Source organism: Bos mutus, chromosome 28, assembly GCF_027580195.1.
Source record: "Bos mutus isolate GX-2022 chromosome 28, NWIPB_WYAK_1.1, whole genome shotgun sequence".
Lineage (NCBI taxonomy): Eukaryota > Metazoa > Chordata > Mammalia > Artiodactyla > Bovidae > Bos > Bos mutus.
In genome coordinates, this window is record NC_091644.1 from 11,155,659 (window position 1) to 12,199,665 (window position 1,044,007).

Below are 1,044,007 nucleotides of genomic sequence, written 5' to 3' on the forward strand. Positions count from 1 at the left end.
AAAATGCCCCCAGAAAGGCTTGATCTTTTAATTTTTCAGGAGGAACTGGAAATCTTTATTTGTATATAAAATGTACTGGTTTTAAAAAGCATTGCATAGGACAGATAGAGTTGAGTGATGCTTTTAAAATTTTCATGTACTGGACTAGACTATGTGAGGCCTTTTCTCTAGGTGAGGCCATGAGGCATAAGAGGGTCTGAGAACTGGCCTGAATTCAAAGCACCAGCCTGGCACTCTGGGCATCTCCTGAGCTTCCCTCTTGGACCCTCTTTGTTGAGTAGCAATGATCAGAAGGATGATAGGCAAGAGGGAAGCCAGGAGAAGATTCTCAGATGATGTAGGTTTTGAGAAAGGGGTGGGGTGGGGTGGGGAGAGAGAGAGGAAGAGAGAGGAAGTATGTGGAGATGTTGAAATGGAATGGAATGATGTGAAGCTGATCAATGTGTGGTGGAAAGAGCACTGACTGGACAAAACGTCAAGGGCCCTGAGACTCCGCATTGCTTAAACTCTAGGTGTTGAGACACAGAGGTAGGTAAGTCATGCTTCCTATCTGACAGCAGGCTTAGTATCTTATGCTGGAATTGGATGGAAACCCGTCCTTATCTTATGTGTCTGTGTAGTATCCTGGTTGTCACACCATAGTCAAGGCCTGCCTGCCAAGGAGGGAGCCACTTCTGCTGCCTAGGACCTATATAGAGGTGTCTCTCCATGGAGGAAGGAAGGGACACTTGAGCTGGGTGTAGAAGAATCAGTGGGATCCTGTCATCCAGATAAAGGTGAGCAGGAGGGATATTTTAGGCCTGAAGCTATCAAGGCATGGGGAGGCAGGATCTTCTGAAGTAATATTGGGTTTTGTTCAGAGCCCAGTAGTGGGTGAGCTGGTAACATGGATGGAGAGAATCACGGTGGAAGATGAGACCAGAAAGGAGCATGGATCAGGTCATAAATGCAGTAGTGGGTAAAGGGCTTACTGGTGAAATCCTAGAGGTAGGGAAGAGTCATGGTAGGCTTTGAAGTCAGAAAGAGTCATAATCTCTTTATTGATTCATTCATTCATCAAACATATTTTGAGCACTGAGGACCCTGATGTGAACAAAGCATTCCAACTCCTGCCCTCTTAAAGTTTGTAGTCTAGGGCAGGGGGAAACAAAAATTGATTGAAAAATCACCCAAATAAGTTTGTCACTTAAGACTGTGAAAAAAGCCATGAAGAAAGAGATGACTAAGATATTGTGACTAAGACCTGAGAATGAGGAGGAAGTGGGAGCAGAGGCGGCTGGAAACCCAGGCTGCAGGGACTCCGCATGCATACAGATTTGGATTTTATTCCAAGTGCCCAACACCTTTGCTGTCCCAGGGCAAGACTCAGCCACAACCTTGTTGCAAACCCTGGGCATGCCCTTCACCCCCACCCCCAAATCTCCTCTTCCTTGCCCTCTCAGTCTTGGATTTCATAACTGTATTAGAAACAGGCAGGACAAGTCTACCTCCCGGGCCCCATGAAATCTCTCTAATTTTTTTTTTCCTCCCTGACGCTGACACTCAGCTCACTATCTTAGAAGATGCCTCAGAGTCAACGATAATTTCAAGTGCTGGCCCCTCCGCCTCGCCTCCCTGCCTCTATTCTGGTAGCTCCTCTGTTCCCCTGGCTGCTTCTACCCTTCATCAGTGCAGCCTGGAGGGCGGGAGGGTCACACTGAGGTGTCCTCCTGATTGCTGAGATTCAGATCCTGCCTCAGGAAAGCCCGCTCCCCAAGGGCTGAGGAGAGCTTCTGCGCTTGGGGGGCCCAGAGAGGCTGGGACCTGGCTGTGAGCCTGGACACCTGCCTAGTTCTGAGGGGCAAGCTGGTGACTCTGACAAGGTGTGGGTCACTAGGTGGGGTGGCCAGGGCAGCGCTGGCCTGGAGCCAGGGCCCTGGGTTCTAGCCTTGGCCTCATCCTGGTTCATCGTGCGCCTGGGCAGTCACGGTCCTCTTAGCCTCAGTTTCCTCACCTGGTAAAATGAAGCGGTGGCTCCAGAGAAGCAGTTTTATTAATAATCTGGAAGCCCCTTTTCTTCAAGGAAACTCTTATGTCCTATCCTGATGTATAAGCCAGACGGAAGAAAAGTCCCTCAGTTTTCTGTGACGGGTGAGGGTCTAGGTTGCCACCCTCACACCTGGTCTGGTAGGAGACGTGGGCCGGGAGGTCTCCAGGCCTGTTGTCATGCTCGTGCTGGTTCGTGTGCGCTGTGCTAAGTCGCTTCAGTTATGTCTGACTCTTGGTGACTGCCAGGCTCCCCTGTCCACGTGATTCTCCAGGCAAGAATACTGGAGTGAGTTGCCATGCCCTCCTCCAGGGGATCTTCCGGACCCAGGGATCGAACCAGCATCTCTTACGTCTCCTGCATTGGCAGGCAGGTTCTTTACCACTAGTGCCACGCAGGAAGGAAATACTTGCGACTGTTTCAGGGTTGAAAATGATGGGGCCACATGCTCCGACTGGATGGGTAAGGCAGGGAAGGTCCAGGAGGAGACTACCCGCCCCCTCCATGCTGCCCCCTGGCAACCTGCTCGTGGCATGGAGCACATAGACTGGAGGGGCCTCTGGGATTCAAGAAAAGGCTCTCTCCATTCACATGTCCTCCTGGCTCTGGAGGGAATGGTCTGGTGTGTCTGGGCCTAGTCCTGCTTACTTGCTTCCTGGGGCCTTCTTTTGCAGAGACACCAGCATCCTGCTCCCTACCCCCATCGGTTTGATGGAATGTGGAGGGGAGAACAGCCCAGGCTAAGGCAATGTCTTGAATTATTTTGCAAACACTGTGGGTTCACCAGAGCCCCACATACATCTTGTCCCCAGCACCCTCTCCCTGGATGTGTGAGCCCATATGTTCCTGGGCAAATGTGCTCCGTCTGCTCGGGCTGCATTTGCAATTAGCTCATCAGGATGCTGTTCTCTAATAGCCCTTTGATGTCCAACGAGCCTCCTAAGCCTGTGTGTTTCCTTTCCTTTGAAGCAGGACATGGTGTTTTGCCAGAAGTCAATGAAACGCCCTAGTAGAACAGAACGGTTTAATTCCCTTCTCAGATACAGGGCTGAGGAAGTTCAAATAGGCTTCCGCCCATGTCTGCTCCCCACATCAGCCTGAGGATGCCCATCTTGGAGGCCTGCTGGAGGCCCTCGGAGGCTGGACCTTCCAAGGAGGCTCTGACCACCTCTAATAAGTAGCAGCCCAAACCACTTGGCAGCCTTGGCCTGCCCTTGAGCCCTTCCCTGACTGCATTTGGACTGGCCATGACCCTGACTCCTCAGCTGGCTCTCACCTTGGTTGTCTGTTTCTTCTGACTTGGACCTGGCCCGGCCTGGGCTTCCCTCTTGGGCTCTGGTGCCCTCTCTACCTCTGTTGGGCTACTTTTGGCTTCAGGACTCCTGTCTCAGCCCTGGCAGCTTATGGTGACCCCAATCCAGTAAATGTCTAAGGGACCATCCTCCCAGGGCTGGCTGGGGCTTCAGAGTCAGGCCTGACCCTGAGTGGTCTTCCCGCGCTGGTTCTCACATGAGCATGAGCACCCACATTTCACCTGCTAAGTTCATCTGCATCGTGGGGATTTCAGAGTCCTGCAAATGTCCCTTCCTTGGTGTTTTGGGAGTTGCTAAGGATGTGGTTCCTTTCTGCAGTTTTTGATACAACCATCATTGCTGCTCACTAGGCCTGCTAATCCAGCTGACACAGGGGACTTCCAGCCAGACCAGAGCCTGCTGAGCTGGGCCAGACCAGTTCTCCTGGCAGAGCGCTGCTTCCTTGGAGCTGGACATGCCCAAGCCTGATGCTGGGAGCTGTCCCAGGACCACTAGAAGAGATCTCAGTGGTTCTGCTGCCTGGCTCAGAGCTGGGAGGTGTGGACACAGACCCCCTGCGTGTTCCTTGTAAAGTTAGTTGGAGCATATTCCTTGCTTTGGAGTCGTATTGACTTAGGGATGGAGAGTTCCATGCTGAGTTATTTGAATCCCAGTGAGTTATTTATTCATTGATTGATTCACTCATCAAAACTTGGTTATGCTCCTGTTAGGCGTCTCACCCCATCTGCCCTCATGGAACTTATACTCTAGTGGTGGGTCCACTCCATTACACAAATAAATAGGAAGTATTTATTGCTGGACAGGAGACAGCAAAGCTAGGATGCAAATATGACAGGGAGTGACCGGAGGCCAGTGTAGGTGGTATGGTCAAGGACTTCTTTGAGGAAGTGGCATTGAAGCTGAGACTCAGACGATGAGCAAGGGTCAGCCATGCAAAGCTCTAGAGGGACAGCATTTCCAGAGGAGACAGCAGCAATGCAGAGGCTGGGGCTGGAGATAAGACTGGTAGGTTCAGGATGAGAATAGGGCTGATGTGGCTGAAACGTGGTGAGTGGAAGGGGCAAGCAAGCTGGGATATGGTGAGGAGAGCTTGGGGGTGCTGACCACAGAGGGTCTCATGAATCAAGATAAGAGGTCAGATTTTATTCCAGTGGGAGGGAAAATCCTAGGAGGGCTTCGTGACCAGAGAGACAGGGTTAGATACAACCAGGGCATTTTTAGTTTACTTCTTGAAGTCTCAGTTTTCTCATTTGTGAAATGGACACAATAATACCTCCTCTGTAGGCTGGAATAACGTGTGAGGAGAGAGTACAACTATACAACTACATCATGAATTGTGTGCTGAGATGAATTTTAACAGCTGAGGGTAGCTCTTCCTTTTCAGTTTCCAGGAAACCAAAGTAAAAACAATGTAGGTTTCCCAGTGGTAGGAATCACCCAGCTCAATAGGGGAGACCATTTCTAGCCCTGAATTTAGAAAGGTTTTTATCCCTTGGATGTCCTGTTCTTTATTTTCCACATCACTCCTACGTTCCTGAGACATCTTGCTTGTCTTTAGCCACCGGCTGGTTTAGGACTGACCTGGGGAAGTAGGATCCCTGGCTTTGCTGCAAACTCAAGATTTACCTATAGATCTGGAATTCGTGCCAGTGAGCTACAGCCCTCAGCTTTATCTCCCACAGCCCAAGCCCTGGTCAGAAACTGGCAAGAGGGGCTGCTAATAACCCAGAGCGTCTGCACTGAACCTGGCTCCAGGCACGGGTGTTTACTTCCTGCAAATTTCCTCACTGGAAACCCACTACTAACAAATAATCTATGTGTGTTGTTGGTAAAGATGGAGCAACTGATGATGGTTCAGAGTCGCTGTTGGGCAGTAGCCTGACTCCTGCCATAGTTTGCCCTTTATGAGCGGTGTGATTGGGGAAAATCTCACTCACCTCCTAGAATACAGTTTCCCAGCTGGTCACAAGGGATCAGGATCTCTTTCTGGAGGGCTGTGGTGAAATTAAAGTGAAAGCTCCATTAGGCCTGGCCATGGAAGGGCTCCTCACCCTGTTCTTTTTATTCACAAACGTAGCTGCAGTTGCAGAACCACAGCCAAATTATGAATTAGTGATGCACAGCCTTGTTCCCAGGATAATCAATTGTGGAGTGAGTCTAGATCTTGGCTGGGCAGGTGGCATTTGAACACCCTGGCAAATGACTTGAAAACATGAATGCAGTGGCTTTAAGGCCACTCTAGACTGCTTTCCCAGATTCTCCCAGCAGAAGCAGGGGTGGCGGAAGAGAGGACTCCCTGTATCTGTGGCTGAAAACTGGGCAGGGAGCCCAGGGGGCAGGCACGTGGTTGACTCCTCTCCAGGCAGTTCACAGCCCAGGGCACAGGGCCCAGCACAAGTAGATGCTCAAGGGAGCTGAACATTCGAACATGAGTCCATTTATGGCTAGACTCCAGCAGTTTGTAGCAAGGCGTGGCTGGGTCTTTAAAAATAAACAAATCAAATGTGCACTTTGATACACTTTGGCTATCACCTCACTCATGCCTTTTGCTTAGTCCTGTTCTACTGAACCCATTCACTGCTTAGATACTGCCTCTCCCCTAACCCTCTCACAGACACTCATGCACACTCTTGCACCCCCCACTCACACACACCCTGTACACATACTCAGAGAACAGCACTGCAGAGTGGCTTAGGAGCCCCACTGGGGCAGTTGGAGCTTGCTCCTGATTCTAGCATGCCATTCCTGTGGGACCTTGGGCAAGTAACTTAAGCGCTTTAAGCCCCATCTGCAAAATGGAGAGAAAAATACCCTGCGTAACTGCTGTTGAGAAGAAAGGCATCTAAAGCAGTCATATGGCACCTGGCAGGTAGGAGGTCTCACCAGACACTGGCTCTTCACCCTGCAGTGTCCCCAGGTGCACTTACACACCGCACTCAAGGAAAAGGGCATCGAATCACACAAATAAGAATCAGGGCTTTTGCCCTCTGCGAGCCACTGGACCAGGGGACAAGAGGGTCTGGAACTGGTTGTGGCTGGATGGTGCTGGGCCTTGCTCTTATTTGGGTTGGGGCGTGGCGTGCTGGGTCCATGCTGGGCAGGAGCAGCAGAAGTCTGAGTCTGGAAAGAAATGGACAGAAGCCAACAATGGCCCCTCATCCTCTTGTCAGAAAGCTGTGGAATAAGAGCCGGCTAGCTTTTGCCTCTATCAAGCGGTCTTTTATTTGGAGAGATAACAAAGGACAATTAATATAGCAATTGGGAGCAACCTTTGGTGCTCTGGTAATTTCTCTGCTTTATAATTATTGAACAGTCAGGGTTTTCCAGGCTCCCCATTAAGTCACATTGGAACCAGAAACAGACAGAAAGTGGACACTGCAACTAGAGGCCTTGCTGACCCAAGGAAGGACAGCAATCTGTGATCCCCATGCAAATGCCCGGGGTGGGTGTGGAGCCGTAAAGAAGGGTCCAGTTTGGAAAAGGAGCGTCCCACCTGGGTGGCAGCTAGACCAGCCTGGGAGGAGAGCAGATGCTGTTGCTGATGGAAGGTCTGAGGGGAGCATCTGGCCTCTGATGCTGGCACACACCTCAGAGAAGCAGGCTCTTGGCATGCATGCTCACCCAGCCTGGCACACCTGAGATCAGAAGCCAGCCCTGCTCCATCCGGGGGGATTGGCATTAGTGGAGGCTGGTCCTCTTACCTCACTGAGGGTCACCTCTGCATTCATGCAAGCACCAGCCTATTGCATCCTCCAAGGGCAACACACTTGATGATTTGGGTTTAAGTAGCATCAGAGAGAGAAGGCCAGTTCCCTGCCTGGAGCACCCATTGTGATGGGCCTTCCCCAGCTTCTGTACATCAGGACAGCTCTTCAGACTGTTCACAGCTAGGAGCACCTGCTCTGGCTTTAGTACCCCACTTTAAAAACTTCTCAAAACTCTCCTCTTCCTCCTTCATCATTAACACAGCCTCTATTTATTCAGCCCCTCCAAGGTGCCAGGGTAGGCACACCACCCACAGTATCTTATGAGATCCCCAAAACAACTCTTATGGAGGACTTACTATGGTGTCTGCCTAGTGGAGAAGAGACTAGTATTCCCCAAGGTGATGTCACTTACCTATGGCCGTGTTGCTAATGAGTTGCACAAACAGGTAGACCTATATCTGCTGCTGCTGCTGCTGCTAAGTCACTTCAGTCGTGTCCAACTCTGTGCGACCCCACAGACGGCAGCCCACCAGGCTCCCCGGTCCCTAGGATTCTCCAGGCAAGAACACTGGAGTGGGTTGCCGTTTTCTTCTCTAATGTGTGAAAGTGAAAAGTGAAAGTGAAGTCGCTCAGTCGTGTCTGACTCTTAGCGACCCCATGGACTGCAGCCTACCAGGCTCCTCCACCCATGGGATTTTCCAAGCAAGAGTACTGGAGTGGGGTGCCATTGCCTTCTCCCAGACCTATATCTACCCGACTGCAAAGCCATAGCCCTAAACACTGGGCCACATGGCCTCTTCCTGATTGTTGCAAAATGGATGAGAGCTAAGTTAGCAGCACAGACTGCAGTCAGCTTACATGGGAGGAAGGGTGTTTGGAATTCTGGCCCATTGCTTCTCGGCCCTTTGGCGAAGAGCAAGTCTGGAATTCTGGCCCAGCCACCGCTTGCCACCTGTCACCATGCCATATTGGGGTACTGGACAGCTCTGCTGTAGCCGCCTTGAGAAACTTTTAACAATGCCTGTATCTTTGTGTCACCGAGTCCTGAGTGGGAGCATCCTGCTGGCCAATTCTAAACCCCATTCTCCTGTCCTGGAAGCTGGGAAAAGAAATATCCACTTCCTGGACAATATGTGGGGAATTGAAACCCCATACCCCACATTCTTTGGGATTCTCTCAAAGAGAAATAATGTCTGAATGCTGGGAACCACAAGCAAAAAGTCAGGTGTCTAGTTCAGAAGAAGCATCTTCCCCACTCCCACCTTCTAACACATTGGAAACATGCGCAGATGATCTGGGATATCTGTAGTCTTGTGGGGAGATGGAAGCACATGCTGCACAGCCTCCACCTGAGGTTCCCATCTCTCTACTTTCCTTTATGGGTGGAGACGTTGGAGCTCAGAGAGGTTTGTGCACCTGCAGAAAGTCAAACAGCTTCTTAGTGGCATCATTTTATAAATAAAAATTCCATTCATGTATACCAGCTTGGGTTGGCTGGTCTGAATCAGTGAATATTGGATGAAATGTCTTTCCCTCCTTCCTCCATCCCTTTCTTTCTTAGTTCAGTTCAGTTCAGTCACTCAGTTGTGTCTGACTCTTTGCGACCCCATGAATCGCAGCACGCCAGGCCTCCCAGTCCATCACCAACTGCCGGAGTTCACTCAAACTCATGTCCATCGAGTCAGTGATGCCATCCAACCATCTCATCCTCTGTCGTCCCCTTCTCCTCCTGCCCCCAGTCATTCCCAGCATCAGGGTCTTTTCAAATGAGTCAGCTCTTCGCATTAGGTGGCCAAAATGTTGGAGTTTCAGCTTCAATATCAGTCCTTCCAATGAACACCCAGGACTGATATCCTTTAGAATGGACTGGTTGGATCTCCTTGCAGTCCAAGGGACTCTCAAGAGTCTTCTCCAACACCATGGTTCAAAAGCATCAATTCTTCAGCGCTCAGCTTTCTTTATAGTCCAACAATTACATCCATACGTGACTACTGGAAAAACCATAGCCTTGACTAGACAGACCTTTGTTGACATAGTAATGTCACTGCTTTTTAATATGCTGCCTAGGTTGGTCATAACTTTCCTTCCAAGGAGTAAGCGTCTTTTAATTTCATGGCTGCAGTCACCATCTGCAGTGAGTTTGGAGCCCCCAAAAATAAAGTCTGACACTGTTTCCCCATCTATTTGCCATGAAGTGATGGGACCAGATGCCATGATCTTAGTTTTCTGAATGTTGAGCTTTAAGCCAACTTTTTCACTCTCCTCTTTCACTTTCATCAAGAGGCTCTTTAGTTCCTCTTCACTTTCTGCCATAAGGGTGGTGTCATCTGCATATCTGAGGTTATTGATATTTCTCCCAGCAATCTTGATTCCAGCTTTTGCTTCCTCCAGCCCAGCATTTCTCATGACGTACTCTGCATATAAGTTAAATAAGCAGAGTGATGATATACAGCCGTGGTATACTCCTTTTTCTATTTGGAACCAGTCTGTTGTTCCATGTCTAGTTCTAACTGATGCTTCCTGACCTGCATACAGGTTTCTCAAGAGGCAGGTCAGGTGGTTTGGTATTCCCATCTCCTTCAGAATTTTCTACAGTTTATTGTGATTCACACAGTCAATGGCTTTGGGATAGTAAATAAAGCAGAAATAGATATTTTCTTGAAACTTTCTTGCTTTTTCAGTGATCCAGCGGATGTTGGCAATTTGATCTCTGGTTCCTCTGCCTTTTCTAAAACCGGCTTGAACATCTGGAAGTTCACAGTTCACGTATTGCTGAAGCCTGGCTTGGAGAATTTTGAGCATTACTTTACTAGTGTGTGAGATAAGTGCAATTGTGTGGTAGTTTGAACATTCTTTGGTATTGCCTTTCTCTGGGATTGGAATGAAAACTGACCTTTTCCAGTCCTGTGGCCACTGCTGAGCTTTACAAATTTGCTGACATATTGAGTGCAGCATTTTCACAGCATCATATTTTAGGATTTGAAATAGCTCAACTGGAATTCCATCACCTCCACTAGCTTTGTTTGTAGTGATTCTTCCCAATGCCCACTTGACTTCACATTCCAGGATGTCTGGCTCTAGGTGAGTGTGAGTGATCACACCATCATGATTATCTGGGTCGTGAAGATCTTTTTTGTACAGTTCTTCTGTGTATTCTTGCCACCTCTTCTTAATATCTTCTGCTCTGTTAGGTCCATACCATTTCTGTCCTTTATTGAGCCCATCTTTGCATGAAATGTTCCCTTGGCATCGCTAATTTTCTTGAATAGATCTCTAGTCTTTCCCATTCTATTGTTTTCTTCTATTTCTTTGCACTGATCGTGGAGGAAGGCTTTCTTATCTCTCTTTGCTATTCTTTGGAACTCTGCTTCAAATGGGTATATCTTTCCTTTTCTCCTTTGCTTTTCACTTCTCTTCTTTTCACAGCTATTTGTAAGGCCGCCTCAGACAGCCATTTTGCTTTTTTCGTTTCTTTTTCTTGGGGATGGTCTTGATCCCTGTCTCCTGTACAATGTCACGAACCTCCGTCCATAGTTCATCAGGCACTGTGTCTATCAGATCTAGCAAGCCCTATGATAAATGCTCTGGGGATACAGATAAGTATGAAACCTGGTCTCTGAGATCTCAGAGTCATCCAGGGACTCCCGGGATTTTGGAATGGTGAGCCGAGGGCACTGAGAGCAAGTTCTGCCAGTTTAGACAATGACTTATGTCTCCTCATCCTCTTGCTTGAGGCCAAGGGGCCTCTGAGCCATAAGAGGACCTCATCCAGTTGTAAGGAAGAAAGCTGACAATTTCTCAAGGATGATTAGGGACAGCGTTGCTGGCAGAAGGGCATGAATGGCATGTGGCCCACCTTTGGGGGATGCTAGTGACACACCAGTCCTTGTGCCACAGAGAAGATCTGTTTCCTTGTCTGTGAGGACTATGGTCAGACTTACTATATGGTGTTTTTTGTGGGGGTTACATGGTGTACAGTGATTAGAGTGCTTTGTAAACTCTGAAGCATGTACATTCTTGTTACTAACATTTTGGGAAGCTAGAGGTTCAAGGATGCCAGTTCCTCTGAGACTTGCGAAGGTTTGAAGGGCCTGGAGCTCTGAGAAGGCCTGGATTTCAATTCTAAATCTGTATGGTTTTGCTGCTCTAAGGCAAGAAACTTGCAGAAAGCAAGTGACATCATGGAGCCATGGAAAGATCCTTGGATGGGAGCCTATGATCTGGGCTGCATCCTAGGCTGTGTGGTTATGGAACCTTGGGCCAGTCTCCACTGATTCTTGGATCCCAGTTTCCTCATCTGTAAAGTGAGGCAAGAGATAGAGGGACCATAGGGATGATTGAAACAACAGAGCAGTCATGAGTTCAGGGTCTGAACTGAGACCTGAGTTCAAATTCCAGGGTCTCCACACGGGAGTCATGAAAATTACTTAACCTCCTCCTCCTCCCTCCTGGGCCTCAGTTTCCTCATCTGTATAATGGTACATTAGCCTCTTTTGAGGTTAGCATGGACATCCAGAGAGCCAGTGGGTGGCAAATGCTGAGTATGGTTCTGGCTGTGAGTGCTGAACACTTGAGCAGTTTTGTCGCTGACACTGATTTTTTCTTCCTCGGACATGCTCTGTTTCTGTGGGTAGGGATAGAATGTTTTACAGTGGAGCAAATTGCCCTGGAGTAAATGAGCCGGGGCATGGCACCCAGGGGAGGAGGGCAGCAGGGGGTTACATGCTTGTTTACTTGGCATTAGCACACTGACACTCCCCTCCTCAGGAATCCAGACAGAGCCTCTAAGCTTACCCACATTCAGAGGGCGTTGGGAGGCTCACACTTATATTTCTAAATTCCTCCATCCTGGGAAAGCCCCCAGGCAGCTTCCATGCCAAAGCCACTCCTGGTGATTAGGGGTGACTAGGGGTGAGTGATGGCCGTGGGGGTTAACGGTGCCTGATCAACGTGGGGTGAGGTGCACGCTCACTGGTGCAGGGACAGCAGGTGAAGGGTACTTTGTTACCACGTATGACTGGTTCCTTGGCTGCTTCAACGTCTGCCCTTGTGCACGCAGAAGCTAATAAGCAATTCCCTCTATTTTGCCCCTGGGGGTGCCTCTCGAGGAGGGAAACTATTGATTTTTAACACTGGACACAGAAACTCTAAGCTATTCCCTGTATTCCTTGGTCCCAGTGGTGCCCTGATGGGCAGAGTTGGCCATTTCAGACATCAGACGCTGAGGCAGCCAGGGCAGAGTCATCACCTTGCCACGGGGGAGTGGAGGGACCTTGGTTTCTTCTGTGCTGGTCCTACTGATTGGGTTGCCGGCCGTCTAGATCCACCCTTGTCCAGTCCTCTGCCTTTCCAGAGCTCGTGCGGAACGGACTGCTGAGCTATTGAAGGGAGTGAGATCCAGGTCTGGGAGAGAGGGGGCTGGTTCTGGGGAGTAGAGTGAGCACTGGATGTGGATTCTGACCTCTGAGGATAGATCTAGGGCTACAGCCATCACTTTATTTCCTCCAAGTATAGTTCACATTAGAAAAGTGAGGGGTCAGTGCCCACCGTGCATGAACCCGTAGAAGACAGATGGATGAGTTTCTTGCACATTAGCCGTGGCTCTTACTGTGACCCAGGGCATCTATAGTGTGTGTGTTAACTTGCTATAGCATCAAGCATCCCTGGGCCATCAGGTTGGGTGGAGACTTCCCTAGCTGGAGTCCCACCTGCTCATTTTATGGGTGGGGAGTCTGAGGCCCAGAGAAGATGAGTTACAATGAATCTTCTTGTTTCCTGCCTCAATCCCTGTCTGCCATTTCTGAAATACCAGCCCTCAGAGCAAACACTCAAAGTGCTTTCTTCTCTTTGCTTCTGCTTTCTAAAGCGTCTAAATATATTTCACTTTTATAATTAGAAAAAGAGCTATTACAATAATGCAAATCCATGTCCAATTTTTCTTTTCAAGGAAATGCAGAGAAGTAAATGTTTCAAGGGCTTCTGAAGAAGGCACAACATTTAGCAAATAATAATTACATCAAGCTTATGATCTATATGATTTTAAAGACATTTTAGTGATCTTTCCCCATGGACTGTGGGAGAAACCTAAACTCCTCAACCCAACATCTAAAACCTTTTCCTGTCTGTTCATAACCACGCATTTCCCAGTCCCATCAGTATTCACACATCCTCTGCTCAAAGCAGCCCCCTATCAGCTTTTTCTCCCTCCAACCCTGCATGCCGTTCTTCTAATTTCCAGTTACTACCTCTGAACTTTCTTCTTTTAATTAAAAAAAAATTAGCAATAAAGTCATTTCCTCATCTCACTTAAAAAGTCTGAAGGTGGGCAGGGGTTAATGATGGTGTCAAGGTCCAGGCTGTTTCTGCTTCAACATCCCCAGCATGCTACATGTATACACTCATGTTTATTGCCTCATGGTCACAATGGCAGCACAGCCTCAAGCATCAGCTCTGTGTTCAAGGCAAAAAAAGGGAGAAGAGAAGCACTAGCAAATCTATGTCATCAAAAAGGTGAAAGCTCTCCCAGAAGCCCCAAGCTGACTTTCTGAGATGGCCAGAACTTATCACGTGAGCACTCCTAGCTGCAAGGCAGTCTGGAAAAGTAAACATCAGCCAAAGGGAATGTGATTGCTCGATTGACCCAGACAAACCATGATTCATCTCTAAGGGCTAGGGTGCACTGTCATTCTGAACAAAATCAAAGTTTTGATAGCAAAGAAGTGCAGAGTAGCTTTTGGGGAGGCATTTTCAGGTGACTTCCTGGGCACTGCGGTTTGTGACTAAAAACCCCTCTGTTCTTGATCTTACCCACATCCACATGGGTAATTCCATCTAATGACCCACCAATCCACTGATTCTCAATTTATCATGAGAGGCCAATACTTCCTGGGTCGGTCTCCTGAGTTCCAAAGTCCTCATCCAACCCTGGCCATAGGAACCCACTCCCCCTTGCCCACCACCTGGCACAATTCCCCCAGCAGACCCCTCATCCCGAGTCTTACTCTCTGAGTTCAACCCTGCGTCTTCAGATCTTTTCACTCTTTAAGCCTGTGTTCGTTTTAATTGTGCGTGCATGCTAGGTTGCTTCAGTTGTGTCTGACTCTTTGCGACCCTTTGGACCATAGCCCTCCAGGCTCCTCTGTCCATGGGATTCTCCAGGCAAGATTGCTGGAGTGGGTTGCCATGCCCTCCTCCAGGGGATCTCAACTCAGAGATGGAACCTGCGTCTCATACGTCTAGCCTGCACTGGCAGGCAAGTTCTTTACCACTAGTGCCCCCTAGTTAGTTTGACTCTAACCAACTCTTCTATCCTCTAACCCAGAGTTGCAAAAATTTTCTTAAAGGGCCAGATAGTAAACATTTTGGGCTTCCCTGGTAGCTCAGATGGTAAAGAATCTGCCTCCAATATGGGAAGCCTGTGTTTGATCCCTGGGTCATGGCGGGCTATACAGTCTCTGTTGTAACTACTCAGCTCTGCCTTTGTAACAGAAAAGCAGCCAGAGACACTGCATAAAGAATGGGCATGGCTTTGTCTAATAAAACTTTATTGACCAAGCAGGCAGTGGGTTGCATTTGGTCTCAGGGCATAATTTTCTGATCCTTGCCCATCCCTTCCTGCTGCCCTCACTTGGATAGCTCAACTAGGCTTCTTGGAATTTTGCTTCCACCCTCCTCTTCAGACCCCTTGGCATCTTTACCACCATACTTAATCACATCCATTGTGATCTAGCTGATCTTTAATGAGACTTCTGGATGCCAAGCTCTAGGCTAAGTGGTTTATCTATGAGGTGGAAAACTGTAATCCCATTTGTCTGATGGAGCTCCAATGAGACAGAGGAACTTGCCCAAAGTTGCACCATAGTGAGTGTCCTCCAAATCCATACCACAGGCCAGCACACTGAGCTGCTCCTTCCCCCACGGGTGGCCTCCTCCTGCCAGACGTGACCCAGGGTCTGTAGGAGTCCCCGGTCTGCTGATGGAGAGGTCTAGACTTTCACCTGAGCCCCTGGACCCTGACGTGTTCATGGTACAGTCTCAGCTGAACCCTCGGCAAAGCCAGCCGTCTTTCCTGGGCTCAATCCCTCCTACTCTACTTACGACTACCCTTTGCCCTCTCCTACCTTCATCATCACCCGAGGAGGTCACTGAAGACAGCGAAGCCACCATGTAAAAACAGTCGCTTGGCTTCTGCCTCCCTCCCCACCCTCTCATTTCTGTGTCAGACCCTCTTCCTCTCCATCTCAGAGCAGATCTCCTGATCAGGTCTTAACTTGGATCACAGAGCCCATCTTTCCCTGCCTCGCTTTGTTGACTACTCCTGGTTTCCTGAGCAGTCCCTCACCACTGTCTGTAACCCTACCCTGTCTCCCTCATCTTAAAGCAATAAACAAACATAGAATATAACAGCCCTCAGCTCAGTGTGCCCTCTAGACATCGCTCCTTTTGTCCCCTTCCTCTCACAGCCGAGCGTCCAGACATAAGAGCCTCCCCTCATGATCTCTGCTGTCTCATCTCCCATTAACCCTCAAACCTGCTGAAATCATGTGTTCCCTTTCTGTACCTCCCTGAAATTGCTCCCACCGAGGTCACCACATGGCCTCCTGATTGCTGAGTGCCAAGGGCTTTTCAGTGCCCCATCTCACCTGGCCCCTCTGTGCCACGTGACCCTGCATCACATTTCCTGCTTCTTAAGACCGCGTGCTCCCTGGTCCATCATCCTCGTGATGCTCATCCTCAGTGTCCTTGCTGGTTGCCCTTCCTCAGCCTTTCGCATTGGCTTTATTCTCTCAGGGGCTCCTTCCCTGGCATACCTTCTCTCTGGGTGAGTCTGACAGTTCTCAGCCTCGGGGATCACTCCTCTCCGGTTATCTCTCCAGTGGATCTCTCTAGTGCAGTTCTCCCTGCTGAGCTTCAGACCCAAATATCTGAAGGCTTCTAGAAACTTCCAGCTGGATCAACACGCCAACCTTGACCTTAAGATCTCTTCCCCACCTGATCCTGCTCCTCCTGGAAGCCTTGTTACCCCAGTGGCTGCAGTATCAATTCAGTCATACAAGCCAAGAGTTGAAAGATATCCTAAGAGTGTCTCTATCTCTCAGTCCCCACATAATATTGGGAGCCAGATTCTGTAGATTCTTCCTTTTTTGTCTCTCCAAATCCAATCCATCCCTTCCTACTCAGCGCTTCTGTTTACATGTCTCTTGGGAATAATGTAATTGTTTGCCTCAGTGTCTACACTTGGGCTGCTGGCAACAATCATTCCGATGCATGGCTTCCACTCCTCATGGATGCTGGTTTTCAAGGGCAGCAAGATGCTCCCCAAGGCTCAGGATTCCTTCATTTGGGGTTAGTTGACCCCTTTTCTCAACCTCTGACCCAAACAACTGACTCACTCCAGGAACTGGATTGGCCACAAACTCTGCCTGCCTTCTCCCAGGCTACTCTGAAAAAAAACCCCTAGGCTCACTCAAGATCTTTCTGCTGCTGCTGCTGCTGCTAAGTCACTTCAGTTGTGTCCGACTCTGTGCGACCCCATGGACTGCAGCCCACCAGGCTTCTCCGTCCATGGGATTCTCCAGGCAAGAACACTGGAGTGGGTTGCCATTTCCTTCTCCAATGCATGAAAGTGGAAAGTGAAAGTGAAGTTGCTCAGTGGTGTCTGACTCTTAGTGACCCCATGGACTGCAGCCTACCAGGCTCCTCCATCCATGGGATTTTCCGGGCAACAGTACTGGAATGGGGTGCCATTGCCTTCTCCCCAAGATCTTTCTACCCCTCCTTTTGAACTTTAATGAACTAGTCCAATATGAAATGGGTCACTACACACGTGGTAAACCACTCAGATATTAAAGATATAAATAGACAAAGAACTCTTCTTCTCCCCAGAAACATCTGACCATCCCAGTTTTCCTTGGCAGGGGAAATGACTGTTACCACTTCTGTAGTTTTTCAGAAATGCCACTTTATTCACATGCACAGACGTGAGCATTTCCAGCCTGCATTATGCAGCTCCAGAGTCACATGTGATTATTTAAATTTAGATCGATATTAATTAAAATTGAAATTAGAAATTCAGTGCCTTATTCACACTGGCTGCCGAACAGCTTCACTAGGTGAAGGTGGCTCGTGGCTACCCTCCTGGACTGTCCCAGTCCATCAGCACAGAAAATCCTAGTGGATAGCATCCAGTTCATGCAGTACTGTACGTCTTGATTTTGTAAGAAAAAAAAGAAAAGGATTTTCTCTTAATGCCTCTACCTCATTCTTTAACTTTACTGCATATTACTAGCTGGTTAACCAAGGTCCTTAGTGATGGACATTAGGTTGCTTTCAGGCCTTTGCTGTTACAAACACTGTTACCACAGACCTCATATACACACGTATTTATGTCCATGCATGAATGTGTCTACAGGATGCAGTTCTACAAGTAGACTTGCAGGTTCAAAAGGTTTGCACATTTTTACATGTTTATTGGAAAGTTTTTCCTTATATGACAGTTACTCCATACCAGCAATTCTTCTTCAACTTCTTCAACAATGCACGTTACTGAGTTTTTTGGTTTTCAATGTAATAGGTGAAACATTATACCACATTATTGTTTTACTTTACATATTTAAAAATATGACAGATTATAGGTCATTTATGTTTGTGTTTTTTTCTCTGAAAAGCTCTTGCCCTTCCTTTTACATTGAATTGTTACTGTTGTTGTTTTTCTTATTGATTTATAAGATCTCTCTCCATATATTAGCTCATTGTCAGATGGGTTAATTACAATTCTTGTAATCTGGGTTTGTTTCCACTCTTTCTCCTTGCCAGGAAAGAACTGTTTCATGCTAATGTGACTAGCTTATCGGTATTTTAGTGGCTTCTGAATTTTGTCTTAGAAAAGCCTTCTTTAATGTTACGAAACGTACTCCTATTTTCTTTTATTTATTTTATTGCTTAACTCTTTTCTTCCAACTTATCAATGTGGTGGTGGCATACTATCCTTTAGAAATATATTTGTGTTCTCCTTGCTCATATTTTCTTTATGGTTTTGGATTTATATTGTCTGAAAGATAGGACTATAGTTTTTTGGTGGTGGTGTTTTTTTTTTTTTTTTAGATTTTGTTTCTACCATTATATTGAATTTTTAGATTCATTTTATTTACTTTTTTAAAACAATTTGATTTATTTACTTGTTTTTGGTTGCCCTGGGTCCTCGCCACTGTGCGGGCTTTGTCTAGTTGCAGGGAGCGGGGCCCCTTTCCAGTCACAGCGTGCAGGTTTCTCTCTGGGGTGGCTTCTCTGGCTGCAGGACACAGGCTCTAGGCTGCTTGGGCTTCAGCAGTTGCAGCTCACGGGCTCTAGCGCACAGGCTCAGTAGTTGAGGTGCCCGGGTCTAACTGTTCCACGGTATGTGGGATCTCCCTGGATCAGGGATCGAACCTGTGTCTCATGTGTTGGCAGGCAGATTCTTCACCAGTGAGCTACCGGGGAAGCCCTTTAGGTTCATTTTAGATTCTCTTTGTTCCTCCCTGCAGTGTTCAGGAACACTTTCAACAGCATTGTTGTCCTCTGCTTCTTGAACTTGTGATGGACTTTTACCTGTGAAGCTGTCTGAGTCTAGTACTTTAATGGCTAGCAGCTCTTTGAATGCTTTCTCAGTTTCTTCTTTGGCGATTGGACTATTTAGATTCCCTATCTTTTCTGAGGTTACTTTGCATCATTTGTATTTCTAGAAAACCACTGGTTTTGTTCAAGTGTTCAGATCTATTTTCAAAACTGAGTAACACTATCATTCTTTTCATTTCCTCTCTATGTGGTTATTTTCTGGTTTTCATTTTTAATTACATGTGTTTGTGCTTTTTTCCTTGATTCATTTAGGTAGTAGTATATCTATTTTTTTTTCTTCACAATATCCAAGCAGACACAGGTTCAAGGCTCATTTCTGGTTTCGACTTCCTCTTATGAGCTGTGTCTATCACAACAAACTGTGGAAAATTCTTAAACAGGTGGGATTACCAGACCACCTGACCTGCTTCCTGAGAAATCTGTATGCAGGTCAAGAAGCAACAGTTAGAATTGGAGGAACAACAGACTAGTTCCAAATTGGGAAAGGAGTACCTCAAGGCTGTATGTTGTCACCCTGCTTAATTAACTTATATGCAGAGTATATCATGCAAAATGCTGGGCTGGATGAAGCACAAGCTGGAATCAAGATTGCTTGGAGAAATACCAATAACCTCTGATATGCAGATGATACCACCCCTTGGACTGCAAGGAGATCCAACCAGTCCATTCTGAAGGAGATCAGTCCTGGGATTTCTTTGGAAGGAATGATGCTAAAGCTGAAACTCCAGTACTTTGGCCACCTCATGCGAAGAGTTGATTCATTGGACAAGACCCTGATGCTGGGAGGGATTGGGGGCAGGAGGAGAAGGGGATGACAGAGGATGAGATGGCTGGATGGCATCATTGACTCGATGGATGTGAGTCTGAGTGAACTCCGGGAGTTGGTGATGGACAGGGAGGCCTGGTGTGCTGCGATTCATGGGGTTGCAAAGAGTCGGACACGACTGAGTGACTGATCTGATCTGATGGCAGAAAGTGAAGAGGAACTGAAGAGCCTCTTGATGAAAGTGAAAGAGGAGAGTGAAAAAGTTGGCTTAAAGCTCAACATTCAGTAAACTAAGATCATGGCATCTGGTCCCATCACTTCATGGCAAATAGATGGGGAAACAATGGAAACAGTGACATACTTTATTTCCTTGGGCTCTAAAATCACTGCAGAGGGTGACTGCAACCATGAAATTAAAAGAAGCTTGATCCTTGGAAGAAAAGCTATGACCAACCTAGATAGCATATTAAAAAGCAGAGACATTACTTTGCCAACAAAGGTCCATCTAGTCAGAGCTATGGTTTTTCCAGTAGTCATGTATGGATGTGAGAGTTGGACTATAGAGAAAGCTGACTGCTGAAGAAATGATGCTTTTGAACTGTGGTGTTGGAGAAGATTCTTGAGAGTCCCTTGGACAGCAAGGAGATCCAACCAGTCCATCCTAAAGGAAATCAGTTCTGAATATTCATTAGAAGGACTGATTCTAATATTCATTAGAAGGTGAAGCTGAAACTCCAATACTTTGGCCACTGATGCAAAAAACATACTTATTGGAAAAGACCCTGATGCTGGGAAAGATGGAAGGCAGGAGGAGAAGAGGGCGACAGAGGATGAGATGGTTGGATGGCATCACCGACTCGATGGACATGAGTTTGAGTAGGCTCCGGGAATTGGTGGACAGGGAAGCCTGGCGTGCTGCAATCCATGGGGTCGGAAAGGGTCGGACACGACTGAGTGACTGAACTGAACTGAACTGATGACCTGTGTCTACACTGCCCTCTTGAAACCTCAGAGTAATGTCCAGAGCCCTGATCTCTGCATACAGCCCTTCCATCTCTCTTCCTGGCTGTGGCCTTGATTTCTTTGGCTGCAGATGTTTCCATACTTCACAGCATTCTCTGGCCCCCAGATCTATGGCCGCACTGCTTCTGGTGCCTGAAATGCCTTTCTGTCCTTTCTCTTAACCTCCACTCAGCGAGCTCCTACTCATTCTTATGAACTTAGCCCCCATGCCCCTTCTAGAAACTTGAATTTCTGATGGCCCACCTTGGTGGGGCCCTCCTGTGGGTTCTCATCCCAGCCTGGCCACCCTCTCCCGGCCCCTGAGCATGTCTGCTTGCACATCTGACTTCCACACTAGAGTGTGAGAGCTCTGGACGCAGAGGGCTGTATTCTCCATCTCTGCATCCCCAGTTCCTAACACGGGGCCTGGCCAAGAGTCGGCAGGCTGCAGCGCTTGTGGAAGACAGACAGGAAGGCTGTAGATAAACACAAACTATACAAAAAAACACATCCGGGGATTCTCACAGGGATTTTCCCTGTTGGCATCTTCTCTGCTCCCAGCCCTCCTGGAAACAGCTGAAATCCAGGCCTGTAATTCTTACACCAGTTATATTGAAATATTCAATGTCTAGAGAACAGCATTTGTTCAGCACTGGGCTTAGGGGCTGTCAGCACCCCGCTTACATGCTTCCATGTTTCCAAGGCTGAATTTGTCAGCTCCAGCTCGCATGCCTGGCTGATAAGCAGGGAGCCTCACTCGCTGCTAGAGCAGACTTTCCTGATGGTCCCGGGGGCTGCCGCATTTCCTGGCCTTCCATTAAATCCAATGCATATTTTCAAAACACCTATTTTGCACCCAGCTCTCTGCTCTTATTGGTGGTGTCCTGTCTGCTTGAAGAGACAACAAAGATATTGAAATGAGAGAGGAGTGGACTGGAGGGGAGAGTAAGGATGAGTGAGAGAAGAGGTTGATACGGCTGAAGGTCCCAGGCCTTCTGTTCCAGCTCATTTTGAGCTAATCCTCAAAGCTTGGCCTTCGTGGTTGTTTTCCTGCTTCTCTTCTTTCTTTTTTTCTTTTCTTGGCCACTCTGTGCAGCTTGCAGGATCTCAGTTCCCCCACCAGGGATTGAACCCAAGCCACGGCAATGAAAGCCTGGAATACTAATCACTAGGCCACCAGGGAAATCCGTTCCCGCATCTCTGCTGATGGGTGATGGCCAGGCCTCTCTGATCACTCAGTATTCTGAATACTGCTTCTTCCCTTCATACATAGACAGTAGGTTGGCCTTCAATCCAAAAGAAATGGAGAAGCATGACGGTGTTCCTAGGAGGGAGTGAGGTGATCAGATTTAGGTTTAGAAAGATGGAGTTGGCTGTCGCTGGAGAATGGGTTGGAGGTGGAGTGAAGGAGACAGGGAGACCATGGGAGGCTGTTCCAGTCTTCTTGGGGATAGATGTGGGTAGCCCGCAGCACAGTAGAACTACAGGAGTGGAGAAGGGAAAAGATTCAAAGTGTGTCTGAGATGATCTTCCTTTTTTTCCTGGTAGGACTGAGTTCAGAGGGAGAGGGAGCCATCAAGGCAGACATGGGAAGGGTTTATTTGGGGAGGGAGCTGGTCCCCACAGAGGAAAGGAACACTTTAGCAAAGATGCTTCAGAAGAACACTGGCCACCTCTGAGAATGCTTGCCTGCTTACTTTTTTTTTTAAGCCATAGCTACCAAATGTATAGTGGTTTTCCTAGATACTGGGGAAGATATAGGGAAAATCTTTCCCATATCTAAGCTACGAATGTCCCATCTTCGATGCTGTAGCTCCATGGAAGTCAGGGCCATTTGTGAGCACAAACCCTAAATTTCCTTTGCACAGTGACTCACCATTCATCTACCGAGTCCCTCCTAGTGACTGGGCCAGGCAGCATTGTTACTCTGAATCACCCTATGGGTGAAATTCCCTGGGGGTATCACACTCTATCATATGCAGAGAGAGATATACAGAGTGTCCTGAGACCACAGAGGACAGCGTATCCAGACCTGAGGGAGATGAAGAAGGCTTTATAAAGGTCTTGAGGTATGAGTAGGAGTTTGCCAAGGAGATAGGGGATGAAGAACATTCCAGGTGGGTGGAAAGTAGGAGTAGAGGCAAGGAGTGGGGACTAGAGAACATGGTGAAGTTGGAAAGGGAATGACTAGAGAAGAGATTGAACCAGAGGCTGTGGAAAGTTCCTAAAGGGCCTAGAATACCATGTTCCAGAGGTTGAACTTATCTTTGAAGCATAGATAGGTTTCCTTTTGTGCATCATGATCATCTGATTGATACTGGTTGCCTGAAACGTGTTAAGAAGGAATCTGAGGTGGAGTCAGGGGGAAAGGAGGACAGGATTATTTGTGATGCCTGCTTGGCTGCAGGAGTGGAGTTGGCTGTCTGGGTGTAGGGATTTGCCATCTCTGCTGTAAGAAGAGGTGAAGAGCCACTGAAGGAAGGTAGAGAGGGTGGGGCTGAGGAGGGAGGGCTCAGAATGTGCACTGGAGAAGATCAGCTGGAAGCCCTGGGGAGCACGAGTTACTGGGAGGCCAGACTAAGGCCATGTTGCCAATGAGCCAGCAGCGAGTGTAAAAATATCCAAGGAGCAAATGAACTACCAAGTGTCTGCAAGGCGAAGGGTAGACCTTATTGTAGCTGCTTCTGTAATGAGGGCGTGCAGGAAGAATAAAGAATTTCAGCACAAACACTGTCAGTCTCCCTCTCCCCTTCAACAAAAATACCCAGGGTAAAAAAAGCCACAGACACACACACACACACACAATGACCCCACGGAGGGGCACTTTCTACCTCCCTTTCTCTGCTCCCTGTGAAGTCAGTGCATAATTACCGGAAAGCATTTTTGACTGAATTTTAGATGAGCATTTTGACAAAATATAATATTGGAAACAATCTTTATCAAACATTCATGTGTCGTGTGAGAGATAAAGCCCGGAATCCATAATTCATATGGCGTGTGTATTACCAAGTGTGCATGAGAGGCTGAATTTCAATGAGGCAGCCTGAACAATATTTTCTGCCAGACGCGGGCTTTCATCATTTACATTATTCACTAGGTTTTCCAGAACAGTAAATCTTAAATATATATTTGTGTTGGGAAGAGCTCGTGTGCGTGTCTGTGTACACACAGAGGGACGCACACCCGTTTGGGCACAGAATCGGCGGACGCACGTTCCAGCTGGAGGGGCACACAGCGACAGCAGGGAGGCTCGGCATGCAGGGCTCCTTCTGGAGCACAGCCCACGTCACCATGGACTCCACGGTTCGCTGCATAGGCATTAAATCCACCCACCCGTGGTCTCCCTCTTCAGGTCCACCCAGCATCCCTCTTGGAACCCTAGAAGGACCCACAGTAGGTGCCTAAGGGCAGAGCTACTCTAAGTTGATCTTCTGGGACTAGTCAGGCAGAAATTGTTCGTGTCTCCAAAGCTCAGGATTAGAATGAATGATGCTTATATCATCATTAAATCTTCAACAACAGCTTCACAGTTGGTGGGACAGTCTCTGCTTATACAGGGAATGCCATCTTTCTGGAGTTTGTCCCCATCTGTCTCCTAAGAGTCAGAAGGCTCAAAGGCCCTCCCCTGGTTGAAGTGAGATTTGTATTATAATTATCACCTACTGTAGCTGGGCTAGCCCATGAGATCCTACAGAACAAGTATGATTCCCGGAGCACCAAGCACAGGTTCAGATCCCTGGAACCTTCTCTTTCCTGGCCTTTGTTCCTTTGACTTCTACTCACCTGGCTTGTGTGGTGGGTGCAGAGGTGCACCCACAGACTCTCCACAAGAGTTGCTGATTCTCCTGTTGCCAAGACTGCTGCCTGTCAATGGCTCAGGCTGCCTTCCTGAGAGGTTGGGGCTCTCCCATTCAGCCAAGGGCCTGTGGGTCCCCTACCAGAGAAGCCATAAGCAATGATTTCCCAGCTGACCTCCACTCCTGGAGGAAAATTGTGCTGATGATTCCTAAATCCTAAACGATGCTAAGATTTGTCCAGGTAAATCACTACTCCCTGGGACCTAAAAAGAAAAGCTCTGTTAGTTTTCCGTCTGTCTCCTTTCTTAGGATTAAAGAAACTTTTCCTTTGGCTTCACAGGATGTGAAATCTAATATCCAACCTCGTAAAGGCTAAGGTTAATTATTATAAAAGAAAAAAATTCTTGCTCAGGAATTGCTCTCAAAAGAAGGGATTGGCTGGGCCAAGGTTTGGGCCCTCCTTGGTGGCAGTCGCAGCCAGTGATAGGTAGAAGCACCTCTGAAAAGTCGTTCTCAATTCCAGAAGTCCTGTGAGGTGGCTGAGGCTCTGTTGCAAATGCACTGCAATTCACCAATGCCCAGCCCTGCCTTTCTCAGTCCCTACGGGAGTTGACGCAAAGATATGTGTTGGTAAACTTCCTCCATGCCAGGCTCAGGGCAGAGGCTTAGGGATCCCATGGACACTGAAACTGGGAGTGGACTGAGGAAGTGGATCCCAAATGGGACTGTGGAACTGGATCCCTTGCTGGCCAACAGGCAACGAAAGAGAAAGAGTTTGTCGCTCAATCTCGTCGGACTCTTTCCCATCCCATGGCCTGACCCCTCTCCAGGCTCCTCTGTCCATGGAATTCTCCAAGCAGAGTACTAGAGTGGGTTGCCATTCCCTTCTCCAAGGGATCTTTCTGACCCAGGGATTGAACCCAGGTCTCCACAATGCAGGCAGATTCTTGACCGTCTGAGTCACCAGGGAAGCAATGAAGACTCCATAATTTGTGGTGGGTGCAGGACTGGGCTGTGCAATTGTTAGACTTTTTCCTGCTGGAGAAACTGGAATGGCATGCTGGTGGAAGGGAATGCAGGGCAGGGTGCCTATTTCAGGAGGTTGCAAGGATTGGGGAAATTAGTAATTATAAGCACAATGGAGTTGTATGGTTTTTGCTGAGTCTGACTGATGGATTGGAGAAAGGACAATGGAAGCCTGTAGATGACTGGGCTTCCTTGGCTACATAAACAGAGAAAGATTCACTTGCCCAGCATCTGGAGAGAAGCGAATGCTGAGGTTCAGGACCCAGATTTAATACCTTCTGAATCCCCGTCTGGGGTAAGCTGGTGATGCCACGGTCAGAGCCTTTATTTGAAAGGAGCAGAATTGTGAGGCTCAGTGTCAATGAACTTGAGAACTTTGAAATCCTGGACCAGCTGAGCTCACTTCCTGCCATTAAAGTCTACTGCCCCCCCACCCCCATCCCCCACCTTGTTTGAAGATGATGCAAGGCTTCCACCTCACACAACAACATCTGTCTGCTCGAGAACCACCCCCATTCTCCTCTGGAACATTCTCCATTGGCCCAACCACCAGGTCAACACAAGCTGGCAGAGGAGGGGCGACCTGCTAGGGGAGGAAAGGAAGTCAGGACGGGAGGACGTGTGGGGCCCACCATGCATACTGGCAAGACCCCAGGGTGTACACATGGCACACTGAGGGCGCTGAATCGGGCTGATGTAATGGAAAGCCGGATGAGTGAGTTTATCAGTGTGGAAGCCTTTCCCTTGATAACAGGATTTCACACCCGGAGGAGGACCCTGGGAAATGATGCTAACATGCTGCTTGGGAAGCTCTTGGAAACTGGGAAGAAGATATGGCCCACACTATGTGCAGTAGAAATGCCAGAATTACCATGGCAGATGGCAGGAAAGGGAATCAAAAAACCCGTGAGTTGTGCTGGAGAGGATATTCTGTGTAAGGCCGGAAACTCCACCAACTGACGGTTCGCAGAATGGCCTGGACGACATGCCATTCATCAAAGCGATGGGAGACGCACGGGGGCGGGGAGGAGGTGCCAGCGCCGGGGAGGAGTTCACTGGGGGTGTGGTCTGGTCTGCAGGCCAGGCATGGCTGTAGGAGAAACAGAGGCCAGTAGGTGGGGCTTATCTGTCCCAAGCAAGCGGGGTGAACACAATGACTGCAGTGACCAGTCAGGTCAGAGTGGCTGTCAGGTAGACCTGACCTGCAAATATATGGGTGTGACTGGAGAGCACGATGTCCCTAGGGTAGGGTAACCGAAGGTAACCGACTGTGCTGGTTTTTTCAGGACTGAGGGGGCTTCCGGGCACAGGTCTTACAGAGCTAAAACCGAGAAAACCTTCCTCGAACTGGATGACGTGGTCACCCTCTGTCTTGACAGAAGCATTGCTGAAATCTACAAAATCAAAACAGTTCAAAGGTGAATGATCAGGAGGCTAAAACCAGTTTCAGCAAAAACAAAGGCAAAAGCTCCATGACTCCTTTGTCCAGTCTCTGAATCTGAGTCAATTTTCAGGCTAGGAACCCACTGACTGAAGGAGAGGCTTGGTGCCCATAAGGAAGGCCTCTGCATCACCACGGATACTGGGTTTGGTGATGACTACCCTACTTCTTTGGGCATTTATATACTGAGGAATGACAAATACTCAAATTTGACATTGATAAACAGTGACCCAATGTCACCATTGCCATTACCATTAGAGTGGGTGCTCATGAGGTCAGGTTATAAATACACTCTTGGCACAGATCTGACTTATGTGGATCCACAGCTTTCACTGAGCCACTCTGGGGACATTTCCTTGGTCCCTGAATGCACAGTTGTAATGGACATACCTGGCAGCTGGCAGATCCCCTGCATCGATTCCTTCGACTCTGGGGGATAAGGTATCCTAGTGAGAAAGGTTGAGTGGAAGGCTCTGAAACTCCTCCACTCCCCCACCCCAGTGAAAATGGAAAGTAAAATGGCAGAGGTTGGTGCCCTTGTTAAAGTCCTTAAGAATGCAGAGTCGTGGTCCCCATCATTTTATCATTTAATTCACCAGTGGGAGCCTACAAAATTGAAATGGATCATGAAGGATGAGTGTGTACTACCACAATTTGACCAAGTAGTAGCCCTGACGGCAGCTGCTGTGATTCTGCTAGAGCAGATAAAGACATCTCTGAGACATGGTGATGCTCACTTGACTATACAAGAAAGGGCAAGGCAATTTACATTATCATGGGGGCGGTAAATAGGACACATTTAACAGGCTTTCCTGGTGGCTCAGATGGTAAAGAATCTGCCCACAGTGTGAGAGACCTGGGTTTGATCCCTGGGTCAGGAAGATTCCCTGGAGAAGGAAATGGCAACCCACTCCAGTATTCTTGCCTGGGAAATCTCAGGGATAGAAGAGCCTGGGGGGCTACAGTCCAAGGGGTCACAAAGAGTCAGAGGCGACTGAACAGCTAAGGCACAATGACTTTTGCCAGGATTCCTTAACTTTTTTATCCTCTGTCATCATAGAGTCCCAAAGGTCTAGAACTGTACAGACAATCTGTAGAAACCTCATTGTTCTGTGGAATTGATGACATCATGTCCATCAACCTGGCAAAACAGGAAGTTGCAAGAGTGCTGAGGTCCCTTGGCAGGACACACGTGCTGCATGGAATGAGAGATCAACCTACAAAGATTTAGGGAGCCAACTCATCAGTGATGTTTTCAGGGACTGGTGTTCTGGGACGTGCCAGGACGTCCCTTCCAAAGTAAAGGACAAATGATCGCGTCTGAAACCTTCCATCACTAAGAAGGAAGCAAAACATTTAGTGGGTCACTTTGGGTTCCAACACCCAGGAAAACTGTTCCAAACCGTGTTTCAAGTGACGTGGAAGATCCCTAACTTTATGGGAAAGATTCTTGTGGCAACCGCACCGTACTGTCGACTTTTTTAAACTCACTCTTGGTTAAAACTCCATGTATTTTCGAAGCCTGGCTGCTGTTAAACCTTGTGTCCCTTATCAAGAATGTGCAGTCAACTTTGGGGGATCAAGCTCGGGACTTAGATCCTCCTGTTCAGTTCCATCTGGTTGACTATCACTTATCGTTTCTACCTGTTGAAAGATTTTTGGATCAGACTTTCATTCAATTCATTTATCTTTCCTTTCAAATTCATGTCAGACTCAAATTTAATAAGCTGGCTTTCCATGTCTTTATTCAGGCCATTAATGGAAATGCTCAGAGGCTCTTCCAAGCCTTCCTAGGGGTTGGCCATCTTCTGCTGGTGATGGGACAGAGAGCTCAGCCATGCTGGAGGACCACACCTTTGTTCTCTTCTCTGCTGTGGGTCATTGTAGGAGTTAATTATTACCATTGCTGACACATGCATGCATCCTAAGTCGCTCAGTCATGTCTGAATCTTTGGGACCCCATGGACTATAGCCTGCCAGGCTCCTCTGTCCTTGGGATTTTCCAGGCAAGAATACTAGAGTGGGTTGCCCTGTCCTCCTCCAGGGGATCTTCCTGACCTAGGGATCAAACCCACGGCTCCTGCGGCTCCTGCATTGCAGGCGGATTCTTTATTGCTGAGCCACCAGGGAAGCCCCATTGCTGGCACACATGTTGTCTCTTTTCACTGTGTCCCCATCCTAAGTACCCTTTCTCATCCTCCCACTTAATCCTCACAGCAGCCCTGTGATGTCGCCACTGTTAATTAGCCTTCCAGAGCAGCTAAGTAACTGGCCTGAGGTCACACAGCTATGAGGTAGCAAAGCCTACATTCATACCTGGCTACATTGACCCCAGAGCAGACTTGTCACCCAAGGGGCCATCATGCTTCTTACAGGAAGCAAGGCTGGCAGCTTCCTGCTGCAAAGAGTGTGAAGAGGTGTGTGGAGCAACAGGTGAGTGAGTCAGGTGAACAGAAGAAAAAGAGCTGCTGAGACCTGGAGAAGTACCCATAGCATCTCTTTTCTCTGGAAAGAAGTAAGCATTTCCAGGGTAAGACAACAGAGGGAGGAGTGGGACTCACTAGATTCTGTTCTTTGTATAGTAATAACCCTTGCTGAGTGTCTCCTGTTTGCTGGGTACCTGCAAAGCCATCGGCCTGTACTAACTCGATTGTTTCCCTGACACTCCTATGAAGCATCATTGACACAGAGAGGTTAAGGAACTTGCCTTTAGTCATAAAGCTAGCCAAAGGATGCAGCCTAGATGGGAAACTGCCAGTATCTTCTCAAGAGAATGCTGGCTTCTATTTCAGTTCACAGATGAGCCAACTGAAGCCTAGAAGAGGGACAATGACATTGCAGGTCACGTTGTAAGCTGTGGCAGAGTCCTTGAAGCAATTTTATAAATGCTGCAGATGGCGTTGTTACTGTCCACCCTCAATCTGTTGGATTACAAGCTCAAAAAAAAAAAAAAAGAAAGAAAGAAAGAAAAAATACAAGCTCCATGAAGGCAGGAAATGCTGGCTATTTTATTTACTAATTTCCCATTGCATCGTAACTCCTGTAACAGCCCCCAGCACAGAATGGGTTCTCAATTTGCTACTGAGTCACCTCAAAAGGGTTTACAGTCTCCAGGGTCCTGTTCAAGAACTCAGCAGCCCTGCATCGACATGTGATCCACATGCAGAGGGTCAGCCGTAACAAATGCTCTGCCTGCAATCTCAGCCCAGCGTGGCTGATGCTTGTGAACCGGCGGGTCCACTGCAGCGTGTTCGCCACCCTCATGCCCACCCCCCTCTCCCCAGGCCTGGTACAATCAGTTTTCAGCTCTTTGCTGAAACTGCGGCCCGAGGGCTGCTCAGGTAAGGATGTACCAGGAAAGCCGGCCCTGTTCTCTGAGCAGGTCTTGGCTGCTGCTCTGTTCCACCGTCCGCACAGCGCCTGAGCCGGGGCTGGTACCGCATAGCTGACTCAGTAAGGCCTTGCAGCTTCAGGCCAAGAACAGCTGCCAGTTTTGCTGGGTAGGTTGTGCTATTGTTGGGATGTGTTTCTTTCTTCTTCTTCTTTTTTGACAGAGAATAGGAACACACGATTCTAACACAAGATGAAGAATCTGTCTCAACAAGCCCTTTCTTGAGTTAGCAGCAAACATTACAAGAAACCCATAGAGGTTTTGATTACGCAGGGTGTCCAGCCTGTAGGGACTGACAGTGGGGACCTGGCTTCTTTGGGGAACTCCCTGGAGAGCAGTGCAGAGGAGGGCTCCTGGGCTTTCAAAGGGTCTGGAATCTAAGTCACTCTTTGATTTCAGGACAGACTCTGAGCAAATATTTACATTAACAAAATATTTATATCAAACTAATAAGCAATACTTAAATTCACTGGGCAGAAAGACATTTTCAGTGGTCAAACTGCAATTTCCTTTGCTCTGACTCTGGATTCAAAGATGGTGGCCACGCTCATTACCTTGAGGTCACTTAGGAGACCATCAGCCCTTGGCATCACAACACGATGGCAGCTGTGTGCCTCCCCACAGCGTCCCAACAGCCCCCACAATGGGGATTGTGCTCACCCACTCTGAGCTTTCTATTCAATTAAGGCTCCAGTAACTTGAGTGGATCAAAAACTCCCTTCCTGTGATAGGAATCAGCCACCAGCAAGAACATCTTCCAGCTCTGCTCCACATGTCCCTTTATTTTGCATCTTCTGCCACAGGGCTGTTTCTCCTTGGGGTCCTGTTAGGATGGTCCTCGTAGCTTGCAAAAGGCCTCTCTGGCTGTATCTTAAAGGTGTGTGCCTCTGACCTGTGGGATATTAGAGCTGGAAGTGCAGAGCTAGGATTCGAGGCCAGACATGTGGGCTCCCATTGCCTGCTCTCCACTGCTTGTGTAGACTGCTTGTGACCCAGTAACCTGCTCAAGTCATTCAGCAGGGAGAAAACCAAATTAAAACCGCTATGCATTTTCTAGGGCTATCATAACGAAATACCACAAACAGGGTGGCTTAAACACCGGAAGGTATTCTCTTATAGTTCTGGAAGTTAGAAGTTCAAGATCAAGGTGAGGGCAGGCTTGGTTCCTTCTGAGGGTGAATCAGTTCCATGCTTCTATGCTAACTTCTCCTGGTTTGCTGGCAAACTTTGGCTTTCCTTGACTTGTAGATGCCTCACCCCGATTTCTGTCTTCATCTTTGCATGGAGTTCTCCATGTGCCCAGGTTTGTATCTAAATTTCCTCTTTTAAAAAGGACATCTACTGTATATAAAATAGATAACTAAAAAAGATGTACTGTATAGTATAGGGAATTCTACTTAATACTCTGTAATGGTCTATATGGGGAAAAGAACCTAAAAAAGAGTGGGTAGATGTATAACGGATTCACTTTGCTGCACACCTTAAAATAACACAAAATTATAAATCAGCTGTACTCCAATAAAAATTAAAAAAAGAAAAAACACCAGTCATACTGGCTTACTCCAATATCATGTCAACTTAACTAATTACAGCAGCAATGACCCTGTTACAGATAAGCTTCAGGGTGGCGGGGGTTAAGACTTGAACATATAAATTTGGGAGGACACTATTCAATCCATAACAAACCCCCATCTTCTACCACTTAAGTTATCCTCTTGTTATCCAGAACTACTTTTAATTTAACAAATCATAATCAAATTGAATAAAATATGAGTTCTTAGTAGCCTGGAAGGAAATATTCCAGCTTTAAATAATTAAATAATATGACCCTATGTGTCTGAACTACTGCCGTGTAAATTGGTTTTGACTCGGGTCCACTCTTGCTGGAGCGACCAGAGATTGTATCTGCAATTGTTTGAAAGGGATGGATAGTCAAAGAATCCAGAGGGAGAGGAGATGAAGGCTTTAGACCCAAGAGCCCATGTCTGACATATTATTTACTCGGAGGTTTATTTGCATTGTCCATCTCCATGCTAGGTGTCAGCTCCATGGGGCAGAACTGGAAATATTTGGTGGCCATCCCTCGTGACAGCACAGCAAGGCTCACAGCGGCCAGGTCCCCCACCCAGAGGTGGGGCTGGACCACATGGTTTTAACTACATTGCAGTAGTGGTGCCTGGTTTCTGCATTTCAGACTTATTTTCTCAGCTCAACTGTAAGCCGTTTGAGGGCAGAGATACCCTGTCCCAGTGCCGTGTCAGAATGCATCTTGACTGGAAGCCGCGGGGTTCTGGGGTAGGCTTCATAAAGGCCCATAGCTTCCACCTCTTTCCCCAGCAGTGCACTCTCAGGGCGGCCCATGCAGGCAGCCTTCACGCGGTGCAGTTGCTTTGGAAGCACAGTGCTTCACCTTGGCCCCTCACCCTCGATCCTCTGCTCCCCTGCATCTCCACCCCCCCCACCCATTTCTCCTTGTGTAATTAAAGGGAAAATGCCCCTCACCCTCGATCCTCTGCTCCCCTGCATCTCCACCCCCCCACCCATTTCTCCTTGTGTAATTAAAGGGAAAATGTTCTGCATTCATTTACTTTATACTTTATCAAATAACGGAGAGATGAATTAAGGGGTCCATATTTCTATTTCAAGGTTCATGTGCTTTCACAAACTGTGCAAAGTCGAGCTCTTAAAACCTGCTGCATCAGCAGGAAGTCTCCGCTCAGAGCCCTGGCCGTCTCCCCCTTCCTCTTCTCATTCCCCAGTGCAATGTCTAAATAGATGTGATGGCTGGGAATTCTGCAGAGGCAGTTGTGAGAGAATCCTTACAGCCTCTGGGGTTCTCTCTCCCTCTCCCTCACATATCGCACAAGAAGCCTGCTGGGGGAGGGCTGCTAGGCCCTGGGCTCAGTTAATCCTACTGGCACAAACATTTGCTCAATGCCTACTGTGTACAGAGGACTGTAGCAGGCACTGCTGAGGAATCGGAAACGTTCAGGTCTTAAGTTTCTATAGTTCTTTCTATTTAACAAAGCGTTTCTCTATTCATGAGTGCTGAGTGAAGTCGCTCAGTCATGTCCAACTCTTTGCGACCCCGTGAACTGTACCCTACCAGGCTCCTCCATCCATGGGATTTTCCAGGCAAGAGTACTGGAGTGGGTTGCCATTTCCTTCTCCAGGAGATCTTCCTCACCTAGGGATCCAACCCAGGTCTCCCGCATTGCAGGCAGACGCTTTGCCGTCTGAGCCACCAGGGAAGTCTATATTCATAGTTACGTTGAATTCTTACAAGAACTCTTTAACATGGACATTATTCTTATTTGCTTTTGCCAATGCTATGAGGAAACTAAAGCTGAGTGAGATTAAATAATAGGGGGTTCTTCATTTCCAGTGGGTCAAGGACCCCCTTGATTAGACCAGTGAAGTCACAGACCCCAACTCAGAATAATTTTTTAAAATGCATTAAACAAAAGGTATAGGCTCATAAGGGCAACCAATGATACTGAAATACAGATTTCAAATTACTAAAAAAAAAGTCTGATGTATTAATTTATGTGATTCTTTATCAAGATACTAAATAACAGGATTCTAATAATTATGTTTAATTATTAAAATTAAAATGTTTTAAAAGTATTTTAAATTTAAAATGTATTACCTCATGTGAAGAGTTGACTCATTGGAAAAGACTCTGATGCTGGGAGGGATTAGGGGCAGGAGGAGAAGGAGACGACAGAGGATGAGATGGCTGGATGGCATCACTGACTCGATGGACATGAGTCTGAGTGAACTCCAGGAGTTGGTGATGGACAGGGAGGCCTGGTGTGCTGCGATTCATGGGGTCCCAAAGAATCAGACACGACTGAGCTACTGAACCGAACTGAGCTGAACAATTAAAATGTATTTTTAAAGTAATGACTTGGATCAGGAATCAGCAAATTACAATCTGGATCACCACTTGTTTTTGTAAATAAAACTTTATTGGAACAGAGCCACTCCACTCATTTTCCTATTGTCTATGGCTGTTCTAGGGCTTCCCATATGGCTCAGTGATAAAGAATCCACCTGCCAATGCAGGAGATGCAGAAGATGTGTGTTCAACCCAGGGGTCAGGAAGATCCCCTGGAGTAGGAAATGGCAACCCACTACACTATTCTTGCCTGGTAAAGTCCATGGACAGAGGAGCCTGGTGGGTTACAGTTCACGGGGTTGCAGAGTCGGACACGACTGACTGACTGAGCATGCACACACACATGGGAAAGCTTTAGAGCTACCACAGCAGAGCTGAGTAGTTGCAACAGAGAGTGCGTGGTCTGCAATGCCTAAAGTATTTACTATCTGGAACTTCACCAAAAACTTTGTTGGCTCCTGTTGTGTTCAATACTTTGAAATAACTGCAACCACTTTAATCGCAGGAGAATACTTCAGTTTCTACCAGTGACAAAAATCTCAGCTGCTGCAAATACCACTGTAGTTTGTTGCCTGCATTTTTAACTGAAGCATATTGTTCTTCCTATCCAGGTACCTGGGTCCCCAGAATTCTATCCACAATGCTGGTGAGGGTTAGAATTCAAACCCAAGTTGGTCTGGTTCAGAAACCAACATTTTCCCTACAACCCTTGACATCTGGTAGCTGAGAATGTCACAGTCTAGTGGAACACACACACACACTCACACACACACCTCTAGGCAGACAGTCCCTGCCCCTGCCTGATGCTATCATGAGGAGCAGGAGTAACACTGGACTCTGGGGAGGCAGCGGTGCTCCTTTCTAGCATCCTTTAGCCCTTGCTGAGTCTAGGCCAACCACGTGTGGTCGTGTGGGTTGGCAACTGGTCATAAGGGTGAAGTGGACTCTTGATCAACTACCAAGCCTTCTTGGGGTGGGATTCCTTTCTAAATTTCTCACAAAGGGGCTCTGGATATGTCTTCCCTTGAGCAACATGGATGGCCTGATGTTTGGGCTTAGACTCAGGGAGTGTTTATCAATATGTGGTCAGTAACAAAAAAAGTTGTGCTGATGGATTGACTCTTGGATAGGTAGTAATAAAGAGGGATGGTCATTGTTATATTGAGGGATTTTAACCACTTCACTCTGCAAAGTTTTTCATTCACTCATCCCTTTGTTCACATGTTCCTTTCTCCCTCTTTCCTAAAAAACACTCATTAATTATCCACTATATGCCAATCTCTTAGCTAGGTGCTTCTTGGGTATACATGAGCTGGGGAGAAGTTTAGTCCTGGCTCTGTAGTTTCTTAGCTATGTTACCTTGAGTAGCTTTTACTCTTTGACCTCTATTAGCTTATCTATAAAATGGGAATCGTAAATATACCTGCCACCTACCTTACAGATCTGAGATGAGTTCCAGGAGCTAATAGGTGAAAAGAATGATGGGAAAAAGTTGTTTCAGAAATTGAAAGAAGGGAGAGAGCTTTATATAGTTCAGGTTGACTGGGCTGATTCATAGCAGTGGCCTTGAGTAAGACCTTGAAAGACGGACAGGATTTGAAGAGGCCAAAAGTTAGCAGAATCCAGTTGTAGAAACCAAAATGGCACCATGAGTGAAGGCTGGGAGGTTGCGAAGGAGCTGTGTGATCTGGCTGCTTCCCTGAGGATCTGTGACACTCAGCATACTCCCTGCTGTGACTTTAGAACCAGCCAGGAGGCATTGTTATGAGAATATGTTTATTATTATCCTCATCAACATTATTATCATTATTAATAATATGATATTTAGAGCATTTATGCACATTAATTTTAAACAAACCTGTGCAGTGGCAGGAACTGATGCTGCTACCAATAAGCAGCTACAACGTGGCTCTTTAATTTACATAAAATCATTTATGCTAATTTAATTAGTCCTTTGTTTACAGCTGAGGCTTACTCACCACTGGGTTGTGAGATATGCTGAGCACTGCAGCACGCTGCAGAGCTGGAAGTTAGGTTCACGCATCCCTTGAACAGAGATGCTCCTCCTGCAAAGAGGAAAGACACCCAGCTCTCGTGTGGGAGGACACATTCAGATTCAGTAACTTCTTATTTACAACTTTCTTCCTGCAAGGAACTGTGCTGGCTGCTGTCGTGTCTTTAACTGATTCAGTCTTGACAATCACCTGAAGAGAGTCAGAGAGGCTTTATATCCAACTCAATATCACACAGCTACTGAGTGGTGAGGCAGATATGAAGCCCATGTGTATCTATTTCTAGTTCTCAGCCTCTTTCTACATTCTTATAGCAACTCTTAAATAAGAAGCGCTAACACGGCTTAGTACCTACTAACATGGTATGTACTCGAATAGTGCTGGTTGAATAAATGAACAGCACTTTTTCAGTTAGAAGTGCTTTCAAGTGCATGATCTCCCTGAGACTCTGCTGCAGCCCTGAGAGGCAGGTCTGGCCAGCCCCGTTTCGTAGAGGAAACTGAGCAGGTGGGTAATGGCGTGGGCATTACATTGTGAGCTCAGACTTCTGCTTCCTGCCCTCACCTTGGCCTGACCTTGACTCTGGTCAAAGTGCTCCCCTCATGCCAGTTCCTGCATTTCCCCAGGTGTAAGACAGAAAGAAGAATCCCTTGTCCTTCTAATCTGACGGGCAGAAATGAAAAAAATGAGAGTGTGGAAGAGACTGCGCAGGGTGCCTGAGAATTATAAGGTGGTATTTGTCAGACTTGCCTTGGGAAACCTTGAAAAATTGAATGGAAACCACTGGGCTCATTCATCTCCTTTTAACAGCCCCATGTCATCCAGCCTGGTCTTTTCCATTCCTGCTCTGTCCAATCCTGACAACATAATTTAGTTCCAGGGAACTTGAATAGAACACAGTGGACTGATATTTCTACGCACTCTGGCCTTGATTAATACCGTCAGGGCAGCTGCTGGTGAGAATGAGGAGCAGACAGGATGCTGCTCTGCAGCACCCCAGCTTCCTGTACTCACCCCCCTCTCTCTGGTCCCTGCAGGCCCTGCTCCCTCCTCCGGCCTAGGCTCTGCTCTGAGTCCCTTACCTGATCTATTTGTTCTTTCCACTGTTCAGCCACCCATCCCACAAACATACTGAGTATTTACCAGGGCTAGGCAATGGGGACTCAGAATTAGGTAAGGAGCAACCCTTGTCCTTCAAACATGCAATCCTGGAAAAATGAAGACGAATGGACATATGAGCAAAAAAGGCACAAGGAAGGAAGCAAGAGCCAGAATAGGGATGGAGAGAAATGGGGGTAGGCAGAGGGATATGGGGATAGATGGAGTTATACGGGGGTAGATGGAGGGATATGGGGGTAGATGGAGGGATATGGGGGTAGATGGAGAGATACGGGGTTAGCTGGAGGGATACGGGGTTAGCTGGAGGGATATGGGGTTAGCTGGAGGGATATGGGGGTAGATGGGGGGATATGGGGGTAGATGGAGGGATACGGGTATAGATGGAGAGATACGGGGGTAGATGGAGGGATATGGGGGTAGATGGAGAGATACAGGGGTAGGTAGATGGAGGGATATGGGGTTAGCTGGAGGGATATGGGGGTAGATGGAGGAATATGGGGGTAGATGGAGGTATCTGGGGTAGATGGAGTGATATGGGGGTAGATGGAGGGAGGAGGCTGATCTACCTGGGCAGAGAGGGCTTTATCAAGGAGATAGTGTCAAATGAGCAATTTCAGGATTAGTGAAATTTTCCCAGGAGGAGGTTTACAGAGAGAGGGATGGAAGGAGAAGAAAATATTTCTGGCAGTGGCCGCAGCACAAGCAAACTCCTGAGGGTCCAAAATGTCCACCTGGGCAGGGGTGGTCAGCAGTCTGGGTGGCCCTCCTGTGAAGTGGATGGATGAGGTGGGGTCAGGGCCTGGAGTAGAGACTGGAAAGGGAGGAGAGTGTAGCGAGTTCCCTCTTTAAGGCAGATACTGATCAGTTTGCATCAGCTGTATTTTCCGTGGCACACCTTTCTGTGGGAATGCACCCAACTCTGCATGGGGAGATGAAGACACTGAAGGGTTCATGAGTAGAGAGTTGGAAAGCAGATAAAGGGAAATTTCATCCACATTCCAAATTAGCAAAGGTGGAGGTAAATCTCAGATACTGGCAGGCCGGGGGTAGCAGGCAGTGAGGACATGGTGCAGGGTGGGTATTTTCCCTCTATCTGTGTGAACAGGGACAACATGACAGCCCTCTGAAAACTGCCTGCTTCTCTTATTCCCAGGCTTTCTTTAAAACATACACCCACCTGGCGCTACCTAGAAACTGCTAAACACACACAGGCCTCCTTCCTAATATTCCACTCAAGAGAGCTCTTCACCCACCACAGAGGAGGCAGGAGCCCCCTGCCATGAAGGAGTCCCTGTCCTGCCCAATAGCACCTGCATTGAAGGCATCTTTCCATGAATATCAAGATTTATTGTTTCTCAAAATCAAATATTGACCTTGGCTTTTTGTCCATCAATATATGACCTTTCAAGTCAATAAACCTGGATAGGCTAGTCAGTGGTTACTTATTATTTCCCCTGTCTTGAAATGGAAATCTCAGTCCCCAATGCATGGGGGGAACCACAGTGATGATCTGTTTATAACCCCCTGCAACTGGCGTTTGTGATTAAAGAGTTTGCTGGCAAGCTACCCGGTTTCCGGGGAGCCCCCTTCTTCCTCTTGCCATCAGAAGCCACTCATGGTGGATCTGCAATCCTGTAGCACCTGGTGGGCTGCCGTCTATGGGGTCGCACAGAGTCGGACACGACTGAAGCGACTTAGCAGCAGCAGCAGCAGCAGCACCTGCTTCCCTTCCTCCTTGATAAACATGTTGGTCTGTTCACTTGTCTTCCACCCAGGCGACCGATGGTCCCAGGTCACAAGGGAGCATGACATCCCTCTCCCAATTTATCTACTGCCTTAAGGACACGGGTTCCTTCACTGGGCTAATTGAAGGGCAGCACTCTGACAGTAGTGGGTTGACTATTCCTGAAGTACCACTGACCTCTGAGAGTCTGGGAGGAAGTAGAGTGAGGGTAAAGCCCCCAGACCATCTGAGTTTGATGTATTAGTCTTCCACTACCAGCTGTGTGACTTGGATAGGTACTTTCCATTCGTTCTCTCTGTGTCTCTGTTTCCTTATATGCAAGGAGAAATGACCTGTGGAAGGTGACGATCAATGCCCTTGAAGTTGAGTGGACCAAACGCCATGTTCAGGCCTAGGAAATGTGAGCAGCAGTGACAGGTGTCACTTCTGAATTGGGATCGTGAAAAGCCGGGGCCTCACTCTCCTGTCTCTCATGCTGCAGCCCTGACTGAGGTCATATGGGACAGCTTTGGGTGGTGGAGAACTTGTCGGCCGTGTGGCTGAGTCAGTGCTTGGAGATCGCCCATCCTGGAGACTTGCTAGGATCTTCAGTGAATGTTGTGTAAGCAGGAAACAAACCTCTGTTGTATGTAGGCACTAAGAATTTAGAGCTACTTATTGCTTCAGCATCCTCAGACTCTCCTGACTGGTACAGTGCTCAATAAATATTATCGATCATTATAATAGATGAGTAGATTGCCTTGGTAATCCCCCTCCCCCATGGCAGACACTTGACCATGACCGTCAGGGGCTCTTTTTCAAATCCAGCTTGGCTATGTGTTCTGCCCTGATCTTCTGCCTCTGTCTGATGACTCGGCTCCTGCCTGCCCTCTTAGCCTCTGTCCCTGCAGCTCCACTCACCTCCTGAGGCTCTATCATTAAATGGCCGTTTTATGGATGCTCTATTCAATTTACCTGATGCAGGTAGCATTGGGGGAAAGCTTGGCACTGGCTGCCAAGATTTCTGGGTTTAAATACCAACCTGGTCTCTGCCTTATTCTGAGCTTCTGCCCAAGCAGGGCAGGAACCCTCCTGTGACTCATGGCACCTGGTTACCTAGGCACTGGCCCTGGGCACCTCCTCCACTGGCCAGTGTACTCCTCCAGGGCAGGGACCTGTCTGGATCCTTGACATTCAGCTCACAGCATGATGTGTGCTCCGTGAATGCAGACTGACTTAAGAGTGATGCTAAAGAAGAAGAGCTTGTCACAATCATCTGTGCTGTCACAGCCTCAGATACTGGCTCCCAACAGCTACCTGCTGGGAAACCAGTGTTTATCTTCAGGGACTGATGGGAGCGATGGCCCAGCACCCACCCAGGGCAGCCCCAAGGCGCCTCAGCGGAAGCCCAGGGCCTAAGGAACACAGTTGGAGAACCACTATCCGAGCTCCTCCTCTTGTAAAATGGGGTCTCTGAGGCCTGAAGTCATCACGGGAGCTATTGAGGTGCAATCTCAGGCTCATTACCCTTCAGTCCTCTCACAAAACATTCTATGCAGTTTTGTATCATTCAAATCGACTCTCTCTTAGGTGACTTTAAAGTGTGCTTGATCCTTCTCTACATGGAAAAGGTAACCCCTCTTGAGAGGGTTCTGAAGACAGTGTCACAGGTGGGGGCCTCAGCCTAGGGGACAGTAGAGGTCACATTGTCCAGGGTTGGATCCTGGCTCTCTCCTTTATTAACTCTGTGACCCTACTTAGGTGACAAGTGACTTATCCTTTTTGAGCTCTAGCTTTCTCATCTGTTAAATGGGGATAACATTTAACAGCAGCCTATTGTGGGTATCTGATGAGATAGTGCATGGGCCGCACTTGGCCAGTGGCTGGCACACCATCAGGCCTTGGCGATGCCATGCTTATGTGCCCTCTGGCAAACCCACTGAGCCTGTTTGGATTCTGTGCAGAGCTGCTGTCAAATCAATCATCTTTATTTACTTCCAAAAAGAGTTGTCTCCAGGAGAGGAAGAGGCCCCCAAAAGGCAGAAGTCAGAGCAGAAACTATTGTGTTCGCGTGGCAAGTCCTGCTCTACCTCCAGGTCCCTGGGGGATGTCTCACTCCTGTGCAGAGCCTTTCCTCACCCCCTCAGATGCTTACTTGAGCATGTCCCCTGTTCTCCATGCCAGGCCACTCTGCCCCCTGTAGGACCAGTCACTGCTGCCACTAAATACATGTTTATGAATTGCCTTTCATCTCTTCATATCTGTCTTCCCCTATGAAGGCAAAGGACTGAGCCTGTTTTCTCTTACCATCACAGAGTACAGTGCCTGGCACATAGTAGGGTTTCAATAAATACTTGTTGACTGACTGAGTGATTCAGTGATTCCAGGCATTCTTGCTTAGATTCCTTTCATAGACTGGGTTCAGAACTAGGCATGGTCCCTGCCTTACATATGCAAGATTTACAGGTTATCTTGCTCCTAAAACAGAGAAGGCAACGGCAACCGACTCCAGTACTCTTGCCTGGAAAATCCCATGGATGGAGGAGCCTGGTGGGCTGCAGTCCATGGGGTCGCTAAGAGTCCGACACGACTGAGCGACTTCACTTTCACTTTTCACTTTCATGCATTGGAGAGGGAAATGGCAACCCACTCCAGTGTTCCTGCTTGGAGAATCCCAGGGACGGGGGAGCCTGGTGGGCTGCAATCCATGGGGTCGTTAGAGTCGGACACAACTGAACGACTTCACTTTCACTTTTCGCTTTCACGAATTGGAGAAGGAAATGGCAACCCACTCCAGTGTTCCTGCCTGGAGAATCCCAGGGATGGGGGAGCCTGGTGGGCTGCTGTCTATGGGGTCGCATAGAGTCAGACACGACTGAAGCGACTTAGCAGCAGCAGCTCCTAAAAAGGCTCTTAGAGCCACTATGGACCAAAAATATTTATGAGTGCAAAGTGAGACTCAGAGAGGGTTAGGAATTTGCTGGCTTGCTGCAAGTCACAGCTTGAGCTCAGTTCTGAGTAACTCTACAAAACACTCTCTTTCCCTTTCGTCACCACACTTCCAATAGACTCTGAACTTCAGTGAGCATATGAATTCCTTGGGGCATTTGTAAAAATGCAGTTTCCTGGGCTTCCTCCTCACTGCTACTATTTTAGTCTGTCTCAAGGCAGGGTTTCCCCTAGAGTGTACAGGGCCTCAAGCCAGTTTTTTCTTCTTTTTTTTTTTTTTTTTTTGAAGGCAAGGCAAAATACTTTAAGTCACTCAAAATCATGTGAGCACCATTCTACAGGCCCAAACTCTCGTGATCCTGAGAAAGAAATACTTGGCTGGCTAGTGGGAGCAATTCACTTGCCAAGCTGTCTGCCTGGTACAGGAAGGGCCTGACCGTGGAGCCCTGGATTCACCCAATATATATGAGTGCTAGGAGCTCTATGGGGCATCTGGTTGACCCCTAGAGGCAGTGAGGTGGTGATAGAGGGGCCATACCATCTCTGAGGAAGAGAAACAAATGGGTAATAGGATTCATACAGGACCAGGTCCAAGCATGGGAATCTCATATGGATGGCCCTATGAAACTGGCCAGTCCTGGGCACAAGGAAGGCCCTCAAAAGCAGGGATCCCCCCTGAGGTATGAACCACCTGGCAGAGGATTTCTGTCTAGAGGAGACCAGGGAGCCTGAATTTATACCAGCACCCTAGGGGATTCTGGTGTGAAGGTGCTGTGTGTCATCTCTGAGAAGCCTTGCTCTAGGAGACGAGTCTGTTCAAGGTAGGAAGAGCTCCTGAGAGCCAAAAGTAGGCAGGGGTGGAGGGGTTTCTGGGTCACCAGTGAGCTCTGCAGTAGGCTCACAGACCCGAGGGCTCTCTGCACAGCCTGGTGTCTGTCACTCCCCAGGTCCCTCTAACAGGAGGAGGGTGGCAGGAGTTGGATGGCAACTCAGCCTCCTGAGGGGCTTTCTGATCAGACGGGCCCTTGGCAGGCTCCTAATTTGTCTCCTCCTCACAGTGCCAGTATCAGCTTTCTGATGCAGAGGGACCCCAGTAATGAGTTTCTATTAAAAGAGCTGAATCCCGGCTCTCGGAACTCAATGTTCAGAATAAACAATGGGGCAGAATCCTATTAAAAAAGGCTTCCAACACGGACAAATTAAGCCCTTGGGAATGCCTTACAAAGAATACATTTTTCCAGTGTCGAACCGAGATCAATAGAGAAAAACAAATAATTTCAAGTGGGAGTCATGATAATGATACCCAGGTAGAGGCAGGGGCTGGGTGCGTTATTTTGGCCCGAGGACACCCTGGCAGAGATAATGAGGGAGCAGTGGAGGGAAGCTCGTAATGGGCGTGAGGGGTGTCTGTGTCTCCCAGGCGGCTGAGCCGGGAGGATGTCGCGTCTCATTTGTCTCTGTCGAGAGGAGACACCCTCTTTCTCCGGGGGATGGGTAAGCCCACAGAGCTGCGCTCAGCCCACTGAGGGCTGGCAAGCCTGGGAGGAGGTGGAGACCTGCGCTTTGTTTGCCAGGGGAATAGATCTTATCTCTGCTCAGGCAGGGCAGGGAAGTTGTGTCTGCCTCACTCTTGAGCACAGTGAAGGTCCCCAGACATCGATACAGCTGCCTGGGTTGTTACCACGAAGGCTCAACCTGCTCCTATGCTCTCTCCACTTTTGACTACTCTGTGAATAGCACTCTTGCAATATCCAACCTTACTCCCTGGAGCCAAATAAAATCCTATCCATCATTCCAGGCTGATCTCGAGTTCCTCCCTTTTCATGAAACCTTTCTTGAATTCCTCCCTGCTCTTCCAGATTCCTCGTGAGCTGAGTAACACTTCCCAGTGTTTCAGGAATGCAAGGAGGCTCCCTGCCCGGCACGTCTCTCCCCCTGCTCCCTGCTTAGAGCCTGTCCCAGTGCTGTGACTTGTTGATGCATTAAGTCAGTGCCTCCTTCTCCTTCCAGGGACCCGTGTATTCAGCCCAGCTCACCCCATGCTCACTGATCGGTGCTCCATGGCAGTTTCCATGCCAGTCTCTGGGAATGCCAGGTTGACCAAGACCAAGGCTGGGAACCTCTGAAGGTAGAGACTCACCTAGCCTTCCATTAACAAATGAGGGAGCAGAGATGCTGAGGAAGAGGGTGTTGTGGTCAGGAGCAGACAGTGGGCAATGGGGAGATCTGGAATCCAGTTCTCCTGCCTCCCTGCTAGCAGAGTTTCACTGAAGCCCTACTCCATGCAAACCACTTTTCTGTCTGCTCTCTCTTTATTAATGCACTTTAATTGCAAAATATTACCCCAGATAGCTATTGAATTGCCTCCATTTTAAAGGTGAGGAAACTGAGGCATAGTGAGATTAAGCAACTGCCCCAAGGTCTTGAGCTTCAGGTGACCAGGTCTTCTGTCCCTAGTCAACTCTCTTTCCTCTGCATTACACAGGGAAGACTGGAGAGGGTGGAGCATGGTACATGAAGACCTAGAAAGAGAACAGGTGTCTGTGGGCACTGGGGCCACAGTGGAGAGCAGGAGAAGGAGGCCTTGAGCTGCTGGTGCTCCTGTCTGGCTGAGGGCACCCTCCTGTTGACTGGTCATGGAGCCAGTTGGGGCTGCTCCTCTGCAGTGTTCTGAGTTCAGCACAGATGGCAACTGCAGTTTGGGTCACTCCATAAAGACCCTGAGAAGTCCTGCCACAGCTTTAATTTTCCTGAGGTCTATCAGACTTCCTTGATAATGGATGCCCTTTCTTGAGAATGCCTTTTAGCATCCCTTGCCACTCCCGTTGGGAGGTTAACTTCTAGACAATGTGAATGCCAGGCCAGGAGTGAGGAGTCGGTGACCAGGACTTGAAATGTAGAGTGGCAGAATTGAGGCTGTGGATTTATTGGGCCGAGAGAGGGAGGAGAGGAGGTCAGTGGTGCTAACGCCTCAGATGCCAAGGAGGGTGAGGAGTGAGACAGTCTGCAGATGTGGGTAGAAATTATAGGGAGGTACCCACACTCACTCTGGGGTATATGCTTGTCCAGTCTGCTGTCCACTTCTCCACCAGGAGAGATATGGAGTGTTCACTGAGACGGTGGGGGAGTGACTTCACTCTGAGCGTTCAGAAGGCATGTGCCTTCTGTTGCACTGATTCTACTTCTTTCTGTCCGCCCAATGGAAACACATGTGTGCTCATGGAGGCCCGTTGGAGGCTGTTTATTGCGGCTCGTCAGGCAAAGTCAGAAATGGCAACAACCTTAATGCCTATCAGTGCGAGAAGGGCTAGAGGCCTTATGGTGGTTATTTCAGCAGTTAGAAAGAATGGGGGAGAAACTTATATACTGAGACAGGAGTCTCCAGGAGAGTACTGGATGAACAAAGCACAGTGCAGGATGTACATTTAATATGATCCTTCTGAAGTGAAAAATACACGTGTAGGTGCACCAGCACACATATACTCAGGCTTACACGCACACACGGACACACATAGGCACATGATGCAGATATGTGCACACAGACACAGATGCACAGTGCACACATGCATGCGCAGATACACACAAAGTACACACACACACAGATGTGCACACACAATGTACACACACACAGAGACGTGCACACACAATGTACACACACAGAGAGACATGCACACACAATGTACACACACAGAGAGACATGCACACACAATGTACACACGTGCACACGTGCACACACAATGTACACACACAGACATGCACACACAATGTACACATGTGCACACATGCACACATAATGTACACACGTGCACATATGCACACACAGTGTACAAACGTGCACACATGCACTCATGCACAGAACACTGAGCATTGGTGGTGTGGAGAGCCATCTTTAAATCCAGAATTTCTCTGAATCCTCGTTCTGCCACTTAGTAGATTTGTAACCTTGGGCAATAGTCCAACTTTTCTGTACCCTGGTTTGCTCATCTGTAAAATACAGATTACTATATTTCAACCTCAAGAAATTATTGAATAGAATGATTACCTGAGCTAATATGAGCAAAATACTTGGAGAATACCTGGCCCATGGTAGAGAGCTTCCCAGGCAGCAGTAGTGGTAAAGAGTGTGCCTGCCAATGCAGGAGATGCAGGTTGGATCCCTGGTTCAGGAAGATCTCCTGGAGAAGGAAATGGCAGCCCACTCCAGTGTTCTTGCCTGGGAAATTCCATGGGCAGAGGAGCCTGGCAGGCTATAGTCCTTGGGATCGCAAAAGAGTCTGACACGACTGAGCACATGGTGCATGGTAAGGGCTAAATAAGTTAGTCGTTGCTATGACCATATTTTTTTGCATGTCTTACACCAGCAATTGAGATGTGATTTATAACTGATAGATCTTGACATCGAGTCGTGGTTTCATTGGCAACTTTTTCTTCCTTTTTGGTAGCACAAAAAACAATGGCATATCTCACAATTGGAGACATCTTAGGCACAATGAGATCGAATATTATTTCCAGGAAATGTTTACCAGGGCTACTCACGTTTGTATAGAAGCGTGACCAGTAAGCTCTGGGACACACTGACTAGTGGTTCCCTCAGGGAAGAATGCTGGCCGGGGGAGGTGTCAGGAGGCCTGTGGCCTTATCAGGGCTGCTTAGTGTTTTACAAGCAGTGTGGACTCATGTTTACACGTGGTTTCACTTAGTGTTGCTTGGCTGCAGCCAGCAGACACTAACACTGGTTAACTTCAGCAAAAAGGAATTTATTGGCAGGATGTCGGGAGCTCACAGAAGTGACAGGAGCCCAGAGAAGCAGCCTCAGGGAGGCGGGGGCCCAGGCCTCTCCCGAGGGCTTGGATTAAGAGCCACAGCCACCAGCTGGTAGTGGGGACATCTGGTCTGCATGCCACCATGGCTGGGACGGATGACCTGCAGTCCCTCCCTCTGCCTCTGGGCTCCGTGGCTTTTGCCATTCTCTTTGGTCGTCTGTCATCTGATGATCCCTCATTCCTAGGCTTGAGAAATTCTCTATCCTAAAAGTCTTGGGGGGAAGCGGCGGAATCAGCCTTCCATTGTGGACTGGAGTGATGGATTCTCATGTTCCAGCATCCCTTGCAGCTAGGGCACAGGTGTCAGCCCAGACTGGTCAACCTCCGAGCCCCTCACCCATACAGCAAGCCAGGAGCAAGTGAGGCCACGGAACAGGGGCAAGGCACATCACTGTTCATGGCAGGAGGCAGGGGACAGCAATTGCAGCAGCAAAATCCACTTCCTAGGGCACCACTGGTCAGTGCCCAGGCAAGCTGTGGAGCAGCAGCAGTGTCCCTACTGTGCCCACTCCATGAGGTTGGTTTGGCCATGGCCAGATGTGACCTGGCCTTTTTGTTTGTTTGTTCCCATCCTTCCCAGTGAGTCTGTGGGCCACCTCATCTCGTTTTGAATAAATCCCCCTTTCTGCTTCAAGCTGACCAGATTTGATACTATTGCCAGCAACCAATAAGCCTGACATCCTGCATCACTCACTCCAGATGCAAAGTCCCAGAAGAGATGTCGGGACACGTGTCTCCTCTCCAGGGTAGACCAGGAGATGCAAGGAGCTGGCTTTTGTAATGGGAGGCAGAAGACTAGGATTTCTCTCCACCAGGACCACACACAATGGGAAGAAGCAAGTTCCAGAAGGAAATCAGGCCACTGTCAGTGAGACAGCGTCAGGCAAGAGGTAGGGGACAGCCAGTGAAATATGGGGAAAGTGAGACAGCGTCAGGCAAGGGGCAGGGGACAGCCAGTGAGACATAGCGAATGGCCATCACTGCTAGTTTGTCTTTTTTGTTCCGTCTTTTTGTTCTCTTTTTAAAAAAAATTGTTTTTATTGAAGTATCAGATTAGATCAGATCAGTTGCTCAGTCGTGTCCGACTCTGCGACCCCATGAATCGCAGCACGCCAGGCCTCCCTGTCCATCACCAACTCCCGGAGTTCACTCAGACTCAGTTATGTTAGTTTTTGATATACAGCAAAATGATTCAGATAAACACACACACACATATATATATTCTTTTTCATTATGGTTTACTACAGGACATTAAATATAATTTCCTGTGCCATACAGTAAGCCCTTGTTGCTTATCCATTCTATATATAATAGTTGAGATCTGCTAGTCCCAATGGAGAAGGCAATGGCACCCCACTCCAGTACTCTTGCCTGGAAAGTCCCATGGACGGAGGAGCCTGGTAGGCTGCAGTCCATGGGGTCTTGAAGAGTCAGACACGACTGAGCGACTTCACTTTCACTTTTCACTTTCATGCATTGGAGAAGGAAATGGCAACCCACTCCAGTGTTCCTGCCTGGAGAATCCCAGGGATGGGGGAGCCTGGTGGGCTGCCGTCTATGGGGTCGCACAGAGTTGGACACGACTGAAGCGACTTAGCAGCAGCAGCAGCAGTCCCAAACTCCTAATCCTTCCCTCTCCCACCAATCCTCCCTTTTTGCAGCCACAGTTCTCTTCTCTATGTCTGTGAGTCTGTTTCTGTTTTGTGAATAAATTCATTTGTTTCACATTTTAGTCCACATGTAAGTTTTATCATATGATATTCGTCCCTCACTGTCACTTAGTATGATAATTTCTAGGTCTTATCCATGTTGCTGCAGATAGCATTATCTCATTCTTTGTGATGGCTGAGTAGTATTTCATTATCTATCTGTCTATCTATCTATCTATATATCTCTCTCTATGTATATCTTCTTTATCCATTCATCTGCCAGTGGATCTTTAGTTTGCTTCTGTGTCTTGGCTATTGTAAATAGTGTTGCTATGAACATAGGGGTGCTTGTATCTTTCTGAATTATAGATGTCTCAGGGTGTATGCCAAGGAGTGGGATTGCTGGCTCATTCATATGGCAACTGTTATTTTTAGCCTTTTGAGGAACCTCCATACTGTTTTTCAGAGTGGCTGTACCAATTTACATTCCCATCAACAGTTGTTTAAAATAATATATACGCTACTTGGAGGAAACTGAGTCATTGATTGATTGGTTCATTCATTCACTCAACAACGGACTATAAGGCAACTGTTTGTAGACACGATCATCCATGGGGACACGATGACGATAGCCCTTCCAAGCCGGGGTCTGGTACTGGTACCAGCTACGTAAATAGACAGGGAAAGGCAGTTTCAGGCTGAAACACCAGATGGCCCAGACATTATGACCTAGGGGAGGAGGCAGTCAAGGAAGGCTTCACAGGGGAGGTGACCAAAGAGCCGGGCCTTAAAGGAGAAGCAGTGTGGTCAGGGGTTGCCATAGAAGGGCATGTCACTTCCCTTCCGGGCTACAGCAATTTCCAGTAATGCTTGGCGAAATCCCCAGGGCTTTCCCAGGGCAGTCCCATCCAGCTCTGCTTTATATACTGGAATTGCACCTAAGATTTTGTCCTACAAGTGGTTCTGCTACTAAGAGTCCATGCTACTGGAGCAGCTCCCCAATTTCCTGCGAGGCTCTGATATCTTAAGGTGACCACCTCATTCTGGTTTGCCTTGGACACTCCCCATAGTAACCTGGAAAGTCCCGAGCTGAAACCCCGCAGTCCCAAACAAACTAGAGGGCTGTCTTCTTATATCCAAGATCCACGAATCTAACACCCTGGTTTTGCCTGAAGAGATACGATCTTGGTTTCGAGGAGGTGCTAGAGGTGAGATGGAACACATGGCTGAAAGTGTCAGATGGGGAAGGAACTGGATGGCCTGAGGCCTCAACAGCTGCAGAGGTGACTTCTCATGGGAGACCCCATGGCAGCTGGAGAGGATGTTGAAGTCCAGGAGGAGAGAGTAGCAAATCTTGGGAGGCTGTACATTGCTGGGGCTGACAATCTTGGTATGGGATTTGCTTTTGATTGTGTCATGGAGAATCCAAAGAACACCTATTTAATCAAAGAGTGATACAATTTTCGCATTAAACATTTTGTCCGAAAGGCCAAATTTCCAAGGTGAGGTGGCTCCATGGAGTCACTGAGGTCTGGGCTTCTCCATCTTGTCCACCATGTTTGGTGCTTAGGGTCATGTTCTTATTCCTGGAAGTCAAGAAAGTGGCAACGAGGAAGAGGCAGCGCTTGTAGGAGACAAGCAACATTTCCAGGCATCCCTTGCCGATGCTTGTGGCTCTCATTGGCCAGATCAGCCACAGCATTTCCCTGGTTGAAATTGAGCCTGGGAAATGTAGTCTTTCAGCTGAACAAATTCAGGGGTTCCATATGCAAGAAAGAAAGGAGGGATGGATATTGTTTAGGTAGCTAGCTATGTAACACCAAAGCATCCTAACTCACCACCACATGACCCCAGTCCCTGCCCCAGAGCCCCTCATGGCCATTGCTGCCAGTGGTGATGAGATGAGCACCCCCAAGCTGTGGCCTGTGCTCATTTCTCTTCCCAGCAAAGCCAGGTGGCAGGTGGCATGGCCCCATCTCCTGGTGAAGTCCAGGGGACCTTGACTCCCTCCCGGGGAAGGCTGTATCCCCACTGGGTGGGCTTCTTGTGGCCCAAAGCCTGGCCTCACCCCAAATGGGATTTGCCCTTCCTCCTCCAGTGTACAGCCTGGAGTCAGCGCGCCCATCTGGTTCTGTTTCGCTCTGTGTTACTCATCAGGATGTGTTTGCCAGAAGTTATTTGATGTTCAGAAAGAATTCCAAAGCTTTGGGAAAGAAGTAAATAAAAGCTTTTATCTCCCAAAGAGTTATGAAATTGTGTTCTGCTGAGGAGTGTGGGCTCCCTCCGGCAGTGGGCTCACTGACCCCACGTGACACAGGTAGGCTCATGCCTCAAGTCTGCCCTCACCCCATGTTTGCTTCTCACCACAACTCTGGGCTCAACTGAATCTCCTGGAACTCACTTGTGCCCGTCTCATTCCTCTCGTGATGCCCAAATTTGGGAACAGAAGAAGGCTACCAGTGGGGGACACTCTGGCTTGTCTCTTGCTCTCCAGCCAAAAAAGCTTTTAAGGAGAGCTCCTCCCCATCCATGGCCTGGTTCACAGCCTCCCTGTCAAGAAAGTGTGAGCTCCAAAGGAAACAGGCCTGGACCTGGGACTCAGGCCCATGTTCTCTGCTGCAGTGGCAGCCTGCAAGAGTGGACAGTCCTGGGAAGACTTAATCCAGATCTGTTGGTCACAAGGCAAGGGGAGGTGGTCTTTCTCTTCCTCTTTTCTGAGCTATTTGAATAATTGACAGAAGTCGCATGATGTTAGAATATCTAGAACGGAAAGGAAAACCAGTGTATCTCGCAAACTTACCTGCAGGGTGAGGGGCCACCTCTACTCCAGCAAAACTGTCTCTGGAACCCACACTGCCTCCTGCCTCAATACAGAGGTGACACACACCTCTTTTCTTGGTGCCTTCTGACAAAGCTAGACTTTCCCAGAGGAGTTTTAGTGAAAAATTAAATAGATGTGTCCTAGCCAGTGCTAGATCTATAGGTCCTTTTGGCCACATGGACCTCAGTCTGTACCTCGTTACCTTGAAAGCATCTGCTGGAGGAATGGACCGGTGCAGGAAGGAGTGCTCCTGGGGCATATGGAGGCCGTATCTGCACCCTTCGTCCCTAATCCTGCCCATGTTCTGGTCAAGTCTATAAGACAAGTCTGGGGATGGTGGGGGTATGGGCCCCACATCAGAGTCCTCGCTCGGGGACTCTGGAGGGCTAGATCCTCCCCTCAGACATTGCATCGCAAACCCTGATATTCATGCCGAATCCCTCCTGGAGCATCACTCATGACAGCTTACAACTCTGACTATTAAACATTGATCACTCAAAATTTAACATCCCATCTTCCCTTTGATATCCTCAACTGCTCTCTGCATAAGACAACAAGCACTTTCTGCAGCTCAGCATGAGGGAAGACTTCAAAGCTGCCTTTCCCGCTCACCCACTCCCAGCAGCTCTGGTGTTCAGCGAGCAAAGCCACCACGTGCAGGGGATGGGGTTCCATAAGCCCTTTCTATGGGACTCAGACCAGTGGGGGAAACCGCCCAGATTAATTCTGGGGTGACTCTGGGGTCACAAACTGGAATTGGGGGCATCTTGGCTCTCTCTACAAGCAGCAGTGGGTCACAGGAAATGATTTGGATGGATAATTAGGCAGAACTGGGTCTGCGTGCCTGGCTGCCCCTTGCCAGCTCTAGAGCCCTGGGGATAGCGCTCCGTCCTCACCAGGAAAACAGAGATGATAACATTTCCCTCCCAGCCCTTGACAGGATTAATAAGAGGCTGGAAGGGAGAGCGCCTGGGCCAGAGCAGGTAACCAGGAGATGGAGTACTGCGTCCTGCTCTGGAGAGAAGCTGGGTTAGGTCAAAGAGCGCCAGCACGTTTGTAGGAAGAATGTCACAACAGATCTGTGAAATAGGTGACTTGAAACTCTTCAGAAAGTAGCCACTTGCCTAGACACTGCTGACAGGCTGATTACAGATTATTACCATCCTTCCACTCAATCAGGCTCCCAGGGGACTGCATTTTATTAAAACTATATTAATTAGCATAGAGATCATTTGTTCAGCCTGACATGAGCCAGGCCCTGGGCAAAGCGATTTCCCTGTGTCACCTCATGTAATCGCCACATCAACCTGTTACAGGCAGCTCTTTCACTGGACTCCGTGACGGATGAAAGTCTTGAGGGCAACAGAGGGCACACGTCCAGGATATGGCAAAACTGGAACTTAAAACTAGGTCCGTCAGATGCCAGAGTGCACGTTCTTCCTCCGTCTTCTAATTATGCCAGCCTTGTCTAAAGGAGCTATTCTTCATGTGCGCACATGGTAAGTCTCTTCAGTCATGTCCGACTCTGTGCACCCCTAGGGATTGTAGCTCACCAGGCTCCTCTGTCCATGGGATTCTCCAAGTGAGAATACTGGAGTGGGTTGCCACACCCTCCTCCAGGGGATCTTCCCAAGTCAATCCAACCCACATCTCTTACGTCTCCTGCATTGGCAGGCTGCTTCTTTACCACTAGCGCTACCTGGGAAGCCCTTTCTTCATGTGCCTAAAGTCAACTGGCATGAATAAACTGCACTCAGATCCTTCCAGGGAGCCTGTGAGTGTTCGTCTCCAGCTGGATGACAGCACAGTCATATACACACACGTGGGATTTACATCCTCCCGCGTGGCTGGAGATGATGTAACCGAACCCCCTGCAGGCTCCCAGTTTGCTCCCAACCCACCTGCAGTAGAGGGTCCTCAAGGGCCCTGGCAGCTTGCATCAGAAGACATTCCAATACAGGGGAATGCAGCTCAGCACATCCAAGGCAACACCATTCCATTTCAAGCACCATTTTTGAGACTCTCCAGTGCAAAGAGCAATGCCAGGCCAGAAATTACCAATGCCCAGCACAGGTGCCCCTTATATCCCTCGCCCTTGTGAATGGATCACTCCTTTTCTCCAAACCCTGTCCTCCCTGAGACCTCCCTCCAAGCTGCTGGGTTTCATGGGAAAGTTACTGCCGTCCCTGTGCTGGGGGATTTTCAGAGGCAGAAAGGAAGCCCCAGGCAGTAGGGCAGTCTTGGTGCTGCGTGGGGGCACTTGAATCCCCATATCATCCCAGCACATCTTCCACCACATCCCTGACGCTTGACCCGTTGGTACTGGTGCTGCCTCCCAAGATCACAGTCAGTTTGCCCCTTTGTCAGAGATTTGAGAGTGACATTATGCATTCCCAAGGCGTCTCTTTTGCAGGCCAAGTGACTCCAGGTTCATTCTTCAAAAACTCCTCACGTCACATGTTTCTGCATCCTTTGACTTTGCAGGGGAGGATGGGAGAAAAGGAGTCTCGGGGAGGAACTAGGTGGACAGCTGCAACCTTCCAGGAGGGCTGCCACAGAGGACCAGAACCAGGCACAGCCCTGCCTCAACTCCCAAACCCCAATTCTGTGTGCTCAGGGAACCCTCCCATGCCCCTCAGAAGGAGGGCAAAGGGACTGGGCAGGGCCTTTCCCACTCAGCCTCCATGGCTTCTTACAGCCCAGGATGGGCAGTCAGGTCCTCATCTAGCAGCTCACCTAGTGCCATGGGGAAACTGCTGACTTCTCCTGAAATTGCAGGGTTGGGCTCTAGGGCTTGATGATACCATTTTTAAGGTGCCACTTGCACTCGTCAAGGGCAACAGATATTGTCTTTTCTGGAGAGGAGCTCTCCTGCCATGATGATTCATGCTTCCCGAGCAGCTTTCAAAGCTCTCCACATGGCGAGTTTGGGCAACGGCACTGGAGAGGTGCACCTCCTTACCATTGCCACCAGTATCCCAGATCTCATTCGCCGAAGCCTGCCCCTTCTCTTCCTGAAGCTCTTGTTGAACTTTTAGCTTGTCATCCGTGCAGGTTTTCTTTACGTTCTGTGCCATCAAGAGCAGTAAGGTGAAGAGGGACAGGAACTGAATTCTGAGCCTATATAACATACCTCACCATCACATTGATCTGGGGCAATTTATTGTTTCCAAAACTCAATGCTTTGTTTGGGAAGTGAGGTTGATGGTGTATGTAGAACTCACAGTGTCTCTGGAAGGTCTGAAGGCATTTGGGACATTACTGAGCAGGGACACATAGTAGGTGCTCAGTAAACGGTAGTGGAAAAGGGAGTCACTTCTAGATGTGGGGAAGATGGGCCATCTGGGTATCAGACCAATAATAACTTGTAAAGGATCTGTTGGTAAGAGGTTCCAGCTGGGGCTAGGGGTAGAGAGCTGTAGAAGCAAAGAGGAAGTTCTTTGGGGCTGAGAGTCGGCATGCCCACTGTGAGTTCTCCCATCCTGAGCTTGCTGTGGGCTACAGGCACCAACATATCTAGGACAGCTGTGCCGAGGGTCGTGGTGAAGAAGGATCATGGTCAACCTTGTCCCGACAGCCCCAGGAGATGGGTCACCATTAAGTGCCCTGTCCCGTCATGCCAGTGCCTTGACAGGATCCTAGCAGAGCCATTAGTGATCCGCTCAGTTCTAAATTTGATCCCAGGAGAGGTAACAAATTAACCCAGGATCCCCTGTTAACGCCCCTGCACAGCTTCATTTGTCATAACGAGCTGCTCCTTGGAAGAAGTAGGAGCTTGAATCCGGGGCCAGCTCCCACTGGCGGTGTTGCAGGGATCCTGGTTCTGAGCTCAAGCTGCCATGGGATGCCCCAGGAAGAGTGAATGCAGGAGAGTATGGACTGCCCTGGTACCACGAGAGGCGCTTTACCTCCAGCCTGAGAGGCATTATTTCCATTTAGTAATAAAGGGACTTGAAAGAAGAAATAGCTGGCCTGGTGACCAAACGAGGACTAAACCCTGTGTCCGGCTGCAGAGCTGGCCTTGTTCACCCACATCTGATGTTTGCTGAGGGCAGGTTTTACGTGATGCACTCTGCACATGTTACTTCATGGAACCCTCACTACAGTTTCATAAATAGATGTTACTGTCATCCCTATTTTTGAGATGAAGAAACGGCATCTCAGATGGCTGATAGGGCTTGTTCGAGGGCACATGGGCAGGCTGTGTGGAGCTGGGTTTTGAGCCCAATTTGCCCATTCTCAGGGCTCCCATGCTAAACGTTCCATTAGGCATCTTTCTTAAAATTAATCCATCTATCTCCCAAACTTTACCAGGCAGATGTTATAGGCAAGGCTCCACTTTACATGCTCTATGAGGGTGGGTTGCAGAGATGGGGGTGGGTTGCAGAGATGGGTGTGCCAGGGTCCCTGCCCTTAGGAGTCTGTTCTGTCTTTCCATCCTTAGCTGGATCTTTTCCATCCTCTGTCGGGAGGTACCTTGAGCCACCCTGGGTTTCTTTTCTTTTTTTCTGAGTTCATGTGGTGGCCAGAACCCTTGTGAGACCCCTGAAGAGATAGGGAAGCCTTGTGGGAGCTGGGCCCATGGAGGAACCTGGAGTCCAGGGATCCTGTGTCTGTTTCTCCTCCATTGGCCACTCCACTGTCCTGCATTGGAGTTGATACCAGACAGGTATCTGGGTCATGCTGGGCTGACAAAGACCTCAAAATCTCAGTAGCTGACCACAACAAGGCCCTCTCATGATACACACACAAAGGCTGTCAGTAAGGGAGCTCTGCTCCTCATGGTCACTCGGAGGTGCAGGCTGAAGCCAGTCCCATGGGCTAGCTGTTCCCACTGCCACGGAGGAGAGGAAGGCCCTACTGTACACCACTCACTGTCTCTTTAAGACTTGCCTGGGAGGGACCCCTGTCACCTCCAGCCCCATCTCATTGGCCAAAGCAAGTCACTTGGCCTGGTGACCTTCAAAATGTGCTGGGGTGTGACATTATACCACATGCCTCTAGGGAGGGGAGTGTTGGGCCATGACCAACTATGTGGTGAGCAGCCCTGTGGTCACCATAAGTGACCATCATCAGTACAACGACGCCAAAGCAAGGTGCTTAAATCCCTGCCGTGGAAGTTTCTGAGCCTGAGAACTCCTGTCTCTTTGTTTGAAAGGGAGATTAACAAGTGTTAGAGGTTGTTAGAGACATACTAACACCCAAATGAAACTTCCTGTTTCATTCAGCCACATTTAACAAACGTTTATTGAGAGCCTTCTATGTGCCAAGCATTCCTAAGACACAGGACACACCAGTGAATAAAATCAGCAGAAATTGCTGCCTTCAGGGAGTCTGTTTTAGAGGATCAGGCACTGATCAGTAGGAATAAAACGTAAGTCAATGACATGCAGACAACATGGAGAAGAGCGGAAGAAAACTAAAACAGTGCTTTTCTCCATGTGGGGCTCAGCGTCACTGGAAACCCCAGCCGCGCTCATCTATGCAGGTGGGGGCCTCTCCCCGAGCCTCTGTTGCTTTGGTCCCCACCTTTATTTTAAATGGAAATGTTCAGTAAGAGTCACAGGACACGACTTTTCTCACTTCACCACCAACTCCTTCTATCTTCATGAGCTAGTTTCTTCTTCACTTACTCATATGGTCATTTTAGGGCCCTGGGCTCTTTTCCTGCTGGGGGACCTATGCTTCATCATCTCAGGATATTCAGCATACCTACACCCTGCAGTTTTTATATATATATATATATGTATATGTATACACACACACACACATATATATGGTTTGTGTGTGTATAAAACTCATAAATAATGATGAGATGAACTGTGGGTGCCTTCCTGACATAGGACACTAATGTGCGACACGACTGGGGGCCTCATGTATCAGGCATGCTCCTAGATAATCCGTAGAAGGAGCCCACATGGTAGGACTTGCCTCTGTCTCCATCTTACAGAGGAAGCAGTTTCAGGCTCATGCGGCCGAGGTGGCTTGCCCAGGTCACGCAGTCCAGGAAAGAGGACAGCAGGGCAGCCCCAGGCTGTCACAGCCTTTGTTCTTTGTCTCCCTGCAGGACCTCCTCTCCGTTTGGGGGCCATTGAATTAAATATTTATTCATTTTGAGTTCGCGGTGTTCTTTCCTTAATTTGGAGTGTATGCATGTGTGTTTCTACATCTCTAAGATTGTCATAGACTTTATGGTGCCAGATGTAAAAAACAGCCCTGCTTACTTCTTAAACAGATATCTATCACGTGGGAAGCTGGCACCATCGTTCCAGGCTCCCAAGTGGAGTCAGGAAGGTGCCATGTCATGGGGGACAATTTGAAGGAGTGGGTGTCTAAATGAAAACTCATGTGCTTTTGAGCACAACGAACTATCCCTGGACCAGACACACTTCCACGTGTGCTTAAAGATGCGAGGACTGGGATGTTCGCTGCAGTGTTTTTTATATTAACAGCAGTAAGCAATACCCCTTGCCCAGTAGTAGGGGACTGCTTGAATAAATGGCGGTGCGTGTGTGCAATGGAACACTACATAAGCATTCTGATGAGGGAAAGTGTGTGGCCTGGATGGGAACAGTCGTTGCAGAGAACTTGTGGTGTATACGCTCATTTGTGTAAAAATGTATATGTACATATATTACAAATAAATGCTTGTAAGAGCCTAGGACATTTCTTGAATTATTTTTATACGTCTAGTGTTCTACCCAGCACTCTATAAATTCATGTACTTAATCCATACAGCAATGGTACAGACTGTAGTCCTATTCCCACCTTACAGATGATAAGACTGAGGCACAGATAAGTAACTCATCCAAGATCACTCACTCCAGTATTGTTGCCTGGGAAATCCCCTGGACAGAGGAGCCTGGTGGGCTACAGTCCATGGGGTCACAAAAGAGTTGGACATGACTTAGGGACTAAGCAACAACAAAGTGAAGGGAGCATTTTCATCTGGGAAGTCTGGCCCTAGAGTCTGAGCTCTTAATCTCCATGCGTGTATGCTGCTGAGATGGTCAGAGACCTTCTCTTTCTTCTGATCTCAGACGGTATCTTGCTGTCTTCCAGCCAGAGCCCTGCACCAGGCCTCATCTGCCCTCTTCTGTCTCTGTACCTCCCTCTCCACCCGTTCTTTTTCCTCTGTTTATATACTGGTCAAATGAAAGCTTTTGTGTGACAGAGGCAATGCTGTGTTTTTATGGATTTACTTCTTTTTATAGGGCACCTAACATATCATCATCGGAGAAGGCAATGGCAACCCACTCCAGTACTCTTGCCTAGGAAATCCCATGGATGGAGGAGCCTGGTGGGCTGCAGTCCCTGAAGTGGCTAAGCGTTGGACACGACTGAGCAACTTCACTTTCACTTTTCACTTTCATGCATTGGAGAAGGAAATGGCAACCCACTCCAGTGTTCTTGCCTTGCAAATCCCAGGGACGGGGGAGCCTGGTGGGCTGCCATCTATGGAGTTGCACAGAGTCAGACATGACTGAAGCGACTTAGCAGCAGCAGCAGCAGCAACGTATCATCAGACCCCATGCCTCTAGAAGAAATCATAGCCTTCATTCTTGAAGATGGGAAGTGAGCAGAAGTGAGAAGCCACCTGTGGTCAGAGGCAGTTAAGAACAGGTGAACCTTCTCTACTCATGTTCTTTTGTTTTCTTCTGTGTAGCTGGAAGTTCAGGTCTCTGAGATTCAGGGATTGAAAGGTAGACACAGCCTGGGTCCCTGTACCACCAGGTGTAGGAGGATCACGCAGGACAGCTGACAGAGTTGTCATCAGTCTACGAAGGAAGCAAGGTATACTTCTGGTGCATTGAGCCACTGAGCCTTAGGGGTTCTCCTGCAGCACTAGCCAGCATTGGTTACCTTCTCCTGGAGCCCTATCTGTTCTTTCAACACTAAATTCTCAAAGAAGGTACAAACCCCAGAGACATAGACTTTCTCATCTCATTTTCCTGGGGATTTCCATGCCTCTTCTGAGAGGCCTGCTCATCTATAGTGACCTCCAATGGACAGAGCCAATGGTCACTTCTCTGCCTGAAGCCCTCTGATTTTTATTGACCTTTAAGACTCATGTTCACAGTCTTTTGGATTCTATCCTCTCCTTATCCTGTCCTCTGTCTTCAGGAGCACGTTCTGCTCCTTAAGAGAACCCCCACTGAGAATCAGCCTGATCTGTCTCCTGAACAGGTCACATGATGTCTTAACTAAGCCTCAGTCTATCCCTCTTCCTTGGGGAACAAGGGCCCGTGCTTGGTGCTGGAGACCAAAAATGAATAAATGCAGACACATTCTGTGTCTGGTGGGGCTTATAGTCTAGTTAACCAAATAATCTTGCAAATGAATGTACATTTGGGATTTTGACAAGCATCTTAAAGGAGAGATACATGAGTCTTTGATTTCCAATCATGGATTCTCTGACTTAGTGAGGTTGTTTCCTATGGAGGTAATTGTTAAGCTGAGTTCTGATGGGTGGCTAGGAGTGAAATAGGAGAAGTGAGAAAGGAGAGCGGTAACAAGGTAGACAGGCCTCTCAGGTCACGAGGTAGCAAGACAGGAAGGAGGTGGTGAGCAGAGGAGAAACTGAAGGAAGCATGGTTGTATGGGGTGAAGAGAGTGTGGAAAGGACTGCCTTTGTCCCCTAAAATATGGTCTCCCCTTTATTTCTGACTAGAGAGCCTTTTATTTAAAATGAGCCCAAGACAAGCTCTGCATTTCTCAGCCTCCCTTGCAGCTAGGCATGCACGTGTGACTAAGTTCTGGCCAATGTTCACCTCCTGGGAAGCGTTCTTAAAGGGAAAGGCACAGGCTTCTTTGTCAATTGCTCTTTCTGACCGGGTGAAACCCAAATATCATGTCTACAGCCAGAGCTGTCACTGTGGTCCATGCCATAAAATCAGGAGTTAGGGATGGCAGAATGACAAAAAGGAAAAAGTCTGGGTCTCTGATGACCAAGGACCTGCAATCCCTGTCCTCCACCGTTTGTCTCTGTGTTCAGAAGGGAATACACTTCTCCCATACTTAATCTACAGCTATTTAGGAGTTACTATGATTCACAGCTGAAAGTAAGCCTAACTCATACAGAAAGGTAGAAGCCAGACCGTGCTGGGTTTGGTAGACCCCAGTAAGAGCTCTGCTCTCAGTCTAAGAGCATCAGCAACAGCAACAGAAGGGGTGGGAAGCTGTGCCCAGTCAGTAGCATAGGTTCCAAAGCAAGTTGCTTCTTTATACATTCACCTGCTCAGATCTCCGAGCAGCGTTCACTGTCTCTGATATGCCAGGTGCTGCTGTGGGTCCTTGAGGATTCAAAAATAAATATGATACAGTCTTTGTGTCAGAGGCAGTCTAATGAGAATTATAAATATGTAAGCAATAGTGTTCAATCAACAATGTTTATTGAACACTAAGGGAATATTCAGTGGTGGCATTGGCATGGGCAACTGAGAAGAGAGTTAAGACCCCACGGACATCCAAATAGTGTGGCTGCCCAGCTGTGTGTAACATCCAGTTGTTAGGAGCAGTGTGGAAACAGCCGTGGCTGAGGAGATAAAAGCTGCTCTCAGGCAGCTTATAGCCTTCTCTTCTCCCAGAAAGAAAAGGGCCATGGATGTGCTATAAATGAAGCTCTGTGGGTCCTATGAGAGGTATAAGATAGTGAGGTGAGGGATGGAGTGATCAGTGTTACCTGAAGGCTCAAGAAAGACGGCTCAGAGAAGATGGGGCTATGTTGGGAAGGATAGTAGGAGCTACTGTAGAGTAAGGTGTGGGTTTGAGGGGCATTGAGGATGAATGAACTCATTTGGCCTGGCTGTGTGTGTGTGCGTGTGTGTGTGTGGAGTGCTTATTTTTAAGGAGGTGAAGGGGGTTATGGGAAGGCTTCACAGCAGAGGTGATTACTGAGCAGAGTAGACAAGACAGAGCAGAGATTCGAGGTCACGAGGACTGCATCTAAGAGACACATAGGAGTACAGAGGGACTTCCAAGAAGTTTGAGGTGGTGGGTCAGAGGCCCAGGGTGAGAAATGGCTTGGGATGAGGTTCAGAGGGAAAGGTGGCCATGCTGTTAAGACTTCACTAGTCAGAACCAGGGCTTTCGATTGTGTTTTGTGAGTAGTGAGGAGCCAGGGAGGATTTTAAATAGAAGAGAAACACAGTCAGCTCTGTGCTTAAGAAGAAAAACAAATTAATTGGGACAAATTCCCAAAGTGTTTCTCTACAGAAGTTGGGTGAAAAATGATAGTACATCATTCAGTGGAACCCCCAAATATCCATTAAAAAAGTAAGGAGGTTCTACATGTGCTCATATGGCACCATTTCCAAGATAAATCATTGAGGTTAAAATAATCAAGGTGCTGTATGGTGTTTGTAATATGGTTCTATTTGTTTGAAAGATGTGTGTGAATGTGCATGCATGAAGGCATCTATCTATCTATGCTTGTATACAACTAAAACAATTCCATAAAGATACACAAAAGCTATTACAAGTGCTGCTTCCATGGGGGAGAATTGGGAGCAGAAATTGTGAGGCAGAGTTGCTTTTCATTGTAAACCTTTTTGTACCAGTTGAATATTTTTTTTATCGTGTGCATGCATTATTTTTCCGATATATAAAAAAAATATGTATTAAAAATTTTATTCTGCCTGAAATGTGAGTGATGGATTGAAGAGAGGAGACTCTGCATACAGCAAGCCCTCCCCCACCTCCATTTTCTTGATTAATGGCATCACCATCCATCCAGTTATTCAGACTCAAACCTTGAAGTCATCTTCAACTCCCCCTACGTCTAATCAGTTACCAAGTCCTGCCTGTTCTACCCCAGAAATCTCTTTCCCCTCAGCCCCAGAACAGACAAAGAGATCGATGGGACAGAACCATAAACCCAGGGACAGACTGGAGTACGTATAAATATTTAGTATGTGATAATGGTGACATTTCAAATCCTTGTGGAAAGGAAGGATTATTCAATAAATGATGTTGGAAAAAAATTAACCCCAATCCTTAGCTCAGTCATAAACTAAAATAAATCCTTAGTGAATTAAAGATATGTATATAAAAATAAAGTCACAAAGTACTAGAAGAAAATGTAGGTCACTCTATAAAATATGGGCTGAAGAGGGTCTTTTTAAAGGAAGATATTGAAAGAAGATATTATAGAGACAAATCCAACGGTTGCTGTTATGTGCTAGTGTTAGTCACTCAGTCATGTCTGACTCTTTGCCACCCCATGGACTATATCTTGCCAGGCTCCTCTATCCATGGAATTCTCTAGGCAAGAATACTGGAGTGGGTAGCCATTCCCTTCTCCAGGGGATCTTCCTGACCCTCAGTGTAGGCAGGATCTTCATCATCTGAGCCACAAGGGAAGGCCGCACTCCACAGCATAAACCACTGCTGCTGCTGCTGCTAAGTCGCTTCAGTCGTGTCCGACTCTATGCGACCCCATAGACAGCAGCCCACCAGGCTCCCCCGTCCCTGGGATTCTCCAGGCAGGAACACTGGAGTGGGTTGCCATTTCCTTCTCCAATTCGTGAAAGTGAAAAGTGAAAGTGAAGTTGCTCAGTCGTGTCCGACTCTTTGCGACCCCGTGGACTGTAGCCCGCCAGGCTCCTCCGTCCATGGGATTTTCCAGGCAAGGGTACTGGAGTGGGGTGCCATCGCCTTCTCCATATAAACCACTAGTATATATCAAAATTCTCAAAAATGTATACACATCATTAACACACTGATGTCACATCGAGAACGTATACCAAGATAATAATTAAAGGTATCACAATGATGTTCACCACTATGCTGTAGATAGCTTCAGGAATATGGAAAACAAAACCTTGAAATTCCCTGTAAAGATAGACTGATTAAATATATTACATTATGGAGCATCCAAACAGTATAATATTATATGACCAGTAAATATTTTAAAATTATGTTTACACTGAAAAAGATATTTATAATATAGCAAATAATTACATTGAGAAGACAGTACATCCAAGATAATTCCTGTTCTGTTTATACAAACATCATGCACAGATGAAAAGGTATAGAGGGAAGTCTAACATTTTCAATAGTAGCTGTTTCTGGGTGGGAAAATTAAGGATGATTCCCATTTCCTTTAAAATCACTAAAAATTGGTTTACTATTAATTAGATATTAATTACTAGAAAAATAGTGAAAAATTGAAAATGTACTTGCTCTTTGTCCCAGAAATTAAAGGAATTCATTATAAAGAAATAGAGGGACTTCCTTGGCAGTCCAGTGGTTAAGATTCTTCATTTCTCCTGTAGAGGTCGTGGATTTGATCCCTGGTCAGAGAACTGAGATCTTGCATGCCAAAAAGTAAAACAAACAGCAAACAAAGAAAACTATTTAAAAAAGAAATAATTGGAGATGTGAGAATGGATGGTGATAAGAAGGTACTCAACGCAGCACCAATAAAAATGATAAAAATTGGAAACAATCTGAATATTCAAAACCAGGGAATGGTAGGATACAATGGAAAGCTATATGGTCACCAAAATCGAGTTGTAGAAGAATATTTGTTAAAATGGAAAAAAAAAATTCACAAGATAAGGGAATGCAAAACAGGCTTTGAAACCATATACCAAATGACATACCCTTGTTTTAAAACAGCAGAAAATATTAAGCATTCTACACTAAAATAGTAGTGTGGTTATTTCTGGGTGGCTGAATCAGTCCTGAATATTCATTGGAAGGACTGATGCTGAAGCTGAAACTCCAGTACTTTGGCCATCTAATACGAAGAGTTGACTCATTTGAAAAGACCCTGATGCTGAGAAAGACTGAGGGCAGGAGGAGAAGGGGACAACAGAGGCTGAGATGGTTGGATGGCATCACCGACTCAATGGACATGGGTTTGGGTGGATTCCGGGAGTTGGTGATGGACAGGGAGGCCTGGTGTGCTGCGGTTCATGGAGTCGCAAAGAGTTGGACACGACTGAGCGACTGAACTGAACTGAACTGGTTACAAATAAGCTCTTTTGTTTGACATCCTTCTGTGTTTTTAAGTGTTTCATATTCTGCATGTATTACATATTTCACTTTTAGAATTCAGGGAATCATTCAAACATCATCAATAACTTTAAGCCAAATGACAAAAAATAGGAAAATATTACAACATATACTCAAAGTATTTTAATATACTTAATCCATTAGAGCTCTTACAAGTCAAGAGAAAAAATATGAACATCTTAATAAAAAGATTTACATGGGAAATATAAAGACACTTAGAAATATAATCATTCAGTTAGCATATTAAAAAAAGGTTGACTATCACTAGCAATAAAGAGAATGTGAGTCAGAGAGAGATGGAAATTTTTGCTCTTCAAATTAGAATTCATTCTTCAAACACTGATAATACCCAGTGTTGCTGCTGGGTGGGAAATAGCCCTTCTCTCACACAATGATGCTGGCAGTGTAAATTGTTCAGCTTTCTGGAGAGCAGTTTGGCAGATATATCGAGAACCTTGAAAATGTTAATTCCTTGTGACCCAGGAGTTCAATTTCTAGGAATATATTCTGAGGAAGCAACCATGAATGTGCAAAAAAAAATTTATGGGCAAGAAGGCTTTTTACAGCCTTACTTATAATAATGAAAATTCAGAAACAACCCACGTAAGGCAACAATGAAGCTTTGGCTCAGTGGGCACTCACAGTGTAGGCCTACAAGTCAATATGTGCGGTTTTCAAATAGCCAAACTCTCTGAACTGACAGATTTTTAAGTTTGTTGCAAGTTCATTAGTGGCAAAGATCTGACCTAAACGGAAAAGAGGCTTTTTCACAGCCGTTGTATATCTCCCTTCATGTAATTATCCAAATGTTTTCTTGCTCAGATACTGTGTTTGATTCTAGGCCGCTGCTAATATTCTATTGCAGGTGCTTCATAAGATACCATTTTTACCAAGTCTTACCTTTCTCAGATCTAAACTATTCTGATTTCTGAAACATTTGGGCCACAAGGCTTCAGAGCATATTCATATGATGTAATCCTGTAGCATCATTTAAATTCACGTTTGCAAAGTATTGTTGGATATTTGGGTTAATCACAGTTTTTCTTAATGTTAAAACAAAATAACAAAAAAAGAAAAGCAGAATATAAAACTATGAGTATTTTAAGGTGTTTTGATTTTTTTTAAAGACAAAAGTATGTGTCTACAGAGTCCTTTAACAGGTGAAAGAGATTGAAGGAATATATCAAAATTTTGACAGTGGTTATCTCTAGATAATGGAATTATGAGTAATTTTAATTTTCTTCTATACATTTTTAATTTTCTCCAAATTCTTTGTAATGAACCTATATTATCTGCAACAAATAAATGTATTTTAAAAACATAAGCTGTGACCCCACAAAAAACTGACCCAGACATGCCCATGAGTGTCCAGGAGGCTCTGGCAGATGCATGGGTCGTCAGTGGCCTGCTGCAGGGTTGGAGGCAAGGACTGCAGCTATGCTGTGCACGGGACCTTTTGAAGGAGGTCCTCATTATCTTCATTACCTCCACCATAGTTTGGCCTCAGGTCAAGCAACACAGCCCCACCCATCAACAGAAAATTGGATTAAAGGTTTACTGAACATCCCCCTGCCCATCAGAATAAGACCCAGTTTCCTCCTCAGTAAGTCTCCCCATCAGGAAGCTTTTATAAGTCTCTTATAGCAAACACCCTCTTCCAACAACACAAGAGAAGACTCTACACATGGACATCACCAGATGGTAAACACTGAAATCAGATTAATTATATTTTTTGCAGCCAAAGATGGAGAAGCTCTATACAGTAAGCAAAAACCAAGACCAGGAGCTGACTGTGGCTCAGATCATGAACTCCTTATTGCCAAATTCAGACTGAAATTGAAGAAAGTAGGGAAAACCACTAGACCATTCAGGTATGACCTAAATAAAATCCCTTATGATTATACAGTGGAAGTGAGAAATAGATTTAGGGACTAGATCTGATAGATAGAGTGCCTGATGAACTATGGACTGAGATTCGTGACATTGTACAGGAGACAGGGATCAAGACCATCCTCATGGAAAAGAAATGCAAAAAAGCAAAATGGCTGCTTGGGGAGGCTTACAAATAGCTGTGAAAAGAAGAGAGGCTAAAGGCAAAGGAGAAAAGGAAAGATATAAACATCTGAATGCAGAGTGTCAAAGGATAGCAAGGAGAGATAAGAAAGCCTTCCTCAGTAATCAATACAAATAAATAGAGGAAAACAACAGAATGGGAAAGACTAGAAATCTCTTCAAGAAAATTAGAGATACCAAGGGAATATTTCATGCAGAGATGAGCTCGATAAAGGACAGAAATGGTATGGACCTAACAGAAGCAGAAGATATTAAGAAGAGGTGGGAGGGATACACAGAAGAACTATATGAAGAAGATCTTCATGACCCAGATAATCACAATGGTGTGATCACTCATCCAGAGCCAGACATCCTGGAATGTGAAGTCAAGTGGGCTTTAGGAAGCATCACTATGAACAAAGCTAGTGGAGGTGATGGAATTCCAGTTGAGTTATTTCAAATCCTGAAAGATGATGATGTGAAAGTGCTGCACTCAATACGCCAGCAAGTTTGGAAAACTCAGCAGTGGCCAAAGGACTGGAAAAGTTCAGTTTTCATTCCAATCCCAAAGAAAGGCAATGCCAAAGAATGCTCAAACTACCGCACAATTGCACTCATCTCACACGCTAGCAAAGTAATGCTCAAAATTCTCCAAGCCAGGCTTCAACAGTACGTGAACCATTAACTTCCAGATGTTCAAGCTGGATTTAGTAAAGGCAGAGGAACCAGAGGTCAAATTGCCAGCATCTGCTGGATCATTGAAAAAGCAAGAGCATTCCAGAAAACATCTACTTTTGCTTTATTGACTATGCCAAGGGCTTTGACTGTGTGGATCATAATAAACTGTGGAAAATTCTTCAAGAGATGGGAATACCAGACCACCTGACCTGTCTCCTGAGAAATCTGTATGCACATCCAGAAGCAACAGTTAGAACTGGATATGGAACAGCAGACTGGTTCCAAATCAGGAAAGGAGTATGTCAAGGCTGTATATTGTCACCCTGCTTATTTAACTTATCATACAAAATGCTGGGCTGGATGAAGCACAAGCTGGAATCAAGATTGCCGGGAGAAATATCAATAACCTCAGATACACAGATGATACCACCCTTATGGCAGAAACTGAAGATGAACTAAAGAACCTCTTGATGAAAGTGAAAGAGGAGAATGGAAAAGTTGACTTAAAACTCAACATTCAGAGAACTAAGATCATGGCATCCGGGCCCATCTCTTCATGGCAAATTGATGGGGAAACAATGGAAACAGTGACAGACTTTATTTTTTTGAGCTCCAAAATCACTGCAGATGGTGACTGCAGTCATGAAATTAAAAGACACTTGCTCCTTGGAAGAAAAGCTATGACCAACCTTGACAGCATATTTAAAAGCAGAGACATTACTTTGTCAACAAAGGTCCATCTAGTCAAAGCAATGGTTTTTCCAGTAGTCACGTATGGATGTGAGAATTGGACTATAAAGAAAGCTGAGTGCAGAAAAATTGATGCTTTTGAACTGTGACGTTGAGGAGACTCTTGAGGGTCACTTGGACTGCAAGGAGATCCGACTAGTCCATCCTAAATGAAATCAGTCCTTTATATTCATTGGAAGGACTGATGCTGAAGCTGAAGCTCCAATACTTTGGTCACCTGATGTGAAGAACTGACTCATTGGAAAAGACCCTGATGCTGGGAAAGATTGAAGGTGGGAGGAGAAGGGGACGACAGAGGATGAGATGGTTGGATGGCATCACTAATGTGATGGACATGAGTTTGAGTAGGCTCTGGGAGTTGGTGATGGACAGGGAAGCCTTGGCGTTCTGTAGTCCATGGGGTTGCAAAGAGTCGGACACAACTGAGTGACTGAACTTAGCTGCACTGAAAAACGTAAACTAAGCCTAGATGATTTTCTAATAGTTAGAAATGTAAGTATAAGCTCCTCAGAATAAAATGTCAAAGACAAGTAATTAGGGATCACATTTAGCTCTTCCAAATCTGACTCTTTCCTTCTTTCCCTTCTAGTGTGCTCTAGTTAAATTGGTGTTTTTGAAAGAAGACCCAACAGATTTTAAATAAATGCTATATGCAAACAGATTTCTGTAGATAAATGTATCTTGAAAAATATACAGGACTTTATTGCAGGACTTCTCAGAGCCTTTAATAGCCCTGAAGATGCAATATGTGTTTTAATAAGAGAGATATCATATGCTTAGTTCCTCCAGTGTATTTGGCCGTAAGTCTTTTCCATCTTATTTTATTTGTGTTTTTGTTTTATGTTATCTTGGGAAAGATAACATAAATGGTATGCCTAGAACATCTTCGGAATATGCTTCTCATAAAATACTTTGGAAGTGCTGATCTAATGGAAAACTTCATTCTTTGAGGAAAAAAAAATGTGCAAGAAGTATTTCTAGAGTGGTAACAATTTCCTGTGGGAATGCTGACCTTTCTTAGCTAATAGCTCTTTCCTTTTAAGCGTGATCTTTACACGCATGTGAAAGATCACATTGCCAGGATGGAGACACTCATTTCTCTTTGGTAGCCATTTTGACCTAATGTGACTCTGTGGAGAATGATGACTTGCCTATTGCACAGATACTGATGGAAAGCAGGTGGAGGCAGGAAATCTAAGCTTCCAGATTTATTCTCAGAATCCTCTTTTAGGTATTCAGAACTTCTCACCTCTGTGAAGGGACCTGAGAGATATCCAGGAAATGGGGAGTTTAGTGAAACACACCTTAACCTGAGAAGGAGCAGGACATTCTGTGAAACCCATGTCAGTTTGCTTCCTCTCTCTGTGTCTCAAGCACTTGAAAATGTAAAATGAAGGAGTAAATTAGTACAAAAAAGTAACCTTGTTTTGTCTTATTTGCCAGTTCTCATCAAGTGGTAGAGGTCTCCTAAAGTCTTGAGTCTTATGTCCCTGCCTGGTGAGAAAGAACGCTGTGCTTGTTTCCTAATGTCTGCCCTGGGCATAGATCAAAGGAATGGCATCACTTCTGCCCCTCCTTTCCATCTCAGGTTATCTGAGTATTCTTGAACACAGTATTGTACACAGTATCTAAGTATTCTTTGTACACAGAAGAATTCTACAGAAAAGGTCTTGATGACCTGAATAACCACTGTGGTGTGGTCACTTATCTAGAACCAGACATCCTGGAATGTGAAGTCAAGTGGGCCTTAGGAAGTATTACTACCAATAAAGTTAGCAGAAGTGATGAATTCCAGCTGAGATATTTAAAATACTTAAAGATGATGGTGTTAAAGCGCTGCACTCAATATGTCAGCAAATTTGGAAAACCCAGCAATGGCCATAGAACAGGAAAAGGTCAGTTTTCATCCCAATTCCAAAGAAAGGCAATGCCAAAGAATGTCCAAACCACTGAACAATTGCATTCACTTCCCATGCCAGTAAGGTTATGCTCAAAATCCTTCAGTTAGGCTTCAGCAGTACCTGAATCAAGAACTTCCAGATGTACAAGCTGGGTTTAGAAAAGGCAAAGCAACTAGAGATCAAATTGCCAGCATTTGTTGGATCATTAAAGAAAGCAAGAGAGTTCCAGAAAAACATCTACTTCTGCTTCATTGACTACACTAAAACCTTTGACCGTGTGGATCGCAACAAACTGTGGAAAATTCTTAAAGAGATGGGAATACCATCTTACCTATCTCCTGAGAAGACTGTATGTGGGTCAAGAAGCAGTAGTTAGAACCTTACATGGAACAACTGACTAGTTCAAAATTGGGAAAGGAATATGACAATGCTGTATATTGTCACCGTGTTTATTTAACTTACATGCAAAGTATATCATGTGAAATACTGGGCTGGATGAGTTACAAACTGGAATCAAGATTGCTGGGAAAAAATCAACAACCTCAGATATACAGATGATACCACTCTAATGGCAGGAAGCGAAGAGGAACTAAAGAGCCTCTTGATGAGGGTGAAAGAAGAGAATGAAAGAAGTGGCTTAAAACTCAGCATTCAAAAAACTATGATCATGGCATCCGATCCCATCACTTCATGGCAAATAGATGGGGAAAAAGTGGAAGCAGTGACAGATTTTCTTTTCTTGGACCTCAAAATCGTGGCGGATGGTGACTGCAGCCATGAAATTAGAAGATACTTGCTTCTCAGAAGGAAGGCTATGACCAACCTAGACAGTGTGTTGAAAAGCAAAGATATCACTTTGCCAGCAAAGGTGCCTATAGTCAAAGCTCTGGTCATTTCAGTAGTCATGTATGGATGTGAGAATTGGACCATAAAGAAGGCTGAATGTCAAAAAATTGATGCTTTCAAATTGTGGTGCTGGGGAAGACTCTTGAGAGTCCCTTGGACAGCAAAGAGATCAAACCAGTCAATCCTAAGGGAAATCAGCCCTGACTATTCATTGGAAGGACTGATGCTGAAACTGAAGCTTCAATACTTTGGCCATTTGATGGGAACAGCTGACTCATTGGAAAAGACCCGATTCTGAGAAAGATTGATGGCGAAAAAGAGGGCGGCAGAGGCTGAGATGGTTGAATGACATCACCGATTCAATGGACGTGAACTTGGGTGAACTCTGGCAGATGGTGAAGGACAGGGGAGCCTGGTGTGCTGCAGTCCAATAAGTTCCAAAGAGTAGGACATAACTTAGGGACTGAACAAGTATTCTTGAAGACCCAGACTACTTCAGAATGGACAGGTGGGAGCCAGCACCCAAATCTACCTCTTGTTTCATAAACTCTGGTGATCTTTCACCTCACTCTCTCCCCTCCCCCTCTCCTTTTAAAAATTTCCTTTTATCCATGAAGATTCCAGACTCTTGGCTCTCAGTCTCTGTAATAGCAAAGTAATGATTTTTCTATAGTAATATTCGTATACTCCCTTTCTTTCACCCTCTTGCCAAAGATGAATCTGTTTTTACTAAAAGAGAAAAAAGGAAAAAAAAATACATATGTAAAAATCACACATCCTCACCATGTGCAAAAATCATGTGTTTGGCAGCGAGAACATCTTTCTGAGGCCAAATGGCATTTTTCTTTTCTTGCAAAACGAGCAAAATAAAAAAAGTCTTACTTTCCCAGCAACTGGCACTGAATTATTGGCCCTTGTCAGTTGCTGCCACTAAGGGGCCTCTCATCCGGGAAACCCGTGATGCTGGGAGACCAAGAAGTCCTGGGGGAATCTGGCTACAATTGCTTTTCCTGTTTTGCAGAGGGAGAGAAACGCACAGAATATGGTTGACAGAACCACAGTCATGGGTATAAGAGGGAGCGTGGTGTGGAGCACAGACAAGCCAGAGTGTCAGTAACTGCTTTATGACTTACCAGCTGGGGGATCTTGGGTAGCATTCTTAACTTCTCTGAGAATCGGATTGCTCGATAAAACGGTAGTGCAGCCCCTGTGTTCCTGGAATTAGTCAGTCATTGTGTGCAAGGAATACTCCAGAGAACAAAACAGACAATAGTCCCTGCCCTTGGGAAGCTGGTATTTTGATAGCGAGGGGCAAACTGGAAGGGGGTGGGAGGGAAAGACAGTTAATATACACATTAATATATTAGTTAGTGTATGCTTTAATATATATTAATTCAGATAGCCTGAATACTCAGAAAAAAAATTCTATCTGGGCAGGGGAGTAGGAAATGCCTGGGGTGGGGTGCCATCTCTGATAAGACGTCCAAAGAAGGGGCCATTAAGATGCCATTTGGGTAGACCAGGAATTGGTGGGGCAGCAGGTGTGGGAGGGTGGAGTTAGGGAGACCCCTCAGGGGGGCTGCTGCCAGACTCTGGGGGAGCAATAAGATGGCCTGGACCAGGGGGGCACGGTGGTGGTGGGGAGGGGGAGAGATCTGAGCACAGTTTGAAAGTCTACCTGATTCAGTTGCTGTGGAATAATGAGAAAAGTCCCCGCCCAGTGCCCAGAATGCCGTAGCTGCTCAGTTAAGGCAAGGCCACTCTCCCCAGTCATCTGACCAGTGCTGTTGGTGCCTGGGGAGGAGGAAGAACATGGGCGTAGGTGGCTCACCCAAGGGCATCCTCGTTTATTCAGGCAACTCACCAGACGTTCCCTGGCCAAGCACCATGGGACTGGCGGCATGGCTTGCAACAGGTGGTGGTGCTCAGGAAAGCGGGGCCGGGGACCCTGCTCGACCAGAGTGAAGGCACAGAGAGAGGCAAAAAGGGACGAGCCACCGGGAATTTTGTTTCCCAAACAGATCATAAAAGCGTGCCAAGATTTATCGTGGAGGAATCTAGTTAGTGGGGAGAACCCTGGAGCTAGTGTTTGAGTTGCTTTAGGGAGAACACATTTCAGTCAGGTGAAATAGGGCTCTTGAGAGAGTTTGTGGAGGATGAACCCTTGAATGCATCCCAGTGACAGAGTGCGGCTCTGTGGGGAGCCAGGGGCCCCCTCCTACCCCTCACAGGCTGTGGCTCCACGTGTCACAAGAGCACGCCTCCCTCAGTCGAACTTGGCTGGTGCTGAAGACGTTCCTGAGGAGGAGCAGTGGGGCAGAGGACACGGGAGTCTCTGGGCCAGGACTGACAGGTCCGAAAGGGGCCTCAAGCTGTGTGAGCAGTGTCCCCTGAGAGGGTGTCGGAGCCACGAGGCAGTGAGCACGACAAGGGCTGGGTGAACAGGGGAGGGACGAGCCGGAGCAGTGTCCCATGGTGAACCAGGCGATCTGGGCTGGCACACAGGAAGCGGTTTCAGACCTTTTAATAGAGAGCTATTTTAATGTTTTAGAAAAATACCCATTTCCCTTTTTATGAGAGTGATATGAAACGGTCTTTTAAAATGCACTTATGGAAGCTTAAAAAATAAGTTGACCTAATGAAAATGAATCAGCCAATAACAGTCTTGGTGGTAAAAGGTGAGGGTGAGCCAAGGGAGCCTGCAGGATTTGGAAGTGGTGGACTCGAGGGCACCTGGGTCCACGGGGCAGATTCAGGAGCGGCTGTCAGGGCTGGCAAGGCCTTGGATGGAGGCAGGGGGTGTTCCTGTTGTCATACCTGAAAACTTCCTGGACATGGATCTCCTACATGTCACAGGACATTTTTTTTTTCTCCCTTCCAGATGCTTCCATCTCATCCTAAGCAGGTATAAAGGGAATGGGATAAGGAAGAGAAAGTCCTGGGACCCCTTATTTTTGTGTAAGAACCCAAAGACCTTAAGGCAGCCACTCCTGACTTGCTCTCAAGGCTGACTTTCTTGCCAGCACTTTGCTCACCTCCCGAGCCCAGTGGCCTCTGGGCTCTACAGGATGTCTTCCTGTCCACAGTTTGTAAAATGCAGACCTTTAGAAAGTGGAGCTAAGAAGTGACCTCTTTCCCCTCTGTCGGGGCGGGGGCAGGGGCCAAGGCAGGAGTAAAGCTGTCCCACCCTTGCCACCCAACCCTACTTTCCTTCCCCCACCCTCCTCACTACAGGGCCCGTGTCCTTGAGAGCTTGTGGGACCACAGGCCCCATATCCTTGTGGTGGCCTTGGGCGGGCAGAGGGGCAGGCCCCCTGAAGGCCATTCAAAAGCCTTAAGAATGTGGCCCATGGGTTTCAGGGGGCCCGGGCACCAGCAGCAGGGTGGGCAGCAGTGACAGGTTACTGATATACTCAGTGAGCAGCCTCACGGCCGGCGTGAGACCCACATACTGGGCAAGAGTGTGTGCTGGTGCCCGGCGTCCAGGCTTCAGGGCTGGTCCCCCAGTGGGCTGTGAGAACCTGGCGTGCCGCTTGCCCTCATGGTGGCTTAGGGTCCCCACCCATTAAGGGGTCATGCCAGCCCTTCTCTCCGACACTAGAACGGAAATTAGAAGCCACCTGCATGCAGAGGGTCTGTGCCCAGTCCTGGATCCGGTCTCAGTAAATGAGAGCTATGATTATTGTCACTGTCATCGTTGCCATGATTGATGCCAATTCCCGTATCTAGTCTGGAAATAGCTTCCATCCTCACCGCTGACCAGAAGCGTGTGACGTTCCGCGGCTTGTCTGATGATGGCCTCTCCAAATCCTCAAAGAGCCTCCCCCCACCCCCGCCCTACCTTTCCCTGCTCCTGACATCCCAGGCCTCGGGCTTCCTGATCCTCCACACCCTCGTCTTTAGGTGTACACAGTGTTGGGGGAGGAGAGGGCTTCGCCTGTCCTTAGGTTTGAGGGCACTCTTGCTAGAACATTGACCCCAGGGGCAGGGACTACCCTGGGGAGGGAAAAGGAGAGGAAACACAAACTTCTGAGTCAGATGGATCATGTTGGAATCTGGACTGTGCCGTTTTTAAAATGTGTGATCCTTCTTTTTAATTTTGAGTTCTGTTTCCCCATCTATACAATGGGCACGATGCCTGCCTCACAAGGATGAGGAATGAAGGAATGAAGAAGATCAGGCATAAAATCCACTGCCTGAGCCTGGGATGATGAGTCCTCAATGCATCCTGTGTCCACCAGCCCCTCCCCGCCACACCAGGCTGGGGCCAGGCTGGACAAAGCCAGCCCTGAGCCAAGGCTGCTTGGTGGACAGATCGTTTCTTCTGTCCTCAAGGACATGCTACGTATGTCCTTGTCTGGGTTCATCTGCACCTGTCTCCCTCAGCTGTGTGACTTCAGGTTGGTCCCTTGCCCTCTCTGGGCCTGAATTTTCTTTCTAAGCAGGGAATGTAAGTTCCCTCAGTCTGTCCCGGCAGAGGACAGCCAGTGCAGCTGGTCTGGCTGGGGCAGAGGGCTGTGGCCCTTTCCCAAGCCCTTTTTGGTCCAGGTGACCAGCCAAGTGGCTAATTAGCACTCTGGCAACCAGGTAATCAAGGTCAGCAGGTCAGAAGTTAATCATTTCTTCAAAACACCAGCAAACACCCCATTTCCACATACTTGGGAATAATAAAAATCACACAACCAGGGCAAGCTTCAGAGGCCCCTCTTCTGATCCGGATTGACCCCAATTAGCCGGGTGACCTTGGGGAGTTACCTTCTCCAACCGTGGCCTCAGCTTGCTCATCTGTGAAATAAGAGTTTGGGATTCAGGGGGAGCTGCAGAGGGTGATGTTCCTTGACGGTTTCAAAGGCGGGAAAGCGGTCTGGGGCCAGGCGATCTCACATGTCACCTCTTCCCTTTTTGGCCCTATCTTCTCACTCATTTTCCCCAGAACTGGGACTTTCTTGCTGCAGTGCTGCTCGGGAGCCCGTCTGCCCAGCCTGCTTCGCCCTCCAGCTCTGATCCTTGGAATCCAATTGATCTCATCCTCCCACCTGGCCTACATCCCTCCTCTTGGGAAGGGAAGCCTTCCGTGCCCTCTCGACCCTTCTGTCTTCCGATGGTGATTGTGGTAACAGTGAAAGTCTATCCGGGGTGCCTGGTACACGTGATCAAAGGGTGCTGGGGTGGCACAGGGAGGAGAGTCTTCAACTTGTGCTTCCTTAGGGCAGGAGAGATGTCTCCTCCAGCACCTGACACTTAACGGTGCCTGGCGGTTGCCAGGAGGCAGGCTGCAGGGGTGCCATTTAGAGCTGGGGTCTGGGAAAGACATTCGTCTGACGGGTCTGTAAACACATGCGAATTTAATTCCAGAGATAACTGTACTCACAATTCCTAGGGGAATGCAATTGTTAAGACTCCTCACATGAAGGTACGTCTATACCCAAAGAGCAAACAAACCAAAACACCTCTAACGGAGAAGGGTCTAGCCCTGGCTCTGCCATAGATCTCCCAATCCCACCCCTGTGAGTGACCTGGCTCTTTCCTGGGGTGGAATGAAAGGATGTCATCCCCAAAGCCACAGCTGGCTCTCCTCTCCCAGCACATGGGCCTCAGAGTCCTCCTAGCAGCCACTACGCCTAATCAGGACAGACGCTCCTTCTATAGCACATGCTTCCGGGCTGGGCTGGCTTCCCACCTGACCCCGACTGTCTCTCTGGCTTCCCTGAGGCTTCCCTGGGTGCAAAGTCCAGAGACCTCTGCCTCTCCACCTGGCTCCCGCCGTGAGCCCAGGGGCTTAGCTTCCAAAAGATGAATCAAGTACGCATTCCCACCAGCAGGTCTCCTGTTATCCTATCCCCAGGGTGAGCAGCAGAGGGGAAAAATAAAAGAGAGAGAGAGAAAAGTTAGATGTCAGAAGCAAGAGCAAAAAGCTTACAGGGAGAGTGCTGTTAGTGTGCACTTTGTCTCTCTTGATTTGGGGTAGGCGGTGGAGAGGCAGGGTGGAGCTGGCTACAGCTACCTGGGGTCTGGTTGCTGTCTGTCCCAGCTCTGTCTCTTTAAGAGAACCTGGGGCCAAGATTTATTGGCTGCTGGGGCCCTGCTGTGTGTGTGGCTTGGTGTTTACAGGCCTGGGGAAGGCTGAGGTCTCCCTTCCCAGGCTGCGGGGTGGTGGTGACCTGGAGTTGGGGTAAAGAATGGCTGCCATTCATGGTGGGGTTCACAGCAGGACTTGGTGTGCTGCCCAGGGGAGCGGGCGGCCGTGTCCCTGTAACAGCCAGGCCTGGGACGCAAATCCCACCCTACTGGGTTCAGACAGGGAGGGCAGGGGGCAATGGTTTGTCCCGTTGGAATGCCTAAGCAACCTTGCTGGGGCCTGGAGAGCAGGCAAGAGCCCTGGACTGCATGTCTACCTGGAGTTTGCAGGTACCCGGGGTGGCCCAGAGCTGGGCAGGCAGAACACACTCCCAGGAGCTGAGACCAGCACTTGAGCCCTGACCAAACCAGGCCACACATTAAACAATGCAGAGGAAGGGGTGGGTGAACAGAGCAGCTTCCCCCTATGGACAGGGTATGTCCAGCAACAGAGAGTGCGGCTGCAGCCCAGGCACTCCACCAACCTGAGTCTTCATTTACTCATTTGCTTATGGGAAGCAGGAAGGATGACCTCTGCCTCATAGGATTTTGGGGGAATTAAATAACGTAACATATGTAAAAGGCCTGGCAAAGTCAGTCCCCAGAAGTGAGTATTATTTTTAGCACTGTCTCTACTGCCCATTGTTCCAGAAGGCAAGCTAACCCTGCTTTTCCAGCTGTGTGGTCCTGTGGGCTGAACACGCGGAGGCATGGTATCAAATCTCTAGCTTGCTCCTGTCAATAGTGGGAGCCTGGACACATCACTCAGGGTTGGGGGACATGCCTGGTGGCCCCTGAGCACCTCCTTCATGGCCAGAGCCTGGCCCACCTTGAAGGAAAAGGAGCTGACGTTTCCTGTGCACTTGCTATGAATCAGGAGCCAAGCCAAGTAAGTCACCTACTTCTTCACTTTCTAATTTATTATTGTGGACCTTTGATTGTGGAAATATTCAAGGGTGGACAAAGACAGACGGGACAGTCATGAACACCCTTGGGGCCCATCACCCAGCTTCAGTAATGATTGACATTTGTCATTCTTTTTTTATCCATCCCTTCTGTTACCTTTTCCTTCTCCTTTTCTGTCTTCTCCCTCTCTGCTAAAATATCTAAAGCAAATCCTAGACATTGTATCATTTCACTCATAAATACCTCAGTATGTATTGATACAGGATACAAAATTTTAAAAAAGAAAGCAAAAACATTATTATACCTAAAAAAGTGAACCACCATTTTCAATACATCTGATGTCCAGTCTGTGAATCATCTCATTTAATCCTCAAAATAACCCTTACGGATTACGAATACGGTTGCTCTCACCCATCAGATGAAAAAAGGAGTGAGTGAGACAATCATCCACTCGTGTATTGTTGCCTGGTTTGCAGCCTCATCTCTTGGGTCCACTTGCCCAGTGGGTGCTGGAGGCAGGATTTGGAATTGGGCTGTCAACTCTCAGAACCCGGGCCCTTCCTTCCCCACTCTTATCCTTGAACTCTGGAACCCATGGTCACTTAGCTGCCAACCTCACATGCAGGTCAGCCCCTCCCCAAGCCTGTTTTCCTTATGGCTTTGCGTCGACCTCAACTTTCTTGTCGGAGAAGGCAATGGCACCCCACTCCAGTACTCTTGCCTGGAAAATCCCATGGACGGAGGAGCCTGGTGGGCTGCAGTCCATGGGGTCGCTAGGAGTCGGACACGACTGAGCGACTTCACTTTCACTTTGCACTTTCATGCACTGGAGAAGGAAATGGCAACCCACTCCAGTGTTCTTGCCTGGAGAATCCCAGGGATGGGGGAGCCTGGTGGGCTGCCATTTCTGGGGTCGCACAGAGTCGGACACGACTGAAGCGACTTAGCAGCAGCAGCAGCAACTTTCTTGTGCACAAATGGCAACCATGCAACACCTGCATTCAAGAGCCGTTCATGCCTTTCTGCCTCTGACAGTTATTTATTGGTCTATTTTGTCCCAGTGCCATTAGTGGTGCTTGGGTTCCAGCAGTGAACCAGGGGGGAGTCCTGTCACGCTCTTGTCAGGCTGCACACTTGCTACTCAAAGTGTGGTCCAAAGACCAGCAACTCAAGTATCCTTTGGAGCTGCAGAGAAATGCAGACACTCAGCTATCCCCTAGCCCTGTGGAACTGGATCTATGTTTCAATAAGATCCATGCAATTCATTTGCATGAAGGTTGAAGTTTGAGAAGCACTGCCTTAGGCCATGGTTCTCACCCTGGGTTGCACATTAGAAGGTTCTGCAGGGCTTTTAAAATATACCCACCCCTCAGAACCATTACATCAGAACCACTGATGATATTTAAAAACTCTCAGATGGATTTGAGAATGCAATCACCTTAAGTTTAAATTTGATCATTTTAAGGGTAAAGGAGCTGAAACGAAATCTCCTGCAGAGTACCTAGAACACAGTAGGTGCTAAATTAATGGTCTATTTTACCCCTTGTCATCTCAAACTTGTTCCTAGGATGCCTCACCCCTTACTCCGCCTCCCCGCCTCCCAAAAATCTCCCTGTGTTCTTGGGTGGTTTATTGCCTTTGCTGCTCCAAAGACGTTCTCTGGCCTCACAAGCATCTGATCCCAGTGCTGTTCTTTGCTGGGAAGCCCCAGAACTGTAACCCGGGTGGGGTGGTCGGGGGAAGCTTTTCCTGGGAAGTCAGGCTGTAGGAGACACTTGAGCTACTCCCTGCCATGACCCGGTTTGCTGAGCTGGGCCGAGAGCCGCAAACAAAAATAAATAAATAAGTGCAGGCTCAGCCACATGTGCAAAGAGCTTTTCTTTCACCACGGCCAGATCCCAGTCCAGACGTTATCTCATCCCGCTCTCTCCCGCCAGGTGATGGGGAGCGGGGCAGGTGCCACCAGCCGCTGTGGCTTACCAGGCAGGAGCTGCGGTTTGAGTCACTGGGCACGCAGGAGAGGGCGCTGACCCCAGATCCTGGGCCACGACAGCAGCCGGGGCCCAGCCTGGCCTCGCTGGGTGGCCTGAGGGGCAGAAATGTTTTCCTGCTGGTGGCGGCCTTGGCAGCATCCCAAGGTGGTGGGGGTGGGCCTGTGGGAGGTTCCTGCTCGCCTCCCCTTCTGCAGGCCACCGGGACACTGCTCCTGGGGCTGTTTACAGGCCTGTAAATGAGCCACAGCTATGGGGAAGGCTGGAGAGGGGTCAGAGGCCCTTCCACGAGAGCTGGCAGGGGTTAGGTCTGCTGGAGACGGGAAGGGAAGTCAAGCAGAGAAGGGAGAGCTGTGAGCTCTTTCCTGGGAAGCCAGCCCTTTATGCTCATTCTCCATGGCCATGCATTCTGGAGGAGTCACTGTTCCCCACACTATATAAATGGGGAGACTGAGGCCTGAGGCCTGGAAACGGGGAGGCCCTTCCCAGGGAGACACAGGCTGGTCTGGAGATCTCAAAGCCTGCTTTCACTCTGAGATATGTGTAGACAGGCTTAGAGAGTCAGAACCCAAGTCTGGGGCTGACGAGGGATATCCCCCTGACCCCGTATCTTGACCAATCTAGAATGGGGAGAAATGAGGTCAGAAGGCAAAGTATGGGAAGGGGACTCAGGGAAAACTAGACCCTAGTTCTGGCTGTGGGGCTTGCTGTGGACTTGGGGCAAAGCACGTCACCTCCTTCTGTCTCTGGTTCTCTCATCTATCACATGATGGTACCACTGACCTCACAGAGTGGCTTTAAGGAGTCATGGAGTAAGACCGTGGATTGTGATGAGCTATCAGAAGACCTGCCTGAAAGACATGTTTGCTCTATGAAAGATGGTAAAAGGCACGTGCATCACTCTCCACTTCAGAGCCCACAGCAGACATCACTAATTGATCACAGCACTCCCCCCTCCCCAGCCCCACCTCCGGATACCCTAGCATGTGGACAGTCTCAGCACTGCCCTCAGGCCACAGTTCCCCAGGCAGTCACTTCCAGTCTGGTGAAGCTTGGCTTTGAGCTTTCATCCTTACATGGTCTGTTGAGAAGCTGCTGCTCTGGAGCCAGGCATCTCCAGGAAAAGCCAGAGCTTGAGTAAAACACAGAGCAGGAAGTCAGGAGAAGGGAGGAGAGGAGACTCAGCCCGGGTAAAGGGCTCTTAGCATCAAATGGACCATACGCAGCGTCGGCAGGACTTAAGAGCCCACGGCAGTGGGAAAAGTATGTAAAGCAGCAATCAGGAGGAGCAGGCACGAGAGGCTGAGCCACTTCCCTGGATGAAGGAATGGCCCCTGCTTCTCACTCCATGAGCACAACATATCTGTGGGGTCCATGCCATTAATATTTCCACTTTACACAAAAGGAAAGTGAGGCTGGGTGAGGTTACAGCCAAGAGTGCCTGAAATTGGCCTTAGTATCCAAGTTTGCCAGATCATAAAGCTCACATTCTTCCACACTGCCTTTCAGAGAGCACTTCTGGTCCTTCGGACCCCTCTCCTGGCTGGGGCTGGGGCTTGGACTGGAAGTGACCCGTTCTGGCCCCAGCATTCGGGAGCATGAAGGCTGGGTCCCTGCCACACACAGTGTACAAGGCAGGCAGACCCAGGGATCTGCTTTTCCAATCCCTGAGGCACTGGAGTGTGTGAACCCTGCAACTGCGGGCAGAACTGTGGGAATCCATCTCAGCCCCTTCTCTTTCATGGTGTGACCTCAGGCAACTCTTCACTCCTTTTTGGGCCTCAGTTTAACTGATCTATGACCAAGAGCCTTGTGACTCAAGGGGGGTCCGCCAAGTGTCAGCATGGGGGGCCTCGCTTGAAGGGCTGGTTCTCAGGCCGCTGGATCAGGATCTGTGCTTTTCTAGGGCACCAGGTGATTCACAGTTTCACAGAGATTGTAGAACAATGGAGCTCTCGTGAGCTCCTGAGTCTCTTGCATACACAACAGCTCAGGCATTCTGCGATTCACTCTCAGCACCAGAGGCCAAAGCCTAGCCTTGAGACAAAGCTCAGCCTGGTTGTTCGAGCCAAGAAGGATGAGCTGGGAATAGCCAGCAAGGCCCCTGCTGGGAGAGAAGGGACAGCTCCTACAGGAGCAGCAGTGGGCAGGCCAGGATGGCTGGGAGAACCCAGCAAGCTGCTGGGAGCTTCCTGGCTGGGGCAGAAGGCCAGGCACACAGACTCAGCATATCAAGTTGGGTGTTGGGGAGGGCAGGGATAGAAGCTGCAGGAGGCCAGATGAGGGTGTGGTTAGGGTGGTCCTGGAGCCAGAGGCTGGGAAGGAATCACTCCTGTGCACTGGAGTCCTGGAGGCAAAACTTTTCTCTTCACTGCTCTGCTGGTAACCCCAAGGCCCCATAGGTGATATCTCAAGGCCCCATCACAGAGCAGCAGGGGCCCACAATTAAATTTAAATGCTCATCCATTTTCCCCACAAGCACCAGCATTTTCCAACCCTTTTATGGATTTCTGAGGAATGATAAAATGCAGCTGTTTTGGCTCCTGAGCCAAGGAAATAATGTAAGGTGGCTTGAGTCCCCTCCAGGGAAATCAGTGGCTTATTTATTTATTTTGACTCCAGGACTTCTATCCAGGTCTTATAATGAACTTGCGCTTCTAAACCTGCCCTTTCATCCCCCTGGCTCTCACCTCAAACCACTTTTTGGTGACTTCTTTGTAGACACTCAACAGCCTTCTGGCGATGCGACCTTGGTCAGTTTTTATGCTCCACTTTCCTCTTGTGAAAAAACACGAGATAGGTTTCCCGGGGCTCCCCGGCTGTCCAGTGGTTAAGACTTCACCTTCCAATGCAGTAGGTGTGGGTTCAGTCCCTGGTCGGGGAGCTAAGGTTCCACATGTCTCATGGCCAAAAGAGAAGGAAACCAAAAACAGAACTAAAAACAAGGGCTCTCTAAGCCCTGTGCCAAGCACAACATGGGGCACGGTTAAACAAGACCCTGCAGGCCGTGGCCTCGCAGAAGGCCTGGCATGTAGTAGGTGCACAGTAATGCCATGAGCCTGCCTGTTTTCTTGCCTTTCAGCTCGCCCGGGGTTAAGGAACTCATATAAAGCAGGCAGCCTGCTAGTGTTCCTGCTGGGCCCCAGATGTTGTAATTTCCTTTACCATGAACACAGCCCTGGCCTTCACAGGCACACGGCGGCTCAGATCCACAGGTTATGTGGGCCTCGGAGTGATCTTGAGACAAGTAGGGCCAGCCCTGGTGATTCCACCACACAGGTGATGCCCAGGGAGCCTCCCTCAGGGCTGTTCTGTAAGCGTGGATTAGCACAGAGACCTGTAAGCAAGGCTCTGCCATCATGCCATTCCTGCTCACGTCCTGGGGAGGGCTCTGCTTCAGAAGACCTGGAAGGGCTTATTCCCTTTTCCTTCCTGAGCCATTCTTCTTCAACTTGCTAGGATCCACTCTTTGCTGTCCAAAAGCACGAGAGCCTTGTGTATTTAGGAAAGTGGGAGGGGTCTTGAGTGCAAGACCATCCTTCCTACCCGTGGGCCCTGACAACTGTGCCACTCACTCAGGTTCCCTGCCCAGCTATCAGGCCCCATAGGTGATGTTCTGGTCCCTGTGGGTATTTCAGGCAACAGGGAGACCCTGCGGGCACTCCTGGCCAGGTGTGTTAGGTGACCTCTAACCCAGACAGTCTTAAGGTCTCTGTTACTTGTTATCATCAACTGTTCAGGCCAAACAGCTATTTTTGAGTTTTCAGCCTGATAAGTCCATGAAGTGAGTTGCACTGTGTCTCCTCCAAAAGATGTGCCCAAGTCCTAATCCCCAGTACCTGTGAATGTGGAGGATTCCCTTATTTGGAACTAGGGCCTTTGCAGAGGTAATTAAGTTAAGAATCTGGAGATGAGATCATCTTAGGGTGGGCCCTAAATCCACTGACTGGTGTCCTTATAAGGAGCTAGAGATCTGGGACACAGAGAGACACAGGGAGAAAGCCCCGTGAAGGTGGACGGGGAGATTGGAGTGATGTGTCTACAAGCCACAGAACATCAAGGATCGCTAGCGACCACCAGAAGCTGGAGGAGGCAAGGAAGGATTCTCCGTGGAGCTTCTGGAAGATTTCAGGCCCTGCCGATAACTCGGTTTTGAACTTTTTGCTTTCAGAAATATGTGAGGATACATTCCTGCCCAAGCCACCCAATTTGTGGTAATTTGCTAGCCCAGCCCTAGAAGAGTAATTGCATTCCATAAAAAATTTTAAAATGTAAGATAAAGAGACTTCCCATGTGTTTGAGATGATGTGGGACCCCTGATGGAGTCTGAAGCCCCTGAGGGTTACCTCACTGTTCAGTGGAGGCCCTGGGGGTGGTGAGGCCAGCAGCCCAGGTGGTCAGCAATGGTGTAGGGAGGTGGCCTGCATGTGGGCTTTAAGGATGCTGAACATTGGTGCAGAGTCATATGGGAATTTGTAGGTGAGCAGTGGAATGCTATGTTTGGGGGAGGGTGGGCAGTGATACATTAAAGGAGACAGCAAATATACTGGCTGTCAGGGAATCATGGGAAATCAAGTCCTCCAGCTTCTTTATCTTCCTAGAAGGCCCTGGGGGTGATCCGTTTGTCCAGGGGCAGGTATGGTGGAGAATACTGAGTTCCAAGCAGTGGACCCAGTGATGGGAAATCAGAGTTGAATAATGCCCTGTTACTTCCTGTCTACAGGGAGAGAGGAGTCAGTAAGTGGACAACTCCAGCCCAAGGGATGACATGACAGAGGCTTGCAGGCAAAATGCAAGGGGGTCAGGACAAGGAGGCTTCTCCCTGGGCTGGGGAGTCCAGGGAGACTTCCTGGCAGAAGTGGCAAGTTTAGGTCCTTGACCTTCAGTGAGTTGCCTGGATTGTCATTGAGCAGGGAGCCGTGAGATCCTCCAGGGAGTGAAATGTGGGTGTAGAGGACTGGAGGGTAGGGGCCACACAGAGCAGTGGGCTACGGGGGAGAGCAGAGGTCCAGCTGGGGTCAGAGGGGAGAGGCCGACTCCACTGGAGGATGTATTCTGAAATGCCTGTGACCAACTGGGGGTAGAGGCCAGGACGGGAGGGAGGGCCACGACCCGGGCTGCAGAGCCCAGAGAACCCAAGTATAGCTTCAGGACACTGCCTCTTCATGGCAGGGCTGAAGGCAAAGCTTGGCCTGCGAGGACTCTTTCTTTGCCAGACAGCCACACACACTCACACACACACATATGCATGCACGCACACACAGACTCATTCAGACCCACACACTCACAGAGGAGCCTGTTCCCCTGTCTTCTTCCCACCCACCCCGCCTCTTCCTTAGTCTTTCTCCTTTCTCCCTACTGTAGACTACCTACTCAGAGGGAGGGTGAGGGCCAGCCCCAGCCTGGGGGTGGTAAGGAAGAGACAAGAGCAGAAGTCCAGAGTCCCAGAGAGTCATCTTTTTGCAAAAGCAAAGCCAGAGAGGGGCAGGTACGTAGGCAGGCACTCCGTGACCCACTGACACACCAAGAAACGGAGAGACACAGACTCCAGTCACACTGTGATGCAGACAAAGAAAGATGCTCAGACACACATGCACACACACACTGATCCTTACAGAGATTCACACACGCAGATACACACACACACAGCGCACACTCACGGACACACATCCATACCGAGACACACACTGGCATGTTCACAGATGCTCATTTCCACTCTCAGCAGAAAGATACGCACACAAGGAGATACTCAGACACACACACAAAGACACACAGATGCAGAGCCAGATCAACACAGCACAGCCATGCAGACAAAGAGGCTTTGAGCGAGGCCAGCCCGCCCCCAGAACCCAGACATCCCAGCTTTGCAGTCCCCCTAGGAAACCTCCACAACGCCAGGAGAAATTCCTGGGATATTAGCTAAATTTCAGACACAAACATTCCGGTCTCTTTCTCCAGATGTAGTGCTCGTGGAAACCTGCACAGCCCTCCCTCCGCTGGCCCCCCGGCCCCGACTCCCTGGCTTCTAGGCATGCAGCCATGGAGAGATGGAGGCAGATCCAAGGAAGAGGGTGGTCCTAGAGAGGTGGGGGACCTCATCGGGCAGGCAGCAGGGGCCAGGCACAGTGGTGGGGCGCTCAGCACACTGGGGGGAATCCTGACTGATGAGGGGGGGCAGGCGGGGTGGGGGGCTTCCTTGCAGCAGGGGGCACCGCTCAAGAGCTCTAGACTGAAACCAGAGACCCATCAGAAGGCGTGGCTTATCACTGGGACTCCTGCAAGTCCCTTACTCCCCTTCCCACGGACACACTGGCTGCCTCTCAGCTCCAGGAACCGGGCAGGTCCTTCGAGTTTCAGGCCTTTTGCACACGCCCATCCCTGTCTGTTACAGCCAACGCTTAGTGCACAGCAAGTGCTCCACAAATATGGGTCCTGTCTCTTGGACCATACATGTTATTTTAAAAGCCTTCAGCCTCACTTTCCACATCTATAAAATGGGCTGAAATTGCATTTCTCTCACAGTGTTCTTGTGAGAAGAAAATGAGATGATGAATGCAAACGGGCTTTGGCAAACAACCTCTCATCTCATGTGAGGACTGCATGATCTTTCTCCTTAACCCTCCAGTGAGAATTGGCAGTGATTCTGATTTTGACACAGGCAGGGCTCTGGGAACATGTGCCCAGCAGTATGTGGCTGCCTGAGTGTGCTTTCAGAAGTGCCATGAGGTGCCCTGACTCTGCTGATGCCTGAAATTCCACTGTTCTTATCACATATCTGTGTCAATTCAAAAAACCCACTAGAGGAATCAGTCATTCACCATCAAAGTCAAGAGGTGGTGAGACAGACCTCTCCCTGAGACACAGACAGCCTGGAAGTCTGGGTGTTTCACAACTAGATCAGCCTCACGTCCAGCTATCCCATCACCTGGGAAACAGGGCCACGCAGGGCATCGTTCTGCGGGACATCACAGGACAAGCCAAATCTCACCCTGCCCACCTACTGGGTCACCCCACCTCCACCTTTTGTGCTGGCTTCCTGCGCTGGATACCGGCTGCCCCCAGAAGCTTTGACTCTTTCAAGGTGGCTGACTCTGGGTAAGTTACTTAACATCTTTGAGTCTTGGTTTCTGCATAGTTCCCTTACCCTACATTTTTCTCTTGGGGGGAAAAAAAGTGGTCCAGCCTATGAGCTAGCCTTTGAAAGTGCTCTGGGCACATAGTAGTAACTTAGTAAATGGGGACTGCAATGACTGTGATGATGAAGGAAGAGGAGCTCCCCAAATGGTGATGGAATGTGAATTTGTTGCCCTTCTCAGAGCCTGCTGGCTCTGAGACACGGGCCTGCCTACCTCCCACCTGGACAACGCTTGCTTTTGCAAGAGGCAGCTCGTTATGTGGGAGATATATGTCCTGTCGTAAAGCATTTAATATTTTATCTCCTAATTGCATTACCAGAGACAGACAGCTGTTTATCCTCATCACTCTCCCATTGCTGTCTTTGGCAGGACCCACTGGGCCACTCCAGGTGTTTCCTTGTCTCCTTTTCTGAAAGTCCTGGATGGCCAAACAGGCACCTCCAGGCAGTTCCATGTGGTCAGGCAGTGAGTGGTGCCAGCAGGGTGGGGGGAACCTGTGCTTGGCATCATGGGGTTTCAAGGCAACTCATGTACTCTGTCTGCCTCCTCCTCTCTGCCCACAGCCTTCCCGTGTATTCGGCACCATGGCTGCCATCAGCTCATCTGATTCTCACAGCCCTGTAAGACAAGAACCACCTTACTGATCCCACGATACAGAGGAGGGAAAAGATGCAAGGAGAGGTTGTGAATCTCACTCACTCACTCACTCGTTCATTCACTCTTTCAGCCGTCCTTCCTTTTTGTAGGAGCAGCCTTGTGGAGGCCACCAAGAACAGTGACATAAATAAGATGCGGTCCCTACCTTCGGGGCTTGTGCAGGGAAAGTGACCATGGCACGACCCCCTCGGGGTGTCTCTGTCCCCCTGGTAGTGCTGGCCACTGACAGAGTGCTAGTTCTAAAACATGAACCAAACTCAGGTTCAGAACTCTTGCATGGCCTGAACTCAGCGTAAAGCCCCAGACTCTATAAACTTTCTGTTCATATTCTCGTACAACCAACCTCCTCTCTCACCCCCTTCACCATGGAACTTCACACTTACCAACATATGACCGCCCTGCTTGCTGCCCGCCAAACAGCCCCTCCTCCCTTCCAACCACCTGCGTTCCCTGTCAGCAGGGCTCTGATGCTGTGGGAGTGGTGCGCAGAGATTCTAGTACCCGGCTCCTCAGCAACCCCAGTGTAAACAGAGCATGGTTATCCAAATCCCTTTTGCCAAGCATTTCCCCAGTCTTCCTCACGGATGGTGGTGACCAGCCAAGTGACAAAGTCAATGAGAACAGGGCACTGCTATGGACCAAGTGTTTTGTCCGCCTCCATTTCACATGTTGAAACCCTAGCTTAATACACCTGTTGATATTTGGAAGTGGGGGTCTTTGCTTTGGGAGGTGATTAAGTCATGAGAGTAGAGCCTCCTTAGTGGTCCTTATAAAAGGGACCCCAGAGAACTCTCTCTCCCTCTTTCCTCCTTGTGAGGATATAATGAGAAGTTGGCCATCTGAAACTGAAAGAGGGCTCTTACCAGAGCCTGACAGTGCTGGCATCCAGATCCTGGACTTTCACCATCTCCAGAAATGTGAGAAATAAACTTCTGTAGTTCTAAGCCACCCAGTCTATGATACTTCGTTACAGCAGCCTGAACAAGCTTAGACAGGCATATATGTGAGAGAGCTTCAGGAGAGCAGGTGGAAGCATTCCCTTGGGTCTTTCCATCCAGTGGTGAGTGGATATGACGTCTGGAGCCTTAGCAGCCATCTTTTGATCATGAGATAACATATAAAGAGCAAAAAGCCAGTACATCAAAGAGGGCCAAGCAGAAATGTGAGTCTCGGTTTTTGTGGGCATCGTCGGGCCTCCATATAACCCAGGGACCAGGCTGCTCTTAGGTAGTGAGGACTGGTGTCACTGCTCTGGGGGTTTCCCTAGTTTGTACCAAGTACACAGAGCCCACTGTGGAAAGTCCTTTTCTCTGCTTTTGTTTTGAAAACTGTTTCTCATCTCTTAAGACCTAGTTTAAGAGTCCCTTTTTGAGAAATTTTCACTCCATCTTGACTGCATGGGTGAGCACCCACTCATCAGAGCCCCCGCAATACTTAGTCCAGCCTCTGCGTAGCCTCTTCCGGCCGTGGTGGGCGCTGCCTGATTGGGCCGTTCGCAGGCCGGTGGGCGACACAAGGCCCTGCTTGTCCTGGCACAGCTGCCCGCGGGAGGGATCAGGACCATTCTCCCTAAGCAGCGGGGGCTGGGGCCCGTCGCAGACTAAGCCCCAAGCACGACCTGCCGGGGGGTGAAGTCATGTGGAAAAACACTCAAGTCAGAACAAAACTGTCTTTCTGCAAATGACTTCATCACGTTGCCCGAAGGCTGGGATCACTCCGCCTCTCACCTCCTCCAGCCCGCCCATGGGAGCGAGGAAGACCAGTTCCTCGGGTCCTGTTACATCACTCAGGCACAAGTAAATGTTACAGAGACCCACCCACGGGGTACCAGGGAGCCGACGCCTCCACCTCCTTCCACAGGCAGGGCTTCCCCTGACCCCTCAGGCTGGGAAGGCCTGGAGGGCAGGTCGGGGCTTTCTCTACCCAGCTTGGAGACCTGGAAAAATATAAAATAGAATAATAATAATAAAAAACCCCACTCACTAAACGCATATGTTCACGAATTCTACAAATATTCAGCAGTTCTCTTTCTATCAGGCATTGTGGGGGCACTGGGGTTATACTTGCAGAAAGAAAAAAAAGGAGGGAAAGAGGGCAGGCAGGCAGGAGTAAATTCCTTGCTAGGGTGATAGAGCCAACAAAGCAGGACGGGCCCTGAGAGATACGTAAAGAAAGCCGAGTTCTACTTCTTATTCCAGCGATACATTGCTATTCAACAGCTTTCTTGAGCAGAGCCTCTATTCCCAGCTTCATGGTGGGCACCTATGGATCTGGGAAGCCATTCGAGTGCTACGGCATTGACAATCATGCATGGGGATGCATGGGGATGGACAAGGTCAGTGACACCAGTCACGGCCTGTGATGGAGGTGCAGACAGGGTGGTGTGGGGCACACAGGAGGTAGTGCTGGGCGAGCTGGCCAAGGAGGTGGGCCCTGAAGGATGAACACAGCAGGCTGTCCAGGAGAGAGTGGAAAGGTCTTTGAGGCTGCAAGGTACTTGGGAAAGGACAGGCAATTCCCTGTTTTGGGAGCAGAGGGTATGTAAAATAAGGGGCAATAGATGGAGTTGGTGAGGCAGGTTGAGGATCAGACTGTTGAGGAGTGAAGTTCATTCTGCTGGAAACAGGAGCCATTGAAGGGCTGAAGAGAAAGAAAGAAACGGCTGAAGAAACCGGACACCAATCCAGTTTGGGTGTGCACTTCAGGAAAAGTGCTTTGGACTGGATGGCAGAATGGCTGTCACACAGAGGCTGACCAGGAAGTACCTGGGGTGGTATAGGGGTGAGATGGAGCTGGCCTGGATCAGCGCAGTGGCAATGGGTAGAGAAAAAAAGGAAGGAGAGATGGTAATGTGATGGGACTTGTGAACCACTGGGACGAGGAGGGATGTAGGATCTACGGATGTTCTAGTCTCTTAGACTATAAGTTAAACTTTGGATTCTAATGCTATGGCAGAGAAACTCAAAACAACAGGCAGTCCCAGGCTGGTATGGTGGTTTCATGATCCTCAGAGACCCAGACTCCTTCCATCTTATTGCTCTGCCATCTTCAATATCCAGCCTTGATCATGTGACCCAGAATGGCTGCTCCAACTTCCTCTGTCACATCTGCATTCCACCTGGTGGGGTGGGGAAAAAGAGGAATAGGGTGCACCCATCTTTTTCATATGTATGACTTAGAAATTTGTTAAAATGCCATTGGCCAAGCTTAGAAGAACAACCATACAGCTGAAAGGTATGCTGGGAATTGTGGGTGTCCAAGTAGCCATCTAAAGCTTCCCCCATTATGGAGGAAGGAGAGAAGGAGTCTATGGAGTAAAAGCTAGTGATGCTGTGCAAGCCCACAGGCTTCTCGGAGTTTGAAATTTCTTATTTGCAAAACACATTTTGTGAATTGACATACTTATTTTTAACCAAATAAATATTAAATATGATCAAATCTCTGCCAGCAACATGCTGTTTCTCTGGGTTGCCCTATTTAGCCTTTGTTTTCCCAGCCATTGAAGGAGGCATTGAAAAATATTCTTAACATGAACTCCAGGGGGCTAGCTGAGGGGGGCTTTCAGGATCTGTGAATAACTTATATGCTCAATTTGGGGGGTATACATTTTTCTTGGGAGAGAGTCTATGGCTTTCAAGGTTTATGGGAGGTTTTGTGACCCTAAAAATCGATACAGAGTGAAAGAATTACTCAGGGCCCTCCATACACATATTGCGTGCTTCCCTGCTGCCCATCTTGTAGCCTACACTTGGAAAGGAGGCCAGAGAAAAGAAAAAGGCAACTGAAGGACACTGGGGCGGTTGAAGCACACGGCTCCAGCCTCACCCTGACAGTGACCACACGGCGCGGGTGTGGTCCGCCTTCCAGGGGCCTTCCTCTCTAGTCTCTGCCTGGCTGAGCTGAGACTTGGCCGGGCGCACACCTGGCACACTCTGCCTGAAGTCTCCCAAGCAGTTCCCAGAGCTCCTAGCCAGGAGCCAGCTAGGATTTCAGAGGCACAAGTGAGCCGCTGTGCTTGGCCTGCCAGGTGAAGAGAACAGAGCCCGTATTAACAAGACGCTCCTCTCTCCGTATCGGCTTTCGCTTTGCAGGCAATGTCTCGGACCGGGAGCAAACCTGTCTCTCTGTCCGGAGCCAGGGATTTGATATTGTCCTGAATGGAGGTTTTCACCTCCCAGCTAGTCGTCTGCCCTCCATGGCGCCTGCCACCGATGCCAGGCTTGGCGCGTAAGCCCCCAGCTGTAGGAGGAGTGGGTGGAAGGGGCAGAACTGGGCTCAGCAGCTCCCTACTCCACCCAGACATGGTGGAGGAAGAAGAGGCATCATGCCCTGGGAGAAGGGGTGATGGAATTCTGGCTGCCCATGGAGCAATCACAGGGCAGAAAGGGGCCTAACGTGAGGTTGGTGTGAACCACGTGGTGATTTCTCCAGGGCCCTCTGAGGAGCCAGGCTCATCAGAGCAGAATCACCATCCACAGTCAGGATGACAAAATAAAGCGAGAAATAAGGATTTTATCAAAGGGGAACGGGCAAAGAGAAAAGCATTGTGGCACCACAGAAACTTAAAGTAGTGGTGAGAATCTCCAAACACAGAAGATGTGGAGGGAGAGAAGTGGAAGGCTGAGGTACCACCCCCACGCAGGCCTGGGAGATGGGTCAGGAAGAAAGCCATGAGGAGTAGGGGGTGGGCATGGGCTGCCAGGGAAGCCCCAGCTCAGGGCTCTGGCCGCTGCAAAATGGCACAGTCACCCCAGAGGAGCTAGGCTAGCAAGAGAGGTTAGGGCTGGCTGTCAGGGTGCGGTCCCATGGCGGTCAGGGAGCTGGAGGCGGGCCTAACATCCTGACAGCTGGCCTGCCGCAGCCTCATCCCCCTGCCCTGAGCTCTCACTCAGCAAAGGCCGGGGACTTTGTTCTGGCAGTCTTTGACTGCAGGTGTGGGACCAAGGAGGGTGGCCAAAAAAACAACAAAGGGGAAGAAGTGAACAGCCATGCTTTCAAAGAGCTGCACACACAGGCCGGAGTCCTGGCTGCAAAACACTCACTTGTCCGTTCTCTGATTGAGGCCTGTGTGTTAGGGCAAGTCCTTATAAACACCACTGAACCGGGGACAGTTCAACAGCACTGACACTTACCACGTGTCCATGCAGGGCTAGGTCCTAGGATGGGTGTGGCTGAGACAGAGACAAATAAACCCCCTTTCCTGCCCTGAGAAATCTCAGTCTTATCAGGGGGGAACCCATATCTATTAGGGCTTTCTGACAGTCAGGCTAGAGATCCAACCTGCATCTCTCAAATCCCAGCCTCCTAGCATCCCTGGGAGGGAGGCAGAATCCCCACTGCAGGACACACAGGTTCAGAGACGCTAGGTAAACTGCTCAGTACCACACAGCCAGATGGTGTGGGAGTGAAGTTTAAACCCAGGTCCATCAGACTCGAGTGCTTGTCTGTTTCCATGGGGGCAGACCCACACTCTCCTCTTCGAGACAGGTGGTGTGAAAGGCTGTTGTAGTGAGCTTGAAGCCCAAGAGTGGAGCTACTCACAGGCCCTTTCAATGGATGCTGACCAAGGCACAGTAATTCCTGGGTGGATAGATAATCAAAGAGATGAAAAGACCTCTATTTGATAGCCACCCACGGCGGACAAGGCTCCAGGCTCTGTGGGGAGTTTGGAGGGGGAGTGGTCAGCCCTGCCCCACCAGAGCTCACAGACCAGTAGGAAGCGGATGGCAAGTGTGTTAAGACCCACTCCACTGACATTGGCCAAGACAGATCTCTGGCCCTTCTGGGCAGAGTGACCTGAGGTGAGAAGCAGTACATCTCAGCTCCTCAGTTTCTCTGTTAAATGCAGGTAGTTGTCCTTAATTTATTGCGTTGTTGTGGAGATTACATAAAATAACGTGTGCTAAGCACAAGGCCTGACACAAAGTAGAAGCTCCAAAATAAGGACAAAGATGCTTTTATTCCATTCCAGATAGAGTTTAACAGTTAAGAGTAGCTGCGTTTAAAAACTATCAGAGAGGCACAAATCTAGGGCTATTGGGATGCGTGGGCGGGAAGAGGAAAGTTGGGGTGGGGAAGACTCAAGAAGCCTTCCTGTTTGCTTTCGTTATCATGTTTATAATCCTCTTGTTTGAAGCTCTTTCCATCTTATTCATGTTCAACTTCCAGACTCCAGCAGCAAGAGTGGGTCCATGCCCAGGGCACCAGGCTCCAGAGCTTCAGGAGCCTCAGGTATGGCCATCTTCTCCCACTCCCATCCCAGCAGCTCTGGCTCTGAGAACTTCCATGGGGGACTCACAGCCTAAAGGGGCTGAGCACTCCCTGCCCCACACAGGGCCAGTGGGGAATCCCTACTCCCCTCGGAGAGGACAGCCTGAAGAGTTTCCACCATGGTCTGGGGACCAGGGAGGATGCCAGGGGCAATGGAAAGGGGCCTGGGGCCTGGGTTAGCACCTACCAACTAGAGAAGTGGCCCAGGCTACCTGCCCCTCTGGGGAACGGCACAGCCCTATGCCCCGCCCTTCCTGGCTCTACTGCTGCTGCTGCTGCTGCTAAGTCGCTTTGTTGTGTCCGACTCTGTGCAGCCCCATAGACGGCAGCCCACCAGGCTCCTCTGTCCCTGGGATTCTCTAGGCAAGAACACTGGAGTGGGTTGCCATTTCCTTCTCCAATGCATGAAAGTGAAAAGTGAAAGTGAAGTCGCTCAGCCGTGTCTGACTCTAGCGACCCCATGGACTGCAGCCCACCAGGCTCCTCCGTCCATGGGATTTTCCAGGCAAGAGTACTAGAGTGGGTTGCCATTGCCTTCTCCATCCTGGCTCTTCAGCAGAAAAGAAAAGTGAAGTCGCTCAGTTGTGTCTGACTCTGCGACCCCATGGACAGTAGCCTGTACCAGGCTACTCCATCCATGGGATTTTCTAGGCAAGAGTACTGGAGTGGGGTGCCATTTCCTTCTCCAGGGAAACTTCTCGACCCAGGGATCGAACCCAGGTCTCCCACATTGTAGACAGATGCTTTCCCATCTGAGCCCCCCGCGGAAGCCTACAGCAGAGGGTGCTGGTTTTGCCCGTGGTGCAGCCAACCCTGGACTGAAGAGGTAAGAGTTAGTGGGTATACACCTGAATCCATCAGCCTCACAGCCCCTGGGGAATGGGCCAGAGACATACTCATTCATTAATACCTGCTTAATTTGCTTGTCTATATTCATGATCTTGTCCCCGTGTTCACACCGTGCTCCTAGGCCGGGGTCACCTCCCAGATACATTGCTGCTGCTGCTGCTAAGTCGCTTCAGTCATGTCCGACTCTGTGTGACCCCATAGACGGCAGCCCACCAGGCTTCCCCGTCCCTGGGATTCTCCAGGCAAGAACATGGAGTGGGTTGCCATTTCCTTCTCCAGTGCATGAAAGTGCAAAGTGAAAGTGAAGTCGCTCAGTCGTGTCCGACTCCTAGCGACCCCATGGACTGCAGCCCACCAGGCTCCTCTGTCCATGGGATTTTCCAGGCAAGAGTACTGGAGTGGGGTGCCATTGCCTTCTCCCCCAGATACACTACTGGTACCCAAATCCTAGTCTTGGGGCCTGCTTCTGGGAGAATCACCAACTTGATGGACATGAGTTTGAGCAAGCTCTGGGAGTTAGTGATGGACAGGGAAGCCTGATGTCCTCCAGTCCATGGGGCCGCAGAGTCAGACACAACTGAGCAACTGAATTGAACTGGGAGCCCAGCCACAGAGCAGTGCTTGGCGGGGCTCCCATGGCTGAGGGCTGGAGGGCCCTGTGGCTGGGAGATGCTGTCTCCATGGCCTCCTGGCTACAGTGTTGCCTGGGTCTTCCTCAATGTGGCTGCCTCACTCACATGCCAGGGTGTGAGAGAAGTCAGGACCTTCTGCTGATCATCTGGATAATACAGTGACCTTCTGCTCCCAGGACATAGCATATTCTTCCACGGGAGGACCAGGCAGCTGGGAAAAAATGCAACTGCTTTGGGTTGGCTGTAGGAGGGCGCTCCCTCACGCCTCCGGTGAAATGGGTGTGCCGGCTTTGTGTTTAGAGAGAGCACGGTCAGGAGACAGGGGAAAGGGGGCTGACTCATCAGTTCCTAATGACATTAACCGGCAGCATCTGTGAGCCCTCCTGGGGATTTGTCTCCAGAGGAAGGGGTGATTGGCTTGCTTGGGCTCCAATATCAGCACCTCCATCTCCACCTCCCTGAAGTGTGTCATGCTCTGGCTTTTCACAGGAAAACTGCCTAATGTCATGGCAAAAGCAAGGTAATAAAATATTCATCTGCTGAGGCTGGAGGATGGAAGCCATCACGTTCTCCAGGAGAAGCAGAGTCCTAAATTAAAGACACACACAGACCCAGACAGAAGCACGTGCCCGACCAGCAGACATTCCCAGGCATGTGTCGGAACAACACAGCCTCACACACACACGGAAGCACATGGCTAAAACACACACACACACACACACACACACACACACACGGGCAGCCTACAGACCTGCACCAAGGACAGGTGGATGCCATGTGTGAATGCATGCACACACGCATGCACATTGCATGTACTGGAGAATCCCCACCTCACATGCATACCCACCCGCATGTCTGTTCCCCCAGTGAAACGTGACATCTTAGCTGGTGTACTGGGGGCCAAAGGGCCCATCCCTGGGCCTGTCTTTGGAACAATAGCTGCCTGTCTGGCCGTCCTGGGGAAGCTGGGCTCTGTCAGACAGAAAACAGGTGCTGTGCTGGGGGAAGTGTGGCTCAGAGGTGAGTTACACAACTCCATTCTGCCCGAGTGCTCTGCCCAGGAGGGGAGGAGGAAGGCTTGCACGTGTGGAAGCAGAAAGGTCTGCCTGAGTGCTCTGCCCAGGAGGGGGGAGGAGGAAGGCTTGCACGTGTGGAAGCAGAAAGGGCTGCTACGTTTATGGAAGCTTCCACGTATCGCGCCGCTTGTCTAGGCTAGTGGAGGCAGAGGCCCCCTGAGGATGGGGTGAGGAGCCGCCGCACTGTCGTGACCTCGGAGAGGTGGCTGGGCAGCGTCCCCTTCCCACTAGAGCCAGACCAGAACCTCGGAATGTGAACTTCTTTGGAAGTAGGGTCACTGCAGGTGTAAATTGAATGGCTCAGCAGCTACTCAGAAGGGAAGGGATTTATCTGCAGAGAATGGCAGGTGCCAATCTTTCTCTTGCTTTGAGCCCCACTCAAAACAGGCAGCTTTTCAGGTCACTTGGGCCTGAAAGTAAATGAGCCCACTGACCCACTCTTGCCCATCTGGCCTGCCACCCAGGGCTCCAGGACACCTGCAAAGAGAGTATGTTAGCCCCTGAGCTCCCCAGTTATGTGTGTTGGTCCGGGTCTGCAAAGGTGGTTCTGCCTTCTGATTGTTCTAGAAGCTCTGATGGAGCATGTCACAATGAAAGATTGATGTCAGGCCTCAAAGTTTTGAAAAACACCACAGTTCATAGACCTCCTGAGAGAATGGCCATGCCCCAGTTCTCCACGATGCCGTGTTCTCCTCTACTCATTCTGCAAGCATCCGCTGAACTTCTACCAGGATCTAGGGCTTAGGGTGACAGAGCTGACTGCCCTAAGGTTCTCAGGCTGTAAGGGAAGGAGATAAAGGCCAAGGGATTATTGCTATTTGCTCTTGGAGGAGGGGACTCTAATTCTAGAAGTTTAACAAGTTGGCCAGTAGGTATGTGTTTGAGTGGGTGAGAGGTGGGCAGGGCAGGAGGTGGAGGATGGAGAGGAAGGAGATGTAAATTCTGAGCAGAAAAGCAGCATTCACAAAAAGAGCACAGGTTTCTACAAAGTCAATTGTAGGACAGGGGCTGGCAAACTACAGCTCATGGGCCAATTCCAGCCCACTTCCTGTTTTTGTTAGTAAAGTTTTATTGGCACACAGCCACAGCCATACATTGGCTGCTTCAAGCAGCAGTGACAGAATCGACTAGTCACAGCATGGCTCTCAAAGCCCCAGATACTTACCATCTGACCCTTTCTAGAAAAAAAAAATGTCAACCCTTGTTCTAGATCTATCAGTTGACTCTGGAACCTACTGTAGAATCCTCAGACCAACCTTAGAATGCAGTTCTAGAACCCACTACGCAAGTGTAGAATCCAGCATGGTTTTCCAGAACTCCCTGTACGAGTAACATTTGTGTAGGGATTTAGACATTTACAGTGAGCTTTTGCATCAATTATCCCATTTAATCCTTCAACAAGCCTGTGTGAGGTTAATGGTAATTTTATCCCAATTTTGCAGATGAAAAAACTAAGACAAAAGGAAATAAAGAGACTTGCTGAAGACCACATGGCTGGGAGATAGCCGAGTCCCGGGCAGCCTGATTCTAACATTCCACGGTCTTTCCACCATGTTAACCTACAGATGTTTCTCTGTCACACATTCCACCACTGAGCTGCCCTCCCCGACAAGCCATCTCCTCGCTAACATCTCTGCTGCCACCGAGGAAGCCTTTTGTCCATTGTGCTGCCTTAGTGGGAGAGAGGATTTGGAGGAGAATCGGATTTCCTTTTTGCATCTGTTTGCCAGTGCCCAACGCACCCTGGGATGTTAACAAACAGTGACAGATGAGCTTCAGTTGGCCGGCGTTCGTGGGGAACCACTGGACCAGGTAATTCCGATCCACTTCCTCAGAACTCCGTCCAGGAGGGAGCCAGGGGTGGCAACGATGGCCCTGCCCCTGGGGCCCAGGGGCTGCAGAGAGAAGGGGTGTGAGGGACCTTGCTGTGTCCCTCCAGGAGGAGTGGGCACCCTGAAAGACTTCCTCAGAGCCCAAGACTGCAGCGCTGTTGCTGAATTATTTCCATGGGAGCTGCTCTTAGTGGAGTTAGATTCCACTTATTAGATACAAAGACGAAAGATGTGGCTGTGTTATGTCAGGCAAATTTGGAAGGTCCGTCCCTGCTACACACCATACATACCACCCACATAAACACACATGCACATCACACACACACACGCATACACACACACCACATTTCCTGAAGGTCTGCACTGCTGCTGACTGGGGTTCTGCGTGCAGTGGGTAACACATTTAGCTCGATAAAATATAATATATGATGGGATCGTATTTAACAAGGAAAACAGGGCCCGAATGGACAGAGGAGCAGTGTGGCTGGGTTGCCATGGAAACCCGGGGTTCAGAATTTCCTGACTCCTAGGAGATTACATTTTCAACCTTAATGCTGTATTAACATAAGCTTTGGCACTTAATGTCTCTGTTTTTCACCTCCCCTCTCTCCCTTGCTTGCGGGCAAAAGAAAGCATCATTGAAGATGAGCCAGGGAGGGGGAGAGAGGCTTCACTTCATGGAAACCTGAACAGCATCCTGCCGAAACCAGCCGCTGCACCCTAATGAAGAGGGGCTCTGCAGTTTTCCGAGTGCCTCGCATCCATTATCTTCCACGACCCACAGACAGGCTTGAGCAGCAGGCTGATGTGAGGTCACCCAGCCCTGCGCCTGCGCCCCTGAAATGCCTCTGTGTCCATTCCTCCTCTGTCACACCGCCACTGCCGTCTTTCTCTTTCTTGGGGATGTTGCGATAGCGTCTCAGGGTCTCCTTCTCTCAGCCCTCTCATCCCCTCCTGCTGTCTGAGTGATCTTTCTGCACCGCAAGTTTGCTCATCTGCAGTTGGTGTCACAGCCTCCAGCAGCCCCAACAGCTATAGACTAAGGTCCCAGTTCCCAGACATTCGAGAACTGCTGCTTCCCTCCACTTCCTCTCTCTACAAGGCCCCTTTCTTGTAGTTTCCACCACATCTTCCACAGTCCAGTCCCTTGGAGGTGATGCTGTGCTTTCTGAATACCCCACGCTCTTCTAAGGACGGTGCTTCTGCTTGTGCCAAGAGCTCAGGCTGGACCTCTGGGTTCTCCCATCTTTCAGTTCTCATGCTTAAGACCAGTTTGGCATCACTTACTCTAGGGGTTCCCTGCCCCCCTGCCAGTATTCCCATGGAGCTTATACCGAAGGCTATTACATTCCTCACCACCTGATGGTCCCCTTGGTCCTTCTTGCTCCTGCCTCCTTCACAATGCTGGGAATTTGTCAAACCTAAGGTCATGCTTTCTCATTGCCGTGTCCCCTCCATCCAATGTGGTTCTAGCACTTCGTAGGTGCTCAGCTGGCATTGGTGAAACTGAGTTTATGGGTGAGAACCCTAAGGCTCAGAGTAGACAGATGGGTTGAATGCCACTTGTCTGGAAAGAAGCCCAGTTGGTGGCCCTCTCCTCTCACTATGCCCCCCTGCCTCTCTGCATGCTCTGGGGTCTCAGCATCATCCACAACCCACAAACCACCTCTCTGTTGCTAGGGCTACGCATGTCTTTCCTCTGACAAACCCTTTCTTCCTTCCTCATGTTTTCTCCACCAGCTGCCCAACAGCCTTGGACCAGCAGGGCCATTGGAAAGCCAAGGTCTGAAAGAGCGAGGCTCAGAGACCACCAGAGACATCTTGACTCATGGAAAAAAGCATGACTCTTCCTTCCCAGGAGACTTATTATTCTAAAAAACAAAGTTCTCGAGGTTTCAAGTTTTACAGTAAGGATCTAAGGAGCCACAGTGAAGACCAGAATCTTTGTTCCTACCACCCGGGACTTTACTTGGAATAAGGATCTCGGCAGATGTAACTGGTTATAAGGATGTTGAGATGAGCTCAGCCTGGATGAGGGGCCCCTCAGTGTGATGGCACGTGTCCCTAGCACGTGAAGACTCCAGTGAAGATGAAGGCTGAGGTAGGAGTGATGAGTCCCCAAGCCAAGGAATGCAGGGATTATTGACAATTGTGGAAGCTAGGAGAGGGGCCTAGGACAGATTTTTCTCTCAGAGCTTTCAGAAGGAGACAATCGTGTTGCACCCTGATCTCAGACTTCCGGCCACTGGAACTGTCAGAGAACAAATTTCCATTACTTCAAGCCACCCAACTGTGGTCATTTGTTACTTAGGCATCCCTAAAAAAATGAATATAACTGGGCAGTGTAAGGATACAAGGGAAGCCCAGCTGGGCCATAGAGTCTAGGAGGTCAGGGGGCTCCTTAGCCCTCACCATCACGTGTGGAGTCCCCACTCTGCATCTCTCCCTGGCAACGCTATGCTCTGACTTCAACTGCCACCAGCCAACCCATTCCTCCTCCTCCGTGTGCCTCCGTCTCAGGCCCCGTGTGGCGGTTTCCCTTTGCTAGAGGCTCTGCAGCCTGAGCTGCCCAGTGTCCATCTGCTTGGTGGTCTTTCTGTGTCTGCTACACACGCTGACCAGCCAACTCTCTCAGTTGGCTGAGAGACATTCAAACTGTCCATGAGAGTTGAGCAGACGATTTAGCTCACCACCATCATCCTCCAAGGGCAAAGCTTTCAGCCCAGGCCAACTCACAGCCAGTAGCCCTCGGGCCTGCTCCTCCAGCTGTGGCCAGGGAGGCTGGTCAGGTGTTCCCATCCGCATAGGGAGACTCTGGGAGGGATGCGCCTTCACTGCTGAGACTAAACTTCCTATGTGTGTGTGTATTAAAATCACTCAGTTGTGTCCAACTCTTTGCGATGCCAAGGACTGTACCCCACCAGGCTTCTCTGTCCATGGGATTCTCCAGGCAAGAATACTGGAGAAGGTAGCCATTCCTTTGTCCAGGGGCTCTTTCTGACACAGGGATCAAACCTGGGTCTCCTGCATTGCAGGAGGATTCTTTACCATTGTAGTCATGAGGGAAGCCCAAACTCCCTATAGAATAATATGAATAGGAAGAGGACAAGGAAGAAGCAGTTTTTCCAAATGCAAGAAAGAAAATGTAATCACAGACGCTTTTGAAATATCAACATTGCAATCTGCTTGCCTTCCTTGTTGGAGGACACGTTGCTCAGAAGAGCTCAGTGCTCTGGATCAGTGTGAGAGGCATTGGTGATGGAAGCAGAGGGCAGGGAGGGCTGGACAGGAGGCGGGGGTGGCCAGGGCTCTGGCCCAGCTGGGGGTATGCCTGTGCACTCCGGGTGTTTGCAGAGGGTCTGCAGCGAGGGCCCTAGTACATTGGCCTGCTTTTACTATAATTCTACTCCCTGAATGCTCCCTGTGTGCAGCTCTGTGCCGAAGACACAGTCCAGACCTCCTCTCCCCCAGGCCCTGGGGTGGGTGTCAGGGTTGAGTTTGTTCAGCTCAGGATGCAGGTGTGAACGCCCAAGATCACAGGACAAGTAAGTGATGGAGTCAGGATTCCAGCTCGGGTCAGAGGGGGCTACACAGAATGTGAGATTCTGGGGTGGAACCTGGGGAACGGGAAAGACAGCTCTAAAGGATGTTATGGAGACAACTGGTGACATTTGAATAGAGAATCCAGATTATAGTTTTGTGCGAACATTAAATTTCCTGATTTTGATAACTATACTATGGAAATGTAGGATAAGTTCTTGTTCTAAAGAAAAACACATGGGAGTGTTTAAGAATAATAAGGAAACATGTCCCCAGTGCACTCTTAAATAGATGAGGGGGGGTGTGGAGGGAAAGAAGGGTGGAGGAAATGATAAAGTGAATGAGACAAAATGTGGCAATTGGAGACTGGGGAAAGATGTGCAGGGGATCCTTGACTATTCTTACCACCACTCTGTGCATTTAAAACTAGTTAGAGATTAAAATTGTAAAAAAGAACACTCCAAAGTCTTGGCTAAAGCTGCTTTAGTCATGCAGTCGTGTCCAACTCTTTGTGACCCCATGAACTGTAGCCCACCAGTCTCCTCTGTCCCAGGGATTCTCCATGTACCTGAGTGGGTTGCCAGTTCCTTCTCCAGGGGATCTTCCAAACATAGGATTGAATCTGGGTCTCCTGTGTTGCAGGCAGGTTCTTTACTGTCTGAGCCACCAAGGAAGCTGCTTTATTGAGCTATAATTTCCATGTGATGAAACGCTATGATAAATTATACATATGTATGCACCCATGAAGGCATCACCACTACCATGAAAGTGAATATACCCATCACCCAAAAGTCCCCTACTGTTCCTTTGTAACAATTCCCCACCAGCCCTTCTCACCCCCACCCCAGCCCCAGGCACCTGTTTACTATAGGTTGGTTTCCATCTCCTAAATTTTACATAAATGTTACTATATAGAATGTACTCCTTTTTTTGCCTGGCTTCCTTCACTCACAATTGCTTTGCAGTTCATCCATGTTATAAGCATGCATCAAAGGTTCATTCCTTTTTAGGGCTGAGTAGTATTTCATCCAGAGAAGGCAATGGCACCCCACTCTAATACTCTTGCCTGGCAGATCCCATGGATGGAGGAGCCTGGTAGGCTGCAGTCCATGGGGTCGCTAAGAGTCAGACACGACTGAGCGCCTTCACTTTCACTTTTCACTTTCATGCATTGGAGAGGGAAATGGCAACCCACTCCAGTGTTCTTGCCTGGAGAATCCCAAGGACGGCGGAGCCAGGTGGGCTGCCGTCTACGGGGTCGCACAGAGTCGGACACGACTGAAGTGACGTAGCAGCAGCAGCAGCAGCAGCAGCTGTATTGATCTGATGAACGTACTAGTTTATCTGTTCTTTCGCTGACGGACACTTGGGTGGTTACCAGCTTTGAGCAATCATGAATCAAACTGCCATGATTGGTGTACAGGTCTTTGTGTGGACATTGTCTTCATTTCATCAGGAGGCCTAGATCACATAGTGGGGGTATGTGACCTGTTTAAGAAATTGTCCAACTGTTTTCCAAAGCAGCTCTACCCCTGGTGGAGTGTAAGGCTTCCAGTTTCTCCACGTTCTCTCCCTGGTATGGACTGGCTTGGTGCCGTGAGTCTACTTGATTAGAACCTTCCAGTGGACTTGTAGCGATGTCTCATTGTGGTTTTCACATGCATCCTCCTAGTGATCAGTGGTGTTGATATTCTTTGCCTGCTGTTCCCTTTCCTAATTATCTGGGGGCACTGTGCCCTTCGGGGTGAAGAAGTACATGCAATGAGCCTGGGAAGCTCAGGGAATGCCCCTGCAGCCCAGAGGTGAATGCTCAATTTCCCAACAGACAGCAGGCAAGTGGATGGACCCAGGATGAAGACTGGAAGTCCACGTGAGAGCCCAGGACACTTGCAGACCAAAGTATTGGCCCTGTGGCTCTGACTGGCAGAGACCACCCCTCTGATGGCGTAGTCACATGCACAGGAGCCAGTCCTAGGGCTTTTCCACAGGTAATCAGTGTGCAGGACGCATCAGCTCCTAACCCTCAGACTTGATTTGTTTCCTCAACAACCTAAGTTCCTCCCCAGAGTTCAGTTCTGTGACCGGCATTAAGTCTTTAATGGGCACTGTTTGTTGGCAACTTTCAGAGTAAAGTCAAAACTCTCAAGCCATCCTCGATCAAGTTCCTAAATTTAGTTTCTCCCACAGCATCCTACATCCACCCAGCCCATGCTCTAGATCTAACAAAGGCCCTCGTGTCCCAGACTTGTCAGCTCCTTCCTGTCTCCCTGCCTTAATCTTCCTTTATGCTTCTCCCTCACTTGGCCGTTGGAGACCTTCTCAGGTCTCCACATCCCCCAAGCCTCTTTCATAGCCCTCCTCATCCCCACAGGAAGGATTTATTAGGGCCAGTACATTCTGAACTTGGATCCATATGCAGTTTACAGGGACTGTGGAGGGCTATGAGTTTCTGAAGGGTGGGAGGCTGTTATACACCATCTTAGCACACAGAAGGCTCCTAGTCAGCTAGTCCCTGGAGGAATCCAGTGCCTCTCTGTACCACACCTTCCCCTCCCGAGTGTGGGGACTAGGACCCTTCTCTGCAACCACCACACGTGGCTCACAAATCACTACAAAAGCCAGAAGTGGCACCTGCCACGTCCTGAAGAGTTAAGTGTCTCTGCCACCTTGCCCACCATTACCTGGAACAGCCATTACCCTCGTGTGAACACGTGCCCAGGAGTTTAAACACTAAAACCAATTAGTTTCTCGGGGTGCATCATCTTACACACGCCAAAGTCAACGAGATACAAGCAGATCCTAGAAGCCTTCTGTCCTCCTTCCTTCATCTTCTCTTTTTCTGGTTACAGGCAGCACTTACCCATCTGTACTTCCACTACAGAGCTATTCCCTCTAGAAATGCTGTGAAACCTTTCAAATAAAATATTTAATGTGTGGATCCAGTAATTTTATGTTGTGAGTTATGAAACCTCTATTTAGGTCCCACCTTTTATTAAACCTCAGGGTTCTCCTTTGGTCTCTAATGACATTATGTTGCATCAGAATTAGACAGTTGTTTTTTTTTTTTTTTAACCGGGGTTTGTATTATTTGTTGTGACTTGGTAATGCTAATGTTTAAATTTTGAGTCCTTTTACTGCTGATTAAACCTCTAAAGACTACAGCAGAATTTCCGCTTGGCTGCTAGAAGAAAAGAAAACAGCGCGGTTTGTACCGAGGAGATCACTTGAAGAATGTGCGGGAAGGTTGCTGCATTTATGAATAAAGCGAGGCATTATCATTTTTAATAGGAATTAAACAGCTAGAGGGAGAAGTCGGGCAATGCTGTGATCAGTGCAAAGGAAAACAATCTAACAATTTTAATTAACTGTATTTTAATAGCTTTAGTTATAATTGAATAATTTAAATACCAAGGGAAACAGTTAAATCTCCTAAAAGCCTTTTTTTATTTACATTTTAAATACAGTTCACGGTGAAGAGATGACAGTACGTGTACTGAGGGAAATCACCGGGATGACTCCAGCAGCCGGGCAGGACTGCAAGAGGTAGGGTAGAGCCCGAGTGATCCCAGGCCAGGGGTCTGGCACGCTCTGCCACCTCAGGGCCGAGGTACCCCCAAGAAAGGACCAGAGAGCAGAAGTGGGCATCGAGGTCTCACCTACCCGCCCAAGACCTGCCACACATCTGGCATCACATTCCCCTGGCTAGTGGGGCCTGGGGTGACTCTTGATATTCATTCAATGTTCAAGTGGTATTTATTGCAGGCCTACAGTAACAGCCATCCTGGCAGTAATAAAATAGTAGAAATAACAGCTGACACTTACTGAGGGCTTCCTGAATGTTTGAGGCTGGCAATAATGGCCAGTGAGAGAAAGGTAGGGGCGTTCCCTACCGTCCTGGAGTCTTTCAACTGGAGGGGGAGACAGATAATAAATAAATGAATTCCCAAATAAACCAGATAACTTTAAACTCTGCTAAGAAGCTTAAAGGAAACAAGACAGGATGCCAAAATAGAGGCTAATGGGATGGTGTGGGTGTTTTAGATCAGGTGGGCAGAGTTGGTCCTTCCCTGGGCTTGATACTTTGAGAAGGTCGGGATGGGGGTTGGTGTCCAAGCCTGAGACAGTTGGATAGAGCAGCACATGTAAAGGCCCTGGGATAAGAAAAGACTTTCTGAGTGTTTCCGATGAATTTGGGCTTCCCTGGTGGCTCAGATGGCAAAGAACCTGCCTGCAACTCAGGAGACCCAGGTTCAATCCTTGGGCTGGGAAGATCCTCTGGAGAAGGGAATGGCAACCCACTCCAGTATTCTTGCCTGGAGAATTCCAAGGGCAGAGGCACCTGGCGGAGTACTGTCCATGGGGTCTCAAAGAGTTGGACATGACTGAGGGACTGTTGCTAACGAAGAGGAATTTAGAGGAACTGACAGGGGTTAGACCACAGGGAGGAGAGGAAGGTGATGCAGAGTGGTGTGAAGAGCCTGTCGGGGAAAAGGCACAGGCAGTCTCTGGAAGGTTTAAACAGTGGAATGATGAGCTTTGATGAGTGATTCTAAAAGATCTCACTGGTGTTTTCCTAAGCCTGTGCTGGAGTGTGACCTCCACCCTCCTTCAACCTGTGGGCCTGCCCAGGCAACATACCTGTGCCCTTCCTGGGCCGTGGTTGGAAAGAGCACCCCCGAACTTCTACACTGCTCCTGCACTCTGTGCATCCCTGCCCCTCAGCCAGCCCCTCTGTTAGCATTCCTCATACCCTATTCCCATACATGCCCCATCTAGGAGCTGTCTTTTTCCACATCTCTTGCTGATGGGGGCCCAGTTTGGAACTGAATAGACTCCTCCCAACTGCTGCCAACCCCCAAATCATGGAGCTGTGCCTCCCTAAACTCCCCCTATCACCATTAGCTGAAGATTCCTGCTGCTGTACGGCCATCCTTGGCTGGGACCACTGTGTACTGACCAATAGCTACCCCTTAGGAAGACCAAACACTGCCCACTCAGTGCCCCTTTCTTCTCACCACCCTGCTGAGAAAGCCCCCTCACGCCCTGCAGACAAGTCCTTCTGGGGCACGAGCATCTCCATCAGTGCTAATGAGGAGTCCTGGACCAGGAAAACATCCTCCATCCGCAAAGATGAAGCACCAGGAGACCGCATGATGTGCTCTGTGGGGAGCGACTGGGGTCACAGCAGATGTTGCTAATGGACAGTGTTTTGGGTTGCCATCCCCTTCCATTAAGAGCTGGGCACTCTCGCAGCTACAGGCTATCCTGCAATGCCAGTGTTCTCTCCTGCTGGGGGAAGTCTGAGCTGGTTCACTAATGGGACCCCCAGCCAGCACAGAGAACAGCAGAGGAAAGCCCCTGACCGAGCAATCCATTTCTTCCTCCCGGGAACCACACCGGCTTCTCTGAGGGCTCAGTGCAGAAGGGTCCAGCTCAGACTCCAAGCAAAAGCAGTGGGCTGCCCTGATAGCCTGGGTCACCAGTTTATTCGTGAAATGATGCAGAGAATATTCATGCCAGAGGGAAGGAGGCAGGCATGTGGGAGCGATGGAGAACTCTGTGGACATAGGGTCAAGCAGGATGGAGCACAGTAGTGAGAACAAAATCACGCATGTTGCTGAGTGTGGATGCTGCTCTTCATGCTCTCATCCCAGCCTTGGGGCCCGGCACCCCTTGAACTGAGCCCCATCACCTCTGCTTCACAAAGAGGAAATGAATATAAGAAGGTGTGGCAAATTGTGGAAGTCACCTGGCTAGTATGTGATGGATGGAGGACCAGGTGGGATCCTTATTCTTAACCACATACAGTTGGCTCGCTCCAATTGTGGCCCTGGTAGGACACTCACTGGCCGATGTCCCACTCCAGCCCCCCATGCAAGGTTGCCCCTTGGAGGAGCCCCTGTCCTGCACAAAGGAAAACTGAAGGAGGGAAGGAGAGAGCTGGCCTGGGCAGAGGGGCCAGGAGGAGAAAGAAGGTCCAGATTGGCCAGGCGGCAAAGCTGGGGTTGGGGTCAGTGGTATGGGATTGCTCTGCTCTGTCCTGGGCATCCGGGTCTCCCCTGCAGGACCAGGGGAGTTTTTCCTCCAGCTGCTGGGAATGTCCTCAGCTGACAATGCTCCATGGTCAGTCCTCTTTAGGAGGATTTTAGGAGCTGGCTGGCTAAAGAGAGCTGCAATGTCAAGGGTACACCTCCTCCCCTGGGCAGCCCACACTTACTGACAGACCACATCGAGGTTCAGAGGTCCAGTCCTGCGAAAGGCCACCGCTTCAGTGCTCTTCCATGGGGCCAGTTGAGGCCTCGCCGTGACTACCTGACAGCCTGATTCTCCCTCAGCTCACGTTTGCTTTCTGCCCTGCTCCTGTAGACGGGATCCTAAGCACATCCCACACTAATCTCTGGCTCAGAGTCTGCTTCTTAAGGAACATGACGTGTAACAGTCACTGACCTAAATCTAGCACGTAGTCAATAAACCTGCATCCAGTCCTGTTGTGGGACAGACATATACAGGCCCGGGGGGGCAGATCCATGGATGGAACACCTCGCACGGGTTCCTATCTGTCTGGGGAACTGATAGGTAAGCACATTCTTAGTGTAAAGTGCGGTGGGTGCCGTCCCAGGGCTTTGCTCCTGGAGGGTCTATCCAGGGCAGCTCAAGTTCCTCTGAGGGTATTCCCAGCGCCCTAGAACCGAAAGGTAGGAAGGGGCTAGCCTCCCTCTGAGACGAGACTCCCCGGTCGTCAGGCCACCCAGCCTTGCACGGGCACCTTCAGTGACAGGAGCTTCCCCAGTCCTGAGCATCTCTGCATAAGTGCAGCGTGCTGATGAAGAGTCTGTCCCTGCCTCCTTATAGCCAAACACTGGTCTTGTTCTCACTCTGAGGACCTACAGGAAAGTCCGTTCTGGGGATGCTGTGTGAATTGGGGACTTCCTGGCAGGGTAGGAGATGCCCAGAGCAAGAAGTAGGGGGAGGGGTTCCAGGTTGCACATGTCCAGAGAGGAGGGGTCTCCCGCTGGTGGGTGAGCATGTGACCTACCGGAGGGAGGCGTCTTCTGCCTGCACTTGGTTGCCCTTCCAAGTCATGGAAGGTGTTCCCCCATTCAGAGCAAGCGCGCCTAGAATCAAGGGTAATTTGGGAAATTCTGCAGACCTTCTCAGTGCCTGCATCACTCCAGTATGCCCTGGGAACAGCAAGAGCAGGACACAGTCCACAGCATCTTCTGAAATTTCTTTTTTTTTTTTTTTTTTTGGCAGGACATCTCTCAAGGCTAAGATTTTAGAGAACATGCTTTGAAAAGAGCATTGCTTTCAGAAATGTCCAGGGCTGCTCCTGTTCTTGCTCAAAGTGGGAAGAGGAATTCCATCCTGGTGGAGGCTTCTGGCAGAATTGGGTGTGGGGGAGGCAGTGTATCAGAGAGTGGAGTAGAAGGCGGTGGGCAGGGACTCAGGAAGCAGGGTACTCTGTCTATCACCTTCCCCAGAGCTGTGGGCAGCGGTGCTGTGCTGGCTGGCTGGCCACAGCAAGAAGCCTGGGGAGGCTCGGGTGGTATCCACAAGTCCCTGTCTCTGACGAATGCCATGCTGTGGGCTGACAACACAAACGCAAGTGTGCACCAGGCTGTCCTGTGCTCTGCCAGTTCAGATGCTCAGAAGCTGGGCTCTGGCTTCCATCCTCCCCAACATCTGAATCACGGCAAGGCAGGAGGCAGGGCCCGGCCGGCTCCAGATCAGGGAGATGATAAACAGATGTCTGAGGACAAAGGGGCAGGATGTGCTGGGAGGTTTGTGGCACATCAGGCCTGCCTGCAACAGCTCCTTCTCCCTGGAGAGCTAAGAGGGCGGCAAGGCCACGGCAAAGAGAAACCGGAGGCAGAGGGGTTAAGCCATGGGTTTTGAAGCCTCACAGGCTGGGCACGATCCTGGCTCCACCACTTGCTCATTGTGTGACCTTGGATGAGTTATTTAACCTCACGTGTCAAGTAGGGAAAATCATCGTTCTTTACTCAGAGCGTGGCTTTGGGTGGATTAAATAAGATGATGCATGAAAAGGACTTAGCACGGTGCCTGGCAAACCACCCTCAACAAATTTAGTTGTTTACGCTCCTGCTGCTGCTGCTTGGGGAATGAGTCCTGCAAAGTGAAACGTTTATTTGCCCAGTAAAAACAGACTGTGCTCTGCTTGGTGCCAGGTGCCAGGGCACAACCCCAGACAGCCCCTGACCCTGGCCTTACAGGGCTGACAGTCAGGGAGAGGCGGTGCCAAGAAGCTGCTGTTGGTCACAAAGTGACATCTAGACCCAAAACCCTCTGGGCCATTCCTAAAATGAGCAGGCTGTGAAAACAGCAGTGTTCTGGAAGCACTGAACCGTGTCAGGGCCTGGCATCACCATCAGCTAGTGACAGCCTCCTCCTCTAGCTGCCTCTCCCGGGTAGACTCTTAGTCAGCCTTCAAAGCCTAGTCCAAAGGGCCCTTTTCCTAGGCAGCCTTTCCCAAGCAGCCAGAGCTCTCCTAGTGCTTGACACATGTCTTGATTGTGGCACTTGCCAACTTCTGGTAGTGAAAATGTTTATTCTTTACTTGACTTGTGTCTCTCTTTTGGACTAAAGGGTGTGTGTGGGTAGGAAATATTTGAGGAGCAGCATGCAGTGATGTTTAGTGGTGTAGATGCCCCAGATTTTGTGACCTGAAGTAAATTCGTTAACATCTCTAAGCATCAGTCCCTTTATCTATAAAGCCAAGCAAAACACACAGATCTCCTGTTAATGAGGTTAGGAAAGAGACACTAGCCACGAAGGGCTCAGCATAGAGCCTGACACACAGGCATCCCTGGGGCCACTCACTAGCCTGATAGGACTTCTATCTTCTGTGTCCGTCTAGTCTTACCCTGGTACTTGGTTCTCTACAAGTAGTTATCAGTTGAATCAAATCAATTCCCCACCCCAGGACTTGGGATCAAAATCTGTCCAATGAGGCAACTTCAATTCTGTGCATCCAAAGGAGCTTTGAGTGCTGTCCAAACCCATCCGTTCGATTAGCAGATGGGGAACCAAGGTCTGTGCATTCGTGTGGGGCCAGTGCACGCAAGCCAAGGCATTCAGCTTCTCCTTGGTGAGTTGGAATGTTATTTTGGTTAGTTCCGCAGAGCACAGCTTCTCAATAGCCAGTTTCTTTCCCATCTGAACTGTTTTTGTGTAGAGGAAATATCAAGGTGTATGATGTCAAGGCAGTTAAGTAATCCAGCCAGCTGTGTAAACATCTGGAAGTAGTAGAGACACAGCCCCAGAGCGAAAGCAGGGATCAGGGCGTCCAGACGTCTCGGTGAGGCTTCTAAACCCTAACCTGTGAGGAACCAGCTAGAGAGGCAAGCATAGCTCCGATCAGTAACTTGGGGGTGCATTCTTTCTTCTTCAAGCTCTGAGTCCTGGAAGGCTAAGGAGGACAAGAAGGCCACTGTGCCTGGTGTGACTTTGGAAAGTAGATGAGAGGTTTAGGAAAATCCTGCTAATAACATGTTAGCAGCAGCTGGAAACAACTTGTCAGATTCACGGGGAATTGCCTCCTCTCATTCTTTCCCCACGGCAGGGAGTGGACGTGGCCACGTCCTGAGTCCAGATTCCCAAAAGCAAAGGGGTGGGTTTGGAAGTCTGGAGTCTGGGGCTTCGGGCTGGGAATCCCTGATCTGCTTTGTCCTTAGAAGTGACTATTCATGACCCAGAGAGACCAGTGGGGAAAGGTTCTGCAGGAGCTTCTAGACCAGTGCTTGGGTTCTTAATGAGGGAACTGAAGCCCAGAGGGGGATCCTGCATGGCCAAGGTCACACAGCAGGGAAAGGAAAGATTCAGGACTAGGAGCCAAGCTTCTGGACTCCAAATCCATGTTTGTTTCCTTATAACCCAATTACCCTCTCTCATTATTTAAAATGATTTTAATAGCTCTTATTGTTTCTTTTTTCTATATCTAATTACAAAAGTAACACTGTAAGAAATGTGAAAAACACTCAGAAGCACAAAATAAACAAAATCTCTAGCTGGATTTAATCACTTGTTCTACATAACACACACACACACACACACACACACACACACAATGCTCGGCTCCTTTGGTGAACTCTCTTTTCTTTACAGTTCCTTGACAGATGGGACAAATGCCATTTGTCTGTGGTTCCCTGGGGCCAGATTTTGTCATTTCCACGTAGAGAACACAAGGCAAAGGGGGACTTGGATTCTGTTCTTGCCTCACAAACTATGAAGTCTCCTCCAAACCTCACTTTTCTCATCTGTAAAACAGGTTATCATGCAGAGTAAATCAGATGAGAGCAAGGATACATGCAATATGCAATTGCTTTATAAAATGTAAGGCACATTGTTCAAAGAATGAATGAACAGGGATTGTGGCAAAGGCTGGTGCTTGGAGAGGGCAGGCCACCTGGGGATCATTTCCTGGGTCCACTGCAGGGCATCCTCCTTCTTCCTCCCCAAGTCCAGTCCCAGCTCTCAGGCCAGCTCCTCCCCACTTCACCCTGATGACAGCCCCCTAAATGAGGCCCTTGCTCCAGAACCCTCCCAGGATGGATGAGCAGGCTGGGTGGCCACTGGAGGTAGCCACAGGTGGGGCAGGACGGCCCTGCAGGGGAGACAGGCAGCTCTCCCATCGCAGGTGCCCTTCTGTTGCTGGACCCATAAGGCCACCGTGTTTATCTCTCGGGTTCACGAATCCTGAACATCTGCTGCCCCAGCCAATATGTCAGCAATTTCTCCTACACCTTCCCAGAGTCTCTTTTTCCTGAGTGGGAGGGATTTTCATTTTATAGCTGGGGAAATGGAGGCCTTCAGCACTCTTTACAGAAATGTTTGCCTTTGAAAAGGAAGATCTCAAGAACCCAAGGGAACAGAGGTGGAGCTTTGGCTGCTATGTCTGTGCCATTGCTGGTTAGGGGGCTGCAGGGTCCTGGGGAGGTCTCACCTTCCTCAATTCTGTTACAGGCACATCGGGACTAGAACTGGCCTTTATTGCCAATTGCCTCTCCTCCATGTCTGCTGGGCCAGGACAGGGAGGGATGACAGGTGGTCATTCCCTTGGACACCGGTAGAAAGACCAGGAGCGGAGGCTGGTGCTGGTTCACAACAGCTGAGCACAAAGTTGGTCCAGCACTGGGATTCCATGGGAGTCCATCCCTGGGCGTCACCACACTGGCCCTCGGCTGGCAGGCTGGCATGGGTGCCTAAACCAGGAAGCTGTGGTCTACCCAGGGAGAGTCCTGGCGGGTGCTGACCACATCTCATTAATCATCTCAACTAAATCTGGACTTCTTGGGACAGAGGCAAATGGTGTGGGCACCGCTAGGAAAGGAACTCTGCTCCCAGAAGTTCCATTGTCTTAGTGACAGCCTCCTCCTTGGATGTTAGACAGACAGATCCCAGTTTCAGCTTTATCCCCTTAGACTCTGACAGAGAGCTTGGACGGATGTCTGAACCCTCTTTGTACCCCAATTTGCTTATCTGCAAAGTGGGCACAATAATATGGCCTACTTTGTCTCCCCTGAGGAAACAAACAAAGGACAATTCAAAACTCTGTTTATACTGAGATTTAACCATAGAACAGACAGGAGATGGCCTTTGACTGAAACAGTAGGGGACCCAAAGACCTAGGGAGAAGAAGTAAACACTCCCCCTCTACTCCTGGCCCATGGATGGTAGTCTTGGCTTTACCCAAGAGAGACCCAGAATTGGCAGTGCCAGGGAGCCAGGTGCACACCCTGGTCCTGCACCTCCATCGTTTTGAGAGCATCACTGCCAAGAGTGCGTGTTCCCTGTGTGCAGCTCCTGCTCCAGGCACAGCTCGCTGTCCCCCTGGGCTTCCTGGCTCTGCTCTACGGGCCCCGTCAGCTTTGGGCTCAGGGAGTGGGCAAGGCTCTACCTCCGCATGATGGCCTCTGCCTAGTGTCTTTATCCCCTTGAGGAAGGTGCCTTTGAACTTGACCAGCCTGCGTGTGCCAAGTTGGGAGTTCTGCAGGTGACCGGGAGTCTTGGGACTCACCTTCAGTGCAAACTTCTTAGCTCAGGCGGCCCAGGAAAGAATCCTCTGGCCCAGGCCTTTTTATCTTTTCTGTCAGAAAGCAGATGGTTCTAAACACCTGGCCCTGGGGCACCGATGGAATCCAAGTCCAGTCCCTTTAATGGGCCTTGTTGAGCAGGCCCTGATCCAGCGGTGATAAGGAGGCCTCCCCACCGGGGACAACACCCGGAACCGGCCAAGAGCTCCAATCTTCTGTCCTCGCGGCATCTGCTGGAGTTCAGTGGCTTCCATTTATCAGGCAGATGTAATCTCCTCAAATACCTGCCAAGTCCTTCTCTTCCTGGAGTTCCCTAGGATAACTGCTTCCCCAGGAGGTGAAGGGGCCTTTCCTTCCCTGGGAAGAGATGCCATATGCATGCAGGTTTGCACAAAGCCACTCACTTCTAGTGACAGAGGTTGCTGGTTGCTTTCCACAACATCCATTCTCCCCGTTCTCCTTGATAACAGCTTGTACTCAAAGCAGCCAAGGCTCCAGCTAAAGGACTATTTTTGGCTTTCCCTGGGGCTGAAGTGGACTATGTAATTAGGTTCTAGCCAGTGAGGTATAAGCAGAAGTTGTATGGTAACTTTAGGAAGTCTCGTAAAAGGGATAGTGTGGATTCTACTCCTTCTTGTTCTGCTTCTAGCTGCCTGGAATGGGGATGCAATGGTTGGAGCTCTGGCACCTTTTCTGAGTATCCAGGTAAAACTACACACTAGGAGCCTCATTCTTGAATCATGGGTCAGCAATATTGAAGATTTAGTTCTTCACTTTTTGGAAGCTATACCAATTCCAGACTGTCTGCCTATGGGCTTCTTTATAGAAAATCTAATAAATTACCATTTTGCTTAAAGCACTATGGGGCTTTCTTTCACGTATTGCTAAATCTAATTCTAATAAGTATAGTTTGACTTCAAAGTCTAACAACACCACATTGCTTTATTCATTCACTAATTCCCTGAGGTATTTTTAGTCACTCAGCAAACATTCTCTGTACTAGGCAATGTGTTGGGTGATGGAAGCCTAGAGATGAATGAAATCCTACTTTATGCTTTCTGAGAGCCCCCAGTACAGAAGCGACTCTCTTCTCCTCAGTAGAGGAGAGTCAGTGGCTCTCTCCCCTTTGCCTTGGGCACCATGCCCTGCAGAGCTCCCTGCCCCTCCTCCCTGCTCCATGATGGACCACTTGGTGGCTGGTGGTACAGCCTAGGGGTGAGAGCAAGGACCGTGGAGTCAGCTGTTCCTGGGATGAGATCAGAGGCTGCCCTATGCTAGCTGTGCGGCCCTGATACATTCCTGGAAATGGCTCACCTGTTTCCTCATCACCCTCACACAAGACTAGAGAATTCGTTGAAATAGCATATGTATGGCATGTAACACAGTTCTCTATACAGGTGACTCCCACTGTCCAAAAGTAGAGCGTTCCTTCAGCCTACAAAACCTTTCATAAGTCGAAATGGCATGAAATGAAGAAACAGTTACTTTAGGACACCCCTTGCTAATGGATGCACAGAATAGACAGAGATGAAGCACAGATGCTCGCAGACACAGTTCAAAGCTGTGGCGGCTTGATGCTGAGACACTGGGCGCAGTTTTTGAGAAGGAGCTTGGCGGTGCCCTCTCACTGCCCAGGATGCCTGCCGCCTCTGTAATGGCTCAGCTCGCTGCAATACAATCACTGAACACTGTTTGCGCTTTTTACCTTTTCTCGTAAAAGTGAAAATCCTCTTTGGATTTCTTTTGTGAAAATAGGTACTAGTGTAAGTCTTTTGCAGATTGAAGTGGCATAAAGTGGACTTTCGAGAAGTGGGGGATACCTGTAATGCATACAATGTTTTAATCACTCTTCGCTTACTTCACCCTGCCACTTTGACTGTTTTTGAAGCAACCACTTTGCGTCACTACTATATTCTCCCCAATGTCCACTCCTCTCACTCTTTCGCCAGAGGTCCATCTCCCATCCTTCCCTGGTGTCTAGGCTCTCAGAACCCTGAGCCCACCTGCCCCGGAGGAGCTTCCTAAGGCTCACAGGAGGTTGAGGTCAGGGTCTCCCTTGTCCAGTCTGTGCTTGCTTACTCCCAGGTGCCCCGCTTCATGGATATTGCTTTTTATGGGCTGAGGTCCTCAGGAGCCAAGTCCAGGCCCTTGTTTGTTTCTTTCTCTCCAGTAGTAACTGGTACTTAGAAAATGCTTGCTGACTAGATGGATGGACAGACAGACAAATGGATGGATGGATGGATAGATGGATGAATGGATGGATGTATAAATGGATGAGTGGATAAATGCACTAAAGAGCTATCCACAGTCAAATGAATGTACAAAGTGACATGAGAGGAAGAGGGAATTCTAACTCATTTAGGTAAGGAAGACGGGACGGGGCGGACATTGGCGCTGAATGTCAATGGGTGAGTGGGGGTCTCCAGGGTGAGTGGGAATCTTTAGGTGGGCATTTACCTGTACAAGGGCTTCCCTGGAGTCTCCGATGGTAAAGAATCTGCTTGCAATGCAGGACACCCAAGTTTGATCCCTGGGTTGGGAAGATTCCCCTGGAGGAAGGCATGGCAACCCACTCCAGCATGCTTGCCTGGAGAATCCCCATGGACAGAGGAGTCTAGTGGGCTACAGTCCATGGGGTCACAAAGAGTCAGACACAAAGAGTGACTAACACTTTCATTTTACCTGTACAAAGTCTTACAGTGAATGGGATGGTCTGTGTCTTGCTGCACTGATTCCAAGTGCTGGGTACTTTCCACAGAAATCAAGCCTAAAAGTCCCAATGTCCCTTCTTGAGACTCTAACTCATAGGACTAGGACATGCCCTGGTCCTTCCTCTTGGATAAACAATCATGAAACATCAGCAAGAGGCTGAAGGTTGGTTTCACGGCCACTGAAGAGGAGGAGGGGACCATCATGAACACGCCACGTGTCCTGGGGTTGGACCTGCATGATCTCTGAGCCCCTCCCAATGACCAGTGGAAAACATGCCTCTGATGTAGGCATGAAAATAGGGGCTAGGAGTCAAAAGTCACTTCCTCCCTACCAACCAGCTGGTGCTTGGCAGACCAGAGCCTGAAACCTCAGATTTGGGGGAGCCAAGAGTCCCCCTCCTTCAGGTTCCCCTGACTGCCTATGGCACTACACAGACAGCCAGGGAGACTTACTTGAGAGCCAGCTGGGTGGGAGAGGGTCTTGGTAGTAGAACTGATGGGGTGGCAGGCAGGGCTGCAGCAAGGAAAACAGAACATGTGCTGGTGGGCATAAGGATAAGGGTTTGAATAGTTCCATTCACTCATTCACTTACCCACCCACCACCCAGCCATTCAAACACATTTATGACCACCTCTTAGGCATTAGGCACTGTTCTAGATGCCACGGGGAACAAAACAGGCAGGATCTCCATATTGTTGTTGTTTAGTTGCTAAGTCAAGTTCAACTCTTTAGTGACCCCATTGCCTATAGCCTGCCAGGCTCCTCTCTGTCCATGGGATTCTTTCCCTGGGCAAGACTACTGGAGTGGGTTGCCATTTCCTTCTCCAGAGGATCTTCCTCACCCAGGGATCAAACCCGCATCTCCTACTTCACAGGTGGATTCTTTACCAATGAGCCAGAATCTCCATATGCTAGAGTTTATGTTACAGAGTGGGGAGGTGGAAAATGAATCAGATGAGCCGCATGACAGCAGGGGGAGACCAGGAGAGGGAGAAGACAAGATGTTGATGAGGATGAAGAAATGTAGACAGGGCCAGGGAGGGCTCAAGAGGACAAGATTGTTGTGCTGGAAAGATACTGGGGAGGAATTCCAGGAAGAGGGCCCAGAGGGTGGACTGGTATCAGAGTTGGGCTCCTGGAGTGCTCAGGAGAGCCACAGCCCAGGGCCAGAGGAACACAGGGCTCGGAGAGCTGCGTTAGAGACTCCTGGTAAGAAAGCGCTTGCCACCAGCACTGGCCTCTCCAGAGAGGCTGGGAGCATGCGGCTGAGATGTGGAGGTCTGAGTGGGGCTTCCTCTTCCTGTCACCCTGGCAACCAAATTTTGGTACCAACATTTGCTCCACTGTGCCCAGGGAGAGAAAACGTTGGCAGGCTTGGTAGGGGGAGACCCTGGCTCAAGCCACTCACCAGGGCAAAAGCTATAGTTAATCTCCTAATACCCTTTCTCCTTTTCTTGGTAATATGAGTTCTGACTTATATCTGGGCACTTGGCCACCAAATGAAGGGCCAAACTCCCCAGCCTTCCTTGATGCTCAACAAATATCTCATCAAGGAGATATAAGTGGAGGTGTGGTGTGTCATTTCCAGGGCCTTCCTGGAAAGATGGCGTGCTTCTGGAAGGCCCTTCGCTGCCTTGTTGACATGGCCTTCTCTCTCCTCCCTTAGTGTGAGCTGGCATCTGGGCGTGTTGGCTGGTGCTCTACCAGCCTTCTGGGACCTTGACGTGGTCTTAGAAGTGGAGACCACACATGGTTAGACAACAGGACAGGAGGAGCCTTGATGAAAAGAATCCTGTGGTGGGAACTCTGGATTTCCCTCATTCCTATCATGGCTCAGAAGAGAAATAAACATCTATCTTATGAAGAGGGCTATTATTGTATATAACAACAGCCATGCTTAATATGCAAACCTATGCAGCTACCAGGGAGGAGAGACATGCCAATTCATGCCCACCCTGAGGACACAGGGCATGGGGTGCCTGGGATGAAGGGGTGGCTGGTCTCAAGGGACCACAGCCTGCACAAGAGGCATGAGTGGCCGGGCGGAGTTGAAGATCCTTTATCATGGTGAACATGTGGAAGTACACGGAGTCCACGCAAATCTGAGAAGTCATGCTGCCGTGGTAGGATGCTTAGCTATTTTGGTAGCTTATGGGCACCGATAAGGATACTCTCCTCCACCAAACCTCAGCCAGCCTCCTCTGAGCCCTCTTGTGCAATAGGCCTTACCCTTGGCCTGTAAAAACCTCAAGAGACACTAACATAGTTTCTAACAGCTCAGGGCCACATCCTTAGGATGATGGTAGACCCCTCTCAAAGTGCCGACATGGGAAAACTCAAGGCTGCTGAAAGAATTGGCTGTCCTAGCCATCATCTGAGGAGATGGGACGCCTCCCAGCCTCTGAGGGAGGCGAGGAGCCTCACCTCCATAACGCCAGTTAGCCAACCCTGGGGGTTTCACGTGGACCAATGTCTCCTTCCTGTGTTTTGTAATGCTTCGCTTCCCTGACTCTCCTGAGCCTCCTGCTCACTGCTCCGCACCCCTCTCCTCCCGCCCCCTGCTTCATTCCCTGGTTCTCCCTTTAGAACACCCAGACACCTCTGTATAGAAACGAGCTTGTTCACCCTGGACTTTACTCCCTCTTGCAATAGTTATTACTGATTAAAATCCATCCTGACCACAGTCACTAGTATCTGGCTCTGTTTATCTTTGGTAGTGCCAGAGACTAGAGGATCATGGGTTTGTCTGTTAGACCTGGGACTCTGGGACTATGGCTGTGTATACCCGGGGAGTGCTGGTGTGGCTGCTGGGCTGTGGCTGTGCAGATGGGTGGTGTGGTGGGTGTGGCCGGTCTCCCTGCAGAGTCCAGACATTCCCAGGTGCAGTCACAGAGCAGGGACTTGGCCCCGAGGATGGGTTTTCTAGGAAGGTCAGGCTCGCTTGCATTTGTCACACCATGTGCCCTGATACTGCCACTCCATGAAAGTGAAAGGCTGAGCCGCTGGGCGGGTATCCTCCTGCTACCAGAGGGAATGCTTCTTGTAGGAGAGATGGTGGGGATCCCGCAGCTCCTTCTCACAGAGGGCCTGACCCCCATCCCCAAGCTCCTGTTTGCTCTGTCTGGTCTAACACTCTGCAACTCCCACTCCAGGCTCTGTTTTTCTTTACTTTGCTGTAAATGTCAAAAATGTCAGTTTCATGAAAAAGTCAATTGGTTTCAATTGGAGGTCTTTTCGACCTCTAGAGCGGGAAGCCGGCACCAGCATCTAACCCTCCAGATCTGGGTTTTACTGCTCTGATGACCCCACAGTGGAATTTCCAGGGTAGTTTTGATCCCCTAATTCAGAAAGCCCATTCCACACAGTTCTGGGAGGACTGAAGCACTCTCCCACCTGCCGGAGACATACAGGATCCACAGAGGATGCTTTTATCCATCAGCGTGTCTCTCTTATGGAATCATCAGAGTGGTAAACTCAATAACAGGGAGCCCTCCCCCTCCAACCAGCATTAGGGGCAAGAAAGCATCAAGTAGTGCAGTGTGCCCTGGATGGCGGGCTCCTTCCTGTCCCCCTCTCCTCTTCCTGTGGTCCCGACCTCCCACCATCACTGAGCTGTCACCCTGTTGGGAGGAGAGGAGGCAGAGAGAGGAGCTGGGCACAGTCCTCTTCCACAAGACAGACATTTTGGCCTGGATGACTCTTGGTTGTTGGGCACGGGGTGCTGTCCTGTGTGTTGTGGGAGCCGGTTAGCAGCACCCTCAGTCTCTGACCACTAGAGGCCTGAAGCACCCTCCTCCCCTAGTTGTAATCAAAACGTCTCCAGACTTTGCCAAACATCCCTTGGAAGCAATGCTGCCTGGGGTTAAGAGCCCCTGATTAAGGGAAAGACAACAGAGGAAGAGGAGGCGCGGCCAGCCCAAACCTCGCCTCTTCTCTTCTGCTGAAGGAGTCAGCGCATGCTGGTGGTGAAGAGCATGGTCTCTGGAGCCCTTTGCCCTTGTTTACAACCTGTCTCCACCATGTACTAGCTGTGTGTGTCCATCACTGTGTGTGCATAAAATGACTTCTTTTCTCTGTGCCTCAGTTTCTTCATCGAGAGATGGGAAAACCCTGGTAGCAGCCCCAGTGAGCTCTGTGCCAGTGGGTGGTGCTTGGTGGCACTGTGCCTCCTCCTAGGGAGGCTGTGCCTTGTGATCTTATAGTTGTGCCTGCAGATCAGGGTCCCCACCTTCACAATTTAGTCCTTGTCGCTCCGCCCCTACCACATCCCCTCTCACCAGCCTTCATCCCCCAGGTGAACCACTCACAGCTCAAGGAAGCAAGCACTAAGTTCTCTCTTGCAGCTGCAGCCTTGCCCTTGGGGTTCCCCCCTCGGCCAGGATTGTGGAGCCCCTTTCATCTCCTTCCTCACCCAGCCTCCCCCTACTCTGGTTTCAGGAGTCACTTCCTCCAGGACCTCCTCCTGCCCTCCCAAGACAGGGTTAATTGCCTCTCTTAGCTTGTACCCCTACTCCCTCATTCCCTCAACTAGCTCCTAGGTCAAGGGCTTGCAGGCATGTTTTTACTGGGGGGAATGATCTCAGTTTGGGGTGGTGGGGAGGAACTGGAAAGAGTGGAACAGGAAAGGAGAAGCCATGAATGTGTCACTGAGCTGGTAACGGCTCTGAGCAGCCTTCTGAAAAGTGCCTGAGAATTTTGTGCCCTGATAGAACATAGGAGTGTGTCTCCAGTACCTTATGTGCCCCATTGGTGGGGTTGCCCCAGGGGGAGTGTGACCCCTCTTGTATGCGGGCCAGTGTGGCTGAGCAGCTCACAAGTCAGTGGCAGAGGCTCTGGGAAAAGCTCTGGATACAGGGGTCCGTGGAGCAGCTGAAATTTGGAGTTGTCAGGGAAGCCTCTGAGTGTTGCAGTAGTGGCCAAAACAGTCAGTGAGCCAAGGTGTGAGACAGGCCTGCAAACACATGACGTATGTGCCTCTCTGTTTCCCCCGCTCCCCACCCCTCCCCTATCGTCTTAAATCAGCCCTCCACTCACCATCACGTGCTATGGTACTCCATTTGTCTGCCTCAGTCCTTAGGAGATGGTGACTCCTGCGAGCAGAATCGATTCTACTTTACTGTATACCCAGAGCTCAGAGAGTAGTTACAAGAAACTAGGTCTTTCAATAAAAGCTAGTTGACTAAGTGAATGGGTGAATGAACGAATGAATGAGTCAGAGGTAGGGATGTGATGCAGGCCCCTGAAGTGTCTATTGTGTGCCTGGGATCAGATATGAGCTTCACGGTCCATGCAAGACTTTTTACTAGGATCTCTCTAGTTTGACCTGGTAGATTGTTCCGGGTTCCTCACCCAGACTTTGGCTATCTGGTGTCACGAACACTCTGGTATTGTATGATGTTGGGGGCCTGTCTGCTGTGTCATGCCACTCTCTAATCAAAGCTGCCTGCATGCTCTGAGTCTGAGAGGGGCCAACAGACTGAGAGCTTTGGATACAAGCAGTGAAAAACAACTCAGGCTAACCCAGCCAACAGCAGATTTGCTGGAGGGATTTCGAGGATTTGGAATCACCAGGAAAGCTGGAAATGGGTCAGAACTAAGAAAGGTGGGCTTTGTTTGGGTCAATACCTGCCCAATGAATGCATCAGTAGAGCCTTAGTTACTGGCCCATGAGACTCTAGATAGTAAAAGAGAACTAATTCCTCAAAAAGAAACTGGCAAAATTAAACCATATGACTCAGCAACTCCTCTCCTAGGTATACAACCAAGAGAAATGTAGGTATATACTCACAAAGAAGCTTGTACAACTGATCACAGCCATAGCAGCATAATTCAAAATAGCCAAAATGTGAGAACAACCCAAATGAGAAGCTGATAAGCGGAAAAATAAAATGGGATATATCCAGGCCAAGGAATACTATTTGGCCATAAAAAGGAATGAAGTACTGATACATGTGACAATACGGCCAAACCTTGAGAATACGCTAAAAGAAGGAAGCCAAACACCAAATACCACAGGCTGTATGATTCCGTTCCTGTGAAAGTTCAGAGTAGGCAAATCTATACAGAGAAAGTAGATTAGTAGTTTCCAAGGGCTAGAAGGAATGGTGGGAATGAAGGGGTCACAGCTAAAGGATTCAGTGTTTCCTTTTGGGGTGATGAAAAGTTTCTTAAATGGATTATAGTGATGTTGCTGCTGCTGCTCAGTCGCTTCAGTCGTGTCCGACTCTGTGCGACCCCATAGACAGCAACCTACCAGGCTCCCCCGTCCCTGGGATTCTCCAGGCAAGAACACTGGAGTGGGTTGCCATTTCCTTCTCCAATGCAGGAAAGTGAAAAGTGGAAGTGAAGTCACTCAGTCGTGTCCAACCCTCAGCGACCCCATGGACTGCAGCCTTCCAGGCTCCTCCGTCGATGGGATTTTCCAGGCAAGAGTACTGGAGTGGGGTGCCACTGCCTTCTGTTACAGGCCTCTAAATATGCCAGAAATCATTGAGTTGTACACTTGAAGTGGGTAAATTATCTGGCTGGTGAATTGTACCTCAATCAAGCTGTTTAATAATGAATGGAGTCCGGGTCTCTTGTGTGAGTATGACACTTGTGCTCATTCACAGCTCTGCTCACTTTTCGGCATGGTTTTTTACACTGAAATAAAAGGAAATCAGGATGGGACGGATCGCTAGATGCCAAAAGACCACAAATGGCATTTCGCTTTCCCTGGGGCCATTTATATGATGCACACATTTCTAGGTATTTATAAATAAGTGTATCTAATGTGTTGGGCGTGGGAGAAGACCCCAAGGCCCAGCTCTTCAATAAAGCCCTCCTTCTACCTCTTACGGATTGAGGTCACAAGGCGCCAAAATCCAGGAGGAAGTCACAACTCTCTCCCTGGACAAAGGGGCTGAATGTCTTGATCATGAGTCATTAACCCGTCTGGTCCTCATGTGTAGGTTGCAGTGCTGGGCAGGGGCCAACTTCGGGGGACCAGTGCCATGTTGGCCTACGGGGAGGAATTGGATGTCTTTGTCAACAGGTCCAGGAAGGATGACGAGTGTGAGCTGACAGCTTGTTTGGGTCCTTGGTGGCTTTCAAGTGCAGCAGCCTCACAAAGGCTCCCCAGTTACCACACCCCGCCCCAGGGACCTCTGTTGTTTTACATTTTAGTTCAGTACTGTTAAGGATGGTGGTTGGTCAGTTTGTTCAAATACCCAAGGCCCAGAGCAACTCAATGTCTTCTCTTAAATCTGCCCCTGTGGGCATCCAAATTCAGATGACTTATTCCAGATAGGGAGTTAGCGGGCCCTTTGCCATGCATGGGATGGCCCATGGCAGGGCTCATCAGCCCTCCCCTCGTCCTCCCTGAGGGTGGGGCAGCAGCCAAGGTTCTGGCATGGACTCCCCAGGTGTCTCTGGGGTTGGCTTTCTCCTCCTGCCCTCCTTGATTGATCTGAGTCAACCAGGCCAGCTGTGCACAGGAAAGACTTCTATGTGGATGGGGGCCTATGTGGGGAAACAAGAACTTATTTGGCAGTGATGTTGCCACCGAGGCAGGTAGCTCCCAGCTCGAGACTTGTGCCCTTGATGTCTTTTAGAGCTTGACCTTCCTGTCTGCAGAGCTGGGGATTCATCTGGCCGTGTGCCCAGAGTCTGGGAGTCAGCTCTGGTGCCTCCCAGTGTCTGGTAAACACACCTTTATTTCCTCTTTCACAGAGTGGGCACTTCCTTTGCCTTGGGCTTGGAGGGTCCCAACAGGTGGACTCTGGAAACTGGATAGTTTATTAGGCAGCCGGGCAGGGGTGGATGTGCACAGACACAGAGAAGGGAGATGGGTGGGCGGCAGCCAAACACAGCAGTGACGACCTGGGCGCTCCTGGTGAGAAAATGCCTCCGCTTTGTGTTGTCATCTGCTAATCTCCACAGAGGGTTGTTTACCGTTCGGAATTTCACAGCCCCTGTGTAGGTAGGCTTGCAGGAGGCCTGTCAAAGGGGGAATGGGAGCGATGTAAGAAGAGAGAATGGCAAGCCACTTATGTTCTGTTAAAAATAACTGGAGGACTATACAGGGCTCGTTGTGAATTCTCAACCCAATGTGTCCAGCAGAGGAAGCTGGAGAAAGCGGCCGAGGCAAACTGCATGCCTGTTATGTGTGCAGGCTGTTCTAGGTGCTTTGCAAACATAAACTCGTTTAATCCTTGTCACATGCCAGTGAGGTGACTGGCATTATCTTCATTCCATAAATGGTCCAGAGAGGTTAAGAAAGGTGTTTGAGAATCCTCTGCAATAGGTGATCTGTGGGGAGTAATCTGTACTAGGCGAAGGGACCAGAGTGAAGCTTGGGTGCAGCTGACCTCCGACCAGGCAATTCTGAAGCAGCTCGGGCTCTAGAACACAGAAGGGGCTGTATCTACTGCGCACTCTTTGTATACACGCCCCGGCCCGCCAGTTTACCTGTGGGACCCCTTCTTCCTCAGAAGACTCTGAAAGGAGGCTGCTACAGCCCCCACTTTATAGGTGAAAAGACAAAGGTTCAGAGAGGTGCCTGAGGCAGGTAGTCGGCGTTCTTTCCAAGGAATCCAGCCTCTGTTTGGTGCCACTTGTGTGAGCTGCTAAGTCTCATTTTCAGAAACCTTCTTTTCTCTCTCTCTCGTTTTCTTTTTCTTGTTCCAGGAAACCACTTGAAAGCTTTGCTGCCCTTGACGAAGAGTGTTCCAGGTCAGCTCACATTCTAGAAGCATCTGTGACTGAGGGTATTTTAAGAGCGAGTGAGCAGGCAGGGAAATTTGGAAGGCAGCCAGTTCCCTGATCTGTGTCTTCCAGGGGATGGCGGTGGCCAATAGAGAGGATGGAGGTTTTTCTTTTTTTTTCTATTTGCTTTCTTTAGAGGGAGCATCACTGCTTCTGCAAATACAGACTTGGGGTGAGAACAAGAAAAAAATTAACTAAAAAATTTCTCATATGTGGCTGTGTTCTACATTCTTGCTTCTCCAAGTGCCGTCTCCAAACCATCACCATCAAGGACACTCTTTAGAAACACCAGTTCCTACAAGACACCAAGACACCTTCTAAGTCAGAATCTGTATTTTAACAAGGTCTCCCGGTGACAGAGAGAGGCAAATGCACTTTAATTGGAGAAACCCCAATCTCTGCCAGCTCAGCAAAGCCTACATCTGGAATTTGTCTTCACACCCTCCCAGAGATGTCATCATGGCACCTCCAACAGGTTCTGTCCAACATCGAACTCGAATCCTCCCCCAAACCTGCTCCTCCTCTGTGTTCTCATTTCCAAGGCTCCACCTCCCACGGCCCAGGACCACACCCAAGCCTAGGAGACCTCACGCTCTAGACTCCTCTTGTGCTGGCGTCCTGTGTCTTTCCTCATTGTCACTCCCCATTCCTCAAACACCTAATCTAGGCTTGCTGACAGTTCTCGCGATGCCAGAGTGCTCTTCCCTGAGCCCAAATCTGAAGATGTCATCCCCCATGGTAAGCCCTCTCTGGCTTCCCACTGTTTACTGAACAAGGTTCGAGGCTCTCCGAACTGGTATGAGCTGCTCTTGCGCATGTCTCCAGCCTCGCTCTTCCTGTGAACCTACGTGCTCAGTAGAATCCGACTCCACGACGCTATGGGCTGCAGGCCACCAGGCTCTTCTGTCCGTGGGATTCTCTCTACCTACTCCTCCAAAATGATGGCAAATTGTTGTTCTTCTGTGTACAACATGCCCTCCGCCCCACCACCCCCAGCTGCTTTGCAGTGTTTCCTTTATTTTTGTCAGCAATTTGATTGTAATGTATTGTTGTTTGGTTTTGTTTGTATTTCCCTTGCCTAGGGTTTGCTGAGCTTTTTTCGGGGTCTGTGGGTTTATAAACTTCCTCAAATTTGGAAATGTTCGGCCAGTTTTTTTGCCAAATATAGTTTTGCCTCCCATCCTTCTATGGTTATGTTTGGCACTCCGATATTATCTCACAGCACACCAAGGTTCTGCTATTTTTGAATATCTGCGCTTCACCATGGATAAATTCATTTGCTAAGTCTTCAGGTTCACTGATCTCTCTCCCTACAGCATCTAATCTGTTGTCAATCTCATCTGGTGGAATATGCATTTCAGGTATTGTATTTTCTTAACCTCTAGAAGTTCCATTTGCTCCTTCTTTATAACTTCTACTTCTCTCCTTGTTCTGTTCCTGTTTCCCTTTAAGTGTTTGAACATGAGAATCATTTTAACATCCTTGTCTGCAAGTTTCACCACCTCTATTTCTCACCCCTTTTATTGACAGGCTTTTCCTTTTTCATAGTCTTTCTCTTCCTGCTTCTTGGCATCTGGTGAGTTTTAGTGAACGATGGACATGGTGAATTTTATGTTGTTGAGGGTCTGGATCTTGTCATCTTCCTTTAACGGGAGTTGGTTTTGGTCCTGGGGAGCGGCTAAGCTACTTACAGATTGTTTGATCACGTTCAGTCTATTTCTGAGATTTGCTAGGGCAGATCTAGAGTAGCCTTCACTGTAGGGATAATTCAGCCTGAATAGTCAGATGTGACCCCTCTGAGATCCCACTGAAAGTCTATGTGACTGCTGAGGACTCATCATTCTTGTTGTCAGTGTTCAAACATCACCCCGCCCTGTGTAAATACTGGGAGTTATACAGCTTCCAATCCCCTATTCACTGTTTACACGATTTTGTGGAATTTCACGCTGTGCACTAAGGCCCCATACTTACTAAGGCCCATGGGGACTCTTCTTTGGATTTCTGGAGCTCTTTTACTCTGTTTCAGAAATATGTCCTGCAACTTCCAGCCATGCCAACCTTCCCAACCTTCCTTCTCCACCCCTGGAATTCAGCAAGACTGTGAGTCCTGTTGGACCTCGCCTCCCTGTGTTGTGGCCAGAACTTGCCTCTAGGCAGAAAGCTGAGGTGGCCACAGGTAGAAAGCTGAGAAGACTGTAGGACTCCCCTGATATATTCTCTCAGAGATCACAGTCCTGTGCTGCCTGTTGCCCCACGTTTGGGAAGAAATGTTTCATGTATTTGCTCCATTTTTCTACTTGTGCAGAGCAGGAAGGTACGTCCGGTCCATAATATTTCATCCTGTCTCAATTTTAAGATTTTGATGATATTCCCTCTGGCTAGAGAACCTTCCTATGGGACTGTTCCAGCCTGCTCCCCAGCAACTTCAAATATGCTATATCACAGGAGGTCTCTTTTCCTGGACAAGTCCCATTTAAGGTGGGTTATGCCCAACCTGAGCTAGAATCTGATTCCCAGCACTTCCTGCAGTGCCAGGAATGGTTACAGCAGCAGTCACTCACAATTGGGGTGGCATGTTGCAACAGACAAAGCACTTTCCTTTTTCTAAAATTATCTTTGCAAAATCCTGGCAAGGCCAACAAGACACAGTGGCTCAGAGACGTGCAGGGCCTGGTCACACAAGCAGCAGTGCTGCCCGACTCCAGAGCCCACACTTTGGGATTTGCCAGCAGCACCTATACGCCCTTCATTCCAGTCCTCCGTCCCAACCGAAGACGCTGGCAATGTCTTCTCTTGGTTTGCAGCTGCACAGAAGCACTCCACCTGCCGAATCCATAAGCTTCTATTTGTTGTGACATTGTTGCTATTTCAGAACAAACAATTCTGCTCTCACAGCAGCACTGTTATGACTCTGGCTAGGGAAGGAGCAGTGGGAACCCAGGGGTCACTAGGGAAGAAAGCCGGGTGGCAGGTGAGCGTGTTAAGAGCGGTGATAAAGCCTCCTGCAGACTAGATGGTAAGGGGGAGCTGCCCTCAGATGGGTGCTGATTCAGGTCTCAGCCAAGTGGATGTGAGGTTCTGGCACTGCCCTGGAATATGTAGAAAGGGTCAGAGCGAGGGCTAGATGGTGCATAGCCCTAAGAAGAGGGATTTTTGAACATAGAGGAAACATTTTACTTATCAAGCACCCATTCCATAGCTGTTCAAAGAACGATTGGTGGAAAAGTTTTTGACATTATGAATATAATATATGATTGGGCTTCCCTGGTAGCTCAGATGGTAAAGAATCTACTTGCAATGCAGGAGACCCAAGTTTGATCCCTAGGTTGGGATGATCTCCTAGAGAAGAGAATGGCTACTCACTCCAGTGTTCTTGCCTGGAGAATTCCATGGAGAGAGGAGTCTGGCAGGCTGCAAGTCCATGGGGTCTCAGAGAGTCAAACACCAGTGAGCGAATTTCACTTTCACATGTGCTTAATTAGAGGAGAAAGTAGAAGTCACCCAAGAACAAAACAAACGCATTGTCTTTGATGATGTCACTCAGAGACAACGACTCACCAGTTTGCTTTCTGTCCTTTCAGAAACTTTTAGAAACAGAAATGTTGGAATATAATTTACGTGAAACAGAAGCCATTCATTATAAGTGTATGGTTTGATGAGCCTCAGGAATTTTTTACAACTGGGAATGTATTACTACACTCAAGAACACTTCCATCACTCCCAGAATCTCTCTATCGTCCGTTTGCTGTCAGCCTCTGCTCTCACCCCCAGCCCCAGGCAAATGCTGATCTGCCTTTAGTCTCTTTTCTAGAAATTTCATATACATGGCATCCTGTGACGTATAGTCTATAGTATGTGGTATCTGATGTCTTTCACTTAGCATAACACTTCCGAGGCCCCCTGTGTCGTCAACGTGTGTCGGGCACTCATTCTTTTTTTATTGTTTACAGTATTCTCTGTCTGAACGTGTTAGTGTTTATCCCTTGGCTGGTTGATGGGCTTTTAAGTTGTTTCCAGTTTTGAGCCATTGTAAGTCACATTGCTGTGCACAGTCTTGTACAAGTCTTTGTTTGGACATATGTTTCCATTTCATTTAGGAAGATATTTAGGAGTAGAATTGTTGGTCTGTGTGGTAGGTGTCTGACTTGATTAGGAAACCATCAAACTGCACCATTTTATATTCTGACAATCTAAGACGCTTCCAGTTTCTCTATGTTCTTTTCAACATTTGGCATTGCCAGTCTTTTTGATTAGAGTCATTCTAGTAGATGTGGAGTGATATCTCAGGCATGGGTGTGTGCTCAGTTACTAAGTTGTGTCCGACTCTTTGTGGCCCCATGGACTGTAGCCTGCCAGTCTCCTCTGTCCCTGGGATTTTCCAGGCAAGCATACTGGAGTGGGTTGCCATTTCCTTCTCCAAAATATGATATCTCACTTTGATTTTAAGATGGATTTCCTTAATACTAATGGTGGTGGGTGAGCCTGTTTTTTCGTGTACTTATTGGATATTTGTGTATCTTCTTTGGTGAGAGGTCTGTTCAAATATTTTACCTTTTTTTTTTTAAACAGTGTTGTTTAGCTTCTTATTGAGCTGTAAGAGTTAAAAAAAAGAAATATAGATATATAGATATATCCTGGAGAAGGGAAAGGCTACCCACCCCAGTATCCTGGCTTGGAGAATTCCATGGACTGTATAGTCCATGGGGTCACAAAGAGTCGGACATGATTGAACAACTTTCACTATATATATTCATACTGTATATACATCCCTATCAGATGCAGGACTTGCAATCCATCTGTAGTTCATCTTTTCATTATCTCAATGCTGTTTTCTAAATAGGTTTTTATTTCTCTTTTTTGGTTTGTTTTGATGAAATTCAATTTAGTAATTTTTATTTTCAGAATTTTTATATAAGTGTATTTTAACAAGATAGTAAAGGTGCAATTATGTTTTATTATTTTTAACTTGATAAACTGTGTTGATTGATTTTTAAAGTTACCATACCCAGATTATATCTACATAATCATGGTGCATTATCCATTTAATATATTTCTGAAATTTGATATACACATGTAAATTCACTGGTAATAGTATTTTGTAGATTTGGGATTTTTTTTGTATATTATCTTTGTCAAACAAGGTTATTAGGAGTATTCTAGCTTGTAAGGTGAACTGAGTATTGCTTTATCTTTATTTTTAGCATTCTAAAACACTTTATATATCTTGGTAATGACTTATTCCTTGAATTTTTGAGAAAAAAAAAAACAGCCTGTGAATTTAGTCTGTTACTTTTATTATGTAGTTGCAACCTGGTTAGAAATATAATTCATTGACTTCTGTTCACTTTTTCCAAGGGTTTTGCTCTGAGGAAATTTTCATTTTTAAAGTTAATTTTATATTTTCACAGAAAAGCATGCATTTGATTGTGACTTCAACATATTTCACACACTTGGTAAATATGTCCTCATATTTGTTTTATAGTGCTGTCCATGCAATACCAAGGGTCCCATTGCTTTCCCCAATCCTAATTATGAGTATTATTTTGTCTCTTTTACTTTTCTTAACTAGACTGACTAGTTGTTTCCCTATGTTGTTGGTTTCCATGTTTTCCATGACTTTTCTTAACTAGACTGACTAGTTGTTTCCCTATGTTGTTGGTTTCCATGTTTTCCATGCCCCTTGACCCCTCCTCGGATTTTGACCAATCTCATTTGATTTCTGAGATGGGGCAGTTGATAGATTTTTTTTTTACACCAATTTCTGGAAGTCACAGCCATCCTTTTAAGGAGTTGTCCTTCTATAGGTGAAGATACTGAGGTTCAGAGAATTCACAAGGTATATAATAGAGCTGGGATTGGATACAAAGCCAGTCCTTCTTCCCGAGATCACGTCTCATTCCTGACAAGTGCTAAGGGGTGAGACAGCCAACCTCTTCCGACAGACACACAGGCCATCAGTAAACTGCCACCAGTAGGGTGCACAGGGCAATGCCCTCGCCCTCCTCACGCGTGGTCTCTGTGACCATTCCATCCCCTCCCTGTGAGGCTGCAGGGCCAGAGCTGCTAAGTCCGCTAGCTACACGTTTGCATGTTGAGCCCCAGAAGCGTCAGTCCGAGTCTCTTCCCTTGCTGTCAAAGAGATGAATGGGTGTGATATGGATGTGTGCTGGGGTGTGTATATGAGAGCAAGGCAGAAGGCCAAGCATATGTTGTTCCCCATCAGCACTGCCCAGAGAAAAGAGGCTGACCAAATATTTGGCAAGATCCAGTATTACACTATTTGGAAAGATGTTCTTTCAAAGGAGGAGAGAGGGGTGTGGTACGAAGGCCTGCCATAGCCTGTGGCCATCTACCCCTCTTTCCCAAGCCTTCTCCCAACAACTCACACCAAGACTCCAGGCACAACTGGAAATCTACTAATCACTACAATGTTTCTCAAGTTTTTTGACACTCAGCTAATATACAAGCAGCCTGGTTGCAGGACTCTTTCCCCAGTTGTGAATTAATAAGTAGTACTCAAACTTCTAAATGAGGCAGGAGGATACCTTGCAATGCTTCTGTGATTTCCTACAGAAAGACTGCTCTGAATATTTTTTTCATAAAGGTCTTTGCACATGAGACCGTATACGTGTTAAGAGGCGAATGCGTTAGGAGCCTGGACTCAGCTGGAGCCTATGGAGGATTTCCTTGGTTTCTGAGCATAATGTTCCCATCTCCTGATTTCTCTGAACAGAAAATGGAAGAGAGAATGAGGGAAAATCCTATTTATTTGTATTCATGAACTTGGCTGTAATCAATTATGCCATATAGGATGTCATACAATACTGCTTGTTTAAAAAGCCTATTTTTCAAATTAAAACAAAACAAAACAAAAAACTCTCTGCTACAGCCTGAGAATCCCAAAGCTCCAATGCCCTCTCCTCCATGAAGCCATCCCAGATCCCCCAGGTGGACATAGTACTCTCTCCTCAGACCTCCTGGGGCTGCTTGATTTTACCTTCTGTTGGCTCTTCTTGGCACCCGCCTCATGTTCAGTTATTCTTTCATTCAGTATTTATTGAGATGCAACTGTGCCACGTGATCAAAGACATCTTCACATATTGAGGTATGAGAACGTCATTCTGGCTTATATATGCGCTAATGTGAATTTTATACTAACTAAAACAGCCTCTTTGTGGCCTATCAAACATACATTGAACATCTGCTTTAACAGTTTTAAAAACAGGTACAGTGACCAGAAGTAAAGAATGTCCATGTTGAAAATAAAGATTAAATGCTTCCCTTCCTGAGACACCAGTTCTGGTCCTCCTCTGATGATGAGACTCCCTTCCCAGGTGCCCAGGCCACACTGACTTGCTGGGGAAGTGCTCATCTGTTTTTATTGAAGCCTTGAAGGAATGCATCCTTGACTTGTTTGATGTTCTTTGTTCTGACAGGACATAAAACTGTCCTGAAAACCCTGCTTCTCTGGAGCAGTTCTTCAGAGTTATTTTCCAGGCTATAGTCCTCAGTTTTGTGCAAGTAAAGCTACTTTCTATTCTTAGTATGGACTGTTTATGGATTGTTTTCATCGACAGACGTGGTAGGCCACCATGATACATGAATCAGATGTGCTGTGAGTTCCTCAGGGAACTTGCAGCCTGGTGATAGAGACAGAGCATGAATAAGAATCTTACAAATTGTGATGGGTGCTCTGAAGGACAGAAGTCAAATAGGAGCTTGTTTAGATGAGAGGATCAGAGGATGAAAAGAGCCAGACATGTGCACAGCTATAGGAGAGGACACAGGGCAGACTGTCCAGGAGACAGGCACCCAGCTGTCACTGTGGTTGAAGCTCAGTGAAAGAGACAGGGATGAACTGATGAACAGAGGACCATGCTCCCCACAGGTCTTATTCATCCCTTGTCACAACCCTGTCACCACAGAGACCTTATTGGGTGTCTTCCTCCAACTCAAGAGCAGAAGCTCCTTTAGCACAAGAACTGGATCTGAGTCATCTCCAGGATCCTTATCCTCAGCACTGGGTCTGGCTCTGAATCAGACCACGATTAACAAATGAGCAGAGTTGGGGTGAACATCTTCCTTGATGAAATAATAGATACAGGAATTATTTGCCCACCAGAGTAGGGACTATTTCAAGCGCAGGCAGAACCAGCCAGGAAAACCTACCCTTTCCCTGAGCCTCATCTATAGACTCCTCATCTATCACAAGAGCAGCTCCGTTTGCCCATCTGCATCCCAGGATCCTTTGTAAGTGCACAGTTCAGTGAGAACATGTGTGGAAAGCACTGTTGAGCCCCAGAGACACACTGGATCAACAGAGGATGGTCCGTGACCCCCATTCATGTTCTAGAGAGAAGTTCCTAAACCAGCTTACCCCTCCCTCATCCCACTTAGCCTCGGCGCCAGGCTCCCTAGAGACTATAGACCAGCAGTGCCTCATCTTTTCTGTCTTTCCCAGGAGTGGTGGGGGGATGCCTGCTCAGAGGCGACCAGATAGGAAATGTCCATAACATGAGAAGCCAGCCTGCAAGGTGTGTTGGGGAAATGCATAATTGATGGGCAGTCCATCAGGGAACTTCTCAGAAGACCAAATTGTAATCAGCAGTGGCACTTGGTCATGACAGGAACTCCTTTCACATCCTGGTGCCATCATAAACATGGCGAGCAAGTCCCCCTGGTCCTTAAGAAGCATCCTGACTTCAGTAGGTCGCCTTGGGTCACTGCAGCTGCCTACACTCTGGCTGCTGGATTTGCAGTAGGCATTGGGCTGCAACCATGGCTCTGATGTCCTTGGAGAGTAGACCAGTGAGCGCTCGGTCCTTTCTGCACTTGGGCAGGTTAAGAGGGGGAGCCATTTCTCCCACGGCAAGAGCAGGAGAGGGCGTGCACTCCAAAATGTGAAAATGTGACACGGCTCCTGCCACAATGAATTATTCACACGCCACGATGAATTAATAACCTGAGCTTGGAATTAATTTTATTGGGTTTCCAAAAAGGTGAGTATTTCAGAGGCAGGAGGGAGGTGGCCTATACCGCTCGCCCTCCCCCCAACCTAAATCATTGTGGGCGGGGGTGGGGGGGCACAGAGACTCACCCACACCAAGTCACCCAGAAATTCCATTTTTTACTGTGTTGGCAGGTGACTCGTGGGCTCTACCTGTAATTTCTTTTTGACCTTAATAAGAAATTACAATATCCCTAATTGCCCCAGAATCTTCCCCTGTGGCAGACGTAAAAATTTCAAATTAAATGACTTTTGCTCTTCCCTGAGGTTGGCGAAGACAGCCTTGTAGACACAAATCCCTTTACACTTGGACACGGAGCAAGGAATTAAGATGGATGGCGCCAGCCCTCTTTGCCTGCTGCACACCTGCCGGCCTCGCTCCCGGCCCTTCACCACCTCCCTCCTGGCTGGTTTCTTGACAAGTTCATTGCTGTTCACCAGAAAGCGATCAGCAGAGTCTTGCTTCTGGAGAAGTTAAGCGCAGGCCAGCAATCCCTCAGGGGTTCAGCGGATGAAAGGCTGCGAAAGAGGGTTTGGAAGCGCTTCACAGAGGGGCCCACATCTCCACATACGTCAAGAGAGCTATTGTTTGGGGGAAACTAAGCTGTATTGGAGACTTTGGGAATTTCAGGGAGGTTTTGCAAGAATTCAAAGAAGCAAGTGGGAACCCAAAGACACAACCCACACTTACTGAGTGCGTACTATGTGGTCAGTTTCCTGTCAGGCTTTCTCAAGCCATTGTCTTGCGGAATCCCCAGAGCACCAGTGGACTCGTTATTGCTATTGACCCACAGAGGTTAAATAATTCTCCCAAAGTCACTGAATGGGTGGGAGGGCCAAGCCTGCAGGGACCTAATATCCAATTTTCATTTCTGTGCGTGCATGCCAATCCAGGTTTGTACTGGGGAAAAGAAAGCAGGCACACACAGGCACAGGGTTCCAATGACCGCAGCAGAGAACAAAGAACAGCGAGGCCAGGAGCCCTGGACTGGCCCCCTAGTGCCATCAGCAGCTCCCAGGGGCACTTTGGAAACATCCCTTTGATGCTCTGTACTTTGTTCTCCTTGGGCTTCCCTGGTGGCTCGGATAGTAAAGAATCTTCCTGCAAATGTAGGAGACCTGGATTCAATCCCTGGATTGGAAAGATCCCCTGAAGGAGGGCATGGCAACCCACTTCAGTATTCTTGCCTGGAGAATCCCATGGACAGAGGAGCCTGGCGGGCTACAGTCCACGGGGTCACAAAGAGTCAGACTCGACTGAGCGACTAAGCATGTCTTACTCTCCTCACTGGTGAGAAGCAGGTTTGAAGTCCAAGATCCCTCAGGCCCAGTTCTTCAAGCCTCTCCTCTTGCAGGTCCACGGATGAGGACAGTATGACTCAAGCAAGAAGCAGGGCCACAGAATTTTCTGGTCAATCTGGCCCAACCAGTTGCAAGGGCCTTGAAGCTCCTTGACAACATGCTCAGGGACTCTGGGCCTGGCTGTCAAATCCTCCAAGATAGAAATGAATGGGGCCCAAGGCTGTTTATGCTACCTTTAGAGAGGGCTGAGCAAAGTCTCCCACCTGCCAGTCTGAAGTACTGTCGAGATTCAATACCTGTTTATTGAGCAGACGGAGTATTTTTAGCAAAACTCCCCCAAGTGTTTTCTATATGTTGTCATTACATCCTTCATCTTCCTTGAATTCCTTCCACCCAGGGTCACCAGGATACTCTGTGACAGCCAGGCACTTGACCATCTCTGTCTCAGGGGGTGGTGGGGTGATTCAGGGCAAGTCTTGACTACATTTGATGGCCAAAACCTTATTTCTGGCAGTAAGAAGTTAGAAGAAGGGTCGAGTGTCTGGTAGAATAAAGAGTATGCACTATCGTGTCCAGTGGGCTTGCTTTGAAATGTTTCAGACACTTACTAGCCGTGTGATTCCAGACAAAACCTCTCCATCCATGTATCTTGGTTTTATTCTCTGAATCAAGAGATGTAGAAATACAGCCTTTTGAAATCAAAGCACAAGAAATGAAGGGTTTGTGTGCTTTCAGGCATGCTAACGGCACTGTGGTCTCTAGTGGATCTGGACCTGAGAGGGCAAGGTGAGTGGCCAGCAGGAGAGGAGTGGCTGGAAGTTCAGCTGCATCTCTGCCCCCCAGGGCGGAATGTGAGGCAGCCTTTCCAGAAAGCATGTACCAGTGATAAAACCATGTACGGGCGGTTAAGGATCTGCTTGCCGATGCAGGGCACACAGGTACGATCCCTGGTCTGGGAACTAAGATCCCACATGCCACCGGGCAACTAAGCCTGCATGCTACAACTCTGAGCCTGTGCCCTCGAGCCCGTGCTCCACAACAAGAGAAGGCACCGCGATGAGAAGCCCGTGCACCCCGACCAGAAAAAAGGAAAGCCCGGGCAGCAGCAGGGACCCAGGGCAGCCATAAAAAAATAAATAACATATTTTAAAAAATCATGTACCAGTCTACTGGAAGGGACTTCAAATGTAGAGAAGCATGTGGAATATGACCCCAGTTGTAAAGTCAAGAGTAACAGAATGAATATTTATATATAATTATGTGAGCTGGTTCCCCTGGTGGCTCAGACGGTAAAGGACCCACCTGCCAATGCAGGAAACCCGGGTTCCATCCCTGAGTTGGGAAGATCCCCTGGAGAAGGGAATGGCAACCCACTTCAGTATTCTTGCCTGGAGAATCCCATGGGCAGAGGAGTTCAGGGAGTGATAAAGAGTGGGACAAAACTGGGCTACTAACACTTGCATTTTCATATGAACATTGAGGAGGACGAGGGGACACACTTCAGATAATTAGCACTGGCTGCCTGAGGTTGGGAGAGATGGAGTGAAAGGTGAAGTTAGGAAGAGGAGAGAAAGAGAGGAATGGGAAAGAAAACGGTAAGTCAAAGGGAGAAAAGTGAATGAAGGTGTCCATAAACTACAGAGCTTGTCTGCTAGGATATCTGCCTGCATATATGCACAGAGCAATGGATGGAAACATTTTCAATAAAATGTGACTCTCCTCAACAGGGTGCTGATGCTGTCTAGAGGGCTGTCCTGGGAGTCAGAAGATGCTATTACGTGTCAAGATGAGGGAACTGCCTGAAGCTCCATCTCAAGAGGAGCTCCAAGTTCTGACAGTCTGCCAACACCCAGGCCAGTGTTTTTCCTTCATCCCACATCCGCCTCACCAAGTCATCATGAACCAGACATATTCCGGTGATTGACTTGTTGAACGTGGGACTCCGATTCTTAGTCATTCTCTCAGACTAAGAGTGTGAATCAAAACAGATGACAATCCTCTCACTTTAGGTGGGAGAGTTTCGCCCGGTCAGCCATGAACGAGTACTGTAATCATGATGTCAAAACAGCAACCACATTGCAGTTTAAAAATAACTGGAAATGCCCACTTGAACTAAGAACTACATGACAAGCATGAGGCTAACGGGTGGGACAAGTAGATGATTTTTGACATGAACCCATGTTCAGACACAGGAACTCAACGTCCCTGAGAGCCGTGCTCTGGGTGCATGGTCTGTGCAAAGCATTTTGCAAGGATTCTTTGAATTAACATTGCCAACCCGCCCCCCCCATAAATTTCCCCTTCTACTGATCAAGAAACTGAGGCTCAGTGTGGTTAGGCAACTTGCTCAAGGTTTCATAGCTGGTGTATGGTAGGACCGGAATTAAAATCCAGAGCAGCTTGACTCCAGAACGCACACTTTAAACCCTCCAATACAAGGATATGACTCCAAATTGGGAGATTTTTCAGGTTTTAGTCATCTTGATTGCTATGTGTGTCCATGGTGATCTAGGACAGCTTTTCAAGCTGCTAGTGGTAGCTTAATTATGGTGTGCTCTTGATATTGTTGGAATGTGACATTAATCAGTGTACTCGTCTGCAGTGGGATATGACTCGCAGGTGTAATTTATGTGTCCTTTGGTGTGTTATTAATGTGTGCTCTCAATGGAGGTTTAATTTTGGAAGTGCTTTTCCATATCATTGTGCAGACAAGAGATAATTGGAGAAGCAGGAAAGGAAGGCGACCTGCTGCTCTCTCAAAGGTCACCAGTGACCACCAAGACGCCCTCTTCTGCTTCTTCTCCACTTTGCTTCCTCCTCCACAGGATGGTTGTCCCCTTCCAGTCTGGGTCCTCCTATCATTATGGAGATCCAGGTGTGTAGAGGTGGAGATCTTGGTAGAGTCATTATTTCCCATGGCTCAGTCAATTCCAAAGCCTTCTTCCCCAAACTCCTCTAAGCTGACGTACAGCATCTGCTGAGGTGTCTCTTATGCTGGGGAACTCCCTTCCTAACAATACCGTATTTTCAACTTTGGGCAGCTGTGCTGTTTTTCCCTCATTCAATGTAGGGAAGGACTTAATATACAGAGGGTCTCTGCTTATTGCTGCTAATTCCAACCTTTAAACAGCAGACATCATGTCTAGTCTCTTTCAGTTGGCAACCCCTTAAGGAGTTGAACATGGGGAATATTCACCCTCTGAATTTTTTTCAGGCTGAATATTTATACTCCCTTATACTCTTATGCTTCCCTGGTAGCTCAGATGGTAAAGAATCCATCTGCAATGCGGGAGACCTGGGTTCAATCCCTGGGTTGGGAAGATCCCCTGGAGGAGGGCATGGCAAACCACCCAAGTATTCTTGCCTAAAGAAGCCCCACGAACAGAGAAGCCTTGTGGGGTCCATGGGGTCACAAAGAGTTGGACACGGCTGAGCGACTAAGCACAACACAACATACTCATGATGAGGCTTGAACATGATCAAGTTTATCTGTTTTCATCCTCAATCTCGGTGCTGAGAACTGAATATAAGACTCAGGTGAGGCCTGACTAGAAAAGCCTGGAATTTGAGATTTTGACCTTCTTTGTTCTACACACTCTACTCCTATTAATGCAACCCTAAATTGCTCTCTCCAGTGAGAGCTAGAGCACAATAGGGATCCCTAGGGAGTGGCTGAAGCTCACTCAGGCTGCTTTCAAGACAGAGCTCTCTCACCCTGTGCTGACACAGTAGAGCTTCTTGGGGGAAGCTTACTTGGCCCATATGTTTTTTGCCTTGTAAGTTGCACTGCACCACCATAACCCACTGAGAGCTCTTTGGATAGGAATTCTCCCATCTAACTCGTTTGTCATCCCCTCCCAGTTCAGTGGCATCTACAGATTTGATAAGGAGCTTCCTATGCCTTCATTCAAGTATTCACAAATTTGTTTTAGCAGGAGAGAGTCAAGGACAAAAACCTTATCTCAGGGCCCTGGAGAGCTCCTGAAGTGACAAGCTGAACAGGAATGAATTAATCAGCAAGCCCTAGGCACGGTTCTTGAAGTGGTTACAAGTCCACCTTTCTAACCGTATTATTACATTAGCTAGAGTTTTTCATGTTACTTAAAAGGATATCATAAAAACTTTATTACACACCATGTGGAAATTCAAATACACTGTGCAGATTGCATTTCCCTGATCTAACCATCTAATAATTACAAACACCCTCAGAAAAAAAAAGGAAGGAAGGGAGGGAGGGAGAAAAGAAAAGCAGAGTGCTTCAAAAGGATTCATTATTAAATGATTACCCTGATTTTAGGAATCAAATCAATGTTAGTTCCCAGACTATCTTTTCTTGAAAACCATCCCTGTTGCTGCTAGATGACTGGGCAGAAACAACATCTGGTCTGGGCCTTTGAATGTTGCCCTCATCTTATTTTTGAAAACTGAAATAGCCTTGCCCATCTTCATTCATCTTTCGAACTTTGTCAAGGGCCTGCTCTCTATCCGGCACTGAGCTAGGTCCCGGGGGTCAGAGTATGGGAAATTCATGGGCCTGCATCGAGACAATCAGCATCTTCACTTCTTCCTTATTCCTCGACTCCTTCTATATCTCCAGCCAAGGATGAGTGACCTCATGTTCAAGTTCTCTTTTGCCCAATGGCCAGGGGTTCTTGAATTAAAAACTATCAGGTAGGTTCTTCTCTCTCCAGAACCCTCAGCTCTCCCTTTCAGTCCAAAGGACATTATCTTTTCTGAGCTGGAAAGGCATGGTGCATTTCCATCATCACAGCTGTGTTATCTTATTGGGCCTGAGCAGCAGGTTAATTTCTTCCTCATCCTTCTTGCTCTGAGTATAAACTTAAATGCTCATTTCCCCAAGATCTCAGTCTCCTCTGGGCTGTGGCCCTTCTGACACTAGTGTATTAGGACTATTTTATTTGCAGTGATCACAAACCAAATGCAAACCAGCTAAAGCGAAACAAGTGATACATCAGCTCACATAATTGAAAAGTCTGAGGATGAGCCATGTTTCAGGAAGGGTCCTGTTCAGGGCTGCAGACAACATCATCAGCCAATCACTCTCTCTGTCGCTCAGTTCTCCTTGGCTTCATTCTCAAAGGACATGTTTGGCCTCCCAGAAGCTCTAGGTTTTATCTTCACTGCCGCAGAGCAGAAAAAGAAAAGTACTTCTCATACTGTAGTTAAAAGCACTGGATGCGCAGTGATTGGACCTTGGCTTGAGTCACATGCCTACCCTGACCAATCGCCATGGTAAGATGATGCTGTGCTCTGATTGGTCACAGGTCCACTGTGGAGCTGGGGTTAGAGACAGTTCCATCTGCTGCTTGAACTGGGTCTAGGCAGGTCCGCAGAGGAAAGTTTGGGTACTGTCGTTGACAGAAAGGGGAATAAATGTTGAATTATTATTATTTTTTAAAGAATGCCTAGAAGAGTTCTTCCATGTTCATAAGGTACTTGGCACAGAGTACCTGCACAGTACATTTTAAAAAATGACTTTAAAAACTGTGGCATCCACTATAGTCTTGCATGTTCATCTTTTTCTGATGTCCTTACCAATGGTAAGCTGATCCTTGTAGTTGTCTACATAGCAACCATTCTCCCTTTCTCCCTTGTGAGTCAAACTTGATCTGGCTAAGGAATCCATCCTTAAGGGAAGATAATGTTTGAGACAATCCCTGACTGATCTAGACTAATTAGTCTCAAACTACGTAAATGCCAGCTCTCTATTAGTTTATGACAATCATTCAAATATCATGACCAGATACACCAGACTGATTAATGTTTGCTTCAGTGATCTTGTTTCTAGGAGAAAATCCAGCATAGGATGTAAGGTACTCATAGAACTTGACCTACAGCTCTTAAAGTTGCCTGACACAGCCAGTTGGACCCAAATTCAACAAGAAGTTATGTGCATCCAAACTTGTGCTGGGCAATCTCCACGTGTGCTGGGAGGAGAGGGTGACAGTGTTCTTTGTCCTTATGCCTGGAGTGGTCACCCAGCCTCGATGTCATGCCTGTCCTAGTTCTTACACCTACTCTGGCCTCGTTCCCACTGTGTGATGCTTAGTCGCTGGTGTATGTGTCCTCAGCCAAGTGTGGGAGTGCCTTGAGCCTAGTCCAGGGTCTGGCACAAAGTGGGGGCAAAGCGGGTGGTCTCCCTCCTTCTCTGGGGAGCTCTGTGTCTCTTTGAGGGAGACTCCACTGAACCACAAGATGACCCAGTGAGCTTTAAGTGGTGTGGTGCTGACGACAGCCTGGGCCCCAAGGCCCATCAATCCTGTCATCATGCTCAGTGAAAGACGGAGGAGGCCTGGGTGGTCAGAGGAGTCAAATAGCCACAGGATGAATGGATTTATAGAGAAGGAGGGGATGGGAGGACAGTCAGGGAGAGAGGACAGCCCTGGAGTAGGAGGGAGGGGACCGACCCCAGGGACATTGAGGGCCTCAGCCCTCTGCATCTGGTGAGGCTCTCCCAGGCTCTGTCCCAGCCCCTGGGTATTCAGGGCAGCTGAGCCTGTGACTCCACTGATGGAGGGTGGGGTCCAAGTCCTAGTTAAAATCGCCATGGGAATTTGTTTACTGGCTTCAAGTCCTGGCTCTGCTGTCCACGAGGTGAGTAGCCTAGGGCAGAGGTTTTGCCATATTTGGTTATCAGTTTCCTTGTGATTTTGTCCTTCATCACTTGGTAGCAGTTAGTTACTGGGCATATTGACTCTTCATCCTACAGATATGGAGAGGGAAGAAGGGACATAGAAGGCAGAAATACTAGAACTGAGGTTCTTCTCCTGGCAGATCATAGCAGTATACTCACCTGAGCTTTTCCATAATCCTTTGTATCCTATCTTTTGCCTTATTTCAATCTCTAATACTCAAAGGAAGCGAAAGTGTTAGCCGCTCAATTTTGTCTGACTCTTTGAAATCCCATGGACTGTAGAACACCAGGCTCCTCTGTCCATGGGATTTCCCTGGCAAGAATACTGGAGTGGGTTGCCATTTCCTTCTCCAGGGAATCTTCTTGACCCAGGGATCAAACCCAGGTCTCCTGCATTGCAGGCAGATTCTTTTACCATCTGAGCCACCAGGGAACCTCATGGGTTATCAAAAATGCCAGAAGCTAGCAGTGCCAGAAAAACCAAGGAAAGGAAACTGAAAAACTGGCTATTTCTTCTTTCTTGTTAACTCAACAATCTCCTGATCTGCTGTCTGTGTTTTTGGAAGAGGGATCATAGAGGCCAATGCATGCATCAGCGATCCTGATGTTTCTATCAAATGAATCACTTGAAACGGGATCTTCAGTTTACTTGAGCAGAACCATGTCAGGGCTGCTCAAAATGAAAGGTGTCCAGGCCCTGCATTTGGAAGTGGACAAGTTTTCATCACAGCAAAGGTAGAAAGCTTGCATTAGAGCCTGGCGCTTCCTAAAGCCTTGAGCTTTCAGCTTGGTTGGAATCGACTTTCTTTAAAAACAAAAGAAACCTACGTATACCAAGGTTAGTAAGGAATGAATGAAGCTCAGGCCAGCTTCCATGGTGGTAAAGTAACACCACCCACAAGCCACAAAACCCCAGTCCGAGGGAAAAATGAGGCTGACTCTTTGCCCATTGTGTCTTTTATTCGCTCCTTTCCTCCCTCCTTTCTTTCTCACACACCAGGGTGGTTAAAGACACGGTGTCATTTGTACAGATCAGGCTCTCTTCTTGTAAGTTTCCAGTTAAACATTCTTTTGTAGCTGACACCTATTAATAATTTAAAATGCCTGCTCTTTTGAACAATGATCAAAATTAAGCTATCACCCACAGGGGGATATTTACATACAGTTAGTCGGCAGCTGTTTAACAGCCTTTTCCACTCAAGATTTCTCGCGACCCTCACATATCATTTGCAAGCAGAAGAATATTTGGTTACTGTACGATTTTTTTTCTTTCTTGTATTGACAAATGGCCACTGGGAATCACTTAGGAAGTAAATAAGGTAATTCTTTGTGATTTCTGCTGGCTGCTGAAGTTGCAGGAGAAGGGCAATTACTTTTAGATCCCTCTACATGCAATTTACTAATAAGCTACAGAATGCAGAAACATGTAATTAGTAATTACCATAGTATGTAGCAGTGCAGTGCTTACCCAGTCAGTCTGTGGGCCTATAATCTAGTGGCAGAAAATGAATTGAGCTTGGTTCACCCAAGCAAGCCCCGGCATATTTAGAGAGAGTTGTGATGATAGACTTAATGGCTGTTTATAGAGACTGTGGAGACACAGAAAACATTGTCACATCCAGCCTCTTACCTGACCCCATGGTGAGGCTGATGTGCAGTAGTCTCCTTGCCTCCACTTTTAATAACAAGCCAGATTCAAACAATGATGAGGACCTGTCTAAAATCACAGGCTAATGAGCAGTGGACCCAGGCCCGAATCCTAAACTTCAGGCTTCAGGCTCATCCCTGTGAGCCACCAGGGCATTCCTAGTCGCACTACTGGATGAGTGATGCCATCTCCCAGGGCTCAGACATGGACAGCACTCAGGATCCAAAGACATATTTTCATGGCAGAATTACCGGCTCTGAGGAGAAGAATGTAGAAAAGGAAATAAAACAAGTGTCTTATTTCAGCGGGGGAGGGCAGGCACTGCACACTCGACGTCTACTCCCTTATTATCATGCCCATCTCATAGGAGAGATAACTGAGACTCAGTGGAGGGCCAGTCAAGGTTAGATAGGATCACTCAGTGTTAAGTGACAGAGCTGGAGTGTGACTCCAGGTAAGTTTGATCTCAATGACAAGGCTTTTCCCAACCCAGGGATCAGATCCATGTCTCCTGCAGCTCCTGCATTGGCAAGCGGATTCTTTACCACCCGGGAAGCCCTCTCTCCCTCACACCAGGAAGTTATTCTGATGGAGTGACTCTTTAGATCAGCGAACTGAGTGTATCTGCATGAAATATCTCAAAATATTTAGTGCAAAAGAGGGGAGTTCACAGATGCAGGATCTTAAAACTGATGACTATCACCCAGTAATTTCAATTTCAGTAATTTATCTTAAAAAAAAAGACAATCCAAAAACTGCAGATAAGAGTTAATGCACAAATATAACAAACAAAGATGTTCTTTATGATAGTAAAACCTGGAGAAAGAACATAAGTACCCAAAACACAGTAATAGAGAAGAAAGATGTGGTTATAGCTATATGGTAGTATACTAGGCAACCATGAAAAATAAAATTTTCAATGAAGAATTTTTAATAAAATAGGAAAGGCCTTAAAACCTAATGAAGAGTGAAGCAAAATGTTATGTAGAGTAAGAATTCATTTAGGCAAAATAATATTTATGGAGAAATATAAGCCAAAATTCTGTTTAGTAATTTAAGAGGTGACTTTATTTATTAAATAACAGCTTAATTGAGATATAATTCATGTACCAAAAAATTCACCTTTTTATATGTGTAATATTTATGGGTATTGGACTTCCCTGGTGGCTCAGCTGGTAAAGAATCTGCCTGCAATGCAGGAGACCTGGGTTCGATTCCTGGGTTGGGAAGATCCCCTGGAGAAGGAAGGGAATGGCTACCCACTCCAGTATTCTGGCTTGAGAATTCCATGGACTGTATAGTCCATGGGGTCGCAAAGAGTTGGACATGACTGAGCGACTTTCACTTTCACTATGGGTATTAGTTTATTCTCAGAGTACAACCATTCAGTTCAGTTCAGTCCCTCAGTCATGTCTGACTCTTTGCGACCCCATGAATCACAGCACGCCAGGCCTCCCTGTCCATCACCAACTCCCAGAGTTCACTCAGACTCACGTCCATCAAGTCGGTGATGCCATCCAGCCATCTCATCCTCTGTTGTCCCCTTCTCCTCCTGCCCCCAATCCCTCCCAGCCATCAGAGTCTTTTCCAATGAGTCAACTTTTCGTTTGAGGTGGCCAAAGTACTGGAGTTTCAGCTTTAGCATCATTCCTTCCAAAGAAATCCCAAGGCTGATCTCCTTCAGAATGGACTGGTTGGATCTCCTTGCAGTCCAAGGGACTCTCAAGAGTCTTCTCCAACACCACAGTTCAAAAGCATCAGTTCTTCGGCACTCAGCCTTCTTCACAGTCCAACTCTCACATCCATACATGACTACTGGAAAAACTGTAGCCTTGACTAGACAGACCATTACCATTGTCTAATTTTAGAAAAATTTCATACCATACTCATTAACTGTACTCTCTCATTACTCTCACCTTCCCAAGCCCCTGCTGAACAAGAGAACATTTTCTGTCTCTACGTATTTGCCAATTCTGGATACTTTTTATAAATGGAATCATACACATGTGATCATTTGTAACTAACAATTCTCTTAGCATAATGTTTTCAAGGTTCATTCATGTTGTAGCCTTTACTGGTACTTAATTCCTTTTCAAGGCTGAATAATATTTCATTATATGCATATATCACATTTTGTTGATTTGTAACTTGATAGATATTTGGATTGTTTCCATGTTTTGGCTATCACGACTTTTGGTGATATAAATAGCAATATACAACATGCTTTCAATTCTCTTGGGATTGTACTGGGAAGTAGAATTGCTTGTAACTCCATTTTTAACATTTTGAGGAACTGCCAAACTGTTTTTCAACATGGTTGCACCATTCTATATTCCCACTAGCAATCACTGAAGTCTCCAACTTTTCCACATCACTGCAAATGCTTGTTGTCTGTCTTTTTAATTTTAACCATACAATAGGTGTAAAGAAGTATATAATTTTGGCTTTGATTTACATTTCCTAATGACTAACAATGTTGGTCATCTTTTAATGTGTTCATACCTTCTTTCAAGAAATGTCTATTGAAACTCTTGGCCAATTTTTAAGTTGAGTTCTTTGTTATTTTGTTTTTGAGTTGTAAGCATATATTCTGAATCATAGTCCCTTATAAGTATATGATTTGCAAACACTTTCCCCCATTCTATAAGTTGTCTTCCCATTTTCTTGATAATATTGTTGACAACACAAAATTTTTGAATTTTAAGGAAGTCCAAATTCTTTATTATTTCTTTCGTCATTTGTGCCTAAGCCAAGGTCATGAAGATTCACTTGTAGGTTTTCTTCTAAGAGTTTAACAGTTTTAGATCTTGCATTTAGAGTTATAGTCTGTTTGTATATGTCGTGAGGTAAGAATTATTCTTTTGCATGTGGACATCAGTTGTCCTAAACCTTTTCTTGAAACAGCTCTTCTTTCTCTATTGAACTGTCTTGACACAAAATGCAAAATGCACGAGCTATAAAAAATGATAAAGTCCTTTATGAATGATGATAATATCAAAACAAAACTGGGAAATACAGGAAGGAGTAAAGAGCACTACGAACAGTCAATACATGGATAAACATTAGAAACTATTCTCTTTTCTTAATTTCTTCATGGTAAACTATCAACATTATATTGTGAAATTTTTCAGAAAAAAAAAAAAAGAATATGGTATGACATAGTTCTGTCTTAGATATTATGCAAGTGGGATGAATACTGAAAATAACTGAAGTACCTCATGGTAAAAAAAAAAAAAAAAAAACATAAAAATAAAATAAAATTAAAAAAAATAAAGACAGAGATAAACTATTAAAAGCAACAAGGGGAAAATGGCAAATAATATACAAGGGAACTCCCATTAAAAAAAAAAATTTTAAAAACCTAAGATCAGCAAGCACATTTCCCAACACTGCACAATAGAGTCAAGCTGTGCCCAATCCAACAAAAGAAGTTTGTAATCAAATGCTATTTAAAATAAAGAGTTACAAAAATGGAAAAAAAAACAAAAAACAAAAAACAAAAATCAATTACCTATAGATGTAGGAATTTTATTTCTGGACTTTCAATTCCATCCCATTTACCTACATGTCTATGCTTATGCTAGGACCATGCTGTCTTGATTATTACAGTTTCTTAATTGAAGCTTTGAAACTGGGAAGCTAGAGTTCTCCATTTCCCAAATGGGATGGATGATGGTGAGAGTTGTACAACCATGTGAATGTACTTAAGGCCACTAAACTGTAAAGTTAAATATGGTTAACATAGCATGTTTTATATTATGTGACTTTCACTACAATAAAAAAAAACATTAAAAAATTCTAAGAGAGGATGGGTTTCAACTCAGTGGGGGAAAAAAAAAGAGCTCTCCAACTTTGTTCTTCTTTTGAAAGGTCTTTTTGGCTATTTTGAGACCCTGGCAACCCCACATGAACTTTAGAATTGCCTTGTCAATTTCCCCAGAAAAGGCAATGGGGATTTTAACAGGGATCGCGTTGAATCTGCAGATCTGTTCACAGGGGTTGTCTCTCCATTGACAAAATGACGGCTGTGCCCACTTCAAATCCTATGGCTTATCCCCCCAAGCTGAGAGTGAATGCATCTTTCCCTGCCAAGACTGGTGCAGCTCCAGGGAATGAAGGCTGGCTGGGAAATTACATCTACACAAGACAGCCTATTAGGGCAAGGCGGCTGCTCCCCGGAGGCCAGTCCTCGGCCACTCCATACACCATGCGGCTTCTATTACTTAGGCCAGAAAGGCTTTAAATACCTCCGGGCACCCCTCCCCTATTTCCTGTGGAATACTATTTCACAGTCTAATAGATCTTCCTGCGGGGAATTTCTCCTGTTACTTAGCCCACATTTCCTTTCTCGTTTTCATCTGCTGCTTCCTCAGGATCATGCCATTGCAGACGGATTCGCCTACATGGGATTCCCACGTTTCATAGCCTCAGAGCACATAACTCCTTCCCTGTTACTCGGTAAATTTTACAGACAAGGGCTCAGGAAGGAGGTCCCTCTTGAGGTGAAGATCGACACCAAGCCCCCTTGTCTTGTAAAGCTCAGAGCAAATGCGGCCCATTCAAGGACACTAAGGAACCAAGGTCCTCCTCGTCAAGACCTGGGGGAGACCTTGTTACAGCCTTGGGAAGGACGGCTCACTTTTCTGGGCTCCTTCATTTGTGACATGAAGCCAGGGCTCTATTTTCCTTGCAAAAAGGGCAGGGTGTTGAGTGCCTGCTTGGTAAGCTCAGGAGAACTGGCCCCCAGGGCCATGGTGGGCCTCACTCATCACTCTGGAGGAGAATGGAGGGGCTTTGGAGGCTCTAGGGGCAGAGAGAGAAGCTGGGAAGGAGAAAGACTCGGAACCAGCTTTGTAAACTCAGGGTCTCTGTCATTGCTTTGCCCGAATTATCTATTTGTTCTTGATCCAGACTGCAAGGTAAGAGGTGAAGTCACCAGCCTGAGCCAAGGAGCAAGCTAGGGAACAGGGTTGGGGCTCAGACCCATACTGGATTTTCTCCAAAAAATGCTCTTTCTGATGCATTGCTGGATCTCAGTTTTCTCATCTATGGGATGGAGCTGATGCCGTATCACAGGACTGCTGAGAGAGCCGAGGGGGAGAATATAGGTGAAGAAAAAAATTGGGCTCAATAAATGTTATATTACTTCCTGCCTTTCTCCCTTTGGATGGTTGATCAGGGCCATTTCTCCAAGTAATTTAGCAAGGCGAGTATCTGCGGTCCCTCTCCTCCCAGACTCCTGCCCTGCACTGATAAGTTTTATTAGCAAAGAGGGAAGGGATTTTCTACGACCAAATTTCTTCTGGGCTTTCCAGGAGAAATTGATGGAGCTGCCCGGCTCCTTAGCCAGAACCTCATCCTGACGGGATTGCCTGGCCTATACGGGGACTGCGTGCTGCAGAAACGTTTCCAGCCTAGGGAGGGAGGGCATGGCAATGTTATTCTTCTGAAGGGGAAAATCATCATTTGGCTTCTCGGGTTTATGTACCCAGGGCACCGGGGAAGCAGCTGGAATTTGCCTGGAAACCACAGTGCTGTCTGCTTGGTTCTCAACAGGCGACTGGGGACAAGACTGCGTTTGACGGTGCGTCACCTGCCTTTCTGTTCTGCATAATAAAAACCAATTTTTGGAGCATCTCATTGGTTCCGTGTTGTTTCATTTCCTGAAAAGGGGTGTGTGTGTATGTGTGTGCACACATGTGTGTACACACATATGACTTTGTGTATGAATGTATATGTATGTGAGTATGTAGGCAGAATATATGTATGTGGCTGTGTGCAGGTCTGTATGTATGAAAGCGTGTGTGCATTTATGTGTATGAATATATTTGTGTGTGTGTGTCTGTGTGCAGGGGACTTATGTACCTGTCTGTGTGTGTGAATGGATGGGTATGTGTATGTGTGGATGTATCATGGTTAGGGCACAAGTGTGTGTGTGAGTACATTTATCTGATGTGTTTCTGTGGATATCCGTGTTTGTTTCTGTTTCCATTGGATGTTCGGTGCAGGTCCCTGAGACGTCCTGAGGTGTTAAAGTTTCGGGAGATGTAGAGATCCATGTGCAGATGTCCCGTCATTCTACTTGAGAAACAGTGGAGAGTGAGGGAGTGTCCACCCAAACTGAAGCTTGGGTCTGCCCTGAGCAACCTGGACATCTCAGGCAAGACTTCCTGTTCGCTGACTCCTGATGGCAACAAGGGTACCTCCTACTCAACCTGCTCTGCCCTCTACTTCCTCCTGGAGGCCTTCTGATTCTGACTCCTCCCATTCCACACCTGGACTGAACTCCTGTCTCTGAGCTGCACTGACGTCAGCATGATAAATTCCACCCTGAATTGGCCCAGGCTCTACCTACACATCTGCTCCCCACTCTGGGCTGCAGAGTTGTCCTGTATCCGAGGACCCTGGACTCTTACGGTGCCTCTCAAATGCACAACACATTCCACAAATGGTGTGGAACGAGTAAATGAATGGGCGGGTGTTCTTGGTGTCTCAGTGTTCTTTCTCATCTGTAAATTGTGGGTAAAAATACTTTATATAGATTACCTGAGATGAACTATACAAACACATGCTTAGAAGTGCCAAGAGTTAACAGAGCAATGAGGTCCTTTGTGATCTGGGCCACCCCAACAGGTGAATGCAACAGGTATGGTACAAGGAAAACAGGCCTTGGAGTTAGAAGGTTCTAGTTCAAATTCTGGTTCCACCACTCAGCAACTGACTGATCCTTGGTAATGCACTCTGCTCTCAGCCTTCACGTCCTCAATTATAAAAGGCAGCCATGAGCATTTTCCTTACAGGTGTAGAGAAAAGCCTTTACAGGGTGCAGGACACACAGAGACATCCAGTAAAGGCGGGTTAAACAGAGAAATATAGGCGGGGACATGGGCGTTGGCAAAACACTTGGTGTGTATTCAAGGAAGTATCAGGAATCTAGAGCAGAGGGGAGCAGAATGCCCGAGAGAAGAGGGATCTGGGGTGGGGCTTTGGAAAAGCAGGAGGAGAGGCCTCTTGGGATATGGGTGGAAGGTGAAAGCAGTCCTGTGAGGTTGGGGTTTGCATTAGCTTTCTATTGCTGTGACACAAGCTAACAGAACCTTAGTGGGTTAAGACAGCACCCGTTTGTTATCTCACACTGTCTGTAGGTCAGGAGCTCACACACCACTTTTCTGAGTTCTCTGCTCAGGGTCTCACAAGGCTGAAACCAAGGTGTGCCCTAAGCTGTGTTCTCATCTGAAAGCTACAATGGGGAAGGATTTACTCCCGAAGGTAGTTGGAAGAATTTTCTTTGCAATTCTGGAAAAGTTGTTGCCATTTTCTTGCTGGCCATTGGCTGGGGGTCTCTCTCAGCTCCTTGAAGCTGCCATTAGGGTCTAGTCACATGCCCCTTTCATAACATAGCTGACTCTTTCCTTACGTCTTGCTCACTTCCTTTTCTGGAAGGAGTTAAGTGCTTTCAAGTCAGACTCACCAAGGAAATCTCCCTTTTGGATAGCCCAAAGTTGATGGGCACGGGGCTTCAGTCATATCTGCAAAGTGCTGTCATCTTTGCCAAATGTAGCCTAATCATGAGAGTGAGATGGCATCATACTCACAGGTCCCACCCAGATGCAAAATAAGGAGATTATATAGGATCTGTGCACTGAGGGTGGGAGGATGGGCATCTTATAATTCTGCCCACCAGAGGGTTAATAAGCAGTCTTGTCTGGCTGTACTATGAGGATAGAAGTCCATAAAGAAGCCACTTCGCTGTTTGTCCTATACCAAGCATAGCTGAAAAAAAGTCTGTAATGGAAGGGTGACCATATATTCCCATTGGCTTAGACAGTCCTGGTTCATTTCTGTCTTTTGGGGGTTATTATTAATAGTACCTCCTTTCACTCTCCAAAGTGACTCAGACTGGAGGTAAATGTATATTGTGACTCAGGCTAAAGGAAGACGCTCCCCTTCAGAGTCTTTCAGGCTCTTCAGGAAGAAGGTTGGAGACATGTGAGCTGTCTTCCTGGGAAACATAAGTGAAACTGCTCATCCATGGACAGACTTTAAAATGAGAAAATAAAAGAGGAGCACGTACAGAGGCCTTGTTAAACACCAAGTGATTTTGACAAGGCGTCTCTTTGATTTCTCATGACAACCCTAAAAACAGCATCATCCCAAAGCTGAGAAAACTTAGGTTCAGAAGGTGAAACCAGGAAGCGGGGATTTGAACTGCCTGAACCTCACCTCATGTTTGCAGTACCTGCCCCTTCCTAGGCCTCCCAAGTATTCCAATAACTCACCCTGGGCTGAATTCTGAGATGAAATGAGCTCAAGCCATGCATTCCAGGAGCTGTTCTTCTACAGGGAAGGTCAACCAACTCTTAAGCAGGGGATTTCCTCCTGAGGGTGAAGTAAACAGGCTCTTTCTACCCTAGCATGGAGCTCAAATGTCAGTTCCACAGCAGCGGCGGCTACATCTTCATTGCTGCATCCCCAATGTCTAGCAGTGCTCTCACAGACTACATGGAACCCGTTAAATATTTGTTCAAAGGATGAGTGAATAAACCCTTGACTCAAGGGAAACTCAACTTTAATATCAAAGTCAACTTATCTCTTTGAAAATGCATTCCGACAAAGAATCCACCATGCCCAGCAATTCTTCTACCTGTCTGGCTGAACCATCCTTTCATAAGACCTGGTGTCATGAGAATGAAATAACCCACGTTTTTAAATAACAGCTAAGACCATCAATTTACATGAGTTCTCCAAGGCTGAGAGCAAATTAACCAAACAACGGCCACTTTCATCAACTCATAGGTGGTAACGAGAGAAATCTGCATGGTGTTCTGAGTAACGCACATGAACGTGCTGCATTCGTTTTGACTCAGATTTGTGTGGACGGGGCTGGCAGATCTGAAACCCAATGGGGGAGCTTTTGTATGGGAGGAAGTGATGAGGCTGATTACTCGCCTCACCTTTGTATCCTCACAGATAGTCGTGATTGCTGGGTGATGCCAGTCAGAGCAGGGCTCCTCTCCTACTGCAAGGGGATGACGGGGCATCTGATAGCATTTGCCACAGAATGCCTCCTGATTAATCAGGCTGTTCCAATCTGTGAGTCAGAATTTCTCAGGGAGAGAAATCTGCCTTGAATAGAATTATTCTGAACTCTGACGCCAATGCAAGTAAAGCACTTCAAAAAGTGGAGGCAGCTCTCAGGAAGCCAGGCTTCTTGGCACTGGGACACGAACTTTGTGAGAAAATGGCTCACAAAAAAGATGAAAAAGAAAGGCTGAGGGATTAACACTTCCATTTCTCAGGAACTGGGGTAGCCATAGAAAGGACACTGTATTTTTCCATTCAAGGCAATTTTATGTAGGGCAGATGTATAATCATTGGGGTCTTTTAGACCCAGGTTTGACACCATCTTTTACCACTTATTAGCTGTGTAAGCTGTTAAAGAGTTTTCTTGCCTGGAGAATCCCAGGGGTGGGGTAGCCTGGGGGGCTGCCGTCTATGGGGTCGCACGGAGTCAGACACGACTGAAGCGACTTAGCAGCAGCAGCAGCAACCTGTTAAAGAGGAAAACAACAACTACCCCAATTCCCAGGGTTTTGTAGACTGACACACCACAGAAAGAAGTTTACATCTCTTGGTGGGTTTTCAGTGAATGCTAGGGTCTTTCCACATCATACAAACCAAAATAGCAGTAACAAAAGGTAATACGTAGTCTGACGATTTTTTTATAAATACATTTGCAGGAAAAAGTCTTAAAGAGAGGTATACAAATTAAATCACATTGAACACGTTATTTTTACCAAAAATAATAGAATCACCCGCAAAATTCAGAAACTCGGGATGTAGAGGGCTGCCCTCCCCATAAGGACTGGTACTCTTCCAGCATGAGGTCACAGCTCTTAGGTCTGTGTTTGCAAATGTTAAGTGAGCCAGCCGACAGTCTCCAGGGGTGTGTAGTCAGACCCCAGGCTTCCGTACAAGACAACTACGCCTGGGCCCATGGTGGAGGTGGCAAAAGTCTGCCGTTTGCAGTGTCTTCCTTCCTGCTGCCTGGCCCCTCTCCCTTCCCGACCAATGGCTGTTCTCAGCCATTGATGACCCTCTGCTTTCTCACCTTGACTTTACCCTTCCTTCCCTCTACTCCTTCATAGACCTGCCCCTTAGAATACTGCTGTCTCTGGTTCTTTTGGGAACTCTGCTCACTCCATTCAAGGAGAGGAATCAGATAATCAAGGGTGTGCGTCTCCCTGGAAAAAAAGGATGCTTTTTTTTTTTTCCCCCATTGATTACAGGTCATCACCTTCTCTTTTTTCAGAAGATGGATGAAGTTAAGATCCAAAACCAAGGGAGCCTGGAGAGGCAGCAGGGTCTGTGAAAGTTCCTGAAATATTCACAGTGTAGCTACCCAGAAGCTTGCCAAGCAACTGAGTATTTTTTAATCATTATTACTCTCTTCTAGGGGGGAAAAGGAGTCATTTGTAGCCTGGCAACAGAGATCTGCATGTTCTTCCTTCATGCCAAGCCATAAATACAACCTTCCCTCTGTTAAACCTAATGACGCTAACAGGCTAGTGACCAGGAGGAATTAGGACCATAGCATCAATGTCTATAGTCTCTGGTGGTGTGAACAGGCCAGGAGGAAGTGATGCAGAAACTGGCCCTGTGAACGATGGGCACCAGTAGGAACCCAAACACTCATTGGAAAGGGAGTTCCTACCATACTCAAGGCTCCCTGAGCTTTCATTTCCCCGTCTTCAAAATGGGATTGCTAATCTATCTCTTAATCTTACCAAGAGTCTTTAACAAGATTATAGTCAAAGCCATCTACTCTTATTCAGCAGATACTTGGGGGCCGCTGCATGTGCCAGGCCCCTAGTCAGAAGCACAGCAGGTGCCTAACTGACCATCCTTTCCCTTTGTCCAGATGCACTGCAGACGCTGCAGGGAGGAACTGGTACAATGGCCCTATCTTCTCCTCTTCCGGGCTGTGCTGGAAGGACATGGTGCAGGGCATAGCTTTGGTGCCGCTGCCCTGAGGACAAGTGTACAGGGCAAAGTTTCTGGGTCTGGGGGTCACAGGGCCTGTGTTGCTAGGCAAATGGGGCTTCCCTTGGGTGACCTGGGCCTCTGCTCTCAGCCTGTATGGTAATGGCCATGGGTGAGCAGGCCTGTGGGCCAGATACTGGGCAGCAATAAAGGCAGGAAAAACAGCTGCGGATTCCTTGAAAGCCAACCCTCAGCCAGCACTTCACCAGCAGGTTAAGGTCTGGCCCAGGTTCAGAATGGAAATTTCAAGCGGGCTCCAGGCCTTGAGGGCTTAAGGGCGGGGCCTGGGGGAGCAGAAGGTAGGGGAACAAGGATGCAGGTCAGAGAAAATTCAGCCCAATGCGTAGGGTTTCTAACCAGCCCTAGGGCTCAGTCTTTGAGCAGTGAGAACATGCACTGTGATTAGCACTTTCTACATATTATTTTAGCCAATCCTCAATGAGCCCATTTTACAGATAAGGAAACTGAGGATGAGCTGAAGTTAATGGCTTGTGTGACATCACCTTAAATGACAGAGATGTTATGAGAATGCAAGTCAAAGAGACTCTTTGTGCTACTCAAGATTTACCTGGACCACTGGGGAATATTTCATTACCATCTTAAGAGAAACTGGACCCTGAGCCAAAATCTAGAACAAGCCATATATAGTAAAACTTAAGGGGAAGAGAACCAGTTCCCTTGTCACTGACTTTAAACACCTAATTCATATATGCAGACTAGGACCACCCCACATTCTTTATGATTTAACTGGAGCCTAAGTGTAATTAAAGGGTTTCCCTGGTGACTCAGATGGTAAAGAATCTGCCTGCCATTGTAGGAGACCCGGGTTCAATCCCTGGGTCAGGAAGATCCCTTAGAGAAGAGAATGGCAACCCACTCCAGTATTCTTGCCTAGAGAATTCCATGGACAGAGGAGTCTGGTGGGCTACCGTGCATAGGGTCGCAAAGACAGACACGACTGAGCAACTAACAGTTCCACTTTCTAAGTATAATTAAAGGTGCTGTTCTGGGCTTAGAGGAGAAATACACGGTCCCTGCTTCCCAAGGAGTATGCACGTGCAGGAGAAAGATGGGGGCTCAAAGAAGGAGGAAAGTGGGGTCTGGGCAGGCAGGGCCGAGCTCAGAACCAAACAGCTCCCAGTTGTAAACTGGAACCTTGCCACCAGCACGTTGAAATCCCCATGGTCCCAGCCTCGTGTGCCAAACCAGGCACTAGCATTCTTGTGAAACAGATCACTAGCACTGGCCACTCTCCACACATACCCCTCAAGGCACAGTCGGTCTCACAGAGGGCCAGCCTTGGCCTTCACACCTGGGCTGCATAGCCCTGCCCCTCCCATCTCCCGTTGGAGGTGCTGGCACTGACACCGGCGGGCAGCGGCTCTAGAACTGGAACTCCCAGGTGGATCCAGGATCTGCAGCCGGAAGACAAAACGTTCCTGGTGTTCCCTAGCAACCCAAGCCACTCGCAGCCTACAGTTCCATGGCTGACACCCTTCCATCCATTTGCACCGAGGCGTTTGGTGTTTGGTGCTCCAGAAAGCTTCCTAATGTCCCTTCAATGATCCACGAAGCCATTTGCTTATAAAATCTCCCTCCCTCCTCCTCCCGCCCCTACCCCGCCCTTCCACTGGCTTTTAGTGCAGTGAACTCTCTGCGGCAGATGCAGTGAACAGGAGCCCTGGGTAGCTTGTTGAACAAAGCCCTCATTCCAGAGTGGCAGCAGCATGGGGGTGACCCCCCTGGCGGTGATGCTGCCCACTGTGGGCTGTGCTGGGGGTTGGGGGGCTGGTGGGAGGAGATGGATGAGATTCAGAGACAGGAGCAAAACAAGCTCAGCTCCAGACAGAGGGGGAGGGAGACGGGGCAAGGAGGGGGAAGAAGGGGTTGAAGGGATTAGAAGAGGAGGAATTGGGGTGCAGGAGGAGGGAGAGACAAAGGGGAGGAGGGAGAGACAAAGGGGAGGAGGGAAGGGAGGGGGAAGAAGGAGGGAGGGAGGGGAAGAGAGGGAGCAAGGAGAGGAGAGGCCACTTCGTTTATTTATTATGATGCCAGTTGCAGTGTCGGTCTCGTGTGTGGGGAGCAGACTGTATTTTATGTTTTAATCCTCCAAGCTGTGTGTGTGGGCTGGGGATAATTACATTGAAAAATGTGTATAATATGCAGAAGGTTCTTTTTGTGGGGAACGGGAATGCTCCGGTGGAATATCTTCCTCATGGCAACCAATGCCTTTTCCATGAGCCGCTCGGGAGGTGCCAGTAATTGGGAGCACAGTGGAAGCCCAGGGCTGCCCCCACCCGGAGACAGCCAAGCCCTCCTCTATTTTAGGGGCGGCTTTGGCATGGAGGACCAGGGCTGGGACTCCTTCACCCCGCCTGCCCATGGGGCCCGCACACGACAGGCAAGATACAAATGGGAGCCTCATTGCTTTTTTGGTGCAGCCTTGGGGCCGCTGATGAAGAATGCAGGAGGGAGCTGACAGGCAGGCTGCTAGGAGACGGTGTCCACAGCCTGTGCATGGCACACATACACACAATTGTGTGCACAAGTCTTCACCCATCCACACACAATACACCTATATGCATACACACACTCACAAACATTATATGTACACATGCATACCCATATTCACCCCTATTCCTACACACACAAACACATGGGCGTACACACACTCACTCATCCACACCTCCAGACAGGCGCACACACACAGTCATACACAATACATGCACACGTGCGCACACAATGCCCACGGGCTCACATGCATGATCACACACACTCAAATGCCCACAAACTCATGTTAATGGGCATATACATTTTCACGAATTCACAGTCTTACCCATGGCCATACATGGGTCCATGTACATCTTCCATTCTCTTACTCACATACACACACCCTCATATGGATTTGCACACACACAAGTACGCACACCACTGCTGACCACTGTGAAGTGGAAATCCAAACTATTGCAGTGAGATTCATATTTAGAATTTAAAAGCAATGGACATCTGCCTTCCCTGAAAGGCCACAAAAAAACATCTTCCACCCCAACATTCGGAATATTTTTTTTTTGGTGCACGTGCTTTAGTGACAGCACCGCTCACTTAATTTGAGCCGCCTGGCGGGTTTGCAAACTTTCCTTCGGCTTATGCCAACTGCTGATTTGATGCCTGTTTACCCAGAAATTGCAGATCCGGTGGAAAAAACACCCCAACCTATAGAGGTGCCAGTAAGTTGTGCTTTGCACAGCGGGCCAGCATCCCACAGAAGAAAATCCACTCGCGCAACAGTGTGGTCCCCAGAAAGTCCCGCGATGATGAATAGGGCTTCTGGCTCCCTTGGGACTTGGCTGGTTATTTTGTAGGAAATTGAATTTCTTGGTACATTAGGGGATGTGCTAATGAACACTAATGCTGGGCCAGGAGGGCTGGGGGTGGGCTCCGCCCCGGGTCGGTTTCCACTTCTGCCTCTGGTAACCTTGGCTCCCCCTTCCCCACTCCCCCTCTCCTGCTGGACTGGCCCAGTGCCACCCTCACGTGCTCTCTCCTGGCCCTATCCAGGCCCTCTTGAGAATCTGTGTTGAGTTCAAACTGCCCACCGGCCTTTGGTCACTCCCAAGCCTGCCATGGGCAGAAGCCCTTAGGACAACTTAGGGCCTATGGAATTCGGCCCAATTTTCTCAGCCTTTTAAGGCTGCTTCTCTGGGATCAGCCACCTTGCCTAGGCTCCTTTTCTACTGGTTCTCCACTCCTGCCCCTTAGGTGACCGGACAGCATTGCTGTGGTTCCCTGAACTTGCCCTGGTCCCGCAACTTGAGCAACTCTTGCAGTCAACCAGATTCACTCCCTCTGTTAGCTGTCACCACAGTGAAAGAAGAGGTCAACTAGCAAAGTAGGGATCTGCAGAGCCAAGAACGCCTGGTCCCTGCAGCAGCCAGGCTCCCCCGGTTGCGTTCCCTTTTGTCTACTCAGTCCCAGCACGCTGGCCGCCCTCAAATGCTGGGGCACACCCCTACTGCAGGCCTTTGCACAGCTCTTTTTGCTGAAATGTGTCCACCCAGGCACACACACCGTTCATGCTTCACCTGCTAGGTCATCCCTGGAACATCAGCTGGTTACCCTGTTTGAAGTGGCGACCTCCACCCACTCTGCTCCTCCATACCCTCTTCTCTACTCGTGCCATCGCCTGCAGCCCTTGCCACCTGACACACTGCTTGTTACTGGAAAGCGAGCATTTGAAAGCCACACAATCTGACTGTTTAGGTTACTGCCGTATCTTTGCACCCAGTACAGGAGCAGGTAATTAGTTGATCCACAGTGGTCTGTTGAAAAAAGAAAAATAATGATGAAACCCACTCCATCACCAGTGCCCACCTAGCCTTCCCAGCCCGTCTTCAAGATGGCCCATTTGGGGTTCATGTGAAGTTGGCAAAACGTGCTGCACTTCTCTTTCTGCTCCCAATCTGTATTCAGGGTTCTTGCTGTGCATTGACCCAGATCACAGACCCATACTTTTCCTATTGAAAATATAGTGAGTTGGTCAGTTTTATAAAAGTATTTTACATGTATTACCTGATTTACTATTCACAAACTGCAAATGACAGATGTGGTTTTATTATACCATTTAACAGATGAGCAAACTGAGGCTCAGAGAGGTAAAGTGACTGGCCCAGGTCACACAGCTTCTACCTTCCTGTGCTCCTTCTTCTAGACTCTATCGCCAGGACTATTTACACCTCTCTCCATGATGGGCAGTGAGCTCTGTTTCTAGTTAGTGGTTAGATCTCCATAATTGAGGCTTCCCTGGTAGCTTGGCTGGTAAAGAATCTCCCTGCAATGCAGGAGACCCCAGTTCGATTCCTGGGTTGGGAAGATCCCTTGGTGAAATGAAAGGCTACCCACGTCAGTATTCATTGGCTTCCCTGGTGGCTCAGATGGTAAAGAATCCACCTGCAATGGAGGGTTCGATCCCTGGGTTGGGAAGATCCCTTGAAGGAGGGCAAGGCAACCCACTCCAGTAATCCTGCCTGGAGATTTCCACGGACAGATGAGCCTGGAAGGCTACAGTCCATAGGGTCAGAATGAGTTGGACACAACCGAGCAACTAAGCCCACAGCACAACACTCCATAGTCGATCTAGACCTTGTCTGAAGGGTGAACCACAGCAAGAAGGCCCTGTTTTTCAGCCAAGAGAGCTTCATTGCACCTGAGACCCAAGGAGAGAATTTGTTCCCACTGAAAAGTGGATTCCTTTTGAGGGTCTCTTACCTGGCACTTCCTGGCCATACGACCTTAGGCATTAAGTGGGTATATACCTGCCTACGGGGAGTCATGAAAAGGCACAGTTGATGTATTTAGAAGGGCCTTAGTAAAGTTTAGACTTGTTCCAGCCTCCAAGTAATCTTTCTGTGAGTGACTTGAGAATTCCTGACTCAGGGAAGTCCACTCAGCAATTGACCCATGTGTCATCGCCCCAGATCACTTTTGCTTTTTGGGGGCAGCCACCCTGTCCTGCAGACCCATGGGGCTTAGAAGGAAAACAGAGTACCATGCCTTTTCCTAGAAGCTGCCTTACAGCACCACTCTCCACCCTTGAAGCAGCTCTGTATGCCAGAATGCCCAGGGAGGATTCCACCAGCATCCTCAAAAGAGAGGTGTGCAGGTGGTGTGGGATAAAATCCAAAAAGGAGGGGTGCCCAGAGCCCAACCAATGCCAGGGTGGGAAGGACAGAGAGGCAGCCTCAGGGACAGGTGGCCTGGGGGTGGGGTTGGGGGGGGTGGCTGGGACGCAGCTCAGGGCGCAAGGAAGCGAGCTGGTGGGAGGTGCATGCTTTTGCAGCCCAGCTCCTGGGGACATTTCCCTGCCGCAGCTTCTCAGCCACTGAGGAGCAAACAAAGCCAGAGGTGCCGCTGCAGACACTGCACGCGGCTGGGAAACAGGGGCCGTCTGTACCTTTCAATGCTCTCATCTCATTAATCTTGCACCTCTGCAGTCCTTCTGAAGAGCGCACTCACAGCGGCTCATTCATTACGGCTCTAATAACAGCGGCAGGCATTAAAGCACCAGGCTGCGGAGGAACTGGCCTCTGCAGCTGCAGAAAGCCAATACCTTTTTAAATACATTTACACAGCAATAAATAAAAGCGGTCTCAGTTTACCTCTTTATTAAACTCTATTTGCTCGTCGGAGTTAAGGGCTGCATTTGTGTCTTGCTATTCAAATTTATTCGTGCGCGTCTCCTAGGCTGGCCGCATTTATTCCATCATGCAATAATGGTGGCTGAAGCTTAACGGGGCCTTTCATCACCAAGCAGCCCTCATTAAGGGCTCTGCTCCAGGCTCCTGGGCTCAATTTGGCCACCATGAAGACCACCCCCATTATCCAGAGGGGAACAGGAAGGCAGAGGACGAACACGCCTTGATTAGTCTCGCCCAGCAACCAGCTAGCTGATGACCCGCAGCTGATGAGATCAGCATCCCCCAGGCTCTAGTTCAGATGGTCCCCCTGAGGGGGCTGCTCCCACTTAATGTCACCCTACTTCCACGGCGTTAGAGAGTCACGGCGAGTGAGCACGGCTCATGTTCCGAGGAAGCACGCACCTGTTCAAACCGGTTTTGACTTTGAATCTCTCGCTCTCAATACCTGCTCTCGTTCCAAGGAACTAACATTCTGTGTACATTTGTGAGACATGCAGGATTGACCAGTTTGGAAGATGTCCCCCATGTGGGGTCTCCTGACTGGGCTCAGTGTGGACAATTTCTCCCCTTGACAGACTGTTTAAAGGGTTTTGGGAGTCTTACTGCCTCCCCTACAGGCCCCCGACTTCTTCAAGAATCCTGGATTCTATGAAAAAGACTCAGCCCAGTGCATGGCTGAGTATATTCGCCAGCTGTAAACCCCTTTCCCAAGCTCCTGGGATGCTGCCATTCTTCTGATTATAACGCTCCAAGGCCTGGGGGCCCGGGGGCTGTGCCACTGTGCAGAATGAGGCCAAAGTGAGTGGGCACCAGTGCTGGCTGATGGTGACCAAAAGACCTAGGTGAGGTGGGACTTCCTGGGCAGGTGCTAAACACTGGGTTTTGCAGCTGCAAGATGGGGAGAGCCCTGGGAGGGTCCCATGAGAGTGCCTGGGAGTCTGGACCTAGCTTTTGGTGGAGTCGAGCAGTAGCTTATCCCTCTAACAAGGCCCAGCCATGAATAAACTGCTCCTCAGCTCACCTCTAGAATCCCCCCTCTCCGTGTTCACTGCAGTGGCTCATCTATGCTGACTGTGAGGGGCACACCAGGAACAAACACACTACTATATTCAGTGAGACGCAGATTTGGGAGGCAGGAGGAAAACTGTCCCCATCTCACGGAGAGAGAAAGTGGGCACAGAGAGGCTGTGTGCCTTGCTCAAAGGCACACAGCTAGTCAGGATCCCAATTCAGGAAATCCACTCCCATTCCTAATCTCGTACTGTTGCACTGCAGAAGTGTCAGGAATCATTTCAGCACCAATGGGCCCTGGAAAGGTGCTGAGGGATCCCTGAGTCAGAGATTGAGGGCGGCTTTGCGCGGTCAGAGTGCTGAAGGGTCCCCAGGGTCTGGCAGCCAGTCCATAGCTCCAAGTCACTCAGAATCCTTCCCTGGGGTCCTCTTTCCCCAGGATTTTCTACTTCTTCCTGCCTTTTCTCTCTATTCTCCCCCATCACACACCAAGTGCAACCTGGCCTGCATGCAATGAACAAACAATGATTGGCAGACAAGATTTACCCATCCTCGGGCAGGTCACTTCACCTCTGCAGGAGTCAGAGCATGAATCCTCATCTTACCCACGACTCCAAGCCTGGTGTAGACATTTCTTTTAAAAGAAAGAATACAAGGAATGGCGCCAGGCTGGCATTAGATCCTGGATTGCTGATTTCCAAGCTGCGCCATGGGCAAGACTTGCCATTCCTCCAGGTCCCAGTGTCCACATTCAGAAAAAGGAGAAAGAAAGAACACTTCCTATACTGTGTACACAAGGTTGCTGCCAGCACTTAGCACTGGGGAGATGCACAATTGATGCGAATTTAGTTCCCTTTATTTATCTAAGCATCTAGGCAGCTGTGGCAGAGGAGGAAGTCAGTTCTTCTAAGTTCAACTTCAGGGAGAGAATAAGAGAGCAGCCAACCTATATACTGATAGCACTGGAACACTGCCATAACCAGGGCATGCCAACTGTGTGGCCAAGAGTGCCAACCACCAGCTGCAAGATGAGAGGGACTGGGGATTCTGCTCACCCTCTTTCCCCAGATCCTGAGCAGTGGGCTAGGCAAACACTGTTCTTTAGCTGGTCTGACGTCGACACTCAATCCCCTTCTCCCTGGTCTGCTGGAAATAAAAGTAGGGACTTTCCCATTTGCCCTCAGAGTTAGGAGTGGCCAACGACACAGAAATAAGAAATTTAAAACTCTTCAGAGTGGAGAGTAGGCTTCCAGAAAAGCTTTTGTGAGGTAGAAAGATACATTCCCCATCTTAATGGTGGTGATGGTTTCATGTATACACATGTATCATAACCGATCATGGTTAATACATGGTTAACACACATGTATTGTATGTTTGAAAATTGCTGAGAAAATTGACCTGAAAGTTCTCATTAAGAAAAAAGACGGTAACTATGGGTGGTGATGGATGCATATATCAAATCATTATGTTGCACACCTAAAACTTAATACAATATTACAGTCAATTATATCTCATTAAAAAAAAAAGATCAAAGCATATACTTTACATATGTGGAGCTTGCTGTATGTTAGTCATACCTCAATAAAGCTGTTTTAAAAAACCCTGCTGGACATAGATGGACCTAGAAAGTGTCATACTGAGTAAAGTAAGTCAGACAGAGAAGGGGAAATGCCGTATGACATCCCTTATATGTGGAATCTAAAAAAAAATTATACAAATGAACTTACAAAACAGAAATGGACTCACAGACTTCAAGAATGAGCTTATGGTTGCTGGGGATGGGTTGGGGGAGGATGGGGCCAAGGGATAGTTAGGGAGTTTGGGATGGACATGTACACACTGCTATATTTAGAATTGATAACGAACAAGGACCTACTGTATAGCACGTGGAAATCTGTTCAGTGTGATGTGGCAGTTTGGATGGCAGGGGAGTTTGGGGAAGAACGGATACATGTATAGGCATAGCTGATTCCCTTACCTGTTCATTTGAAACTATCACAACATTATTAATTGGCTATACTCCAATACAAAAAGTTAAAAAAAAATAACTTAAAAAGATATGAAATAGAACCAACTATTGTCAAAAAGATATAATTCTTCTTTTTAAATTTGTGTTAGAGCTGAGTTAACGAAATAAAGATCTTGCTTTATAAAAAAACCAAACAAATAAAACTCCACTGGGGTTCTGAGAAAGACTGACGCTCCTAATCAGAAGGATCGTCATGGATGAAGCCTCTACTCTCACCTCCTCCTGCTTCAAATGCTGATTGGATGCCTGATCCTCAGGTTGGCCGTCCAATATCCAGGAGTGAGCAATACGCTGGGGAGGCCAAGAGAGTTCCTAAGAGGGTGATGTGAACTGATCCAGAGGTACTTTGTTATTAAACAAGGAAAATTAACATCAACTTGTTTAAACCCCTGAAAGTGAGGTCTTGGGTTCCTTGCAGCACAAAACCTTCCTACATGTACTTAGCTGGCCAGTCAATATCTGTTGGATAAATGTATTCAGGATTGGGTAAACCAATAATTTTAGGTGAAGAAGAGGCTCCTACAATCATCCAGGCCTGAGATTAGAGCTGGTGCTGGAAGGATGAGGAGGATTTGATGAGGATGAGAAGGTACGGGGCATACAGATGGGGATGAACAAGGCTCCCTCCTCCCAAATAAACCCCCTTCCCGGCAGAGGCAGCTGGCTTTGCCCCCGCCCTGCATCCTGGCTAATAAGCCATCCCATATTTGCTCTCCTCCCCACATTACTTTTTTCAGTGGCAGAAAATTATAGCTGACAAGTGGCAATTGATCTCTTCACATTATTTTGAAGCAATTATATTGAAATGGGAAACAATGTTTCCAGGAAGGAGCCCGATAACCAAGTCCAATACAGAGCTCCCTCCACGACAGATAGGGGAGGCCAATTTGCTCTGCATAGAAAGTCACCAAATTTCCTTCTCCTGAAATTATGGTTAATTATTGTCTGGAAATCTTCAAAGATAACTTCTACTTCAATCCTAGGGTGAGAGAACAGGCTAGAGTCAGCCAAATACCCCCAAGAAAGACTGCCTAGCCTTGGGCCTTCCAGGAACCCTCAACAGGGACCCTCAAACCTCTCTGTACCTGGAGGAGTTCTGTGGGCCCAAGTCTGGGTCCTCTACAGAAAGCAGAAAGCTATCATTCCCCAAACTTAGAACATCCTAGGACCCCTACGAAAAGCAGGAAAGATTCCCACTGACTCCCCAGTATTGAATTAGATTATTATATTTGAAAGTTACTTAAATCTGTACAAACCAAATCTAGGATATAATTTTCTTTGCTTGTGGTTTATATATGATGGTAAACAAAAACATCATTACAGATGAAAGCAAGATATAAAACCGGCGAAAGTGAATTAACACTGTCAATTTAATGTGGAAGGTCATGTTGCCTCCCCTATGCCTGAATTCACATCTGAGACCTCTATCTGATGACACCGAACCAGCAGGGCCAAAGCCTGTGAGATTTCCACGGCCCTGTTGCTGGGCAACATGAGATGAGGCAAGTCCCTGTCCCTTTTCTTCACTGGAACTTCTGTACAGTGGTAACTCACACTGTGGCCAAGGTGCTACTTGGCCCTCATCGGGTGAAAGATGTACCCTGGGGTTGCCTTCGACCTTTCCTCATTAGTCCGCAACGATTAATACAGTGCCATCTCAACTGTAGCACATTTAGGATGTCTGAAAATCTAAGGGGCACTTTGGTGTAAGGTGGTCTTCTAGATTGGAGGTTCTCAACCTTGGCTGCACATTGGAGTTGCCTGGGGAGATTGTAGACATGGTAATGCCCAGGCTGAATCTCAAACCAACTGGAACCTTTTTATATTTCCCTGCTGCTGCTAAGTCACTTCAGTCGTGTCCGACTCTGTGTGACCCCATAGACGTCAGTCCACAAGGCTCCCCCATCCCTGGGATTCTCCAGGCAAGAACACTGGAGTGGGTTGCCATTTCCTTCTCTAATGCGTGAAAGTGAGAAGTGAAAGTGAAGTCGCTCAGTCGTGTCCGACTCTTAGTGACCCCATGGACTGCAGCCCACCAGGCTCCTTCATCCATGGGATTTTCCAGGCAAGAGTACTGGAGTGGGGTGCCATTGCCTTCCCTGGGCAACCCCAATAAGCAGCCACGTTGGGAACCAACAATCCAGATCAGGCTCTCAAACTTGAGTGTGAACTTGCACATGGAAAACTTGCAAAACTCCCAGTTGCTTGGTCCCATCTCTAGAGTTTCTAATTCAGTATTTGTTGGGTGGGGCAGAGTAACTAGAATTTCTGACCTGTTCCCAGGTGATCCTGATGCTTCTGGTCAGGGGACTGTATTTTAAGAAGCAACAGCTTTGATCTGAGTAAGCTTAATGTTCACTTGTTCTGGATTATCATGGAATGAAAGCATTTGCACTAAGAACTTATGAGTCCCAGAGAATGCATCTGAGAACCTGATTGAGAAGTGTCCATGCAATGGACCTGGCGCCCTGGACTTGGGGGTCCAAAAGCAGGCCTCATATCCTTCCTCCACTCCTGTTCCACCTGCTCAGGTAAAGCACTCCCCTCTCGGAATCCCAGTTTATGGAAATGATGTCCATCTCAGAGAAGGACTTGGACGCTCAACATCACTAATCTTGTTAGGGAAATGTAAATCAAAACCTCAAAAGATCCCACTGCACACCCATTAGGATGGATACTATTGTTTTTGAAGTAGAAAATAAAAATTGGAATAAGAATAATTGGAATAAGAATTGGGATGCACATGCACTGTTTTTAGGAATGTAAAATGGTCCCAATGCTATGGTTCATTAAATAATTAAGTATAGAATTATCATATGATCTAGAAAATGCACATCTGGATATATACCCAAAGAGTTAAAAGCAGAATCTTGAAGAGATATATGTTTACCCATGTTCACAGCAGCCAAAATGTATAAGTAATCCAGTGTCCATTCACAGACAAATGGATAAACAAAAAGTGGTCTGTACATACCATGGAATTCAGCCTTAAAAAGGAATGCTATTCTGACACACACTACAACCTGGACAAACCTCGGGGACCCTGTGCTCCTGAAATAAGCCAGTCACAAAGTAACAAATACGGTGTGATTACACTTACATGAGCTACCGAGAGTAGTCAGATTCACAGAGACAGAAGGAAGGTGGCTGCCAGGTGCAAAGTGGAGGGACAAAGGCAAAGGAGCTGTTTAAAAAGAAAAGAGAAAGCAACTTGTAAAATGTGCTCAGGGGCTGCCCAGAAGTCAGGCTTTGTTAGTGGTGAGAAGACTCAGTTTCTTCTCAAATGTACAGGGAGGCACTTTTTAAATCGTAAAGCACGGAATGTCTTATTTTGTAAATTAAACCATATTTCAAAGTTTTGGGGCACAACTGCGAGGCAGTTTATGAAGGCCACACTAACCCATCTATTCTGTCCACGTTCAGGGTGGTTTTCCTAAGGGGAGCCTTTTGGGAGTTTGTTGAGAAGTCTCTTATGTTTGCAAAGCTGGCAAAATTATCTGAATCCCAAAGACGGTTGCTGGTGGGTGGTCCATAGAATGGGACCTGTTCAACATCCTGGCATTTATAGTCAAGGAAACCATTAGAATTAGCTCCTCTTCATTATCTGCCCTATGTATAACTGATGCTCAGTGCCAACTGAATGAATGAATGAAACAAATAAGAGGTCTTAACGATATCTCTGAATAGCACAGAGTTCAAAAATGTGCTGATGCCTCAACATCTGTAAGATAGCAAAGAGGAGGGTATTTTATAAGGAAACCAGGAAGGATCTTGGAACACCAAGTAATTGAGTAATATGACAGCGCATGAATTTCATTTAAGGGAACAGTTTAGAGTGTTCGCACGGCTGATGGACTTGGAATTAGTTGTGACCTTTGAGAAAAAAAGGAAAAGATCTTGGTGTCGCTTTGGACTCAGTGAAGAAGCCAGAACGTAATGGAAGACTTCACAAGTAAGATGTTCAGTCTGACTAGGGAGGGAGAGGGGGTGGAAATGAGAATTATTTTAATATCTGCAAGAGAAACCCATTGAGAGAGAAGCCTGGATCATCTCCTTGCAAAGATACCTGGACCCCGAACCAGAAGGAAGAGAATCAAGTTTTGGGTTTGTCAATAGCAGCAAATCCAAAGAGCGTCCTCTTTTTTGGAAGACTGAAAAATAGCAGCTGGGAGCAGAATGAGGGGAGTTCAAATTAGGAGCTCGCATTTATCTTATTCCATTTGGCAGAAGCCAACAGTCACTCAGAATGAAAAGCCCCAAATTCAAGGCAGAAGAAGGAAATCGCGTTTTCTGGGCCATGTCTAATTAACCCTTGGAGCAACATGACAGTTTTGTTTTGCTGTGACTTCTCACTTAGGAAGACTCGAAAATAAAGATTAAATATGGAGTGTCTGTGAGTGGTTATTCTTACCAGGATATAAGTCGCAGAGGTCATTAATCCTTAAGCTCAGAGGAGCAATGGGGGCTAGCAGAACATTTCTGCTCCTGCCACATCCAACGTGGAGAATTAGATGCATTAAGGGAACGGGTTTGCCTTCTGGAGTCTTTGTTGATGGTTATAGTTGAAAAAATGAAAAATGGAAAAAAAAATGAGAAAAAAAAAATCAAAATCAACTGTGTACTTTTTGCTGCCGGTTCTTCAAGGCAAGTAAGAGCTTCCTTTGTCTCATGTATCCTGATGGTGACTGACTCTCCTGAAACAAGATTTTGCAAATAGACACATCCTTTCTTAAGGTCGTCTCTCTCATTCTCTTGAGGTTTGGAGAAGGATTTCTTAAATTGTTGGAAAAGCTATTTGAAGGGAAAAAAGAGAAAAGAAAGAAACCCTTGGCCCACAGGTGATCAATTACTCTGGGCAAAATCCATTTGAAAATCTTCTCAAATAAGCTGCAGAGCTGGTCTGAATGCTTAAACAGACATGACAGTCCAACTTTCGGGTGAAAGATCTGCTTTGGCTTCTGGTATAAATAGCTGCATTAGCACCCCAGGCAGAGAATAACACAATCTCCACCTTGGATATGCTAAATGTCCTCATTATTCAAAAGGCATGCGAACCGGCCAGGTGCTCTGTTTAAATGAAGAGGCAGCATGTATGCCAGCTGCACACGAGTCAACCACAGACACTCTTCAGTTTAAGCAGATTAGTCCTACTGAACATCTAATCTCCAGATATGATAGAGGAGGGAACGATGTATGATGGCTGTTTGGACAAAATGACCTCTAAGACCTCTTCTACTTTTAGGATGCCATGATTATTTTGGTTATCTTCAGGTTGTGTGTCTACCATGCAGCAGAAAGTGGCCTCTACTGGTGAGGTGTGATATTGCAGCTCAGCTCAAGTAGGCATGCTGCTGCTGCTGCTGCTGCTAAGTCGCTTCATTCGTGTCCGACTCTTCGCAACCCCATGGACTGCAGCCTACCAGGCTCCTCCGTCCATGGGGTTTTCCAGGTAAGAGTACTGGAGTGGGGTGCCATTGCCTTGTAACAGGTAGCCCGCATATTTAAGGAGTGCTTCCTGTATCAAATGTTTATGTGGAAATTCTTGGTTGAGAAGAATATAGGTTCAAATGGAGATTATGGAACGATCCTCAAATGAGAGCTAGGCTAAGGAGTCTCCCATTTGTGGAGTGCAAGACAAACGGCATTCAACCACCACGATCTCCTGCACACCCGAGGGACACAACTCTTCCTTTGCAAAGCATCCTTGATGCAGTATTTTGTAATGTAAGCCAATGGAAAAGCGTACATACTTTGTAATGTAAGCCGATGGAAAAGTGATCTATTTCATTATCTCCTCAGAGCCAATCCAAAAGTTTTCTACTGCATGTGACGGTCCCACTCTGAGAATCCTTTGAGTTAAGCGCATACAGTTGGTCCCCAGAGACCAAAGGTGGATCTGTCAAGACAGCTAAAGCCTCAGGTCAGAAGGATGGGGAGTGCACAGAAACACAGCACACCCAAGTTGGAAGGATCCCAGAAGGTCATCTTTTCCAATTTCCTCTTAGTACAGATGGAGAAAATGAGGTTCAAAGAGGGGTGGTGATGTCCCAAGGTCCTTTCAGGAAGAGGCCAATCTAGTCAAGGACAGGTCCTGGCTTATCGCTACCCAGCCCAGGGCTCCTTATAATTCGATAGCCCAGCTCCTGGACTTTTTTAGTGAGAAAGTGGAAATGATAGTTGCTCAGTTGTGTCTGACTCTTTGTGGCACCACGGACTGTAGGCTGCCAGGTTCCTCTGTCCAGGGGATTCTCCAAGCAAGAATACTGGAGTGGGTAGCCATCTCCTTCTCCAGGGGATCTCCCCAACCCAGGGATTGAACCCTGGTTTCCTATACTGCAGGCAGATTCTTTATCATCTGAGCCACCAGGGAAGCCCATAGGTCAGCTCACAGAGTTGGCCAGGAAGTTCCCCTTTAAAGAGGCTTTTTAGGAAAGTTCCCATTTAAACAGGGGATGTCCTATAATTTCGCCCTCAAATATGATTTCATACTGGCAATTCTAAGAATTCTGCACCCAACTCTATTTCCCAGACTGTCTCTCCCCTGCCAGGAAGTGATCCTGACTTTGACTTAGAAATCATGGTTATGTTAACATCACACCCCTCTAATCATATTAACTCAGATGACTATGTCAGTGTGTAAGATGCACCTCGAAGGCTAACCACACAAAAGCACGAGAAAGAGGAATCCACCCCTGCCCATCTTGAAACCTCTTCCTCCAGAAAAATCAGTTCCAGCCGTCCAGTTCCAAGGACCTCTTGTAGGAGAGGGGAACTTCCGTGCCCTTCAAGAGACAATTAAAGTCATCTTAAAGGAAGCGGAATTAGACAGAACGAGCCTCCACGGACTCAAGAGCTTCTTCCCTCCCAACATCCCTTATGTTCCTCATAATGGATCCTTTCTTTAAACATTACACCCCTCAATTAGCTCATAATTGCTGTCCATGCCATATGAATTATGCATCATGCAATGCAAATCCAGGTTCCCTGGCACTGGACAAATCACAAGCTGTTGAAGAAGCTGGAGTAATTACCAAAACAGTCCCAGGAGACCTGGAGAAAATGAGCATTATCTGGTCCACAGGCCGTTCTGCCCTGCCTTCCCCACGTGCAGTCCAGACTCGCCCCCACTCCACTCGGCTTTAATGAACAGTTGCTGGGTTTTGAGCAGGTTCTGTGTGCCAAGCAATGTGCTAACATATACCAAGCTTCAACATCTCTATTCCTCACAAGCCTGGGAGGCTGGGACTACCATTTTATACATTACACACCTTAGCTTGGAATACCCTCTCCTTCTGGACTTTCTGGGTTTCCCAGGCTGGGGCTTGGGTGAGGTTCACCTTTGCGATATAAATGGAAGAAAGGGCTTGTTCATGCAAGTAACAAATGTCATGACAAAGGATGGCTTAAAGCCATTAAAAAAAGGACAAAGAGAGCTCTTCAGAAGCACTCAATGCATTAATTACTAGTCAAATTACATTTATTGAAACTACTTCTTGAGAACCACTAAGAGAGAGTTATTGTGTATATTTAAAAGCTTTAAAATCACACTTCTTCCCATATATTCAAACTCATGCATGTGGATTCTCAACAGTCTATGCTTTCATACAATTACCTCAAATCATTGAGCTAATACTATTTATGTGTGTTATACACACATACATATATATGTGTGTTCATGTGTGTATGCACACATATGTATGTGGGCATGTTTGTTATGTCACATTTGATAGTAAGAAGAGGACATATCCCCCTCAGTGGTTCCTACCTTTATTCTACCACCATCTCTAGGTTCTAACTTGGAGAACAACATATCGCTGCAATTATACCCATATTCAGGTTGCTTCAATAAGATATGTCAAGATTTTATATCCAAATCAGTTGCAATAAAATAAATTATACTCTAGAAGTTCATTCAGCGTAAGGAGGTAAATGTCTATCTTCAGCTTCTATCCATTTTTTTTTTTTTAAGATAAACGTTAATAGCCTTCTTTTCTCTACCCTATCCATCTTTCGTGGAGATAATATTGAAGTAACTGCTGTTTCAAGCTTTTAATTATTCACTCATTTTCTCAAACGTTTATTCATTTTTTAAACATTTATTTAGGATCTATTATATGCCAACATATTGAGCTGGGAACTGATGTTGCCAAAGATAAATAAGACGTGACCTCTGTTTCTAAGTAGCTCGCCATTGAGTGGAAGACAGAGAAGGCATAGTCTGAAACTGCTCCCTGTAGTCTGGGGCTCAAAAGAGGGAAGAACAAAGGACTTGGAGGCAGACAGACCCAGCAGCACCACTTACTAATTGCACGATCGTTACAATGCTCAGTTTCTTTATCTGTAAAATGGGGGTAAGTATTACTACACACTTGAAGTGTTATAACAACTCTAAGTAGCACTTTAGAATCCATCTTTACTTTTCAAATGTCAGGCCTGTATCAGAATTTTCAGTTAAAAAAAAAAGCAGACACAGCTTTGAAATTAATGCTGACACAGAATGGATTCCTGGAGGCATACCCAGAGACATCTTTTCATCCTGCTCTCTGCCCAAGGACAATTCACCTATCTTGTCTGATTGCTACTTTCTTCACAGGACAAAAGATGAACAAATGGCCTTAAAGGTAGCTTTGATGTTTAAAAGTCAATGATTTTATTTATAGGTAACAAATCATAAACCCCTCTGGTGGTCTTCCCCTCCATGGGAAATATGATTGGGGTCAGGCCCAACGGGGTGAATGGAGGATGGGTCATGGTCGCTGTGATGGGTGGGCGTTACCTAGTGGTCTGTCGGTGGTCAAGAGTGGCAGCAGGGAGCTGAGGTCAGGAGATGAGAGACGCCAGAGCATGCATCAAACTTGAAGGGGGAGATGGAGTTTAAATAGAAAAACGACATCAAAGTTGATAGCAAAGGAGCTCAAGGGATTGATGTAGAGCCCAGACAGACGAGGCCTACTTTTTAGCATAGAAGTCCGTTCATTCACTCACCCACCCAACAAATATTTCTGTAGCTCGTACTCCTTGCTAGTCTGTATAGGATGTTGAGTGTGCCGTAAGAGCAAGACAAGACCTCTGTCCTCAAGAGGTTTACAGTCCAGTGGGAGAAGCAGTCATTAAGAAAAGAATTACTTAAATATATAATTATCAGCCCTGAGAACTTCTCTCATAGTGTAGCCAGGTTGTCACAGAGGCAGAAAAAGCAGACCAGAGAAGTCTACAGTCAGGGAAGCCATTTTGGAGGAAGTGACATTTAAACTGTGGTATGAAAGAACTAGCTAGGAGAAGTTGAGGGAACAATTTCCATAAATGACAGGCGCTTTGGAGATGCCATTTTATATGGACATTAAAGAGTGTGACAAGAGGGAGATTCCTGAGAAGGGCTGATCAAAACAGATTGGCAATCACATCATCTTCATCTGTAAATGGGTTTATATATACATATATATAGAGTGTCAAAGTGTTTCTGTGTCAAAGCTTCAGAAACTGCTGTAGCAATATCTGTTTCTTGTGGGAGAGCTTAGAGTTCATGTTCTTGCTTTTCATGAGTGAACTCTCTGGGCACTTAAAGAGCTGTGAGTGAGTTACTCGCTCATGGAGAAGCTGAACATGGGTCCCCAGTTAGCCTTAAATGAACTCTTTCCTTCCACTCCCACTCCCTGCCCATGACCCTTCTTGAGGCCCATGGAGAGAAGGATGGAAGGCAGGACATGGAGGGAGTAAGGATCTATGAACTTTACAGGTATTCAAGTGTTGCCAAAGTGTGTTAAATAGCCAAGTAGATTCACCAAATGTTAACATGGGGAGTAAAAAGGACCTAGAATTGAATATGTCCGGAAAATAAATTAAACAAATATTCTGGCTTTTGTTGCAGGACTTATCAGAGCCTTTATAATGTACATTGTAAATCTTTAACTAAGGATACAATTAGTAATATTTTCCAAACTTATTTGACCATGAAATGTGCTTTTGGGGACTGTTTCTTGAGGGGTGTTGTGATTCAGAATGCATTTTGGTAAATGCTATTTAAATAAGTAACTCAAATTTGGGCTTTAAAAGTGAAATGGGTCTTACATCCTTGTTCAAACCTCCTGCTTTACAGAGGACTCTGAGTAAAAACGACTGTTCTAAATCCACTTCTTTTATACATATAGCTGATACACTTCACTGTACAGCAGAAACGAACACACAATTATGGAGCAACTATATCCCAATAAAAAGATAAATCCACTTCTTTGACATTATTGTATGCATTTCTTCTGTACTATGGATGCCCGTTCTATTAACTTTCAGGAGGGTAAAGTGCTATAAAGGGATGAGGAAATCTCTGCATGTTACCTTGGAACTTTGAGCAACTGCTCTGGACCTCAGTTTGTGTAAGTGTTCAGTGAATACGATGCAACCTTGAGTTGTTGCAAAGGCAATGTTGTATGTAGAGTATCTGGCACAGGGAGGTACTTAATAAGCTCTCCCCGCCTCCCGCCATGAGAAATAAGCATCATGCTTACATAAACACTGTATGCAAATATTCAAGGCTTAAAAAAAAAATGTGCTTTATCCAGGTCCCAAAATAGAAGCACATTAACGCAAAGTAAAATATGCTGTTCAGTTCTGTTGGTTTAGACACTGCCTCTTTCTTCCCCAAAGTGTTTCTACTTTATAACCTGGTGCTAAACTTCAGAGAGGCCTGGCATGCTGCGATTCATGGGGTCGCAAAGAGTTGGACACGACTGAGCGACTGAACTGAACTGAACTGAAACTTCATTTAAGACAAACACATTGGCGTTTATCAACTGTTATCAGAATTTATGCTTCAGAATTAGAGCATTTCAAAAACTGAACTCTCTTACAGTTTAGTAAAGTGGAAATAGACTCCAAAAAGGGAAGTGACTGGCCCGAGGTCACTGCATGCTTTTGGAGCAATCTTAGCTCCAGTGAGCTAGTACTATCTGGCCTGGGGCCTTTACTCCAAACCAGCAACTCCTCATTTATTTTCTCGGAACTTAAGGTGAGCTAATTGCTCTTTACCTCTGTAAACCCAGGAAACTGAGGGATTTTTGTTTCCTTGCTGAGGTGGGAAGATGCAGTTTGAAAAGAGAAAAGCTTCCACCATCAGAGTTCAGTGTTTGGGGCTGAACAGAGGATTCAGCAGGTTTAAGCAGGGTTTCAGCTAGCGTCCAAGCTGGACACAGACTATTCTTTCTTCAATTAACTGGAAAAAACTGTTCCAAGGGAAAGCCTCTTTTCTGATGTACATGCAGTGGAGCAGGTGCCAGGCTGCAGCCCCAACAGTTAGGCAAATCAGTTGTGCAGACTTTAAAAACTAAAACAAAGGTAAACTGAATATCCCAGAACGTAATTTCTATGCAATGCCAGTGTAAGTAACAAAAGTACCGATTCCTGCTCTCGTCCTTACCTAGCTGATGCCTCGGGCGGTGATGCCGACATGGACCTTGTGGGTCTGGGTTCTAACTCTGCTCCTTTCACTCACTGCCTGCTGACCTTGGACGAAGCACGCCCCCTTCCTTTCTGATCCCTCATCTGACCTCTGGGGATGGTAGCTATTTGCCTTTTTATAAGAATGAAGTGAAAGACTGAAATCAAACATCTACTCCCATGCCTTACTGCCTACTTCAGGGCAGGCATCACACTCGGTGCTGTAGAAGGACGAAGATTGTCTTTTGCCCTCCAGGGTACCCCTCTTCTGGGGCACTTTCACCCCAGATTCTGTGACAAACACTCTCATAAAGAATCCCCATGGTGTGCCCACAAAACAGCAAGGAAGTGTAAGGCAGACCTTAGTGATTCACCAAGATGCTGCGTTTGCTTATTCCTGGTGCATGTTAGAGACCTAGCTTTTGCAATCATTGTGTTTTTGAACCCATGAGCTGATGAAGGGATTCTGTGAGTGACAGTCTGGTCTGTCTGGGCAAAATCTGAGAATCTGCCTTGGAAATATTAATAGGAAGCAGAGCAGACAGATCCTTGAAATTAATTTTAAAAACGAGGCTCTTGTGCAGTTAATGCTCAGTGGGTGTATCTCCCTGTTCATAGGTTGTGGGTCCAATCTCCAAGTGCAACATGGGGCCCAGGCAGCAGGCACAGTGTCCTAGTTAACTTGGAACAGGGCAGGAGGGTGCCCAGTGAGGGGGATCAAGCCCTCAGAAGATGGGAAATCAGAGTAATCCCAACACGTTTGTTCTATATGGACCCCAGCCGATCAGAGGATCTTGGAAGGGCCCTAGTTCTTGTTGGAAACAGAACTGGAAGGGACCAGAGAAGACAACCAGGCTTAGTTTCCTCTCAGATATCACATAATCCCAGTCACGGGAAGAACACTCTTAGAAAGTTTTCTTCCCACTTGGAAAATAGAAACCTCAGTCCAGGGAGACTCTTGCCAAGGCAACAGAACACGCTTGGGGTGGGCGATGGACGTCACCTGGCCCATCTCTAATGTGACAGATCAGGAAACTGAGGCAGGGAGGGCTTGCCAGGGGACACACAGTGAGTTAGGGGCAGGGCTGGTTCTGAAACCCTCCTTCTTGACCCCGGGAGCAAACGGGGCGTGGGGGTGGGGCTGAGCCCTGGGGCTGAGCTCTGTCAGCCGGGAGGGTGAGCTACACCATGCGGGTGGTACTGAGAACACGCCCTGGTAGCAGATACACATCACCTGGTTAGGAAGTGGATTGGAAGCTCATGTGTAAAGCCCAGGGCTTCCTGCGTAGGTCCTGCCCTCCTGCTTCTGCCCCGTCACGGCCCCTGCCCACCCTCTCCCAACCTGGTACTCCTGAGTCCCTTGGAGCCATGGAAACAACCCTATGCGAGATGAGGACGTGTGAGTTCCCCTTGAAACTCGCACACAAGTTGGCTAATCCTGGCTGGAGCGATGACTTGTGTCAGTACTTCTCAGAGTGTACCGGCCAAGAGGCCCCTAGGGGGCAGGGATATGGAACTGGTAGAGGAAATGGGAGGAGATTTTTAACCCAACAAACACGTCCATTTACCTTTGCAGACATTTATTGAGGGCCTACTATGTGCTAGGCACAGAACGCTCAGGATCCCAGACGTCTAATCAGCACTCTGGGCGGGTACGCCCTTCTTTCTGAATGTCAGCCGCCCAATCCTGGGCTTTGCGCTGCCTCTCTTTCTTCTTTACTCTCTTTCTTTCTTTTCTTAAGCCACCAACAAAACTCTGACCTCTCCCTGAGCACACAATGCAGGCAGTCACTCATGCATTAACAACCACCGGGCCCCAAAGGTCGTTTCTATGACAACCCTGGGGTCCTTAATGACCCTGGCAGGCCAATGATTTTGTTTTGTTTGAGAGTGAAGAAATAATAAGTCAGGCCGGCTCAGCTCGGGCGCTCACCCCCTCCCCCGCACCCCCTCCCCACTCCGCCGGCGCTGATATACTGTTCATTATCTGGCACTGCATCAGCCCCAGAGACAGGGCGGCAGCCGGCAATGAAAGACAAGAACCCGGCTGCAGACAAAGAGCTGTAAAGGACCAGAGTGTGCCGTGCATACAGGGCTGTCGGGCTTCATTAATTCCATCGCTGGCCAGGGAGTGGGAACAAGTGCCCTGGGGTCCCCAGCTCCTGGAGTCTGGAGTCGAATATACTCACGTGAACCCCACACCATCGTTGGGCTCTTTAGAAAGAGCCATGTTTGGGGCCCAGTTGGGAAGTCTCAGTCCAGGAGGTTCACGGGATTCACAGCCAAGCAGCACCACTCCCAGCAGCCAGACCTATCATTTTAATGGTGGGAAGAACAAGGCAATTACCGCGCAGCCCCACCAGCCTCCAACAGTAACTTCAGAAGCTGGGCCCTTTTGCCCAGAAAAAAAGAGGGTGGTGAGATTTCTGGTCATTGTCGCTGGGTAGGGTGGCTGTCCCCCTGGACTCTCCAGTGGGGCTTTCTGGTTCTACCCCGAGAAACTTCCTGGGGAGGAAGCTCTCACTGTCTCCTGATCTTGGGGCAAATTGGGCCTCCAGCTCGTCACATTAATTTTCAGATGTGTTCTTCGGCAGCATGGGATTTTGCTAGCAGACACTTGGAATTATTTTTGTCATGTGTGCAGTGTGTGTGCATGGCTGAAATCCCCTAGAATAAGTCATTATCCTCTAAAAAAAAAAAAAAATCAGCTCCTACTGGCTGCCTGGTGGCCCAATCAGCTGACTCATTTTCCAAGCTTTCCCTCAAGTAATTAGCGTTTTCATTTTTCCCAACCTGCTTATTAGATAAACTCCAGGATCTCAGTTCGGTTGAAGCACATTTTTGTGAGTTGACTCGTCCCAGCCTCTCCCCAAGAAACAAAAAGGACAGATCTGGAGAAGGGCACAAAGAGATGAGTGATTTCTGCCCATGCTGTCTCTCCTGGACTGTTTGCTAATGAAGGGCAGCACACTGCTGGAGATCCTGGGCAAGGAGCATGGCGGGGGATTCCAGCCTCTGCTCTCAGACCCCAGCATGATGTTGGGCAAGTATGTTTGGTCATTCTTCAACAGGAACCAAGTCCCTTTCAGTGTTCACATTTTCAAAGGTGCAGAAACAAGATGCTGCTGATTCCTGGGAGAACTCCGGTCACCTCTTGCCCTTTCCTGGTCTGGGTTTCCCTGCTGTCAAATGAGGGGCTTGCTCTGGATCAGGAATGGAAAACCACGAAGGTGTGAAACAGGCCTGGTGGTGAGATCTCAGGAGACTAGAGGATGAAGACATTAGTTGCCATGTGGGAACGCAGGCCCCGTATTGCCAGCGCTCCTGAGGGTTATATGAGAAGACAGAACCTGGCTTTTTAAAAAGGAAACCTTGAGAGTTTTCACTGTTGTCAATTAATTCTAACTTTCTAGAACTTTATGCTCATCAAGGAAGACACATGGGCATATAATGTGTGGTTCCAGGGCCACCACCTTCTGCTCTAGACCTCTGCAGCTACAAATGTTGTCAAGTAACCAGGCACATTAATGTTGGGGGTCACAAAGAGTTGGATACGGCTTAGCAGTTGAACAGCGACAGTAACGACAAACTAGGCACATCAGCATTACTTGGAAGCTCTTGGAAATGAGCGTAGTTTCAGGCCTTACCCCAGATCTCCTGCGTTATAAACCCATGATCCATTAGTACATTAAGTTTAGGAACCAACGTATAGGGTCTTCGACATCTCTGAAATTGGCTGTCTGACTTTCCGTAACCAGGACATTCTCCAGCACCTTCCCCAAGCACAAATTGTCCTCACCTCTTGTTCACCCCGTAGCAGAATGGTCTATGAGAAGTACAGGAGACCGAGGTGTGTGGGCTCATTCTCAGGGCTCTGTGTGCATCTGGTCCAAAGCCCGCCCTCAGGCAGGGAACAGTTAAGCTATCCAGGGAGCTGGCTGTCTATTCTCCTCCCAAGGGAATGGAGTGGCAGAGTGGCTTGATCTCATCGTATGTATGTACGTATGTATATATATAGGTTATATATATACACATACACATATATAGTTTATATATCAGTTCAGTTCAGTTGCTCAGTCGTGTCCGACTCTTTGTGACCCCATGAATCACAGCACGCCAGGCCTCCCTGTCCATCACCAACTCCCGGAGTTCACTCAGACTCACGTCCATCGAGTCAGTGATGCCATCCAGCCATCTCATCCTCTGTCGTCCCCTTCTCCTCCTGCCCCCAATCCCTCCCAGCATCAGAGTCTTTTCCAATGAGTCAACTCTTTGCATGAGGTGGCCAAAGTATTGGAGTTTCAGCTTTATCATCATTCCCTCCAAAGAAATCCCAGGGCTGATCTCCTTCAGAATGGACTGGTTGGATCTCCTTGCAGTCCAAGGGACTCTCAAGAGTCTTCTCCAACACCACAGTTCAAAAGCATCAATTTTTCGGTGCTCAGCCTTCTTCACAGTCCAACTCTCACATCCATACATGACCACAGGAAAACCATAGCCTTGACTAGACGAACCTTTGTTGGCAAAGTAATGTCTCTGCTTTTGAATATGCTATCTAGGTTGGTCATAACTTTCCTTCCAAGGAGTAAGCGTCTTTTAATTTCATGGCTGCAGTCACCATCTGCAGTGATTTTGGAGCCCCCCAAAAATAAAGTCTGACACTCTTTCCACTGTTTCCCCATCTATTTCCCATGAAGTGATGGGATCGGATGCCATGATCTTAATTTTCTGAATGTTGAGCTTGAAGCCAACTTTTTCACTCTCGTCTTTCACTTTCATCAAGAGGCTTTTTAGTTCCTCTTCACTGTCTGCCATAAGGGTGGTGTCATCTGCATATCTGAGGTGATTGATATTTCTCCTGGCAATCTTGATTCCAGCTTGTGTTTCTTCCAGTCCAGCGTTTCTCATGATGTACTCTGCATATAAATTAAATAAGCAGGGTGATAATATACAGCCTTGACATACTCCTTTTCCTATTTGGAACCAGTCTGTTGTTCCATGTCCAGTTCTAACTGTTGCTTCCTGACCTGCATACAGATTTCTCAAGAGGCAGGTCAGGTGGTCTGGTATTCCCATCTCTTTCAGAATTGTCCTCAGTTTATTGTGATCCACACAGTCAAAGGCTTTGGCATAGTCAATAAAGCAGAAATAGATGTTTTTCTGGAACCCTCTTGCTTTTTTGATGATCCAGCGGATGTTGGCAATTTGATCTCTGGTTCTTCTGCCTTTTCTAAAACCAGCTTGAACATCAGGAAGTTCACGGTTCACATATTGCTGAAGCCTGGCTTGGAAAATTTTGAGCATTACTTTACTAGCGTGTGAGATGAGTGCAATTGTGCGGTAGTTTGAGCATTCTTCGGCATTGCCTTTCTTTGGGATTGGAATGAAACTGACCTTTTCCAGTCCTGTGGCCACTGCTGAGCTTTACAAATTTGCTGGCATATTGAGTGCAGCACTTTCACAGCATCATTTTTCAGGATTTGAAATATATATATATATATATATATATATATATATAGGTTTCTCAGGTGGAGCTAGTGGTAAAGAACACACCTGCCAACACAGGTGACATAAGGGACATGGGTTAGATCCTTGGATCAGGAAGATTCCCTGGAGGAGGGCATGACAATCTGCTCCAGTATTCTTGCCTGGAGAATCCCATGGAGGGAGGAGCCTGGTGGGCTACAGTTCATAGCGTTGCAAAGAGTCAGACAAGCCTGAAGTGACAACACACACACAGCTGGGTTGGGTCTTAGTTGCGGCTCATGAGATCTTCGTTGTGGCCTGCAGGCTCTGTAGTTGAGGTGTGCAGGCTTGGTGGTTGTGGCTTAGTTGCTCCTTAGCATAGGAGATCTTAGTTCTCCAACCAGGGATAAAACCTGTGTCTCCTGCATTGGAAGATGGATTCTTAACCACCGGAGCACCAGGCAAGTCCCATAAATGTGTACTTTAAAGTTCACGTTTTCTAGAATTGACAGCTATTGATCAAGTTCTTTCATGAAATGATGAAAGATGGCTGCTGATCTGACATCATACTGGTTTGCTTCCTGATTGTCCTAAAGCCTTTTCTTGGGTTTCTCCTTCCTTCCCTAACCTTTGAAATGTGGGCTGACCCCAGGGCTATGTCTTCTGCTGCCTCCCTACAAGGATGTTCCTCTGAATCCACTCTCTCAGCTTCCGCTTCTCAGAGAGGTTGTGGTAGTGCCTTCCCAGTGGCTTGTGCACCTCAGGCCCTGTGGCTAGAAGGAAAGAATTACACCGCCCCAAAGTTCATTCTAGTCTTGGTCACGCGGTCACTTTTAGTGGCCTCATCACTCAGGCTTGAAACTGGGTGGTGGCAGGAAGAGCCAGTGTCCTGAGTCCTGATGTTAACCATTCCATTTAAGTCTTTTCATCCTCAAGATGTTCTAGGAGCAAGCAATCTGGAAACTGACAAGTCAGCAAGATGATTTTATGAACATGTTTTCGACTTTCTGTGATAATGACTATTTCTTTCTCACTCTCCTCTCGTCCGCATCCAACAGATGCAAGATGTGGTTGTTGCCACCTCCTGGCTCTCCCTCCCAAGGCTGCTGCCCTGGGCTGAACCCTCATTAACTAGGTCTGAGATCTCGAGATTACTCTGCTGAAGACACAGTACAAGACAGAACTCCACTTGCCTAAATCAGCAGTGCGTCCTCAGGGCTTCCTTAAGGAAGCCCACGGTCTTCACCTGGCTTTCAGAGCCCCTTTACAACGTGACCCAGCATGTCCCACACTCTTCATATCACACACAGCAGACTCTCCAGGTAAATGGAAGGAGTGTGTTTTCCTCTTGCTAGCCTAGCCTGTAACATTTCCTTTAGCAGGAATGTCCTTCCACTATCAATTTCACCTAAATCTAAGTGCTTCCAAGTGTTTAAGGCTCAGTTCAAGGTCACTTCACCCAGCAAATCCTGCTCCCCCAGCCAGTACTTATCTTCCCTCCTCCCCAGCTCTGGGCCACTTTTTCCTCCCCCTTATGGCACACCACAGGTCTTAGTCTGTTCGGGTTGTCATAATAACATATCACAGACTTCGGTGACTTAAACAACAGAAATGTATTTTCTCCCAGTTTGAGTGGCTAGAAGCCCAAGATCAAGGTTCTGGCCAGCGTGGTTTCTCAGGAGGGCCTGCCTTCTGCTTTACAGCTGCTGCGTTCTCATCTGTCCTCGTGTGGCCTTTCCTTGTGGCGTGCGTTAAGAGACAGTGAGGACGAGAGCTCTGTGCCTCCCTTCTTATAAGGACACAAGTCCAGGAGGATCAGAGCCCCTGTCATGACCTCCTTCTAAGTGACTTTGTTAGAGGCCCCATCTCTAGATACAGCCATGCTGGGGTTAACACTGCAATTTACGAATTTTGAGAGGACACGAACTTTCAGTCCATCAGAGGTAACTCGTCTTGGTTATTTGTGTGCGTATCTTATTTCCCTTCCTAAGCCCTACTCTGAGCTTTCCAAGGACAGTCCGTGTCTTGTGTATAAATGGTATTTAATGATGCCATCCATGTATTAGGCGCTTAGCAAATATTTGGTGGATGGATTTGCAAATAAGGTCTCCATCACTTTTCAAGTCAGAACCCAACAGAACCTGGGTGACTCTGGGGCTTTTTATTTCAGTGCCTTTGTCCACATGTTGCCCTCTACCTAGATCTGCCCCCATTTCCTTCCACCTGGGATGCAGGGGCTAGCTCATCCATCACTTCTTTTAGAAACTCTACCTGACTCCATCAAGTACAGGGAAGGTTTCTCATTGACCAGAGGAGTCCTTCCATCTCTGTCTCTATTGCGCAGTGATGGACATTTCCTGGGGCTTCCCAGGAGGAGTCCTTCCATCTCTGCCTCTATTGCGCAGTGATGGACATTTCCTGGGGCTTCCCAGGTGGCTCAGCGGCAAAGAATCCACCCGCCAATGCAGGAGACACAGGTTCAATCCCTGTGTTGGGAAGATGCCCTGGAGTAGGAAGTGGCAACCCACTCCAGTATTCTTGCCTGGAAGATTCCATAGATAGAAGAGGCTGGCAGGCTAGAGCCCATAGGGTCACAAAGAGTCTGACAGGACTGAGCGACTGAGCATGTACACATGAACATTTCTTATATGCCCGTCTCCCTTGGTGAAATCCTTATGGGCTGGGACTAGGGCTCTTCAGTCTGTGTATCCAGCATCTAGCATGTTGCTTGACTACTAATAATTGCACAATTAAATATCTGTTGAAAGAAGGAATGCATAAAAACAGGAACATTAAGAAAAAATTCCCTATCATTCCTTTCTGAATTTGCCTTTTAAAAACAAATTTATTATAATGTTTCAGACAATTGTTTTACATGACTGTTCACGGGTAGTGTCATTTCAGATCCCATGACAACAAAAAGGAAAAAAAGATTAGTATACAGAGAAAGTAAAAAGGGGAAGTTAGAAATCTATATTACATTTGAGAAGAAAATTCCTCAACAACAGTAGCTCTTTGCCATTCATAGAAACATATTATGAACCATCACAGTCAGTTTCACGTTTTCCAGGACAGCATGCAGTTGCTGTCCAGGAAAAGGGAGGTAAAATGAATGTGAATCCATCAAATCCATGACTGTTATAACAGCAGTAATAATAAATGATAATATTAACACTTGCAGAACCACGTGCTCTGCTAGACTCTCTTAATGCATCCCCATTTAACTATCACAACAGTCATAATAGATCAGAATTACTATTTGCATTTTACAGTTAAAGAAACTGAGGTTCAAAGAGATCAAGTGATTTGCCCAAGGACACAAAATCTATAAGAAGCTGGGGTGCCCAGGATGGGGGCTTTTCAGTGCTAAACTGGGGAGGTCCCAGGCAAACCAGGATGAGTGGATCAGCCTGTAAGTGACAGACATAGGGTTGAAAGCCACTCTCTGATGCCAGTACTTGAGCTACCAAACACATTCAACACTTGCTTGGTAAAGAGTTCAGATACCTTGTTTACACGCCGAGAAGCCATTTTTGCAGCAGTGAGTTCAAGAGAGTTATCAGGCATCACGGATGTGCGAGTTTACGTTCCCAGACTGGAGGCTCTCTGAGGGCAGGGGCTCTATTTTCTTTCTCTTCCTTCATCCCAAGGTCCCGGGAGGAGACCTGCACACAGCACGTGTTCAGGAAAAGCTTGTTCCGTGTGCAGCTCTTTTCCCACCACTGAAAGACAAAACATCCCAACTTGATTTGATCCTTGGCTCCTCAAATGCCATCCCCAACTCCAGTCATCCCTTGCTCTTATTTCCTTTTTCTGTCAGTGCAGACTCTCAAATGGCTGCCTGTTTCCTCATTAAGGTCCTGAGCTCCAGGAGAGAACATGTGCCCCGAACATGAGTTTTCACTTGCTTTCCCTTTCTAACATCATCCTATGACTCTCTCTGAAATCCTACAACTTCCCTGTTTGCGTTCCTGGAATGTTTCTACTGGAGAATTATGTCCACCTAGAAAAGTGTGCCCTCCCTGGAGACCAGAAGCCACAACTACCCATTGCAATGTCTCTACTTTCCCCCTAATTTATGGCTTTGTAAAGGGTTGGCCAATGTGGCAGATGAAGTGAACGTGTTAGTCACTCAGTCATGTCTGACTCTTTTCAACTCCATGGACTGTAGCCCACTGGGCTCCTCTGTCCATGGGATTCTCTAGGCAAGAATCCTGGAGTGGGTTGCCATTCCATTCTCCAGGAGATCTACTGGACCAGGGATTGAACCCGGGTCTCCTGCGTTGCAGGCAGATTCTTTACCATCTGAGCCACCAGGGAGGCCCCAAGTGGCAGATATTGTCACCCCATATCCATGTCCCCTTCTCCCATATGAATGAGTGTTTAAGAGGGTGGCTTGCATGGCTGCCCTGAACCAGGAGGACACCTCCCAGCCTCCGTTGCACAGCCATGTGGCCAAGTCCTGACCAATGGGACAGCAGCAGCAATGTTGTGTGATAACTTCCAGGATCTTTGCTAAGGAGGAGAGCCAGTGTGCATACTTCATCCCTTCTTCTCCATCATTTTCTCTGTCCTGGAACATAAATGCCACCTTGGACTATCAGGGCAAGGGCCACACTGCAAGGATGGCAAGGTGGAGATCTAGAAGATTCTTGGGTCTCTGACACAGTGGGGTGCTATATTGGCATGGCCTACTTTCATATAAAAAATAAATAAGCTTCTATCTTGTGTAAGTCACTGTTATGCTTTACTTTTTTTTTTTTTTTCAGTTGCAGTTTTAATCCTAAATAAGATAGTTGCCATGAATGAGGTTGTTGCTTGAGATGAAGTATATATTAACGCTCAATGACACAGACGAAGCACAGAGACACCGCTCAGCTTTGGTGCTCACTCTACGGAGACAGAAGACAAAAGACCTCATGCAGCCATGGCATTGTCTGCTTCTCATCTTGCTTTGACATTGTTTTCTCTTCTCTCTACCCCTCGCTGTCCTGGAGTCCCTGTTGCTCCATATTGGAGTGGTCGTGGCCAGGCTTTGATTCCAAATGCAGAGGACGTCTTCATTGGTGATCATATACGGTTTACACTTGAGGTGGAAATTCTCCACCAGCTTGGCACCTCTCACTCTGCCTGTCCTCATCCCTCCCGTCAGCATGCTGGCCATCAGATGCTGGGGCAAGTTCCACTGAGCATCCAAGGCATGACTTCTTTCTCTGAGCACCAATCTGCTTTGCCATTCTCACCATTCCCACTCTATCACGGCTCTGAGCTACATCACAGCAGAAGAAAAGATTTTGGAAACCCCTGATTTCTAATGTTTTAAACGAAGCAACTTCCAGAGTAAATAATGACATGAAAAGGTCTCCCTAAGGTGTTGCAATAAAAAAAAAGAAGAAAAAGCACATTCCCCATCACCCAAATCAGGATGGACTGGAAGCTTCCATGCCAAGTTCACGTGTAAGCTCCAGAGGATGCCTGGCCTAGAGCAGCACAGGGAACTCAGCAAAGTGAGCTGATCTGAGTCATGGCTTGGATCCCAAGTGTTATATCTTCTCTCATTTCATCTCTCTTGAGCACACGCTGTCCCTTACCCTTTATAATATAAAGCTTATATTAGCTTTAACCAGTAGTTTGTTATGTAAAATGTTCCACATGACAGCTCAGCTTTGCCCTAATTCTCCCATTTCCTGTAACCTCTTAAAGATCTTTCTTAATGTCCTTGCTCTGTAATCCATTAATTTCTATTTTATGAGTAGAGACTTCCCTTGATATTTCTTTGCTACTAACCTTTTTTTTTTTCCTCCTTTTTCTCTGTCTTGTTTCCCTCCTCTTGATATCCTCTCTGGTCAAGCTCTTCTCCACATTTGACACAAACCTTTCCTGTTTTAAGTTGTCTGTTGCCCAATATTTCATCCTCTGCTCAGAGGAAAGACAAATGGCCAAGATGGCCTTTTCAGAAACAAAAGCAAGAAATGTTTTCTCTGTGTATTATAGTTCAGGGCATGACCTAGTTCAAAATGCCCACTCCACCTTCTTGTATCTTGTTTCCTATGAATTCCATTATCTTCTTTGTTCCTCTCTGCAGCACTGATAACGCTTACCTAATATTACAAGCACTCATTTCCACTCCCCTCCTAAGCTCTGAGCACTCAGAAACTAGGGATCATGTTTTTCACCCTTACCCATGGGGCCAAACACTTCTTGGCACATAGTAGGTGCCACATAAATGATTGGATCTTGTAAACCACTCAGCTGTCCTTGTTTGTTTATTTTGGGCCTCACCATGCAGAATGTGAGATCTTAATTCCCTGACCAGGGATCGAACCCTCACTCCCTGAATTGGAAGGATGGATTCTTGACCATTGAACTGCCAGAAAAGTCCCAATTTTCCTTGTTTTAAATGAATAATTTTATGATTATGAAACAAGTTGATAAGCCAGATCTCATCAAAATTAAAAATGTCTGCTTTTCGAAAAGCACTGTCAATAGAATGAAAAGTAAGCCACAGACTGAGAGTATGTAAAGCTCGTGTAGCTGGATATTTAAAGAATTTCAGAAATCAGTAATAAGAAAACAACTCAATAAAAAGTGGGCAAAATATCTGAATAGATGCTTTATGAAAGGAGATATATGGATGGAAAATAAGCACATGGCAAGGTGCTCATCTTTGTAAGCCTTGTTGTTGTTTAATCACTAAATTGTGTCTGACTCTCTGTGATCCCATGGACTGTAGGCTGCCAGTCTCCTCTGTACATGGGATTTACCAGAAAAGAAGACTGGAATGGGTTGCCATTTCCTTCTCCAGGGGATCTTCCTGACTCAGGGATTGAACCCCGGCAGGCAGAGTCTTTACCACTGAACCGCCAGGGAAGCCTTCAGTTCAGTTGAGTTCAGTCGCTCAGCCGTGTCCAACAGTTTGCAACCCCATGAATCACAGCACACCAGGCCTCCCTGTCCATCACCATCTCCCGGAGTTCACTCAGACTAATGTCCATTAGGTTGGTGATGCCATCTAAGCATCTCATCTTCTGTCGTCCCCTTCTCTTCCTGCCCCTAATCCTTCCCAGCATCAGAGTCTTTCCCAATGAGTCAACTCTTTGCATGAGGTGGCCAAAGTATTGGAGTTTCAGCTTTAGCATCAGTCCTTCCAAAGAAATCCCAGGGCTGATCTCCTTCAGAATGGACTGGTTGGATCTCCTTGCAGTCCAAGGGACTCTCAAGAGTCTTCTCCAATACCACAGTTCAAAAGCATCAATTTTTCGGCGCTCAGCTTTTTTCACAGTCCAACTCTCACATCCATACATGACCACAGGAAAAACCATAGCCTTGACTAGACGGACCCTTGTTGGCAAAGTAATGTCTCTGCTTTTCAATATGCTATCTAGGTTGGTCATAACTTTTCTTCCAAGGAGTAAGTGTCTTTTAATTTCATGGCTGAAGTCACCATCTGCAGTGATTTGGGAGCCCCCAAAAATAAAGTCTGACACTGTTTCCACTGTTTCCCCATCTATTTCAAGGAGTGCATTTTCCTTTCCTTTTTCCCCAGTCCTTCTATTGCTAAAACGACCTCCCTGACAGCAGGCCCAGCTCTCAGGGAATGGGTGTGAAAAAAGGTAATAAGAGTGTCCAAGGGGATAACCGTGAGGGGGCCAGACCCAGCCCAGCTAAGGCCTGAGCCCAACAGGAGGCATCCTCCTTCCCTCATCACCTGTTTGGTTTTATTTTCCTCTGGCTCTTTGAATGACTTGCAAATGTATAGACATTTTCCTCACTCTCTTGTAGCTTCCTCTTTCTTGCAGACTTCTACATGGCCTCTGTGCTGATGCTGCCTGTCTCAGAATGATGCTCCCAGGAGCTACGTGTCATGCCCATGGCAGTGTGGATCTGTGCAGGCAAGCACTTAGCTGGGTCCCAGAGACATATGGTCAATCAGAGCCAATCAGACTGGCATGGGGAGGAGGCATAGGAGGGACCACATGAGCCAAGGCCTTTTTCTGTCCCTCCACATGCTTATCTGATCATCCTCTCTCATCCCTATTTTTCTGGAGTATGTGGAAAGTTAATGACATATGGCAATAGTTTCCAACCAGGAGGGGTATTTGGGATAAACGTCTGGAGATGTTTTGGGCTGTCATGATTTGGAGTTAACTACGGGGATCTAGTGGGTAGAGGCCAGAGATGATGCTAAACATCATACCATGCACAGAGCAGTGCCCACAACAAGAAATTCTCCAGCCCTGAATGGCAGCAGTACTAAGGCTGAGAAACCCTGACATACAATGAGGCTCCATTTACCAGAAGGTGAGAAACAGCTGTGATAAAGCCCATTTGTGTGACCTCAGAGAAGAAAAGAGATGCTTCTTCCTTCAGGGAGCCTCAGACACATAATTATTGTGAAATAACAAAAGATAAGAGCCCTGAGGATTTAGCTGAAGTGACAGCTGAGAAAAAAAAAAAGGCTGTTTGTAAACAGGACTGAGAAGGAATTAATTGTGGCCAGTGTCTAAGAATAGAATATCTTCTAGAAATAACTAATATGTGTACAGTACTTACTAGTTTTTATGAAGTGCTTAAAATCTTATCAGAAACACTTTTAAACCAAAATAGCAACACCAACAAGACCCACAGGCTCTGGCAGGTAAAAGTTTAGTTAAATTTAGCTGGAACATAACTCAGACAAAGGAGTTGGTGCCAAATATATTTTGGAGGTTTCTGAGTCTTTAGGTGATAGAAATGACTATATAAAAATTGTGTTTACCTGAAGATCTTTTATTCGTTTATTGCTTTTTTAGCATATAATCTTTGGTACAAGATTTTCATTGGCATCAGATCTTAATGGCAATATTATATAGTCTGTGCCAGTAAAAGGAAGGCAAACAACATGTAATTCCAATATCTAGTATGCTGTTAACCCTTTAGTTCAGTTCATTTCAGTCACTAAATCGTGTCCAACTCTTGGCGACCCCATGGACTGCAGCATACCAGGCTTCCCTGTCCATCATCAACTCCCGGAGCTTGCTCAAACTCATGTCCATCAAATCGGTGATGCCATCCAACCATCTCATCCTCTGTCATCCCCTTCTCCTCCTGCCTTCAATCTTTCCCAGCATCAGGGTCTTTTCCAGTGAGTCAGTTCTTCACATCAGATGGCCAAAGTAACTGGAGCTTCAGCTTCAGGATCAGTCCTTCCAATGAATATTCAGGACTGATTTCCTTAGGAGGGACTAGTTGGATCTCCTTGCAGTCCAAGGGACTCTCAAGAGTCTTTTCCAACACCACAGTTCAAAAGCATCAATTCTTCAGCACTCAGCTTTCTTTCTGGTTCAACTCTCACATCCATACATGACTACTGGAAAAACTATAGCTTTGATATTACAGACCTTTGTTGGCAAAGTAATGTCTCTGCTTTTCAATATGCTGTCTAGGTTTGTCATAGCTTTTCTTCCAAGGAGCAAGCATCTTTTAATTTCATGGCTGCAGTCACTCTCTGCAGTGATTTTGGAGCCCAATAACACAGTCTCTCACTCTTTCCACTGCCCCATCTAGTCGCCATGAAGTGATGGGACCGGATGCCATGATCTTAGTTTTTTGAATGTTGAGTTTTAAGCCAGCTTTTTCACTCTTGTCTTTCACTTTAATCAAGAGGCCCTTTAGTTCATCTTCAGTTTCACCATAAGGGTGGTATCATTTGCATATCTGGACCTTACCGAATACAACCTATATCTTTACTATAAATCATTATTAAATTATACAAACTACATTATAACTTTTGAAAAATGTGTATATTATGAACATCTTCCCAACGAAGTATTCATATACAGGACATCAGTTTTGATGGCTGGATGGCTGTGCTACATTTTGTAACCATTTTCATTTTTCAGTCCTGCTGTGAGTCAGGCATTGTTTTTAGTTCATATAAATGTGAGAAACCCCCTGAGGTTTGAGGAACAATTTTTTTCCTTTAAAAAAAAAAATCCCAGCCAAGTAGGACTGCATCCCAAGTCCCTCTTGCATTCTATGTGCCCTGTCCTTGGATGGGAGGCTAGCTGGATGGGATGGTTAGTTTTATGTGTCAACTTGGCTGGGCCAGGGTACCCAGTTATGTGGCCAAACATTATTCTGGATGTTTCGGTTGAGGGTGTTTTTGGGTGAGATGTACATTGAAAAAGGCAGACATTGAGTACAGTAGATTCCCCTCATCATGTGGATGGGCCTTGTCCAATCAGGGGAAGGCCTCAATAGAACTAAAAATCCATCTCCTCTATGTAAGAAGGAATTCTCCGGTGGGCTGCCTTTGGACTTCATCTGCAATACTAGCTCTTCCTAGTTCTTCAAAAGACTGCCTTTGGATCCAAACTACAACTCTCTCCTATGTCGGCAAGCCTCCCCCATCAGATTTTGGACTTGCCAATTCCCTACAATCATATGGGCCAACTCCTTATAATAAATCTATCTTTATTAACATCTATCTACATATCTATCTATCTACTTATCTTCTATCTAAGTTTCCCTGGTGGCTCAGTGATAAAAACTCTGCCTGCTAATATAAGAGACCAAGGTCCAATCTCTGGGTTGGGAAGATCCTCTGGAGGAGGAAATGTTAACCCACTCCAGCACTCTTGCCTAGAAAATCCCATGGACAGAGAGTTCTGGAGGGCTACAGTCCATGGAGTCACAAAAGAGTCATACATAACTTAGCAACTAAACAAAAATCTTTATCTATCTACTTGTCTATCTAATCTTCTCTCTATCTATATCTGTTTTTATATACATCTGTCTCCTATTGGTTCTGTTTCTCTGGAGAACCCTGACTATGACACTTGGCAAAGGCCCTTCCTGTGGATCTTGGCTCACTCAATTGTATCTATCTACAGGATGAATCACAGCTAACCCTTAGAAGGAGCAGATATCAAGACTGATTCCTCCCAGCCCAAGGATGGCCCTTCTTTGTCAACAGCAGTGATGGAACACTGGTATCAATGCACTAGCATTGAGGGTCACAGTGAGGGTCTACACTCACCCCCATGTCAGTAATCTCACTGGATTTACACATTTATGCCTCTTACAGCACCCGGATCATCCCATGTTCCAGGAGAGTGGACAGGTCTAAGAGAACAGATGTTATAAGAGATAGCGTAAGCATCAATCTAGCTGGTCCACTTCTTTGTCTAAGGCTCTAGCTGCCACACCATTCTTGGTTATTGGACCAAGTCTCTTGGACACCAGAGGTTATTTCCTCTTGAAACATCTGTAGAAGGGAACCCAGGGTGTGACAGGCCAGAAAGCTGGCTGTACAAGGACTGTGCAGACAGTACAGAGGGGGACTGGGGCCATTTGCCTTGAAGAAGAGAGTACAGGAGGGCTGTGGTTTGTGTCTTCACCGATGAGCTCGTTATGGAAGCAGGACTTGATTTATGTGATTGTAGGAGCCAGAGTGGGGATCAGTGGGTGGAGGCCGCAGGGAGGCAATATCAAATCGTTGTAAGCTGTTTGGGGCAGGTAATGAACTTCCTTTGATTGGAGGACTGTAAGAGAGATAGGCTGTAGACAAAATATTCAGCCTATATTGTATGGAATGATCTTTCACATCCTTTCCAGCCCTGAATTTTGTAACATCTAACAAGACTCAGCCCAGGCATGAAAAGAGGCCACTGCCCCAGTATCACCCCCTAAGCTGGATAGTGGATAACAAAACAGCCACCACAAAAGAGGCATGAAGTCAAGATGTGTTTCTAGGGCAGGCAGGCCTGCTTCAGCCAGGGCAGTCACTCAGGTTCCTTGCTTTACCAGACCCCTGGAACAGGGCCTTGGACGCGCCCAGGACACTGAAAATCATTTTCTGTAAACAAGGCTGTGCTCCAATTGTGGTCCCAATGGTCTGTGCTCTGCAACGCACCAACCTCCAGGTGCCCAGGGTCTGCACGTGCTCACAGTGCTGCCAGACTCCAGCCAAGTGCCCGAGTACTTGATGATGAAGTCGTGGGTGTCAGAGATTGCACTGAAAAATCTTTGTGAAATTGGTTCCAGCTCATCTCAGCCTACCTCCCTGGCCCCAGCGGGTCCTAAGAGGGTGCTTATCCACCAGTCCAGGGGTGGAGAGACTCTGAGATGAACTGGGTGTTACTGACCTGAGAGAGCCTGGTCTGCCTCCCATTTCTCAGGAACGAGGGGCTCCTAAGAATGGGGGGCTCAGTTTTCACTGCCCGCTGCAGGCCCAGCTTACAAGACTTCCCTGCTTCTGGAAACTCAGGCAGCAAGCACAGTAAAAAGAGCATTGATACCTTTCTTTCAAATGCCTTGAAACACTTGAAAATCCACGGTTTCAGGAGGGCAGGGGCCTGGCGTGGCCCTGTACATGTGAAAATGGCTTGGGCTTGTCCGTGGCTGGGTGGGGCTGGGGCCACATCCGTGTCTGTGGCTGCCACTTCTCTCACTTCAGGAACATCAGCAATGTCAGGAGGAGGGCGGTGATGGCCCTCGGCTTCTCTACTTTGATCAGAGCTGCCAGTGTGTGTGTTGCTCTGAGCACATGGAGCAAGGGAGGAAGACAGAGCTGCCCCAGGTCAGTGAAGCTGCAGGAATGACAGAAGGCTGGCTGGAATGTTGAACGGGGGCAAGAAGCAGCAGGAGGCAGTGGGGCTAGGAAGTTAAACAAGAAGAAGCAGACTGAGGAGGACGTGAGAGTACAGTTCACACCTCTGAGCAGCTGTTGGGAAGAAAGAAGATGGATCTATCCTGTGTGGTCCTGAGCGTCAACAGGTGGAAGTTAAAAGAGGGACTCTGACTCATGATAGAGACATTCAGCATATTTCTAAGTGTGACACGGGCTGCCACAGGATAGACCGAGTCCCCCGTCCTCACTAGTGTGTAAAATGCAAGAGATGAGAGGTCACATGTTGGATTGGGGATGGTGGGTGAAGTATTGGCAAGATCACCACCAACCCATCCAGAGATGAGGTCTGTTTCTTTCTGAGAGTCTGCTTCAGTTAACTGTGGCCACAATAAATGCAGAGTAACACACAGTCAGAGGGTCTCAGCAGCTGATAACAAAATTCTGATTCAGCTCCTGTGTCTGCAGAGTAGCTGGAAGCAGGTGATCCAGGAGGGGTTGGTTGGGAGGAGCTTATTGTCACGGGATCCTCATCATCTCCTGGGGCCAGTGGGCCACTTGGGCTTATCTGTCTCACTGAGATGGCAGAGGGACCAAAATGCAAGCAGAAGAATGCAAGGCCTCTGGAAGCCCAGGTCCAGCTGCCATCACTCTGCCGCCCAAAGCAAGTCAATGAAGATGATGAGTATGAGTATATCCTGTCTGTGGAAACGGGGAGCAGAGAAGAATTGGGGCCCATAGTGCAGCCTACTGCAGAGGGCATTGTGTTGGTTTGGGTGGAGACAAAGTAGGTGTGCAGATATTAAGTAAATCAGTGAGAGGCTTCCTAGCTTGAAGAGTTGTTCCAAAAGCAGATTCACAAGGAAATCGGTGCTCTAGGCAGAATGCAAAACTTCTTGGTCATGCAAAGCCTTGTGGGCAGAGAGTCAGGCCTTTGGCTTTGATGCTGCACTTAAAAATCTATGACCTGCAATGGAAGGAGACCCAGGAATCACCTAGCCCAAACATCTTACTTCTCAGACCGGAAATCCCAGAGCCAGAAAGGGGAAGTGACTTGCCTAACTCGTCCCACTCAGAGCCAGCTCTGGGTGTAGCTTTCCTCCTCTTCCCCTGCTTTGCCAGGGCTCGGGTGAACTTGCTGTGCTCTGAAGAGGAGCTGCAGGGGCCCAAATGTGAGCACAAATCCAGTGCGGACCCACCACTACAACTGCTCAGAGAATTCAATCAGATGGTAATATTAATCAATAATGTGCCTTAGGCATTCGGAGGCAGGAGGGGAGGCTTGCCAGGGAGACTGAAGTTAGAAAGGCTTTTTCCAGGAGCTGAGATGTGGGCTGGTGGTAGCCAGGAGGGCACGCAGTTTCTTCTGACCTCTTTCAGACTCGCCCAAGTTGGATGCACTGGCCAGAACAACATGGTGCTGGAGAAAAGGAGGCAGATCCTTTCCAGGTGCAAGGACTGCCAGCTGAGTGTTGCTAGGTTGCTTGACAGAGAGACCTGCTGGCAAGGAAGGCCCTCTCCATGGCCCTGCTCACCGCTGCTCCCTCCCTAGAGAAGCTAAACCCCCAGGGGCCACATCTGGAGAAGTGGCTGCTGCAAAACCACTTGCTTGCTCACTTCATGTTTCCCAAGCTTTTCCAGTGGTTCCCCAGCACATCTCATGTCCTTAGAATTACACAAGCTGCCATGGGGATAGAGAGGTAGAGATGCCGAGTGACAGAGAGAAAACTGCCAGCAATGAAGTCAAACCAATGCCCACTGGGCTGTGAAGACACAGAAAATGGGCCCATTGATTCCATCTCCCTGTTTCCTAAGTTCTGTCCTAGCAGGGACCCTGTCTTTCTCTAGTACCTAGAAGACTGTCTGGCATCCAGATGGTGCAAAATAAGTGCTGATGGAATGAATGAGTGTCAGATTAGTCTGAGAGGTTATTAAAGTCTTATTGGTGGAGATGAATGGGAACTGGGCCCTGAAGGATGGATTGGATTAGAATCTATGATAGTCAGTTACTCTGAATAGGATTTGCCTCCCCTGCCTACATTGCTTCTGCCAAAATTCCCCTTCAACGACTTACAGAAGGCCTTGTCCTCCATCATGGCATTCTACAGGGTTGTTTCCAGCAAGAAACTCACCTCCAGGCCAAGTGAAGTGCAGCAGAGGGCCTGTGCTCTCGGAATTCACTGGTCTCGTGGTATTCCTCATCTACCTGAAAGCTGCTGCCTTGAAAGAGCTGCAGAATAGTTTGGAAACAATATCTTGCAGGGTGGGGCAGTGCCCTCTGGGTGCTGTCTCTGTTCTAAATCAGCATCCAATAGGCAGTGCTGTTTATCTCACTGCTGGGATTCTAGTCCAGCAGTTGAGGCAAGGAATGGGAAGGGGACCACTCACCACCACAGCTAGTGATTTTCTAGCAAAAATTTTGCTTCCTGATGCCGTGGTATTATCTCCATTGACTTAGAGGTCTTATTTCCAAAAGGAAGAATACTTCCATCAAAAGACAAAATAATAGGGCTTCCCTGGTGGTCCAGAGGATAAGAATCTGCCTGTCAATGCAGGTCACGTGGGTTCTATCCCTTGTCTGGGAGATCCCACATGTCTTGAAGAAACTAACCCCGAGTGCCACAACTAGTGAAGCCTGAGTGCCCTGGAACCTGTGCTTTGCAACCAGAGAAGCCACTGCAATGAGAAGCCCATAGACTGCAATGAAGAGTAGCCTCTACTCACACTAGAGAAAGCCCATGCTCAGCAACAAAGACTCAGCACAGCCCCAAATAAATAATAATAAATCTTTAAAAATAAAAGAAAGAGACACAGCAATGATTACATTGAACTGGGAGCGAAGATGGCGAGATCCCAGCCATTTTGGGTTCCTCATGCCTCTGAATCAGCGGGCAAAGAAGGAGTGTATACCCATGCATGCATGCTAAGTTGCTTCAGTAATGTCCGACTCTTTGCAACCCTATGGACTGTAGCCCGCCAGGCTCCTCTGTTCATGGGGATTCTCCAGGCAAGAATACTGGAGTGGGTTGCCATGCCCTCCTCCAGGGGGTCTTCCCGACCCAGGGACAGAACTTGTCTTGTGTCTCCTGCATTGGAGGCGGGGTGTTTAGCACTAGAGCCACCTGGGAAGCTCTGGGTAGACCCACATCCGCCACTAATTCTCCGAGTGACCTTTGACTGATGATGTCCCCTCTCTTCATTTCAAAACCTATAAAATGTGGTGGTCACACAAACATCTCTTGGTTTAACTCTGTGTCCAGTTCTAATATCAGAGTCTAGAGTGTATCAAGCATACATGCTAGGTAGTGTAATATTCCCAATCAGAATTCCTTTCCAACAGCAGGTCACAAAGTTTGGTCTCACTTCAAATGCTCAAGGCATTGGTAGGGGCTGCCTAGAGCTTCTTTGAGAAAGAAACTTAGATTGTACCCAAGTTTAGCAAGAAAGCGTTCCATGGTTGACACCATGGAAGTTAGGAAGTGATGACTTAATGATTTGCCACTGCTGAGGTACCTGCTCCAACCCAGGAGAGGTGTATACAGTGGTATGTAACAAAGATGCTTATGGGCTGCCTGTTTGACAGGTAGGCCTGTGGAATCAGAGCAGAAGCTGTTGGATGTTCCTGGCACTAAGAGCTTTCTGCCAGGCTGCACCAGTGTGTCTGCTGCCCAGGAGCAGATCCTCTGATACTTTGAAGCAAAAAGAATGTGCTTCCTTGAGCTTCTTGAAGACATGGAGGAAACAGGCTGTGTACAAGGCTCACATCTGGTCTCCTGTGGCTGCCCACGGAGCCCCCCTGCTACCATTGACTGCTGTGCCTTCCTGAGCCCTGTTACCGTGATGTAACGTGGGTGCATGGGCTTCCCAGGTGGCACTAGTGGTAAAGAACCCTCCTGCCAATGCAGGAGACATGAGAGACATGGATTCAATCCATGGGTTGGGAAGTTCCCTGCGGGAGGGCATGGCAACCCACTCCAGTATCCTTGCCTGGAAAACCATAGACAGAGGAGCCTGGCGGGTGTGGGATTGCAGAGTCGGATGTGACTGAAGTGACTTAGCATACATACACACACACACACACACACACACACATACACACACACAAGGGCATGGGAGGCATGCACAGCCCTGTCATGGGAGACACCAAGACCCAGCTCCATCCACAGCTCCCTGTGTGGTCTCGTGAGAATTGTCAGGCCTCAAAGTCTCAGGATGCTCATCTCTAGATTGCAATTGTGCAACAGAGGTAAGAGCCAGGAGGGTGCACTTGGACTCCAGGACCCCTTACAGCCTCTATAGATAGATAGGTAGGTAGATACTCAGTTTCTATAGAAAAGGGAGAAGTTTTAGGAGACTAGAAGGTTTGAGTCTAGAGTCTTTGAATAATAAGTGACCAAAAAAACCTAAGCCAAGCTAGCTTACGGGAAAAAGGCATTTTGCTCAAATAACTAAAAGCACAGGGGTAGGATTTGATTGTAGGCTTGGTTGGGTTCAAGGTTCTTGCACCACCATCTAATACTAACACATCCAACACTCCCTGAATGTCTTAAGCCTGTTGTTTCCTATAATGGCTCCACTTCAGGCGGGATTCCTCCATGTGGTAGCTGTTGTCCATTCAGAATCCCTCATCCCTTAGAAACAAAAGATCAGCACAGAAACACAGCTGTTTCCCCTTTCTTCCTTCTAGCAGAAGTTCTAGGATTGTATTTCATTAGCTGGCTCAGGTCCTGGGTCCATCCTTGACTCAATCACTGTGACCGGGGATGGGGCCCCAGTCCTAAACCAGGTTGACCCCCACTTCTAAGTACATGGCAAGATAATGGGAAAGGTTATGAAAAGAGGGGAAATGGATGCTGGAAAGACAAAAGCAATAGGTATGCATCATGCCATAGATCAAGGTCTCTGTGTTTATAGTTGACAACTGACCCAGCCAGGACACATTCCTGAGGCTAGGAAAACCAATCAGCAAAAACAAAACAAAACAAAAACAATCCCGTAACTCACTAGCGGGTAGAAAAACACCAGCATACATGTGGGTGGCTGTGGGCTCAGCACCATGCTAGGAAACTTTTACAGCAAAAAGAGGTAGATTGTGTGATCCAGGCATTAGAGACATGCAATGTAGACAAAATTTAACATAGAACAGTAAATGAAGGTCTCGGGTATTTGATGTACACAGTCCTCTGGGAAATGAGAGCGTGAGGGAGGGGGTGCGAGTCACCGTGACCAGACAGTGAGGACAAGGGCCCCTGTGGAGAGAGAGTGGATGGATGACTGCAGGAGAAAGACAGGTATTCTGGGTAGGATGGCTTGGGAACCCCGCAGAGGCAGAGTGGACAAGATTGACAGGAAAAGGCAGGATAGGACCCAGACATCAGATAGGGGATGAGATTTACTCTGGTGGCAGCAGGGAGCCATAGGCAGCTTTAGAGCAGGGGCAGGGCTTGCTCTTACCACCAGCTCTGCAAATCTACCTGGCATCGCAAGAGTTCCTGTAGCAAGTCCCCGGGGATGCAAGAATGCTTGTGTGAAAAGTGCATATCTTAAAGTGTGTCAATTATAAAGGAAAAAAAATACAACACTGTATATATGGTATGATCCCAATTTGGTGGACCTATATATATATACATATATATACATATATATACAGGCATTATGCTGCCAACTACCAAGAAGTGAATATCTGTACTTACTGAGCACTCCCTGGCTTGGGCAACAGAGCCCTCTCGGTTCATCAGGCCTCATCCTGTGATGTAGGTATTATCTTCCCCTTTCCACAGCTCAAGAAGTAAGTTCCACACAGACTGAGGAAGAGAGTGGCAGAGTCGGGGCGTGACGCCAGGCATGTCTAAATCCACACCAGCTCCCGTGTTGAAATGTTAACCATGATTATGACTCTGTGGGCAGATTACGAGGGATTTCCATTTTTCTTTTTATACTTTTCTATAGTTTGCAAATTGTCCATGGTGAATGCTGCTAAGTCACTTCCGTCGTGTCCGACTCTGTGCGACCCCATAGACAGCAGCCCACCAGGCTCTGCTGTCCCTGGGATTCTCTAGGCAAGAACACTGGTGAATAGATGTTCCTTTTGTCAGTAGAAAACAAATACATACTTTCAAAAAGTCATCTAGTTCTCATGCCAGGGAACCTCAGCCTTCCAGAGAAATTACTACCAAAACTACCACTTAATTTCCCCGTGCCTCAGTGGTAAGAAAGGCTGCTCACAAGCCAGCAGGGAGAGGTTTTACTTGCAGACTTGCTGTCCCTCATATTGCCACAGAACCCATTTTATTTTTTGTAGCTCCTTCATTTTAAAATTAATTTTCATTATGTAAATGATATCAGACTCCTTGCTCCTTGTAGGAAATTAAAAATATGATAGAGAAGATTAAAATAGCACTTGACATCACCCCTCCTATGCAATGAGAGGTCACTGAGTTTCCTCCTTTTTTCCCTCCTTTCTTTCTGGCTGCCTCAGGCCTTAGTTGTAGGATTTTTGCTGTGTTGTGCAAGTTTATTTGCACCCCCCATCCCAGCCCCACCCCCTCATGTGAGATCTTACTTCCCCGACCCGGGATCTAACCCACATCCCCTGCATTGGAAGGCAGATTCTTAATCACTGGACCATCAGGGAAGTTATTATTGGTGGGGTGTGTCCTTCTAGGCTTTTCCTTATGTCTTCCCATATGGAACCAGAAAAAATGTAGTGTGATTGCATGTGTATTTAATATCACATTCTAATTTGTGTACTCCTTGCTACTTGCTTTTCTCACTCACTGGTGGAATAGGGAACTTGGTAAGAGTCAGCCACAGCTGTCTTCTGGAATTGTGAAGAACCGAGGACCATCATTCAAGCAGTGCAGGTGGGTGGGTGCTTAGAGGGAGGAGGCTGTCCACTGTGGACTCCCTTGCCAGTCCTGAGCTCTGGCACTGCCTCTGTAGGAGGAATAGTGTCCGCGCAGGGTCAGCAGCTAGTGTGCACTGAGTTGGGGGAAGTCATTATCCTGGGCCATCATCAGTGATGTGATGTCTTCAGTGACCAAGGAGGGAATCATGTCACCTTCATGAAAACCATAGGCTGTATTCTTCCTTGCTAACCAGGGGCCCAGTTTCAGGGACCTGGCCTAGGAATACAGAATCAGAGATGGAAGGGAAGGCCCTAGGATATCTGTTTCACCTAGGAAGTCAGGAAACGGAGGGTGTGTGGGGAGGGGGCTGCCACCAGGTCTAGCCTTTCTGAGAGGACTATGTGGGTGTGGTAGCATCCATCACAGAGATAACAATAAACTCACATGGCCCAGGAGCTGAAACTGTGCCTGTCTATTTTTATTTGCATGGGTGTGAGGATCTAACAGGAATCAGCATACTGGGGAAAGGCCTCTACCGCATAGAAGACACCAGACTTCTCAACGGCCCCGTGAGGGAGTGCAGACTCCACCCGGATTCATGTGATGGAGAAAAAAAACAGACACACTGTCCTGTGTCCTCAGTGTCATGGCCACGCCCATAATCCCTTTTCACATCCCAGGGAAAGGGTCCAGAAAACCTGAGAAGGTAAAGCGTGAGCAGAGGGAGGCCTGGAGCTGATCCCCAGGCCGAGGCAGTGGAGCCTGAGGGCACCCCATGACACAACCCCCACTCTGAGGGATGCCCCTGCTGGAGAAGACTCGAGAATCCCTTGGACTGCCAGGAGATCCAACCAGTCAATCCTAGAGGAAATCAATCCTGAATATTCATTGGAAGGACTGATGCTAAAGCTGAAGCTCTCATACTTTGGCCACCTGATGCGAAGAGCTGACTCACTGGAAAAGACCCTGATGCTGGGAAAGATGGCAGGAGGAGAAGGAGATGATAGAGGATGAGACGATGCTTGGATGGCACCACCGTCTCAATGGACATGAGTTTGAGCAAAGAGATAGTGAAGGACAGGGAGGCCTGGATTGCTGCAGTCTATGGGGGACACGACTGAGCAACCGAACAAAAACCCATGCTTGCATGACCCCCTGGGGGAGGGTCTCCTTCAGGTCTGCACCCTCAGGCTACCACCCCTGCCTCACCTCTGACCAAACTCATGAGTGACATCAGGACATGTACATCCATGGAAGGAAGCCTAGCTGAAGGTTCAAACACACCCAGGCTCAATTTCCAACTCTGGTTCCTCCCAGCTGGTGGCATCAGGGGCCTCTCCTCCCTGAGCTTCAGCTTCCTCTTCTACAGATGGACAGTAATAAATCCAGCTCCAGTGCACTGACAAACAGGCCTGACATACGCGCTCCAGGAACAGTTTCCCTTCACTAAGGTCCCCATTCCCACTTTCCAGTAACAAGAGACCATCAACAGCCCATGCCTGAGGTCCCGAAAGGAGGCACAGGGTCTAGGGGGTTTGAACCAGCCCCCAGGAGCTCTCAGTCTGCCATCTCAGTCCTGGCTGCCGCCCCCACCCCACCCCCAGCCCACTCCCTGCAGTCCTGGACCAGAGACCTCAGGGGGACCAACAGGAGGTGAAAGCTGCTTCCCAAAGGAAGGAAGGAAGGAATCCAAGCATCATCTCATCCTCTATCGTCTCCTTCTCCTCCTGCCATCTCCCTTCGGAACAGCCTTCTTTCCTGCTAATCCGCCCCCACCCTGTCCCCCCCAGCCTGGGCGTGGTTATTTATGGTGCCACTGCATTGAGATGGGGGGTCTGGAGGAGTCACGTAGGGGGCTTCTGTTTACTTGCTCGGTGGATGCTGTTACTGAGCCATTGCACCCAGAGGACTGCAGCGCTTTCCCAAGCTACTTGTTGGGGCCATTCTCCCTAGAGGTGGGAGACGTCGCTCAAAGGGACACATGCCCCTCTGTGGGCCTGCTAGGTTCCCAGAATAACTACTCACACGCAGTCACTCCACCTGAATGTTTATACAGCTGGGGAAGATGAGAGCGTCAGAAAGGAAGATCAGAAACCACAACTGTTGAGAGACTGTCTTGGGAAAGTAGACGGGAAACTCCATTAAACCAAGTACGGGGAATGCGGGATGTGTCTATTACCGACCTCGCTGGGCTGGTGAGAGACACCCATCATTTGGTGGGACGCCTTTTCTTTAACCCTTTCCATCACCTCAGAGGGGCCTGTTCCCACAAGGTCCTGGGCTCACTTGGTGGGCATTATCATCCTTGTATCTTACTTTAGTTTTTGGAATACTTCTCCTAGGACACCAGCTTTTAGGGCCTGTAATTAGGTCCACATCTGATTCACATCTTTACCTCGGGTGCCAAGCACAGGGCCTGAAACAGAGTCTATGGTCAGTAACAGTTTGTTGAATTAAAAAAAAAAAAAAAAGTCAAAGAGCCAGAGAGCCCTGAATAGAATGTTCAACCTGCAGGGCAGCTCACCCAGCTTTGTGTGGACATCAGCAGGGCAACCAGGGGCCAGAGCCATGGTGCCCAGGGACCTGCAGCTTGCTCCCTGCTTCTGCTGAGTTCAGTCCCCCGCTGTCCACCCCATCCCATGGTTACCATTCCTGTGCCATCAGTGTCAATCCAGATCAGAAATACTGACATTCCTTTGACCTCTAAGTAAACATGCTCTCTCACAAGGCGTGCGTGTGTGTGTAGCAGTGTCTGCAGAGCATGGGGTGTGTCAACCTCAGATGCTGGTACTACTGGGGCAATGCCCCTCCAGTTGCCCTATCAGTGGCTCCTCCCAGGCCCAGGACCACGGTCCCCTCTCTTGAACTACAAAGGCTCCACATTTCATCTCCTCTCAGATCACCAGACTACATATTCTTATAGCCCTCCCTCTTCAAACTCAAAAAAGCCTCCTCCAGGGACTGGAAAATTCCACCATCATGCTCTAAAACATCAAAAAAAAAAAAAAAAAAAAAGAAGAAGAAAAAGAATCCCCTAAGGACAAAGGATGCCAGACTTTGAGGAACACCCTGCTGCTGTTTCCGCCTAGATGAGAACAGAGAAAAGAAGACTCCCTAGCAAGACTGTAATCACCACCAACAAAAAGGAGACACCAAGTATTATACCTTCCTAGTACACTGCTCTGCAAGGAATGTTCAAACACCATTTTTAATAGTACATCAGAGCCAAGCCCTGGTGCAGGAGTTGACCTTTGGATGGTGGTCAGTGGGGGAAGTGCCTGGGGCTCACCTGATCCGGTCAGGGATTGCAAGCTTGTGTGTCACCAAGGAATCAGGAATCCCTTCTGATGCCCACTTACTATCAGGATTATTTGTAGAACTTTCTAGGTCTATTACTCAAATAACTTTGTGTTACGGTAACAGCCTTCTTGGCTTGAAGTTGATTAAGGATGATTCTTTGGGAAGAAGTGAGAGAGAAGCCACCGGGTATATTTGGCTGTGGCTGATAGACACTGCAGCTACTTTCAGCCTGGTTAGCTCAGAAAAAGAAGACCCTCCTGTCTCCTCTCCTGGGCACATAGGAAGCCTGCCGGCTCTGCTGTAGAGACTGTGCTCTCCGTGGACCAGAAGCAGCTGCCGGGTACTTCCAGCCAAGGGCAGGCCTGCCCCCTGCTGCCTCTGCAGGCCTGGCGGGGTGGGTGCGATCAGGCGTGCCCTGGCCTCCTCCCTGCACCCTCTGTGCCAAGGGGTGGTGGGAGGGAACAGGGAAGCACGGGTGTTTCCCTCGGACACTTGGGCGTGGGTTGTGTCTTGGCTCCACCAGAAGAGAACCAGAGAGAAGTACGTATCCAAGTTTATGACTTGGTGACAACACAACCCTTGGCCAAGAGTCCAGAGCTTCAGGACTGCAGATGCTGAATGAGATGGACAGGGAGAGTTGGGCCAGACTGGACAGGAGTACTTCAGAGGGCCCAGGACACGTGGCACATGGAGGGCGGAGGGGGAACGGGCAGGAAGAGAAAGGCGTGACACCATGGGGCATGCGGACCCTGCCCTGAGACTTCACCATGCCCCAGGGAGAAAGGCCAGGGCACCGTGCCATGCTGGACAGAAAACAAGATGGGCTGTTAGGGCTATTTGCCCTGGGATCTTTGGTAAGTCTCCTGTCTTTTCTGAGCCTCAGTTTCCCCATCTATGATATGCTCTTAGGAATCTTTAGGAGGCCTTCTGGAGGAAGGAAGGAAGCAGAGCAGGGAAGCGAGTTGTGAGAAGCTGAGAGCCCCACACCAGCACACCTTGCCTCCTTCTCTAACCTTTGATCCAGGCTGGCAGATGACTGGAAGGCCCCTGCAGGGGTCCCATCACCAGAGCCACCACAGAGCCCCAGGCTTGCAGAGCTGTGAACACTGGGGATGAACGGTCAGGCAGAAGGGTGAGGAGCAGGCTGGCAAACAGATGACCTCCCGAGATGAGCAGCTCAAGTTGATGGTTGTCAGCCCCCAGCCCCCAGCTCCCCAGGGAAACTCAGGTCCTGCTTGATGACCTGGGGAGTGGGGTTCTGAGCCTGTTCCTGGCTAACCTGGTTATAGCAGCCCCTCTTCTAGAGCATTTAGAGCCCCTTTCTCCTGAGCAGCAGTGCCCCATGGCCTGCAGAGTCATGAGAGCCAGAGTCAGGGGCATTCCTGTAGAGCCCAGCTTCAGCCCCTCATTCAGCCTGCCCGTGGCAGGGTCGCTGCCCAGTACCTCAAGAGTTTGGAGGATGAAGGCCTGCTGAAGGCAGACAACAGTATTAAAACACAGCAAAGAATCATTCACCCTTTGACCAAGAAGCTCAGCTTTCTAAATAGGGTCTCCTTCCCAGCCTCTTTCTAGTTAGGGAGGAGGGTGTGATATGGGAATGCACCCACAGGGGGTCTTTAGGATGCTGCCTTGCTGACTCGGAGCTACTCTCATATCAGCTTGAATTTACCACTCCTTTTGGTGATGGACAGGGAGGCCTGGCGTGCTGAGATTCATGGGGTCGCAAAGAGTCGGACGTGACTGAGCGACTGATCTGATCTGATCTGATTCCTCAATATTTAAGTCCTATTCATCCTTTAGGTCAATGTTGCACCTCCTCCAGGAAGCCTTCCTTGTCTACACTAACTCACAGGAGTGTCCCTGACACTCATCATACTCCTGTTACCAAATCTTGCACTTAATTTTTCTCTCATCATCTTACACTTGTTCTGATTTTCTCTGCACCTCACATGGGCTATAACCCAACACTAATTATAGTCCACTATCAATGGGGTTGGTTGAAAGCCACCAACATTTAAGAAGAATCCTGTTTTCCCCATGTTAGCAAAGGCTCACCATTGTCCAACAGCCTCATTTTACAGTTGGAGACACTGAGGCTCAAAGAGAGATGGTGCTCTACCTGAGGTCGCATAGTGAGTCAGTGGTGGGGCTGGCCTTGGAACCCTATCCCTGAAAGTTCAATCTCACAGCCATTTCTGAGTCTTTTCTGGAACCTCCTTGACAGATGGTCTTCCTCTGCATGGATGCCTCTAGTTCCTGGGAGCTCAGCCCTGCATTTCTTCTACCCGGAAAAAATCTGTTTCACTGTAACCTCCTCCCATTGATCCACCTTTGCCACTCATTCATTTGTTTGATCTCTCATCCATTCATTCAAACACTTCCTGATCACTTGTCTTATGCCAGGTGAATTAAACAAGTATGACTTGCCCACCAGAACAGGGGACAGCTGCAGAGAGCATTAAATGCTTGGTATAAAACGCTGAGTTCCAGGAGGGCGGGACAACTATGTGTTCTCTCCCTGGATCTCTGGGGCCAATCACAGTGAGAAGCACTGCAAGGGGTCAATAAGCATTTATGGAATAGAAAAGAAAGGGCGGATGACACTGATATGAAACAGGAAAAGGTCTGTTCAGGGTATGATGGTAACAGAGAGAATCCAGTTCTGCTTGTGTTGGGGGAAGGAACCATCAAGGTGGGCTTGGCATGAGGCCAGAGAAAGGATGGCGCTTCAGCAGACAGGGGACGTGGGGAGGGGCCAGCAGGAACATCTCTGTAGAGTACTGCAAAGAACAGGCTATATCTAGTCCCATTAAACCTTCTCATGGAGCCATCATAGGGCAGGAATGGGGAGTCGGAAGAACTGGGGCAAATATGGACAGCTGGACCTTGAAGGACCTTGAACCCTAAGTGAAGGGACCTGGACTTGGCCCTGAGGTGAAAGGGAGGCAGCGGTGGTTTCTCCGAGGTGAGGGCCAGCATAGAAGCAGTGCTTTGGAAAGATCACGCCAGTGACTGACTTCAGGGGACACATCCCCTGGCTCACATGAGGACCCATCGGGAAGCCAGTGCGGTTGTCCAGGTGAGAGATCATTACAGAGCAGCCAAAAGACCCATCAGTTCCCAGCTGAATGGTAATTGGGCATTCCAAACACAATCCCAGGGGTGTCAGTGTCCCCCACCATAATTTCCGCCCCGCGAGGCTGGCTTGCCCTGCGTGAGTAGCTTAAGCAGCTTACAGCTAATCCTCTGTTGGCCCGGCCCTTCCTCACCGCACCACCACAGTCAGCCCCTGGGTGGGCAGAGCTGTGCTTCTGCTTGAGGACTCTCATACATCCTTTCTTTTCTCTTTTCAGGGCCACCATCAGGCTCCCGAGCTTTCTCAACACCAAGATGGCCTCTGCAGCTCTCAGGCCCAAATTGATTAATCATCACTTTATTTCAGCTATCAGCTCTGTGGCAATTGGCATATTTATTCCTAATCAGCTCTTAAAAATGGCATCATTCAAAGGTGCTTAACCACATTACTTAATTCTCAGCCCGTATTGCTATTGATTTCAAATATTCTCTTCAAGATATGGCTCATCATTCAATGCAGAAGTCTGTTTATATAATAATCTTATCTGGTTACTAAAATCTGTGAAATCTCTTCAATTGCCTCTAATGCAAGATCGGAGGCTGGTTGCTAAATGAGTCAATTTTACTTTAATTTGGTTTATTTACAGTACATGTTTTAGTGCTCCACATTCCCGTCTTTTGCAGCGACACTGCAAATAAAGGCAAATATAGGCAGAGAGAGAGGTCTGTGCTTTTCGCAGTCTGCGGGAGTCGAGGCAGCCAGACTGAGCACCCTGAGACGGAGCTCTCTGTCTCTGCTTGCCCACGGAGAACCTGCGGTGGTGCTCAAGTGCCAACAGCGGCCGGGCACTGCGAGGCGCTCAACTTGGACTGGATTCAAGCCCCCGCTCCTGATCACTAAAGATCAGCAGGTTGCCTGACATCAGGAAGCATCAGTTTCCCATCTCTGAAATGGGGATAATGCAACATGTCTCCAGGTGCCCTGGAAGAACCATCAGAAGTTTTTGATGGTTAAATTAAAATTCACACGGGAGGTATTACATACAGAAGATTTCCCCGTGCGTTCCAGCACCAGTCTCCCATCCCCGTGCATCAGCTCCCTCCCTGTGTTGGTTTGCTCCTGAACCAAACAGTTGCCTTAAGTCTCTATGTCGCAGCTCTTCTCCCTTTCCCTTTGCTTTGTACCCACTACTGGATGACAAGCACTTTCTGGGTCTCTCTGATGAAATGCCAAGGGAGAAATGCGATTGAGCACTTGCGTCACTAGCTGCTGGCAGCCTGGTCCTGTGGCCAGAGAGCAACAGCTAGGATCGGTGGCAGAGGACCTGGCCATGCCCCCTCTGCAGAGCCTGGAATATGCCAGATGCTTGACTGTGCAGCCCTGGGCCTCCCCACCTTGCTTTAGAGACACAGGCTGAGCAAATGCAGGTGACACAGCACTGCAAGCTGACGCTGTTGGGCTGCAGGGGGAGGCGTGGGATGTTCAACGAACCCAATGCTCTTTTCTATGTTTTTGTTTGCTAAGGATGTGAGAGGAATGGGTGCCCGGGGCCATCCCAGGGCCTCTCCTTCTCCAGGGCAGAGCTCAGGGACCCTCCTGCTTGTAGCAGGTGGTTCCCATTTTGCCCTAGGACGTGGCAGCTCTCTCTTGGTCAGGTGTGAAAGCTGCCATTTCACGCTCATCTTGCCCAATTAACAACAGCTGGTCCCCTATAAAACCAACTGGTGAGGTGGTTTGTTATTGGAAGACAATGCAACATCATTAGGCATTAATGGCTCCAGCTTCGGTTCCTGGCCCAAGTTCACAGGGTTAATGTGGCGAGATGTTGGGACTCACCTGGCAGAGCTACTCACTCCAGTTTGTAGGCATCTTGTTCAAGCTTCCTTTTCAGAATCAGGAACTGGGAGGTGAAGGGCAGGTGGAGGGGCTATATTTTCTGGAAGGGGCACTTTGCAGGAAGTGGTGGATCTGCCACTTACAGGAACGAGACCCTCAGTGCTCCTGGCTTGAGAATTGAGGGGACTCATGGACTGTGTTCAGACAAGAGCCCTTTCACTGGAAATTTAAAGGCTTGTCTGGGAGAGATGATGTTGGGCAGGCTGGGACTTAGAAATCATGCATCGTGAATAACTTCACTACATGTAATTCAAACCAGCCTCCTATTGTGGAAATGTCATCATGGGCTTGTATATTTCCTGTGACTTAAAACCAAAGCCTTGGTCTACATATCCCCCTCAGTCTTACTAATAGTGGCCAACACCGTTTCACAAGGAAATCTCCCTTTCAGTAAGCAAATCACAAATTTCCACAATATTCATTTATTCAATCATTCATTTACTTGACAAATATTAAGTGATCATTTATTTTGTCTATCGATTTTCCAGACTGTGCTGACAAAAACATCTGCCTCTCCCAACAAATGTAGTTTGACCAGATGCATCTCATGGATTTTTGTTAAAAGGAACAATTTTTATTTATCCTTCACTCCTTCCTTCCTTCCACAAAAAATGTCCCAGTTATACTTAACACATACTTAAGATTCAGTTTCTATGCTGAAGGACCAAGGAACTTATATGCTCATAGTGACAACATGGGACCCCTACCAAGAGATGACCCAAAGCCCACTCAAGGAGCCCTTGGTCCTGCCAGCAGCTGGCTATTCCAGCATGAGATTTGGACAGAGCCTTGGGGGTGACCCAACAGCGGTGGGTCGGAGCCTCGGGCTGAGTTCACACATCCCACTCAGTTTATATTTGCCCCTGCGTGTGTCCTCCCCCTTGATGTTCAAACAAATGGATCCTGTCTCAACTCTGCTAAGGGAACCCAGCACGTAGACACGGACTCCATCACCAGACAGAGCTTAATTTGGAGAGCAGCATCCCAATCCAGTATTCTTGCCTGGAGAATTCCATGGACACAGGAGCCTGGCGGGTTACAATCCATAGAGTTGGACACGACTGAAGCGACTTAGCATGCATGTAGCCTTAGGGCCAGCCTAGTGTAGCAACATCACCCCACCCCAAACAGAAGAGAAAACTTGGGGAACCACACCATGGCTATTGGATCCATCTCCTGGAAAGTGCCTGGTGTGAAGCCTCAGTCCATCAGGATGTTCGGTTAACGAAGGAAAACCGTCTGTGCTCACACACACCCTGGATAAGCAGTAGATTAAAAGGACTCACTGTCTGTTCCATTCCTATGGCACTGAATCACCCAGTGCCCTGATACTCACTTGCCTTTCCTTCTCGTGTCGTTCTCAAACTTTTCTTAGGAAGAAGTTTTAGCCTCTACATACCTGCTGCCAGGGGAAAGATATAGAGACTTATCTATACTCACTTTGTTTTGAAACCAAAATTAGGGCACAAGTTCTGGCAAATGATTATTGCACCCCTTCTGGGAATTTCCTTGCTGGGAAACAATCTGAAAAATTCAGTAGTCTAAATGCCAAAATTTGGGGTATTTAGGAAAGTTGAGTGACTTAATGGTGACTGAGGACATGTTTATCCAGTTTTACTACTTAAGACCCTACTGTGTGACCATGGGCCAGTCTCCACCCATCTCTGGTCATCGAGTCCAGTCTGTTATGGAGACTAGAAGGCAGATGGTTGCCAGAGTCATAATTCGCTGACCCTTTCCACCTCCAACATCTCACACACAAGGCCAAGCCCAGTAGGCAGCTGGGCACCCAGAGTGCCTCAGCAAGGTGGTCCTGAGTGAACGAAAAACATTTTACAAATGGGAGATGTGCTCTAAATGGGCCACCCCCGGGTTCTCTGCAGTAGGACTTTTGGAAAAATCTCTCTAGATGCGGCTTTATCTGGATGTTGATTTCCTGCAAACCATCTGACCTGTATTTGCAGTATCCACGTTTGTTTTGGAAAATATCCAAATGTCCACTTAACTGGGCTGGAGGCCAGCATAATCTGCGTATATTGTTGTAACCACAAGATTAATGGCGGGCCTTGCTCTGAACCTTCTGGTTACATCATTCACCTGGGGCTGTCTCTTCGGTGCAGATAACAATCATGGATTGTTCTTCACTGTGGTCGTCCTCTTGCTGTTTTAGGAGCCTCAGCCTTGCCGGGAGGCAGAATGGGCATCCCTTTGGAGATAGACTGGCATGAGTGCCAAGATGAGCTCTAAACCCTCAATCCCTATCTATCTGTCATGTACCAGCTGCATCCCCTAACCTCTCTGAAACCTTAGTCTCCTCATACCTAAAGGGCATATCGTCTACTTCACACTATTACTGTGAGGGCTAAGCAAAAGAAGTGTTTTCATAAATGTTGGTGTTCTGTCCACTGATACTCACATTCACTCACACAAATTTCTGCTTCCAATGGAAAGACAATTCAGCAGTTCATTTGATGTTGAAATAGAACATAAATTAGAACTCAACAACAGAGTTGAGTTCTAAACAAACCCATTACATGATAGGCAAAGGAATTGAATAGACATTTCTCCAAAGAAGATGTACATACAAATGGACAATAAGTATATTAAAAAACCAAACACTTGCCATCACTACTCTTTAGGGAAATGCAAATCAAAAGCACAGTGAGATACCACTTCATACCCATTAGGATGGTGATAATGAAAAACCAAACAGAATAGAAATAATAAGTGTGGGTGAGGATGTGAAGAGATGGGAACCCTAATGGACTGCTTATGGGAATGTAATATGGTGCAGCTGCTTTGAATATGTTGGTTCTTCAAAAAAAAAAATATTAACAGAATTACCCTATGATCCAGCAAGTCCATTTATGGGTATTGTTGTTGCTCTGTCGCCAAGTCATGTCCAACTATTTGCAACCCCATGAATGGCCTCCCCATCCTTCACTATCTCTGGGAGTTTGCTCAGATTCATGTCCATTGAATCAGTGATACATCTCATCCTCTGCCACCCCCTTCTCCTTTCACCTTCAATCTTTCTCAGGATCAGGGGCTTTTCCAATGAGCTGGTTCTTCACATCGGTTAGCCAAAGTATTGGAGTTACAGTTTCAGGACTCGTCCTTCCAATGAATATTCTGGGTTGATTTTCTTTAGAATTGCCAGGTTTGGTCTCTTTGCTGTCGATGGGCCTCTCAATAATCTTCTCCAGTACCACAGTTCAAAAGCACCAGTTCTTTGAACTTAGCCTTCTTTATGGTCCAACTTTCAAATCCATACATGATCACTGGAAAAACCGCAGCTTTGACTATGCAGACCTATACACCCAAAATAAGTAAAAGCAGAGATTCTAATTGCTATTCATACACCTATGTTCAAAGCAGCATTATGAAAAATAGCTAAAAGGTAGAAGTAATCCAAGTGTTCATTGACAGATGAATGGATTAAAACAAAGGCAGTACACACATATACTGGCATATCATTCAGGTTTTATAAAAAAGAAAATCCTGAGACATGCCAGCACAGGGATACAACCTAAAGACATTGTGTTCAGTGAAACAAACCGGTAAGAAAAGGATGCTGCATGATCCCGCTTATAGGAAGTACTCAGAGAAGTCAACTTCATAAAGCTGGAAAGTACAGTAGCGATTGTCAGAGGTCAGGGGAAGGGAGAAATACAGCATTAGTGTTTAATGGGGACAGAGTTTCAGTTTGGGAAGATGAAAAAGTTCGGAAAGTGGATGGTAGTGATGGGTGCATGACAGTATGAATGTGCTTAATGCCGGAACTGAACTGCACTCTTAAAAATCATTAAAATGCTAAGTTTTAGGTTAGAAATATTCTACCATGATAGAAAAGTTCTAAAACAAATAGGACATGGGTTATGATGTTATTTCTAGCACAGAAATTAACTTCCTCGGGGGTTTTAATTTCCAATGAGACTCCAACATTCTCTGAATTATCTTCATTATCTGTGATGAATGGTGATGATATTAACCATAACAATTTTTAGTTTTTTTTTGAACCATTAGATCCAACCTCATTTCTTGCTCACAATGGAAACACCCTTATTTTTAATGGATCAGGAACTCAAGCCTTGGAAAGGGCTCACTCCAGAATTAGGACCTCAGGGTCACCCAGCTGGTGGCTTGGCAGAGCCAGAACCATGAGCCCCGCTGGAGGGATGCAGGCTAATAGCCATGTACATGGGCAGAGCATTCCAGTCCCCTATAATGAAAAGGACATCTTTTTTGGGTGTTAGTTCTAAAAGGTCTTGTAGGTCTTCATAGAACCGTTCAACTTCAGCTTCTTCAGCATTACTGGTTGAGGCATAGACTTGGATTACTGTGATACTGAATGGTTTGCCTTGGAAATGAACAGAGATCATTCTGTCGTTTTTGAGATTGCATCCAAGTACTGCATTTCAGACTCTTTTGTTCACCATGATGGCTACTTCATTTCTTCTGAGGGATTCCTGCCCGCAGTAGTAGATATAATGGTCATTTGAGTTAAATTCACCCATTCCAGCCCATTTCAGTTCGCTGATTCCTAGAATGTCTACATTCACTCTTGCCATCTCTTGTTTGACCACTTCCAATTTGCCTTGATTCGTGGACCTGACATTCCAGGTTTCTATGCAATATTGCTCTTTACAGCATCAGATCTTGTTTCTATCACCATCCACAGCTGGGTATTCTTTTTGCTTTGGCTCCATCCCTTCATTCTTTCTGGAGTTATTTCTCCACTGATCTCCAGTAGCATATTGGGCACCTATTGACCTGGGGAGTTTCTCTTTCAGTATCCTATCATTTTGCCTTTTCATACTGTTCATGGGGTTCTCAAGGCAAGAATACTGAAGTGGTTTGCCATTCCCTTCTCCAGTGGACCACATTCTGTCAGATCTCTCCACCATGACCCGCCCATCTTGGGTTGCCCCACGGGCATGGCTTAGTTTCATTGAGTTAGACAAGGCTGTGGTCCTAGTGTGATTAGATTGACTAGTTTTCTGTGAGTATGGTTTCAGTGTGTTTGCCCTCTGATGCCCTCTTGCAACACCTACCGTCTTACTTGGGTTTCTCTTACCTTGGCCGTGGGGTATCTCTTCACGGCTGCTCCAGCAAAGCGCAGCCATTGCTCCTTACCTTGGAGGAGGGGTATCTCCTCACCCCCGCCCTTCCTGACCTTCAACGTGGGATAGCTCCTCTAGGCCTCCTGCGCCCAGCGCAGCCAGGGCTCCTTGGATGTGGGCTTGGTCCTCTCAGCCACCACCCCTGGCCTCTGATGTGGTAGCTCCTCTCTGCCGTTCCTGCGCCGTCCCAGTCTAGTACTCTCAGCCGCTGCCCCGACCTCGGACGTGGGGTAACACCTCTTGGCCGCCTCCCTTTGGGCATGAGGTCCTCCCAGCTTCTGCCCCTGACCTCGGACGTGGGGTGGCTCCTCTCGGCCGCGCTTAGCATGCCCGTCGCAGCCGCCAGCACTTTAGCGCGCCCGTCGCAAGTAGGAAGTCAAGAAACACCTGGAGTAACAGGCAAATTTGGCCTTGGAATACGAAATGAAGCAGGGCAAAGACTAATAGAGTTTTGCCAAGAAAATGCACTGGTCATAACAAACACCCTCTTCCAACAACACAAGAGAAGACTCTATACATGGACATCACCAGATGGTCAACACCAAAATCAGATTGATTATATTCTTTGCAGCCAAAGATGGAGAAGCTCTATACAGTCAGCAAAAACAAGACCAGGAGCTGACTGTGGCTCAGACCATGAACTCCTTATTGCCAAATCCAGATTTAAATTGAAGAAAGTAGGGAAAACCACTAGACCATTCAGGTATGACCTAAATCAAATCCCTTATGATTATACAGTGGAAGTGAGAAATACATTTAAGGGCCTAGATCTGGTAGGTAGAGTGCCTGATGAACTATGGAATGAGGTTCATGACATTGTACAGGAGACAGGGATCAAGACCATCCCCATGGAAAAGAAATGCAAAAAAGCAAAATGGCTGCCTGGGGAGGCCTTACAAATAGCTGTGAAAAGAAGAGTAGTGAAAAGCAAAGGAGAAAAGGAAAGATATAAACATCTGAATGCAGAGTTCCAAAGAATAGCAAGAAGAGATAAGAAAGCCTTCTTCAGCGATCTATGCAAAGAAATAGAGGAAAACAACAGAATGGGAAAGACTAGGGATCTCTTCAAGAAAATCAGAGATACCAAAGAAACATTTCATGCAAAGATGGGCTCGATAAAGGACAGAAATGGTATGGACCTAACAGAAGCAGAAGATATTAAGAAGAGATGGCAAGAATACACAGAAGAACTGTACAAAAAAGATCTTCACGACCCAGATAATCACGATGGTGTGATCACTGACCTAGAGCCAGACATCCTGGAATGTGAAGTCAAGTGGGCCTTAGAAGGCATCACTATGAACAAAGCTAGTGGAGGTGATAGAATTCCAGTTGAGCTATTCCAAATCCTGAAAGATGATGCTGTGAAAGTGCTGCACTCAATATGCCAGCAAATTTGAAAACTCAGCAGTGGCCACAGGACTGGAAAAGGTCAGTTTCCATTCCAATCCCAAAGAAAGGCAATGCCAAAGAATGCCCAAACTAACGCACAATTGCACTCATCTCACACGCTAGTAAAGTAATGCTCAAAATTCTCCAAGCCAGGCTTCAGCAATATGTGAACCGTGAACTTCCTGGTGTTCAAGCTGGTTTTAGAAAAGGCAGAGGAACCAGAGATCAAATTGCCAACATCCGCTGGATCATCGAAAAAGCAAGAGAGTTCCAGAAAAGCATCTATGTCTGCTTTATTGACTATGCCAAAGCCTTTGACTGTGTGGATCACAATAAACTGTGGCAAATTCTGAAAGAGATGGGAATACCAGACCACCTGATCTGCCTCTTGAGAAATTTGTATACAGGTCAGGAAGCAACAGTTAGAACTGGACATGAAACACAGACTGATTCCAAATAGGAAAAGGAGTTCATCAAGGCTGTATATTGTCACCCTGTTTATTTAACTTATATGCAGAGTACATCATGAGAAACGCTGGACTGGAAGAAACACAAGCTGGAATCAAGATTGCCAGGAGAAATATCAATCACCTCAGATATGCAGATGACACCACCCTTATGGCAGAAAGTGAAGAGGAACTAAAAAGCCTCTTGATGAAAGTGAAAGTGGAGAGTGAAAAAGTTGGCTTAAACCTCAACATTCAGAAAACGAAGATCATGCCATCCGGTCCCATCACTTCATTGGAGATAGATGGGGAAACAGTGGAAACAGTGTCAGACTTTATTTTTTGGGGGGCTCCCAAATCACTGCAGATGGTGACTGCAGCCATGAAATTAAAAGACGCTTACTCCTTGGAAGGAAAGTTATGACCAACCTAGATAGCATATTGAAAAGCAGAGACATTACTTTGCCAACAAAGGTCCGTCTGGTCAAGGCTATGGTTTTTCCTGTGGTCATGTATGGATGTGAGAGTTGGACTGTGAAGAAGGCTGAGCATGAAGAATTGATGCTTTTGAACTGTGGTGTTGGAGAAGACTCTTGAGAGTCCCTTGGACTGCAAGGAGATCCAACCAGTCCATTCTGAAGGAGATCAGCCCTGGGATTTCTTTGGAAGGAATGATGCTAAAGCTGAAACTCCAGTACTTTGGCCACCTCATGCGAAGAGTTGACTTATTGGAAAAGACTCTGATGCTGGGAGGGATTGGGGTAAGAGGAGAAGGGGACGACATAAGGATGAGATGGCTGGATGGCATCACTGACTCGAATCACGTGAGTCTGAGTGAACTCCGGGAGTTGGTGATGGACAGGGAGGCCTGGTGTGCTGCGATTCATGGGGTCGCAAAGAGTCGGATACGACTGAGCAACTGATCTGATCTGATCTGATCTGGGCAGAGCAGGGGAGCAGGAAGAGTCTTGTCCACTCAAGGCAATCTCCTTTATGGAGGGATTGTGCAGGCTCTGCATGAGGCCTGAAGTCAGGCGGCTTCTAGTAGACTGGAGGAGCTCCAACCAGAAACACTTGACCTCTGCCAGCCCAGTCCTCTACCAGACATGAGCCAAGGAGGGGTGTGGAGGGGGTGCAGTTTCCCTCAAGGGAGTCATCAGTTCTTTACAGAGGATTGTTCCTAAGTGAACCAGGGAATCTGGGAAATAGCAGTGGCCTGGGCGCCCCAGACCTGGGTTCCAGTCTTATCTCCATCTATATCTTTCTGTGTGACCTGGGATAGAGCATTAACTTCTCTGGGCCACCAGCTTCTCTCTGCACTTGTACCTCTCAGGAGGTCGTTCTCGAAGACTGGGAGTGGATGGAAAGGGCTGTGTGAGCGACTAAGCCTGTGAATGTGAGGGGTGCCGCCCCACTTACCGAAGGAAGGAAGGGTCCAAAGTTGGACGGTGTCATGAGCACAATTAAAAATTCACATTCAACTAGCATTTATGGAACACATGCCTGGCTACCTGGCAAATATGTTTATAAGGGATATTCTGCTTACTTCTCACCCAGCGTGGTAAGAGGGCGCATGGCTGGCCCTGTTATCCAGGTAAACCTTGGAGGGGTTAAGAAATGAGCTCAGGTCACAGAGGTACAGAACCATGGAACCAAGATGCTAAGGCAGGTTGGCCTCCTTCAGAGTCACTGAGTCACATGCTCTTCCTCAAGACGGCTTCAGGCCAGTAATGGATGCTGGGTGCTGCATGCGCAGATGAAGAAGATACGGTCCTGCATTCGGGGGAGTGAGTCTGATCAGTAAATAATGCCAGTGTACTTCGGTGAGTGCTGAGCATTCGGGTGCCCAGAGCAAGGGGTGTGTACCTGAATTTGGAGGTTAGAGGAGGGATTTCTGGAAGACTTGTATACGAGCTAGGCTGTGAAGTGTGCCTGAGAGTTGGCCAGGGGAGGAAGGGTAGAAAGGCATTCCAGACAGAGGTCCACGCATGAGCAACCACATGGAAGGGTGGAACAGCATGCCATGTTTAGAGAAATAGAAAATAACTGGTCCATCTAAAGCTTGGAGCTCAAGGAGGGACAGAAAATAGAGATGAAGAAACAGGCAGAGCCTTGGGTATGGCCCAAGGGCTTGGCTGTCTCCTGTGGGTGTTAGGGAGCTGTGGAAAGGTTAAAAAAAGCCAGGCGATCCAGGGTCAGGTTTGCACCCGCACTCTTGCACATGCTCAGACTGGGAGAAGACGCCAACTCCAGCACTGAGGATGGGGTAGTGATGGGCGGCCATACAGGAATAGAGTCTGGAACCCTTGTGGAATAGTCTTGGCAAGAGCTCAGCTGGTTGAGGGCTCAGCCTGCTGTGAGCCTGCATCCCAGGTTCCCAGCACAGGACCAGGCAGCCTTGAGAGATGGTCCAGATGGGAGGGTGGGTTCCTGAGTCGGGCTGCCTTATCCCGGCTCCAATAACCACCAGCTGTGCAGCCTGGGGCACTTATTTCACCTTTCTCTGCCTTAGATTCTTCTTCTGGCTAACAGACAACACTAGCATCGCCTGGGATTGCAGTGAGGACCAGGGAGCAGTAAGTAGTGGAAAGGGTGGAGCACAGAGCCTGGCGGGGCTTGCCCATGGGAAAGGAGACCCTCTTCCCATCACTGGGAAGGCTCCACCGCCCCCTTACTCGGTGCCCCCTCCCCAACCAAGCCTCAAAGGAGGGGCAGGCAGTTTAGTATTAAATGGCCTGGATGAAATGCATTCTGCTGGCAATTGCCTTCACTGCCTGCCGTAAAAATACATCTATATTTAAATATGCTGGGATAATTCTTAAGTTTTATTAGTACTTAAATATTTTGGCATGTTTATTTCTCCTGGAACAATTATGGAGGTTTCATTGTTTTACTCACCAAAAAAAAAAAAAAGAGAGAGAGACTAAATCTCCTTTGACAATAAACCCCCGACAGGTGAATATGGCGCTGTCTCCATTGTGGATCCCGTTATAGTCTAGTCAGCTCTCGGGATGTGGAGGCAGAGTCGAGGAGGAGCGGACCAACCTCAGAGAGGCCCCACACATCTCCCGTTTGGCCCTCCCCTCTGCACTGAGGCTGCCTGGAGGGACCACGTGTTCTCTGGCTCCCCAGTGAGTTCAGCCAGTGGGCAGCTACACCCAGCAGGAGACCCCAGGGAGGGAAAAAAGACAAGTTGGAGTGCTGGACATCTGGTTTCCTCCCTTTGGGGTCTGAGGGACTCCTGTCCGGGCTCTCGCAGCCTCCTGATTACCCTAACTGCTCCCTCCTCCTGGTGCTCAGAGCTGGCGTGCTTAGAGCACTCCTGGTCCTGCGAGCTGCGGTGCGCTGTGCTGTGTGCTGAGCTGTGTCCACGCTTCTCCTCCATTCCGGCCCCACTCTTGTCAACAGCCCCTTATCAACTCCTTCTCAGTCGCCCGTCAGAGTGAGCCACCTGTCTCCTACAGGGACCCTGGTGGACACCAAGCTCTAGGTAGGCCTTTGCCATTGGGGCAAAGATTGGAAGTGATATCTTTCACTTGATATCTTTCTGATGAAGATATCAAGGCCCAGAGAGGTTGCCCACCCTTCCCAAAGTCACACAGCTTGCAAGCAAAGGAAGCAGGGCCAATGACTGAGACCACTGAACACAAGCTCCAGATTCTTCCCACTCCTTCAGAGCTGCCAGTGCTGGATGGTTAGATGGACTGATGGAGAAAAACAGAGGCAGATCCTTCTTCCACTTTGGACAGACACTGCTCTCACTTGCTATCTGAACTGCCTGCAGTCCCCTTCCCAGGACAGGTTGGGGTACCGGAGGAGGGACGTGCAGCTCAGCAACAAGGGGGAGACTGAGAACCGCCCCAGTCTTTCTTTTAGCTGTGTGACCTTCAGCAAGTTACCTAAAATCTCTGGGCTTCCATTTCTCGTTTGCATCAGAGAGATAATACTTACTGGACAAGTAAGGCTCAGGGCCAAAATGACCTCTTTAGCCTTAGAAGGGTTACTGAGCAAGCACTGTGTGACTTGGAATATTCTAAGCACTTTATGCGTAATGTCCAGTTGAGGCAGCTACAGCTATTTTTATCCCCATTTGACAGATGTGAAAACCAAGGCACAGAAAAGTTAGGTGGACCATTTTTACTCCCTACCCCCATCCCATAGCTGCTATCTGAACACAGGCAATCAGGCCCCAGGGCCCACTTCCAATCCTTGCCAAGGAGGAGCTGGAGGGGCCTTAGGCTGCACCCAGCCCAGGCGACCTGACAGCTGGGGAGGTCAGGTTGGGCAGAGCAAGCACCCTGGCCAGTATCACGCAGTGATGGGGAGCAGGGCCTTTTGGCCCCAAATCCATGGTTTGTCCCTGTGGATTTAACAGAATACCACTGACTAAAGATTAGCATTTGCAAACAAGTGGTTGGTCTCTCCTTCACTCCTCTTCTGTGTGAAAGGAGGGAGCACTGATGTGGCATTCGGGGAGGCCCTGCACCCTCCTGCCCACCCGCGCTGATGCAGGTATCTGTTCTCCAAGTGCCATGGTCCAGGAGGAGCGTTTTTCTCTTGAATAGATGGGCTGAGCTGCCTGGAGGTCAGCACTGCAGGTGAATTGGCCTCACCCCCACCCCCTGCAGACACAGACCCCAGGCCTGTCGAGAGTGGAGACGCCTTGACCTAGGAAAGGGAGGGAGCTGGGCTTTGAAGCTGAACAGTGTACTGGTTGGGCTGTGTGTGCCACAAACACTCCAGGCTTCAATGCCCAGCTCTGCCGAGGCCTATTTCTGTGGCTTTGGGTAATTTATTTCTCCCCTTTGAGCCTCGGTTTCCTCATCTGTAAAATGGGCATCTGTAACAGCACAAGACTTATGGCCAGTGTGGTATTATAATATCTAACAAGGAGTACACAGGGGCACTAATCAATCAGACCTGGGGCCAGTCATGAATACCAACACTGTTACCCTGCAGTCGCCTGAACTGACTATCAACAGTCAGAGAGAAATGCTCGCAAGGGGTCCCAGAGCAGATGCTCCATAAACAGAAGCCATGGTTTTACTTGTAAATTTCAAGTACTCTGGTCTCCTTCGGGTTGTGATGTTTTTGACACTCCAATCCTTTACAGCACATGACGGAAATTTCATGACCACAGCTCCAGGTGCAGGGAGAATGCCAAGCACTCACGGAGAGGTTTCGTCCAGTCCTTCACATGTTGATGGAGTAGGCCCTCTGCATGGCGCTAGGCGGGAGCAGGGAAGAACACAGCAGCCTCTGTTCGCAGGGGGACTCAGAGCACGGGAGAGTCACAGAAACAAGCTGGGACAGAAAGTCAGGAAGAAAGAAAGGCTGAGTGCAAGGCAGGAGGCTGACCAGGCCAGTGAGATGGAACACAGGCTCTGAGTGCAGACCCTTTAATTTCCCAGCGGAGATCTTGGGCACGTCAGTGAACCCACCCACCCTGCCCATATCCACACAGTTCCTGATCTGTTGCATGGGGATGCTAATATTTATTCCAAAGCCTTGCTGTGGGGACTGACAGATCCTGTCCTGTTGAAGCAGTTGCACAGGTCTCAGCACTGTAGTCTCCCCCTTCCCAACACACAGCTGGGCTTACGGAGGGAGGGAACCCTCACTCTGGTCAGAGTGGTTTGGAAAAGCTTCATAGAGGAGGCAGTGGGGAGCTGTCTTGATGGGTAAGAGGGGCTTTGAGAGGTGGAGAAGGCTGAGGGAACAGAGGCAGGAGGAAGGGAGGGCGAATGGGGCCCCAGAAAGAAACGCCAGGCAGCAGGGATGGGCAATGTGACAGCCAGTTGCTCCAGGGTTTTGCTGATCATCCTCCAGAATCATCGCAATTTGGAGTGAGAGTAATTGCTTCTATCTAAAGAGGCCAGATTCGTATCATCTGACTCAAGAAGCAAACCCCAGTGGAAGCTACCAGAAGGTTTCTAGCCATGAAGCACCAAGGTTGGGAGCTCTGAGTGGAGCTGAGAGAGTGGGGGAAAGGTGAGGCCCTGGGTGGGCTGACCACAGGATGATACATGGACTAGATGGCCATCCTGTCTTGGGCAGCCCACTCAGGCACACCAGCCCCCTGGGCAAAGACCCCTTTCCCTTAGCCTAGAAGTTACTAGGAGAAGAAGACGGGGGCAGAGGGTGGGGTAGAGAGGGAAGGAACCCCAGACTTGGGGGTGAAACCTCCTTGTTCTTGCTCAGATGTAGCAGCGGGTGCCCCAAGCTCTCCAGACCAGGTACAGGGCATCTGCCCCAGGCCTGGCCAAGTGGGACTGAGCCAGGTCAGAGCTTGTCTAGGCTTCAGTTCCTCCTCTTGAAAATTTGGTTGTGACCCTCTCCCAGCTTTCTGTCAAGTCCACCTAAAAAAGGGGCTGGAAAGGAAGCCAGTAGCGGGGCCTCCATGGCCAAGGGAAACCCCAGCTCTCATTATCCAGCCGGTTTAGACAGAGCTGGGGGAAGAGACAGAGGGGGTCTGAATACTTCTTGTCTCCAGGTAGGAGAGCCGTTTCAGTCTCCACCCAACTAGTGAGTCTTCTGTTAGAAAGAATCTGGATTTAATGCTAGAGAAAAAGTGGTTCCGAAGGCCTATGAGTTGCCCCCACCCCACCCCAGCTTCCACACTACTTGCTTCTCAGCTCAGCCAGTAGGAGAGCAGCCTCAACACCCCACAGCTGCTCTTAGAGGGTGTGCTTGTGATAACCAAATCCTAGGATAGAATCCACGAAGGATTCCTCTTCCATGTCATCCATTTTACAGATGGCAAGACTGAGGCCATCCAAGGCAGCAAAGGTACAGCAAGACGGAGCAGAGCCTGGATGAGAGGTAGGACCCAGGACTCCTCCTGCCCTTTCTTTCTGCCATGGATGGCTTTGTTATTGGGGTCCCAGAGCTCAGACGTGTACTTTAAGGAGTCCATCCCCCTTTCTTGCACCAGATGCAGAAAGTCAGATGTCTGTGCATTTTTCTGAAGAGAGGACATCCACAGCATTTGTTGGATTTCTAGATAGTTTGTATCTTCTTGCCCCAAAATGTTTTAAGAAAAACAAACTAACAGCAGGCACTCATTGCTGAGTTCAGCTTGTTTCCATCCCTCCACCTGGAGGCAGGGAGCCCCTGCAGCCCCTTTCCCACTGGGAGGCAGGCCCCATCTTTAGTCTGGAAGTCTGCTGTCTCCATAGAGAAGGCAGGTCCCCCTCCATGTCTCTGACATGTTTTCCTATGCCCCGAGCAGGGGTGCTAACTTATGCTTACTCACATCTCCTCGAAGCTCATCCCACACAACCACCCTGATCCCAAGAATCCTGGGAACTTGGGGTGGAACTGCCAAGAGAAAATACTAGGATGCCACTGCCATTTCCGCCTCCCTCCTCATCGCTGCCTGAAATGCTGGGAAAGCTTTGGGATCATCTTGGGCAGCCTTCTCATTTCATAGAGGGGAAGATGAGCCCAGTAAAGGGAAGGACCATTCTCACATTCACACCTGTTCTAAAGGTAGGGCCACTGGATTCAGCAGAGGTCCCTCCTCCACCTGGAGGCCCCACATGGTTTAACTGTGAGGTTGAACATTTTGAGGGAGGAGCCTGTGTGCAGCAACGAGCCGCTGGCTTGAGCATCTCCTGTGGGCCTCAGGCTATGAGCTCTCATCATCATGGGTACAGCTGACCCTGAGAACCATGAGAACCACACACAGATAGGCTCAGTAAACCAGGACTTTATAAAGAACATAAAAGGCCCAGTTCATTCACTGTTCATTCATGCTTTCAACCAATTTGTATTAAGTTGTTATATACCAGGTACTAATGAAGAAATTAAATCCCTTACGATTATACAGTGGAAGTGACAAATAGATTCAAGGGATTAGATTTGATAGAGTGCCTGAAGAACTATGGACAGAGGACAGAGTTCGTGACATTGTACAGGAGGCAGTGATTAAGACTATCCCCAAGAAAAATAAATGTAAAAAGGCAAAATGGTTGCCTGAGAAAAGAAGAAAAGTGAAAGGTAAAGGAGAAAAAGAAAGATATGCCCATCTGAATGCAGAATTCCAAAGAACAGCAAGGAGAGATAAGAAAGCCTTCCTCAGTGATCAATGCAAAGAAATAGAGGAAAACAATAGAATGAGAAAGACTAGAGATCTCTTCAAGAAAATTAGAGACACCAAAGGAACATTTCATGCAAAGATGAGCTCAATAAAGGACAGAAATGGTATGGGCCTAACAGAAGCAGAAGATACTAAGAAGTGGCAAGAATACACAGAAGAACTGTACAAAAAAGATCTTCACGACCCAGATAACCACGATGCTGTGATCACTCACCTAAAACCAGACATCCTGGAGTACGAAGTCAAGTGGGCCTTAGGAAGCATAACTATGAACAAAGCTAGTGGAGGTGATGGAATTCCAGTTGAGCTATTTGAAATCCTAAAAGATGATGCTGTGAAAGTGCTGCACTCAATATGCCAGAAAATTTGGAAAACTCAGCAGTGTACACAGGACTGGAAAAGGTCAGTTTTCATTCCAATCCCAAAGAAAGGCAAGGCCAAAGAATGCTCAACTACCACACAATTACGTTCATCTCACATGCTATCAAAGTAATGCTCAAAATTCTCCAAGCCAGGCTTCAACAGTACATGAACTGAGAACCTCCAGATGTTCAAGCTGGATTTAGAAAAGGCAGAGGAACCAGAGGTCAAACTGCCAACATCTGTTGGATCATCAAAAAAGCAAGAGAATTCCAGAAAAACATCTACTTCTGCTTTATTGACTATGCCAAAGCCTTTGGCTGTGTGGATCACTGTGGAAAATTCTGAAAGAGATGGGAACACCAGATCACTTTACCTGCCTCCTGAGAAATCTGTATGCAGGTCAAGAAGCAACAGTTAGAACCAGATATGGAACAACAGACTGGTTCCAAATTGGGAAAGGAGTACATCAAAGCTGTATATTATCACCCTGCTTATTTAACTTATATGCAGAGTACATCATGCAAAATGCCAGACTGGATGAAGCACAAGCTGGAATCAAGATTGTCGGGAGAAATATCAATAACCTCAGATATGCAGATGACACCACCCTTATTGCAGGAAGTGAAGAATTACAGAGCTTCTTCTTTTGATGAAAGTAAAAGAGGAAAGTGAAAAAGTTGACTTAAAACTCAACATTTAGAAAACTAAGATCATGACATCCAGTCTCATCACTTCATAGCAAATAATGGGGAAACAATGGAAACAGTGACAGACTTTATTTTGGGGGGCTCCAAAATTACTGCAGATGGTGACTGTAGCCATGAAATTAAGAGATGCTTACTCCTTGGAAGAATAGCTATGCCCAACCTAGACAGCATATTAAAAAGCAGAGACATTACTTTGCCAACAAAGGTCTGTCTAGTCAAGTCTATGGTTTTTCCAGGAGTCATGTATGGATGTGAGAGTTGGACCATAAAAAAAGCTGAATACTGAAGAATTGATGCTTTTAAACTGTGGTATTGGAAAAGACTCTTGAGAATCCCTTGGACTGCAAGGAGATTCAGTCAATCTGAAAGGATGTCAGTCCTGAGTGTTCATTGGAAGGACTGATGCTGAAGCTGAAGCTCCAATACTTTGGCTACCTGATGCGAAGAGCTGACTCATTAGAAAAGACCCTGATTCTGGGAAAGATTGAAAGCAGGAGGAGAAGGGCATGACAGAGGATGAGATGGTTGGATGGCATCACCAATTCAATGAAGATGAGCCTGAGCAAGCTCCAGGAGTTGGTGATGGACAGGGAAGCCTAGCATGCTGCAGTCCATGGGGTTACAAAGAGTCAGACAACCGAGTGACTGAACTGAACTGAGTGAAACAATAATAACCAAGAAAGACTGTGATATCTTGAGACTCACACTCTGGCAGAATAACAGCATGACCAAGCTTCCACTATAGGAGGAGAACTATGTGTGATTCCTTATGGCGTTTACAGCAGCATAATTATATCCAGCATCCTTGAGACGATGTACAGTGAGGCCTCCTATTAACTCCCAATTTCTTCTCTTCTTTCAGTTATTGGTGAAATCCTTAGCCCCAAGTAGCTGATGAAACCCTTCTTCCCTCCCATCTGTCCCTCCTTCCTTTAGGGCTTAATATGTACCATATGCTAGAGGAGATGCTGGGAATGCAGACAGGGTTCTAGGAAGGAAGCAGACTGGACATCAGATCATTATAAGGCAATGTGACTGTATTTTGGTGATGTGCAAGCCTGGGGTATCATGGGAGCTCAGAAGAGGGGGCCCTAGCTCACACTGGGGCATCTTTAGTATATACATATTTTTTTCAAACTTCAAATTTTTAATTTTGTATTGGGTTACAGCCGATCAACAATGTTGTGGTTGTTTCAGGTGAACAGAGAAGGACTCGGCCATCCATACACATTATCCGTTCTCCCCCGAGGCGCCGCTCCCCTCCAGGCTGGCGCATCAGATTGAGCAGAGTTAAATGTGCTCCACAGTAGGTCCTTGTTGGCATTCTGGAGCATCTTAGTCAGCTTCTGCAGGAAGTGAAGCCGGAGCACCTTCTTTCACTTTGCTGAGCATCTGCTGAGTTCTAGACACTGTGCTGGGGGCTGGGCCCAGAGTAGTGAGGCCAGGCCAGACCCTTCCCATGTGCACCTCTCCTCCTAGGGGGCCAGCCTTCATCACCCAGTCCCAGTGGATATTTCTGCTTGTGCTGTATAGCTTCTGGGCCCTCTTCCCTACACCCACGGTTTGCCTGCTGGCCTATTTGATCTGCGATGGACTGTCTCATTTACCTTCAAAAAGCCTCCTCACTCATGGAAGAGGATGCTCATTTTCTGCCCTCAGAACTACTTAGAGTCTGGTCTTCACCTACCAGATTTCCGGTGTCCCCTACCTCCTCGAGCACAGAGCTGAGGGCTGTCTGCCTGCCACTGCACATACCCTGCAGAGGGTCTGGCCCGCTCACCCCTGCACAAGGAATCCTAGAGAGCCCACCCTGTCCCACTCAGAGCTACCTCTGTTGCTTATATTGCAAGGGCAGGAGGAGACCATGTGTGAACACAAGAAGAGTGACTTCTAGATCGAATCCAAAGGAAGCAGTTCCTCCACTGTACAGATACATGTTTCCTATGCCTCCCTGTGTCAGCTCTGTGCCCTGAGCTGGTGGTGCTGGGGTCTTAAATCTTGTGGCCCCTACATGCTATTGCGTGCATGTGTGTTCAGTCGCTCAGTCTTAACCAGCTCTTTGTGACCCCATGGACTGTAGCCCAGCAGGCTCCTCTGTCCATGGGATTTTCCAGGCAAGGATGGTGGAGTGGGTTGCCATTTCCTCCCCCAGGAGATCTTCTCCACCCAGGGATCAAACCCGAGTCTCCTGTGTCTCCTGCCTTAGCTGGTGGATTCTTCACCACTGAGTCGCCCATTAGTGCAATTCAAAAGTAAAATTAATTGAAACTGTTAAATGTAATTCAGGTACACGGAGGTTTAAATAGCATAAGCAATATAGCCACTGTACTTAGCAAAAAGTATTTGATATTTTTTATATAAACCTTTTTATTCCAAACCAAATTTCAATGAAAAAAAAAAAAGATCAATTTCTCACTCTTGGGTTTCCCTATTGTTCAAGTCGAGCAACAGAACCAAAATTAAAATTTGGGTTTGCACCCACAGAGAAAGTGTCTGGTGGTCGAAGTACAAACACTATTCGCTGTAAATCTGCTGTGCAACCCTGAGCAAGTCATTTCAACTCTCTGTTTTAGTCTGCCCATCTATAAAATCAAGATAATACCTGACTTGTGGGACTAGCAAGTGAAAACAGAAAAGTGAGGGTGCGTTTACATGGTTATCATTTGACCACTTGTCTGTTTTTTCTTTATTGGTTGCCTTCTTTGAATCACTTGGTATTGGAGCCTGGGATTAAAAAGCAGAATACTGCCCACATGAGAGGGGTCCCTTCTCATTGTCGTAATCTCATAGGGACACCTAGTTTCCAAGAACTGAGGAACGGTGTCCCTATAGGGGGCTCACTGGGAGGTAAAGTGTCTACACGTCAGGCTTAAGATGTCTACACTTCAGTAGAAATACAATTTTCAAGGGCCCCGGAGTTTGTTCCTAGGTTTGGGATGAAAGGAACAATAGGCAGGTTTACCTTCAAAAGGCAGTGCTCACTTCTGTAGCTTCCTCACTCCATCCGGAGCCACCGCTTTGAATTATACATGAGGCGCTTGCAAGAGCTGTGATGATTTTTCAAATATTTCTCTAATTGATGAGAAGGGCTTTGATAAATTGCTGTAGAACCAGGAGCATCTGATCACAAGGAATTCTGTCTTGTTCCTCCTTGACAGATGTTTACTTGACTTAAAGGGAGAGCAGGGTCCAAAGGAACTACTTTTCTCTCCTGGAACTTTTATTCTATTGAGGGAAAATAATTCTATGAAATGCTATGGTTTTGTTTTTAAATCCAAACATGAGGAGTTCTCCAAGATCTGCGGTCTTGTGCCTGCCACGTTCAGATGAAGGACTTGAGAGCTCAGAGTGGAAGGGCAAGATCCCTGGGCAGCATGAATTCTTGCTTCCCCATCACGTCCTCATGGCTGCTGAAGGTGGAGAGACAAAATACCAAAGAATCACCTTTCTGCACTACCCAGAAAATGGTCCATATGACATAGTTCTGGATTCTTGCTGGAACTTAAAAGGAAACTTTCACAATATCCAGAGCCCTCAGTGTCCTGCAAATGAAGGAGAAGGAGTTCCTCAAACTCCTTGCATCAGGAACCCAGTGAGGTAGCACCAACCTTGACTTCCAGGTGGAGTAGTACATCTACAGAAGGAAGAAGGATGGTGCCTCCATCATAAATCTGAAGGAGACCTGGCCGAAGCTTATGCACATGGCTTATGCCACTGATAACTCAACTGGGAGTTGAGTTATCAAGATGCCACTGAAAACTCAACTGATGACCCAGTGTCATATCCTCTGGGAATACTGGCCAACAAATCTGCTGCCCCTCGAGCCCCTCCTGCTGCTGGCCGCTTCACTCCTGGAACTTTCACTAACCTGATCAGGGCAGCCTTCTGGTGGTTACTGATCCCTGGGCTGACCACCAGAGTCTCACAGAAGCCCCTTACACTAACCTGCCAACCACTGCTCTGTATAATACAAACACTCCTCTGTGCTCTGTGGCTGCCGCCATCCCATGCAAAGATGAGAGAGCTCACTCAGTGGATCTGATGTGGTGGCTGTTTGCCCAGGAAGTTCTGCATATGCATGGCATCTCCAGTGAATCCCCATGGAAGGTCATGCCTCATCTCTGCTTCTGCAGAGATTCTGAAAAGACTGCAAAGGAAGAGCAGGCAGCAACTGACAAGACTGTGACCAAGGAGGAATTTTCACTGCTCCAGCTCCGCAACCTGAGCTGGGGGTCTGAAGGCATGCAGGTGCCCTCTGAGACTATTCAACTCCCCTGTGAAGACTGGAGTGCTCAGCCTGCTGCTGAAAACTGCTCAGACCACCGAATGGGTAGGAACAACCACTGAGTGGTCTTAAACTGTTCTTCCTCAAACTCTCAAAATGGAAATGGGTTGATGGCAAATAGTTTTTTTTTTTTTTAAATCACCTAAGAGCCAGGATACATGGGCACCAACCCCCAAGAACATCGGGATAGACCTCAGCCACAGACCAAAGCAGTGGCCTGCAGAGCCAGGCATTAATTTCCGCTTGCTGGCTTGTGATGGGGTCCAAGGGCCCCAGGGGAGGGCATCAGAGAGGTGGAGTTGGGGGAAGAGTGAGGGAAGATGGGCACTAACCTGGGGCCTTGAGCAATGACTTTTGCTAATGCTTTGGAGATATTTCACTACTTTCCAAGATGTGTCTCCCCTAGCACTGTTCTTAATGAACACCTCCCTAGCTCCTCTCCCTAAAAGAGTACCCCTGACTCTTAGCATGACATTTCAAACCCTTTTCCATCCCATTCCAACCCACTTCTCCCACGTTATCCCCCTCACTCCTCCCCATTCACCATCCCCCTGAGTTCTAGCCCCTTCCCGTCCATTACTTATGTAAGTCACACTCCTTCCATGAAGTCTGGCCTGACTCTACTCTCATTCTGGACTCTACACTTGGTCATCACTTCCTCCATATTGTCACAACACTGTCACAAAGGTCTGATCCAAAATTTAGTGTATCCCATTGTGATTTTTGTAACCTGTGTTAGACATGAACCTGCATATGACATTAGTCTAACCAGGGAGATTTATTTGGCTCTTGTTCTCACCAGTTATTGTGGGACATGAGGTCACCTCCCCTCCCCAACTTCTCCAGTTATTTCCACTGTGATTAGAGTACAGTTATTGTGAGTTATTGAAGGGGAATCTCCTTCCCCCTAGCTCTTGCTTCAGTGCTGAGCAACCTCTACTAGCCTAACACTCTACACCCACCTTGTCTGGCGAGTGTTTGAGAAGGAAATGGACATGCAGGGCATCTTAGTCCATTCAGGCTGCTATAACAAAGACACCTGAAACTGGCTGGCTTAACATCAAACATTATTTATCACAGTTCTGAAGCCTGGAAAGCCCAAGATCAAGCTACCAGCAGATTCAGAGCCTGGTGAGAACCTGCTTCCCAGTTCACAGAAGGCCATCTTCTTACTGTGTCCTCACATGGTAGAAAGGGGTCTCCTTTACAAGGGCATTAATCCCCATTCATGATGACTCCATCCTCATGACCCAATCACCTCTCAAAGGCCTCACTTCCGAACAACATCACATTGGGAATTAGGTTTCAACAAGTGCATTTCGGGGAGACACAAACATTCAGTCTCTAGCAACAGGGACTTCTTTTCTTCTTGCTACTTTGAAATCTATCATCTGCAGAGAGCACATCCCTACAAGCCACAGGTTTTGCAGAGGCTGGCTAGTGTAACAGAGCCTGTGTTTTTCAAAACTACTATGATTAGATGGTTGAGTACCATACCAGGTGTGTTAGCGAGCCTCCCATCTAAAGCAAATTAATGTTCACCAAGTTGGCTTTATCAGGATCAACGGCTACTGCCTGATCCCTTCCTGAGCAATGGGGGAAGACAGGGGGTGTTATTTTTAAGTCCCCTCAAACTTCCAAAGTCATAGATCCCATAGATACTGAAAGGGTAAAAAGAGAACACTATAAATGAATTTATGCACATAAATTCAATAACTTAAAAGAAATGGACTTATTACTTGAAAGCAATAAATGACTAAAAGTCACCTAGGAAGAAATAGATAATGAGAATAGTCCTATATTTATTAAATAAAAAGAGTTTGTCATTCAAACTCCAGGCCAAGATAATTTTATTGCCATATTCTGCCAGATATTTAAAGAAAAATTATACTGACTGTATATAATAATTTCCAAAAAATAGAAGGAATAACCTCTTGACTCATTTGATAAGGCCGTCACTACCCCAAAGTCAAAATCATACAAAAACAGCACTAGAAGAAAAAGCTATACACCAGTACCCCACATGAACATGCAAATATATTCAAGGAAATATTAGCAAAATATATTAAAAAATAATACATGACCACAGAATTGGATTTATTTCAGGAATGGAGATTAGTTAAATGTTTTAAAACTAATGAACACAAGCTATAATATTAATAGGTTAAATAATAAAAGCCACACAATCATATCAATCGGTGCAGAAAAAATTTAACAAAATTCAACATACATTTGTGACAAAAGTTTCAGCAAACAATGATTAGAGGAGAACTTCCTTAACTTGATTTAGAGTATCTACAAAAATTTCATGGCTAACATAAAATTCAATAATGAAGGATTGAATGCTTGCCTTCCCAAAACAGAGAACAAGGCAAAGTTGTTCATTCTCGCAGCTGCTACGCAGTATCATACTGGAAGCCCTAGCGCAATAAGGCAAGAAAAACAGATAAAAGGCATACAGATTTTAAAGGAAGAACTAAAACTATCCCTATTCACAGGCAACATGACCAAAGGAAAAAAAAATCACAAAGAATCTACAAAAAAACAAAACAAAAATACTTATTATTGAGTTTAGCAAGGTTGCACGATATAAGGTCAACATGAAAAAATCTATCATATTTTTATATGCTGGTAATAAGCAATTGGAAGCCAGAATTTTAAAAATCAATACCATGTACAACATTTAATTACTTATGTACAAAGTTCCCCCAAATTAAATAAATCTAAGAAAACATCTTCAGGACTTGCATGATAAACACTACAAAATGCTTATTAAAGGAATAACATCTAAATAAGTGGAGAGGCATACTGTGTTTCTGGATTGAAAGACTCAATATGGTTAAGAAGTCAGTTTTCCCTCAAATTGTTCTATAGATTTAAGGCACTCCCAATCAAAATCCCAGCAGAATGTTTTGTAGATATGGACAAGCTGATTCTAAAATTTATAGAAAAAGGAACTAGAATAGCCATAACAAATTTGAAAAAAAAAAAAAAGATTTAGAGAAGTGACACTACCCCATTTTAAAGCTCCAGTAATCAAGTGAAGACTCTTTAAAGTCCCCTGGACTTCAGGGAGATTAAAGCAGTTAATCCTAAAGGAAATTAACCTTGAATATTCATTGGAGGGACTGATGCCGAAGATGAAGCTCAATACCATGGCCACGGATGCAAAGACCTGACTCACTGGAAAAGACCCTGATGCTGGGAAAGATTGAGGGCAGGAAGGGAAGCGGGTGACAGGATGAGATGGTTAGATAGCATCGCTGACTCAATGGACATGAGTTTGAGCAAACTCTGGGACATAGTGAAGCACAGGGAAGTCTGGTGTACAAGGGGTCACAGAGAGTCGAACACGACTTAGAGACTGAACAACAACAAAATCAAGACTGCTGGGCCTTCGTAACAAGTAAATTGATAAAACATAATAAATAACCCAGAAATAGATACAAATATGACCAACTGATTTTTGATAAATTCAATAGAGATGAGATTATCTCTGTAAGAAGTAGCAATGGAACAATTCAATACCCATTGCAAAATACAAAATGAAACAAAAAAAAAACAAGTTCACACATTCTTTACACAAAACGGATTATAGATCTAAATTAAAATGATTAAACCTTTAGAAGAAAACATCAGGGAACATCTTCATGACCTTGAGTCAGGCAGAGTTCTTAGAAGTGACATTAAAAGCATCATTCATTAAAGAAATGAGTTGATGAATGGGCCTTCATTAAAGCTTTTTTCCCATGAAAGACACTGTTAAGAAAATGAAAAGATGAACTACAGACTGAGAGACAATATTTGTAAACCACATACCTGACAAAGGACTTGTATCCAGAATACACAAATAACTCTCAAAGTTCAACAGAAGGAACATAAACGACCCAATAAAAAAATTGGGCAAGCAATTGAGACATTTCCCCAAAGAAGACACACAGATGGCCAATAAGTTCATGAAATTCAAAATAAAATAAACATCCAAGATACCATCAGAATCTATCAGAATGGCAAAAACAAAAAACAAACAAAATCCCACAAATGCTGGTGAGTATATGGAGCAACTGGAACGCTATATATTGCTGGAGAGAATGCAAAAACGAACAGCCATTCTGGAAAACAGTTCAGTAGTTTCTTTTAAAGTTAAACATACACATACCACATGACCTAGTGATTCATTACTGGGCATTTACTCAAGAGAAATAAAAATGTGTTCATGCAAATAGCACTCCATTTATAATTGCCCCAAATGGAAACAGCCTAAATGTCCTTCCGTGGGTGAATGGATAAACACACTGTGATCCATTTAAACACTGGAATACTAAGTACTCAGCAATAACAAAGAAGGGGTTTTAATGCACGTCGCAACATGAGCTCATCTCAAAGGCATTAGGCCGAGCAAAAAGCTACCTCATAAGTTTACATGTGGTCTGATTGCACTTCTATGACATTCTGGAAAAGGCAAACTATGGAGAAGGAGAATAGATCAGTGGTTGCATGGGATACAGGTATGGGGGTGACAAAAGCAGCAGCACAAGGAATTCTGTGGGGGGATGAGTGATGGAACTGCTCTCTATCTTAATTGTGATGGTGATTACATAAATCTATACTCGTATAACTATATTCACACACGCACATACAATCCCAGCAGTATTCCCCACCAGCCTGTGATGGTCACGTTAGCTCCATTTTTATCCAGCCCTCCCAAGAAGGGCTGCTTCCAGTGGACTCCTTGTTCCAAAGGTTCCATGAAGACCTCTCAGCACAGCCACTGCTCCCAAGGCCCACCTAGCAAAGCTTCCCAGGAGGTGGTCTTCCTAGGCTGGCCCAGAGTCTGGCACTACCTCCGGCCCTCAGCACTGCCACCAGCACCGCCAAGCACCCAGCCATCAGGCAAGTCTGCCAGTGCTGAGGTGCTGCACTGGGAGATGCCCCTTCTAAGCCCCTGGGCAGCAGGAGAAACTATACTTTGCACTAAAGGGAAAAAGAGATCTGTCCCATTTGCTGCATCACACCTTCACAAAGACGTTGCAAAGTGCTCCCAACTTATGAACATTTTTGTAGAAACAGCTCATTCATTTTTACTTCCAGGAACAGCTGAGCCCTTACCCCCGTTTTTTTCATTCTCTGCTCCAAGACGCTGGGCTGAGATGAGTGGAAGATGCCAAATTGTAACTCAGGCTCAGATCTCCCTCCAACCCCTGAGGCTTCCTCTTCCTTTAGGATCACTGGGGTCCCAGGAAACAGAGGATCTCCCAAAGGCATGCATACCCTAATCACTGGAACCTTAGAATGGGTTATGTTACATGGCAAAAATGACTTCAGTTCAGTTCAGTCGCTCAGTTGTGTCTGACTCTTTGTGACTTAGCAGGCATAATTAAGGTTATGGGCTTAAAACATGGAGAGTATCTGAATTAGTTGGGTGGGCCTGCTCTAATCGTGTGAGCTTAAAAAGCAGAGAACTTTCTCAAGTGGAGACAGAAGAACTGAGGCAGAAGAAACCGAAGAGATCGGATCATGAAAAGAATTTGCTGTGTCATTGCTGGCTTTGAAGACAGAGCAGGCAATGGGGTGAGGAAAGTAGGGGGTCTTACCAGGCTGACGGAGATCTCCCACAACACCCAGGAGGGAACAGGAGCTCAGTGGGGAAATCACAAAGGACAGAACTGGGTGAGGCTGGGACCAGAGTCTCCCCCAGCACCTCCAGAGAAGAGTCCTGGCCCACCCACTGACCTTGGCTTTGTGAGACCTGGACTGGAGAAACCTGCCCAGCTCACCCAGACTTCTGACACACAGAACTATGAACTGATAAACTCAAGTTGTTTTTGAGCCCCTAAGCTTGCAATTGTTTTTATGACAGCGATAGAAAACAGCTGCAGTCATCATGCAAATAAACTCCCAGCGGGCCCTTCCAACACACCCAGACATGACTGAACCCCCACTCTGGAGTCAACCTGGGGCCCCTCTGGAATGTCTGCTGTCTCTTCTGTATGTTTCATCTCCTGGTTCAGCAGCCTTGTCCCCGGCAAAGGGCAGGGGCAGCAGGAGCTGGCAGATGCGTCCCATAATCAGCCATAAAGGAACCCTCACAGAGCCCAAGAATTATTTAATTTGAGCAAATGCATTCTAACTCCTCCTTCACAAGCCCACCCCAGATGGTTCAGGGCTTCAAATTGAGGCAACCATACAAGCTCCCTATTAGCCTCCTGTAAGTCCCTTCTAGAATGCAGGCAGATTGTAAACAGTGACCAAGGAGAAATGGGGCAGGCTTAACCTACCTCCTCTGGGACCCAGAGCCAGCCCTGTGTCCCTTCCTTGGTTCAGTTTTCCTCTGCTGGAACATGACGGGGAAGCCCAGATGGGCCCCAAATTCCTTCCAGCCTTAGGGATCTAGAAATAGAAGATGCCCCAACCCCCACCATCACCACCACCAGGCTGTGTTGGATCCTGAAAAGGAAACACTGGCTCCGCCGGGAAGTGGCAAGGAGCCCACTCCAGCAGGAGCCCTTCCGAAACAGAAGTCAGGAATGGAACATCCCAGGACGTGTTTGAGTATCTATTCAGTGTTACAGCAGAATCACGTCCCCCAAAAGATGTAATGGAGAACCAACTCCTAGAGTCTGTCAATGTGATCTTATTTGGAAAAAGGGTCTTTGCAGAGGGAATCAAGTTAAGGTTATTGGGGTGGGCCCAAGTCCAGTGTGGTTGGTGTCCTTATAAGAAAGGAAAGACAGAGACACAGGAGGGAGATGACCACTTGAGGGCAGAGGTGGAAACTGAAGTGATGCATCTATGATCCAAGGAACTCCAAGGATTGACGGCCACCATCCCTGGAAGTTAGCAAGAAGCAAGGAAGGATTCTCCCCTGCAGGTGTCAGAAGGAGCACGGTCCTGTCGGCATCTGGATTTCAGATGTCTCCCCTCCAGAACTGTCAGAGTGACTTCTTATGATTTCAAAGCCAGCTAGTTTGTTGTCCTTTGTTATTAAGCATCCTTAATAAACTACTGAATCCAGTTGGCCAGTAAATTTATTGAACGACGTGTCAGGCAGTGGCCGGGGCACTGCAGATAGAGGAGGAACCCAAACAGATGAAAGTTTCCATCCCCGGGACATTTTCATTGAACTATTGTTCCGAGGGAACAAGGAATTTGTTGAAAAGGTATGGTTAGGAGTTAGAGAGCGTCCATAGCGTCCTTGATTTATTTGGAATGAGATGTCCTGTGCTATTTTTCTGTTCATTTTCCCAATAGAAGCACAGAATTTTAGAGCTGGAGAGGACCTTTGCTATTTCTCTAGGCAAAAGTCATGATGTCTCTAGTCTGGGAACTAAAGTTTAGAGAGAGGAGGTGCTAGGACCAAACCAACGCTCCAAGCGGGGATCACGCATGCCCAGGGCTCCAGTCTGTGTGGATCTTGGGCTGGGAATGAGGTCCATGTGGACCACGGAGCGGTGGGGCTCAGGGAATGGGGTTTTCTGGGACCCAATGTTGGGGACTCCCAGGGTGCTGTGAGTTCGGGGCTTGCTGAGACAACCAGGAGGCTCTTCAGTGGTGAAGTATCCATACATACTTCTCTTAACATGATAATATTAATCTGTATCCCATCTGTATGGATAACCGGAACTCCTCTTAAACAGTTGTTTTTTCTTATCTGCCTGTCCCTGTTCCCTACCCCTCATCCACCAAAGCTGTCCGAAGGACCTTCCTAAATACAGGTCTGCGGAGCGCGCTCAGCTTCACACTATCTGGTGGCTTTGCATTCCTTTTACGAGGAAGAACCAGCCCTAGCCCACCCTACCGTGTCCCCCATCCCCTCCATGCTCTGAGCGCTCGTCCCCCCACTCTGAGCTTCAGTGACCTGGGTCTTCTTCGGCCTGCCCACTGTGCTATGCTTCTCCCTGCCACAGCGCCTTTGGACAAGCCACATCCTCTGCCAAAGGCATTTCTTCCTCTGTCTCCTCTTCTCCTATTTATCTCTCATCCTCTAGGGCTTGGTTCAGAGTTCACTTTCTCATGGCGTCCTCTTCTCCAGGTTAGTTCAGTTTTGTTTCTTCACATTTGTCTCACATCAGCCTGTATTGTCCTTTCTAGTATTTTCTCATCTTATTCTTATATAGTCACGTATGTAGATGTCTGCCTACTAATCAGGCTTTAAGAGTTGAGAGAGCAAGGATGTTTCTCCTTTGCTCATCATTTATTCCAGCCCCTAGCACAGACTGGAACATGGCAGGAAGTCAGTGAAGATGTTACTGAATGAATGAATGACTCCCTTCCCCACTCCCTGCCAGAGAAGGCAGCTTTTCCTGTATGCTACCAGTGCTCCTGGGTAACTACCAAAATACCTCTGGTTATTATCCCCAACTAGTTTCAAGATATCACATTTGTACTCAGGCTCATACACACACACATCCCTTAGAAGCAGCCATTGCTCACAATGCTTTTGATTGACCTTTTCATCATAGACTCACATGATGCCCAGGGTGAGTCTCTGAGCTGCCCAAGGTGGTGGGAAGAAATCAGTGGAGAAAGAGACTGGAAATGTGCTTGGGGGGTCCCAGTGCTTTATCCTAGTGCTAGAGGAGTCTTGCTGGTATTTAGCAGGAGAATTCTATGCTTTGAAGACTCCCCTAATGCTCAGACATGCAAGCACATGAAGCTCTTTCTGGAGGTCAATGTTCCTATTTGAACTGAGTCCCTGAATGAGGACTGGGGTGGACAAGGAAGGGGCCTGGAGTGGGGATGGGTTGGCTGGGAAAGACCCACCAGCACTTAAGTGGCAGAGCTGAGGCCGAGCTCTCAGTGTTTTAGTGAGATGCCTCTTTCAATCATCAGCTAACTTGTCTCCCCTGGGACTTCTTAAACCACTTCTCTCTTTATGGCATGTAAAGAAGAGAGAGTGAGGATCGACCATATATCACTGGAAAGACAGGGAGGAATGGTTCAGGGAGCTTTGACACACAGCTGCAAGATGAGGACCCACAGGCAAGGTCGGGCGGGGGAACTGCACAGGCGTGGGAGCGAATGGCCCCAGGCACAGACCCACCCCTGTTCTCCTGTGGATCAGCTTCTTTGGGGCCCTGGAGGGCAGGGCACAGGCTTCCTGCTGTCCACAGACTGCCCCAGCTGTGCCTTGGAGAGGACTCAACTTCCAAAGTGCTTATAGAGGGCGTGTGGGCCCTTAGAGAGCCAACTTGGCTGTGATATCGAACAGTCCTTCCCCAGTACTTGGCTTCAGTTCTCCCATCCCCTAGAGAAGACATTGGAACTCAACAACCACACCCAAGCCTCCCAGCACTGAGTTCCTAGGGCTGAAGACATGGCTCCTGGGCCCCTCCCCTGGCTCTGTGTTTACAGAATAGAAAGCCGGATCACTTCTCTCCAATGGCCACCGGAGCAGGGGAGCACTGGTGGATACTGATACCATGCCCTGAGTTCAACATCCATCTGTGCCCCTTCCAAGTCACCTGACCCTGACCAAGTCACTTAAGTACAGCTTCTGTCTCTGAAATAGCGAAACTAGCATCTTTGTCCTGTGGTTATTTGAGGGTGAGCAAGGCAGTGCATGTCACATGATGTGCCAAGCCCAAAGGACCACACAGAGGGTGCTTCCCTTTCTGGATAGGGAGCGTTGCCCATTCTACAGGCTTTGGGTTTCTGTGGGCTTTGCGGCTAGCCTGGGCGTGCTTCACCCAGGTAGCAACGCTGCAAGCAGGCAGAACCCTGCAGAAATGCCTGGTGCGGGCGCTGCCCTCAGGCAGTACGGAGAATCACTTACTATCGGGTGGCTAGTGAGGAATAACAATGCTCACAGTTCAGGTGCTCTGATCCAAGTTCATAGCTCCATGGACCAGAGGAGCCACAGGAAACTTATCTGAACCCCACCTAGAGGGCACACAGGCCCAGCTACAAAAGGAAGGGCTGAAAGAGAAAACTCGTTCCAAGGGTTTGCCAACAAATCTGTTCATGAAAGCTTTACCCAGGAACCAGTGTCTAGAAAATTAGTTGGAGCTTTTCCCTGGCAAATGTGTGGCTCTCTTTGCCTGACACTGTCCAGGACCAGAAAAAGTTCTCAGATCAGCAACCAGATGGATCCCAAACTGGCAAAGTGACCCGGGCTAGTAACCAGCTTTGCTGACCCCTGTTTCTCCATCTGAGATGGGTGCGATCCCGGTTCTGGGGATCTCCCAGGGCCATCATGAGAGCCAAGCCGTCATGTCATGAACCTTCATTTCAAACGGGCAGAATGAGAGAATTGGGGGAACAACCAGAAGATTCAGGTCCTAAGGGGCTGACTCAGGGACTAGACAGCAGGTGACAAGACCTGGGTGCGCACCTCAGCCTGGCCGCCTCCCAGCTGCACCACACTAGGCAACACGCTGAATCGCCCACAGTTTGGGTTTCCTGATTTTCAAAAGAACAAACAAGGGTGTGTTAATATCCACCCAAGAGACATCCTGAGATTAACTCCCAACCAGCTGGTGAAAGTGCAACTGGCCAGAAGGCTTTGGGAAATGCCACCTGGACAAATGGTGGGCGTCCGGAGGTGGGAGGCACACGGGCTGTGTCTGTTTATTTTCTCCGAGGAGGCACGTCTTTGACCAAAATGGCTGCCAGGAGCATCGCACAGGGACACGGCTGCTTTTGCGAAATCAGACACCCGCTCCCCGTCCCTCGGGCCAGGCGTGATTTAATGAAATCCTGTTTACCTCTGGCTGGAGCTGCTGTTTTCAAGATTTCCTTGAAAACACATCCCAGATGGCCCCGGGCGGCTCACTTCCCGTACCAGGAACACAAGGCACGTCCCTCTTGGGTGGGCTGGTCCCTGTGGCAGGGACGTGCCTTAATTGACAGTAAGCTCGCGTCTCTGGGATCTTCTCCCCCTCCTCTCTGCCGTCCTGGCCATGCCATCAGTCTCTGGTCCTGCAGTGACCACGATGGACCCTGGCAGCTAGAGAGAGGAGTGGAGCAGTGGAGTGCAGTCTTTAGGTTTAGGGAGGCCAGCCGTGGGGACCCTGCCGCAGACCCCAGACCCACACAAGCAGCTCTGCTTCTAGAATCACAGGGCCAGTACACACCCCAGGCAGATGTTGCAGACTGGGCTCTGTGCAGCTGCCCAGCAGATGGAGTTCCTGTGGACTGAGCCTTGCCCGCAACAAACACCTCAGGTCTGCAGGCTGCTCTCACCTCTGTGTCCTTCACGTACGTCACCCTGTGTTCCCAGGGCAGCCCACCTAGGTGCTGAGGTAGGATTACTTGGCATTCACCTCTGATTTTATGAATGGGCAACGTGAAACCGAGAGAAAATGAAAATAACTTACCCATGATGCTATAGCCAGAGAGAAAGAAAGAAAATTCAAGAACAACCGTATAGGGCTCAGAAATCACGGGTCTCTCTCCTAAAGCACAAATCCTTTAGGGAATCAAAGAAACAGTGCAGTCCTTAATTCTACAGATGGGAAAACTGAGGTCCAGAGATGGGAAGAAGCTGCTAGGGGCAGGAGGAGGTCAGAGAAAAGGCTTTTCCAGGCCCAAAAAGCATCTTCTTGCTCGTCACATAGCAGGGACTGAAGGGGGATGCAGCGGGGCAGTGAATGGGGCTGTGGGCTTAGTGGCTGGGTCAGGTGGCCCTTTCTGAGCCCTTCAGCTGAGTCTCCAACGTAGTGTTGAGGCTCATCCTGCCCCCTGGGGCTGCACTGCGAGTGCCTGGGAGAGTGAGTCAGGCTGGTCATTGGGGGAAGGGCTGGTCACTGGGGTCTCTGAGTCCAGCAATGGCACCTCACTACACTGCACCCCTCAAAACATCTTAAGGGTAGCATGCTGTGACTCGTACTTTCAACAGAAATTGTGTGCGTGTGAATTCCCCTGGATACTGAAGTAATCCAGGTGCTGGCATGGCTTGAGTCAGACAGAGAGACCAGAAGCCTTCAGATGTCTTCACAGCTGGGCATCGCCTTGCCCTCGCCTTGTTCTGTCAGCTTAGGCGGCCAGTGATCAGGCCTTATTCACCCTTGTGTCCCCAGGCCTGTGGCTTAACCACCAAGGTCACCTTGGACAAGGTAATCCCTCTCAGAAGTTCTGTTTTCTTCTTCTCATTCATTCATTCATTCATGCACTCGATATGGATTGATTACTTACTATGTGTCTAAGAGAGGAGCTACAGCAGTGACCAAAAGAGACAAAAATTCCTGATCACATGGAGCTTAAACTCCAGTTGGGAGTGGGGGAGGGATGGAAAAACGTCTTAGAAACATTGATGGTATTTAGATGGTGATAATATGGGGAAAAAGCGAGGCAGGAGAGGATGCCAAAGAGAACCATGAGTGGGGGGAGGAGGAGGAGTTTCTGCTTTAAATAGGCTGGGCTGGGCATCCCTGGGAAGGTAGTGACAAAGTAAGACAGGACTGAGGCAAGGGAGACAGCCACAGGGCTGGCTGAGCTAAGAATGGTCCAGGCGGATGGGAACGCAGGGCTCAGGTCAGAACGTCATTCAGAAGAGCTGCACGCCAGGATGTTCTCAACAGCTACACGAGTGACTGGCTCCATAAGGGTGTGATTCAGGGTAGGTGTTCACAAACTGTCACATTTCCTTCCACTTTTCTTCTCAAATTTGTTAGCAAAATGAAGCTTTATTTTATTTAAAGCCTTTAAAAAAAAAACAAGCTGTTTTCAAAGGCAGTTAAAGAAATGTAATCAATCGTACGGTGTCAAGTGACAGATGGAAAAGGAAACCAAGAAAGAACAGACATTGGAAACGTTCACAGGAAAATGTCACCACTGGAAGGAAGATAAACAATCACCTTCTCCAAAGCTTCTAGTCATTAAAAGGAAACTGAAGTCCAGGGAAGGGAAGGGACTTGACCGAGGTCAGTCCAAGAATAAGTATTACGGTAAACTTCCTCTCATTTGGAAAGAAACAGGTGTTCTGACGGTAAAGGGCACACAGACCTGCTGCCAAAGGGCAGGGAAGAGCTCCAGGCAGATGTGTTCTGGAATGGAACAGACTCGGGTTTGAATCCTGGGAATATCAAGTGTTTGTGAGAGGCAGTGCAACTGGGACTCTCATATAAAACGGTCCAGCCAGCTCGGAAAAAAGATCTGGCAGTTTCTTATAAAACCAAACACACCCCTGTCCCATAACCCAGTATTTCCACTCTTAGACGTTTACCTAAGAGAAATAAAAACATGTTTGTACAAATCTTTGTACAAGGATGTTCAAAGCAGTTTTATTCATCATTGTCCTCAAACTGGAAAAACCCAGGGCCCATCAGCCTAGAAAAAACAAACAAAAACCCCCAAACAAACCCCAAAACAATTATGGTATATTCATATAATGAAATTATGCTCACCAATAAAAATTAATCCACAGATACATACAAAATATGGATGAATTTAAGAAACCCATCATTTGAGTAAATGAAACCAAAAGGAAGAGATGAAAGCAGCAAAACTGAGAAATAAAGGTTACTGAAAAGTTCTGACAGCTACTTGTTGTGTTTTCTAGCCGCTCAGAAGCTTCTGAATACCCTTGCTATGTCTCATAAGTATACTGCGTTATGAGTTCTGTCTTCTCAAGGGAGAAGTCAGAATACTCGCTTGTGTGTGTGTGCTAGGCTGCTTTAGTTGTGTGGTACTCTATGCAATCCTCTGGACTATAGCCTGCCAGGCTCCTCTGTCCATGGGATTCTCCAGGCAAGAATATTGGAGTGGGTGGCCATGCCCTCCTCTAGGGGATCTTCCCAACCCAGGAATTGAACCTGTGTCCCCTGCATTGTAGGCGGATTCTTTACCGCTGAGCCACAGGGGAAACCCCTGAATACTTGTTTACCCAGCCTCTTTAGCAGCTAGTACAACTGTCTGACCCCTCCAATCAGAGACACCTGCTGGAGAGTTGGATTTAGAGGTGAGCAACTGGAGGAAAGGAACTCAGCACAGAATCTGTGTTTGCTGGTGAGGGTGGAGGCTAAGAGGTCTCAGCAGCACTGACTACACAGTTGCACTTGGATAAGGAAGTGGCATGGAGCTGATAGCAACTGTGATAGGAAACAGCAAATAGCAAGTAGCAAATAGGAAATCCTGTCATAGCTAGGATATAGTGATGATGCGGCAGCAGTGGCATGGCAGGTCCCTCCCTCATCAGACCATTTCTAGAGTCAGGTTTCAGACAGTGTTTATAGAAGCTTAACCTCTCGAGACAGGTCCTCAAGTCCTTACAATAAGTCCATTAGCTCCCCAGTATGCTAAGAGATAGGCTACCTGGAGAAAGGAGAGGCTACCCACTGCAGTATTCTTGGGCTTCCCTGGTGGCTCAGATGGTAAAGAATCCGCCTGCAATGCGGGAGACCTGAGTTCGATCCCTGGGTTGGGAAGATGCCCTGGAAAAGAGAATGGCAAGACACTATAGTATTCTTGCCTGGAGAATCCCCATGGACAGAGGAGTCTGGTGGGCTACAAAAGTCAGACATGACTGAGCCACAGAGCACACAGCACACCACCCCCCGCTCCTCTTCACCCCACCTTCTGCGTGCCTTGTTCTCCACCTCATTTAATGGCGACTCTGTCCTTTGAGTTGTTCAGGTCAGCAACCTGACTCCTTTTACTCCTCTCAGATGTAACGCTCAGTCTAGCAGAACATCCTGTGTAAAGGTCTGACCTCTAAAACAGACCCAGCACCCAACCCCCTGGACTCCTGAGGTGTTGCCACCGTCTCCAAACCATCATTTTGTATTCAGATTTGAAAAAACAATAGGCTAGTTAACTTTCTCCCTGCTTCCATCCTTGTTCGCTATCCTTAAGTTTCAAAACTGCAGACAGAATGACCCTTCTAAAAACATTAATCAGATCTTGTCATTCCTCCACTGAAAAACCTATGGTGATTCTTCATCTCACTCAGAGTAAACACCAAAACCTGCACAGTGGTCCAAATGGATGCAAAACTCCTAAATATATTTTTAGGAAACTGAATGTAATGGTATATGGATTAAAAAATACATTATGATTAAGTAAATGGCTTGGCTTACCAGACATCAAGACTCACTACAAAGTCACAGTAGTTAAAATAGTTGCTACTGATATAAAAAGAAAAAAAAGACAAATACACTAGTTTTATAAGTACAGAGTTCCAAATGCATGAGAACCTGGTATTGTTGAGAACTGTTAAAAAAGTCTGAGGTTTTAGGCTACTTGCAAGTTCACAGTTAGCCTTCCACAACTGCAGAGTTGCTGGCAGAACTTGAGATCCCTAGGTCAAAGATAAAGGACACTTTATTGCTCATACTGATAGCAATAGCCAGATAATCTGCATCTGTGCTGGTTTCCTGGGTCCCAATTCCTATAGGCTGACATGTAGAAATCTGGGTTATGCCTGCGCACACACAGTGAGTTAAGTGACAAGAGAGGAACTCCTAGCTTAAGAAACCCAGATCTTCATAATGGTCAATAAGCCTACTGTCCTTTGCCCCAGAGGGAGATGTCTTTATTATACTGGGTAGTATATATATATATATGGGCTTCCCTGGTGGCTCAGATGGTAAAGAATCTGCCTGCAATGTGGGAGACTTGGGTTCGATCCCCGGGTTGGGAAGATCCCCTAGAGGAAGGCATGGCAACCCACTCTAGTATTCTTGCCTGGAGAATCCCCATGCAGAGAGGAGCCTGGTGGGCTGCAGTCCATGGGGTAGAAAAGAGTCAGACATGACTGAGTGACTAAGCAAACACACACACACACACACACACACACACACACGTGTGTGTGTGTATAAAACAAATCTATTCTTTGCTCTGCATTGAGTTACCATCTTGATTTCTGATGAATGCTATTCAGATATCCTCAAAAAGATAATTGCAAATAAAATCATCATAGCCTCTGATAACAAGATATGAAGAACCACAAGAGCCACATGAAGAACTATCTACCAACAGTTTATGGTAGTCAGGATTACAAATTATTGGAGAACAGGACAAATTATTTAGCAAATTATGTTAGGAATAGTAACTTCCTGTGCAGAAAAAAAAAAAATAGAGTTCTTACTTCATCTTTCTGTAAAAATAAATTCCAGTGGTTTAAAGACCTAAGTGTGAAAATTCAGGCTAAAAACTAATAGAAAGAAAGGTAGGTTTTTGTTTTCATTTTTGTTTTACTTTGGCATCATAAATTATTTCTTAAGTAAGACCCCAGAAGCCCAAACCATAAGGGGAGAAACAAATGGATTTATATCAGGATTGTGTTCATCAAAGTGTACCATTAGGATCCTTAGCAGATGCATAACAATTTGGGGCGAAAGACTTTGGCAAAATCTAAAACCAGCAAATGATTAATAAGTAGATTGTTCAAGTAATTCCTGTAAATTAGCCAGAAAAAGAAAGGAAAATAAACTAGAAAATGAGCAAAGGCTATGAATAGGGGATTCACCAGAGAAACCCAAAAGGCTAATGAATTTATGGAGAGATGCTGAAAATGCCAAGAAAGCACAGAAATGTCCACTGGAGTGAGGTACCACTTTATACCTGGCAAACACGAGAAAGTTGGAAAACATGAGAAAGTTCTGTGCAAATGTAGAGGAACGGATACCCTTGTGCACAGCTGTAGGAATTCTGCTGTTTGGAGAGTAATATAGATATACTGAGCAAAATTCAGGTATTTACACCCTGTGATCCTGTGATCCTGCTCCTGGGTATAGATCTCAGAGAAAGCCACATACATGTCCACAAAGAAACATGTCCTGCAACGTCACATGTCACCCCTCCCTGCTTGCCTTCCTCTCACTGATCGTAAGATGCAGCTCAAGCCTGATCCCCTTAAAGCTTTCTCCACTACCATGATGGCTCCTGCTCCCTTCCCCCATGATTCCACCCCACTCTTGGCTGCTTTCTGTCTACATGCTCACCACACTGTATATTTGCAATGTGGGCTTCCCTGGTGGCTCAGATGGCAAAGAATTTCCCACTGGGAGACCTGGGTTTGATCCCTGGGTTGGGAAGATCCCCTGGAAAAAAGAATGGCAACCCACTCCAGTATTCTTGCCTGGAGAATTCCATGGACAGAGGAACCTGGCAAGCTATAGTCCTGGGGTTGAAAAGAGTCAGACACAGGTGCCATCTGCATCTTCCATTAGGCTGGGAGTTCCCTCAACAGTACCAACTGTATTTTATTCACCCTGTGTCTACAGCACCTAGCACTATTCCTGGCACAGAGTAAGCATTCAGCTGGGCGGAATGAGGAAATTCATAAAACACAGGGCCTGGATCTGGTTCCTGGTATTTGTAAGGCAGAACTCCATCCTGGTGTTCAGATTCCACCCTGAGTACAGTTATCTCGGCTCTTCTGATAAGGGTGGGGAGGACTGCTTCAATCCGGGGATTCCTGGATATCGGCAGGAACTTCACGTGCCACTCCGGGTGTATCCTTCTGGGGGCAAGTCTGCTAATGGCCTGTGTCGTTTTGAAGGAGAAGACGTCTGCCAGGATGTGATATGTACTCAGCACAGCTGGTGTTTGTCAGCCACAGGCCTCTTGGTCTCACTCAACTTCAACCCTCCCCTCTCCCCTCCTCCCCACTCCATGCTCAAGAATGTGAGGCCTGGCTCCCTCTGGGCTTCAAAAATGCCTCAGGCTGGGTCCTGTGAAATCTTAACCTTTCCTCCCACCTCTATTCCCTCAGCATCACCACCTTCATCGTAAAATAATTTATGCAAGTAGAAAGGGGAAAAAAAATCCGGTGCAGAAATACCACATGTAGAACAACATCACGAAAGCTCTGTAATGCCCTGAACGCTATGCTGGGGCCATTTGGAAGATACATTAGCTAGATAAGTATTAACAGAAGGGCCAATCACAGAAACGCTACCCAAACCACCACCTTTTATTAAGCCTCCAGGAGAACTTAAAACCAGTCCATTACTCTGACGTCTGGGATGGGTCTGGTTGGTATTTTTCCCCAGCCAAAGCGAGAAAAGGGACACCGATTAACCATAGCTACAAGTGAGGGCCATCACCTTCATGTCAGAACCTGGGGTGCAGGGGAGCTTGACTGCCAGCTGATACTCAGTCGAGCCTGTGTCAGGCACCTTCTAGGGATCCAGAAGGGAGAGAAGACTGTTTAACATTACCTTCGCCCACATCTTGTCTTTCTTCAGCAACCAGGACACTCAAGAGACAGCAAGACTTGAATTTTAACCCTGCTCCTAATTTGCTGAGGGACCTTAGTGGGTCATTAAAACTCTTTGGATCTCAGGCTTTTCATCTACAAAAAGGGAAGTGTGCCCGGATCCCTGAAAAGTCTTTTGGGAAAGATGGTCCAGATCACCAAGTGTGAGCTTCAGGGAGGCAGACTGCCAGGTCCATAGGTCTCCCGGCTCCTAGCTGGGTGGTTTGGGGGAATTAGGGCTCAGTTTTTTCATCTGTAAGATGGGGTGCATAGAACGAACCTCCTGAGTTGTCTGTAGATCAAATAAGACTTTTATGGAAAGGATGCAAGACAGTCCCCAGAGCACAATAAAAGCTCAAAAAATATTAGTAGTTATTATTATTTTTAGCATTTACTTTTTTGGCCATGCCAAGTGGCTTGCAGGGATCTTAGTTCCCCAACCAGGGATTAAACCAGCGCCCCTGCACAAAGTCCTAAGCACTGGGCCACCAGGGAAATCCCATAGTAGTTGTATTTATTCTCACTTAGCTTCTGTGGTAGGGAGCCTCTAAAATGGACCCCAGTGATTCTCACCTCTTGGTGTTCACACCCTTATGTAATGCTAGCCCCTTGAGTATGGGCTGGATTTCACAAATTTTTCTTAATGGAGAGAAGACAGCAGAAGTAAAGGGATGTCACACCCAAGACAAGGTTATAAAGACTACATTTTCCATCTCGCACATCTTTTCTTGCTCTCTCACTCACTCCCTCTGAAGGGCCTCTCTGTGGCGAAGCCCATGCAGCAAGACGTTGAGGGCAGCCTTGAGCCCAGGGCCAGTGAAGATACTGAGCCCTCCCACCCAACAATCCCCAAGGAGATGGACCTTGCCAACAACCACTGGAGTGTTTCCAGTGGGGCCTCCTCAATCAAGCCTTGAGATGGTGGAGACCCTAGCCTCTGGTGAGGAGCCCTGAGTAGAGGACACGGTGAAGCCATGTCTGGATTCTAAATCCACAGAAGCTGTGGGACAGCCTAGTTTATTGTTTTAAGCCACTCAATTTGGGATAATTTATGACACAGCAGTGGGTACCTAAATGCAAGCTCCTTACAGCTCTGACACAAAGGCTGTCTGAAGCAAGTCTAAAACTGAGCTTATTTCTAAGACATCTGTGGACACCCCGTGAGAACTGTGGCCGATCAGTAAGGAAGCGCCCACAGAGCTCCCACTGTGTGCAAAGGCAGGGCGCCTGAAAGGCAAGGGTATGTCTTCACCCTTATGTCTGTAAGGCAGAAATACTGTGTAACTCTACAACATTTACTGTATCTATATGGTGGGAAAACATGATTGTTCAGCACCTATTTTATCTATAGGGCAGAAATGCTATATAACGCTATAACATCTGTTGATTCTGTACAGTAGAAAGACTGTCTAACTCTGCTTTCACAATAACCTGAAATCAGCTATGGTTAGAGGATGACACCATTGCCTTCTCCGACAGAAATCAGCAAATGCTACAAATCAAGACATTGCTGGTGGGGCGGGAGGGATTGTTTGTTTGACTGCTGTTTTTTTCTTTTTTTCTTTTGAAAGCAATGTTAAACATATACCAGCACACCACTGAAGTCAACCCTTTGAGCTTATCGTTCTAAGAATTCCAAGGGAACTCAAAATAATCTTTCCAACTTGATGAAGACAGCTTGGGACATGGGCTGCAGGCAACGAGGTCTCTCTAAGTTCCTTCTACCTCTATATTCCACAGTGCTACAGAAATTTCAGAACTTGGATGCAAGTGAGAAACCTGTCTTTGGATTAACATAGATCTGGGTTCAAATTCTGCTCTGACTCTCCCTAGCTGATGGCTGGGTCTGGGGCATCTCTTAGACCTCAGATTCTGGTCACATTTCAGACGACTTGAGAGCAACGAGGCCTGTCTCAAATGCAGCAGGCCAGAGAGAACTTTCAGGCTGGTTTTTAAATTCTTTATTTAGGTTTCATTTGGAAGCACCGTGACGGTTGCAGGAATGACCCCGTACAAAACGGAGTTGGGGGCACATGGGGCAGTGGGGCGAGGAATCTTTCAAAGTTGAAAACCTGCTGGTCCTTGTTAAAAAGAACAGAACAGCATTCTCCCTTCCCCCAGGGCCCTGTGGGTTTGACCCTCCTCCTCCAGAATCCCTGGTTTTATTTTATAATCTAACTCGGCTGCAAACTCTCTAGCTATGAGGCTGACTTTTTACAGCCACGACTGGGGAATGACTTCATCTCGATGAATTTATGGGTCACAGCAGAGGATGGAGCAGAAGTATGTGAAGGGGGAAATCTCAGCCAAACCTGTCCCCCCCGACCCCATCGTGATGGTTTTTCCAGCCGTGGCCTTACAAAGCCCGATCGTGCCCTGCTCCAGTACAAGCAGTAGTGCTGGGCAGGAACCTCTGCCACCTCCTGGCATGTTCCACGGAATCTCAGCAGGAGAACAAGGTGCATGGCTGACTGAACTTGTTTAAAAAACTAGAGGGGATGAGCACAGGCCCTCCAAGGCCGCTTCTCACTCTGAAGGACGGAGCCCGACTGAGGTGAGGGTGACGGTTTTGAAAATAGCTGGTGCTTGAGACGTGACTTGCTGGCACCGTCTGCCCTTAGCCAGAGCCCTCCATCCGGGACATCCAGCCTCGTGGCTTCAGAGGTACCAACTGTGTCCTCTGGATGCAATGCCGATGCGTGGGCCTGGCCACACTGCAGGTGCCAGGCTACCTTCTGATCTGTTTCCAGCCATCTCACCAGAACCGGGCTCCCAGAACAGCCCTTGCAGTCTGGCTGTTGTGCCTTCCCATCTAGGAAGCTAGTTCCTGTGTCAGGAGCCCCCTCCCTCCTCCCGACCGACCTCCCCATCAGGAGCAGACTTCATGTCCGTTTCTCTGCAGCTCCCTCCTCCCCTCTGCCTCCAGTGCCTGGCACAGAGCTGGCGCTCAGAGAGCCTCATTGCACAAATCAGCAAACCCACAGCCAATCCTGAAATCTGATACAGCTGACGGGAGTCCCGGGCAGGGCAGAGAGCAGGGGGAGGTGAGCAAGGTGCCTGCCGAGGGCACAAAACTTAGGGAGTCTCTCATCTTTGGGGATCAGTGCAGTACCTGAGAATAAGTGCCTGATTAAATTTTGAGCCTCTCCCACCTCCCTCTAGTCCCGGGTCTGTTGTCTAAGACAAAGCTCGAAATTTCTACCCTCTAGTCCATGAACTTGGACTCACTCCTAAGAGCTGCAGGACTGTGGGAGAGTCTGGGTTCAGGAAGACCAAGCTCAAAACTCTGCTGGAACTCTGGGGTTTGGACAGAATGATTATCCTTCTGAGCTTGGCTCTCTCTCTGTTAAATGGCATATAAACTTATCTTCCCTTCCCAGGGAGGACAAGTGAGTGAACTCGCCCTGTGTGAGAGGGGGACTTAGAAAGGTTTTACTGTGGCATATGACCTTTGACATATGACCTTTGACAGGAGCCAGGAGCTGTGACCGGCCTTGGTGGGCCAAATATTAGGAAGCCAGAGTCTTCATCCTCCAAGGGGTCCACAAGAAGGGCAGGCAGGTGGGCAGAACGTCGCTCCCACCCTACGTAATGGGGGCTTCAAGATGTGTACGTAGCCGGCAGAGAGGGAGAGGGTGGGGTCCTGCTGGAAAAGGGGGTGAATTGTCATAAGAAGGCTTGATTGAGGCCATTCCCCCGCCGAATGACTGCTGAGCTGGAGGTTGAACTTTAAGGGGGAGGTTTTCAGATAAGGAGAAACAGTCGCAGGTAGGGACCAACACACGCAAAAGGGTGTGGACATGAAAGCTTTGTGTCGACCTGGAGGAACAGAGAGGAGGCAGGCTTCACTGAAAGATGGGCTGTTTAGGGGAGGAGGTGAAGATAGATGAAGGAGGAGCTGATGAATTAGATAAAGGACTGTGCGATGTCCTCCTTTAAAATTTACACTCGGCAGTGGCTGTGTATACGTGGGGGTATCTGAGCACACGGTGGGGAGGTTGCTGGGGCAGTAAAGAGAGTCTGACTGTCTGAAGAACTAGGTGGGGTACTGTGTGGAAAGGGAGCAGTGGGCTGCACAGAGGAGTCCAGGGGGTTCTTCTGCCGGCGTGGCTTGGGTGAAAATTCGCTCAATGGGACCAAGAGTCCAAAGTCCTCAGGCTCACTCTCAAGGGGATTAGGGTAAGAATTTCCCCCAGGTCTGAGATCGCCAGAGGCCTGGGCCAGCTACAAGGCAGGGCCTGAGGGTTCTCTTGGGGTGGGATTGAGTCACCACTAATTCAAGTTCAGAGCTCCATTCCCCCCTGCAGGTCAGCGCCTTTGGGGGCTCAATGAGCCTCAAAGGTCAGGCTCTGGTTACTTTGCTACATTCCCCCACATCCTTCACCCACTTCCTATCAGCCTGACATCTCCTGTCAGCAGCTCCCACAGAGAACCTCACTCCTGCAGACAGACAGCCCCTCTGCTTAGCCTGGAAACCGCTTTCCAGTTCCCTTGCCTGCTCACCCTGGGAACCTGCTTCTCCCTCTCAAAATACCTCGCACGCCTTTTCTGCCTTCCCCATCCCTTCAGAATAATCATTTTAAGAAAACCACACTGCTTTCTTTAGTCCCGTTGAGATCTGAGCGGTCCTCGCCCCTGGCGGATTTGATGAGTCTTCCTCCCCTCCCACCTACCATCAGGGAAATTGGAATCATACTCTAACCTGTAACGAGATTAATGTTCTAAAGACAAGCGTGTATCTCAGAGTGGGACTGGGGCTGCTGGTCTTTGATAATCTATTCAACTCATTTGGTTCCATCACTAATAGTCAGCCATGGATTCTGTGATGACTACAATATACATTAATCAAAGGCATGTTATGCTCAGAGTTGAAAATAACACTTCCCTTTCTTCTCCGTTGCAGAAAAAAATATATATGAAAATAAAAAATGTCCCTCAATTCAACAACTAGGAGAAAGGTATTTAGATCTGCAGAAAGCAAGCAATGAGCCTCTTTTTGAGAGCCCCTTCTGGAAACAATGAGAAATTATCATAAAAATGGCTTGGTGGTCAGATAAGAACAAGGCTGGGGATCAGAGTGACCTGGGTTTGGAAGACAGTGTCCATAACACACATCATATTCTCGGAAGAGATTCTGATGCCTCCCCTCAAACTGTCAGAAATTCCTGGATCAACAATCTTCAAGGTTCTTCCCAGCATTAACAAGGTCTGATCTTATATTTAACCAGCCCTAGAGGATCTCCACTCACATATCCAAAAAAGGTCAATTGGACATTTGGCCAGTTAGTCATCAAATGAAAGATACCAAGTACTGATTCTGTCCACTCCCCTCTCAGGCCTGGAGCCATTCACAATGACAGGCAAACATGTGCTAAGAGGGAAGGAAGGAGTCAGGTCATAAGGGAAGATGCCCTTTAAGATTTGGGCTCAGATGACTTGAGTTGGGCACCAGCTTGGCTGCTGATGCACAGAATCCCATCGCCTTTCTGAGGATCAGTGTTGTCATCTCAGTAATGGGAATAAGAGTATTTACTAACCAAGGTGATGGCAGCAATGGGTGTAAAGTACTCCATAGAGTAGAACATGCCATATAAACATAAGGTATTGTTCCACCCAGAGGCGAGCAGTGTGGGTCCAGGTTTCAGCACGGCACCTGGAGTCAGAGGGCTGAGCTTTGGCTGTTAACTCTGTCCCTTGTTGGCACTTTGACCTTGAGCCAGTTATTTCACTCATTTTTTTCATATATAGACTGAGATAATAATAGTACCAGCTCTTAAGTTTATGAGGGCCATTAAATCAGTGAAATACCTAAGCCAGGTAGATGATGCCTAGACATGGCAAGCTCTATGTAAGTGTTTGGGGCTTCCCAGGTGGCGCTAGTGGTAAAGAATCCACCTGCCGATGCAGGAGATGCAAGAGATGTGGGTTCAATCCTTGGGTCAGGAAGATCCCCTGGAGGAGGGCATGGCAACCCACCTCAGTATTCTTGCCTGGAGAATCCCATGGACAGAGGGGCCTGGCAGGCTACGGTTCATAGGGTTGCAAAGAGTCAGACATGATTGAAATGACTTATCACCCATGTATATGTGTTTGCTATCATCAGTGCTTGAAATCTGCAGTAGAATAATAATAAAAAAAAATTAACACACAGGCACACCTGGGGGTCATAAAGCCGTTTTGTTATAGCAGGAACCACATCTGTCTGGCTCAGTCTCTATCCCCAGCATGGTTAAAATACAGGTGCTGAATAAAAACCAAGGAATACATGAACATCACATGTGACTCAGAACTTCCTGGCAGCCAGAGCAAGGAGGGAAACATCCTGAGTCACATAATTCCCACTTACTGAGAAGAGGAGAGACCCACAACTCATCTTCAGTGAATATTAGCTCTTTCCTAGCACCGATTTTTAAAGAGGATGTATTGAATAGGTCTTGGGTTAAGGGCTGCCAAGCACTCTAATAGATCAAGACTTCCATCACAGTTGACCAAAGGATACAGAAATGTCCTTTATCTGACCTTGGCTGACAGCTGAACCACAATATTAAAGTATATGTTGGAACAAGACCTAAATAAGTAAGGTTGGGAGAGGCAGCTTCTTTGGCCATCTTCACACAAGAATCAAAATTAAGCATTCTTAGACTCTTATACCTCTTAAAGAATATGATTAAAAAAACACACACACACACACAACTAAGGCTCTCTCACTAGCAAAAAGTACCTGTACCCAGCTGTGGGCTGGTTCACAGATCTGCTAGATCTCTCTATTAACCCTCTAGGCATCTATGAAGTAGAGACAAGAATCACTTAGAAGAGTGGGTGGAGAGACTGCCCTGGAGATACCATGTGTGAAAACGGCCTTTCAGCCCCACAGCAATTAGAAGTGCAGGCTATTGTTCTCCATTGTTTCAGCTGGGCTCAGAGCCAGGAGTTGGCTCCTGGCTGATCTTGGCAAGAGGCTGGAGTGTGGATAGCTTCTATTGTTGATTGAAGGACAATCCAAATAGTTTAGGTCTAAATAGGGAAGTAGTTTAGACGCCTTCTTCTACCACTTCTCAGGGAGTCAGGTCAGGCACATGATGCACCTGCGTTCTCAGGAAGCAGTGATGGGCGGTTCTCACCAGCTGCTGGCACCAGGAAGCAAGGCAAAGCCTCTTTCGGAGCAAGACTATACCTCATGGTCAAGGGCCTCGGCCCCGAGAGCCACGCCCTAGGGTCACCAGGGCCTTTCTAGCAGCAGTGACTTCTTTTTCCTCTTTTTAAATTTGTTTGGATTATAGTTGATTTATAATGTTATGTTACTTTCTGCTGTGTAACAAAAGGAATCAGTTATACACATACATATATCCACTCTTTTCTAGATTGTTTTCCCATACAGGTCATTACGGAGTGTTGAGTAGAGTTCCCTGTGGATACAGTAGGTCCTTATTAGTCATCTATTTTATATACAGTAGTGTGTATATGTAATTCCCAATCTTCCAGTTTTTCCTCACCCCTCTTCCCCCCTGGTAACCATAAGACTGTTTTATACATCTGTGACTCTATTTCTGTTTTGTAAATAAGTTCATTTGTATCATTTTTTACTTTCTACATATAAGTGACACCATATAATATTTGTCCTTCTCTGTCTGACTTACTTCAAGCAGTGTGACAATCTCTATGGCCATCTGTGTTGCTGCAAATGGCATTATTTTGTTCTTTTATGTCGCTGAGTTATATTCCACTGTATGTGGTACATATATTGTTGTTGTTGTTCAGTTGCTAAGTCATGTCCAGCTCTTTCAACTCCATGGACTGTAGTCCACCAGGCTTCTTTGTCCATGGAATTCTTCAGGCAAGAATACTGGAGTGGGTTTCCATTCCTTTCTCCAGGGAATCTTCCTAACCCAGTGGTGGAATCCAAGTCTCCTGAATTGTAGGTGGATTCTTTACTGTCTGAGACACCAGGGAAGCCATATATATGTGTGTGTATAGACACACACACACACATACACACATATACACACATATATGAGTGTATATTCATATACAGTGTGCGTATGTGTATATATATGTGTGTGTATGTGTATATGTATGTATATTTACACCGTGGAATATTACTCAGCAGTGATTCCTGATATCCTCACCAGAGAAAGGGATGAAGCTGCCTCCAGGTCCTGGGTGGATTTTCCTGATGAGAAAACTGCTACCTCTCATGTGGATGTAGGGCTCCGAGCAACCAAAAGTGAAGAGCAGCCTGGATGTGGTGTACATTTCCTGCCACTCTTTCCAACCAACATGAGACAGTACAAGAAAACTGCTTTGGATCCTTTGTAGAACACTAAGGATACTGGCTCCCAAAACAAAGTGCCCATATGCAGGTGCAGAATGCCCTTCTGGCCTCCCTACTGCCCTCCTCCCGAACGTGGACACACACCCACCCCTCCTGGGCTCCAACTTTGCACTCACCCACCCTGCCACTCTGTGCCTTTGAATGTGATGCTGCTTCCACCATGCGCCCTCCCCTTTCTCAGACAGATAGCGTCTTTCTCATCCGTTGCAACCCCCTCACATTAGATCTAAGGGGGTATCCCGGCACAGAGTCCCATGGCACACCCTGCATTGCTGACCGAGGAGGACCATGCTGTTCTGTTAGAGTCGGTTCTTCATCTAGGACACAGGGACACAGGACGACCCCCTTGAGGAGCTCTCCTAAGGATGGCACTCATCAGCACAGGCTAGTGCTCAGGGCCACGTCCTGCACAGACTCCAGCAGCAGCGTTCATCAGGACCCCCGCTGATGCAGAGTCTCGCAGGACTTTCCCATCCTTTAACTTTGTTCATCGTCATCTCAGTTTGTGAGAATGACATCTGTGTGATACTGAAGCTGGGTCACCTAAATGGAAGCAACTTGTCCAAGGCCACGGGGAGAAGCAACAGTAGGACCAAAGCCCTCAGCCCGCTGCTCACACAGCCCCCCATGTGCTCTGTTACCCTAGAGCACCAAGCCCTGGACCCGGAACCCAGGACCCTGAAGAAGGACTACGCAAGGAGACGCAGGTTCCCAAGGGGGATAGTTTGCGTTTTCCAACTGCCTGCATGTTACCAGAGGGAGATTTTGTGACAGCCTCATTAACACCCTTTCTCCTCACAAACAGCACTGCTGCAGCAAATCTCAAATGCATATACGATGATCAGCCCTACCAGGGAGGTGTTATTGGGCCAACCACCCAGTGACAGTGTTATGACACGACTCCCCTCACAGGAGACATCCCTTTTCACCATGAGCGGCTGAAGACCGCTTCAGTATAGCCCACTGAAAGAACCTGGGAATATCCTCCAGAGAAGAGAAACCATGGAGCAGGCTGGGACGCACTTGTCTTACAGAATGAATGGGCCAGCGGATGGAGGACTACTCAGACCTCTGTGCCTATTAAAAAATCCCAACCTCAATTTGGAAAAGCCAGAGCAAACTTGTATGGCCACCTACAGAGGTCTCTGCCCTGCTGAGAGGCTGTTGGTTTCTTTACGAACCTGAGCAGATTGATTTTGGCATCAGCGTCTGGAGGAACGGGAACTCAGCTTTGGGTTGGAGGGTCAATGTTTATCTATCAACCTATATTGGGTTCAGCTTGAAATTTTTTATTACATACCACCTTGGCTGATATTTAACAAGGCATGTGTTGGGTCTGGGAACCAAGTTAAACCACCTCTAATGTTTTGGCCCAGATCCGTATTTAAAGAACTCTGATGGGTTAGGGCTAAACATTATATTACCATCCCTTATATGTGTTAGGAGATTTCAAGCCTACAAGCCATTTTCCTATCCATGCTCTCTTTTGATTCTGAAGGCAACCTGTGTGTTAATCAGAGCATGGGTTTTAATACCAACAGGATGAGAAAACAGCAGTGCAGAAAGAGAAATGACATGTTGAAAGTCACATAGTAACTGGAAGAAATAATAGAACTTGAACATCCAGGACTTCTTTTGCAAATTGTCTTTCTACTGGAAGTCTCTCCAGTGATAAATGACGTTGAGAGTCAAGCTGCAACAGGACAGTTCCAGGGGACGTGTGGAGGGATGAGGGTGATTGTGTCCAGCCTGACCCTGCCTTCCAGGTCCTGGAAGTGCTGAGGACCACCGGAGATGAGCGCCCCTCACATCTCCTAGCACCAGTGAGTGGTCCAGTGCCGTCTTGCCTTGCTCAGACTCCCTGCCCCACCTAGAGCCTGGGTTGGGCTTGGTGGGGAGAGGGGCGGGTGCTGACTGATGCTGCCCCCTTTGGGAGGTCTATCTCTGACAGAAAAGGTTTGCAGACTTCTTGCACAAGTCAGAGTCTGCCAACTGTCTAATATCACCCCAGTTATCTTTCATACACAAGTACAGTGTGCTTCCTAGTGTTTCAAATATTACCTGTGTGATCTTTATGGAGCTGCACAATTACCTTGGGAAGGCAGCAGTGTAGGGATTCTAATTCCCACTGGGGCAAGTCACAGATAGTCAGGGTGCAAATAGCCAAATAGCCAGGTCTTCCCTGGAATCCCCTGCTGGTCACATTTGGATTTGGCCAGTTGCCTTCCTGCCCGCCCCTTTATCCAGCAAGCGTTTACTTTTGAATGTAACTAACTACCTGTGATCACCAGGAGAGAGGACCGAAGCTGGTAATGAGGCTTCCTGCTTTCTGATATGATATATGCCTTATCTTACCATCCTTCCTCCCACTCCCCTTCCTAGGGGCTCCGACAGGCTACATATGTAGGATATAGGAGGGACAGCAGCAGGCCTGGGGGGAAGTCTTTATGTGGCCAGGCAAGCCTGCCCCACTCCGCTAGCCACCTTCCTTGCTACTTTTCTCTAACAACTTGGCTGGACTATGCTGCTTAGACCAGAGGGCCAGCGTGAGGCATCCCACCTCCTTCCCCCCGAACCAAAGATGGATACATCTGCAGCTCATCATCCCATCTGACCTCCTGGCATCCAGCCATGGGCTGGAAAGCAAGAACAGAGAATAAGGCTAGGTACTGGGACTGCTCTGTGCTGACACCGTGTCAGTGAGCAAAGTAGCTACTCTGTGGGGCAAGAGAGGAAAAGATGGCATTCCCCACAAGGCGCAAACTGCTAATACACATGACCCTTCCCATTAGGAAACAACCCAGTGCCAGTTGCGGACTATAGCCAATGGTCAGAACAACCCTCCCATCCATCATCATTCCGCCTCCCTCACCACCCGTGAGACTCTTGAAGGAGAAAGTGAATGCAGAAGTTCCCCTCTCCAACAGCTGAGACACCAGAGTACATACAATTAAACATGGACAGAACCTACCAGTTATCGAGAGAACCTAAGGCTTCCTGGGGCAGGAGCTAGTATCATTAGCCGAGTCCAAAGGAATATGGAGCACGAAGGTTAGAAAGTTCTGGTCAATTGTTGCTGGCAGGTACAGCCTATTGACTTGTCCTTCTTGTTTATCACATCTGGGTTTGGAGAAATAACAGCCAGATGTTCAGAAAGAAGTTTTCCTCGTTCTTTATAAAGTAAAACTATATACTGTGGTCAGAGGTGAATTTGTGTGTGTTTAAAAGCTTATGCTGTTGGTTCCATAAAAGTGGAAAAGATGTTACGTCCTATACGATTACACTCAGGACCATTAACAAAGTCCAAAGCAGTAAAGGGTGGAAGAGGACTTGCACTCCCCACCCAGCACTTCGCTTTTTCTCCTTTCTCTCTTCTTCTCCCCCCCTCCCTTTCCCATCTTGGTCTCCATATTGTCTCTGCCTGTCTTCCCAAGCTGCATTACATGAAATCTTTCAACAAAGATTACTTGATTTCAAGTAATGAAATGTTCAAGTAATCTTTCAACAAAGATTTCAGTCTCAGCTCAGCCATCAAGCAGCTGGGTGACCCTGGACAAGTACTGGCCACCATTAGATTCTCCTTCATTTCCAAAGTAAAAAGCAAAATGCTGTCTGTCCACAGTACTGGCTTTCCAGGTCATTCCAAGGACATCATATTCCAAAGGTCTACTCATCAGTGGGAGATTCCATACCTTGCTTCAGTGGTTCAACAAGCACTTATCAAGCACTTATTTTCAGTGGGCATTATTCTAAGATGAAGGGGACATCATCCAAGAATCATGGTCATGAGAAAAGTTACTTGTTTCTTTTTCCAGAAATAAAGTCTCTCTGGGAATGTCATTCTTCTGTCTAAGATCCTGAAGTGGCTTCCCACTGCCCAAGGACTAGAGATGGAGACAGGAACCAGTTCCAGGAAGCCACCTGCTTCCTCTCTCACTTCTGCCTTGAGCCAGGGTTTTGCTCACCAGTGTCCCATGAGGGCCTCTTCTGGTGCCATGCTTCTCTGTGCCTGCATTTTGGGCTCTTCGTGCTGGCCATTCCTCTTCTGGCAGCTTATATATCAGGCCTTCTCCTCTACTTGGAGAGCAGCTGACTCCAGAGTTTGCACACCAGTGGGAGAGGAGCAGCGTCTGTCCTGCCTGCCTCCACGTCCCCATCATGCCTGGCACATACCCACTGGTCCTCATGCAACCTTTCATGGAATGACACCTGGTGGTTGATCTGTTACTGCTGTTTAGTTGGTAAGTCATGTCCAGCTCTTTGCAACCCCATGGACTGTAGCTGCCAGGCTCCTCTGTCTATGGGATTCTCCAGGCAAGAATACTGGAGTGGGATGTCATTTCCTCCTCCAGGGGATCCTCCCTATACTACAGATGATCGAGGCCGTATCATCTGCATTGCAGGTAGATTCTTTACCACTGAGCCACCAGGGAAAGTGGTTGATCTAGAGGTCCCTTATTATCTCCTTAGGGTCTGCTTCATTTGGGAGAGAGAGTTTCATGCACAGGGCCCTAGAGCAGGAAGGGCCATGTGACCCCCAGCCTAGGGGAAAGAGTCATCCCCCGTGGCTTAGAGAAGGGCCCGCACCACCGCCAGAGCACAATCCTTGAACTCGGGCTGAACCCTGCTCGGGAGCATCATCCTGGGAAAAGAAACTGCATTTGCATCGATTCTCTGCACAGCCATTCTCTTTAGGGCTATACATTGTTCCTTCTTGACACGGGGCCTGGGGAGCCGTGGAGCCCCCCTTACTCTCTATGTAAATACCGGCTCCTTGAAAGATATTTATTGGCCTGCAGAAAAGATGCGGGGGAATTTTGCTCTCTAGGTGAGTGATAAAAAAGAGCAGCGAGCGGATATGTTCGCCAGCTTATTTACCACAAATCTCTTATTTATGGCCTCATAACCTCCTGATGGCCTGGTGCTCTCCCCCCACACCTGGTTTTCTTCCCAGATGGAGAAAGTGCTGAGCTGAGGACTATTTGTCCATGGTTCCTCTCTGCTGCTAGTTTCAACAGCTGGAGCCGGACCAATTGATCTCCCCATGACTGCATGGTTGATGAGGTCTGCAGGATGAACCCCGTGCTGTGAAGCGTGTTGCGTTTGCGATGGCCGCGAACCCAGTGACTGGGGTCCAGCCCACAGTTCTTCTCGACGAGCACTCACTGAACACCTACTGTGCCCAGCTCAGCACATGATGCCAGGGATGTAAGGAAAATGGCCTCAGTTTCCTTCCCTGGGGGCCCTGTCTCCAGTCTTCTCCCAGCCAGGCACTGCACTGGGTGCTCTACATGTGTTACACTCAATCGATCCTCTGAGCAACCCTGCAGGGTTGCAACATGTCTCCAATCCAAACATCACAGCCTCCGGAGGCCAGTCTTACTCCATCTCTCAGAATGACAGCATCACCAAGACCCCTAACAGGGTGTCCTCCTACCTAGGCAGCCCAGGCTTTGGAGATGATGCCTCCTCCCAATGGGTCTTCCCATTTCTGGGCCCCACACCTGCCCTGCCTCTGCCCTGGTCCAGCTCCCACCACGCCAGGCTGGCATTGCTGCCACACAGGCCCCCTGGCTTGGATGCTCAGCTCCTGGTTGGCCCTTCCTTTTGGGTCCCTAGGTGGTCTTTTCAAAGTACTGACCAGGTCACTCCCCTGCTAAAATCCTTAGATGAACCCTTGTGACCCACAGGACAACGTCCAAGCTCTTGAGGTGAGTCCAAGCAAACTTCTGATGAGCAGACCCACCTCTGGCAAGGGCTCTTGCTGGTTCTTCAGCTCCTGGCCTTCTGGATCATTTGGGATCTCTGACCCTGCCTCACCTCTTCTCACCTCTGTGCCTGTGCTGTGTTAGGCCTTCATCCTTAATGTCTCTCTTCTCTCCTCCTCCCCAGCTAGCCACCTTCTACTCAGACTTCAGGACTCATTTCCAAACCACCCCCTTTGGAAGTCTTCTCAGATAACCTTCCTGCAGATGGTCACGTGCCTGTGTTAGTTTCCTGGGGCTGCTGTAACAAAGTGCCACAAACCAGGTGGCTTAACACAACAGAAATGTCTTCTTTCACACTCCAGGAGGCCAGAAGCTCAGTATCAAAGTATGGACAGGATTGGATCCTGCTGGAGGCTCTGAAGAAGCATCTGTCCCTTGCCTCTCTTCTAGTCTCTTCTAGTGGCTGCCAGCAATCCGTGGCATTCCTCGACTTGTAGGCTCATCACTCCAGTCTCTGCCTCTGTCATCACATGGCCTCCTTCTCTGTGCCTGTGTCTTCCTTCGTGACATGTGTCATGAGATTTAGGGTGTACCCAGATAATCCAGGGTGCTCTAATCTCAAGGCTTCTAAGTTAATTACATTTGCAAACACCCTCTTTTCAAATAAGATCACATTTATAGTACAGGGGTTAGGATCTGCTCATGTCTTTTGGGGGCCCCTATTCAACTCACTGGGCTTCCCTGGTGGTTCAGTGGTAAAGAATCTGCCTGCCAATGCAGAAAACATAAGTTCGATCCCTGGGTCAGGAAGATCCCCTGGAGAAGGAAATGGCAATCAACTCCAGTAATCTTGCTTGGGAAATCCCATGGACAGAGGAGCCTGGCAGACTACAGTCCATGGGGTCTCAAAGAGTCAGACATGACTCAGCAGCTGAGCAAGGGCACGTTCAACCCATTATAGGTCCCTTCCTCTGCACTCCCCTCATACCTGAGCAAGACTCCTACCAGGCTTTCACCTCACTTGGTATGTGTTTGTGGCTTAGTTCCCAGGCAGCTGTGAGCTGTCCTGCAGGCAGAGACCTTCCTTTCTGCATCTCCAGCACCTGGCTCCTGGCTTGACCCAAGGACACACATAAACAACGAATGGATGAATTGGGTATTGTCTCCCCACTATACTGATGAGAGGAACAGAGCTTCATGGCAAGGAATAATATGGGCCTAAGGCCATGGAATGAATGACGGCAGAGCTGGAAATATGTTACCAGGACCTTGGTCCGGAACTCTTTCCTTGGCACCAACTACTGTGCCCCAGCTGGGAGCAGAGCCACCCTTAGAAAATATCTTGTCCCCATTGCTTAGGGAATGAAAAAGATCTTCATCTCCGCCTCCTGTCAAAAGGCTTCCTCCCATGTCCCTGACCCTTTGATCTCCCCCCTCCCCCACTTCATGTGCTCACTCCTCCCAAATCAGAAACACATGCTCATTGGTCCTTGACTGTTTGTGAAGGAGTGTTTCCCCAGTTGGTGGATTTCCTGAAAGTCTTCGGGTTCCCCAGATCCAGAGTCTAGGAATAGGTTCTAGGGTTCAGGCTGTGCCTAGACTAGCAAGCTAGGAGGCCAGTATTGTGGAGGCCAGAGTTTCCAATGGGAAAAGCTCCTGGAAGGATAGGAGCTCCTCACAACTCCTCACAGGAGTTGAATCTCCACTACGTGCCTCTAAATCTCAAAGAGAAGGACTTTCTTCACTGCACACGAGCTTGGCAAATAGTGAGCATTTCACAGACAAGAAGCCTAGGGAGCAGAAATGCAGGCAAGGATAAGACAGAAGCAGGTTAGAACCCTAGGTGAACCCACTCAGACAAGCCCACCCTCTTCCCACCCCCTGCCCACCCAGGAGACCTTCTGATGGGAAGAAGCGGGTCTGCTCCAGAGGCACTGGCTAGGTCACAGCTCAGACATCACCCCCACAGGGAGAAAAGATCCCCCATATACATCCACTACAGCTTTCCTTTCTGACCCATTATGACCCAGCAAAGTCCCCCATCTGCTCTGCAAACACAAGAAAATTTGCCCATGGGACAGTGAGTGCTGGTCCTTCCCCAGCCTGCTCCCTCCACAGGGTTTTCTCTGGTTTGCTAGAAGCTGTCTCTTTCAGACTCCATGAAGGTCCTCCCTTGCTCTCTAGGAAGCGAGTGAGCTCCCTGGAGTCAGGTCAGTCGAGGAGCAGCAGAGACACGCCCTGAGCAGCATGGCTCCGTCTCTGACTGTCTGGGTGCCCCTGGGGAGACCTCTCAGCTTCTTCCAACAGTGTCCTTAACAGGGAACAGCAGGAAAATAACAGCCACTTCTCAAGAGTGTTATGCCAAGTAAATGGAATAATGTATGTAAATGGACAGGTCCTACTGTGTGCGCGAGTTACAAACCAGCTGACCCTGGAAGCACTCTGCACACACTATCCCAGTTAATCCTCCAGTGACCCTCTGACGAGGTGCTTTGCTAACACCCCATTTTACAGGCGATGAAACAGAGGCACAGAGAGGTCCAGGACTTGTCCGAGCGTGTGCAGCCCTTAAGTAGCAAGGAAGGAACCATAATGCTATCTTGCCTCCCTTCTCAATATACATTTCTTGCTTTCCTCTTAACCAGGTGCCTAGCACTGTCCTTTTGAGCATAAACCATTTTTCACGTTCACAGTCTGGGTCAAGTACAGAGGATGCGAAAATGAACATGACATGGCTGCATATTCCCCTGACAGAGAAGGGGATAGGCACGAATGGATATTACAATCCTGTGTAGGATATATGGGGGGAAGGGTGGGCATGAGGGGGTGAGCACAGAAGAGGGAGCGCTGTCTCCACATTAGTGGGTCGCATGCAGCAGTGGGAGGAGGTGCCTGGAGCTGCTAATCCTGATTTGAGAGAAGAAGAACCAGGAGAGATGAGCTGGGTGATAGGCTTGGCAGACAAAGTTAGGATATTCCAGGCAGAGGGCCCTGAGTAAGCAAAGGAACTGAGCCATTAAACAGCCTGCTGAGTGCACAGAATGACAAGGAGCTAGGTATGCCTTGAATACTGAGTGCCAGGCAGAGACGGAGGGTGGAGTGGATGGAGATGCAGGCGGGCGCTGGTGATGGAGGGGCTGTAGCACAGTCTGAGGGTGTCCACTATGTGCTGCAGGCAAAAAGGGATGAAACAAAGGTTTAAAGTAGAGAGCGATGTGGTCCAAGTTGCATCTTCAAGGGATTATTCTGGCAGTTCTGTGTGGATCAGAGACCATCCTGGATCTGGGAGACCTGATAGAGGAGGGGAATCTGGGTGCAGTGATGGAAATGAGGAGTGAGCTTGGAAGTTAGTGAGGAGGTGAAGGTGAGCAGGAACTGCTGGATTAAGGAAGGAAAGTCAGGGAGGGAGACAACTCCAGGATGGTGTCCAGCTTCCTTGCTGGGGGTCCTGGTAGAACATTTGTGAGCTGGGACCCAAGGAGAACTGCTGATCTGGACAATAAGGTGGTGAGTTTCAGACTCACTGACCCTGGAGGTCTGGAGCCGCCCAAGGTTGGAGATGTCTGGGGGCACTGGTTCTGGGGACAGGAGTTGGTTGTAGGTGTGGACTGTGGGTTCACTAGCTTGTAGACAGAGGCTGTGGTCTTGGGTGTGTTGCTGAACAACAAGAGGAGCCAGAGGAAAGGGAAGACCCTGAGGAAGGTGAGCTTTTAAGAGGAAGTATGTAAAAAAAGAACCCAGGAAGAGGGCTAGACTGGAGGAGAGAGATGAGGAGAGGACGGCAGCAGGCTGATTCTGCAGAGATCCTGCAAGGTAAGGACCAGGACGTGTCCCCTGGACTCGGCACCACAGAGTCCCTGGATTGAGGCCAAAAATAGATTTACTGGAGGTTGGGAGCAGGTGTCAGAGCAGGGAAGACAGCAGATACAGAAGGCAGGTAAGTAGAGAGCCACATTGCAAGTGCTTCCTCACCATTGTGGGGAGGCTGAAAAGAGAGTACCTGAAGAGGGGCATGAAGTCAAGGAGGGGCTGTTTTTCTCAGAACAGGGTTGTTGATTGGCATGTCCATTGGGTTAACAGGAAGAAGCCCACATAAGGGACAGGTTGATTATATGTAGGACAGACAGATAATCAACAAGACAAAGTGTGGAGGAGATAGGAGAGGCCAGACTCCACAGGAGGAAAAAAAAATGGGTACCTCCCCCTCTCAGAGCACCTCCCTGGATATGCCTGCCTGGCCATACTTATCAAGCTGGAAAGTCTATCACCAAGGCTTCCCAGGTGGCATGAGTGGTAAAAACCCCGCCTGCCAATGCAGAAGACATAAGAGATGCAGACTTGATCCCTGGGTAGGGAAGATCCCCTAGAGTAAGAAATAGCAACTCTAGTATTCTGGCCTGGAGAATCCCATGGACAGAGGAGCTTAACAGGCTACAGTTCATGGGATCTCAAGGAGTCAGACATGACTGAGTGACTAACACTTAACCGCTATCACCACCTCTGTGCTTTAGTTTTTCCCACTTTTTGCTCTATAGCATTTGCACTTATATTCATTTGATGATTGCTTTCCACCAGACATCAGATGCAGGAGGAATGGGATGCTGCCTGTCTTTTCCAAAGCTGTATCCTCAGCACACGGAACAGTATATGGAGATAGTAGGAGCTCAGCTAACGTCTGCTGTTGGGTGGAAATGTGAAGAGATCCCACACACAGCCGACTCTGCATCAAGGAGAAATGGGTCTGAAGTTTGACAGGTGGAGAAAGTGTTAGGAGGGCAAGAGCAAGAAACCACGGAAGAAGTGGTGAGATGACCTGTTGGGAAAGGCAGAAGGTCCAGTATCGGTCCACTCCTTCTTCCTTCCATATGTGAATAGCATGTATGGTGGTGCAAAGACAAGGGGCACAGACTCGCCCTCTATAAGGAACTTGCAGCCCAGTGAGGGGAGACCAACAGAGAGGGATGGTCAGGTGGAGGTATGAATTATATTCTATGGGTCATGCATCTGATTGAAACAAATAGAGTGAGGCCAAATTTAAAAGGCCTTGAATGCTGCACCACAGACTTTGAATTTTATAAACAGTGGGGAGCCGCTGATGGTTTATAACCAGGAAAGCACTATAGTTATTCCTGTATTTCAGAAGAACTCTCAGGAACAGAGAAGGGTTAAGAGCAAGGGAAGAGAGGTCCAAGGAAACGTTCCTCAGTGGTGTCTGCAGCCCTTTCCTATCAGAGCTGACAGAGCTGAACATCTCTCACCAGCTCCTCCCGGGACATTACCACTGACACCCCGAAAAGGCCACAGTGGGAGGATTTACACCGTGGAAGCTGGTGAACAACACATGCAGAGCTTTCTTCCTCGGGGTCCCTATTTATCCGTATCTCCCAGGTGCTGGGGATGAAAGATGGATGCACTGCAGAACACACAGGACTTACTGACAAGCTGGGGTTCTCCGTTCAAATCCCTCCAGAACTTCACCAACTCTGGCTTTCATCTCAGCTCCCAGCCTTTTTCTTCAGAAACAGACTACGTCGAGCCTTTCCAACTTGGACAATCACCTCTGGTTGCTGTCCTCTGGGTGGAACTGACAAAATCAAGGCAAACTAAGAGGTTGAAAGCCCGGAGATGGGCTCTGTTTTGCTTTGTTTTCATAGCTTAGAGACCTCTGGAGCCTGGGGGATGAGCCACTGAGCAGTGAGAGAACAACATGTTTCATCTTTGTGTGGTGTTTGGGGCCAAATTACCTGACCCAGAAGCAAGAGAACTGGAAGGGATAAAGCTGCAGTGTCAAATTGCCTCCCCCAGCCTCCCAGAGCTCCGGTCCTCCTGCATCGGAGACAGAGGGGAACCCTGTGCCAGTTAAGCCACCGAGAGCTGCAGGCTGTGCTCCAGCTGGGAGGTGGGTCACCAGCAAAAGGGCTCAGAGAGAGATTATCTCCCAGCTCTCTCCTCACAAGCCTACCCTGGGGGCACGGCTGCTTTGTTTCGAGGTAAAACACGACTGTGTCTCTTCAGGGTGGCAGGAAGAGGGAAGGGATTTACAGGGATTCCATAAAGCTAGTGACTTATGATGTCAGTTACAATCTGAGGGTGGAAACAGGCACAACGGTTGAATGATCACAAGTTTGAGGAAGTGCTGACCACCGACCACTGTGAGCGGGAGATCCCACGCCAGGGTTCACAATGTCACAATGCCCAGACAAAAATTGCCTGCTACTGCATGTGCGGTGTATCAGAACCTTGTCCAGGTGTCGACATCAAAAAAATAAAGCGCTTCCTGCTTGTACATATTTTTTCTGCTTTAACATTTCACTCTCCCATCCATGCTGCAAGGGAAGCTAATTTCTACTTTGTATGCTCTAGAAATTAACCAATAGATGCATGCACATCCATTATCCCATCTTCTTTGATGTCGCTCCTTACTTTTATTCTCTCTTGCTCACCCTTCCTCCCTTCTAATTTCTACCAATTTGTCTTCTTTGCTTGAAATCTCTCTTCTTGTCCTGGGTCTGCCTGTCTCCTCCTCCTCACCGCCCCCACTCCATCTCCTTTCCTTCCTCTCCCTTTTTCTTTGTGGCTTTTGCACCCTTTTCTGACTCTTCTTTCTCCTCTTTTCTCTCTCGTCTCTTTTTTTCACTTCTCTCTCATTCAGCAGTCCTCCCAAGGTCAACAAGCAACTCTGCGGAGATTCTCACTCAAAAGAGCTCACTTGGCTTTAATTAGGATCCTTTCAGAAACCCTGACCTCGGAGAAAACCCTGCACTCAATCTGCAGAGTGCTCCATCTTATCACCTCCCTCTTCCACGCCTTTAAGAGCAAAAAATCCAATAAAAGAGATTTAGAATTGACATCTGGAGGAGCAACGGCGTCCCACCTTCTCTTCCTCAGCTGTATTGAGGAGAAAACTGAGGCTCCGAGAGAGACCACGACACTCCAAGTCACGTAGGCAGTTAGAGACAGAGCTAGCGTCAGAACCCTGGCTCCCCAAGCACCACGCCCATCAACCTCCCCCCTGGACCTGGCCACAGAGGGACCCCAGAGAGCATTAAAGAGAACATCTCCCAGGACCAGAATCTGCTTAGCAACAAGTGCTGACATTTTTCCAGACATGCCTCAAGGCATCCTGGGAAGAAGCTACAAAGTTAAACAAAAACAAACGATGAACTTGGTAATTGCACACACTCTTATTTTCTTAACAGACCGACTGGATCTCGTTAAGGGAGGCTTCTGAACATAGACAGAAAGAACCTTGTCGTCACCCGTTAAATATGTCTAATTTCACACACTGTCATGTAGCTCTCCAGCCAGCTGGCTCTCTGCTAAAAAGGAGTAAAGGATTGCGTCTTGGCCCATTTCTTAGCACGTAGGTATCTTTCGCAGGGAATATGAGGGACCCTGCTGTAATTGTCTAGCATTGGTAATCTTGCAAATTTGGCATCCTCAGCAGACTTTTAACTTCTCTGAAACAAAGACCTGGCTATTTCAGATGCTGTCATCTGGCCAGTGCAGACCTGGCATTTTACCTTACCTGAGTCCTGAACCCATCTCCTATCCTCAGTTTCCCCCAACGTAACATGAGAATGAACTCAAGTCTCCAAGGCCCTTCCAGGGCGAAGCTTTGCTGTTACCCAGATTCGCTCTACATTTGCCAAGACCTTAACTGCATAAAAATGTGGAACAGTCTGGTTTTTGTTACAGCCTTTGCTTACGGAACCTGTCTTCAAAATCAAGGAGCTTCCTGATGCCTCTTAATAAGCCTATACCTTAAAGAAAAATGGAAATTAAAATATTGAACCTCTGGGTGCACTCTGCTCCCTGTGATGAAATGTGTGTGGAGGACATGCATCTGGTTCAAGGACTTCATACAAAGTTATAATAACTTAACAGTAATAAGCTAATAGTCAAAAGGAATTAATAACAGCAATGTGGCCATTTAAGCAGTGAGATGGCCCCGTGTCGTGGAATTTTTGAAGCTAAACCCTCTTGAGTTTCTATAAGCTAATAGCAATTAGCTCCTGAGTTAATGGCAGCTGCGGTCATAATGAGATTGGAATTGATCATTTAGAAGCGGGCTCCCAGAAGCTGGTCTTCTGAGGCGTTTCAGTTGGAAAGCACTGCCTTGACCCCTTCTTCTCATACCTTTCATCATGACCCCATCTTCTTTAAGGCTTTCTGGACTCAGCACACTCCTTTCCCCATGTGGTACACAGTTCACTAGGGCTCCCAGAAGCGAAGCATCGAGGTGGGTTGTGCAGCCTACAGACCAAAAATATTGAGCCTTCAAAGGACAGAATTCACTCATGCTCTACCAACCCTTTTCTTGGCAGGTACCCTCTTAGCTTAGGGCTTCCCTGGTAGCTCAGCTGGTAAAGAATCCATCTGCAATGCACAAGACCCTGGTTAAATTCCTGGGTCAGGAAGATCCACTGGAGAAAGGATAGGCTACCCACTCCAGAATTCTTGGTTTTCCTGGTGGCTCAGTTGGTAAAGAATCTGCCCACAATGCGGGAGACCTGGGTTTGATCCCTGGGTTGGGGAGACCCCCTAGAGAAGAGAAAGGCTACCCACTCCTGTATTCTGGCCTGGATAATTCCATGGACTGTATAGTCCATGGGGTTGCAAAGAGTCAGACATGACTGAGCGACTTTTACACCCTCTTAGCAGGTTAGATCCATCTTAGCTTCAGATTCGATTCCTGACTCCACTACTTCTCCGAAGTGCCAGTGGATGAACTACTCCGAGCCTCAGTTTCCTCCACAGTAAAGTGGGGAAGCATATCATCGACCTCATGGAGTCATGTAATAATGGAGTAATAATGTAATAAGGAAATCTACACAGAAGGTCTTGTGTCATACCTTTCATAGAGGCTCAATGAATGTCTTCTTTTCTGCATTAGTTAGCTTTTGCGGTGTAACAAATCATCCCCCAAAGTAATGGCTTACTATAACAATTATTTTATCTAGCTCATGATTAGATGGGTCCGCTGGGTACTTTTTCTGGTTTGACACAGCTCATCTCCTCTGGGCTTTATCATGTGACTCTGGTCAGTTGATGGCTTGGTTGATGGCTGGATGGTCCACACATATTGGTGATTGACAGGCTGTCAGTGTGGATTGGAGGGGTAACTGGGCCACATGAATCTCACCCTGCAGCATGATATGCTGAGCTTATACACATGCTGGTGTCAGGGATCCAATCATAGAAAGACAGTAAAAGTCCCAATGTGCAAGTGCTCTACAAGTCAATGCTTATGTCATAGTTATTACTATCCCATTGGCCAAAGTCACATGACCAAACATAGAAACACTGGACCTCTTGATGTAAAGGAAATCTACTCAGAGATGGAAAGAATCTGTGGTCATTTTTCCAGTCTCCTATACTTTATTTTTGGAGAAGACAATGGCACCCCATTCCAGTACTCTTGCCTGGAAAATCCCATGGACGGAGGAGCCTGGTGTGCTGCAGTCCATGGGGTCGTGAAGAGTCAGGCATGACTGAGCAACTTCACTTTCACTTTTCACTTTCATGCATTGGAGAAGGAAATGGCAAGCCACTCCAGTGTTCTTGCCTGGAGAATCCCAGGAACAGGAGAGCCTGGTGGGCTGCCATCTCTGGGGTCGCACAGAGTCAGACTGAAATGACTTAGCAGCAGTAGCATACTTTATTTTCCTTTCATTAGCATTGTTCATCTACATACTGTGGCTACTGTGTGGTAGGTATTTAATAAGCTGTTACTGAATGAAAGAAAGAATGAGTAGTTGAAACTGGCCTTCTGACAGCAAAGCTGAGACTCCAAGACACGACATGGCTTGTACAAGACATCTCTACAATTTGATGGTGGCAGGAGTACTCAGACGCCACTCTCCTGACCTCCAGCCGGATGACGACTGTTTTCTTTATGTGGGTGAGGAAATTCATTAAAATAAAAGATATGAGCATGCTTTATAAAACATAAAGTGCTCCAGCACTTCAAGATATTTTTGGTATGTGCTTTTTCTGAGCATCAGTTTTCCTCACATATTCATAGGCATGGGTTGGCATCAGTGATCTTCCCACTCTATTGTCTGGGGTCATGTGGAAGGTGTTGTGGTTCAGAAGCAGCTCTGTCTCATGCTTCTCCAAAGATGGGATGGGGGAGTGGCAATAAAGCTATGTCTCTTCTGTCTTCAGATATTGCTGGAAATTTAGTATATGAGCCAATACATAGATACTCCTTGAGTTAGCTTTGAAGAGTCTGAACAAAAGGTGATTAAATCACAAAGCAATCATTTCCAAAGCTGTTTCCCTTTCCTATTTAAACAGCACAAATTATTTTCTCCTGAGGCTGAAAATCCACATTTGAGTAAAAATTAGACCTTATACCATCCCTATAAGAGACTCTAAACTTATGGCTGGGGGAGATATGGAGAATTTGAGGCAAATTCTGACTTTACCTTCCCTCTTTAAGTCAGTTAAGACTTCAGAGGGAAGACGGGGGAATAAAGCGCCCCATCTCTGGATTTACCTGCAGGTACTTTCTCTCTTTTCCCATATATCCTGGGATATTTGATCTCAAAGCAACATACCATCTCCTGCCATGCCTGGTGTATTAGTCAGCGTAGGCTAAGTTACGCTGCAACAACAAATATCCCCCAGCTCTCAGTGGCCTACAGCAACAAAGGTTTGCTTCTCACTCACATTATATGTCCTTTAAGATCAGTTGCAGCTAAGGTCTATGCCATTTTCCTTCTAGTACCAGGCTAAGAGAGCAGCCCGTGCCCAGGGTATTGTTAACCTCAGGTCTAGGGGAGTACAGAGTAGAACTCAATACACTTCTGTTCAGAAGTGGCACAATCCACTTCTGTTCACATTCCATCAGCTAAATCAAATCGAATGGCCAAGCCTAATGGGGTAAGGAGGGATAATCTTCCATGGAAAAGACCAGTGAATATTTTAAACAATAATATAATCTAACACATATGGCCTCGGCATGGGTCTGCTTGGTGCTGGTGTTTAGACAAGGGTATGTGTTTTCCAGGGCTGGGTGGGAGTGGCGGGAGAATGAGACCCAGGAGGGGTGTGGGGGAGGTGGGAGGCCCGCTGGTTTTCATGCTGTCTACTTCAGCCTCAGCAGAGGAAATTTTAATAGGCGCTTCCATGAAGCCATTTGCTCACGAACTCCACACATTTCCAGACGTTTCTTCTTGAAGCAGCCCCAAGACTTGCTGGAGGAAAGCCAGCAGCCTGTCTGGCCCTATTCTGAGAAATAAAATGTCCCCTCATCCAAAGGTCACATGGGGTGGAGGCTGAGTGCTGTTTGGAAAAGGTGGGATGGGGCCAAGTTCCATGTTGGGACGTGGATCATCCCAGAACCCCCTACATCTGACCCTTGAGCCCTACACAGCATCAGAGAGCCTTGGACCAGAGGGTGATCACTCACATCTCAGCTCAGCCTCCTCAACTAGTCACTCATGTGGGTTTTTGACAGTCAGTTCTCCACTCTGTACTTTTAATCAATAGCACCAGACCTTCCTTCCTTCCCCAAGAGATGGGAAATTCCCATGGAAAAGAGTAAACAGCAGCTTGCTTTATGGACCCCAGGGATGTGTGAGGAAGATAGCATATCTCAAGTCTGCTGTCCTCGTGTTTCTCACAAGGACTCGGACAGCAAGGAACCCTTCACCTCCAAGGGGTCCTTTAAATGGGTCTATGAGGCGAGGAGAGTGGGTGCAACCCCAGGAAGGCAGAGTTTGTAGTTCACATGAGAAACACTTTCTAACAAGGTCAGAGCCGTGGGGAGAGGGGATAGCGGACATGAGAGATAGTGGTCTTCCCTCATAAAATGTGCGCAAATAGGGCTCATGTCTGCTTCCCAAGGATGCTCCAGATGATGGTGAGCATGGGATAGATGTGGAGGCAGAATGCCTGAGGATCACACACTCTCAGAATTGAAGGAGGTTTAGCAAACTCAGCAGCAGAGGAATATGACCTCATGAATGGAACCACGAAAGATGGCATAGCACTTGCTCTCGCCTGACCTCACTTTGGTCCTTTGGAGGCTCCATCCTCCTGACAATTCCAGGAGGCTTAGACTGTGGTTAATACTCCAGCCCCTTAATATTTCCTGCAGGCCTCACAGAAACAAGGCATCAACCTTCTGCACCCAGGAGCCAGGACATGCCATTTGAGCTGCACCCAGAAAACAGGGAGAGGTCCTTCGGCTACATCGTGGCCCCTGATGGCCAGGGAGCGGTGGTGCCACAATGCATGGGGCACTGGACTGGCCCCAGACTGAAGGACAGTGGCTGGACCATGCATGTGTTTGAGGGTAAGTGGGGAAGAGAGGGGAGGAGAGGTATTAGGGAATGGACTGGTCGCGCTTGTAGAAGAGTTCAGGGTTGGGGTTTTACAATGCTCATTTTCTTGAACTTGGGGCAATGTGGCTCTCTCCTCCTCTCTTCCTGTATCACCATCATGATCTTTCTTACCACTGAAAATGGCTTTGGCATTTCCCAAGGCCTGACAAGTTCACATCCTCCTGAAGGACTTGTGAACATAATCCTCTCCTGGTCAAGAAGACAGTTATGGCTGGGAGGGTGTGAGACTTACTGACTCAAACCCTGGACTGGCACCAAGCCTTGAGTGAGCCCGTGGCCCAGAAGCCAGCCTCCGCATTGGGAGGCATCCTCTCAATCAGCCAGGCAGCCCGTCCCTCCTCCACTGCAGGTGGGAGCCCGCAGAGTGACTGGGACTGGTTGTTGCACCGCAGCATGATGGTGGGTGTGGCCCTCAGGCCACTGCCTGCCCGCGGCTCCCAACCACAGCCTGGATGTGCACGTCAGGCTGGTGTCTGGTCTCCACGGGTGATGCGGCGGTGTCCTTCCCTGGGTGAGCCTGTACCCAGCCACACTGGTCTGGGGGTTGCACTGAGACTTCCGAGCAGTCCTTACAGTGAGGGATGGGGTAGGCATACTGCTGTATTTTCAGCTTGGCCCCTAGTATCCTAACCCTAATCCCTGAAAAGAGGAGAGTTGTTCTCCATTACGCAGATGAGAAAACTGAGACTCAGAGAAGGTCACCCAGGGGTCAACAATCAATGCTCCTTCCAGGGGTGCAGTCCCCTAGGTCAGAAGGCCTCCAGCCTGTCCACTTATAGAACATACAGGGGAGCCTGGGAGCCACTCAAATGCCTAGACCCCCATGTAGACCTACCCAGCAGGTAACACCACACAGCCCCTCTGCCAGTCGAACCTGGCTTGGTCCACTGGGGGTGGACATGCAATGCCAGACATGCTCCTTCTGAAGCAAAGGACTTGAGGCAAAGATAGCAAGGCCCTGAGTGGTGTGGCTCATGGGAATGCATCTTAGGTGCTCAGGAAGATGGGGGAGAAAAGAAGGCTTTGCTCCACTCCAGCATCTAATCTGCTGTGTAAAGTTCAGCAAGTTCCTTCCCCTCTCTGAGCCTCAGTTTTCCCACCTATAAAATTTGGTTTTGAAGGGCCATAGGCTAGAGTTTCTTTAAGGTGGAAATATCTGGACATATTCCCCATTCCCCTAGCCTGAAAAGGAGGGGTTGCTGGGAGACATTAATGTTGCCGGCACTGCTCAGGACTCTTCAGCGTCTCTGCTTGTTCTGAGCCTCCCACTCAATACTAGTGGCATCTGTCTTCAACTGTCCTCAGGCAGGGTGTTAAGCACTTTATACACGTGGTTGTATTTAATCCTCAACCACCATGTGGGAAAGGTAGTATACTCCCATTTTATAGCCCAGAAAACTGAGGCTCAGCAAGGTGAAGTGATCTATCCAAGGTGACACAGCTGGGAAGTGGCAGAGCTAAGATTCGCACCCAGAGCAGTGATGGGCTGCTCCTCCTGCCTTGAGCCAGCATGGCTGCTTTGGTGTCCCAGCTAATCACGGATAGTTTCTCCCTGAGGACAAGAACAGCTGAGCCTGCTATGAAGTGGAAGAGATAGCACAACAAAATAAACCAAGACGGATTGGAGCAGAGGGTTTCCAATGGAATCATGCTGCAAAACTGTCTTTTTCTGCAAGCTGCCCCTCTTAGGAGCTTCAAAGAGAAACCTGCTCCCAAGCAGGATCTTTTGCCTGAGCCAAAAGCCATTTGTCTGGAATATTAATATGCCAGCAGCTGCCTGTGACGGTGTCTGCCGCTGATCACACACTCCCAGCAAAGATTCCTTCTGGGAATGCTCCGGGAGGCTCCAGGAAGCTAATGGGCCCCCTGCGACACATTCTAGTTACCTTTGTTTGGCTTTCCCAGAGCCTCAGATGGGACCTCTGGGTAGGACGGGACATGTCTGGCAGCAGAGCCACCCACCACACCACGGACGATGGGTCTGCCTGGCTCATGGCGGCATTATGCTCAGGAAAGAACAGAGAAAGACCCTTGAGATCTGACCCCGGTGCTACATCTAGCACCAGAAAGAGACAGGCTGGAGGCCAGCCTCATCTTGAAGGAAGGAGCACTGAACTTAGAGGAGACCCAGCCTCCAGCTATAGCTCAGTCACGCCAATGCTGGGCAATCTTGAGTCAGCCACAGGGCCCCAGGACGGCAGTCTCCCTTTCTGTAAATTGAGGGGGTTGGGCTTGATGCTCTCTAAAGGCCCTCCAAATGGAACACATGCTAATGATGTGCTAGGAGGACTAGCCTTTGGGTTCGAATCCCAAGTCTGCCACAGGGCAACTTGGCAACTTGCTGAGGCTCCTATGTCATTGTTGTGACACAAACAGAACGAGATTATTGCTGCCAGGGTCAGAGGAGGGCCCGGTCTGTAGAATTAGAGGGCATTTGCTGAGGATGAAGCTGAGATTTCATCCACTACCTAAAGTCAATGCAGAAAAATCCAGCTGGAATGATTCTACTTCCTCTGAGCTGCTCACTTCACAAGACTGGTGGTTCTTAATTAATCACTATGAACAGTAATGAAATGATGTTTCCGGGAATGACACAGTGCAAAACATCTCCTCCCACGGGAACGTCTTGTGTTCTATAAGGTCATGATCAGATGGCAAAATTTTGTGACACCAACTCATACCCACCCCTGCCAACTGTGTGATCCTACTTTGCCCTTTCAGTGGAAATTCAGAGAAACTACTCAGCAATGGTAATAATAGCAAACTCTCACTGACAACTAACACATTGTGTTACTGTTCCAAGAGCTTTATATATTCAAATTCACTTAATGTGGGGGGAAGGAGAGGGTGGGATGAATTGAGAAAGTAGCATTAACATATACACACTATCATGTGTAAAGCAGACAGACAGTGGGAAGTCATTATATAACACAGGGAGCCCAGCGTGGCACTCCGTGATGACCTAGAGAGATGGGATGGGGGAAGGGAGGGAGGCTCAAGATGGAGGGAATATATATATAATTATGACTGATTCACCTAGTTGTATGGCAGAAACCAACATAACACTGTAAAGTGATTTTCCTCCAATTAAAAAATAAATTTAAAAAAATTCACTTAACGCTTATGACAGCCTTGTGAAATAGGTACTATTTCACAGACAGAGTATGAAATATATCAAGGCCACCAAGGTGTCAAGTAGCAGAGGTGGAATTTAAATCCAGGGACTATGGCTTGAGTTTGTTTCTTACCCAACAGGTCAGTGGTTCTCAAACACACTTGTGCATTAGAATCACCTGGGGAAGGGGGTTGTTGAAATACAGTGTTGAATGCCAACCTCACAGGGCTATGTAGGAACTGAGAACTTGTGATTCCAAAAAATTCCCAGATGATGCTAGTCTGGGGGCCACACTCTGAGAGCTACTGCTTTAGGCTGTGCTGCTTTAGAATCCAAGGGAAACTGAATTCCATGAGAGCCCCAAGGTCACTGGCAGCTCCGGGATCCTAGTCCTTTCTGAAGTGTTATTCACAGGAAGTCCTCCCACAGGTTGCCGATCAATATTATATGGTAAAAGCGGGCATGAGACCCATAGTCAAGTATGTCTGAGAAATTTAGGTTCAATAGATTTAAAAAGGTTTCTTTGCTGGCTTTCTGCTTTGTGTTTTTTTATGCAGCATCTGAATGAACACTGACAGAGTTGGGCAAGTTGTCTAAACATATTTGAGCTTTGGTGTTTTCTTTGCACCAAGTAGTTCGTGGTAACAGTGCTCACCAGAACAGCATTGGGAAAACGCTGACCCAGACTGTTGCTCACCAGCTCCAACAGGGGAGGCCTTGGAGGCCTTCTGTGGGAGGCCTAGAGTCCAAGCAGACTGTTTGGGGCCTACTGAGATGGTCTCCAGACTCCTAGAAGTGGATCAGAATCAACGTGGATTACACAAGACAAAGACTCTACCCCTCTTCTCCAGCCCAGCGGATCACACTTATACCTTCTGCAAATCTCTGAAACAAATACTCTAACTTGAGGGGAATCCAGGCAAGAGAGTAGAGATGTTTAGGTACAACTCCATCTCAACTTCCGTTTACTCCAAGTGCAAAGGATCCTTCAGGATCCAAGTTTAGCACACAAATACATTCTCTGTGAAAGAGGAAGGCCTGTTTTACTCAAAACACCAGTAAGAAAGGATGAGCTCTATTTCTCAAGTCTCCAAGGAAGATTTATGCTATTCTTGGCACTGTGGAGAATACAATGTGGTGCAGGAGGCTTCCCAAGGCCCAGATAATCCATGCCAAGGTAGGCTGCAGCCAGAGACAAAGAGCATTTGGAGGGTAGGGAGTCATCTCTCACCAGGGATCAAGGAGCTAAGTCAAAAGGCAGATGGTATTCTGAGAAGGAAGTGGCTTCCCTTCCCACCTAATCCAACCACAACTCCTTCTCCAGAGGTAGTGACTGCTGGAGTCAGGAAGCAGCAGGATCTGCACACTGGGAGCACATTCCCAAGGTCTAACAATGAGCGTAGAATTTCATTTCCTCTCTGGTCCAGGCAACAGTTTGGGTCTCAGCAGCTAAGAGCACTGAGGAGGAGATCAGAGCAATAGAAGGTCCTGGGGAAACCCCAAGCTTTGGAGATGTCAGAATGTCTTAAGCTAGCTCTAGTGTTTCTGAGAATATCTGCTGGTCTTCCCGGCCACCTGAATAGGTGGGCTGAACAGGTGGGCTGGGACCTCACCATTTCTGTGGCTAAGGAGATAATGAGAAAATGAAGACAATTCCCCTGGGTGCCTCTACATGCAGTCTGCAACTTGGCAGCTGCAGTCATCTGAAGACTTTACTGGGCTGATGGGGGGCATGCTTCCAATATGACTCACTCCCATGGCTTATGGCAAGACAACTCCATTTCTCACCATGCAGTGTCTCCATAGGACTGCTTGAGAGTCCTCAAAATATGGCATCTGGGTTCTTCCAAGCTAGTAATCCAAAAGAGACAACAAGAAGGAAGCCACAGTGCTTTTCATGACCTAGTCTCAGAAGCCACACAGTGTCGCTTCTTACATTCTTCTCATTAGAAGGAAGTCCAGCCCTACACAAAGGGAGGCAACGAAGCTCCGCCTCATGGATTTATTTTAAAACTACCACATCATCTAAGGGCAACAATTAGGGAACGAGTCAGACCGTAAAAATGAATCAAAACAGAGATTGTGGAAGACTGCAAGAGAGAGAGAGAGAGAGAAACAGCAGTGAGTAATTAACCTATACATAGTTAAATTTAAATGGATAATTATAGAGTTTTGTGGAATGTGTAATGAACGTGCTAAATAGAGACCTTGAAACACAAATGACACAATATTAGAGGAAAACCTAATAATGATCTGGAACCAATTATAATGAAACTATCTTGGGAAAAACTAGGACCTGAGGGAGGCAAAGGAAAAGAAGGTACAAGGAAAAGGGTTCTGAAGCTCTCATCTGTAGGAAGAGTAGGGAATTAACAGAGTTTTAAAGGCCATAAAGTATTGGAGTGAAGAGAAAAGCAGCAGGGGAAATATTTGTCATTTTGTTTTCACAGAATAGAGAAGTGAGTATTTAATTATGAGTGTGAGGAAACAAAAGGAAACCATTAGTAGGACATAAAAATTGAGCGAAAATTGCAAAGGGATAAGAAGAATGAAGAATAATGGAAACTGAAAAAAAAACTTAAGAAAAAGAAGAAACAAAATAAGTAGTAAATATAAAAGCCAACTGAAGGAATAAAATTATGTAAGAATGTTGCTGTACTAAGCGTGAATGGACAAAATCTTTCTGTTAAAAGATAGGGACCTCCAGTTGTTTTTTTAAACAAGAAATGAAAAAGCTTTCTATATGCCGGGAAGATTTTGGATAAAGGTAAAAATGAAGAAAAACAGGACAAAGGTGAGGGGATTTTCCATGGCACATTCAGGGACCTAAAAACCCATCGCTAACTGTGCCAGTACTGTTTCTTCACTAGTTCCTCGCCCTACTGCTGCTACCAGTGTCAAAAGTGAACAAGGAACCAGGAAAGAACTCTGACAACTTAAACAGAAGGCTCACGGTTATTAAAAACTTTCCAAAAATCAATACCACAGAAGAGTTGCAGAAAATTGCTTATTTCATTTCTTTCAACCCTAGCTGTGGTTAAGGATTGCTTCATTTTTAATTTTTCTAGCTCATCAGAAAGAACTGGAAGTACAATATCACAGAATAGAGTTAAATAACTACATTCAACCATAAATATTTGTTATTCAACTGCTAAGGGATGGCAGTCTTTTGTGGATACAGAAGTCAACAAGACAAAGAAAGCCACTGCTCTTGTGAGGCTTACATTCTAGTAAAGGTAACTGTTTATAACAATGAAATACTGGTCGTGGTCAGTACCATAAAGAAAATAAAAGCAGGACAGGTGGGCAGGGACTGTGTATTATTTAACCCATCAAACCATAGACTCATTAAGGGTAAAGTTTGCTCACCTCCGTATCTATAGGGCCTCAAGCCAGACAGAGATGTCATGTAATAATTGAGGAGAAATTGGAGGCAGATAAAGAGAAAACATGGTTTTAGATTTCTGCTTATTCTTTATGTGGCAGATAATAGGTAAGAGAGAATCAGGAAAGGTTTTAGACTAATGTGATAAATTTGAGTCTCCAGGAGATTTGATTCAACCTCTGTGTACAGGATGAGCAAGAGCTGTGGGAATGGGGAGTGGAGAGGTCCACCCCAGAGGTGGGGATACCGGCACTCTTGAGCAACATTGTCCAGTAGAACTTTCTGTTGTGGTAGAAATGCTCCAGGCCCTGATGTCCAATATGATAAATACCCACAGATCTGAAGCACTTGAAATGAAGTGACTGAGGTGCTGATTGCTTTATTTTAGAAAATGTAAATATCCATATATATAGCTAGTGGCTGCCACACTGGACAGGAGGTTCCGGGGGGATCCAAGCTAGATCCTGGGTGTTGATGCTATGATTAGTATGGGGAGCCAGGAGTGAAGTTAGATTCAGTTTAAGGTCTTGGGCAAGTCACTCAACCTCTTTGAGCCTGTTTCTTCCTGAGAAAAAGGAGATAATTAGACTTGTCTTCCACTTATGGGAACTTACAAACCACAAAGACTACCAGCTGTCAGATGATGCCTCGTGATCAGCAGCTGAGTCTACACTACACCAGAAGTCGATTGTGCAGTCTTCTTGGGGGCAATTTGGAGATAGACAGACAAATATATTTATTCATCTATGTATTTACTTCTTTACTGTATATTGTCTCCTATATATGCATTCAAGGCCTTTGACTCAGTCAGTCTTCTTATTTAAATATACCTAAAGATTACCAAATTCAGATTTAAATTGAAGAAAGGCAGGGAAAACCACTAGACTATTCACGCATGACCTAAATCAAATCCCTTAACAATTATACAGTGGAAGTGAGAAATAGATTTCAGAGGCTAGATCTGATAAAGTGCCTGATGAACTATGGATGGAGGTTCGTGACATTGTACAGGAGACAGGGATCAAGACCATCCCCAAGAAAAAGAAATGCAAAAAAGCAAAATGGCTGTCTGAGGAGGCCTTACAAATAGCTGTGAAAAGAAGCAAAAAGCAAAGGAGAAAAGGAACAATATGCCCATTTGAATGTAGAGTTCCAAAGAATAGCAAGGAGAGATAAGAAAGCCTTCCTCAGTAATCAATGCAGAGAAATAGAGGAAAACAATAGAATGGGAAAGACTAGAGATCTCTTCAAGAAAATTAGAGATACCAAGGGAACATTTCATGCAACCATGACCTCAATAAAGGACAGAAATGGTATGGACCTAACAGAAGCAGAAGATATTAAGAAGAGGCAGCAAGAATATGCAGAAGAACTGTACAAAAAAGATCTCCATGACCCACATAATCACAATGGTGTGATCACTCACCTAGAGCCAGACATCCTGGAATGCAAAGTCAAGTGGGCCTTAGGAAGCATCACTATGAATAAAGCTTGTGGAGGTGATGGAATTCCAGTGGAGCTCTTTCAAATCCTGAAAGATGGTGGTGTGAAAGTGCTGCACTCAATATGCCAGCAAATTTGGAAAACTCAGCAGTGGTCACAGGACTGGAAAAGGTCAGTTTTCATTCCAATCCCAAAGAAAGTCAATGCCAAAGAATGCTCAAACTACCGCACAATTGTATTCATCTCATGCAAAGCCAATGGCACCCCACTCCAGTACCCTTGCCTGGAAAAGCCCATGGATGCAGGAGCCTGGTAGGCTGAAGTCCATGGGGTTGCTAAGAGTTGGACATGACTGAGCGACTTCACTTTCAGTCTTCACTTTCATGCATTGGAGAAGGAAATGGCAACCCACTCCAGTGTTCTTGCCTAGAGAATCCCAGGGACGGGGCAGCCTGGTGGGCTGCTGTCTATGGGGTCGCACAGAGTCGGACACAACTGAAGTGACTTAGCAGCAGCAGCAGCACACGCTAATAAAGTAATGCTCAAAATTCTCCAAGCCAGGCTTCAGCAATACATGAATGATGAACTTCCAAATGTTCAAGCTCGTTTTAGAAAAGGCAGAGATCAAATTGCCAACATCCACTGGATCATCAAAAAAGCAACAGAGTGCCAGAAAAACATCTATTTCTGCTTTATTGACTATGCCAAAGCCTGTGACTGTGTGGATCACAATAAACTGTGGAAAATTTTGAAAGAGGTGGGAATACCAGACCACCTGATCTGCCTCTTGAGAAACCTATATGCAGGTCAGGAAGAAACAGTTAGAACTGGACATGGAACAACAGACTGGTTCCAAATAGGAAAAGGAGTACGTCAAGGCTGTGTATTGTCACCCTGCGTATTTAACTTATATGCAGAGTACATCATGAGAAACACTGGGCTGACTGAAGCACAAACTGGAATCAAGATTGCCGGGAGAAAAATCAATCACCTCAGATATGCAGATGACACCACCCTTATGGCAGAAAGTGAAGAAGAACTAAAGTGCCTCTTGATGAAAGTGAAAGAGGAGAGTGAAAAAGTTGGCTTAAAACTCAACATTCAGAAAACGAAGATCATGGCATCCAGTCCCATCACTTCATGGCAAATAGATGTGGAAACATTGGAAACAGTGGCTGACTTTATTTTGGGGGGCTCCAAAATCACTGCAGATGGTGACCCCAGCCATGAAATTAAAAGACGCTTACTCCTTGGAAGGAAAGTTATGACCAACCTAGACAGCATACTCAAAAGCAGAGATGTTACTTTGCCAACAAAGGTCCATCTAGTCAAGGCTATGGTTTTTCCAGTAGTTACGTATGGATGTGAGAGTTGGACTATAAAGAAAGCTAAGTGCCAAAGAATTGGTGCTTTTGAACTGTGATGTTGGAGAAGACTCTTGAGAGTCCCTTGGACTGCAAGGAGATTCAACCAGTCCATTCTAAAGGAGATCAGTCCTGGGTGTTCATTGGAGGGACTGATGTTGAAGCTGAAACTCCAACACTTTGGCCACCTGATGCGAAGAGCTGACTCATTTGAAAAGACCCTGATGCTGGGAAAGATTGAAGGCAGGAGGAGAAGGGGAAGACAGAGGATGAGATGGTTGGATGGCATCACCAACTCAATGGTCATGAGTTTGGGTAAACTCCAGGAGTTGGTAATGAACTGGGAGGCCTGGCGTGCTGCAGTCCATGGGGTCACAAAGAGTACGACATGATTGGGTGACTGAACTGAACTGAACTGAAAGAAAATAATCAGAAACTCAGGCAAATATGTAGGTGGAAAGATGTTTCTTAAAGTGTTATATATAGTAGTAGTTAGATGGAACCTAAATCTTCATCTATAGATTATCTCAAGAAGCAAAACTTTATCCATATATTAGAACACATACCCTAAAAAATGGTGATGTCAAATAATATTTAATAAGGAATTAAATATTGTGGAATATTGTTGCCAGTTATATACGTCTATATATTGACAAGACTCAGAGGAAAGCCATTCAGCCACTGGTGGGGATTATCATTAGGTGATGGGATTTCAATGCATGTTTTATTTTTTCTTGTATCTTTTCATAGTTTCTCAGCAATATATGATAAGCTTGCATTGTTTTCTTTTATAATGAAGCAATGGGGGTGGGAAAAGATTATTTTTAAAAGAGGAAAGCAATATCTTATTTTTAAAGAGATATTACTTTTGAAATAAATAGCACAACCCAGAGCCCCCAGATCTTGACATCAGGAAGGAGGCAACTTCCCAGAGCAACAGACTGAGGGATCCTGGGCCCAAAACCCCTGTAGGTTCCAGAGGTACAGGAATTTATTGTGGCTGGTGGCCTGCCATGAGGCACCTCCCTCTCTTCACCCCAGCTAGGCCAGTGGCTAGGCTTCCAAGCAGGAAAGCTGTATGCAGGACATCGGAAGGGCCTAGCGGAGGGTGAGAGCAACAGGGGACAAATCGTTTGGCATGTCCATCTCCATCTCTCTCCGTCCACCACCCCATCTGACTTCCTGTGTTCCCTCCGTCTCACTATCCATGTCTGTCTCATGCCCCTGTCTCTGCTCTCTGCACCTTCTGACTCCCTCCTCTCCATGTCTGTCTTTAGCCCCCATCCCCTCTGCCTCCCCACTCTCTGCCCCCTCCTGCCTAGGGATGCTGCTGAGCTTGGCAGGGTGCTGAAGGTTCTGAGCTGGGACCTGTCGAAGGCCCGGGAGCTGTTACTATTACTGGGAGCTGCTCCTGTCAAAAGAACGTTCTCACATGTCTTGAATCAGAAGAGGGTGTCTTGCCTCGTTCTGCCTGATCCCAACAAATTCTACATATAGTCTCCACACAGCTCCCTCCTACCCCCAAGTGCAAGGAAGGAGGCATTTGGAAAGCTATTTGAGAACATGTAAAGTCACTCAGGGGACAGAGGAGGGGGCCACATCTGAATTCTGATGAGTAGAGAGGTCTGCCCTCACCCACCCTCACTCACAGATGTCTGCATTGAGCATTCTATGCTGAAAACATCTCCCGGGGCCAAGCAAGGCAGGCTTTGGGCCGGAAGCTGAGTCATTTGCTAAGCACTCCCCAGAAGACCTGATTCCGAGGAGGAAGCTGCCAGGGCACAGGGCAGGGCACAGGGCTTGCAGAAGGGCGAGTGATCTCCCATCTGGGCTCAGCTGCCTTCTCTTCTGCTGGTAAAAACTCAAAGCCATCCACATAGGGACCCCCAGGAGCATGTCTGCAGCTCCTGGACAGTCAGTCCACTGACAGAGGGCTGGGTGAAGGTGGGCTTCTCTATTTGGCAATTTGGGAAAAGAGAGAAGTTGCTGCAGAAGTTGGGGAGTTGGGTGGTCGAGGGAGGGTGGCCCAGTGGGCAGACCCTTGCCTGGAGGAATGAGCTCAGGGGCAATGAACAGGCCAGGTGGAGCAGGCTTCTTAGGTCCCAGGGGTCCTTCAAAGAACTGCTCCTCTGTGAATGCAGCACAATGTTTCATTTTACTGAATTCTATTTTGCTTTACCTTTGCTGTGCCTCATCACTCATGTGCCCTGCAGCCCATGTGCTTGCAGTGAAAAACAGCTCCCTTTCTTGGTCCTTCAGTGTGCCCACCTGTGTGTATGTGTGCCCAGTGGCTCAGTCATGTCTGACTCTGTGACCTCATAGGCTGTAGTCTGTCCATGGGATTCTCTAGGCAAGAATACTGGAATGGGGTGCAATTCCCTTCTCCAGTTGGTCCTCACCTGTAGGATGATGGGACTGGAGCATCATGGGTCCCAGCCCCACAGTGAAGGCGTGGCCCTGCCGTGCAGTGTGAGTACTGGGCTTCTGCACTTTGTTGGAGAAAATCTGCCACTACTGTTAGACTGCACGGTTCTCAGTCTCCAGAGCTTCACCTTGCCCTTCTCCGACAAGCCTCCTCTGTGTCTCACCACAGTGCATCTGGGGGCAAAGGACCCCACTCTCTAGAAAGGATTGTCACCTGTTTTAACCCCTGTTACTTCACCTGTGAAATGAAAGCAGCCTGGGCTAAAGGATCAAAGCAGGTCTGAAGGTGGAGGGTTTGCCCCAGGGCAGAAAGCCATTGACTGTTAGCCGATTTGAATTAGAAAGTGCTGGGGTGATTGACTTCTGGGTTTACCTTTGAACAATGAGGTGGTTCTGTGGGCACATGCATTGGTGCCAGTGGGGGTGTGTGCTAACTCGGGAATCTTTTGGGAGGCTGTTCAGTGAAATGAATTTGGTCAAATCAGCTTTCAAGTTATTAAGTGGGTACTTTATAAACATTTACTTCTCTGAGAATGGAGTGCAACAGCTGACACAGAGAAGCTATTTGCTGGATGAACTGAATGAATGAAACAATCATTGAATCAGTGAATCCACAAGCAGCATGTGAGGCACAGTGCTGTCATATCACATTATCCGGGACTTGGGACAAATTTTGAGCTGGAAGGAGATCTAGAGTTGGCCCGAGGCAGCCTCCCTTTCATAGACCAGGCAACTGTGGCTATGTGAAGTGGAAAATCTGGCCTGGTGGGTCACGTGCCTAGCAGATATCAGCACCAAAATGAGACCAGTGTCTTTTCTCTTACGTGCTATATTCCAAAGGTAGCACGTTAACAAAACTCACCGTGTTGAGTTTTTTCTGAATTTGCCTTAGACTTACTGGGACATGCAGCTAGGACAAGGTGCTCTTCTTATACCCCAGGGGGTTGGTAGCATCCTGGCACTGCACAGAGGGTCTTTGAAGTCCTCTCTGGTCGCCTGGACTCACATCCACAAGGGCTATGGACCAGACCCTTGGGGTGAGTCCTGGCATCAGACACTCAGAAACCGTGTGACCCTGGACAGATTCTGGAATCTAAGTCTCCAGTTTCCTTATCTGAAAAATGGAGGAAAATTGCTGTTGTGGAGATGTGCTGATGTAATGTGTAAACACCCAGAATAGTCCCTGAGTGCGAGGAAGTCCTCCATTACTGCCGGCTGCTGCTGGTGTTGGCACGGAGTGGCATTGCTCTGGCCCTGCTTGGAGCGCTAAGCATCAGTATGCTCAGAATCACCTGGACAGTATTTCAAAGCAGAGCTCCTTGGGTCTCTGCAGGGAACAACAGCGCCAAGCATCTGGGTTTTTAACAAACACCTGTGTCTAGGTGTCTAGACACCTCATGTTTCACACAAGTCTGATGCAGGCAGCTCTCTGTGCCCACATCTGAAAAGATCAGGTCCACACCTACACTTTGTAATACATGCTGCCTTTCCTGAGAGATGGATGCCAGGGAGACAAGGACCAGGCACATGGCCACGTGGTTCTCACAGCACATGCATTATATGGTCATCAGTCAGTTGAAAGGTAACATTTTGTCCCAAGGACTGTCACTAATTACAGGGATCAGAGCCCCTGGAAACCAGGTTTTCAGCTTTCTAAGTATATAAAGTCCTGAGCTGTTTGTGCGTCTTCTTCAAACTGGCTCTTGATGACATTGTCTGTTTCAGTCAGTGTGCAATGACTGTTCTCTTAGAAGAGATGCCACATAAATCATCTTGCAAGTTCAGTGCTAGAAAAATGTCATTCCTCCTGACAAATGTATATGCTTCCTTTTATCCTGCTGTGGCAGATTATTTTTCCAAAGATGCTCACAAAAATATCTCCTACGCCACATGCTCTTCGGCAACATGTCCTGGTCCTCCAACTCAGTCAGGAAGTAGAGTCTACTTCTTGGATCTGGGCAGGTCCTCTGACTGCTCTGACCAAGAGAATCTGGTGAAAGTGATGGGGTACCAGTTCTGGGCATAGCCCTTACCTGGTCTTGCAGCTTCCTCTTCCTATGTTAGGAAACCAGTTCCCGTGTTAAAAGTGTAACTACTCTCAGACCATCATGCAAGGAGAAGCCCAGACTCCACAGCAAGAGGCCCTGGAGGGTGAGATGCCTGGAGAGAAAGGCCAAGGAGCAATGATGCACCAGCACAGGACTAAAGAACTCATTCTTGGAAGTCAATCCCACAGTCCACAGCACCTGATGCTGTGTGTCTCAGAGACAAACTGTCCAGCTAGACGCTCTCCAAACTTCTAATCCCTAAAATCTTAAGCAAAGTAAAAGGATGGTTTTAGGCCACTAAGCTTTGAGGCAGCTTGTAATGCAACAACCCAAAACACATGCTTAAGAGAATAAGTAACCATCATGTTTTCCTTTTTCCCTTGGCTGCCAGGAAGTTCAGAGCTAGATTTCTGACTTAACTGTAGCAATCTCCCATAACTTATCCCTACCTCTTGCTTCATGTATATAACATTTGATATTTTAACCTTACGTTAATTAGATTAGATTTGTGTCTTTTATTATCAACCTCCCCCACAATCTTTTAATAAAGAAATAGGAAGATGTTGGGAATTTTACTGCTTCCTCGTCCTTTTCCATATATTTCAAACCTCCCATGTGTCAAAGTTCCATTAATATTTAATTTCCTGGGCTGGCCCTGAGCACAGAACCAGTCCTGTTGCTCAGCGGCCCACATTTTCATCTCCACGATTCCCTGTCTGGCCCCTTCCTTCTCTGGTTCTGGTTTATGAGTACCTCTCACTCTCAACATTCAATCAACCCATTTTCAATTTTCATCTTTACAAGTGGTCTCTCAAGGACCAAAGAGCTTGAAATATCTAAAGAAACAGATTTCTTTTGAGGAAGTTCAAGTTGAATAGTCAAAGAGATTTTTTTCGGTCAAGGTTATAGTTATGGAATAAATAATGCCTAAGGACAGTGTCATATGCAAACAAGTCTCTGTATGTCCTTGGGCAAATCCTTGAAGCAGAACACTGATGATGGCTCTCAAGTACTGAGCAGTCAACACAGCCAGATCCTCTACAAGTCCACAATCCTTTGTGTGAAATCTTTAGAGCCATATGTATTTTGGAAATCAAATCATTATAGATTTTAGAAAGGTAATAGGGTACCTATAGCATGTAGCTTATTTTACCTAACATACCCAGTGGATACTGAGGTATTACCCTGTCTTCAAACCCATCAATATTTCTGCAGCAAAACACACCAATAGTCACACAATAACAACTCTAAATAGTTTTACATCAGTTCAAGTCAGATTTCTATTGCCAAGTGAGTTCAAGTGAGATCAAATTTTAGTGCCAAATGAGTTATGAAAAATACTCTTAGTTCTCAGAACTTCCTAATTTTTGCACTGTGGACAGAGTTTGTGCTCTCATATTATATACTTGCTTGTACTGATCTCACTATTTCATAAAACTGCCAAATGATTAACACTAGTAGTATCTCCATTGTATATATGAGAAAATGGAGACTCAGAGATACTAAGCCATTTGAATGGAGGTCAAACAGCTCATAAATGGCAAGACTGGGGTTAAGCCCAGATGCATTTGACTTTCAAACCTGGATTCTTAATCATTATCGTATCCTGCCTCCTGTGTTCTGTGCCCCTGGTCACGGCAGAAGAAATCTACCGACAAAGGTCCCTGGTAAGCTACTTGGTTAGGCTGAGGGATTGCTAGGGAAAAAAGAAGGGAAGAGGGAGAGAGAAATTTCCTTTTACAAAATAAATAAAATACACTCTTTCTTCTCCAGCTCCATTCCTCAAGGGAAAATCTGAGCAACCTGAACCAACATAGAAAAGAGGAGAGTCTTCCATAAAGGCTCCAATTCTTTTCCCCAAAGTCTTGTGGACATTGGACTTTTATCCCACAGCTGCCATCACATGTAAAGAAATAGATATTTTAAAACAAGCTTTGCTTTATAGAAAAATAAAAGTCCCAAGCCTTTATCAAAACATAATGGTTAGGAAAGCCCTGGGCTTAAAGCCCCCACCTAAAGATGTGGCTTCCAGTATCAGTAATGTCGGCTCTAGGAATGTTTTCTCCTCTTTAAAGGGCCCACCTAGAGAAATCCCTTCTTTGCCTCTGCCTCTTGGTCCACATGAAAGGTTGAGCCTGAGACAAGCCCTCCAGGCCCTCAGACAGCCTGCAGGAGAGAGGGGATGTGTGCTCTGGGCTGAAGGACTAGAACCTCACACTTTCCTATGGTCATTCATTCAAAGAAATCCTGTAACAGAAATACCTTCCCTGGATCTCACACCCTAAGCCCCACAGTCAGGAAACAAGTCTCATCTCCCTGTCCAGTATCAGGACAGACCTCTTTAGAGCCAGCTGGGTTGTGGACACCTTTGTGCTTCAATCTGTCAAGCAATCCACCCTAATGAGCTTTTCCTGTCCAGACTTGATGCCAAAATAGAAAAATCTCCCTTCGTCCTCTCATCCATTTGAAACAACATTAACTGTTTATCATGCACCCAACTGTGTTTAGCATGTGGATTTCATTTCTTCATTCATTCATTCACTCAAAAGATATTTATTGAGCATCTTCTATAGGGCAGGCACTGTACAAGGCATTCTGAATACAGATGTCAAGGACATGGAAAACATTTCCTATCCTCACAGAGCTTAAGTAAGTCAGGCATGGTTTCTGACAACCCAGAGCTCACTCTTTTCTAGAGAAACTCTTAAAATACACTGATGTCTACTGTAATTGATGTAGCACAGGACTCTATAGAAACATAGGCATTCAACGTGGACAAAGGGGACGTGATATAGACATGGTGTCTTCCTAGGAGTAATGACAGATACGAGATCTGAAGACTGAGTAAGGGCTGTGGTCAAGAGCAGAGAAAAGTGTTTGGGGCAGAAGAAATGTGAACAAATAGAAGAAATAGCACAGTTCACACAGGGAACAGAGTGTAGCCCTCTGCGGTCAGGGCCGAGGGTTTGAGGCAGAAATTAATGGATCTGTGGCTGCAAAATGAGGAGGTGTGCATCCCACACAGCTTTTTCTTGACAGCAGTGGAGAGCCCGGAGTGGGTTTCACACAGAGAGACAAGAGGAAGAAATAAGTTCTTTGTTATGATGGTTACAAGGCTTCACTAATGACGCCTCATGCCCATGTGAAACTGGCAAGGGGGATCCTCCTGACATGTACCTGGACTCCAGGTGCCCTTGGGGATCCTCTGCCTGAATGTGAGGCCCTGAAATGAAGCTGCAGGCCGCAAAGGTGGTGGTGTTGACGGAAGCTGTGGCATGTGCATTCCTCTAATCACTAAGATGAGTTTCTGAGCTGCTGGGTAGCTAAGTCTAGTTGGTGTCAGGGTAATTAACCAAGCTGCCTGAACTTTATTCACAGCCTGACAAGGTGCACTCCTGGGACTTGTCACTGCGGTTAGTCAGGGGGCGGGGGACTTGACATAAGGCTGATTAGGGAGTGTTTTACACAGCAAGAAGCTCTCTGATCTTCAGCTGAGTGGGGCTCCCTCCTCCCATCTCATATCAGAGATGCCTGTGAGCCCAGAGAATAAAGATCACCCAGTCCAACCCCCTCATTTTCAGATGAGAGAACAGCCATTCTGAGCATGGCTGTGGTTTTCCCAAGGCCGCACCGCGAGTTTGTTCTGAAGATAGGATTACCACCAGATCCTCATGTTTCTGCTCACGGCCTTTTCTCCATTATGTCCTTGCTCTATTGCTTTTTAAAGGTTATTTCCTAAATCACTGCTTCTCAAACCTAACGGATATAGGAACTGCTGGGGAACTTGTGAAAATGCAGATTCTGATTCAGAAGGTCTGGGTATGGCCGAGGTTCTACACCTCCAACAAGCCCCTAGATGCTGATGCTGCTGGCTGATGGGCAGTATTATGAGCATCAAACTGCCCCAAACCCTTTCCCAGAGACCACTTGCATTTTCAGTGAAACCAGCATGAGTTACTCATTCACTCACTCCAATAGGTCCTGAAACAGGAAACTCCTGAAATCAGAATACCTCTGGTTAAAGGAGTCTCAGAGGTCTTATAGTCCAGCTCCCATGTACACCTGAGTCCCCTCGTTCTATATGTCAACAAACCAAGCAGTTAATTTCACTAAAGCAGAGTTTGAGGGAAGCTGGAGCAGGAAAAGGAATCTCTGCTCACCTGCCCCAAACCCAGCTCTCTAAAGATTTATGTACTCATCAGCTTACTCATCTCAGCAAAAACCAACAAACAAAACTCTCAAAGCCGTGTGACCTTCAAACCCCAGTGCCCATCATAGTTGGAAACTGTCCTCTCTACTCCTTTCCTTTCTGAAAGACAGAATCTGATGGGCACAGTTCATCTGTTTGAATCTCTTTTCTTCTTTGGGAAACACCTGCAACAAAGTGGCGAGACATAACTAGGTGGTCTTCAGGGTCCTGCCAAATATTCATTCTCTGTGACTTTAAGGTTCCCAGGTGGCGCAGTGTTAAATGAATCTGCCTGCAGGAGACGTGGCTTCAGTCCCCAGTCAGGAGAATCCCTGGAGGAGGGAATAGCAGTTCTTGACTGGAGAATTCCATGGACAGAGGAGCCTGGCGGGCTATAGTCCATAGGGTCACAAAGAGTAAGACATGACTGAAGTGACTGAGCATGCACGCACAGGTTCTTTGCAACCAAGTACTTTAAAGAAAAGCCTTAATCCTGATTGCTGGGAGGACATTCACTCAAAGGAATTGCATTGTATACTGTTCTCTCCAACTGGTGAAGTCATGATGACACGTACTGAAGACAGTGGGATGTTTTCATATTTCATTTATGTGACTGATGCCAGGACACCATTCCCAAATGGTGACTGCCCCCTCAAGAATATGATGAGATACAGTACTCAAGGCTCAGTTCTCAGGTTATAAGGTTCAAGGGCTTGGACATTACCTCTGTGGGTAAGTTCTGTCCCCTTTCTAGGCCACTGAGGCCATTCTCACCCAAGTCTCATTTCACAGCTGAGAAAATTAAAGTTCTTCTTAGATTTGGTCTTCGATGATTCCACTGTGACTTCCCTGGTGGCTCAGATGGTAAATCTGTCTACAATATCTGTCTACAATGTCTGTCTACAATGCGGGAGACCCGGGTTCAATCCCTGGGTCGGGAAGATCCCCTGGAGAAGGAAATGGCAATCCACTCCAGTACTATTGCCTGGAAAATCCCATGGACAGAGGAGCCTGGTAGGCTACAGTCCATGGGGATTCCACTGTAATTACTATTTTACTTTAAAATTGTTAAGTCCTTTATTAATTAAAAAAAAGCTTGAAGACAAGACACATATTGCTACTTCCACCACCTTTATGCACATCTATGGCTCGTGCCCTACTGGGTTCCCACAGGCCATGGTAACCAGGGGATGTCTGTATAGGTTACACAGGAAGCGTCATGGAACTCCCCATTGGCGGATTGTTTTACGGATTACACTTAAGAAGAAAGGCTTCTTTGTACCACAGAGGGTTTAAACCTCCTTTCTGCAGCTCTCTGCCTTCATATTTCCAGTGCAGACCCTCATCTCCAGCACAAAGGAGAGTGACTGTCCTACAGAAAGAACACAGTTACTAGAAAAAAAAAAAAAGAAAGAAAGACACAGAATTTTCAGCAGCCAAGGTCACTCAGCCATGACGAAGGCTTTCAACACTTCAGTTTTTGAAGTCAGAGAGATGCTCCAGCTCAGACTGGGCTGTATGGAACCAAGATACTGTAAGATACCTGAGGAGGATGCAGACAGGGCCAAGATGATGCCTTCAGATAGCTACATTATGGCTTCTTAAACGTCCAACTATTCAGACCTGAAAATCTAAAGAAAACTAAGGACTTCCTTCCTATGAACAGATAAATACCAAGTTGCTTCAGTCGTGTCTGACTTTGTGACCCTGTGGACTGTAGCCTGCCAGGTTCCTCTATCCATGGGATTCTCCAAGGGAGAATACTGGAGAGGGCTGCCATTTTCTCCTCCACGGGATCTTCCCAACCCAGGGATCAGACCCCCATCTCACCTGCATTGGGGCAGGTTCTTTACCTCTAGCGCCACCTGGGAAGCCCCAATAGATAATGCCCATGCATAAATATGAGTAAGATGTTCCCTTCAATTTCAGCAGCTTTATCCGCACCCTAAGCCAACTCAAGAAGCTACCCATGGACCACCATACTTCAGGAGGGCCACTTTTTGTATCTTAGCCAGCCATGTTGGACTTGACCTTTAGATGCAGAGGCTAGAGCCCAGTCAACACCTGTCTCCCCAGGATTAACTGAGGCTGTGCACACGTGACACTCACATTGGATATCCTTGGTCTTCACCACTCAACCAAGCATTGACTAGCAGGGGAACATGTGGATGACTGCAGCTAAGACAGTCAGGCTGGAGGGGTTGCTTCACACAAACTGACTTTGCTTTTTAACAAATATCACCCAGCAACTGAAAACTGCTTTGGCCAGACATGTGTGCGAGCATCAGCTTACAGCAAGAAACGGCACTCAGCAGGCTTACGAGGACTGTGAAGGAAGCCAGAGGCAGGTGGGCTGTGGCTGTGGCCTGAGACCTGATAACAAAGAGCTGGGGGTCTTGACCTTTGTCTCTGTTCTCAGTCCTCATGAGCAGTGAACTGAGAATCTGGGTACCTGGGTCCAAGCCTCACATCTGACACTCTGATGCCCAGAGGCAAGTCTCCTAACACTACAGGTCTTAATTTTCCTGTCTATGAAAGAGGGAGCAAGTGTATTACCCAGTGGGTTACCCTGGCCAGAGCATGTCCCAATTCTATATGGAGAAGGATGTACAAGACAAGATAAGATGTCCGCCTCCCATAGTTTCTTGCTTCGGAGCCGGGTCTGGGACCCCTGATATCCAATACCAGCGGTCCCTCTTACCCCCGCCCTTAGGCGTGATAGCTGAAGCTTTGTGGCAGGTAACACAACTTGCCTTGTGTTCTGCACTTGAGTGCTCTTGAGTTTCTGCTCCCCAGAAAGATCAGTTTCTTGCCAATGTCATCACTTTTAGCCAGCAGGGACCTATCAGTGGCTCCATCAGGCACGGGAGGCCCCGGCCCCAGCCTTGGCTTTAAGTCTGAGCCCTGGGAACACTGGGGAAACTTAATTCTCGAACACCTTCCACTCAAAGAGCCACTGTTCTGCAAAACCAGTGCTGGCCCCTGCATTTCAACAGCTTTCGGGTGGGTTTCCCACCCCAGACGTCGATAGGGCCCGAAACGCCTGTGAATGTGTTGACCTGACTTCAACCGCAGGCTCGGTTTCAAAGCGTTGGCTGAAATTTTAGCCCGCCCTCATTCCGCATGAGGCTTGCTCCTGGAAGCCTCGAGCTGGATCTCAGTTACTGGGAAGACTTTCCCTGAATGTAGGTTTCCACCCAGCAGCTCCTGATGAGCCATTTCTCATGGCAGGATGCCCACCTCGTAGGGGAAGCAGACTCAGTTCTGGGAATTTCTTGCCTCATCCCTCATTCTTTCTGTGCCAGAGATCAATAGGAAAGGGCACCAGACGTGCCATCAGAGGGACTGCAGAGCAACCCTGCCTGCCCTTCCGACTTGCCATGCAACCCTGGACAAGTCACTTCTCCTCTGTGAGTCTCGGTCCTGCCTCTGGGCTAAGAGTATCAGGTCGCCTTTCCTCGTGGGGAGGAATAAAAGGGCTTTGTAAACAGGAAGCACTACAGAGTGCGACCAGGGAACCCACTCAACAAGGAGCATTTTGGACTTTTTGCTATTTCCCTTCCTGCGCCTGAGAAATTAGCAGGCACAGATTGTGAAAAACCAGCCCAGTCTTTGTAATTACAAATGTGCACACGTCCCACTGAGCATCATTTTCAAAAGGCATATTAAGCAGCAGAGACCGCAGGGGGGACCCATGTAAACAGGCCTCCTCAGATCCTGGCAGAAAGGGCTCAGAGAAGGCACTGGTCCCCAGGAGCGGCTGGCTGTTCCTGCAGTCCCGGCCCCACCTTGCAGTCCTGGCAGCAAAAAGTTTTATCTCCCATGAGCAGGGTTCCGGGTCATGGCGAGGGGGTGGGATCCTGAGAGTCTGCAGGATTCATGCTGCTGCAAGCCCACACCGTGCCTTCCATATTCACAACCCCCGGATGAGAAGCCTTCCAGCAGCCCGCCCCTAGAAAACTCTTCTAAAATCCTTGTGGTGCCTCTCCGCAGGACTCGTCATTTGCCACTTTGGGTCCTCAGTTTGCGTGTCCACGTGTCACTTCTTATACTAGACTGGGAGCTCTTGAGGGCAGCCTGTGTCTTCCTGTTTCCTCCTTCACAGAGCCCAACATACAGCCGGCATTTGGTACATTTTGCAAACAGGAAGAGAGGGAGACTGGGCATTATTAAGGCTGCGCTGTCTTTCATTTATGTTATCTCATGTGACTCTCATGCCAGCCCATGGGGGATGTTGCCTCTGCTTAGCCAATTAGGACACTGATGCCCCTTGAGTTTATGTCACTGGCTCAAGACCACAGTGCTTGCCGTGACATTGGAAGATGACACCACATGTACTCAAAGTCCCTGTTATTCCTTGCAACATTCTCGTCAAGCTGTCCAAAGTCAGGAATATAGACTGTGAGGTGTGGGCAGCAAAGAGCCTTAACCAGTGAAGCCAGGCATCAACTAAACACAGGAGCCCTGTGCTGACACAAGGGCACAGGACATCAAGACATCCCGGGTATCAAGGGATCATGGGTGGCCTGGCCAGACCACCTCTGCTTTTTAGCAAGGATTTTGGGAGCTATTGCCACATGCTCCCAGAACCCTAGGGACCAGGGGGATGCAGGGGCACAGTGCATTTGCCTGAGCCACCGAGAGCCATGCAGGGCCCCCCATGCATGACATTCCACATGACTAGCTTCACAAGCCAGCTCTCCTAAATACCGGCAAGGGGGTGTCATCCAAGGTGGGGACACTGCCGAGGTTATCCAGGAAGCCGCCAGGAATGAAGAAGCAACACTGCTGTCTCGCTGCTGTGGGAGGAAGGGAAGGAGAATGTAATTCAACTTGAGGGTGGTTAATGGAAGGCTTCCCAGATGATGGGAGGATGGAGATTAATTCTGAAGCAGGCATGGATGTTATTCAGGACGGGAAGGGCATCCGAGATAGAGATGAGGTGAAAGACAGCATCGATCATTCACCAATGACAAACAGTTGGATCTGACTGCGGGAGAAATTGAAGGAAGCAGGGCTGGAGGAGAGGGGAGGGGCAGCGGGTGGGTGAGGCCAGGCAGCAGGCAGAGGCTGATTGTGGCAGTCCTTATGAGCCACGCTGAGGATCTGGATTCCCAAGGCAGGGAGATATAAGGAGAGTTTTGAACAAAGAGTGGTGTGCTCAGAAGCAGGTTCTAGAAAGAACATTCTGGGAGCCAGTGGCAGATGTTGGTCCCTGAGAGTCAATCTTGATTCTGTGGACAAAGGATGTCTCTCTTATGAAGTGCTAATTGTAAAGTGATCTAGTCACACTTTGAGATGCTCGAGGCCCCCAAGATCCCAGGTCCAGCTATGCTGATATGGGTGTGGATATCAACCAGGAAGTGGGGCTAGCCGGTCTTCTCGGAAAGAAGCAGTAATCAAAATGCAATCCTAAAACATCAAGGACCCCTTGAGCTCCGTTTATTTTCACGTGCAAATAAAATCCTCAGAAAGAGAAGCCAAGACTTTTAGAGCCCCTCCTCATGCCTGCCTGGATTAGTGCAGGTCTGCAGGAAATCCCTGATTGGAAAGTGTGGGTGACAACTTCAGAGGGGATGAAATATGAGCTGGCCTGAGGAAGTGAGCACACAGGGTTGAAGGGGCTCTGAACACAACTGCACAGCTCAAGGTGCCCCAAGCTGCAGCTGCAGCCAATTCAACTCCGCCAGGACAGCAGAGAGGCCTACTGTGTGCAGAGACCTTTGGGCATATGGCTGTGGAGCAGGGGAGCACTGGAGGACGGGAGGGCCATTCTGCAGTGCCTGCCTGCAGGGTGACCAGCTCAGCCTCTTAGTGGGGGTCAGACTGGGCTTCTCTACGTGCATTTGTAATAAATTCTGCCCTTGAGTTCCCACTAGAAGAACCCACCCATCAGGTCCCCAACCCCCTTACTCATTTCTTGCTGGAACAAAACTTCCCAATATTATAGGATGCCATGCAGAGTAGTCAGCCCATGAGACGGCCTCTCAGATTCCCGTTTCGTGTGTTCACATCTATGTGTGGTCCCCTCCACATTGTACCAGGCTTGGTCTACGTGACCAATTGCATCCAATGGAAGTGAAGGCATGTCACTTCCAAGGTACGTTATAAAAAACAGTTGGCATCTCACCATCCTCTCTCTGTATCTGATCACCTGTCCTGGGGGAAGCAAGCTGCCACATCACAAGCAGTCCTATGGAGAGCCCCAAACAGGAGGAACACAAGCCTGCTGCCAAGAGCCACCTGAGGGAGCCCAATCCAGTTTTTAAAGGACTGCAGCCTCAGCTGACACTGTGACTGTGATTTCATGAGACAGCCTAGCCTAGAGTCTCCCTGCCACACTGCTCCCCTGGGGCCTGACCCTGAGAAATTTGGCGGGGGAGGTTGTAACTTGTTATCCAGCAACAGGTAACTAATACACCTCAGAAGACACTTTAATCTCTAGAACATGGGCTTGGCAAGAGAGAGACCTGGATCTGAGTCCACACCAACCTTGTGATCTTGGTCAACTTACTTGGTCAACTTACTTACTTAACTCAGTGACTCAGTATTTCCATCTCTAAAATGTAAGTAATAACAGTGCCTATCTCAAAATGCTGTGATGAACAGATCATTTAACAGAAGTAGTGCAATTAGGGCAGAGTCTTGCACATACTGGGCTTCCCAGATGTTGCTACTGGTAAATACCCGCCTGCCAATTCAGGAGACATAAGAGATGAGGGTTCAATCCCTGGGTCAGGAAGATTCCCTGGAGGAGGACATGGCAACCCACTCCAGTATTCTTACCTGGAGAATCCCCATGGATGGAGGAGCCTAGCAGGCTACAGTCCATAGGGTCACAAAGAGTTGGACGCGACTGAAGGGACTTAGCGCACACGCGCGCGCTGGTACACATAAAGCACAGAATAACCAAGACTGAACATTCACACTACTTTTTCAGCCCCTCCTTCCAGACTCTCTGTGCAGCTGCTTCTGCTGGAGACCCTGTTCCTCCATCCCTCTACCTGCCACCTTCATCCATCCAAGCTGACTCAGGTGTCTCCTTTGCTTCATTCCCAGTTCTTTCAGGTAGATGATCACTCCCTTTTCTGGGCTCCTACCACGCACTGAAGATTGTCCTGGTGTTGCTTTTTTTAAATAATATTTTATTGTCATTTTTCTGGAGCTGCAAGAGCATTTATATCCACAGGGACTCGCACATAGTAGGCCTTTGGGAGAAACGCATTAAATGAATGACTCTCTTGGCCTTAGGTAAGGACACCCAGGCGGGAAGGAGGGTGACTTGGCTGCTGACGCACATACTCGCTTGCAGCCTCTGGCAGCTATAATTAGGGGATGTTTTTCACTCTCATGCGCTCCTTTCACCACCACAGACCGCTCTTGCTATTTCATCCAGCTCCTTTTTGGATAATATCTTCTACTTGCTTTTATTTTATTTCTTTTCATAATTTCAGCTCCCCTTTCAACCTTATCTTTTAAACGGAAACAGTGAGTGCCCATATAATTGAGACCGTAAAGGCGCACATTCATTAAAGCAGTTGACACAGTTTTACTCCAATTTGGGGTCCCAACCTGGCCCAGGTTAACCCCCTCATCTGAAGTCAATCCAAGGTGGAGACTCTTCCTCCCAAATTGCTGTGCCACCTCCCCCACACTTGCCTGGATGCCGAGAACACCGCCCGTTGATGGCGCCAGGACACGCAGCTTCTTCACCCCAAGACAACTCTGCTTCTCGGTGAGAAGGCCAGAGCTCCAAGCGGCGCGGCCTCAAGCACACCCCAGGCTCCACAGCAAGCAGAATGCCAGAACGCCCACCTTGGCCTTTGGCCCAGACATCATCTCTAACTCACAGGACACAGTGCCAGGCCTCCATCACCCTCCATTTCTTTGTCTGTGTGCTAGGGACAATGACTTCATCCTCTTGGAAGTTGTTCACCCAGGATTTCTTGGGTGCAGATTCTGAGCCCCGCTCCACATGAGGTCTGTGCCTGGGGTTGGGGAACACTCCCCTGAGCTCTGGGAAAGGGCCTCTCAGCCTAGAGAGGAGAAGGTCTGTAATCAGACTCTCTACAAGGAAACGGCAGCAGTGGCATTGACTAGAGGTACAGAGGAAACCACAGAACAGGGAAAACGGACAGCCAGTAAGGAAGGAGCACCCAGGGAAGTGTCAGGGAGCGGTGGCATTGGGGCTGAGGGCAGTCTGAAAGGATGAGGAGGCAGCCGTGGGAGGTGGTACGGGCACAGGGCAGAAGAACAGGAAAGTGGATTTGCAAGGAAGCATCTGCCTACAAGCACGCGGGGCAGAGCCAGTGGACAGACAACCTCAGTGCTGTGTCCCAAGCACGTGAAGCAGGAGCGGGAGGGTGACAGGGAGCCTGAGAGCCTGGACCAGCCAGAACACAGGACAAAAAATAACACAGATGAAAGTGCTTTGTGAACTCTGACATGTGGGCCTGCGTTTGTTTCAGAACGCTATCCTTTCCAGCTGCCCATTCTCACAAAAACAAGCTGAAGCCAGCAATTTTTTTTTTTTTTAAATCATCCTTCCTACAGATTCGCAAAGGACAATCAAGTACGTGAATGTTCGCAAGCCGTCGTCTAATCAAATGATTGGTGATTTTCTCTCTAATTTCCCTTTCTTTGCCCAGTTGTGTTTCTACTGATTTCATGTTTCGGGAACATAAATGCCAACTCTGTGTTTTTAGGAATAAATCGAGAGGCACTCACTTAATCCCATTATCCAAGAAACAAAATGTCTCAGCCTTCACCCAATCCTGCAATCCAATCACCTGCAGAGGAGATGAGAAAGGAAATCCTTCTGTTTTCTCGTGCTTTTTTTCCCCCAAACTTGTAGTATTTTGGAAAATTAATTATGTTGTACTTGATATCCAGGGCCCAGGTCCTCAGACAGAGCTGGGGACTGAAATGGGACAATGTTGGTTGGCTACAGAGGCAGGTATTTCATGGCATCCTTCAGCCCCTATGTCTTTGTAGATGAAACAATATGTTTTGTTGTGACTCTAAATACTTCCATTCAAGTAAGATTTAGAGCATTATCAATAGTCTCTTTTTATCACGCGTGTGGAAATTCCACTTTTCTCGTGGGCCTGTGAAAGCAAGACACCTCAACTCCACCTGTCCAGTACCCTTGGTCTGAGCCCCAGCTCCGTACACGGTGTGACCTCCGGCACAGACCCCTAGGGCAAGTGGGGACAGCTGCAGGCAGAAGTAAACAGAAGAAGTGGACAGACTGGATTTGAACCACACTCTGCTGTTTCCTGACTGTGATTTTAGGCAATTGACTGAAATTTTCTGAGCCTTAGTCTTCTCATTTTTTCAAGTCAGAATAATAACATCCAGCCCACTGGATTATTGCAGTGAGTAAAAGAAAGCGCTGGGGCACAGGGAAAGGTCTGAGATGGGGCTCAGTGCTTGGGGCTGCTACATATAGACGCATGGCTTCCGCCTTGCCCAGAGACGCCCAGCCAAGGGCCTGTGAGGCTGATATCCTGCCTTACGTTCAATTTAAACTTGCTGGTCACTCACACTGGGTTCTTAAAAAAAAATTATCCACCCAGATGATTCACCCTCAAAAGGAAAGAGAAAGCCTCTTTGTAATTTACACAAAAGAGCAATGCACGGATAGAGGTCCCTGAGTACAGGAGGCGACTCTCCACCCCACTCCAGTGGTTCCTGCTCCACCACTCTCCTGCCAAAAATTGTCCAACCTTGGCTACAAAGCTGTGCAAAAGCAGACTTTGCATCATGCCCTTAGGCAGCCCAGCTCATCTTTAGATGTCTCTGTTAAAAAGTATTAGAGTTCCAATTTTGCAAGATAAAAAGAGCTCTGAAGATGGATGGTGGTAATAGTTGCACAACATTTAGAAATGGTTAAGTTGGTAAATTTTAAATTATGCGTATTTTACCACAACTTAAAATAATATTTTTTCATCTCAAAAATATTCTACTACCAAAAACAAACAAACAAACAAAAAAACAGAGCTAGCTCCATTTGGTGCTGAGACGCAAGAAACTGCTTGGCCAGGAGCAGGGACTTGCTCTCTGAGGGTCAGAACTGAGTACCCCTGGAGGGTAAAAAGTATTTTCTTATGTTTGAGCTGAAATCTGTTTTCATGTAACTTTTCTCCATGGTGGTCTTTGGAGCACTAAAGGATAAACGTATCAGTAAATATTGTGGGCTCATTGGGCTAATTTAGTGTATTGGTTAGATTAAAAGCTAGGGCGCGTTACGCTGCAGAAAAAAAGTCTTTGGGGCTAAGCACAGCAAAAATATATTTTTCGCTACCATGTGTAAAATAGATAGCTAGCGGGAAGCTGCTGTAGAGCACGGGGAGCTCAGCTTGGTGCCCTGTGATGACCTAGAGGGGTGGGATGGGGGTAGGGGGGAGGAAGGGAGGATCAAGAGGGAGGGGATATATGTATGCATATGGCTGACTCACTTCATTGTATAGCAGAGACTAACACAACATTGTAAAGCAATTATATTCCAATAAAAGATAATAAAACAAACATTTCTCTCCCACAGTGTGAGTCTGTGATGTATGTGTGTGTGGTGGGAAGGGGGGGTACCTATGCAAGATCTGCACGTAGGGAGTCTTTCCTCTGTGGGCCACTGTTCCCAGTCATGGCCATGGGGGGAAGCCTGGGGAATCCTGTATGGGCCTTTCCCTGCTGCAGCCAGCAAGAGGCATCTTTCCCTCCAGTGGGCTTTTCCTTGGTCAGTCACATGACTCTGCCCACTTATAAGGAGTCCAGGAAATGTGGGGGAGCAGATGGCCCATCTGGGGAGCATTGCTACCTCTCTGGCTTTCATAACTGTGGGCTGATCTAGTCGGGATCTTAGGGTGCTGTCCTCAGGCCCTGGTGCTGGCCTGAGTCCTGCAGGCAACCCCTCTTCCCTTTGCCAGAACTCAGTTTTCCAATCAGCAATCAAAGTTATTAATTAACCACCCTGGCTACAGATGGAGGAGAGAACCACCCTCCATGGTTCCCTAACATGTGCCCCCAGGGGTCTGAGGCATTTGAAACCACAGTTGGGAAAGACCCCAAAGAATACGGAAATGTGTGAAACAGAGAGATCTGTCCAGGAAGCCAGGGCCCCTTTTCCAATGTTTGGCCCTAGATCCCTCTGAAGCAAAATACGAGTAAGAAGGGAGGCCACATTTCTGTTCCTATTTCACCCCAGTCTGGGATGCTGACAAAATCGCCCCACTTTTAATAGTGCCTGGGGTGGGAGGAAAGGCCTGGTCTGTGGCCACAGAGAGAACTTTTGTCTCCAGGGGTGTCTGACCTGCCTCCATCCTGAGGATTACTGTAACTTTTTAATTAGGGCGAAGTTTGTAGGGAGTGTGCTCTTTTGATGTGGCAGCTGTAGCTGGAAAACAGGCCTACATTTAAGACTTTACTGCCTGCCGATGGCTCAGCAGCCTGCCACCCACATATCAGAGTCTACACCCCATAAACAGTCCGGATCATGTTTCTTTAGAGCAAGCTGTGTGAGAGGGGTCTGGGACCACCATGACGTGGAAGGACCACCTTTGCTGATAGTCTTATGGGACCTGACCACCCGAGGGGCCCCCCTCCAAGTGGGGGTGGTGCTCTGAGGTAGCAGAGGAGTGGATAAGGTGACCTCTAAGGACACATGACAAAGTGTTCATTCTTGACCTTGATGTTCCACAATACCCAGACAAGAACCAAGTGAGAGCCAGAACTATCCTCAGCATCAGCTCATCAGAGCACATGCTTCTGGGCCTGCTGAACGGGGGGAGGGAAGGGGACTCCTTCAGGCATCTTTGTATCCCAGAGTCCCACACACAGTAGGCTGATGAACACAGCTACAACTGTATCTTTGGGAGAGTGATGGATAGAGTGTATTTTGAGCATGCTGTTCTATTATGGGCAACACCCCTTCAGGAGCCCCTACTATGTACTAGACATTTGTTCTAGGCACCGACGATTCATCAGCAAACAGTAACCCTGCCCAATTAGATCTCCTGCTCTGCGAATGTGAAGTTAATGACAAGCACTGGGATGTAGCTGGATCACACAGTTAACCAGGGGCAGACCTAACACAAGGACTGGGGTTTGCTAGCTCCCATGGGAGCAGGGCTTCTCAAGCCTTCCCACTGAGAAGCTCCCCATGGAGGCAGAGCCCAAAGCAGCCAAATATGGATGTGACATTTCTTTGACTTTCCAATGCTTTACTTTAAAAGTTTATACAGATGCTGAAGTCTGTGCCATTTCACATCTATGTTTGTTTTACTATAAAGTAATGGTGTAGGTTATATGTATGTATGTATGTGTGGGAGAAGGCAATGGCACCCCACTCCAGTACTCTTGCCTGGAAAATCCCATGGATGGAGGAGCCTCATAGGCTGCAGTCCATGGGGTTGCTAAGAGTCGGACACGACTGAGCGATTTCACTTTCACTTTTCACTTTCATGCACTGGAGAAAGAAATGGCAACCCTCTCCAGTGTTCTTGCCTGGAGAATCCCAGTGACGGGGGAACCTGGTGGGCTGCCATCTATGGGGTTGCGCAGAGTTGGACACGACTGAAGTGACTTAGCAGTAGTAGTGTGTGTGTGTGTATATTTTTAAGTTTCCACCTTGTTGATCCTGCATCTATATTTCGTGGCACAAAAACATACACTCTTGGGGATCCACAAGGAAGGAAGCATCTTTCCAGCTCGTGTGTGTGTGTGTGTGTGTGTGTGTGTGTGTATGTGTGTTTGTGCGGTAGTCACTCAGTCGTGTCCAACTCTTTGCATCCCATGGACTGTAGCCCACCAGGCTCCTCTGTCCATGGAACTCTCCAGGCAAGAATACTGGAGTGGGATGCCATTTCCTTCTTCAGGGGATCTTCTCAAGCTAGGGATCAAACCCAGTATCCTGCACTGCAGGCAAATGCTTTACCATCTGAGCTACTGGGGAAGCCCCTTCCAGTTCACGTGGACTCCCCCAAATTCCTCTGTCTTGCGACCTGGCTCCTCCTTGCTTTTGTCTTTAAAATGAGGTGCACCATAAGAAAAGTTAAAAACAAATGACACACCAGAGGGAAAAGTTTTGCAAATTATTAGTACCCCTGGTGGGCTACAGTCCTTGGGGTTGCAAAGAGTCAGACAGGACTGAGCAACTAAACAGCAGCAAAGTAACCCCAGAGCTAGAGGAAAATGCAGGGATTTTCATGCTCTTCCCACCAGGCCAAGCCACTGGCCCAAACAACATGGCCACCAGCAGCACCCAGCGTGAGGAACGTCCTAAGGAATGGTAGGGAAGGTGAGCCAGCACAGGGCAGGCAGCTGGAAGTTACAAGAAGCTATTTGCATGACAGGAACCTGAGTTTGAGGCTTCCTTCCATTACCTGCTAAGGGTAAGACCCTGGATGAGTTACAAAACCTCTCTGAGCCCTAGAACTTATCTCCATAAAGTACAGGTGATAATAATATTTTTTGTGTGGATTCATTGAAATAATGTCTTTAAGGTACTTTGGCTACTGCCTGCCACACCGTATGTACTCAATAAACAGTGATAACCACTGAGGAGGAGCTAGTGGTGATTAGAGGCTTCGCGGGCAGGAGCAGACGTGGATAGAGTGCCAGTTTGTTGCATACACGTTAAGCCTGTGCATCAGGAAAGAGAAGCACTTCTCAGAGCTGAGTCCCTGAGGTTGCTGAAGCACAACCCAAAATTGAGCCATTCTGTCACTTTCAGCAATGTTTCCGGGAAGGTCATGGCAGTTGGTCCATGAGACCAAGGAGTCACACTGTTTCCAAGCTGGCCGAGCTCTCAGTGCGAGTCTCGTCAGACCCCTGCTTTTCACAGGATGTAAGACTCCGCTCCAAGTGGCACCATCAGCCCTGGCCAGCCCGAGGTCCCCTTCCTCCCGATCCTCCCAGGGCTCACAAGCCATGGCAGGGCTGCAGGCAGTCTCGATGCTGGAGAAACAGCTCAGCATTTTGGAAATGGATTCCTCAGGTGTCCTAGAGTCCAACAGTTGGGCTATTTAGAGGGGAAGTCACATTATTGTTAAAAGAAAGGGGGAAATATCTTTCTTTATGACTTCCCATGGAAGGTTAAGCACTAATGGGGATTCAAGAGGTTCCTGGTGGACTCCCCAGGATCACACCAAATCTCTGAACTTCTGCCTCGAGGTGAACTTTTAACTCCCAGAATGATCCCTGAAAGCTCTTTTTTCCTCCCTGTCTCGGCTGCCAAATTGACTCTGCAAGTCTGCCCTCCATGTAAAAACACAATAAAACCTTATACAATCAGGAAGGTATTCAAGGCTCGTAATAAATAATTGCCCTGTGACCAGTGGTTTGGATCCCCCAGTGCACCCTCAATGGGCCTTTTTCTTTAACAGAACAAATAAAAGGAACAGATGCAGGGTCTCCCGTGCCAACACTGCAGTGGCCTTGTGCAGGCCAGAGGAGGGTCCCTGGGGGAGCATGGTTCCCACAGTAATGAACACACGTGGGGAACAGCAGAGCAGCACTACCCCCTCACTGAACACTGCTCTGGGGGCACCAATGCGCCTTTGGCCAGTGGCAACACTTCCTTCCTGGCCTGTCTTCTTCCTTTGCTGATGGGGGAGCAGGTTCACAGAAGAATCTATGGCCCAAGTGGGATTCTGATATTCCATGGCTAATTCCCCTTTCCCTTCAAACCACCTTTCTTTGATAATCTGTTTTCTTTTATTTTCGCTTCACAGTGCAGCATGTAGGATCTAGTTCCTTGGCCAGGGATCCCACATGGGTCCCCTGCACTGGAAGTGCAGAGTCTTAACCACTGGACTGCCAGTTAAGTCCCAACTTTTGATATCTTTTTATCTCTGTCCCGTTTCTTCCCCACCCCCTTCTTTCTCCCTGATCCTATCTCTCTCTCACCCGCAGTAGACTGCAAGCTCTTCCTAGCTGAGGTCCATACCTGTTTATGCGCGGGAGCCTAGCATAGCGCCTAGACACAGTAGCGACCCAGCACATTTAGTCAGATCAGTACATGAAGTGAAAAACGCAGTGTCATTGCAAAATAAGAAATGAAAGGCCGCCTCACCAGACACCTGGGTATTCTTCTCAAAATCCATTTCAGTGGGTTTTGCAGTTTCAGAGGCCTTTGCTTCAATTCCCCACGTGGTTGGTGACAATGTCTGCCAGCCTGGGTCTTCGGAGAGGAGTCCTGTAAGAGAGAGCACATGGCATTTCTGTTAACAGCACATGACGGCTCTAGGGTAACACCTGTTGCTCTGCCCAATCAGTGCATAGCCTCTTCTGCTCAGAGCACCTCAGTTCTCCTCTCTCTGAGGCTGGCCCCCTGCCCTTCACATGCAGTTCTGGAGGCACCTGACCTCTGGCCACTGTGGGCCCAGCCCCAGAGCAGCCAATCAGACTCTCTCTCAAGGCATTTACACCCCCTTGCTGCTGATGAAAGGGCAGGACCTGCTGAGCCTGCAGAGCACTTGGAGGAGACTTGGCTAAAGTCCCTGCTCCACGCTGGAGTGGCCTCATCCCTGATCTTTGCAGGGCCTGGTACATGGTCGTTCCTCTGTTTCTGTCTGCTAACCCCTCCCCTTACAATACTTGCATGCATGCTTGCCCAGTCACTTAGTCATGTCCGACTCTGTGATCCTATGGACTGTAGGGCACCAGGCCCCTCTGTCCCTGGGATTTCCCAGGCATGAATAGTAGAGTGGGTAGCCATTTCCTTCTCCAGTGGATCTTCTCAACCCAGAGATTGAACCCAGGTCTCCTGCATTGGCAGGCAGATTCTTTTACCACTGAGCCACCTGAGAAGCCCCTTCTAATAAGTTCCCTTCCAGATTTAGGTTGGCTGGGCTGGTTTCTGTTGCTTAGAACCCCAGGACCCTGAATCAGGCTTTCTCAGCCTCAACACAAAGAACACTTGGGACTGGATAGTTCTTTGCCTTAGGCATCTCGTTAGGAGCCAGTGCGATAGATATCCAGTGCCTGATGGTCACGCTGGTCATCTGACACAGCCTGAGCCTCTACACTGGATCTTTCCACCTCAGCACTGCTGATATTTCAGACTGGAGAGCTCCTTGTGGGCACTGCCCTGGGCACCGTAGGATGTTTATCAGCACCCCTGGCCTCTACCCACCAGATGCCAACTGCAGCTCCCTGGTTGTGACAGGTGTCTCCAAACACAGCAAAATGGGGCCTGGGAGGTAAAACCACTGCTGTAAACTGATTCAGTGGTTGAGAACCAGCTCAGTGAAGCACCGAGTCAGAAGCCAGGGGGTCTGGGGTTTCTCTGGCCCTGACCGAGAAATTCACCTGGACCCGAGCTCTCTGGGCTTGCAGTGCCTTGCCCTGTTGTCCCAGGTCCATGGCCCAGCACCAGTAAGCAAAGACTTAGAGAAATCCAAAGAGCTGCAAAAAGATGATGCTGGAAGATATGTTACCACCTCACAGCGGGTCTTTACTTGTCAAAGAAGTTAAAAGCTGCTCCTTGGCCAGCTGGCTGAACTTGGCGATAACTAAAGAAAGTGAATAAATATCCTGACCCGTGGCGTCTGAAGTATCGACATTTCACTTATCATATTGGGTGGCATTGCACAGACAACAGAGAAATTGTTCTTGCAGGGACAGACCTGTCTTTCTTCCATCCAGGGCTTTTTTTGCCAAAATGACTAGCATGGCCGGGATGGGAGGCGAAACAAGGTGAAATTATAAACCTGAGAGATATGAAGGCTCCGAAGCTGCCCTTTCAGACAAAACCAAGCTCCGACTCTTTCTCACGCCTCACATTGAAACCTCTTTGAGCTTTGATAGGACATCGACTGCCACTTTGTTCCTCTGTCCTCGGGCAAGGTCGGCTCACCCCCGTGCTTTCTGAGACCACCTGGGCACAGGTCTGCCCAGGATAACCTGGATGGTCCAGATTCAAACAGACGGCATGGAATGTGCCAATCTCTAAGCTCAGTGCTTTACCAACACTGGGGAAACAGCTCAGGCTACAGTCGGGGGATGGGACTCAGTGTGAACCCGGAGTCTGGAAACTAGAGACAGGTTCCAACTCCACCAGTCACAAAGCTTGGGAACACATCTTTCCTTCCTTGGTATCAGTTTCCCCACTTACAAATGGGTGTTGAAATAGATCAGTCAGTCATAAACTTATTTCAGTTTCTCTTGGTTAATATGAACCCAGTTCAGTTCAGTGCATTCTCTCAGTCGTGTCCGACTCTTCGTGACCCCACAGCATGCCAGCCCACCCTGTCCATCACCAACTCCCAGAGTTCACCCAAACCCATGTTCATCGAGTCAGTGATGCCATCCAACCATCTCATTCTTTGTCATCCCCTTCTCCTCCTGCCCTCAATCTTTCACAGCATCAGGGTCTTTTCAAATGAGTCAGCTCTTCGCATCAGGTGGCCAAAGTATTGGAGTTTCAACTTCAAAATCAGTCCCTCCAAATGAACACCCAGGACTGATCTCCTTTAGGATGGACTGGTTGGATCTCCTTGCAGTCCAAGGGACTCTCAAGAGTCTCCAACACCACAGTTCAAAAGCATCAATTCTTTGGCACTCAGCTTTCTTTATAGTCCAACTCTCACATCCATACATGACTACTGGAAAAACCATAGCCTTGACCAGACAGACTTTTGTTGACAAAGTAATGTCTCTGCTTTTTATTATTTTTTATTATTTTTTTTTTAATTTTATTTTTAAACTTTACATAATTGTATTAGTTTTGCCAAATGCTGTCTAGGTTGGTCATAACTTTCCTTCCAAGGAGTGAGCGTCTTTTAATTTCATGGCTGCAATCACAATCTGCAGTGATTTTGGAGCCCAGAAAAATAAAGTCAGCCACTGTTTCCCCATCTATTTGCCATGAAGTGATGGGACCGGATGCCATGATCTTAGTTTTCTGAATGTTGAGCTTTAAGCCAACATTTTCACTCTCCTCTTTCACTTCTATCAAGAGGCTCTTTAGTTCTTCACTTTCTGCCATAAGGGTGGTGTCATCTGCATATCTGAGGTTATTGAACCCACCCCCAAGAATAGGCCCTTGGCCACACCTCCACGGACAATGTCACTTCATAAAATGCATGGAGGCTTCCCTGGTGGCTCAGACAGTAAAGAATCTGCATGCAATGCAGGAGACCTGTGTTCAGTTCCTGGGTTGGGAAGATCCCCTAAAGAAGGGAATGGTAACCCAGTCTAGTATTCTTGCCTGGGAAATCCCATGGACAGAGGAGCCTGGTGGGCTATTGTCCATGGGGTTGCAAAGAGTCGGACACAACTAAGCCACTCACTATCAAGGTTCTGAAGTCTTTTCCACAGCCATTGAGTTCAAGGTGAGGCCACCGGACCAGATGACCTTTAAGAAGCTAGCCCTTTCCTGACCCTCCTTTGCAGTAGCCCAAGCCCATGGTTAGTTTCATGCTAAAACAGACGTGAATTCTTAACACATTTGGTTTGAAATCCCAGATTCTTCTCTCATCAGCTCTGTAATACTAAGCAAGTTTTCTAAACTTTCTGTGCCTATTTTCTTTATTTATGAAACCGTGAGATAATATTCCCCAGTAGTTCATTTGAAGCATTAAACTACATATTACATGACACCTAGAAAATGCTTGATTCACTTCTACTTTCCAATCCTCTCCTTCTTCCTCTCTTGACCCCTTATTGGTATTAAGTTCCTCTTAAAACAGCAGAAAAGCATTTCATCAGATTATTTTGGCATCTGGGCAGGTCGAGAGGAAGGTATGACTCTGTAACAGTTGTTTACAGAAAAAAGAACCCCAAAGTGGCCCTGCCCCCTGGCCAAAGATGACTTTACATTGCAGGCAGCTACTCTTTATAGACTGTTCGGCTTTAGTGAGTTAGCATTACCTCTTTGAGCTCCCATCTGTAAACAAGGATAAGGATAACACCTCCCTGACCACCATCCACTCAGAGAGTCCCTCCTGGATGCCAGGCACCACACGAGCACTTCACACAGAGTCTATCATGAACACCAGGTGTGTTGTGAAGACAGAGAGAAATAATGTACTTAGAAAGGCTTTATATACAGTGAAACATGAGGCAGACACATCATTTTCACCATGATCAGGGGGTTTCAAGAGCTTGTTTTCTATTGTGAAAATAGGAGTGGCTTTTCCAACCAGAAGTTCAAGCACATGGAGCAGAAAATGACAAGTGACATGGAGTTTGGGTCATCTCAGAGATAAAAGGTGAGTGCCCCTTGTAAGCATCTTTCCTGGTGCTTTGGGGAGAATACAAGGAGGACAGAAGGCAATGTGACTTCTTTTCCTGTGTGTTTCACATAACATACGTCTCTCCTCAGTGAATCTCCATTTACCCATTTCTCATTTAGCGCGTGATTTATCGGATACTGCAGCACAACAGCCAAAATGCTGGGTGAGATGGTAAATCTAGTAATAAAATATCTAAATGATTTATAAATACGGTTTAGGGAGGCTTGGGTAGGTAAGGCGGCACACGGCTAGTCGAACAAAATCCCTGTGCTTCAGAAACTCTCCCCCAGACGCCTACATCCAACGCACAGAGCTTTTTGTCTCTATTGAGCTGAGCTGACAACTCCAGCGTGTGCAAATACAGATTTACCAGGCAAACGTGCAGCCAAGCCCAGGACTGTAAGTGTTTGAAAAGGCAGATCTATTTGACGAGCAAATAATGCGTCATCAATAAAGACTTGTCGAGATGAAACGAAGGAGACCAGCTGTTGCTGAACATCTAGTCTGGGGTAGAGAGAGGATGCAAACTGGAGGAGGAAGAGATGGTGGGGTTGGGGATGGGGATGGGTGGGAGAGGCCTGAGCAGCACGTTTTAGAACGATAACTGGTGTTCTTGACCACCTGGTCAAGATGTGTGGGCCTCCTCGACTGAGTGGGGCAAGCAGCACTAGAAGAAAGCCTTACTTGGAGGCACCTGGTGTCTTATTAACAAGGAAAGAAAGACGATCAGGAGCTGCCAACAGAGCAAGACCAGGCTGTGCAGAAATTAACGTCTTAATTTACATCATATGATATCTCATATATGGACTCTTAAAAAAAAATGATACTGCTGAGCTTCTTCACAAAACAGAAATAGACTCATAGACATAGAAAGCAAATTTATGGTTGCCAAAGTGGAAAGGGGAGGGGAGGGATAAATTAGGAGTTTGGGATTAACAGATACACACTACTACATATAAAGCAGATAAACAATAAGGACCTACTGTATAGCACAGGAACTATATTCAATATCTTGTAATAACCTATAATGGAAAAGAGTCTAAAAAAGAATATATCTATATCTATCTATATATATATATAGAGAGAGAGAGAGATAACTGAATCACTTTGCTATAACAGCATTGTAAATCAACTATACTTCAATTAAAACAATTTTTTTAAACAAAGATTAGAAATGAAAAAATCTTAATTCACAACAGCTGAAAGGTGGATGCAAGCAAGGTGTCCGTGGATGGATAAACGGAAATAAAGAAGAGGTTGTATAGCCATCCTGGAATATTATTCAGCCCTAAAAAGGAAGGAAATTCTGACTCATGCTACAACACAGATGACCCTTAGAAACAGTGCTAAACGAAATAAGCCAGTCACAAAAGGCCATTTATTCTACTTATATGAGGTATTTGTTGTTGCTGTTTTTGTTGCTGTTCAGTCTCTAAGTCGAGTCTGATTCTTTGCGACCCGTGGCTATGGTACGCCAGGCTCCTCTTCCACTGTCTCCCAGAGTTTGCTCAAATTCATTTCCATTGAGTCACTGATGTTATATAACCATCTCATCCTCTGCCGCCCCCTTCTCCTTTTGTCTTCAATCTTTCCCAGCATCAGGATCTTTTCCAATGAGTCAGCTCTTCCCATCAGGTAGCCAAAGTACTGAAGCTTCAGCTTCAGCATGAGTCCTTCCAATGCATATTCAGGGTTGATTTTCTTTAGGAAGGACTGGTTTGATCTCCTTGCAGTTCTTAGAATCACCAAGTTCAGAGAGACAGAAAGTAGAATGGTGGCTACTAGGGGCTGGGAGTGGGAGGAATGAGTCATTGTTTAGTGGGGACAGAGTTTCAGCTTGGGAAAATGAAAGTTTTCTGTGGCTAAATGGTGGTGATGGTTGCACAACACTGTGAATGTACTTAGCCCACTAAACTGTACAATTAAAATGGTTAAAACTAAATTTTATGTTATGCACATTCTCCCACAATAAAATAAATTGACATCTTTTAATATATGTCCCATTCAGGCTTGGATTTCAGTTGCTAGGATGCCAAACTCCACCATTAGATGACAAGTAATTTGATGTCAGGGATTCCCAAGTGGTTCAGTGGTAAAAGAATCTGCTTGCCAATGCAGTAGCCATAGGTTCAGTCCCTGGGTTGGGAAGATCCCCTGCAGGAGGAAATGGCAACCCACTCCAATTTTCTTGCCTTAGAAATCCTGTGGACAGAGGAGTCTGGTGGGCTACAGTCTATGGGGTGGCAAAGAGTCAGCCGTGACTGAGAGACTGAGCATACACACAAACATGCATGCATCTTGATGTCAAGAATTAGATTTGACTTAGCTATGAATCCCTCACTGCACTTAATACAGTGGTTCTCAAAATGCAGTCTATGGACCACGGGGGATCTCCAAGACCCTTTCAGTATATGCACAATTCAAACTCTTTTCATAACGGTACTAAGCCAGAGGTACTGTTTGTTATGATGGTATTACAGCTTGCATTGATGCTGGAAAAGTAACGGTGGGTAAAATTTCTGGTGTTTTCACACACCAAAGCTATGGCACCAAACTGGACCAGCAGTCATGCTATTCTGATGGACTCACAAGCAAAAGAGAAATTGTATTTAAGAATGTCCTTAATGAAGCAGCACAAATTATTAATTTAACTAAAGCTCAGTCCTTGACCGCACATCTTTTTAACACTGTGTGTGACAGAAGTCTTTAAAACCATGTCTGCTAAATACATATTACGTATATGTGAGGTGGACATATTACGGCCACCTCAAGGATCACTTGTGTGATGGTGTGAGTGTCAACCAAAAATAGCTGCCTTATTTTTCATGGAACATCATTTTTATTTGAAAGCACAACTGAAAGACAAACAAAAGTTATTCAGATAGGGGTATCTGGTAGACATCGCTTCAAAAATGAGTGAAGCAAGCCTGTCACTTTAAGGACAGGCTCAACAACTGACCATGTGGTTGGCAAAGCTAAATTCCAACCTGTCGAATGAAACTTAGGATTTTGGACAGTGCTTCTCCACCATTGTGAGCTTGAGTGTTTCTGAATACTTAATGGATTACTAATACATCATACTCCAAAATCACATGTAGGTAAAAGTTCCATTTAAAGTTCAAGATAGATGAATGAATTTTAATGTAACCAGGTACCAAAAGTTCTAATATGGTTTCAGATTCCACATCACAACTGAACTTTAAGAAACTTGCACTTGTTGAGTTTTGGTGTAGTATCAAAGAAAACTATCCACAATTTTCTGAAAAGGCTCTTCTCTTTTTCAACTACAAATCTGAGTGAAGCACAATCTTCTCTACATACTTCAACCAAAACAACGTATTGCAACAGGCTGAATGCAAAAGTAGATATAGTGTTTTTATAAACTGAAAGTCTGTGGCAACCTTTTGCTGTCAGATAATGGCTAGCAATTTTCAGCAATAATTTATATTTTTAATTAAGATATATAAATTGGTTTTTCGGACATAGTGCTATTCCATACTTAATAGAATATAACACAACTTTTATATGCTATGGGAAACCAAAAAATATGTATGACTTGCTACATCACAAAATTTGCTTTATTGCAGTAGTCTGGAACCAAATCCACAGTATCTCCCAGGTAAGCTGATATAGGAATGTAGCTGTCTTCTACTAAGACAACTAACAAAGAGATTTGCAAAGGCATCAATACCATTCTTCTTGTTATATTTTTTCTATTTTGGAAAATGATTGTTTTTAATAAAAAATATTTATGTTAACATGCAATAGTTTTTTTGTTGCTATTGTTAAATGCATTCTTAGTAAGTATTACTAACATTTCTCAATACTGATTTTCCATGTCAATAGATATAACCTACAAAAGCAAAAGCTCTTTGGGTTCCTTGGTACTTTTTAGGAATGAAAATGGATCATCCAAAAGTTTGAGATCCTCAAGTCTATCTAACATATGTCTTAATAAGTAAATAAATGAATGAGTGTACCAACTGAATGAATGGATGAGAATACTGCGGAAAAAATATATATATGGTTATGAGTAGTGTAAAGGAAAGAGTTGGGTTGATGTGGAAGGGTCAACTGGGGTAGGAGAGCTAGTGGTTCTTGATCTGAGTATTTCACAGGTGGATAAAATTTTCAAAGTATTTTGGGAATCTGCACAGAATGGCCAACTTTTTATTTGGTCAAGTAAGGACATTTGAAAAAATAACTAAGTCTACCATCATCATTATTTTGTAAAAGTCAAGACATTTTAACAGAAAAAAAAGGACAGATAGAATCTTGGTATAAAGGGCAGTCTCTATATTGAATAAATTGAGCTATTTTTGAAGCTCACCTTCTGGCCCTTGATTTTCTTGCTTTGCCCTGGACCCACGTACACTTTTCCCTGTACCAGACTTTATAAGCATCATCCTAGAGCAGGAGTCAGAACCATTTTTGATAAAGGACCGACAGGAAAGACTTTGGGGTTTGTGGGCCATTATGTTCTCTGTTGCAGCTACTCAACTGTACTGTCAGAGCATGAAGCAGCCACAGACAGCACATCAATGAATAAGCATGGCTGTGTGCCAATGCAATTTTATTTACAAAACCCATGGTGGCCAGATTTGGCTCACTGGCCATTGTTTGCTGACCCTGATCTAGAAAGCTGGGTAGAGGTGTGTGGGAGGCTGGGGCGAGGCCATTTCTGCCAGGTCACCATGGACTTCAGAATTGTCAAGATGACCAGCATTACCATTTTCCTGACAAGGAGACCAGGCAAATCTGCTCAAAAAGCTGGTTGTCGTGCAGTGATCCACTGAGCCTGCCCTTCTGGGCATCTCAGCAGTAGGCAGGGGGGTGGCAGCGGGGGGTTGATAATGCCATTCCACCTCCTCTGGGAAAGCAGGATTGAAGCCCAGTGACACAACCTACCACACTGGCATCCAGGGACAGTCATCAAAGAAATGAAAGAAAGGCAGGTGAGATGGCCTATCCACAGTGACATGACGGGCGGGGGTCAGTGACACTTGAACCAGAACTCTGGCACTTGAATCTGAGCTCTCTACTGCATGTCACCAAAGGTGTAGCACAGGGACACTTTCATCTTGCTCCTCACTCCCATGTGGGAAAGAGACAGAATCTTAGCTTAATTGAGAGGTGCATGTAAATGCCCCAATCTCAAAAAAAAATAAAAAAACAACATCTATGACTTTCTTTCTGAACAAAGGGATTCATTTTTAGAAAGGGAATCTCCGTTGCCCATCTCCTTCCTTCCGGGATGTCAAGATTTGCCAGGCAGCCCTCTGCCAGCCACGGGCACATCCTCCCCGCCAGCTGCCGATCTGCCCATCAGATTAGGGGTGCGCGCATATGGTGGCAAAGGCAGGGAGAATGAGCTCCATCGTTTCTGACATGTGAGCACCAGAGCTGCGAGCATATGGCCTGGAAGGCTCTCCAGGAATTTCACGGGACATTTCATGCAAGTTGAGACTGAGGCATTCAGGAACCTGGATCCAGAGAGAGGAAAAGAGAAACTGCAGAAAATATTTTCCTCTGAAATATTTACAACAAATGTGAGAGAGAAGAGCTGGTTTCTGTAAGGTATAAAACTCAGGCGAATCATGTAAGAAGAAGGTGAAAACCCCAAGAGAAATCAGAAAATGACACGAACCCATAATTCATAAAAGAACCACCAATGGCCACTAAAGTAAAAATGAAATTTACCTTTACTGGTAATAAACAAATGCAAATTGCAATGTGACACGTTTTTACTTTATCCTTTAAAAGGATAATACTTAATGCTGGTGTGAGTGCAGTGAAAGGAACACTCTTTGCATATTGCTGGTGGGCATGTAACCGGGTCGGGGACACACCAGCTGGAAGTCAATCTGGTAATACATACGGAGAATTATAAACACATTCATAATCTTTAACTCAGCAATCCCACTTCTGTGAACATGCGGAATAAACTAACATCATTGCTTCCCTCTGATGGAACATCTACCTCTATTAGCAGAATCCACACTGCTAATGATGTTTCCTGACAGTTTCACATGTCATTCATTCTGACCTACAAATTAAAACTTGAATGCCTCCTTTTTTCCCTCTAAAAATGATGCTACAAAGTCACAGCCACCTTTCTATACAGGTATATGTTTGCAAGATCCCTGAATAGAACTCGCCATTTATTCTTGGTTGAGTCAGCCCATCACTCAAATCACTGGATTCATGCCCATCATTCAAAACAGCCTCAGCTTTTCCCAGCTGAATGTCATCGGCAAATGACAGCCAGCCTGCCTCCTGCCCAGTGGCAGCCTGCCTCCTGCCCAGTGTCCACATTCCCAGGAGTTGGTGGGGCAGGATGTGGCTGAGGATGGAGCCCAGTGGCAGTCCACAAACGCCTCCTTCCACGTCGTTTCTGATCCATTACCAGTAGCTGGAGTTGTTCAACCTGTTACAAATCTACTTTGTTCAACTGGGATGTGGACACATTCCACATGTGTAATCATGAAAGGTCATGCCACATGTCTTGCAGAAGGACAACTGCAAAGGGCAGGAGGGGACAGTACTTCCTGAGAGAAAACCCTCAGCTCTTCCTGGCTCTGTAGGACTGTTTTGTCTGGGTCCCCACCTATTCAGAAGCTCCGCTTCCTTTCTCTCCAGCCAGCACCTCCTGGCCTCCCCTCCAGCCTCACTCCCAGCTCCCTCTGGCTTCACTGTAATAGCTTATCCTGGCTAGGTGAGCAGAAGTGTGTCTGGAACGGTTGTTCAAACTCAGGGATGAGAGACCTCATTTCACAACTTGAAGTGAAAGTGTTAGTCGCTCAGATGTGCCCAGCTATTTGTGACCCCATGGACGAGGCCCTTCTGTCCATGGGATTCTCCAGGCAACAATACTGAAGTCGGTTGCCTCCAGGGGATCTTCCCAACACAGAGATCGAACCTGGGTCTCCCGCATTGCAGGCTGATTCTTTACCACCTGAGCCACCAGGGAAGCCCTTAGTCATCTCACGTGTTACTACCCTACCTGTACAACCTTGGACATGTCACTTCACCTTTTATCCTGATATCCCTGACCTGTAAAATGGATGCAATGCGCTCAGTGCCCCCCCATCCCCGAGGGTGTTTGTAAAGCTCAACGAGAGGCCGGACGGCAAGTTGCCTTGTAAACTGAAGATGCTAATGTGTCAGTGTACCACTAGCACAACTAATAAGTTGTATTTGTCCAATTTGCTGCAGGGAAAGGGCAAAGCTTCTCTAGAATGTTCTAGGACATGTGAGGGGCAATGGGATCCAATCCTGGTGCAGTTGCCTGAGGTTTTCTGGGGATTTTCTAATCTAAAGTGGCCAGATACCCAGGAAATGACCAGGCCCCAGTCTGGAATTCTCAAATGTGGACCCTTGAAAAACCAGCCTAGCCTCCAGCCCCTATAGAGGAGAAACCTGAGCCCTAAGAAGGAAGCCGTCATGTCAGAGGTCACTCCTCCGGTAAGAGGACGGTGAGACTGGATCCTCTGACAGCGCTCCAAACTTCCCTCCCTGTCACCTCCTCCAACAGCACTCATTTGAAGAAGCCAGAAGGAGGTTCTGGGATTGGAAATTAGAAGCCACTAAAAATGCTAAATTTATACACACACACACACACACACACACATACATATATAGACATACACACACATACGTATACACATAAATTATTTATATACACACATATAAATATATATATATACACATACATATGCATATAAACAGGGCTTTCCAGGTGGCTCAGTGTAAAGAGTCTGCCTGCTAATGCAGGAGACATGGATTGGAAACCTGGGTTGGGAAGATCCCCTAGCCAGGTTTAGTTATCAGCATCCTTCAAAGGGAAAGAACCTCAGCAAGCTTTCTTGTCTTAAAGAGGGGCCAGCTGGCACCCAAAGGCAGTGACAGCACACTCGGGTCACAGCTGGACCCATGGCAGTGAGAGGACCTAGGCCTCTGGGGCACTGGGCCACTGCTGTACCAAATGCCACCAGGACACACAGAAACTCTGTTTCAGGGTTCATCTGCTATGTGGTTTCACCTTAGGTTATGGGAGTCACTTCTCGTACTTGTGTGTGGTTGAAAAACTATGTTCTCCAGTAAGAGAAGAAAAAGAGTCCATAAGGGGACATTCTTAGGATAGAATATTATGTAGCCAGGAAAACTCTTATCTTCAGGGCATGTGGCAATATTCATAATGTAATGTTAAATGAAAGTTGTAGGAGATCAATTTATATATGCACAAAAAACCTAATATTCTAGCTTTATACAGTATTTCCTGTACAAAAGCAGTGATTTTAAGATGCACCTCAGACTTAAAAAATATTTCAATATAAGGAAACGTTAAAGAAGCACACTTGGAAATATTAAAGATGAAAAATGTGCATCTAAGAAGAAAGGAAGTGTGACATAGATTTATCACACAAATATCTGGTTTGTGTATGTGTGTTCGCATGTGCACATCTGTACAAGACCAAGAAGTGCATTAAACATTACCACTGGTTATCCATGAGGGCAGATTTTAATTTTTATTTTATCTACTCTTTTTAGTATTTTTCAAGTTTGTCTCTGATGTGGCGATACCAATTTTTTAATCCAAAAAAAATGAACTCTGCATGTAGAACATTAAAAGCAAATGTAAGAAAAATGCACGACTTTTTGACTCATACAAGGATCGCAATTTTCATTCCCGAGTCTCGACACTTTTTAGCCCTTCTTTATTTTGTTATGATTCTCCACTCTGGTTTCTAAGGACAGTTTAACATTCCATCTTCCATGAACCATTAGAAGGCTACCGTCATGCTTTCCCCCACTCAGCTGCATTTTAATGGGACGCCCTGGGTCTTTGGGCAACAACTCTTAGGAAAGTCAGGTACAATTTCTTGGTGCAGGTGCCACAGGCATGCCTAAGATCCCACTCCGCACTGCAAGCAGAGATCTTGGTTAAAAAAAAAAAAAAAGCATCCTGTGAAAAAAATTTGTTTAGACTCTAGTGCTAAGAGAATTTCAGCTTTCCTTTGAGAAAATGGTATTTTTTTTTTTACTCTAAAAATCATTAATATTATCTTAGCTGTGTATTATTTCTCTTTTTCCTTACCTGCTAAGAAACTCCGAGTCCAATTTGAAACTCAACTGTGATAACTCTGTTGGCCCTAGGCTGGGGCTATTTTGCATGTCTTTTTTCCCCCCCTTTGGTTCTGGTTCTTGAAGTAAACTACTTGATTGTACTCTTCGTGTTCTTCCATAAGAGGTCACAAATCACTGGCTGCAACAGCATAGAGTAAACACATATACTCAGCAAAACTTTTTCTGAGTTCACCTTTGACGTCTCTCTCCCCTATACCCACAGCATCCAGTCTGTCAACAAACGTCCTCAGTGATGCCTCTAAAATATGTCCCGTATCGGTCTGCTTCCCCCACCTCCACTGTCACCTTCCTGGCCCAAGACACTGGACAGTGACAACACCTTCCTGGCTGTTGTCAGGAAGATGATGTTGTCTGCATCTTCTCTCATCCCTCCTCTGTTCCACTGACTCCCTCAAAGTGTGCCTTTGACCACTGATTAAAAGCGGCCCTCACCCACTCATCCTCCATCTTGCCATCCTACGTCACTTCCCTTACAGCACTTAGGACGCCGGAAATAACCTTCACGTGTTTACTTGCTTGTTTTTATCTCTCCCCTTCTCCATCCCTAAAGTAAAAGCCCCACCTTGTTCCCTGCTGTATCTTCAGTGCCCAGGACTGCCTGGCACATTGCAAATCCTCAAAATGTATTGGAAAAATGAAAGCCTGGCTCACCTCCAACGCCCTTTTAGCCACTGGTACTTTCGCCAGGGTCCTAACTCCCCACGCCCATTTTCAAACAGTGAACAAATGCCATCATCCAACTAGCCCCCTGTGGCTCTCAGCATGGGGCTCACCTACCCTGCGTGCACAGCGGTGAGGGGGTAGACAGCTGCCAAGATCCCATCTACCTCCTGGGAGGTGAAAAGGAAGGGCTGGGAGGGAAAAAGACTGAAGGGGTGATGAGAACCTGCCCAAGACAATGGTCGCAGAATCAGGGTCATTGCTGAAAGGTCTAGAGAGCCCTGCGGCCCCACAAATTGTCTCCCAAGAGTTATTCTCCATCCCTTCAGATTACTTCATTGGCCAGACATTCAAATACCACATTAAAATTCTTTGCCCTGGAGAAGCAAAGCCTCCCCAGAAGACCTCACACACTCTAAGAGAAATGTTCCTGGAGATGAATTTTCTCCTAGGCAATAAGAAACCAGGCTTTTCTTTTCTCTGGCTGCGTCCTCCCTATGAACTGGACCCACGGATCCAACCGAGGTCAGAGCTCATGCCTTCACATTTGCTTTCTTTCAAGAAGGCTTGCTGTCTCCCCAGCCCACAGGAACTCCACTCTACTCTTCACTGCCTGGGCCGCAGAAAGGTCTCACTGGCGCCAGAAAGACACTTATTGGCATGCAGGGTAGAAGCCCCCACCGCTTTCAGAAGAGCCCCTATCCAGTTACTCTGCTGCTGCTGCTGCTAAGTCACTTCAGTCATGTCCGATTCTGTGCGACCCCATAGACAGCAGCCCATCAGGCTCCTCTGTCCCTGGGATTCTCCAGGCAAGAACACTGGAGTGGGTTGCCATTTCCTTCTCTAATGCATGAAAGTGTAAAGTGAAAGTGAAATCACTCAGTCGTGCCGGACTCTTAGCGACCCCACGGACTGCAGCTCACCAGGCTCCTCCGTCCATGGGATTTTCCAGGCAAGAGTACTGGAGTAGGGTGCCATTGCCTTCTCCTCCCAGTTACTCTAGACACTGGCATTGTTATTGTTCAGTCACTAAGTCATGTCCGACTCTTTGTGACCCGATGAACTATAGCATGCCAGATACTGGCAATGATCCCTAATTCCCCCTTTCATCACCTTCTATTCGGGTCACCAAGGTAAATAAAGGTCAAGGAATAGCCCCGGGGGAATGGTATGGTTTCCAAGCTCAATATGCAAATCACTCTGTTCCCTCCAGATGGGTAACTTCAATGGAAGGCCGCTGGGGTAGGGATAGGGTAGGGGTGTGCAGGCCCTGGAAAAATGTCCCTCCGTCTGTGCTCCAGGAATCCTATCACTCAGAGAAAAGCCAGAGCAACTGGAGGCAGAGAAAGTGCCAGATGGAACTCCAGTGAGGGTGTAAAGGTGGTGGGGTGGGAGAGGGCACCTCCTCACCCAGGTGGGATTATGACTTGACGAGTGTCAGCCTCAGAGATTTTAGTTTATGAATCCCAGTCTCACGAGGAAATCTCCAACCCTGCCTTCAACCTCCAGACACTGCCCAGAGTTCCTGGGACTCTAGGAAGAGGGCCCCAATCCAGGCTGATTTGGGGAGACTTCCAAAAACTTCTAAGAGACTAGTCATAAACACCCTTTTATCACATTTTACAACTAATATTCATTGGAAGGACTGATGCTGAAGCTGAAGCTCCAATACTCGGGCCGCCTGAAGCAAAGAACTGACTCATTGGAAAAGACCCTGGTGCTGGGAAAGATTGAAGGCAGGAGGAGAAGGGGACGACAGAGGATGAGATGGTTGGATGGCATCATTGACTCAATGGACATGAGTTTGAGCAAGCTCCAGGAGATAATGGAGGGCAGGGAAGCCTGGCATGCTGCAGTCCATGGGGTCACAGAGTCGGACACAACTGAGCATAGCAACAACCACAGGTCAGGAAGCTGAGGCAGAGAGGCTTATACAGCAGCACGGAAGATCAGCCCATCCTGCCTCCATGCGTCACATTCCAAGGCTGCGCTGAATCTGGCTAAAGGAGTCCCATTCCCCTCCCGCTTCCTGCAGCGCCCAGCTGAGATCTATGTTATACTCAAGTATGAAATATTTAAGCCTCTCCCGAGGAGCCTCGTGTCACTTCTAAATCAATTTATTCTAATCTAATCTTCATCTGCCATGGTTTTTTGGGCCAGCGCCATCAAGGAAACCTCTTGGCAGGTGAGAGAGGCTGAAAACACAGAACATTTGTTTTTAACGGTCCCTCCACAGCCAGCAGTTTCCAATATGGCAAAGTCCGCACAGACCGTGAAATACGACTGGTCCTTGGAAATGAATCCTGATGCGCTCTGAGATCCACGCAGATGGGTGTTCGCCAAGCTGCGAGTGTAAAGTTGTCGGGAGCCCCTGAAAACCCTTCACAAGCGCCGAGGTGAAGTCAGGAAGGGCCAACAGCGGAGGGAAGGCTGGGAGGAATCCTGGCAGGAAGGCAAACCTCGGCCAGCCACCGTGTTCCTAAGTAGACTTTTAATAGCTTTGGCCATAAAAGGCACAGTTTTCTCCATCTTTGCCTGGGCTTCAACAGTATTCGCTTTTCCCCAGCTCCTTTTATTTTGATAGGAAAGTTCCAAAACACAGACACTGGCCTTCCCTTGCTTCTGCATCAGGCTCAGCTGTGGAACTCCAAAAGAAACTCCAGAAGAGGCTGGGAGCAGAGCCCAGGAGGCCTCTGGAGTGGCTGCAGTGCTCAGACTGTAAAGTGCCAAGAGGGGATTCATGGAAACCTCTCCCATAGGATGCAGGGTCCTTCACCCTCTGTCTGATGCTTTCCTGCCATACTGAACTGCCAGCTTCCTGCTTGTTGCCAGCCCCTCCCAGTCAGAATTCCCACCAGGCCCCCTTCCCTGGGCCAGCCATGACCAGAGCAGGAAAGGTATCCTGGCTCTGCTCCAGGGGGCCTTGGCCTCCAACCTGAGAGCCTGGGAGAAATAAGCTGGAACTTTTGAGTCTGACTTTCTATGCTGGGTCAGCCCTGCCCTGGAGCAGTGGGGTTTGTCCCGCACTTTGCCCACCCTGAATTCTCCATCTCTGGGCTGGGAGGTGAGGTCTCACCTTGAACCCAACCTGAAGGAGTGGCTGTGTCTCTGGCATTCACTCTTGCAGGCTCAGGGACTGTCCCAAATGGTCAGGAAACCGATGTCTCTCATCTGCCTGGGAATCTGGTGTTCAAGAACACAGGCTTAAACCGAGTAGAGCAAGGCAGAAAGGTGTTCAAATTCATCTCTGGCACATCCTGGCCATGTGACATCAGAAAATCAATTTACCTCTGTGTCCCTTGGTTTGCCTATCTGGAAAATGGGTATAATAATGATAATTCCCCCATCTCCACTGCTACCCATCCCTCTGGCTCACAGTGCTGAGGGCTATGGCCCAGACCAGGGTGGGGGTAGTAGGAGAAGCCAGGGAGGGAGAGAGCTCTCTGGAGCTCTAAATGTCTTGGGGACCAAGACATCTGCTTTGACTCAAAGCCCAGGGTGGCAGAGGTGCCCTACACAGGCTTGTTGCAGCTGCAGTCCCCCTGCTGTCTCCTCTAGTTCCATGGTCCTAAACTCTTTTCCAAGGAGATGCAGAGAATGGTTACCCTAACATCATGTTTCCTCTGAATTGGCCAGATTCTCACTCTTCTGGAATTTGGAAGCCAAAACAGGCCAAAATTTCCATATGGTTGTAGAAAGTCAGAGGTGGAAGGACCATTCACACCAACTTCACTGTACAGAGCAGGAAATGAGGGCTGGCCTTGCCCAGCAGTACAGCAGGCCATGACAGCTGTGAAACAGAATCCTGCTCTCAGCTTAGACGCTGAGCACAAATGTCATCAGATTTGATTCCTCTGGAATCTGATGTCCCCTGGCCCCAGCTAAGCAGTCTGGCCAAGGAGGCAGCCTCCACCAATCAGGGGTGTCCATTTCCCAGAGGCCAAAGTCTCCTCTTAGACAGAGAGAGGACCCAGAGAGGCTGCCCGCGTGTCCAGACCTGGCTGGGTAACCAGCAGGTGGTGAGATTTCCATGTGCGCAGAGAAGGGAGGCCTCCCCGCAGCTACCCACGGCCTCTCATCAGTCTCCACCCAGGCTCTGTTCTTGAGCCAAATACAGAAACGAAAGACCTCAAGGATCCAAGAGTCTGGGGCAGGAAGAGGCCCTGAAGGCTCCGGGTGGATGACCACACCTGGGCCCTCCCCCTGCAGGGTCGTCCTGCTCCCGGTGACAGCCCCACTGCATTGCTGGAATGGGCAGCAACCCACCTCCCACAGCAGTCATTTCATCCTGAACTTTGTCTCCGTACTCAATGAGACGCCTCTCTGTGCCCCAGATCTGCCCTATGGGGCCGTGCTGAACCCCCAGATCCCACGGCAGCCCTTCTAGAATGGGAACACCTGCCACCTTCATGAACCCTCTTCTCTCTGGTATAAACAGTCCAGGGGGATCATGGAACCTGGCGTCCTCTCCCCTCTTTTCCCACCCCCTTCCTATTCAATATGTGCTCCAGCCCATGGGAATCACCTGAGAAGTACAGAGAATCAGTTCCGCCCCAGACCTGAGTTCCACGTGAGTTGGAACCTATATGTTTTTAACAAGATCCACAGCCACTTCCTGGGCACTTAAAGTTTGGGAAGCTCGGCCTAGACATAGCTCACACCGTGCACCTGCCTCTTAGAGGAGAGGACAGAACTCGGGTGTGTAGGACAGGACTCCCACCTCGCTCTTCCCCACGCTTCTTTACATCTCCAGGACCCTGAGAACACAAAGGATCCTGGGTCGACTCAGACCGCTGAGTCTCCATCACAGAAACTTCTTCCAAGCTGCCTCTCCCCTTCCAGGGTGAGAAGGAGCTGCTGTGTGCCAATTCAGGTACAGCAACTTCCAATGAGCCAACTTCAGCATTGTTTTTTCAGCTGTGTCTGGTCTACTACTTAATCCACCAATTCCCAAACCTGCCTTCACATCAGGTGGGGATTTTAAAAAATGATGAAGCCAGGACCTCGTGGCAGAAGAGTTGAACAGACTCTCTGGAAAGCGTTCTGGATGTTCGGCTTTGTTATGCTCCCTAGTTTTCTAATATGCGATCAGGATAGAGAGCCACTGATTTAACACACTGACCAAGAAGTGGATTTTTCAGTCACCTTGCGGCTCTAGGGTCCATTGGTGTGGGCAGCTCACTCCTCACAGTGACAATATCTGAGTTCATGGCAATATCTCTGTTAGCTACTGCCACAATATTGCTGCGGAACAAATAATCACAAAGTCAGAGAGGATACAGTAAGAACGACTCATGTGGATGATGTGTCTGTGGATCAGCTGACAGCACTCTCTGCCTATCTCTGCATTGCCTGATCAAGGCTGTAGTGGCAAGGTGGCCCTCTTCAGACTGCAGCTGGGTTGGCCATGCTTCTCTCGCCAAGTGTGTGGGTAGGATGACTGACTCTTTCTGGTTTTCCCAGGACTTTCTCAATTTGGGTGTTCCAAGTCCCACATCCCAGTACACCTCACAGTCCTGGGAAAACTGGGATGGTTGGACACCTTATCTGTGGTCAGCTTGGGTAGCCCTGCTCTCCATTCTCTTATCTTCCTTAGACCAACAGAATAACCAGGGCATGTACCTTTCAAGACTCTGGCAGAGACTCAGCCAGCCAGCAGAAGCAAGGGAGACTCAGGCCCAGACTGGCACGCTGGCACTTTCCATCATGTGTCAGCTTTGTCCGCCATGTTGGACGGAAGTCCCCAGTTCCAATTAAACTCCCTCCTATTAGATTCAGCCTTACTCCCGGGTGTCGCCATCTTTCTGAATCTTTATTCAGGCATCTGGTACATTGGCCAAAACAAGTTTTACAGCTGAGCCCAAAGTTAAGAAGCATGAACAAATACTCTTCCCACAATGAGGCGATGGCAGGAGTCTGGCTGCAGAGAGGGGTGCATAATTGGGGCCAATCATACCACCTCCCACAGGATTCTGGCTTCCAAATGCAGATGACCTAATTCCTTCCTGGCTACTGACTCTCCCCAGAGAGCCCAGATCCAGGGCCCAAGACCTTCTCAGCCCCAGTTTGCATCCAGCTCCTAAAACACAAATCTGTTCTGGTACCCCATGCTCTGCAGCTTCCACTGTGTCTCCTCCTTCCCCTCCTTCTGCTCTTCCTCCTACTCCATCAAGCATCTGGAAAAGGAAGATGATCTCGCATCAGCCTAATCAGCCATCTTGACTAGAAATCTCCTGTGTGAATAAACTTCAGCCTCCCAGACTCAGTCTCACTTCAGCCTGGCAGGATCTCTTGGATCCTGATTTGATAGCCAATACCTTCCCACCACCTCCAACTCGGCATCCTGGGCCCTATTTTATGCGTATCCATAACCCAGATGTCAGCTAGGGCCTCTGAGCCCTGAATACTGAGGCACGCTTGGCTGGAAACCCCAACTCCAAGGTCTGTGAGCACACAAATCCTTGCCCTTGGCTTTTTCCCTCTCTCAGCAACTCCATGCAGACATCTGTGAACCAACCCGGTGCCCACATACAGGCAACTAACAAGTAATAAGTTAGTGACTTTGATGAAGCCATCAGGGGAAGGGGGGGGGGCGGGCAGCCCACATCACAAACCTCACAGTCCACACAACACCCTGATGACTGACCCCCCACCTGCTCCCTTCTTTCTTCCCTGTTTCCTGTCCCCTTCCACACAGCCCTGCCCTGTACCTTGTGTTGGGTCCTTCTACATCCAGGGGACCCAAAGGGATCTAAGCTTTTGCCTCAAGAGGAATATAGGAGAATATGCCCTATCTCATTGCATGTCAATCACTTCTGACTCAATTTTAGGTCCCAGATCTCTTTCCCCAGCCGCCCAGCAAGCAGCTGGGCTCTGATCCCAGGGAAGTGCAGCAGAGCACAAAAAATGAGTAGGGCTTCAAGGGAAAACAAAACACCTTCATTGCTTGAAAAATTATGTTGGCTTACTCACCCTGCATCCCTAAATGTATGACCACATGTTGCCACAAAATAGAAGAAAAAGGACTTCTGACCTGGTACCCAGCCTCGCTCTGCAGCCCAACCACAGTTTGTCCCCCAAGCCAGTCAGCCATGATTGGACCCCAGCTGGCCAGCTGGGAGCTCGGTGGCCCCTGCTAATGGGATTCAGGTCCTGGTGCTGACACTTAGCGGTTGACTGTGCCTGGACCCCGTCTTACCTTCAAGGCCCCGGCTTCCTGATGGGTTGACACCCAGTGAGCGGGCATGCTATGAAAAGTATGTCAGAGAAACAGCATCTTCAGGGAGGTGCCTCAGATCCAGGAAACACTGCCCTGGAGTGAAGTGCTGTTCTTATTTGTGGAGCTCAAAAAAATGCTGCCGATTTTGACACACGTCTCAGTGAGTCTCTAATTAGAAAGGAGGTCCACTGTCATGAAAACCACATGTCTCCTCCCCAAGCCAAACGGAATAGGCTTCTGCCTGGGTCCCACTGGTGGAATATGCGGACCTGCCTCCCTGTCTGGCAGAGGTGACCTCAGAGGCCTGGCTTTGCCACTTGCTCCCCCAGCTCCTGGTCCCAGAGCATGAAGGTTGCCTGGAGGCTGCAGGCAGCAAAAGAAGAGGGCAGGAGCAGCTGGGCTTGGGTCAGGCGCAGGGGCCTGGGCTCAGCAGAGGCAGCCAAATGCCCAGCCCAGCTGCCACCGCCCCATGCTGGGGCCCTATGCCGGGCCAGCCCCTCGCCGCCAGGCTGGCAGGCTCCCTTCCGCAGCTGCGAGGCTGCCTGGACCCCGCCTGCCATCTCCAGCTTGCTTTCCCTCCCCTCCTCTGATCGTCTCCTGCTTTGCCTCTCTGCCTGCATCTTCTCACTCTCTTTCATTCTGTTCCTTTTCTCTTTCTTTGTCTCTCCATGTGTATTTGTCTCTGTTTCAACTTAAATCTCTTTTTTGCATTTTTCTCATGTCTTCTGGCCTCTCTCTGTCTCTGTATCTCTCTGTCTCTGGAATAAAGGATCAGGACTGGGGAGAGGAGATAGGCGGGGCTTGGGAGGAACCCCAGACAAAATTGGGGATCTCATTCCTGCTCATTCAAGACTCAGGCAGGAGGCCAGGGTTGCGGTCCTGGGAGCAGGCTGAATTTGAATTGGGAGGCATATGGAGTATGGGTCTGTTAGCCATGCTCACAGAATGAGGCCAGGGCCCTGCACCATCTCCCGGGGAAGTCCAACCCTCACATCTCAAATGTTTTGGGGGCCTTTCCTTAGACCCAGACTCTGGGTTGGGATTGAGAACAAGGACGACTAAGGCAAAGAGACACTGATGGAGCTCCATGCATGCAGGTAAAGGTGTGTATAAGCTACTACAGAATCTATGCAGCCTGTAGGCAAGGGGCACCTGGAGGGGAGGGCCAGGACCATGCGTCCGGCAAGTCTGCTCACTGGAGAGGCAAAGCCGGAGCTGAGCCTCGAACAACTTAAGAGTTTCCTGGGCTCAGGAGGAGGGGAGGATATTCCAGAGAGTGTCTGGGAGCTGAGGGCCTGAGCCAGCCTAAGCACAGGAGAGGAGAGGGGGCGGGAGGGGAAGGGGCTTAAAGTCTGTCCTGCATGAAGAGTTTCCTGAACAAGAGGCAGGGGTGGCCCTTCCAAGGCTGGAAGCCCTGACTTTCTGTGAAACTAGGAAAATGACCCCTCCCTTTTCCTTGCTTTCTGTGGAGAAGGCGGACTGAAGGAAGAGGCCGTGTGGACAGTGCTGTCTGTCTGCTGAGCAGAAGGGGGAAGGCGTCTGTCTGGTCCTCACTACCGGGAAAGGGCGTCATGATGAGCCAGTTGCACTCCTAAGGGAGGCATGGTGGGCCACACACAGGGGCTGGGCTTCTCAGGGAAGAGCAGAACCTAATTGAATGTAATTTCTTATGTAAGAGAGCAGAGGCGGTGGCAGCTGTGAGGCCAGGGGACAGAGTACTAGTGAAGGATGAAATAAAGAGGTACCTTTAACAGTCGGCCTTGACTCTCACTTTGGGGTCATTAGGTCACTCCGCCATGCATTTCCTGGCCCAGTCATACACCCTCCCTGCTCCCAAAGTGTTCTGAAACAGAGGATAACTGAGGCTGACATTGTGCAAGTGGGGAAAACAAAGTAAGAAGGGGATGGAGCTTGCCACAGGTCACAGCATCTGCTGGAAATGGGTCGGGGCTCCCAGCTCTGCCATGTCCATGGACACCTGTCCATTCCAGAGGTGGCACCATCCCTAGCTTCCCTGGAGGTTGGAGGTGTGTGGCCTGCAGGTGGATCCTGAGCGTGACCTGGTGACCTGAACGTCATCCATACACAGGCTGCTAAGTCGCTTCAGTCGTGTCCGACTCTGTGCGACCCCATAGACGGCAGCCCACCAGGCTCCCCCGTCCCTGGGATTCTCCAGGCAAGAACATGGAGTGGGTTGCCATTTCCTTCTCCAATGCATGAAAGTGAAAAGTGAAAGTGACGTCACTTAGTCGTGTCCGACTCTCCTCGACCCCATGGACTGCAGCCCACCAGGCTCCTCCGTCCATGGGATTTTCCAGGCAAGAGTACTGGAGTGGGGTGCCACTGCCTTCTCCGTCCATACACAGGAGGAGCTGGGAAATCCAACCGCAGGAGCAGAGTAGCTTCTGAAGGCCATCTCTCGTGTCCACAGCAGACCGCCACTGCCGTCAGTCTGACTCCCACTTTGGTCTGTGAGGACAGTCAACATGTCTGCATCCCAGATGAGAAACCTAAGTTCACAGAGGGCAGCATCCTGATTGAATGCTGAGGCCCAAACCAGAGTCTTCGAGCTCTAAAGCTGAGGCCACTTCTCCAGCCTGTCAGACTTCTGAAGATACTTACAGTCGAACGCTGGCACATGATGTGGGCGTGGAGATGTGTATGTGTGTGTAGTGTACACACACATGTATATGCACACACAGGCACATGCACACAAGTGCATACACAGGTTTTTTTCTTCTTCTTCTTTTAAATCCTCTACTGCCTCTCCTTGCCCTGTGCTGCATGGAAAATTAATATATTTCTGCAGTCACTAATCCCTTTCATTTGGATCCAAGCAAATGACAGGATCAGTCTCCATCACTGCCACGGCTAAACCCCAGGGCCCTCCCTGGTGTCTTGAATAAGAGTCAAGATGACCCACTTTCTCCAGCCATCCCCTGTCTCCGGGCTGCTTTGGCTGGGAAACTGTCAGCCTGGTAAATATCACAGGCTTAGCAGGCTGGTTCCGGCTTCCAAGTCTGTCCTCTTTTTGGCTGCCCAGCCTGGCTTATGGGACCAAGCCCCAGTGTCCTACTCCAGATGCCAGGGTTCAGCTGCCCGTACACAGACAGGACCTGCCTGTGCAGCATGCCAGCATCCACAGAGCCGCTGTGCCCAAGTGCAGACCAAGGGCACTCACTCCCTCAAACAGCATTTCCTGGGTTCCCAGTCTGCAGCAGGCACACAAGCCCAGGTTGGGAGCTTAGAAAGATGCAAGCTCTGCCCTGTGAACATCCTGACTTGGAAGGGAGCTGGTCATGAAAACAAACTCAGAAATAAACAGCAGAGCAAGCCAAGTTTTCTCTGAGCTCAGAGAAGGGAACAATTACTTCTGCTGGGAGGGTCAAGGAAGGCTTTCAAGAAGACTCTAAAGTTGAGACTAGAATGCAAATGAGAACATATCACATCGAAAAGTGAGGGAGGGCCCTCTAGGAGGTGGGGACAGCATGAGCGAAGGCAATGCAAACAAGAGTGGCTGGGTCATCCCAGTGCACCAGCCCTAAGCATCCAGTATCGTGCATCGAACCTGGACTGGCAACTCGTTTCATATATGATATTATACATAGATGGTATGGGGAGGGAGGAGGGAGGAGGGTTCAGGATGGGGAACACATGTATGCCTGTGGCGGATTCATTTCGATATATGGCAGAACGAATACAATATTGTAAAGTTTAAAAAAAAAAAAAAAGAGTGGCTGGAAGGGCAGCTGGGGCCAGACCCTAACTGACCTTGGATCCTAGATCAGGGGATATCTTTGTCCTTCAGGCCAAGTCAGAGGAGGCAAAGCAGGGTTGTAAGAGGAGGCAGTGTAGGATCCAGACAGCCTAACAAGCAAGAGACCCTGTCCTCCCTTTAGACCATCCTGCCAGCCCCCGCCTGAGACGTCTCCACCCCTCAGTGATCTTACCCCCCGCTGATGGGTCCCCTGCCCCCTCCTCTCTCTTTCTGGGATTTTCCTTCTCATTGAGTGTGGAACATTTTCTCTAGACAGCAAACGTCACTCAGTGTGAATGCTGGTCACTGCAACCTTCCTTGCAGGGCCAGTTGCTGGCTGCAGGAGAGAGGGAAGGATACTCAGATTCCACAAAGGCTACTGCTTCCAGGGGATCAAAGTCAGCCCTGCAGGGGAACAGACCCTGAGGTGATGACTTTGGCCTCAAATCTCCAGGAGCCAAGGTTGATGGAAGGTTGTGCCTGCCTCTGTTTTAGCAAGGCCTTTTGGAACAAAGACCAGCCATGTTTAAGACCCCCAAATTATTCAGGGGATGGGCGGCCACCTCTGAAGCTAGAGCCAGAGTGTTGTCTCAAAGCAAGTGACAGTAAAAGCTGTTCCTTTCTGCAAGGTCTCCTCACCAGGTGGATACACGGATACAGAAATACAAATGGGAACAAGGCTGGGAAGGCAGCCACAGATATGGCTTTGGTGCTTCCCTGGCTCTGTGAACCTCACATACAAGTAAAGTCCTAGAGGCCAGGAGCAGGGTCAGGGATGGGTCAGGGCTTCCTTAGGTGGATGGCCACACGCCTCAATCATCTACCTGGTTCTGGGGGACCACAGGGAACCAGAATGAGCTACAGGAGCCCTGGAAGAAGCATCAATTGATCTCTTACATCAATCTGATGGAGATATAAGTTTAGTATAATAAATCACACGCACTCAAAAGTATCCTGTGACGAGCTTGGATAAATGCAACCAATACCACAATCAGGATTCGGAGCATTTCCATCACCCACTAAAGCTTCCTTTGCCTCCTCCACATTCAATCTCTCTCTAGCTCCAGCTCCAGGCAACCACACCCCACTTTCCGTCAATACAGATTAGACTTTTCTAGAGTTTCATATAAATGGAATCATATACTATAGTTTCTATCCTTTTGTGTCTGGTTTCTTATGCTCAGGATTCTGCTTTTGATATCCACCCTTATGCCTGTATCAGTCACTCACTCCTTTTCATTGCTAAGTAGTATTCCATTGTGTGGTCAAGCCACAATTTGCATATATTCCCATGTTGAGGAACACTTGGGTTGCTTATTTGGCTTTTTTTTTAATCAAGTGGCTATGAAAACTCAAGAACAAAACGCTGTGCAACCACATATTTATTCCTCTCAAGTAAATACTTAGGAGTGGGTTCGGTAAATGCCATGCTGTTTTCCAAGAGACTGTGCCATATTATACCTCCACCAGCAGGATAGGGGAGTTCCCATTCCTCCACATTCTTGCCAACACTTGTTATGAACAGTCTTTTTAGTTCTAGCCATTCTATTGGGTGTATTTTATAGCAGATTTAATTTGTATTTCCCTGACAACTAGTGAGGTTAAGTGTCTTCTCACATCCTCACTTGAGTCCTGAATCTGCCATTTACCAGCTCCACTCTTGCATAAGGCACTTCCTTCTTCTCTCTAAATCATATTTCTGAGTCTGGAAGAGCAAGTACCAATCCTAGCTCTGTCCCATCCCCAGGCCTTTGTAGAGATGACATCAGATAATGCACCTGTGCACTAAAATATTTACCAAATGTAAAGTTCTAGGATGCCACTTCTCACAGTCTTCAGTTCACTGGTCTTTCATTTTACATCCATCATTTTGTTGCAGCAGGCTCCTGTGCCCTCTTCCTCACCCTCCACAGGGCAGCCAGGTGGTTCATCTAAAGCACTACTAAAACCTTACCTTTTGTGCTTGAAACCATTCCAGGTCTTGCCATAGGATCCATTTCATGCTTTCACCTAATAACTTTGATCAAAACCTGCTACATGCCAGGCACTGTTCCAGTGCTGGGATTAAGGGCTAAACAGAGCAGGCAGTCCCTGCCCTTAGAATGAAACCCATTTTCTTACTTTACAAGGGCAACAGAGGCCCACAGAGTTGAATAGACTATCCAGAGTCACACAGCAAGCTAGCAACAGAGCAGAGAACTTCCCACCGCTTCCAGCAGCCACTGTCTTCTCAGGTTGCTTTCTAGGAGCCTCACTGTCCAGAGCTAAGTGGAGGCAGCCTGCAAGGGACACCATACACATCCTCCCCTCTTCTTGTGGGGGGCCCAGAAGAAAGTTCCACTGGGGCCCTGAGCCCAGTTGCCCCTTTCTTCAGGTGCCTTGTCTTGAATAATTGCTTCTTGTCAGAGCCCAGACCTGTGACTAGTTGGTAAATGGTGCCGTTTGCTCCCCGCTCCCTTCCCTGAGGCACCTCTTGATTTCCAGCTTGTGAGATGCTCTGTCTGCTAAGAGAAGGAGCAGAGCGGCAATCTTGTTAGGTTGCTTGTGGCTGTCAATCTCTCTTTAAATGGGAAAGCCTCACACCGTGACATTTAAAGAGGGCTCTGCTGAAAATCCCAGCCTGCATCCCACCCCCTACAAGCTCCCTTGGTTATTTCAGACCCGATGCCACAGAATGTCAGGCTTGAGACTGAGACTGATGGAAACACCTGAGTCCAGGAAAGGGCAACAGACTCACCGAAGTTCACACATGGAGCAAGGAGGAGAGAGGAGACTAGGGACTCAGCTCTAACACCTCCCAGCTCGGTATCTTTTATGTATCCTATTGTGACTCTCAAGGAGAAGGCAATGGCAACCCACTTCAGTACTCTTGCCTGGAAAATTCCATGGACGGAGGAGCCTGGTGGGCTGCAGTCCATGGGGTCTCGGAGAGTCGGACATGACTGAGCGACTTCACTTTCACTTTTCACTTTCATGCATTGGAGAAGGAAATGGCAACCCACTCCATGTTCTTGCCTGGAGAATCCCAGGGACGACTGAGCCTGGTGGGCTGCCGTCTATGGGGTCGCACAGAGTCAAACACGACTGAAGTGACTTAGCAGCAGCAGCAGCGGCAGCAGTGACTCTCAAGAGAAATACTAGCAGCTGTCTCTCTACCCCCGGCCACCCCAGGACCCCAGATCCCTGATCACAAGGTGCCTATGGACTGGGAAGGAGCCTCCCCCAGATTCTTCCCCCAGCACCCCCTCCTTCCCTTTCCTTGCCAGGCAGTATCAATCAGCATGCAGCAGTAGATCAGACACTACTCTAACTGGATTAAGCAGAGAGGGATTTAATACAGGGAATTGGTGCTTACAACATCCTAGAAGGCCCAGAGGAGTAGCTGCAGGCTCAGCTCCCAGGAGTGAGTCCCAGGATGCCACTGCTGAAGCAGCGTGACAGAGGAGCTTCTCTTTACTCCATAATCAGAAAGCTGGGGGCCACAACTGCTGTCTCAATCAGCCACACTATCTCTGCTATGAGCTGGTGATCACCACAGGCCACTAGCCCGGATGCCTGCTCCATAACTGCACTGCCTTAGAGCCCAAGCCTGGGGGGCCTGGGATAGAGGAAAATACATGAGCCCATCTGGGACATCTCTCCCAGGAGCTCATGGTGGCTTCCTCTAGAGGCTCATCCCTTTTGCTACATTCAACAAATCTCTTTGATCTATGCATGTTCAAGCTATGGTGTTGAGCTCTTATTTATTCTCAGGCTGTATCTTGGGCCATATACTTGTAAAAAGAGATGAGGTGCAGGGCAGAGCTTAGGACAGAACTTAGGACATAGCTGGAAACCTAGATTTATGCCAGAGCCCCTCAGAGAAGTGCAGCCCAGGGGTGGAGGGCACAGGCTCTGGAGACTTTTGCCTGGTGTACATCCTGGCAGTGCCCCACACCCCTGTCACCCCAGGTAAGTCACTGGCTTTTCCTTGCATCTCAATTTCCATGTCTGTCATAGGGTGATAATAACAATACCCATAGAGTCCTAAGAGCAATGCCAGGCACTGAGAGAGCAGTTGATATGCATGGATTTTTGTCTCCCCAAAATTCACATCTTGAAGCCCTAACCCCAAGTATGACTGTATTTGGAGATGGAGCCTTGAGGAGGTAATTAAGGTAAAATGAAGTCATAAGGGTGGGACCCTGATCCAATAGGATGAGTGTCCTTATAGGAGTAGATATCAGAGCTCTCACATTCACGCTCATGCTCGCCAGCTCTCCCTCCTCCCTGCAACAAGCACACACGGACAAAAGGCTATGTGAGGACATAGCGCGGTGGCTGTCTGCAAGCCAGGAAGAGTCCTCACTAGAAACTGACCACGTTAGACTTGATCTTGGACTTCTAGCCTGCAGATGATAAGAAAATAATTTTTCATTGTTTAAACCACCCAGCCTGTGGTATTTTGTTATGGCAGCTCAAGCAGAGTCTAATACAGCTATTAAGCAATACGAATTATCATTGTCGTTCCTAACTGTCCAACTCTGCGATGTAATACAGATGATTTGAAGTCTCTAAGCCTCAGCTACCTACTCTGTATCAGGGGTCCTCAATCTTGGCACTATTAACATTTGTGGCTGAAAAATCCTTTGTTGTGGGGCCTGCTCTGAGCATCATAGCATGTTTAGCAGCATCCTCGGCCTCTACACATGAGACACCAGTAACATCTTCCTCCACCCACGCCATGACAATCACAAATGCCTGCATACATTAGATAACACCCCTGGGGGTCCAAACCACCCCTGGCTGAAAACCATTGCTCCAGAGACTCCCCAGTGACTCAGCAGTAAAAAGAATCTATCTGCAGTACAGGAGACGCCAGAGACTCAAGTTCAATCCTTGGGTCAGGAAGGTCCCCTGGAAGAGGAAATGGGAATCCACTCCAATATTCTTGCCGGGAAAATCCCATGGACAGAGGAGCCTAGAGGACTGTAGTCTATGGAGTTGCAGAGAATCAGACACAACTGAGCAACTGAGCATGTACACACATAGAAAATGAGGCTAGTTTTGTTTGTTCAGAGTCTGTCAGGTAGACTAAACAAGGCAAGAAATATTACTGCTGCTGCTGCTAAGTCGCTTCAGTCTAGCTACATGTGAACTAGAGGTTGTCTCACCCTGCAGTAGTAAATACAGTTAGCTTGAACCTAACCTCATCCTGTGGGAGGTTCAGTGTCCTCCCCCAGATTTCGGAAAACTCTTGGGAGAAGACATTCAGTTTCCTGCTCCAGTTTTCTTTAAAAATACTGATGTTGCTCCTTTTGTCTTTGCACTTCAAGTGGTCCTAATGTGAAAGATGGACCCTTTTCCTTAATTTCCTCAAAATACCACTCAAAGAAGGCAGTCGAGCCCACCAGCACTGTTCCTAGAGGTTCATGGTAACCACAGGCCAGTTTCACAGATGACTTGGGTTTGTGTGTTGTGTGCTGTGCTTAATTGCTCAGTTGTGTCCGACTCTTCGAAACCCCATGGATTGTAGCCTGCCAGGCTTCTCTGACAAGAGGAGTCCACGGGGATTCTCCAGGCAAGAATGCTGGAGTGGATTGCTATACCCTCCTTCAGGGGATCTTTGTGTGTTAACCACTCACATGGACCCACCTGCAGAAGTTCTCACGCGCACTGTGCCGCTCTTCTCTGTCCCTTGGAGTCTCCTCCCAGGTTTCCCTTCTCAGGCTCCTCCGGAACTTCTGCTTTTAGGACTCTTCCTAACTACCAGGCAGAAGGACTCTTCCTAACTACCTCTACGGCCCAAATCACCATCACTTCCTGCTCTCTACAGAACACCAAGTTGGTGGGGAAAGCATTCTCCCCACCCTCAACAAAAGTGTCACACCCACTACACACATGAAGACATGCTGGCTACAAGAGAACACAAGTCAATTTACAACCACTTCCATGAACTCAAAGCAAGAAGGGAAAATCCTCTCATGCCAGAAATAAAACAAAATTCAAAGCCAGAACAGTGAGCAGGAGTTAACAGGAAATGGCCCACAGGGGTATAAGAATTGAATGAAATTGCTCATGTTTCAATACCCATGAGGGATGAAGAGCCGAGGCACAAGGCCCTGTACACAAAAGAGCCGAGGAATGATCTTTCTGCTTAGAGCCAGGAGCTTAGGAGAGCTGTCCCTTCAGTAAAATGAAAAGAAAACCACCACCTACACCTTCCCAAAAGTGGGCGCCCATCCCCGGGCCATCAGTGAGAAGGGAGACACCAGGGGGCAAGTCAGAACTCTAAGTCTGCTCCAATTGCAGTGTAGAGCCCCAAAGCTGCACCACTCACCAGGTATGAGACCCCAAGGAAAACATTTACAACAGAGCCTACCTGAGTCGAGGGAAATCCCTAGGGCTGGGGTGGAGGTGACCATGAAACCAGAACCTCCCAGATGGGAAGCAGCACTTTCTGGAGATAAGCTCTGAGTAAAACACAGGAAAGCAGGTGAGGCAAGTGGAGCCCGAGCCCAGTATCTCCCACCTATCTAACAGGAGTAAAGGGAGGAGACGTAAAGAGGATGAAGGAAGTAAAAGTCGCTCAGTCATGTCTGACTCTTTGTGAACTCATGGACTGTAGCCCGCCAGGCTCCTCTGTTCATGGAATTCTCCAGGCAAGAATACTGGAGTGGGTTGCTATTCCCTTCTCTAGGGAATCTTCCTGACCCAGGGATCGAGCCCACATCTCTGGTACTGCAGGCAGATTCTTTACCATCTGAGCCACCAAGGAAGCCCAAGGAGGATGAAGAGAGACAGTATTTGAAGAGGTATCAGCTGATGGCCTTCCAGAACTGAAGATGTAAGTTCTTACATCAAAAATAGAGAGTAAGATCAAAGCAGGATATATATAAACACATACTCACCTTTGAAGAAAAGGATCAACACAGCTGAAGCTGATAAATCAAGCAATTGATCTAGAAGGATATTATGTAAAGTATAAAAGAACTAATAATATATATACTGAAAGATGACATGGGAGAAAGTAACATAGAGGAAAGAAACAAAGCTATCTGTTTTTTTTTTTTTTTATGGTGGGAAAACCTCTTAAGTTATAATTCAAGAAATAAGACATAAAAGAATATTGTGCACAGTTACAAAGCAACCACTGAAGGAAATAAAAATTATCCATAAACCTTCCAAATTATTAGAGAGAAAAGTAATACACAAAGCAAACCATGGAAACACAGACCATGAAGGAAAAGACTTTTAAAGGATGCATTAAAATCAGAAAGCATAATATAAAATAATATGACAGAACTGAGACCAAATGTACCCTATAATATCGTTAAATATAATGGGACAAACTCACCTATTATTTATTTTTAAAACTCTAATTTTTGAATCAAAGATGGAAATGACAAATATAAGCTTGTTTAAGATACCTCTGGTTCGCCAAATCAAATGTTCTCAGCCTCTGCCCTGATTTTAGCCATGTCAGGGTAGACAATTCCATGGGGCTTGGGCTGACTTCAAGCTGGCAGGATCTGGATGCAGCAGACATGTGGCTATTTTTCCTCTGTCCCCAGGTCCTCCAGTGTAAGTGGGGGCTCTCTGGGTTCATAAGTGAAGCTTGAAAGTGCAGGAAAATCAACACCTTCAGGGAAACACCCACCCAATGTTAAATGAAGCCCATCTGTGAAAAGGTGTTCAGCCCCATTAAGCTATGAGGAAAATGAAAATTAGGCCCCAAGATATGGTATCATTTTATACTCATTTTAGGGCCAAAATCACAGTTCATCAGTGCAAAGGGATGGAGAGAATATAGAGCAACAAAGCCTTTTATATGTTACTAATGGATATGTAAATATGTAGAATCACAGTACAAAACAACTGGCATTATCTTATAAAATTGAATATTCCCACAGCAAGTCCATGCCTAGGTGTATTCCCACAGAAATTCTGGCAAATTTACCCTAAAAGATATTGATAAGTATAATCATGGCAACACTCTTCATAATAGCAAAACCATGGAAATAATCAAATTATCCAAAGATGGGATAATAGCTAAATTGTGTCATATTTACACAATGAAATAATATATAGAAGCCAACATGAATGAGCCACAGTCACTTGCAACAATATAGCCATACTTACAAAATATCATATTAAGAAATGTAGGTATCATAGGTGATACATTGCCTGAGATCCTTTTAATAAAGTTATTAAAAGCAAATACTAATAACTAATATAAGTTTTAGAAGAATATAGATGCAACAAAACTACACTGAAATAGATCTAGGCAGCTGAAGTTACACTTAATAGTGAAAGACCAAATGTATGCTTTTCCTTAAGATCGGGAACACGACAAGGATTCGCCTTTCAGCATTTCAATGTTGTACTGGAGGTTCCAGCCAGAGAAATTAAACAAGAAAAAGAAATAAAAGAGACCACATTAGAAAGGAGAAAATTAAAATAATTTCTATTTGCCTATGACAAGATCTTGTATTTAGAAAGTCTTAAGGAATTCACTTAAACCCTATTAGAATTAATAAATGAGTTAGGCAATGTTGCAGGACATATGATCAATATAAAAACCTATTATATTTCTATAAACTAGCAACAAAAATACAAAAATGAATTAGGAAAATAGTTCCATCTGCAAGACCATCAAAAAGAACAAAATACTTAAGAATAAATTAAACAGAAGATTGTAAGACACACTTCAACTTCAAAAAGATCTAAATAAATGGAGAAGCATTTTATGTTAATGGATTGTATGATTTAATATAAATAAGATGGCAATATTCTCCAAATTGATTTACAGAATTATTACAATCCTTGTAAAAATCTTAGCTTTATTTATTTTCTTTGGGAAGGGACTAAGAATAGTCTAAGCAACCTTGATCAACCATTTATTTCTGGACTCTCAATTCTATTCCATTGATCAAGACTGCTTTGAATATTTTCAGTCTCTTGGGTTTCCATATGAATTTTAGGTTCAACTTTTCAATTAATTCTCATTGAGGTTACCAAGACAATAAAGTGGGAAAAATTGTCTTTTCAACAAATGGTACCTGGACAAATGGATACGCATATGCAGAAGAATGAAATTAAGCCCCTTGTTCGCATCATACACAAACATTAACTCAAAATGGATCACAAACCTAAACATAGGAGTTAAAAACATAGGAGTAAAGCTTTATATTGTTGGGATAGGCGATAGTTTCTTAGACATAATACTAAAAGTACAAGCAACAAAATAAAAAATAGATGAACAGAACTTCATGAAAATTGAAAGCTTCTGTGATGCCACTGGTAACATCAAGAAAGTATTATAAAAAGACAACGCATGGACTAGGAAAAAATATTTTCGAATCATATACTTGATAAACAACTTGTATCCAGAAAACAAAGAATTCTTACAACTTAACAATAAAAATAATAAGAAGAACATAGTTAAAATTGGGCAAAGGGTTTTTTAATAGACATTTCTCTAAAAAGACATAAATAAGCACATGAAAAGCACAGGAAATAGGCACATCAAAAGAGAGTCAATATCATTAGTCATTAGGGAAATGCAAATCAAAGGACAATAAAATATAACCATTAAGTCAGCTAAAATATAACCACTAAGTCAGCTAAAATATAAAAGCTAGAAAATGGCAAGTGTTGTCAAGGACAAACGGACGCTTATGCATTGCTAGAGAAAATGTGAAACAGCACTGCCACTTGAGGACACAGTTTGGTGTGTTGAACACTACATGACCAAGGAATTCCACTCTTAATGGATACTCAAGCAAAATGAAAATGCATTTCTCCACAAAAATTTATATATGAATGTCCATGACAGCATTATTCAAAGAAGCAAAAACTAAAGCAAGTCAGTTCAGTTCAGTCACTCAGTCGTGTCCGACTCTTTGTGACCCCATGAATCACAGCACGCCAGGCCTCCCTGTCCATCACCAGCTCCTGGAGTTCACCCAGACTCATGTCCATCGAGTCAGTGATGCCATCCAGCCATCTCATCCTCTGTCGTCCCCTTCTCCTCCTGCCCCCAATCCCTCCCAGCATCAGAGTCTTTTCCAATGAGTCAACTCTTCGCATGAGGTGGCCAAAGTACTGGAGTTTCAGCTTTAGCATCATTCCTTCCAAAGAACACCTAGGGCTGATCTCCTTCAGAATGGACTGGTTGGATCTCCTTGCAGTCCAAGGGACTCTCAAGAGTCTTCTCCAACACCAGGTTCAAAAGCATCAATTCTTCAGCGCTCAGCCTTCTTCACAGTCCAACTCTCACATCCATACATGACCACAGGAAAAACCATAGCCTTGACTAGACGTACCTTTGTTGGCAAAGTAACGTCTCTGCTTTTGAATATGCTATCTAGGTTGGCCATAACTTTCCTTCCAAGGAGGAAGCGTCTTTTAATTTCATGGCTGCGGTCACCATCTGCAGTGATTTTGGAGTCCAAAAAAATAAGGTCTGACACTGTTCCCACTGTTTCCCCATCTATTTCCCATGAAGTGGTGGGACCGGATGCCATGATCTTCGTTTTCTGAATGTTGAGCTTTAAGCCAACTTTTTCACTCTCCACTTTCACTTTCATCAAGAGGCTTTTTAGTTCCTCTTCACTTTCTGCCATAAGGGTGGTGTCATCTACATATCTGAGGTTATTGATATTTCTCCCGGCAATCTTGATTCCAGCTTCTGTTTTCTCGAGTCCAGCGTTTCTCATAATGTACTCTGCATATAAGTTAAATAAGCAGGGTGACAATACACAGCCTTGACGTACTCCTTTTCCTATTTGGAACCAGTCTGTTGTTCCATGTTTAGTTCTAACTGTTGCTTCCTGACCTGCATACAAATTTCTCAAGAGGCAGATCTGGTGGTCTGGTATTCCCATCTCTTTCAGAATTTTCCACAGTTTATTGTAATCCACACAGTCAAAGGCTTTGGCATAGTCAATAAAGCAGAAGAGATGTTTTTTTCTGGAACTCTCTTGTTTTTTCCATGATCCAGCAGATGTTGGCAATTTGATCTCTGGTTCCTCTGCCTTATCTAAAGCAAGTCAAGGGTCCATCAACTCATGAATGAATAAAATATTATATATCCACACAGTGGAGAATTATCCGTCCGTAAGAAGAAATGAAGTTCTGATACCTGCTACAACATGGCTGAACCTTCAAAGCATTACGCTAAGTGAAAGGAGCCAATTATAAAAGGGCACTTTTTGTGTGATTCCAATTACATGAAATGTTCAAAATAGGCAAATCCTTAGAGACAGAAAGTTGACTAGTTGCTGCCAACTAGTGAAAGCAGGAGCAAACTGGGAGTGACTGATAATGGGCACAGGTGTTCTTTCTGGGCTGGCAAAAATATTTAAAATCAGATTTGAGTATGGTCCCACAATTCTGAATATACAAATGTATCAGTCTGTACATTTTCAATTGGTAAATAAATTAAACGACACTTATTCCTTAGAAGGAAAGTTATGACCAACCTAGACAGCATATTAAAAAGCAGAGACATTACTCTGCCAACAAAGGTCCTTCTAGTCAAGGCTATGGTTTTTCCAGTGGTCATGTATGGATGTGAGAGTTGGACTATAAAGAAAGCTGAGTGCCAAAGAATTGATGCTTTTAAACTGTGGTGTTGGAGAAGACTCTTGAGAGTCCCTTGGACTTCAAAGAGACCCAACCAGTCCATCCTAAGGGAGATCAGTCCTGGGTGTTCATTGGAAGGACTGATGTTGAAGCTGAAACTCCAGTGCTTTGGCCACCTGATATGAAGAGCTGACTCATTGGAAAAGACCCTGATGCTGGGAAAGGTTGAGGGCAGGAGAAGGGGATGACAGAGGCTGAGATGGTTGGATGGAATCATCAATTCGATGGGCCTGGGTTTGGGTGGACTCCAGGAGTTGGTGATGGACAGAGAGGCCCGGCGTGCTGTGATTCATGGGGTTGCAAAGAGTTGGACACGACTGAGTGACTGAACTAACTGACTGACTGATGGTACGTGAGTTATACCTGAAGTTAAAAGAAAACAAAACAAAAAAACAGGTAGAGAAGCAAGAAAACATCAGCCCAAGATTCATTTGTGGTGCTTGTTGTTCAGTCACTATATTGTGTCTGACTCTTTGTGACCCCTTGAACTGCAGCATGCCAGGCTTCCCTGTCCTTCACTATCTCCCAGAGCTTGCTCAAACTCATGTCCATTGAGTCACTGATGCCATCCAACCATCTCATCACCTGTTGCTCCCTTCTCTTTTCCTCAATCTTTCCCAGCATCAGGGTCTTTTCCAGTGAGTCAGCTCTTCGCATCAGGTGGCCAAAATATTGGAGCTTCAGCTTCAGCATCATTCCTTCCAATGAATATTCAGGGTTGATTTTCTTTAGGATTGACTGGTTTGATCTCCTTGCAGTCCAAGGGATTCATAGTGAGGCATAAACATTCATAATGATGCATAACTGAGGTGAAAAGAAGCAGGAGGATGTCTATGAACAGGACCACAAAAGTGGATACAAGTTATAAAAGTTCTAGTTTTTATTTTGTAGTAGATTCACAGATCTTTATTACTAAAAGAAAACAAACAAATATCCAACAAATAAATACAAAACAGAAGAGAGCTACGCATGGACCAGTAATGGAGTGCGTCATAAACCAAGGATGTGACTGATCCACTTCTGAACACTTGTGGTCCAAGCAAGAAATTAAAATGGATATCTAGGAAATAGCAATAACGAATGAATGGCCAACAATTACCCATGGGTACAGCTCAAACAGTACCCACAAGAAACTTAGAGCCTTAATTATTTTACTAAATAAGAACAAATGAAAATAAACCAATGAAAAGTTACACAAAGAACAAAATATTGGGCATTAGGAAACCTGAAGGAAGGAACTAGTAAGGATAAAAGCACAATTAATCAACTATAAAATAAGAGACAGAGTAAATAGTACAAAAGCAGGCCCTTAAAAAAAGCAAAATCTAGTTTTTTAAAAAAGAAAAGCTGCTGCTGCTAAGTCACTTCAGTCGTGTCCAACTCTGTGCGACCCCATAGACGGCAACCTACCAGGCTCCCCCGTCCCTGGGATTCTCCAGGCAAGAACACTGGAGTGGGTTGCCATTTCCTTCTCCAATGCAGGAAAGTGAAAAGTGAAAGTGAAGTCGCTCAGTCGTGTCCGACTCTTCGCAACCCCATGGACTGCAGCCCACCAGGCTCATCTGTCCATAGGATTCTCCAGGCAAGAGTACTGGAGTGGGGTGCCATTGCCTTCTCCGAAAGAAAAGCTAGCCGGACTAATAAAGAATGAAAAGGAGTGAAATCACAAATACACAAAATTAGAAATAAAAATGGAGACATAATCATAGGTACTAAGAAAAGTAAACAAACCATAGAGATTCATAAGTCAATGCTGGTCCCTCTTTGTTGGTAATAATTTCCAATGCTATAGAGCCTCCTTTATCTGATACTAATATAGCTTGTCCTGCCTTTTTCTTTTTTTTTTGCTTTTTTAAAAATTAATGTTTGTATGGCATAACTTTTCCGTTCTTTATTTTCAGCCTATCAATGTTTTTGTACTTGCTGTCCGTTTCTTTTAGGTCATGTATTTTAATCCACTTGCCAGTATCTGTCTTTAATTGGTATATGTAGACCATTTACATTTAAAGCACTTACTAATATATTTAATATTTAACTATTAAATATAAATATACTTAAAACCTCTAATATAGAGTCCAAGTCTACTATTTTATTAATTTGTTTTCTGTTTGCTCCCTAGTTCTTATTCCTCTGCTTTACATTCATCACCTTCTTGTCAATTATTTAAACATTTTTAAAATTCCATTTTGATTTATTTATAATTGTGTATTTACTTTAGTAGTTTCTCTAAGTGTTACAAAAGACACACATAGCTTATCACATACTACTTGGAATGAAGCTTAGATAACTTACTTACGATTAGGTCTATTCACCCCTCTCACTTTTACATATATTTTTGTATTTCCTCAGACATCTATCACCACATCAGATGGTATCAGAATTTTTGCTTCAAATATCAAATGTGACTTAAGAAATTCATGAAAAGTAGGATAGCCTATTTTCACCTGTCTAATGTTCTTGCTTCTTTTCTGAAGTTCCAACATTTCTGCTTTCACTTCTCAGTTTAGAAAAATTCCTCTAGTCCTTCTTTATGGGTAGGCTTGCTAGCAAAGCTTCTCTTAGTTTTCTCCCACCTAAGACTCTTCATTTCCCTTCATTCCTAAAGGAGACTTTCTGTAGATATAAGTTATTGATGACAATTCTTTTCTTTCAGTACTTGAAAAATGCTGTGCCCTTCCGGACTCCATGATTCGATGAGAAACTCTGTTGTTCAAATTGGCATTTTCTTACACATTGTTTCTTTCTGGATATTTTTGAGTTTTGTTTTTTTTTCTTTGTCGTCTTTTGTTTTCAGAAGTTTAATTATCATATATCTTATTACAGATTTCTTTCAACTGCTACTTGGAATCCCCCTGGCTTCTTGAGGCTAAACATTTATGTTTTTCACCAAATTTACGAAGTTTTTGCCCTTTACTTCTTGATTTTTTTTTTTTTAGGTCTTATCTCTCTCTTTTCTGGAACTCCAATGAAACAAATATTAGTTCTTTTGTTATTGTCACCCAAGTCCCTGAGACTGCTACTCTTTTTTCTCCAGTCTATTTTCTCTCCATTGATTAGATTGGGTCAACTCAACTGATCTGTTCTCAAGTTCTCTGATTCTATCCTGTGTCATCTCCGCTTTACTACTGAGCCCATCCACTGAGTTTTTACTTGCTATTGTATTTTTCACTTCTATAATTTCCATTTAATTCATTCTTACACATTCTATTTCTTTGCTGCAATTTTCTATTTTTTCATTTGCTTTAATTCTTGATTGCTTGTTGAAGCATTTTTATGACAGCTGCCTCAAAATCCTCATCAGGTAATTCCAGCACCTGATCATCTCGGTGTTGATTGTCTATTCTCATTCAGAGTGTGGTTTTTCTGTTTCTTGGAATATGAATGATCTTTTATTGTACCCTGAATATTTTCAACATTATGTTATGTGCCTCTCCATCTTACTAATCTTCATTGTTGGGCAGGCAATCCCTCTGTTAAGGTATAGCCTAGGGATGGGTGGGTGTCTAGTTCAGCTTCTTTCTGGGCCCCAAAGTCACCAAGGAGTGGGAAAGTGGAGGACGGACTCATACGGTGTGGTTGCTGCAGGTGGGGGAGGGGGCTTAGTTATCGCCACCCACTGGGTCTTGCTGACATCATGACGTGGGGCCATGGGGCAGGGAGACAATGGAAGTGCCAGGTAGTCCTGCCTACCACTATCTCAGTCTCCCTAATGATGCTGGTGGTGGAGGCTCAGCTCCTCGCTGCACCCCACTGACACTCCCTGGTAGGGGATCCCTGCTTCCACCAGGCAGGGAATGGAAGACCAGTCCCATGATCCTCTGGGCCAACTATCCCAGCAGGAGCGTTGGAGCCCCACCTGGTTCTACTGGGGAGGAATGAAAGATTATCTGTCTACTTGGCACCACCAGGAGGAGGGATCTGAGTGCTGTCTGCTTCAGTGCAGTGGAGGAGGTGCATGGGGATGTGCGGAAGCTCAGTTCCTGGCTCAGCCCTGCAAAAACCACACTTGTGGGTAGAAAAGGTTTTTTCCATTGGCATTTAGCTGGAAAAAGACAAGTATTGCCAAAAGGGTTTTCTGTTGTTAGGTCATCCCTTTCCTAGTCCTTTGACTAGGGGTAACAGTTTGTCTTTTTTTTTTTTTTTTTTTGGTCTATGGTGGTTCAGGGCTGGAGGCTTCCATGATACACTAACAGTGAAATATGGAAGGTAACAAGGAAATCCAAGGAACCTTTGCCATGTTGTTCCTCAAATGCCAAGGACCCATCTTCCTTTCACCGTCCCGATGTTTTCTATGCTCCTTGGCTACGTTGGACAAAATATTTTAGAGGGAGAACCTGGAAGGAATGGAACTACTCTACTTTGGCAGAACTGGAACTCAGGAATTTTTTTTGAATCATGGACTTTGTTTTAAATAATAATCTACTTGTGGAAAGAAAGCACAAATCATAACTCCCAGCTTAGTGGTGTTTCACACACTGAACACGTCTGTGTAGCCAGCATCCAGTTCAAAACTCAGAGCATGATTGTACCCTCGGGAGTTCATTTTCTGCCCCTATTCATCACAACTGTTCCCAAAGCTAACTTCTCACACAACAGATTAGTTTTTCCCTTTCTTCTAATGAGCAATAGAGTCACTACTATTTAATTATTTTAGTCCATCATGAAGGCTGGATTTCAGCTCTGGTGTGGCTCAGTCTGTCTCTAGGCTGCCCTTGCTCCTTGGGAATAGTTAGCTGTCTGTGCAACAGGCTTTCCTCCCTGACATCAAAGACATGCTGTCTTTTCCAACATCAGTTCTCTGATTCTCCAACACCAACTGGGTATCCAGTGAATCGACTCAATTCTGAAGCTATCGGGAGTTAGCGCAGATCCCAGGTCAAGGACTCATTTGCACAAACTGCCTTCACTTCAGACGCCAGTAGCAAGTCCCAGGAACTCTGACCAAATGCCTATAAACCTGGGGAATCCCACAACCTACTCCTCAGTTTCGGTATTCACTTGAACGATTCACTGAATTCATGAAAAGGCTTTACTTACATTTTGCTGCTTATTATAAAAGATACATCTCAGGAACAGGCTCATGAAAGTGATATCTAGGGCACAGGATGGGAGCAAAGGCACTGGTGGATCTTCCATGCCCCCCCTAGGCATGCCACCATCTCAGCTCTTCAATGGGTGCCACTGCCCAGAGAGAGGTCTGGGTGTTGGTGGAGCTGAAAGTTTCCACCTTCTGATCATGGCTTGATCTATTTTGTTGTTGTTGTTCAGTAGCTCAGTCACGTCTGACTCCTTGCGATCCCATGGACCGCAGCATGGCCGGCTACCCTGTCCTTCACCATCTCCCAGAGCTTGCTCAAACTCATATCCATTGCGTCAACCATCTCATCCTCTGTTGTCCCCTTCTCCTCCTGCCTTCAATCTTTCCCAGCATCACGGTCTTTTCCAGTGAGTCAGCTCTTTGTATCAGGTGGCCAAAGCATTGGAGCTTCAGCTTCAACATCACTCCTTCTAGTGAGTATTCAGGATAGATTTCCTTTAGGATTGACTGGTTGGATCTCCTTGCAGTCGAAGGGAATCTCAGCAGTCTTCTCCAACACCACAGCTCAAAAGCATCAATCCTTTAGCATTCAGCCTTCTTTATGGTCCAACTCTCACATTCATACATGACTAGTGGAAAAACCATAGTTTTGACTATACAGACCTTTATTGGCAAAGTGATGTCTCTGTTTTTTAATATGCTGTCTAGGTTTGTCATAGATTTTCTTCCAAAGAGCAGGCATCCTTGCTCTGCAGTGATTTTGGAGCCCAAGAAAATAAAGTTCATTGTTTCCCCATCTATTTGCCATGAAGTAATGGGGCTGGATGCCATGATCTTTGTTTTATGAATGCTGAGCTTTAAGCCAGCTTTTTCACCCTCCTCTTTCACCTTCATCAAGAGACTCTTTAGTTCTTCTTCACTTTCTGCCATAAGGGTGGTGTCATCTGCATATCTGAGGTTATTGATATTTCTCCTGGAAATCTTGATTCCAACTTGTACTTCATCGAGACCAGCATTTCACATGGTGTACTCTGCATATAAGTTAAATAAGCAGGGTGACAATATACAGCCTTGAGGTACTCCTTTCCCAATTTGGAACCAGTTCATTACTCCATGTCCATTTCTAACTGTTGCTTCTTGACCTGTATTCAGATTTCTCAGAGGCAGGTAAGGTGGTCTGGTATTCCCATCTCCTTAAGAATGTTCCACAGTTTGTTGTGATCCACACAGTCAAAGGCTATATGATAGTCAATGAAGGAGAAGTAGGTGTTTTTCTGGAATTCTCTTGCTTTTTCTAGGATCCGTTAGTTCAGTTCAGTCACTCACTCGTGTCCGACTCTTTGCAACCCCATGGATGGCAGCAAGGCAGGCCTCCCTGCCCATCACCAACTCCCGGAGTTCACCCAAACTCATGTCCATCGAGTCGGTGATGCCATTCAGCCATCTAATAATCCTCTGTCGTCCCCTTCTCCTCCTGCCCTCAATCTTTCCCAGAATTAGGGTCTTTTCAAATGAGTCAGCTCTTCACATCAGGTGGCCAAAATATTGGAGTTTCAGCTTCAGCATCAGTCCTTCCAATTAATATTCAGGACTGATTTCCTTTAGGATGGATTGGTTGGATCTCCTTGCTGTACAAGGGACTCTCAAAAGTCTTCAACACCACAGTTCAAAAGCATCTATTCTTCAGCACTCAGCTTTCTTTATAGTCCAACACTCACATCCATACACGACCACTGTAAAAACCATAGCCTTGACTAGACAGACCTTTGTTGACAAAGTAATGTCTCTGCTTTTTAATATGCTGTCTAGGTTGGTTATAACTTTTCTTCCAAAGAGTAAGCGTCTTTTAACTTCGTGGCTGCAGTCACCATCTGCAGTGATTTTGGAGCCTAAAAAAATAAACTCAGCCACAGTCTCCAGTGTTTCCCCATCTATTTGCCATGAAGTAATGGGACTAGATGCCATGATCTTAGTTTTCTGAATGTTGAGTTTTAAGCCAACTTTTTCACTCTCCTCTTTCACTTTCATCAAGAGGCTCTTTAGTTCCTCTTCACTTTCTGCCATAAGGGTGGTGTCATCTGCATATCTGAGGTTATTGATATTTCTCCTGGCAATGTTGATTTCAGCCTGTGCTTCATCCAGCCCAGTGTTTCTCATGATGTACTCTTCATATAAGTTAAATAAGCAGGGTGACAATATACAGCCTTGATGTACTCCTTTCTCTGTTTGGAACCAATCTGTTGTTCCATGTTTAGTTCTAACTGTTGCTTCCTGACCTGCATATAGATTTCTCAGGAGGCAGGTCAGGTGGTCTGGTATTCCCATCTCTTTAAGAATTTTCCACAGTTTGTTATGGTCCACACAGTCAAAGGCTTTGGCATAGTCAGTAAAGCAGTAGATATTTTTCTGGAACTCTCTTGCTTTTTCAATGATCCAACTTCTGCTGCTGCTGCTGCTGCTGCTAAGTAGCTTCTGTTGTGTCCAACTCTGTGCGACCCCATAGACGGCAGCCCACCAGACTCCGCCGTCCCCAGGATTCTCCAGGCAAGAACAATGGAGTGGGTCGATGATCCAGCAGAATTTGGCAATTTGATCTTTGGTTCCTCTGCCTTTTCTAAATCCAGCTTGAACATCTGGATGTTCATGGTTCACATACTGTTGAAGCCTGGCTTGGAGAATTTTGAGCATTACTTTACTAGCATGTGAGATGAGTGCAATTGTGTGGCAGTTTGAGCATTCTTTGGCAATGCCTTCTTAGGGATTGGAATGCAAACTTTTTTTCCCAGTCCTGTGGCCACTGCTGAGTTTTCCAAATTTGCTGGCATATTGAGTGCAGCACTTTCACCATCCATCTTTCAGGATTTAGAATAGCTCCACTGGAATTCCATCACCTCCACTAGCTTTGTTTGTAGTGATGCTTTCTAAGCCCACTTGACTTCACATTCCAGAATGTCTGGCTCTAGGTTGGTGATCACACCATTGTGATTATCTGGGTCATGAAGATCTTTTTTGTATAGTTCTTCTGTGTATTCTTGCCACCTCTTCTTAATACCTTCTGCTTCTGTTAGGTCCATACTGTTTCTGTCCTTTATAGTGTCCATCTTTGCATTAAATGTTCCCTTTGTATCTCTAATTTTCTTGAAGAGATCTCTAGACTTTCCCATTCTATTGTTTTCCTCTATTTCTTTGCATTGATCACTGAGGAAGGAATTCTTATCTCTCCTTGCTATTCTTTGGAATTTCGCATTCAAATGGGTTTATCTTTCCTTTTCTGTTTTGCCTTTCGCTTCTCTTCTATTCACAGTTATTTGTGAATAGAAATAGCCTTTTTGCATTTCTTTGTTTTGGGGATGGTCTTGATCCCTGCCTCCTGTACAATGTCATGAACCTCCATCCATAGTTCTTCAGGCACTCTGTCTGTCGGATCTAATCCCTTGAATCTATTTGTCACGTCCACTGTATAGGATCCATCAGATGTTGGCAATTTGATCTCTGGTTCCTCTGCCTTTTCTAAATCCAGCTTTAACATATGGAAGGTCTCGGTTCACATACTATTGAAGTCTGACTTGGAGAATTTTAAGCATTACTTTGCTAGCATGTGAAGAGTGTAATTGTGCAGTAGATTGAACATTCTTTGCCATTATTCTTCTTTGGGATTGGAATGAAAACTGACCTTTTCCAGTCCTGTGGCCATTGCTGATCTTTTTGGACCAGTCCCCATTCTGAAGCTTTTTAGGGGTTCCCAGCCACCAGCCATCACTTTATGATATAAAAGACACTATTATCATTCAGGAAGTTCTAAGGGTATAAGTAGTTCTGCACCAGGAACTGGGGACAAAAACCAAATATATGTGTGTGTGTGTGTGTGTGTGTGTGTGTGTGTGTGTGTGTGTGTTTTAATCACATCACACCATGGTTCCCAACTAAGAGCTGCCTGATGAATCTCAGGCTCTCATCTTTGTGTTGCCAGACTGACAAAGCTCTGCTGCTTTGTATGGACTTTTGACCTAGGTTCTAAATCTAGTATTTACTAGCCTGAACTTCCTCCAAAGTCTGCCAAAGTGTCCTTGCTTTCAGCAGCTTCCCTGTACCTAGATTACCACCCTCCTGTCCATACCCAGAATTAGCAAATGCCCTGCTATAAAAAGGATGAAAAGAGTTAGCTCACTTTTCCAAAATCATCCCTTTCCAGAGCTTCAGCTCCTCTGTTTTTGTTGCCTCAGTGTCCTCTGACACCTTCAAAGAAATTATGTCTGTATTTTTCAGCCATGATTGATGTTCTTGGTGAGACTGTGGTTTGCCACAAATTATTTCATCCCTCCTAGAAGATAATCCCATTGCTATTTCAACTGCTCCAAAATTCTTCACCCACTGTGCTCAACCTCTTCAGTTATTTCCGACTCTTTGTGACCCTCTTAACTGTAGCCCAGCAGGCTACTCTGTCTCTGGGTTCTCCAGGCAAGAATACTGGAGTGGGTTGCCGTGTCCTTTGCCAGAAGATCTTTCTGACCCAGGGATCAAACCCACATCTCTTGCAGCTCCTGCACTGCAGGTGGATTCTTTACCACTGAGCTATCAGGGAAGCCCTCTTCACCCATTAGAATAATACATAATTAAAGTCACAGAAAACAAATACCAGATCAAACTTATTTTTGAATTTTGATGTGAAACTAATAGTAATATTTTCAAATAAAATTTAACAGCACATTAAAAGTATAATACAACATGGTGAAACAAGAATCATGGCAGAAATGCAAAGACAGTTCAAATTTATCATAATAATAAGAGAGAAGAAAAAAAATATTTATCCATTACAGGTGAAATAATAGTGATATTACAAAGGCAGCATCCAAGCATGAAAACAACTCAAAAAAAATAGGAATAATTTAACACTTCCTTTATATAATAAGCCAAAAGTCAACACTGCACTAAATGTATAAAGTTGTGAAAAATGTAAATATCCCCAGGATCATGATATTATCTATGATTCTTCCAGAGGTAACTATGAATTAAAATTTTATTAGAGAAAAATAAGATGTAAAAATCAGAAAGAAGAAGCTTAAAGTTTAGCCTTTTTACAGATAGAGATACAGGTCTATCTGGCTAGCTTTAGACTTATAGAACACAGGAAAAAGAACTAACATTCTTAATAAATAAAGTGCATTTGTAAATTAATAAGAAAAAGGCCAACCACAGAGAATAATATGAATGGTTTAAAATCACACAGAAAAAGTAGGCTAAACCACTCATAATTAAATAAATAAAAATTTAAATCAGGAATAAAACTTTCCATTTGCCAGCATAGAAAAAAATGTTAATTTTAATAATACACAATGCTGGCAAGAATGAGAGCATATACTGATGCAAGAGTAATTTGACAACTTCTGTTTAAACAAATACATATCACTTCAGCAATGCTACTTCTAGGAATTTAACCTACTGATAGATGTTGTACAAAGACGAATATACAAGAGTATCCACTGCACTGCTATTTATAAGCAAAGAGAACATGGTGAACAATCCATATACACACCAAAATCTGGCTACTATATATACTGAGGTATACATGGTGATGCTATCCAATGATGGAAATCTTCCAAAGGCATAAGAGAAGGTCTGAGATCTGGGGCAGGGGGCGGGGGAGTTTTTTAAATGTGAAAAGAAAACTCAAAATTAAAGGTTCAGTTGCTTATGAAACATGGCAATACACAAATCAAGGGTAACTTGGCTTGTATATAAATGCAATGATGTTTAAATCAAAGAATAAAGTGAATTATTTATCTATGGATTGATTCCTTGCTCCTCAGGGGCAGAGGTTTGAATTTATCACACTCAGGCTCAGGGCAGACTCTTCCCTGTCTGCCTGACTGCTGAGCTTCTCTTGTTTCGTTTTCTATCTATGGTTTCTTTCCGATCATCTTTTCCTCTTTAAAAGTGTTTCTAACATGTTTGATGTATCACTCTCTGTTCGGTAGTGAATTTTGTGACTGTATGTGTTTTAACTGCACATAGAAGTTCTCAAGCTAGACACCTCACTCCTCTTTCATTTTTCGTCATTGTGTACATTTAGTTCATTGGTTCTAATAACTGCACAGCCTTTCCTGTGAGATCTGTTCCTTTCCCTGGTGGTGGATTCTTAAACAGCCTCCACTGCCCCACTCCCACAAACATGAAGCAACGAGCAACGTCCAGGCCAGTGGGAGCACTGCAGAGAATTCTAGACCGTAAAGTAAGGTAGTTCCCTATTCCCGGACTGCTCTCTCCAGTCACATTTCCCAGAACAGTGGATTAGTGGTCCCAGTCTCCTGAGTCTTCCGTCAAACTCGATAATGGTCAACTTTTGACTTCCTGGTGAGCTCATGTGGATCAAGTCACATCACATTCAAATGTGCATTAGGAGTGATACACCCTTCTTTGTCTCTTAGATTTCTCCTTCTGTGACTTGCCTTCTCACAGTCTGTGCCAATTTTTTCCTCTTGGATTTCCTATCTTTTTCTTCATGATACATAAGTATTTTCTTGTATAGCCTTGATATCGATTACTTGTCAAGTGTTGTTAATTTTGTCTATGGTGACCTTTATTGAAAAGAAATCCTTAATTTTGATCCTGTCATACCTGTGCATTTTTCTCCCTTGTGGTTGTAAATTTCTGGTCTTGTTGAAGACATCCTTCCCCATCTCTAAGTATATAAAGATATTTGCCTATATGTTTATTCATATTTTATCTCTCACATTAAGGTCTTTATTGTGAATTCCCTTATATGTTGTGAGATAGAAATTCAATTTTATTTTTCTCCACATAATAACTAATTTTCCCCACAATCCCCTAATAAACAGAAAGCTCCCCCTAATTTGTAGACGCCTGTATCATACCATTTCCACATACATGGGTCTGCTTCTCAGCTCTGGGTTTGCTTCCATGGCTTTGTTATTATTGTCACTAATATACCTTCTTCCCACTTGTTACTAGAGCATTGTGAAATGCCTAATCCATGACAGGGTAAATCCCTCCTCTTTGATTTTAGTGTTCAGAACTGACTAAGTTCATTGTATACCTATCAGATCAGATCAGTCGCTCAGTCGTGTCCAACTCTTTGCGACCCCATGAATCACAGCACGCCAGGACTCCCTGTCCATCACCAACTCCCGGAGTTCACTCAGACTCATGTCCATCGAGTCAGTGATGCCATCCAGCCATCTCATCCTCTGTCGTCCCCTTCTCCTCTTGCCCCCAATCCCTCCCAGCATCAGAGTCTTTTCCAATGAGTCAACTCTTCGCAGGAGGTGGCCAAAGTACTGGAGTTTCAGCTTTAGCATCATTCCTTCCAAAGAAATCCCAGGGCTGATCTCCTTCAGAATGGACTGGTTGGATCTCCTTGCTGTACAAGGGACTCTCAAGAGTCTTCTCCAACACCACAGTTCAAAAGCATCAATTCTTCAGCGCTCAGCCTTCTTCACAGTCCAACTCTCACATCCATACATGACCACAGGAAAAACCATAGCCTTGACTAGATGGACCTTTGTTGGCAAAGTAATGTCTCTGCTTTTGAATATGCTATCTAGGTTGGTCATAACTTTCCTTCCAAGGAGTAAGCGTCTTTTAATTTCATGGCTGCAGCCACCATCTGCAGTGATTTTGGATCCCAGAAAAATAAAGTCTGACACTATTTCCACTGTTTCCCCATCTATTTCCCATGAAGTGATGGGACTGGATGCTATGACCTTCGTTTTCTGAATGTTGAGCTTTAAGCCAACTTTTTCACTCTCCACTTTCACTTTCATCAAGAGGCTTTTTAGTTCCTCTTCACTTTCTGCCATAAGGGTGGTGTCATCTGCATCTCTGAGGTTATTGAGATTTCTCCCGGCAATCTTGATTCCAGCTTGTGTTTCTTCCAGTCCAGCGTTTCTCATGATGTACTCTGCATATAAATTAAATAAGCAGGGTGACAATATATAGCCTTGATGTATTCCTTTTCCTATTTTGAACCAGTCTGTTGTTCCATGTTTAGTTCTAACTGTTGCTTCCTGACCTGCATACAAATTTCTCAAGAGGCAGATCAGGTGGTCTGGTATTCCCGTCTCTTTCAGAATTTCCCACAGTTTATTGTGATCCACACAGTACACCTATACTCTTACATATAAATTTTTAAAGAAAGTTATCAATTCCTCAAAATTTGTGATGAGTATTTTGTATGTGGAATTTCAGTGAACGTACAGACTTATCTGAAGAACACTGACATAGTTATAAAGCTGTCCAGTCTATGGATGGGGCTCACATGCATAATTGTGCATGCTTTCATTTACACCCTCAAGTAGAATTTACATTTTTCCCCATTAAGCCTTTGTAAAATATTTTTAAGCCAAATTCTAAATATTTTATAGTTTTTGTTGCTACTGTGAAAATTAAAATATTTTATATCTGGTGATTGTGTGTGTGTGTGTGTATATGTTCAGTCACATCTGACTCTTTGCCACCCCATGGACTGTAGCCTGCCAGGCTCCTCTATCCATGAAATTTTCCAGGCAAGAATACTGGAGTAGGTTGTCATTTCCTTCTCCAGGAGATCTTCCTGACACAAGGCTGGAACCCATGTCTGCTGCACTAGTAAGTGGACTCTTTAGCACTGCTCCATCTGGGAAGCCCCTGGTGACTGTAGGAGAATGTTATTTATTAGAGTTAGTTGTCCTATTTATTTTCATAAGCACATGTATAGACTATGTCTGAAAGTATATCCAAGAAGTTTATTAGGATTGTCGCCTGTGGGGAAGAAGATTTGAGAATCAGGAGACCTACTTTTAACTGTATATACTTTGGGACAATTTGAATTACTTTTTCAATGAGAGATTTAGAATATATGTTATTAATATATTAGTGTATAAATGTAAGCATAATTAATGTATGTGTACTGTATCTATCTCTTTCTCTATATACATGTGATGTATCTATATCTATATTGAGAGGGGAAGGAGAAGAGATCCTGAGTGAGTAAAAGTCTGCACACCCCGTAAGTTTCCCCCTTGGTACAGAACGCATCACCAGCTACATGAAGACACAGCACTCTCTACTGCCTGTCCTTTGCTTGAATTCAAAAAGCCTGCATCTTATTCTAATTTGAGTGACCCCTTCTGCTCCTTAGTTCATTTTTTCCCAACTATTTCTGCATCTGGTAAAACAAATGAGCAAATGTATGCAAACAAGAATTACTCTCAAACCTTTTGCATCTTTGCAGCCACCAGAGTTACTTGCATATTTTTCTTCTCTAATTGTCTTCACGTTGGAAATAAGGTTTTTTAAATAAAATTTATACCATACACGCACTTAAGAATTGCTGATCCATCTCACCTGTTAGAGTTTCACACTGGGGAATCTAGAATTCCAGTTCATATGTGCTGAGTGATGTATATGGTATGAGGGATGAGAGCATGAATTGAGATGAGGTTATAAAGCGCTCATGGGTCATTGATTCTTTGGAAATGATTAATGGAATGTCAGTACTCTTGATGATTTTTAAAAAGGACTGGACATACACGACACCATAAAACTTCTAAAGGAGAACATAGCAAAACATTCTCAAACATAAATTGTAGAAATATTTTCTTGATCAGTCTCCCAAAGCAAAAGATATAAAAGCAAAAATAAACAAATAGGACCCGCTGCTGCTGCTAAGTCGCTTCAGTGGTGTCCGACTCTGTGCGACCCCAGAGACGGCAGCCCACCAGGCTCCCCCATCCCTGGGATTCTCCAGGCAAGAACACTGGAGTGGGTTGCTATTTCCTTCTCCAATGCATGAAAGTGAAAAGTGAAAGTGAAGTCATTCAGTCGTGTCCAACTCTTAGCGACCCCATGGACTGCAGCCTACCAGGCTCCTCCGTACTTGGGATTTTCCAAGCAGGAGTACTGGAGTGGGGTGCCATTGCCTTCTCCTAATCAAACTTAAAAATCCTAATCAAACTTTCCTTTTGCACAGCAAAGGAAATTATCAATGAAATGAAAAAATAACCCACACAATAGGGGAAAATATTTGCAAATGATGCTACTGACGATAACTCAGATATTGATAACATTTGATAACTCAAATAAAATGAGCCAATTCCTTGAAAGACACAAATTACCAAAACTCACACAAAGAGAAACAGATTACCTGAATAATCCTGTATCTATTTTAAAAATTCAGTATTTCTAAAAAATACAGCTCCAAAGGGTTTCACTGATGCATAATTCCAAACCATTAAAGACAATATAATATTAATTCTCCACAACATTTTCCAAAAATAAAAGCAATTGAACACTTCCTAATTCATTATATAGACCAGCATTACCTTAATATCAAAGCCAGATTTAAAACATTACAAGAAAGCTACAATATACTGTATGAATATAGATGGAAAATCCTCAACAAAATATTAACGAACTGATTCCAACAATGTAAAAAAGAAGTACACGCCGCTACCCAGTGGGACTTATTCAAGATGTGCTAGGCTGAGTCAACATTTGAAAAATAATCATGTAATCCATACATCAAGAAAGAAAAAGATTCATATCATATCAGTTGGTGCCAAAACATTTTGCAAAATTCAATACCCATTCATGATTTAAAAAAAAAAAAAACCACTCAGAAAACTTAGCAACATTGACACCATAAAAAAGAACATCTACAAAAAAATCTATAACAAACATCACACTTTATGGTATGATATTTTCTCCCTTAAATTTGGAAGAAGGAGAGAATGTCCTTTCTCAGCCCTTCTTTTCAACATTGTACTGGGAGTTCTTGCTGGTTCAATAAGACAAGAAAAAAGAAAGTGTATGTAATGAAAAGAAAGAAATGAAGTTATCTTTATTCACAGATGACATGATTGTCTAAACCCCAACAAATATACCAAAAACTTCTGGAAAAAAAAAAAATAAGTGACAAAGCAAAGTCACAGGACTCGAGGTCAGTGAACAAAGTGAACTGCTGTCCTGTTCACCAGTATGTATACTGGTATACAGTATACTGGTACACCATACTGTATACCAGTATGGAGTGACTGGGATTTAAAATTTTAAAAACACAAAGTGTTCAAAAGTCTCTTTGCATCTTTTAGTTTTAATATTCCATAATGCTATAATCTAAATATCCCAACACTATATTTTACATCTTTGATTTTTTGATTTTTTTTTTGAGGGGGGGTAATCCCAGAAATCAGATAAAGCTGTCTTGCACCCTTTGAGATGCAAATGAATTTGACTGAAACTCCTTTTCACATATACAGTTTCCTACATTCTTCTTGATATCTCTAAGAATTTCAGAGCAAGGCTGTATTAATCATGACTCTTTGGATTGCATGTGAAAGAAACATAACTCAAACAAAGGTCAAACACTATAAGGCTTAGGACAAGACCTTTGGATTTAGCAAGGGCATTGGTGACCTTGACAAAGTGGTTCGAAAGGCTAAAAGAAATCCCCCGGGTTCTGTCTCTGGTTCTCTAATGTTTTCAGTCTATTCTCACTATGTTGGAAATCTCAGAGACCTCATCTTAGGGTTTTAAATTCCGTTTATAAGTCAATGATTCCCCAATTCATATCTGCAGCCTGGAATCTTCTCCTGAATTCCAGACTTCCATATCCACTACCTCCTTCATATTCCTTAATAATAATCTATAATCCTGGGTCATGTTACCCATCTACCAAGTAGCCTAGCCAGGTTGTAGGAAGCAACAGCTTTCTAAATGGTCTATCGGCTTCCACCCTTATATGCCTCAAATCTCTCATCAGGCTAGTGTCCAGATGGATCCAGAACTGCAGCTTCTTCCTCTTTTCAAAACCCTGCAGTGGTTCCTCATTTCATTCACTCAGAACAAAGTCTTAATAAAAGGCACAATAAATGATGTAGGGACACTCACCTCTGTTGCTGCCCTGGCCTCGTCTGTTACCTTCTATATAGCAGTTGCTCACTATTTCTTAGAAGAACGATTCAATGAAGAGGCAGGAAAAACAATCAATGCCCTCCATGAGTGGCTGAAAATTTTGCTAGTCACATCTGTCTGGAAGATTTTGCTTTCCTTGAATTAGGTTGTATGTAGGGATATGCTTATAACTTCACCTAGAGAGAAAGTCATCTCCTCCCCTTGGTACACATACATGTACACACACACACACACACACACACACACACCCCACACATTCACAAGGCAAACAAGCCTGAAATTAAGAAAGAAAGGTTTGGGACGACATATCACAGTAACACAGGAAAAAATTAAGTTAATATTAGATTTCCTTTTTAAAGGAGTTTGTGGTCATTTCTGGCAATGTATCGGTCAGCTGTATATTGTCACCCTGCTTATTTAACTTCTACGCAGAGTACATCATGAGAAACACTGGGCTGGAGGAAGCACAAGCTGGAATCAAGGTTGCCGGGAGAAATATCAATAACCTCAGATATGCAGATGACACCACCCTTATGGCAGAAAGAGGAGAAGAACTAAAAAGCCTCTTGATGAAAGTGAAAGAAGAGAGTGAAAAAGTTGGCTTAAAGCTCAACATTCAGAAAACTAAGATCATGGCATCTGGTCCCATCACTTCATGACAAATAGATGGGGAAACAGTGGAAACAGTGGCTGATTTTATATTTCTGGCCTCCAAAATCATTGCGGATGATGATTGCAGCCATGAAATTAAAAGACACCTGCTCCTTGGAAGGAAAGTTATGACCAACCTAGATAGCATATTAAAAAACAGAGACATTACTTTGCCAACAAAGATCCGTCTAGTCAAGGCTATGGTTTTTCCAGTGGTCGTGTATGGATGTGAGAGTTGGACTATAAAGAAAGCTGAGTGCCAAAGAATAGATGCTTTTGAACTGTGGTGTTGGAGAAGACTCTTGAGAGTCCCTTGGACTGCAAGGAGATCCAACCAGTCCATCCTAAAGGAGATCAGTCCTGGGTGTTCATTGGAGGGACTGATGTTAAAGCTGAAACTCCAATACTTTGGCCACCTGATGCGGGGAGCTGACTCATTTGAAAAGACCCTGATGCTGGGAAAGATTGGGGGCAGGAGGAGAAGGGGATGACAGAGAATGAGATGGCTGGATGGCATCACCAACTTGATGGACATGAGTTTGGGTAAACTCTGGGAGTTGGTGATGGACAGGGAGGCCTGGTGTGCTGCAGTTCGTGGGGTCACAAAGAGTCGTACACAACTGAGCGACTGAACTGAACTGATCGGTCAGCTGGCCTCCTCTCCCCTTTATTTTCTCTCGCTTTTCCTCTCTCCCCTCAGCCAGAACTCCTAATAACCTCTTTCACCCTGCAGTGGTTTAGCTTCTCTTTGTTTCTTCCTCTCTTTCCAACTCATACTCTTAGAGTTTTACCTTCTTTATAAGCAAGTTACTACTTTTTATTAAACCAAGAGAGCTGTCTTCATGAGATGAATTCCTGCATGAGCTGTTAAAATGATAGCCATTCTCACCCTATCATACTTCCTCTTCAGTTCTAAAGTCAATGAGTCTACATGCTACTTTAGGTATTGTGTGCTCTTTTTTTCCACTAATTTTTAAATTGAAATATAATTAACATACAACATTATATTAGTCTCGGGTCTATAACATAATTATCTGATATTTACATATATTACAAAATGATCAACACAAGAAGTCCAGTTAACGTCTGACACCAGACATAGTTACAAAGTTTTTTTTCTTGTGATGCGGACTTTTAAGATCTACTCTCCTAGCAGCTTTTAAACACGCGATACAGCATTATTAACTATCATCCTGTATGCTCTAAAATGAATAACTCTGCAGTTCCTTCTTCCATTCCAGGTGAGATGTCTGGGGTGGCGGTACACACAGGTAACCATCATATGAACTGATTTACAAGTAACTGAGTGTCCACAATCACTTTCTTCTTGCCTGTGCAGCCTCAAATGTCCAGAGAATCCCGTTACGTGCAGATTCTCTACATAGAGAGTGTGCAGGAGAAGGGAAAGGCATGGAGCCAGATAACCCATGCCTGAGTCCTGGCTCCATCACCTACCATCTGTGCCAACTGTGCCAACATCATGTTGGGCAAGCTCCTTAGCATCACTGGACACAGTGTGTCATTTTTTAGAGGACGTAGCATCAGTGCCTACATCATAGAATTGCTGTAAAGACCCAGTGAAATAACACATCAAACACTTAGAAAAGTGCCTGGTACACAGTGAGTACCAAATAAATGGTAACCATGGCGACCTGTATCAGTTCCTCAGACAGGGCTGGGATAATCATAGAGACTCATCATGTTTGGCAAAGGTGGGACATCAGCCCCAGGTCCGCCCACACTAGCTCTGTGCTTTTCTCAACGCCAAGTAGCAGATGTACAGGCTGAAACACTCTGCCACGTCATGTTGGTTTATCTCTGACTCCTCTGTATGATCCTCGATAATCTGCTTTCCTCCTCTGGGCTTCAGGTCCTTCATCTACAAGATAAGCAGATAGGACCAGATTAGCTCTAAGGATCCTGCTAGCTTTGACCTTAGATATGTACAACCTGGAAGAAATAAAAACTGGTCTGTGCACTGTCTCTGCAGAAGATGCCTCTGTGCAGAGCCTCATGGCTAACTGGATAACTGCAACACAGGGATTTTGTAGGGCTTAGAAGACTCTTCTGGAAGAGCTGGCACTGAATGCAATAGTGCACGTTGCAAAGTGCGGTTCAGCCTGGTGTTTCTCAATGTGATGTGCACGCAGATCATCTGGGCATCCCAGGTAAGGGCTTAGTGGTATCAGGGCTTGGCTACTGAGCTTTGATTGGCAGAGAGTGGGTGTGCTCTAAGAGGCTGCCTGGGCTCCTGGACTTCAGAGCCCAGGAACTGGACACTCCTTGTAAACCCTGAAGCTCACATGTCTACTTCAAGACCAGCAAGGCTCACGCAGCAAACAAGGTGGAGAGCTGGAAAGGGTACAGGGAGCCCATCACCTCCACCCAAAAGCTCGCCCGGGGGAGGGGTCCTGGGTGCAGTGGGCATGCCTGCAGAGAGCTGTGCACCCACTGCACCCTGGCTGCCCTCTCCCCCGGAACACTCTCCCCTGGGGACGCTTGAACATCTGGCCCCAGAAGTCATTTAATTCCAAGGTCAACCGCCACAAGCTCAGTGACCTTCTTTGGCTCCCACTCTACCTGTTTTTCTGTCTATATAGAACCCAATCACTGTGGATATCTAGTCCTCTCCTTCGTGGTTGGCTGCCTGCCCCCAGTAACGTGTGAGCCCCGTGTCATCATCAAATCCCTGAAACTCCAAAAAGCCCCATCCCCCAGAGAGGAGACTCTCCATCCATTCCTGTTGATTTCCTCAACAATCATTTATTGAATAACTGCTAGATAAACACAAAAGCCAAGAACTGGAGAGGAGCTAGATGAAGGTTCATGGGAGCCCACCACTCCCTTTGGGGGTCACAGTCCAGTAGCAGGGAAGGTCTCATGCAAATGTCCAGATCCAGATTCTAGCCTGGGTCAGATCTCTGGGACATGCCTGATGGTATCACATTGTCACACTGAGCCTCTTGTGTCAGCCCCATTGTACAGAGGACAGAATTCAAAGCTTGGCGCTTTGTTCAAGGTCTTACAACCAGTAAGTGTCTGTGTATATATGCAATTTGAACCAGGATTCCTCTGATGCCAAGCCCAGTGTTTCTTCCCCCTGGTGACCAGTTGCCACTAAGATAGTGTGAGGAGCCCAAGGGAAACAAAGTTTCACTGAGTGGAGAGGCCATCCCAGGCCATGAGTGATGGGTCTGAGCGGCCACCAAGGGGCTCCATTCAGGGTTCACTAAGACCCTTCCAAGCCCAGTAATTCTGTGTATCTTCCCACCACTATGCTAACCCCAGACCTCCCTGGACCCTGAAACATGTGGGAGGGATATTTCAGACCACGGGGACCACCTGGGCAGTCACTGAGAGATGGGACACACAGGATGCCCTGGGACCTGAGGGGTAGACCAGCTGGACAGGGTCAGGGGACACAGGTGTTACTTTTCTTCATGCTTCCCAGATGAAAATGGAGTAAGCACGTGAGGCTGTGTGGAAGAGGAAATTTCAAAACTAGATCAAATTCAGGCAGGTTTTGAGCATCGGGCAATCAAGTTTGGCCTTCACTGTGAAGCACTGGGAGAAACATGCAAAGTTACGTGTGTGTGTGTATGTGTGTGTGTGCGTGTGTGGAGTAGGAGGTGTGGAGGTGGGGAGGTGAGCTGTTTTCTAACCTTTGGGAGGGGGCCATGTGGGAAGCAGAGGTGCACTGGCAAATCAGTTTCCCTGTCATTGCCCACTCGGGTGGACTTTCCATTTACAAGAGGCTGTCTGAGCAGAATCCTGAGATGAACTGAACAAATTGGAGGGTGAGGGCTGTCGTGGCTAGAAAGGGGGCGCAGTGGGACCCATGCCTGATACGGAGCATTCTAGGTTCAGAGTGACGAAAGACTGGAGGAGACGAGCTGGGAGGGTATCTGCTGCACTAGGCCAGGTGAGCAAGGGTGAGTGCCTTTGCTAAGGACAAGGGGAGAGGGAGGGGATGGAGGCAGGCAGCCACAGAGGCGATGCAGTAAGACACAAACTAAGATGGGAATGTAAGGGAAGGACTGCCCGAGGAGCTGGACAGGGTACTTCTTCAGCCCCAGGGACCCCGGTTGAGGTCCTACACTGCACTGAGAAGCTCCCTCTTCGGGTGTCCCAGGGCCTCCTGCGCTCCTCACCCAGCCACCAAGGCTTTCCCAGCTCTCTCCAAGAGTGGGGCCTAGCAGGGCGGGAGGCCCATGCACAGTGCTCGGAAATTGTCCGTTTACAACTGCCAGTGCTCAGAGATTGGGACTCTCTAGGTAACACTTCTCCCCCACGCTGGCTTTTCAAGGAAAAGAGGTGATACCATGCCACACGTTGTTTGTTCAGTCACTCAATCAGGTCTGACTCTTTGAGACCCCATGGACTGCAGCACATCGTGCTTCCCTGTCCTTCACTATCTCCAGGAGTTTGCTCAAACTCATGTCCATGGAGTCAGTCATACCATCCAACCATCTCATCCTCTGTCACCCCCTTCTTCTCCTGTCTTCAATCTTTCCCAGCATCAGGGTCTTTTCCAGTGAGTCAGCTCCTCATATTGGAGCTTCAGCTTCAGCATCAGTCCTTCCAATGGATATTCAGGATATCCTAATGGGTTCCCTTTAGGATTGACTGGTTCAATCTCCTTGCTGTCCAAGGGACTCTCAAGAGTCTTCTCCAGCACCACAGCTTGGAAGCATTGATTCTTTGGTGCTCAGCCTTCTTTACGGTCCAACTCTCACATCCATACATGACTACTGGAAAAACCATATTACAAAATGGAAAATGTTTGCCTGACTTCACAGAGAGCTGCTCGTATGAATCACAGCTGCCAGGAGATCTTGGACACTTTCTGCTCTGATTCTCTGTCAGTTCTACTACAACTCAGGTTTTTTTATGCAGGATCCAGCTCATTGGACAAGCCGGGTCAGTGCAGTGTGAGCAGGTCACCAGTGAGATGCAAGAGCACTCAGCAGGGGTCAGGGGACCAAGACTCAGAGGCCAGCAACCTCAGGGTTGAAAGAAACCTAGATCATTTAGTCCACCGACATCCCTGTCAAGCTGTCATCCAGCATCAGTTTACATGCCTCCAGAGACAAGGAGCTCACTACCTCTCAAGCACCTGGCTTCCTTCATGACACAGTTGTAACTTGGACATTCTTTCTTATGTCAAACAGAGACCCATCTTTATCCATCTCAGCACTACTTCTACACCAGAGTGACACTGCAGAACTGTGGAGGCAGCTCCCTGCTTCTACCCACACCATACATCTGCTCACAGACCAGAGCCCAGTTTCTGCGGTCACCATTCTAGGACAGGTGGAGCTGACTCCTCACTTGCAGGGTGACTGACACACTCATCTACCACTTTCCTTGACCAGTCATCCACAATAGACAGTGATGGTACACAGCCAGGACACCTAGTGGGGGGTCTGTGAGGATCCAATAAACAAGTCCACAAGATCTTCACAACCAGGGAACCCTGATCAAATGCATGCCCCCGTGCAGTGTAGAACTGCTCAGCTCACGTAGAGGGAGGGATGGGTAGGCACAGCTGTATCACTGATCCCAATAGGGCAGGTTGAAGGCTTTTAAAAGCCCTAGATGCTGAACTTCCCTGGTGGCTCAGATGCTAAAGAATCCACCTGCAATGCGGGAGACCTGGGTTCTATACCTGGGTCAGGAAGATCGCCTGGAGGAGGGAATGCCAACCCACTCCAGTATTCTTGTCTGGAATCCCATGGACAGAGGAGCCTGGCAGGCTACAGTCCATGCGGTCATAAGGAGTCAGACCCAACTGAGCAACTAACACTTTCACTTTTTCTTTCACGCCCTGAAAAGATTATGCTTCTTCCACACATAATGTGCCATGAAGTTAGTTCTGGTCTGCGAAGTACATGCAAGGATGCCCGACAGTGTTATGATTTTTCATTTAAAGATGACTTCAATGCTTTTTCTGAAATTAACAAACACCAAATTCTTCTCCAAATAGCTTTATACTTTTCTAAATTTGTGTGTTTCAGTTCGGGTGCCCCTGCTTTGTGGGGGCCCTGTTAAGTTCTAAGTCTTCTATTCAGTCAAAGAGTTTAAAACATAGAATCAAAATATGTACAATATACCTTAGAATTTAGAACTCAGAAGAGGAGTACTTGTTAGGATTCCTGGGCCTGGGTGAGGTTCACAGGGTCTTGAAGTTACTGAGGGATTGTCAGGTGGCTCAGTGGTAAAGAATCTACTTGCCAATGCAGGCGACACAAGAGACATGGGTTTGGTCCCTGGGTTGGGAAGATCCCCTGAAGGAGGAAATGGCAACCCACTCTAGAATTCTTGCCTGGAGAATCCCATGGACAGAGGAGCCTGGTGGGCTACAGTCCATGGGGCTGCTAAGAGCTGGACATGACTGTGTGCACACACGCATACATGAAGTTACAATAATCGGATGCAAAATTGTGAGTTTATTTCTGGGGGACAATTCTTCAGATTCCAGATTATCAGATTATCAAAGATCAATAATATCGAAAAACCCAGAGCCACTTTAGATTCATGTAGATTCATGGAATTGAAGGCATTCCTACAGAGATCGGAGTCTCCCCCAAATGAGTGATACAAATTAGTGCAACCACTTCAGAGAACTGTCTCCTAAAGCAGGGCATACACAGATGCGATGTTTCCACTCTGAGGTTCCTAGCCATCAGAAATGTGTACATGGGCACAAAAAACAACATGTACAAGATACCCATAGCAGCTTTATTCATGCTACCCCACAGTTTGAAACTGCCCAAATGCTCATCTGTGATGAATGGATACACACACTGCAGTATCTCCACGCAATGAAATATCATGCGCTGTGAAAACCAACAGCAATTGCATGCACGATTTGATAAATATCATGCATAACACTGAGTGAAAGGAGCCAAACACAAAAGTGAGTATGATTCCATTTCCATAAAACACAAAAAGAGACAGCACTAAGCCATGTCGTTAGAAGTCAAGGTAGCAGTCACCCTAAAGAGACGGAGTAACTGGAAGTGGGTACAGGGTAGCTTTTATTTCTTAATCTGGGGGCTGGTTCCGTGGCTGTGTTCAGTTTGAGAAAATTCATCGAGCTGTATTCTTATGCTATATGCAACACACTTCAACATGCAGTTGAAAGGACTGTGGTATTTGCAATGAAATCCATACACATCAAAATGGCAGTAGAGACCTTCCCCAAACTGACCTGGACCTTCCAGCTGAGGGCCTCCCAGAGGCCATGACCAGCCCTCACTGCCTGGGATTGAGATGACCTGGCTCAGGGTCTGTCTCCACCATCTGACTGGAGAGCTGGAAGGAGCCCCTCTTCTTCCTCTGACATGCCCAGAGCCATCCCCCAGCGGGTGTCTGGCCACACATCTGCTGAAAAAATGTGTTGCTAATGTGATCCCTTCTCGGGGACATGGGAAAAGTAGAACCTGGGGGTCCCGGGCTGGCCCCCCAACCCCAGCTGGGAGTCTCCAGGCCTTTGACCTCCTCAGATTACAGACAAGGGCTCAAGTAAAATCACAGCTGGAAAAACACTGTGCACCCACTGGAAAACAGCCTCCCGTGTGCAAGATTATTCGTATTGGTATTGTTGTGGCTAATAAAAAAAAATTTATTATTCTTATTATTATAAATTAAAATAGCATATTTTGTTCCCCTAATTGTGAGGCTGACTTGGAGCCCAGGGGGAATAGCATGCAGGTGACTTTCAATTTTCCCCAGTTTGGCTTTAGAAAAACGCAGCGTGAAGAGATAGATTGGTCTGGGCAGTGATGCAGACATCGCCCCCCAAAAAACAGGAATGAGGACTGGGGGGAGGGCTGGGCGCCCTGCTTGGTTTTCAATCATCCCACTGTTGCTGTGAGCCCAGAAGCCAGTGCCTGGTTTCCAAGGGCTTCGAAACCTGCTCACTCATTAGCGCAGGCCTCCGAGTCTGGCTCCAAGGTTCAGAGTAAACTACTGTTCTCTGCTCTCTGTGCAGGAGGGAGAGGAAGCTGGTCATTACCAAGCCCAGAAACTGGCCTTGAGTTGCCTCTGATGCATGGGCAAATGGGGTGCTCATGGTCATGGTCGCTGGGGTCCTAGGGTGAGCCTTGGCTCTTCAAGAGCCATTTGTTTTGGTGACAGACATCAGTGGGAGGGGACAGCCCTCAGTCTGCCCTGTATGCCGGCCTGGAAGTTACTTGTCTGAGAAGACAGATCCCAGACTCTGCTTTCCCTCCTGAATGAGCCAGAGGTGGCTCTGAGTGTGGAGGGAAAGGAGAAGGGGATGGAAGGAGAGAGGGACAAATGGGAGACACAGGCTCAGCCGCAGACCTCAGCAGAGGCCCAGAGGCTTGGAGTCCAGCGGGTTTACTCAAGGTGCCAGGCCCCCAGCGATGTCCTGGGTCTGATCAGAGCAACAAGATCGCACTCAGGCCCAGAACAAGGAGGGCGTCTCAGAGTCAGTTCTTCCCTGGGAGACAGGGAAGAAAGGAGGGCAGGAAGAAAGGAGGAGGAAAGGGAGACAGAGGGGAGGGAGAGAAGGGGGAGAAAAAGAGTAAAGAGGGGGAAAAGGGAGGAACAGGCTGAACTTTCAGTTTTATGGACTATATATATGACTTGAGACAGCTCACCTACTCCCTCTGAGGTTTTTTTTTCATCTTTAAAATGGGAACTGGTGTTTACTGAGTCAGAGCTGCCCTATACACTCTGTATGTACCAGCTCATTTAAATTCATAAACTGGATACCAGTCATCCCTATCAGACAGGGGAGGAAACGAAGGCACAGCAAGGTGAAGTGCTGTGCTCAGGGTCTAGCAGCTGGTAGCTTACAGGGCTGGGATCCAGCCTGTGCCCAGGCACCCTGGTCCCAGAATCCCCATCTGCACCAGGGCACCACACCCACTGCCAGCCCAGGGCTGGGGAGCAGCTTCTTGCCTCTGCCCAATTCTCATCCCTGGTATTTCAGCCATAGGACGAAAGACCCAGAAGGAGCTCCCAGGGTCCTATGAGAAAGAGTAACCATACATGCTGGGCTCTTTCACACCAATGGGACTCCATACAGTTGGGCCCTCTGCTTGGAGCACCCTCCTCTGGCTCCCACCCCTCTGTCTCTTCCTCCAGGATTCAGCTCACGTGAGGTCCCCTCTACAAAGTCTTCCCTGACTCCCAGGCTCAGCCTTGTGTGCCTGTGTGGCCCTTCCACGCCTTCTGACATTGCCTTCCCACTGCAGGATGGGCATCTGCACATCTGGTCCCCTTCCTGGATTAGGAGATGCCAGAGCTATGGATCCTGCTTTGTCCTCCTCCATATCCCCAGTACTAACTAGCACAGCAGTGAATTAATGACTGTGTATCCAAGGTCACAGAGCTAGGGCCAGAGCCTCAGGCCTTCAGATGGCCAGTGTCCATCAAGCTGCTCCTCCCCAGCCTCTCCTAGAACCACAGGAGCAACGTCAGATTCTAGAAGAGAAAGGGAAGCAGTAGGTCGTCACGTCCAGTGCCTTGGTTTGCAGACAGGGAGAGAGCCATGTCCAGGCCCCCATGATGGCCTGCCCACCCTTCTGCAGTCCTGTAGAGTGGGATCTCAAGGCTTCCTGCAGCGGACTAAGGAAGTGCCCGTGTTTGGCTGCAGCCGTTTTACCGAGGATGCGGCTAGAAGCTGGCCGCCGCGGTTCTCACTCGGAAGGCTCTTTGCCCGTGGGTGGCTTCACATCTGAGTGTGTTATCGAAGCATCTGAGCTGGACTGAACCTGTGGCCAATTACAGTTTCCCAAGGTGGGCTGGGCTTACTCAAGGCAGACAGGCTGGTGGGAAAACAGCAGTAAATAGGCATGCAATCCAATGATTATACCTATCCGTGCCTGGCATGTGACCAGGGATCCATTAGACGTGTTACTCACTGGCTCGCCTTCAACTCTGACAAAAACTCTGGGAGGAACACATTATTATCCTAGTTTTAAAGATGAGAACCAATACAATTCAGAGTGGGTCAGTAAGCTGCTGGCAGCTTCACAGCTGGTTACTGGATAAGGAAGAATATAAACCCAGGCTTCCTGACTGCAAACCCACACTCTGCCCACTGGACAGAAATCCCCACATTTTGTAAGGGAGACATTGGCCTCCTTTATCTGAGCATCACAGGTCATACTGCCATGAAGAATCCCATGAGCTTTCCTTACTCTGATAATGGTCTCCAACCATCGCACAGATGAGGAGTGAAAGTGAGTGTTAGTCGCTCAGTCGTGTCTGACTCTTTGTGACCCCATGGACTGCAGCCCACCAGGCTCCTCTATCCACAGAATTCTCCAGGCAAGAATACTGGAGTGGATTGCCATTTCCTTCTCCAGGGGATCTTCCCCACCCAAGGATCGAACCCGGGTCTCCTGCATTGCCGGCAGATTCTTTAGCGTCTGAGCCACCAGGGAAGCCCAGTGGGTGACAACAACTTTTGCAGCCGGCAGTCAAAACTGAGGCCCTGACAGGCTGAACAGTGTGCCCCAATGCATCACCAACCTCTCCTGCCCACAGCAGCATCAGTAAATGTACCTCCAGTCCATGCAGAACCAAGATGGCGGCCAGTCAAGCCCATTCCTGGGGAATCTTCTCCCACAGGCACTGTTTGCCAAGGCTTCCTCTTCCTAGAGGCAGACGATTTCTGAGGGGCAGACAGTCTCTAAGTGGGTCCCCACCTCTGCCCCCTTCTTCATCCTCGCCTCTCAAAAAACAGAGCTCAGAACTCTGTAACTAGCTCCTGTCTGGGTAACTTTTCCCACATCCAAACCACTTGCACACACATTCTCATTTAATGCTCAAAGAACCAGGTGACAGGAGAAGCAATAACCCCATTTCACAGACGAGGCTGCTGTGATCAGAGAGGTTAAGTCACGTGCACAGCTGGGAAGTAACAAGTGAAGCCAGGCTTCTCCAGACCCATTCACATCTTCCTCCCCTTTCAATTCGTTGCCCTGCCCACCTCTTTAGGGGTCCTCCCTGGATCATACAGCCCTCTCTCAACTTCCTTCTCAGGAAGAACTGTGCCAACTCATTTCTTCTGCCTCACCCTACAGTTACCCTTGACAGCAGCCACCACCCAGGAGCCTGTGGAATACGAGTTGCCCTTTCGAAGTAGGACTTCCCAAAGAGAGATGGGTGTTCCCACCACAAGCCCTGGGGTCAGCCCCATAGCCCACTGGAGGAACAGACAGCCACCTGTGAGCCGGACATCGGGTACTGCCCCAGAACTGCTGTGCCTTACTCTGGTGAGAATGTCCCGGGCTTCGTAACAACCTGCTGCCGTCTGGAAAAGAGCCTGACCTCAGAGTCACCTACGAACTGACTCTTCTATCAACCGGGAAAATACTCCTGGCCAGGCAGGGAAAGACACCAGTGGGGGTAGAAGAGGCATGAACCCCCATCAGAAGCCCTCCCTTCATCTCTGAGGGGCACAGTGTCAGCTACCATGCTCGAAGATCATACACCCAAATGAAAGCCTGTTCACCAGGGCCCAGTAAAGGTCTGGATGCCCAGAGGAGAGCCCTGCCTGCATGTCAAAGAGCCACTGAACCAGTGAGCATGGGACAGCAAATCAGGTGTGATGTCCCCCACCAAGCATGTGTGCTGTGGAAATATCCAGTCATTCATCCTTAGATAAAGAGAAATAACAGATTCAGTAGACAATTGGTTTAGGGAAACCCTGAGATAAATAAAGCTAAACAGGTGATTGCAGGACTTTTCAGAGCCTTTAAAATACTAACATGCCTCACATTTCTCCCAGATAAGGATAATGTGCAATGTTTGCTCAATGTATAGTTTTTCAGAAGATTTCAAAATAACAATGTGGAATTCCCTTTAGAAAACACCATGCTGTTGGTGGTCCTCTGAGGAGGTAGTAAGCAGGACTAGTTATGTGGGAAGGCGGCCTTTAAATCTGTGCTTAATTGATGATGCTGGGACAGGTGACTAAGAGGAGGTCATATATTACCAGATGAGGGTTCGGTGTTTGCAAAAACATGGCATTAAAAATGCACAGGCCGTGTTCTGGGAGTAAGGATTCCCCCGAACATATCCTCCTACAAGCTGGCGTTCCCAGAGCAGCCCCATTTTTTATCTGGTTTGTATGTCTGGCTTCCCAAGATTTTATTTGACCAAAGGGTTTTGCAGCAAAAGGGGACATCTGCTGTTTTTTCTGCCCAACATCCATTCTCCCTGCTTCTGGTAACAGGACTTCCATTTTCTTTGGGGAACACATCCCCTTCTGCTCCCAGCCCAGGTGGTTCAGGGGCATTCCAAGCCCTAAGCTTCTGGCCCTGCCAGTCAACGGATTACATCTCTAACACCATCCGACACTCACCTCTGTGATTGGCTTACAGGTAGGCAGATGACTCGGTGGTCCAATGAGACTCAAGCCAGGACTTCTGCTAGGATTCTTAGGAAAGAGGTTCACTTAATGGCCTGGTTCCTAAAGCAGGAGCTGCTGGAGGCTATCTCTGCCACCTCATAGGAAGAGCTCGTCTGAAAATGGCAAAAAGAGCCTAGAGATGGAGTAAGACAGATTTCAGTCAGCATCCTATGAGTCCCTGCTCCCATGAGTCCCTGCTCCAGTCACACCTGAAGTTGCCTATAGCTCTGGGGATAGACTTTTTAATTACTAGCAATACAAAAATTTATCTTGTGTCTGAAGCCAATCCCCTCGTGGCTCAGATGGTAAAGAATCTGCCTGCCAATGCAGGAGATCTGGGTTCAATCCCTGAGTAGGAAATGTCTACATTCACCAGTATTCTTGCCTGGGAAATCCCACGAACAGAAAAGCCTGGTGGGCCCCCACCTGGTGGACCACAGTCCATAGGGTCACAAAGAGTCGACACAGCTGAGAAACTAACATTTTCACTTTCTGTCACTTGCTATTCACGGAATTAAACCTGTACAGATTCTTTTGCTATTGAACAAATTATTTTTCACAAGCATTGTTCGTTTAGTCATTCAGGCACAGATCCCACACAGTGACCTCTACAGGTATGGTTGCCATGTACAGCCCTTCAGGGTATGCACTACACACTTCCTTGAGCAACTCCCTCTTACATGACACCACCCTCGGGTGACACAGTGCTGCAACCTGGGGTCTTGGGGATATAAGAAATAAAAATCAGCCCACAGCCCAAAAGGGTCCATGTCTCACTCACACGCATGGTCCTTGCCACTCTCTGAATGACAACAGTCATCCTTCTCTCCTATGATAAACCTAGACGGTGTGTTAAAAAGCAAAGACATCACTTTGCCCACAAAAGTCCGTATAGTTGAGGCTATGGTCTTTCCAGTAGTCATGTACAGATGTGAGAGTTGGACAATAAAGAAGGCAGAGTGCTGAAGAAATCATGCTTTTGAACTGTGGTGCTGGAGAAGACTCTTGAGAGTCCCCTGGAAAGCAAGGAGATCAAACCAGTCAATCTTAAAGGAAATCAACCCTGAATACTGTTTGGAAGGACTGATGCTGAAGCTGAAGCTCCAATATTTTGGCCACCTGATGTGAACAGCTGACTCAATGAAAAAGACCCTAATACTGGGAAAGAGTGAAGGCAGGAGAAGGGGGCGACAGAGGATGAGATGGTTGGAAGGCATCGCGGATTCAATGGATATGAACTTGGGCACATTCCAGGAGACGGTGAGGGACAGGGAGACCTAGTGTGCTGCAGTCCATGGGGTCATGAAGAGTCGGAACACAACTTGGCAACTGAACAACTGCCTATGGAAATCCTTCCCACCCTTCAAAGCCCAACGTAACCACCACCTCCTCAAAGAAGCCTTGCCTGATTGCCTCACTGATCACAAAGTGGTAGCTAAGGTAAACGGAGGGGAGGAAAGGTACATCAACCATGAAGAAAGGGCCTGGGAACCTGAGATCTGGGCCCAGCTACCGCAGCCTATTTTTCTTAGTGCTTTCTCACAGGGGAGAGGAGGTAGGAGGAACAAGTTCTGAGTGCCCTCATGGGGTGATTGGCAGTGTGCCTCCTGATACCCCAGAGCGCTGCCTGAGTTAGGGAAGGACAGCTGTGCTCTCATCTATGCCTCTGCAGTGAAGGCCTGTCTCCTGTACCCCGAGACCCCAGTACTCATGGATTTGGGCTACAGTGCTGGTAACTCACAACCCAGAGAGGACCAAGTTCCCGGGGCACCAGGCTGCATTCTTCTCATTTCTGCCTGTTTTTCACATGGTTGGGGGAGGCCGGGTGACCTGTGATGGGTAGGGTGGGGGAGACAGAGATGTCACATCTGGCTTGTCATTCTCCCTCATATTTCAGGGTGGAGGGACTCCCCCAGTCACCCAACCTGCATTCCCCCTGGGACCCTTCCCTCCCATCCAGGCTTACCAGATTGTTTCAGGGCAAGACAGAGAACACCCATCCCAGCTCCTCAAATCTGCTGCTCTCCTTTCCCCTCCATAACAACAGGACATGCCTCCAGCCTAGCTCTTGTTCCAGAGCCTTCCAGACTCCCTGATACCTGCATTTGCATATGGAATCCAATCTTCCACACCCCCCTCCTTCCCAGACCCGCCCTTTCTGCAAACCCCCAACCTAGGTAAAGAGTGAATAACCCTCATTAACATTTCACAGATGTTGTATTGTGCTTTCATCCCTTGTATAAAACATGATACAAAAGACAGTCTAAAAAGAAGCAAAATGCCTTTCCTGTGTGTTGTTTACAGCAGGCCTCCTCTAATCTAATCATCTTTCTCCTCTCCCCGCTTCCCACCCAATACTCCCCTCTCCCAGCACGCTGCAACTTTGCAGGCATTTTATTAAAATGAACACGTTGTTCCTGCAGCCAGGCTCCCTCCCTCACAGGCCTGGCATAAATAATTTATCTGAAAGCTGATTTGGTTGGCTACGCTTCTATAATTGTAGGCCGTCCCCCAGTTTATTGGCGAGCACTGGGCCCAGCCACTCAGAGACCGACCCCAGATGGAGCGATTCAAAGGCCCACCGTGGACCCCTTCAAAGCCCAGGGAGGCCCCCTCATTGATGTTGGCTCCCGCCCCACCTCCCTCTGCGGACTGCCCAGCCCCAGCAGCCCTCAGTCTGTCAGGAGGCCAGGCCCCCGGGCTCTTGCCCAGCCAAGCATCCTCAGCTGACCGCAGACCATCCTGCGTCATGGACTCCCGTGGTCCATGATGCACCCCTGCCTCGGCAGCATCCAGCCTGCTGGGCGCCCTCCGTGGCCAGCATGAGTGAGCCCTGGGGCAGTGGATAGACCTGGAGACACTAAGGAGAAGCAAGAGAAAAACAATCTAGACTTGAAGTCACGGCCTCAAGTCTTAAGTAGGCTCTGCGCTGCCTGCAGTGCCCCAGTGCTTCCCTCCTGGCTCACAGAGCATCTCCCCTGCAAACCGCCAGCTCTCCCTGCCCCTCCTCACTCAGGGGAGGGCCCTGCTGACGGCGGGGAGCTTGCGCACCAGCCTAGAGCAGCCGCGCTATGCCTGCCGGCTGGTGCTCCCGGCTCCTCCACTTGCCTACCAGCCCCATCCACCTTGCGTTTCTCAAGGACAGCACGCCAGCGAGTCTCCCCTCGTTAGCCCGTGTCATCAATTTTCCTCTCTCTCCTTGAATTCCTCTCAAGTGGAAAGATGAACAGAGCAAGGTGGTTAAAGTACAGCCTTGGAGCTGTATCGCCAAGGTTCAAATCCTGGCTGTGCCACTGAACTGTCGTGTGACCTTAGGCGAGTTATTTAACCTCCCTGTATCTTGGCTTCCTCATCAGCCAAATTGATGAGAGGGAAAAAAAAAATAATAATAGTAAATACTGCAGCGTTGGCACTGGCTTAAGTGAGTTAATATGTACAAGGTTCTTAGAGCAATGCTCATCCATAGAAAGTATTCCATAAATGCTTACCGCCCATGTTATGTCAAAAATAAAACCACTCTTTATCCAACCTCCCCCTCGGGCTAGCACCCCAACTTCCCTACCATCCATTCTGAAGCAAAACTCTTATAAAGAGGCAGCTGCTTACACAGCTTCTGCTGCCCTCCCCTCATTCTCTCTTGAGACCACTCTGATCAGGCTTCCCATCCCCACCCGGCTCAAGAGTAGTTCTCCTCACGTCCCAGCAATCTTTACCTTTGCCCAGCCCAAGTTCACATTCGAGTCCCCTCCGTTCAGACCTGCAGCAGTTACCTGGCACAGGGAGTCATTCTCCTCCTCAAACATCTAAATATCAGATGCCACAAGGGCTCAGAGCTGTGACTTCACTGGGTCAGTGGCCAGTGGAAATACAATGCAAGACACAGATGCGATTTTAAGCTGCCCACTAGCTACCCTAAAGGAGTAACAAAGAACCCGTGAGATTAATCGCAATAACAGATTTCATCTAATCCAACACAGCCAAACTGTTGGTTCAACATGTAAGCATTAAAACTATCAATGGGATGGTTCACATTTTTTGTTCTAAGTCTTCCCAATCAGGTGTGTATGTAACCTTTTTGGCACATCTCTTTTAGGAGGAGCTATGTTTCATGGGCTCAACAGCCATATGCGGCTCGTAGCCACCACACTGGACAGTGTAGCCTTAGGGAGTCTGCTCCATCCTTGTAGCATAAACACCATCAGTACCACCAGGACTCAGGGATTCTTTTCACCAGTCTGGTCCTCTCCCTCAAACTCCAGATTCTTGGATTCACTTGGGTGCCTCAATGACATTTCAAACACAAAGGATCCTCAAAGAACACTTCAAAAGACTTCAGAACTGCCCCAACTCTTCTGGTTCTCTCAAAGCCCACCTTCCACCCAAATCCAGTGGGCTCCACCTTAAAAACAGCCCTAGAATCCAAGCTGTGATGTCTTCTCTCCTTTGTCCTCACTCCCGTCATCATCCTCAGGGTTACTGCGACAGCCTCCAGCCTCATGGCCAGCTTCTCCCTCCTCCTGTGGTCCATCCTCCACCCTGAGCCAGAGAATCACTTGAAAACTGAAGTCAGATGCTGTGCTTCTTCCTCCCAGACCCCCAGTGACTCCTTAGCCTTCTCAGACCAAGAATCAAAGCCTTACCTGACTCCCTTCCCTGCCCCTCCCCATGCTTTGGACCTAAATGGGCCAGACTCACTCCCAACCAAGGTCATCGCGCCTGTCCTTTTATCTGCCTGTAATGCTTTCCTTCCAGACATCCACAGGGCTTCCTCCCTTCCCCGCCATCACGTCGTTGCTCAAATACCATTTTCTCCCAGTTTCCTTCCCTGTCGACACTATAGAAATTGAAAACCCAGCCCCACACAGTACTCCCTACTCCCCTTCTCTGCTTTCTTTTCCTTCATGGCATTTAGCACAAGCTTATATACTGGAGGCTGGTTGGTTGTCTCACCCCTTTTAAAACACAGGCCCAGTGCAGGAATAGAGACACAGATGTAGGGAATGGACGTGTGGACACAGTGAAGAAGGGAGGGTGGGATGAACTGGGAGAGTAGAATTGACATATACCATACCTTGTGCAAAATAGACAGCTGGTAGGGAGCTGCTGTATCACACAGCAAGCCGAGCTCTGTGTTCTGTGATGACCGAGAAGGGTGGGACTGGGGGAGGTGGTGAGAGGGAGACTCAAGAGGAAAGGGATACATGTATGCATATAGCTGATTCATGTAGTTGTACGGCAGAAATCAACACTGTAAAGCAATTATACATCAATAATAAAATTCTTTTAAAAAATCTAACCATTAAAAAAAAGACTGATGCGTGGGTGATATGAAAATAAAAATCAGAGGATATTGGTTTATCTTTGCTAAGCCTCACCCTTCCCCAAATGTTGGCCAACTTCCAGCTGCACGATTTCCTCAAACTTCTGGGACACAGGCCCCATTATCGACTGATTAAACATGATTGCCAAAATAATAATAATAAATAAGTAAATGAGACATGAGCCCAGTGGAGGCAAGTCTGATTTGTCACTGGCATTTTCTCTCACACCAAAAAAGTCATTAGCACATACAATGTGCTTGATAAAGTTTGTTGAATAAATAAAGATGCGAATGCTTGGAATAGCAAAGGAAGAGGAAAGAATGATTCAGAGGCCTTTTTACCACTAGAAATAAGATCACAGTTACCTCTGCTCTACCTGTAGGATGCACCCTCCCCTCAAAGGTCTCGAAAGTTCAATCAACATCTTCAGAAAGATAACTGATGACCACTCCCCTTAAGGTGTCGATCTCTGCCCTCCACCATGTGGTGTAATGGTGATAATTGTAACTGCCAGCACTGACATGCTAACTGAGGGCTAAGTACTTTCCATGCTTGAACTTAACTGAGTCCTTACAACAAATCTCCATCATGATCTAGGCCAGTAGCCATGAGAATCCGAACCACTCCCCAGTCCCATCCTCCCCCAGAGAGAGGGGTCTGGAGTCATCGTGGGCCCCTGAACACTCAGCCTTCTGCCCAGTCTTTGTCCTGCTCCTGGTTTGCAGCCCTTGGACCAGCCACACAGAGGGAACAATAAGCATTAGTTCTCCTGCTCTTCCCCAGCTCTCCCCACAGTCCTACCTGGCTTGCCCGGAACCCCACTTAGTCCTTGCTACGCCTAGCCCTACCCTGGGGAGCGGACGTCCTCCTCCGCCCTCTAGTTGCTGTTTGGAATCTTGTTTGAACTTAAGGCAAGTCCCGCCCCTCTCAGTTTCATTTCAGAATTGGGACTTAGTTTCCAGTCTCACAATGTCATGCATCACACAAAAAGGTGTGCCACCTACATCCCCCTGCAAGGAAGGGCTCTGTCCTGGCTGCTGGGGGTGCAGAACTCAGTTGTCAGCCTCCTCAGGGGCTTCCTGAGCTTCAGAGAGCTGACCTGCCCAGGGCCACAACTTTCCCTGGATGCCTTGTAGCATTGACTGATAAGAGGTATGGGGCTGGCTGGCTGAGCCATTGCAGATGACTCTGGTGGGCACCTGGGGTTCATGCTCCATGGTGCAGTCAGGACTATCACCAAGCCTGCATCACACCTGAGGTTCATGCTCCATGGCGCAATCAGGACTGTCACCAAGCCTGCATCACAGCTCGACCTCTCCCTACCCTGGACCCCTTCCCTTGCTCTCTCCCATGGATGCTGATCACAAGCATCTTCTGAAATGCATTCTGCACAGTAAACACCCTTTCTCAGAGACGGCTTCTTGGGGAGCTCAGCCTACATTTCCCACCCCCAACTCCACCTGATCTGACACACTTCTGGAAAAAGCTAAGGGGCATCGGGCCTTTCTTTCTGGCCCTAGCACACAGGCCAGCCAGGCCCTGCCACCCACACAGCTGACTCCCAGCTCTGACCCCTTCCTCTTACCAAAGGCCCACACGGGCTGAAGGCCTTGGAATCAATTACCAGTAATGACTCTCAACACCTACCACCTTGGCTTTGTCATTATCTAAAATTCAGGGACCGTGATGCCCAAAGCCAAGGATACAGAGGGCCCAGAGATAAGAGCTCCCCTGTCACTCTGCCCCAAGAACAACTGGCCCAAGCCCAGGGCAGACCCCCCTTCCCCTAGCATAGACTGCTGCTGCTGCCATCTGCCTTGACAAAGGGTATCACCCGACCCACAGGACTGCAGGAGGTCAGACTGCCTCATGGCCAAACAGGACCTGGACTGTGTGATGAATTTACATTTCTAATAAGTGCTCCTCTACTGCTGGTGGAGAGGCTTACCCTGGGATTGCCAGTAAAAGGGTCTGCTAAGACCAATCTGAGTGAGTAATTGCGTCTGGGAGTCTGTCCAGTCTTCTAGATTTTCTCAGGAGACAGCATAAGTCTGTGCTGAAGAAAGAACTAAAGACAGAAGTTAGGGCTCTTTCTGGACAGGACAAAGGGCAACTTTCAGCAGACCAGCAGTCCACAGAAAAGACTTCCACCAAGACCAAAGGGCCACAGTCTAGGGGCAACGGGCAGCTGGCCAGGGAGGCCGTGGTGAGTCAACTCGCAAGTATTCACTGGTCATCTACCCCGGGCCAACAGCTACTCATGGGGAAGGTGCTAGAAGCAGCAAAGATCAAGGGAGCTTGGCCAAAAGCAAACAGGAGGCTGGGGTTCCAGAAACCAAGGCCGGTCCCCAGAGCACAATCTAGAAAACACAAAGAGCAAGAGACCTGGGGGTAGGTCACAATGCTGGGAGGCAGGCTGCTGTCCCTGAGAGCCCAGGTCCCTGGGGGCCCTGTGCCCAGCGATATGAGGTCCCTGTCACTCAGGACCAGGGATAACTGAACACAAGCCCTGGGTATCCCCAAACAGGCCAAACCCTCTGGGCTCTGGATATCAAATGAGGAGTGACATGGAGTCCCCAGGAGCACAGCGGCATCCTTAGGGACCTCTGTTCAGTCTTTTCCTCTCATCCATCCTCTACACACAGTAAGTCATTTAAAAGTGAAAGCATCTAGCAGACTTCAGGATCCAATAATTGACTTGATTCATGGGCCAGAAAGCCCTCAAGAGCAAAGAAGCGTCTCCTCCTTTGAAGGACCAGCAACTAGCAGGGTTTTCTTGCAGCTGAACAAGCATAGCTGAACTTGTGTTCACTTGTTGGTTCTCCTGGGACACAATGTTGAAGTGGCGGGTACTCATATATTCTATGTGCAAATGCTGAAACATCACTATTTCAAACAGCTTAATGATCATCATACATGTGCCCTGAGCAAGGCTGTGAATAACTAAAATGTCACATATCTTTGTTTTAGCTGCTATTCTATTAACTCTGCAGGTCTCATAAGCATGAGCCACATGCCAATTAGCATCACTGATGGTCAAGTATAAATGTCTTTGTTTCATAAAAGTGAAAGAATGAGTTCATTATTACTTAAACTCTCTCTCGAAGAAATAATCTTTCAAAAACTTAAGATCCATGAGTAGGAGGGAGGGTTATTAAAGGGGGCCCTCCCTAAAGATTGCTTCCTTGCACTTGAATAGAACAAATCTAAGGGCAGAGTTCCCTAAGTCTGAACTGAAGCCCAAACCCCAGAGAGCCCTGGACATCAGTCTATTTACTCAGGCTGCATAAACAGACACATATCAAGCCTGGAAGAGGGAGGGAGGATCTCAAGAGTGATGGTGTCTGCAGGGGCTTCTGAGATAAGATGAGGAGGCTTCTAAAGGGAGGAAGCCCAGCTCCAGTCTCCCTGGCACCAAGAACTGGAGAGGTCAACAGTCAAGGGCCCAGGGAGACAGCTGCTCTCTGAAGACCCTTCCCTAAAGATCTGTGCTTCAGTTACAAAAAATACAACCACAAATGCTGTGTCATTAACACAGTTCCAATTCTAGGAAATTTCATTATCTTTCCTCAATGAAAGTATATATGATGCACACACATGCGTGTATACATATAGTATACATATATGCACACATGTGTATATACATCTGTGTATATACTTGAATATATATATATACACACGTGTATCGTCCGCTTTCACCAAGAGAAGTCTATATACATACAATATGCATATATACATATACTTGTATATATAGACATATAATCACATGCTGTGCTTAGTCACTCAGTCGTGTCCGACCCTTTACGACCCCCATGGACTGTAACCCGCCAGGCTCCTCTATCCATGGGGATTCTCCAGGCAAGGATACTGGAGTGGGTTGCCATGCCCTCCTCCAGGGGATCTTCCCAACCTAGGGATCGAACCCAGATCGCCCTCATTGGAGGCGGATTCTTAACCATCTGAGCCACCAGGGAAGCCCCTATATGCATGTGTGTGTATTAAATATGATTCGAGTTATAGATTTATATCTGTCTTTTCACCAAATAAGTAAACATGAATTAACCCACTGGGGAACTTCAGTTGTCAGGATCCTTGTTCAATTTTTACTTGGGAAAATATTGCTTGTCATTTTGTGGGGAGGTGTTGTCCAGAGCTGAGCAGAGGGCTGATGTGGGTCACAGGGGCATGGTGGGGATGAATCAAGGCTGCTCTACTTTCCCCAGGACTGTACTCTGTTGCCAGGTATGTATGTGGGAGAAGGTGGGGAGAGGAGGGGTGGATCCCAAGACCTGCGTCCATCAGGGAACTGAAGAGCTCCAGGAAAAGTCTCAGTCCTGAGAATCACTGCCATGTGGCACCTGCCTTCTAACCCCATCTCCTCACTCACTAGCTGTGTACCTGGATCTCAGTTTCCCCATCTGTCCATTGAGAATAGTTATACTGACCTCTTGGGGTAAGATCAGGTGAAATTAGTGACAACAACCAAAGTGCAAGACAATTAGTGGTGATGACCCGATGGAGGCTAGAGGAAGATGTTGTCATTAGTTGGTTAACGTAGGACCTACAACTGAAATCTACCCTTGGATTCTCTGACCAGGGATTTTAATGTACCAGGGATTTCAAAGTGGAATGAATATATCATCAGAGGTTCCTCAGTGGTATGAGAATTTTTCTTTTTAATCTGATATTTTCATTTTGAAAATGGAACCATATTAGTAAGACCCTACTGGGGTTGCTGTGGATAATCATGTAACCAAATAAAGCCTCAGGAATTCAGAGCTCGAGTTTACATTTGGGTTTACGATCACGTTTTTATAAAATGAAGGCCAAATAACTTCATGGGCCACTATGCAAACAAAGGTTTAGCGATTGTTCAAACAGAGACGAGTGGAGGGAAGACTGAGTGAGCAAACAGTAGAGGGGACACCGGCCGGCCCCGAGCAGTCAGCTCCGTGCAGAAGGGGCAGGATCGCAGGCACCGCTCTGCAAGTAGGTGCTGGAGCGAACACCACCTTGCTTTCTAACAACTTGCAAGACAGCCCTAGCTGTAAGGGTACACAACTGAAACTGTCTTGCTAAATGGGATACAGTTTACATTTTTAAGTGGTTATATTTTTAGGTGCTCTATTACATTAATGGGCCCACAAAAAATCCTAGGTCTGCGATTAAATTCTGTGCTTTGTAACGTATGAGAAATAATAAGACTGATACAATTTCTATATTAAAATACTAATAATACTGACAACCACTCTAATGATGGCCCAGCATGTTCAAACATCAAAACAATCTAGTTGATAACAAGCAGAACTTAAAATGAGAACACATCCTTCTATTATTAAACCCAACATTGGTTATTTTACTTTCAGCAAAACATCATCTGTCACATTAAATTAATGCCATTAATTTGAATTTTAATAGTTTTGTGGTTCTGTTTGCATTAAATTTGTGATTGTGTTTCAGTTTTATAGCTGGGTAAGAGCTAAAAGCATAAGGAATTTATACTTACTTTTATGTTTGTATATATTTAAGTAACAATATGATCAAAATAATTTTAGTCAACAGAGGGTCTGTGATCATTTTTTTTTTCTCTTTAAAATGCATCTATTAGTCTTTTTTAAGAATCACTGAGCCTGCACCATCACACACTACTAAATGCACTGTGTGTGTATGTGTGTGTGTGTGTGTTAGTCACTCAGTCATGTCCAACTCTTTGTGACCCCATGGTCTGTGGCCAGCCAGGCTCCTCTGCCCATGGAATTCTCCAGGCAAGAATATTGTAGTGGGTTGCCATTCCCTTCTTCAGGGGATCTTCCCAACCCAGGAATTGAACCTGGGTCTCCTGCATTGCACTGCAGTTAGATTCTTTGCCATCTGAGCCACCAGGGAAGCCCTGCACTAGAGTGCTTTTATTTAAAAAGTCCTGAGTGAGGTTGGATATGGCCCCATGCATTGTGGGACAGGGTGTGAGGCAAAGATTCCTCCGGAATTTAGACTTGAGTTTTTCAAAGTGCTAGGCAGTTAGTCCTCATCTCAGATGGCTCAAGGATCATAATAGACTACTGAAATCGTTTTGGTCTTTTATCGCCGTTCCTTTCTTAAGCAGTTTGGATCAAGTCCACGCAATTTGGTGACAGGCTATAGAGTGCCCAGAAATTCATAACCTGAATCGTATATGACAGACTTTGCATACATGCACTTTGCTGGAGGAGAAGGTCCACAGCACTCACCAGTGTCAGGCCCACACCTTCAGCCTCCTTGGGGGATGGTGACCAACCCAAACACAGAGCGCAGTGGCTGGGTGCCCCCATATCTGGCTTTCTTCTTTATCCTCCATCCCCCCATGAACGCTGAAGAAACAGAGGTTTGGAAATGCTGGGTCGCTGACCAGACACCTGGTTGGTTGAGTATAGTACAACTGAGTACAGTCAAAGCCATGGTTTTTCCAGTACAGATGTGAGAGTTGGACCATAAAGAAGACTGAGTGCTGAAGAATTGATATTTTTGAATTGTGGTGCTAGAGAAGATTCTTGAGAGTCCCTTGGACTGCAAGGAGATCAACTCAGTCAATTCTAAAGAAAATCAACCCTGAATGTTCACTGGAAGAACTGATGCTGAAACTCCAATACTTTGGCCACCTGAGTCAGCGAAGAGCTGACTCATTGGAAAAGAGCCTGATGCTAGAAAAGATTGAGTGCAGGAGGAGAAGTGGGCGACAGAGGATGAGATGGTTGGATGGCATCACTGACTCAATGGAAATGAATTTGAGCAAACTCTAGGAGACAGTGAAGGACAGGGAAGCCTGACATGCTGCAGCTCATGGGGTCACAAAGACTCAGACGTGACTTAGCGACTGAACAACAACAGCTGAGGAAGTGTGAATGGGGACTTGAACTTGTGTCTCGATGACTCCAGAGCCTGGGCTCTTGGCCCCTTGGCTCTACTACCTCCCTCTCCCCCAGGGGCTGTAGGTGAAAGTAGGTTATAGTAGAAGAAAGCAGAGATTGCAGCCCCTGTGCTCAGGAAGGAGCTAATGTCACACACATACAGGACTTGCTCATCTATGTAAAGGGTGGAAATAGCAGTCCTTCAACTGAAACCTCAAAGCCAGGGGCAGGACAGGGGGTGGCAAATACCCCCAAATTATATAATCCCTCCTCCAGGTTTGTTGACAAGTGTCTACTCCCCACTGCTTGCCTGGTGGCTCAGTAGTAAAGAATCTGCCTGCCTATGCAAGAGACCTGAGTTCCATCCCTGGGTCAGGAAGATCCTCTGAAGAAGGAAATGGCAACCCACTCCAGTATTCTTGACTGGAAAATGCCATGGACAGAGGAGCCTGGTGGGCCGTAGTCCATGGGGTCTCAAAAGTCATGCACAATTGAGCAACTAAACAACAGGAACAATCCTCAGCCCAGATACGGCCTGTTTAAGCAAAGAAAGGGAGCATATGTGAGTGTGATTCTATGTCATGTATGGTACCATGACATGACTGCTCCCCCCACCTCTATAGCATTTAGCAGGGGCTTTGGAGGACCTCTTGTAGAGATGAGGCAACATGAGTGAATTCCTCAGTTTGGAGGCCCATGGCTTTGAGGATACCTCGAGCCCACCTGCAGGCACAGATACTTCCAGGAGAATTTATCACAGCCCCCAGGTGGAGATTGAGGGCAGCCCTCTGAGTAGGAACTGAACCTCTCTTGCAGACAGTGCTCAGGACAAGAGCTTGTTTGGAGGAGAATAAGGTCAAGGGCAACTCTACAGCCTGCAGGCCCCCCTTGGTTTATGGAAAGAAAATGTGAGTTTCTCCAGAGCCAAGAGGAAGCCACAAGGCAATCAGGCTCTAGCACTGTGAGGGGCCACCCTAGATGCAGCAGAGGACCACCTGCACCCCGCAAAATACCCAGCATTGGGGTGCCCTAGATAGACATCTTGAAAGCTAAGAGAGAAATCAGGCAGCCCAGGCCATCTGAAAAGCTAGAACCCCATCTTCTTCATTCTCTGTTCATTTTCCCTGGGCTCTGGAGACACCAGAAGCAGAAAGATAGGAGTATTAGTTTCTCAGAGCTGCTATAACAAAATACCACAAACTTGGTGGCTCAAAAAGCCAGAAATCTATTGTCTCACAGCTCTGGAGGCTAGAAGGCCAAGATCAAGGCAAGGCTATGCTCCCTCTGATGGCTCAGAGTATGGGGGCGGGGGCGGGGGGCTCCTTCCTTCCCTCTTTCAGCTTCTGGTGGTGACTTGCAGTCCTTGGCATTTCTTGTCTTGTAAATACATCCCTCCAGTCACACAGTCGTATTCTCCCTGTGTACCCTCAGGTCGTCTTCCCTCTTTGTGTATGTTTCTGTGTCCAAATTGTCCCGTTTTATAAGGAAACCAGTCACACTGGATTAAGGCCCATCCTAATGACCTCATTTGAACTTGATTATCTCTGTAAAGACTCCATCTTCGTATAAGGTCACACTCTGAGGAAGTGGGTGTTAGGGCTTCAACTTATCCTTTGGCTGGGGAGGGGGCTGGGAAGGAGGCCACAGTAAACGAGGAAGAGGAGAGAAAGAACCCAAAACTCATCCCCGGGCCACTGCAGGGCTCTGTCTGTCCATGTGGTCATGCCTGAGCTGCAGGGAGCAAGACACTGTGAGCTGGGTTGAGAACGAGGCTGTGCACGGGCTGGGCTGGACCTTTTTAAATATGTGAGAGTAAAATGTGTTCTGTGCCTGAAACGATTGGGATTCTCTCGCATATGCCTGCCATATTGTCAAGGGGATGCAAAAGAGATCCAGCCTGGCATGCTGGAAAGCACTGAAGGGAGAAAAATAAAGCCATTTCCTGTTCGTACCCCATCAAGTTCAGCCCATTCAATATATGGTTATATATACAAGAGGCAACTGGGGACCAAGGCGGCACAATATCACATCAGTGAATTAAATCAAGTGTGGATTTAAAAAAAAATGCACCGAAAGTACTAAGATATGGAGGAAAGCCTCAGTGTGGGTCTCTGCAAGAGACAGGTCTGGATGGTCCTTCAATGATGGGACAGAGAGACAGGTGAGGGCAGGACCTGCGTGAGCAGAGGCCCAGGAGCCAGCCCCTGTGCCAGAGATGGAGATGGTCTGGACATCCCAGGAGGTCCACGGCCCTCTTAAAGAACTTTTATGTCCCCCATACTGGGTGGCGGATGCAGATTTTATGCGTCTGCAGGAGGCTAAAACTGTCTTCAAACACAAAATTATAATGATCAGATGTCTGTCTCGAGGATGGGAGCATTTCCTTGAGCTGAAAGAGGGCGCAGACAGTGCCAGAAGTGGATTATAAATAACCCACTACCACCCCATTCCTTCCTATTGCCGAGGCTCCCGGCCCCGAGTCTCATTCTCCCACTTGGCAAGAGCCCAGATTGGTTTTAATTAACAGTTTTGCTTTCTCAGCTGCATCCAGGTTTTTTCGGATCGAAAAGATGTGCTTCTGCTTCCTCTTGTCTCCTGGCTTTCGAGCAAAAGCAGAGGCTCTTTGGAGTCTGAGAATGTCAGAGAGAATAGAAGGAGTATTTAGAGGCAGCCGCCCTACAAAGCGGAGGTCCAGAGCCTGAGGTTTTGCAGAGAGGTTCTTGGCCAGGCGCTAACCTTCATATCTGAACCCAGTGGGTCACAGGAAATCAGTAGCAAGGTGTCTCTAAATGGATGCCCCCACACTTAAGTCCCCGAATTCTGCTGTGATCAGACCCAAGCTGGAAGAACTGATCTAGCCCCTTTTCCAACCCAGTGCATCTGTTCTCCATTTTAGGTCTGCTAGGCAGCTTCAGCCAGATGGGCTGTGTCTTGTTCACACCCACTGCCCCTGAAGGCCCCGCCCTCCACAGTTGGTATAGGCTTTTTGCAAGACCTTCTCCCACTCAGGTCCCCACTTCCAAGAATAAGCCTCCCCCAAGCCCAGGATTCACACAGCCAAGGAGCTGCCTCCCTGGATCCAAGACCCCATCTTCCACTCAAACCCAGCATCTTTATCTGTTGTCCTTTGGAGGGGTTCTTTTCTATCAGTCATCAGAGCCTCGTTTCTCAAAAGGGGTACTGCTGCAGACCCGAAATGCCCTTTGCACTGCAGAGGGGAGGAGGTGGTCAGGAGGAAATTATGTGGAGAGCCCAGATTCTATAGCCCCCTTGGAAGAGTAACCAAACACAAAGCATATTGAAGACTCTGAAGGTCCTTGCATAGGAAACACACTTAACCCCATTGAGTCAGTATTCCCCAGGCTCTTTGACCATGGAAACCTCTGTTCCCATAACATCTACTAACGGCCCCCAGGCATGGCATGTGGTATGTCAGAGACTCAACTTTTGGAACAGACCCATGAGGGTCTGTGGGGCAGCATAGCCCACCCTTCCTTAGCAGGACTGTGAGGAGGGGACGGGGGTGAATCACACCTGTGTTTGACTGGCCTCTCCCCTGACACTGTGCCCTGCACCCATGAGGCAGGCAGATGCAGGGAGATGTTAGCTTGGGGGCAAGGTGGAAAGCAGGCCTGGGCTCCCCCTCTGCCTTCTAAGCCCACTCCCCAGTACCTCATCACATGTCCCCATCCCTTCTCCACAATCAGAAGGACACTGAACTTCGCCAGAAGGTGGTCAGTTTTAGTAACCACACAAAACTTCCCGGATGATGAGGCTGCAGATGGTGACCACAGCCATGAAATTAAAAGATGCTTGCTCCTTGGAAGAAAAGCTATGACAAACCTAGACAGCATATTAAAAAGTAGAGACATCACTTTGCCAACGAAGGTCCAGTAGAATGGTCAAAGCCATGGTTTTTCCATTAGTCATGTATGGTTGTGTGAGCTGGACAATAAAAAAGGCTAAGCGCCGAAGAATTGATGCCTTCGAACTGTCGTGCTGGATAAGACTCTTGAGAGTCCCTTGGACAGCAAGGAGATCAAACCAGTCAGTCCTAAAGGAAACGAACCCTAAATGTTCACTGGAAGGACTGATGCTGGAGCTGAAACACCAATACTTTGGCCACCATCTCATTGGGAAAGACCCTGATTCTGGGAAAGATTGAAAGCAGGAGGAGAAGGGGGTGACAGAGGATGAGATGCTTGGATGGCATCACTGACCAATGGATATGAGTTTGAGCAAAGTCTGGGAGATGGTGAAGGACAGAGAAGCCTGCAGAGCTGGAGCCCACGGGGTCGCAGAGTCAGACACAACTTAGTGACTGAGCCACAACAGTGGGAAAACATGGGCACTGGGGTCAAACAGACCAGGTCCTGCTCTTTGTACTTGGGCAGATTACTTCAGCCCTCTGGGCCTCAGTTTCCTGATCTGTGAAAGAACCACTGTGACACCAGCTGCACGAGGTTGGCGTGAGGTCTACCAAGACACTCTGAGGTGGGCACACGCCCCAGCTCTGACACAGGTTGGGGGTGGGGCTCACAACATGCTGGGACTCTGGATCCTGTCTGCTGCCAGATTTCCGTTTGCTGACACCCATGGTGTACATGGGGCTCTTCAACACTCCCCTTAGAGTCTCACTCAAATCAGTAACAGATTTGGTGACTTTGTAGCAGGGCCTGGTGACTTTCTGTGGTACTCCTTCTATTTGCCAGGCCTGCTAGAAAGGAACGGATCAGAGTTGCCATGGGAGCACATGGAGCACTGGCTGAGCAGGACACGGTTCTAGGATGGAGATCTGGAGATGTTGGTTCTGCAGCTCTGTCTCCATGGGCCTGGCATGGTTCCTTTCTCAAACCTCTGCCTCTGTCTATATACACAGTGGTCTCCAGCTAGAAGTTTTTTGCCTAAGTCCTGGAGGTCTGTCTAACTGCCTCTAGGAGAGTAGGGAGCTGGAGGAAACAGACCGGACAGCTCTTTCTAGTGTGGAACCCAGAGAGCCATCCCACTGGGAAGCCAGAAGGGCTGATGGTCTCTGATAAAGGCTGTGGAGGAGGATACACAGTGAGTTTCTAGCTCCTCTGTCTGGGTCTCCCTGGACACAGAGGGGAAGGGGCTGTAGAGTGACATCAACAGAGTCATCACTGGGTCCCAGATAGATGAGCCCGGCACACTCGCATCCCCCACCAGGAGGGCAGCAAAATTCCCACAGACATTCATGGGATCAAGAAGATGAAAGCCTGGGCTCCAGGGCCCAGGAAGAACTGGGGAGGAGGAAAGGTCTGGAAAATGTGGCTGTAAGATATGTCTAGGCAGATGGGGCCTCAAGCAGCTTCACAGGTTTTCACGCCCCAGTGGATATCAGAAGCAGCACATTGGTAGTGTGAGTGCCCGAGCCTGGTGGGGAGGTGGCTGAGGACACTGCCAGGCTGCAGGCAGCTTACAGACCGTCCTGCCACATCTCAGTGCCACCCACGGGGAACACACCTGAGGCCCTGTGGCCTGAAGGACACATCCAGGAAGCCAGATGTCCCACCCAGCCCATCCCCTGTGTAACAACTCAAATATCCGAGGAAGGGAAGGACCCTTCCTCGGGGCCCTTTGTGTATCCCCTTGGTGGAATGAGAATCAGAAATAGAAACTCACTTGTTACGGGAAATTCCATTTCTGGCACAACTGAGCATCTGACTGAGGTTCCCAGCCCACTGAACCTCACTCCAGTTTCAGAACCATCCCCCCACGACTGTCAGAGACATGCAGATCCAGAAGGGCACATGCTGGGGATGAGCTGGGAACCCGGAGCACTCCCTCCATCACCGTCTACCTCCTGGGGACCTAGACGAGAGCAGCACCTGGTGTCTTCAGGGCACTGCAATCTCACTCCACCTCCCAACTCCCTGAGCCTGGGCCTTTGTCCCCGTTGGGTCCCATGTGCTGTGGATGAAGCGAGATGCAGTGTGATGCTAAGTCCTTGGTGCTGTGCCTGGTGCAGGTAAAGCGACCCTTGGCGAGTGGTGCCTACTGTCCTTACAGTCACAGAAAGTGCCCCTGTGCCTCTCCCTCTCCTGGGCATTTTGCTCCCCTCCCCACCTCACCCCACCATCCCAGAATGGGCCACCGCTAGTCAGTTCAACTTGTGCTTGGCAGGTGATTGCTAACATTCCTCTCCTGGCTGATATTTTCTACTGAGGACAAGTCACAGCCACCAAAGCCACCATCCACAGCAAGGAGGGAGAGGGGACCTGAGTGGACATGGGAGTGAGCCCCAGTTGGCCCATTTTGGGGCAGAACCAGCTGCCTCTGGTCCCTCAGTGTTACCTGTTGAAGGGTTGGGACCTAGAAGGACCCTGGATGGATGGGCACTCACACTAATTCTACCGATATGAAGGCAGGGCGTGTCCCTGGCCACACTGGGAGCAAAAGCAGAGGCCAGGCTAGAAGCCAGAGCTGCCAGCCCAGTCCCCCGCCTCTCACCCAGGCTCACGGAGGAGGGGTGGGAAGGACTGCCGACACCTCACGTCTAATGATGGTATCGCTCACTTCCTTGGATCCAGTCCCAAAGGGGTGGTCTTGGGAAGTCAGGAGGCAGCAAAGCAGCCAGATAATCCCCCTGCCTGCTCTCCAGAGATCAGCACAGAGCTAATGGGCTCGATGCTGCCTCCTTCTGCACACCCTGCAGAGCTACAGCCCAGACCCTGCAGCTGCCTGGCAGCCAGTAGGACCTGGTGGCCCCAGGAGGCCCCACCAGGTGGGCAGGTGGGAGGGACACAGTCCCCTCCTGGTCTGCAGGTCATGAAATTTCCCCTTGGAGGGATGTCATCTGTTTTCATGGACACTGCCCACGAGCCTGCCAGGCATGGAAGGGCTAAAAAGTAAGGAGAGGGGGGCCTGCTTGCATGACCCCCACCAGGAGCCCCCGTTTCTGGAGCTGATGCACCTCGGCCACCCCATTTCCAGTTCTTCTCTTTGCTTTCCCATCTGTCCAGGCACAGGTTCTAACCATCTGACTGCCTCAGTGTCCTGCAGCCATCTACACTCCGGGCCACAGTACCTTGCGCCCGTGGGTGAGAGCCCATCTCATCCTCCACCTACTCATCCTGTCCTGCACACACCTGTCTTTACCAGGTGGCCGGAAGTCTGACATCCAGGTGATGTCTTCCCCTGCACGATCACGGACCCCTAGCCACCCACCTTTGTGGCGGTGCTGGAGCCCAGACCAGCTTATTCCAGACCTAAGGGCAGCCATGTTCTCCTACAACCTTCTGCTCCACTCTCCACCCGTCACAGGTGTTACTAGTCTGGTTTAGTGTATCAGGCTCATGGTTCCGGCCTTTGTCTCCTCCCTCTAACAGTTTTGCTGCCCGTGATAGATCATGCTCAGGCCTCCTGTGAGCTTGAGGATGCAGTCAAAGGTAGGATGCAGAATACATCTGCAGACCAGCAAGGCACTGCCTTACAGGTGATAGGCAGACCGTGGACCACTGACATCAGGCTAAGACCTAAAGGACAGTGACACCCAAGGGGCACCAACAACTGTGGGAAGGAGTCGAGTACAACCAGACTCAACAACTGAGTTACATCTCCCAGTTTCATACTGAGACAGAAGCCAGAAACGAAGGAGCACCGAGGTCCTGGGATGCTGGTCGCATTCTGTTTCTGGATTTCAGAACTAGTTACACGGATGCATTCACTCTGAGATCCCATCGACACTGGCTATTCATGACCGTTTCTGGAAGTACCTTGTACTTGAGTAGTGAGTCTATAGAAAAGGCACTGAGCCTGCAGCTCTGGGCTCTTCAGGCCTGGCAGATTCCCCCAGGACATGCTGAGTTGTGTGCTTCGGGCACACTTCCAAAGTGAGGATGCACAGGGACCCATGCTCACCCCTGAATCCTGCTCTGGGTCCAGCCTCGGCACTGCTTACCTGCCGTTCAGCAGCAAACCCAGGTGAGAGCATCCACAGACTGGATCCAAGTGATTCTCACCAATCCTTTTGTACAGACCCGGCAGTTGGGCTTAATCCACCAAAAGACCAACCTCAAAATCTCCAAGGCAGAACTACTTCCTGCATAGGAGGACAAAAGTCATTCCAAACAGCTCCCCTCTAGCCATCAAACCAATTAACCATATTAATCTCCCAGTATCTTGTGCCCAGGTGGCTCAGAGGTGGCTCAGTCTCAGAAAGACTGTTGAGCTACAGTCCACGGGGTCACAAAGAGTTGGATGTGACTGAGTGACTAAATACCACCACCACCACCGACTCATGTCCACTCTTGAATAAAATACGACTTGTCCAAATTCCTTCCCTTTTACTGGTGGGGAAACTGAGGTCCAAAGAAGGAGGAAGGAGCTTGCCCAAGGTCATCCTGTAACTCCCCTGCAGCCATGCCCAGGTTCCTCCTCAAGGGCTCAGACTGGGTCTTTCCCCAGAGGTCCCCACATGCCCCCCACATGATTGCCCTTCAGTGGCTGGGAGCAGGACTATTTACAGGCTTCCTTCTTTTAAAAGAAGACTTCTTAGAGGACAAGGCTTAAGCCACATGGCAATTCTCCCCGGTGGATTCTGAGCATCCCGGAGATAGTGGTGGGGAAATGGCATTTCTGGGGCACCCAAGGGGGCCCACGGCAGGGAAGCAGCCTTCATCCCCCTCTGCAGGGGGCAGGCACAGACGTCATCAGCCTCAGACTACGATTTGCAAGGTGGTTCGACACTATGTGCTGCCGTCAGAGAGAAGGAAGGGCAATCCCTCTCTGCCCCGTGCTCCAGCCCTGCAAAGGATGCTTTTGCAGCAGCCACCCGAGGGGCCAGTCAGTGAGATTCTCGGGATAAATGCAGCTGGACTGGAAGTGGTTAAGGGGAAGAAAAGGGGAGAAACTTTGCTTGCTGCCCTTCCAAAGCAAATAAGACCCAATGCCCTCCCTCCTCTGCTTCTCCATTCTCCCTTCTGCCCATCCACTCACCTCTCACCCACTTTAGGCTCCATCCTTCAGGCCACACTCATGTATTATTCATTCAGTCAGTCAGTCACTGGCTCACGCACTCCTTCATTTCTCCTTACACTCCTTGATTGCCTCTCTCCTCATTCTCCCGTCACTTCCTTCAATCATGCCACTGACCCATCTCTTCTTTCCATCCCTCTTCTTCATATCCTAGGACGGGCATTACCATGTTCAGATACAGCTGTCCCCTTTCCAGAGTGTGGTTCCCTGCCTGGCTCCCTCCTAGACATCGATGTTTGAGAAAGAGCTGTGGACTCACTATCAACCTGGCCAGCTGCTGCATCACAGTCCTATGACCTTGAGAAAGTGACCCCACTTCTTTGAGTCTCTATTTCTCCATCTCTAAGGTGAAAATAAAGACACTAACCAACTCACAGAGTGGTTGTGAGCAAGATAAACAGTATAGAGAGTCCTGTTTTGGTCCGCATTTAAGTATGCATGTCCACAGTCACAGGAAATGGTCTGGAAGAACATATACCACAGCACGAACATCGGTTGTCTCTGGGCAGGTGAGATTTATGGGGATCATTTCTGCCTTTGTTTTCCTTAGCTGAGGTTTCGGTATATATCTTTTAAATAATAAGCATGAACTGCTTTCATAATGAGAAAAATATAAAAGAAATATATTTCGGGAGGGAAAATGAGTAAGTGAACGTGCCTGGTTTGCAGCAGGTTACCTGCCTGCAGGAAGACCGTGGGCTCATCTTCTGTCTTTGTGTCTGCTCAGCACCTCCCCCAGTGGCTAGTACCTAGAGGGCACCGATGGCCACGTCAGACCTGGCTCCCTCGTTTAGAAGACGGGGAGTCTGAGATCCATCGAGGGAAGAGATCTGCCCAAAGCCCCACATGAAGTGATTCTCTGTGGAGGAGCTGAACCCTAGACCTTAATTCCCCCAGCCAGGCTCTTCGCCCACTGACAGAGACCAGGCAGAGCGGGGTGACTGATGGAAGCCCACCAGCTCCTCTCCTCCTACACCACCTGCTCTCCGGTTGGGTCCTGGCCCAGATTGGTACTGGCTCTAGAATGACTGCAGCCCATGTCCTGAATCTGACATTAGACCATAAGACCCACCAACGTGTTGGAGCACATCCAGGAGGGCAAAACCACTGAGACATGCTGGGGGTCCTATCAGGATTGAAGATTCCAAGGGAGACAAAGCCACCACATCCCAGGGCAGAACAAAAGAATCCAGTTCAGAGACCCAGCACTGCCTGGTCCTGCCTCCGCTGCTCCCTCCCCTTCCCCTCCTCCTCCTCCTCCTTCTCTTTCTCTTCTTCCTCATTCTTAGATTAACATCAGGAAGACCCATTTTAAAATAAAGACCAGTTTCACAAAGTTCACATAAACACCCACACTTGAAAGTGTTAGTCACTCAGCGGTGTCTGATTCTTTGTGATTCCCTGGACTGTAGCCCACCAGGCTCCACTGTCCATGGAATTCTCCAGGCAAGAACACTGGAGTGAGTTGCTACTCCCTCTTCCAGGGGATCTTCCCAACCTAGGAACAGAACCCAGGTCTTCCGTATTATAGGCAGATTCTTTACCATCTGAGCCACCAGGGAAGCCCTTGAAAGTAACACTAAATTTTCAAGGGCAGCAGAGCAGCTCTCTCTCATGACCTTGAAACAGGCGTGGCTAGGGGTCCTGGCCCTGTGTTTCCAATTCCCCTTTCATGATAAAAATCCTAGTTAAAGCATCAAGGATTCCCAGCATTCAGGGGACTAAGACTTGTTTGGATCCTCTTACTTTCCCAACCCTAAGGAAACAGCCATGTTAATATCAAGACCCCTCCAACCATCTACCCCAATGGCTAGGATGGGGTGGAGAGCACTGGAGCTGTTGGGGAGGGGTTCTCTAATATCAGGGTCTTGTTGAGGGAGAGAAAGCCCACACAAGTGGACACTAAGCATTTATGACCATCTCCCAGTAGTCCAGCATTCTAACACTGCACACCATGAGTGTAGCGGACCAAAGCCTGGCATCCAAAGGTAGAGGAAGCACCAGAGTCCGCCCTATGGTACCTATGTGCCCTTTGTACCCCTTCAAGCAGCTTCAACCTGCCCAGAGTCCAGCACTGGAGAGCACCGGGACCCACAGCCTGCAGAGAGAACAGGGGACAAGAAAGGGCTCCACGTGAGAGTAGATGTCTCAAAGGCAGGGAGTGTTTCACTGAGAGCCCTTCTCTTTTTTGACAAAGACCAAATATATATTTATTTAAATTATAAATCACACAGATCAAATGTATAAAAATAAAATATAATGAAAATGTTAAAGGTAATCCGATATGTAAGGACAAAACAGTATGTAAGCCAACACCACACTCACATTAAAGGAAACCACCCCCTTGGTCACATGTGGGTGGTTTGTATGTTTCCTTCTAAATTCTGAGAGCCCTTCTCTTTGTGAAAGAGAGTAAGAGCGAGGAAAGGAGGGACAGAGGGAGGGAGGCAGCAGGGAAGGAAGGAAGACAGTAGCTAGGAAAAGAGCATGAACTCAAGTGAGAAGACTGTTAAGGACTGAATTGTGTTCCCCCTTACATTTAGTTTTCTTGCCTGGAGAAGCCCCATGGACAGAGGAGCCTGGAGGGCCACAGTCCTTGGGGTCACAAAGAGTCGGTCAAAACTGAGCGACTGAGCACATATATACTACATTTACAGTTGAGATCCTAATCCCCAGTACTTCATAAGGGACCAGGTTTGTAGATGGATCTTTAAAGAGGTAAATTAGCTAAAATGTGGTCATCAGGGTGGGCCCCAGTCCTAACCAGTATAACTGATGTCCTTATAGGAAGAGGTGACTAGGACAGAGAGGCCACAGGGAAGGCCACGTGAGGACGCAGGGAGGAGAAGGCAGCCGTCTGCAAGCCAAGGGGAGAGGCTTTGCAAGGAGCCCACTGTGCGGACACCCTGAGCTCAGACTCCTGGCCTCCCAGAGCAGGAGGAAAGAGATCCCCGTCACTTAAGCCACCCATTCAGCGGTATCTGCCCTACGTGTTGTGGCCATTCTAGCAACCAGCGAAGGATCTGAAGGCCACTCTCACTCATCCAGGGACATACCATGATTTCACGATAACTTGTTTCTCTTTGTAGGCCCCTTCCTATGGAAATATATATCTATATATTTATATATATAACAAATGTATTAATCTTAATTATATTTGTTGTTATTGTTGTTTAGTTGCTAAGTCATGTCTGACTCTTTGGCAAACCCATGGAGCTGTTCCCTTCTCCAGGGGATCTTACCAGCCCAGGGATTGAAACCGTGTCGCCTGCAATGGCAGGCAGATTCTTTACCACTGAGCCACAAGGGAAGCCCATTAATTACATATACTTGTATGTAATTAGTATTAACACATTAATAATAGATGTTGATATTATATTATTTTACAATGCATTGATACAAAGATATCATATATTAACATGACATACTGAAAGATTTTCTTCAACCTAAAAGTTTTTCTTTTCTTCTGATTTTAAAAGACATTTGAGCATTTTTGTGAGTGCATGAGAGTACCGTGGGTCCCAAGCACTGTGCCCACCACACCTGTTGGAGCAGTGGTCCTGCACAGCCCTCTCTGAAGTGCCCAGTGCTAAACCCATACCAACAGCCAGGCTGAGACCCAGCTCGGGCAGCTAGGAGGAGCGAGAGCCGAGCTCTTGTGCAAAGGTGCCTTGCCCAGGGTGGGTGGCTGAAGCGGCCCTGCACTTCGCAGAGCAAACAGAACACACTGCCCCTTCCAGGCGGGCTGCCTGCCTCCTGGTTCCTCAACAACGATCCAACCCAGAGGTGGAGAAGCATGCTTTGTATGGCTCCTGGCCGCGTTGCTGACTATTTCCAGGACGTTTTCTCCTGGGTCACAGCAGGCAAAGCCAACAGGGAGAATGAACCACAGCCCCTGGGCAGGCTGTCCCGCACTCCCCTGCCGTGACTCAGCCCCTTCCGCTCTGGTCTGGTTCTCCCTCCAGGGATCCCAGGGCAGCGCTGGGAGGAGAGGCCCCCGTCCCCTCCTCTGCAGAATGCAGGGCTGGAAAACATCAGCACTTTTAGACTTTTTTTTTTTTTTCCCTGCCACAAAGCATTTCTCCCAATGAACTCCTACATGGGAACCCAGTGGACCAAAAGGCTAAATAAAGAGCTGTTCTGCTTAAATCAGGGGCACACTCCCTAGGGGGCTCCCTCAGAACCCCAAAGGTCCCAGGGGATGCTTTTTAAAAACCACTGCACTGGATCTTCTCTGGGCCCCAGAGTAGGGAGGGAATGGCCTGAGCCCCATGCCTAGTGGTCCGCAGAGTCCTCCTACTGCTGGGCCAGGGGCTCTAGGGCTGCAGCAGAAGTGGGAACAGGCGGCCAGGGTGAGTTAATAGGGCTGGGGCCCCAGAGGGCTGAGCAGGGGGAATGAGAGCGAGAGTGGGACCTTGTTGGGGGGGTGGGGGGCAGAGGATCTGACTCTGTACACAGCAATCATGGGCACAGAGGACATAGAGCAGTCACAGCCACTGTGATCATGGTCAGTATGGTCAAGGGTACAGGGGTCATGGGACAGCAATCATGGACCCAGTGGTCACACACACCGTGGTCACAGGCACCGTCTTCGTGCACACAGCAGTCACAGACACAGACGGCACGCCTACAGAGGTGAGGGGCACAGTGGTCCGGCGAATGGCGGTCATGGACACGGCACTCATACACACAGCAGTCACGCACAGCCCACGGGGGCATTTCTGCTGAATACATTAGCAGACTGGCTGCGAGTCCCCACCCCTCCTTGGGAGCTTCCTGGCAAACTAATCCCCACATAGCTGGGATGTGAAATCACTGCTTCTTCGGCCTGTGGGCTGCCCAGGTACATCTGGCTTCATTTAGTCTCCCTCACTGAACAGAAAACACATGTGGGTCCTGGCTGCCTCTCAGGTGGGAGTCTGTGTGTAAGGCCTTCCGGGATGGGCGGGGCTGTGAGGCTATGAGGAGGGGTCTAAGGCAGTCCTTTGAAAAGTGTGTTTCTTGGCACACAAGTGTCCTACGAGACGGACATTAGCTATACGCGGGGAAAGTGTCCTTGGTCAAGTAAAGTTGGCAAACTCTGTGCTGAACAAAAGTAAGCAGAGAATCGTGGGATTTATCAGACACTTGGATAAGTGACCCCAAGCAGAGGGAAGAAAGGACAGTGTTTTCCAAGCATCTTCCACTGGGGTACCAGGAAGGAAGCTTTGTGGCTGCAGGTGATAGGAAATCCAGTTGTAAACAGGTTAAACTCTCTGGGAAGGTAATTGCTCATGCGCTAGGCTACGCAGAAGTGGGCGCCAAGCAATGTCCCGAAGCCAGAGCCCCTCCATCTTCCCCCTCCACCATCCTCAGAGTGTTCTTCTTGGGGTAGCTCCCCTCATGTGACCAAGAGGACAGGTGCAAGTCCAGAACTCCCAGGCGGCAGACACTATACCCGCCAGCAGCGGAGGGAGACGTTTCCTTCCCAAGTGTGTTTGTGAGCAAGGTAAGCCTTTCCCACAAACCTGCCAAGACCGTCCTTCTCCTTTCATTGGCCAGAGTCGTGACACGTGCTCCTGCCCAAACCAATGGCTGGTTGCTCTAAAGCCACTGTTCCCAAACTGCGGGCTGGGGCACCGCAGAACACCTTTAAAAAAAAAATGCAGGGGTGCTGCAGGATGTTTTAAATTTTTAAGGCAAACACAGTTATACTGGCCACCGCATGAGCTACCAGTTCACACTACTTCATAGTTTCCACATAACACACTCTGCATTCCACTGGTGAAGATGCAGCCTTGAGAAGCAGTTTTGGTGGTTGCTATGATAACATTCAAGCCCTGAATGAAAAACGACGTGGCATGGAAAAGGAGGGTGGTGATATCCAAGCCAGATTCAAAGTTTGAGACGTTGTGCAGTGCCCAACAGGTGCATCTATCCCCTCAGCAACGAACTGTGGTCATTTTAAAATAAATTTACATGATTAATTTTTCTTTTCATGCATGTATATTGGTTTTGGTGTCTCCCAGATGGTGAATTGGTTAAAAAAAAAAATTCCACCTGCCAATTCAGGAGACGTGGGTTTGCTCTCTGGATTGGGAAGATCTCCTGGAGAAGGAAATGGCAACCCACTCCAATATTCTTGCCTGGGAAATCCCATGGACAGAGGAGCCTGGTGGGCTATAGTCCATGGGGTCGCAAAGAGTCGGACACAACTGAGCGACTAAGCACACACAGATTGTCTGTGCATTTGGCTAATCTGTTCCAGCATAAATATAATATTAAGTTGTTTGAGCCAAGCTAAGCAGGGACACTGTGAAAAAGAAAATCACCGAGACAGAGGGCATGTGAACAAAGTTTGGGAACTTGTAGCTTAGACGTATTATGGCTTACTCCTTGTGACAGAGGCTGGGGCTTGAACCTGCCCCATCTGAAACCCATAAAAGGTTTATATTTGTGCAAACCCTGATAAGGCCTTCCCAAGTGTGTCAGTGGTAAAGAATCCACCTGCCAAGCAGGAGATACAGGTTCAATCCATGGGTTGGGAAGATCCCCTAGGGAAGGAAATGGCAATCTGCTCCTGTATTCTTGCCTGGGAAATCCCACAGACAGAGGAACCTGCAGACTACAATCCATGGGGTTACAAAAAGTTGGACACAACCTAGGGACTACCCAGCAGCAGCAGCAAACCCTGATAAAGAAAGAGGGAGGGGGATGTGTTAGGAAGGCAATCTCAATGGTTGCTCAGCCAGGTCATGGCTCTTGCCCCATGTAGGGAATGGGTGCTCAGCAGAGCAGACTTTCAGAACTGCTGATTTAAACAAGCAGCTCTGTTCTGTAGGTTTCTCTCTTCCCTTTGCAATGTCACCTCCTGGGACTTGGTGGTCCCCCTACCCCCAGAATGCCTGTTGTGTCCAAGGAGCTCCAAGAAAAGCTGACTGCAACAATTCTCCTCCCCTATCCTTCAGCCCCACCAGCTCTGCTCTGTCCTCCCTAATCCTTCCCTTCATCCACCAGAAGCAGACTGAGACCTTGCAGGCCCCCAGACATGCTCAACCAGCAGCTCCCATCTTCCCTCAAGGCCTAGACTGGACCTCTGTGCTCTGAGAGAGGCCACATGCCAGCCTGTGCTGTCAGACTCCTACCTGGGCTTGCCAGGTGCGGGTCACATGTGAAGGCCCCCCCTTAGTGTCCTTGCTGTCAGATCTGGCCTGAGCACCTTTGAGCACACACTGCTGGCCGGGCCAGCCCAGCCCTCACACTCCACTACTTCTACACCCCATCCCTCTCTCCTCCCACAGGACACCAGCTGCTGGCCTCACTCCTGCCTCAGGACCTTGGTGCCTGCAGATTCCAAGGATGTACACCCCTGCTTCCCACATCCCCAAAGGGCTCCTACCCCACCCCATGCAATCCACTGGTGTTGACACCGCTCTGTTGTACCATGATCTCAACGTGAGCAGGTCCTGTTTATTCCTTTTTTGCTTGTCTTTTTGCTGCCTACTCCATGAGGGAGGGGGCTTCCTGAGGACAGAGGAAGCAGATCACACCCACTCCCCTCTCTGGAGCAGCACCTGGCACTAGACGACACCTCTCCAACCTGTTCAATGAATGATTGATCAACACAACAGACCTAGGAGGTCAAAGCCATGCCCCCATTTCACAGATGAGGCAGGTAAAGCCCAGGAAGTAATGACACCTGAGCCATGCCACAACCTAGATAGAGCTGGGTTCCTTCCTCCTCTCCTAGGTGTCCAGGAGACCCCTGGGAGCCCCCTCTCCAATGTCCAGCTGACCCCAGTGCTCTGGTCAGTTTTATAGGGAAATGCAGAGGGCAGACCAAGGAGGCAAAACATTCTGGACTCCTATGGCCATCCCCAGGCCTAGCACTCTCACAGGCAGAGTCCAGGAAATCCACTGGTCAGGCCCGACTCGGCCACTTCCCTTTCTGTAGCCTTGGGCATAGACACATACCACCCCTCTCCAACACCGAGGGCCTTGGTTTTCCCAGCTTAGCAATAAGGGTGTTAGCTTGACTTAGCTCATCACTGGCTTTCCCTCCTAATACCAGATCCCCAAGTTCAAGAGAACACGTGGATTGGCAACAGGAGGAAATAAGAGGAATCTGCTCCCAGAAGCCCCCCAGGGCTGATCCTTCACTCTGCCTGGGATCCAAGAACCAGCCATGCTATGTCCCTACCCACTCAACTAGACCTCCTTGAGGACAAATTCATATGTGACCAGCCTCATTTACCAGCAAGGACCTCAAAGCCCAGGGGGGCCCAAGCTCTCCTAAGGTCACTCGGCAGTAGGTGGTCAGCACCCAGGAGCTCTAACTGCCGCCTGTGTCTGCTATCAAGCCCTAGGCACCCTACATCCTATACACCACACTGCCCTCTGAGCTCCTCCGGATGCCAAACTGCTTGACGGATGGACCATTTTCTCTGTAGTGGTAAGTATCAGACGGAAATGTTTCCCAGCAAGTTATTTCTAGAGCTTCTCGCAAAGGCAGAGCTCTGAAGGGTTTCCTTAAAAAAAAAAAAAGAAAGAAAGAAAAAAATAATACTTCCACGAGGGGCTGCGATGATGAAAGAAGACGTGGAGCCCACAGGGCCACGTGCCTCACTTGAACCCAGGGAAGACCGCCGGCCCCTCCCGCAGGTGCCTCTGCCAGTCCCCAGGCCACCAGGCCAGATTGATACAACTTTGGAAACATTTCTGACAATTCAGACGGTTCCCACATCTGCTGCACTGAGTGATCCAGGTTTCCTCTGTGGGCGGGGGGATTGCGGAGCTGTGTCTGCTTTTTCTCTCCTTCTCAGACAAGCTCTGCTGGGCTGCAGGGCCTTCGGGGGCTGCCGTAAGCTGATTTCCATATTCACTTTAGGCCCCGGCCAGGTGGACAAAGGACCAGTGTGTCTGTGGCCCAGAGAAGGCCCAGTGGTCAAGGGGCGACTTCTGTGTTTTCAACCAGGACAGCCCACAATGGACACAGCACTAAATCATCAATCATGTCCGCCATGGGCCCTTTCCTGGCCTGATGAGCCAGCTGGTCACCACTGAGGTTCCTGGGGAAGGAAATCCAGGGTCAGAGGTCAGAGTCTGGGTTTCCAAGGCTGGCTTGATTACCAAGTGCTGTGCGACAAGTTACTTGAACTCTCTGTGTCTCCAAGATCACTTCCTGGTTTTCCTGGAAAGGAAATAAATGTGCCTTCCTACTCTAAAAAATAGAGTCACTCCACAGTAGTCTGGGAATGGGGAAGTGGGGTTCAGGGAAATGACACTGACTGTGAGTTTCCTCCTGGATTGGGCAATCCTGGGGCATGGCTGGACTTCAGCACGGGTCTGCCACCAAGGAATGGGGCCCTTCGTCATGTGCCAAGTCCTGGAAGAGAAGCTAGAGACACGTAAGGGGATGGGGAGAGGCATGTATGGACCCTTCAAAAGGGCCATCAGGGAGCAGGGCGGCAGGACCGGGGCAGGAAGAACGCTGGGCCTGATTTCAAACCCCTAGTGGCCTGTCCCCAAGCAGAGGGGCCCATGGGACAAAGGCAAGATAAAAGTGCCGAAGCTAAAAGGAGACAGATGCTCTGCTCGACGGAAGGCAGACCTTCTCCGCCTGCACAGTGAGGAGCTGGTGGAGTGAACTCGGGGTTTGTGCCCCCACACCACCCCACCCCTCATGTGTGCAGGCAGCAGCTGGACCTGCTAGCACATACAAGGTTCACAGCAAATCGTCCAACACGTGGCAGCTGCCGTGGCAGAGAGTCCTGTGGTCGAGGCTGACGCCGCCGTAGGACACTGCAGAGCAGAACAAGTCACCCTGAAGTTTCTCCCTGAGACCAGAGGGTTCATGTGTGCCTGGTCCGGGCTGACAGGGCTGCACCTCCTCCCCCAGCTGCTAAGTGAGCACTCAGGTCCAGGCAAGCGAGCCGCAGATGCTTGGAACTAAACACCCCCACCCCCACCACTCAGGAGCCCTTGCCGGGCCACATGCCCCACCCAGAGCCTCAGAAGATATTCAGCAACTCCAGTCTGTGCTGCCACTTGGGTCCTAGATTCCTGGCTTTGTCAGGAGTGAGAGGGACCCTATGCCTGTCCAGAGAAGCTTCCCTGGCTTTGGGGCATGGATAGTCACAGGTGGGGCGGGGACTCCATCCCACAGGGGCAAAGAAGCAAAGTAGGTGAAGTCGGAGTCAGCAGTGCCCACACACAGCCTAGTGTACCCTTTGATGCTGTGTGGCAGGGGTGGGCACTGAGGCTAACAGTCTCCTCGCTCCACGTCCCCAGCTGATACATAGAGAAACCACCTCCAAGCCCCAGGCTGTCAGATTCCAGAGCCTTCCACTGGCCAGGCCGCCTCGTGTCAGGGACAAAGCCCCACTGACTGTGGGCTGAACAAGGAGAGGAGAGGGAGTAGATGGACATACGCTTCGCCCATCGCCTGGGGACAGGTAACCCCCAGACTTTCTCTACAGGGGTCCTCTGAGTCTCCCCTCTGGGGCTGGAAAGGGATTCCTTGCCCCATCTCATACACGTTCAACGCACCCACACACATATACACACCCCGTCTCCATGGAGCAGGCTCTTCCTGGGAACCAGCTTGTCCCACAGAAAGCAAGGATTTGCCTCCTGGCTCTGCCAGGCATTCAAGGTTTACCCAGCCTGACCTCCACCTCAGCCTCCCATTCAAGATACAAAAGCGCAAAAACCCACCTGGATAAACTAGAGGCCTTGGGGAGGGTCCAGCCATACCACGGATCCGCCCAGAACCCAGCACGTGCCACACGCACGATGAGCGGACTCTCACACGCTCCCAGTCACCTGTCCAGGGACAGGGTCTCACTCCACCTACAGGGCTGCCCTTCCAACTTTTCACCTGATTCTGGTGACAGCGACATCGTCTGAGCATGGAAAGAGGCCCCTCTTTACCATCTTTGGCACGACATGCACTCCTTAAGGACAGTGTTTCCCCTTTGCCCCAAGATGACCCTGTTCAGGTGCCAAGATGAGATGGGGCTTGGCTCCCCCTGTAGCCACTCCCCCACCATTGCCTTGATCTAAATGCCTTTGGATCCCACCATCCACCTTCAGAGCATGTGGTTCTAGGACCTACACCAGCCTGAACACCTTCTTTTGGACTTACTATCACATGCTCCCTCCTCCACCTGGCACCCCAATGTCAGTGAGGCTCTCATACTTAACCCCCTCCCACCCCATTCTACTCACAGGGCAGGGGTACTCCAAGCAAGACTAGGGACACCATCTCAGGGGGAGCTGGGGGATCCCACTGCAGGCCTAGCTTGCTGTAAAGAGGAAGTCTGCATCTGCTCTGACAGCCTGCACACGCTCCCCAATCTGGAGCCAGGGCCCCCCATCTTCCTGAGAAGTCAGATATCTGCTGCCTGCCTGCCTGTGCTCCATCAGAATTCAGCAAAAGGGACATAAATAAATAAAGGAAACTCTGCTAGGCTCCTTCTGCCTAACGATCACCAACACGCAGACGCTTGAAGAGACGTTTTTCCAAAGGAGCAGTGGGTGAAAGCCATCCAGACCGGGGAAGGATTTGCTGTCAGATATTATTGTTGGTCACATTTAAAAAAAAATAAATAAAAAGCCAAAGCAGGGGCCTGGGGTGGGGCAAACATCACGGAGATTTCCATCAGACCCAGGAGGCTTCCTGTATTTCAACTTTTGTTTATTTGTTTATTTTTGTCAATACGTGAGCGTTTGAAATTTGTAACACACTCACTAGCAGCTAGAAAAATTCCCCAATCGGAGGGCAGTGTTTGAAAACAGTCTTTTTAATTTCTTTCAGCTGGGCCTCTATCGCTGGATCTTTGGTTAATGTGGATTCTTTATTCATGATCTTTCCACCTCCTCATCTCTGTGCAGCTAATCAGCCGTTGGACATATGGAATTGTTCATGCTCAAAGCGGTTAGCAACGCCCCAGGCCAGACGGGCTTCAGACAAATGTGTCACTCACCTTTTGGGCAGAGCCCCCCAGACCCTGTTAGGCCTTCTTGGGCAGAACCCCTGCAGCACAAAGATAACATGCTCAGGCTGTGCCAGGCCAGGAGCGTGTTCTCCCAGGCTGCGTAGGGCAGTGAGTCAGGTGGCTGCAGGGCTTCCCCTGGCTCCCCACTGCATGCCGTGTGGCCACAATCCTCTTTCCCTCTCCTTCTGCAGCAGTTAAGTGTGGGGTTGAACTAGAATCAGGAAAAATGCTGAGAGAGGCAAACAGTCGAGGGCCTCTTTGTAGCAGGACCTCTGAGGATCAGGGACTCTCACTATGTGGGCTGTCTCATGTAATGACAGCCCGTGGTTTGCTCAGCTCACCTATTGCATCAGGGTGAGATGAAAACAGGATTTCTGCTAGAGCATGTCTGACTCATCAGACACATAGACTTCTGTCCATAGACTCTGAAGACATCCATCCTGCCCATTAGGCGGCATTGGACTCGGGGCAGAGTCTGCCCTCCTTGGAGGTGGGGGGGTCCTCAGCTCTCACTGCTCCACCCTTTTACCTTCATGGTGCTGAAGAAGCAACATACACCTAGAGAGGTCTACCACTCCCTTGCCCAGACCACAGGATTGCCAGACAAAACACGGGGTGCCCAGTTAAGTCTTAACTTCAGACAAGGAACAAATAGTAATTTAGTATATGTCTGCCCCAAATATTGTAAGGAGCAAACTCATCCTAAATAACCTTTGCTGCTTGTCTGACAGATACATTTACTTGGGAGTCCTGTTTTTGTTTTCCATTTTTCTTTTTATTAAATCTGACAACCATACCAGGACACAGTGTATAAGGCACCAGACCCAGGCCCAGAACTCAGGCCCCACCCCCAGCTCTTACCTCTTTCCTAGCACTTCTTACCCGCTCCCTTCCTGTATCCTCTGACCCCAAAGCTCTGCAGGTCGCTATAATGATGCCTGAGAGTAAGCGTCCCCATCCTCCCCAGTAGTTAGTTCTTAAAACTCTGGAACCATACGTGGGTTCTAAACAAATCCAATGGCTCTTTATTCATCTTGAATTAGTGATAGGGGTCCTGCCAGAGACTAGAACAGGTTCTAGCATGCTGTAAGCATCAGGAAAGGTTTATGGAATGAATGAGGTAATGGATGGATAGATGGGCTGAATTGCAGTCCCCCTGACTGGCTCTTGGCAGTAGTATTTATGGAACCATGCAGGATGCTCACATGAGTAAGTTTTCCCAGCATCACAGCATATCCCCATCCTGTGACCCTGCTGCCTCCCAGGCCTCAGGACTGGGACAGCACAGACACGGGTTCTCTTCAAAGACAGTCTAATCATGGTGAGGGTGGAGAGCTCTGCCATGGATCAATCCTGTATGTAAGCCCTCTGCTCGTCACCCCCTCTGCCTCTCCATCCTCGTCCAGCTCTCCTTTCAGAGTCCATGGAGGCAGTGAAGCAGAGAAGGAAGGGAGGAGACGGTTGGGAGTGAGCACTGGGCCGTGTCCTAAAGTGCCAGCCAGATGGCCATCTGTGCAGCATGGCCTCCCTAGGCCTGCAGGGGAAGGAAGTATGAAAGCAGAGCCAGGCGAGGTGGGGATCCAGCCAAGTGCCGCTCTGCAGGCTCCCCCAAGCACATGCTACTTCCTCGCCCAGCAGACATGCACACGCACGTGTGCACACGCTCCACTCAGTCATCTCCCTGGTTGATAACTGATGGGCCTTGAGGGGGAAGGGTGGCTGCTCTTTCCAACCCACCCAAGATCACAGTCCATCTGCAGAAGCACAGCAAATGCTCAGAAGACTTTCCTAAGCATCTACTGAGCCTTAGGCACTGCTCACCATGGATGGAGACAGTCAGATATGGGAGAACAGGCCTCAAAGACAGGATGGTACCATGGGATAGCCTGAGAATGGGAAAGCCTGATTCCTCCTGGAATCATCTGAGCTCCCCAGAAAAACCACAACCCTCTTCTCAGGCCTCAGTTGCAGCATCTGTATAATGGAGACCCCCAACCCCTTTTCTGCTCACCTCGTTAAAAAAGAAACTCCTTGTAGACTAGAAAGGACCAGCAGAACCCACAACCTCTGCTTTCTGTATGTGCTTCCAGGACTGAAAGGAGGCTTTTCTGTTTTTGTTGGATGTGCTTTGTCTCCATACAGCCCAGGGTCTGGCGCTTGTGCAGATACTAAGGGCCAGAAGAGCTCAGACAGCGGTTGCTAGAGGCTGGTCTTGTGTGTCACACGGGCCTGTCACCTCCCTCCTCTGCCCACTGGACCTCTGTTAATGTAGCCCTTGACTCACAGAATGTACTGTCAGCTCCAGCCCTATGCCTGTTTCCCACACTCTGTGGCCAGCCCTCCAGCCCTGCCCTGGGTGGGCCTGGGGCCGCAAGGTGCCCTGTTCCCAGGCCTGCATGAATCCTCTATGAGGGCACCTCCAGCGAGTGAGCAGGCCTGGCTGAACCATGTTCCTGAGCCAGGAGGGGATTAGAGGCCCCCACTGAGCCCGGAGCTGGGGATTTGGCACCAAAACCCCTCCCTTTCAGCTGGGCAGAAAGGAGAGGGAGCAGAGCCAACGGCCCCAGGGCTTCCTGGAGAGGCTGTGCACCAGAAGCCTCCTGTTTCCTGAGCTTCTGCTGATGAAGCCCACTTCCCCCCACGCCAGCCCCTGGTTGCCCAGTTCCTGAAACAGGCTGCCCTGTAACCGGCACTGCATGCGGGCCTGAGGGCCAGGCTGGGATGCCAGGGACATGGGCCTCAGGTCTCCCCTCCCACCCTACCCACCCAGCTTGCACGCCACTCAACAGCCCCTTCCCCTCCGAAGCCTTCATTTGCTCAGCTCTAGAATGAAGCAGGGAAATAGCACTGCCCACTGAATTTCCAGAATTGAATGGGTCTTAGGAAAGCAGATTCTGTGTGGGGAAGGGGTGTCAAGCACCACCATCTCCCCCCTCACTTCTACTCCCCTTCAAGGTGCTCCTTACCAGAGCCTGGCCTTGGCTGCCTCAAGGGGAGCTCTGGGGTTTCATAAACCCTGCCCACAGATCCAAAGGACAGAGAAAACAACTTGCAAGGGCCAAGGCTGGGACACTGTGAACAATCAAAGTAAAAAATGAGAATATTAAATTAAAACTCACTTATCAAGCAAATATCCACAAGGTTATAAATAAATCACTAAATAAATAAGGACATAGAGGCAGCTCTTTCTGATGGAAGAATGCCAATTAATAAATGTAGAATGGATGAGGGAAATTTAAATTTTCACCTTTACAACACCACAGTAGTAATTATTATAGACAAGATGCTAAAATTCACAGGTAAACATTTGAGGAGAAATAGAACATTTGAATTGCCTCAAAGTACCCCCTCCAAGATGTTTATCAATACAAAGGGCAGAACACACGCAGTAATCTGCAGTGGGGAAACCCAGCCAAGCCCACCATCACCGTGTGATCAAGGTCACCATCACTAATAAAGGGACATATTGACATCAGGTGGTCCCTGATACGATGCACTAAGAAAGGTGCATCACATATGTGGTATTCTTGCCCAGAAAATGTATAACCTCAACCTAATCTTGAGGGGGAAAATCAGACAAATGCAAATTGAGGCCCATCCTACAAAATAACTGCTCAGTACCCTTCTGAAAGGTCAAGATCATGAACAGCTAGGCAAACTAAGGCACAGTCACAGATTGGAAGGGACCAAGGAGATGTGACAATGAACACGACATGAGATCCTGGATGGAATCCTGGAACAGAGGAAGGACATGAATGAAAGAACTGGTGACATCTGAGAGAAGTCTGTGGTCTAGTACTAGGATTTCCCAATATTAATTTATTGCTTTTAGTCATTATAAATTATATAAGATGCTGCTGCTGCTGCTGCTGCTGCTGCTGCTAAGTCGCTTCAGTCATTTCCAACTCTATGCGACCCCACAGACGGCAGCCCACCAGGCTCTCCCGTCCCTGGGATTTTCCAGGCAAGAACACTGGAGTGGGTTGCCATATCCTTCTCCAATGCATGAAAGTGAAAGTGAAAGTGAAGTTGCTCAGTCGTGTCCGACTCTTAGCAATCCCATGGACTGCAGCCTACCAGGCTCCTCTGTCCATGGGATTTTCCAGGCAAGAGTACTGGAGTGGGGTGCCATTGCCTTCTCCTAGCATTAGGAAAAGCTAGGAGGGTACACAGAAACTCTCTATACCATATGCAAAAATTTGTATTTCAAGTAAAAAGTTAAAATACCTGCTTATATTCCATTCTCTGGAGCTTTTCACTGATGCCAGTCAGTAGATCACGATGTTTCCTCCTATGAATCCATCCCTTAAAAAGTGGTAGGTCCTCTGGGCCAGGTGTTTCACAATTACAATTTCACTGAATCTTCGTAACGACTCTCTGAAGGAGGTATTAGTAGCCCCACTTTACAGATAACAAAGCTGAGGTCCAAGGCCACAAACTGGAAAGTAGAAGCACCAAGATTCAACCTGAATGCATTCAGTCTGAGTCCATCTGAATGCAGAAACTGTAAGTGATGCCTTTACCCAAATGCAGGAGCTCACAGAGGAGGTTGTGGGCATATGAGTGAGCACCAAGGGCAATCCCATGTGGTCCTTCAAAGCATGGCATTTAGATGCCACCTACCTAATCCAAACACAGGGCTGTCCTGTGACAGCCAGCTAGTGGTTAAGAACAAGCCTGTAAGTTTAAGAACTATATCCATACAAATTCCAGGTCTGTTACTTATCTATTGTATTCTTTCCAAAGTTACTTAGTCCCTCTGAGCTGAAGTCTCCTCCTATATAAAATGAGGGTAGTGTTTAGTGCCTGTCTATAGTTTGGCTCTGAGCATCAAGCACTTAAAACAGTTATACACACTTCATAAATGTTAACCATCATTTTTTATTTTCACTTTTGCATCTGTCTTCAAACACCTGCAAAATGCCAGCTTGATGAGTCGGTTCATCTAAGTTAAACAGAAAGTCAAGGTCCAAGCAAAAGCTAACAGTGCACTATGGAGAGTGGAGCAGAGAAGGGAATCATCTGGCTGTCGTTATCAGCCTAAAATCTGAACCTGGGTATTGGCCAAGAGTCATCTAGGGATGTTATGGAATTAGAAAAAAGTCAAAGCAGGAAAAGATCCCCGGGGTAATCCAATTCCCTGTTATCTTGCAATGTAGTTTCCAGGAAGAGGTGTCCTACCAATGCAGGTGTGACCAACCTAGGGTTAATTTTTAAAAGCGAGAGAATAAAAAGAGGGAAGGAGAGGGAGAGAGAGAAAGAGAAAAAAAGGAGGGGGAGGGGAAGGGAGAGGAAGGATATAGAAGAAGGGGAAAAAGTTCTCACCTAAGGATCTCACCAAGGAATCCTAGAATCTCTGAAATTTGGAACATGAATCAATAAATCTAAGAATGCTACTCAATATCAAAATCTAGGTAACATTTGCCTCCTGCTGGTTCAGTGAAAGCACTATTTTTTTAATGCGTAGAATGACTGAAACCAAGCTGAAATCACCCTTGCTGATGTAAACCTAGAGACGGAATTATAGGCGCATCGACAGAATAAGCCCTGGGGTTCTCCAGAGTGTTGAAGTCTGTTAAACAGCAGAAGTCTCATCAACTTGGTCAAACCCATCAATGACTCACATCATGTCTATATGTTTGCACTATTGTAGTAATAGGCTGATTTAAATGATTTTAGGACTGCAGAAATCCATAGTTTTGCATAGCTAATAGGTTGGCCTTAGATGCTGCGTTTTGAGGATGCATATCTTGCATTCAAATGCACTGGCAGACCTCCAGCTACAACTGCAAATACTTTGATGCCGAGAGACAGTCTATGAGAGAATTTAAGGTACATATCCTATATTTTGTTTTAGGTGGGCTTTGCAACAAACTGTGATCCCACCTACATTGACTTCTTTTTTTCCTTAATAAATGGTAACGTTTTTACATTTTATCTATTGATTTATTTATGGTTATGCTGGGTCTTCCCTGCTGCACAGGCTTCGTCTAGTTGCAGAGAGCAGGGGCTGCACTAGAGTTGCCGTACGTGGGCTTCTCACTGCCGTGGCTCTTCCTGTTGTGCAGCACAGGCTCTAGGGCATGGGTTTCAGTAGTTGCTGCACACGGGCTGAATAGCTGTGGTTCAAAGTCTCTAGAGCATAGGCTCAGTAGTTGCGGCACACGAGCTTAGCTGCCCCTCAGCATGTGGGATGTTCCCAGACCAGGGATTGAACCTGTGTCTCCTGCATTGGCTGATGGATTCTATACCACTGAGCCACCAGGGAAGGCCTCACCTACATTTACTTCTAACCATTCTTTGCTTCAGTGGCCTCTGCTCTAACTTGGGAAGGTTGGATGAGGTCCATAGCTTTCAACCATAGGTGCACATGAGCACTAACTAGGAAAACCTTTTTAAATACTAACGCCTCTACTCTGACCATTTAAGTCAGAATATTTGGAGTGGGTATCACTCTAGTATTAAGTGATGTACCGAGTGTATAATTTAGAGTCCCCAAAGAAACAGAACACAAAAATTATTTGAAGGAGTAACAGCTGAAAGTTTTTTTTTAATTTTATTAAAAATATAAATTGACATATCCAAAAAATTCAACAAACCCCAAGGCAGGATAAATACAAAGAAAATCACTTCAAAGCACATCACAATCAAGTTAATGAAAACCAATGTTAAAGAGAAAATCTTTAGTCAGAGAAAAAAGTTTCCCTATATTGCTTATAGGGAAACTTGACTAAAAATCACAAAGACTACTCAAGAGAAACTATGCAAGCCAGAAGACAATGGAACAATGTCTGATGGATAAAGAGGAAGGGGAAATGACTATCAGCCCAGAATTCTATATCAAGTGATAATATCCTTCAAAAGTAAAGACAAAATAAAGAATTTTCAGATAAATAAAAACTTAGAGAAATGATTATCACTAGCAGACATGAATTATAAGAATTATTAACTAAAGTTCTTCCAGCTAAAATATCAGATAGAAATCAGGTCTATACAAGCAAATGAAGAGTATTGGCAATGCTCTTATGTGGGTAGATTAAAATGTACATTTTCTCATTTACTATTTTTAAATGTAGCTGACTACCTAATATAAAAATAACAGTATACTGTGGAGTTTATAAGGTATGTGTAAATAGAATATATAACAACACTAGCACAAGGGACAGGAAGGGAAAAGGAATTACATTGTTGGAAGGTTTTTACATTATACATAAAGTGGTATTATATTATTAGAAAGTAGACTTTGATACAACTGAGCGACTTCACTTTCACTTTTCACTTTCATGCATTGGAGAAGGAAATGGCAACCCACTCCAGTGTTCTTGCCTGGAGAATCCCAGGGACGGGGAAGCCTGGTGGGCTGCCATCTATGGGGTCGCACAGAGTCGGACACGACTGAAGCGACTTAGCAGCAGCAGCAGCAGACTTTGATAAGTTAAACATGTATATTATGAATTCTAAAGCAATCACTAAAAATGTAAAACAGAGGTATAGCAAATAAGCTTACAGAGAAGGTAGAATGGAATTCTAAAAAGTATAGCAGTGACTACAAAACAAAACAGGGAAAAAAGTGAAACAAGGAAAAATGGAAAAAATAGAAAACAAATAGCAAGATGATATATTTGAACCCAATCTACCAAGGACCATTCCAATTCAAAGGCCCAAGATTGACAGACTAGATTAAAAAAAGCAAGACCAAAATACACACTGTCTGTAAGATACACATTTAAATACACAGATATAGACAGTTTAAAAATAAAGGATAGAATAAAATATACCACCCAAACACCAATTTCAAGAAGGTTCTATTCAGCATGGCTATAAAGTCAATGATACTGCAATAACTTTGTATGATGACAGGTGGTAACTGGGTTTATTGTGATGATCATTATATATCGGAATGTATATAAGTACCAGGTTACTATGTTGTACACCTGGAACTAACATAGGTAGATTATATAGATTATATTTAAATTTTTTAAAGGTAGCAGTAAAAAAATGTTCTATTGTCAATAAAGCTCAATAAAAAGTAACAAAATCATTGTTTAATTTTGGAAAAGAAAGTTCTATTAACTACATTGATATCAAGTAAAGTAGATTTCATAAAAAGGAATTTTACTTAAAGACAAAAGCGTATGGTAAAAATAAACAGTATAAACAATTTCACACCATAAATTCAAGGGCTTAGAGAAAATTCACAAATTCCTTGAAGGGTATAAGCTACCAAAACTCATTCAAGAAGAAATGGAAAGACTGAATGATCCTGTATCTCCTAAGCAAACTGAATTTATAGTCATAATTTTCCTACAAAGAAAGTATCTATTCCAAAAGTTTTCCTGGTAAATTCTATTTTTAAAAATTAGAAAATTTTAAGTTATAAAAAAAAACCAAATCTATCAAACTCCTTCAGAAAACAGAAAGAGAAAACCCTTCACAACTCATGAAGCCAACTTATCTTGAAGCCAAAACCAGGAAAAAATATTAAAATAGAAACCTACAGATCAATACTCTTCATGGGGCAAAAACACTTTTAAAATATGAGCAAACTACATTCAATGACATACAAAAAGAACAATACACTATGACTCAGGGATTTATCTAGGAATAAAAAGTTAGTTTGATATTCCAACATCTGTTAAATCATATGATTATCTCAAAAAACATTAACTCAATTGACACAATTCAACATCATTTATGGTAAAAACTTACCATATAGCAGGAATATATGCACGTACTTCTGGGACACTTTTCGTTGCATGAGGTCCAGGACCTTGCTTTCCTCCCTGTACTGGCCCTTCTCACCAGGCTTCAATCATGCCGAAGCCCAGAAGCCCAGTGTCAGGCCTGGGGAAAAAAGAGGGGATAGCTGAAAGTGGATTCATTTTCCAAGTCAAAGGCTGAGTCTTTGAGTAACTCAGAAGTGGCCCAGCATCCCCCAACCCAAGGTTCAGCGGGGAGGGTGGTAGGGGTGACTAGACTAGGAGTTCTAAAGCTCTTTCTGTTGATACTCTAGAATTTTCACTGCACTTCAGAAACTGTTCACTGATCCATAGATCCTCCGAGCATGGCAGGAATCTGGAACAAACCTGTCCTTCACTTACATACAGAGAAACTGAGGCCCTGACAGTTCTGCAAGTGAAAAAGTGGAAGTGTTAGTCACTTAGTCATGTCTGACTCTTTGCAACCCAATGGACTGTAGCCTGCCAGGCTCCTCTGTCCATGGAATTCTCCAGGCAAGAAGACTGGGGTGGATAGCCGTTCCCTTCTCCAGGGGATCTTCCCAACCTAGGGACTGAACCCAGGTCCCCTGCATTGCAGGCAGATTCTTTACAATCTGTGCCACTGCACACAATTTAGAGGAAAGGCAAGAACTCTAGCCAGGGACAGGGAGAAGCAGCCACCACCCAATCACCAAACACAGACTTCCTAGTGTCACCTTGGGTCTTATTTTTGATTACGAACATTTACAAACTTACCAAAAGGTAGAGATGGTGTCATTAATACCCACAGATATATAACTGTCATCTAGACTAAACAACTGCTAACATTTTGTACTATTTGCTTTTTTTTTTTTTTGCCAAAATATTTTAAATTACAAATATCACTATCTTTCACACTTAAATTCTTCACATTTCTTTTGAAAATAAGAACATATTCCTATGTCCATTACAATGTCATTAAGATGCCTAGCAAAATTTTTAAAAATTTCTTAATAATGCCCAGTCTCAATTTGTAGCAGATGCTGCCGGCATCCGTCCCATCTCTCCTGGCCCTCCTCCCTGGGAGTCAGTTGCAGCTGCAGTGGGGCACACCTTTACACACGCACACTTCCAGCTCAAGCACCTGCATGTCCATTTGAGGGCAGGCTACTGCTGTGAGACTGTTTCCCCGTAAGGCGGCGAGCTCAAGGTGCCAGGCAGTTAAACCCCAGGAGCAACCCTCAGCCACTGAGGGACAGGACTTGGTCACTAGGCACCCAAGCCTCCTTGCCCCTTGAAGGGACCCTGCTGAGTGTGCTGTGTGCAGTCACTAAGCGGGGCCCAATGCAGCTGAACTCTCACGGCCCACAGCAGGAGCCTGACGCCTAGCTCAGCCAGCACTGATATTCCTCCCTGGCTGTGTCACTCTGCAGCCCTCACGGTGCTTCTCACACCCTGATTCCAGTCTCAGCATCCACTTGGGGGGACTCCAAATTAAGACAATGTTCAAATTTTTCCAACTGTCTTGATCATCATGTGTTTTCAATAGGTCAAAACCAAGAGCCTATACAATGGGGGGGGGGTGGTTGTGGAAGAGGTGGGGTGGGCAGTCGGGGACAGTAAGAAGACATCCTCAGTTCTGTCATTGGGCCTGGGCTGCTTGACCACAGGGACTGGACAGCTCTTGGTTTTGCCCACTCAGCTTCTGAGCTCCCGTCCTACAGAAACTGCTCCTTCCTGACTCTCCGCTCCTGGCCCTGAGATGGGCAGGTGAGCCAGGCCTGGACAGTCAGGGTCCCCCTTCCTCAGGCCACAGGCATTTGTTCAGGGAGGGGCAATGGCCCTGGTGAGCCAAGGAGAGTGGGTGCCAGGATCTGGTTGAAACCACTGGGGAGAGAGGTTTAGTATCTATCAGGCAGGATGTGAGCCTGGAGCTGCTGGGGCCATTTCTGCCACCTGTGGGGACAGCCAGCCTGAGGCCGAAGTCAACACAAAGAAACAAAGACTGAGAGATGGAACTAACAGATCCATACAGAACCTGGGTCCAGTCATGCCTGACTCCTGGAGGTGAGTCAATCACCTCCCTTTCCACTTAAGCCCGGCAGAGCTGAAGTTTTCTCCCTCCCAACAAAAAAGTGAGGGCTGACTGCTACGGAGTCAGAATTCCTTGTTCTCTGGGAACCCCTGATTTCCCACCTCAGTGGTGGCAGCTGTGTCGTACACCAGATGTTCAAGGTGGTCAAGAAAAGTGTCTTGAATGGACCAGAACTCACCAGAAAACCAGGTCAAATTCCCTCCATCATCATCCCTTGCCTCCTTCCAGCCTGTTGTCTGCACTGCCTATAAAAGTAGCCCGTGTGCCCATCACTGCTTTACGAGAATTCCCCGAAGACCCATAATACACAGTAGCTTATACCAGGCTGCGTCCCAAATTTATTTTAAATACAATAATAGCTGGTGAAAGGAGCAAGTCACTTCCCTGGGGAGTGAGCCTAGCCTACCGCCTACCAGCCACCTCTCTTGAAAGGGAAATTACACGCTCTGGGAATGGCCGGTCGCTTGGGGACTCACAGAAGCCACAGGCCCCCTTAGGGCCACCGTGGGTGTCCTCTGGCAGGAATAAGCAACTGCTGGTTGAGCACCTCCTTCTGTGCCAGACATTGCCAAGTGTTCCGCACACACCGTGTGTGTCTCCTGAAAACCATCTGGAGAGAAGGACCACTGTCCTTATGGGTTAACTAAGAGAACACCAGACCAGAGAGGTGAGTGACCCCCCAAGGGCACAGAACACTTGTGATGGAGCTGGTACGGGAGTCAATTCTAGGTCTAGAAAACATGCATTTCCCCGAATGCCTCTATCTTCTCCCACGAACTTTAGTAGAGTTTCAGTAAGTATGCAATAGGGCTGTGAACAGAAATCCAATTGTCTGCACACTGACCCTCTAGTGATGGGGCCACACAGATGCTGTCCACATACAGAGAACATGTTTAGAGAAAAAGGGCTTCCTGAACTGGCTGGGCTTCTTTTCAGTAAGTCTGGAGCAGGTACTGAGCACCCCTGCTTTTTTTTTTTTTAACAAGGGTCCTAGGCGATTCTTGTGATTAAGCACTGTTGACAGCTGTGCCATGGGGAGCTGCGAAAGAAAGCGCCTGTGACTACTCTTACTCAGATTGAAGTAGAGGGAACAGCAACGCCTAGTTACTGAACAAGGTGGGGGGGAGTGGGAGCAAGTGAGGGAGGGACAAGAAATGAAAGAATTTTACTCTGCCCATGGCAGCAAACAGAGTTGGCTTTTTTTCCCCCCTTGAACCAAGTGATGACTTTAGAGAGTTTTCATTCTACCAAGACTGTGGGTATGGGGCTGTTGAGCAGCTCTCACTATTTGGGAAAATAAGATATTTATTTGCATCTTCTATTTCACTTCTCTCGGCATCATCTCTGCTGCAAAGTTGATGGACAGAGCCTTCAGCTCAAAACTCAGAGAAGAGAGAGCCCAGGAATGCCTCAAATGTCTGCTGCCAATATCCAGTGTCCTGGTCCCCCTGTCGGTCCAGGGAGCCATGTGCATGCGTGTGACTCTCCGGGAGAGCCCAGGTGCAGATCAGGACAGGCTTTATCCGGAGCTATTCACCTGGACGTGGGAGGAGGTCTTGGACTGGGAATATGGCACTGGAATCATGGGAGCGTATAAGCTTCCATTTCTACATCTGAAAATGGGGATGACAGTTGTATTGTTTCACAGTCTTCTTGTGATGATTCATCACAAGATGTAAGTAATGCATATAAAGTGCCTGCTGCTGCTGCTGCTAAGTCGCTTCAGTCGTGTCCGACTCTGCGACGCCATAGACGGCAGCCCACCAGGCTCCCCCGTCCCTGGGATTCTCCAGGCAAGAACGCTGGAGTGGGTTGCCATTTCCTTCTCCAGTGCATGAAAGTGAAAAGTGAAAGTCAAGTCGCTCAGTCGTGTCCAACTCTTTGCGACCCCATGGACTGCAGCCCACCAGGCTCCTCTGTCCATGGGATTTTCCAGGCAAAAGTACTGGAGTGGGGTGCCATTGCCTTCTCCATATAAAGTGCCCAGATTTAGCCAAAAATTTTGGCTGTTATGCTACCTGTTGTTAATATTCTCATTTCATCTAAATGCAGATTCTACCTGCAAAGATCCATGTGCTTTTTCACCTGACTTTGAGCACATAATTATATAGTGTCAGGGGTGGAAGCACCTTCTAGAGATCCCTCATCTAGTCAAAGCTTTGGATTCCACAGATGGGAAAAAAAAAAAAGAAAGAAAGAAACAGAGAGGTTCAAACACTTGAGAAAGTCACACAGACGTGGGTCTAGAGCCAAGACAAGCCCCAGCCCACCCAGCTCCTCGTTCCCCACTACCCCACCAGCAGGCTTGGCAATTTCTCATACTGCAGACATGGGGAGTCTAACAAAAATTTTGATGTATTTAAAAAAAACAGATTGATTTTGATGTTTTGAGGCTTCGTGAAACCAGCAATTTTAATCAATTTTTCAAAATTGCTAATTTCATCCATCCAAGGAACTCACACACAAACAGAAGGGCTGATTGAAATTTAAATGGCGGCTGGCTTGTTAGCTGAAGGCACCAGGCTGGGTATTTTCATATGCAAGTCTGCAACTGTGTCCCGGCCTGGCAGCAAGAGGAAGCAATCTCCGGGAGACACTCGAAGGCATTAAGAATTCAGGCAGCCAAAATGAGAAGCAACAACATGAAATGATAAAACAAAGACAGATCATTATTAGCGCCAACATAATGTGTTCCCGTGTCCTCCGATCTCATTTAGAGCCCTGCCCGTTGTCTATTGAAACTATAATTAGGATGATAGGAACCAGAGGATTAAAGTAACTTTCTCCCCCGAATTGCCAGGATTTCAAACGAGCGAGATGGGGAGGAGATAAACCTGGGAGAGATTTTAATATTCTGGGCTGCAGCTCCCAGGACAGCACAGGCTGGCAAACAATGTCTGGTTCCTGCCCGAGGCAGCCTGGGGAGGGATGTTACATTGCTGTCTGCCCCACCTCTGGAATGGCAGGACCACCTCCCTCCCCAGCCAAACCCGCGCTTTTGTTCTTGATACCTTGCACTCCATGACCCCTTCTGGGGTCTGACTTAGAAACCCTTTGCCAAGCCTCTCATTTCCCATAGCCTCTGCTGGCACGGCCTCTTCCCAACATACCTGCCCCACCTATTGCCTTAACCTCCTGTCTGGCCTGGAAGGTCCAGAAGGCAGGGACCACCCCCCACCCTCCCCGCCATCTCTCACTTGAGACTCTGGTGCCTTTAGTTAGATGTTACTTTCCTGACTTAGTCGGGCTCCTCATGGCCACCAAGGTGACCCTTCTCATCCCTTCTATCTAGAAACCCAATATGGGACCCACTCCCCCACCCACAGAATAGCACCAATCCCAGCAAACACTGAATCTCCTTCCCATCAGTCCCCATGCTGCCTCTCTGGCCCCTCCTGTCCCCCTCTGGTGGCATGGGACCACTTGCCCACCTGAATATGCTGCATATTTTGCACCTCAGTCTGGCGCACAAGGCTCCAGCCCACTGCTCCTTTATCTGGCAAAATTTTAGATGTCCTTTGCTGTCCCTTTCTCTTCCCAGAGCCCCGAGGGAGTCTATGGTTCCATCCTCGGAGCAACCATAGGACTGTCCTAACCCTCCTCAAGCTGTGGCCCTCAGGGTCGGGGACCACTTGGCGAGCCCACAGTGGAATTTATTTCTGCAGAGGAGGCACCAGACGGAGCTCAGGCTCATGCTGGAATGGATGGAATCCAGTGCTTGGCCAGAATCATGAAATCAAAGTTCGGTTTATACTGGTCAGACTGGACATGTTGGTCGGGACCGCAGAGGCACTCAGCCTGGAGAACTTGTCCCTTCCTGTTTCTGCTTTTCCCTGCAGGTCTCATCCACCAGAGAGGGTTCCCTGTGTGAGTGTGAATGGGGGTGTGAGAGAGAGTATGTGGGAATGTGTGCCTGGGGTGGGGACACACACACGCACAAGGAGAATCCGGACCAGCTGGGCCAAAAGGAACTCTCGCTTCCTGGGTTAGGCATCTATACAAGGGTCTGTCACCACCTGGGGTCAGAGGAGCAGTCAGCATCCAAGTTTCAACAACCATGTGCATGAAATGTAATATTGCCTCTTCCAGGCCTTCAAGTTCCAAGTTCTCAGATGCCTCAAGAGCTGATCTGAGAGCAGCAAAACAGCAGCATCTGCCAGTCCTTCGTCAAGTGTCCACTAAGCAACCCGGAAATGCCAGCAATGGTGCCAAGGGCCGGGCCCTTCCTGGCCTCAGTTTCCCCACCTGTGAAATAAAGAGGAATCCAAATGGCTAAGGGCCTATGCAGCCCTGACACTCTGACCTTTAGTTACTGCCCGTTCAGGGTGTGGCTGCTTCATTCCTTCACCTGGGCCAGCAGGGGACAAGCTTTGTGGTCCATTAGAAGAACTCAACCTCTCTGAATGGCCTCCACACACCTGCACTTAGAGGGCGGAGTGATGGGGGATGGAAGCGCTTCATTCCTGCTCGAGTGACATGGAAACTGAAATCCAGGGAGGTAAAGGTAGGACCAGCTCGTCCCTGGAGAGGTCCCACCAGGACCCCAGGACCCTCCCACCTGCCCTCTTTCTTTTGTTCTCCTGCATAAAACTACTCATTGTCTCTGAGAGTTGTGGGGAGAGCAGAAAGCAGCTGAGAACCCCTGTCACTTTCCTCACCCCCTCCTTTAAAAGATAGGATTCCTCCGCTCAGAGAAAAAGCATATGCAAATGTGAGTTTTCTGTCTCTGCTTGGTGTGTATGTGGGTGAGCAGGTTCACACGAGGGGGGACATGTGTGTGTGAAGGCAATTAGATGTGAACTGTGTGAGTGAAATCAAGTGAAAGTATATGGGTACATGTGTATGCATGTGAGTACACCAGCAGGTATATGTGGGCGTGTCATTGTGTGAGCAGCATCATGACTGTGCATTCAGATGTACAAGTAGGGAGATGTACATCCATGTAGGTGTTTTTGTATGTTGTGTTTGGGATTGAGGAAAATAAAAGGCCAGAAGAGGCACACCCTTCTTAAGGTGAAAACCATATAGCCTGATCCCAATGACAAATGTCAATGGCTTTTCCCAAAACCTCTGTCAAATAAAATCATCCTCATTGGCTGACTCTGCTTCCCACATGACCTCACAGATCAGACAAGTCGCATCAGCTAACGCGTCACACGCAGGCTCCCCCTTCCCGGATGCGTTCACTGGATTCCGGGCACCGAGGAAATCATGATGCAGTTTCCTTAGAGTTCCATGAGAGGCAGATTTCCTTAAAGTCAGGCTGATCCAGAGGCAGCTTCCTCACCTGCAAACTGCATGGATGGTGCCCACCTGGTGGGGTTGCTGTGAGGCCCAAGGCCAGCACCTGGCACACCGTAGGTGCTCGGGCAGATCATCTGTGCTTCCCTCTGACCACTGAGGGACCTGGGCTTTGGCTGCCAGGCATCATTAACGCCCACTTCTCTGGTGCTGGACCAAACAGGCTTCAGCAGGGTCACCCCCACCCAGCAGCCCTCATTGCACATCCCCATTAGTTGCTCAGTGCCCCAAAGAACAACGGGAATGCTTCCTACACTGCTTCCTCTGCTAAATACCTCTGTGACAGCTTCTTGGCAGGAGCAGAGCGCCAAGGTTAACATATGTTAAGAATATGTGCTGCAGGCAGCCCACCTCAAGGTGGAAGCAAGAGGGAACCGCACCTCCTCAGGGCTTCCCCTGAGCCCGCAGCCTGGAGGGCTGGTTGCCGCAGTGTCCCACGCAGCCTCACCACGGCGAATCTCAGCCTGGGATGAATCTGCCTGGTCATCTCATCTGCTTTCCCAGAGTTCAGGACACCCTCTGCTGCATCTCTGCCCAGTTAGCATCCAGCCTCAGCTTATATATACAACCACCCACAGGACACTCACCACCCCAGTGAAAGTGAAGTCACTCAGTTGTGTCCGACTTTTAGCGACCCCGTGGACTACAGCCCACCAGGCCCTCCATCCATGGGATTTTCCAGGCAAGAGTACTGGAGTGGGGTGCCATTGCCTTCTCTGTTAACAGGGGCTAGGCATATTACATTTACTTGGAGCTGGTATACTTGGTGACAGCCTTAGTGCCCTTGGACGTGGAGTGCTTGGCCAGCTCCCCAGGTAGCAGCAAGCGCACGGCAGTCTGGATCTCCCTGGATGTGATAGTCCAGCGCTTGTTGTAATGCACCAGCCCCCCCCCCCGCCCCCCGCCACCGCAAGGGGAAGCCAAATACCCTTCTAGCACTTTCTCTGGACCAGGCTCCAAACAGGACACTCGCATGAGGTTGTGAGAAAGTCACAGCCACACCTTCAAAGGGCTTGCATTCAATAGGTGAATTTCTAACTAACATCGTGCTGAGGGTAGGGACTGCCTGTACACTCTCCCGTCAGGAGTCCTGCCCCGCCTTTCCAGCACGTTCTCCACCCCAGAAAAAGCATGACCAGACATATGGCAGACCACAGTCTAAAGCTTTGTGACCCCAATAATGTCCTCCCCCTGCCACATCACAATTTTACCTTCTTCACATCAAATATCCAGGACCGAGGGGAAGCTGAGTGTCACACCCACACAGCCACAGTAGTGTTGGCCCCAGAAGCCCTCATCTTCTGGGAAGCACACTGGTCTTCCTAGAAGGGCAGAGTTGGGGTGTTCCAGGTTCTGAGAACAGACATCATTTGGTCAACTTTTGGATGACGAACTCAAGGCTCTGAGAGGACATGTGATTACTCCAGAGTCACAGAGCTAGAGGAATCCCAGCTCTGGTTGTGCGTCTAGGTCAGCCTGCTACAGAGTTCCAGGGTTTGGTCAGTGAGGCCAGTGGACAGTGGCCTATGCAGGAGGCTAAGTTCATGGGCGGTTTCTACTGGCCATGATGCTGCTGAGAACGTCCTCTTAAGTCATTCTATTTATGAGTTCCATGTCTCAGTTACCATCCCATGATATCCATCATTTAGACTAAAAAGCCTCATTGACTGAATCTATTTACACTAAGTGACATCTGTGCTCAGGGCTTCCAGGAAGAGTGAAGTGAAGATGGTTGTGGGGGCGGGGGGACAACAAAGAAGATGCAGTATTAATGTTAAACAATGCTAGCTGCTGCATTAGGGGAAAAAGTCCCAGAGACTTAACAGGATAAAGTTCTGTCTCTTGATCATATTACATGTCTAATGCAGGGCAGTAGGAAGCTCTGATCCACACAGTCATGCAGGGAACAAGGCTGACAGAGGATCTGTCATCATGGAACTGTGCCACTTGGATCACACAGCATCTGTGGTTGCTGCAGAGGGGAAAGAAGGGATGGAAGACTCCTACCAGCTCTTAATTGCCTCAACCAAGTAGTGACACATGTCACTGCTGCTCACAGTCTAGAACTAGTCAGCTGGCCCCACTTTCCAGCCAGGAGGGCTGGATATGTGAGGGATGACCATGGCATCTTATGAGATGTCTCTGGACATCTCATGTGACTCTGAACTCATGGATGTGACTCTGGACTCTCAGAGACTCACTGTCTCTGACACAGACATTTTGGCCCCACTCCTCCAGGGACTTACAAATTGGCCAGGGAGAGAATAAACTGGTCCATGGGTTTGTGTGACACTGGAGGCCAGAGAAGGGAGAAGTCCATGAAGAGGATAAGGATAATTAGGGAAGGCTTCCTGTAAGAAGTTGACCTAGAAAGAGGTACTCATTCAACAGCAAGGTAGGAACAGATAAGGTCTGCTTGATAAGTTTCAGAAGAAGGAGGGTAGAAGCCATGCAAGAAGGGACTCAGGTCTATGGGGATAAAGAATGAAGCCCTTGAAAGACAGTCTAGGGAACTAGGTTGGGAAGGGGTGGGCAATTAGTATAAAATTGACATTTAGGGGAAGCAGAGGCTCCCTAGGGAAGATTAAAGGACATTTAAAAGGCTCTTCTGGGAATCCTGGAGAGAGGAGATGAAGACAGAGAAGATGGCACTGGGCAGGGACCAGACAGGAGAGACATCTTAAATGGAGCCGGCGAGTCCCCAGGACAATCAACCAGCTGGTGATGGAAATAGCTCTGAGCCTGCAAAATCCTGACCTCCATCCCACACAAGAGCTTCTGGAAAACGGCAGCATTAACCCCACAAGAATGTCTGCTCAACAACTGTGCTGAAAATGAGATGATTTGATTTGGGGAGGTAAAGTACATATTGAAGTTAAATTCTTGGCTCTACTTTTAAAACCTCTCAAGTGGGTTAGAATAGCTGGCTCATCCTTAATGGATGGAGCTGGGCACTCCCTTCCCCTACCAGCCACTTGAAAGGATGTGAGGACACATGAGGTCTCCCTTTGGATGGTACATTTCTCTCCTGCATGGGGGTCAGATTGCCCTGGGGCTCAGAGTCAGGGAGGGGACACGCCTGAGAACCTGGATTCTAGAAGGCAACAGGGAGCAAGCCCATCCCCTCTACAGAGGAATCTCTCACACCTCAAGCCCATCTTCTGTTCAAGAGCCACTGACACAGTCCAGCACCCGGACTGTGTCCCGAGGTCACAGGTAGGAAAGAAGGGTGAGAGGGTGTGAAGTCATGACCAGCAAAGACCTGGGTGGGGGGCGGGGGGTGTTGCTTGGAGGGTAGGTGGTCAGGTTTTAGTGATCAATATCATCTGCTTGGCTCCTCAGGGTAAAATTCCAACAGACAATTGGACTCATTGGATTTACAAGGAGGCTCAACTTTCTAACAAACTGACCAACGAAATGGGCCACCTCAAGGAAAAGATTGCAGTCTCCAACACTGGGAAGCCCAAATACCAACTTCTCAGCTGTTATAAAAAGGGGTCAAACAGGAATGACCTGTTGGATGCCCTGGCTATTCTGAAGTACTTAGGGGCTTGTTCACGATCCCAGTTACTTGACAAGTCTGCTCATCGGTGTAGGTGGTGGCATGCCATGTGTCGCCACATTTGCTATGATTGCTAAGGCTGAAAAAAGGATCGAAGTTTGGAAGGATTTTTTCAGTGAGTGGATTCAGGGTTACAGCACCATTCTAAACTACATGTTATCTTAACATGCTTTCTCACGTGGGATGAAAAGAAACAAAGCTGTGGGTAGTTAGCATGCCAGAACACTGGTTTATCAGCCAGCTGAAGTGAACAACCAATTCCTGATATGAGCTGACTGGGAATCAACACAGAGCATTATGGCCTCGAAAAAAAGAAGGCAAGCACCACCTGTGTTCTCAGCAAAAGAAATGAACCTGAATTTGGAGAAGCCTTTAGATCAATCCTTTAGCGTAAGAGAGACATCAAGGAGAGATGAACTACTTCAACACCACCACCAGAAAGAAAGCAAGCAAATCCTGAATGCGGGACATTCTAGTCTTCATTGAGCCAAAGGCAGGCAACATGAGGGGGAGAAGAGGGCAGAGAAGCTGTTCTGTTAAGAGCCATGAAAACCAAATACAAAGAGAGGATCGAGTTTGGACCAAAGTCAAACAAAGTGCCTGGAAATAAGGACATTTTTCTGAACGAGCAGAAATATTTGAATGCAGGTTGGGGGCATTAGAGCAGTAAACACAATGCCCTCTGAGTTGTGAGTTTCCCAGGCTGGCTGGTGGGAACAGAAACTATAGTCATTCCCAAGTAAGCTCCATGCTCTATCCCTGAAAGTCCTTTCAGTGGTTTTACCCAGGCCTCAGGCAGCCTCCTCACATGCAGACGCTGATGAGAACCCCGTCAGTGCTGGAGGGGAACTCTGTGCAGCTTTCTGGGGTCCCCTCTGTCCCTCCCCATCCGGCACTCCATCAACTGAAGTTTCCCTGCACCCTCGGCTCCATCCCCTCCAATCAGGGAGTCCACCAGCTCCTTAGGCCTCCCCTCCCTGTGAGGCAGCCCGGGTCTGCTCCAGGCAGGTAACCAGGTGCCACCATAGAGCTCACCTTACTTGTTTCCCTTCCCTCGGGGATCACAGCACTTCACTTACTGATGCCCAATGTCTTGAAAATTACGGTTTCGTACGTTCTATTTTTTGTTCAGACAGGAGGCTAGATCCAGTGCCTGTTATTCCAAGTGGCCAGAAGCGAAGTCCTCCCAACAGCTTCCACAAGTGGACAGTGCAAGAAGGACCATGTACATTTCACAGTCCAGGACTCCAGGGCTCTGAGAAGCGGATCAGCCTGCCAGCCCTGACTTACTATGGACTTTAGCCCTGGGCTGTATTTCAGGGCACTTTCTGCTGCAATAGGCTCCTCAGGTAGGCTCTCCTGGTAAGCCTTATGCTCTGCTGGGGTCTGCACCCAAGGTGGGGCCCGGCCTTCTGGGGAAAGGCACTCTTCACTGGGGTCTGGAGAGCTGGCGCTAGCCTTTGCTAGCTGTGAGTTTCCGTCAGCAATTTTTTTCCCCTGTTATCAACACGAAATAAAATAAACATTTGTCAGACTGGAGGTTTTTGGCTCTCATGGACTGTTTCCCATCTGTCTCTTTCTTTCCTTCCCTCTGCCCACTCCTTACCTCTCATTCTCACCTCCTGCCTCTCCAGGCTTGACAGTGCCATTGCCATTCACCCCTAGTGCACGCAGACGCGCGCGCGTGCACACACACACACACACACACACACAGGACTGTGTTCTTTGTTCCGGGAATCACTTGTAGTCTCTTTCTTTTCTTGTGATTGCTTTGCTTTCTTTCGCCCTTTCTCCCTCATTGCAGCTCTTTTCTGAGCATCTTTCTATACACTGGCGTGGAGCACCAGAATTCTCCTTCCAACCCTGCCCCTTGCTGGGTGACCTTGAGCAAATCACAAAAGCCTCGAAGCTTTTATTCTCTCTGAGCCATAAAGCCCCATCAGGTACTGAGGGGCTGGGGCCAGAGCCCCTTCTGCTGACCACCAGCTGCTGTGTTGCATGAGGCACACCCAAGGTGGAGCCCAGGTTCTGCTGCTCCTGACTGTGCGGCCCTGCATAAGTGCCCAGGCTCCCCAAGGGTCTGGTTTCTAACCTGTAAAGTGGACGGAAGGATCCTGCATGGCTGGCATCGTGAGCCAGGTGTTAGGACTCTCTGCTCCCCTGGGGTGACTTTCACATTTGACACAAATGCTTCAAGGGAACTTATGTGGCAATGAGATGACCCCAATCAAGCATGCTCGGGGGAGGGAGGGTGGGATCTGGGGACAGATACCCTGGCCTAAAGCCTTGCTGTCATCCTCACACATCACCCTGCTGCTGCTGCTGCTAAGTCACTTCAGTCGTGTCTGACTCTGTGTGACCCCATAGACGGCAGCCCACCAGGCTCCCATCCCTGGGACTCTCCAGGCAACAGTACTGGAGTGGGTTGCCATCTTCTTCTCCAGTGCATGAAAGTGAAAGTGAAGTCGCTCAGTCATTTCCGACTCTTTGTGACCCCATGGACTGTAGCCCACCAGGCTCCTCCGTCCACGGGATTTCCCAGGCAAGAGTACTGGAGCGGGATGCCATTGCCTTCTCCACACATCACCCTACTTAGCTCAATTTGCCTGATACGAAGAACAATGCTCATAGCTAAGAATACATATATATAAATTATTTTATCTTTTGGGTCATCTTTACTTGAGAAAATTAGAAAGATACAGTAAAGTGTATTACGAAAAATTAAGGACAAATTTTAAAACAACTTATACTCCCTTCACTCAAAGATAACCAATAACCTGATTTTTCTTTCTTTATATAAATATAAATTGTTGTCTTACATACATTTTTCTCATATATATATAAACACAAGTACACATATTTTGATATTATAGACAGGAAGGAAAACATATAGATGCCTGCTGTGGTAAGAATTTCATAAGTCACATTGGTATCTTTGCAAAAAATATCACTTTCATTATTTTTCTATATGTGGAGTTCATTTCTTTCTTGAGTGCCATTCTCCCTGATGGCAGAAGTCCCAAGTAAACTCAGTCACTTCAAGCTTTCTCCTCAGTAGATGGAGATTTCAACGCAATCGGCTGAGAACTTTTCTCTCTCTACCTCACTGTTCCTGAAAGGCTGGTCTAGGATGCCCATGAGGCTGGGACAGGAGCTACGAATAGGAGTCCAGAGAAGGCACCTGGTCAGCTGTCCTGCACTGGGCCAGGAGGATCTCCTGCAGGAGGGCATGGCAATCTACCCAGTATCCTTGCCCGGAGAACTCCATGGACATGCTCGGCTGTGGACACCCACGAGACCATCCACGTGTCCCCGCTGACCCAGGCCACTTGGTCCCTCAGCCCATTCATGAGGTCCCTTCATGGTGCTGCCGCCTCCTGTGTCTCTCAACAAACACACACCTTGCTCAAAGGAGCAGGGAAATTTAGCTGCCCATGGGTTGAAGGGCGGCTCCCACAGGGCACAGCAGCCTGTGGGAGAGGCCAAGGAGCCAAGGCGCCCAGAAAGAAGGAAGTGAACTGCTTCCTGCTTTACAAGGCCAGTTTGCCATGTGCCATTAACATCATGCCTGTCCATGTACCCAGCTCACCCTGTCCCTGTTTACTAATTAAAACAACAAATGCCAACCTAGTGCTCACTAGGGCAGGCACTGTACTAAGTAACTTTATGCATAATAACTCATTGCATCCCCACAACCACCCTGTCAGACAGATTATTGTTATCATCCCTGCTGTTATAGAAAAGGAAACTGAGCCCTCAGGAATTTAGGCATCTCATCCCAAACCACACAGCTGGAAAAATGCAAAACTAAGATTCCCCGCTAAAATAGCAGGACCCTGAGCTCACACTCATGACCAACATGTCACGTGTCCATGACTCCTCTGCATAAGCACAGACACATTTTGAGTCCTACTTTTTCACTTTAAGATTATAGCACTGGAACAATTGTTCTCAAATTAGGCCATTGGGAAGGATCAGAGTCCCAGAGATGCCTTTATCCTCCCCTTGTTTGGCTGGCCAGCATGGAGCATCCACCAGGGGCATGCCAGGCGCCATGGTACCGAGCAGAACCAGGCATGGTCCCTGCCTGCACAGGCAAATCCAGCCCCTGGGGAGGGAGACGAATGAGATTTCCCCTGGTAAGACAGGGAGGGTGACTACCATGCCTCTCACAGAGCTGCTGTGCAGACAAGATTAGATAATTCGCCTAAGTGTGCAGCACACTGCCTGCATATGCCACTGGATAAATATCACCTATCAACAGGATTTTAAAATGTCACCACCCCATGATACAGGGCAAAGGAGAAGGGCATGCCTTCCTAAACGGGCACAGTTGAGCGGTAACCTAGGGAGGAATTCATTGGAACCAGCCACCAGAGAGCAGATGCTTCTGCCCACCTGGGAGCTGCCCAGGGCTCGTCCCAGCCTCTGTGATAGGACGGGAGGGAGGCAGGTTAGACAGTGCTCCAGCCACGGATCTGCCGCAGTGCCAGGAATCCCCAGTCACTTGAGGATTCCTCCTCAAGGCTTGTAGGCTCCTGGGTGTTCCCTCCCATCTCTGCATAGCATGAACAGAGATAAAGTTAAAGGGTCCATGGGGCAGCTAGCTGGGCATTGGTGGAGAGGAGTTCCAGCCCTCCCACAGGACATGGAGCAGCTAGTCCTATGTGTGGGTCTGGAAGCAACCACCATGCCCTTGTTTACAGCCGGAGTGAAGGAGACATAGGCCAGTTGCTGGGTGTCTTCCAGCCCGCATGAAGTCCGCCTTCCTGCTGCTGCTGAGAAGGGCCCTACACAGATCGCCTGGAGGCCCGCCAGAGGTGGAGGCGGAGCCTGCTTGGCACCAGCTCCTGGGAAAAAAAGCTGCAGAGAGCAGCCAATTCCCAGAAACTGGAGCCCGGGGTCTTCGGCAGCGAGGACCAGACTGCTCTCCCCCAAGCTGCAGGCCTGGGAGGAGCATGTGGGCAGGGAGACAGGGCACTGTGAGTGGCACATCCAGGTCTGAGAAAGGCCATCCCAAAGTCCCCAAGAGCTAAGCACTTCTGCTTCCCGGCTCCCTGCCCAACCCCCAAGTCCCAAGAGCTGGCAGCCAGGCAGGGCTCTGGCCTGGGGCGTCAGCCAAGGCTGACCCAGGCACAGGGATTTCACAGCAGGAAAGAAAAGCTGCCCCTGTCCACTTGCAGAGCTGGTCCCACACCATGCCTTTGTCCTCAAGGAGAGCTGGTCACAGGCCCCTGTCCCCAACTGACCTCCAAGCAAGTGGAGGCGAACTGTCCGAGATCACAGCAACAGGCCAGGACTCACAGCCCGCCCTCCTGCCTCACTGCCTGCCTTCTCTCTCAGTCTGTCCACACTAGCTCTCCAGGCCGGGTAGTAAGGCCACACTGAGAGCTTCATGCAATTAGCTCTAAGCGGCACAGGGCGGGATGAGCGCCTGAAACGGACAGACAACCTGGCTTCCGATCCGGTCCTACCGCCCAGCTGCTGCATGACCCCGGGCAAGTTTACTTCCCTCTCCGATCTGTCTCTTCATCCAATATAGGAGATTGATACCTGGGATCCATCACACAGACAAGGCCATGGTAGACAGTGAAGGAGCTCAGGCATAGCACAGTGCTGGCCACAGTCACTCTCATGCTTTGTGAGGCTAAACAGAGGCAGGACCTGGGTCCAGCCTAAGCCAGCTGGGGCCGAAGCCATGAGAACAAAGACAAGCTCTTCATTTTCTCAGCAGGAGATCATGAGCCCAGCCACTCACCTTTCTGGGTATCAGTTTTGTAAACAGATACAATAACACTCAGAAGGTTGCTGTTATGATTAAAGAGCAAGTATAAAACACCCTCAAGAAGGGTAACTATTAGCATAAATATTACCCTATTGGAGATCAGCCCTGGGATTTCTTTGGAAGGAATGATGCTAAAGCTGAAACTCCAGTACTTTGGCCACCTCATGCGAAGAGTTGACTCATTGGAAAAGACTCTGATGCTGGGAAGGATTGGGGGCAGGAGGAGAAGGGGACGACAGAGGATGAGATGGCTGGATGGCATCACTGACTCGATGGACATGAGTCTGAGTGAACTCCGGGAGTTGGTGAGGGACAGGGAGGCCTGGCGTGCTGCAATTCATGGGGTCGCAAAGAGTTGGACACGACTGAGCAACTGATCTGATCTGATCTGATTGGAGACAGCCAAGTAGCCCCACCTGACTTCTTCAGGCTGTGAAAATAACAAACATCTTTTGACACTGAGTTTAATACATAAAAGGTTGTCCTAGGCCAAGGCCACCCCACTCCCACCCCGTGAGGCAGGGAGATAAACCCGACCACTTTCAGTTTTCTGTTTGCAAAACTGAAGACTGAGGCCCAAACTTTGAGGGATGACTAAGTGAGACTAGGATTCCCATGTCTAAGCTGAGAGTAGACCCAGGGGTGCACTGACTCCAGACAGACAGGGAGGGAGAAATGGGGTGCGCTGGCCCCATGCACACCAGAAAGGGGACCCCAGAGTGCACTGGCTTCACGCAGACTGGTTACAGAGCAGAGGAACTTTTCAGAGCAGCTTCACAAAGAGCTAAGTTGGAGACCAAGAACCACCAAATCCTCCACGTGGCACAGGCAGGCCCAACTGAAGCCCCCTCCCCCCACCGCCTGTGGCTCAAGCCCATCTGGCAACCCTTTAAATAGGGCAGGAGTGTTTATAGGCTGCAGGCCTTGGCCCGGAAGCCTGAAACTCCTCTGCTTCCTCAAGGCATCCGGTGGCCAGGTGGGGTGGATCCAGGGCTGCAGGATGCAGTGAGAAGACCCAGCTGGGCCCGAGACTTCCCTCTGTTCCCGAGGTGGAGATCAGGCCTGCTATTGCCCCGGGTCGGCTCTGGTATTTTGATCCTAGGAGAGGTCTTGGGGGAAGGGTAGCCGCCGAGAACTGGGTAGGAATGCGGAGACCCTAGGGTGCAGGTGGAGCTGTGTGTGTGCTCAGTTGCTTTACCCATGTCTGACTCTTGGTGACCCCATGGACTATAGCCTGCCAGGCTCTTCTGTCCATGGGATCCTCCAGGTAAGAATACTAGAGTGTGTTGCCATACCCTTTTCCAAGGGATTCTCCTGACCCAGGGATCGAACCCTCGTCTCCTGTGTTTCCTGCATTGGCAGGAGGGTTCTCTACCCTTAGGGCCACCTGGGAAGCCCGGAGGTAGAGCAAGGTGTGCAATGGCCTGTGGGTATGCCAGTCACCACTGCTCTGCTAGGAGGTGAAGAGGAGCCACAGGAAGGAGGGCCAACACCTGGGAGGCTATGCAGGAAAAAGGGAGCTGTCAGGAGGAGCAGAAGAGCAGCTGCACCCAGTTCCAAAGGTCTGCACGGAAAGAAACATGGGTGCAGAAGTCTTCGCTCAAGTATGGGGGCAGCTGTGCCAGCCAGGGATCCCCAGAGCCAGCCCTGCTGTGAGGTGCCCTGTGACAGGTACCCTTGCCTAGTGCTAGAGTCCGCCACCTAGAGTCCACCTTTGTGGGAGAGGAAAGGTGGCCTACCTGCCACAGCCAGCCCTCCATCAAACCCCGCTGAGCTTGCCTACTCCCTGTGCTCTGGATCTGCCCACTTCTCTTGACCCCACTTCCATCTCCTCTGCCCACCCCACATCGTCTCCTACCTGGACACTGCCCCAGCTTCCCTACTGGTCTCCCTGCATTTTCTCTCCACCCCCTACAATCCATCCATCCCTCCCCTTTTCCACGTGACAGGGGCTCCCCACTGCATCTCCTCTGCTGACTTCTGGGTCCTCCAACGCTTAGCACATTGCCCAGCACAGTAGGCACTCAATAAACATTTGTTAACTGAATGAAAGGAAGGAGGAAAGGGAGGGAGGGAAGAGCAGCAAGGCCTTTTGCCCAAGGGAAGTCAGACACGAAAGAGGGAATCCGGGAGGTAGGCACAAATGCCAGGTCAGCCAGAACATTTCACTCCCCTCATTTTAACCCAGGTGGCAAGCCTGCTGGGCACCAAGCTGGGCTTGTTCTTTCCTAGAGTCTGTGAAACGAGCATTATAAGGGGCCCTGCAGCTTCCTGGTCCCTTCTCCCTCTGTGACAAGCCACTCTGCAGAGCCCGCGTGAGCAGTCAAGTCTTCACTCAGACACCTCTAGGGACAGCTCACAACCCATCAGCACCACCCATGTTGAGTATCCTCTGACTCCCAGGACTTGGACAATCCCAAAGAGGGTTATTCAGTGACATGCTTAAGCTGACCAGCACCCTCACAGTAGAAGTCAGCTGTCCAGGTCCCCAGATCCCCTTGCTCCACAGACCTTGGCCACTGCTCTGCCATAAATCAGCGCCCCTCCCCACCTGCCCTGGCTGCCTGCTCTGGCCTCATGCCAGATGGTTAATGCCGCTCCTTGAGTTTAGAGCCCAGAACTAAACATAGCTTTTGGAGGGGCCCTGAAGGAAGCTGGCCAAACGTGGGGAAGCTGACGAGGAGAGAGAACACCTCACATTTGTGCCAGGGGTGGACGCCATCACCTGGTGATTTAGAAGTTCTCAAGAGCTGCCATTGGGTGAGGGGAAGCTTGACCTAAGGCAGGGGATGGGGCTGGTCTTGTGCTAGTGCTAAGGATGTATTTTGTCTGTTTCCAAATTCACCACTGGCTCCACCTGAAAAAAATGGAGAGGGAGCCACGTTGCAATCCTCTGGCACCACCTCGTCTCTTCCCCACCTGCAGACAGCCCATCACCCCACACTGCCTCCCACTGAGACAGTCTCCCAGGGGAGCTACGGGACCTCAATGCAACCAGGGTGAGCGGTTACTAAGATCTTAATGCATCATCCTTCCAGATGAATTAGCATCAGCAGGATCCAGGATTTAAGCCAAAGCAGCAAAGCAATGATGAGGGGATTTCCGGTGCTGGCCAGCAGATGGGGGCTGAAGAGAGGACCCAGGAACCCTCCCAGGACGGTTGAGACCATTCCAACATCGTCAACATGACAGACGCAGGCCTGGGCTTGGCCAGGTTCACCATTCGCTAGCTGTGTGGACCCACTGCTGAACATTTCTGACCTGGTTTCCTCATCTGTACACTGGGAGTGATGCTCCCACTTTTACCAAATGGATGAAGGGCAAGGACGTAATGAGGTCAACCGCCTAGCGCAGAGTGGGTGCTTTGTCACCATTTTCCTTCCCCCTGCCACATCCCAAGCACCTAGGCCATTTTCCTGGAGGAGTGGACAGAGAAAGGGCTGGGGCAGAATGCATTATACTCTGGTTATTTCTTACAGCCTAAGATTTCTTACAGCCAACCCTCCCTTTACTTTTGCCTCAGGGCAGTCTGCAGAGTCTAAGGTGGCTCTGAGGATCAAATGAGTCCCACCTATAGTCCCTTCACATCCTGAGAACTCTAGGCCAGAGGCCCCCCAGAGTTGTCCCCGGAGACAGGGCTCAGCATCATGTCTTCATCCTCCTCCAGCTAGCACTGAGTCCAATGGTTTGTTAATCTAACTGCCACCCCAAAGCTTGGTGACTGAAAACAAGCCTGTGTATATCATCACCTCTCATGTTCCTGTGGATGCACTGGGCCCAGCTGGGCAGTACCCACTCCAGGTCCCAGATGGGACTTTAGTCATATGTCCTCTGGGGCTGAAGTCATTTGAAGGTCTGACTGCTTGGACAGCCCAGATGGCTCTCTCACGTGCCTGGGCTGTCATCCATGAGAGCACCCACACGTGGCCTCTCCAAGTGGTCTGGCCATCTCATAGCCTGGCCACTGGCTTCCTAGAGGGCACACCACATCCAAGGAAGCCAGGCAGAACCTGCAAGGCTTCTTACGGCCTCCTCTTGGAAGTCTTGGTACATCACTTTCATTGCATTCTGTTGGTCAAGCAGGCCCAAGCTCAGCCCAGATCCAAAGCAAGCAGGATAGGAGTCCACCTCCAGATGGGAAGTGGGTAAAGTCACAGAAGAGCATACTGCATGGAGATACTATGGCAGGCATCTTTGGAAAAGACAACATTTTGCACCCATCAATCTATTCTTCCCAGGCAAAGAACTTGTGCTAAAGGGGTAGGGGGAATGAGCCCTGTCCCAGGGGTCAGACAGATCTGGGCCTTACTGGCAGCCCATCCAGGGGCCAGCCAGTAGTCACCGACAGTGCCAAGCAGCAGGTCTTTCCCAACTAGCTCTGAGTGTTTCCCCTCTTGCATCAGGGGTAGTTGTAAAGATGAAATGAGGTCACCTGCTTCTTCATTCTAGTCTAACAGCTGTTCATCAAGCACCTGGTTTATTCATTCATTCAACCACCATTTGCTAAGACCACTCAGAGAGGAAGTCAGTACGGCCAGGGTTTGATGGAAGACAGGTGCTTGCTCAGAGGACTACAAAACACTGCCCAACGCAGCAGACCCAGGTAGACAGTCGATGGGGCGCAGGCAAGAGGGGGGTTGGCTTCGGTTAGGGAAGGAAAACTGGGGAAAGGCTTCTACCAACAAACACATGGGGGAAATGATGGAAGGCTTCTACCTTCAAACACAAACCTCTACTTGAACCTCTCCTTGAAGGACCCATGCAGGTCTCCAAGGAGGTAAAGAGGGAAGAGGAAAGGTCCCCAGGTGAAGCAGGGTATGAGAAAGTACAGCAGGTTTAGCACATGGCAGACCACGTGGATGGCTGCAAGGCTGACAGGGATGAGGAGTGGGCGTGGGGATACAGTGAGGAAATGCAATGGGCAGGAGGATAGAAAAGCAGGGATCTGAAGGTCATGCAAAAGTTTGGACTTCAAACAAAGGAGAAGTCCTTGACTGATTTTATCATGATCAAACCTATCCTCTAGGTAGTTCAAATGGGTATAGAATGCATAGAATGGCTTAGAAGAGAGTGACACAAAAAGCAGCAGGATCATGTTATTTATTATTCGATTACTGTATTTAATTACCAGGTTCCAGGCCCTGCTCCAGGCTCTTTTACAATCACCAATCTATTAAACTTTATGACAACTGTATAATCTAGGTAATATGATTATCCCCATCTTACAGATGAGAACACTGAGGCACAGAGAGGGAAAGTTATTTGCCCAAAGTTACCAGGCAGAGACGAGGCAGAGCTGAGAGCCAACCTGGGTGTCTGGCTCTATAGTCTGTCTGTTTCGCCACAGGCTTGCTCTGCTTTGCCATAATCCAGCTGAGAGACACGGCAGTGCCTCAGCAAGGGAATGGGAGGGGCAGGGCAGGTGTTTCCTGTCCACCACCGAGTCCCCAAGGGCTGACCCAGAGCCTGGTAGGAAATAGGTGCTCAGTGACCACATGTGGGCAGAGCACGAGCAAAAGGAAGGAACCCCACAGCCCATGCTGAATCTCCACATCGCAAGGATTACAGGCCTTCTTTCACAGGGCATCCTGACCATCATATCCCCCACCAGCCCAGCCCACCAGGCACTGGAGATGCTGATTGAGAAATAAGGTGCGGAGCTGGCCCGCAGACTGACAGGCAAGACCCCTCAGAGACTTGGGCAGACAGATGCAGGCTCGTTTTGCACTGTCTGCCGCAGTGTCCGGGGACTCCAGGGACCCAGAATTAAGTGGCACCTCCTCCACAGGGAGCCCCAGCCCCCTCCTCCACCGCTGCACCCACCTCTGTCCCCTCCCATCCCCTGCAGAGAGTGCTAACAAAAGCACTGAAATGAAGCCCGTTTAGGGCTTAGAAAGAGTCCCCTGCTGGAAGGATGTCTGCAGTCGAGCTGAGGAGGCATCACTCTGCAGCACACGCTGAGGGTCTGCTGGGAATTTCCTGAGGGGCTGGTGCCAAGAGAAGCAAAACGGATGCTCAGGAGGGACAAGATGCACTTCATAAATAGTTAGCGCCATCCAGGTACAGAGACAGGCTCTCCCTGGAGCCAGGAATTAGAGGCGCCTGACTTGTCTCATGAAATCCTCAGTAACTGTGCTGTCCATCAGGGCTCCGGCAAGAGCCCAGCTCTCTGGCTCCAGCTCTCCTGTCTTCCTTCTTGCAAGACGTGCCAGTGGGGAAAGACCTAAAAGGGGACGGGAGTACAGACACAGGGCTTGGTGAGCAGTGAATGACTGGGCAGGTCAGAGCATCCTTTCGTTCTGAGGTCAAAAGCATGGAGGAGTGATGGAGGGAGGGAGAGGGAGGACCTTTTCATTCTTGACCAGTTACCTGAACCAGTGACCAGAACCCCACAAAGCACAGCCCAGCAGAGAGTCTATTAAGAAGCCAGTGGTTTATTCCATCAGCCCTGGGGGAAATTTACTGCATGGACCATTCATATATTTTTCCTTGAAGCAAGTTCTGTATCTACAAAAAAGGAGGTCTAGGAGAGAAGACAGACCTCAGTTTTTATAGCTGAGCTCATGACACAGAGTATAAATATTCAAAAATGCAAGAAACAAGTTACAGAATCTCCTGAAAAGATGCATGTCACCAAATACAACCTTTTTTTATTTTTAAATACACTTGGATAAGATGCCACGGAGCATATCCATCAGACCTATGGATACCCCCACCAGATTGGTCTCACCATTTGGCTCCTGGGACATTGATGGACCAGCAGGAAGCAGTGTGATCACTAAGAGCAGCAGTGTGATCACTAAGAGCAGCAGTGTGATCACTAAGAGCAGCAGTGTGATCACTAAGAGCAGCAGTGGAAGCCCCTGAGCCTGAATTTCTTGAGTTTTGCTGTGGCCAGGACACAGCACCTGCACGGCTGTGAGAGCACGGCCAGGTGTCTTCATCTCACACACTCGTCTCCACTCCTCTGGGTCTCAGAGATTCCTCGAGACACTAACATTCAATGATTCTTATCTTTCAGCCCTGGTCAACTCTAAATCCCCTGAGAGATGTCCAGAAAGAGAATCCACTGGCTGGACCTCAGGGCATCAGTTCGGCCCAGAGATCAAGATGGGGTATTTTGACCCTGACCAAGAAAGGGGTTCAAGTGCTGGAGGCTGGTCCAGGAGCTGGCCAGATGAGACCTATCTCATCCAGCTGGCCACTCAGGCTTAGACATTGCCTGACTACCACCCACCCGCCCTACCCACCTCACAAAAACCTGAAGGAACCAAGTGAGTATGGCCTTGGTTTTCTAATCTGTAAAACAGAGTTTTATTTCTTTGTTTTATCATAAAACAGAGTCACGGTGTATATCAAGCCCCACCGGTTACATGTTCCTATCCTTCCTGTCCTCTCTCTGTTATTTTCCCACAAGATGGATAGCAAAGCTACCAGACAGGAGTCTGAGTTGGGGGAAGCCTTTTCAAAGTTTTAGCCCTGGCAGACTGTGGACCACAGCAGGTCACTGGATTCTCCCAACCCAGGAGGAGGCCAAGCAAGGATGATAAGTCCCATTGCTTAGTCAGAACCCCTTCAACTGCCCCCAAAACTCAAGCAAACCAACCTTCTCAGAAAGAGGAAAGGTCTGGCCTCAGGAAAGTGGGATCCAGGCATTCAAAGCCCCAGGATACTCTCTCTCTCCCCATCCTCCATCTGTGCTTCTCTGAGCATTCACTTTATTCTCCCATTTTCAGGTTTTCAGGAGGATCAAACACTGGTCACAGGGATCTCTGGCTTATATCTAAGTAAACTGGTACCAAAAAATGATGAAACACTTTTCTGGGCCATCTCAAATAGCAGAAATCCTGGGGAAGGGCTCTGGCTGGTTAGCTTGGAGCGTGCAGCCACCACAGAGCCTAGGAGGGGTAGACAGGCAGTGACCAGGAGAAGGCAGGTTTAGGGGTAAGAGTAAAGGCAGTAGCCATCATACCCCACTCAGAAAAGGAGGCTAAAGAGGGTAAGGAAGGAGGAAATATTTTGAAAAGTGGGAAGTGCTGTTCAGATGCCACACTTGGCCTGAAGGGAGCCACCATCTTCTGGGTGCTGGGCCAGTCCATGATAGGGTGCAATTTGCCTCCTCACTCAAATGCCCCCAGTATCCTATTCCCAAAGAGGTGACCAAATAACTTATTTTCCCAATTTCAGCATCCACAAGGTTGCCCAGGTTCTGAATAGAGGCGCCCAGGAGAGAGGCTGTCTTCAGCCCTGCAAAGGAGCAAGAGAAAGGTTTCTAGCAGACAAGGACACTGTGAGGATTGCACAGGCCATGGAAAAGGCAGGTACAGAGGCAGGACATGACAGGCATGCTCAGATGGCCCCAGGATGGTTCAGCATCCTCTGTTGCTGGACCCCGGCAGGCAGAGCTGGATCCCAGCCCTGCCATGGGTCTGCACCTCTGTGCTGATGGTCCTCATCAGGTAGAAATGTGACGCCTCTAGCATACTCAAATCTTGTTTCTCCTGCAGCCTACTCAACATCCAGACAAACTCCTCTCCGCTTCATGTTCTTTCTCCTGGTCCTCATTGGTCCCAACTCATCAGAGGCAGTGGGGTATGGTGGAAAGACTATGGGTGTAGGAGCCAGGAGCCTTGTTTCCATTCTGCCTCCCATTTACTGTGTAACCTAAGGCAGGAGTCACACCCTTCTGGGCCCTGCCTACCTCCTCTGCAAACCAATGGAGGTTGACCACTCAGGGTCAGAGGCCCTTCTAGCTCTTTTTGGAAGAACGTGGCATAGCTGGGTGTGGCACTGCCATTTTTAACCCCTCTGCATCTCACTTCATCCCTACATGTCAACTCAGCCACACTTAATTCCAGCCAATTAGCCCCTTACAAGCTGGGCCACTGACAGGACAGCAACAAGCAATGAAATAAGCAAGGCAGGGTGGAAGGGAGAGATATAGCAACACTCTAGTTCATCCGTACCAGACTTCTGGACAGGAAGCATCTCAGTTCAGGGTAGCTGTACACCAAGCTGGTTACCAGAAAGGGGTACCTCTCGTCCATCAAGGGTCCTCTCTTAGGGTTTGGTACTTCAATACGCATCACACCGTGTACACACGTGGAGCTGTTTTTGCTGAGATATCCATTGTACAAGGACAACAGTGAGCCTCAAGGAAAGTGACATGCCCAAAACCACACAGCACATCAACGCTTAATCCAGGGTTTCAAGCCTTGATTTCCATTCTAGGTTAAAACCAAGGCTGCCTTTTAGATGGGCTGTGATATAACCGGAAGGAAAGTTATGACCAACCTAGACAGCATATTCAAAAGCAGAGACATTACTTTGCCAACAAAGGTCCATCTAGTCAAGGCTATGGTTTTTCCAGTGGTCATGTATGGATGTGAGAGTTGGACTGTGAAGAAAGCTGAGTGCTGAAGAATTGATGCTTTTGAACTGTGGTGTTGGAGAAGACTTTTGAGAGTCACTTGGACTGCAAGGAGATCCAACCAGTCCATCCTAAAGGAGATCAGTCCTGGGTGTTCATTAGAAGGACTGATGTTGAAGCTGAAACTCCAATACTTTCTGGCCACCTGAAGCGAAAAACTGAATCATTTGAAAAGACCCTAATGCTGGGAAAGATTTAAGGCAAGAGAAGGGGACAACAGAGGATGAGATGATTGGATGGCATCATAGACTCAATGGACATGAGTTTGGGTAAACTGCAGGAGTTGGTGATGGACAGGGAGGCCTGGCGTGCTGCAGTCCATGGGGTCACAAAGAGTCGGAGACAACTGAGCGACTGAACTGAACTGAAGCCAGCCCATCCCTGGAGTCCTCTCCTTCTTCTCTCTGTGTTGCTCCACAACACGCCCATTTGCTCTGCAGAGCCACCCCAGACACTGATGCCTTTTTTCTTGCTGCTGCTCCCACCTGGCTTGCTTTCCTCTGAAGCCTCTGTTTATGCAGACTCTCCCTGCAGGATTCTCCTCCTGGACTTTCAAGACATCTTCCCTGACTCTCCCAGCTCTCAATACTGTTTTTATTGACTTGCATCATGCTCAGAATAAGAGCCCATGGCCACCAAACCCCATGGCTCTTCCCAGCTCTGCAGCTTCCCCAACCCTCTCTGCATCCTTCTCCTGCTCCAGACACACTGGGCTCCCTGCAGTTCCCCAAACCGTGGAGCCACTTCCCACCCAGGGCCTTACACCTGTGGTCCTCCTCCTCTGGCCAATGTACTCAGCTGATGCACACTTCATTCTGTCCCCAAGCCACCTCCTTAGAGAGGCCTTCTCCACCACCCATTCACTCTGCTTTTGTGCCCCTCAACTCTCTATCCTAAGACTCATTCATTTTCTTTCAAAGAGCTTATGATTGCCTGAGATTATACTAAGTATTTAGTTAGCTAGTTGGTTTATTATCTGTCTTCTCCATTAGAATGCAAGCTCCTTAAGGGCAGACACTTTATCCACTGCTTTACTTCATATTCCTAGCACAATGTTTGGCCATGGGGCTCTCAACTAATAAATCAATGAATGAATAAATGAACCGTTGAAATAAAATTACAATTCAGAATTAGAATGAGCTAGGATGCCCCTGGTATGCCCAAGGTAAATCTTGTTCCTTGTCCACATAAATAAGTGGAATCATTCAAAACCCGTATGTCAGCACCATGCTGATGACCCGATCACATGTAACCCCACAAAAGAAATAGCATATAATGAACAATCTTTAAAAGAAAACAATTCCATTTTACAATAGTGTCAAAATGAGTACTTAGGAATACATTTAACAAAAGAATGACAAAACTTATACTCTCAAAACTACAAAACATTGTTGGAGGAAGTTAAAGCTCTAAAAAAATGGAAAGGCATCACATGTTCAAAGATTAGAACACTTAATACTGTTAACATGGAAACACTCCTCAAGTTGATCCATAGATTCAATGAGCTACCTATCAGAATCCAAACTGGTTTCCTTGCAGAAATGGATAAATGAAAGTCACTCAGTTGTGTCCAACTCTTTGCGACTGCATGAACAATACAGTCCATGGAATTCTCCAGGCCAGAATACTGGAGTGGGTAGCCTATCCCTTCTCCAGGGGATCTTCCCAACCCAGAAATCAAACCAGGGTCTCCTGTATTGCAGGCAGATTCTTTACCAACTGAGCTATGAAGGTAAGAAGTGAAGTTGGTCAGTTGTGTGCAACTCTTGGTGATCCCATGGACTGTAGCCTAGCAGTCTCCTCCATCTGCGGCATTTTTCAGGCAAGAGAGTACTGGGGTGGGTTGCCATTTCCTTCTCCAGGGGATCTTCCCGACCCAGAGATCGAACCCAGGTCTCCCGCATTGCAGGCAGACAGATAGATGCTTTATTCTCTGAGCTACCAGGGAAGCCCAAACATTTTGCCCCCCAGTTGTGTCTGACTCTCCAGGCCAGAATACAGGAGAGGGTAGCCTTTCCTTTCTCCAGGGGATCTCCCCAACCCAGGGATGAGGGTAAGCTGATCCTCAAATTCATATGGAAATTCAAGGGACCCAGCATAGTCAAAACAATCTTGAAAAAGAAGAAAGTTGAAGGAACCATTCTTCCCAATTTCAAAACTTACTTCAAAATTATAACAATTAAGACAGTGTGGTACTGGTATAGGATAATTACATAAATTAATTGATTAGAATTAAGAATCCAGAAATAAACTCTCACATTTATAGTTAACTTATTCTAACAAGCATGCCAAAATAACTCACAGGCAAAAGAACAGTCTTTTCAACCACATGGTGAGAGGACAACATACAGAAGAATAAAACTGGATCCCCACCTCACACCACAAACAAAAATTAACTAAAGTGGACCAAAAACCCACATGAAAGAGCTAATACTATAAAACTCTTAGAAGAAAACATAGGGATAAATTTTTGTGATCTTGGATTGGACAATGGTTTCTTCAATGTGACCCCAAAAGCACAAGCAACAATAGAGAAAAATAAAAATCAGACTTCAACAAAATAGAAAACTTTTCTGCTTTAAATGACACCATTAAGAAATGGAAATGACAACCCATGCAATAGGAGAAAATATTTGCAAATTACATATCTGATAATGTCTGACTTGTATGTAGAAAACATAAAGAACTCTTATAACTCAATAATAAATGAAAAATAATTAAAAATGGGTAAAGGATCTGAAAAGACATTCCTCCAAAGACAACATAAAATGGCCAACAAACGTATGAAGAGATAGTCAATAACATTAGCCATTAGAGAAATGTAGATCAAAACCACAAGGAGACAGATCTTCATACCCACCAGGCTGGCTGGATTAAAAAAGTCAGAAAATAACAAGTGTTGGTGAGTATGCAGAAAATTACACTACAATAGACTCTGATGCTGGGAGGGATTGGGGGCAGGAGGAGAAGGGGACGACAGAGGATGAGATGGCTGGATGGCATCACCGACTCAATGGACGTGAGTTTGAGTGAACTCCGGGAGTTGGTGATGGACAGGGAGGCCTGGTGTGCTGCGATTCATGGGGTCGCAAAGAGTCGGACACGAATGAGTGACTGAACTGACTGACTGACTGACCATGTGTAAAATAGATAGCCAATGGGAATTTGCTGTTTGGCTCAGGAAACTCAAATAGGGACTCTGTTTCAATCTTGAGGGGTGGGATGGGGTGCGAGACGGGAGGGAGGTTCTTAAGGGAGGGGATATATGTATACCTATGGCTGATTCATGTTGAGGTTTGACAGAAAACAACAAAATTCTGTAAAGCAATTATCCTTCAATAAAAAAAATAAAAAAAAAAGAAAATTAGAACTCTAATACACTATAGGCAGGAAAGGAAAATGTGACATTTTCCAAATAGCCACTTAGGAAAAGAGTCTGACAGTTTCTCAAACAATTAAACAGAGTTATCATATGACCCAACAATTCCACTCTTAGGTATATACACAAGAGAAATAAAAATATATGTACAAAAACGTGTATACCAATGTTCACAGAAAGGTGAAAACAGTCCAAAGGTCCATCTATGGAAGAATGGATAAACAAAGACTGTGGCGTTTCCCCCCAGTGGAATATTATTTAGTCATCAAAAAATAGAGTACTGATACATGCTGTCACATGGATGAACCTTGCAAACCCTAAGCTAAGTGGTAAGTCAGCTACAAAAGACCCCATGTTATATGATTCATTCATATGAAATGTCCAGCACGGGAACATATAGACACAGAATGTAGGCGAGTGGTTGCTTAGGGCTGGGGGAGGTAGGGGAGATTGGAGAGTGATAGCTGGAGGGTACAGGAGTTCATTTGGGATGATGAATATGTCCCAAAATGTATTCTAGTGATGGTTGAACAACTCTGAAATTCATACTGAAAACCACTGAATTAAATATTTTAAATGGGTGACTGTATGGTATATGAACTACATTTTAATAACATGGCTATTAAAAATTAAAATAGAAAAGAATTACCATGCTGGTCAAAGTAGATAATCCACTTGACAGATGGCCCTCCCTGAACTGGGTCCTGGTCAGCCTCATAGGCCTGAGTCCTGCAGCTGACCTGACCCACCTGAAATGTGAAGAGAGTCCCGAGTAGAGCACTTGGAACCAAGGTCACTGTACACTTTCTGAAAATTGTAAGGAAGGCCCTGTGGAGCAGGGGGCCTGGGCAGGAGCCAGGCCTGTCCAGGTCTAAGGACAGGAGTGTCCCAGGGTATTCTGAGCATTTTCAATATATTATTATTTATTTCCTACAATAACCCCAGGATGGCATACCAGGGCTAACTCAACCTAAGAGCCACCTGTTACATGTCCAGGGATTCTACAGGAAGAATATTAAGTGTAGCTATTACTTTAAAAGTAAGTTATATAAATTCAAAACCCATCACTTCCCAATTATCTTACTAAATTTTATTGTTATCTATGCTCTTTGAGGTTATTCACATCTATTACATCTGTGGGTTGGAGATAGTATATGATGGTAGCTATCAAGTCCATCTTCCTAATTCTGCTTTTAATGATGTAACACAGAAATCATCGAAGGCTGCAAATCAGGACTTGATTGTTTTTTTGTTCTTGTTTATTTCCTAGACTTAAGAAAGTGATAGAGAAAATATTAATCATGCAAATGAAACTTAAGAGGTGTGCCTGAGTCTGCAGCCGTTGCAGCACCCAACAAAAAGAGAAAATACTTTTCTGTATTCAAAAAGGGTCATCCGATTCAGCAAAGAGGTCCCTCAGGTATCTGAGGAATGAGTGAAGCTTGTATATATCTTTCACAGTTTCACAGCTATTTGTAAGGCCTCCTCAGACAACCATTTTGCCTTTTTGCATTTCTTTTTCTTGGGGATGGTCTTGATCCCTGCCTCCTGTACAATGTCACGAACCTCTGTCCATAGTTCTTCAGGCTATCAGATCTATCAATGAGATCTGTCACTCTGTCTATCAAACCCTTGAATCTATTTCTCACTTCCACTGTATAATCATAAGGGATTTGATTTAGGTCATACCTGAATGGTCTAGTGGTTTTCCCTACTTTCTTCAATTTCAGTCTGAATTTGCAATAAGGAGTTCATGATCTGAGCCACAGTCAGTTCCCAGTCTTGTTTTTGCTGAGCTTCTCCATCTTTGGCTGCAAAGAATATAATCAATCTGATTTTGGTGTCGACCATCTGGTGATGTCCATGTGTAAAGTCTTCTCTTGTGTTGTTGGAAGAGGGCGTTTGCTATGACCAGTGTGTTCTCTTGGCAATACTCTATTAGCCTTTGCCCTGCTTCATTCTGTACTCCAAGGCCAAATTTGCCTGTTACTCCAGGTATTTCTTGACTTCCTAATTTTGCATTCCAGTCCCCTATAATGAAAAGGACATCTTTTTTGGGTGTTAGTTCTAGATAGGATCGTTCAACTTCAGCTTCTTCAGCATTATTGGTTGAGGCATAGACTTAGATTACTGTGATATTGAATGGTTTGCCTTGGAAACAGAGATCATTCTGTCATTTTTGAGATTGCATCCAAGTACTGCATTTCAGACTCTTTCGTTGACTATGATGGCTACTCCATTTCTTCTAAGGGATTCTTGCCCACAGTAGTAGATATAATGGTCATCTGAGTTAAATTCACCCATTCCAGTCCATTTTAGTTCGCTGATTGCTAGAATGTCAACTCTTGCCATCTCCTGTTTGACCATTTCCAATTTGCCTTGATTCATGGACCTAACATTCCAGATTCCTATGCAATATTGCTCTTTATAGATTTGAACTTTGCTTCTATCACCAGTCACATCCACAACTGGGTGTTGTTTTTGCTTTGGCTCCATCTCTTCATTCTTTCTGGTGTTATTTCTCCACTGATCTCCAGTAGCATATTGGACACCTACCAACCTGGGGAGTTCATCTTTCAGTGTCCTATCTTTTTGCCTTTTCATACTGTTCATGGGGTTCTCAAGGCAAGAATACTGAAGTGGTTTGCCATTCCCTTCTCCAGTGGACCACATTCTGTCAGATCTCTCCACCATGACCTGTCCATCTTGGGTGGCCCTACATGGCATGGCTCATAGTTTCACTGAGTTAGACAAGGCTGTGGTCCATGTAATCAGTGTGGTTAGTTTTCTGTGACTGTGGCTTTCAGTCTGTCTGCCTTTTTATGGAGGCTTATGGAAGCTTCCTGATGGGAGAGACTGACTGAGGGGGAAACTGGGTCTCATTCTGATAGGGTGGGGTGGGGCATGCTCTGCTGCTGCTGCTGCTAAGTCACTTCAGTCGTGTCCGACTCTGTGTGACCCCATAGACGTCAGTCCACGAGGCTCCCCCATCCCTGGGATTCTCCAGGCAAGAACACTGGAGTGGGTTGCCATTTCCTTCTCCAATGCATGAAAGTGAAAACTGAAAGTGAAGTTGCTAAGTCGTGTCCGACTCAGCAACCCCATGGACTGCAGCCCACCAGGCTCCTTCGTCCATGGTATTTTCCAGGCAAGAGTACTGGAGTGGGTTGCCATTGGGGCATGCTCAGTAAATCTTTAATCCAATTTTCTGTTGATGGGTGGGGCTGTGTTCCCTCCCTGTTATTTGCTGCTGCTAAGTCACTTCAGTCATGTCTGACTCTGTGCGACCCCATAGACAGCAGCCCACCAGGCTCCCCCATCCCTGGGATTCTCCAGGCAAGAACACTGGAGTGGGTTGCCATTTCCTTCTCCAATGCATGAAAGTGAAAAGTGAAAGTGAAGTCGCTCAGTCGTGTCCGACTCTTAGCGACCCCAGGGACTAATCAGGCTCCTCCGTCCATGGGATTTTCCAGGCAAGAGTACTGGAGTGGGGTGCCATTTGAACTGTGAACTTCCAGATGTTCAAGCTGGTTTTAGAAAAGGCAGAGGAACCAGAGATCAAATTGCCAACATCTGTTGGATCATCGATAAAACAAAAGAGTTCCAGAAAAACATCTATTTCTCCTCTATTGACTACTCTAAAGCCTTGACTGAGTGGATCAAAACAAACTGTGGAAAATTCTGAAAGAGATGGGAATACCAGACTACCTGACCTGCCTCCTGAGAAATCTGTGTGCAGGTCAGGAAGCAACAGTTAGAACTGAACATGGAACAACAGACTGGTTCCAAATTGGGAAAGGAATACATCAAGGCTTTATATTGTCACCGTGCTTATTTAACTTCTATGCAGAGTACATCATGAGAAATGCTGGGCTGCAAGAAGCACAAGCTGGAAATAAGACTGCCGGGAGAAATATCAATATCCTCAGATATGCAGATGACACCACCATTATGGCAGAAAGTGAAGAAGAACTAAAGAGCCTCTTGATGAAAGTGAAAGAGGAGAGTGAAAAAGTTGGCTTAAAACTCAACATTCAGAAAACTAAGATCATGGCATCTGGTCCCATCATTTCATGGCAAATAGATGGGGAAATAATGGAAACAGTGACAGACTTGATTTTGGGGGGCTCCAAAATCACTGTGGATAGTGACTGCAGCCATGAAATTAAAAGACGCTTGTTGCTCCTTGGAAGAAAACGTATGACCAACCCAGACAGCATATTAAAAAGCAGAGACATTACTTTGCCAACAAAGGTCCATCTAGTCAAAGCTATGGTTTTTCCAGTAATCATGTATGGATGTGAAAGTTGGACTATAAAGAAAGCTGAGTGCCAAAGAATTGATGCTTTTGAAGTGTGGTGTTGGAGAAGACTTTTGAGAGTCCCTTGGACTGCAAGGAGATCCAACCAGTCCATCCTAAAGGAAATCAGTCCTGAATATTCATTGGAAGGACTGATGCTGAAGCTGAAACTCCAATACTTTGGCCACCTGATGTGAAGAACTGACTCATTTGAAAAGACCCTGAAAAGACCCTGATGCTGGGAAAGACTGAAGGCGGGAGGAGAAGGGGATTTCAGAGGATGAGATGGTTGGATGGCATCACCGACTCAATGGACATGAGTTTGGATAAACCCCAGGAGTTGGTGATGGACAGGGAGGCCTGGTGTGCTGCAGTCCATGGGGTCACAAAGAGTCGGACACGACTGAGCGACTGAACTTCACTGTTTCACTTTCACCTTATTCATTGCTGTAAACAAAAGTGCCCACCAAGTTTGACTGGAACTATGTTTGGGGAGCCGGCTGTTAAACGTTTACAAACACACACTGCCTCTAAGGCAGGTGCTCTCTGTAAGCCCACCTTACAGAGGGGAAAGTGGTCGGGGTGGGGTGCAGAGCAGGATTCCTACCAGGCACCCTACTCTTGGAGGCTGAGCTCTCAAGCACACAGCAGAGGAAGGGGAATCCCAGACTGTGGTAGGCAAGTCCCCAGGGAGAGCCCACTTCTGATCCATACTGTCTGATTCCCCCACCCCAGACAAGGAGCATAGGACAGACACAGGACTGAGCAGGATATGCCAAGGGCAGCAAGGGTGTCCTGAAAGGGCCACAGGAAAAAGGGCAACTGAATCAGGTCAGGGCTGAGATAGCACCTGATGGGACAAAGCTGTAGGTGCAGGGTCAGGAAAGCAGAGTGAGTCTGGCTGCCTGAGACTCCCACAGCAGAGGCCTAGGGCCTCAGTAACTCTTCCAGGGCCTGTGGACATGGGCAGGAGGTACCTGCCATGATGCCAACCAGGCTCAGAAACTCTCCCATCTCCTGGGCCATTTCAGGCTCCTGTGATGTGCCCTCTGCAAGCAGCAGGATACCCTCAAGCCCATGAGGAGATGTGGATAAAGACAGCAGATTCAGGGCTATTTCAGGGGTAAGCTGAGCTGGCCCGGCACCTCATCCTCACCGCTCGGCCTCACCTCTGAGGCCCATCTCCCACCACTCAGGTCCCTCTCCAGCCTGTCCCATAGTGCATTCTATACTCCAGCCACGCAAAACTCCCACTGTCTCTGGATAAGCAGGGCCCTTTCCTGCCTCTGCACCCTTACACAGATGAACTCCTCTGGTGGGGAAGTCAGGGAGGGCTTCATAGAGGAGGCAGGTATCTAAGCTGGACACCAAAGGAGTGAGCTAAGGTTTGGGGGGAAAGGTTAAAAATAGCCCATGGCTCCCTCTTCCATGGCACACGGCATGTATAACATGAACAGCCCCACCGTGATGCTGTAAAATGCTGTAACAGAGGTTCAGTCTTTCTAGAACACAGTAGGCACTCGGTAAGCGTGCAGGCCACACAGCTCAGGCAGTTGCCCAGCTGTGAGGTCCGCAGTCGTACTAGCTGGGAGCCACATGCATTTGCTGATACAGAACAATGTTTGACCTACAAAAGCAGCAATTTCATGTGTTCCAACCTAATAGCCTCTTTGTGACTCTGTAAGTGGGGTTAATTGCAGTACCACTCTCAGAGGATTGATGGAGGGATGGAATGAATTAACACCTGTGCAGACACCTGGCTGGTGCCTGGACCAGGGCAAGTAGGTGCTCCCAGCAACCGCTCACAATTTGTGGCTCTCGCTCTGTGCCGGGCGTGCTCCTCACTGCACTGCCTTGTTAACACATCTGCTCCTCTAACATTCAGCCACAAGTCCTATTTTAGCCCCATTCACAAAGCTTACCCAGTCATGGATGGGACTGGACAGCTAGAAATTCAGGAGAAGAACCGAGGGAGGCTCCTGTAGCCGAAAGCACTGGCACAAGTGGGTATCAGGGAGAAAGCCCAGCGCATCTCACCACCAATTGGGGAGTTCACAGAGAGGCTGCCCACTCTGGGAGATCTTCTGTCCAGCACTTGGTAAGGACTTGGGGCCACCTAGTCCCACCGGCCAGGCTGGGAGCCAGACAGATGAACTGAAAGCTGGCACCTATTAGACACAACTGGGTCTGTCTGTCATTGTGTCTGTACCACAACCTGCTGAGAAGGATGAATTCTTCTTCGCTTCCATCTTCCACTTCTCACATGATTCTACTTTTGGCCAACCCTAACTCAGAACCCCACAGAGAAGGGGATTCTGGGAAATGCAGGTCCCCTCCCTGGCCAAGCTGGCAGAACCCAACCCCGCACAGATGGTGGTTCCAGGAATAGCATCGTGGAGTGAATGGGGGCGGGGGTGGTGTGGGCTTGCCCCGCATGCTTCCCATTTCTCCTTCTCCTGCTAACAGAAGCCCACCCTCCTGGAGAGAGCCCACTGTTCATGGGGCCAGGGAGGTCAGACTCTGCCATCTTCGAGCAGCTACCACTCAGCCCCCTCTCCAGCTGCCCCTGCCCACCTGGCTCCTGCCACCCCAGACACACAATGCCTGTTCTCAAGATCACAACTTGGCATCCAGAAAGAACCCCCAACCCAGGATATTCCCCTCCCCCACCTCTCTTCTGGGCTTCCTTCTTTGCCTACCCATCCCCATTCCTCCTAGCCTCAATTCGGTCCTGGTATGCTGTCCTTTCCACAAACTACGGTGGCTCAAGGGAGGCAGAGCTCATTCTCCCCAGGCGTGGGTCCTAGTAGTCTAAGCCAATCAGCACAGCGGATTGCCACGGTACCTCACTGGTCCAGGGCAGTGTTATCTCGGAAGCTGCCCCCAATTAAGTTATAATCCATGCCCGGGAGAGTGATTTCACCCTCCCCCATAGGCCAGAACAAGAACACACACAGCCTCCAATGTTGCTTACAACCATCTCTGGACTATGAACTGAAACCAAGACAGTGGATGACTGAGTGGAGAGAGACAGATAACCTGAGTCCCCCGTGACACCACGGAGATGCTGAAACAACCAGCCCTGAAGCCCGAACTGCCCGAACAAAGACATAATAAATCTTTGTCTGTCGCTTGTAATTCTAAAAGCATCCTGACAGAGACACCCACTTCTGGACCAGATGCATTCCTCCCCTGCAAGCCCAGGACAAATGTACTTTTCCTTCTGGGAAATCTCTCCCCGCCTCTGAGTAGAGTCCCTCCCTGGAGCGCCCACAGTGCCCTAATTCTCCGTCTATTTCAGCACTTTGATCCGTCCTTCATTCCGGTTCCTGAGCTACCGGCTCCCCTATGAGCTGCTGAGCTCTTTAAAAGCGAATCATCTCACTGAGACTAGAGCAAGATAAGTGCATCCGTTTAATCTCATTCACTCCACATTCACTCAGCAAACATTTGCCAAGAGCCTGGAAGACAGTATCGGTTTTTCGTGTGTGTGCCTGGAAAATCCCATGGGCGGAGGATCCTGGTATGCTGCGGTCCATGGGGTCGCTAAGAGTCGGACACGACTGACCGACTTCACTTTCACTTTTCACTTTTCACTTTCATGCATTGGAGAAGGAAATGGCAACCCACTCCAGTGTTCTTGCCTGGAGAATCCCAGGGACAGGCGAGCCTGGTGGGCTGCTGTCTATGGGGTCATACAGAGACAGACAAGACGGAAGCGACTTAGCAGCAGCAGTGGCGGCAGCAGGGTTTGGAGATGGATGGAGTACATTCACTGCTGGAGACAGAAACAGACAGACAAACTAAAGGACAGGATTAAGATACCAACAGAGACTTCACTTGTACCATAAACTTGCTCAGTAGTGGGGAGAAGCTGCCCTTGGAACCTGGGGTCTTGCTCTTCCTCCTGAGTGTCTCCTCCTGAGTGTGTGTCTGTGTGTGTGCGTCTGTGTGCAAGTGCAGATGAGGGCTTTGGTAAAAGGGAGCTGAGAAAGCTTTGGAAGTCACAAAGCGCTGCAGCCAAGAGCACTAGGGCCTGTGAGAAGCGGCGTTCTCCCGCTGAGCCAAGGGCAGGCTCAGAGGACTCGCGTGTTCACGCATCCAGCGCGCGTGCCAGGGTCTGCTGTGTGTCAGGCACTGTGCTCAGCACTTGGGATTATCCATGAACACTGAGTCAGTTGACCCTGCTCTGGCTCAGGGGGTCGGGAAGTCCCTTCCCTGAGATCTGGAGATATTCATCTTCTCCCTCCAAGGTAAAGACAGAGATGTTAGCATCAGAATCAGCTTTTAGGGTCATGGGCCTAACCCCAGACATAGAGCTAGGTGACATCTGGGGTCTCTTCACACCTCTGAGAGTCTATGATAAGTTCACGCTAACTGATCCTCTCTAGAAGGCTCATGCCTGCATCCCAAACCTCTGAACAGAACTTCACTGCCCCCGGCCCCATGCCCTTTCAGCCGTGAGGAATGCCAGGCATGCAGGGTGAGCCCTGTAAATATTTCATGCCTGTATGATAGCAAATACTCCTTCATAAGCTGTCTGTCACTCAGGACTCATGCTGCAAGAAGACAGAGACCAACCTGACAGCTGAGGCCAGAACTGGAACTGACTCTTACAGAATTCAGAAGAAGGCCAGATGACTCAACTGACCCAGCTGGACCTCAGAACAACAGGAACCCAAGCTGGACCAGAACCTTCTTTCTCCATCTCTCACCTCGACCTCTCTCTGCACAAGGCTTCATTCTCTCTCCTAAACATGACTCGAAACCCCAAGGCTGAGTGTTTCTGGCTATTACCATCCAAGCGCCTGCCCTGGAGACTTCTTTCCAGTTCCATCCTAAAAAATTTCAGGCAGGGACTCCAACAGGCCCTGGGGTGCAATGCCAACACCAGAGAAAGTGAGTCCTCTACAAACATAGGAGCATCTACAGGACCCTAGTGGTGGGAGCAAAGAGGATAGAAACTTCCAGAAGATGGAGAATGTTCACAAGAAGAGAAGGGTCCCTAATAAAGGGAGCAGATGCTGATGAAGGACTCAGTAGTTGCCCACTGTAGTCCAGAAGCTGAATCAGAGGAAAGATTTCTAGGGAGTCACTTGTAAAAGCCATTCCCTTCCCTTGCCATCTCCCAGTATCTGATAACAGCTTTAGCTGATTACAGGGAAAAAAAATATATGTGGAACCTGGAGTCAAAGAACTAAGTTTCAAACAGAACTCTGCCACTTACTAGCTAGGGCAGGTCACTTAACTTCTCTCCACCCTGATGTCCTCATCTGTTAGACAAGAACAGGTTCTCATGGGTCACACGCAAGAATGTTACAAGCAGCTGCCTCCCTCATTAACTGCAACCAGAAGACTCGAAGTGGAACATAAATCCTGGGTCAGCCACATGGACTGCAAAGCTCCTAGTGCAGTTTAGCTCCATGGAGTCACATGTGGGAGTCCCAACAAGGAAATCTAGAAAGCCTCTTCTCACCGCCTCTGGGACATCCATCCACCTTCTCCCAAGCATCCTCCTTCTCCCAAGCATCCTCCAGCCTCTAGAAGTCTCTGTTCTCCTTGCTCCCACCACTAGACTCCTGCAGATGCTGCAAGGTTTTTCAAGTAGGCCATTTCTCTGGCCTTGAAGGACTGCTTGGTAAGTGGGAGTGGGAAGGTAAGTGATTGGCTTCTCTACCCGCCACAGCCAGGGTGTGCACCCAGAGAGGGTTCCCTTTCCTGCAGTAAACAGCTGCCACAAACAGCAACACTGCCTTCTTTGCCCTGCTCAACTTGGCTGACTAAATTTCCCCATGTCCCATCACTCTCCTGCTCAGGGATAACCATGGCTCCCACTGCCACCAGCTCTATCCAGATCCCCACGTGCTCCAGGATCAGGTACCAGACTCAGCACTCAGCCCCACCTCCTGACTCTCATGGATCACCCGCTGATGTTCCACTCGACACTGCTTCCTGATATGCCCTCCCCTCTGCCCTCACCTGGCCCATCCTTCCCAGCCCTCAGGCACCTGATGGGTCCTCCCCACCTGAGGAAGCTGCTCACCACATGTCCACCCTGACCTCTGACTCCTCACCTTCTTTCTTCCTGAACCCTGTACATAAGGAAAGGCTAAACTGGGACATGCTCTTGACAGGCCTTGACTTTGAGTTCCTGCACATGGTGACCAGAATACCTGCTCTCCTGAAACTTAAAATCTGGCCAGGAAAATAAACAAATTTCTACTGGATCCTTCTCTCCTACCTTCTCCTCCAGCAATTAGTACAAGCTGAAATCATAAGTTTTATTGGAATACAGCCAAGCCCATTCCCTTCCACGTTGTCTACAGATGCTTTTGAGTTACAACAGCAGAGTTAAGCACTTACAACAAAGACTATACAGTCTTCTGAGCCTAAAATAGTTACCTCTTTCTTTATAGAAAAAGTTTGATGACCCCTGACCTAGAACACCAGGAGATGTTATCCAAGTCAACATTATAACCCCCAAATTAAAAGGGTTCGAGCCTCATCTTTTATTGTGAAGACTGGTTAATGCTACATTTTCTGTTTTATATGCCTATGTGTACACATTTCACATGAAAGTAATTTTTCAATTACCCCCAGGCATATAAACATGCACAGAAGATGCTCCACATTTTAAAGATGCTCCAAACATGGGCCAAACCACAGCTTAGGAGGCACCACCCACAGCAACAGGCTCGGTTTGCTTGGTCAGTCAGTCTCCAACTTCCAAAAAGTGTGTGATTTCGGGATGGGAGATAGAAGGTTGGAGTAAGGCTGGGCTCAGGGTGCTAGAGATGTGGACACAGATCAGAAGCTTCACATTTTGGGTTCTTCTGGGAAAAAAAAAGAATGTAGGAGTGATGAGAAGATGCCAATCGCAGGCTTAAGCCCTGCCTCAGATACTGGTTTTCTATGCGCACATGCTCAAAGTCCGTTGGCCCCTCTAGGCTTACTCTGTAGCCTCTAAAGCCTTCACAAACTCTGCTGATTTTGACCTTCAAGGTGTGGCTTCCAGGCAGGGCATCTTCTGTTGAATTTCTTGGATCCATAGGATGTTGCCACTAATTTGTTCTTTATGAAAACCATTTGCAAACCATTTCTCCATGGAAACCTCCATTTATGAGGTTTCCACAAATTTTAAGGGACAACTGGGATGGGAGGTAGAGCCCAAGAGGGTGGAATTTGAGGTCCACACCAACCTTAACTCTGAGATTTCCTATTTCCTGCTTTATAGTTGGAAAGAAAGAATCTGCTGATAAAATAAAGTTTGAAAACCACAAATCTAAGTGACTCACTCAAACTCGAACATTTATGGTGACAGACAGATAATGTAAGTTAGCGTATTAGGCAAATCCTGGGGCAATACAGAGGGGTAAGGCCTGTGGCAAATCGTCTAAGAAAAGCAGGTGTCCTTGAGAACTAGCCAGGATGACAAACTTATTGTGTCCAGTTTCTTCCATTTATCAGTAAATCTGAAAATTTATATGGGTATTTCATAATTATTAAGGGTCAAAACAGATTTCTAGCTGTGAATCACATGAGGCCAATGGACAGTAAGACTGCAACTCTTGGCTTGGGCATTGTCTTTGAGAAAAGCCAGCCAGGAAGAGTTGCTATTTCCTTGAATTCATTCTCAGGGCAGTATGGGGCAGCAGAAAGACCCATTAAAAAGACAGAAATTCCAGTCCTGGCACTGGCCCTTACTGGCTGTATGAATTTGGATAAGATCCTGGAACTTTAGCAGGTGTCTGCACAAACGTGATGATGATAGCACTTCCCAGGCGAGTGGGAGGGAGGGAAGAACAGAGAACACTGCAGGTAAAGGCAACTCCTGGCACACGGCACAGGGAGGGCGCCCAACAAAGGGTGTGCTCGCTGTTCTCCTCTGCTGGGCGGAGCAGGAGTGCTCGGTACGAATGGATCCAGAGCACGGGTGGGGGTTCTCCAGACCAGCCCCTGGGGTGCTGCCAGCCCAGAAGGCCCCCATCCCCCTACTAAGAGGGATGAAAAACGGCCACCTCCCATCTCTGCTCTTCAGTAGACAGATGAGATGCAAGAGCCCCACTGGAGAGGAGCCGGGTGCCCGGGCCTGCGGCTGTCTGGAGGGATCATTAATAAGATAGATGTTCCTAATGGCTCCAAGAAGGATCATGGAGCTGCTCATTATCAGGGCTTGAAATCGCTAATTATTCGTTTCTCTGCAGCTGTCACTGGCCGCGCCCACCCAAACCCTGGTGCCCCAGTGAAGGTCCTTTCTCTCGTGGCCAACAGGGGGCTGTGAGCGTGCACAGCAGCCTCGGAGCTGGGGGCAAAGTCTTCTTCCTGCATTAAATACTTATTAAAGTTGATTAGAACTCAATGCACCATAAAATCTCTTTCAAGTCAGTAAAATGCCTTTGGCTACAGATTTCTACCCGCCCCTACCCCCACCCCACCGAATTCTATCCAAAAGGAACTCCCAAGCACTCAGAGAGTACTGGAAAAATTAGATGAGGGTTGAGGAGGGGGAGTGTGGCATTCCAGATGCGGGGGAGGGGAGGTGATTTAGAAGAGTTATGGGAAAAGACAGCGATGCCTGGAATGAAGGGCATCCATGACCAAAAGGCAAGTGTGGATTCAGGTGGGCTGGGAAGGCTGCCGGATGCATGTATTTTTAGGAATGATACTACCTTGGGCCTAAAAATAGGAGACATGGCTTTCTTTAAAAGCGATCGAGGCCCTATTTACATTTCGGAGCAAACAGCATATTGTTTTCATCAGGGGGAAATAAGCACTCATGTTTACCTTATGTTTCCTTCAAAATATTTGCATTTCAAAGCCTTCTGAGCTTTAAGTTTCAGAGCTGTTCAAAACATGGCACCTGGGCTTCTCCCAGATGAGCTATGTTTACAGCAGAAATCCATCCCACCCAGCCAGAATGGCACCCCCGAAAAGGGCAGCTCCTCTGTTAAGGCCCATGGCACTTCCCCAGGGGCACCACAGCTGTGACCAAAGGTGGTGGCCAGATGAGGGGTGGGAGGACCAGGCATCCCAGGCACAAAGCTGCTGTATGGGCTCTGCAACTTCCTTTATGGACTGTGGATGAGAGAGGAGTCTTAGGGGCCTAAGTAAGAGAAGGAGGAAAGGGACCCTGGACCCTCAGGAGATGTTTCAAGTGAGGCCAGGCCAAATGAAAGAGTAAACATCGCAGTGCCAGAGGGCTGGACCGAATGACCTAAACCACCTCTTCTTGCCCCCAAACTTTCATTCATTCATTTAACAAACAATTAGTGAGGGCCTGCTATGTGCCGGGCCTCAGACTAGGGACTAGAGTCACAATGATAAACAAAGCAAGCAGAGGTAATATTTATTAGAAGTTACCCTGTGTCAGTGGCTTCCCAGATGGCGCTAGTGGTAAAAAACCTGACTGCCAGTGCAGGAGACATAAGATGCAGGTTCAATCCCTGGGTCAGGAAGAGCCCCTGGAGGAGGGCATGGCAACCCACTCCAGTATTCTCGCCTGGAGAATCCCATGGACAGAGGAGCCTGGTGGGCTACAGTCCATGGAGTCACAAAGAGGCAGACACCACTGAAGCGACTTAGCACTGAAGTGACTTGACACCCTGTGTCAGGCACTGTTCTTGGCTGTACATTAAAATCAACTAGAGGGGGCTTCCCTGGTGGCTCAGAGGTAAAGAACCCACCTGCCAATGCACGGTTCAGTCCCTGTGCAGAAGAGTTTGGGAAGATTCCAGATGCCTCAGAGCAACTAAGCCCATGTGTCACAACTATTGAGCCTGTGCTCCTGAACCCAGGGGGCCAACACCACTGAAGCTCCGGCACCCTGCAGCCCGTGCTCTGAAACAGGACAAGCCACTGCAACGAGAAGCCCACGCATGGCAACTGGAGAGTAACTCCTGCCTGTCGCAACTAGAGAAAAGCCCAAGCAGCAACAAAGACCCAGCACAGCCAGATATTAAATAAATAATTTTTACAAATCAACTAGAGGGCTTTTTAAAATCCCAGTGCCCAAGCCAAACCCCAGACCAGTCAGAGTTGAGTCTCTACAGGTGCCCAGGAATCATTAAATTTTTTAAACTGACTGCATGATTCCCATGCACAGCCACGTTTGAGAGCTAGCATTCTAGCATTCCGCACAGGAACTCATTCAATCCACAAACAACCTTCTGAGGCAGGTAAGAATTCTTATCCCCTCTCTAACAATGGAGCGCAGAGATGCTAATTAAGCCACAGCAGAAGAGAAGAGACAAAATTTTAACCCAGGGGTTGGGTTCCAGACACTGCCATCCTAACAGCTCTTGCTGCTCTGTCTCCCGGAACCACTCACTGTCTTCACAAAGCTCCTGCTTCAGAGAGAAGCCAACAGATGATGGAGCCCAGTATCTGAAGAGCAGTACCTGGAGGGGCAATGCGAAAGACACCGTGGGTTGTCCAGCCACCAGCCATTTCCAACTCACCTTCACCTGCCTCTCACTACAGAGGCGGAAATCCAGGCTCCTCATCCCAGCATCCCTTACAGCTAGGGTCTAGCCAATGAGATACCAAGGGAAATCAGTTTGGCTGCTTCTGGGAAGGGTTTTTCCCAAGGTATCAGGACAGCTGTGTGAGGAGCATTCCTATCGCCTATCAGCCCATCTTCATCCTTCTGCCTGGAATATTGCTGCTGTGTGAGGACATGTTTGGAGCTGCTGAGCCCACCCTGTGACCGGGAGAACCGCAGAGACAGTGATCCAGGCTGCAGACGCAACCATCAACAATGGAGGAACCTGCGGAACCTTCTCTTTTCAGATTGGTTAAAGGAGATAATTAAAACGTCTTCTTGCTTTCAGGTATTCAGTTACTTGCACCTGCATCACTTAGAATGAGCTCTGACTGTGAGTAACAGAAAGCCCCACAATAACAGTGACTTACACAAGACAGAAGCTTACTTCTCTTTCATATAAAAGAAATCTGAAGGTAAGCAGTCCAGAGTGACAGGGAAGCATGTAAGTCATTAAAGAGCCAAGCATCTTTTCTCTTGTTCCCCCTGACATCCTTAGCCTGTGACTACCACTCATGTGGATCAAAGATAGCTGCCCAAGCTCTGGGCATCACATTTGCATTCCAGCTAGCAGTAAAGTAGAGGAGAGGTGGAAGGAGGATGCACCTATCCTTTAAAAACACTTTCCAGAAGCTCTGCTGTTTATATCCCGTGGGCTGGAATTTAGCAACATGCTTGCATCTGAGGTTGGGGACCATGTTTATTCTGCTTACTACCAGCCTAACCTAAATGAGAGATTCCACTGATGAAGAAGAAGGATATCTGAGAACAATAAGCAGTCCCTTCCATCCAGCTGATGCCAACTAATTAATCCAGGTGATTGGCTGACACGGATGAGAAGGAGCTCAGAGATCCTTCTCTGATGAAGAAGGAAGAGGACTTGGCCAAAGGAAGGGAGAAGAAGGCTCCAGACAGGAGCAACAGCTGGGGCAAGGGCCAAGAAGCAAGAGAACCTTGGTACATTTGGAGAGCTGAAAGCAATCCCATCACTCAATGATAAAAGCAAGGTGGAGAGGCAGCCAGGGACCAAGCTGCATGGGAGTCTTTTCCTATGTGGAGGAACTTGGGCTTGACTCTAAGGATGATGGAGGCCTACTGGGAAGTATTTGACAGGAAAGTGACATGACCAAGATTGCATTTTGGAAAACTCTTTCTAGTTCCAGGGTGGAGAATGCACTGGGTTGGAGGAGGGTAAATCTGGAGGCAGGAGACTCACTGGGAGGCTCCTGGAGGCCAAGAATCAGGTGATATTGGCTTGAAGCAGCACAGGGGCAGGTCCCATCTCAGGCTGGGAGGCAGCTGAGGGATGCTGTCAGGCAGTGCTACTCAGAGGGCTTGTCTGCAGCAAGATTCCCACCTTGCACTAGAACCTAAGTTAATGCACTGCTTCCCTCGTTGAGAAAGTCCTGCCACAAGTATTTTATACACGTGTGCTTTCTGTTGTGTTTGACATACTGGTGCAAGCTCCTTCCTCTGTGAACCATCAACGCTGTGCGGAGCAGTGCGGATCTCTGTAACCAGACCATACTTCAAACATCATTGGTTTAAAGGCAAGAGGATCCTAAATTCCTCATGTAAGGTTGCTCTCCTCGACCAGGGAAAAGACTGGTTTCTCTGTGTCAGACGCAAACCCTGCTAATTCTTAATTGCTCTGGGGTCCAATGCCAACCCACAGCAGGTCCTTGTAGAGGTTCATCCTCATGTCAGCACGGACTTACCTGCAATATCCAGGCAACCATTGTATAAGTCAAGGTATCTGGGAGAGGGGCTCCGGAACCTCTAAGAGTGATTCCAAGGAGAGGTGGTGTCTGGAAACCCCACCAGGGTGTAAGGGACAGACTTTCAGAGCAGGATCTTCCAAGACAATCCAGCCTGACCTGCTCAGTGGGACAGATGGCAAATCTGACGCAAAGAGAGGCAGGTAGCGCAAGGTGACAAGTAGGACCCAAGGTGACTCCAAGGATGCCAGGGCGGAGGCCAGGTATGGTCTGCAACGAACTGCCCGTCTTCATGCACTGGCTCCCCCGCAATGCCCAGAGCAGTGCTATACAGGAAGAAGCCGGAACAGTTCTGCTGAACACATGGGGTGCATGTCAGACCCAAAGGGGACACCAACCCCTCGCTGAGGCCTTTGGTAGCACTAACCAAGGAGGAGGGCTGGAACATCCATGATCCTTACTTCTAACTCCACCCTGAGAAATCAGGTCAGTGACTGGGCAACAAGCCAAGGGACATCAGAGGACAGACCAGCCACCCTCCCAGCTGGCTGACTCCTCAGTCAGAGGCCAAGGTACCCACCCCTGACCTCCCTCCCAGCCCCTCTGCTGTACAGAAAAGCCAGTTCTGTGCACTTCCACCCTGGCCAGCTGAGCCCTCCTCTCCACGCAGCTCCTGGTCTCCAGCTTCACATTTTATGTAAAGGAGATTGGGACTTGGGAGGGGTGGGTAGCCAGTGGCAGGCCAGAGAGGCAGGAGAGAGGCAATGAATGAAAGTCTTTGTTTAAGAAAGGCGTGAGCCGCACGTCTGCAAGCCCAGGAGAAGCATGTCATTTTGCTGGAAATGCGATTTTCCCTAACAAGTACAGAATTCTACATGACATGTTGAAAAGTGTATCTCTTTGAGAAGCTGCTCTGTATCTCAGAGGCATCGCCAGTACAGAACCGTGTAATGTGGCAGTTGCCATGGCAACACCTCGTTTCCCACAGACAGGAAAATCAGAGTGGCTAAGTCGATTGAGAGGCCACAAATAATGCCTTGAGAACAGGCTGAGATGTAGTGAAGGCTTTCACAGCGCTTGGGGTGCTATTTGGAGGTCTCAGGGCCACCTTATATATGCTTCATGGAGAATCCCCAGGACAATGTTGAGTGCCTCCTCTTTTGTCTGGGTCTTGAGATTACAGACAATTTGCCTAAGGCCACCAGACAAGACGATGACAGGGCCAGAATGACCAGGCCACAACCTCCTTGGGCAAGCAATGCTCACAGCAAGGTGACACTGGCCCCCATTCTCCTTCCCACCAGTGTCCCCTTATTCCATGGCTCAGCAGGACTCTCCTCCATTGTCCTGAAGACAGTCAGTGCCCCTGGACACCAGCTGAGTTCAATGAAAACATGCCCCCAGCATTTCACTCCTGCATGCCCCAGCACATGAGTTTCCAGTGGGAGCTCACCCAACGCAGGGATGGGGCCACAGTGCAGGTCATATGTGCCCAAATACACCCTGGGAAGATCTTAAGCTCAGAGGCCGTGGCTCCATCACCCTGGGGCCTGGTGCAGTGTCTTAGAAGGGGTGGATGTGCATGGGTGTGAAACCTTGAACTTACACACACGCAAACGTGCTGCTGCCCATGCCCATCACTGTCATGCCTGTATTTCAACAGGTATCAACATAAAGCAGTGTAGCCCTTGTCCCTCCCTGAGTATGCTTCTCTGAGGCTCACAAAGGGTGAAGATGGATGCTCAGAGGGAAGCAGCCCAATCTGGAGCCCATGGATGAAGCACCTTGACCCCAGCAGATTCCTGAGTGTCCAGGGTCTGACCCCGTGGTTCTCTCCACTCTCCAGCATTCAGGGCTCCCTCACTGTGTCTGTAGATTGTGTACACCACCCTCCTCCCACCCAGCTGGCAGCTCACATGGTGGGGCAGGAACAAGAAAAGCTTCCTTCCTGTTCTTTCATCTCCAAATACAAGTTAGCATGGGGGATCGGGGAATTGAAGGTGGGGGGAGGCACAAACCCCCTTCAACTTCCCAGAGGAAAAATTTTATAAAACTGTCAGAGATGTAATAGAACTGTCAGAAGCACGGGGAAATCAGCTACACAGATTACAAAAACATATGTCAGGGACCTATTGGTTTCATGACAGTGTGAAAATCACAATTTTTCTGTCAAGATAGAAAATAGAAACAGAGAAAAACCAAGAACACTTTAGCATACACCAACTGACAGCAGCAAGTACGACCCATCCTTCGTGGCCAGAGACCCTCAAGCGCAGAAAGGAGTAATCCCAGCTCCCCCAGCCCCCTCCCCTGGGAAAAGCCACACAGCCTTCTTTCTGTTCCCCGTCCCCTCCTTCTGAGAAAGTAGAACCGGTTCCTCCTGCGGTCCTGCCCGCCCTTCTCCGTGGCCCCACCTCCAGCTAGGGGCCTTCCTCCAATGACAGGTCTCTCAGATTCGGAGACTCCCAGACAGTGTCCGGGTCACACATCAGCCTGGCTGCCGGCAGTGGTAAAAGCACGCCACGAACTGAGGCCTCCGTACTTTTCCCTTTGGGGGTCCAGAGAAAGCCAGTGGACCCCCGAGAGCAGGGAGGACCGTGAGGAAGGGTCTAGAGGGAAACCATGGTGCTATGAAATGCCCGCAGGTCCCTCAGCCTCCTAGCTGCGTCCTAATGCGGAGTCTTTGGGATCCTCTCTTCTAAAAACCTTCACATCCCACGCCGGCGTCTACTGGGATTGCAACCAGAGTCTGGGTGGAAGCATCCTCCCCAGAGACCGCAGGAGGTGAGAGGTTGGTGGTCCATCAGCACGTGGACTCGGTAGACATAGCTCAGAGGAAACTCTGATACCCTTTGTGGTCAGAGACACCTGGGTTCGAATCTCGGGCCCTGAGCCCCAGTGCCTTCGGCCGAAACACTTATCTCCCAGCCGGATCTCCTGGAACGTTCACGGAGAGGAGAGCACTTATCCTTGGATCCACGCAGAGGGTTTTCGAGGAAACCGATGCGCGCTCGGGTTCCCAGCAAGGGCTTGCTCCCCGCCTGACCCCTTCAACAGCAGCCAACGTGCTCCGTGTCCACACTCCAACTTGCAGTTGGAAAAGAACTTCACTGAGCATTTGTCCCTCTTCTGTAAAATGGAGATGGCAGCTCCACGCTCACACTTTTCCCTGAAACCGAAAAGAACCCTCCATTACCGAACCATTTCCGGCTTACTTCCTGCTTGTATTCACCCGGATCTTGCAGAATGGAACGCGAACGGCAGTGGGCGGTGGGGTTCAACATGCCCGGGGATTTATCAGGGAGACCCTCTCCTCGTGAGAGAAAAATGCAGAAGGAGCCAGGAAAGCTGAGCCAGACCTCAGATCACTGAGAAGGTTTGACTGTGAGCCAAGACTAGAAGGAGGGCACCACGCTAGCTGAGAAGGTTGCCTCCTGGGGCGTTCCTGCTCTACTCAGCCACAGACACAGCTGTGGAGGTCAGAAAGAGATGCTCTTTCTGCTGGCCTTTCCTCATGGGCTGACCAATCTCAGCTTGCCAAGTGAGTCTCACAGCAGAGGTCCCTTCTTTAAGGCAGCCTCCTTGGATCTCTGCCCCTTCCCCCTGGGCCAAAACTTGTGAATATTGCTGAATGGTGAGGACACATAAGTGACCCAGGAGCTAGCAAGGGTATTTGAATTTGTAAGCGCCAATTCTGGAACTCCTGCCTGCCCCAGGAGTGAAGCCCCTTGCTCAGGGGGATAAGCAAATTCCTAGTACCAGGAAGAACGAAAGTACCAACAGCCAGCACGGCAATAGACATCATAGATATCCACCCTCCCTGTACCTGAACCCAAATCCAGGATGCTGGGGTCCACGCACTAATGTGCCAGGTTGCAGGCAGGTACTGAGGACCTTTCTTAATGCCGGCTCAGGAGACAGCATCCGGGAAGCTGGCATGCCCATCCATGAGCTGAGAGGCAGAGTAACCAGGCATCACACTAACAGGAACACCTGGCTTATCTGCTTGACAGTCCCTGCTGGTTCCAAGGGTGAGCAGGTTACCAGCTGGCTTAGAACGCCTACCTCCTTACCCTCTTGATGGCCAGAGCACCCCTGGGGCATCCTTAGCCCCCACACTGACCTTTCCTGGCTGTAAACAGCCTTGCCTATTGACGCTAGTATGCTGTACAAAGTTTGTTCTTCTCTATGTGCACAATGACATTAATTACCAGAAGATCAGGAGGCATCAATTCTAGTCCAACCCCAATATACAGATGAGAAAACTAAGGCCCAAGAAGAGAAATGGCATTTCCTCAGAGGCATCAGAAATTAGGAAGTCTGCGTTCTTATCCCAGGGCCACCACTGGATCCACTCTCCCAGAGCACCTCAACTCCGCTCCTGCCAATCCCAGCTCCTTGTCCGATCCGGATCCATCCAGCCTTCATTGGCAAAGCAGCTCCTCTTCTTTCACCAAAGCCTGGAGATCCCGGAGTCCCTCCTGACAGCCTTCCCAAAGCGGAATCTCACCTCTTGGCAACTGCCTCCACCTCCTCTGGTTTCCCTCTCATTGGGGAAGGCATCACACAGGGAGTAGGATGTTCAGCTAATAAATATGTATGCAGGATTTTTATTACTTAATAGTTGTAAGGTTAATCGTCGTGGTGAACGCCTATATTTAATGTGTCAATGGAGCTGCAAAATGCCAAACTGAATAGCTTTAACACACATTAGTTCTACTTGTGAATCTACAAATAGGAGCCTTGTCAGAAAAGTATTCAAACCAAGATCAGTATTGATTTCGGTCCTCGGGAAAGGCACTGGACTGTGACAGTTTAAAATGATAAATGTCTAGAGAATTATTTGCCCGTATTGATAAAAAGAAGCAGATATAAAGCTGACAGTCTCAGAGGCGTCACCACTGAGCAAGGGCAGCACGTGTAACATTGTTAGGGCTCTGGGCTAATCTCCCCTTTGATATGGAGAAGATCCTCTTCTGATCTGGCCCTGCCCTGAGACTGGGCTTGTAATTGCAGAGGAGGGGGCCTCTGAGTGTGATCAGTGGGCTCCAGGCTCCCGCCCTGACCACTCCCACCATAGTTTTGAAAGATAGCATTCTGCAGGGACCCAAGGACCTTTCATTCCATCCCTTTCCTCTTGCTCAGTAACCTCTGTGGCTCAGAATGCAAAACTGAAGCCCCCAGCCTGGCCTTTAACTATCTTGTCCCAAATGACACCACCTCCCTCCCAGCCTCAGTACTCAAAACTCACCCCCACAGACCCACAGTGTCAGCCAGACTGGCAGATTGCAGCTCTTGTGAACCCCCACCCCCCACCTCCGCCCCAGAAGCTTGGCTCAAGCCATTTCTCCAGCCTGGAATGAGCCCCTTATCCATTTTAGCTGTCCGAAGCCCATGCTTTCTTCCACATAACACAACCCCACATTCTCTTCATTCTTTACTCCAGGACCAGCCATACTTGAGCAAGAGGGGGAACAGACCAAGATTCTCTCTTTAACCAGATTCTACTCAGGCTTTTCTGCATTATCCTCCCCATTAGACCTCAACTTCTGGATTTCCGTATTCATCTCCGCATTATCCAGTTTTAGCCAGAATCCCACAAAGGCAGTTTAACCAGAACCCCCCATGCTCGATATCTGATCACCCTTCTTTTCTGATCGGATTCCTCATCTTCCATCATCCCCCACCCCACCCCACAGTGATGTCTGACCACCCTGGCCTGCCTGCAACAAGAACCCCCCAGTAGGTTAGTTTAGCCAGATCCCCCTCACCCCTGACATTTCCTCTCAGCCATTTTCCATCCACTGACCCTCACCCTCCTCATAAATCCCCACTTTTCCTTGTTTCATTTGGCATTGAGCCCGATCTCTCTCCCCTACTACAAAATCCCTTTTAGCAGCCACATCTCTGAATAAAGTCACCTTCTTTAACTGGTATCGTGAATAAATGTTTCTTTAACGCTAGACCCCCAAACAGAAAGAGCATCTCTCGCTCTCAGTCTCCTTACTCTGCTCAATTTTTCTTCTGAGCCCGTTGGTGAGCCTGGTAGATATGCTTATATGTTGGTTAATTTTTATACTCTCCCCCAACACCTGTGAAGACACGTTGTTTATTTTGTTCATCATTGTGCAGTAGCGTCTGGCTCATGAAAGGTTTGAGATAGGTATTTGTTGAGTGAATGAATGAATGAATGAGTCCTTCAAGAAGCTTTCTAGATAACCTTCCAGCTCAGTGATTATCTATTCCTCTCTATTATTCAAGAGGACTCAGGATCTTTCCAGTTCTCTCAGCACTCACTCCTCTGCTCAGAAACCTTTCATGGCTCCTTATGACCTCAGACCAGGTGTGAACTCCTCCATCTGTACTGCAAAGCCATGTCCCACCATGGGACCACTTCCCAAGCCCCACCTCCTCCCTTCTCTGAATCTCAGGCTACTGCCCAGGACTTTGCTGCCCCCTCTCTGCAGGGCACCTTGAGACTGAGGCTTGTGGTGGACATTCCACTTGGTTCGAGTGTGGCTTCACGTTGCTTTGCTGTCATATACGGCTCCCAGTTTGCAAGCAAGGACCTGTGCTGTCCTGTCCCCACTCCAGGGTCTGGGCCAGTGCAGCAGAATCCAGCCCATGTCTGAGCTCCTCTTGTTTCACGGGGACCTTAGTCACAAGCCCAGTCACAGGCACTCATGTTCACATATGTTTCCACCAAATGGTGTGGCTGGCTGCTATTTTAAAACACCAGCTCATGGAGTCCTTTCCTTCCTGAATTTTCTGCTTTCCCTTCCCTGTCCCTGGTCTCTGTACATCCTTGCTTCACAAGAGGATTGCTGCACAGCAGAAAGCAGAAGCTGCCTCTGGGACATCCAGGCCTTTGCTTCCCAAAGCATAAATCCATGAGAAGAATGTGGGGAGTTTGCAGAGAAAGAGGAAGAACCACATTCTCAGCAAGAAGCAAGAGATCTCAGAAGATTCATGACTGGGAAAGGATTTCTTCCCAAACCCAAGGATTTCCCCAATCTCTTGGAGGGAGGAGGGCAATGAGAATTGCTCCTCCAGCAGAGGGGCCCTGTCTGTTGCTTCCTGGCGCTGCCCCCAGGGAACCAGAAAGAGCCCAGAGCACTGGCTCCATGGGGCTCAGGACCATTGGCAGCCCCAGAAAAAAAGCCTTGACACGACTTCTGTTGGAAGGTGGCAGAAAGCAGTTTGAAGGGACCACGTAGACAGGGAAGTTCCTGGGGGGCTGGGGGGTGATCACCAGAGGATCTTCCGCCTGATGTCTGGGCACTCTGGACTGTGCCCACACATGAGAGGCAGAAGAAAATCTGGAAGAGCCAAGGTGAAGTGTTTCTGCCAGGCCCACAGGATGAGCCATGGAGGCAGCTGTGAGCTGTAGGGCACAGGGACAGATTATCCGCTAAGCCAGCCAGGGGGTGGGCAAAGATCCCAACCATGGTGTCCTCAGAGAGGGCCTAGTTTGGTGAGCGTGCCAGCTCACTCTCAGTCTCCTTACCCTGCTGAATTTTTCTTCTGAGCCTGTTTCACTACCTGGTAAATATATGTTGGTTAATTTTTATCTTCTCCCCCAACTACCTGTGAAGACACTTTGTTTATTTCGCTCATCATTGTGCAGTAGTATCTGGCTCATGGAAGTTTCTGGACACTCTCTGAGAATAGGAGCTGAGTTTCTTCCTCTCTGTCACTTCAGGCCTGTGGCAGCCAGGTGGCCAACAAGATTAGGTGGGACTCTGCCTCATCCTCAGAGCTGGCTCCCTTGCCCAGCAGTTTGGTGGAAGAGATGGTGCATCTTATCATGAGAGCCTGAGTCCCAACTCCACTCCAGAGGAAGGCATGGAGACAGCAGCAGTATCAGAGAAAGACAAATGGCCAAGAGTATTCAAGTGCCAAGAGCAAGAGGTCAGCAGTGGAGAGGCTGCAGTCAGGCTCCCCTGTTGGTCCAGGCAGTTGATAGACCCCAGGAGCAGCCCCAAACAGTTCCCAGATGCAGGCGGGTGCTCTCACCCCTTGCTTGTAATTACCCTGTGATAGATGTTGGTGTTGCTGCTAAAGGTATCTGCATGCAGGCTTTATGGTCATTTTCCAACAGCCCGGCCCTTTTAAACTCTCTTGTGGGAGCAGGTTAAGATGATTATGCAGATAGATGGACCCTGCTGCAATATTACGCCAGCGGTGGAGATATAGGCACTGCAAATGGGGCACAATTACCTCTGAGAGGAGGCTGCCACCACTAGTGTGAGACAGCAGGAACCTGCATAGGAACCCGGGCTTTTGAGCATCACACACTCACACTTACACACACTCACTCTCACTCCAACCTCTCCAGTTAGTTGTCTGGCTACAGTCAGACTCTGTTCCCATGGATACATGAAATGTCAGCTACGTCTGTTGGGACACCAGGAAGGCACAGGTCTGCAGGGAGGAGAGGCAGCCGGGGCCCAAGGAAGACCTGCTCCCAAGCTTGCTTGGTGGGGATGGGGAGAATGAAGCCAGATGCAGCGGCAGGCCCCCAAAGAGTCACCTGAAGGAACTAGCACGCTCAAGTCAAGCCCTGGGTAAGGGTGAGGTCGACACAACCAGGGTTGATGCTGTAGTCCTGGTCACCTCCTAGAGAGGGCTGCATGGCTCTGCTTCCCTGCAGACAAAGGAAGGAGGAAGAAACACTAAAGTCCAGGGTTAATTCCACTAGATAAAAAGAAACTCCTTTTCCAGGTTCTAAGAGTGAGAGAAATGCCTCCCAATGAAGCACAATAACTAGCTTCTTAGGGATGATTCTCTTAACACCCTGCCATCAGTATAAGCCAATGGCTGAACACCAAGGTGGAACTCAACCAGGCCATTCTACTGGGGACGAAATGGGCAGCAGGGTAGGGAACAGGCTGCAACACAGGTGGAACGCAGACACCCCTGGGGATGAGTGGACAGCACAACCCTCCACAACCCTTCAGAAACAGCATCTTCTCCAGACTGCAGATGGTTGATAACTGTCATCTCTGAGAGGCGACAATATGCGAATATCCTGTGTGCCAGTGAAGGATGGAGCCCCACCCTCTGACATCCCCAAGCAGAGTGTGAATCACCCGTACAAAGCACCTGACTCATAAGAGGGGGTCAGAACAGTGACTGTTATTAACAGCAGAGGTATCCACAAGCCTGGCTGCCCGTGGCTCACCCAGAACTAAGACCACCATGAACAGGGTGGAGGCTCTGCTGCGAGCCCGTGTCTGGGTCAGCCCAGGATTGAGCTGAGCTGAACCCCAGGGGGAAAGGCCATGGGGAGCTGGGGGACGAGGCAGGGAAGTGAGGACCAGGCTGGTGCTGTGTTTCCCACGTGGATTCCATCCCTGGGTCTGAGTACCAAAGCATAAGCCACGACCCGTACCTTCTAAAGCTAGTCATTAGAAGCAGGTAAGAGAGATGGATTCTTTGTATGTACAGGAAGCAGAAACCTAGCACCAACTCACATCACCACCTACTACGATCAGAAGCTCTTACTGGTCAAGTACCCACTAGTGCCAGGCCTGAGTAATCTATGTTCATCCTCTCCACTCCTCACTATAAGCCCGCAAGGGATATGTAATTACCCCCTTTTTACAGACAGGGATACCGAGGCTCTGACAAACAGTGTGACTTCTCCAGGGTCACCCAAGGAGGAAGGGTTCAGGCTTGGCACATCATTAGCAGAGCTGCCCAACAGACTCAAAGAATCAGCATCGGATGATCCAGTCTTTGGAGCCAAACACACATGGGCTCGAATCCAGTATGACTGCTTTCTTAACTGCGTGACCTTAGCTGAGTGACTTAACTGCTCTGAGCCTCCAGTTCTTCATCCATAAATTGGTGTTCATTGTGCCTGTCTCCAAGAGTCATTGTCAAGACTAATGAGACTGTGTGCAAAGTGCAGCCAGACAACAAACATGCCCACTAACGGGGAGACAGTATCACCCTCTGGGGGGTAAAGGCCGATTTGTCCCATGTACCACTGGATCCACTGCATCTTGAAAGACCTGGCACTGAATAAGTAGCTGTGGAATGAATGTGGCTTTCTCCCCCACTGAAAAGCAGCATATGCTCATAGAACACATGAGAAATGGAAACGCGTTTTTAAAATGTCACGCCTAAGTCCCACCTCCGAAAAAAATAATTGCTGTTCTGCTTTTTCTTTTAGGTAAATCGTTTGAGTCTTATGAATTCCTCAACTCCCAGTCAAGTTTTCTGCCGCTCAGATTTCAGCCAAAGACTCCCCAAACTGAGCCAGGGGCCGTCCTGACGCTCACGCGCCCTCCCGCGTGAGCCCATGTGAATTAGGACGGAAAGAAGGCTCCTTCTTCCTCAGCCCTGCCTGGTCTCCACTGATGACCATCCCTCGGCCCTGCTGCAGTCAAGACAGAAGACTCCTCCTCTCGGGAATGGTGGCCATTCAAGGTGGCCCAAGCTCTCAGGATTGGGGCTTTAGAGCTGCCACTGTGTGAAGAAAGTGGCCAATCAGATCCTTCAAAACAGAAGCCTTGGGTTGCGTAACCAGATCCCCTGAAGATGCTTCTTAGAAGTGGTCCTGGCCCCCAGCATGGTCAACACACACAGCCCTTCGTGACCTGGTCCCTGCCTGTCCCTCCCTGCTTCCTGTCATCTCCTTGGTGCTCCAGTCACCAGACATCTGAACAAGGTCCCAAACAATCAGCTTCCTTTTCGTGTTTATTCCCTCAGCAGAAAGGGTTCTTCTCCTGTTCATCTTCTAAGATCCCATTCAGGCATCATCTCTTCCAAGCCAGGAAGCTTCCCATAAGCCTCAAAGTTGGAGAGGTGGCCCTGTCCTGTGTCCCCTCACTCTCCTGCTTGCCTGCATCTCATGGTCACAGCCTGGTCACTTGTCAGGGCAGGAGCACCTGGAGGGCGTGGAATGGTGTTGGTGGCAGTTAGACAGTTCTGCCGCCTCTCAGTGGGCACAGGAAGCTCTCCAGCCCCAGGTCCTTAAAGACAGATCCATACCTCCCAGTATCCAGGATTGAGACTGGGAGAGTCAGGCTCCCTGAATGTCCAGGGCAGGAAGGGAGAGAGGACATAAAGTAAGGAAGGATAATGGGCGAGTTAATAATAGGATGCTGACTGGGACTTGCCCATGGGTCTGGGGTTGACTGCTTGGGCCCAAAAGACAATAAAGGAGCACCAACAACACCACACAGAGAAAGCTATTGACATGCAGAGCTAGCCAGCTCCCCACGGGACCACCACCAGTCAGCCTCCCCTTCTTCCCACCCTGTCCTACATCCAGGAGCCTCAGAGAGGGGGGTGGGAACTGCTGAGGCCCTTATATGTGAAGGAACAGAACCTTCTCCTCCAAGCCCAGGGGGAGAAAGACCTCCAGGATTTCATTCTTGGGGACAGGAATGCCTGCCAGAAGAGGAGACTGCCATCCTACCCTCTGCTAGATGCTGGCAGAATGCAGAAGTAAGAATCATGGGATTGGGGGCAGTCCTTGAAGGGCTTCAAATATGTCCCGTGGAATCCAAGGCCAGCATGAACATGGAAAGTGATGACTTATTTTTCCGGCATTGGCAGCAGATGCCTGTGCTTGCCAAGGGACCAGGGCTTAGAAGACTAGGAGGAAGATGGGAGATTGCTGACCCCATCCTGGGTTTCCCAAATACTGAAGAGTACAGTAGAGGGCCTCAGGGCACCACACACATGAGCACAGAGGTTTAAAGACAGGGTCATGGGCTGCCTGGATGGCTGCCACCCAGATGAGGCCACACCTGCCCAGGCAAGGAGATAGAAGAGTGGACCTCTTGTGGCTGGAGAAAGAGGCTCTGCTGGCCTTTCCTGGGAGCATATCAGGGATGGAGGGGGCTAGGATAATCTGGACACGGCTCCTGAGGAATTCAGACCACCTACACTGAGACCACCTCTGGAACAGGAGACCACCATGGGAGGTGCTGACATACAGCAAGGATACGGAGTTTATGGATCTGAAGCAAACCTGTCCATCTCACTGATAGGAGATGAACGAAGCAGGGAGGTCTCATACCTCCCTCCCAAGAGATGGGAAACACGGGAGCAGGAAGGGTTGCAGATGAAAAGATCGTTCCTCCCTTCCACTCAAGGAGAGAGCTTTGACACAGCTCTGAGACTGATGTTTCAGACCAGGCCAGAGGAGGTTCTAACACCTGGAAGTGGCCAGAGGTCGTGTTACTCCCCATGACACCATAAGGCACAGAAAGAGAGATATAGCAGAGGAGGGGGTGGGAGAAAAAGAAAGCCATGGAATGACTCCACTCCAGAGAGCCGGGGTCCTTCACTGAACTGGTTGTAGGAGGCAGAAAGGGAGGGAGGGGAGAGGGGAATCACAGAAACAGAAGGGAAGAAGGAAAGGCGGATTTGACATTGGAAGCCAAGACCAGGAAGCTGGTACCTGGGCATCTCCATCCTGCCAGCCTTCTTACCCCTGCTGAAGCTAAACTTCTCAGAGACTGGACAAGGGCTCCTCTGATCCCTAGAAAGGGGGTCCTTATGTGCCAGGTAAAGGGCCAGGCTGGTGTCCTCACCCACTAGCTCCACATGAGAATCATCAGGAGAGTCTTTTTAAAATATCTACCCCTGAAACCCTCTCCAGACCAGCCACCCCTGGCTTGGGGAGTGGACTGAAAACTGATGGTTTTTAAAGCTCCCCAGGTGATTTTCATGTGCAGCCAGGAATGGGAACCAGTGAACAAGGCAGTTCTCAAAAAGTGATCTTTGGACCTTTAGTAGCATCACCTGGAAATTGATAGGAATGCAGATTTTCAGGCCCTGCCCCTTTCCCATGGAATCAAACACCGCAGAAAGAGGACCCAGTGATGTGCTGACAAGCACTCCAAGTGATTCTGAGCAGGTCAATGTTGAGATCCACTGTAGTAGAGTATATGTGGAGAGAGAGGCGGGGAGGGAGGAGGAGGTGGTGGAGGGGCTAAGGGGCAAGAAGAACACGGGGATGGAAGCAGTAAGACCCTCTCCAGCCAGCACCCAGGACCCTGACATCCCCTCTAGGCCATGGCCCTCCTCCCAGGCCTTCAGCTCCCACGAGGCACTGTGCACCCCCGAAGGACTCACTATAGCACAAAATGCTGTGCTCCCCAGAGCACAATCTATTCACTCACTCTTGGTTCCCCAGGCATGTGGGGAGTGAGGGGAGCTGTTTGTGCTCCCATTAACCAGCCCTGATTAAATCAGCTGGACTCCTCAAAGGGCAGTGTCATGCAAATGGAAACTAATAATCATAATTTACTAATTGTCTCCAAGCTGGAGTCACTCTAATCGCCCGTGGACAAAAGAGAGTGGTTAAAAGTCTCCCCAGTTACAGGAACTGAGGCTATGTCCCTCCCCAGCTAGACGGGCTGCAGGAGGAAGGTGCAGGTGGCAGGGGCTTTGTGCAAAGGACCCAGGACGCAGAGCAGAGGGAAGTGTACAGGGAAGGGTGCAGCCTGGGAGGTGGGAAGAGGGCAGTGACAAGAGAACCCAGGGAACCAAGGCTGGGAATGGACTCACCCACACCCCTCAAACCTTCCCCTACGTCATCCGGCTTCATCCCGCCTTGCTGCTGCTGCTGGGAGTCACACAGAAGCTCTGGCTGTAGCGGTTGAAGTCCCAGCTTCATCTTTTATCAAGCAATCCCCTTCTGTACCGTCCCCTCCAAGAAGCCTTCCCAGGTTTCTGTGTGAGGAGATGGGTCGAGCACGCAGGTGTGGAGCTACACATTGGAAATAATCTGTTCCCGTGACCAGTGAGCCTGAACTCTATTTTACAGATGAGGAATCTGGGGCTCAGAGAGGTGCTATGACTCGGTCAAGGTCACACAGTAAAACTATTAAAGCCCAGGTTTGCAAACACAAGGCTCTTCCCAGATGCAGAGAATGTGATGGTCATTCAGTTGTGTCCGACTCTTTGCAACCCTATGGACTGTAGCAGGCTCCTCTGTGCGTGGAATTCTCTAGGGAAGAATACTGGAGTGGGTTGCCATTTCCTCCAACAGCAGAGCCAGAGAAGCGGGCAGGAAAAGCAGCTGATCTTTCTAAGCACTTTCTTCCCAAATGTCATCTTTCCAACTATTTTTAAGGTAATAAGTTGACAGGAGAGCTGTTTTGACTGTGGTGAAAAGTCATTAAAGAAAACAGTGTAAAAACAAGCCTGTAAGTCATGGAGCACAGGCAGACTGAGGGGCTGGCTCTTTCCACAGGCTCTCTCCCGCCAGCAGTAAACAGGCCCAGCCCTCCCCATCTGGGCCGCCCCCAGCTCCCTCCTGCCCTGTCTCAAGCCCTTCTCCTCTCTAGAAGCCCCCTAATCTCCTATTACCAGCTCCCAGACCCACTTATGTGAGACTTGACAGCTCCCTGTCTAGACGGCAGACTCCAAAAGTCTTAATTGCTCTTTCATCAACGGAGAAGGACTGCTTCTTCGTCAAGCAGCCAACCACTCAGCGAGTCCTTGTCGAGCTCCTGCGGGGTACCAGGCCGTGCAGGGGATTCAGAGACCAGAGACGGCTGAGGATTTGATGGATCATCCGGGGTCAGAGGAGGACAGCTGCCTGGGCTGGGCCTCACGCCAGATGTTCGGGCTCCAACAAAAGGGAGAGGCGAGTCATCCGCGAGCTCCACCAGCTCCCTGGAGAGGAAGAGCAGGGGGAGACACCCGGCTGCAAACAGCCTCCCCTTGCTGCTTTTCCACTACCTGATCTCAAGACAGCAAGCCCTGGGAGTGCTCCAGACTGAAGCCTGGGCACCACTCCCATAGGCAGGGATTCTGAGAATGTATTGTGTGCTGGGTGCATGCTCTGCGTGGGAAGACTGGATATGATGCACATGGTCCTTGACCAGGTAGACTCTATCCTCTAGTTGTAGCCAGAGAACCCATCCTGACTCTCATTCCTGCCCTGCCCCAGCGACAGGGTCTCTCTGACACCTCCCTGTGTAGGCTTCTGACCTATCCTCCCTGTGAGCCCACCCAAGGGGCCCTCTGCCCACAGTTCTCTACTCTGGGTGCCAGAGATGCCTTTTCTCCCATCTTTTCTGCATTTGGCTGTCACCTTCTGGCTTCATGAGCTATAGCTACGGCCGACTGATGTTCCCACATCTCCTGGGAACAACTGAAGCTGGGGGCCCATAGGCGCCTGTGATGCTAGTCCCCAAAAGACAGTTCTGAGGGGCTCAGTGGCATCACAACGTCTCTCTGGAGTTCAGCACAGAAGAGAAGAGCCCTTCTTTGTCATCTTTCTGGAAAGAATGGCCCCCTGGGGGCAAGGATCTGGGTTGTCACAAACAGGATTGTCAAACCGAGAGCCATTTATTCTTCCCACAATCTCCTAAGTGCCTCTGTTTTTTTTTTTTTTTTTTTCATCATCAATTGTGTGCAACATGCCAACCCCTCACTTCTGCCTCAGATCCCCCACTGCTACCCTCTACGGGAAGGAAACCGGGCTCAGATAAGGGAAGGACCTGTTCAGGGCGCCCAGCAAGTTGGGACATGCTGGAATCCAGCTTCCTCGCTCCAGGTCCAGGGTCCTGGGCACCCTGCCTGCCACAAGCTGCCTCTGCTGCTGCTCCCAGCTCCTCCAGGCAGGGAAAGGCATCAGCCCTGAAACCTTCCCCCCAGGGACCTCTAGGTGGATTAACTACCTGAGGCTATGCCTCGCTCTCTACCACTGCGGCAGCTGCAGTCAGGATGAAATAGAGCCACAGAAAAGCCAGCAGAGCCGCAGCCATAAACCATCTCTCTCTGCCAGGAACAGCCCGGTGCCTCTCAAAGGAGGGGAGACAATGATCTCTGGATATGGCAGCTAGAGTGGAAGAGGGGAGGGTGAGGGGTCATTTCTAGGTCCACACAGCAGGCACCCTGGGAGGTTGGAGGCCTAGCCCGAAGGGGAAAAAGGACGTTCTGCTAGACAGAGGCCAGGTGCTGTTCTACTGGGGCGGGTGGGGGGGCGTAGTCCCGCCTGCATGGGGACTGTATTTTCCCCATGACACTGGCCGTACTTCTGTAGGAGAGCCCCATGGTGGCCTCGTAATGGAAAAGTTAGGGCTCTGCTGTGCTGATATGTCCATCAAGTCTGCCCCTGGGGGAGACATCATGCCTTCCAGAGCAGAGAACAATGGACACCCAGCTGCGGGTGTGTGTGTGTGTATATGTGAGCATTCTCCCAGACACTGTCAAAGGAAGAGATCAATTTAGAGAATTAGAGGCCAGCTCATTTTGCATGGCTTCTAGGAGGCATGTACAGTAAATAAGGATTCAAGAAAAGAAATGTTGCATCATTCAATTAATTTCAGCCTTGAATTGCAGTGGCTGGGTGGGGATGGGAGGGGGGGTCGAAGGGGAGTGTAATCAATACCAAGCATTCAGCTTGCTAACATGAAGCACATTTCATACAAAGCTGGACATTTTTCTCCTTGTCATACAGAATTATCTTAATTATTGTTTCAAGGAACAGCCTTATATAGCATCATCTAGTAGTCTGGGAGGCGGCTCGGAAACTCGTCACTGGAATAATTTATGATTTTTCTTTCTAACATCTTGGTCTTGTTTGATATGCTTGCCATTTCTCCCTGACAGGGAGGTCGATTAAATCACATTTATATTGTAAACGTATGCATTGCTTTTTACCCAAGGCGCTGGATGAAGAGATACAGGGGCCCCGAGGGAGGGAGAAGCCAATCCACTTTCATATTGCAAATTTCTGCTGTTCGGAAGAAATGAATGGTTGCCAGGGAGAACTGGGAATTACTTGAGGATGCAAAATGTTATTTTAGAATCCTTTTGAGAGGGCTTTTCTCCCTCCCCCACCTTCTCCAGAATTTTCACTTCTCTGGCTGCTAATGGAGGTCAGGACCAGTCTCTCTGCAAACGCCGGAGGAATGCACTTCACCGGCATTCTTCAGGGGATCCATCAGAGCCAAATTTGGTGCTGGCCAACCTGAAGCAGACTGCTTCTTGGCCTCCAAGGAGGGTGAGGGACACGTTTAGGAAAAAGGAGCTATTCACATTTTGCAAGAAGCCCTTCGTCCTCCTATCTGGGGCTACAGGGGCCCCTCTAGAAGCTGGTAGTTGGATTTGGTGGAGATTTTTTGTAAATAACAGAAAGTGCTCAAAATCAAGAGGGGAAAGGTCATTAGCAGGGACCAGGAAGAAGGGACGCGGCACCATCATTAACCTAACCGAACTAATTAGGAAACATTCAGGTTTTATAAATTATGCAAGACGCTCAATTTATACTTTTTCAAATTCCTACCATAACATAGATAATGAGGGAACATTTACAGTAACAGCGTAACCTAATCAAGAAACCCTTTCATTAGCATGAAATCTTCCAACACGGTGTTTGCGAGCACAACAAACGGAATTACAGATGTTGGGGGAGGTGGGGTAGGGTGATGGGGAGGCTGCATGCAGGGAAGGTGGAAGGGGGCTGCTGATTTCACTTTTGGCTAGGCCTGAGGCTTTATGAAGCCTCACCACCCACCCCCAGCATGAAATAGATCTTCCCCAGGGCTCAGTCTTGCAAAAGATCCAGAGAGATCTATCTGGAATTCCCTGTGACTCCTCAGCAGCCTATCCTAGGTGTGAGTTAGCCAGTGGGTGATTATAACCACCTCTGTCTTGACCCTCTAATTCTGGAAGGATATAACCTGAGTGCATGGCAGACTGGCCCTTTCTCCAGGTGGAAATATCTGCCCATCCCCGAAGGTCATGAGATAGGCTCCTGTTGATGGTACTGTCCTCTGTAAATATTGGACAAACATTTTAAGTTCCAATCACAGTGGTGACTTTGCCTGATACTCCTGAGATCACTGCCAGTGGACAGATGGCAAGGAGCACAGTGCAGGCACCATCAGGGAAACCTCAGGACTCAAAGGATGTTACCTGAGATCAACAGAGCCAGTTCAACCTTTGCAGGAAGAACTCACTACCTCTGAGGGAAGTACCTTCCATGCTAATAGTGACAAAGCCTTTCAAAGGCTCTCCTAGGGAAATGGCAAAAAGCAGAAGCTTCCAGTGACCTCTACAATCGCAAATCCTCCTAGTAATGGGTTGAATGGTGGCTCCTGTATCAATCAGCTCAGGCTGCAGTCACAAAATAACACAGACTAGGTGACTTAAACAACAGAAGTTGATCCCTCACAGATAGGAGGCTGGGAAGTCCAGGATCAAGGTGCCAAGAAGATAGGTTTCATTCTGATAGGTTTCATCCTATGGCCTGTAGATATCAACTGTCTCACTGTCTGTGCACATGACCTCTTCTTTGTTTAGGTAAGAGAGGGAGGAAATGCTGGTGTGTCTTCTTATAAGGGCACAAATTCCATTATGAGAACCCCACTCTCAGACCTCATTTGGCCCTAATCCCCCTCCAAAGGCTCCATCTCCAAATAGCATCACTTTAGGGGTTAAGACTTTAGCATCGGGATTTGGGGAAACACAAATATCGGGGTCCACAAGTGTGTGCATGCTAAGTCAATAAGGTCATGTCTGACTCTTTACAACCCCAGGGACTGTAGCCCACCAGGCTCCTCTGTCCATGGGATTCTCCAGGCAAGAATACTGGAGTGGGTTGCCATGCCCTCCTCCACGGGGTCTTCCCGACCCAGGGATTGAACCCGAGTCTCTTATGTCTCCTACATCGGCAGCCAGGTTCTTGACCACTAGGCCATTTGGTCCATAATGCCCCTCAAATGGTATGTCCACCCAGGAAATGTGAATGTAACCTTATTTGGATTAAAGGTCTTCCTGGATATAATAAGGGTCTTAATATATCACTCTCCTTCTAACCCTTCAGAGCCAGGGAGAACAGCCTTTTCCCTTTCCTACTTTCGGAAACCTGAAAGGGTATTTTACACTCACAGCTAGAGACCACTCATTCTTTCTACTCTTTCTTACATGACAGAATTGTACATGATCTCACTATTCTGGTAGCTGTCTTTTGAGCAAACCAAGGCACAAGCCATTAGGTGAATAGGAGTGTAATAGAGTGGAGCTGTCACGACACTTACTCCAGAACCATTCATGTATTCACTCCCATTCATTCCTGCATGTGTGCATTCAGTCATAGACCAGAAAGTTTTAAGTATCTCCTAAGCATGAGGGCCCATACTTGGAGCTAAGGATATGGTGGTGAAAAGACAGGGCCACTACTCTCAAGGAGTTTTCAGACTTGCTTGCACCCAACTCCTACCCACCCAGCCAGTACTCTGCTATGTGGGAAAGGACCCCTTGGGGGAAAGCCCTGACTTAGTTCTGAGTTCCTTGAGACCAAAGGGCCTTGTATGAGTTCAAGTCAAGGAGTCCCTGGTTCTGACCTTCATCTGTGTCTGGCTTCTGAACCCCTGGAGTGTAACATCACAATGGGGATATTTCAAATACCATCATGGAGATTACTTCTGCTATAGTTGTTCAGAGCATGAGCTTCAATTACCCAATCTTTGGTTTTCTGGAGCAGGGAAACCCAAGTCAGTGCAAGAAATGTTCTCCCCCATTATTACCCACATTTCTGTATTCCCTCCACTCATTTGCAAGCGGCAGACTATAAAATTCTGCCAGGAGAAAGCTGGGGTTGATGGGGTCCTGCTTTACCATCATAGCCATGTGGGAAGGATGGTTCTCAGGCTTCTCCCCTCTGGTTTTACCACTTGCAAAGCAAAGAGAAAGGAGTGGATGTTTCCAAAATTACTGCCAAATGTTCCTCTGAAAACCTTAGGCTGACCCTGGCTGATAGTGAACTAGTCATTGGGTGACGATTTCATTAGATCTTGGTAGATGAACAGAAATCTCTGGTTTGAGGGTGGGGTGATGGTGACTGCAGTTTGGGCAAGCTCTCACAAAGATGTTCCCAAACCTCCAGGTGTTTGGCACCAGAACAGCACATCTGGATAAGTTAAATGTTTCTTATCCAGAGGTCACGGCCAAGACGGTGCCACTGAGAGACCGAGATAACTTTGTAAAGGCACTTATTGGAAGAAAAGCCCAGGTAATCCACACCCAACCCCAGTTCCCAGAGCCCACAGACCCAATGAGCAGAAAGAAACCTCTCTTACCGAGGAGGGAACTGTGGGCCCCAGAGGCTGAAGAAGGAAAGAGCTTAGAATTAACCAATTTGGGATTAGATGATTTTTGAGGCTAAATGGAATGATTCAAGCACAGCGCCTGTTCAGTGGAGTCAGCAGGACACAATTACCATCCTGTGTCAGAGCAAATAGAAGCCAGCAGAGGTGAAGCCCGGGACTCTGGGTCCTGAGCGGTCAGTGTAGAACCAGATATTCAGACTCCAATCTGTCACTTGGGCACACACCCCAGGAGCAGCCCCGTCCTCCACCAGGCTCCACTGAGCTGCAATATGCACCCAGCTCCGAAGGAGAGAAGTCATGCGGCCACATCTGGAAGTCGTGTCTTAGAGATTTCATGACCATAAGTAAACATTCAAGGGGAAACATATGGTTTGATTACATCATTTTAGTACCTAAGATTTAGTAAAAGGAAGAGGTGAGGATATGGATGAAAGACAGTATCAGGAAAGAAAGAAAGAGAAGGGCAGAGCCACTGTCCGGGGAGAAAGAGAAACATCTTCACAGAAAGACGCTGCTGTCTGTGGCACCATATTAGATACAATTACCCTCTGGGCTCAGTTCCCATGAGGCCCCACTGGGGCACACATCCTGCTTCTGGAGCCCCATAAAAGCCTGGATCCTTCAATACACCCTTTTCAAGAGTTGCTCAAGCAGTCCTCTCTTCTTGGCAATTCAGTGGGCCCATCTGATGGCATCGATCAGTGACCATCTCCCCAGCCAGCCCTGGTCAAGGCACAACTTTCATCCTGTCTTCTGCCCAGATGCACAGGAGCATCAACCCTCCAGCGGATAGCCCTGTCCTCCAGGCCTATGTCCAGACCCAGTCCGAAAGTCCTCTGCTGCAATGCTGTTTTGACAGTAACAACTAACTCCAGTCAAACCTCCCTAAGGGGACTTCTCTGGTGATCCAGTGCTGAAGAGTTCACCTTCAAGGCAAGGAGTGTGGGTTCAATCCTGGTTGGGGAGCTAAGGTCGCACATGTCTCATGGCCAAAAAAACATAAAACAGAAGCGATATTGTAGTGAATTCAATAAAGACTTTAAGAATGGGCCACATTTCTGGAAAAAAAAAAAAAAAAAGGAACTCCTACTTAAAAAAAAGCGAACAAAAATTCCCCTGATGGTGAGATGCTACCTGTTGCGTGATGGTAGACATACTGTGTGCTACTGAATTTTTGTCACAGGCCAGGGATGCGAAGGCAAACAATGCTGAAGGTGGAACAGAGGGGCAAGCAGAGTTCACTGGGGGCCAGAAGAGGTGCCCAGGTAGGGGAGTCAAGGTGGCTTCCCAGAGGGGATGCCTCGGGGCTGGAATCTGATGGGATGTCCTCTTCCCTCGTGGCTCAGATGGTAAAGCGTCTGCCTGCAATGCAGGATACCTGGGTTCGATCCCTGGGTTGGGAAGAGCCCCTGGAAAAGGAAATGGCAATCCACTCCAGTACTCTTGCCTGGAAAATCCCATGGACAGAGGAGCCTGGTAAGCTGCAGTCCACAGGGTCGCAAAGAGTTGGACACGACTGAGAGACTTCACTTCACTTCCGCTTGGAGCAAGGGTGAGGAGAAGATGGGAAGGTCATTCCAGGTAACAGAAATGGCAGAAGGTAAGGGCACAGGATCATGAATGCACCTCGCTCGTTTGGAGGATGCTGATATTTCTCATTGACCTTAGACGGTCTCATCAACTATCAGCATGGCCACTAATACCTCTGGGGGAATTGGGTGGTGGGGAGAGGGAGGAAACACAGACATATTTCCTTTCAAATTTCCTGCTTTGTTCCTATCAATTAAAGGCCAATGATGTCGCCAGATGTTATTACTACATGATGAGATTTCCTAAGGATGGGGCTTTCTCTGAATTTCACAGATGAGGCTCACATGGCCCAGAAAGGTGAAACAATTTACCTGAGGTCACCCAGCAAGATAATGAAATAGCCATAAGAAGGATCCATTTTTTGCTGACCCCAGACCCCTGGCATCTTCCACTAGACACTTCTCAGGGCAGCCAGCTGTGAACATCTTTTGATTCTCTCCCCCCGTGGACTCTATGGCAAGGCCTTCCAGGACCTGGCCTTTCATTATTTTTAACGCTGTTTGCATATGAGAGAGAGACAAGACACAGGCGGTCAGAAGGTAGGAAAGGACACCCAGTCAAATTGAAAGCCCTGGGGCCACAGTGCCCTTCTCTCCCCTCTCTATCTCTCCACCAAACTCCTCTGATTGTTAGGGAAATAATCGAGGCCACCATCTGACTCCCAGCTGAGGGGCTGAGGCTGGGTCAGGGAATCGATGGCCTCTCCTGGCAGTGATGGAAGGGCTGGAGGCAGCTGAGGTTAGAAATGCAGTTTCACGGAGGAGTTGAAGATGCGATGGGGGAGGGGACACGGGGAAGAGAGAAGAGGACACTTCATGGCTGCAGGAGGAGGGAGGGGTTTGTGTGGAGAGCTGTTGAGGGCTGCTGGCAGGCTTCCACAGCCAAGCGTGGGGACCCAGGGGCCCGGGGGAATGTGAGCACTCTCTATTGGTTTCTAGACAGAGTTCCTTCTTAGAAGACCAGCTTTTCCCCATCTAAGTTTCCTTGCCCTGTAAGACTCAGTTCACCTCCCCCAGGAAGCCTTCTTGACCTCCCTTATGCGTGTTAGTCACTCGGTCATGTCCAACTCTGAAACCCCGTAGACATAACCAGCCTGGCTCCTCTGTCCATGGGCTTCTCCAGGCAAGAATACTGGAGTGTGTTGCCACTTCCTTCTCCAGGAGATCTTCCCAACCCAGGGATCAAACCTGGGTCTCCTGCATTGCAGGCAGATTCTTTCCTGTCTGAGCTACCAGGAAAACCCCGAGCTCCCTTGTGACTAAGCTATAAACCACTTCTATCTATCATCCCATATAATCCCTCTATCTCAGCACTTACGGTTTGGTACCAGGATTGTGCTGTATGTGTGCGTGTGTGTGTGTGTGTGTGGTATGTTTCTACACGTGTGTATGTGTCAACATATGCAAGTGTTTGTGTGTGTGTATATGTTGAGTCTGTGTTGGTGTGTATATGTTTGTGTGTATGTGTATACTGAAAGTTAAATTCACTCAGTCGTGTCTGACTCTTTGCAACCCCATGGACTATACAGTCCATGGAATTCTCCAGGCCAGAATACTGGAGTGGGTAGCTGTTCCCTTCTCCAAGGGATCTTCCCAACCCAGGGACCGAACCCGGGTCTCCCACATTGCAGACGGATTCTTTGCCAGCTGAGCCACAAGGGAAGCCCGTGTATGTGTATATGTATACAGTAAAATCTCAACACGTGAATGCTGAATGAGTGAATGAATCAACTGAATAAATCAGCTAACAAATGGGCAGTCTTTTAGACACAACTTGGAGGATGGGACCTGCCTCACTGACTGTCTGTCTACCCCACTGGGATCCAACCTCCTGGAGGGTAGGGACTTGGTCTGGTTTGCACACCACTGGGAGCCCAGAGTCCAGAGCGAGATTTCTCGACCTCAGCACTACTGCCGCTGGGGGCAGACAGTTCTTTGTTGCAGGGGCCATCCTGTGCCCTGTAGAATAGGTAGCAGCATCTCTGGCCTCTACACACTAGATGCCAATAGCAGGCCTGACGTCCAAGTTGTGACAATCAAAATGCCCCCTGGGTGGCAAAGGAGCCGCCAGTTGAGAACCACGGGCCTAGAAGGATGCTCAGCACAGAGTCAGCACTAACTAGTACTGTTGTCTGACTAGCTGGCCTTTCTCAGCCTTACAGCTACCTCTGGCTTGCCCAGGGGACTGCCATCCGTGGGGCCCTGGCTCCAGGGTCAGGGCTGGAATGCGTGAAGAGTGTGAGGACAGGACTCCAGTCCCCGACCTGCAGGATCAGTGGGCAGCACTGCAACAGGATAGGCTGTACACTCCGGGCTTGCTGCTTTCTCCCTGCAGGGAAGAGCCGTCTTTGACATCCTCCCACCCCGGGCCTGGGATGTTACAGATGTCACTTCCTGCCCCAACTGCTCAGCACCAATGGGCCTAACAGAAACTGGGTTCCAGCTCCTAAATAAAGAATGAATTATCCCTTGTGACCTCTCCATGGAGCCTGTTTATGCAACAGTGCTGGAGATACATCCCAGTTCCTGGATGAGCTCAGTTAAACCAGGCCAAATTTCTTGGCCTTTTTCCCCAATGGCATCCTTCTGAGACAAAAAAAAAAGTAAAACCTCCTGAACAGGCTTCTCATATGCCTGTGCCACGGTGGGTGGCAAGGACATGACCTGGAGACCTGTCATTAGTGGGAGAATTGTGATTGTGTGTGTTTGTGTCCCACCTACCTTAGAGGATTGAGACCAGAGGCTGGTGAGACAGCCAGGACAATGGCCCTTGAGTCTTAGCAGGAGGTGGGTGCGGGAAAACTATGACTTGGCTAAGACAGACATCTGCAGATATACAGGTAGAATAAAGTGGGCACATTTTGGAAATTGGACCACACACCAAGAAAAGTGGAGAACAAGGGAAGTCTAGAAGGCTAAGGGGCTTTCATACACAGTCCCTGTACCAACTGGCATCAGCTTGCTGGGCATTTTTACTGGACCAAGAATATAAGGACAATAATGGTCATCATCATGGGGCTGAGGCATGAAAGGACATTTGAGGACTCATTCAACTGAATCTGCTGGGTTTTTCCCACTGACTACATTGTTAGTGTTTCAAGGGCAGGAACAAGTGCCTTTGGTTCCACTGTCCTCCACAATGCCTTGCATATGGTGCAGAGTGCAATAGAAATTGGTTAAGACACCTGATGTACATTGACGTAGAAAAGTGGGCTTTCAAATAAAACAGTTTGGCCCATTTAGTTCTCTGGCTTTAGACCAGGTCTGCATGTGGGTTGCGGAAAGACAAGAACCAAGAGGCAGCTCTGACCATTCATCCATTCAACAAATAATCCTGAGAACTTCCAGGCCACCTCAGACCTGGCCATAAATATCCATGCTCTACAGAGCACTGAGGATCAATGATAATAAGACAGAGGGATTTCTTTCTCTTATGGAAAACCCAGAGCCCTAGGAATACAGGCACTATTTGGGAGAGAGGATGGATAGAAGAAGGGCCAGAAAGGTATCAACCTGGCTATTTAGTAACCATCCTTATGCACAGAATTGTTATATATGCTCATCTCTCTCACTTAGGTTCCCTAAAAGCCCTGAACTTCTTCTAACCTTGCCGGTTATGCTCACCATGGAGACCCACCTGCTGTCTTCTCCAGCCTCTGGTGGACTGACCTGCTCCCATCACAGGTTGCCCTTAGCCTAACCACGTGTATATCCAACCAGAAGTCCCCTGCTATGGCACTGGGGACTCATCAGTTACTACAATGACCCATGGAGAAGTGAGTCCCTGAGATGTCTTTAGCTGCAGAAGGGCCCACACCCAAAACTATATTCCCTCTATGAACAATCTGAATAGATCTATAACACATGAAGAGTTTGAATCAGTAATCTGAGGCTATTTTACAAAGAAAACCTCAGGCTCTGATACTTTCACTGCTGTATTCTAGCAAACATTCAAATAATTAATACCAACTCTTCGTAAATTCTTCCCAAAATATAAAAGAAAAGAGAATACTTCACAACTCATTTTTTAAAGCTGGTATTACCCTGATACCAGGCAAATGTATTACAAGAAAAGAAAATTACAGGTTAACATCTCTTATGAATATAGACACAATAATCCTCAACAAAATACTAGCAAAGTGAATCCAGAAGCATATAAAAACATATATCCTGAGACATATAAAAAGTAAGTTTTGACCAAGTAAGTTTTATCCCAGAGAGGCAAGGTTGGTTAACATTCAAAATCAATTGATCATCATATCAATAAAATAAAAACGAAAATCACATGATTATCTCAGTAGATGCAGAGAAAGCATTTGATAAAATCCAGCAGCTTTTCATGATTAAAACAGTCAACAAACTAGAAATAAAAGGAAACTTCCTCAACCTGATAAAGGGCTCAACCCATGAAAAGCCTACAGCTAACGTCATTCTTAATAGTGAAAGACTGGATGCCTTCTGCATAATCTCAGGAATAAGACAAGATTTCCACTCTCACCATCTGGATTGGAAAGAAAAGAGTAAAACTATTTATATTTGCAGATGAAATAGTCTTGTGTCTTAAAAAACCCTAAAGAATTTACTAAAAAGCTATTAAAACTAATAAACAAGTTCTGCAAGGTTGCAGGATACCAGATCAATATACAAAAGTCAATTCTGCCTATCCTTAACAATGAACAATCCAAAAACGAAATTAAGAAAATAATTCCACTTGCAGTAGTATCAAAAAGCATAAAATACTTTGAAATAAATTTAACAGAAGAAGAACAAAACTTACACTATAAAAGCTATAAAATATTGTTGAAAGAAATTAAGATAAATGGTGGGAAAATTCTATGTTCTTAATTTTGTTAAGATGGCAATTTCCTTCAAACTGATCTACAGATACTGTGTAATCCCAAGCAGAGTTGCAGATGGCTTCTTTGTAGAGGTTGACAATTCCAAATTCATGTAGTAGAATTGCAGGAGATTTTTCAGCTTCCCATGTTGTGGAGTGGTAAAGAATTCACCTGCAATGCAGGAGATGTAGATGCAGTCTCAGTAGGGAAGATCCCATAGAGTAGGAAATGGCAACCCACTCCAGTATTCTTGCCTGAGGAAATCCTATGGATAGGAGAGCCTGGTGGGCTACAGTCCATGAAGTCACAAACAGTTGTATACAAGTGAGCACACACACACAGAGAACAGTTAGAATAATCTTGAAAAAGAAAAACTAAGCTGGAGGACTCATATTTCTCAATTTCAAAGCTTACTACAAATGGAAAGTAATCAAGGTAGTATGGTATTGACACAAGGACAGCGATAAAATAGGAAAAGGAGTATGTCAAGGCTGTATATCGTCACCCTGCGTATTTAACTTCTATGCAGAGTACATCATGAGAAACGCTGGGCTGGAAGAAGCACAAGCTGGAATCAAGATTGCCCAGAGAAATATTAATAACCTCAGATACGCAGATGACACCACCCTTATGGCAGAAAGTGAAGAGGAACTAAAAAGCCTCTTGATGAAAGTGAAAGAGGAGAGTGAAAAAGTTGGCTTAAAGCTCAACATTCAGAAAACGAAGCTCATGGCATCCGGTCCCATCACTTCATGGGAAATAGATGGGGAAACAGTGGAAACAGTGTCAGACTTTATTTTGGGGGGCTCCAAAATCACTGCAGATGGTGACTGCAGCCATGAAATTAAAAGACACTTACTCCCTGGAAGGAAAGTTATGACCAACCTAGATAGCATATTCAAAAGCAGAGACATTACTTTGTCAACAAAGGTCTGTCTAGTCAAGGCTATGGTTTTTCCAGTAGTCACGTATGGATGTGAGAGTTGGACTGTGAAGAAAGCTGAGCACCAAAGAATTGATGCTTTTAAACTGTGGTGTTGGAGAAGACTCTTGAGAGTCCCTTGGACTGCAAGGAGATCCAACCAGTCCATCCTAAAGGAGATCAGTCCTGGGTGTTCATTGGAAGGACTGATGTTGAAGCTGAAGCTCCAGTACTTTGGCCACCTGATGCAAAGAACTGACTCCTGGGAAAAGACCCTGATCCTGGGAAAGATTGAAGGCAGGAGGAGAAGGGGATGACAGAGGATGAGATGGTTGGATGGCATCACCGACTCAATGGACATGGGTTTGGGTAGACTCTGGCAGTTGGTGATGGACAGGGAGGCCTGGCGTGCTGCAATCCATGAGGTCACAAAGAGTTGGACATGACTGAGTGACTGAACTGAACTGATAGATCAATGAAATGGAGAATCCAGAAAGAAACTCATATGTCTATGGTCACTGATTTTAAACAAAGATGCCAAAACCATCCAATGGGAAAAAGAATAGTCTTTTTCAAAAATTATGTGCAGACAAGTGGTTAACTATATGCCAAAGAATGCAGTTGTACCCCTACCTCAAATAATATACAAAAACTAACTCAAAATTAACCAAATACCTAAATGTAAGAGCAAAAACTAGAAAACTCTTAGAAGAAAACTTAAGGATAAATCTTCATAACATTGGATTTAGCAAAGAATTCTTAGATATGACATCAAAAACACAGCAACAAAAGCAATATAGAAAAATTAGACTTTATCAAAATTAAAAACTTTTACTTCAAAGTGCACCATTAAGAAAGTGAAAGCACATCCCATACAATGGGAGGAAATATTTGCAAATCATACATATGACAATGGTTTTTATCTGGAACATTCAAAGAAGTCTTGCAACTCAACAATAATAATAATAATAATTTTAAAAAACCAAATAGCTCAGTTGAAAAATGGGTGAAGGATCTGAATAGACATATCTCCAAAGAGATATACACATGGCCTATTGGTCTGCTGGCACGTGAAAAGATGCACAATATTATTAGTCATCAGGGAAATGCAAATGAAAACCACAATGAGATACAACTTCATACCCACCAGGATGGCTAAGATCAAAGTCAGATAACAAATTTGACAAGGATGTAGCATAATAGAAGGCTTTGTACTCTGCTGGTAGGAGTAAAAAATGGTACAGCCACTTTGGGAAACAGACTGGCCTTTCCTCAAAAGCTTAAAGTTACATATAGAGTTACTATATGACCCAGAAGTTCCAATTCTGGGTATATACGCAAGAGAAATGAAAACATAAATGCACACAGAACATGAATAGATATGTATAAAACAGCATTATTCATAATAGCCAAAAGGTGGAAACAATTCAAATGTCCATCAACAGCCCAATAACTAAACAAAATGTGGTATATATATACAGTGGAATGCTGTTCAGCCATAAAATGGAATGAAGATGTACTGACACAAGCTGTAACATGGTTGAACCTTGGAATCATTATGCTAAGTGAAAGAAGATAGTCACAGAAGACCACATCCTGTATGATTTTATTCATATGCAAGTCCAGAATAGGCAGATCTATACAGTGAGAAAGTAGATGAGTGGTTTCTTAGGGCTGGAGGTTAAGGGTGGGTGGCTAGCGGGATGATAGCTAAAGAGTAGGGGGGTTCTTTTGGATGTGATGAAGATTTACTAAAATTGACCATGATGATTGTACATGGGGCTCCTTGGTAGTTCAACTGGTAAAAAATCCGCCTGCAATGCAGAAGACCTGGGTTCAATCCCTGGGTTGGGAAGATTCCCTGGAGGAAGGCATAGCAACCCATTACAGTATTCTTGCCTGGAGAATCCCCACAGACCAACAAGCCTGGGAGGATGCAGTCCATGGGGTCACAAAGAGTCGGACACATCTGAGCAACTAAGCATAAGCATATGTGGTTGAATACACCAAAACCATTGAAGTCTGCACTCTAAATGGATAAACTCTTTCGTATGTGAGTTATATCTCAAAGTAGGTTTTTAGGAAATCTTACCAAGGACTTCCATGGTGGCTCAGTGGTAAAGAATCTGTCTGCCAATTCAGGAGACGTGGGTTCCATCCCTGATCCAGGAAGATACCACAAGCTGTGGAGCAACCAAAGCAGAGCGTCACAACGCAGCTGCGATTACTGACGCCCAGGCACCCTAGAGCCTGTGCACTGCAACCAGAGAGCAGCCCCTGCCCACCACAACTAGAGAAAAGCCTGCCCAGCGATGAAGACCCAGCACAACCAAAAATAAACACAAATAAATAAAAATAAATCTTTAAAAAAATCTTAAGAAAAACCCTATACGTCCTCTTAAACGTTGGATTGGTTAGAATTTTAGAAAGAATATCCTCTAGGACCTGGAGAGTATCATGCTCAGTGAAATAAGCCAGACAGAGAAAGACAAATATCATATGATGGTGCTTATATGTGGAATCTAAAAAAAAAAAGTGATGCAAATGAACTTATTCACAAAACAGAAACAGGCTCACAGACATAGAAAACAAGCTTATGGTTACCAAAGGGGAAAGGGGGGAGAAATAAGCTGGGAGTTTGGGATTGACGTGTACACACTATGGTATTTAAAATAGATAACCAACAAGGACCTACTGTATACCACAGGGAATTCTGCTCAATAACCTGTAATAACCCAAACAGGAAAAGAATTTGAAAAAGTATACATATATGTATGTGTATAATGAATCGCTCTGCCATACGCCTGAAACTTACCCAACATTGTAAATCAAGTATAGTGCAAAATGAAACTTTTTTAAACAAAGTAAAACAAAAAAGAAAGAAAGAAAAAACATTCTCTATCCTAACTCCCTCATTTTACAAATGCAGACACTCTGGCCCAGAAAGGGGTGTTAACCGTACCCAGGTCACACAGCACGTAAGTAAGAGAGCCAGAACTAGAACAGTGCTCCAACTGCCAGAGTTGAGGCTGCATTGAGCCTCTGACTCAATTTTTCCATTCTCAACTTGATGGCTCCTCTTCAGCCCTTATTCCCCAAACCCCAACCCTACTGCTTAAAGGGGAGAAATGCAACATTAAGTTGCTTTGTCGTGTCTAACTCTCTGAGACGCTATGGGCTATTGCCCGCCAGGGTCCTCTGTTCATAGGATTCTCTAGGTGAGAATACTGGAGTGGGTTGCCATTTACTTCTCCATAAAGCAGAGAGGGTGTGTATAAAGATTCAGGAGTTCCAGGGGACGAGGAACATTGCTCTCTGCAGCGTGCTTTGGGATGTCATTCTTTTCTCTGAAGAGTCTGATGGCCCCCATCAGCCTTGGGCCTCTGTCCCAACTCTGCTGCCCCCTGGGATGAAAGCCTAGATCTAGCTAGTAGGGAGCCTGGCTCTTTCCAGCAGCATCTCACAGGCTCTCTACGTTGCTGCTTCTGGTGAATGGCTGTGATGAATTGATGATGACCGGAAGCATTTTACAACCAGCGACAAATCACGCTTAATTCCTCTAGTGTTCATTAGTGTGACACTAATCCCTATGGACTTGTCTGGGGTATGAGGTGACAGCACCGTGCATGCCCAGCTCCCCTGCACATCTCAGGCTGTTCAGTCTCTTTCCAGACTACCTGAGATACCCTGTTCTAAAGTCTCCCAGAACTCTTTGTCAGGGGGTGGGGATGTGAGTGGAAAGATGCTAGTGTCTCAATGTCCCACTAGGGACAGCGGGCAGGAGAAAGGCTTAGGAGACTTAGATGCAGGTAGGAGGCCGACGTTGGCTACAGTGAGCCAGTCACAGCCTGGGAAGCCTGTGCCTACTGTGCTGCAGGGCTCTGGTGACCTGGCACTTTAGCCACAGTGCCAGCTGCATGGCCCACAACTTCCTGCTCTATGATGCCTAGGTCCCCAAGACCTCCTTGCCTTGCTTTGGGGTTTGCAGGGGCTCCCCATGATCCACACAGCCCTGTCCAAACCGCTCCAAGAGCCCCAGACAGGTGACAGCAGTTCAGGATGGAATCATGCTGCTTCTCTAACCTCGTGTGCAGTTGGAGCAAATGATTTCCACTCTCGGGACCTCAGTTCCCTTATTCTTAAAATTGAAATAGAGGCTTGATTAAGAGCAAGGACCAGATAAGCAATGTTAATGAGTGAATTAGAAAGGACTGGGGAAACTGGAAAAATGCAGGCTGTATCCAAGATTTTGAAAATTCAGTTCAGTTCAGTCGTTCAGTCGTGTCCAACTCTTTGCAACCCCATGGACTACAGCACACCAGGCCTCCCTGTCCATCACCAACTGCCGGAGTTTACTCAAACTCATGTCCATTGAGTCGGTGATACCATCCAACCATCTCATTTTCTGTCGTCCCCTTCTCCTCCTGCCTTCAATCTTTCCCAGCATTGGGGTCCTTTCAAATGAGTCAGTTCTTCTCATGAGGTGGCCAATTAACAAAATAATAATGATTAACACTCAATGGATCAAACAAGATATCTGCAGTGTATATTACCTGGCCTGGGACCACCAGCTAGTTGTTGACCCCATACTCTAGACTTTTCCCAAAGTCCCCCACCTCCCTCCCTCTCCCTCCCTCACTCCCTTGCCACAGGCTGACTTGTTCATGGCACCCCTCGGTGCCGTGCTTGCTACCAACTTTGTGCTTTGCACACGTTGTCCACACCCCTTCTCTCTAGTATCTTTCCCCAAATCCTCCCATCCCTCCAGTCCCTGGTCAAGGCAGACCTTGTCCCACTGACCTCCCAAGGCCACAGTGTCCTTCCCTTCATCTGTTCTGCATAGCTGTGCCCTTGCAGGTGTGCCCTCCAGGAGCAAGTTCATCACTGAAGCCTTCTGAAGCATGTGTGTGGACTGCCAGAAATGTGCCAGCAGGGACGATATGCTGGGGCATGCACCAAGATGGTATTGCTGCCCATCACTGGAAGGCAAAGAGGCACCAGACTGCCATCAGGCAGCTTCCCCAAGGGAGACTCAGGTCTGTGTGATCATCAACATGAGCCCCCTTTTCGTTCACCACAATCCAACAACATCTGTCCCATGACTCACATTTTACTCATGAGAAGACCGAGATCCTAAGAAGACCTAATGAAAAGCAAAGGGGATTGTGGTTTGGATCAAAATCTGCCTCTATTTTTTTTTGGAAAAACAAAGTGATCAGAATCTCCTCTTCTCCACTTGTGTAGGGAAAGGGGTGGAAATGGAAGAATGGAATTCTCACCGGGGTAGCCAAAGTCATCAATATCCTGTTTAAGAGGGAAATACAGTTAACAAATTATGACATGTGAGAAAGGGAATGGAAACAACAGCATCCAACTCTCCTTAGCAATCCTTTCTCCCCACAACATCAAAACATTTTGGCATCTTCAAGATTAAGGCAGGAGACAACTCCTGGCCTCTAATTGCTCTCAGTCAAAGACTGTAGCTAACATGTTATTAAATATGTAAATAATATGAAAGCCAGAAGAGAATTAATATTTCATATATAATGAAGTTAAGATGAATTCTCCTGTGTCTAATTTTCTGTTTTTAAATACATAATGCACTGTGGAGTCCAAAGTGATTCATGGTATTTTATATTGGTTAAAGACGTTCAAGGTTTCTCTAAAGCAGCTTCCTAAATGATTAACCTGAATATTATTATTACAAATAGGATTTGTTTTTTAAAAAATTAATTCTGTAGTTAATCAGGATGAAAAGCATGGAGTTCTTTGCGGGTGGGCCTGTTTTAATGGGGAAAAGGAACTGAGATAAAGGTTGCAAATCCTAGTGCCTACAGGGGCCTGGCAGGCAGGTGAATGAGGCTAGCTAGGCGGAGTAGGGAGAGGTGGGGAGTGCAGCAGACTGTGAGAACCCAGACCCCATCTTGGGGAAGAGCCACAACTGTCCTCCAGAAACAGAAGCTGCAAGTTCAGGTTTTTATGTGAGACATACTGCTATATAAAGTTGGTTCCCAATTCAAATATTTTTAAACATCATAGATTCAAAAGAAGGTGACCTAAGGGCTGCCAGATTGCCACCTCCAGACTGAGACAGGTGGCTTGAGGGAAAGCTGCCACCAAACCCAACTCCTTCGATTACAGTGGAAACAGGTGGCTCTCACCTTGTCTGGATGATGAGCAGCTCTGGTGCATGTATGCTCAGTCGTGTTTGACTCTTTGAAACCCCATGGACCGTGGCCCACCAGGCTCCTCTGTCCATGAGATTTCCCAGGCAAGAATACTAGAGTGGGTTTGCCATTTCCTCCTCCAATAGATCTTCCCAGCCCAAGGATCACACCTCTGTCTCCTGCATCTCCTGCATTGCAGGCAGATTCTTTACTGCTGAGTCACCAGGGATTCCCAGATGGTGAAATGTAAATAGGGAATATTAGTTAGGCTTTGGGGAGGGCAATTTGGCAAGATGTGAAAAAGAGTAAATCCTTCAACCTACCAGTTCTACTTGTAAGAATTCATCCTAAAGAAATAATTAAGAACTGGTCAGGACTTCCCCGGAGGTACAGCTGATAGGAATCTGACTGCCAGCGCAGGGGACAGGGGTTCAATCCCTGGTCCGGGAAGACCCCGCATGCCCTGGGCCACAACTTCTGAGTCAGTGCTCTGGAGCCTTCAGTCACAGCTACGGGAGCCTGCACATTCTAGGGCCCTCGAGCCACAGCTAACGAGTGTGTGCCGCAACTGCTGGAGCCTGTGCTCTGCAACAAGAGAAGCCACCACAGTGAGAAGCTGTGTACCTGTATAAGGAGTAGTCCCTGCTCACCGGAACTAGAGAAGCCCCACACATAGCGACAAAGGCTCAGTGCAACCAGAAATAAATAAACAAATAATATTTTTTTTAAAAAAGAGTTGGTCAAACAACAAGGTCCTACTGAATAGCACAGGGAATTCTATTCAATATCTTGTCATAAACTATAATGGAAAAAATATGAAAAAATAATATATATATATGTATAACTGAACCACTTTGCTGTATACTAGAAACTAACACAACATTATAAATCAACTATACATCAATTTAAGAAAAAAGAATTGGCCAAAAATTCAACTATAATCGTGTTCTTCATAATACTCTTTATAATGGAAATGTTGTTGCTAAAAAAGAAAAGGGACCAACCTTAAGGTCCAACACTCATATATGATTATTGAATTACAGAGAAGGGGACGACAGAGGATGAGATGGCTGGATGGCGTCACCGACTCGATGGACGTGAGTCTGAGTGAACTCCGGGAGTTGGTGATGGACAGGGAGGCCTGGCGTGCTGCGATTCATGGGGTCGCGAAGAGTTGGACACGACTGAGTGACTGAACTGAACTGAATGGTGTACCTAAGAACATCACAAAAATGCAGTCTTTGACAAATATGAATAGGCATTAAAAAGCAGCTTTAAAAAGCATGGATGAAATATATTTATAATATAATCATAATGTTTCTTAAAAAGGACATAATCTGCTCAGGGAAAAGGTGGGAAGGTGATAGGCCATATCATCGGCAATGGCTATCTCTGGGTGGGTGGTATAATTGCTAATGAATTCCATCTTTTTCTATTTGCTTGTCTATAGCTTGAAAACTATTTTAGATGGACATTCAGTGCCTCTATACAAAATCAATAAAAGCAATAAACTCCATATGACACGGTATGATGTAAAAAACACTGACCTTTGGAGGTTCACCCATTTGTATCCCCATCTTCACTCTTTTGATGACTCTGTGTGGACCAGTGAGGGCTTTCACTCCCTGAACCTTACAGTCCTTATCTATGTAATGAGTGGTCGAACTACATCATTTCTAAGGTCCCTCTACAATTTGAGACCACAGTCAAGGGACTTTAGGGACATGGCAATTCTCCTATTTCTTCACAAGAACTGATGCCTGCGAGATGGATGCCAAGCCTTGTTCTGGGCTGTGGTCCTGACACTGTTCTCTATGAACATCCAGATGAGAGGCAAACAAGTATAAGTAAGTATCACTCACCTGTACCTTACTACACTGGCCTTATTCACAGGGTACTATACAAGCACAGAGGAGGGACACCTACTTTAAAGACTAGACAGACGATTTCCCCAAAGAAATGATACTTGAGCTGAGTCATAAAAAATGAGTAGGAATTAGCCATTCAGATAAGGAAACAGCAAAAGCCCTTCCGGGTCAAAGAAAAAGTGCATACAAAATAGAGGTGAGCGCGGGGTGCTGAGACAGGGGAGAAGAGACAGGGGCTGATCATAAAGGTACTGCGCTTAGGAGCTTAGATTTTAAACTCGGGTGAAGGGAGCCCTAATGGTTTTAAGAATGAAGGAATTCATATAGCCAGGTTTTTAGAAATCCCCGTGACAGCAGGAAGATGGATTGGAGGAAACAGGCACCAAAGAGCCTGGTATAGTAGTCCAGGTTGGAAACAGTAGCAGTGGCGATAGAGAGGTCGGACTTCAGGACCCACTGTGTTGAGGAGGCAGAGCGGGGATGATGCTCAGATGACCGCCAGGCTTCTGGCCTCGAAGCCTAGTGAATAGGCTATTCACCCCAGCACAGGACTTGCTGGAGGAAATGCAAATTTGAGGAAAGGGCCCATTTTCAGTTGTAGGAGCTCATGAAATATCCAAGTGGATGCGCCAACTAGCCTAATGGATGAAAGTATCTGAAATTCAAGAAAAGTCTAGCTTTGGGATTCATCCAAAGATTGGTTGCTGTAAACGTGAGGGATGATACGGCCCAAGAAAAGAGACAAGTGAGCTGTGTTCAGAGCCCTGGAAATCACAGGCACAGAAGGGCCAGCTGGATGAAGAGGGAGAGGATTCCAAGAAGGAGGATTCAGAGAGGCCAGCGGAGAAGGCGGCAGCATGGAGGCCCCAGGGAAAGATCATTCTAGAAACAGGGCGTTGATGCTTCTGCAAGGTCACATAAGAGGAAGCCACCGGTGGCTTGGGGAGGAAGTGGAGCCCGTGGGAGGGGAAGACAACTCTGAAGAAGACGCAAACTGTCTGAGGAGGGGAGCTCAGGCAGGTGTGGGTAACAGGAGATCACGCAAGTGGAAGCAACCAGCAAGGGCTGTGCACCTCCGGGGGCCAGGCACAGAACTGAGCTCCACGAAGAGGGACCAGCTTTCTCCCTCGGCTGAGTTCCCACCCAAGAGCACACTGCTGTTTCCTGAAATTGTGCCAATGAGTCGGGATGATGGGACCGCAACTCCACTGGGATGCAATCAGAGGTCATGGAAGGAAAAGGGGCCGTGCTGCCAGTTTCCAGCAACCTGAGTAAGTGACTCATCTGGCCCTTCAGCACATGCTGCCCAGTCTGTCCAGGAGCCCTCACAGCTGGGAAAACAGCCTCGGAAAGATCCCTCCTTCTGAACAGTGGAGGGTTTTCCATGTGTGGGAAGCGGACCGGGGAAAGTAAAGGACAGAAACCCAGGGTTCTAAAGCCCAGTGGGGCACAAACCCCTCTCTCCTGCCCTCAGCACTCTCTGCCTCAACTTTCTAAACTGGCTCCCACCACCCAGGGGCATTTCTCGAGAACCACTGGCTTTCCTGGCATCCTGCTTAGGTCTCTGAAGACCTTCAAAAAATCGGAGACAGCTGCTTCTCCAGGCTCCTCCCACTCTGCCCTGATGCTCCTCTGGCCTCTGCAGGAACAGGGTGCCCAGGAGCAGTGGGAAAAACTCTACATCTGGAGTTTCCTAGACCTGAAATAAACCCATAGTTCACGTAGTAGCCAGATGCTGTTCATCAAACACTTCCAGCTCTCCACCTTCCAGACACACCCTGTGCTTGGCTGGGGTCATGAGACCAATCGAGCCAATGAGTTTTGAGCAGAAATGAGATGTGCAATTTCCAGACCAAGCCCTTCTTCTCCTGCATGAGCCCCCTTGGAAGGTCTCCCTCCCTTCTGCCATGGGAACCAGTGATGTGTCAGATGGTGGCTGCTTTGACAGTCTGAGTCCCAGAGCGAGGATGATGAGAAGCAGAGCCCCAGTCAGCCCTGGTGGCTTTGTAACATGAGCATGAGCTAACCCTTTGTTGTCTGGAGCCACTGGGGGTGTTACAGCAGCAAAACCTAGCCTATCCTGGCTAGATTTTGGCTCCAGGCAACCCTGGACAAGTGGCCTCTCTGCTCTGAGGCCAGCATCCTCACCTGCAAAACTGGGAAGTAACCACCAATCGCCCTGGAACACTGGGGAGGATTAGAGGAGGGGGAGCACAGAGATGCATGTAGCAGGCCGTCGCGCACGATGGTGTGTGTTAAAAGAGCCCAATGTATCCCATGACAGGACTCAGTGCCTCCGGAGCATGCCGACTCCAGGATCTGCGGAACTCTGACAGCTACACAATTTGTCCTCAGGCTTCCCCTCGGCCCTCTCAAAACCTGCTAGCTGTCTCCTTATGACAGCCATTCATTGAACTGAGAAATGCGGGGTGTATTTGTGTCTGAGAGAGAGACAGAGAGACAGACCGAGACACAGATAGAGAGAGAGAGAGTGACTCAGAGTTGAAGCTACTGTCAGCCTATCCCATGTCAAAGCCTGTGCTGGGACTCTCGAGCTCCTCGTCAATGACCCTCCTTCCGAGCATGTGCTTGTCCTACCGCAGGACAAGTAGAGACGTGCACTCGGGATGGTCTGCCCCGCCTGCCCCATCCACTCGCCATCCCCGCTGCCCTGCTCCAGCCTGAGAGGCAGCCCCTACTGACTGCACCACTGTCCCTTGCCCACTGGCAGGAGTCTGGAGGGTTAGGGCACTTCCTCTTGTTCAGGTCGCCTCCTGGCAGGGACTCCAAGGCCCCCTCCTCTGGGATCCCAGCCCTCACAGGGGATCTGGGGGCACTGTCCCACAGCCCCTGGTCCCTTCAGCCTTGGGAACAGTCAGGACACCCACTGTCACTACCTCTGAAACCATTGTCTCTACTGTGTTCCCCTAACACTGCCCCAGGGCAGTTGTCTCATCCCTGGAACCATCTGGGGTGAATTCTGTTTCTTCCCAGAGTCCTGAATTCACACTGAGGCCTCTGACGGCAGGCCCTGACTCTCCTCTGACCCCATCTCACCTCTTAGAGCCCCTGTGCCTCCCCTTCTTACTGACACCTCCCTGCACCCCACTTCTGCATGTGACAGTCTGGAGGCCCCTCAGCTGCACCCTGCAACCCAGGCATGTCAGCTGGGGACGGGGGAGGCCCCTCAGCAGCTTCAGCTCCATGAACCCCTGCTCACTGTTCCTTCTGGCTCCTTCCCTGGCCCACACCTGCTCTGGTGAGGGGCTGTGGGGCGCTCCCCCGCTCCACCCCCAGGCTGACCTGGGTGCTCCTCCAGGGTGCTAGGATCCCTGTCCAGCGGTAGCAGGCTGAATAGGACCCATGTCAGCTTTCTGGGAACACTCAGAGACGAGCAAGCCCCCGCTGGGGGCCCAGCCCTTCTCAGTTTGGGCTTCCTTAGTTTCGCTCCGGTTTCTGCTGTGGCAAGTGTGTCGGATCTTTGTCATCCTTAGACCAGCAATCTTCACGGAGCAGTGGCCCCCAGTGACCATCAGTTACCACAGGCCTGTCACCTTTGAAAACCACCAGGCCAGCAGAATCCACCCCTTCCACCTGCACCCTGCAGCTGAGCAAACATAGAGCGACCAGAACTGGCCAGGGTCAGCCAAGGGTGGCTTCATCTTCCTCCCCCTCCATGACTGATCCCTCAACCAAGGCCTCCTTGTGAGAAAGGCCAAGAAACACTGCCAGGAGACCAGGGCTCTGAGCAACTCTGAGAGTGAAAGAAACAGTCTCTTTGGGAAGAGATTTCTGGGTCAGGCAGGTCTCTGTCACCATCAGTTACGGGGCCCAGAGCAAAGTCCTCCACTTCCAAGCATTAGCCTCGTCTGCGTATCAATGATAAGGAAGGAATTCTTGACTCTGAAGCTGGTGTATGGTGCGTGTGCAATAAACATAAGAATGTAGACATTTCCAGACACCTCCCACGTGCCCAGCCCTGGACTAAGCACTCTGATTCTCCCATGTAAACCTTCTGCCATCCTATGAGATTTGACATAGTGATACCTCCATCGGGCAGAGGAAACCAAGGCTCAGTGTGGTTAAGTAACTTCTCCAAAGTCACACAGCTAAAAAGAATAAAGTTGAGATTCAAACCCTGGACTCTCTGATCCTAGAATTCTCATGATTTATTTTTTCATTTATTTTTTTTTTAATTTTGGATCTCCATGGCTTTACTTTTTAATTTTTAACTATGGAAATTTTCAAAGATACACAAAAATGAAGAAAGTAACACAATGAAGCCCCATCACCCGTGATACAGTTTCAACAATTACCAACATCCTGCTATTTTTATCTGTCCCTATCTCTACAACATTTTTTTCCTTTGGAGAATTTTAAAACAAATACCAGGCATGGGATTTCATCAATAAATTGTTGAATGAACATCTGTAGAGCCCTCATTCCTCATCATCACTTGACCAGTTTAACAATACTTCATCAAGGACCATGAACAATCCAAAAGGCTGGGCTCTTTGTTAAAAGGCAGAGGAGACAGGGCAGGGGCGAGTCCGACCTGGGTTTGAACCCTAAGACTGGTCACTGTGTCTCTGTGGAACTCTCTGACCATCCAATTCTCCTGTAAAAAGGAGATTGTAAGTGAAACATCACTAACTTGCTGTCTAAGTGATGTAATGACTGCTGATGGCCCAGGGGATGGGTTCAATACACTGGGTTCCCCTTCCTTGGCCCAAGGTACTGGTTTCCTAAGAGTGCCATAACAAAGTACCACAAACCGGATGCCTTTAAACAAGGGAAATTTATTCTGTTGTGATTTAGAGGCTAGAAGTCCAAAACTGAGGTATTGTCAGGATCATACTCTCACTGAAGGCTACAGAGAAAAATTTATTACAAGCCTCTCCCTTATCCTCTGGTGGTTGCTGGCAACCCTTGGCATTCCTTGACTTGTAGCAGCAACATCTTGGTCTCTGTGTCCCTCTTCACATGGCCTTCCCCTGTGTGTGTGTGTGTGTGTGTGTGTGTGTGTGTGTGTGCCTGTATTCAGATTTCTCTTTTTTTTTAAGGATACTGGTTATTGGATTAGGATCCACCCTACTCCAGTGTGAACTCATCTTAACTTGAGCACATCAGTGAAGACTGCATGTGCAAGTAAGGTCACATCCACAGTTTCTGGGTGGCCCTGAGTGAGGGTGGCAGGGACACAATTCAGCTCAAGACCATGGCGCTGCTACCTGCTGCTCAGGGCTGGGTGAGGCTGCCCAGGGGAGGTCCGGGGACTTCCCTGCTGCTCATTTGAGGCTGAAGAAGCCCACTTCTGGGGAAGGAAAGAAGATTCTTCCTGATACCATTTGCCCTACACCTACCATCCTTCCTAGTCACTCAGCAAGCACTGAGCCCTGGCACTTTGAAGAAGGAAACCCATTCCAAAGGATGTCCACCTGCCGCTTGCTTCCTGCTGCACCCAGAACAAAATGCTGTTTCTTGGCCCTGTCAGCCTGCTCCCTAACCTGCTCTTTTGCTCCCTGCCACCCACCTTCAACCTTCCTCAGTCAGTGACCGATACCTGAATGTACCAAGGCTGTCTGCTTCTGCACCCTCATTCATCCTCTCTGTCTCTGCGACCCCTTGCCTGGGTAATATCAATCACCCTTTGGTCTCAGTTTCACCATCAGCCCCCCATCCTGAAGCCTTCCTGACCCCCTGTGCTAGTTTTCTCATGCAGCGCCTTGCTCTTTCCCTCCAAAGTACTGAGAGCAACAGATACTTATTTCATTGTTTGGTTATTGTGTGCTGACTTGCTTCCCGCTGCAAGTCCCACTCGGACACTGAGCAGATGTGTCTAATCTGCCTCTGCATCCCCAGAATTCGGCACAATGGTTACAAATAGCAGGCACTCAATAAACAGTGTTGACAATCGATGATGAGTTTACCTCTTCAGAACCACCCTTGCACCAGTTGTGCAAGGACAGAGTTCACATCAAAGACAGAGAGTTGGACTTTCCTGATGGTCCATTGGCTAAGACTCTGCCTGCCAATGCAGAGGACACGGGTTTAATCCCTGGTCCGAGAAGATTCCATATGCCACCAGACATCTAAGCCTGTGAGCCACAACTTCTGAAGCCCGTGCACCTAGAGCCTGTGCTCTGCAACAGGAGAAACCACTGCAGTGAGAAGCCTGTGCACCGCAGTGAAGAGTAGCCTCGGTCTGCCACAGAGAAAGCCTGAAAGCAGCAAAGAAGACCCAGTGCAGCCAATAATTAAATAAGAAAAAACTTAAAAAAAAAAAAAAAAGAGAGAGAGAGGCTGCTTCTCCTCTTGACAAGATAAATCCTCCATCCGAAGAACACTGACACTCCCTTGTTAGAAAGCTCCATCTCCCTGTGGCCTCCACACCACTCTGCATCACATGAAGCCTGCCCATCTCCTCCTTTCCTTCCTATGATGGTTCTCATCATCTTCCACGTGGGTCTCCTTTCCACAGCAGGATGGCCCCATACATCAGGGTTCAGGCCTCAGCACTCTCTCTCCTCTGCCTCATCTCATCCAAGCCCCTTCTCAGGTCCTACCTCCAGGTCCAAGACCTCAAGGGGAAGCATTCCAGCCCATCAAGGATGAGGGGACGCCTTAATCTGTGCCATCACTCCTGGCTGTCCCAGCCCTCATCTCAAGTTGGCCTCCCATTACTGACAGATTAGATTTGTGACTAAAAGCCCTGGACCCAAAACATGAGGTTAGCCACAGGGTTGGCCCTCAGCATAAAGACAAGTAAGAGGTCCCCTTGGCCCATGCAGCCAAGTTGTAGGGGCTGCGTCGCGATGGGACCCACGATGCCTACACCCAGCATCGGACAGCCTCACCTCCCCCACACCCAGTGTCACACCCTGTTGATACAGCTGATTTGGCCACCATATAGCATAAGGGCTCATGGGAACTGCCGGCTAGAACCCCAAAGAGAAAGACAAAGGGCAAGGAAGCACCTATCTCTGAGAACAGACTCTGCCCTTTATGATCCAGATTAGACCAGCAGGGCCTGGCCTGGGCTGAGATCTACATTCCTGGGGGTAAGGCCTGCACTCTGGTCACCAAGAAGAACCTAGGGGCGTGATCGCCCAGACTCAAGACATGAAAATGCCGGCTAGGAACTATGAGCTGGAAAACAGTGACGGCAACATCAGATGGAGCCACCTCCCTGCAGGTAAGTGAGGAGCCCTCCTGAGACTCCTGACACCCCAACTGGGGAATCTTCTTGGCCAGGTTTCCCAGCAAGTCAGGCTGAGAACCAGGTCTTGGAAGCCCTGGACTGCTGGATTCCACCACTCCTGCAGGAAAAGGCACAGTGATCCCAGAGCAGCGAGGAGGTGGAGCAGTGGGTAAGACCTTGGTCACACCTGTGCTGCCCCCTCTGGGAAGTGTCCCCATCTCCTCTAACCCAACAGCCCCACTTTCCCAGGCTCTGAAGGCTGGCCCACGTGCGTCTCTCTCCTAGCCAACAAAGGTGATCTCTGCATGTTAAGACTCTAAAGATCCAAGGAAACAACAAAGAGATCCAAACTTTGGTGTAAAGAAACAGAACCAGACCTTGCATCCTGGCCTGCCCTGCTTCCCTCCTCCCTGGTGGCGGCCTCTCCAACTCAGCTTGCTTGCCCTGAGTGTGCCATGGGTGGCACTGGAAAACCCGGGCTGTTTTGGAAAAGACCCAGCCCTCCCCAGCTGCACCCCACAGGGCAAGTGTGAGCCAGTCACAGCAGGCGTCATGGAAACACCCCTCCCACCAGCTGTGCCCCTCCCGCTCACCCCCGCGTGGCAGGTCCCTTCTTCCCAGTGCCGCCTGTCTGCAATGGGAGACCAGCCCTGGAACTTCTCAATCAGAGAGAATTCCCACTGCTTCAGTGTTGCTTAATTTTTTCTTTCTCTCTCTCCAGCATTAGTAATAACTGGATCAGATGCCTGCATGAGTCAGCCTAGCTAGAGGCCCAATTAACTCGCCCACATGCACCCATTAATTCTCCCCTGGACCCCAGGTATCAGGCAGCAGGCACCTCTCCTTGTGAGCCTGGTACATTCAGAGACTCCTCCCACTGCGACCACACACATCCACCCCATCCTGCCCCCACTATCTCCCACCACTGCCCAGATTCAGGCTTTATCACTTCTCTTGACTTGCTCCCACCTTCTAACAGTTGTCCCCACCTCTAAGACCATCTCAACAGGTCTGGTTCCCTCCACCACCAGCTGGTTGCAGGGCGGCTGCCTAAAAGCAGACCTACTCAGGTCACAACTAGGCTCACATTTCAGGGTCCAGGCAGCAGCGGCAGGAAGTAAGGAGCCCCCCAAGTCAATAGAGCATGCACATGGGCTGCCTTCTGCACCATCAGGCTGCTGGAGGGGTTACGTCTTCACTCAAGAGCCCTCCAATGACCTCCATGAGAGGACAGTCTTGGTCCATCGCAATGACCTACTTCTGCCCTCGGTTTCTGGCTGCATTAGTCATGGCCAGTACAGGTTTGTTAGAACATCAGGTTGATTCTGCCACTGGCCCTTTCGGGGTTAGAGGAGCAAATCGAGTACCCCTGAGATGTTCTTTGTGAGAAACTGTAAAGTAGAGAAACTTGCTTTCCACTCTGCAGTCACTTCTTGGGACATAGCACTGCTCCCCTCTGGCCCGCAGCCCTGCTCTGTCTTCCCGGCTCAATTCTGAAAACCACAGCACGATAGTCACACACACACACACACACACACACACACACACACACACTGTGCACCCAGCCACCAGGAGTCCATGTCCACCACCTAGACCCACTCTTGAAGCTTCACTTCTCACCATTTAATGTTATGCTCAAAAAAAAATTTCACAGCAACCAGGAGGCAAATGGGAGTCATGTGTTCCTGGAATACCCTACAATCATTCAGGATGATACACTAGGTGGAGGGAGGAAACCATTCATTTGTCAGACTTTGACTCAGTACCTGATGGGTACAAGACACTGGGAGCAGCCATTCTTTTCCTGTCTGGAAACAGCACGAGGAGGAAGGCACACACCACCTCCATCAGATTGGATACTTCTTGGAGCTAGCCTCAGTTATGAGAACAATGCCCGAAGGGGTGTGAATTGCCCCACAACGTTAATGATACCCACATTTTAAAATAAAAATCGTGCTTTGAGAAGTAAGCTTCAGCATGCAGGACATAGGTAATTCATCTTAAATCTGCTATACTCCACATCCTTGCATCTCCTTCTGAGCTCCCATGTTATCACCCTTTTCTGTGTCTCTCATGAAGACAGGAATGTCCTTTAAGGCAGGTAATTACTGTTCACCCTACACTGAACAACCCCAGGGTGCTGAGTTTCCTGTCGCCCCTCACAGTCAAACTCTGCTGTTCTGACAGGTTTTCTGACACCTCATCAAGGAACCAAAGTACATAATCTCTGCCATCTTTGGGTCATTTGAGTCCTAGAGTCATCATTCAGCCATCGACTTATGCATGCATGCATTCATTTGCTCATTCAACATAGGCTCTGTGAGCATCTGCTCTGTGCCAGGCTCTAGGGCCTCTACCTAAGAGGTCACATATACTCTGCTACTGCTACTGCTAAGTTGCTTCAGTCGTGTCCAACTCTATGCGACCCCATGGATGGCAGCCCACCAGGCTCCCCTGTCCCTGGGATTCTCCAGGCAAGAACACAGGAGTGGGTTGCCATTCCCTTCTCCAGTGCATGAAAGTGAAAAGCGAAAGTGAAATTGCTCAGTCATGCCCGACTCCTAGCGACCCCATGGACTGCAGCCTACCAGGCTCCTCCGCCCATGGGATTTTCGAGGCAAGAGTACTGGAGTGGGGTGCCATCGCCTTCTCTACCATATGTAAAACAGATAACTAGTGGGAAGCGGCTGTGTAGCACAGGGAGCTCTGCTCGGTGCTCTGTGATGACCTAGAGGGACGGGATGGGGCGTGGGGAGGGAGACTTAAGAGAGAGGAGATATATGTATATGTGTGGCTGATTCACTTTGTTGTACAGCAGAAACTAACACAACATTGTAAAGCAATTATATTCCAATAATAAAAATTTTTTTTAATTTAAAAACACTTGAAATTTTTTAAAAAAAGAAATGAGTTAAGTCTATCGCTACTCCCTTCCAGGCATGTTTGCTGACCTGAATCCCATCTAACCTCTCAGACCTTTGGTCTCTTCTTCCACCAAGGTGAAGAATTAGGGCTGGAACAGTCTTTAGAGATGATCTAATTCAAGGGTCAGCAAAATATAGTCCTCTAGCTAAATCTAGCCCTCCATCTGTTTTTGTACAGACTGGGAGCTAAATATGGTTTTCACATTTTTAAATGGTTGAGGGAAAAGAGGAATGTTTCATGACACATGAAAATTCTATGAAATTCAAATTCCGGTGCCCATAAATAAAGCTTTATTGGCCCACAGCCACGCTCATTCATTTACCTATCGTATGCGGCCGCCTGCCTCGCTGCCACAGCAAAACCGAGGACTTGCAAGAGAAAGAGTATGGCCCACAAAGCCAAAATCATTTTCTTTATAGAAAAAGTCTGCTGACCCTGCTCTGGTCTGGTGTTGTATGGTTCATCCAACCCTGCCTCCTCCCAGAGCATCCCAGAGGACCGAAGGTGCCAGCCTGGGGGAGGGGCTCACATGCCCAGACAGGCCTGGAGCATGGGGCCACTGCCTCTCCCAGTGAGCCAAGCTGGCTTAGTGACTCCTCCTCCCCAGGAACCCTCAGGTCTCAATGCTCCTCCTTCGAGAGGCCTAGCTGCCCATGTGCTGCGCTGCTGGGGCCCCAGGAGACAAAGTCCAGTCCTAAAGCCGAGCCCCGGGTTATGCTGAGCATCGGCCAGTTTGGCCTACCACAACCTCCACTCCCATGTGCCAATCTCCTGCTCTCCTGTTTTAAACCCCCATTAAAGCTTTCACATTGAAGCATTAGGCATCGAGAAATGTTAACAAGATCTACATCTTCAAAGAAAACACAGCTCCTTCTAAGTCTTCGGTGGCCACCTCCACATGGCCTTCAGGCTTCCTCTGTGGATGTGGGGACCCGGTGGCACCATAGCCAGGGAGGCAGTGGGGGTTACCGTCTTGCTCCAAAATGTGGCCCCGGAACCCAGACGCCTGCCCTCCTGCTGCAAGGCCTTGTCCTTCCTTCGTGCCTTAAGTCACAAGGTCCGCCCACACCTGATAACTCAACTGTCTCCCTGCACACTCGGCCTTAGTCCCACATGTCACACGCATTCTCTCAGGGAAAGAACTGCAGCCGGAGAGACAAAGAGGTTAGCAAGGGCTTCCCAGCCCATTATATCAGGAATACCCCAGAGGGGGGTTTACTTTATAACCTCATTCAGTAAAGAAACAGATCCCTACACCCCAAAACACATCAGCCCAGAGTGGGAAGGGGGCTGGTGCATGAAACCATGAACAGCGCTGGCAGCATCCCCCCAGACAAAATCTTGTGCTTTAGCACCTACAGAGTAGACAGAAATCAAAGAAACAGACTCATGAATGGGCAAGGCAGTTCCCAGGAAGGGATGAATTCTGGCAGGGAAACAAGACAGGTGGACGTGCTTGCACGGCAGGGGCAACATTCAATTTGATCATCAGAGATGGCCTGTGAGCAGAGAAGGAGCCAGCTTTGAGCATATCTGGAGAAACACCTGCAGACGGAGGGTGCAAAGGCCCTGAGATGATGTGATGAATACTCTTCACTCTATCTGGGACTCCCCTTACAAGCCAGGGCCCACTTCTTTCCGCAGGACATAAAGTATCAGAAGTTCACTCATCAGCCTCCCTTGTAGCCACCACGTGGCTCATATAGGCTTCTCAGTCAGATGTACTGATCCCAAAATTTTGAGTCAGATGTGACTGACACAAAAAAATGGAGGCTGGGAACTTTCCTGGTGATCCAGTGGCTAAGACTCCCTGCTCCCAATGCAGGGGACAAGGGTTTGCTCCCTGGTCAGAGAACTAGATCCCACATGAGGCAGCTAAGTGTTCACATGCGGCAACTGAAGATCCTGCATGCTGCAGTGAAGATCGAAGATCCTGCATGCTGCAACTAAGACCCAGCACAGCCAAATAAATAAATATTTTTAAAAAAGGAAAGAAACAAAGAAGTGAGGGCTGGGAAGACCACAGGTGGGCAAGGGTGTCTCCGTGCAGTAGTCATACTCTCTCTAGGGAGGTGGCCGTGGCCGCGGATCTAGCAGCAGAGTCCATATTGAGGGCTACCACTTGGTTGGATGGCCATGGTGTCTGCACCCAGGAGCAGCATCTAAGAGGTGCTCTGAAGCATGATTTGGGGTGTGGTTTCTAGTTGCATAACTTCTGATTTTAGTTTTCTTGCCCTCCAGGAAATTCACTGAGCTCCACAAGATTGTTTCATTACATTGCTTTTCCGCTTACAACACTGAAAGTCACTTTCTGCTGCATGCTACCCAGAACGCTGACCAATACAGGCAAGTATGGCAGAGACAGTTCAGTTCAGTTCAGTCGCTCAGTCGTGTCCAACTCTTTGCGATCCCATGAATCGCAGCACGCCAGGCCTCCCTGTCCATCACCATCTCCCGGAGTTCACTCAAACTCACATCCATCGAGTTGGTGATGCCATCCAGCCATCTCATCCTCTGTCGTCCCCTTCTCCTCCTGCCCCCAATCCCTCCCAGCATCAGAGTCTTTTCCAATGAGTCAACTCTTTGCATGAGGTGGCCAAAGTACTGGAGTTTCAGCTTTAGCATCATTCCTTCCAAAGAAATCCCAGGACTAATCTCCTTTTGGATGGACTGGTTGGATCTCCTTGCAGTCCAAGGGACTCTCCAGAGTCTTCTCCAACACCACAGTTCAAAAGCATCAATTCTTCGACGCTCAGCTTTCTTCACAGTCCAACTCTCACATCCATACATGACCACCAGAAAAACCATAGCCTTGACTAGATGGACCTTTGTTGGCAAAGTAATGTCTCTGCTTTTTATTATGCTATCTAGGTTGGTCATAACTTTCCTTCCAAGGAGTAAGCGTCTTTTAATTTCACAGCTGCAATCACCATCTGCAGTGATTATGGAGCCCCCAAAACTAAAGTCAGCCACTGTTTCCACTGTTTCCAATCTATTTCCCATGAAGTGATGGGACCGGATGCCATGATCTTCGTTTTCTGAATGTTATTGCATAAAGAAGAAACCAGCACATAGCATCTGTGCCACTGAGACTGCAGGGTTTATCTGTCACCGCAGCACTGCCTGGTCCATCCTAACTATTACAGAAAGTTTCAGGATCAGATTTTTTTAAAAGGCAGGTGGCATGAAGCCTGATGAATACTTGAAAAGAGGAGAAAAGATGGGGAGAATGGTCTGAAATAACACTGAAGTTATTAATAACAGGGTTTGGTTTATTTTATTCTGTGATTAAAAGGCCCCAGAAGGTTTTAGACAGAAACAGATATAGCCAAACACTGAAGCAGAATGCCTTTCCCACAGCTTATAGGAATGAGGAGCTTGAGACACGTGTGTGTCGGTGTGGGGGTGTGTGTGGTGTGGGTGGGGTCTCAAAAGACGTCTAACCAACCCTCTGCTGCTGTCACATATGTCCCACTTGGAAGCTCTTAAGGAGTTACCTGGCCTCTTCTTGCATGTTTTCATTGACAGGAAACGCACTTCTTTCTAGTACTCCTCATTTTACTGAGGGATTTCTCTGAGCTTTTTCATTTTCCTATAGCCTCTCTCTACTGGTAAACCCCAGCAAGTCTGAACACACTTGCCATTCCTCAGAGGCCCCACACAGAACTTTCTGCCATGTTCATGCTCTGCTGAACACACAGCCTCTGAACACTGGCCTCCCAAAATCTGTCTCCAGCAGAGCTGGATGCTGAAAGCAGGGTTAGGGTATAGGCTTAGGGATCCAGGATCTCTGCACTGAGAGTATGATCAGCCCAGCAGGAGAGAAGGATATGCCAGGAGGGGCTCACACAATCTGTTATGTTTGCATTGTGCTCCTCCCACATCCCCTAGAGAGAGCAGAGGGGACATTTAAATCTCCCTCTGCCAGGCTCCCTCTGCCTGCCCTTGTCCATATCCGCAGCCCAACCTTCAGCTCCATGAGCTGATGCAGCAGGAATTTATTTACAAGTTCATTATCCCTGTGAATCATGTCCAGCTTGAGTTGGGGCTTAACACAGAGCTGAGGGGAGGTCCTTCAAACAGCTGTGCCCATGAAGCTTGGGGAGGGGATGGGCCAGGACAAGTAGGGCCTCACTGCACCAAGAGCCAAGAGGGCAGATGGGAGCAGGGCATGGGAGATGGCTCGTGCCAGCCCTGGGGTTTGGTCTGGCTCTAGCAATTGTAGGGCTTTTCCAAACTCTGGCTTAATTCCAACACAGAGGCCCCAGATGGAAGATCTGGCTTGCAGTCATCCATAACTTCTAAGTCCCCAAAGGTACCAGGGCACTTGAGAGAGTAGAGAAGCAGCAACCAACATGTTTCTGACTTCTATCCCAGCAGGAATGCTGCTGCTCCACCAGCCACTAGAGTGGACGATTTTATATCAATACTCTAGTGTTATTCAAATGCAAGCGATGACCATTAACTTATTCAAACTTCTGTTACAACCAGTATTTTATTTGATCACTGTACATAAATTTATCCATCTCCATTTGAAAGAAAGGGGTTCAAAGCTCTGAAAGGTGGAGAGTCTGGCCCAAGACCGACTATAATAAATGATATTGTCCAGGACTTAAGGTCAAATCCTTAACTCCACATCCACACTAACCCAAATCTCAACACCTGCCTCTTCATTCTGACTGCCTTCTGAAATGCAGAATGATGGTACAACTGTCAGGGTTTACTTGGGGAAATAGAAACTCTCCAGATCTTTCAAACAGAAGATTTAATAATTTAACAAGAAATAGATGTCATGGTAGATATAGATTATTTGCAAAATTGGCCATGATTATTTTCCTCCCTATATCCAAGTGATGTGACTTTGAATTTGGGCTGGTCTTGTAGCTTAGTTTGGTCCATAGAATATGACCAAAGTGATGCTGCTCCACTTTCAAGCCTAACCCTCAAGACACCTTGCATTGTTCTAGGTGCTTTCTTAGAACCCTGCACAGTCAACATGCATACAAGAAGGAGAGACCGTGTGGAGTACAGGCTACTCATCCCAGTCAAGGCCACTCTGGACCAATCAGCCTGCAGACCACCTTGCACCTGAGTTCAGATGCATGCGTGATCCCAAATAAGAACAGAAGGACCGCCCAGCTGAGCCCAGCCTAAATCCTGATCCACAATGTTGTGAGCTAAATATATCATTTTTGCTTTAAATGAGTAACTGTGAGCTACTTATTATTCAGCAAAAGATAACTGACACAGTACCTACAAAACTTTTAGAACAGCTAAAAACTAAAGATTACTGTATAAATTTAAGGAGTGAAGTTTTGGGACTTCCCTGGTAGCACAGTGGCTAAGACTCTGCTCCCAATGCAGGGGCCCCAGGTTCAATCCCTGGTCAGGGAACTAGATCCTGCATGCCAAAACTAAGACCCAGCACAGCCAAATCAATCAACAAACCAATAAATAATTTTTTTAAAAGAAATTCATTTGTAAAAAGGAGGGGAAGGATAGTTAGGGAGTTTGGGATCGATATTTACATACTGCTATATTTAAAATGGATAACCAACAAGGTCCTACTGTATGTAAAGCACAGGGAACTCTGCTCAGTGTTATATGGCAGCCTGGATGGGAGGGAGTTTGAGGGAGAATGCATACATGTATATGTATAGCTGAGTCCCTTTGCTGTCCACTTGAAACTATCACAATAGTGTTAATTGACTATGCTCCAATGTAAAATAAAAATTTTTAAATGAAATATTAAAAGCAAACAAAAAAAAGAGTGAAGTTTCTCTGCAAACTTTCAGAAATAAAGAAATTGCAGGATCTGCAGGAAGTACTACAGGGCTCACAGATGCTCCCAACATTGTTGACTCAAACAGGAAAATTCTGAGGTTGTTTTAAAACCTCACATCTGCCATTGCCCACCAGTCTACCCACCACAGTTAGAGAACAATGAGATGGCTTTGGCTTCTTTCCAAGCCCACCAGTCTACCTACCAGTTAGAAGACAATGAGATGGCTTTGGCTACTTTCCTTCTGAATCTCATGTAGTTACCACTCCAGGAAAGAATCCAACCTGGAACCTGGATGGCAAGTGTTCTCAGAAATGTGGTTCTCAGGCTTCCAGCCCCTGGTACAGAAGAGAGAGCACAGAAGCAGAAAAGTGAGGCTGGGCTGCCAAAGGCACCGGGTCTACTCTGCCTCACACATACCTTCTAAAGATACTTAAAATACCAGGAAGGACTTGTTTCCACTGCTCCCCATTCGCACTAGTTCTCCTTTTGGATTCACATGGGCCTCATTAGCTTATTTCATTCTCATTTAAGATCTGCAATCAAGCAACGGCTGAATGTTCAGGTACCTGAAATTTCATAGGGACAAGTCCCCAGAAGTAAGGATGATCTATACAACTTCCCCAGCTACCACTCTGATGACTCCATTCTTCTAGTGTCTACATCAAGTTTGGGAAGGAAGGAGGTAGCAAAATCCAGTTCTCTGCATTGTCAAGACGGGAAAACTGGCCTGGGAGCACTGACAAAGCATAGAGATGATGAGCTAAGAGCAAGGAGCTTGGGACCCTGAGTCTTCTCTCTCTATCACTAAATCGTTAAGTTCTGCTGGGATCTAATTATAATAGCCCATGTTTGAGACAGATAGAGATTTGAGGGTTTTCTCCAGAGAAACAAGTTCCTCTGAGAATCTGAATTTATGACAATTTGAAATTCTAAGTGCCTGCAGAATCTCTGCTCTGGCAGAAGGATTCTCTTCCATGTCTCCCCTCGGGTCAAGCTCCCCAGGTTGCCTTGGACTTGACCCTCTTGGAACAAGCTCATTCACTCCTATGGTTTCAATTTCCATTGAAATACTGATGGCTCGCAGGTATCCAAGCCCATACATACAACTAACTGTTTAATATTGCTACTGGGATTGCCCACAGGGTCTCCCACCCTGCGGAGGCCCTTCCCTCTAAACCAGCACCAACCACCACCAGTTCACCTGGTGGCGTCACCAGGTCATCCAAGCCAAGAATTTCCCCATCTCCCAGGTTTATTTCCATAACCAGCTCCCTGTCTGGTTTCTTGGCCTCCAGTCTTGTGCCTCCAATCAATGATTCCCAGAGCTGCCAGAGGAAGCTCCCCAATCACATACCTGCCATGACACTTCCTAGATTGAAGCACTTTATCATCAATCTGTGACCTATAGGAGAACATCTCAACTCCTCGGTCTGGCATTCAAGGGCTTCTCTGCTGGTTCCTGCCAACATCTTCAACACTATCCAATTTCACATTGTCCCTCAGCCACACTGAACTGCCTGGGACGCCCAAAGCTGTCAAAACCCTTATGCCTTTAGTCAGCACCCATCTACCTACATCTGGGGGCTTCCCAGCTGACACTAGTGGTAAATAACCTGCCTGCCAATGCAGGAGACGCAAGAGACACAGGTTCGATCCCTGGGTCGGGAAGATCCCCTGCAGAAGGAAGTGGCAACGCACTCCAGTATTCTTGCCTGGAGAATCCCATGGACAGGGGAGCCTGATGGGCTACAGTCCATAGGGGTTGCAAAGAGTCAGACACCACTGAATTGACTTAGCACGCGCATGAGCCCCTCTTGTCCAGCTCAGTGCTCTTCCTGTGGGCTGTCACGGTACCACTGTAATTACCTTTAAACTCTATCTACCCTACAAGTTTGGAAGCTCCATGAAAGCTGAGGCCATGCCCCCAGGTTCCTCTTTATATATCAGTCCCCATTGGGAATGGACAGCAGTAAATGACTGTTAAACCAAATCATGAGCTTCCCCAGATGCTGTGAAGTTCATGGTAGAGAGTGTGTTCAATCCATCATAATATAATAACAGTAATAGCTAAATATTTTTAATGCTTACTTTGGACCAGAAGGTTTATAGGCATTATTAGCTCACTTAATCCTCCTTGCAACCTCAAGAGATATTACTGTTATTATCCTGATTTGTAGATAAATATGAGATTTAAAGAGGTTAAATAACTTGCCCAAATCATTCAGCTAGTGTGCAGTGAAATCAGACACTTGTCCTCCCTTTGAGATCACACAGGCATTACTAACTTATTTAATCCTCATTTACACCCATCTGTGGGCTCCAACCCTGGGTGATCCCTATAGAGATAAGAAGATTTCACCTACATGCCTGCACTTCAGGCTTAAGAATAAAATGAAGGGACAGAGGACCTGGATGTGTTATCTTGATTCTATGTAACACCCTCCCATTCCAGGCTAGTCTCCTGCTCACAGCAGTGAAGGATGGAATGGCTGAAAAGGATTGGAAGTCAGGTGGTCCACACACTTGACCACTAGACATATGGCCTCTCTAGTGTTTCCCCTTCATAATACAGTCAACTCCACCACCACATGATGAGGGATGGGGTGGTATGGTGAGGGATGGGGTGACATGGAGTCCCATCTTCCTTGGTCAGATTGCTAACAAGTACAGTCAGCCTCCATATCCATGGGTTTCACATCTGCCAATTCAACCAATGGCAGGCCAAATAACAGTCTGAGGAATATGTGGATATGGAGGGTCAATCTTATACCTTACTCCACAAATATCCAAAAGTGCTTAGATAATTAAATAAGCTTTCTTGCTGCAGCAATTATCAGAGCCTTTAATATGCCAGTGTTGTTTTGAACAAAAGATATGTAGCATTTCCTGCACTCGTTAGACCACAGTACGCTTCATTTCCTCAGACATCTGCCAGGACTAGGGACCCATGGAACACAGTTTGGCAAATATTAATTCCTGGGGCACATCCCTCCAGAGGCCTGGCTACACCTGGTCTTCATGAGATACACCAGATTCTTTCCATTAAATTTTCTTCCCTGCTGGAGTTAACTCAGGTCAGTTTCCGTCAGTCGCAACAACAGATCTTGACTGAGACACACCCTCACTTGCCCTCAGAAAGGCCATATCTTTGGCAACTTCTGGGATTTACACCCAGAGGTGGAACATGAGAGAAGGATCTGGGGAGACCCAAGCAGTCAGACGTGGTCATGGCAGGCTGCAACTGATACCCACCACTGAGGGGTCATGCTCAGAAATGCATGCTAAAGGACTCCTGGATCTTTTTTGTTTTCAGTTTCCCTTCCTGATGAGAAATTTACCATGTTTAGATAAAGAGAACTGTGGCTTATGCTTTTGGATTCCTGTGGCTGAGTTTATGTCCTTTTGATATTTCTATCATGTTTCTGGGTGTTACAGAAGTTTCCCTTCCTCCAGAATGTTGAAGGAGGGGGTCACAAGTCTCTTCCCATCTCCATTCATCCCAACTCTGACACATACACACACAAACACCCTACTTCTGTTTAGTTTCTCCCAAGTCTACAATCTGGGTTGAGGAAGGGTTTATGGGTAGATGTAATGCCCATTCTTGATGAGCACATGCTCCATATTGGTTTCTAGGAGAGACAGAAGCCTTGACTTGCAGAATATCCCCTTTCTTATCATGGCCACACCCTAGGCGAGCTGAAGTTCTATTCTCTTAGCTGACAGAGCCTGTTTAAAATGAGTGGAGGTTGGTTCAGTTCAGTTCAGTCGCTCAGTCATGTCTCACTCTTTGTGACCCCATGAATTGCAGCATGCCAGGCCTCTCTGTCCATCACCAACTCCCAGAGTTGACTCAAACTCAGCTCCATCGAGTCGGTGATGCCATCCATCCATCTCATCCTCTGTCGTCCCCTTCTTCTCCTGCCCCCAATCCCTCTCAGCATCAAAATCTCTTCCAACGAGTCAACTCTTCACATGAGGTGGCCAAAGTACTGGAGTTTCAGCTTTAGCATCATTCCTTCCAAAGAACACCCAGGACTGATCTCCTTTAGAATGGACTGGTTAGATCTCCTTGCAGTCCAAGGGACTCTCAAGAGTCTTCTCCAGCACCACAGTTCAAAAGCATCAATTCTTCAGCACTCAGCTTTCTTCACAGTCCAACTCTCACATCCATAACATGACTACTGGAAAAACTGTAGCCTTGACTAGACAGACATTTGTTGACAAAGTAATGTCTCTGCTTTTGAATATGCTATCTAGGTTGGTCATAATTTTCCTTCCAAGGAGTAAGCGTCTTTTAATTTCATGGCTTCAATCACCATCTGCAGTGATTTTGGAGCCCCAAAAAATAAAGTCTGACACTGTTTCCACTGTTTCCCCATCTATTCCCCATGAAGTGATGGGACCAGATGCCATGATCTTCGTTTTCTGAATGTTGAGCTTTAAGCCAACTTTTTTACTCTCCACTTTCACTTTCATCAAGAGGCTTTTGAGTTCCTCTTCACTTTCTGCCATAAGGGTGGTGTCATCTGCATATCTGAGGTTATTGATATTTCTCCCGGCAATCTTGATTCCAGCTTGTGCTTCTTCCAGCCCAGCATTTCTCATGATGTACTCTGCATAGAAGTTAAATAAGCAGGGTGACAATATACAGTCTTGATGTACTTCTTTTCCTATTTGGAACCAGTCTGTTGTTCCATGACCAGTTCTAACTGTTGCTTCCTGACCTGCATATAGGTTTCTCAAGAGGCAGGTCAGGTGGTCTGGTATTCCCATGTCTTTCAGAATTGTCCACAGTTTATTGTGATCCACACAGTCAAAGGCTTTGGCATAGTCAATAAAGCAGAAATAGGTGTTTTTCTGGAATTCTCTTGCTTTTTCCATGATCCAGCGGATGTTGGCAATTTGATCTCTGCCTTTTCTAAAACCAGCTTGAACATCAGGAAGTTCACGGTTCACATGTTGCTGAAACCTGGCTTGGAGAATTTTGAGCATTACTTTACTAGCGTGTGAGATGAGTGCAATTGTGTGGTAGTTTGAGCATTTTTGGCATTGCCTTTCTTTGGGATTAGAATGAAAACTGACCTTTTCCAGTCGTGTGGCCACTGCTGAGTTTTCCAAATTTGCTGGCATATTGAGTGCAGCACTTTCACACCATCATATTCTGGATTTGAAATAGCTCAACTGGAATTCCATCACCTCACTAGCTTTGTTCGTAGTGATTGGTTGCCACCAAAATGGCAGCAGGGGTGGACAGGATTGAACTAGGTTCCGCTGCAGTCCATCCACACTGCCTGAGCCATACTGCACAGCCATGCTAGGGGACAAGAGAGTGGCTTGGAGATAGAGCCAGACCTGGTCACCCCACGGACAAGGATGCTGTTCCCCAGAGCCCTGGGCAGCAAAGACCACTCATTCTCATGCTCCCCAAATTGCAGGCTGGGATTGGGTCCCTCTTGCCTCTTACTCCATGCCATGACTCACCACCACATGTGAAAGACCCCTGTTCCTTGAGGCTCATGCCACCTGGCTACAGTACCACCCGCAACACATCCTGAGTCACCTACCATCCTTCCAGTCCTGTCCCAAGATCATTGACGACTTTGGCATTAAGATGCAGCCCTCATCTCCACTCAGACCTTACCCTGGTGACTTCAGTTTCCACATGAATGCCCCATCCAATACCTTGGGTGCTCAGTCCCTTAACCTCCTCCATGAAGACCTTCTCCCTCTCTCCACTCCAGCCAGTCACCCACGCATTTTGCCACACTCTAGGCTTTGTCATCACCTCGAACTGGCCTATTTCTACTACTCTGAAATCATAAATTCAGCCCAGATTATTCTTTCTGTTTTTTGTCCTAAAATACACATAACATAAAATATATCACCTTAATGATTTTTAAATATATAGCTCAGTGGTTATTATATATATATATATACACACATACACACTTATGGTGAATATATTATCAGTAACACTTGCTATTTTCTGGGGGTTTTTTTGGTTCTTTTTTTAAGATAATAGTCATCATATGGATATGGGTGGTATCTTATTGTGGTTTTGATTTGCATTTCCCTAATGATTAATAATATTGCATATGATTTCATTTGTTTATTATGCATTTGCAGATCTCCTTTGAAGAAATGTCTATTCAAGTCCTTGGCCCATTTGTGAATAAGGTTGTTTGGCTTTGGGGTTGCTATTGGGTTTTAGGAGTTCTCTATATATTCTGGATATTAATCCCTTACTGGATATATGATTTGCAAACATGTTCTCCCATTCTGTGTGTTGCCTTTTTACTCTTTAAATCAGAACCATCAGACATTCCCTTTCAGGCCCTCTTCATCCCCACCTAAACTCACCCTTACTTTCTTTCTTCTTCCAATAAGAGGGTGTCCCTTCCTACCCAAAACTATTCCCTCTCCCATGAACTCCCTGGATTCCAACCTAGTTGGCTTTCACCAAAAAATCCCACTTTCTTGATAATCCCTGTAGGAGCCAGACTTCAAAATGCCTCCCACTCTCAGTCAACTAGTCCTTTTGGTATTCAGACCCTCATGCACCCTCTGTCACACTAAATTTGTCCTGTCCGCATAGAACTAGGAGAATGCAAAGAAAGTAACTCTGCATGACTTCCAAGGCTGCGTCATAAGAACCTTGTGACCTCAGCCCTGAGCTCTTGGAACACTTGATCTTGGGAACCCTGAGCTACTTTATAAGAATTCTATTACACTGAGACCACCATGCTGTTAGGCAGCCCAAGTTAGCTACTTGAAGAGGCCACACGGATAATGAATGATGCTGGCCAGATTCCCAGCTGTTCCAGCCACCCTAGCCGAGATGCCAGCATGTGAGTGAAGGTGCTGTCTTACACATAGAGGGCTGAGGTCCCACACAGTCCCACCCAACTCCAACTGCACACCTCCAAGCCTTCATCTAAGCCCTTCATCTATTTGTAGCATTCCATGCTGTGAGCCACTCTTTCTTTCTTGAAATGTTCTCCTTGCTTGGCTCCTCTAGTGCCATTTCCTTCTAGCTTTCTAAGAATCTGGCTGCTTGTTCTTGTCTCCATCATGATCTCCTTGTTTTCTGCCACTCTCTTTGTTATTTGTGTGGGGGAGTATATAAATGTAATATGTTTTGAACACTCAAAAGATGTAAAAATGTGTACAGTGAAATTTTTCTTTCTCACCCCTCTCTCTCAACCACAAGATTCTTTTCCCAAGAGGCCATCAATGTTACCACTTTTTAATGCATTTCTCGACAGACATAATAGGTATAAACAGGCATATATCTATAGATTCTGCCTCTCCACACACATATACATTTTTTCCCACAAGATTGGCAGTCTATATCAATAAGATATACCTTACTGTCTTCACAACAGTGTATCTTAGAGGTCTTTCCAAATCAGAACATCACAAATGCCTTCATCCTGTCCGTTATACCTACATAGTATACTCTTGTATGCGAGTACCTGATTTATCTCATCATCTCTCTCTTGTGTCTGTTTGGGTTGCTTCCATCTTTTGCTATGGCAAACAATGTTGTAATAACTAATCTCATATGCATCAATGCATCATTTTTCAGATGGGGGAATCTTTCCATCCTTTAAATTCTTAGAAGTGGTTAGGTCAAAAGCATTTTTAATGCCAGAAGATATTGCCAATTTCCCTCCTTTGAGTTGCACCATTTCAACTTGCATCAGCAATGCATGAGCGTCTGTTTCCCCACACAGCGTGTTATCAAACGTTTTGATCTTGGCCAAACTGAGAGATGAAATAGTGAAACTTTAATTATATTTCTCCCATTATGAATAATGGGGCATCTTGTCTTAGGTGTTGGTAACTCTGTACACCTTGTCCATCTTTCTTCTGTGTTGTTGATCTGCTTTATATTGATGTGTGGAAATTCTTTATATAATAGGGAAGTAAACTCTGTAAGTAGAGCTACAAATACTTTCCCAAGTTTTTCTTTTGACTTTATGTATGCTGGGTTTTGCTGTACAGAAGTTTCGTGTTAATAGTTAAAATTGCCAGTCAATTGCCAGTCTTTTCTTTTATGGCTTCTGAGTTGTGTTGCGCTTAGAAAGTTTTTAAATGCTCTCATGTTTCTGGTACATTTAAGGTTTCATTTTGTTACATTTACATCTTTGTCTCATATGGAATTTATTCTACTATAAAGTATGAGGTATGGATCCAACATTTTTTTTCCAGATGGTCCTCCAGTTGCCTCAACTTCGTTTATTAAATAACGCATTTTCCCACCCAATTTGGAATGCCATATTTACCTTAGACAATATTCTCATGTACAATTTCTGGAACTACATTTTGTCCCACTGAGTTGTCTAGTATGGTTTATGCAATATAGCTTTATAATATGATTTAATTTCTGATGGGGCTAGATATCCATTTTTTTTTCCCAGATATTTTGTATTAATGTCATGCAAGGAGATCCAACCAGTCCATTCTGAAGGAGATCAGCCCTGGGATTTCTTTGGAAGGAATGATGCTAAAGCTGAAACTCCAGTACTTTGGCCACCTCCTGCGAAGAGTTGACTCATTGGAAAAGACTCTGATGCTGGGAGGGATTGGGGGCAGGAGGAGAAGGGGATGACAGAGGATGAGATGGCTGGATGGCATCACCGACTCGATGGACGTGAGTCTGAGTGAACTCCGGGAGTTGGTGATGGACAGGGAGGCCTGGCGTGCTGCGATTCCTGGGGTCGCAAAGAGTCGGACATGATTGAGTAAGTGAACTAACTAACTAACTAACGCCATCAAGAAATATGAACAATCTAAGGGAGCTTTTACTCTGCTTGCAGGCCAATCAGTTAGCCTGCCCTGTTTCCTGGGTGCTGGCAGAAGACATGAGACTTCTGGGTTAAAGACAAAGGACTTTATTACTCACAACAATAGCAATGGCCAGAACATCAGCATCTGTGACAGTCCCATGAGCCCCAGTTCTCACAGGGTGACAAGACGAAGTCCAGGTGATGCCTGCACATGCAGTGGGTTGTGTTACAGGAGAAGCATCTTGAGTCTCATTGTAGATTTTCAGTTGCTCAGTTCAGTTGAGTTCAGTTCAGTCACTCAGTCGTGTCCGACTCTTTGTGAACCCATGAATTGCAGCACACCATGCCTCCTTGTCCATCATCAACCCCCAGAGTTCACTCAGACTCATCCATTGAGTTGGTGATGCCATCCAGCCATCTCATCCTCTGTCGTCCCCTTTTCCTCCTGCCCCCAATCCCTCCCAGCATCAGAGACCTTTCCAATGAGTCAACTCTTTGAATGAGGTGGCCAAAGTTGCTCAGTCGTGTCCAACTCTTTGTGATCCCTTGGACTGCAGCACATCAGGCTTCCCTGCCCTTAACTGTTCCCAGATCTTGCTCAAATTCATGTCCATTGAGTTGGTGATGCCATCCAACCATCTCATCCTCTGTCACCCACTTCTCCATCTGCCCTCAGTCCTTCCCAGCATCAGGGTCTTTTCAGTGAGTTGGCTCTTTACATCATGTGGCCAAAGTATTGGAGCTTCAGCATCAGATCTTCCAATGAATATTCATGGTTGGTTTCCTTTAGGATTGACTGGTTTGATCTCTTTTCTGTCCAAGGGACTCTCAAGAGTCTTCTTCAGTACCACAATTCAAAAGCGCTCAGCTTTTTTATGGTCCAACTCTCACATCTGTACATGACTACTGGAAAAAACCATAGCTTTGACTATACGGACCTTTGTCAGCAAAGTGATGCCTTTGCTTTTTAATACACTGTCTAGGTTTGTTATAGCTTTCCTTCAAAGGAGCAAGCATCTTTAATTTATGTCTGCAGTCACTGTCCACGGTGATTTTGGAGCTTAAGAAAAGAAAATCTGTCACTGCTTCCACTTTTTCCCCTTCTATTTGCCATGAAGTAATGGGAGTGAAAGTAGGAAGTCAAGAAACACCTGGGGTAACAGGCAATTTTGGCCTTGGAGTACAGAATGAAGCAGGGCAAAGGCTGATAGAGTTTTGCCAAGAGAATGCACTGGTCATAGCAAACACTCTTCCAACAACACAAGAGAAGGCTCTACACATGGACATCACCAGATGGTCAACACCGAAATCAGACTGATTATATTTTTTGCAGCCAAAGATGGAGAAGCTCTATACAATCAGCAAAAACAAGACCTGGAGCTGACTGTGGCTCAGATCATGAACTCCTTATTGCCAAATTCAGATTTAAATTGAAGAAAGTGGGGAAAGCCACTAGACCATTCAGGTATGACCTAAATCAAATCCCTTATGATTATACAGTGGAAGTGAGAAATAGATTTAAGGGACTAGATCTGATAGACAGAGTGCCTGATGAACTATGGACAGAGGTTAGCGACATTGCACAGGAGACAGGGATCAAGACCATCCTCATGGAAAAGAAATGCAAAAAAGAAAAATGGCTGTCTGAGGAGGCCTTACAAATAGCTGTGAAAAGAAGAGAAGCAAAAAGCAAAGGAGGAAAGGAAAGATATAAGCATCTGAATGCAGAGTTCCAAAGAATAGCAAGGAGAGATAAGAAAGCCTTCCTCAGAGATCAATGCAAAGAAATAGAGGAAAACAACAGAAATGGGAAAGACTAGAGATCTCTTCAAGAAAATTAGAGATACCAAGGGATAATTTCATGCAAAGATGGGCTCAATAAAGGACAGAAATGGTATGGACCTAACAGAAGCAGAAGATATTAAGAAGAGGTGGCAAGAATACACAGAAGAACTGTACAAAAAAGAGCTTCACAACCCAGATAATCATGATGGTGTGATCACTCACCTAGAGCCAGACATCCTGGAATGTGAAGTCAAGCGGGCCTTAGAAAGCATCACTATGAACAAAGCTAGTGGAAGTAATGGAATTCCTGTTGAGCTATTTCCAATCCTGAAAGATGATACTGTGAAAGTGCTGCACTCAATATGCCAGCACATTTGGAAAACTCAGCAGTGGCCACAGGACTGGAAAACATCAGTTTTCATTCCAATCCCAAAGAAAGGCAATGCCAAAAATGCTCAAACTACCGCACAATGGCACTCATCTCACACACTAGTAAAGTAATGCTCAAAATTCTCCAAGCCAGGCTTCAGCAATATGTGAACTGTGAACTTCCTGATGTTCAAGCTGGTTTTAGAAAAGGCAGAGGAACCAGAGATCAAGTTGCCAACATCCACTGGATCATAGAAAAAGCAAGAGAGGTCCAGAAAAACATCTATTTCTGCTTTATTGACTATGCCAAAGCCTTTGACTGTGTGGATCACAATAAACTGGAAAATTCTGAAAGACATGGGAATACCAGACCACCTGACCTGCCTCTTGAGAAACCTATATGCAAGTCAGGAAGCAACATTAGAACTGGACATGGAACAACAGACTGGTTCCAAATAGGAAAAGGAGTATGTCAAGGCTGTATATTGTCACCCTGCTTATTTAACTTATATGCAGAGTACATCATGAGAAATGCTGGGCTGGAAGAAGCACAAGCTGGAATCAAGACTGCCGGGAGAAATATCAATAACTTCAGATATGCAGATGACACCACGCTTATGGCAGAAAGTGAAGAGGAACTCAAAAGCCTCTTGATGAAAGTGAAAGTGGAGAGTAAAAAAGTTGGCTTAAAGCTCAACATTAAGAAAATTAAGATCACGGCATCTGGTCCCATCACTTCATGGGACATAGATGGGGAAACAGTGGAAACAGTGTCAGACTTTATTTTTGGGGGCTCCAAAATCACTGCAGATGGTGATTGAAGCCATGAAATTAAAAGACGCTTACTCCTTGGAAGAAAAGTTATGACCAACCTAGATAGCATATTCAAAAGCAGAGACATTACTTTGTCAACAAAGGTCCATCTAGTCAAGGTATGGTTTTTCCAGTGGTCCTGTATGGATGTGAGAGATGGACTGTGAAGAAAGCTGAGCACCGAAGAATTGATGCTTTTGAACTGTGGTGCTGGAGAAGACTCTTGAGAGTCCTTTGGACTGCAAGGAGATCTAACCAGTCCATTCTAAAGGAGATCAGCCCTGGGATTTCTTTGGAAGGACTGATGCTGAAGCTGAAACTCCAATACTTTGGCCACCTCATGGGAAGAGTTGACTCATTGGAAAAGACCCTAATGCTGGAAGGGATTGGGGGCAGGAGGAGAAGGGGACAACAGAGGATGAGATGGCTGGATGGCATCACTGACTCTTCGGACATGAGTCTGAGTGAAGTCCAGGAGTTGGTGATGGACAGGGAGGCCTGGTGTGCTGTGATTCATGGGGTAGCAAAGAGTCGGACATGACTGAGCAACTGAACTGAATGGAAGTGAATGCCATGATTTTAGTTTTTTGAATATTGAGTTTTAAGCCAGCTTTTTCACTTTCCTCCTTCACTTTCATCAAGAGGCTCTTTAGTTCCTCTTCACTTTCTGCCATTAGAGTGGCATCATGTGCATATCTGAGGTTGTTGATATTTTGCCCAACAATCTTGATTCCTCCTTGTGATTCATCCAGACTGGTATTTTGCATGATGTACTCTGCATATAAGTTAAATAAGCAGGGTGACAATATACGGCCTTGATGTACTTCTTTCCCAATTTTGAGCCAGTCTTTTGTTCCATATCTGGTTCTAACTATTGCTTCTTAACCCACATCCAGATCTCTTAGGAGACAGGCAAGGTGGTCTGGTATTCCCATCTCTTTAAGAATTTTCCACAGTTTGTTGTGATCCACATAGTCAAAGGTTTTAGCACAGTCAAGGAAGCAGAAGTAGATATTTTTCTGCAATTTACTTTTTCTCCATGATACAACAAATGTTGGCAATTTGATCTCTGGTTCCTCTGCCTTTTTGAAATCCAGCTTGTACACCTGGAAGGTCTCAGTTCATGTATTGCTGAAGCCTAGCTTGAAGGATTTTGAGCATTACTTTGCTAGCATGTGAGATGAGCACAATTGTATAGTAATTCGAACATTCTCCAGCATTGCCCTTCTTTGGGATTGGGATGCAAACTGACTTTTTCCAGTCCCGAGGCCACTGCTGAGTTTTCCAAATTTGCTAACATATTGAGTGCAGCACTTTAACAGCATCATATTTGGGGATTTTAAATAGCTCAGCTGGAATTCCATCTTGAGTTTAGGGAACCTAAATTTTTATAATGGACAGTAAGCCTGCCTGGGTTTTGCTCCAGAAGAAGACTTCATGTTTATTATACTGACCAATAAACAAAGTTCTCCAGAGGGAGTCATTACCTCTATTTTCCAAGGGAGTTCACTACACGAACATCCCTAAAGGGAGTCTGGGGAAAAGGTAGTTACTGCTTCTGCTCACCCAAAACATGAGAAGCCCATGGAGAACTGTCTTTTCAACATTTGTTTATTCTTCCATATGAACTTGAGAATCAGTCTAAAAAACAACAAAGTCTTTGTTTTTATGGAGAATCCTATTAAATTCTAAATTATCTGAGGGAGAATGGACAATTTTATGATGTGAATTTTCCTATCTAAAACCTGTATTCAAAGGCTTTTCTGTCCCTTGGAAGCATTTTAATGCTTTCTCCACTTAGATTTTGCACATTTCTTCTTACGTTTATTCCTAGGATTTTTAAACCTTTTTTTGCTGCTATTGTAAATGTTTTCAGTTCTCATTTTATCTCTAACAGGTTGTCATTAATTCCTGCTCTTTAAATGAATGGTTTTCCTCCAGGGTCCCTCTCGAACTTCTTCTCTTCCTACCAGAAGATTTCCCCCGATAGTCTCATTCTCTCCCAAAACTTCAGTGAGCATCTGTCAGCCAATGCCTCTCGTCCTGTCATCTCCAGCCCTGGTCGCTCTCAGGAGCTCCTGACACATATGCTGTGGACGCCCCTGGGTACTTCACACCCAGCCAACAGTGAAATTAAACTCCTCATCCTTCTCCCCAAACCACCTCCTCCTCCTTTACTCCAGCCTCAGTCAATGGCACCAGCGTTCACCCAGGTTCCTCCCAGCAAAGGGGGGAGGCTTTCCTTCACCCTATTTTCCAATCGGTAGCCCAGTCTTTTCTGTTCTTCCTCTTCAGTTCCACTTGAATCTGTGCCCTTATCTTCATCCTCACTGCCACGACCTGAGCTCTTGGCCAGTGAATGGAGAGCCCTCTAAGTGACTGCTTGGTCTTGCATCTCCTTCTGTGTCCTCCGTCCATGGGATTCCCCAGGCAAGAATACTGGAGTGAGTTGCCATTCCCTTCTCCAGGGGATCTTCCCAACCCAGGGATCAGACCAGAGTCTCCTGCATCTCCTACACTGGCAGGTGGCCTCTTTACCACTGAGCTACCTGGGCTCCTCTCTGTTACCAACTTCTATCCTGCCGCAGGAGTGCCCCACAGTTTCAACCACACCATCTCCCAGAGGTTCCAGGATAATATAAAGACCGCCATCCCTCCCTGCCAGCTTGGTATCCCCTGGCCATTAGTGACCTGGCCCCTCCCAACGTCTTGAACTTCAAGTCTTCATTCCCACTCTATCTGGCACTCATGCCTTTCACATCTCTGTGCCCTGGCCCTGACCCAATCCTGGAAGATCTCAACCCACCATGGCCCTCTTTACCTGGATACCGCCTACCCCTCCCTAAGGATCCAATTCAGACATCAGCGCCTCCTGAAAACTTCCTGACACTCACAACTGTGTGAGATGCTTTCATTCATTCACTCGCTCACTTCCTCATTTCATCAAGCATGTATTTGTTTCTGTACTTGCCAGCTTCATACCACAGATAACAAGATAAACTGAGAACAAGTCACTGCCCTCTGAGGACTCACTCTCTCAGTTATTGTCATTCCAAATATGGTCTGGGACCAGCATCATCAGCATACCAGGGAGCTTGTTAGAAACACAGAGACTCGGACTCCATCCTAGATCTACTGAATGCAATCTGCATTTGGACAAGATCCTGTGTGATTCTTGTGCACAAAAAGTTGAGAAGCACTGACCCAGGTGACATGTAAACAGAGAAATAGAATAAACACAATAAACGAGGTAAGTGTAACCTTAGAGCAATGCAGAGAGTGTTCTGAGAACATGGGGAGAGATAACTAACTAAATAGGGAGGGAGGGACCAAGGGAGGGGCTGGAGAGGTGGTCTCAGGATGGAAAAGCAAGTTGGAGTTGAGGAGAGGGGTCTTTCAGGCAGAAGTCATAGCTTGAGCAAAAGCATGGAGTGGGAAAAGTGTGTCTGCTGTCCTGGGGATGTGGGAACCACTGGCTGCTGAGGGCAAGGTCCTAACACAGACTTCTGAGAGAAAAAGCACATTCCAGCTTCACTTCCTAACACTCCACCCTAGACTCATATCTCATGCCTTCAACCACCCATGGTGGGGCCAGGGGCGAGGTGGAAGGGGGTGCCGGGGCATGGGTAACCACTTACTCAACTGCCAGGCTAAGTCAAGGAGCTGTTAAGTCCCTGCCAAGTAATGCAGTCTGCATTTCAAAGGCACAGTTTGCTGGAATCACATGTGAGGTGCCTTCAGCAGCAGAACCTGATTAGGGATCACAATTGTGCAGGCCAGGGGTGACATTAAACCAAACTAGAGCAGAGGCAACTTGGGTGGAGGGGAGAGCACAGATTCCAGAAAAGTTTGGAGGTCGAGCGGTAGGGATGGATGTGGGAATGATGCCAAGAAAGAAGCAGGTACAATCCTCAGGATGCAGGTTTGTGCACCTCAGGTTTGTTCTGCGAGTGTGCTCAGTCGTGTCTGACTCTTTGTGACCCCATGGACTGCAGCCCACCAGGCTCCTCTGTCTATGGAATTTTCCAGGCAAGAATACTGGAGCAGGTTGCCATTTCCTATTCCAGGGGATCTTCCTGACCCAGGGATTGAACCCACCTCTGCTGAGTCTCCTCTGTCTCCTGCACCTCCTCTATCTTCTGCATTGGCAGGCAGATTCTTTGCCACTGAGCCACCTGGGAAGACCAGGTTTGTGCCCGTGAAAGTAAAAACCTACCAAGGCAGGGGGCGATAAGAGAAAGAGCCAGCATAGGAGCAGAGTTCATAAGTGCTGTGTTTACTCATTCTGTGTTGGGCACCAAAATCGATTTCCTCCATTAATCCACATCTGGCAATCTTCTCAGAAGAAACTATTATGGTCTTCAGTTTACTAGGGAGGAAACAGGCACAGAGAAGTTAAATAACTCATCCTGAATCACACAGCAAGAAGTAGATGAACTGGGGTCTAAGCTTGGGCCATCACCACTTTGTCACCCCACTTGATGGATGGGCTGCTGACATGCTGGGAGTTAAGGGCATGCAGACTTCCAGTGGGAGAAGGACGAGAGGGACTGGGGCTCAGGTGAGCCATCAGGTGGGGTATGAACCCACAGAGGTTGCAAGCACCCTTGGGTGGATGGATGAGATGATGCAGGAGGTGGATGGGGTTTGCTAGGGTTGGTGGCAGTGCGTGGGGCTCCACAATCACATGGCTTCCCAGTGCCCCTTGGGCTGCATTTGCTGGTTTAACTAGAGCTCAATATTAAGCAGATAAGCCATGAAACAGGAACTGGCCTCTTCTTCTGGGACCCAGGGCAGAAGCTAGAGAAAAGGGGAGATCCTTACTGAAGGAGGGAGACAGACAAACCAGAGCCAGGCAGGAGATGGGCTTCAGGATTCAGAAAGCAGACATCCTACTTCACAGGCCCTCCCCCCGACCCCAGGGATTCCTCAACAGTGGCGCCCCCACCCACCCCACTCGAGCTCTGTGGACAGCACACCCGTTCTGTCCTTTCGGACCAGGTAGCAGTACCACCCTCAGGTCACCTTTTTAACTGTAAGACAAAGGCACTGAGCCCCTCCTCGCAGTAGAACCAAATAGTCCTTCCACAAAGAAGGCACTACACATACTGCAGGGACTTTCCACATCACTGGCAGTGCCCCCAATACCCCACAGTGGGGAGGGGCCCTTCACTGTGGGTATCAGGGTCAAAGCTGGTCAGGAGAACCAAGGACCGCCTGCTTCTAGCTCAGGCCCCAAAGGCAGGGCTGGGTGTCCAGGTTGGAACTGCTGATTAGCTGACAAGGGCTCCCAGGGCTCCCCAGACTCTCACCTGGGCTGGCAACCTTAAGTACCCACTGGGGGTGGAGGGAAACCTGAGGCGGAGGAGTACAGCCTGAGAGGACCCCTGTGGTTCAGCCCCAAACCATTATGGTCACCAGATGTGTTAGTCACTCGGTCGTGTCTGAACTCTTTGCGCCCCTATCTATGAACATCAGCCTGCCAGCCTCCTCTGTCCATGGAATTCTCCAGGAAAGAATACTGGGGTGGGCTGCCATTCCCTTCTCCAGGGGATCTTCCTGACCCAGGGATTGAACCTGGGTCTCCTGCATTGCAGGATTCTTTACCAACCGAGTCACCAGGGAAGCCCCATGGTCGCCTGAAACAGGCCACAGACCTCAAATTGCCAGATCTTCTGGTTTCGCAAGAAAAACACATTCAAATCTTTATGTGAAATCCCTAGGTTTTTAAACACAGACAGCTAACTTATAAATAGTGTAAACATTGGGGTGGCTAATCTTGTTTAGATCTTATCTAGGATTTGAATTAGGTCTCATGTCACCTAAGCCTTTGGTAAGGACAAGGATGGCACCTGGCTCTACCTCTGAGTGTGCACGGACACGACCGTGTGTGTGTTCATATATGTTCCTACACATGAGCGTGTGAGCAGGGCACGGCCGCAGATCCACAGTGATGCCTGTCCCTCTTTGAGCCCAAGCAGTGATGTGCTGTAGGTAAGCCTGGGAGTGAGCACCGTGTGCTCAGTTCTCACATGCGCATCTGTGAATCGCATGAACGAGCGACAGGCTTAAAATGTGTGACAGCACGTGTGTGACCATGAGCTCGTGTGTGAGTGCGCACATGTGTGTTAATGCATGTGCACGTGGGCTCCAGGGCGGCCCATGTTTGCACGCAGAAATGGCCCACTGCCCCAGAGGGGAGCTGCGTGCACACCGCTCGGGGACGCGCGGGCGCGCTCCCGCGGTGGGGCGGCGGCCGTGGCCGGTGGAGAGCCCGGCATGTGTCCTGGGCTTCCTAGGGCCGCCGCCCGCCGAGCGGAAGGGAGGGGCAGCACCGCAGCTGCGCCCGGGGCGCTGCAGGAGGGAGGAGCGCGGCGCGCGGCCGCGACCATTAGTCACCAGATGTCACGTTCTGCTGCCAAGGCGGCGCCGGGCGCAGACAATGGCCTCGCAGACCGCGGGGCGGGCCGGGCCGCCCCGACCCCAAAGCCGCGCCTCTGCTGACACCTACAGTCCCGAGCCCACCCTCGGCCGGCCCCTCTGCGCTCCGAGACGCCATGCTGCCGCTGCGATCTGCTTGGCACTTTGCCTTACCGCCACCACCTTCTCCATTCCCCTCCCGTTGTCGGCTTTACGCCTCGTTTTTCACGATGGCAGGACAGGTGTCACCTCCTCCAGGAAGCATTTCCTGGCCTGCCCCTCTCTAGTTCTCACAGCACTGTCTCCCCCACCTCCAACGTGGATACCTGTCTTGCGGCCAGCCCTGTCCTCCCACACTAGCTCTGTAGGTCAGCACAGACTACCCTTTCTTCCACCGTGCCTGGCACAGCGCCTGGCACATGGGGCTGAGTGGCTGGAGTGACATTTGGTGCCTTCTAGTTTGCAGGGGAATCATCCAAGATGTTGAAAATCATTGTCTTCCACACAATGGTGCACTAGACCCCACTCAGAAGAAAAAGCCCTTTGCCCTAGAAAACCAACCAGGGAATCCCTGAGCTTGTCCCTGGGCACAGATACCCCCAAATTAAAGTGGTGGTGCTTAATTCTGGCTGCCTCCTTTGCAGCAGTGGCAGATTTGGGAGGATCGTTTTTAAATGTCTGTCAACTGCCACAGCCAGGGATTTTGGTACACAGCTCCTGCTCACAGGAGACACTGGGACAGCCAAGCCGGGAGGATGAGGATGCAGGCCCAAAGAATCCTCCTTGGTCCTCAGGATCCTAAGCTAGGGATCCTCAGACTTCTTCTGTAAAAGGCCAGAAGGTAAGCATGGTAGACTTTGCCAGTCATTCTTTCTCTGTCACGTATTGCTCATTTTTACAACATATTAGAATCGTAAAAATCATTCTGTGTTCCAAGGCTCTACCAAAGCAGGCCACAGGCTGCAGTTGGCCCTGGTTTGCAATACTTTACCACAGCTGTCCTGCAGTAGCCATGGGAGTGGAGTGACCTGGCAGAACACTGGGGTCAGGATCACGGCCAGAGCAATGCACACTAGAATCCCAGTTTTTGCTCCTTGAGTGAATCCCTAGACTGGCCAAGCCTTAGGGCTAAATGAGGATATCATTAGAACCAACCAGGCAGGTACACTAGAGGACGGTATGGGTTCTAGCATGGTGTCTGTCACATGGGCACCTGCTAACTGCTGCCCTTCCCCTCCCTTACTGCATTCACCTAGTGTGCACTGGTGTGCAAGCTTGAACACACATACACAGCCCACTAGCAAGAAGAAGCCAACCCATGATCTGTGGAGATACCCTAACAATGAAATATCAAAAAGAGACGTTAAGGAAGCAATCTCATTTATCATCTCATTAGAAAGAATAAAATACCTAGGAATAAACCTACGTAAGGAGGCAAAGGACACGTACTCTGAAAACTATAAGACACTGGTAAAAGAAATTGAAGACCACGCAAATAGATGGAAAGATATACCATGTTCTTGGATGGGAAGAATCAGTATTGTTAAAATGATCATACCACCCAAGGCAATCTACAAATTCAATGCAATCCCTATCAAATTACCAATAGCATTTTTCATTTCAGAATGGAAACAAAAAAATTAAAATTTATATGGAAACACAAAAGACCCCAAATAGCCAAAACAATCCTAAGAAAGGAGGACAGAGCTGGAGGAATCACAGTCTCTGAATTCAGACTATGCTAGAAAGCCACAATAATCAAAATAGTATGATACTGGCACAGAAACAGACACGAAATCAACGGAACCAGACAGGTAGCCCAGAGGTAAAGGCACATGCTTACGGTCAATTAATCTATAACAAAGGAGGCAAGAATATACAGTGGAAGAAAGACAATCTCTTCAGTAAGCGGTTTTGGGAAAACTGAACAGCATTATATAAAAGAACGAAACTAGAATACTCTCTAACACCATATGCAAAAATAAACCCAGAATGGATTAAAACCCTAAAATATAAGACCAGATACTATAAAATTCCTAGAGGAAAACATAGGCAGAACAGTCTTTGAAATAAATCGCAGCAAGATCATTTTGGATCCATCTCTTAGAGTAATGAAAACAAAAGGAAAAATAAACAACTGTGACCTAATTAAACTTAAAAGCTTTTGCCCAGCAAAGGAAACCATAAACAAAATGAAAAGACAACCTATGGAATGGGAGAAAATATTTGCAAGTGATGTGACTGACAATGGCTCAATTTTCCAAATATATATGCAGCTTACATAGCTCAATATCAAAACAAACAAACAATTCAATCAAGAAATTCAAAGATCTAAATACACATTTTTCTAAAAAAGACATTCAGATGGCCAACAGGCACATAAAAAGATGCTCAACATCACTAATTATTAGAGAAATGCAAAGCAAAACTAATGAGGTACTACCTCGCATTGGTCAGAATGACGATCATCAAAAAGTCTACAAATACTAAACGCTGGACAGGGTGTGGAGAAAAGGAAACCCTCCTACACTGTTGGTAGGAATGTAAAGTGATGAAACCACACTATGGAGATCAGCGCGGAGGCTCCTTATAAAACTAAAAGTGGAAGTACCATACAATCCAGCAATCCCACTCCTGTGCATATATCCAGAAAAGACGAAAACTGTAATTTGAAAAGATACACATACCCCAGTGTTTATAGCAGCACTATTTACAACAGCCAGGACATGGAAGTCACCTACGCCCATCAGTAGATGAATAGATAAAGAATATGTGAGATATATATTGATATCGATAATGGAAAATTTCCCAGCCATACAAAGAATGAAATAATGCCATTTGCAACAACCTGGATGGATCTAGAGATAATCATACTAAATAAGGTAACTCAGAGAAAGACAAATATTACATGATATCACATATGTGGGTCTAAAAAGATGATACCAATAAGCTTATTTACAAAACAGAAACAGACTCCCAAACATATAAAACAAACTTATGGTTACCGAAGAGGAACGAGGGGAGGGATAAATTAGGAGTTTGGGATTAACAGATGCACACTGCTATACATAAGACAGATAACCAACGAGGTTCTATTGTATAGCACAGGGAACGATATTCAATGCCTTGTGATAACCTATACTGGAAATGAGTCTGAACAAGAATAGCCTGTGGTAAAGAACCTGCCTGCCAATGCAGGAGACACAAGAGACATAGGTTCTATCCCTGGGTTGGGAAGATACCCTGGAGGAGGAAATGGTAACCCACTCCAGTATTCTTACCTGGAAAATTCCATGAGCAGAGGAGCCTGACGGGCTACAGTCCATGGGATCGCAAGGAGTCAGACACGACTTAGTGACTGAACGTGTGTGTATGTGTGTGTGTATTTGAATCACTTTTCTGTGCACCAGAAACTACATAACATGTAAATCAACTATACTTCAGTTTAAAATAAAATGGCAATAGTTAAATGACATTCCATCAAATCTTTTAATAACTAAAAATAAAAATGCAAAGCACTATAGCTAGAAGGTCAAATGATTGTTTTAAAATGGAATTTTGAAACAATCACTCTGCCTCCTGGGTGGACTGCAGGGAAGAAGGGTGAGGTCAGGAAGACTAGTTAGGATGTGACTGATATAATCCAAGAGAGAGCTAATGTTGGCTTGGACTAGGATGGATGCACTGGAGATGGTGGGAAATGTCAAGATTGTGTTCTGACTGTGTTCTGAAGGCAGAGCCAAAATTTGTTAATGGATTGGTTTTGTAGTGTGGGAGAAAGAGCCAAGGGTGACCCTAAGGCCTGCCATCCAAACTATAGGGATGGAGTTGCCATTTACTGCAGTTACAACAAAGCTTCTTCTCCTGCCCCTTTTCCACTCCTCTGCAGTATCTGAGAGCTCAGAATGTTCTCAGAAGCTGAGCTGGGCTGGAGGCCACGTGTGAAAGGAGAAGAGAAGAGAGTCATATACCATCCACTGTAACCCTCAGGTTGGAGTGGGGATGACAGGGCATGTGTGCCTTTCAAGGTTCATGTCAGATCAAAAAAAAAAAATCACCCTTATGGCTTCTTCCAGCTTCCAGAGCCCCATCTCCAAGAGTTGTTTTCCAGTTAGGAAGTAATTGAGAAATAATTGCTAATATTTCACAGAGATGGCAGAAGCCTCAGTCTCAGCCTCTGGTGAAACAAATTAGAGATGAACACGAGGTTCAGCAATGGAGAACAGCCCTGCTTCTCATTAGCAATTACAAATAAGATTACAGGGAAAGTGTTTCTGTCATGAGGGTGGTGTTTTCCTGGAAAAAATTAAACTCACTATAGGGGCCAAGTGGAGACCCTGGACCAGAATTCAGGAATCTGGGCCTAGATAAGGCTCTAGGGTCGACTCACCCCATGTCACAGGGCAGACTTGCCACAACATGTCTAAGCCTCAGTTTCTCAGTCAATTAAGTAGAAAGAAGCTGCAGAACTCAACTCTGGAGCTGGATGAGTCATTTCTCCTCCCTGTGAGATGCTGGGCCCACCAGTTCAGTCTCACAGAGCTGGATGGTGAAGAGGTGCAGAGAGAGCTGAGAGCACCAGCTTAGAGATCTACACATCACTGGGCCTTCCCCAGCCTGGCCTGACTCCTGCATCCTACCTCCATCCCAAGTAACAGAGGCCAACTCTTATTGAGCGATGGGTACTGTTCTGAATTTTCTATCTGTGTCCATTCATTTAATCCCATAACAACCCTGAGAGGTGGGTACTATTATTATCTCCATTTTATAGAGGTAAAGCACAAAGAGACCAACTGGTTGCAAGTCACTGATTGCAAGACCAACTTTGGCCAAGGCCAAAGAGCAAGCCTGCTGCAGAGCCAGGACAGTGGACCCAGTCTGATTTCAAACCAGGTGAGAAATGGGGTATTTATTCCCTGCTGTATCAGTAAACAAGGGTTTCACAGTCATCAGCAATTCTGGCCCTTCAAAAGTGAACTCCTGAGCCGTAAGGGCACTCAGGAAGGAGAAGATCTGGCAGCCATCAGGACTGCAGCCACTCCCCACTGTGAGCACTGAGGAACCCAGCTCATGAAAAATGCAGGATCCTGTCCCCAGATAGCTGAGATACTATGAAAGGACTGATTTGTGGGCCCAGACACTTGCATCTTCCCATACATAGACAAGCGCTAAATTCTTTAATTTAAGATATCTGGTTTTCTATAATCTTTTGATATTCAGACTACCTGCCCTTCGTTGCAAAACTTCTATATAACCTGGCTCCTCCCCTCTCCATCTCCTTTGAGCATTTCTGTCAGGGTTAGTTGAGGTGCTGTCTCCCAGGCTTAAGTCCTAAAAATTTCCACCAAATAAAACATAACTCTCAACTTTTACATTTTGACTTTACGTTTTGACTGTTTTTTTAAGTTGACTAGGCCCCTGATCACCCTGGCATCCTGTCATTCAAGGCTTGCAAGTCTCTTTGACTCTGCCCCAGACTTCCAAAACTCCCATTTTTGCAATTAGCCCATAAAAGGATCCCAGACCCTGAAGTCCCACAGACTTGGGGTGTGAATTCTAAATACCACTGGTGGCTGCATGACTCTGAGCCTGTTTTGCTTGTGTGTGTTTTTAAATTGATTATAGATTTGGCACAGATTTGCTCTAAGGAAGAAGCAGGCTTGAATATAAGATACCAGGCACTGTCTGAAGGTCAGTCCCTCTCCCCATCTCTGCACCCCATCTCTGGCCCGGAGCTAAGGGAAATACTCTCTCCCTCCAGGCTTCTCTGACCCTTTCCTGACCCAGCACAAAGGCCCCATCTGCTAAGAAGCCCTCCTATCCCACCCCTTTCACCTATGTGTAGGTCTCTATCCTGGGCCTCTGCAGCTCCAAGTGTTGCCTCCTGCATGGCCCTCCTTTCCACCTGGAAACACGGACCATGGTTACTTGGTCCTTGGGGGTTCTCCCTTCACTGTTGCCATTAAAAGTGGTGTTTGAGGAAGACCAAATTCTTCAGGCTGGCATTCAAGGCCCTCTCTACTCCTGCACTCTGCAAATGCTGACCTCATTTTGGTAACTTCCCCGGGCTCCATTTTCCCTGCACACACAAGAGCCTTTGTCCAAACTGTGCTCCCCCCAGCCCCCATCCAGGGACCAGGAGAATGGGGTGGATTCTGAAATACAGGATATTCTGGCCAGAGCTGCCCTGGGGACAGGCCATGAAAGAGAGTCCTGAGGCCAAGGCAGAGGGGTCAGGTTACTGGAGAGATAATCTGATTATATCTAGTCAAGGGAGGAGGGGGATGGGGGTGGGGGGAGAGCCTTGAGCCTAGAAAATTGGAGAAAGAGACAACCAGGATGCTGAAGTCAGAAGTAGGAGCAGATAAACAAGAGGATAGAACAAAACGCAGAGGAATAAACAGTCCTAGGTTCCAGCCCCAGCTCCACCACTTACCTCCACCTGCCAACTGGGTGACCGCATCCAGTTCACCTAACCTCGCTAAGGCCTAGTGTCTTATTCTAAAGTCAGGCTAACCTGTCTGATGACCCAGGTTTGCTGGGGTGATTCCTGGAGAAACCACAGGGAAAGGAGACCAGGGGCTCTCCTAAGTTTCCTTGTCCCCCTCTCCATGCACAGAGCCCTTCAAAGCTGCCCCACTCCACCCTGGGGGCTAGCAAGTACCCCCACAGCACTGCTGGCAGCTGGCCTGTCAACCTGAGCGAGAATCTGCCCCCAGGGAGGCTCCTAATTTAATCAGCTTCACAAATCAGCTCGATGGGCTTAATTGATCTTTTTCACTCCTAATATTGTCGCTGTCACTTTCTGAGCTGTGCCTCCTCCAGCCACCCCATGCATCGTGCTCAGCCAGCTGGAGAGGCAGAGGAAACACGGAGAAAACAGCCAGGAGGCCCATGGAAGGGAGCTGGCACATGGGAAGGTGAGAAGGTTGGGGTAGTGGGGAGGGTCAGGACAGACACCCCGAGCCAGACCTCATGGACCGCACAGCACCCACAGTGGCCACGATGGGAGTGCAGAGTGGAGGGGCTCCTAGTGAGTCATCAACCAAAGCCTCAGGAAAGCCACTCTGAACCTCAGTTTCCTCTTCTGTACAGATCACAGCAAAGCTCTGCCCTTCACGATTTGTTCATTCGCTAGGTTCTTGTGGAAACCTCCATATCCCAGGCACGTGCTGGGTGTAAGGAAGGAGGACAAGCCAAAATGAACCTGTTCCGGCCCTTGTGGGGTGCTCCAGGCAGGCAGACTTCCTCCAGGTGACTCCCGCCGTGGAGCACATAGACTAGTGGGGGCAACTGATGTTGATCAAATATCACATGAACCAATGTCAACTTGCCACAGTAGGATAAATGCTGGAAGAGGAGGTCTGTGGTGCCTTGGAGGCAGATAAGCGTGGGGAGGGGGTGCGGCGCAGAGGGGCACAGGGGGCACTCGCTGAGGAAGCAGCACTTGAGAAATGAAGGATGAAGTAGGGTGATCTCAATGGAGAGGTAGGAGGAACATTCCAGGAAAAAGCCCTGTGTCTTTGACTGAAAGCTGAACGCACTTACAGCTGACCGCTGTGGCTAGAGGAAGAGGGTGAGTGTTGTGGACAAGATGAGGGTAGACCAGGAGCTCCTAACCAGGGGCTTCCCTAGAGGTTGACAACGCCATTAGGAAAACATTTTGCATTGTGAGGGACCACAGAACACGCACGTGTGCACACATGTATGTTATGTGCATACATCATTTTTTTTTAATTGGTGAAACAAAGTTTCTTTTACCACAATAAATGTGATCCACTCTGAGAGTTTCTGTTCTATTTCTATTCTCCTATTCTACTTCTTTGACTTAAGAAAATGCAGGTCACCAACCACTGCATGGATTTCCCAGCTCCCTAATGGGCCACGGCTACAGGTTAAGAGACACTGTTCTGCAGAGGGCCTTGGGGGCTGTGTTCAGGGGCTGTATCTTTACCCCACAAGCAATGGGAAGCCCCAGTTCTCTTTTTCAGGGCAGTCTAATGAGACTTGCATTTTGGAAAGCTCTACCTGGGTGCTTCATGGGAGTCAATTGGAAGGGGCAGGAGTGGAGGCAGGGGAACCACAGAGGAGGCTGCTAATAGCCAAGTGAGAGATGGTGTGGCTTGCATTTGACAGTTTTCCAAAGCAGATAGGTTAAGTATGAAAATTTTTGAGCCATTTACAGACATGTTCTATGGGGCTTCCCTGGTGGTGTAGTGGTTAAGAATCCACCTTGCAATGCAGGAACACCAGTTCAATCCCTGTTCCGGGAAGATTCCACCTGCCTCGGGGCAACTGAGCCCGTGCACAACTACTGAGCCTGCGCCCGAAACCCATGCTCCACGATAAGAGAAGCGACCACAGTGAGAAATCCTTCCACCGCAACTAGAGAGCAGCCCCTGCTTGCTGCAGCTAAAGAAAAGCCCACCCAGCAATGAAGACCCAGCACAACCAAAAATGCATATTTGTTTAATGTTCTATGAAAATTTGCACAATGAAACAGCAAGACCTCCAAATCTAGATCCAGGCAACCTGGGTACAGATGCCTGTTGCATCACTTTCTAGTTATACCATCTTGGGGGAATACTGTGCCCCGTAGGTCTCAGTTTACTAACTGTAAAATGGATCTTAAGAGTCCCTGCCAGCTAGAGCCACTGCCAAGTGTGGATATAACGGTGAGTGTGTGTGTGTTACGTTAATCACTTCAGTCGTGTCTGTGCGACCCCATAGACTATAGCCCGCCAGGCTCCTCTGTCCTTGAGATTTTCCAGGCAAGGATACTGGAGTGGGTTGCCACTGCCTTCTCCATAGTGGTGTATAGCCCCAAATGCCTGACCTGTAGCAAGAACTAAGTCACTTCTAAATATGAAAAGAAAAGCTTGAACTTATTCATCCGTATGTACTCAGTCCCCACTCAGTGTCAGGCAGAGGGCACATAGTAGGGGATAAAATCATGCAGCCTGTGCCCTGTGGGAACTCCTGGTCCAAGAGGAATTTCTAGAACCATGACATTTATCAGAGTTGAAACCGATTTTGAACCTGTGACTGAGGGGCCAGGTTTACCTGGTCACGCTCTCTCACTAACAGGTGAGCAAACTAAGGCCCAGGTCTGTGAAGGCTCATTTATAAACAGGTTATACCTTCGGACAAACATTTATCTGGCAGCTATTAGCTGTGCCCAGTTCACTCCGCAGGACTTTTGCCCATCCTGGTCTATCTGGTACATCTATGGTGGCATCTCTTAAATATACCGCTCCCCTCTCATCCCCTCTCCCTCAGAGGGGCAGACTTATGGACAGGCCAGAGCAACCGCGGGCTGCACAGCCAGGAGCTCGCACAACCAGCCAGGCTGTCTGTTCCCTGCAAGCCAAACTCAAGCAAGCAGATGGGGAGGTGGCCGGGAACTCCTTGCTCGTGAGCATCACCATCTCCCCTTATACCTCCACTAAATAGGTCTAGGCAGGTGGGTACAGGTCTGTACTTGCCACCTTGGGCTGGGCTCTGAGCACCTGCCAGGCATGCAGAGAGAAGGAACGTCCTCACCACAGCACCCTCTCTGTAGCCAAGACACACTGGCCCTAATTTCTGAGCCATATGGCCGCTGCCCATCAGGGGTCTCTGTCTGAGAGCCTGCCAGGTCTGCATCCAACTTCCTCCACTCTTTGGCCCACTGCCTGGGACCGAGGGAGAGACTTTCAAGTGTGTATAGCTGGTTCTCGTTCCCAACACCACTGTCTTCACTCTTCCATATCCATGAGTTAATGTCCCTTCTGGTCTGTGCTTCCTTGGCCTCTGGCCTGTCTCTCTAAGTCTGGGCAGATCTCTGAGACTCTGGCTGTCTCAGGATGTTTGTCTCTGCCTCTGGCTTGCATCTCTGTGGATGTTGCAGAACATTGCTCTCAGCTGTCCATACTGCCTCTCATTGCATCTTGGATTGACCTCAGCTTTCTTTTTCATGCTTTCTTGTCTCTCTGTTTATCTCTTTCTTTGTGTGGCTGAGTGAGTCTCTCTGTCACCCACCTGGGGCAGGGGAGTGGGAGGTGCCTCTCTCTGGGCCTCAAAGCACCTGCCTTGAAGTCAAGGGCTGTCTTTGGAATGAACCAATCAGACTGTAAAAGTCACTTCCTTACCTGCCCACCTGGCCCTCCAACCCCTACTGGCACCCACCTAGACAGACTTGTTTCCCTAAGGTTTGTACCAGCAAAATGCCTGGGAGACCCTGACTCTGCTAGGCAAGTCTCCCCACTCCACACTTCTCATAGTCAACATGCTAATCCTACTGCTCGCAACCAGCCCTCAGATGCTACTCCTGTACAACTCAGCTGTGTGACCTCGGGTGAGTTACTTAACCTCTCTGTGTCATACCCCCCAGAGGTTCCCTACACAGCATCATGCTGCCTCCCAACTGACCTTTCCTGTAGAGGATAATTAAGAATTACCCTTGGAAGACTTCCTCATGAAAGGAAGAAAACCTAAATTTGCCAGTGTGCGATCTCCTCCCCGCCTCCAAGAGGAATCTCTGCACTGGGACAGCAGCCACGCCCTCTGTATCAGGAGTGGGATCAACCACTTTACCTGGAGAAGAGCCGGGCTGTCTTTAGCTCTTTGCTAAACAAGAGAGAAAGAGCCTTGTTCTTTAAGAGGCTGCTGCTCCATGAAAAATAAGACTAAAGGCAGCCACAGATAGCACACTGACAGTGGGGAAATCTTATTTGATCACCCCGATGCCATGCCTTTCCGAGGGCAGGAGCAAAATGGGAGCGGCCTTATCTGATGGTTTGCGTCTGCAGAAGGAGAACAAGCCAGTTGGTAATAGACCTCTGCTTGTTTACAGGCATCCCCACTGAAGAGGCTGTGGGCGGTGATGCACGTGGTCTGCGTGGGCAGGCTTTCTGCACGAGGGAGCCTGGGCTACTCAGTCAGCAGAGATGCAGCGAGCCTTTGCAGACTCCATGCTCTGGACCGGGGGCTGCACTGAAGCCACAGACAGACACCCTGCCCCCACCTATGGCAGGGAAAGCTTTAGAACACCCAATCTTTTTGGTACCAGGGAGGGACTAGTTTTGTGAAAGACAATTTTTCCATGGACTGGGAAGGGAGGGATTGTTTGGGGATAATTCAAGCATGTTACATTTGTTTTGCACTTTATTTCTAGTGTGATTGCATCAGCTCTACCTCAGATTATCAGGCATTAGATTCTGGAGGTTGGGTACCCCTACTTTAGAGCACAGCCTGGTACCAGGCACTTGACATGATACTTAATTAGTGCTCACACCTCTGATGAGTGAGTGCTTGTATTAGCCCCTATTTTACAGATGGGGAAAGGGAGGCACAGCAAGGGTAAGAAACTGGCCCAGAGCCACCCAGTCAACCAGCTGGACTTGAACCCAGGCAGCCTAGTTCCAAGTCTGTGCTCTCGCCTACTGCGTAGTGTATTTAGACTGGAAGGTACGACGGAAAAGTGAGCCAGGAAATTCACTGAGTGGGGTGCATGCACCTGTCAGGGGATAAAGGAAGGACCCAGCTATCCTCACATTTTGGTTCTAAGGAAATGGCAACCCACTCCAGTGTTCTTGCCTGGAGAATCCCAGGGATGGCGGAGCCTGGTAGGCTGCCATCTATGGGGTCTCACAGAGTCAGACACGACTGAAGCGACTTAGCAGTAGCAGCAATACAATTTCTTGATTATTAATCTACAATTAATAAATTTAAGGGACTAGATCTGATAGACAGGGTGCCCAATGAACTATGGACAGAGGTTCGTGACATTGTACAGGAGACAGGGATCAAGACCATCCTCATGGAAAAGAAATGCAAAAAAGCAAAATGGCTGTCTGGGGAGGGCTTACAAATAGCTGTGAAAAGAAGAGAAGCGAAAAGCAAAGGAGAAAAGGAAAGATATAAGCATCTGAATGCAGAGTTCCAAAGAATAGCAAGGAGAGATAAGAAAGCCTTCCTCAGCAATCAATGCAAAGAAATAGAAGAAAACAACAGAATGGGAAAGACTAGAGATCTCCTCAAGAAAATTAGAGATACCAAGGGAACATTTCATGCAAAGATGGACACTATAAAGGACAGAAATGGTATGGACCTAACAGAAGCAGAAGATATTAAGAAGTGGCAAGAATACACAGGAGAACTGTACAAAAAAGATCTTCACGACCCAGATAATCACGATGGTGTGATCACTCACCTAGAGCCAGACATCCTAGAATGTGAAGTCAAGTGGGCCTTAGAAAGCATCACTATGAACAAAGCTAGTGGAGGTGAAGGAATTCCAGTTGAGCTATTTCAAATCCTGAAAGATGATGCTGTGAAAGTGCTGCACTCAATATGCCAGCAAATGTGGAAAACTCAGCAGTGGCCACAGGACTGGAAAACATCAGTTTTCATTCTAATCCCAAAGAAAGACAATGCCAAAGAATGCTTAAACTACCGCACAATTGCACTCATCTCACACGCTAGTAAAGTAATGCTCAAAATTCTCCAAGCCAGGCTTCAACAATACATGAACCATGAACTTCCAGATGTTCAAGCTGGTTTTAGAAAAGGCAGAGGAACCAGAGATCAAATTGCCAACATCCGCTGGATCATCGAAAAAGCAAGAGAGGTCCAGAAAAACATCTATTTCTGCTTTATTGACTATGCCAAAGCCTTTGACTGTGTGGATCACAATAAACTGTGGGAAATTCTGAAAGAGATGGGAATACCAGACCACCTGACCTGCCTCTTGAGAAACCTATATGCAGGTCAGGAAGCAACAGTTAGAACTGGTCATGGAACAACAGACTGGTTCCAAATAGGAAAAGAAGTACGTCAAGGCTGTATATTGTCACCCTGCTTATTTAACTTATATGCCGAGTATATCATGAGAAACGCTGGGCTGGAAGAAGCACAAGCTGAAATCAAGATTGCTGGGAGAAATATCAATAACCTCAGATATGCAGATGATACCACCCTTATGGCAGAAAGTGAAGAGGAACTAAAATGCCTCTTGATGAAAGTGAAAGAGGAGAGTGAAAAAGTTGGCTTAAAGCTCAACATTCAGAAGACGAAGATCATGGCATCCGGTCCCATCACTTCATGGGAAATAGATGGGGAAACAGTGGAAACAGTGTCAGACTTTATTTTGGGGGGCTCCAAAATCACTGCAGATGGTGATTGCAGCCATGAAATTAAAAGACGCTTACTCCTTGGAAGGAAAGTTATGACCAACCTAAATAGCATATTCAAAAGCAGAGACATTACTTTGCCAACAAAGGTCCATCTAGTCAAGGCTATGGTTTTTCCAGTGGTCATGTATGGATGTGAGAGTTGGACTGTGAAGAAAGCTGAGCACCGAAGAATTGATGCTTTTGAACTGTGGTGTTGGGGAAGACTTGAGAGTCCCTTGGACTGCAAGAAGATCCAACCAGTCCATCCAAAAGGAGATCAGTCCTGGGTGTTCATTGGAAGGACTGATGCTAAAGCTGAAACTGAATACAATTTCTTAAAATGTCAAAGCAGGGTGACCAAAACTGTGGATAGTTTTAAACGTTTACATTTCACAAATTAACACTTTTAGCCCGCAAAGTACAATCTGATACAAATTAGACTCTTTTCAAAATAGTCACATTATTTACAAAATAATGTGATTTGATAGTGCAGTACAAGCAATGTGGGCTGGTCATGGGGCAGAAGATGTAAGTTTTGAATGACCACTTTCCCTTGAGTATTGCTTTGAGGCTACTAGTCTGATGACTTTAAGGAAAAACATTATAAGTCTAATCTGAGAAGAATCAGCCCAATTTTGCTAGCTTTGAAGATGGAGGAAAGAGGCCATGAGTGAAGGAATGGATTTCTGCTCTACAGAACTGTCAGACAATGAATGTGTTATTTTAAAGGGTGGGGGAAGAGGCTAATCAGTAGACACTTCATGAACCTGAGATCCTCCTACCCCTTCTCTCCCATTCCCTTGGAAGGTATGATGAAGTAACTACAAGGAATAGAAGCCATGTAAGGAGAAGGTGTAATCAATTCTCTCAAGGAGAGGGATTGGGAACCAATCAAGGATGGCTTCTCAGAGGAGATGACCACGGAGCAGGGGTTCTGCAGGATGAATAGGAGTTTGTCAAGCATTTAAAGGGGTGAAGAGCATTTCAGACAGAGGAAACGACTCTGAAAAGGCTCAGAATTAGTGAACAGTCTGTACACGGACACCATACATGGTTCAGGGTTACCCATATTAAAGTACAGAGAAAATTGTGGGTGGTGGGGAAGATTGAGCAGGACCTGAGAAAAAAAGTCCTTCTCTGCAGGAAATGGAAAGAAAGTGAAGAGTCCGGAGTTCACTTCCTTGGAAGAAGGTTCAAGTACTTTGAAGATATTTAGCCTAAAGAGGGAAGACTTGGGGGTAGGCAAGAATGTAATAACATCTGCCAGACAATCTTCCCGTGTTTGTGAAGTCTTTAATTTCCACCCCAGAGTGCAGGACTTAGGACACATGTGGAAATTAGAAAGTGATCAATACAGTTTAGAAATAAAGATGACAAGCAAAGATGTCCAAGAATGGAATGGGACACTAAAGTGGTAATGAGTTTCCCAGCACTGGAGGTATTTAAGCAGAAGCCAAAGGGCCATCTGGCAGAAATGCTGACTGGAGATTCAAAATCAGGTAAGAGCCGGACTATTTAATTTCTGAATTTTCTTCCAGCCCTGACAATCTCAGATACTATTTTGTCTTGTATTAGAATAGATTCAAGATGTTGCCTTTGGGGGGAAAATAGTAATCAAAATGTAAATACCATGGGAATAATAGATTTGGCCTAATTATCAGCGATTACTCAGAATTTGTCATTATTTCCCTACAATATATCCCAAAGTTCCGGAAAACAAATCAAAGAAAGTACCACGGCCGATGCCATTAATAGAAGCAAAACACTTCAAGACCGAGAATTTAATTTACTGGGTGAGTTCTTGAGGCACGTTTTTGTTGATGAATATTTATAAAAGTGGGTTAGGCTGGACCTGGTAATGATTGCAAAAATTTTTAATGCTGTCCCCCTCATTAATTTACTTTTAATGAATGACTTGGTAAAGCGTAACCATTTGTACGTAATGATTTCATTAACGGCTATGGCATATGCAACCGTTTTTTCACACGTTTGAATGTCACTTGAATAAAATGATACCTTAAATTATACAGTATAATAAAGTATGTTTGTTGAAACCTGACAGGCTTCTGCCTCTTTGTACTCAGGCTCCAAGAATCCGTTGCATTTGGAATAGCAACAGTTTCACAGAACTGGAGTGATGGGTCTCTTCTTCCATATCCGAGGTTTTTCTCAATACTAGACTCTGGGCTTCCGCAAAAAAAAAAAAAAAAAAAAAAAACTTGTACATGAAAAGTTGGAGCCAGAGAAGGCAGTGAGCCCTTCAGAGCCCCCACAGTCCCACTGTCCTCACCTCAGCCTGTAGAATTTGCTTAATACCCCCTCCCTTGGAACAGATACCCAGCCAGATTATCCCATAAAAACAGAGCATCTGAGGGCAGAACCCAGCTAGAGGCAGTGCCAGGCCAGGGGCGGGGCAATGAGAGGGGCGTGGTCTGGTGGAGTGGAGTCTGGGCTATTGCCCGTTTTGGCAAAGGCCTCAGGTCAGAGCTGACTGGCTCTCATGTACTTCCTCTAGAACTTTGCGGCGTTGGTCATAAGGCCTGCCATAAGGGTATGCCTGCATACCTCCTTAAGCTTTGTTGAAGCCAGTTTAGGAGACCAGAGAGGCCCCGTCCTATTTTAAATGGGTACTCTTGATAATTCCTTAGCTTAGTCTCATGTCTGTTTCCACAGAGTGCTTATCCAATTTGTAAGTATATTATTTATCTGTTTATTTGTTTAGAACAGGGACCATGCCGCTGAGTTCACCATTGACTCCCCACCCCTAGAACGTTAACAAGTTATCAGAAAATATTTCTTGGTGAGGGGCAGGGAGCCGGGGGGTGGGGGCAGAAAAGAAGAGAGTAGAAGAGGAAGGAAGGAAGGAGGGAGGAAGGGAGAAAGACTAATTGAATTAGATTAGAAGCATAAAGCAAAGTAAGCCACTGGCCAAAGACAAGACATGTTGAGATCAATGCCATGGGCTGTGTGAGCCGCTGTTTCTCTTCCTGCCACCCACCACCCCTCCCTGGAAGGCCTCAGGCACCTTGCTCCAGGTCTCATCAGCCTTGCTCCCCACGATTATTTATTCCCTCCTCTCACGAAAGTGGTCCCGGAAATGAATAAGGTGTTTGGACAGCAATGAAAACAATACTCTTCTGCAGGTGTACCATGGTATGTGGTTTTCAAAGTGTCTTCCTATCTTTGATCTCAAATTCTTGCCAGTCCTGTCCACAAGGCAGTTTCATTATTACCCCCCCCCTTTTTTTTTCCAGAGAGAATGGTCTCCGTGGAATTCAATGCTGGCTCAAGGTCACAGAGCCAGGAAATGGCTGAGCTAAGAAGACTTCAACTCAGGTCCTGGGTTATGTGGTTGAGCAGCTTTTAATGTTTCTCAGAAGCTTAATAGGTTGCCTTTCCCAAGGGTGTTTGTATTTTAAAAGGGAATTAAAAAGAGAAGAAAATGCATAATCCAAATGAATGAATTGCGAGTAGCAAAACGTCCCATACAAAAGCATGTGTACAGGAAAGACTGGCACTGGGGCCAGAGGGAAGAGGTGGTCCTAGAAGACTCTTGACATACCAGCTATCAGGATCAAACAGATCTGGGTTCAAATCTCTTCCATTCCATCCACTAACTCAGTGGTCTGGTGCCAGTGGTTTCCATTTTCAGAGTCTCTTTCCTCATCTGTGAAGTGGGGATGATAATCCACCTCAAAAAGGTGACATGAGACTGGCATGCAGAGAAGTTGGCACATAGTGGGAGATCTGCAAAGATTAGCAGCCTTACATGCAGCATCAGAGGAGTGGGGCCCGACACAGTTGGCCTCCACAGGAATCAGGGTGCTGGATGGAGCTGGCCCTCACCCCCCAGCCCCACAGGGAAGGGATGGGGAAGAGAGGAGATGGGGAGCCCAGAGCGGCTGCTCCAGGCCCATCTTGGTGCCTAGTGCTGGGCTGGGCTCACCAGCCCCGATGCTAATTGCTCAGCCATTAGGATCAAGCTGGGGCTTTCTGCTTTATAGGAAGGGCCAGGGTACCTACAGCTACGCTGCAGCCCTCATCTTTTCCGTGTCTTCCCCCACCTCCTCTGAGAAGATTTATGGAAAGATTAAGGGGCCTTTTTTTTCAATATCTATTAATATTCATGGCAGTCTTCACAGCCATCTGCTTTTAACGATTTTGTTTGCAAAGACCTGAGATTAAAATATGGCCTGCTAGTGCTCTGAAGCATCTGAACTGAAGGCGATAAAACAAAGGCCTTTTCAGGAGCTCCAAGCTGGCCTGTCACTCTACCTGCAGCGGGGGAGACTAATGACTAGAGGGAGGGAGGGGAGGCTGACGGGCGCTCAGACCTGGCTGAGATTGGATCCAGGGCCGGTGCTCCCCCTCAGGCCTGGCAGGGTTCACTACGGGGCGGGGCGGGGGGTGAGGGATGGAGAGCCCCATCTCCCTCCTGCACAGGGCCCTGAGAAGGAGGGGGCTTAGCTAGGGCAGGAGAAAGATGATGGCTAGAGCATCCAGGAGACTCAGGGCTTTGACGACTCTTAAACCCTAGGATCAGCACCCTGTGCAGGGGGCGGGGGTGGGGGGGGTGCGGCGCTGTCCACACTGGGAATGTCCAGGGGTCCAGAGAGGGCTGGGGGAGCCCCTCGCTGTGATGCTTTGTCCCAGACCCATCGGAGCCACACTGTACCTCCTCTATACGTCAGTACAACACAAGCAAAGCCCATGTCTCTGTCTGGACTTCACAGTCAGTCACTTCAGTCTAACTCAGTCTTGTGTGGAACCTCTATTTGCCTACTAATATGGGGTGCCCATGGCCAAGCTGGTGTCCTTCTCTTGGCTTCCTCCTGGAGAGGAGTTTCCATGAGGTGACTGCCAGGAGGTGGCCTGGTGACAAGGTGGGGGACCAGCAGTGGGACCCGGGCCAGAATGCGTGGCAATGAAAATTGTGCCCTGCACAACTCCTGGGGGCGCCTTTCCCAGCCTCTGCAGTGGCCCTGAGCAGGCCTCCAGGACCCCATCCTGAGCAGCCCTAGGGCTTTCTGCTCTGTATGTCAAAGCTCCACTTACAGCTCACTGGACTGAAGGCACCCGCTGCTTAGGGATGTTTGAGAACCAGCAGAATTCAAGTCACCTCTGTCATTAGACAGGCACTTCTCCCCTCTGGCTCCTATAGTTCTGGGCTTCATGCTTCCAAAACACCCCCAGCGAGACCAAGTCCTGGTTCCTGGGCATGCAGGAAGACAGAGATGATGGGTTTCCACATGCCTGCTCAGCCCCCTCCTCATGCCAACAGGGTCACCTCCTAATCTAGCCCCCAGCCTTCCAGTCCCAGGCTCCCACCCTCCGGGCGTGGAAAGTCACCATCTTTGGCCACCACCTGTCTCTGTGAGCCAAGACCTGCCCCACAAGTGCCAGGAAGCACCCCTGCTGCTCCTCAGAGGTGAGGAGCTCTTCACAACAGGACTTCCCCAGGGACCACATCAGGCCCCAGGGAACAGGGTCTGTTCTCCTTCTCACAGGTCTGGGAAATCCTCCTTGCATTCCCACTCCTGGCCAGCCTGCTTATGGTTCTAGAGCAGACCAGCCTTCCTAAAACACCATGGATTCCACCTGTCCTGGCCCCCGTGGCCTCCCGATGGGAGTGCTGCCTTCTGCCAGCCCTCAAGGCCAGAGTGAGGGAGAGGTGGCTGCTGGAGAGAAACAAGGGTACCCCCTCTTCTGAGCCCCACTCAGTCTAGGACGTAGCAAGTTGAGGTGGGCACCACTTCCAGCATTGGGAAAGAAGGAGAGCAAAGAGTTGTGAAGAGAAAACCAGAGGTGACAGATGGGACTCCTCTAGAACCATCCAGAGGTGAGCCTTGGCTTGAGAGCGGCCAGTGTTGGTCTAGCTGCTCCTGATGGCCCACTGCCTGTACCTCCCTGGGCCCTGGAGACAACCGTGAGACTTCCTGGACCTCCCTACTTCCACTGAGGCCACTTGGGATGAGTCTCTGTTTCTAGAAGCTCAAGAAAACCAAGATACTGCTGCTGCTACTGCTGCTGCTAAGTCACTTCAGTCGTGTGTCTGACTCTGTGCGACCCCATAGACGGCAGCCCACCAGGCTCCCCTATCCCTATCCAGGCAAGAACACTGGAGTGGGTTGCCATTTCTTTCTCCAATGCGTGAAAGTGAAGTCGTTCAGTCGTGTCCGACTCTTAGTGACCCCATGGACTGCAGCCTACCAGGCTCCTCCGTCCATGGGATTTTCCAGGCAAGAGTACTGGAGTGGGAAGAAAACCAAGATAGAGGCTTCCAAATATCCACTCCAAGGCCTTTGTTTCTCTGTGACTGTGAGACCCACCCTCTGCCCATCCTAAGCCTCCCTTTGGGTTCGGGCTATGTCCCTTCCCCACCAAAAGACTGGCCAGTCCTCACTGCCACCTCCCCAAACAGAAGGCCGCCTCCTCCCTGCCCGGTGCCTGGAGATGCCAGCATCTCTTCTGAGACAATGTCTGTCCTCCAGGGCCCCCTACTCTCCCAGGGGAGCCGGGGTCAGGAGCAAGCAGGATGCCAGCTTCCTGGTCTGTCTCTGTGTGTGCATGCTCTGTGGCTTAGCCGTGTCTGATTCTGTGTGACCCTATGGACTGTAGCCCGCCAGGCTCCTCTGTCCATGGGATTCTCCAGGCAAGAATACCAGAGTGGGTTACCATTACCTTCTCCAGAGGGTCTTCCCAACCCAGGAATCAAACCCGTGTCTATTAAGTCTCCAGCACTGGCGGCAGGTTCTTCACCACCAGGGCCACCTGGGAAGCCCTTGTTTCTCTCTGACTCAGGTTTAAATCCCCCAAGGCTCCTGGCATTGGGCTTAACACTCACTAGGCTTTCCTTCAGAAATGTTCCCTCTTTTTTTCTTGAAATGAGTCTGCTGCTCCTCGTGTGCACCTCTCTAGTGCTCCAAAGTGTTGGTTTACCCTCAAGAAGATGCCAGGATAATATCACCAGATGGGTCCTTGGAGAAGATGTTCAACTCTCCCATTTTATAGCTGCAGAGACTAAGGCCAAACCAGATGCCAGGTCACCCGACCCCACCCCCCAGGGCCATGACCAGCCCATCCCTCTGCCCCAAAGGTGCCCCCTGCAGACCACACAGGAGCACACATCACAGAGCAGGGCCCTTGGAGGTCTATTTGGCAGTTTCTGCCGTAGTCACACCTCTGCCAGTGCACTGCCAGGTAATTAAGGAGTCAAGAGCCACTGCAGAGATTTGGAATTGGACCTAACATGATTTGATTTGATTTGAGAGACGAATAAAAGATTGTGTATGTGTGTGTGTAACTAAGCATGTGAGCAGGTGTGTTCACGTGTGACCATATATGAGTGAGGGTTTGCGTGTGAGTGTGTGGAAGTGCATGTGTGTGTGGTGGGAGGCTGAATTGTTAGCTCTGTCACAGCCTCCTCTCTGGTGCCCCTACCCTCAAGCCCACCCTGGCAGGCCCACCTGCATCCTGCTTGTCCCCGGCCTTCATCTGTTCTGACAACATGACTCAGCTGCAGCGTCAGCTTCTACAGGGAAACCCACCCCTTGAGAATGAAACACAGAGTCTGTCACCATCAGGACCTACCTTTCCAGAATATTCTCCCACCCAAGCTTCACGCTGCCCTCCAGTCACACCAAACGTGCAGCATCCAAGGGACATACGTGCCCCACCATACCTCCAAACCTCTTCCCGTGTTGTCTTCTGTGCCCGGGCTGTGTGCTCCCTCTTTTCTTCCAAGCTGCAAGGCCCCACACTCAAATATCACCTCCTCCGTGAAGCCTCCCCTAAATGCCAGGCCACTCCCCCACAGGCAGAGTCAGCTGCCCTGCCTGACCCTAAATGACCCTTAAAGCACTTGGGGGACACTTTACCTGTGTTACTGCATAGAGTTCTCACCGGGCCCTGAACAGGATGTCCTATTCTTATCCTCAGCTTACAGGCGAGGACACTGCAGCACAGAGAGGTTGCATGACTTGCCTGGGGTCACACAGCTCTAACACGAGAGTACCAGGATTCTAACCAGCTGGTCCAGCCCCAGAGCCTGAGCTCTTACACCCTCCACCACACTGTCCCCACTCACCCACCTCACTCAGGACGTCATCAGCGTGGCGTGAGCACAAAGAGAGGACAGACTATGGTCCGCCGGCCTGTCTTCCCTGCTGCCCAGAGCAGAGCTCTTGCACACCTGCTTCCCAGCACCTGGTGCAGAGCCCACCTGGCACAGTGTGGGGTGTGAGAGGGCTCTGAACAATCAGATGAAGGAAGGAACGCTTGCCTGTGTGTGTGTGAGACATGTGTACAGGAGGGTGTGCATGTACAGGCAGCTGTGAAAGAGTGTGGATGTGAGGCTGTGAATGGGGGTGAATTTGAGGGCTGTGTATTGGGGATTGAGTATGAATATTTGGGACGGTGCTATAGGGGGATGTGTGGAGTGTGTGCTGTGCGTTAGTGTGTATGAGGGTGGAGGGGATGGGGTGCTTGTGTGTGCATGTGAAAGAGAGAGAGGGAGGGCTGTGTGAGGGGCCATGAGAGCAGCGTGGACAGTGCGGGCAGCCTGTGAAGAAGCCTGGGCCCCGGCCATCCTCAGACAACCTCCAGACCCCGCACGGATGGGTGGAGGCCCGCCGCGCCTGCATGAATAGTTAAAGCCCTTAAACTGTGCCGCTTCATCATTGATATTTTTACAAAGTTGTCACAGAGAAATATCATTTTTCTTCCTCCTTTATTTCATTTTCTTTGGGATATAGTAATTAACAAAAGCCGTTAGATGCCAGCATTACTGTTTCTTTTGAAGTTTCTACATGGCTGTCACCCAGAAGATAAAGGCAGATTATTCAATCTTGACATTATAATTGTGGATGCCAGATAAAAGCCTGGATTAGACACTTCACAGCCCCACTCAGAAGGGAGAGTGAGATCCCGGCCGGCAGGAGGGGCACCCCAGCAGAGGCGGCAGGGCGGCTTGCCACGTGGCTGGCTTCTTTTCATCTTAAGTTGGACGGTACCCAAATCACACCATGTCAGGTGGGATGGGAGCATATTCACACAGAGGTGCAACAATCCAGAAGTTGAGGGCAAAGCCTGGGGTAGCCTTGCCTGGCAGGATGCTTCTCACCTGCCAGCCTGGACGCCCAGCTCCTGGAAAGCGGGGCTGGGGTCATCTCAGGGAGGGTGTCTGAGTGTGGCACTGAGTGTGGAACACGGCAGGCACGGGACATGCAGCTCCTGATGGAAGGACTCCCAGGTTCTACTCCTGACTTGCATAGCCTCCCCGTGGCTCTGGAGAAGGCAGGAGAAGCAAGGGTGTGGGAAAGTCATCTGCCTGCTGAGAGCCCACCCGAGGCCCTCGCAGGTCACCCAAGAGCAGTGCCACCTCATTGCCTGGAGGGGGCGCCAACTAGGGAGAAAGGCTGGGCGGGGCAGAGCCCAGAGGCCCCAGAATGGAGAGGGAGGTTCTTTAGTGGAGGCACAAGGGCCTGTATCCAGATGCCCATACTTAAGACTGGACGCTTCTGAAGTACAGGGACCAATGTTGTGTGATTTTCTCCGTCAATCCTAAACCAAGTCACAACCTTGGAATTCAGCTTCTCCAAACTGGGGTTCTCCATACTTGGTCCAGTTCACAGACAAGTCATCACTGTGTTAAGTAATGATAATGATAGGGAAAGACCCTGATGCTGGGAAAGATAGAAGGCAGGAGGAGAAGGGGACGACAGGGGATGAGATGGTTGGATGGCATCACCTTCTCAACGGACATGAGTTTGAGCAAGCTCCAGGAGATAGTGAAGGACAAGGAAGCCTCATGTGCTGTGGTCCATGGGGTTGCAAAGAGTCGGACATGACTGAGCGACTGAACAACCAAAACAACAAATAATAATAATAATGATATATTTTTTAAATGTATCAGTCAGGGTCCAGCCAAGAACCTATCAACCACTCTAGGTATTTAAAGCCGAGGGAATTTAACTCAAGACTGGTTACAGGAGATGAAGAATCAACAGGAGAGCAGGCCTGGAGGAAAGAAGGTGGGAGCTGGGTGACCAGAGCCCAGGGGCTGTGATGACCTGGCCAACCTGGAACTCTGATGGGTCAGAGACAGGAGCACTGCCAGAGATGATGCCCAAGGCAGAGATAGGGAGGGAGACACCCTGGCTGCTCCCTGTCTCCTGCCCTCTCCCCTTCCCATCACCAACCGGAGCCTCTCGTTGACTCAACACAACCCACCCAGGGGTCTGGAGGGGCCAGACCCCCAGGATACAGAGCAAACGGAAGAAAGGCAAGGAGGGGATCTGAGAGCAAGTGAACCAAGGGCCAGTACCCTGGCCAACATTCTTAAATCTTGAGCTGGATTTCCAGCTTCTCATGAAAAAGAACAATTTTGGGTCTGCACTCCCAGATGTAGCAAACATCCAGGGGCATTAGAGGCTGTCCCCTTCAGAAGGAGCATCCTTCTGTCCCCTTCAGAGGAGCATCTTCTTCTCCAGTTTTTCACCATTCCCACCAGGCCTGCCTTATTTGTTCACGGTACCTGGAGGTTCTTCCCTTCGCAACTCCCATACTAAATCAGTGTTCCCATTTCTCAGAGAGAGAAACTGAGGCCCAACCAAAGGGAAGCGACTTACCCAAGGTTACATAGCGGATCCAGAGCAGAGGCAAAACCAGAACTTAGATGCCCTGGATAACATTTCCTAAGCGCTGGATTGATGAGCAAGGAGTGGAAAGCACTTGTGAAGCGACCATGTATGTCAGTGGGGAAACAAGTGGTCCTTTACTGGACCAATGAAACAGTGGCACAGGTGTCCATGGTCCCCTGGTCAGTGAACTTTGTCAGGAGGACTTCAGGAGGATGACCAAGACAGGACCTGGGCGGCGGAGGCTGCTCTGAACCCGGCTCTGCCACCCAACTGGTATGTGACCTCAGTGAAGTCGTTCTTGGAGCACTAACCGTGAGGAGAAAGGACCACACGCCCTCCTGGAGCCTTCCCCACTCCATCAGGCTGGGACGTGATTTCCTGGACACAGGTGGGAGGAAAGCATCCTGCTAGAGAAGCCAGCAGAGTGCAGGAGGGTCCTTAAAAAGGAAGGTCGAGGGAGACACTGGGAAACATAAATCTGCCGGCACAGCTCTCTCAGAAAGGGCTTTAATTAATTGTTTTTATACGACATAAGAGCAACTCATTACCGAACAGCTTTGATTTGTGACACCTGCATTATAGATGATTTTTAAATTAACATTTCCCCAATAAAAGGTGTCAGTAGAGAGCTGAGGGTGCCCAGAGAAGTATAAAAGGATAATAATATGAAAATACAAATAAACACCAGCCCAGCCTAACAAAGAGGGCGGCTTAATCAATTTTACAATTAATTAAGGCTGCCTGGGGTAGCTGGAGCCCGGGAGGAGCTTGGAGGTTCTGGGTTGAAGTGCAGACATCAAATACTAGGAAGAGGGGAAAGGTTTGAGGCTTAAGAGAGAGACACAAGGAGAATGAAAGATGCTGCCAGGTCTCCCCTTAAGGGGAGAGAAACACTCCTCCTGAGCATTCTTTCTCCCTTTGTTCTCCTGGATTTATCATCTATTCCTTCAGCAAGTATTTATAGAGCCCCTATTACCTGTTCCAGGCTGAGTGATGAGCCCAGGCAAAGACACCAAGGTGAGAGAGTGCTCGTGTCTCCTTGGAGATGCTCAGAGCCCATGGGTCTGATCCAGAGTCCAGGGCACAGCAGTTGAGCAAACTGGAAAGGTAGGCAAAGGCAAGACTATAGAGGCCTCTGGAAAACATCAATTACATTTGGATTTGTTTTCAGATGCCCTTTGAAGAGTTTCAGGTATAAGAGACACAGGCTAAGATTTCCATCTTAGGTAGATGCCAGTGAGTACTGCACTAGAAGGGTGGAGGAAGGAAAAACAAGTCACCCAAAATAAGTCACACAGAAAAAGACAAGCACTGTGTGATGTCACTTACATGTGGAACCTACAACATACAGCAAACCAGTGAACATAACAAAAAGACAGCAGACTCACAGATAGAGAGGAAGATGAGTAGTTATCAGTGGGGACAGGGAAGCATGGAGGGGCAAAATAGGCATCAGGGAATGAGGAGTAGAGACTATTGGTATAAAATAAGCTAAAGGATCTTCTGTACTTTGGCCACCTGATGCTAAGAGCCAACTCATTACAAAAGACCCTGATGCTGGGCAAGATTGAGGGCAGGAAGAGAAGGGAACGACAGAGGACGAGATGGTTGGATGGCATCACCAACTCAATGGACATGAGTTTGAGTAAGCTCTGGGAGATGGTAAAGGACAGGGAAGCCTGGCGTGCTGCAGTCCACGGGATCGCAAAGAGTCAGACACAGCTGAGCGACTGAGCGACAACACCAATCTATTGTACACCACAAGGAATATAGTCAATATTTTATAATAACCGTAGATGGAGTATAACCTTTAAAAACTATGAATCACTATATTGTACACCTGTAACTCTTGAGAGTTCCTTGGACTGCAAGGAGATTAAACCAGTTAATCCTAAAGGAAATCAGTCCTGAATATTCACTGGAAGGACTGATGCTGAAGCTGAAGCTCCAATTCTTGGCCACCTGATGCAAAGAGCCAACTCATTGGAAAATACCCTGAGACTGGGAAAGATTGAGGACAGAAGATCCTGCACCTGAAAGCCAGAGGAATCCTTCTAAAATGAAAGCCCATCACATATACTACTGTCCAAAAAGTTCCCAGGTCTTCCCATGCCCTCAGACCAAAGTCCAAACACTGTTACAATGCTCATCAAGGACTTTCAGAATCTAGTCCCTGCCTACCCACTGCAGCACCACGCTAACCCCTCTCCCTCCTTGCTTTTTGGCCCAAACACAGAGGTCTCCCTTCAGGATCTAGACTAACGTTGCTCCTCTCATCTGTGTTCTTTCATACCCATGGTTCCTCCGCCTGGAACATTCCAGGTGTTCTGTCTTGCATCACCTCACCTTTCCATGGTCTGGTCACCTTCAGCTCCATATCCCAGGCTGCAAGCTAATCAGATGCTTTTGTAATTGTTTGCTGAATTGAGTAGATTCCCCCCAATTTGTAAACTCCACAAGACCAGGAACTATTTCTGCCTTGTTGGCCCCTGTTTCCCCAGCAACCGGTAGGCAGACCACATTGCCGAAAGAATTAACAGATGAACCAAATGATGTCACAGAATACAGTGTGCCTTATCCAAACTAGAAGTTTAGATGTACGTTTAGACCAAGAACCAGTATCTTCAGCTTATCAGCATACCTCTCATTGGTCAGTTTGCATCTTCACATATGCCCAGGAGAGGCATTGGTAGTGTGATGAGAGCAGAGGGTGGACCTCCACTTGAGATGTTGCATTGCCTGCTTCTGTGAAGCCAGTGGGGGTCATGAAGCCAACAGTATGTCCACATGGTCTATGAACCACCTGGTTTCTGCCATCTCCATATTGTCCCAGGCCCCAAGAGGACATGGCTATCAACATGGGCTCCTGGCTGAAGGGTTTGGGTGTTTAGCTCCCCTCTGCCTGGTAGGAATAGATGAGTCCTTCCAGACTGGCCCCAGAATCGAGCACCTCCAGCTCACAATTCCATGCTGGACCCATTTACAGAGTTCAGAGGTAGTGTCAGGGTTTCAGGGTTAGGGTCAGGGTTACAGAAGTGGTTATGGGGAGTCTGCCACCATCAAATCAGCAAGTAGGGGGAAAGACTGGGGTGGAGGTCAAGGTCGAACACTTGGGTCCTTCAGAAAGGGTGAGATGGTCTGTGCCTGGAGGAACCCAGGAGGGTTTCTTGGAGGAGGTAGGCTGGAGCCGCACCAGGAAGGACAGGGAGGGTCTGAGATCAGGAGGTTCCTGATCAAGTTGCTGCTTCCTTCATCTTCAAAACCTTTTACCAGGAGGAAGCATCCCCGAAGGCTAGCTTTCTCCTCATAAGTCCACTAGCAACACAATTACTGATTGTCAGGATGGGAATGGACCACAGTCCAACCCATCCATTTTATAAATAGGGAACCTGAGGCCCAGAGAGAAAAGCAAAAATCATCCTTTGCATTTGAATAAATGCATCCTTTGTGGTGGAAACGGACTTCTTGCAACACACCTGACAACAGGCATTATTCTCTTCATTTAACAGATGAGGGGGCTGCGGCCCCAGGGGTCACCAGGCGAGTAGATGTCACATGGGATCTGATAGAACCAGGACTCAAACCCAGGCTGGTCCGAGTCCACACCTAACACCCCTGGGTGAATGCTTCTGTCTTTGGTTCTAATTTTTCCAAGGCACAGAAAGGATAATTGACAGTTGATATCAAAAATATATGTAGCTATTTTGATTGACAGTATAAGCTCAGTGATGGACAAACACAGAATGATTCTATTTTTCTCAGTAACTGCTGTCAGCTTTGCCCTGCAAGCCCCAACCCCAAAAGCTGGTGGTTGAGGGAGGCGAGGGAGGGATGGGAGAACACAAACTTGCCAAATAATAGTATCTTCATCCTTATGATTTTCCTGGTCCCATTTAATATTTGCAGCAGTCACTTTCTAATGATTAAGGAGCGTCGTCCTGTTCAAAGCTGCCTCCTGCGTAGCTCCCATCAGCACCCCAGCGGGGATGGGACTGTCCTGGTTGTGAGTGACTGACTGCCCCTTGGTAGGTGACTGCATGCTGCCCTGCAGCATCCTGTCTAACTCCGGCCACTGGTGTCCTCACTCCAGCGGACCTCTAGCGTGAGGGGAGGCCAGCTGCCAGGTCCTTACAGTTAGAGTAACACTGGAACCCTATCCACAGCCTCTGACATCACGGACCTCCCAGGGCGTGGCTGCCCCTGCTCCTTGTTCCTGGCAAGCCTGGGGAGAGGAGCATGGCTGTTTCCACTCAGCAAATTCTACTCTTTTCTTTATACAGAGAAGGGGGTAGAGGACACCTTGCTTCTGCTAAAAGGCCCTTCTCTCAGCAAAGCCTGGAGTGGATATTGTGGTGGGACTGCTCACTTTCCACCAAAATTCAATCTCCCCTGACAAAAAAAAACATGGTCAGGCCAAGGTCACCATCCAGACCAGGAGTCTGCACACTCTACTCCACCTGGCCAGACCAGACCACTGCCTATTTATGAATGACCCGTGGACTAAGAATGGTTTTTACATTTCTAAATGGTTGGGGGAAAAAAATTCATGCCATGCAATTTATATGAAATTTGAATTTCAGTATCCATGAATAAAGTTTTATTGGGATATAGCCACACCCATCATTTACATATTGCCTATGGCTGTTTTCAAGATACAAGGGCAGAGTCAGATACCTGCAGCACAGAGCAAACAGTCCACAAAGCTGAAAATATTTCCTGTCTGGCCCTTACAGAAAATGTTTGATGACTCCAGATCAAGATTTCCTTTCCCAGCCTCACTTGCAGGTGGGGGGCGGTGGGGAACGTGCTAAGTTCTCACCAGTAGAACTGGACTGAAAGTACTGGAAGATATCAGGGGTGCCCCTCCATGCTCACTTCCACCTCTGGCTGGAGCCAGGCGTGGCAGTCCCCATCACGGAGACCACCAGCAGGCTCACAAGGATGGAGGGACTAATGGCTCAGAGGACCCAGTCCTGAATGACTGAAAGTCAGAACTGTCCTGCCAACCTGGCTATTTACCTTAAATCCTAAGGTGAGAAAGACAGGAACTTCAGTCCTCTCTGTGCCATTGCATTATTATGACAGAGCAGCACATCCTCACCCTGGCTAGTATGGATGTTTATCTGCAGCTGGGCACTGTCTCCAGAGACCTTCGCTTACAAGTCCCAGTCATGTCATTTTAGGATATTGTTCTTGTACAGGAGGTGATGCACACCATAGATGGGGTTGTGCCCCTCCGTGAATCAGCAGAGCCCTATGAACCTGATAAGAGTATTGTTCCTATTAGAGTTCTCTTGTTTACAAGGGAAAGAGGGGCACTAGCTAAATGAGAGCAACTCAGGGAGAGAAACTAGTTCAATATATAGTTCAATATAAAGCAGATTCTCACCAGGATCCCCAAATAGAAGGCCAAGAGCAGCTAGGCCCCATGGGAACCAGCAATTGCGGCGCACGCCTCCAAGACCAGGGGTATCCGTGCACCTCTTGGCTCGCCTTCTTGGTTGGCCAGCTCCCTCCAGCCACTCACAGCTGGTGACCATGATTGGTACCCAGTTCTAAGTCAAGCTCATCAGCTCTTCCTCCTCCCAGGCTCAGCCTCTTCCCGATGCCTGCCCCAGTTAGGAATCAGATTGGCCCATCTTAGGCTTTTGAGTCAGAATACCCAAAGCATACAGTGTGGAGAAGCCTCTGCTTCCAGTGCCCACCTTGGATCGATCAGCTGAAGTCTGGAGGATGCAGACATAATATAAACACAGCTGCCACCCACGCAGCAGGCACTGGGAGACTGGGCTTTCTCTTAGCCAGGAAATCAGCCCCTTGAGGGAGCTGAGAAGGGCCACAGCTAAGAACTTGGGCTCAGGGCTAGAGTGCTGGTTCAGCCCCAATTCCTTCTTGTGTGACCAGAGGCAAGTTTAGTACACTCATTTTCACCCCTATGAAATAGGAATCATAATTAAATCACCTGCCTCATAGGGTTTTCAAGATGATAAAAGTAAATTAATCCATGTAAAGCACTTAGAACAGTACCCCTGACACATAGTAAGCTTAGAGGGAAGGTGAGTGATTGGGATTATCATTATCTTTTAAACAAGAAGAAAACAGTAGGTCAAAACTCTATTCCTTGCTGTAAAACTTCTCAATGTGTTCTGAGTGAGTGATTCAAGTCAGCTTGAGCAAAGCCCAAGTGGGCCACAGGCGCACTTTCCTAAGGAGCCCAGGGTACATGGCCGCCATCTACTAAGGACTCACTCACTCACTCTATGCCCGGCCTGTGCTCGGCCCCGTACACACATTAGCCCTCTTCATCCTAAGGAGGACATTCCAAGAGGGTCAAGAAGTTGTCCAAATGCACGTACTTCAGGCTTAATCCCACTCAGTGAGTATTTCCACCAGCACGGATGACCCAAAGGGGCCACTGTAGGCCAGTTGCTGAATCGTGCCCGTTTGGAGATAAGCCTGCCAAAGGCAGAGACAGGGTTCCAGGAGCAAGGAGATGGAAGGTGGAATGATGCGGACAAAATATGAGGAGGCCCAGAATTGGGAAAGGAAAAGCAGCACCAGCCTGGGGAGAGCGCATCAGGTTTGGGGGTAGGGGTCACCAGGGTACACGATTATGTCCATGGTCCAACCTCCCCCATAAAGCTGTTCAAACGCATGCATCAGAGTCCCCATTTAGTAAACGGAGAACTGGCCTGGAGCACAGCCGGCAGCCCCGGGTGCCTGTCCCAGCTCTGCCTCCCTGTCTCTGTGTGACCTTGATGGTGACACCCCTCTCCCAGCCATGGTAGTTCTATATGTGACCAGATGACTCTAAGGCCCTCCTGACTCTGGTCCCACTATGGTGATTCTCTAGTTTCTGTTGTGTTCTTAGAGGCAAGCCCTGAGCACAGGCCACCCCATGACTTCCATCCCAATGTGGCACTACGGACTTTCACTCCCCAATTTATCCTGTGCTTAGGAATCATGGAAAAAAAGTAAAACTATTATCCTCAAAACCCCAGCAGGTCTCTTAATGACTACTCCACTAATTAGTAGCAGCTGTTAATGAAGTGTGCAGGTACAAGCCTAGCCTCATCAATTAATCCATACATGCTCCTGGGCTGCTGTAATATTTAAAGGGGAAATCAATACTTGGCAGCTGGGCCTGGGGAGGTCGGTCGCATGGGTAGGGAAGGTGTAGCATTGTAAGGAACTTGTAACTAAAATAGCTTATGCCTGGAGCATAGTGCAGTGGAGCAGAAACCAGGACAACTCTTAAGGGGCACAGGAATCCAGGCATGCCTGTAGAATGGGGGCAGAGGGGATTGAGTGGGCAGGTCAGCTGGCACCTGCTCCACAGATGGAGAGCTCCAGCCAGGCCAGCAGGGGCGCACAGCGGTAACATCCCTCTCCAAACTGTTATCTCACAAAATCCTCTTATTCCTGCAGGCTGGGGAGGCTGGGAGACGAGGAGTCCCACTATCACCTCCTCTTGGCAGATGTAGGGATCAAGGCTCCAAAGGAAACATGCTTTTGTCCAAAGTTGCAAAGCAAGTGAGAGTAACAGTCACTTTTCTGACCAATGCTGTGCCAAACACCCTACACACGTCTTTTCATTTAAGCCTTATGCGTCTGAGACAAGAAATGCCAGTGCACCACTTTGGAGACGGAAGCACTGAGGGTCTGAGAATTTAAAACACCTGCCTAACAAAGCTGGTCTTTAGCAGAGGGTGTTCAAACCCAGGCAATCTGACTTCAGAGCTCATACACTTAGCACACGTGGGCTCCTGAGCAGCAGTAAGCCTTCAGGCCTATAGAGTGAGATCCAACTCCCTTGCATAATTCACAGCATCTTGAACTCTGGCCCTCTACTCTAGTTTCCTATTGCCGCTGTAACAAAGTATCGCATACTCACTGGCTTAAGGCAACATAAATCTACTATCTGGCAGTTCTAGAGGTCAGAAGTCTAAAATGATTTTCACCGGGTTAAAGACAAGGTGTTGAAGGGGCTACATTCTTTCTGGAGGCTCTAGGGGAGAATCTGTCCTCTTGCCTCGTTCAGCATCTAGAGGCGCCTGCATTCCTTGGGTCATGGCTTTTCCTTCCTGTTGAAGCCAGCAATCCCATTACTACAACCTCTGCTTCCATCACCACATCTCCCTGACTCTCTTCTTCTGCCACTCTCTTATAAAGACCTTTGTGTTTACAGGGGACCCACTCATATAAACCAGATAATTTCCTGAATAATCCTGCATAATAGAGTCACTTTTGCTACATGAAGTAATATAGTCATAGGTTCCAGAGATTAGGATGTGGACACCTTTGAAAGTGAAAGTCGCTCAGTCATGTCCAACTCTTTGCAACCCCATGGGCTATACAATCCATGGAATTATCCCGGCCAGAATACTGGAGTGGGTAGCTGTTCCCTTCTCCAGGGGATCTTCCCAACCCAGGGATTGAACCCAGGTCTCCCACATAGCAGGCAGATTCTTTACCAACTGAGCTATTAGTGAAGCCTGATAGCTCTTTGGGGGATATTTACTCTGTATGACATAAGACATCTTTGGGGGATATTTAATCTGTATAATATGGGCTTCCCTGGTGGCTTAGTGGTAAAGAATCCACCTGCAATGCAGGAGACGTGGGTTCGATCCCAGCGTCAGGAAGATCCCTTGGAGAAGGAAATAGCAACCCAGTCCAGTACTCTGGCCTGGGAAATCCCATGGACAGAGGAGCCTGTCAGGCTACAGTCCATGCAGTTGTAACAGTCGGACATGACTTAGCAACTAAACCACCACCCCTAATTTCTATAACATACTGTCTCACTGTCTACCTCTTCACCCTCCTCAAACACCTGTATCAGTCAGCATCCAGGTGGAAAGACCTAAGGATTCTTGGTATTTCAAACAGAAGAAATTTAACATAGAGAATTAGTCCCACATGTAATGAAGAGCTGTGAAGCCAAACAGCGGCTGTTGAAGCAACCAAGAAATTAGCAAGAAGCTTTTTGTGACCTTTCCCACTCCACTGATACAGACACACACAGTTAAGGTCAGTGATCCGCTCCTCCAAACTCCAGTGACCAAAGTGCCAAAGAAATGGCTGAGTTCCCTAAGCCTCTGGGTGGTCTGTGGCGCGTTGCATGTACTGAGTCCGGAGGCTTGCACAGAAGAGGCACTCAGAGAAGGTGACCTAAACCAGGGCCTCCTCCTTCCATAACATCGGTGAGGGCACAGCCACAGCCCCAGACCACCAGAGGAGGTCATGGTGTAGGTGAGGCAGGCAGACAGGATGCAGTGACTCAACAGCTGACTGTCAGCCCCTGAAACCAGGGACTGGGTGTTGAGTGAACTTTACTCTCAATCACAGGCTCAGCCAACAAGCGTCTTACCTTTTTGGAGAAAATGCTGAGAGCAGACAGATCTGGGGGAAGAGACCTTGGGCTGGTTCTGGAGGGCCTGGCAGGAATCTCAATCCACAAGCTGCTTGAGGGAAGTACCAGGTTTGCTTTAGCTAAGCCATCAAGCCCGCTGTCTTCCCCTGTAAGAGACACAGGAGGCACCATGGTTATAATCCTGGGCGAATAACCTTTCCCTCATTGGATGTTATTCCATGGCTCCTCTTCCCCATGCTAACATAAGACATCTGAGATAAGAGAAGGGAGGAGATTAAAAGAATATACCAGGGAGGAAGGAAAAAAGGGAGGAGCAGGAGTCAGGAACCAGCCTTTCCTGTGAGCCTGGGTCAGGGTCAAAGGGGGACATGTACTCTACGAAGCATAAATTCACCTCAGATCTATCCAGGGCACAAGCATCCCGCCCCCTGGCCAGAGGATGATGGTTTACTCCGGGGTCCTCCGTCCTGGTGAGTATCAGCACTCACAGCTCCCCCACCACTAGCAGACCACACCCCTGGTGGGGGAGGTGGCAGGGCTCTGAGACTCGCTGCTCTCCCTAGGGCTCCTCCTGGCACACCAGTCAGTATCCAGGCTCCGGCCAGCCCACCTGTCCCCCGTCCAGTCCTCAGTGCCACGGCCTTGATTAGGCTCCTGCCATTCCCTCTCCTGGGTTCCCCCAACAGCCTCCTAACAGTGTTCCTGCCGCCCACCTCACCCCCTAATCTAGTCTTCATGTGCCACCCAGACTGGTTTTTCTGAAATAGAGCCGGTCATGTCACACCCTTACCTTTCCCGCCATGTCCAGGGGATTCAAGGACTTCACAGTCTGGTCCTCAAGTCCCCCCTCCCAGTCCCCTCCCCGCTGCCACCCGCTTCCCTTCTGTCTCTGATCACCCTCCAGGAAACTAGCTGTAAGATATCTCTCTGTGTCACACACACACACGCATGTCTTTACACTTGCTCTCTCTGTGCCTAAAATTTTCTCCCTCCCCCACTCTGGGGATAATCTCACAACTTAGGGACCTTTTCAATGCTGTTCTAAACTGAGTCTTCGGAACCCCATTCGGGAGTGAGCTCACACCTGAAGGCTGTCCCCACCCCGACCCCAGCCCCTCCTGCTGCTCCCTTCCTGTTTCCCCATGTGGCCTCTACCCGGTCCCATCCGTATCAGCTGCATCACCGTGAGTGCCTTCCTAACTAGCACCCACTCCAGGCCTGGCGTTTGGAGGAAGGTGGGCAGCGCAGTCCCTTGAGAGTGCCCACAGGCATGGCAGGGCAGGAATTGGACTCAAATAGTTGGTGTCCATTCATAACCACTAATGTTCTGCTACATGTTCGAGCAGGACCCTCCTTCCTTTACTATCCGTGGGCCCACGGGGAGCTGAGTAACAGAGAGAAGACAGAAATCAGCCTGGCTGCTCACTGAAGATCAGGAAATGCTGTTGACATCATGACATCTGCCAGCACCTTGGGGAAAGGATATAACCCCTTCTCAATGCTATTTCAAAGGACTTCATTTGAACAAGGCTATGGATTAGTCAAAACCCCTTCTCCCTTGGTGGCATTTTATCACTGCCATTCACTTCAGTCGTGCCATCACTATAGCAATCAGCACCCCACAACAAGCCAGGGCCACTGGGAGAGATGAGAGAAGCCAGCCCAGTGTAGCCCTCAGCATAACTTCAGGATTGTTCTTTCATCTTCCTGGAAGTTTTAAGCATCCTATAATATTCACCACTCACCCAAGAGCATCACGAGGTCTCAAATGAATTTGGGCTTGGCTGATTCAATCAACATCTTACCACATCAACCTGCCCCATGTCGAGGGACCCAAGAATCATCAACCCAACTGCCATTCATTTACTGATTCTTCAAATATGTACTGAAAGCCTAACAGTTACAACAGTTCTCACAAGGCTGGGGTACAGGAGCAGACCAAAGAGTGGGTCCCTGCCCTCACAGAGCTAGGAATCTAGAGCGGGGAGCCAAACACAAAGTGCTCATCAGTGCGGGCAAGGCAGAGGGTTTGCTCCAGAGAACAAGAGGGCAGAGAAGCCAAATGGAAGAATTTCTTCTTATTTTGCAAGAAGAAAGGTAGGGCAAATTATTCCAAGACCAAGCAAATGGCAGCTTTCCCCCTACTGAAGAGTTTAGAAAAAGTAAAATTATTATGTTAAACAGAAAACTGTGTTAACAGTAGCCAGTCCTGGAAATATCACCCCCAGACTGCTGTTCTGTACCTGGAGACCCCAGAATAGGGCAGCTCCAGCTCTCACAAGAGAGTGGTCCGAACAGCCCTCCCCCAGAGCCTGCACAGAGGCACCATCCTGCCCAGCATGCTTGCCCTCACACGCCCCCCACAGGCTTCCTTCTCCTCCTCAGTCCTCCCAAGCTCTGCGCATCCATGCATTCACTCAAGCTGTTCCCTGCCCCTGCAATGACCTTCATCCCTTCTCTTCCAAATGCCAGCTCACTCCAGGTTCAACTCAGCACCATCCCGTAAAACAGCTTCTGGTCAGGCCTCTCACCCCTCTGACTGCGGTGTCCCGGTCCCTCCTCTGTAGCAGAGCTATTTGTGTACACATGCCTGGCTGACCTGCCCAGGGGCCAAGGGCACCCAGGACAGGGCATGCAGAGGACAGAGAAGGGGGTGGTATGTGGGAGGCCCACTCCCTGCCAGGAGCATCATCTCCACCCATCCTCACGTGGGCAGCCCAGAACAGGCAGATGCACGGCCACAGCCCAGTGGCCAGCAGCCAGGTGTCCACGTGACACTCAAGAAAGAGGCTGACCTGAGGGTAACAGAGCTCCGACTGACAGCAGACCTCCTTCTACTCTCCCATGCTGCCGGATCTCAGGTGACGCTCAACAAATATCTGATGGATGAGCGAGTGTCTGAACAAAGGAATGAACACCCTGTCCTCTCACCGGTGTGCTGACTCCCGCTAAACACACAGGCCATGCTGGGCTTTGAGTTGCCGGGGGGAGAAGCTCTTCTGGTGCCTTGAGCAGTGTCGTTACCTGAGGGAGAGCCTTTATCCAAACACTGAGCTGGCTTCTTAACTCGGTCTCCTAGAGAACTTTCTAGACCCTTCCTCCAACACTGCAAATGGGAGCCCAGTTTTTATGAGGTTCTAAAGCTGTACTCAGTGACAGCCTGGAATCAGCAAGTATCAGATTCAAAAGCCCTTCCAGGTCTAATGGGCCAGCCCTCTGCTCTCAGAGGAGGGGTTAGTTGCTCAGTCATCTCCAACTCTTTGCAACCCCGTGGACTGGAACCCGCCAGGCTCCTCTGTCCATGGGATTCTCCAGGCAAGAATACTGGAGTGGGTTGCCATTTCCTTCTCCAGGGAATCTTCCCAACCCAGGGATCGAACCCAGGTATCCTGCATGGCAGGTGGATGCTTTACTGTCTGAGCCACCAGGAACTCAATCCCAAATACAGCCAGCAAGCAGACTGGACCAGGCCACGCTGCTCCCAGCCTCATGCTTCTCCAGCCAAGCCTGTGAGCAGCTCCCTCTCTCACTTCCAGTACTGCTGGGCACACGAAGAGGTAAACCAGACCGTCTTCCTGATCCCATCCTATGACTGAGACGAAGCGGGCATTGTCTGCAGATCACACAGAAGATCTGGATGCACGACGTTCATTTGTCAGTTAGGACGAGGGAGCTTTTGTCACGCAGCCTGGGGCAGGCAGGTGGGGATGCTTCCTGAGCATAATCAGACCAGGGTTGTCATTTCACAAGAAATGGGGTCACGCTCATGTTAATAGGAGGCACACACATTTCTCACCTATCTGAAGGGGAGCTTGAGAAGGGAATTAATTCTCACAGTGGTGAGACATGTTTGATTGCTGTTGGTTTAGAGGAAACCAGCCCCAGCCTGGGGTGAGAGCCTCCATTCCTCCACACCCTTCTCTCCCTGCTCCTTTCCCCCTCACCCCTCCTCAGAGCAGGGCTCAGCCCTCCCTCCACAGAGAAAAGCAGAAAGTGGGCAGGGAGGAAGCCACCACAGTTGGGAGACGGAAGAGACAGCAGAATCTGTGAAATACAGGAATAGGAGGAGAGGAGGGAGGCATGACGGGGATGCTCCTACAAAGACTTGGGAGAATCCACATGTCAAGGTCAGGTCAAGGGAATAAAGTGCCACTCTATCCTGCACCCTCGTTGCCCACACCCTTTAGTCCAGAGCTGATCAAGGGGCCTGGTGGGCTACGGTCCGTTAGCATCGCAAAGAGGTGGACACAACTGAAGCGACTTAGCACACACACATGTACACAGGGGTGACTTTTTGCTGCCCCTCCTCCCCATGAAGCCACCCAGAGGGAGTTCCCAGATGTTGCTGAGTGCTTCCTGCAGACCATTGGGAATGACATCCCCACTCCCAGACCAAACTGTCCCTCCCCAGAGGCCCTTAGAGATGAGCCACATGAAACTGAGGAAAATGGACTGGCCTCATGGGTTCCAGCTCTAGTCTTCTGCAGGATTAGCAGATCAATGCAAAGCAATGTTGGAGGGAAGAAACCTTAGGAAAATGTACCTACTCTTCGGCACCCCCATAGGGAGAGCCCATGCTGTGCCCCAACCCTGCAGAGGAGGGGACAGGGAGGCTAGGTCTGCTTCCAAGGCCTGACCTCCAGTGGCCAGGTCTCCAGCGACCAACTGCCAAACTCACCTGGGCCTTCCTGGTCCATTAATACAAAAACTCCAACACAATTCAACCTCCCTTAATATCACCCATCTCAGTTCAGTTCAGTTCAGTCACTCAGTTGTGTCTGACTCTTTGCAACCCCATGAATTGCAGCACGCCAGGCCTCCCTGTCCATCACCAACTCATGAATTCACCCAAACTCATGTGCATCAAGTCGGTGATGCCATCCAGCCATCTCATCCTCTGTCGTCCCCTTCTCCTCCTGCCCCCAATCCCTCCCAGCATCAGGGTCTTTTCCAATGAGTCAACTCTTCGCATGAGGTGGCCAAAGTACTGGAGTTTCAGCCTCAGCATCAGTCCTTCCAATGAACACCCAGGACTGATCTCCTTTTGGATGGACTGGTTGGATCTCCTTGCAGTCCAAAGGACTCTCAAGAGTCTTCTCCAACACCACAGTTCAAAAGCATCAATTCTTCAGCGCTCAGGTTTCTTCACAGTCCAACTCTCACATCCATACATGACCATTGGAAAAACCATAGCCTTGACTAAACGGACCTTTGTTGGCAAAGTAATATCTCTGCTTTTTAATATACTATCTAGGTTGGTCATAACTTTCCTTCCAAGGAGTAAGCATCTTTTAATTTCATGGCTTCAATCACCATCTGCAGTGATTTTGGAGCCCCCAAAATAAAGTCTGACACTGTTTCCACTGTTTCCCCATCTATTTGCCATGAAGTGATGGGACCAGATGCCATGATCTTATCTCAACTCCATGCAAACCAGAAACCCCTGACTCAGGGGCTCCTCCCACCTTCTCACCCCTCACCCACCCTCGCATTTAACAACTGCTTTCATTTAGTATCCAAAACCTACCCTGCTGAGCGATGTTCTCAGTGCTGGAGACATTACGTGAACCAGGCATGCTCCCTGCCCTCCTGATGCTCACCGACCTACAAGAGGTCCCAATATGGGACCTGGCAGTGACCATGCAACTAGAAAGTGCTGTGATGGGGGAAAGACAGTGTACTGCATATGTGCAGGAGATGGTCAGAGGGTCCTCAGGCGGAGATGGAGAAGGGAGAAGTCTTCCAGGCAGAGGGAGGCATTGGCCAAATCCTGAAGGTCAGAGAAATTGAAAATTTCGTGTGTCCAGTGGTTAGCACTGGAGGAGGGGAGCCACAGGGTGGCAGCCACATCTGATCCAGCCTCCTAAGCCACTCCAAGGAGACTAGAATTTATCCCAAGGGGCAGCAGAGAGCCTTCCAAGGCAGTGGCAGGTCAGGTGTGTAACTGGAGGTGGAATAGAGGGCATATTAGAGGGGCCACCCAGAGGAGGCCAGATCAGGCCCAAGACTATTACCATAGGCGGAGGCAGAGATGGGGGCACAGAGCAGAGGATGGTGAACAGAGTGGCGACCCTGAGAAGGCAGCACCTAGCCTTGGGCAATGGCGGGGACGAGGAGTCAGAGGCGCTTGCTGCCAGTCTCTGAGCACCTGCCAGCCGCTGTGATAAGCCCATGTTGTCTAATCGTCACCATCTCATTGGATCCTGCCACAGCTTTGTGAAGCAGATGTTGCTATTATGCCCATTTTACATCTGTGGAAACTGAGGCTCAGTGAGGTTATCCTCTCTGACTTAACTTAAGTCAAAGGGCCAGAAAGTAGGAGGCCCAGGATGACTCAAGGTTTGGGGGGCAACCAGGTGAAGTGGGTGTTATTGCCCTGAGAGGTCCAGTGGGAGAGGAACGGGCTTGGAGAGGCAGCGAGGGCTCAGCGAGGGGCATGTAGTTTGGGGGCCTGCAGGACACCAAGGTGTTGGGGTCTGGCGGGCAGTGGAATGTGTGGGTCTGAGGGTCAAGGGTGCAAGGTATGTATGGATTGGGGAGCCTATGTTTAGAGAAAGGAAGCCACACGCATGGAGGAGGCTGTCCATGGCCCGTGGTCACAGAAGGAGGTCATGGACAGAGCTCTGGTAACACAGACGTGGGAGCGGTAGGCAGAGCAGGTCTGGGGAGGAAAGGGTTAGCTGCAGGCCACTCTCTACCTTGACTGGGGAAGAAAGAAAGATGACCGGGTCAAATCGCCTCATAATCGCTAATGTCAGAGCCCCTGGCAAACACACTAATGATATTGGCTAGCAGAAGGGTTCTTATCTATGGAATGCTTTTAGCAAGATGTACCATATCTGTCCAGCACTGCTTATGGTAAACAAACCTGGACCCTATGGATTTATGGGGTAGGGCTCCCTGGGAAATGTGCAAACTGTGTAACTATCAGAGAATAAAATGGAGATACTGCATGAACAAGATAGCTCCCTTTATAGCAAGGGATGGCTCGCATGGGTCACATGAGACCTCTTCTGATAACCTGAATGAGGCAAAAAAAAAAGAAAAAAAATGGTCTTAGGGAGTAGTACAGGTGGTCTTGAGCCTCATGCTTTACCTGTGCCTCACAATTATTTTGATCCTTGCAATTTCTGGCGTGCGTGTTAAGTCCCTTCAGTCATGTCAGACTCTTTGCGACCCTATAGACTATAGCCCAACAGGCTTCTCTACCATGGTAGTCAACAGGCAAGAATACTGGAGAAGGTTGCCATGTCCTCCTCCAGGGGATTTGCCCAACCCAGGGACTGAACCTGTGTCTCTCACATCTCCTGATTTGGCAGGCTGTCTTTACCGCTAGCCCAACTTGGGAAGCCCTTGTAATTATTAGTAAAACTTAATACTGGATAAGGGTTCTGATTCTTAGGAAGCTGACTTTTCAGTCTGAGTCACTGTATTTTGTCTCAAGGACAGAAACTTGCTAAACTTGGCCATAATCTTTTGAATTTTCTGCCCAGCCCCAGGACTGTGCCAGACTTGAGAAGTGACTCCTTGATCTTGCTGATGAATGAGCATCTTGGGACGGGAGAGGAGCCATGAAAGGCTTTCTATGCCAGGTAAGGTGATATTTTGTCCAAACAGAGGCAGCAAGATGCTACTGAAGGCCTGAATGTAGGGAAGTGACAAGGTCAGATTCAAACTCCAGAGAGGCCCCTAGGTCAGTGTAGAACCCGCCTGGGAGAAGGTAAGCTTGAGAGCAAAGACCCAGGTTGGAGCTCATCCAGGAGAAAAAGCACGTGGCCCTGGATAGGTCGTGGCAGTGGGAATGAAGAACAACTGGTGAATTTAAGACTTGTTTAAGAGTTAGCATGGATGGCACACGGGAACTGAAAATTTGGCAAGGAGCAGTGAGAAAGAGGGAGCTGAGGTTTCTCACTTGGGTAAGTAGATGGTTAATGGTGCTAGAGATAGGGCTGGGGAGCATGGGGACAAGGAGACTTGGGGAAGATGAGAGGTCCTGCTCTGAACATTTCAGTGTCTTTGGAAAATCCTCACAGAGTTATTTGGATAACGCAGTTCTGAAACTCAAGAGCCATGACTGGGCTGGAGATAGAAAGCAGATTCCAGGTGGTGGATGATGCCTTGAGCCAGATGAGATTTCAAAAGAAATGTGGATGGTGAAGAATGAAAAGGCTCAAGCCAAGGAACACCAAAGATTGAGGCAAGAATTTGCAAAATGGAGTACAAAGACCTCATGCATCAGATGACCAAGGGGGGTGTAAAATGCAGATTCCTGAGCCTGCATGAAAAGCACACGACGTATGGAGGGTAGACTATTCTCTCAATAAATGTGTCTGTGAATGAAGACCAGGAGAAGAACAGCTGAAAGGAGAGGAGAGAGGAAAGAACTCCACTGTGTATAGGGATGAGACACAAACATGCCTGAATGCTGATGGAATAGTTCAGTAAAGGGAGAGCATGAAGACAGCGCAACAAACAGCCCTTAAGACAGCAGCAAGTGGTGGCATTAGCCTTGGTTAAAAAAACATCTGGAGAATAAAGACAGGATGGTGGACAATGTCTTAAAATTTAATTGGCATTGCCACTTGACATCTTCTATTTTCTCTGCAGAGCAAGACCTGGGGTTAACTGCAAAGAGAGAGCGAGAAGGAGGTGATAGCAGAGGTTTGTGGAGAGAAACAAGCAATAGAAGTGAAGCAATACTAACAATGCCCATGGTTCTATAGTGAGTATGCTGCTGCTGCTAAGTCACTTCAGTCGTGTCCGACTCTGTTCGACCCCAGAGACGGCAGCCCACCAGGCTCCCCCGTCCCTGGGATTCCCCAGGCAAGAACACTGGAGTGGGTTGCCATTTCCTTCTCCAATGCATGAAAGTGAAAAGTGAAAGTGAAGTCGCTCAGTCGTGTCCGACTCTTAGCAACCCCATGGACTGCAGCCTTCCAGGCTCCTCTGTCCATGGGATTTTCCAGGCAAGAGTACTGGAGTATGGTGCCATTGCCTTCTCTGCTATAGTGAGTATATGTTGGCTCAAAATGTGAGCCAGTTGAGATGATTTTGTCCAGGTCAACAGAGCCTAGCCCGAGAAAGTTCTTTCTACAGTCTCCATACTTGTGAGCTTTTGCTTGCTTGCTTGCTAAGTCACTTCAGTCGTGTCCAACTCTGTGTGACCCCATAGACGGCAGCCCACCAGGCTCCCCCATCCCTGGGATTCTCCAAACAAGAACACTGGAGTGGGTTGCCATTTCCTTCTCCAATGCGTAAAAGTGAGAAGTGAAAGTGAAGTCGCTCAGTCGTGTCCGACTCTTAGCGACCCCATGGACTGCAGCCCACCAGGCTCCTCCATCCATGGGATTTTCCAGGCAAGAGTACTGGAGTGGGGTGCCATTGCCTTCTCCATAGTGCCCCCTTGGATTGCAGCCTAACAGGCTCCTCTGTCCACGGGATTTTCCAAGCAAGAGTACTGGAGTGGGGTGCCATTGTGAGCTTTTAGGTCACATAAAAAATCAGAGCCTATACTGAACAGACCTTTGCCTCTCCACTTAGCTTCTAGGAGGGACGGGATGAACGACACCACCCTGAGGTGAGTGGGCTGCCATGCCAGCATCCAGGGGATCTTCCTGACGCAGGCTTGAACCCATGCCTCTAATGTCTCCTGCATTGGCAGGCTGGTTCTTTACCACTGTGCCACCTGGGAAGCTCACAGAGGATCTTGAGGGAATTAAAATCACTCAAGTGAACATAGAAGCCAATCAGCAGAATCCACGTAGGGGTTCCATGAAGGTCAGAGGTTCCAGTGGGTTCCATATGAGCTTCAGTCTGTGTAGCTGCTGTTCTCTCCAAGCTTGTGCTCAGAGCGTCCTAGGGGCTGTTTAATGGAAAGGTCTGGCTCTACTCCAACCTCATTCATCAGAATCTCTGGGGTACAACCCATTGGTTACACTGATAACCTCCTAACCTTAGGAGCCCTGGGCCAGGGCCTGACACAGGCATGCAAACCAGAAACGCAGAGTCATCAGTGTCCAGGCTTGACAGGCTCTAGGATGCTGACTCACAGCTCTCACAGACAATGACCAAAGCTCAAGTGCCAATATCTTCATTTGCAGCTGGTTCTGCTGTCTGACCAGCACGTCCTCTCCCCGAGGACCAGCGATACAGGAATCCAGGGCACTAGAGTGTCACTAGGGGAGCCCGTGGCACCAGGCTGTGACAATCCTTCTTCATGACAGAGGCCAGGTGCAGCCATTCAGGGTCTTCAGACACATGCCCCTGGGCCATCCTAATTCCTCTGCTCCACTGGGCTGGTGAGACTCCATGATGAGCACCACCTTCACATGCATTCGGTCAGTTGGTCAGTGATTTCCAAGCTTTCCTGACCCACTGCCTCTTGAAGGGATTTTGTGTCCTTGCTTTGCTCCATTTTATGACTTAATGTCTGGGTTGAGTGGTCAGAGGGCCACTGCATCCCCCTCACATTCAGATTCTTGGGTACACTTCACACTTTTAGGGTACTGCCTCGTCCCCATTCACAGATAAGGGAACCAAGGCCACCCAGAGTAAATGTCAGACCCGAGGCCACCTGCCTTCCTCCTGGGAAAGGCTGAGGTCAGTGATAGCAGAGACAGCCAAGAGGGGAGAGGCTGGCTTGGGGGCAGCAAGGCCCTCCTCCACCACCACCCAGTAACCTGAACACCCTCCCACCCTCCAACTCCTTAGCATCTCTCCATCCACCAGGTCTCCAAGCCAGAAGCCTGACCTCCCCACTCTGCTCAGTATGGCTGCAGCCTCTTCCCACTGGCCATCTCCACTCCCACCAAACTCAGCCTTTCCCAGGAGGAAGCCATGTGCCCTTGGACCTGACACCCACCCTGGGTGGCCTCACAGCTGACGAGATAGTCGGCCTGCAGCCCAGACATCCCGGTTGAATGACCCTCCCTGCCACTGTCAAGTAAACTATCAGTCAAGACCCTGAGTTTCAACATAAGTCAGCTAAATCCAAAAGGCTACTGTGAGGCTCCGATAGCAGAAGAGGCTACAAGCAGTGTTCTGGCTTCAGGTCTAGCTGGATCCAGAAGCTTGACCCACGCCCTCTGGACCTGTGTTTGAGCTCCTGCTCTTGGTTCTCCGTCTGGTCTGTCTCTGGGCTTTGTTTTCCTCTGTGTGATTTTCACTCTCGGGCACACTCTCTCCACATGTGGGAGTCTCAAAGCTCTGGGTTGACAGTATCACAATCCCAAATCCTGAAGGAGAGAGCTCTCCTCTCCAAAACCTCTCAAGAGTACCAGCATTGAACCAACTTTGCCCTGGACCACTGAGAGTACCTGGGGGAGTCAGATGCACTGATGTACCGGGCCTGAGTCACATGCAGTCTCTGGAGTTATCACACCCCATCCACATGGACTCGGAGTGAAGATGGAGTGGATTCCCAAAGAAAAGGGTGCTCTATTGCCAGAAGAAGGAGATGACTATTGAGCCAGCAATCAATATTTTCTACTGTAATGAGCAGAGGTCTCTGTCTGGATCCAAGAGGAGGAGGTGAGGATCAGAGGCCGTCTAGGTCCAGGCCATACCCAAGGAGCAATAACCCATTCTCCTCCTTATGACTGAAGCAGCTTTGCTAGCACCTACAGAGGGCACTCTCCCCCTCAACAGAAGAGACCCCAAAGGTTTTAGGGGATGGTATTTGGTGGGGAATAAAACATGGAAAGAGGAGCAAGATGGGAGAGAATAACTCACCAGGCTCCTAATCCTATTAATGATTATGGCAAGAAGGAGCTGAATTTGACAGAACATGGTCACGCTCAGAAAGAACCATGGGTGGCTGTTTTCTGGGGCAAAGGAGAAGTGGTGTTGTGAGAAACCAGGTCTTTGGGGAGCAGAGCACAAATGAAAGGGGAAGAGGAGACTTGGAAGAAGGCAGAGAAGTGAGGCTGGGCTACAGGTGTGGCCCCTTCAGAAGGATGAGGACACAAAGCTGTTCAGAGACCTGACCGCTGCAGAGCAGAGCACCGCAAGTCTCAGGTTTAGCACCTGCTTTTAATAAACTTCCCTCCTAATTAACAGCGGAGTACAGGATGGGGAAAGAGACTGCCAGCTAGAAAAAGCCAGGTTAGTGCTCTGACAGTTCAGACTTTCAGGGCCAGTTTGAGCCCACCCTGTACACACGTGCTCTCCCCCAGCCCTCAGGAGCCTCCCTCCTCTCAGCTCCTAAGCCCACCCCATCTCATCTGTCACTCCTGTGGTTCATGAAGGATGATCTTGTCTCCCTGACTACATCTTAGACCAGTTCATGACAATGCATACATAAGTCAGAACCACCTAGGGCATGGGTTAAACATGCAGGCCCTGGGCCCATCCTTGAAGATTCTGACCTGGAAGACTGAACAGGTCCTGGGCGTCTGTGCTCATGAGCTCACGACAGGCTCCCTTGAGTGTCCTGAAGCAGAGCCGAGTTGAAGAACCGCAGTCAGAAATACAAGGGTTACTAAAGCAGAGAGGGAGATTCTCCATGACATGAAGGTGACTTACTAGAACAACTTTGACCTGAATGTCCAGGACATGCTACTTGGGGTTTTTTTCAATAAAACTTTATTGAAACAGGGCCAAAACCACCTCATTTACATATTGCCTACGGCTGCTTTCAGGTCTTGGCAGAGTTGAGTCCTTGTGGCAGAAACCATATGGCCCAGAAAGCCAAAATAGTTACTATCTAGCCCTTTCCAGGGAAAGTTTGCCAGCCCCCGAGTTCCGAATTAGAAGGCAATCTCTGAGTTCCAAAAATATATCTCTTGGTCACAGATTTAGAGCCGGAAAGACCTGCTTCTTCCTCTCTTCGCACAGCGGTCATACCACCTCCACTGTTAGGACTGTGTCATGGTGTCTGTTGTTCTACATACTCAGAATCCACTGCCTCCTTCTGGAAACAACCTCTTACTTTGGGGAACCCCTTGCCCTGATTAGATGGAATCTTAATGCAACTGTCAGTCAAAACACACTTCCTTCTTATCTTGGTAGCTGAGCCGATCCCATACTCTCTCCCTGCATTGGGACCTTGAGCTGAGAAGGGAGGAACTGACAGCCTTTAGATCTCCTTTCATCCTCATCATGGAGCCTAAAGAGGCAGCAGGGAACCCAGTTCCCAGGTTCCCAGGGCTACCCTGCTCTGCCCATCAGAGTTGATTTTTCAACCTTTTTTGTGGTTCTATGGATGGCCCCGACTCCTCCCAATATCCCTTTTACCATAAATTAAACAGTGCTTACACCCCAAAAAGCCCATTTGATGCCAGATGTGGGGATTGGACTAGGCGATGGGATCTACCTGTTTCACAGATGGACACCTGGCCTCTAGGGAGGAAGGGGACAGGAGACAGGGCTCTAGACTTTGGTCCTCTGTCCTCACATCTCCTCTAATTACAATGCTACCTACCCCTACAATCAAAGTCAGGAGCATCAGACAATGTCAATCCCAAAATCTTTTTCAGAAATGAATAAATATACAACAAGGAGCACTCCTCAGACAGCAAGCAATGATGACAACTCTGTAGAAAGAATGAACCCCAGCAAGAACTGTGTGTGTGTGTGTGTGTGATGTAATATCAGGAATTAAAAAGCGTCAAGAGATCAAGTGGGAGGAACATGAAATGTGAATGAGATGAAAGACATATTTCTGCGCATGTAATAATGACTCTAATGAGTCTTCTCTCCAAAGTCCCGCATCATAAAGTACAAACGCAGGGAAGGGATCGGGGAGGGGAGTGGAGATTGCGGGGGGAGGCTTTCATGTGCAAGCGAGATTAGCAGGTGGGTGGAGGAGGAAAAGACAAGAGCAGAAAGAACTGCCCATGCAGGGCTGTGGGCCCCGTTCCCATCACTGGCCTCCCAGGAGGTGCCGTGGTCATGGAGGCAGCCGGCAGACCCCAGAGCACTGGAATCCCACCACCCTGTAGTTGATGACCCGGGCCCACCCCAGCCCACTTGGACAGAGGCGATGTAGGTGCCTTCCAGCTGGCCAAGTCCCTCTGCCAATGTGGCCACCTAAGTAGGAGCTCGTGTTGGCATTTCTTGGCCATTGCTGAGGTTCCCCAACTGGCCAGGAGCAATTATGCATGGGGAGACATGGCTGGGCTTTAAAGGCAGACGGAGCATGGCTACCAGCTCAGGCACTGTCATCCCCTGGTGTGGGACTCTGAGCAGGTGACAATACGCTCCAGCTTCTTCAGCATTACTGGGAGGTTCAACGAGACAGCACACATAAGCCTCTCAGTCCAGCCACAGAGAAGATGTTCCCCAACCATCAGTCCCCTTCCCCCCAGCCCACTCTGCTGTCGGACAGGGAGCCACCCAGTCAACAGCTGCCACCAGCATCATTTGGCGCCCATCACCTCATGTGATGTTCACAGAAGCTGGGAGACAGGAGAAGCCTGAGCTGCTCATCACATCAGACAGAAAAAGATGCAGCAGCAGACTGGTGGGTAAGAAAGGCATCTATCTCTGTCCATCGCCTCCCTGAACAAATGGTAAGGCAAGACCCCGTGTAAGGCGCATCCAGGTGGAGCCAGCCCAGAGGCCAGGTTGCAACAACCTGGACAAGGTGCATTTCCATGACAACCTCTCCTTCCACAGTCATTGTCATCTTCCTCCCACTTGTGGAAACCCTCAAAATGCCCAGGCCAAGCATTCATTGCCCTCCAGCAGCCAGCTCTCCCAGGTGACGCAAAAGAAAGATCTGTGGCTCTTCAGGCATGGCTGAGCTCCATGGGGACGAGCAAATGGCCACAAGAGGCAGAGCCAGAAACTTCTGCTGTGTTTGCATCATCAGGCCAACATGCTGGGGAAATAGCAAAGCATAAATGGCACTTACTGTGAATCAGGGACTTTAGTACACTAACTCATTTAACTGCTGGAAAATTTTATAAGATAGACATTACTATTATCTTCATTTTACATAAAAATAATCCAAGGCACAGAGAGGCTAAGCAAATTGTCCGTGGTCACACAGCTAGTAAGTGGTGAAGGTGGGATTCAAACCCAGGTCGTCTAGTTCTGAAGTCCCCAAAGGACTTCATGGTATTAGGTAAGCCCATAAGAGAAGGGGGCTGGTGAGAGGAGGGCTGGGAGGTAGGGATCAGTAAGTCCCACCTGAAAGGAAGCAGAGGGTGAAGCTGGAGGATTATTCTGTTTGCTGTCCTAGATGTCACTCAGGAGAGGCAGGTCAGGGACTGGGGCTTCAGAAGATGACAGAGTCCTGGACCTTCTGTGACATCTCAGGGTTGTTCTTTTCATGGTCTGCTAACTGTCCACCTGTCGTGATCAGCAACCATGCAGTTAAAGTACAAAAGCCTATGTCTTGTCGAGGAAGCAAGCTGTGTGCCAGGCATGGTGGAGCAACTGTGGAGGATGAAATGGACGTCCATACCGCACAGGAGCCAGGGCAGGATGGGCTGGAGCACCAGGCAGGCCTCAGAAAAGGGGCAGGAGAACCAAGCCTGTTCTCGTATCAGGATCCCAAATGTACTTAAATAATGTTTTTTGTATAATTACTGGTTTAATGTCATCCAATTGGCTCTAAGTGAGAAAGTGAGCAAATGGATGTCCATCTTGTTAAACTCATGTCCCAAGGTGCTTGGTTCAGAGCCTGATGCATAGTAGGTACTCAATAAATATTTATTAAATGAATGAGCAAAGAGAATTAGTATAAGCCAGTGTTTCTCAGCCTCAACACTACTGACATTTGGGGCTGGATATGGTAGCTGTCGAGACTTCCCTGGTGGCTCAGACAGAAAAAAAATCCACCTGCAATGCAGGAGATGGGCTTTGATCCCTGGGTCAAGAACCTCTGGAGAAGGGACTGGTTACCCACTCCAGTATTCTTGCCTGGAGAATTCCTTAGACAGAGGTGCCTGGCAGGCTGCAGTCCATGGGATTGAAAAGAGTCAGACATGACTGAGCGACTAACACACCAAGGGGTTGTCCTGTGCATTTCAGAATGTTAGCAACATCCATGGCCTCAAACCACTGCATGCCGCTGTACCTGCTCCCAGACCTAACAACTAAAAATGCCTTCGACACTGCCAGTGTCTCCTGAGGGAACAGGCTGCCCCTAGTTGAGAACCACTAGTATAAGCCAATATCCTTGGCAAGTGCCATTAATTGAACAAAGGAAGTCAAATTGAATCTACTCATTCAATGGGCAGGAGGGGAGCTGAGTACCAAGAGCCAGAAAGGGGCTGAGAAAAGAAGGCATGAAGTCAGGGCCACACACAGAACACCCACATGATTATCAAGGCTGGAGCCCAGTTTGCCTGTTCAGTTGTGAGACATCGGGGGTGAGTTGCACCTATTTGAACACACAGAATCGGGGCAGGTGGGGATAAGAAGGGTGATCAGGGAGAGAGACAGACTGAGACCAGACACTGGAGTGAGGACAGAAACGGTCCCTGGCTTGGGCCTGAGTACAGATCAGACACAAGAAGGCCCTGTGTGGTTCCTGACACAGGGACTTTTGACAGGTGGCCTTGCTACAGAGACCCTCTCTTGTCTGCACTTTGAAGCTTGCCCTGTGAGACATGGCCTCATGCCCAGGAGGCCTGTGGATGAGGTGGTCTCAGCAGACCTCCTCGGAGGGATTAGCCAGTGACATTACAGCTACATGATGGCCTCGTTATTATTACACACACACTCTCCCTGTCTAAGCTTCTGCACCCTGATTTGTTTATTTCTGAAAACTGTTTCCAGCAAGACACCAAGCTGGGCTGTGAGAGATAGCACTGACTCAGCCATTTCCCCATCCTCAGCATAAAAGGGTCTAAAAAGAATAATTTAAGCTCCTCTGGAGTGAGATCATTTAATGAATCTTCTCGATGCTAAGAGGTTTTATATGCCTTTTTAAAAATCCTTCCCCAAGCACAGGGCTATGATATTACCTTGGAGAGTGGAGAGATGAAGTGATACACGTATGCACAGCACACGGGGAGGAAGGAGGTGGTTTCCTTGGCAACAGCATCCATGTTCTGGCTTCCCTTGGCTAAATTGGAATATATTGAAATATCTGCTTTGGGCGCCTCTCCTGCGAAGGGAAATGAGTGGTTTTCTATTTAGGCAATCTCAAAACCATGGGCCTGCAGCTGGGGAGCCATGTTCTGTGAGTCTGACACATTTGATGGGGGCAAGGCAGTTAGCAAGCTGGCAGATGTCCTCGGCCTTCGTCCGTAAAACCAAACCATCCTTTCCAGAGCCAAAGGAAAATGAACGCAGCAAACGCAGGAGGCTCAGCTGGCCCAGCACACAGGACTCCATGATGCATAGTCTTTGTGCTTCTGCTATTTTACTGCTTTCCGAACACGCCCAGCTCAAGAGATCAGGCTCTGACAGTCTGCACACAATGTGCTTAAAATGAGAATGGCTCTAAGAAAAATAGAGACCTACCCAAAAATGTGCTCAACTGATCTGCTCCAATCTTTGGCAATAGAGAGGCAAGTATGGATCCAAAGCATGGTGCCTGGCACACAGTAGGATGCCAACATCTGCATTTGTGGACTTGGGGTCAGGTAGAGCTGGTTTTTTCTCCTGGTTTCACCATTAATATTCCACATGACTTAATACAAATTCCATAAGCCCTGTGGCCTCAGTCTCCTCATCTGTAAAGTGGGGATAGAATTTCTGGGAAGATTATATGTGGTGACCCATCAAATGCCTGGCACAGAAGGGGCATTCAGTCATGTTTCTTCTCATCACCAAGAAACAAGCAGCCTCTTGTTTCTTTAGGATAGAGAAACTTATCAAAACAGAGAGAACAGTATCTTAGAGGCTAGGAATAACTGCACCAAAGGAAAGTGCTTCTTTTCTATTTGGAAATCTTTGTTCCTAGGGTGCTTTTGCAGAGCTGAAATGGCCCAAGCTTGGAAAGATCTGGATAAGCAGGACAGAAGGACCAACTCAAGCCTAACTGGAGAACCAGCTACAAGCCCTAGAGGAACAGAATGGGCCAAAGACACTACAAGATACTGAGGTCCAGGCAGGCCAATGGTGGGGAACACTGCAGAGGCCAGTGGTGGCTGCCAACCAAAGCATCAGCCAACAGCAGGGCCCAAGGTGGGGGTGGGGGGAAGGGGGGCTAAAAGAACAGAGGAGGGCTGGCTCTGTGTGTCAGGGACACAGTCCTTAGAACAAGGCTCTCTATTTCAAGACCCTCACAGAAGATTATTTTCTGCATTATTTTCTGCTCTAATATCTCATGCCCCTTATTGCTAGGAAGGTCTTTCTGGAGCCTCAGTTAAAATCGTGCTTCCATTTAAACGTACACATCAGGACCAAAGATTTCCCATTAGAAGCACAGAGTTCATTCCTGATTCCTATATTGATGCTCTTTCTAGAGACCTCTCTGAATAAAAAACTGCATTCTGATACTTACTGTGTGACCTTGGGAAAAACCTTTATAAGCCGTACTTGAAGTGTACGGAATGACCACCTCTTCCTAAAGTCACAGGATTGCTGCAAAGTTACGGTTACCAGGTAGGCACTGTTGTGAGTGCAAATATACCATCTGTGTCTTTATTCCTCCTGCCTGTATATCTTCTGGCCATCTGTGAAACAAGGGTTTGTTACTTAGCTGAAGAATGTACAAGTAGGGGATTTCCTCCCCTCCCCCCACCCCCCAGGGAAAGGTGAAAGGGAATTGAAAATGCAATAATTTAGAAGTTCCTCTAAGAAAAATTAACTACTACAAGTCATTTATAAATTTCTGAAAAAGAACATCAAAAGGGATATTTGCACTGCAGATATTGAATTAAGTTCTAAAGCTACAATAATTAAAACAGTGTGGTTTCAGCAAAGAAACTGGTAGACAGAGCAATGAAATTGACTCAATAGATTTGAAATTTTAATATGCTTTTAAGACAGAATTCCATAGATGGACAAGGATAGGGTGTCAGGGGGCAATAAGGGGTCTCAAAGTCTGAACAGTGCAAAAGGGACATAAATGAGAATGGAATGTGCCCCAGTGGGGGTGTTGGAGCCCAAAAGGGGTGAGGAGGGCATCTGAGGAGTCAGGGACAGCCCAGAAGGGGATATCACAGGCTGAGTAGAGTAAGGAAACAGCCACGCATAGAGGTGGGCCAGCACATAGTGTTGGAGCTTCAACAAGATAAGAAAGGGATCCTCACTGAGAGGCAGGGGAAGGGTATGCTAGGCAGTGACCACGATGGGAAATTAATTACATACACAGCATTGATCAAACAGTGGAATGTATTATAGACGATGGAATGGGAACCAATTTTCTCATGACGTAGAAGACAGTTACAACAATGGAAAGAGAGAAAGTTAGAATGTACCCATGGGGCATGGTTGGAACTGGAGACATTAAAGTCATGGTTTTATGAACGTGTATGTTTTTAACATATAAAGATAAAATAAATGCAGATGCAAATGTGTGACTGCATGCTTATATCTGCATGTCCATGAAGGAGAACTGGGAGAAGCGACACGGCAGTGCTAACGAGCGCACCCAGGATCCAGACTTTGACTTCTAAGTACTATTCTCCACTGAAAGGTGCCACGCCCCTTAGAGAACCGGCCGATTCCAGGGACATCTTGGATCACCAAAAGATAAGGAAGCACTCAAAGAATGATGGGGACAAAATAAAAGACACGGAAGCTCACTTGAAGGGGCACCTACTGGCAAAACTGAGGACAACTGAAGTACCAGAATAAATAATGACATTAATGGATTATAGTTCACTGCATAATATAAATCTGTAAGTTTATATGATAAACATATACAAATGAATAAGTTGAAAGTTTGAAGAGGAATAAGATATTTACATAGTCTCAAAGTATCTCCCTGTGAAATATGTATTAATTTCCAAGGGGAAAGGTGATTTTCCAGTGGGCAGAGCTGGAAGACACCACCTTAGTCAAGTGATCAAAGCTTCACTCTGTAATGAGACCAATCCAGATCATGTGTGAGCTGATGGGATGCTCAGGATTTTCCTGGCAAGAATACTGGAGTGGGTTGCCATTTTCTCCTCCAGGGGACCTTTCTGATTCAGGGACTGAACCCCAATCTACTGCATCTCCTGCACTGCACGCAAATTCTTTAATGCTGAGCCACCAGGGTAGCCCACCCAACATGGATAAGATGAAGCAAACAAGAGGAAACATGAAAAACACACTTTGATGGGCATTCAACAAAACAACTGATCTATGTTCTTTCTTCGACAGTGTCAAGGTCATGAAAGCCTGAGGAGCAATTTCAGACTGGGGACAGTAAAGAAACACAGCTACGTGCCGTGCATGATTCTGAACCAGATCCTTCTGCTGCAAATGACATTACTGGAACAATTAGCAAAAGTTGAATGTCTGAAGAATAGCTGGTACCCGTATTTCAGTACAAGGTCAGCGTCCTGATGTTGATGGTTGTATTGTGGTCATGTACAAGAAGATCCTTGTTGGTAGGAAATACACACTAAAGTCCCCAAGGATGATGGGCATCAGGTCAACAACTTACCCTCAAATGAGTCTGGATAAAAATGTCTTTGTACTGTACTTGCATTGTTTTTTATAAGCTTGAGATTATTTCAAAATAAAAGCAAACAACCACGTAAAAATGTAAGAGACAAACTGGAAAAATGCAAATCACAGGACAGAAAAATAGTTACATCCTCAACATATAAACAATGCTTCACATTGTATTAGAAAAAAACATGAATGCCCAGATGGGGAAAAAAATGAAAAAAGATGAACAAATAATGCCAAGAAATAAATGTTCAGGAAACATGAAAAAGTTTACCTTCTCTGGAAAAGAAATGAAAATGAGACACTATAATTTGGGGCCCTTCAATTTGCAAAATATATTTTTAAATAATAATATTTCATCTTGGCAAGAGTGTGAGAAAACAGGTACTTTGATTTACAGCTGGTGGGAGTATAAATTCACACAATTGCAGAGGACAGTTTAGCGATTTGTATAAAACGCCTTAAAATTTTGCTAAGCCATTGCCCCAGTAAATCTATTTCTAGTAAAGTCTCCTTAGGAGATAGTCACAAATGTTCACAAATATTTATTACAGAGTTGCTTGTAAAGAGAAACAACTTAATTAAAGGATCAGATAGATTTACCACAATATATCCAAACAATAGAATACTATGACAACCATTAAAAATTATTCAATCAAATATTATTTAATGACAGCTGTGCATATAAATGTAGCTGTATTAGCATTAATATTTAAATTCTGGTGGCTCTGAGCTCCCACCTGCATAACTTCAAAGTGTTATCACCTCCCTCCACTAACCTCCCCCAGTTGTTGCTGGGAGATGCTGTAGGTGGCTCGTGTGCCCTCAGAAGCGACCCACTCCCCTGGGAGGACCGTGGGCAAATCAAAGAGGCTTCATGCACCCAGGACCCTCTACCTGGCTTGATGGGAACTGCCTGCTTCGGGAACTGCTCCCTGACCCCATGCCACTCTGCCATTCAGTTCTAGCCCCACAATGACACTATGCGGGACCTAGCCCCAAAGCCAGCCTCCCTGAGCTCTGAGTCTCACCACAACTTTTATTAGTGCTTTTCAATCAGCTTCTGCCCCATCCCCTCTCCCATCAGGGCCAAAATCCAATTCTTCAGGCCAGACAGGGGTCTCCCTTCTTGTTCCACCCATGTGCCACCCTTCCAAAAAAAAAAAAATCTCCTCCGCAAAACTGCAGAAAAGTAAATCTCCTTCTGCGTAGATAACTTCTGGGGGTGAGAGAGGCCATGAGATTTTCCAGCTTCTTCTCTGAGGAATAGACTTGTGAGTCACAGGGTGTGAGCATCTCTTGACTTCTCCATATAATTGCTTTCAGTAACCATGGGCCAATTTGCTCTCCCACCAGCCCCCGCCCCCAGCAGTGTGTAAGTAACAAGACCGGGATCTGTTTAGAAGGTTCAAAATGAGGACTGTCTCTGCCACAGTGGCCTCCTTGGGCACATCTTCCTTGGCTGCTAGAGTTGTTCTTAGGAATAAAAAGTGATCAAATGGCACCCCTTACTTAAAAACACAAGTGGCAATCACCCCCATCTCGTCTTTGATTGTTCTTGGTCCTCTCTGGGAAATCTGAGCTGTGTTCTTGGTGGCTCTGGATCAGAGAAGCATCTCTGAAGTGCCCTGGCAGGATCCCTGGGGTGAGCCAGTCCCTGCCCCTCTCACCAGGTGGCCCTGAGCAGGTCACTTCCCCCTGGGGAGTGAGGCAAGGGGATCCGGCTGGACAGTCTCTGAGGCTCCTTCCGTTTTCAAGCTGCATAACTAAATCTTTCTTCTGCCTTTGCACCTGGCAGACAACATCAGCCACAAATGAGCTCTTGGGGGCCACATCCTGGCTCCTGACCAATGCCCTCACCAAGTACATCATGCAGGTTGTGCAGTGGGATCAGATCAGATCAGATCAGTCGCTCAGTCGTGTCCGACTCTTTGCGACCCCATGAATCGCAGCATGCCAGGCCTCCCTGTCCATCACCAACTCCCAGAGTTCACTCAGACTCACGTCCATCGAGTCAGTGATGCCATCCAGCCATCTCATCCTCTGTCGTCCCCTTCTCCTCCCGCCCCCAATCCCTCCCAGCATCAGAGCCTTTTCCAATGAGTCAACTCTTCACATGAGGTGGCCAAAGTACTGGAGTTTCAGCTTTAGCATCAGTCTTTCCAAAGTAATCCCGGGGCTGATCTCCTTCAGAATGGACTGGTTGGATCTCCTTGCAGTCCAAGGGACTCTCAAGAGTCTTCTCCAACACCACAGTTCAAAAGCATCAATTCTTCGGCACTCAGCCTTCTTCACAGTCCAACTCTCACATCCATACATGACCACAGGAAAAACCATAGCCTTGACTAGACAGACCTTTGTTGGCAAAGTAACGTCTCTGCTTTTGAATATGCTATCTAAGTTGGTCATAACTTTCCTTCCAAGGAGTAAGCGTCTTTTAATTTCATGGCTGCAGTCACCATCTGTAGTGATTCTGGAGCCCAGAAAAATAAAGTCAGCCACTGTTTCCACTGTTTCCCCATCTATTTCTCATGAAGTGATGGGACCAGATGCCATGATCTTCGTTTTCTGAATGTTGAGCTTTAAGCCAACTTTTTCACTCTCCACTTTCACTTTCATCAAGAGATGGTGATTTCCCAAGGTCACATCTGGGTCCTGCCTTGGCTCAGGGATGAAAGATGCATGGGACCCCCATAGCCTCATCTCTCTACCCTGGTTCCCTGAGGTGCCTCCTGCCAGGAGCCCTTCCATAGGAGTTCCAAATGAGAATCTTTGTGCCTTCTTTCTCTCTTGATTTTCTTCCTTACTGTGTTAACGAACAGAGTGATCTGACCTGAGTCCTGGCTGTCTTTTGGGCCTGTGTTGACCTGATCACTTAAACTCTCTGAGCTTCGGTTTCCTCCTGTATAAAATGATGGCAACAGCACCTAGCCCACAGATCTACTGTGAGGTCATAATCTCACAGATGAGATCACACACCTGTGGCACTTAGCATAGAGCCTGGCTTACAGGACACACCCAGTAAATGAAGATAAATACTATTAAACCAGGGCCCCCTGTGGGCAGTGTGGACCCCACCATGGCAAGGTTAGCCTGAGCTGGGAGAATTTAGCTCCTCCCAATTTGTTCCTGTTTACAGAGAAGGGCTTTTGGGAAAGCCCAGCCTGCTGCTCAGCACTGAAGCAAATGGAAAATGATCTCAGCCTGTCCTTGAGAGGAGGACACATCGGCCTGGAGAGGCAGCAGCAAGGACCAAGGGGCGAGGCCCACCTAGGGAGGCAGAGGCTCAGGCAGAAGCATCCAAGCCCACGTGCAGGTCCAAAGAGGCTACACTCTGGCACTTCTCACGAAGGCTTTGGTGTTTTATTTAACTAGATTTGATGGAAGGGTTTTTCCCTCAGAAATCCTCCTTGTACACTGTATGTCCCTCTCCTTGTACACTGACCACAGTCTGCATGCACAGATATGAGCACCCCTGGCAGGCCCTCACCCCACTAATGTAATCACCCTAGTGCAAGGACTGGGCTGAAATCATCCCTGGATTTCCATGAGACTAGTCCAGAGGCTTACATATGAGCACACTCAACAAGCAGGCTTTCCAGGTGGCCCAAGGGGTAAAGAAGCCATCTGTGACTACAGGAGCCTCGGGAGAAAGAGATTTGACCCTTGGGTCAGGAAGATCCCCTGGAGGAGGAAATGGCAACCCCCTCCAGTATTCTTGCCTGGGAAATCCCATAGGCAGAGGAACCTGGCGGGCTACAGTCCATGGAGTCATAAAGAGTCAGACACGACTGAGCATGCACATAAGCACACTCAACAAACACATGTGTTTATCAAAAATCTTCAAGTATTGGGACTTCCCTGGTGTTCCAAGGGTTAATAATCCACCTTGCAATGCAGGGAAGCAGGTTCAACCCCTGATTGGGGAACTTAGAGCCCACGTGTGGAGGAGCAACTCGGCCCTTGTGCCGCAACTACTGAGTCTGCACACTCTGGAGCCTGCACACCACGACTAGAGAGTTTGTGCACCAGAACAGAAGACCCCAAGTGAGGCAGCTGAAACCTGATGCAGCCAAATAAATAAACATCTTAAAAAAAAAGAATCTCCAAATATTGATTGAACACCTACTTACCATGGTCCAGGGGCTTGGTAGGTACTGGGCAAATAGATGTGACCATGCTTTGACTCTGACCTCAGGCACCTCATAATCCAGTAGGGAGGATAGGACATAGTCAACTGTGAGAGCAGCCAAAGCAAGAGGAAACAGAGCAAAGGCACGGAGGCAAGAGGGTGCTTCATGTGTGGAGTGTGATGAGTTGGCTGGAGCAGCTGCAGCTGTGACTACAGGGAGAGGCTTAATGTGATAAGGCTGGAGAAATGGGCTGGGCCTGAAGGTCACCAAAAACAAGGGTCTTTTTGAGGCAATAGAAACCCATGGAAATCTTCAATACAATGAGTCTACGATACAGTCACTCAGGGGCAGCATGGAGAATAATTTGAAAGTTAAATGTATGAATAAACAACAAGATCCTACTGTATAGCACGGGGAACTTTATGTAATACCCTATGATAAACTATAGTGGAAAATAATATGAACAAAAATATATATGTGTGTAACTGAATCACTTTGCTATACAGCAGAAACTAACACAATATTGTAAATCAATTATACATCAATAAATTTGTAAATTAAATGTATAAGGTAAGAAAGTGATAAAGTTCAATACAATGATTAGAAGTTAAAGCTGAAGGAAAATTTTCCAAAAGGAGATCAAAAATACAAAGGAAAAAGAAGGAAAAAAAAAGACAAAGCTAGAGAACCAACCCAGGAAGTCGAATATATATAATTATAAGAGTTCCCAGAAAGACAGAACCAAAGAAACAGAGGGAAGGAAGTCATCCAAGAAATAATTTGGGAAAATTTCCCAGAAATAGAGGGCATGAGTTTGTAAACTAAAAGTTCCATTAACTGCTCAACACGATGGATTAAAATAGACCTTCAGCACAGTCTGAAGGTCAACGTTTAGACTTCTGGCAACAAGAAGGGCCCACAAGCTTTCTCAAGGTTTTACAAGAGAGAGAGAAAAAAAAAGAAGGTAGCATACTCAGAATTGAGGAGCAGAATGACATTGACTTCTTTACATCACTGGAAACCAAAACATAATAGTGAAATGTTCACATTTAAGAAAGAAAGGAACTTCAGGCTGCACTGGTGGCTCAGTGGTAAAGAATCCGTCTGCCAGTATAGGAGACAGGTGTTCGGTCCCTGGTCCCGGAAGATGCCACGTGCCGCAGAGCAACTAAGCCCGTGAGCCACAACTATCGAGCCTGTGCTCTACAGCCCAGAAACCATAACTACTGAGCCCATGTGCAGCAACTACTGAAGCCTGCATGCCCCAGAACCCACGCTCTGCAACGAAAGATGCCACCGCCATGAGAAGCTAGCACACCACAACCAGAGACTAGATCCTGCTCGTCGCCATTAGAGAACACCAGCACAGCGACAGAGACTCAGCCAGCACAGCCAAAAATAAATAAATAAAATTTTTAAAAAAGAAAAAAATGAACCAACGCTGAATATCCAACAAGTGTGATTTTCAGAAAGGCAAAACTTTTGCCTCTTGTAGATTTTTTCTTAAAAGCTATTGAAGGAAGTGCCCTGCCAAAACAAAGTTGTAAACTAAAATAGAGGGATAACGAAAATATAGGAAATGGACACAGGAGAAACAGGAAGTGCATCTCCAGGATGATGACAAAGGAAGGCCCCAGGAGGAGGCGGTGGCCAGACACAGGGCACCGCCCGTTCTGAAGGCACCAGTCAGAGAGTCTGAGTGACAGTTTCAGGACGAAGACATTGATAGTGTGTGTGATGCATGTGAAAGCCTGGGAGAAAGCACAGGGAGCAAAGACTCCGGAGCAGGATTAGTGATCCTCAGATAGATGGGCAAGCGGGCAAAAGAACAAGATAGTTACTAGCTCTAGGTAAAACAAAAAGTTGTGCATGAAAGGAAAAGGAAAGTGCGCTACGTGGAAGTAGTTGTCTTCTTAAACGAGAAACATACGTGACCCTGACAGAGTGCAAAAACGGCAACAGTTCACCTGTTCAAATGTATACATCTGAGTCCTCCTCCCCTCTGTCCAGCTTCCCCAAAGTGCCCGAAACGGACCAAGCTGAGGAATCGATGCTTTGGAACTGTGGTGTTGGAGAAGACTCTTAAGAGTCCCTTGGACTGCAAGGAGATCCAACCAGTCCATTCTGAAGGAGATCAGCCCTGGGATTTCTTTGGAAGGAATGATGCTAAAGCTGAAACTCCAGTACTTTGGCCACCTCATTCGAAGAGTTGACTCATTGGAAAAGGCTCTGATGCTGGGAGGGATTGGGGGCAGGAGGAGAAGGGGATGACGGAGGATGAGATGGCTGGATGGCATCACTGACTCAATGGACATGAGTCTGAGTGAACTCTGGGAATTGGTGATGGACAGGGAGGCTTGGCGTGCTGCGATTCATGGGGTCGCAAATAGTCGGACAGGACTGAGCGACTGAACTGAACTGAACTGAACTGAAACTCAGATATCACCCTCTGTTCCTTTCCAAGTAGGCAGTTTCCCTTCCAGGAACAGGAGTTATTTGGCCCCAGTGGGGGAAAGAAAAAACAAGAAGATAAATTTGAAAAGAGACCTGTAAGACTGAAAGAGAGAAACCTGGTAATTAGTGCTTCAGACAGATAATAAATTCTGAATCTCACAAATAAAGCTTTACGAGTTGAGTGTGTATAATTGATACCCCAGTCTGGAGAGTCTATCAGATTGCCTTAATCCCACTTTTTGTCTTATGCATTTTAAATTATGCAGCTCTTTTGAAAACCAGAAATACTGCCTTTGTACAATCAGACAGCTCACTCCACAGGGTGCCAATTTAGGATCTCCACAGTGGGTTTGGCCAGAGACGCTTGCCTTGAAGTCTGGAGATGTGTATCCAGTCAGACCACGGCAATCAGTGTCGGGGTTCAAGCCTGCTCCATTCTGTCTGCATCTGCTGCCTACAGACCTCTCCAACCCGGCAACTCTGCAGGAAGACAGCCATCTGCGGGTCAGCAGGCAGAATGAGAACAGTGCCAGCACTAGGCAGGTGAAAGGCTCAGAATTCTCAAGCTATCTGGCTACCCCACTAGAAGCATGTCCAGCTCCAACCACCCTTGTAGCGCAGGGAGCAGGTGCTGGACACTTCTCAGGTCCAGATGTTTCTCACTGCAGAATGGGTACAGGACTCGGCCTTCTCCATTCGTAATCCCATTTGATCCTCATTACAGCCCTGTGTAGTAGGTGACACTATTAGACCCATTTCACAGATGAAGAAAGTGAGGTTCAAAGAAGCACTGTGCTTTGCCCAAGACTATACAGCTAAGAGACAGTAGAACTGGGATGGGAATGCAAGTCCACCTGACTCCAAGAACCACTGTATTATGCTACCCTTGAGGACTTGCTCTGGGCCAGACCCAGGGCTGGGCCTTGGAGATTTAAAGAGAATTAGGATGAGGTCATATCTTTTTTGCCTTCTCATACTGTTCATCACTATAACCAAAGCTAGTGGAGGTGATGGAATTCCAGTTGAGCTATTTTAAATCCTGAAAAGATGATGCTGTGAAAGTGCTGCACTCAATATGTTAGCAAATTTTGAAAACTCAGCAGTGGCCATGGGACTGAAAAAGGTCAGTTTTTATTCCAATCCCAAAGAAGGGCAATGCTGGAGAATATTCAAATTACTATACAATTGTGCTCATCTCACATGCTAGCAAAGTAATGCTCAAAATTCTCCAAGCCAGGCTTCAATAGTATGTGAACCATGAACTTCCTGATGTTCAAGCTGGATTTAGAAAAGGCAGAGGAGCCAGAGATGAAATTGCCAACATCCACTGGATCATCAAAAAAGCAAGAGCTCCAGAAAAACATCTACTTCTGCTTTATTGACTATGCCAAAACCTTTGTGTGGATCAAAACAAACTGTGGAAAATTCATCAAGAGATGGGTATTCCAGACAACCTTACCTGCCTCCTGAGAAATCTGTATGCAGGTCAAGAAGCAACAGTCAGAACTTGACTTGGAATAACAGATTGGTTCCAAATCAGGAAAGGAGTAGGTCAAGATTGTATATTGTCACCCTGCTTATTTAACTATATGCAGAGTATATCATGCAAAATGCCAGGCTGGATGAATCAGAGCTGGAATCAAGATTGCCAGGAGAAATATCAATAACCTCAGATATGCAGATGACACCGCCCTTATGGTAGAAAGTGAAGAAAACTAAAGAGCCTCTTGATGAAAGTGAAAGAGGAGAGTGAAAAAGTTGGCTTAAAATTCAACATTCAGAAAACTAAGATCATGGCATCTGGTCCCATCACTTCATGGCAAATAGATGGGGAAACAATGGAAATATTGAGAAACTTTATTTTGGGGGGGCTTTAAAATCATTGCAGATGGTGACTGCAGCCATGAAATTAAAAAGCCTTGCTCCTTGGAAGAAAAGCTATGACCAACCTAGACAGCATATTAAAAAGCAGAGACATTACTTTGCCAGAAATGTCCATCTAGTCAAAGCTATGGTTTTTCCAGTAGTCATGTATGGATGTGAGAGTTGGACTATAAAACTTGAGTGCTAAAGAATTGATGCTTTTGAACCGTGGTGTTGGAGAAGTCTCTTGAGAGTCCCTTGGACTGCAAGAAGATCAAACCAGTCCATTCTGAAGGAGATCAGTCCTGAATATTCACTGGATGCTGAAGCTGAAGCTCCAATACTTTGGCCACCTGATGTGAAGAACTGACTCACTGGAAAAGACCCTGATGCTGGGAAAGATTGAAGGCAGGAAAAGAAGGGGACGACAGAGAATGAGATGGTTGGATGGCATTATTGACTCAATGGACATGAGTTTGAGCAAGCTCCGGGTGTTGGTGATGGACAGGGAAGCCTGCTGTGCTGCAGTCCATGGGGTCGCAAAGAGTCGACATGACTGAGAAACTAAACTGAACTGAAGATGAGGTCCCTACTATTAAAGAACACATCTCATAGAGGAGTCAGGCACATAAACGGTTTCAGCACACCACAGTGATCTCGTTAGAGGGCTGGTGCGCACAGGTCCAAAGGAGAATGACGGGGGGCGACAGAGATGTGTAAGGGGCTGTCCTACTCCCTCCTCGCTGGGATAAACCTGAGAAAGGGTAGATTTGAAGAAGTAGGAAGTTGTCTTCAAATCCCTGTTAGGCATGGTCATTCTAAACAACCCCCAAAATTCAACCTGACCCAGTGTGCAGAGACCGTGGAAAAGTCAGTTGGCTGTGTGGAGAAGGAGCTGAGTTGGGAGGGGCTGCTTTGCAAGAGAGCAAGGTCCCTGGTGTGGAGAAGTCTTTGAGCTGAAGCCAGGCCTCGTTTGTCAGGAACATAGCTCAGAAGATTCTCAAGCTGGAAGAAGGGGACAAAGGAACTGATTCTCTGTTCTAATCTATCTTCCCGTTCTCAGAACATTTTTTACCACTTTTAGTCATCTGAAAAACTGGGATGTATGCCCGTGCCTCACCAAGTGGTTGAAAGTGAAAGTGAAAGTTACTCAGTCCTGTCCGATTCTTTGTGAACCCCATGGACTATACAGTCCATGGAATTCTCCAGGGAATACTGGAGTGGGTAGCCTTTCCTCTCTCCAGGGGATCTTCCCAACCCAGGGATCAAACCCAGGCCTCCCGCATTGCAGATGGATTCTTTACCAACTGAGCTATCAGGGAAGCCCCACCGAGGGGTTGGGAGGACTAAATGGGAAACGAGGGCTCAGAGCGGTTAAGTAATTTGCCCAAGGTTACAATGCATGTGAGCAGGGGCACAGGATCCCTTTCACTGCATTTTTTAAATTAATTTATTTATTTTAATTGGAGGCTAATTACTTTACAATATTGCGGTGGTTTTTGCCCTACATTGACAGTCACTGCGTTTTTTTGAGTTGCTAAGTCATATCTGACTCTGTAGTCCACCAGCCTCCTCTGTCCGTGGGACTATCCAGGCAAGAACACGAGTGGGTTGCCATTTCCTTCTCCAGGAATCTTCCCAACCCAGGGATTAAACCGTGTCTCCTACGTCTCCTGCATCGGCAGGCAGGTTCTTTACCATTGAGCCGCCTGGGAAACCTTTTTTCTGCGTAGTTTTCCGTTTAAACCAGCAGGCCATCCCTTCCTCCATGGTGGTCCCATTGCGTTGGTGATGCTATTGGTGTTTAAGGTGAAGGAGTGAAAAAGATGGGAGTTAGATCTCTCTACCTGGTCACTGACCTACAGTCACCATTCACAGATGTTGGCCCAGGCTTGAGCCCACACTGAGCTCAGAAATTCTGCAGGCTGGTACAGCAGGAAGAACTGACTCTTAGAAAATATGGTTCATGTCCCGCATTTTCCACTTAATTTCCATGACTTTAGCCTCTGTTTCTGTCTGTAAAGTGGGGATAATAATTCCCAGTCTAGAAAAACTGTTATGGTTAGCATACACCTCCAGCAAACAATATATAGGAAAGCCCTCTATTAACTAATAAACCTGACAAATGGGGAGGGGAGGGAAGGGAATGGTGCACATTGAAATCCTGCTGTGTGCCATGCAAGTCACAAGCAGACCCTGAAATGGTGATTCCTGTGCAAGCGATGTATCACAAAATGTATCCTGGGAGAAGCCACTGAGGAAGTGCGGAAAGCCAGACAGAGCAGGGCAAGAGGCCATGCCCTGAAATAATCACAGATACAGTCCCAGCGTGGCCTGATCCCACAGGGAGCTCTAGAGGGTAAGTTACACCAAACTTGCTCAACCTTGAATCAAAGCGTCCGTACTCCTGCCTCGTTGACCATGGCTTACAGGCCACTCTGAGAATAATTATTGAGTGAAGTTACTGCAGTAGCCCAAAGGTGGGCCTCTGCAGAAGCTTGCAACTTTGACATATTAGGAGGAAGTCTTCAGAAGCCGGGCTGGACACACAGAACTCATGAAGGAGATCCAGGGGGATTCAAGGCAGAGAACCGATAGTATCCACTACACAGATCCTCAATATACATGTTCTCATTTAATTAACACTCAACTCAACAAAGAGGGTGTTATTTGCCCCACTGTACAGATAAGGAACTAAGACTCAGAAAAGTGACTCATTCATGAGATCAATTCTACCTACCTCCCAAGTCAGGCTCTCACTGTAATGACTTTACTGCTCCTTTCCCTGTGTTTCCAATCTCCAGATCCCCTCACAGTGAAATGGAGCAGGACCCTATGGTCCTTGCCCCCCATATTCTCAGCCTGCCTTTTGTCAGGGGGGAAATTTAGCCAAAGAATAAATTTAATCAGAGACGTGAAAACATGCAGAAGCAAAGGAAAACAGCCAAAGGAGACCAAATAATATGTTTAGTCAGTAAGCACAGTCAAGGACATTCGGTCCCTTCTCAAGGGCTATAGGTAATACTCTGAGCCATATCCTAAGAGCTGTCTTGTAGATACTGAAATCCCTACCAGGTGGAGAAGTCAACTGCATGATGACTAGACCGTAACCATGACACAAACTGCCACAATTTTGAGAACTGGCCTCCAGAGATGGAAACAAACCGCCCTTGGAACTGAAGATTAACTGTACCTAAAACAATCAAGATGATGCTGGTCAGACCACTAAGGACCAATTTCAAGATGACTGTCAGAACTGGCTGTACTGTTTTTCTGAATGTAGCCCACTCCCTCAGCCTATAAAAGCCCTAACTCACTGATTGTCACTAGGGAGGAGGTGGTCTTTGGACAGTCCACCTTTCCCCCGAGGTTGCTGGCATCCAAAATAAAGCCAACTTTCTTTTCCACCAACTCAGCCTATTTATCAGCTCTTCAAGCAGCAAGAAGCCAGACCCCACTTTCAGTCACAATGTCACTGGCCACCTGGGCCCTGCTGTCCTCTAAGGTTGCGTTCAGTCCATCACTAAGGGTCAAGGTTGTCATGGAAGCAGAAGTAATGGAGAGCGCAGGGTTGACAGTGGAAATGATGGCAGTGGTAATAACGAAAATAGTGATAATTCTGATGGTGACAACACTGGTCGTGGGAATAGCAGTGCTCGGTGGTGGAGGTGGTGAGGGGGTGGTAGGGATATGACGGAGATGGTGTTGGGGTGGGTGCAGTGTTAGTAACGGTGGCGGCACGGTGGTGGAGCTGATGCTGGTGACGATGACAATCATGGTTGTGGCTGCAGAAGCATCAGCATGGTAGAGATAGCAGAGGTGATGATGACGGAGGTGATGAGGGCGGTGATGGTGGAGGTCGAGGTGGTGTTAATGGCACTGCTGGTAGTGATGTTATAATGATGGATATACTGTTCAGACAATGTCATTGTAGTGATTACTGGTGACACCGCTGTCCAAAAAGATAGCGGTCAACCCTTGCCTTCCTGGCTGCATTGGAAAATGGAGCCAGTGGGTCCACACACTGTGGCTACAGGAAGGCCAGGGAGCCCTCTGACGGATCAGGGCTACAAGGAGAACAGAGTCTGCTATGACGCGGCTGAGTCTGCTATAGAGCCAGAAGTCTGCTGAGGGGCAGAGGATGGCAGAGCCAGCAAGACAGCAGAGCAAGTCAGTCACATCATATTTCAGTAACAGCGTGTAGCTGCTTGTTAGCAGAGATCTGCTTTCCAACGGCAAATAATAAAATTATGCTTTTTGTGCAGCTAATGAAATGCAAATTGAAGCTGGATGCACATTAATGCAAAGAGTTGAATATCCATTTAATCAACTCCTCCCTGCAGGGGCCAATGATAAAAATGACAGAGGAATTGCATTGCTAATTCTGGGCCTGTCACATCTTATACGTCCTTACCTTGTAAACCCGCTATTCCTGTGGCCGACACCTGCCTGCAGGGCCCCAGCTTTATACATCAGGGTTCTGGGAGCCTGGGGATCCCTCTGTGGGGAGGATTAGGTGATTGGGTCTGGATGGGGAGTAGGGAGGCCTGAGGGGGGAGTACAATGAAATAGATCAGATTTCTCCTGTATTCCCAAAATAAATGGCCACTGTCCTCTCCTCTGTCCCCCACCAGGTCAGCCTCTCTTGTATGGGGGTGGGTAGGATGATGGTCAGAATATTTCTTCCTGTGATAGAAATCAAAGAAATCAGACATCCTCAGTATCAGACTGATAGCGAACACGTCAACTGTCCACTCTGCCAGGGGCCGCATGCCATTCACTTGCATCTGCCCAATCACTCAGCACCCGGAAGGTGGGTACATTACTCCTATTTACAGACAAGGACACTGAGGCTCAGAGGGCTGAGGCGCCTTGCCAAAGGACACACAGCTAGTACGTGGTTTAAACCCAGACACTATGACTCTGAAGTCCATATTCTTTACTATAGTATCCTATTTTCTTTGCAGAAAGTGAGACTGGGGCAATAGTCCAGGGCAGACCACCCAGTAGTCAGTGTCCAGTAGTAGAGAAGGGCTTGGAGAGGAAGAGTGGTCAGGAGTGGACCTGAAGGGGGCGGGACTAGTGCTGGGGAGTTAAGGGCATGAAGCTTCTGCCTAAAGAGTAGAGGGGCTGGCAGTCCTTCCTGCCTGGCTCCAAAGGCTGCCCGACCAGCTACTTTGGGGCAGATGAAGCAATGCAGCCTGTCTGGAGCAAACAGAGAGGAACTGGGCCAGACATGCACTCAAGTAAGCCCAAGAGAAAGGCAGTCAGTGCTGACCTGTGAGTCACTGATTCCAGGGACAACGAGGAAGACAGGTCACAGGGACAGAAGGAGCAGTGAGGCCTGATAGGGTGGTGGAGGCCAGAGGTGGTGGGCTGGGGATGAGCTCCATCTGGGTGCATCTTTCTGGGCCTCCACTCTGTCCTGCCAGAGTGGCAAGAAGATGCTTCGGCCTCGGGTCCTCCCCCCCCACCTCTCCACCAGCACTGAGAACAGCTCCAGTGGGCTCCAAGGGGCTCCGGCAGACACGTGTAAGTACACTGTGACACGGGGGTCCTTAACCCTCCTGGAAGCATTGGAGGTAAGGGTGGGGAGGCCGTGCTTGAACAGCACACGCTGCCTTCACGAGCCTCTGCCGTGACAACCTGTCTGCGGATGTTGATGGGACCTGACAGGCTCCTTCCAACCATCACACCACCACTCTGGCAAGATTTACCCGTTGCCTGGCCTCTGACGGGACACAGATGAAGAGGTGCGAGCTCCGAGCTCTGTTGTAAACAAGGACAGAGAGTAAGGTCATCCCCAACACTTCCTACCCCACCAGCTAAAGGAGAGACGACCTCGCAGCCTACCTGTGTCACGGCCACGCTGATGCCCGTCACTGCTTTCATTTCCGCCACTCAGTGGCCACCTACTGTGTGCCATTCGGCACTCTAGTGAAGCATGGCAATAACAACCCTTCCAGAAAGAGATTCTTATCGTCCCCATTCTACAATATAGAAACAGAGGTCACACAATTCACTAAGAACGCGGTTCCACTGATAACCAAGGTCGTGCTGTGTCACGCTGCGCTCAGCTCCAGGTCAGACCGCGCTCAGCTCCAGGTCAGGCCCTGAGGGCGGCCACAGAAGAAGAATGCGCAGTCCCTGCACTCGAAGACCTGGTGGATTCATCCGGGTGACACTCTTCCAAAAGAGTGAATAAGTCACACGCACACCCAGCGTCCTGTAGCTTAAAACACAGCTTAAAAGCCAAAGCTCGGAGCCATGAGCTCACTGTGCTGCTGTGGGGGTAACACACAGAGAAACGAATATATGTTTGCATTTGCTTTAATGTAAGCACATTAAAAAGAAACCCTCTGGGACCTGAGAAATGGGTAACGGTGTCCAGCTGGAGGGTAGGAATGGACAGATCGGGGATCTTTTCACTTTATTTTTATTTTTGAATACACAAATATACCAGCCATTCAAACTTTATTAAATAGAGTCTTTAACTTAAAAAGTTAAGCATCCTTTCACATAATGCCCACAGACGGTGGAGGTGTTCACAGCAAAGGACCTGAAGCTTAGAAAGGTTGATCTGTGGTTCAGGCACAGGGGAGCCAGAGCAGGGCCAGCCCACCCAGCCTTGCACTCCACCAACATTTGGTCTTAGTTCAGCACCCAGTGAGTCCAGACACAGAGAAGCTCTCAGTAAATAAGCTGTCACCCCTCCCACTCAGACATCAGATAAGAGGGCCATGGTAAAGTAATCTTGCTCCCCTAAAAAAGGAAAACCAGCTAAACCCCAGAGCCTGCAAAGCTGGGACAGAAGAGCCCCTCGGTAGGCAGGGAGGCTGGGCCAGGGCATGCAGACATGATCACCTTGAGCCCTAACTTCCTGGGGGTGGGGTCTGACCTCAGTTCCCACTGCCACCACCACAACCACCTAGGCCTTCCTTACCACCACCAACACCAACATAACTTTCCAAAAAGCTCCACTGAGAAAATCAAGGGCCGCAAGACCAGGAGAGGGAGGTTCTGCTGCTGGGAACTTGTTTCCAGGTGTCCCATCCATACACCTGCTGATCTGCCCACCTTGGCCATGTCCTGACTGCCCACCTGGTGTCCTTGCCACCCCATCCCATCTGCCAGGAGCTGCCCGACTCCCTGCTCCCAGATAAGGCTTCTGAGCCTCATCTCCACAGGAAAAAGGCACCAGTCAGGGCCCGGGCGCCCTGGCGTCCTGCCTGGATATGCCTACCCCTTAGAGGCCCATACTTACCCACTCCCTATAGCCAGGCAATGACAAGTGCTGAATAACAAGAGTTACACACGGGCAGTGTGGGCAGGAGGGTCACCGCCTCTCAGGACACGCTGCCTTCAAGTTTGTTTGTGTTGTGTTTGGTTGCATCACACAGCTTTCAGGATCTTAGCTCCTCGACCAGGGGTTGAACCTGGGTCCGCAGTAGTGAAAGCACCGATTCTTACCCACTGGACCACCAGGTAACTCCCTTCAGCTTGTCTTTGATGTGCCCAAGAGTGATAAGACAGACACTGAGCTGGGGAACAAGGCGGATGAGGAAGGGAGAAAGGCTTTCACAGCAGTTTTGAGCTAGGACTTCTCCACCAACACTCTAGATCATGGCCTGTGATTAGGGGCCATGAAATGAATGAAACAGGGCTCACCAGGGCTAGGGGAGACTGGAGTGAAAACAACACAGGCTAAAGAGTGTCAGAAACACAAGAGAAGAGCAAGGGAGTGATGATCACTGGGGACGCCCAAGTGGCCCAAGGACAAATACAGTTGCGTTAACCGGGCAGACCAGTGAGGAGGAAACTTCCAAACAAAGGAAACTTCGAACAAAGCTCGATCCCAAACTTCCAGACTTCCAAACAAAAGGAAACCCATTTCCTTTTGCTGTGATGGTCAAGACCAGGTCTGTGCCAGAGAAGCAATGCTTTCCACTGTTTCTGCAGTAAAGATACTCTGTATCTGTACAGCCCAGCATGGTAACCACCAACGGTATGTGTGGTTCTAGGGCACTTGAAATGTGCCTAGTATCCTGAGGAACTGACTGTTTAAAATGTTGTTTTGATTGGTTCCTTTGTCTATTTATTTATTTTCAGGGGGTGCCATGCCATGCAGCATGGACGATCTCAGTTCCCCAACCAGGAATCAAAACCATGCCCCCTGCAGTGGAAGCGTGGAGTCTAAGCCACTAGATTGCCAGGAAAATCCCTGTTTTCATTCATTCATATTTAAATAGCCACACCACTTAGTATCTCCCCTGGTGGCTCAGACAGTAAAGAGTCTGCCTGCAATGCAGGAGACTCAGGTTTGATCCCTGGCTGGGGAAGATCCCCTAGAGAAGGCAATGGCAACCCACTACAATATTCTTGCCTGGAGAATTCCATGGACAGAGGGGCCCGGTGGGCTACAGTTCATGGGGTTGCAAAGAGTCAGACATGACTGAGTGACGAACACTTTCACTTTCACTTAGAGGCTAGTGGCTACCATATTGGACAGCCAGGTTTCGAAGTTTCTGGAAGAATCAAGGCAAGAGAAGCTGCCAGTGCTCACCAGTCACTTGTCAGCTGTGTCACAAGAAGAAGAAATCTCTGAGGATTAAGGCTGTGAAGGAGAGGCTAGTCAAGGAGAGAATTTGAGCATGAGTGAACTTCTAGACAAGGTTGGGGTCAAGCTCACCTCACACACCCAAGCCGAACACGGGCCATCTGGTTTCCATGAAGCTGAGGACAGTGACTCTCTGAAATCATCAGTCAGCTGAGTTTGGGGTGGCCTGAATTGTCTTTGTTTGGGGCTGTTTGTTTTGAGTGGTGTCATTATTTTATTTTTAAATTACCTATAATGTACCCTTTAAAAATTCCCTAATTACAGATAGGATAAATACATAATTGCAGACTTTTTAAAAGCACGTATTATTTACTCAATGCTCCATAATTACGGTCTTTTCCATGAAATGTATTATTTCCTGGATGGTCCGTAATCGCTCCTTTGAAGCCGGCTGGGGAAGGCCGAATTGTTCCTCAGATTCGGTTCACAGGTCACTGGTCCCATCCCATCAGGCGGTTTATGAGCCCCTGAGGTAGGTGATCAGAGCCCAGCAGGCCTGCAGGAAGCAGCAGGTTCGGCTACTGCGCCAGCCGATCGCTCCACCGTTGGCGCGGGACTAGTTGAAGACGGCTGGGGTTTGGGGTTTGAGGTTGCCATCTCCTGTTTCTCTCTTGATCCTTCTGCTGACAGGAAGATGGTCAGTGGTCATGAGCTCAGGCTTAGGGCTGGCCCGGTATGTCTCCCAGCTCATCACTGACTCACTCTGCAACTTGAGACAAGGCTCTTTGTTCAGGTTACGTATATAAAGCAGTCCCTGAGCTCAAGTTTTGTGAGAGGTGATCCTGAGGAGTCCAGGTGAGGGAGTGGGAAAACGTGAGGAAGAGACCAAAGGCGTATACATGTGTCTTTGTAAGCAAGCTAACGACTGTCGTACACACCTCAAGAGACTATAGAAGACAGCTCAGAATTGCCCCCTGAGGGCCAAGGAAGCTCGGGTTTTTACCCACCACCTTTTGAGCATTGTCACCGGGCAAAATTAACTTCCTGGCATGCCCAGGATGTAGGTAGCTTGATGCAGGAAGCAACTGACACATAACAACCACTCTCCACCAAGGCTGCAGGCGACCTCCAGGAGGGACCAGAGGCTTATGGGTGGGCCTCGGAAGTATCTCGGGAGAAGCATGTCACTTCTCCTCTCTCTGCCTCGGTTTTCTCATCTGCCAGTGAAAATCAAAATAGTACTTGCTACTCAGGTTACGGGGGAGAGAAGAAGGTAAGACTGGATAAATGAAACTTACTATTGAATAAACGGAAGTTGCTATTATTGTGAGTGATTGCAGACAAGGCCTTTGCTTGGCCCTGGGTCTGCTCTTTCTCCACTACTGCCCTTGGCAGCCCTGGTGGCAGCCGCCACCAATTCAGACAGGCTTTCAGGAGTAGCCAAAAAATTATCTCAGGGCCTGCAAAGCTGACCCCGGCATGATGGCAGGGCCTTTGCCACACTGCTCTGTCCCCATATCTGTTACCCTGAGTCAGACACTGTTGGCTGGTTCATCATTCCATTCCTTCCTTTATCCCTATAGATCCCCAGCTGGTCCAAGAATGAGTGGCTTAGAAAGCAGAATCTGGGTTAGGCCGAGCCAATCATAATAACTCCATTCTCCTCTTCCTGAAGTGGTGCGTTTACACATTTGATCCATTTCCAGCTGAAGAAATGTCAAGAAAGATGTCATTTGGGAAAACTTTCTTCTCTCTTAAAAAAAAGGCAAAAAAGATATTCTGTCTTCTGGTAGCTTTGGACAGTGTTGTATGAGGAGTAATGTTTGATGCAACTGCAGCCGTCTTGCACCATGAGGGCACAAGCCTGAGGACAAAGTCAGAGGCAGAGTGACGATGGAAAAAAACACAGAGTGACAACCGCAGAGCAGATAATGGAAAAACCCAGTGCCTGCGCGTATCGCTGAGTCCCCACATTGAGGAGCCTCAGGATCGTCCTTGCTCGGCCATAAATAATGGTCAATGCTAATGTACCACTTAAGTTGTGCCAGGCGCTGTTCTAATCACTTTGCATTTGTTAACCCATTTAATCCTCACAAAAGCCCAGGAAGGAAGGAGTTATTGGTAGTGCCATTTGCAGATATGAAAACCGAGGTGCAGAAAGGTTAAGTAACTGCCTCAAGGTCATAAATCTAGCAATTATTCTTCCGTACGCAGCCTAGCTTTGGGCTCTAAACTCTTTCTGATTATAGTAGAGTCTGCCACCACTCCACTATTTTTGTAATGTGCAAAAATAAATCTATCCTTCAAGCCATCTTACTTGGTTCTTCTGTTAGATGAAAGCATCCCAACTGGGATGAGGATGAAAAAGAAAAAGAAAGAAAGAAACTCAAAGTTTTTAATTAAAGGGGCTTGGGTCAATCTCTGATATGTGCCTCAAGAAAGTGGTGCCTGGGTGTTTGTTTCTCACACACGTCTTTGGCAGGACCCTCTCTTTGTGATGGTAACATGCGCGACAAGGTACGACTGTCACTATGAGGCCAGCTTCACTCTGAGTCAAAATCTGTGCTCAGCACTTTTGTGGTAATCCTCAAGATGACTCCACAAGGCAGGTGTTACCACCCCTGGCTCACAAATTAGGAGGTCATAATAATACTACCTAGCATGTATTGAGTTCTTACTCGTTGCCAACTACCAGGCTAAGCATTTTGCAGGACTTTTCTCACTTAATCTTCTCAACAATCCAATAAAGCTATCATCATTTTACAAAGGAGGAAATCAAAGGCTCAGAGAAACTAGGTATCATGTCCAAGGTCACAAGATGAGAGGAAAGGCGACAAGTCAGACTTGATCTCCCTGACCCTCAAGCTAGGCAGGCTGGGATCTGCAACAGGGAGGAAAGTCACAGCCAGAGAACCAGCCACCACCAGCCAAGAAATGGTCTCGGAGCTCGGTCAGCAGGAACCCAAGTGGCCCTGAGTCCGGAGTGATGGTTATCAGAGGAAGGAAAGAGAACTTGGCATTAAGTGGTATGGCCAGCAGCAGGGAGGAGTGAGCTCCCCACCACTGGAAGTATTCAAATTAAGGCTGAGTAAGAATTTGTGCCAGGAGCAGGAGGGTCTCCAAGAGACAGGGACTTTAGGATTCTAGAATTCTGTAGCCCCACATCCAAACTCTCTCCAGAGTCATGGAGACCTTGTAGCCTGTGTGTTTCCTGCTTATTCTAGAGGGAGGCCATAGAAGTAGCACTGGAGGAGGAGTGCAGCGATCTGACACTCCCTGGCTCAGGGACTCCAGGCCCCTTCTTGTTGCCTTACTGAGTGCCAGGCCAGGCACAGTGCCAGGTGTGGCTTTCTGCAGGTGCAACGAGGTACAAGATGAGCTCAGATCTCAGGGGGCTTACCATTTAAACACCAGCCTGTAGTATTTCCAGAAAGATTCATCTACTGACTAATGAACACCTCCCTCAGTCCTGTCTAGGTCTGAGGGCCTGTGACATGTCCTAGACAGGTCTTCAGGCCTGTGAGGGCTGCTCAGGGGTAGAGAGCAGCCATCTTCATCCTGGCTACTCCTCAGGAGGAATCTGAGGCAATTCTCTATTCCAGCCTCAGTCTTCTCCTCTGCAAAATGGGGGTGTAAACAAGAAGTTCCCAAGATCACATCTGGTTCTGGAGCGGAGGTGATGGATGTCTATACAAGGTTGCCACATGGGTCCCAGGTCTTAGAAGAGAGTGAGTAATTCCCTGGCTTCTAAGTGCTCAGTCTGGGGAACAGAAAATCGTAGAGTTCCCCTGGGCCTTGTCAATCCTTTGTACTCACAAATGGGCTCCCAGACTCACCCAAGAAAATGAGTTCTAAGGTGGTCAGGTTCACTCTTCAACTTCATCACTTTCTCTTTTTTTTTTAGTGTTAAGTCTTACATATTGCTTTTGCTTTGTTTTGGCCATGAGGGATGTGGGAGCTTAGCTCCCTAGCCAGGGATTGAATGTTCACCCCCTACATTGGAAGGCTAAGTCTTAACCACTGGACCACCAGGGTAAGTCCCCACTCTCTAGCTATGAAGGCATCACAGACACAGAAGGACCCAGACTGAGGTTCCCCAGCCCCGCCCCTTCCTACTTATAACCTTGGGTAAGTCTGTGTAAGACAAAGGTAACTTTGGTTTCTCATCTTTGAAATGGGAATATAATATCACATCACCCCACTATTGGGAAAATGAAATAAAGCATTAAAGGATCTGGCATAGTAATAACTAAGTACACAGCTGGTACTCAGTAAATACCCATTTTCTGCCCATGGGCAAGGGCAAAGCTCCTCCCCTTTCTCCCGTGGAGAAGGACAGCTGGCCTTCGGGCAGCTCAGGGCCTGCTTTGATGCTGTCCAGGATATAGGTGATGTCCCCACCCCTAGAGACAGGACTCACACAGAGGGGGAGCCAACTGAGGCCGCATGTTCTCAGGGCAGATAAAGGACAAAGACAGGTCCAGGGCAGAGCTGCGTCAGCAGTTAGGAAGGGCAGTGCTGTGACAGGGACACTGAGCACAGCCCACTCTTCTGAGCAAGGCCCAAAAAAAACACACTCGGCCACAAGAGCGTGCACCGCCTAACAATGAGCAAGAATGACTGCTAGGCCCCCAGGCCTCTTCCCGGCCCTGACAGTCCTGGATACAAAATCGCAGGAAGACGAGGACAACTACGGAAAGAGGCACGGGGAAGAGAGAGTGAAACAGGGCCCTGGGGTTCACTCAACAGTGGCGGACGGTCCTGCCTCCTAGGAGCTCCCAGTCCAGGAGGGAGACAGGCACAAAAGCAAAGAGTCCCAGGCTCAGGGTGATGGGTGGGAAGCCGGAGGTGAGCAGGAGGTACAGGAGACAGCCGGCGTCTGGGCCCAGGAAGGGCTTCACAGAGGAATGGTGTCTGAGGGTAGCTACCTATGTAAAGATGCCAAGAAGAAAGGGGAAGGAAAGAGAGAGAGCCAGCCAGACGCTCCACAGCCATGAGCAGGCTGGCCCAGAGCCCATCTCAGGATAAATCATGACTCAGTGCCTGGCTCCTCCTGTAAATCTGAGAGACAGACAAGCGCACTCTGGAGGGCCTGCCGCTCTCCGGGGAGGGCCCCAAGCTTGTCACCAGTGATAGGAGATGCAAACGTGTCCATTTGTGTGTGCAGAGTTATGTAAGTCTGCATGCACACTCACGCTCATCCGCTTTTACACACATACACCAAGGCAGCGCACAGAGCAAAAGGGCAATTGGCTGCCAAGGGGTTTTTGTAATGAGACTTCATGATTCATCCCTGCTTTCAAGATAGGAGCTTCAGGGAAGAGACCTGCACAGTTCAGGCCCAAAGCCACCTCTTTCAGCAACAAGGTTCCTTTGGCCCCTGTTGCTGCTCTTACAGGGAGAGACGAGAGTGAGCAGGAGGGTGCAGGCTTGGGAGATGGATCGCTGGGCTTCCAGCTTCAGCTTATCAAAACTTTTTAGGTGACCTCCCCTATCTGGGCCTCAGTTTCCCCATCTGTACATTGAGGCAGTCAGTCTAGATCATCAACAGCAAGGAGCTATTATTTTACAACCAATCCTAATCAATTGGTAGTGGCTGCCTGGAGCATTCTGATGACAAGAACCTGGGGTCTGTGCAGAGACATGATTGATTAGTGATGTCTGCTGTAGGCAAAGGTGGGAGCAGAGGTGGCATGTGTGCTACTTACCATCCCTTGCTGCTTGAGCCTTGACATACCATGAATCTCCGATCTGACTTCATCTGGGCTGAAATGGGGCTCTGACCAGTGATGTGCCAGACCAAGCTCATACCCAATCATAAGAGACTTTGTGTAGCTCTTCCCAACTCCACGATCAGTGATATAACACTGCTAGCTTGAAATCAGCCATGATGGGAGTAGTTACACCAGGGAAACTGGAAAATTATACAAATCAAAGTATTTTTACCCCCAGAGATCTGTTGTTAAACATTTACCAGCACAGCACTGGCTCTATTCACCCTCACAGCCCTGGCCAGCTACGAGGAACAGAGAATCAAGGTACCTCTTCAGTCCTGAGCTCCATGGATAAGCCTTGTTCACTGGTGAGCGACTGGTACCTACAGGTGCTGAAGTCCAGACCACTTTATCCGAGACTGGCAATCCCTGCATCCCACCTTGTTTGTGATCCTGTTGCTGCTTGTCTCAGTCCATTGGAGCTGCTGTAATGAAATACCACAGGCTTTGTGCTTTGTAAATGACTTTCGTTTCTCACAGCTCTGGGAGACTTGGGAAGTCCAAGATCCAGACATAGCACATTCAGCATCTAGTGAGACCCTGCTTCCTGGTTCATAGACAGCAGTCTGCTCCCTAAATCTTTGCATGGTGGAAGCGGTAATGGAGCTCTCTGGGGTCTCTTTTTTAAGATATTAATCCCATTCATAGGGCTCTGGTTCCATAACCAGTCAACTCCCAAAGGCCCAATAAACATTCATCCCATACCACTGCTCTGGCAGCAGGCACCCCCATTCAGTGGTCCACTCCATCACCCTTGAGAATACCCATGCTCTCCTCTTCCAGGAAGTCACCTCAGACTACTTTAATTTGCAGTGAGCCCCCCAACTCCAAGCTCTCATTTCCCTTTCTGTGTTTATTGGTTCTGGGATGAAGACTACCTCCCTGGAAAAGCTTCTGGGTTCAAAGCCTATGTCCCCTCCATCTCCAGTCCCCACAGTCAGTGTGCCAGTTTGGCCTGGCCATGAAATAGATGCTCGGGGAGATGCCAGCTGTGTCATCCCCTGCCTGGGACCAAGTCCTGAAATGTATGTAGCCATCATCCCAGTCAGACTCTCATTTTCCAGATGGAGAAACAGAGGCCCAGAATAGCATCCCCTGCCTGTCAACAAGCTGATCTGAGAACCAAGGTCTCCAGGCTCCCCACCAGGCTGCCTAAAGAGTCCCATTTACAGAAACAGAGGCTGAGGCCCACACAGGGCAAGAGATTTACCCAAGGTCACAGCGTAATCCAGTAGCAGAGGCAGGGTCCCAGATCCCCAGCATCCGTGAGTGGGGCCATGTCCCCTACATCTGTGTCCCCTTCCTCACTCTTTGCTCCACCCCCATCCCACCTAACCAGGACTTGACTTGTCCACAGCGGGGCCGTGGCACCCACGCCCACCATTCTCTCCACCTGCAGCCCTGGCACCCAGTAGGGAGCCAGGCCCCATCTGGGCTGCACAGCCTGCACTGGGGCCATCTCCTCCTTGCTCTTTTTCCTCAAGCTGCTGCTTAACATGCACACGGGAACCTCGACGCTGAGCGTATAGATTTCTCTTTGTCTTTGGTGGTAATTATTAGCTGTCTCGGCGGGTGAATGCAGGCAGAAACAAAGGCAGCAAGGGTTGTAAAACCTTTTATCTCTATCAGGCCGCATTATTTGATAAGGTGCTAAGCTAATAGCAACGCATGTCAAATTGTGTTTAGACAGATCGAGGGGCTGGGAATGGAGGGTATATTTGTCTCCGGAAACGTGCCCATGGAAGGATAAAAGAAAGGCGCCCAGATATCCGCAGCCCATGCAGAACGCAGACAGCCCAGTCCCTGGGGCTCCCGGCATAGGGACTCCCTAGAAAGGGGCAAAACCACAGGCTGGGGAGGGAGAGAGTGGGTCCATGTTGTCCTCATTCCCACTCAAGCCCAGCTGAGGGCCTCTGCCCTGAGGCCACATGCCCACACCCAAGGTCAACAGCAAAGGTGGGATTCGCGTTAGAGCTCCCTGGTTCCCAAGCCAGGGCTCTTACCGCAGCAGTTACTAAACCCCAAGCATGTAACTCTGTCCTGTGCCTGACACTGACTCTCAGACAGAACCTCTACCCACAGGATGAGGCTTGGATCTTATAAGATTAGTATTGAATTGTGTGCAGCCTCCGGGAGAGGTTCAAAGAGCTGGAGATATCAAGGAAGGCTTCCTGGAGGATATGGAGATTCAGCTAGGCCTTACAGGATAAGAAAGGTTTTGAACAAGAACTTGGGAAGAGGCACCTTAATCGCCAAGCTCCAGACCCCTTACTGTGAACTCCCAGGCGAATATGTGGTTGTCTCCCTGGATCCTGCCAGGCTCCTCCTCTAGCCAGCCTTTCCAGTCCTGACAGATCTTCACTGACCTCCAGAGCCCCTGAGCATACCCAGGCTGGCCCCACTGGGCCCTCTGTGGGCTGCTACTTGGTATTTCGAGCAAGATAAGAAGGGGAGGATGCAGATGCCACTACCTCCCAAAGCCTTAGAAAAATGTGCGCCTTTGAACCAATGTCTTTATGTCCAGGAACAATCCCTAAAAAATAATTAAGAAAGACAAGGGCTTTCCTGGTGGCTCAGTGGTAAAGAATCTGCCTGCCAATTCAGGAGACACGGGTTCAATTCCTGCTCAGGGAGGATCCCACACGCCACAGAGCAACTAAGCCTGTGGGACACAACCATTGAGCTCTAGAGCCCAGGAGCCTCAACTACTGAGCCCATATGTGGAGACTACTGAAGCCTGCGCACCCTAGAGCCCACGCTCCACAACAGAAGCCTGCACACTGCAGCTAGAGAGCAGTCCCCACTCAAAGCAACTAGAGAAGCCCACACAGCCACAAAGACCCAGCACAGCCAAAAAGAAACGAATATTCTTTTAAAAACAGAATGTGCACAGCTAGTGAGCTTCAAGGATGACGATCAGGCGACTGTTTATAATAGCAAAAAAATTTTTAGAAATAACCTTTACGTCCAACAATGCAGGGTGGATTGAAGAAATACTTGGGACATTCACATGATGCCATTAACAAGTAATCAACCCATCAGAATCTTAGCTACGGGTCTCCCTGGAGCAGACCGAGGACTCGAATGCAGGTACATGTAAGTGTGTGGGAGGTGAAGGTAAGGCAATGAGGAGGTGAGACATGAAGGAAGGCAATAATGACAGGGGTGTTTTCAAACCAGCCACCACGGTGGGCAGCTGCAGCCTAATTCCTCTAGGTAAACTCTGGGACCAACTTAAAACATTTGCCTCAGAGTTGTCCTGCCCAGAGGGTGAGGGAGCTGGGGCATTTATACACTGACTCCCTTCAGTCATTGACAGAGAGCTGTCAAAGGCAGGAGACAAGAGCGTTGATTCTTCAGCACTTCCTGCTGCCACAGGGCAGCCGAGCAGTCTCCTACAGCAAGAGAAAGTCCTCAGAACACAGAATTCAGGTGCCAGCCGGTAGAAGGAAGACCAGCCATGTGCTGAAGTGGCAGAGCCATGGGGATGTGGGCAGAGCCTGGCCACTGTCTGCTACAATCAATATTTCCTCCGCCACAGCCCTCAAATGGGAGAAGCCAGGTTAAATGAAGAGAAGCGTGTTTCTTGACTTCAGGAGGCCTCCTGACATGCTAATGTGCAGGAGTGAAGAGCTCGGCTGCACACCTGCATGGTTTTTCCCTCCCCAGGCACCCCTATTGTGTCTCACTCAATGTCAGGGTCATCCAGAGCAGACTTTGGGAAATGCTTATCACAGCTGCCTGTTTATTAACATAGAGAAGTGAAGAAGCCAAGTTCTGATGGCAGTTGCTCCAAGATGCTCCCATCTTCTTAATATGTGTGAAAAGAAAATGACCAGCAATTTCTCTTCTCAGCTTTGATCTTAGAAAGACATTCTCACCCAAGGAGGCATGTTCAAGAGCATGGAAAACAGCCCTGCAATAGCAAAAAAAAAAGAAAGAAAGAAACGTGGAAGCAATCTAACAGCGCATCACCAGGGGGATGGCTAAATAAACTCTGATGTATCTGTGCCAAGGATTTTTTACCGAGTAGTTAGAATGAACGAGTTGGAGCTATAAGCACTGACATGGAGAAAACTCCAAGACTAATAGTTAGGTGACAAAATAAAAGTACAGAACAATATATACAGTGTGATACCATTCTTGTTGAAGAAAAAAAAAACCATCTGAACACACTAAAAATAAAACCATGTATCTCTCTATGTACTGATATAAATGTGTGTGTACACTTAGGGAAAGATCAGGAGCGATATACATCAACATTGTAACTGCGGTTACCTCTGCTGGAAGAGAAGAGGGAGAGAGGGGAGGGGGTTAGTTTGGTCTGTATTTTGTGAATGTTTCCAACAAGAATGCATTCCTATATCTTATGTGTAATTAAAAATAAATGAAAACGTTTTAAAGAAGAAAAAAAGGAAAGCCTGGCTGTCTATCCACCAAAATACCAAAATATTTACAGGGTTTATCTTTGTGTTGGGATTAGGGGTGTTTTTAATTTCCTTCTGTTTGCTTATCTGTATTTTTAAATTTTCTACAAAGAGCATGCATGTTTTCGTAATAAGAGGGAAAAAAAAAAACTGAAGTAATGTTTAATTAAATATCTACATGCCACACAAGCCTCCAGCAGGGAATGCTGTCCCTGCCCCTGAACAAGGTTTGTGTCCGCTGCTGCTTTGCTCGCGCCACTCCCACACCATTTTGGACTTCGATTCCAGGCGTCCTAGACATCACATGCTGCAATGGACTCTCCAAGGACCGAGGTGTGGGCTCCCCTAAGGGCCAGCGCTGTTCTTCCCTCTCTGTGCAACCTTGAGCCCCACAACATCCTCTCTGAGCCTCAGTTTCATCCCCTACCTAACAGGAGTCCTAAGACCCACCCTGCCTTCTCCACATTGCAGCTGGGAGGCCCCAGGAGAGGACAGCTGGGCTCTTCTGGTGTAGGACCCATACTTCTATGCAGGTCACCATTTCAATCATAGGCAGAGGGAAGAAGAGCCTGACCAGAATCCCAGGACCCCCAAATCCCAGGACCCAGGACCCCTCCCCCGAGGCTGTCGGCCACTTCCGGAGAGTCCACAGAATTTGAAGTCAGACTGCATGGAGAAACGCTGCTGCTGCTGCTGCTAAGTCACGTCAGTCATGTCCGACTCTGTGCGACCCCAGAGACGGCAGCCCACTGGGCTCCCCCATCCCTGGGATTCTCCAGGCAAGAACACTGGAGTGGGTTGCCATTTCCTCCTCCAATGCAGGAAAGTGAAAAGTGAAAGTGAGGTCGCTCAGTCGTGTCCGACTCCTAGCGACCCCATGGACTGCAGCCTTCCAGGCTCCTCCGTCCGTGGGATTCTCCAGGCAAGAGTACTGGAGTGGGGTGCCATCGCCTTCTCCAGCATGGAGAAACATGATAGGTGCAAACCAGACACTTGAACGATGCCCGGCTGGAGGAGCAGTTCCTCCCTCAAAGCAGGGCTCTGAGTGTCAGATTTTCCACTCTATTTCTCTGTGGCATGTTCTGCACATCCCAGCACTAAAAATAACTGCAGCACATGAGTGGGGGGCGGCCCCAGAGTGGCTCTGAGAGCCGCTAGGGACTGGCTTGGCACGACAGCCTCCCATCATCTGGTCAGGACGGGGCCCTGCTGCACAGACCCCTCCTCACGATGCTCTCCTCTCCACCCTCATTCCCCCGGGGCGCATAACTCCTTCGTCCCCTAGGGCTCCAAGGACCCAGGGAGCTGGCAACCTGGAAACCCCAGGGATGAAAACCCCCAAAGAGGTCATCTGTTTCTTCACCAGAAGGGGTGCAGTTCTTAAGGATGACAGAGAAGATCTCCCAAGCCTAAGACCTGTCCCCGAACTCTAATCCATCACTAGTTGGAAAGCCACTCCAAGTCTAGTGAGGTCTCTGCTGCTCCAGCTGAAGCCGTTCTATTGCTCCTCTGTCTCCCAGGGAGAAATAAGTAGGGGAGTGCTGGTTCCAAGTTCAACTCAAGTTGAATATGGGGCAGATGTACAGTCCGGGGACGTCTACTGTCCTGAGTGCCTGGGACTGTAACACCAAGGCCAAGAGTGAGTCACAGGTCCCTGGGAGACTCTGACACCAAAGCCAAGAGTAGGTCACAGGTACCTCGTCACCTCAGGGTGAAACTCCAGCATGTCAGCCGGTTGCAAGATATCAAAATCCCTTTTCCTCCTGAGCTTTCCCAGGGCCCACTGCCCACCAACCCAACCACAAGACCGAACTGTGCTGGGTCAGGGAGGGTGTCAGGAGACACGCAGGCCTGAGACGCAGGCCTGTGTCTGCAAAGAGCTTGTGTTTAGTTCCGGGCTCAAGACTGGTGCATGAAAGGGCAGCTCATGTAATATGCAACCCACCGCAGAGGGAGACACGGCCATCACAGCCCACCCAGGGAGGTGACCCCTGGCTGGGGGTGTCCCTGAAGGAATGAAGGGAGAGGTCTGAGTGCAAACAGGGAGAGGAGAGGCCACCGGTCCTGTGTGGACCAGGGAATGCCAGGGAGAAGGATTCTTTGAAATCCAAGAGACAGAAAACTGAAAATGGGATTGAAGACTGCTATACCACTCTTCCTTTCAACACCAAAGCCAGACATTTGGGCTTTATTGCTTAGGCCACATTTGTTAAAAAGTATTCTGAAAACAGGTGTTAAAAAGTGACTTTGTGAAACAGAAGAAGGTGTGTGCGTGGAACCAGGAGGGGCGGCGCTCTGATTAAATTTGGCAAAACCTTGGCTTAAGACAAAGTGAACCCGTTTCTTTTCTGGGGGTCCTCAGGGGCCCTTTCACTGCGACACACAGGGTGGGTCCCTGAGAAGGCAGGGATGAGGGGAGCCACGTCTCCCAGATCATCTGACCACAGACACTTCGTCACGGAGCTTCTCGTGGGAATAGAGCTCCAGCAAGCACAGTCAGGAAACATGGCAGGGCTTGGAGAGCCGGGAACGTAAGGGTACCATCATCTCGGGATGCAGGTCGGGAGGCTCATGCAGGCCTGCTGGAGGGAGGTGAGAGAGCAGGGGCAGCGGGCAAATGCCCAGGGGAATTGGAGCTGCAGCACCCCAGCCCTGGGGCACTTGGGGGAGCCGCGTGACCTCTCCAGGCCTCAGTTTCCCCCTGGGCAGCTGGGAGGACCCGGGGGCCCGGGTGGGAGGGGAGTTGGGGAAGCTGTGAAATGACTCCCCATTGGGAGGAATCAGGAGCTGGTCCCACCACTGCTCCCAGGAGTAGGGGCCAGAATCAAAATGGGGGCCTTGGGACAGAAGAGTCAGCGATGAATCAGGAGACAGCCTGTGAGTCTGGATGTTGACATGACCTAGAACTTGAGACAGGACAACGACTCCCTCAGCGCCTAGTCTTCCATTTTTTCCCTGCTCCCTAGCCCCTCTGAGCTCTCTCTCAGCAGCACGAAGCCTCCAGAGAACAGCATGGAGTTTAGACGGACAATGCTGGCATTCCAGGACCGGCTCGGGCATTTCCAAGCTGTGCAGCTCTGGGCAACCCCTTAACTTCCCTGAGCCTCCATTTCCTCAGCTGAAGGGCAGGCAAGGATGAAGACAGTAACAGGGACACCTCTGAGGCCTCGCTATGCACCCGGCGGTATGCTGCAAGCTGGCTGGGGCGGGCTCTAGTACCATCCTCCTGCTTTACAAATGTGCCGAGTGAGATGCTGGGGAGTGAAGCAAGCTGCCCGAGATCACACAGGGAGAAAGGAGGCCAGGGGAGCCCTGCCGCTCAGAGAGCTGGGTGCAGTGACAGAGAGGAATGCTCTGGAGGTCGTCCTCTTACAGCATCACGACGATGCTGCGGGGGGTTGCATTTGCAAAGATGCCCATGCCGCCATCACCTGCCCCCAGGCTCCCTGGGAATACCACTTTGCTCTCTTCCATAGAGAAGTGGCTTCTGTTTCTCTGCCCTCTTTAATTTGGGTGGGCCCACAACTGCTTTATTCAATTGCTGTCATTTAGTTGCTAAGTTGTGTCCTACTTCTTTTGTGACCCAATCTATTGTAGGTCACCAGGCTCCTCTGTCCATGGGATTTCCCAGGCAAGAATACTGGAGTGGGCGACCACTGCTTCTCCAGGGGCTCTTCCTGGCCGAGGGCCCAAACCTGTGTCTCCTGCATTGGCAGGTGGATTCTTTACCACTGAGCCACCAAGGAAGCCTGCTTTGTCCAGCAAAATACAGAAAATGGCATGGTTGGTACAAGGCACAGCCCCTAACTAGCCCAGTTACCTCTGTTTTCTGTACCCTGGAGCCAGCCTCCAAGTAAAAAGTGCAACTACCCTGAGTCCACCCTGCTGGGAGAGGCCCAAGTCATGCAGAGGGGTCAGGAGGAGGGAACGCTGCCCACAGTGAGAGGGACCTGAGGAGCTGAGCACAGGAGGGAGGCAGGTGGGCATTTCTCAGGTGTGCTCCAGTCAGGCCACGCCAGGAAATCCCAGCTGAGCCCCATCAACCCACAATCGGGCACAATGATAACAAATTTTTCCCAGACACTAAGTTTGAGGATGACTATTACACCTCAGTGGACACCCAGAACAGATGTCTCCCCATCTTCACGTCCAGCTGTAAGAAAGTGTTATAATAGACAAGGAAGAAGAGGAAAAGAGACAAGAGGAAGGAGCTAAGGTTACTAGGAGTGGAGCCTCTCCACCCTCAGGCCCCAGGCTGGGAATCAGCCTGACTTAGTGTCCTCTGACACTGGCCTGGCCCTGACTAGGCCCTGGCCCCTGGGCTGCTCTCTCCCCTCCTCACATGAGGAGCTGAAGTCATGGCCCCTGACATCCCCTCCAGTTCTTGGGTCTCCACCATGGGGGTCCATCGAGCCCTGGTTCCGTCCTACAGACTCAGGGAACTGTGGGAGGCCCCTGCCCCACCCTGGACCTCTAAGCTCCTGGAGAGAGCAGCATTTCAAGCCTCTGGTCCTGCAAGTCCAGCCTGGCCAACCAGTGGAGCCAGAGCAGGAGGCCATGGCCTGCTGACCCTCACACTGTCGCATCGTGGCTCTGAGACTGTGACGGCACCCTGCCAGGCCCTTGATGGGGTGCTCATACTTCATCTTCATAGTCATCCAGAGAGAGACGTATTATTATCAGCTCATTTTTCACATGAAGAATCTGAGACTCAGAGATATTAAGTGACTAAGTCAAAATCACACAGCTACAAATGTGAAGCCAGAATTTAAACCCGGAGGCCTGAGTCCATGGCTCCCTCTTATCCACTGTGCTAAGCTGCCACCAGAGGCATGTGTAAGAACACAAATCCATCACCTGCGATCCCCACACAATCCCACCCATGCACCTATGCACTCACACACTCGCAGCTACACACACACACACACAAGCACAGATCCATGGGCCCAACACTGACAGATACGCAGATACAGACACCACTAACACTGGTACAGACTGAGCCCTGAAAACCCACAGTCACAGAGCTGCACACAAACAGTCCTACACGCACACCTCCACCACACACGTACACATGGACAGGGACACGCTGGCCATGTGCTCACACACCCCTAACACTCCAGCCCTACAGCTCATGTGCAGACATCTGCGTTCACACACCCACACGCACACACACAAACACTGCACCTTGTTTAATGATGCCCGGGAAATGAGAGTCATTATTTTTATTTAAAAAAAAGAAGAGAGAGAAGGACTCTCAAATGCCAATAGATTCCAGTGCATTTTTTTCAGTCCTGAAAGATTTCACAAGCAAAAGTCGCCCAACAGTGCCACCTGCTGAAGGCCGGTGGTTCTCTGTCTTCTCCTTTCTTGCCCCTCCCACCCTCATCAGAGACCTTCCCTCAGTTTGCCCTAAAAGTGCCCACCAGGAGCTGGGAGCTGAATGAGGGGAGGTGGGGGTGGATGTAGATGGGAGAAGAGAGGAGGTGTAGAGGTGGAAGACCGTGGAGAAGGGGAAAGGGAGCCGGCTTCCAGGAGCCAGGCAAGGAGAGGGAGGTGGAGGCAGCGATCCCCAGGGAGACAGAGGCAGGGAGGGCAGGTAGGAGGAAGTCAGACCAAGAGACTATGAGAAAGCACACAGAAAGAACCAGATGGGAGAACGAGTCAGGCATGCAAGGGAGGTAAACAGAGAGGAGGAAGGAGAGACAAGGGGAGAGAAAAGGAGACGGGAAGACGAGGCAGGAGGTCCCGACATGCCCGAGCCGCTGAGAGCCCCCACACCCCGCCCCAGGACCCACAGATGCAGCGAACCTCCCTCCATGGGGTGCCAGGACCTGAGGGGGCAGTCTGTTCTGAAGACCTGGACATCCATGCCACCCCGGCTCTCCAAAATGTTTGTCCAGCAGCCCCTGCTCCAAAGGGGCTCAGATCAAGACGGGCTGACTCTCAACAGGAAAATTTCTTATGTGAAATATCTACTTTGGTTTCGAGGTACACAGAAACCCATCGGAAAAGACCCTGATGCTGGGAAAGATTGAAGGCAGGAGAAGGGGGCGACAGAGGACGAGATGGCTGGATGGCATCACTGACTCAATGGACATGAGTTTGAGCAAGCTCTGGGAGATGGTGATGGACAGGGAAGCCTGACGTGCTGCAGTCCATGGGGTCGCAGAGTTGGACATGACTGAATGGCTTAACAACAACAACACAGCAGATTGGGAAGAGTCAGCCCTGGAAGCTTCCAGGGTCCAGGTGCTGCTCGCCACCCCATCCCTTTGTCATGTGGAGTGGAGGGGAGGGGGTGTGGCGTGGGCAAAGGGTCCTTGTCATCTTGTTTCTTGATAGAATCCCTGAGGAAAGAGAGAGTCAGAGTGAAAACTCCTCTCAGGATTCCTCAGTGGTCCTGGGCACCCAAGCCCACAGCAGCTCTCCAGCACAGCTCAGGGGCATAGGAGGGCCCTGTGGAGGAGGCTACCCCCTCCCCAAGTCCCTTGTGAGGAGAAACAGCCTGAAATACCATCCCCGTCTCTGTGATCACCCCCACCCCATGGGGCTCAGAGGGGCCGCAGAGCTGGACAATCAGCAGAAAAGCACAGACCCCTGACTCACTCAATGTAGATCTCACTGATCCCTTCCTGAGGGGGACATGGAGTGCAAAGGAGCGGGGCGTGCAGTGGGGATGAGAACCCAGCCTCCCAAGCCAGCCTCCCAGCCCATCTCCTGGCCCCAGTGGAAACCACATCCGGGAAATCCTGAGTCCTGTGCTCTCTCTGGGTGGCAACCGTGGGCCTTCATCCTGCACTCTTAGGGCCTAAACTCCGGGCCTTCGCTCTCCCTGTGAGACACTGCCTTCTATAGAAGGGCTCCTGGAGGGAAAGTCTTGGGGCAACTGTATTTTTCTATGGAGCCTCAGGCTGCGTCCTGTAGCTCAGCTACTTTTGTTCACCTTTGTTGGGATGCACAGGACCCTCCCTGCTGCAGAGCCGGCTGACAGCACAATGCGGAGCAGGTGCTGGCTTGCATCTCATTTGCATGTGGTTTGCATATGCTTCCTGACTTCTCAAAATACCAGGAAACCCTCCTCCATACTGTAACTTCTTGGCATTCACAGTCACTCCCGACTGACAAGGGCCATTTCAGAACCGTGGACTTGCATTTGCTTAGCTAGAAGAGGAGTTCAACTGCAAACCGGGCAGAATCTAAACTCTTTTAAACAGACAATCCTGCTCCTCCTCCTCCTCCTCCTTGGAGGCGAGACCTCTAAGCAGTCTCCCCTCCCACCGACTTCTGTGGTCTCTCCCCTCCTGCCAGACTGGACAATGCCCCCCTCACTGAAAAAAAATACCCTGCTCCTCCCTGGCTAATGCTGCTCCCTCTGCCTGGGATGCTCTTTGCTCTCCTTCTCTACCTGAAAAATTCCTACTGACCCATCAAGACCCAGTTCAAACAGAACTTGTACAAAGCTTCAGCATCTCATCTTCCCCACCCTGGCACTGGTACCAGTGAGCAGAGCTATTGCCTCTCAGTGGGCCCAGTGCTTCAGCTCCTTAACAGTCAACCATTAAAGAGATGATTTACTGTATCATAAAGTGATGATGTCCAGCATGTGTCTTTCCTATTAGACTGTGAACTCGTTGAGGGCAGACACCACAGAGTGTGCATCCATCGCAGCATAGCCTATAGCTCCTTGCAATGGAGAATGGCTGTTTAATCAACTGTTTGATGAACAAGTGAATGAATGAATCATTTATTGTTTTCTCCAAGGGCCTTCCTGCTCAAATACACAGATTTTTCCCTCCATAATGGCTCACCCAGATTGGGTTAAATGGCACTGCTAATCCACTCAATATTTTACAACATGAATCAGCACAGAACAGAGGGCCCTCAGGGCTCCAGCTCCATATAGATCCCCATCTACTTCTGAGCACCCAACTCTTCACAGAAAAAACCCTAAATCCGAGGCTAAAACCCCAGGAAGGGCCTTAGGCCCAACTGCAAGTGAGGCAACGGGACCAGGCCTGCTGCTTAAGAAGCGAATAACCAAGCGGGGAGATTTACAGTCAGATAATTGGCAGCTCTGGTGCACAGTCAAATGCAGTAAATTAAGTGTTTTCCTGTAAATCAAGTTTATGATTTGCACTGGAGATGCAATTGTTAAAACTGTTCATTTTAACCACAAATAGCAGCTGAAAGAAACCAATTTAGGAGTGACAGATTGGTTTTGATTCTAAATGTAGTGCTAAAACAGTTAATTTTAATAACATCCATTGGACAGGAGTCTGCTTGTTACTTAATATCATAGTCAACAATTTGAAAACTGCACGTTCAGCCACTGCTGCTTCCGCTAAAAATTAATCCCATTTTTCCCCCGAATGGAGGCATTTCTCAGCAGGAAGTGGCATATCCATGCAGGAGGGCTTTCCTCATTCATGAGGTTATGGCCTTCCTACCCTGGGGAAGAGTGGCCACAAGAAGGTCAGCTGTGGATGGAACAAAAAGTAGGAGCACCCTTGATGGTAAGCAGGACCACGGTCACCTGCTTCTGTCTACGCATCTCCAGGGATGTAGAACACGCCTTCTTCTCACCTCTTCTCCAGGAGCATCTCTGAGGCTGCATAGACATCAACTTTTTTATCAATGGTCCAGACCTCCAGGAACTGGAAGACAGTCTCCTTGTCTCTGCCTCTCCTAATGGCTTCTTTTATTCTCTGAGTAAAACATGTCGATGCCCAAGCGTACAGCAGGGTAGTGTGGGAGAGGGCCTTGGGGACCAGTGGTATTTATTGGGTAATTCTGAACAAACAGGACAAAGTCTCATCTTCCAGATTTTTCACCATCATCCTTGTCATTTCAGGACACACAAACCAGTTTATCAATATCCAATCTTTCTTTGTGGTGTCCAACACTGGCCAATTTTTGTCATAAGCCAGCTTGGGTCCTAAGCATGCCTTGGGCCTACAACTTCCCAGGGTGAGGAAACCTTTCGACTAAAGGAACTCCTGAACTCTTTCAATGGCTTGCCCTGATGTTTCACAGGCTCCAGGCTCCAGTCTCAAATTTTAGCATACACTGAAATCACCTGGAGGGCTGATAAAATTGGTTGCTGGACCCCACCCTCAGATCTGATAACAGCCGGTCTGGGCAGAGCCAGGGAAACTGCCTTGCTGGTAAGTTCCTGGGTAATACTGAGGCTGCCTGCCTGCAAACCTCACTGAGTAGCACTGATCTAGGGGATCCATATTACTGTCACCACCTTCACTCTTACAGATGAGGAAGCTGGAGGCCAGAGAAGCAGGATGCAGAAGGGAGGACGAACAGCCCCTGGACATCAATACAGCATCATCACCACACCTCCTGGGCCTTACCTCCCACAGTGGGAGAACCACCCCTCCCCAAGACATCGCCAGGAGCTCCAGATTCCCTGAGAGGAAGGCGCACAAATCAGCTCATTTATCCAGCTCTCGTTCAATAACTTCAAAAGGTATTTAAAAAGGAAAACTTCTGTAAAAGAAGCAAAAGCCTGTTCACTTTCATGGCCACCACTTGGAGGAATGGTTCTTCTGGAGCCTGGGCAATCGCTTGTAAGAGTCTATTATAAAGTGAAACCTAAATCACATTTATGGCTCATACTGTAAGGCAAATGTAGGTATTAAAATTGTTCCTTTTAAATGATAAACACCCGCTGAAATGGCGCAATAGAGCTGCATCAAAAACTATTTTCACCCAAAACTAACTGACTCAGGAAAGGCAGTAAATAGTGAATTTGACTACAATCCCCATAACTGCTGTTGATATAAGGAGTGGGGAGGGATGGGGCGCTGGAGAGAAATTAGCACATGGAGACCATATTTGTGTAGACGACATTCACCACCTTGCCTGCCCCAGCCTTCTCCAAGGTGTGACAGGTAGAGTTTCACCCCAAAAGGGACACTGGCTACTTGTTTTCTCCCCTGGTTTTTGATAGCGAGGCCTCCATTTTACTGTGCATATCACAATCGTTACAGTTTTTATTTGGAGAGGGAAGTAATGGAAAAAATAGTTAATCGCCCATTCATAATCTCTTAAACATTATTTTTAAGCTGATAGTTGCAAAACAAAATGCAATCTTTCTAACATCTTCAAACAATTACTTGTCATTTTCCCAGTTTCCATAATAAAAGAAAATGGGAGGGGGGCAAACTCTGATTCTGACTTTGGGAAAGATGAAGGACAAAGCAAATTCTGCCCAGAGTTTATTCCATCAAAAAAGAAGGCCGTACCAAGCAAGGACAAGTGGTGGGAACTGGGGGCAGAGCCTCTCCTGGTCTACCCTACTCATCCTAAAGATAATGTAAAGTGGGTCTAATTACCTGAGCCTTGTTAAGCAAACTTACTTCTGCCCATCCCCTGGAGGAAATGTAGGGACGTGCCCACCTTCCTCCTCTGCCCCAAGAGACTCAATAAATGAGGAATCACAGCCAGGAGTCAATTTAACTCCTCAGAGCATCATGATGAGAGCCTAACTCATAATGGATGGATGGATGGAAGGATGAACTTCCATGCCAAGACAAGGCTTCTCAAATTCTCAGCGTGAAAGGACCACTTTTCATTTGCAATCAATTCATCCTCTAATCTGTTAAAGATACTTTTGTGAAATAAGTTAAGATGTCATGGTAACGCCAATTGCTGAACCACTGTCTAATTCTTAGTCTTAGTTTCTGTAATAAACTTAAATGTGCATTAACTTTTTAAACACCATCCTTGTAGAGAAGGGGGGCAGAAAGAAGCAAATGTATAAAAATACAGGAACCTATTGAAAATGTGTTCATTTCTCATTTCCCCAGTACCCCTCGATTCCCACATCCTGCAACATAAATTCGTGCAGCTCACATTTTCGTCAAAATTCCGCGGTACTAAACAGTGTGGAGATGGTGCTGGTCCTGGGGCCAGGCTTGGAGCAGAGCTACACTGGGGCTCAATACTGGGCAAGTCACACACATTAACCGCTCTGTCCTCCAGGCCAGAGATGGGTGCTCTCATACCCACTTTCCGGATGGGGAACCTGAGGCCTGGGGATGGTTAGTGAGTTGCTAGTTTGCAAAAGCCAGTGGATAGACAGTTAAGCTTTACACCCAGATCTTTCACACTCTGGGGCTTCCTAGGTGGCTCAGTGGTAAAGAATCCACCTGCCAATGCAGGAGACAGGAGTTCAGTCCCTGGGTTGGAAAGATCTCCTGGAGGAAGAAATAGCAACCCACTCCAGTATTCTTGCTGGGATCATCCCATGGCCAGAGAAGTCTGGCAGGCTACAGTCCATGCAATTGCAGAGTCAGACACAATTGAATTGAGCACACAAACATACTCTCAGGCTCCAAACCTTTGTATTTCCTGACACTGGGTTCCAGAGGTGGCCTTAAAGGGTGGAGCAGAAGGATAATCTCCCTTCTGGTCCAGGGAGGGCTCCTCCAAGGACAGAGACTCAGGTGAGGAGCTAGGAGAGGAGGAAGATGTTCAGTGGGAGGCAGGGCACCCCGAAATCCAGAGGCAGGAATGTGCTTGGTGTTAGGTGAGGAGGACCACAGAGGAGCCAGAGCGGGTGGTGACGGGGACAGGGAGCCTGGCCGGAGGTGGCCTGGTGGCTGCTCTTCCTGGGCAGCTGGAGAAGGCACTGGCCCTGAGCCCAGAGCAGGGAGTGAAAAAGGAAGTCAGCCACTGGCTCTCTGCCTGTGCCTTGATCCTCACCGTGGAGCCCAGCATTCCCATTTTGAAACCCGTGGAGCGGTAGTTGGCATTAAAAAAAAAATGTAAATCTGACAGAAGACTCTCTCGTCAGGGTATTTCTCCTTTACAAGAGTTTAAGAGACTAGAGGGGTCAGAGCGACTCTCGCTTCCCGCTGAGCTGTGTCTGTGAAGCTTTGAGCGCAGAGGACCAAGGGCGCAGGGCCGGATGTTCAGAGAGGCCCGAAATGAAAGGGAGGATCAGAGAGGACGTGCCAGCTGCCCCAGCCTGGCCGGGCCGCGCTTCGTGGGCCCCGAGGGATGGAGGAGGCTTCGTTCGGGGAAACCAAGGGCTCTGGCACAGCCCACGAACAAAGTCAGGCCTGGAAAAGCAAGTTAAAATCTCACTACCCTCAGAGGGGGAGGGTCTCACCTCTCTTCTCCTGGACACCTGCCCAGCTCTGTCATTCAAAGATGCTTCAGGAGGAGCCTCACAGACCCAGAAAGCAGGACTTCCATGCCCTGCCCCTCCCCTTGCCCCCAGGAAACTGCCCTAATCAGAAAGTCCAGAAATCTGCTCCCCTTGTCTAATGTTAGGGCACTTCAACTAATACTGAGTGAGGCCTTCTCGGACCAGGCTCTCTATTAAGGATGGAAGTTCCAAGATGCAGGACACACCGCACCTGCCCTCTGGATGCTCCCAAATGGTGGGGGCAGGGGGCGGGGGGAGGGATGGAGGAGGCACAGAAACTGTTGTACCACAAAGAGATTGTACGTTGATGGAAGGATATCTAAAGTTTTGAATGCCCAGAGAGGGACCCTAACCTATCCAGGGAGAGTAGTCAGGGAAGGCTTCCTGGAGGAAGAAGGCATACCTGAAGTGAGCCCTTCCTGAGCAAAGGAGGGAGAGTGACATTCCAGGCAAAAACACACACACAATAACAGCAGCAACAACTCTGAATAAAAGACTTAGTTTTCTTTTCCTGGTTAAGAGAAAGAGAGTTTTCAGAGTTTCTTAGAGAGTACAAACTCTTTAATCCCTAGGTAAGGAAATTGAAGCTCAGAGAGGTAGAGCTTTGCACTCAATGTCACACAGCAAGCTGGGGTGGGATGGAGGTTCAGAGGCTCCCCAGGGTCCCAGGCCGTGTCCTCTATGCCTTCTCTTGCTGTGACTTGAGCTGTGCTTTCCCCAGACAGGGATACCACCTGGAAAGTAGAGAGAAAGCTTCTGGAGGGAGCAGAGGTGTCTGGAGCAAAGGAACTCAAGGGAGCCAGGCAGTCCTGCTCGGTCCCCAGGGACCTTATCTGACGAGTAAGACATAGGGAGGCGGCACAGAAGCAAGTCACAACATCAAGGACCTTCACAGCAAAGAGGAGACTGTTGTTTCAACATCACTGGCCATTCGCTGGCCCTCTCCTTCAGAGCCACCCCTGGAGGAGAGAAGGGCATTGCCAACTCCCCTGGAGAAACCCTAGCACACCTCCATTCTTAAAATCTGGCTGCTGAGCCAGCCTCCGAGGTGGGAGGGAGATTGGTGAGGGCAAATGGGATTTCAGGACCAGGAAATCCCACTTATATATTGGCAGTGGGTCTTGGGAGAATTGATAACCACAGCAACAAACATAACAACCATAGTAACAGCTCACACTCAGCCCTTAGGAGAAGCCACCTTCAGACAGCTTCTACAGGTCAGCTCACATGACCGCCATAACAACCTGTCAGGTAGGCGTCATTAGCATCCCCATTGCACAGATGAGGGCACTGAGGCTCAGAGACACAAGGTCACTTGCCCCAGGCCACAGAGGTCAGGAGTGCCAGAGCTGGGAATTGAACCTTCTTTGAGGCTCAGTTCTCTTTTCATGAAGATGGGGCTGATCACCTCCTGGGGAAGCAAGGGGCCTAGACCACCGGTCTAAGGGGAATTGAAGTGGGAGAGAGACACGCAAGGGCCACAGAGAGCAAGAGCAAGAGCAAGTCCCCTGGAGTGGTGGGAGATAGCAGATAGGAGCCAGCAGAAGGAGGGCCTGCACTTTAGGGCACGAGGCCCTCAGGGGGCACCCAGAGGGAAAAGCCTCCAGTCCAGAGAGATTCTGAGAAGCAAGGCAGGCCAGGAGAGCTGAGCCATGAAGCGTGAGCAGGTGGGACTCAATGCCCAGGGGTTGAAGGACATTCAGGCAAAAGGCACAGTGCATGCAAAGGCTTGGAGACAGAGTGTTCCAGCAGCGCTAAATGCTTTCATCTTTGGAGCACCTGCTGCCAGGATGGGAGCAATGATACTATGAACAACCAAACAAACAGCAATGCTAAATGAAGATCATGGCATCCAGTTCCATCACTTCATAGCAAATAGAGGGGGAAACAATGGAAACAGTGACAGATTTTATTTTCTTGGTCTCCAGAATCACTGCAGACAGTGACTGTAGTCATGAAATTAAAAGACCCTTGCTCTTTGGAAGAAAAACTATGACAAACCTAGATAGCATATTAAAAAGCAGAGACATTACTTTGCCGACAAATGTACGTATAGTCCAAGCCATGGTTTTTCCAGTAGTTGTGTATGGATGTGAGAGTTGGACCATAAAGAAGAACTGATGCATTCAAACAGTGGTGCCAGAGAAAACTCTTGAGAGTCCCTTAGACTGCAAGGAGATCAAACCAGTCCATCCTAAAGGAAAATCAGTCCTGAATATTCATTGGAAGGACTAATGCTGAAGCTGAAGCTTCAATACTTTGGCCACCTGATGCAAAGAACTGACTCATTGGAAAAGACCCTGATGCTGGGATAGATGGAAGGCAGGAGGAGAAAGGGATGACAGACGATGAGATGGTTGGATGGCATCACTGATTCAATGGACATGAGTTTGAACAAGTTCTGGGAGATGGTGAAGGACAGGGAGCCTGACGCGCTTGCAGTCCATGGGGTCGCAAAGAGCTGGACACAACTGAGAGACTGAACAACAGCAACAACAGCCTTGCTCTGGAATCCAGGTTTCCTTGTGCAATGGACAGAGCCCAGCCTGGGGGTGCAGAGCCTGGATTTCTGTTGTGGTTGTCCCTGATTTCTCGGTGACCTTATTTATCATGCATTCAACAAACATTTACCGTGTGCCTACCATGTACTTGACATTGTCCTGAGCCCTGGGGCATGCATTAGCCCACAAAACAGTCACAGTTCCTGCCTTACTAGAGCTAATGGCTGAGTGAGGAGACAGACTACAAGAAGTTAACAAGTAATCTGCCCTCCAAACCTTCGTTTCCCAAACCTTACACTGAGATGCTAGCTGGTGGGACTGGTCAAGCATGCACTACATAGAACAAGATGACACCAGAGGTCAGGAGGAACTCTGTACCTCTGATTTGATGAGCGATCTTGGAAAATCACTTCATGTCTCTGTGCCTCAGTTTTTAGATCTGGGAAATGGGGATATTGTGTATTGATATCTACTCAGAAACATATAATCTGTTCTCCCTCATCTGAGAACATGCGTGATTTTGAGGACATGAGGCCTGGGCCCTGTCCACAAGCACTTCTGAGAGCCCTCACCCCTCCAGCTCCTCTGTGACCCTGAACACTGACCTTGCACTGCTCCCTATGACCTTTCAGGCCTCAGGACATTTGCACATGCCAGCTCTTCCACCCAGTAAACCATCCCCTAGCCCATTTCTTTGCCTGGATGATCCTTTAAGGTCCAGCTTCACTATAACCTCTTCAATTAACCTTCCCAGCTCCCACTTCACTCCAGACAGAAATAGCTTCCTCCTCTGTGATATGTGGACGTGTGGATGTGTGTATTTAACTGATTTAGAAGTAAAAGTATAAAATGCCTTTGATAAAAATGTTGAACTTTTTTCCTAAAGATGTATAGATTAAAAAGGAAGTCTCACCTTCCCCATGGACTCCCTGCCCTCAGTACCCAAACTAGCCCCCTGCTAACATTTTGTGCTTCTTTAAGGAGAAAATAAATTATATAAGTATATATAGTGGCTTCCCAGGCGGCACCAGTGGTAAAGAACCTGCTTGCCAATGTAGGAGACCTAAGAGATGCCTAGGATCAAGACCTAAGGTTCGATCCCTAGGTCAGGAAGATCCCCTAGAGAAAGAAATGGCAACCCGCTCCAATATTCTTGCCTGGAAAATCCCATGGACAGAGGAGCCTGGCGGCCTGTAGTGCATGGGGTTGCAAAGAGTTGGACACGACTGAAGCGACTTAGCACATACACACAGCACATACTCAATAAGCCCTTTTGATGTGCCACACGCTGCTCTAAGCAACTTGCATTGTTAGCCCTTACTAACATTTTGTGTTTCTTTCAGGGAAAACAAATTATACAAGTACATATAGTAACAAGACTAGCTAACGAGGACTTACTCTAGGCCCGGCACCAGTTATGTTCTATGTATATGAAATGCACTGAAACCTCATAACGGCCCTACGATCAGACGCTATTATTAGCTCCATTGTACAGGCGAGGTAACTAAACCTAGAGAGGTCAAGCGACTTTCCCAAGTCACACAGCTGGTAAGCGGAAAGGCAGAAACTTACACCCCAGTAGGCTGTGCCAAAGGCCACACTTTCAACAGTCCTTTTTTGATAATACAAATGTGTTCCTATATACCCGCTTCTGCCCCTGGCTTTATTTTGCTGAAAATCCAACTCTGAATCTCTCCATATAAGCACAAAAACAGCTATATTCTCTCCTGCAGCCACTTGGCACGGAAGCATCATATCTTATATACTCAGCCCCTGGGTGGACACTTTTGTGGCTTCTAGTTGCTGTTACAAACTTTCATTAATACTCAGGCTTGCGTCTATATCTTAATGCACTTTTGCAAACACACCTGTGGTCTGTGGCCCTGAAACAACTGTGCCAAATGGCATGGGCTTTGCAAACTTTGAGAGATGTGGCCAAATTGTCCTCCAAGTGCTTGGGCGACTCTGGGTTCTCACGAAGGCTGTTGTACCCATAGTACTGTGAACCCACTTCTCCTAGAATACTGAGCAGGGTGCTGGTCCATCAGGGTCCCTTCCAGATCTGAGCTTCCTGGGGGCTGGGGCCGGGGTCGGGGGTGGGACTTGCTGTCCTCCAGAATCCCAGGGCACTTAGACTAAGCTGTGAAAAGGCTTGAAAGAAGTTCAGGACCTCTTTGGAGAACCATCTTGAGTCAGTTTCATGTAACAAACAGCAAGAATTTCTTGGGCACCTTCCTTTGGTACAGGAAGCATAGACTAAACCAGGGTTCCCAAAATCAAACACTTGCAGGGGCCAGGCAGGCTGCCTAGAAGGGTGACATGGGCTGGTCGAAGGTGATGCTAAGGAGAGCAGCCACAGGTCAGCTCCAGCGATGCCAGGCAGGAATGCCAGGTCATGAGCTAGATCTTACAATTTTTACAGAAAGACAGAAACCTGGATTTTTAGGTGAATTTATCCTGATACTTAGCAGAACAGCTGGCACTTGAGGACTCCTTATGTCCTGAGTGAATAAAGAAAAAATGAACAACTCTGAAGCGCATGTTCTTCCCTCTGCAGCTCAGTCTGGCAGAGGGATCCTCCTCTGCAGTAAGAGATGCAAAGCCCTGTACTCACCTGGACTGGTGGGCACGGCAAGGCCCACCATGCTTCATTCCCTCTCCGTGTCCCCAGCAGCGGTCTCCCAGAACAGGGGTCTCCAGAAACCACCAACCCCGACACACACAGACCCACCATCAAGTGGATGTGAGTTTTCCGGGGGCTGCATGGGGAGAAGACACTCACCTTTTTGCAAGGTCACTGTGGGTTTAAAATCAGTCTTGTTCAGCAAATCCCACACCTTGATCTCCTCCCCTTCTGAATTCCTCCCCCACTCACCAGAATTGCACAAGGACGTTAAGTGAGTTAATGTCCTCTACACCTCGAGAGACATTCATCCTGTCTCTCCTGTCAAGAAGGAGGGATCCTATCTTACTGCAATTATGTATCAGTTTTCAAAACTAATGAATGGTCAGTATGTGGTCCTCATTCCCATGGTTATGGGTTTTGGGTTTTTAGGACTCATAGGGAGTAGACTGTGGTGCCACAGCCAGGGCATCCCCCAGAAAACATCACCCCAGGCAGCCAGGCTGTGAAACGGGTGTGTGACTCCAAAGTTTGCCTTTCAGAAGGACAGAAAGAAGCCCTCAGGGCAGAAGACTCAAGTGGAGGCAGGTACAGATGGGCTTCCCTGGTGGCTCAGCAGTAAAGAATGAGCCTGGCAATGCAGGAGATGTGGGTTTTGTCCCTGGGTTGGGAAGATCCCCTGGAGAAGGAACTGGCCACCCACTCCAATATACTTGCCTGGGGAATCCCATGGACAGAGGAGCCTAGCGAGCTACAGTCCATGGGGTCACGAAAAGTCGGACATGACTTAGCGACTAAACAGCAAGAGAAAAACACTTGACTTGGGAACAGGAGCATGGGGCACCCAGGGAGCCTACAGCTCAGCCTCTGTGAAGCTCAGTAGCCCCAGGGAACATTTCTCAGCTCTCTGGGCCTCATTTTTCCCATCAATAGACTAAAGGGCATTTGTAGTGCCAGATATCATTTATCATATAAATCAGGGAACTTCTCTGTTTTTTTATTCAAGGTTCAAAACAGTACTTTATGGTTTTTTGTTTTGTTTCCTTTTTTGATTTAATTGTCTTATTCTGGAGTATCGTTGATTTGCAATGTTCTATTAGTTTCAGATGTACAGCAAAGCGGCTCAGTCATACACACACATATATCCACTCATTTTCAAATTCTTTTCTCATATAGGCTATTAAAGATTATTGAGTAGAGTTCCCTGTGCTATCCAGTAGGTCCCTGTTGATGATCTATTATATATTAGGGTATGTATGTTAATCCCAAACTAATTTATAACTTTTCTATGTTTTGAGTAAACCATGTGGAATTGCTATTTTGTAGGTCAAAAATAGTTGGACATCGGCAATCCCACTTGATCCAATCTCAGAATAATTACTCCAGGACACAGCATAAAGCAGGGCTGTCCTGAGCAAACTGGGACGAGCTGTCACCTACGGCTCAGGACCGTACTGACTGCGTCTCTCCATTACTTGAAATACAAAGCACCACCCCCCACCCCCAGCCCCTCTGTCATTAGGCTGAGGTATAAAGATTAAGTTAATGGCGGGCAGAGAAAATCAGCTTTGTTGGCAAATTGTCTCTGATATTTATTTTGAACATTAAAACAAATCATTCCGACTAAAGAGGGCTGTAGTGCGCGGCCCATTAAAATGCATGCATTATGTATAACTCTCTGGCTTCACCTCCAAGTATTATCAGCCTAAAAAGCAAACATGGTTTTTAAAGCCCCTTGTTTACGACATCCCGTGACAGCTGATTAATGGCCACAGTTTCCAGATCTGAAAGCTCAGTAACCCAAGCTAGAAAATTCAATCTTATTTTAATATAGGAGAGGGGGTGAGCAAGGGGGAGGGCAGCAAAACAGGAACAGAGCAGAGCTCTTCAAAGGAGTCCAAACTGGGGCTTGTAACCATCGGAACAGCATCAGTCAGGTCTCTCCTTGGGCACTGTGGTGTTTCCTAGGCTACTATAGCAAATGGTCACAAACTCGATGGCTTAAAACAACAGAAAGGCATCATCCCATAGTTCTGGAAGCCACAAGTCTGGAGCCAGAGTGTCAGGAGGGCCACACTTGCTCTGACTGCTCCCTTGCCTCTTCCAGCTTTTGATGGCTTCTGGTGTTCCTTGACTTGTGGCCGCATCGCTCCCATCTCTGCCTCTGCCTTCACATCCCCTTCCTCCTTGGTTTCTAGATCTTCTCACTCTCTTATAAGGATGCTTGTCATTGGATTTAAGGCCCAGTCCAATTCAGAATGGAGAAGGAAATGGCAACCCGTTCCAGTGTTCTTGCTTGGGAAATCCCATGGACAGAGGATCCTGGCGGGCTATAGTCCATGGGGACGCAAAAGAGCTGGACATAACTTAGGGACTAAACAATGAGAGCCACCAGTTCCGAATGACCTGACTTTGAGAGTCTGACCTTCACTACATCCACAAAGACCCTTATTCCAAATAAGATCACACCCTGTGGTTCTAGGTAGACACATCTCTTGTGGGGGGGACACCATTCAACCCAGCGCGCTTCTCCTTCCGTCTCCCAGAGAGCTTCCTCTGTTCTTAGGAAGGTCAGGGGACCAACCAGACCGCAGATCCTGCCGGACCCCAGGACGCTCTCTAATCTGTCCACGTCTGTGCCCTCTCGCTGCCACCTCCTGGCTCGGGACCCCAGCCAGCCTCATCACTGGTTCCCTGCTGTCATGCCTACCCCTCCAGTGGGTCCCCTACCAGCAGCTGGAGCAGTCCCTCCAAAGAGCCCACCTGACCCTGTCACTCCTCCTCTTGGCCCTCAGTGGCTCCCCAGGGCCAATAACTCTACTCATCACGGCCAAGAGGGCCTGCCAGGTCTGCCCTCTGACCATCCTGCCACCCTTACTCACAGGGCACATCCCCTATGGGGTCAGTTTGGGCCACATCATCCCACCACCCAGCAGGAGCCCTGTACACCAGTGTCCCTGCCTGGATGCCTCAAGATCTCACCTCGATGCCACCTCCTCTGACACAGCCAAGTCCCCCACCATGGCCACCAGACATCCTTTATTTCTTCTTCAGTATATTCATCACACTTACATCATTCATGAATGGACTTGCTTATCTTTTCAACACCCGAATATGAGAATGCTAACTGGCCTGCCCCAAAACCCTCCTGTAGCATTTACAAGAACCCTCACACAGCCCTGCATGGTGGGCCCCACCCTCCTGCCTGTGTCCTCTCCTCCCACTTTCGTCCTCTCCTCCTGCTTCCTCCCTGTCCACTCACTGTCCAGCCATAGCGGCCTCCTCCTGTTCCTCCGGAAAGCAAGCCCTGCTGGCCACAGGGCTCTGCACAGGCAGTTTGCTCTGCCTGAAATGCTCTTCCTCTAGATTTAGCCTATTTGCACCAAGCAGGAAAGACCTTCCCTTAATCCTCCCTTTTCTAGTACATCCTCCAGACCCATTATTCTTACCCTCTTTTATCATCTTCATAGCAATTATCACTAAAAATCACCTCACAGTAATGGTTTCAGGGAACTTTTTTTGCTTCCTGACTTATTCTCTGTGCCACCCAACTAGGAAGTGAGCTGCTAAACACAGGGACCCTGACTGTTTCATTCACTGCTCTATCCCCAAAGACTTAGGATGCTGCTGCTCCCATTCCCACCAACATGTTGTTAGATAAGTGAATGTTTGCTCCAGAGTCTATCTCGCACAGGTCCAAAGACACAGCAAGGATTTACAAATTCCCTCTGTGTAGCTCTCTTTGTTGTGGGTGAAGGAATACCCTTCCTAGAATTCCTAAGACCATCTAGATCTTATTCTAAAGGCAACACCACCAACCACACACACACACACACACACACACACATACACAATGCTTGGACAGCTCCCACATTCATCCATTTGTTCACTCATTCATTCTGTAAAAGTTTACTTAGCATTTGCTGTGAGCCAGGCACTGTTCTGGCCCCAGCAGTAAAGTGCAGAGCAAGGTGACCCATCTCTGCCCTCTCTGAGCTGACACCCTTATTCCATCAGTGCCTATCCTAAGAGATTTCTAGAAGAGCAGCAAAGCACTCTCTTTTTCTGAGTCTCAATTTTCTCATCCGCCCAAGGGGAAACAAAATCTGGTCCACTGGCCAGGAAGTTCCAGGACTGATGGGGACTGGAGACCGATCTCTGAAAGTGTGAGGCCCCAGAATGTTCCTGGCCTATCCCCTCCCTACTGCTTGCCAACCACGCCCACTCCCTACTCCACCCAGGCCCTGCGGTCCTTCCGGCCTGCACAGGAGCACAGGCATTAGACACACCTGAGCTCACATGCAGCTTGTGAATGAGCTTGGAAAATCACCTAACCTGGCACAGCCCGAGTTCCCTCGTCCGTAAAATGGAGATCGTAACATCCGTAAACTCTGTTGGGAGGATAGAATGGGACATGCTTCCTAGAGATCCTGCGCTCCCTGGGATGGGGAACGTCGGTCACTCCCCCGGAATGTCCTCACTCTTCCCTGCTGCCTGCCTAACTCCTGTCCATCCCCAAGACACAGGCCAGGTGACCCTCCTCAAGAACCCTCTCCTGCCCTTCACCCACTGTCTACACTGCTCAACCCTGTCAGCCAATCAGCTTTCCTCCTGGGCACAAGTTTAGGGCAGTGATCAGACCAGTCCTCAGCATGCCACACATGCCTGACATGGCTGGGCACACAGTAGGTGCTCAGCAAGGATTCCACTTACTGCTTGTTCACAGAGCATCTGCTCCTGCCAGGCCCTATGCCAGGCTCTGCAGACAGCAATGATGTGGTCCCCTTGCCAGGGACATTCACAGCCTGGGAAGGACACAAACACACCACAAATAACCCCCCTGTGCAGAGGTGTAGACAGAGGCATGGCATATGGAGAAATCAAGGGCCTTCCTAGAGAAGCTGGACCTTACATCAGCCACCCTCTTGGCCGAGTGGAAACTCTCACTTGGCAAGTTTATTCCTGGAAAGAGGCACCGGGATTAGCATTCCCGCTGGCATCTATGTCAGTCTATGGGTCCTAAATCCTGATTTATGACGACTTCTTTCATTAGCAAAGGCTGACTTTTGATCAGTCTGTTCCCAGTTCTTCACCATGTAATTAAAGACCTTAGAACGAGTACACAAATGGGGTGGGGTCAGAGGTCCATTTCAGGGACACCCGGATGAGGGAAGGAGAGCGCTGGCCTCAACCACTCCCTCCTTACTAAGTTTATTATGACAGACTAGAACTGTATTGCTTCTAAATTTTCCAAAATATTCAGACAGAACATATGTCTTAAAAAGCTCTTTCTTTTTCAATATCAAAACCAAAACATTCGGCCTCCCCAATAAACTCGATTTTCTTGTTTGTTACAGGGGAAACTGAGGCCCAGAGAGACCTGTTGGGCCCAAGGTCCCTTTGTGATTAGGGGTTGAGCCAGGACCAGAACTGGGGCTCCCACAGCCCAGGCCAGAACTCCACCTACCACCTCTGGGTCTCACTCCTAGGCCCCAGGAAGGGTTACTCTTGCTGTGAGCATGCACCTTAAACAACCTCTCTCCTCTCTCCCTGACAGGTGTGTTTTCTCCGGCCTCAGCAGATGGGGGAGGATGTCCCTGCCACCTTCCCACCTTCCGAAGGCCAGGGAGCGGGGCGAGGTGGCACCAAGAGACAAAAGCCGCCCGGCGCGGTCTGAGAATTGACGGAGGGTCGGTGCCATGCTGTGCTCTGTAAAGGCAGTCATTTAAGTTAATAACTGTGAATTTGGGACTGCAGTGATGCTGCCACTGTGCCTGGGCCCCCACAGGGAGACCGCTGGGCTGAGATCTTAGCAGGCCGCCCCCCCAGAATGCCCTTTGTGGCAAGAACAACAATTGCCTGCTTGTGCTGTCTGCTCTTATCTAGTCATCAAGCCGAGGTCCTAACAGTCATCTCACCGCATCTGTCTCAGCGTTCAGAGGGCGGGGGAGCATTTGCAGCAACCCCTGCTGGTCCCTGCAGGCCCCGGTGTGTGCGTCATTAAGACACGTCGCTGTAGTGGTCAGACGCCGTGCACCTCCAGCTGTAGGCTCACACGCAATCTGCCCGCTGGCAGGAGAACATCAGCAGCCAGGCTCTAAGCACAAACTCCAACCTGCAGGCTGGCGCTCAAGGCTCTATTATTCTCCAGTTGGCTTCCACCAATCCTGGCTACTCTTCCCATTATATAAAATCCCAATCCCTTCCCTTCTCTCTATATATATCCAAGCCCTCTGTCAAGTCCCAACCCATAGTCTTCCTCCACCAGGGAGCTTTCCATGAGGGCTCATTGTGTGCTTACCCAAGCTATAAGCTTCTGGGGAGCTGGGGTTCTGTTTTACTTGTCGCTGAGTCCACAGGGGATAGCAGATTGCTTATCACAAGGCAGTTCTCAATACATATTTGTTGTTTCCCTCTAACTGGGACTTGGTAATTTAGATTCAAGGGAGGAATGCCGTCTGAATGCCACAGCTGAGTTCTAGGATGTCTAAAAAGAAATGTAGGCTATTCCTTCAGTTCATGACGTGTTGTAGCTCATGAATGCGGCTGTACATCAGGACTGTCTAGAATTCCCTTCCCCCTTGTCCACCTGGAGAAACCTGATCTATCCTCAATGCCTGGCGTGACCACTGCCCTCTCCGGAAGCCCTCCCTCAGTCCTCTGGGCAGACTCAACATGCCCTTCTCTTGGCTTCCAAACACACCTGGCTTTGAATTCTGTTAGGGGTTGAAGCAAGGAGATCAAACCAGTCAATCCTAAAGGAAATCAACCCTGAATACTCATTGGAAGGACTGATGCTGAAGCTGAAACTCCAATACTTTGGCCGCCTGATGCGAAGAGTCAATTCATTTGAAAAGACCCTGATGCTGGGAAAGATTGAGGGCAAGAGGAGAGGAGGGTGACAGAGCATGAGATGATTGGATGGCATCACCAATTCAATGGACATGAACTTGGGCAAACTCTGGGAGATAGTGAGGGACAGTGAGCCCTGGTGCGCTGCAGTCAATGGGGTTGCAAAGAGTCAGACACGACTTAGCGATTGAACAACAGCATGGGTTGAATTGCATTCCCTCAAAATATGTTGGAGTCTGAGCCCCCAGTACCTGTGAATGTGACCTTATTTAGAAGCAGGGTCTTTGCAGGTGATCAAGAGAAGATGAGGTCATGGTAAAATGCACACACTATATAAAATAGATAACCAACAAAGGCCTACTCTACAGCACAGGAAACTACTCAATATTGTGTAATAAGCTATAGTGGAAAAGAATCCATAAAAGAATATATATTTATACATTCATGTAACTGAATCACTGTGCCATACGCCTGAAACTACCACAACATTGTAAGTCAACTATATTTCAATAAAGATTTAATATATATACATATATATAAATATCATGCCAAAAAAAATATACGTAATTAAAGATGAGGTCACTGGGGCAGGTCCTAATCCTATATGACTGGTGTCCTTGTAAAAAGAGGAAATTTGGATAAGAGAAAGACCTGCACGGCAGGAGGACAATGTGCAGACCCAAGGAGAACGTTATCTACCAGCCAAGGAGCCCCCGAGGCTACCAGGAGCCAAGGGATCAGATTCTCTCTCACAGCCCTCAGAAATACCCAGTCCTGCTGACAATAAAAATGTATGTCTCAGCATTCAGAGTCTGGCCTTGACTTTGGCCATCCAGCCTCCATACAGTGAGACAATAAATTTCTGTGGTTTAAGCCACCGGTTTGTGGTACTTGGCCTCAGCAAGCCCCAGCAAACCAATACAAATTTCTGCCTCTGCCTCTGCCTCTTACTGGCTGGTTGACCTTAAGGCGATCTGTGTAAGTCTCTAAGTCTCAGTCTCGTTCTCTTTAAAATGGAAACAGCAAATTTAACGCAAACCCCTTTCTCTTTTCCCATCTTCATATATCCAACCTGCATTCCCAGCATCCTTTGCAGATAGGGGTGGCCAGGTGGCTGAGTCCTGGCCAGTGGATGGTGGGTGGGAGTGATAATGCCCCAGCTGACCTGCTTCACAGAGTCCTCCACACTTGCTCTCGTGTCCCCATCTGCCAGCAGAGAATGGTGAGGCCTTGGGAGGTGGCAGAGCTATGAGAACCCCTGAGTGACTGCCAAGTGGCACAACCTGTGGAACACTGCATTATCTTTACTATTGCAGGAAAGGCTGAGGTTGCTCACAAATGCAGTTCCCACATCCTCACGAAGAGAAATACTAGTCACATAGCATGCTCATGAGGATTAGAAATACTATGGCAGGCAAGCAGTTAATAGTCAGTTTTTGATATCATCACTACTCTTTCCACCTGCTCTAACACAGAGCCTGGAATAAGTAAGGGAACAAAAAATTCCCAGTGAACTACTGTCAATTAAAGAGCACTGACATCACAAATTGATGTTATTTGGATTTTGTTTTTCTAAGCTTGTACTTGCACGCTAAGTCACTTCAGTCATGTCTGACTCTCTGCGACCCTCTGGACTGTAGCCCACCAGGCTCCTCTGTCCATGGGGATTCTCCAGACACCAATACTAGGGTGGGTTGCCTCCTCCAGGGGGCCCCCACAGGGATTGAACCCATGTCTCATGTGGCTCATGAACTGCAGGCAGATTCTTTACCACTGAGCCACTAAGGAAGCCCTTTGTAAGCTTACTCTTATTTAATTCATAAATAATTTTTGACCTATGGTTAAGGGGAAAAAGCACTGGCATCACAAGTCCTCATCTCTAGCTTTGTCCCAAACTTTGGCAAAGGCTTAAACCTCTGGGCCTCAGTGTCCTTGCTTATAAAATGAAAGAGTCAAGTAATATTCAAAACTGCCTATATACAAGAATTCCCCGATGGTCCAGTGGTTAGGACTCCAAGTTTTCATTGCCAGGGGCTCAGGTTCAATCCCTCTCTGGGGAACTGAGATCTCACAAGTAGTATAACCAAAAAAAAATTAAATAAATAAATAATAAAATAAAATTGCCTATATGCTATAGCTCACTAGTCAGTGAACACCTGTGCTGTGCTCAGTACTTGCTAAGTCATGTCCAACTCTGCGAATCCCATGGACTGTAGCCCACCAGGCTCCTCTGTCCATGCGATTCTCCAGGCAAGAATATTAGAGTGGGTTGCCATTTCCTCCTCCAGTGGATGTTCCTGATCCAGGGATCAAAACCGCATCTCTTGCATCTCCTGAATTGGCAGGCGGATTCTTTACCACTGAGCCACCTGGTAAGTGATAGTCGCTCAGTCATCATTGTGATCCCATGGACCGTAGCCTGCCAGGTTCCTCTGTCCATGAGATTCTCCAGGCAGGAATACTGGAGTAGGCTGCCATTTCCTACCCGAGGGAAGCCCACCTGGTAAGCCCAAAATGAAAGCTTAATTTCTCCTTAATCGAAGACTCCTCATGGCAAAGAGAAGAGGAGAAACTGGAAGCAGGGACAGATTTTATTTTCTTGGGCTCCAAAATCACTGTGGATGGTGACTGCAGCATGAAATTAAAAGATGCTTGCTCCTTGGAAGGAAAGCTATGACAAACCTAGACAGGGTATTAAAAAGCAGAGACACATCATTTTGCTGACAAAGGTCTCTATCATCAAAACTATGGTTTTTCCAATAGTCATGTATGGATATGAGAGTTGGACCACAAAGAAGGCTGAGAACTGAAGAATTGATGCTTTCGAATTGTGGTGCTGGGAAGACTCTTGAGAGTCTCTTGGACTGCAAGGAGATCAAATCAATCAATCCTAAGGGAAAACAACCCTGAATATTCATTGGAAGGACTGATGCTGAAACTGAAGCTCCACTACTTTGGCCACCTGATGCAAAGAACCAACTCATTGGAAAAGACCCTAATGCTGGGAAAGATTGAAGGCAAAAAGAGAAGAGGGCAGCAGAGGATGAGATGGTTAGACAGCATCACTGACACAATGGACATGAATCTGAGCAAACTCTGGGAGCTAATGAAGGGCAGGGAGGCCTGGCGTGCTGCAGCCCATGGAGTCGCAAAGAGTCAGATGTGACTTAGCGACTAAACAACAGCAAAATCAAAGACTCCTCTTCGGAATCCTCTCAATACAGAGCCCTAGATAGCTTCTCCCAGTTAATCTTAGTTGTTCTCTAGATGATACACGTTAGCCATCTCTTGACCACCTGTGATGTGATTCTGGCACTGACCTGCTTTACTATCTATTCTGAGGACCAGAATCTCAGTTCCCAAACTAAAGCTTACAGGAAGAATCACATTTAGCCTTTCCTACACATCATTTTCATTTTGAATTCTGGAGGCCTGATCCTGGTGGCTAGAAATGTAACCCCAGTCACTTATGACCAGGAGCCCTTCCTCCTAGGCAAAAATGATGCAAAGGTCCCTGGGTCTTATACCAGGTATAGGCTTGGGGAGCACCTCCAGGCTTGAGCAGTTCTGCATACACATCACTGTCCCCAGCCTCAATCCCTTGGGATGTCCTACGCTCTGCCTCTGTCCCATACTGGGGTTGGAACTCTTCAGGGAGGCTAAAAACCACACAGCCAGCCATTCCTCCTGGGCTCCCTGCAGAGAGATGCAGGGCCCTACTGATTGCACAGCTGGAAGCCACTCTTTGCCCTGGTCTGGAGACGTTGGGGTTAAAGGGGTGGTTGAGGGACAGCTTCTTTTCTCTTTTTCCCTGTTTCCCTCAGGGCTCTCCCATCCTCCACCTCCCAGTATCACTGCTTCAGTGTTAGTCGCTCAGTCATGTCTGACTCTTTGCGCCCACATGGACTGTAGCCCGCCAGGCTCCTCTGTCCATGGAATTCTCCAGGCAAGAATACTGGAGTGGGTTGCCATGCTCTTCTCTAGGGAATCTTCCCGACCCAGGGATCTAATCCAGGTCTCCCACATTGCAGGCAGATTCTTTACTGTCTGAACCACCAGGGAAGCCCATCACTGCCTCAAGGTAGCTTTAGAAAGAAAAGCCAGGGATGGAATTATCTTTTAGACAACTCTTTCCTCCTGGCCACTGCTACCCCTAAGGGCAGAAAGCCCAGCACTACTGCCTAATTCGAGGAGAGTAAAAATATATACATCTGGGACTAAAAACCATACACAGCCTCAACCTGAGAAATCTCCTTCCAGTAAAGGCATCAGGTGTTTTCAGGGCATGAAGGTGCTGTGAAAGCAAAGGCAGTGAAGTCTCCTAAGTGGAAGCTTTGCCTCGCAGGCTGGGTCTACCTCCCCTTAGATAGTTGGACTGGGGTCCACACTGAGCTTCATCCAGCTTCCCCCACAATGCCAGTGAGAGGCTGACCCAAACATGACACGTGGCAGCATCTAGGGCTACCAGCCCTGATGACGCGTCACTCAGGGTCCCACTCAGGTGGGAGGCGTGTCGCGAGTCATAACAAATGCCACATCTGTAGTGATTCACCTCTTCTACAAATGTCACCCTCAGCCCCGTTCCACTATGTTCTCTGGAGAGGAAGTAGAGAGGCTCATGGCATTTTGCAGCCACTCCCAGGAAATTCCAGAGGACCCACCGAGAGGGACCCAGGTAGTCTCCAAGTCAAGTGTCTCCACAGCAGGCTGCTCAAATGTACCCCTTAGAGCCAGGACAGGCACAGGCTCTAAAACGCCCCCAGGATGTCAGCCTACATCGGAACACTGACCGTTCTCAGGCTGTGGACAGCCACGGGGCTCTCTCTGCCTTCTCTCACTGACCGTCCTCAGGCTGTGGACAGCCACGGGGCTCTCTCTGCCTTCTCTCACTTAAACCTGGTCCTAGATGAGCCAGACCTGATAGCTCAGGGTTCCGAGTTGAAGTAACTGGCTTGGGCTGCTGAGTCCACGTCTTTACCTTTGAAACAGGGACTAGATTTAGGTGACAGCCCTTTCTGGGCCTGACCCTCTGAGGTTTTCTGTAAGTGACTAGTCACTAAAAGTGAGTCCATTCTTTTCAGTTGCCGGAAGTCCTCCCCATTTGGTCTCTCCACAGCTTGTCAGCACATGACAATCTCAGTGAGACCAGTATGGAAGGCAATGTCCCTAGCCAGGAGCCAGCATTAGGCCACCATCCGTCCAGTTCTTCGGACCCACAGGCTCCTGGAGGGCTAAGTGTGGGCTAGAGGCCAACAGAGAAAAGGATGGATTCACTGGGTTATGCTGTGCCACTGTTCTCAGGGAATCACAGCATCCCAGAGCCCAACCACTGACCCAGTCTAAGGGTTTGCAGGAGTATGGAGCACAGAATGCTGGGTCAGGCTTCTTGCATTCACACCGCCTGGGAACTTACATAGAGATTCTGATTCTGTGGGCCTGGAGTGGTGCCTGGGAATCTGATTTTTCAAACCCTCAGGTGACTCTGATGCAAGATCCTAATGTATCCTTCCCAGAGAGGAAATTTTCTGTCTTCCACATATGAGGGTATTGGCAGCCTGTGCTTGGACACCTCTCAGTCTGCCCACACCTCTGTACTTACAGCGTCTTATTTTCCCTGCACATAAAAGCCCTCTCCCTTAGTAAGAATTCTATATACTGTCATTATTTGGCTCAGAGAGGGTGAGCAACTGGCCCTGGGCGGCCCAGCAAAGGGAATGCAGAATCAGGACCAGAAGCAGGTCCTCCTGCCTCCCAGGTAAGGGCCATCAGAATTCAACCAGCCGGGCTGCTGCGCCTGCTCTGTGCCTGGGCCCCAGCCGCCTGGCCGCCTCTGCAGCACAGGAGGCTGTTGATGCAAATTGACAGCTCCAATCCGCTGAAGGCGCCCGCTTCCAGCTCAGCCTCTAACAATAGCTCTTCCTCGGAATTCCTCCCGTCTTGGTGGGAACGGAATATTTAGACATATCAAAGATTCTTTCCCTTTCTTTCATCGAGCCAACAGTGATATGAAAGGAGTACAATGAAAAAGACAGGTCTCTGTGACAAGCTTCAGAGAGCAGCCAGTTCCCTGACAGCCCTCAAGACTCCCATTGACTCTGCGCTCCTCTGATGGGAGTCAGCGTGGGTACATAATAATAACACCTTCCATGTCTGTGGTGCTATTGTGGGGTTTTCGCCAGAGTGCTTTTGCAGGCATTACCTTATTGAGCCTGCAAAGCAGGCGGGAGGCAGGCAGGGCAGGGATCCTTCTCCCTGGTTTACAAATGAGAAAATTGCTGTGCAGAGAGGTTAAGTGACTTGCCTAAGGTCACACAGCAAGTGAGTTGCTAATCGTGGAGTCCTCATAGCCAGGGACTCTGGAAGGCACTGGATCTGACATGGCCATCCCTGGAAGATCCAAGAGGGCCTCCGCTGGTTGGTGGGCCCTGCCTGTCCCCCCACCTCCTCTCTCCCTCATGTTCCCTCCCTACCCTGCACCAGGTTACACAGACCTCCTCTCAGTGCTTCCAAACCGGCCATCTTTTCAACACTTCTGGGTCTTTGCACATTTTGTTCTCTCCACTGACACAACCTCCCTGCTTCCTCTCCCCCTTTCCTATGACCAGCTTCTCCCTTTCTTTCTGCACTTGGCTCCAGTACTACTGCCTCCTCCAGGGAGCCTGCCCTGATGTCCACCTGGCTGAGCCAGGTGCCACCATCCCGGGGCGTATCTGTATCATGCTGTGTCATCACCAGCAGCCTCAGTATTTCTCCCACCAAACCGTGAACCCCCTTCATCAGTTTACTCAGGCTGGCATTACAAAGTACCACAGACTGGGTGGCTTAAACAACAGAAACTTATCTTCTCATTGTTCTGGAGGCTGGAAGCCCAAGGTGCCGCTGGAGTTGGTTTCTGACGAAAGCTCTCTCATAGCTTATAGCTGACATCTCCTCCCTTCTCATGGGGCCTCTTCTTTGTGTGCTCTTGGGAAGAGAGATCTCGGGTTTGTCCTCCTTTTCTTATAAGGCCATCAGACCCATCTGATTAGGGCCCCACGCTTATAACCTCATTTAACTTTAATTAGCATATTAAAGGCCCCATCTCCAGATATAGTCACATGGCGGGGGGTGGGGGCAGGGATGGGAGGGGGGACACTTAATTCAGTCTGTAACCACCAGGTCTGCCTCTTCTTTCAAGGAGATAGCGTCTGGCCAGGGCCTGGCCAACATGTGTGTGTGCACATGTGTTCAATCATGTCCAACTCTTTTGCGATCCCATGGACTATAGCCCACCAGGCTTCTCTGTCCGTGGAATTTCCCGGGAAAGAATACTGGAACGGGTTGCCACTTCCTACTCCAGGGGATCTTCCTGACCCAGGGATCGAACCCACATCTCTTGTGTCTCCTGCATTGGCATCTGGGTTTTTTACCCCTAGCGCCACCCGGGAAGCCCCATGTGGGGAAAGCCAACGTGAGGGCTAGACATATGTCCCCTGCAGGAGTCCCTGTTTACAAGTGCCTGACACATCACCCATCTGCTGGACCCTCCCCTCAAGATGGGAAACTCACCATCTCATCCTTGTCAACTCTATCGTGACTCTGCAGTAAAGCAAGAATAGATAAGGAGATAAGAGGTTAAAAATGATACCATGTACCTACAAAGCCCACTTATTCCTCTTGAAGTCATCAAAAAAGTCCATCCCTCATTCCCATTATTTGAAAATGACATCATTTTACCCCTGAGTCTTTGTGGCTCTGGGCTTATCACCTCTAAGCCACCCAACTGCTCAGCAAGTGTCTACCCCAACCGTCTTCTGACCCCCTCCTCGGTGGGTGCACAGGACCAAAAGAAACACTGCCTCTGGAGACCCTTCTTCCTCACTGCCAAGGATAAACTGCAGACCCTGACCGCAGGGCCGGGCCTGAGGTGACCCATCTGTTCCCCTATCTAGTGACAAACCGGTACAAAGACCAGCACAGACGCCTCCTCCTCCAGGAAGTGCTCCTGATTGCCTCTGCAGCGCTCCCAGGACAGCAGTACCCCGTTCTCATATGTAGCACATATTCTACCCTGGTGTATATTTTTCCAGTCACCTGCCCCACGCTGAAGTCCCATGAGGGCAAGTCTGTGTCACATTCATCTCTGCCTCCAACACCTAGCCCACTTGGGAGGTCTTCACGGAACCTTCCTGCTGTAGGAGGCTGCCCCTTTGGCAAGGGCGTGGGCAGTAATGGCCCCTGGAGAAGTCACATGGGCTGCCTTCCCATCCAGACCCCCAAAGCCAGGCAATACCCGGAACCTCACTACTTAGCCACTGCTGAATTTTAACAAACACTCCAAGAGATAATGGTTAATTTCACAGAACCATGAGTGGAGGCTGTTAAAATGTTAATATTATTTAAATTGTTTTACATTTTCAACAGTTTGAGCTGCAAATATAAATGTTTTCTGTGCTTTCCACGGAGCTGAGCTCACAAAAATGATTGATGAGGCACCGAATATGGAATTTCCCACTTTAAATTAAGAAATGCAATGTGAGGGTGATGAGAAAAATACTACCCGCCATATGCAGCCCCCTGTGGCTCCAGAGGCCAAACTCCTTAACACGGGGCCCAGGCCAGGTCACTCATTCCTTTGGTCACAGTGGGCTCCTCACTTCATCTCCCTGGACCTGATGTCCTCGTCTGGAGATGAAGACTGTGTCTCCCAGCATGCCGTTGCAAAGATTCCATCGTGGGCTCACACATAGCAGCGCTGGGTGATTCTCTCACACTGTCGCCAGAGCTCACCACAACGATCGGGGGAAACTGTCTTATTCCCAGTCCTTACAGTGTATACACAGTCACAGACCCAGAATTAAAGATGCCTTTCTGACATTAAAGCCAGTGCTCTTGGGACTTCCTTGGAGGTCCAATGGTTAAGAGTCCGCCTTCCAGTGGAAGGTACACGGGTTCGATCCCTGGTTGAGGGACTAGGACCCCACAGGCTGCAGGGCAACTAAGCCTGTGTGTGGCAGCTATAGAGAGTGTGTGCGCCACAACTAGAGAGAAGCCCACGTGCTACAAGTAAGGCCCGATGATGCAGCCAATAAACACATGCATTTTTTAAGCCAGTGCTTTTAACCATCATGTAAAATAGAATTAAAAGTGTCTGCATGCAAGAGTGACAATTATTAATCAGTAAATGGTGATCTGCTCCCCTCTCTATGTCCCACCTCCCTCACCTCCACACCCCAACGTTCCAAACCCTCTCTGAGTGAGACCCTCCGCTTCCTCACATTGTAAAACCTCAGTCTTCCAGTTCTAACTCTGGCTAGATGCGAAGGAGTGATGAGCTAAGGATGGGAGGCAGCCTGCGGGCGGCGTGGAGAAACTGCCAGGCCTGGTGCTGCCCTCTCCTTTATGCTCCTGGTCGGTCCAGGCTTCAACGCCTGCCTGATTGCAGAGCCCAGGCCTGTCAGTCCCACCTTCAGAGAAGCCTCCAGCCTGGCCCTGGTCTCATGCCCAAGGGGGACGCCCGGGCATCCCCGATGAAGGGAGAAGGGGTTCCCTGCTCCATCCCAGAAAGAGCCCCGTTTCATCCTCTGCCAAGCCCAGGGCTAGGCACTGTACAACCACTGTGTCCAGGGCCTCTCTCCACCAGGTCCCAGCAAAGGAGTTATTGTTATTATTTCCGTGTTGCATATGAACAAACTGCAGCTGGGAGAGGCTAAACCCAAGCACACCCAGCTTGTAAACAGGGGGGTCTGGTGATTTTTCATTTTGTTTTATTAACTTTCATTGAAGTACAGTCGCTTTACAATGTTGTGTTAGTCACTACTGTACAGCAAAGTGAGTCAGCGTATGTACACATACATCCCATCTTTTTCGGATTTCCTTCCCACGTAGGTCACCACACAGCATAGAGTAGAGTTCCCCGAGCTATGCAGTAGGTTCTCATTAGTGATCTATTCTATACATAGTAGTGTATACATGTCAAGCCCAATCTCTCACCCCCTTCCCCCTTTGGGGTCTGGTTTAAATTCCAAAACTCCACATTGCCTCCTCCTGCTGGCACTGCCCTTGGGTCTGAGCCGCTGACCTGTGCCACACTGTCAGGGCCCCACCGTGGCCTTATCAGTCTTCATTTATTCATTCATCACATGAGTCATTCATTCACGTAGTGCCTACTACAGAGCAGGCCCTGTGCTAAACTCCAAGGGAACACTGGTAGGGGGCACTCACAACCTCCCTGCATCTGACAGTCACTAGAGGGTGGCAACCAAGCAGGGAAGCAATTGGGACAGTTCAGACTGTGCCACAGTGGAGGGAAGAACATGAAAGGGCCCCTTGAGCCCAGGCTGGCAAACCAGGGAAGGCTCCCTGGAAGAAATACCATCTAAGCTGAGATTTGAGTAGTAGGCAGGAATCAGCCAGGAAGTGAGGCGTGAGATGGTACCCCCGCCGAGAGCAAAGCAGGAGCGGAGACCTCAGCATGAGCCTGGGGTGTGGACAGAGGCAAGGGGGAGAGGGGCATGGAGAGCTGAGCGGCCCCCAAGTCTAGCCAAGTAAGACACGTGGGCTCTACCCCAAGGTGAGTTCAGGTTTTTAAGCAGAGGGGTGAGGAGCAGATGTGGGCTCCAGAACACATCTGGACCTGTCTGGCTCCAGTGGGGAGAAGAAACAGAACCTGAAGGTGAGGCCAGGGACCAGCAGGGGCTGGAGCAGTCCCCATGAGCAGCCGTGATATGTGAAAGGGGTCTGGCTTAAGGATTAAAGAACACTCAGGAAGAGGAACTGAGAGACTGCAGACTGACTGAACTGGGGACCAAGAGTGAGGGAGGGGCCAGGAGGGGCCCAGTTCTGGCTGGAGTAACCGGGTGGAGGGAGGGACAGGACCCCACCATGCACAGAGGCTGTCCTGTGGCTCATCCAAGGCTGGGATCCTCCACTGGGCACTGAGTAAAGTGCCCGCCCAGTTGGAGTGCCCACCCAGGACACCCTGACCTTCAGGCTCATCCCCTACCTCCCTGCTGAGCGCCTGTCCTCCCAGCCATCCCCAAGTAGAGAAGGGGTGAGGGGAGGGACGGGATTCGCATGCCAGGGCCCAGTGTGGCTCCAGCACCCCCACAGTAACCAAACCTTCCAATGTCAGTCTCCGCATCTAACGAAGGGCAATGGTAAGTGTGCCTTTCGGTGGTGGGAGGGGTGGGGTTTGGGGGAGATGAACTCCAGAAGGCGCTCCGGTCTGCTCGGCGCACTGAGCATTCAGTAGACAGTATTCTTGTTAATATCAGGGCTCAGTCAACCCTGAAGCTCCTCCTTGGGCCCTGTACAAGGGAAGAGGTGGTCACGGGCACCTGGCCATGGCCATGTCCCCTCTCTCCCACTCCACTTATACGTTGGCCATGAAGGCAGAGGCCCCACTCTGGGAGCAGGTCAGAAAGGCAGAAGGAGGCAGGCGGCCGTGATGGATGGCTTTCGGCAGCTCTGCGATGCGTCAAATGTTTAATGGAAGTCAGCGGAGTGAGCCAGCCCTTCCCGCAGCGCGGGGCGCGGGTCTGGGGGCCTCCTCGCCTGCCTTGCTGATGTTCCCTGACGTTCTGGGAGCACGGAAGGCACTTAGGTGCTTTGCTGAGGAGGGAGGGAATACCAAATGAAGCTGAGACCTCGAAAAGGACACATTCCTTCCGGAAAGGAGAGGGGAGCTGGGCGAGCGCCCTCAGAGGCAAGAAAGGAGCTCAGACGCCAGACGCTTGGGTTCCCCTCTTCCTTGGCTTCTTCATCTCTAAAATAAGGATGATAATAATAATAACCCCTACGTTGCAGGGCTACAGTAGCCTTAAATGGGGAAATATATATGAAGAACTAGAACAGCACCTGGCACACAGTAGGCGCTCAATCAGAGCTAGGTTTAATAACAAAGGAAAGAACAGGTGTGAGGAGCTCCAGGCCATGCCCTGCCCTGCAGCTGACTTGCTGCGTGATCCTGAGAAGTTCCCTGCCCTCTCTGGGTCTAGGTTTCTTCACTCTAAACTAGGGTGTTGGTCCACCAGGGCCCCTCCAGGGCTTTAAGGCTCCTCTTTGCACACAATCAGGGCCACACTTGCCTATGACCAACAGGAACTCATGCACTGGGGCTCAGAGTGGCTCACCCAGAAGGCCGTCTCAATTCTGGTTCCCTCTAAGGCGAACTCAGCCTCTCATGAGCAGTGGTGCCCAGATGGTGAAAAGGAATAAAGAAAGGAGGCGCTGACTTCCATCATCCCCTCCTCTCCCTTCCCCTCCCTACAGGCTGGCTGCCTGACCCTCCCACTTGCTCATTCTTACCCTCAAACCTTTTCTCTACACCCCTTGTTCCTCTGATCCCCAGGTCCTTCCCACCCTTCAGTCCACACCTCCTCCAGGCAGCCTTCTAGCTCAAGCTGACGCTCCTCTCCCTGGCCCCTCCCAGGACAGGTGAAGTAGGGCAGGATTGGGCAGAAGAGAGTGAGGCAAGGTGGGCCAGAGCTGTTGACCAGAAGTGACACCCCAGAACCATAGCAGGGGGTCATGTCTGACAAGCCGTGTGTCAAGACGGGGCACTCCATTACAATATACTAATAGCTGTCCTATATAGGGCACAGACTCCCTGCCAGGCCCTAACAACCCACTCGGATGAGTTGATGGGCAGAGGAGGAAAACTGAGGCTCTGAGGGAGTAAATTGCATGTGGATTAGAAAGTTAGTAAATGGCAGAACCAGGATTCTCACTAAAGCCATCAGGTCCAGGCCCACCCTGTTAAACACAGTACCAGGCTCCCCAGCCTCTCCTGAGGACCCACAAGGAACCACAGTGGGAAGCTTAGAAACACAGCTGGTCCAGGAGGCAGATCTGTGAGCTCAAGCACGGGACTCGGTCAAACCATGCCCACCCTCCTTGCTGGGCCTGTTTTTATGAGGGAAATTTTTCTCACTGGGTCTTAACGACCACTCCACCTCTGACTGGAGCGATGAACTGAGCAGGCGCTCAGAGATGTTTCCAAAAGAGTGACAGGCAAGGCTTCTGGATGCCAGCAAGACCCCTGGGACACAGCAGTCACCACCACACACCCACTTCTCCCCCAACCGCGACAACCGACCAAGCACCACCCTGGTCCTAAGGTGATTTTCTGAGAACCACAGACTCTCCCGCCTGCTCCATGGAGGCCCCTGGCACTGGGGGGTGTGTTCACCCCTTGAGTAGCTGATTTCTAATAGCCAACTTCAATTCTCTTTTTTTCCTCTTCTGCCACCTCTCTTTCCCCCAGTAAATAGCCCTAAGCTGGCTGTCCTGATAAACTAGGGGCCTGGGGACTTTCTTCAAGTGCCTTGTAAATGGAAGCGTCTCAGGCCGACAGCTCTCGGTGTTCAATGAGATTATATTTCTTATTTAAATAGCTGATTGGAGGATTGGTTTCAAAGTAAGACGCCGTCTGCCCGTGGCCTTCTCCAGGCTCCCGGGGAGAAGCAATATTGTGTGGCATTGTGCAGCGGCAGGAGCCTCTCCTTCGAGCTCCTGCTTCCATTCAGATGCCTCCAGGATGCGGGGGGAGCTGGGGGGTGGGGGATAAAAGCCTCTTGGTTTGGGGAGCTGGAGATTATGCCTTTCATTCGAGAGCGCCTTCTCCAGGGCTCCCCACCACGCTGGGTACCAGTTGTCTCCCCCCTCAAAGCGACAGGGAGATAAAAGAAAATGCGTTGGCTTCGTCCCACCTCCGGGGAGAACTCAAACCAGCCTTTTGTCAGCGGAGGATAAGCGCCACCATTTTAGGAAGGGTTGTTGTTCAGCTGCTTTGCTAGAAGAGTTCATGCAGGCTCTCCCCCGCCTCCCCTGGGCCATGGTTTCCCTGCCCCAAGTGGGGGCCCGGGGAAGCTGGTACATGCTTTCTGATTGAGTGCCTACACCCGCCAGTCGTGAGACGGGTGGCATCATCGTGGGTACCAGGCAACCCCTGGACCATAGTGAAAGGCGAGGATTGCACCAGATCAAATTCTGCCTGAACTGTGCCATGCAGACCCCACGAGGGCTCGAGCTCTTTGCTTAGAGCAAATTTGCAGTTAATTGTGTGTCAGAATAACGTATTAGAAACAGCAGCGTCTGGACCATGTGCAGTTCCTCTCCTTTCAAGCCTTTGTCTGCCCAGGGCTGGAGGGGCTTGTCAGAGCATCTTTGAGACAGGCTGGTGGCACCCCCCGATCAAAAGCAGCCCCAGAATCGCAGTGACTGTCCTGGAGCCCCAGGCAAGATAAAAGGCCAGTGGTGGCCTTGAAGGATGCCCGGCTCTGTCCATGAGGCCAGGCGGGGCCAGAGATCTTCTGGCAGCTGCGGCGCCGAGGCAGGCAGTTTGGTATTCCAGGCACATCCGGTGTCTCGTGCATCCAGGGACTGCAATCAGGTAGCTTATGGGGATGCAAGTCACATCGCCTGGACCATTGCCGCAGTGAACTGATTCATGCTGCTACTTTGAGGCGGGGAGAAGGGACAGCGGGGCCCGGAGACGAACCAGCCTGGCTTTATTATACAGCTGCTGTTTTCAAGCTGAAATATCCCAGCCTCTCCTGTTCCCTCTCTTTCTGCCGAGCCGGCACTAGATGTCTACCTGCAAAGACAGTGCTCACTCTGGCCCTTAGCTCTGGCTGAACAATGGCATTATGTGATGCATAAAGAGTACCCGGGCAACGGAGACAGGCACAGCTTAACTCACTCAGTGCCCAGTGGCTTTTGAACACCCCTGCATTCAGCCTTTATCCCCAGCAGCCTGGGGCCTCCCTACCCTTTATTCCCTGGCCCTCCCCATCACGTGCTTCCCTCGGTTTCTGCACAGGTCTGAGATGGAGCTGATGGCCATGAAATGAGGGGCACAAAGGAACCAGGAGACAAGTGTGCTCTCTGACTGGGAAAGACTCCTAGAGATGGGTAAGGAGACCTGGGATTTGGCCTCAGTTTTGCCATCAACTGACCAAGTGGCCGTGGCAAGTCCCTTCCGAGCTCTGAGTTTCAAGTCTGTGTCTGCAAATAAAAGAAATGGGAACATAGTTTCAGAACAGCTTTTCCAACTCTGACTATGATTCAGATTCACATATCTCAATGGCTTTGTTCTGGCATCAATTATTGATAACAAAGGATTCTCTGCTGTATCAATGATATTTTCCTGGACTGTGACCTTAAGGCCAGGCCACCGGTCAGGACAGTCAATGAATGAAGTAAGCTAGGAGACCCCCATGTCACACAGGTGCCCACCTGCCCTGTCCGCAGAAGCAGCCACTTGACTCCAGCTTCGAGCTGCCTTATAGGGAAAAAAAGCCCAGTCTTACAAGGTCTTCCAGTTTTTTTTAAAAGAAACTAGAAATAGATATTTTAGGCAAAATGTCATAATTTTAAAATGTTAGCTCAATTTCCTGCTGACCCTAGCAGGTCAAACAAAGTCCCTATTAGGGACTTATCTGCCCGATAGGCTTTCAGACTGTAAAGTCAGGGCCTGGCCTGGCAACTGGGTGGCAGTGGCGGCATCACACAGAGCCCTGGAGTTGTGGAATGTGCCATACCTGGGACTGGACGAATCACACTGGGCAAAGACACCCTTTATGTTTTAAGAAAAAAAGAGACCAGTGGAGAACAGAAATCAAACTGAACCCAGTACCTTCAGATCTCCTGCCATCTAACACCCAGGCTGACCCCAGCCCAGCTCCTTCCTAAGGAGCCTGCTATATTTCACCACTCATCCCAGTAGGACCAGACGATGCACCTAGATTCCTGGCACCCACGCCTCTGATTCTACCACCTGAGTTCCTACCTGCTCATCCAGACACTGGCTTCCTGCACTCCGGGGTCTTAGTCTCTGAATCCTGCCTTCCTGATACAAGCGCCACTGCCCAGCAGGGGACACCTCCAAGCAAAGTCACATGAGGACCTCAGGATCTGGGAGGGACTACAGAAGAGTTTCAAGCAGACCTCTGCCCAGGGAATCCCAAACCGGCTGTGATGTGCCATCAACCCAGCGTGTAAACATACATCCTAAGAAAGAGATGCCACATCTTAATAACATACCTGGTGGTCTCTGAAGCCACAAGTTCATCTTATTTCAACAAGTATTAAACAACTAATACTTGCCGGCAGTGAGGAAAAATATTAGGTACAAGGAGTTCCTTGAGGGCCTGGAGAAAAGACAGACGCATACACACGTTCAGTTGGAAAACAGCCGGGGAGCAGGCAATCTGGGGCTAAATGCAGCCGTCTTCTCTGGTGATGGAGGGGTCATTATATTACAGCACCACACGTGCTGTCAAAAACATCTTTACCAGACACAGCATTAATATGAGGCACAAGGCTGACTTCTTACTCACCACTGAAATGTGAAATCAAAAAGCCTCTGTAGCAAAAGGAGGTGAGAGGAGAAGGGGGTGATATTGATGTTCTCTAAATAGACATGTTGGAGAAGGGTATGGCAACCCACTCCAGTATTCTGGCCTGGAGAATCCCGTGGACAGATGAGCCTGGTGGGCTACAGTCCATGGGGTCACAAAGAGTCGGACACGACTGAAGTGACTTAGCACAAATAGACATGTGGAGGTACGAGAAGGGTGCCCCTCCCCACGAATAAAGGCCCCAGTGGGAAAAAAAAAGATGGGGGTGTATGTAGAAAGTGGAAGGCTTTGGACAGTCCATTGGGTGAGCAGTCTCCAACTCCAGGGTCGTTCACTCTGACTGGAGTGGTAGGAACATGGAAGGAAAGAGTTCAAAGAAAAAAAAAAAGAGAGAGATCAGTTAGGGCCCAATAACTGTTGACTGTAAGCCAACAGAAGGGTTTGCATTTTATTCCTTAAGCAATAGGGAGCCAGTGAATGTTCGTTGAAGGAGAGATTCCAGCAGCATTGAGTTTCAGAATGAGTCTCCACATGATATATGAGAGCAGACTGGCAGCTAGGAGCATGGCCAGGAGATGGAAACAACAGGTTAAGGGAGCAGGATGACAGCCTGAGCCAGGGCAGTGAAGATGGGATGGAGAAGAGGAGACAGATGTCATAATGATACAGAGAAACAATCCAAACATCTTGGTAATGGTTGGGCACTGATGATAACAAAGATGCCTGCAATGTGGGGAGGATGATGGTGGCACCCTCAGAAGGAGGAGGAAGAACAGGTTTGAAGGGAGAAGACGACAGTTGCAGACCCATGCTCTGAATGATTAGTCAAAGACCAGTGAGCAACCTCAGGGCTTGGCTGCATCAGTTAGAGGGTCCTAGAGTGGTATGGAACTGGAGGGTACTGGGCAGAGGAATCCCCAAGGGGGTGCCATGGAGGAGCCATCTTCCCACCAACACTCCCCATGTGAGCTCCAGTTTCTGGGGGCCTGCAAAACCAAACCTTGAGCACCTATGGGAACTGTCAATATTTGCCTGGTTAAGAGCCCCAGCTAGAGACTCAGCAACAGCTCCTCCACACACAGTAATCGGCATCATTCACGGGGGCTTAGGGGAAACCGTCTCAAGTGATACCACTTCACACTCAGCACTTGACATTTCCAAGACACTCCACAGGCATTAGCTAATTAATCCTCGAGTCTGTTTAGCCCCCAAAAGAACTCCCAGAGGCTCCACTTGTACCCCACGGGAGGGGAGTTTCACACTCTCTGAAGCTCGGGATCCCCAGCATTGAGAAGACAGCCTTGCAGACAGCCACTCGCCCACTCCCTTGCCTGCTGGTGACTCAAACAGCTGCCAGGCACACAGCGAGAGGCCCTGAGAGAAGAGGTCCTCACTGAGGCAGATGCTTCCCGGGAAAGAGACAGGAAGATGAAGAGAGACATAGGAGACCAGCGTCCACCCAGCTCAGCCCCTACCAGGTACCCTCCCTGTGCACTTAACTCAGCGTATTTAGTGACTGCTCAGTCAGTCCTCAAAATGATCCTGTGATAGAGACATCTGCCTTAGGCTGGATTCCCCTCAGGAGTCCCTGAGAAAGGCATTCAAGCGCAAGTAGTTTATTTGGGATGCGATTCCAGGAACCACCCTTGTGAGAGAGGGGAAGAGAAACAAGGGACAGAAGCCAACAGAAGGCAGGTCAAGGAGCACACCATTCCTGCAGGCAAGGGAGGGTCCATTCTATGCAGAACACCACAGTCATCCCTCGGAGGGGCCAGGGAGCTGGGGGATTGATCCTCAGCTGCCAGCCATCACGGGTGCATTAACTCCCCACTGCATCCAGCCCATGCCAGGTGTGTGTTCAGATCAGCCCCTTAGCCAGATGCCCCCGAGCGCTTGCCTCAGACGCAGCCAGGCCAGAGTGCACAGGGATGGTAGTGCCCAGAGACACGAACCAAGTTTCAGCAGCACCTGCTACAATACCACTATTCCTATTTTCATAGATGAAGAATTCAAGGCTCAGAAATGGACCTACTTGGCCAAGGTCACACAATGAGAAACTGATGGAGCCCAAACACGAACAGTTTGCCTCCAAAGCCTGGGTCTTTTCCACTGCCTTCCAGGTCTAGCTTTCCTCTTCCCCCTCTTCCTCTTCATCCCAGAGACATAAAACAAGAGACAGGCCTGTCTGCTGGCAGTGTTCCCTCTCTCTGAACTAGCCTCTCAAACAACTCTTCCCAGCAGCTTTCCCCGAGATAAAGGCTTGATGACAGATCTGCCTGTTGACAAAATCCGGAACAAAGCAGGGCATCTTCTCTTAGCAGCATCCATTCCTCCTTTAATCCATTTGATAACGTTGTGCAGTGCGGACCCACAGGGGTTCAAAGCGCTGTAAACTCCCCGTGCTGATGCCGCGGCTCGTGCTCCTGGTTTGTGCTTGGTTTGCCCCTGTGCGGACCGGTGGTGGGGATCTGCCACCAGTTGGAGGGTTGCATTTGGCAGGAGAGGTTTCTATGCATTTGGGAGATTCATTTGCCAAGCACCAGGGACTGCAGTCAAGTGTTGAAGGGAGCAGGCAACCGGGCAATCGTGAGCCAAACCCTATTTGGTAGGTGGTTCTCTCTCACCCTGAGAAGAAAAGCAGCATTCCTCTGCTTTCACACCCCAGAACACACTGTCTTCTCATCCACCCATTAGCGCTGTCCCATCAGGGGACAGGAGGGAAGCTGGGGGTCAAGGAAGTGGTGGGTGGCCAGAGAGAAAGAAGGGACCAGGGATGCCCCATAGGGCAGGGCACATACTTAGCCTTGCTACCAGCCTTGGCAGTAGGTAAGGATGGCCAACAGTGAGCATCGGGTGGGGCTGATGCTACAGGTAATGGGCAAGAGGGTGACCAGAAGTCTCAGACTGGGGACTAGGCAGAGATCTGGCAGACAGGCAGGTGGGCGACAGTAGCCATCCTCTTTCAAAGGGATGCCGACATGGTTTATACTGTTGTCAAAAGGCAATTGTTACATTTTCAGGAAGTCTACCAGTAGTTGTTAAACATGGCCATTAGTAAACATCAAATTATATAAACTATAATTAAATTAAGAACAAAGATAAAATGTACTCAAAACATATTCCTTCCTACTTATTTTACTGCATCTTACTATTCTCTATATTGCTGAGTTTACTTAAATTGATTATATCTGTATGGTGGAAATTCTAAATCATAGTGGCTACTGTGCTTCTCTTGAAATGAACCATGTTGGTAGTCTTTAGACCATGGAATTTGGCAAATATTATTAATGAAAATTGGGTCTCCTTTTTTTTTTTCCTGCAAAGCCTGTGTGCACTAGCATTTATCAGCACACTAGTGGTATTTGCTACCCTAAATCAAGCGGTTCCTCTCTACCTGGCATCGTGCTGGACATCTGACGTTTGTCATGTGCAGCCTGGGCAGCACACACCTGTAGGGCATGTGGGCTGTTACGGTATCAAACCACGTTCATTTGGGCTGGGAAACAACGGCTGTCCCATAGATCGCCAGTGGGAATTTGCCGTATGACTTAGGGAGCTCAAACCAGCGCTCTGTGACAACCTAGAGGGGTGGGATGAGGGTGGAAGGTGGGAAGGAGGTTCAAGAGGGAGGGGACATATGCATACCTGGGGCTGATCCATGCTGATGCGTGGCAGAAACCAACACCACATTGTAAAGCAATTTTCCTTCAGTTAAAAGCAAACAAACCAAAAACATAATAATAATAATAACTTCTGCCCCAGGGCCCTGCTGTGTTCCTTCCATCCTAGCCACCAGCCCCTCCCGCAAGGCCACTCAAGGTTAGTGCCTGAGCCTTTTCTAGCACTAGCTGATAGCCATTCATGCACTACAAGTTGATAGTATTTTTACTGTAACCTTTGCTTATAACTATCCTGTAAGTTGGGTATTATTATCACCCCTGTTCTACAGATGAGGAAATTGAAGCTCTGAGAAAAAACCCAACTCACTCAGAGTCACACATCTAGCTCAAAGCAGAGCCGAGATGAAGCTTAAGTTAGCCTGAGCCCAGCCAAAGTTCCCAACCACAAGACAGGACCATTCCTCAAAAGCATGGAGGTCTGAAAGCTGGTGGCCCAGGCTGAGCTCCAAATCCTAGGAGACACACAGAGCGAGCTGAAGCCTCAGCTCAGGTTAGCTGTGTAAGGCCCTGGATTCAGAGCACAAGGGAGAGACCCAGTTCATAAAACAGCAGCATTTGTCTGATAGACAAGGCAAACCCTTGTTATTAGAATTGCACAGCATGCCAGAGAGGGCCCTGCTAGCAAGGATGTTCTTGAGGTGAGAGCTCAGAGATCCAGCCTAGAACTCCTGAGGTCTCAAGACAAGACTTACCTTTGAGGCCAGGGTGGTTCAAGAGGCCTCACAGCTGAGCTGCTAGACTCTTTCTAGTGGTCTCCCCTCCCCTTTCTCTCCTCCCCTACCCTTCCCTTCTGTGCCCAATCTGAGTCCTTGAACAGTGAATATGAAACACCATGACTGCCCTCAGGAAGCTTACATTCTGGACTATGGAGAAGCTGCACATCTATATGAAAACTATAAAAACTAAATATTTGATGAACACAGCACAGTTGAGGTCACAAAGCCCATGTCACAGCTGAGAGACAACAGGAAAGCTTCCAGATGTCCTCCTCTGTTGTTAGACATGTCATCTATTGGACGACACAAAGGTTTTCTATTACTTCACTTCTCAGACATAATGTATAGCATGACCAACTCAATGGGCATGAATTTGAGCAAATTCCAGGAGATAGTGAAGGACAGGGAAGCCAGGCATTCTACAGACCATGGGATCGCAAAGAATCAGACATGACTTAGTGACTGAACAACAATTGTAAGACTGAATCACCAAATTAGCAGTTTTCTGAAGGAAAAACATCTACTTTATGTGACAACTACAAGAGCCACCCTGATTTCAGAAATGCACGTTGTAAGATAGAAAATTGTATCCTCATGCTCCAAGGTCACTTGGACAAAGGATACAGCAAAGAGGCAGTCTCGTCAAAGTTCCCCTTGAGGTTCAGTCGTTCAATCATTCGACGAATATTTCTTGAGAGCCCAGTACTGGAGACACCATATAGAGCAGAAAATGCAGGCTTGCTCCCTGTAAGACCTCCAGCCAAGCAGTGGACAGTCATCACGTTAGTAAAGCAAACAGATAATAGTGCACTTAGAAATACACTCTAAGGAAGTACTGGATTCTGTGAGAGAAGTGAAAAGGCAAGGACTCCCTGCAACAGGTAGTCGGGGAGGGTGACGTAGGGAGGGTGCGCCAGGGAGAGGGATGCCCTGTGATGGAGAGAGTCTGGTGTGCACGTGTTATGGAAAGCAAGCCAGTCCAGGGAGCACAGAGTGTGGGAAGGGAGCCAGTACATGGCACAGAGCAAGGCCAGGTCAGCTACAGTTGTATCAGCCATGCAAGGGGCTTGATTCTAATCCAAGCACAACTAGAACTTAGATAAAAGTTTTATGCAGAAAAGTGACACATGCTGATGTAGGTTTCAGACGGACTGACTGGGCACTGGATTGAGAATAGGACCACTGGGGAGGACTTCCCTGGCAATCCAGCAGTTAAGACCGTGATTTCAATGCAAGGGGTGCGGGTTCTATCCCTGGTCAGGGAACATGCTCTGTGGCCAAAGAAAATTTTTTTAATTAAAAATTTTTTTTAAAATTAGACCTGTTGGGGATGGTGGGAAGGGTTGACATGGGAAACCCAGGGACAAGGCTGTTCCAGTGATCCAGGCAAGCAGTTGTATGCCTGGGACTAGGGTCCTGGCTACTAAGGAGAAGCTTCATTCAAGATTTGGAGAGAGCCAAGAGTCTGTTGTGATTGACTGTGCATGGGGGAGAGGAGGAGGCTTTCATGGGTGTTGCCCTCGAGTAGCTGGAGTTGCTGTTGACTAAAGAGGTGGGGGAGGGCAGCTTCCCTGGTGACTCAGATGGTAAAGAATCCACCTGCAATACGGGAGACCTGGATTCGATCCCTGGGTTGGGAAGATCCCCTGAAGGAGGGCATGGCAACCCACTCCAGTATTCTTGCCTGGAGAATCCCATGGACAGAGGAGCCTGAAGGGCTACAGTCCATGGGGTCACAAAGAGTCAGACACAACTAAGCAACTAAGCACAGCACAGCACAAAGAGATACTGGTATGCACACAGCTGCCACTTCTTATCCGAGGGGAGGTGGAGAAACGGCCAGGACAAGAGTGGCAGAGGCCTTGCGAAGTATGAACAGAGCCTGGGAGAGCAGGTACTGGAGCTGGACTGAATTCTTCTTCTTTGTTTTCTCATCACAAGAAACACAATCAATGATCTGAGTGGTAACATATAAAACAGATGCTGTGTGAGTATCAAGATGAAAAAAACCCCAAGTTTGCTGTGGTCTTGGAAGGCTTCATGGAGGAGACAATTTCTCCTCTAGATGTAGAAGGACAAATAGATCCTAAATAGGTGAAGTGGATTGGGAAGGCATGACCCGACCTAGGGGACGGCGAAGGAAAAGTAGGCAAATGCAAACTAGGGAGACACTGGAACTAGGATCCCTGTCTATCTCTCCCCTGTTGCCTGGACAGGACAGCAGCTTTCTCAGGCTGCCTTACCTGGTCTAGGGAATGCTGGCAGAGTTCTATTCTCCCTTTCTCTTTTGATTGCTCTGGGTCTTTGTTGCTGCGTGCACACTTTCTCTAGTTGCAGAGAGCAGGGGCTACTCTCTGTTGCCGTTTGTGGGCTTCTCATTGCAGTGACCTCTCTTGTTGCAGAGCCCAGGCTCTAGGTGTGTGGGCCTCAGGAGTAGCAGCATGTAGACTTGGTAGCTGCAGCTACCCTAGCTGGCTCTAGTGCGAGGACTACGGTGGCCCACAGGCTTAGTTGTTCCAATGCCTGTGGAATCCTCCTATACCAGAGATCGAACCCGTGTCCCCTACATTGGCAGGTGGATTCTTAACCACTGTACCATCAGGGAAGTCTTCCCTTTCTTTTTAAAACAGTATTATTAAGATGTGTGTGTGTGCGCACACACTAAGTTGCTTCAGTCGTATCCGACTCTTTGCGACACTGTGGACCATATATTGACATACAATAAACTGCACATAATTAAATTCTAATCAGTTTTGACATGTGTAGACACCATGGAAATGATCACTGAAGTTCAAATCATGAACATATCCATCCACTCCAGAAATTTCCTTCCGCCCCTCTCCACCGGCCCCTGTCCTCATCCCCCCGCACTACCAATCTGCTTTCTCTATCAATTCGCTTGCATTTTTAGAATTTTATTTAAATGAAATCATATAATATTACACTTTTTTCCTGACTTCTTCCACTCAGCCTAACTATTTTGAAATTCATCAATGTCACAGCATGTATCAATAGTCTGTTCCTGGGACTTCTGCAGTCCAGTGGCTAAGACTCTGTACTCCCAGGGCAGGGGGCCTGAGCTTGATCTCTGGTCAGGGATCTAGATCCCACATACCACAGCTAAGACTTAGAGCAGTCAAATTAATAAATATATATTTTTAAATAGCTCATTCTCTTTTATTACTGAGTAGGATTCCATTGTATGGATACACCCCTCATGATATACCTGTTCATCTGCTAAAGGATATTGGGTTGTTTTCAGACTGGGGCTATTATGAACAAAACTGCTATAAGCAACTGTGTACAAGTCTTTGTGTGGACACGTGCTTTCTTTTCTCTTGGGTAAATAGCTCGCTGTGGACTGACTGGATCACATAGTAAGTGTCCATTTAACTTTATAAGAAACCATCAAGCTGTTTTCCAAAATGTTGTAGCATTTTACTTCCCACCAGCAGCATATGAGAGTTTCAGGTCTCTCACATCCCCAACACTTGGTCCGGTCAGTCTTTTTCATTTTAGCCACTCTAAAAGGTGTGTAATAATACTTCACTGTGGTTTTAATTTGCATTTCCTAATGACTAATGATGTCGAGATTCTTTTCATGTGCTTATTACCCATTTGCATATCTTATTCAGTGAAATATCTACTTAAATCTTTTGTCTATTTTTAATTGGTTTGTCTTATTATTATTGAAATTTCATTGTATGTTATAGACACAAGTCCTTCATAAGATAAATTATTTGCATTTATTTTCTCTGTCTGTGACTTGCTTTTTTAATTCTCTTTACAGTATCACTCAAAGAGCAGAAGTTTTTAATTTTGATTAAGTACAATTTATTATTATTTTTCTTTCATGAATTGTGCTTTCAGTGTCATATTTAAGAACTCTGCCCAAACAAAGGTTACAAAGACTTCTGTTTTCTTCTAGAAAGCCTATAGTTTTAGGCTTTATATTTATCATCCATTTTGAGCTAATTTTTGTACATGGTGCAAGTTATGGGTCAAAGTTCATTTTTAATGGATATCCAATTGCACCAGGCTTTCCTGGTAGCTCAGCTGGTAAAGAATCCACCTGCAATGCAAGAGACCGAGATTTGATTCCTGGGTTGGGAAGATCCCCTAGAGAAGGGATAGGCTACCCACTCCATTATTCCTGGACTTCCCTGGTAGCTCAGACAGTAAAGAATTTGTCTGCAATGTGGGAGACCTGGGTTCGATCCCTGGGTTGGGAAATCCCCTAGAGGAGGGCATGGCAACCCACTCCAGTATTCTTGCCTGGAGAATCCCCATGGACAGAGCAGCCTGGCTGGCTACAGTCCATAGGGTCGCAAAGAGTCGGATATGACTGAGCACGTCCCATTTTTCAGCACATCCAATTGTACCAGCACCACTTGTTTAAAAAAGAAAAAGACTCTTCTTTCTCTGATTGAATTGTCTCTGCACTTTTGTCGCAGATCACTTGTCCACATATATGTAGGGCTACTTTTGCACTTCCAATTCCATTCCATTGATCTATTTGTCAGTCTTGATGCCCATAGCTCACTGTCTTGATTACTACAGCTTAGTAATACGCCTTAAAATCAGGCAGTGTTAGTCCTCCAGCTTCCTTCACTTTCAAAATTGTTTTGGTTATTCTAAGCCCTTTTCATTTCCATATGAATTGAAGAGTCAGCTTGCCAGTTTCTACAATTGCTATGCTACTGCCCACCTCCTCCTTGTCCTTGAACCATTTGACAAGAAAACAAATAGGAAAGAGACTGAGGTGGAGTTGGTGCCACAGCTCCGAACAAAGCAAGAACTCAGGAAGACTGACTGCATTGAAGGAATGCTCTCCCAGTCTCCAACACAGAACAAGGGTGGTTTTGTGCTTCAAACAAAGCATCCCAGGGTCAAAGGTCATGGGCACAAGAGCTCTCCATAGCCTGTCCCCTCCCTCTGGGCACAGGGCATTGCTTCTTGTTCCTCCATTAGAACACTCTGTCTTCTGCTCTGGTCTTTCCTGGTTGTTTGGTGTGGTTTCTGGCCCTGAGGAGCTCCCAGGCTGTCAGCTTCTACATCTGGGTAACCATGGAGTCCAAAACAGAAAAAAATGAGCCCTCAGTAGACACCAAGGGGAAACGATAGAAAAGTAAATGGGCGTGTACACTGGGAAATCCAAAGGAATAACAATTGCTGGGCATTGCTTCAGTAGCTTTAAAGGCAGTTTGGGGAGTTCTCTAGAAATAATAATATAGCTACTACATAGGATAAGCTATGCTCTGTGCTAAACTTTGCTCTCCATAATCTTTTCATTCAGTCCTTAAAGCATCCAGTAGGAGAGGAGTATAATTACACCCATTTTCCAAATAAATCAAGACCTGGAGAGGTTGAATAACTTGCCTCAGTCATTGCTTGCAAGTAGCAGAATCAGAAAACAAGAATCCAGGTCTGTTCGATTCCAAGACCTGCACTCTAGACTGAACCCCAGGATGATTCTGCCTTTAGGGATGAGGAATGGAAAAGGCTCATAGATGTGTACAGTCAGACTAGCATGATTTAATAAGCTGCTACTATGAGCCAGGACTGTACTCAGGACCGTCTGATATAGCCATGTGTGACAAGCATGCAGGGAGGACGACTAACTCTCCTCTGGACAACTGGGAAGCCACACCCTGACCAGAGAGGGGAGGCCTTCCATGACAGATTTGAAAACAGAAAGGAAAGACCTAGGGGTGCCAGCATCTTGTGGAAGAGGGTAACCTGCCAGTCTTCACCCCGGAGGCTTCTTGAACTGGCTTAAGCACAAAAGAGGAATCATGGCGTTGGGCAGGCAGAGACCCTGTGGCTTTATGCACCAGGGGAGTCACTCGCAGCAGGCTCTCTCCAGATGGCAGCTGTGTGGCCACCCACACCTCCAGGGTTAATTTCCCCTGCTCAAAAGCCTCTCTTAAAGAGTTCCAGCAAAAATTTCAAGTCAGACTTTGTTGACTCAAGTAGGATCTTTCTGCTTCCCTGGTGGCTTAGACGGTAAACAATCTGCCTGCAATGCAGGAGATCTGGGTTTGATCCCTGGGTCAGGAAGATTTCCTGGAGAAGGAAATGGCTACCCACCCCAATATTCTTGCCTGGAGAATTCTATGGACAGAGGAGCCTGGTGGGCTAAAGTTCATAGGGTCACAAACAGATCGTTCTAGAACCTATCCATGTGACACTACTGGATCAGAACCAATCCTCCTTGTCCTCTTCCAGACAATGATCAGGTAGTGTCACTCCTGACTCACTGGATGAGAATGACTCAGTTAAACCACTTTGCCCGGGAACAGAAGAGTGAAACAGCCCTGAAGGAAAGTGGAGGGAGCGTTGCCAGAAGACAACAGAAGTCAGTGCAGCAGGCAGAACAACAGATGTGTGCTCTGACTTCTCCCAGACTCAAATGTCCAGGGCAGCCCCACACAGCACACAAGGCATCAACCCATAACACTGTGCTTGCCTCTCCGGGCTCCCCTTCTGTTATGGATCTTCACAAACTCAGAAACACGTGTCTACTTCCAGCAGCTGAATCCGCCTCCTTGTCCTCTTCCAGACGATGAAGTCCAACTCTGGCACCTGCATCTTTCAGAGAGGATGGACTTCTTTCTGCTTTAATGATGACCCTATCTTAGATTTATACATGCCTGTCCTCCATACATAGAAATTGTGTGTCTTCTCCCAGAATCTGGACCTGTAATGTGATACGCACGACTAGTGACAATGAGACAGGCATCTGGAACTAGAAATGTCCCCAACACCTAGGCTGTATGGTCACTGTGTCCACTGTCCTCTACCCAGGAGCATGTGGAGGAGGCCAGGAAGCAATGCTTGGACTGGCAGCTCTTTACCCCTCGCCAGGTGTCTCTGCAAAATCACTCTTTGTCCCAGGTTCCAACAGGCCTGAGGGGCTTCTTCTAAAGCTACTGTTGGCTCCAGTCAACTGGACAGTATAACAAAGGACAGATGAGACCAAGCCAACCTCCAGGACATCCAGGAGAGGTGACCAGGTCCCAAACTCCTGGGTCTTCTCTGGCCCACCAGTCTCCAGGCAAAGGAACACCAAACAGGGTAAGACAGACCCATCCCTCCTGGAGAGAAACAAGTGTGTGAGATGTTTCACATGCAGCGGCAACAGCCACGGCAGCAAAAAAGGCAAGTTCAAAGGTAATTGGACAAGGAGTTTTAAGCACGGCTATTCCCGCAGCAAACTGCTTCATGAATACCCATCGGGATCTGTCCATATGGACAGCAGAAGGGCTCCTGCTGTTCTTTTGCTAATAAAAACTGTTGTGATTACATTTCCAATCCTTTTGGAATGGGGCCTCAGTGAAGCCGCAGCATGGCGTGCTGAGAATGTGTCTTCCTGGCTGATAGGCAGCATCCCCACCCCCGGCGGCCCCAGCCTTGAAGGGGTGCAAAGATCAGCACCCTTTGGCTGCATAAGGAAGGTGCTCAGGGGAGTCTGGGACTGAACAGGTGTGTGTGTGTATGTGTGTGTCTGTGACTGTGCCGTCTTACACATGCTACGCACACACGCAGGAAAATCTTAATTAATGGAACAACCTTCTATAAGTGGTTCCAGTCACTTAGTGGTTTCCAGTTAATTAGAGGATAACCTGCGATTTTTTTATTTCACTCTCCTTGTGGAAGTCCATTAGTCTGGTTTCACCCCTACATTCATGCCAGAGCCCCAGCTAGTGGCTTTGTTAAGAATGGCCTCCCTTACCCTGCATTTTCTATCAAAATTCTACCTGTTCTTTGTGCTCTGAGTCAATTTGAATGCTTCCTCCTGCATGAGGCTCTCCCAGATTGCTAGCCTCAGGTGGGGAAATTTTCCCGCCCTCAGAGAATACTCTTCTAAAGCACTTAACACATTCTGATCTTCTCTCCCCCTGGAAGCTCCACGCTCCTGTAGGTCATTGTCAGGGCCTTGCCTCAAAGGCCCCAATGTCAGTAACATAGGACTTGGGATACAGTTCAGTTCAATTCAGTCGCTGAGTCATGTCCAATTCTTTGCGACCCCATGAACCACAGCACTCCAAGCCTCCCTGTCCATCACCAACTCCCGGAGTTCACCCAAACCCATGTCCATTGAGTCGGTGATGCCATCCAACCATCTTATCCTCTATTGTCCCCTTCTCCTCCTGCCCTCAATCTTTCCTAGCATCAGGGTCTTTTCAAAAGAATCAGCTCTTCGAATCAGGTGGCCAAAGTATTGGAGTTTCAGCTTCAACGTCAGTCCTTCCAATGAACACCCAGGACTGATCTCCTTTAGGATGGACTGGTTGGATCTCCTTGTAGTCCAAGGGACTCTCAAGAGTCTTCTCCAACACCACAGTTCAAAAGCATCAATTCTTCAGTGCTCAGCTTTCTTTACAGTCCAACTCTCACATCCATACATGACCACTGGAAAAACCATAACCTTGACTAGATGGACCTTTGTTGGCAAAATAATGTCTCTGCTTTTTACTATGCTGTCTAGGTTGGTCATAACTTTCCTTCCAAGGAGTAAGCGTCTTTTAATTTCATGGCTTCAATCACCATCTGCAGTGATTTGAGAGCCCAGAAAAATAAAGTCAGCCTCTGTTTCCACTGTTTCCCCATCTATTTCCCATGAAATGATGGGACCAGATGCCATGATCTTAGTTTTCTGAATGTTGAGCTTTAAGACAACTTTTTCATTCTCCTCTTTCACTTTCATCAAGAAACTCTTTAGTTCCTCTTCACTTTCTACCATAAGGGTGGTGTCATCTGCATATCTGAGGGTATTGATATTTCTCCCAGCAATCTTGATTCCAGCTTGTGCTTCTTCCAGCCCAGCATTTCTCATGATGTACTCTGCATATAAGTTAAATAAGTAGGGGGACAATATACAGCCTTGACGTACTCCTTTTCCTATTTGGAACCAGTCTGTTGTCCCATGTCCAGTTCTAACTGTTGCTTCCTGACCTGCATACAGGTTTCTCAAGAGGCAGGTCAGGTGGTCTGGTATTCCCATCTCTTTCAGAATTTCCCACAGTTTATTGTGATCCACATAGTCAAAGGCTTTGGCATAGTCAATAAAGCAGAAATAGATGTTTTTCTGGAACTCTCTTGCTTTTTCGATGATCCAGCAGATATTGGCAATTTGATCTCTGGTTCCTCTGCCTTTTCTAAATCCAGCTTGAACATCTGGAAGTTCATGGTTCACGTATTGCTGAAGCCTGGCTTGGAGAATTAAGCATCACTTTTCTAGCGTGTGAGATGAGTGCAATTGTGCGGTAGTTTGAGCATTCTTTGGCATTGTCTTTCTTTGGGATTGGAATGAAAATTGACCTTTTCCAGTGCTGTGGCCACTGCTGAGTTTTCCAAATTTGCTGGCATATTGAGTGCAGCACTTTCACAGCATCATCTTTCAGGATTTGAAATAGCTCAACAGGAATCCCATCACCTCCACTAGCTTTGTTCGTAGTGATGCTTCCTAAGGCCCACTTGACTTCACATTCCAGGATGTCTGGCTCTAGGTGAGTGATCACACCATCGTGATTATCTGAGTCATGAAGATCTTTATTATACAGTTCTTCTGTGTATTCTTGCCACCTCTTCTTAATATTTTCAGCTTCTGTTAGTTCCATACCATTTCTCTCCTTTATTGAGCCCATCTTTGCATGAAATGTTCCCTTGGTATCTCTAATTTTCTTGAAGAGATCTCTAGACTTTCCCATTCTATTGTTTTCCTCTATATCTTTGCATTGATCGCTGAAGAAGGCTTTCTTATTTCTCCTTGCTATTCTTTGGAACTCTGCATTCAAATGGGTATATCTTTCCTTTTCTCCTTTGCTTTTCACTTCCTTTCTTTTCACAGCTATTTTTAAGGCCTCCTCAGACAGCCATTTTGTTTTTTGCATTTCTTTTTATGGGGGGTGGTCTTGATTCCTGTCTCCTGTACAATGTCACGAACCTCCATCCATAGTTCATCAGGCACTCTATCAGATCTAGTCCCTTAAATATATTTCTCACTTCCACTGTATTGTCTTAAGGGATTTGATTTAGGTCATACCTGAATGGTCTAGTGGTTTTCTCCAATTTCTTCAATTTCAGTCTGAATTTGGCAATAAGGAGTCCATGATCTGAGCCACAGTCAGCTCCCGGTCTCATTTTTGCTGACTGCATAGAGCTTCTCCATCTTTGGGATACAGCAGGTGCACAATAACTGTTCCTTAAATGAATGAACATTCATTCTTTTTTTGTACACCTAAAACTAATATAATTTGTAAATCAACTATACTTCAATCTTTTTTTAAACTGAACATTCATTCTTGATACAGTCTGAATGTTTAGGGGCCTGGGATCGAGGAAAATTCAAGACCTCCATAATACTAAATATTTTTTCATTTTCAAAGACAAACTCCTGCTTTTTTCACTACTTTCTTCATTCTCACAAAATTATTGTGTGTGTGTTCATGCTCAGTCACTCAGCCATGTCTGACTCTTGTAGTCTTATGGACTATAGCCCACCAGGCTCCTCTATCCATGGAATTCTCCAGGCAAGAATACTGGAGTGGGTTGCCATTTCCTCCTCCAAAGGATCTTGCTGACCCAGGGATCAAACCAGAGTCTCCTGCATCTCCTACATTGGCAGGCAGATTCTTTATCACTGAGCCACCCCTAATTAAAAAGCCCAGCCCACTGGGTATGTATTGATTAAGAATGTATGCTCTGCAAGTTCATTGTCTTCCCTTGGAGTCAGCACACATAAACTTGCAAACATACGTATGTACACACAAGTAGATGCAGCATCACCATTTTTTTTATCTCCAATATACAAAAATTCTTGTTTGCAAACATCAGTAAGAAAGCAGTTATTCACTTTCTCAAAGAGTTCTTATTTCACTTAAGGAGTCATCCCAGGGTCCCCTTCAGAGGGGGTTCTCCCACCATATCTGAGGGTTCGTTCGTTAACATTAACTGCTTGAATACAAGGGTAAGGAAGCTTCCATTGGCTGTGGTTCTGTAAACTTCACTTAAGCCTAATCAAAATGCTGATGAAGCACCTCTGAGAGGACTGAATAAAGCCAGCGGGCAAATGAAGTTCTCTTTGCAAAAATATATCCATTTACAGACAACACATTAAGGCAGAACTTGTAAGGTATGACTCTGCCTCTAAACCAGTCATGTGGACTCAAGCTTGTCACCTCTCTGGGCCCTGATTTCCCTGTCTGTTGAGTGAGGTCAAGAGGATTGGTAAGGCAGCTGAGCTCTAGGGCAGGAGTTTATCCCTAGAATACAATATAAATGGTACTTGACCAAAAATATTTGGTTGAGTCTAGGAAACATCAGTATCCTCCCACATCATTGCCACCAACTTCAATCATCCCGAGTGTTCACTTCGCTGAGCAAACAACTCCAAAGTCTCTGTGGCTCAACAAAACAAAGGTTTGCTGTTGCTGTTCCTAGATTCATTGGAAAAGACCCTAATGCTGGGAAAGACTGAAGGCAAAAGGACAAGGGGGGCAGTGAAAGATATAATGGTTAGAGCACATCATTGACTCTATGGACTTGAATCTGAGCAAACTTGGGAGATAGTAAAGGACAGGGGAGCCTGGCGTGCTGAAGACAATAGGGCTGCAGACAGTCTGACGCAACTTAGCAACTGAACAAAGAACGAACTTAAGTCTCAGAACTCTGCTCCACACAGGGACTCTGGAATCGAGGCCAACGGTCTCCTCCAGGTTAGAGCTGAACCCCCTAAAATGTCTTAGCCTCCTCCCTCACTGCAGCAGAGGGAGGGACAGCTGTAAGACCTTCCATGTTCACTCCAGAAGGGATTCCCCCAACTTCAGTTGACTGCCCATGGCCAGAGTAGTCACATGGCTCTGGAGAAGCAAATAGTCTATCAGTGATGTGATCACCATGGTCTCTGCTACATGCAAGGACACCCCTGACTCCTGCTCTCCAATCTACAGAGTCTTATAAGTCTTTCCCTTATTTCCTTAGAGTAAAGCCAGACTGTCCCCCATAAGATTATTCTCTGTAAGAAAGCCAACAGGGCATCAGTGTCCCCACTCACAGGGCCAATGTCATCAGCCCTTGATGAAAGGTCAACAAAGCCCTCGTTTATGGCAAAAAAAGTGTCTAGTTGGTGCCAATTCCAAATTAAGCCAAGTCAGCCACTCCCAGCTTCAGAGCAACCCCAACCCCTACTGCCATGGCTGCTGTATGCCACCTGGGCATTCTCTACTTCTAGCCCAACCAAATCATCTAGTGACTAGACCCACCACTGAAATGGGCTTCCGCAGCCAGACCCCTGCCTCCAGCTCCTCCTACCCCTGCCAGTTGCAGCTGTCTGCCCACTGGAAGAGCCTAAGGCTCCCAACACACACTGGCCATCTCCCTGCCTCAGCTGGCAACCATCCAAGGCAGATCCTCCTTCCAGGCTACTGAAGCCCTCCCTCTGGTCCAGCCCCCAATCCTCAGCCCACAGCCCTGGTGGACTATGGGACAGGTGGAGACAGGGGCATATTCACAGCCCATCAGTCCTTTGAGGGACTTTTTCATATGCTTTTATTCCTTTTACTTCCTGGTCCATCTGGAGGTCGATTTCATCAAGTTCACAATAAAAAGAGGCTGAAGGGAAATGACTGACCTCTCTATTAGTAAAGCAGAGAAGTCCCCCTTTCTACAGTCAGAGGACAGAGTTGACATGAGACAGGGAAGATATGGGAGAGCTTCCACCTTTTTCTGATGCCCCCAAGTGAGTCATATCAACTCTGAATGGATAAAAGAACAAGAGAATGAATGAAAGAATGTCACACGACAGGTGCTTAATGAATATCCATTCATTTATTCTTTGTAGTGTTGGCTGACGTAACATGTCAGTAGATCCCTGGTCCTGCCAGCAGAACTGGACAAGATTGCCGAGAAAAGAACAAGCATCTCCTGTGGATAAATCCTTTTTAGCATTCATTATGCAGCAGGCTGTGTAACACACATGGCATTAGTGCTTGTGATCCTCACAACAACCTCACGGGATAGACAATACCTACATTATGAGTATTACTCCGATTTTTAACTCCCATGAGATATAATTCTTATGATTATTCCTACATTACTGAGGCCTGATGTTTGCTATGAGCCAGCCAGCAAATGGCAGAGCCCAGCTATGAGTTCAAGGATCTAACTGATCTGTGAAGTACATCCAGTTACAGAATTTGATTGGAATTCAATTCAGGCGGAACCTCTCAGGCCCCTACTGTGTGCTCGTGTAGTCTACACTAGGTGACTCTGCACATGGGGAATATAGAAACGATGAGTCATGAGCCCTGCCCTAAAGGAGCTTGTGACTCAGCAGAAGGGATGGTGACAATGATGCCACACCCCACACCCACCTGGAGAACACCCTGGGTGACGGCGTGGAAGCACCAAGCAAACATAAACACTGATCAAAAGGAGAGCGTCGTAGTTGCTATGGCTACACACAGGGCACTGAGGGGAGCCACACCCCACCTGTGAGTGGTGATGAGGCGGAACCCACTGGACTCGGGGGAGGAAGACTGCCCCCTGCTGCCACTGCCACCTCGGAGAGCTGGAGACACAGGTTGAGTCAGGAGGGCCTGCCACTCCCGGGGACCCGTAGACAACAAAGACAGCTTAGGCAGAGTGATATGTGCCCTCGAGCACCATGATGACTAAAACCCAGAGATGCAGGAGGGATAGAGCATCGCAGCTGTGCCTGCTAAATATAGCCTGACTCCAGCTCCCCACGGAGAGGCAACCAGAGCCATCTTCCAGGGGCGGCTCTAAAAATAAAGCTGCAAACTAGCTTCACACTTCCCTCAGCTGCTCGGGGCCCACGAGTTGGCATCTGCCTCTGAGAGGTTGGCAGAGAGGGTGGAGATGAGGTGGTGGACCGTAGGCGGACTTTGAGGTTCCTAGGACCCTCCTAGGAACACTGCAACGCTTGTGGTCCTGTCTAAGGAGCTCAATGAGTGAGTGAATCAATGTCACTGACTTTAGTAAGTTCACTAAGCAGTTGGATTTGTTATTCCCACTTTACAGATGAAGAAACTGAGGCTTCTCATAGAGAAGACATGACTTGGCCAAGGTCACACTAAGAGTAAACAGGAGTCAGGACATCACTGCAACTTCTTCAACCAGATCCACCGATTTTTACAGCTCACGGCCTGTCTTCACCCTCTGCCCCTTCTCTCTTCAGCTCCTCCATCAATTGCACCGGCCCCTGCCTTCACTTTCTCATCCCATCCCCACTAGAGCCCCACACCACCCCAGGCTTCCTCAAATGGGCAGAGAAGAGATACAGACTGTAAGTTCCATGAGGAAAGAGATAACATCTATTTTATTCTCCACTATTCCCTCAGCCTCTAGAGTAATGCCTGAAGAGAGAAGGCACTCAATATTTCTTGAAAAATAACTCCATTTCCTCTTCTCATATCAGATCCAATCCATTAAAATCCCCACAGGCTCTGAGTCCAAAACACATCCAGGGGACATCCCTGGCAGTCCAGTGGTCAGGACTCTGGGCTTCCATTTCAGGGGGCAAGGGGTCGATCCCTGGTCAGGGAACTAATATCCTGCATGTTGCATGATGTGGTCAAAAAGAATAAAAGAGAAAACATCTTTTTAAATGTGTTTTAGAAACACATAAACAATTTTTAAATTTTTTTTAAAGAAACACTTTTTAAATGTTCAGAACATTTATTACAATGGCTGAATTAAAAAGGCTGACCACACCAAGTGTTGGTAGGGATACGGGGAATTGAATACACTGCTAGTGGAAGGTAAAATGGCTTGATCACTTTGGAAAACAGTCTGGCAGTTTCTTACAAAGTTAAACATATACTTACCATATAATGCAATCATTTCACAACTATTTAACCAAGAGAAAGGAAAGCATATGTCCACACAAAGACTTGTACACAAATGTTCACAGCAACTTTATCTGTGATAGCCACAAACTGAAAATCACTCGAATGTTTGTCAGCAGGAGAATGGGTCAACAAAATGCGGTGTATCCATACAGTGCAATATTACTCAGCAATAAAAAGGAATGAGCATGCAACAGCAAAAGGAATGATGTGTGCAACGACATGGCTGCAACTCAAAATAGTAAAGCTGAGAGCATTGTTAATTATCAGAGAAACACACATCAAATGGATAAAGAAGACATGGTCATATAAATACAACGGACTATTGCTCAGCCATAAAAACAAATGAAATATCGCCATTTGCAGCAACATGGATAGATCTAGAGATTATCATAGTAAGTGAAGTAACTCAGACAAAGATCAGATGATATCACTTATATGTGGAATCTAAAAGAATTAATACAAATGAATTTATTTATAAAACAGAAACAGATTTACAGACATAGAAAACAAACTTGTGGCTATCAAAGGAGAAAGAGTGAGGGAGAGATCAATTAGGAGCATGGGGTTAACAGATTGCGGTTTAGTCACTAAGTGGTGTCTGACTCTTTGCAACCTCATGGACTGTAGCCCACCAGACTCCTCTGTCCATGGGATTTCCCCAGCAAGAACACCGCAGTGAATTGCTATTTCCTTTTCCAGGGGATCTTCCCGACCCAGGCATTGAACCTGTGTCTCCTGCATTGCAGGTGGATTCTTTACCACTGAGTCACCTGGGAAGCCCATGAGATTAACAGATATCCACTACTACATATAAAACAGATGAACAACAAGGTCCTACTGCATAGCACGGGGAACTATATTCAATATCTTATACAACCTATAATGGAAAAGAATCTGAAAAAAAAAAAAATCTGAATGACTTGGCTGCACACCTGAAACTAACACAATGCTGTGAATCAACCATACTTCAATAAAATAATGATGATAACAATGCTCAGTGAAAGAAGCAGAACAAGAATAAATCAGTACATACTTTTTTTTATATGACTTCATTTATGCAAAATCCTAGAAAATGCAAACTAACCTATAGTGACAGAAAGCTTTGTAATTGACTAGGATTTGATGGGTGGTGGGCAAGGCATGATGAGAATGGGCAAGGAGAGATTACAAAGAACAAAATGAGAGTTTTTCAAACTATGAATTTGTTCATTATCTTGATTATTGTGATGATTTCATGAATATTTACCTACATCATGCTGCAGTCCATGGGGTCGTAAAGAGTCAGACATGGCTGAGCGACTGAACTGAACTGAAGACATGTTAAATTATATCCTGTACATGTCGTTTATTGTATGTCAATTATATCTCAATAAAGTTGTTTTATTGGGGGTTGGGGTTTTCTTTTTAATATCCAAAATTCAACCATTTTGGGTATCAACCTCCACTGCCAACCACTCTGATCTAAAGGCTACAGCTACCTGGATGCCTCGCTCTGTAGGCCCCAGCCCTGCTGAAATTCCTCCTCTTCCAGAATATCCATCCTCTCAGGAAGATGCCAAGGTTCCCGCTCAGCAGTTCCACCACCCACCCCCAGCCACTCCGTTAACTGACTGAGGACAATTCACAGCTGCCCCTCTTCCAGAGACTTGGCTGAGCCACGTCCCCTTGCCGGGGAGGTTACAGCTCCATCCCAAGGACACCAACAGCCAATGACTAATTGATACAGGGATACAGAAGTCTAGTCCCCTTGCTCAAAGATCAGATGATTCCTGCCGCAGAGCCCCACCACCATGGGTCAGGCTGAAGGTAGACTACTCACAAGCACATCCCTGCTCAGTTTCTTCTCCTTTCCTAGCCTTACTCCCCACCCCAGGCTGTACTGAAGAGCACCCGCTGAGAGAATCACAGAAGCCCGAATCCCTTTTCAGGCTCTGGGAAATCAGCTAAAGACAGGCGGTATCAGGGGTGGACCTAGGAAGCAGATCCCAGGATGGGTCTGGGGCGCATCCCTCAGGGCCAGGAGGCAGGTAAGAACTGGGAGTCTGGAGCATGAGGTGCGGGGCACTTGCTGCTTTTCACCTGTGGCGACCGGGATGGGACACAGGTAGAGGAGGAAGCACAGACTCACGCAGCATCTCTGGAGCCCGAGTGATGCGGGAGAAAGGCTGGAGAAGGAAATGGCAACCCACCCCAGTCTTCTTGCCTGGGAAATCCCATGAACAGAGGAGCCTGGCGGGCTACAGTCCAGGGGGCCGCAAGAGTCAGACATGACTTTAGTGACTGAACAACAACAAAAAGGAGAAAGGACAAATATAAGGGCCATAAAATTGGTAGCTGCTGCAGAACACTCAACGCTTTGAAGAGAAAATAGCAAGTTTGAGACAATCAATCACTAATTTAAAGCAATTACAAGAGGCAGACAACTTGTTCAATGGCATTTACAGAGTTAGAGACCCCCACCTCCTGCAGTTAGATGATAGACCTGGGGCTAGATCCAGGACACAATCGTAAGAGTAGCAGAACTTGGAGAAGGTTGTCTTCTCAGGCCCAGCAGTTCTCATACACCAAGTCAGAGCCCTGAAAGGAAGAAATGGGATCCTGAAATTGGAGATGGAGACATGTAAGTAGATACACTTGAATCCCTTGACTCCCTATCTCCCCTAAACATTGAGTGTACTGAAAATGCCTACACGCTATGCATTTTTTTTAATTGAAGGATAATTGTACTACAGAATTGTGTGGTTTTCTGTCATACATCAGCAAGAATCAGCCATAGGTACACCTATTTCTCCTCCCTCCCGAATCTCCCTCCTATCTCCCTCCCCATCCTCCCTTCAGCCTGTCACAGAGCCCCTGTTTAAGCTCCCTGAGTCACACAGCAAATTCCCATTGGCTATCTACATGTGGCTATTTACATGTGGTATTGTAAATTTCCATGTTACTCTCTCCATACATTTCCCCTTTTCCCTCCTCCCATCCCCTGTGTCCATAAGTCTGTTCTCTATGTCTGTTTCTCCATTGCTGTCCTGCAAATAAATTCATCAGTACCATCTTTCTAGATTCCACATATATGCATCAGTATATGATATTTATATTTCTCTTTCTGACTCACTTCACTCTGTATAATAGGCTCTAGGTTCGTCCACCTCATTAGAACTGACTCAAATGTGTTCCTTTTTATGGCTGAGTAGTATTCCAACATGTATATGTACCACAACTTCTTTATCCATTCATCTGTTGATGGACATCTAGGTTGCTTCCATGTTCTAGCTATTGTAGACAGTGCTGCAATGAACACTGGGGTACATGTGTCTTTTTCAGTTTTGGTTTCCTCAGGGTATATGCCTAGGAGTGGGATTGCTGGGTCATATGGTGGTTTTACTCCTAGCTTCTTAATGAATCTCCATGCCATCTTCCATAGTGGCTGCATCAATTTACATTCCCACCAACAGTGCGAGAGCACTCCCTTTTCTCCACACCCTCTCCAGCATTTACTGTTTGTAGACTTTTTGATGAGAGCTATTCTGACTGGTGTGAGATGGTACATCATTTTCATTTTGATTTGCATTTCTCTAATAATGAGTGATGTTGAGCACCTTTTCATGTGCTTGTTAGCCATCTGTACATCTTCTTTGGAGAAATATCTTCTTAGGTCTTTCTCCCACTTTTTGATTGTGCATCCCCCAGTCTCCCACTTTAAGTCTCTACAGACTCAGATAAGGTTGGTGGCTTAGAGGACAACACTAAACCTCCTCAGGATGCGCCCCCACCTCCTTTCCTGGCCACCAGAGCCACGGATAGAACCAAACTGCAGCATGGCTCACTGGGCAAGAGCTCAGCCTGCTCAGAGAAAGAGAGAGATTAAATACCAAAGCAGCTATAAGACCCAGCTAATACAAACCAGCACAAACCTGAAGAGTATATCTGGAAGTGGATGCTGAAGGAGAAAAGCAGAATATAAAGCTGGATTCAAAAGTTTATTGACATGGAGGCACTCCTAGATCACAGGATTTAACTCCCTGGCAAAGAAACCTAGAGGGCGGTTCTGACATGCTGCTGGTATGGCTCTCAGAAGCTGCTGTCACAGACTTGTAGAGACAGGGATCCAAAGGCTCAAGTGAAACTACTATTCGACCAGCAGTGGAGGACATATGACCCTTAAAGCGTAAACCGTGTGCTCTCCGGCCTTTATGGAAAAATGTGCTGGTTTCTGTTGCATTGAGATGGTTAATAATAACATAAGGTTCCCAATAGCTAAGGGTATTAATATAGAAAGGAATGAGATGAACGGATGAGTCCAATGCCAAGATTAGATACTCCAGTGGAGATTTATAGTTCTTTGCCCAGTTTCTAGACTTGAGCCAGTTCTTTGACCCAGAACCCATTAACCAGTCCCCATAAGACAGATCTTGCAACTTTATAGTAAGTAACACATGGAAGCCATTCACCACTGGAACTATTATCATTTATTCAAGGGTAAGGAGAATTACAATGGGGAGATGGAATCTCTAGACTCTTTAAGGGATGTTAGATACAGGATCTAAGCTACCATGGGTACCTTGAGACCCAAAGACCTACCATGATTCCTTCATTATAGTAGAAGCATATGGCGGTCAAATAAAATATTGAATAGCCCAGGATCAGTGGTCATTTCTCAGTTCCCAAGTATATAATTGGAGTATATCTACTTAGCAAAGGTTCCTTGACAAGTAGAGTAAAATCCCTTTTAGTACAAAGGACCAAGTGGAAGTTTCTAAAGCTGTCCCCATTCCTGGACCAAAGTGGTAAATCAAAAACATTACCACTTCCCGCAGGAATGGCAGAGATTAGTACCATCCACAAAGACTTTAAAAGTGCAGAGGAGATGGTCCCTGTCATATTTCACATTTAACACACTAGTCTGGCCTCTGCCATGGCAGATTCCAGTGAACTACTCCAAACTTAACCAAACAGCAGCCCCATGTGCAGCTTTTCAGCTTGATGTGTTATCTTAACTAGAGTGAATTAGTATAGTTGCGGTATATCCCATACCCAGCAGAAAGGAGTACCCAGGACAGTTCATATTCACAAGGGATGAACAGCAGTATTCATCCACAATTCTCCTTTCATACTCTCACAGGACTGTGTTCATTCTCCTTCATTCTGTCATCATATATCCAAGGGGGCCTGAAACGTCTAGATATTCCACAGAACATCACTGGTTCACTATACTTATGATATCATGTCATCAATGTCATCAAACCTTTATGAGTAAGTAAGCAGTAACAAGAGTATGTGGTCATGGGACACCAAGTAACCATGAGACCAAAACAACCCACTGTGATCTGGGAATGTCAGCAATCCATCAGAAATTGGACATGGTACATCCGGGATCATGTTCCAACAGGTCCAAGGATAGACGTAACTGAACAAACAGGGGTCCCATACTCCACGGCACCAAACACGTTTGCACCAGTGTCTCTCTCTCAACTCACACCTATAGTCCTGTGAGAGGTTCCCCACAACCAGGAGGCAGAGGAAGAAGGAGCCCGAGTTTGGTTCACAGATGTTGGTACACATAGAAAATAGACACTGTTGCACCACAGCCCCACTCAGGGGACCCTAACAGACAGTAGTGAGAAGAGGTCCTTCTAGTGCAAAAGCTTCAGGCAAGGCATCTGATCATCCACTTCGTGTGAAGAAAGAAGTGGCCTAAAGTTAGGACATATGTAGATTGATGGGCAATAGTCAACAACAGGGCTTGTTAGCCAGGAGCCTGGAAGGAACGAGATTGAAGTCCAGGGACGAAGTCTGGTGTAGAGGCACGGGAATGGGCTCATGGGAGTGAACACAAGTGTGCAGATCCCTGTGTCATATGTTAACGTACACCAGGGATCACCTTCTGTGAAAGACTAAACAGGAAGACTTAGCCAGACAATGTTAGCCAGTCTCAGTTCTTGATCACCGGTAGTGTGCGCAGTGAGCTCATAAACAAAGTACCCACGGTGGCAGGGACTGAGCTAGGCACAAACCCAACAGCAGGGGCTTCTTGTTAGCCAGGTTGATCAAGGTTCTATCATTGCTTCCCGGGTTACTAGATCAGCAGGCACAGAAAGAGTTTCTACAGTGTCAGGGATCACTGGCCCTGGTCAGCATAAAGAAGTGTGGTTTGTGTCCATATAATGGGAACGTAGAGAAATGTGTTTGGAACTCGTGTGATTCACTGGAGTGTGTCTGGTACTCCCGTACCTAGTATTGTGTATAAGTAGCAGGTGCCACAGCCACAGCCTGAGGATGGCATAGTAACCAGGTGCTCAGACTCCTTTAGAGATGAGTGCCTGGGCCACCCCACCTGGCAAGCCACCCAGACCAGCAAAAGTGCTAGCCAAGGATAAGAGGAATCAAAAGCAAATAGAAGAGGAGGAAGATAATGATGACCAACTGTGGTCTTGAGATTGTGGAAATAGGAACTGTAGCATGTCCCACTAATCCTCCTCTTTAAAGTTTCCCCAGGAGTTACAACCACGGATTTCTAGAGAAGCTGGCACCAGGTGGAATGAACTGAATGTGAGAGTCAAGAGGATCTCAGTGGTGCAAGTGGTGGGATGTGGTAGACAAAGTCAGTGCCTGGCACAGATGCTCTTACCTGGCCAGGATACCCATCTCCCAACTGCTGTGAATGTTGGCTGCTAACAGTCACAGCTGCCTCCCTTCTCCAGAGAACTGTCCTTGGCTGGCAGAAGCTGCTTTGCCCAGAGATCACACAAGCCCGGCATTGGTCCATAGCCGATGCCTGATTGAATTGGGAGTATAAAATGTTGCTCCTTTTGCCTGAAGGGGGAACACTTTACAGTGTGGTTTACAATTCAGGACCCAATCACCTCCTTGTGGATCAGATGGAGGCAAGATTTGACCTCAGCCTTTTCTCTTTCTCTATTCTGCTTTACTCCCTCCATTAAAGGTATTTCCTAAGAATATTCACTAATAAACCACGTGCACTTGAACCCCTGCTTCAGGCTCTGCTTCTGGGAAACAAGACTAAGACTTTCTTTTGTCTGTCTTATGTATCACTAAAGCCTCATCATCAAGTACCACGACGCCTAGCAAAAAATAAATGCTTGCATGAATGAATGGAATGGGGCAGCTCAGAAGTCAAGTGCTTGGCCAAGGTCACCCACATCTTAAGCAGCCAAGCCTTGACCTTGATTTGAACTTGAGCTTGATCTTTAGAGACCAAACTCTGACACAGCAGTGCCTGAATGAATGAATGAATGAATGGCAGAAGGAATGCATGCCTAAACAAAGGTTGTCTCTAGAAAGAACCGTTCTAGTTTCCTATGGCTGACCCACTAATACAAATGACTCAAAGTTCTGAAAGCTTTAGGGAGACAAAAACCAATATCTTTCAACCCCTGCCATGTGCTGGGCACTTTACATGCATTACATCATTTCACCTTAATAAAAACTATTTTAGGGACTTCCCTGGCAGTCCCGTGGTTAGAACTCCATGCTTCCACTGCAGGGGGCACAGGTTGGATTTCTGGTCAAGGAGCTAAGATCCCACAAGCCAGGCAGTGCAGCTAATAATCATTATTTTCAATAGATTTTATTAACATCCCCATCTTATAAATGTTCAAGGGATTGCCAGTAAAACAGAGATCTCAAATTCAAGTGCCTACAAGGACCAGAAAGGTATGAAATAAGCAGACGGGCCCCAAAGGCCTGTCATCGCTGTAATCATCAGGACTGCACCAAGAGGTCTTCTCCTCCCCTTTCCCAGACAGGACCTCCTCCTACCCCACAATTTTTATGTCTGCAAGCCTGAAGACATCGTCAAGGCTCTGGGGAGGAGGGAAGGTTATCTCACAGCTTTCAGGATCTGGTTTGCTTTCTCCAGCAATAGGGGGCAGAGCATTACAGGCCAAGGAAGGAAACATTCCTAACCCCTGACACCCATCATCACTCCTCACGCATTTCAGACACCTGCATGCTCTGATCACTTTTACACCTCCGCTTGGAAAGGTGTTACCACCAATCTGGCAGGTGCAGAAGCCAAGGCTTAGAAAAATGCAGTGGCTTGCCCAAGGTAACCCTGCATTGTTGCTAGTGCCAGACTTAAGTTTCCTGAGATTTCATCTACTGCTCTTTTCACAAAGCCATACCATGTGTACCTGGGAGCCACAGAGGGTTCTGCAGGCCCTCCTGCCCTCGCCCGGGGTTCTCTGGGAACCTCTCTAAACACACCCCTGGATGTGCTGGCTTCCACTGTGGCCCTGCTATCTGTTCCCAATCCCCAGCCTGTACTGAGAGGTTTATTTGCTTACTGAAACCTTGGGCATTGAAATGGCCAAGGAGGACTCTGTAATCACGGGCTGCTGCTGTTGCTAAGAAACAGGTCCTTTAAATTCAATTTACAAAAGAGATAGAGTGAGCGAGCAAGTGAGTGAGAGCAAGAAAGGGATGCTTGAACATCTGGTTCTCCTCCCTGGCTGTCTCCGGTGACTGTGAAAATGAGATAAGTACATTCCAAGATGGATGCTGGCCTTCTCTAAGCCATTTTCCGACTTTCCTCTAAGCTGGTATTTCTGGTCAGCCTTGGATTTGACAGGTTGTGGAGAAGGGTAGGGGGAGTGCTCTTGCAGGAAGCCTGGTGGCTTTAAGAATTCCAGGCACCTTGTCTCCTCCAGGAATGACTCAGATGCCCCTGAGCCACTGAACTAACCTGGTTCTTATGTCTAGGGCTCTCCACCCCCACTCCCACTGTCAGAATAATCATTCCACATATTTATATAATCCTCTTCAGCTCACTCTGGATTTCACACATGTTACCTTAGCTCTTATGGAGGAAATATTATTCTCTGCATATCACAGATGAGGAGGAAATTACAACAGCTAGAAAAGGCACCTGGGCCAGGAGTGGAGGGGCCAAAAGCCCTAACCCCAGCTCTGCCAAGAGCAGGCTCAGCTACTCACTCCCTTCTTTGGGCCTCAGATAACGCAGCCTTAAGCTGTGAGCTAGGGTTAGATCGTGGTTCCCCACAGTGTGTGCTGCAGAGCATCGCTTCATGGGCGGTTACTGGGTACCAGGTTAAAACGGAATCCTCTGGTCAAACAAGTCTGGGAAAGTTAGTTTTAAGTTAGTTAGGTGGTTAAGTTAGTTAGGTCTCACTATAAGATTACTCAGAGCCTTGAATGCTTTAATATGCTGTAGAAATCTCCAAGAGCAGCTATCTTAGCTTGGGTTTCCCCAGAAGCTGGCTGTGATATAAGAATTTGAGTGCCAGCAGTTTATTTGGGAGGTGATGTCAGGGAACCCTGGTAGGGAAATAAAGAAATGAGATAGGGGGACTTCCCTGGTTGTCCAGTGGTTAAGAATCTGCCTTGCAGTGTAGGGGACCTGAGTCGACCCCTGGTGGGAGAACTAAGATCCCAACATGACTCTAAGCAACTAAACTCACACAGAAACTACTGAGCCCATGGGCTGCGGAGCATACATGCCACAACCAAGACCTGGTGCAGCCAAATAAATAAATATTATTTCTAAAAAAGAAGTGAGATAGGAAAAGGAAGGCAGCCATGAAGGAGGAGTTACCAAGCAAGTTATCACTGTGGGCAGCAGGAGCTTCATCCACTGGGGATCTCTGGGACATGGTGGGGGATACGTGCCTCAGAGTTATCCCATCAGGAGTGAGGGAGCTGGGGTATTTACACCCCAACTGTGGCCAGTCACTGAGCTGGGCTAGGGAGGGTGTCATTAATTGTCATTAAAGGTCCTGTACTTCTTGTTTCCCAGGCACAAGAAGAAAGCCTCAGAGGGGCTGCTCTTCCAGATGCTGATGGCTGGAAGTCCAGCCCAGTGCACTGGCTTGGCAACTGCGGGAGTGACTGGTGGTACCCCAATAATATCTACCATATGGAGGAAAGCTGCAGTTTTCAAGGCTGATTCAATCACAACACTGAGGAAAACAGCTCCAGGTCCTCATGTTCCATGGAAGAGTCCAAGGAAATATCAAGCTAGGCCCTCTCCAAGGGATGATGGGTGGCTCTACAAGTCTGAGGCAATAACCTTATGAGGACCAAGGAATCACATTTGCTCGTCATCAGTTCAGTCACTCATTCGTGTCTGAGTGGATTGCAGCACACCAGGCTTCCCTGTCCATCACCGACTCCTGGAGCATGCTCAAACTCATATCCATTGAGTCAGTGATGCCATCAAACCATCTCATCCTCTGTCGTCCCCTTCTCCTCCTGTTTTCAATCTTCCCCAGGATCAGGGTCTTTTCCAGTGAGTCAATTCTTCTCATTAGGTGGCCAAAGTATTGGAGCTTCAGCTTCAGCATCAGTCCTTCCAATAAATACTCAAGATTGATTTCTTTTAAGATTGATGGGTTTAATCTCCTTGCAGTCCAAGGGACTCTCAAGGGTCTTCTCCAACACCACATTTCAAAGACATCAATTTTTTGGTGATCAACGAGAATTCCCTGATAGCTCAGTTGGTAAAGAATCTGCCTGCAGTGCAGGAGACCTAAGTTCAATCCCTGGGTCAGGAAGATCCCGTGGAGAAGGAAATGGCAACCCACTCCAGTATTCTTGCTTGGAAAATCCCCTTGGACAGAGGAGCCTGATGGGCTGCAGTCCACGGGGTCACAAGAGTTGGACATGACTTAGCAACTAAATGACAGCTTTCTTTACGGTCCAACTCTCACATCCATACGTGACTACCAGAAAAACCACAGCTTTGACTAGATGGACCTTTTTCGGCAAAGCAATGTCTCTGCTTTTTAATATGTTGTCTAGGCTTGTCATAGCTTTTCTTCCAAGGAGTAAGTGTCTTAATTTCATGGCTGCAGTCACCATATGCAGTGATTTTGGAGCCAAAGAAAACAAAGTCTGCCACTTTCCATTGTTTCCTCATCTATTTGCCGTGACGTGATGGGACCAGATGCCATGATCTTTGCTTTTTAAATGTTGAGTTTTAAGCCAGCTATTTCACTCTCATCTTTCACTTTCATCAAGAGGCTCTTTAGTTCTTCTTCACTTTCTGCCATAAGGGTGGTGTCATCTGCATATCTGAGGTTATTGATATTTCTCCTGGCAATCTTGATTCCAGCTGGTGCTTCATCCAGCCCTGCATTTCACATGAGTTAAATAAACAAGGTGACAATATACAGCTTTGATGTATTCCTTTCCCAATTTCAACTACTCCATTGTTTCATGTCTAGTTCTAACTGTTGCTTCTTGACCTGCATACAGGTTTCACAGGAAGCAGGTAAGGTGGTCTGGTATTCCCCTCTCTTGAAGAATTTTCCACAGTTTGTTGTGATCCACACAGTCAAAGGCTTTAGCATAGTCAGTGAAGCAGAAGAAGATGTTTTTCTGGAATTCTGCTTTTTCTATGATCCAACGGATGTTGGCAATTTGATCACATTTGCTCACCACCTCCCCAAAACTGGACAGATGAACCCTCACAGACATGAGATAAGTTTGCCTCTGATCTGCCCCCAGTTCATCCTTCAGCACATTCAACCACATTTCTAAGATGCTGCCTTCTGACCTAGGTTATAGTCTGGACCATCCCAGTCTGACCACACACCCATACAGCAAGCTCCTGCTACTATGTATATGCAGGATTATCATTCCCTACCCCCAGGAGCCACCATCCCCTTCTCTGTTCCTTAGGTTGGCTGGAAACAAGGAAACTATTTCAGACTGCCTCCTCTGCTCACCCCCCTCCCCACACTGGTCGGCTAGATCTGCAGCCTGATTTTTGAAAGCCAAATAATAATACTAATTCCAAGAGAATTAGTAGCAGGGGGTAGCAGGGTGGTTTAGAGCATAGGTGCCTGGAATCAAATTATACCTCCACTGCGTACTACCTGTGTGGCCTTGAGCAGGTTACTTAACATCTCTGTGCCTCAGGTTTCTCTGAACGGGGTGATGACAGTGCTGCCCGTGTGGGACTGTTGTCACAATGTGCTAGTTACTATTAGAACGCAGTGCACCGTCCCTGGGGCAGGAGGTACTCAGGAATGATATCATTAAGACAGCCATACGATAGCAACTCAAATGGCAACCCACTCCAGTATTCCTGCCTGGGAAGTCCCAAGGACAGAGGAGCCTGGCACGCTACATCCATGGGGTCGCAAAAGAATCAGACACAACTTAGTGACTAAACAACAACAATGCTTTTGAGCGCTTATCCCATGCCAGACACCATGGTAAACATTTTATATATATTAAATCATACAATCCCAACTATCTACCTATCAAGCTATGCTATTATCCACAGTTTACTGATGTGGAAACACGGCTCAGAGTAGCTATGCCACTAGTCCAAAGTCACCACACGGGTAAGCAACCAAGAAAAATCTTTTATGTCTCCAGGAATGGTTGCCCAAGGGTGGAATCCTGGAAAGTGTGAAACAAGGTTTGGTGCAGCTCAAACGGTACTGAGGGTGCCTTCTAGGTGGTCAGGCCATGGCTAGTTCTTTCTCTTCCCTCATCCCAGAAACCTACAGAAAATACATAGTTCTCCTTGGGCCCCGGATCTGATACTTGGAAGTCGAAACTTTCCAGCTCTGTCTTCTCTGCCTGCCAGAGCTTGTCCTGAGCCATAAGGCCCTCTTCTGCCAGGAAGCCTTTTAGAATCTTTCCCACACCCAACTGCAAAGAGGTTTCCCTCCTTTCCTTCCCTATTAGATTTCTACCTCAATTACACTCTTTTGGCATATTCACTTCCTGACACCTTCTTTATGTAGGTCTCTTAGCACACTGGATCTCATGAGCAGGTGTGGCTACCCCACAAAGGCAGAGGCATTGCCTTCAACCCTAGGCTACAAGGCCTAACCCAAGTGGTATCTGTCACAGCTTCAAGCGGCCTAACACTGAGATGGACCAGAGAAGTCATCTCTCCCTGAATTTTATAGCAAGAGGCACCAACTTGCTTCACTCACCCAGTCAGGCAGTGGAGGAACCAGACTCAAACCCAGGACTCTTGACTTCTAGCCCAGAGCTCTCACACTGAGGACCTGGAGGACTGTCTCCAGGATGATTCAGGATATTGAATTAACAGGCAATGTATACAAGAAGGGACTTATACACACGCATTTCCCCACCACCACCATCCTCAGGATACTGAGTTCCCTGCTCATCTCCCTGGCCTGCTCACAATTATAGTCCAGTGTCTGTGCATTTGCGTCCCATCGATGAGACTGAAATGCCAGCCATTAGTCTCCATTCTTCACACTCTTAAATGAGAGGGCCAAGATTAATGAAGCATCTTCTCTCAATCAAGAAGCCATTTCAGGCTGTGCTTCTTAAGCCCAGTGAGTTGTGCAGATGAATTAATACTGACCTTTTTATTTTCCACTGGAGGATTGGTGGTGCTCCCACTACCCCTACACTGTTTGAGGAGCAATCCTGCTCCAGCCGCTTGGTTCAGCAGCCAGGAGTGTGAGTGCAAAGTGATGGTGTCACCTCACAGCACTGAGGGCAGATCATTCCCAGGAGCAGTTGGGTGGGGCAAGCAGGCTGATGTAGCTTCTAGAGCCTCCTCCTACTCAATACACCCACACCTAACAAAACACAAAAGCAGACAGAGGACCCAACAGGAAAGTGTTGCCAAGCCAAGCCCTTGATGTGCAGTGGGGGTCCCGGAGCCAAGACTGGAGCTAAGCCAGGGTAACATTCAAAATAGCTAACAGCAAAGTGTGGCATGAGCACCGACCAATCAGGGCAGACGCCCGCCATGAACCACCATAGGGCCAGCCAGGCGCATCCCAGGGGCTATCAGCTGTGGACAGAGCATTTGTTCTCCCAAGAAATGAAGAAGGTTGGGGTGCTGATCCAGAGAGAGAGAAAAAGTAGGCGGAGAGGGAAGAGGATCAAGTAACATGATGGGAAGAGTTAAACTCAAGTCGTGGAAACAATCAAGGGACATTATAAAAAAGCAACATCTAATCTTAAATCTTAAGTTGCTTGTGTTTTTGCAAGAGAAATTGCTCCCCATTAGTGAAGGACTCTACACACAAATGTCTGTCTATGTCTGTGTGTGATATAGCAGGGTGGGAAGGTTGTGGGGGGAAGGGGCTGAATTATACATCTGAATCCCCACATTTCTGGACAGGAAGGCATTCTAGAATAGGGGGCAGATGAGCTGGAACTTTCAGAATGAGTAGAAGCTTTCCAGTGTGAAGATCTCTCTCTCCCTATGCTTCAGAAGCGCATCTGCTCCTGTTTCTACCACAGAATTAGCTAAGCTTTGTCTGTATCTGTACAGGTCTCTTCCTAGGACGTGAGTTCCTTATTGGAGGGGTCCTGCTTCTTTCATCTCTGCATCCTCAACACCCAGCATATGTTTGACCCAGAATCACTGGCCCATCTTTCCCTCTAGAGTATAAATGTATTCAATCAGGAGCGTGTCAGAAGGTGGAAGAGAGGCTGATAATAATCATGGCGAGGGAGAGGTCATATGCAAGATGACGTTGATGAAGGCTATGCTCAAGACAGAAAGTGCTGGAAGAAGAAACTGTGGATATTGGGCGGATGAGTAACAATTTCTGTCTCATTATCTCTTATTTCCTGAGTGAAACTTGTAAATGCTCTGTTTCTGTGTCCACTGAATGGACCAGTGTCACCACACATGCAGTTACACACACCCACAGACACACACACACACACACACACACCCCGATAACAATAATGATGATGGTGGTACGAGTAGACCAGCGTTCAGAATCATAATGCATGTTCTCAGTGGTACACATTTCAAATTTTTTTTTTTTGCTTGCATTTCTGTTTATTCATTCAGCCAACCGACCACCTCCTACGCGCCAGCAGCTTCGCTAGGTGTCAGGATTAAATACAGTCCCTCGACCTCAAGAAAAGAAAGCGGCCACTTCACACACGAATCACATGAGATTTTTCTTAGTTTATGATATGTCATAGGAGCACAGGGAAAGGAAGGAGGAAGTGTCAGCTAGCTGAGCCCGGAAAGAAAGATGGGATTCAGGCAGGAAACGGAGCAAAGGGCATCCTGGGGAGAGAGGCAGCATGAGTGAAAGTCTTATTGTCTTCATTCGTATTTGGTACTGCTTTTATAGCATGTTAATACATATTTTTTTCTGCTTAAAAATTAAAAGCAGGGCTTCCCTGATGGCTCATTGGTAAAGAATCCGCCTGCCAGTGCAGGAGATATGGATTCGGTCCCTGATCCTGGAAGATCCCACATGCCATGGGGCAATTCAGCCCGTGAGCCACAACTATTGAGCCTGTGCTCTAGAGCCTGTGAGACACAATTACTGAAGCCCACGTGCTCTAGAGCCCGTGCTTCACAGCAAAAGAAGCCACCACTGAGAAGCCCACACACCACAACTACAGAGTAACCCCCACTCACCACAACCAGAGAAAAGCCCACACAGCAACGAAGACCCAGCACAGCCAAAAAGAAAGAAAGAAAGAAAATTACTTTTTAAAAAGAAAATGGCATTTAGAGCCTGGAGTAAGATACCAAAGTTGTAGCAACAGATGAGCTACCAGAAGAAGCTGCCCTGGGAAGGCTATGCTTACCACCTGCAGTCCCCTGTGAAGGAATCTGGACTTTATTCAGCATGACACCATGGAGGCTTTCTAAGCTGGTGATGAGGGAACAGGACAGCCAGAGGCAGACAGCTGGCCATTTCCTTGAGGCTGGGAAGACCTGTTTCCAAGGCAAGCTCCACTGGAAGGTCCACGCATCATCCCCAAGGCTGCCGTGAGCACCGCCCTCCCGTGCAGACATTAGTCCTTGGGCTGTGTGAGGGCCAGGGAACGCTTCACTCACATAAAATCATCCTTCTCCCACACAGTTTCTCTTTTCCAAAGAGAAAAGAAAAGCTGGTCTCTACCCAAGGTTGTGTGCTCAGGTGTGGCTATCCTCGTGAGATCAGTGTGTGGGGTGGTCTCCATGGAGATGCCATGTTGGTTCAGGGTGGAGGAGCAGAGCCACCCCACACCTGTCTGAGCCTGCACCTGGGCAAGTTCTGCATTTTCCAATAGGACCAGGCAGCGCACATCATCGAGAATGGGTGGGTCCACCCGGGAAAACTTGCACTAAAGACAAAGTTAGAAAACTAGGCAGCAGGAGGCAAAACCCATTCATAACATGAACAGAACCCAGCCACTCACCATGGCCCTAAGGCTGACTCACAACTGGAACACCCAATCTAAATGTCTGCCTCATTTGGTGCTGCTTTTCATAGCCTATCGATAAATATTTTCTGTTTAAAAAGATGTTTTGACTTCCTTGCAGGAACATGTACCCTTCTTATACAAGAAAAAAGAAAACTAAAGCTTAAAGATCAAATCTTTTAGCAAACTGATAGAATCCAAAAGGGAAATATATTCTAAAATATGCAAAAACAAGGCTACACACACACACACACACACACATTCACCAAAAAAACTCACAGCAGCATATAAGCAACCCCCAATTCATTCTCCAGAGCTCCAGAAAACCTCCTTGCCCTTGGCAGCCAGGCCATGGAAGGCCCCCCCAAATCCCCCACCATCTGGCATTTTTGTCTGCAAAGCACAGGCCTTTCTACCCTGGGCTGCCTGCCCACCCTGCGGATGAGGCCAGGCACTGGTGAGGGCTGCCTGGGCTTTGCCTCCCTGCCATGGTAACCACCACATGCGCGCACGCGCGCACACACACACACACACGCACACACACACACACGCATATGCATACGCGCACGCACACTCTCAGCCCTGCCTGCTTTCTGGCCCCGTCACCATAGGCTCAGGCCAGGGCAGCCTTGACTGTCAGCTCTGTCCTAGTCCCACCTACCCCACACAGCAGCCAAAAAGGCACACATGTCAGGGAGGGGGGCAGGGAGAGGAGAAACAGCCACAGGAAGGCAGCAGGACTCACAGGAGGGAGCAAGGCCCTGGGGAGGAGGGCACGCAGGCAGGTGGCAGAGGGGCCCTCATTAGCCAGACCATCTGTCAAGAGTGAAGGAAAGGCACCCCGCTCTGCAGTCCAGGGCCCTGCTGTACATACACTCACGCACTCTCACACACGTACAAGCACACACACAATTACACACACACATATATTGACATCCACCCATGCCCACATGCCCATAAAATCCTACACAAAGATATACACATCCTCCCCTACGTGTGAACACAAAACTGTACACAAATGACAACTGCACACACACACACGAACGTACATACGCACCGATACGTAGTCACACACTCATGCGTAACCACGCACAAAGACAAACATGACTGTACGTACACATGTGCTTAAACCTACACCATATGTAGTCAAACATACATGCACAGACTCACACGCATAAGCACATACTCCCACATGGCTACATTCTCTCTCCCATGCAACCCCACGCCCATGCACAAATCCACTCAGACCTCTTCCCCACTGCCATCCTGCCAGGCCATGAGTCCTCCACCTCCATGCTCTATGCCCCTTTCATGCTCCATACCCTCTCTTCCACCCAGCAGTCCTACAAGGCCTTGCTGCCCTGCCACTCACGAGTCAGGAGAGCAAGGGGTGGCAAAGACTGGGTGAGGAAGAGTTCAACACCATACTGAGAAGCATTGATCACAGTCTTTTTTCTGGAGATGCTTAAAATGTAAGGAGAAAGAGAAGGCAGCTAACACGATCGATGGCTCCCTGACTTCACTACTTTGCTAAAAGCAAGACCTAGACCACCAGAGGGCTACCTCCAAGGTCTGAGGCACTGTTAACACACCGCTTGATTGTGGTTGGGAAGATGGTAGGATACGCAGGTTCAGGGCACTGAGCTGGTCTCAGTAGCACCATACTTGGGCTGCACGATCTTTGTTTCTAGCATCTCTGAACTAAGATGGGGATTATACCTTCTGCACCAGAGTTCTGTGTAGTCTCACGAGATCATACCTGGACCGTGATCACCTGGCACCTGGCACATGCTAAGAACTCAATAAACCTCAACTATTTTCCTCTTGAAGACTATTATCCATATTTCCAAGTTTTATTAAAGAACCATAATCCAGGTGAGGGCTCCAGGTTATTTCAAAGTTATCTTTTATTTAGAGAGATGCAGATGTAGAGACTTGCACACATAGTGGGAGAAGGAAAGGGCAGGACAAACTTTAAGAGCAGCCTTGAAATATATACACTGCTGATGCTGTTGCTGCTGCTGCTGCTCCTGCTGCTGCTAAGTCGCTTCAGTCGTGTCCGACTCTGTGCGACCTCATAGACGGCAGCCCACTGGGCTCCCCCGTCCCTGGGATTCTCTAGGCAAGAACGCTGGAGTGGGTTGCCATTTCCTTCTCCAATGCATGAAAGTGAAAAGTGAAAGTGAAGTCGCTCAGTCGTGTCTGACTCTTAGTGACCCCATGGACTGCAGCCCACCAGGGTCCTCCGTCCATGGGATTTTCCAGGCAGGAGTACTGGAGTGGGTGCCATCGCCTTCTCTGAATATATACACTACCATGCGTGAAACAGACAACTAATGGAAGCTGCCATATAACATAAGGAGCTCATCTCGGGGCTCTGCAATGACCTAGAGAGGTGGGATAGGGATGGCGGTGGGAGGCAGGTCCAAGAGGGAGGGGGTATATATACGTATTTATATGCATATACATATATATATATATATGGCGATTCATGTTGTAAGGCAGAAACCAACACAACATTGTAAAGCAATTATCCTCCTACTAAAAATAAAAATAAATAAATGAAGTATCTTCTATTTCAAATGAACCAAAATGGTGCCCATGGGCTGGACTCTGAAGTCAGTGTGGCCTGGCAGGACCACACATCTACTGTTTGCTGATTACGGTCTCCACCTGCAGCCGTGGAGGAGGCACAACCTCTGTTCCCAGAAAGTTTAGCCTCCCCTGGAGAAGAAAGAGAAGTTTGGAAACAAACACAATAAAAGGAAATAGATTAAAAATGGAGAAAACAACCCACATTCATTTGCCAGTAAGGAAAATGAGACTTGGAGAAGCAAAATGATAATTTGCCCAGGGATGCACAGCTGATAAAGGGCAGAGCAGGGGCCTGAGCTCAGGCCTACCTTGAGGTCAGATCTCATGCTCTTTCCACTGTAACGTGGAGCTCAAGGGAGTCCACCTTTAGAGCAAATATAAACTCTGGCCGACTGGGTGGTGGGTTCCTAGCAAGCATGGCCTAAACCTCTCAGAGTGACTCAGACTTGATAGAAATAAAAAGTCAGAGAGAATGAATAAAGAAAAGAAAATAGGAAGTTTTAAATCTCTCATCCATAAACAAAGCAGAATACATAAACAACCCAGGAATGGCCCTCACGGGAGGTAACACCATGCACTTTTACAGAGGGACTTACAAGACCTGAATAAATGGGAAGATGTGCTATATTTACACATTTGAAGGCTGATTATGAAGAAAATGTTCTTTTTTCCAACTTTACACAGAACTTTAACCAATTCTAATCAAAATCCTAAGGCCATTATGTTTTGAACTTAGAAAAACCGTTCTACGTTTCATCTGGAAGAATAAATAGATAAAGTTGGGCAAGAAAATACTGAAAAAAGAAGCCTAGTGTGGAACTTGGTATACTGGGTATGAAAACTTATTTATACATCTATTAAATTTTAAACATTGATATTGGCGCAAGAACACATAGGTCAATAAAACAGAATATGTAGCCAGAAACAGATATTGGTACATGCGAGAACTTAATACCAAATCAAGGGTGTTTCACAAATCAGTGAGAACAGGAGGGATGATTCAATAACAGACCTGGGGAAACCGGATACCCAGGGAAAATCCTGTTAGCATCTCACTTCACAGCATATATCCAAATAAAACAAACCTAGACAAAATGTAGGTGACTGTGTATCCAGTTTCCCTCTGAACACAATCACATCTATCAGGAGGAGCCACAATAGAAAAGATGAAGATTGAACTCTGAACAAATTTGAAACTTTGAAAGACAAAAAGCAACATAAGACAATGGTTGCAGCTGGTTGATGGATACAGAGATGCATTCATTACTGTGTTCACTCTGCTTTTGCATGTGTTTGAAAATGACCATGGTTAAAAATAAAAGTTTAAAAAACAAACATAAATTTAAAAGGCAAACAACCATAGAGAAAAATACTTTTTAACATCCGTGGGGCCTATAAACCACTGTTATCTTTAAGGTGCAAAGTGCTCCTCCAAATGACTAACAAGCATCAGCAATTCTTTGGCCACCTAATACGAACAGCTGACTCACTGGAAAAGGCCCTGATGCCAGAAAAGACTGAAGGCAGAAGGAGAAGAGGGCAACAGAGGATGAAATGGTTGAGAGGATGGCATCATTGACTTGGTGACTGAACAACAAGCATCAGCAGACGGGAAGTGGCTGTGGATTACTCTCTGAGCATCCAGGCCCCCTTCCTTCTTCCTCACAGTCCTGGATTTCTATTGAAACCCACAAGTTCTGGGGATGCTGACTTCATCCCCAGCCCTGAGGAGATCGTGTGACCTGACTACACCAATCAATGCCTCCCAGTCCCCAGTCACTGTGATTGGTTTGGAAGGGGCACGTGACCCCAACAGGATGAATCTCGGGGCTTTTAATGGGCATGGGGACTGAGAAGTTACTTCTTTCCCGCTGGACTTTAGTGGAGTCCCAGAAGCTCTAGGAGACCCCTAGGGCTGGGAGTAGCGAGAAGTCTCTCTGAAATAAAGCCCATGCTGGAAAGCTGAGCCAAGAAGAGATGAGAGAGAGAAAGAGGGCTCAGTGATATTTTTTTGAATCCTGGACCAAGTCTCACCTAATGTTATATCTACTCCTGTGTAAATGCAAATAGACAACAATTACATTTGGGGATTTCTGTTACCTGCAACCAGAAGCAACCAAACTAAAACGAGCTAAATGAGCCTGGGAGTGTAGAGATTGGCAAGCAGGCACCGCCCCCAAAAGGGAGAAGTTGGTAGCTTTTTGCATGTGCCCCACAGGTGGGCAAGGAAGTTCAGCAGAGCTGATGTGGGCAGGCTTCCCCTCATGCAGAGGTTGGGTAGGTCTCACCCATGCTCTGGTTTTGGTTCTGGCTCATCTCCAAGCCGCCCCATAACGCCCTTCTTCTCTCTCTGATGGAAGAGACTCGGATGCCACTTGGGCTCCTGGAGTCACCACAGCAGGCAGTCCCCCTCAGTAATGTAACTTGCTCTGACTAGGAAGATGCTGAAGCATCTGGGGGCAGGTGCTCTTGGGTTATTTTGTCAGAGATCCATAATATCCAATCAAGCTTCCTTCTCCTGCCCTGAGCTTGGAGACCAGATCAGGGACTCTACCAGCAGAATGCCACCTCACTGGAGTGGTCAGTGGGGCTTGGGGATTACCAAGAGATATCTGGGTGTGGCCTCTTCAACTTTACAAGGCCAAAAGGAGCCTTCTCTATGTACCCACAGAGGCCCAAACTCAGGGACAGTTAAATCAGGACCCCTGTTGAACAAACCCAGTCGTCAATTGTGTTCATCAGCCGGGGCGAACCTTTCTTTGTGGACCTGGAATGTCCGGGCCCATAGGCAGGCTCCCTGCATGCATCTCAGTCCCTGTGGCAGCCTAGGGAGCCTGATACTGGGGCCAATGAGGACACAGGTCATCCCCCAGGCGTGGGGAGGGCTGATGGTGTGAACTGCCCACAGTCTAGGGTCGGTGCTGAGAGGACTCACCTTCTATCCTGGTCCCGGAATTCTGCCCCAACGTGTATTTGCCAAATTTGCTTCTAGGAATCCCACTTTTTAAGACAGCACTTTTCCACAACCACTCATCTTTTTAAAAATTATTACTTTTCCTAGCTGTTATTTTTGCATTCTTTTATAAATCCATTTTGAACAAAATACTTCATAGACACAAAAGAATGTAACAAATATGTTAAAATGCACAATATGAAAATGACCTCCCCACCCCATTTGAAAGCTAGAACGTCACCAGTGAGTTGTATCCGCCTATCCCTCTGTTATACTTTGCCCCACTCAAAGCAGCCAAATCTTGATTTTTGTGTTTATCATTCATTTGCTTTTTGTGTAATTTTTTCACGTGAATGATTTATAAAATTGGAATCAAATTCTCTGTATCTTCTTACTTCACTTAACTTAATATGCCTCTAAGATGTATTCATGTTGTTCCAAATAGCTGAGGTTCGTTCGTTTTCATTGCTGCATTACATTCTTTTGTGTAAGTGTATTCTAATTTATATATCCGTTCATCTGTCTACAGACATTTAAGTTGTTTGAGTTGGGAGTTTTCTGCTAAACCAAACATGCTCCTAGAAACACTCCTAAAACACTGGTACCCACAGGCAAGAAGCTCTCTGGGCATTGCTGGGTCAAAGTGAAAGAAAGTGAAAGTCACTCAGTCATGACCGACTCTTTGCAACCCGATTGTCTACACAGTCCATGGAATTCTCCAGGCCAGAATACTAGAGTGGGTAGCCTTTCCCTTCTCCAGGGGATCTTCCCAACCCAGGGATCGAACCCAGGTCTCCCGCATTGCAGGCGGCTCTTTACCAGCTGAGCCACAAGGGAAGCCCAAGAATACTGGAGTGGGTAGCCTATCCCTTCTCCAGCAGATCTTCCTGACCCAGGAATCAAACTGGGGTCTCCTGCATTGCAACTGAGCTATCAGGGAAGCCCAATGCTGGGTCAGTCTATACTCAAATGTTCAGTTTCACAAGATTAGTTCTAGCCGCATTCCCACATTCTCCCTTTAAGTGTGTGGTTGCCTGTATTATTATTCCCCATTACTCACTCCCCAAACTATAAGGGGATTGATTATTCATCTCCACTGATATCTGTGGTATGCAGTGTCTTGCTTTGGGGGACATGTCCCTACCAAGTGACTTGCTTTGACCAATGGAACATTAAAAAAAAAGTACCAAGTACCTTATCTAAGCAGAAAGTTTAAGAGTCATCACGTGTTCTGTCTTTGCTCTTTTTCCCTCTGCCATGAGATTTTCATGTTCCCAGTGGGAGCTGTTGCATCAGCCCGGACCCTAAAACAAAAAGACATGGAGCAGAGCTGCAGCCAACATAAATGATAAAAGACTTTGAGTGAAAGATAAAACTTTGTTGTTATAAGCCATTGAGTTTACAGGTTGATTGTTACAGCATCATAACACAGCAAAGCCTGCCTGAGACAAGACATTCCACTAATATTTACTGAGCATCTCCCACAAACAGGCATGTGCTGGGCTCTGTGAAAGCAATGATGTCCAAAATAGACAAGGCTTGTGGCTTCATGGATCAAACTCTGGATAAGCAGCACATCAAAAAGGTTCTAGAGATTCCCTAGTATACCTCTCAGGGACAAACTCATCAGTTAGAACTCCTCCCATCAGAGGTAACATGCCTGATAAAGAAACGTGCAGTTTCCCCAAATCCTAGTCAGAACAAGGATGCTTGCTGAAGTTTGGACAGAGGGGAAAAAGGCATGGTTGGGAAAGGCAGCTAAGAACTGAGCTTCTGCTCCAGAAGTGAGTAGACCTGAAGGAGCCCTGCTCCACAACTGGTTCTGTCTGGATACATTTTTAAAAGTGAGGCATAATTGACATAATAAATGCACAGACTTTTTAAAAAATGAAACATGTTCATTGATTCTCAAAATGTCCAGGAACTACTCTTGAAGCTCAGATAGATCCAGAAGCAAAAAACAGACTCAGGGCCTGTTCTTTCTAGTCTCTCAGCTCTGTTCTCCTCTGCGTGTGTCTTATTCTCGACAGCCTCTTCTCTCATGGTGGCAACCTGACCACCACTCGATACAAGCTCCTTCATAGCTCCAAGACCACCACTTCAAACAAAGGCCCTGGGCCTGACTCCCAGGGCCGAGTTGGGCCACAAGCCCAACCCTGAGCCAATCAATGTCCGGGGAGATGAAATGCACTGATTGGCCGAGGTCTGGGTCCACTCCTGGAGTTGGTGATGGGGAAACCCTAACCAAACTCCATGGGCTGAAAACGGGGTACAGGAGGGCACCCTCATGGAAAATTAGGGTACACTTACTAGAAAGGGAAACAGATGCTGGGCAGGCGAGCCGCAAATATCTATAACCACCTCCATCCCCCTTCTCAACGGTACACTGGAGCCACAGAAACTGGCTTTTGAGAGGCAAGCGTACATCCCTTCCAAACTTCACATTCAGTGGTATCACGTTAGTATGAAATCGCCGTCATGAAAGTGCTTGTATCATGGGAATAGGCAGGTGCTACACATCGGGGCTTTCACTTCCCCAGAGGTTGTTACACATTTACTAACCCACCACTGCCCCATCCTTAAGTCTCCTATTGTTATCATTCCAGCTCTGCCTGGTCTCACAGCACCAATTGCACAAGTCCCTGGCCTCTCTGGGACTTGGTTTTTCCCAATTATAAAATGCAAAAGTTAAACTCACTCCTTTTGAAGATATCTTCCATCTCTGACAGCTGTGAGACCCTGAAGAGTGTGTGTGTGTGTGTGTGTGTGCGCGCGCGCACAAGTTCAGTTTGCATTCTCTGCATCAGAAATCACAAATGCAGGCCTTGGCCATAAACTCCAATATAATTTGGTGAGCTGTACCTCTTGACTTGGGCTATTAAATCATTTTCCCTCCAAAGGTACACATGTTGTGGCATAAGGAGCAAACTGTTGACAGATGGTGGAGAAACTTCGCAGGCCCATAATTGAGACTTATTTTCATACATTCGTGCCAGTTTGAAATCTAATTGCCAATAAAACAATACTGTGATACTGCCACATCTAATACCTCTGCCACTCTCCAAAGTTACACTTGAATCCACTAGTAAATTCTAATCTCCCAGAGAAAAATATTTCCCCCTCTTCATCAGAAAAGCAGTGCTATAAATCCACGTACAGTGGTTCATTTTCAAATGCGAGCCTACTCTCCCCGGTCCCCAAAGAGCCCTCACTCGGCTAATGTTAGTGCCTGCCTGAGAGCTGTAGATATTCTTTGTTTACTTGACAGAGCACAGATGTGGTTTGGCGCAGCAGCAACGAGATCTTTTGCTGAGAAACGCTCTGATGGGCCAGTTTCTCCTCATCTTAGAATGACCCAGTACCACGCTTCAGAGATCTTTTACCCCCGTTAAGGTAACGTGGCTAGAGACCCAGCACCACCCACTGAGCAGGGTGAGATGGAGGAGCCCTGACCTCTCCTCCCCAATTTTCCATTTTCAACCCTCCTGATGAAAAGGTTTGCAGACAGATCAACCCAGATCAATCAGGGCTGTAAACAAAAAAGAGGCTTTTGGTGCAATGAAGACATGCAGGGACAGGGTTCATTTGTATCTACTGAAAACGCAATCTGTCACCCCAAACCACAAGCCTGCTAACAGTAGTACCAGCCATCCTTCACATGCCAGAGCTCTGCCTAGTTTACAAAGAAATCCTCACTGCGGACGGAATCTATGCCATGTCTGAGCCCAGGGAAGGTGTGGTAAATACAGTGATTATTGTCCTTGCCTACGTGGTCTTCACATTAGCCCTGGCATGTGGGCTGTTATTTTTCCCATTTTAGAGACAATAAACTGAGGTTCAGAGTGGCTAAGAAATTTTTCCTTGAGGTTGCACAGTGATTAGTGATGATGAAATCTCAACTCGGATTATCTGGGTTAACTCCAAGTCCAGTTCTTTCGTTATGAGGATTAACTGAAACGAACTATGGCAGCTTAAAAAAGCTCAGTTCCCTTTCTCCCACCGCAGCCCCACCGCCACCTGCGGTCTCAGTTCTTCCACCTGATCTTTCCCACTTGCCACATATGGGCCCTTAAATGTCTGAAAATTATCATAGTCTCCTGAAGTTTCCTTTTCCCATGTGAAACATGGTTTCTTGGCTTCTTCATATATTCCCCAAGTCATCACCTGACATCTAGATCACTACTTCTCAAGTGAGCACATGAATCGTGCAGAGAATTTGCTGAAGTGCAAATTTTGACTCAGGAGTTCTGGGTGGAGCCTGAGCATCTGCACCTCTAACGACTTCCCAGAGGATGCAAATCTTGTTGGTCCATGGACCACATTTTGAGTAGCAACCATAGGGTATAGACCTTCCCTGTCCAATTTCAATAGCCACTGGCCACACGAGGTTACTGAGTACTTGAAGTGCTGTTGGGGCAACTGAGGACCTCAATTTTTATTGTGCTTAATTTTAATTTAAATTAAAAAACAAAGGCAGTATAAAATATTTTTCCACTAAATACAACTTTTTCTTTCAGTGAACTACATTTCATTTTGACCATTGAAAATTTACAGCTTGAACTGAGATGTGCTGGAAGTATAAGATACACACTGGATTTCAAAGACTTAGCACATAGGGGGAGAAAGAGAATGTAATATCTCAATAATTTGTTTATATTGATTACATGCCAAAATGATAATATTTTGGATAGACTGAGTTATCTAAAATATTGTACTGGCTACTAGAAATTTTTTAATTTTAGATAGATAGATTGATATGGCCTGCATTGTAAAGCTGTCTCATGGGAAAAGACCCTGATGCTGGAAAGGATTGAGGGCAAGAGAAGGAGGTGACAGAGGATGAGATGGCTGGATGGCATCACTGACTCAATGGACATGAATTTGAGCAAACTCTGGGAGATAGTAAAGGACTGGGAAGCCTGGCGTGCTGCAGTTCATGGGGTCACAAAGAGTTGGACTTGACTTAGTGATGGACCAACAGCAGTATTTCTATTGAACAGTTATGGTCTAGACCATTCAACAGCCTGACCACTTTTTTCTTTCTGCTGAGCTCCAGCTTATCAACATTCCACTGACGCAAGGTCTAGACACTGTACTCATACCAATACCACCTGAGGGTTATTGGATTGTTTTGCATGAGTTTGGGGGTCAACCACACGACATCAACTCCCATGTCTTTTTGGCATGACCTGGCATTCATCCAGCTCTACTCTAGCCCTGATGTGCATAGTCTAGATTTATCATTAAGACACTACAGTTTTCCCAATTCAGTCTCTCCTGTTTGCTTCAGCCCATTCTTCCTGCCATTCAGGGTCTCCCTTGCATCTTGATTCCATCATTCAACATATCCTTGCCAACTTCACAACACCCTCATATTTGGTAAGCTTGCCTTCATGTCTTCAACCAGGGCAGCAACTAAATTGTTAAAGGAGACAGATCACATCTTGAGATTGATCTCAGGCCCCCAGAGCCCTGCTTCCTGAATGACAGCAAGCCATTCATCAGCACCCTTCAGGTATCACACTTCACTCTGCCTGTCTGTGCTGTCCCCTAAAATCCTCTTCCTCTCTATATATAGCTGTGTGAAAGAGCTTGCCCACAGGTCAGCTGAAATTCCACTGCCAGAAAACTTCCATAGGGAAATAACCATGGATGTATGTGAAAATACAGCTGAAAGGAAATGTTAACAGTGTAATTTATAATAGAAAATAGTAAGGAGCAACTTCCATGTCGTCTACAACAGGAATTGGTTAAAATACAGTATGGTATATCCACCTACTGCAATGATCTGCATATATTTAAAACATGATGTTATAGAAAAATTGCTGTGGAAAATTGTTCTCAATATATTTAAGTGCTAAAAGCATGTTATAGAAGAGTATGTAAAGAACAATAGTATTTTTAAGTATGTGTTTATATTAAGTGGGAAAAAGATAGCTGCAAAAATACATTAAAATGGTGAATACAGTTATCTCTCAGTGATAGAATTGAAATCACTTTTATTTTCCATGCCAAGGGTTCTGCTTACACTTGTTGTTTAATACTTGTTGCAACTCTGCAGAGTATGCAAAATCATCTTCATCTTACAAGGAGACCAAAACCAAAGCTCATAGAGGTTATCCACCCTGTTCCAGGACCCTCTGGAGGAAGCACAGGGCCATTGGAAATCAGTCCTCCTGGCTAAGGCCAAGTCTCTTCCCCAAGACCCACAGCCTCCCCTCTATGGCCTGGAGGATTCTGTAAGCATGGGATATCTGGATTCCAGCCAAAGGTCTGATTACAGCCATTCCTTCCATCTGTGTTTTAAAGCTATCCCCATCTCATCTACTTGAGGACATAGCTTCAGTCATCTTATTTCAGCACATGCCTCCTCACTACTGATCATTCCTTTCAGCATACTAACATACTCTTATTATTTATGTGTTTAGTCATTCATTCATTTGTTCATTGATTTAAAAACAAACAAAAAACTGCCTCTCCTAATCTCAATTTTCCCTTCACGTACCACCTCACTTCTCTTCCTCCCCTTTAGAGCAAAACTCCTTCAAAAGGAGCACAAAGGAGTATTTGACAAATGGTACCAATGTTTAGGAACCCCATCAAACATGGAAATGAGATGACAGGTGACCAGCTTTGCAAGACCTAATTATCTCATTTGCCGCTTAGAGCCAATGACAGAACATTCTACTGATTTAGAGCTGATGCCCATTTGTATCAAAGCTAACTGGCAGGAGTAGCTTCAAAACCATGGCTCCCGGGTCCCAGAGGACATTGACAGAGAAAATATGAAGAGACTCCCAGGACCCAAGTCCCAGAACATATCCTGCCTCTTAAGAAGAACACCCAGCAGTGAATGTTCCTCCCCCAGACAAACGTCAAACCCAAATCCCCCCTGTTGTGTAAATCCTAAGAGCATCATCATTTCAGGAGACGGTAAAGAACTGCCTGCAATGCAGGAGACCTAGGTTCGATCCCTGGGTCAGGAAAATCCCCTGGAGAAGGAAATGGCAACCCACTCTAGTATTCTTGTCAGTTCCCTAAAGTGCATAGTCTCTGGCGTCAGACAGATCTGCATTTGAACCCTAGCTCTGCCACTTGCCATCTGTATGATTCCAGGAAAATTTTCTAAACTCTGAATCTCCATTTCCTCAGTTGTAAACAAATTCTCATGAACCAACAGAAACAATGAAAGCCCACTGAAAACTTGGTGCCTAGTCCATGAAAAGTGAAGTGAAAGTAAAGTCGCTAAGTCATGTCTGACTGTTTGGGACCCCGTGGACTGTAGCCTACCACGCTCCTCCATCCATGGGATTTTCCAGGCAAGAGTACTGGAGTGGGTACCATTTCCTTCTCCAGAGGATCTTCCCAACCCAGGGATCAAACCCGGGTCTCTCGCATTGTAGGCAGACGCTTTACCATCTGAGCCACCAGGGAAGTCTACTCCAGAAATGTCCCTAAAACTGAAATGATTAACAGCAGCAATTGACTTTCATGACAGCACTGAGGGGTAATGTGGTGGTAGGGGCCCCTTTCTGTGGGGGAATGGCCCTCTGGACAAATGCCACCTTCAAGAGATGTCTCCCTTTAGGTCACCAGTCTATCCCCTGGTATAGGCTGAAACCTCTAGTCTCAAGTCATAAAGAAGAACACATAGCTCTGTTAGAGTACAGTGGGATTAATTCCCATGCAAAGGCTACCATAGGATGGTAAGAGTGCATTAGGATTGCAGTGACATAGCTCAAAAGGATTCTAGCGGGCTGACTCCCTGGTACTTAAGCTTGCAAAGACTTGGCTGTCTCCCTGAGAACAGGGTTACTCCCAGGTAGTCCCATAAAAGAGAGTCTTCTCCAGGCCACAGAGTGCTGTCTGAGATGCTGCTGTTACACCCATTGATGGAAGTTCTCTCCTGCCCCTGAGCACACATGGAGGACACAGAACTTGCCCTGCAGAGACCTTCCAAGATCAGGCCCCATCATCCTTGCGCACTACACCCTGCCTGGAGGAGTAGGTCTAGTAACTCTGCTCTCCCCAGGGATGAGGCTCCTCCCCATTGTTCTCAGCTGAATCTAAAGGGGGAGAACCTGCATCAATCCTCTATTTGTTTCCCGACATGTAGGGAGGGTGTGTTCTCTGGGTGAGGGCCAACTTGGTTAGAGGCAAAATGATGTGATCTTGGTTTCCCCTTTGGACTAAGACAGAAGTTTCTCACTCTAGGCTTGAAGAAGAGAGTCTCACTCCTTACCACCCACAGTCACCTGCAGACCACTGTCCCCCTGCAAACATTCAGGGGAGTCTCTTGCTCCTGCCATTTCCCAACCTCACCACCATCCTACTCTACCATGCTTCCCAAATCGTGTTCCACAGATTGTGATCCTACAAAATGCTCCACTGAATAAGGGTTCCATGATTCCATATGTTTGGGAATCTCAGATGTGTATCTCGATCCTGCAGAATCATCAAATACAGAGGCGTGTTAAAAGCAGGGAGAATTTCGTAGTAAAGACACCTGGCATTTCCCAAACTTCCTCCTCCACAGAACCTGTCTCACAGGAACATCTATTAATGCTTGTTTGAACTGGCACTCAGTGGAACTCACTTTGGGAACTATCTTACCAACTTATGTGACACACCCTCATGCTCCTTACTAGCTACTGCCTCACTGCCTGGCACAGGTGCCTCCCTTCTTCCACAGCCCTTCTCCACTTTGCGCCTTCTGCGGGTGTCGTAGAAATGACTTTCTACTTGCCCAGTATCCTTATTCTTCTTCTGATAAAAATACCTCACTCTTTTTTTGGGACTATCCCCTCACCCCAATCTCAGATCATGTGGTTCAGCTGTAAAGCTTACATGTGACTCGGGACTGGCCAAGGACAGCACTGAGTTCCCCTAGCCACAGTAATCAGATCACTGATGGGCTGGGAACACCAGCCAGGCCAGTAAAAGCCAACTCCAAAGCCTTTGCTGGAGCTTCAAGATAAAAGGAGCTCTGTCTTCTGTGGGCATTGCTCAGAAAGTAGCATGTGAGCACAGAGAAGCAGGTGGCCACCTTGTGGAAAACCTGCCTGAGAAGTAAACCAACATGGAAGAAGGTGAAGCCTCGAGATATTCCTGAAAATAAACTGATTTATAAATGCTTGGTTTCTTATACTGTCAGTTACAAGAGTCAATAAATCCCTCCCTCTTCCCTAATCTAGTTGTGTTGAATTTCTGTTACCTGTAACCCAGTCATTCATAATAATACTAACACATAATAATAACACTTGTTTAATGTTTACAAGACCAGAGACATTACTTTGCCAACAAAGGTTCGTCTAGTCAAGGCTATAGTTTTTCCTGTGGTCATGTATGGATGTGAGAGTTGGACTGTGAAGAAGGCTGAGCACCGAAGAATTGATGCTTTTGAACTGTGGTGTTGGAGAAGACTCTTGAGAGTCCCTTGGACTGCAAGGAGATCCAACCAGTCCATTCTGAAGGAGATCAGTCCTGGGATTTCTTTGGAAGGAATGATGCTAAAGCTGAAACTCCAGTACTTTGGCCACCTCATGCGAAGAGTTGACTCATTGGAAAAGACTGTGATGCTGGGAGGGATTAGGGGCAGGAGGAGAAGGGGACAACAGAGGATGAGATGGCTGGATGGCATCAATGACTCGATGGACGTGAGTCTGAGTGAACTCCAGGAGCTGGTGATGGACAGGGAGGCCTGGCGTGCTGCGATTCACGGGGTCGAAAAGAGTCAGACATGACTGAGCGACTGAACTGACTGACTGAATGTTTACTAGGTTCCATGCATGTTTGTATATGCTTGACACAGATTTTTAAATTTAATCCTAACAACTATTAACAAATATTAAGATATCAATATTAATATCATTTTTTATTCCACAGGCAAAAAAAATCAAGGCACAAAGAGGTTAAGCAATTTGCTTACATTCGGAGACCCAGTAAATGGCAGACCCAGGAATCAGATCCAAACCACTGCTCCGAGCCCATCTTCTTAAGCACAAAGCCACCCACTTCTGTAAGTATAATTAAGAACTTTAACCAATGCAGCAGGCTCTGCCCCCAAACACTGTGTCCTATCCTATCCTTAATCAGCAGGGATTTCAGTGGCTGATTAATTCAGGAAAATTGGCCTCAAATTATGCCAGGCTCAGAAAACCCTTTCAAGTCCCAACTAAACTCTCAAGATATTCTATGTACACTTGGAAAGAACATGCATTTTGTTTTTGTTGGCTAGAATGCTCTCTAGGTATCTGTTAGGTCTATTGTTTTAGAGTGCTGTTCAAATGTACTTCTTTTGTTGATCTTCTTTATTTTATCCATTATTGAAAGTGGAGTACTGAAGGCCCCAGCTGTTACTGTTGATTATCTATTTCTTATTCCAGTTCTATCAGGGTTTTTTTTACCTTCATGTTTTTGAGGATCTGTACATGCCTCCTCCTCTCTTTACTCACTCAGTTGTGTCTGATTCTTTGCGAACCCACAGACTGTAGCCTGCCAGGCTTGTGAGGTGCATATATTTTTATAATCTTTATGTCTTCCTGATGGATTGGCCTTTAGTCATTGTAAAATATCCTCCTTAGTCATTAATAATAAGTTCAGTCTTAGAGTCCATTTTGTCTGATGATAGTATAGCCACCCCAGCTCTCTTTTTGGTTACTGTTTGCATGGTATATTTTTTCCATCCTTAACTTTCATCCTATGTGAATCTTGACTCTACGTGTGCCCCTTTTAGATATCCCACCAGTTTATTTGAAAGCAGGTACCAAACACTATATCATTTTATCTGTAAATCATTCAGATGAAGAATGTGTATATCTAAAAGATTAAGACTTTTTTTAAAAAAGCATAAACACAACACCATTATCACATCTGAACACATCACATAGTTTTTTAATATCAACAAATACCCAATCAATAATCAGCATTCATTCTTTAAACTCTCATCTTTGAGACCAGTGCTCTCCTGGTCCCCTGCTGTGTCACAGAGCACTTTCCTCTTTCCATGGACTACAATTCTAGCCTAAAACTTCAAAAGATGCTTCTCTTCCCTAAAATCCTGTCCTCAGCTCTCTGATCTGTCTCCACATTCCCTTACACATCTCGTCCTCTCCATGATACAACAATCAGCTCAGTAACAGAGACATCCAAGATTCTCTCCCATGTAGGAACTTCACGTGTTCAACTTTCTGACAGAGCGTCTCTATGGAATTTCCCAAGCCTAACACCTCATCTGCGCACCAAACTCGCTCTCCTGCCAAATTCTCCATCCCGGTCATCACAGCATCCTCCAATCAGCTACACTTAAAATCCCTGTCCTCTTGATCACCTACCTCCCGCTTTTCATAGGTGCTAGTTGCCCCTGGCCACCACTACATGCCTCTACCAAGTCTTCCCTGATAGATCCCTGGGGTTTCATCTCCCTTATCCCATCCTACCTGCAGGGAATCCTTGTCCATCAGTGCTCAGCTTTTCTCTTTATAAGCATGAAATCCTCCTCTTACAGTGACTTCGGTTTGGCTCAGTGGTAATGAATCCACCTGCAGTGCAGGAGACATGGTTCGATTCTTGGGTCAGGAAGACTCCCTGGAGAAGGAAATGGCAACCCACTCCAATATTCTTGCCTGGGAAATCCCATGGACAGAGGAGCCTGGTGGGCTACAGTCCATGAGGTCACAAAAAAGTCGGACACAACTTAGCAACTAACAACAACAATGAAATCTTCCCCTCGCAGTTTATTAGGTTCGTAAAAGCTTTATCATCTTATTTGTGTCTCAAAATGCACACAAGGTAGTGGTAGACCAGAGAAGGTAATTTAGTTTTCTGAGGCTGCACAGCTATTGACTGGCACAGCTGAGACCTCAGTCAGGTCTCCCCATCTCCAAGTCGTTCCATCATGCTTATTAGCAGATGGGAAGTACTACACCAGCCAACCTTCTGGGGGAAACTAAGATGACTAAGCCACAGTCCTTCCCTTCAAGGAAATTCTGATGAGAGCCAAGACACAAATAGGACAGAAGTCTATTTTGTTAAACAGATTTAAAACTCAGCAAAGGCAGCAGCAAAAGAGACAAGAGAGGGATTCTCCAAGTGCTTGAGGGTGCCATTTGCTATAACACAGTTATCAATGGTGGGCCCTAGGGACTACATTTAAACGCTGTTCCAATCAGCCATAAAGAATTAGGACCAGGGGGACTGGTGTAGACTGCGTGGCTCGGCTAGGGCAAGAGGGGAAGGGGTCTGAGGCAACAGGTGGACAAACCAGGTGGGAGTTGGGGGCAGAGACTTCACCCTGCAGAGGGTCTGAGCTGCCAGGATGATGACTCTGTACTTAATTTAGCAATGGCTGTGCTTCTATTTTGGAGAAGGCAATGGCACCCCACTCCAGTACTCTTGCCTGGAAAATCCCATGGGTGGAGGAGCCTGGTAGGCTGCAGTCCATGGGGTCGCGAAGAGTCAGACATGACTGAGTGACTTCACTTTCACTTTTCACTTTCATGCATTGGAGAAGGAAATGGCAACCCACTTGCCTGTGTTCTTGCCTGGAGAATCCCAGGGATGGGGGAGCCTGGTGGGCTGCCGTCTATGGGGTCGCACAGAGTTGGATATGACTGAAGTGACTTAGCAGCAGCAGCAGCAGCAGAAGATAGAAACTGCCCAGATATGGATGGAGTTGGATGGAAGAAGAGGCAGTCTAAAACACCTGAGAATGAGGTTATAGCTGATGAGGAGGCTATCCTGCCATGTCCAGGTACAGAGAGGCTTGTGATTCAAAGTTACCAAGTAAGAAGGAGGATCAGAAGGTAGATCTGGGGATGAATAGAGAGGGTTAATCTTTATAAGGCTCATTACTCCTCCTACGCCACATCATGTACAGTGGGCTCTATATCGAAGTATGCATCAAGTAAGAAGGAGGATCAGAAGGTAGATCTGGGGATGAATAGAGAGGGTTAATCTTTATAAGGCTCATTACTCCTCCTACGCCACACCATGTACAGTGGGCTCTATATCAAAGTATGCATCACTCAGTGACAAGGAAGAATACACTCCCATGAGCTAGAATGAACTGTCTGGGACAACCAAAAATAGCTCAGGGGGTGGGATATTGCACCCTATATCTATGGCACTCGAGTCTTTCCAGGGTAATAGCTTCCTGTTCACCCATCACAGGGGAATGCTTCAAGCCCTATGTCCTCAGAGCTCCCAAGCTGCTCTTTCTTAAACATGAATGGACAACTCAAGAATTGTCCATTTGAGGCAAGTTGCCAACAAGAAAAGGGCTTCCCTGAAGGCTCAGGTGGTAAAGAATCTGCCTAGAATGCAAGAGACCTGGGTTCAATCCCTGGGTCAGGAAGATCCTTTGGCAAAGGGAATGGCAACCCACTCCTGTATTCTTGCCTGAAGAATCCCATGAACAGAGGAGCCTGGTGGGTTACAGTCCATGGGGTCACCAGTAAGAAATCAAGAAATATAGAAAAACAGACCTACAAGGAAGCTATAATAATTCAGAATAAAGAAGAACAGCAAGATTTAAGAAGCTACTTCATTCATGAAGCAAGAAACATAAAACATGAAACAATACAAGATACAGTGAAAAACGGAATTTTTAAAAAGAGCTGTTGGAAATTTAAAATGAGATAAAATAGAATTTTCCATCAATCAGTTTAGTCACTCAGTCTTGTCCAACTCTTGGTGACCCCATGGACTGCAGCACGCCAGGCCTCCCTGTCCATCACCAACTCCCGGAGTCCACCCAAACCCATGTCCATTGAGTTGGTGATACCATCCAATTATCTCATCCTCTGTTGTTGCACTCTCTGCCTGCCTTCAATCTTTCCTAGCATCAGGGTCTTTTCAAATGAGTCAGCTCTTCGCATCAGGTGGCCAAAGTATTGGAGTTTCAGCTTCAACATCAGTCCTTCCAATGAACATTCAGGACTGATTTCATTAGGATGGATTGGTTGGATCTCCTTGCAGTCCAAGGGACTCTCAAGAATCTTCTCCAACACCACAGTTCAAAAGCATCAATTCTTCAGCGCTCAGCTTTCTTTATAGTCCAACTCTCACATCCACACATGACTACTGGAAAAAAACCATAGTCTTGACTAGATGGACCTTTGTTGACAAAGTAATGTCTCTGCTTTTGAATATGCTGTCTAGGTTGGTCGTAACTTCTCTTCCAAGGAGTAAGCATCTTTTAATTTCATGGCTGCAGTCACCATCTGCAGTGTTTTGCAGGCCCAAGAAAATTAAGTCTGCCACTGTTTCCACTGTTTCCCCATCTATTTGCAATGAAGTGATGGGACCAGATGCCATGATATTAGTTTTCTGAATGTTGAGCTTTAAGCCAACTTTTTCACTCTCCATAGGAATTTTCCATAGGAAGGGTTGAAAGATAAAATCAAGGCAATCTCCATATAGAAAAACAGAGAATATGTATAGAAATAGAGGGAATATAGTGATTAATCTAATTAATTAATCCAAATGTTGGATTAATTTAGATTAATTTGACCAAAAGGAGTTTGAGAAAGAGAAAAGAGTAGAAAGACCTCTGCAGAGAGGAGTCTTCTGGTAGGGACCCGACAGGCATTCCAGGCACAGGGAACAGCCTATGTAAGACACAGAGTATGAGCTGGGAGTAGGAGCTGTTTATGGAGCTATGAGCAGCTCTGTGTGACTGAAGGACAGAATATCCAAGAGGAAGACAGGGGGATAAGATCTCAGAGGTAGAGCCTGAGAGTCCTTGAATAACACATGAAGAAGTTTGGTCTTTAACCTGCAGGCTCTTGAGGACTTTTTAAGCAGAGGCAAGATGGTCAGGTTTGCAAATAAGAAAAGATTAGCCCAGAGTGCAAGATATGAGAGATGAACTGTCCTAGATATCAACTGCTGTATAACAAATAGCCTCAAACGCAGTGGCTTAAAACAATAACAATCTTATATTTGCTGGCAAATCTGTCATTTGGACAGGTCTCAGTGGGGACAGTAGTCTCTGCTCCACAGAGCACCATCTGGGGAGACTCCGATGCTGCAGTGACTCAGAGGCCTGGGAGTTCGAATCACAACATGGCAGCTGCAGCTCCTATTTCACACCCTTTGGGAGGAGTAAGAGAATGGCTTTCCCTAGATTCCCAGCAGATGTCTCAAGTCTCATGGAGTCTGATCGGCTCACAAGTGCACCTCCCTGTACCAATCACTGTGGCCCAGGCAATGACTGGCCCAGCTTTGGGCTACCTGCTCTCCCTCCCAACTTGAGGGAGAGAGGAGCCCCACCCTTGCCTGGACTGAGAGTGGCAAAGAGGCACATCTCCAAATGATAAAGCAGGGGAGGATGGGGGATGGATGCTGGTAATGCAAATATTAAGTATGCACACCTCTGTCTTCAAGTTCTTCCCCTCCTCCTCTCACCTGCCCTTCAGTGGAAGGAAACTTCCTGTTTCCAGGTCTTGCTGGGTAGAAGGAATGCTAATTGTCCTAACTGGAGAGTTCTGTACCCAGAAGGGCCATTTACACTCTGCTCAATACAACTGATGAAGCATAAACTACTTAATTCTTAGAGTGAGAGCGTCTCTATCAGGTTTTGCCCAAATAGTAATGAGTCATTATCAGCCCAGACCTTAACATCTGCTTACTCAATCAGTCCATGGCTAGTCACATGCTATTAATGTCATCTGCACTGCTGCCCCAGTCCCAGGCAGCCTGTGTGCCCGGCCCCCAGAGTCTCATTAGCCGGTGAAGCCAGAGGACCTCAGGCTTGAGGATGAAGACTTTATTATGGGCACTGGGGTGCACCTTGTTAGGGGAATGGGTGTGGGTGCAGTCAAAGAATGACCTATTTCTGACTCTTATAATCAAAAAGTCTTGGAACTGATCTTTGGGCCAAAAGGTCCTCCAGTCTCTTCTTACATATCTCTGATGGCAGTGAGCTCATGACCTCACAAGGCAGCGTATCTGTTACAATTTCTCAATCTGTGCCCCCATTAATTAGTTAATTATATGCAAATTTGAGGCAGCTTGACTGGATATGTCCAACACAAAGGGATAAAATTAACAGCAAAGGGACAAAAGGGCAGGAAAAAATAAAACAAGGAGTAAGATTAGCATGCAGAAAAGCAGACCAGCCATTCTATAGAGCTACAAATTTGACATTAAGCTTCCTTGTAGCTAAAAGGAAGAAAGAACCATTACCAGTTACAAATTCACAACATCAATGAAAGAGAGAGAGATCCCCAAAATTGATTGCTAAAACAACTTGTTATAGAAGCCTAGTTTTCCTGAAAGTGTTTGTTCATACTGAACCAAAATCTGATTTCTCTCTAATTTCTACATATCAATTCAACTCAACAGACATTTAAGAAAGCCCCAGTAGGGCCTTCCCTGGTGGTCCAGTGGCTAAGACTTCACACTCCCAGTGCAGGGGGCAAAGGTTGAAGATCCCACGTGCTGCAGCTAAGACCCAATGCAGCCAAATAAATAAAGGTTTTTTTAAAAAAAAGAAAGCCCCAATCACTCTTTCACTTCCATAAACTTCCAGCATCTCCTGTGATGGGCAAGACGTTAGACTTCAGGCTCTGGGGGCTCATGTTCCCCAGCTTCTACCATTTATTACCTGTGTGACTTTAAGTAAATCCCTTAATTCACATGCCTCAGGTTCCTCATCAGAACATGGAAACAAACAATGCTAAAGTACCTTCTTTACAGGGTGGGGAGATGCAAACGGTATAGGAAGCCCACCGTGTTCCACAAGGAGTTAGCCCCACGCTACCCTTCCAATCATATTGTCAATCTCCCCCTTCATAAACTCTGTTCAAGGTGAATCCAACTTCCTGGTGTATCCCCAAATTTCAGCTTCTCAGTTTCTCTTTTCAAAAGCTGTGCCTTCTACCTGGAATGTCTTCCTTCTGACTCTTACCTCCACCTCCTGTCTCTAAATCCGGGGTACCATTCACAGCCCACCTCACATGGTAGCTCCTATAGGTAGCCTAGTGTGAGTTCAACAGCTGCTCATCATATTTACCTTACCCAGATCCTCTAGCTTACATCTGCACTTCCCTCAAGACTAGCCTATCTTGTTACTTCTCAGGGAATTTAAATGTTCTTTTTGAAACTCAGTTCAGTTCAGTTGCTCAGTCGTGTCTGACTCTACCACACTCTTTGTGAACCACTCTTTGTGATCCACACAGTCAAAGGCTTTGGCATAGTCAATAAAGCAGATGCTTTTCGGGAACTCTCTTGCTTTTTCGATGATCCAGCAGATGTTGGCAATTTGATTTCTGGTTCCTCTGCCTTTCCTAAATCTAGCTTGAACATCTGGAAATTCACAGTTCAAGTACTGTAGAAGCCTGGCTTGGAGAATTTTGAGCATTACTTTGCTAGCGTGTGAGATGAGTGCAATTGTGCGGTAGTTTAAGCATTCTTTGGCATTGCCTTTCTTTGGGATTGGAATGAAAACTGACATTTTCCAGTCCTGTGGCCACTGCTGAGTTTTCCAAATTTGCTGGCATATTGAGTGCAGCACTTTCACAGCATCATCTTTCAGGATTTGATATAGCTCAACTGGAATTCCATCACCTCCACTAGCTTTGTTCATAGTGATGCTTCCTAAGGCCTACTCGACTTTGCATTCCAAGATGTCTGGAATGGTGTGAGTGATCACACCATCGTGATTGTCTGGGTCACTTTTTTGTAAAGTTCTTCTGTGTATTCTTGCCACCTCTTCTTAATATCCTCTGCTTCTGTTAGGTCCATAGAATTTCTGTCCTTTATAGAGCCCATCTTTGCATGAAATGTTCCCTTGGTATCTCTAATTTTCTTGAAGAGATCTCTAGTCTTTCCCATTCTATTGTTTTCCTCTATTTCTTTGCACTGATCACTGAGGAAGGCTTTCTTATCTCTCCTTGCTATTCTTTGGAACTCTGCATTCAAATGGTTATACCTTTTCTTCTCTCCTTTGCCTTTCACTTCTTTTCTATTCACATCTATTTGTAAGGCCTCTTCAGACAACCATTTTGCCTTTTTGCCTTTCTTTTCCTTGGGGATGGTCTTGATGCCTGCCTCCTGTACAATATCACGAACCTCCATCCATAGTTTTTCAGGCATTCTATCTATCAGATCTAACCCCTTGAATCTATTTGTCACTTTCACTTTATAATTATAAGGGATTTGATTTAGGTCATACCTGAATGGTCTAGTGGTTTTCCCTACTTTCTTCAATTTAAGTCTGAATTTGGCAATAAGGAGTTCATGGTCTGGGCCACAGTCAGCTCCTGGTCTTGTTTTTGCTGACTGTATAGAGCTTCTCCATCTTTAGCTGCAAAGAATATAATCAATCTGATTTCGGTGTTAAACAATCTCAACTTCCAAGAAAAATCATGCAAGGAAACAAGAAAATATAACATAATTCTCCTGTGCAAATTAAAGCATATCAATATAGAGACATTTTGGATTGAAGGAACACAGCAATCTCAAGTCACAGCCAAGAACAGACAACTCGGACATATAGAGTTGAAGGTCGCAGTTGACATGAGTCAGTCTTGCTCATAGCTGTTGTCGTGTTGTCTCTGTGTGTTTGAGGCTCTTTTTGCTAATAATGATGAGTTGTTCTTGCAAATAAAATAAATATTAATAAGTCCATATGCATAGTATACTTTACATAAATCCTCTGAGTGGTATTCCAAGAAATAACAAGTCTTGAAAGACAAGAACTTCGTGCTGTCAGCCTTATTAGGACATCCCGATGTTACATTATTCAAACACCACCCCATAATATTCACTGGCATTTTCCTATGTTGTAAAGCCAGTATAGTCTATAGTTCTATTCTACAAGCTTAATAGTAGCAGAGGGGAGGGAAAGAGGAGGAAGGGGAGAAGAGAATTAAGCAATGGGCTTACTCCTATTAATTTTCACAGCTCAAATACTATTTTTCCTTCATATCATTCCCAGCCCCATGGGCTTCTCTACTATTACTCATACACCAAGGCCACAGCCTCCGCAGGACCTTTGCACCTGCCATTCCCACAGCTGGGATTAATCTTCTCATAGAATCCACATACCTTCCTCCAAGTTTCTGTGGAAATTCTCAAGGTTACTAAGAGGACTCTCCTGACCAGCATGTAGAACATGACTCAAAAGACCCTTCCATTAATGGCTTCCAAGGGGGCTCGGTGGAAAAGAATCCACGTGCTATTGCAAGAGACACAAGAGAAGTGGGTTCAATCCCTGGGTCAGGAAGATCTCCTGAAGGAGGAAATGGCACTCCATTTCAGTGTTCTTGCCTGGAAAATTCGGTGGACAGAGGACCCTGAAGAGCTACAAGTCCATAGGGTCACAAAGAGTTGGACATGACTGAGCACATACACGTAGTTAATTTATAATGTTGTGTTAGTTTCAAGTATACAGCAAAGTGATTCAGTTATATATGTATATATATATATATTCTTTTTCGGGTTCTTTTCCATTTCAGGTTATTGCAAGTTATTGAATATAGTTCCCTGTGGTATACAGTAGGTCTTTGTTTTTTATCTATTTTATATATGATAATGTGTATCTGTTAATCTCAAACTGCTAATTTATCCCTTCTTCCACACTTTCCCTTTGGTAGCCATAAGTTTGTTTTCCAATTCTGTTGAGTTTTTTTCTGTTTTGTAAATAAGTTTGTATAATTTATATAATTTTTTAGATTCCACATATAAGTGATATATTATATTTATCTTTCTCTGATTTATTTCACTTAATGTGATAATCTCTGGGTTCATCTATGTTGCTGCAAATAGCATGGTTTTATCCTTTTTATGACTAAGTAATATTCCATTGTATATATGTACCACATGTTCTTGAAACATTACTTTTTTAAAAAAATCATGATATTGTCTGCCTTTTACCACAAGGCTATAAGCACCATGAACCTAGGAACTTACTTTACTCATTCACAGGACCAATACTGGCCTGGCATATAGTAGGTATTCTTTACATATTATTGAATGAATTAATTAATGAATGTTGATATTCTTCTTAAGACCATGGCTAGAAAAGATTGTGTATTGAATTTGGGATTGAAGAATATTTTTTTAATCACTTAAACACTTTGCTATTCATTCATCCATCCATTCTTAAAATAGACTTTTATGTTCTAGAATATAGTGATATCATTACGTTAATCAGAGCAGGCAATGGCAACCCACTCCAGTACTCTTGCCTGGAAAATCCCATGGATGGAGGAGCCTGGTGGGCTGCAGTCCATGGGGTCGCGAAGAGTCGGACACGACTGAGCAACTTCACTTTCACTTTTCACTTTCATGCTTTGGAGAAGGAAATGGCAACCCCCTCCAGTATTCGTGCCTGGAGAATCCCAGGGATGGGAGAGCCTGGTGGGCTGCCATCTATGGGATTGCATAGAGTCGGACACGACTGAAGTGACTTAGCAGCAGCAGCAGTGAGGAAACTGGCACCCCTGCAGCTCTCACTCGTGGGAAGTTGGAGTAAAAATTGGATACCCATGTTTTTCTTTTCTTTTTTTTGTTTTTCTTTTCTTCATAGGCATGGAACTCATACTCTCACATACACAGGAGTCTGCACTGGATTAGTCAAGACTCTCAGCTGCAAATTATAGGAATCCAGCTCAAAATGGCTTACCCAAAAACAAACATACATATTGTTTCCAGTGACGTCCAGGATATCTCTCTCTTTTTATTTCTCTTTCCCCCCTCCTCTCTTTCCTTATCTCTCTTTAGTTTTCATCTCTGCTTCCCTCTTTTTATACATAATTTTTATTATCTTTTGGCCACACCATGAGGCATGTGGGACCTTTGTTCACTACCCAGGGATGGAGGCCTGTCCCCTGTAGTGGACGCACAGAGTCTTAACCACTGGACCACCAGGGAAGCCCCATGCCCCACCTCTTTTGAATTTACTCTCAGGGACACCATCTCCCCATGGTAACCTCTGCATGGCTTACCTCCCACCATGCTTAGCAAACACTGAAAAGAGAATCTCTATAGGAGCAACAAACAGTGGGAAATGAAATTTTAAAAAACTGTTTACAATAGCAACACAAAATAAAATACTTGGGAATGAACATAATGAAAGACTCTACACTGAGAATGGCATAATATTGCTGAAAGAAATGAAAGAAAAACTTAAAAAATGGAAAGAGATATATTCATGGATGGCAAGATTCAATCTGGATAAGATGTCAACTTTTTCTAAATGGATCTATAGATTTAATGAGGTCCCAATCAAAATCCCATCATGTTGTTTTTTGAAGAATTGAAAGTGTTGTTTCTAAAACTGATATGAGGGGAATTCCCTGGTGGTTCAGTAGCTATGACTCCACAGTCCCAATGCAAGGGGCCCAGGTTTGATTCCTGGTTAGGGAACGAGATACCATATGCTGCAACTAAGACCCTGTGCAGCCAAATAAATACATATTTTTAAAATAATAAGATAAATAAAAATTGATATGAAAATTCAAAGGACCTAGACATTTTTTAAAAATCTTGAAAAAGACAAAATTAGAAAATTCATACTACTTGTGGCAGAAAGTAAAGAGGAACTAAAAAGCCTCTCGATGAAAGTGAAAGAGGAGAGTGAAAAAGTTGGCTTAAAGCTCAACATTCAGAAAACGAAGATCATGGCATCCAGTCCCATCACTTCATGGGAAATAGATGGGGAAACAGTGTCAGACTTTATTTTTCTGGGCTCCAAAATCACTGCAGATGGTGACTGCAGCCATGAAATTAAAAGATGCTTACTCCTTGGAAGGAAAGTTATGACCAACCTAGATAGTGTATTCAAAAGCAGAGACATTACTTTGCCAACGAAGGTCCATCTAGTCAAGGCTATGGTTTTTCCTGTGGTCATGTATGGATGTGAGAGTTGGACTGTGAAGAAGGCTGAGCGCCGAAGAATTGATGCTTTTGAACTGTGGTGTTGGAGAAGATTCTTGAGAGTCCCTTGGACTGCAAGGAGATCCAACCAGTCCATTCTGAAGGAGATCAGCCCTGGGATTTCTTTGGAAGGAATGATGCTAAAGCTGAAACTCCAGTACTTTGGCCACCCCATGCGAAGACTTGACTCATTGGAAAAGACTCTGATGCTAGGAGGGATTGGGGGCAAGAGGAGAAGGGGATGACAGAGGATGAGATGGCTGGATGGCATCACTGACTCAATGGACGTGAGTCTGAGTGAACTCCGGGAGTTGGTGATGGACAGGGAGACCTGGCGTGCTGCGATTCATGGGGTCATGAAGAGTCAGACACGACTGAGTGACTGAACTGAACTGAACTTCAAGGCAGTATATCAAGGCAGTGTGATATTGGATAAAGGAAAGACAGAGAAGTGGAACAGACTGTAAAGTTCTAGAACAGGAAAAGTAAGTTATGGTGATAAAAAGTCAGAATCGTGATTGCCTCTGCTTTGTGCACTGGGGAAAGAGTGGTATTGACCGAGAAGGGGCAAGTGGACACTTCCTGGGATTGACTGGAAAAGAGCCAGAGGGACCCTCTTAGGTGATGGAAATGATCTGTACCTTGATTTGCGTGTTAGTTACATGAACATGTATACAGTTGAACCTTAAACAACACAGGGGGCTAGGGTCACCCCACACAGTAAAAATCCTCTATAACCCTACAGTCGGCCCTCTCTATTCACAATGCCACATCCACAGAGGCAACCGTGGACCTTATAGTACTTCAATATGTATTTTTATTGAAAAAACTCCATTAGTAAGAAGACCTGTGCAGTTCAAACCCATGTCTTTCAAGGGTCAACTAAACATTTGTCAAACTCTTCAAACCAAATACTGAAGATCTGTACTTTTCACTCTGTATAAATTATATCTCAAAATTACAAAATTTAAAAGAGAGCCTCTCTATTCTAATTAGTTCCCAGAGCTGTGTCTCATTACACAAATGTGGTCACATGTTTATCCCTGAACCAGTGCCTGGCCAGGGGAAGGGACTAACCTGGTCGTCCAGGCCTAAGGAATCTGTCCATCCCTAGGGTTTAGGCATGGAGTCAGCACCCCAAAACGCATGGTCTAGGGTGCTGTATTTCCCCAGCGTAAAAGCCAATGTGTTCATCCCTTCACATTCAAGAAGTGACGAGAAAGAAAAGATGGATGGAGGAAGGGAGAGAAGAATTGACAGGAAGCTGGCTATCATGTTCTACCTTTCCCCTCTAACTTCAATCTCACTTTGAAGTGATAAATTAGATGAATCAAGAGGAAAGCCAAGACCATTCAAAGAACTAAAGACCCACTCCCCATGTCTACTGGCAGGAGTCTGTAAGCCTCCAGGAAAAGCCCCTCATAAGAGAATTCCAGCACAGTAAAGGGTGATGGCTCAGCAGCGTCTGCAGGAAATGGCCAGAGGACTGAGCCTGAGACAGCACCCCTGATCCTCCACCAATAGGGGGATCCAAAGAGGGCACACAGAGGTACTGAGACGGCAGAGGCCCCCCAGGATCCAGAGACAGAGGCCACCATGGACAGGAATTGTATGACCCAAGGACAAACGGCCAAAACCAGAGACATCCCTACAAGTCTGGAAGAGATCAGTCATACCTAGCGGCCGCAGTCCAGGGGCAGAGCAGACCAGCTCTTGGGCCTGGAGGACACCTGTCCTCACCGCCCTAGGAGTGCAGAAAAGCAAGAGAAGGAAAGAAGCTGGAAGACCGAGCATTGACTTGAAGAGCTATTCAGGAGGGACTTTTTTTTTTTACCATTTTTTTTTTTTTTTCTGGCTGTACCACACAACATGTGAGATCCTAGTTCCCCGACCAGGGAGCAAACCCATGCCCTCTGCAGTGGAAGCTCAAGTCCTGACCACTGGACCACCAGGGAAGTCCCAAGAGGGACCATTCAATCAGCTCTGAGAACAAAATCAAATGCTGAACGGGGACATTTGCACTGAGAAGAGACTGAACAGACTGGCAGAGGCTGTCACTGGCATGTTGGGTTTCCTATTCTCCTGCAGAAGAGCAGCTCAGCAAGAAGGTCAGGAAAATCAAAGAGGCTACCTTTTTGAGCAAGTCAAGTACAGTAAAATACAGCTTCTACCACACAGATCTCACTGAATTTAAGTGTCATAAAAGCAGAATTATGTGCCCAGTGTCGCAAAGACACTAAAAGACACAGCCGAGACCAGAAAGAGACCTGTCATGTGCCAAAAACACACTCTTTCTGCTGCCTTATGCATCCTGCCTGCTTTGGTGCCTTCCATTGTCTGTCTTCTGTGGCTGGAATCTTCTCCCACCATCTCCCCCAACCCTGGCCATGCCTTGTCCTGAGGCAGTCCTTTCTGCCTGAAGTACCCCTTCCTGTCTTCCACCTGTCCAGAGGACCATGCCTCTATGTGCAGAAAGCCCCTGCGCTAAGGCCTGGGGCTTCCTAGTCCTCCCCAGCAGCTTGCCAGGCTTCACTGCAAATGGTCTCCCAAGACCTGCAGGAACAAAGCCAAACTCTTCATCCCGACATCCCAAACAAGACCCCATCTGGCTCCGGATCGCCTTTTTTCTCACCTCCACTGTTTTTACACACTCCAGGTGACAACCAGATCTGTCCACTCTTGAGTCCCCAAACTCTCATCTCTGCACCTTCACTTGCAACCTTTCTTGCTTTATCACATCCTCTCATTCTGGAAGCCCTTCTCAACTGTTCCACCAAGACCACCCCCTCCAACTCTAACTCCTCCAAAATGCATTCATTGGGAATTGCTGATGGGTGGAGAGAGCTTTGCAAAACAGATAGAACTGGATTTAAATCTTGCCTGTTAGTTACTTGACATAGGGCAAGTCACATGGCCTCTTGATGCCTCCATTTGACTCACCTGCAAAACTGGAATGGAATTCCTTATCTTATAGAGTTGCCCAGGAGGTAAATGAGATAATACATGCCAAGTATGTGGTGCACCTGGCACAGAGCAGGTGTCCCAGAAATGTGGGTTCCCTTTTGCTACATCCTGAAGATCTTTCTAAATTTACCCTCCTACCCACAAAGGGATAACTCCCAGTGTAAGTGAGTCTCTTCTTGTTTCCTTTAGAAGGGTCACTTATATCAGAGTACTATGGCACAGGGACGCAAGTGTGACTTTTAAAAGTATACTTGCATGCCTGTGCAAGCCCAGTCACTTCAGTTATGGCTGACTCTTTGCAACCCTATGGCCTATAGCCCACCAGGCTCCTCCATCCATGGGATTCTCCAGGCAAGAATACTGGAGTGGGTTGCCATGCCCTCCTCCAGGGGATCTTTCCCAACCAGGAATCAAACCCATGTCCCTTGCATCGCAGGCAGAATCTTTACCACTGAGCCATTGGAGATGCCCAGAAGTGTACTTGCAGACAAATCTGAGTTTGAGTTTTGGCTCACTGCTAGAGCTGTGTACCATTGGACATGTTACTTTACCTCTCTGAGCCTGAGTTTGGTAATATATAAAGTGAAGGTAATAATAGTGACTACTTCAAAGGATCATTCTGAGGATTAAATGCATTGGTAGTTGGTTTGCAAAGCTGAAATTAGTGGGCCAAATAAAAAAAACTTTATTTTCTAAGTACTACCTTCACCCACCGGAGAAGGCAATGGCACCCCACTCCAGTACTCTTGCCTGGAAAATACCATGGATGGAGGAGCCTGGTGGGCTGCAGTCCATGGGGTCACTAAGAGTCAGACACGACTGAGCGACTTCACTTTCACTTTTCACTTCCATGCGTTGGAGAAGGAGATGGCAACCCACTCCAGTGTTCTTGCCTGGAGAATCCCAGGGACGGGGGAGCCTGGTAGGCTGCCATCTATGGGGTTGCACAGAGTTGGACACGACTAAAGTGACTTAGCAGCAGCCTTCATCCACAGAGAAGGCGATGGCACCCCACTCCAGTACTCTTGCCTGGAAAATTCCATGGATGGAGGGGCCTGGTGGGCTGCAGTCCATGGGGTCACTAGGAGTCGGACACGACTGAGCGACTTCAGTTTATTTTTTCACTTTCAAGCATTGGAGAAGGAAATGGCAACCCACTCCAGTGTTCTTGCCTGGAGAATCCCAGGGACAGAGGACCCTGGTGGGCTGCCGTCTATGGCGTCGCACAGAATCAGACATGACTGAAGCTACTTAGCAGCAGCAGCAGCAGCCTTCATCCATGCCCTGATGAATCTCAGTTTCTTATTTTGTAATGACATTACAGGAAGAACCTCCCATATCCTTTCAAAATCTAAATGAAAAGCCCAGTGTGGCTTAAAATCTCAGTTGGATAACTAATTCAATTGTCACATGCTACCCTTCCTCCTATACTAGTCAGGCATCAATCTGAGAGTCACTCCACGAGGGAGGGTACATGCTCTGCTCTTTCTCCCTCCTCTCCTTCCTCTCCTGGGATCCTTTCTCCTCAGGAGCTTTATGGGCCTGGAAAGAATAGAAACGAAAAGAGGATTGGTGACCATTGGTTCTGGGGGTTAACTATCCCCAATTATAGCCCCAGGCATATAGTAAGATTACAGTTTCCTTTCCCCTTGAAGTTAGGTGGAGCCATGTGGCATGCTTTAGCACATGACATGTGAGCATGGATCCCAGAAGGATGAGTAGAGATGGACATGGAGAACTCATGGGGAATATACTCCATTGTTACAAAGTGCTAATATTTGTGGACTATTTGTTACTTAGCATTAGCCTAGTCTAACTAACTGATAGAAATAGCTCTTCCATGGCCCAATCTTCACTGTCTCTGGTAATAATCTCTGTGTGACAGGTCCCAAACTGATCCTGGAACACATGCATGAGCTCTTCCGGAGGCCCTACAGGAAGCAGGACTCTGCATTGCACAGCCCCCACATCTGCTCCAACCTAATCTCATTTGATCTTTCTCAGCTGTCACCCTTGGTGATCTATCCCAAAGCCTCTTACTGCTAAGCTCCTTCCCCTGCATCTGGGCTCTTGGATATGTCTTGGCAGAATGGTTCAAGCCTGGCTGTATTCCAAGATGTCCACTCAACTCATGAGCAACTCATGCAATTTTACTGGACCAAATGCTGTACCCTCTCTCCAACCTCATGTCTTTCTCTATATTCACTTCCTATTGCTGTCATAACAAATAACTACAGACCGTGACTTAATACAAAGGCCTCCCAGCTCTGTAGGTCAGAAGTCCAAGGCATGAGCGGGCCTGTGTCATTTCTAGAGGTTCTAGGGGAGCATGTTTCCCTGTGTACCCAACTTCTAGAGGCCATCTGCATTGCTTGGGTCATGACACTCTTCCTCCAACGTTAAAGCCAGCAATGGCAAGTCAGGTCCCTTTCATACTCTCATTTCTCCTGCCTCTTCTGCCATCATCCCTGTCATCCCATCTCTCTCTGAGGGCAGCCAGGAAAGGTTCTCCACTTTCAAGGACTCTTGTGATTAGATTAGGCCCAGATGGATAATCCAGGATAATCACATCGAAAGGTCTTTAACCTTAATCATATCCGCAATGTCCCTTTTGCCATGTAAGTTAACATATGTACAGGTTGCTGGAATGAAGACAGAGACATCTTTGGGGTGAGGGGGGTGTGGATTTTTCCATCTACCATGCTCCCCAATTATCTTTTCCCCCTGTTCAGACCAGCAGAGGGAGCAGTTCTCCTGATAAATTAGGCCAATAGATAAGATGCCAGTCTTCCTTCATCCAGCACTCGTCCACTGCTATGAGTGATTCTCTTAGAACCCCTTACATGCGTGGGACAGACTCCCCTCTAGTCTCCCCCATGAGAAATGGGGGGGAAGTCACAGCACCACCACCCTGGTACTCCTTATTCCCACGGGATAAATTATTTCCATATTTACATATTTCTATTTCCAGTAGAAATAAAATATAAGACACATATCATGTTAGATTTCCTATTAGTCACATTAAAATAAGGAAAAAGAAACAGGTGAATCTAATTTTAATATAATACTTCATTTCACTCAATCTATCCAAAATAATATTTCAACATCTATTAGTGTTAGTCACTCAGTTGTGTCCAACTATTTTCAGCCCCATGGATTGTGGTCTGCCAAGCTTCTCTGTCCATGAGATTTTTCAGGCAAGAATACTGGAGTGGGTTTCCTTCCTCCAAAAGGTCAAGATCTTCCCAACCCAGGGATCAAACCCGTGTCCTCCAATCTGCAGGCAGACTGTTTACTGTCTGAGCCACCAGGGAAGCCCATGTCAACGTCTAGTCATATGAAAATTATTAGTGAAATACTTGACATGCTGTAATTGTACTTGCTGTTGCAGTCCAGCGTGTAGTGCACACTCACAGCACTCCTCAGCCTGGACTGAATAGCCACGTGGGGCTAGTGGCCACCATATTGAGCAGCTCCAGCTCTAGACTTCCATTTGCATAGGCTGGGACAACGCGGGGCCCAGGGGCCAGGCTACAGTGATGGGTGGAGGGAGAGGGGCCCGTTCAGTAGCTTCTGGATGGGGGGCGGAGGCTGCGGGGTCTACACCTCTCTGCTTTGGCTGTTCTTTATAATACAGGTGTTTTCTGCCTCTTACCCCTAGCTTTATTTCATGATGGCCCATGCATGCTTGCTCAGTCACTTCAGTCGTGTCTGACTCTTCACGACCCCATGGATTGTAGTCCACCAGGCTCCTCTGTCCATGGGATTTTCCTGGCAAGAATACTGGAGTGGGTTCCCATCCCCTCCTCCAGGGGATTTTCCCAACCCAGGGATTGAACCCACTTCTCCTGCATTGTAGGCCAGTTCTTTACTGCTGAGCCACCAGGGAAGCCCTCGTGATGGCCCATTCTTAGACAATTCATCATGCTCTTAAACATGCAAAGTGTTTAGTTCAGTACTTAGTACATAGTCTATATTCATATGTTACTGTTATTCTACACAATGCCAAGTGTAGGGATGGACACACAGCAGGTGCCCAGAAAAGAAGTCTATGAATGAATTGGCTTTTACTTAATCTCCAAGTAGAACTTCTCAACTTCCATCAAGTTACACCAGTGTGAGGCTCAGGGCCAATCACAAAGTAGGACTCAGTGAGCACCACCCACCTCACATGCACCCAGGGCCTGGTCCTGGACACTGACCACAGCAGGTGCTCAACAGGAGTGCACCTTCATTTCACAGAGAAGTTAGACAGGAGGGTTACTGTCTGGATATGGAAGTTAGACCCTCTTCCTCAAAGCAGGAAGCCACAGCCAACCGAGGAACTTAGAAAGTAGGTGACAATGAGGAATGTCAAACCTAAAATAAGCGGCATCTGGGACTTTCCTGGAGGTTCCCTGGTTAAGAACCAGCATGCAGTGCAGGAGACTCAGGTCCAATCCCTGGTCAGGGAACTAAGATCCCACATGTCTTGGAGAAACTAAGCCCATGTGCCACAATGACAGAGCCCATGCACTGTAACTAGGACTCAACACGGCCAAATAAAATTTTTTTTTTTTAATTAAAATAAGTGGCTTCTGAAAGTCATCTCACCCAACTGCTCTGTTGTGTAGGTAGGGAAGCTGAGACTTGGAAATTGAAAGGAATACACATCCCAGGAGGCAACCCAAGTCCCCTGACCCAGGAGTGAGAGCTCAGATGGGAATTAAAGACTCAGAAATGCTCCTCGTGGATTGTAGTGCAGGCAAAGATAAAACATTCTGGCTAGAAGACAGAGGGGTCCTGAGAAGTGGGTCTGAAAGGTCTCATCTTGACTCTGCCTCCAACTTCCCGTGTAATTTTGAGAAAGCCCCCTTCTGGGGTCCCCATCAGCTTCAAGAGGACACGAAGAAGAAGCCAATCAAATGAGACTCTGCTGAGCTGCTACCAAGAAGCTCAGCCCAAGACCCACTTTTCAGACGGGAAAACTAAGGCCCAGAGATGGCAAGGGACTGAGGTAAGATCACGCAGCAAATCAGTGGCAGATCCTCACTTAGGGCTCTTTTCTGCTCTGCCAGGAAGTAGCCCTCAGATAACAGCACTCACTTCCTCTTTATTTCTGAGCTGAAAGCAGGGGCAAGTACCACTCCTTTGGAAGGTAGAAGGGGAGTAGGAGGTATCTGAAGGACAGGTGGACAGTAAGCTGATTTTCTAAGCAGGGCTCTGACACAGGGGAGAAAAACTGAGTGTTCAAGGAGCAGGCTGAGATGAGAGCTGACAGCCAACAATCAGCCCTAGAGAAAAATGCAAATGAAATGAAGCCAAGGAGGAGAAATGTAGAAACCTGAGGCTGGTTCCACCAAGTACACACACACGCACACACACACACAGCCTCGCATCCCACGTCATTCAATTCCCCTGCGTGTTCTAAACCTAGATGATCAGATAATAAGAGGTTGAGTGGTATGCATAACATCAAGTTGATTAAATTTGTTTACTGATAATTCTTTCAGGTTCCCATGAATATCGTGTAATTTCCTTGCTGTATTTCAAACAGATTTGGGCTAATGCATTATTGACAGCACCCTTGCAGACCATCTCGACAATGTCATTCAGGATAATTATTTCACAACAGATTTCCAGAGCCCCTGGTTCCTGTTGGGATTCACTTGGGCATAAATTACAGAGCCGAATATTTAATCAGTGTCCCCATTAGAACCCCGTGGCTTATTTTTAGGAATTGAGGAGGGAGAACAGGAGGGAGAGGGGGTATTTGTATTATTACAGCATGAATACATTTCTTCTGTTCTGGGTTTTTTGTTGTTGTTTTTTTTTTTTTCTACCCCCAAAGCTCAACCAAGCTGAAAAGCAGCCTGAAGCATCCTTGCCTTTTTTTAGAAATAAACACAAGCATTAATCTTTTGACTGCATTAAATTAAATATTAATGTTAACGGATCACATAATGCGGAGTTAAAAAAACGATTAACATTTACACCACAGCCTCTCCCTGTGACTTTTCCCCTATACAAATTAGTCCCTCTCCTAAGTAATGACACCTAAGCAGTGGCACCTTGGGAAGAAGGCAGAACTGGGAGACAGGGGCCAGATGACTGTTCGGAGCATTTCTCAGGGAGAACTGGGGCAGAGGCAGCCAATGAGCAGACGGGCCTCCCCCTCAGGTAGTTCAGCCGTAACTGAGGTGTGATGTGGTTGCTCCCTTGCAAGGAATAATCTCAGGGCTAATTAGCAATGCCAAGAGCTGTGCCGGGAGGGGCAGTGTTTACATTTCCAGCTATTTGGCTCAAGCAGCAGAATCAATCATGCAGTGAGCCTGTGCTGGGCCCATTCCCAACCCCCAAGCGATGCCTCACTGCCCGCCTCACACTGCCATCCAGCTTCTCCACCATCATGCCCGGAGAGCCATCAATCCAGGCTACGTGGCCTCCTAACTGCCTGTGCCAGCCACCTCCCCGAGCCCTGCACAGACTGACCTCCTCTGAACCCTGTGAAGTCGGCCATCACCCCTTCTTTTTAAAAGGGTGCTCCCTGGGTTTTGAGACTTCTTTGACCCCTCTTTTTGGCTGAAATAACGTGTTATCCACTGTGGGGCCCATCAGAAGCCACCAGACAATATAGGTCCACCCCTCCCCTTCCTTTCTCCTCCTTTTTCTCCTCCTCACTCTCTTTCCCACTAACTGCTGATTCCAGCTCTGGCTGCCCCTCCCCAACTGCCTCATTCAGACCTATCCCACATCCCAGGCCCACTGAGTGGCCTGGTTGTCCACATGCAGCCTCTCCCTGTACCCCCAAGCTTCCACCTTACCACTGCCAGAGACCACACAGGTTAATTCAGCATCTCTGCAGTGCGGGGAGCTGCCCGCGAGAACGGGGTCCTTTGTCTGAAGGACACAGCTCTGGGAGCTGCCTCAGTCCTTGAGGGTTTGCTTGCAAACATAGCTCTCTGTCCCGCCACCCCAGAGATTAGGCGCTTATTTACTGCAGGCACCTGGAGTTCTGTGCAAACTTCTCACGCACAGAGAAATGTTATCTGGTGTAAGAAATAATAACAGGGTGCCATTCCCATGCTCTCAAGATTTCTTGTGACTTTCTGTAAGATGTATAGGTCAACCAAGAAAAAATGTCAACTGTCTTGTCTTTCTCACGCTCTTCTGTATAAATATAAAATGCTGAATAAAGTTGGTGTCAGACTGTGTCCCTTCGTGGAGACGTGTCTGAACCTCTCGACCCCATCTTTGTAGTCTCTTGCTTTAGTTTCTTTCTTAGCCCCGCCGTGTACGTTCTCGGGACCTGATCGACTTTGCCGGCTGGCACCGGCACTGCAGGTCCTAGGGCCTCCAGGAGAAAATCTCCCTGCAGCCTTCACAACCAGCCCCAACTCTTGAGTCACTCACTGCTAAACACCCTCTGTCCTGGCCATATGAGAGTCATCATCATAAATGACTTCTGTCTGTGGAGAGGAGAGATGAGGCCAGGACATCTTTCAGCCTTCACGAAACCTTCCTGTGAACCCAAAGGTGGCCATAGCGTGGGCAACCTCTAGGACCCTGCCCTGAGGAGGGAACTGTGTGTGAACCTGCTCTGCAAGAATAAAGAGATCCAGTGCCCTGGGAGTGGTCTGAGAATCTCTGTGGAGGACTGGCATTTGGGCCAGGCCTTGGAGAAATAATAGAGTTTCCCAATAGGCAGAGAATGTTCACTTTATCCACTTATCTAGCCTGACTGGCACTTGCCAACAAGAAGAGGGAAATGGGACCAGGCCATGGCAGAACCTCTCACAGGGTCCCAGAGTCACCTTCCTCTTCCCTATGAGGAAGCAGTGGCAGTTCTAGTCCAAGGAAGTTCCTCAAGGTCAGCAGTTGCTGCTGAATTGTCTGCTTTACCAAACCTGCTTCTCAAACCTGGGACCCTGAGCTCTCTCAGCCTGGGCCAGAAGAGGGTGATGCCCATTTCCTGCCCAAGTCATCAGCAACCTCTTCCCACCATTCACTGCATGGGACATGGACTGAGTTCCAAACCCAGCTCAGCCATGTACCAGTGAGGTGACCTTGGACAGGTCTTTGGAACAAACAAGCCTCCGATTCTTCATGTGCAGAAAGGGATTAGCAACACTCCCCCATCACAGGCGTGCAGATGACATATGGAGAAGGGCGCTGGGAATGCAAAGCCCTGGGCTCCAGCACAGCCACCTCTGTGGTCCTGGGAGCCGGCAGGGACGTGCCCAGCTGGAGTCCACGGTGACACCGGTGCCCCGACTGCCTGGCAAGCACACCTCTGCCCTCCAGAGCTCCCCTGCTCAGCTCACTACACAGCCTATAAGCGGGGGCCCTCTGGGCCTCCACACCTCCCCCTCCTTTGCAAGGTGCAGACAGAGGCCTGGAGAGCTGGGCTGCCTGTGAGCATGTTAACAGTGAACCCGGCCCACACCTGCTGCCTCCTGTCTTTCAGGCACCACAGGAGCCTTGCTCGTCTCTGGCATGCAGCCTTGACTTGCCAGTACTCAAGGGCCAGACCAGAGGGCCAGGCCGGCCTGTGGCCCTCTGTTTTTGCTGCTTTCTGTTATGTTTTCATTTTCTGAGTAGTACATGTATGTGCTTTAAAAACTCAAATGGTACCAAAGGGGATATGGTAACCAGTAAGTCTCACTCCCATCCACCTTCAACACCAGTGCCTGAGATGCCCTGTCCAGGGGCATGTCCTATAGCCAGAGACGTCTTACATATATTCAAACATGTCTATATCTTCTTCATACAAATTTTAACATATTATATACAGTTTTCTACCTTGTTTGTTTCACTTACCATATCTGACAGATTAGCCCAAATCAGTACATGAACATTCTCCTCATTTCTCTGTCGTGTCTGACTCTTTGCAACCCCATGGCCTGCAGCCTGCCAGGCTCCTCTGCCCGTGGGATTCTCCAGGCAAGAATACTGGAGTGGGTAGCCATTCCCCCCTCCAGGGATTCTTTTTGACAGTGCAGGATATTCGATTGCATGGACGCATCTATTTGTGGATCTACAGCTGTTTCCAGTCTGTGTGCTAAGCCACTTCAGTCGTGTCTTTTTGTGACCCTACGGACACGCCAGGCTCCTCTGTCCATGGGATTCTCCAGGCAAGAATACTGAAGTGGATTGCCATGCCCTCCCCCAGGGGATCTTCCTGACCCAAGGATCAAACCTGTGTCTCTTACCTCTCCTGCACTGGTAGGCAGGCTCTTTATCACTAGCACCACCTGGACTTGAGTACAAATGCTAAATTGTTTCTTTTGCCAGATTTCTTGGGTATCTGATATATCTTTTTCCCACAGAAAACTTATATTGAATCTTGATTCTATGCAGAAAATCCTCTCTGATCCCAACACAGTCCTCTACCTCAGCACTGATATTTCTTGACTAAAAGAACATCCCAATGCACATTTGGAGGTAGCAGTTTTGATATGAACTCATCACAATAGCCATCAATACCAAGACAGTAGACACATCCCTGATTAGTATTCCAGTAGTTCACTGCGTCTCTGAGCACTTAACTAATTTTGAACTTTACCTCAGTCTTTATCTCTTGCTGAGCTTCAGCCTTTCCTTAGGCCTTATCCATTCCTCTGGCCTCAATCTTATCTATTTTTCTTAGTCTCTGTTTTCATGAAGGCGTGAACTGATGCTTTAGTCCATGAATCCACCAACATACAATCCTTATATGTTTTCCTATTCTGTCTCTATAGCTCCAACTGCAGAATATCACCATTCCAGTAAAAAGAGATTTCTTTTTTCCTATTAGTTCCTATACTCATTTTAGGCAGTTCTACACTCCTGAATATTCATTGGAAACACTGATGCTAAAGTTGAAGCTCCAATACTCTGGCCAGCCTTGTACTTTAAAAATCAGAGCTGCACCTCAGAATGGGAGAAAATAATAGCAAATGAAACAACTGACAAAGGATTAATTTCCCAAATACACAAGCAGCTCATACTACTCAATACCAGAAAAACAAACAACCCAATCAAAAAGTGGGAAAGAGACCTAAACAGACATTTCTCCGAAGAAGACATACAGATGGCTAACAAACACATGAGAAGATGCTCAACATCTCTCATTATTAGAGAAACGCAAAGCAAAACTACAAAGAGATATCACCTCACACTGGTCAGAATGGCCCTCATCAAAAAATCTACAAACAATATATGCTGGAGAGGGTGTGGAGAAAAGGGAGCACTCTTGCCCTGTTGGTGGGAATGTAAATTGATACAGCCACTATGGAAGATGGTATGGAGATTCCTTAAAAAATTAGGAATAGAACCACCATATGACCCAGCAATCCCACTCCTAGGCATATACCCTGAGGAAACCAAAATTGAAAAAGACACATGTAGCCCATTGTTCATTGCAGCACTATTTACAATAGCTAGAACATGGAAGCAACCTAGATGTCCATCGATGAATGGATAAAGGAGTTGCGGTACAGACACACAATGGAATATTACTCAGCCATAAGAAGGAACACATTTGAGTCAGTTCTAATGAACCTAGAAACTATTATACAGAGTGAAGTGGAGTCAAAGAGAAAAATAAATACCGTATTCTAACGCATATATATGGAATCTAGAAAAATGGTACTGAAGAATTTATTTGCAGGGAAGCAATGGAGAAACAGACATAGAGAACAGACTTATGGACATGGGGGAGGGGAGGAGAGGGTGAGATGTATGGAAAGAGTAACATGGAAACTTACATTACCATATGTAAAATAGATAGCCAACGGGGATTTGCTGTATAGCTCAAGAAACTCAAACAGGGGCTCTGTATCAACCTAGCGGGGTGGGATGGGGCGGGAGATGGGAGGGAGTTTCAAAGGGAGGGGATATACGTATACCTATGGCTGATTCATGTTGAGGTTTGACAGAAAACAGCAAAATTCTGTAAAGCAATTATCCTTCAATAAAAAATAAATTTTTTTAAAAAATTAGAGCTGCAGGAAACCCCCACTGCAAACACACCCTGGCACACGACAGGTCCACAGTCGGCCTGCAGAAGTCATCTATCCAGTCCATCCCCAGGTCCTGCCTCCTCCATGAAGCCATCAAATACCTTTCCTTTGATGGATAAGGAAACTATGCCCAGGTTTTGTGACTTACCCAAGGACCCTCAGCTGATTGATAACAGAGTGAGAAACCCAGGCTTTTCCACTCCAGGAATTATTTGAATTTTCAGTTTAAAAAATCATCCAAATAACTTAAAAAGTAATAATTGCGCATTTACTTGGCTGTGCCGGGTCCCCGTTGTGGCACACCAGATCTCTCAGTCGTGGCACGTGGGATCTAGTTCCCCGACCAGGGGGCAGACCCGGGCCCCCTGCATTAGGAGCACAAAGTCTTAGCCACGGGACCACAGGGAAGTCCCCATCCAAATTCTTCACCTTACTGATAGGGAAACTGAGGGCCTTCAGGAAGGAGAATATACCTCCTCAGAACCTAAGGCAGTGGTTCTCAAATATCAGCGTTCCCTGAAGGGCTTGTTACAGCAGTGCTGGGCCCCACTCCCAGAGTTTCTGACTCAGCGAGTCCGGCATGGGGTCCGAGAAGCTGTTTTTCTAGTTTCCAGGCGCCGCTGAAGCTGCTGACCACACTTTAAGAACCGCTGTCCTAAGAGGCCGGGTGTTGCTTCAGGGGACACAGGGGAGGCTGTATGAATTCTGACCCCACACCCAACCCTCCACTCACCCAGGGTTTTAACAGAGCAACGGTAATTTTTTGTGCTGTGGATCAGATTGGCTTTTTTTTTTTTTTAATTGCTGTTTGACTGTTTAAATACTGTTTTGTGGGAACAACCGGAATATATCACGAAGATGCCTTATCATTTGGTGACAGGAAGCTACCTTTCATTTCCCTGGAGCATGGTGGTCACCCACTGCAGGGAATGGGGATAGGGGATGGGGGTGAAGCCCCAGGACACGAACGATGCTGTCAAGGCAGGACAAGGGCCTTTTCAGCCAGTCTCCTCCCCACGTACATCATACGGAGTGGGGCCTGGTGAGGAGGGGTGTCATATCTGGTGTGTCCCCAGAAGGGCAGCATGGCAGCCCCCCACCGTGGCTGCACCTCCGGTTCTCCTGCCACCCTGCAACCTGGGCTCTGACTCACTGCTGCTCCGGAGAGAGACTGTGCTCACGGCCTGAACTTGTTGACCAGCTGCCCCCACCCTCACTCCCAGAGCTCCCAAGCATCCTGTCATCTGAAGATCTGGGCCTGGACTTCCAGGAGTCTAAGCCCCTTTCTCTACAGGACAGGAGGACAGAAGCAGCTATCAGTGCAGAAATATGCTGGAAATGTGCCAGGTAAGGTTTCAGCAGCATCATGGTCCACGGGATGGGGACTTTGAAGGCCTCTAGCATTTTCCATTGACATACACCAATGGCTGCCCCATGACCAAGTGTTCTTACTATGTAATAAACACCTGTGTGACTCTTGGGGAGACACAGCCCTCCTCCCAATTCAGAAAACAAGGCAGGCCTGACAGGCGTTTAGTATTCCCCTACTCATCTGTGCAGCGGAAATCCAGTATGTCACCCAGGAAGAATGGATCAGATATTCAGGATGTGCAAGAGGCACAGAGAGGCAAGGTCAGGAGAGAACAGATGCCAGAGATGAGGCAGCTCCTGTGTCCCCAGGGTGTCTGTGTGTGACCCCAGGCACAGTGAGGTCAGAGGCAGCACAGCTGTCCCCACCTGCCTTACCCTGGTTTCCCAGCTTTCTCTGAGACACCATACTCTTTCAAGAAAGTCCTTTCCTACTTAAACCAGCCAGAGGCCATTTCTGTTGCTGGCGACAGTGAACTTGGCAATGTTCACCCCGACATCGGAATCCTGTGAAACTGAGAGGAACTTCCATCCCCATGTCATCAGACAAGCTGACCAGCTCTGGAGGGTTCTAGGCCTTCAGCTTAGCTTATTGGCCATAATCATCTCTATGCTTAAGCACGAATTATGTCCTCTTCAGAGCTGTCGCCTCCACTATCCTGCCTCACTATCACGACGCACAGGTCGAGGAGACATGCAGGTCTGTTATTGACAGGGGAGGCAGCAGGAGGACAAAGGACAGGCAGGCATAGCGACCTCAGGGCACCCGAGGGCATTTTATTCCATTATCACTACTATTAACGATAATAATAAAAACTGCCGCTTTTTTTAAACTTTACATAATTGTATTAGTTTTGCCAAATATCAAAATGAATCCACCACAGGTATACATGTGTTCCCCATCCTGAACCCTCCTCCCTCCTCCCTCCCCATACCATCCCTCTGGGTGGTCCCAGTGCACTAGCCCCAAGCATCCAGTGCTTTTAAGTTGACTGTGCAAGCTCTGTGCTAAACACTTCCTACACATCACGCGACTCTATAAGGCAGATACTGTGATACACATTCTGGTATTAAGAAAATAAGCCCAGCGAAGTTAAGTTATCTGCCTAAGGGCATCCAACTGCTAAGCACAGAAGCTGGACTTGAATCCACATCTGTCTGGCTCCAAAGCCAGAACTCTTGGCCATTGTATTGAATGGCTCTCCACTGTCCTGCCACTGTCTCTGGACAAGCCACCTAAGCCCCTCCGGACTCCAAGATCACCAGCCACAGTCACTGCAACAGTGCAGTTTAGACTCTGCAGGAGGAAACCCAGAGCCCTTAAGACTAGGTTCTCATGAGTCCAGCTCTGGTGAGGGAAGACATTTCCTTAGAAGTCAGATGTCCTGAACCGCAGAGCCTAAGCTTACTAGACAGGTTCACATCCCCCCAACCATGCAGCCCTGATTCTGCAGCCTCAGCACTAAAAAATCCTCTCCTGCTCTTGGGGCTGTCTTAAAGGCAAGGTAGCTGGGTTAGACAGATGGGCGTGGTCATATGGTTAACTTGGATGCTGATTCACTCCACCTCCTAATTGAGAAGGATTCTAATTACAAAGTTGCAAAGTGGCGAGTCCTGGGGACTGGTAGGATCAGCCCGCTAAGCTCCTTCTCTTGCTTTGCCCAAGGGGCAGTGTGGAAAGATGGCACAGGGCGAGGGTGTGGGGGCCAGCTGGCACAGAGGAGGGGGCCTGGATGCTTGGCAGCTTGGCTGGGGGCCCAATCAGCTGACTCTGCCCTTTCACGGGGCTCAGAGGAGGTGGAGCCACACCCCAGCCCCAGCCCGGCGGGGCCAATTAGAGCATTTACGGTAAAACACGCAGAGGGGATGTACCTCCATCTCCATCTTGCCGCGTTTGCTGAAGAAGCACCTGTGACATTACACAGATTAATACTCCACTGAGCAAATTAATCCTAGGGACTTCACTCACTACCTGTGGCTTACACATTTTAATTGGCTCTAAATCACCACCTTAACTGAGGCAAGAGTGCGGTGATGCAAGGAAAGACATCAGAAGCAGCGCCGACCACAGGTGTAGTCTCTGGAAGGAGGAAGGAGGGGGCACCGCATCCCCTGTGCCAAAGGGGTGAGGAGGAAGGGGCCATCTTTCAGTTGCCCATGGTATTTCCATCTGCGTTCCAGGGGGTGGGAGGAAGGATGAAGAGGCAACCCATGGCCTCTTCTCTGCCTCTGACCCTCTCATGCTGTCCATGGTTCAAATCTCACACTGATCCAACACCTTAAAAGCTTTGACTGCATCTCTATTCCTGCCTAGCAAATAAGTTCATCAGCACCATCTTTCGAGAGTCCATATATGCACAGTAATGTATCTGTTTTCCTCCTTCTGACCCACTTCACTCCGTATGACAGACTCTAGGTTCATCCACATCTATACAAATGACCTAACTGCGTTCCTTCTCACGGCTGAATTGTATTCCATTGTGTATATGTACCGCATCTTTAATCATTCATCTGTCGTTGTATAGCAGAAATTGTAACAAAACATTGTAAAGCAATTAAACTCCAATTTTAAAAATAAATTTGTAAATAAAGGCAAAGGCTCTGATTGGGCACCTGGTGTGTGTCACTTCCTGGGCTAGGCGGTAGGACACGCTTAGAGATGGCTGCGTTGTAAGAAAGAAGAACCCAGCGAAACTCCGTTGGTTAGGAGTGGAGGCAGTCTTGCTGTGAAGGTGCAGAGCGGGGACAGGATCTCCTGGGAAGCGGCAGGGGCTCAGAGCCAGACTCTCAGCCCATTCCTTCCAGGGAGTGGCCGCTCCCTTTCTCTCTACACATCTGCTCTTCTCCTCTCCCTCCACAAACTGGCTTCTCTTCTGGCACACCATCTTCCTTGCATCCTCCCAAACATAGCAGTCTCAGCTCTGTCCCCCAAGCTAATGACCTTCCAACTCAGCTCCTGCAGTTAATGGGCTCAGTCACTGTGTCTCAACTCAGATTTCCAGGAGAAAGAACTGACTGGCCAAGGTGGAGTCTCCTGAATATCCCTGCTCTTCCCAGGCTCACCAATGGCTTTCACTTCTTCAAACTGTCCTTCTTGGCCTCTAGGACTGAGCTTGAGTCATCTTTCCTCTGACCCCTGACCATCCCTCTCCAGCAACTCCCATTGTTTATACTCTGCTAGCAACCTCTGGGCATGGCTTCCACTCCACCCAAGTGCTACCCTTGAACTTGGGATCTGGCACTTTGAGAGGGCTCCACTCTGGCCCTCCTGCATTACACCCCTCTCTCCCTGTGGTGAGGAGTCCACAGACCCAAAGAGATGTAACTACCCAGACATCAGGCTTCCCGTCCAGACTAGCACCGTCCGGTAGAACATTCCACAGGGATTTTCTCTAGACACTGGCCAATGGTAGCCACTAGCTTCATGTGGCAAAGAAGTCCTGGAGACACGGCCACTACAGCTGAGGGACGGAAGCTTTTATGTGACTTAAGTCTGCCTCCCAGCTGGTCTCCCAGCCCTGCCAGACTTCTTTTCTAAGCCCTCACCACAGCAGTCTTGAGTCACTCCCCCGACTATAAAGCACCAAGTGACCCTCTCATCTGTATTTCAGGACAAAGTCTAGCATTTCAGCCTAACAGTCAGTTTTTGTAATCCTGCTTCATTGTCCACTCTTCCTCCTGCTTCCACACAGCAGTGCCTGCACAACGTTCTTTGAACAAGCCTTGCCTTTCTCACCTCCACCTTGCGAAGACTGTCCCCTCAGCCCAAAGTGGTTCTCTACCCTGTGCTCACTCCAGTGCTGGTAAACTCCTATTCACCCCTCAAAGCCCCAAGTGCACCGCCCCCTCACCAGCTTCCTATGTCCTGCCATGACCCTGTTCTTCTCTCTCCAGCTTACCCATGTCCTCTTCAGTGCTCAGATCCCAAGCCCAGGCCTACATAAGCTTTGGGTAGACCTGGACCTGTGGAGATTTAACACTGAGATGCTGTCCATACCACTGCTATTTAAATACTAATTCCTCTCAAGGTCCCACGTACATGCAAGCATCCCTGGAGGCCTCTACAAAGCAGTGTTTGTCATTTCGCACAAGCGTGTGTTTGAATCTCCTTCTGGAAGGCTAGTGTGCGGGAGGAGCTGTGCAGCTGTTTCAGAAGCCCAACTTAGACACTTGACGCTCATTTCTCAACACATATTGGTTATTCTCTGTTATTTATAAGATAAAGTAATTTTTTAAAGGAAAAAGTCTTTATTCATGAAAAAATGCCACTCACATCTACCAGCCAAAAAGAGTTATACCAGAGTTCTATACATACAAACTACGATGGTCTCAGGATGTAGCCTCCTATATCCCATGAGTCTCCTGCAGTGGTTCTCAGAGGGTAATTCCTGGACCAGAGCATCAGCATCACCTGGGAACCTGTTAGATATGCCAGTTATCAGCTCCCCTTAGACCTGCTCAATCAAAAACTCTGGGGTGGGGCCCAGCCCTTTGTGTTTTAGCAAGGCCTCCAGGAGGCTCTGGGCTATTTACCTATTATGAGCACTCCTGAAGGCAGGGGCTCTGCCATGCTCAGCTCCCCACGCCCAGCCCCTGGCCCATTGCTCGAGCGATGGGCCTTCCCTAGCTTCATATGTGTGCACTGAAGGAACCAATGAGTGCATGCAGGAGTGAATGAACAAAAAGTTAAGAACAAGTAGAAAAGAAACTGAGCGACAGATGCAAAAGACACTGAGACCTTCTTGTTAGGCATCCGTCAGTCCTTCTGACCCAGTGGGCAGAAGGAGCAGTGTGAAAAGACAACGCAGGCGCTGTGGCCCCCTCAGACCTCCTTCTCTCCAGCTCTTCATCCCCACCCCTGCTGTACTGAGACCTGAGTGACAATGCTGGGCCGCTCACCCTCTCCAACCCATGTCCCAGGAGAAAATTCCCGTCCAAACGACTTACTCGAGAAAGAACCCCAGGAGCAAGGGAGCACTTGGTCTGAAACGGCCTGTGCAGGACCCCTAAATGAATTAAAATCATTTATAGAAGGCCAGTTGGTCTCAAGATGAATGGAGCTAATGCTGCTCTTGGCACCCAACTTAAAGATTCAAGGTGCCAGAAACAGACAAGAAGGCCTTTTTCAACTTTCAGACCAGACTGCTGAATAAAGCTAGAAGGACGGAATGGGGGAAGAAGGGGCCTATTCAAAGGAGGAATAAAGCTTTCCTTGGTGAAGAAATATTAATCTCAATATTCACATGGTGTTAAAATATATGTTTGAGATCTCCAGAATGAGATGTTCATAAATAGATAAGCTCTAAGTAGATGATTTTTTAGCCTTGATTTTCCTTTACTGAAATATAATTAACACTTCCTGAAACCAGAGAGCTTGGAATAATTTAGTTCAATTGTAAGTATGCAAAACACTTAACAATTAGCTCCATGAAATGAGACCAGCCAGCACTGAGCCGACTTCATTAATGCCCTAAGCGCATGTGCCCTATTATAACAGCTTTCAGAAATATTGTATAAATCTGAAATGTCCCCATAGAATGGAACAGGGAGGGAGTTTGCGATTATTTTCATTCATTTGAAGGCTACCTCTCATAAACGCAGCGGTCTGAAAGATGACGGCAATTGGTTTTAATATTTTTACTGCCGCTTCCGAGGTGGTGAAAAGAAAGAAACAAAGGTATTGTAATGGGGTCTTTAAAGCTGGTATGATTTAACCTGCCACAGAGAGGGGCAGCTTGAAGCAGGAAAAGTTCACGGGTTCTGCGAGTCAGGGGTCCCAGGTTCAGCTGTGCGGCCTGGCTTACATCCTTCACCTCTCTGAGTTTTCACCTGTGAAGTGGGGAAAATCAGGGGTACTATTCAAACAAGTAAACATCAGTGCAGCATGGGCTATTACCAATCAGAACGGATGCTGGCAGGACAGGACCAGACCTGGGGCACGGTGGTATGGTCCGATGCCCCATGCCCTCACCTGTTCACCTGGTTGAGCACTGGATCAGCAGGATAAGAACACCTTCCTCAGAGGCTGCTGAAAGCATTACAGGAGATAATGAATGGGATGGGGCTTCAAAGGAGGAAGACTCTATTCAAATACCGCAGATTTGGGTAATTTTTGTATTTTTTTCCTTCTTTTTCAGATACTGGCTGGAGGCAAAGTCTTCATGAAGTTAAGTTCAAGTTAGGCTAATTCCTTTCCTTGAAGCTCTGAGTGAAAAATAAAGAATTGCCGGGGCGAGAATTTTAAAAGCAGGGGGTCGCGGGGAGAGGAATTTTTAATGTGTACATTTACCAAAATATTGTTTTCACCCACCAATCCAAAACAAAATGCAATGCAGTGTGATTGCCAGTCAAAAGATGGAGCCTGTATTCTTTTTATTGAAGTATGGTTGATTTACAATATTGTGTTAGTTTCAGGTATACAACAAAGTGATTCAGCTATATATATTTTCAGATTATTTTCCATTACAGGTTACTGCAAGATATTGAATACAGTTCCCTGTGCTATATAGTAAATCTTCATTGGTTATCTATTTTATTTGTAGGCGTTTGTATCTGTTAATCCCATACTCCTAATTGATCCCTCCCCACCTTTGGTAACCATAAGCTTGTTTTCTATGTCTGTAAGCCTCTTTCTGTTTTGTATATAGGTTCATTTGTAGTATTTTTTAGATTCCACATTTAAGTGATATATATTTGTCTTTCTCTGACTTATTTCACTTAGCATATTCTCTAGGTCCATCCAGGTTGCTGTAAGGGCAATATTTCATTTCTTTTTATAGCTGAGTGATATAACATTGTGTGTGTGTGTGTGTGTGTGTGTACACATACATCTTCTTTATCCCTTCATCTGTTGATGGACACTTAGGTTGCTTCCGTGTTTTGACTATTTTAAGTAGTGTGATGAGCGCTGGGATTCATGGATTTTTTTTTTTTCTTCAAATTAAAGTTTTCATCTTTTCTAGGTATCTACTCAGCAGTGGGACTGCTGGATCATATGTAGCTCTATTTTTAGTTTTTTAAAGAACTTCCATACTCTTTTCCATAGTGTCTGCACCAATTTATATTCCCACCAACGGTGTAAGAGGGTTGTTTTCTCCAGACCCTCTCCAGCATTCCTTTTCTTTTTTTGGTTAGTTGTGCCCCATTTAGCATTTAGGATCTTGGTTCTCCAACCAAGGATGGGATCCATGCCCTAATCAATGGAAGCCATGGGGTCTTAACCACTGGATTGCCGGGGAAGTCCCTCCCACATTTATTATCTGTAGACTTTTTGATGATGAGTGTTTTGATCAGTATAAGGTAGATGCCTCTTGTGGTTTGGGTTTGCATTTCTCAAATCATTACTGATGTTGAGCATCTTCTCATGTGCCTATTTGGCCATCTGTATGTCTTCTTTGTTGAAATGTCTATGTAGGTCTTCTCCCCATTATTTTGATTGGGTTGTTCAGTTTTTTAAATATTGAGTTGTCTGAGCTATTTGTATACCTTGGATATTAACCCCTTGTCATTTACATCATTTTTTGTTAATGGTTTCCTTTGCTGTGAACAAGCTTTTAAGTCTGATTAGGTCCCATTTTGGGGTTTATTTTTGCTTTTATTTATTTTTTATTTTTTTGCTTGGAAGATTGACCAAAGAAAATACTGCTACAATTCCTGTCTAAAAATGTTTTGCTTATGTTCTCTTCTAGGAGTTTTATGGTGGTGGTGGTTTAGTCGCTAAGTCATGTCTGACTTTTGCAACCCCATTGACTGTAGCCTGCCAGGCTCCTCTGTCCATGAGATTCTCTAGGCAATAATACTGGAGTGGGTTGTCATTTCCTTCTCCAGGGGATCTTCCCGACCCAGGGCTGGAACCCGGGTCTCCTGCATTGCAGTCAAATTCTTTACCAACTGAGTTACAAGGGAAGCCCAGGAGTTTTATAGTATTGTCTTATATTTAGGCCCTTAAGCCATTTTGAGCCATATTTCTATATGTGGTGTGAGGGAGTGTTCTACTTTCATTGACTTACATGTCCAGCTGTCCAGCTGTCCCAACACCATGTGCTGAGGAGACTGTCTTTTCTTCATTATATAGTCTTGCCTTCTTTGTTGTAGATTAACTGAACACAGGTGTGTGAGTTTATTTCTGGGTTCTCCATTTTGTTCCATTGATCGATATATGTCTTTGTGCCAATACTACGATAAAGCCTGTAATCTTGGGAAGTATGGAGCACTACAGATAGCAAAGACCAGAAAGCAAACATGAGTTCAAGACTCCACGATGCGTGTTGTTTGTTTCCTTCAGTCCCAGCAGTGGGCTCTGTGACTGCATCTGTGACCCCATGAGGGGATGACTCCCAAAGTCCACATCTTCACAACCTGCACTGAGCCACTATCCTTCCCAGGCCCCTGTGGGACAGAAAGTCGTAACACCGGGCCCCCTGAAGACAAGGAAGATAACAAGGAGCTGGTTCCACATCTGGAAAGTTCTGGCTACAAGTGAGTTCTTCCCCACTGCCTGGCACTAACCCTGTCCGTGGGCCAGGCCGCCTCTCTTCAGGAGAGCCACAAAGCATGAGGCGCTGAACCTCACGTGCCCGATGCCTAGTGCCAGCGTTCACCGGACAAGAGAGCTCTCCTGGGAAGCGATGCGGAGCACCCAAGGCTGAGAGAGGCAAGCAGCAACATTAACTGGGTCAGGATCTACTGAGTGCTGGGCCCACGTCAAGTATTTCTCATGTGCTGAATCCTACTTAACAGATTTGTAAACTAAGGCTCAGAGAGGTCAGGTGACTGGCCCAAGGTCACATTGCTCGTGAGCAGTAAGACTGGCACTCCTGCTCGCATCTTCTACATCAAAGCCCACACTCTCTAAACTCACTCATCACACTGCCTATAGTAATGCACAGAGGTGAAGTACCTTGCACGAGCCTGGTCTGTGGAGGAGGTGCTTATCATTACCTGTGAAATCTGAATGGAAGACATTAAATAAGGATCCTATAATTTTTTGTGTGGAAAAACTGAACCATCATTTATTCAGAAAAACTAGAATATCATTTATTCATTGACACTCAGGATCCCGTGAAAGTCAAATAGTCTATTTCAAACAAAGGTACAGTAAGATTTGACAAAAGAAGTATAAGCTAGACCCAACCAAGTCTCCTAAATGATCTTTCTGCTGTGGTATCACCTGGATTCAGCCTTTTTGGTAAGGATCTTATATTGATTTCCTACTGTGGCCTAACAAATTACCACAAATTTAGTGGCTTAAAACAATACCAGTTTATCACCTTACGGTCCTACAGGTCACAGGTCCGGACTGGGCTGCATTCCTTGTGGAGGCCCCAGAGGAGAATCTGTTTCCTGGCTTTTCCCTAGCTTCTAGAGGCACCCACATTCCTTGGCTCATGGCCCCGTTCTTCACCTCAGAGCTAGCAGCAAATCATCTTCAAATCTCTCTCTCTCTGAACTTTGCTTCCATTATCATATCTGCTTCTCTAACTCTGTCCTTCCTGTTTCCTTCTTCTAAGGACCCTGTGCTGGCCTTGGCCTACCCAGATAATGCAGATAATCTCCCTGTCTCAAGATCCTTAATTTAATCACTTCTACGAAGTATCTCTTGCCACATAAGTTAACACATTCACAGAGTCTGGATTTAGGATGTAGACATTTTGGGAGACCCTTTATTCAGCCTATCACAGACTTAATAAAATAAATCATAATAGCCGTTCCTTCTTTAGAAATTGGCCAAAAGCTTTAGCATTTGGTCACAACAAACTTAATTCTAGATGTCCAGGACAAGACTCAATATCAAATATTGGGATTTCTAATCAATAATAAAAATTTAGTGGCTACCACTTACATATTTGGAATCATAAGTGCCACCCAAGGGCTGTCTCATTTCATCCTAAAAATTGCTCTGTGATTTAGACATTATTACCCTCAATTTACAATAGAAACTGAGGCTTCAACAACTGTTTGCCTTACTCAAGGCCACAGTAAATGGTGGAGCTGGGATTTGAACTTGGGCTATCTGATATTGGATTGACCATCCAGATTGTTGGTTCAGGAATTATGGCCACCAGCCTGTGCGTGAAAGAGAAAGTGCTCTGGAAAATACAAAGGCTCTTAATATTACAAGAAGGAATAATAAGGAAGCATTTGGGGCCAAATTCTGCTTCTGCTAGTTTGACCTCAATTTCCTCATCTGTAAAACTGGCTTAATAGCACTCCTCTCCTGGGGGTTGGTGTGATTAGATAAGAGGCAATGCATGCAACACGCCAGTGTTCCATATTATTAGTGGGCAAGGAGAAAGGCCAAGCATGGTTCTAGGAGTCCCAACACAAGGACTAATGCTGACCACCCTGGAATACTCCCTTCTCCCATCTGGACCCCAAGTGCAGTGAGAGAGAGACTAAGGTGCTCTCCCTCCCTGACTTCCTGGAAGAAGACTGCACAGCATCCTCTGACTCCAGGCCAAAGGCCTTCAGAGCTGGCTTCCCAATGCTGCAAGCAGTCTCATTGCTCAGTCCCAGGGCAGCCTCAGAATGGATGGGAATGTGTAAAAAGGTCTTAAAGAATCTTGCTGAGAACCACTCTCCACAGATGCCCTTCAAACCTCTTCCAACAGAATCATTTATCAGGTATGTGACTACGGAGTCTGGAGCCTGGTCCCGAGCTGCGTTTTTCACGGGGATTAATGACTAGTGTGATCAACCAGGGAAGGCTGGCTTGCACAGCTCGGTGATGACATCATTTGGACAGCTCCTTTGTCCCTGGGAAGAAAAGCTCCACCCCTCGCCATCTCACAACCCTGCAGAGAGTCCCAAGGCCAGACTTCAGGGTCAAAACACAGCGGACGACAACGGGCAGGGCACTGCCATACCAGCCACTCCTCGTGAAGAGGCCCGCGGCCGGCCCCAGGCCAAGCGGCAGACCTGCACGGCTCCTGACGGTCTGACTAGCCGCTAACAGGCGATGCGCCCGTGGGCAAGGCACTCACCCTCCCCACGCCTCAGTTTTTTCAACCACGAAACAGACAGGGATGTACCTGTTCCATTGTGTTGTTGTAAACCCCAAATGAATTTAAAACACAAAAAGTGCTAAGCACTATGATATTATCAGTCACTATCTTCTTAGAGCTTGGCTCCACGCCTCCAGCTCTTACATTCATGCTCCTTCCATGACGTCAAAGCACAGCCTTCTGCCAGCTCAGCGCTCTGACGCAGCCGTGTCTCGTTTCCTCAGCAACAGAGACCACAGGGCATGCTTTCCTTCTCCCCGCTCATCCAAAATAGGGCCATTCTTTCACCAGTCCTCTCCTCTCCCTGATGGCTTCTGGGCTCGTTACAACATAGAGCAGTCAGTTATAGTAGCCCCAGAGTTAGGGACTCCCAATCAGAAGCTCCTTCTGTCTGCCTTGATGGAGGCAGTCAGACCGAGGGAAAAGGGCCTTCAGCCCTTCCAGAAAGCTGGCCAAGCCGTTAAGTCCTTGCTGGGTGTCAAGCCTCCTGGATTACAGTTGTGGTGTGGGGAAGGGATGGTCCCATTTCCAGCCCTGCCTGACTGTGCCTCACCTCCTCAGGCAAGCAGGAGTCCTGTACAAATGTGGTGGGAGCTGGCTGGCTGTTGTGACAGCCAGTTAGGAACAGTCACCTGGTCACTTAGCTCATCATCGGCCCTGATGTTAAGGCCTTCCTTGATGCCTAACCCTTGCCCTCCCTCTCCTTCTTTCTCTCTCTCTCACACACACACGGCTTGTTTGTCCTGTGAAGACACGACCCTGACATAGAGAGGTCCACGGGAGCAAGGAAGAAGAGGCTGGCAGGGTCAGCCACGGACAGACACGGCTCTGTGCAGCCAGCTGGGCCAGCAGAGCTTCCAGATGTGAACAGGGTCCGAGCCTATTCGTGCTACGGTGACAACACACCACAAACCGGGCGGCTTATCAACCCCAGAAGTCCATCCTTCAAGTCTCTGGAGGCTGGAAGACCAAGACTGTGGTACCAGCGGCCAGTGCAGGCCCTCTTCCGCTGCAGGCTTCTCCCTCTGTCCTCACATGCTGGAAGGGCCCCGAGTAACATGGACACGTGTCTCTTACCGTGTCCTCCCTACCCGGAGGGCTCACAATGTGAACCCAGAGACAAACCCAGTGAACTGTGGTCTTGGGGGCCTCTGCTGCTCAGAGCCTTCGGAAGGCAACTGCCCACTTGGAGAAACCTAGACCACAGGAAACTGAGCCTGGTTGTGCCCTCTGCCCGAGGTCTGAGTGAGACAAGGGGCTTTAGCTTGCCCTGATCCACAGCAGATGTGTTCAGGTGTACCTGCCCTGCCCACATCCCTGGCTGAAGGGGCAGCCCCAAGTGGCCATGTCTATACCACTTGTTCTCTTCTGAATGGACGGGAGATGGATAAGATACCTGACCTAAGGATATCAAGTTCACTGGCTAATCAGTGACCAATCAGATTTTTTTCTCTCAAGAATTTAGACCAAGTTAGACGGTGATGGGCATTTGAGGTTGTGTAGAGTTATGCTGACCCTACAGCAAACCAAGCAAAAAGAATGGAGAAGAAAGGTATACCGAGCAGAGGAACCATAAATAAGCAAAGGAGTCCTGCCTGCAGACGAAAACAGCACAGAGGCTCAGAGGGAGGCAAAGGGCAAAGACCACACAGCCCAGGAGAGACAGGAGACTTCAGAGGGGCAAGCTGCCTCACTCTCTGATGGCCTATCAGATCTGGTCCCCACGAGCTGCCTGGCCTCACTTCCCACCTAAGAACTCTGTACCGCTCCAATAACTGCGGTCTGTCCGACCCCCAGTGCATAAGCTGGCTCACACAGACTGCGTTCCATGCAACCCAGGGATCCCCACCTACAATAATGAGGCCAAGGGGCATCCACCAAGGGGCGAGGGTGCATCTTTCAGGGGCCTCTTGGTCCTGGTGTGAGAAATTGGTCTCTATGCCCATCTGAATGTCCTCTCCATCCTTCCCATGGGCCCAAGTCCCATGTGCCTGTTAAGATACCCCCAAGTTCCTGGGCAGTATGCAGATCAGGCAGCATACTGAATTCAGGGTGTCACAGCTCAGCTGTCTAGAGAGATAAGGGGAGAGGTCTACAAAACCATCCTGGAGTCACTGCCCTTCACTGAGAAACCTTCAGTGCAGCCACATGATGGATTGTTTCTCTTCTGGAACCAAGACAGTCTCCTCCACCAAATAAAAATATGACCCTTTAAGGCCACTGCATCATCAGCATGGCAAGCCACTGGAAGTCAAAAAACTTGGATTCAAATTCTGGCTGCATGACTTACTACCTCGGCGACTTGGAGCAAATAACTTAGCCTCTCTGTTGCTCAACTTTGTCATCTCCTATGGAGATAGCATCTGACTGGTATGGAGAAGATGCAGCAAAATAAGGTATCTAATTAAACGTATTGTAGGAGGTCGCCTACAATACTGCCTGCCTAACTGCCTGCCTTTCTTTGTACCTGACTGGCAACAAATAGGTATGAAATAAATGTATTCTGATGGACAGGGGCAGCTGCTCGGTTGATTGGTTTTTAGAAATCCACTAATCACAGAGAAAAACCCACTGAAATGGAAGAATTTCAGGTAGCAGTGTGAGTAATGTTTTACATTTTTGTAGGAGTTGATCTTCTAAAATACCATCTCACAACCACTCTGGGATACAGAGGCAGAACTACTGTCCTCAACTCACAGATAAAGCATCTGACTCCCCCATTATCTTTCCCATCCCTCACCAGGGTGAGCCGGTTCTTCTTCGTGCCCAGAGGGAACCTGAATAAGCTTAGGTAGACCATTTGTCCCTGTCTTGAGCGCTGTCTTTTCCAGATTCAGGACTATAGGGATGTCCACAAAGACGTGGAGCTGCTTTTTTTTCTTTCTTTGGCTGAGCTGTGACACGTGGGATCTTGATTTCCTGATCAGGGATTGAACCCATGCTTCCTGCAGTGGAAACTCAAGAGTCCTGATCAGTGGACCACCAGGGAATTTCTTCCCTTGAACTACTTCTTTTTGTCCCTGGCATTTAGAGGGGCTCTGTGGACCTCCAAGAGCCAGGCCAGGGAGCCCCTGCCCAACGGAACAAGTCACCTTCACAAACTCCGTCAGGTAGACGCAGTTCAGCGCCTGTCCCCACAAGGAGACCAGGAGCCATCAGGAATCAAGAGTGGGGTTTCTAGAAACTGGCTGTCCACACTCAAAGGCTGTCCCTGTGTCCCTCAGACACTTTGCTTACCCTCCCTAAGCCTATTTCTTCTGATGGAACAGTACTGATCTCATCAGGCAGTTGTGAGGATGAAGTGAAATAATTCAAGAGAGGTCAGCCCCAAGGCAGGTGCAAGGTAAGGGCCTGACAAACATCAGCCCCTTCATCCTATGGAGGTGGCTATCTGTGATGCCCAGGACCACTAAACATGCACAGCGCAGAATGCTCTCTCCCAGCCTGCACCATGCTATGAACCCCTTGAGAGCAGGAGCTGTATCTTATTCATCCTGCTACCCTCCAATTCCCAGCACAAGCTCTGACACAAATTGTAAGAAAGAAGGAACAAATGAACAGGTTCCTTATAGCACATTCAGCTCTTGAATTGTTTGGCTGTGATTATCAGGAAAATGCATTTGAAGCCACACCTGTCACCTGGGAGGGTCAGGGGCCTAGGCATGGGCTTGGGACTAGGGCTTCTAGCCCCCAAAAATGTAATACTCCTATCACAGATAATGCACTTATTGATGATTGGGAGCCCGGGCCAGTGGGAGGGATGCCCAGTTTCCTCTGAGCTCCAGGAACAGATTCTCAGCTGGGACACTGGCTCCCTGCCAATCCCTCTCAACACAGACAGGCAGACATGCATTTATATGCATATGAATACACAATCAGGGCAGGGAAGGAAGTCTCCAGGCTGACCTCACCTAGAAGATGCCAATCCTCCTGGACAACAGGAGCTGTGGGATCCAGGTAAGGTGGGGATCTGTAAGAATACCTTGGGGCCACAGGTGGGTCCTTTTCTCTGAGGTCTGGGCATGTGAGATACCAACAGAGGTGGATCTATCTACCTTGCCTACTCTAAGAGATCAGATCGAATTTGGGAAGTAGATTCTAAAATAAAGTTAGAGACTAAAAAGAATGCAAATGAAGTCGTGAATGAAGGAGATTCAGAATTCAGACCAAGAGCTGAGCCCAAAGGAAGGCCAGGGTGAAGGCACAGGGTCTAGCCCTAGGATAGCTTCCCACCTTCAAATGGTTCCACCAGGCCACCTCCCCCAGGAGAGACATCACCATACTTACCTACTGGTGGCATGACACCAAAGCAGGAAGATACCGTGTGACCAGCCACTTCATCACTCACCCTACGGTGAGACGGACTGCAGGGCTGAAGGCTTGCTGAAGAGGTGTCAGCCACAGCTCTTTAGGAGGAGGAGGGCTGGGAGGAGGAATAGGCCAGAAACAGAGACAGGAACCAGCCATCTCTTACCATTCCCTACCCTGCGTATTAGATGCCAGGAACCCAGAACAGCTCTTCCATGCCTCCATGTCTTTCTTCTTGCTATTTGCTTTCCTCGGGATGTCCTTCTCACATTTCTTACCCTGCTAGTTACTACAATTCCAGCCTGAGCTTAAAGGTCATCCCCTCCAGAAAGCCTGAGTGCCCACATGCTTAGAGGTTAGTGAAATACTTTTAAGAGCTCTCCACCTCCATCCCTTAGCTCTTACCTTTTCGTATCCAGAGTCTCCCTTAGGTCCATGGACGCCACTGAGCCAAGAGCTCCTTGAGGGCAGGGAGCATTTTTAGCCATCCTTGGATCCTCAGTGCGTATCACAGGGCTTGGCATATAGTAGCTGCTCAACTAAGTGCCTATTGAGGAAGTTCTCACAACAACGAAAACACTGGTTTGGACTGTGGAGGTGAGAAGAGATGAGGACGTTGAAAATGAGCATAATGAAATTTAGTGGGACGTCCAAGTGGAAAGAGAGCCACAGAGAGAGCTCAGGGCTCCTGACAGAAGCTGGAGGTCTCCATGTGGAGGTGATAATCAGAGGCACTGGAGCTCTCTGGGTGGGGGGTGTCTTGCGGGGTAGGAGAGAAGGATGGGAGCCCTCATGATGCTCCAAATACGGTTCCAGTCATACACAAACCCTCACTCTAAATGTGTACAACAGGATGTCATGGCCTCAGAGGGGGGCACCTCCTAAGGACATCTTCAGTGATGGATGATGCTGGAATGAGATGGACTCTGCCCCCAGGGACTCCAGCCCCCCATCGACACAGAGACCACCAGGTCAGCCATGGCAGCAAGCCAAAGTAGATACCTCCCACCACCCAGGGGACTGCTTCCCTAGGACACCCTGCCTCCGCAGCGCATGGTCCCTGCCCTTGAATTTGAAGGAGTGAGACCCAAGGCTCTGGAGCTGGAGGAGGAGTGAGACAAACCCCCTCCCCACTTCAGTTGTCCGAGTCGGGTCTGGTCTGCAGGCCAACGGGAGAGGTTCTACCCAGAGATGAGCCAGGAGTGAACTAGCCTGGACTATGTGTACTAAGTTGCTTTGGTCGTGTCCGACTCTCTGTGACCCCTGCACTGCAGCCCGCCAGGCTCCCCTGTCCATGGGATTCTCCAGGCAAGAATACTGGAGTGGGTTGCCATGCCCTCTTCCAGGGGCTATTCCCAACCCAGAGCCTGGACTATAAACGACCATAAAACTAAGGACTCCACTCCAGCAGATGTTAAGGGTAATTTGACAGAGTTCAGCAGAAAGCAGTGACTGGAAGAAAATAAACCATTTTACTTCTCTGTGCCACCAAGTCGAGACTCGTCAATAAACCAGTTACACAGAGGCCAGTGTGGAAGCCCCCTCTGGGCTGATGGGCAAAGGAGAGATGTGGAGAGTTCTTGGCCCCCCAACTCTGTTTCTCAGTAAGACAGAACTTAAGTCAAAACCTCCTCAGTCTTAATTACCAAACAAAAAAATAACCAGGCGAGCCTCTCACTGTATGTCTTTATTTATACTGTCATCTGCTCCAGCATTTTAATATCCAACTTTCCGTTGGAAGGCAGATGCCTGGATGTTCACACCCGTTCTAATGGTTTAATACCCTGGGTATTGGAGGAGGGAGGGGGCCGCAAGGAAGGAGTGGGGATGAAAGCCGCCACCACACTGAGCGCAACTTTGGAGCAAATGGGTTTGAATATTCATTAAACAACATTTAATTTAAACACCCAAACTCTGAAAGCAGCAGCATATGGCCGGTTTTATTTTACATAAACTGAATAGGAGGCTGGGCCATTAGTTTCTGCAGACACAGTGTTCATCACCAAAGAATCCTTCCTATGGGGACAGCCCTACACAGTTCTGGGCCCAGGGCCCTGCTGCCCCACGGGCTCAGAGTCGAAGCCGAGGGTACCCCGGCAGCCCACTCGTCATGGCTCAGCAATGTCAAGCAAGCACCTGTCGCCCGTTAGGGGCAGATTAGGACTTCATTAAGGAAAGCAAGATTCTGGAGGGCTCCTGGCCCCTGGGTTTGCACCTTGGGAAAGTAGATTAGACAGAATTCTGGGTGTCCTGCGGGGCTGGGTGGCAGTATCCAGACAGCATGGGCCTGACCTCTTCTGCAGTGGCCATACCAGGCCACTGAGGGCAGGTACCGTTTTTAGTCATCCTTAGATCCTCAGTACCTATCACAGGGCCTGGCATACAGTAACTGCCCAACTAAGTGCCTGAGAGCGAGTTCTCACAACAGAGAAAACACTGAAGTCTGGACTGTGGAGGTGAGAAGAGGTGTTAGGCCTTGCCTTGGGTGCTCTACTGGTGGGAAAGGTCAGCAAGGCACAGGGGAAGCAGGGAAAACTGGGGGCTTGGTTTCTGGCCAGTGCCCTTTGCAAAAGGAACCGTTCCTCTGCTTAACATCGTCCCATGGTGGCCTGGCCCTGCCCACCCCTCCGCCTCATTTCTCAAGCCCTCCCAGTCCTGACTCTTTCACCTTCCACAAATCCATCTGCTTTCTATTGCCTCATGTCTTGGCACCTGTTCTGCTCTTTCCAAGGCTTGCAACTCCAAGCCCCAATTCCCTCATCTACCAAAAGGTGACGGGGAGTACAGCACCAGATGATTCTCAAGAGACCTTCCAGCTGCAGCAGTCTCCAGTCTGTGGCCTTTGGTTTCCGTGCCCTTTCTTGCCTGGTGCCAGGGAAGACTAGCAGCACTCAGAGTCCAGCCAGGAGTGTCCCCACTGCAGGCTGGGACACTTACCGAGGGCCAGCCTGAAACAGAATGCCAAGGCTTAAAGGGAAAGAGCTTGGCAGGCACGGAGAAGCCAGATGCCCATGAGAGTAGAACAGAGGCAGGGGTGACAAGCAGCATGGTCTGGAGTGACAAGGACTTTGCCCAAGCAGACACCTTTACCCGGGGTCCTCTTCCCTCCATCCCTGCTCAACCTTGACAGCAGTTCCAGCACCTCCTCCTAAGCTAGTCCACAGGTCCTCCTCTGCATGCCCAGACTCTTTATCCATCCCTGCAACAGCACTCAGCTCACAGGCTCAAAAAGTTAAAAAACACACAAGGCAAGACCCCCTGGGAAAGTGAGCCGGGGGTAAGGACTTTACCCACATTACACAGCTAGTTGTAGGAAAACCACTCAACTCTCTGAGCTCCAGACTGTAAATCCAAAGTTCTCTCCAAGACTTCAAACTTGGCTCAAATGTCCTCCCCCAGGAAGCCCTCCTGCTGCCTCTACCCACCCCCCGCCCCCGCCACTAGAAGTTACTGGTGGACACGATGGACACTGGTCTTCCCCTTCTCCTTGGGGCTCAAGCTTCATTGCTCTCCTCCATACACATCCACTCCCACTCATGACAGAGTTGACCTGGAGCTATATGCATCATGGAGATGTCTTAAACTTTCTGTGGAATCACATCACCAATATGCTCTGCCCAAGACCTGAGCTTCCTGCTGGGCAGACACATCCTTTATCCAGTGGGCAACTGCTTCTCTGTGTGTGAGGGTAAGGGGATGGGTGGGGAGCCGGAGGGGCCGTGCTCCAAGCCACTCCCCCAGCCCCTGGCTAGCTCCTAATCCCACCACCTCCTCTCACCTTCAGGATGTGCAGAAGTCAGAGAGATTCCTTCTCCTCTCGTGCCCTCCCTCACTTTCCGCTCAGGGATGTTATAAGAATTAATGGGATAACAGATGAAGTGCCTCCAAGGAAACAGGCTACATAAATCCCAAGTGTTGTTATTAAATTCCAAATTTAGCCCTTGGGATCAGTGAGGCATGACAGATCTGAGCTGGGAGCAATCCCAGATGCATAGACAGGAAGTCCCTGTAAAACCGGAAGCCATGACACATAAGCTTTTGGGGGTCAAAAGAAGCCTTAAAAAAATCCCACAGGCTTACACCTGACAGAAGTCCCCAAGAGCCTCTAGAACAATCCCCCAAGGTGAGCAGCTAGGCTCTGCCTGTACACCACCTGTGACGAGAGCTCATGACTCCCCAAGGCTGCCCCTGCCACCTCCCACTAGTTCTGAGTTTTAAAAACTTCCTCCTGTCCAGCCAAACCATTTCACCATGTTTGGCACAAATCGCACCCTTTTTCCACACGACAGCCCTTGCACCAACAGCAACTCTCTCTATTCATTTCCAAGTTAAATACCTTCCAACCTTTACTTCACAGTCCATTATCCGAAGGCAGGCCACCATCTTGATACTCTTTCCTTACTCTCTTCTTAAAGCCATGTACTTCATGGCTTCTAAAATAACATAACCCCCAGGAGTGGCCCAACAGGGCACGACAGGACCCACCCACCATTCCTTCACTTTAGGTGCCCAATTTCTACAGTGGCAGCTGGAGGCAAAAATTTGCTTTAAAAAAAAAAAATTACAAAGTACACTGTGAAATCATATAATCTACGTTCAGGTTTCAGGCCATAATGTTGCCATACATATACCTGACTAGTCATGGCCTCAAAGAATCCCAGAAATGACACCTAAATTGGATGGGACCTCCTGGGAACAGAGAACCATAGCACAGGGTCAGGCTCTGCCCTTGGAGCCACAGTGATCTAAGTTCAAGGCCCAGCTCTACCACGTACTAAAGGACCCTCAGCAAATGGCTGAAATCCTAAATTCCAATTTGCTTATCTCTGATATGAGGAGAGTAATACTCACCTTGAAGAATTATTGTGAGGACAAAAGAGAATACATATAATGTGCCTAGAAGTGTAAATGGTAGGTGTTCAATACAAGAAAGGCATTATCATCATATTCAAAGTCTCATGGCGGCCCTGACAGCAGTTTCCAAGGACAGAAAATCCAGTAAGTGGCTACACACAAAACCAGTTTTCCACAAGGATGCCAATACAGTTCATGGGGAAGTCGACTTTTCATGGCCTCCCATTACTTCATGGCAAATAGATGGGGAAACAGTGGAAACAGTGTCAGACTTTATTTTTTTTGGGCTCCAGAATCACTGCAGATTGTGATTGCAGCCATGAAATTAAAAGACGCTTACTCCTTGAAAGGAAAGTTATGACCAACCTAGACAGCATATTCAAAAGCAGAGACATTACTTTGCCAACAAAGGTCCGTCCAGTCAAGGATATGGTTTTTCCAGTGGTCATGTATGGATGTCAGAGTTGGACTGTGAAGAAGGCTGAGTGCCGAAGAACTGATGCTTTTGAACTGTGGTGTTGGAGAAGACTCTTGAGAGTCCCTTGGACTGCAAGGAGATCCAACCAGTCCATTCTGAAGGAGATCAGCCCTGGGATTTCTTTGGAAGGAATGATGCTGAAGCTGAAACTCCAGTACTTTGGCCACCTCATGCAAAGAGTTGACTCATTGGAAAAGACTCTGATGCTAGGAGGGATTGGGGGCAGGAGGAGAAGGGGATGACAGGATGATATGACTGGATGGCATCAATGACTCGATGGACGTGAGTCTGAGTGAACTCCGGGAGTTGGTGATGGACAGGGAGGCCTGGCGTGCTGCGATTCATGGGGTCGCGAAGAGTCGGACACGACTGAGCGACTGAGCTGAACTGAGACTTTTCAACCAGTGGTGTGAGGACAACTGAGGAGCCACGTGGGAAAGAGTGAAGTCAGACCCCATCCTGACACCATCTACAGAAATGAACTCAAAATGGATCTCAAACCTAAATGTTAGAACTAAAACTATACAACTCACAACAGAAATCAGTCACCTTTGTGACTTTGGGTTAGACTATGACTTCTTAGCTAAATATCAAAAACATGTAACAGAAGCAAAGAGTTCGGAATTCATCAAAATGTAGAACTTTTCGCCTTTTAAAGAACACAATCAAAAAAGTGAAAACACAACCCAAAGAATGGATGAAAATACGTACAAACCATATATCTAAGAGATTTATATCTAGAATATATGAAGAATACTTATAACTCAACAATATTTGCAGCAACATGGATAGATCTACAGAATATCATACTAAGTGAAGTAAGACAACAACCAAAGACAAAAATATGATAATATGCAACCTAAGAAATGACTCAAATGAATCTATATACAAAACAGAAACAAATACAGTACCTAAGGGAGGGAGGGGTGACAAATTAGGACTATGAGGTTAACAAGCGGATATACATAAAACAGATAAATAAGGATTTACTGTGCAGCACTGTGCTATGCTTAGTCTCTCAGTCGTATCTGACGCTTTGTGACCCCATGGACTGCAACTCGCCAGGCTCCTCTGTCCATGAGAATTCTCCAAGCACGAATACTGAAGTGGGTTGCTCTGCCCTCCTCCAGGGGCTCTTCCCAACCCAAGGGCCAAACCCAGGTCTGCTGCATTGAGGTGGGTTCTTTACCAACTAAGACACCAAGGAAGCCCAAGAATACTGGAGTGGGTAGTCTATCCCTTCTCCAGGGGAACTTGCCAACCCAGGAATTGAACCGGGGTCTCCTGCATTGCAGGTGGATTCTTTACCAGCTGAGCTACCAGGGAAGCTGAGGGGATTATATTTGATATTTTTAAATAATCTATAATGGATATATATATATATATATATGAATCACTTTACTGTATACCTGAAACACAATATTGTAAATCAATTATACTTCAATTTTTTTTTAAAAAGACAAATAATCCAATTCTAAAATAAGTGAGACTTATATGCTTTACTAAGTAAAACATATAAAACAGCCAACAAGCACATTAAAATATGCTCAGTAACACTGATTAGCAAATGCAAATTAAAGCCATAATGAGAAACCACTTCATACTCACGTGATGGCTGAAATCAAAAGTACAGATGATAAAAAGTGCTGGTAAGGATGTGAAGAAATCACGACCCTCACAGATTGCTGGGAGTTACATAAAATGGTGCTGTGTCTGCAAAAAAGTTTGGCAGCACCTCAAGATGTTAAGATATGTCCACACAGAAATTTGTACGTGAATGTTCATAGAATTATTCGTAACAGCAAAAACACAGAAATAATTCAAATGCCCATCAACTGATAAATGGATAAACAAAATATGGTATATCCATACAACTGAATATCATTTGACAATTAAAAGGCATTAATTGTACTGCTGCTTGCCACTACATGGATGAACCTTTGCTCTAAAATTAGACAGTGGTGAGTGCTGCACAACTCTGTGAATATATTAAAAACAACGCAGGGCTATATACGGTGAATTCCATGCTACGTCAATTATAACTCAATAAAGCTGTATTTTTTAGAGGAATGAAGTAATGATACACACTAAAATATAGATGAAACTTAAAAATACTAAGTGAAAGAATATAATCACAAAAAGATCACATTTCATATAATTCCATTTATATGAAATGAGTATGTCCAAAATCGGCAAATCTATACTAGTGGTAAAGACCCCACCTGCCAACATAGGAGGCCTAAGAGGCGCTGGTTCAGTCCCTCAATCAGGAAGATCCCCTGGAGAAGAGCATGGCTACCACTCCAGGATTCTTGCCTGGAGAATCCCATGGACAGAATATCCATGGACAGTCCATAGGGTCGCAGAGTTGGACACAACTGAAGCAGCTTAGCATGCACGTGTGCCTAGCAACAGAAAGTAGATTAGCAGTGGCCCAGGGTTAAAGGGTAGAGGCTGGAGTAAATGGGGAGAGACTCCTAGCAGGCACAGGGTTCCTTTCTGGCATGATGAAAATGTTTAAAAAGTAGGTGGTGATAATAGTTACAAAACTCTGCAAAAATACTGAAGCCCACTGAAACGTGAGTTTCAAAAAGATTTTGGTATGTGAACTGTACCTCAATAAAGCTTTTTGTTTGTTTTTAAAAACAAAGCGTTGGTTTTGTCTTTAAGTGGTAACATGGTGATCTGGGAGTGACAAGGAGAGACAGCAAGTCTTAGCAGTACGAAGGGCAGCCGCCGTGGGCGTGTCGGCAGCCCCTGATCTTCACTCCTCAGCAAGTGCCCCCTCAGTCCTGGTTAAGAGGAAAGTGGGCTCCATGGGCTGGCAGGATGAGGAAGGGACCCTACTCCTGGGCCAGGCCAGTCAGTGTCTCATTCTTGGGAAGTGGTAAGTGGGATGCAGGTTCGAATCAACATTGTTGGATGCTCAGAAAGGAAGGGAATGGGAAGCTGAAATGAAAGCTCTGGGGAAGAGCAAAAAAACGCCAACCTGAAAGGAGTGATATAGATTCAAAGATGGCGAAGGAAGAAGAGCTGATTTTTACTGGAACAACTCCCAGTCCCAATCCCAGAAAAGCCATCAGCACTGTCTACATTATGGCTATTAGACACCTCCAGCTTTCCAATAAATTCCATTTGCTTGAGAGGCTTCTGTTCAAAGGGATCCCACAAAGCACCCATTTCCTTTGTCTTGCCGTGGCAAAGACTAGCAGACATGCCCTCAGACCACTCTCCTGGCCTCTGCCTGGGACGGAGCTGCCTACATTCCTCATCCCCCATGTGGTTAGGCGTGTCGGGGGCTAAGCTGCAGCCGGCAGAGTAGGAATGGAGTGCTGTGGGTGGCTTCTGGTCAGGCCTTTATGGAGAATAGGTGCATCTCCTCTGCCTATCTCCTCACTCTGCAAGGCAGATGCAGGCAACCATAAGGCCCTGAAGATGGCAAGGACCAAAGGAGACAGGTGTTGGCAAAAACGTGGAGAAGACGGACCCTTGTACACTGTGGGTGGGAATATAACTGGTGCAACTGCTACCGAAAACAGTATTGAGTTTCCTCAAAAATTTAAAAATAAAATAAATTAATTAAAAATAGAACTGTAATATGACCCAGCAATTCCAAACTTGGGTATATATCCAAAGGAAATGAAATCATTCTCCAAGAGGTGTCTGCACTTCCACGCTCGCGCAGCGTCGTTCACAACAGTAAAGACACAGAGACGACCTTAGTGCCCGTGACTAGATGAGTGACCAACGATGCCACACGCACACACACGCACACACACAGATGGAGTACTCTTCAGTCTTTCAGAAGGAAATCCTGCCTTTTGTGACAATACAGATGGACTTGGGGACATGATAAGCGAAGTAAGTCAGCAAGACAAATGCTGAATGATCTCACTTTTACGTGGAATCTAAAACAAACCAAACTCACACAGACAGCGAACAGGGTGGCAGCTGCCAGTAGCAGGAGGAGGGTGAGAATGGGGAAGGTGGCCAAAAGGTACCAACTTCCAGCTGAAGTTCTGGGCACGTAGTGTACAGCATGGCGACTACATGGACAAAATATAGTATTGTACATTTGAAAGCTGTTGTTAAGTTCTCACCACAAGAAAAAATAAAATTTTTAACTATGTGAGGTGATGGATGTTGAATAGACTTACTGTGGTAATCATTTCATGATTTCACGATATATAGATCTTTCACATCATGCGACATGTCAATTATATCTCAATAAAATGGAAAAAAAAATTTTTTAAAGAAACAACTAAGGGTAGAATACTTCAAAAAAAAAAGAAGAGGAGAAACTGGCACCTGAATAGCACATGGCTCAGCAGCAATCAGGAGGGGAGCAGCTCAAGGTGAAGAGGCCTTATGCGCATTCCTCCACCACTAGAGATGAGCTGCGGGGCTGGGGAAAGCCACTGGACCTGATGATGCCTCAGCGGCCTCGTCCATAAACAGGAGAAAAGAGCAGAATCATGTGGACACAAAACAGAGGTGCCAGATCAACTGAAGAGCTTTCTTTCCTTCTCCAAGGAGGCCTGATGGAAAGAGATCTTGTTTAAGGAGCTTCCTCCACCAAAGAGAGCTGCAGCTTGACAGTGTTTGCCCATTGGGTGGGGCAATTTCTAACCAAACGCTCTGAACATCACTGTGTATACACAGGGGCAACCAGCAGAGGGCTAGACCAGACCCTCTCTTTAATTCCCTCTGGCTCTGAGATGAGCACATTTACAGCTCTCTGAAAACACAATTCCAGAAACAAAGTGCCCAGGCAGAGTAGCTCGGCTGGGTGAGCAGTCACCATGAGGTGTAGAACGCCAACCCCCGGATTAATGAGAATGTCAAAGCCCCCATGCTGCCACAACCCCAGTATTTTAAGAAATACACACTGCAGCTAAGAGAACAAGGTGTAAATCTTTCATTCTTCAGAACAGAAATTTATAGAGGCAAATCCTTACCTAAAGATCTGGACTTAAAAAAAAAAAATCCAATTTGACAGGTTCCACCTTTCTGCCTTATACCAAGTACCTGACTTACTTAAACGGATACAGGAGATGGATGTAGTGCAGCCGGGCTTACTGCTGCCCTGCATTGCCAGCTCCTTGAATAATACAGGCCTAGCTCCTCCTCAACTCCCCAGGGCAGCATTTTATACGTAGAGAGAAAGATGCTGGAAGCCACCCTCTCCGCACTACTTCTTTATCTAGCACAACCAGAAACTCAAGCCTGAAGAAAGGGGTCTTTCTCAAATGCCTGAGATCACGAAGTATAGTTGGAGAACAGCTAAGGTTTGAAGACGGATCTTGTAACCCAGCATTGCACCCTGCTCCCAAACTATCAAAAAAAACTAGGCAGAGGCATCACCTATAGGCAAAACACTGAACTAGAATCAGGCTGCTGGGGTTCAAGCGGTCTTTCTCTCAAAGAAACTACAAGCCCCTTGGCTGGGCAGCTACAAGAGGAATGCTATTTGCAGGGGATCTGCAGAGACACTGCAGCACAGACAGGTAGACATAGCTGTGCACATGTGAACAGCAGAAAGCCCTGCAGGTTCAGCTTCCCTACGAGGGCCGAATCCTATAAACAAGATTACCACCCCCATTAGACCTTTTCTGAGAACAATGAATGATCTCTCCAGTTGATGTGACACCAGGCTTTTTTCACGCTTCCACCAGGGTAGCAGCCATGACAACAAAGCAAGCAGCATCCAAGCCTGAGCCCACAGCGCCCCCACGTGGGAGCCTTCGTGGCTCATCTGACCTCTTGCTTCCACCAAAGCTAAGGCCCGTGATGGGCCAGCCTGCAATCCTGGAATGTTCTCGCTCTCTAGCTCAGGGGTTCTTCAAACCTTAGCCTGCATCAGAACCTCCTTGAGGACTTGTTAACAGAGGTGGGTGGACCCCACAGTCTGATTCAGTGGGTCTCGGCTGGGGCCTGAGAACTTGCATTTCTCACAAGCTGCAGGGTGATATAGATGCTGCCTGTGTCACACATTCGGAGAATTGCTAGCTAACCTCTCTGCACTCGAGACTCAGTGCAAATTATACCTCCTTACTGGGAAATTCCAAAAATGCCCACAGGTGTATCATAGGCTGTCAAAGCTGCACCGCATGCATGCTCATACTTGACTTTTTGTGGCCCTATGGCTGCAAAACTTTGACCGAAAGAGTTCACCTCTTGGAGCCTCAATATCCTCATCTGTAAAACAAGGATATGAATACGTCCCTCACAGAGTGGTTATAAAAGGCAAATGAGAGAAATCAGTTCAGCACCAGCACTTAGAAAGCACTCCAAAAGTGTTAGCTCTTCTTTTTACTTTTATTAGCAGCAGTAACAGCAGTACTACTGTTTCTTTGCCAGCTTCTTAATGACAAGAGAATTCAGAATGACAGAGACACAAAATTCTGAGGCAGAAGGAACATTAGAGACCTTTCGAGTCCAGTTTCCCTAACCAAGCTTGTGAGCAGCATCACCTGGAAGCTGTTAAAACTTCAGATGTCCTTCACTCCGACCCAGACTTCTGGAAACAGGAAGGAGGCACGGGCATTTGCTTTTTTAACAAGGCCCCAGGTACCAGTTTGGGAAGCACGCATCAAGCCCTTGTATCTCATCTAGACACAGGCAAATAGAGGCCTAGGAAAGGGAAGCCCCTTGTCTTTCCAGGGCCCCAGGTGGCTGGAGGCTGAGTAGTAGTCAGAAACTAAGTCTCCTGATTTCCAGTCTAGTCCTTTTCCCACTAAGCTAGACTGCTTGGATACCATCTCATCAACACCTAACTTTCTGTGTAAGTTCCCTCTCCAACATAAATGAGCAGTCCAAGGGCTTTGGTATCCTCCATGCAGAGGAACTTAGCACGTGACAAGGACAATCAATTCACTGCCGAACATCTAGTTTTAACTCAACCAAAATTCTGGATGAGACCTCCTTAGCCCAGCATACAAGATTCCTCCCTGACCTCTTCCCTGCTGACCTCGTCTCATTTCCCACCAGAAGCTCCCTTGTGCACTGATCCTCAACCAGACCACAGACACTTGTTCTGTGGGTATGACTTCCACAAAGTCTAGCATATAGGAAAGGAAGTTCAAGGGTGAGAGGAAAGGAATGGACAAATGAAAGTCAGGTGTGTTTACTCCCTTGGCTCACACTATAGGGCTCCAGAACCCAGAACACCTCTACTTTGCCAGCATAAATAAATCAAGTGTCACACCTCTGTGCTCTTGCAGCCAACCTGAAGTCTTATTTTTGAAACAGAATTTCTCCTACCAGAAATGCACTGGCCAACACTCTGCTGGAAGCCCCCAGTCGCCATAGGGCCACCTCACTGAGGATGACAAAGCCTGCCTGCACTGCGCCCCTACTCTCTCGTCTCATCCCCTCTTCTGCAAGATGACTGTTGCACCTCGTCCTAAAGCTCCCTGCTGCATGACCCTTCTCCACTTTCACAGCCTTCCTGTGAGACACCTGCTCCCATATGCCCAGATCACCACCTCCTGCCCTAGTCAGTTACTCTCGGGAGACTTCCTGCCTTTGGGTTCCCATCACGTGACTTAATTACAGTCTGCTGCTTCAACGGCCAGGAACAGAAACCTGGCCACGAGCCTCGGGGTAAGTGGCTCAAGCCCCTTTGAGCTCTGTGGGCAGGGACAGCTTCTCCAGCATCTCCCCAGATACCAGAACAAGGAGGACTGTGCACTGCAGGTCAGTAAATGGGAGATTCGATTGGCCATCAATGTGAGTGTTCAATAACACTCCTGGTAACAGGCACTCTAACTACAAATAAGAGTTAGACAAATACAGTACATAATAGGTAGTCCTGCAGGCTTCCCAGGTGGTCCAGTTGTAAAGAATCCACTTGTCAGTGCAGAAGACACGGGTTTGACCCGAGTTGGCAAGATCCCCTGGAGTAGAAAATGGCAACGGACTCCAGCATTCTTGCCTGGAGAATCCCATGGACAGAGAAGACTGGTGGGCTAGTCCATGGGCTTGCAGAGTCACACAACTGAGCGACTGAGCAGAGCACGGCACGCACACACACAAATGCACAATGAAGTCTCAACTGCATTCTAATCCCACCCCATCACTGAGCTGAAAGTTGTTTACCTGCTCTAAACCCTCCAACATAGGTCCAGTGAGACCGGCCTCTTTGAGTTATTGTACAGATTAAAGAACTGTTCATACAGTACCTAACTCAGCTCCAAAAGTATGGTTTGTCAAGATACCATCTTTCAGCAGAGCCCAAAATAATCAACCTGCCATTTGATCTTTTCTTTGGAAGAGAGTGTAGCAGTTAGAAGCTGATTACCTGGGCACAAATGAGAATTGATACTTTTGAATTGTGGTGTTGACTGAAGGCTCTTGAGAGCCCCCTGGACTGCAAGATGAAACCAGTCAATCCTAAACAAAATCAACCCTTAATATTCATTGTAAAGACTGATGCTGAAGCTCCAATACTTTGACCACCTGATACAAAGAGCTGATTCATTGGAAGACCTTGATGCTAGGAAATACTGAAGGCAGAAGAAAGGGATGACAGAGGACGAGATGGTTGGATGGCATCATGGACTCAATGGACTTGAGTTTGAGCAAGCTCCGGGAGATAGTGAAGGACAGGGAAGGCCATTGGGTCGCAAAGAGTCGGATAGATTAAGCAACTGAACTCCCACCTGGGCACCTGCAGCTGCAAGTGGAAAGAAAGGGTGCGGTCCTAAGCTCTTCTCATCAGACTCTTTCTAGCTCTCTTCACGGCACCACAAGCCTCACAAGTGCCAAGCAAAGGGAAGGGATGTGCCCTCCCTGACTGCTGATCAGTAAAGTCAACTTTGTTTTCATGGAGGCTCTTTCAAAGCCTGTTGACAGCAGAACTTGATCTGGTTACTATCAGAGCCGACAGAGCTCAATCTCTTAAGAACCCTCAAACTGCACACAATTGGGCACAACTGAAAGAGAGTCCTCACTTTCTGGCACAGTTGTTCAGCACTTGTTTCCAAACTGTTCTCATAGATGCTTTTATCATTTGAGACTCAAAATGACCTTGTGTCAGGTCAGCAGAGCACACACTGTGCGCGTTCAGTCGTGTCCAACTCTTTGAAGCCTCGTGGACTTTACCCCACCAGGCTCCTCTGTCCACGGGATTTCCCAGGCAAGAATACTGGAGTGGGTTGCCATTTGCTCCTCCAAGAGATCTTACTGACCCAGAGATCAAACCAGCGTCTCCTGCCTTGCAGGTGGATTCATTACCACTGGTGCCACCTGGGAAGCTAATGCACTCTTAGAGGGCCCCGATATAGAGAAGCTAACCCAATCAGGGGACTAGGCAACGTGCCCACCCAGCTGGACTAGATGGAAGGCTAAGCAGCATGCAGATGGGCCATAAGAACAGAGGGTAGGTGGCCAGCTGCAGGAGCAGAGGCCACAGGGACAGCAGAATATCTACCCTGAGGCACACAGCCACCCTCTACTTTTGCCAGCTGTCACCATGCCAGAAGGTTGGGCCTGCTGTGGACTCCTCCAACTCAAGAGGTTAGAACTCTGGATCTTTTATATACAACCCCCTTCAGAGAGACTACTGGCTGAATGACTGCACCCTGCCTTTCCTGAGCATATCCCAATAGAAAAGCTTACACATCTTGGGACTTGCATGCCAACCCTCACCTGGTCAGGTTCCCTGCAGTGTCTATCTTCACATCAGCCTCTAGTACCCTACTCTGAAAACCACCTCCTACCCTTCAGTTCTTGCTCCATTGCTTCTTTGAGCCTTGTTCCTTAACTTGGTGACCACGGGAACTTGGGGCTACCCCGTCAACCGTGCCCACCACTGCTTCCAGCTTTACCTTCTGCCCTGTCCTGAGCCTCCCAGGATCTTCTGCTTCTTGCCTACATGCTGCTCACCAATCGGTCTCTGTTCCCACACCCCCAGTCAGTAGTGGGAAACTGCATCTTCACCAGGCTTAGATGACTTCTTCTGACCCCCACGCACTGCTCACTGAAAACTGCCACTCACCTCCAATCCCCCAGGGATTCCACGCCACCCATTAGCCATTTTGGTTCAAGTGTAGCATGCAGGCCCAAATCCCCCACTTCTCTACTCTTCCTACAAGTAGACCATCAGGTCTTATTTCCTGGTCCTATTAAGGAAACACAAAGCAGATTTCCTAGTAAGGGAACCCACAGGGCCATGATGTTCCACAAACCCAAGTATCTAGCCTCAGCATAACTACAAACGGACCTACACCCACGCTGCCCTCTGTATCCTCGGCCAGCAGGTTCAGGCCCCTCACTTACCTGGTCACATCCCTGCCCTCCCAGCATATAGCTCCTTCAAGTCAAGGCTTCCCAGCATGCTCTCTTCAAAATATCTTTCCTTCCTACAACCCTCAGATGCTTTCTGCTGGAAATTCTTACTTCTCCTGGCTCCCCCATCAAAGCAACCAACCAAACAGTCCTCTGTTGCTTCCTGAAGTTTCTCTGGAGCTTTCCATCCACTGACATAGTTCTTAATGGCATTTATAAGCTTAATTCCTACATGTACAAATCAATCACACCAACTGTGGGGAAGAATGAATGATACAGAAAACCCAAACTATTAACATCCCTTCTGCCCCCACTCAACACTCAAGCCCTCCCAACTCATGAACCCTCAAGCCCGCCACCCCCACACAACTGACCAGTAAGCCAGTTCAGCCTCTCAACCTGATGCCTGAGAAAGCCAATCTGAGAATCAGCATCTGGCAAAGAAAAAGCAGCACCAGATAATCCTCCATACCTCATAAATCCCATGCACAATCAGACTTACCAAACAACTACACACTACACAAATATTCACCACTTGAGAGCCTCTTCCAAATTCCCCACCCACAACAGAACACCCATTTATCACATAAGCACAAACCTGTGATAGACTAATGATTGTGTCAGATCCTATTTACTCCAGGGTAAATAATGAGAATGCAACCTAGTAACTTTCATTTTCATCACAGCCAGCACATTTTTTTCCTTAACAACTAAGGTTTTGGTTTTAGTAAGACCAAAAAGCAATTCAGGTTTCAAGTATCTCTTTCAGAGACTGACCAACTACAATACCAAGTATTAACATGGCACACTGGACTGGCCCTACATGCCCCATGCTACAGATACTCTACACACTGACATCTTTGTGCTAGTAAAGGAAAGGACAAACACCACCCCAATATAGCAAGTTTTCACTGAATGCTTAATGCAACATGTGATCTTGGGCTGTTTAATTCTGTTAAATAGCAAACCAATTTACAACACTCCCAGGAAACTTCAAATATACTCCAAACAGCCAGACATGTAAAAGGTCTTAGTTTATTCTCTCTTTCATGAAAAATCTGCACAATCACCACAGATACAGTCACTGCAGAATCTTTACTCCTTCTGTGAATCAAAGAAAAAAGAAATTAGTTAGCAACTACCTTTAAAAGTCTTTAAAAATTAACAGTACAAAGTCTTCAACAAACTGCAAAATTAATGACACTCATGCACAACGAACATTAGTAACCTAGTCCATATTAAGTCTGTGTAATCGTAACACAATGCAAGCATCAAGAAACAAAAAACATTCCAGTTAGGGATGAGACAAAAAACAAGTTTTGAAAACAAAACCATGACACTGCTAGTTTATAAAAGGCACAACTCTTGAGAGCAACTGTAAATATGCTTCTAAGTCGTTTCACATGCTTTAATACTGTCAACCAAAAATCTAAATCTAAACGAAAAGCTTGAATACCTGTTGTCCAATCTCCAGCTCACTGAATAGTGGCAGGGAAGGGAGAAAGGAGGGAAGAGGGAAAAGAAACATTTCGTTAATAGTCCCTTTGCAAACTCCTAAATAATCTGCATGCAATCAGGTACCTTAATGATGATTGTTTTATTCTTTGCAATCGTATATAGAGCACTCCCTAGATGCACTAACTGATTTTATTCTCCCCAATTTTGAGAACACCCTGCCCGATTTCTATGCCCACTTTAGGAGCCTCAGCCCCTCTGCTCTGCTCAGCAACAACATGCTGGGCATGTTAGCACCATCAACAGACTTGAGAATCATCCCAGACTAAAGTCTAATTTAACCAAAGGGAGAGCTCTAAAGGATCAAGCAAGTCTTTAAGACCTGTCTCAGGTTCAGTAATTTAAAAGCCACTATTCACAATCAACAAAAGTAGCAAATTAGTATTTTAAGAGACAGAATTTAGCTGATGTAAAAATAGTTCAGTCGCTGCTCAAACACAAGACTATTCTTTTAACGTAAAACTCTACAGCACCCAAAAGATGCAATTCCAACATGTGGACAAAAATTAAGTTAAAAAGAACAATTACGGTGCCTGACTTTCTGCACCTTGTCACCGCTGAGCACTAACACATGGCTGAATGAAGGAAACAAAACGTAAGAACATTCTTCAGATCATCCAGATCAGTACACAAATATTGACTGCTTTCAACTTCTGGAATGTCTGTCAACAGGTTTAGGAAGCCTCACAAACAGAGAGCAGTTCTAAGCAGCAAGCAGCTCCTCTGGCAGTCCGTCCGACAGCTCCTCGGCACCAGGAAGTGGTCAGAGCCTGAGGGCGCACACCAGGTGCCTGCCTGCTCTGCAGGGAGTCACGATGAGGAAACACAGGGCTGTGACCACCACTGCTTCAAACCCTGCTAGCCCCAATCCACTCCCAGCCCACTTTTCATGCTACATGTTGAGGCTGCTCACTGTACAAATATATTTAAATATCTGTGGGAAAAGCTTATCAAAGGTTTTGATGTGAATACTCCATTATCTTGGAAATTTTTTAATTAAAAAAAAGGGGGGCATCAGGTAGAAACCTGGAGATCAAATAATAAGCAATGGGACAGTAGAGAGATGGTGAAAGGCAGCTTTGGGTGGGTGTTCTGAGACAGAGGCTTTGCCAGATTTTCTGGGCCAGTTTACTGAGCTGCCAGTCAATCAACCAGTCTCCAAGAGAGACATTGCTCATGACTGGATCAGAGAACCCTTTCGAAGCCCTTGTTAATGAAGTAAAGCCATTCATTTCCTGGGTATGTGGTGCTCTGGAACACAGCAAGTGCCAATTAAAAGGGGCCACCTTCCTCCACTGGGACACCTCACAACTTAACATGCATTTCTGAGTTTCCAAAACAAACACGATTTAAAGTTTCTCTCCTTTGCTCACAATATACTATTTTAAACCACAGCAGTAGTGTTGTATAATAGACTCTGCTACAAAACTCTCCTCTGAAAGCCAACATGCAAAGCATCAAAGCAAACTCAGTGAAGGCGATGCATCCATCCCCACACCGTGTTCGTAATCTCAGTACCTGCTAGACACTTCATTTCTGATGAACAAGAATTCCAAGATAGTAGAGGGAAAAGGCAAAAAAAAAAAAGTTCACAGAACACTTAATTATTTGTTAATTTGACAACCCAACACCTTAATTCCATTCAACTACTTACAATTAGCTAGCCAAGCTGGTAAAAAGCTGAGAATTAAAACCACTCAAGTCCTGACTAACTGGAGAGGAAAGCAATGGAAAACTGTGCTGCCTCTCCAGCGTGCCAGGAAAACACGGGCCACATTGATTCAGCTGCTTCCTCAATCAGTTGCCAATTTTAAGGACATCAGTCTTGGGAACCTAGATCCGCTCCCTCTTTACAAACCTTTGCAATCAGCAGTAAAATGAAAACTTTCCTGGTAAGACTTGCAAGGCACCCACCAGGATCACTGAACCGATGTGGCCCTGTGCTGTGCTAATCTGTGAGCTAAGGGGTGGGCAAAGCTACTCTACTGAGGTGTTAAGATACTACGTTACGTGGCTTCTCAAAACAGGTTACCTTCTGTAATCCAGAAGAAGTGGGAAAAGAAGAAACATTAAGAAAGGTTATTAAGAAAACAAAACCCCACCTTTCTATAAACTAAAAACCTGAAACTGACATTTCTGTATTTTCCTCGATAAACTATACCTTTTTGCCAGCACCAACGTTGGCCTTTGCAGTCCCCCTGACTTTCTTCATTCTGTTCTTGCGTTCCTTCCGCTGTTTTCGTGAGGTCTTTTTCTTCTCATATAGGCCATGCTGAAGGAGAAAGGTGTGTATATGAACATACGACTTGCAAACATCAACTCATCCAACTCCAGGAATAAGACATCAAATCTCGACAGCCGAGTGTCTTAGTAGAATGTATGGCTGGCTTGGCCCTCCACATCCGCTTTCTTTTGCCACCATGCATTCAACCAACCTTGGATCACCATACTATAGACTGTACGACTGAAAAAACATCTGCATATAAGTGGACGTTCAAACCAGTGTTCTTCAAGCATCACCTGGAGTTCACAATGTACCTGATACTCAGGAAATCACCCCAAGCTTTTCATGGCTCCTTGCTCAATGAACCTAAACTATGAAGCTAAGTCCAAACTCTAAGACATTTGGGAATAAAGATTTCACTTCAGGTAGGGCCAACCTATGCTTTCTAAACCCATCCCTCTACTGCCAGCCAGTTCCTACCTCCAGGAGCACTTCACTTGCTCTTCCAGACCCAGCTCAAAAGGCACCTCCTCAAATCCTGCAGACACCATCTGAACCCCACTCTCTATCTGTGCGTTTTATCAAAGAACCTCTTCTGTCAACCACTGAAGAGTTAGTGTCATCCCTCCAGACTGCTTGCTCTTGCTCATTCTGCTGCACCCACAATACAATGCCATTAAAAACATGTCTTCAGCAGCGCCTGAACAAATGAGGGCACCTACTCTCGCAAGCCTGTGTTTGGGCTCATTCTTCTTCGCGTAATCCAAGGAATCGTAAATCATGCCAAAGCCAGTTGTCTTGCCACCACCAAAATGCGTTCTGAACCCAAATACAAAGATGACATCTGGTGTGGTCTTGTACATTTTGGCCAGTTTTTCCCGAATTTCTGTTTTAGGTACTGTTGCCTTTCCAGGGTGAAGAACATCGATGACCTACGAAGAAATTATCAAGTTTAGAGTATATTATAATGAAATACGTCTTCTAAACTGAGTAACAACCAAACTTTGACCTACCCCTCCTTACCATTTGTTTCCGCTGAAGCAGTCGGTTGGTCATGAACTTCCTAGTCCGGATAGTTACTGTGTCGTTCTGAAAACATAACGCTCGTTTTAGTAATAGTTTTAATAACTAGTCAATCTTTTCCTGACCCTACTGTGATTTTCCAAGACCTAGAACTGCACGGTCCACATCAATAGCCACTGTCCGTAAACAGTTAATTTAAAACAAAGAAGTCATATGCATCAGTACCAGGAAACCTTGAATAAAAGGGGAAAAAAAAAACACCAATTCCCATCTCCTCCTAACACACTTAGCAAACTGCCTAACTCACAGGTCACCCCAACACAAAAACAGTACCAAGAATATGTGCTCAACAGCCACACACTGAATCTGTAAAGGCTTACTTCGTTTTGTTACAGAAATCACTCTCCAGGTTTCTCGAACCTCAGATGTCTTGGCCCAGCTACTACTCTGTTGTGCGGATTGTCCCGTGTATTTCAGAATGTTTAGCAGCACACCCACTTCCTAGTTCTGACCAAGAATGTCTCCAGACTCTGCCAATTGTACCCTTAAGACAAAAACCACCCCAAGTTCCACTTCTCTGGGGTGAAGCTGTGATTCTACGAATGTTATTGTCAGACCACCCTGTTTGTAGGAGCCCGCAGAGATCTGACAAGCATCGCACTATCTTCATGTAAACTACCCTTCTTGAATGACCGACTCTACATACCACAAAAATCGTACTCCCTTCTGAATGGCCCCACTGCTTTTACACAGTAACTACCAAAGAATGTGGGCATTCAGCATGTTTACACTACGAACAAAACCGGTAAGAAGAGCTCTCAGAGTAAATTGACAGCTATTTCAACTACAGTTTAAAAAAACTACACCAAACTGAATCCACTTAACAAAGTTCAATTCTTTAAAGTCGGGATCAAGGAAAAAAATAGGTCGAAGATGGAGCGGGGTTAAAAACTGGTGAACCTTCAAATGAGTGAACTAGCAATGGCACGCAAGCCTTAAAGTGGCTCCACACCCGGAGGCCTCCGTTTCCCCCATGAAACAAGAGAAGCCATTCGGCTGACAATAACTGTACCTTACACATGAGTTTCACTCATCGCAACTCGCCCGGGCGCTGCTGGCACCCTCTTCACTTCCTGGGCTGCCTTCACAGGCAAACCGTCTACCACAAGTTGGGAGTGCAAACATGATGTCTCTCTCTTCAACCCACCCCACCCATTAGAATCCACGAGGACGACAAAGATAGTAGGTACTCCCGCAATCCCCCACTCCTGGGACTCTTGAAAGCCCGGCATGTCTAGGTAGACAGCACACAGCCCGGACTCCTCGCCGAAGGCTCCCAGGCCCTCGGCAACAGGTCTGCCCGGTCAGACTCGGCCATGGAAGAGTAACCGGGCTATGCGGTGGGTGTAACGCCAATGTCAGAACCAGGGGAGGGAGGATGGCTCAGATATGCGGCGGATGGATGCACGGGTCCGGAGAGACTTACCATGATGGCGGCTGATCTTCAAGCAGCCAGGGAGGAAAAGAGGGCTAAACTTCCCCGGCCAATCATATCAACGCTCACGGAAGGTCCCCGGACGGCGCCGACGTGGGGGCGTGGCCGGACCGTGAGGCCGCCGTCGCCAATGCCTGTTTGAAAGTGCTTAAGATCTGATCTCTGTGGTCTTTCGCCACACCCACCCCGAACGGGAACTAGCCAATCCCGAGGGTACACAGCTTAGACGGAGCAGGTTTATGCTAGCACATGTTCCACTTCGATTCATTATTTTGGACTGTCTGGACTTAAAATTAAGTTAAAGCAGATTAAAGTTAAATCCCCTCCACCCGCATTAGCGGTTGGTAAAGCTGGAAGGCATCCTTGGCGGTCCCCTCGACCAGCCTCCTCATTTTACCTCTGGGGAAACTGCAGAACTGACTCAAAACCTTTTGTTATTTCAAGTACGCAGACCCGACCGTTGCTATTATTTTTGTGAGATTAGAGAATCTGATTGTCTAAATTTTTTTCCAAAACTTTGTCTTTTCATGAAAATCTTAGTCCCTACAAAAGTGAGCTTTTTTTTTTTTTTTGGTAAATTTATTTATTTTAATTGGAGGCTAATTACTTTACAAGATTGTAGTGGGTTTTGCCATACATTCACATGAATCAGCTATGGGTATACATGTGTCCCCCATCCTAAACACCACCCCCCCCTCCACCTTCCTCCCCATCCCAACCCTCAGGGTTAGAGTGAAAAGTGAAGTCGCTCAGTCGTGTCCGACTATACCCAACCCCATAGACAGGCTCCTCTGTCCATGGGATTTTCCAGGCAAGACTACTGGAGTGGGCTTTTAATCAGTTCAGTTCAGTCGCTCGTGTCCGACTCTTTTGCGACCCCATGAACCACAGCACGCCAGGTCTCCCTGTCCATCACCAACTCCCAAAGTTTACCCAAACTCAGGTCCATTAAGCCAGTGAGGCCATCCAATCATCTCATCCTCTGTCGTCCCTTTCTCCTGCCCTCAATCTTTCCCAGCATCAGGGTCTTTTCCAATGAGTCAGCTCTTCGCATCAGGTGACCAAAGTATTGGAGTTTCAGCTTCAACATCAGTCCTTCCAATGAACACCCAGGACTGATCTCCTTTAGGATGGACTGGTTGGATCTCCTTGCAGTCCAAGGGACTCTCAAGAGTCTTCTCCAACACCACAGTTCAAAATCATCAATTCTTCGATGCTCAGCTTTCTTTATAGCTTTTAATAAGTATTTGCTATTTGAAATTTGTCCGTTGATTACAGGGAGATAGACGTGTAGCAATAAAATAAAGAGTGCTGGTTCAAAGAGAGACAGACCAATAAAGCAGAAATAGATTGGAAATGGAACTTGGAAAATACAGCTCGGACTTCGCGGCGGTTTCAACTAGGTGCCGCCAGATGGCGGTATGGAGAGAAGGCGAGAAGCTGCGGGCCTGAAGCCTCTCTTGACAGACTCGCGCTAGCGAGTAGCGGAAGTGGGGGCGGGCACGTGGGGCGTGTTACGGTGGCCGAAAAAATGCCGCAGATGTGTTAGCAACCGGTCAAGAAGCAGCCACGGGTGGTACGGAGAACGTCGTATTTCTAATCCAGCTCCAGGAGTTTATAGGAGGGAGCCCCGGCAGCCGTCACCATGGTGAAGGAGCAGTTCCGGGAGACAGATGTGGCCAAGAAAATGTAAGATGGAGCCAAAATCCCCAAAGGGCAGAGAAATTAGGAGTAAAGGAATCCAAGGTCAGGCGTCTTGGGTCTCGAAGCGTCATAGCTGAGGGTCAGTTGGAAGGAAAGGACCAAGAATCAGTGGGAGGTGTAGGCACAGCTCAGGATTATCAGGTTAGATTAATGAATATTGATTGGGCAGGGGGTATTTCAGCATCTGGGGAACCGCAGGCCAGGGGTGTTCCTTTGGGTTTCGGCAGAGAATGGGAGATGTGGGAACCTTGGCGATAAAGTACACCCTGGGTCGAAACTAGAGTTTTTCTGAGGTCAGATGATGACCCCTTTCTGCGAATCTTTGGTCACTACAGCTTGGGAAGCAGCCTGGGGCGGGGACTCATTTTGCTGCAGGATACATGACACGGAGGTAATATTTGTTGACGAAAAGAATGGAGTTACCAGCTAGAAAGCTGTGTCACAAGCGCATGGATAGCAGTGCCCCAAATTGAGGTGAAATTTAATAGGTCACAGCCTCGCCTTAGAACTTCCGGTAAAGAAATAAATCAATCGTTCTTTCAGGAGACACTTAGTTGAGGAAGGTACTGTGTGCTGGGCCCTCTGATAGGCATTAGAGATGTGACATGCTAAGCTAAGCTGAGTCGCTTCAGTCGTGTCCGACTCTCTGTGACCCCATAGACGGCAGCCCACCAGGCTCCCCCGTCCCTGGGATTCTCCAGGCAAGAACACTGGAGTGGGTTGCCATTTCCTTCTCCAATGCAGGAAAGTGAAAAGTGAAAGTGAAGTCGCTCAGTCGTATCCGACTCTTCGCGACCCCATGGACTGCAGCCTACCAGGCTCCTCCATCCATGGGAGTTTCCAGGCAAGAGTACTGGAGTGGGGTGCCATTGCCTTCTCCGGATATGACATGAGGAAGACCTTACTGCTTAGTCTAGTTGGAGAAGGTAGGCCAGCCAGCGGTTGAGCTGGACAAGTGCAAGGACAAGGGTTGGCACCAATGGGAAAGGGGTTCAGACGGAAGAAATCAAACCAAACAGCCTTCCTACAGGAGCATAGAGGAGGGAGACATTACAGTGATGAGAAGAAAGCTGATTTTGCAGCTTTGTTCCAGAGTCATCTTGCAGGCAGGGAGGGTTTTTTTGTCAATTGAAGTGTAGTTGATTTACAATGTTGTGTTAGTCAGTTACATGCATGTATGCTCAGTCACTTCACCCGTGTCTGACTCTTTGCGAACTGCCTGGATGGTAACCCACCAGGCTCCTCTGTCCATGGGATTCTGTAGGCAGGAATACTGGAGTGGGTTGTGTGCCCTCCTCCAGGGGATCTTCCGGACCCAGGGATCAAACCCACGTCTCGGGCAGTTCCTGCAATGCAGGCAGATACTCTTTTATAGAACCTATAAGGGAAAAGAATCTAAAAAAGAAAATGTGTATGTAATCTAAGAAAGAATGTATATGTATAAAGTAGCATAATATGCCTATAATAGATATAAGAAACAACACGTATAATAATATATATCTGTTATTATATCTGTTAAAGAATCTAAAAATATACCTTTTATTATATATATACTATATGTTATTTTATACACATGTTCTTTCTTAGATTATATTCATATTATTTTTATAATCATATTATTTTTTAGATTCTTTTATAGGTTATACAAAATATTAAGTATACATTTCTGTGCCATACAGTAGCTTCTTGTTGGGTATCTATTTTAAATATAGTAAGGGTATATTTTCATGTCAAACTCCTAATTTATCTCTGCCACCCCCACCTGCCCCTTTGGTAACTGTAAGTTTGTTTGCTGTGTGTGTGGGTCTGCTTCTCTTTTGTAAATAAGTTCATTTGTATCTTTTTCTCCCCCACATATAAGCAATATCATATGACATTTGTCTTTCTCTGTCTAGCTTACTGTACTTAGTATGATAATCTCTAGAGCGATCCATGTTACTGAAAATGGCATTGTTTCTTTTTTATGGTGTGTGTGGGGTTTATGTGTGTATACACACACACCGCATCCTATCCATGCATCTGTTGATGAACTTTTAGGTTACTTCCATGTCTTCAGTTCAATTCAGTCACTGAGTCGTGTCCAACTCTTTGTGACCCCATAAACTGCAGCACGCCAGGCCTCTCTGTCCATCACCAACTCCCGGAGTTCACTCAAACTCACGTCCATCAAGTCAGTGATGCCATCCAGCCATCTCATCCTCTGTCGTCCCCTTCTCCTCCTGCCCCCAATCCCTCCCAGCATCAGGGTCTTTTCCAGTGAGTCAGCTCTTCACATGAGTTGGCCAAAGTACTGGAGTTTCAGCTTTAGCATCATTCCTTCCAAATAACACCCAGGACTGATCTCCTTTACAATGGAGTGGTTGGATCTCCTTGCAGTCCAAGAGACTCTCAAGAGTCTTCTCCAACACCACAGTTCAAAAGCATCAATTCTTCAGCACTCAGCTTTCTTCACAGTCCAACTCCCACATCCATACACGACTACTGGAAAAACCATAGCCTTGACTAGACGGACCTTTGTTGGCAAAGTAATGTCTCTGCTTTTGAATGTGCTATCTAGGTTAGTCATAACTTTCCTTCCAAGGAGTAAGCGTCTTTTAATTTCATGGCTGCAGTCACCATCTGCAGTGATTTTGGAGCCCCCCAAAATAAAGTCTGACAGTTTCCCCATCTATTTCCCATGAAGTGATGGGACCAGATGCCATGATCTTCGTTTTCTGAGTGTTGAGCTTTAAGCCAACTTTTTCACTCTCCTCTTTCACTTTCATCAAGAGGCTTTTGAGTTCCTCTTCACTTTCTGCCACAAGGGTGGTGTCATCTGCATGTCTGAGGTTATTGATATTTCTCCCGGCAATCTTGATTCCAGCTTGTGCTTCTTCTAGCCCAGTGTTTCTCATGATGTACTCTGCATAGAAATTAAATAAGCAAGGTGACAATATACAGCCTTGACATAATCCTTTTCCTATTTGGAACCAGTCTGTTGTTCCATGTCCAGTTCTAACTGTTGCTTCCTGACCTGCATATAGATTTCTGAAGAAGCAGGTCAGGTGGTCTGGTATTCCCATCTCTTTCAGAATTTTCCATAGTTTATTGTGATCCACACAGTCAAAGGCTTTGGCATATCAATAAAGCAGAAATAGATGTTTTTCTGGAACTCTCTTGCTTTTTTTCGATGATCTAGCAGATGTTGGCAATTTGATCTCTGGTTCCTCTGCCTTTTCTAAAACCAGCTTGAACATCAGGAAGTTCATGGTTCACGTATTGCCGAAGCCTGGCTTGGAGAATTTTGAGCATTACTTTACTAGCGTGTGAGATGAGTGCAATTGTGCAGTAGTTTGAGCATTCTTTGGCATTGCCTTTCTTTGGGATTGGAATGAAAACTGACCTTTTCCAGTCCTTTGGCCACTGCTGAGTTTTCCAAATTTGCTGGCATATTGAGTGCAGCACTTTCACAGCATCATCTTTCAGGATTTGAAATAGCTCAACTGGAATTCCATCACCTCCACTAGCTTTGTTCATAGTGATGCTTTCTAAGGCCCACTTGACTTCACATTCCAGGATGCCTGGCTCTAGGTGAGTGATCATACCATCGTGATTATCTTGGTCGTGAAGATCTTTTTTTGTACAGTTCTGTGTATTCTTGCCACCTCTTCTTAATATCTACTGCTTCTGTTAGGTCCGTACCATTTTTGTCCTTTATCGAGCTCATCTTTGCATGAAATGTTCCCTTTGTATCTCTAATTTTCTTGAAGAGATCTCTAGTCTTTCCCATTCTGTTGTTTTCCTCTATTTCTTTGCATTGAGTGCTGAGGAAGGCTTTATCTCTTCTTGCTATTCTTTGGAACTCTGCATTCAGTTGCTTATATCTTTCCTTTTCTCCTGGCTATTGTCAATAGAGCTGCAGTGAACACTGAGGTATAGCTTTTCATATCGTAGTTTATGTTCTCCAGATATATGCCCAGGAGTGGGCTTGCTGGATCATACAATAACTCTTTTTAGTTTTTAAAGGAACCTCTGTACTTTCTCTATACTGGTTGTACCAATTTACATTCCCACCAACAGTGAATGAGGGTTCCTTTTTCTCCACACACTCCCCAGCATTTATTATTTGTAGAATTTTTGATGATGGCCATTCTCTCTGTTGAGAGGTGTGAAATCGACAGTTTTGGTAGGGATGGGTAAGGGAGAAATGAGACTGATGCACAGAATTTCTTGCTTGGGTGACTGTTTGGAGGTTGCCATTCACTGGAATGGGAAACGTGCCTCTTTGCTAGATAAATTATCCCTGGTGGTCCCTCCAAACCCATCCCAACCTCCAACTATATTCACATGTAGATATAATCTGTTTTCCTCTGACCACCTGAAGAGATTCTATTAAAATGCAAATTAGATCCCTGACACTTGAGATTGAACTCTTCAAGCAGCTTTCCCTTGGACTAACATTTAAGTCGCCTGTCAAAGTTCCCAAGCCCTCCTAAAGCCGGTCTTTGCATACCTCACGGACTTTTTCTTGTTCCGTTAGCTTTCTGTGCTCTACAGTACTGGTTTCATTTGGTGCCTTGAAAATGCCAGGCCTGAGCTGGCTCTAGAACCCTTGCCCTAGTTAAGCTGTACTTCTATGCATGACTTCTTGGTCATCTTATGACTGGCTCCCTCTGATTCAGAATTCAGCTGAAATGTCAATTTTCCAGACTTTCTGACCACATAACATAGTCTTGTCAAACTCTCCCCTAGGCTTCAGTTTGTTCAGTCTTTGCATCTATTCACTTTTGTGAATCTGTTTATTTATTCTCTGTCTTGCCCTCCCTGAAACTGAGCCCCATGTTGGAAGGGAGTTTGTCTTGTCTAACCTGTACCCTCAGCCCCTCAGGATGGTGCCTGGCACATTATAAACCCCCAGTTTGTTGGGAAAATGAACAAAGGAACAGATTTGGGAGAGAAAGTGCCGAGTTTAGGTACTTGTGTAACTGTCCAAAGGAGGTATGTGTATGAGTCGGAATAGTTGGGCTACAGATAGAGATTAGACAGACAGCACTCGGGAACAAGGTGTAGAAGGCCAGGAGGAATGGGGTTGTAACTGCAGGTAAGGAGAAAAGCCAACATCTGAGAGAGGGCAGTAGGAGAGGCCACAAAAGAAACTTAAGATGTAACAGCCAGAGAGGGGAAAAACTCAAAGCATGGATGGTGTTACCAAAGCCAGGGAAAGAAATTATTGCAAGATAAGGGGTGAAGAAGTTACTGTCAGTGCTGCAGAGAGACGTTAAAATGAGAAATTCTTCCTGGATTCAGCAGCAAGGAGGTAGGTACAACTGACCACCATCCTTAGATAATGAAGGTGAGAACAAGTCAGCAGGATGAAGGAACATTTAGTAATGAGAGAGCAGAGCCTGTCAGGCATGGGAAGGATAAGGTTGCTTATGGTGGGTCACAGGCATAAATGCTCTTCCTGGTGAGTGGTTTTGATGTAACTGTTCCCCTATCTCTTTCCATTCCAGAAGCCACATCTGTTTTGGAATGAAGTCAGCCGAGGAGATGCGCCAGCAGGCACACATCCAGGTTGTGAGTAAGAACCTGTACAGCCAGGACAACAACCACTCCCCACTGCTATACGGGGTGCTTGACCACAGGATGGTAAGACCTGCTGCCCTTCATGGTTCCATGTATTTTGACTGGCCGGTGCAACTGGTGACTTACCAACTAGGAAGAAGCCAAGTCTTCCTTCCACCTCCCCCCTTCCCCAGCGTATCTCAGGGACTCCAGCCTTCCTTGGTCCAGTGAACATGAATACCCTGCACTTTCCCAGGTGATTCTGACTCTGGGTCCCCTGGCCACCTGTGAGGGCTCGTCCCAGTTTCCTCTCCACTGGTCTCCACTGATTATTGATCATACTTTTATTCGCAGGGTACAAGTGAGAAGGACCGTCCTTGTGAAACCTGTGGGAAGAATTTGGCTGATTGTCTGGGCCACTATGGGTACATTGACTTGGAACTGCCGTGCTTCCACGTGGGGTACTTCCGAGCAGTTATAGGCATCTTACAGGTAAGCGTGTATGTGTCCATCTCCATACAGTAACTCCATCTCCCTGAAAGTTACTGATCCTCAGACATGAGAGTGAGCTTGGTGGGGGATACATGTAGGGAACATTTTTATATTAAACATGTATTATTTGTTTTGTTTGAGGGGTTTGTTTTTTTGTTTTGGTTTGATTTGTCTGACATAATATTTCATCCTGCAATAAGTTAAATTGCTTAAAGATTCTTTTTCTTTGATTTTCCTTGAGTAGGTTGTAGATATATATTGTAAAAAAATAATAAAGCAATACAAGCACAAAATAATTCAAGCACAAGAAAGGGAATAAAGCTAACAAAAACCCCACCTTCCAGCTGTGGCTACAGCCAGCATTCTAGTGAACATGGGCTGCCTCTAAGCATGTCTTCCTGTAGATCTGTGCATATAATTAAGTGTCCTGGACAAGGGATGGATGCAGCTTTTTAAAAAAAAAAGAAAATACTTTTTCATCCTCTCATCCTTTTATCTGTTTGGTTTAATTTTCAAAAGATGATCTGTAAAACCTGCTGCCACATCATGCTGTCCCAGGAGGAGAAGAAGCAGTTTCTGGATTATCTAAAGAGGCCCGGCCTGACCTACCTCCAGAAGCGAGGGCTAAAGAAGAAAATCTCTGACAAGTGCCGGAAAAAGAACACGTGCCATCACTGCGGCGCCTTCAATGGTGAGCCAGATGCACGTCTTGTTTGTCATCGCGACGGCAGTTTCCGTAACTGCATTTCCTAGATCACGACCTCAGACCAGCCTAACCAAGAACCTGATTTTTCCAATCATGGTAGAATGGATTAACTCTTACAGGTACTGTCAAGAAATGCGGGTTACTGAAGATAATCCATGAGAAATACAAGACCAACAAGAAAGTGGTGGATCCCATCGTATCAAGTTTCCTTCAGTCCTTTGAAACCGCCATAGAGCATAACAAGGAAGTGGAGCCTCTGCTGGGAAAGGCCCAGGTGAGCCTGCCCCTGCCTCGCTCTGTCTGCATCACACGTTGTCTCCTCACCCTCTGGGTACACCCTTCCTCCAGAACCGGAGGTCCACTGGGGTTAGATCTCCAGGGATACTTCACGTGACAGGTATTCGCCTGGCACTCAGTTTATTGTGAGCTGTCCTCGTAACTAACACACGTCTAGTTATATAGGTAACACATGTTACATTTTCATTGTGAAAGATTGTAAAAGCATAGCTGTGTACAGCATACACTGAGGGATCCTGGGTCTCACATGGATGTGGCGTTAATAGAATTTGTAGGTAATTCCCATTGCTTTACTTGGCACAAACTTAATTAGTAGGATTTTGTGACGTGTCTTGTTCTACCTTGTTCTGAATTCGATTAGTACTTGAGACACATGGTACCTTCTAGAATTGATAGTATACAAAACTAACAGTTAAGTGGCCACTGAGTACCAAACTGCCAGACCTGTGGGGAGCATCAGAAACCACCAGGCAGGTGGTCTGCACCCAGGAATCCCATGGTTTTAAAGGTGTTGTAGGACATTAACCCATGAAAGTATAGCCAATACCATGGGACACAGTGCTGACTGTCACAGGCATGGAAAGGATAGGAAGGAGTGGGAAATCAGGGGGCTTGGTTAGGGAGGACTGTGAGGAAAGGTGTGGTTTGTTGTGGTCCTTAAACCTGAGTAGGGTTTAGAGAGTCTCGGGCAGTGAGCCTGCCACATCCAGGAGGCTGTGCTGGGGCTCCTTCTGAAGCCGAGTTCTGTTCAGAAGTCCCAGCGTTTCGCTAACAAAGCGCCTCGCACTTGGTGACTGCTGTTACTGTCCGGTGTCGGTCCAAGTTCTTTCCGTGGAGCGCCTCGTATTTTATCCTGACAGCAACCCTGTGAGGCCGCATCGGCCAAAATAACAGTAAGTGGTGGAGGGGGAATCCTCGCTGAGGCCATTGGGGCGCAGGCCTGTGCTGGAGAAAAGACAGACAGCTGAACCCACTTTGTCGAGGTCCTCCCACTCTGGAGAATGTGGAGCCATTCAAGTTTTAAGCAAGGGAGAGACATAAACAATGACATTTTAGAACAGCCTGACTGCTCAAAAGACACTGTAACAAAAATGAAAAACCAGGTCACAAGCTGGGAGCAAATGCTCAACTTTCATATGTCTGACAAAGGACTCTCATGTCCGGAATATAAAGTCCTGATTTTTAAAAGCAGAAGCAAGACTTGAATAGGCGCTGCACAAAAGGATATATTCAAACAGCCAATCAGTAGATGGAAAGTTGTTCCACATTATTAGTCATCAGGGAAATACTAATTGAAACACACACCCTCTTAGAAAAATTAAATGTAAAACAACTGAAAACCGAGTGCTGGCAAGGATCTGAAGCAACTGGCACTCCTATATCAATAGTAACCTTATAAAATGTTTCTACCACTCTGAAATTCCTTACAAAGTAAGACCTACACTTACTGTATTTTCTAGCAGCTTTATTCTTGGGCATGTACCCAAGAGAGGCAAGTGCATACATCCACAAAAATATTTGTGCAAGTATGTTCATTGCAGCTTCATTAATAAAAGCCAGAATTAGAAACAACCCAGATGCCTGTCAACAGGAGAATGTGCAGATTGTAATAGATCCACACAGTGGAATACTGTGCTGGAATGAAAGGATCAAGCTGACACACACAGCCTGGCTGAATCACAGAATCCTATTGAGAGGAGGCAGCCTTATATGAGAGTCCATGCAATTGCATTTATATCAAGACCAAGAACAGGCCAGACTGAACTGGGGTGAGGGCTTAGTACTGAGAAAGGGGTATCGGTATTTTCTGGAGAGGGGCACATATTCTTTGTCCTGATTTGAATGGTGGTGTTTGTGTACCTGTGTAAAAATTTAGCCGTCTCTTTAAAATGTGTGCAGTTTACTATTATATATGTGAGTTATGCCTTGATTTAGGGAGTGAGATGTAAAAAGGAAGCAGGCCCTGACCCTGGGCAGTGATAGTGAAGCCAGAGGTCAGAGTGTGCAGTCAGAATGGATAGTAACTGATGACCAGCCACTGTGGCAACGGGTGTGAGAGGAGGCGGTCAGAGGCGAGCGGGTGTCCATGTGCTGGCGTCTGGAAACTGGTAGTCCCCCTGGACTCCATGATGGGGCACGGCATCAGCCGTGCATCCCAGTGGAGATGTCTTCAAGCTCCTGCAGATGAAGTGAAGGTGCAGACTGAGAAAGCTGATCTTGTCCTCCGCCCAGCGTGAGTGTAGAGGAATTCCACCCTCCAGGCTGACAACTGTGCAGAAAGCGTTCAGTGAGTCTGAGGGCTGCTCGGCTCTCCTGGGTGTGGCCTTAGCTGCGGCCTCCTGTGCATTCCCTCTGCTGCCCCCAGATCAGCCTCCCTGACGCCCGTCACCACTTTCCCCTGCCAACTCTCCGCCTGGGCCCCTGAGGCCACTGTCCTTACGTGCAGAGGACCAAGTCTTCTCTGCTCCCCGCACCCTCAGCAGTAGAAGTGTTTAGGGCCTAGGAGGCATCTTGTTTGGAAAAGTCTCTTAAGTCAGAGGTCCCCAACTTCCAGGCTGTGGAGCAATACCTCCTTCAAGATCAGCAGAGGCATTAGATGAGAAGGAAAGCACACAAAAAATGTAGTGTGCTGGAATCATCCCAAAACCACCCCTTCAGCCCAGGTCCGTGAAAAAGTTGTCTTCTGTGAAATCAGTCCGTGGTGCCGAAGGTTGGGGCCCACTGTCCTGAGTGACTGGGCCCAGGAGGTAACCTCCTCCCACTTAGGAGCCACCTGTCTAGCGTGTACATCTTGTCTCTCTGTGCCCCCCACTGCCTCCACCTCTCTGTCCACCCCAGCCCACGTGACCCAGCTGACACCCTCAATGTGATTTAGGATGGTGATGGTTGAGAGCTTTGGGGCTTGCCAGGCGGCTCAGTGGTAAAGAATCTGCCTGCCAATGCAGGAGACTTCCTTCCTCCTGGAGGAGGAAATGGCAACCCATTCCAGTATTCATGGTGGGAAAATCCCAAGGACAGAGGAGCCTGGCAGGCTACAATCCATAAGGTTACAAAGAGTCAGACATGACTGAAGTGACTTAGCACACACGCGCACTGCCACTTACTTACTCTATGATCTTAGACACATGACCCAACCTGGACTTGAGTTTCCACAACTATAAAAGGGATTACAAGAGTGTCTGCTTTAGGGCCATTATGAGGAGTAAAAGATGGATTCCAGATCAAATGCTTAGCAAATAGCAAATGCTTCAAGCACGTGACCCAGTTACTGTGGTTTTCTTATTACTGATGTTCCTGTATTAACAGAAATAATGATGGAGAGGTAAGGCTTCTTCCGTTTCTTATTTGTGTGTCCCTTCAGCTTAAGAGAGCCTCTGCGCCCTCCCTCTCTCCCGAATCCCCCATCCCTGGGCTTCCATGCAGCCTGCTCTCTCTCTGCAACGCACCCCACCCCAGTCTTCACCTTTTCCTCAACCACGTGTTCATTTGCTGTGCCCCATACACCTCTTGTGTTCCGTCTTATGTTTCTGCTAGTTTCTCCCACTTCAGTTTAGTCCCTCACAGGATCCTTTGCTCTGAGGTCCTGTTTGATGCCAGTCACAGTGCTTGGAGTACTGGCGGGTCCTCCAAGATTACCAGTTTGTCCTGGGCTTTCTTGTGCCATGGGTGAGAACAAAGCATGAGTTCACCAATTGCCTAATTCCAAGCAGCCCCTCCTCAGAGAGGGCCACTCAGTAACCAAAGTAAACAATTATTGAGTTAACATTTACCTTTTATAAAGACAGGCAGCAAAAAGGTGTCTCATTAATCTCAGGATGGCCCGTGTCCTGACATGGTGCTTCCCTGGTGACTCCGACAGTAAAGACTCTGCCTGCAGCGTGGGAGACCCAGGTTGGATCCCTGGGTCTAGAAGATCCCCTGGAGAAAGGAATGGCAACCTGCTCCAGAATTCTTGCCTGGGAAATCCCATGGACAGAGGAGCCTGGCGGGTGACAGTCCATGGGGGTACTAAGAGTCAGATATGACTGAGCAGCTTTCACTCACTGACATGTGTGCCTGCCCATTGAATTTTCAGGAATGTGCAGCCCCATGCCATTATAGGAGGCACAACATGATTGAAGTGGAAGAGACATTAGAGCAGTGGTTCTTGACCTTTTGTGGGTCACAGACACCTTTAGGAATTGGACAGAAACTCTGGACTCTACTCCAGAGGGCTGACGTATATCCACTCCTGTTTTAGTACGAATCTGGGGATGGGTAGACCTGCAGATAAGGTCTCTCCATAATGACATCATCCCTGCAGACTGAGTACCAGTCCTCAGCTGTGTCGGCTCATCACCACCCGAGGCAGCCACGCTCTATGTCTAGAGAGCTTGGGCTGTTCGGGTCTTCTGCCTCATGCACATCCGGGCCCTGCTCTGCCGTCCGTCAGTCCCTGACCTCCGTTTCCTGGTATTTAACAGTAAGTCAGCGGCCTCTTCCTCGTGCCTCTGAGGATGCAGTTGTTCCTATCACTTGCTGAGAACTGGTTTCCAGGCTCTTGCCAGCCTTCCTGCCCTCCTGGACAGCCTTCAGCTCCTTAATGTTCTCGTCCAGGACTGACTGTGTTACTACAGGCAACGTCTCGCCTTCGTCCCATTCTAGAATTTTGTTAGATTTAAGCTTCCTCCTCCCTGACTGTTTCTGATGGCAGTGAGGTGCCCATTGCTGCGAGATGGGAGCCAAGGACATGCATTGTTCTCTGAACAGGGGCCCAGACTCGAAAGCCTCCAGTGAGATTCCTTCCTTCTGCCCAGCCACACTGCCATCTTCTCCAGGGCAGGACTGTAGACACTTTTCCTTGGGTGGTGTTCTAGGAGCTGATCATTTGTCTTAGCTTTGTTCCCTGTTTCATTAAGTCACGTGCGGCAAATTGTACTGACAACGTACAGTCTCAGTCACAGTCTGAGCCCAAGAAATCTAATAACCAGCATTTTTACAGCGTGGCGCCTCTGTTATGTGACGTTAATACAAAGACAATACAAGTTCATTACAGAAAGGTGAAATGTATAAAAAGAAGCAAAACGATAACCCAACTCAGCTAAAGATGGCCCTGTTCACACCTTGGTAAACTCTTCCATTCCCTCTTCTCCGTAGATGTACATCTTTGCCCAAATTAGATCACATTGTAAACATACCTATCTCATTTATCAATATTTTGTGAACACCTTTCATGGCATAGGCCACATTTTTGTGTCTTCATTTTTTTTCTTTAAACGGCTTCATAGTTTTCTACATACGAATGTACCGTGATTTTATCTGGCCAGTAACTTTTCAGGCTGTTAGCAGCTTTCACAATTCAGATCTGCTTTAGTGAACATCCTTATAGCTAAATCTTTGTGTTAATTTCTAAAATCATACCCTTTGGAAAAATTAAGTGGTATTATTGGCTTAAATTACTGGAATAAAAGTCATGCACATTTTTAGGGCTCTTGCAGTATATATAGCAAGTTATCAGAAGCCGTTGTCATCACTTGTACGTATTTTCAGGTAAGCGGTTAGAGCAGGGGTCCCAGCTCCTGGGCCGTGGGCCAGTACTGGTCAGAGGCCTGTTAGGAACCGGGCACGTGAGAGGTGAGCGGCAGGCAGGCGAAGCTTCATCTGCTGCTCCCCCACTGGCAGTCCTGCCTGAAGCATCGCCCCCTTAATCAGTTCCTGGTGCCAAGATTGGGTACTGCTGGGTTAGGGGGCATGGGGAAGTAAACCTTTGCCTAAGCTGTGGAAAAAAAGCTGAGCTCTCTCTGCTCTTCCCTCCTTTCCATAGGAAAACTTGAATCCCTTAGTAGTTTTGAATTTATTTAAACGAATCCCAGCTGAAGATATCCCTCTACTTCTGATGAATCCGGAAGCTGGAAAGCCCTCCGATTTGATTCTCACACGACTCTTAGTGCCCCCTTTGTGCATCAGACCCTCTGTCGTGAGCGATTTGAAGTCTGGCACCAATGAAGACGATCTGACGATGAAGTTGACAGAAATCATTTTCCTAAATGACGTCATTAAAAAGGTCAGCACTTCCCATTGGCATTTCCAAACCCCAGGTTTTAGAGTCTATCCCTGCAGACAGAAGTGTCTGATGGAGAAAGTCAAATTGACCAGGCTTGCTTCTGCTCATTCTTAGCATCGGATATCCGGAGCCAAGACCCAGATGATTATGGAAGACTGGGACTTCCTGCAGCTGCAGTGTGCTCTCTACATTAACAGCGAGCTCTCAGGCATCCCCCTCAATATGGCACCCAAGAAATGGACCAGAGGGTTTGTCCAGCGCCTGAAGGGAAAGCAGGGTACGTGTCCACCTACGTGTGCAGAAGACAGTCTGCTGCCTTGGGTGCGTTTTGGGGATGTGTGTCCAGCTTACCTCGTTGGAGATCGCAGTCTTCCCTTGACCTTTCTGGTCGCATTGCTCCCAAACGGCACACGTTGTGCCCTGGAGACGATGTATTTTTATTTATTTAGGTCGATTCAGAGGCAATCTCTCAGGAAAGAGAGTGGATTTTTCTGGTAGAACAGTCATCTCACCTGACCCCAACCTCCGAATTGATGAGGTAGCTGTGCCAGTTCACGTGGCCAAAATTCTAACATTTCCTGAGAAGGTAAGTACATTGAACTGCTCAGTACTTTGTCTGAATCCAGTGTTTTATGTTATGTTCTGAGGTTCCAAACAATCTCAACAGTGGGGAACCCCCAGTAACCCACCCAGCCCACAGTTTGGCACGTGTGTGTGTGTGTTTTTCCAGTTTGTTTCACACGTGTGTCACCATATATAACATCTACAACGCGTACACAGTGGTGTCTGCTTTATATTCAAATACTCAGATATGCATTAAACATTCAAGTCTACTTTTTTCCATCTTTGATATTTTTCTGTGCTAGTTCATACCTCATGCCTTAAATAACTAAATGATAAACATCCACACCCAGTTAATTTTCTTGGGATGAGTTAAAACATTAGAATTTTTAAATGATTTTAGAATCATTTTTAAAACATTAGAATCATTGACTCAAAGACTCTGAATATTAAAAAGCTGTTGATGCATAACCAGAAAGGCTGTACCACTTTACACTGAGTTCATACTCGTCGTGAGTGTAAACTGGTATTTATAGTATTTTCTTTTTTAACTGAGGTGTAGATAGTTGAAAGGTCTGATAACAGGAAGATATTGATTGGCTTTGACTTTGTTCTTGAAATTCATAATTAGCCCAGACCATAGGTGCTTCTGGTAAAGCTTGTATAAAAAGTATCCTTGGTTGGGACCTGGTGGTCCAGTGGTTGAGAATCCGCCTTCCAATGCAGGGGACACCGGTTCAGTCCCTGGTCAGGCAACTAAGATCCCACATGCTACAAGGCAGCTAGCCTTGCACACGCCTCAAGGAAGAGCTGCAACAGAGACTCAGTGCAGTCAGAATTTTAAAAAAGTAGTGTCCTTGGATGAGTTCCTTCTCTGAGACAGTGCCCCACGAGACTCTTGTCCAGTAGGCTGCAGGACATGCTGGTGCAGTCCAGGACCTGCTGTTCTGGTGTTAACAGCTTTTAAACCTTAGAAGCCCATGGTGAATCACTGCAGATGAAGCCGCCACCTGTTTTTAGGGTCACAGAATATGCTGAAAGGTCCCTGCAGATCAGTCCAGCCCAGTCATTTTATCAGTAGAGAAGCCAAAGGTCAGTCACGGACCTGGCCCTGTCACCCAGCAAGTGAGAGGCCGAATTCAGACGTGAGCCGTTGTCCTTACACTGAAGACCTCGGCAGCAGCGTGCCGCAGGTACCTCTCTCCTAGAATTGCACAAGGGGTTCAGTTATGCTTTTTTTTTTCCTGGACCCCACAAGTGGCATGTGGGATCTTAGTTCCCTGACCAGCGATCAAACCCTTTCCCCATGCAGTGGAAGTGCAGAGTCCTATGCAAGGGGCCACCAGGGACACCCCCTAGAATCACTTAAAGTGGAGGCTGAGACTCAATTCAGGATGGCATGCGAGCGTAGCGAAACCTAACAGTGCCTCGCTCTGTTTCCTGCTGTGGTCCTCCAGGTGAACAAAGCAAACATCAACTTTTTGAGGAAACTGGTTCGAAATGGCCCTGAAGTTCACCCAGGAGCCAATTTCATTCAGCAGAGACACACGCAGATGAAAAGGTAATGCTTTCACAGTGTGGTTGGATGTGATTATCTCCTCGTGACCAAGTTCACTGTCGCCATACTCAGCCACAGAAGGCAGTCCAAAGTACAATTATTGTGATATGTTGACATGTGGAAAACACCTGTTTAAATTGCAGTTAGCCTAGGTACGTTTTGTTTCCTCTGCTGGCTCTTTGAATGGATGCACAGTGTTCGTTTATTCAATAGCATTTAAGATTTAGGTAGATACACCGCATTGGGGTGTGAAAGCAGATCATTTTCTGGGCCACCTGGGTGCTCTGGGTGCACTCATAACCCAGGAGGCACACACTTTGTCAGTTCTGGCTTTTCACAGTGACATGAGCTGATCACCAGTGCTTTTCGTTTCATGAAATTCAAACATCACCAGGGCCCTGTGCGAGAAGCTAGTTTATTACTCAGTTTCTGTGACTCTAAGACACACTTTTATCACAGTTGGACATTTCTAAAATTAAGAGGTGTCATACAATCAATTTGTTGTAGTTTAGGGACTTCCCTGGCGGTCCAGTGGTTAGGGCTTGGCACTTACACTCCCGTGGGCCGGGGTTTAATTCCTGTTTGGGGAGCTAGGATCCCACAGGCCACTTGGCGTGGCCAAAAAATAAAGTTACAAAAACAATTTTGTTGTTGTTACGGTGGTTTACTTGACAGTGGAGGGAGGCACCTTAAATTCAGTGAAACATGGTCATTTTAGATATGAAGAGGGAGAAACGTGCTGAGGAAACTGTTCTCACAGGTTATGTCCATTATTGTATGTTAAGGTTTCTGAAATACGGAAACAGAGAAAAGATGGCCCAGGAGCTCAAGTTCGGGGACATTGTGGAGAGGCACCTCATCGATGGAGACGTGGTCCTCTTCAACCGGCAGCCCTCGCTGCACAAACTGAGCATCATGGCGCACCTGGTGAGCAGGAGACTGGTGTTCGTATCTGCTGGGTGGAGCTTTGCTGTGTGCGCCCTGCTCAAACTCCAGACATCTAAAGTTTAAACTGCCAGTAATCTCAAAGTTTATAACTTTTGGTTTTCCTCTTCTCTTCCATTTTAGTTTGAGTGAAACTCTTCAATTTCAAGCTTCCCTTCAATGTTTTTAATATTTATAACATACTTTTCACACAACAGTGAAACAGGAACTAATTGAAAATTAGTGTGAAAGTGACGACTGTGATTTCACTTGCAGACAACATAGATGCATATCTGTGTGCACAAAATTATGTAAAATAGACATGGCAGAAAATCGACTTGATTTAAAACAGCATATTAACTAAGAAGCTAAAATGCTTACAGGATTTTTCTTTGTAGTCATCCTCCGACCAAGACCTGAAGGCATATTTTTTGGAGCAGTTTACTTTGCAACAGCAGCAGTTTCCTTTTCTGGAGATTTCAAATGGAAACAAGATGCAACTTCAATTTGTTAAATATTCATAAATTCTCCTATATGAAAAAACCATTAAATCCCTGAGCATTTGCAAACAGGCTCCTAAGGTAGTGTTTTTCTAGATTGATTTTTTTCCCAGTAGTTTATGGAAACATTACATCAATCTTTTTGCTCAATGGCAGAAATACCAAAGATAGATTTTATGATTATGGAGCTCTAGGAGGTGAACAAATGGAGAAGGCGATGGCACCCCACTCCAGTACTCTTGCCTGGAAAATGCCATGGATGGAGGAGCCTGGTAGGCTGCAGTCCATGGGGTCGAGAAGAGTCAGACACGACCGAGTGACTTCACTTTGAGTTTTCACTTTCATGCATTGGAAGAGGAAATGGCAACCCACTCCAGTGTTCTTGCCTGGAGAATCCCAGGGACGGGGAAGCCTGGTGGGCTGCTGTCTTTGGGGTTGCATAGAGTTGGACAGGACTGAAGCGACGCAGCAGCAGCAGCAGCAGCAGCAGGAGGTGAACAAAAGCCTTCCCTTTCTGGAAACTTGGCCCATTTAACATAGAAATATTTTTATTTGAAAACTTTCAAGTATATACAAAAGTAGAAAGAGTACTGTGATGAACTCACATATTCCCATCCTTTATATTCAGTAATTTTCAAGCTTTTGCCACACTGGTTTTCTCTCTCCCTTTTTCCTTTGATGAAACCAGGTGCCATGTCTTTTTCCCATGTGTTTTCAGCTTGCTTCTGCAAAACACGATAGCTACAGTGCCATGATCACACCTCACCAAAATGAAGTCATTCCCTGGTGTTGTCTAGCACCCCGGCCATAGTCAGATTGCCCCATGTGTCTCAAAAATCTTTTTGCAGCTAGTTTGTTCAAAGTGAGATCTAAAATCTACACATTTAATTGATCCATGTCTTAAGCCCCTATTACAGTCCTCCCTCCTCCTTTTAATTTCCATGTCATGTCTGAAAAAACCAGGTCATTTGTCCTGAAGAACGCTGCACGTTCTTTATTTGTCTGCCTGTGTGTGGCAGTAAGGGTTCCTGCATGCTTCGTTGTTTTCCTGTAAACTAGAAATAAACTCTCAAAGCATAATCAGATTCAAATAGAACTTTTTTGGCAATAATAACTCATAGGTGGTGCTGGCTGCTTCCTCTTGCCATATTTCAGGAGGTACACGCTGGCTGGCTGGCTGTCTTAGCCATGTGAAGAAGGTCAGATGCCTCGGCGTGGTGCCTTCCTTGCAAGGTTCCTTGTCAAAGACTCTTGATAATCCCTGGGACTGCAAGGAGGTCAAACCAGTCAATGCTAAAGGAAATTAGTCCTGAGTATTTATTGGAGGGACTGATGCTGAAGCTGAAGCTCCAGTACTTTGGCTACATGATGCGAAGAACTGACTCATGAAAAGACCCTGATGCTGGGAAAGATTGAAGGCAGGAGAAGAATACAGCAGAGGACAAGATGATTGGATGGCATCACCAGTTCAATGGACATGAGTTTGAGCAAGCTCCAGGAGTTGGTGATGGACAGGGAAGCCTGGTGTGCTGTAGTCCCTGGGGTTGTCAAGAGTCTGACACAACTGAGCAACTGAACTGAACTAATGACCTCATCCATACCAGAACATACTAGGAATTTTCTTCCTTAATGTAAAGTGTGCACGTCTGCAGGAAGCCTTTTTTTTTAAATAATGGGACTAAGAAGATTTGAATAAATGACTTATGTCCTTTTCCTGATTTGCTTTGTTTTGTATTCCACAGGCCAGGGTCAAGCCCCACCGGACTTTCAGATTTAACGAGTGTGTCTGTACACCCTACAATGCGGATTTTGATGGAGATGAAATGAACCTTCATCTTCCTCAAACAGAAGAAGCTAAAGCAGAAGCCCTTGTTCTCATGGGGGTATGTAGGGTGGTGCATCCCAGCTCCTGAGAAAAAGGAGGAGAAGGGAAACAAGTCTTGTTTGAAAACACCCGTAGTATGTAAGGGAGTTGGTTTCTCTCATGGGTGGGGAGTTGAAAGGACTGGGTACCTTCCGACCTGTACTGTGGGTTCCTAGGAGAATACACACACATGCGCACCAGTTATGAAAAGGTAAGACAGGGTGTGTCAGAAGCGTGATTGCTGGATGTCATGGTCCATTATACTTCAGATAAAGGATTGGAGCTGATGCACCTTTTTTTTCCCCCCTTTTGGCTGTGCCAAGCGGCTGCTTACAGGATCTTAGTTCCCCGACCAGGGATTGAACCCACACCCTCAGCAGTGAAAGCACAGAGTGCTAACCACTGGATCACCAGCGAGTTCCTAAGCAAATGCACCTTGATATACAGAACCTTCTTTAAATTGGGTGCTTATGCAGTGAACAGCTAGCGCCTGTTTTTGCTAGTGTAGGCACTCATTACATTTGGATGATTAATAAATGCTGTTCTAACTTAGTGTCTCAACCAAGAGAAGCTTGACCATTCTGCCATTATTGTAACCAGTGTGGAGTTGATTGACTTCAAAGATAGCACAGTGCTGCCCATCATTCATAGAAGGAAGTTTTCTCTGGAGGAGAGCATTTCTAATTACACTAACGTCTTTTACCCAGAGAGTTCTTTATAAGAATGCAGAACGACTCCACACAGTATTTAAACATAGGGACCTCTGAGGTCAATCTTGCTGCTATTTTTTACCTCTGCCGTTGACAGATGACGATATTAGTGACAAAGCTGCAGTTAAGAACCCCCAGCCTCCCATTCGTAGCCTTACCTTCCTGCGCTCTTCACTTGTCCATAACCATTAAGAGTGTTTGTGGTGAAGATTTTGGGGCGCATCACGCATCCAAACACGGCTAACGTACTGTGTTCCTTTTTCCTTCAGACTAAAGCAAACCTTGTAACACCGAGAAATGGAGAACCACTAATTGCTGCTATTCAGGATTTTCTGACAGGTGGGTTTTGTGGAATTTACTTGAAAAGAGACTTTGGAACACGAGGATTCTCTTTCACGTGTTCATGTGAGCAGTTGAAAAGCTGTGTAATTCTGTTGTTTGTTTACTGAGTGTGATTGTGTTCATGAACCATACACGAGATATTTTTTACTTTTCTAAGTGCTGGGGACATGGCAACGGGTAAGACAAAGTCCCTTTCCCTGTGGAGCCTGGATTCTCGTTGGAAGAGAAAGCCAGGCAGCAGCTGTGTTTTACCTCACTCTTTTAGTGATAGTCTGTCTGTATTTTTAAAGTTGAAACCTTGTGATTTTTCTCACAATTTCATTCCTTTCCTTCTTTTTGTGTTCTTTCTTAACATCCTCAGGTGCCTATCTCCTCACTCTTAAGGATACTTTCTTTGACCGAGCCAAAGCTTGTCAGATCATCGCTTCAATACTGGTGGGCAAGGATGAGAAAATTAAAGTTCGTCTCCCACCCCCTACAATACTCAAGGTTTGTGCAGGAGCTGTGACGGTGTGTGCGGACGCACCGGTGGTCTGGGGTACACCTGCTGGTGCCAAGTAGGCTTGTGACCGCAGTACCATCTTGGCTCATTGGTGTGAAGGGCAGGTGAGAGCAGGCTCGGCCCACTGACGCTCTGGCTTCTCTCCTCCTCCAGCCTGTCACCCTGTGGACGGGAAAGCAGATCTTCAGTGTCATCCTGAGACCCAGCGATGACAATCCAGTGAGGGCCAACCTCCGAACCAAGGGCAAGCAGTACTGCGGCAGAGGCGAGGACCTCTGTGTCAACGACTCCTGTGAGTGAAGGCAGCAGGTCGGGGCCAGCAGTTCCCTTCACTTTGCGCGTAAACCCCGTGTTTCCCTAAGGCCTTAGGCAGGAAGTTTGTTCTTCAGGGAAATGCAGCTGGTGTTTCTCCAGAAGGTAGAGGTCATGTGGACACATGGCCAACCCGCAGTTAGAGTGCTCTTCTCCACGTGCTTTGTCTCAGGTGACTTGTTTCTGCCAATTAATGAAATTCTTTTCCTCTTTTTTTGTTGTTGGTTTGTGTGTGTGTGTGTGTTTTGCTGTACAAGGGTCTCATTATTTAAGGCTTATAATTTGTTATTTTATGTCCAAAAATGTGTTCATTGTTTAGAAGTATGACTAGAAGTATATGTAAGTGGGTTTCCCAAGTGGCTCTGTGGTAAAGAATCTGCTTGCCAATTCAGGAGATACAGGAAACAGGTTGAATTTCTGGGTCAGAAAGATCTCCGGGAGGAAGAAATGGCAACCCACTCAGTATTCTAGCCTGGAAAATCCCGTGGCCAGAGGAGCCTGGTGCGCTACAGTTCACTGGGTCGCCAGGAGTTGAACACACATGAGCAACGGAGCACACATCCATGGCTGTAAAGTATTACTGAAAGGCTATTTTTTACCTGCCTCAGCCGGTCAGTGGATTTTTGATCACATGTGGATCAGGTGTAACAGTGCTGTGTGTGCTAAGTCATTCAGTCATGTCTGACTCTTTGCGACCCTATGGACTGTATAGCCCACCAGGCTCCCCTGTCCATGGGATTCTCCTGGCAAGAATACTGGAGTGGGTTGCCATTTCCTTCTCCAAGGGTCTTCCTGACTCAGGGACCAAACCTCTGGCTCTAGTCTCCTGCATTGGCAGGCAAGCTCTTTACCACTAGCGCCACCTGGGAAGCACCCATGTAACAGTGAGAACATTTAAATATGAGTCCTCTGAGTCCCCTAGACTGATTCAGCCCAAGAGTGTGTTCCCCAGACCTATGCTATTCAGGCAGCATTTACTTTCTGGGTCCCAGGCTGCTAACAGGCAGTTCCCCAGCAGACTGCTTTGAGTAACACTGATTTAGAATGGCCTTTGCTAGCAAGGCTTTGTGACGAGAGGTGGATCTGCAGGCCTCTATAGAGACGACTGAACCGCAAAGACTCTCTGAAGGTCAAGGATTCTCTGCTGTCTCATGATGAAGAGCACTGATTTTTTTTCTCCCCCCTACCCCAGGTTTCATAAATGTACTCCCTGGACTTTAATGTATTTTGGCTTCTTGTTTTATATTGTGTTTTTGTTTCTAAATACAAATTTCATTTTGTCGTCTAGGCTTTTCACGATGGTGCCACTCCTAGTTTTCAATGCCTTAGTGAATAACGAAGTGCTTTATAAACAACACTTTGTTGTACATGATTGAATTCGTGCCCAAAACATCCCCGTGACATAAAGATGGCAAGAGCTTGATACTGCCGTCCACAGATCACAGATAAAGACGATGAGAGTCAACTAATACCTTTCAGAGTCAGGGCTATAGGGTAACGAACTAGATCTTTCCTGCTTTTCAAAAGTTGCTAGATTTCTCCTTTTCCCCCCTCAAAAAGAAATTTTTTAGAGAGCATTTCTATTTGCTCTGCTCTAACTTAAAAAACAAATTTTCTCAACTGCCTTAAATTCATTTTGGAATGAGACAGAGTAACAGATAATCATTTGTGTGAGTCCATAATCTTTTCCTTCCAGACGTCACAATCCAGAACAGCGAGCTGATGAGTGGCAGCATGGACAAAGGAACGCTGGGGTCAGGATCCAAGAACAACATTTTTTACATTTTGCTGCGAGACTGGGGGCAGAATGAAGCTGCCGACGCGATGTCACGGCTTGCCAGGCTGGCTCCCGTCTACTTGTGTGAGTGTCTTAGCGTCCTTGTTTTATTGCTATAGGTTATTGATGTTTTAGGGGGTTCTTTTCCTATTTCATCCCCCTGCCCCAAACACATACAAACACAAAGAAAAGGATACTTGTTCCAGGCTAAACCATTTATGCTTTTCTTAATGAAATAAACTTGATGCTGACCAATTTGACTGCAGATTCGAATTTGCTTTCCAGTTCTCTTCTCAAAAGCTACAGTAGCTCCCTAATGCCCATGACATACATGGGCTGTTACACAAAGGGCCTTCATGGGCTGCTTCCAAGGTAGGCTGTGCAGAAGTGTCACCCTCTGGTCCTTCCACAGTTCAGCCCTCCCAGCTGACTCAGTGTTTCCCTACTGGCCTGTGCACTAGGCCAGGAGGTTTTCTTTGCGTGCCCCCGGATATCTTTAGTCTGTCTTTAGTCTACTCTTAGACTTGACTCTTCGGCTGAGTGCAGAATTCTAGACTGAATGTTATTTTCCCTGAGAATTTTGAAGGTATTACTCCATTCTGTTCTTTTAGGGTTGCTGTAAAATGTATTTCCCTTCTTATTCCCAACTTTTTGCATTTGAATTGTCTTTTTTTTAATTGCAGTATCCAGTTTTTGGGTAATCCAGTTTAGTTTACCCAGTTATATACATACATGCATTCTTTTTTTTTAAATATTCTTTTCCATTGTGGTTTTTTACAGGATATTGAATATGACTCCCTGAGCTGTACTTTAGGACCTTGTTTATCCTGAATTGTCTTTTTATTCTAGAAGCTTTGAGATCCTCTTTGTTTCTGGCATTCTGAAAGTTCACAGTGATGCAGCCTTGGGATGTTTATCATTCATTGTGCTGAGCGCTCTGCAAGCTCTCTCAATCTGCAACATGTGTCCTTCAGTTCTGGAAATTTTCTTGTACTTTTTCTGATCATAGTCTCTCTTTTACTTTCTCCGTTCTTGCTTTTTGGAATTTCTGTTAATTGTCTGGTAGAGTTCTTGGAGTGATTCTCTGATTTTCTCTTTTTCCCTGTTGTCCATTTATTTGTTTCTGGATTCAGTTTTCTTTTTAACAGTTTTTTTTTTTTTTTTTTTTTTTTAATTTTCAGTATCATATATTTAATTTCCAGCCATTGTTCTTATTTGCCAGTAGTTCTTTTCTCTTGGTTTCCTTCTTTTCTTTCTTCTCTTTTTAAGACTTCCTATTCTTGATGCTCAGACACCTCTTGTATAGCACTCTGTTTCCCGTAGCGGGAAGGGCCTGAGGCCTCTTTTTTTATAGACAGACCTCAAACATTGCAGGTTTGGTTCTAGATACCATGATGAAGCATATATAACAATCAAGCAACTCATATGAATGTTTTGGTTTCCCAGTGCATGAAAAGCTTGTTTGTACTATAGTCTTATTAAGTGTGCAATAGTATTATGTGTTAACATGTTGTTGTTCAGTCGATAAGCTGTGTCTGACTCTTTATGACTCATGGACTGCAGCACGCCAGGCTTCCCTGTGTTTCCCAGCGTTTGCTCAGATTCTTGTCCATTGAATCAGTGATACTATCTAACCACCTCGTCCTCTGCCACCCTCTTCTTTTGCCTTCAGTTTTTCCCAGCATCAGGGTCTTTTCCAATGAGTCAGCTCTTCATATCAGGTAGCCAAAGTATTGGAGCTTCAGCTTTAGTATCAATCCTTCCAGTGAATGTTCAGGATTGATTTCCTTTCGGATTGACTGGTTTTATCTCCTTGCAGTCCACCGGACTGTAAAGAGTCTTCTCCGATACCAGTTCGAAGGCATCAGTTCTTCAGTGCTCAGCCTTCTTTATGATCCAACACTCACATCCATACGTGACTACTGGAAAAACCATAGTTTTGATTATACAGACATTTGTCAGCAAAGTGATGTCTTTGCTTTTTAATATGCTGTCTAGGTTTGTCATAGCTTTTCTTGCAAGGAGCAGGTGTCTTAATTTCATGGCTGCGGTCGCCGTCCACAGTGATTTTGGATCCAAGAAAATAAAATGTGTCACTGCTTTCACTTTTCCCCGTCTATTTGCCATGAAGTGATGGGATCAGATGCCGTGATCTTAGTGTCTTACATGTACACACCTTAATAAAAAAAGACTTTATTGCTGAAAAATGCTAATCTTTTGAGCCTTCAGTGAGTCATCATAACAACAGCCCAGAGCATCATAAAAATATAATAATGGAAGTGTTTAAAATACTGTGAGAGTTACTGAAATTCAACATAGAGACACGAAATGAGCAAATACCATTGGAAAAATTGTGCTTTTAGACTTGTTCAAATACAAGGTTGCCACAAACCTTCTGTTTCTAAAGAAACACACTATCTATGAAGCACAGTAAAAAAAAGGTGTACTTGTACAAACTTTCCATCCAGGTTTCCCCATTTGCAGCTCGTACATTACCTCCAACAGAATGTGAGGATTTGTTTCTGAGACTTTCAGACTCAGTGGCCCTCCACTCCACAGCCACTTTTCAGCATCCCCTTCCTCACCCTGTTAATCCAGTTGCCCCTCACCTGCCCAGTTGCTACAGGTGTTAGGGTTAGGATTATTGATGGTGTATAGTTCAATCAAAGGTAGAGTTCACATTTGCTTCTTAGCCTCTATTTTGGAACGATTTCTGAAAAAGAGAATTGGAGCAGAGAGGTGTCTGGGATGCTGAGCGCCAGCCATCCGGTAGCCCACTTTCTGCAACTGGCTGTCTCAGTCTCTCTTTCCTGTTCAGTGGCTGCCTGCTTTATAATATAGTTGGGACATCCCTGTGCTCCATACCAGGTTGTGAGCTCTCTGAGAGGGGTTAGTGAGTCTTAGTCATCTTTGTGTAACAACCTAGGGACCGGTACAGTAAGTTTTTGTTTAACTGGCTTGCAGCAAGTTCTCTGAAGGTATAAACTTGTTTCTGCATAACAGGTTGACTAACATCAATGGTTCTCTCTTCTGGCTCTCCTTGCCAACCCTTCTGCAGCTAACCGTGGATTCTCAATCGGGATTGGTGACGTCACACCTGGCCAAGGGCTGCTGAAGGCCAAGTATGAGTTGCTGAACGCTGGCTACAAAAAATGCGATGAGTACATCGAAGCCCTGAACACAGGCAAGCTGCAGCAGCAGCCTGGCTGCACCGCCGAGGAGACTCTGGAGGTGAGTCTGGCTCTGGGTCAGGTTAGCAGCCAGTGGCATTGTAGGCCCTGAAGAGAAGCGACAGAGGTGAGCGGAGAGGAAAGGCAGTGGCTTCAGCCCGTCTGTGAGCTGTGCAGCTCGTGTGTGTTCTAATGATGGGAGGGCCTCCCATCAAATCTGTTCCATCGCTTCCAGCTTTCGTGTTCCAGGTGGTGATCAGCTGTCTGTTCATTTGGCCACATGGGGCTGCTCTTGTTCCATCGTCACACTTGGGCCCCTTCTGTCCCTCGTACTTCAGTGCTTTGGCCCTATTACTAGCATCCTGTGACCAGACTGACACCACAGCTTTGAAAGGATGGTCTTTGAAAGAGACGTGGTTAAGTCATGTTTGAGAGTCACAGTCCAGTCTGTTGCACGTTCCAGGCACGTTCCAGTCTGGAGCTAAGTTAGCTGAGATCTGGACCTGCAGGTGTCAGAGTCAGAATGGCAGGAGAGTCCTGCGTTTTCTCTGAAGCAGCCTGCCTTCGCAGTCTGACTGCACCAGGGCCCTGTCTGACTCTCTTCTGCCTCCCAGTAGCCTGGCGCTCAGGGCTTTAACTCAGTAAGTAGGGAAGAAAGGATTTTTGAACAATCAAAAATAATTTTTTTTATTTTATCTGTACGTCTTTTGGTTGCTCTGGGTCTTGGTTGGTGTGTGTGGGCTTTCTCTGGTTGCGGCGAGCACGGGCCGCTCTTCACTGTGGTGCAGTGGCTTCTCATTGCGGTGGCGTCTCTTGTTGCAGAGCACAGGGCTCCAGGGCACACAGGCTTCAGCAGTTGCAGCACGGACTCGGTAGTTGCAGCTCTTGGGCTCGAGAGCACAGCTTCAATAGTGCTGGCACATGGGCTTAGTTGCTTCAAGGCATGTGGGATCTTCCCAGACCAGGGATCAAACCCGTGTCTTTCTGCATTGGCAGGCAGATTCTTTGCCACCGAGCCACCAGGGAAACCTCAATAAGAAATTTTCTGATGAACTTTTTAAAGCAAAAAGAAAGCAGAGTTGTGTGAGGTGTTCACAATTAGCTCTTTCTTAATGTAAGTCTTAAAGAAAAACCAAAAGAGAGAGAAATGGGGTGTTTCTCACCTAGAAGATTACTTGAGGCCTCAGCTGCACTTCTCTTTAGTGAAAGCATGATTCCCAGCTGATTGAGCATCATAGGTTGTGGGTTGAGGGATGGCAGTCTAGATGAGCTCATGGACTAGAGTATTCTATTGAGTTGCCTAATCACATGCCCAGTTGGTGGGAATTCAAGTGTGTGCTTGGCAGAGACAAATTTTAGCAACAGTACACGCCACTCTTTTAGTACGTATAACATAATGTCACATAAAGTGCAAAGTGTTACACGTGTGTATACACAGTATACACAAGCGTGTGTATATACAGTAACGTATATAATGCACATACAGAGACACTGCTGTGTAGGGTATATACACAAAGCTGCATGTATTCTACCTCATTGACCATTTAAATACTTTTCTGAGGTTTTGTTACTAACCATTTTTTCCTTACACACTGATTATGAAACCCGTGGGACTTCCCAGGGGGCACTAGTGGTAAAGAATCTGCCTGCCAATGCAGGAGACATAAGTGACGTGAGTCCTATCCCTGGGTCAGGAAGATCCCCTGGAGAAAGGCATGGCAACCCCCTCCAGTATTCTTGCCTGGAGAATCCCATGGCCAGAGGAACCTGACAGGCTACAGTCCATAGGGCCTCTAAGAGTAGGACACAACGGAAATGACTTAGCACATGGAAAATGTCAGTCTGCAGAGATAGGACATCTTGGTCTTCTAAGGTCTGAAACCTTTTATCTGCTGGAAATCTGACATCTCACTCGAATTCTTCACGTTCTCTTAAATGTCACGTTGAACATCAGTAATCACATAGGCACCATGCATCTCTCTTTCTCCCACCAGGCTTTGATCCTGAAGGAGCTGTCCGTGATCCGTGACCACGCAGGTAGCGCCTGCCTCCGGGAGCTGGATAAGAGCAACAGCCCCCTCACCATGGCTCTGTGTGGTTCCAAAGGTGAGCACCTCCTCTGGCCGCTGCTGTCACTGCCTTCCATGCAGGCTGGCTGGTTGTGCTCTGGAAAATGTGCATCAGAACTTCAGGCCTAGAATTCCCTGGTTGTTCGTCCAGTGGTCAGGACTCAGTGCTTTCACTGCCCAGGCCCAGGTTGAATCCCTGGTCAGGGAACCAAGATCCCACAAGCTACACGGCAGCCCGCCTCCACCAACCTCAAAAAAAAAAAGAGCTTCAGGCCTTTTGTTTATAAGGGTGTGAAAGTGAAAGAAAGTGAAGTCGCTCAGTCGTGTCCGACTCTTTGTGACCCCATGGACTGTAGCCTACCAGGCTCCTCTGTCCATGGGATTTTCCAGGCAAGGGTATGGAGTGGGTTGCCATTTCCTTCTCCAGGGGATCTTCCTGACTCCAAGATTGAACCTGGATCTCCTACATTTCAGGCAGATGCTTTACCATCTGAGCCACTATATCTTTTCAAATAATGCTTAGAGAAAGAGACGGTTATTTGCATTTTTAGAATGTCTAACTGCTTTGGAGAAACTTGTTTATCATGTGTGTGGATTTCTGAGTTTGAGGCTGCTTTGAGTAAACTTGGTCTTATTTTTTTGAAGAAAGAAAGAAGAGCCAGGGATTTTTAAAATAATATGTTTGATGATAATTAAATACCCTTAAATTTTATAGTTAGCCAGGACCTGAAAGTGTTAGGTTTCATGATACTGCACTGAAATTCAGAACCCTGAGCTTTCCAAACTTCCTGTTTTCACAAATTTCTAACAGAATAAAGTCCAGTCTCTTGAGCCTTGCTGTCCTTCACCCCATAGTCTCCTCCCTGCTCCTGGTGCATACCCCACACTCCTGTCCTGTGTCTCTGCTTCCCACTCTCTGACCCATTTTGGAACTCCTCCCCCATGTCCTCTATGTGGAAGTCATAATATCTAAGAGTCCAGCTGGTTAATGCTGCCTTCTCAAATACTCCCCTGGGAAGTCTCTCCTCCAGCCCCAGAGTGCTCACTCGCCTCTGAGCTCTAGCCCTGCCTGGCCTTCCTTGTGTTACTGACAGCTCCATCCTTGCTGTTCTGGTTCTGTCCTTCACTGTCCCTAGAGTATGAACTTGTTGAGGATGGGGGCTGTGCCGTGTTGTATTCCTGTTTTACCAGCAGATCTGCTTGTACTTCAGTTACTGTGATTCTGGTAAATGAATGTTCCATTTCTGACCTGCTTCCCCAGGTTCCTTCATTAACATATCACAGATGATTGCCTGTGTGGGACAGCAAGCTATCAGTGGCTCGCGAGTGCCAGATGGCTTTGAAAACAGGTCCCTGCCTCACTTTGAAAAACACTCAAAGGTAAGCAGGAGTGGATCAAATACAACTTTGAAGGACAACCTTCAGCAGCACGAAAGAATGACCGAAGCTCTGGGGCTGCCGATTAGGCGACTCCTGAAGCTGGCATAGAGGGTGGGGACCACTCAGAGTTATTCCCTCTGCAGCCCAAACTTGACTGAGTCCTGTAGAAGGAGCCTCATGAAACTCGGAGCTGAAAGACTTGGACCCGTGCCCTTTTGTGTATTTTCCCTTCTAAGGAGAAGGATGTCCGTTTCCCATCGAACTTTACCCTAAGTAATCTGACTGTGTTGTTACCATTTGTGTGCGTTCAATCTGTACGCTTATTTTAGGGAACACTTACATAAAAGTAAAAAGGTTTTAAACAGTGAACACGTGAACCACAGTGAAACAACCAGGAAATTCCAGGTTCTCTCTGGAATTCCTAAACTGCCTGTAAATGACTTCTGAGTTCCGTTGGGCCTCGTGGTCTGGGCACTACTGTCAGCAGAGTGAGACAGACAGGCCTGTACTGGGGTTTTCTGAGATTCTGGGGTAGATAGCCATTAAACGAACAGTTGAGGAACTTAGAGCTGATTTGGTCACTTAGTAATTCTGGATGGAGTCAACTGTTATTCACACTAAAACACAGATGGCCCAGCTGCTCCTGGCCTGAGGAGCTACAGGACTTATGGCCAGCCCCTCCTGGGGAGAGGGGCCTGCTGTACTGAAATTGACAGACGCTGTCCGTATCCGGTGGCCCCAGGAACAACTTGGGCTCTCCGTCCAAGATCAGAATTTACTAGAGGTCAGGCAGCCAGCAAGTCACTGGAGTGCTTATATGGCTGACTGTGCTTATATGGCTCAGAGTCAAAGCCTGACCAATTTAGAAAGATGCCAAGGACATCTAGTGCCAGACTTTGGGGAAGATGGTACTTGCCTAGAAGTGCTTTTGAGTATGCCAGCTGCCCCTTAAGTGAAATGGGGCAAAAGAATTTTAGCCTGTTCATCTGAGTTGTCCTCCAAGGAACACGAACCTGTCCAGATCAAAGGCCATTGGGCATTTCATAGGGTGTTTTTTATATGTGGGTTTTTTTGGTTTTTTACAGTTTTTTTTTTTCTTTATCTTAATATTCACCCATTTAAAGTGTAGAGTTCAGCAGCTTAGTGTGTTCACCGAGTTGTGAACACACATAATCTAAATTGTAGGATATTTTCAACAGCCCAAAAATGAATCCCCATAAACTGTAGCAGCACACATCTATGTTTTGGAGGTGGACAGGTCCAGCCTGCCGGCAGGTATCTTAAAAACAGTCGTTTCCTGGGAGAAGGCCAGGGTGCCCTCTAAACTGAGATCCGTGACTGCCTGCCAACTCTAGGAGTAGCAACCCAAGCTTCGGTGTCCCTGTCCTGAGCCACCTGGCTGCCACTGGCACGAGCACCAGCCCTGGCTGGGAACTCACTCTCCTTTTCTCTGGTAAGGATGATTTGAACTAAATTATTTCTTTAGGAAAGGGCATAAAACATGGGAGTGCATTGGCCAGGTATTTATGGTCTAAAGGTGAGGTATTTTCTGATTTGAATGGGTCTTGGAATTGGGGACCTTAAACTTTTATTTGTTAGATTTTTCTTTTTTTTTTTTCTACCTCTCTTCAGCTCCCAGCTGCCAAAGGCTTTGTGGCTAATAGCTTTTATTCTGGTTTGACACCAACCGAGTTTTTCTTCCACACGATGGCTGGCCGGGAAGGTCTCGTCGACACAGCCGTGAAGACAGCTGAAACAGGATATATGCAGGTAACCTGAAGAAACGTAGGCCATTAGCAGTGAAGCCAGACAGGTCTGCAGATCTTGACTGCTGAGTGTTCGCTTCTTTTCTACCTGACTTCTGATGTATTAAGTCTTGGCATTTAAAAGGAAAAACTGAGAGATGTAGATGCCGTAAAAATAAACAACACAAAAAAGTAAGATGTTCAAAAAAAAAAGTTCAAAATCAGTGTCTCCTTCGAATGGTGCAGACCAGGCTGGAACCACATGTACCAAAGCCCTGCTGGAGGAGAACATGGACCAGAAATTCCCCGGCACGTCATCACACTGAGCCACTACTTGCTAATACACAGAGATAGGGGACAACACCCACCTCCTGATTACACACTGAGAGGGCTGTGCTCACTGCAGCGGTTTATGTAATCTATCATTAATGTCACTCTAAGGGACTCAGAGAACCTGTTCCACGGCCCACAGGAGGGCTTGGGCACTTGGAGGGCGGACTCGTTCTCCGCTGTGTGTGTAGTTGCAGGAGAGCAGTCTTGGGGGACAGGGCTGAGCTACCTGCTTTTTATGCCTGTGTTTCTGAGACTGCCACAGGGGTACATCCTAGACAGCAGAGGGGTGAGAACACATCCTACTTTGTGCTTCCATAAGACCACAAGCGAAAGATCTCTCTCCGTCTCTAATTCTCATTTCTACCTTGTACTCCATAATCTACGTTTTGTTTTTTGTCTTGTGTTTGGTTTTGGTTTTGGTTTGGTTTTTTGATGATTTTATCTGCTTACAATACATGCTGAGGTTAACACTCCAAGTTGCTAGGCCATGAACTGCTGTGGTTTTGTGTCCCTTTTCTCCCCACCATGGACTGAGAAGCACAGCCCTTGGCAAGCAGGGGAACCAGGCCTGATAACCAAAGATGAGCAATGAGTGAATGAGTAAGCCAGGATACACAAGGTTGATGAGAGCAAAGTGGACTCGAGTCAGTACCCACCAATTTCCATAACCTCTCGTCTGTCCCCTGTGTGGCATTACTGATAGTGCTTCCCTTTTAATGATCTTTTAATGGGAAATCGCCCTTTAGCTTCAGAGTGTGCTTTTGTCAGAAACCTAGCAGACTGTGAAATGCTTTTAACACTCTTGCCCGAATGTCTTTTGACTTTATTTTTTGTCCTTTACCTTTCTGGAGTCGAGAGTATGACTTTCCCAGAGTGGCTTGTTAACCTGGAACAAATTACTTCTGGCATGAGGGATTTTTGTTGTGAAGTTGCCTGGAGGAAGATATCTTTCCCTTTAACTCATTGAACCCCTTCACCCCGCTGGCTGGAGGGTTCTGCTGGTGGAAGGTTCTCCCTAAGCAGGTTTGAGAAATGGCTGCTGCCTGCTGCTTCAAACAACACTAGTCCTGTTCTCTCTTCTTACCCATCGGTCCCAGAAGAGGGCCTGCACCGGATCCTCTGTAATTCATATTGAAGTCCACAGGGGTCCCGGATTAAGTTGTGTTTAGAAATGCAAAGCAATTGCATTAGTTTAAACCTTAGAGAGACAGAGAGGGAAGGTAAAGCAGCCTAGGAAAACAGTGTTTGCAGAGTCCTTCGGGGGTGGTGGGGTTTAAATTGCTTGTATTCTAAAACACACTGGAGCATGGAGCATATTCTAAATCCCATTGCACAGGCTAGTGAGGCACTTGTGGGGCCATTCTTGAGGTCAGGGACTCTTTAAGGGATTTCTAATACAACGTTTTTATGTGATTAAAAGCACTGGTAGCCTTGAAGCTCAGTTGCAGATATCAACCTTCGTACATGTGACTAGCGCTCTCAAAGCACCTGAACTTTTATCTCCTCTCCTTCTCTCCCTTCAGAGAAGGCTCGTCAAGTCCCTGGAAGATCTTTGTTCACAGTATGACCTCACAGTCCGCAGCTCTACGGGCGATATCATCCAGTTCATTTACGGGGGAGACGGCTTAGATCCTGCAGCCATGGAGGGAAAAGATGAGCCCTTAGAGTTTAAAAGGGTTCTGGACAACATCAAAGTAAGATGAAGCATTATATCTGTGAGCGTTTTCAAGGACATTTCCTTAGAATGGATGTGCCTTTGGCATAGCACACAGTCAACGCTGTCGTATCTACCCAACCACTGCGATGGTGTTTGTCTTTTGTATTCACTTTGCATAACTTTCCCCAGGTATTAAGGAAAGAGAGTTTCTCAATTTCCAAGTCTAGTTATTGGTAGTAAACCAGTGCCAGCGGAAGAGGGCTTTGTCTTCTTGTCAGTACCTAGTAAAGTGCGATAGAGACCGTGTAAAAGTCAAGGGTGTGGAGAAGCAGGCCTGTTTCACATGGTTTTACGGGATATAATTTAGAGCAAGCTTTTTGAGAGGTAGCTGGACAGTGTTGATCTGGAATTTAAATCTGGGTGCCCTTGAGCGATACTTAAATTTCGCTTACAGGAATTTGCCCTCCAGAAATGATCTAAATGTGCCGAGAATGTTCTTCCAGCATTGTTTATAGCAGATACAGGCCATCTGTGGAGGACAGGTCAAACATGGAATGGTCTGTCCACGTTAGGGTGCAGTGTAGCCATTAAAACTTTGAGGGAAAACCCATGAGCTTGGGGGTGGGCAAGTATTTTCACACTTGAATTATTTCTTTTATAACAGCAGTTTATGGTTTTAGTGCAGATCCAGGGCGGGGTGCAGTTGGGAAGGAATGACACAATACCCACTGAATAGCCCAGAAGCTGTTACGTAAGGGGGAGTATCAGTTTATGCTGTTCTCACCTTCGTGTTAAAGGTGGAGTCTACAATGCGTTTTGAAAGACAAAAACATCACAGGCTGCTGAAAGCTCACTCTGGGGGAGGTTGTTTTGTCTCTTATAAACTCCTTCACTGAATACTGCCCCTGCCCGCCTCCAGATCACACTGTTTCCTTTTGATACTCAGGCAGTCTTCCCGTGCCGGAGCGAGCCTGCTCTCAGTAAGAACGAGCTGCTCCTGAGCGCCGAGTCCATCATGAAGAAGAACGAGTTTCTCTGCTGCCAGGACAGCTTCCTGCAGGTGAGCTCTGCGGGGGCTGCGCACCCGGCGTGGCCGTCACCAAGGAATCATTCTCCAGGTGACAGTGACGTGTATAAGCTGGGGGTGTTTACGTAAGAGTGTTTCTTGTTAGAAGGTTTAAGAGCGGCGCAGGCAGGAGAATCTCAGCAGTCGGCATAAAGGATTTGTCTCATGTCTTTTTTAGATTGTCTTTTGCACAAGTGTTTCTCTGGTAGAAGGCAAGTGCTCTGGTTACGAGAGCTGATTTTTTTTTAAACCCTGTCCCTATCACCCCCTGCCACCCAGTCTCTCGTCCTGTAGGCCAACTCCTCCCTCCGTGGTTTTGAAACCCAGTAATTTGTAATAGTAAGAGCATTGTTTTAATGCCATTTATTGTGTTTTAGACAATAAATGATGCAGTAGTGTTTAATACCATCATTATTTTAAACGGCTTTTTTTCTTGCCACAAGATGGGTTAGAAATGTACAGTCATCCTTCCTTTTTCTTCCAGGGACCTGTTACCTTGACATCGTCTTGTTTTTAGTTTGTTTTTATTTCACAGACCTCCTCCTTTCTGTTGATAATCATGTTTATGATCAAAAGCAAAGGAATACAGGAATACATGGTTCCCTGCGTATACTGATTGTGATTCAAATATAGCACAAAATATATCCCTTGAAGTATATAAAAAATGAAAACAGTAAAACACTTACATAAGGATATTTTAGTTAAAAGCTCTTCACTCTTTGACGTGGTAAGATACAAAAGGTGAAAAAGAGACTCTTCCGGATTTTAATACATTTAAAATTAAGAGCCTGGCTAAGCTGAGTGCCTTCATTTTGTTTTTGTTACTTCACAATTTTTTTTTTTTTTTTTTTTTTTAAGTAACAAATGAGAGGTGTGATTTGGTTTTTCTCCATGACTGTATTCACTTATTTGTGTTTCTGTTTCTCCTCGAAGACCTTAACTGAGACAGGCTATGAGAGATACAACGAGGTAACGTGCTTCCGCGCTGTGGCTGCCGAGCAGGGGGCGAAGCTGTGCTGCACCCAGCGGTCTGCCAGCCCCAGGCTCTGCAGGGCGCTGTCCCAGTCCGGCCGGCAGGGCTTCCCCTTCGTCACTTGGCTCAGGCCCTTTCTTGTCTTATGGTTTGACAGTGGTCCCCTGACCAGCAGCACTTGTGGGTTCAGTGAGCACTTATTCATCCGTCCCGTCCCCATCTGTCACACGCCCCACAGATGCAGGGCCGCAGAGGTGGCGGAACGCGTCCTCACCCTCCAGTCACTCAGTCTGAGCTCAGGTTTGCCGAGGGATTCCAAAATTCACCAACCAGAACAGATTCACCTGAGCCGAGAAAACGTCGTCTGGCTGTGATGTCAGAGCTGGGGAGGCAGAGAGAACTCACGGGTGGCACTGCGCCCTAGCCCTGCCAGAAGCCGACAGCCAGGCCCACACACACGCTGCGGGCTGAGTGTGAGCGTTAGCTGCTGGGCAGCCGTGTGATTAACAGCCTGCCAGTTGCCGTGTTCTGAGTTCCCTTGGTATGCATGGGTTGATCCTGCTGAGCTCTTAGTAGCTTGTCTCAGTTTCCCCTTCCAAAAAGGGAGCTTTTGTCCTTTTAACCTAACTTCCAGAATATCTGCCATAACTCTTAGGTGAGGGAACTCATTCCTTTTAGCAAAGCCGCTGCCAGAAGCATGTCCACATGGGTGGCAGCTGAAAGCTGTCCTTTGCAGCACCCAAACTGGGGGATGGTGTGAGGTGTGTGCTCTTGACTGCTCGTATGTATGGACTGCCTCGACAGATGAAAACCCCCTGGATCAGCTTGGCCTTGGGTTCTGGCCCCGGTTTCCCGGTGCCAACAAGTGGGGCAGCCTTGAACACCTAGCAGGCAAATGGCAACATCTGGGTCAGGAGGGCTTTCAGAGGCTCGCCTTAAAGGACACGACCACAGCTAGAAAGTAGGCTCAGGGAGGAAGTCACCCATTGAAGGAAGCTCTTAATACTGAATGATTCAGAGGAGACACTAGGTGGCCGCGGGTTTTATTGCTGATGAGGATCCCACTGGAAGGCAGAGCCTCCCCAGGGGAGATTGTCCCACCACCGTCTCCAGCTCTGAGTTCTACCTCTGATTTGTAACAACTAACTGTATCTGAAAAACGTGGCCTCAAACCTGTAATTAACAAGTAAGCCTGTAGAGTCTCTCGTTAAAAAGAGTCTCTTGAGAATTTTCAAGTTCTTTTAAATTAGTTTAAGTTCTTTCTTAAATAAAAGTCTTTCTGCACAGAATGATGGCTGAGTGGCATGGTAACCTTCCACTCTTTGTCAGTGAGGGGAGTTGACCAACAAGTAGAGTCATGGGAAGCCTTGTGTTCATGAACAGGGGACAGCCCAGGTGTGATGGAGTCCACCCTTATAGCCCCTCAATCACCTGGGCTCCTGGGAGCCATTCTGAAGTGTCCAGTGGGCCGAGACAACTTTGCAGAAAACCCCTCCCCTGAGTGTAGACTGGGCAGAAACATTTGACTTTGTAGAGGGGCCTGTTCCCTTAGCCAAGCCCTGACCTTAGTCAGCCCAAATGGCCTCTGCTCTAGAGTGATGGAGCCAGAGTCCTGCCGCCCCACAGGGAGAGCGCACCACACTAGACAGCAAGTGACTAAGAAGAGTTTGTGGTCACAGACCCTGTGGACCCCAAAAGTTTTAGTTTTTTGCTTTCAGTAAAGATAGTAACTAGAAATTGCTCAGTAGTCTATGGGAGGCTAGAGAGATTTATTTTTGCAATGTTAGAACAATACCCGGCTAGTTAAGTCTCAAGCTTTCTGTAAGTGCCTTATTGAATTTTATTTTTGCAAAAGTGGGCTTCTGGTCCAGTCTGCCCTTTGAAACATTTCTTTCAGACAAAACTTTAGATATTTTCAGCTGTGATATAGATTGAGTAGACACTGGGCAGGCGTGCTGGTCTTCTGCTACAGTTATCCTCAACTGAGAAACAAGACCTGGTGAGGCTTTGCAGCCATCAAAACAGTTGTCCACCCTCGGACCTGCCTGGGGATTTGTCCAGATGTGTGGATCCGACCTCAGCCAGCCGCACAAAGCAGCTGGATGCCTGCACTTGGCCAGAGTGCCCCCCAACCCCCAATTTGTCCAAAATCATTGAGAGAAATCATATTTCCCTGAGGGTCGCTGAGAGGAAGCATAGTCTATCCACCCTTTCCCTTACTGTCAGAAACACCCCTGGATCAAACCAGAGCAGCGGATGTGCTTTCTTTGAAGGATGCAGCTGCTAGATTCCATGTGTCCTCAGCTCACCTGAAGTGCTCTAGGAGTCAGTCCCATGGTACGTGGTGTGTGCTGGCAGCAGGACATGGATGTGTGTGGCCCATTAAACACCACACCCTCTGTGAAAACTCCTCAAAAGGAGAGCCTGGCTGATGTTGGTTCTAGGAGCAACCACAAGGCTCTTTCACAGACACATACCAAAGTATAACGCATATGGGTCTTCCCCTTAGAGTAGTTACCAGAAAACTTAGGCCTGTCATTTCTAGCTGTGCCCTGTGGATCTTCCATACAATGTAAAGTCTCTTCACCTTCTTTCTTGCTCCGTTTTGTCATCATCCCAGGGCTTAGAGCCCTATTCTTAAAATATAGCGGGAGCAACAGATAGGCTGATGTTTCATTTGCAGCTTTGAGGGTGATTTCCTGGAGGCCTTACAAAGTTCTGACTGTGTGTGGGAAGGGAGCATGAGACAGGCGAGCAAGGCAGAGGTAAGGGTCAGAGATAGAGCTGGGACCTGGGCGTGTTTCCTTTGAAATGAAGGCAGGCTGAAGGCATGTGCTTGAAATGTGCATAGCGTCTACAAAGCCAAGCTCTGTAGTATTTATGTTGAGCAGAACAGCTTCAGAAGAAACCCTCAAAAATGTATGAGTCTAAAGGCTTAGAGGTACAAGTGGTGCAGCAGTACTTACTCTGAGCTGCATGAATGTGGGCAGCGAGGTGTCCAGGAGAGCAGGAGAGAAGGCAGCAGGTGGAAAGGGTCATCCTGTGTCACCCTCACGTGCTGGGTTAGCACTGCAGATTCACAGGAAGCATCTCAGAGTGAAAAGACCTGAGAAACACTGCAGTGGATGAACGTGTCCAGGGTATGGGGAACGTGGTGTGTTCTTTAGAAAAACATTTTGTAATAGAACCTGTATCCATGTTATATCTCTTATAGTGTCTTGTTTAGCCACCACTAAAGTAGGAAGGATTCATCACTGACTAAAGTTTACTAAAAAATGAATCAGGTCGTGCAAATCACTGAGAAATATATATCTGATGTTTGTTGTGTAATCTTTCAGGAGATAAAAAAGTTTATCAAGGAGGTTTCTGAGAAGATCAAGAAGACCAGAGATAAATACGGCATCAACGACAACGGCACGACAGAGGTAGTGGCCGTCCCCCGGGGGTCAGGAGATGCAGAGGGTTTCCCACGCTGCCGGCCCCGGCCCTGAACTCGGCTTTTGTTCCTCTAGCCCCGTGTGCTGTACCAGTTGGACCGGATCACCCCCACCCAGATAGAGAAGTTTCTGGAGACGTGTAGGGACAAGTACATGAGGTGAGGGCGCTAATTGTCTCAGGCTGCCGGGCAGTCCAGTGGGTCTCTGGCATCTTTCCTGTTTCCCCAGGAAGCAGAATCCTGTGCCCACATCACTTACCAGCTGCCAGCCTCAAGCAGGTTCTGTCACCTCCTCTCTAGGGGCTCCAGTGGGTAGGCAGGCTGAGTGCTCCAACATGTGGGAAAAAGTGCAAACAAATTTCCGAGCATCGTCTTTTCATAGGGAAGCTACCAACATATTTGGCCAGGGCTGGCTGCTTGTCCACCTGCGGTACCATGTGTGAGCGGAGCCCGTAGGTCTTGTCCGGTCACCCACGCTGACCACAAGTAGCCACGCGGTTCCCTGTCGTCGTTGGGCCCCTCTGAGCAGTGCTCCCCTCCTCTGTACCTGTAACTGATCTGTGTCCGGTTCTTCCTCTGTCACAGGCCCAACCTGGGTCCTTGCCAATTCCTTCCTGACCCTGACGGCATATGTATTTTTTCTGTTGAAAGATAATCAGACACCTCCCCAGCAGTTTGGGGGTTTTAGTTTTGTCTCTTTTTTTTTTTGGCCGTGGCACAAGGCTTGCAGGATCTTAGTCTCTGGGAGTTGAACCTGGTCCCTGGCAGTGAAAGGACAAAGTCCTAATCACTGGAGGGCCAGGGAATTCCCTGGTTTTGTCTTTTAATTGAGGTATAGGTGACCTATATGTAAAAGTATATAAAATGGGTATATTTAAATGGGTTTTATATAAGATAGTTGCATCTCTTTTGTTTAATTGTATTAATGGAGTAGGGGCTTCCCAGGTGGCTTAGTTGTAAAGAATCCTCCTGCCAAGCAGGAGACTCGGGTTCAATCCCTGGGTTAAGAAGATCCCCTAGAGAAGGAAATGGCCACCCATTCCAGTATTCTTGGTTGGGAAAATTCCATGGAAAGAGGAGCCTGGTGTGCTGCAGTCCATGGGGTCACAAAGAGTCGGACACAACTTGGCCAACTAAACAAACGACAGATAGTTGACCTACAACATTATGCAAGTTTCAGGCGCAAACACAGCAATTCAGTATTTCTGTATATTGCAAAAAGGTCACCACGATACATCTGGTTACCATCTGCCGCCGTACAAAGATATTGCATCGTCATTAACTGTAGCCCCTAGGCTGTACATTTCATCCCGTTTTGTCTTTTCAGGGCACAGATGGAGCCAGGTTCCGCAGTGGGCGCGCTCTGTGCCCAGAGCATTGGTGAGCCGGGCACCCAGATGACCCTGAAGACTTTCCACTTTGCGGGCGTGGCCTCCATGAACATCACCCTGGGCGTGCCCCGCATCAAAGAGATCATCAACGCCTCCAAGGCCATCAGGTGCCCTCATCCCTTTGCCTCTTGTTCTCACACTCGTCTCTCATGTCCAGGAGAAACAACGTGTCCCTTGTCACGAGTGGGTGTCTGATAAATGCTAGCAGACAGTATCTCAGACTCTGGAGTGACACGTGCTAGTGTTAATCATATCGTGGCTCTTAAAAAACACCCAAGACAGAACGTCCAAACTGGAGAGGGTCAAAGCCGAAGCAATGGTTCTTGTGGCCACAAGTCACATGTAAGAGAGAAACCTAAAACAATGCCTGGAAAAATTGGAACCATGTGTCATTGTAGACTTCATCCTTTTGATGATGTTATTCCCAGCTTCACTAGTCCTGATGTGTCTGCGACTCAATTTTGGGGCCGTATTCTGTGACAACACTCCCCCAGCCCAAATCCCACCCCCTGGTGGTTCCATGATAGAATTTGTAGGTGACCTGAAACTAGGAAAGAGAAATATTTTATAGCGCATTCAGTGACAAAATCATGTCCTACCTATGATCGGAATGTAGCAAAATGACAGTACAGCGTTAAAGGAGAGAACGCTGCACTCGGTTCTGGAACAGCACCTGTCCATGTCCAGGGTGGCAGGAGCTCTGCCCGCCTCTAGGTCAGTCAGATCACCCAGGAGTGTGCGTTCAGGGGATGCCATCCAGAATGGCAAGGCTGGAAGCTATGAGCTAGTAGTTGGAGCAGCCAGAGGTGTCCTGGAGGGGAGGTTGTGGGAGCGGGGTAAGCTATAAGTGACATGATTTTGTCACCACACATGCCGTAGTATACAAACCCATCGTATACAAAGGGTCAGTTTACTCAGGGAACAGAACTGAAGTAACTACGTATTAGGACCAAAGAGGAAAAGGTAGGTGTGCTTGGCCAGGAAGACTGTTCTGAAAGCCACTCGCTCACTGATGGAGTGGCTTGCCTCATGAGCACTGGGGTGTGCAGCCCTCAGGACTGCGCCTGACGCCAGTGAACGCACAGGACAGTAAACTGCAGTTGCTGTTAGGGTTCCAAACTCACCCGGACGTAACGCAGCGTGGTCTTCAAGCAGCCTCGTGATCCTGTGCCCTCCTCCCCACAGCACTCCCATCATCACAGCACAGCTGGACAAGGATGACGATGCAGATTATGCTCGTCTGGTGAAAGGCAGAATTGAGAAAACCCTCTTGGGAGAGGTAAGAAGAAATCCCTCTCGATAATAAGAAAACTAACCCAGCAGCGTTGCCAGGACGTGTGAGAACCTCCTGTAGTGGGTTTACCAATCCGTGTGTCCACGCTGCTCTGTGTCCTTAAAGACGAGAGGGAGCCTCGTATGCTCCGAGGGACAGGGAAGTGACTGACGGATGTTCTGATCTTTTGACACCACAGATTTCAGAGTATATCGAAGAAGTGTTTCTTCCTGATGATTGCTTCATTCTCGTCAAGCTCTCCCTAGAACGGATCAGACTTCTGAGGCTGGAAGTGAGTCCCGTAATTAAATGCGTGAAGGAAGTCATCCCCTTTCAGTCCCAGGACAGGTGTGATGAACTAGGGCAAGAGCTGTGCGTAGCACAGGAAGCCCCAAAGAGGCTTCCACTCGGCGTCTGTCCTCTGGATCTGTCGTGCCTTCACATTCTGTCTACCCCAACCCCGGCACAGATGTGACCACCTAGAGACACACAGGAAATTAGTGGAGGTGGTGTGCAGACCACGGTGCCCATTTGCTGTGACCCAGCATGCCAGCAGTTGGAAGGACCATAGTGCCAGCTGTGTCTTACCCACCTGTGGGCCCCCAGCGCAGCAATGGCTGGCTCAGGATACGTGGGTTGACCTGGCTTCTTACTGGCATTTATAAACGGGTAACCGTGGCAAAATGGATTTAGGAGGGGCGGGTGGATCTACTTTTTTAGTGAATAAGCAGAGGTGTATATACAGTATATACAGTACATACATATACATATATCTCTGGTATTAAAATACCAAAGTACCAAAAAAGACATGATGAGGAGAGAGACTGGGGGGTGGGGGGTGGGCGGGGATAATTAAAAAGGCTCCTTAGAGGGGCAGGATGCTGAAAGGCCAAGAAACACAGAAACTGCAGCCTCCAAATCCCGCCAGTAACCTGGGCATGTGACCCCTCACAGGTGAACGCTGAGACAGTGAGGTACTCCATCTGCATGTCCAAGCTGCGCGTGAAGCCCGGCGACGTGGCCGTGCACGGCGAGGCAGTGGTGTGCGTCACCCCCCGAGAGAACAGCAAGAGCTCCATGTACTACGTGCTGCAGTTCCTGAAAGAGGATCTCCCCAAGGTGAGTCTCAGGTCGCCTCCCCAGCTGTCAGGCCTCACTCCTGAAGATGCATGACAGGAGGGAGCACGTTTGTCTCTAAGCTGCAGAGCCAGGCATCGGGGCGCGGAAGGGCTGCTGAGACTGCGGGTGGCGCCCGGTTCCTTCGTTTCTTTGCCACATCCCCGAGGAGTCAGGCAGGCTTAGGTTGCCTTCTTCACCCTGCTTTACCATTCTGCCTGTTCAGCTTTTCTCTTCTCTCCTAAAACTGGTGGTGGAAGAGGGCACGACCCCCTGCGCTTCTGCTTTCCCACCTCCCCACCCCGCAGCGGCTCAGGCAGCACACAGGCACTCCCCGCTTTGGCGCGTTCCTGACAGTCACCTCCGAGATGGGGTGATCAAGACCACAAACAGGCTGTGACACCCCCAGTTCTCGCAGCCACTGGTTTCCCAGGCTGCTAGGTGGGCGGGGCCGTTCGCACTGCGGGGTCTGGAGCCCTCTGTGTCTCTATGTTCAGGTGGTGGTGCAGGGCATCCCGGAGGTGTCCCGAGCTGTCATCCACATTGATGAGCAGAGCGGGAAGGAGAAGTACAAGCTCCTGGTGGAGGGGGATAACCTGCGGGCCGTCATGGCCACCCACGGCGTGAAGGGCACCCGGACCACCTCCAACAACACGTACGAGGTACCGCTCACAGCCGGGGCTCCTGCAGTTGGCCCAGCACGTTCCTCTGACCCTGCCGTTCACTCTGGGTCTGCACCGAAGACTACCCCACACTCCATCTCTGTGGAGGGACACAGGGTGCTGGGAACCTGCAGGGCAGAGGAGGATGTGAGGGGAAGCTGAGGAGCCCTGGAAGTGGCTGCCTCCATTCATCTCTGCCCTCCGCAGGTGGAGAAAACCCTGGGCATCGAAGCTGCCCGGACAACTATCATCAACGAGATCCAGTATACAATGGTCAACCACGGCATGAGCATCGACCGGCGGCACGTCATGCTGCTCTCCGACCTCATGACCTACAAGGTGCGTGGGGCCTCGTGGCTGCTATCGCAAACCCAGTCTCAGGAGCACCAGGCTTGGAGGACATATACAGTGCCTGGCTGTGATGACCACTATTACCCCGGAACCAGAGTACAGTGGTCCAGCTGGGCGTGCTGGTAAAATTCCAGTGTGAAAATTGCAACCACATGGCAGGAGGCAGGGCATGGTTTCTATCCTAAAAGAAAATTAGCCATTGCCAGAAGCCTAAGGATTCCATGACAGACTGAGGTTTATGTCCTGCCGAACCCATTTCTCATACTCCTATAGCCATTTCTAGGTGAAAATCTGACTGGGGACTGAGTTTGGTTGGTTGGTTGGTTTTTGTTTTTGTCTCTTGTACCAAAAATCTTTCCTCTATCATCATGCCATAAGGCATGATGCCTCCACAGACACACTTGTACTGCAGCAAATTCAGAAGCTGGGTGGGAGAAGTGACCCATTTCCTACCACCCCGTAGTAAAGACAGTCATTTTAAAGTCTTCCTTTCCATTTTTGTTCTATACGCATATATTAGATTACTACAGGTAAACAGTAAAAGTGAGCATGTCATTTTTATTGAACATTGTAAGTGTTTTCCACATTGCTATGTAGTTTTATAAAGATACTTTTTTAATGATGGTTCAGTATTCCTTTGAATGAAAGTACCTAAATATACTTGTTTCCCTACTTTGAGGTTTTTAAATTATTTGGGTTTTTATTTCTTTGAGTCATAAGAAACATCTTCAAAAGTTATTTTTTTTTCTTTTAGGGGGGAGGGGTGCAGTTTAGTTCCCCGACCAGGATTTGAACCCGGACCCTCAGCAGTGAGAGTGCAGGGTCCGAATCACTGGACCAGCAGAAAATTCCCCACTTTTCAGCTTTTGTTCGGTTCGTTTTCATTGGTGTGTAGTTGCTTTACGGCGTTGTGTCAGTTTCTGTTGTGCAGCAGAGTGAATCGGCTACACATACACGCATATCCACTCTTTACTTCCCAGTTCTCGGTTCTTTGTTCCAGTGGCCCCTGGCCGTGAGTGCCAGGATCTGTGCTGTCAGCGCCAGTGACCCCAGAGGGACACGGGTGGGACAGATGGTCGTTAGGGTCCTTCGCAAACCTGGATTGTGACTTGAACAGCAGCCTGGCTGCTTTTTGCTTCTTCTGTTGAGGGGGGCAGGGGCTGCGTTCTGGACCTGGCAGGAGATCCCACTCTGGCTCTCTCCCTTGACACAGGGTGAAGTCCTGGGCATCACCAGGTTTGGCCTGGCCAAGATGAAGGAGAGCGTGCTGATGCTGGCCTCGTTTGAGAAGACGGCCGACCACCTCTTTGACGCTGCCTACTTTGGGCAGAAGGACTCTGTGTGTGGTAGGTTTGGTGCTTGCAGCAGCCTCACCAGAGGCCTTTGTGGGGTTTTGTTGGTTTTTTGTTTTGTTTTGTTTTTTACAGTTTAGACCATGGCCAGGGCTTCTCAAGAGAAACTGAGCAGGGAGAGCTTTGCCTTGTTTTAAGAGTCAAGTCGCAGCTCACAGAATTAGAGCTAACCGATCTTTTATCTCCAAAGCCTGATTGCGGCAGCCTGCGTGTCCCCCACATCCTTTAGAACCCTGCTCAGTCAGGACAGAGAAGAGGTCACCCCTGGGCAGGTAGGAATTTTCTAGCCTCCAGAATGAGAGTCAGCCACTCTGGTCCTGCCCCAGGCGCTCCCGCTGTCCCAACTCCCTGAACGAGGCAGCTGGCACGCTTCCGCCGGGTGCCTTGTGTGCCATCTCAGCACGTTGCTGAGGCATGGATATCAGCCCTTTCACGGGGAGAAGACCAAGGGCACTAACTCGTTATCAGAGTCTCGCCCTGTGCTGGCCTGCCCTCCCCACACAGAGCAGGTCTGGCGGGCCTAGGGGAGAGGGGTGGCTGTCACAGCCAAGTTCTGCTCCCTGCGCCCCAGAGTGCCCACTTTACTCCAGCCTTTCTCGTGCCACAGCAAGACCCTGTGGCCTGAGGTGGGAGTTTGGGGTTCAGACAGTGACGCCGCGCCTGGCCCCAAGCACTGCCGCCAGAGCTCCGCTTCCTAGTGGCCGTTTCCCTTCTCACCTCCTTGTGTGGACTCAGCACCCGAGATGATGGGCAGATGGGACCAGGCAGTGTGTGCCTACTTTTTGCTTCTAAGATTAGGGTGACAGGTTGCAAATAGAGGGAAAGAGAAATTAGGCAGTTCTTTACTATAACGAAGGGTGAAAGGAAAGAAAAGCAGGCAGAGATGGGGGCAGGAGAAGGGCAAGGCCCAGCCAAAAGTGAGAGCAAGCCTGCTTGCAGGCCTGAGACCCAGCACCCCGCTCCACCTTTAGGGGCCTGGCATGGTTGCCCTGCCCCAGCTTTAAAGTCCCCTGGTCCTCTGCATGTTGTAACTTAGTGTCAGCCCTCACTCTATGTTGGGTTTTAGTTTGATTGCCTCTCTGGCCCCTGATAGCACAAAGCCCAGAACACAGCAGATACACACTTGCTTACTATAGAACCAGAAGCCTCATGCAGAGCCCAACATTTAGATCTTAGAAAGCTGAAAGGGAGCTTGGAGAAAGGATCTACACTGTCGCCTGACTCCTGTCACTCCCATGAGGGACCCTGCCTTCTCAGTGTTTCTGATTCAAGCTGTGGACTCCGAGGTTGGGGTGGTGTTAACCCCTGGCCCACCCCTGACCCCTGGGCACAGAACAAATCTGTGCTGCTGTTTCCATGGGGATTGGCATCTGCTCGCTGCGGTCCCATTTGCTTGTTCCCTGGGCCCTAAGCTAAGGACATGCTGGGTGGCAAACTTGGGGTTTCCTGAGCATCATTCAGTGTATCCTTGCTGTTTGAGTTTAGTGCTCAAAGGTGAGGCCACATGATGCCTTTAGCTTGGGCAGAAAGGCTGCTGAGGCAGCAGCGGGGCTGTGAGCAAGCACTTCCCTTCAACCAGATGCAGGAACTCCCCCCGCCTGCCCAGGAGCACCAGGCCATGCCTTCAGCATCCATAGAAGAGGAGTAAAGTGAGCAGCCCAGGTCCAACACGTGGGGGCTGGGACTCCAAGTCAGTAGTCTTTCTGTCCTGTTTGAAGACTTCCCCAAGTGTAGAGACGCTCTCTCACCTCCTTTCTGGTTGGTTTCAGGGGTGTCTGAATGCATCATCATGGGGATCCCCATGAACATTGGAACTGGACTCTTCAAGCTGCTCCACAAGGCCAACAGGGACCCCAGCCCTCCCAGGAGGCCCCTTATCTTCGACACAAACGAATTCCACATCCCCCTTGTCACCTAGTCCAAGGAAGAGGGGGCTGTTCCTGACCTTGGCTCCTTGTCACCTGGAAAAGGCTGGAGGCCAGCAGCCAACTCCTGAGCTTTGTGCTCCCCAGGACCGAGGCCCTGCTGCCCCTACCATGCTGGCTGTTGGAGAAGGTTCCCTGAGTGCTGGGAGCTGCTCATCCCATGACCCCAGCCATAGCACAGTGCTTGGTGGGGTAAACCGGGATTTTTCTGTCGGTTTGAAACCTGCTTAATCTGGGGACAGCTCTGCACCTCCTGCCTACTCCACCTCCCTGGACTTGTAAGGAGGCCCCAGCCAAGCATCTCTGCTCATTTCCACCTCCCCTGTCCCTCCATTCGCTCACAGGAGTCCCAGCCTGACCAGGAGCCAGTGCTAAGCCCCAAAGCCAGGGCACATTCTCAGTTCTTCCGTTCCCTGGTCATGCTGGAATCTCCCAATGTGACATACTAATGTAAATATTGTTCGTAGTATTTATTTGCTCACTGAAGAATTTGGAGTTTTTATTGTTATTTTAGTTTTCCTTTTGAAACCAAGAAGCTGTGGAAACCAAGAGAGCCAGCTTTGAAGCATCCTTGGAAAAACTAGTTAAGCAAATGGGGCTATCTAGGATTTGAAACTGTGTTGAAACTGTCATGAGGCCAAGCTGCTCTGAAACACCTTTTGCAGACTCCCATGCCACCCTCTTTGTGTATATTTCCGATGCCCATGGGGGCACATGAGTCAAACTCATTCTTTGTGGCCTGTAGAAGCCTCTCCAGAGTTTAGAGCTGGCTGAGGTGGGGACTCCCGGTGTACATGGAGATGAGGAGGGGCAGGGCCCTGCCCTGCCTGGGGGCATCCGCACTCCTCCTGAGGAATCCACACGTGTGCTCGCCTCCCGCAGCCGGGGAGCACACAGGCAGCTGCAGAGCCGGAGGCCTCGTGAGTGCCCCGGGCCTGGCGTGAGAGGGCCCTCTGGGCGCAGGCAGGCGCCGGCTCTCAGGGGTGAAGCGGCCACCCAGACAGGAAGGGTGGGGCCTGCACGGGGGTGGGCGCCCGCTGGAGTTGACGTCCCCCAGGTGGCTGCAGCAGGTTTCTCAGAGGACATCTGTGATGATAACACACGTGAGGCGGTAGGAAGGACCCGGCAGGGCGTCCCAGGAAGCCCGTGTTCTGCTGCCTGCTTGGGCCTCTGCTAGTGACCGCGCCTTCCATCGCTGGTAGGGTTTTCAAGGCTTACAGGGGGTTTTGTGAAACACCAGAAAGAAACGTACACAGCTGGTCTCCTAGAGCACAGGGGTTTGCTCACAGAAACGGTGGTTCTTTGTGCCGAATTTGCTCCTTGGGATGGGGCTGGAGCCACAGGGAAAGAACTGGTGGCCACAGCTCTCCTCCAAGAATGTTCCCTGGAGCCTGTCCTTCCCTTCCCTGCCCGGAGCCAAGCTTCTCACTCTGGCTTTTCCTTCCCTCCCTGGGGGGCCTTGGAAAACCTAGACTGCTTGGTCAGAAGTGAGATGATATGAAAAGTGGAGCTGTGACCCTGTTTCTGGCTCCCTGCTCTTGGGAAGAAGATCAACCTCTGAAACGATAGCTGGTGCATCTCGCTGTTAAGCTACTGGAAGACACAACAGTGCAGACCGAAGAGACGAGCATCTGGTTTTGAGTGAGAAGATGGTTTGGATGATTAAAGAGGGTGTGGTAAAAGAAGAAGGGGAGGCCCAAAGAATTCAAGCAGTATTTTATAGAAGTACATTCTTTGGTCATTCCCTAGTTGATTTCCCACCTTCTGAGTTAATGCTGCTAAGGTACTCTGCAAAGCCCTAGGTTCTCGGGTGCGTGTTTGGAACGAGGGCTTTTTTTCCCCATACTGACATAAGTTAGGAATTCTTGACCTGAGTTATTTTTTGTCAATGCTCAGGTTTCAATTCTACCAAAGTGAGTCTGGGCTTCTCAGGTGGCACAGTGGTAAAGAATCTGCCTGTCAATGCAGGAGACACAAGAGACGTGGGTTTGATCCCTGGGTCAGGAAGATACCCTGGAGGTCATGGCAGCCCACTCCAGTATTCTTGCCTGGAGAATCCCATGGACAGAGGAGCCTGACAGGCTACAGCCTATAGGGTCACAGAGAGTTGGACACGACTGAGTGTAAACTTAGTTTGGCCCCACACCTATGAGGTTAACCTACACACTTAGGGTACCGTTGATACGGAAAAAAATACCATTTTTCACATTCAGCTCCCCCTGTATCTTTGAACTGATCTGGCCTAGTTTAAGACAAATGGTTGAGCCCATTAATAATGCTTATGCAGGTTTGCCCCATGCAGCCTCACCATGGACTGTGCTTCTCTCACCCAACCTGCCAGGAGCCACAAGACTGGCTTCCTAAAACCTGAGAAGTAACTTCTGGGCCTGATCAGATCCAGGACTGCTGGACTACACGTGAGGGCCAGGGAGGGTGGAATTGGGTGATGGAAGGGACCACAGTGCCCATCTTGCTCTGTGACACAGAAGCTGGAGAGACCGTGGCCACAGTTTTCTGCTGTGCGTGACAAAGTGGGCACCTCTGGGAGCCTGGCCCGGTCTCTGGCAAGCACTCTGACTCCCTGGGTGAGACGTGGCTGCAGTGGATACAGGTTCTGGGTTGGATTCAGACCAGCACGTGGTTCTGGGAAGGGGCACACCCCCAGTGACAGTGAGGTACCCTCGCCACCAGCCCTGCCACCATAGGCGGTGTTGACTGGTAAACCCTACTCCGGCCTCCCCACTGCACATCCTAGGGGTGGGAGTTAAAATTCCCCCTAATCTGATCATCTACCCTGGCCTTGGGCTTTGTGCAAACACAACTCAAACACTCAATTAGCAGTGTATACTGAAGACCGAGCTGAACAGAAGGTTAGGATGTTATTCTGGCCTATTTGGAAGAAGTAAAATGTTTAAATTCTGCCTCATCCATTAGACACGTATTTCTGACTGGTGATCTGTCCAGTCCTTGACCCTTTTCCCATCCTTTGTACACAGGGATCGAAATAGTGACTGGCTCAGTTACAGCCCCGCCCCACTTTGTTCAGCACTTTGGGGGCGGGAGAGACATTCTGGAGTGTTTCAGTGTCTGTCGGATGAGAGCTAAATGCAGAGCTGTGTGTCTACTCCAGCTTCTGTCCACGTGTGTTCACACTGATGAATGAATGATTCAATCTGACACAATGTGGTGGTGATTTTTTCTTAAAGTTTTGTTGTCTCTTGGCAGAACTCTTATTTTTCTACCAAAACTCAAAAGAAGGAAACGTGCTATACAAAAAAGTGTGGCAGTTCAGCCCAGAGGGTTGTGAAACAGGGTAGTTGGGTTACAGGTGGGCTTCAACTCCTAAAATGATGAATGTTCCTGCTGCAGGCCCACCTCTAAAGGTCAGCAGTAAGCATCCAGCCCCCTCCCACCCCATGTGGCTACTTCAAATCCAGTGAATTGTGGGGCAGCATCCCCCACACCCATCTTCTGGAGGTGCTGCCTGGCCAGGATCAGGTATCTAGCTTGACTTCATTCATTCAATTAGTAAAGACCTGCTATGTCCAAAGTCCTGTTCTAGGTACTGAAAGTACAACAGTAAACCAAACAGGTAAATCAGATACTAATGCATCTAGAAACAATTCTTTGGCAGAAGTGGGTGGGGCGACAAAAACGTGTCCAACACAGTCTAGGGTTGAGGCTTCAGAATTGAGGGCCTGGCTCCTGTGGGCAGACTCAGCACATGAGGCCTCACCAGAGCAAAGAGAAAGGTCCCTCTGAGCCAGCACAGCCCCCAGGTTCCAGCCCCTCCCTACAGGGCCCTCCATGCCTCACTGGCCTCCTTCCCTTGGACTTGGGTTCTGGAGGATGTGCCCTGGGCAGAGGACACCTGCCCATGGTCAGTGGGGAGGGATGCTCCATCCTTTCCCCACCGTCAACATGCAGTGTTAATAAGCAGTGTTAACAAGCAGTGTTATGCTTTTGTTCTGGCCCAGGTGGTGTGCTGGGCCCTCGGAGGAAGTCCCTGCACGCATGGGGTTTACCATCTGCCCGGGGTCATCTTATGGTTAAGAGCCTGCGTTCTGTGATCAGGCTGTCAGAATTCAAATCCCAGTTTCCCCTTTTTATCTGGTGACCTTGAGCTAAAGACCTAGCCTCTCTGCCTCTACTCATTTATAAGATAGAAATGCCATTTATTGGTATCTACATCATAGGGCCATTGTGAGTTTCAACATGATTATGCATATAAGGTCTTAGTACAGCTTGGCACAGAGTATATGCTCATTAAGTACATTGCAGTTATGATGACTATCACTATTTTGACTGAAAAACATGCTCTGTGAATTCACAAGGAAAACCCAATCCTTTGACTCTTTAATTCACTCGGATGGAGCTGTGTGTGGCTTTGGAAATTGGGCCTCCTGGATATAAACCCTGCCTCACTCTGCTCAGTCAGTAGATCCCAGGAAGTATTTCACACCAGGGACAAAGAAGCCTCAGGAAGGGGACTGGCACTTAGCAGTCATGTGGATCAGAGCTTGAACGTTTTCATGTAGGCCAGAAAGTAAATGTGGGTAGTAATACCAGAGAACTCAGAGGCTCTTTACAGAGAGATGTAGACATTAATACGCTTATTTATATAGATGTGTTATATAACAGGGTGTTCCTCTCTTTAGGCTTCCCTGGTGGCACAGCAGTAAAGAATCCGCCTGTAGTGCAGGAGATGCAGGTTCAATCCCTGGGTTGTGAAGATCCCCTGGAGGAGGGCATGGCCACCCACTCTAGTATTCTTGCCTGGAGAATCCGATGGACAGAGGAGCCTGGCGGGCTCCAGTCCATAGGGTCACAAAGAGTCAGACACAACTAAAGTGACTTAGCATGCACACACGTCCCACTCTTGAAGAGAGAGGTTGCCACTGAAAAATCATCAGCAGAAAATATTACCAATAAGAAATTGGTAATCTTGACCACTTTACTTCCCACTCTGTCCGGTGTACCTTTCTAATGTACCTTCTGAAGGTATTGCCCACCCCACCCCCACCCCCCCACCCCTGCTTTTTTTTTAAGTCTGATAGTAAAGAAATCAAATCATCTTGGACCAAACTTTGCTCTGGAAAGTGCTGAGTGTTCTGCCCTGAACATAGTAGAGTGGTCATTTCCAGTTATATAAACATAAAGCAAGTAGGCACCAAATATTCAGGGAGCAGGACATTGTTATCAGCATAAGTTAACAAAAAATCTAAGTTAACACAGCCTTAAATACCTAAGGTTGTTTTTATTTAAAAAGACCATAGATTGTATTGCAGGATTAATACCGTAGTTTCACAAAGCTGTGGGAGAACCAGGCTTCTCCCAACCTCCCCTTCCACCCTAGCATGTGGCCCAGCCCTCATTCCTCATGGTCCAAGGCGGCTGCTTGAGCTCCAGGCATTACAGCCAGAAGAAACGGAGAAGGAGGCATAGCACTTTGCTTTAAGGAGAGTTCCCAAAAGTTAACTTGGCATTTCTGTTTACATCCCCTCAGCCAGAATTAGCCAAACACAGTTCCAAAGGAGGCTGGAGGATGCCGTCTGTGTCTGGGTGGCCATGTAGGGGCTTCTGTTAGCAAACAGCACGGGGAGGTACAGAAGTGGGCTATGACCATGTCTGCCTGCAAAGTATAAGGATGCGTTGCGGGTTTTTGTTTGTTTGGGGGGGTTTTTTGCTTGATAAAGTTCAGAAAATTCCCCTAAGCCTCTTGGAACTGGAATATTTCTAGGATGCGTACAACCATGGGACCTCTTCCTCTTCAGAGGGACTAAGAGCACCTCCTCCCTGACCCCTAAGCCCTTCACTCTCCCCTTTCTTTTCCCTTTCTTGCAGATTTCATGCCTGAGTTTTTGTTGTTGTTTACTAACCTGACATTTAAATTAGATCTCCTTCCCTTAGCAAGATGTTCAAAATGTTTCTGGACTTAATGGAAAATGCAGCTGTCAAACATTCATTCCATAAATAACACTGTTCATTGCTCACCTACTATGTCCCAACCCCAGTGCCAGGTACTGAGTGGTGAACAGAATTTCCATGACCCCTCTTTTTAGCAAATTAATGTAGTCACAGCACTATCCATAGAAATATAATACAAACAACATATGTTCCCATTTTCTAGTATCCACATTTCTTTTAAATGGTGAACTTAATTTTAGTAATCTATTTTAGTTAATTCAACATATCTACAATATACCAATATGTGACCAATATAAAAATCATGGATGAGATATTTTACACTCCATATACTAAGTTTTCAAAATCCAGTGTATGTTTTAAGAGTACAACAAGTTTCAGGTTCTCAGCAGCCAGATGTGGCTAGGATATACTATATTCAGTCCAAAAAACAGTCTGGGGAATTCCCTGGGGGTGGGGGGATCCAGTGGTTAGGACTCTCCACTTTCACTGCTGAGGAGCCAGGTTCAAACCCTGGTCGGGGAACTAAGATCTCACAAGCCACACAGCCAAAATTTTTTTAAAAAGAAAGAAAAGCATAGTCTAAAAGAGGCAGTAAACAAACGGACAATTACAAATGGCACTAAAAATCAAGGAGACAGCTGCAGTGAGAAGGAAGGAGCAGCCTCTGTGAGCAGGGCCCGAGCTGATGCCTGAAGGATGAGCAGAGCAAGGGGAAGGGTCCTCCAGGCAGGAGGGCTTATGGAAGGAGGGAACTGGTCCCTGGAGAGCTGCTGGCAGGAGACCAGTCCCATGGTCTGCTGGAGATCTGACCTGGGAGTGAGCCGAGGCTGGGCCCCCAAGAATGCCCACAGTCTCCTGTCCATCCTGAAGCTGCCCACTCAGCTCCTCCATTCACTGTCCAGGGAACTTTCAGTGAACATCTCGCAAGGCTTAAACTGGACCCAAATAATTTTCTGTTGCCTCTGAACCTGGCCCCAAACCCAAGACCTATTTAAAGGTGGATAACCTGTACTCAAGGAAGCCAGAGCCTAGCGCTGAAAGCCCCGTTCTTGCTGCCTCAGGAAGCTCGCTGGCACAGAGCACACACTTTGTATACACTGTGCACTCGGCCCTGTGCTTCCAAACTTCTGCATTCCTTGGAGGAGGGATCGCATCCAGGGGAAGCCAGGAGTTGGAAGAATCACCCCGCCATGCCCTTCCTCTGCACCACCACCAGAGCACAGGCCGTCACATACACCAGAGCTTGACAGAAGTAAGCAAAACCAGACTTCCTGGATCGACTCCAGCGGTCTCCCAGGTGCTCAAGACAAGCAGCATCTTCAGCCTTTTGTGACACAGTGCTCAGTGTAGGCACACATTTGCAGATTTGCCGATAAATCCATGGGTCCAGCAGAAACAGTCCTGGACTTTCCAAGATCCAAACTGTCGCCCTCACTCTGCCTACCATCAGCAGCACTGCCTTAGGCACACCGCCTCCTGCTTTGGGTCTCAGTTTCCCAGTCTGTACAGATTAAACCCTCAGCCATGCCCGTCTGCTACAATGCTTCTTACGAGGCACCCAGGAAGCTGGAAGACTAAACCATTAGCCATGCTGCCAGAACACTGAAAGGAGCCCGTCACTGCTGATGGAGCCTCCAGTCTCAACCAGTTCTCATGCCTCACTCTCGTCCCTTGGGGGAATGGTCCCAAGACCACTGTCCCAAAAGCTGAGTTCCAGGGGTCCTGGCCCTTGTGGCAGCGTATGCCACTGCTTATCCTGGCACTCCTGAGCCCCCTTCCCTAATACTGCACTGAAACCACCCTTTAGCCTACTGAGTTCATTCTTTTATCTCCCCCAGCAGAATTTAAGTTCCAGAGGGACAGGTATTTGTTTTACTCACTGCTGTAACCTCAGTGCTTAGCACTGTACCTGGCAGGTACTAAAGGCTTTAAAAATATTATCTCGAGTGAAGGAGCGGATTCCGCCTGGAACCCCCTCTCAGCAGCTGGAATCTAGGAGTGAGGGCCTTGGAGCCCAGCAGGCATGGATTTGAATCCCTGCCCCATCACTTTCCAGCTTCCTCACAGCTAGCCACCCCCAGTCCTGAGCCCCAGCCCCATCGAGGGTCTCCTGCTGGCTGCTGGATCTGATCAAGGACTGCAGGAGCCTGACTGCTGCTTGTCCTCGCACTGCTTCCCAAAGGCTCAATTCCACCTTTGCCCAGAGAGGCCCTCGCAGGGCTAGAACCAAGGGTGAGGGGCCCCGACCACTGCCGCCTCCCCTCCTCCCATCTCTGCCTGCAGGCTCGGGCCCCAACCCTGGCCCCAAACATAAGAGCCAGAGCCAAATGCTTCTAGCATATACCACCGTGGGTGATTTATTTAAGGGTCTCCAAATAATCACTTAAGTGTCACCATGGCAACCTGGAGAGTTGCCATGGAGATTGGAGCAGGAAACGTCCCCATGGAGACCCCTGGGAGACTCTCTAGGAAATCATTACCAGGTGGATGGGGCTTGGGAAGGGGGAGCTGGACAAAGAAGGGAGCCCCACGGTTCTGTGTGCTGGCAGGCGGAGGGGGTGAAGGGGCAGAGTGGGAAAGACCAGCTTAAAAAGGCAGGCAAGTTAATGATCTCCACCAAGTCTAGGGGCCATGTGATAAATAACTTCTGTTGTGTGCACAGAATATATCTGAAGGAAAAGACAGGAAACTAGTAAAATTGGTGGCCCTCCAGAAGGGGGTAGAGGAGAGAGATTTTTCACCGTATGTTCCTTTGTATACTATTTGAATTTCTTTTATCAGAGGTATGTAGGTATTAAATATTCCAAAATTATTAAAGTTATTTACAAAGCATTTACTACGTTAGATGTTTTACATCCTCAAAGCAGCGCCATAAGGTAGGTATTATGTCTGTTACACAGATGGGGAAATGGTGGTTCAGAAAGGCCCACAGCCACACAGATGAGTGGGAATCAAACCCAGGGTTCTCCAGCACCCCTCAGCGAGTCTGGATTCTCTGATCTGCCAATGCCACACTGAGCACTTTAGGTAACCTTGGCCCCTGGAGCTCAATTTCCTCACCTATAAAATAGCTTGGCACTTTGGACAGGATGACAGCTAAGCCACCAGGGAAACTCCTGATCCCTCCACACACCCATTAAGATGGCTACAATCTAAAATGGCAACAAGTGTCTGCGAAGCTGAGACATTCATGCACTGCTGGTGGGGAAATCAGAAACTTCACACAGAGCTGTAAAATGGGTCAGCTGTGTCTGAGCTGCTACAGCAAAACCCCACAGACTGTGTGGCTTAAGCTACGGACAGTCATCTCTCAGTTTTGGACAGTGACAGACTTTATTTTTTGGGCTCCAAAATCACTGCAGATGGTGACTGCAGCCATGAAATTAAAAGACGCTTGCTCCTTGGAAGGAAAGTTATGACCAATCTAGACAGCATATTAAAAAGCAGAGACATCACTTTGCCGACTAAGGTCCGTCTAGTCAAAACTATGGTTTTTACAGTAGTCATGTATGTATGTATGTGAGATTTGGACCATAAAGAAAGCTGAGCACCAAAGAATTGATGCTTTTAAAAAAATTTTTATTTATATATTTTTATTTGTTAATGTTACATTATTTATTTATTGGCCACACAGCATGGTATGTGGGATCTTAGTTCCCCGACCAGGAATGGAACCCATGCCTCCTGCAGGGGAAGCACAGAGTCTTAACTACTTAACCACCAGGAACATCCCAGAATTGATGCTTTTGAACTGTGGTGTTGGAGAAGACTCTTGAGAGTCCCTGAACTGCAAGGAGATCAAACCAGTCAATCCTAAAGGAAATCAGTCCTGAATATTCACTGGAAGGACTGATGCTGAAGCTGAAACTCCAATATTTTGGCCACCTGATATGGAGAACTGACTCACTGGAAAAGATCCAGATGCTGGGAAAGATTGAAGGCAAGAGGAGAAGGGGACAACAGAGGATGAGATGGTTAGATGGCATCACCAACGTGATGGACATGAGTTTGAGCAACCTCCGGGAGTTGGTGATGGACAGGGAAGCCTGGCTTGCTGCAGTCCATGGGGTTGCAGAGTTAGACACGACTGAGCAACTGAATTGAAGTCCTAGATCAAGTAGGTCCTAGCCTGCTTGGTTCCTCATGAGGGTCATCTTGCTGATGTGCAGATAGCTAGTTTCTTGCTGGATCCAGGATGGAGAGAGAAAGCTCTGGTGTCTATTCTTCTTAAAAGGACACTAATCCCATCATGTGGCCTCCACCTCATGACCTCATCTAAACCTAATTATGTCCCCAAAACCTTACCTTCTCATGCCATCACATTGGAGGTTAAGGCTTCACCTATGAATTAAAGTGAGAGGGGCAGGCAAACACTTAGTCTATAATAAGCTACTTTGGGAAAACAGTCTGGTAGTTGCACAAAAGGTTAAACACAGGTTTACCACATGATGCAGCAATGCCACTCCTAGGTATGTCCCCAAGAGAATGCAAAAATATTTTAACACAAAAGCTTGTACACGAATGCTCACAGCAGCATTATCCATAGCTGATATATTCAGCCACAAAAATGAATGAAGTACTGACACATGCTACAATGGGAATGATCCTCAAAAACACTCTACTTCATGAAAGAAGCCTCTGACAAAGGACCACACGTGACCAATAAATGTTTAGAATAGGGAAATCTATAAAGACAGAAAGTAGATCAGTAGTTGCCTGGGGCTGGGTGGATAGGAAGATTCGATGGTGACTGTTAATGAGTATGAGGTTTCTTTTGGGCGTAAATGTTCTAAAATCGATTGTGGTGACTGATGCACAGCTCTGAATATTCTGCGTGCATGCTCAGTTGCTTCAGTCATGTCTGACTCTTTGTAACCCTATGAACTGTCGCCCACCAGGCTGCTCTGTCCATGGGATTATCACGGCAAGAATACTGGAGTGGGTTGCCATGCTTTCCTCCAAGGGACCTTCTTGACCCAGGGATCGAATCCTTGTCTCTTACAGCTCCTGCATGGGCAGGTGGATTCTTTACCATTGGCACTGCCTTCTAAAAGCCACTAAATTGTTTACTTTAAATGGGTAAATTGTATGGTGTGTGAATGATATCTCAATAAAGCTATTTTTAAAAGAGTGAGGGAATTCCCCGGAGATCCAGTTGTTGGGATTCTGAGCTCTCACTGCCAAGGACCTGGTCAGGAAACTAAGATCTCATAAGCCATGTGGTGCAGCCAAAGACAAACAAACAAAAAGGAATAGAGAGTGAGAGGGAACGTACTCCCTCAAGGCTACACAGCCTTAGCAGCCCCTCTAAGACCTACCTCCAGGCAGCCGCCTCCCACTCATTCTGTTCTCTATAAGGGTGTCCAGCAGGGCCTCTAAGGCTTTTTCCAAAATGAGAAGGTGCCAACTACTGAGGGTTTCCGATTGTGACCCCCACCCCCTGCCCCCAGCCACAGCAGCGTTCTTTTTTTCTTTAATCGAAATATATATATTTGACTTACAATGTATTCATTTCAGGTGTAGAACCTAGTGATTCAATATTTTATATATTATGTATCATGAAATGATCACAGTAAATCTAGTTATCATCTGTTAGCATCAGAGCAGCATTCTTTAGTAAACTGGGCAGCCTCAAGATCTCATTTGGAGAAAGAGTTCCACTGCCAAAAAGAAAGAAAAGTAAAAGTTTGAAAGCCATCGACCAGAGACAGTATTAAGGAGGAAAGCAAAGTGATTAAGAACCTGAGCATGGGCCTTGTATGAAGCATCTCTTCCGATTCTGATTCTTTGACATCTTAGGGCCTTGCTGACCCTGGAGAGACTGTGCCTCCCAGAACTAGCCAGTTTGCACAGGTAGTCAAGGGCTCTCCAGTGAGCACGCCTTTTACATGCAAACCAGTCAATTCAGAGCCCATACCCCAAGCATTCTCTTCATCAAGTCCTTACAAAGCTCTCTCAGACTAGGCAGCTATTTCCCTGCCCTAATCAGCCCAGGGCCCAGAATCAGACAAGTAGAGGGCCCCATGCCCCAGAGCCCACTGAAATTTTTCAAACTAGTCAGTCCTATGCCTGCTTTCTGGTCTCACCTGTGCTCCTGCAGAGACCACAGTAAGGGCTCTTGCTCCTGTTCTGTCTCCCTTTCTGCCTCCTGACTGATCCCAGTGCTTGCTGGTGTGACCCTGCATGGTGAGTAAAATACTATCTTTTCTTTCTTTCCTTGTTCTAAAGTGAGGTTGAACTGACACATAACATTATATTAATTTCAGTTGTATAACATAATGATTCAGTATTTGCATATAGACTGCCCTCCATATCTAAGGGTTCAGCATCCATGGATTCAACCAACCATGGACAAAAGTATTCAAACATACACACACACACACAATTCTAGAAAGCTCCAAAAAGCAGAACTTGAATTTGTTGAACCAACAATTATTTACATTGTATTTATAACTATTTACATGATGTTTACACTGAATTAGATATTATAAATAATCTGGAGATGATTTAAAGTATATGGGAGGATGTGCATAGGTTATATGCAAATACTACACCATCTTATATAAGGGACTTGACCCAGATATTCTCAGAGGTCCTGGAGCCAATCCAGAGAAAATACCAACAGATGACTATGAGTGCAAAATGATCACCACAGTAAGTCTAGTTAATGCGTGTCACCATAAAGAATAACAAAAAAAACCTTTTTTTCTTGTGATGAGGATTTTTAAGGTCTATTTTCTTGGTAACTTTTATTTTTTTTTTTTTGCTGAAACCCATGACTTGTGAGATCTTAATTCCTTGACCAGGGATGGGACTCTGGGCCCGCAGAAGTGGAAGAAGCATGGAGTCCTAACCACTGGACCACCAGGGAATTCCCTCTTAACAATTCTTAAATACGCAGTGCAATATTAAGAATAGTCAACATGCTGTACACATACTGTCTTCTCAATGACAATCATCTCCTGATCTGCTGGCCTCATCATATCTAAATAAGGTCTACAATTTTTTAAAGCAGACCTCAACATTTTAAAAATAAAATAAAGCAGGCTTCATTCTGCTCTGAGCTTGCCTTGGCTCCTATGACCTCAGGCAAACTCCTTCAGCTCCATGCTTCACTTTCTTCAGCCATAAACCCGGTTACCCAGTTACCCGCTGAGCCCGCCGAAGGGCCCTCATATATTATCATGTTGTATATATATAACTGGCTGTGGCTTGCACAGGGGGGCTGTGCCAAAGGCGCAAGGGGACACTCCCATCCAGACCCTGCTCTGCTTGCCGAGTTATGGATCTGCCAGGAGGAATGAGCATCTCATCCTACTTTCTGAAAAGACCCAAATGGGTCACCAATGGTCCTGGCCCACCTCCTGGGGCTGTTGTCAGGCTTAAAAGGGGAAGAGTGGTGGAGTACCTAGGACCGCACCTGGCGCTGCAGAAACTGTGTCACTGTGGTCCCTGGAAGGCAGGAGGGGGCTCCAGCTACTGTGACGACATCAAGGAAGGCTTCCGTTTTTTCTTTTAGGGACGGGGACTGTAGGCATACCTCAAGCTGATTTTATTTGCCTCAAAGGAAGATGACCTGAATTAACACCCAGGCTATGAATGAACAGATATCTGTACGATTTGTATGATCACATTCACAGCAGCTTTATTCCCATTAGCTAAGTGGAAGGAACCCAAGTGCCCACTGATGGATGAATGGATAAAGATGTGGTGTATCTATACAATGCAATACTACTCATCTCTAAAAAGAATGAAATCTTGCCATTTTCAAGAACATGGAAGAACCTAGAGGGTATTATGCTAAGTAAAATAAGTCAAAGAAAGACAAATACTGGACTTCCCTGGTGGTCCAGTGGTTAAGAATCCACCTGCAAATGCAAGGGACACAGGTTCAGTCCCAGGCCGGGAAGATCCCACATGCTGCAGGGCAGCTGGGCTCAGTGCCACCACTACTGAGCCTGCGCTCCAGAGGCTGAGTCCCAGCTACTGAAGCCTGTGCCCCTCTAGCCCGTGCTCCACAACAGAGAGTATTCCCCGCTCACTGCAGCTAGAGAAAGCCCGCACGCAGCAACAAAGACCCAGCACAGCCAGGAGTAAACAAACAAAAAGAGAGAAAGACAAATATTATATGATTTCAACACAGTCAAAAATAAAAAGCAAGACAAATCCTGTATGATTTCACATATAAATGGACTCTAAAAACAGAAACAAATGAACAAGTGTAACCAAACAGGAATGGAATCACAGATACAGAGAACCAATAGGTGGCTGCCAGAGGAGAAGGGATACAGGAGAGAAACAGGTGAGGAAAATGAAGAGACATAAATTTCTAGTTACAAAATACATGAGTCATGCAGTATGAAGTATACAGAGTAGAAAATACAGTCAATAACAATGTTATCACTTTGTATGGCGACAGAGGACAATTAGACTTATCATGGTGATCATTTTGAAATGTATAGAAATCTGGAATCATGTTGTAGGTCAATTATATTCAAAAACAAACAAACTCATACAGAACGAGATCAGATTTGTGGTTATCGTAGGCAGAAGGTAGGAGGGGAGGGACTTGGTGGTCAAAAGATACAAACTTCTAGTTATCAGATAAATAAGTATTACGGATGTAATGTACAACATAACTCTAATCAACACTGCTGTATGCTATATATGAAAGTTATTAGTAAATCCTGAGTTCTCATCACAAGGCAAAAACTATTTCTTTAATTTTGTATCCGTATGAGATAAAGGACATTTACTAAATTTATAGAGGTAATCATTTCATCATTTCAAGTCAAATCATTATTCTGTCCACCTTGAACTTAAACAGTGCTGTATGTCAATTAAACCAATAAAATGGGAAGAAAAAAAAGAAAGAAAAAAGGAAGGAAATTTTGACATATTCTACAATGGAGGTGAACATTGAGAAGATTATACTAAGTGAAGAGTCAGTCGCAATAAGACAATATTGTATGATTTTCACTTACAGGATGTACCTGCTGCTGCTGCTGCTGCTAAGTCGCTTCAGTCGTGTCCGACTCTGTGTGACCCCATAGACTGCAGCCCACCAGGTTCCCCCATCCCTGGGATTCTCCAGGCAAGAACACTGGAGTGGGTTGCCATTTCCTTCTCCAATGCATGCAAGTGAAAAGTGAAAGTGAAGTTGCTCAGTCGTGTCCGACTCTTCGCAACCCCATGGACTGCAGCCTACCAGGCTCCTCCGTCCATGGGATTTTCTAGGCAAAAGTACTGGAGTGGGGTGCCATTGCCTTCTCCGAGAGCAGTCAAATTCAGAGACAGCAGATGTGGTTGTCAGGGCTTGAGGAGAGGCGGGAATGCGGAGTTATTGTCTAAAGGATGCAGTTTCAGTTTTGCAAGATGAAAAAGTTGTGGAGATAGACTGTTCAACAAAGAGAATGTACTGAATGCCACTGAACTATACCCTTAAAAATGGTAAATTTATGTTATGTATATTTTATCACAAGTTTTTTGAAAGTACAGAGAAGTCGTACTTCCCAACAAATCCATGCATGAGGCAATAATTACTGTTCACCACCTTGTCCTATAGCAAAACTGCTCAAGGCAGTGGGAAGTGATCTTTAAACTGTTTCCACACTGCTGAGGTCACAACACTTGTTTAGACTCCCTTGGGACTGGCAGGCTGAGCACTCTGTGACGTGGGTGAGATGCTTTGCCCACACCAGCGATTATACTTTAATTACACACACACACACACACGTACAGGTGCATTTGCTAATAGAACAGTAGAAAATTATATCTATTTTAACTGGGATTTCTTTGTCTTCTCCCAAGACTCAACTTTTTATTGACCATTTGTTTTCATTTTTCACAAGCTGCTGTTCTTAATGACACAAGATTATCCAGGAGAGCAGGTGGGAGCACTTTTTTCCTAGTCCCATTGGTGTTTCAAACATCATTGCCCTAGTTTCGATAACTTCCTTTGCCTTTGGCATCAGGTTTACTAACCAGAGTTCCTGGTAACAAGAAACAGAAACCAAATCCTGCCAATGACGTGGAAGAGTTTTGTTTTGTCTTTGGAAACATATCAGGCAGCTTAGAGAATCATTGTGAAGACTGGAAACCCACAATGAGAAAATGGGCAAAACCCAAGGGTGAATGGTGACAGAGAACCAGCTGGATCTGGTAGGGACCGGAGGCACTGTGCCAGTGGGCTTGGTGCTGTCTTAGTCCCTGCTGCCAAAATAAGGCTCTCCGTTCTCTTTACAGGAGCATGTGGTTGGTTGTGATGCCAGCAGGGACCAGGGGACACAGGTAGTGAGGGGTGGTCATTTCTGTCCTGGGGAATGGGAGTCAATGGAGGCCCTCACTCAATGGAGAAAGGGGGGATTTAGATGCTGGGCTGTTGAAAAGGTGATGCCCACCAAGTACTTAACAGTGTACAAACCATCATATCCATAAAAATAGTGACCAGTGGTCACTGTTTTCTTTAGTTTTGCCATGTATGCAGCACCCTGCTGAACCTATTCAGTGCTATGACTGTTAATGCTTACAGTGATCCTCTGAGCTTGCTATTACTCTTGCTGTTTTGTAAATGAGAAAGCAAAGTTCTAGCAAAAACTACAACAGAGAAAATGGAGTGGAGGAAATGATCAAAGAAATCCTTGAAGAAAATTTTCCAGGGACTTCCCTAGTGATCCAGTGATTAAGAATCCACCTTCCAGTGCAGGAGATGTGGGTTCAGTCCCTGGCCAGGGAACTAAGATCCCATGCACCACAGAGCAGCTAACCTGAGAAGCACAACGAAAGATTCCGTGCGCCCCAACTAAAACCCAACACAGACAAAAATAAATAAACAAATAAATATTTGTAAACTTTTTTTCCCAAAACTGAAGGACATGCATTTCCAGATTAAAAGGGCCCATTGAGTACCTGATGCAATGAATGAAAATAGACAACCCATATCAAGACAAATCATTATGATTCAGAACACAGAAAACAAAGAGATCTCTCCAAAGGAACGGAGGATCAGGTCAGAAATTAGAATGGCTTGAACAGTCTCAACAGAAGCACCGAAAGTGAGAAGACCCTTCAGCAATGGTTTCAAAAGTCTGCAGGAAAATTACCCACAACTTAAAATTTTATATCCAACCAAACTATCAATCAAGTTTGAAATTAAAAAAAAAAAAGACATTTCCTGCGATTGAAATGCTGTTAAATGATCAGAAAAAAATTGTTTTCATGTACTCAAGAGGCTATTGGAAGATATGTTTCACCAAAATAAGTTTGTAAGGCAAGAAAAAGACAGCAGGAAGCAGGAATCTAACTCTAAGATGTTAGTGAAGAAAGATCGCTAGATAAAAATAGTACAACAGGCCCAGGCGACACCTAGCCTAAATCTGATTAGGTCAGGAAGCTCCAGGAGAGATTGCTTCAAGAAAATGAAACTGGTAGAACATCATCTCAGAGAAGGCAATGGCACCCCACTCCAGTACCCTTGCCTGGAAAATCCCATGGATGGAGGAGCCTGGTAGGCTGCAGTCCATGGGGTCGCGAAGAGTCGGACTCGACTGAGCGACTTCACTTTCACTTTTCACTTCATGCATTGGAGAAGGCAATGGCAACCCACTCCAGTGTTCTTGCCTGGAGAATCCCAGGGACGGCCGAGCCTGGTGGGCTGCCATCTATGGGGTCACACAGAGTTGGCCACGACTGAAGCAACTTAGCAGCAGCAGCAGCAGCAGAACATCATCTAAAGGTAATGAGGGGAGATTTCAGGAACTGGAAGAGTTTGGCATTGAGTACAAAGAAAACTAAGTGAATCGGGGTGGGGGGATGATTAGTAACTCTAGGGGAAAATAAAAGCTGATGCATGAAAAGAGAAATAATCATAATCCATGCCATGGCTTTTAGTGTAAACACATGGGAATCGTGTTCACCAAATGGTAATAATATAAACACCAACTGTTGTTCTAGTCAAATCATTATACGGTTATATTGGGAGGATGGAGGCCAGGAAGGGAGAGTGGGTTATTGGAGTGGAGAAGACAATAATAAATAGTGCCTAAAGCTGAAAAATCGTTGAAGTAGTAATAAAACAATATTATTTAGGAAATTATGGCAAATGCCTAAAGAATGAGTCACAGAAATTGAAGGAGAGCGCTCATGAGGGAGAGAGCTTTTTCATAAGTTTTGCACCACGATTTGCCTCTTGGAGCGATGTGAATGAATAACTTTAATGAAAATTAAAACTGTGCTCTGGTTTCTATCTGAGGATATACAAGCTGAGGCAGGCAGACACAGGAAACAGTGCAAAAGAGATACAGACATAGAACCCAGGATCCTAAAAGAAAACTTTCGTTGTAGACAGGGGAAGAAATGGTACACACAGGTAAGAGGAACAGCTGTACTTCCAGAAACAGGCTGGCTCAAGCTAACCATTGTGACCTCCAGGAAACTGGCACATAGAAGACCACCTTTGAACTTGACCTTCCAGGAGGCAGCCCTGTTCTCCAGGGCAGGCACCGTGGGATGGAGGTCCCTGGAATGCAAAAGCAGTCATGACTCCCTACCCTTTCCTCTGCTCCTCTCCATCGTCTGCCCCTTCCTCCAGCAGCCCCTGTTCAGGGCCCCTCAGGAATCCTGCCAGGAGGTGACAACTCTGTGCTCAGACTTGCAGAGGTCAAATTGGCTTCAGGGATTAGGATGCTCCTCAGAGCCAGCAGACAAATCTGGCTTGGATTTGCACCCCACTCCTGCCCCCCACGTCCTCTATCCCCAGTCCTGGTCATGTTTGCAGTATCTAGGCAGACAGCCCAGCCGCCCCACCTGTGCAGCTTCCCCAGACATTCCACGCCCAGACAGTGGTGCCGGGAGTGAAGCTGCAGAGAAAGGGAAGGAATTAGGGGAGAATTAAGGTGAGGAAGTGACTCAGCCCAGCATAAGCCTGCAGGCATCCGGAGGAGCTCTCACAAGGCAGTGTGGCCGCTTGTTTCGGCTTTCAAGTTGGCCTGGGAGCGTTGCTGAAATGTGACTCTCTCTGCTCCACTGAGCACAGAGGGTGGAGGGGAAAGTTGGCTGGGCTCCTGCTCCCCTCCTCCACTCCCAGAGCATCTCTGGTGGGACCAGCAGGGGAGAGTGGGAGGCAGGGATGGGCTTGGGGGTCCTTGGATTTGGCATGCCTGTGAGTTTCTTTCTCCTAGATTTGCTTGCTTTATGCAGAGTGGAGCCAGGTTGGAGAGGTCGCCCTAAGGACCGGCCACCTCTTGCTTACCACTAAGGAGCTGCCCACCAAGGGGACTGAGGGTGGGTCGTTGGCACCTGATAGGGAAGGACAAACCCCTTGGGGCTCAGAAGAAAGCCACTGTTCTGTAGAGGGTGTGCGGTCTCACGGTTAATTCAATTCAGGTTCTTGACTATTTCTTCATGGAAAAAACCTTGGGAAACACAACTATCCCATCCATTTGTGGTGAAATCATTCAGTCACTCCACAAACATTCTATATGCCAGAGTCAGGCTTATTTAGCGAGAATTTAAACACTAAACCACGTCGCACCCATTAGGATGGCTACTACTCAAAAAGCACGTCATCTATACAATTGACCCTTGAGCAACATGGATTTGAACTGCACAGATCCACTTAGACACAAAACCTTTCAATAGTAAATACTACAGTTACTATCATGGTCCATGGCTGGATGAATCTAAGGGTTCGGAGGAACCTAAGGTATGGAGAGCTGACTATAAATTATACAAGGATTAATCCTGCCTTGTTCATGGGTCAGTTCGCTTCAATAAGAAAGCATAGAAAGAAAAACCCAGAAAATAACAAGTGGTGGTGAGGATGTGCAAACATGGGATCCCTTTTTCACTGATGGTGGGAATGGAAAATGGTGTAGTCACTGCAGAAAACAGTATCATGATTCCTCAGAATAGTACACAGAGAATTGCCGTATGGCCCAGCAATTGCTGGGTGATTCTGCCTCCGGGTATACATCCAAAAGGATTGAAAGTGGTATCTCATGGTGCTTTTGTATGCCCATGTTCATAGCAACGTTATTCACAATAATCAGAGGTGGAGGCAACCCAAGTGTCAGTGAGCAGATGACTGGATAAACAAAATGTGGTAAATACATGCAGCACAGTATTATCCAGGGTTATAAGGAGAGGCAATCCTGTCACATGCTACAACGTGGATGAACCATGGGCACATTACGCTAAGTAGAACAGGCCAATTACAAAGGGACGATATTGTATGATTCCACTCATATGATGTCGTAGACCTACAGTAGTCAGATTCACAGACACAGAAAGTAGAATGGGGGTTGCTGAGGGCAGAGGGAAGAGGGGATTGGGGGGCTGTTCTCTAATGCATGTAGAGTTTCAGCTTTGCAAGATGAAAAGGAGTTCTGGAGATTGCTTGCACACCAGTGTGAATATACTTAACACTACTGACCTGTAGACTTAGAAGTGGTTAAGAAGGGACTTCCCACTTCCCTAGTGGTGCACTAGATATAAGAATCTACCTGTCAATGCAAGGGACATGGGTTCCATCTCTGGTCCAGGAAGGTTGCACATGCCCGGTGCCACTAAGCCTGTGTGCCACAGCTACTGAGGCCCTGAGATGCCGCTGCGGTGAGAAGCCCACGTGCCACGAGGAAGAGTAGCCCACACTGACTGCAACCAGCTGAAGCCTGTGCAAAGCAACGAAGACCCAACACCGTCAAAAATAAATAAATGAATGAGTTTAAAAAAGGATTCAGATGATAATTTTCATGTTACAGATATTTTAAGCATAATTAAAATAATTTGACTTTTTTTTAGAAGAGACACAATTCCTCCCAGACACAACATTCCCAGATCTAGCTGGGCAGAGAGACAGGAGCAAGGCCACACAACACAACGCCTGGCATATAATAGGTGCCCAGTGACGATTTGTGGAACACGTGGTGGAAAGGACTACAGACAAGAAGGGAGGGGTTACAGGGAAGCACAGAGAGGCATTTTGCTCAGGGGTGAAGAGCGGTGGGTTGTGGAGAAAAGGTCACTTGAGCCATATTCTCAAACAGTGGGTTTGACCAAATCAGAGAATTCTGGTTATCACATCAGTTTTAAGACTTTGGGGAAACTCCCTTTGAGCCTCAGTTTCCTCACGTGTAAAAAGGCAAAAATACCAACACCATAGAAGATTAAATGAGGGAATGTATGTCAATAGGCTAAGACTAACTGGCACATAATACACACTCATTTAATGGTAACTTCCGGTATCATTGTTGTTATTGTTATCATCGTCGTCATTATTATATTTTGGCCCATTTTTGACAATGTGTGTGTGCTCAGTTGCTCAGTCGTGTCCGACTCTTTGCGGCCCCATGGACTCTAGCTCATCAGGCTCCTCTGTCCATGGGATTTTACAGGCAAGAATACTGGAGGAGGTAGTCATTCTCTTCTCGAGGGGATCTTCCCGACCCAGGGATCGAACCTGTGGCTCTTGTGTCTCCTGAATTGGCAGGCAGATTCTTTACCACTGTGCCACCTGAGAAGCCCATTTGGACAGTGGTAAGTTAAAGCTAAAAAGATAGGTCAGGGTCAGATTACAAAGGGCCTGGGGAGCCAAAGGTTTGGTCATATTTTTCTAGTCAGAAGCATTGGAAGACTTTTGAGATGGATAATTTCTGGGTTGTTAAAAATGTATTTGCATGCAGTTAATTTTATATGCTTACCTTATTTACCTAGGCTGGATGTATGGGCTTCTAGGCCCAACCCATTTGGTTTCAATGCAGTGTTTATGTTTCAAAGGGACATAAAATACCAGTTAATTAGGAGAGGTCTGGGAGAAAAGCCCTAACTTTAAAAAATCAGGAGTAGAGGACCCAGAGAGAAGGATGGCAACACTATAGCCAGAGGAAAGAAACTTACTGTAAAATTGACCATGTGGGCACTACCTAGTTTTCTAGGTGAACAGATAGTGTAACTTGCAAAGCTTAAGAACGTGGCCTTGTTAAAGGTGTATTTTACCCTCCAGTGTTTTGTGTTGTGGGATATGTCAGTGTGTATGTTTACATGGGGAAGCAATTAGGCAGATCTGCTTACAAGTGCTCTTCTGAGCTAGGCCAGTCTATGGCAGAGATTGTTCATTGTCCTACAAATCTATTCTCTCTTCTTCCTTCATGATGGAACTCTCAACTTTTAGCTGGGCATGTTGGTACCGAGAATAAAGACTACATTTCCTACAATCATTTGCAGTTTATTGTGTCCATGAGATTAAGTCTGGCCACTGGGAAATAAGAGGAAGTGGCTAGTGTGACTTTCTGAAAGTATATTCAAAGGAAAAGGGTGAAACTTTTTTTTTTCCTCCTTTTTGTTGGCTGGAATTTAGATGTGATGGCTGGAGCTCAAGCAGTCTTCTGGGAGTTCAAGCAGCTCCAGTCCTGTGCAGAGGAGAATGAAGCACAATGGAAGGATCTTATACCATGGAGTACCATACCAGCTGACGCACTGTCTTCATTTATGTGCGAAAAGAATGTACTTTTTTTTGGCTGCAACCACTTCAGAAAACAGGTATCACCTGGTAAAGTTAAACATACCCCATGACTCAGCAATTCCTCTTAAATACAGAAGAGATTGGCGCGTGTACCTTAGTACCATAGGAATTACATATACCAGCATTGCTAGTATCACCAAAGACTTGACACAGTCCTAATGACCATCACTAGAAGAAATCCAAGGAAATGGGGGGGCTGTGTTTATACAGTAAACTGGACCACACAGCAGTGAGAAGGAATGAACCATGATGGCATGGGCAAAACTCCAAAAAATGGGCACACCACAAAAGAAAATGTGCCAGTGTGGAACACTCAAAACCAGGTAACTCTAGAGAGTGTGTTGTCTGGTGGTGTATGCATTCATATGGGCTTCCCAGGCGCCTCAGTGGTAAAGAATCTGCCTGCCAATGCAGGAGACACGGGTTCAATCCCTGGGTTGGGAAGATCCCCTGGAGGAGAAAATGGCAACTCACTCTAGTATTCCTGCCTGCCTGGAGAGTCCCTTGGACAAGAGGAACCTGGCGGGCCACAGTCCATGGGATCCCAACGAGTTGGACATGCCTTAGCAACTGAGCGGGCATGTATATGCATTCACAGTTCAATGATAAAAGCAAGAAAATGGTTCACACCAGATTCAGGACAGAGTCTGGGTGCGGGGGAAGAGAGGGGGGTGATGGGCTGCCATGAGGGGAACACAGGAGCTCAACTTCTGAATTCAAACTTCTGGGATTCTAGCAAGGTTCTATTTCATAATTAATCTGGGGAGCTGGGGAGGGGGTGACGATGCTGGTATGTGCTTTGGAATCACTTAAATCATACACGTGCGCATTCTGCTGTCTTCTCTATGCAGGAGAGACAGGAAGAGAGGAAGAGTTAGATTCTGTTTTGACAGTACAGGGGAGAGAGTATGAATATCTTCCCCCCTCTTCCTTCCCCGTCAGCAATAATGACTCATTCCACCATCATTTAGCACTTACTCCATTCTGCTCAAATTACTGTTAGCTGTTAACACATCTGTCTCCCTTTGTCATTAATTTATTCATTCAGCTGACAATTACTGAAAGTCTCGAAAGTGTCAGCCGCAGGGAGGGGGTGATAGGAGGGAGTTAACCAATAAAAATGAGTGAACTGGGCTTCTTTCCTCCCATAGCGTAGAACCTCATCAGGGAGAAAGACAGATCTCTAACAATGTGGTCTCATTTGGTCCTGTGCCTCCAGGGCCTGGGTTCTGATAAAAATGGCAGCACTGGAGCTGAGCAAGGGTGGGGGTGTGTGTTTTGTGGGGGGTGCCCTGCCTGCAACTCTGCAGCCCCTCCACCTGCCCAGCACAGCGCTCAGGGGATGTTGGTAGGGTGGGTATGCAAGTTAGCATGAAGCTCTTCAGGCTACAACACAAGCTGTGTCAAGTAGGAAGGGACCTCAGAGAGGCCCAGCTTTGGGTTCACTGTTTCCTAGACTATAGACGGGATTCACTTGGGGTGCTGGTTAAAAATTCAGGTCCTTAGACCTCTGCCCTGGAGGATCTGGCCTTGCAGGTTCTGGCCTGGGGTCCAGGGACCTGGATGTCACAATCACTGCTCTGGTGTCACATGTATTGTCCGGTGAGATGTACGGTCTTCTCTCTTTGGAACGTACGATGGGTTTCCCTCTTTGGGAGGCTCTGAAGTGACTGGTGGGGGATTAGCAGGGAGGCCTCCTCATTCTTAGAAAAGTGAGGTGGAGAAGGTCTTCATTTCAGTTCTCTTGGTATTTCTCTTGGGTTGACAAACGTTTGTAGAACCAACATTAGTAAACGAGAGAGAAACTAGCCTTTCTTTGAAATGTAAACGAATCTTGCTCCGAACTTTAGAACTCCCTAAAGATTCTTCTATTAGCATCTGTGTTCATTTGAAGACATTCAGGAGCAGTAGACTGAAGGGCTGCAGAATTTACCTCCAGACCTGGGCCCTCACCGCTCTTCTCCTACTTACTATCTGTGTGACCTTGAGCACATCATTTGACTTCTCTGTGACTCCATTTGTAGTATCTACTTCACGGGGTTTTTCTGAGGATGAACACAGTCCACACATGGCACCATGCTAACAAGAATGGTAACTATTACTATTGTGTTTTTCTGGCTTTTGTCTTGCAGTGAGAAGGTGGGGCCAGCCTGGGGTGGAGCCAACCTCAGGAAAGAAGGAATTCCTCTGGAGTCAACCAGCCTCCCCGAATAAAAGAGACTCAGAGAGGCTGGGTGGGGCACCCTGAAACCAAAGAGGAAAACTCCCTCCAGAGAGCAGAGCTCTGTGTACAGGCCACGACTGGCCTTCCCTGGTTGGGAAGTTCCCATGGCTCCTGGCAGCTCGGTGCTGCGTGGACTTTTGCCCTCTTTTGTCCACTTCAATTTCACCAGAGGCATAAGCTGACGCCTGTGGGACTCCTAAAAGGGCTCACGTGCTGGCTTTCAGAGCCTGGGAGTCAGAGGGGAGAAACTGAAGACTGAGGACTGGTTTCTCAGAGACCTCCAGAGGAGAGGACCTCGGGTAAGCGGGCAGTTCCCCACCTGGGTTTCGGGCTCTTCCCTCGAGAGCAGTGAAGGCACTGGACGTGCGGATGCACCTCCATGTGCAGAGAACGAGCAGGGAGTGGGGTGTGTGGCTGCTGAATGGAGATCAGAGGTGACCCCAGGAGTAGGGGCTTATCAGGAGGCTCCCCAACAACCTAAGGCAGTTTCATCCCCCAAGATTCATGCCCCAAATTAATATCCTAGGTTTACAAGTAAGAAAACAGAGTCACTAAGAAATTCAACAATTGGGAAGTGTGGAAAGAAACAAAGATAACTCAGATGAGAATAAGCAAAGGCTGTATACTCTGAGTTTGCTATAGCAAGCGAGTCAGCCACCATCACTTGCTTTTGGTGTGCAGAGAAGGGATAAAGTTTTTAGTGGAAAAAGGGGAAGCATACTTCAGGTGTGCTCTGATTGGAGGCTGTTGGCATGGGGTGCATTAATTAGTAGACTTCGTCTGTAGGGCTTCCCAGGTGGCACTAGAGGTAAAGAACCTGCCCGCCAATGCAGGAGCTGTAAGAGACGCAGGTTCAGTTCCTGGGTCGGGAAGATCCCTGGAGGAGGACATGACAACCCACTCCAGTATTCTTGCCTGGAAAATCCCATGAACAGAGGAGCCTGATGGGCTATGGCCCATAGGGTGGCAAAGGGTCGGACACGACTGAAGTGACTTAACACACACACACACACTCACACACACATCCTATGTAATTGGTTAGGGGAGCATATTTGGCTTTCTTTTGTTGGTGTGAAGTTATAAGAAGATACAAAATTAGGGAAGTAGTCAGTTATTAAATCCTGGCTCTTTGAGGCTGATTGCTAGACGGGTTGTTGTTTGGTTTCTGCAGACAGATCAGCTGGTTTTCTAAACTGGTTGCTTCAGACTGTGGGTCAGAGTTCTATTTTTGTATGTGGTCTGGCCACTGTCCATCAGTACATTCAGTCTCTGAGGTCTCCACGGCCTTCCACCGAAGCCACTACCTGCGCTGTCGCCCGTTGCCACGGATGCAGGAACACCTGTGCGTCTGTGCTTGCCGGAACAAGGACGCCCACAGAGGGGCTTTCCCGCCAAGGAACAACTCCAGTAAAACTGCACAGCGCCGGTGGTTCCCGGCTGGCAACCGAAAGCCAGTGTTCCATCCCTTCTAACATGCTGTTTCTGACTCGGGTTCATTCTCACCACCTCCAAGAGTCTTACTAGGTCTTGGGTCCATTTGCATCTGATTTACATGTGCTTTACATGTGATTTACATGTGTCTGCAAGACAGCTATTGATTTCTAGCTTGTTCTGTAGTGGCTGGATTCCATTCCTCTGAAAGCAGGGGTTTTTTTTTTTTTTTAATTAATTGAAGTACAGTTTATTTACCATGTTGTGTTTAATTTCTGCTGTACAGTAAAGTGATTCAGCTATATATATTCTCTTCCATTATGGTTTACCACAGGATATTAAAGAGAGTTCCCTGTGTTATACACTAGGACTTTGTTGTTTATTCATCCTATGTATAATAGTTTGTATCTGCTAATGTCAGACTCCCAATCCTTCCCTCCCCTTGGCAACCACAGGTCTGTTTTCTATGTCTGTGACTATTTCTGTTTCATATATATATGTTCACTTGTATGGTATTTTATATTCCATATGTAAATGGTATCATACGGTATTTGTCTTTTTGACTTACTTCACTTAGTATGATAATCTCTAGCAATCCATGTCGCTGCCAACGGCATTACTTTTTTAGGGATGAGTAGTATTCCACTGTGTATGTGTACCACATCTTCTTTGTCCGCTCATCTGTCGATGGACATTCAGGTTGCTCCCATGTCTTGGTTTTTGTAAACAGTGCTGCAATGAACACACAGATGCATGTGTCTCTTTGAATTATAGTTTTGTCTGGGTACATGCCCAGGAGCAGGACTGTAGGATCATATGGCAACTGTGTTTTCAGTTTTTTGAGGAAACTCCGTATTATTTTCCATAGTGGCTATACCAATTTATTATACATTCTGGCAGGGGTAGTATTGATGCACTGGCCAAAGCTCTTCTGAGGACTTCCCTAGTGGTGCAGGGGATAAGAATCTGCCTACCAATAGAGGGGGCATGGGTTCAATCCCTGGTCCGGGAAGATTGCACATACTGCGGAGCAACTAAAGCCCGTGTGCCCCAACTACTGAACCCATGCTCTACAGCCTGCACGCTGCGACTACTGAGCCTGTGTGTTACCTAGAGTCTGTGCCCTGCAGCAAGAGAAGCCATGGCCAGGAGAAGGCCATGCACCACGATGAAGAATAGCCCCACCTCACGGCAACTAGGGAAAGCCTGCACACCGCAACCAAGACCCACTGTGGCCAAAAAGAAAGAAATAATTTTTTAAAAAAAGCTCTTCTGAGGCCTCTCAGCCACTCTCTTACCCTAGAGATTTTCTCTCTCCTGCAAGATGGGAGACACAGTTAGGAGGGCTCGGAGCAGCCTTGGGTCCCTCCTCTGTAACACGGAGCTGATTGTAGTTCTTATTGCCCATGGGTGTAGGGAGAGGAATTTGGACGGTAGGGAAAGCCTTCGGTATAGTGCCTAGTGTGTAGGCACTCAGAAAGGGGAACTGTCATCTTTTGCTTTTTGAGACAGTGGACCTCTCAGACTAGAGTCCCTGGCTTAGACCAGAAAGATGGAAGTGCTCCATTAGGGCATTCCTGAGCATGGTGATGGGCACCATGAGCAGGTGCGCTCCTTTCTAAGGTTCTTAAGTGCTTTGAATCTCCGGGCTCACTCAGAATTTCGCCCTGTCCTTGCACTCCAGGCAAGCTTCATCACTAGGTATGAGCCACTCTCCGATTACTTGTTTGAAAATCTTAGGGCATTTGCCTCTGAGTTTTCCTGAACTAAGAGCAAAAACAATCTGGAAGAAAAATGTCTTCACAATTTGAGATGCTACCAAGAGCCAAGCTGAAGCCAATGTTTTTCTAAACAGGTGTAGTTCACTTCATCATCATAACATTCCTAAAGAGCTATGTGAAATGTGATGTTTTCATAAATAGAATTCCATTTTTGGCATCCCAGGAGAGTTCATTCTTTTAAGGAATTCTTCAAGGAAATCCTTTGAAATGTCATATCTCAGATGTCGGGCCACCTGCAATTCCCAGGGTGTAACCATGAAAGGATCCTTGCTTCTCCGCTCATACCACGCTCACACTGAGACAGCCCCATTCCTCCCCACAACGCCCTTACTCTTGTTGTGCATATGCGCACCCATGCACAGACTCCCTCTCGAAGGCAGCCTTGCTTACCTCTGAGGGGGCTGCATACAGGGAGCAGACACGAGGACCTGTTTCTTCTCCAGGGAACAGCTGTCTTTCACCCACTGGGAAAGTCCAGGGTCAAGAGGCCCCTGGGGCTCCAGTCACTCAGCCTGCAGAGAAGGCCAGGCCCGCTTTCTAAGTATCTTCCTGTGAAAACTTCCCCACCAATTGCTGTTGGAGGACTAGATTCTGTTTTCCAAACACACCATAAAAAATTACCCCCAAAGTAAGTCCTGGTGGAGGAGCAGGTTTCTGTTGGTACAGATACTGTTTTTTGAGTGCCTACCAGGGGGCGGGCACTCTGGCAGGGACTGAGGATTCTACAGTGGGTAGTGGTTATTGTTTCTGTCCCAGAAGAGCTCATACTCTTTGAGGATCGTTAGTTTTCTGTTGCCATAACAACATTGCTACAAACTTTAAAAAAACCTACCTCTAAGATCTCACAGCTTTACAGGTCCAAGATCCAGACAGCTGGACTGGTTTTCTCCGCCCAGGGTCTTGCCAGGGTGAAAGTCAAGGTGTTGTCCAGGTGGCTCTAATTGGTCGGTCATGGGAAGAATCCACTTCCAGGCTCATTCAGATTGTCGGCAGAACCTAGTTTCTTGCTGTCGCAAGACTGCTCTCCCTATTATTTTGCCAGCTGGGGACCACCTTTCATTCCTAGACCCTCTCTCTGCCCCCTTTGCATGTGGACTCCTATAGCTCAGCTGGCAATGGCTGTCACATCCTTCTTATGCTTGGAATCTCTCCAATTTGCCCTTCTATTGCCTCCAGCCTGAGAAAATCCTCTGCTTTGATTAGATCGGGCCCACCTGGATAATTTAGGCTGTGCTCTTGATTTCAAAGTCTGTCACTTTAGTCACATCTGCTCAGTCCCTTCAGCTGGGGAACATAATATATTTCATATTTAGAGGACTGTTCTGAGGACTACGGCATGGACATCTTTGTGAGAGTGCATTCTGTGTACCAAGGGGATAGAGAGAAGAAAACTGGCAGTTTTGAGGATGCACATACATGCTTGGGCGCTTAGTCATGTCTGACTCTTTGTGATCCCGTGGACTGTAGCCTGCAAGGCTCCTCTGTCCATGAGATTGTCCAGGCAGGAATACTGGAGTGGGTTTCCATTTCCTCCTCCAGGGTATCTCCCTGATCCAGGGATTGAACCTGCATCTTCTGCATTGGTAAGCAGATTCGTTACCACTGAGTCACCTGGGAAGCAATTTTGAGGATGAATGTTGATAAATGTTAATAAAGGGGAGGTAAAAAGTTGCAATGTAGCTAGGAGCAGAAACATCTAGCCCTTTTGAGAGGAAGTCAGGAAGGCATGTAAAGCATGTTACCATCCTAAAGCTGGTAACATCTAAGCTGAAATGTGAAGAATCAACTCTAAATCAAAGGATTAAAATTCTTGGTAAGACTGTGCTTGCAGAAACCTGGAGTGGGCCATGCCCACCCTCAGGGCTACACTAAGCTGGGGAATGGATTTCTGAGGAGACGCATCTTTAGTGGGGTCTTGTGAGCCAAGGATGTATGCAGGACAGTGCAGGAGAGGATGGGGTCCTGGTTCTTAGCCTTCCAGGGGTGGTGGCTCTGCCTGGAGCTCCCAGCCTGCCCCCTACCTGCAGATGTGACCCACTCTTGGTGCTCAGTCACCCAGTCATGTCCAACTCTTTGCAGCCCCACCTTCTATAGCCTGCCAGGCTCCTCTGCCTGTGGAAGTTTCCAAGCAAGAATACAACCTCTCTTGTGATGTTTCTGATGCTGCCCCTTTTTCAGATGGTCTCTTTCCTCATCTTTCCATTTTTTTTTTTAGCAGGTATTATTTTTTTGAAGCAGGGCCTTAGTGCACAATTCTTTTGTTCATTCATTCATTCATTCTGTTCACTTATTAATTAAAAAGTATCAGTTGAGCACCCACCACCACATGCCAGGCGTTGTGGGAGGTGGGTACAGCAGAGAACAACAGAGAAAGGGCCCCTGTCCTCACCTGTCCTCTGAATAGAAGTGAAATAGATGTCTTTCTGCTGGAGCCCACACCATGCTTTCAGAAGCCTAAAAACAACTGCTGAAAACCTGTTGCTACATGCTACAGGGAGCCTTTCCTTTCAGACAGAGGAGACGGTGGAAGCCAAAAGAACAGTACACCTGCTATTGATTGAGCATTAACTCCTTTGATATAATTCTTGAGACTATCCCTCATCAATAGATGAAGAGACTAAGGCACAAGAGGTTTATCCAGTGTCATGCAGCTAATAGGATTCCCAGGTAGCTCTGTGGTAAAGAATCTACCAGCAATGCAGGAGACCCAGGTTTGATCCCTGGGTTGGGAAGATTCTCTTGCAGGAGGAAATGGCAGCCCATTCCAGTATTCTTACCTGGGAAATTCCATTGACAAAAAAGCCTGGCAGGCTACCGTCTACAGGGTTCACAAAAGAGTCAGACATGACTTAGTGACTAAACAACAACAACCCAGCTAATAAGGTGCAAAGCCATTCTATAAGTCAGGCATTCTAGGGACTTCCCTGGTGGCCCAGTGGCTAAGACTCCATGTTCCCAATGCAGAGGGCCCAGGTTTGATCCCTGGTCAGGGAACTAGATACCACATACCACAACTAAGAATTTGCATGCCACACCTTAAGCCTGGTGCAGCCAAGTAAACATTTAAAAAGTAAATAAATCAGGCATTCCCACTGCTGTAGTTGCCTGATCAAGCACTACGTTATGGGGTTCATATGCCTGCCACATACTGAGGGCTTCATTTAAGTCCTATCACTGAATACTCCTAGTAACTCCACCAAAGGGGGATGTTCAGTCCCAAGGTTGAGAGGCAGAAATGGAGGCTCAGAAACGTTAAGTAACTAGCCCAGGGAGTGGGCTAGGGAGTGAGTGTCAGCGCTGGGATCTGAGCTCAAGTCTGTCCTGCTCCAGAGTGAAGGAAAGGCCTTGGGGTGGTGTCAGGAGACCTAAGTTGGGGGAGCAGTTCTCTAGGGGGAATTGTTCTCAGAAGTCAGATTGCAAAGCTCCAACCGAGGGATATGGGGTCCATGAGCAGGTGGAGGTTCTGTTGTCAGGCACTGGTTCTTTCCTGAGGACACGAGAAAGGGAAGGGCCCCTTTGAGAACTGGGAGACTCAGGCCTGTTTGTTGACAAAGGGAAAGGGAGGCCATTTGTGTGTGTGTCTGTGTGCAGGGAGGGGGTGCAAAGATTCTCTCCCGAGTCTGGAGGGCTGTCGTCAAGGAGGAGAGGCCCTCTGCCTCTAAGGTCAGAAGGAGGAAAGGTCTGCAAATCTGTAGAGAAATTCTTAGGCAGAAGAAGACTGAGGTGGCCAGGTGATGTGTAAAATGGGGACACCCACCTTTGGCCACTGTGATGAGACTGCACTAGTTTCCTGGGACCGCTGTACTAACTTACCACAAACTGTTGTTCAGTCGCTCAGTCGTGTTGACTCTGTTCTACCCCATGGACTCCAGCCCGCCAGGCTCCTCTGTCAATGGGATTCTCCAGGCAAGAATACTGGAGTGGGTTACCACAAACTGTTGGGGGAGCTTAAAGTGATAGATACTTACTAGCTCACAGTTCTGGAGGCTGAAGGTCAGAAATAGGGGTGCTGGCAGAATTGGTTCCTTCTGGGAAGTTCTGCAGGAGAGTCTATTTCAGGCCTTTTCCCCCAGCTTCTGGAGATTGCTGGCAGTCCTTGGCGTGTCTTGCCTTGTAGATATAGCACTCCAACCTCTGCCTCTGTCTTCACATGGTCTTGTGTCTGTGTCCAAATTTCCCTCTTCTCTAAGAACATTAGACCCTGGATTAGGGCCCCCTAATCCAGCAACCCACTCCTGTATTCTTACTTGGGAAATCCCAGGGACAGAGGAGCCTGGTGGGCTACAGTCTATGGGCTCACAAAAGAGTTGGACACGACTGAGTGACTAAACAACAACAATCCAATATAATGTCATTTTAAAAATATTTATTTATTTGGCTGTGTCGGGCCTTAGTTGTGGGAGCTCTGTTATGTCATATGGATCTTTCATTGTGACACATGGACTGGAGTGTGGTGCATGGGCTTAGTTGCTCTGCAGCTTATGGGATCTTAGTTACCTGACCAAGGATCAAACCTATGACTCCTGCGTTGCAAGGCAGATTCTTAACCAGTGGACCAGCAGGGAAGTCCCATGACCTTGATTTAATTTGATTACATCTGCCAAGACCTTATTTCCAAATCAGGTCATGTTCACAGGTGCTGGGAGTCAGGGCTCAAACATATTTTTTTTGAGGGGGGGATGACACAATTCAACCTAAAACAGGGCACAAAAGGAATGGTGTGAGGGAAGATGCCCTAAAGGGGTTAAAATGCTACAGAAATACAAGGTCATGTCAAGGTCACTGGCTAAAGAACGCCTAAGGTTGAATATGTTTATAAAGTAAATGATTTCCTCCAGAATTTATGTTTTGCATAAAACCCCAGGGTTTCCAATTAAGGGTCTGCTGAAAGTAATCATCTATCACTCTGCAGCCCCTGGGAGAAAGCACTCATAGTAAATGCATTTCCTCACTGCTTCCTGGGGAAGCTTCCAGGGACACAGCACCCAAGCTCCGCACCTCTTTCTAGGGGTTACTGGGAGACGGCACCTCCTTCCTGCCCTCTCCTACCCAGGCACTCTTTGGACCTAGGACTTAGTCATCGTTTGTCCTAACCACAGACCAAATTAGTCTCCGAAACTTCTCCTCTTCCGTCCCACCTCCCTCCCACCCCTAGATTTCCAGTTAATCCAACTAGGAACAGAGCTCCCAGTGTGTGGGGAAGAGTGGATGCCTTTGCAGATGATTTAGGATGTTGGGGAACAGGTGACCAGAAGGGGGAGCCACCTTTCAGGGGCAGGAGTGGGAAGGACAGGGAGGGAGCCTGTCTAGACCCCTGGCACTGGGCAGTAGAACAGCCTTCCCATCCCCTAGAACTTTGCTCAGTTATAGAAGCCCAGACCACCTAAGAAGGGAGTCCTCTGACAAGAGTTGAGTTCCACCATTTTGGGTCCACTTTGGGTCATGGAGCCCTTAATAAATTCGATGAAAGTTACGGACTTCTGTCCCAGAAAAATACATATTGTAGACAATTTGCTGTTGTTGTTGTTTGGTCACTCAGTCGTGTCTGACTCTTCTGTGACCCCATGGATTGTAGCCTGCTAGGCTCCTCTGTCCATGGAATTCTGCAGGCAAGAATACTGGAATGGGTTAGCCATTTCTTTCTCTAGGGGATCTCCCCAACCCAGGGATTGGTCCTGTGTCTCTTGCATTGGCAGGCAGATTCTTTACCCCTGAGCCACCAGGGAAGCCCATTGTAGACAATATGTGTCTATAAAAAAGGTTTAGATAATTTCAAAAGCTTCATTGACACCCTTGAGCTTGTTCATATTCCCTGATGGGATACACTCTCCCCCCCCATCTTGTTTTTCTCAGGAGAAAACTGAGAACAGCCAGGGCAATTGATTTGCTTCCGCACCGTGTAGCTACTTAAAAGGAAATTCAAAACCGAAGTGCAAACTCTGGTACTTTTGTTCTAATCACTATACATAGAGTTTGTTTCCACTAAATAAAAGTGACTCCTCCCCCTAAAAGCAGCAGCATGGAAGAAAACTGCTATTGAGGGGAAGCATGGAAGTGGTGATGCTGGTGGTGGGGGTGACAGCAGAAAAGGCCCCTGTGATCCCCAGGGTTTGTAAATGAGCTTCACTCAATGAATGCACCAGCCCTGGGATTTCCACTCTACACTAGCCAGGTGGGATTATTGGAAGTGCTCAGCCGGGAGTCCAGCTTTTAAGGACCTCCTCCTGTGGTTAGGAGAGGTAAACGGTATGTGTCCACAAGGGCAGGAGACCTTCTTGGACTTGGAACCCAAGTGTAGATCCTCATTGAGGCCATCAGGGGAGCAAGGCTTCTGCAGCCCATGGATTTACCTTCTCCAGAGACTAGCTGGAATCTGGGGTGACACCTAGGAAGAAGAGCACTTCTCTTGCCAAAAAGGCGTGGTGGCTCCACAGCACACCCCACCACTTTCTTGTTCTTCCAGCAACCCATCCCTCCATCTCTGACCCCCAACATCCCACTTCTTTAGACACTGGGGACCAACCCATCTAAAATGCGGGTGAGGCATAAATCCTGATTAACTCGGTCTCAGGGGATAATACTGGTATATTTTCTATATAGGGCTTCCCTCCTAGCTCAGTCGGTAAAGAATCTGCCTACCAATGCGCTGTAGCCCGCCAGGCTCCTCTGTCCCTGGGACTGTATTCTTGCCTGGAGAATCCCAGGGACAGAGGAACCTGGCGGGCTACAGTCCACAGGGTCGCATGAGCCGGACACGACTTAGCGACTAAACCACCATCATTTTCTATATAAGAGCTCCTTGCAGTGAGTGGGGATATCTCACAGATTTGGGGGAGGTCTAAATTTGGAGATGGCCAAGTTTAGGGGACATCCCCGCAGTTGTCTCCAGGCTTGATTGTGGAGTATTTCAGATTAGAAAACCCTAGACCGGGGGGAAGGGTTTTGTTCGGAGGGGGTCTCCAATAGCTTGGGGGCTGGCCATGTGCCTAGCTGAGGGGCGGGCTGCTTCCCACCCGGCCGCTAACTCCGCGTACTCTAGCGCGGGTGGAGCCTGGGCCTCGGAGACCCGGAGGGCCGCGCGCGCGGTGTCCCCGCCTCCCAGGCGGGCTCGGGGCGGGGAGGTGGGGACCCCTCCCCTTCGCCCATCCCCTCGGGGCCGGCCGCCCGGGCTCCTGAAAGGCCGGCCGGGGGAAGGGAGGGGAGAGAAGAGGAGGGCGGAGGGACAGACCGGCGGCGGCGGGGCGCGGGCATGGCGGCGCGGGCGGCGGTCGCGGGGCCCCGGTGAGCCGGGCCGGGGCGCACGGACCGGGCTGCGCCGAGGCGGGCCCTGAGCCGTCGAGGGGGCCTGGCGAACACGACCGGGCCACTTTTCCTCTCGCAGTTGCGATTGTGTTCGGGGGGCGGCGCCGGGGCCGACGTTTCGGGGCGAGTTTTTTCTCGCGGGGCCGGCGAGAGAGCGGCGCGCACCGAGGGGGAGGGAGGGGGAGCATGCCCGGCTGGAGCCGGGCCTCCGGGCGCGCCCCGGCCGCCGTCCCCACCTCCGCCTCCTCCTTCTCCTCCTCCGTCTCCTCCTCCTCCTCCTCTTCCAGTCCCGCCGCCGCCGCCGCAGCCAACATGGCTGCGCTCCTGAGCCCGGGAGGCGGCCGCTGCTGAGCGCCGCTAGCCGCCCGGGTCCCCAGCCCGCCCAGGCCCCGGCCCATGGCCCCCGCGGCCTCGCGGCTCCCGGCGCGCTAGGGCGACCGCCAGCGCTCGCCGCCCCGAGGCACCCGGGTCCCGTCGCCGCCCGCCCGCTTGCCCGCCTGCGCGCGCGCGCCCGCCGGCCTCGGGGAGCCCGGAGCCGTCCGGCCGGGCGGGGCGGGGCGGCCGCCACCATGGAGCCCCAGCGCCGGGAGCTGCTCGCCCAGTGTCAGCAGAGCCTGGCCCAGGCCATGACGGAGGTGGAGGCCGTGCTCGGGCTGCTCGAGGCCGCGGGAGCGCTGAGCCCCGGCGAGCGGCGGCAGCTGGACGAGGAGGCGGGAGGCGCCAAGGCGGAGCTGCTTCTCAAGCTGCTGCTGGCCAAGGAGCGGGACCACTTCCACGACCTGCGGGCGGCGCTGGAGAAGACGCAGCCTCACCTGCTGCCCATCCTCTACCTGAACGGCGTCGTCGGGCCGCCGCAGCCCGCCGAGGGCGCCGGTGAGTGTCAGACCCCTCTGCCCGGCCCCTCGCATCCGCCTTCCGCAACTCCTCTCTCCGGTTCTCCGAGAGAGGAGGTCGCGAGGGCCATTCATCTACCTGGCGCTGGCCGCGGGGAAAATTTGCTTTCCTTCAGCCCGCCGGGGGAGGGGCTGATGCGTGGACACCCTCCCCGCCGCCGCCCCCCGCTTCCCACCTCCTCCAATCCCGCCCTTGCTGTGAACAATGCCCGGCACTGTAGGCCTTCATTCTCCAGGTGCTGCGGCACGCAGCGGGGTCCACTAGCGACCGCCGGGTCCAGCCTGCGGGGCGACCTCGGAGGTATGTCTAGTCAGTCCCTTTTCTAAGACTCTTCATCCATCAGTCCTTTGAGAACCTCTGCTAGCCTTTAATCAATGTTAAGGTCTAAAAGAATAAAACCCAGGCCAGGGCTGGTACTCCTGAATTTTGGTCCCTGGCACCCGGTTTCAGGACCGCTCGTGCCTTTTCACTTTCTGATTTTCTTAGCTCCCTCTGCTCTGAGCTCAAGTCTGTTTTGCTCGGCGAGACTTGTGGTTGATTATGCACGATGCCTGCTAGGTTTCTTTGGAAACTGTGGGCCGGGAAAAGTTGGGGGGAGTTGCATTGCACCATGGGAAAATCTTAGTAGTAGCTGCTGGGGCTCAGTTCCTTCCCTGAGGGTGCGCCAGCTGTTTGAGGAGGGAAGGCTGGTGGCTGGTACCCTTGGATGGTGGGTGATGAATCCTTGAGTATTCCTGTGTATGTGTGTGGGGGGGAGTATTACTGGGAGTTGGTGACAACTGGTAGGCTTGGCGTGGCCTGTTTGGGGACTGTGGAAAGCCAGGCTTTTAGACAGGGAAGCTGAAGAAGAAAGCATAGCTCTGAGGAAGGAAGAGCCAGCAATTGTTGGGCACCTACTGTTGTGACAGGCACTCTGCTTTGTCACGTTTCATTGTTACCACTCTGTGAGCTACGATTCCTACTTTGCCAGAGAGAAAACTCCAGCTTGGAGTGGTTAAGTCGCTCAAAGTATTGGGCACCAGGAGTTTCCAATTATGACCCATTGTTTTATTTAACCCCTTTGGAGCCAGGAAGCAGCAAGTGCCACCTTTTCGATGTCTTGTGTTTGTTTTAAAAGTGAATGGAGAGGGCTGACAAACTGCCTGTAACAACTTGTAGGCCACAGGCTGATGAGACCCGTTCATTTGGCTGTTAAAAGCCTGACTTATTAAGGAGATGATTTTATAAGCTGTTCCTGGTAACAACTCCGTTGGATATTGGCCATCCCAACCGACTTTTTGTAGTGAAGGCAGCTGACGTACAGAGACTGAACTGCTGGCTACACAGCAGATCGTTTCATTGGTGGCCCTTCTGTTTCCACTGTGGGTTTCTGACTCTAGCATTTTTGTCTCTCAAATCTGCATTGTCCCCCAATTACGATCATTTATGCTGCTCAACCTAGTCCTCCCCTGGGATGATGGTTTGGAAGATGTTAAGACGAGCTGTTGGATGTGGCTCTGAGGATAATAAGGTCAGAGGATAATCTCTTTGGGCTAACTTTTTCTTCTTTTTTTTTTTTTTTTAATTAATTTTTTTATTGGAGTGCAATGTTGTAGTATTTTCTGCTGTTAGTTTCTCACTTTTACTAAGTGAGTCAGCTAAAGGTATATCCTATATCCCCTCTTTTGTAGATTTCCTTCCCATTTAGATCACCACAAAGCATTGTGTAGAATTCCCTGTGTTACACAGTAGGTTCTCCAGTTATTTACCTATTTTATACATAGTATCTTTTTAATTGCCTTGCTGTCTGCCTAGCTGTCTGTGTTTGAAGGAAGAAATTGATCAAGGAAGCTGGCGGAAGTTAGAATGCAGACTCAAGTTCTGGGTGGGATGTGTTTGAATCAGGGCTAGCTTTAATCTCTGGAATAGATGAATTGTCATTAATTAGGTCCCTCTCTTTTCCATGCCTGGTGCATATGGTGGGGCCTCTCGGAGCTGAAGTTCTGGAAGCTGGTCTGACTTCTAAGGAAAGCATGAAATAAGGTTTGGATTTTATTCTCAAGGGCAGCTTTTCAGACCCTAGTTTTAACACAGTGTAGAGCTGTGTAGCTTTTCCAAGGAAAGTTGTTCATTTTGGTTTGGTTGTTATTCGCTAAGTCGTGTCCAACTCTTGCAACCCCATGGACTGTTACCCACCAGGCTCCTCTGTCCATGGGATTTCCCGGGCAAGAATATTGGAGTGGGTTGCCATTTCCTTCTCCAGGTGATCTTCCCGACTCAGGGATCAAACTTGGGACTCCTGCATTGCAGGTGGTCTCTTTACTGACTGAGCCACAAGGGAAGCCCAATTTTAGTTAATACTTTAGAAAACAATAGGATGGCATTTGACCTGGTAAGATGCCATGTAGAGCTTTTGGGGATGAGGGATGACGTGGTGCGACATAAATCGCAGAGCCTTGGGATCTTTGTAAAGGATGAATTACTGTGCAGTGATTTTCCAGCATATTTTCTTGCAGCCAAGGAGCCCCTCTTATGGTACAAAGCTCAGTGCCTAAAAGGACTGCTCAGGTTGAAGGGATAGAGGCACCAGTTTCATCCCTGAGGAGCCAAAGCCGGGAAGGTTCAGCCCTGTGTCCTGGTCTTTGCTCTCCCAGCAGGTTCCACCTTGCACACAGGTGCACAGCTCTGCCTGTCAGTCAGCTTTAGTGCAGGGCTCTTGTGGGAGCTGCAGGGAGGAAGCTGTTGGCTTCCCAAGGACCCACAGCCTCAAGGGGAGGCGCCCTTGTCACTGTTTCTCCATCCAAGGTGCTGCCATCACCCAGTTAAGGGCTCCCTTGGTGGATTCCACATCCCATGTGGACCCCTCGTCTGGAATGCCCATCCCCTGGCTAGCACTCGTGTGTTGTGGGACTTTGTTGTGCTGCGGGGAAATGATGTCTGACAGCTCCCCACTTGGGGTCTGGAACTGGGGGAAACTGGTCTAGGTGGCATTGGGCAGGTAAGCAAATCAAACTCATCTATTCTGCTCATGCTCAATTAGAGATAGCCCGGACATTTATAGTCTACCACGCTTAGGCCTGGAGTTTGAAGGTGACTAAGAAACCACAGTGTGGCTTTATTCTGGGGGCAAGGGGGACTTCTGTACCAGAATTGACAGTACATTGCTATTGAGCATTTTCTATCTTACAGCATACTTTAATATTTCACTCAATTCTGTGGCACCCAGTGGCATGAGTGTTGCCTTTTCTGCAGACGCAGGGTTCCGGGCCTGTCTGTGAGATCTGAGGACAGACTGGAAGTCACAGGGTAGAAGGGAGCTGGTGTCAGGCTAAGTGTAGCGCTCCAGCTTCCATGTCCTTGGTGGTTTTTCCTGTTACCTGGGTAGGCCCTCCCATTACAGCTTCAAGTCATTTCCTGCATTGGGAGCTCTGTGGAGTTTTGTAGCTTTCCCTTGTCCCGTTACATGAATGTTTAAGAAGGGAATAGGTACCTTTGTCCCTGCTGGTGGTAGAGAGAGGAGAGAGCTGTTCTCTTCTGACTGGCTCAGGTCTCTAGTTTTTTCCGCAATTGTACCAGGATCAGGTTTGTTTACTTGGAACCCATGAGGTCCTTTGTTTTTTCTCTTTGATTCATTTGCCGACATCTGGGTTTTCTCTCTTGAAGCTCCTCAACCGCCTGGCCCTGGGCCTCGGGGTCCTCGTCTGTGAGTTGGGGCTGCATGGCCTGCCTCAACTACTGGGAGGCAAAATGTGATTGAGGAGGATCGAAGTGTCCGGTCCTGTGTTTGGTGCAGACAGGGCCAGGGTGCATAGGATGAAATTCCAGCCTGCCGCTCACTGCCTAGGTAGGGGAATGGGACACTGAGAAGAGTGACATTATGAGACAGATTAACTGAGCGATAGAAATACCACGGGGCTCCATGGTAACGAATCTGCCTGCCAGTGCAAGAGATGCAGGTGTGATCCCTGGGCCAGAAAGATCCCCTGGGGTAGGAAGTGGCAACCCGATCCAGGATTCTTTACTGGAAGATTCCATGGACAGAGGATCCTGGTGGGCTCCACTCTGTGGGGTTGCAATGAGTCAGACACAACTGAGCACGCACATCATCATCATCATAACTCTGTCTACCACATGCTTTCCACACATGCTCTCATCCGCCTCTGGTGGCTCTAGTTACCATCTACACGTGGAGGGCTCCCCAGACTTTTCCCAGCATGCCTCTCAAGTGGTGCAAAAGCTGCAGAACATGGTGACTGCTGGCTGCCCTCCCTCCCGCGTGTCCTGAGCCGAATGTCTCCTCTCGTGCCCTCTGTGCCTCCTCTTTAGTTTCCTGGTGAGCAGACTGCCTTGGCTTCACTAGAATTAAGAGGATGGAGACAGTAGTGTTTTCTGAAGAAGCCGAGGAAGGCTTCGAGGAGGGGTTGTGGCTTGAGCACGGTGTTGAAGGGGTTCTCTGAGCGTGCAGAGGGGAAGGAGGAAGTTTTGGGTAGGAGAAACAAGAGCAGAGACCATGAGAGGAGCAGTATGTTTTCAGGTCATAGAAATTAGACCAGCCTGAGTGAGCAGGGCTTTGGCATTGGCTCTAGATGGGTGGGGATGAAGGACCATGATGGCTAGGCGGAGCGAGGGGTTTATATACTACTTGGAGTTGAGGCTTTGTACACTTGTCAGAAATTAAAGCTGAAGGAGTTTTCTAAAATGAAATAACCCTGTCAGGCGTTTCTAGTAGGAGAAGTGCCACTTGGCTGCTGATTGTCAGGTGTGGATTATCTATTATTCATTAGAGGTTATCTGGACCTTTTATTGGCAGGCAGATTCCTCACCATTGAGCCACCAGGAAGCCCTCATTTGGTTATTTTAATTGTGTTAAGAGGAAGTGGTAGAAGAACTTGAAAGTAATGATTGAAATGAGATTTCTAACAGAAAGGCAGTTATTATTTATCCCTCTATGTATTAGATTAGGCATCTATGATCGCAGGCAACAGAAACTTAGCTCAAACTGTGTTAGACAGGAAAGAGGGATTGATTGTATAATATTCCAAAACCTTGGAATGGATTGGGGTTGGGTGATTGATCCTGAATGCCGTGGGCTTTTTCTGTTAATGTCATCCTGGAACATGACCTCAGGCCCCTCTTGGCTTCATCTTCACAGCCTCTGACCAGAGAATAAAGGGAGCTGAATCCACTAAACCAGGCAGAAAAATCTCATGGAAGGATTCTGATTGGCTTAACTATGGTCACATGTCCGTGTGAGATCCAGTCTCTGTGGCTAGGGCTAGAGGATTGGCCCAACCAGTAGGGTAGCCTGATGGGATGCTGTGATTGGCAGCTTGTACCAGTACCATGTGGTTCTTTAGAGTGGGAAGAAGCAGTTCTCAAAAGAGAGTAGAAAGGATGTTGTGCAGGTAAAGCATCAGGTGAATGTCTACTACATGTGGTCTCATCTTCATATGATGATGCAGTTTGGTGTGGGGTGGTGGGAGAGGTTGTCAGATTTTACTAGGTTTTAGACTTAAAGCTTTTTAAAATATATATACATTTCTTTATTTTAATTGGAGGCTAATTACTTTACAATATTGTAGTGGTTTTGCCATATATTGACGTGAATCCGCCATGGGTATACACATGTTCCCCATCCTGAACACCCCCTCCCACCTCCCTCCCCATCCCTTTGGGTCATCCCAGTGCACCAGCCCCGAGCACCCTGTCTCATGCATCGAACCTGGACTGGTGATTCTTTTCACATATGATAATATGCATGTTTCAATGCCATTCTCCCAAATCATCCCACCCTCGCCCTCTCCCAGAGTCCAAAGACTATTCTATACATCTGTGTCTCTTTTGCTGTCTCGCATACAGGGTTATCATTACTATCTTTCTAAATTCCATATATATGTGTTAGTATACTGTATTGGTATTTTTCTTTCTGGCTTACTTCACTCTGTATGATAGGCTCCAGTTTCATCCACCCCATTAGAACTGATTCAAATGCATTAATGGCTGAGTAATATTCCATTGTGTATATGTACCACAGCTTTTGACTTGAAGCTTTTTCATTCTCCTCTTTCACTTTCATCAAGAGGCTTTTCAGTTCCTCTTCACTTTCTGCCATAAGGGTGGTGTCATCTGCATATCTGAGGTTATTGATATTTCTCCCAGCAATGCTGATTCCAGCGTGTGCTTCATTCAGCCTGGGATTTCGCATGGTGTACTCTGCGTATAAGTTAAATAAAGCAGGGTGACAATATACAACCTTGACGGACTCCTTTTCCAATGTGAAACCGGTCTGTTGTGTTCCGTGTCCGGTTCTAACTGTTGCTTCTTGAGCTGCATGCAGATTTCTCAGGAGGCAGGTAAGATGGTCTGGTATTCCCATCTCTTGAAGAATTTTCCACAGTTTGTCGTGATCCATACAGTCAAAGGCTTTGGCGTAGTCAATAAGCAGAAGTAGATGTTTTTCTGGAATTCTCTTGCTTTTTTTTGATGATCCACTGGATGTTGGCAATTTAATCTCTGGTTCCTCTGCCTTTTCTGAATCCAGCTTGAACATCTGGAAGTTCTCGGTTCACATACTGTTGAAGCCTCACTTGGAGAATTTTGAGCATTACTTTGCTAGCGTGTGAGATAAGTGCAATTGTGTGGTAGTTTGAACATTCTTTGGCATTGCCTTTCTTTGGTATTGGGATGAAAACTGACCTTTTCCAGTCCTGTGGCCACTGCTGAGTTTTCCAAATTTGCTGGCATATTGAGTGCAGCACTTTCACAGCATCATCTTTTAGGATTTGAAATAGGTCAACTGGACTTTAAGACTTTAAGCAAGACAGTTAGCCTTACTGAACTCATCTCCCTCTCTGTTGTTGTTCAGTTACTCAGTTGTGGCTGATTCTGTGACCCCATAGGCTGCAGCACGCTAGGCTTCATTGTCCTTTGCCATCTCCCAGAGTTTGCTGAAATTCATGTCCACTGAGTTGGTGATGCCATGCAACCATCTCGTCCTTTGTCATCCCCTTCTCCTCCTGCCTTCAATCTTTTCCAGCATCAGGGTCTTTTCCAAGGAGTCAGTTCTTTGCATCAGGTGGCCAAGTATTGGAGTTTCAGCTTTAGCATCAGTCCTTCCAATGAATATTCAGGATTGATTTCCTTTAGTATTTACTGGCTTGATCTCCTCCCTCTCTACAGAATATTTAAAACAATAACTACTTCATTGTGCTATTTGACAATCCATGGTAGGAAAAAAGGAGCAGAGGGATTGGGGGCAAGAGGAGAAGGGGACGACAGAGGATGAGATGGCTGGATGGCATCACTGACTCGATGGACGTGAGTCTTAGTGAACTTCGGAAGTTGGTGATGGACAGGGAGGCCTGGCATGCTGCGATTAATGGGGTTGCAAAGAGTCGGACACGACTGAGCGACTGATTTGATCTGATCTGATCTGTTTAGTGTGGTGGACAATGAAGCCTGGAACCAGCCTTAGAACCAGAAGTTTGGGATTCTCCTGATTTTTCTGAGGGTTATGTGAGAACTCCTTATAAACTATGCTAAACGGATGTCAGGGTTGCTTTTACTGTGGCTGTGGATCACCAAGAGTAGAACGTAACCTCCGTGAGCCAAATTTGCTATTGTATTCCCAATGCCTAGAACAGAGCCTGGCCCAGAATGGGCATTCAGTAAATTTCTGTTGCATGAATAACTATTCAGCTGGTGTGACGAATGAGTGGCGTGTCCCTGTGGAGTCCAGATCCTCTTCAGAAATAGGTGCAGATTCCTAGGTGGTGACTTCACGGTGACAGAAGGCTGTGAGAGTGCAGGAAGGCCAGGGTGAGTTCCAGATGCACACACGGACATCCCCTTCCCCAGGGTGTCTGTGATGGAAGCAGATGGTGTGACTTTGGTGTCGGAAGTCCCCAAGTCACCCCTCAGGTACCAGCAATGTGGGACTGGCTGCCAGAAGTCCTGTGGAGCAACCCTAGTACCTGTTGCAGGACTGGAGCACCCTTCCCTCTCTGCGCTTAGAATTTGAGTGTCAACTTGGTGTCCTCAAAAGAGTTTTGGATGGGAATCTGTTCCTAACTGCAACATCTTGACCTTTGATGAGCCTCTTAACTATCCAGGGCTTGTTTTTTTTCCAGTGAAAAGCTAGATGAGGTAAAGCTGGAAGAAGTTCAGGACTGCCTCAGTCCTCTAGGGCAGCAGTCCCCAACCTTTCTGGCACCAGGGACTGATTTCATGGAAGACAGCTTTTCCACGGGATGGGGGTGGGGGATGGTTTGGGGATGATTCAAGGGGATTACATTTGTTGTGCTATAGTTTCTAATCTAATGCCACCGCTGATCTGACAGGAGGTCCCGGTCCACTGCCCGGAGGCTGGGGACCCCTGCTGTAGGGTTCTCAGTACTTGCAAGGTGGCATTAGGTCCAGGGAAGCTGGGTGATGGGGTTGGGTTAGACTTCTGAGACTTCTCCTAGCTATGTACCATGCTCACTGTTTTTGGATTTAGCGTTAGTGCTGAGTGATTTTTGTGCTCTGGCTTTCTATTTCCTGAAAAACTAAGCAGCGTAGAAGTATTTTGTCTTTGTTGTTTTGGTCCACCTCAGTCCAACCACCGGAGAAGGCAATGGCACCCACTCCAGTACTCTTGACTGGAAAATCCCATGGACAGAGGAACCTGGTAAGCTGCAGTCCATGGGGTTGCTAAGTCGGACACGACTGAGCGACTTTACTTTCACTTTTTGCTTTCATGCACTGGAGAAGGAAATGGCAACCCACTCCAGTGTTCTTGCCTGGAGAATCCCAGGGACAGAAGAGCCTGGTGGGCTGCCGTCTACGGGGTCGCACAGAGTCAGACACAACTGAAGTGACTTAGTAACAGAGGCAGCATTCCAACCACCATCATGAGGGGGCTCTTTATTTCCTATATCTTGGGAAGATGTGAGCCACACAAATAGTGGGCACAGACAGAGCAAGAAGGCTGAACTGCCTGTAGTCCTGTGCAGTAGGGAGGCTGAACATGTTCAGAAAATAATTTTAAATGGGATTGAGAAAAAAAGAAAAGAAAAATGGGATTGAGTTGGGGAGATATTGTTTGTTTGTTTGTTTTCCCCCCACCTGTTTCCCTGGTATCTCTGAATTGTGTGTGTCTATTGATGTGTTTGAGACAGAGTTCCATGAAAGTGCTACAGAAATATTTTAAATTAAACAGATACTTTGAGTGTTCCATGTTTGCCATCCAATTCTGAACCCTTGGTGGGTAATTGTGGGGTGACTGTTGACCTTGATGTTTCATTTCACACTAAGGGTCATAATCCATTTGCTTTGAACTTTTTTTAATACTGTGGTAAAATACACATAGCATAACATTTACCATTTGAAATATTTTTTTGCTGTTTTTTGTATTATGGCGAAATATCTGTAACATGTAAATAATTATCTTGTTCACTATTAAGTGTCCATTTCAGTGCTGTTAAGTACATTCTCATTGTGCAACCATCCGCACCATCCATCTCTAGAACGTTTTTCATCTTACGAAACTGAAACTCTATCAATTAAACAATAACTCTCCATTCTCCCCTCCCCGCAGCCTCTACAACCACCATTCTATTATACTTTCTGTCTCTGAATTTAACTGTTCTGGTATCTCATATAAATGGAATCGTAGAGTATTCATCATTTTGTGACTGGCTTGTTTTCACTTAGCATCATGTCTTCATGGGTCATCCATGTCAGAATTTCCATTTTATTTTTAAATTTTTAAAGAACACATAATATAAAATTTACCATCTTAACCATTTTAAATGTGCAGTTCAGAAGTGCTAAGTATATTCTCATTGTTGAGTAAGAGATTTCTGGAACTTTGACATCTTGCGAAACTAAAACTCTGTGTCCATTAAACAATAACTCCTCCTTCCTCCCTCCTCCACCTCTGGGAATCGCCGTTCCACTTGGTTTCTGTGAATTTGATTCCTTTAGCTAGCTTGTGTAAGTGGAGTCATACACTGTTTGTCTTTCTGTGACTGGCTTATTTCACTTAGGGTAATATCCTCAACGTTCACCCATGTTGTAACATGTGACAGAATTTCCTTCCTTTTTAAAGACTGAATAATATTCCATTTCATGTATATACCACATTTATCTATTCATCTGCCAATGGACTCTTGGGTTCCTTTCGCCTCTTGTGAATAAAACTGCTGTGAACATTGGTGCACAAATACCTCTTTGAGGCCCTACTTTCAGTTCGTTTGGTTATATATCCAGGAGTGGAATTATGGTTGATGTGATAATTCTGTGTTAATTCTTTAAGGAATTTCCATACTGTTTGAGTTTTAATTAAAGGAATTCCTACTGTCTACAGCACCTTGACTCAGGGGTGAGTGTCCTGCCTGGAGTCCCAGTTTATGTTTTATTATTTTCTAAAAATTGTGTAATTTTTCCCCCCTAGACTCATTTTGGAAAGTCTCGAGACATTCCTTTTGGACTTTAAATATTTTAATAGTCATCTGTGACTCTTTTGAGGACAGGAGTTGTTGACCATAGAATCCCAGCAGCGCTCATATCTGGCCAGGAGATGTTCACACATTTCCTTCAAGTTTGCAATACTAATATCTCCATCCCCAGAGGCCTAGAAGTATGTTAGTTATTTCTGCTTTGTAGACGCTTGCTCTTTATCCCATTCAGGGTTAGTTTGGTTATATAGACTTGAATCCAGGGTAACTGGCTGTTAAGATTTTTCTTTAGAAAAACCTAGATCAGCATTTCCCACAAAAACATCTTCTAAACAGTAGTTTGGTGGGATGTCAGTGGTGTTATTTGTAAAAGGGGTCCTGTGGTTAAGTACATTTGAGCAGTGTTGTTTTGAGAAGGTCACGCAGGCTCCTTTACTGGGGCCTTTCAAGCCACCAGTAAGCCCGCCTTGGAACTTCACTGGAGTGGGTTCACTGTGCAGTGTTTCCCAAACTGATTTGACCACAAAGCCCTTTTCCATTGAGCATCTTGCAACGTGAGTGTTCTGAGAAGTGCACTCTTGGGAAACTTGAGCATTAGTGCAGGGAGTTGGAGCATCAGTGTATACCATCGTTTTTTGAATTTTCTCACAACTCTTTCATTCAAGAAGCAAAAAAACCTTAAATTCTGATACCAGCTGAAATGGGCATATGATTATTTGATTTTTTTTTTTTTTTGCTACGTTGCTGATTCTGACATGTAGTGGATTCCGGGACCAGTAGATTTTTAGGGAAGAGTGTGTGATCTTGCCTAAGTAAGAAGTATGACCTCTCTGGTCCTTCATTTCCCTAGTGTAGCTCAATAGGAATGGTCTCGTTCATGATGATTATTGTTTGAGATGGTTAAACCTATTGTCGTCTTCTCTAAAACTAGACTTTGGTCCATAGTTGGGGTTTCTGGGGGGCACCTTGGAAGGATTTGTAGAGACCTGTCCTGGTGGTTTGGTGACTGTAGGTTCAGGATTGGTTAACTGTTGTGTGAATCTTTCTGAGCCCTGGGGAGTTGTTGGGCTGGAGATTTGGAAGGTGACCCGGAGAATGATGTTACTTCTAAAAAGATGGGTGATACAGCTGAATGACGCAGGTGGCCTGAGCGTCACTGATGGGTTTGGAGCCCAGGAGTAAGGCCACAAAGAGCTGAGAGTCATGAGCCCACACTTGGGGAACCCCCACAAGTTTAAATCTTGGGTCTTCCATCTCAGGCTATGTGATTTTAACAAATCGCTTAACCTCTTTGGGTTTTCTTTTTCCTTATCTGTCAAAGGACTAACATTCTCCTCGTAGGGCTTTGGTGAGGATCTAGGAGATTTATGTGAAGTGAGGGCAAGCTGTTGCTGCTGCTTCTGCTCCTGCTCTAGGAGGTACCTGCCCTCCAGTGGAGAACCAATCCCCTACCTGTCCTTGGAATCAGGAAGTGTCACAGGGTACAGAGAGATGCTCAAGGGAGGGTGGAGCGTGTGCCATGGGTCTGGAAGTTCACGTTCCTGCGGCTGCTCAGAACACGCCTTCACAGTGCTCTGGTCCTGGGGTCTGCAGTTAAGGAGGGCATTGCCATGAGCTGTGAGGAGTTCAGCTCCAAAAGGACCCAGGGAAGAGTTATTTTAAAGGAAAGGTGACTTAGAGGGGCCTGGATGCCTGTTTTCAGATGGACATGGACAGGTGATGAGACCTGATTCTTTCTGACCCCAGAGAGCTAACTGGTAGAAGATACTGGGAGACAGAATTGAATCCAATATAAGGAAGGACCTTTCTCTCTCCCTCCTATCTTCATTTGAAACTATATATTATAAAATACTCAAACATGTGCAGAGATTACAAACTCCCAGCTCCCAAACTTTTGTTTTCTATAATATTTTCAGATAAATCCCAGCCATCATATTACTTGCTCCATAAATGCTTCAGGAAGTGTCTCTAAGAAATAAAATCATAAAAAGAAAAAAGTTTTTTACAGCTGACTGTATTAACAATTTAATGTCTTCTCATATCCAACTGATACTCAGTTTTCCTTAATGGGCTTCCCTGGTGGCTCAGATGGTAAAGAATCCGCCTTCAACGTGGGAGACCTGGGTTTGATCCCTGAGTTGGGAAGATCCCCTGGAGAAGGGAACAGTTATCTACTCTAGCATTCTGGCCTGGAGTATTCCATAGATAGAGGCTCTGGTGGGCTACAGTCCATGAAGTTGCAAAGAGTCAGACACAACTGAGTGACTTTCACACTTTCCTTATTGCAGGAATGCCTTTTTATAGATGGTTTGTTTAAATCCGGATTTTAAAAAGGTCCACACATTAATAAGGTTGCCTGGGACCCTTCCCTGGGCTTTTTGTTTAGGGAAGAGCTTGTTTTCATGGTCTGTGCCATCCAGCCATGGAGTGGACTGTGGAAGGTGGTGACATTCCTTCCCTGAGAGTCCACGTAGATGCTGGATGAGCGTGGGGTGGTTATGTTAAGGAGTGGATTGTGGAATCTGATCACAAACCCATGTAGCCCCAGGTTCCTCACGGGACTGTTACAGACAATTAATAGGAAATAACATGTGAAATGTAACTGTTGTTTATGAATTAAATTATTTTACTTTTTTAGCTGTGGGGTTTTTTTCACTAACTGGACTCTTAGGTGAGTAAGCCAGATATATAAGCTAGACAGGGGCTATGGAGGCTTGGCGCTTGCCCCTTTTCCTTGTGGACTCCCTGAGGTGCCTCCGTAGGGTTCTTTGAGTTCTCAGGATTCCCTGGAACTGAGTTTGGAAACTACTGTGCCTGGATGCTTTTATTGTAAGATGCTCTCTATGATGAGGGAGGTGAAGAGCCACCCAAAGTCTCACCTTCCTTTACCTGAACTGAGCTGGGTTAGTGAGTGACAGCTAGATGCAGAGGCTGTTTTTGCACCAGATACTCTTGCCTTTGCCTGTTTCCTCTGTTTACCTGTGTAGGTTTTCTTTGGGGATGAACCATGCTCTCAAAAATGACAAATGACCAGCTACTTAAAAAAAATATTCTTTGCTACCCAAGGCAGTGATGGGGAAGGAGCAGAGTGAAACCTCATCAGATGGGGTCAGGTGGAAAGTGGTTACCTTTTTTGAAAAATTACTTTTTTAAAAATACCATCACTGACTGGCCCTACCCCTACATGGCCTAAGAGGACGGTTAGTTGCTGATGAATAAATAAGCTTCTTCTGAACTGTAGCCTGCAGGTGGGGTTCCTGGAGCCGCCTGTGTGGAAAGCCAGCAGAGATAATCACTTGTGACTCTGAGCTGTGGCCTTGGTGGCTGTCTCAAGCCAGGGGGGGTTTTCTCTGCCCACAGTTTTTTTCTGGGTGTGGCCTATCTCTTTCCTGGGTGGCTGTCAGGCTTCTTTCTGGGTCAATTTCAGGTTATTTGTCTGGATGGTAACTAACTCCTTAACATGGCCTGGGATCCTCAGACAAATATTCTTGTCTATCACTTTGACCATTGTAAAGCTGCTGTTCAAATGTGGTGAAAATCTATCTGGCCAAGACTGAGTGAGAGGATAACAAACCACATGGGAAGAAACTTAATTGTATTTTTAAATTTTGATGTAAGAAGGCATACTTTTAAAGAAATATAATGACCTTTTTAATAGTCACAATAACCTCCAATTCTTCTTGCTCAGGGTAACCTCTTTTTCGTCTTATCTGGCCAGAACTTTCATTTCCTGTTTATGTTTCTTAAGCAGCTTAAGATTGTTGAGCATCACGGCTGGAAGGGATCTTAGAGATGACTTTGCCCAGACTGCTGATTTTAGAAATGAAGAACTAGCAGTCCAGAGACACAGAGGGACTCCCCCAGGCTTGCATAGCGTGCCCTGGCGGAGCCAGACACAGGGTCCAGGTTTCTCCCCAGGCCAGAGCTCCTTCCCAGTCTTCTCTGCCAGCCACAGGCTGGGCGGGGAGTCTCAGAGCCTTGGCTAGTTTTTCCTGATCTGGGCCTGGCTTTGCAGGCAGCAGCCTTTCCAGCATGTAACAGGGCATTGCAGCAGTTCATGGAATTGTGCTGCAGCTCTTCTTCCTGACCATTGAGATCTTTTATCAGATCATGCAGGTGGTATTAGTATTTATGTTCCACTAATGGGTGGACTTGGCCAAAAGAAGTTCTTCAGCTTCTCGGGGCCTCCAGCTGCTGAGAGGAGACTGGGGAGCCTTTGGAGTCCTTGTCCGTTTCTTTAGAGTCTGCATTTGTTCTGTACTCTGGGCCATCCTGTGAAGGTCCCCATTGAGATTTCTGTGTCCCAAGCCTTGCGCACCCTTTCTCTTCTTCATGACAGTGTTCATTCATCCAGCAGACATGTTCTGAGCACCTGTCACACAGAGGGTACTGTTCAGATGCAAACGTAGGACGTGACATCTACATTTAGTGCTGAGTCAGAGAATGGGTCTGATGTTGGCAGGAGGCACCTCCTTGTCTCATTCTTTATATGATACAGCAAAAACTTCCAGCGCTGACTGCTGTGGCTTCTTAGTGCTTAGTCACAGGACAGAGTTCAAGCAGCGAAATGACGCCACCAAGCCTCTTGCCTCAGAAGAACAGCCTTTAATAAAGATAAGAGGGTAAAGGCCTGTGGACACTGAGCTGGCCCACCCCCATGGCCAACCTCAGTGGAAACTGGATCCAGGAAACGGCAAGAAAATAAACAAAACTAAAATGTGCTGGCTCTGGGTCCTTCTCTTGGAAAAAATATAGCTGAGCCTGAAACAGCTTAGAATTTATGGCCTGAGTGCGAGTTTACACAGGGACCGTCTATTCTCCTAACTCATTTCTTTTTTTACTTTTTGTTTAAAATTTTTATTTATTTTTGGTTGTTTTTATTTGTTTCTTTAGGGGTCCCTGTTGCTGCGTGCGGGCTTTCTCTAGCTGTGGCGAACAGGGGGCTGCTCTCTAGCTGTGGCGCACAGGCTTCTCATTGTGGTGGCTTCTCTTATGGTGCGTGGGTCCTAGAGCGGGCAGACTTCAGTAGATGTGGCATGCAGGCACACCGGCTTAGTTGTCCTGTGGCATGTGGGATCTTCCTGGACCAGGGATTACATTGGTGTCCCCTGCACTGCAAGGCAGATTCTTAACCACTAGACCACCAGGGAAGCCCCTCTCCTAACTCATTTCTGATGGAAAATGGCAGACCACTTTTATGAATCTTGTCATATATTCTCACCCATTTTATGAACTCAGGGAGAGGAAACAAAACAGTGACCATTTGTCGTTGCTTTGCACGGGAAGTTGTGGAATTTCGCATGGGCTCCTGTTTCTGCCCTGAGCCTCCTGTACATTAAGGCTTCTCATATGCAGACTCAGTGGAGGCAGTCCGTGTCTTCTTGCATGAGATCATTCAGCCTTTGGGGTGGAGCCCAGACAGAAGTGGAGCCAGGTTTTATCCGTCCATCTGCCTACCCCTCTGCCCGCCCGTCATCCATCCAATGTGTACCTGGTCAGTGCCCCACCCAGGCGCTAAATGTTGAGCTTGCAGAGAGGAGAACGTTAGCCTCGCTCGTGAATGACAACCACAGTCCCATACTGGACACCCCGACCTGGATCTGCCCTTTCAGATGGAAATTATGTCCTATTCTTCCTCAAAGGTTTTCATTTCTGGTTGCACTGTCTAGACTAGAGCTTTTAGAAATCCTGAAAAGTAATCAGCTTAGCTTATCGACTTCCTACTCCTCACCTTCCATTTTGTGGTTTGTAAAGCAGATGCAAGTGTGTTTGGTTACAAAAATCTATAAGATTCTCAGAAGAGTGACTGAGAAGGTGGCTGCTGCCCACCAGCAGTTCATTATCTCATTGGAAAGCCCAAGCCCGAGGGAGCCGGGATCCAGCTGGGCAGGTCATGCGGCATAGAGAAGGCCGCCTGAAGGTCAGTGTACGATGAGCTGGTGCCGGTGGGTGGCTGGCAGGCTGGGTGGGCGCTGGAGAGGGGCGAGGAGGAAGGCTGGCCTAATGAGGCAGCATGCACAGTAGGGGCAGCAGGCTTGGGAGAAAATCCATTCTATGAAGAGTGGGTCTTCATGGGAATTCCGAGCTGCTGTTTAGAGCATGTACTCATCAGGCCCTGGGAAAATGGGGTCAGGATAACCGGAAGGCATAGGGCAGGCCTGGCTGTCACATCCAGTCATTCTTCCTGCACCTGCACCTCTGGGAGGCTATCTGAGCCTGGCCATCCTAGAGGAATAGGTGGAGTTGGCATGGGCAGGGGGGTGGTCTGTGGAGTGCGGGAGAGGGCACTGTGGCCGGAAGATGGTGGGGGGAGGGGGTTCAGACTGACTGGTCAGCCCCCTTGGAATCCCTGAAATCATTGGATTTCTGTGACCTGTTAGGTGGATTAGAAGGCCTTCTTTTTCCTCCTAAGTTTGAAGTCTGAGAATTACAGCTGGGATATTTAGAAATGGGTTTCAAGGGCTTCCCTGGTGGCTTAGATAGTAAAGAATCCGCCTGCCATGCAGGAGACCCAGGTTCGATCCCTGGGTTGAGAAGATCCCTTGGAGAAGGGAATGGCACCCTACTCCAGTATTCCAGCCTGGAGAATCCCCACGGACAGAGGAGCTGGTGGGCTACAGTCCATGCGGTCCCAAAGAGTCAGATGCGACTGAGCGACTAACACTTTCATACTTTCCAAGTTCTCCAGGAGACTTGAGGCCTATTCGCATTTGCTGGCCTTCTCTCTGTGGAGGAGACGGGAGTGGTTGAAGAGTGAAGTGGCTGAGGGGGAACAAGTGACCAGTGCCCTCTAGCTGTGTCCCCACGGCTACCTCATACAGGCTCGCCAAGCCTCGTCTCTGGCGGGGATTGCACTGTCATCTCCTGAGCTGGTGTGAAAGCAGGTAGGTGGTTGTGTGCTGTACAGGTGATAGGTGTTTCTGTTGCATAGGATACTTTGTCTTGTAAGAATTAAAGGAGCTACTATTTGTGAAGTGTTGAGAGCAGTCCTTTGCACCCAGTAGACACTGTGTAAGCTGTAACTTGTTTTGTTATTGATGCCCCAATCCCAGGGCTCTTAAGCACCGCCCTCCAGTGACTTCTGGGGCAGCTTGGTTGGTTTGTTCCCCCTTCTTTCTCGTGCTCAGGGTATGGTCCACAAACCAGTGCTGGTCTGTAAACTCTTGGCTCCTGATCCATGATGAAGTTAGCACAGAGATTGGAATCTGCATTTAGCAATCTTGAAAGCATTTTGACCTTGCTGGGACGCATTGAACAGGTAGACTGCCTCAGGTGCTGTCAGATCACATGGGGAGTCACGTGTGGTAGGAACTGTGCACAGTAGTGCTCGGTGGTGCAATTGTGTGATGACAAAGAAGTGAAGGAGCCCGAGAACCCCTTGTCGCTTATTCTTGAACGGTCATGTCCTTGGGAGGATCCTCCACCCATCGGAGCAGGTGGGACCCAGGGCGTTTTGCGAGGCGGTGCTTGATGTTTGTGCTCTATCAGGCTGTAGTGAGCTTTCCCAGTGGAGGTTTTTATTAAGGAGCAATTATTTCCATCAGGGCCACTGATGCTTACCTTGGCAAATGCTTTTCTTGTCACTCTCCTAGTAGGCGTGGTTCTGGCAGGTTTGGTAAGAATTGGCGATGAACTCTCCTTTTCCACCTCTTAGACTTCGCAGAAACTAGAAAGCTAGATGGCAGTGGACAGCAGGGTGTGGGGTGGTGGGGACTCACCCCTGCGGGTACAGCTGTCCTGCAGCCTCTGGCAGGGCTGCTGCTGAGCCCTGACCCCGCAGGCCCTCTCCTGGATGCCAGTGCCCCAGGCCCCCTCCCTATCCCTGGAGGGGTGCTCAGTGCTCTGTGGGTGGCATCCGTCCCTGGGAGAGCTGACAGTGCAGTGTATCCAAGTGACTGAGACACACCCATGGCGATGGGATGGAGCTTCAAGCGTAGTTAGTGCTAGGTGAAAAAGTAGGAAGTAGAGCGAGGTGGACACTGACATAAATTAATAATACAAAACAATGCCTATTTTGCAAGAACACAAAGAAAAAGATAGAACAATGGTCGCTTCTGTGCCTGGGGGAGAAGAGTGGAAGAGAAACGGGAGTAAAAGGAAATAAATAAGACGAGAGGTAAGAAGGAAACATCACTTTTCTATGGGCTGCTGTCCTCAAGGGAAAGGTCTTTTGCTTGCTCCCAACTGGGCTGCTCCAGACGGCCCAGTTTCTAATGGTGTAGCATCTGTGTGTTTTGGCTGATCTGGCAACCTCAGGCAGATTGCTTACCCAAAAGTGGCCTCAGTGAAGAGTTTCCCAAGCCATTGCAGGGCTGTCGTAGTCACGAGTTGGGGAGGGGCAGCTGTAGTTTGGGGAACAATTGACTCAGTGACTCCAAAGGGACGTGGGTGTTTATGATATTCATCTAGGTGATTGTGGGGAGGTGACCAACTCTTGATTTATTTTTAATTAAAAAAATTTTTTATTGGAGTATAGTTGCTTTACAGTGCTGTGTTTTAATAGTTTCTGCTATACAGCAAAGTAAATCATCTGTACACATACGTATGCATGGGTGCGTGCTTGTTCAGTCGCTCAGTCGTGTTGGGCTCTTTGTGACCCATGGACTGTAGCCCACCAGGCTCCTCTGTCCATGGGATACTCCAGGCAAGAATAAAAGTCGTGTTGGGCTCTTTGTGACCCATGGACTGTAGCCCACCAGGCTCCTCTGTCCATGGGATACTCCAGGCAAGAATAAGGATTTGCCATTTTCTTGTCCAGGGAACCTTCCCAATCCAGGGGTTGAACTTGCGTCTCTTGCATTGGCAGGTGGATTCTTTACCACTTAGCGCCCTGGTAAGCCCTACATATACATGTATCTCCTCTTTTTCAGATTTCCTTATCATTTAGGTCACTGCAGAGCACTGAGTAGAATTCCCTGTGCTATACAGTAGGTTCCGTTAGTCATTTTGTACACAGGATCAACAGTGTATATATGGCAATCCCAGTCCCCCAGTTCATCCCGCCCCAACCCTGATCAACACTTGATTTAAGCACATGTGTACCTGTGGTGGATTCATTTTGATATTTGGCAAAACTAATACAGTTATGTAAAGTTTAAAAATAAAATTTAAAAAAAAAAAACAAAAAAACACTTGATTTAAACATGGCATTGGGAATATGTGTCAGCAGTGCTGCTGCTGCTGCTGCTAAGTCGCTTCAGTCGTGTCCGACTCAGTGTGACCCCATAGACAGCAGCCCACCAGGCTCCCCTGTCCCTGGGATTCTCCAGGCAAGAGTACTGGAGTGGGTTGCCATTTCCTTCTCCAATGCATGAAAGTGAAAAGTGAAAGTGAAATTGCTCAGTCGTGTCCTACTCTTAGCGACCCCATGGACTGCAGCCTGCCAGGCTCCTCTGTCCATGGGATTTTCCAGGCAAGAGTACTGGAGTGGGGTGCCATTGCCTTCTCCGGCAGTGCTTGCAGTGACCCACATTCGCATCTTGGCCATAGTGGGAAAGTATGTAGAGTCACCCTTGAAGTCAGTTCTTTAGAAAGACAGCTCTGTTGTATTTGTTGAGCTTTTGATGCCATGTGCTGCAAGGGAGATGGCGGTTTTAGCTTCAGGAAGGTAGAGTCCAGCAGTACATGAACTGAGAACTTCATATGTTCAAGCTGGTTAGAAGAGGCAGAGGAACCAGAGATCAAGTTGCCAGCATTTGCTGGATCATAGAGAAAGCAAGGAAATTTCAGAAAAACATCTACCTTTCTTTCATTGACTATGCTAAAGCCTTTGACTGTGTGGATCATAACAAACTGTGGAAAACTCTTAAAGAGATGGGAATACCAGACCATCTTACCTGTCTCCTGAGAAACCTGTATGTGGATCAAGAAGCAACAATCAGGGTAAGGAGCAACTTTTTAATTGCCAGTAGTCACTGCTTTAGGAAAGGGAGTGAGCTCCCAGCTGCTGTAAAGTATTCAAGCAGAACCTCGGGGGTGGCTAGGAAGGTGTTCCTTCTCTCATGTTCATGGTTGAACTAGATGCTGTCTGCTGTCCTTCCTCTCCTAACTGAACCGGGCTTCATGTTTTAAGTCTGACGCTGGTCATTAAAATAATCAGTTAAAAAATATAATTAGCCATGTTCATGGTAGAGAATTTGGAAAATGCAGGTAATCAAAAGAAGGTACTTTTACCTTCTTTTATTTTGCAGATACTTTTACTAACTGGCTTCCCTTGTGGCTCAGCTGATAAAGAAGCCACCTGCAATGTGGAAGACCTGGGTTCAATCCCTGGGTTGGGAAGATCCCCTGGAGAAGGGAAAGGCTACCCACTCCAGTACTCTGGCCTGGAGAATTCCAGGGACTATACAGTCCATGGGGTCGCAAAGAGTCGGACATGACTGAATGACTTTCACTTCACTTCTCTGTTTAGACTACCCTGGTGGCTCAGACGGTAAAGCGTCTGCCTACAATGCAGGAGACCTGGGTTCGATCCCTGGGTGGGGAAGATCCTCTGGAGAAGGAAATGGCAACCTACCCCAGTACTCATGCCTGGAAAATCCCATGGATGGAAGAGCCTGGTAGGCTACAGTCCGTGGGGTCGCAAAGAGTCGGACACGACTGAGCGACTTCACCTTACCTTACCTTTACTAGCTGGAGGTAGATACTATAAAGCTGTTTTAAAAGAGTGAACAAAGGAATCATTTTTTATGGGTACACAGTATTGCCCTATTAGAATGTATGTCACCAGTCCCCCTTGATTGGAAATTTAGGAATGTCTTATTTTTCAATTAGGCTCCCTGGTGGCTCAGATGGTAAAGAATCTACCTACAATGCAGGAGACCTGGGTTCAATCCCTGGGTCAGGAAGATCCCCTGGAGGAGGGCTTGGCAACCCACCCCAGTATTCTTGCCTAGAAAATCCCCATGGACAGAGGAGCCTGGTGGGCTACAGTTAATGGGGTCACAAAGAGCCCAACACGACTGCGTGACTAACACTTTCACTTTTATTTTTCAACATATGTTGCCACGAGGATCTGTGTACTTTTTCATTTCCTTGGGGTACATATCTGGAAGTGGGGCTGTTGGGTCAAAGGGTGTGGACGTCTTTAAGTCTGGTGATAAAAATCGCCAGGCTCGTGGCATTGATTCTGAGTTCCTCCTAGGTTCCTCTCCGAGCAGGTTTTTGGATCCTCATCTTCAGAATCCCCTGGGAAGTGTCTGAAAAGTGAAGACTCCCTAGCCCCTCCCTGCTGCTGCTGCTGCTAAGTCGCTTCAGTCATGTCCGACTCTGTGCGACCCCATAGATGGCAGCCCACCAGGCTCCCCCGTCCCTGGGATTCTCCAGGCAAGAATGCTGGAGTGGGTTGCCATTTCCTTCTCCAATGCGTGAAAGTGAAGTCGCTCAGTCGTGTCCAACTCTTAGCGACCCCATGGACTGCAGCGCACCAGGCTCCTCCGTCTATGGGATTTTCCAGGCAAGAGTACTGGAGTGGGGTGCCATTGCCTTCTGAAACAGAACTCGAGAGTGGGCTGGCCTCTCGTCTTCATTTCACCAGCGCCCGGGAGAGCCTTCCCCTAGCACATGGTGCTTTCTCAGCGTCTGAGCCTGCCCAGGGAAGGGAAGCAGGGAAGCGTCCGTTCTCCCATCTGAGGGAGAACTGGGATGTGCTTGTGGGTCAGGGAGGCTCTGGAGTGGGAAGTGTACTGTTTAGGGACCTACCTCTGGCTGCTGTTTTTCTTGTCTGTTAAGTGGGAGTCTCCACTGTTTTGATGAGCTGGGTGTCCTCCATGTATGAATACACGCACGAGTGTTTCACTAACCAACATCACCCGGTGAGAAGGAACTCACTGGGCCAGGCCAGACCTGGGAAGGGAGCTCTGGGACAGGTGGGTCAGGATGGAGCTCATCTTTCCTCCTCTTCCCCACAGGGACGTGGGGCTGATACACTGCTGGAACAGGGTGCTGTGGGCCCCTGCAGGCCCTGGCATCTTTCTGTTCAGATCAACCAGGGGAGCTGCTTCTGCCCCTCGCTTGTTGCTCATTCCCTGTGTGTAAGAGTGAGCCCTGTGTGGGGCTCCCTGCCAGTGCGGGGGCCTGAAGAAGGCCCAGAGGTCTCTCTGCAGCACCGCGGCTCCCAGAAGTCACCCATGCTGCCTTTTATCCCAGCTTCTCATTTGGATGGGCTGCTTCCTGACGCTGGAGCTGCTGTTCCCGACGAGCTTGTTCAGGTGTACACACCTAGGGATGGACTCTTGGCCAGGTGTAACCTCAAGGGAGCCACTCTAGATGGGCTGTTTACCAGTTGTCCCTGCAGAAGTTGAGTCTCTGCCTGTCCTCTGTTTGCTGGTCTGTAAGTCTAGAAGGAAGATTGTTCTCTTATTGAAGCAAACATACTGAGCTGTGGTGGCGTCCAGATGAGTGATGTACATGAGAGAGCAGATGGCACCGTGGCTGGCTTAGGGACTGGTGAGTCGTGCTCTAAAGTGGGTAGAGACAAGGTGCCTGGGGAGCATGTTCAAGGAAGGGACTGGCTTTGTCTCATAGAAGGGAGAGCTGGGTTGAGGGTTGGTCTCATGGGGGAGGTGACTTGAGGGCCAGGCTTTGAAGGTTGAGTAGCAGTTGTCAGGTGATGGGTAGGGATATTGCAGGCAGAGGGAGAGGAGCTTGGCAGGAGCCAAGTGTGCGGGGTGACCGTGGGCACTGTGCTGGCTGGACAGTGGTCTGGTCAGGGGGGACTGGGGCAGAAGAGCTGGAGAAGGAAGCAGGAGCTGGGATTCAGGCTGTGAACCTGGCCTCCAGGTCTGCTTCTGATGCTGCTGAGCCATGTGGCTTAGGCGAGGCTTAATGTTCTGGAGCCTTGCCTTCCTCCCCCCGTGAGATGTGGTAATAAGACCAGCCTTGGAGGAAGTTATTAAGTGGTGCAACTGGGCAGAAAATTAGATGCTTAACAAGTGCGTATTTCCTTCTTCTCAGTGCTGGGGTGAGGCTTTGTGACTTTATCCTAAAAGGCTAGAGGGAGACATGGAAGGCTGTAGAGCAGGGAACTGACAAGATTGCATCTGTTTGGGTACGTGTTTGTTTTTAAGACAACTTTGATGGTCTGATGGTGGATACCTTTTGGGGTCTAGGGTGGAGAGGCTAGAGACTCGGGCCTAGACTGGGAGGGGTGAAGAGAACCCTTCCCCATCATGGTTTATCTTGTGCTACATTTCTTGTCTTCTGGCTCCACGGGGCTACTCAGATGGCCTAACTGAGCTCTGGGCAGAAGGTTTTGCAGGAGGGACTAGGGTTTGAAATGTGTCCCCAGAGAGCTGGCTCCTCTTAAGGGAGGCTATAGAACTGGATGCTTGCCAAGTGTGAGTCTGGTCTTGAGAAAGTGGGATGAGTGTCAGGATCAGGCAGAGGCTGGGCCAGGACAGAGCTCGTGGGAACAGGCCTGATGGAGCAGTGCAGTAGATGATAAGTGTTGTAGACGGTTACTGACCACTTACAGCATGTGCCAGGGAGCTGACACGGATGTCTCGGGTTGTCCCAGCAACCCGAAGATGAAGGGCTTTTATTTCCCCCATTTTACAGATGCGAGGACTTGAGGGACAGAGAGGGCAAGCTACTTGCCCAAAGTCTAAGCTGGTGAGTTAGGATTTCACATCTGGTGGTTGGGATCCATAGGTCACACCCACTGAGCTATGGTGGGAAATCAGAGCAGCCTCTGGGGCCGCTGGATCTGGACTTTGGGCTCCTGGTTCCTTCTGGCAGGTTTCAGGTGCACATGGAGAGCTGGTCAGCAAGGGGACGCTGCCTGTGGAGATGGTGCACCTGAGGCCGGGAGGACCTGCAGGGCTGCCTGCCAGGTGCTGCCGGAGCTGGAGGACACACGTTATGTGCCCCCTTCCCCGCCAGCCTCGAGACTGCCACCTCCCTCACGTCTTCTTACCCACACCCCCGGGAGCTGGGATTTTTGAACTGGGGCTGGAGGCGTGGGTGGGATTTGGATGTTCACAGAGCCAGGCGCCCAGACAGACTCTGGTGTGGAGGCGGGGACAAGCCTGCTGTTTCTAAGAGAATGTGGCTTCTGTATCCTGGGTGACGACAGAGACCTCAGAAATCCTCTCGGTAGGTAGGCACGTTGCTCCAGGCTGGTCCTTGAGTTGTCAAGAGTGCATAGAGTGGAGGCAGGCTGGGCAGTGCTGCTCACTGGTCTCACGCATCTGTCAGCACGCTCTTGCCTGCTGTGCTTGCCCAGGGCCACAGAATTCCTCCTGCGCAGGATTCCGGGCAGCCCGCCATGGCCACTTGATATCAGCTGTTCTTAAGCTGCAAAGCTCTTCACTACATCTGGGGAAAAGGAAGGTGCTAGAGTGGCTGCTTCTTCCTGGCATGATGCCAAGCTGCCCGGTGACTTGGAGCCACTGCTTTCCCTTCTTGGGTCTTTGTGTTTGGTGACCCTGCCCGGCACGGCAGCTTTCTCCACTTCCTCATCTACTGCCTCACCCGCCCAGGCGTGCACAGGCCTGTCGGAAGCCAGGCCTCGGAGGGGCAGGGGCTGTGCTTCCTGGGATCGCAGGGCAAGCCCCGGCCTGAAGGGACAGACAGGGCCCAGCCGCGTGACTCGTGTGCCCCGAGGAGCTGCTCCTGCCAGATGGTGTCATCCGGGGGTTGGATTAAAAGATAACTCTGTTGGCAGGAAGAGCAGCCCTCTCCTGGCGTTAGGAGCCAGGCCAGTGGTGGGCTCTGCGCAAGCTCTCCTGGCCCCGCTCCCGGACGCCTCTGCCTCTCCTTTCACTCCCTTCCTGCCGGGACGACTCTCCTCAGATGCTCCTGCACCTCTGCCTCCTTCACGTTGTCAGCAGCCTCCTCTCTGTGGACAGGTTTCAAAATCCTGTGTTTTTTTTAAAATTTGGCTGTGGCAGGTCTCAGTTGCAACATGTGGGCGGGCTCTTTAGTTGTGGCATGCAGGGTCTAGTTCCCTGACCAAGGATCAAGCCCGGACCCCTGCATGGTCAGCGTGGGGTGTTAACCCGTGGACCACCAGGGAAGTCCCTCGTTTTCAAAATCCTAATAAGCAGCTCAGCAGGATTTGCTTTCTTTCTCTTTATTCCCCGTCTCGGACAATAAGTCTGTCGCTGGGAGGGACGTGTGGCAGGGCAGGGTGGACATCAGCAGACTGTGTCCAAGCCTTTATGGAGGTGGGGAAGATAGGGTCATCTTGGCCTAAGTGTGACAGGCGACTGTGAGCCCTTGTCTCTTAGACCTGATGGAAGGGCCGTTCTGGTGCCTTGAGGAAATTCGAGTACTCAAGGAATATGGGAGGAAGGTGCTTCCTGAAGCTGGTGGGATCATGGGTGTTTTGTTGGGGGACGGTCCCCCGTACTCCTGGACCTGCAGGAATTCTCAGGAATTTCTGGGGAGCCCCAGTGTGTTTTAATCATTCAGTTGTGTCCGACTCTTTGCAACCTCATGGCCTGTAGCCCACTAGGCTCCTCTGCCCTTGGAATTCTCCAGGCAAGAATACTGGAATCAGTTGCCATTCCTTTCTTCAGTGGATCTTCCCAACCCAGGAACTGAACCTGGGTCTCCTGCATTGCAGGTGGATTCTCTACTGTCTGAGCCACCAGGGAAGCCCCAGAAGGCAGTCCTATCTGTGGGTGGTGGAGATGTGGGGAGAGTCCTGCCTGGAAATTCCACCATCATCAGCTGAACCAGAGGCAAAGGGGTCCAGAATATTTTGGTAGAACATTTTTGATACTTCTTCCCCATGTCTTCTTATCTTTGGATAGGCCCTCATTTTGGGAATCACATACTTGAAAAAAAGATCCATTTTGCTGTTAAGAAATGGTACAGTAAACTTTTTTCTCGATTGTTCTTTGTCTAAACTATTAGTTTATTAAGAGAAAAATATCCTCTTTGAATATTTTCCTTCTTGGGTAGATATGACAGCATTGTACGTGCACACGTACAGCATTATTACCTATTTTTTGGGGGGGTTGCACTGGGTCTTTGTTGCTGCACGGGCTTTTTCTAGTAGCGGTGAGTGGGGGCTTCTCCTCATTGCAGTGCTCGGGCTTCTCACTGTGGCTTCTCCTCGTCGCAGTGCTCGGGCCTCTCACTGTGGCTTCTCCTCGTTGCAGTGCTCAGGCTTCTCACTGTGGCTTCTCCTCATTGCAGAGCTTGGGCTTCTCACTGTGGCTTCTCCTCGTTGCAGTGCTCGGGCTTCTCACTGTGGCTTCTCCTCATTGCAGTACTCGGGCTTCTCACTGTGGCTTCTCCTCGTCGCAGTGCTCGGGCCTCTCACTGTGGCTTCTCCTCGTCGCAGTGCTCGGGCCTCTCACTGTGGCTTCTCCTCGTCGCAGTGCTCGGGCCTCTCACTGTGGCTTCTCCTCGTTGCAGTGCTCAGGCTTCTCACTGTGGCTTCTCCTCATTGCAGAGCTTGGGCTTCTCACTGTGGCTTCTCCTCGTTGCAGTGCTCGGGCTTCTCACTGTGGCTTCTCCTCATTGCAGTACTCGGGCTTCTCACTGTGGCTTCTCCTTGTTGCAGTGCTTGGGCTTCTCACTGTGGCTTCTCGTTGCAGAGCTCGGGCTTCTCACTGTGGCTTCTCCTGTTACTGATCATGGGCTCTAGGTACATAGGTTCAGTAGTGTGCCCTGCAGGCTCTGGAGCACAGGCTTGGAAGTTGGGGCACATTGGCTTAGTTGCTCCAAGGTACGTGGAATCTTCCCAGACCAGGGATTGAACCTGTGTCCCCAACATTAGCAGGTGCCGCTGTACCACCAGGGAAGTCCTGCTCACATGTTTTTAAATTAGTGGTTAAATAGCAATATTTTAAAAAATTACCTAGACAGGAGAATTATGAGCCATTTTATTTTTCTTCAAAATTTTCTGTTGTAAACAAATTTCAAATGATACTACTTTTTTTTTCCCTGATACTCCATTTGTAAATGTTCAGATATACAAAGAAGTTGAAAGAACAGTACAGTAAACGTTTGTATAGTTTTCACCTAGAATCATCGCTGGGTAGCAGCTTGGCATTTTTTTTTTTTTCCATTGTCATTCCATTTTTATTCACATATAATTTTTTCCTGATTCTTTTGGAAAAAGTGGTGGATATTGGAATATTTTACCCCTAAACACTGAAGCATGTATCACCTGTGAACCAGGACGTGCATCTACATAACTCACCACCATTATCACATCCAAGAATTCAGCACTGATACAGTAACAGTATCTAGTAGGCGGTGCATTTCACTCTTCTGAATTGTCCTACATGGACTTCATGGTGGCTCAGTGGTAAAGAATCCGCCTGCCAATGCAGCAGACATGGGTTTGATCCCTGGGTCGTGAAGATCCCCTGGAGAAGAAAATGACACCCCACTCCAGTATTCTTGTCTAGGAAATCCCATGGACAAAGGAGCCTGCCCATGGGGTCAAAAAAGAGTCATACAGGACTTAGTGACTAAACCACAACGTTTGTTCTACATACGCTTTTTATAGATTTTTAAAAATTCTAATAAACATGTTGTATTTGGTTGTTATGCTAATGTCATTTAAAAAAAGACATGTATTATAAGCTTGACTGTGACTGACATGTTTTTGTTAGAAGACATTGTTATAGATGTGTGTACATGCACACACACTGCTGATTGCAATCCCTTGGGCAGTCTTAGAATTCTTGAAACTTGGGAGGAGCTCGGGAGATCTGCTCTTTTGTCTTTACACAATCTGAACAGTTGAGAGAACTTTAGAGTGTCCCAGCGTTGAGGTCCGCATATGTGTTCCAAATTTCTTCACTTTACGAAATCTGACACCTTCAAGTCTGGACATTTTAAACTGTCCTGCTAAATTCTTCTAAGTACCCAGGGCTCAAATGTACCATTGCCTGGGGCGTTATAGGTCATTTGACATAAAACAGAGAAAAACCAGAGGCATTTTGTACCGAGCTCAAAGCCTCTTCCTCCCCTCCCCCTGTTTAGCATGGGCTCACTGGTGTCCTTAGGTCCAGGCACCCTCAGAAGGACCAAGCCCTGCAGTGGGGCGGCTGAGGATCAAAGCCCAGCCAGGGCAGAGGAAGGAGGAATGTGGGCAGTGGCGGGGGAGCACAGGGAGGTGCTGCGGTGGCCAGTGCAGTTCTGCCCTGTGGAGCTGGGCTGTCCCGTTAGCCCTGGGGTCTGCTGGCTGAGGGGCCTGGCTGTGCCTCCCGTGGGAAGCAGTACTGTACTGGGAATAAGCCCTTGATTGGAGTTGGTCAGACTGGCTTTCATCCAGTGGCAGGGCTCACTTATCACTTCCGTCCCTGAACCCCTCCCCCACTCATGGGCTGTGGAGTGAGGATATCCAAGAAGAGGTCTGGTGAGTGCTTTGAAATCGCAGAGGAAGCAGGTGGCTCTGCCCTCAAGATTATCCGTCTAGGGGGTTGGCGGGCTTCTCACCGCTGGACTCTCAGATTGGTGCCACAGAGGCTTGCTGTGGGGTGGGCAAGCTTCAGACAGGCGGAACGGGTGAAGGGAAGGCTACTGTTCCCAGGGAGGAAGGTTACAATGTGGGCCTACAGGGAGCGGTTCTTGGACGAGGTCAGGCTTGAGTCCTACTGGATGGCGGGGTGGAAAAGAAGCATAGCATGGGTCAGGGAGGAGAAAGGCCTGGGGCTGCCCTGGGCAGTAGAGTGCCCTGCCCCAAAGAGGGCCTCTCAAAACTCTCTCAAAACAGACCGGCAGGGGCAGGCCTACTTCGGCACCGTGTGTTTTAGAGGAAAGGGTTGCTTGGGATTCTGCCTACCCTAGCTTAAAAAAAAAAAAGGCTTTATTCTTTGCTAACAGTAAAACATGTACATTCATGTAGGAAATTCAGTTAATGAAGAAGAAAAAAGAAAAGCACACATAAATCCCAGAAGCCACTCTATTAACATTGTGCTGGGGGAAAATGGAGCTTTTATTATATGCTAAATATTGTGCCAAATGTTACCTCATTTCATCTTCCCCAAAACCCTGGCAGGTGGATACTTTTATCATCCCTGTTTTACGGGAGAGACCAGCAAGGCACAGAGAGGTTAAGGAAGGTGCCTGGAGTCATACAGAATATGTGTGAGCTGGAATTCCTGGCAGGCAGGTGGGCTGCAGGGCTCACACGGGTATCGCCTCGGGGTTACTGATCACCCCAGCAGATAGCCTGACACGTGCACATACACACGTGGGCTAGGATTCAGCCTCTCAGTGGGCAGTGGAGACTCCAGTCACCATGCAGTGGATACAGGTACACATGGCTGTCTATGGGGACTGTGTTCTTCCCCATAGCGCCTTGTACCAAAGTCTTGGTTGGTGTCTGTGGGTTTAGAAACAGGCTTTGTCTACCTGCTCTGGTACCTGAGGATAGAGAGGTCAGCCCCACTGTGGGAGGGACCCAGGATCGCTCTGTTGGGAAGAGGACACAGTGGGGAGTGGAAAAGGGGATGTCCCAGCTCAGGTCCAGGGGCAGGTACGTGCTGAAACTGCCCTCTCACTCCATCTGCCGTTAACAATGTCTCCGCCGGGGAGAACCAGAAAACCAGGTAATGGTGTCTGCTGTGACTTCTAGCGGAGAAGGCAATGGCAACCCACTCCAGTACTCTTGTCTGGAAAATCCCATGGATGGAGGGGCCTGGTAGGCTGCAGTCCATGGGGTCGCTAGGAGTCGGACATGACTGAACGACTTCATTTTCACTTTTCATTTTCATGCATTGGAGAAGGAAATGGCAACCCACTCCAGTGTTCTTGCCTGGAGGATCCCAGGGACAGGGGAGCCTGGTGGGCTGCCGTCTATGGGGTCGCACAGAGTCGGACACGACTGAAGCGACTTAGCAGCAGCAGCAGTGATTTCTAGGCTGTATTTTCGGCTTGGCCATCTGACCTTCCTTGGACTTCTGTCCACGGCATGGAGGGGTCTACAGCTGATGCTTCCCCATGGCACCCAGGGACTGGCTGTGGACTTAGCAGGGCACAGTCAGGAGTTGCTGCCCAGCTCCATGTGGGGTTGGCAGGTGTTGCTCTCTGAGAGGCAGGCACTCCCGGGACCCTTTCTTGCCCCTACCCTGGCCTGGGGCTCTTGTCAGCACCCTGGTGAGCACGGGAGGGGGGCACTGCAAGAGCAGCATGACCTCTCAAGATCTTGTTTTCCCGTCTGTACAGTGGGACTGACGGTGTCTGTTCTCACTGACTACCAGGGTTAAGGGAGAATTTGTGTGCTGATGGGTGAGGGAGACGTGGGTTTTTGGTGCCCTCAGCTCCATCTGCGTGTTGTCATCAGTCCATACTCAATTGACAATGGAAAAAACCAAGGTTCAGAGAGGGCAGTTCGTGTGGTCACAGGCAGGACTGGAAACAAGTCTGACCCGCAGGCCAGCATCCTAACGGCCGCATACAGCATGCGGGTCCTGCCATTCTCCTGTCCTTTCACCCAAGTTACGCAGCAGCACCTACTGCGTTCAGTCTGAGAGAAGAACGGGAAGGTGGTAACACGGGAACTGGGGCTCCAGGCCCAGCTTTGTTTGCCTTCAGTATGTCTCTGTGGGTCGTTTGTTTCTTTATTGAGTTGCCTATGGTTGTCAGGCCTGGGGAGTGATACTGGATCGGCAGAGGTGAAACAGTTAACACCCTAGTCTCCAGCAACTCACAGTGGAGTGTGGGAGGCGGCTTGTAAACAGCTAGTGCCAATACAGTGCACGGATGCAGTGTCCAAGTGAAGCATGGTGGGGCTTTAGGAGCTCAGAGGTAGGCAGTTCTGACCCTGCTAGAGCCCCTGTTTCCTCATCTGTCAAATGGGTACACTGGATTACTTGATCTTCGGGGTTGCCTCCTTCTTTTTCTTTTAACTGAAGTATAGTTGATTTGTAGCATTGTTAGTTTCTGGTGTACAGCAGTGATTCAGTTATGCACACATATATTCTTCATATTCTTTTTCTTTATAGGTTATTACAAGGTACTGAATATAGTTCCCTGTGTTACACAACAGGGCCTTGTTTATCTACCCTCTGTCTTACATGTTCTGTGATTCTTCATGAAAACAGTGTTATCTTGGGGGCTGAAACACACCTAGTGTGTGTTTAAGCTGAAATTTTCTGTTTCGTGGCCCCAGATCAGATGAAGAGGGAGGACTCTATTATGTTCTCCATCTTTATCTTTTCATAATGGGCCAAATACATTTGTTTTTTACGGCCAGGGAGTTTTTCTCACAAGTTGGCTTGGCTTAGGGCTGTGTGCCAGTGCCAGCAGGCTGCTTATGGGTCACGGGGTAGGGGGGATTGAGGGCATGTGTCAGACCTCCTGTAGGTCTGAGCCAGCACGGAGGGTGAGTCCATTGGTGAGGGGAAGTGGCCACCTTCCCTGGTTCCTAAGGCCGCGTCTGGCCTGTGGGTATGTCTGTCCTGTTCTCCTGACTCTGGGGCTTGTGGGCACCACAGATAAAGACTGTGAGAGCAGGCTGAGGTGGTCATGGTGGGCCCTTGCCACCCAACCAGGTGGCAGGAAGGGACAGGGCTGCAGCCAGGTCTGAAGGAGGGCAGGGAGGCAGGTGGGGGAAGGCTGGAGAGGGCCTGTCCACACGTCCCCCTTTCTGGACCTCATGGTCAAGGTGGTACAGTCGGTAATCAGCAGAGCAGGGTTGACTCCTGAATCAGGGTCCTGCACCCTAAAGCTCTCAGGGGGTGAGCTGTTCAGCAGACCAGTGTGTCCTGAAGATGCTGTCTTTCAAGAGAGTCAAAGGACTTTTTTTGTGGTGTCCTGTTGAGTGCTGTGTAGTGGGGATGGGAGGGCATGATCTGAGGCCAGTTGCTGCTCTGTGCTCTGCTGCATATGAGTGTGTGTCGGGGGATCAGGAAGGAAGGGAGAAAGGTGAGCTGCACACGTATGGATGAGCTGCCCGAGGTGGCAGAGACACTAGACTCTTACCCCTTTCCTCCTCCTGTGAATCCCTGCTAGGTAACAGGCGCCACTGCGCACTGCTGCAGGGATGCAGACTTACCAAAAGCCTCTTCCTTGGTAAGTCCTCAGCAGGACTGGGTGCTTAATTTGCAGCCCAGTGCAAAGTGAAATTGCAGGACCCTTGACTTGTAAATCATCAATAATTTTAAGACAGCAACAGCAGAGCGTGAAGCCAGGTGGAGGGCCTTGTGAGGCTGTGCAGGCCGTGCAGCCGCAATGTTGGCCTTGGGACCCAGTCTCACAGGTGCAGCCAGACCTGCTCGATGTCGGTTAGAACCATAGGGAGGCGTAAGCAGGCTGATAGCAGAACAGATACTTTCCAGATGGAGAGGTCTGGGAAGGCTCCTTGGAGAGGGCCCATTTCAAACTGGGACGATCCCCTGGAGGAGGAAATGACAACCCACTCCAGTATTCTTGCCTGGGAAATCCCATGGACAGAGAAGCCTGACGGGCCACAGTCCATGGGGTCGCAAAGAGTCAGATATGACTGAGCGACTGAGCGTGCATGTGTGCACACTGGAGGGATGGTGTGGACCTTGGTAGAGGTGGTGGTGATGGTGGAGGTAGGATATGTGGGCATGGGCAGGGAGTGATGAGGGCATAGCCCATTAGCCAGGCTGGAGGCCTGCATGGTGAGGAGAGCAATGGGAGAGGGTGCAGGCAGGCTGGGCCCAGCCATTGAAGAAGACCCTTGGATGCCAGCCTCAAGGCAGACTTTATTCTGCAGCCAGGACTTCCTGGAGGCTTGGAGATGGCACAGAGCTGAGCCTTGGGAAGTGCTTTTGGGAGGTGGTGCTTGCTGGGTTTCCAGAAGCTCAGAATGACTCTGTTGTTGAGACCCTTGACATTGGTTATTCCCTGAATCCTCTGGAGCCATTGTGGATGAGGAAACCAGGTACAGAGAGGTGTTGTGTGCCTTGTCCGCAGTGGCAGGTGGCAGAGCTGGGACCCTGGAGACTTGAGGTGAGTTGGGAAGTGGAAGAAACAGTTGAGCTGGGAGAGGTATCCCCTGGATGGTGGCAATAGCAAGAAGGGACTGGTGAGGGATGTGGAGGTAGGTCAGGTGGATGTAGGCACCAGAGTGGGTCTCATAGTCAAGAGTGCCCACTAGCTGAAGACACCCTGCAGCCCTGGTTAAGTAGCCATCTCTTGCAGCTCAGTGTCAGCAGTGGGGGCACCCCACTTTGAGAAGCTGCTCGCCTTTCTTGGGGTAACTCTGGCCAGTTATACTTCTTGATGTTTTGGCCCTAAACTGTCTCCACATTTTCCCTTTTTCTCATCATCTCCATTTGGCCATGTAAAGACAGTGAGTCGTCTGTTCCTTCAGACCTAGTATTTTTTTCCTTTTTGCAGCTTTTAGCTCTTTTCCACCTCTCACATTTGTTGTGGTTTAATGTCAGATATGGGCTTCCTTGTGGCTCAGCTGGTAAAGAATCCGCCTGCAATGTGAGAGACCTGGGTTCGATCCCTGGGTTGGGAAGATCCTCTGAAGAAGGGAAAGGCTACCCACTCCAGTATTCTGGCCTGGAGAATTCCATGGACTGCATGGTCCATGGGGTTGCAAAGAGTTGGACACGATCTACCTTGGCTGTTCTAACCATACTGAACCGCCATATTCAGGTATGGTTAGAACAGCCAAGATCAATTGATCTGACTTTCAGAGTGTCCAGCGGATGCTGTCGGGTTTTGGATTTTCCTGCACATTTAAGATGTTCATTATCTTTGGCCCCCACCCCCTTGGGGGCCGCAGAGGCCCTCCTTATCATATGTTCACTGAACCATGTTCCCACACATTTCCAACAACCTCCTTGGAGAGCCGTCCTCCTGTATCCTGTGCTCCAAGACCTCATGTGGCAAGGTCTTGTGTGACAGGTTCTAAATTCCTTGTGATCACCTCTCTTCTCCTGCACACCCCCCTGCCCCCAGCCAGGGTCAGAGGAAGCAGTGCTTAGTGTGGAGGGACAGGCATGGAGTTGAAATAGCCTGCAGCTGACCCTGCCTGACCCCTTCCTGGGTCTGCAAGCTGACTCCTATATGCTCTCCCAGCCTGGTAGGTGACCTGCCAGAGCTTGGAAACTCAACACTACCTTGCTAATTGTCTGTTGAGGTCACAGCAGCCCTGTCACCACCCATCCACCAGGACCACAGTCCCCAACCGGGCCAACTGGTTGAGCCGCTGTTCTGGGCACTCATGGGAAACAAGTGGCCTTTGTGGTGAGCCAGTGGACAGAGTGGCCGTCAGCATGGGAGAGGTGACTGCACACAGGCTTCCAGGCTGGGTGGGGCCCCGGGCAGCAGGCTCTGAGCTGGGAGACCCACCCCAGACTCCATTTTTGTTGTCTGCCTCTCAAGGTCTCTTTGTTTTTCTGGGGTACGCAGAGTTTTGGGGATTGCTGCTCTCTCTTTTTGGTTGCTATTAAAAATGATGTTTCCTAGTGTTTTTATCATGCCCGTATCGAGAAACCTCACTGGTTACTCTCCTGGCACAGGCCCAGGTCTGGGAGGTTGCCTGTGGGCTGTGAGCCTTCCTCACGGCCAGGTTTTGACATGTCTGCTTGAGATGCAGACACACTGGGGAAATGAGACTCTGGAAGATTGAAGTGTTTCAGTTTTGGCAAATCTTCTTCAGTTATCTTGAGGGAGTCTCTCCATCACTCCTCACCAAACACAAACCCCAGACACACCATGCAGGCTCCTGAAGACCACACACCTCAGAGGAATGCGGTCTGTAATAGGTGACTTGGCTTAACGAGGTTTTTAGTGCATGAAACTTTAGAGGAAGATGCATTTAGTAACAGGGGCTGGAATGGTCCTTACAGATGTCCCTGCCTCAGAATTCCTTCCATCTGCCTGAAGCATGCTGATGGCATGAAGGTGGGTTTGGGCAGAAGCCTGTCTGTCTTTTGAGATGGTTTAAAGAGGCTCTAATGAATAAGCTTAGAATGAAAAAGTGACTGGCGTTTTAAAGTGGTTCAGAAGAATTGGTATCAGCAGCTGAAACAGTGTCCAGCAGCTTTTCCTGTGAATATTAGTCATACGTTTAACCCCGTCACCTAATCCTGTTCCAATGGGAATTCTGCTTTCACTGTCTGCATGGTCGCCTCTCCCCGCCCCAGCAGTTCTGTATGTGTGGGTCTGTGTGTGTGTGTGTTTGCTTGTGCGCGTATTTTGTTGTGTCATTTCCCTCTCCAGGACCTTGGAGCTTATCAGGAGGGAAGCTGTGCTAACACAGACTGGTACATCCTCGCAGGAGCTGCAGAAGAAGGGGCACTCTCTTCCCATGCGGCCCCGCCCTGTCTGCCTGTGATTGACAGCGAGGGGCAGCGTAGAGAGGCGCCTGCTGCTTGTCGCCTCCTGGTTATTCAGCCAGCTCTTCTGCACTTCGTGTTTGCTCTGTTCTCTGGTGCTCCTGACAGCCCTCCCCACCCGCCTCTCTCATCTTTGATGTTGTTGCCATGGACAGAAAGCTGGGAAAATGAAAGAACAGGTTGTAGACTCAGAATGTTTGCCCCCAAGGAAAGCGCATGTTTGCACAAAATCTGGTCTGACAGTTTCCATTTAAACTAAGAAGTTGGGGGCCCAGCAGGCCCTAGGAGATATGAAAATTGGCGCTTTGTTGGGCTGCATGCTGATGGTAGCTCTGTATCTGAGCTCCATCTGTCACTGGAGATTCGCATTTTTCAGATGAAAATCACTGTCTGGCCACGGGCGACCACACCGCTGCTGTGAGCTGTGAGCGTGCTGCATTTCTCTTTGGAGCCTGCCTGTCTGCCCCTCAAGGTCTCTTCTTTGTTTTTCTGAAATGTGATGAAATGGAACATGCTTTTAAAAATAGATGTTTTCGGGAGATGGGCTGACTAGGGTTATTGGCCGTGACGGTCTTCTTTTTGCCCCGTGAGTCCCTTATCTCATCTTGGCTGATGGGACACTGGCAAAGGTTGCTTTTATTTTTTTCCCCCTTTTTATTCTTAATTGTGTTTCCAAAGATATTCCTTTTGATCATTTATTTATTTGCACACAGGCTGAAGAGTCTATAGAATTCATTAACAGTGTTAACTTTTTGAATATTTTTTTTCCTGATGATGAAAACAGTATTCATTTAAAAAAGAAAAAAAGACACCAGAACTATTCATGGTAGACAACAGAGTTTCCTTAAGTGGCTGTTGGGAGGCCTGAGGGTGACGAGGAAGGCAGTGGTCTCAGATGGTGGTCACTGGTGGTCCGGGTGGGCAGGGCCATTCTGGGATAATACTGGAGCTGCTGAGTGGGTGGGGGACAGGCAGAGGGAGCAGGGTTTGGCTTAGAGGCAGCTCAGGGGTAAAGGTGCAGGGCCCAGAACTGGGGACATTTGTTCCAAGTCTAGCTGAATAATCTATGTCTGGCTCCATCTTTCTGAGCTACAGGAACCTTGTCTATAAATTGAGGCTAATAGCAGTATCCCTTTTCTGGAGTGTGTGAGTTTTAAGTAGGATAGCATTTTTATAAAGAAGATTTATTTATTTTTGGCTGTGCTGAGTCTTCATTGCCGCATGTGGGCTTGCTCTAGTTGCGGCAGGGGAACTACTCTTCGTTCTGGTGCATGGACTTCTTGTGATGGCTTCTCTTGTGGAGTACACACTCCAGTCTCTCAAGCTTCAGCGGTTGTGGTTCCTGGGCTTGTTTGCTCCTTGGCATGTGGGACTTTCCCCAACCAAGGACTGATCCCGTGTCCTGTGCATTGGCAGGTGGATTCTTAACTGCTCGACCACCAGGGAAACCCAGGATAAAGGATTCATTTGACAGTTTTCCATGGCTTTCACTGTGGACAATGTCTGTGTTAGATAGGGCTGTGCAAAGCCTGGCACGGTAGCAACTGGATGAGTGTGGAAGGGCTGCTGTAACAAAGTACCACAGACTTGGGGGCTCAGTCGATGGGCGTCTATTGTCTCACAGTCCTGGCGACTGCAAGTTCCTGATCAGGGTGTCAGCAGGGCTGGTTTCTTGTGAGACCTGTCTCTTGCATTGGCTTATAGACAGCCATCTTCTCTCTGTATCCTCAAGGGTCTTTCTTCTGTGTGTGTGCACTTGTCTATGTCCAAATTTCCTCTTCTTAGAAAGATTAGGGCCCACCCTACTGACCTGGTATTAATTGGATTTCCTCTTTGAAGACCCCATCTCTAAACAGAGTCACATGCTGCGATTCTGGGGAGTTAGGACTTTGACATTTGAATTTCAGAGGGAACACAATTCAGCCCTTTGCAGATTATTTCTATTATGTGTGGTTCTGTAGTGATGAGGGACCCTGAAGCTGGCCTTGGCACTGTCTCCAGCTCGCCACGTCACCTGGCTCCGTGTGTCTCCTCTGGACATCTGTAGAAGGTCAAGGCTGGGTGGCATAGGGGCCCCGTAAGCTCTGAGGAGGCTGAAGTGCAACTGAGAACAAGGATCCAGCTGTTACTCTTCAAGCTTTAACTAAGCATTGGCCTTGTGCTGGGGCCGGGCATGGCAGGCACAGCACAGTGACGCTAGCACGGGGATTCCCATTGACTCAAGGACCCTGAGTGCGTGTGCCGTCAGGGTTCCCTGCAGGTAGCCAGTGTGCCAGGAGCTGGGAGGACCCTGAGGTCTCTGGGGACTGGTGTGCTTTGGTTTCATTTGCAACACTCTGTGGTTGTGGATGTGGATTTTTTTTTTTCCTTCTCCTTGCACAAGAAAAGTGAAATACCTTCTTTTGTTATCACGATCAACTTTGTCTCTTGAGGATTGCCTTTGTGTGTGAAAGGTAACCCACATTTGTGCATTTGAAATACTTTTGTGATCTCCTCCCCCTTCTCAGAAGCCTGGGGCGTTCTTGACTTCCAGGACTGAGGTGCTGGGGCTTTCCGGGATCAAAGTCATTGTAGGATTATGTGATGCTTGGTGGGGTTTGGATCACAGGAGAGGGAGGGAGATAAAGGTGCCTTCCCCACCCCCCTCCACTGTTTTTCATTTGTTTTGCTTTTTGCTACCAGTTTTTCTGATGTGGTAAAGTAAACCTAGAATTTACCATCTTAACCGTCAATATTATCAATAAAAACATTCATAGTGTGCTACTATCCCTGCCATCCATCTCCAAACCTAAAATCCTTCAGTGATCATACCTCCCCCATTTCCTGGGGCTGAATGGGGACAATTCGTAGATTGTGTGTGGCCAGATTTTGCCTGGGGTAGGGTGTAGGGGGAACTCTTATTTCTTCATTTGAGGAAAGAGTGGCCATGGGCCCATTTTCTGGGCTTTGGAGTAGGTGATTGGTTATGTACTCAGGTTTAAGGTAAATGTGAACGCTGGATTTGATGAAATTATAGGTTAGAAACTGGAACATGATGGAAGGCTTTGTTGCAAGATTCTAGGGAAAAGGATGCTCTTGATGTTTCACCTTTATCTGTGGCGGGGTGCAGGAGATGGCTGGCAAAAGGAGAACACTGCTTGAGTGTGTTCATGCAGTGGGTCGCAGCCCAAGTCCTCTCCCCTGTTTGGGGTGTGACAGCATCTGGTGGTGGTTGTTTAGCCTGCTCAGTTGTGTCCAACTCTTTGCGACCCCATGGACTGCAGCACACCAGGCTTCCCTGTCCTTCACCATCTCCCGGAACTGGTTCGAACTCATGTCCATTGAGTCAGTGATGCCATACAACCATCTTGACTTCTGTTGTCCCCTTCTCCTCCTGCCCTCAATCTTTCCCAGCATCAGGGTCTTTTCTAATGAGTTGGCTCTTCACATCAGGTGGCCAAAGTATTGGCACTTCAGCTTCAGTATTTGGTACCTGAGCAGATTCGTGCAGGTGAGTACATGTAGCTGTCCTTTTTGTAAAACTTTGTAAAATGTCCCTGTGGTTTAAATGGACTCCTTTCATCTTCTTCTGAAGGTCCTTTCAAAATCCATAAAAGCATTGTGCAAATAAGTGTGAATCTCTCTGGGTGATGTCACCTTATCCAAGAGGAAAAGGCATGCAAAGTGTCCCAGGGCTCTTGGGTGGGACAGCTGCTTACTTGGGGCAGGACCTCTGGGAGACCCCTGGAGGGCCACACTCTTCTCTATACTGTTGTTTCTCAGAGCCTCAAGCAAAGAATAGATGAGATCATTGTCCTTTTATTTTCCCTGAGGGCCCTTTAGGTCCTGGGCATTTAAAGAATGTTGGAGAAACAGATTGGATTTGAGAGTTAATTCTCGTCAGTGATTGATTGTAGTAAGCTTGCTAAGAGCTGGGAACCTTGAAATAGTGTTTCTGTTGGTGGACTGGCCCTTAGGAACAACACAGATCAGGAGCAATGCCTACATACCTCCTGGTCTTGGCCTTGGCAGACATCACTGACCCATCCTGGGCTCCTTTCCTAAGCACAGGTGTAGCCTCACGCTCCTTAAGCACAGCAGGCAGTTGTCACAAGACATGGCAGTTCTTTCATGATGAACCTCTTGCCTTTTCTGTTCTAATCCAAGCCCGGCAGTTTTGGTGGAGAAACCAAAGCCAATCAATAGCCATACTTCATTAGCAGAACATCACTGACCTCCAGATGACCGAATCAAATGTTTGTGCTCTGTGTCCTAGCCTAGCATTTGGCATGGCAGGCCAGCCCCTCCGACCACTCTACCCCACTGCCTTCGGGAAGGCGTAATTCTCTTATTCCGCCTGTTTCCCCAAGTAGTCTTTCCGTGTCTCTTTCTGAGATTTGTATTCCTTCTCCTGTCCCCACAGTTCACATGTCCTAGGATTTTGTCCTGTATGTGCTTAGAACAGTAAGCTTCTCAGGTGACTCAGTGGTAAAGAATCTACCTGCCAAATAGGAGACTTGGATTCCATCCCTGGATCAGGAAGATCCCCTGGAGAAGGAAATGGCAACTCACTCCAGTATTCTTGCCTGGGACATCTCATGGACAGGGGAGCCTGGTGGGCTACCGTCCATGGGGTTGCAATAGAGTCAGACATGACTTAGTGACTTCACCAACAACACAGTGCTTGGAACAATACTTCCTGCGTGGGTACTATTTAGGAAGTCTTAGATCTGACCTTCCCCTTCCCCTCGCTTTTTTCTCACCCAAGGCCTTCACATTGCCAGTGAGCCACTCTAGGCTGGTCACTCATATCCTCCACGCTCTACGGGGTGACTGTGTTAGCTCGAACTTGGCTCCCCAGCTCCACTTTCTGACTGTCAGCAGCAGGGGACCTCCGCAGAGACTTCCTTTAGCACGTTCATTCAGCCTGAGCCTCAGCAGGGTCTCCTCATCTCTCTTCACCAGCCTTCTTCAGTCCTCTGCCCCTGTTAACTGAAGTACCTTCCAGTACGTTCATCCCGACCCAGTATCACGCTCCACTTCTCCCCACCCACAGTTTCTTCATCCTAGCCTGTCCTCCCCTCTGCAGTCTCTGTGTCCCTGCTCAGCTCGCACTCCTGACCAGTGGTTCAGGGGAGCTCTTGCAGGAGCATCCTAACTGTTCTCTTTACTTCCAGGCCTTCCTCTTTCCATCCACACTGATCACAAGTGCTGGAGACATTGTCCTGACGCTCATCCCTGCTGTCTTACTCCTGTGCTCAGAAGCTCGCTGTGTTCTTGACTTCCAGGACTGAGGGACTGGGGCTTTACTGGATCAAAGTTGTAGGATTTTGTGATGCTTAGTGGGGTTTGGATCACCCTGAAGCCCCAAAGATTTTGGATTATTTTAATGGAGAGGGAGGGAGATAAAGGTGGCTTCTGTGCCACCCCCCCTTCGCCCCCACTGTTTTTCATTTATTTTGCTTTTTGCTACCAGTTTTTCTGATGTGGGAAAGTAAACCTAGAATTTACCATCTTACCCATCAATGTTATTAATAAAAACATTCATAGTGTGCTGCCATCCCTGCCATCCCCCTCCAAAACTGTTTGCATCCTGCAAGACGAAAACTACACCCGTTAAATAGTGACTCCCTTTTTCCCCTCTCACCCTGGCAGCCACTATTCTGCTTTCTCTACAGTTTTGACTGCTCTAAGTACTTCATAGAAATGGAACCAAACACTTTTTTTGTGTCTCTGTGACTGGCTTATTTCACTTAGCATAATGTCCTTAGAATTCATCCATGTTATAGAAGACACCCAAATCGCTTGCCTTTTTAAGGTTGAGTAATATTGTATTGTATGTATATACCACATTTTGCTTATCATTTCATGCATCAGTAGACACTCGTATTGCTTATACATTTCAGGTGTACCTTTGTGAATAATGCTACTATGACCATGGGTGTAGGATCACGTCTTTGAGACCCTCATTTCAGTGTTTTGGGGTAGATGCCCAAGATGGATATGTTGGATCATATAGTAGTACTATTTTTGATTTTCTGTGACACCACCATACTAGTTTCCACAGTGGTTCTACCATTTTCCATTCCTACCAGTAGTACATAAGGGATCCAGTTTTTCCACATCTGTACCAAGACTTCCTATTTTATTTTTTTATAGTAGCCATCCTAAGCGATATGAGGTAGCTTCTCATTGTGGTTTGATTTGTATTTCCCTAATGGCTAGGGATGTTGAACATCTTTTCATGTAACTGTTGGCTATTTGTATATCTTTTTTGGAGAAATGTCTATCAAGTCATGCCTAATTCTGAGCATTTTCTGTTGTTGAGTTTTAGGAGTTCTCTGTTCTGGGGCTTCCTAGGTGGTGCTAGTGGAAAAGAATCCGCCTGCCAGTGCAGGAGATATAAGAGACACAGGTTAAATCCTTAGGTTGGAAGGGCATGACACCCCACTCCAGTATTCTTGCCTAGAGAATCCCATGGACAGAGGAGCCTGGCAGGCTACAGTCCATAGGGTTGCAAAGAGTTGGACACAACTGAAGTGATTTAGCATTCACATACTGATACTAATTTCCTATCAGATATGTGATTTGCAAATATTTTCTCTGATTCTGTGTGTTGCCTTTTTACTCTGTTGACAGTGTTTTTCCATTTACCATTTTAAAAAATTTCATGAAGTCCAGTATGTCTGTTTTTTCTTTTGTTGCTATGTCTCTGGTGTCATTTCCAAGAAATCCCTGCCAAATTCAGTATCTTGACATTTGCTAAAAGTTCTCTAGTTTTAGCCCTTATCTTTAAGACTTTGATTCCTTTTGAGTTAATTTTTGTATATGGTATTAGGAAAGGGTCCAAATTCTTCCTTTTACATGTGGATATCAAGTTTTCCCAGCATCATTTCTTGAAGACACTCTTCTTTCCTCATTGGATGGTCTTTCAGCACCTGTCAAAAATTACTCGACCATTATGCAAAGGTTAGTTTCTGGGCTCTGTGTTCTGTTCTATTAGTTTATATGTCTGCCTTTAAGCCAGTACCACACTGTTCTGATTTCTGCAGCTTTGTCCCCAGTCAAGAAGTGTGAGTCCTCCAGCTCTACTCTTCTTTTCCAAGATTGTTTTGGCTGTTTGGTGTTCCTGAGTGTATGGCCAGAGTGGGAAAGCCCAGGTCCATCCAGCTTCTGCTCCTGTGCGGTCACTTTGTACCTCCCATCCCTGTGGCAGGTGTCTCAGTAGGTTCAAACTCAGCAGGGCTGTTGGGGTGGTGGGAGGGTAAGTGGTTTTCCTCCTTGATCTCAGAGTCCTGGGGACCCAGACTGAGCTGCCTTGGTGGTCAGTAATAGCCAAGGCACCACACAAAGCATGCAAGGGAGAGGTGTCAATGCTTCAGGAAGAGAGGGGCGAATGGCAACTCGTTGCTGATGAAGACAAGACCTTTCCTTTGTAATGACCGTCTCTGGCCTCTGGACTGAGTGTCCCTGACCTGTCCAGCCTGGGGTGTCATGTCCTTCCCCACTTCCTGGTCTGAGCCCAGGGCCTTTGCACTTGCTGTTCCTCTACCTGGAACAGTCTTCTCCAGCACTCAGCTTCCTCCAGACTCCTTCAGGTCTCTGTTCAGATGTGACATCCCAGAGAGACCTCCCCTGACCCTTGTCCCACCATAGCCGCCTCCCTGCCCTACCCCACTCACCCTCCATTTTACCCTGCTATAATTTTCTTCATAGCACTTACTACCTAATGCAGTTTGCATTGACTTGTTGAGTTATTTCTCTCCTATCCGCACTCCTTTGAACACCATGAGGGCAGGGACTCTCTGTCTTATTCTCTGCTGCATCCCCAGTTTGTTCACTAAGCATTTGGTGAAGCAGTGGGCTTTGTGTTCCCAGGGCAGGCATGCCTTCTAAGGGATGGTGTCTGTGCAGAGCACCATTATTCCATCTCTCTTGAAGGGCTGACCGATGCCCATATATGTGCAGGTGAGGGTCATGGGAAGGTTGGAGCGTGGCCTGGTGTGATGCCCAGCACACAGTGAACACTCTGTCTTGTTCTGTCTGATTCAGAGGACAAGAGATCGTCAAGTGAGGCTGGAAAGGCTTGGAATTGGCCATAGCTGGGCAGAATGATGGAAGGGGGTGGGAGGCCTCCTTATACCGAGGGGAAGAAAACAAAGGCATAGCAGGGCCAGATTCAGGTATCGGGAGCGGACACTCAAGGCTGAGAGCCAGGTAACAAGAATGGGAACTAACGTTTGTGGAGCACGTGTCTGTGTGCCTGGCTCCGTCCCCAGGGCTTTACCTTTCCTCATTCAGTTCTCACAGCCCAGAATTCTTCCTATTTCATCAACCAGGAAATGAAGGGCAGAAAGTGGAAGCAGCTTGCTTACGGTCACACTGCTGGTAGGTGGCAAGTGTGAGCTCAGGGCGTGTGGGCCCAGGGCCTGTCCTTGTACCAACAACGTCCGGTGCAAGGTTGTGGTGGAGGGCAGCACATGCCACTCAGTCACAGGCCAGACAGAGGAGGGTGCTGGTCTGTTGGACTCCTGGTGCTGATCAGTTTATTCCAGGGCGCACGCGCTCACTGTGCCGTGTCTGGCTGCAGCGCAGTGGAAGCTTGGCTGCCTGTGCCGCACTATTTCCTGTCCCACCTCGGTGTGTCCTCTTGGCTGCTGACTTAGGGGCGTGAGCTCTGGTGAGGGCAGTAGAGCAGTGACTCCGCAGCCGGCCCTTCTCCACTCTCTCGTCTGTGTTCTTTGTTTCGGGGGGCCCATCAGGTGTGGCTGTGCTCATTGATAATGAACACGCCCCATTACATCATTGCGTTTTAGTAGGAGACTCTTGAAGTCTGTCTCGGTCTCCTCCCTACCCTCTAGGGTGGAAATGATGACCAGCCCAGCCTCCCTTCCTTAAGCCATCCAGATCCTGCTTTGGGCCACTTCCTGGGCTTTCTAGGTCAGGTGACACCTGTCACCCAGCCTGGCCAGGAGGCACCAGCCTTCTCGTGTATGGCAGGGAGAAGGTGCTTTCCCCCCTGGAGGTGGGCATGTCGGGTACCTGAAGCAGGACTTTCTTGATCAATGTGCCAGGCTCCATGGCTGCTCCATTCCCGGGCCCCAGTCACTCCCTATCTCCTGAAATGTCTGGACTTGTCGGCCTCCAACCGTGGGTCTCCGCATTTACAATCTGGGGCCCTGTTGTTAAAGGAGGAGGAAGCTGAGGCCCTAGGGAGGGGCATAGCTGCACTGAACTGTGGTTCTGCAACGGGGCTTCTCAGCAGCCAGAGGCGCTCACCCTCCCAGCAGCTCCCGAGGTCCTTAGAAGCAACGGAGGCAGGCTCAGCACACAGCACTTTCACCTGCCTGCCTCCTTCTCATACCTACAGTTCAGGGAGTCAAGTGTCTCAGCACCCAGCACGGTCTGGACATGGGATGGGAGGAAGGAGTAGCAAGTGTCAGGGCCATAAGCCACAGCTCACCCCTCTTTCCTTCCTCTCACTTCTAGTCCCCAGGCCCCGCTCAGCTCACAGTGTCTGGCTCGGAAGGCACAAGCCCTCTCTGGGGGATTCCAAACTGTGAGGCCCTGGACAGGGGCAGCCCTGCTCTGAGACTTCTCACATACACAGAGGGGTGGGTTCTGCCTACGTCTCCTCCAGGCTGACTGGCTTCTTGGTGCTTGTCCAAGTCCACCAGCCTCCAGGCTCCTTCCTCCATGAAGTCTCCCCGGACTGCCAGACCTTTAGAGCTGGGCAGCAGTGTTGTGACTAGGGGTCAGGAGCACAGATGTTGAGCTGGACTGTCTGGGTTTGTATCCTGTTCACCCCATGACCTTAAGCAAGTGACTTCATTGTTGTAACCCTTTGTTTTCTCCTCTGTCATTGCAGGTGTGATGACAACCTCAGGGTTAGTGTGGGAATTCACTGAGAGAATACATGCAGAGTTTAGTACATCCCAGCGCTTACAGGGCTCAGTATCAGCTGCTGCTGTTATTATGACTGGTGTTGTTATTATTAGTGCTCTGCAGCCCAGCAGTTTGTCATTGTGGACTGTTCAGCCCTGTCACCCTGGCAGACAGCTTTCCTTATGGGTAACCCAAGGATTGAGGACAGCGGGGTTGGAAGGTCTGGTTTGACTGCAGGAGCAGCAGCCGACCCTCGGGGCGCTGGCGGGGCCAAGCGCTGTGTCACGGCCTTTTCACATTAACTCAGTTGATACTCTGTGAGGTTAGTACTCCTCTCGTCCCATTTTACAGACGCGCACGTGGAGGCAGTGAGAGGCTGAGGGTACACAGCCACTAAGGGGCAGAGCTGGGAGTTGAACCCAGGCTGAAGGTACCGTCAGTCTTCTGGTCACTGCTCCCTTGGGTTTGCAGATGGGCCCCAGGCTCAGAGAGGGGAAGGGCCTTCCATAGACTCTCAGCAGGCAAGTCGCCTCTTGAGCCCCTGGCTTCTCTTCTGTCTCTTAAACCCAGCCCAGTGTCAGGCTCACAGGGCTTAGCCGTGTGCCAGGACTGTCGGACGCAGGTGGGCGTGAGAGTGACTGGTTGCCCTCGGCCGGCCATCCGTGGGTGGTCAGCTCTGAGCCGGAGGGAGGGTTCTGGGCTGGGACAGGTGGCCTGGTGGTGATCCTTCCCGCCCTGTCGCAGAGCCCCCAGGGAAGAGCGGCTTGCTTCCTGGGTGCTGGGGGAGGTGCATGTCCTCCCAGAGCCCAGAGCTGTGTCGCTCGGCGCCTCAGGCTGGAGCATTGAGAGGACTCTGCCTGCCGCTGGAGGCTGGAGCAAACCCCTTCGGTTCTCGGTTTCTTGGGGAGGAAGCGTGAGTCACCGGGGGCCTTTACAAGCCCCAGGTGAATGGAGGGGTGTGTTCTGGGGGGGGCGGGCGGGAGGGGGGGAGGTGCACAGGCCCCAGGAGGGGGCCTCGGAGGGCTGGGCGTTCTGTTACCGCTTGGGTGATTTTACTGGAAGTTCTTTTGAAGTGGTCTCTGTGACCCAGTGGGGCTGAGTCACAGAGTAAATACAATTAGCATTGCGGCCTCTGGGGAAGGACGCAGACAATGCCTGTGGCCCAGGCCAGCCCCGTCTGCCGGCTCTCTCCCAGGGCTTCTGCCTGGCTCCCACACACGTCCCTGCCTGCCTGCTGACTCGGGTCAGCCTTGCTTTCAGTCCCGCTGTGGACCTCACTCCCTGCAGGCGTGTTAGAAATGCAGAGTCTCAGGCCCCACCCCAGGTCTCCCCAGCCAGAGCCTGCACCTTGACTGGTTCCCCAGGTAACTGCTGTGCAGGGAACCCCTTGTATCATCACTCTGCTCCACACGGCCATGAGAACCTGGCTCCCACTCTGCTCTCCTCTGGAACTCTCATGATCATGCGACTTTCTCCGGGTCCTCTCAGGACCTCTGCACTGGCTTGTCTGAGTTTGTGGCAACCGTCCGGAGTGTCCGTGCCTTGCTGTTCTGTGGGGGTGGAGGGGGAGGCGGTGGAGGCAGTAGCGGTGTGGGAAGCTGGCCCTCGTTCATCCAGACCTCTCTGAGAGGTGGAGGGTGTGCCTTTGGGTTTGGGGTGGGCGGGCGGGGGGTGCAGGTGCCTTCAAGGGAACTCCTACCTGCTCACATGGCCAAGGGTGAGGGGCTTTGCGGGGCAGGGGAGCGTGCACAGTGAGATGGGACCCCTGTTGGCCTCCAGAATGGATTGTGAAATCCCAGGGGTAGGTGACGTCTGTCTCACCCCTCGGAAGCCATCGCTTAGCAAAGACACCGCGTGACTTTGGAGGAAAGTGACTCCTTTTGCCTTTTCCCGACAGTCCCGACCACACAGGCTTTTAAAGACAACAATAGCCACAGAGACAAAGCATGACCAAGACAGTGTCGTCTTCGGACCTTTTTTCCCCCCCGAATGACGTCTAAGGCCCTGGGAACATTGTAGAAACTGGACCTTGTCCAATTTTCATCGTCCCCTGGCAGCCCCAGCACTGGCTCCCAGGAGCCCTGCCAGCCGGCTCGGGGGAGGTAATGCCCGGAGATGCAGATAAAGATGTCATACTGCTCCCGGGTCAGGCCCCACAGCCCCATCAGGTCAGGACACAGGGGGCAAGGAAGAGGAACAGAGTGTGTTGGTTGGCCAATTGACTCCTCCCAGCCAGGGGGGAAGGTGGGAGGAGAGAGAGAAGGGTGTCTGCCAAGTTTAATTAACAGTGGAAACTCACCATGGGGGAGGAGAGAGACAATCTGCAGGGGAGGGGCAGTTTACTGGAAGATGGGCCGCTGCTGATGCCAATAATGAGAAAGAGGCACAGCGTTCTGCAAGGAGCATCACCAGAGCACAGCCTGTGGTGTCATAAGCAGGGCTGGGCTGAGCTCACATCTCTGAGGTGTGAGCGGGATGGTGTAGCGGTGCCTGCTTTATCTGAGTAGCTGTCTTTTGAAAACAGTACTCCAACATACCGGCTGGTTTGGTATATTACTCCCTAACCCTTTTAACCACCCCCTGCCCCCCATGGCAGCAAAAAAAAAAAAAATTAAGAAAATAGCAGTTGAGTTTAGCAGATAGGCATGCTGTTGTATTCTTGGTTTTTGAAGACACCCATGGATTGGCTGCATTGCACCTGACTTATTTCATAGATCTTTATGTCATGCTTGATGTTTATGATAGGGGAAGAGGAATGCTGTGAGAATTTGAAATGCAGGATATAGCTCACTGAACATCGCTTACATATTTTTTAGTAGGATTGATAGATGACTTGCTGTGTTGCCGGGCGTTTTCTGGTTCTGTCTCCCTTCAGAGGATGTGCAGAGCCCACCTATGATATCCCTGCCAGGTGGGCACGGAGTGAATGCATGTGTTGTCTTCTCAGCACCTGGGTCTTCTCAGACCGAGGCAGTACTGACCGTTAGGCCACCCTGCCCTGCATCCAGCAGCTGTTTCAGGTGTGCTGTTGGAGGCCAGTTGAACAAGTTGAATCCCTTTGGGTGGTCCTTTCTACTTCCCAAGCAAGCCTCTTCCATCCGTGCTACGTGCCCAGAGGTTCTCCAGAGATTCTCAGAAAATGTGATAATGAGGCCATTGGCTGCCGCAGGGCACTGTTGCACTGCTTGCCATTATCGAAGTCCCTCTTTTCTAATTTTCTCTCTTTTCCCCTCTCTCCTTTCGTCTCTCTCTGGTGGGCACGCTGGGGCTGTTCGTTGCCCTGCCCTCTGTGTGTGGTCTTCATCTTTCCCCTCCACGTCTTCCCCATCCTTTCGGGGTCTTCCCTGTCCCCTGGTGCACCTTTTCGTCCCCTCATCCGTGAGTTTCCTTGCTCTTCTCCTTCTCCCCTGCTCACTCCATGTCTTTGTCCCTTTTCTTTCCCTTCTGAGGGTGTGCAGGTGTAGAGTAGCTAGTCAACAGTTGAGATGGGAGAGAACCTCTTAGATTTGACCCTGCATTTTTGATCCTGGAGTCCAAGGTCTCATTAATTCTTGGTTGCTTTCTGACACCAAAGCCCTAGGGCTCATTTAAAGGCTTTATTGCAAAAATCTCATCTCTGGCTCACCCACTTTGCCCAGTGCACACACGCCTTCATTGTGTCGTTCTTTCGGTTCCAAGAACAAAACATTGCATTCTTCCCATTGTCTTGTTTTATTTGACGCACCATCTCTGCATGTTGTGCTTTTTTCAACTCCCATTCAATCTCTGGGTTGATTCGCCCACCCTCTTGCTTTTGTGTCATCTGTAGTCTTGGTAAGCAAAGCACACCTTTGTTTCTGTTCATCATGGGAAACGTTATCTCTGAAATGCGTCAGGGGAAAGGACCTTCTGAGCCGTCTGGTTGAACCCCTTCATGTTACAGACTTGAGAAACAGAGATCCAGAAAACCGAGGCCACTGGCCAGCTACTCACATGTGGATAAGAGCTGGGCTCAGATCTGGATTTCTTGACCCAGACGTTTTTCCTGATACCAGGCAGGTAACATCCTGGCTTTGAAGATATTTGAATTCAAAGCAAACCATGGTGGTTATGTGTCTGCCACTAGGAGTCAACAAGTTGTCAACCCCCCCGCCCTTGAAAAAACTTGTTATCCCCCAGCTTTGGTGACTGTGTAATTGCTCATAATTTTATGAATAACTTTTACTAAGGGGGCAGCCACTGACTAAATTATTAAGGACTGAGCTTGAATACAGTTAGAACCTAAGAGCAGAACAGTCTGGCATGAAGAACAAAAGCCTCACAGATGCTCACTTAGGCTCTGTTACTCTCTATATGGAAGCCAGAATCACCCTGATACAAACCTGTAGGAAATCCCCAGGCCCCTTGTCACCCTGGGTGTGTGGCTCCCTTGCTAAGTAAGCCTTTTCCCAGATGTCCTGACAAGAAGCCAGCTGACTGACTCTAAGCTGTCCTCTGCCATGCAGAGATCACTCAGAAGGTGGCCAAAGGTGAGGCGGAAGCTGGGGCCGAAACACCGCAGACAAGACCCTGTCGACCACGTCTCCCCTGCCCGGCCCGTGATTCTGATGTCTAGTGCTTGGTGTGGTGCTGGTTCTCAGCCTGGCACCCACTGAAGTCAGTTGGTCTGACAGTGGTTTGGAGTGTAGACAAGTGAGCCCTTTGGGATCAGTAACAAACGGCCCCTCTTTCTGCCTGCAGGCTCCACCTACAGCGTCTTGTCCATCATGCCCTCAGACTCGGAGAGCAGCAGCTCACTCAGCAGTGTGGGTGAGTACCTCCTTCCTGGGGACCCCTCCTTTCCGGAGGACCTCAGGGAGGCGGGGGGCTAGGGCCGAGCCGGGGCAGCGCTGGGTACGTGGGTGGGAAGTTGGCTGTCACCTCCCTCGTGCAGTCATCTCTATTCGCCTGTTCGCTCATCGGCACGACCTCTTCCAGGAGGAGGCAGAACTCTGCTGTTAGCAGGGGCGTACGTGGTGGGGAGGTACCCATTCACTATTTCTCCACTTTGTCAGGGCACAGGACTTCTCAGAGAGCCTGTTGTCCCCTGCCCTCAGCCCCCGGCCTCGTAGCACTTGGTGCCCACTGTCCAGGAGACCGACCCCTTTGGGAACTGTCCTTTGTGAGCAGGAACAGCCCACAGGGAGTGAGTATTGCCTTGAGGGCAGGAGTCGCCAGTTCATGCTGAATCGGGGTGTGTGTCTCTGCACGTGGGTTCCAGAAGCCGTAGAGGGAGGCTGTCCCTGCTGTCATTGGAGATGTCTCAGGGGAGGGAAGTTGTCATAGTCTTCCAGTCTTCCCGCATCTCCGTGGCCTGTCCCTGTGTCCCACCTGTCCTGCGTGTAACACCCAGGTGTGGCTCTGTGTCCTGGTCTGACCTTGACACCTTCGGTGGTGAGTCCTGGCGGTTTTGAGTCGGAAGGGCTCATAGGTGTCCTCTGGTCCAGTTCTTTCCTTTTCCTGCAGTACACAAATGGGGAAATGGACACTCAGAGAGGGAATGTCTCGTGTCTGAGAGTCTGGAACTAGCCAGGGAAAGGCCTCACTTCTGGGGTGGCAGAAGTGGGCTTACGATATAGTGGTGAGTAGGCAGATGCAGCCCTTGTGCTCATGGATCTTAGGGTCTACTGGGGCGATAGTCAGGTGAGTAGACACAGTAAGTAAGGTCAGAGTGATGAGAGGGGTACCAGAGGGAAGATTGTCTTCATTTTCTAGGGCTGTCCTAGCAAAGCACCATAAACTGAGTGGCTTACACTAGAGAACTTGACTCTGTCCAAATTCTGGAGGCCAGAGTCTTGAGATGAAGGTGTTGGCAAGGCCACGTGCCCTCGAGGACACCGGGAATGGGTCTTTCCAGGCTGCTTTCCTTCTGGTGGTGTGTTGGTGATCTCAGATCATCCTTGGCTTGTAGGTGCATCACTCTAGTCTCTGCATCCATCTTCACATGGTGTTCTCTCTCTGGATGTGTCTCCAAATTTTCTTTTAAAAACAGGACACCATTCACATTAGTTTTGGGACCTGCCCTACTCTAGTATGATCTTAACTAGATCATCTGTAAGGACTGTATTTCCTAATAAGATCACATTCACGTTTACTGGGAATGAGGACTTTAGCATCCATCTGTGAGGCAAAGCTCAGCCCCTCAGAGGTCCCCACATCCTCCTTAGGGTTCAGGGAGAACTCTGCTGGGACCATAGTTCACTTTGCCCTGCCTGCTTTGGGTGGTGGTGGAGTTGTGGGGATTTTGAACATGGGACTGGCTTTCAGGAAGTGCATGGTGGGGCAGTCAGGTTGAGTGGGGCGGTGGTAAGATGGGTTTTTTTTAAACTGAGCTGGTTGAGCTCTGAGCGCACCTCTCTTGCCCCACCCTTTTCCAGCTCCGTATTTCCCTTGGGAAAAAGGTACAGTGATCTAAGTAGCATCTGACCAACCCATTCACATCGAAGTGTTGCCTTTCCTAGGAGCATTTGGATTTTAAAAGGAGATTCTAGAGAGAGAGAGTGCTTAAACCACAGCAGTTATTGTTAATGGTGGGATTTCAGGCATGAGTAGGAAGTTTTTTTTTGTGCGGCTGGACCTTTGTATACTTTGAAGAAGCATCATGTCAGTGACCCACCAGCTGGCCCTTGGGATGGAGGCTCCCCAGTGTCCCTGGATACGTGTTGGCAGCCAGCAGAGAGCAGTGTTGTGTTGTATGTCACTGTCTGTGCCCAGTCTTGGATGCTCAAGATCTGCGTGCATCCCTTCAGGTCAAAACCTCTCTAGTTCCCCAGTAGCCAAGTTCTCCTCCTCTGCTTTTCTGCATAGAGTCAGCATTGACCTTGGGGCGAGTAGCCCCATTTCTCTGCAGGCTGACCTCAGTGTCCCCATGGCTGTATTGGCCAGAAGGCTTTTGGCTGCAGCAGTACGGAATACCTATTCATACTGCCTTAGACGAGAGAAATGTGTGATCTCGCGTGGTAAAGGTGCTGAGAATGGGCTGAGTACACGTGTGACTTTGTGGGCCTCTGTGTGGCGTCTTCCCTCACGCTGATGGCAGGGGCAGCCGTCGCATCTGGACCTGACAGCGTCCTGGGCAGCAGTGCTCATTGTGGGAACTGCTAGCCACGCGTGGCTATTTAAATTCCAGTGAATTAATGTGAAATGAAATTTAAATCGCTAGTTTCAGTAGACACACTAGCCACATCGCAGGTGTTCTGTAGCACCTGTGGCTAGTGGCTACTGCAGTAGATAGAGCAGATAAAAGAATGTCTCTATCATCCCTAGTGGCCCAGAGGACGAAGGAGGTCATCTCCTCTTGTGTCTCCTGATGGGCAAAGAAGACTTTCCCAGAAGGTCTTCAGCACAGTCCCCAGTCCCCATCTCTTGTCTGTGCCCAAACCACCACTCATGCAGTGTGGTCCTTGGACCAGCAGCACCCAGATAGATGATAGAAATGCACGTTCTTGGGCTTCAAAAGCTCTGAGGATGGGTCTCAGCATCCACTTTTAACAGCCCTCTTGTTTGGAGATGAGCTGACCTAACCTGGTCCCAGGCAAGGGCACTGGAATGTCTGTGGCCAGCTTGGACCAGTTCCTTGGAATGGAGTGAATGGAGGGTCAGCCATGGCCCACTGCAGCACCTTCAGGAGGAATTCCCCCTGGCTCAGCCGCACCTAATGATGGGCAGAGCACTTCCTTTCTTGGCCGTCTTAGGCACACCATGGCCCTGGCTGAGGGGCTGATGAGTCAGATGGAGACTGGCTGTTTTTGTTTGTTATGGTCTTTCTCCATGAACCTAAGGAAAGGCAAGGTCTTATAATAAAAATATCATTTCACTTTCCTACTCATATCTCCCTAACCAAGAATGTTTGGGAAAAGAGCAAGTTATACACAGCTAAGAGAAAATTGGTAGGTGGAACCACCTGGCTGCCCCTTGCTTCTTCCCAGCTTCCATCAGGTCCTCAGGTAGTCTGTCCATTTTAGCTTTCCAGCCTGACCCTGCTAACAACATACCAACAGACCTAAATGTTGCCATATCTTTCTAGGCAATTTTCGTCAGCTGAGCACATGTGGCTTCTTTGCGGCTTTCCCCACCCATGTGGCCTGTTATTTAAGTAGGCCCCATGGATCTGCCCAGAGGAGGCACACTCTTTACAGACAATCCATATTTTTTTCTCCCCATTCATCCTGACCTCATTTCTCAGGTGCCTTTCCCCACCGCCCCCCACCCCCCCGCCCCCCCGCCCCATCTTGGGTAACTAGAGAAGTTTTAAGAATAAGAGAGATTTTTGGGCAACATTTTTAAAATGAGCCTTACATTTCATACAAATTGAAGTAACAGGGGAGCTTTCTTATTAAAGAGAGAGATGTCCTGGTTTGTTGGCAGGAAAAAGAGCTGGAGGGCTTCCTTACTATCCCAGCAAAGATTCCTTGAAAGTGCAGCTTCCGGTTGAAAGGATGGTGGGGTGAATGAGCATTGAGGCAGGGTTGCACCTTGACCCCGTGCCCTCTGACCCTTCCTTCTCTGGTCCCTTTGGGCCTGGGGCCTGTTTTTTTCTCAGTTTATCAGATGGACAGGCTTCCCTGGTGGCTCAGATGGTAAAGAATCTGTCTGAATGTGGGAGACCTGGGTTTGATCCCTAGGTTGGGAAGATTCCCTGGAGAAGGAAGTGGCAACCCACTCCAGTATTCTTGCTGGGATAATCCCATGGGCAGAGAAGCCTGGTGGGCTGCAGTCCATAGCGCCACACAGAGTCAGATGCGATTGAGCGACTTTCACTTCACTTCAGATGAAGTGATGGGAGTGCCTTGTCCCCTTGGAGCCTGTGCTCCACACTCATAGGGATCACAGAGGACCTGGCTCCAGGTTTCATAGGCTAGCCAGGTATCTTAGTCTGCCTAGGCTGCTATCACAGACACTAGACTGGGCAGTTCAGAAACAGCACGCATGCATTTCTCACCATCCCAGGAAGCTCGTGAGTCAAGATCAAGGCAGAGTCAGTGTCCTGGGTTGGGGAGGCACTTCCTGGTTCACAGATGGTGCCTTCCCCTTGTAACCTCACATGGCAGGAAGGGGAAGAGCTTTCTAGGGTCTCCTTAATAAGGCCACTAATTCCATTCATGTGGGCTCCACCCTCATGACCTGATCACTTACCAAAGGCCCCACATCCTAATACCACACCTAGGGCGGTAAGGACTTCAACATGGGAATTTGGTAGGGTACACCAACATGTGGACCATAGAGGTAAGCCACTGACCATTTTGCCTTGCGTAAAGCAAGGAAACCAAGGGGAAGGAGTAGCTGTTTCTACTGAGGGGTGTCAGTGAGCTCTAGGGAGGAGGTGGCCCTTGAGTGGGGTCTCCAGGAGTGGCGTTCTGGATGCAGGAGCGGCCTGGAAGCAACAGGCCCTTGCTGTCTGTCTTGATTTGGGTGTCTGTACACTGACCCCCAGCCAAGGATTCGAGAGCAAGTAGCTGATCTGGGAGATCTGGGAGCTGGGCGAGGCTGCTGCTGCTGCCCTGGAATCTCACCTCCTTCCTCTCCAAGTCCACGGGGAGCCCAGCTGCAGTCCTTTGCTGACCAAGCAGGGCATCCCCTGGACGTCAGTGGGCGATGCTTTTAAATGTAGTGGATCCTGGATGGCCAAAAGGTCAAGGGATTGGAAAACCACTCTGGGCAGCCACTGTAACTTTGGTTTATACCAGAGGTTCTCAAACTTTATGAGGAATCAAATTTACCTGGAGGTGGGTATTGGCTTCTCCCCCAGGGTTCCTGATTTGTTAGGTCTGGGTGGGGCCACAAATGAGTGTTTCTAACAAGCTCTATGAAGCTGAGCTGCTTCTGTATGTGAATTGTGTCTTCCTCAGTGGCTCTGGCTCTCCTGGGCTGGAGATGAGGATGGCTTGGTTTTGCTCGCTGAGGCTGGTGGTGACCGTGTTCTGTTGCTTTGCTTTGCTCCTGATGGTCAGGGTCTGAAGGAGGCTGAGCAGTTTACTTGGACATCCCGACTCCACCCGACCACCTTTGGCCAGTGCCTGTATTCTCCTTGGCCTCTGGTGCCGCAGGTCAGCAGGGCTCGGAAGCAGAGCTGTGACCTGTCTAGCTGTAAATAAGACTTGAGGGATGGCTTTCAGGGTCAGCTGTGGTGTGACATAGGAGCTTATAACCAAGAAGACTATCAGCTGCCAGGCTCTCACTGAGCCTCAGTGGTCCACGGAGGAGGCAACACGAGTCAGGGTAACCAGGAGGAGGGGCCAGGACTCACGATGGCCAACAGGCTGTGCTTCCCTCTCCTGTGCCCGCTCTCACACCAAGGCCCAGAAGAGTGATGGCTTTCTCTAAACTCCAGGGCCCACGCCAGCTTTCCTGGCATCTTTTAGCACTCCTTTTGGGGCCATTTTAGTCCAGTCCAAATTGCTTAACCCCAGAATCCTACTCTGGACATAAAAAGGAAAAAGAAAATCTGCCTTAAATTTTTATTTTTTAATATTTATTTATTTATTTTAGCCATGCTGCTCAGTTTGCAGGCTCAGTTTCCCTCAGTTCAGTTCAGTTGCTCAGTTGTGTCCGACTCTTTGTGACCCCATGGACTGCAGCACAGCAGGCCTCCCATCACCAACTCCCGGAGTTTACCCAAACTCATGTCCATTGAGTCGGTGATGCCATCCAACCATCTCATCCTCTGTCATCTCCTTCTCCTCCCGCCTTCAATCTTTCCCAGAATCAGGGTCTTTTCCCAGGAGTCAGTTCTTTGCCTCAGGTGGCCAAAGTATTGGAGTTTCAGCTTCAACATCAGTCCTTCCAAAGAACACTCAGGACTGATCTCCTTTAGGATGGACTGGTTGGATCTCCTCACAGTCCAAGGGACTTGCAAGAGTCTTCTCCAACACCACAGTTCAAAAGCATCAATTCTTTGGCGCTTAGCTTTCTTTAGTCCAACTCTCACATCCATACATGACCACCGGAAAAACCAAAGCCTTGACTCAGTTTCCCTACTGTGGATTGAACCCTGGCCTTAGCAGTGAAAGTGCCAAATGTTGACCACCAGAGAGGTCCCCTGCTTTCTTTTCAAGTGGGTTCCAGATTTGGGAAGAGGAAGGAGTGAAGTGAGGGGGAGAGTGGACAATTTTGCATTTGAATCTAAAAGAACAACTGCACAAAGAGAGTTTGAGGCTTCTGTGGACACCTCATTTGACATCAGTTTTAATTTTGCTTCTTTAAACGGTTTCCTAAAAGCGCAGTGGCTGATGGGGTGGGGGTGACAAGCCACACCTCTCCTGGAGTGGTGGTTTCAGTGTTAGGGCACCATGCATTTGCTTTTTTTTTTAAATCATGTTCATTGAGGTATGTACAGTAAAACTTATCCTTTTTAGTGTATAGCTTATCCTTTTTAGTGTATAGTTTGATGAGTTTTGACAAACACGTTAGCCATTTAACCAGTGCCACAATTAAGACACAGAGCAGTCGGCCTACCCTGAAGAATTCCCTTCTGTGACTTTGTGGTCAGCCTTTCTTGCCTCCACTCCCTCCAACCCCTGTCAACCACTGATCTCTCTCCAGCCTCTGTAGTTTTGCCTTTTTCCAGATGTCATGTAAATGGAGTCATACGGTGTGTGGCCTTTTGGGTCTGGCTTCTTCCACTCAGCTTAGTGCGTTCGAGGGTTCCCATTCCCTCTGCCTTTGTGTGTACCAGCAGTTTGTGTGATGGTCAGTGCCTTTTTATTGCTGAGATGTATTCCATTATATGAATATAATAACACTGTCATTTATCCATTCAACAGCTGCTATAAACAGTTACGTGCTAGCTTTTGTGTGAACATAAATTTTCATTTCTTTTGTGTAAATATCTAGGAGTGGGATTACTGGGTGGTATGGTAAGTGCATGTTTAACTTTATAAAAGACTGTCAGAGTGTTTTCTTTGACAGAAGTGGCTGTATGATTTCATATCCCCACCAACAGTGTTTGAAAATCCCAGTTTCTCTGCATCCTTGCCAGCATTTGGTGTTGTTACTTTTTTAAAAATTTAGCTATTCTGGTAATGATAGAGAGACTTGGCAGTTGTCTGCAAATACTTGCACATTTGTTGTATAGAAGAGAAATTACAGTTGTACCTTGTGGCCTTAGGGGTAGATCTAGGGTCAGTGGGAGAAATAAAGATCTTAATTTGGTTCACAGAATAATTGTCTGGGGAGAGATTAGATGGGCTTTGCTGTGAGGTAGGGAGCTCCCTCACTGAAGTAGGGAACTCAAACAATCCTCTAGCTACTTAGAGGCTTCCAGCAACCATTTTCTTGAAAGGACTGCATCATCTTCAAAATGTTTTTCAACCCTGAGATGCGAGTAGAAGAGGAAAACTTTATTTTGAATTGGATGGGTATGGAAAAGGTTTTCGGCAACACTTGCTGTTTATTTTGGGACTTCCTGGCTTAGCCCATCTTGGGATTTTTCTTGAGGTCCCCTGTGGTCCTCCTCTGCCCTCTTGCCTCCTTATTGTGAAAGGACCGGAGCATCCAGGCAGCAGTCTCCCTAAGTCAGCCTGTCATCTTATGGGTTCACAGGCCTGGTGGCCTTCCTTTCTGTGTGGTTCATGTATGCTCAGGCCTTCGGGGTAGGGGAAGGGAACCAGGAGGCCAGTCCTGTTGGGAGACTGTAGCACGGCGAACGAGGCCCTGGGTCTGGAGATGGAGCCGGGTCTGTGAGGGTGTCTGCACGTTTCCTAGCTGTGCAGTCTTGCTAGATGTCAGCTTCTCACGTGGTGATCACAGCATGTGCTTGGGAGAGTACCCTGGGGTTAATGAGGTGAGGACCCAGGTGCATTTAGCGTAGAACCCAGTACCTAGGCTGCCCTCAGCAAACGACAGCACTCAGTCCTTGTCTCCATGATCAGCTGCCCCTGCGTCCTTTCCAGCTGCACGGCCAGTGGCCTCATCCTGCTGGAGACAGACAGGAGGCGGTGCTGTGTGTGGTGACAGGTCTGACCCCTACTTCTGTCGTGCTGCAGCTTCTCTCTGTAGCCTCCGCAAAAGCTAAGGACTGCATCTTTCTGTTGCTTCATTTTTAAAATGGGGTGAGAATTCTTTAACTCTCTAGAGGCAGGTTTTGGGGCCTGGTGATGCTTTTCAGTTTTAAAATTGAGATATGATGTTTCTCTGATTTTTTTTTTTTTTTGAACTTGACCATAGGTCAAGTCATTCTCAAAGCATGGTCTGGTGTCCCTGAGGTCCTTGCAGGGAGCCAGTGCAGTCAGAACTGTTTTTATGATGATACTAAGATGTCTCTTGCCTTTTGCATGCTCGTGCTCACACAAACTCCACTGTGGAGTGGAGTTTTCTAAAGGTTCTATCTGCGATGCTGCACACATGTGAGACTGTAGCTGACTCTGTTAAGCCAGACCTCAAACATCATCACAAAGATGCAGAGCAGTGCCATTCTTCTCACTGTGTTTTGTGTTTGGTGATGGAAAGGGTAGTTAATTTTTTACCAAAGAAATCTTGTGTGAATATGTAACAAGTTTGGTTATTTTAAAATTAGTAAATATTTAAAAATACTTTTGAAATTTCTAATCTGGTAGATGTTATTAGACATAACCATATAAATAAAACCTCTTTGGAGTCCTCAGTCATTTTTAAGTATAAAGAGGTCCTAGAAGGCGATGGCACCCCACTCCAGTACTCTTGCCTGGAAAATCCCATGGATGGAGGAGCCTGGTGGGCTGCAGTCCATGGGATCGCTAAGAGTCGGACACGACTGAGCGACTTCATTTTCACTTTTCACTTTCGTGCATTGGAGAAGGAAATGGCAACCCACTCCAGTGTTCTTGCCTGGAGAATCCCAGGGACGGGGGAGCCTGGTGGGCAGCCGGCTATGGGGTCGCACAGAGTCAGACACAACTGAAACGACTTAGCAGCAGCAGCAGGATCAAAACATTTAAGAACTTGTAGGTTGAGGCCCTGGGCACTGGGGTCAGGCAAAGGGCACTCCATATGCCATGCTGTCATTTACTAGCGTGGTGACCTGGACCCATTATTTAAGCTTGATAAGGTTTTGTTTCCTGATCTATAAAACAGGAATAATAGCAGTGTCTTTCTTAAGTGGATGGGATGGGATAATGTATGAAAAGCATCTTAGAAACTGCCAGGCATACGTGAGTGCTACTCACGGTTGTCTTTGTGGGGTGGCAAGGCACGGGCAGCAGCAAAGAGCATGTGCTCTGAAATCAGATGGCTGGGCTCTCGTCCGGGGCATCACTTGAGGTTTGTGCACGTTTGAGTCAATTCCTTGACCTTGCTTGGCCTGCCTTCCCACCTGTAAAATGGAGATGGTAATATTCTTATCACTCCAGGGTTGTTGGGAAGATTAAATGAATGCCCGGGACATCTGTGTTGGTTGCTGTTGTGTGGGTTGGTTGTGACGGTTTACATTGAAATCCTTCTTTTCCGAGCCGAGTCTGAGTCTGTTTAGTCTATTCATTCCCTGTCTTGGGTTTGTCAGTCTTACACAGTTCACGTCCCCCTGGGTTGGTTAGAGGCTTTGTTAGTTGTGGGCTTCTCTGGAAGGAGTATTAGGCACATATCCAGAGGAAGCCCCATGTGTCAGAGAGCCAGGTAAGTTAGTGCAAATCAGAAAACAGTCATAGGACTAGAGCTTGTAGAAGTGCCTTCATTTGCAGAGAGGAAGACGTCAAGTCACACAGCTGCACAGAGCTGTAACCAGCCTGTCTTCCAGAACCCCTGGGGGCAAGGGTGAGGATCCAGGGTCTTTGGAGAAGGGTGAGGGAAGGCTCCTCCCACTGTGGAGTAGAACCCCTGCAGGGAGGACGATGCTCATTGGTGGTGGTCCTGGACCCCACCTTAGAGAACATTCCGGCCCCAGAGTTCTGGTCTGAGCACAGAAATCCTGATGTTATGGTGGTGCTGGTCTTAAAATAACATGCATTTCGAGAGGTAGTAGATTCGGTGGTTGGGGTGCTGACACTGGGTAACGTTGGAGTCTCCTGCCTCAGACCGTGGCCTGCCTTGTTGCCCAGTGTCAAGCTTTCCATCCTCCCTGGCACTCCCAGAAGACGAAAGGTCACACCTGAGTCCCCGTCCCGGGGGAAACTTGGTTTACACGAACAGATCCGCCAACAAGGGTCAGCTGGGGGGCAGTGGTCAGGAGACACTGAGTCAGAGGACGTGTGTCTTGCCCTTTGCACGTTACAGGGCTCCTGGGCACCCAGATACTGTGTTCCCAGGGTGAGTCAGCTTCTGGATCCCATCCATGAGCTGGGGTGACTGCTGTGGGTTTTTCTTACCCCACTGAGGATCCATGAGAGGTAGAGATACTTAAATATACAAGTATATACTTAAATATACAAGTATATATATAAATACATAATATATAAATATACAAGTATATACTTAAATATACAAGAATACCAATACCATGGATTTGTCTCTTTTTCTGGGACATTTGAGTGAGGTGCATTCTTCCTAGAGACAGATTGGGGTCTCACCAGAGGTGCTGGTGGTGGCCACTTTTCCTAAGTAATGGCATATTGCGTGGGATTTCCTTCTCAGAACATGTCTAGTCCCAGGAATAAGTGATGAGGCCCTGCCGTGGGCTGGGCTGCCAGAGGCCCTGGGACTTCCCTGCACCCCTTGGCCATGGGCAGCTGTCCCTGCACCTGCTCCAGGCTGCACACCTGGGCTGGTGGAGCAGGTCCTCAGACAGTCGGGCAGCTTGGAAGAGGGAGCCATGCAGACTGTCCAGCCCTGATCAGGGAAGAACAGAACACGGCCTGTGGGCCCAGCTTATGAACTGGCTGCCTCTGTTCTCTGCCAGCCTCTCTGGATTGCAACTGTGCCTTCCTTTTCAGGCTGTGTCTTCCACTCTGTTCAGGGCTTAGGCTGGCCTCTTTGCTCAGAGGAAGGTGACAGGTGGTGGTAGCAGAGCAGGCAAAGATGGAAAGATGAGGCTGGGCCATCCTGGAGGAGCCAAAGCCAGGCTGGGGAGAGATAGAGGGACCCCAGAGTCCTCAGCCAGGGCCCCGGGAGTAGATGCTGGAGCCAGTCTGCCTGGGCTCTGGTCCCTGCCTTGCCTCTTGCTCTCTGATTTGGTGGTGTCATCTGGGGAAGAGGGTTGTAACCGGACCCACCTGGGAAGGTGGGTGTGAGGAGTGAAGGCCAGCTGAGAGCCCAGAATGGCACCTGGCTGCTGGTGGGGACTGGGCAAGTTCACTTTGTCACCTTCCTCCTGCAGGCACCACTGGGAAGGCGCCATCCCCACCGCCTGTGCTCAGCGACCGGCAGGTGAATGAGAAGGTGGAGAACCTCTCCATTCAGCTGCGGCTGATGACCCGGGAGAGGAACGAGCTGCGGAAGCGCCTGGCCTTTGCCACCCACGGGACCACCTTTGACAAGAGGTGGGCACCAGGCACCTCCCCTGCTAGACAAGGTCACCGCCTTGATGCCATGGCATCCCCCGCCCCTGTCGCCCCGTTGCTGAGCCTTTGACTGATCTGTGCGTCCACACGCATCCGTGTTTCTCTGCACGGGCGCTGCTGTCTCCTGGGTACCCTAGCCTGCTTCACTGTTGAGTAGATCTTTATGTGGTTTGTAGACCTGTTAGTTGTTTCCTGCCACATACATACTTTAAAAAGGGTTGATCCCACCTGACTTTTGTTATTTTGAAGACAATCGTTGACTGCTTCTTTTGTTGGGATTAAGAGGTAGATAGCAAGGAAGGGTTGGGGAGATTCTGGCAGGGTTCTGAGGGAGGCGGGAGCAGGCTCGGTTTAATCTGTTTCCTTTGAAAGCATCAGGGGTATGTGCCTCACCCCAAGAAAGGTTTTTCTGGGTGGCTTTTATGAAGACGTGTGTGTCTCTTGGTCAGGCAGCTTGAGGGTTGGGCGTGAGTGTGTCCTGTCCTTAGCCACTTTCGTGTCACTGAGGCAGAGGAGTGGCTGCACAGAGACTAGCCCTTCTATATGAGGCTGCAGGGGGTTCCAGACTGGCGCTCACACCAGGACCACCCACAAGGGCTTGTTAAAGCACAAATTGCTGACCATTCCTTCCTCCCTCCTGAGGTCTGGGGCTGGCCTGAGAATTTGCATTTCTGACGGATTCCCAGGTGATTACAATGCCTGCAGGTCTGAGAACCCCAGTTTGAAAACTCCTGCTCCTGGCTATTTTTCTCAATCTTGGCTGCACATTGGAATCTCTTGAGGGGGTTTAAAAAAAAAAAAAATTCCTGAGTCTGAGTCCTGCCCTCAGGGATGCTGATGTAATTGGTCTGGGCCTTGGTCTTTCATTATGCACCCAAGATTGAGAATCCCTGCTCTAGGAGAGGAGGAGCTTTGTCACAGGGACTTGGTGGACCAGTGTGCAGGCTGGTCGCGTGGCCTCCTGGAGGCTCCCAGAGATCCAGAGCACCTCCCAGCTCTCCAGGCCCACCCAGGGAGATAAGCGGTCGGGGCCCTCCATCCTGGGGGTTCTGATTCCGTCTGTCTGGTGTGGCTGGGACTCCTGGGCTCAGCAGGGCACCAGGTAGCGGTGGTGGTGGTGTGGAGGTGACCGGTGTTTGGGCACCGCTAGGCTGGAGTGACCTGGGACATGGCTCTTCAGGGAGAGACATCCTTGTCACGGTGATCCCGAGGCCCATGTTCACTGGGCTGTTTGCTGTCTGGGCCAGGCCCTACCACAGGCTGAATCCAGACTATGAGAGGCTGAAGATCCAGTGCGTGCGGGCCATGTCGGACCTGCAGAGCCTGCAGAGCCAGCACACCAACGCCCTGAAGAGGTGTGAGGAGGTGGCCAAGGAGACGGACTTCTACCAGTGAGTTCCTGGGGCGCCCAGCTTCTGCCTCTTGCCAGTCTTTGTTTCTGGACCCGGAGCCTGGGCTTCTGGTTCTGTCTTTGCTGTCTAGCAAGCAGTGGGCCTTCACCTGGTAGGTTTGTGGTTTGGGACCTCAGTTTTCATACTGCGTCCATGGTCAGCTTCCAAAGCACAGTCGGTAGGAAAGTGGTTGAATGCGTGAGCGAGGCAGATTGCTGGACTTCTGGTCCACAGAGGCCAAGGGGGCATCCTCCCCTTTGTTGTCCTGGGGCCCATCTGAGGACATCTGCTGCCCACCTGCTGACATTGGCCCGGCCCTCAGTACTGAAGGCACTGGGTCCCTAGCAGGTAGGGGCTTATCTGCTTTCCATGGCCTTCACACATGTGCCAAGTTCATGTCAGGTTGCTAAGAAATGGTTTGGGTCTTACTGGCATGTGGCGGACACCAGGGTTTGAGTGGCCTGTCTGGTGTATTGGGGGTGTTGGGACCTGGTGGAGGAGGAGGCGGTACCTTGGTGGGAGTTGGAGGCTGGCTGGGCTCACAGTGTTGGGGGCATTTCAGCACACTCCACAGCCGGCTCCTGAGCGACCAGACCCAGCTGAAGGATGACGTGGATATGCTGAGGCGGGAGAATGGACAGCTGCTGCGGGAACGCAACCTGCTCCAGCAGTCGTGGGAGGACATGAAGCGGCTCCATGAGGAGGACCAGAAGGAAATTGGCGACCTCCGGGCCCAGCAGCAGCAGGTACAACCGGGCTGGGCGGCGGGAGCAGACCAAGGTCAGGCATCCACCCGCTCACAGTCTGATTACCAGCTCCCCTCCACCTACTCATCTGCCCACCTACCCACCTACTGTCTTACCCACCCACCCACTCACCATCCATCCATTCATCTACCTACCCACCCACCTATCACCCGCCATCTATCTATGCGTCTGTCCACTTACCACCTACTTATCCACCACCCACGCATCCGTGTGATTACTTAGCAAGTATTTCTGGTGTCTGCTTTTTGTGAGGAATTGGGCTATCTGTGAGCAAACACTCAACCCTTGTGGTCCTGGACTCTGCAGTCTGATGGAGGATACAAATGTTAATCAAATAACCACACGCACTCTGCATCATTATGAATGTTGCCAGGGCTAACAAGGGGGTGCTCTGTGGTCTGTGTGCTGGGTAACAGAAATTTGACTTAGTCTGAGAGCTTGAGGGTCTGTAGCTTCTTTGTATGGACTTGGTGTGAAATTATAGATGGAGAGAAGCTGGGAAACATTAAATCTCTTTGCAAGTACAAGATGGCACCATTTCCACCGTGATTTTGGGGCGGGTGTGTGTCCTGCTTCTTTGGCTGCTCTCTGCATTAGGAGTCAGTTTCTTCCCTTTGCTCAGCTCTTGTTTCACGTTGACAGAGGCGTGAGGAGCAGGCCACTCAGAACACCGTTTGCTATGGGTGGTGTTGGCCAGTGGCCCTTCTCTTGCAGTTTATGGTCTGGAACTGCCTGGGCTGCAGGGCCGTGGCAGGGACTGATGACGCTGTGTCCGTAGATGGTTGGACCTTTTGGGTTGGAAGAAAGTCCCAGGAGGAGGCAGAGAGTCCTCCTAGCACTGCGGCAGAGGTCTGATTTAAGCAGAGCCCTTTCCCCATCAGAAGCATTTATGGTTCCCCAGTTAAAGGAGGACTGTTACGGTTTGACTGACACAAACCTGGTATATAACTGTGTGAACTCACCTGTTAGCACTATGTTTCTTCCATTTGCAGTTAAATTTTTTAAACTGTGAAACTGCTGCTGGCTTACAGAATAGCTGCGAGCACAGTATAAAGAATTTTTCTCTTTTTTCTTAAGTTGCCAGCCTGATGTCCCATCACCCTATAGCATGTAAAAGTGTGCTTGTTGCCAGCAAGGATACTCTCCTGTATGACAGTAACCCATCAGGCATTAATGTTGCTACGTACCACCGTCCAGCTGTCAGACCCTGGTCAAGTTCTGCCAGGTGTTGTCTTTTAGTGTCTTTAACAGGAAAAGGAGCTCGTTTGGAATAAAGTGCCGTGTTTACTTGTTGTTTCTCTTTGATCTCCTTCAACCTGCAACAGTTCCCCAGGGTGTGACCTGTGTGACCTTGATGCTTTGGAAGATTACAGGTTAGTTATTTTCTAGGTAGTCTCTTGGTCTGGATTTGTCTGATCCTCATGTTTGGGGCTTCCCAGATGGCTCAGACAGTCAAGCGTCTGCCCTCAATGTGAGAGACCCGGGTTCCATCCCTGGGTCGGGAAGATCCCCTGGAGAAGGCAGTGGCACCCCACTCCAGTACTCTCGCCTGGAAAATCCCATGGACGGAGGAGCCTGGTGGGCTGCAGTCCATGGGGTCGCAAAGAGTTGGACGTGACTGAGTGGCTTCACTTTCTTTCTTTCTTTCATGGTTGGATGAGTTTTTCATCTTAGGCAGGACTTTCACAGGCTGAAGCGGCCTTTTCTTGTTACATCCTGTTGACTGGGACTTGGCTTGATATGACTTATTACTAAGGATGTTCACTTTGATCATTTGACTGAGGTGGTGTCTCTAGGCTTCACCATTGTAGTGATACTTGTTTTCCCTTTACACACCTCCTTCCATACACACACACACACTCTGTCTCTCTCATGGCTTCCTGTTCTGCTCAGTGGGTTGTATATACCCATATGGCCAGTGGAAACACTTCAAGCTTGCTTCTCTATTTGTTTATTCATTCATTCAACTAAGACTGTGTCCAATCTTAGTTGCAGTGCTCGGCTTTTCCCTTATTGTGGCTCACAGGCTTGGTTGCTTGTGACACATGGGATCTTAGTTCTCTCACCCAGGACAAGTCCCCTGCATTGGAAGGCAGATTCTTAACCACTGGGCCACCACGGAAGTCCCTTCTCTGTCTTTTCGACATATCCCCTCATTCTTTGAGCACGTTCTTGTTCTCTGGCACAAGATGTTTCAGGCTTGTTTTATAATTATCTTGCTGTAATCCTGGAAATCAGATGTTTATCCTAGGAGTTCACATTCTCTTTAGTGGAGAATAGAAGCAAGGTCTGAATGCTGGGTGTACTTGTGTATTCAGAGCTCCTGGGCTGTACTGGTTTCCAGGACCTTTCAGGGAACAGAGTGGGAATATCTGAGTACATCCCCACCACACACACACGCTCACGTATATTGCCATGTGTGTCTCTCTCTCTGTCTTCCTAATATACCTGTGCCTTCAATATGTAATATGTATTCTGGAAACCATGAGTTCACACTCACATTTCTAGTTCCAGTGCAGAACCACAATATAATAGGGTTCATTCTTGTCTTTTTCCTTTCCATTTTTGTATCTCCCTTTTCCAGCAGTGAGAAATCTGGTTTTGATTCTTCTTAATCTATTTACTTAGTGGCTCCATGTGTACCTGCTTGCTTTCCCCTCTGCTGCCTCCCTCCCCACACCATTCCCCTGGTCACCCTTTGCTGGGTCTCCATGCGCTTCTGCAGGGCCTCTCCTTGTTTGTACAGGCTCTGATGGCCACTCCTGGGTGCCCCTTGCCCGCTGGAGCCTCCTGGCCTGCTCTGCCTTACCGAATGACTGTTAGATTAAATAGTTCAAAAAGTGGAAGGGCAGTGCTTTCTTCATGTTTTTATACTTTAATTATAAAATTAATATGCATTTTGTAAATTAAAAAATCGACACAGACATTTAAAAAAGAAAAGAATTCTTCCTGTAGTCTCACTCCACAGAAATAACTAACCATGAGTATATCACCATGAAAAGTTCGAGATTTTTATCTGTACACATGGAATACTTTATATCTTATTAACATATTCGACAAAATGGAATTGCACAGTGCTTTTATTGCTAGCATTTTTTTTTTTTTTGCTGAATATGTCATGTGCATCTTTCTTTCCCAGTACAAATTCTACTTCCTTGTTTTTCACTGCTGCAGAGTATTGAGTTACATAAAAGCAGCATAATTGATTTAACCAGTCCCCTATTGACTGACCCTTGGACTATTTTCAGTGTTTTCCTGTTACAAGCTGTGTTGTATTGAAAAATTCATTTCTATGGTTTATTTTCTTTCTCTGATGTTTGTTGACGCCTTATGTGGAATTAACCCAGCATGCAGGCTCAGGGCAGGCCCCTAAGCTGGACATACTTGGAGATACCGAGAGCCTTTTCTGTGAGCCCTCTGATTTGTTGTTCAGTTGCTAAGTTGTGTCTGACTCTTTGTGACCCCCTGGACTGCAGCACACCAGGCTTCCTTGTCCTTTACCAACTCCCTGAGTTTGCTCAGATTCATGTCCATTGAGTCAGTGATGCTATCTAATCATCTCATCCTCTGCTTCCCTCTTCTCCTTTTGCCTTCAATCTTCCCTAGCCTCAGGGTCTTTTCCAGTGGCTCTTCCTATCAGGTGGCCAAAGTATTGGAGTTTCAGCCTCAGCATCAGTCCTTCCAATGAACACCCAGGACTGATCTCCTTTAGGATGGACTGGTTGGATCTCCTTGCAGTCCAAGGGACTCTCAGAAGTCTTCTCCAAAACCACAATTCAAAAGCATCAGTTCTTCGGCGCTCAGCCTTCTTCATGGTCCTACTCTCACACCCGTTCATGACCACTGGAAAAACCACAGCTTTGACTATGTGGACCTTTGCTGGCACAGTGATGTCTCTGCTTTTTAATATGCTGTCCAGGTTTGTCATACGTTTTCCTCCAAGTGGAAGGAGCAAACGTGTTTTAATTTCTTGGCTGTAGTCACCGACAGAGAGCCTCTGATTAGAGGGGTTGGTTATGTGGTGGCAAGTGTGGGAGTGGGTGGGCCTGGCCCAGCCATGGTAACAGGAGGGTTCCTGGAAGCAGGGAGGTAAGAACAGACCAGGGTAGCAGGAGTCCAGTTGGTGCTCTTCCAGCCCTCCTCTTCTTTCTTTTCCTATAGCTCTGACCCTTGGGGTGAGGTAGCTGATTACAGTGGTCAGTGAGTGTCCCCAGTTCTCTTCAGCTACACCAGTGCCCCTTAGCAAGTGGCCTAGGGGCCACCTCGGGACCCCGCCAGGAGAGGAAACCCAGCCCCACTGGTGGGGGTCAGGGGTGTATCTGAGCCACCAGGCCACCTGCTCTCCAAGCCCAGGGCCTTAGCCTCTTTACCAGGTCTGAGGTGGGCGTCCGGGCTGTGAAAAGCTCAGGTCTCGGGTAGGCCAGCAGCTGAGGAAGCAGGGTCGAGGGGGCAGCCATAGGTCTCCTCCCTGGGGCAAAGGCCGACCTTGCTGGACAAGGCCGGTTTTGTTGCCCGGATCCTCCCACGCCTTGTTAACTTGAAGAGAGGCCCTTGCGGGGTAAATGGTGCTATTTGACTTGCGTGTTTGCTCGAGGGATTTGTGGGCTCCCTAGCCCTCTGTGTGATTTATCTTAGAGGAAATGAGGCAGCTGGTGGGGAGGGTGCTGTGGGCTTGGGTCCTAGGACCTCTCTCTCTCTAGAAGTGGCGGACAGGTGGCTTTTTGTGTGTGTTTGCATGCATGTGTGTTTTAGGGGGCGGGCATGATGTAGCAGTTCTGTCTCCAAGGGACTGCAGTCAGAATGTGCTATCTGGATGCCCAACTGATTTGGGGCAGAGATGGCCAAGCCTTGGTGGAGGGGGGCAACGTAGGGGATATTTTTGCATCTTCTATCTTGACTACAGTAGTACCTACCTGGTCTCTGGTTAAAAAAGAAAAAAAAAAAAACCTTCCATGATAGTGAAGTCACTCAGCCCCGGTGTCACTCCCTGGAGGTGACTAACCTCTCTGAACCCCATGGGATATTTCTATGTGTACATTTTCTGTGTCATACTTAACACACAAAGTTTTGTCTTTATTTTCTCCCACCTGCCTTTTTTTTTTTTTTTAATTGCAGCATATCATAGGTCTCCTTGTATTTTTTATAAATTTGAAACATCCAACAAGATAGGTTAGCTGTCAGTAATTTATGAACTGCATTCTGTTTGTTGAACATCATAGTAGTCTGCGCTTTTTCCCATTAGGAATAATTTTTTAGTGGGCACCCTTACATACATCCTTGTGTTCCTTTGTGCTTGCTTTTCTAAAGTTTGGTTCTTAGAGGTAGCACTGGAAGGTTCAAAGTAATGTTTTTCTTTAAAAAAAAAAAAAAAAATTGGTTCTACCAGTTTATTTGGGAAACTTGAGTCTCCAGGAAACTTCCCTCTCTTCCTTTTGGCCCTGTTACCGTTCTTTAAATATACTTTTTTCCCTGGTGATTCATGGAAGTTGACTTCTTTTCCCCGATAACCCAGGAATTGGGTTTCTTAGTCTCCAAAGGGCCTGGCTCTCAGAGAAGCCCAGCGTGTTTCTGACCAGCGTGGAGCAGGATGTGAGTACAGCTGTTCCTGGCCTCCTTGTGGGGAACAACTCAGGCTGTGGCTGTCTTGCTGTGTGAATGGGACCAGGCCCTGGCTTTCTGCCTCCCCTGGGCCACTTCCACCCTCTTCTCACAGGCCGGACGGGAGTCATCTCTAAAGACTGCCGCCTGCCTGAGCTGAGAAGTGTATCAGCTTTTTCACTTCAGAACTCTGGGCCAAATGTAAATATTCTCTCTCAGCCTGCTGTTAGCCTTAGCTGGGAGGCTAAACGTTTAGTTTGATGGTTAGTGTTTGTGCCGAACTGTCTACTAAGAACATAATCTTCTAACCATAAAAAGGAAAAATTCTAGACTGATAGGATAGTCTTTTAAATCCTCTGGTGTTAACTGTGGCTGTGGTTTTTCCCAAATTTCTCCAGAGGCTTTTGAGTACATTAGCACAGGCAGGATTTTCAGCCCCGTTGGTAGAGAAAAGCTGAGAAGTGTTAGGGGCCCCGTGAGCCTCTTGAGTATCTGGGTGCTGTCCTGTGGGAAAGGGACTGTTCTTGTGCCTTAAGGGCTCGGACGAGATGTTAGGAGTCGAGGAAGGTAGATTTCAGCTCATAATAAGCAGAACCCTCTTGTGCAGAGCTTTCACCTGTGGAATGGGCAGAGCCTCGGCCGGGACAGTGCTAGGTATCAGCCTGATCTCCCCAGGGTTCCTTCTGATCCCAGAGCCTGTTGCATTAGCAGGTTGGATTGGGCATCAGAAAAGATGCCTGGGCCTGTTCTGTGGTTTTCTGATTGACCCTGTCTCAGTGGGAAATTGTGACCCATTCTGGCAGCGGATTCACTGGTGCTAAGCTGTGCCTGGGTCATCATGCAGACCCGTCCAAGGCCCTTACGGTGGGCATTTGGGGACTATTTCCCAGTGAAGAGAGGCCAAGCTTCAGTGTGCTGTCCAGATTTTGTTATGGACTAGTGCCGGTAGGCTTTGCTGGCCTAATGCTCACAACAAGGTTTTTCTTTGCATCATTTCAAAGCCACCTTTAAAATTAGGTTTTATTTTAATATTGGATAACATAGTTTTTATTTTATTATTTTTTTAACGGAGGTATAATTGACACGTAACAAGGCGATGGCACCCCACTCCAGTACTCTTGCCTGGAAAATCCCATGGACAGAGGAGCCTGGTGGGCTGCATGCAGTCCATGGGGTCGCGAAGAGTTGGGCACGACTGAGCGATTTCACTTTCACTTTTCACTTTCATGCATTGGAGAAGGAAATGGCAACCCACTCCAGTATTCTTGCCTGGAGAGTCCCAGGGACAGAGGAGCCTGGTGGGCTGCCCTGTTGAAGCGACTTAGAAGCAGCAACAGCAACATTGTATTAGTTTCCGGCCTACAACATAATGATTTGATATTTGTATACATTGTGACAAGCTCACCTCTGTAAGTCTAGTTAACATTCATCAACTTATATAGTTAAAATTTTTTCTTGTGATGAGAGCTTAATGAGCTTTGTTTCTTAATGAAGCTTGGAAGACTGGACAACTATGGGAGTGCATTTGGCTGCTCTACGCAGGGCTGCCACCTCGTGGAAAACTCTGGGAATGGCAGCAATGCCTTTGTTCTGTGGCTCTCACCTGGCTTGGGGATTTTAGAGTATAAAACGTTTGGAGTGATTTTTAATTGGAGTGTTTGAGGTACTGCCCAGAAGACCGGGAAATCTGGTCCAGAAGCTGGATCGTTTCCAGATGTGAGCCTGAAGTCAGGAGAGCTCTCCACTGGCTCTGTGTGTTCTGGGCATGTGTGGGCACATCCTTGTGGGATGCCCTTCTCACCCCTCAGTGGTGGGCTCTGTGTCAGCTGATACCCTTGGGGTCCTCCAGCTCTCGTCTGCGCCTGGACAATTCAGGGGTCCTTGGTTCGTTCTGCACTTGGGGGGCCATTTCTCCTTTGTCTAGTGATTAATGGAAAGGAATAATGTTATCTCCATCTTGCAATATACATAAAAATATATTCTAATATTTTAAATAGTTTAGAGGTTTAAATGTGAAATATAAAACTCCTTTTAGAAAAACTAATGAGAGTATATTCATGATCTCAAGGTAGGAAGGAAAGAATTTATTTTAAATTTTAAACTTTTTATTTTGTACTGGGGTATGGAGAAGGCAATGGCAACCCACTCCAGTACTCTTGCCTGGAAAATCCCATGGATAGAGGAGCCCGGTAGGCTGCAGTCCATGGGGTCGCTAAGAGTCGGACACGACTGAAGCGACTTAGCAGCAGCAGCAGCAGCAGCATAGCCAATTAATAGTGTGATGGTTTCAGGGCTTCCCAGGTTGTCGTGAACAGCAAAGGGACTCAGCCATACATACACATGCATCCATTCTCCCCTACACTCACTTCCAATCCAGGCTGCCACATAACATTGAGCAGAGTTCTCTGTGCTATACAGTAGATCCTTGTTGGTTATGTATTTTAAATATAGCAGTGTGTACCTGTCTAACTCAAGTTCCCTAACTAACTATTGCTTCCCCCCGGCAACCATAAGTTCATTCTCTAAGTCTGTGAGTCTCATTTTCTTTCATAAATAAGTTCGTTTGTATCATTACTTTTTGTGTTCCACGTATAAGGGATATCGTATGATGTTTCTCCTTCTGTCTGACTTACTTCACTCAGTGTGACACTCACTAGGTCCATCCATGGTGCTGCAAAGGGCACTATTTCATTACTTATAACATCTGAATAATGTTCCATTGTGTATATATATATACTATGCTATGCTATGCTAAGTCGCTTCAGTCGTGTCCGACTCTGTGCGACCCCAGAGACGGCAGCCCACCAGGCTCCCCCGTCCCTGGGATTCTCCAGGCAAGAACACTGGAGAGGGTTGCCATTTCCTTCTCCAATGCATGAAAGTGAGAAGAGAAAGTGAAGTCGCTCAGTCGTGTCCGACTCTTAGCGACCCCATGAACTGCAGCCCACCCGGCTCCTCCATCCATGGGATTTTCCAGGCAAGAGTACTGGAGTGGGGTGCCATTGCCTACATCGTCTTTATCCATGGAAGGAAAGAATTTCTTAAATAAAACAACCAAAGCACAAACCGTAAAGGAAATGATTGGTCAGTTTTATCACATTAAAATGTGAAATTTTAGAAACAAGGGACACTAAGAAAATTTAAAAGCTATATACTGGGAAAAGATAACTTGTAATGAATATAACTGAAAGAGGATTAGTACCTGGGATTTAAAAGTCCCACAGAAAATCCCATGGACAGAAGAGCCTGGAAGGCTGCAGTCCATGGGGTCGCTGAGGGTCGGACACGACTGATCGACTTCACTTTCACTTTTCACTTTCATGCATTGGAGAAGGAAATGGCAACCCACTCCAGTATTATTGCGTGGAAAATCCCATGGATGGAGGAGCCTGGTAGGCTGAGTCCATGGGGTCGCTGAGGGTCGGACACGACTGAGCGACTTCACTTTCACTTTTCACTTTCATGCATTGGAGAAGGAAATGGCAACCCACTCCAGTGTTCTGGCCTGGAGAATCCCAGGGATGGGGAGCCTGGTGGGCTGCCATCTCAGGGGTCGCATAGAGTCGGACACGACTGAAGTGACTTAGCAGCACAGAAAGAAAGAAGGTGGGGAGGGAGGGGCAGGAGGGGAAGGAAAATAAAGGATATGAACAAGAAATTTATGGCACAGAAAATGTGTATAGTCAATAAATGTAAGGTAAACTTAAGGAGAGCGCTGCCCTTTCTATTAATCAGGAAAGCAAGTTGTTTTTTGTTTTTGTTTTTGTTTTTAAGACATGTTTTGGTCCATGTGATAGGCATTACTTCAGAAATCTGACTATTTTCATGGTTCCAAGAGGTGGAAACATCCCAAGTGCCCTTAGACTAATGAGTGGACAGATGAAAGGTGGTACACATATGTGATGGAGTAGTGTTCGTCTTTTAAAAGGAAGAGAATCCTGTCATGTGATGCAGCCTGGATGAGCCTTGAGAACGTTATGCTAAATGAAAGAAGTCAGTTACAAAGATATCAGTAACGTGTGATTCCGTTTATAAATACTGTGTATACCTCTCGAGCAGCTGGATTCACAGAAACAGTAGAAGAGTGGCCACCATGGACTGGGGGAGGGAAAGCTAGTTATTGTTCAGTGGGGACAGACTTTTCCAAGATGAGAAAGTTCTAGAGATTGGCTGCACAACAATGTGAATATACGTCGCACTACTGAAATACATACTCAGAGGGTGAAAGATGGCTGAGACAGTTTTAGGTTATGTGTATTTTATCTCAATTAAAAATTAAAAGGAAAACCTGATGTTTGAAATCTTGGTGAGGCTGTGTTGGCGACAGTAACTCTCAGAACTCCTGCCCAGAGCTGGTGGGATATGAACTGGGAGAGCAATTTTGTATCGTCCAGTCAGCGGGGAACAGTCCATATTATGACCTTTAGCTCTGCTTCTAGATGTCCACCCTAGGGGAGCATCTCACAGATGTGGGAGAGGAGACATGGACAGGGCTCACAGTAGTATCATTTATAACAGCAAAAAAAAAGAAAATAAAGACGATGTAAACATCTATCACAGTGACAGGGTGTGATGCAGAGCAGTCTTGTGGTTGCTGAGGGAGGAAAAAGGGGTGGGAAATGGGTGGCTGGGAGTTTGGGATTAGCAGATGCAAACTGTTGTATGTAGAATGGATAAACAGTGAGGTCATACTGTGTAGCACAGGGAAATACATTCAACATCCTGTGATAAAACAGTGGAAAAGAATATAAAAAAGAATGTATGCATTTATGTATAACTGACTCACTCTGTTGTATAGCAGACACTAGCACTTTGTGAATCACCTATGTGTATGTGCTTAGTCGCTCAGTTATGTCCAGCTCTTTGCGACCCCATGGACTATAGCCCGCCAGGCTCCTCTGTCCATGGGGATTCTCCAGGCAAGAATACTGGAGTAGGTTGCCATGCCCTCCTCCAGGGGGTCTTTCCAACCCAGGGACAGAACCCGGGTCTCCCGCATTGCATGAGGATTCTTTACTGTCTAAGCCACCATACTTCAACCTAAAAAAATCTGTCCACAACATACACTACTGTATTTTAAATAGATAACCAACAAAGATCTACTGTACAGCACGGGGAGCTATACTTAATATCTTTTAATAACCTATAACGGAAATAATCTTAAAAATACTACATATATATATATATATGTAGTATTTTTTTAGATTATTTTATATTTTAGGTTATTTTTAGATATATATATATATATATAACGGAATCACTTTGCTGTATACCTGAAATTAATACAACATTGCAAATCAGTTACATTTAATAGAATTTTTAAAAATCTAAAAATGTATGATGTACTCCTCCAGTGAAATACTGCCTGCACCACTGCCTAAGCCTAAAAGCAGAATTGCATAAAAGGAAGCACATGCAGCACCATTAGGACTTCTCATGAGTACGTAAGTAGTGAAAGTAAAATATGATGCGTTCTGATGGTGGATAGCAAACGTAGGGGGGCAGTTCTGGAGGGGGAAGTGAAGGATGCTGAATAAGAGAAGGGTATACTGGGGGCTTTCGCTGAGCATCTGTAATACTTTATATCTTCGGAAAGCAGTATGAGATATGTGACAAAGTACAGCTGGCCCTCTATATCCTTGGGCTTCACATCTGAAGATTCAACCAGCCAGAAATTGGGGGAAAAATACCAGAAAGCTTGGAAAAGCAAACCTTGTATTGGCCTTGCTGGCAACTATTTCTGAAGCATTTATGTTGTGTTAGGGATTATACATAATCTGGAGATGATGTAAAGGATAGGGAGCATGTGCATGGACAGGGGAGCCTGGCAGGCCACAAAGAGTCAGACACGACTGAAGACTAAGCACACACACAGTATACCATATGACATAAAAGATGTGAGCGTTCATGGAGTTTGGTATCTGAGAGGCGTCCTGGAATCAATCCCTCATTGATTGCCTTAAGGTGAGAGCATAGTAGTGGGTTCTTCTCATTTTATTGCATTATTTGCTGTGCTTTACTGTATGTTTGAAAGATCCTTCATTGTTTTTTAAGAAGACTTTAAATGATGAAGTGAGGCTCCATCAGTGGTTTTCTGACCATTTCTCAGCATGCAGTCCTGATCTGCAGTAGCAAAGCATTTTTATAAAACTGTTGATGATTTTAATCGCCTGAGGAGCCTGTGTACTGTTCTTTAAAATGAGTTTTCAATTTCTAGTTTGGTGTTGTAAAATTTCCTTTGAAGGAAAGAGTTTTGCCTTAAAAAAAAGAAAAAAGGAGAAAAGAAAAGGAAGAAGACTAAAAGCCTTGAGTGAGCTGATTTCTGCGATTCCCTTTTCCCCCATAGTCCAAGCCCTAGGAGATAATGTCTCAGAGGGATGAACTCACTTTCCCTGTCTCTGAAAAATTCTGACATTTGAATTAGCTCTTTCTTGTTAATCATATTTATTGAGGGCTCACCTCCCTCCAAAGGGAATATTCAGTAGTTCCAGGTTTTGGTTTTCTTGACTGCAAAGATCTTTTGATAACCCAGAATCCATGTTGGATGGAGCCAGGTGATTCCTGGACTGGAGCTGGAACAGTTAAACAGGCTTTTCTGGTTCAGTGCTATCATCTGAGGAATAAGGAAATAAACCCACCCAAGGGCTCAGGTCCCCTGAGGTACTTAGCGGAGGTCAGCAGGCCCTGACCATCTCTTAGCTCATCTTGTAGTTTGTTATCTAGGGCAGCACCTTAAGAGCCTTAGTACCTGTAAGTCAGAGCAGAGCACTCTTTTGCTTAAAACCCTCCTGGGGTTCCCATGTCACTCGGGATACAGTCTTTGCTATACGCCTTGTAGCCGTGTCTGCTTCTCTGGCCTTTGTGTGTGTGTCCACTCCTGCTGGTTCACTGGGCTCCAGTCCCACTGCCCTGCCCTTCTGTCCGTGCGTGGACGTGGCTGGTGACTCCTGCCTCAGGGCCTTTGAGCCTGCTCGCTCGTCTGCCAGGTGTGCTCCTGGCTGCTGTTCTTCATTTGCACCCGAGCTCAGAAGTCACCTTCTTAGAGACTCCTCTTCAGGCTTTAGCCTCTGTCCTGACCTACTCTGTGGCTCAAAAATCTCTCTCCAGCTCATTACTCTATTTTATTTTTTATTTCTTTGACAGCCCTTCTTACACTCTTAGGTTATTTTATTTGGTCTGTTTTTCTAACTATCTACCTATCTCTGTCCCTGTGTGTGTGTGTGTCTGTATCGTCCCATCAGGTTAAGAGGGCCTGAGACCACAGTCATTGTGTCTGAGCAGCATCACCAGCATCTGAGACAGGACTAGAACATGTTAGGTACTTGTGTTGGGGTACTCAGCATCACCCCCAAGTTTGGTGATTTGCTAAAAGGATTTGTACAATTTAGCATATAATTGTATTCATGGATAAAATTTATTTCAGTAAAAGGACACAAAATCAGCCATGGAAAGGGGTTAGTTCAGTTCAGTTGCTCAGTTGTATCCGACTCTGCAACCCCATGGACTGCACCATGCCAGGCCTCCCTGCTCATCACCAGCTCCTGGAGTTTACCCAAACCCATGTCCATTGAGTTGGCGATGCCATCCAACCATCTCATCCTTGGTCATCCCCTTCTTCTCCTGCCTTAAATCTTTCCCAGCATCAGGGTCTTTTAAATGAGTCAGCTCTTTGCATCAGGTGGCCCAAGTATTGGAGTTTCAGCTTCAGCATCAGTTCTTCCAATGAACACTCAGGACTGACCTCCTTTAGGATGGACTGGTTGGATCTCCTTGCAGTCCAAGGGACTCTCAAGAGTCTTCTCCAACACCACAGTTCAAAAGTATCAATTCTTTCTCACTCAGCTTTCTTTATAGTCCAACTCTCACATCCATACATGACCACTGGAAAAATCATAGCCTTGACTAGATGGACCTTTGTTGGCAAAGTAACGTCTCTGCTTTTTAATATGCTATCTAGGTTGGTCATAACTTTCCTGCTAAGGAGTAAGCGTCTTTTAATTTCATGGCTGCAGTCACCATCTGCAGTGATTTTGGAGCCCCCAAAAATAAAGTCTGACACTGTTTCCACTGTTTCCCCATCTCTTTGCCATGAAGTGATGGAACCAGAAGCCATGATCTTAGTTTTTTGAATGTTGAGCTTTAAGCCAACTATTTCACTCTCCTCTTTCACTTTCATCAGAGGCTGTTTAGTTCTTCACTTTCTGCTATAAGGGTGGTGTCATCTGCATATCCGACGTTATTGATATTTTTCCCGGCAATCTTGATTCCAGCTTGTGCTTCCTCCAGCCCAGTGTTTCTCATGATTACTCTGAATATAAGTTAAATAAGCAGGGTGACAATATACAGCCTTGACGTACTCCTTTTCCTATTTGGAACCAGTCTGTTGCTCCATGTCCAGTTCTTACTGTTGCTTCCTACCTGCATACAGATTTCTTAAGAGGCAGGTCAGGTGGTCTGGTATTCCCATCTTCTGAAGAATTTTCCACAGTTTGTGGTGATCCACACAGTCAAAGGCTTTGGCACAGTCAATAAAACAGCATTAAATGTTTTTCTGCAGCTCTCTTGCTTTTTTGATAATCCAGCAGTTGTTGGCAATTCGATTTCTTGTTCCTCTGCCTTTTCTAAATCCAGCTTGAACATCTGAAAGTTCACGGTTCATGTACTGTTGAAGCCTGGCTTGGAGAATTTTGAGCATTACTTTGCGAGCATGTGAGATGAGTGTAATTGTGCAGTAGTTTGAACATTCTTTAGCATTGCCTTTCTTTGGGATTGGAATGAAAACTGACCTTTTCCAGTCCTGTGGCCACTGCTGAGTTTTCCAAATTTGCTGGCATATTGAGTGTAGCACTTTCACAGCATCATCTTTCAGGATTTGAAATAGCTCAACTGGAATTCTGTTACCTCCACTAGCTTTGTTCTTAGTAATTGTTCTGGGTCCTAAGGCCCACTTGACTTCGCATTCCAGGATGTCTGGCTCTAGGTGAGTGATCATGCCATAGTGATTATCTGGATTGCGAAGATCTTTTCTGTATAGTTCTTTAGTGTATTCTTGCCACCTCTTCCTGATACCGTCTGCTTTCAGTTAGGTCCATACCATTTCTGTCCTTTATTGTGCTCATATTTGCATGAAATGTTCCCTTGGTACCTCTCATTTTCTTGAAGACATCTCTAGTCTTTCCCATTCTATTGTTTTCCTCTATTTCTTTGCACTGATCACTGAGGAAGGCTTTCTTATCTCTCCTTGCTATTCTTTTGAACTCTGCATTCAAATGCATATATCTTTCCTTTTCTCCTTTGCTTTTTGCTTCTCTTATTTTCACAGCTATTTGTAAAGCCTCCACAGACAACCATTTAGCTTTTTTGCATTTCTTTTTCCCGGGGATGGTCTTGATCCCTGTCTCCTGTACAATGTCACGAACCTCCGTCCATAGTTCATCAGGCACTCTGTCTATCAGATCTAATCCCTTGAATCTATTTGTAACTTCCACTGTATAATCGTAAGGGATTTGATTTAGGTCATACCTGAATGGTCTAGTGGTTTTCCCTACTTTCTTCAATTTAAGTCTGAATTTGGCAATAAGGAGTTCATGGTCTGAGCCACAGTCAGCTGCTGGTCTTGTTTTTGCTGACTGTATAAAGCTTCTCCATTTTTGGTTGCAAAGAATATAATCAGTCTGATTTCGGTATTGACCATCTGGTGATGCCCATGTGTAGAGTCTTCTCTTGTGTTGTTGGAAGAGGGTGTTTGCTATGACCAGTGCATTCTCTTGGCAAAACCCTATTAGGCTTTGCCCTTGTTCGTTCTGTACTCCAGGGCCAAATTTGCCTGTTATTCCAAGTGTTTCTTGACTTCCTACTTTTGCATTCTAGTCCCCTATAATGAAAAGGACATCTTTTTGGGTGTTAGTTCTAGAAGGTCTTATAGGTCTTCATAGAACTGTTCCACTTCAGCTTCTTCAGCATTATTTACTGGTCAGGGCATAGACTTGGACAACTGTGATATTGAATGGTTTGCCTTGGAAACAAACAGAGATCATTCTGTCCTTTTTGAGATTGCGTCCAAGTACTCCATTTTGGACTCTCTTGTTGACTATAATGGCTACTATATTTCTTATAAGGGATTCTTGCTCACAGTAGTAGATATAATGGTCATCTGAGTTAAATTCACCCATTCCAGTCCATTTTAGTTCGCTGATTCCTAAAATGTCGACATTCACTGTTGTCATCTGTTTGACCACTTCCAGTTTTCCTTGATTCATGGACCTAACATTCCAGGTTCCTATGCAATATTGCTCTTTATAGCATTGGACTTTGGAGAAGGCAATGGCACCCCACTCCAGTACTCTCGCCTGGAAAACCCCATGGACAGAGGAGCCTGGTAGGCTGCAGTCCATGGGGTCGCTAAGAGTCTGACACGACTGAGCGACTTCAAGTTCACTTTTCACTTTTATGCATTGGAGAAGGAAATGGCAACCCACTCCAGTGTTTTTGCCTGGAGGATCCCAGGGACAAGGGAGCCTGATGGGCTGCTGTCTATGGGGTCACACAGAGTTGGACACGACTGAAGTGACTTAGCAGCAGCAGCAGCATCTGACTTTGCTTCTGTTGCCAGTCACATCCACAACTTGGTGGTGTTTTTGCTTTGGTTCTGTCTCTTCATTCTTTCCGGAGTTATTTCTCCACTGGTCTCCAGTAGCATATTAGGCACCTACTGACCTGGGGAGTTCATCTTCCAGTGTCCTATCATTTTGCCTTTTCATCCTGTTCATGGGGTTCTCAGGGCAAGAATACTGAAGTGGTTTGCCATTCCCTTGTCCAGTGGACCACAGTTTGTCAGAACTCTCCACCATGACCTGTCCGTCTTGGGTGGCCTTACATGGCATGGCTCATAGTTTCACTGAGTTAGACAAGTCTGTGGTCCATGTGATCAGATTGGTTAGTTTTCTGTGATTATGGTTTTCAGTCTGTCTATCCTCTGATGGAGAAAGATAAGAGGTTCATGGAAGCTTCTGATTGGAGAGACTGACTGAGGGGGAAACTGGGTCTTATCCTGATGGGTGGGGCCATGCTCCTCAAATCTTTAATTCAATTTTCTGTTGATGGGTGGGGCTGTGTTCCCTCCCTGATATTTTCCTGGGGCCAAAACTATGTTGGAGGTAATGAAGATAATGGTGACCTCCTTCAAAAGATCCCATGCATGCACTGCTACACTCACTGCCCCCAAGCCTGCAGCAGGCCAGCACCGACCCCCGCCTCTGCTGAAGACTCCTGGACACTCCTGGGCAAGTCTGGGTCAGTCTCTTGTGGGGTCACTGGTCCTTTCTCCTGGAAAGGGGTGCATGGGGCAAAGTCCAGAGGAAACTGGTTGATGGGTTCTGAGAACCCTGCTGTGGAGTCGCACAGGACAGGCTTAGTTCCCCCAGCACTGAATCATGACAACACGTGAGACTGTAACCAGGGAAGCTCACGAGTTCTCCCTGCCCAGGGAGTTTTTACTGGGAGTGGCCGTATACGTAGCCCCTTGCTTAGCATGCTCTGAAATTCAAGACTCCCAGAAGAAAGGTGGTGCTGAGCCCAAGACACACTGTCCATCCACTCCAGTCATGGAAAACCCTTCCTATCACTTGGGAAAAATTTTACGTCAGTGCGGTGGACTACTTACCATTCATGTTGCCAGACACCAGCCAAGGGTCAGCTCGCAAGCAGGCCTCCCTAAGGCTAGACGTCTCAGACCTGCTACGATAACCCTTTCCTGCACACTACTGAAGGAATATTTGTGAAAGAGTGAGTCAGCTCAGTGTGCCTGCAGGGCCTGTGGAACCAGATTGTGAGACTCCTGAAGGCCAGAGGGTGCAACCTCTCCTCCCTTGTCAACAGTCCTTCCCCCAGACAGATGAAGGCCAGTTTGTCCTTCTTCCTGCCCTCTGACCTTTGGTAAGCATGATTCTCTGGTCCCCAGGTGTTGAAGCACAACGGATCATCAGAAATTCTCAACAAGCTGTACGACACAGCCATGGACAAGCTGGAGGTGGTGAAGAAGGACTATGACGCCCTGCGGAAGCGGTACAGTGAGAAAGTTGCCATCCACAACTCAGACCTGAGCCGCCTGGAGCAGATGGAGGAGGAGAACCAGCGCCTGCTGAAGCAGACGGAGATGCTGACCCAGCAGAGGGACACGGCCATCCAGCTGCAGCACCAGTGCGCCCTCTCCCTGAGGAGGTAGGAACCTGGGCCGCTACAGGAGGCAGAGCCTGCCTGTCTTTTGTGCTCGGAGAACGGCCAGAGGGCCAAGTGCTGCCTTCCCTGCCAGGGACCATTCTCTCCTCTGTGGGCTCTTGGTTATCTGCAAGGCTCCCTGCTACTTTCTGGAAGGAAAAAGAGCACCTTGAGCTCTTTCAATAAAAAGTTACGTTATCTCCAGAAATCATTTTCCTGACCCTCAGCATGTCATGGTTATTGTGCTCTTTTCTCCCGTCTGAATGGCTCGGGTGATCTGACCATCCTGATTCTGAGGTTGCCTCACAAGCCTCTCCCTGTCACTCACCCACCTAACAGATAGGGAAGTTAATTGTGCTAGGCACTATTTCTTCCAAAAGTTCTACTTTTTATTAAGGTAGATAATCTGTAGGGCTGTGACCCCAGCCCTCAGACAGTGTTTCTTAAGTACATTTCTGCAGCATACCTGTCCTCTGAGCTGCCTATTAGCTTTATATGAAAGGTAGCCTCCAGCTGTAAGAGAGTTTGGGAGTTGCCAGGTGGCACATAAACAGGTGTCTGCCCTGCAGGACTTCTCAGAGCCTTTACTCTGGTACCGTGCACTAGATTCTCCCAAGAGGGGGCAGAGTGCAGTGTCTCCTAAACATCGGTCAGTAAAGGGCACACTTTCTTTAATGGAGCTCCACGCAGGGTTGGTGCTCCAAGGAACCCACATTCAGAAACGCTGCTCTGGAGCTGCAGGCTTTAATTTGCAGGGCTACCTTCATGGCAGGGTCTTCCTTGCCTGGAAGGACTGAGCTGTGCCCTGATGCCAACCTGGTGACCTTGGACCAGTCACCTGTATCTCGAAGCCTTATCATCTATATCTGTGAAATGAGGTGGCCAGACTCAGTGATCATTCAGGCCACTTTTATCTTTCATAGGCTGTGATTCTTTTTGTTTTTTTTTTTTTTTTTAAATAATGTAGCTTGACCATGGAAGAAGGAAAGAATTCTTTTTTCTGGTAGAGCAGAGAGAGTGAAGTCCTCTGTGCGACTTCGAATATTTGTAAAAGGTTGAGAAAAAGTCTGGGTCCAAGGGCACTGGTCCTTCACGACTTTTCTCTCCTGGGGTGTGGAGAATGACCTCTCTCAAATCTTCGCGCTTCACTGTCCAGCACAGCAGAGCTGGCCGGGCAGGTCCCCATCCCCCACGTCCTGGCTGCCCCTCTCCCCCAGGTTCGAGGCCATTCACCATGAGCTGAACAAAGCCACGGCCCAGAACAAGGACCTGCAGTGGGAGATGGAGTTGCTGCAGTCAGAGCTGACAGAGCTGAGGACCACACAGGCGAAAACCGCCAAGGAGTCGGAGAAGTACAAGGAGGAGCGGGACGCGGTGTACAGCGAGTACAAGCTCATCATGAGCGAGCGCGACCAGGTCATCTCCGAGCTGGACAAGCTGCAGACCGAGGTAGAGCTGGCCGAGTCCAAGCTCAAGAGCAGCACGTCTGAGAAGAAGGCGGCCAGCGAGGAGATGGAGGCGCTGCGACAGGTAGGAAGGTGGTGAGGGAGGAAGGGCTGTGGCGCGTAGGTGCTTGCAGTAGCCGGGAGCTGACGGCTTCTCACCTTTGGCCTGCTGCTGGCTGGGCTGTCGCAGGTTGCCTGGGTAACTGCTGAGCTCATGCTTGGTGCCAGGATCTGGTCAGGCTGCATGGGACACAGGTGGCCTGCTGCTGGCTGGGCTGTCGCAGGTTGCCTGGGTAACTGCTGAGCTCATGCTTGGTGCCAGGATCTGGTCAGGCTGCATGGGACGCAGGTGAGGTCCAGCTGTGGTCCCGGGTATCTGGAGCTGACAGCATAGGAAGAAGGTTGGATGACACATGCGATGTTCACCCATGCCCTCGGTGATGTGACGGTTGATTAGTCTCCAGCTGGAAGTCAGCTCGAGGACTTGCTCATTAAGAAGATATCCCAAGGCCAGCGTAGGTGCTTGGAGTACCAGGGTCCAAGAGCCATAGATACGTTTGGCCTTGTGAGTCTGGAAGAGCACACTCGGCATTCCTTTCCCCCAGCATCTGAGGAATCTGCTCTGTGGAGGGGTGGTTGGGCTCCTGATGGGAAGATGGTCTACTAGGCTGAGCCCAAGGACCCTTTCAAGCTTTGCTTCCTGGGGGATAAATCTGCAGGGAATGGGGCTCAGGAGCATCCAAATTGAGCTCTGAGCTTGACTGCTGAGTGACTAGTGGGGCATCTCTGCATCTTTCCTGCCTGACCACCCAGACCTCATTGCTGACACTGCTTACTCCTATGACCATGTGTGTTCCGCTGAGGCAGAGCACAGGGCCGTGGACATAGGCCCGTGGACTCTCCCTGTTTGAGATTGCTTTTGCATTCTGTTGCTTCACGTGTGACTCTGTTTGGAGCTGCTGAACTTGATCAGAGCAGATTTTCTTTCCATTGGAGTAGTTCTCCATTCATTCTTCTCAATTCTGCTTTGCTCTGCAGGTCCATTAGAATAAAGGCTTGAAAACTGGCCTGTGAAAAGTGAAAGCTAAGCTAAGCTAAGTCACTTCAGTCGTGTCCGACTCTGTGTGACCCCATAGACGGCAGCCCACCAGGCTCCCCTGTCCCTGGGATTCTCCAGGCAAGAACACTGGAGTGGGTTGCCATTTCCTTCTCCAATGCATGAAAGTGAAAAGTGAAAGTAAAGTTGCTCAGTCGTGTCTGACTCTTAGTGACCCCATGGACTGCAGCCTACCAGGCTCCTCTGTCCATGGAATTTTCCAGGCAAGAGTACTGGAGTGGGGTGCCATCGCCTTCTCCAGTGAAAAGTGAAAAGAAAGTGTTAAAGGTTGGGCAGTTTGGGAAGGGACAGTGTGTGCCTGGATTGTTGCAGCCAGAGCCCCCTGGACTGAGCCTGAGGCAGGGCTGATACCCGAGGGGTGGCCAGGGCTCGAGAGCCCCTCTCTGGACAGTGATGCTGCCTCATGCCCTGGCAGTGCTGGGAGCAGTGCTTGGAGGGTGGACCTCCTCAACCACATGACCTCTCACCTCTCCTAGAGCTCTGGGCCTCTCAGTTGCCTCATCTACAAACTGAAAATGATGACAGCATCTGCTTTGCAGGGTGGTTGCGACCATCAGCTGAATTAACATTGAAAACACACTTAGAATGGTATCTGCGTAAAGTGGGAATGATTTAAGTCTTTATTATCAGGGTTATTTTTATGCCCGTCTGAACTTTACCACCCTGTTAGGATTAGGGTGCATCCTATGAGATTGTTTTTATAGGCAAAAATGGGCCAAATAACGACAGTTTCATGCAGAGGGAGTGAGACTTCTCCGGACCATCAAGGTGAAAGCCATCGTGAAAAGGAATATTTTTTCTTTGATGAAATTTTTAAAAGACCATAATGAAGAGATTCATTTTTTTTATTGCTGTAAAAGTCACATAATATAAAACATACTATTTTAACCGTATTTGACTGCACAGTTCAGTGGCACTAAGTAGATTCACATTGTCGTGCAGCTCTTACCATCATCCATCTCTCGATTTTTCACCTTTCTAAACTGAAACTCTGTCCCAACTAGACACTAACTCCCCATCCCTCTGCCGCCCCCACCCGTGGCTCCTGACATCTATCTACCAACATAGTGTCTGACTCTCTGAATTGGACTATTATTCTAGGTAATTGAAGAGATTCTTAATAAGCAAATACAATGTGTTAGGGCTTGGTGATTGCCCTGGAGAAAACATCAACCTCAATTTCATATTCTGGTATGAGAGCTTAATTGTTGGGGAAAATGTTGCTACCAAATAAGGGAAACAAAATGATGAAGAGTAGAAACATCAGAAATGCCTGAGTCAGTCTCTGAACTGCAGCGTCAAGGACAGTGTGTTAAAGCCATTGAAGGTGAGCCTGTGATAGGCCAGCGGCCACCTGGTTGAGATGTTAGAGGTTAATTGTGCTCTTGGCAGGATTGCAGAAGCACAGGGCCAGAGGAAGACCCCCGGCTGCCCCTCAGTGCTCGGTCTGGTAGCCCGTGTCGCCCACTCCTCCCAGGGCTCCCGTGTTCCTCCAGCCTGGAGCCCTGAACCTTCACAGGGGCACTGGCCACACATGAGGCCTGCTGTCAGCTGAGACAGAAATCTTTTCTGGGCACCCATCCCAGTCAGTAGGCCAGGACAGCCCAGCCCCCGCCCCTGTAGCTTCCACAGCTGAAACCCTCGGCTCCCTCTGGAATCTGTCTGGCTTCTGGGACAAGACCGTTCTCCGTCTGGACAGAAGAGGCTAAGTCTGTGGCCTGGGCCGTCCTGGCTCTGAGGTGTGGGCATGGAGGGTCTTATCTCCCCATGGCCTGCGAGGTCCCTGAGGATTGCTCCCACCCCTCTCCAGCAGCCACTTCTTGTGGGGTCACCTGAGATGAACCTTGAGCCAGGCCAGGGCCCAGGTCTCAGAACTGTTTTTGTTCTGCTCACCAGGGCTGGTGGTTCTTTTTCCTTCTGACACCTGTGCCTTCCTATGCTCCCCCCTCTCCTCTCTGTACCTCCTGTTTATTTACCCTCTTTTCTCTTTCATTGCCTCCCACCCACCCTATTGTCTTCTCCAGAGTGGGTTGTGCAAAGAAAGGGCAGGTGGGGGCCCTGTCAGGGTTTTTGCCTCGCTCTGGACACCCGGTCAGCTCTGCCACCTCTCTCCCTTGCTTCCCACCTCTGAGAGTGGGCACATCCAGGGATTTCCTTCACCCGGGCCGGGGTCCAACCTCCGGCCATGGGCTTCCAGGTTCCTGAAAGCTCGCCAGCCTCAGGAGGACGTGGAAACTGGTCGCTGCCCCAGGGAAGCCGTGGGGCGCTGCTGCCTTTCACAGAGGTCCTTCCGGAGACTGGATCACTTCCTAAGACAGGCCCCTCTGACAGAGCCACTGTCCCCTTGAAAGGCAAGCTTGGTCACTTGGACTGGTAGTGCTTTCTACTGCCCCTTGAATGCAGTTGCGTCTCTGATGTCCAGTCCTGCCTGGGGATTGAATTTGGTAGAAAGTTGGGGAACATTGTGTGAGGGGGGAGGTACTGCGTAAAGTGAGGAGGGAGCCTTGGGGAGCAGAGGGGTAGGAGGGGAGGCACCGGGGGAGGTGGATGATGACCAGAGGAGCGTTCTGTCTCGTGTGTATTTTACTTCTTCAGAACGCGTTTGAGTTGGACTAGGAGTTGCTCTAGCAGTAGGCACTCACTTCGTCGTCTGTCGTATTCTTCATGTTTTCTGAGGATTGCAGAAGCCCAGAGGGAGCTTTCTGTATGAGGGCTTCAAAGAGTTTGATTTGAGATTTTAACGGAGCATGTCGTGCTTTGGAAAGAGGTCTAGAAGCAGATCCTTTAGATTTCAGCTTTTTAAAGGAGCTGAGACACCCAGGACTTCCCCAGCAAACAGCAGCCAGTAAATTTTCAGATTTAGCGGTAACTGCATGCCAGAGTATATCAGCTGTGCTGTAGACACAGCGGGTGGGGAAGTGTCATGACCAGTGCTGCAGCCTTCACTGCAGTGGGGCCTCGTGTCACGATTTGTCACAAGCACTCTCTAGAGAGATGCAGAGGGCTCTCTGCAAGACACACATCCCGTAAATGGCAGGTGGGGTTTAGGAGGAGCCCTCTGGGGGTCATTTCCCCTGGGCCCCTGAGACCAGGACAGAGGAGCGGCCGGGCTTCCAGTCCTGGCTCTGTGAGGGGCTGAGCGAGTTTGGGTGAACACAAATACAGCATCACTAGGGGTCTGAGCATGGCTGTGGAGCATGTTGTCATGGTTTGGGGTGTGTCAGAATGGGCTCTTCCTGGGATCTCAGCACTTCCCTCCATCCAGCTCCGGAGAGTGCAGCCCCAGCTCCTGCACCAGTTGGAGGGCACTTCCGGACCAGAAGGCCCAGTAACTTCCCCCTCTGCTCGCTTGTTGTCCTCCTGCAGATCAAAGACACAGTGACGATGGACGCCGGGAGAGCCAACAAGGAGGCTGAAATCCTTCGAAAGCAGTGCAAGGCTCTGTGCCAGGAGCTGAAGGAAGCCCTCCAAGAGGCGGACGTGGCCAAGTGCCGGCGGGACTGGGCATTCCAGGAGCGGGACAAGATCGTGGCTGAGCGCGACAGCATCCGGTATGGGCGCTGGGGCCCCCACAGGCTTGGGTCTCCCCATGACACAGTGGGTCTGTGGGAGGGTCAGAGTCTTTACCACTTACTTCCAGGTCTGGTGGGAGTGACCTGGGTCATCGTTCTCACTCTAGGTGATGCCCCAGTCTCGCCTCATAGTGAAAATTTGGAATTTTCCATTGCATCTCAACTTCCTATTTCCCTTCACCCTAGAGGTCCAAGTGCCTGCTGTGTCCAGAGCATAGACCCTCATGAAGTGGCACAAGGCCAGGCTTAGGGGGCTTCTGGTGCAACTGACGTTTCAGAAATGCATTCTTTTCTTTTAAACTTTGTATTTTGTGTTGGGGTGTAGCTGCTTAACAAACAACGTGGTGGTAGTTTCAGGTGAACAGCGAAGGGACTCAGCCGTCCGTACACACGCCTCCACTCTCCCCCAGACCCCCCTCCCATCCAGGCTGGCACAGCACACTGAGCACAGCTCCCTGTGCCACACAGTCAGTCCCTGATGGTTATCCATTTTAAATATGGCGTTGTGTACATGTCCATCCCAAACTCTCTAACTTTCCCTTCCGCTCGTCCTTCCCCTCCCCACCCAGCAACCATAGGTTCATTCTGTAACTCTGTAAGTTTCTCTCTCTTTCTATTTGGTAAGTAAATTCATTTGTATCACAGAACTGCATTCTTACAGCCAGTATTCATTGGTTCCTGACAACCAATGGTCCCTTGAGCTTTAAGGAGACCCTGGGAGAGAAATAGCCTTTGAGGCTCCTGGGCACGTGTGATGCCTGTGAGGGGGCCGAGCAATGTCATGGGACAGGGCAATGGTGGGAGGGAGATGCATGGACAGTAAACCTGTGGGGGTGTGCAGGGAACTGGGGGGCAGGTAGGGAGGTCTCCCCAGGAAGCATGGCATTCAAGCTGGAACTTAAGCTTGGGTGGCGTCTTTTCTAAATGGAGAAGGGGGATGGGTGCTGCAGCCTGAGGGACCATCGTGAACAAAGGTGGTTGGTGAACTCACGGCAGGCCTGGGACTGGGTGTGGCATGAGTGGGGTGCACACTTACAGAGTCAATAGGAGAAGCGGCTGACGGCTCCTGAGGGCAGGTGGTGAGGACCTCTGAAGGGAAGCCCTTGAGTGTAGACTTGGACCTTGGCCTGGAGGAAAGCCAGGAGAGGCCCTAGTGGCGTGGTGTTGCTGGTGATGACTGAGAACCTGGTCATTGAGACTTTTGGTAACTTGTGGCCATTTGGAGAGACAGATGTACTCTGGGCTGATCGGGAGATGAAGGTTCAGGGTTGGAGGGGACTTGGGGCCATTGATAGGTAGGGACCTGCCCACTCAGGGTCCATCCGGTGGCAGGATGCAGTTCTGGAGGTGGCACAGAGCGCAGACTCCCCTGCTGCTGGGTCACCTGTCCCCACCTCCTGTCTGACTGACCAAGCTGATCCTGGGATCCCAGAGGCCACACGTTTGTTAGTAGAGACTTTTTAAGCCTACACTTTCTACCTGCACAGGGCTTGGGGCTGCAGAGATGCATAAGACATGATTTCTGTCCAAATGGGGGGCTCCATCTACTTGTGGGGTGGAGGGCAACTCTAGAAAAACTTGCATGAAGCATGTGGTCAGTGCTGGAGCACCGGGGCTTGCCAGATGGGCTGGGAGCGGGAGCATGGTGTTTGACCTCAGGTACACTGAGAGTGAAACTGTGGGACGAACGCTGGACTGCAGAGTGAGATGCTTGTTGCCTGGTAACCATGGGGTTGTCCCCTCTGCCAGGTCCAAGGTGCCCCTCTGACCCTGTGTGGGATTGGCCCGGGAGGTCTTGTCTCCAGACTCTCAAGCACTCCTCTCACGCATCAGGCATCCGGGGTGTTCAGGAGCATGGGCTGCAAGCTTCACTGCAGGCCGTGAGTCCTCCGCCCCCTGCTCCTCACAGTGACCTTGCCCTTTGCCCCCTCTGTCAGGACGCTCTGTGACAACCTGAGGCGGGAGCGGGACCGGGCAGTGAGTGAGCTGGCTGAGGCCCTGCGCAGCCTGGACGACACTCGCAAACAGAAGAACGACGTCAGCCGGGAGCTGAAGGAGCTCAAGTATGCTGGGGTGGGCGCTGCTGGGATGAGCTGGCACCCGGGGAGCACAGGGCCCCCTACCCTCAGGGCACAGCAGCCCCATGGGCAGGCCTGGCCGCCGGTCCCCTTTCTTGGTCAGTCCATAAAATGTGTCCCAGGGTTGCCTCTACGTTGAGAGTTGATTAGAAATCCTCAGACCAGCACAGAAGTAGCAGCGGCCCTTTGGTGAGCCTGTGGGGGTGGACGGGCACCGTGTGCACAGGGGCATCGGAAGGAAGGCCCCTGCCCCGGGCGGTCCACTGGGGAACGGGCAAGCATGTGTTGTCCATTCATTCCCTCCCTCCCTCGTTCACTCGCCAACTCAGCAAGGATTTGCAAGGTACCTGTTCTTTGTGGACCAGGCCCTGGGGGAGGCACAAGCCATTGGTCCCTGTGGGGCTCACAGCACACGGAGACGGACCCAAGGCAGGGCCATCTGAGAGACCAGTATGCTATGGGACAGAAAGATGACAGATTGTGAAGCAGCGTTTGAAGGTGGTTGTTACTACCACTCCAGTCTACTCTGCCTGTGCTATGTGGGGCGTCAGATAACTTGATTACAGCGCTGCTCCAGGGACGTCACTTCAGACTTGGTGGCCCCTCCCAGTGTATAGAAAATACAAAGATGCAAGCTGAAAAAGAGAAACTGGCAGATCCCAACAGCCATCATTGTAGTTCAGAACAGGAACCAGACTCTGTAGTTGAGAAGCAGGGGCTCTCTCTCTGTTCGTGAGACCTCCCAATCTGATAGGGTGGTGAGAAGCTAGCGAGTGTGCAAGCCTCACACACTTCAGCGAAGCCTTCCACAAGTGGGTGACTGCTTCCCCTTCCTCCCTGTTCAACAGCACCTCTTAACATGAGACAAACAGCTTCATTTGCTTAATGAAAACCCAGAAGCCCTGGGGCTTAAGCAGTCTAAGAAAATCCCAGAGGTTAAGAGGCAAAAAGGCAGGCTCTCCAGGGACCCAGTCTGGATCTAGCAAGCAGTAGCATCAAATTAGGGCAAAGCCTGGAGCCCTGGATGCTTGAGCACGGGAAGAGGTTTTGTACAGTAATTGAGCCAGAGTTGCCTGGAGCTTCTGAGGAATGTCAGGTTCCGTTTGTTTGTTTGTTCAGCACATTTGTATTTGCGCCTTCTCTGTGCTAAGTTCTCTTAACTGGTGGGATGCAGGCAAGGGACTTGCTGCTGCTGCCCAGGAAGCCCCCTGTCTGCAGAAGCAGCAGCCTTGCATAGTGGGTGAGAGCTGAGCCATGTGCAGTGAACGCGCAGCAGGAGTGTGTCAGGGCAGTAATGGTGAATTCGGAATGTCGTCTGGGCCCAGGTTTTAGGAAGGAGGATGTTACTGGGGAAGATTACAAGGTTTTGAGTCTTTTTTCGTCCTCTTCCCTGGGTCTTTCTGAGAGCTAAAGCTTTTTATTTTGATCAAATCCAATGTATTGATTTTTTAAAAACTTTTAATGGATTATGTTATGTCTGAAAAACCCTTAATCTATTTTAGATCTCAAAGATTTTCTCCTATACTTTCCTTCTAGAAGTTTTATAGTTTTACATTCAAATCTGTGATAGAGCGCGAGTTAATCTTTACGTAAGGTATGGGGTTTAGGCTGAGAGTCTGTTGCCGTGATGCCCACCTGCTCCAGCGCCCTCAGTTGAAGACGCTGCTTTCTTTGTGGAACTGCTTCTGTACCTTTTGTACTTTGTGGAGCTGATTCTGGGTCTTCTGTTCTGTTCTACTGATCCAGGTCTCTGTCTTCCTGGCAGTTCCACACAGCCTTGATTTATGTAGCTGTATAAGTCTTGAAATCAAGTAGAAGGATCCCTCCCATTTTATTCTTCATTTAAAAAATCGGTTTAGTCATTCTAATTCCTTGCCTTTCCATATACATTTTAGAATAGTCTTGGCTACAGAAAGTCTTACTGGCATTTCTATCAGAATTGCATTAAGCCCCTACTTAGATAAATTTGGGGCAAATTTCTGAGACTTAAAAACTATGAAAACCCACCGATTCAGGAAGCCTTGACCTGACCTGACCCTCAGATTTATTAGGAAGCTGGTGTGTAGTGTGAGGGAGATGGGCATGGTCCACCTCGTTTCCCAGTGGACTCAGCTGGGATGCTTTGCCTCCCAGAGGGCCGTTGCCATGACTCCCTCTTCGTCCACAGGGAGCAGATGGAATCCCAGTTGGAAAAGGAGGCCCGGTTCCGGCAGCTGATGGCCCACAGCTCGCACGACTCAGCCATCGACACAGACTCTATGGAGTGGGAGACAGAAGTTGTGGAGTTTGAAAGGGAGACGGTAAACTGCCCGCAGGTCTTTTTCTCCTCAGCTCTCCTCAACATGCAGGCTTGGGACGGAGGTGAGAGGGTGGCCGGCCCTCCTGCAGTGCCCTCCAGTTTCACGGCTGCTAGTTGGGAGGTCAGCTTTTCCTCCCAGGGTGCAGATGCATCCTTTGCCGGCACTTGTCCAAGCCAGGTAGCAGCTGCAGCTTGGCCTCCTGTGTCCCCCAGCAGATGCTGGCAGTGCGTGGAGAGCAGAGCTCGAGGGGCTGTGTGTCTGCAGTGGCAGAGAGGGGTGGATCACAGCTGCTCAGAGCTTTCATCCTGGGGACCAAGTGCCCCATCAGAGTGAAGGTTCAACCCCCGCATTGGAGTGAGTGGCCAGAGGTGTAAGAGCCAAGTGTTTCTCATCACTGCTTCAAGTGAGCTGTTGCTGCTGTTCTTGACAGGAGGATATTGACTTGAAAGCACTTGGGTTCGATATGGCAGAGGGTGTGAATGAGCCTTGTTTGCCGGGGGACTGTGGCATATTTGTCACTAAAGTGGACAAAGGAAGCATCGCTGATGGCCGCTTACGGTAAGTGTCAGGACCCCGGCTCTGGCGGGGAGGGGGAAGTTTCCCTTTGACCTAACGCAGAGGACCTGGAGGAGAGCCAGGTGACATTGATAAGATACTTCTTTTTTAAGAAAATTGTTTTTGGCTGTGCTGGCTCTTCATTGCTGCACAGCCTTTCTCTAGTTGCAGCGAGCAGGGGAAACGCTCTGATTGTGGTGTGGAGGCCTCTCATTGCAGTGGCTTCTCTCATTGCCGGGCACAGGCTGCGGGGCACGTGGGCTCGGTAGGTGTAGTTCCCGGGCTCTAGAGCACAGGCCCAATAGTTGTGGCTTGCAGGCTTGGTGATTGCACGGCATGTGGATCTTCACGGATCAGGGATCGAACATTTTGTCTCCTGCATTGACGGGTGGGTTCTTTGCCACTGAGCCACCAGGGAGACCACCAGCTGGCATTTAAATGAACGCATCCCAGGATCTGGGGGGCTCTTAGAAGCAACCTGAAGCTTGCAGGTTCAACTGTTAACCCTGTTCTTAAAGGACGTACTGCCTCCAAATTGCCTCTGAATCTGATCTTTCTCCTTTTGCTTCTGTGTGTTAAAGGGGGCTCAGGTGGTGTGTGTGAGAGTCTAGAATATGCTTTGCTTGCTCATCCCATGACATAGTAATGATAATAACTAGCACCTACATAGTGCTTGGTGACTGCTAAGTTCAGTCACTTTATAGAATTCATTAACCTTTACAATTCCACGAGGTAGGTGCTTGTAGCCCCCATTTTACAAATGAGAACCCTGAGGCCTAGAGGGGCTACGTCACATTGCCCCTAAGTTGTAGCGCTTGGATTTGAACCCAGGCTGCAACATCCACAAGGTTAACTACTCTACTCTCTTAGAAGAGGAAATCTTTCTGAATGTGTTTGTGGGGTACCTGCTTTCTGGTGTTCTGCTCCCGAGAAGGAGCAACAGGCATTCCCCTGGTCCCAAGGCTTTCTCAGGCAGTGACCTGGCTGTGCCCCTCCTCAGGGTCAATGACTGGCTGCTGAGAATCAACGACGTGGACCTCATCAACAAGGACAAGAAGCAGGCCATCAAGGCACTTCTCAATGGGGAGGGGGCCATCAACATGGTCGTGCGTCGGAGGAAGTCCCTGGGTGGGAAGGTGGTCACACCACTGCACATCAACCTGAGCGGGCATAAAGGTAGGGGCCGTGGAGATGGATAGGGTACCCTTTCTTGTGTAGAGAGGGTACGTGTGTTTTCAAGCGTACCTTATTCCCAGAACGAGGTATTGCAGTGTGTGCGCTTCCCGCCAGGGGACCATCTGGGCCTTGCGTCTTGCTGTGACTGACTGACTGATTCACTAGACCAGACATGATCAGGCCCCTGGATGGTCTGACCTGGTTGGGGTGCTGAGATGGATAGTTCATAGTCTGCCAACATCCCTTTTATAAGTTGATCTCACAAAGATGAGGGGAGACAGCCAGAGGGCCGTTTGACCCTGGCGGGGGTTAACTGTGGGCCTCTGTGGTTTGCAGACAGTGGCATCAGTCTCGAGAATGGAGTGTATGCTGCCGCCGTGGTGCCCGGAAGCCCGGCTGCCAAGGAGGGGTCCCTTGCTGTGGGAGACAGGATCGTGGCCGTAAGTCTTGGGAACTCTTTCCCAGTTCTAGACTCCCTGTCTCCCAGTTCCCACCCTGATGGCAACCACTTTTAACAATTCATTGTGTTTTTCTCTCCAAAACACTCAAAACTTATATCTCCCACTTTATTTTTTTGAAGCAACAAATGTTTATTATCTTACAGTTTAAGCTCCCACTTTTTTTTTTTAAACTTCAGATGTGGTCATAATATAGTGTGCTGCTGCTAACCTTGCTCTTTATTTTTAACAGCATGCCTTGAGGTTCTTCCAGATTTACATCTTTAAATCTGGTCTTTTCAATAAACTGCATGTTCCGTAGTGGCTGTTGAGCCAGTCCCCTGATGCACGGTCAGGACATTTTGCTTTTATAGCAGTGCTGCGTGGCCACTGCTGTGTCTTGCCATGGGGTATAGTTCCAGGGGGTGGAATTGCTGGCTCATAGGCTGTAAGCATTTATCCTGTGACCTGACCTTTCTTCATGTGCTCCAAGGAAGCTGTGGCCGTTTCAGTCTCATCTTCAGTGTTTGGGGTAGCTTGTTATGTCACATCTTTGCCAGTGTTTTTTCAGATTTGGGGGCAAGCTGGAGTTTAAAAGCAATATAGGCGTTGTGAAAATTTTTAAGATGTAAGAAAGTTATAAAGAAAAACAAAACCAACCAAATTAATCTACCCTCCCAAGATAAAAACCAAAAAAATTAATCCACCAGTCCAAGATAATCACTCTGAATATATATTTTTAAGTTTTGATTTTCAGATAATTGCTGAGATAATTCAGTTGTGATATTAAGCAATATTTTAAAAGTTGCGAAGATAATACAGAAAGGTCCTGTATCCGCATCCTCTAGTTATGTCAGTTGGCTGCGTCTTATGTAACTGTGGCATCAAAACCAGACAGTAGATGCGGGCACAGGGTCTAGGTATAGATTTCTGTTGTTTTATCACATTTTAGATTAAGAAAAAAAAACCAAGATATAGAACTGTCCAATACTGCAAAGATCTCCCTCATGTTAACATTTATTTGTTTGTTTTTATAATTCTCTTTACTTTTAATTGATTGATGATTGCTTTACAATATTGGTTTGATTTCTGTCATACTTCAAAATGAATTACCCTTTATATTAACCTCCACAATCCTCAGCATGTTCCACCCCCCACCCCCTGTCATAACTCTGGCAACTAATTTGTTCTCCAGCTCCATAATTCTGTCATTTGGAGGACATTGTATAAGTAGAATTTAGAGTATGTGCCCATTTGAGATAGCCTTTTTCACTTGGCTTTATGCTGTGAGCCCTGTCACGTGGTTGGCTGTGCTGATGGAATGGCCCGTGATGCCGAGCAGTGCTCCATCAAGAGCACTGCCCCAGCATCGCCGGTCATCTACTGCATATACACTTTTAAAAAGGATTGGAACGAGTCTGAGAGGGATGTGGCCAGAGACTCAGGCGTATGGGTTGTGGGAGTCTTTGTGATGATACTTGGTGTCACGTGGTTCCTCTGTGGTCTCCCACACCGTGATCTCATTTTCAGTCTCCTCCCACTCCTGGGGGTCAAACATGTTTTTCTTCCTTTTTGCGTGTGAAGGAGTTCTGAGCCACGGTCCAGCATCACACAGCAGGAAGCAGCAGGGTGGGATGCTCCCTGGGACCCCTGGAATTCTGGTCCCAGCCAGACAAGTCCCGTCCCCAGAGCGCTCTTAAGGCTGTGTGTTTCGTTTGCTTCAGAAGCCCCGTAACTGGACTTTGAGGGCCTTACTGGTGAGGGGCTTTCTCTCCTTTGCCAGCTCCAGACACGGGCACCTTACATAACCAGGCCCACTGTCCAGCATGGGTCAGCAGCTGGGCAGAACCCCTGGCCTGGCATGAGCCTGATGGGCTCTTTGTTGGCTCTAGATCAATGGCATTGCACTGGACAACAAGTCTCTGAATGAGTGTGAGTCTCTGCTGCGGAGCTGCCAGGACTCCCTGACCCTGTCCCTCCTGAAGGTAAGGACCCCACCCTGCAGTGGCTCTGCTCTCGCTATCTGTGGGGCGGGCAGAGCCTCAGCTCTGTGTACCCGAGCTGCTTTTCCACATCACTGAGATCCTTGGGGAAAAAGTCTTGATTTCTAAGTCTAGGGTGTGCACTAACCCTGACTGGATCCTGGTTTAAAAACCAAAAACAAACAAACAACCCAGCTATGAAGGATGTTTGGATCGGGACTGGATAATTAGGTGATCTTAGGAAATTTTTACTTTTCCTGGGTATGATAATGGTGTTGAGATTATATAGGAGAATGGCTTCATTTGAGGGAAAGGCATGTTGAAGCTGTTAGGGTGAAATGTCGTAATATTTGTAACTTATTTGCAAATGTTCTGCACAGTAAATAGGTATAGACAATCTGGCAAAATATTGTTGAATGTAAATGGATTTAAGGGCATTTGTTGTGCTTTCCTGTCAGCTTTTCTAAGAAGGCTGGAAACAGGCTCATCTACTTTATTAAGAGATATTTTAAAGTATTATTTAAAAATTCATAGGCTTTTAGGGGAGCAGTTTCGGGTTTATAGAGAAGTTATGTTAGTACAGAGAGTCCTCATATTAGCCACTCTGTTTCTCCTGTTCATTTAGCGTCAGTGGGGGTGCATTTGTTGCCACTGCTGAGCCGGTATTCATACATTAGTATTAACTGAAGTGTTCAGGTGACATGAGGATTCGCTTTTGGAGTACATTCTGTGGGTTGGGACAAGTGTATAAGGACATGTATCCACCAGCACACTACCGTAGAGAATAATTTTACTGCTCTAAAGATCTTTGGGGCTTCACCTATCCATCCCCCTCCTCCCCTGTAACCCTTGGCAGCCTCTGATCTTTTTACTATCTTCGTAGTTTTGTGTTTTCCAAAATGTCACATAGCTAGCCTCTGTAGCATTTTCAGATTGGCTTCTTTCACTCTGTAATATGCATTTAAGGTTCCCTGAGTGTCTTCACGTGGCCTGATAGGTTGTTTCTTTTTATCGCTGAATAATATGCCATTGCCTTGGCATACTATAAGAAATATCTTTAAGAATGAAGCTTTTACATTTTGTTTAATCATTTAAAAAACTAGGCAGAACACAGTACAAGTGATTTCAGAAAACGCTCAAACCAGGGAACTTTGTGTCTCTCCTGTGGGTTCATAGCGGCCAGGCTGTAAACAAGCCTCGCCCACGGGCGAGGCGTGCACCTGTACGCCTGTCCGTCTGTCCAACTTTGGGGTGTGTGTGGCCCATTCCCTACCATGGCTTTACCTCCAGGGATGGTTTTTGGTGACAGCTCCAGGTCCTGTCGTCTCACCCGCTCTCTTCCTCACTCTTTTGCAACCCCTACTTAGGTGTTCCCTCAGAGCGCCTCGTGGAGCGGCCAGAATATCTTTGAAAACATCAAGGATTCTGATAAGATGCTGAGCTACCGAGCCCATGGCCCAGAGGTCCAGGCTCAGAATAAACGGAATTTGATGCAGCACAACAACTCCACACAGACAGACATCTTCTGTGCGGACAGGCTGGAAGACAGGAAGGAGTTGGGCCCCCCCGGAGGCAGCAGCTCCTTCCTGCACAAGCCGTTCCCCGGGGGACCCTTCTCCGTCTCCCCCCAGGCTTGTCCCAGTGCATCCGAGCGCAGCCTGAGCTCCTTCCGCTCGGATGCCTCGGGGGAGCGTGGCTATGGGCCGGCAGACATGCGCAGCCGGCGGCCACTGCTGCCCTTCGAGACTGAGGTGGGCCCCTGTGGGGCGGCGGAGGCCCCCCTGGACAAGGCAGAGCCTGACAACGCCCACAGCGGTGGGACCTGGCCCAAGGCTGTGCTCAGCTCCGTGGCGGGGCCCGAGAAGCTCTCTGTTTACAGGAAGCCAAAGCAAAGAAAATCTATCTTTGACCCAAACACTTTCAAACGCCCCCAGACACCCCCCAAAATAGACTACTTGCTCCCAGGCTCTGGGCCTGCCCATTCCCCCTTGCCCTCCAAGAGGGTGGGACCTCTGACGCCCCCAAAACCTCCCAGGAGGGGTGACTCCATTAAGTTCCAGCACAAGCTGGAAACCAGTTCTGAGTCAGAGGCCACTCTGGTGGGCAGCTCCCCGTCCACCAGCCCCCCGAGCGCCCTGCCCCCTGACGTGGACCCTGGGGATCCCATGCACGCCTCGCCCCCTCGCAAGGCCAGGGTCCGCATCGCTTCAAGTTACTGCCCTGAAGGGGACAGGGACTCTTCCTACCTGCCAGCCAAGAAGTCCTGTGACGAGGACCTCACCTCCCAGAAGGTAGAGGAGCTGGGGCAGAAGCGCCGCCGGCCCAAGTCCGCGCCCATCATTCGGCCTAAGCTCGCTCCAGTCGTGATCCCTGCTCAATTCCTGGAGGTGGTGCTTGACCCGGGGTGGATTAGGGCCAGCTGGAGGAGGGTGGGGCAGTGGGCTGTGAGCACTCCATGAAGAGGCCTGTGCTCGCCTGTACCGGCGTCCCCCAGCTCAGGCTTAGCCCTGGCTCTTCTGTTTTAGCTCTCAGCACCTGCTTGGGGGCGGGGGTAGTGGGTAGATGCCAACAGGAAGCAGACTCCCTTAGGAGACTGGAATGTCCCCTGAGGCGTGCATGATGGTGGTAACATGATGCCAGGAGAGGAGCATCATCTTGGGTGTGGGCTGTGGTTTGCTTATCTAGCAAGAAGCTTTTGAACTTTTACAATGGAACCGGGTGGTAGGGACCTACCTTGAAGAGCCTAGGGAGACAATATAGCACATGTGAATCTGTTAGCTGGCAGCAGGACAGGTGAGTTTTTGCAGGTGCTGTGGTCATTTCTAGGAGGGAAAGATGGCTATAAGCAGGAGAACAAATCTATGCTTCTCTCGGCAGACACAGAGCTTCACGTGGCTGGGCAAATCATGTGGAGTTGTTATAGACATGTGCCTGAGGCATACATGTGTTCTACTTTCTACACACAAAATCTGTTTCTTTGAAAGAACAGATTCTTTCTCTGTGGTTTTCTTCCAAAGTATTTTTGAAGGAAGTTCTACTCTTTCAGATGTGTTAAGACAACATGAATGAATAGCGAGCTATGAACTCTCCCAGGTGTCACTGCATGTGTCCAAGTGGGAGAAGCTAGGTCATAGAGGACAGAAATTGCTTGCTGGTGCCCGTGTGTTTCCCTGTTTCCAGCCACTGCCTCTTGCCTTTGGTTCTGCAGGAGCAGAAGTGCACCCCGGCCAGTGGAGAGCTCTCCCCAGATCTCCAGGAGTGGGCCCCTTACTCTCCTGGACATTCCAGCCGGCACAGCAACCCTCCGTTCTACCCCAGCAGGGCATCTGTGGGTGAGCTGGCAGGGCAGGGCTGGGGAGGAGGGTCGACGTGGGCTCACAAGGCCACCCGGCCTCAGGGAGAGTGGAGACGGTCGTTTCAGGGAGCTGCTGCATGTCCTCAACAGAACAGTCCAAAAGGTTTAGCAGTTGCTGACCTACCTGGAGTGTTTCGTCTTGTATCAGTGACATTTTTTAGCTTTTCAGAGCGTTTTCTGCCCATGGCAGTCTGGGAAATAGGCAGCACTGAAGAGAGTTCTCCTGCTTTATGATGGAGAAGGGCCAGATGCTTGCATAGATCCGGGGCTAGCTGGGTATTGCAGGGCAGATGTCTCACCCTACCCGTTTCCAGGCACGGTGCCCCGGAGTCTGGCCCCGAGCACTGTGAGCTCCGTCCTGAGGAACCCCATCTACACCGTGCGCAGCCACAGGGTCGGCCCTTGCAGCTCTCCACCCATCCCCAGAGAGGCTGGCCCCCACGGGCTGCACCCCAGGTATGTGAGGCCGCCCACGCCTCCCTGAACCCCAGCCATCCCAGCCTACCTGGGTGTAAAGCCACTGTACACAGAGGGGCTCTGTATGGGGAAGGGACTTGGTAGAATAGCACTGGGACCCCAGGGAAAGTAAACTTTAAGGTCACTCTCTTCATTTACCAACATGGAGCTTGAAAAGGTATTTATAGGAAGATGGTAGTGATGGCAGGTGATACCTGAGTGCCAGGCAGTATGCTCGGACGTTTATAAGCATCATCTCACTTGATTGCTATAGCAACCTTGCTCTTAACTGTCTTTGGTTGATAGATCAGAATGGAGCCTTAAAAACTGAATAGATTGATGCAAGATCACTCATTGCTTCAGTTTTTAAGATTTTAATTGATCATCTACTACATGCCACAGACTGCGATAGTTCTTTATAGTGGAAAATTAAGCAGATAAACTTCCTCTCCTATGGCATTTGTGTTCAAGTGGTGGGGGTGGGGGGCGGGTGTAAAAAAAAAAAAGAGAGAGAACAGAACCACTCAGATCAGATGGTGCTGAGTGACCTTGAAGACCCTAAAATGTCAACAGATTAGGCTGTGAGAAGTTAGATTGGGCCATGAGGAGGACCCCATGCAGGGGGATGCTGCCATGACCAGAGGGGCAAGACGAGGCCAGTCGCACAGGACTTGGGGAGGAGCTTCTGGGAAGGAGGGCCGTGGGTGCTGCGGCCCAGGTGTCTGAGACAGGTGATGGGCTCAAGGGACAGAGTAGGAGAGCCCGGGGAAGAGATGGTGAGTCAGGAGGAAGGCACAAACCCTGTAGGGCCTGTGGCCGTGATGCAGAGTTTGGGTTTTATCCTGAGTGCAGTGAAGACCACTGGAAGGCTGCAAGCACTGCCGAGATGGAGTCTCACAGCTAGAGGAGGTCACTGTTGGGCAGGCCAGCCCTGACCTGGGCTATGTCGTCTCCCCGCCCTCCACTCTCCAGTCTCCTGGGCGGGCTTTCCTGAGGGAGGTGCAGGACTCTGTCCTCGGTGCCGTCCAGCTTCGCCCTGCCCACCTTCTGCAGGATTCAGGCCTTCTGCAGTCCCTTCTGTCTGGTCCTGGCCCGGGGCTTGCAGGGCCCTCTGTGCGCAGCTGTGGGTGGTCAGTGTCCTCAGCTGCCCGGGAGCGGCTTCTGGGTTGCTTTGAGCTGGCAGAGGGCCTCGGGAAAGCCAGTCACTTGGTCCCATCCTGGTCTTCCTCCCGAGCTCCTCACCTGTCTGCTTCTCACACAGTGTCCAACACCAGGGCCGCCTCAGCCTGGACCTGAGCCCCAGGGCCTGCAGCGACTGCTCTGACATGAGAGCCTCCCATGGGTCCAACTCCCTGCCCTCCAGTGCCCGCCTTGGTAAGTACGCTACTGGAGCCTTCTCGCCGGAGCAGGCACCAGCCTTCCTTTGCATCCACACCCTCATGCCCAGACCTCCCGGTGGCCCCTCTCCTGACCTGGGGCCGAGGCTGACTCCATTCTGCACCCAGAGCCCTTTCCTGTGGCCTTCCTGCAGCTTCCCACGGTGGCCATGCAGTTGCTCTGATGATCTGTAGCCCAGGAGCCCTGCTCCTACCCTGAGGTCATTCTGGGGGATGTTGCGTTGCTGTTCAGAGAATGCCACCTGCAGTCGAGCCTGACAGTTATCCCAGAAGGACACTCATGTGGGGCTGCTTCCAGCCTTGTGGAGACAAGGCCACAGTGACTTTTGTCACCTGGGTTACCGTCTGCTCGGGGCTGGAGCCAGACTTGATACCGTTCTGCGGCAGCCTCCCCCTGCACAGATTATTCACATGCTGGGGACTGAGCGTCTGCTTTCCCTGACGGTCCCACGTTGAGACACCCCCAGGGACAAATGGCCGGGCCCGCTTACTTCTGTGTAACCGTGTGTCTTTCCTGACTCCTAGGGTGGTGGGGAGGGAGTAAGGGGCACTGTTCAGTCACAAGCCTAAGCTTTTGTCTTCTTGTGGAGCCACAGGGTCTTCCAGCAATTTGCAGTTCAAGGCAGAACGCATTAAAATCCCATCGACGCCGAGATACCCGCGGTCTGTCGTGGGCTCTGACAGAGGTGAGGTCTTCCTCAGTGCTTCCCTCCCCTGCTGGCCCCTCCGTCCTCAAGGTGGGGGCTCTGGGCACCGCTCACAGCTCCCCAACTACCTCCGCCATCAGTAATGGCCGGCAGGGCAGGCCTCAGGCACCTGCGCTCACGGCCGTGTGTCTGGGCCGTCTGGCCCGCACCCGCCCGCCCCGCAGGCTCGCTGTCGCACTCGGAGTGCAGCACGCCCCCGCAGTCTCCCCTCAGCGTAGAAGGCCTGTCCTCCTGTAGCCAGTCCCAGACCTCAGCCGCCACGTTGCCCAGGATTGCTGTCAACCCTGCTGCCCCCGGGGAGCGCAGGAAGGACAGGTGAGCAGGCCCGGGGGACAGGCGCCCCTGCGGTGGGCCAGCGCTGAGTCCTGGGAGGTGCCGGGGGTTGGGGAGGGCCCACAGAGTTGACCTCCAGCGAGGCCGCTGCAGCTTGGGTCGCCTCGCATTCGCTGGTGTCTTGCTGTAGGACGTCATGAGGGAGTCCTGTGCGCTCCTGATGCTGGAGGAGGGGCGCACCTGGCTGGCCAGGGAGGCAGGGTGAGCTCTTAAACTGAGTGCCCGCAGGCGGAGGTGGGGGGCTCCAGCAAGTGATGCTGGCGTCGACCTGACATTGTGATGGAGTGATGCCATTCACCACCTCCCAGGCCCTTGTTTAAGCACTGTCCACATAGTAAGTTGTGCAATCCTCGTGTAACCCCGTGATCAGCAGTGTCAGCACTGACCCCATGTAAGGGGAGGAGACTGAAGTTGGGAATTCGGAGTAGTCTGTCTGTGCTCACTTGGTTAGCGATCAGCCGACCTTAATTAGAATCAGACTCGTTCTTATCCTTTGCTTTTTGACCCCAGAACATAGCTGCATTGTTTGACCTCTGCCCCCAAGCTTATTGTGAGATAAAACACACGTAGGAAAAAAAAAGTGTATGAGGCATACACGTACAATTAGCCATTTATTGGTTCATTTTGAAAAGCAGCTGTCCCTCCAGACGTGCCTCTTCTCAGGGCCATCCCTCGCTGCACAAACTCTGTGGGCTCCTCATCCGCTTCAGTTGTTCTTCAGAGTGGGATTCACCAGATCGGATTTTTATTTAAAGGGTTCTCTCTAGATGGTAGTGGGAGATAGGATTAAGCTCAAACTTACCTTTATTTAATTACTTGCAAGGACTGCAGCTCCCCTGGTGGCTCAGATAGTAAAGAATCTGCCTTCAGTGCAGGAGACGCAGGTTCAATCCCTGGGTCGAGAAGATGCCCTGCAGAAGGCAACGGCAACACACTCCAGTATTCTTGCCTGGGAAATACCATGGACAGAGGAGCCTTGTGGGCTACAGTCCACAGGGTCCTAAAGAGTCAGACACAACTGAATGACCAAGGACTAGAGCTACTTTCCTCTACTTCAGTCCAAAAAGCCGAGGGCCCTTGTAGCTATGAGCCATAGAAACGATGCTGCTGGCTGGGCCCGTCATTAAGAAAACCTCATCTGACTTGACAGTCTGAACTTGTGAGACAGCACACCAAGCAAGTGTGAACTGGAGCGCAGCTTGTGCCTGTAACTGCCAGCAGGCCCCCGGGGGGTCAGGCGCAGTTTGTATGGATGTGTTCATGAGAGCCTCACCTGCATTGTGCAGACGGGAGCACACACTGGCCCTGAAGGGGTGTGGTTTTACTGAACCCCAGCTCAGGTCTTTGAGGGAACAAGATCTTCCCCCCAGTACGGTGGGTTCCTCAGAATCAGAAGGGGCCTTGTCTTATGCAATTGGACATCCCCTTAGCTTCCTCTACAGAGCACAGAGAACTGATGTGTGTGAGCGTGTGTGTGTCAATGACACCTGCCTTCATGGTGCTTAAATGACATCAAGTTTAACGTGTGTGACCTGGCTGAAGGACGGATTACTCATTAAAAATAGTCCCTCTTTTCTTCAGTCTAAAATACACTATCATTATTGAAAACTGGGTAAACAATTGAATCTCTGATGATCAGCGGTCCCCAGCCTCTTCAGCACCAGAGATATATTACATGGAAGACAATTTTTCCATGGACCAGGGTTGGGGGAGATGGTTTCAGGAGGATTTAGAAAGAAAAAAGGTTGCATAATTCAGGGGTCCCCAACATCTGGGCCTCAGACCAGTACCTCCTGTCAGATCAGTGGTGGCAGTAGATAAGAAATAATGTGCATAATAAATGTAATGCATTTGAATCATTCCAAAACCATCTTCTCCAACCCTGGTTCGTGGATAAATTGTCTTCCATGAAATTGATTCCTGGTCCTGAAAAGGTTGGGGACCACTGATCATCAACCAGAGATTCAATTGCTGTTATTTAACCTTTTGGCGGGGGGGGGCGGTGCGCGTGTACAAGCGGGGGTGTGTGCGTGTACATGCACACACACGCAAGTATTACATTTACAGTGTAAATGCATTTTATCTTATTTTATATACGTAAAGATTTCCTCCTTAATGTTATGTTTCAAGCTATTTGGAATACTAAGTATATTTTATGAACCTCTTTTACAAAGAAGCTTTATTGTTTTGACAAAACTCTGCATATTATAAAAGTTTAAATTATTCAGGAGGTTAAAAGGGAAGGATTACCTCAAAAAGGGCTCCCCGCTGCCCACCTGCCCTTCTACACGTGGATTCACACCCACCCACGTGCTCTGGAGGAGGGGACCTGGGGGCGGTGCTCTGCTTGGAGCCCAGGCTGCGTGCAGCGCAGCCCTGGTGGCTCAGTGTCATGCAGCTGTCTGTCTGTTACATTCCAGGCCTCCGTGGTTGTCTTTCTCCTCCAATCACCCCTCTCTTCTTTCTAACCCTTTGCACCTTCCAGATGCCTCCACCACCACAGATCCCTCCTGAGATTGCCTGCGGCTGCCAGGCCCAGGTCCTCCTCGCTGAGGAGTCTGAGGTTGGCCCGACAGCAGGGCCCCACCCCAGCCCCCATGCCCCTCATTCCCTCAGGGCGGTGGGTGGCAGCCTGGGGCCAGCGACTGCATGGTGTCACCTTGCTCCCAGCCTCCCCGACCCCTTTTAAATGCCTCGGGTTTGCAGCAGCTTAATTTCATGATCAGTTTACATCACCCTGTGTACTGGTAAATATAAAAACTGGTATTTCACATTGTCCCTTTGGGGGTAAACATCATCCCAGAAAGCACTTCTTTTCCTCCGAGGGCATCTGAGACCCCACTGGAGGTTTGTAAATTGCACATCGTGAGGCCATTCCTCTCCGGTCGTGGAAGCCTGCGTGCCCTTTCCCTGCGTATATCAGTGCTTATAGTTCACACGGACCACTCTGTGACTTTGGGACTGATGCCTCTGTGTCCACCGTGGGGGTCGTGTTTGTATTGCATGGGTTGTGTGGTGCATGGGTTGTGCATCACCACTGTGTGAGGGTGGACTTCATCATGTGCCCATCCAGCTGTGTCGTCATAGGAGCGTCCACGTTCCCTGGCCCTCTCTGCATAGCGAATGCATGCCTGACCTCAGACCCTCCCCAGACCTTCCCTTTGAGTCTAAGTCCCCAAAACCATTGGCTCTCTTCCAAGGCCCTATGTGGAGGAGCCACGCCATGTGAAGCTGCAGAAGGGCTCGGAGCCGCTGGGCATCTCCATCGTGAGTGGGGAGAAGGGTGGCGTCTACGTCTCCAAGGTGACCGGGGGGAGCATCGCTCACCAGGCTGGCCTTGAGTATGGGGACCAGTTACTTGAGGTGAGCGGGAAGCCGCCCTTCTCCCCCTCCCCTCATCCCTTTCTGAGTCCCAGGACCTCCTCCGTGCCCTCTTCTCTCCTTGCTGAGCCCGTTCTCCGTGTTTCCTAGTTCAATGGCATCAACCTGCGGAGCGCCACAGAGCAGCAGGCCCGGCTCATCATCGGGCAGCAGTGCGACACCATCACCATTCTGGCCCAGTACAACCCGCACATGCACCAGCTTAGCAGCCACTCCCGGTCCAGGTGAGGTCCTGGGCCTCCGAGGGGCATCTGGGCTGCGGGAGGAGAAGTGGAGGCCGCAGGTGTGTGGCTTGCTCTGAGGAAACCATGTGCAGCTGCAAGCTCTGGGGATTCTGCTGCCATGAGAGGAGAGTTGAGCAGCCTTGGGCTCTGGAGAAGAGACATATCAAGGGAGGGTTTCCCCTCCAGAAATGGGGTGTGGAAACAGGTGGCCAGGCACCCTGTGAAGCAGGATGCCCCGGCACATGTGTGTGGTAGCCAGGCACTGAGGCCTGAGGTGGATCCTCACATTGAGCGGTCCGACCCCTGTCCGTGGGCAGACGCCAGACACCTGCCTTTGTGCTGCAGGTTGCAGGACAGGTAAGCAGAGAGAGAGAAGTGCCCCTGTGGTGCAGGGGTGGGGCTGAGATGCTCAGACACAGGAAAGGGGAGCAGCGGATTCAGGTGTCCTCAGGCTCACCGTTTGCCCTCAAGTTGAGGACAGGCAGATCATGCAGGTGGACAACTGAGTCCAAGCTGCCAAGGCACTTGCTCTTCTCAGGGCTCAGATCATAGAGCTGTGTGACCTGGTCTTCGTTCACATCCCAGAGCCCAGCACCACCACAGCGGGATGGCTCTGGGCAGCTGCCTGCCATTCCTTATTCTTCCTGTCCTCTGTCCCCAGCTCCCACCTGGACCCCGTTGGTATTCACTCCACTCTCCAGGGCAGCGGGGCCACCACCCCAGAGCATCCCTCTGTCATTGACCCGCTGATGGAGCAGGACGAGGGCCCTGGCACACCCTCGCCAAGCAGAGCACCCCCAGCTCCAGGTCAGTAACTGCTTGCCAAGAGCCTTCCGTCAGTGCACCTGGGTTGAGCGGGGCGGCCAGGAAGGTCATTTTTATAGCCCCTGTGCATCCTCTGAGGGACGTGGTCCCAGCGCTGCCCTGCATTGCAGATGGCACACCAGCTTGTCAGGATTTGGTGTGGGGAGCATGCCAGTCCTTTTCCCTCTCTCTCTCCTGCCCTCTCTTTTTTCTCTAGTTTTTCCACTGACTCAATCCTGGCTCTACTTTTTTTCTTTTTCTCCTCCTTTTCTCACTTCACTTGTTCTCAGATGCTGAATCCCACAGTCCTCACCCATCCAGGCTGGGGCTCTGGCCATCCACAGCAGTGTTGCCCCCAAGGAGCTCCTGGTTTGAGGGTGGTAGATCAGTGAACAGGCGTGTACAGCACAGCTGAAGTGCTGGGAGGGGGACCGGGGGCCATGATGGAGCATGGCTGGGAGCTGAGTGACAGTGTTCAGGACGAGCAGGGGTTACCCACGCGAAGGGTGGGCATGGAGAGAAGTCAGGAGGAGGGACCAGTGGTAGTATGGGCAGGAGGAGGCCCTGTTCTCACAGGAACTGGAGGGGAGGTGGGGCGAGGGCTGTGCAGGCTGGGTTGGGAGGTGTTCCTGCAATCCTGGATGGAGCCCTTTCTCTGGCATGGCGTTGATGGACTCCTCACGGAAGTTACAGGCTGGAGGCTGGGGCCTCTTCAGGGCTCTCCTGCTTGTGACCCTTCACTGTGCCTGTGAGGGGTGCACTTCAGTTCAGTCATGTCTGACTCTTTATGACCCTGTGGACTGCAGCACACCAGGCCTCCCTATCCATCACCAACTCCTGGAGCTTGCTCAAACTCATGTCCATCAAGTCAGTGATGCTCTCCAACCATCTCATCCTCTGTCATCCCCTTCTCCTGCCTTCAATCTTCCCAGCATCGGGGTCTTTTATGAGTCAGTTCTTCACATCAGGTGGCCCGAGTATTGGAGTTTCAGCTTCAGCATCAGTCCTCCAATGAATATTCAGGACTGAGTTCCTTTAGGATTGAGTGGTTTGATCTCCTTGCAATCCAGGGGACTCTTGGGAGTCTTCTCCAACACACAGTTCAAAAGCATCCGCTCTTAGGCGCTCAGCTTTCTTTATGGTCCAACTCTCACATCCATACATGACTACTGGAAAAATGATAGCTTTGACTAGACGGACCTTTGTTGGCAAAATGATGTCTCTGCTTTTTAATATGCTGTCTTAAGTTTGTTATAGCTTTTCTTCCAAGGAGCAAGTGTCTCTTAATTTCATGGCTGCCATCACCATCTGCAGTGATTTTGGAGCCCAAGAAAATAGTCTGTCACCGTTTCCATTGTTTCCCCATCTATTTGCCATGAGGTGATGGGACCGGATGCCATGATCTTAGTTTTCTGAATGTTGACCTTTAAGCCAGCTTTTCACTCTCCTCTTTAACTTTCATCAAGAGGCTCTTTATTTCCTCTTCACTTTCTGCCATAAGGGTGGTGTCATCTGCGTATCTGAGGTTATTGATATTTCTCCCGACAATCTTGGCTATACTTGCCTGCAGCAAAAGTTTTGTCACTCTCTGGCTGCTCCCCTGAGGTCCCACTCATCAGGCTCCATTGCTGCCCCGTTGCCTTTGCTCAGTTTATTTGCTAGCCTTTCAGTGTCCCTGTGTTGTGAGTTCCTTGGTGGCTTTTGGTTCAGTACCCTCTGGGCCATAGACACTGCTCAGTAAACATTTGCTGAATGAGTTGTGGCCTGGAGGTTACCCCGGCTCTGACTTTCTCAGGAGAATAAAATTAGGAAAACAAGTGCAATCCAGGTGGGTGAGATGCAACCCACGACGTGTGATGGACAGCTGGGCTGGAAATAGCGGCGTTGATGTCCACTCTGTCCCTGAGTGGCGGGGTGACCATGGCTGTGTGTTCACCTCTGCCTCATCTCAGTGCCCTGCCTATAAACCGAGCCACTACAGGTAGAGCTGTGTCAGCCTCACTCCTGGCTCCTGGTTCTGGGGCCTCATGAGACCTGAGAGGGGAGCAGAAAATGGTCAGGGTGTCACCACCGTTTCGTCTTTGTTCGCGCCTGCCTCCCTTCCTGTGCACAATTGAAGAGCTTCGTTTTCCTTCCTGAAAGGATGGTGGGAGATGCCACCAAGAAGACCCCAGAGCCCCGAGTCGTCTTCATCAAGAAGTCGCAGTTGGAGCTTGGCGTGCACTTATGTGGAGGGAACCTGCACGGGGTGTTTGTGGCCGAGGTGGAGGACGACAGTCCTGCCAGGGGCCCCGACGGCCTCGTGCCCGGGGACCTCATCCTTGAGGTAAGTTCTGAGCTGCCGAGCAGCAGCCAGGCTGCCCTCTGCCCACGTGTCAGGCTTCCTGCCGTCTCAGGTGACATGGAGGCGGGGGAGCACAGCCTGGCATCCCATTGGGTGTTGAACGCTACCCAGACCCACTCTGGGTAAATATTAGGGAAGCAGGCATATTAGGCATGTTAGGACCCAGCTTGGGCACTGGCATCGGGAGGGCAGATGCTCTGCTCCTGGCAGCAGTAGGACCAGGACTCGAGTCTGATGGTGAGCACCATCTCCCTCTCACTGGGTCTCCCGTTGGATGGGGGAGGCAGGTTGTAGGTACTGAAAGCTACAAGGAGCTTTAGCAAGGGGAAGTGCCGTGTTTCCAGTAGGCCTCACTGGCTGGGAGGCTAGAACAGGGTCTCTGCTGGGAGCAGTTGAGGGCAGAGCAGGCACTCGGTAGAGGCCTCAGCCTCTGTAGACGTGGGGCAGATGGATGCCCAGAGATGGGGATGCTGAATCTTCTCCTTATCCCACTACTGGCCCCTCACGGGTGCCCAGGCCTCCCTGCTTCTGCCCTCTGACCCCCGTCTCCATCTCTGGGTAGTATGGCAGTCTGGATGTACGCAGCAAGACAGTGGAGGAGGTCTACGTGGAGATGCTGAAGCCCAAGGACAGCGTCCGCCTGAAGGTGCAGTACCGCCCTGAGGAGTTCTCCAAGATTAAGGGCCTGCCTGGCGACAGTTTCTACATCAGGTATCAGTGGCCAGGGCTGCCAGGAACTTGGGGCTTGGGGAGGGGCTTTTGATGGAGGCTGTTCCCTGTGAATGTCCCTGTGTTTCTTGCCCTTGAGGGATGGGACTATGAGCATTATTACTTGGGCCCCAAATTCTAAGCTTACTTAGAAAAACCCTTGAAAGCTCCTCGGGTGAGACAGGCTCTCTCTTTAGGGTTTTGGGCCTGGGGAAGTTTGAGGCCGCTGAGCCCCATTTTCCTGTGGCCTGTGCCCCTCTCCGGGTCTCCCCTGACTCAGTCTGCACACCCCTCTGCAGTGTGTGTGGATGTCGCAGCATCTGGAGTGCCCTGAAGGAATACATGAAAAGGGCAGAGTAGGGGGTGGGGCACAGGCATCAGGCATTTTCTAGGAGGCATGCAGCTTTCTTCATGAGATCTGAGGCCACACAAGAATGGCAAGTACTGATTTACTGTGTACTGTGAGGTACGGGGTCCCTGTGTCTAGGTACACCCTCCTCAGTCAAGGATGGCACGCTTCCATTCTGAGAAGTTTCCGCTGTGTAGGAAGCATCGACTTTGATGTGGGAGGAGTGCAAATAGGAAAGACTCTTTTGGAAGTGGAGAAATGGCCTTGGTCCTTGGCAAAAAGGCTTTTATCTGATGGGCGTGAGGGGCTCGTGATGCTCCCTCCTTTGGGAACTGCTGCTAGAATGGGGAGAGATGGGTCCTGATCGTGGTCTGGGGAGAGCTTAAGAGCAGGAGAGTGGGCCTCGGAGCTTGGCTGTAAGGGGCGGCCTGTGGCCTGACTTCCCCTCCATCTCCCGGTCCAGGGCCCTGTATGAGCGACTGGCAGAGGTGGAGCCTGAGCTGAGCTTTAAGAAAGACGACATCCTGTATGTGGATGACACCTTGCCCCAGGGCTCATTTGGGTCCTGGATGGCCTGGCAGCTGGATGAGAATGCCCAGAAGATGCAGCGGGCAGATCCCCAGCAAATACGTGTGAGTGTTCTAGAGTTGGCCTGGGGCTGGGGCGGGCGGCGCCCATGGGGACATACCATGTGATGGCGCCTGGGCTGCTGGGCGCTTATTCTGATGTCCTCTCAGCTTCTGCTCTGTAAGTTTTGCCAAAGTCGCTTGTCCAAAAAGCTGTTCCAAGTTTAAGTCAGTGATGTATCCAAGTCAGAAGTATAGCGGCAACTTAGGAGACATGCTTTTTTTAATTATGTTTGTTGAGATATAATTCATGTGCCATGCATTTACCCAAAGTATGCAATTCCTTGGCTTTTAGTGTTTTCACAGATACGTGCAACCATCACCATAGTCAATTTGAGAATATTTTCACCATCTCAGAGAGAAGCCTTGTACCCTTCAGCTACCCGCCTTGTTCTGTCTACCTGCCCCCTGTTGCTAACCCTGAGCCACCACTGGTCTCCTTTCTGTCTCTACAAGGTTCCCTGTCTGGACTTTCCATTAATGGAGTCATACATACAGCACATGGTCTTTTGTGACCAACTCCCTCTACTTGGCATCATTTTTTTCATGGTTCTTCCGTGTTGCAGTGCATTTCTATGCTTTCCTCCTTTTTGTGGCTGGAATTATACTTTTTAGTGTCACAAGGGAAGGCTGTCTTAGCAGCTCCCTCTGACCCTCACCTGAATATAGGAGTTGGCCTGCTCTGAGAACTGCCCAGCATTGGTGTGGGTGCCACCCCAGAGTACTGGCACCAGGGGGTCCTCGGGGGCTTGGGTGCTGAAGTGGCCAGGAAACCTACAGAGGGTTGGGGTGGGGAGCCTGGAGCCCCAGCGTTGATCCTGCTCGCCGCAGGTGGGCAGGGCGACAGGCGATGGTCCCTTGGCCCTTCCCAGCACTGCTGTGCTCTTGTCTTCAGAATGGACCAAGAATTCTCCCGGAGGCTCAGCATGTCTGAAGTCAAAGACGACAGCAGCGCTGCAAAGACGCTCTCGGCGGCTGCACGCAGATCCTTCTTTCGAAGGAAACATAAGCACAAACGCAGCGGGTCCAAAGATGGGAAAGACCTCCTTGCCTTGGACACCTTTTCCAATGACTCCATTCCACTCTTTGAAGGCAAGTGACTGAGCTGGCTTCTCCAGCAGGCTCTCAGGCTGAGGTTTGCTCTTGACCACAGAAGCCTCACTGCAATGACGTGAACAAAGACAGGGGTTTGCTTTTCTCAGACATAATTGATCAAGGAGTGTGTCTGGGTTGGGATGGTGGTGCTGCAGTCCTCAGAGTCTACCACCTGTAGGATGTGTCCTCTGTCCTTAAGGTCTCCCCATCTCCTGCCATCACATCCATGTTCAGGCAGCAAGAAGAAAAGGGCATGGCAACGGTGTGCCTCTTTAAACAGCTTACCTGGAAGCCCCCTCTTCATTTTCCACTTACACCTCATTGACTGCTTGCAACTGCAAGGGAGGCTGAAATGGCAAGGTTTTCACTGGTGCCCTGCTGGCTTCAGTAAAGCAGGTTCTCCTAGTAAGGAAGAAAGGAAGATGGATATTGGGTGGGCAAAAAGCAGGTCTTGCCCGGTGCATTGCCTCTAGTTTGTTTTGAGGTTATTCCAGGCTGCTTGGTGGTAACCAGGGGCCACTGTGCAGATCTTGGCCTTTCTGGCTTTACTCCTTACAGGATCCTCCCAGGGCCAGGCACCTGCCCAGTCCTGGGGTTGCATGTCAGGGAGTGTCAGACATCCTTTGGCAGATCGCCCTGTGGAACGGTATATCTGTCCTGTAAAGCAGGAGGCTCTGATGAATGCTGATCCCTGGACCCCTGGGTGTGACCCCTGTCCTGGAAGGTGTGCCGTCCCTGATAGGCAGGCTGTGGGCGGGGTGAGGGGGCAGTGGGCCTCAGAAGGCAGGACAGCTGGCTTCCTCCTCCCCTGCTTCCTCACCTGTTATTTCAGGTCTTCGACACAGTGAGTTGAGTGAGTCCCACCCTTGTTCATGGCCCACGGACATGATAGTCAGGTCAGGGGTTGGCAAACCAGAGTCTATGGGCTGGATCTGGTTCATTGCCTGCTCTTAAATGGCCTTCAAGCTGAAAATAGGTTTTTACATTTTTAAATTTAAAAAAAAAAAAAAAAAAAAAGACTGTCTTTTCAGAATAATAGTTGCTTGATTCTCCCTTCTCTTTTCTTCTGTAGACAGCATCTCTGGTGTATGGTGTATATCCAGTAGATGTCTTTGGAAAATAGCCATTTGTCTAGTCTGCAGTTCTTCAGAGTTTTTTTTTCATTCTATGTTTTTAAGTTATGGGGGTGTTCCCAGGTGGCGCTGGTGGTAAAGAATCCGCCTGCCAACGCAGGGGACATAAGAGGGAGCCCCCTCCCTCCCTGCCCCCAGCCCCCTCCCTGCCCGCGATTCAATTCCTGGGTTGGAAAGATCCCCTGGAGAAGGGTATGGTGCCCCCCTCCAGTATTCTTACCTGGAGAAACCCATGGACCAAGGACCCTGGCAGGCTATAGTCCACAGGGTCACAAAAAGTCGGACATGACTGAAGCGACTTAGCGTGCACACACATATTTTGAAGTTGGCTTTAAATAGTTATATCTTACTGTTAAATTGACCCTTTTATCATTATAAAATGTTTCGTCTCTAGTAATGTTTCTGGCCTTAAAAAAGGCTAGAAAACTATTTCTATTTTGTTACAGTATAATTATCACACGAGCTTTCTATTGGTTAAGTGTTTGCATAGTTCATCTTTTCCCATCGTTTCATACTTTTTTACAGCTTCATATTTACGTGGCTCTGTAAGCAGCATGTAGGGTTTTTTTTAACTCACTATGACACTTCATCTTTTTTCATTTTATTGAGACGTGTATAGAAAAATGCAAATACATCTATAGAAAAGTGTACAGCCTGAGATGTTTTCACATTTGAACACACCAGTGACAGTCTTTATCCTTTAATTGGAGTAGTTAATTACTGATTAAATCATCACTGATATATTTACCATCTTACTGTTTGTTTTCTGTTATCCTGCCTGTTTTATGTTCCCTTTCTTTTCTTACTTTTTTTGGATTAATCAAGCATTTTTGTTATTCTGCCCCCTCCTCAATCTCTTAGTTTTTATTAGTTTTGTTTTATTCTTTTGGGGGTGGTGATTACAGCAGCCCTCACAATGTGTATCTGACCTACTACTAACATGAATCATGACTTTGACCACTTCCTCAGTAATTTTAAAACATCAGAACACCATGACTTCCTTACCTACTTCCTACCTTTTGCTTGATTATCATTTTCATTTTATATGTATTTTTAAATCCAGCAGTGTTATTAATTTACACATCAGTCATTCACTTATGTTTATCCTTTCCATTATTCTTCATTCCTTCCTGTCATCCTCTTTCCCTCTCATTTTTTCTTTCTGATATATACTCGCTTCAGCATTTTTTTTTTCCAACTTGACATATAACTGACATATATTATTGTGTAAGTTTAAGGTGTACAAAACAATAATTTGATATGTGTATGAGTTGCAAAAGATTAACCACAATAAGGTTAGCTATAGTTAACATGCCCTTTGCGCGTGTGTTTGTGTGCTCAGCTGCTCACTCCTGTCTGACTCTTTGCGGCCCCATGGACTATACCCTCACCTCATGTAATTACCATTTTCTTGTTATGATCTTTAGCATTTCTTCTGATGCAGGTTTGTTGGTGACAGTCTCAGTTTCTTAGATTTTCACTGGATATAGAATTGTAGATGGGTCGATGTTTATGCATTTTAAAGATATTATTCATTGTCCTCTAGCTTTCACTGTGTGTTCATTTCCTGGGGCTTTTGCAATGTATGTTACAAGCTTTGTGGTCAGCATAGTATGCATTTATTCTCTCTCAGTTCTGGAAGCCAGAAGTCCAAAATCAATACTATTGGGCCAAAATCCAGGTGTTGGCAGGTCCATGCTTCCTTGGAGGCTCTAGGGGGGAGTGTTAGGTCCATGCTTCCTTGGAGGCTCTAGGGGGGAGTGTTAGGTCCATGGGTTTATAGTGTTGTTCAGGTGCTGTTTCCTTATTGATTTTCTGTCTGATTGTGCTGGCTTTCCCAGGTGGTGCTAGTGGTAAAGAATCCTCCTGCCAGCACAAGAGACATTAGAGATGCGGGTTCAATTTCTGGGTCAGGAAGATCCCCTGGAGGAGAGCATGGCAAACTACTCCAGCATTCTTACCTAGAGAGTCCCATGGACAGAGGACCCTGGCGGGCTACCGTCCACCGGGTCACAGAGAGTCGGACACGACTGAAGTGACTTAGCACCGCACTGGCTATACCATCCAGAATTGAAGTCAGGGTGTTGAAGTCCTGTACGGATACTGTGTCGTCTGTGTCTCCCTTCAGTTTCATCAGTGTTCACTTATTTGGGAATTCTAGGGCTGGGTGCGCATATACTTATGATTGATGTACCTGTTTGGCTAAATGATCTTTCTATCATACTATAATGTTCTTTGTCTCTTGTGACAGTTTTTGTCTTCCAGTCTATTTTGTCTGATACAATCATGGTCACTCCTGCTCTCTTTAGATTCCCCATTTGCATGAACCATTTTTTCTTGTCCTTTCATCTTTAGCCTATGTATATCCTTAGATCTAAAGTGAGTCTCTTGTAGACAGCGTATAGTTGGATCTTTTTTATTTATGCATTCAGCCAATCTGCATCATTTAATCGGGGCATTTAATCAATTTATACTTAATTGCTCATATGAAAGAGTATTTTTTAGTTGTTTTCTGTATGTCTTGTTGCTTTTTCATCTTATCTTTTCCTTCCTTGCTGCCTTCTTTTGTATTTCATTGATTTTTTTTTTTTTTTTGGTTGTAGTGACATGTTTTAATTTCTTTCTCATTTCCTTTTGTGTATATTTTATAGTTTTTTTTTGGTTACTATTGTAATTACATAAAATATCTTTAGGTTATAGCAATTCATTTTAAACTGATGATAGCTTCAATCTTATATAAAACTACATCTCTGTGTTCCCCTCCACCCCTTTATGTTATGGATGACACTGATTACCTCCTTTTATATTATCTGAATATTAGGTACATAATTACTTTTATGCTTTTGATTTTAATATCTGTACCAGTTTTAAAAGGAGTCTACATACCTCCATTAGGTTGCTTCCAGATTATATGTTTGTATATTTACCCTTCCCAGGGAGTTTATTTTCTCTGGGCCTCTGACTCTGGTTGGATATTGTGCTTGTGAGAGGCTCTGGAGCCCTGTGATTCTGTTATTATGAGAACTTCTGACAAAGCAGATTATTCTGAGAGGATCAGAAAACTTCTAAATTGGTGCCCCTCAGTGTGGAATGTTAATAGTCATTACGGGAGAAGACGATTCTGTTGAGCTGAAGACATGGTCTTAATGTCCATACACAGAGAAATGGTAGGTGCAGTGCATTCACGTTTTAGGATGTTACAAAGGATAAAAGGGGATCAGTGTGAGTCAACAGGGATGCTTTCAACAGAAACGTAAGACTGAGTAAAGAGGGGTTACAGAATATTTATTGTCTGTCATTTTTGTTGGACATACGTATTTTCCAGGTTTTATGAGCACATAAAAGGATACACTTTATAGTCGTGTCCGACTCTTTGTGACCCTACGGACTGTAGCCCGCCACTCTCCTCTGCCCATGGGATATGCTTTGAATCCTCATAACCAGCAATGATGCCAGTTGAGAGGAAGCTGCCAGGGACCAAGACTGGAGAAAGGGGGTTGGAGAGGATGCCTAGCTTACCTGTCATGGTCAAAGCTTTAAAAGGGGGGATGTTATTATCTCCTCTTGGAGGAAGTTCTTTGCCCTGGGTCTGTGCTATTCTTTTAAAAGTTTTTAAAAGTGTTTCTGAGTTGCCAGCACAGTGATTGGTACCTGGGAGGTGTCAGGAAGATATCTGCATGCTGGTTTTAGGCTATCTCTTTCTGTGAGCATTTTTTATTCATTTTGTGGAAGGGGAGACTTAACTACATGTATCAGCTAGGATATTGGTTTGAGTGCTGTAACTGAGACCAAATAACAATGGCTGAAGCATGATAAGCTTCTCTGCCACATAAAAGTCTGGGTTGGTAGGTAGCCCCTTGGAGGCAGCTCTGTTCTGGGGACCATCAGGGAGCCAAGTCCCTTTTGTCTCGTGTCCCTCTTGTCATTTCCTGGGGGTGGGTTGTCATCTGCAGGGTCAGAGCTGGGTCACTGCCCCTGGTCCTGTCCGTTTCAGCTCATGGGAAGGGGGATAGTTTGCTCACTGCATGGGGCAGGTCTGGGTCACACGACCCACCCCGCTCAGGGGAGGTGGCACCTGTAGAGAACGGAACGTCTAATGGTGAGGGGACCGTGCGTTGAATGCACATTGGAGAATTTGAGCTGAATAAAGTGCTGCAATGCCTCAGGTGTCCAAGGAGTGGGACACGGTGCAGGAGTGGCCATGCCCTGGTGCCCAGGGTGTGGGACTCTCAGTGCTAAAATTGGGCGAGTCCTAGGCAGACCGGGGTGAGCTGGGTCCCTGGCTCTGGATCTGTGGAGTGAAGGAGACAGGTCTGCCTGGGGTAAGCAAAGTCAGGGGAGCAGTGGGTCCCCAGCCCCTCCCGGCCCTCCCTCTGCTCCGGGTGGGTGCCCATCCTCTGCTGCCCTCTCTCCCCCAGATTCAGTGAGCCTGGCCTATCAGCGGGTCCAGAAGGTGGACTGCACCTCCCTGAGGCCCGTCCTGATCCTGGGGCCCTTCCTGGATGTGGTGAAGGAGATGCTGGTGAACGAGGCACCCAGCAAGTTCTGCAGATGCCCCCTTGGTAAGGGCGGCCCTCAGGCCTGCTGGGCTGTGTCTGTCCCCGTGTTTGTGTTCACCTGCTTCCGGGGTGGATCTCATAGAGTTTTCATCCTTCTGACTTGGATCGCATCAGCATTCAGCCTCTGGCTCTTTCTCTGGGAGTGAGGCTGGCAGGGCTGGGTTTCCGTGCAGTGCTTTCCCCGCCTGTGCAGCGATGGCTCACGGCGCCACACCTGCTGATTCCTGTGTCTGTGCTTTGCAGAGGTGATGAAGGCCTCCCAGCAGGCCATCGAGCGGGGCGTCAAAGACTGCCTGTTTGTCGATTACAAGCGGAGGAGTGGCCACTTTGACGTGACCACTGTGGCTTCCATAAAGGAGATCACAGAAAAGGTACCATGGGCTTTCTGGGTAAGGTTTCTGAGGCCAGGTGGGGTGGTGCTTTAGAATGTTCGTGTATCTGGGTAAAGGCGGGAAAGGGGTTTGGAGTTGGGTTGTCCAGACCCCACATGGCCCCCGTTCCCAGCCTTGGCCATCATCAAAGCTGACAGCCTGTGGGGAGAGGTTTCCCTGGATGAGGTTTCCCCACCGGGGGTCACACGCCCTCTTCATGTCAGAATGGTTTTGCTGCCTTGTTCCTCAGTAGCACCTCATGTATTCACTTAGAGGGTGAGGCCGGGCAGTGTCAGGTGAGGAGTGGGGCCCCTCCATGGCAGACAGAGGCTGAGTTCCTGAGGCTCAGCCCTGCCCCTGCCCGGGTGTTCACCTCTCCCTCCCTGCAGAACCGGCACTGTCTCCTGGACGTCGCCCCGCACGCCATCGAGCGACTGCACCACATGCACATCTACCCCATCGTCATCTTCATCCACTACAAGAGCGCCAAGCACATCAAGTGGGTGCCCGGCTCCTCGGGGGCTTGGCCCGGCCTTGCTGGGCGTGGGGGGTGGCAGGGCATTGGCTTTGAACAGGCCTCCTGGGTAGGAGTGCCCCCCCTACCCCCCCCCCCGCCCCCGCCATGTGCCCATCTCACACCCAGCCAGTCGTGTTAACCCAGCACAGCCCTCCCCAACGCTTTCTGTCCTGTGTGGGGGCTGCCACAGCGCCTCGAGTCTGCACCACTTAGTCTGCGTATCTCCCTCCTGACCCCCATGCCCTCTCGCCCTCGCCTGCCTTTCGTCTTGGTGCTCACGACGACACAGGAACTGGGCAGCCCAGGTCCACCAGGAGCTGACTTGTGATGTGCATGGGCCTTTGCTCTTACTGAGCTTCAGTTTTTGTGGTTAGGCTAACAACTTGCCAAGCCCCCATATGCTCCCCCCTCACCTTTGCCTTTCGGTGCTCCCAGGCTTCTGGTACCTGCACTCGGGGGCCAGCTGGGGCATCTGAGTTCTTCCCTGTCTCTGCCCAGAGCTCCCTGTGGGGCCAGCAGGCTGCGCTGTGCTCCCCCAGGGGCGCACGTGCGGTTGGGGGTAGCCCTGTTATTCTGGACAGAGAAGCTGAGAGGAGGGCATGGGGAAGGTGAGAAGGCTCAGCCAGGTTCCTGGATGTCCCGATAGGGAGCAGAGAGACCCCATCTACCTGAAGGACAAGGTGACTCAAAGGCATTCCAAAGAGCAGTTTGAGACGGCTCAGAAGATTGAACAGGAGTACAGCAGGTACTTCACAGGTAGGTATGCGTCGGGCCCAAAGAGGAGCGGGTGGCAAGGACGTTCACAGCCTTCCCAAGGATGCCCTTCTAACTTAGAAGTGTTACAGCCCGCACTTCCGGGGTGCCTGGTGATGCCACCGCAGTGGGCACTTTCATTACAGACAGTCTTATTGCAGGCACAGGGCAGCATCGGGGGCTTGTCGGTCCAAAGGTAAAGTTCACTGATTCTGGCCTTGGGTCACAGTTGGTCTTGAGTTACGGCTGCACAGGCGCCGTGTGGCACAGCTCCGCACTCCCCAGGCAGGTGGCACAGCAGTGGTGGCTGTGAGCACCCATCCCCAGCACCCTCCAGGGTAGGCCAGTTTCGCAGTGGCGTTTGATGACAAACTGCACCATTACTGTCTCTTGTCTTTGAAACAAGGCAAACTAAAAGAAACTCTAATTTAGTAGTTGCCATAGTACTTGGTGGCTTCCGACTTCTTCCATGAAATCAGTCATTTGTAGGGGCCATAACAACATCGTGGTCAAGAGAGGTGGAGACTGTGATTTTAAGTAACATGTAGAGAGTGTTATGATTGGTGCTTCTCATGCAGTATTTGGTCTCAGAACCCAGCCCTGGCTCTCCTGTGTATGTGTATGTGTGTTTGTGTTTTAATTTTAAATCCATTACAGACCGATATTTCAGTTAAATACTTTAGCAGTTTACTAGAGAAAGGAAAATTTAAAACTTCAAAACTTACGACATACAGGCTTTGATTTTTTATCAGATTTAGCAGATGTGAAATTACTCCGTCACATTGTCATAGCCATTTCTAAACGTTCACCGTCAGTATCTGTGGCAGGAAGCCAGGGTGTGGCGCTGTTCCACGGAGCACGCACAGAGCCCTTGTCTAGTGTCTGCTGGGCCGTGGTGCTGAAACCTTGCCAAGCAGCAGGCCTGAGCCGGAGCTGGGGATGGCCCATCATCTTTGCTGAGAGTCTTCTCTGGGCCATGGGGTGCCCAGCTCTCGAGACCCAGCCTAGTTCCCTCTAGAATCTTGCTGCCACTTGGACTATTACAACATACCCCAGGCTGCTTCCCAATGTACTGGGACTCCGCGTTGCGTGACGAGGCACACCAGCCCGGGTCATCACTGCTGTGGAGCCTGGCGAATTATGTGCATAGTGACATCACGTCACCCATATTACAGGGCTCAGGGCAACCTGGAAAATCAGACGCCAGCCTTCGTTTGAGCCCCAGATTTTAACGTGGTATGAACAGTTGCCGAGAGGGATAGATAAAAAGCCGAAGTGATTTGCACTCAACTCTCTTTTTCTTTCCCAATTTCTTGCTGATGGAAGAGAAGTGAGGCGGGGGTAGAGCAGTTGAGCCGAGTAGCTGAAGACAGGCAGAGCACCAGGAAGAGTGAAGGGTCTGTTTGCGCCTCCTTCGGGGCGTCTTCCTCCGAGCCGATGACGGGTGTGTTTGGGGACTCTCTTGCAGGGGTCGTCCAGGGAGGAGCCCTGTCGAGCATTTGCACTCAGATCTTGGCAGTGGTCAATCAAGAGCAAAATAAAGTCCTGTGGATCCCAGCCTGCCCTCTCTAGAACACAGCGCTGGGGATGACTGTAGCCTGGCCTCCAGCCCGACCGCCTGGTGCAGCTCTTTGCAGTGACTGCGGATCAACGCCACTGTGTGTAAACACGAAGGGGAGGGATCCATGAACCGGGGCTCCAGAAGTACCTCCTCTGCAGACGGAAGGCCACAGACGGACGGGATCCAGACCCCGGCCAGCGGACTGTGCTTCTCCCACACGTGTGTGCTTTAAGACAGACTGTGGAGTGGGGGACTCGACACCAACCTTCCTTGTAGCCAGCTCAACAGAGATGCTGCAAAGAGAACCTTTCAGATCACAAGTTTACAAGCCTTTTCGAAGTACTCGGTTGTTTATGTTTACTTGAATGGCTCCGTGTTGTCGCTGCCCAGCCCCCGCCCTTTTCCTCACTGTCGCTTTGGTGTTGGTTTTGTGCCTGCTTTCAACGAAACACTCTGGAACCTCGCTGGGGGCCGCTTTGCTCTGGGAGGTTCTTAGCTGTGGGACCAGACCTCTGACGAATGCCCTGCTCCTCGGTGGCCCCTCTCTCGGAAGGCCCTGTGACTGCGGCTGCTTAGACGTCAGTGGGTGCGGAACTAGTGCCTTTGTGGGGCTGCGCGTTCTCCTGCACCTAGGAAGGTGACTTCCGCCGTCTTGTAGGCGCATTCCTCAGACTTTGTCTCCTGCCTTCTGCCACCTCTTACTTCTCATCCACCTGTGTTCACGATTCCAGCGTTCTCTCTGGTCCTCAGAGCTTTGTGGGTTCACTGTGACACAGCCAGTTCTGGGCAGGGTGTCAGGCTGGGGCTGAGGCATGCCACTGGGTCCTCCTTCGGTTCTGTGAATAGTGACAGCCTTTACCAGTGCAGATTTTGCAGAGTAATTCCCAAATGCTTTACAATGGGTCAGGCACATCAGCTCTGTTTGATCTAAAAACAATTCGTATTTCAGACTCTGGAAAGAGAGCTTTTACGGAAGCTTGAGGATCAATGTGGTCACTGTTAAAATTCAAGAGAAACTGGGATCTATCTAGTCTTGGCTTCAGCTCTCACAACATGAGCAGAGCTCCACGAGGATGGCTTTGTTTTGTTTTGTTTTTTAACGCATCTGATGCCAGATGTTTCTGGCTGAAGATTTGGTGTGGTTCCTCCTTAAACTGTGCGTCCTGTTAATAATAGGTACTGTACGGGGCTCCGGGTAAGTGTCACTGGGGTAGGACCTCTATTTTAATACTGTTCCTAACATTTCATTTTACTAGCAAGAAATCGCTGATTTCATTTTATTCTTTGTAATTCTAGACACTAGATTATAGTTTAGCCATACTGACATTTTTTTAAAAAGGGATATATTTTCTTGCACAGTTGTTCGCAAGGAGACACATTTCAGTCTCAGTGCTGCCCTTTGTTTCACAGGTACACGTGTTCTGGCTCAGACAGCTAGGACCAACCGCAGGCTGTCGCAGGGTTTCGCTGGCACCCGCGGGGCCGCTGCTCTGGGCGGCTGGGGTTGGCACAGAGATGGTACAGTGTGCACGGGTACTGTTCTGACAGACTGGGGTTTTCTGTACTAAAACCTTCCTTTGTATCAAAAGTTAAACAGACTTTAGTACAACAAATAAAGGTCAATTTCTGTAACTCGTTGTGAAGACACCTGTGTTTCATGTGTTTTCCACCTCTCCCCGGCTTCCTCGGCTCTTTGTTCCTACGTTTGAGACAGCTGTCCCCCACCCCCGCAGCGTTTGGGTGGAGCTGGCCACTCTCTGAGGTTCCCTCCAACTCTCGCGATGATTGGGCGCCCCTCTCACCTGCAGTGTCAGCCCCTCCGACTCCCTCCTTCCCTCCCACGTGTCCAGCGTGGGTGCTGGTTGTAACCAGGCAGCTCATGTATGTTAAGATTCCAATCCTGCCCTGGGGGCTCATGTTCAGATCTGCAGGTTTTGCCTGGGCCGTGAAAAGCACAGGGGCTCGAAGGACACCAGGAGCTTCTCGTGATCTCAGCTGGGTCCCTGCACCCCGGGGGTGAAGAAGACCCAGCCTGGCCCAGAGGCTGCAGCGTGAGACCACCCACGACTCGCCTGGGCAGATTGTTTGGGCCCAAAAGCCTGTTCCAGGGTGGCAGGAAGGCCAGAAGGGACCAGTGCTTGTCTAAACCCATGCAGAGCCCAGGCAGGGGGTGGAGGTGCACAGCCTCTGCCCCCGGGTGGTGTCTGCATAACGCAGGCTCAGAGCCTTCTGGAAAGGCAGTACTGACTTTGGGCTGCAGCCTCGAGATCTTGGACACATCTCACATGGGCCTCCAAAGACAGGGCAGACGAGAGAATCTCTGAGGCCCCATCCCGTGCTGACATCTCAGTTACGAGTAGGGAGCGGGACTTCCTTCCTGGCTCTGGGGAGGTTGAGCAAAACCCCAACTCTGGGAACCTTGAGACACGTGACTTTTGGAGGCTGGTGGAGTCCCTGATGCCTCACATGCAGGAGCAGAATCTGAAACTATCTGGACCCAGAGTCCTGGGCCAGAGTCCTGGGCCTCTTCAGCTGGAGCGAGGCTCTGAGGCTGACCAAAAGGGCAGGACAACTGGAATTTAGGGCTGGGAAACCTGAGGCTGCTGCCAACCCCAGCACCCTGCTCCCTGGGGCTGACAGTGCAGAGAGCCGCATGGGTCACAAATGCCAAAGACAGAAAGAAATATGAGGAGTTGCCAGGTGGGGCATGGAGCAAGCATGAACTCACAGTGGGGGAACCAGTTGGCGTGGACGACAATCTTTTCTTCGGGGACGGGGCTCCGAGGTCTGGCCCTGCACGGCCAGGCCTTATCCTCTGCCCCCTCAGCTTCACTTCTCCCTGTGGGTTTCCTGGACCTTATTTTCAATCATGCAGACTCTTGTGCACTCATGCCTTCTGGAATGTAGTCTCCAGACTCCTGATGTTTCGCCTTCAGTTCTCCTTCCTATTGTGAGTTTCTATCTTTTGTCTTTTTTCAACCATGAAATGCGTCATACATACAGAAGAGCATCTACAATGTAAACATATGGTCTAAAGAATAATAGTGTGTCTGTCGTTAAGAAACAGAACCACAGCACTGCTGTGAAAGCCCTCTTGATGCCTCGCACACTTGAATTCTCCCTTTCCCCCGGGAAGTGCTGGGCTGACTTGTGGTTTAATGATTCCCTCGCTTTTTCTGTTTTCACCCTCCGGTGGAGGTGTTTGAAACAATATTATGTGAGGTTTTGAAGACACCAGGCTTCAAACACTCACTGAGCTATGAGAGCAGAGGGCAGTGCCCCTGCTGTTGGACGACATGGGCTGGAAAAGCAGTGTGACCTCTGGGTCAGGGGGAGTCTCAGCTTCCCTGGGGATTTTGAAGTGCCATTCCTCTGGGGGAAATCGGTAAGCAGGGACTTGAAAGGGTCCTGGGGACACTGGGGCCGCCACGCTCGGGGTGTGTGGCCGTACTGTGGACAAACCGAGTCCTCGTGGTCTGGCAGGAATACGGTCGGAGGGCTGGAGCTGCTGACTGTAATTCCATGCTCACTGCGACCATCCTCTTGATTTCAGCGGTGAGCCAAACCTGTGCCCTCCGGGGCAGGAAATGTTGACTTCTCCTACTGATCTGAGGAGTGAGAAGGATGTCAGCTCCTGTCGATCAAGCCTAGGAGAGGTGGGAATGGGGCCATTCAGTTCAGTTGCTCAGTCATGTCCGACTCTTGGCGGCCCCGTGGACTGCAGCACTCCAGGCTTCCCTGTCCATCACCAACTCCCGAATCTTGCTCAGACTCATGTCCATCAAGTCGGTGATGCCATCCAACCATCTCATCCTCTGTCGTCCCTTCTCCTCCTGCCTTCAGTCCTTCCCAACATCAGAGTCTTTTCCAATGAGTCAGTTCTCTGCATCTGGTGGCCAAAGTATTAGAGCTTCAGCATCTGTCCTTCTAATGAATATTCAGAACTGATTTCCTTTAGGATTGACTGGTTTGATCTCCTTGCAAATGAGAATGGGGCCAGGATCACCTTATTGTTCTCTTAATTAAGAGAAGAGCCAGAGGCCCTGGTGCTAATAGCTCTTGACATTTCTGTCTTGAGTCCCAGCTCCAGACCAGACTTTTTACTCTCTGTCTGGTGTGAGCCCTCATCCTGGGACTTCCTCCACTTTCCTGAGAGTTTTGTGGGAGTTTTTTTGATTTCTCTGACTCTTTTCTCTTTTGATGGATCTCCTGCTTCTTGTGCTGCCTGTGAGGAGAGAGGGTTAACCCCTGATCCGAATTCTTTCTGCAGAGGAAGGTGACTCAGTATCAGTATAGCTGCATGCAGTCCCTTAGTCCCTCTCTCTCCAGTATGGTACCAGTTCTCTGATCTGTGCCTGGTGACGCCTAATCCAGGAATCCTCTCAATATTCTCCAGGCAGTAAAGCCTCCTGGCTTCTGCTGAGTTTAGGGAAATGCATTAACCCCGTAGCTTGGACTCCAGGAATCTGTTTCTCCTGGGCTGTCCTGAATTCCATCTTTAAGCCATCATCTCCACCCCAAGTTCTGAAGTAATGCCACAGCTGCTGCTTCCTCTGTTGTCTTAGGATTGGGCTCAGGTCTACTAAATAATTTACCACTGGTCCATTTGCTTCTCAGCTTCTAAAATGATTTTTTGGTTACATACCTCTCTGCTCTCCCCGTATTTTTGGATTTTTTTTTAAAAAAGGAATCTTTTTACTGTATTTCCTTTGTTTTAGTGAGGTTTGAATAATGGAAAAAAATCTAGCTTATGTATCAAGCTAAGCTGCTTGCTTATAACACAGAGATTAAGGTTTACCTTTCCATGTTCTTTTAACTATTATCTTACTTTCACTGAGGTCTTGAGAGGACCTGAATTACGTACTTGGTTGCTTTTAACAGCAGCGTCCCCTTCCGGTTCCTGAGTGTGTCAGTCAGGCTTCAGCCTGAGAAGGTGAAAGTCGCCCAGTTGTATCTGACTCTTTGTGACCCCATGGACTATATACAGTCCATGGAATTCTCCAGGCCAGAATACTGGAGTGGGTAGCCTTTCCCTTTTCCAGGGCATCTTCCCAAACCCAGGGATCGATCCCAGGTCTTCTGCATTGCAGGCGGATTCTTTACCAGCTGAGCCACAAGGGGAGCCCTGAGAGGCAGAACCATTAGGAACAGTATGATGTACATGTAAATGTATGTGTCCATTTGTTGTAAGGATTTGGCTTTCGTGACTGTGGATATTGGCTAAGCCAGTCTGAAATCCCCTGGGATGGGCTGGCAGGGGAGCAGGAAGAACCTGGTGGGCAGGTGGGACTCACGGGCTTAGACAGGAAGCAAAGGATGCAGGGTGAGCATCACAGATGTAGTTGAAGCTGCTGCCACGAGTGGGATTTCTGCTTTTTATAGGGAGGTTTCAGATTTTCAGGCCTTTCAACCGAATCAGGCCTACCCAGATTATCCAGGGCGCTTCCTTACTCTTACTGTTGACTAATGATGGGCTTTAATCACATCTGCGGAATGCCTTCACAGTGTTTAATAATGGAACCATGGCCTAGTCAAATTGACACATCAAAAAAACTTGTCACAGTGGGTTTACCAATAACTTACCTAACTGGTTTCCCCCAAATGGGTATCTGAATTAATTTTATTGTTATTTGTGTTTATATATAGATTTATCTAACTTGATAGAAGCTTCTCTGTGGGGTTTCTGGCTTTGGGCAGTTATAGGAAATTGTCTCAGACCTTTCTTATTGCCATGTTGCCCTGAGGGTAAAAGCAGACTTGTGCTTAGTTTGGAGAGGATCTTAGCTCCTCACAGATGCGACCTGCTCTGAGAAAGTTCACCATCTAAGCTGCTTTATGCCTGCTTGCTTCAGAGATGGACAGAGATGCCCTGAGGACCAGGTGACTATGGGGGCTAAGAGGAGGGACTGGCAGGCCTGGGTGCCCTCTTGCAGACAGCACTAGAGGCTTCTGCGGGGCCAGGCTGCCCCTGAGCACACCGTGGGCTGTGGCTGGCACCTGGTACACATCTCAGAACGCACAGTGATAGTAGAATCAGACAAAACCTGTGTTGAGTCCAGCAGTGGTGTGTATTGATGTTGGTTCTCCATGGAAATAAAATTATAAATCTAAAACTGCAGGATATTTTGCCAAACATGACAGTGGCTGTTTTTTGACCAACAGCTTATTTTTATTAAGATTATCTGCTAATAATTAGAGGAAAGATATATGTTTAATTTTTGCATTTTACAAGTTTACATTTTCCTTGAAGTACAGAAACTTGTATTTACACTCTGGTGTTTGCAATAAATATTCTGCTATTATTTATAATTTCTAAACAATTCCCTAACCAGTGTGTTTTTTAAAGTTAGCTTTCATGACATCCTGGGTTGTCTCTTGTTTCTACACCTTAAGGGTCTAGACTAAGCAGGTGATCCTCGAGCATGCTGCTGCTGGGCAGCATCTTCATTTATGGGAAGTACAATTGTTTAAAACCAAAAATCTCAGAGTTGAATCTGAGAGGTGTGTGTCTGCACACATCATGGAAGCTTAGAAGGTAAGTTCCTTGCTTCAGGTCAAAGGTAATTGGTCCTTAAAAATGCAGTGATAGGACGAGTCAAAAATGTCTGCAGATGCAGAAGAACATGGGATGCAAGCCCATTAAAAGAACTTCTGTGGGTCCTTTGCAGGCTGCACACTCATTTCCCCGACGGTCCAAGGTCGAGAGCCCAGTGTTAGGGAACTGAAGACTTGGCCTTCACTGCTTCCTTCAGTCTTGTAAGAGCAGACTTGATCAGTATCCTATGCTGTGCAACAGGTGGGTTCTACAATGCTCTCGATGCTGATGGCATTCCCAAGAAGTCAGGCATTACTGCTTATCTAGTGACCCAGTCCAGAGAAGGCAATGGCACCCCACTCCAGTACTCTTTGCCTGGAAAATCCCATGGACGGAGGAGCCTGGTAGGCTGCAGTCCACGGGGTCGCTAGGAGTCGGACACGACTGAGCGACTTCACTTTCACTTTTCACTTTCATGCATTGGAGAAGGAAATGGCAACCCACTCCAGTGTTCTTGCTGGAGAATCCCAGAGACAGGGGGAGCCTGGTGGGCTTCCCTCTATGGGGTTGCACGGAGTCGAACACGACTGAAGCGACTTAGCAGCAGCAGCAGCAGTGACCCAGTCAGCAGGCAATGTGACAGCCAGTCTGCCCAGGATGGGAGCTCAGGGTAACACAGTTGAAGTTGCTTTGATATGTTACTTGTGTCCCTGGTACACTCTTCAGCATTGTTATGGGATCAGCAGAGAAGGTCATTGCCAGTACTGATCACTTTCCGAGAGGTTGAAGGCCTTTACGGTATCTATCCACAAGCAGAATGATCGAGTCAGCAGTCTGATCACTTAGAGGTCTGCCCCAAATACAGATTGGGTCAGTATGCAGCCCTGAGTCAGCCTTGTAGTGGCCACCATCATGGAATCAATCCAGTCCCCTGGGAAGTCAGTAGCCCGACAAGTCAAGATACGGGTGTGTCATCCAGCAGCAGCAGCTGATGCAGTTGGGGGTACTGAAACCACTGAAGTGGTGGGACAGTTGCAACTCCCCAAGTGACAGCAGAGACTCAGCCGATCTTGGCCACAGAAGATGGGGTCAAGGCCCATAAGCAGGCACTATCAGGTCCCTTGTAGGGATTAAACTCACTGCGAAGGTCTCCTGATCTCTCCACGGCAGCCAACTGGTGAGACAAGAAGCACTCACCATCACGTGCTGGGTTCAGAGCCCCAGAAGGGACACCAGGAGCTACAGTCAAAACACCCAGGCTTGTCACTGCCTCTGCTGGCAGGGTCGAGTGCATGGGCCCCAAAGGCAAGATGCCCCCAGGAGGCAGTCAGTGCCCTCAAGCCAGTTGAGATAGCAGGATATGACAACCGAACCAGTCTTTAGGTAAATAAAACGAAAGGATGAGAACAAGCCAGAGAGTCCCAGTGGGGGACGTTGTGTGTCCCCTTGTCCTGAGCACCCTTCATCCCAGGGTTCTTGGGTTGTTTGTTGTGGTTTGCCCCCTGCAGGCCTCAGATGACCCCACAGGACCAGGTGGAGGCCTGACTTCCCTATGGCATGAAAGGGCATGGCGTGAAACACACCAGTGATGGGGTGGGGGAATGGGTGGATAAAGGATTTCAGGATTCCAGTGTGGGACTGAAAGTGCCTCCTTGGCTTAGAAGACCTCACTCTGGAAGGGTTTGCTGATCAGATCTTCCTGGAGGTTTTTTTCTCTCCTTTTGCTTCAGCAGTAGAAGAGAGATAAAACCATATACACTGAGATGTCTCATTCAATGCCTTATCCAGGAAAGACAACGCATTCTTATCAGTTTTTCTCCACTGCTTCTTGATGCAGAGTACCAGCTAAATCAAGTGCAGACTCTCTCCTTTCTCACCCAGGAGTGAGCGTACACAGAGCTGTTTGGTGCTGTTCTTTGTATAACCCAAACTGCTAGTGTAGCCTTTTGGCCTGTATTGCAGTCACTACTGCAAATGGAGCTGTCCTAGTTGAGGCCAGAAAAATGCAGAGAACCACATGGCGGGCCAATAGCCTAGACGCAAGAGAGCACAAGCCCCTGTCGCCCATCACGAGGAGCCAGTTTCTCTGGAAGAAGAGGAGCTGCTCAAGCGCTCCACAGCGCCCTCTAGAGAAGGCCAGAGATTGGGATGGCATCTGTGCGGGTGGAGGGTGTGTCCCAGCGACTGTGAGCTGCCCTCATTTTCTAGTTTTCTCTGGCAGCTGAAATCAGGGAATGTAGTTTTTAGAATGGGGGAACAGAAAGGTTTTAGAGATGTTTTATGTTGGCCCGGACTGGAGGCCTGCCTTGTGCCCATACCGTGGTGTAGGGGGCAAGCCCTGCTTTGGGGCTGCTGGGTAGCCATTTCTCTGCGTCCTAAGGTGACTGGAGGTGGAGGGTTCTGGTGGGATTAAAGGAGAAGGTGTGTGTGTCCATCTTCCCTCGCCCCCGTGATCCCCATATAATTTCCTGAGCCTGATGTTTTGTCTAAAACTGTAAGGCACGAAGGGAGGAGCTTGGAGAAAGGGACACCAAGTCTTCAAAAGCCTTGGAAAGGGTGTGTCGTGGCCACCCACACAGGAAACGGTGGTGCAGTTTTCTCTAAGCACTGCGAGGGGTCCTTGGTCCTCTGGCGATGCCGCTGTGTATGGAGGTGGCAGGGCTGTTTCTGGGATGTGCTGCAGGTCATGACTGAACATAACCTGAAGGCAGAAGTGCTGCCCTCTAGTGGTCATGCGTCCTGGTATTTGCAGAACACCCATATATTATACTGACTTTCATATTCTCTGTACATTTTCCCAGGGTTAAAACTCTATTATTTTTAATGATTACTATTTGATTGTAGCCTTCTTTTATTCAAATTATGTTAAGATTAAACTTATTTTTATGAGATCAACTTAATTGACTACATGTTTAATGTAAATAAATAATAAGCAAGAAATAAATGAGGGGCCTCTAGGCTAAGATACTGGGCAGTCTCGTTAAATTGTTGTTGTTCAGTTGCTGGCCAAACTCTGTCATTTCAAAACAGCAAAACATATTGATGCATTAGGCCAGAAATGTAAAGCTTGACTAAAAATTACTTGGAAAGCATTTGCTTAAGGTGAAAATAAATTCAGTGTGCGAAATTCATCCATCTTTTTCTTGCAGATATGAATAAAGGCACATGGCAAAACAGGCAAATTTGTAACAGGGCATGAATTGAAAAGTCAGATTCCACTCTGACAATGTGAGTGGTTAAATAAGGTGGCTATTACCATCTTAAGTGTGATCACACTTAGCCATCAGTAACAATCGTGGAAATGGAGACCGCTGTCAAGTGAGAATAAGCAAAGACTATTTCCAGCTTGCTATAGCAAGGGAATCAGCTACCGTCACTTGCCTTGGTCAGACAGTCAAAGGTAGGCAGTGGAGTGAGAAGGCTTTGTAGTGGAAAAGGAGAAATCTGCAGGTATGCCCTGATCAGAGTCTGTTAGCCTTGGGGAAGCTGGGGCAGGCTGACTAGCAGTGGAGCATCCTATGTGATTGATCAGGAGTGCATATTTGGCTTTTTCTGGTTGGTCCTATGAAGCTGGAAAAGCTGGGGCAAAAATGAGGGAAGCTGACAGGTGTTGATCAAGTCTTAGCCATTTGGGGCCAAGGGTTAGAGGGGTCATTTGGCTTCTTGAACTAACCATTCAGTCCAGCTGCTGGTTTGAGGGAGTTTAAGGAACAAAGAAACACCAGACAAATCTACAATGAGGAATATTCTTTGACAATGACCACGTCTCTTCAATGCTATGTATGAAAAAAAAAAAAAAAAAAGGTGTGTGTTGGGATAGATGGGTGGAGGCTGTTTTGGATTAAAAGAATCAAGAGATTTTTGTAACTAAATATGAGGGAAAAAATTGTAAGAGACATTTGGGAAACAATTGAGATTTGAATATGGGTTCAGAATGAAAAGACATGAGGGAATTATTTATGAAGCTGGAATGCCAGTGGCGTTGTGTAGGGGCTCTGTGTGGCAATGCAAGCTTAACTCCTTTGGAGGTACAGTGTCTAATTTCCCTTGAAATGCTTCAGGGAAATGTAGATGCTTGACATGGCACAAAGTTGTAGTTTTAGATCTAGATGGTGAGTACATGGGTTTTCATCACAGGAAAGCAAGTTCAAACTTGTAATAATGCTTAGGAAGGAGTCTGTGTTGATCTAACCTCAGTTCTACTTACTTCATGTAACCACCATTACAATCTATGCCTACACAAGTGAAAAATAGACTTGTGTTTCCTTTCAAATTTTCGCCTAGACAAAATCAGAAGCTAACTACTTGGGTTTTCCTTACCCAATGCCATGGGGTGTTTCACCATAGCAGAGCATGTGGATCTGTCTATATGCCAACACACTGTATTTATTTGAATGAGTAAACTTTTTTTTTAAAAAAACAGACGTAACCTTCATTTTTTTGTATAGTTTTTCTGTTAAAAACATTATCTAGTTCTACTCTCAGAGAAACTGTCAAGGAAGTTTTGATGGAAACAGGCCGGTTGCTTGAGCAAAGACACACAGCCAAGCAAGAAAGAACAAGGCTCTGAAGCCAAGTTCGTGTCTCCAAAGCCCGAGAAATGGGGCTCATAAAACCAGGGCTTTCCTCTAGCACACACTCCTTTGGGAAATGATTTATCTTTGGACTCCGAGAGACTGATCTGTCGCCTGGCGTATAATTTGGGGGCAGTTAAGAGTCCAAATACCTCAAGCCAGGGTAAGGGACCTAATGGTGGATGAGTTACTTTGAACAATTATCTCTGGTTTTTAGTTTCCTTTACTGTAAATGAAGCTGATACTTCCTTGCAGCCCATAAGATAGTATCTCTGTAGGACGAAGAACAAGCAGAGACCACTCACCGCCCCCGGTAGAAACCTTGTCCCCCACGATGCACTGCTCGCATTCTGATGCAGGGTTCCTGCAGCTGTGGCTGGCAGAGCCATCTGTCCACCCTGGCTGCAAGGGAACCTGAGAAAGCAAATTTGCATGTCTAGCTGGGGGAGACAGGACCCACTAATGTCGAGAATTTCCCAAACGGAGGAAGGGTATTCAAAAGTTTTAGCAGCTTCAACCATAATAAATAGATACTGTGAATCCATAAATGTCTTTAAATAGATAATGTGCATTCCTAACATGCAATATCATGTGGCCATTTTATACACCGATTTTGAAGCACACTTAACAGCATAGGAAAATACTCAAAACGTCTTATGAAAAGCTATGCAAAGCCATACATTGAGGATGGTCTCAATTTTTAAAAGAATGCGTGGGGAAAAGATGTAACACAGATGTCTATTTGGGCCCCCGGAGAAGCAGGTGCCAACATGGGATTAGACACACAAGAGGGTTTGTGGGGGCCATGCCTATGAAGAACGAGGGGGAGGGAGTTAGGCACACAGAAAAAAGCCTTCAAACTGGAGGTAGGTCTGCTTCCTGTGAAAGGAAAGAGGGAGGCAAGGGCTGAGTAGGAAGAGCCTCAAACCGCAGTGCAGTTCTGAGAAAATCTCAGCCAGGCCAAAGGCCCTGAGCAGAAGTGTCTCTTCAGGAGCGCCCTGCGTGAGGCAGGAGTGGCCCAGCCCCACCACCTCTGCTGCACTCAGTCACTGCCCGGGGGCAGCCTGGAGGAGGTGGGGCCCCGGGGTCACGGGCTGGAGCTGGAAGCTGTTAGTCTGGGGACTCTGTGCCCATAGCAGGCTCTCTTGAAGGAGACTGAAAGGCACACCTCCCTGGCCACCATGACACATTGATAGAATGAGGATGACTTTTGAGCTGTGCTTTGTACACGAGAAGTGTCAAGCAATGGTTATGAAAACTGCTTGAGTAACCCCGTAGCTACTCTCTTCAACCCCTTATTGCCGGGAAATATCATGTGTGTACCCAGTGTACAAAGACTACAAGTGTGGCAACAACAACCCCCTGGCACCCCTGGGTAGCCAGCGTCGGGTAGAGGGCAGAGCTTTGCCAGCCCCATCCGTCCCCGGAGCCCAGGTGGCCCCCTGCTGTGGGCACAAGGATGTGCCCCTGGGAGGTGGAGCAGATCCTTCTCTGCTTTCCTTCATAGCTTTTCCCCGACACGCCACTTTTTAAAGTTCGGCATGTAATTTAGTTTTTCTGAAAATTTGCCTTAAAAGAGAGCGAGGGGTTTGCTGCAATTCTGCAGCTTTGCGCTCTGCATCTCGGTGCTTTTTAGAAAAGTGAGGATCTACCATTTAGAAAACCATACCATTTGTTTGGAGAACTTCATTTTCTGATTCTGAGTTTCACACTAATTTCAGACCCTTATTTCTTCTTCTTTCAGGCAGATCCCACGACCCTGAGTTTAGGTTCTGTGGATTATTAAGAAGATACATAGGTAACTGAGGGACCCTTTAGAATAAGCCAGATCCTAACAGGCCACACTAAAGGAGAGGATACGGAGATTGTCTGATCCTGACCTCACAAGTCAGGAGTAAGCAAGCAACCTTGTGGACCCACCTGAAGCCTCACCGCCCTCCAAGGGCCCTGCTGCTCCCTGGGGGCCGTGGTCTCCCGGCCTCCCTGGATTCAGTGTGACTGCAGGGTTAGAAGGGGTGGCTATGCTCCATTTGAGGCCAGGAGCGGGCTCCCTATCCCTTGTTAACACCCCACACCAAAACAGAAAAATGTGTAAGCGAAGTGAAGTCCTTGGTAAGGCCCATTGAATCTCTCTGGTCTCTAAGTATCCAGTCAGAGGTTCTCCTAGCTGTACGGCACAGCCATGGGCAGCTAAAGGGATGAAGGGCTGAGACGTCCTGAGCAAGCAGTGATCATAGTAATGGTGGCTTAATTGAGCCTCATTGTCTGCCAGGTACTTCCCTAAGTAGTTCCTATGTGTTCACTTGCAACCCTATTTGGTAGGTGCTATTATCCCCATTTACAGATAAGGAAACTGAGGCACAGAGAAGCCGAGAAACTTGCTTAAGGTCATACAGCTAATCAATGGCAATGCCAGAGTCTGGGCTCTCAAATCCTCTCTTTGAACACCTGCCAGGCAGTGGAGAAGGTGATCCCTAATCCAGGCCTGGGTGACTGGGCCAGGCCCGGGAGGAGGTCTGGAGAAGAAGGCAGTTGTGCTAATTCAGCAGAGGACAAAGCTTGGCCAAGAGATGTGGGGGAAGCAGAGACAGGGGAGCAAGCAGGAGCTATGGTCACACTCAAGCTAGGCTCACACTCAGCGGTCCTGCTGAGGACTGCGGACCCTGAAGTCATGCTTAGCTGTGGGGCATGTGAGCCCTCAGGCCTGCTCTGTGCTGACTGGCCAGTGCCATGGCTGGAGGCCCCAGATATCCAGCCTTGCCAATGTCCACTTCCAACAGGGAGGCAGAATTGACATCCATCATTAGGGAAGGGCCAGAGAGGCTGTGACCCTATGCCCTGGTCAGGGTGGCCAGTCTGCAGACAGAAGTATCTGTTCAGTTAGAACAGGGACACCGGTACTTATAACGTCATCTCACAAGAGGCCCTCAGCTTTTAGAAGGCGGATTCTTTCCTCCCACTCCTCTGGCCCTTGCTCCTTCACCCACAGTAATTAGGAAGTGGAGGCAATCTATTTCCAGAGTGGATACCACTGACTGAGAGAGGTGGGCTCATTCAAAATCCTTTTAAGAAATTATTCAAGAATTTTTTTTTTTTTAGAATTTAACTAGAAGCAACTGTTAGAAATATATCGTCAGTTGCCTAGTGGAATAGATGTATTTTTCAAATGTTTCATCAACAAAGCTATGACTTTTGGGTGTCCTGTTACTGCCGTGTGTAGTAGGAACCCAGATCAGGATCTTTGTTTGGGAGGAACCTCCCAAGAAGCCCGTCTTAGCTATATCCATGTGAGATGAGTGGCATCTGCCTGCGTGTGTGTTTAAGGTCTCGAACAAAACCCCAAGCTTCAGAGACCATGTGCTTCAGTGTGCGTTCCTCTGGGGAGGCAAGGAACTTGGATTTGTTAGTCTTAAGCCTCTGCAGCAGAAAGCCACTGTGAAAAAAGGCTCTTCAAAGAGTTGGTGTCATGGTGAGGGCTCTGGCCGGCCCTGTGGGCAAGCTGAGGACAGGACAGAGCAACCAAGGGTATGTGGGCTCTTGGTTTCCCACTTGCGACCTCGTTGGGGATCTGAACCATCAAGAACACCATCCTATTTGTGAGCAAGAGTGCATCTTACTATATGAGGTCAGTGGTCAGAGGCAACATTGTATAGAAGCAGCAGAAGTCACGGAAGCTAAAAACTGCAGCTGACTTCTGATTCTCACCCCAGGAGGTGGGGGAAAACAGGCTGAGCAATCTCTGGCGATTCTTGGGCAACTTTAGGGTGATAGTTGGGAGAGATCCCGGGTTGGCCTACTAATCTGGAAAGCAGAATGTTGGGCATAGGTCTACATAAAAATGCTACAATGAAATGAATGCACTGCCACCCTGACCTTACAGAGCAGGCCAGATGCTCCACACAGGTAGGAGATAGACAAGGAGATAGATGGAGGTTTGCTGAGTCTGAAGATTTTGCACAGTCAGCCCTACAGCAAATCCTGATGATGAATCCAGAGACTTTTTAGGGAAAAAATGATGCTGGGCTTATGAGGATCACCAGAACCTGGCCCAAGAGAGAAGTTCCCCAAAGGAGACTTCTCAGTGTGGGGAAGAGCTTCCTGACCACCATACCTGTTTCACAGTGCAGCACAATACTGAGACCCCCGGCCGGGCGCTGGCTGACCCGAGAGTTGGCTAGGCCGCGGGTCCCCAGTACTGTCTGACTCACCCTGGGTGCGTTCCTGGCTACGTTTTCAGGTTGCTGCTCCCAACCTACCCACAGAACGGGTCTGGGAAATTACAACAGCTCAAGATCGCATTCCCCATTCCTCCAAGGCTCCTTTCAGATGGAAGGATCCCATGTCCAAGACGACATGGGACCCTTTTGTCTGCTCTCTGGGCTTCCCAGTCCCCAGAGCCGGGCATCTTCTATCAGAAGGAACCAGGACGAGGCAGATGTCAGGTTCTCCCCTGCCCTGACTCTCGGGAATGTGCATTTGGGTCCCTGAGGATGAGCCCTGTTGGGAGCAGGCTGAGAACACAGCCTGGGATGACCAGTTAGTGCCTACTTCTTAAAAATGACTTCTTAATAAAGCCTTCATGACATTACACAAAAATAGGAGAAACAGCAGCAAAAAAGATCGTTGGTGTGTTTCCATCTGAGGCTTCCTTCTACAGAGAGACTCAGAATGACTGATACCTGCTGTCCTGGCTTCCTTAATAAACCTGACTAAACTATGTGTATGAAATTAGTGGGAATTCTGATCTAGCTTAGCATGTGTGTATTGAATAAACCATTTGAATTTTCTTTTTTGTATGAAGCATGGAAATATTGCTGAATACAAAACCCCCTTCCAGATGCCAGAATTTCTTCTTTCTTTCAGGTCAAGGGAGTTGGTGTTATAAAGGTTTCTTCATCTCCGGAATTACTATGACCCTGATAAAGTCACCCTAGCTCTTTGGGTCTTGGTTTTGCTGTCTGTAAAAATAGGCTTTGAGGCAAAGGGAACATGGAAGACACCACCGCCCCCCCCAAGGTCAGCAGTTGGTCTTGCAAGGAGTCCTTGACCATGTGGAATCTGGGGAAGAGCTTGTGGCCAAACTGATGCCAATCGCCCACCAGGTGAGGGGGGCTGCTCGCCCTTTGGGTAGGGTGGATGGCTGTGTGATGTGTGGGCTCTGGGCCTGGACTGGGATGGATTGAGTTGGGGGTCATAGGGAAGTTGCTTGGGATTGGCCTGGGTCTCAGAGTAAGGTCTGCCTGCAACAGCTGCCCTCTGGTTTGGGCTGAGCCTCCCTCCTGTGTCTCCTGTACTTTTCTCCCAAGCTTTAGAGCAGGGCTGGCTCCACTGCCTCCTGCCCCAAGGACTTACTGCAGTAGGGGCCAGTCTTCCACTTCACTGACTCATTTCCTCCTAGGACCCAGTGGGCCAAATGAGAGTCTGATCATGACTCCCCTACCTCTTAATGTCTTAGGCACAATTTTGTAAAAATAAAAGTACTTCCCTGCCCAAGTTATTGTACTGACCAGCAAAAATTATTTCTGACGCGTGATACATTTTGAGTTAAACATATCCCTCTAAACTCATAACTCTATGGCCTGAGCAAGCTGCAGTTCCTGATTCTTTTTGAAATTGGTTTTTTTAAATCAAAGAGATAATACATGCTCATTGTGAAGCATTCAAATAACACAAAAGAATATAGTGTAAAGAAGCAAATCCTCCTTTTTTCCCCAGAATCTTCCAGGATAGTCCTCTCCCACTGTGACTGCTGGGAGAGTTTGGTGGGTACTCCACATATGTGGAATCATACTTTACTGAATTAGTTGCTTTCTCTTAAAAAAAAAAAAAAAAATTAAGCAAACTAAATTTATGTGAACTCACTGCAGTAAGAGAGACCATCACTTTGGCAGTCTTAGCAGTATCTCAGAAAGGGAAAGTCAGAAGTTGGATAGTTGTAAAGTTTTGGCTCCAGTGGTTTAAGGCAGACTGGAGACCCAGGCACAGTTCATGGGACAATGGTTTAGAATTAGAAGCAATGAGGAGAAGTCTTGAAGTGAGTCTTGATAAGTAAATTGTAAGTAAGTTTGCAACTAACTTCAATAAATTGACTTGTAGGAATTTCTTTTCACCATTTCTGACACTTTTTGTGTCTTTGTGTAGATCCAAGTTTCCATCTGGTATCGTACGCCTTCTGCCTGAAGAATTTCTTGTAATATTCCTGTAGTATAGGTCTGATGACAATGACTTTTCTCAGCTTTTGGTTGTATGAGAAAGTCATCTTTAAAAAAAAAATTTAAGTGAATTTTATTGTCATGTTTGTGAAGCTACTTCTGAGGATAATGTATCTGTGAATGGCATACCTATGTCTTTTCACAATATTCCATACCATAAAGCTTAATTACCTGTACATAGGTATTTAAGCAAGGGATTATAATTTGTCTGTGATTATCCGTGTCTTTTAAAAAATTGGGATGAAGTTCACATAAAATGTACAGTTTTAAAGTACAATTCAGTGGCATTTACTATGTCACAGTGTATACAGCCATCTATCTAGTTCCACAACATTTTCATCATTCCCAGGCAGTCACATCCTATTCCCCCTCCAGCTCCTAGGAACCACTAATCTGCTTTCTATCTCTATGAATTTACCTATTCTGGATATTTCATATAAATGGAATCGTACAACACATGGCATTTTTTTTAATCGTTTAATTGGCTGCATTGCATCTTAGTTGCATCACACTGGGTCTTCGGTCTTCACTGAGGCACATTGGATCTACTTTTGTGACCAGGGATTGAACCCTGACCCCCAACATTAGGGGCATAGAGGCCTAACCACTGGACTGCCAGAGAAGTCCCCACATGGCATTTCTGATTTCTTTCATTTAGCATAATTTTTTTGAGGTTCATTCACATTGAAATATCTATCATACTTCATTCCTTCTATGGCTGGATAACATTCTATTTTGTGGTTATACTGCATTTTATTTTTTCATTTATCCATTGACGGACATTTGGGTTGTTTCCACTTTTTGGCTATTATGAATAGTGCCTGCCATGAACATTCTTTTACAGATATTTGTGTGAATACCTGCTTTCCATTCTGTTGGGTATATATCTAAGAGAGAAGTTTCTGGTCAGATGATAATTCTGTGTTTAACTTTTTCATGTACCTCACACATTTATTTTTTTTTAAGAAATGCAAAATTTTATTTGAGCCAAATTGAGGATTATAACATGGGAAGAACATCTCAGAAAGGCTCTGACTCTGAGAACTGTTCTGCATGTTAGAAGTCAAGGCACAGTTATAGAAGTTTTTTGAGACAGAGGCCTGTACATTAAATGATGTGTTAACAATTTACACAATCCAGGTCTAAGTGTCATCCTGGCCCTTATAAGATCAAGAAGGAATGTTATCTTTTTAAGGAATTATTTTGTTGATGCTAGGAAAATGTTGCTTTTCATTTTTGAAAGAGGTTTTCATTTTTACCACATTCTAGGTTGACAGGATTTTTTTTTTTCCCTTTCTACTTTAAAGACACTGCTCAGTTGTGTTCTGAATCGTCTGGATTTCTTGAGTGTATGGTTTGCTGCCACTAATTTTAGAAAAATTTTGACCATTAGTTCAGATAATTCTTATGTTCTTTTCCTTTTGCAGCTTCAATTATGCTAGACTGATATTGTCCCACAGCTTTTGACTCTTCTTTTCTGGGTATTATTTTTTTCCCCATTCTCATTTTTCTTTGCGCTTCAGCTTATTCTTACTGACCTGTTGAGTACAATAATGCTTTTTATCGGCTATGCATCATTTGATCTGAGCCTGTCAAAGCACTTCTTCATTTCTAACATGGTGTCTCTTATTTCTAGCAGTTCCATTTGACTATTTTATAGTTTCATATCTCTGCTGAAATCCCCCCATCTGTTCTTGTAGGTTTCCACCTTTTCCACTGGATCATTTAGCATATTAATTGTAGTTATGTTAATACTCCGATAAGTCCCAAGATCTGGGAAATCTCTTGAGTACATTTATGATGACTACTTTTTGATAGTAGTTTTATCTTCCTTTTAAAATGTGTATGGATGCTTTAAATTTAATGCTAAACATCATTTTAGAAGAATGGATTAGTAAACAGTATCCGTGCCCAGAAATGAGGATGCCTCTTCTGTCAGCTTGTTAGTATGGGTTATGAGACAAGATAGGTTTTGATTTCTTTGGTGATATCATTACCCCAATGTATCACAGACTTCAGATTCCTTTAGCAGTGGGTCTGCTGTTAACTTGTCCTGAGAGTGGTGTCTGGGGTGCCAGAAGGTCTTTCTCAGTGTTCCTGCTGTACCATCAGCTTTAAGAAGTCTCCTCATATCCATGCCACAGAGAGGGTGTGTCTGTATGCATTGCTTCTCCGGCAGCGGCAGACTGATGATGCTTGCTACTTGGTGCCAGGCTCATGTGGGGAGTGTTGAAGGAAATTTCTGTTTCCCTGGGTCAACCTGAGTTTTAGCCGGGCTCTGTGTGTGTGGATTTGGGGACTGTTTGTTTTTAGCATTCTTACTTCTTGTCCTCATGGCAGGCAAACCCTGCCTTGTATCTGTGGTCTGCTCTCCCAGTGATAACAGATCTGTGCTTGATATAAGCCTAGGATCTGAACATCAGAACCTTTTGCTTTTTCATTGCTGCCTAGTATTCTAATAGTTTGGCTGTGTCCTATACTAGTTCATTGTTCCCTTACTGAAATAGACATTTTTGCCATAAAATTGCTGTAAAAATGGTGTAAGCTGCTCTATCTACTGTGAATGTTTCCCTAGAATGGATGCCCCAAAGTGGGATTTCTGGGGTGAATGGTACAGTTTAAAATTTTGATAAAAACTCTTTTCCTTGACTTTTTTCTTACTATATTTATCTTCCTTTAAATTAGTAATAAAAGCTTTATCAGAACTCTGACAGAAAATTATATGTACCTCCAATATAGAAAAAGGAGAAACTGTCATTTCATTTTTTTTTTTTTGCAGTGTTGCTGTTCAGTGCCATAAAGCACCATGTGATGCTTTTACCATCCCTCTTGTGCCCTCTTTATGTTTCCCATTCATCTTGCTTGTCCAGTGCAGAGCCTCCAGGCTGCATTCTCTGATGGCCTGGCTGCTGCTGGAACACCTGCCCCTTCATACTGTTTACAGAGCGCCTCATCCCTTGTCTCTGTGATGGCTACAGTTCACATCTGTTTGAACTTTTCTATACCACTATTTTAGTATTAAAAAAAAGCTTAGGATCCCTGATTTGTATCATGGCTGAGAATATTTAGCAACACCTCATTTGTACGGAGATTCTTTTACCTAGTAACCTCAGTTGTCTAAAACAAACAGGAAAAGGAAAAAATATATATATTACAGCAGTGAGACAGATGCCACAAAGGTCATATGCTAAATTTCATGCTGCTGCTGCTAAGTTGCCGGGAGCCACCACAGGAGAGCCCACCCATGACAAAGGTCATGCGGACAAGACCTGACAGGCAAAGGCGGATCAGGACTCGAGGGATTCCCTGGACCTGCTCGAGCATCTGCCCCGAAACCAAAATCTGTCTGTCTGCTGTTCACTATATTATGCCTTTCACCAAACTCTTCTGACATTAACAGGGGACTATCCCCGACCACCTTTCTCTGAAGAAAATCAACTTAAGGCTCTAGTTAATAAGTCTCCTGGGCTTGAAAGGAGCATTTTAATTCTAACCCCTCTGTTACTATTTTAGCTTGCTTGGCAGGTTTGTCCACACTCTTGCAACTAACGCACACGATTGTTCACAACACCCCGAGCATAACCTTCGAGCGATAAAAAAGCTTTATTAGAATAATACTGCATTGTTGAACCAATGTTTGCTACCAAGTTTCCTTTCCTTTACCCAATGTGTGCCTGGGAGTGCATCAGCTAGTATAGTTGGTATGCAAGAAAAACAAGCAGTAGCCTTGGCATTAGCAACATAAGACCCTTGAGTTAATAAGTTGTTTCTTTGTTGTAACCCACTGCACCTTTGCTCCATAAGAATGTAGCTCTGTTTCCTGAGGGGGACTGCAGACTGGAAAGATAAAGGGAAAGCAGGTTTTCTGGTTGATCAACCTTTATCAAGAAAGAGTTACAAAATGTTAACAGGCCACAGTGCCAGAAGACAATGTACATAACATAAGACCCTTGTTTATGAATAGCTATGCAAAAAATGTCCTGGTTTTGATAAAGGTAAAACTGATGGAATGTTGAGCTGACTCTGCATGACTTTGTATATTTCAGTTCTGGAAATGTGTAACTCAGGGTATAAAAGCCCCTTTTGAAAATAAAGCTGCAGACCCTTTCCACCTAAGCTGGGTCTCCCCGTGTCATTCTCTCTCTCTGTTTTTTCAGGCTGATTCCCTGGAGCACAGAGGCTCTCTGAGTTCACTTTTTTGCCTGGGCTTCTAATACCCAATCGAGAAGGCGCTCTGCGTCTTCACTCCATCGAGAGGGCGCCTGTGGCCTCCGTGAACAGAGCAAGTCCCATGTCAGGGGCTTTATTGGCTTTCTGTGTAAACCAAGGAATATCAGTCTCTTTTTCTCTCCTTTACTTTCTCTCTCGCCGATGCCGTTCATCCTGAGGGTATCCCTGGATCCTGCTGGGGCTGGACCCCGGTGCTAAGTCACTTTGTCATGTCTGACTGTGTGTGACCCCATAGACGACAGCCACCAGGCTCCCCCATCCCTGGGATTCTGACATTGCATTAAAAAAAAAAAAAAAAAAACCAGACCCTTCCAAGCTAAAATGTGTTTGAAATGGGCCTTGACCTACACGCAGAGCATCTGGTAAGAGGACAGGAATGAGAGGCAGTCTCTGGGGGTGACTGTCAGAAGCCCAGCTCTCGGTGTTCTGGCTCTTAGCCCGTCTTCATGCTGGGCTGTGGGACCAGGCTGTGGACCAGGTGCTTATTTACCACCTAACCCCTCACTGCTTCTTCCATCCAGAGACCAGCCAGTCCTGGTGGACACTGCAGGTTCAGATTAGAGAACCCTTCCTTACCATGTCCCACCCTCCCTGGTCCCTAACTGCCCTTCCAAGCGCCAGTCATTGCTCTTATTCATTGAACACCTGCACATGCTGGGCACAGCAGAACAAACGTGAATAAGACATGGTCCCTGTCCCGAGGAGTTCACAATCTTGGGAGACAGTCGTGCCACGTGGTGTGCAGACACTGTGGCGGGCATCTGTCGGGGCAGCCCTCTGCTCCTGTGCCTTCTCTGTGTGACACAGCCCTTCTGTGTGGCCAGCACTCCCCAGGGTGAGAGCACTTTTCCTGTTTCCTCTGCTGAGGACAGAAGGTCGTTCCAATTCAGGGGTTTTCCAGCTGACCTGCCTATACTTGATGTGGGACCAAGACCCCAGGGGCCACCATGACCCATCCAGTCAGGGTCCCGGAGTGCTTCTGGGCAGAGGTTCTGTCACAAGGTGAGTGACAAGCAGGGGATGGGGTGGGAAGCTCTGGGAACAGGGGCCTCTGAGGCTGTGGGCAAGGGTTGTGGCCCACCTCTGCAGAGAGAACCCTCCTTGCCAGCATCATCGGAGCTGGTGGGGGCTATGGAAGTCTAACAAGACAGGAATGGGGTCAGGTGGTGAGAACTGCTTGGCGGGGGAGAGAGGTTCCTGTGAGCTGGGTGAATTTTGGTCAAAGACACTCCTTTGAGACACATCTTTCTGCAGTGATGCCCTAGTTAGGAGTGGCGGGCAGTCTCCCAAGGGCTCACCAGTCTGGTTTGTGTCTTTTCTCTTTGAGACCCCAAAGGACAAGGGCCATCAAAAGGAGATGCTGAATAGAATAACAAAAAAAACCTGATTTTGGCCTGAAACGTTTTCAACTAAGAACCTAACACTTCTTGGATCACTCACGACTCAGGTAAGAAGGGTTTGTTGCCTGACAGGGAGACTGGGCAGGAGGTGGGTGAGGGGAGTGCAGTGCAAAGGCCAGGAGGACCAGCACATACCCAGCAGTCAAGAAGGAGCCCAGCTCTTCAGGAGGAACTCAAGAATGTCAAAGGCAGGAAGTGGGATAATTCGTGGTGACACACAGAAATGGGGCATTTTCCCTTAGAGTGCGTCGGAGGAATTTACAACACAGAGGACTTACGCAGTCACATTTGTGTTTCAGAAAACCTCATGCCATCAAAAGGAGATGCTGAACAGAATAGCAAAAACTGATTTTGGTCTGAAACGTTTTCAACTAAGAACCTAACACTTCTTGGATCACTCATGACTCAGGTAAGAAGGGTTTGTAAAGCTTGTTTGTTTCAGAACTCAGTGCTCCTTCCCCCGGATCTCCTCACTCCCTATCTCCTCTTCCTGACCTTCCCATCACTAGACCCTGTTTTAAAAGCCACACACCGTGTGCTGTTTGGGCTTGAGAGGCCAATGGCAGGAAGAACATCACTCAGAAGGACACTGCGGTGGACAAGGTATGATGATAGCAGAAAAGACGGGGTCTGTGGGCTCTCCCGGGTTGGGGGCAGCAGTGGGCAGTCACTCTGCCATCAGCATTTGGAGTAGGAAGAGGCCTTGGACCCTAGGCAGTACCGCCTGGCTGTGTTTGAGCTTCTGCCGGTCTCTGCCCTCTAGAGGCTCTGTGCTCTGGGGCCAGCTCTCCAGACACAGAGCATCATCAGCTCAGCCATGGCAGAAACCTTTGCGGAGACTGGGATGGTCAGGGTGGGGCACAGCTGCAGGAGAGGAGCAGCTGGTTCAGCTGACAGGTGTGGGGAGGAGACATAAGCTGAGGGGTGGGGATGCATGAGCCGCAAGGCGAGGGGCTGCCGTTAGTGTGATGCCCATTTCTGGGCATCCACCTGGTCTCCACCTGGAACCCCAGCCCCATTGGCTGTGGGTGGAGAGTTCAGCACCTCCCCCATCTTGGGTCTCTTGCTTCTTCTTTTGCCTGCCTTGAACATGGACTTGCAGAGTTGGAGATTTGTAGGTTATACTGGGCCGGGGGAGCAGGTATCACCCCATTGCCTCTGAACAAACCCTGCTGTGTCACCCAGGTCATGCATCTGCCAGTCTGGCACTGGCCACATGCCAGTGTCTTTCCTGAGTGTTCAAGATCCAAGGGTATTGAATCAGACATGGGCCCTGCCCTTGAGATGCTGGTGGCTCTCTGATGACCCTGAGGCTAGGAGGGTTCATCACTCTTGTGCAGAGAGTCATGGGGAGCACTCAGCCTCTGTTGAGACCATGGAATGTACTCTTCATTTGGAGATAAGCTCCCAGCAAAAACAGGCCTTTTACTGAGCCTCACTGTTATCTCCTGTAACTTTGAGATTGCAAACAAATGTATATGCTCTTTATGGAATTGCTCATTATGGTATAAAACGATGGATGGGAATCAGCAATGATTTAGTGGTTACTCTCAAAGAGGAAGGGGATAGACTATAGAGGAGGGGCATACAATTCTTAGGGCCAAATTCTGCTGCAAACAGGAGCAGGTGATATCACACAACAGGGGTATCTTGTAGTTGGAAAAAGTGCGGGAATATATAAGCCAGGGGGTAAATTGTTTATTTCAGTCTGTTACCGCCTGGACTGAAATAAGCTCATCTTTGACAGAGTTTTATCTGTGGGATCTTTGGGAGGCCTGGCCTATGGTTGAGTCCTGTGCAGAGATATTTCATTTGCTTCTGCCAGGTAACCTAGGGATAGCATTGGCTCAGTGTCAATGTTTTGAGTTCTGCAAGTATGAGGAGAGTGAGTGTGTATTTAAACTCTAAAGCCTCTGAGTCCTAGACCTTAGTTAAGAATTCTCTGGGGACCATCTTCCCATGTGAATGTTTCTAAATTTCCCCTTTATCTGAGAGTAAGTATTGCTTTTAGAGAATCCCAGTGATGTGTCTGTGTGAGGAGTATCTGGGTCCCAGCACCCCCTGGCAAAGCCAGAGGCTCTGTCTCCTCTCCCTGTGTGGGCACTGAAGGTCAAGCTTCCTAAAGCATAACCCTTCCAACTGCACCCTCCCCTTCTTAGGTAGCGATGTGTGGCGGCTGCTATTGGTCAACACTCTGGATTTCTGTTCCTTTGACCTTCTAGCCCCCACGGAAGTTTCCCATACCTTCCTGCAAGCTCAACTACGCATTAAAGTTAAGTTTTCTAAATTGTTCCCAACATTTTCTAGGCATTTTGTTACAGGAAACTCTTCTGTTTATCCTGTTTGCCCTCATGCCCGAATAGAAGCTTCATGGACACCAGTAGTATCTTACTTAAAAAAAAAAAGATCTGAACCAGGAGGGTGAAATAGTTGAATTTGCTAGAGTTAGGTAGTGGGGTGGGTAGGCATTCATGCTCAATATTCTTCAGTTTGTTAATTTATTTCCTAATCAGTAAACAAAGGGATCCTACTTCATATTGAAGGCCCCTTTCTGTTTCCAATTAGGAAGAGCTCTAAGTGTGTGAGCAAGTTTCCCCACACCCCAATCCCCACACCCCTACCCCACCCTCTCCCCACCACTCCCTTCCCATCCCCATCTCCCACCGCCACCCCCACCCCCATCTCCAGCAGGAAGGGTAAAATTCTTTGGTGTGAGAGTGTCTTAGACGTCAGGACAAGAAGCTAGGCTTAGTGGGTATGGAGCGATAGAAGTTATAAGGCAAAGAGCCTGGGATCTCATCTCAGCCCCTTTTCTCTGGCTGAAGGAGTAGGAGCTGATTCAACACCTGTCACCAGGTACCCATTCAACCGTCTAAGAAGTAACCAGCTCTTCTCGTCAGATGGGCCATCTGTCCATCAATATGGGGGTGTGACCATTTGGGGAAATGACTGCAAACCCTCATTCTACTTGCAATCTCAGTATCAGATTGTACCCTGGGTGGCTGGGTGGGAATAAGTGGCAAAATTAACTTGATTGCTATTTCTTCCTTTTTCTGATCCTTCCCTGTCTTCACTTAATTCATGGCTGGTAAATAAAACTCCTAAAGAGACAAAAGGCAGCCCACAAGAGACAAAGTCAGGGTTTTTAGATAACGGTGTTTCTGGGAACACAAAAGCATCTCTGAGGGTATGTTTGGGAGGTCTGTGGTGAATCGGTTTTTTCCTTAAAAGTGTGAGGACACAATACTTGATTGGCAATTAAGAGGAAAAACCAAGCCCTCTCAATTTCAGTTTGCCCTCTAAAGTGGCTGTTTTTAAATCTATGTATTATACACATTCATATAAAAAGTTCAGGAAATTGAAACACACACTTCAGTGACAGAAGTTAAAAAACAAAAAACAAACAAAAAACCTGTGTAGGAAATCACCTCTATTCATTTTAAGGCACTTCAAAAAAAGCTCTGGTCAGCTCGCTGCTAAGGAAACGTCTTCAAGGTTGAGTTTGGGAGTTTGGATTCACTTGAGTATCTTGGATCTTTGTCCATTTCTCCTGGGACCCTGTTGCTCCTGTCTGCCCACCTCTCGCCTTCGGTTCCCCTTCTTTAGCTTTGCTACATTTGCTTCTTGGTGAAACTGCTCCATATGGAGAGACCGGTACGTGGAAAGTCATGAGGGCTTCCCTGTGGTCTCACATCACCTTCCTTGTTTTGACACAGCTGCTGTTGGGAAGGCAGTTTCCTCCTCCTAGTAGCTGGGGTTTTGGACTTGAAGAGGATTTGCCAGATATCAGCTTGATTTCCAGCAGATGACAGTTGGTGGTTATCTCTTAGGGCCAGGTCTGCCCCCCCTCCCCCGCACCTTCCACTCTGCTTATGCCAACCCCTCAGTCACTTAGGACTCAGATCCAGTCCCACCTCCTCCAGGGTCCGGGAAGCACTGCCCCAAGCTGTCCCTCCTCTCATAGGGGGATCTCACCATTCTGAGAAGTGGCATCACTTTTACTGTTTGTATCACTCATTTTACTCAAGGGATGCTTGACCAGAGGACAGCCGTGGCCTCTGGGAACACTGTTCTCTTCAGACAAGTCTGCTGTTTGGGTAGGAACATGAGTGAGGTTGGGGAGAAGTGGTGGCGACGCATGGTGGTGCCGCTTGAGTAGAACACCCTAACCCTAACCCGCACCTGGAGAGCAATGCAGATACAAATGTCACAGCCAACACCCCCACCTCTGGGTTGCACATTCGTAGACACAACAAACCCTACTTTACTTAACTAGTCTCACCCTTGTCTCTTTTCTCTTGAGATCCTAAATTTAATTCTTCAGAGGAGAAAACACTTTTATGTTCCTTTGACGCCTAACACAGGGCTGGGTGTGCCAGAGGTTACCAACAAATGCATGTTGAATGAATGAATCAGTGAATGAATGAATGAGAGCTCTGAGTACCAACAGAGACTTCTGTTTTCCTAAATTCCCAAGTGTCAGATGACTATCTCAACATCCATAGTTTTTAATCACCTCGAATCCAGAATGTATAAAATTCTCCTTTATGGTTTTTCTCTTTCTAATCTGCCCTCCTTTCTTACTTTCCCAGCAGAAACCTCAATGATTTTGGAATCTTACCTCTCTAGGTACCTAAATCACCAAAGCCCATTGAGTTGGTTATTTTCTTTTGCTTCCATACAACCATGGCCTAGGTTTCAGGCTCTTATCACCCAAGCCTAGACTCTTGTAAAAAAGTTTCTGCTTTATTGCCTTGTACAACTCAACTAGGCTAATCTTCCTAAAACATTCCTTTATTCAAGTCACTCAGCCACATTTAGAAAGTAAAACTATCCAGGGCTCCTGTAATCAACGAGATACCATTCAGATGCCTTAGCCTGCACTCAAGGCCTCCTCCATCTAACTAGCTGGTTCCTGGCCTGCCTCTCTCCACCTATACTTTGCAAAGTTCCTGTCCAGCTGGTTTGCTCACTGGCGCCCCAGCAGATCTCTGGCATTCTTACATCTCTTTCTTAACATTTTATCCTATCACTCAGCCCTTTTTGTTGGATCTTTCCAAAGGCTGCCTGGTCAAGAAATCAACAAGTTCAGGTCCCATCTCTTTAACGTGTTTAGCACTGGCCTCTTGCAAAGACCACAGGCTATTTATCCTTGAAGTTCTTGAAACTCAGCCTTCAGGGCCCCACTATCCCAAGCTCTGGGCCTTATTTTATATTTGTAATCTATTGTTTTTCTTAGAGAAGATCTCCCAATTTTATAGACTTCCAGCCTACACCAAACTCTCACCCACCTCTGCTCCTGACCATTGGTAGTAACTCATTTGCTGTGTAACTAATCTGTGGGCCTGAGTTTGCTCCCAAGTACCTTGTTACAATAGGACACTTCCAGAAGTTCAGAGCTCACAGTCTCCTGTTTCCTTTACTTCCATTTGGATCAAAGCCACAAGAGTATGTTGACATGTATTTTGAGCAACACTTAGTAGCTCCTGGATGGAGCAGAGACACAGAAGATTTTGCCCTTGGCTTCAAGGGACATATTGTTGGGAAGATTAGATTAAGTATGGACAGCTATGAAAGGATGAAGGTAATGTAAGTACCATGAGAGAAGTCCGAACTGTGCACTCCTGGGCTTGGTGGTGTGCCTACAGTGTCCCCACATCCCAGCAGGGCATCCTGGGTATGCTGGGAGGGTGCAGATCAGCAGAGAGTAAGGTAGCCCACCACCCTCCAACCCTGGACCTGTCTGCAAGCAGCTGGTGAGGCCCTGTGTCCTTGGTCCCGCCAGCCAGCTTCTTCCTGGCTTCCCTAGCAACTCATGGTCTGAAAAGAGAGGCCCAAGTGTTTCCCAGGCTGCTTGCCAATGTACCGGGCTCTTAGGAGAGCAGTTACTGCTTTTACTTTTCAATGCCCATGAATTGATTTAAATTTGTAAAATCAATGAAACAAACAAAAAAAGTCTATACAGTTGTTGGACAGACAGAAAAAAGGGAGAGAACTCTAGGACAGGCCCTGTGTGGAGGGGGTCTTGAAATTAAGCTTCCTTAGCTTCAAGGCAATAGCCTCTAGTCAACCTCCTCCTTCCTGTTGAGCTAAACTATTCCTCATTTTCCTTGATACGAAAACCCTCACTCTCATCTCTTTGAAGAGTTTCCTTTGCTACATACAGATGCTGAATCCTCATTTCAACCATAGAGAAACGTAAGGAGAAGCTATGGCTTGCTGTCTCGCTTGGGAGTCAGGAAATCGTTTTCCTGAAAAATTGGTACTGTTTCCTTCTACTAGGGAAGTCCAAGAGTCTCATGTCACCCATCTGCTCCTTGTTCTGCTTTCACTGCCAGGAAGTTCAGAGCTACAGTTGGGGCACAGTTAATTAACTCCAGTCTCCTGAGGCCAATTCTTTGTGATTTGATTTCTCTCCTCCCTCTCTACTCCCTGGCCTCTCCCACACTGGCCCTCCCCTTCTTGTGTTAGCAGGCTTTGGGTCTATTATATTTTAATAGATTTATATAGGTCAGTTTGAAGCTTTTGCTGAAGGCTCATTTCACAGTTCCCAATGCCTTTTCATCAACTCCCTTTACGAGAAAAAACCTGGGCCCACCCCCAACTGGGGACTCATGGTGGCAAAGCTTTCTTCCCTTGAGGACTGAGCAAAAGGGTTTTCTCCTCAGCAGCTGGCTTCTCATGGCGGCTCCTCCCCTATCTGATCAGCAGCCCTGAGGCCTCCTTCTGTCGCAGCTTCTGAAAAAAGCATCTTTAGGAGGCTTTTGCGTATAGGGGACCCATGTTGGACCCTGGCCTCCTAAACCCTTGAAGGGACTACCTGTTTCCCTTTCTCCTCATCTCCTAGTCTCCTTCCTGCCTCAGGGAGGAAAATAGCTCCCCTGAGGGCTTCTTTCTTTGTAAGCTCTTCCTCTTGGCCTTCCTCTCTCCACTGGTGACTGTGGTCTGGGCTGCTGCTGCTGCTGCTAAGTCGCTTTAGTCGTGTCCGACTCTGTGCGACCCCATCGACGGCAGCCCAACAGGCTCCTCCGTCCATGGGATTTTCCAGGCAAGAGTACTGGAGTGGAGTGCCATTGCCTTCTCCCTGTGGTCTGGGAGGTGGGGCCAATCTCCGAAGGCTTGGTTGCCCTGGCAACATGGGTGGGGCTAAGCCTACCAATTGGATGACAGTTATTCAAGAACTTTCAGTTGGTTGCTGGGGCAACGACTCTTAACTGTATTTCACAGATGGGGGCATGGCTTGATTAGAGTCATTCAAGCCAGGATTAAACTCAGATTATCCTCTCTTGAAAGAGAGGCTATCACTCTATCTGCCATGATAGCTCCAGTGTCACCTCCTGCTGTAAACTGGAAATGCTGGCCCTGAGTGATCTCAGAGATGCTCTTACCAGACGGCCAAATGTGACCTGATTCTGATCCAGGAGGAAAGTCCAATGCCATAGTCCACTTAGGGCCAGTTGTCCCAAGTGTGGACTTCAGGATGCCCAAGTCAGAATTATCTAGGGTACTTGTTTCAAATGTCAGGTCCCAGGTCCCCTACCTATGCCTGGGGATGGGCCTGGAAAGATGAGCTTTAAAATAAGCTTCTTGGGTGACTAATGTTTTGAGGACCACAGATATGGGCGATGATATATCATATAGATGTGCAGGGATGAGCAGAAAATGGTAATATTTACAGTTAATTTTTAAAGATCAACTTCATTGAAGTGTAATTTCCATACAATAAAATGGGCCTATTTAAAATGTACAGTTTGAAGGGCTTTGACAAATGTTTACACTTTTGTAACCATCATCACAATTCGGATAAAGGACTTCGCCCTCATGCAATCAATTCCCAGCATTCAGCCCCAGCCCCAGACCTACTGATCTGCTTTCCTGGACAACAGATTAGCTTTGCCCTTTCTAGAGCTTCAATAAATAGAATTATGCAGTGTGTCCTCTTTTGTATCTGAGTTTGCTTGGCGTGATGTTTTTGAGGTTCACTCATGTTGTTGAATTTATTATTAATGAATTTATCATTAGTTTGTTCCTTTTTATGACTGAGTGATTGGTAGTCCTTTGGATAGACAAGACTTTGTTGATACATTCACATGATTTGGTTTGTTTCCAAATATTTTCTATTATGAATAAAGTTGTTATAAACATTCTTCAGTTCATCCAGAGTTAATTTTTGTGTATGGTTTGAGAAAAGGAATGAGTTTCCCTCTTTTCCTCCTCAACTAATAAAGACGTATAGTTGTCCTGGCACCATTTATTTAAGTTTCTCCTTTTCCCCATTGAAAGTCAACTGACTATATGGAGTCCATTTCTGAACTCAGTGTCCCTACGTGGCTTACCCTTAAACCAATCCCCCCATTGTTGATTACTATAGCTTTCTAATAAAACTTAACATCAGGTAGTGTGAGTTCTTTAAATTCTATTTCAGATTCTTTTCATTTCCATGTAAATTTTAGAGTCAGTTTGTTAGTGTCTACAAAAAGACTGCTGAGATGTTGATAAGGGATTACATTGAATCTGTATATCAATTTAGGGGAAATTGTTAAGGATTTTTGAAGGATATTGAGTTTTTTGGTAATATATTTGTTTGGTTTTGATATTGGAATAATACTGGCTTTATAAAATGAGGTTAGATCTTGAAGAGCTGTATACAGCTCTCTGTCCATTGCAGTATTATTCACAATAGCCCAGATATGGAAACAAACTAAATGTCCATTGATGAGTGAATGGATAAAAAATGATATTTTATATATATACAATGGAATATTATTCAGCTATAAAAAAGAAATCATGCCATTTGCAATAACATGGATCCACCTGAAGGATGTTATGCTAAGTGAAATCATCCAGACAGAAAAAGACAAATATTGCATGATAAATAGAACTCACAGAAGCATAGAGTGATGGTTGCCAGAGACTGGTTGGTGGTGGTTTAGTTGCTAAGTTGTATCCAACTCTCTGCAACCCCATGAACTGTAGCCTGCCAGGCTCCTCTGTTAAACTGAAGGAAATGGGGAGATGCTGGTCAAAGGATACAATCTTTCAGTTATGAAATGAAATAAGTTCTGAGGATCTAATGTACAGCATGGTGACTATATTTAAATACTGTATTGTGTACTTGAAATATGCTAAACGAGTAGATCTTAAGTGTTCTTACATACACACACACAAAAGGTAACTGTGTAAGGTGCATGCATGCATGCTAAGGTGCTTCAGTCATGTCCAACCCTTTGCAACCCTATGGACTATAGCCCACCAGGCTCTTCTGTCCATGGGATTCTCCAGCAGGAGTACTGGAGTGGGTTGCCATTTCCTCTTCCAGGAGATCTTCACATTCAGGGATCAAACCCACATCTCTTATGTCTCCTGCATCGGCAAGCAGGTTCTTTACTACCTGTACCACCCGGGAAGCTCTGGATATGTTAAGTTGATTTAGTAATCATTTAACAGTGTATACATGGATCAAATTATAATGTTGTACACTGTGTATACATACAATTTTTGTCAATTATACCATAGTAAAGCAGGAAACAATGAATTGGCAGCTTCCCTCATTTATTTTTTGGAAGATCGTGTAGAAATGGTGTTAATTCTTAAGTGTTTGGTAGAATTCAGTGGTGAAGCCATCCGTGCCTGGAAATTTAATTCCCTTAATAGTTACAGGCCTATTCAGATGATCTATACCATGTTGGGTGCCTTGTAGTAGTTTGTGCTTTTGAAGGAATTGGTCCATCTCATCTATGCTGTCAAATTTATGTGTATAGAGTTGTTTGTGAGTGAAGTGAAGTGAAAGTCGCTCAGTTGTGTCCGACTCTTTGTGACCCCACGGACGATACAGTCCATGGAATTCTCTAGGCCAGTAGCCTTTCCCTTCTCCAGGGGATCTTTGCAACCCAGGGATCGAACCCAGGTCTCCCACATTGCAGGTGGATTCTTTACCAGCTGAGCCACAAGGGAAGCCCAAGAATACTGGAGTGGGTAGCCTGTCCCTTCTCCACTGGATCTTCCCCACCCAGGAATCAAACCAGGGTCTCCTGCATTGCAGGCAGATTTTTTACCAACTGAGCTGTTTGTAGGGAAGTTGTTTGCAGTATTTCCTTATTATTATTTGATGTCTGCTGGGGCTGCAGTGATATCATGTTTCATTCTTGATACGGGTAATATGTGTCTTCTCTCCTTTTTTCTTTGTCAGTATTGGTAGAATTTTGTTGATTTTATTGAACTTTTCAGAGTTTTTGTTTCATTGATTTTCTGTTTTTTTTTTTTTTCTGTTTTCAATTTAATTTATTTCTGCTATTATTATTCTCTTCTGCTTGCTTTTAGTTTAGTTTGCTCCTCTATTTTTAGTTTCTTATTATGGGACATTAGACTACTGATTTGAGGCCTTGTGTAAATGTAAACATTTTATTAAGTGCTATACATTTCCCTATCAGCACTACTTTAGCTGTGCCACACAAATCTGGTTCTTCAACACTACACTAAATGACAGTCTAGTGTTCATCCTTTGGGCCAGGGTTCAGGAGACCTCAGTATATGGACAGATAATAAATACCTTAGGGTTTGTGGGACCCTGATCTATGTCACTCCTACTCTTCTTTTTTGCCTTATAACATTTAAAAAAATACATTTATTTTTTGGAGCAGGTATAGGCTCACAGCAAAGTTAAGAGAAAGGTACAGGGTTTCCTATAGACATCCTACCCCCACATTATCAAATCCTCGACATTTGCTACAACTGGTGGACCTACGTTGACACATCTTTGTCATTTATAATCCGTTGCTTCCCTGAGGGTTTAGTCTTGATTGTGTACATTCTATGGACTTGGACAAATGTATAATAACATGCATTATATCATACAGAGTAGTTTCACTGCCTTAAAAAATCCTCTGTGTTCTACCTACTCTTCCTCTCTCCCCCAACCCTAGCCACCATGGATTGCCAACATTTTTATTGTCTCCATGGCATTGCTTCTTCCAAGAATGCCATATAGTTAGACTCATACAGTATGTAGCCTTTTTCAGATTGGCTTCTTTCATTTAGTAATATATATTTAAGATCCTTTTATGTCTTTTTGCAAATTGATAATTCATTTCTCTTTGACTCTGAATAACCATTCCGTCTTTGGATGCACACTGCAGTTTTTTTATCCAAGTATTCAGGAATAACTTGTTTGCTTCCAGGTTTTAGCAGTTATGAGTAAACATCTGTGTGCAGGTTTTTGTATGGACCTAAGTGTTCAGCCCGCTTTAAGTAAGAATGTAATTGCTGGATCATAAGATAAAAGTATGATTAGTTTGGTTAGAAACTGCCAAACCACCTTCCAAAGTGTCTGTCCATCATCCTATGAGGGTTCCTATTCGCCACATTCTCGCCAGTACTTGGTGTTGTCAGAGTTCTTGGGTTTGGCCATTCTAATTGATGTGTGACTCTGTGGGAGAGGGAGAGGGTGGGAAGATTTGGGAGAATGGCATTGCAGCATGTATAATATCATGTATGAAACGCGTCGCCAGTCCAGGTTCGATGCACGATACTGGATGCTTGGGGCTGGTGCACTGGGATGACCCAGAGGGACGGTATGGGGAGGGAGGAGGGAGGAGGGTTCAGGATGGGGAACACATGTATACCTGTGGCGGATTCATTTCGATATTTGGCAAAACACAATATTGTAAAGTTTAAAAATAAAATAAAGTTTAAATGTCAAAAAAAATAAATAAAACTGTAAAACTATTCTTAGCTTGCATGCTATACAAAAACTGACTTGTGGAGCTATAGTTTAGCAGTCTCTGCTTTGGACCCATTTACCGTGTTCGCTTTCTGAATATGTCAGTAGCCTAGAATGGTGCATGTTCTGGCTGAGCTTTTTTTTTTTTTAACTATACATACAACACACACTCACACAATGCCTTACTTCTTCCAATTTCTCCACAACCTTCTCTTTTTCCAGGACTCATTTCAATTCTTACCATTACTTTCATGAAATTTGTTTTATCTGGTTTGTTCTACACCTGGCTGTTTCAGAAAACCTACTGCATGTGATTTTGCTGACACTATTTTATGCTACATGCATACTGCCCTGATTTACACTTTACTGTTCCAGGTATCTTAATTTATTTCTGCAACTAGATTGCAGGTTCCTAGAGAGCTAAGATTGATCTTAACAGCTATTAGGTTGGTCCAAACATAATAGTGGTTTCAGATCGTGAATTTTAAATCATTGTAACTAGGTTGAAACACATCTTTATTAATCAAAATAAGAACCATTATAAGCCATACATTTTTGCCAATGAGAAATGTTTGATTATTCCTGTAGTGTAAAAACCTATGCTTCAGAATTTGACAAATGCTTGGGAAGCATTTTCTGCCTCCTCCTGGTTGTGGAACCATTTTCCCTGCTAAAAGTTGTTGAGATGTTTGAAGAAGTGGTACTCAGTTGGTGAGAGGTCAAGTGAATATGGCAGATGAGGCAAACTATGCTTCAAAATGACGATATTTTTGATTTTCGTTCAACTCATGTTGTACCCACTTATTGAGCTTTTTCACCTTTCCCATTTGTTTCAAATGCCGAACAACCATAGAATGGTCCATGTGGAGTTGTTCTGCAACTTCTCTTGTAGTTGTAAGAGGATCAGCTTCGATGACTGCTCTCAGTTGGTCGTTGTCCACTTCCAGTGGCCAGCCACTATGCTCCTCATCTTCAAGGCTCTCATGTCCTTGGCAAAAATTCTTGAGCCACCACTGCACTGTATGCTCATTAGCAGTTCCGGGGCCAAATGCGTTGCTGATTTTGTGAGTTGTCTCTGCTGCTTTGTGACCCATTTTGAACTCGAATAAGAAAATTGCTCGAATTTGCTTTTTTGTCTAACATCATTTCCCTAGTCATTTCCCTATATTTAAAATAAATATAAAATAAACAGCAAGTAAGAAATCATTAGCAAAAAAGCAAAGTGAGAAATGCACATTAAAATGATGTATAACATAACCACATTTATTTAAGAATGTATTTCAACATCAAATGGCAAAGTTCAATAATGCAAAACTGCGGTTACTTTTGTACCAACCTAATACAATGTTAACAATTCTTTGCTTTATGACAACCCTTTCTGGTTTATAAAGTGTTCTCATGACCTTTTTCTTTTTTGTTCATCAGAGGACCATGTGAAGCAGTCTGGACAAGGAATTTTAGCTCTAGTTGACAAATGAAGAAACCAAGGCTCAGATAGTTGTCACGTCTGAGGCTCATGACTAGTAAATGATGGGTCTAGGCTCCAGTGCTTCTCTGATAGCTTCCCTGATAGCTCAGTTAGTAAAGAATCCTCCTGCAATGCGGGAGACCTGGGTTTGATCCCTGGGTTGGGAAGATCCCCAGGAGAAGGGAAAGCTACCCACTGCAATATTCTGGCCTGGAGAATTCCATGGACTACAATCCATGGGGTTGCAAAGAGTCAGACACGACTGAGCGACTTTCACTTTCAGGCTCCCTGCTGCATCAGCACCCTGACACCCAGCAATGGATGGGTGCCCTGAATGCCCTTGGCCCAGTCTATGGCATGAATGCCTGAGGCTGAGAGTCCGTGTCCATCTCCCTGGCTGTGTCGTTGAGTCCCTTTCATCCATCTCTCTACTTCCTCTGCCCTTCCCCTGCTGTTTTCTGCCACATGCTACTGTTATTTTAGGGAGGACTTGGGCTGTCACCCTCTAGGAAGAGACTCTCAAGATAGGATCCTCGATCCTTTCATATTTGAAAATTCTTTCTCTAGAGAAAGAGGACTCGGGCCGAAATGTGCTCATTACCTGGAAAGGCCGCATTCCAGGGGAGGCCTTATGGCATAGGGCTTTCACAGCTGTCCTGGGGAGAGACTTGACCCACCATCACATGTCCTCCATGGGTGCATACTGAGGGTGGGGGCCTTCAGGCTTGCTGGGCTCTGGCAGAGGAAACTGCCTCTTTTATAGTGTGGTCTCTGCATTAACAGAGGAGATGTTGGTGGAGAAACTAGGGATGATGGGGTTGTCACAGCCTTAGTAAGCAACTTGGCCAGCACGAGAGTGAGTGCAGGCCCGATCACCTCTGCTGTGCAGCAGAGATCCTGTACCTGTCCCCGCAGTTAGTCCAAAGCCTTAAAGTTAGAGGGGGGCTCTCCAGCCTGCACCTGGGATTTCAGAACAACCATCTCCCCTCTTGACACCCTAAGCCCAAGCCTGGACCTGCCTGCTGTGTGGCCAGCAGCCTTGCTCTCTCCATACAGGCCTGGCTCCCATAGGCTTGCCCATCTCCACCCCACACTGGAGCCAGAGGGCAACCTGGGCAAGATAACCAGCCCTGGTAGCTGCAAGTCCAACTCCCAAAGCTAGGATTTTAAAAGGAGAAGCTTGGGGAGTTCCCCAGCAGTCCCGTGGTTAGGACTCAATGCTTTCACTGACACGGTCCTGGGTTTAGTCCCTGGCTGGGGAACTAAGATTCTGCAAGCAGCATGGTTCAGCCAAAAAAAAAGAGAGGCTTATCTGGACTCACACATGGAGGCTCCCTGGAGCCCATGACAGACACACTCAGGTCCCAGGGGGCACTTTCTGTGGGGCTCAGTGCTTATATTAATTCAGAGATAACACAGCGTCCTACCTGGAAAAACTCATTTTCCTTTAAGGTCCCTTCCTTTGTTCAATCTTCTACAATCCATTTTCTCCTTCAAGTCTTTCTGAGTACCTCTTCCCAGAAGTCTCTAAGGTTCTGTAGATTTGGGGGAGAATAAATAATAAACAAACACTACTGAGTATCGGAGCTTCCTTGGTAGCTTAGATGGTAAAGAATCTGCCCACAGTGCAAGAGACCTGGGCTTGATCCCTGGGTTGGGAAGATCCCCCGGAGGAGAGAATTGCTACCCACTCCAGTTTTCTTGCCTGGAGAATTCCATGGACAGAGGAGTTTTCGGGCACTCCAGTCCCTAGGGTCGCAAAGAGTCGGACACGACTAGGTTACTAATACTTTCACATTTTCGCTGAGCACTAAAGACAGGCAACACTGTTCTAGGCGCCTACCATTAACTCATTTAATCCTCACAACAACTTCCTGAGACAAACACTTGACTTATTCTGGAATTTTCCAAGGAGTCCTGGCTGCTTATCAAAGCAACATTAGGTGCAGATAGAGAAACCTGGCCAGGGTAATCATAAAGTGGATTTCTGAAGGATAAGAGGAGCTCATTAAGTCCATGAGAAGGTGGATTCTGGCTGGAGGCTCCCAATCCCATTTCTGTCCCTAAGCACTTAGGGAGATGATGTTTCTCAGCCTACCTTTCAGTTAGGCCAATGCAACAAGGTGGGAAGGGGAATGATTTCCAGCTCTTCCAGGCCTGGCCCTAGGAGTCCTCGCCAGATCCTTGGCTTTCACTCTCCCTGTGAAAGGAAGCCTGAGATGGGGAGCCACAGAGTAGAAGCAGCTGGGCCTCAAGTCACCACTTGGACCAATGCTGCCCCACTGAGCTGTCCAGCCTACATGGACCTGCATGTGATTGGGAAATGGACCTCACTGCTTAAGCTGCTGAGAGGTCAGGTCTTGTTTTCTGAAATGGCTTAGCCTATTCTGATCAATAAAGTCAGATAACTAGGTTCAGTGGCTTCACAGCCAGACACAGTGACTTAATCACATTCCAAAACTTCCATGGAGATACCAATGCTACCACTGGCAGCGAAGACACAGCAGCTTACACGAGCATCACTGTGATGCCAGACAGTGGTCCCTGTAGATGGAGCCACTGCTGGACAAGTGGAGAGCTGGCACTGCCCCCATTCCTGCTCTAGTAGTGCACAGCCTAGAGGACTAACATGCGGTTCCTGCCCTCAAAGGCCTAACTGTCCAGTTGGAGGAGTGAAAACCCATAAAAGACTATGGTCATGGGAAAGAAGGTGGTGAGAGCAGAGAGATCCTGGACTCTGATTCCTGCAAGGAGAGAGGCTTTTAGGTCAGGATGAGTGGCTTATGTGTTGTTGGGCTTCTGGTATATTGCCTAAATCTATGTCAAGTTAAGTCACTACTTTTTGCAATTCAAGAACCTAAGGAAAAATATTGAAGATAAAAATGAGTATGAATTTATATTTATTAACAACAGCAAAATATCCTACACCCCCAAGCTCAGTGTATGTATAGCTATGGATGTACATACCTCACCCTACTCTCTAAGTTGGTTGCTAACTTCTTCCCCTTCTGAACAGCCCTATTTGGCAGAATGAAGTGAAAGACAACTTTTATTTGTTGCTGTGGCTCTAAGCCATTACGTTTTTTTAGATCTTTTATTATGAATGCGCTGAATGTATAATGAATGCAAAGTCCTGCTCTTTAGTCAGTACTTTCTTTAATGATGCAATAACAACATTATCTGTGGCTCTACTATTACTCTTGATCATTGCTTGTTGAATTCAGTATCTGATCAGATCAGATCAGATCAGTCTCTCAGTTGTGTCCGACTCTGCGACCCCATGAATCGCAGCACACCAGGCCTCCCTGTCCATCACCAAGTCCCGGAGTTCACTCAGACTCACGTCCATCGAGTCAGTGATGCCATCCAGCTATCTCATCTTCTGTCGTCCCCTTCTCCTCCTGCCCCCAATCCCTCCCAGCATCAGAGTCTTTACCAATGAGTCAACTTTTCACATGAGGTGGCCAAAGTACTGGAGTTTCAGCTTTAGCATCATTCCTTCCAAAGAAATCCCAGGGCTGATCTCCTTCAGAATGGACTGGTTGGATCTCCTTGCAGTCCAAGGGACTCTCAAGAGTCTTCTCCAACACCACAGTTCAAAAGCATCAATTCTTCGGCGCTCAGCCTTCTTCACAGTCCAACTCTCACATCCATACATGACCACTGGAAAAACCATAGCCTTGACTAGACGAACCTTTGTTGACAAAGTAACGTCTCTGCTTTTGAATATGCTATCTAGGTTGGTCATAACTTTCCTTCCAAGGAGTAAGCGTCTTTTAATTTCATGGCTGCAGTCACCATCTGTAGTGATTTTGGAGCCCAGAAAAATAAAGTCTGACACTGTTTCCACTGTTTCCCCATCTATTTGCCATGAAGTGATGGGACCAGATGCCATGATCTTCGTTTTCTGAATGTTGAGCTTTAAGCCAACTTTTTCACTCTCCTCTTTCACTTTCATCAAGAGGCTTTTGAGTTCCTCTTCACTTTCTGCCATAAGGATGGTGTCATCTGCATATCTGAGGTTATTGATATTTATGATAAGAGTTCTGAAAAACAAAAAATCCCACTGTATTAAAATGCTCTTTCAGGGGCTTTCCTCGTGGTCAGGTGGTTGGGAATCCACCTGGTAATGCAAGGGATACAGGTTTGATCCCTGATCCAGAAGGTTTCCACATACCTTGAGTAGCTAAGCCCATGTGCCATGACTACTGAAGCCCGTGTACTCTAAAGCCCGTGCTCTGCAAAACGAGAAGTCACGGCTGCAGCTAAAGAGAGCCCCCCACTTGCCATGACTAGAGAAAGCCCTCATGCACAATGAAGACCAAGCATAGCCAAAAATATAAATAAATAAAATGCTCTTTCAGACAGGTTTAACGTTTAAAACAGAGGGTTGTTAACACTGAATGTGTGGGAAACACATTCTTATTTTCTCATACCCATCAGTCATTCATTCCCAAGTCTGTTTCTCTGGTTAACAACATAAAACATTGCATTCATCAGTAACCACTTAAAATATAATCCCTGACAAAATGATCACATATTAGTAATCATACTTTTGTTATATGCTTGTGTTCCTGAGTCTTCCTGCGTCCCTTGAAGTTTCCTATCCTGCACATCTTAATAAAGGATTAATAAAGGACAGCAAAAGATTGGAAATGAGTCAAATGTCCATACAATGGAGCATGCCTAAATAAATTACAGTACATCTCCCAGTGGGATACTACACAGTTACAGAAAATAAGGAGGAGATGGTTCATGTTCTGAGATGAAATGATGTCCAAGGATATATTAAAAAAGAGCCAAGCACAGAACAGAGTACAGAGAATGCACTCTGATGTAAAGGAGATGTAGAACATGTGTTAGCTTGCAAAAGTATGAAATACCTCTGGGTGGATGTATCCAAGAATGAGAAAACATCTGTTGCCTGTTAGGGCGAGGAGCAGGGGGAGCGGAATTGTGTGGCTGAGAGACTGGGTCAAGACAGAGAATTTTCAATGTATATGCTTTATTTTTATACACTAAAGAATTAGTGTGTATTTGCTGGGGTGAGATCTTTTATGTAACCACCATGTAATGATAAAAACCTGGCAATTTAACATTAAAATGCTATCGTCTAATCCACCATATTTTGGTAATTTCAGCTGCCTCAATAATGACTTAGTAGTCATTTCTTCCCCCCAAGTCTAGGACTCCACGGAGGAGCACATATGTTTTATTTAGTTCCCTTTAATGTGTATTCTAGTTTCCTTTAATTTGGAATGCTTCCTATGCTTTTCTTTTTGTCGACAGCAGCCGTGATTAAGCCTCTTTAAGCAGCTTCTCCGGCAGCAGATGTAGACAATTGGGAGCTAGAACAGCAGAGCCTGAGGAATGGCTGTCAGCTTCAGCCTAGTTTGTGGTCTGATATGTGGGTATCCTTTGAGTACTTCTTGAAGTGACGGAGTTCTTCCGGAGATGGTGAGACTATGCTCCTGGGGCACAGGCATCATAAATTGGGTCCTAGTAGAAATTTAACCTTTTTTTTTGAGGGCACAGGCTGGTGAGGCTAGGTAACATTTAGATTACAAACTTAGGTACATTTATAAAGGGAGGTTGTCTATAGCTTTCATTAGAATATTTTTTAGGCTTTTTATTATATGTTATTTTAAACACATATAAAAGCAGAGAAAACGGTTTAATGAACTTTTTGCCCAGCTTCTTCCATTGAGCTGTCTTGCAACTTTTTCTCCCATGAAAAATATTAAGTAAAACCCCTCACACATCTTTTCTTTTTACCTTTAAATACTTCAGAATATATTTCCAACAGATAAGGTTTTTATTAAAAAAAATAAAAAGAATGCTAGTACTTCATTATCACATCTTATAAATTAATAATATTGTCTTAATAGAATCTCATATCACTGCATATTCTGTTTACAATCTCTCATGATGTCTTTTTGTAGTTGGTTTATTTGTACTGAGATCTGAACAAGAAGCCATTCTGGTGTGGTCCTGAAGGACAGTAGTGGAGGAATATACTCCCATGGGGCAGAACTTGACCCAGTGCAACTGGCACTCATTTGCCTGACATTAGAGATGACCAGAGATGTGGATCGACTTTGATACATGGGCAGTGGTTAATAGTTTGGCTGGCTGCTCAGGGACCTGAAAAGGACACAACTTAATGATCACAGTGGGAAGGTTCTTGGGAAGAGATGTGTGGATAGATCTCTCTGAATGACCACAGAATGTGAAGATCTGTGTCCCAGTAGTCACCTAGGAGTAATTATACCAGAGAAATTCTTCAGTAAGCAAGTAGATGAAATCATCTGTTCTCTGGAGGTTAGTTTCTTTTCCCAGCAGTCTCTGTCCTTACAAAGGCCTCACGATCGAAGTGGCCATGGCAATAGTGATGGAGATTGTGCACAGGTTCGACAACATGGACTGTCCACCTCCTGAAGCCTCTCTGTCTATGGTCTCTGCTGACTGGCCAACCTGCCAACAGCACACAGGCCAACACCAAGCCCCCAACAGAGCGCCATTCTTTGGGAGAATCAGTGAGCCACCTCCACCTTGCAAGGGATGGTATTTTGATCTTCCTGACACAGGTCCTTACTCTTGATACCGATTTGCTTTTCCTGTCTGCATTATTGTTTCCCAAACTAGTATCCATGCATTGACAGAATGAGTTATTCACCAAGATGTTATTCCACCTTGCACTGCTTCTGATGGAGGAATTCATTTCATAGCCACTGAAGTAGAGCAGTGAGCTCGTGCTCACGGAAGCCAATGGTCTACTGCATCATCTTGACTTCTGTATCTTTAGAGGAAGTCTTGAAATCAGGTAGTATAAGTCTTGCCACTTTGTTCTTAAGTTTTTTGTCTGATTGTTCTGTATTCTTTGCATTTTCCTTATAACTTTAAAAATAAGCTTGTCAATTTCTACCAAAAAATTTGCTGCGATTTGAATGGGATTATGTTGAATCTGTAAGGTGAATTTTGAGTGAACCAACATCTTAAGAGTGTACATGGCATATTGCTCTATGTAAGTCTTCTTTACTTTCTCTTAGCAATGTTGTGCAGTGTTTTGGCTTACAGGTCTTGCATATCCATTTTGTTAAGTTATTTGTTCTTAAGTATTATATGGTTTCTGGTGCTATCGCTACTCTGGTTTCGGGCTGGGCTTCCATCAAGGCCATCTACTGAATCTTGGGCACAGGTCTTGCATGTCCATTTTGTTAAGTTATTTGTTCTTAAGTATTATATGGTTTCTGGTGCTATCGCTACTCTGGTTTCGGGCTGGGCTTCCATCAAGGCCATCTACTGAATCTTGGGCTAATATTGGGGCTTTTTTGGCTCTGGTTTCCGCTGAGCCTGTCTGGCCAGCTGCTGCTGTGTCCAGGGTCTCTCCCTTCCTCCATCACTTTATTGTTTGGTTCCTTAGACCTTTCTCCGGAAGTTTCCTCTTCTCTTACAAACACGTTACTTTTGCTGTCGTCTTCATTGTAGTCTGGTTCAATAGCAGCCCTTTAGTTTCTCTATAGTTAAGTCGGAGGAGGGTCAAGAGGAGTGGCTTATCCAGGGTTTAAGGTGAATAGCACTCCTGCCAATTTGCGCATTAATCTGCCTGTTTTCAATCCATGTGTCTAGTAGGTTAAGAGTGTGTATCATGTAATTTATTGCCACTTGATTGTTCCTTGCTTCAAAGATGCAATTATTATGACCCTTACAAGAATTTTTATCTACAGATTTTGTCTCTTCACTTGAGCATTTAATATCATAAGTGGCTTGTGATTTTGACTTTTTTTTTTTGTCTCCTGTGGGATTAGAATTACTATTTTTTTTGGAATATCCTATTATTTTTATTTTTAGGCAACTCTCCTCCCTCAGCTTATTTTTCTGTTCACATGCAGAAGCTATAGTTTTGTGGTTTTTTCCAGATACCTTTTATTCCAGTATTTTGTTAAGATTGTTTTTTAATCATAAACAGTTCAATTTTGTTGTTTTTTTGTGTCTCTTGTGGTGATTTGTTCTGTTAATGAATTACAGTGATTTTTTCAAACATTAAGCCAACTCTACTTTTCTGGGATAGACCCCACTAAGTCACGTGTAGTATCCTGTTATATTTTGCTGGATTCAATTTGCTAATGTTTTGTTAAGGGTTTATAGTCACAAGAGATTTCTTATCAGGATAATGTTGGCATGATAAAATGATGTGGGAGTGCTCTATTCACCTCTCTTATGAAAGTGTTAATGTATGATTGGTGGTTTTTCCCCTTTAAATGTTTGGTAGATTTCACCAATGAAACCATCCTCCTTTTTTTTTTTTTTTTTTACTTTTTGTTTTTTAATGGGCTATTACTTTTTTTTAAATGGATTCAATTTTTTTCATGGGTATAGTATTATTTAGATGATCTCTTTTATGTCAGTTTTATAATTTGCCCCTTTTAAAGAACAGGTAATTTCATTCTGTTGATGAATTTGGGGGCATAAATTTGTTTATATTCCCTTTTATCATGTTAATGTTTGCAGGACCTATAGTTATGACTCCTCTTTAATGTCTAATGTTGGTAATTTGTGTTTTGTCTTGGTAAGTCTAGAAGTTTATCAATATTATCACATTTTTAAAAGACAACTTTTGGTTTAATTGGTTAATTGCTATTAATTGCCCATTTTCTATTTCGTTATTGTTATTCTTGCCTTCATTTTCTACTTTTACCTTTTTATTTTGGGTTTAAGCTGCTCTTTTCTTTCTTACTTTCTTACTGTAGAAACTTAGACGCTAGCTTTTAGAACTTCTTCCAAGTACTGCTTTATCGATTCTATGTGGTTTTTTTTCTTTTACAGTTCTAATTGTGTCTGTTCCTGGGGGAGGGTGGGCTGAGGAATTTTAAAACCTCATCAGCTGTATCCCCCTCCATTGTGCCTGCTCATCAGATGCTAAAAAAGGTTTTGTGATCATAAAGTTCGGGACTATTTAAAACAAATTCAGTGTGGATTTTTAGGTAATTTCTTACTGAATTTACCAATTATATCCTACAACGGCACCCCACTCCAGTACTCTTGCCTGGAAAATCCCATGGACGGAGGAGCCTGGTAGGCTGCAGACCATGGGGTCTCGAAGAGTCGGACATGACTGAGCGACTTCACTTTCGCTTTTCACTTTCATGCATTGGAGAAGGAAATGGCAACCCACTCCATTGTTCTTGCCTGGAGAATCCCAGGGACGGGGGAGCCTGGTGGGCTGCTGTCTATGGGGTCGCACAGAGTCGGACACGACTGAAGTGACTTAGCAGCAGCAGCAGCAGAGCAGTTGACTAACTGTTCGGGGGAGAGAAGGTTTGTGTTTCAGATTTTGTATTCTCTCTCCTGCTTCAGAAAAGGTGTTGCTATAAAGAGCATTTCATATCAGCTTCCTTTTTCTCCTATTTTTCTTCATGTGAAATAGCATAAGCTCTATTTGAACCCAGGGTTTTTTTTTTTTTTTTTGGTATGTATTAAGTTAAACCGTCTGTTCATACTCAGCAGGTTTGTTAGAGAAATGGTCTTCTAGATTTGGTTCCAATTCAGCAGGATTAAGAAGTGGAAATATATTGAAATGAGGATAATAAAGGGCATTTTAAATGATATCAGAAATCCTATTTGGTGAAGTAAGAACAAATTAGTTTTTACTCCATTTCCCCCACATTCCATTTTAAAACAGGTGGCCTTTTTTTGAAGACAGACGTTTTCATGGCAGTGGGCATGTGATGCATTAGCCTTCCTGGACTTTCTCAGCAGGGATACAGACCTAGCCAAGTGACCTGAGGGTGTTCTCCCTGAGTTAATTTAGCAATTAAATATGGAGAGGAAATGGATAATTTCATGGTCTACAGATGTCAGAGGTTCCTTCTCAACCTTACTCTATATTTTCAATGTGTAAGTCTTTTTGAAAAACACTTGGACTTTCATTTCCAGGATATAGAAATTTGCAAGGGTCATTACTCTCTATGTACCAATGCAAGTAAGTTGTAGTTGCTAAAAATCCGTAAGAATTTAAAATGAGCTAAATTCCAGAGTGGAAAGAGCCTTTGCTAGGAGAGTGAGATATGAAGCTGCTTTCATCAAAGGGGTACGTATGGTGGCTTGAACAGCAGACCCACTATAGACAGGGAATTTTTGAAGATGCATTGAGAAGCTAGCTGAACAAGCTGACATTTCCATGAGCTGGAATGATGTTTAAAAATCTCTCCCCACCCCCAACCTTAAGTGCTAAATGGCATTTGTCTGCCAGTTCTTGTCTGTAGGGCTTCACCAACTGCATGGCCCTAGCCTGGTGAAAATGAAGGATAGAAATCAGGGTGGACAGAGAGTTTGCTTGGAGCAGTCACCTATTGCTTCTAAGTCTTCACTGAGTACACAACAGCAGCAAGGACTGGAAGGATAGAGAGAACCCCTCAAGGCATATATGCCTACCAATTCTTTACCAGTGAGCACACGGTCAAAGGTAGAGGCATGTGAAGAAGCAGGAAGACTGGCCTGTAATTAAGAGGAAAAAATAGCCAATAGCGACAGAAGCAGGAATGACCCAGATGTTGAAATCAGCAAACAGAATCTTCAAGTAATATAACTGTTGAAGTGTTTACTGGAAAAGATGGGCAAGATGAATGAAAAGATGGGCATCTTTTCCACAGAGAATCTGAAATCCTATAAAGGAATAAAGTGGAAATTCTAGAGCTGGAATGAAAGTTTTATTTGAAGGGCCTACCAGTAGACTAGATACAGCAGAAGAAAAGTGTCAGGGGAGTTTATAATTTCCTTGTTTCTGTCTTGCCGCAGCAAAAATTTGAAGTGATGGATGGGCCAGTGATACAGCTAGTTTTATTTGGCAAGCAAAGGAAAATGCATCCGTGAGGCATGAGAGTGGGCTGACCCAAAAGACGTGAAGAGAAGAGAGGCCCCCGGCTCAGTTGTGGCTCCTCTTTTTTGTATGTTTTTTCCTCCTCCCCTGAGCCTGCCTTATTTAAATCAGGCTAGCCAGGAGGGCTCTTTGTTTTACCTGAGGTTCTCATTGCAGTCTTCAGACCTTCCTTTGTTCTATTTTCGAGGGCTTTTCCCTTCTTTGTTTTTTAGCCACGACCATTATGGACTCCTTTTTCCTATTCTACCTAACATTCCCCTCTCAAGAGATGGGAGGCCCAATTCTTTGGGAATAGGGGCATTGAGGTCTCTCTGGCTACTTCCTGCTGAACTGGAATGGCAAGGGCCATTGGACATTCCCAATGGGGCATTCCCTCTCTTGCTAGTCTCAAGCCTCAGAGCCCTTATAGTGGTGTCCACCTAAGGGTGAGTGATATTTTCCATGGTCAGCTATAGTTTTATATATCCTTGTTGAACTGGCACTGCATGTTGTAGCTTGCTGACCTGGGCATAGATAAAACAGGTTAGAGAATTGATAATACATGGAGCAATCATAAGCAGCATCAATATGGTGATGACAAAGATTAGCAGGGGCATTAGCTAACTCCATATTTCCCCTCACCAGGAGAAGGATCCCCCAAAGAGAGATTGTAGCCACCCTGAGAACTCTCCAGCTTGTTCTCTGAGATCCAGTAGGATCTGAATGTTTTTCTTGAGGACTGTGAGACTTTTTTAACTTGACTGGAGGTATTTACCCAGAAACAACATGTCTCATTCAAGATGGCTCAAGTTCCTCCTTGTCCACGGATCAGGAGATCTATCTCCTGTCTATGTTGGAGTACAACCCCTGCCAAGATATCGTTGGCTCTTTAGAACTATCCTGAGAAATCTTATCCCCAGAAACTTAATTTTGGGGGTGCTCATTCGAATGTCACTCATTTGTAGTACTCAATAGGCATCTGAGATCTCCCAGGGGCTCACAGGTGTATTGAGTGTGCTCTTCTGTTTTCTTCCATGGCTTGACTTGTGAGTAGTGAATCCAGGAGCCATGTCCTGGTACCTTGACTGCTGTGGGGGTAGAGAGTATTACAGGGTAGGGGCCCTTCCATGTAGACTGGAGTTGAGCCTTTAGGAACCCATCTTTCCAGACTTTAATTAGGACTTGAGTCCCTGGAGCATATAGTGGTGGCTCCTTAAGAATCCTTTGGGTCCTGGTTGACACCCCACAAGCATATATCTTGTTGAAATTGCCCAGTGGCCATGGTACATAACTGGAGGGTCTGAGCCTTGAATCTAGGAAGAGGTCATTAACATAAACAAAAGATCTTCCATATAGCATCTCATAAGGACTAAGACCAACCTGTTCCTTAGGGGCAATTAAAGCCTCCTTCCATCCAAGGGAGGTCTCCTGAGTTATCTTTTTTATTACTGATTTTAAGAATTGCTTGGCTCTTTCTACTTTTCCTGAAGACTGAGGCCTCCAGGCACAATGGAGATAATAAGTAATGCCCAATGCTTTAGAGACCCCTTGGGTGACCTTAGAAGTAAATGATGTCCCATTGTCACTTTGCAATGACCTGGGCAGACCAAATCTTGGAATGATTTCATGGAGCAGTTTTTCTACCATCTCCTCAGCCTTCTCAGTCCAGGTGGGAAAGCCTTCAATCCATCCTGTGAATGTATCTATCATGACTAATAGGTATTTATACCCTTGAGAAACTGGCATCTGGGTGAAGTCCATCTGCCAGTCCTCTCCTGGGTAGGTCCCATGTTGTTGGACAGGCTGGGCCAGCTGGGGTCTTCAGGTTCCTTGGGGGCTGTTTAATTGGCAAGTGGGACAAGACGGGACCATTTGCCTATTATCATTTGGAGGCCTGTTCCCCTGAAGGACCTTTCTAGTAATCTTTGGAGGGCCTTTTCCCTAAATGAGTGGGGGCATGTAAGGCGTTAACCAACTTCCACTGGAGGTTCCCAGGCAGAAAAAGGGAGTCCCTCCTTTTGGAACCACCCCATATGATCTTCTTGAAAGCCCTCACTCTTAGCTTTAAGAGTCTCACCTTCAGTATATGAAGGAGTTTCTGGCAAATTAGTCTGTGGAACCAAGGTGGCAATCCTTATTAGGTCATTGTTCTGTAATGCTGCTCTCTTAGCTGCCTGATCAGCTGCTTGGTTCCCTCGTGCCACTTCCATGCTCTCTCTTTTTAGTGTCCTTTACAGTGGGATACTGAAACCTCAGCAGGCAGATGGACTGCTTCCAAGAGCCTAAGGATTTGATCACCGTATTTTATTGGGGACCCTCAGGTGGTCAAGTGGCCTCTTCCTTTCCAAATAGCAGCATATGCATGTAGCACCAGAAAGGTATGCTTGGAGTCAGAGTAAATGGCTACTGTTTTTCCTTTTCCAGCTCTAAACCTCAAGTCAGGGCTATGAGCTCAGCTAATTGGGCTGAAGTACCTGGTGGCAAAGGTTTAGCCTCTAACGTCTCAAAATTGGAGACTACTGCATATCCGGCTCTTCTTTTTCCATTCAAGACAAAGCTGCTTCCATCGGTGTACCAGATTTCCTCAGGATTGGTCAGAGGATCTTCTGACAATCCCACTTAGGGTTTTGTCCAGTGGTCCAAGGTTTCTAGGCAAGAGTGAAAGGGGAGAGCCTTCAGGGGTAGGCAGGAGGGTGGCTGGATTTAAGAACCTCACAAGGAGATATAATCGGGCCTGGCAGCACTACTTGATATCTGAGGATCCTTTGATCAGACATCAATAAGTGGCCTCTTCCATTCAGGAGTTGTTTCACTTGGTGGCTGGTAAAAATCGTTAGTTTGCCCCCCAAAGAGAGTTTTAGTGCATATTCTATCAGGACTGCAATAGCTGCAAGATTTTGAAGGCAGGGAGGCCAGCCTCAGGCAGTTGGGTCGAGCCTCTTGGATAAGTAAGCTACAGGCTGGGGCTCAGGTCCCAACTTTTGAGTTAACACTCCCAAGGCTATTCCTTCCTTTTCATGGACATAAAGTTGGAATGCTTTTTCTGGGTCTGGCAACCTCAAGGCAGGTGCTTGTTTTACTGTAGCCTCTCCCTTCTTTTGAGGAGTTCCCCACATCAGTGGGATTGAATCACCCTGTCCCTTCAATCTTTCATATAAGGGCTGGGCAATTAGACTATGGTTGGGTATCCAGATTCTACAATACCCAGTTAGCCCCAGGAAAGCTCGCAACTGTTTTTGAGTCATGGGGGAGGGCGACTGGAGGATTCCTCGTGCTCGATCAGAGGACAGCCTCCTGGACCCCTGTGTAATCTGAACTCCCAGGTAAGTGACCTTTGTCTCGACCATCTGTGCCTCACCATGGGAGACTTTATATCCTCTCTCTGCCAAAAAGTTTAGAACCTGAATTGCATGTTGTTGGGCACTTTTCTCATCTGGAGAGCAGATTAGTAAGTCATCTACATATTGTAATATTTTCCCATTAGGTTCCAGGTCCAGACATAGGAGATCCCAGTTAAGAGCCTGCCCAAACAGGTGGGGGCTATCTCTGAACCCCTGAGGTAATACTGTTCAAGTCATCTGTTGGTGTTTTTCTCCTGGAGCCTCCCACTTGAAGGTAAAAAGATACTGGGATTCTTTAGCCAGTGATATGCAAAAGAATGCATCTTTGAAATCCAGGACTGTAAACTACTTGGCACTGGGAGGGATATCTCCCAAGATTACATAGGGATTGAGTACTGTGGGATGGAGGGGGACTACAGCTTCATTTATGATCTGGAGATCTTGAACCATTCGCCAGGTCCCATCCTTTTTCTTTACAGGGAGGATCAGGGTGTTACACGGCAAATTGGTGGGGACCAATAGCCCACGGGCAAATTATTTATTTATTAGAGGCTGTAGTCCTTCCCAAACTTCTCTTCTGAGGGGTATTTTTTCTGGTTTGGAAACAGTGGGAACTCGGAGGACAATGATGAACAGTTCAGCTTGGTGGGCTTGTCCAGGAGTCCCCTAGTCCCATACCTGGGAGTTAACTTTGTCCTCCCGTGGTTTTTGGTCCCTCCCTATTGGAGATGGTGTGATGGGTTCCTCAGTAGTAACCAGAAGCTGTAGGGCTCTAGGGGCTGAAAAACTTTCCATCACAAGGGTGGCTCCCAGTTTAGTGAGTATATCTCTTTCCAATAAGGGAGTAGGACTTTCAGAGACCACCAGAAATTGGTGGGAAAATATTTGTCCATCCCAGCAATGAAGAAGTGCTCAGGTGAATCTTTTTGTAACTCTTTTACCTGTAGCACCCAAAATGGTACAGGTTTGGGAGGATAAGGCTCCAGAGTAGGTTAGGACAGAGTAGGTAGTCCCTGTGTCAACCAAGAAATTCTCAGACCTTCCTGCCACATGTAGTTGCACCCTTGGCTCCAGCCCCATGATGGTTATCTGTGACAGGTGGGCTGGCTGGAGAGGGCCACTTCAGTCTTATTGAACCATTGTGAGGGAAGGCTTGGCACTTGACCTTGAGGCTCTTGGGTCCTAAGGGCAGAGTGCCACCCAGTGTCCCAACTGATGGCATTTGTAGCAAGCTGTTTTAGAAGAATTGTCATGGTTTGGACACTCTTTGGTTCAATGTCCTGCCTGTCAACAGATTAGGCATTTGCCTCATGCCTTGTCCTTTAAGGACTTGGGGTTTGTCATAGGGCTTCCCTGGACGTGGCTAGCATCTGGGCATACCTTGTCTCTTCCCTTTTCTCCCTTTCCTGGGCCTTGACCTCCCTCTCCTGTTTTCTGTTATAAAAGGTATTGGTGGCTGTCTGGACCATTTCATCTGAAGAGGCAGCAGACCCCTGCTGCTGTAGCTATTGTAACTTTATCCTGATGCCTGATGCACATCAGAACAGGAATTTGTCCTTTAAAATCACCTGTCCCTCATAAGAGTCTATGTCGAGATTGATAAACTTTTTGAGGGCCTCTTTTAGGCTTTTCAGAAAGGTCTGGATGGCATCACTGACTCGATGGACGTGAGTCTGAGTGAACTCCAGGAGTTGGTGATGGACAGGGAGGCCTGGCGTGCTGCGATTCATGGGGTCACAAAGAGTTGGACACGACTGAGGGACTGATCTGATCTGATCTGAATGAGGCTCTTGTTGGACCCCTGAGTTATTGCTGAGACCAGGCACAGTCCCACAACTAATAGGCTTCCTTCTATGTCCATGGGTGTATTTCCTTAGGAGTGAGTCTTTCTGAAGCTTATCCTATCCAGTACTGTTGCAACCTTAGAGCCAGGCATCCCTGGGTCAGGGTGCAATGCAGATCCCCAGGCAGGTCGAGGCATGTCGACCTTCTGGGACCCCTGGACTGCTAGATCCCCAAGAAGGTTGAGGCATGACAAACTTCCAAGGACCAGATTTCTAGGCATGTCAAGGCAGGTCGACCTCCTGGAACCCCTGGACTGGAGTTGCATATCTCCAAGGTCTCCAGCATGACCAGTGCTGGGTAAGATTAAGGGTTTATAATCTTAACTCACTGCCAGTTTGTCCACCACAGATGGGAATAGATACCATGATGTAAAGCAATCCAAGCCTGTGCCCTGAGACTGGGAACCTGGTGAAACAGCCATAAGCCTTATCCTCTTATTGCTCTGAGGGGATGTAAGTCACTGATATCCTCCCCTGGTCCTCCATAAGAACAGCTTAGGGTGTTTCCAATGGTAAACATTTCATTGTCATAGACCCACTTTAGGTAATAGCAGAAGTAATGACAAAGGAGTGGGTTATCTGGTCCTGTCGTGGGCATTAGGAGTAGTTTAATAATGGGGGGGGGGTGGTGGAGCAATGTTTCCTACAAGGGAGCCGGGTCCTGGTTGTAGCAGTAAGTGGCTTAAGAACAAATTAATAAGAAGCAACAGACCAGATGTTCCATAAAAGTGGAATGGAGATTTGATCCAGGGTTATGTTTGTAACTTTAGGAGAAGGGTGGTAAGGCTTTGGGCCCAAACAGCCTGCAGGGATAACTCCCAAAGTGGCAAACATTGTCCCTGGAAGCCCGATTGCCCCTTAAGGGATTCCACCAACAGGTGGACTTCTAGCAGGCACTGTGTGCATGTCACCCACCCTAGCTGGTTCACTGAGAGATGCTGTTGTACATGTTGTAGGAAACATGGAAGATGAAGGCTGGAATATCTATAGAGAGATTGGATATTATACAGTATTTCTCTCCGAAGGGCTGGCTATTTTCTGGTTGTCCCTCCAGAATCTTGTAGAGCCAACATTGTGGGCCCAGACGGAGCTCAGGAAAAGAGCAAGAAACAGGAGGGAAGGGGCAGGGCACAACTTTTGAAAGAATGACATAACCCAAGGGCATAACATAACTGATTAAAATCAAATGGGTCCAAGAGGACAAGTCAAATGCAACTAAACCTTGATCCTCAATCTGCAAGCTAAATGACACACTCAGAGGGATCAGGACAGTTCCAAGGCACTGTCAAAAGACTGAGGAGTGGGTGCTTCCCCAACTGTTGGAATGATCCTCCCACTCATTAGCATATGAAATTAGCTCAAAAAAACTAACTACCCTACATTCCATGGCTGCCACACTCACCCTGTGAAATGGCCCACACCCTGCAGGGTGTGCTTCTCTCTAAATCCGAACAAATCCACCTCTTACCTATCGCTGTGTCTCTCTCTGAATATTTTTTGCAATGAGACATCAAGAGCCTGAGCTTCATTGGGTCCTAAAACTAGGCACCATGGATTTTGGCTGGGTTCAAGTCCCAGTTGGATATGACTGAGTAAGCATAGCACAGAGTCCCTGCCACATGGATTTGAGTCCCAATCTTAGATAAATGGTTTCAAGCACAACCTTCAGAAATGGAAAGATGATGATCTGATCAATACTTTGTAAGCAGTGGCATAGATGGAGAGAGGATCTGAAGGACAGGAGGAAAAAACAGTGGGAAAAATGTGCTGAGGAATCCCCTTCATAACCTGCTAGAAAATCTGCTAAATACCTGATGTGTGCTCACAGTTTTTGTTGGCCTGATCCTTGGCACAAAGGAAGTTAAGGACAGAAGAATCCTTATGCCCTTGGGCAACAGCTACTAGGGCGTAGCAGACAGTGGAGCCTTTGGGACACACTGGGGAGTAGCCCCTGCCAGAGTCCCTCAGTTGCACCCACTGCAGCTCACCTATTTGCAGGGGGTTCGAGGAAACAAGAAAAGAGAGGTTGTAAAGGAATTAAGATTTTGTTAGCCTAAGTCCTTCCAGCCATAGGGGCGAGGACCTCTGACCTTAACCGGAGGCCTTCTGGAATCTGAGACTGAGCTGCATGATCTTTCTGCTGAGTTTGTTTTTGCTGTCCCAGTTTCCAGCATGCAGGGTTTCTTGTCATTCTCACTGTGCTGGGTTTTCTTCACGTTCAGGTTCCACCATGGGAGCTTTTGCCAAGTTAGGCTTCTGCTGTGCTTGGCCTCTGCCTCGTGGGGGCCAAATTGAGGTTGTTTCAGCCAGGTTGAATCCAAGTCACAGCACCAGAGATGCCGGGGCAGTGTGTAATTTCCTCAGTTCTGTTTCACTGCAGCAAAAATTTGAAGCAACGGATGGACCAGTGTTACAGCTCAGTTTATTTAGCAAGCAAAGGAAAGTGCATCCTTGAGGCGAGGGTGGGCCGACCCAAAAGACATGAAGAGAGGTCCCTCAGCTCAATTTTGGCTCCTCTTTTTATATGTTTTTTCCTCCTCCCCCTGAGCGTACCCTATTTAAATTGGGCTAGCCAGGAAGGCTATTTGTTTATCTGAGGTTCTCACTCCAATCCTCGGACTTTCCTTTGTTCTATTTTTGTGGGCTTTTCTCTTCTTTGTCTTTTATGGACTCCTTTTTCCTATTATATCTACCTAACAAAAAGATCAGGAACTTGAAGGTAGATTAATAAAATTTATCCAAACTAATACATAAGGAGAGAAAAATTAAATTGAATTTAAATTTTAAAAGTTACAGAAGAGTTTCAGAGAACACTAGGATACTATAAAGCACTAGAGTATATACATATTTGGAACCCCTCAAAGAGAGGAGAGAGGAGCTTCCCTGGTGGCTTGGTGATAATCTGCCAGTGCAGGAGACTCTGGTTTGATCTCTGGCCCAGGAAGATCCCACATGCCCCGGAACAAATAAACCTGTGGGCCACAGCTACTGAATCTGTGCTCTAGAGACCAGGACCCACAACTACTGAGTTCATGTGCCACAATTACTGAAGCCTGCACTTCTTAGAGCCCGTGCTCTGCAACAAGAGAAGCCACTGCATGAGAAGCCCATGCACCACAATGAAGAGGAGCCCCCACCCTCCACAGCTAGAGAAAGACTGCATAGCAACCAAGACCCAGCACAGCCAAAAGTAAGTAAATAAATAAAAATTTTAAAAGAGAAGAGAAAATGGGTGAGAGAAAATATTTGAAGGGATTGTGCTTGGGAATTTTCAAAAATTGATAAATACTAATATATTAATTCATAAGTCTTAGAAGCCAAGGAAAACCCAAGTACAGTAAATAACAAGGAAAACCATAGCAACTCTCATCATGGTCAAACTGCTGAAAACCAAAATTAAAGAGAATATCTTAAGCACAGTCAGAGAAAAAGGACACAAAAGAAGTGAAAGACAAAGGAGAAAGAGAAAAATATACCCAACTCAACACGGAGTTCCAGAGAACAGCAAGGAGAGATAAGAAAGCCTTCTTAAGTGACCAATGCAAAGAAATAGAGGAAAACAATAGAATGGGAAAGATTAGAGGTCTCTTCAAGAAAATTAGAGATTCCAAGGGAACATTTCATGCAAAGATGGGCACAATTAAGGATAGAAATGGTAAGGATCTAGAAAAAGCAGAGGAGATTAAGAAGAGGTGGAAAGACTACACAGAAGAACTGTACCAAAAATGTCTTGATGACCTGGATAACCATGATGGTGTGGTCACTCAGTTAGAGCCAGACATACTGGAGTGTGAAGTCAAGTGGGCCTTAGCAAGCATCACTATGAACAAAGCTAGTGAAGGTGATGGAATTCCAGCTGAACTATTTCAAATCCTAAAGGATGATGCTGTTAAAGTACTATATGCTAGCAAATCTGGAAAACTCAGCAAAACTCAGCAGTGGCCACAGGACTGGAAAAGGTCAGTTTTCATTCCAATTCCAATGAAAGGCAGGGCCAAAGAATGTTCAAACCTCCGTACAATTGCACTCATTTCACATGCTAGCATGATTATGCTCAAAATCCTTCAAGCTAGACTTTAGCAGTATGTGAACCAAGAACTTCCAGATGTACAAGCTGGATTTAGAAAAGAAAGAGGAACCAGAGATCAAATTTGCTAACATCCACTGGATCATAGAAAAAGCAAGGTAATTCCAGAAAAACACCTACTTCTGCTTCATTGACTACGGTAAAGCCTTTGTGTGGATCACAACAAACTGTGGAAAAATTCTTAAAGAGATGGGAATACCAGACTACCTTACCTGTTTCCTGAGAAGCCTGTATGAAGGACAAGAAACAACAGTTAAGAAACAACTGTCAAGAGACAACTAGACACGGAAGAACAGACTGTTTCAAAATCGGGAAAGGAGTTCGTCAAGGCTGTATCTTGTCACCCTGCTTATTTAACTGATATGCTGAATACATTATGTGAAATGCTGGATTGGATGAAACACAAACTGGAATCAAGATTGTTGGGAGAAATACCAATAACCTCAGTTACGCGAAATTTATTTTGCATACCACTTTAATACCACTTTAATGGCAGAAACCAAAGAGGAACTAAAGAACCTCTTGATGAAGATGAAAGAGGAAAGTGAAAAAACTGGCTTTAAGCTCAAAATTCAAAAAAGCTTAGCTCATAGCATCCAATCCTATCACTTCATGGCAAATAGATGGGGAAGAAATGGAAACAGTGACAGACTATTTTCTTGGGCTACAAAATCACTGTGGATGGTGACTGCAGCCATTAAATTAAAAGACGCTTACTCCTTGGAAGAAAAACTGTGACAAACCTAGACAGCGTATTAAAAAGCAGAGACCGTTTTGTTTTTTCTTTTTCTTTTTTGAGCATTAGCAGTTCCAGACTCTTCTACAAGAAACTCTGCACTTTCCTTCAGCACAACCCAAGGGACAGACCCCAGCACTTGCCACCACCCTGGCGTTCTTGGCCCACAGTGCTTTTGTGGTGAAGGAAACAAGGCACTTGCTTTGGCCACGTGAGAAGTCTTTGTCAAACAAGATGGTGTCTTTGGAGAACAAGATGATGGAGGAGTATATGGACATGGAGTACATCTCTCTCCGTGGATACGTCAGGAATACACCTTCAGACACAGAAGTGCATGCAGAACACCAGCTGAGAGTGGACAGGAGTACCTGACCAGCTGGGAAAGCATATATAGAACCACACAAAGCTCAGTAGGATGAAGGAACTAGGGGGAAAACAGGAGTGTTAGTAGGACTGGACCTGCCCTCGGCGGCAGGGGGAACAGAAGGAGGGGTCTGATCCTCACATCGGGGCAATTGTCTGAGTCAGAGGAGAAACATTAAAGGCTGAGAGTGAAACAGCTGATCTGTGGCAGACTAAATGGAATGGGAATCGGACAGTCTTTGCTGCAGCCATATATACCCCGGACAGGGATGCAGGTCCCCTGGAAAGCACAGCAGCTGGGAGCTGGAGTTTAGGGATTGTGGAGCAATCCCAGGGTGAGGGCTGCTGTTGACTGCAGAGAGACGGATTTAGGGGATGTGAGGGAAGAGATTGTGGTGGGAAATACCTGTGGAGGGAAGCTGGGCAGCCATGGAAGCAAGGCAATACTGCTGAGTCATACATAGGGAATAAAGCCATCACCATAGCCTCTCTCCCCCCGACACGCCAGCATTGGCAGCTGAACAGTAGACAGCCTGGCCCATCAAACACCTGACACACTGAACCACAGAGTAGAACCCACCCAGGGTGCCCCTTTAAGTGCCTAATGTGCCGATCTACAGAGTAGAACCCCAGCCAGGGGGGCCCCCTCTATGTGCATGATGTGCCGAACAACAGAGAAGGACCCCAGGAAAGGGAGCCCTCTTAAGTGCCTGAACGGGTGGAGCTATGGAGAAAGACTGGCCAAAGAGACCTTCTGATTGCCAGCTACAAGAGGCTCGAAAAAAGACTCTGAGAGGGCCATAACTGCAGTGGAGGCAGTCCGTGTCCCTGCACACTTGGCGCTTCCAAGATCCCTCCAAGCCAAGCAGCTGCACCACCTTCACACTCAACTCTCATTAGGGCAGAGCTGCCACAGGCAAAAAAAAAAAAAAAAAAGTCTTGCATTTATGTGCACAGGGTCGCTTTGGTAGTGTCCGATTCTTGGTGACCCTGTAGACTGTGGCCTGCCGGGCTTCTCTGTCAAGGAGTGGGATTCTCCAGGCAAGAATACTGGAGCATATTGGCCATTACTGGTTGCCATACCCTTCTAGAGCACTTTATTTCCTGCTGCCCTAGCCGCCAACTCCCCTGAGTACCTGGTGCTTCCAGAAACACTGCAACCCAAGAAGCAGCACCACCTCCACTCCTGGCCCTCACAGGGGCAAACCCAAGTCCTCCAGGGCAGCCTCAGGAGCAAACCCCAGTGGACGACCCACATGCATAGGTGGAAATAAAATCACAATGGAAACCCAGGGCAGTGTGGTTAAGGAAGAAGACCCAAAACCTTCCCACCAGCTGTACAAGCTGCAGATTAAATCCACACGATTAACTAGGCAGACTCTGTTTCTATGGAATATATAAAAGGTCATCGAGCACTCCCATAAAAGAAAGTGCACTTGTTCTGATAGCTGTGGACATTGGAGGCAAGAACACACTGGAGTAGGACCAGATTAGAATCTGAGCTGCCCACAGCAGGTCTAGAGACCAGCACAGTGTTGGAAGGCATCCCAGGGAGACATCAAGCCCTGGGCCTTTGGGGTGGGAGCACTCACTCCAAGACCCTAGGCTACCAGAAAACTAACCCTAGGGAGTATCAAATAGTGAGAACTCACACAAAGGATGCTTGAATACAAGACCCAGCCTCACCCAACCACCAGTAGCACCCTGTGCAGGATGCCTCATCTAAACAACAAATAAAAATACAAACCAGTCATCAACAGGATTACCACCTCAGCCTTGCCCATCAGAGGAAAAATGAACAAAATACTCAGCACAAATCTCACCCTATACGAAGCTTACACAAACCACTGGACCAACCTTAGGAGGGCAGAAACCAAAAGGAAGAAAGAATTCAACCCTGAAGCCTGGGAAAAGGAGACCTCAAACACAATAAGTTAAAAAATAATGAAAAGGCAGAGAAATACTACACAAGTGAAGGAACAAACTAGAAACGCAGAAATCCAAATAAAATGAAGAAATAGGTAAACTAACTGAAAAAGAATTCAGAGTAATGATAGTAAAGATGATCAAAAACCTTGAAAATAAAATGGAAAAAATTCAAGAATCAATTAACAAAGACCTAGAAGAATTAAAGAATAAACATACAAGACAACATGATGAGTGAAATTAAAAATACTCTAGAAGGAATCAATAGAATATCTGAAGCAGAACGAATCAGTGAACTGGAAGATAAAATGGTGGAAATAACTTCTGAAGAGCAGAATAAAGTAAAAAGAATAGACAGAACTGAGGATAGTCTCAGAGACCTCTGAGACAATATCAAACACACCAACATTCGAATTATAAGTGTTCCAGAAGAAGAAGAGTAAAAGAGAGGATATGAGAAAAGTTTTGAAGAGATAATAGTTGAAAATTTCCCCAACATGGAAAAGGAAATAGTTGATCACGTCCAAGAGGCACGAAGAGTCCCATACAGGATAAACCCAAGGAGAAACATGCCAAGACACATATTAATCAAATTAACAAAGACTAAAGAATATTAAAAACAGCAAGGGGGAAACAACAAGTAGCATACAAGGGAAACCCAATACTCTTACCAGCTGATCTTTCAGTAGAAACTCTGCAGGCCAGAAGGGAATGACAGGATATATTTTAAACACTGAAAGGGAAAAATCTACAAGATTTTTGTACCTGGCAAAATTTGTACCAAGATTACTGTACCTGGCAAGGATCTCATTCAAAATTGATGGAGAAATAAAAAGCTTTCCAGACAAGCAAAAGTTAAGAGAATTCAGTACCAACAAACCAGCTTTGCAACAAATGTTAAACGGACTTATATAGTCAAGAAATACAACAGAAGAAAAAAGATATACAAAATCAACCCCAAACAATTAAGAAAATGGCAATAGGAACATATTTATTAATAATTATTTTAAATGTGAATGGATTAAATGCTCCAACCAAAAGACACAGACTGGCTGAATGGACACAAAAGCAAGTCCCATATATATGCTGTCTACAAGACACCCACTTCAGACCTAAAGACACATATAGACTGAAAGTGAGAGGATGAAAAAATATATTCCATGCAAATGGGAAGCAAAATAAAGCTGGAGTAGCAATCCTCATATCAGACAAAAAAGACCTTAAAATAAAGATGATTACAAGAGATAAGGAAGGACACTACATAATGATCAAGGGATCAATCCAAGAGGAAGACATAACAATTGTAAATATCACCCAACATAGGAGCATCTCATTACATAAGACAAATACTAACAGACATAAAATGAGAATTGACAGTAACACAATAATAGTAGGAGACTCCAACACCCCACTCACACCAATGAACAGATAATAAAAACAGAAAATTAATAAGGAAACACAAGTCTTAAATGACACATTAGGTGAGATGGATCTCACTGATATCTTCAGGACATTCCATCCAAATGCAGAAGAATACACCTTCTTCTCAAGTGCACATGGAACATTTTCCAGGATTGACCATATCTTGGGTCACAAATCAAATCTCAGTAAATTCAAGAAAACTGAAATCATATCAAGCATCTTCTCTGACCACAATGCTATGAGACTAGATTTTAATTACAAGAAAAAAACTGTAAGAAACACAAACACATGGAGATTAAACAACACATTTCTAAATAACCAACAGGTTACTGAAGAAGTTAAAAGGGAAATAAAAAAATTTCTAGAAACAAATGACAATGAAAACACAACAACTCAAAACCTATGGGATGCAGCAAAAGCAGTTCTAAGAGGGAAGTTTATAGCAATACAATCCTACTTCAAGAACCAAGAAAAACATCGAATAGACAATCTAACTTTACCCCTAAAAATAACTGGAAAAAGAAGGAAAAAAACCTCCAAAATTAGTAGAAGGAAAGAAATCATAGAGATCTGAGCAGAAATAAGAAATGAAAGAAATAATAGTAAATATTAATAAAACTAAAAGCTGGTTCTTTGAGAAGATAAACAAAATTGGCAAACCTTTAGTAGGATTCATCAGGAAAAAAAAAGAAGAATCAAATCAACAAAATTAGAAATGAAAAAGAGGTTACAACAAACAATGCAGAAACACAAAGGATTATAAGAGACTATTATAAGCAACTATATGACAATAAAATGGATAACCTGGAAGAAATGGACAGATTCTTAGAAAGGTTTAATGTTCCAAGACTGAACCAGGAAGAAATAGAAATTATGAATAACCCAATTACAAGCACTGAAATTGAAGCCGTGATCAACAATCTTCCAAAAGACAAAAGCCCATCACCAGATGGCTTCACAGGAGAATTCTCTCAAACATTTAGAGAAGAGCTAACGCCTGTCCTTCTAAAACTCTTTCAAAAAATTGCAGATGAAGGGACACTTCCAAACTCATTCTACGAGGCCACCATCACCCTGATACCAAAACCAGACAAAGACAACACAAAAAAAGAAAACTACAGGCCACTATCACTGATGAACATAGATGCAAAAATCCTCAACAAAATTTTAGCAAACAGAATTCAGCAACACATCAAAAAGCTCATACACCATGATTAAGTTGGGTTCACTCCAGGAGTGCAAAGGTTCTTCAATATACACAAATCAACGTGATACACCATATTAACAAACCGAAAGATAAAAATCATATGATCATCTCAATAGATACAGAAAAGGCCTTTGACAAAATTCAGCACCCATATATGACTAAAACTCTTCAAAAAATGGGCATAGTACCTACCTCAACATAGTAATGGCCATATATAAGCCTACAGCAAACATTATTCTCAGTGTTGAAAAACTGAAAGCATTCTCTCTAAGATCAGGAACAAGACAAGCGTGTCCACTTTCATCGCTATTGTTCAACATTGTTTTGGAAGTCCTAACTACAGCAGTCAGAGAAGAAAAAGAAATAAAAGGAATCCAGATTGGAAAAGAAGTAAAGCTCTCACTGTTTGCAGATGGCATGACACTGTATATAGAAAATCCTAAAGATAGTATCAGAAAATTAGTAGAGCTAATCAGTGAATTTCTCCATCAGAGGGCAGACAGACTGAAAATCACAGTTACAGAAAACTAATCAATCTGATCCCATGGACCACAGCTTTGTCTAACTCAATGAAACTATGAGCCATGCAGTGTAGGGCCACCCAAGATGGGTCATGGTGGAAAGTTCTGACAAAACGTGGTCCACTGGAGAAGGGAATGGCAAACCACTTCAGTACTCTTGCCTTGAGAACCCCATGAACAGTATGAAAAGGCAAAAAGATAGGACACTGAAAGATGAACTTCTCAGGTTGGTAGGTGTCCAATATGCTACTGGAGATCAGTGGAGAAATAACTCCAGAAAGACTGAAGAGATGGAGTCAAAGCAAAAACAACACCCAGTTGTGGATATGACTGATGAAGGAGGTAAAGTCCAATGCTGTAAAGAGCAATATTGCATAGAAACCTGGAATGTCAAGTCCATGAATCAGGGCAAATTGGAAGTGGTCAAACAGGAGATGGCAAGAGTGAATGTCAACATTTTAGGAATCAGGGAACTAAAATGGACTGGAATGGGTGAATTTAACTCACATGACCATTATATCTACTATTGTGGGCAGGAATCCCTTAGAAGAAATGGAGTAGCCATCATAGTCAACAAAAAGTCCAAAATGCAGTACTTGGATGCAATCTCAAAAATGACAGAAAGATTTCTGTTTGTTTCCAAGGCAAACCATTGAATATCCAAGTAATTGAATATTGTAGACTACGGTAGACTTGGGGCATAGACTACGGTAATCCAAGTTTATGCCCCAAACAGCAATGCCGAAGAAGCTGGAGTTGACCAGTTCTATGGAAACCTACTAGAACTAACACCCCAAAAAGATTATAAGGGACTGGAATGCAAAAGTAGGAAGTCAAGAAACACTTGAAGTAACAGGCAAATTTGGCCTTGGAGTACAGAATGAAGCAGGGCAAAGGCTAATAGCGTTTTGCCAAGAAAATGCACTGGTCATAACAAAAACCCTCTTCCAACAACACAAGAGAAGACTCTACACATGGACATCACCAGATGGTCAATACTGAAATCAGATTGATTATATTCTTTGCAGCCAAAGATGGAGAAGTTCTATACGGTCAGCAAAAACTAGACTGGGAGCTGACTGTGGCACAGACCATGAACTCCTTATTGCCAAATTCAGACTTAAATTGAAGAAAGTAGGGAAAGCCAGCAGACTATTCAGGTATGATTTAAATCAAGTACCTTACAATTATACAGTGGAAGTGACAAATAGATTCAAGGGATTAGATCTCATAGACAGAGTGCCTGAAGAACTATGGACAGAGGTTCATGACATTGTATAGGAGGCAGAGATCAAGACTATCCCCAAGGAAAAGAAATGCAAAAAGGCAAAATGGTTGTCTGAGGAGGCCTTACAAATAGCTGTGGATAGAAGAGAAGTGAAAGGCAAAGGAGAAAAGGAAAGATATACCCATTTGAATACAGAGTTCCAAAGAATAGCAGGAGAGCTAAGAAAGCCTTCCTCAGTGATCAATGCAAGGAAATAGAGGAAAACAATAGAATGGGAAGGACTAAAGATCTCTTCAAGAAAATTAGAGATACCAAGGGAATATTTCTTGCAAAGATGGGCACAATAAAGGACAGAAATGGTATGGACGTAACAGATGGAGAAGATATTAAAAAGAGGTAGCAAGAATACACAGAAGAACTGTACAAAAAAGATCTTCATGACCCAGAAAATCACTATGGTGTGATCACGCACCTAGAGCCAGACATCCTGGAATGCAAAGTCAAGTGGGTCTTGGGAAGCATCACTACGAACAAAGCTAGTGGAGGTGATGGAATTCCAGTTAAGCTATTTCAAACCTTAAAAGATGATGCTGCCAAAGTGCTGCACTCAATATGCCAGCAAATTTGTGAATTCAGCAGTGGCCACAGGACTGGAAAAGGTCAGTTTTCATTCCAATCCCAAAGAAAGGCAATGCCAAAGAATGCTCAAACTAGCACACAATTGCACTCATCTCACATGCTAGTAAAGTAATGCTCCAAATTCTCCAAGCCAGGCTTCAACAGTACTGCGAACTTCCGATGTTCAGGCTGGATTTAGAAAAGACAGAGGAACCTTAGATCAAATTGCCAACATCCGTTGGATCATTGAAAAAGCAAGAGAGTTTCAGAAAAAAATCTATTTCTGCTTTATTGACTATGCCAAAGCCTTTGACTGTGTGAATCACAACAAACTGTGGAAAATTCTTCAAGAGATGGGAATACCAGACCACCCGACCTGCCTCCTGAGAAATCTGTATGTGGGTCAAGAAGCAACAGTTAGAAGTAAACATGGAACAACAGACTGGTTCCAAATAGGGAAAGGAGTATGTCAATGCCATATATTGTCACCCTGCTTATTTAACTTCTATGCAGAGTACATCATGAGAAATGCTGGACTGGAGGAAGCACAAGCTGGAATCAAGATTGCTGAGAGAAATATCAACAACCTCAGATATGCAGATGGCACCACTCTTATGGCAGAAAGTGAAGAAGAACTAAAGAGCCTCTTGATGAAAATGAAAGAGGAGAGTGAAAAAGTTCGTTTAAAGTTCAACATTCAGAAAACTAAGATCATGGCACCTGTTCCCATCACTTCATGGCAAATAGGGAAGTAGTGGAAACAGTGACAGACTTAATTTTTTTGGCTCAAAAATCACTGCAGATGGTGATTGCAGCCATGAAATTAAAAGATGCTTGCTTCTTGGAAGAAAAGTTATGACCAACCTAGACAGCATATTGAAAAGCAGAGACATTACTTGTCAACAAAGTTCCGTCTAGTCAAAGCTATGGTTTTTCCAGTAGTCATGTACAGGCATGAGAATTTGACTGTAAAAAAGCTGAGCACTGAAGAATTGATGCTTTTGAACTGTGGTGTTGGAGAAGACTCTTGAGAGTCCCTTGGACTGCAAGGAGATCCAACCAGTCCAACCTAAAGGAAATCAGTCCTGAATATTCATTGGAAGGACTGATACTGAAGCTCAAACTCCAATACTTTGGCCACCTGATGCGAAGAACTGACTCATTTGAAAAGACCCTGATGCTGGGAAGATTGAAAGCGGTAGGAGAAGGGGATGACAGAGGATGAGATGGTTGGATGGCATCACCAACTCAATGGGCATGAGTCTGAGTAAACTCTGGGAGTCAGTGATGGACAAAGAGGCCTGGCATGCTGCAGTCCATGCGGTTGCAAAGAGTTGGACACAACTGAGCAACTGAACTAATCAGTGAATTTAGCAAAGTTGCAGGATACAAAATCAATAGACAGAAATCACTTGCATTTCCATATACTAACAATGAAAAGTCAGAAGGAGAAATTAAAGAATCAATCCCATTCAGCATTGCAACAAAAAGAATTAAATTCTAGGAACAAACTTACCTAAGGAGACAAAAGAACTGTACACAGAAAATTGTAAGACACTAATGAAAGAAATCAAAGATGACATGAACAGAGGGAGAGATATTCCATGTTTCTACATAAGAAAAATTAATATTGTGAAAATGACTATACTTCCAAATGCAATCTACAGATTCATTGTGATCCCTATCAAATTACCAATGACATTTTTCAAAGAACTAGAACAAAAAATTTCACAATTCATATGGAAACACAAAAGACTCCAAATAGCCAAAGCGGTCTTGATAAAGAAGAATGGAACTGGAGGAATCAACCTTTCTGACTTCAGATTATACTGCAAAGCTACAGTCATCAAGATAGTATGGTACTGGCACAAAAACAGAAATATAGACCAATGAAACAAGAATGAAAGCCCAGAAATAAACCCATGCACCTACGGTTACCTTATTTTTGATAAAGGAGGCAAGAATATACAATGGGGCAAAAACAGCCTCTTCAATAAATGGTGCTGGGAATACTGACAGCTACATGTAAAAGAATAAAATTAGAACACCTCCTAACACCACACACAAAGATAAACTCAAAATGGATTAAAGACCTAAATGTAAGACCAGAAAGTATAAAACTCTTAGAGGAAAACATAGGCAGAACACTTGATGAAATAAATCAAAGCAATATCCTCTATGACCCACCTACTAGAGAAATAGAAATAAAAAGAAAAGTAAACAAGTGGGACCTGATTAAACTTAAAAGCTTTTGCACAGCAAAGGAAACTATAAGCAAGGTGTAAAGACAACCCTCAGAATGGGAGAAAATAATAGCAAATGAAACAACTGATAAAGGATTAATTTCCAAAATATACAAGCAGCTCATACAACTCAAGGCCAGAAAAACAAACAACCCAATCAAAAAGTGGGAAAAAGACCTAAACAGACATTTCTGCAAAGAAGACATGCAGATGGCTAACAAACACATGAGAAGATGCTCAACATTGCTCATTATTAAAGAAATACACATCAAACCTACAATGAGATACCACCTCACACTGGTCAGAATGGCCCTCATCAAAAAGTATACAAGCAATAAATGCTGGAGAGGGTGTGGAGAAAAAGAATGCTCTTGCACTGTCGGTGGGAATTTAAATTGATATAGCCACTATGGAAGACAGTATGGAGATTCCTTAAGAAACTAGGAATAAAACCACCATATGACCCAGCAATCCCACTCCTAGGCATATACCCTGAGGAAACCAAAATTGAAAAAGACACAGGTAGCCCATTGTTCACTGCAGCACTATTTGCAATAGCTAGAACATGGAAGCAACCTAGATGTTCATTGACAGATGAATGGATAAAGAAGTTGTGTACATATACACAATGGAGTATTACTCAGCCATAAAAAGGAACACATTTGAGTCAGTTCTGATGAAGTGGATGAACCTAGAACTTATTATACAGAGTGAAGTGAGTCAGAAAGAGAAAGATAAATATTGTATTCTAACACATATATACAGAATCTAGAAGAATGGTACTGAAGAACTTATTTACAGGATAGCAATGGAGAAACAGACATAGAAAATAGACTTACGGACACAGGGAGAGGGGAGGAGAGGGTGAGATGTATGGAAAGAGTAACATGGAAACTTACATTACCATATGTATAATAGATAGCCAACGGGAATTTGCTGTACGGCTCAGGAAACTCAAACAAGGGCTCTATATCAACCTAGACGGGTGGAATGGTGAGGGAGATAGGAAGGGTTTTCAAAAGGGAGGGGGACATATGTATACCTATGGCTGATTAATGTTGAGGTTTGACAGAAAACAACAAAATTCTGTAAAGCAATTATCATTCAATAAAAAAAGACAAAAAATTTCCGTCAAGTTAAAAACAGAGAAAATAATAAAACCAACATACCACCAGCCTCCTTATACTAGCAATACACTGTCAATATTATTTCACCTCTAACATGCTCATGCCTACCACCCCGGGACCCCCAAGGTATTTTGAAGCAAGTTCAAGATTTCATGTCATTTTACTCATGAAATTTTAGAATATATCTCTAAAAAATAACTCAAAATCTTAACCACAATTCTGTTATCAAAAGCTAAAAAAAAATTATTTTATATAATCAGAAAAAAAAAGCAGAGACATTACTTTGCTGTCAAAGGTCTGTGTAGTCAAAGCTATGGTTTTTCAAGTAGTCATGTATGGATGTGAGAGTTGGATCATAAAGAAGGCTGAGTGCCAAAGAACTGATGCTTTCAAACTGTGGCGCTGGAGAAGACTCTTGAGAGTCCCTTGGATAGCAAGGAGGTCAAACCAGTCAGTCCTAAAGCAAATCAACCCTGAATATTCATTGAAAGGACTGATGCTAAAGCTGAAACTTCAGTACTCTGGCCACCTGATGTGAAGAGCTGGCTCATCACAAAAGACCCTGACTCTGGGAAAGATTAAGGACAAGAGGAGAAAGGGGTGACAGAGGATGAGGTGGTTGGATGGCATCACTGACTCAATGGACTTGAGTTTGAGCAAACTTGGAGATAGTGAAGGACAGGGAAGCCTGGTGTGCAGCAGTCCATGGGGTTGCAAAGAGTCAGAAATGACTTAGCAACTGAATAACAACAGCCTTTAAAGATACAATAATGAGAATGTGGTCTGACATCTAATCAAAGACAGTAGACTCCAGAAGTCATTGGAATGGCTTCTTTAAAATGCTGAAAGAAAAAAAATTATTCAAAATACATACTTCAAAGATGAAAGAAAATTAGATATTGTCCCACAAAGAAAAGCTGAGAGAACTTGGCTCCTGCTGACTTTCATTACAAGGAATCATAAAAAGTTCTCAGGCAAAATGGAAATGATTTTTTTATAGGAAGCACAGTTTTTCATTATTTTATCATTATGTTTAGCATCTTTGCATATTATTATTTGTCTAGAATTCTTAATATTTTCTTAAGATTTATACCCTAAAGTGGAATTACTAAGGACAAAGAATATGATTAGAAATGTTATTTTTACAACAACAAAAACTGCTAGTTCAGTTCAGTTAGTTCAGTCACTCAGTCATGTCGGACTCTTTGCGACCCCATGAACCACAGCACACCAGGCCTCCCTGTCCATCACCAACTGCCAGAGTCTACTCAAACCCATGTCCATTGAGTCAGTGATGCCATCCAACCATCTCGTCCTCTGTCATCCTCTTTTCCTCCTGCCCTCAATCTTTCCTAGCATCAGGGTCTTTTCAAATGAATCAGCTCTTCGCATCAGGTGGCCAAAGTATTGGAGTTTCAGCTTCAACATCAGTCCTTCCAATGAACACCCAGATCAATGAACACTGATCTGCTTTAGGATGGACTTGTTGTATCTCCTTGCAGTCCAAGGGACTCTCAAGAGTCTTCTCCAACATCACAGTTCAAAAGCATCAATTCTTCAGTGCTCAGCTTTCTTTATAGTTCAACTCTCACATCCATACATGACCACTGGAAAAACCATAGCCTTGACTAGACGGACCTTTGTGGACAAAGTAATGTCTCTGCTTTTTGATATGCTGTCTAGGTTGGTCATAACTTTCCTTCCAAGGAGTAAGCATGTTTTAATTTCATGGCTGCAATAGTGATTTTGGAGCCAGAAAAATAGTCAGCCACTGTTTCCAATGTTTCCAATGTCTCCCCATCTATTTCCCGTGAAGTGTTGGGACCGGATACCATGATCTTAGTTTTCTGAATGTTGAGCTTTAAGCCAACTTTTTCACTCTCTCTTTCACTTTCATCAAGACGCTCTTTAGTTCTTCAGTTTCTGCCATAAGGATGGTGTCATCTGCATATCTGAGGTTATTGATGTTTCTCCTGGCAATCTTGATTCCAGCTTGTGCTTCCTCCAGCCCAGCATTTCTCATGATGTACTCTGCATATAAGTTAAATAAGCACGGTGACAATATACAGTCTTGACGTACTCCTTTTCCTATTTGGAACCAGTTTGTTGTGGTATGTCCAGTTCTAACTGTTGTTTCCTGACCTGTTTCTCAAGAGGCAGGTCAGGTGGTCTGGTATTCCCATATCCTTCAGAATTTTCCACAGTTTATAGTAAGTGGATCTATCTCTTTGCCAAATTTCCCTCAGTATATTGAGGGCTATCATCAGTGTGAACTTACTGTGAGTTACAAGTTTAAGGAAGCCTATATTAATAATTGCAAATAAAATGCATCAGCCTTATTTCCCTCATCATTTCAGAAAAGTTTTCAGCTGGGTCGGCAGGTACAGACAACTCTTCACTTTAAGACAATGGTCCTCAACTCTGAACATTAACATCTCCTATTTCATAGAAATACTATTAATTCTTAAAACTGAATGCTTTAATGTGAATTGATATGAACTCAGTTTTGTATGAATCCTCAGGGACAGACATGCACATCTATATATCTATATTTTTAAAAATTCTCAGGTAATTCCAGTGTGTAGTCAGACTTAAAGGATCACTGCTTTAAATTTTTTAAAAGTTTGGTCAGTGTTTAGTAGCCAGATAGATTTTAACTGTTGACCTGTGAAGTACCTTTGACTTTTGCTTTCTTAGGACTTGTATTTACTTCTGATCATGGTTATACTTCAAAACTAGGATTGATGGATAAAATACAAGATGGTCAATTAAACTGGAATTTCAGATAAATAGCCGATCATTTTTTAGAGAATGTATGTCCCAAGCATTGCAGATGATATGCTTATCCTAAAAATGATTGGTTGTTTACCTGAAATTCAAATTTAACTGGATAGTCTGTGTTTTTACTTGCTAAATCTGCTATGCTCATCATAGTTACACTTCAGGACACTCTCAATTTTCTGTGATATTTTCCTGCTTTTGCCGAGGACTGGTGTTGGGACTCTTCATTTTATGAAGATGTTTGTGTCTACAGTAGATTTCAGCCTCATATTCTTTCTACCCAGGGCAGAAACTGCATTCACCAGACTTCTGAAATCAGTCCACAAAGAAGCTTTCAACACACTCTATGAAGTCTTGGTGGCCCGGTGGCTCGTCCTAACATCTGTTGTGGGAAGCTTTGCTTTGGTGTAGGAAAGGGTTCCCAATGGCCACAAGGTTTGCAATAGCCTCTTTAGACAGAGAAGAATCTTCTGGTGCTTCTGCCTGCTGGTGAACAGAATGTGTGGTGTGGAGTAGGCATTTGTTCAGACAGCAGTCACTGGAACTCCTGATAGCTGTGTGCAGGTAAGGGGAACTGCTGCCCATTACCCCAGGAAAAGGGTACAACAGGGCATGTTTTTTGTTTTGTTTCTGAGTGTGTGTGTGTGTGTTTAAAAAATGTTGCTTCTCGCTTTAGTAAGTCAGTCTCAGAGGGGGTGAACCAAATTGTACAAGTTGCCCTGGGGTGGGCGGAGGGAGAGGGGTCTCTTGTGTATAAAAGTATTTGGACCTTAAATTTAGTGGCTCCCTGAGACTTGAAGTCAGGGGCACTTAGTGAGTCAAATGAAAAGAGACCGACTAGAAAGCAAAGGGGAGTCTGGAAGCCATGTTGGATTCAGGGCCTGCCACCCCTAGAGCAATTTGGTGAATGTTAGCTAAGCATACGGAGAAGGCAATGGCACCCACTCCAGTACTCTTGCCTGGAAAATCCCATGGATGGAGGAGCCTGGTGGGTTGCAGTCCATGGGGTCGCTGAGGGTCGGACACGACTGAGCGACTTCACTTTCACTTTTCACTTTCATGCATTGGAGAGGGAAATGGCAACCCACTCCAATGTTCTTGCCTGGAGAATCCCAGGGATGGGGGAGCCTGGTGGGCTGCCGTCTATGGGGTCGCACAGAGTCGGACACGACTGAAGTGACTAAGCAGCAGCTAAGCATATGGATGAGAACTGGAGGACTGAAGTCTCAGAGCCCCACCAGGGGACCCCACTGTAGCTCAGAGGGAAACTGAGCCTGTCAGAACATGCCACCAGCACACCT

General features: G+C 47.7%; 3 protein-coding genes, 2 long non-coding RNA genes and 1 pseudogene across 13 annotated transcripts; 3 read left to right on the plus strand and 3 right to left on the minus strand.

The window, feature by feature from the left end:
• Positions 1-225,520: 225,520 nt before the first annotated feature.
• Positions 225,521-234,556, minus strand: LOC138986094 (uncharacterized). Its single transcript, XR_011462986.1, has 3 exons — positions 234,369-234,556; positions 227,452-227,899; positions 225,521-225,835 (listed from the first exon to the last, which is right to left on the minus strand). It is a non-coding gene; the product is annotated as an uncharacterized lncRNA (long non-coding RNA).
• On the plus strand, positions 228,017-228,846 carry LOC138986085 (small ribosomal subunit protein uS2-like; annotated as a pseudogene).
• A 124,581-nt stretch (positions 234,557-359,137) lies between the features above and the next one.
• LOC138986095 (uncharacterized) lies at positions 359,138-427,352 on the minus strand. The gene is made up of 5 exons (XR_011462988.1): positions 426,798-427,352; positions 414,815-414,949; positions 410,333-410,543; positions 372,878-373,058; positions 359,138-362,407 (listed from the first exon to the last, which is right to left on the minus strand). It is a non-coding gene; the product is annotated as an uncharacterized lncRNA (long non-coding RNA).
• Positions 427,353-504,174: 76,822 nt separating this feature from the next.
• On the minus strand, positions 504,175-767,286 carry RPS24 (ribosomal protein S24). Of its 8 annotated transcripts, XM_005899829.3 has the most exons (6): positions 767,196-767,286; positions 765,710-765,775; positions 765,409-765,618; positions 764,624-764,734; positions 762,404-762,425; positions 761,967-762,051 (listed from the first exon to the last, which is right to left on the minus strand). In XM_005899829.3, the coding sequence occupies exons 1-5, from the start codon at positions 767,196-767,198 to the stop codon at positions 762,423-762,425; spliced, it is 393 nt and encodes a 130-aa protein (XP_005899891.1). In that variant the 5' UTR covers positions 767,199-767,286; the 3' UTR covers positions 761,967-762,051; positions 762,404-762,422. The 8 variants fall into 8 exon arrangements, with proteins under 8 accessions (XP_070220642.1, XP_070220644.1, XP_070220645.1 ...); XM_070364541.1 differs by lacking the exons at positions 761,967-762,051; positions 762,404-762,425 and adding an exon at positions 504,175-504,184; XM_070364543.1 differs by lacking the exons at positions 761,967-762,051; positions 762,404-762,425 and adding an exon at positions 514,119-514,128.
• Positions 767,287-768,695: 1,409 nt separating this feature from the next.
• On the plus strand, positions 768,696-817,715 carry POLR3A (RNA polymerase III subunit A). Of its 2 annotated transcripts, XM_070364895.1 has the most exons (32): positions 768,696-768,893; positions 774,401-774,536; positions 774,807-774,944; positions 775,464-775,635; positions 775,770-775,924; positions 781,751-781,990; positions 782,105-782,267; positions 782,440-782,576; positions 784,009-784,112; positions 784,895-785,036; positions 787,276-787,416; positions 788,377-788,446; positions 788,811-788,938; positions 789,105-789,243; positions 790,960-791,124; positions 794,099-794,271; positions 796,205-796,316; positions 797,541-797,659; positions 799,292-799,429; positions 801,261-801,431; positions 802,341-802,454; positions 803,394-803,429; positions 806,772-806,858; positions 806,946-807,028; positions 808,197-808,367; positions 809,446-809,539; positions 809,733-809,825; positions 810,488-810,652; positions 811,147-811,311; positions 811,519-811,650; positions 812,876-813,008; positions 814,784-817,715. In XM_070364895.1, exons 1-32 carry the CDS (start codon positions 768,850-768,852, stop codon positions 814,930-814,932), a joined length of 4,209 nt encoding a protein of 1,402 aa, XP_070220996.1. In that variant the 5' UTR covers positions 768,696-768,849; the 3' UTR covers positions 814,933-817,715. The 2 variants fall into 2 exon arrangements, with proteins under 2 accessions (XP_070220996.1, XP_070220997.1); XM_070364896.1 differs by lacking the exon at positions 803,394-803,429 and having other exon boundaries at positions 768,697-768,893.
• A 32,978-nt stretch (positions 817,716-850,693) lies between these two features.
• Positions 850,694-973,898, plus strand: DLG5 (discs large MAGUK scaffold protein 5). Its single transcript, XM_005893785.3, is given in 34 exon segments — positions 850,694-850,997; positions 901,255-901,323; positions 912,776-912,938; positions 914,207-914,350; positions 914,913-915,096; positions 932,675-932,934; positions 934,149-934,461; positions 938,860-939,044; positions 941,003-941,128; positions 943,311-943,443; positions 943,874-944,001; positions 944,999-945,174; positions 945,511-945,614; positions 947,504-947,596; positions 948,961-949,980; positions 950,802-950,925; positions 951,263-951,404; positions 952,666-952,778; positions 953,398-953,487; positions 953,673-953,823; positions 957,042-957,204; positions 957,313-957,446; positions 958,108-958,223; positions 958,226-958,253; positions 960,393-960,576; positions 961,157-961,305; positions 962,115-962,258; positions 962,260-962,283; positions 963,173-963,369; positions 968,924-969,067; positions 969,308-969,435; positions 969,825-969,934; positions 970,599-970,708; positions 972,174-973,898. Coding segments are annotated over 34 exon segments (5,757 nt in total). The 3' UTR covers positions 972,278-973,898.
• The last annotated feature ends 70,109 nt before the right edge of the window (positions 973,899-1,044,007 follow it).

Excerpts from the sequence above, each read along its gene's own strand:
- RPS24 (XM_070364540.1), bottom strand. Across the intron at positions 765,619-765,709 it reads TGCTTCAGCGGAAACAAATG|GTCATCGATGTTCTTCACCC; the intron begins GTAAGGAGGGGT and ends ATTTCTTCGTAG. Across the intron at positions 764,498-764,623 it reads ACGTTGGTGCTGGCAAAAAG|AAGGTAACCTGTTTTGAGAA; the intron begins GTATAGTTTATC and ends TCTGGATTACAG.
- POLR3A (XM_070364895.1), top strand. The coding sequence starts at position 768,850 with ATGGTGAAGGAGCAGTTCCGGGAGACAGATGTGGCCAAGAAAAT. Across the intron at positions 787,417-788,376 it reads AAGCCCTTGTTCTCATGGGG|ACTAAAGCAAACCTTGTAAC; the intron begins GTATGTAGGGTG and ends TTTTTCCTTCAG. Across the intron at positions 809,826-810,487 it reads TCAGACTTCTGAGGCTGGAA|GTGAACGCTGAGACAGTGAG; the intron begins GTGAGTCCCGTA and ends GACCCCTCACAG.